Source organism: Nyctereutes procyonoides, unplaced genomic scaffold (assembly GCF_905146905.1).
Source record: "Nyctereutes procyonoides isolate TBG_1078 unplaced genomic scaffold, NYPRO_anot_genome, whole genome shotgun sequence".
In the NCBI taxonomy this organism is placed as follows: Eukaryota; Metazoa; Chordata; class Mammalia; order Carnivora; family Canidae; genus Nyctereutes; species Nyctereutes procyonoides.
The window spans coordinates 21,529,060-22,682,492 of record NW_026575042.1 but is presented as its reverse complement, the minus strand read 5'-3'; the positions used below and the strand labels follow the sequence as shown (position 1 = coordinate 22,682,492).

Sequence of the window (1,153,433 nt, the reverse complement as noted above, 5' to 3'; positions counted from 1 at the left end):
TGAATGTAGGGTCATCATAATACCTATTCAGTCCTGTTTTTGTGGATTATTTCTTTGGGTATATTCTTTCTTTTACAGAATCCCTCTTACTATTTCTTTCAGAGCTGATTTGGTGGTCACATATTCTTTCAGTTTCTGCCTATCTTGGAAGGTCTTTATCTCTCCTTCTATTCTGATTGAGAGCCTTGCTGAATAAAGTATTCTTGACTGCATGTTCTTCTCATTGAGTACCTGAATATATCCTGCCAGCCCTTTCTGGCCTGCCAGGTCTCTGTGGAGAGGTCTGCTGTTAACCTAATATTTCTCCCCATATAAGTTAGGGATCTCTTGTCTCTTGCTGCTTTAAGAATCTTCTCTTTATTTTTGGAATTTGCAATTCTAACTATTAAATGTCAGGTTGTTGAATGGTTTTTATTGATTTTGGGGAGGGGGATCTCTCTATCTCCTGGAACTGAATGCCTGTTTCCCTCCCCAAGTTAGGGAAGTTCTAAGCTATGATTTATTCAAATATACTTTCTGGTCCTCTGTCCCTCTCAGTGCCCTCTGGATCCGCAATTATATGTAGATTTTTCCTTCTGAGGCTGTCATTTATTTCCCTTAACTTTTCCTCATGATCTTTTGTTTTTCTCTTTTTTCCTCAGCTTCCTTCCTTGCCATCAACTTGTCTTCTATGTCACTCACTTTTTCTTCTACCTCATTAACCCTTGTCATTAGGACCTCCAGTTTGGATTGCATCTCATTTAAATGATTTTTAATTTCAGCCCAATTAGTTCTAAATTCTGCAGTCATGAAGTCTCTTGAATCCTTTATGCTTTTTCCAAAGCTGCTAGTAGCTTTATAACTGTGTTTCTGAATTGGCTTTCTGACATTGAATTGTAATCCAAATTCTGTATCTCTGTGGCAGAGAGTACTATGTCTGATTCTTTTGCGGTGAGTTCTACCTTCTAGTCATTTTGCTCAGTACAGAGTTGCTACAAACAAGTTGTTCTGGAAAAAGGAAGAAAAACAAAGAAAAATGGGGAAAAAACAAAAAACAACAAGAACAACAAGAACAAAAGAACAAAAAACAAACAAAAAACAAGGAGGGGTATCCTCTGGTTTTATATACTGTAAATCCTTCAACTTCCTCTGGAGCTTTCCAGCACTGCTGGAGGACTTGCTCTTCCCCTGTCCTTCCTGATGGTCTTTTGGGGGAGGGGCCTGATGTGCTGATTCTCAGGTGTGTGCACTTGGAGCTGCCCTGGCCCCTGCCAGGTGCAGGGCTCAGTGTGAGCTGTTTATCCTGTGAGTCCCCTGCTCCCTGGCAGCCCCATCCCTCCCAGGCACAGGGTGACACCAGGAGGAACAACCCCACTGGCAATTGCCAGCTCTCTAGCCCTGGAGTCAGCTCCCGCAGTAACTCCCACAGTCTCCCAGTTCGCACTGTCCTGTATGCTCCGGGGCCAGAGGGGTGCTGATCTGCACAGCTCGGGGGTGGGGCACCCTGTGGCAGGAGTGTCCTTGCTGTCCTGTGCCCTCCCCGCCTCCACCCATCCTGGGGGAAGTGTAGGATCCTGGACTGTGTCTCCCGGCGCCCTGGGATCCAGGACCTGCACCACTGGAATCGTGCTCCTGGGCAGCTCAGCACCCTCTGCCCCGAGCCACTGCCTGAGCTGTTCTGGAGGCCCCGCCAAGCTCGCACTCCAGCCCATTACCACGCTCTGCAGGTGGTGTGTGGCACAGTCTCCTTCACCGCACTTCCTCTGTTAGTGACTCTGGGAACCTGGAGGCTCTACTGCCCCTCCTGGGATCTTACCGGAGTTCCCTGCAAGTGCCTTTCCATCTGGGAAGATTTTTAGAGTTCCTGCTCCTCTGGGACTGGGCTTTCCTGTCCTGGAGGCTTTCGCTGCTGCCTGGCTTTAGCCTGGATCCTTGCGGGGGCGCCCTCCCACTGGATTCTTTTTTATTTATTTTTTTCCATCTTCCTACCTTGTTAGAAGCATGAACTCTCTCTGTAGCATTCCAGTTGTTCTCTCTAAATCTCAGCTCAAATTCATAGGTTTTCTGGATGATTTGAAAGTTCTCTAGGTAAGTTGGTGGGGACAGGTGACTTGGGGACCCTACTCTTCTGCCATCTTGCCCCGCCCCCCTATTTTGTATGTTTTCATGTTGCTGTCTAGCATCCTTTTCTTTAACCTTGAAGGACTTTCTTAGCTGTTATTGTTGTATTGTTGTTTTTTGTTTTATAGGATAAGTGTAGTGGCAATGAACTCCCTCAGCTTTTATGCATCTGGGAAAGTTTTAATTACCCTTGCCCTTTTGAAGGACAGTTTTCCCTGAAATAGTATACCTGGTTAGAAGTTTTTGGTTTTGTTATTTTCTTTTACCGTTGGAATATATCTTTCCAGTCCCTTCTGACTTGCAAAGTTTCTGCTGAGAATTCAATGATAGTCTTATGGGGGGTTGCTTATACATGAGAAATCACCTTTCTCTTGCTGCTTTCCAGCTTTTGTCTTTGTGACTTTTGACAGTTTGATTATAATGTGTCTCAAAGTGGGTCTCTATGAAGTTTGTTGATCTCCTTGAGTTTGTTTCTCTGTTTACTTTCTCTTTGGGAATTTTTCAGCCATCATTTCTTTAAATGTGTTCTCTGGTGCTTTATATCTCTCTTCCTCTCTGGGATTCCCACAATAAGTATATTGATCTGTTTGTTAAGTACCATAAGTCCCATAGGCTCTTTTCACTTTAGTTTTATTTTTCACCCTCTAGCTAAATAATTTTTATACCCTGTCTTCAAGTTCCCTGATTCTTCCATCTGCTTGGTTAGTCTGCTGTCAAACCCCTCTAGTGATCCTTTCAATTCCATTAGTATATTCTTTAGCTCCAGAATTTCTTCAGTTGTTTTTTTTTTTTTATAGTTTCTGTCTCTCTCTCTCTCATTGTTTTTAAAGATTTATTTATTTTAGAGAGGGACAGACAGAGAGAGGAAGCAAAAGGAGGTGTAGAGGGAGAAGGAGAATCTTAAGCAGACTCCCCACTGAGCACAGAACCCAATACAGGGCATCTCATGACCTTGAGATCATGACCTGAACTAAACCCAAGAGTCAAACTCTTAACCAACTAAGCTATCCAGGTGCCCCAATAGTTTCTGTCTTTTTTGACACTCGAATTTTGTTCATCCATTTTTTTTTTTTACTTTGCGTAGTTCCTTTTAGTTTATTGAGTGACTTTACAATGGTTCTTCTCCATTCTTTGTCAGATAATTTAGATTTTTTTAAAGATTTTATTTATTTGTGAGAGACACACATAGAGAGAGGCAGAGCCATAGGCAGAGGGAGAAGCAGGCTCTATGCAGAGAGCCCAATATGGAATTCAATCATGGGACTCCAGGATCACACCCTAAGCCGAAGGCAGATGCTCAACCACTGAGCCACCCAGGCATCCCTCAGATTTTTTTTTTTTTTTAGTGTTGATTACTGGATATTTAGTTTGTTCCTTTGATCAGACCATGCTTTCATTTCTTTGTATGTCTTGTGATCTCTAGATGATATTTGAGCATATGAATAAATAACCAGTTCTCCTAACTTTTAGGATCTGAATTAGGTGCAGGGGAAGACTTTCACCAGTCAGGTCATCTAGAGATTCCTGGGACCTTTCAAACCTTTTCTGGGAATGTATCTGCTCTTGGACTGTGTGTAATTTCCAGTTGCAGCAGTTTCCCCATTTCTTTTAAAGGGCCTATAATCTTTTCTTTACCTCTAGTAGGGGTCTGTTGTATTGTAGTCTCTCTGGTGCTCTGACAAGTGTTAGTGTTTGCATTTGTTCTCAGAAGTCCCCACCCTGGCATCCAAATTATAATTTCCTTCAGTGGTCCAAATTAGGTGAGACAGAAACCAGTCTCTTAGGAAGCCCCTTGAAAAGCCAGAATGTTAGATACATATTCTACTCTCCCTTCCAAGGAAAGGCTGGGAATGGAATTTTACCTAATCATACTATACTACCAGGGAAAGAGAGGGACTAGGGTGGGCAAATGCAATAGACCTTCCTAACACTTGGATATGACTCTTCCTGTTTTTTTGTGCTCACATTGTAATCATCCCGTGGTGCTTCAATCTCTTAATTGATTTCTAAAGTTCTTGTAAAAGGAATTTGGTCCATATTTTGTTAACGTGTACCTCCATGGGTAATGCAGACCTAAGTCATTCTATTCTGCCATTTTGTTGCCCATCACTCAAAAGCAGGTAATTTTTAAGCTAGAACAATAATTAAAACCAACAAAGCCTCCTTTTTAAGAAAGTACATATAATTGCACAAGAATCTCTTGTTGAATTCAAAGCTTCAAAAATGAAGAATAGGACACATGCCTATACTAAAATATCAGAATATCTTTATGAGTGACTGTTTGTTCCTCTAGGCTAGATGTTCTGTTAGAACATGGGGCCTTACTCATCTTTCTGGTTGTGGAGGCATTCATTCATTCCATGCATCCAGTAATAAATACTCTCATTGAATGAATGTAAGCTATTATATTTTTTGCTAGGTATAAATGGTAAGTAAGAAAAACTCATTTCTTGTCCTCATGGAGTTTCTAGTATAGTGAAGAATACAAACATATAAACAGACACTCTAAATCATTATGATAATATTTGGGAAGTATTAACTTCAGGGTACTGGGGGGAAAGGTGATTATATTTCTGTTTTGTTCCATCCTCAGCCTTTTGATAATGATGTGTTACTGTACAGAAATGCCTGGGAGCACTTACCTGGGCCCAAGGCAAACTCCCCAGAGATATTTCCTCTTTCAGAACCAATGTTGTGGCTGGACTGGCATTTGTGATTTTTATGATTATTTATCATGTACCCTGGAGGGTACAAGACACACTTGAGACCACACACCGAGTTTATGGGGAGAGGGATGGTAGAGGAGAGAGATAGCATGCACAAGTAGGAGAAAGAGCACAGGCCAGGGATTCTACTTGTATTGAGGTCAAGGAAAAAAAACTTAGAGTTTTATAGGTTCACTCTTTATTGGTGTATTTAAAACATAATATCAGGAAATAAGTGAAGGAAGGGAGAAACAAACAGCCAAATGGTCATTTATATAAGTCAACTAGAGATCCCTAAAAGAAAAGCAAACTTTGCTGAGGGCGTGAGGGTTGCGGGGGAGGGGATAAAAGTGGAGAGGCCTAACTCTTTATGTAGCACTGTGGCTGGCAATCTGTTTCAGATATCTGACTTTGAGGTAGATGCTTCAACAATCAAAAGCTTAAGTCAAGCATTTCATTAAAATAATAATTTTTTAAAAAAAGGCTAAATGTTAACACTACAATCCCAAATAAAGTGAACTTATATAACAAATGCTTGATATCTTTGCAGAACAGAATGGAAGGGATGTCTGTAACAATTGTACCAAAGATGATCAGTACTCCTATACAGTGACATTCCTTTATCTGTGGTTTTGCTTTCTGTGATTTGTTAACCACAATCAGTCACAGTATGGAAACAGATGATCCTTTTTCTGACATATCATCAGAAGGTCAATATTAGCTAACGCTATGTCACAACGCCTACATTGTTCACCTCACCTCATCTCATCATGTAGGCATTTTATCTCACATCATCACAAGAAGAGTGAGTACAGTACAATAATATAGTCTGAGGGAATCACATCAAATAACTTTTATTATAGTATATTATAGTTTTATTTGTTGTTCATCTCTTACTATACCCAATTTATAAATTAAACTATATCAGAGGTATGTAAATATAGTTTAAAAGAGTCTGTGGTTTCAGACATCCACTAGGGGTCTTAGAACATCTCTCCCATGGATGAGGGGGTGGACTATTATAAAATAACCTAGTGTATCTAAAATATTATGTGAATATTCTAAGTCCCAAGAAAAGCAACCCGCAAAAAGTGACACTTCTTCCAAAATTCTTATTAAGAATTCTCAATTTAGCTCCCCAGATCCCCAAATTTTCATCCATTTTGAGTGAGGTCTCTATTAGCCAACTAGACATTTTGACATTAGAACAGAACTAGAATTTGATCAATAGTGTGGCAGCGATGAGACATGTGCAATTGATGGCTTTAGGGGACAAGAGGTGGCCCACACTCAATTCATCATGTGCTTCCAGTTTCATATTCAAAAGCTCTCTTGCTTTAGGTCTGACATTTCAGGTGTGAAGAGCAGCGTAAGCAAGTTCCCTTAGTGAATATTAAAAAATTATGGATGAAAACTCTAGGGAGGAGATATGGAAGCAAAAGGCAGGTAGTGACAGGAAAATGGATAGGAAGTCTTAGGAAAGGAAAAGGGGAGAACATCCACCATTCTGATATGGATAGCCATTGTCTGGGGACACAGGCTTTTCCTGGTGCAGAAAGAAATCCATCTTTTTTTCCCAGTCTTTCCCCAAATGTCTTTTATAAAAAACCTGAAAACAAATGAAATGATAAAAATATATTCTTCTTAAAATATAATGTGGACATTATTTGGATAGTCCTTTGATTTTTTTAAGAGATTTCTTCTCCAATTGTTTAAAGAATGTGTTTATAAAACTCAGAGGAAAGAACTAGAAAATCACCCCAGAGCACAGTGGAACTGGTTATTTTGCAACCTCTTTCAATGTCCCTTTCAACATTTGAAAACTCACTTATCCATCTTATGTTGGATATTTTCAAACCATCAACCTATGTCTCTTAAAGCATTAGCACCAAATGCATTAGAATATAGACCCTAAATGGAAGACAAATGAGCTGTCTGTGCTTAGAGGGACAATCCTTTAATGGTGGCATTTCTTGCAATGAGGCAGGTGATAAAAGTGATAGAAGAGCATTTTGGGTGTGAGGGTAATTTTCCAAGTCCTCTTGAATTCTGGCACTTTAGCACCTATCAACTCTACTGCTGCATTATTAGAGGCTTTTTCTATAAAAGTTGAGAGGGAGAGTTGGTGGATTCTAAGTTCAAATTATATAAACCCTGGAGAGAGCCCCCACTTAAGTGGTTTGTGTACATACTAAGTTCCATGTTTTTTTTTAAGATTTTGTGTATTTATTCATGAGAGACACAAAGAGAGGCACAGACATAGGCAGAGGGAGAAGCAGGCTCCACACAGAGAGCCTGATGTGGGACTTGATCCCAGGACCCCAGGATTACTATCTGAGCTGAAGGCAGATGCTCAACCACTAAGCCACCCAGATGTCCCTAAGTTCTAGGTATTTAACCAACATTTAAAGCTTTGCTCAAAAAGATTCAGTCTTTCTGTTCAAATTAATATCCCACATTGGTGACTTTTTATAAGAATGTGGTATGGTACCTGCTACCATAAAATTTACCAGTCCTCTGAATCCTACCTATCCCCCAAGGCTCAGACCTGCATATATACCTCCCTGATAGCTTCCTTGATCACCCTAAACTTCAGATGCTTCCACTCCTAACCTGTAAATATTTCTATTTATACACATTTGTCACTGAGTATATGTGCTTTCAAATTTTTGTTTTCAAGAATGTACTTTGTTTTCTCATCTAAAGTTTATGCTCATGGAAAGCAGAAACCATCATTTATAGCATCTTCTGTTCTTGCATTTATCAATGTATCAGACCAGTGGTTCTCTGCTTGGGCTGATTATATTCAGTCCAACTTAACACAAATATAATGAACCTCTACTATATGTTAAAGAATGCAGTTTCAGAGATGGATGAAATAACATCCCTGTCCTCATGAAGATAACTGACTAGTCAAGGAATAAATATGAGCTCAGTTTCTATTAACCAAAACATGTCCAACAAAACACATTAGATTGTGAGGCCTTTGAGATCAGAAACCGTGCTTATTCATGTTTGTAATTTCAGCATGCGGCACAGTCAAGCCCTAACTTTACTTTAGGGCACTAGACTAATGTATCCAATGGCTCATACGACCTTTCTACTCTAATAGACATCTCATGCTTATGGCCCACAGAGAACTGTTGGTCATCTCCACTCTGCAGGTAGCCTGCTCCCATAAACAAATGACAACAGTTTCTGGCTAGATGCTATACTCACATTATCAGCCAATCATGTTAATTTTAGACCTGAAAACTATGCTCAAATCTCACCATCTCTCTTGCCATATTTATTTATTTATTTTAATTTTTATTTATTTTATGATAGTCACACAGAGAGAGAGAGAGAGAAAGAGGCAGAGACATAGGCAGAGGGAGAAGCAGGCTCCATGCACCGGGAGCCCGATGTGGGATTCGATCCGGGGTCTCCAGAATCCCGCCCTGGGCCAAAGGCAGGCGCCAAACCGCTGCGCCACCCAGGGATCCCTCTCTTGCCATATTTAAAGCCAACAAGTGTTTCTCAACCACTTCCTAACTCACTTGGCTGCTTCCTTCACCTTTCTGTTTAGTTTTGTCCACACAAAGCCTACTTCCAATTCAGGCTTTTTGGCTTTGCTGTTATTCTTGCCTGGAAATTTCCTTTTGAGTGAGATTTTGTCTTTTTGGGCACTAAATCCCTAACATATAGGAGATTTCCTGGTACAAAATAAGAATTCAATGTTTATAAAAGGAGTGGGCAAAATTTGGTGGGTTTTTGTTAGATATATGTAGACATGAAAGAATGATATGAGCACCCACTGTTTTGTGGCAAGGACCTGAAATAGTCTCTGACCTCAAAAAGATTATGGTTTCAGTATATTTGATTATATGGGCTATCTGTATTAATGAATAAGTAATTCTATGGTAGGGATTAAATGGGTGATTGAAATAATATGTCTTGGGTGAGCTCAGGAAACCAATGGCAGGCAACCACAATAGTTAAGCAGTGGTTTTCATCTTCAATATCTGTCTTTATGTTAATAGAAGTTTACTCTTAGACATATGAGGTTTCCTTTAGCTCTTTAGTGTTGGAGAAGTTCCCAAGTAAGCAAATATCAATTTCATGATTTATTTTATCGTAAATCAGTAATTGCTGAAAAGAGGAGTAGATTTGCTTCCCTTTCCTCAAGTCTTATTCTCTTTTAATCTTTTTCTGGATCCTAGATTTTTAAATTTCCATTTGAAAATTGGAATATAATAGCAACTACTCAAAGGTTGTTATTTGGCTTTAGGGAAGTAATTTGCACAAACAATTAGAACAAACAGAGGCTAATACATACTAAGTCCTCATAAATAATAATATAATAATGATGTATTAAATGATATATTAAAAGCATTTTATAATCTCTGGAGATTTTTATAAATATAAAGAAGAAAGACCTTGAAAATAGAAAAAGAATGTCTTGTTTCTGGCATAGAGTTTAGATCCTTTGTGTATCTTACATAATTTTAACTATTTTCACCAGGCATATAGCAAGTACTCAATAAAACATTTCGTGAAATTTTATGTTCGAGTGAGAAGAGAGGGAGGAAATGGAAAGAAATTCAAGAAAATGTTCTTTTTAATTGAAAAAAATAATGCATATTATATTGAAATTGTCCAGATTATAACTCACTTGGGAGGGGTAAAGTGAGTATTTCTTGTAGTAATTGAAGTAGTGGTGATATTGTCTGTAAAATATATAATTTGAATCCTAAATTTGTTGTAAAAGAGTTTAAATTTTATTGATGGTCCTCTTTTTTTTTTTTAAAAAAAAGATTTTATTTATTTTTTCATGAGACACAGAGAGAGGGGCAGAAACACAGGCAGAGGGAGAAGCAGGCTCCATGCAGAGAGCCTGACGTGGGACTCCATCCCAGGTCTCCAGGATCACACCCTTGGCTGAAGGTGGCGCTAAACCACTGAGCCACCCTGGCCGCCCTCATGGTCCTCTCTAAAATACTACTATAAGGAACAGATTGGCATTCTTACTCAAGCATTAGGAAAGGAGGTGTTATTTTATTTGACTTTGACCTTGATTACTCTGTATCTTTCATAGTTTTTGTTACTTTAAGCAGACTCATTTTAAGTACCCAATAAATCTTTTAAATAAATGGATAAAAATGTTCAGGAATGATATGTATATTTCTTGTGATTTCAAAGACTTATGCCTAGATGGTTGCCAAGTCTCTTTTAGTCTCTTGTGACAGAGGCCATTCATCATGATTGATATCCTCTAAGCAATGGCCTCTTCATCTTTAAAAAATTTTTAATATTTAAATTTTTTATTGAAACACAGTTGACACCCAATGTTAAATTAATTTCAGGTGTACAACATGGTGATTTTACAATTCCCTATCTTATGCCATGCCTACCACAAAGTGTAACTACCATCTGTCACCATATAACCCTACTACAATACCACTGACTATATTCTCTATTCTGGAGCTTTCATCCCTATAACTTATTCATTCCATATCTGAAAGCCTGTATCTCTGACTCCTCTTCACCCATTTTGCCCTTCCCCCCATTCGCCACCCCTCTAGCAACAATTAGCCCATTTCCTATATTTATAATTCTGTTTGTGCTTTTTGTTTGTTTATTCATTTGTTTTAGATTCTACATGAGTAAAAATGATAGATATTTGTCTTTTTCCTTATTTTTTCACTTGGTCTATTACCCTCTAGATCCTTCTACATTGTTACATAAGGTGAGATCTCATACTATTTTATGGCTGAATAATATTCCTTTGCATACATACACATACACATGACATCTTTGTCTATTGATATACACTTGTGTTGCTTCCATATCTTGTCTAAATAAATAGTGCAGCAATTTTTAACATAGGGGAGCATATATTTTTTCAAATTACTGTTTTTGTTTTCTTTTGTAAATACCCAGTAGTGGAATAACTGGATCATATGGTATCTCTAGTTTTAATTTTCTAAAGGAAATCTCCATACTATTTACCAGTGGCTGAACCAATTTATATTCCTACCAACAGTATATAAGGGTTTTTTTCCTTCACATCTTCACAAATGCTTGTCATTTCTCGTCTTTTTGTTCTAGCCATTCTGACAGTTGTAAGGTAATATCTCATTGTGGTTTTGATCTGTATGTCTTCTTTCAAAAAACATCTGTTCGGGTCCTCTGTTTTTTTTAAATTGAATTTTTTTTTCATGTTGAGTTGTATAAGTTCTTTATATATTTTACTTAGCCCTTTTCAGATACATCATTTGCAAATAATTTCTCCCATTGAGTAGGTTCCCTTTTCATTTTGTTGATGGTTTCTTTCACTGTGCAGAAGCTTTCTGTTTTTTGTTTAGGCTCAATAGTTCATTTTTGCTTTTGTTTCTCTTGTCTGAAGAGTTATATCTAGAAAAATGTTGCTAAGACCAATGTCAAAGAGCTTACTGTCTATGTTTTTAGGAGTTTTATGGTTTTGGACCTTACATTTAGATCTTTCATACATTTTGGATTTATTTTTGTGTATGGTGTAAGAAAATGGTCCAGTTTCATTCTCCTGCATATGGCAGTCTAGTTTTCCCAGCACTGTTTCCTGAAAAGACTGTCTTTTCAACCACTGTGTATTCTCTCCTTTATCACAGACTAATTGGCCGTGATTAATAATCCATGTAAACATGGGTTATTTCCGGGCTCTCTATTCTTTTCTATTGATATGTGTCTGGTTTTGTACTGATACCATATTAGTTTGATTAGTTTGATTACTATAGCTTTGTATTATATCTTGAAATTTGGGATCGTGATAACTGTAGTTGTTCTCCTTTCTTAATATTGCTTTGGCTATTTGTATGGAGTGGTTCCATACAAATTTTAGGATTATTTGTTCTAGTTCTGTGAAAAATGCTTTTAGTATTTTTGTAGGGATTGCATAGAATCTGTAGATTGCTTTGGGTTGTATGGGTATTTTAATAACATTAATTAAATCTTTCATTATTTGTGTCCTCTTCAATTCTTTCATCACTGTTGTATTGTTTTCAGAGTAGATTTTTCACCCTTCAGTTAAGGTTATTTGTAAGTATTTTGTTCTCTCTCTTTTTTTTTTGTATTTTTTTCTTTTTGATACAATTATAAATGGAATTGTTTTCTTACTTTGTCTTTCTGCCACTTCACTGTGTATAGAAACTCAATTTCTGTGCATTAATTTTGTATCTTGCAACTTTATTGAATTCATTTATTTCTTCAAATAGCTTTTTGATATAGTCATTAGGATTTTCTATGCATAGCATCTTGTCAACTGCAAATATTGAGTTTAACTTCTTCCTTACCAACTTGGATGCTTTTATTTCTTTTTGTTGTTGGATTGCTGTGAGTAGGACTTCCAGTACTATGTTGAATAATGGTTGTCAGGATGGATATTCTTGTCTTGTTCATGATCTTAAGTAAAACTCCTTCTTTTTATATTGTTTATGATGTTAGAAGTGGCATTGTGATACATGCCCTTTATTATATTGAGGAATGTTCCTTCTAAACCCATTTTGTTGAGAGTTTTTATCATGAACGGATGTTGAATTTTATCAAGTGCTTTTTCTGCATCTATTGAGTTGACCATGAAACCTTTATACTTCCTTTTGTTAATGTGGTTCATCACCTTGAAATGTGAATATTGAACCATCCTTGTGTCACCAAAAGGAATCACACTTGATTGTTGAATGATCATTTAAATATATTGTTGAATGTAGTTTGCTAGTACTTTATTGAAGATTTTTGTATTACATTCATTAGGGATATTTGTCTATAGTGTCTTTCTCTGGTTTTAGTATCAGGGTAAGGCTGGCCTCACAAAATGTCTTTGGAAGCTTTTCTTCCTCTTCTATTTTTTAGGAAGTTTGAAGAGAATAGGTGCTAACTCTTTTTAAAATATTTAGTAATAACTCTAGGAAACGAACTAGGGGTGGTGGAAGGGGAGGAGGGCGGGGGGTGGGGGTGAATGGGTGACGGGCACTGAGGGGGGCACTTGATGGGATGAGCACTGGGTGTTATTCTGTATGTTGGTAAATCGAGCACCAATAAAAAATAAATTTATCATAAAAATAAAATAAAATAAAATAAAATAATAAAATATTTAGTAATAAGTTCTTTATAGATTTTGGATGCTAGCCCTTTATCTGATATGTCATTTGCAATATCTTCTCCCATTCTGTAGGTTGACTTTTAGTTGTGTTGACAGTTACTCTAGCTGTGCAGAAGCTTTTTATCTTAAGTCCCAATAGTTCATTTTTGCTTTTGTTTCCCTTGTCTTCATAGATGTATCTTGCAAGAAGTTGCTGTGACCAAGTTCAAAAAGGGTGTTGCCTGTGTTCTCCTCTAGGATTTTGATGGATTCTTGTCTCACGTTTAGATCTTTCATCCATTTTGAGTTTCTCTTTGTGCATGGTGTAAGAGAATGGTCCAGTTTCATTCTTCTGCATGTGGCTGTCCAATTTTCCCAGAACTATTTATTGAAGAGACTGTCCTTTTTCTAGTGGATAGTCTTTCCTGCTTTGTCAAACATTAGTTGGCCATAGAGTTGGAGGCCCACTTCTGGGTTCTCTATTCTGTTCCATTGATCTATGTGTCTGTTTTTGTGCCAGTACCACACACTGTCTTGATGATCACAGCTTTGTAGTACAACTTGAAATCCGGCATTGTGATGCCCCCAGCTCTGGTTTTCTTTTTCAATATTCCCTTGGCTATTTGGGGTCTTTTCTAATTCCACACAAATATTAAGATGATTTGTTCCAACTCTCTGAAGAAAGTCCATGGTATTTTGATAGGGATTGCATAGAACGTGTAAATTGCCCTGGTAGCATTGATATTTTCACAATATTACTTCTTCCAATCCATGAGCATGGAATATTTTTCCATCTCTTTGTGTCTTCTTCAATTCTTTCAGAAGAGTTCTGTAGTTTTTAGGGTATAGATCCTTTACCTCTTTGGTTAGGTTTCTTCCTAGGTTTCTTATGCTTTCGGGTGCAATTGTAAATGGGATTGACTCCTTAATTTCCCTTTCTTCAGTCTCATTGTTAGTGTATAGAAATGTCATTGTCAGATAAAGGGCTAGTATCCAAGATCTATAAAGAACTTATTAAACTCAACAGCAAAGAACCAAACAATCCAATCATGAAATGGGCAAAACACATCAACAGAAATTTCACCAAAGAGACATGCACATGGCCAACAAGCACAGGAGAAAATGCTCCTCATCACTTGCCATCAGGGAAATACAAATCAAAACCACAATGAGATACCACCTCACACCGGTGAGAATGGCAAAAATTAACAGGAAACAAAAAAAAATAACAGAAAAAATAACAAAAAATAACAGAAAACAACAAATGTTGCAGAGGATATGGAAAAAGAGGAACCCTCTTGCAGTATTGGTGGGAATGTGAACTGGTACAGCCACTCTGGAAAACTGTGTGGAGGTTCCTCAAAGAGTTAAAAATAGAGCTACCCTATGACCCAGCAATTGCACTACCTGGGATTTACCCCAAAGATACAGATGCAGTGAAATGGTAGGACACCTGCACCCTAATATTTATAGCAGCAATGTTCACAATAGCCAAACTGTGGAAGGAGCCTCGGTGTCCATTGAAAGATGACTGGATAAAGAAGATGTGGTCTATGTATACAATGGAATATTACTCAGCCATTAGAAAGAGCGAATACCCACCATTTTCTTCGATGTGGATGGAACTGGAGGCTATTATGCTGAGTGAAATAAGTCAATGGGAGAAGGACAATCATTATATGGTTTCACTCATATAGGGAATATAAAAAATAGTGAAAGGTATTAAAGGAGAAAATGAGTGGGAAATATCGGAGTGGGTGACAAAACATGAGAGACTCCTAACTCTGGGAAACGAACGAAGAGTGGTGGAAGGGGAGGTGAGCAGGGCGATGGGGTGACTGGGTGATCGCCCCAAGGAGGGCACTTATGGGATGAGCACTGGGTGTTATACTATATGTTGGCAATTTGAACTCCAATAAAAAATGTACAAAAAAAGAAAAGTGATGCATAAATATTTGGTAAAATTTACCTGTGATTCTATCTGGTCTTGACTTTTCTTCTTCAGAGTTTTTAAAATTAAACATTCAATTTCATTACCATCAAATGATATGTTCAAATCTATTTCTTTCAAATTCAGATTTGGAAGATTTTATGTTTCTAGGAATTTATCCATTTATTCTAGGACGAGCAATTTGTTGGCATGATTTTTTAAATAGTGTTTCTTATAATCCTTCATATTTCTGTGGTGTTGGTTTTTAGTCATCTGTTTTAATTTATAAAGTCTATTTTAATCATGTCTTTTCTAATCTTTTTTTCTTGGGTATTGTTCTTTTTCTAGTTCTTTTGGGAGTAAGGTTAGATTATGTATTTGAGATTTTTTCCTGTTTTTTTTTTTAAAGGTGTGTTTATATTGCTAAGAATTTCCTTCCTAAAACTGCTTTTACTGTGTCCCAAGTATTTTAAATTATTTTGTTTTTATTTTCATTTGTCTTCATGTATTTTGTGATACCTGTCTCATCTTCATTGACCCATTCCCAGTTTAGTAGGATATTGTTTAGCTTTCATGTGTTTCTTGAGTTTTTTCCATTTTTTTCTTTTCATCGATTTCTAATTTTATACTATTATTTTCAAAAGAGACACATGATATTATTTCAATCTCTTTAAATTTATTTGAGATTTGTTTTGAGATCTAAAATGTGATCTATTCCTGGAGAATGTTTCGTATGTTCAATACACATTGAAAATAATATGTATTCTGTTGTTTTGGATAAAACGTTCAGTGTATATCTGGTAAGTTTATCTGGTATAATGTGTCATCAAAGACACTTACTAATTTTCTACCTGAATCTATTGACGTAAACAAGATATTAAAATCTCCTACATTTTTGGAGGAGATTTCTCCATTTATGTCAGTTATTATTTCCTTATGTACTTAGATACTCCAATATTAGGTACATAGATATTTACAATTGTTAAATCCTCTTGCCAGATTGACTCTTTTATCATTATATAATGCTTTTCTTTGTCTCTTGTTACAGTCTTTGTTTTAAAGTATTTTTTTCTGACATAAATATTGCTACCTGGCTTTCTTTTCTTTTCTTTTCTTTTCTTTTCTTTTTTCTTTTCTTTTCTTTTCTTTTCTTTTTTCTTTTCCTTTTCTTTTCTTTTCTTTCTTTCTTTCTTTCTTTCTTTCTTTCTTTCTTTCTTTCTTTCTTTCTTTCTTTCTCTCTTTCTTTCTTTCTTTCTTTCTTTCTTTCTTTCTTTCTTTCTTTCTTTCTTTCTTTCTTTCTTTCTTTCTTCCCCTCCTCCTCCTTTTTCTTATTGCTTCTATTTGCATGGTATGTATATTTCTATCCCTTCAGTTTCAATCTCTACATGTCTTTATGTCTGAAATGAGTCTTTCATAGGCAGTATATAGATGAGTCTTCTATTGTTATTCATTTCACTACCCTAGGTCTTTTGGTTTGTTTTTATTTATTTTATTTTTAAAAGATTTTATTTATTTCTTTGAGAGACTGAACGAAAGCTAGAGAAAGCACGAATGGGGTAACAGGAGAGGGAGAAGCAGACTCCCCACTGAATAGGGAGCCCAATGCAGGGCTCAACCCAGGGACTTTGAGATCATGACCTGAGCCAAAGGCAGATGCTCAACTGACTGAGTCACTCAGGTGCCCCCACTATCCCAGGTCTTTTGATTGGGATATTTTGTTCATTTACATTTAAAATAATGATTAAGGGGATGCCTGGGTGGCTCAGAGGTTGGGTGTCTGTCTGCCTTTGGCTTAGGGCGTGATCCTGGAGTCCTGGGATCGAGTCCCACATGAGACTTCCTGCATGCAGCCTGCTTCTCCCTCTGCCTATGTCTCTGCCTCTCAATCTCTCTCTCTCTGTGTTCTTCATGAATAAATAAATAAAATCTTTTTAAAATAAAATAATGATTAAGTATTTATTCTCATTTAGTTAATTGTTGGTTATTTTTGTAGTTCTTCACTGGTCCTTCTTTTGCTCTCTTCCTGGTGATTGATGACTTTCTATAGTGTTATTCTTGGTTTTCTTTCTCTTTATTTTTTGTATATCTTTTTTTGTATATCTTTTTTTGTATATCTTTTTTGTATATCTTTTTTGTATATCTTTTTTGTATATCTTTATTTTTTGTATATTTTTTGTATATATTATAGATTTGGGTTTGTGGTTACCATGAGGTCATATAGAATATTCTAAGGCTATAGCAGTCTACATTAATTTGATGGTTAATTAAATCAAGCATGTTCTGAAATAACATTTTAATACTTCCTCCACATTTTATGTATATGTTGTCATATTTTATAACTTTTTACTTCTAATTATGATCTTTTGTTTTCCACTTAAAGGAGTCCCTATAATATTTCTTCTAAGCCTGATTTAGTGTTGATGAGCTCCTTTAACTCTTATTTGCCTAGAACGCGCTTTATTGTTCCTTAAAATCTGAATTATAATCTTGTCAGATATTCTTTCTTTTTTAAGATTTATTTATTTATTTTAGAGGGGGGAGGGGCAGAAGGAGAGGTGAGAATCTTAAGCTGACTCCCTGCTGAATGTGAAGCCCAGTGCAAGGCTCTGTCTCACAACCCTGAGATCATGATCTGAGCCAAGATTAAGAGTTGGACACTTAACTAACTAAGCCACCAAGGTGCCCCTCAAGGTAGAGTACTCTTAATTGTAGGTTCTTTCTTTCTTTCTTTCTTTCTTTCTTTCTTTCTTTCTTTCTTTCTTTCTTCCTTCCTTCCTTCCTTCCTTCCTTCCTTCCTTCCTTCCTTCCTTCCTTTCTTTCTTTTCTTTCTTTCTTTTTCTTTTCTTTTCTTTTCTTTTCTTTTTTCTTTTCTTTTTTCTTTCTTTCAGCGCTTTGAGTATATTGTTCCACTCTATTTTGTCCTGAAAAGTTTCTGCTGAAAACTCAGCTGATAGGCTTATAGAGTTCCCTGTGTGCACAACTTTTTCCTCCTCTCTTGCTGCTGTTGAAATTCTTCCTTTATCTTTAAGCTTTGACATTTTAATCATTATGTGTTTTCATGTGACCATCCCTGAGTTCATTTTGTTTGAAAATCTCTGTGATTCTTAAAATCAGATATCTATTCCTTTCTCCAGTTTATGGATTTTTTTGTCAATAACAGTTTATTTTTAAAATTTTTTAAAATTTTAATTCAATTAGCCAACCTCTAGTATATCATTAGTGTCAGATGTATTGTTCAATAATTTATCAGTTGTGTATAACATCCAGTGTTCACAACATTACATGCACTCCTTAATGCCCTTCACCCAATTACTCTATTCCCCCACCCACCTGCCCTCAAGCAGCCCTCAGTTTGGTTTTTATAGTTAAGACTATTTCATAGTTTTTCTCCCTCTCTGATGACTTCCCATTCATTTTTCCCTCCCTTCCCTATAATCGTCTGCACTGTTTCTTATATTCTTTCCAATATAAATATTGGAATATATATATGTATATATATATATGTGTGTATATATATATAATGGAAGGAATATAAGAACTAATATATATATTATATTAATACACACCACATCTTTACCCATTCATCTGTCGATGGACATTTTGGCTTTTTCCACAGTTTGACTATTGTGGACATTGCTACTATGAACAATGGGGTGCAGGTGACCCTTTGGATCACTACATTTGTATCTTTGAGGTAAATACCTAGTAGTGCAATTGCTGGGTCATAGGGTAGCTGAATTTTTAACTTTTTAAGGAACAGTATGGAGGTTCCTAAGAAGTTTATGAATATTTCCAACTATTACTTCTTTAAATGTGTTTCCTACTCCTTTCTTTCTCTTTTCTTCTGGGACCAATATGATGGAAATGTTTGTTTGCTTGATGTTGTCCAACAGATCCCTTGGCCTATCCTCACTTAAATCTTTTTCCTGTTCAACTTGTATGTTTTCCATTATCCTGTCTTCTAGATCACTGTCTCATTCTTCTGCATTCTCTAATATACTGCTGATTCCCTCTAGTGTATTTTTCATTTTAGTTATTTTATTTTTCAAATATCATTGGTTCTTTTTATATTTTCTCTTTGCTTAAATTCTCATACAATTCCTTCCCTCCTCTCTGCAATCTGCATCTTTATGATCTTTACTTTAAAATCTTTATGAGGCATATTGTATATCTACATTTCATTTAGTTCTTTTTCTGAGGTTTTGTCTTATTCTTTGGTTTAGAACATATTTCGTCTCCCTATTTTGCTTGACTTTCTGTACTTTTTTCTATGAATTAGTCAGAACAACTACTTCTCCTAAATTTAAAGGAATGCTCTTGTGCGTGTTCATCCCATGTGTAGGCTAGGTATACCTAGTGATTTTGGCTTCCTGGCTGAAGCTGTGTTTGGTATGGGCAGAAGGTCATCATGGGGGCACTCTCTGCTGGGATGATTGGATCTGAAGTGGTTATAAGAAACAATGGTTCAGGGGCTTTTTGCATAGAGGAAATCCTGGCAGGACAGTTGAAGCTGAAGTGGGTACAAACTGGGATGCCAGCTGGGGTATCTCTGTGTGCTCTGTGTATAGGGCATCCTAGTGGCATAACTGGAGTCAAGGTGGAGCATGGTCCAGTGTGTCTCAGTATGCCCGGCACAAGGAGCACCCTGGTCAAACAGGTGAAGCTAAATGGGTGCAAGCTGGGGTGTCCCGGCATCTAAGCACAGGGGTTGCCTTGTGGGAGTGATTGGGGCCAAGGCTGATGTAAGTTGGGGTGTCTCAGCACATTCCACATAGGGGGTTCTCTGATGGTACAGCTGGAGCTAAGGTGTGCTGTGGGCCAGGAGTCTTAGAGTGTTCCACATGGAAAATACTCTGGAAGCATGGCTGGAATCATGATAGGCATGGGCTTGGGGGTTCCTGGGATGCTTGGTGCAGGGGACACCTTGGCAGAGTGGATGCAGCTAAAGGAGATGTGAACTTGGATGTCCCCAAGTACTCTGTGCTGGGGATGCCCTGTCCAGTTGTCTGGATCCAGAATGGCACTGGCCTGGAGTTTTCTTGGGTGCTTTGTACTTGTGTAACCTTGGTGTGACGGCTGGAGAGCTTTAATGTGTACTGACCAGAGGTATCCCAGTGTGTGCCATGCTGAGACAACCTTGCATGAGATGGGGCTAGTATGGCTAGAGGCCCAGGCTCACTGAAGGGTGAGCTACAACACCCAGAACCCTGCTCCTGCCTATACCATCAACATGGAGGGTGACTATAAACCATGGTGCTTGCCAGCCTCTGTGACCTGGAGAGAATTCCTGCAGCTCTTCTGGTATTTGATGGAGCTCTAAGGATGGATCTTTTATATACTGGTTGTTCTTTTAAACCACAGCTGTTTTTATGTGCCCCTGGCAGATGAATCGGCTCACAGTCCCCCACTACTATTCCTCTCCACTGCAGTTTGCAGCATTAGAGGTGGGGATTTCCCTTCATTACTATATCTCTGTCTTCATTACTAAGTCTCTGCCCCTCTTGCCATTCTCTATGTGGTTTCTCTATCTTACATTATGCAGAAACTGTTTTTGTCAGCCCTTAGTTCTTCATGAGGAATTGCTTTAAAAATACGTATGGATTTGGCATGTTCAAGAAGGAGTGAGTTCAAGGTCTTCCTGTGTCACCATCTTGGACTGGAACTCTCCTCTTTAACTTCATTTTTAAGCCCATGCTTCCAAAAAAACTCCGCCCTCCCGCATTTCTAGGAGCTGCACCTCAGGCTGCTCAGCATGAAACTGCTGTTTTCCAAACCACTATTATAGGCTTCCCACTGACATTAAAAGTATTTACTATATCCCTTGAATCTGTCTTAACTTTCTTTTGGCTCTTTATTATGGACTGTCTTTGGCACTTTGCTACCCTACCCACATAGACCAGTCACAGGAGGCCTAGCTTTGGGGGCTCATCAGACACCAGAAGCTAAGTCTCTTTAAGGCTTTGAGAATAAACTGGCTGAGTGCTTGACTCCAGTGACTTCCAGGCTTGATGGAGTCTCTGACTAGCCTCATGTTTTCAGCTCCCTCTGACTTAAGCAGATAGCTTTATTACAAGGGATGCACTTTCTAATATAAAGCACCATTCATCAGAAGTAATTCCTCATTCTTCTACTCACTGAAATTCTCATAACGATTTCCAGCTAAGTTCTCAAAGTTTGCTTTTAGAGTAGGTCGCTTAAAAATAGCTATAAAAACTGACAATGCTTGACCAGAATCCTAGGCAAAATACTTAAAATATCTCTCCTTTGATTTCTGCTCAATAGAATGTGAGACTGAGATTAGTCAGAAAAGCAAATAAAGATATACTTTTGGCTTTTTTTTTATAAATTAATTTTTATTGGTGTTCAATTTACCAACATACAGAATAACACCCAGTGCTCATCCCGTCAAGTGTACCCCTCAGTGCCCGTCACCCATTCACCCCCACCCCGCACCCTCCTCCCCCTCCACCACCCCTGGTTCATTTCCCAGAGTTAGAAGTCTTTATGTTCTGTCTCCCTTTCTGATATTTCTCACACATTTCTTCTCCCTTCCCTTATATTCCCTTTCACTATTATTCATATTCCCCAAATGAATGAGAACATACACTGTTTGTCCTTCTCCGGTTACTGTGGCCAAGTTCAAAAAGGGTGTTGCCTGAGTTCTTCTCTGGGATTTTGATGGAATCTTGTCTCACATTTAGATCTTTCATCCATTTTGAGTTTATCTTTGTGTATGGTGCAAGAGAGTGGTCCAGTTTCATTCTTCTGCATGTGGATGTCCAATTTTCCCAGCACCATTTATTGAAGAGATTGTCTTTCTTCTAGTGGATCGTCTTTCCTCCTTTATCGTATATTAGTTGAGCATAAAGTTCAGGGTCCACTTCTGGGTTCTCTGTTCTGTTCCATTGATCTATATGTCTGTTTTTGTGCCAGTACCACACTGTCTTGATGAACACAGCTTTGTAGTACAACCTGAAATCTGGCATTGTGATGCCCCCAGATATGGTTTTCTTTTTTTAAAATTCCCCTGGCTGTTTGGGGTCTTTTCTGATTCCACACAAATCTTAAAATAATTTGTTCTAAGTCTCTGAAGAAAGTCCATGGTATTTTGATAGGGATTGCATTATACGTGTAAATTGCCCTGGGTAACATTGACATTTTCACAATATTAATTCTGCCAATCCATGAGCATGGAATATTTTTCCATCTCTTTGTGTCTTCCTCAATTTCTTTCAGAAGTGTTCTGTAGTTTTTAGGGTATATTTTGAGAACCATTTGAATGGTAAATGGTTCTCCAACCTTTTATTTTCAGGTTGTAGGTGTCCTTCTGTCTAAAATGAGTCTGTTGTAGACAGCAAATAGATGGGTCCTGTTTTTTTATCCAGTCTGAAACTCTGCGCCTTTTGATGGGGTCATTAAGCCCATTCACGTTCAGAGTTACTTGAACTTCTTCTTAAAGGGGAGTTTTAAGAGTCCCCCTTAAAATTTCTTGCAGAGCTGGTTTGGAGGTCACATATTCTTTCAGTTCCTGCCTGTCTTGGAAGCTCTTTATCTCTCCTTCCATTTTGAAGGAGAGCCTTGCTGGATAAAGTATTCTTGGTTGCATGTTCTTCTCATTTAGGACCCTGAATATATCCTGCCAGCCCTTTCTGGCCTGCCAGGTCTCTGTGGAGAGGTCTGCTGTTACCCTAATATTCCTCCCCATGAAAGTCAGGGACTTCTTGTCTCTTGCTGCTTTAAGGATCTTCTCTTTATCTTTGGAATTTGCAAGCTTCACTATTAGATGTCGAGGTGTTGAATGGTTTTTATTGATTTTAGGGGGGGATCTCTCTATTTCCTGGATCTGAATGCCTGTTTCCCTTCCCAGATTGGGAAAGTTTTCAGCTAGGATTTGTTCAAATACATATTCTGGCCCTCTGTCCCTTTCGGCGCCCTCGGGAACCCCAATTAAACGTAGGTTTTTCTTCCTTAGAGTGTCATTTATTTGCCTTAATCTGTCTTCATGGTCCCTTAATTGATTGTCTCTTTTTTCCTCAGTTTCCCTCTTTGCCATTAACTTGTCTTCTATGTCACTCACTCGTTCTTCCACCTCGTTAACCCTCGTCGTTAGGACTTCTAGTTTGGATTGCACCTCATTCAATTGATTTTTAATTTCTGCCTGATTGGATCTAAATTCTGCAGTCATGAAGTCTCGTGAGGCCTTAATGCTTTTTTCTAGAGCCACCAGTAGCTGTAGAATAGTGCTTCTGAATTGGCTTTCTGACATTGAAGTGTAATCCAGATTTTGTAACTCTGTGGGAGAGAGGGCTGTTTCTGATTCTTTCTTTTGAAGTGAGGTTTTCCTTCTAGTCATTTTGCTCAGTGCAGAGTGGCCAAAAACAAGTTGTATTGGAACACGGGGGAGTATCACTGGTCCCTCTAGCTGGTCTTCTGGGGGAGGGGCCTGCTGTGCTGATTTTCAGGTGTTAGCACTTGGGGGAGCTGCTCTGCCCCTGCCTGCTGCAGGGCTCAGCGGGGGTTGTTTACCCCGTGGGGCCCCAGGAGGAACAGCTCCAGTTGCTATGGCAGCTCTGGAAGCCTGGATTCAGCCTCCGCAGGAACTACGGGGCTCGGGGCTCTCGGTTCTCCGTCCGCAGTGCCTGGAGGCTCCGGGGCGGGGCCGCTGATCTGCTCAGCTCGGGGCAGGAGCGTCCTCGCTGTCTCGGGCCCTCCCGGCCTCTGCCTGTCCCGGGGGAGGCCGGATCCTGGGCTGTGTCCCGGCGCCCTGTGCTCCGGGGCCTGCGCTGGTGGATTCGCGCTCCCGCCCCGCAGCCCCCTCCGCGGAGCCGCCGCCCGAGCCCCTCCGAGCTGCTCCGGGTCCCGCCGTGCGCGCTGCAGCCCTTAGGGAGCTCGGAGCACTCTCCCGGGGCGCAGGTGTCTGTTAGTGGCCCAGGGAGCCCGAGGGCATCCCCGCCCTCCTGGGTCCTGCTCCAACTCCCTGCGAGCCCCTTTCCGCCCGGGAAGGTTGGTGCAGCTCCTGCTCCTCCGGGACGGGGCTCTCCTGTCCTGGGGACACTCGCCCCGGCCTCAGCCCGGCTCCTCGCGGGGCCCCTCCCCCTCGGAGGCCTTTTGTTCCTTTATTTCTTTTCCCCTTTCTTCCTACCTTGATAGAAGCGCGGACTTTTCTCACTGTAGCGTTCCAGCTGGTCTCTCTTTAAATCTCAGGCCGAATTCGTAGATTTTCAGGATGGTTTGAAGGTTATCTAGGTAATTTGGTGGGGACAGGTGATTTGGGGACCCTGCTCTTCCGCCATCTTGCCCCTCCTCCTACTTTTGGCTTTGAAACAGATATCTTGCTCCAGATGTATTTACCAGCATTCAATCTGAGGTTGATAACAGTGCTTTAATCTAGTACTTTGCCAGACCTTACATTATAGTCTTGTAGAAAAAAAAATTATATAAATTTATTTTTTATTGGTGTTAAATTTGCCAACATATAGAATAACACCCAGTGCTCATCCCATCAAGTGCCCCCCCTCAGTGCCCGTCACCCAGTCACCCCCACCCCCCGCCCACCTCCCATTCCACCACCCCTAGTTTGTTTCCCAGAGTTAGGAGTCTCTCATGTTCTGTCTCCCTTTCTGCTATTTCCCACTCATTTTTTCTTCTTTCCCCTTTATTCCCTTTCACTATTTTTTTATATTCCCCAAATGAATGAGACCATATAACATTTGTCCTTCTCCAATTGACTTACTTCACTCAGCATAATACCCTCCAGGTCCATCCACGTCTAAGCAAATGGTGGGTATTTGTCGTTTCTCATGGCTGAGTAATATTCCATTGTATACATAAACCACATCTTCTTTATCCATTCATCCTTCGATGGACACCGAGGCTCCTTCCACAGTTAGTCTTGTAGAATACTTAATGTAGATGACTGTATCTGTTACTTTTTGCCTGCACTAATTCTTTACATGTTTAGTCACTTCAGGCCCAGGGACAGTGAAATATTTGGGGGAACCTCCTGACACTAAATTAGGGTTTTGAAAAGTCTTGCATTCTCCCTAGAATGTGTTAAATGAATGAACCTGGCTCACAGTATAAGATAAACACCAGGTGTGCAGCCTCTGTATTTAAACTTCACTTGATATGGATAGTTGCTATCTGCTTTGATTTCCAATGACCATCAGGACGGTATCTCAGCTTAAGCATAGTCATATGAAATCTTCTCTTACTTGCCTTTTTTTTTCTTTTCTGCTAGTTCCTTCTCCCATCCTGGATCCATACCATGCTTCAGTATGTTTTGCATCAGTACAGATAATTTTCAAAAGACCCTGACACTTAACCTGATTGTGGGAAACACAACCAATATGTTTAACACTGTTAATAACATGACCCTAAATTGCATTCAAATTAGTTATGGCATCTCTTCTGTGCCTTTTTTGGTTTCAGATTCCTCTATGTGCTCTTTCTCAACTTTTAAGAAGCCAATCTTAACATTTTTTTATGGCTTGAACAACATAATGTAAAATAGAGTAAAACAAAGAATTCAGTTCCACTGTTAAAAATACAGGTTCCTGGTTTGAGGGTCCCTAGAAAGGATGCTAAGAATTTTAAGTAATCCTAAAGTAATTCAATTTTCCTGACTTCAGAAAAGGAGAAAACTCTGTTTCCTTTTTTTGGCCTACAGGAGTCACTTATAGAAAAACCAAGCTAAAATTTTTGAAGAAAGGGAATGTGGCCAAAAAAACCCTTTGGTACTTCATCCTGCCTCTTGCCCTTCAATTGCTCAAGAGGTAGCCACTGGTGAGGACAAGGCTGCTCTTTCCCCAGGTGCCATTTAGAACCCCAAGTATTAGAGCTGAGGAATGTCCCTTCCTCCATGTATTGGCAATTGGTAATGGTAATGGTAATGGTAATTCCCATTGTGAAGAAAGGCATATTTTTATTTTATAGTTTTTGGTTTTCCAGTCACTGAATCCATCTGGTTAGGATAAAACCAGAGAAAAAGGGAGAGAATGTAAAGGACTTTTTCCCCCCCTTTAAGTGAAGAGCTTTTAGCCAGTGTGTTTCCCATGGTTTCCAGGCTGTTTTGAAAACCAACCTTCCAGCTAACTCATATGGGTGCAGTATCAATCAACAAAAGAGCTCATGAAACAGTTGGTTGGAGGCTGAGTGAAAAGAATGTGACAACTTTCCCACAGATTCCTTCTCCAATGGATAATGAGTGTTAGCTCACTGAGAAGCAACAAGGGATTTAAGGGAGCCGCTCAAATAGTGCTTATCCAAAGAATTCATAAGAACTCGCCCTTTAGCCAAGGGCTCCCTGTTGCGAGCATGAAAGGTTTTTGACCATGTCATTTAAATTTGTCTCACAAAACATGTCTCAAAGAGAAAGGGAAGTGTTTATTCCATGGACACTAGTTGTTGGCCCAGACCTATTCTTTTTTTTTTTATCCTCCTCTTCCTCCTCCTCCTCCTCCTCCTCCTCCTCCTCCTCCTTCTTCTTCTTCTTCTTCTTCTTCTTCTTCTTCTTCTTCTCTTTTTTCCTAAAGAGGTTTCCTAAAGCTTTATTTCTGCTCTCACAAAATGTCTTCTGTATCATGGCATAACACAAAACAAAAGTTGAATAAAGAGAGGAATAAGAAATAATATTAATCACTTGAAGGAAGTCATACTTTCAAGTTCCTTATTACTTCTGTATTCAGGTTGCAATTTCTGATTGATCTACTCCAGGCTATGTATTCTGGGAGGAGTAAGTTGTCTGTATATCAGAGTGAGTTGAGTAGGAGAAGCTACTATGCTAAATCATAGAAGTATTTTGTAGGGCTGCTAACCAAGAAAAGGCAAGCTCAAACTTTGATGCTTCCTGCAAAGTTAGCTTGTCAGCTATTTTCTTTCTGATAGGTAGAAAGTACAATTGGTCTCTCTGTTTAATCAAATAGTTATTTGTATTTTTTAAGAAGTTTAATTTTAGCAACTGGTAAGCCTTACACTTAGGCAAAAATTAAAATCATTGGTTGAGAGATGATGTTTTTAAAATTACAATCCTCATCATTGCAAAGAAATGCTTTGGTACTCTAAGTAGAAATACAGTTATTTCAATGTAGAATATAAAGTGGAAAACTCTGATTCTGCTCCTACATTTTTCTGATTTTATTCTCTTTGCTAGATTTGGTCCCCACTGCAAATGGTTGACCTCAAGAAAGTTATGTAGTCTTCTGTATCTTGGTGTCCTCATCTATCAAAGGGGCTGATAATGGTACCTACCTCATTGAGTTGTTAAGATATTAAATGACTAACTCTGGGAAACAAACAAAGGGTGTGGAAGGGGAAGTGGGTGGGGGGATGGGGTAACTGGGTTATGGACGATGAGGAAGGCACTTGATGGGATGAGCACTGGGTGTTAGGCTATATGTTAGCAAATTGAATTTAAATTTAAAAAGGTTAAGAAAAGATATTAAGCGAGATACTGTGATAGGTACATAGTAAGCTCCAGCTACATTAATAGCCTAGTAAAGCAGAATTCCAGAAAATATGTTTTCTATATCCCAAGGACTATTCTAAATGCTTCATATAGATTAGTTCATATAATGATGCTAATCACTCCTTGTATATTAGTCTACTTTTCAGATAAAGAAAATGAGGCACAAGAGGCCAAGTAAACCTGCACAGTGTCACACAGTTAGTAAATGGCACCAGGGTTCAAACCCAGATAGACTGACTTCAAATCCAATGAAGGTAGTCTACCCTTTGGTGTAATAGCACTCCACAAGTTTGCCTGAGTTTCTACTGAGAGCGAGAGAGAGAGAGAGAGAGAGAGAGAGAGAGACTTTAATTCACACTATTGCTAGCATGAGCTTTCATAAAGGAACCTGACCCCATTGATTTGCTTGGAACCCTTCTTTCCTTTATCACTTGAATATAATTGACATAATCTTTCACTATTCCATCCATGTCTAAGTCTCCAGACCTATTTACCAAAGCCCTGACCTTGTATTTTATACTCTTCTGCATACATATGCCTTTATACTCTCTCTAGCACTCAACATACAATTTAACACTCTATGTATTGGAATAACATCTCCACTGTCCCTGGAATATACTCCACCTAACCTGTGTCATCTCTTGTACCTATGAAAATGTGATTTATTCTTCAAAACTTGGCTCTGTTTTGCCTTTCCCATGATGCTGCCCCTTCCAAAACACTTCATTATTCCAATTCCTTTACTGCTTGTGAGAGATTGTATTTTACAAAGAAATGTGCAATCGTAGCTACCAGCAAATGCAATTCTGCATTTGGATATTGCCATTGCCCCCCCCCCCCCCCCCCCGCAATCAAGAGGTAGGATGTATTTCTCCACTTCCTTGAATCTGATCAGGCCCTATTTTGACCAACAGAACACAGCAGAAATGATGCTAAACTCTTATAGGTACAACCCTAACCAGCCTGGAAATTCAACTTCCTTCCTCTTGCAGTTTTGAACTAGCACATAAAATCCAGGGCCACACTGACACACAGAGCTACAACCAAGAAGGGCACAGAGGTGCCAGACATGTGAATGAGGAAGCCATCTTTGGTAACCAGCCTAGTTCTGCAGATGACTTTAGCTGCAGCTGTTACCTGACTGAAGTCAAATAGAAGAGTCCAAGAAAGAAGTACCCAGCTGAGTGGAGTCAAATTGTAGAAGCATGAGAGAAAATGGTAAATGGTTTAAACCACTGTTTTGAGGTGGCTTGTTATGTTACCAATAAATAAAAACTAAAATGCCATTTATCTAGTTTTGATGACTTCTATTTTTGCATGTGTCTACTTCATATGTTGTATTCTTTGCTTTGTATGATATATATATATATATATATATATATATATATAATTGGAGTTCTATTTCCCAACATATAGCATTACATCCAGTGCTCATCCATTCAAGTGCCCTCCTCAGTGCCTGTCACCCAGTGACCCCGTCACCCCGCCTACCTCCCCTTCCACTATCCCCTGTTCCTTTCCCAGAGTTAGGAGTCTTTCATGTTCTGCCACCCTCTCTGATTTTTGCCATTCATTTTCTCTCCTTTCCCCTATAATCCCTTTCACTATTTTTTATATTACCTGAATGAATGAATGAGCCCATATAATGTTTGTCCTTCTCCGACTGACTTACTTCACTCAGCATAATACCCTCCAGTTTCAACCACGTTGAAGTAAATGGTGGTTGAAGTGGTAAGTAAATCCACTTTCTAATGGAAAGTAGGACATTCCTCCTTTCTAATGGCTGAGTAATATTCCATTGTATACATAAACCACATCTTCTTTATCCTGTCGTCTTTCAATGGACACCGAGGCTCCTTCCACAGTTTGGCTATTGTGGACATGGCTGCTAGAAATATTGGGGTGCAGGTGTCTTAGCTTTTCACTGCATATGTATCTTTGGGGTAAATCCCCAGCAGTGCAATTGCTGGGTCATAGGGCAGATCTATTTTTAACTCTTTGAGGAACCTCCACACAGTTTTCCAGAGTGGCTGTACCAGTTCACGTGCCCACCAAGAGTGCAAGAGGGTTCCCCTTTCTCTACATCCTCTCCATTTGTTGCTTTCTATCTTGTTAATTTTTGCCATTCTCACTGGTGGGAGGTGGTATCTCATTGTGGTTTTGATTTGTATTTCCCTGATGGCAAGTGATGCAGAGCATTTTCTCATGTGCTTGTTGGCCATGTATATGTCTTCTTTAGTGAAATTTCTGTTCATGTCTTTTGCTCATTTCAAGATTGGATTGTTTGTCTCTTTGCTTTGAGTTTAATAAGTTCTTTATAGCTCTTGGATACTAACCCTTTATCGGATATGTCATTTGCAAATATCTTCTCCCATTCTATAGGTTGACTTTTAGTTTTGTTGACAGTTTCTCTTGCTGTGCAGAAGCTTTTTATCTTGATGAAGTCTCAATAGTTCATTTTGCTTCTGTTTCCCTTGCCTTTATAGATGTATCTTACAAGAAGTTGCTGGAGCCAAGTTCAAAAAGGGTATTGCCTCTAGGATTTCGATGGATTCTTGTCTGACATTTAGATCTTTCAACCATTTTAGTTTATCTTTGTGTATGGTGTAAGAGAATGATCCAGTTTCATTCTTCTGCATGTGGCTGTCCAATTTTCCCAGCACCATTTATTGAAGAGACTGTCCTTTTTCCAGTGGATAGTCTTTCCTGCTTTGTCGAATATTAGTTGACCATAGAGTTGAGGGCCCATTTCTGGGTTCTCTACTCTGTTCCATTGATCTATGTGTCTGTTTTTGTGCCATACCACACTGTCTTGATGATCACAGCTTTATTTTTTTTATAAATTAATTTTTATTGGTGTTCAATTTACCAACATACAGAACAACACCCAGTGCTCATCCCGTCAAGTGTCCCCCTCCGTGCCCGTCACCCATTCACCCCCACCCCCCGCCCTCCTCCCCCTCCACCACCCCCAGTTCACTTCCCAGAGTTAGAAGTCTTTATGTTCTGTGTCCCTTTCTGATATCTCCCACACATTTCTTCTCCCTTCCCTTATATTCCCCCTCACTATTATTCATATTCCCCAAATGAGTGAGAACATACACTGTTTGTCCTTCTCCGATTGACTTACTTCACTCAGCATAATACCCTCCAGTTCCATCCACATTGAAGCAAATGGTGGGTATTTGTTGTTTCTAATGGCTGAGGAATATTCCACTGCATACATAAACCACATCTTCTTTATCCATTCATCTTTCGATGGGCACCGAGGCTCCTTCCACAGTTTGGCTATTGTGGACATGGCTGCTAGAAACATCGGGGTGCAGGTGCCCCGGCGTTTCATTGCATCTGAATCTTCGGGGTAAATCCCTAACAGTGCAATTGCTGGGTCGTAGGGCAGGTCTATTTTTAATTCTTTGAGGAACCTCCACACAGTTTTCCAGAGTGGCTGCACCAGTTCACATTCCCACCAACAGCTTTATAGTACAACTTGAAATCCGGCATTGTGATGCCCCCGGCTCTGTTTTTCTTTTTCAATATTCCCCTGGCTATTTGGAGTCTTTTCTAATTCTACACAAATCTTAAGGTGATTTGTTCCGACTCTCTGAAGAAAGTCCATGGTATTTTGATAGGGATTGCATAGAACATGTAAATTGCCCTGGGTAGCATTGACATTTTCACAATATTAATTCTTCCAATCCATGTGCATGGAATATCTTTCCATCTCTTTGTGTCTTCCTCAATTTCTTTCAGAAGTGTTCTGTAATTCTTAGGGTATATATCCTTTACCTCTTTGGTTAGGGTTATTTCTAGGTATCTTATGCTTTTGGGTGCAATTGTAAACGGGATCGACTCCTTAATTTCTCTTTCTTCATTGTTAGTGTATAGAAATGCCACTGATTTCTAGGTATTGATTTTTGTATCCTACCACACTGCTGAACTGCTGTATGAGTTTGAGCAATCTTGGTGTGGAGTCTTTTGGATTTTCTAAGTACAGTATCATATCCTCTGTGAAGAGGGAGAGTTTGACTTCTTCTTTGCCAATTTGAATGCCTTTTATTTCCTTTTGTTGCCTTAATGCTGAGGCTAGGACTACTAGTACTATGTTGAATAGCAGTGATGAGAATGGACATCCTTGTCATGTTCCTGATCTTAGGGAAAAGGCTCCCAGTGTTTCCTCATTGAGAATGATATTTGCTGTGGGCTCTCGTAGATGGCTTTTTAGAATGCTGAGGAATGTTCCCTCTATCCCTACACTCTGAGGAGTTTTGATCAGGACTGGATGCTTATTTTGTCAAGTGCTTTCTCTATATCTATTGAGAGGATCATATGGGCTTTTCTTTTTCTTGATATGATCTATCACATTGATTGCTTTATGAGTGTTGAACTAGCCTTGTATCCAGGGGATAAATCCCACTTGGTCATGGTGAATAATCTTCTTAATGTATTGTTGGATCCTATTGGCTAGTATCTTGTTGAGAATTTTTGCATCTGTGTTCATCAGGGATATTGGTCTATAATTCTCCTTTTTGGTGGGGTCTTTGTCTGGTTTTGGAATTAAAGTGATGCTGGTCTCATAAAACGAGTTTGAAAATATTCTGTCCCTTTCTATCTTTTGGAACAGCTTTAGAAAAATAGGTATTGTTTCTTCTTTAAACGTTTGATAGAATTTCCCTGGGAAGCCATCTGGCTCTGGACTTTTGTGTCTTGGGAGGTTTTTGATGACTGCTTCAATTATTTCTCTGGTTATTGGTCTATTCAGGTTTTCTATTTCTTCCTGTCCCAGTTTTGGTAGTTTGTGGTTTTCCAGAAATGCATCCATTTCTTCTAGATTGCCTAATTTATTGGCGTGTAGCTGCTCATAATATGTTCTTAAAATTGTTTGTATGTCCTTGGTATTGGTGGTGATCTCTCCTTTTTCATTTGTGATTTTATTAATTAGTGTCTTTTCTCTTTCATTTTTAATAAGGCTGGCTAATGGTTCATCTATCTTATTAATCTTTCAAAGAACCAACTCCTGGTTTTGTTGATCTGTTTTACAGTCTTTCATTGAGTTCTGCTCAAATCTTTATTAACTCTCTTCTTCTGCTGGGTGTAAGTTTTATTTGCTGTTCTTTTTCCAGTTCCTTTAGGTGCAAGGTTAGCATGTGTATTTGAGTTTTTTTCCAATTTTTTGAGGGATGCTTGTTTTGCAATGTATTTCCCTCTTGGGACTCCTTTTGCTGTATCCCAAAGATTTTGAATGGTTTTATGTTCATTTTCATTAGTTTCCAGAAATCTTTTTAAACCTTCTCTAATTTCCTGGCTGACCCTTTCATCTTTTAGCAGGATGCTCTTTAACCTCCATGTATTTGAGTTCTTCCAAATTTCTTCTTGCAATTGCATTCTAGTTTCAAACCATTATTGTCTGAAAATATGCAGGGGACAATCCCAATATTTTGGTATCAGTTGAGACCTGATTTGTGACCCAGTATGTCGTCTATTCTGGGGAAAGTTCCATGTGCACTTGAGAATAATGTGTATTCAGTTGCATTTGGATGGAAAGTTCTGTACCTATCTGTGAAATCCATTTGGCCGAGTGTATCATTTAAAGCTCTTGTTTCCTTGGAGATAGTGTGCTTAGAAGATCTGTCATTTGCAGAAAGTGCCGTGTTGAAGTCTCCCAGTATAAGTGTATTATTTAAGTATGTCTTAACTTTGGTTATCAATTGATTGATATCCTTGGCAGCTCCCACATTAGGGGCATAAGTATTCATGATTTTTAGGTCCTCTTGTTGGATAGATCCTTTAAGTATGATATAGTGTCCCTCTTCATCTCTTACTACAGTCTTTGTGGTAAACTTTAATTTATCTGATATGAGGATTGCTACCCCTGCTTTCTTTTGAGGACCATTTGAATGGTAAATGGTTCTCCAACCTTTCATTTACAGGCTGGAGGTGTCCTTAGGTCTAAAAAGAGTCTCTTGTAGACAACAAATAGATGGGTCTTGTTTTATGCAGTCTGAAACCCTGTGTGTTTTGATGGGATCATTTAGCCCATTCACATTCAGAGTTACTATTGAAAGATATGAAAGTAGGGTCATGGTAATACCGATTCAGTCCCTGTTTTGTGGATTATTACTTTGGGCATCCTCTTTCTTTTACAGAGTCCCCCTTAATATTTCTTGCAGAGCTGGTTTTTGGTGGTCACATATTCTTTCAGTTTCTGCCTGTCTTGGAAGCTCTTTATCTCTCCTTCTATTCTGAATGAGAGCCTTGCTGGATGAAGTAATCTTGGCTGCATGTTCTTCTCATTTAGGACCCTGAATATATCCTGCCAGCCCTTTCTGGCCTGCCAGGTCTCTGTGGAGAGGTCTGCTGTTAACCTAATATTTATCCCCATATAAGTTAGGGATCTCTTATCTCTTGCTGCTTTAAGGATTTTCTCTTTATCTTTGGAATTTAAAAGTTTAACTATTAAATGTTGAGGTGTTAAACGTTTTTTGTTAAATTTTTTTGGAGGGGGCTAACTCCTGAAGCTGAATGCCTGTTGCCCTCCCCAAATTAGGGAAGTTCTCAGCTATGATTTGTTCAAATAAGCTTTCTGTCCCTCTGTCCCTCTCGGTACCCTCTGGATCCACAAGTATATGTAGATTTTTTTCCTTCTGATGCTGTCATTTATTTCGCTTAACCTTTCCTCATGGTCTTTTAACTGTTTTTCTCTTTTTTCCTCAGCTTCCTTCCTTGCCATCAACTTGTCTTCTATGTCACTCACTCTTTCTTCTACCTCTTTAACCCTCATCATTAGGACCTTCAGTTTGGATTGCATTTCATTTGATTGATTTTTAATTTCAGCCTGATTAGATCTAAGTTCTGTAGTCATGAAGTCTCTTGATTCCTTTATGCTCTTTTCCAGAGCCACCAGTAGCTTTATAATTGTGCCTCTGAATTGGCTTTCTGACACCAAATTATAATTCAAATTCTGTGTCTCTGTGGCAGAGAGTACTATTTCTGATTGTTTCTTTTGTGGTGAGTTCTTCTTTCTAGTCATTTTGCCCAGTGCTGAGTGGCTGTATGAGTGGGCTGAGTCAAGAATATCAACCATGACCTAAGTAAATTTCACCCTAGTTGATTCTGCCAAGTTCAGGGACCAGAAATTGAAAACAAAGATCAGAACAAAATAAAACAAAAGGACCACTAAAGTGAAAAACAAATTTTAAAACAAAGTAGTTAAAAATCAAAGGCCAGAAATCCTAAAGAAGATGATTTAAAAAAATAGAAAAGAAAAAAGACAAAAAAAAAAAAAGAAGAGAAAAATAGGGTGGGGACTTGGATATGGTGATGTTGACGAAGTTGTAGTGGAGGGAGAATGTAGTTTACCTGTGGGATTCTAGTGGGTCATTGTCTTGTTTCTGAGTATATTAAGTTTTGTATGTTAGAAGATGCTCAGTCCCAAATTTATATAAACCAGAAATACTTGTAGAGGACCCCAGCATTGACCACCAAAACATAAATGAGATAAAAGAGGAGGGCAGAATGGGAATGAGAAATCTCACAGAATGAATCAGCACAGTATACCACTTGGTTCCGGGTGCCTGCTGGTCATGTTTTAGAAGGTATTAACTTCTGCCATTGTAGAACAAAATGAGGCAGAGAAAACAAAAAACACAAAACAAAACAAAAAAATATCTTGTGTATCTCCCAAAATTAAGTTGAGTATGTTGAAGAGAATCTAGAAGTGGAAAATCTAAGACCTGTAATTGTAGAAATATGAAAGTCAAAAAGGAAGAATCTTAAAATTAAAGAGGTGGTAAAATATTGTAGTTAAGATGGGAAAAGAAAGAAACATGGGAAATTAACTGTCTGATATAAAAACGAGTTGTACTGGAAAAAGGAAGAAAAAAAAATAGGAGAGGTATCCTCTGGTTCTATATACTGTAAATCCCTCGACTTCCCATGGAGTTTTCCAGCGCTGCTCTGTCAAGAACTTGCTCTTCCCCCTGTCCTTCCAGCTGGTCTTCTGGGGAGGGGCTGCTGTGCTGATTCTCAGATGTGTGCACCTGGGGGAGCTGCCTCCCTCCCACCAGGTGCCGGGCTCAGGTGAGCTGTTTACCCAGTGAGGCCCGTGTTCCCTGGCAGCCCCGCCACTCCCAGGAACAGGGTGACACCAGGAGGAACAACCCCACTGGCGGCGGCCAAGTCCATAGCCCTGGAGTCAGCTCCTGCAGTAACTACCGCAGCTCCCAGTGCACTGGCCTAGATGCTCCCAGGGAGGGGTCGCTGATCTGCACAGCTTGGGGGTGTCTTGTGGCAGGAGAGTCCTCGCTGTCCTGTGCCCTCCCCACCTCCACCCATCCTGGGGGACTGCAGGATCCTGGGCTGTGTCCCCCGGTGCCCTGGGATCCAGGGCCTGCACTGCTGGAATCGTGCCCTGGGGCCGGGGCTCCCGAAGGCATCAGGGCGCAGTCCCCTCTGCCCAGAGCCCCCGCCTGACCCACCGGCTTCTCCCAAGGCCGAGTAAAATGTACACATTGAAAAAAAACAAAACAAAACAAAACATGGGTGGCTCGGTGGTTGAGCATCTACCTTTGGCTCAGGGCATGATCCCAGGTTCCTGGATCCCAGGTTCACTGTGCTCGGCTGCGGTCTGTGGGGCGCTCTCCCCGGCGCCCTCCTCTGCCAGTGACCCCGGGATCCTGGAGGCCCTGCTGCCCTCCTGCGGTTCTGCCTGGTTTCCCTGCTGAGCACCTTTCCCTCCGGAAGAATCCGGTGGGTATTTTTCTAATTTCCTGCTTCTCCGGGGCCAGGCTCTCCTGTCCTGAGGCTCTCACTGACAGGCCTTAGCCTGGCTCCTCTCGGCGCCCCTCCTCCACTGGATTCTTTATTTTTCCCGCCTTCCTACCTACCTGTTAGAAGCAAAAACCCTTCTCTCTGTAGTGCTCCAGCTGTTCTGTCTTTAAATCTCAGGTCGAATTCATAGATTTTCAGGATGGTTTGAAAGTTATCTACCTAAGTTGGTGGGGCCAGGCAAGTTGAGGCCCCTATTCCTCTACCACCTTGCCCTCCCACCCCCGCCCCCTATGTTCCCATGTTTGTCTTCCTTACTAGACTATGAACATCTTAAAAGATTGGTGCCTTGTTTTATAAATGTTTATAACATCATTGTATGAATCCACTGTAGGATCTCAATGCATATTTGCTGAATTGAAGTGTATAGGGAAGATTATTTTTTATATTTCTTGAATTTGATGAGAAATAAAAGAATAACATAAAAAATGAAGGAATATTTATGCCACTACATAGGCCATATTTTTTGAGTATCCTCTTTTCTCCCCCACCTCATCTACTCACACCCAAACCCACACCAAGGGGAATGAGAATATAAGATCCCCAGCTACATATCAAGATGAACTCAAAGCAGGGTAAATTCTTTAGGGAAAAAAAAATTCTTGTTCACCACTGAACAAGACATGGAAAGCTACAGTATAGCAGTTGTTTTCAGGGAGGAGACAGAAATTAGCTGGGGTGGGGCAGAGTGGTGAACAGGATGTTTGTCTTGTACTTCATTAACTTTTATAGTATTTGTTTTCATTGTGAGCTTCTTTTTTAAGAGATATAAATTTATTTATGAGAGATACAGAGAGAGGCAGAGGCACAGGCGGAGGGAGAAGCAGGCTCCCTGGGGAGCCTGGTGCAGGACTGGATTCCAGGAACCTGGGATCATGCCCTCAGCCAAAGGTAGATGCTCAGCCACCAAGCCACCCATGTTTTTTTTTTTTTTTTCAATGTGTATATTTTACTTTTTAAATTTAAACAAAGATTTAAAAATAAAGGAAAACAGAAGATTAGGATAATCAAAGATTGACTGCACATGTTAGATCTGACAACTTTTTAACAGTTGTATGCTTAGGCTTCAGGGTGGAATGTATTTGGAATGGAATCCTGACTTTGTCCTAGGGGGTTTGAGCTCACCACTTCCACTTCTCTCAAAGATTTAGTTTATTCATCTAAACAGTAGACATAAAAATAACCACCTAAAATTAAAGTATAAATCAAAAGATGTGAAGGGTTTTAGCACAATGCCTGGTATATGGCAAGTTCTCAATTATTGGAATGAAATAAGAAAAAAAGAAAGAAGCAAATGAGCAAGAAAGGAAGAAAATATGTTGACAAGAGCCATTTTTCCCCATGAAGAATGAGCTTTTTTTATTCCATTCATTCTTTGCATTCTGTTATTACCTTAGTTCAAGCAGTCAATAGCAGAGTCTTGAATTACTAAAATTTACCTTGTCTTCCTATTTCTGGTCTTCTTCTTCAAATCAGTTTTATCGAGATATAATTGGCATACATCACTGTACAAGTTTAAGATATACAGTAAAATAGTTTGGTTTCCATATTTTGTAAAATGATTACCATTAACTTTAGTTAGTATCCATTATCTCATATAGGTATAACAAAAAGAGAAAGCAAAAAAAAAAATTCCCTATTATGAGAATTCTTAAGATTTACTCTAACTACTTTGATATGTATCATATGACAATGTTAACCATTGTCCTCCTGTATGTTATGGACTTATTATTTATCTTATAACTAGAAGTTTTACCTTTTGATTACCTTCTTCCAGTTCCTCCTCCCCAAGTCCCTACCTTTAGTAATCACAATTTGATTTATTTTTCTATGATTTTTTTTTTAAGATTCCACAGGTGAGATCCTACAGTATTTGTCTTTTACTACTTATTTCACTTAGCATAATGCCTTCAAAAACCATCCGTGGTGTCATACATGGTAGGATTTTCTTGTTTTTTTTTTATGGCTGAATAATATTCCATGTATATACATGCCACAACTTCTTTATCCATTTATCCATCAATAACTACTTAGGTGGTTTCTATATGTTGGCTATTGTAAATAACCACTGCTATGAACACAAAGGTGCAAATTTTTTTTTGAGTTAGTGTTTTTGTTTCATTTGAATATATTCCTAGAAGCAGAATTGTTGGATAATATGCTATTTTTTTTAATTTCTTGGGGAGGGGGTCTACATATTGTTTTCTATAGTGGCTATAGAGGTGTACAATCCCACCATCAGTGCACACGGGTTTTCTTTTCCTCACATCCTTGCTAGATTTCTCTCTCTCTCTCTCTCTCTCTCTCTCTCTCTCTCTCTCTCTCTCCTCTTTTTGTTGTTGTTGTTGAGGGCCGTTCTTCAGGTAATAAGTGATATCTCATTGTGGTTTTGATTTGCATTTCCTTAATGACGAATGTCATTAAGAATATTTTCTTTTTTTTTAAGATTTATTTATTTATGATAGACAAGAGAGAGAGAGAGAGAGAGAGAGAGAGAGAGGCAGAGACACAGGAGGAGGGAGAAGCAGGCTCCATGCTGGGAGCCCGACGTGGGACTCGATCCCGGGACTCCAGGATCGCGCCCTGGGCTAAAGGCAGGCACTAAACCGCTGAGCCACCCAGGGATCCCCAAGAATCTTTTCATATATCTTTCGCATATATTCTTTGGAAAATATCTGTTCAGGTTTTTTGCTCATTTCTAACTGGACTATTTATATTTTTGCTATTGAGTTGTATGATACACAAGTTTATGTATTTGGTGCAAATTTGTTTTAAGAAATATGAACTGCAAATACTTTACTCCATTCTGTAGATTGTCTTTTCACTTTGTTGATTTCTTTCTGTACCAAAGCTTTTTAACTTCATATAGTCCCACTTGCTTATTATTATTATTTTTTTTATTTTGCTGCTTATGCCTTAGGTGTCATACCTAAAAATAATCATTATCAGGACTCCTGTCAAGAAACTATCTTCCTATGTTTTCTTCTAGGGGTTTTATGGTTTTAGGTCTTAAGTTTAAGTCTTTATTTTGAATTAATTTTTGTGGGTGATAAAAGATAAGTGTCTAGTTTTATTTGTATGTGAATATTCAATTTTATGATCACTATTTATTGTGGAAACTACATTTTCTCTATTGAGTATTCTCAACTCCCTTATCAGATATTAGTTCACAATATATGCATGAGTTAATAACTACACTTTCAGTTGTGTTCCACTGGCCTATTTTTTTTTATTTAAAATAATTTTTTTGGAGTATAGTTGACAATGTTACATTAGTTTCAGATTACAATATAGTCACTTGACAACTCTATATGTTGTTCTATGCTCATCACAAAGTATAACAACCATCTGCCACCATGTAACATTATAATACCATTGACTATATTCCCTAGGTTATAACTTATATCCTTGTCAATCATTCATTTAACTGAAAGCCTGTAACTCCCATTCCCATCAGCCCACTTTGCTCATTCCCCCAATCCTTTCCTTTCTCACCATCACTAGTAATTCCAGGTATTTATGAGTGCATTTCTGCTTTTGTTTGTTCATTTGTTTTATTCTTTAGAATCCACATAAAAATGTAATCACTGGGGCTCTCTGGATGGCTCAATCAGTTAAGCATCTGCCTTTAGCTCAGGTCATGATCTCAGGGTCCTGGGATGGAGCCCCGCCTCAGGCTCCCTGCTCAGTGGGGAGTCTACTTCTCCCTCTCCTGCTACTCCTCTCCACCCTGCTTATTCTCTCTTTCTCAAATGAATAAATAAATATCTTTTTTAAAAATGTAATCATATGGTACTTCTCTTTCTCTTATTTTACTTAGCATAATACTCTCTAGGTCCATCCATGTTGTTGCAAATGTCCAGATCTCATTCTTTCTGTGACTAATACTCCACTGTGTATATGTGCGTGTGTACTTTTTTATCTATTCATCTATTGATGGATACTTGGATTGTTCTGATATCCTGGCTATTGTAAATAATGTTGCAAGAAACATAGAAATGCATATATCTTTTTAAATTAGTGGATTTTTTTTGTTTAAATGCTCAGTAGTGGAATTACTGGATTATATGATATTTGTTTTTTAATTTTTAAAGAACATCTATACTGTTTTCCACAGTGGCTGCACAAATTTATATTTCCACTAATAGTGCACAAGAGTTCTCCTTTCCCCTCATCCTTGCCAATGCTTGTTACTTCTTTTTGATTCTAGCCATTCTGACAAATATACGGTAGTATCTTATTGTGATTTTCATTGGGATTTCCATGATGGTATGTGATGTTGAGCATCTTTCCATGTGTCTATTGGCCATCTGTATGTCTTATTTAGAAAAAATGCCTATTCAGATCCTCTGTCCATTTTTAATTAAATTATGATGTTTATTACTTCATGCTGAGTTCTATAAATTCTTTATATATTTTGTATGTTAACCCCTATGGAATATAGGATATAGGATTTATTAATATATTCTCCCATTCAGTAAGGTTGTCTTTTCATTTTGTTGATGGTTGCCTTCACTGTACAAAAGTTTTTATTTTTTTTGTTTTTGTGGATTCTCAAGAGATTTTGTTTTTATTTCGCTTGCTTGAGGAGACATTTTTAGAGAAATTTGCTAAGGCCGATATCAAAAAGACTATTGCCTATGTTTTCTTCTAGGAGCTTTATGGTTTCAGGTCTCAGATTTAGATTTTTAAACTCATATTCTGAGTTTTTGTATAAAGTGTTTGAAAGTGGTCCAGTTTCATTCTTTTGCATGTAGCTGTCCAGTTTTCCCAGCATTATTTATTGAAAAGATTCTCTTTTCCCCATTATATATTCTCGCCTTCTTTGTTGTAGATTGACCATGTAAGCATGGTTTTATTTCTGGGCCCTCTTTCCTGTTCTGTTGATCTTAATGTCTGTTTTTATGCCCATACCATGTTGTTTTGATTGATATAGCTTTATATAGTATAGTATAGTTTAAAATCTGGGATTTTGATATCTAGAGATTTGTTCTTCTTTCTCAGAATCACTTTGGCTATTCAGGGCCCTCTGGGTTTTATATAAATTTTAGTACTATTTGTTCTACTTCTGTGAGAAATACTATTGGTATTTTGAAAGTGATTGTCTGTAATCTGTAGATTGTCTTGGATGGTAGGAAAATGTTAACAATGTTAATCTTTCCAATTCATGAGCATGATACACTTTTCCATTTATTTATGTCCTCTTCACTTTTTTCACCAGTGTTACAGTTTTCACAATGCAGGTTTCTCTTCTTTGGTTAAATTTATTCCTAAATATTGTTTTTGGTATAACTGTAAATCTGATTATTTTCTTAACTTCTCTTTCTGCTACTTCATTATTAATGTATAAAAATACAATAGTTCTGTATATTAATTTTGTATCCTGCAACTTTACTGAGTTCCTTTATTATGTCTAATACTTTTTATGGAGTTTTCAGGATTTTCTAGATACATAGATACTATCATGTCATCTGAAAATACTGACACTTTTATTTTTCCATGCTGAGTTGGAGTTCTTATTTTTTTTCCTTGTATGATTAATCTAGCTAGGACTTACAGTACTATGTTGAATAAAAGTGCTTAGAAGGAATATCCTCACTTGTTCCTGATTATTGAAGGTAAAGCTTTCAGATTTTCACCATTACATTTCACCATTACTCAATGATGGTAGCTGTGGATTTGTCATATATGGCCTTAATTATGTGAAGGTATGTTCTCTCTATACCTACTTCGTTGAGGGTTTTTTTTTTTTTCATGAATGGATGTTGAAATTTGTCAAGTGCTTTTTCTGCATCTATTGAAGTGATTATATAAATTTTATTTTTCATCTTGCTACTGTATTATACCACACTGATTAGTTTGTGGATATTGAAGTCTCCTTGCATCTCTGGGATAAATCCCACTTGATCATGGTGAATGATCCTTTTGATGTATTGTTGAATTTGGCTTCTTAATATTTTGCTATGGATTTTAACATCTATTTTTATCAAGAATATTGTTTTGTAATCTTCTTCTTCTTCTTCTTCTTCTTCTTCTTCTTCTTCTTCTTCTTCTTCTTCTGTTATATCTAGTTTTGTTATCAGGGTGATATCTTGCTGAATGAATTTGGAAACTTTCCTTCCTCTTCCATTTTTTGGGTTAGTTTGATAAGACCAGGTATTAACCATTTGAATATTTGTTGGAATTCACCTATGAAGTCCTCTAGTTCTGAACTTTTGTTTCTTGGGAGTTTTCTTAGTTACTGATACAATTTCATACCTAGTAATTAGTCTATTCAGATATTCTATTTCTTCCTGATCCAGTCTTGTAAGATTGTATTTTTCTAGGAATTTATTATTTTCTTCTAGATTGTCCAGTTTATTTGCATGTAATTTTTATAGTAGTGTCATAATCCTTTGTATATTTTTTTGTGGTGTCAGTTGTTACTTTGATTTATTTTTCTGAATCTCCTCTCTTATTTTCTATTTGTCTATTTTTGTGCCAGTACTAAACTGTTTTGGTTATCATAGCTTTTTTCTCTTTTTATTTATTCATTTGAGAGAGAGAGAGACAAAGCACAAGCAGGGGGAGAGGCAGAGGGAGGAGAGGGAGAAGCAGACTCCCCACTGAACTAAGAGCTTACTGTAGGGCTTCATCCCAGGACCCTAAGATGATGACCTGAGCCAAAGTCAGATGCTCAACTATCTGAGCCACCCATATGCCCTAATTATTATTTTTTAATCTGATTTGAAATTAGGAAGTTTTATATCTCCTGCATTGTGTTTCTCAGGATTGCTTTGTCTATTTGTGGTCTTTTGCAGTCACATATAAATTTAGAATTTTTTTTCTACTTTTGTAAAAAAGAGCCAATGAATTTTTGATGGAGATTGCATTGAATTTATAGATGGCTTTTTGCAGTATGGAAGCTTTAACCTTATTGATTGTTCCAATCTATGGGTGTGGGATATCTTTACAATTATTTGTTTTCTTTGATTCTTGTCATCAGTATCTGTGGTTTTCAGAGTAGAAATCTTGCACCTACTGTTAAATTCAAGCCTAACAAAATTTGTAGGGAAAATTTCAAAATGATGTGAAAATATAATGATTTAAAAACATAATTGATCTACTAATAGGAATACAAAACAGGCAATAATAGGGTTTTTTTTAAATACAAGAAAACTTAAATATATTTTTAAATTTCTTATAGTTACCAAGACTAGGCACTAGCTTTTTATTCATAACATATTCCATATTCTTATGTAATCTCTCCCTGACCCCAAAACTGCCCAAAATCAAAGGTCATGAAAATTCATGGTTTAACAGTATGCTCAGCTTGTTTTAAAGAAAATGAAGCCTGAAGTGATAGAAATATGAAGGAATCAGAATAAGAGAACTTTACAAGCCCAATAGTGTCCAAGGACGTTAATAATAAGAGGATTTTTTTTTTAAAGAATACACATGGAATAGTGATTTTTTTTAGCTCAATACAAGTGGCAGGAAATTGCTATTGAAAGATGAAATAATTGTGCCAATTATTTATTTAGTTACTTAGTTAGTTATAAGAAAGAGAGTACAGCAGAGGAAGGGAATAAAAGAGAGGGAGAAGCAGACTCCCCTCTGAATACAGAACCCAGTGAGGAAAGCTCAATCCCAGAACCCCATGATCATGAACTGAGCCAAAGTCAGATGGTTAACCAACTGAGCCACCCAGGTACCTCTTCCAATGTTTTGAAGAGTATAGATCTAGAGCCATTTGTATCCTGCCAATATAATTTTCAAGCTCTTGTCTATTTCTGTTTTACTTGTTATTGTAAATGGGATTATTTTATTTCTTTTTCAGATAATTCACTGTTAATGTATACAAATGCTACCAACTCTTGTATGTTAATTTTGTGTCCTGCAACTTTACTGAAATCTGTTTAGATCTAAGTTTTTCCATTAAATGTTTAGAATTTTCTCTTTATCAAATCATGTAACCTGCAAATACAGACAACTGTACTTCTTTCTTTTGAATTCTGATTTCTCTTATTTCTCACTTGATTGCTCTAGCTAGATCTTCCATTATTTACCTTCCAATACATTATGCAATGTATTGAATAGGACACTATTGTCTTGTTCCTGATCTTAGAGAAATGATACTGTGAGCTTTGTATGTATAGCCCTTATTATGTTGAGATATGTTCCTTCTATGCCTACTCTGTTAAGTGTTTTTCTCATGAACCAATGTTGAATTTTGTCAAGTGTTTTTTCTGCATCCATTGAGATAATTATATGATTTTTTCTTTCATTTTATTAATGCATATCAGAATGATTCATAAGCATGTATTGAACCATCTTTGCATCTCAGGGATAAATCCCAACTTGATCATGGTGAATGATCCTTTTGAATATGGTTTGGTATTATTTTATTGTAAAAAAATTGTACCTATATTTATCATGGATATTGGCCTGTAGTTTTCTTTTCTACTAGTTTCCTTATCTGTCAGGATAATGTTGGCTTCATAAAATGAGTTTGGCAGTACTCTCTCTTCTTTGATTTTTGAAGAGTTTGAGAAATATTGGTGTAAATAGTTCTTTGAATGTTTGATAAAATTCACCAGTGAAGCCACCAGGTCCTAGGCTTTCTTCCTTGAGATTTTTTTTTTTTTTTTTTTTTGATAAAGAGAGACAGCAAAAATGGGGAAGTGGCAAAAGGAAAGAAAGACTCTTGAGTGTGGAGCCTGACACAGGGTTCAATCTCACAATCCTAAGATTATGACCTGAGGTCCCACAAAGCAACCCACAATGCTGGGGGTACCAGATGTCACCCTGTTGATTTTCTATTTAGGTTATCTGTCCGTTGATGTGAGTGGGGTGTTAAAGGCCCCTCCTATTATATTACGGATTAGGCCCTTTATGTTTACCGTTAGTTGTTTTATATATTTGGGTGCTTCCATGTTGCATGTGTAAATATTTACAATCTTGTTGGATTGTCCCCTTTCTTATTATATAATGCCCTTCTTTGTCTTTGTTACAATCTTTGTTTTAAAACCTAGTTTGTCTGATAGAAGTATTGCTACTCTGATTTTGACATCAATTTGAATAGTAAGTTTCTGCATCTCCTCATTTTCAGTCTATAGGTGTCTTTAAGTCTAAAATGAATCTCTTGCAGGCAGCATATAGATGGGTCTTTTTAAATCCTTTCTGATACCCTATGTCTTTTGAAGCACTAGTCCTTTCACAATCTAGGTAATTATTGATAGATATGTATTTATTGCCATTTTAAAAAAAGATTTTATTTATTCATTCATGAGAGAGTGAGCGAGAGAGAGAGGCAGAGACACAGCCAGAGGGAGAAGCAGGCTCCATGCAGGGAGCCCAAAGTGGGACTCGATCCTGGTACTCCAGGAACATGCCCCAGGCTGAAGGCAGCCGCTAAACCACTGAGCCACCTAGGGATCCCCTACTGCCATTTTATTACTTGTTTTGTCATTGCTTCTGGAGATTTCTCTGATTGTTTCTTGTCTTTGACACTTTTGGCTCTCCTTTGCACTCAAAGAGGCACCTTTAATGTTTCTTGCAAGACTGGTTAGTGATCATGAATTACTTTAGTTTTTGTTTTCCTGGTAAATTCTATCTCATCTATTCTGAATGATTTCCTTGCTGGGTAGAGTATTCTTGGCTACAGATTTTTCCTATTCAATGCTTTGAATATATCATGCCACTCTCTTCTGGCTTGCTATATTTCTATTGAAAAATCTCCAGCTAAGCTTGTGGGTTTTCCCTGTAAGTTAAGAACTTCTTTTGTGTTGCTGCTTTTAAGATTTTTTATCACTATAATTTTCGAATTTGATTATAATTTGTCTTGGTGGTTGGCCTGCTTTTGTTGATTTTGATAGTAGTTTCCTGTGAGTCCTGGATCTGGATTGGGAAAGCTTTCAGCTATTTTTTTTTTTTTTCAGATAGATTACCTTTCCCTTTTTCTCTCTCTTCTTCTTCTGGGTCTCCTACAATAAGAATGTTAATACATTTGATGGAATCACTGAGTTCCTAAAGCCTATTCTCATGTTACATAATGCCTTCTCTTTTGTTCAGCTTCATTGCTTTCCATTACTTTGTCTTGTATGTCATTAGTTTGTTCCTCTGCCTCTTCCAGCCTGTTGTTCCTTACATCAAGCATGATTCTAATCTCTTTATTGCACTCTTCTTCTGTGATTCTTTTTTAACTCCTCTCTGTGGTATGGGTCTCACTTATGTCTTCTATTGTTTTCTCAAGCCCAGTGTATACCTTATGATCATTGTTTTAAATTCTCCATCAGTCATGTTACTTATATCTGTTTCACTTAGATCTCTGGTGTGGCCTTATATTTCTCTTTCACTTGGGATAAATTCCTCCATCTTTGCAGGTTGTCTAAGTCTTCCTTCTTGTCTGTGTTAGAAAAGCTAATTATGTCTCCTAATTCTGAAAGTAATAGTCTAATGAAGAGGTCATGTATTGCTCAGGGCCTTGCACTTCAGGGAGTATCTCTGGTGTATTCTCTGTGCACTATGCTTTTGTGTTATGGCTCCTCTTTCAGGTCCGTCATCTGCAGAAGCCCTCTACTGCTATAGGCAGTGTTTGGTCCCTGGCTTGAATGTGGTGAGTTTTCAATAGGAGTGCTCTGGTCTGCTTGTGAAATGAGACTTGTTACCACCTTCACTGCAACTGATACTCTGCAGAACTCTTTGATTGGGAGATATGGTGTGGGAGGAGTTTATGCTTGTTTTCTTGGGGAGAAACTGCACTGGAACTGAGGCAAGTGTGAATGAGAAGGGCAGTTCTACCAGAGTACAGAAGGATGGGGCTTGGTGTATGCAAGTTAGGCAACCAGTGTTGTTGCTGTACTGATTTCCACAAATGGCTCTGTGTTTATGGTGAGGGGAGGAGGAGGGAAATGGTACTAGCTAGCTCCTTTCTTCCCAGAGAGGTATCTCCATGAATGCTTCCTCTCAGGGACATGCTCCAAGCAAGGTGAATAATCTCCCTGTGTGTGCCCTAGGTGCTGTTTAGATCACTGTTTCCATGCTGTCTGCCCCTGGGCTGTTTGCCTGCCTTCTCTAGAGGAATGCAGTGCTCTCTAGGGTCTATCTCAGCCACATCTGCTGACCTTTAAAACTCTAGGCTTTAAGCCCTGCTGATTCCAAGAACTCACAAAATTCAGCCCATCTTTTTCTAAGCCAATGGCTTTGGGGAAACATTCTCCATGTGCATATTCTTCTCTTTCTCACCTTTCTCTGTAACCATGACTTCCTTCCTCCCATCTACAGTACTTATGATCCATTTCTCCCCTAAATCACATCTCTGCATTTCCTAGCTTTTTCCATGTGTCCTTTTCTCTCCCTTTAGTTGTAGAGTTTGTTCTTTCAGTCTTCAGGTTTACTTTTAGGGTATTTAGGATGATTTAGTCATTACCTAATTGTGTTCATCAGATGATCTGGGCCTATGGTCTTCCTACCCCACTACCATCTTCCTCTACTCTAACCTCTAGATACTGTTAACTTAGACAAATTCTCCTCAAATGCTTCTGGCTTGTTAAGACCAGTTTGCCCTTGCAATTGGCATAAAAACTGACATATTCACATATTGGTTCATGTTGTTATCTACAACAGGAATGCCTTTCCTCTTTGGACATTCTTAACTTACCTGTGGTTTATACTCAAGCCATCCATTATTTCTTTATTATATCATTTCTTATCATATCCTTTAACTTAAGTGTTCCAGGATTCCAGTTTGATAAATATTAATGATAGAACCTATTCATTTTCACTGAATAATATAGAACTTTCTATGCAATAGTGACTTATTGATTGTTTTATGTATAAATATATTGACTAACTACTGGGTTACTATTTGGATCTTCTGAACTTTTAGAAAACATTACAGTAACTATTTTGCTAAGCATGTAAAAGGTATTCAGTTTTGGTTGGGTTGATTAAAACAAAAGAATAACTTTGAGAATTATATTTTTAGGAAAGGGCTCAGAAAATTGCTGTAGGTTATTTGAGGATGAATGGATGTTGTAGGAGGAAAAGAAATCACAAACTCAAATTGCACTGCATAGACATCTAGCCCACTATTTTCTATTACTGTTTTAAGAATGGATAAGGGAATATACATTCATAAAATTTGAAGTGTCCCAGGCTTAGGTATTTGCGTATGTCCCTGGCTTAAAATTTTATTCAAAGAAGCCCAAATATAAATGAGCCAAACACACAGCCAATGAGATGCCTACATGTAGTTCAGCTATTGTTATAGATGTGAGTCATGTGCATTTGGTACAAGATGGAATATCGTATGTCAAAACATATGCCTGCCACTGTAGCCAACTGCAGATAACATATGCTTAGAAGTAAAATATTTGTGAGTCTTATTGCTTATCAAAAATTAATGAGAGCAACTGTGTGTGTTTATACTATTTTGGGTTTATAAACAGATCAGCAGGGTTAATTGTAGAAACTGTTTTTGCAAAACATTCAAGTATAGCTTTTTCAAGCTGTGATGTTTTCTTTCTACATCTTCACTCTGAAACACACACCCACCAACCCCTCCCCACACAAGCTTACACATACCAACACATTTACTATGGGGGTGGTTGAGTATTGGAATCCCTATTAATAGATACGTTAGCTCAGTTTCATTTCTCCACAGTTTTGGAGCTTAATAATTAAAAGTTCACTTGTGGAAATGTTCACATTTACACTAAAAAAAATCTGTAAGTTTGAAATATAAGCCATAAAAATGTACCATATGTATATTTATCTAAATTTTCCTTATTTATAGAGTACATTCACTTACATGGCCTTGTGCAATTTTAAAGTATCTGGTGGTAGATGTTTTTATTTTTATTGTATGGGTGAAGGAATTAAGGTTCCAATAGGTAAAGTCACTTTCATAATTGGTTTTGATAGAGCCAGGCCTTGAACCCTTACCTGCTGTCTCCACCTCCAAGATAGTTTCCACTGCATGTAGCTGTTCAGCATCATTTGAGAATATCACATTAGTATATCCAGCAGATGTTTCAATTAAATGCCTGATTGGGTATGAGAGTTGGGATAGTTGTATCCAACATTATCACCACCAGAATTGCTCTTTGTCAATTTCAAGATAATGCCTGGTATAAGGAGGTTTGGTTGAAACATCAGGGCATGATGTGATGTCTCTGGTCCTTGGCAAAACAGCAACATAAGTAAACTTGTTTTCCAAAGTGATGACATTTCCTCTTTCTAAACAAATCTATCTGAAATGTGAGTACTCAATCTAACTTCATTGTGCATTTCAAAGTTTATAGGTGGTGTGGCTTCACTCTAAACATCTACATTTAATCATTATCCCAAACTTGACAATTTTCTTTCCATAATATCCATTATATGACCCTTTCTTCTCTAGCCCCCCTACACTATCTTAATCCAGGCCTCCATCCCATCTCTCCAGGACTCTTGCTAATACCCTCTAACTGATCCTGACTTCAGTATTTCCTAATTCTACCTTGTGCACTGCCATGATAATTAGTGCAAATCTGATCATGTATCCTACAAATACCATTTGTTCTCAAGAGTCTTCTGAGCGCAGAAGATTATATATTTTTTTCTAATTATGCGATTGGGAACAATCAGCATTTTTCCATTTTACCGAAGATGGTTTTGATGGTAACATTGTTTCAAGTGCATATTGTACATCTTAGGCTCTAACTCTAAACCACCGACCCTGTAGAGTGTAACATATAAAGGGGGCTTATAACACCATTAGCTATTTCATTCTTAGTCTGGAACAGCACTGTGCAAGCCATATATGTAATTTAAATGTTCTAGTAACTATATTAAAATTTCAAATAAATTAATTTGAATAACATTTTTATTAAATTTAATGTCTATTATACTCCTATTTCAACATATAATCAATGAAAAAAATATTAATGAAATCTTTCCATTAATACTAAGTATCTGAAATACAGTAAGTTGTTGTTGTTGTTTTGTTTTTACTTACAGCACATCTCAATTCAAACTCACAATAATTTAAAAGTTTAACAACTACATATATCTACTGGCTACCATATTTAATAGCACAAGGCTAGTATTTCTTTCTACCTATTCCCTCTCTCCTCACTTTCATGGCCAGACTTCTAGAGCATGTCCTTGCTTTCTGGACCTAGTCATCATTCAGTATCTTCAACTAGAGCAGTCTGACTTTTGCCCCAGTTTTACACTGAAATGATTCTTACCAAAGTCCTTAACAACTTCTTTGTTGCCACATAAAATACCAGTCCCGTCTCTTTGGCAGAGTTCTGAATCAATTAAGATCCAACCAGGAACACAAGTACCATGCCAGGTGTTTCAAATGGAGAAGATTTAACACAAGGAGTCTGTTACAAAGATGGAAAAATTAAAATATCTCAAATATGTTCAGAGTATTAATTTTAAAAGAGGAAATAGAATGGAACAAAATGAAGCTGGAAAATTATTCATGGAAAGATGATACAGAGTCTTACAAATCATATTTAGAAATTTGAGTATTTGAAGAGCTTAGGGAGCAAGAAGAGAAAGCAAATTAGTATAGGAAGTTGCTACAGGAAACCTTAATAATCATCCCTAGGGTAGGGTAAGTAAAGCAAGAGATAGTTCTTCCACAACTCAGGAGCACACTTGCAGCAGATGCTATTATTAAAACTACTGCCTGGGAACCTTTGACATTGGGAATGCTCACAGGTTCTGGAAGACATGATTTCTACTGCTAGAGACATGTACTAGAAAGAGTGACAGAAAAATTCAATAGCTTCTCCCTTCCTTACATCTTCCAGTTTCTAGTAGGCATCTTTCATTGTCTAAACTGAAGTGGAAGTCAACTAATGAAGAAGTCTGGGAGATGTAGTTTTGAGTGGTCCACTCCTCCACAATTCACAGTGTTGGGCCAGCAGGATCAAGGGGGACCGGGAGGCACCAACAATATGACAGCAGACCCTCCATCTTGTTACACCCGCCTCAGAACTTTCCCACCACCAGCAGACCACCCAAGGGCATGTCATGAGAGGGAGATAGGACCTATGCAGGGACCTGAACCGCACCTTACCCAAACCCCATATAAGGGCATATGCAGTTATCGTCCCACACCAATTCCACCAGTAATATGCCCTAATACCTATCACAGACACACAACCCCTAACCCCTCCCCCTTAAAAAGCCTGCTGGTACTCCCCTGGGAGCGACTTCCCTGGCCCCGAGACTTCCCTGGCTTCACTCCCTCGCAGGGCCTCGAACCTCGCCCAAGAGCGCTTCTATTAAAAACTTGCCTCGACCAACTTTTGCCTGGCCTCTCTATTTCATTTCACTACCAGTCGGATTAAACCTGACACAGAGCTGAGCACAGAGTATAGGAATGAACTGACTACAAATAGTAATTGACAATATGAACATTCTAGCAATATTCAGTATAGAAAATACCTTTCTACCTCTCTGAACACTCCCACTTAATCTCCTTACTAGGCTATTCTTTATCTCACTAATATATTGACCTTTAAGAAAAGTTAAACTAAATATTATTATTATTCAAAGTCTTTATACCAGATCCTTTCCCTCTTGTAGGCCCAAATCTAGTGGATGATTTCATATACACTCCCTGGATCCCTCTGCCAACAATTCTGTTCTTTATAATGATGATTCTCTAATCTATTTTTGCTGAGTTTTGGATTCAAACCTAACAAACTGCCCAATGGAGAACCTCACTTGGATGTACCATGTGTATCTAAAATTCAGAACATCAGAAATAGAAGTCATCCTATCTCCTCTCAATAACTATGTTTATCTTGCTTCATAGTTACTATATCTTAACCAATGAATGAAATAACAATCACAATCTAGACAGAAACTTATTAAAGCTTTCTTTCATTCTTACATCTAATCAGCAAGTCAGGTCTACTCTGCTTACTAAAGATTACTCAAAGTTGCTCCTTTTCAGAACCCACTGATGTTTACCTAGTTCAGGGTATCATCTTTCACTTGGAATACTGCATCGGTCTTCTAGTTCTCATTGTATTCAATATATTTTCCTCACTGCAGTTTAAGTGATTGTCATACTTTGCATATCTGGTCACATCATATTTCTGCCTACAACTCCTATTAGACCTATATGATCTCCTCTACTTATATTTCTAGCCAAATTTCATGCCATGTCCTTCCCTCTTTGGATGTCACCATTTTGATAAAATTGAATTAATTCCATTTCCTGTTATCTCTCATTTCTTGACCTTGGGGCTTGCTTTTTCTTTTGGGTGGCACATATCCCTACTTCTCTCCTTTACTTCACTCCTTACTCTGCTCTCTACATGAATACTCTTACTTATACTCTAGATCTCAGAATTATGTTTCTTTAGCCAAGGAGATGACCCCAGTACCCTTACATCTCAATCTGTCATAAGAGAGAGCATTCTCTATCTTAGGTACTTGTTCTCATCATCTCCTTCTAAAATATAAGCTCTTGTCACTTTTTTCCCCTTTCTTGTACAATATGTGGCACTTAATAGATGTTTAATATTTTTAAATAAGTGAATGGATAAATGATTGAAGGGAGACATGAATGACTTCCATGTCATCTATGGGGGACACGGATGACTTCCCTAGCATCCTTTAATATCTTTGCTCTTTTCACTCTGAATGATTGCTTCATAGTATTTTACTCCATCCTATCTTCTTGGACATAGCACATGAATTGTAAAAGGGCATATTCAATCAAATCTTTTTTTCCCCTAGTATTCCTTTTCTGAGTAATCAATAGACAAAATAAAAGACCAATAGTGGGTTTATAACTTTCTTGATAATTGTGTCTCCCAATGTGTGGTTCTTGGTTTCTTTAGTATTACTGATTGCCAGGAGATTTCATTCACTTTTGCAGTTCTCACAGAGCCCAAGATTTGGTTAGTGTCCTGTGACTGTTTGGTGAATGAAATAATAAGTGGATACACAATAAATGAAAAATTATGTACCAAGAAAAAATACTTGATATAAACTTTGCTTGAGAGTCACTTTCTTTATAAATACCAATATAAACATAAGAAAGCAGGTCTTTGGGTTTGGGAATTGTTGAAATTACTCCATGAAAGCAAGAGACTATGGGGCTTATGCAATTGCCCTGAAAAATTAATGATTCTTTGCAAATGTTCATGAATTCAACAAACATTCACTTCTCATGGCTTGGATGCTAAAAACAATTAACAAGAGAAAAAAAATCCTCTGAAAGCTCCTTTTAATATTTATTCCATCTTTAACTAGATTTAAGACTATTAACAGACACAAATCAGCATTCTTTAAGACGTCTCTCCCCAACACAAGCATACAATTGGAAAGGGACCTTGGGAATTCTCTTGTTCATCCCACCCTCCAGCACCATGACTTTATATATCAGGTAAGCAAATTGTTGCCCAGAGAAGCCCGATGACTTTACCAAAGTCACAATATTCTTATGATGCTACTTGGAACGCCAGCTTAAGTTTCTCTTAAAAAGGGGGGGGGGGCAATAACTATCATATACTGAGAACATGCTATGTACAGTGGTCCCCCTTATCCACAGAAGATACGTTCTAAGACTCTCAATGGATGCCTGAAATTACAAATAGTAACAAACTCTATACAGGTTTTTTTCCTACATTTGCATAACTATGATAAAGTTTCATTTATAAATTAGACATTATAAATTTATAATTTATAAATTAGAGATTAACAATAATAAAATAGAGCAATTAAAACAATATACTGTAATAGAGATTATGTGAAGATGGTCTCTCTCAAAATATCTTCGTATACTGTACTCACCTTTCTTGTGATGATGTGAGATCATAAAGTGCCACATGATGAAATTAAGTGAAGTGAATAACCTAAGCGTGTGATGCAGCATTAGGCCACTAATGATATTCTGACAATAGTCAGAAGAAGGATTATATGCTTCCAACCCACAGCTGACCTTGTGTAACTAGATAAAACAAAACTACAAGGGGGAGCCACTGTATTTGGAAATAGCTAAGCATTGTAGCTTTGGGCTTCCTTTCAACAAATGTAATTGTTCCTACCAAGACTCACTTGAACCTAAAATTCTGCCAAAATGTATTGGTATACAAGAAATAGATGCTGAGCACTACTTTTAGTTATGAGATTAAAGTGAAAAGGGTAAACTAAAAATAGTGCATAAAGCACACTGATAGAACTATCTTCTCTTCTTACCCTTAGAACTCCAAATTATAGTGACACATTTCAAGACAATTTTATTTAGCCTTTTCTCTGAATGCCTGCTGAGGAAAAAAAGGGGGCATTGATGGGAACTTTGAAACCAGGCAGAAAATATTTTGGAAGAAAATCTGACTCATTGTGAAAGAGGTGATCTACAATAGTAAATTTGCTGGTGGGTGTGCTACAAAATAGTCTCCAATGAAGTGGTTATATGTATTTTATCTCTTCTGATTTCTACCAATTTTTCTGTAAGGACTAGTGCATGGTATCTGCAGTTGACCCATGCAGTGCTCCACCAGGTGCTAAACCGTCTGTAGGGCAGCCATAAATCTGCAGTGAAGTCAGGAACAAATGTGTTTATTAGCATCTCCATTTGTTGTCATCCAAAAAATTCACATTAAAACACCCACCTTACTCCCTGCCCAACCTCTCCATCTGCACACTGCTGGCAAAGATAAAAAATCAAGCTGAAAATTGTCTTTCAGGCCCCTATATTCAGCCAGTTTTCTGAGTGAAGATGCTCCTCGTGGGAGGGATATTTCAGTTCTAGGGAAGGGTTAAATAATACTGTGCAGGAAGCCAGGCTTTTGTGGCAAAGCCACACAGCCCTGAACTCTTCTAGGAAGGTGAATGCATCCCCTAATGAAGTGCAGCTGATGGGCTAATGCAGCAGAGCAGCTGCCCTGAGCAATTCTCATCCTGCCATCAAAGGAAGCTCAAATCCATGTTTTTAATTCACTTGCTCTAATTATGATGGATGGGGAGAAGATGCAAAGCACTCTGCCTTTTTCATAAAAGCCCAGGAGGTCATCAAGTGTCCCAACTATTTCAAGAAAATAGTAAATCTGGGCAAATCCTACTGAGGACAAATAAAGGGGTTTATCCTTAGAGGAACTAGTACATTTTTATAAAATGCTCAGATCTCAAATACTCCTCATTTTCTGATAAGAAACTGTTCATGGATCAGATAACATGTATTGGCCAACATTTGAGTGAGTAATTACAGAGGCTAATAGTCGAAATGATATGTGTTGTCCACTTGAAAGAAATAATATATTCTAGAAAAAATAGGCCAATATGTAACATTTAGCCACATTTATTGAATAATTGCACACATTTTTATTTGTTCATACAAAGCCTCTCAGGATTTGTGAATGCTCAAAATATATAAGTTCCCTTTTCCCAATAAAAACTTGAGTAAATCAGCTTGGTCTAGCAGTCACCTCAGTTGTACACTATACAGACTTGACACTGAATAACCTCTCTTTTGTGGATTCATGATTGTCCTTTGAAGCCCCTGGAATCTTAGACAAATATCTGATCACACAGGCCCAAAGTCAGGGACATGTAAAAGAAGGATGCTCCCTAAGTGACCCTAACCCTTGGGTTTTACAATGATTTTGATTAGCTATGAGGTTTGTGAGTTGAAATGATGAATTTGATACTATTCAACTAAAAAGTTATTGTCAATTATGTTTCTTTGCTAGCTATGGTGATACTTAAGACCAGGATCTTGCCCTCAAAGTTTCTCAACTTACTCGATAATTTAAAATGCATTTGAAACAGTTATAAAATAATATGAAATCATCCTAAGTGGTAAAGACAGGAATTACACAAAGCCAGGAGGTGAATAAAAAAAAAAAAATAACAAGGGGCCAGAGCCATTGGAAGGGATGTATTTAGAAAGAGAATAGGGCTGGGGTCCTGAAGAATGAATGAGCTATCAATAAGTGGAGAAAAAGAGAGGGAGCAATTCAGTGCATGAAATAGAATATCATCAAATAAATTGTGCCTAGTAGAATAAAGAATGGTGATCTGTGAAGAATATTACTTTGTTAGTAATTTCTTGGAGATAGAGTTGGGTAGTTGATGTGGGCCTGTTAAGAGGGAAGTAAAAATGGGTTCTTAAGTAGCTGAGTGCCTGAAAACTATAATTTTTGGAAGAGTTACTCTAGAATTTCTTTGAATTTATTTTTAAGGTCATAAGAACACAAATTTTTCCATGGATTCTCTCAGCACGTTCTTGAGATTGAAGTGTGTAGAAAGTTCTCCGAAATTGTGCTGAAAGTGTCCCAAATTCTAATCTTGGATTATTCTGGTGTCCGTTCTCTACCTTTTTCCTACCCCTGCTTCCATTCCAGGGATAGTTTCCTCTCATGGAGTCTGTAGCAGATGGAGATAAAATGTTAGCTATATCCTGACACTTTACTGAAAATTCACGGTTTCTATTTCAGTTCCAGTTCTTGAAGCCACTCATGCATAAATAGTGTAAGAAATCATATATGAATTAGAGCCAGATGAAAACCTCTAAAATAACCAGCTACTCTCTAGGATTAAAGCAGTTTCCAGAGGATTTCAGTTTGAATGCAAACATGTTCCTTCATTCAGTGAACGTTAATTGGATACCTTCTCTGATCCTTGGAACATGCCATAAGAGCTAAAGTACAAACCTGCTAGCAACTAACAATGCCTAACATCTAGATTTTTTCCCTGAATGCAACAATCATAGTGGCACAGAATCAAGCATTAGCTTCTTAGAATAGGAACTGAAGTCTGTAGGTGTGATTTATGAATGGTTGTTATCATTTATAGTAGCCAAGATGCTACTAGCCAGGAAGGAATTGTAGGGTTAGTGGGTATAGTCCTACAGGGCAGAACCCAGGGTATGCAGTGCAGTAGAGAAGGGGCACCTAAAGAAAATTATTTCTGATCATATGTTTGACCTGAGGCTCTGTTGGCTCCCAGTACCATAGGGGAATAGTACATTCTTTCCTACATCTGGTTCAAGGCCCAACTGCAGAGTGGTTCACACATATATCTCAGAGGAACTTATCAGACAATAGAACCCATAAATGTTATATTTTTAGAGATTAAAAGGCCCTAAAATTACAAATAGCCATCAGGAAAGTTGGGAAGACACACTCTTTGTATGGTCAGGACCATCTACCCTTGCCTGGGAGAACAAAAGTCAGGCAAAGGAGACTATGAGAAAAGAGAAAAAAAATTCCTTTCTTTCTGGGTTATCAATGCCAAAAAGGAAATATCAAAATAATTTCAGCTAGCTTATGAAAACACAGGGTTAAATATCCCAGACAGGGAACTGCACAGCTCAAAGAGAATTAATTTTATAGTTTTCTGCCAATTTTTTTTCTTTTCCTCCTCTCCCCCGTGGAATACTTATGTCTTAGTCACATACTGGTTGAATAAAATGATCACATAGCCTCCTGTTCAGAGCTGGGGTTGTGTGGTCCTTTTCTTTGGAAGACAGTCAAGGACTAATTAGGCATACATCTCTCTTGTCAAGTTTCGACAATCTGGATATTTGGTGGCAGCACAAGAAGAGGTCTGCTGATGGAGGCTTTGGGTAGAAGGGACTGTTTTTTTTTTTTTTAAGATTTTATTTATTCGAGAGAGAGAGAGAGAGAGAGAGAAAAGCAGAGACACAGGCAGAGGGAGAAGCAGGCTCCAGGCAGGGAGCCTGACGTGGGACTCAATTCCGGGTCTCCAGGATCAAGCCCTGGGCCAAAGGCAGGCGCTAAACCGCTGAGCCACCCAGAGATCCTGAAGGGACTGTTTTCAAGGCCAAGAGCCTTACAAAGCTAGGCATCTGGTATTATTTGTCCTATTGCTTGCTTCCTGCTTCTTCTACATCAGTGCTATTAAAATCTGTCTAAAGATTAGATTCATTTGGGGAATATAATTCTTTTTTTGGGTGGGGAGGCAATTTTTCTTAAATGTGTATGTATTCTCAACCACCACTTTACATTTTGTGAATAAGAATTTCTCAGGGTAGTTATGAATAATCTACAGTTTCAAAAATATTTCCCACATATTTCTAATGATCCCCCAAAATTTTGCCTCCATAATCTGAGGTGATAAGACTATAACTGTGGAGGGATCACCTATTTGAGAGTAGAGCTCAAAAGGAATACTTCAAAAAATAAAAATAAAAAGGAATCCTTCTTTGTTGCTATGTGAATACCTAGAAGGCTCTGCAGTAAATGAGAAAGTTAGTCTTCCATTTATTTTCTTCAGAGTGCCAGTAATCTAGCCACACACCTCTTGAAACAGCCATTAATTGTTGCTTTTATCATAACAAATACTCTTAAAAACTGCTAAATATGGATGAATAATCTTTCCTTTGACAACAAACAAGGGCTTGAAAGAACTTCATCCTAGATAATAGTTAGAAGGGGACATCATTCCCTAGAAACACTGCAATTGCTAGACTGTTAAATGCATAGGTGGAGATGTCATTTGGAAAATTTTTTAAACATTTTTTTCCAGTTTTTTTTTAATTATGTGTCCAGTACCATGATTTGACAACTCTATATGATGCTATGTCCACCACAAGTGTAACTACCATCTGTCACTATACAATGCTTTTACAATACCTACTATGGACTGTATTCCCGTGCTGTACCTTTAATCCTCATGACCTGTTCATTCCACAGCTGGAAGCCTCTACCTCCTACTCCCCTTTACCCATTATACCTATTTCCCTACCCCACTCCCTCTGGCAACCATCAGTTGATTCTCCATATTTATGGGTCAGTTTGTGCTTTAGTCTTTTTGTTTATTTTTTTTTGGATTCCGTATATAAGTGAAATCATATGGTATTTGTTTTTCTCTGTCTGACTTATCTCACTTAACATAACACCCTTTACATCCTCCCATGTTGTTGCAAATGGCAAGATCTCATTAATTTTTTTGGCTGAGTAACATTCCATCACCTCCAACCCCCCCCCCCCAAATCTTCTTTATCCATTCATCAGTGGACATTTAAGTTACTTCTACATTCTACATACTGGCTATTGTAAATAATGCTATGATAAACATAGGGATGCATATATCACTTTAAATTAGTTTTTCTGTTTTCTTTATATAAGTAGTAAGTAGGGAATTCCTGTATCCTACAGTATTTCTATTTTCAGCTTTTTGAGGAAACTCTGTACTCTTTTCCAAGTAGGTTCACCAATTTACATTCCCACCAACAGTATATCAGGGTTCCTTTTTCTCTACTTCCTCTCTAAATTATTATTTTTTGTCTTTTTTATTCTATCCGTTACAGGCATAAGGTGATACCTCATTGAAGTTGATTACATTTCCCTAATGATTAGTCATGTTCAGAATCTTTTCATGGGTCTGTTGGCTGTCCATATGCCATTTTTGAAAAAAATGTCTGTCCAGGTCCTCTGCCTATTTTTAAATGGGATTGTTGTTTTTGTTTAGTGTTAACTTGTATAAGTTCTTTACAGTAATTTTGGATATTAATTATTTATGGGCTATATCATTTGCAAATATCTTCTCCCATCCAGTAAGTTGCTTTTTTATTTTGTTGTTGTTTCCCTATGCTATGCAAAACCTTTTTATCTTCATGTATGTCCAGTACTTTTTTGTTTTTGCGTTTCCTTTTCTGAGAAGATGTATCTAGAAAAATGTTACTAAGGCTGATATCCAAGAAATTACTGTTTGTTTACTTCTGAGAGTTTTACAGCATTAGGTCTCATGTTTAGGTCTTAATCCATTTTGAGTTTATTTTTGTGTATAGTGTAGTAAAGTGGTCCAATCTCATTCTTTTATATGTAGCTGTCCAGGCTTCCAGCACCCTTTGGTGAAAAGACCATCTTTTCTCCACTGCATAGTCTTGCCTCCTTGGTAGTAAATTAATTGATGATAAAAGCATATTTCTGGGGTCTCTATTCTGTCCCATTGACCTAAATATTTTTGTACAAGTACTATATTGTTTTGATTACTCCAACTTTATGTCTTGAAATCTGAGATTGTGATACCTCCACCTTTCTTCTTTCTCAAGATTGCTTTGGCTATTCAGGATCTTTAGTGATTCCATACAAATTATAAGGTTACTTGTCCTAGTTCTAGTAATATAGTGATAGAGATTGCATTGGGTTTGTAGATTGCTTTGGTTAGTGTGGACATTGTAATGATATTATTCTTCCAATCTATGAGCATGATGTGTCTTTCCATTTGTTTGTGTCATCTTTCAATTTCTTTCATCAATATTTTATAGTTTTCAGAGCACAGATCTTTCACACTCTTTTTTAAAGTTAAACCTTGGTATCTTACTCTTTTTGAAACAATTGTTAATGGAAATATTTACTTAATTTGTCTTTCTGCTACCTCATTATTAGCATATAGAAATTCAACAAATGTCTGCATGTTAATTTTATATATGGAAATTTTACTGAATTCATTAATTCCTTCTAATAGTTTTTTGGGGAAGTCTAGGTTTTCTACATGTAGTAAACGTCATTTCAAATGCTTACAATTTAACTTCTCCCTTACCAATTTGTATGTCCTTCATTTCTTTTCATTTTTTTTTCTTGTATGACTGCTGTGGCCAGGACTTCCAGTACTATGTTGAATAAAAGTGGCAAGAGTGGACATCCTTGTCTTATTTCTGATCATAGAGAAAAGTTTTCAGTTTTTCAAAATTAATGTGATGTTAGCTGTGGGTTTTATGTACATGCCCTTTATTTTATTAGGGTATGTTCCCTCTAAACCCACTTTGTTGAGAGTTTTTATCATAAACAGATGTTGAATTTTGTCATTTTTTTCTGCATCTATTGATATGATCATATGGTTTTCATCCTTCATTTTTTAAGGTGGAATATCTGATTGATGTGCAAATACTGAACCATCCCCAGAATAACTTTCTCTTGATTGTGATGAATTATTCTTTTAATGTGTAACTGAATGTGGTTCACTAATATTTTTTTGAGGATTTTTGCATGAATGGTCATTTAAGGATCTTGGCTTGTAATGTTCATTTTTGAAATGCTGTTGTCTGGGTTTGGTACCAGGGAAATGCTGGCCTCATAAAATGAATTTTGAAGCTTTCCTTCTTCTTCCATTTTTTGGAATAGTTTTGGGAGAATAGGTATTAGTTCTTTTTAAAATGTTTGATAGAATTCATTTATGAATCATCTGGTCCTGAACTTTTGTTTGAATCAGTATCAAAAACTTCCAACAAACTCATTGCTAGTAATTAGTCTGTTGAGATTTTCTATTTCTTCCTGGTTCAGTTTTGGAAGATGGTATGTTCCTAGAAACTTATTCATTTCATCTAGATTACCCAATCTATTGGTATATAATTCTTCATAGTAATCTCATAGTTTTTTTGTATTTCTGCAGTATGGGTTTTTACTTCTCCTCTTTCGTTTCTGATTTTATTCATTTGGCTATTCTTTTCTTGATGAGTCTGGATAAAAGTTTTTCAATTTTGTTTACCTTTTGAAAGAACCATCTCATGATTTCATTGCTCTTTTCTTTCTTTTCTTTTTTTCCTTTTTCTTTTTTTAGCCTGTATTTCATTTATTTTCACTCTGTTCATTATTATTCCCTTCCTCCTTCTGGCTTTGGGTTTTTTGCTCTTTGTTGTCCAGTTCTTTTAAGCTTAAGGTGAGATTATCTATTTGAGATGTTTCTTGAGATAGGCCTGTATTACTATCAATTTCCCTCTTAGCATAGCTTTTGTTACACCCCAGATTTGATCCCTTCTGTTTTATTTTCATTTGTTTCCATTTATTTTTTAAAATTTTCTCTTTGATTTCTTCATTGACCTACTGGTTGTTTAGGAGCATGTTATTTAGCCTCTACGTTTTTCTGGGTTTTTTTTCTCAGTTTCTTTATTATAATTTATTACTAGTTTCATACTCTTGTGGTGAGAAAAGATGTTCAATATGGTTTCAATCTTCTTAAATGTATAGAGGCTTATTTTGTGGCCTAACATGCTCTATCTTGGAGAAGGCTCCATGTACTTTTGCAAAGAATGTGCATTGTCTTGTTTTGGATGGAATTTTCTGTATGTATTTATTAAGTCTATTGGTCTGGCATATCATTCAAAGACACTTTTGATTTTCTTCCAGAATGATCTATTCATTGAGGCAAATGTGCTGTTAAAGTCCCCTACTACTCTTTTACTATAGCCAGTTTCTCCCTTTGTCTAATACTTGATTCGTGAATTTAAGTGTTCCAATATTGAGTGCATAGATAATTAAAATGCTATATCCTCTTGTTGCATTGATGCCTTTATCATTATGTAATGATCTTTGCCTCTTCTTACAGTCTTTGTTGTGAAGTCTATATTTTCTGATGTAAGTATTGTTATCCTGGCTTTTTTTTAAACTTTATTTGAATGAAATATTTTTTCCATATTTTCATTATCAGTGTATACGTATCTTTAGTCTCAAGTGAGTCTCTTGTATGCAGCATATAGATGAGGTTTTTTTTTTTTAATCCATTCAACTACTCTGTTTTTTGATTGGAACATTTAGACCATTTCCATTAAAAGTATTATTAATAAGTAGGCATATATTCCTATTTTGTTCTTCCCTATTCCTTTCTTTTTCTCTTGCACTCTTTCCTTGTGATTGATTACTTTCTTTAGTGTTACACTTAAATTTGTTTCATTATATTTTTGTTATATATCTACTGTAGCTTTTTGGGTTTTTTAGTTACCATAAAATTCATATAACATTCTAAGTATACACTAGTCTATATTAAGTTGATGGTCACTTAAGTTTAAACATATTTTAAAAGAACTTCATTTTTATTATTCCTTCCATGTTTTATGAATATGTTACATTTTACATCTTTTTCTTTAGTGACTCTCCTAAATTAATTTTTTAGATATAATTGATTTTCATATTCACTTTCAAAATGATCATTTCACTATTTTTACTGTTTATTTCCTTTTACTCATGAATTTTTTTCATTCATAATTTTCTTCTAAATATGGCTGTTTATTTTCTTCTTAAAGAAATACTTTTAACATTTCTTGTAAGGCTAGTTTAGTGGTAATAAACTCCTTTAATTTTAGTTTGTCTGAAAAGTTCTTTATCTTTCCTTCAATTCTTATTGATACCTTTGCCAGGTCGACTATTATTGGTTGTAAGTTTTTCCTTTCAGCATTTTGAATACATATCATGCCTCTCTCTTCTGGCCTGCAGTTTCTCTTAAAAAATAGCTAATAGCCTTACACAGCTTCTCTTGTATATGACTAATTGCTTCACTCTTACTAAGTCTTTTAAAATTTCTTTCTTTGTCATTATAAATATTATGGGTCTTAGTGTGGACATCTTGAGCTCATCATCTCTGGAATTCTCTCTACTTCCTGAACCTGGATATCTGTTTCATTTCTCCAGACTAAGGAAGTTTTTTGCTATTATTTCTTCAAATAAGTTTTCTGCCCCTTTCTCTCTTCTTCTCCTGGGATACCTGTGATGTGAATGTTTACTTGTTTGATGTTTTCCAAGAGATCTCTTTACCTATCTTTAGTTTTTTGTTCTTTTTGCTATTCAGCTTTTGTACCTCGTGTACTTTTCATTACCTTGTGTTCCAGATCACTGATCCATTCTTCTGCAGCCTCTAACTTGCTGTTGATTCCCTCAGTGTATTTTTCATTTCAGTTATTTTATTCTTCAACTGTGATTAGTTCTTTTTAAATATTTTCTCCTTTAAGTTCTTGTTAAGTTCATCTACTTTGTTCTCTAGTCTGATGAGCATCTTTATGACCATTACTTTGACCTCTTTATCGTGTAGGTTGATTATCTTCATTTCATATAGTTTTTTTTTTCCGTGGTTTTGTCTTGCTCTGTTGTTTGGAACATATTCCTGTTTTTCCTCATTTTGCTTGACTTTCTGTTTTTTTTTTCTATAAACTAGACAGAAAGCTACTTCTCATAAACTTGAAGGAATGATCTTGTATATGGTCATTCCTTGTGTAGAGTATGTGTACTTGGTGACTTTGGCTGGCTGACTGGAGCTGTGGCTGGGGTGGGCAGGGAGTCCTGGGGGTACTCTGTGCTAGAGGTACCTCACTGGAATAGCCAGAGCCAAAGTATAGGCTGGGTTTGTCCCAGGGTTCTCCATAAAGGGGTTGTCCTGACAGGATAGCTAAAGCTGAGGTGGATGCATGCTGAGATGTCCTGGGAGGCTCTCTGCACAAAGTGTACCCTAGTAGGACAACCAAAATTAAAGTGGATGCAAGCCAGTTGGTCCTGGAGCTTTCCATGCAAAAAATGTCCTATAGGAGAGCTGACACTGAAGCAGGTGCAAGCTAAAGTGTCCCCATATGCTCAGTGCAGAGGGCACACTGATGGCTGGAGCCTAGATGGGATATGGGCATGGAGTCCCAGGGCACTCAGTGTGTGGGTGCACCGGAAGGGCAGCTGGTGCCAAAGCAGTGTGCTAGGCAGGGGTGTTCAAAGCTGCTTTGCAGAGAGGGCACACTGGCAGGATAGCTGAAGTTTAAGTGTATATAAGCCAGGGTGTCTGAGTATGCTCAGTGCAGGAGCAGGGTCTGGCTCGATGGTTCTAGAGTGCTTCATACAGCAGGGGGCACTCTAACCAGATGGTTAGAAGCTGAGCCTAGGTTCATGTAGTGGTCCCAGGTGTTCCACAGGAGACCACTCTGGTGGTTTCCTAGAGCCACATCAGGCATGAGCCAGGAGGTCCTAGAGTGCCCTGCACTAGGGATGCCATAGCAATTCATCCAGAGTGAAATGGTGGGCATCTGGAGTGTTCTGGGGTGTGCTGCTGGTTGAGAATAGTTGGATAGGACCACTGGCATGGTTTCCTAATACAGTATGGCTATAAAATGGGCTCTGCAATTTTCCATGGCCCTGATTGTTCTATTGAGACTTACTAGATAGTTGGAACTGGGTATTATTGTCAGTAGCAGATGTGACTATGAATTACCTTTATTGTCCTGGTAGGAAAGTAGGATGGGACTCAGGGCTTGTACAGCTCTTCGTTTGGGGATACAAACTAGGCAGCAGTGTGCACTGACTTCCCTGGTCAGGTGGAGCAACAAGTTGTATTTTATAGGTGGGCAAAGCCACAGGCTGTGCTCTTTGTAAACAGGGCTCCTGGATGGGCTATGCAGCTTCTATGTGCTTTGATTATATTCCCTTGTCATGTAGGCTAAAGACTGTATTCAGAAATGAGTGCAGACTATAAGTTAGCTTAATTGCCTGGACATAGTGGGAGAAGCAGGTCTTAAGTTGGTAATGGTTTTTGTCTTAAGCTGACCTGTGTGGCCCAAGTTTTCTGAATGAACACAACTCCTGGCTTTGCCTGCCTATCTCTTGGCACCAGTATTTATGGCTTATGCAGTTTCCAGGTGTTTTCACTGACCTCTTCTGGTCAGATGGGTTCTGAGAGTCACAGTGGGTAGGGCTATGTTTCAGATTTTTTGTGTAATTGTATTAGGCAGATTCCAGTCAGGGCAACTTTCAGATTTTTTCAGGGTTTCTGGTTCAGATTGACCCAGGAAGGTACCCTGAGCTTTGGCTATAAATTAATCCCCTGCCAGGGTATAGGAAAACACATGAAGCCTGGTACTGGCTCTGCTCAGAGGAAATAAGCTTTACCCCTTCTCAGCTGAAGAGTTACTGATTACACAGCTTTCAGGTGCTGTCACCAGCCCTTCTGGCCAGATGCAGCCAGAAGACAGTCCCCAGTGTGGGGAAGCTATGACTTAGCTTTTTGTCTGAGCATAGGCAAACCAGGGGTTAAGACCAGCAAAACTTCTCATTTGAGGACCTGAACTGAGCAGATTTATACCTCAACAAATTTCCTGTTCAGACAGAACCACCAACTTGGTTCTGTAAATGAGTAAAACCGCTGATTGGTATTATAATTAGACATTGCAGGTATGAATTTGATCTGCCAAGATCTATATGCTGGTTATTGCAAAGCCCTTTCCATTTCTCCATCACTGTCAGGTTCCCAGTATGTGGGTCCTTCAGATTTTCCTGAAATATCTGTCAAGCAAGACCATATTAGGGGTTCCCAAAAAGCAACCCACAACATTGGGGGATTGGAAGCTCCCCAGGCTCTTTTTCCAGTAGAGGAACCGGAGGCTCATAAGATACCTCTCCATGTGGTGCTACATTGACTTGGGCAGGGTAGGAAAAGAAGCACTTCTTTTACTTTTCTGAGGTGGGCATTTTTGGTCTCTGTGGTAAGGGGAGGAGGGGTGGCTTCAATCTCTCCTCTGTGTTCTAAAATTCTTTCAGTGGTGTCGTGTCCAAGAATATTTGTTAGTTATTCTTCTTGTGAGGGAGGAAGCAAAATCAGGAATAACATTTGTCACTATCTTGGTGGTGATATCACTCCTGCATAATTTTCTTATTTAGAAGGTATATCACTGATTTATTATAAAGTTATATAACTCAGGAACAGCCAGATGGGAGAGATACATAGGCAAGGTATGTGGGAAAGAGCAGGGAACTTCCATGCTCTAAGTGACTACTCTCCCCAGATTTCTATGTGTTTACCAACCCAAAACTTCCAGTGGGTTTATTCTGATAAGGACGACTTATGAAAACTCTTTGTAGGAAAAGAAGTAGCTCTCTCTTTCATTTGTGGTCTAATCTGTGCGTTAGATTACTAAAGGATGTTCATCCTACATGGAAAGTCCCTGTCTTCCACAAATTGTCTATAGAGCTGGGAGCTAGAGATAAGGTTTGTAGCTTGTGGTTCCAGATACAGAAGGCTCCATTATGATCAGAGTGCAAGAAGACACTTCCTTAGAGAGCTACTTGTCATTTACCAAGATAAGACCTTTCTCCCATAGCTAGAGTTGCTCTGGGCAAAAACAGCTATTGCATTCATCCCAGTGTTAAGATTGTTTCTGGAATGACTTCTGCTGACTTATCCACTAAACCTCATCATAGCTCACCACCTCCAACCTTCTAATCAAAGGTGTCAGCAATGTAGACAGCCATAATTATAATTAATGATGGAAAACCAGTGAATAACAAGTGTCAAGAGTCACTGTACAAAGAGGACTGACCCTCACATGCTGAGAAATCAGTGCCTACTTGGCAGAAACTAGAGTCCTCTAGCTCTGCTCTACTTCAAACATAGGCAGCAGCCACCTCTCAGTTTCTGGCAGAAAGCAGTGGAACCCCATGATTCTCAAATCTTCTGCAGAGGTGACTGTTCTTTCATGTTTCACTTGGTAGATATAAAGTATTAAAGGTAAAAGAAGCAAGAAAACCAACAAGATGATCATTTTGTTCCTGATAGTAAACAATCAAATCTTGAACAAGTGTGGGATAAACCAGTCATGATAATGTCACAGTAATTTAGAAAGATGATTACATAAGTGGCTAGATAGGCTAAACCCATGACAGAATGGTAGAGACAGAGAAAAATGATGTTCTGAAAAGTAGAAAGAAGAAAAAAATCATAGATGGTTACCTAACCAAAAAGAGCATCCAAAATCACCTAGGCTCAAAATACTGTCATGCAGAGACTTTGCTTTTCTGTAATTAATCACAAAATAATATAAATTTTATATAAGATGTAGAATTTCTTCTTTGTATACCCTTAAAGTTTTTTTCCTGATACCACTCTAATTCAAAAATGAGTGTATTTTGTGGAAGATACCCAATTTTTCTAGTTTGCCTAGAGTAGTATGTTCTCAATGGCAGGCTCATCGTCTCCTGAGAACATACTAGAAATGCAACATTTCCAATTCCACTTGATATCAATTGAAGAAGAGGATAGTGAAGGAGTAGGGTCCCCAAGTCACCTGGCCCCACCCAACTTACCTAGATTACTTTCAAATCATCCTAAAAACCTACAAATTCGACCTGAGATTTAAAGAGAGAACAGCTGGAACGCTACAGAGAGAAGAGTTTGCACTTCTAACAAGGTAGAAAGGCAGGAAAAAAATATAAAAAAAGAATCAAGTGGGGGAAGGGCCCCACATGGAGCCAGGCTAAGCCTCCAGGAAAGCTCAGCCCCAGAGAAGCAGGAACTTTAAAAAAAGTCCACACTGATTCTTCCAGAGGGAAAGGCGCTTAGCAGGAAAATCGAGCAGAACCACAGGAGGGGCAGCAGGGCCTCCAGGATCCCAGGGCCACTAACAGAGGAGGGCACCTGGGGGAGAGCACGCCACACACTGAGAGTCAAGCACGATAAAGGGCTGGAGCCCACCGGCTCGGCCTCGGGAGAAGCCGGTGGGTCAGGTGGGGGCTCCGGGTGGAGGGGGCTGCACCCTGATGCCTTCAGGAGCCGGAGCCCTGGGAGCGTGATTCCAGCAGTGCAGGCCCCGGATCCCAGGGCGCTGGAGGACACAGCCCACGATCCTATGGTCCCCCAGGAGGGTGGAGGCAGGGAGGGCACAGGACAGCAAGGATGCTCTGTTGCTGGGTACCCCCCGAGCCATGCAGATCAGCGCACCTAGGGAGCACCTAGGCCAGTGCCCACTGGGAGCTGCGGCAGTTACTGCAGGAGCTGACTCCAGGGCTGGAGAGCTGGCCGCTGCCAGTGGGATTGTTCCTCCTGGTGTCACCCTGTACCTGGGATGGAGCAGGGCTGCCAGGGAACAGGGGCCTCACGGGATAAAAAGCTCATCTGAGCCCAGCACCTGGGGGGCGGGAGGGAAGCTCCGCCAGGTGCACACACCTGAGAATCAGCACAGCAGCCCCTCCCCCAGAGGACCAGCTGGAAGGACAGGTGGAAGAGCAAGTTCTTGACAGAGCAGCACTGGAAAGCTCCAGGGGATGTCAAAGGATTTACATACAGTATGTAGAACCAGAGGGTACCCCTCCCTTTTTATCTATTTTATCTTCCTTTTTCCAGTACACTCGTTTTTTTATCAGATTGTTAATTTCCCTTTTTTTTATTTTCCCATCTTAACTACAATATTTTACCATCTCTTCAATTTTAAGATTCTTCCTTTTTGACTTTCATATTTCTAAAATTACAGGTCCTAGATATATTTTCCACTTCTAGATTCCCTTCAACATACTCAACTTAATTTTGGGAGATATAGAAGATATGTTTCTTTTGTGTTCTTTGTTTTCTCTGCCTCATTTTGTTCTACAATGGTGGAAGTTAATACCTTCCAAAACATGACCAGCATGCACCCAGAACCAAGTGGTATACTGTGCTGGTTCATTCTGTGAGATTCCTCATTCCCATTCTGTTTTTATCTCATTTATGTTTTGGTGGTCAATGCTGGGGTCCTCTACAAGTATTTATGGTTTAATAAATTTGGGACTAAGCATCTTCTAACATACAGAACTTAATGTACTCAGAAACAAGAGGATCACGCTCTAGAACCCCTCAGGTCGACTACATTCTCCCTCCACTACAACTTTGTCACCACCACCATCTCCCAGTACCCCTCTCTCTTTTTTTTTTCTTCTCCTTTTTTTTCTCTCCTTTAGGATTCTTGGCCTTGTATTTTTTTACTACTTTCTTTTAATATTTGTTTTTCACTTTAGTGGTCCTTTTGTTTTATTTTGTTCTGATCTTTGTTTTCAATTTCTGGTCTCTGACCTTGGCAGAATTATCTATGGTGAAATTTACTTAGGTCGTGATTGATCTTCTTGACTCAGCCCACTCATACAGCCACTCTGCACTGAGCAAAATAACTAGAAAGGAGAACTCACCACAAAAGAAAGAAACAGTACTCTCTGCCACAGAGTTACAGAATTCGGATTACAATTTGATGTCAGAAAGCCAATTCAGAAATACAGTTATAAAGCTACTGGTGGCTCTGGAAAAAAGAATAAAGGAATCAAGAGACTTCATGACTGCAGAATTTAGATCTAATAAGGCCAAAATTAAAGATCAATTAATGAGATGCAATCCAAACTGGAGGTCCTAATGATGAGGGTTAAAGAGGTAGAAGAAAGAGTGAGTGACATAGAAGAAAAGTTGATGGCAAGGAAAGAAGCTGAGGAAAAAAGAGAAAAACAATGAAAAGACCATGAGAAAAGGTGAAGGGAAATAAATGACAGACTCAGAAGGAAAAATCTACATATAATTGGGGCTTCAGAGGGCACCAAGAAGGCCAGGAGGCCAGAAAGCATATTTCAAAAAATCATAGCTGAAAACTTCCCTAATTTGGGGAGGGAAACAGGCATTCAGATCCAGGAGTTAGAGAGGTCGCCCTCTCCACCCCCAATCAATAAAAATAATACAAACCTTGACATTTAATAGTGAAACTTGCAAATTCCAAAGATAAAGAGAAAATCCTTAAAGCAGCAAGAGATAAGAGATCCCTAACTTATATGGGAAGAAATATTAGATTAACAGCAGACCTCTCCACAGAGACCTGGCAGGCCAGAAAGGGCTGGCAGGATATATTCAGGGTCCTAAATGAGAAGAACATGCAGCCAAGATTACTTTATCCAGCAAGGCTCTCATTCAAAATGGAAGGAGAGATAAAGAGCTTCCAAGACAGGCAGGAACTGAAAGAATATGTGATCAACAAACCAGCTCTGCAAGAAATATTAAGGGGGACTCTATAAAAGAAAGAGGAAGTGCAAAGAAATAATCCACAAAAACAGGGACTGAATAGGTATTACGATGACCCTACTTTCATATATATCAATAGTATCTGTGAACGTGAATGGGCTTAATTATCCCATCAAAAGATGCAGGGTTTCAGACTGGATAAAAAAGCAAGACCCATCTATTTGCTGTCTACAAGAGACTCATTTTAGACCTAACAACACCTCCAGCCTGAAAATGAAAGGTTGGAGAACCATTTACCATTCAAATGGTCCTCACAAGAAAGCAGGGGTAGCAATCCTCATATCAGATAAATTAAAGTTTATCCCAAAGACTGTAGTAAGAGATGAAGAGGGACACTATATCATACTTAAAGGATCTATCCAACAAGAGGACCTAACAATCATGAATACTTATGCCCCTAATGTGGGAGCTGCCAAGAATATCAATCAATTAATAACCAAAGTAAAGACATACTTAGATATAATACACTTATACTGGGGGACTTCAACATGGCACTTTCTGCAAATGACATATGTTCTAAGCACACCACCTCCAAGGAAACAAGAGCTTTAAATGATACACTGGACCAAATGGATTTCACAGATATTTACAGAACATTCCATCCAAATGCAACTGAATACACATTCTTCTCAAGTGCACATGGAACTTTCTCCAGAATACACCACATACTGGGTCACAAATCAGGTCTCAACTGATACCAAAAGACTGGGATTTTCCCCTGCATATTTTCAGACCATAATGTTTTGAAACTAGAATTCAATCACAAGAAGAAATTTGGAATAAATTCAAACACATGACTGTTAAAGAGCATCCTGCTAAAAGATGAAAGGACCAGCCAGGAAATTTGTGAAGTACTAAAAAGATTCATGGAAAATAATAAAAATGAAGATACAACCATTCAAAATCTCTGGGATACAGCAAAAGCAGTCCTAAGAGGGAAATACATCACAATACAAGCATCCCTCAAAAAATTGGAAAAAACTCAAATACACAAGCCTACTTTGCACCTAAAGGAACTGGAGAAAGAATAGCAAATAAAACCTACACCCAGCAGAAGAGTTAATAAAGATTTGAGCAGAACTCAATGAAATAGAGACCAGAAGACTGTGGAACAGATCAACAAAACCAGGAGTTGGTTCTTTGAAACAATTAATAAAATAGATAAACCATTTGCAGCCATATTAAAAACAAAAGAGAAAAGACTCTAATTAATAAAATCATGAATGAAAAAGGAGAGATCAAAAAAAAAAAAAGAAAAAGGAGAGATCACCACCAATACCAAGGAAATACAATTTTAAAAACATATGAACAGCTACATGCTAATAAATTAGGCAATCTAGAAGAAAGGATGCATTTCTGGAAAACCACAAACTACCAAAACTGGAACAGAAGAAATAGAAAGCCGTAACAGGCCAAGAACCAGGGAGGAAATAGAAGCAGTCATCAAAAACCTCCCAAGACACAAAAGTCCAGGGCCAGATGGCTTCCCAGGGGAATTCTACCAAACGTTTAAAGAAGAAACAATACCTATTCTACTAAAGCTGTTCCAAAAGATATAAAGGGACAGAATACTCCCAAACTTGTTTTATGAATCCAGCATCACCTTAATTCCAAAACCAAAGACTCCATCAAAAAGGAGAATTATAGACCAGTATCCCCAATGAACACAGATGCAAAATTCTCAACAAGATACTAGCCAATAGGATCCAACAGTACATTAAGAAGATTGTTCACCATTACCAAGTGGGATTTATCCCCGGGATGCAAGGCTGGTTCAACATTCAAAAACAATCAATGTGACAGATCATATCAACAAGAGAAAAAGCAAGAACCATATGATCCTCTCAATAGATGCAGAGAAAGCATTTGACAAAATACAGCATCCATTCCTGATCAAAACTCTTCAGAGTGTAGGGATAGAGGGAACATTCCTCAGCATCTTAAAAGCCATCAATGAAAAGCCCACAGCAAATATTCTCAATGGGGAAACACTGGGAGCCTTTCCCCTAATATCAGGAACAAGACAGGGATGTCCACTCTCACCACTGCTTTTCCACATAGTACTAGAAGTCCTAGCCTCAGCAATCAGACACAAAAAGAAATAAAAGGCATTCAAATTGGCAAAGAGGAAGTCGAACTCTCCCTCTTTGCAGATGACATGATACTGTACATAGAAAACCCAAAAGTCTCCACCCCAAGATTGCTCAAACCCATACAGCAATTGAGCAGTGTGGCAGGATACAAAATCAATGCCCAGAAATCAATGGCATGTCTATACACTAACAATGAGACTGAAGAAAGAGAAATTAAGGTGTCAATCCCATTTACGATTGCACCCAAAAAATAAGATACCTCGGAATAAACCTAACCAAAGAGGTAAAGGATCTATACCCTAAAAACTACAGAACACTTCTAAAAGAAATCGAGGAAGACACAAAGAGATGGAAAAATATTCCATGCTCATGGATTGGAAGCATTAATATTGTGAAAATATCAATGCTACCCAGGTCAATATACACATTTCATGCAATCACTATCAAAATTCCATGGACTTTCTTCAGAGAGTTGGAACAAATAATCTTAAGATTTGTGTAGAATCAGAAAAGGCCCTGAATAGCCAGGGGAATATTGAAAAAGAAAACAGCTGGAGGCATCACAATGCCAGAAATCAAGTTGTACTACAAAGCTGTGATTATCAAGACAGTGTGGTACTGGCACAAAAACAGGCACATAGATCAATGGAAAAGAATAGAAAACCCAGAAATGGGCCCTCAACTCTATGGTCAACTAATATTCGACAAAGCAGGAAAGACTATCCACTGGAAAAAGGACAGTCTCTTCAATAAATGGTGCTGGGAAAATTGGACACCCACGTGCAGAGGAATGAAACGAGACCATTCTCTTATGCCATACACAAAGATAAACTAAAATGGATGAAAAATCTACATGTCAGACAAGAATCCATCAAAATCCTAGAGGAGAACCCAGGAAACACCCTTTTTGAACTTGACCACAGTTACTTCTTGCATGATGTAGCTATGAACGCATGGAAACAATAGCAAAAATAAACTATTGGGACTTCTTCAAGAGAAAAAGCTTCTGCACAGCAAGAGAAACTGTCAACAAAATTAAAGTCAACCTACAGAGTGGGAGAAGATATATGCAAATGACATATCAGATAAAGGGCTAGTATCCAAGATCTATAAAGAACTTATTAAACTCAACAGCAAAGAAACAATCCAATCATGAAATGGGCAAAAGGCATCAACCGAAATTTCACCAAAGAGACATACACATGGCCAACAAGCACAGGAGTAAATGCTCCTCATCACTTGCCATCAGGGAAATACAAATCAAAACCACAATGATATACCACCTCATACCAATGAGAATGGTGAAAATTAATAAGACCGGAAACAGCAAATGTTGGAGAGGATGTGGAGAAAGGGGAACCCTCTTGCACTGTTGTTGGGAATCTGAACTGGTACAACCACTCTGGAGAACTGTGTGGAGGTTCCTCAAAGAGTTAAAATAGAACTACCCTATGACCCAGCAATTGCACTGCTGGGGATTTACCCCAAAGATACAGATGCAGTGAAATCGCAGGACACCTGCAACCCAGTGTCTATAGCAGCAATGTCCACAATAGCCAAACTGTGGAAGGAGCCTCGGGTTCCATCAAAAGATGAATGGATAAAGAAGATGTGGTTTATGTATACAATGGAATATTCCTCAGCCATTAGAAATGACAAATACCCACCATTTGCTTCAACATGGATGGAACTGGAGGGTATTATGCTGAGTGAAGTAAGTCAGTCGGAGAAGGACAGTGTATGTTCTCATTCATTTGGGGAATATAAATAATAGTGATTATAGGGGAAAGGAGAGAAAATGTGTGGGAAATATCAGAGAGGGTGACAGAACATGAGCGACTCCTAACTCTGGGAAACGAACAAGGTTGGAGGGGGAGGTGGGCGGGGGGTTGTGGTGACTGAGTGACGGGCACTGAGGGGGGCACTTGACAGGATGAGCACTGGGTGTTATGCTATATATTGGCAAATTGAACTCTAATAAAAAAATATACAAAAAAAGATACCCATTGAAGAAAAAATATTGGATCAGCAATCCATGTTTTAATAAGTCTTCCAGGTGATTTTGATGCATGTGTAAGTTTGAGAATCACTGAACTGGTTTATGCTATAAACTAGGAGTAATCCCCCTATATCTTAGAGGTATAACATATCCTATGTATTTTAGTATCATACCAATAGGATGACCTTCTCAGTGCAGCACCTTCACAAATGGTGATTCACAAATTCAAACTTTCCATTATGTTCCTTCTACTATCTCAACATGAGACCCTAAAGATCACCCAGGCAAAGGAAAAGATGTTGGAGAGTTATAGTCTATTCATAGTCAACTTGGAAGTGACACATTTCTAATCACAGCTAATTGACCAGAACTTGTCAAATGGCCATTTACACTTAAAAGAAAAATAGGGAAGAGTACAAATCTTGAGTGAGCCTGACCCATAATTAATGAATTGAGTGCCAGTCTTTGCCTTGATCAGTCTAGTCTACATAAAATGGAGGACTAATTCTTCTAACCAGTGGATAAATGTAAATTATTGTTATAATAGAAAATTTCATAATGTTTTCTTCCTAATTTTCCAAACACACTTAAACATACATTAAGTTTTAGTTTCGATTATCGATTTATGTCTTCCTTTTGCTTCCTCCACAAACACTTTTCATAAAATGTATTCCCCTCTCATTTCATAATGCCTTCCTTTTTTATTGTCTCCCTATCCATATATTTCTTGTCTTTCAAAATTGAAGTCAGCAACTCTCAGCATGAATATCACTATTAGACTCCATTTTAGAAATGACCCTCTGGAGCCCAGAAATCATGTTTCCACTATTGACTATTCCCTTGGTTACTGCCAGCTGAACCAGAGATAGGTATGTGCTTAACTGAGCCACTCAGATTTTTGTAGCAAAAATATATCTATTGTCAGTAACACTGAAAAGACTTCTAGTAACTGTATACTTGGTATGTATTCCATAGATTATTCATTTAGTGAGATGTTACTATAAGCAGGTAGGTTTCTTAACAATATGGTAATATGTATAGTGGGGGGTAGGGAGGTATTAGTGTGCAAGGTTAAATACTGAGAGAGCTATATTCTGGTTCTGGCTCTATATTATGTGAATATTTAGTACTTTGGAACGATTACAGATTCTTTTTTTGTACTTTAGTTTTATTTCTCCATAATCTAGAAAGGAGTTTAATCCTAGAATTCATGGTCACTAGTTCTACTTCTTGAATAGGGATTGGGAAGGGAATAGGGATTGTGATATACTTAACCAAATTTTATATTTATAAATAAAACCATATTGATGCTTCAGGTGAATATAGTGCTAATAAGAAGCACTATATATTTTATTTCTTTTTAAACTCATAATTTTCACAAAAGGAAAGCTGTATTTTGATGTTAGCATCCACTTCTCTTAGAGACATTGAAAGCTTTCCAGAATATTATTGGCTAGTTCCATAGTTAGGAGAGGGAAAAAAATACCCCAAAACCAAAATACTCATCACCTCCTTTGGTTAATAAGACCGAGCAGTTTCAAAATCAATTCTCTAGTTCCCATCATAGAAACAATTCCTTTAATTGGAGTTTGCCATGTCACAGCTTCTGCTTGTTAGTACATTATTTCCAACCTAAATTTCAGAGAAGAGATTAATCCTCTAGGTCTATTAATGAGTTTCCAGAATGATCTGAGATAGAGATAATTCTCTGAGGTTAAATAACTGAAATAGTGATTGACCTTCATCTTCTTCTCAAATTCAGGTATAATTAATTCCTCAGCTGCCCATACCTAGGTTGTACTATGGAGATTCATGTATTTCTGACCTTGGTCCAGACTTCATTTCCTTTTTGCATTAATTGACTATGTTGCTCAGTTAGGGAACACCATCACCCCAAGTAAGGTTGATTAGTATATGCTTACGTTGCAAACTTTCTAGAAAATAGATTGGAATAAATTCAAGGTTATATGCATGAAGAAAATTACCTTTGCTATCTATGTAGTTTATTATACAGTATATTTTCCATGAATTTTTAAATGCATTTTTTAATCATTTGAAATTCTCTACCAGTTTTTTTTTTGCTTATTTTATTTACAATTACCATTTAAGTTTTTTTGTTTCTTTTTCAGTAGCTTGATTATGACCCAGTATACTAAAAAGTAGACATAAATTATAGAAGTGTTTTTTTACTAAAAATAATTTTCCATAATTTTTATAAATATAGAAATGTTAATTTAAAAAGCTTGACTTTAGGGACGCCTGGGTGGCTCAGCAGTTGAGCATCTGCCTTTGGCTCAGGGCCTGACCCGGGGGTCCCAGGATTGAGTCTCACAACAGGTTTCCTGCATGGAACCTGCTTCTCCCTCTGCCTATGTCTCTGCCTCCCTCTCTTTGTGTCTCTTATGAATAAATAAACAAAATCTTTAAAAATAAAAATAAAAAACTGGACTTTAAAGAGTAACTGTTAAAAATGTGCTGAAAGAAAATTGTTTGAATTATAATTTCTAAAAATTATAATTCAATCACTGAACAGAAAATTCAGAAAATCGTGACAAAAACAAAAATAGCCAAGCTCATTTGAATGTTTTGCCATTGCTAAATTATCCGTTTAAAATTATTTCCCCAGTCTTTTGTCACATGTATATGTTTCATATAATTGGCAATAAAACTATATGTAAAAGATTACCTGTTTTAGTCTAAAATGTTTATATTCTTGAATTATATAGCTTCATAGGCATAATTTTAATTTCTATACTATGTTCCAAAAATGATAGTACCATAATTGTTCCTCCATAATTTAACATTTATATTATTTTCAAGTTCTCACTATTACAACACTGAAACTAAGATTTTTGTATACTGATATTTGTCTACATTTTGAATGACCTTATCAGGAGCAAGAAGTTTTACCACAGGATTAGAAGATATAAGCATTTTTATAGCACTTGTAATACATTGTCAATTTACTTAAGAAAAAAGCTATCAGCCACTATAATATCTTAAAGAAAAGGTCAATCCAATTTTCAGTGCTATCATAATTCCTACTTCATCACACATAAGCTAATATTGACAATATTATTTTAATTTTTATTAACAGGTAAAATACAGAATACATATGCTGTAAATGTAAATATATATATATATATATATATATATATATATATATATATATATATATAATATGAGAGTGGAAGAGAGAGATTTATTTTAAGAATTTGGCTTATGCAATCATGGGTGATGGCAGATCCAAAATCCTCAGGGCATCCATAAGCTGAAAATTTTAGTAAGAGTGCATATTGAAAGGAGCAAATATAACACCCAAAAGCACCTCTTTGGCCTAAGGATTTTTGGAGCTGGTTATTTTTAAAAAAACAGCTGACACAGGAAAAGCTCTAAAAACTGAATAGAAGTTTCCCTTTTGTAAGATACTTATTTATAAGGGAAATGTTCATTTGTGAAAGTGTTTCCCTATCCCTACAGAGAAGGGGAGTTGTAAATCTCCAGAAACTTCTACCGTTGGAGAAGACAGGGACTTAAATCTGCATAACAATCATACCCTCATTTCCTGTGCTTTACCATAACCAGACTCCCCATACATATCTTTTGTCTTTAGCTAAAGATGGTATTTAAGGTAGTACCTTGAGCCAAGTCAGGGAGTTACTCAGTTTTTTGGGGGTATTTCCCATGTACATGAGAAGAATACATGTTGTTGGGCTGGCGAGACTGGGGACCTCAAAACGGCCGACCCCAGGCCAGCAACCTCCCAACAATGCCGCCTTGCCGCCCTACCCTAACTTAGCTTACAAAGACCTGTAACCCTTCCCCTAATCGGAATGCCGCCCTGTCCCCATCTTCCTGCCAAAAACTCTTTATAAACCCCCCTGCGGTTTGCCTGGGTGCGACTTCCCTGGCTTGGGCCTCCTCTCAGGGTCAGGGAACCTCCCTTGGGAGCGCTCCCCATTAAAGCACTCTCCAACCTACCACCTGGCTCTGCTGTCTTTAATTTTCTCCGCTGATCTTTAAAAGAAAAACTAACACATGTTATTAAACTTCTGTTTATTTTTCTATTCATATGTCTTTTATTACGGGAAGTCTCAGCCAAAAATCTGTTAAGGTAAAGAAAAAATTACTTTTCCTCACCTACAGTTTAGTGACCCATGGTGGAGCCTGCAGAGACACTGTACTCGTTCCAGAGCCTATAGACAGGAACTTGGAAAACTGGCAGAAGCTGGCAAAGGGTAAGAATTATTACCAAAGTCAGTTCTATGGGATCTCACTCTGTAGGGCCCAGTTGAGAACAGAAGGTAAAAATTTAAGCTATCCCTTCTTTTCCAACTATAGATAAACAGAAGAAGCTATTTGTGTGAACTATTTCCTTGGATATAGTGACACTGATAAAGATTTGTTATGAGGGATCCCTGGGTGGCTCAGTGGTTTGGCACCTGCCTTTGGCCCAGGGCGCGATCCTGGAGTCCCGGGATCGAGTCCCGCGTCGGGTTCCCGGCGGGCGTGGAGCCTGCTTCTCCCTCCTCCTGTGTCTCTCTCTCTCTCTCTCTCTCTCTATGTCTATCATGAATAAATAAATAAATAAATCTTAAAAAAAAAAAGATTTGTTATGGGTACATTTTTTTCCAAGTTTTATGGAGAAATATTGATATACATTACTGTGTTTAACATGCACAGTATAATTGTTTCATTTGCATATATCTTGAACTGATCACCACAAAAAGTTTAGTTAACAACCAACATCTCATATAGATAAAATACAAAACTAGGAAATTTTCTGTGATGAGAGCTCTTAACAATTTATATAGCAGTAATAACTGTACTCATGTTGTACATTACATGACTAATAATTATTTATAACTGGAAGTTTGTAACCTTTAACCACCTTCTTCCAAGTCCCCCTTTCCTCACTCCCTGCCTCTGGTAACCAAAAATGTGACTTCTTTTCCTCTGAGTTATTGGGGTTTTGTTCTGTTTTGTTTTAAAAGTCCACATATAAGTGATATCATACATTATGTGTCTTTCTCTGTCTTACTTATTTTACTTAGCGTAAGGCCTTCAAATTCCATCCATGTTATCACAGATGGTATGATTTTCTTGTTTCCTTCTATGGCTGAATAACATTTCACTGTATATGTACACAACAATTTCTTTATCCATTCATCTATCAATAAACACTTAGTTTGTTTCCAGATGTTGGCTATTGTAAATAATGCTGGGATGAATGTGGTGCAGATAATTCTTTGATTTAGCATTTTCATATCTTTTGGATATATTCTCAGAAATGGAATTACTGGTTCATATAGTTAATTCTATTTTTAATTTCTTGAGGAATCTATATACCATTTTTCATAGTGTTGTGTCAAGTTACAATCCTGTCAAGAGTGTACAAGAGCTTCCTTTTCTCTACATCCAAGCTAGCACTTGTGATCTCTTGTCTTTCTTGTTTGAATGGATAACATCCATTCAAACATATGTGAGGTGATATCTTGTTATGACTTTAATTTGCATTTCTTTAAAAACTAGGGATATTGAACATCTTTTCATGTACCTGTTGGCCATTTATATATTGTCTTTGGAAAAAATGTTTATTCGTGTCTTTTGCCAAGTGTTTTAATTGGATTGTTTATTGCTACTGAGTTCTGTAAGTTCTTTATAATCTTGGCTATCACAGACAAACTTGTTTTATTGTGCTTCTCTATATTGCATTTTGCTGATAGTGCAGTTTTTATAAATGCAGTTGGTGGCAACTCAGTGTTGAAGCAAGTCTGTGGCTTCATTTTTCCAACAGCATTTGTTCACTTTCTGTGTTTGTGTCATTTTTTGGTAATTCTCAAAATATTTCAAACTTTTTTATTACTATATTCATTATAGTGATCTGTGATCAGTGATCTTTGATGTTACTATTGTGTTTTGGGGCACCACAAACCATGCCTACATAAGACTGTGAACTTAACTGATAAATATTTATGTGTTCTGACTGTTGCCCTCCCCAGCCATTACCCCATCTCTCTTTTCTTAGGCTTCCCTATTCCCTGAGACACAATAGCACTGAAATCGGGCCAGTTATTAACCCTACAGAGGCCTCAAATATGTTCAAATGACATAAGAGTCACACATCTTTCATTTTAAATAAAATTTTAGAAATAATTAAGCTTAGTAAGGAAGGCATGTCAAAAGCCAAGATAGGCTAAAATCTATGCCTCATATCCCAAACAGTTAGCCCAGTTATGAATGCAAAGGAAAGTTCTTAAAGGAGTTTGAAAGGAGATTAAAATTGCTACTCCAATGAGCATATGAATAAGAAAGTAAAAGAGATATGGAGCAATTTTGAGGGTCTGAATACAAGATCAAACCAACCACAAACTTTTTAAATCCAAACCCTAATCCAGAGCAAAGCTCTAACTCTCTTTAATACTATGAAGGTTGAGAGAGGTAAGGAAGCTGCAGAAAAAGTTTGAAACTAGCAGAGGTTGGTTCATGAGGTTTAAGGAAAGAAGGTATCTCTATAACCTAAAAGAGCAAGATAAAGAAGCAAGTGCTGATGTAGAAGCTGCAGCAAGTGATGCAGAAGATCTAGCTAAAATCATTAATGAAGGTAGCTACACTAAACAATACATTTTCAATATAGATTAAATAGCCTTCTATTAGAAGATGTCAACTAGGATTTTCATAACTACAGAGTAGAAGAAGTCAATGCCTGGCTTCAAAGTTTTAAAGGACAGGCCCAATCTCTTAAAACGGTCTAATGTATCTATTAACTTAAAATTGAAGCCAATGTTCATTGCCCACTTCAAAAATCCTAGGGCCCTTAAGAATTATGTCATATCTACTCTGCCTGTGCTCTATAAATGGAACAACAAAGCTTGGATTATAACACATCTGTTGATAATACGGTTGCTAAATATTTTAAGCCCACTGTAGAGACCTGCTCCAAATAAAATATTTGTTTAGAAATATTACTGTTCATTGGCAATTCATCTGGTTATCCAAAGGTCCTGATGGAGATGTACAACAAGATTAATGTTGTTTGCATACCTGCTAACACAATATACATTCTGCAGCATATGAATAGAGCAGTCATTTTGAATTTAACATCTTACCATTTAAGAAATACATTTTGCAAGACTATAGCTATCATAGATATGAATTCCTCTGATGGATCTGGGCAAAGTAAATTGAAAATCTTCTGGAAAGGATTCACTATTGAGACATCATTAAGAACACTTTTGATTCTTGGGAAGAGAAAAAAAAATCAAGACATACAGGAGTTTGGAAAAAGTTTGATCCCAATGTTCATGGATGACTTGAAGGGTAGAAAATTTCATTGGAGGAAGTAAATGCAGATGTGGTGGGAACAGCAAGAGCACTATAATTAGAAGTGGGGCCTGAAGATGGGACTGAATTTCTATAATCTCATGATAAAATATTAATGGACGAGAAGTAGCTTTTTATGGATGAGCACAGGAGTGTTTTTTTGTTTTTTTTTTTTAATTCCAGTATAGGTAACATACAGTGTTATATTAGGTTTAGGTGTATAATTTAGTGATTCAATAATTCTATGCCTTACTCAGTGCTTATCATGTAAGTGTACTCTTATTCCCCTTCATCTTTTTACCCATTCTCCTACCCACCTCCACTCTGGTAACCATCAATATGTTCTCTATAATTAAGAGTCTATTTTTGGTTTCTCTCTTTTTTTTCTTTGCTAGTTGATTTTCTTTCTGAAATTCCACATATGAATTAAATCATATAGTATTTGTCTTTCTGACTGACTTATTTCGCTTAGCATTATACTATCTGGTTCCATTTATGCTGTCACAAATGGCAAGATTTCATTCATTTTGATGGCTGAGTAATATTCCATTATATATATATAATATTCCATTATATATATATAAAATATATATATATACATACCACCTCTTTTTTATCCATTAATGTATTGATGGACATTTGGACTGCTTCCATAATTTAGCTATTATTTACAATAATAGTTCTACTTCTAGTTTTGTTCTTCTTTTTCAAGTTTGCTTTGGCTATTTGGGGTTATTTGTGGTTCCATTACAAATTTTGGGATTATTTGTTCTATTTCTGTGAAAAATGCTCTTGGCATTTTGATACAGATTGCATTAAATCTGTAGATTGCTTTGGGTAAAATGGAAATTTTTAACTATCATTATTACTCTAATCTGTGAGCATGAAATATCTTTCCATTTGTTACTGTACTCTCATTTTTTTTCATCCATGTTTTATAGTTTTTGGAGCATAGGTCTTTTACCTCCTTTGATAATTTTATTCCTATGTATTATTTTTGGTGCAATTGTAAATAGGATTGTTTTCTTAATTTCTCTTTCTGCTGCTCCATTATTAGTGAATAGAAATGCAATGGAATTCTGTACATTGATTTAATATCCTATGGTATTAAAAAGAAAAGAACTGATAAATGAATTCAGTAAAGATTTATGTAGTTTTAGCGTGTGTGTATAAGCAAGCATAAGCAAAGGGAGGGGCAGAGGGAAAGGGAAGAGAGACTCTTAAGCAGACTCCCCCTGCCAAGCACAGAGCCTGATGCAAGGCTCAATCTCATGACCTTGAGATCATGACCTGGGCCAAAACAAAGAGTTGGATGCTCAACTGATTGAGCCAGCCAGGCACTCCTTCATTTATCTATTCTAATAGGTTTTTTTTTTTTTGGTGGAGGTTTTATAGTTTTCTGTATAGAATATCATGTACTATGTGAATAGTGGCAGTTTTACTTCTTCCTTATCAATTGGAATGCCTTTTATTTATTTTTCTGTGTCATTGCATGGCTAACACTTTCAGTCCTATGTTGAATAAAAGAAGAGAGAGTGGATATCCTTGTCAAGAAACAGGAAAAATCTTAACTTACAGGTAAGGAATCTAGGAAAAGAACAAAGCCAAAAGTAGTAGGAGAAAAGAAATTTTTAAAAAAATCAATGAAGGGATCCCTGGGTGGCGCAGCGGTTTGGCGCTTGCCTTTGGCCCAGGGCACGATCCTGGAGACCCAGGATCGAATCCCACGTCAGGCTCCCGGTGCATGGAACCTGCTTCTCCCTCTGCCTATGTCTCTGCCTCTCTCTCTCTCACTGTGTGACTATCATAAATAAATAAAAATTTAAAAAAAATCAATGAAACAATAAATGGTATTGGGAAAACTGAAAAACTACACACAAAAGAATGAAACTGACCACTTTTTCATACCATACACAAAAAATAAGTTCAAAATGGTTTAAATACCTAAACATGAGACCTTAAACCATGAAACCCTTAAGAGGAAACAGGTAGTAGTCTCTTGGGCTTATGAATATGTCTCCAGAAGGGAAACAGAATAAAAAATAAACTACTGGGACTATACCAAAACAAAGCACATTGTACAGAAAGGAAATCATCAACAAAATGAAAAGGCAACCTGCTAAATGGGAGAAAATACTTGCAAATGATATCTGATAAGGGATTAATATCCAAGATATATAAGGAATTCTTATAAGTCAACACTAAAAAATTGCTTAAAAATGAGCAGAGGATTTGAATAAACATTTTTTAAAAGAAGACATACAGATACACAAAGGATGCTCAACATCATTAATCATCAGGAAATGCAAATCAAAACCACAGTGAGGTATCCTGTCACACAAGTGAGAATGGGTAGTATCACAAAAAGATAAGAAATAAATGTTAGTGAAAATGTGGATAAATAGGAACCGTGGTGTGCTATTGGTGGCAATGTAAATTGGTGTACCCACTGTGAAAACAGTATGGACTTTCCTCCAAAAATTAAAAAGATCCAATAATTTCACTATTCCGTATTTACCCAAAGAAAAGAGAAACGCTAGAAACATTAATTCAATAAGATACATGTACCCTTTGTTTATTGAAGCATTATCCATTTATAGACCAATGGATAAAGAAGGTGTGTTATATCACATAGACACACACACACACACACACACACTAGAATATTATTCAATCATAAAAGAGTAAGATCTTGCCATTGGTCACAGCATGGATCGACCTGGCAGGTGTTAACGTGAAATGAAATAAGTCCGAGAAACATGAATACCGTGATTTCACTTATGTGGAATCTAAAAAACAAAACAAACCAAGAGATTCTTATATATACAGAACAAACTGGTGGTTGCCAGAGGAAAGATTGGAGGGGAGAGGATGAGTGAAATAGATAAGTCATGAATATAAAAAGTACAGCATAGGGAATATAGTAAATAATACCATATACATGGTGACAGAGGAGCTACACTTGTGAGCATAGCATATCATGCAGACTCACTCACTGAATCAATGTTGTACACCTGAAACTAATATAGCATTGTGTGTCAACTGTACTTAAAAAAAAGTTCAATGAAATTCCTTATGAAAAGTTCCAGCAAAGCAGATTTAAAAGGGCCAACATGATCAATAGCTATTCTTGTTCCACTTATGTAAATAATCAGACCAAATTTATTCAAACTGACTTAATTTGCAAACAAATTAGCTTTACTGTGATTATTTTTAATAGAAATCTGGGTGATTAGAGAGAGAGAGAGAAATTATGTTTGCCTCTCTGTAAATAATAAGATTCTAGTGCTATTGTTTCTGAGGTTTTATTTTCCACTTATGGACTGGATCCTGAATTCTTCCAATTCCTTCAAACTCTAGCACTGAATTTCCAAACTGAAGTTTGAAATTTTCTCCCACCCTTTGACTTGTGCACTTTTTATTCTTGGTCATTTTTTCATTCTGCTCTGCAAACTGAAAGGGAACAACTCCATGTGAAGATCAAAGAATAACCACAATACTGCTAGTATGTACAACCTTCATGCCTGTTCATTCACAAAGCATACCTGCTCACCTGATGACATCATCAGAGACTTTCAAACAGCCAAAGATGCTTTGAACCAGGCATCTAGAAATCTGGACTGGTTGTCCTCGGGACTCATACTGGGTTTATAGTCGGCTATAACCTTTTACCTGTGTGTCTTTTGTTACTATTGCAATGCCTCATATTACATACAAAATGGCTCACACTACAAAGGCCTAACTCTGAAAGCCCATGTGCAAGGACTGTACTGTTTAACTGGAGCAGCCTCAGGACCAAGACACTGGCTCAGTGAGATAGGAAGAAATCGATTCAGTGTATGGATTCTGAACCTTCACTTACTTCAAGTTTCAAAGGTAGGACTAAAGGGAAGCCAAATATATAACCCTAAAATATGCCCCTGTGTAATAAGGATTATTGTGAGCTGATAATTAAGATACAGCAGACATAGGAAATGCTCTGAAAACCAGATAGAAATCACCTTTTTGTAAGAGACACTTGGATGTATAAGGGGAATTTCCATTTCTAAGGATGACTTTCTCTCTTTGTACCAGGAAGTCTCCAAAAATCCTTGCCAATGAAGAAGGCAGGAACTTAAATCTGCATAGCAACCATATTCTTATTTATTGTGTTTTACCTGATAACCTCCCAAAACTGGTCCCCTCTAACCCAGGGTCTTTTGTCTTTAGCTGATGGTAATATTGGGCCATTTTGGGGAGTATCTTAGTTTTTCTGGTTATCTCCCATGTATACAGGGGAGATGCATGCTATTAAAAAAACCGTTTTTCCCTTTTTAATCATTTTTGTTTGTTTTTTATTACGGGGAGTTCTCAATGAAGAACTCAGTGAGGTAAAGGGAAAATTATTTTTCCTCTCCCACAGTATTACAATCTTGAGCTTGAAAGCTAGAAACTCAGACAGGACTCCTTCTTTGGGGGACCTCAGAATTTGCTCTTAGGGCCTTCAAATGATTGGATGCAATCCATGGACAGTGAGTAAAACAGAGTCTACTGATTTTAATTACATTTTAAAAATACCTCCAGAGCAACATCTAGACTGGCATTTGACCCAACAAGAGGATTCCCAACCTAGCCAGGGTTACACATAAAATTAACAACCATCAACCACTATATTTTGATTTTAAGTGAAAGTAAGCTTCACCATGTTTCAAAATCAACAAGCATTTTCCAATTATTTAGATAAAAGTCCTTTCACCAATTTTAACAGCCATCTATATTACCTTCTCTACATTTTAGGTAATTTTAAGCTATTTATTTCCAGCCATCTTTCTGTCTCGTATTCTGCCTGTATTAATTGTTTTTGAATATGTAATAAAAAGAAAGAATGAGCACATATTAAGGGTAATCTATGGCTAGATGACTTAAAAACATATTGTAGTTAATCATCCTAAGAAGACAATGAAGAAAACATTACTATTATTTTACAAAAGAAGGAAACAAGCTTAAACGTTGTAGTAGTGTACCTCTGATAAATCAACTAGCAATTTAATACCCTTAAATCCAAGCCTGTTAAACTCCAAAGCCCTTACTCTTTCTACTAGTTTCCTATTTCATGGTCTTTCAGAACTATCTTTGTAAGTCTTCCCTATTTAATTCTGCAGAGATGTGGTTGTTGTTTATTATGAGTTCTTCACAAAATTATTTTCCATAAGACTAAAATTTCTATTATGTTTATGGTAATAAGCACCAAACCTAAACTGAACTTATGCAAAAGAGGGAATAAAAGGAAAATCCCTATAAACTTAATTTTAGTGAAAGAGGCAGCCAAGAGAGTAGTCAATTACGCAAAATAATAGGTGAAGAGATAAGGCGTAGTAGTAGCAAAAGGAGCAAGCAAAAATTGATCTTAGAAATGCTGGGGGGGGGGTGAATAAATTTTTCCTTTTGGAAAGAGATTGCTTTGAAATACAAATGCCATGTTTTCCATTTGTCAACATGGACTCAAGGAATCACCCAGAGAAGCATTTTTTGTGGGAAGCAGGCTAAATCATTGGCAGCAAACTTGAAAAAAAGGTTTTCAGTTGTGTTGTTTCTGGCAGCCTTCCTGCAATCTCCCCATACTCCAGGAGACTTCAATAAATAAGTAATAATTAAACGGGGTTTGACACAGAGATGCTGTTTTAAAATGTGCAAAGACAATCATACTAACATCAATGAAGAATACTAGCCAGAAAAACATCATTATGGATTAATTAAAAATAAAAACCAAATACCACAGGATACTCTACAGTTTAGAAAAATCTAATGTGATAATTAATAATAAAAAGAGTACTTCCAGAGTATCACACAAAATACCTCAAAAATGGGGGAAAAAAGGCAGTAAGGCCTACCAGTAAAATGTCAACATAGTCCATTTTTAAAGAAGCCATTGTTTGAAAAAAGTAAAATATCTGTAATCCATGCTATAGAAAAGTAAACATTCTCCCTAATAAATGGTTTCTGAAAATCTAGATGAAAAGCCCAACAAAACTATGGAGAATTAAAATTGGCTGAATATCTATTAGACATTTGATATAAAAGGAAATAAAAAATGCTGCTAAACATTTGAAAAGATGTTCTAATTCCTAAAATTCATTAATAATAAGAAAAATGCAAATTAAAACCACATTGAATTTGGTAGACCACACTGGCCTCAGTGAATCATGGCTTTATGTAGAAATGCTCTTAGATTATTTACTGTGATCTTTTTACCATTTTAATGCACACCAACTCCAGGACTGCTTCCTCTCCCTGCAGCCAACACCTGCATCTCTTTTGGGCATGCTGCCCTTGGACTGCTGGAACTGTTTTGCCTCAAACTGGGAAAGCCAGAAGTGACTGTAATGTAAATTCCTCCATTTAACCCAAAACAATGACCAATAAGTACAGAAGTATAAATACTCTAGCTCTGTTGTGACTTGATTAGAACATTAAAGGTAGGATGTCCACTGCTGTGTCCTCTCCAGGGCAACTGAGGTAATATTACCATCCATTAGCATTGCTTTCCATCCTTAATATCCTGTCCCACTTTCCAAGTCCTTTACTGATTTTCCTTGATAACACTCTTGAATCATTTTCACAAGTACTGGCACTTGTGAGGCTCAGGTTTTATTTCCTAGGAATCCAACCGAAGATATCATCCAAGCTTTTTATTTCAATAGAATTCCATAGGTCTTCGTTAAGGTGAAAAAGTTGGAGATGGGCAGATCATTGAGGCTAGGATACAAAATAGAAAAATTTTCAGGTATAAAAACACAATGCTTACTTTATATCTTTGGCCATCTCTCTGACATATAGAAATTTGACTAAAAGCAAATAGACTAGAAGCCTTCCAGGTTTTTAAGAGTATTTCACTCCTAAAGGAACCACTAGCCTAACTGCCAAAGTCTGTGGCTGTTTAATACCTAAAGTAACTCCAGGACTGCATAGGCCTCCAAAAGGGAATTCTCCCCAGTGCCCATTTCAGAGGACATGATCGCTAAAATATAAGGGAAAACTTCCAAGAGGAAAATCCCTGAGCCATAGAAGAAAATAGACCCCCAACTAACAGCTACTGGATATGCTAAACCAGGAACTTAATCCATGAGGAGGACTGAGAATGCCCAGCAAGATTTAATAATTGTCATGAAGAACAACTTATTTGTGTTTCCCATTCTAAGCCTTCTCCAAGAGAAATTTTTGTTGTAGATACTCTGTGCTTATTACTCCATTCACTACCATTTTATCAGGAATAGTAGGGATTGAGGTAGCAGTAAAATACTTTTACTTTTTAGATTGCAAGACAAAGAATGGACACACACATAACTGAAGGAAAATATTTCATTTAGCCCAAGGACCTTGGAACTTTGACTTCTTTGGGGAGGAGTAAATAATGATAAGTATAAGAAGAGTAGACTCTGGAAGATAAAACTAGTTGTCCATATATATGCATTCTTCTCACATTCTTCTAGATTTAGTAAGAGCATCCCTAAATTTTAGGTGGGATGTGGGTTTATCATGGCCTGCCAGCTAAAGACACTTCTCAACCTTCTTTCAACATAAATATGGGAATGTACGTGAGTTCTAATTAAAAGTATATGAACAAAAATTATAAGTTCAATAGTTTATGCCCTTAAGGAAAATGGGTGTATCTTCCCTTGTCCTTTTCTCTTCCTTCAGCAGTAGAATGTGCTCCTGGTTGTGAGAGCTGACTAGCATGACAACTTAGGACTGGCCTGGACTGTTACAGAAAAGGGAAACAGATACCTCTCTATCTTTTTAAAACACTCTTATCTGAGTCCTTGATTTGGCTGCTTAGCTAGTATCCTAAGGAATAGTAAGAATAGATTTCATAGAGTCATGAGTTTAAACTTCTAGGACCTGATTTACCTTGTCTTCGATGAGGAAAATGTTAGTTGTAAATGGACTTATAATTCTCTAGGCTTTCTATTAGCCTCTTTGAACCTAGGAAGACAAAAGATTTGCATCAGTTATTGACAAGGCTACTAAAGATAGTTGATTATAAATGAGAAGTCTCTCATTAAGTTTTATAACAAAATATTTAATGTTTCTAAGCTTTATATTTTGATTTGCAATCCTTATAACATCCTATAAAAGATATACTACTATTAATCCTATTTACAGATGAGAAAACTAAAGTGGAGAGATAAATCACAGTGGGGATTAGAATCCAAGTAATCTGAATCCATAGTCTGGGCTTGTAACCACAACTCTCTACGCTTCTCCTATATCCAGTATATTTCAAGGATGTGCAGGAAAAGCCATATTTTTAGGAAATCGACTAACATATCCAAAACTAAATAACAGATGCTAAGGAGAATTATTAAGAGACCTCTCAAAACCCAGGCTTGGGTCCCAATGATATAAATATCTACATTTGTTTGGAAAACATGTTTACGGGCAAATTAAAGGGGATGGCTTTTGTTATACTGAATTTAAGGGTTATCTAACCTGGCTTCTGTTCTGAAAAGGTGGTAAACAAAATCAGAATCTATGTAGAAAACTCAAAAGAGTCCACCAAAAAAATTGCTAGAACTGATACAGGAATTTAGAAAGTTGCAGGATATAAAATCAATGCACAGAGGTCTGTTGCATTTCTATACACAAACAAGCAGCAAAAAGAGAAATCAAGGAATTGATTACAATTATCTAAAAACCATAAGATACCTAGGAATAAACCTAACCAAAGAGGTTAAACATCTGTACTCTGAAAACTATAAAATACTTACGAAAGAAATTGAGGCATACGCAAAGAAACGGGAAAACATTCCATGCCTAAGGATTGGAAGAACGAATATTGTAAAAATGTCTATACTACTTAAAGCAATCTATATACTCAATGTAATCCCTGTTAGCATTTTTCATACAGCTGAAACAAAGTTATGAAATTGGAATGGAACCAGAAAAGACCCTGAATAGACAAAGTAATGTTGAAAAAGAAAACTAAAGCTGGAGGCATCACAATTCTGGACATCAAATTGTATTACAAAGTTATCGTGATCAAACAGCATGGAACTGACACCAGAAAAGACAGATAGATCAATGGAACACAATACAGAACCCAGAAATGGATCTTCAACTCTGTAGTCAACTAATATTTGACAAAGCAGGACAGAATATCCTATAGAAAAAAAATACAATCTCTTCAACAAATGGTGTTGGGAAAATTGGACAGCCACATGCAGAAGAATGAGACTGGACCACTTTCCTATACCATACAGAAAAATAAATTCAAAATGGATGAAAGACCAAAATGTGATAGAGGAATCCATCAAAATCACAGAGGAGAACACAAGCAGAATTTCTTTGACCTTGGCTGCTCCAACTTTTTGCTAGATACATCTCCAGGGGCAAGAGAAACAACAGCAGAACTGAACTCTTGGGACATTATCAGGATAAAAACTTTTGCATAGCAAAGGAAACCGTCAAACTAAAAGGTGACCTACAGAATCAGAGAAGATATTTGCAAATGCCTTATCAGATAAAGGGTTAGTATCCAAAATCTATAAAGAACTTATCAAACTAAACACCTGAAAAACAAAAAAAATCCAGTCAAGAAATGGGCAGAAGACATGAGCAGACATTTCTCTAAGATAATGTAGAAATGGTTAACTCATATAGGAAAAAATGCTCAGCATCACTTATTATCAGGGAAATACAAATGAAAACCACAAGGAGGTACCACTTTACACTAGTCAGAATGACTAAAATTAACTCAGGAAACAATTGATGTTGGAGAGGATGTAGAGAAATGAGGAACTCTTTTACACTGCTGGGGGAAATGCCAACTGGTGCAGTCCCTCTGGAAAACAGTATGGTGGGTTCTCAAAAAAGTTAAAAATAGAACTACCCTGTGACCCAAAAATTACACTACAAAGTATTTATCTAAAGGATACAGAAATAGTGATTCAAAGGGGCCATTTTTTTTTATAGCAGCAATGTCCACAACAGCCAAACTATGGAAAAAGCCCAGACCCATTTTTTTTATAACAGCAATGTCCACAATAACCAAACTATGGAAAAAGCCCAGATATCTATCAGCTGATGAATGGATAAATAAAATGTGGTGTGTATATGCAATGGAATATTACTTAGCCATCAAAAAGAATGAATTTTTTTTCATTTGCAATGATATGGATGGAACTAGAGTGTATTATGCTAAGTGAAATAAGTCAGAGAAAGATACCATATGATTTCACCCATATGTGGAATTTAAGAAACAAAAGAGATGAACATAGGGGAAGAGCAAGAAAAAGAAATTGATAGAGAAACAAACCAGAATAGACTCTTAATTATAGGGAACAAACAGAGGGTTGCTGGAGAGGAGGTGGGTAGGAGATAGGGTAATTGGGTGATGGGCATTAAGAAGGGCACTTATTATGATGAGCCCTGGGTTTTATATGCAACTGATAAATCACTAAATTCTACTCCTGAAACAAATACTACATTATATGTTAATAAACTTGAATTTAAATTTTTAAAAATGAAAGAATATATGCTTCTGCAGTCTGTAAAACAGCAATACCCCCCCCCCCACACACACACACACACAGAATCAGAAGACCATGATTAAAAAAAAAATAGTGTTCGGTTTGATTCTACCATTCTTCAGAAAGTAAATCATCCCTGTATTATGATTTTCTCTGAGAATTGAGATCTTTCGTCCCCTATAAGGAATGACTTCCAGTCTGTGGCAAGGCTGACAGTCTCTAACAGCATGGAGCATTCGTTTTAACCCACTCAGGAGAAGGTTATTTTTTTTTTTTAAGGTAAAAGATTGAAGAGGGCAGTAGCTTTTTAAGGCCAGTAATGACCCAGGGTAGAATCAATGAGAACGCTGGGAAAAAAGCAAGGGATCGTGAAAGAAGGTAAGCAAAGTACATGAAATTTGATTTAGCCTGGGAGAGGAAACATGAGTATTATTCCAAAAAGGTTGTAAAGAGTAGCTGAAAAAAATTCCAAGCAAAGCTGAGGATAGGCATATACATTAAAAGCAAATGTCTTTCAATGCATAAACTCACTGAAATGTCAACTGGACATTAATTATCTAGGAGCCACTCTGATGATATCCTGTTGTTAATTCATTTGTCAGACAGCAAAACTTAGCAAGCCCCAGAAGGAAGCCATCAAATGTATAACAGACAGGGAGACTTGGCAGGCAGGCAGGGAGACTTTGGCCAAGCCAATACTAAACCACTTAAGGAAATGTAAAACTTAAGACTGTCCTGAGTTAGTCCCGGAACTCAAGACCTGGCAGATTTAGGCCCCAAGGACAAAAATATATATTCACTTACATATATATGACTATGACTCTCCAAAATAGACCTAATTAAATGCAGGTTTATATGCTTAACAATTTTTCTCTTCCTCACCTACAACCTTTCATATAAAATAGGAAATGCTTTCTCTTGTTCCTGCTTACAATATACATTGTAAAAAATTCTACAAATATATATTTTTTTCCATCATATGTAACACATGTTAGGTCTGACGACCCTTACCTAAGCAAAATGCACCTGTAAAAGATGACTTAATTTCCCCAGTTGCTTGGGAAAGTGGATAGGGACTTGATTTCAGAGGATGAGATTTAGACTGTTCAGGATCAAGCATAGTTATTGACTTTAGGGGGCTGACTTCCCTTTTTCTGGTCTTTAAAGAAATCCAGGTACAAGTTAAATGGCAGCTACACAATAATCCATTTCACAGGAGGCAGGGAAAGCTGAATTCAGGAGAGCTGTGATTTGAATATCTTTGGTTAAAATAATACAGAAATTATTTTGAGATAGATCTCCTGAATATACCTTGTCCAACAGAGAACTACTGTTCAGATTAAGACTTCAGGAGATGTGTGTTCTTATGTTGTTCCTGCAGGTAACTGAGCTGTGTAACCTAGAAAGTGACTTATGTATTCTGGACATTTGTCTTCATTCTAAAATGAGGGTGAATGACTAGAGTCTGAAGTCACTCTATAATTTAATTCCTCATTGTCCTAAAGGAGGACTGTGAGAAAGGATCCCCTACTCATCAAAGGAAAAATTAAGATATTGAATGTCTATTAATCTCCATATGTACTTTTTCTTAAAGCATTGTAATTATCCTCACCATAATTTTTTAACTGAGTTTTATTCTTATGCAAGACGTTAATCTTCATCTTCAAATAATTTTTTTTCTTACTGCAAACTTCATTTTGTCTTTATTCAACAACTTTCAAAAGAAGTGTCTTAACCTTTAGTGAACTTTTGAACACGCATTCTGGAAAGGCCTTAGACCAATGTTGTCTAATAGAACTTGCTGAGATGGTGGGAATATTCTAATTCTGTGCTGTCCAATTTAATAGCCACTAGTCATGTGTAGCTTTTGAGTATTTGAAAGTTGACTAGCGCAAATAAACCAAATAGCCACATGAGACTAGCTCATGGCTACCTTATTGGACACTGGAACCCAACAGATCAGAAAACGGGCCAGTATATACCTAACAAATGTGAGTGACTGTTTATCTCCTAGTTAGCTTAAAACAATCTGTTCAAACCGTTGACCTAGATACTTGGACAGGGGATGTGATATGTTCAAATCAGAAGTTTGTGGGGATTAGAAGTCCAGTTTTTTTTTTAACCTAGCCCAATCAGAATGGCAGAAACTGACTCTATTAATCAAAGAGGGGAATTTATGTAGAAGGTAGGGAATCTTGTAGAATCAGTGGAAAAATTGAGTAAACAGACCTCAGAAATGGCAAAAGCCAGAGATGGTCCAGGGAAATGGGCATTGGGAATAAATAGACAGTCTCTTCTGGAATGCTCTATTAGAATAAGATTCCACCAACTGTCTTCCTTCCTGAAGCTTTCTGCCCTAAATTCAAACTCCAAGTGTGGATGATCAGGCTGGTCTGGATCACACAGAACTCCTGGTTCAGGGAAAGTCCTGAAAGAAAAATCTAGGGGCTGCCACCAGAAGAAAAGGACAACCAATGACAGATGTCAATTTTTATGAACTGGCAAAATGCCATGTTCTGTAAGTTACAGATTTGTCCCAGTTTGAGAACATCTCCACTATCTTGGCTTTTATGGTTATATATTTTCATTCTAAATATGTAGAAAGTATATTAAGCTTTATCATTTTAGGTGCTTTGATATATACTATCTCATTTAAGCCTTAAATTTTTATGAGAAGTTTTTTTTTCTATTTTCCATGAGAAAACTGCCTATAAATCTTGAATTTGTTGCTGGAGTTTTGATCGGATAACACTGGCCTAGAGGGTCCAATGACTTGTTCAAGTGCTCAGAGAGAGTAGGCAAGATAGGAATCAAGCCTGATTTCTTGTGATTTTCCCCAACTCTATGACCAATATTGTAACTGTTGTCTTAGCCAGATTGATTATTACATTTTTTTTCTGATAGTATTCCCTATAACATCTTTCTGTCCCTCTAAAAAGTATTGCATCTCACAGTTACATAAATTTGCTTACCTGTCAATTATTATAATTAAGAAACCACAGTCAATAAAAAGCATTGGGAAAAGAGATATTATGACAATCCATTCTTCTTTCAAATGCAGGTAAGCATCAAAGGATACGTGATCCTGAAATATCTATAGACAAATTTTAAATATTGTCCCAGAGAGCATTAGATATTGCATCATTCCTACACCTTGAAGACTACTACATTACAGCTGGTCACAATAGCTGTTCAGGTTTACATCTATTAATATTAATTTAAAAGTAAACCTTCTTTTCCCCTCTATTCCTCTGTGTCAGTACTTAAGAATCTCTAAAGGTAATTCCCTTTTCTTGTACTTCACAGTGGATAGATTTCTACTTCAGACCAGCCCTCCAGGTGGCCTCTCACAAAGCAGTCAGCAGGTAGATCAATCTAAGAGCTGGCCACTCAGCTTCAGTAAGAAGGCAGCATCATGGAAGTGATTAGGGAAGATTTAGTGACTCCTCCATTCTGAAAACTGAAGAACTCTCCTTATAGAGTCATAAAAGATAACCAGATATTTCCAATATTTAAACTAACACAATTATAGAGATGATGAGTGATATTGGTCATGTCATTTTAGCATGTTTTACTTGACAATCTTCAATCTGGTTTCACTTTCAATAAAGTGAGGGAATTAACTTACACATTTAATTATTTAGACAGGAAGCTAATATGTGTATATCAAAACCAGTATACCTCACAGAATAATTTTAAAAATGTGATATATCTTTTAGTAAATATTTAACATTATATACTTATGTTGTCAAGAAGATATGAAACTTCTCTGAAACTAACTGATGTGAAGACAAAAATCTCCAAACATAAATATCTAGTCTTACTATAGGCCTGGAATCATTATAGCAAGTCAAATATATACTTAGGTCCTGTGTTAGAGTAGTGTTATCAGTAGTGTCCGTGCCACATGAATACAGCCAGCCAGCTCTTGCAGGTTATTAGGTGATCACTCTATATGTTTCTTAAACTAATCTTAAGAGGGAAAAAGAATCCAAATCAATTCTTATTATCATAAAATTTAAAATGGCATACCAGATCTTGAAGAGGAGCAGAGCTTTTCTTGAAACTGAGTTGTCTTAGAGCTTCCATTTCTTCTTCTATAAAGGAGTAATCCTACACACTCCTGAAAAAGGTATGAGAAATATATATAATACATAGAATTTTTGAAAATATTTGTAATAATGATTTAATACCACCCAGTACATGTTAATTTTTAAAAAGATGTATCCTAACTCCTCAATCCAAATTTTAACTCCTCCCACCTGTCCACTGATACACTGGATGTCCCAGCGAAAAAAGACCAATCAAATTTTATCATGTAAAAAAAAAATGAAGACATTTTTCAGAAAATGTTTTAGTAAGACATTTCTGAAGCTTTAATTGAGTAATGTCCACTGGGAATATATTATATGCATTATTCATATTACTCTCATACAATGTTTCCAACAACTCTGTGGAACAGGTTATTTTTATTTTTTTATTAAAAAAATTTTTATATAAAGACACTGAACCTCAGAGGACCAAAGTATCTTCCAAAGTTGAAAACTACTTAACTCTAGATATTTAACATTTGTTAACTGTCTCAAAGGTTTATCCAATTTCTTTCCACTGAAAGTGTTTCTCAAACTCTATGTATGCAGTTGTATATACTATATAGCAAAGCATTTAACACCTCAAATATATTTGTTGTTCTTATTTTTTAGATCTCTAATAAATATGAAGTAAACAATACCCATGGTGCCTATTTGCTTCCAGCATCTTTTTTGTTCTAGATTCATTATTCGTAGCATCAATAGAAGCTACAAATCAAAGGAGAGAGAGAAAAGAGGGGTGGGGGCAGATTAAATATACTTAATCCATTTGGCTCTCACTCCAATAAGAAACTCATGCTCATAATGTAGAACACTGAGTATAAAGACATCTGTTTTATAGTGAACTTGACTCTTGGAAAAGTTTCTGAGTCTTTGACTCAGAGAAAGTTAACAAGAAGCAATGCAAACCTCTAGAACAGCCACAATGCCACCATTTGCTTCTACTATAGAAGGAAAAATAGATTCAAAGATAGTTATTTTAGGATGTATTAAGACGTTTTTGTAGGAGATACATGAGGCTACATGACATTACATAAGACAGCGCTCTGACCAAGTAAATGTGCAAGAACAGGTATGATGTTCTAGCAAAAAAAATTTAATACAGCCACCACAGATGAGACTGACAACTTAAAACCTGAAAATAAATTGATAAATGGAACTAGAGCTTTGTAAAAGGAAGAATTTACTTGCAACTAAAGTAGAATTTACTGAATTCATAGATGTATCGCTTTATTGTACTTGGAAATTATTATTGCTCTTTTTGTTCTTCTGTTTGGATTTTGCAATATATATACATATTTTTATTTTTTAAAAAGATTTATTTATTCATTCATGAGAGACACAGAGAGAGAGAGGCAGAGACATAGGCAGACGGGAGAAGCAGGCTCTCCGTGGGGAGCCTGATGCAGGAATCCATCCCAGGACCCTAGGATCAAGACCTGAGCCAAAGGTAGATACTCAACCACTGAGCCACTCAGGTGTCCCAGTATATATGTATATTTTAAAGTTAAGCTTACTAATTTTTTCCATTATTTGAAATATGAGTATATTTAGAAGTTAAAAATCAGTCATTTCACAGTATATATCTTTGTTTTCATTAATTTGCTTTCTTTAACCTATTAATGCATAAATCCTTCCATATCATAGCAAATAGTGGCACCATCTAGTTGATGCTGTTAAGTATTAAAAAATTACAGTAAGCTCTGCAGTTTGCTTAAAACATCAATGATAAAGATGCAGTGACAAAATCAGTTAGTCATGATATCAGCCTTTTACATACAAGTCTAAGTTGAAGGAGAACTAGAACAAGAGAAAGAATGAAAATAAACAAGAAACAAAGCTCAACTCTAATCAGTTGGAAACATACCTCACACACCAAGTCTTACACTCCCTGCCTTCCAGGGCAAATGTCCACTGAAGGCAATGAGTCACTTAAGAGTTACTCACATGGTATTTATTCACTATAGGGCATTTTGAGGCTCCAAATGTTCCTACGAATAGATCCTTAAGCATCATTATGTGAGTAATTTAAAATGTTCCTGACAGAAAGCTCAGGACAGAGTACTATGGGGATCTATTCTTCTCTGACAAGGTTCTGCTGAAGGGGAGGCATAAGAATTTCAATAAATAATTTACATTAATTCATGAGCATTACTCATTCGGCACAATCAAATTTAAGCCATTTGGGGAATATCAATGTTTATTGCTAAGACTGCATCTTTGCTGCAGTCCCATTATTTAAAACTTTTGTTCACATTTTGATTTTTTTAATGATAATATTTTGAAACCTCTTCTGAGAGAACAGCTCCTGCAATCATTTAAATCACTTTCTAAAATATAGTTTTGTGTTTATAATGTATTGTTGTCCCTTAAAATCCATCAGTAAATCCAGCTGGTCAAAAGTCACAATTTTTGATACATCATTTTTTCTTCTTTCTTGTTTCACTGCCTTTCTAGCAAGTGGGTAATAGGGTTTTTGAGTTGGGGTCTTAATTGAGTCATATCCATCCAAAAAGTAAAGCCACTTATATATTTATTGGTGTCCATAAAAAAGACCTTATTCAGATTTATCCCTTTTATCTCAATAAGATAACCAATTCTGAGCATTTCACATGACAGAGAAGACATCTAAACACAAGCTTTGGTGCTAAGCCTAACGGATTATTTTCAAATTCTACCCTTTCCAAACCTTGTTCCAGATCTAATGTCATACAAGCTAAGGAGAGTTTTTGTTTCCTTTCTCCTTTCTTTGAACTTCTTATAAGAATGCAATTGAACAAATAGTTTTAACTCAGGCCAAGGAAGAAAGGGGCTTGAAACAGCCTGTGGGAAACCCTAGACAGAAGAGGTAGTTTCTAAAAAACCTGAAATTGTCAAATTAGGTAAACCATAAGCTTTTGCAAACATCCACAGTTATCCTCATGGTTTGAAGAGTCATTGATAAAATAGGAATAACATGTAGTAAAAAGACTGGTTACCAGGCAAGTAAGCTGAAACGTAACCACATCTGTGATTCCTAGGTCCCACTGGTCCAAAAGTGCTGGTAAGAGCACCTGTAAGCTATTTAAGTGAGCAACTTGAGCCAAAATGGGCAAGCAGAGCTGATGGATTGCAGTGTAAAGGCAGTGTCTCTGTTTAGTCAGGGAGCTTGAGGTGCAGTTGGCTAGAGTTAAGACAAAAAGCTTTCCCACCTCCCATTGTGCCCAGGCAGGAAACTAATTTATAGTCTCCTTTATTGCTGAATAGAGCCTGTCTGAGCAAGGAGCCTAAACACAGCACACAGAAAGCTGCACTATTCATCCAACAGCCTTTCTTACAGTTTTACTTAAATGGAGAATACAGCCCATGGCTTTCCCATTTGGACAGCAAAAATGGTGGCCTCACCTGATAAGGTAATTAAATGCACATTCTTGACTGAGTTGAGTTCTCAAATAATAAGATACTAGGTCCTGCCCCGCTGCTCAACCAGAGCAAGGAAGCTGACTCTAAGAAACACCTAGTAATAACTATAATATTCAGTACCAACCATCTAGTAAGCCTGACCAGGCGACTGTATAGCACTTCTACAGTTTCACTTGGATAAGAAACCAAGCCAGGGTTCCTATCCAACTTCTTTCAGCCAGTGGCACACCACCCAGCCCTGACCTCAGAACTAGAACAGCTGCCTCACCCAAAATAGATTCTAATAACAGGCCCATCCTAAAGACACTAACAGCAGACACACCCAAAAACTTAATTGACTTGACTTATAAAGATCTGTTCTGCCAAAGTAACATATAAAGTCTGGAAGAGGAACCTGATTCCTTTGGTATCCATGAATTTGAGTAAAGGATCAAAGATAATGAAAAATCAGGTAAATACATTACCTTCAAGGAAAACTAAACTATATAGCTACATTAACTGACCCTAAGGAAATAGAGATCCATCAACTGTCAGACAAAGAGTTAGAATAACCCTCTTAGGAGGCTTAGTGATCTATAAGAACACACAGACTGATTATTAAATGTTTTCTTAATTTCATTTAATTAACAAAATGAATATTTAATAAACAGAAGCCATAAAAAGATTCCTGATTTATAAAATACAGTAAATGAACTGAAGAATTCAATAGAGTTTCAAAAGCAAACTAGATAATGCAGAAGGAAGAATCAGCAACCTGGAGCATGAGACATTTGAAATTATCTAGTCAGAAGATTAAAAAAGAAAAGTGGAATACAGCCTATGAACTTGTGTGACACATGGAAAGAAACAATAATTCCTGATGAAAAGTCCAGAAAGAAAAGGGAAAGGGACAGAAAGAGTATTTAAACAATATGTCTGAAAACTTCCCAAAACTCATCCATGAAAGTCAAAGGACCCTAAACAGGTAAACCCAAATAAGGCTGCAGTGAGACATATATAATTAAATTGTCAAAAATCAAAAACAAAGAATTTTAAAAGCATCAGGAGAAAAAAATTACATGCAAGGGAAACTGTAAGACTGTTGTTCTCACCAGAAACTTTTCAAGCCAAAAGAGAATGGGTTGACATATTCAAAATATTGAAGAAGAAGGAAAAAAAAAACTGTTAACTATGTATTCTATACTTGGTGAAAGTGCCCTTCAGAAATGAAGGAGAGATAGAGATTTTCTGAAAAATCAAGAGCTGAGGGAGTTCAGATATGCCTTACAAGAAATACTGAAGGGAATTCTTTGAGTGTAAGTAAAAGGACAGGGGTAATTAACATCATAAAAATATAAAAATGATAGCATAAAACTCATTGGTAATGCTAAATTATAGTTAAAATTAAATTCTGCAATATGATAATGGTGGCACATAATTTACTTATAACTCTAAAGTTAAACAAATGTAAGATAACCATAATTATGCAATGTTAAATATAGCAAAGACATGAAATGTGAGAGGATAAAAATAAGTATAAAATTTAGACATTCTATTAAAGTTATTACTTTAAAATAAGGTGTTACAATTGTATTTAATGTAAGCTTCATGGCACAATTGTGTAAACAACTACACACACAAAAAAATGATGAAGTCAAAGCCTACTGTCAGACATCAAAAAAGGAATAAAGACAGCAAGATAAGAAATAAAGAATGATGACTCTACAAAACAACCAGAAATCAATTAACATAATGGTAAAGAAATTCTTATCTATCACCAATTACTTTAAACATCAGTGGATTAAATTCTTTAATCCAAAGATATATGATGGCTGGATGGATAAGAAAAATAAATAACATGGTCCAATGATATACTGCCTACAGGAGACTGTTAGCCTTAAAGATACATATAAAATAAATACAAAGAGACATTTCAAGCAAATGATAGCAATACCAAAAAGCTGAAATAGCTATACTTGTATCAGACAAAATGGACTTTAAGCTAAAAATAGTAAAAATAGACAAGGTCATTATATGACAAAGAATCAGTCATGAATACAATGAAAGAAAAAAATCATCTCCATAGATACAGAAAAAATTTTGACAAAATTCAACATGTTCATAATAAAAACCACTTAAATAAGATATAGAAGGAACATATTTCTTTTTTTAATTTATTTTTTATTGGTGTTCAATTTGCCAACATATAGATAGAATAACACCCAGTGCTCATCCCATCAAGTGCCCCCCCTCAGTGCCTGTCACCCAGTCACCCCCACCCCCTGCCCACCTCCTTTTCTACCACCCCTTGTTCGTTTCCCAGAGTTAGGAGTCTCTCATGTTCCATCTCCTAGAAGGAACATATTTCAACATAATGAGAGTAATCTACGAAAAGCCCACAGCTACCATCATACTCAATGATAAAAGGCTGAAAGCTTTTCCTCTTTAAAAAAAAAAAAAAGAAAGAAAAGCTTTCTTTTCTTTCTTTTTTTTTTTTTAAGATTTTATTTATTTATTCGAGAGAGCGAGAGAGAGAGAGAGAGAGGCGCAGAGACACAAGCAGAGGGAGAAGCAGGCTCCATGCAGGGAGCCCTATGTGGAATTCGATTCCCGAGTTTCCAGGATCATGCTCCAGGCCGAAGGCTGTGCTAAACCACTGAGCCACCCGGGCTCCCCAGAAAGCTTTTCTTTTAATATAAGAACATAAGAAGGATGCCCACTCTCACTGCTCCTATTCAATATAGTACTTGAAGACCTTAGCTGTAGCAATCAGTCAAGAAAAAGAAAGAAAAGGCATCTGAGTTGAAAGAGAATAAGTAAAACTGTCTCTATTTGCAGATGACATGATTTTTATTGAGAAAATACAAAAGACTCAAGCAAAAGCTGTGAGACTAATCAGTCAGTAAAGCTGCAGAGTAAAAAATACAGAAATCAATAGTATTTCTATACACTAACAATTTTATGAAAAAGAAATAATTGATTTCATTTATAATGGCATCAAAAACAATAAAATACTTCAGAATAATCTAGGCCAGGAAGTTGAAAGATCTCTACTCTGAAAAGTACAAGACATTGATGAAAGAAATCAAAGACAACACAAATAAATGGAAAGGTATTCCATGTTAATAGATTAGAAGAATTAATATGTTTTTCCTAAAGATGTAATTTATTTGAGAGAGAGAGAGAGAGAGAGTGGGGAGAGGAACAAAGGGAGAGAGAATCTTAAGGAGACTCTGACTGAGTGCAGAGCCTAATACAGGCTCGATCATGAATCTGAGATCACAACCTGAGCTGAAACCAAATCAGATTCTTAAGAAACTATGTCATCCAGAAGGCCCAAGAATTAATACTCTTAAAATGTCTATACTAACAATACTCATCTACAGATTCAGTGCAATCCATATCAAGATACCAATGACATTTTTCACAGAAATAGAAAAATACTTCTAAAATTTATATAGAACCACAAAAGACACTGAATAGCCAAATAAATCCTGAGAAAAAAAATAACAAAGCTAGAGGCATCATATTTCCTGATTTCAAGCTATGCTATAAAGCTATAGTAATTAAATCAATATGGTACTACCATAAAAAAACAGATAAATGTACTAAGGGAACCGAATTAAGAGTTTGTAACTAACCAAAGCATAAATAGACAACTAATCTTTGAGAAGAGAGTCAAAAATACTCAATGGAGAAAAGATAGCCTCTTTAAGAAATGGTGCTGGGAAGATTATTCACTTGTAAAAGAATAAAACTTGATTCTCAAGATAGCAATGTAGGAAGACCTGAACTCACCTCCTCCACAGAACACACTAAATTACACTTATTAATGTAACAATGAAAAAGAACTGAAGGCTGACTGAATAGTTACTGAACAACCAAAGATAGAGAAAATGGCAAGAGAACAAGAGAGACAAAGACACAGTAAGAAAAGGAACACCTGCCCTCAATGTTAAGAACACAATATAGAGGGATAGAACTGTGGGACCGGGAACAGATCCTTCTGCCCTTGGGCACAGAAAAGCACGCATGATTTAAATGAGCTACTAGCAAGAGGCTTTGGAACATGGCAGAAGTAAGAGGACCCTAAGCTCACCTTATCCCACGTTTACAACTACATAGCACTCACATGTGAGTGAATAAGCCAAAGAGCAATCAAGACTGGCAGAACAAATTCCACAGCTAAATGTAGAGAAGAAACCACACTAGAGAAGTTAGAAAGAACAGAAACAGTGTTTGGGAGCTATCTCCAGGAGGGAGGGAGGGAGCTATAGGTGCGAGGGGAAAGCACCAGGGGGACCACAAAGAGCAAACAAATCCCCATAACTTCCAGCCTTGAAAACTAGAGGGGATGGATTCTGTGAGTTTGCATAGACAGGTAACTTGGAGCCCAGAGCTTTAAAAGTAAACTGAGTCATCACTGGATGGGCCAGGAGGGCCAGTGATAATTGGGTCTCTGCTCTGAAAGAGAGAATAGCCAAGAGGAGGGCAACATAGAAGCCATAGTTCACACATTTGCACAACACTGGGACAAAGGTCAGAGAGATCTGTTTATATTGATTTCAGAGCCTGTTGGGGAACTTCTCCTGGAACAAAGGAGTTGTCAGGTACCATTTTCATCCCCCACCCTCAGCATAAACACAGAGCCACTTGCAGGAGGTGGCAATTGCTACCTAACCTGCTAGCAGTGTGCCCTGCCCACAGTTCTCCTGAGGACTGAGCCAGTCCAAGTATGTTGGCCTAGGCCCTGGACTCAGGGCAAATTTTAATGCCACACACACCCCACCCAGCCAACCACCCCATGCACCATGCCCCTGGCAACCACTGCACTTTCAAGGATCTGGCCTGGGACTAGTGGCTCAGTGCAAATTTTATTAGGGCCATCTACATACTGCCCAGCTATCCTGTGCACAGATGGTGCCTGCTCCTGGCTGCTGTGCCCCTGGCTGCCACCATGCTTCAAATATCCAGCCTAGGACAAGCAGCTGAGTGCAGATTTTGTTAACACTGCCACCCCATCCCTGAGTCTTTCTGTAGTCATGCTTCCTCAGAGCACGTCTGCTTAGGTCTCACTAACATCACAGATCAAACACAGTGTATAATAGGTAGACAGGTGCAGATCTCGGGACTGAAAGGAAAAATGACTCAGATACAATACCAGGATGCAAGCAGTACACATAGAGGAGACTCCCATGAAGTGCCAGGTGCTGGTGAACAGGAAACATTGCACTGCAGGGCACTATAAAACCTCTTGATAAAGCCACTACTTTCAAGAGTAGCAGATGCAGCTGACTTTCCTAAAACACAGGAACAGACATAGAGAGGTAGACAATATGAGGAGACGAGAAAAAACAAAACCACAGCAGGAAACCTAAGCAAAACAAACAAATAATGGGCCTGATAGAGAATTTAAAGTAATGATCATAAAGATACTCACTGGACTTCAGAAAAGGATGGATGACAGCAGTGAAACCATTGACAAAGAGATTAAAAAAAAAATTCAAATATGAAGAACTCAATAAAAGAAACTAAAAATATAATAGGTAAAATAAAGAGCAGCTTATAGGAAACAGAAGAATATATCAGTGACCTAGAGGATAGAGTAATGGATAGCAATCAGACTGAACAGGCAAGAAACACACAAATACTGCACAATGAGAACAAAGAACACAGTGACACCATCAAGTATAACATTCATACTATAGGGATCCCAGAAGGAGAAGAGAGAGAGAGAAAAGGGGCAGAAAATGTATTTGAAGAAATAATAACTGAATACTTCCCAAATCTGGGGAAGGAAAGAGAGATCCAGATTCAAGAGGCACAGAGATTCAACCCAAGTAGTCTGCACCAGGACACACAGTAATTAAAATGCCAAAAAAAAAAAAAAAGAAAGAAAAAGAAAGAAAGAAAGGGAAAAAGGATTATAAAGGTTGCAAGAAAAAAACATTTCATACAAAAGAAACACCATACGGCTATCCACTGAATGTTTAGCAGAATCTTTGCAGGACAGAAGAGAGTGTCATGATATATTCAAAGTGCTGAAAGGATAAAATTGGCAGCCAAGAGTAAAGGGTAAAATATGCAGCAAGGCTATCATTCAGAATAGATGGAGGGATAGAGTTTACCAGACAAAAATTAAGAGAACTCATGACCACTAAACAAGCTTTACAAGAAATGTTAACAGGGACTCTGAGTGGAAAAGAAAAACCATAAGTAAGAGTAAAAAAAAAAAAAAAGCACAAAAGCAAAACAAAACACCTATATGTATCTGTAAAAATTAGTTAAGTACAAGATAAAAGAAGGTAAAATATGATACTAAATATTTAAATATCTGACACGTGGAGAGGAGAAGAATAAAGAATGAGTTCAAAATTAAGCAATCCAACTTAAAATAGACTGCTATATGCAGAAGATATTTTATATAGACTAAATGATAACCACAAATGAAAAAAAAAACAGTAAAAGATATGCAAAAAATAGAGTAAGGATTCCAAGTGTATCACTAAAGAAAAGGAACAGATCATGAAAGAGATCAAAAGAAGAAGAGATCAGAGAAAAACTGCACAAATAACCTCTAAAGAAGTAACAAAATGACTATAAATACATACCTATCAATAATTACTTTGAGTGTAAATGGACTAAATGCTCCATTCAAAAAACAAGAGTGACAAAGTGGATAAAAAAAAGCAAGACCCATCTATTTGCTTCCTACAAGAGACTAATTTCAGAACTAAAGACACCTGCAGATTGAAAGTGAGGAGATAAAGAACCATTTGTTTTACAAATGGATGTCAAAAGAAAGCCAGGGTCGCTAATACTTCCTTTGGATGAAATACACTTTAAAACAAAGTCTGTAAAAAGGGACAAAGAAGGATACTATATAATAATGAGACAATCCAACAAGAAAATATGCCCAATTGTAAATATATATCCACCCAACATGGGAGCACCCAAATACATAACACAGTTAATAACAAATAGAAAAAAAAACCTAATTGATAATAATACAATGATAGTACAGGACCTAACACACTACTTATATTGATGGACAGATCATCCAAACAGAAAACCAACAAGGAAATAGTGGCTTTGAATGACATAGTAGACAAGATAGATCTAACAGATTTTTCAGAACATTCCATCCTAAAACAGCAGAATACACATTCTTTTCAAGTGCACACAGTGTATTGTCCAGAAAAGATCACATGTTAGGACATTAAATAAGCCTCAACAAATTCAAAAAGACTGAAGTCATACCATGCATGTTTTCTGACTACAATAGTATGAAACAAGAAATGAACCACAAGAAAAAATCTGGAAAGACCATAGATACATAGAGTATAAATAACACACTACTAAACAATGAATGGGTCAATCAAAGAATAAAAAAAGAAAAAGAAAAAGAAATCAAAGAATAAATCAAAAAGTACATGGAAATAAAAATGAAAGCAAAATGCTAACAAAACCTTTGGAATTCAGCAAAATCAGTTCTAAGAGGGGAATTTATAGTAATACAGGCCTACCTCAAGAAGCAAGAGAAATCTCAAACAAACAACTGAACCCTATACCTAAAGGAGCTTGAAGAAGAAATCAAAACTCCAAAGCAGAAGAAGGAAGGAAATAAAGATTAGAGCAGAAATAAACAAAATGGAAACTAAAAAAAAAGGACAGATCAATGAAACCAGGAGGTGGTTCTTTCAAAAGATCAACAAAACTGATAAACCTCTAGCCAGACTCATGAGAGAGAGAGAGAGAATGACTCAAAATCACAAATGAAAGAGAAGAAATAACAAACACCAAAGAAATAACAATTGTGAGAAAATATTACAAAAACTATATGCCAAAAGATTAGACAACCTAGAAGAAATAGATAAATTCCTAGAAATATATAACCTACAAAAACTAAAGCAGGAAGAATTAGGAAATTTGAACACATTGATTATAAGCAAAGAGATTGAATCAGTAATAAAAAAAATAAAAATAATAAAAAACTCCCAACAAACAAAAGTCCAGGACTAGAGTGCTTTACAGATGAATTCTACTAAACATTTAAAGAAGAGTTAATAACTATTCCATTCAATGAATTAAAAAAAAAAGACAACTTCCAAATTCATTCTATGATGCCAATAAGCCAGTATTACCCTAATACCAAAAACCAGGTAAAGACACCACACACAGAGAACTACAGGCCAATATCTATGAGAACATAGAAACAAAAATTCTCAGCAAAATATTAGCAAGTAGAATCCAAAATATACTACAAAAAATCATCCACCATGATCAAGTTTGATTTATTCCTAGGATGCAAGCAAGTTTGGATCAATACTCACAAATCAATCAATGTGATAAATCAATAAAAGAAAAGATAAAAACTATATGATCAGGTCAATATATTAAGAAATTTGACAAAGTACAACCATTCGTGATAAAAGCTTCCAACAAAGTAGATTTAGAGGTAATATACCCTAACGCAATAAAGGCCATATATGAAAACCCACAGTGAACATCTTACTCATTGGGGAAAAACAAAGCTTTCCCCCTAACATCAAGAACAAGACAAAAAGTCCACTTTCATTCAGCATAGTATGGGAGGTCCTAGCCACAACAATCGGACAACAAAAAGAAATAATTGGTAAGGAGAAAGTAAAACTTTTACTATTTGCAGATGACATGATACGATACAAGAAAAACTAAAGACTTCACCAGAAAACTGCCAGACGTGATAAACGAATTCAGGAGAGTTACAGGATACAAAGTAAATGTGCAAAAACCTGTAGCAATTCCTATACACTAATAATAAAGCATCAGAAAGAGAAATTAAGAAAACTATCTCATTTACAAATGCATCCAAAATAAAAGGATACTTAGGAATAAACCTAACCAAAGAGGTGAAAAATCTGTACTCTGAAAACCATAAAACATTGTTGAAATAAATTGAAGACAATACAAAGAAATGGAAAGACACTTTATGCTCATGGATTGAAGAACAAATAAAGTTAAAAAATGTCTATACTACCCAAAGCAATCTACACATTTAATGCAATCTCTATCAAAACACAGTATTTTTTACAGAAGTAGAACAAAAAATCCTAAAACCTTGAATAGCTGAAGCAATTTTGAAAGCAAAGGTGGAGGCATTGATATCCATGCTCAGCAAGGAGTCATTTTCTCTTTCCCTCTTCCCCTCTCCTCTGTGCATGCTTGCCTCCCACACTACCCCTACAAAATAAGTAAATAAATCTTGAAAAAATAAAACAAAAAATATAAAGAATTTATACAACTCAACACCCCCCAAAATGAATAATCCAATCAAAAAACAAGAAGATATGAACAGACATTTCTCTAAGGAAGATATGCAGATGGCCAATAGACACATGAAAAGATACTCTACAATCACTCACCATTAGGGAAATAGAAATCAAAACTACAGTGAAATATCACCTCACACCTGTCAGAATGGGTAAATTAAAAACACAAGAAGCAACAGGTATTGGTGAGAATGTGGAGAAAAAAGAACCCTTCCATAGTGTTGATGGAAATGCAAACTGGTACAGCCATTATGCAAAACAGCATTGAGGTTCCTCAAAAAGTTAAAAAAGAAGCTCTACCCTATGATTGAGCAATTGATCTACTGGGTATTTACCCTTCAAAATACAAAAATACTAATTTGAAGAGATACATGCATCCCTATGTTTATTGCAGCATTATTTATAATACTGAAATTATGGAAACATCCAAGTGTCCATCAATAGATGAAAGGATAAAGAAGTGGAAGATATATATATATATCTATATATATATCTATATCTATATATATATATATATACAGTGGAATATTATTAAGACATAAGAAAGAATGAAATCTTGCCATTTGCAAGACATGGAGGGAGCTAGAGAGTCTTATACTAAGCAAAATAAGCCAGTCAGACAATGATGAATACCATATGATTTCACTCATATGTAGAATTAAAGAAAAACAAACAAACAAAGGGATAAAAACAAACCAAGAGACTCTTAACTATAGAGAACTGATGGTTACCAGAGGGGAGGTGTGTGGGGAGATGGATAAAAAAGGTAATGGGAATTAAGAAGTGCACTTGTCATGATGAGCACTGGGTGATATAAGGATTATTGAATCACTGTATTTTATACCTGAAACTAATACTGTATGTTAACTATCTTGAAATAATAAAAAAAAATTTAAAAGAGCAAATAGCTTATGAAAGGGACAACCCTAAAGCTCTGCTAAACAATGGAGGTGCTGTGGGAAATCTCTCCAGGTCAGAGGAACTGAAGAATGTCAGTTTATGTTCCCACCCAACCTTCAAAACCTAGACTAGGGATCCCTGGGTGGCGCAGTGGTTTAGCGCCTGCCTTTGGCCCAGGGCACGATCCTGGAGACCCGGGATCGAATCCCACGTCGGGCTTCTGGTGCATGGAGCCTGCTTCTCCCTCTGCCTATGTCTCTGCCTCTCTCTGTGTGACTATCATAAATAAATAAAAAATTAAAAAACAGAAACAAAAAACCTAGACTAGAGCAGGATTTGGACACCATAATAAGTGGGTCCAGTCATCTCAGTGAACTTGAGACCAGTGAGCCTAGCATCCCAACATACATTAGCCCTAGTCATGTCAGATCACAGAGAAAGAAGCTATAGTTTAAAAGGGTTGAGGAACTGTGGGAATGCCCTCTCGGCCTCCACCATAAAAGCCCAGACTGGAGCAGGGTTTGGCCACCACAAGGGGTGGGTTCAGATACCATAATTACAGATCCCCATGACAAAATTGGTAGGTCAGATTATCATAAAAAGCTTTCACCTTCAGCAAGCTCATGCCAGTCCTTAAGCCCATATCCTGGTTATGCTGGGGCACAGAAAAAAAAAAAAAAAAAAAAAACAACCAACTATGGTTTAAGATAACTGAGAAACTGTGGGAATATTCTCTCCCCCTCCATCATAAAAGCCCAGACTGAAGTAGGGTCTGGCTTATAGTGAGCTTGCAAGCCCAGGCTCCGTAAGCCCATACCAGCTGCCTTGTGGTGCTGGGGCATAGGAAACAAGAGGTGGTTTTGTGGGGGATATATATATATAATTTTACTTTTTGAATTTTGTTTTTCTTAATTTCTTTTTGGATTTGTTCTTTTCTTTCTTGTTCTCTTCTTTAATTCTGCTTTTATAATCTTATTTTCTCTTCTTAAATTTTTCCTATTTTATTTTTTTTCTTATTATTATTTTCTTTATTCTTTCTGTAAAAACTATGGTTTAAAAGAGTAACTAATATATATAGCCAGAGCTCCAGTAAGCCAACCCTATCACCAAGTACCCATAGCCTGCATACACAAGACCACTTCTTCAACTTTAAGAGAAGTAGTCACTTTTCCTAATCCACAAGGATAAACACAGAAGGTTGAACAAAATGAGGAGACAAATGATACACTCCAAAAGAAAGAACAAGAAAAAATTCCAAAAAATGAACTGAATAAAACAGAGATAAGCAATGTGCCTGATAAAGAATTTAAAGTAATGATCAAAAAGACATTTGCTGGGCTGGAGAAAAGAATGGAGGAACTCAGTGGGACCTTCAATAAGGAGATATAAATTAATAAAAAAAAAGCATTCAGAGTTGAAGAATAACTAAAATAAAAAACACATTAGAGGGAATTAATAGATTAGAGAATATAAAGGGATGTATCAGCAATCTGGAAGACAGGTCCCCAATTAAAAGGCATAGAGGGGTAGAATGGATAAAAAAGCAACTCCTCTCCTCACCCCCAAAAAAAGGAAAACCCAGGGCAGCCCTGATGGCCCAGTGGTTTGGCACCACCTTCAGCCCAGGGCGTGATCCTGGAGACCCGGGATCCAGTCCCACATCAGGCTCCCTGCATGGAGCCTGCTTCTCCCTCTGCCTGTCTCTCTCTCTCTCTCTCTCTCTCTCTCTTTCTCTTTCTCTCTCTCTCTGTCTGTCATGAATAAGTAAATAAAATTTTTTAAAAAAGGAAAACCCATCTATACTGCCTACAAGAAATGCACCTCAGATCTAAAGACTCATAGAGACTGAAAGTGAAAGGATGGAAAAACATTCACTAAGCAAATAGAAACAAAAGAGAAAAGAAACAAGTAGCCAAGGCGGCAATACTTATATCACACAAAGTAGGCTTTAAAACAAAGACTGTAATAAAAGGCAAAGAAAGTCATACATAAGGATAAAGGGATCAATCTAACAAGAAGATATAACAATTATAAATATCTACACACCCAACACTAGAGCACTTAAATACATAGAGCAAATATTAACATACATAAAGAGAGAAAATGATGGTACTACAATAATAATAGGGGACTAACACTCCACTTATATCACTGAATACATCTTCCAGAGATAAAATAAATAAACAATGTCTTTAAATGATACATTGGATCAGAAAGACATAACAGATATATACAGAACATTCTATCCCCAACAACAGAATATACAATCTTTTCAAGTATACATAGAATATTCTCCAGGATAGATCACATATTAAGCCATAAAGCAAACCTCAATAAACTTAAGAAGATTGGAATTATACCAGGCATCATTTCCAACCACAGCAGTATGAAAGTAAGCATAAATCATAAGAAAAAAACTGGAAAAAAACTTTAGAAGACTAAATAGCATGATACTAAACAACTAATGAGTCAATGAATTAATCAAAGAAGAAAATTTTAAAACATGGAGACAAATGAAAGTGAAAACACAATGGTCAAAAATCTTTGGGACACAGCGAGAGCAGTTCTAAAAGGAAAGTATATAGCAATACAGGCCTACCTCAAAAAACAAGAAAAATGAAACAATCTAACCATACACTGAAACTAACTAGAAAAAAGCATTGACAAGGCTCAACATCCATTCATGATAAAAAAAATCTTAACAAAATGGTGTTAAAGGGAACATATGCCAACATAATAAAGGATGTATGTGAAAAGTCCACAGCAAACATCATCCTCAATGGTGAAAAACTGAGAGCATTCCCTCTAAGGTCAGGAATTAGACAATAATTTCCACTCTCACCACTTTTATTTAACATAGTACTAGCCACAGAAATCAAAGAAGAAAATAAGAGACATTCATATCAGTAAAGAAGTTAAATGGTCAATATTACAGATGACATTAAACACAGAAAAATCCAAAAGTAAAAAACCCAGAATAAACTTAACCAAAGACCTGTATTCTAAAAACTGTAATATATTGGTGAAAGGCATTGAAAATGACACAATCAAAAAGAAAGATATTCCATGCTCATGGATTGGAAGAAAAATATATGGTCAAAATGTCAAAACAATCTATAAATTCAATGCAATCCCTATCAAAACACCAAGAGCCTTAAAAAAAAAAAAAAAAAAAAACAGAACAAAAATACTAAAATTTGCATGGAACCACAGAACACTCTGGACAGCCAAAGCAATACTTAGAAAGAAAAACAAAACTGGAGGTATCACAATTCTAGGTTTCAAGTTATATTACAAAGCTGCAGTAATCAAAACAGTATGGTCCTGGCACCAAAATAGACACCTAGATCAATGGGACAGAATAGAGAATTCAGAAATAAACATATACTTAAATGGTCAATTAATCTATGACAAAGGAGGCAAGAATATACAATGGGGAAAAGACAGTCTTTTCAGTAAATGCTGTGAGAAAACTGGGCAGCTACATGTAAAAGAATGAAACAAGACCACAATCTCATACCATATACAAAAATAAATTCAAAATGGATTAAACACCTAAATGTGAGACCTGAAACCATACAAATCCTGAAAAAGAACATAGGTAGTATTTTCTCTGACATTAGCCATAGCAGTATTTTTCTAGATATGTCTCCTAAGGCAAAGGAAAAAAAGCAAAAATAAACTATTGGGACTATATCAAAATAAAGAGCTTTTATACAGCCAAGGAAACCATCAAACTGATGAATGGGAGAAGATAAATACAAATGATATATCCCATTATGAGTTAGTTTCCAAAATATATAAAGAAACTATACAATTCAACATGAAACAAACAAACAAAATCCCAAATAATCTGATTAAAAATGGGCAGAGGACCTCAGTAGATCTTTTCCAAAGGAAACCTACAGATGGCCAACAGACATTTAAAAAGATGCTCAGCATCATTCATTATCAGAGAAATACAAATAAAATTCATAATATCACCTCACACTTGTTAGAATGGATAAAATCCAGAAGACAAGAAACAAGTGTTGTCAAAAATGTGAGGAAAAAGGAACTTCTGCACACTTTTTTGGGGCATGTAAACTGTTATAGTCACTATGGAAAATAGTATGGAGATTCCTCAAAAAAGTAAAAATAGAACTTGTATATGTATGTGATACAGTAATTTCAGTTCTGTAAATATACCCAAAGGAAATGAAATTGCTAACTCAAAAAGATATCTGTACCCCATGTTCAAAGCAACATTATTTATAATATCCAACACATAGAAATAACCTAAGTGTCCATTAGTAGATGAGTGGATAAAGAAGTTATGATTATATGCATTCCACACAGGCACACACATACACACACACACACAGGAATATTCAGCTATAGAATGCAAGGAAATCCTACCACTTGGGACAACACAGATTGACACTGAACGCATTATGCTAAATAAGATAATTCATACTGAGAAAGACAAATTCAGTATTTTCTCACTTAAATGTGGAATAAAACACACACACACACACACACACACACACACACACACCCAACTGGTAGGAAATGAGATCAGATTTGTGGTTACCAGAGGCAGGAGATCAGAAGAGGAAAAATTGGAGGACAGTAGTTAAAAAAATGTTATATATTTGGGGTATCTGAACCCTTAGCAAATATTCTATTAATCTATTCTAGATAGAAATAAGTATTTTCAATAGCTTAAAGAATAAATAAGAGCAGAAATGTTATCTGAATTCAGATTTCACAAACATCCTGTTGACAGCATGAACAACTTTCCAGACTAGCTGTGGCAGTCTCAATCCCTTCTAGGCAGACAGACATGCAGATACATTCTCACAACATCAAATATTTCCAGCTTGCTGGGAGTAAGAAAGTTGCAAAATATTTACTTTTGTGAGAAATTTGAAGTTTTAAAAATTTCTGAGACAAAAACAGTGTATTGGCTGAAATCTACAACTCCATCATCTTTGCTCCCTCAAACATCCTGAGCATGTTACAGTTTAATTCTATACACTATTCACTTGATATATTTAATGATTTTTTGATATCACATTATCATTTTGCAATAATGAATTTCCAAGTTCTCTTGACCATGACCTTGAGACTAGATCATCTTGACCTCAGTGAATTTTAGCTACAAATTTCAATCAGGTAGATAGATTTTGGAGATTTCAAGATGTCATTCCAACCCTTCATATCACTTCACCAAAATAAGACAACACTTGAACTTCTCCCACCGTACTGTCTGATTAAGGATTCTTTTTATGTAGTCATGAGAGGCACACACAGAGAGAGAGGCAGAGACACAGGCAGAGGGAGAAGCAGCCCAATGTCGGATTTGATCCCAGGGCCTGGGGATCACACCCTGAGCCAAAGGCAGATATTTGACCACTGAGCCACCCTGGTGTCCCCCTACCTGTCTAATTAAATCTTAGGAACATCCACTCTGGATACCTTGACTTTTATATATTCCTGCCAAGCTCTTTACCAACAAGGAAGAAAAAGAACATTTCACTAGTCTATTAACATTTAGAGATTATAGCGTTTGATTCTAAAGGTATACTTAATAGGTCTGTGATGATATATGCCATCTGGTGTCTCTCGGAGCCCAAGTGAACTCTAAATGATTCAGCTGTATTTGCTAGGAATAATATAAAGCAATCCGCTTTGAGATTCAGAGGGAGACTGTTGTCTGTACAAATGAGGAATAGATAGGAATGACACTCAATATCAAAGATTATTCTTCTTGATCCATCTCAGAAAAATAAAGCTCGTGTTCTTGGGTGGCAGATGGTATACTGGTTCCATTTAATCATAGAGAGAAATGTGCTTACACAATTGCCCCAGAACAAATCCACTGCCTTGGAAAGTCTAAACATACCAAATTGATCCTGATGACTGTAATTTTAATGGGGAGGAGAGATCAGAGGGATGGAGCGAAGAAAAGGAGACCCCACAACAATTCTTTAAAAGACATTAAATTTTCAATAAGCTGTCTGAGTTCCAGAATTCGTGTGTAGAACAGAGGTTCTATGTTTAGGATGACTGATTTTATTTCCAAGTTTAGCTTTAATTCTCAGATCCAAGGTAAACTAACTGAAAAGAAGTACAGGTATTTTTTTTTTCTCTCTTATATGGAGGTAGCATACAAAGGTCAAACTGTAGCAAGTCATAAATTCAATCTCTTCCAAACATTCCAAGCTGTATGGAAAATGTAATCCTGCTGGAAAATGTAATCTTGCCATCCCAGCAAGAGATGCTCAGATGCAGAGGCATAAGCAAATTCTAATAATACCTAAATTCATAATACTTCTTGCCCAGGCTGCCCATTTAACAATTGACTGCTATGTACCTTCACACATTCTTCTTTTGATCTTTAAAGTTAACTTTAAAGTTAGTTCACTATCTTTTTTCCTTATAACTCATCTTTCATATATTATACATGTATGTAATTACTTATTGTATATTTAATCTTTTCTTGTTTCCCTCTGGTCCTTATAAATGTATGCGTGTGTGCGTGGGCACGCACGCACACACACACACACACACACACACACACACACCCCTTTCCTTTCATAAGGACTCTTATTTCTCCTTTACTATGCAGTCAGAATTTTTGAAATGATAGTAACAAAAGCATCTGATATTTACTATCCTCTGATCTTTATTTTTCATCTCTCCTAAGTATCCAGAAATCTTAACTCTATTTGCCAAACTGTTCTTACAATGGTAATTACTGACATCTTAACTTATTGGCCATTTGACTTATTCTCACTCTGAAAGGTGGATATTATTGTGATATTTATGCCATCTGGAATAAGGCATAAATCATCTCCTTTTTGAATCTGTGATATCATTTCATCTGGCCTTTCTTTGGAATTATTATTCAAACTTTGTATATTTTATTCTCTGTTCATTCTTTTATCTAGATTCTTCATTTTGCTTTCAGATTTTCTCATGTTTTTACACTCTGAGCAATCATATGCATGCCAGTGGGCCTTCTTTTTTTTGTAGTTTCAAGTTTTTATTTGAATTCCAGTTAACATACAGTGTAATATTATTTCATGCATAGGATTCAGTGATTCATCACTTACATATGACACCCAGTGCTCATCACAAGTACCCTCCTTAAGACCATCTTCCACTTAACACATTCCATCACCAATCTCTCCTCCAGCAATCCTCAGTTTGTTCTCTTTAGTGAAGAGTCTACTTTATGGTTTGCCTCTTCCTTTTTTTTAAATTTCCCCTGTGTTCATCTGTTTTGCTTCTTAGATTACACATATGAGGGAAATCATATGGTATTTGTCTTTCTCTGAGTTATTTTTTTCCCCTTAGGAGAATATTCCCTAGCTCCATCCACATGATTGTAAATGGCAAGCTTTCAATTAATTTTTATGATTAACATTCCATTGTATATATATATACCACAACTTCTTTATCCATTCATCAGTCAATGGACATTTGGGCTCTTTCCATAATTTGGCTACTGCTGATAATGCTATCAGAAACATTAAATTGCAGGTATCTCTTCAAATCCGTGTTTTTGTGTCCATTTGGTAAATACATAATAGTACAATTGCTGGATTGTAGGATCATTCTATTTTTAACTTTTTGAGGGATTTCTATTTTCTGTTTTTCAGAGTGGCTGCACCAGTTTGCATTGCCACCAAGAGTACAAGAGGCTTCCCCTTTTTCTGCATCCACACTAACATCTGTTGTGTCTTGTGTTGTTAATTTTATCCATTCAGACAGGTGCGAGGTGGTATCTCATTGCAGTTCCCTGGCAATCAGTGATGTTGAGCATATTTTCATGTTTGGTCATCTGTATGTTTTCTTTAGAAAATTGTCTATTCCTGTTTTCTGCCCATTTTATAAATTGGATTTTTCATTTTTGTGGTGTTGAGTTTGATAAGTTCTTTATAGATTGTGGATACTAACCCTTTACCAGATATGTCACTTGCAAATATCTGCTCCCATTCTGTAGGTTGCCTTTTAGTTTTCTTTACTGTTTCCTTTGCAGTGCAGGAGCTTTTTATTTTGGGCAGCCTGGGTGACTCAGTGGTTTAGCGCCACCTTCAGCCCAGCGTGTGATCCTGGAGACCCGGGGTTGAGTCCCAGGTCGGGCTCCCTGCATGGAGCCTGTTTCTTCCTCTGCCTGTGTTTCTGCCTCTCTCTCTCTCTCTCTTTCTCTCTCTCTCTCTCTCTCTCTCTCTCTCTCTCTCTGTCTCTCATGAATAAAAAATAAAATCTTAAAAAAATGAAGCTTTTTATTTTGGTGAAGTCCCAATAATTTCTTTTTGCTTTTGTTTCTTTTGCCTCAGGAAACCTATCTAGTAAGAAGATCTACAGCCAATGTCAAAGAGGTTATTGCTTGTGTTCTTCTCTAGCATTGTGATGGTTTCCTGTCTCACATTTAGGTCTTTCTTCCATTTTGAATTTATTCTTGTGTATGGTAAAAGAAAGTAGTCCAGTTTCATTCTTCTGCATGTTGCTGTCCAGTTTTCCTAGGCCTAAAGAGGCTGTCTTTTTTGCATTGGACATTCTTTCCTGCTTTGTCAAAGATTAGTTGACCACATATTTGTGGGTCCATTTCTGGGTTCTCTGTTATGTTCCAGTGATCTATGTGTCTGCTTTTTTTTGTGCCAGTTCCATACTATCTTGATGACTACAGCTTTGAAATATATTTTGAAGTCCAGAATTGTGATGCCTCCAGTTTTGCTTTTCTTTTTCAACATTATTTTGGCTATTTGGGGTCTTTTGTGGTTCCATACAAATTCTAGGATTGTTTGTTCTAGTTCTGTGAAAAATGCTGGTGCTATTTTGGTAGGGATTGCATAAATGCATAGGTTGCTTTGGGTACTATAGATATTCTAATCATATATTTTCTTCCAAACCATGAGCATGGAATGTTTTTCCATTCTTTCTGTTATCTTCAATTACTTTCACCAGTGTTTTATAGTTTTCACAGTACAGGCATTTCATCTATTTTTTAAGTGTTATTCCTAGATATCTTTTTTTTTGGAATGATTGTAAATGAAAATGATTCTTTGATTTCTCTTTCTGCTTTTTCATTATTGGTGTATAGAAATGCAGAATATTTCCGTATGTTGACTATGTACCTTGCAACTTTATCAAATTCATCTAGCCATTCAAGCAATTTTTTGGTGGCATCTTTTGTGTTTTCATACAAAATATCATGTCATCTGCAAATACAGAAATTCTTACTTCTTCCTTGCCAATGTGGATGCCTTTTATTTTTGTTGTCTGATTGCCTTGGCTACGATTTCCAGTACTCTATTAAATAGCAGTAGTGGAGTGAACATCCTTGTCTTGTTTCTGATCATAGAGGAAAAGCTCTCATTTTTTTCCCCAATAAGGATGATATTAGCTGTTGGCTTTTGTCTATGACATTTTTTGTTGAGGTATGTTCCCTCTAGCCCTACTTTGTTGAGGGATTTTATCAAGAATGGATGCTATACTTTGTCAAATGCTATTTCTGCATATTGAGATGATCATATGATCCTTATCCTTTCTTTTATTAATGTCGTATATCATGTTGATGGATTTGCAAACACTGACCCACCTTTGCAACCAGGGATAAATCCCACTTGATTGTGGAGAATGATTCTTTAATGTACTGATGGATTCGATTTGCATCCACGTTCATCAGGGATGTTGGCCTGCAGTTCTCCTTTTAGTGGAGTGTTTGGTTTTGGAATCATGGTAATGCAAGTCTCAAAGAATGAGTGAAGTTTTCCATTTCTACCTTTTTGGAATAGTTTGATAAGAATAAGTATTAATTCTTCTTTAATTGTTTGGTAGAATTCCCCTGAAAAGCCATCTGGCCCTGGACTTTTGTTTGTTAGGAGATTTTTGATTACTGATTCAATTTCTTTGCTGTTTATCTGTTCAAGTTTTGTATTTCTTCCTGTTTCATTGTTGGCAGTTTATGTTTCTAGGAATTTATCATTTCTTCCAGATTGTCCAATTTGTTGGCACATAGTTTTTCACAATATTCTCTTATAATTGTTTGTATTTCTGTGGTGTTAGTTGCTATTTCTCCTTTCTCATTTGTGATTTTATTTATTTGGACCCTTTGTCTTTTTGATAAGTCTGACTGGGGGGTTTATCAATTTTATTAATGCTTTCAAAGAACTAGTTCTTAGTTCATTGATCTGTTCTACTGGGTTTTTTGGTTTGTTACTATATCTTTCACTTATGCTCTAATCTTTATTATTTCCCTTCTGCTGGCTTTAGGCTTCCTTTTTTGTTTTTGTTGTTGTTTTCTCCCTTAGGTGTAAAGTTTGGCTATATATATGAGATTTTTCTTGCTTCTTGAGTAGGCCTGTATTGCTATATACTTCCCTCTTATGACTGCTTTGCTGTATACCAAAGGTTTCGGACCATCATGTTCTCATTTTCATTTGTTTCCATGTATTTTTTAATTTATCTTTTAATTTCCTGTTTGACTCGTTCATTCTTTAGTAGGATGTTCTTTAGCCTCCATTATCTATATTATCTATGGTCTTTCCAATTTTTTTTTTTTTTGTGGTTGACTTCAAGTTTTTTAGTGCTGTGGTTGGAAAATACATGCATGGTTTAATCTTAATCTTTCTGTAATTGTTGAGGCTTGATTTGTGACCTGGTATGTGATCTATTCTGGAGAATATCCCATGTGCTCTTGAAAAGAATTGGTATTCTGCTGCTTTAGGATGATATGTGCTGAATATATGTTAAGTCCATATGGTCCAGTGTGTCATACAAAACTGTTGTTTCCTTGTTCATTTTCTGCTTTGATGTTATGTTCATTGATGTAAGTGGGATGTTAAAGTCCCCTACTATTACTGCATTATTATCAATTAGTTCCTTTATGTTTGTCATAGTTTTATATATTTGGTGTTCCTAAGTTGGGGGCATAAATATTTACAATTGGTAGATCAGAGTAGAGTGCTCTACTATGATATAATCCCCTTCTTCAACTCCTATTACAGTCTTTGGTTTAAAATCAGTTTGTCTGATATAAGTATGGCAATTCCAGCTTACTTTTGATGTCCATTAGTATGATAAGTTGTTCTTCATCCCCTCACTTTCAATTTGTAGGTATCTTTAGGTCTAAAATGAGTTTCTTGTAGACAGCACATAGATGGGTCTTGTTTTATATCCATTCTGGCACTCCATGTCCCTTGACTAGAACATTTAGTCCATTTCTGTTCAGGGTATTTACTGATAAATATGAATTTATGACCATTTTTTTTACTTGCTTTTTTTTCATTATTTCTGGAAATTTTCTCTGTTCCTTTCTAGTTTGTCACTTTTGGTCTTTCTTCCCCACTCAAAGAGTCTCTTTTAATATTTCTTGCAAGGCTGGTTTAGTGATCATGAACTCCTTTGGCTTTTGTTTGGGCAACTCTTTATCTCTCCTTTTATTCTAATGACAGCCTTGTTGGATAGAATATCCTTGATGGCATATTTTTCCTATTCAGCGTGTTGAATATTTTATGCCACTCTCTTTTGGCCTGCCAAATTTCTGTGGAGAGATCTGCTGCTAATCTTATTTGTCTTTCCTTGTAAGTTAGGGACTTCTTTTGTTTTGCTGCTTTTAGGATTTTTCTTTATCTCTATATTTTGCAAATTTAAGTACAATATGTCATGCTGTTGGCCTGCTTTTGTTGATTTTTATGGGAATTCTTTGTACCTCCTAGATTTGGAAGTCTGTTCCCTTCCCCAGGTGAGGAAATTATAGCTGGAAACATTCCTACAGTAAAACTTCTGCCCCCCCCTTTTTTCTCTTCTTCTTCTGGGACTCTGATGATTTAAATGTTATTTTGTTTCATGGAGTTACTGAGTTGCCTAAGTATACTTTTGTCATCTAAAATTTTTCTTTCTCTCTTTTGATTAGCTTCATTATTTTCCATAATTCTATCTTCTATAACCATACAGATTCCTCTTTTTTTCCATCCTTGTGGTTATTGTATCCAGTCTGTATTGAATCTCGGTTATTGCATTTTTCATGTAGACCTGATTGGTTTTAAGCCCTTTTATCTCTGTAGTAAGGGACTCCTTGGTATCTTCTATACTTTTCCAAAGCCTGGCCAGTATCCTATGATAGTTGCTTAAAATTCTGGATCAGACATATTACTTATATCTATTTGAATTAAATCCCTGGCCATGACCTTTTCTTGTTCTTTGTTTCGGGATGAATTCCTCTGTCTTGGCATTTTGTCTAGGTCTCTGTCTTCTTCTATGTGTTATGGAAGCCTGTTACGTTTCCTGCTCCTAAAAGTAATGGTTTTATGAAAAAGAGTTCATAAAATGTCCAGGACCTGGCACTCCAGGAAGTGTCTCTGGTATATGGTGTGTGCACTCTGTTGCTGTGTTATGGCTGCTCTATCCCTCAGGTCAGATCTCTGCAGAGTTTTTCCTTGCCTACAGTGGGGAGTGTTCAGACTTTGGCCAGAGTGAGGTGAGTTTTAGCTAGGTATGCTTTTAACTTCTTGTGAAAAGAGACATGCTGCTACTTTTACTAGAGCTGAAGCTTGGCAGAACTCTGTGGTCAGTATAGAGGGTAAGTGCAGGGTTTATGCTGATCTTCTGGGAGAGGGGCCTGGTGAGCTGGTTATCAGGCATACTTACTCGAGGAAAAGCAGTACCAGAAGAGTGCAGTGGGCAGGGCTTGGTGTAGGCAATTTAGGCAGCCAGTGTTGGCACTGTTCTGTTTAATGAAGTTAGTTTATACTGAGTAAAGGGGAGGGAGATGTTGCCAGTCAGATCCTTTATCCCCAGAGAAGGGAGTTCTTGCTGCCATCAGGGAAGCCTTCCCAGCAGAGTGAATAATTTCCCCTTATGCATCATAGGTGATTTTCAGATCATTGTTTTCACAATGTCTGGGTTGCTTGCCAGGGCAGGCAGAGTAGCTCTATCCCAGCCAATTTTAAAACTCCAAACATTAGAGACCTGGTGTGGCAGGGACATGCACTGATCTTCTGGTGGAGGGTCTTGCTATGCTGGGTTTGACCATGTAACCATTCTTGCCAAAGGATGACCATGTAACCCAGTCAGAGCCAATCAGACTCTATTTGGGGAAGTAAGACGGAACTACTGGGATGCTAACCTAGCAGGAGTATTACCTGGAGCTGCCATCTTTACTAAGAAAAAGGGAGAGCTTGCCTAAGAATGGAGTCAACATGAAAGAAAGCAGAGTTGAGAGATAGACATAGATTTTTGGTGCCTCTCTAGACCTTTCATGATTTCACTCCTTCCTGACCAGTGCCCTCATGTTAACAGCAGACACTCTGTGAAGTTATGAGTTCCATTTGCATTATAACTCATTGACTCTCAAGATGATTTCAGCATCTCAGCCCTATGACAGACAGATGCGGGAGGATGTCGCCAAAACCATATATGTTGCCTGCAGGTGGTTTGTGGATCACCAGAGGACGATCTCTACTTAGATTCTTGGGAGCCATCTGTTTTCTGCATATATTTTATGTACTTATTCTGAGGTTTGACCTAGAAGGGTGGTCACACCAAAACACAAGAGTATAGCATTTGGAGAAAAGTGCACTAAAGAGCCAATGTCCAGGTTAGCCACCCTCAGCAGATGTCTTCACATCTATGCTGAGGGATAGGGAGGGAAATGGTGGTTGCCAGCTTCTTTGTCCCCAGAGACCCAATGTCACATCTTTCAGATGTGCTCCAAGAAGGAAGAACAGTCTCCCATTGTGTCTCAGGTGATCCACAGACCTTACCCTCTGCCTGCCTTCTTTACAGGAGCACGGCAGAGTCCTCAAAGCTGTATACCTGCTATACCATGTACTTCTAAAACTCCTGTTTTTGACCCCCTCTGGTTCCGAAAACTTACAAAAATTAGCCTCTCTCAGTTTCCCAGTGAATGGCTTTGGGGAAATGTTTTCTTGTGCAATCCCCTACGTGTTCCTCTCTCTCTCCTCTCTCTCCATAACCAGGGCTCCCTTTCCTCTGCAGCACTCATGATCCATTTCTCCCACAAGTCATGTCTCCGTACTTCCTACCTTCCACAAAGTGGCCTCCTCTCTCCCTCTTGTTGTGTAGTTTATTTCTGTCAGTCCTTAGATCAATTTCTTGGGTATTCAGAATGATTTGATATTTATCTAGCTGTGTTTGAGGTACAAGGCAAGCCTGGGGTCCTCCTATTACTCCACAATGTTAGCTCATCCCCTCATCATTAGCCCCTCTCTTGAGTGCTAGACATCTATTAGAAAGTGCTTGTATGTTTCACACTTACTTAATACTTAATATCTCCAAATTTTAACTCCAAATTCTCTCTAAACCTGCCACTCCTCAATGCATTTCCTCTCATAGCTAAAGGCAAAGCTCTTCAGCCAGGTGTCTCATACAATTCTTAGAGTCATGTCTCTTTTTCAGTCTTTGCACCCAATAACTCATACAGCTACTGTGTTTACAACATCCATGACCTCCACTTCCCAATGGTTCATCACTTCTTGCCTTGGCTATTAATTTTTTTTAAAGTTTCCAAATTTACTTCAATGTTACTCTTCTCCTCATTACTATTAACCTCATACTTATTTCCAAGATAAAACTGCCATGCATATAACTCATATAAAAGATGCCACACCTCGTGAGCACCATTTACAGAGCAGATATTATAATTTTTTATGTTTATTATGGCAAATTTCCAGCAGATGACAAAATGCTTTGTTCTAAGAAAATCAGTATATTAAAAACAATTTTTGTAATGTGTGGAAGGAAAGTCAGTTAAGAAAGCAATGTCTTTACTAATATGCACATGATGCCATATGGAATAAATGGCCCTGAATAAAGTTAGCTTTCTAGAACACTGATTGAATCATGTCATTTCTCCAGTTAGGTCTTCAATTCCTCTTATAAGACAGAGTCTAAACTTCTTATCAAATGGTACAAAGTCCCAGATACTAGTCCAAATTTACCTAAGTACCTTTTTCCTATTAACCTCATACTTCAGGCCCACAGTGAAGATTTGTTGTCATAACTCTATTTTGCCTACTTGAATTTTCTTTATCTCTTCTCTTCTATTTATCAAAAGATCAATTAGACAACAAAAGCAAAAATAAACAAGTGGACCTACACCAAACTAAAAAGCTTCTGCATACCAAAGGAAACCATCAACAAAATGAAAAGGAAACCTATTGAACGGGAAAAAATATTTGCAACTTATATATTAGAGGTGAATATCAAACTATATAAATAACTTATACAAATTAATATCAGAAAGACAATCTGATTATAAATTGGACAGAAGATCTGAATAGACCTTTTTTTTCAAAAAAGAAATAGGGATGACCAAGAGGTACAGGAAAAGAGGCTCAACATCACAAATCATCAGAGCAATGCAAATCAAAACCAAAATGGCATATCACTTCACCTGTTAGAATGGCTAGTATCAAAAAGACAAGAAATAACAAGTGTTGGCAAGGATATGGGGAAAAAGGGCACCCTGAGCACTGTTAAGAATGTAAATTGGTACAGGTATTCCAGCCAGTATGGAGATTTCTTTAAAAAATTGTAAAAGTGATCCAGCAATTACTTTTATGAGTACTTGTTCGAAGAAAACAAATGCACCTTCAAAAGATATATTTATTCCCATGTTCACTGCAACATTATTTACTATAGCCAAGATATAGAAACAACTTAAGTGACAGACATATGGATAAATGTGCACATATGTACACACACACACACACACTGGAATATTATTCTCAAGAGAGAATGAAATTTTGCCAGTTGCAAGAACATGGATGGAAATTAAAGGCATTATGCTAAGTGAATTGAGTCACAAAAAAGAAAGATTATATGATGTCACTTACACGTGAAATCCAAAAAATAAAGGATGAAAGAACAACAACAACAACAACAAAAAAAAACAAGTAAATAAACTCATAGAAACATAAAACTGATTGGTAGTTGCCAGAGGCAGAGTGTGGGGAACATGGATAAGAAAGTCAAAAGTTATGAAATAAGTAAGTCCTGAGGAGGTAACGTACAGTAGGGTGACTAGAGTTAATAATCCTACATTGCACATTTGAAAGTTGTTAAAAGAGTAGATCTTACAGTTTCTCATTACAAGGAAAAAAATTGTAACTATGTGTGGTAATGAATATTACCTAGACTTATTGTGGTGATCATTTCACAATTTATACAGATAACAAATCATTACATTATATACCTAAAACTAATATGATGTTGTATGTTAATTATACCTCAATAAGAAAAGTTAAAATAAAATGTAAATCAAAATTCATCTTTCTGATTAGATATTGCCTGGTAGCATTGATTAATTTCTTCACTTAAGCATTTATATTTAATATAAAGTATATTTAATAACAAGTATATACAACTGCACAGAACTTACTTTTTCGAACTTACTTGTTCGAAGAAAACAAGTATATTCGAAGAAGTTCTCGAACTTCTCGAAGTTCTTCGAACTTACTTGTTCAAAGAAAACTTGTATATTTAATAACAAGTATATACAACTGCACAGAACTTACTTATGTAATAGGTTGAATCACATGAAATTGCCTTTAAAAAAGGTCAACTATTGACACTATGATATGGCCCAATGTATTGTTTTTCCACTTTTGAAAGAAACCATCTTTTATGCATTATTTACCCATTTAACCAGGGATCTGTTATTGTATAATTTGTCAATCCTAGAATGGTTCTTACACTTTAAATGGTAGTAAGACAATAAGAAAGAACATGTAGTAGAGACTATATATGACCCACAAAGCCTAAATTATTTATAACTGGACCATCTGCAGAAAAATTTGCAGACTCTAATGCTAAACCATTACCATTTCAGGGAGATCTTTGTGTTACCAACATAGCACAGTGCTTGGGACTCCCTATGTGCTCAATAAATGCTTTTCAGACTTAACTAAGAGACTGATAAATTTCATAAGAAAACAAGATGAAAATGGTTCTAATTTTTTGGTTTCTCAATGAAACCTGTTGAAAAAAGAGGAATTACAAATATTACTACTTTGAGCACACTTTACAGCTCACTCAAACCCAAGAATCTATGACCAAAAGTATTATAGTCAAATGATCTAAAGCAAAGGTTTTCTTATGCTGCCAGCAATGAGGCCACTGGGTCAGAGTTATCTGTCAGTAATCCAAATAAATACAGAGAACAAGTAGAGGTAGTGGTGGGAGAGGATGTGTGTGACATAGTGCTGCTATTAGCTTTAAAATTTGTTGACGCTGGAAGTCCTAAAAAAAAAAAAAATCTCTTCCTGAACAGCATCATTGCAAAGTGCTTAAAAACTTGGTTCAAGAGTCCAGGCACTTCATCACTGGCCACATTCCACATTCCCACTGAAGAAATGATCTAGAGAAGATTGCTCTTAAATCAAAAAAAATGCAAAATTGTACTTGGCAGCCACAGTGCATGGAAGAAAATTCTGCTTGGAACAACAGCCTTTTTCTCTATTTTCTACACTCACTTTTTTTTCTTGCTTTTATCATTATGTTTGGTGTATCCTGACAGCCTAGAGAAAAGACATCTTTTTCAGAACCTTTTTGAAAATGGGGTCTTCTGAAATACTTTGCTAAGTTAAATTCATCCCTTCACAGTTAATCTCAAAAGGTATTATTGTTGGTATTTCCACCAAGACATTCAAAAGAAGTGCTTTGGAAATGTAGAATTATTGAAACACTCATTTCCTGTTTTAGTTCTGTGTCATATCACAGCTGTGCTCAATTATGGCTTTTTGAAAAGTAGCAGACAGAAAACAATGCCTTTTCCCCTCTATTCTTTGTAATTCTTTGAAATAAATAAATAAATAAACAAACACACAAACCCAACACTTTCAATTGGAACCCCTCCTCCAATGCTTTTAAAATTACAGGCATATTAAAGTATCGTTTCTAAGCAATAGGAAAAAAATAACACATTTCTAACTAAACAGCAAAGTGTAGGGAAGCCCTTTATTTCCAATTATGTCCTAGAGTTGCTAGTTTCTTACTGAACATAACTGCCAAACTGAGTCATTTTAAACTCATCATGAAAAGCTTTTTCATGTTGCAAATACCAGTGTTTCAGGGGCTAGGTTACAACGTAGAATCTTCCTCAAGAAAGTAAACAGTATGAGAAGTTCAGAATAACTACACTTCTCAGTGTAGATTTAGGAGCTTATCCAAAATACTGGGCAATCTACATCTCTTAGCTATTGTCTGGCCTTTACTCCTGATGTACAAAACTCAGACAATCACTGGACCACAGAACAAGAGCCAAACCCTTTAGCATGATATATAAAACTTTTCACAATTGGGTTCAGTTCATTATGTTTCAAGCCCAATGAGTGCATTTTAGAACTGATCTTCACTGACTTCTGAACAGAATTTGATAGGATTAACTACACCTTATAACTTAGAATATACTGGGTTTTTTTTTTTGCATTATAATACGATGCTATTTCTCTACCCTCTACTTCTTAACATGTCTCTTGTATGTTTTCTTCTTTTTCTTCAATCTCTGAAATATTGGTGATAGTGGAGAGACCTAGGTCCTCTCTGAGACTGCTTATATCATCACTGCTTACTTCCCTTGGGTCACATATTAATCTTCCTATGGCCTCAGTTACCTTAGTGGTTAAGAGTACTGACACTGGGGCTAAGTTGTTTGGATTCCATCCTGGCTCTGTCCCTTACTCACCTCCCCTTGCCTTTGTTTCTTATCTATAAAATAGGAATAACATTAGTATCTACAGGGTGTTCCTTACTGACCTCTCCAGCCTAGTTCTATTTAACAATTCCCTCACTGTGCTCTATACTCAGCCTAGGCTGATACAGATCCAATTCCTTATCATATCCCTGGGTTTTCAACTTTTGTATGATTTCTTCTCTGCTTCAAACACTGTATTATATACCAGTTTGCCTCAGTTAAGATGTAACTTTTCCAGACAGCTTTCTTAACATACCAGGTCCCAATTAGGTGTTCTCTCTCTAGGTATCTCATAAAACTTGTTATATGATTTTGAAGTTTTTCTTCCTGAAATGTTATTACTGTGAAGGCAGGAACTTAATTACCTTTCTATTCATAGCAGTTAACACATTGCCTGGCATGCAGTAAGCATTCAAAGAATTTGTGATGAATAAAGGAATAAATGAATATATATATTATCACACACCTTATGTTTCATCTATGTCAAAACTTGACATATACTAAATTTTTTGTCTATATTAAGACATATATTAAGACCTCTTATGATTTTTCCCTGGTATATGAAAATATAAATAAATTTTAAACTTCTAAAATAACATCTGGTTCATATTTATATTTCATACGAATGCAAAGTGTTATTTTTTCATACAACAGATTTATTATGGAAAATTTATTTGGGATAATGGCAAGAATTTCAAATCCAAAAAGTTCTGGCCCCTTAGGTGTTCATCCAAAATCTTCTCTGATTGTGGGTAACTCTAGCATCTTTGACATCAATCTGAACTTTTTTTTTTTAAGATTTTATTTATTTATTCATGAGAAACACACAGAGAGAGGCAGAGGGAGAGGGAGATGTGAGATCAATCCATTGGTCCTGTGAATCTATTTTAGTAATCAGTGACCATCCTTGGTGAAAACAAAGTGATAGCCCCCGAAAACTTTATGCAGAAATTCTCCTAAGTCATATAAGTGAGCAGAAAGTACTCATAACTGAACAAATTCAAACGTAGCTCTGTTAATAGTAGTTTAGTAATTTGTAGCCACTTAACCTCTCTGGCCAAGTAGTAGCTCTCCTCATCTACAGAATAAATGGGTCCGACTTTATATTTAAAAATATCTTCCAGCTCTTATATCTTTTATAAGCATTGACACTCCTTGGACAACTAGTTAATACCTTTCCCATATGTTCATTTCATTTATTTGATTCATTTTCCTTTTCATATAAGGTACTTGTTTTATTGGTATTAGAATCAGCAAAATCCAGATTTTACAGGCTATTCAGGCCAGAAATCCCAAATCAGGAATAATCAAAGATCTCATAAGAAGTTCAGATTGGGGTGCCTTGGTGGCTCAGTGGTTCAGCATCTGTCACAGGTAGTAATGGCTATGAAAATGTGGAAAAAATACCATTATAAACATCCTTCATACCTCCTGTTCTACTTTTAAAGAATTTCTCAGACTTGAGGTCAATATGTACTGTCTTGGCTTAGGTGGAAGTGAGGTAGACAACTTAGTGGGTTAGGCCACAGAAAGGAACAGAAATGTGGCAAGGGTAAAGCAAAGTAATAAGCAATAAAAAAATAACATTTTGAAGAAATTTTAAGATTCCTTAAGTAAAATGTATGGTTTAAATTTAACCAATTCTCTTTACAACCCTGATTCCCTATACTTCCAAGATCTAGAAAAGGGGAGACATTTGGTTACTAAAGGTCAAAAGAAACATATTCCTATTATTGTTTTCCTCTTCTCATAAGATTCTCTGAGGACTATGGTTCTCAGTCCAGGTTTAGAATTTTTACTCAAATTCCTGCCTACACTACATGTGTATTTTAGTTGATCTCTTATTCTCAGGTCTCTCTCTGATTCACTATATTTTCTATCTTGTCACTAGACTTTTTTTCCCTCAAACCAAAGGACTGCTCATAATGGTAGACTTTGATGGCTCAATAAATCACATCTCCCAGTGTTTATGGTTGCTGTTTAAAGCCAATACATTTTAATGCCATTGTTATCTAGCAATAGATAACAAACATTGGTTGGATCATTCCTCAGCATAAACTGCTCTGAAAACTCTCTACTGTCTATAATCTCTTACCTGACATACATTTATTCTCTGGCTCCAGCTTACCTTGCTAGCTTCCATTTCTCTTAAAACTTCACTCTCCCACTCCCCTTCCCTATTTTACCTCAGAACATTTATACTCTCACACTCCTTTCCCCAGTCATGCCAGTACCTCCCAAACATGTTTCATACTGTTCATCAACTCTAACTGAAAAGCATTGCCTCCTTGGCCCAGTTCTTCAAGAAAGTAATCCAAGCAATAATAGCTTTAATTTAAAGTTTTCATAAAAATACCTAGTCTTTGAGAGCTTAAAAGCCTCATCTCTTGGCATTCTAAGACTATCTCCATCTCTTAAGAACATATTCATTATTAAACAGCTCATGATAGTAATGAGTAAACTTTGAATGCAAAATCTTTTTCTGCACCCCCCTCCTTTAGAGGAATTTTCCAATTCAGTTCTCTAATTCAGTACATATTATCCCTGTAAGTAGAATACTTAGGGAGTCAGTTTATAATCAGAAGGTGGTCCAGGTAGTATGAGATTAGAACAGAGTGTTAGGACATTGATGAGGTTAATGTCCCCATGTCAACTCAGTCCTTCTCTACAATGAGAAGTCACAGGTGAAACTTATGTTCAACACAACTCCTTGAGCAGAGTTTTCAGGGACTCTGTCAATGTCCTCTCTGAATTCACATGTCCTTTACATCCATAGGTGATCAGTACATTCTCTCTTAATCTATATTTTTACCTTTATTTATACTTTATTTTATTGTCACTGACTCAGTGACAATCTCATTAAAGTGATTTTATAGACACACACACACATATATATTATACACATTATATAATATATAATATGCTTATTTTCAATTTCAAAGAGGACCCTTTTGTTTTTCTGTGTTTCCGTCTCTCTGTGAAAATTACTTTGCCCCATACACTGACCTCATTGCTTTAGTATATATCAAACTCTATTTTATTTTTCTATATGTTTTCAGAGCAATATGGCCCTTTTTTAGTAAAATATCATATTTTATATAAAAGATACTCATATCTATTGGAGTAAATTAGTCAGTGATGAGACTTCTTCAGAAAATTGCCATAGAATCTAAATTTCTATCATTGTACTACTTGTTAATTAAATTCAGACAGATTAAACCATTATTTTAAAGTAGAAGGGAGGGGATCCCTGGGTGGCGCAGCGGTTTGGTGCCTGCCTTTGGCCCAGGGTGCGATCCTGGAGACCCGGGATCAAATCCCACAACGGGCTTCCGGTGCATGGAGCCTGCTTCTCCCTCTGCCTGTGTCTCTGCCTCTCTCTCTGTGACTATCATAAATAAATAAAAATTTAAAAAAATTAAAGTAGAAGGGAAAACTAATATTTACTGAAAAGTTACTATGTATCATATATTTTATATAAGTTTTACCTTTGTATTCAAAAGTAGCAAAAGGTAAAAAGAGAATAATACAGAAAGAGAATATGCATCCCCTAGGAAACCTAAGATCAGAAAGAATAAATAGTCCATGTTATATGGCTAGTAAAGGTTATAACAAATTTTAAAACCAATTTTTTGTATAAAGTTCCACTATTTTGGGGTCTCAAGAGAAATGGAGGGAAAATGCATATATTTAAGGAGCATGATGCTAAAATATGACTGGATTTGTGTTTTATGTTATATAAAAGTTTTGGAGCTTGCAAAGAATAAAGAAGCTAAAAAAAAAAAAAAGAACCTTAAGCAAACCTGCCTGTAACTGATCTTCTTGAAATCTAACAGAAACTAGAGGGGCTGTCAGCCAGTCAGCCTATCATTTCATAAAGAGCTTTATGGGGAAAGATGGCAGTAAGTGAGTTTTTAAGAGATAATTTTTTTTTGAACTTTTTCTTTTTCATAAAAATGGAGTAACTTTCCACTAACGTTCTTCTGAGAAACTTCCTATAGTTGTTTATTTTCAGGGATGACACTTTACCCATAATTTTATTAAAAAGCAAGATGATCAAATGAATAAATCCCACAAACCACCTCAAGACAAACTTCCTCAACTTGATAAAGAACATCTGTTAAAAAAATATGCCTAGAAAAATTATGTCTAGGAATGAGAATTCCTTATGTATGGCTGAGAATTAGATTATTTTCCCTTAAAATTGGGATCAAGATAGTAAGAATATCCCTATTATTCAGCATCATGAAGTTCTAGCTAGTGCAATAGGAAAATAGAAGGTATACAGACTGAGAAGAAATAAATAAAACTGTCCTTGTTCACAGCTGAAATGATTATCTATATAGAAAAGCACAAAGAATCAACAAATATATTCCTGGAACTAATAAGCAGTTATAGCAAGATTGTAGGACACAAGTTTATTATGCAAAAGTCAACTGCTTTTTTATATGCCAGCAACCAACAACTGGAATGTGAAATTAAAACACAGTACCATTTACAATAACATCAAAAACAAAGTAGTTTTAAACCTGATTATGTACCAGATCATCATGCAGAAAATTCCAAAACTCTCATGAAAGAAATCAAAGATTACCCAAATAGAGAGAAACTCAGTGTACATTGATTGGAAGGCTTAATACTTTTAAGATGTCAGTTGTCCCCAACTTGATCTGCAAATTTGACGTAACCCCAATCAAAATCCCAGAATACTTTTTTTGTAGATGTCAACAAACTGATATATATATATATAAAAGAATCAGAATAATATGATACTTAAGAAGAATAAAGTTGGACTGACATTAATTGACTTCAAGAATCTTACTATAAAGCTAGACACATAGATCAATGGAGCAAAAAAGCCCAGAAATAAACCCACACAATATAGTTAACTTGTCTTTCAAAAAGGAACAAAGGTAATTCAGGAGAGAAAGTATAGTCTTCTTCAACAATTCATGCTGGAATAATTGTATCTCCATATGCAAAAATATGAATTAAGACACAGACCTTACATCTTTCACAAAAATTAACTCAAAAATGAATGATAAACCTATATAGAAAATGAAAAAGTATAAAATTCTAGGAGAAAACATTGGAGAAAATCTCAATGAGTTTACACTTGGCAAAGAATTTTTAGCTACAATATCTAAAGCACAACACATGACAAAAAATTTAAGTTGAACTTCATTAAAGTTAAAAAAAATTATATCCTGAGAAAGACATTGCTAAAAGAACAAGAAGATAAACTACAGACTTGGGAGAGAATATTTTTATGATACGTATCTGATAAAAGCCTTGTGGCAAAAACCTATAAAGATGAAATAATAGAACAGAATCCAGTTTAAAAATGCGCTAAAGATTTGAACAGAAAACCAACACATGGAAAAATGCAAGTAAAAAGATGTTCTCATAGTCATCAGGAAACTGCAAATTAAAGCAACCACCAGGGGATCCCTGGGTGGCTCAGTGGTTTAGCGCCTGCCTTTGGCCCAGGGCATGGTCCTGGAGTCCCAGATGGAGTCCAGCATCGGACTCCTTGCATGGAGCCTGCTTCTCCCTCTGCCTGTGTCTCTGCTTCTCTTTCTCTGTGTGTCTCTCAGTAATAAATAAAATCTTAAAAAAAAAGAAAGAAAAGAAAAGCAACCACCAGACTCTGCTGCACACCTACTAGAAGGGTTAAAAAAAAAAAAAAAAAAACAACTGACAATACCAAACATTGGTGAGAATGCAGCACAGCAAGAACACTCATTTATTGCTAGTAGTAATGCAAAATGTGATGGGGCTAGCCACTTTGGAAGATAATTTGGCAGTTTCTTACAAAGTTAATATACTCTTACTCAAGAATGCATCTATCTCACCCCAAGTATTTACCCAACCAATTGTAGAATATATGTGTGTGCCAAAACCTGCATGTGAATGTTTATCACAGTTTTACTAATAATCACCAAAACAAATTAACCCACATGTCTTTCAATAGGTTAATGGTAATAAACTGTAGTGAATCTATATAACGGGTTATTTTTCAGTGATAAGAAATGACCTGTCAAGACACAAGAAGATATGAAACTGAAATACATATTGTTAATGCAAAAAGCCAGCTTGAAAAAAAAAAAGCTACATTTTCTAATTTCAATGAATGACAATTTGGAAAACACAAAACTATAAAATTGACATAAAGATCATAAGTTGCTAGGAGGAGGGGAATGAGATAAAGAATTAAATAGGTGAATCACAGGGAATTTTTCAGGCAGTGAAACTATTCTGTAGGAGGCTGTGATGATGGATATAGGACATTTTGCATTTGTCAAAGTTTATAGAACACTATAGTTTAATTAAAGCTTTAATTTATTCAAATTAAAAAAGAAAACACAAAGGAGTTCAAAGGATCTGGGAAGAAATAAAGACTGTGGCAAAGAATCTAACATCAAAAATGAAGGAAACAACCTTACTGAAGGGTGTGGAGAAATAGTGTTGACTGAGGTACTTTGGGAAATTAGCAAATTCTGTAAAATTTAAGGCTATATTATAGTACAGTGCTTATGTATAGTACCTTTACTATACTTGTTGATATAGTTGTACTCTTGGTGATATAGTTGTTTCCATGGATATTAATTAACAACTCTGATGTATTCTGGAATTAAATAGGTAAGTAAGTGAATGAGGAATGACAGGAGCCAGATTTCTTCCTACATGAGTGTGTGATTACAGATAAGTAAGTAAATGGGAGAAGGCTAAAATGATTTATGTAGTAACGGATGAGTATTCAAAACATCAGTATGAATTCCTGTTTAGATTAAATACAGATGGCTACACATAGAAATATTTATAGATATATGAATATATGCAACTTACTACACAGATATGTGTTTTTGCTCCATTCAGTCCTAAAAGCAATGAAAACTCCTCAACAAAGTAGGTTTAAAGGGAACATACCTCAAAATACTAAAGTCTGTATATGAAAAACCCACAGATAATATCATCCTCAATGGGAAAAAATTGACAGGTTTTCCTTTACAATCAGGAACAAGACAGGGATGTCCACTCTTACAACTGCTATTTAACATAGAACTGAAAGTCCTAGCCAAGGCAATCAGACAACAAAAGGAAATAAAAAGGCATCCACATTGGCAAAGAAAAAGTAAAAGTTTCACTTTTTACAGACAATATGATATTTTATATAGAAAACCCAAAGAGCACCAAAAAAATGCTAGAACTGATAAATGAATTTGATAAAGTTGCAGGATACAAAATGAATGTACAAACTGATTGCATTCCTATACACCGATAATGAAGAAGCAGAAAGAGAAATCAAAGAATCAATCCCATTTACAATGGCATCAAAACAATAAGATATCTAAGAATAAACCTAAACAAAAAGATGAAAGACCTATACTTTGAAACTATAAAACACTGGTGAAAGTAACTGAAGATAACAGAAAGATTGGAAAAACATTCCATGCTCATGGATTGGAAGAAAATATATGATTAGAATATCTATAGTACCCAAAGCAACCTATGCATTTATGCAATCCCTACCAAAATAGCACCAGCATTTTTCACAGAACTAGGACAAGCAATCCTAGAATTTGTATGGAACCACAAAAGACCCCAAATAGCCAAAATAATGTTGAAAAAGAAAAGCAAAACTGGAGGCATCACAATTCTGGACTTCAAAATATATTTCAAAGCTGTAGTCATCAAGATAGTATGGAACTGGCACAAAAAAAAAGCAGACACATAGATCACTGGAACATAACAGAGAACCCAGAAATGGACCCACAAATATGTGGTCAACTAATCTTTGACAAAGCAGGAAAGAATGTCCAATGCAAAAAAGACAGCCTCTTTAGGCCCAGGAAAACTGGACAGCAACATGCAGAAGAATGAAACTGGACTACTTTCTTTTACCATACACAAGAATAAATTCAAAATGGAAGAAAGACCTAAATGTGAGACAGGAAACCATCACAATGCTAGAGAAGAACACAAGCAATAACCTCTTTGACATTGGCTGTAGATCTTCTTACTAGATAGGTCTCCTGAGGCAAAAGAAACAAAAGCAAAAAGAAACTATTGGGACTTGACCGAAATAAAAAGCTTCTTTTTTTTTTTAAGATTTTATTTATTTATTTATTTTTCATGAGACCCACCCACACACACACACACAGAGAGAGAGAGAGAGAGAGAGAGAGAGAGAGAGAGAGAGGCAGAAACACAGGCAGAGGAAGAAGCAGGCTCCATGCAGGGAGCCGGACGTGGGACTCGATCCCGGGTCTCCAGGATCACACCCTGGGCTGAAGGCCACACTAAACTGCTGAGCCACCAGGGCTGCCCAGAGGGGAAATTCTTGATTATTGCCATGGAGATTAAGGAGTGTGTTTGTTGTGATGACCACTGGGTGTTGTATGGAAGTGATGAATCACTAAATTGTACACCTAAAACTAATATTACACTGTATGTTAACTAACTAGAATTTAAATAAAAACTTAAAAAAAATAAAATCAGTGAAACCCAGTAACAATGAGTACATCAATGAGCATACAACTTAGATCATAATTTTTTCTAAAGGAATCAGAACTGCCCCTTGGGGGAAAGGACTGATTCTAGAACTGGGGCAAAATAAACATAAGATGACTACAGAGAATCCCAAAGTCCCAGAAAGTTAGGAAGTTTCACAATAAAAACAAACCCCATTGAGGGAATATGTCAAAGGGCCATCTTTTAGCTTCACTTCTTTCTGATCCCCCAATGGCCAAAGCCAAACTAATTCGAGGACAATAAGGTAGTATTGTAATATAACCCAATATATAAAATAAATATCTATGATTCTATAATGTAAATACTTGAATAACTAATGGGGGAAGAAGAGACAAATCTCCCTCACTGAATTCCAAATAATTTATGTAAATATTCTGCCTTCAAGAAGAAACCTAACTCTCCTCTCAAGTGTGTACTGTGCATAGTGACCGCCTTCCAGAAACTGAAGGACAGAAAGGGATTTAAAAAAAAAAAAACAAAACACAGTGAATTTATGGTGGAGAAATCTGACAAATACCACCTCAGCCAGGTAATCAAAGTTAACATCAACAGTGGTCAGTCATGTTAGTGATACGTATTCTTGATATGATATGATGAAAATGGTACTTTACGTCTTCCTAAATCTCTTAACTATACTTTAATTATGAAAAACATATCCATCAAATTCCAAAGAAGGGCATCCTACAAAATGCCTAACAAGAATTTCTCAAAAAATATCAAGGCTATCAAAACTAAGGAAAGTCTAAGAAACTATCAGAGCTAAGAGATGTCTGAGAAGACGCAAAAAATTAGTGTAATATGGCATCCTTAATGGGATCCTGTAACAGGAAAAGGACATTAGGTTAAAAACCAAAGAAATCTGAATGAACTATACATGTTAGCTAATAATAATGTATCAATATTAATTCGTTAATTGTAACGAATTGTAATACTATATTAATTAGGATGTTAATAATAGGAGAAACTAGGGGTATGTGGGAATTCCATATACCATTTTCTTAATTTTGTTATAAATCTAAAACTATTCATAAAAATAAATGTAAAAGAACAACAAAATCAAGATACCAAGTGTCTTTAAGCTGGAGCAATTTTAGCAACAAAATAAATAATTATGGTATTGGATTATAATCCTAAACTTAAAATAAATATCCTTGAGTCCAAATGACGAAAACAAACAAATGTAAAAGCAATGAGGGAAATAGAAAGTTTTTTTTTTTTAAGATTTTATTTATTGAGGCACACAGAGACAGAGAGGCAGAGACAGAACACAGGCAGAGGGAGAAGCAGGCTCCATGCAGGGAGCCTGATGTGGGACTTGATCCCGGAACTCTAGGACCACACCCTGGGCTGAAGGGAGGCACCAAACTGCTGAGCCACCCAGGGATCCCTGAAAGTTCTTATTATAACATAATAGCTTAGTAGCTGCAGACATGCACCACTGACAGATGTTGAAACTGGTGGACAAGGTTTAAGGGGAACAGGATATTTGCATAGTCTCAAAGCATCTACTCTAAATACTTATTAATGGCAAAGGGAAAACTAGCAACTTTACAGTAGAAAAATTCTGGCAGCTACCATTTTTACTAAGAAAATAGATTAACATTAGCCGAAGTAAGACATTTTGACCTCATGCACCCTTGATTCAATGCACTGGGAAAAGCACATCATCTCTAGTTCTCTTCCTTATAATGCATAACTCCAGTGTAGTTATGAGAAAACAATAACAGCAACAATCCTATGGCAGATATTCTACAGAATAACCATCCAATAATATTCAAAACTCTCAAGGTCATGAAAGATAAGGAAAAACTGAGGAATTCTCATGACTGGAAGAGAATAAGGTGACAAGAAGACTAAATGCAATGTGCAATCCCAAATTAGATCCTGGAACCAAGTGAAATATAAAAAAAGTTGTATGGTTTAGTTAATGGCATTGTAACAAGGTTGAGTTCTTAGTTTGATAATTATGCTACAGTTATATAAGGTATTATTAGGAGAGTCAAAATGAAGTACTCTGTACTATTTTTGCAGCTCTTCTGCAATTCTGAAAATATCTCAAAATAGAAAAATTGAAAACAACACAAAGTGAAACAAAACTTCCTACCTAATTCTTTACACTAATAAGGGTTTGCCCATTTTGTTTGTAGACAGTGCCTTTGGTACCATTTAGCTAAGAACCTCCATGGTATAAACAATATCTGAGCTTTCAATTAAAAGATAAGGCAATATTTTCGCCTGTTAAGAATGTAATAACTCCTTCAAAATATGTCTTGTTCCCTCATTTTCAAAATAACACATTATTTATTCTCTTTAGTATGTTTTAAAATACCTTAGTTTGGGATTGAGATCTGGTTCAGTGTCAGCTGGATTTCAATTATTTGAGAAAACATATTTAACCATGACTCAAAGCCAGGTGCATAATAAATGCCAAGGGAAGAAATAAGTCATCCAGCCAGTTCAGACTTGCAGTGACTTTTTTTTTTTTTTTGCCTAGTAAGCTATTAAATTCAATGTGTATAACTATAGGCCTCTGATTTATCAAAAGCTAACTCTCTTTAGACACAGTGTGACTTGGAGCACTTTATAAATTCATTCATTCCAATAGTAATTTTACTGACCAAGTCCCTTTATCTATATAACCTTCTTTAGCCTTATAAAATAAATACAAACTCTAGAAGTATTTATAGGTAGAAAAAAACCAGAGGTTGTAAGTGGCCAGTTCAGTAACATGGTAGTAGATCTAGATTTAGAATTCACGTCTTTTGATGTTCTTCCTAAGATCCTGTTCCTATTTTATGGACCAACTATAGGTAAACTGTCTATTAGATACTGAAAAAACAATGTTCTCTTTCATGGAATATTCTCCTCCCCACCACATCTTCAGACCTTTTATATCAACTTAAATATCCCCTTCTCTATTTGCTCTCTTGAACCACATCTTAATTCTTTTATTAATTCATTTATATAATTTAAAAAATGATCACTTATCAGGATCAACTTGTGCTAAATACTCAAGATGAAGACATGAAAAGAAATTAACACATTCTCATATTAGTGGAAGTGGCATGCATATAAACACATCACAATTTTCTTTGAAAAGTATATCAGTTGGAGTCATGCAGGGCCACTAAAATGGCATAGAATAGAAATGATGAACTACAGTGAGAGGGATGGAAAGACTTCCAGGGAAAGTACAGAAGTTTTCAGTTGTATAGTTCTTCACTGTCCTCACTGAATTGTGGTATTCTTAGGGATATGTTCCATGCTTTCCATTATAAGAACAAAAATTTACTAAAGATGAAGGAATGAATGAGCTTTAATTTGGCCTTTCCAATGGTAACTATAATGTTTTATTTTAATAGTGCTCTTTTTGGGGCTATTGTAAGGGAGTCTTCTACATAGCATTTTCCAATCAATCATTTTAATTAAGGGTGATTCTGAAGCTCTTATTCATGCAATTCTGTCATTAAACCCATGGGGAATTTGACCTCATAATGTGCCTCAGAATTAGGTTCAAATTACTCCAGAACCACTACTAATTTTTTACTCTGTTTCAACTGTAAATAACTAAAAAATCAGGAAGATAACATTTTTATCAAATGTGTATGAATGCATTTATGCAGGGTTTTGGAGTTTTTTCTTTGTTTTTTATTTTCCAATCTCTGCCTAATAATATATTTATTTGCCTTGAATCACTGTGCCATTCATTGAAACTAATCATTCTGCAGATCCTCAGAATGCAAAGCTCTGAACCTGAAACTAAGATACATAGCAATACAGAGGACTATTATAGGGATTTAGGTGAGGGAAGTATTACTTTTGGTTGGATATAGGGATCAACACATGTTTTATAGAAGAGCTGGCATCTCCGATAGAACTTGATACTTGGTGAAGGAGGTATTCCAATTAGAGGAAGAAACATCACAGTAGAAACCAGAGTATTTGGAGAGATACAGGAAGCAGCTGGTTACCAGCCATGTAGCATGAAAATAAAAGTGTGAGATATAGTTATTTTCCTCATAGAATTCACAGTCTAATGAGATATGCCAGGAAATTCACCATCCAGTGAGGTGTACCTAGAAAAGCAACTTACAAATATGCTGTTGAGACTTTGCTGGAACTAGTCTTCAATCATAAAACACAGGGAGATATTGAAGGTTTTTAATTAAGAAAATTAGATGCTCAGAACTATGCTTTATAAAATGTAAGCCTGGGGCACTATTTAGGACAAGTTAGAGTGTCATAGGACAGAGTGACAAGTCATATAACATTTTTATAAGGAGATTATTTTATAAAATAGGAAAGTTTTGCAAATCTTACTAGTCTATAAACTCCTGGGGCACAGATTGCATAGGCTTTCTTCACCATTATATTTTCAATGTATAATTTAGTGTCAGGCAAGCAATAGAGCCTCAGTAAATATTTGCTCAATAAATGTCATTCAAAGATTATTTTTGTAAAAAAGGATTAAAAGCTAATGCTGTAAATATATTCATTCATAAGTTAAGTGTGAATAAAATGTATATGTGTATATGTGTATGCGTGTGTGTGTGTGTGTGTGCATGTGCCTGTCTGTAAGAAAAAGAGGGAGAAGAGAAAGAGCTATATTATGTGTGCCAATATAAAGTAAGAAAAGGTAGAGAACAGAAGACTATTATTCCCTAAAGCAAGTATGGAAATTTTTCAGTGAATAATTAAACACATCTCAAATAAAAAGTATGATTCCCTTTACTGAGAAGGAAGGACATCTTCTACATGGGCACATAATATGAACATTAGAGTACTCTTAGATATGGGTGGATTGCTAAAATAATGTCCTTTAGAGTAATGATATAAAAAACACAAGGTAAAAGTGTCTGATTTTATCTGATATCCATTGTAGTTCATTAAGAACTAATACAAAATGGCATGGACTTGTGGAAACATTAATTTGATGAAACAATTTTGAGACTAAGATGACAGAAGCTAGAGAGTCCAGTTAGAAGGGTAATGTACATGTATAAACAAGAGAATACGTCTGGCGCATAAGAAGCCAGTAGTCGACACTTCATTCTAAACAAGTATAAAGTTAAACTGAAAATCAACAATCCTCTTAGATCCATCAAAGAAATGAAGTCACAGAGCAAGTTGCTACCTCCCAGATTGGAGACCAACAGGAAAATACAGAGAATCATTACTTAGCACAAGCACAAACTTCTTCCAGAACCAGTGCCAGGGTAGGAAAACCTGAGCTACACTGATGAATTGCTAGAGACTCAGAGCAAACAAGTCTGAGACATAAAACTCCAGGGGACCCAGTCTTTAGGCATCCTCAAACTTCGTGAATTTTACCCCTAGTAGCTCAACCAGGTTCTCACAGTGAATATCAGAGGAAAAAAAAAAACCCTAATGCTTCCAGCAAGGGGATGGGAAAAGGAACCATTTTGAAATAGGCTAGAGCACTCTTTTCTCTTAAGGTCTGTCCCTCAGGAGAAACTGTTTAACCAGAGCCTAACTTTTTGGAGTTTTATCAGAAACTAACTGACCTAGGGGTAGGGAAATAGTGAATTCCAGTCTACTTTAGCTATCCTGTCACACTGACAGGTACATTGAGGGACTGAGAAGCATGTGTCGAGTTGATAGTCCAGAGGCATAAGATCAAAAAAGGATTGCAAGATTCTTACAACACACAAAACTACAGAATATTTCTTCCTAAAAACCTCACCACCACATTACTAAACATCTATTTATAGCAGTTCCAGTCTATGGCCATACTACCCTGAATGTGCCCGGTCTCGTCTGATCTCGGAAGCTAAGCAGGGTCGGGCCTGGTTAGTACTTGGATGGGAGATTTATAGCAGTTCCAGTTACTTAGTACAACACCTCCAGCTATCAAGAAAAAGAAATTACAATACATACTAAAAGGCAAAAAACACAGTTTGAAGAGAGAACAAACAAAAGAACCAGATTCAGATATGGCAGAGTGTTAAAATTATTACAACAAGAATTTAAAACAACAATAATTAAGATGCTAAAGGCTCAACTGGAGATGAAGTAAAAAACAGAAGGACTGGTAAAAAACAGGTAAAAAAAAAAAACAGATGGATAATGTAAGCAGAGAGATGGAAGTTCTAAGAAAGAACCGAACATAAATACTAGAGATCAAAAACATTGTAACAGAAGTGAAAAATGCCTTTGATGTGCTTATTTGTAGATTAGAAATGCCTGAGAAAAGAATCTCGGAACTTGAGGATATTTCAAAAGAAACAGCCAAAACTAAAAAGCATAAAGAAAATAGCCTTAAAAAATTAGAACACAATATCCAATATCTGAAACAAATACAAAAATTATAATACATGTATAATGAAAATTTCACAAAGAAAAAAAGCATAGAAAAATATTTTTTTTAAATGAGAATTTTCACAAAATGTCAGACACTGAACCACAGATCCAATAGTTCGGAGAACATGGAGTAGGATAAATGTAAAGAAAACAATTACCTATACTTAGGCATATAATTTTCCCAGTAAAGAAAAACAATGAATCCAGAAAGAAGCAGAGGGGAGAGGGGAAGGGAAACATCTTACCTGCAGAGGAACAAAGATAAGAATTACATCTAACTTCTCAGATTGTGGAAGCAAGAAGGGAGTATAGTACAATATTTAAAGCCTTGAGGGCAAAAAAAAAAATTCTACAATTCTGTGCACTGAAAAATTAACCTTCAAAAGCGAAAGAGAAATAGACTTTTTTAAACAAGATCTGAGGAAATTCATTACCACTGTATCTACTTTGCAAGAAATGTTTAAAATAATTTATTTAGAGAGAAGTAAAATGATGAGGGTCAGAACCTGAGATCTATATAAAGACAGGAAAAGTATCAGAGAAGGAATAAAATACACACTTTTATTTTTATTCTTAATCTAAAAAACAGTTTGTTCAAAATAATAACAATGTATTTGATTATATATGTCTATGTATACATGTATATGTGAAATAAATGACACTAATGATACAAAAAATGAGAGGACAGAATTGGGATTATTTTGTCAATATAAAATATTCATACTACCTGTGAAGTGATACAGTGTTATTGGAAAGTGGACTTGGATTAGCTGTAAATGTATGTTGAAAACTCTAGGGCAACCATTATAAAAAGTAAAACAAACAAATAAAAAACTGATATAAGGATAAAGGAGAAAAAATGGAATTATATAAAATGGTCAATTAAAACCACAAAAACCAGGGGTACCTGGGTGGCTCAGTCAGTTAAGCATCCAACTCTTGGTTTCAGCTTAGGTCATGCTCTCAGGGTCATGGGATCAAGGCCTGTATCAGATTCTGTGCTAAGTGTGGAGCCTGCTTCAGATTCCCTCTCTCCCTCTGTCCCTCCCCACTCACTCACTCACACTTTCTCTCTCTAAAAACACCAAAATAATAATCATTAATATTAAAAAATAAAACCACAAAACCAAAACAAAAAAGATTAAAAGACAAAAATAGCTATAGAGAACAATGGCATCAAAATGTAACAAATATAGTAGATATTAATCTAACTCTATAAATGATCACTTTGAACAGAAACAGGATAGATGCAGCTATTAAAACACAGAAATTGTCAGAGTGGACCAAAAAGTAAGTCTACTGACTAGAAGAAACCCACATTAAATATAAAGACATAGAAGATTAAATGTAAATGGATGGAGAAAAATATACCATGCTAATGACAATCAGAAGAAAATAGGAGAAGCTATATTAACTTCAGACACACCAATTTTAGACCAAGGAACATTATCAGGGACAAAGAGAGGCATTACATGATGATAAAAGGGTCAATTCTCCAAGAAAACCTAACACTCTTAATGTGTATGCACCTAACAGAGCACTAAAATAAATTAGACATAAATTGTTAGAACTACGAGGATAAATAGATGAACCCACCATGATAGTTGGAGACTTCAACCCTCTCTATCAGAAATAAACAGATCCATTAGGCAGAAAATTATTAGGACATAGTTGAACTAAGCAACACCATCAATCAACTGGATATAATGAATATTTATAGACTAATTATAGCAGTATACATATTCTCCTCAAGCTCACATGGAATACTCATCAAGAAAGACCACATTCTGGGCCATAAAATACACCTTCACAAAAAATAGATTGCATAAAATGTTGACTCTCAGATCACAGTGGAATGAAAAATGGAAATCAATAACAGAAAAACAGCCATAAGATGCTAAAATACTTGGGAAGCAAACATCATACTTCTGTATAACACATAAGTCAAAGAAGAACTCTTTAGTGAAGTTAAAATACATTTTGAACTAAATGAAAATGAAAATATAATGAACCGGTATTTATAGGATGCATTGATATCAGTGCTTAGAGGAAAATCTATAGCATTGAATATATATTAGAAAACAAGAAAAATATAACATCGGTCATATGTTTCTACCTTAGAAAACTAGAAAAAGAACAAATTAAATCCAAAGTAAGCAGAAAAAAAGAAATAACAAGTAGAACAGAAGTCAATGAAATTGAAAGCAGGAAATCAATAAAGAAAAAAAAAGTCGGGATCCCTGGGTGGCGCAGCGGTTTAGCGCCTGCCTTTGGCCCAGGGCGCGATCCTGGAGACCCGGAATCGAATCCCACGTCGGGCTCCCGGTGCATGGAGCCTGCTTCTCCCTCTGCCTGTGTCTCTGCCTCTCTCTCTCTCTCTCTGTGTGTGTGTGACTATCATAAATAAATAAAAAAATCAAAAAAATCTTTAAAAAAAAAAAAAAAGAAAAGAAAAAAAAAGTCAACAGAAAGTTGGCTCTCTAAAAGAATAAAATTGGTAAGCCAGACTATGGAAGATGAGAGAAGACACAAATTACTAATATCAGAAGTGAAAGAGGGAATATCACTAGAGATCTCATGGACATTAAAGGGATAATAAAAGAAAACTATGAACAATTCTGTGCCCATAAATTCAATATCCTAGATAAAATGAACCAATACCTTGAAAGATATACTCTGCCAAAACTTATACATGACTGAATAGATAATTTGAATAGGCCTATATCTAATTTAATCAATAATTAGTAACCTTTCAAAATAGAAAGCACCAGTCACAGATAGATTCACTGGTGCTTCCTACCAAACATTAAAGGAGGAAAGCACCAGTCACAGATAGATTCACTGTGCTTCCTCCACAGTCTCTTTAAGAAGATAGATGAGAGAATATTTCCTAACTCATTCTATTAGGCAGGATTATCCTAATACCAAAACCAGACCAAAACATTAGAAGAAAACTACAAATCTCTCTCTCATTAACACAAATAATCCTCAAAAAATTAGCCAATTGAATCTAAAAACAAAAACTTTTATACACTACAACCGAGGGGGATATATTCTAAATATGTAAGGCTGGTTCAACATTCACAAATCATTTTCTGTAATTCATCATATCAAGAGACTTAAGAAAAATCACATGATCATCAATAGTTGCAGGAAAAGAATTTGACAAAATCCAATATCCTTCATGATAAAAATTCAGTAAACTAGTAATAGAAGTGAAATTCCTCAACTTTATAAAGAATATCTATCTACAGGGCAGCCCAGGTGGCTCAGTGGTTTAGTGCTGCCTTTGGTCCAGGGCATGATCCCAGAGACCCAGGATCGAGTCCCACATCGAGCTCCATGCATGGTGCCTGCTTCCCCCTCTGCCTGTGTCTCTGCCTCTCTCTGTGTGTGTTTCTATGAATAAATAAATAAAATCTTTAAAAAACAAAAGAACATCTACAAAAAAATCTATAGCTAATGTCATAATTAATGGTGAGAAACAGTAAGCTTTCTAAAATAGGAACAAGACAAGGATGTATATGCCCTATTATTTTTCAACATCATACTTGCAATTCTAGCTAATGCAATAAGACAAAAAAAGGAAATTAAAAGTTTGCAGATTGGGCGGCCCGGGTGGCTCAGCAGTTTAGCACTGCATCCCGCTCCAGCTTGATCCTGGAGACCCGGGATCGAGTCCCACCTCGGGCTTCCTGCACGGAGCCTGCTTCTCCCTCTGTCTGTGTCTCTGCCTCTCTCTCTTTGTATATCCCTCATTAAATAAATAAATAAAATCTTAAAAAAAATAAAAGTTTGCATATTAAGATCGTAGAGTTAAAACTGTCTTTATTCATATATATCATGGCTGTGTTAGTAAATCTGAAATAATCAACAAAAAAACTCCTAGAACTGAAAAACAATTATATCAGTGTTACAGGGTACAAGGTTAATACACAAAACTCAATTGCTTTCCTATATGCATGCAATGACCAATCAGAATTTAAAATTAAAAACACAATATCATTTACATTAGCATCCCCTACCGAACAAAAATACTTAGGTATAAATGTAACAAAATATATACAAGACCTATATGAGGAAAACCACAAAACTCTAAAAAGCTAAAGAAATGGAAGAGATATTCAATGACAATACTGAGGCAAACTCATTATTGAGTTTTTGTGTTTTGAGTCATTATGTCAGTTCTTCCCAACTTTCTATATTTAATACCATCCCAATCAAAGTCCCAGCAACTTATTTTGTGGATATCAACAAAGTTGATGATAGGTAAAATACTCAGAGTAGCCAGCACAATATTGAAGAAAAAGAAAAAAGTTGGAGGGCTGACACTACCAGACATTGGGATATACTATAGTGTGATTTATTACTATATAATAATCAAGACAGTGTGGTATTTTTAAAGAATAAATGAATAGAACAATGGAAAATAATAGAGAGCCCAGATATAGAGACATATAAACAGTTAACTGATCTTTGACACAGGAACAAATACAATACCATTGAGCAAATATAGTCTTTTCAACAAATGATGCTGGAATAACTGGACATCAACACGCAAAAAACTAAATCTAGGCATAGACTGAGTACAAAAGTCCCTAGAACAGGAGCACTGATATCAGAGTACAGGAAAAGATGGATGTTCGAGATCTAGGAGAGAGTAAATTTTCCCCTCCTCCACCTTTTTTTTTTTTTTTTCTATTTGGATCTTCAATGGACTAGATGATGTCCAGTCATACTGAGGAGGGCCATCTGTTATACTCAGTGCACCAATTCAAATGCTAATATCTTTTGGAAACATCCTCACAAACACACTTAGAAATGGTTTACTAGTTATCTGGGTACCCCTTGGCTCAGTCAAGATTACACATAAAATTAATCATCAATAAACACCTTGTACTATAGCAGTCCAAATTAAGACAAAATTACTTCTCAGCTTCCATAATTTTGGAGCACAACCCTTAAAATAAATCTCATTCTTTGTATCTATGTGTATCCTATTGGCTCTATTTCTCTGGGGAACTCTGACTAATATAACTATGAAAACTTTGCCCCATATGCTCTGCTTTGTAACTCATATTAATACTCATATGCCTAGCTCATCTTTTTTTTTTTTTTTAACTCATCAGCCTAACTTCTATTGTTTATTTATTTCTTTTGAAGAAAGGAAGATTTCTGGCTCTTATTAATGATTTTTCAATCAATCATTGTTTTATGGATGTTAAGAAACATCCATAAAAATGTAACCTAGGGACATTAAAAATATTTGAATAAATGGAAAGATGTGTCTTGACTTTTATTAAAATTCAGTATTACATATAATACAGTTCTTTTTAAATTAATATTTAAGAATCCATTGCAAAATCCAATATTGCAAAGTTTTATCACTGTGTTCTGCCAAGATTTTATAATATTAACTCATATTTAAATCTTTGATTAATTTTGAATTAATATTTATATATGGTGTGAGGTACAGGGCCAATTTTCTTCTTTTGCACTTGGCTATACAATTGTTCCAGCAACATATGTGGAAAAAACTATATTCTTTGCACACCGAACAGCTTTGGCACTCTCTTTGAAGATGAACTGACCATAAATATATGCGTTTATTTCTAGACTCCCAATTCAATCCCATTGATCTGCATACCTATTCTTATGCTAGTACCAGCATCTTGATTACTGTAGCTTTGTAGTAAATTTGGAAACCAGGAACTATGACTTTCCCAATTTTGTTCTTCTTTATCAAGATTGTTTTGGTTATTTTACATCTGTATTATTCAGTGTTCCCCAGAGAAACAGAACCAATAGGATGCATGTTTATATGTTGGGAGTTGACTCACATAATTATGAATGCTGACAAGTCTAAGATCTGCTGGGTAAGTCAGTCAGCATGTTGAAGACCCAGGAGGGGGGCCCCACGGGGGTAAACAACCCCCGCTGAGCCCGGCAGCAGGCAGGGGCAGAGCAGCTCCCCCAAGTGCTAACATCTGAAAATCAGCACAGCAGGCCCCTTCCCCGGAAGACCAGCTGGACGGACCAGTGATACTCCCCCGTGTTCCAATACAACTTGTTTTTGGCCACTCTGCACTGAGCAAAATGACTAGAAGGAAAACCTCACCTCAAAAGAAAGAATCAGAAACAGCCCTCTCTCCCACAGAGTTACAAAATCTGGATTACACTTCAATGTCAGAAAGCCAATTCAGAAGCACTATTCTACAGCTACTGGTGGCTCTAGAAAAAAGCATTAAAGACTCACGAGACTTCATGACTGCAGAATTTAGATCCAATCAGGCAGAAATTAAAAATCAATTGAATGAGATGCAATCCAAACTAGAAGTCCTAACAACGAGGGTTAACGAGGTGGAAGAACGAGTGAGTGACATAGAAGACAAGTTAATGGCAAAGAGGGAAACTGAGGAAAAAAGAGACAATCAATTAAGGGACCATGAAGACAGATTAAGGCAAATAAATGACAGTCTAAGGAAGAAAAACCTACGTTTAATTGGGGTTCCCGAGGGCGCCGAAAGGGCCAGAGGGCCAGAATATGTATTTGAACAAATCCTAGCTGAAAACTTTCCCAATCTGGGAAGGGAAACAGGCATTCAGATCCAGGAAAGAGAGAGATCCCCCCCTAAAATCAAGAAAAACCGTTCAACACCTCGACATTTAATAGTGCAGCTTGCAAATTCCAAAGATAAAGAGAAGATCCTTAAAGCAGCAAGAGACAAGAAATCCCTGACTTTTATGGGGAGGAGTATTAGGGTAACAGCAGACCTCTCCACAGAGACCTGGCAGGCCAGAAAGGGCTGGCAGGATATATTCAGGGTCCTAAATGAAAGAACATGCAACCAAAAATACTTTATCCAGCAAGGCTCTCATTCAAAATGGAAGGAGAGATAAAGAGCTTCCAAGACAGGCAGAAACTGAAAGAATATGTGACCTCCAAACCAGCTCTGCAAGAAATTTTAAGGGGGACTCTTAAAACTCCCCTTTAAGAAGAAGTTCAGTGGAACAATCCACAAAAACAAGGACTAAATAGATATCATGATGACACTAAACTCATATCTGTCAATAGTAACTCTGAACGTGAACGGGCTTAATGACCCCATCAAAAGGCGCAGGGTTTCAGACTGGATAAAAAAGCAGGACCCATCTATTTGCTGTCTACAAGAGACTCATTTTAGACAGAAGGACACCTACAACCTGAAAATAAAAGGTTGGAGAACCATTTACCATTCAAATGGTTCTCAAAATATACCCTAAAAACTATAGAACACTTCTGAAAGAAATTGAGGAAGACACAAAGAGATGGAAAAATATCCCATGCTCATGGATTGGCAGAATTAATATTGTGAAAATGTCAATGTTACCCAGGGCAATTTACACGTATAATGCAATCCCTATCAAAATACCATGGACTTTCTTCAGAGACTTAGAACAAATTATTTTAAGATTTGTGTGGAATCAGAAAAGACCCCAAACAGCCAGGGGAATTTTAAAAAAAGAAAACCATATCTGGGGGCATCACAATGCCAGATTTCAGGTTGTACTACAAAGCTGTGTTCATCAAGACAGTGTGGTACTGGCACAAAAACAGACATATAGATCAATGGAACAGAACAGAGAACCCAGAAGTGGACCCTGAACTTTATGGTCAACTAATATACGATAAAGGAGGAAAGACGATCCACTGGAAGAAAGACAGTCTCTTCAATAAAGGGTGCTGGGAAAATTGGACATCCACATGCAGAAGAATGAAACTGGACCACTCTCTTGCACCATACACAAAGATAAACTCAAAATAGATGAAAGATCTAAATGTGAGACAAGATTCCATCAAAATCCCAGAGGAGAACTCAGGCAACACCCTTTTTGAACTTGGCCATAGTAACCGGAGAAGGACAAACAGTGTATGTTCTCATTCATTTGGGGAATATGAATAATAGTGAAAGGGAATATAAGGGAAGGGAGAAGAAATGTGTGAGAAATATCAGAAAGGGAGACAGAACATAAAGACTTCTAACTCTGGGAAATGAACTAGGGGTGGTGGAGGGGGAGGAGGGCGGGGGGTGGGGGTGAATGGGTGACGGGCACTGAGGGGTACACTTGACGGGATGAGCACTGGGTGTTATTCTGTATGTTGGTAAATTGAACACCAATAAAAATTAATTTATAAAATAAAATTTAAAAAAAAGAAAAAAAAAAAAAAAAAAAAAGAAGACCCAGGAGGGCCAATGGTGTGGTTCCAGTTACAATCTGAAGACCTGAGGACCAGGATAGTTGGTGGTGTATTTACAGTCTGAATGAAGACTGGCAGGCTTGACACTCATGAATACATGCTTCATTTTAAATCTGAAGGTAGGAAAAAGGTGATATACCAGTTTGAAAGCAGAAGAATTCCCTCTTACTTGGAAAAAAGGCCTGATTTTTGTTCATTCAGGCTTTTACTTTATTTTATTTATTTATTTATTTTTTTATTCATGAGAGACACAGACAGAAACACAGGCAGAGGGAGAAGCAGGCTCCGTGCAGGGAGCCAAGGTGAGACTTGATCCTAGGTCTCCAGGATCACACCCTGTGCTGAAGGCGGCACTAAACTGCTGAGCCACCCAGGCAGCCCCCATTCAGGCTTTAAATTGACTGGATGATTCCCACCCACAGTGGGGAGTGCAATCTGCTTTACTCATTGTAACAATCTGAATGTTAATCTCATCCAAAAACAACCTCACAGAAACATCCATAAGAATGTTTGACCAAGTATCTGGGCTCCCATGACCCAGCTGACATAAAATTAACCATCACAAGAACTCTTGTAATTCTATGAGTTTTAAGAAAACGTTTTCCATTTTGGCAAACAAAACAAAACAAAACAAAAAAACAGCAGTAGAAATTTAATAGGGATTATACTTAAGGTATACAGCACTTCAGGGAATGTTACCATTTTAGCAGTGGTAAATCTTCTAATCCCACATGAATAGAAATGTCTTTCCATTTATTTAGGTCTTTTTTAAATTTATTTCAGCAATGTTTTCTACATCTCAGGATACAAATCTTGCACTTCCTTGGTTAAATTTATTCCCGTATATTATATTATTTTGATGATAATGTTTAGGGTTTTTTTTTCAGTTGTTCATTTCTTTTGTATAGAAATACAACTGATTTTTGTAAATGGTGTCTGCAACTTTGTTAGATTTAATTATTGGGCCTGATATTTTCTGGGAGTTTTTCTGGAGATTCCTCAGAATTTTCTATAAATAAGATTGTGTCTTTTGTAAATAGAAATAGTGTTATTTCTTCCTTTCCTTTTCTTTTTTCATTTCTAATTCCTCTCACTAGAACTTCTGGTAAAATTTTGATTAGAGTGGCAAAAATGGGCATTCTTATATTTTTTCTCATCTAACGGGAAAGTTTCAGTCTTTCACCATAGAATATGGTGTTAGCTCTGAGGGCATCATTTTTAATAGATGTTCTACACCATATTGTGAACTTTACCTTTTATTCCTAGTTTCTCAAATGGTTTTTATCATGAAAGTGTATTAAATTTTGTCAAATGTTTTTTGGGCATCAGTTGAGGTGGTCCTTTTTTATTATGCCAATATGGTATAATATGTGGAACTACCCTTAGAGTTCTAGAATAAATCCCATGTGATCATTACATATAATTCTTTCAACATGCTGCTAGGTTTTTGTTTGCTAGTATTCAACAGTTTGCCAGTATTTTGTTGAGGATTTTTGCATCTCCATTCATATGAGTTACTAGTCTATAGTCATCCTGTGATGTTTTTGTCTTGCTTTGGTAACAGGGTAATGCTGGCTTCACAGAACAAGATAGGAAATGTTCTATCCTTTCCTATTTTTTTTGGAAGAGTTAGTGTTGATTCTTCTTTAAATATTTGGTAGAATATTTGGTAGCATATCTGGGCTTGGACATTTCTTTCTTGGCATGTTTTTGATTACTGATTCGATGTCCTTACTAGTTATGCATCTGCTTGAATTAAGTCAGTTTTAATCATTTTTTCTGCTTCTAGGAATTTGTCCATTTAATGTAGTTTATCTAATTTTGCTGTCCTATAACTTTTCATAGTTTTCCCTTATAATCCTTTTTATCTCTGTAAAGTCAAGAGTAATGATCCCACATTCATTTCTGATTTTAGCTGTAATAGTTTTCTTTATTACTTGGTTAGCTAAAGGTTTGCCAATTTCGTTGATCTTTTCAAAGAACTTTTTATTTCATTGATTTTCATTATTTTTTTTCTGTTCTTCATTTATTTCCACTTCAGTCTATTATTTCCTTCTTTCTGTTAACTTTGGGTTTCATTTTCTGTACCCTTTCTAGTTACTTATAGCAAAACGTTAGGATATTGATAAGGTGGCATTTACAACTATAACTTCTCATCAGAGCACTGCTTTCTCTGAGTTCCACAAGTTTGAGTTTTCTTTTTATTTTATCTCAAAGCATTTTCTGATTTCTCTTGTGATTTTTTTCTTTGACCTATAGGTTGTTGGAAAGTGGACTACTCTCCACATATTTATGAATTTCCCAGTTTTCCTTGGTTTTTAGTGTCATTCACTAAGGTCTGAGAACATAGTTGGTACAATTTCATTCTTGTGAGAATTTTAAAGCCTAACATATGTTCTAGCATGTAGAATGTTTTATGTGCACTTGAGAAGTTCATGTATCTTGGGTTTATGTTGTTGTTGTTGTTGCTTGGCTCTTATATAATCCTTGTCCCCTCCAGACAGTTTTCCCTACTGTTAACATCCTGCATTAGTGCGGTACATTCATTACAATTGACAAACCACTATTGGTACATTATTAACTAAATCCTATAGTTTACATTTGGTTTCATACTTTATTTTGTACAGTTCTATAGGTTTTAACAAATGAATAATTTAATGTATCTACCATGATAGTATTATACAGAATAGCTTCACTGCCCTGAAAATCTTCCGTGCTCTACCCACTTATTCCTGGACCCCTTTCTGTGAACTTCTGGCAATCACTGATCTTTTTACTGTTTCTAGGGTTTATCTTTTCCAAAATGTCAGAAATCATATAGTATGTAGCCTATCAGACTGGCTTCTCTCAGTTCACAACAATTTAAGGTTCTTCCACGTTTCATAGGCTTAGGCTTATTTTTTAATCATAAAATATTTGGAAAATGTTCAAGTGCCTCTCCATTTCTACTGGTGCATTCGATGGTTTTTGAAAAATTTAGTTTATCTGACACTGCATTGCTTGATTTTTTCAAATTACATATCTCATTGCAATTCTCAGCCAAACCCTTGGTAACCATCAATTTTTAGGTATTATTTTTATTCAATCAACTGATATTCACTGAGAAATTTTAAATCCACAGACATAATTGCCCATAGTTTGAATTAGATTTAGCTGAATTTGATTGCATGATTATCTAGGTCCATAAAATTAGTTGGAAAGCTTGTCTTGTTATTCTGTTTTCTGACAAAATTTAAATAAAATGAAAGTTATGTGGCACTACAAATTTGTTAGAACATGTTCATTAAGCTAGTAAGGAAGGGTAGGTATTAACTATGGAAAAATATCTGAGTAACAGTTCAGTTTTGTGTTATTTTTCCACGTAATGTTCCATTTTTTCTTTGCACAATAACCAGATTTTAAATTTATTTTTAAGATTCCATAACATTTTTGCCACATAATTTATAACAATACTTATTTCTACATGCTCACTGCATTGTCATTTTTTATTTTATGATGTAACATTGTCAAAAGTTTTCATGATATTATAAGGCTTTTCAAAGAGTCTGTTTTTAGTGTTTTTTAAGTCCTTAATATTAGGTTTAAGATCACTGTGTGTTTTTAAAATTCTCATTAGTGTTGTCTTTATTGCATCTTTCTGTTTGTTTGTATCAGAATCTTTAGAGATTCTAAAACTAAATAATGAGCTTATCTGAACTTTTTTCATTTTCTTATATACGCATTTGTATTTGTAAATGTTCATCTTATTGCCAAATTGTGAAGTTGCATCCTTACATTAATGACACTCAATGAATTCATTAATACCCAGTTCTACAACTCTCATAGTTTTTCATGTGTGTTCATGTTTAAACCTAGGGGTGTCTTGTCTTACTATTTTAATATGTCTTTTTTGCTATATTTAATATCTTCACATCATCAATTTTTTATTACTAATATATTGTATGTTCATTTTTCATAGTTTCTATGATAGTGTTTTGGAATATATTAACACATTTGTACAGTTTAGGTTGTGGCATAGTATCATTTTTCATAAATACTAGGAAAAAATTGTATTCTGAATTTGTAGAGCCTAATACTAGATAAACACACACACATACACACAAGAAGTCAAGCTTAGTTATTGTATTATTAAATAAATATTCTATCTATTTAACTTATTTTTTATTACTTGGTCTGTTTAGCTTACTGAAAATTGTAACCATGAGGGGTATATTGGAGAACACAAGTTTAATAGTTACGTTTAAATTTCTCTTTATGGTATATTAGTTGTTTTATATATATATTTACCGTTACTCAGAAGTTATGTTTTTATCCTCTGTTATTCTATTTTCTCTGATATCATTTTTTAAATTTTTTGTTCCATATTTACCTGATTAAATTTTTCTTGCCTTTATTTTCAGAATCTTTGTAACACTTTCCTTTAGGTAAATCTCTTATAAATAACATATTCCAGGATATTATTTTTCATTGTAATATATGGTTTTATATATTTTTATCATGAAGATAACCCATTTTTATTTGAGATTTTGTTTGAAGTTATTTCTGCTTTTGCTTCTACTTTTCTATTTGCAAATATTTGTTATTCTTTTGTTCTATCCTGCCTTCTACTAATTTCTTAAATTTTAATTATTTTCAATGTTTATTTTTTCCTAGTGATTACATATTATTTTAAACACATTATCTTTATTCTTAAAATCTAAATCATATGTTTGTTTTCCCATAAACTCAGTAAGTTAAAACCTTAAAATTCTCTCACTTTTCTGTACTCTTTCCTTCTTCCTTATCACATATGGCTATCACAAATTAATTCCAGGGGTTTGTCATAACTTATTATGAAAATAACGTTTTTCCAAGTTCTTTAATTTATCCAACCTCCTGTATCATCATTTTAAAAAATTTTATAACATCTATATAATTCACACAATTTACATATATTTAAGGTACACAATTCAATTTTTTAAAACTATTCACAGGTGTATAGCCATCACCACAATCATTTTAAAAAACTTTTATACTTCTTTTTTTTGATAAATTTATTTTTTATTGGTGTTCAATTTACCAACATACAGAATAACACCCAGTGCTCATCCTGTCAAGTGCCCCCCCCGCAGTGCCCATCACCCATTCACCCCCATCCCCTGCCCTCCTCCCCTTCCACCACCCCTAGTTCGATTCCCAGAGTTAGGAGTCTCTATGTTCTGTCACCCTTTCTGATATTTCCCACACATTTCTTCTCCCTTCCCTTATATTCCCTTTCACTATTATTTATATTCCCCAAATGAACGAGAACATATAATGTTTGTCCTTCTCCAATTGACTTACTTCACTCAGCAAAATACCCTCTAGTTCCATCCACCTTGAAGCAAATGGTGGGTATTTGTCATTTCTAATGGCTTAGTAATATTCCATTGTATACATAGACCACATCTAATTTATCCATTCATCTTTCAATGGACACCGAGGCTCCTTCCACAGTTTGGCTATTGTGGCCATTGCTGCTATAAACATCGGGGTGCAGGTATCCCAGCGTTTCATTGCATCTGAATCTTTGGGGTAAATCCCCAACAGTGCAATTGCTGGGTCGTAGGGCAGGTCTATTTTTAGCTCTTTGAGGAACCTCCACACAGTTTTCCAGAGTGGCTGCACCAGTTCACAATCCCACCAACAGTGTAAGAGGGTTCCCTTTTCTCCACATCCTCTCCAACATTTGTGGTTTCCTGCCTTGTTAATTTTCCCCATTCTCACTGGTGTGAGGTGGTATCTCATTGTGGTTTTGATTTGTATTTCCCTGATGGCAAGTGATGCAGAGCATTTTCTCATGTGCATGTTGGCCATGTCTATGTCTTCCTCTGTGATATTTCTCTTCATGTCTTTTGCCCATTTCATGATTGGATTGTTTGTTTCTTTGCTGTTGAGTTTAATAAGTTCTTTATAGATTTTAGAAACTAGCCCTTTATCTGATATGTTATTTGCAAATATCTTCTCCCATTCTGTAGGTTGTCTTTGAGTTTTGTTGACTGTATCTTTTGCTGTGCAAAAGCTTCTTATCTTGATGAAGTCCCAATGGTTCATTTTTGCTTTTGTTTCTTTTGTCTTCGTGGATGTATCTTGCAAGAAGTTACTGTGGCCGAGTTCAAAAAGGGTATTGCCTGTGTTCTCCTCTAGAATTTTGATGGAATCTTGTCTCACATTTAGATCTTTCATCCATTTTGAGTTTATCTTTGTGTATGGTCAAGAGAGTGGTCTAGTTTCATTTTTCTGCATGTGGATGTCCAATTTTCCCAGCACCATTTATTGAAGAGACTGTCTTTCTTCCAGTGGATCGTCTTTCCTCCTTTATCGAGTATTAGTTGACCATAAAGTTCAGGGTCCACTTCTGGGTTCTCTATTCTGTTCCATTGATCTATGTGTCTGTTTTTGTGCCAGTACCACACTGTTTTGATGACCACAGCTTTGTAGTACAACCTGAAATCTGGCATTGTGATGCCCCCAGATATGGTTTTCTTTTTTAAAATTCCCCTGGCTATTCGGGGTCTTTTCTGATTCCACACAAATCTTAAAATAATTTGTTCTAACTCTCTGAAGAAAGTCCATGGTAGTTTGATAGGGATTGCATTAAACGTGTATATTGCCCTGGGTAACATTGACATTTTCACAATATGCCAATCCATGAGCATGGGATATTTTTCCATCTCTTTGTGTCTTCCTCAACTTCTTTCAGAAGTGTTCTATAGTTTTTAGGGTATAGATCCTTTACCTCTATGGTTAGGTTTCTTCCTAGGTATCTTATGCTTTTGGGTGCAATTGTAAATGGGATTGACTCCTTGTTCTCTTTCTTCAGTCTCATTGTTAGTGTATGGAAATGCCACTGATTTCTGGGCTTTGATTTTGTATCCTGCCACGCTACCAAATTGCTGTATGAGTTCCAACAATCTTGGGATGGAGGCTTTTGGGTTTTCTAGGTAGAGTATCATGTCATCAGTGAAGAGGGAGAGTTTGACTTCTTCTTTGCCAATTTGAATACCTTTAATGTCTTTTTGTTGTCTGATTGCTGAGGCTAGGACTTCCAGTACTATGTTGAATAGTAGTAGTGAGAGTGGACATCCCTGTCTTGTTCCTGATCTTAGGGGTAAGGCTCCCAGTGCTTCCCCATTGAGAATGATATTTGCTGTGGGCTTTTTGTAGATGGCTTTTAAGATGTCAAGGAAAGTTCCCTCTATCCCTACACTCTGAAGAGTTTTGATCAGGAATGGATGCTGTATTTTGTCAAATGCTTTCTCTGCATCTAATGAGAGGATCATATGGTTCTTGGTTTTTCTCTTGCTGATATGATGAATCACATTGATTGTTTTACGAGTGTTGAACCAGCCTTGTGTCCCGGGGATAAATCCTACTTGGTCATGGTGAATAATTTTCTTAATGTATTGTTGGATCCTATTGGCTAGTATCTTGTTGAGAATTTTTGCATCCATGTTCATCAGGGATATCGATCTGTAATTCTCCTTTTTGGTGGAGTCTTTGTCTGGTTTTGGAATTAAGGTGATGCTGGCCTCATAGAACGAATTTGGAAGTACTCCATCTCTTTCTATCTTTCCAAACAGCTTTAGTAGAATAGGTATTGTTTCTTCTTTAAACGTTTGATAGAATTCCCCTGGGAAGCCATCTGGCCCTGGACTCTTGTGTCTTGAGAGGTTTTTGATGACTTCTTCAATTTCCTCCCTGGTTATTGGCCTGTTCAGGTTTTCTATTTCTTCCTGTTCCAGTTTTGGTAGTTTGTGGCTTTCCAGGAATGTGTCCATTTCTTCTAGATTGCCTAATTTATTGGTGTAGAACTGTTCATAATATGTTTTTAAAATCGTTTGTATTTCCTTGGTGTTGGTAGTGATCTCTCCTTTCTCATTCATGATTTTATTGATTTGAGTCTTCTCTCTCTTCTTTTTAATAAGGCTGGCTAATGGTTTATCTATCTTATTAATTCTTTCAAAGAACCAACTCCTGGTTCTGTTGATCCGTTCCACAGTTCTTCTGGTCTCGATTTTGTTGAGTTCTGCTCGAATCTTTATTAACTTCTTCTCCTGGGTGTAGGGTCCATCTGCTGTTTTTTCTCTAGCTCCTTTATGTGTAAGGTTAGCTTTTGTATTTGAGTTCTTTCCAGTTATTGAATGGATGCTTGTATTGCAATGTATTTCCCCCTTAGGACTGCTTTTGCTGCATCCAAAAGATTTTTTTTTAAGATTTTATTTATTTATTCATAAACACAGAGAGAGTGGCAGAGACACAGACAGAGGGAGAAGCAGGTTCCATGCAGGGAGCCCGATGTGGGACTCGATCCCTGGTCTCCAGGATCACACCCCAGGCTGCAGGCGGCGCCAAACCACTGCGCCACCAGGGCTGCCCATCCCAAAGATTTTGAACGGTTGTATCTTCATTCTCATTAGTTTCCATGAATCTTTTTAATTCTTCCTTAATTTCCTGGTTGACCCTTTCATCTTTTAGCAGGGTGGTCCTTAACCTCCACGTGTTTGAGGTCCTTCCAAACTTCTTGTTGTGATTTAGTTCTAATTTCAAAGCATTATGGTCTGAGAATATGCAGGGGACAATCCCAGCCTTTTGGTATCAGTTCAGACCCGATTTGTGACCCAGTATGTGGTCTATTCTGGAGAAAGTTCCATGTGCACTTGAGAAGAATGTGTATTCAGTTGAGTTTGGATGTAAAGTTCTGTAGATATCTGTGAATTCCATCTGGTCCAGTGTATCATTTAAAGCTCTCGTTTCTTTGGAGATGTTGTGCTTAGAAGACCTATCAAGTATAGAAAGAGCTAGATTGAAGTCACCAAGTATAAGTGTATTATTATCTAAGTATTTCTTCACTTTGGTTATTAATTGATTTATATATTTGGCAGCTCCCACATTCGGGGCATATATATTGAGGATTGTTAAATCCTCTTCTTGGATAGATCCTTTAAGTATGATATAGTGTCCCTCTTCATCTCTCACTACAGTCTTCGGGGTAAATTTTAGTTTATCTGATATAATGATGGCTACCCCTGCTTTCTTTTGAGGACCATTCAAATGGTAAATGGTTCTCCAACCTTTTATTTTCAGGTTGTAGGTGTCCTTCAGTCTAAAATGAGTCTCTTGTAGACAGCAAATGATGGGTCCTGCTTTTTTATCCAATGTGAAACCCTGCGCCTTTTGATGGGGTCATTAAGCCCGTTCACGTTCAGAGTTACTATTGAGACATATGAGTTTAGTGTAACCATGTTATCTATTCAGTCCCTGTTTTTGTGGATTGTTCCACTGAACTTCTTCTTAAAGGGGAATTTTAAGAGTCCCCCTTAAAATTTCTTGCAGAGCTGGTTTGGAGGTCACATATTCTTTCAGTTCCTGCCTGTCTTGGAAGCTCTTTATCTCTCCTTCCATTTTGAATGAGAGCCTTGCTGGATAAAGTATTCTTGGTTGCATGTTCTTCTCATTTAGGACCCTGAATATATCCTGCCAGCCCTTTCTGGCCTGCCAGGTCTCTGTGGAGAGGTCTGCTGTTACCCTAATATTCCTCCCCATGAAAGTCAGGGACTTCTTGTCTCTTGCTGCTTTAAGGATCTTCTCTTTATCTTTGGAATTTGCAAGCTTAACTATTAAATGTTGAGGTGTTGAACGGTTTTTATTGATTTTAGGGGGGGGATCTCTCTATTTCCTGGATCTGAATGCCTGTTTCCCTTCCCAGATTAGGAAAGTTTTCAGCTATGATTTGTTCAAATACATATTCTGGCCCTCTGTCCCTTTCGGCGCCCTCGGGAACCCCAATGAAACATAGGTTTTTCTTCCTCAGGCTGTCATTTATTTTCCTTAATCTATCTTCATGGTCTTTTAATTGTTTGTCTTTTTTTTCCTCAGTTTCCCTCTTTGCCATCAACTTGTCTTCTATGTCAGTCACTCGTTCTTCCACCTCGTTAACCCTCGTCATTAGGACTTCTAGTTTGGATTGCATCTCATTCAATTGATTTTTAATTTCTGGCTGATTAGCTCTAAATTCTGCAGTCATGAAGTCTCTTGAGTCCTTAATGCTTTTTTTCTAGAGCCACCAGTAGCTGTATAATAGTGCTTCTGAATTGGCTTTCTGACATTGAATTGTAATCCAGATTTTGTAACTCTGTGGGAGAGAGGACTGTTTCTGATTCTTTCTTTTGAGGTGAGGTTTTCCTTCTAGTCATTTTGCTCAGCGCAGAGTGGCCAAAAGCAAGTTGAATTGGGAAAAGGAAAAAAAGAGGAGAGAAAGAAGGAAAGAAAAGAGAAAAAGAAAAAAGAAAAAAGAAAGGAAAAAAGAAAAAGAAGAAGAAAAAGAAAGAAAGGGGGAAAAAGGGTGGGGGAAGGATACAAATCAAAAAGCAAAAAAAAAAACACGGGGGAGTATCTTCTGATTCTGTATACTTTAAGTCCCTTGACTTCCCCTGGATCTTGTCCGTCTAGCTGGTCTTCTGGGGGAGGGGCCTGTTGTCCTGATTTTCAGGTGTTAGCACTTGGGGGAGCTGCTCTGCCCCTGCCTGGGGCAGGGCTCAGTGGGGGTTGTTTACCCGGTGAGGCCCCAGGAGGAACAGCCGCAGTTGCTATGGCAACTCTGGAAGCCTGGATTCAGCCTCCGCAGGAACTACGGGGCTCGGGGCTCTCGGTTCTCCGTCCGCAGGGCCTGGAGGCTCCGGGGCGGGGCCGCTGATCTGCTCAGCTCGGGGCAGGAGCGTCCTCGCTGTCCTGGGCCCTCCCGGCCTCTGCCTGTCCCGGGGGAGGCCGGATCCTGGGCTGTGTCCCGGCGCCCTGTGCTCCGGGGCCTGCGCTGTTGGAGTCACGCTCCCGCCCCGCAGCCCCCTCCGCGGAGGCGCCGCCCGAGCCCCTCCGAGCTGCTCCGGTCGGTCCCGCCGTGCGCGCTGCAGCCCTTAGGGAGCTCTGCGCACTCTCCCGGGGCACAGGTGTCTGTTAGTGTCCCCGGGAGCCCGAGGGCATCCCCGCCCTCCTGGGTCCTGCTCCAACTCCCTGCGAGCCCCTTTCCGCCCGCCCGGGAAGGTTGGTGCAGCTCCTGCTCCTCCGGGACGGGGCTCTCCTGTCCTGGGGACACTCGCCCCGGCCTCAGCCCGGCTCCTCGCGGGGCCCCTCCCCCTGGAGGCCTTTTGTTCCTTTATTTCTCTTTCCCCGTCTTCCTACCTTGATAGAAGCGCGAACTCTTCTCACTGTAGCCTTCCAGCTGGTCTCTCTTTACATCTCAGGCCGAATTCGTAGATTTTCAGGATGATTTGAAGGTTATCTAGGTAATTTGGTGGGGACAGGTGATTTGGGGACCCTGCTCTTCCGCCGTCTTGCCCCTCCTCCAACTTTTATCCTTCTTAAGAGAAAAACCTGTGTTCATTAGCAGTCACTACTCACTTCTGTCCAATTCTTCTCTTAGGCCTAGGCAACTATTAATCTACTTTCTTTCCCTGCATACTTATATATGCTGGATATTTCATGGAAATGGAATTATATAGCATGTGTTCTTTTATGTTTTATTTGTTTCATTTAGCATATTTTAAAGGTTCATTCAGGTACTAGCATGTATCACTATTTCAGTTTTTATGCTTGAATAATATTCCATTGCATGGATATCTCACACTTTATCCATTAATCAAATGAAAGGCATATAAACTATTTCTATTTTTAGACTATTATAAATAATGTCACCATGTAGCTTTGCGTACAGCTTTGTGTAGAAATATGTTTACATTTCTCTTAGGTCTATATTTACAAGTAGAACTGCTAGGTCATATAACTCTTGTATTTACCTTTTAAGGAACAGCCAAACTGTTTGCCAAATAGGCGACATCACTTCACATTCTCATCAGCAATCCATGAGGATTCCAATTTCTCAACATCTTCAACACTTGTTATTATCTGTATTTTTACAATAGACATTCCAGCGAGCATCAGGTGGTATCTCAAAACTACAATGAGATACCACTTCACACCTGTCTGAATGGCTAAAATTAACAATTCAAGAAACAACAGGTGTTGGTGAGGATACAGAGAAAGGTAGCCCTCCAACACAATTGAGAGGAATTAAAACTGGTGCAGCCACTCTGGAAAACATTAGGAGGTTCCTCAAGAAGCTAAAAATAGAACCACTCTATGATCCAGCAAGTGCACAAGTAGGTATTTACCTGAAGGGTACTAAAATAATGATTTGAAGGGATGCATGCACCCCAATGTTTATAGTAGCAGCATCAACAATAGCTAAATTATGAAAAGAGCCCAAATGTTCATAATACTTTTGGTTTGTATTCTCCTAATAACTTATGATATATTCATATATTCAAGATATAAGCCTATTACGATATATATATTTTGCAAATATTTTCTCCTATTGTGAAAGGTCTCTCGATGGTGTCCTTGGAAATGTAAACATTTTTATTATTAATGAAGTTTATATGTTTTGTCACTTGTATTTTTAAAATCATATATAAGAAACCATTGTTTAATGTAAGGTCATTAATATTTATCTCTATCTTAAGAGCTTTATAGTCTTAGCTCATACATTTATGTATTGATCTATTTGGGGTTAAATTTTATATATGAGGTGGGATAGGAGTTCAATTTCATTTTTTTGCATGTGGCTCTCCAAATGTCCCAACGCTACACATTGAAAAGACTATTATTTGCCCAACAAATGATCTTGGCACTCTGTTTAAAACCAACTGACCATAGATGTATAGGTTTATTTCTTAAATCTCAGTTCTATTCCATTGATCTATATGCCTATATTTATGCCAGTACCACATAGTCTTGTTTACTGCAGTTTTGTAGTAATTTGAAATAAGAAAGTGGATACTACAACTTTTTCTTCTATTTCAAGATATTTTTGGGTGTTTACCTTGAACTTCTTTATAAATTTCTATCTGAATGTTAGGGATAGTTTGTTCATTTCTTCAAAGAAACCTGATGAAATGGTGGCAGATTGCTTTGAATTTATAGATCAATGTGTGGAGTAGTGATATTTTTAGTAATATAGAGTTTTCTATCAAAGAATGTCTTTCCTTTTATAAGACCTTCTTTAAATTTTCCAATAATTCCTTATAGTTCTCAGTGTATAAGATTTGCACTTTTTCCTTCAGCTTAATCCCAAATATTTCATATTTTGATTATAAATATAATTCTATTGGGATCCCTGGGTGGCGCAGCGGTTTGGCGCCTGCCTTTGGCCCAGGGCGCGATCCTGGAGACCCAGGATCGAGTCCCACATCGAGCTCCCGGTGAATGGAGCCTGCTTCTCCCTCTGCCTGTGTCTCTGCCTCTCTCTCTCTCTCTCTCTCTCTCTCTCTCTCTCTCTGTGACTATCATAAATAAATTTAAAAAAATTAAAAAAAGAAATGTTATTGATAAAAAAGAAATTGATATTTGATACTGATCTTCTAAACTGAAAAGTTGGTATGCTCATTTATTATTTTATTTTTTATTTTTTAAGCTTTTATTTATATATTCATGAGAGACAGAGAGGGAGGGAGGCAGAGGGAGAGGCAGGCTTCACAGGGAGCCTGATGTAGGACTCGATCCCAGGACCCTGGGATCACGACCTGAGCAGCAGGCAGATGCTCAAACAACTGGGCCACCCAGGTACTCCTCATTCATTAGTTTTAATAGGTTTTAAGTGGATTCCTTTGGAATATATACATATATAAGTATATATTATACACACACACATATACATATACCTAATCATCTAAAAATAGAAATAGATTTACTTTCTCTTTCCAGTAGGAATGAATGGCTTTTAAAAAGATTTATTTATTTGAGAGAGAGAGCACCAGCTGGTTGGGGGGTGGGAATTGTAGGGAGAGGCAGAGGGAGAGGGAAAGAGAAAATCTCAAGCAGACTTCCTGCTGAGCGCAGCAAAGGGCTTAATCTCACAACCTGAGCCAAAAATCAAGTCAGACGCTTAACCAACTGAGCCACCAAGCACCCCAAATATGAATGGCTTTTAACTGAATTTTTGCAGAATTGCCCTAATTCAAGTACAGTGTTGAAAGAAAATGGTGAGAGCAGATATTCTAGTTCTGTTCCTGATCAGAAGGTGACTATGATGCATCTAAAGGTTCTTTATAGGTACTTTTTATCAGGCTGAGGAATTTTCCTTTCTTTGAAGTTTAAAATTTTCTTAGTTTTTGAATATGTTTATAATGTAAAGTTGATTTTGTCAAATTTTTTCTGGGTCTATTGAGAGGATATAATTTTCTTCTCTAGTGGTGGATTTTCTATCAGGGAATACTGGCCTCAGAATGAGGCACTAAGTATACCTTCCTCTTCCATTTTTAGGAAGAGCATTGGAAGAATCAGTATTAATTTTTCATTCAATAGTCTAAAGTCACTTGTGAAGCCATCTTGGCCTGGACTTTTCTTTATGGTTGGTTTTTAAAAAATATTAGTAATCTAAGTTCTTCACTTCTTATGACTTTTTCAGGTTTTCTTTTCTTCTTGACTCCATTTCTATAGTTTATATCTTTCTAGGAATTTGTCTATTATGCCTGTTATCTACTTTATTACCATAGATTAAAATTTCTTTATAATAATTTGATATTTTAAGTTCAATAATAATGTCTCCTCTTACTTTTGCTATTTTAATAATTTTAATCTCTTTTTGGCTTTGTCAATCTGTCTAAAATTTGTCAATTTTGTTGAACCAATTTTTAAGTTTATTGCTTTTCTATTTTCTATTTTATTAATTTCATTTAAAAATTTCATTTCTTTGAAGTGCTATTAATTTTTCTTTATTTTTATTTCTCTTTAATAACTGGGTTGGATCATTTTACTGATGTCTATTCTCCCCCCAAAGTTGTTCCTCTTACAGTGCAGTTTTAAACATGTGAACAGATACCCCAAATGACAGTGCTTTTAGCAAAGTGCTTTTTATTTCTTTCCCTGATCTTTGTTACACTATCTTCCCAGTTTGGTATCACACTCAACCACTATTTGCCAGTTGAGTGTTTTACTGTTTTTCACAATGTCCGGCGACATAAGTTGTTCCATTCTCTGATCCATTAAACAAATGTCTCTTTATAAAGGGAGTTTGACTCTATTTGAAGTTATGCAATGGTAGAGCCTATGTGCTATCCTACTATGAACCAATGAAAGTTATACCTTTTTTCATTGAATATTTATGATTTTCCAATTAACTCTGCTATTCAGTTTTTGGTATAACAGATTTTAAAAATAGAGAAAGTATATGGATAGAAAATATCACAAGACTATTATGGAATTTGTTTGATTCTTTACTATTTCTTAAATGTCTTTTCTTGAGTCATAAAAATCTATAAATGTAGCATTTTTAAGTCACATTAAATATGCAAAATTATCTAAATATTTGCTTTTGTTGATAGGAAATTTTCCTTAAGTTTTGGATTAAATATTTGCCAAGCCTAAAAAGAACTTTACTAGATCAGTATTACAAATTATTCATGCTATATTATAATAACACTAACAGTAAATGCTATATTTGGTTATTTGAAGTCCCCATAATATAAGAGGCATGCTTTACTACTGTTATTGTGATGCTTAATTTAGTAATTTCTCCAAGACCATAAATTGATTTGGACATTGCATGCCCTTTAAAAACTCTAAATTATATTCCTAAGTGTAAAACTTCAGTGGCTAGAGATACATAGAGAAGTATATGGGATGGAAGAAAGGAAATGAAACTCTTAAATTACTATAATTGTTCAGATATTTATATAATGTACATATTAATGTGTGGGTTAGTATCTGCATGCATAAAAAGGGGAAATCTTAAATATTATACATCTTGGGGATGCCTGGGAGGCTCAGCGGTTCAGTGCCTGCCTTTGGCCCAGGGCGTGATCCTGGAATCCTGGGATTGAGTCCCACGTCGGGCTCCCGGCATGGAGCCTGCTTCTCCCTCTGCCTGTGTCTCTGCCTCTCTCTCTCTTTCTTTATGTCTATCATGAATAAATAAATAAAATCTTTAAAAAATATGATACATCTCAATGTGTATCTATAGAATGCTAAGATAAAATATAAGGTAAAGCTGAAACAGCAAATATTCCTCAGAGACTAATAAGCAGTGACTGCTTTGACTAATATCTGAATGTTACCTTCATCTCTCCAATATCTCATTTCAGATATTGGGAGATAATTGAGGACACATTCCTTCTCACTTTTACCCCAATAATATGCATACTGAGTCCAAATCCTAGTCATTGCCACACACAGAAAAATCTTTACACTATAATTTTCTTTCATATATCACTATAATACAGCTTACCATTATCTCCACTTAGATTTAGGCAATGTTTTCTAACTGCTCCTCATATCTCATCATTTTAAGTTCTGCCCTTTGACCAAACTGTTCTCCACACAGAAGACAACGTGATATTTTTAAATCACAAATCGTTAGATTTTTATTGAATCTCATTATTTAATAAGAACCACCAATAATTTTTAAACCTTTCAATGGCATTTCATTGGGGATAAAATTTCTTATCTTCATCCTGCTCTACAAGAGTCTATATGATTTGGACCCTATGTTTCTCCAGCTTCATCTTGCCCACTTTTCTCATCAAGATATTTACCCCCTAGAACTCTTACCTATATTAGCCTCAATGCCAAGAGGGCTCTCTTCTCCATTATTTTCCTAACTAACTCCTCCCCCATTTGATTTATTTTACATTTCCCTTCCTCAAGAAAACTTCTATAACTCTTCTAACCTAAATCTGGTACCTTTTTCACAATCTCATTGTACTTCTTACTTTCATAGCACTTATCACAATTTATAATAGCATTTTTATGTGATACTAAATATTACAGCTCTGGAATCTCAATATTGCTTAACTCTTCTTCCCAAACCTTCCAGAACACATTCATACCAATATAGGGGCATGTTTTCAGGAATCCACATTTGGGTTTACAGAACCCCTAAATTATTTGGATAAGATATCTACATGTGATATTCAGAAAGTAACAGAAGGAAGGAAGTCTGTGTCTTCCATGGGCTGGATACATAACTTCAAGTTCCAATATAGATGGATTTGTGTTTTCTCCATCACATATATGAGTCTGATGTATCACTTCATTATATCACTCAGTACAGGTGATAGAATATAATCACTTATAAGAAGCTGTTGAAGACATTGCTCTAGCAAGAATCCATGATCCACTATCCTGGCACTTCCATGAACTTTTTTTCATCTTGGATATCTATTCTTAAAATTAGATACCTAGAGTAGCATCACCAAGATGGTGACCTAAGTTGTTCCTGACTTGTCTTTCCCTCATGAGAAAAACAATTAACAATTATTCATGAACAAGATATCACTGACTGAATTCCAGAACATAGGAGTGAAGCTGAAGGACTCCCCTGCACCACAGAGACCAAGACAGACTAGAAAGGTAAAAGGAGTGGCTACATCCTGGCCAAGTTGCTCCTCCTCCCAGGCCACTGCAGCACCATGCAGACATCTGTTTCCTCCGGTGGAAAAGCAGGGTGTGGGCAGGGACAATCAGATCCACCAGCGCATCCTCTGGTCTCACCTGATGGGGATTAAAGCAGAATCTGTAGGGCCCAGGTACTGAGAAGCTTACTATGACGGAATAGGAGAAAGGTGCTTGTAACAATCAGCACTGGATCTTGGCAGATTGATTTCATACCTGCAGTACCCAAGTGGTAATCCCAACTAAAAGTTTTGCTCATCTGCAGAACAAAGTTTGGAAGGGGAGAGCACCCTCTAACTGGGAACTCAATGGGGATGCAAAATGCCTGATTCAGGTCCTCAAATAAGCTTTTATGGCCCGGGAATCTGGTTTGCCTATACCAAAGCAGGGAGCTGAGTCAAAGCCCTATGTACTGGTAGGGCCTGGTGAGAATATCTGGAAGCTGTGTAGTCTCACAACACTCAAGCTGAGAGGTGGGTAGGCAGAACCAATAACCGGTTACTTGTGCAAAACCAGTACCAGGCATGAAATGTTCCCCCTGCTAAGCCCAAAAAGGAGGATTAATTCATAGCCAATACAGAGGGTTATAGCTCCTGGGCTCTATCTGACCAAAAGTATTGGTAAGAAGACTTAGAAGCTATTCTTCCATCTAACCAGAAAGGCTGTTCAAGAACTCTATCAAGGCAGAGCTGTTAGCTTCTATAATAAAGCCAGTACTGGTTTAGAACATTCTTCTGGTATGCCTGGGCATTGGGAGTAATTCAGAGCTATGGATGAGGATGGCTCTCAGACCGCTGTGGCCAGAAAACCTGCTTAGGAAAAACTGGGAGAAGTTCAGTGTAGCTAACTCAGGCAAGGGAATGGAGACATAGCTCTACCTGCTGTGGAGAGTGTCTCCCAGTCCCATCTGAACAGAAGGGCTGGTGAGAACACCTGGATGCTGCATAAACTATCAATGCTCAAGCTGGGATGCATAGACAGAGCTAATAGTCTACAGTGCAAAGCCAGTGGCCCTGTTCAGTACGAAATTTGGGGCATTGGTTGGTTTGAGTTAAGATAACAAACAAAGAGCTTTACCATCTTTAGAACTCCTTCCACTGTGCTAAAGTAGGGAAACTAATTCATAGCCCCTCTTAGTGCTGAACACAACCTTCAGCCTCACTGACTAGGACACAGAACATAGGAAGATGCACAGTTCATACAAAAGCCCTGATTATAGCGTTACTTGAAAAGAAAACACAGCTTACAATGTTCCCCATTTGCCATAGCAAAATTGTTGGTTTCACCGTCCAAGGAACTCAGTGCACTTTCTCCTAATTTAGGTCCCAAGTATGAGCTTTACAGATTCTTGGTACTATCCTGCTGTTCCACCAGGGCATAAAAATGGATTCATAACCCTATCTACTAATGAATATGTAGTTACCATTGGATAATGTAGGAGTTAGGTGGGCAAATCTTTCATAAAGTTGAAAATCATGTGTAACTTTTGACTCCCCATAAATTTAACTATGAATAGCATACTATTGAGTGAAATTCTTACTGATAAGTCAATTAATGCATATTTGTATATGTATTATGTACTGTATTCTTACAATAAAGTAAGTTAGAGAAAAGAAAATTCTATTAAGAAAATCATAAGAGAAAATACATTTATAGTTATGTATTTATCAAAAATAATCCACATATAAGATTTGTGCAGTTTAAACCTATGTTGTTAAAGAGACACCTGTAGTACCCAAACCTGATGTAATAAAGCTTGACCAGAAAAGCCAGACAAATACAGAGCCCAGCCTCTCACTTGGGTAGGAAACTGAACTAGCAGTCCTATCCAATAAGAGAATAGCTTGAATAGGGCTATACTGATACACATTGTAATTAAATTATCAAAGTCAATGAATTTTAAAAGCAGCAAGTTGAAAAAAGTTGCATACGAGGAAACTCCCATAAGACTATAGGCAGATTTCTCATCAACTTTTCAGGTTAGGAGATAATGTGATAATATATTCAATATATTAAAACAAAACAACCAAAACTCTGGCAATCCAGAATTCTATACCCAGCAAAGCTGCCCTTTAGAAATGAAGTAGGGATAAAGATTTTCCAAAAAAAACCCACAAAACCTGAGGAAGTTCATTACCATTAGTTCATTCATGACCAGTCTTATAAGAAATACTGAAGGGAGTTTTTTAAGTGGAGGTAAAAATACACGAATTAACATCATAAAAACATTAAAAAGTAGCACTAAAAAAAGTCACTAGTATGGGTAAACATAGGATCAAAGTTACAATCTGTAATATGGCAGTGATGGTTCATAATTCATTTACAATTCTAGTTTAAAAGTTTTAAGGAATAGATGTAGTAAAAATATCTTTAACCACAAAAATGTGTTATTAGTTACACAATATTTTAAAATATGTAAATTTTAACAGCAATAACCTAAAATGTGAGAGGGAGAAGAAGTAAAAGTATAAAATTTAGGAATTCTATTGAAGTTGTTATCGGCTTAAATAGGAGGCATCATAATTCCTGACTTCAAGCTATAGTATAAAGCTGTAGTTATTAAAGCAGTCTGAAACTGGCATTAAAAACAGAAAACTAGACCAAGAGAACAGAATTTAGGGCCCAGAAATAAAAGCAAGTCTATTTGGCACTTAATATTTGACAGGGATCCAAGAATACTCAATGGAGAGCAAACAGTCTCTTCAGTAAATGGTTCTGGGAAAATTGGATATTTAAATGTAAAAGAATGAAATTTGACTCCTATCTTACACTACTAATAAAAATTAAATTGAAATGGATTAGAGACTTAAATGTAAGACCTGAATCTATAAAACTCCTAAAAGAAAAGATAGGAAAATAGCTTGACCTGAGTCTTGGTACTGATTTTATGGAAATCATACCTAAGCACAAGAAACAAAATCATAAATAAACAAGTAGGATGACATCAAATTAAAAAGCTTTTACACAACAAAGGAAACTATCAACAAAGTGAAAAGTCAACCAAAGAATGGGAGAAAAGATTTGCAAACCATGTATCTGATAGGAGCTTGATATCCAGAATATATAAAGAACTCATACAACTCAATAGCAAAAACCAAATAATCCATTTTAAAAAGAGACAAAGGACCTGAATAGTTGTGTTTTTTTTTCCTAAAAAAGATATAAGAATGGGGAACTCCACAAGAAATTTTGCTCAACATCATTATGCTTTACAGAAATTCAAATTAAAAGCAAAAAGAACTATTATGTCATTCCTACAAGAACGGATCTCATTAAAAGGCAAGAGATAACAGACATTGGTATGTATATGTAGGAAAGGAAAGCCTGTGCACTGATGGTGGGGCTATCAATTGATGCAGCCACTATGAAAAATGGAATGGAAGTTTCTCAAAAAATTAAAAATAGAATTAGCATATGACCCAGAAATTCCACTTTGGGGAATGTATACAAAAGAACTGAAAACAACTGAAAAGATAATGCATTTCCCCTCTCCATATTTTATAGTAGCATTATTTACAGTAACTAGACATAGAAACAAATTGTCAATGAATGCATAAATAGATAAAGAAGTTGTGGTATATACATGTACGCACACACACATATACACCATAAACTATTAGCCATAGGAAATAAAAAAACAGGGAAATGTTACCGTTTTTACAACACGGATGAAGCATGAAGGCATTATGCTAAGTGTAAAAGTCAGAGAAAGACATGCTATATGATCTTATATATGAAATCTAAATTCATTGGATTCATAGATTCAGTGGATTTATAGAAAAAAGATCAGATTTGTGGTTATCAGAGATAAGAGTGAGAGCAAGAAGAATTGGAGGAAGGTGGTCAAAAGGTACACACTTCTGTTTATAAGACAAGTAAGTACTAGTCATATAAGGTACAGCATAATGAGTATATTCATCACTACTATAGGATATGTAGAAAAGTTAAGAGAGTAGATCCTCAGAGTTCTACTGGTTTTCTTCTTTTCTGTTTATCTTATCCATATGAGATGATGGATGTTGACTAAACCTACTGTGGTAAACATTTCACAGTATTTGTAAGTCAAACCATCTTGCTGTATACCTTAACCTTATAAAAGTGATGTATCTCAAATATTTCGTAAAACTGGGGGGAAAAATCAGATACAGATTTGTGCCCACTTGCTCCTTCTTCCTTTTCTCTTAGTGAAGAGTTTTGAAATATTTTATGTCTAAATCTATTTGTAAATGTATATAAACTTTTATTTCACAAATATACTAATCTACTCAAAATTCAAATTTGAGTAACTTGTACAATTCTATAAAACATTTTTTCATGTCAGACTGTTCTTTCAATTAAATCAATGCCGGCCATTCTCTTATCTCCAAACCTCTTACTTATTTCTATTTTTCTGTTTTTATGAAAGCAGCCAGAGCTTAGCTTGAGTTCTTGCTTCTGAAAGAATTCCTTTCTCTCTTTCTATCCTTTAAACCCAACACATCAAGAAATCTTGCATTACATTTTGTAGTAATTGTTTCTTATTCTATTAATCCCTTTGATGTATACATCTTTTCTACCAAAGAGAAAACTCTACTTTTCTATTACTGAGAGGTAAGGCAGTTTTTCCTATTCCGTGTGTGTGTGTGTGTGTGATGAGTAAATGATGGAAGGATATATTAACGATAAATTTGGTTATTTTTCAGGTATTTATTCTTTAGGATTAGGTTGCTAAATGCCCTATTCTCTGAATTTTTTCAAGTTTTATCTACAGGATTTTAGATAACCAACCCACCTTTTCTTTCTTGCATAAGGTAATATAGAGGATTCACTGACACTATTATAAAGTCTTTTTCCCAGAGCTAAAACTCTGCCCTACAATTGAGATAGCTACCTAAGTGTGTATGGTTGTTCCTCCTGATGTGGTTTTTGTTTTTAATATTTTTAAAGATTTTATTTATTTATTTATTTATTTATTTATTTATTTATTTATTTATTTATTTAAGAGAGACAGAGTATACGTGAGTGGAGAAGAGGGGAGGAGTAGTGGGAGACAGAGAAGCAGATTCCCTGTTGAATAGGGAGCCTGATGTGGAACTTGACCCCAGGACCCTGAGATCATGACCTGAGCCAAAGGCAGACACTTAGCCAACTGAGCCACCCAGGCACCCCTTTTGATTATGCTATTGCAATTCATATTTAGAGTTGTTTCCTTATTCAAATAGTTGAGTATATTTTTAAATATCCGTGTTCAAATACTATACAGTCAAAATGATACAGTAAATTGGGAATGATAGCAATACACATTGCCAGAACATTACCCAAGAAGAACATTCTCTTTAAATCACAATTGTAATGACTCTTACATATACTTGACAGAAATTCATATGACCATTCTAATTTATACACAGTGTCCATAGACAACCATATTTCTGAATTTCAAGTTAAGGTCACACAATTAAGCCCTTTAATCAATTTGGTTCTTTTTTAAAAATTTTTATTTACATTTTAGTTAACACACAATGCAATATTGGTTTCAGGAGTAGAATTCAGTGATTCATCACTTATATACAATACCCAGGGTTCATCAAAACAAGTGTCCTCTTTAAAACCCATGACCCACCTAATCCATTAACTCCTCCCTCTGAATTAACTATCCTTCTTTAAAACATTACTTAGCAATTCAAAAATTCCCCTACTACCTTTTGCCATTTTTTCCTGATAATATTTCATGATTTCACAAATTAGCCAGAGATCTAGTTAATAATTTAAAAGTCTTTGATAAGACTTTAATGGTCAGCTTATTGTAGCTCAAATATTTTAGTAATTGTAATCCAAAGTTGGAGCCAAAACATAAATCATTGAAGGATTTTGTTTGCAAGATGATAGCCTATTTTCCTTGACTTCTGCTCACAACTCACATCAATTACAAATTTGCATTTCCAAGATAAATCCTAAAAAAATTGATGTTAATATAAAAAATCTCATATTTGGTAAGACAAGAAAGGGAACTTATGCATAAGCATCAACTATGGCATTCGAAAACTAACTCCTCACAAATTTAGCTAATTTCATGATTTAGGAGGCAAAATATTGAGCACTGGATGTTATGCTATATGTTGGCAAATTGAATTTCAATAAAATATTTAAAAACAATATATAAAAGGGAAAAGTTTTTTTAAAAAAGGAATTGGGGACACCTGGGTGGCTCGGTGGTTGAGCATTTGCCTTTGGCTCAGGGCATGATCCTGGAGTTCCAGGATTGAATCCCACATTGGACTCACTGTAGGGAGCCTGCTTCTCCCTCTGCCTGTGTCTCTGCCTTTCTCTCTGTGTCACTCATGAATAAATAAACAAAATCTTTAAAATAAAAAAAAATTAAAAAGGAGGCAAAATATCTAGCATGACCCCTCTTTAGGCTGCATCTTCATTCTTTTTTGAAAGATTGCCTCTGAATAGTTGTACAAAAAATAAGTTGGAAAGAACTGGAGATTATGCCCTGATTCGTGGAGTTGAGCATACCTGGCTGGGATGATACAGGTACAGTAAAGTGGCTTTAGGTAAGAAATGTCTGCTCTGGTAATTAGAAAGCAATGAAACAAAGATCTTCTTGGGAAATATGAATAGAGGGAAATATGTTGACAAATAGCAATTAACTGAAGTTCATTCATTTGTTCATTTTACCGGAATTTACTGAAGTATGTGTGAGAACACAAAAGTAAATAAGACAAAGATCCTTGCCTACAAATTGTATATAGACACAGGCTGAACTAAAATTTTATTCTTCTCTGGGAGTAAAGGAGATTAAAAATATATATGTAATTTTTGTGTAGGAAGAGAATAACTTTGTTGAACATAAGCCACTGAAACTCCCATCAAAGAATAACAATCCATTTTAGGAAAACAGAGGAAAAATTTGGGAAAATCATGACATAAATTCCTTGTCCTCTCACTTCCTCCATGACATCTCAGTATCATGTTGGTGTTTTCCCCCTCTTTATCTTTTACTATACTTCTTCATTGCTAGCTTCCAAAGATGTTTCTGTCTTCCAATATCATCTCTCTTCTATCAAAAGCATCTTCAACATATTCACACTTAACAATAAATGACCTAACTTCCTTAAACTATTATTTCCTTCCAAAGGTATCTGCATTTAAACCAGAAAAAAAATAGAATAGTAGGGTGTTTGAAAAATATTAGGTAGCAGGTTGCTGGCCAACCGGACTTTGAAAGTGGTCACATAAACTACTTATACCTAAATCCCACTGTTGAAAAGGACAGAAAAAGAGTGGTGATATTGCATTGGTAATTAAGGTCCAATGAAGAAGATAATAATTGACTGCCACAGCTCTCAGTAGGCACAGATTCCTCCTATTCAGGTTTGTTGTCATTAAGTTGATAAATTATGGTATTGAACCTCACCTGGTAGAGTTCTGAATTCTGGTGGGATAGAAATAACAGTTAAATGTAGTGTTTTCTTTGTCAGTTGTATTAAGACCATTCTTGGCACTCTTATTCCCACATTGGCAACATGGGATAAGTTGATTTTTTCATCAATATTACTTTTAGGCTTTGTCCTGGTAAGAGCAGAAAAAAAACACTTAGTCATTACTGCTTTTTCTGTATTTGGGAACTTGAGACAAGGTCTAAAGGTACTCAAGATTTCTCTCTCTGCTCAGAAAAATAAAGCCATGTTTGAATATTATGTGGCATTATAATGTTTATTGCAGCTGTTTAGAGCCAAAATATACAGAAAATTAGTTGGAATATAGTTATTAAAATTATATCTCCAATTTAATTTTATAATAATTTCTGGAAGTGGTACCATTGCTGAAAATTCAACTTTATAAAGAACTAAACAGATATTTATATTTTTATTTCTCTTCCATGTGATTTATGTTTCTGTTTACATATAAACTTCTTAAACAAATTCAGCCTGAAATTGGGGACTTCTTTTGTAGAGGCCTGTGTACTCTTCTTCTTACTCTGTAAAAACTAAGAAGAGATTAAGTATACATTTTTATTTTTCTCTCTCTTTTTTGCCTGACCTGGCAATGCACCAAAGCTCCTTGGTGAAGTTTCTGTAGACAGAGTGCTAAATTACAGGTGATAATTGTTTACTATGGCAAGGTTTCAAAATAGGAGAGGAATTCTCCAAAATAGATTGAGAGAAAGAAATGAAAGGTTGTATTTCACCATCCACAAGCACATTTTTCTTCATCAAAGAGAAAATGTTTTTTAAAAAAGAGCCTATAAGTTAGCCCCAAACAGAGATTAATTTTAATTAAGGATCAGAAAAAGATGACACATATATTGATAAATGACTTTCTTTGCTTTGCTTTCCTTTTCATTTCCTTTCATGGTCTATGCTTGGGGTCAGAAGATTTTCCAAGCTTCAGTAGATGCTCATTATTGAGTAAAAAATCAGGGCATTTTCAGGTATTCCAAGGAAAGATTTGCTAGTGTTGGGAAAGGTAGGATGCTAAAATACTTTCCCAAATTTTACAAATCTTTAGTCTAAAATATTCTGAGCTTTTGCTAACTAAAAGACACCGATCTATGCACCATAAGGACTACAAAGATGGATAAACTTTAAAAAATTCTGATCTATTGTGCTACTTTGATGTACATGGGCTATATAAGTGATCGGATGGAGGCAGGGATCTAGGTTAGAAGTTCATGTTAGGTAAAGGGATAATCCAAGTTTCAAGGTAATCAATGAATACTGCAATACCCAGAAAGGGTGTTATGACCACATGAGCTTAAACCTGGACCTAAAGTGTCCCAGGGAAAGGCAAATACTATTGATAAAGCACCTACTATGTTTTGGGCACTTCATTAACTGATTTGTATATACGTTCTCATTTAATTACCACAATAGTCTTGTGAAGTAGATATTACCTCACACAAGAAAATGGATACACAAAATGAATATAAGTGACCTCTGGGGGATGTCACTAATTAAAATCTGTAGATGCCAACCTGGTTTCTGTGCAGTGAAACCTGAAGTGAAAAAATATGAAATTGCTGGATTTATGCAATGAAGATGCCACTTCATTATAACATAATACCCTAAAGCAAGCAATCTCAACCATTTATTATGGCAAGTAATGTTCAAAGTTAAGAACATTCTTGCAGGGATATAATCAGAACTACCTCCCACCCTTTATTTAAAAAAACTTAATTTCAAAAAAATTAACTTCTAGAAATTGAAAGAATAGTTATACATTAACACTTGTATACCATTCATTTAGATTCAATACTTGTCAAGATGTTGGCACACTAGCTTTTTCACTTCACCTATCTATTGTTATTTTCCTATCATTCCTTCTCCCTCTCTGTCTTATAAAGTATCCCACAGTTAGTATTTGTATGCTTATTTCTTTATGATTAGATGAGGGAAAAAGTGTTTTTGTGGGTTTTTGGCAAGAACAGTATATACATAAGGTAATTTACTTTCTGTTGCATGATACTAGAGGCACATAATATCTGTTTGCTCCATAGAGATTCTAAGTTTTGTCTCTGAGTTTAAGATGGAATCTATTGCATTTTTTACTTACAGAAGAGCCTTTTGCCCCTTATGAGCAATAAAGGGTCTATGGGATATATGGTATGAAACAAAGGCAAACAAACATTGTTTCCCAACAAATTTTTATCCAGATATTTTAGCAATTATTGGACGTTCCTGGCTCAAACAAAACATTATAGTTGTATAATGCTGATTCTAATATTTTACCATTTCCACCCTGTATTTTAGTTGGTATGTAACAATGTGCTTTGGGTTCTATAATACTTATAAAAACAAAGTTTACAACAATCATAGCATATAAGTCAAGAAGAAATAACTGGACTATACTATTGTAAGCTTGCTATAGTATATGTGTAGTAATATATCATCACTTGGAAATAGACTATAATTAAATATGTATACCATGGGGGCTCCTGGGAGCCTCAGTCAGTTAGGCGTCCAACTCAGTTTAGGCTCAGGTCATGATTTCATGGGTCGTGGGATTGAGCCCCATGTAAGGTTCCATGCTCAGCAGGGTGTCTGCTTGAAGATTCTCTCCCTCTGCCCCTCCCCTGCCCCCCTACTCTGTCTCTCTCTCTCACATACACACACACTGTTCTCTCTCTCACTTTTTCTCTCTCAAATAAATAAGTAAATCTTAAAAAAAGATATACACTATGAATTCTAAAGAGACCACTAAATATAAAAAAGTATAGCAAAAAGGCAAAAAAATTAAATATTTATTTTTTAATTAAATATTTATTTAAAATACCTGTACTTTATGTCTCAATTCTATTATTGGATTCTTCAGCTCTGTGACTATGTTTGGTACTTTACTATATTTTCTGTTTGTTGAAGTTTTTACTGTGTTCATCCAATCCTCTCCCAAGTTTGGTGAGCATCTTTATGACCATTACTTTGAATGTCTTATCAGGTAAATTACTCACCTCAATTTCTTGTTTGTTTTTTGTCCCCCACCCCTGAGGTTTTATCTTGTTCTTTTATTTGGAACATATTTCTTTATTTCTTCATGCTGCTTGACTCATTGTGTTTGTTTCTTTTTTCCAAACTCATTTTTATAAGGCCAGTTGTACCCTGATCAAAAATCAGACAAGGATGTCACAAAAAAAAAAAAATTACAGGCCAATATTCCTGATACACATAGTTGCAAAATTCCTCAACAAAATATTAGCAAACAGAGTATTACAATATATTAAAAGAATCATACACTATGATTAAGTGATATTTATTCCAGGAGGCAAGTGTGGTTCAACACTGCAAATCTATCATTTGATACATCAGATTAACAAAATGAAGGGTAAAAATCAGATGATCATCTTACTAAATGCAAAAAGAGCATTTGACAAAATTCAACATCTGCTTATGTTAAAAACTCTCAACAGAATGGGTGTAGAGGGAAATGTCTGAACATAATAGAGACCATATATGATAAGTGCATAGCTAACATCATTCTCAGTAGTGAAAGCTGAAATCTTTTCCTTCAAGATCAGGAATAAGACAAGAATGCCTACTCTCACCACTTTATTCAACAAAGTATTGGAAGTTCTAATAAGAGCAATCAAGCAAGAAAAGGAAATAAAAGGAACATAAATTAGAAAGGAAGAGGTCGGGGATCCCTGGGTGGCTCAGCGGTTTGGCGCCTGCCTTTGGCCCAGGGCGCAATCCTGGAGTCCCGGGATCGAGTCCCGCGTCCCGCGTCCGGCTCCCGGCATGGAGCCTCCTTCTCCCTCCTCCTGTGTCTCTGCCTCTCTCTCTCTCTATGTCTATCATAAATAAATAAATATTAAAAAAAAAAGAAAGGAAGAGGTCAAACTGTCACTCTGTGGATGATATGATTTTATATACAGAAAACCCTAAAGACCACCAAAAAACTGTTAGAAGTCATAAACAAATTCAGTGAAGTTGCAGGATACAAAATCAACACGCAAAAATTTGTGGTGTTTCTACACACTAATAGCAAAGTAGCAGAAAGAGAAAACAATCCCATTCACAGTTGCATTAAAAAAAATAAAATTCCTAGAAATAAATTTAACTGAAGAAGTAAAAGACCTCCAAAACAACTAAAAACAAGACAAATAAAATGGGAAAGTATTCCATGCTCACGGACTGGAAGAATTAATATTGTTAATGTCTCCATACCATTCAAAATAATCTACAGACTCAATGCAACCCTTATCAAAATTACAATGGCATTTTTTCCAGAAAAAATAGGACACACAATCTGAAAATTTTTATAGAATCACAGAAGATCTCAAACAGTCAAAGCAGGCTTAAAGAACACAGCTGGAGGTAAAATACTCCCTGATTTGAAGTTATATTATATAATTATAGTCATCATAACATTATGGTATTGACAGAAAAACAGACACATAGATCAATGGAAAAGAATAAAGAGCCCATAAATCAAGCCACACATATATGTTCAATTTATGACAAAAGAGGCAAGAGTATACAATGGGGAAAAGACAGTCTCTTTAATAAATTGTGTTAGGAAAATTAGACAGCCACATGCAAATAAGGAAACTGATTGTATCATACCATAGACAAAAAATTAACACAAAATATATTAAAGACTTGAATGTAGGATCTGAAACCATAAAACACTTAGAAGAAAACATAGGCAGTAAGCTCCTTTATATTGGTCTTGGTGAGGGTCTATTTTGGATTTGATAGGAAAAGAAAATTCAACAGAAGCAAAAATAAGTGAGACTACATCAAATTTAAAAGCTTTGCTTTGCACAGCAAAGGAAATCAACAAAATGAAAAGGCAATCTAACAATGTAGGAGAACATATTTGTAAATCAAATCTCTGAAAATGAGTTAATACCCAAAAATATAAAGAACTATAAATCCATAGAAAAAAATCAAATAACCCAATTTTAAATATGGGCAGAATAACTGAATACACATTTTTCCAAAGAAAACATCCATATAACTAATAAGCACATGGAAAGATGCTCAACATCAGCATCCGGGAAATGCAATCAAAACTACAGTGAGATCACCTCATAGCTGTTAGAATGACTATTATAAAAAATTCAAGAAATAATAAGTGTTGGCAAGGATGTAGAGAAAAGGGAACCCTTGCTCACTGTTGGTTGGAATGTAAATTGGTTCAGCTACTATGGCATTATGGAATGCCATAGCTACTATGGAAAATAATATAGAGATTCCTCAATATATTAAAAATAGAACTACCATACAAGCCAGTAATTCCACTCTGGGCTTCACCTGTGGAAAATGAAAACACTGATTCAAAAGGATATATGCATCACCCTCCATTCATCGCAGCCTTATTTACCATAGCCAAATCATGAAACAATTTAAGTGTCCAATGATGGATGAATGGATAAAGATGTAGGGTACCTAAACACAATTGAATACTAATTAACCATAAAGAATGAAATCTTGCCAATTGCAACAATATGGATGAAACTTGAGATATTATGCTAAGTGAAATAAGTCGAGCAGAAACACACAACTGTATGAACTCACTTATATATAGAACAACAACAACATAAAACAAGCTTATAGATACAGAGAACAGATCTGTGTTACCAGAGTTGTAGTGGAGGAGGGGGGCAGAATTGGTATTGAGGCTCAGAAGGTACAAAATTTCAGCTATAAAATGAATAGGGCATGGGAATAGAATTTACAGCATGGTGACTATAATTAATGCTGTATTGCATATTTGAGAATTGCTAAGAATAAATCCTTCAAATTCTCATTATAAGAAAAAAAGAAAAAATATAACTATGTATGATGATAGATGTTAACTATACTTATTGTGGTAATCCTTTTGCAATGTATTCAAATATCAAATCATTATATTGTGCACCTATAACTAATATGTTATTTGTCAATTATATCTCAAAAAATCCCCAACAAAGTATAAACGCCATAAACGGAAACAAAAAGATTTTACTCTAATCATATTACTAATAAAAATCAAATATAAAGGATATAAACATTCGAATTAAATGACAGATATTATCATTTTGGATAAAATCACAAGATTTAATTATATGCTATATACAAGAAAGGAACTTCATATATAAAGGCACAAATAGGTTAAACATAAAAGGATGGGAAAAGATATAGAATGTTCACAGTAATCACAAGAAAATTGGAATCACTATATTACTATTTGACAAAGTAGATGTCATAGTAAAGAATGTTACTAGGATAAAGAAGATAATTTCATAATTATAAAGGGAACAATTGATGTAACAACAATTAAACATTTATGATGGGATCCCTGGGTGGCGCAGCGGTTTGGCGCCTGCCTTTGGCCCAGGGCGCGATCCTGGAGACCCGGGATCGAATCCCACGTCGGGCTCCCGGTGCATGGAGCCTGCTTCTCCCTCTGCCTATGTCTCTGCCTCTCTCTCTTTCTCTGTGACTATCATAAATAAATAAAAATTAAAAAAAACATTTATGAGCATAATGGAGCTTCAAAATACATATGAACCAATAGAACTGCAAGAATAGACAAATCCACAATTATAGTTAGAAATTGCAATGCTGGGGGATCCCTGGGTGGCTCAGCGGTTTGGCGCCTGCCTTCCGCCCAGGGTGTGATCCTGGAGTCCCGGGATCGAGTCCCATGTCGGGCTCCTTGCATGGAGCCTGTTTCTCCCTCTGCCTGTGTCTCTGCCCCCCTCTCTCTGTGTGTGTCTCTCATGAATAAATAAATAAAATCTTTAAAAAAAAATAAAAAGAAATAAAAGAATTTGTAATGCTGCACTCTCAATAAATGATGGAATAGGTAGAAAATCATTGAGAGTATAGCTGACTTGTAAAATCTTATCAACTTACTTGACCTAATTGATATTTTGAGAACATTCCATTCAAGAATGGAATACATTTTTTTCCAAGTGTACTTGGAACATCTATACAAATAGACTATATTCTGGGTCATTAAACAAGTCTCAATAGATTAATAAAAGAAGATGACGGTAATACAAAGTACTTCTGTGATCAAAATGAGACCAAATTATAAATAATAACAGAACAAGATTCAGGAAATTTGAAAGACTGACCCACCATTGGTGATAATGTGGAGCAGTTGATACTCTTATAATTATTGGTGAAACATTCCTTTTGTTTAGTTTGGCTGTTTCTTAAAAACTTAAACATATATATCCTCCAGGTGATTGCTCAATTCTACTCCTAGAGAAATAAATACAATATATTCAAAAAGCCTCATGCATGAATTTTCATAGCAACATTGTTATAGCCCAAACTAGAAGCAGATATAATTAGCAGTTATAAACAAATGTCCATTAATAGCTGAATAGATTAAAAAATTGTCCTACATTCATGCTGTGGAATACTACTCAGCAATAAAAAGGAATAAACTACTGACAAATGCAACATGTATAAATCTCTACATAATTACAGTAAGTGAAATAAGCCACAAAATAATATATGTGTATTACTCTATTTGTGTATAATTCTAGAAATTACAATCCTGGAGCAACATTCAAAACTTATCTGATTATACATTTTAATATGGGCAATTCATTTAATGTCAATTATATCTTTAAAAAGGGATAAAAAAACTCTGTAAAATTAAATTTTTGGCTAAAATTTAAAAAAACAAAAACATAGAAACAGGATGCCTGGGTGGCTCAGTGGTTGAGTGCCAGGTCATGACCCTGGGGTCCAGAGATCAAGTCCCCACATCAGGCTCCCTGCAGAGAGTCTGCTTCTCCCTCTGCTTATATCTCTGCCTCTCTCTGTGTGTTTCTCATGAATAAATAAATACAATATTAAAACAATAAAAATACATAGAAATGTATATGTACCTCAGAGTCGTTTCACCACCTTCTGTGTATCTTTCATCATATATGATGAACCGGAAAATATTATAAATGCGTAAGATAGGGAAAAATGATTCTAGTACTAGGAAATGTATATATAAATTTATTTTAACTGGTTATTGTTTAAATATAAGTACTTGGATTTGGTTATTTTAATTTTATAATTTCTCTCTTCCTAAATTCTTTTATCATTTGTGTTAACTCTATCATATATTGTCTTGGGCATGCTGTATCATATCATCAGCAAATAGACATGTACTTCTTTTCCAATTCTTTTGCCTGTATTAGATTTGCTTACCATAAATCACTAAATTAAAAACGTGTAAATGCCAAAAAATCCAAAAACTCTTTCTATGAGCAAAATTTAATCTAGTTCTCTTTCTTATATCGAAAAATAAAATCTCTTAAATGGGATAATGTTTAAACATTCATTTACCTAGTGTTTAAAGAAGAAGAATTTCAAAAATAAGTCATATTTCAAAAAAAATGCAAGTTGTATATATGCTGTTTATATGCATTAACAAAATTCTTAGGATAAAAAAAGATAAAGCAGAAAAGTATTTTTCATTCATCACCTCATGTAATTCTCAAAACAGCCATAAGTAATGTGGTACTATTTACTGTCATTTTATAAATAAAGTCTCTGAGATTCAGAGAGTGTTTAGGGACTTGCTCACAGTAGCCCAGTAACTAATTTTGGAGATCCTATGCAAGCCCAGGTCTGTCTGATTTCAAAATCCATGGTCTAACATTACATTTGGCTAATCCAGACTATAAATGTTAGCAATCATTTGAATCATTTGTTACTGTGTAACAAGTCACCCAAAAACTTAGTAACCTTTAAAATAACAGTTATTTATTCAACTTAAAAGTCTACAGTTTGGGCAGGGTTCAGCAGGGAAGCCTTTTCTGCTCTGTGTAACATCGGATGTGATGGTTCGGGACTTAAGATCCACTAAGACAGCTCATTCACATGGCCGGCAAACTGGTTCTAGCTGTATCTGAGAGTTTAGCTGGGCTTGTCAGCTAAAATGCCTACACATGGCCTCTGCAAGTGCCCTTTCTGCATAGGCTAGTTGTGTTTTCCTCAAATAGGTAGCAGTTGGGTTCTAAAAGCAAGCCTCCCAAAAGTACCAGGTGGAAGCTATATCATCTTTCATTGTCCAGCACCAAAAGTTGCATAGCACGGTGACAACTCATCTAGATTCAAAGAGAAGTTACATAAACCTGCCTGTCAATGGGAGGGTCATTAACCCCACATTATGAAAAGAACAGGTGACTAACCTATAAGCAAGCTGTTTTGAAACTTTACCAATGCAGTGTTTAGAATTTGTAAACTGCTCCTGCATTTCATTTGTTTTACAATATTTTAAAGTACTTTTGGAAAAAAATACCCTTTTTTTTTCTTGCTCTTTAAAATTGAGTGTGATTTGTTTCAAATTTCTTTTTTTCTGGGGTGCTTGGGTAGCTCAGTGGTTGAACATCTGCTTTTGGCTCAGGTTGTGATACTGGGGTCCTGGGATCAAGTCCCATATCAGGCTCCCCACAGGGAACCTGCTTCTTCCTCTGCCTATGTCTCTGCCTCTCTCTGTGTGTCTCTCATGAATAACTAATAACTCAAAAATCTTTTTTTAAATTTTCTTTTTTCTTCATTCTCTAGCCTCTCCTTTCATGAGCTCTTTTTGCTCCATACTCATTTGGCCATTCATTAAACTGCTTTGCAGATGGAAGGGAGGAAGGAAGGAAGGAAGGAAGGAAGGAAGGAAGGAAGGAAGGAAGGAAGGAAGGAAGGAAGGAAGGAAGGAAGGAAGGAAGGAAGGAAGGGATGGAGGAAGGGGGATGAGGGGGAGAGAGAGAGAGAGAGAGAAAGAAAGAAAGAAAGAAAGAAAGAAAGAAAGAAAGAAAGAAAGAACGAAAGAAAGAAAGAAAACAGGAAGGAAAGAAGGAAGGACAGAAAGAAAGAAGGAAGGAAGGAAGAAAGGAAGAATCAACAAACGAATAGGTAAGATGCAATAAAATGTGGAAGCCTTCTTTTAAAAAATACTATTTACCATATAAATCATCTAGAATAGTATGTCTCAACGTACAGTACATATACCATCTCAACAAAAATTACCTGACATGCATGATCAAATGATGATTCTTAGGTACCTGTAGAGAAATATATCATTTAAAACTTTAAGATCAAGGCCTAGGAATACACATTTGTAACAAACTATTCAAGTGGATTTTATGCATCCCAAAATTTGAGAACCACTTACCCAATCCAACTCTCTTGCTTCAAAGAAGAAAAATAACTAGGGAAGTTAATGTCTTCCCAAGAACAGAGTTAAATATGCTATTTTCAATCTCTTTTTGGGACTGTGTTACTGTTGAGTTATTAAGAACAAGTTTCTTAATGATCTCTATCATTAAGATAATAAGGAGAAGCCCAAGAAGCAGCACTGCAAACCCAAGTGACTACAGGGGCAAGGAAGTGGTACAAACAAGTGTGGCAGAGCTGGTATAAGATACAATAAAATAGGAAACTAGGGAAAGGTCATGAACTGGCAACAGTATGAATGATCAAAGAACCCAGAGGAAGATAAAGTTTCATTCAGGACCCAGATCTGTTGGCTTGGGAAACAAGGCAAATGCCATGACCACTACAGTACAAAGGTTACACAATGGCAGAAGAATAGAAAATCCTAGAGAGGTCCTAAATTGTCTTTGGCTCAAAGATGGCTCCAGAGCCTCACATTCTACTTATGAAAGGTGACATCAACTGCCTTCATTTGACCTCAAACTTTTTATTTTTTTTTGTTTTATTTTTTTAATTTTTTTAAAATTTATTTATTTATGATAGTCACAGAGAGAGAGAGAGAGAGGCAGAGACATAGGCAGAGGGAGAAGCAGGCTCCATGCACCGGGAGCCCGATATGGGATTTGATCCCGGGTCTCCAGGATCGCGCCCTGAGCCAAAGGCAGGCGCCAAACCGCTGCGCCACCCAGGGATCCCTGACCTCAAACTTTTTAATTGATTAGGTTCTTTCTAGCTTGTCTCTTTAACTGAGTCAAAGGACCTTGAGGGCAAAGCATCCCTTGATGGGAATGGAAACTGCCCCTCAGGCAATAAGGACTGCCTGGGCCAGCAAGACTCTGCCCCTGATTGACTCCAAAATAACAATCAACTTGACTTTCACTGCCCAACTGTAAGTACCCACCTCGGTCCCACATTTCCCTTCTATAAACCTAGAAGTGTTTTCTGCCCTTTGCAGATAGCCTTTGAGATGCTAGTCCTCTGTCTTCCTGGTGTTGGCCTCACTGAAATAAATTCCTTTCTTTTTTCACCAATACTCATCTCTGGCTAAACCTGGTCTGCTTGGGGCTCCTGGAGCAAGGGGCTCTTATATCCTTGCACCTTGGCTATCTTTAGTGGGCAAAAATGCTGAACATTTCCTATATAAAAGGCAGGATTGAGTGAGAGAAGTTAGATCTCAGGACCTTCAGGAAGTACCTGAAACTGAGTTAAAGACACACAGGGAATTGTTAATGTAGATGAATATTCTTTTTTTTCCCCCTATATTTTTGAGTACACAGAGAAACAATTCTTTTAGAATTCATATGCAGAAACAATTCCCTGAGAATCTAATTTTATGGACATTCTCTCACTTCTGTATATAATGGAATCAAGTAAGTTTGTTATTCTTCCCAATAAGTTCTCCTTTTAAAAAGGTCAACATTAGTGGTCCCCAAGGAGCAGGATCCCTGCTGACTCTTGTTCATGACTCCTCTAATAAACAGCCTGCTTTCTCAAGAAATTTTCTTTTCTTTTAAAATTGATTGATTGATCTAAGAGAGAGGAGAGAGAGTATATGTGTTTAAGGGCAGAGATTTTGAGGGAGAAGCAGACTCCCCACTGAGCAAAGAGCCAGATGCCAGGCTCCATCCCTGGACCCCAGGATCATGACCTGAGCAGAAGGCATAGACTTAACTGACTGAGCCATCCAGGCACTCCTTTCAAGAAATTTTCAATTTTCATTTTTCGATAGTTCTTTATTATAAAGATAAACAGCCTGCCCTCTCAAGTCCTGCTGGATCAAAAGCTAATTCTAAGGTACTATTATTTCTATGCAAGAGGAGAAAAAAAAATATTTTTCTTCTTTGAATTCTGGTGAAGAATCTAATTTTGGCTCATCAGAGTACTTCTCAATGCAGCAAAAACAACTACTCCCTTATAAACAAAAACAAAACGAAACAAAGCAAAAGGTAAGCTAAATAGCCAGGGGCACAGTGGCAAAAAATAAGACCTGCTTTTACACTGGGACACTGAATGCAGTACATTTAAAGAATCAAAACAAGCTAAAAAGAGAGTTCTGCTACTGTTGGAATCTCTGCTGTTGTGAGCAGCTCACTGGCCTTTGCCTGTCAGGGGGGGTTGAGATCTGTCCACTTACCCATTTCTTCTCTCTCTCATTGCTGATTGCTAATTTCCTGAGTATTAATTACAAAGTTCAGTCCTTCCCCCGTGGAGTCTGAAATAGAGAATGAGGGCTAACTTTAGAACAAAAGCCGTCAAATTCCCCCATCTACTCAGTACATTTAAGGCCAAGGACATGCAAAGCAAAGAGACACATTCCTCCCCTTTCAGGAAAATTTCTGTGAAATTAGGATGACTCAAACATTCCTCTCGGTCCTTAAAATAAAGGGTGAGTGTTAAAGGCATTCCATTTTTGAATGGCCCTAAAAAATCTTTTCCTGGGAGATCTAGAAAGAAGGGTGAAATTATCTCAGCTCATTGAACACAAATAAATGTTCTGGCCATCCTTCTCTGCATGATTAAATCATTGTCTTAATCACAGACTGGCCTCTAATTTCCAAATGAGTGCATTGCCTTTGTGCTGTTTTTCAAGAGAAAAGAAGAAAAATAATTTTAAGATAATTAACTTTTTTACTTTTGATTTCAGGGACAAACACATTGTGGGACTACTGAGCTATTGTTTCAGCCACAATGTTCAATTTGTAGCACATCTTAATACTCTTTGCCAAAAATTTGTTTTATGGTTACCAATGTGGACCACAGAGAAGAGAGAAAGAGAGCCAATCTACCATATTAGCTGGTGGGACAGGTGGCAGGTATGTAAGTGTTTCTAGTAGTCACGAACATAATTTGACTCAAGTGTACTCTTGGGGGGCTTATTTTAAAACAACATATGTCTTCCATTTTTAAAAGTTTCTAAGAAATTATGATAAAGTGAATGGAGAAAGCTGGGAGCAAGTCAAATGTGAAACTTGTACCTGCATCTGATTAGGAATGAAGATTTACCTTAGGAAGGAGTACTAAAAGTGTACAGAATTAAAAAAAAAAATCTAGGGGCATGTGGTTGGCTTGGTCTGTTGAGTGTCCAACTCTTGGTTTTAGCTCAGGTCATGATCTCAGGGTCCTGGGATAGAGCCCTGCATCAGGCTCCATACTCAGCAGGGAGTCTGAGGATTTTCTGTTTCCCTCTGTCCCTACCTCCACTTGTATGCACATGCACGCCTCTCTCTTTCTCTCAAATAAATAATTTTTAAAAATCTAAAATTTAAAAACACAGACCAAAACCCAAAAATCAATGTCAGTGTTGTTTAGTGATTCTATGACTCCATTCAGTCAAAGACATCATTAACCTTCTATATAGCCTCCATTTCCTCATCTGTAAGATGAGAGATGCTGGACTAGGCAAATGTTCCTAGCCTTTACTCTCTAAATTTCTAGGGATTTCCGATGATTCAAAAGCCTAATGGAAACTGTCCTCATATCAGAAAAAAATTATGCTTATCTAGCTAATCATTTCTTTTATTAGCTGGACTTAAGTCTATTCTAAATTTTAAGTATAATAATTACGATCAGAAGGCAAAGGTCAGTTTGAGGCCCTCTGACTTATTGAGAGTTGCCGAGATCGTTCCCATCTCCCCCATGCCCTCACACACCCAGGGCAATTCCACATCTCTGTCACCTTCCCACCATGTTGACCATGTTGAACATTTGATGCTGGGTCCATTAAATCCTCCCAAACCAAACAGTTGATAAATGATGATAGCATGTTGGCTAACATTCCACCATCTCTTGGGCAGTTCTCTTCCCCCTTCATTTTCTCCCTCTTTGTTCCTCTCCTTTTTGCTCTTCCAACTATGGAACAAAATATGTGTCATATAAGACTGTTTAGCTGTTACTTTTGGAAACTTTATTATGTCTTTGAGTTTTCCTTTTGCACCCTACATAACTTGTTTCAATTTTGCTTTTTTCTTTTCAAACTAATATAGGAGTTGTTGAAGATGTATTCTCTCCACCTTCTAACACATATAGCTTTGATGAATGATAATTCATTATGTCCTTTGATGAACAAAATTATAAAATGAGGATATTAGACAAAGTCTTCCAGACAAGTGTTTGATCAAATATCTGGTTACAGTGGTCTAGCCAAGTTAGCACATAAAATGAACTATCACAATGAATTATTACTTATCATTGAATCAATTCTTTCAAAAATGTGAATTCCAGATGCTGAAAAGTTTGAAGACTACAGATGAAGAAGTTTTGTAAGGTCTTTCTCAAATTCAAGGAGGGAGAAAAAATGTTGACTCTGATGACTGTCTGTTGAATGATTGGGTAGTGTTTAGGATTTCTCTTATCCTCTTAAGTCTCTTTTGAAAAGATTAATTTCAAGGTCCTCTATCTCTATCCCTTGGACTTACAGTGATAATCGTCTATTTTTATCTGATATGCTCTTAGGGGCACTTTTCCTTTGCCTCTCTTACCTGTTTATCATTTTGTTGTTTAATTTTGCTAAGATAGCCTTTGAACCTGAAGAAAGAAGAGAGAAATGTTGATTGACCCAGAGCTATCTCTTAGGAGATTTTAAGAATGTGTGAATATAGCAAAACTTTGAAGCATTAAGGAATTAAAAATAAGTCAAAACTAATATAATATAGTAATTGCCTTTGGATTTTCATTAAATAGACCCAAATAAGTTTTGAAGTCACTTAAGAATAAGCTCTGAGGCAATCTACATTTCCTTCTCTTTCTCATGCCAAATATTGTTTTCCAGATCTAGCCAATCAGAAATAACTTAAAAGTGGCACTGCTTCCCATTTCCTTCCTAGACCAGGAATCTTTGTCACTTCTTAAAATATCTGCATCTCTAAAAAGTTTGCTACACAAAAGAATTTTTCTCTAAATGGATAAATGACTGTAGGCATTTTATTTTGTTACATTATATTTGATTTTTAATTATAGATAATGTTAGACCTAGATGTACATTTCAATTATATAAAAGCATGAACACCTATGTCCTCACAATACAAGGCCTGATGCAAGATATGTTCCTGAGAAAAGGAAACATACATGCATATCTCAAGTCCCAATTTGAAAATCAATGTTCATCTTTTAAAATACGTTCCATAAATATATATATATATACATATATATATATATATATATATTCCAGAATTAATGTGGTTTGATGGAAATAAAAATGGAAAAATAATTAGACACTATCCTCCGTATTCTTCAGACTCATTCCTGTTTATTTTATTTTTTTTTATAAATTAATTTTTATTGGTGTTCAATTTACCAACATACAGAATATCACCCAGTGCTCATCCCGTCAAGTGTCCCCCTCCGTGCTCATTCCTGTTTAAATCAAACTAGTAGGATGTTTTGTTTGTTTCTTCCCACTGATGGCATTTTTTGTGGAGTGGTAATTAAATCTCAGCCATGGTGAGTGACCCACCAGAACCATAGGAAAAGGTTTTCTGAGACACAGCTGTCAACTTATCTTGACTAAGAGGTAGTTGTTTGTGAAATGAGAAATTTTGTGCAAAGGCACAAAGACTGTGTAATATTATAAATAATACTCATAAGCTCCAAAACGTACAGTGGGGCCTGAATTTCCTTCTAGAAACTGCTGAAATCCAGCCCTCCTTATTTCCCGTGTGTGTGTGTGTGTGTGTGTGTGTGTGTGTGTGTGTTGGCACTGAAAGGGGAAGAATCCAAAAACTCTGCAAACTTGCAAATACAGAATGTGCAAATCACTGAACTCAGTTACAATGTCTGTTGGATGGAATTGGCAAGAAGCCGAAGCTGAAAGTAATGGTGTGGACAGCCTCACCCCATTACTTTCAAAGCAATTGATTCTGTTGTAGCCATTATAACACTTTCGATTTAAAAAGAAAAAAAATGGCGGTGGTTTATCATATCTCCCTTCTAATGGATAGGAACATAAATTTGCTCTCAATGTGGAATAAGTGAACTAAATATAAGGTGTTCAGCTTGTGAGTCTCTGTGTCTGGCCCAATGATGAGATGACATATGCTCGCTTCATTGCCAACATTCATATGTGCTTCCTGTGTGAAGGAGTTCCTGGTTGCGAGCTTGTCTGAAATGGCTTCTGAGAGTCAGACCAGCTTGAAGGAAAGAGTTATCAAACTCAGTCATTCCTTAATGTTTGAAAATAATGTATCATGATGGTAAGATGAAGGATTTTTTTAGGGTCTGGTACTACTATTGTCTGTATTTGGGTATGTGATTTTTTTTGTTTATTATACAATTAGCTAGAGTTATTATTAAGGTTGCGTATACCCTACTAGAGATTGACTATTTTTTTAAACTGAAGAAAGAGAAAATTTTGTACTATCAAATGCATAGTTATTCACACATATGTAATAGGATTTTTGTTCAAAAGTTGTTCTGCCAACACTGCTTTAAAATAAGCAATCCACCTGAGAAAACAATGTGATAATCAGAAAGGAAAGTCCAAGGGTAAATCAGGAATAAGGAAAGTCAAGCATATTTTATAAAGTTTATAGTTGCTTAATTAATTGTTTAAGTGAATTGTTTTATGCTGGTTGGTTCAGTTGTTGGGTATAAAAGGAGAAATCTACACATAGTTAGAAAGGACTTTGCAGCATTATTTTAAGTTGTCTAGGTGATGATCAGTTCATGTCCGTACGTTTAACACATACAATAGTTCTCAAACTGCTGTGCATTGGAAATTGCCTTGGATTCACCTTTAGAACACACTGATGCCTGTGTCCTACCCTTAAAGATGTAGAGTTAAATTTTCTGTATTTTGTCTTGGTTATCAGGACTTTTAAAAGCTCCCTAGATTTCACTGGGCAACCAGATTCAGAACCTTAATTCTCAGAAATGAGGTTTCCAATTATGTCCAGCTGTCTCATAAATGCAGGCATCTGAGCCCAAATTGGTCTGTGGTTTGAGAAACTTCTATTACCATTCAAGAATTAACAGAATCCATAGCTTGTCTTTCTATGTCAAGGTATTAACATCTTCAAACACGATTAAAGTTCCATTTTCATTTTTAGCAACCAAAAGCTCAACTGGGAATTACTGGAAATGGTTGGTGACTCATTCCATTGTTAAAATTAAGTAAATTCTGAATATTGGTAACAAGTTACTCTTTAGCTTTCAATCCACTTCTCAAAATAAATTGATTTAGCTATGAAAATTCAAACTATGTAGGTAAAAGGGCACAAACCTACAGTTGTAAGAAGAATAAAACCTAGGAATCTAATATACAGCATGATAACTACAGTTAACAATACTGTATTGCATATTGGAAAGTTGCTAAGACAGTAAATCTTAAATGTTCTTACCGTAACAACAGCAACAAAATAGTAATTATGTGAGGTGAAGGATGTGTTGACTAACATTATTGTGGTAAACATTTCACAATATATACATGTATCAAATCATCACACTGTACACATTAAGCTTATACAATGTTATATGTCAACTATATCTCAATAAAGCTAGGGGAAAACATGATGTACCTTTGACAAGGCTTTAGTTTTGAGATTTATTATTTCTTTTCTAAAAACATTATTTATGTAAGCAGTTTATCTAAGTCAATAAAGTGAGATTATTAAAATTACTCTAGTACTTTTTCACTTAGAAGATAACATTTATATATATAATATATTACAATATAACACAAGTTATATATTATATATAAATATATATATTCCATGCATAATAAGTACACATGTACTTTTGTTATAGTCACAACTCAGCAAAATGGAATGGAAAACCACCACCCATGTTTTACAAATGAAGAAAATAAGTTTTTATGATGTGAAATGACTTGTCCAAGTCTACCCATCTACAAAGTAATGGAAATAGAATAGCATTTGTTTTCTCATTTCAAATTAATAAACCTTTCTTTTGATATAGTGGTATATTACAAACATTGTTTGAACCTTAGTTTTCCTGGAGAGCAGCTTATTGAAATCTGAAAATTTTTCCTTTACTTTGAAATTAGAGCCAGTAGCAAAGTGGTAGGAGGAAACACATCTAAATACAAACTGAATTTGAGGAAATATCCCTGTATAATGAGAACACCTATTGCTGAATGCCATTGTTAAAGAATTTTGAAATATGGTATTTGCTGTCATGCAGGGATTAATTGTTAATAAATTAGAGATATTATACCAAAAAAGAAACAGAAAGAAAAGTTATATCTCTTTTGTTGGTAGATACGTTCCACTGCAAAAATATCTTTATAAGTAATAATTCAATGAATGTTAGGATCCTAAGAGTTATATTTTGTCACTGATGTTATTTGTAATGGAATTCAGAAATTAGGATCACAGAGTTAAATACTTGTCACTGATGTTATTTGTAATGGAATTCAGAAATTAGGATCACAGAGTTAGTTAAATACTTAAGTCTATGTCATATTCTTAAATATTTTTACCTTATATACCTCCTTTACAAACTAATAAAAACCATTGAAGCTCTCTCTGGAAAAACTGCTCATCATTACATTTTTTTTAATTTTTTAAATTTATTTATGATAGTCACACACAGAGAGAGAGAGAGGCAGAGACACAGGCAGAGGGAGAAGCAGGCTCCATGCACCGGGAGCCCGACGTGGGATTCGATCCCGGGTCTCCAGGATCGCGCCCTGGGCCAAAGGCAGGGGCTAAACCGCTGTGCCATCCAGGGATCCCCATCATTACATTTTTAAAAGTAATCTCTATATCCAATATGGGACTTGAACTTACAACCCTGAGATTAAGAGTTGCACACTCTACCCACTGAGCCAGCCAAGAGTCCCATCATCATTACATTTATAATTTTGAGAAATTCAGAGACTCTTACAACAAAATTGAGAGCTGTGCTCATTAAATGGTGTAAAAATTCAACCACAGCAAAGTAGTCCATTTAAATATAAAGCCATATCAGACAAGGAGACATTAAGTATAATATTTTTTTATAAAGAATTTTCTTGTTTAACAAGTGACAGTGCCTGCCATGTGTTTATCTGTCTGTATATTTAGAATTATTATAACTTAAGATTTAAAGGCTATTTTCTCTTAAGGCATGTTGCCCATATTTTGTAACACAAAACTATAACCAGCTGGCCACTGATATCTGGTAACAGAGTAAATAAATAGCTAGGTTTGATAGAATTACTAATGAAGAGAACAGAGGTATATATAATATCTGTTATCCTAAAAATAAGCAAACGAAGGACTCTTCTCATAAGAGCTACAGTTAATGAGTTAAGAGAATTCTGCATCTCAGTTGAAATGGACATTTTAGTTTAATGGAATTTCCTTCTCACTAATCCTTAACTAATATCACTTACCAAATTTAATTTAACCTTGTTATTCTGACCATTTTGAGATATACTCTCAAATCACTGTAAGATTTCACAAATCTTAGTGTTTGACTTCCCCCCAGAATTTATTGGGAAGGTTTAAAATTTCAGAACTCATTCAGAACTCATGGGTGCCTGGGTGGCTCCATGGTTGAGTGTCCACTTTTGGCTCAGGTCATAATTCCAGGGTCCTGGGATCAAGTCCCACATCAGGCTCCCCACAGACAGCCTGCTCCTGTGTTTTTCTCATGAATAAATAAACAATCTCTAAAAAACTAAAATGAAAAAAAATAAAATTTCAGAACTCTGTATCAAAAACAGCACATAGGTGACTTTTGGTTTTGGTACTAACCTGTAAAGAGCTTGGAAGTTTGCCACTTAAATCCCTAAAACAAAAAAAGTTTCACAAACTAAAAAGCACTATTTTTGGACCCATCAGAGAACTGAGGTTTGTAGGTAAACCATCACTCCAAAATCAAGAGATATAGGCACATCTGTGAGATACAGCAACTGAGATCTGCTTATCTGAAACCTCAGTTATACAAAGGAAACATACACTTACTGGTAAGAATGCTTAAAAGATAATTTTGATAAATTGCTGGAGCTGGAGTATGGAGTAGCATTGGTAAAGTGATAAATTCCTAAGGACTACAGTATCAGGGGAACTCCCACATTATGATGAGTGCTACCTGTAGGAGCCTCACTGGATTTTCACAGGGAAGAACTAAGAAAGATTCTCTTGGGACTCTGCCAAAGTGAGGAGTAGAAAAATCATTGTGAAATATGTACAGAGCCTTCTCTATAATTACAAAGGCGCAGTTTCCAGGGGTAAAGAGTTTGCCAGAACCTTATCCCAGCCTAAGGAAGGAAATCCCTTCCATTACAGCCTATCTAGCCTTTCTGTCTTACTGAAGGAGGAAAAAAAAAATTAGTCAACCAGAGTTAGGCTTCAATGAAATAAATTAGGACTACTATAGCCAGAGAGGGGTGCAGGGGAACAGGATGAGAAAGCGCTCTATCAATGGAGAAATATCTGTGAAGTTCACAGTTCTATCACAGATCTATTAGAACATAAAGATTCTATTAGATTATACAATGCCTCCTATCCCAATACCTTACCACCACACCAAGGGAACTTTGGCATAGTAACAGTGGATTATAATTTCAAAGAGCCACAAGACACAGATTCTTCAAAAGAAGGAGTACTTAAGGAAGCCTGAAGTTCTGAGGGGAGACAATCACAAGGACACTACAGGAATTTATTCTTTAGGCACATGCAGCTGCACAAATATTAAACACAGTCCTATTCCTAGCTAGATTAATACAAAGCCTGATACTAAAGGCCTATTTAATCCTTCAATCAGTTCCTATTACCCAAAGCATTAACCTGTCTGACTTTCAATAAGAAAATTACAAGGCACATCAAAAGGAAAACAAACTAACCTACAGTCTGAAAAAGCAAGGCAATGATCAGAACCAAATTTAGATATGACACATGTTGAAAGTATTGGACAGGAAATTTAAAATAACTATTATTGGGGCACCTGGGTGGCTCAGTAATTGAGCATCTATCTGCCTTTGGCTCAGATCATGATCCCAGGGTCCTGGGATTGAGTCCCACATCAGGATCCCCACAGACAGCCTGCTTCTCCCTCTGCCTATGTCTCTGCCTCTCTCTGTGTGTCTCTCATGAATAAATAAATAAAATATTTTTAAAAATAAAATAACTATGATTAATACGTTAAGGGCTCTAAGTTAAAAAATAGACAAATATGCAAGAATAAATAGGTAACATAGATAGATGGAAACTTTAAGAAAGAATGAATGATAAATGATGAAAATCAAAAAGATTGTAACAGAAATAAATAAATAAAGAGTATTCTGTTCTATGGATGTACTATAGTTTTTTATACAATTATCTACTGAATACTATCCTGGACACTTCCACTTGTTGGCAATAATAAAGAAAGCTGCTATAAATATTTGCATGCAAGTATTTTTGTGGATATAAGTTTTCAAATCAATTAAGTAAATACCTAGAAGGATGACTGCTGTGTTCATCTTTGTAAGAAATTGCCAAAATGCCCACTGATAATAAATGAGAGTTCCTGTTGCTCTGTCAGAAATTGGTAGTGTCAGTTTCTACTAACATGTCTTTAAGCTCACAGATTTTTTTTTTCCTCAGTTGTGTCCAATCCAACAAACCTATCAAAGCAAGCTCCCTGTGGGGAGCCTGATGGAGGACTCAATCCCAGGATCCTGGGATCATGAACTAAGCCAAAGGCAGATGCTCAACCACTGAGCCATCTGGGTGCCCTTCTGTATGAACTTTAATAGTGGATATATGATACTAAATTTTTCAAACCCACGGAACTTTAAAGAATGATGATTAATGTATATAAATTTAAAAAATAGGGGATCCCTGGGTGAGTTAGTGGTTTAGTGCCTGTCAGCCCAGGGCATGATCCTGGAGTCCTGGGATTGAGTCCCACATCAGTCTCCCTGAATGGAGCCTGTTTCTCCCTCTGCCTGTGTCTCTGCCTCTCTGTCTGTTTCTCTCATGAATAAATAAATAAAATCTTAAAAAAATAAAAATAAAAAATATTTTAAGGAAGTTGGGATATTTCATTACAGAATTCAGAATGTGTCAAAATATTATAACTGTATTATAAATATATCAAATAATCTCCCCAAAGGGGCTGGAGTGAAAGTTAACTGACTTAAGTAACTGAAAATGGATTCTGTACAACCAAAACTAAAAGGAACATGAACATTCTACTCTAGTTGATAAAGTTATGTCCCATGGGGATACAGGTAAACAATTCTGAGATCATTTTACATGTACACTGAAATTAAGTGATTGAGTAAATGGGTGGTAAATGATGGGGGCAGGTTTCTCAGTATTAGAGTGTGGGATTAAAAATAATCAAGGGGAGGGGGCCAGAATAATCCATGAGGTAATGAATTAGAGTAGGGGACATCAGTATGAATTCCTGTTTAGCCCTAATATAGGTAAAGTGATTAGGGATAGAAATATTTGTAGATATATGTATTATGTGTGGGTTAGTATTTCCTTCTATGTCAGCTTAGAGGGCCTAGAAGCCACGATGTCCCAGTAGAAATGTGCATACCTAGTACCTAGATCTCAGTTCCTTTTTTTTTAATTTATTTTTTATTGGTGTTCAATTTACCAACGTACAGAATAACCCCCAGTGCCCGTCACCCATTCACTCCCACCCCCCGCCCTCCTCCCCTTCCACCACCCCTAGTTCGTTTCCCAGAGTTAGGAGTCTTTATGTTCTGTCTCCCTTTCTGATATTTCCCACACATTTCTTCTCCCTTCCCTTATATTCCCTTTCGCTATTATTTATATTCCCCAAATGAATGAGAACATATAATGTTTGTCCTTCTCGGATTGACTTACTTCACTCAGCATTATGCTGAGTGAAGGAAGTAGATCTCAGTTCCTAAGGAACTTCTCTAAGTATCTTTACAGAAGTGATTGATATTAGGACTGAGCAGCAAATATTTAAGATGAGCCTGGGGCATTTGGTAGTGAAGTAAAAAAAAAGCCAAACAAAACAAAAAACACAATGATGAAGTATGTCAAAAGGACACAGGAGTCAAATGAAAAAGTTCCCAATGGCCAGAGCTGGAATAATTTAAGCAAGAAAATAAATAAAGTAATATCATATTATGATCTAAAAGTATAAAATAATATCTAGGAATCCATTCTAATATAAATAATTGGTTGAGTAAATGAATAATAGACTAACTTCGTTAAAGAAGAATTCCAAATAATTCATGTAGATGCTCCACTCACAAGGAATTGGCACGTATCTCCTCACTCTTTAAATATAACCTACACATAGTAACTTCCTTCCATAAAGTACATACTGGGAAGCAGGAAAGAAGTAAAACTTACAGTGGAGAAATGTGGCAAATACTACCTCATCCATGTGATCAAGCTTAATATCAGCAATGAAGTCATGTTAATTGCACGTTACCTTGATATGACGTGATTAGAATAGATTTTACCTCTGTGACCTCTCTTCCAAAAACCCATCAATCTAGTCTAGTCATGAGAAAACACCAGATAAATCCTAATTAAGAAATATTCTACAAAATACCTGACCAGCAGTCCTCAAAACTTTTAAGGTCATCAAAAACAAGTCAAGTCTCAAAAAGTCAACAGCCAAGAAGAGCCTAAGGAGACAAGACAACTAAATATAATGTAGTATCCTGGATGACAACCTGGAACAGAAAAATGACATAAAAACTAAGGAAATCTGAATTAAGTATGGACTTCAGTTAATAATATTATATCAACATGGATTCATTAATTGTGACACTCCTTTATAATATATTAATAATAGGAGAAACTGTGTGTAGAGTATATGAGAATTCTTTACTTTCTTTGTGTTTTTTGTTTTTTGTTTTTTTTTGGTAAATCTAAAACTATTTTCAAATAAAAAGTTGATTTTAAAAACTCAAATAGAGTGTCACTTGTCAAATTCTTATGTTTCAAAGTTATAAATTATCTATCCTTTGCTAGAATGTTAGATCTACAAAAAGCCTTACTTTTCATTGACTCATCTACACCAACTTTTTCTTTTTATTAGTCTCTGTATATATATATGCATATTTTATATAATTTAGTTTATTTACAACAACATAAATCTTAAAGAGCTCTCTATTATCATCTAAAATGGTTATTTTCTAGTTTGCTTTGCTAAGGCTCTCTGACATATCTTTAGATAAATGTGCACTATTTTGATTATTTCTCACATTTGTTTTTTTGAGAAGATACATTTTCACTCTTACAATCTGAATTAGACTCAAATTGCCTTTCCTTGAAGAGAACTCGTTTAAATCCACTAGACTTTTAGCAACATATTGAAAAATAAGTTACCACATCAAACTATAAATAGCTTTAATATACAGATGAATCGTGTTTGATCTTTAAGTAACCAACAGAAGTAAATTTAATAATAGAGATTCATCAGCCTTGCTGGTTTTCCACATTCTCTGAATTGGAGTCTGTCATCTAATGGACTGTGAAAACATGGTGAGACTCAGAGTGACTGCCTTTCGGAGGCACATTTACTACTGCACCTGAACACAAACACAAGCAGAATCATAAAATGGCAAACTGCCTGTTCAGAGGCCAAATTGCAAGACCAGATTGATATTTACACCTGCAATTACAAACCAAAGCACACGATACATTACATGTTCCAAAGAGATACGGGATCACATTTCACAGGCACAACCTGACTGTTGGAAATCACGGCCTTCACTGACACACATTGAGTTTTCTTACCTATAATCATGATCGCAGTGATGTGACCATTATGGGGAAAGTCTTCCATTACATGTTCCAGCATCAAGGCTATTTCTCCTGCAAAAGAGAAAGACCAATCATTGCAAATGAATAACTAAGGGACAATTTGTATTTACTGGGGAGAGAATTTTGTCATTGTGGATCTCTGAAAACCTCAGAACAATCTTTACAAGTTTATTTCAATATGGACAAGAGAAACAAAAATTAAAGATAAAGAAGAGTAGCGGATAGAGCATCACTGGGTGAAATTCTAGCTCATGATGGGGTTTACATGGGATTTGAAATCACATAGACTTTCTGGCTGCAGAAATGTAGACAAGAAATGGGAAGGAAGAGAAGGAACATGCAAAATATAAATAAGGACTATCCCTCAAGAAGACTTAGCCAAGGAAAGGTGGAGATATTCTAATAAATATTTCTTCATTCCTCCAAGAAATTCCTGAAAATATAATTTCTCTAGATAAATAGCTCAAGAAAAAGATAGAAATATTCAAAGAAGGTATTCAAAACCACAAAATACAAAAACTGTGGAAAAATCTAAATATGACAGAGCTGCAACTTTACAGTATGAAAGACAACAAAATAAATACAAGTTGAAATATAATTGGTGACATGTTGCACACATCAGGGAAAATAATACAGGACAAAATGTTAAAGAACTAAGATTTAAAATTGCTGTAATTTGAATGATAGAAGACAATGGAGAGTTACATTCCTAAAGATCAGAACTAAGTAAAACAAAACATTAGAAATATAATAGAAGAAAACTACTGAATCTGCAGATCAAAAGAACTGAGCATATCCTGGGATTTACTAAATTAAATCAAGTCAAGAAAACACTGAGGTCAATTTTCAAGAGCTGCAGTACTGAAGAGGGAGATAACTTCAGTTTGAGACATACTGAATTTATGATTCTTTATTCCAATGAGATACTGAGTGGGTAGTTGTATATGTACTTCTTGGCCTCAAAAGAAATGCATATTATATATACATATTTCTTAGATGTTACTGGAATTTAGTACAAACATAGAGAACACATTTATAATATTCTGATTCATAATATATAATAATAATTGTGTTCATTATACAAAAAGCAATTTCAGAATCCAAACACTATTTTTAAAAAGTCACCTTAGATGAAAAGAAATTGACAAAAGAGGAAATTTCTCTGCTGGTCTCTTCATGATATTAATTCCTCTGGTTGGACTGTGGAGGGCAGAAAGCATAGGGCAGATACAACATAAGAGTTCTTTTTTGCCATTTTCTAATAGTTTATGCTTCAATTTCTGATTGATTCTAAAAATATGCTGAAAATTGGGGTAGGGGATACCTTACCTGAGAAAAGCAGTTAACCCATTATGATAGAGTTTTGTTTAGTTTTATGTCCCTTAAGGTATGTTAAGTTCATATTAAAGTAAGCATTTGTCTGAGAAAAACTCAAAAGATATGTCTACAATGGTAAATTTTATCTCTCAACCTAACTGGAAGGTGCCCAGACATTTGGTCAAACATTATTCTGAGTGTCTGTGAAGGAGTTTTGGATGAGATTAACATTTGAGTTGGGAGACTAAGTAAAGCAGACTGTCCTCTTTAATGTGAGTAGCCTTCATCCAATCAATTGAAGACCCAAAAAGGAAAAAAAAAAAAAGTCAAGGCAAGAAGAAACTTCTCTCTGTCTGTTTAGAGCTGAGACATTGGTCTTCCTTTTTCAGACTCAGACTCAGACTGGAACTACACCATGAGATTTCCTGGGTCTCCAGCTAACCAACTACAGATCTTGGGACTTAGCCTCCATAATTACATTAGCCAATTCATTATAATAAATATCCTTATTTGGTTTATATAGATATCTACATCTATATCCTCTATCTACCTATTATCTATTTATCTATGTATCATCTATCTATCCATCCATCTATCCATATATATAGAGAAAGTAGAATATGGTAAGAACTTGTATTAAAGCATGAAATCAACAAGTCTGCAGATGTCAGACATCAAGATGAGGCAATGGACAAAGCATGCTAGATAGAAGCAGGTAACCAACCACATACTATTGGCTAGCAACTGACAGATCAAGAAAATCAAGGTAATAGTCTCAAACCAAAGACAGGTACTGGATATAATTTTTGAAACAGAATCCATGTCTTACTTATTCAAGAATTTGTTTTACTCTAGGATGGAAGCCAATCAAAATGTATAACCATTCAAGGTAGAAGCAGATAGGGCACATTCGAAATTTGATAATTCAAACACATGAGTGGAGGACAGAGTCTAAATATAAGAATGTCTTCTGATGTCAACATTTCATTTTTAAAGGGTTTATTATGGCAGGTTTTCTTTTAATCAAAAATTGAAAACTAGCAAAAATAAAGCTTATATAATAAAAAAATCATATCACCAGGATATCTACTTATGAATATTTATCAAAACATTTATCAAAATTGTGCATGCCTTAGTTATATGTAGTGACACTGTGTTGCACCATCCATCTATGTAGAATAGAAGATCTATTTACTCTCCCAACTGCTTAGAGTATTGCCAGTTGACAGCCCTCAGCTCCATTTAAGAATTGCCTTCATCTAAAAAGAGTCATCTTGTCCAACAGCATACTTTCATCCCTGAAGCATCCTATATCCACTGACTGGCTGATGTGAGGATATAAAGGGCCAACCTCTTTGTCTCTCTTTGAGATCGCATTGAAAGTCTGTCTCACTTTTAGAACCTAAGAGATCCCCTATGGTTTGTTAAGACTTTGTTGTGATGACATTGCAATTTATCACCTCTTGCTGGGCAATCTAACTTCTCTAGCTTTCTGCTTGGTTGCCTTCTGTTCTTACCCCATGCTAAAAGTATGGTTGAATCAACAGTTTAAAGATAATACCCTATAAGGATGAGATTTTATGCACAGTATACTCTAAATCAATTGCATTATAGTATGCTCTGGCCCCAAAAGTAGAATGTAGGCTCCCATAAACCAAAGGGTTCAAATAGGAGCAGCTTCACTAACCACCACTGAATAACCCATTCATGAAAATTTTGTTTTCCATTCCCACATTCCAGATTCTGGAGGTTTACAGGTCCTCGCTCCCAAATGGTAGTTCTTCTACCAGAAGGAATTCTACTGATCTTTAAGGTAAGGTTACTACCAGCTACATCAGAATTCTTAAGGTGCTTAGAGACTATTGGCAACTAATAGGAGTAATTGACCCTAATCAACTGGAGGAAGTAGGCTACTCTTACAAGGAGTATAGCTGAATATGTTCAGCATCTAGATAATTCCCTAAGGCGTGCAGAAAGGAGAATTAGATCCTTTAGGAATGAGGATCTGGGTCAACCAGCAGAGAGGGTGAGAAGAAACTGGAATGGTTAATAAAAGAAAGAAATGATTAAATATCAGTTTTAAAAGACCAGTTTTGATGGCAGGAATGATCATTTATCTCACTAATCTTCCTTTTATAAATTTACTCCAGGAAGAGAAGATAATCATAATTTTGAAAGAATTGCTTCCAGAAATTAAACAAGGAAGTATATTTGAACAATGCAAGATGTGGACTTAGAAGGCATGATTTGTCATCCAGATAAACTTCAGAATGAACTAACATATTTCCCTAGCTGCTAGGAGTACTGCTGGCAGATAGACTGGATTTGGTCTATGCAAAACATTTAACCAAAATGTTTAAACTATCTGGACATAATAGTGTGAGCTTTCTAAAATTGCTATAGCAGATGCTATTTAGTTGCCCTTAGCTGAAGAAAGTTGCTTCAACAACACCTCACCACTATTTTGGGTTGCCTGCATTTGATGAAATGTGCGTATGAAGACTCAGTCCCTTTAAGTAATCTGGGAATAACTATGAAGTTGCAATTGAAGCTCACAGTATTTTGGTGTCATTTGAGTCTTTTGCTATGATTGCATCATGGACCAACTTCTTACTCTGCCCAATCCTATTTTATTTCCTTTCTACACTAGTGTAAATTCAGAGAGCATCCCCTAATTAGTCTCTTGAATACTAATTTCTGTCTCAAAGTTGGTTTCCTAGGGAATTCAGTCTGCAATATTGTCCAAAGATGAAAGATGGTTGAGTTGTTTCTATTCTTTAAAATAGAATCAATATTTTACAACCACATACTATCATGATTTTGAAGAATACGTGGTAATGTACATTAAAGTTTAATGTTGAGGGAAAAAGAAGGTATAAAATGTGATTATAAAGACATGTGAGAGAGGCAAAGTGAGAGAGACATCTGAAAGAAAATGTCCCAAGATATTTGCATAGGTTATCTAGACTTAAGAAAAATGGTAATTAAAATAAATAAATAAATAAAAATTAAAAAAATAAAAGAAAAATGGTAATTTTCCCCTTTGTACTTATCTGTGTTTCTGAACACTCCACAATTAATATGTATTGATTTTTAATTAGAAAAGAATATTTTAGTTGACATCTCAAAGCTTGATCTGACAGCACAATACATTTTAGGAAACTGTGCTATCAATGTAATTTTTACACATAGCTAGGATGACTTTTTTCCATTTATCATTTTAAGGGGGCTATGGGCTTCTTTATTTTAGCCAATGTAATTCTTAATGGTGAAGCTATATTTTCTGTCTTTCTTTGTGATGAAATATTGAACAATTGTTATTTTCAAGTGTACAATCCCATTGAGGGCTTCCCAGCCTAACTTCTGACTTGCCTGTCTTTAGGATAAGAGACCAACGTATGCACGTTGCACTTCTCAGTGCTCAAATGCAGAGAATGTGTACGTGTACAAACTGCTGTTCTTGGACTGTGACAAAACACCTAATCCACAGGCATTAACTTTTTGACCATTAGGACTGAAGCTTTCTAAAGATGGTTATCAGGGATGCTATGTAGTTACCAATTTCAAGCTACATGCCTTCACACTACATGCAACATCCCCATAAGTCATTTTCATCTGATGAATTTATTATTCTCTCTCAGTTATCCAGCACTGCTATTTAACCTTGGGACCAAGAGCAATAGAGTCAGCTGAAAAAGAGGGGTGGTGTATGTGTGTGTGTGTATGTGTGTGTCTGTATAAGAGGCAGGGTGCTAACTTTTTTAACAACCAATTCCCTCAAGAGCTGATTTATTCTAAATTGGAAAGATCCTTTATTTTGAATGACTAGTTGATGTGATGCCTGGTTAAGTGATTACCTTCTGAGTGCTGGCACTAGTGACTGATACAGGTTGACAGGACCAGGTAACTGAAATAGGCATCTACTGCCAGCTGTTGTTAAATGAAGCAAGGAAAGAAGAGGATTAAAATATCCTACAACTGTGGTCTCAAGAATGAGAATATAGCAACACAGCAGTAACAGGAGCAGCAAGATAGAGGCATTAACTAGCTTTCTATTCTTGTTACCACTTTAAGATGAGATGGCTCTGCATTTTGGAGGTAAATCTCACCCCGTTATATATTTCCTAACACTCATATGATTTCTGCAAGTGTCATGCTACCCAGAACCAGCCGCATGCATTCCATTCCTTTTGTTCATTTCCCTTTTTAAATTCTCTTCCAGCAAAATCAAATTTTTTTCCAGCAAATAGAAAATGAGGCATGTGACATTTGTTATCAGAAATGAAAACATGCTTGCCTTGCTTGTGGTAATTCATTTCTACCTTTGTATTTGTAACATTTAGTTTTAGTTATTATTGTGAAACAACTCCAACCCTTAGAACTGGCCTAATAACTTGCATGGCATATATAGCCATTAAAGAAACCTGAAGCTTTGGATAAAGCTTGCCAACAAATTAAGGAGGCAGATTATTACTCAACAAATGTCAGTATAACCTGAGGTTCCACATTATAAAATCATTTCCAAGTCCTAATCAGCAGCTCATCTATTTTCAGCAATATTTGACACAGCATAATGTTACTGCATCAAAGACATGTGGGCAGTCTTATGGCATTCCTGACTGTGATGGATTTAACTAAGTGAAGAAGGTATTGGTTTATTCTGGAATCTGCTTCAAGTACAAACACCTCAGAGCTGAGTATGCTTGAAATAGTCTGCTGCTTTCCTCCCTGTGTGCCAAATTTAGGTGTACCTTCACACATAAATAATTTTCTCCAAAGGCCAAATTCAGCATTTTCGTTGAGAGTAACTGAACTCACTAGACAATGAAAAGTTCATAAAATAATTAGATTAGGTTAAATATATGACTCTGTGTATGTGTGTGTTTAACTTAAAATACAGAATAATCAAGAGCTGAACAGTTGATTTAATTTCATTGACAAACATGTTTGAAATGAAAATCAAGGGGACAATCCTGATAATTGCTTTTATAGCAATTGAAAAAAATGTTTCTGAAATACTCAGTAATTGTTTTACTTATCCATCTCATTTTGCACTTCACACTAGAGATTTTGAGACTTTAGCTATCAAAAACTTATCAAATGCATAATCATTAAAAGAAGAAATAGATTTCTGCATACCAGTAGATGAGTCGTTCAAAACCGGATGAATAAGTGAAAGATTGAATATGAAATGAAGCCAGTAGCTTTTCAGTGCCTTGTAGATTTCAAAGGTTTTTACATATATGCTTTAAGTGATAATTGTTAAAAATAACATATGCACAACATTCAGATTTGAGAATTCAGTTTGTTTCTTCATTTCTCACCACAAGTACCAATCCCTCCTAAGCTCTACCTCAATTATTTATAAAATAAAAATAGTATATAGAGGAATAAATATCACCTAACTTACTAGTGGGTGCAACTCCACTAATCCAACCTTCTCTTTTTCTTGCACTTCCATATTCATTCATTTACTCGACAGACATTAATTATTCTCAATTTATGCTGAAATTGTAATATTCACACAAAGAAATAGATTGAAGATTGGTTTCTTAATTCTGGGTGCTTTTATTATGTGTGAGAGGCTGTGTGATATGAGTCAGTAAATCAGTGAGATCTGGATTAAGATCCTGAATATACTGCTTTCTAGCTGTGTGTGGCAGAGATTATTCATTGTCTGCTCAAATCCATCTCAGACTTTGCTTTAGAAACGGATTTTTTTCTTCCTCCCATTCTCCCTACAAGTAGCACTGCGCTCATTCCTATGATGCTATCATTAACCAATGGCACTATAGAGTTGAGGGGGGGGGGGAAGCTTCCAAGAAAAGAATTTAAGAGGGAAACACACAAGTGCAAAGAACCAGCTCTATCCTCCCTCATAGTTTCTCCTAATTTCTGAGTGGAATATAGGTATTCCATAACTCACAGAAATTTTGGGTAGGTAGGCAAACCTGAGGATGAATGTCAAGTATACAGGTTGGCAGATCAGGGAAAGAAAGAGTATGAGTCCATTGATGATTTATTGGAGGCTCTATACAAATCACACTGCCTACTCCTGAAATTTTTTTATTTTGTTGGTTAACATATAATGCAATACTAGTTTCTGGAGTAGAATTCAGTGATTCATCACTTACGTATAATACCCAGTACTTATCACAAGTGACTTCTATAATACCCATCACCCAGCTAGCCCATCTCCCATTTACTTCTCTCCATCAACCATCAGTTTATTCTCAGTCATTGAGTCCATTATGGCATGTTTCCCTCTCTCTTTTTTTCTCTTTTCCCCCTTCCCCTATGTTCATCTGTTTTCTTTCTTAAATTCCATATATGAATGAAATCATACAGCATTTGTCTTTCTCTGACTGATTTTGCTTAGTATAATACATTCTAGATCCATCCACATCATTAGTAATGGCAAGATTTCACTATTTTCAATGGCTGAGTAATATAATATTCTATTGTGAGTATGTGTATACCACTTCTTTATCCATTCATCAGTTGATGGATATTTGGTTCTCTCCATAATTGAGCTATTATTGATAATTCTGCTATAAACATTAGGGTGCATGTGCCCCTTTGAATCTGTATTTTTGTATCTAGTAGTGCAATTGCTGGATCACAGGGAAGTTCTATTTTTAACTTTTTGAGGAACCTCCAAACTCTTCTCCAGAGTGGCTGCACCAGTTTGCAGTCCCTCCAACAGTGCAGGAGTGTTCTTTCTCCACATCTTCGCCTGTTTCTTGTGTTGTTGACTTTAGCGATTCTGACAGGTGTGAGGTGGTATCTCATTGTGGTTTTGATTTATATTTCCCTGATTATGAGTGACATTGAGCATCTTTTCATTTGTGTGTTAGCCATCTGGAAGTCTTCTCTGTTAAGTGTCTATTTATGTCTACTGTCCATTTCTTTACTGGATTATTTGCTTTCTGGGTGTAGAGTTTGGTAAGTTCTTTATAGATTTTGGATACTAAACCTTTATCAGCTAGGTCATTTGCAAATATCTTTTCCCTCTCCATGGGCTGCCTTTTAGTTTTGTTGATTGTTTCCTTCATTGTGCAGAACACTTTTATCTTGATGAAGTCCCAAAGTTCATTTTTTGCTTTTGTTTCCCTTGCTCTAGCAATGTGTCTAATAAGAAGTTGCTATGGCCAAGGTCAAAGAGGTTGCTGCTAGTGTTCTTCTCTAGGATTTCAATGGTTTCCTGTCTCACATTTAGGTCTTTCATCCATTTTTAATTTACTTTTGTATATGATGTAATAAAGTGGTCCAATTTCATTCTTCTGCAAGTTGCTATTCAGTTTTCCCAATACAATTTGTTGAAGAGACTCTCTCTTTTCCATTGGATATTCTTTCCTGGTTTGTCAAAGATTAGTTGACTATATGATTGTGGATCCATTTCTGAGTTCTCTATTCTGTTCCATTGATCTATGTCTCTGTTTTTTGTGCCAGTTCCATACTGTCTTGATGACTACAGCTTTGCAATATAACTAGAATTGTAATGCCTTCAGCTTTGCTTTTCTTTTTCAACAATGCTTTGGCCATTTGGGGTCTTTTTGTGGTTCCATAAAAATTTTAGGATTGTCTGTTCTAACTCTGTGAAAAATGCTGGTGGTATTATGATAGGGATTGCATAAATGTGTAGGTTGCTTTAGGTATTGTAGACATTTTAACAATATTTGTTTTTCCAATCCATGAGCATGAAATGGTTTTTCATTTCTTTGTATACTCTTCAGTTTCTTTCATAAATGTTCTATAGTTGCCAGAGTACAAATCTTTCATCTCCTTAGTTAGATTTATTCCTACATATCTTATGGTTTTGGTGCAATTGCAAATGGGATTGATTCCTTGAGTTCTTTTCCTGCTACTTTGTTATTGGTGTATAGAAATGTGACAAATTTCTGAACGTATTTTCAGACTATAATGCTATGAAAATAGAAGTCAGCCACAAGAAAAGAGTTGGAAAGACTTCAAATATATGGAGATTAAAGAACATCCTACTAAAGAATGAGTGGGTTAACCAGGAAATTAAAGAAGAACTTAAAAGTACATGGAAACAAATGAAAATGAAAGCATGATAGTGCAAAACCTTTGGGATTCAGCAAGGCATTCCTAACACCTAAAGGAGCTAGAAAAGGAACAGCAAATAAAGCCTAAAGCCAGCAGAAAAAGGGAAATAATAAAGATTAAAGCAGAAATAAATGGTATAGAGACAACAACAACAAAAGTCAGTGGAATCAGATTAATGACACTAAGAGGTGGTTCTTTTTTTTTTTTTTAATTTTTATTTATCTATGATAGTCACACAGAGAGAGAGAGAGAGATAGAGAGAGAGGCGCAGAGACACAGGCAGAGGGAGAAGCAGGCTCCATGCACCGGGAGCCCGACGTGGGATTCGATCCCGGGTCTCCAAGATCACGCCCTGGGCCAAAGGCAGGCGCCAAACCGCTGCGCCACCCAGGGATCCCCTAAGAGGTGGTTCTTTAAAAGAATTAATAAAATTCATAAACCCCTAGCCAGGCTTATCAAAAAGAGAGAGAGAGAGAGAGAGAGAAAGGACCTAAATAAAATCACAAATGAAAGACAAGAGGTCACAACCAACACCACAGAAATATAAACAATTATAAAAGAATACCATGAAAAAGTATATGCCAACAAACTGGGCAACCAGGAAGAAAGGAACAAATTCCTAAAAACTTACAAATTACCAAAGCTGAAGCAGGGAGAAAGAAAATTTGAACAGACCCATAACCAGCAAAGAAACTGAATCTATAATCAAACATCTCCCAACAAATACAAATCCTGAATTGGATGGTTTCCTTGGGAAATTCTACCAGACATTTTTAAAAAAGGTTGTCTATTCTTCTCAAACTATTCCAAAAACTAGAAATAGAAATAAAACTTCTAAATTCATTCTGTGAAGCTATCTTGGTTCCAAAACCAGACAAAGACTCCACTAAAAAGGAGAATTGCAGGCCAATATCTCTGATGAATATGAATGCAAAAATTCTCAATAAAATACTAGCAAATTGAATTCAATAGTACATTTAAAAACTTATTCACCATGATCAAGTGGGATTTATTCCTGGGCTGTAGGGGTGGTTCAATTCTTGCAAATGAATCAACATGATACACCACATTAATGAAAGAAAGAATAAGAATCATATGATCCTCTCAATAGATGCAGGAAAAGCATTTGACAAAATATAGCATCCATTCTTGATAAAAAATCTTCAGTAAAATAGGGATAGATAGAACATACCTCAACACTATAAAGGCCATATACCAAAGACCCACGGCTAATGTTATCCTCAATGGGGAAAAACTGAGAGCCTTTCCCCTATAGTCCAGAACAAGATTGTCCACTCTTGCCACTACTATTTAACAGAGTACTAGAAGTCCTAGCCAAGGCAATCAGACAACAAAAAGAAATAAAAGGCATCCAAATTGGCAAGGAAGAAGTCAAACTTTCACTATTTGCAAAAAACATGATACTTCATAGAAAACCCAAAGACTCCACAAAAATATTGCTAGAATTCATACATGAATTCAGCAAGGTCACAGGATATAAAATCAGTGTGCAGAAATTTGTTGCATTTCCATACACCAATAATGAATATTTTTAAACTGTGAGTGAAATTATTTGTTATATTTGTTAATAACTAACAAAAATTACTAATTTATAAAATGTAATCTTAGAGAGTCCCCTATTTTTCTGAGCCTTCTTCTCCTCAGCTTTAAAATAATATCAGCTTCAGAGGCACCTGCATGGCTCAGTTGGTTAAATGACTGCCTTCAGGCCATGGTCATGCCAGGTCATGATCCTGGAGTTCTGGGATTGAACCCCATGTCAGGCTCCCCACTTGGGCTCTCTCTCACTCTCTCTCTCTCAAATAAATAAAATCTTGAAATAAACACAAAATAAAACACAAAATCTTGGAAATAAACACATACATACCAGCTTTGTAGAATTTTCAATTAAAAGTTTTAATGTGTATAAAACACAGCACATAACAAGGGTGTGCATAGCAGACGTTTTGTAGGCATAGATGTTCTGACACAATCTTATAGCTGATTACAGTGAATTCTGTTTTGCTTGGTCAGAATCTCGTTCTTACCAAGGGTTGATCTTGTGCTAAATAGCATCTCAAAATATGTTATAGAAATTAACTCCTAATCTAATGAGAATTTTCATTTACATAAAAGCTGAAATCATAATAGGATTTAAGTAAGAGAGAAAGCCAATAGAGGTAGTAACATCAGTAGGGAATCAACCACTTGCTGCCAAAACTACGTGGTTTTGCCTTTTCAGCTCTATGATTTGATGTGGTTACTAGGAAGAGACAAATACCAATGAGGAATATTTATTTCATATCCATAGTATGTTGGCATTCGTGGAAGATGAGGTCATTGGAAAATTTGCCAACAAAATATACAATCCATGTCCTATCACAATGAGAATTGAAAATATAGGAAAACCCCATATGAAAAAGTCATATCTTTGTAAACAATTACGTATTACCCAAATTCCTGTTGCCCAAACCAAATGGAGGCAGGTTCCATGCAAGTTGTTAAAGATGAATTCTTATTTAATCATTTTAAATACTCCTTAAATATAGATAGGTAAATAGATAGATACAGATGTATCTGTTGAGTTTCACCAAATGCTTTTTTTTAGGAGTAAGTGGACATACACTAATGAGTATTAAATAAATGAATTAACAAATAATAAATGTAGAATGGAGTGGAAATAGGTAATGATTCATTTTCTCTTTGGTTTTATGTGTAAAAGATTTGTTATTTCAACCTGGTAGTCAAATGTAAAACCTTTCCAAAATAATGTTTGTAAGTTTGTTTTAATCTCTTATGTTTAACCTAATTAACACAAATAAAGGAAATGATAATTAATACACGAGAGCTTCTATATGACGTTTATGGTGCTCAGTGTAATGAATGAGGGGAAACGTCTGGCATTTTGAATAATGCGATAATTAAAGAGGGAAAGGAGAAGGATCCATTGTCATCATCATAATTAAAGATATGTAGATTTTCCAAGAACACAGACCGCCTCAGGACTTGCACAAACTCTACTCAAGACCAGTAAGGGAATAGCTGGATAAGTCTTTGTGGTCTGTCTTTACAGGATAGTTTAGAGTTACTTACGGCCCTTTGAAACTTTCCCTTGGCTGCTTCGCCATAAGATACACACAGTTTAAGAAGTGCACAGCCTTTAACTCCATAGTTAAAGGGAAGGGGGAAAAGTATTAGTCATAGTATCACAAACAGACACGGAAGAATCTTGGAGATCCAGATGTTCATTTTGTAGATAGGGATTCAAAGGCCAAAAAAGAACAACAGTAGTTTTGTTTTGTTTTGTTTTGTTTTGTTTTAGATTTTATTTATTTATTCATGAGAGACCCAGAGAGAGAGAGAGAGAGAGAGAGGCAGGGACACAGGCAGAGGGAGAAGCAGGCTCCATGCAGGGAGCCCGACGCTGGACTCCATCCTGGGTCCCCAAGATCAGGCCCTGGGCTGAAGGCGGCGCTAAACTGCTAAGCCACCCGGGCTACTGGAACAACAGTAGTTTTTTAGGAATCTTTCTGAAACAAGAAAATGTTGGCTAGAGCTTTTAGGGTCAAACTATGTGACTGGCACTTAAAATAGGAAAATATCAATAAATATCTATAATAGTTTGGAATTTCTGTCATTTGCAAGTGAAAGAACATTAATTTAATTTTCAAGAATTTTCCATTTTTATATCAATGAGTAGTAATGATAATTATATACTAAATATAAGGTTTAGGTAAAAATTAATATCTGCTTAGAGGATAGGATAGGCTCTAGGCAGATATTAATTTTTACCTAAACCTGATATTAGTAGCCTAATATCAGTGATAAAATAAAATGTACTGCTCTCAGGCCCTTTGCCAATACCAGTGATAACGTGTGTGTGTGGTTCAGGGGATGGGTATAGGTACAGGCTAAGATCCACAGGGAATACTAGATATATACAAAAAAGTTCAGAAAAGGAGTTTTAGGGGTAAGTTCTATCATGGGCTGAACTATTCTGAACATGAAAATGAGAATCTTTGTTTCGGTCCCTTTTAACTTCTGAACAGAAGAGCCAACTGCATAAAAGTAAATGGCAGAACAAGTTGGTAGAATGTTTGAAGGACATTCAAAGACAGATTTTAAATGCTCAGTTTTAAATTACTTGCACTTCCTACATGAAAATTCTCTACTCCCAAAACTTTCCAAAAAATATCTGTTAAACACACAGTGACTGTGTGTGTGTGTGTGTGTGTACATGAACCTAAAAAAAGAAAAAAAGCCAAGTCCCCTTGAGCAAATGTCATATCGAAGATAAAGAAATAACAGTAAGACAGAGATATGGAAAACAAATATTTATTGGACACAGAACATCAGAGACAGAAATTACCATGAAATTTGACAGAAAAACAGGGATGGTATTAGACTTTCCACAAAGCGTGGCAAGATGATTTAGGCATTTTTATGAATCACTGTTCAACAAAGCAATTATTGACAAGCATGCTATTCTGTAATGAAGAGTACATAAATGTTAGTATAAAAATAGATTCATGGTATTTCAGTGAAGAAAGGTATTTAACAGAAACATTTTATTGAAGTAAATGCCCCCAGAGTCCACACAAAACCTACTACTACCAACATTGTTTCAATGTGTCAATCCATGCACAGACAATTTAGTAAGCAGGGTGAAATTAGGGATATACAAACATGAAAACATTTTATTGTTCACCAAAACTGACTTCAGCCATGTAGATTTGCGTTTCTATTCTAGATCTTTCCAGTCACTCTAAATAAACCTTTTCCACTGTTCTTCCAATCTCTGGGCCAAGCCTGCAGTCTCTTCTGCCACTAGGGGTATGCCCTACAATTTTACAAAGCTATCCCTCATCACAGCAAGACATGGCTACATCCAAGGTACTCACTGAACCCATTAGAAACCCATGTACTCATGCCATGCCCTGAAACAAAATTACAAACTCTTCCATTATAAAGAGGAAAGAAACACCAGTACTTCTTTCTGGACAAATGACTCAGGACTCTAACAATGTCTTCAAATCCCCTCTCCCTTAGAGTTATCTACTTGTGTTAACCTTTGAGGTAGGAATGGTTATAGTAACACAGAAGTTGATAATCTTGTATTAGTCTTGGAGGCATAAGTCCCCAATAATATTCAGCTCCCAACATCTTTTTCTCCTTCTCAATAATGCAGAAAAAAAGCTAGATGACACAGACCTTTTAAAGACATGATGTGACACTAAAATAACAAAAATGGATTTCTTAAGTTTTTTTTAGTAAAATAGCTCTTGTTTTGCCAGTGTGGCAATAGTGATAAAGAAGGCCCAACTATTAATGGGGCCTACTACTGTATAGTCACATTCTTCTCTCTGGTGAAGTAAAAGCTAAGAAATTAATCCGTCTTTAAGTATAGGAATGTGGATTTTAAGATGCCACTGATGATTTTTAGTTCTACAGGAGGAACTCTGCTTTTATCTAAAACAAGACTTAGGCTAAACATAATTAAGTGTTTTTGTCAGTGTGATTAAACAGTGAAAATAGGATGCATGTTCGGAAAATATTTACACAATTCCAAATTATAAGGAGATTTAGCTATCTAAGAACTGATCTATTAGGTCAATTCAAAAGATGAATTCCTTCTATCTGTGCTGAACCTAGCTTCCCTTGGAAGCACCAACCTGGATCTGACAGGCAGTCAGATAATTTAATTTGATAAGTAGTCCTTAGTATAGTGGTATCATTCTCTGCATGGAAATCAGACATTTTATTGGTATGTTGATTGGTGGGTACAAATAGACATTTATTGGATGGGAGGCTATGACGATGGACATCTTGGAATTTTTGAAACCACTGGCACAATAAAGAAATGTTCTGTATTGTGCATGGCTTTTGAAGAATTACTCACCAGTCAAGTCGGGAAAAAGCCTGATTGTATTTATCTGTGCCTAAAACTAGCAACTTTTCATAATAAACTCAAAGTATTTTAACACTATTTAAATGTATGCTGAAAGCTGAAGAAATGTAACTACTGTATTTATAGAGTCAAGATCTTGCTTTGTTTCATAAGGAATTTTACGTAGAATTGTTAGCTATTTCAGAAAAGTACATGACAACAGCAATGCTGTTCATGATATCTGGGGCTTCAGTACAAACTCCTATATATATTAATCTGTATTTGTAGCTGCCGCATTTCAGGGACTCTACAATTAGGTAGAAACATCTGGCTAGTTAATTTATCTTCTAGTTCAGAAGTACCTCAGGGTTTGTGTATTGAAAAACCTACTACTTTACTCCAAATTACATTCCTTTTAAGTTTACATTATAATTTGAGAAGTCTATTATTTTTTTGGAGATGTTTTTATATGAGAGAGTGCATAAGCAGGGAGAGGGGCAGAGGGAGAGAGAGAGAGAGAGAGAGAGGGGGAGAAGCAGACTCCTCACTGGGTGCAGAGCCTAATGCCCGGCTGGATCTCAGGATCCTGAGATCATGACCTGAGCTGAAATCAGACACTTAACCAACTGGGCCACCAAGGGGGCCTGAGAATTATATTAATTTTAAATGTGTAGAGATAATTCAGTAAATATATGATTTTCATTTCAGGATAGTAAAGGAACATTACAAAGTACTTGTTAGCAAAGGGAGCGGTGTAGCTGATAGTCCTGGCTACTAATCAATCAGATTATATGAAAGCTTCAGGTCCTGGACACCAGATGTGGAGAGGATTCTCATTCAATTTTAAAGGCATTTCTATCTACATAAATGGTTGAAAAACAATGCCATGAAAATTGGCAGACTCAAAAAATATCCTTAAGCAATTGTTAAGAATTCTTTTGATTTTTATATTCAGTCCCCTAGAATAATGAATGCTAAGGTTCGGATAGATTAAGAATCTTCTCTGAGAATCGCGAAATAATGCCCAAAGGCCAAAGATAGATTTTTTTTAACAAAATGCAAAATACCATCATGGTGTTCTAAAGATTTGCCATATTATGAGGCAGAAGACAAAGTATAAAAGTTCAGGTATGGAAGTAAATGTGGAGCCTCCAAGGAGAAGATACTGATTGCAGGTCAGGAGTAAATGATTACTGTGTTGGGGTGCATTTACATCATTGACTTTGCACAGAATAAGGGTTATCCAGCCTTGCTCTCCAAACCTAGAGGTTTCTTCAAGGTACATCAAGTAATATACTTATCAAGGATAGGACATGCATATAGGCTCTTCCAAGTAGACTCATTTTTTTTTTAATTCTGTGACTTTATAGATTGAGTGACATTGTTCTAATCCCAAACTAGAGTTAACTTCTGTCTTAGTCTGTTCAGGCTGCTATAGCTAAATGGCAAAATATTGCAGACTGGGTGGCTTATCAGTAACAGAAATGAATTTCTCACAATTCTCTAGAAGTGTAAGACCAAAGTGCCAGCATTGCTGGATTCTGGTGAAGGCCCTCTTCCCAGATACAGACTGCTGACTTCTTGTTGTGTCCTTCTATGGTAGAAAAAGCTAGGGAGCTGTATGGGATCTCTTTTATAAAAGCACTAATCCCATTCAGGAGAGCCTTCCTGTCACGACCTAAGCATTTCCTAAAGGTCCCACCTCCTAATACCCTCACATTGAGCATTAGGATTCAGCATATGAATTTTGCGGGGACACAGACATTCAGTCCAGAGGTTATGAAGTTGAGAAAAACTGTTAAACTGGTAGCCTTCAATGAACCAATCCTCCCATACTCATCCCTTGTATCGTCCCCTCCCAAGCTCTTAGCTTGGTCACATGTCTTGCTTTGGTCAATTAGTAAGTGTGACACAAGCTTGATAAGGCTTGATAAGCACTTGCTCATTATATTTCCCTACCTAGAACATTTCCTCTTGAGAGTTCTTATCACAACTATTAAGAAGCTCAATTTAACTATATAGAGGGGCTAAGTGACAAAGAATGAAAGAAATTAGCCAAAAGCCAGAACTAAGGCCCTAGGTATATGATGTCAATGGAGGAGCCAGACACAGTCCCAACTATGCACTTCAGCAGCAGAAGTCCGAACCAACATGGAAAGATACAATCCATCTTTTGCTCTGTCTCAATTCCTGATTCTCAGAAGAGTAAACAAAAACACAGTTGTTTTAAGTCATTAAGTAACATAAGATAGGTGAAACAGGGAGCTTGTATGACCCCTTAGCTAAAAGACCCAGGTATGTGTGAAAGCAAAGGAACTATTTTTCCATTGAAATGCTGCTCAGAGTCCCTGTCCCTCTTCTCTGGCTCAAAACTGAAAGTGTCTCTGAATGTAATAATAGTACTTTCCAATATAAAATAAGGGTTTGGGCATGACATGGATTAAATTATTTCCTATTTGTTTGTTTTAAATGTCAGTGACATGCCATTTCTGTGGTGTCAGTGGAAATTCTCAAGAATAGAAAATGATGTGGAAAATTGTAAATTTAGTTCTTTTTTAAAATGAAAATTCAACAGATGAAATTTCTTTTTCTATTTAGAGAATAGGATCCACAGTCCACAGTCCACTGCATTTGCACAGTAAGAGCGTTAATATTCATTTACCGGTGTATAGTTTACCATGTAAATTGACTTTAATATCCATGTACTATAAAACACTTGGAATTCTTTAACTATTTGTATATTTTTAATACTCAAATTTGGCTCTATATCCAATTGCCTATGTTTTTGCCTGAAGTATGAAGGCATGGTATTTTAATTCCTCCATCAACTATATGTTTGGGTGAAGTTTGCACATCTACTGTGTAAGATCTGTAAGCTATCAACTGATGCCAGGAAGTCCACTCACTCCTCCCATCCTACTGTGATCTCACCAGCCCCTACTCCACCCTGGTTGAATAATTATTTCAATAAAAATAAGTGTAAGCTCTCAGCTAGCATAAATGGGTAGTTGTGTGGAAAATTTTGTTTCATCCTATTACCAGTGTAAAAGGATGTGCTGTTTCTAAATGTGTACCATTTGGTAAACACATGCTGGGACTTCTAAAATCTCAAACCACCAAGGTTAAAAGTACACCAATAGCAAAATCTCAGTTATTTTCTTCCCTCTCTGTCCTAATATGAGACGTTGGGTAAATCACAAAACTTCTGCATCTCAGTTCACCCAGAACTAGACTGGGAGTTCTAAATTAGATGGTTGCTGAGAGGATAGAATGAGGAGATACAATGATATGTAAATCTATTTTGATATTAATCCCTGTGAAGGGGGAGGGAGAAGTATGTGCTAATAAATATCATCATACAAATCCAATATAGTATTTTTATAAGCATTGTATTTAAAATTTGAAACTGAAAAAAATTAAAATTAAAAATTAAAAACTTGGTTAATTTTATGTGTCAACTTGACTGGACCACAGGATGACATTATTTCTGGGGGTTTCTTGAAGGTATTTCCAGAAGAGATTAAGATTTGAATTGGTGGAATGAATAAAGCAGATATTCCTCCCCAATGTGGGTAAGCATCATCTAATCTGTTGAAATCCTGAATAGAACAAAAGACAAAGGAAGACTGAATTCACTCTGACCCCAAGCTAGAACATCAATCTGCTTTCAGTGCTCCTAACTCTGAAGCCATCAGACTTTGAGCAGAATCTACACCATCATCTTCCCAGCTCTCAGGCCTCTGAACTACACCACCCACTTTCCTGGTTTTCCAGCTTGCAGACAGGAGATGATGGAACCTCTTAGGCTCCATAATCACATAAGCAGTCACCTTATAATCAATCTCCCTCACTCTCTCTCACTCTCTCTCCATCTCTCCTACTGGTTCTGTTTCTCATTGGAGAACCCTGGCAAATATAGCCATGTATAAATTGGCAAATGAAACATTTTAAAATCAAGAGTAGATTTCTAAAATTTAGACATTGAGTAGATTCCCCAATTGCTTTGACAAGAACGAGTGTAAATTGAATTTTTTAAGTTAAATTCTATTTTTCTTACAATAACATTGGTTTCTAAGACAAACTAAAATGTATACAAATAGCCACAGCTCAGAAGAGTATACTTACGCAGCTAAATTATGTTAACCTTTAAGCTATCATATAATGCTTTGCAGAATAATTTAAAAGAGATTTTTTTCTGTTTTATTTTAAACTATACTAGTTGTGTGAACTTACTTCCCTGATTCTTCAAACATGACCTGATCCAACAGGAGGTTGTCACATTTCAAATATTTCTGGGCTGGGATTCTGAAGGAAAGGGAACCATAGGTGGAGAAAAAATGTAGCCATACTTGCTACCATGGAGAATCTTAACATGAGAAACTAGAAACCACCATGTCATTTCAATTTAAATAAACATCAAGAGCAGTATTAGAAGGAAGAGGAAGGAGGCTGTAAGTGTGGAAGGAGAATGAAGGGACATGATGGTGATAGACAGAAAGTAATGGAGGAATATCCATGCTATGTCAACTTAATTTCAGTAATTATATTCTGTTATCACCTGACAATTTTACCCCCCTCCCCACTCTGCTGCTTTCATAGCATAAAGCTTATGGTAGAGTTTTTTATATAATAGGAAGGGCCCTGATTATAGAAACCTCCAAAGCTCTCAAAGAATCAAAATGAACACCAACAGAGAATCAATTCCATGTGTAATAAAGAATGCACTGGATGGATAGCCTCAAGACAGAGGTTCTTCCCACTTCTGCAAGGTGCATTTTCAAAGGTCAGTTAACCTTTCTATTGAGTACCAAACCTAATGGAAAACAATTTTAAACACAGGATCAGGGATGCCTGTGTGGCCCAGTGGCTGAGCATCTGCCTTTGGCTCAAGTCGTGATCCTGGGGTCTTGGGATCAAGTCCGCATCAGGCTCCCCACAGACAGCCTGTTTCTTCCTCCACCTATTCTCTACTTCTCTATGTCTCTCATGAATAAATAAATAAAATCTTAAACAACAACAAAAACAGCCACAACTAAGGACCACTCAGAGAATGCTGTGCTCATATGCTCTCCTTGAGCAGTCTACCAGAGGAGAGCTTTATCCAACCAAGAGACGGCTGAGGAAATTTTGACAAACAGACCACTAGTTTCATGTATTTAATTATAGAACTGAGTCTAAAACAAAAGGTGAAAGAGTAATATATATATATATATATATATATATATATATATATGCTCTGATAAAATAAAAAGGATGCAATTAAAAAATGGGAGGATATGTAGGATGAAACAGTACACTCACCATGATGAACAGAGTAATATCTGGAATAGTTGAATCACTGTATTGTACACCTGAAACTAATATAACACTATATGTTAACAACACAGGAATTAAAATTTAAAAACGTAATAAAAATGGGAAGATACAAGAGAGAGAGAAAAACGTAGAATAACTTTTAGGCTATTGTGTAGGAATACTAATGAACACTAGCCAACAAGATAGCAAAAAATGAGAGAAAGGAAGATCAAGGCACTTGAAAGCAAACAAAAGCAAAAACCCAAATCTTGGGATCCCTGGGTGGCGCAGCGGTTTGGCGCCTGCCTTTGGCCCAGGGCGTGATCCTGGAGACCCAGGATCGAATCCCACATCGGGCTCCCGGTGCATGGAGCCTGCTTCTCCCTCTGCCTATGTCTCTGCGCCTCTCTCTCTCTCCCTCTGTGACTATCATAAATAAATAAAAATTAAAAAAAAAAAACCCAAATCTTCAAAATATCGAAATTTTTTTGCTAAAGATTTTATTTATTTATTTGAGAGAGAGAACAAGTAGGGGGAGAGGTAGAGCAGAGGGAGAGGAAGAAGCAGGATCCCCACTGACCAAGGAGCCTGATACAGGATTTGATCCCAGGATGCTGGCATCGTGACCTGAGCTGAAGGTAGACGCTTAACTGACTGAGCCACCCAGGCACCCCTAACAAAAGAAATTTTTAAAGCAAGGAAGACACATCAAATATAGAAAGAAACAGTAGGGATCCCTGGGTGGCTCAGCGGTTCAGGGCCTGCTTTTAGCCCAGGGCACGATCCTGGAGTCTCAGGATCGAGTTCTGCTTCGGGCTCCCGGTATGGAGCCTGCTTCTCTCTCTGCCTCTTTCTCTCTCTCTGCCTATCATAAATAAATAAACCTTTTTAAAAAAAGAAACAGTAAATATAACATAATCTAGTGATTATTAAATAATAATATATATAGTTGTGACCAAACATATCAGCCACAGTTAAAGTTTATTTTAAAGGAAAGACATTTTCAAACTGGCTCATACAGTAAAATTTACCTCTATGCTAAAAATAAAGGACAAAGGCATAAGAAAAAAAAATGAGAAAGCAGTGATTGCAATCCTAATAGCCAGATAAAGTTAAATTCAGGTCAAGAAACAAAAACAAAATAAGGAACATTAAATGAGACAAAAAAAAAACAGTATAATGCTAAGAGTAGAGGTTTGAGAAGAAAAAAACAGCAACACTGAGTTCTACTTCAAGTTCTTCCTATAGCTTTGAGATCTTAGGCAAGTTCACTACCTTGAGTAGAAATTTCCTTCGTATGAAAGAGTAATAATAAATTTACCACATAGAGTCAGTCCCTTCCTTCAATAGGAAGTCCACATTCAAACAATGAGGAAACAGTTCCTGTCACCCACCAAGTGCTTTAATGCTGAGTGGAATACACATGCTCTATTAGCTTATATCCAGTGTATTTTTATGAGCTCCTCCAGATGTTTTTTTTCTTTTAAGTATATTATTTAAAACTAAGAACCTCCTGTCCTTTTTGGATTTCTAAAATGACTGAACCATATTTTGGGCTGTGGATTTCCAAAGGCAGTATCCCATAGTCCTATGTGGTAAACACAAAAAGAAGAAAAAACTCACAAAAGCTCATCCAGCTTTTTAGCAAATCCATTGCTTTTTCCTCCTTTGGAATTAACACATGTTTATTGAATTCTACTATACACTGGGCACAAATGGCCCTCTTTCTTGCATTGGAATTTATCTCAATTCCACAAGCCTTCATCGAGGGACTGCAGAGGCAGGCACTAGTGGTGCCAGGGTTGCAGATAGAAACAGTAGAGAGAGACAATGCTCTGTGACCTCACAAGCTGGCCTGAGTTCCCACCTCCTTATTCTAAGGAGTTCTCATACTCCTGCCCGTTAGATTATTTGTCTCCAAATAGGTCTGGAAGACCTTTAACCATTGATTTGTGGAGGTAGTTAAAGTAGGCACCCATCAGCCTATAGGATTTTCTAATGTGAATCACTAACCAGACCCCCAGCTTGGCTTTGACAGGTTGGACTGGGTTTCCATTGATGTTGAGTAGACAAAAATCAGAGAGCTTTCCCCTGCAGTCAAAAAAGCAAGAAATTTTTCATCAGAGAACTAAAAGAAGGAAGCAAGGAGGAAGGAATACAGAAGAGTATAAGAGATAAAAGCAAAAAAAAAAAAAAAAAAAAGGAAGAAAGAGTACAAAGAGAGAGAGAGAGAAATGCCTTGTATATATTTATAGATTCAAATGCCACATAATTTGGCCTTTGAATATCACTAAAATGTACCTGTCTCTGACTTCAGCTTTTGCATTATGTATTTATGTAAAATACATTTAGCCAGGAGGAGTCTTTGAAATTCTTATTACTATTCCTGGGGGGAAAATTATAAACTTGTTCCTGCTCATACAAACTCAGAGAGAGTTGTCTGAAATCCTCTGCAATATAATTATTTAATCTGAACCTAACTGTTATATGACTCCCTTCTCTTTCCTGCCATTTGACTGACATGCAATTATCCAATGGTTATTATATTTCATTAACATCTCTGGATCCTGTGTTCCCATTTTGTTGCACCATCATATGATATTAAATGCTTTAAATATAATCAGTTTAATCCCAGTTATACTGTATCAAGTAGTTTGCAACCTACAGAATTTCCAGATACATTTTCAGTTTGCACAGTAAATAGAGAATTGAGGCCTCACCCTGACTAAAAAATGGAAACTATTCATTGGAAGAGTAGAAACTGAAAGAACTGACAAGACCTGAAGATTTGAAGACAATTTTGGGCATCCAGTTTATCAGGTATTACAAAACCACCTGAATGAACCATTTCTTTATGGGAACATAGAGCAATGTCCATAATACAAATTCAAATATTAGGGCATTTGTGGCAGTAAGGCCTAAACAATGTGATAATACAAAAAAAACCTTTATTATTAATAAAGTGTATCATAATCATGAGTTTTAACAGCCCATCTTTGACTTTGCTTGTGGATTCCTGCTGTGCTTTGTATCAAGATAAAGCAAATTTAATTTTTAACATTGTAAATATTATAATCTTTTCTAAGAGTTTAGATAGTAAAAATAAGAACAATCTCAATTCCAATGTTAGCGTGACCCAGACATCATCTAAAAAGAAGGCTAAATGTCTGTGTTATTTTAATAACAGATGGAAGTACAATTGGGCACTGTTATCACAACAGAGCATATTAAATAATATGCTGGAAGGAATTTGAAAATGGGCAAAATGGAAAAGGCAATATGAAAGCACATACTGAGACTGAATGTCACCAGTTTGGGAAGAGATAGAGAAGTACTTCTAAATCAATTAAAAGTTTTTTTTTTCAATCTCCCAAAAAGATATGAATGCTCAAAAAAAAAAAAAAAAAAAGCAGCCACTGAATTAGCTTTGACATTCCTCACAAATGAACACACATTTGTTGTGACTTTGTTAAATTAGCATTTGGTAAGTGAAACCCTGGAATATCTGATAGTGAACCTCCATTCAACAAAAGACAAAGGAATTGTAACGGAGAAATGTAATACACAGGTCCTGGAGGAAGTTAAGGGGACTATGGGTTTGCTATGTAGTAAACCATCAAGGCAAGGTACAGGCAGAGAGACCTACACTACTAGGGCACATGCCTCTGTTAGGGTTAGTAGGTGGAGTGCTTTGGAGTCTCCAGGCTAGGGACACATTGGTGAATTTAAACCAAAAAGAGTGAAGTTTCAGTAAGCTGCATGGAGGCTGTATCTAAGCAGCATACAACACAAGGGCCCTGGGAAGCAGGGGAAACTTTATCACAAAGACAATTGGGAAAATCACATCAGAATCTTATATTTGTGCCCGTCACCCATTCACCGACGGGCACGGAGGGGGACACTTGACGGGATGAGCACTGGGTGTTATTCTGTATGTTGGTAAATTGAACACCAATAAAAATTAATTTATAAATAAAAAAAAAAAAAAAAAAAAAAAAAAGAATCTTATATTTGGAGGGGTACCTGGGTGGCGCAGCGGTTTAGCGCCACCTTCAGCCCAGGGCATGACCCTGGGGTCCCGGGATCGAGTCCCATGTCGGGCTCCCTGCGTGGAGCCGGCTTCTCCCTCGGCCTGTGTCTCTGCCTCTCTCCCTGTGTGTCTCTCATGAATAAATAAATAAAATCTTAAAAAACAAAACAAAAAAAACTTATATTTACCTGTGGACTCTGCAGGCCATTACGTAAAAAGTGTAAAAGGATTTCAATCTAAAATGGAAGCAGGGATCCCTGGGTGGCGCAGCGGTTTAGCGCCTGCCTTTGGCCCAGGGCGCGATCCTGGAGACCTGGGATTGAATCCCACGTCGGGCTCCCGGTGCATGGAGCCTGCTTCTCCCTCTGCCTGTGTCTCTGCCTCTCTCTCTCTCTCTCTCTCTCCCTGTGTGACGATCATAAATAAATAAAAATTTAAAAAGAAAATAAAAAATAAAAAAAAAACAAACTAAAAACCTTTTAAAAAAAAACTTACAAGTGGTCCTACTTTCTACCGTATATCAAGTGAAACACTGAATCATGGGAAAAGAAAATTATCCCTAGCTATTATTATTAATTATTGTTAATTATTAATAGCTTGATTATTAATTAATATTTATTATTATTATAGGATTATTAATATCTTGACCAAATTACACACTATACTCTGCCTACCATCTGCATAATTCAGCAATGAGGCAAATGTAAATTTTGGAAAACTCCATTCAGTTTATAAACCTCTTACAAAAGAAAAAAGAGAGATTTTGCCTGTTAAATCTCCTGCGAACCTATACACAACAGTGCCAGAAAAGGATGTGATTTGTTTATCTGTGATATTAAGGATTTCATAACGAAAAATTTTTATCAGTTTTCAGTTTCCTTGAAATGTGCATAAACACTTAATGGCACTTTAGACTGTTTAAATAAAATAAGATAACCTTTCATATGTCTACAGGATGGCTTTGATCGTGGTCAGTCATACGAAAGATATTAAAATGTTGGCCTACTGTAAAATTACATTTTCAAATTTTGGGACAAGAAAAATATTCTCTAATTTAGACATACATTTAAGATGAGAGATGGAAAAAGGATTACAGTAAGACAGAAACAAATATGCTGTTTCTCCAAAACTATTTGATAATCTTTGAAGGGCCATAATGAGTCAAGAAAAGGATGAACTGATTGTATCCGAATTACTTAATGTTATGTGTAGGTTGCAACAAAACTCATACAGTGAAAAATATGACTCATTTTTTGGAAATAAGACTGTTTAAGAATCCAAAAGTTTGTCTGCAGAAAAAGAAGGCCAAATTTAATAGGACTTTCTCAATATCTTTACTAAAACCATAACTTATTTGGAATCCAATTTCGATTTCACAAATTCATATTATCTCTATATATTAAAACCACTTTCCTGGAGAGATTTAAATTCTGCTGAAACCTAATGTACTTCCAAATGTTCAAAAATGATGGGACATTTTAGATATGGATAATTTATATGATGAATTTATACACACAGAAGATCTTATTGACAAACATCTAATCTACCAAAACAAGTATATAGATACAAAATGGATAACATTATTGATAGTATTTTTTATTTAAGCCATAACTTTAGTTATAATAGGTGTAGAGTTGTATTTCATTATTGTTTTAATTTGAAGTTCACTAATGACATATAATACCGAGCATCTTTTCATATGCTCCTTTGTCATCCGTATATCTTTTCTGATGTTCAGATCTTTTGTTTATTTTATTATAGGGCTCTTCATTTCTTTATTGTTGAGTTTTAATAATTCTTTATATATTTTGGATACAAGTCGTTTATCAGGTATGTTTTCAGCAAATATTTTCTCTGAGTCTATAACTTACCTTTTGATTCTCTTAACAGTGTCTTCACAGGAATCCTTGCCTCTTTGTTAAAAATAAGTTGATTATATTTATGTGGGTCTATTTTTGGATTCCCTAGTCTGTTGTATTGATCTATTTTTCCATTCTTTCAATAATACCAAACTTTCTTGATTATTGTGGATTTGTAATAAGTGAAGCTCGGGAGCATCGCTCCTCTATTTTTGTTCCCTTTACAAAAGGCTATGTTGGCTATTCTGAGTCTTTTGCCTTTCCACATATACTTTTGTGTAAGTTTGTTGATATCTACAAAATAACGTGTTGGTATTTGGACTAAGATTTTGTTGAATCTATAAATGAAATTGTGAAGGACTGAAATCTTAATAGTACTGAGTTTTCCCCACCATAAACATGAGATATCTCTCCATTTATTTAGTTTTTCCTGGATTCCTTTTATCAGAGTTTTGTATCTTTTTCACATAAATCTTTTGTTTTCAAAGATTTTATCCATTTATTCATGAGAGACAGAGAGAGAGAAAGAGAGAGAGAGAGAGAGAGAGAGAGAGAGAGAGGCAGAGACACAGGCAGAGGGAGAAGCAGGCTCCATGCAGGGAGCCCGATGTGGGACTAGATCCTGGGACTCCAGGATCACACCCCGGGTTGAAGGCAGGCGCTAAACCACTGAGCCACCCAGGGATCCCCTCTTTTTCACATAGATCTGGTACATGTTTTGTCAGATTTACACCTGCATATTTAATTTGGAGCATGCTAATATAAGTGTTATTGTATTTTTTATTTCAGTTTCCAAAAGTACACTATTGATAAGTAGGAAAGAAGTGGCTTTTGTATTTAACCTTGTATCCTGCAGCTTTGCTATAATCACTTATTAGTTCCAGAAATTTTTGTTTTTGTTGTTAAATATATGGGACAGTCATGACATTTGTAAACAAAAGCAATTATATCCTTTTCTTCCCAATTTGTATTCCTTTTATTTCCTTTTCTTGTCTTATTGCGTTAGTTAGGACTTTCTGTACAGTGTTGAAAAGGAATGGTGAAAGAAGCCATCCTTCTTTACTTCTGATTTTAAGGAGAAAATATGTAATTTCTTACTCTAGCTGAAGGTGTCAGAGGCTAAATTTTCTCCATTCTGGTCTCTCCTGTGGTCTTTGGATTTTCCTAGAGAAATCTTAAATAGGGCCTGAGGCTTGATATTCTTTCAGCCATAATCTTTTGTTCCTATACAAGAGCTATGTGGTGGTAAATTGTGGGGGAAGAGGAAGCATTCCATAGTCTTCTATTAGGTCCTAATCTTTTAGTGAGCCTAGGCCCCTGAGATGTAACTTTTACAAGTACTTCTCTGCCTTTAGTTTTACTTTCTTAGGAAACATAAGGAGCTAGAGGAGACCTGAGTTTAGTATTTCACTTTTCCCAACTGTGTGTGTTAGGCTCTGATAAAACCCAGGTCCCTTAGGCTCTGGCAAAATAGTTGACCTTTAAGATAGACTTTTGTTAAGGAGAACAGAATGTTCTGAAGACTTAAAAATTGTTGCTTTCTCCCTCCCTGTTCCAGAAGCATAATGGATATTTCTTGAATCTTTACCCTGAAAACCTGTTGGGGATCCTGGAGCTTTTTAACTTTGAAGCTAGTTAATGCTGGATTTCCAGATGTTCATCAAACATGGCTTACATGTTCCCATAGGTGCTGGTTCTAGTTTGTGCTTCTGCTCTAGATAAACTTTGGATCTCTTTATCTGACTGTTTCTCCAGCTTTAAAGTAGTGGTTTGAACTATGACCTCAAGTCTTCGATGGGTTTTGGAAGAGTTGGTGATTTTTAGTTTGGCCCTCTTCGAATTTTAAGGCTAGGATTCACAACTACTAATATTTTTACATAGGACACCAGAAACCAGAAGTTTCTGGATGGCATTATTGAAAACTGAAAAATGAATCCCTACAAATTGAAAAGGATTGCTGGTTCTGGTAAGTAAAATCCTAAGTACTCTATGGCTACATGCTTTTGTTAAGAGTATATTTAGTTTGATGTTATCATATTGGACTGGCACCAAGAATCAAAGTATTGTGGCTTTAATAAGAGCAAAGCTGCAAGTCAAAATGTATTGTACACTTAACCAAATTCAATTCTGCTGCCACATAAAAGAAAAAAAACGTTTATCCTAAAGGCTACAAGGAGTTCAGAGAAGTATTACTGGGCAGAATAAGTATCCTATCATTAAACAGAAAAGCAAAACTTTTTTAAAAAAATTGAATATAGGTAATATCTGTTTAATTAGTCCTAATATATTTATGTTCTCTTTTAAAAAGGTCTTAAATTTATGGATCTCTAGAATATACAATAGTACAGCCTATAAAATATAAACATTCAATAAAGAATTTTAAGAGTTAAGCTGTTATATTAAAGAACAAAGGAGCATAAAATTATTGTTATATTTTTCATACACATTATTTCATGAGTCCCACTATTAATTACTACTAATTGCCACTGTTACTTAGTTCCATTGCTGTGTTTTTTTTTTTTATTTTTTTTTATTTTTTATTTATTTATGATAGTCACAGAGAGAGAAAGAGAGAGAGGCAGAGACATAGGCAGAGGGAGAAGCAGGCTCCATGCACCGGCAGCCCGATGTGGGATTCGATCCCAGGTCTTCAGGATCGCACCCTGGGCCAAAGGCAGGCGCCAAACTGCTGCGCCACCCAGGGATCCCAATTGCTGTGTTTAGATAATAGCATTTGTGTGACAGAAAAATGACACAGAATAATATATAATTTCAAACACCTATTTTTCATATTTGTATATTAAAGTAATAATTCATGGTAGATAATCATTTAATATATTATTTTGATATTTTTGTTCTGATATGTCTGAGTCCTGGGCTGGCTCTCTAAAATGTGGTCATCTTATATGACTTCATTCTAAGTATAGATTTTCTGAAGGCAACTAGTAGGCAGGAGGTAACTGGCTAATGGCCAGTCAAGGAAGCATGTAGTACATCCTATTAGTAAATGACAAGAGCCCATCGAAGCCCATGAAGTATATACCATAAATCACTGTTTTTTAATGTAATTTTCAAATATGTAATAAAATCCATTAAATATTATTAGCCTTCTGCAGTACTGCTGAAAACAGAGGGGAAGGACTATATGCATAGTGGGAAAATGGTAGAAAAGAGAATATATACTCTATACACAGTGCCCCAGGATGAAAATCAGGAGGAGGCATTTGTCAGCTCTGAGGCTCAAAGGAAATGCTAAGAACAGGTTGCTGAAGACAGGTTGGTATAGACCAGGAGGTTAATCATAGGTGAGGCAACAAGTCAAGTATTACCCAACTAGGATGACAAAGGAGGGCTTTTACACAGCTAGGGTGGCAGTAACAGTGATAGCTTAAAATTTACCTGTCAGAACATGTGAGACCTCTACAGACTCCTAGAACTATTAGCAGGAATAAGGAAGCTTAAAGAACTTGTGCGTGAAGGGACAGGACCTGAGGATAGAGAATAGATGGCTGTAAAAGTGGGAGCTGCTGCAAGCTAGCAAAAACATGATAGACATATTAATATGACCTTATGCACATGAAAAGAGTGAATCCTAGTGACATGCAAGTGTCTGTATCTGTAAGGTTGACCTTAATGTTACATTATTCAAATCCTTGTAGTGGACATACATTTTTTTGTTCCTACTCAGCTTCCTTTTCCTCTTTGGAAACTAATAGCTTAATTTCCTCTACATGAATCACTCTCCATGCGATTTGAGTGAGACTGACCCTAAGCCAGCCCAGAGTTAAGTATGTAACTTGTACTAGCCAAACAGAACATTCTATCTGGTTACCAGGACTGAACCACAAAAGTTCACTTGACTTTTAACCGGCAAATATAGCCATATCTATTCACTAGAATTGTTAGGAAAGATAAGGTATTTTTATATTTGTATTGCCAGTAGTACCAATGATGTAAACCTAAAGCTACTTGTAGAGAGCCAAAGCCAAAATACAGGAATGTAGAGCCTAGAGACAGAAAAAGCGAGAAAACTTTTTCCCTGAGAGAGATAGGTGCTCAATAGTAATATTGAAAAAAAGATGTCTGAATCCTATGTCTTGAATTTCATCAGTAGATTCCTTACTGGAAGTACTAAGTTTTAACTAATTTCTGTCACTTTATATACAAAAGAATTATAACACAATCCTCTATATCTAAACAATTAAGGACAAATATGTTAAAGTTTTGCAACATTAATATATTTTTTCAATTTATTGCTATGATTTAAAAAATTTTTAACTGTGTATATCTGATTGCAAGTTGGCCATAATATTTTCCATGTAAACTTTCTGCTAGGTGTCCTTTCATTTTTTTCAACCTGGAACTCTGTATTATATTAATAAGAATCCCAATTACTTTTGCTTATACTTAAATGTTATAGTTTTGCCCATCCTTTTTGTATGTCAACCTTGTTAAATCAATTTTCCAGTAATCTCTCATAGACAGCTCAAGATTGAATTTTGTTTTATAATGTAAACTGGTAATTGTGTGTTCGTGTTTATTGATTATATTCTTCCATTTTCAATTATTTCATGACCTACTTATGGTAGGGTTGTCATTTGTTCTAATTTATGGTTCTCACTTGGTTATGATTCAAAATTCTGGTTTTGGTGGGTTTTTTTGCTTTCAGTGTTTTTTTTTTAAACAAATCTACTTACTACCATTTGATTAAGAATTTTTAAACCTATATTCAAAAGATACTTTTTTTGTCTATAGTTTTCTTTTTTTGTACTATCTGTCTGATTTTGTTTCCAGAGTAATATTAACTTCATGAAATAAATTGATAAGGAATAAACTTCAATATATAAACTTCAATAAATAACTAAAGGAAGTATTCCTTTCTTTGCAATTTTCTCGAAGAGTTTGTGAAGAATTGTTAATTCTTATTTAACCAACCATTTGGTAGAATTCTCCTATGCAACCATTTGGACTTAGAGATTTTCTTTGGGAGAATTTATTAATTACAAATTTGGTTTAACATTTATAGGGTATTTCAAATTATCTATTTCTTATTGTGTGATTTATATTATTTTACATTTTCTGAGAAATTGGTCCTTTTTGTTTAAGTTGTTGAATTTATGAGTGTAGAGTTATTTGTAGAATTCCTTTATTATCTTTTTGATGCCCATACATTCTGTAGTGATAGTCCCTATTTCATTGGTAATTGTATATTGATAATTTGTTTTTCTTTTTTTCTTTTTTCTTTTTCAGTTTTGCTAGGGGTTTGACAACTTTATTGATATTTTAAAAAGCCAGATCTTTGTTTCATTAATTTTATCTATTGTTTTCCATTTTGGATTTTATTTTTTTTCTATTATCTTTATTATTTCCTTCCTTCTAATCACTTTGGAATCATTTTGCTCTTTTTTTCCTAAGCCCTTGAGGTGTGAGCTTAGATTACTGACTTGAGGCTTTCCTCTTTTGTAATATACATATTTGTTGCTGTAAATTTCCCTTTCACCTCTGCTACAGTTATGCCCACAAATTTTATTTTGTATTTTTTTTAAATTGAAGCTCATTATATTTTTAATTTTCCTTGAGACTTCCTTTTGACTCAAGAGTTACTTAGAAGTGTTTAGTTTCCAAATGTTTGGAGATTTTCCACTTATGTTTTTATTATTACTTTCTACTCTGATTCCAATGTATTCAAATAATGCAATTTTTATAATCATGCCTTTTTAATTTGTTGAGGTTTAGTTTTTGGTGTAGGATGTAGCCTATCTTGGTATTTATTCCATGGGCACTTTAAAAGTGTTCTGAACCCAATTTCCAAATGTGGATGTGACATCAGTTGGGGAATTCTAGAATTTTTTTTTTAAGATTTTATTTATTTATTCATAGACACACACACAGAGAGAGGCAGAGACACAGACAGAGGGAGAAGCAGGCTCCATGCAGGGAGCTCGATGTGGGACTCGATCCCCGGTCTCCAGGATCACACCCCATGCTGCAGGCAGCGCCAAACCGCTGCGCCACCGGGGCTGCCCGGGAATTCTAGAATTTAACTCAATTCTGATGCCATCTACTTAGAGATAGATCCCACAGGTTCAGCAGTTAGTTTACAAGACTGTTACCCTTTTCTCCACTTCAAACGTGAATCATAAGTTCGGGTTGTTTTCTGTACTTCTTCTAAACAGATGGCTATAAATCAGAAGTTCCTACAATCTTTTCCTTGGGTTCTATTAATTTGCTAGAGTGGCTCACAGAACTCAGAGAAACATTTGACTTAGTAGATTTCCTGTTCATAATAAAAGGATATAACGCAGAAACAGCATGGAAGAAGTGTATAAGGTAAGATACAGAGCTCGGAGCTTCCATGATCTCTCTGAGCATACCACTTTACCCAAAGTTCCGCGTGTTCACCAATCCAGAAGCTCTCCAAACCCCATCCTTTTCAGATTTTATGGCAGTTCCATTACAATGACATAATTGATTAAATCATTGGCCTTTGGTGATTGAACCTCAATCTTCAGCCCTGTTCCTGTCTCTAAAGGTGGTGGGGGTGGGAGGGTTAGAGGGACAGAAATTTCTAGCCTTCTAACCACATGGTAGGCTCCACTGGCAACCAGCTCCCACCCTTAGATGGTAGAGTCCAAAATCACATTAATATAACAAAGACATTTTTATTGGCCCCATCACTTAGGAAATTCCAAAAGTTTTAAGAGCTCTGTGCCAGAAACAGGGACAATGACCAAATATATATTCCTTATAATCACAGTATCATACACTTGTAAAGAATGTATGTTCTGCTATTGCTGAGTAGAATGTTTTATAAATATGATTTCAATCCTTTTAGGAGATGGTCTTGAATTGGTTTATACCCTGCTGATGATTATTGGTTTAAGTAGTTTTATCAGTAGGGAGAAGGGTATTAAAGCCTCCATTCAAAAATTTGGAATTTTCTGTTTCTCTTTTCAGTTCTATCAATTCTTGCATCATGTATTTGACAATTCAGTTATTTGGGGCATACATATTAAGGATAGCTATGGCTTCATGTTGATTTAACCTTTTATCACTGTATAATGTGCTTCATTTTCTCTAGTAATTTCTTTGTTTTAAAGACTATTTAATATTAATATAGCCATCCTTGCTTTCTTTTGATAAAAGTTTGCATGACATAATTTCTTCCATCCTTTTGTTTTTAATCTACTTAAATTGGTAATTGATATAAGTTATTAAGAAATGTAAATTATAGAAAAATTACATAGAATTACACTTTATCTTCTACTCTGCAAATATAAACTCGAAGTACTATTATTGATTTCCATGACTATATTAATCATATACCACCTTTAGTACTTATTGTTCCTACTTCTTTGAATTTTCTTTCTTTTAATATTTACATGGCTTGCACCCTCATTTTATTCACAACCATGTTGAAATGTCACTTTCTGGGGATCCCTAGGTGGCTCAGTGGTTTAGTGCCTTCCTTCGGTCCAGGGTGTGATCCTGGAGTCCCGCATCAAGTCCCACATCGGGCTCCCTGCATGGAGCCTGCTTCTCCCTCTGCCTGTGTCTCTGCCTCTCTCTCTCAGTCTGTGTCTCTCATGAATAAATAAATAAAATATTAAAAAAAAGAAATGTCCCTTTCTCAGAGACTTCTTCCCAAGTATCTTCTTCTGTAAGATTTTCTCTTCCTTTCTAACTTCTTAGACTATGTCATTTTTATTCATTGCACTAATCACTCACTACCTGGCATCCTAGCTATAAATCTGTTTATTTCTCTTTTTTTCTGTCTCTTCTTTAAAATGTAACATCTGTTAGAGCCCAGGCTTTGTCTGCTTTGATGACTGATGTCACCAGCACCTTCAAACAGTATCTGACTCAGAACAAAATGTTTGTCAGAATGTGTCCAGAAAGGGGACTCAGAATAATTGCCTCCTTACTTCTCTAGAATCTTTCAGCACATGTGTTTGAATCATAGGATTTTATTATGTTTGGTTCAAACTATGCAGTCACAGCAATGACTTATTATTCTTTTGGAGGAAAAACACATGTTTTGGCCCTTGATGTCTATTTTCAAAATAGTCTAATCAGTTCTATATATACAGAAATTCCTCTAGATAAGAAGTTTGTTTCGACCATTCTATAGGTAGAATGACAATTAAATAAATTTTTCCCAATTTTTATTTTTTATTCTTTTGGCCAGTTGCTATAAGGTGGTAGTAGATGAAAAGATTGGCAACCTGCACTTATCCCACTAATTTTCCCAGGAGTCACAAACAATATTTTTTTTTCAGAAACAGGATGTGATATGAAGAATATAGGGCAGTGAACACCTACCACCTAGGGATATTGATGGTATTATGAGATTTCCTCAAACCATACATATGTCACATGTCATAACAAACTAAGTGATCCACATCGACTAGTCAAATGTGTATGTGGATGGTGTTAGGACAAACAAAAACAAAATCAATTAACTTTTTAAAATTACTAGATCCATTATGATTTTTTACTTTTCATTATAAATATGTATATAGTTCATTCTGTGTATAACATATGAATATATTCCATTATATGTGTATATTTTGCTATTAAAAATGCAAATTCAGCTTCTACTGTGAGAGGACCGTAAATCTTTTCTAAACAGTTTTAGTAAACTGTATACATTATCTATAAAGATATATATATATATATCAGAGTATTATATTATATATTTAAATGTATGATAATTTTGCTGGCCTCATTGAAGAATTATGGCTTTGCCAAAGTCATAGGCTTCATTTAGTTTTGAGACTTTGATCATATTAAAAACTTTAGAGTTTCAGGTATGTTTTTCATACAAGTTTTAGATAAAAATCTCCACTATTTCTATTAGAATTAGAAATAATATTATAAACCTGTATAAAATTCTCCAGTGTACAAGAAATGAATATAAATATTATGATTATTAAAGACAATTTAATTATACAATTAAATATTTATTACTATGCATTTCTAAGTTTTTCATGTAAATAATTCATAATTAGAAAAACTAATTATCTGTCAGACTAAGCATATTGAGTTTTCATTTGTTGTTTTGGGTAGAATGTTCCCTTGGATATTCTATTTGCTTTGGAATATTCAAAATACTTGACAGTCAGTCAGCTATTGGAATGTAATTTCCTTCCTCATAACATTAGTGAGTTGTACAACACAGAAGTTGAACCAAGAATGAAAGAGGGATTTGGTGGGAAAAGACCAAAAAAAAAAAAAAAGTGGGAAAGAATTAAAATATTAAGAGGAACTTATATGTAGTGATGCAGGGATCTCCAGGACTGAATGCCTTACAGTATATCTAACACATCTCCTTAACTACTTATTAAGGTTGTGCCCTTAAGAAAGAGGCTGATAATTTTCTAACTTCTACCAATGAGTGGATTCGGGTAAGAATGATATTTTCAAATTTTCAGATAAGACTGAGACTGTTTGATGTTCATAGACCACTTTCGTCTTTCCAGGCTCATAACTCAGTAGCATTCCCGTGTCCTTTGTAGTTAAGTGAACTAGGGGTGGTGGAAGGGGAGGAGGGCGGGGGGTGGGGGTGAATGGGTGACGGGCACGGAGGGGGACACTTGACGGGATGAGCACTGGGTGTTATTCTGTATGTTGGTAAATTGAACACCAATAAAAATTAATTTATAAAAAAAAAGTGTGGCTATATAATTGGTTTCTAGCCAATGGAGTTCAAGCAGAGGTGACCTGTGACTCTTCTAATTCTGGCCTTGGAGAACCTCTCTAGTACAATCCTCCATCTCTCTGTTCATCATACTGAAGGTTAAACAAATGTTTTCAGAAGACGATGAAATGAAAGGATCCTGAGTACTGAGTGAACCTGGGAAGCCCATCAACCTAACCATTTGAAACACATATGTTGAGATCATTAATACAAAGTGTTACTGCTGAGATTTAGGGATTTATCAGTCATAGCAGTTAGCATTATTGTAGTAAATACAGTCTGCAATAACACTAAAAACATTGTATTGAAATTATATTTTATATATCTGAATCACTTATTAGACTGCTGTAACAATTCTGAGTTTGGAGACAGTGCCGTGTCTTATTCATATTTTTATTCCTAAGTTAATGCAGGTATTCAATGAATGCCTGAATTTAGTGAATGATGACCTGAAGTTCCATATTCCTGGAAATAACATATTTTAGGTAATTTATAAAAGTTACTTCATTTAATTATCACAACATTGCTTGTGATATGAATCATTTTCTCTATTTTATAAGCAAGAAAATGAATATAAGAAGGCAAGTAATTTGGGCAAAGTTGACAGCCAACATAAGAAATGACAATCAGATCTGTCTAACTCTAAAGCCCACATTACTTGCTTGACACATGTCATGAAATCTGCAGAAATATGCAATATATCTGTAACCTTGTGTCTTCTCATTTTCAGAAACACTTTGGTCATATTTCAGTTCCATAGTTCTCTGGTGGAGGTGAAAAGTCTCAAAAATCCTAGAAAAGTAATTTTCCTTTCTAGGGAAGATTATTAGAAATTATTATACAAAATATTTTATGTGCATTTATTCTGCTTTTTAAAAAGTCTGTAGGCTTATCCTCTGAAAAAGTACTCTAGTTTGTTTTTATTTTTTAAATGGGAGGGAGAAGGTGATTTCTCTTCAAACAATGAGGTAGTTTATGATTTAATCGAAAATAAAATACCAGTGACTTGTTATCTTCCAACAAGAACTCTGCAGTCCTTTGCTTGCACACTCCTTATTAGTCTCCTTGGCAACGGGTAATCACTTGTTTCCCTTAAATAGATGAGATGCCAACAAATATGTAATAGTGGCTTGATACATCAGCAAAGAAAAGTGCCGTAATGACAGCATAATAAATCTGAACATGAAAAGTTAATAGCCACATTAGTGACAGCCTAACTATAGTGTGAGAAGCACATGGAATTTTCTACATCTATTTCATTCTTTTTGTGATACTCCATTTGCCCTACAATGCCCTTCCCCCTCCCTATCTATGAATGGCCTGAAACCTATAAAGGGATAAAAACCGTTCAGAGTTAAAATAGACCTATTAATAACCCCCCCCCCATAAGAAAGGGTGTTAAATTTATCTGGATCAGGTAAATGTTTTTATTAAAAATATGACTTTGGGGTCAATCTTAAAGAGTTAAATGTATAATTTGAATGTAATATACTTACCTAAATATTTTGCATTTGGGGGTATTCACCTTGATTTGTTTCAATCAGGGTCATTAATCTCTATTAGAATATTCTCTCTGCACTCTGAGTAAGTATCATAACTCTGTCATATTGGCCAATACAAAACTCAGCATGGTTCTTTCACAGTGGAGCCAGGGATAACGGGTGGGCCATACTTCTGAAGGTGTAACTAGGTACAGTGACTCTGCTTGATTCGTGGTGGAAGGGCATTTCCTCTTCTCATTATTGCTGAATATATATGGGCATTTTGCACAGGCCAGTGGATAGCCACTGCTTTACTTCATTCTTAGAATTAACTGTGCTCAGCAGTAGGATGAGATTTAGGCCAAAACGAGAAGCCAGTAATACAGGTCTCCTACCTCTCCTCCCTTCTTTGTTTTTAGCTCTGCTTCTTTCACTTCCAGTGGTTCCTTCTAGTTTTTTTTCCATCTTCTCTTAATCTGGGGTTTCCAATTCTGTCTTTTCCCTTGACAGAATAACAGAGCCATCTGAAAAATGCATCTCCTATAAGATATTATTAAGTAGCCCAACATAAAAAGAAGGTGAGACTAGAAAATAAAACAGATCAGAGAACTATACACCTAAGTAAATATAAATATAATAATATTAGAAATTATCGCTGTCATCTGTGAAATAGTTACAATATGTCAACTATGGACTAAACTGTATGTACATTATTTTCATTTAATCTTTACAATACTGATACTACTGTCTTGATTTTACAGATAACTAGAAAGTGGAAGAGTATTTTAATGTGTATCGGCTTGTTTAAGCCAACACATAATTCAAAGGGTCATTCAAGGAAAATGGATCATTTTTTACAAAATGTAGTCATCATTCATTCAGAATTCTTGGAGGGTAATTAACCAAACTCTGAATAGTTCCAAGTCCCTGCCTTCCAAGGCATCTATTCCATTATTAATACTAAGAGGAAGAATAGCTACTATTTATGTAACACTTGCAATGTACCAGACACATTCTTAACATGGTCAGTGATTCTAACTGTGGGTTCCAAAGTCAGACTGCCAGGGTTTGATTTCTTACTCTCCCATTGTGACATCTTGGGCCTAACTTCCTAACATCTCAGTTTTCTCATTTATAAAGTGGGAAATAATATTCCCATTAATATAGGGTTGTAGTGAAAATTAGATGAGGTGATACACATGTAACTCTTGGGAATGTGACTGCAACTAAGAAGCATTCAGTAAATTCAGTAAAATTTATATTGTTAGGTTGTTTTTAATTGTTGCATGCAAGGCGATGTGCTGAGCAACTCATCTGCATTATTGCACTGGATCTTCTTAGTAATTCTGAGTTATGCACTATGGTTATCTTTTTTTACAATTAAGAAAGATGAAGCCTGGAGGGGTTATATAATTTTCTTAAAGATACAGAGGAATGGTGGCCGAGCCAGGATCCTGTCCTAGGCATTAGTTTCTGAAGCCTGCTATGTCAGCAGCTGATACTCTGGCTATTGTTGGGCAACACTGTTGGTTAGCAAGCATGTTTCTATTTGAAGCCAAACTGTATGAATGAAATTTAACCCCTTGATCTTAGTTTCTGTTATTAATAGTTTATGCACATCACCGAACCACAAGAATATTCTTTTTCCTTCCTCCCATCTAATGCTCCACCTCTCTTCTCATCCACCCCACCTCAACAATCCTGCTTCACTAACCTCACAACACAAGTAATTTGTTAAAGATATCCTAGGGAAAATGTTCAAAATAAATATACACAACCCAAAACGAGAAAGCAACTTTCATAATGTGTTTGACCAAAAGCATGTCTTAAATTTAACAAATAAGATCAATTTAAGGATCAATGCTTTTCTTACAATGGAAGATAATGATAGGGGCAATCCATTGTATCTGGGAGTTTCTCAGCTTATTCTCTGAGAGGAGGCAGTTCTGTGTCCTTTTTTGCCAACAAGAGAGGGGCATGCATGTCCAAATTTACTCTGCTCCAGTGGGGATGGGGGTTCTGGCTTGGCAGCTCACATTATCATACACCCACAATGCACGGGGACTGCCTTTCAGGAATCAGCAACTTTAGAGTAGTTATATGCCTGTTGCAAATTTGTATCATAGCAACATGCACATTTTTAATAAATAAATGATTCTCCAAATAACTTTATTCACTGAGGAGAGATTTCAGGTTCTTGTCTCTCAGCCTGAATAGCACTTGATGTTCTGTTCTTCCTGTGCTCAATCTAAAAACCACACAAACTTTCTTCCCCCTCTGTAAATTATTATCACAAGTGGAAAATACTTTGGTTTTTCAGGGGATGGTAAAACATTGTTTTTCAAAATTCTCCAGAGTTAGTGGAGAAACAATGTCAAGGATGAGACTTTTATTTAAAAGGATGAATCTCTATGAGATATCATTTCTGAATCTACTGCTAGAACACTGACTTGGCAAAGGAGACATTCTGATTTCATTTCCAGTCAGCTCATGCCTACAGTGCTCCTCTGAAGAATCTTGAAGTTTAGGGGGAAGGGTAAAGGGTAAAGTGGAGTGGAATAATGGAAAAAATACACTACAAGATAGAACATTATATAATTTTTATATACATAATTATTTGAGGAATTATGCAACTGAACCAAAGAAATCTTGCTAAGTTCCAAGTAATTGCTCTTGAAATGCCAAATATCTCTATTATTGGCATGTAATATCCAACCCCACTCATCCTACTCCACTTCTGTCCTGTATGGTTTATGGTGAGTGGTCTATGTAGGCCAAAGACCCCTCCTATACAAATGTCTCTACCTGTGGGACCAGCCCAGGCTTCATAAACAAGAATTTCATCATTTAAAAAATCATGACATCCCTTCCTCCATGGCTCTAGACATTGGCTCATCTTTCACCATTCTGAAATTCTCTCTCATCTATAAGCCTTCTTAGGTACCCTCTCTTTTGGTTTGCATAACATTTTATGTGTCCCACTGGCATAATTTACATTTATTTGTCAGCAAATTCATTTACTTTCTATAGTGTGAACTTTTTTTTTTTTTAGATTTTATTTTTATTTATTCATGAGAACACACACACAGAGGCAGAGACATAGGCAGAGGGAGAAGCAGGATCAATGCAGGGCTGCCCTATAGTGTGAACTTCTTAAGACAGATGCTATGTTTAGGTTTTTGTTGTTGTTGTTTTTAATCCAAATTGTTTAGCAAATTGTTTCAAGAAACATTTGTTGGATGGCTGGATGACTGGATGGATGAATTAAATGATAAGACTTAGTAGAAATCTTGGCATCACTACCTTGAAGACTTACTAATCATTCATTGATTTAGATGATCAATTTGAGTGAAAAGATCAATTGTATTAAAAACAAAAATGCTTGGGTTTAAATACCTATGACAGTACCTACTTGCTGTTTGGACTTGTTCTTATTGCTTAATTTCTTAGATCAAAAACTACCTCTTGCACAAATTGAGCCTAGTAGTGTTTATCCCAAAGGATTTTTACAAAACTTAAATGAGATTATGTAAATCAAGGGTCTGGTCAATTATAAGTACTCAACAAATGGTAACTATTATTATTTCTAAGCCTAAGAACCTCTGTATACTTTAAAACCTATTTTTGTTTTTAAATAAAAATTATTGAAGACCTCTCAGGGCATGCAAATGCATGCATAGACATTTCCTCTGTAACACTAATGTTCAAATCAAGAGATAATTTATCACACACACATATACACATGATCATGAGTACAAAATATCTGTTCTCAGAAAATACACTTTAGGAACTCTTGCTTGGGTATACAAGGCATGCAGAATAATAATAGTAACAATAACAGTAATATATATATATATATATATATATATATATATATATATATAGTGGTTATTATGTGCCAAGTGCTGTTTAAGCACTTCACTTATATTAGGTTCATTTATGGACACGAGCACAGAGTAATTAAATAACTGGCCCAAGCTCCTACAGTTTGTTTTTTTTTAATTTTTTATTTATTTATGATATATATATATATATATATATAGAGAGAGAGAGAGAGGCAGAGACATAGGCAGAGGGAGAAGCAGGCTCCCTGCATCCGGAGCCTGATGTGGGATTCGATCCCGGGTCTCCAGGATCGCGCCCTGGGCCAAAGGCAGGCGCTAAACTGCTGCGCCACCCAGGGATCCCTACTCCTACAGTTTGTAAACAGCACGAGTTGGGCAAATTGATTAAGGTAGCAATTACATGAAGTTACTTCATTATGAAACAAGTGGCTAAACAGGAGCTATTCAGTATCTATAGAACAGAATATACCCAACCTTATTAAGCTAAATATAATGGAAAGGAAGAATGACTTACAGAAACATGTTATGCTAGTCTAAGTTGGAAGAGAGGTTCAGGTTCCCAACAAGTGAAGAGAGCCCTTTTATTGTCAGCTGTCTACTGACACCCGGAATTGCAAGACTTTTAGGTATGGTGGGTGGTAGGCAGGAGCACTAAGTGTAGGCACCCAGAGTGCCATTTAAATTTGTAACTTGAAATACGTTGTGTTTGGCTTATCCCTGAAGTGGTATACAGTGATACTTGGGGCACATAAACTCTCTAGAAGGTGCCTCAGCTATGTAATCACATAAACAGGTATCTATCGAAGATTAATACCAAAATGGAAAAATTCCTTTTGGGAAAAAGCCTAGTTACTGTGGTGACACTATTCCGATGTTATTTATTATACCAAGGATCATAAGGGAGGGCTTTATATAAATATAAATATATATAAATATAAATATATAATTATAATTATAAAGTACCTCTTTTAGATAGCAGTTTAGTGTACAAAAGAATCGCCATGAAAGTTGGAAACACAGAGCTTCAAAGGTCCTGATTCTCTCTTAGCTAAAGCTCAAGAATTTGCAAAATGAGCTAGCTTTCCTGTGATTCTGATAGGGGTGGTCTATGTACTACACTTGAGCAAACACTGTTTGAAGATATCTTTAGTTGTTTAATAGCTGATACTGTTTGTTTTAAATGCTTCAAAAACTGTTAAAAATTATAGAAAATTATCTCTTGACCCTTTGTGTCATTACCCTAGATCCTAAGATATGCAGGCATTCTTTTTTTTTTTTATGCAGGCATTCTTATACAAAAATTTGGAAGGCGATTAGTCTCAGACACACTGTAGATTATAAAATGATCCTTCGTTAAGTGATAAAGATATTTTAGTCCTCGGAGCTTTCAGGGTGCCATCAAGAAGGCAGTCTTGCCCTTGTGATTTCTTCTACCGTATTTAAAATGCCTATTTCCTGTCACACATTTCACATGTAGTGGTTGGACCTTTGCTTATAGACAATGGAGATGGGCTAAATGCCTTATGGAGAATTCCTGGCTTTCCATAATTTCTGACTGCTGCTAAGGAATTCATTAGGTTTAGAAGGGCCTCTTCTGTTGCTGTGTAATTGACGATCCTTCTAACATCAATCTTATTGCTGTATTAAAGTGACTACAACACACTGAAGACTAAATAAAAGGAACTTGAGATTTGAATACAGCAGGTGTTGCCAAGAGCAGTGAAAGGGTTGATGACTGGTCACAGATTTTGCACTTTGGTCTGAACATCTTAGATCACTTTACTGAAAAAGGAAAGACAGCAAAGAGTGAACAGTGAAGTGCTCTGAATCTGAAATGAGCTCAGAGTCATCAACACCATCATCATCATTATCATTGTGATCATAGTCAACATTATTATTCCTCAACAAATTTAATTAAAAGCTGTGACCTTCAGCCTGTAGTACAAGTGATTTCTGGTTATCTATTCTTTAGATTCTATGAAGTTTTGTTATTTTCTCTACAAAGGACACTAATGAAACATTTTGCAGTGTTTAGTAGAAAAAAAGTTAGGCATTGGAATTTTTGATTCAAATATTGTCTCTAAAGTTTACTTACTGTTTATCTTGGGGCAGGTGCTTGACTTCTCTGATCTTACTTATTTTGCATTTATAATATGGGGATAGTAATATTTTTGCCCTTGTGATCATTGTAAAGATAAAATTTAAAAATTAGAAGCATGGGATTTACCATAGAACCTGGTGCTGAATATATTTTAGTTACCTCCCCTTATCAAAAAGCAATGCATTTTATTAAACACAAGGTACTATGCAGGAATTTTTATTATTGGAAGGGTACTAAAAATCACCTATTTGAACCCACTGATTTTATAAATTGAGAAAAGCAGGGTCAAAAATGAACTGTCCATACAATTATTGACCAAACCAGGACATTTTGGAGCTTGCAATGGAAGACTAATAGTGATCACACCAGTGCAGCTAGTATAAATTGCAGATGTTCAAGCAAACTGGGATTTCTAATCACACACTCAAAGATGGCTAATGACTTGTCAGTGGTCCTAAGAACTCTTTCGTACTCAGTTCAGCATTCTTTGTGACCAACCTGCCTCTTTTAATACCTTATCCTTGAATTATATTAATGATCAAATACTATCTTAAAGAATCATTGAAAATATTCACAACTTTCTGGAGACCAGATTAAAGCCCATCCTGAGCTTTCCCTTCGGGCCCTTCCCTGCTTCCCTTATTCCTCTGCTCCTGAGAGCAACCCTTAGTAAAACAAAACAAAACAAAACAAAACAAAACAAAAAAACAAACAACAACAACAAAAAAAACAAAAAACAAACAAACAAAAAAAAACTTTGGTGAGAATCCCATTTGAGGCTCTGATTCTAGGGGACCCAAACTAAAGACAGTAGGATTGATCATGGATAGCGAGAGGTACAATATTCCAGAAATAGAAAAGATGGTGGCAAAGAAAGTTTTCAGGGTCCTGTTCTGCTTCTGTACCACTTCAAACTTTGATGACAAAAGTGGAGGCCTTGGTGGTACTTGTTTGGCTCAAGAGCTAGGCAAACCCTAAGATCCCTAAGATTATACATGACCCCTTAAAGGAAAGGTACAAATTGTGGCTACTAGCTTTCTGGGAAAGGTAAGGTAAGCTTAAAGAGGACTGATTGATCTCTCTCCTCAAAAACATATGTTGAAGTCCTACCTCTGGAACCTGATAATGTGACCTTATTTGGAAATAGGATCTTTGCAGATGTAATTAATTAAGATGAGGCCATACAGGAGGAAGGTGCATCCTAAGTCCAACTTGACTGGTCTCCTAATAAGAAAAAGAAAAGAGACATAATCCTGTAAGGAGGGTTATGTGAAGACACACAGAGAGAACCCAGATATGAAAATGAAGGCAGAGATGGGGATGTACATTCATCGATTGAGGACTGCTGGTCACCACAGGAAATTAGGAGACGGCACAAAATAGTGTGATTCTCTCAGCCCCTACGAGGAAACCAATCCTGCTCACACCTTGATTTTGGATTTCTAGCCCTTAGAACTGTGAGAAAATGAATTTCTGTTGTTTTAAGTCATCAAAGTCTATGGTAATCTATTTCAGCAGCCCTAGGAAACTCATATAACTAAGTATACAATGGCAGTGAGTTGCCATAAACTGGGCTTTTCATCACAAATCTGATGGAACCATTTCTGTACCAGCTGTTGCTGGCAATTGTGCCCCCCTTCCTGTGCCACTTCTCACCTAGAAGAAATCCAGAGAAAAGGAAACAGTGGCCAAAATAAGCTACATTTTCTCCTACACTGTAAGAATTTTGCTCCCATTAAGCGTTGCATCTAAATAAATCACAAACTTGCAGAAGGTCTGTTTATGTAGTTCTTCCTATTATAACCCAGCCTAGCCCACCTGAAATGCTCTGACACTCTTGAAAATAATTCTGATTAATGAATAAAACATGATAAACTGATAATTAGCTTTTGAAGGTGAACTCTTTAACAGGAGGTAATTCAGTAAGGTTCTAATTGTTTTCCCCAGCATTAGACCTTAGCTGACATTTGGTTTTAGCTTCAGCATAACAATTCCCTGTCTATGTTTAGAAAGACAGTGAGCAATTTCCTAGGACTTGGCCAGAAATTATTCACAATGCCTGGATTACACACTCTGAAAAATGTGAAGTTGTATGTTAGTCAAGATTCCAAATCTAGTTTTGGCTTAGGCTCCTGGCTTGGCATATCCAACAGAAACTTATGATCAGCCATGTTTGTTGTTATTATTGTTGTTGATTTTATTTCTAAGCAAAACAACACGAAGAGACATTTGCTGTTAGATAATTAACAACTTAAAAATCGTAAATGTTAATATTCATGTCAATGGGTCAGAAAGAATTTAAAGATAGATCTTTTGTATGCCATGGCTGCTTCCACATTTTGAATGTTGACCCTAAATGCAGGAAAGAATGGAGGTTATTTTAAAAGTTAATAAAAATACTTTGGCATGAGTTTTTTTTTTTTTTCAAACTATCCGGCAGTTCATATCAAGAAAGTTGTCTATGGTCACCCCCACCCCCCAAAAAAAGAACCAGCCTGTATTCAGCAAAGATATGTTCAGGAACGTTATTTCTGAATTTTTCTTCATATTTTGCTTGAAGAAAGAACAGAAGAGATAAGGACTTGTTTTCATGTGAAATATGCTTGGTGTTTCTTCCTAAAATCTGACTTCTGCTATTAGTTGAAGCCAAACCTTCCTTTACAGAAATGTGAAGCAAATCCTTTTCTTGACTGCAGTCACCCACTCACTGCCTGAATCAGATCTTTCTTGGGTGTCAACTCTAGAAAATCCCACATGCTCTCATCATCCTATTCTAGTGAAGGGAGCCTTTATTGAAATGGATGCTTGCAAAACTTTCATCCTTATGAAACTATCTCTCTAAAACGAAAATCAAAAGCATCGTAAGACGAACTCAGAAATGACAAATTGAGGGACCAGGTAACAGGTTGAAGAGAAACCTGAAAACTAGCTGGCAAAAGAGTAGTTGGTGATTGAGAATCAACAAGCCATGCTGGAGTTTGCAAACCAAATGATTACAGTGGCCTGGAGGGAAACAATTACTATTGGTTTTTTTTGCAATAAATTGCAAACTCTGCAAACAATTACTATTGGTTTTTTTTGCAATAAATTGCAAAACTCTGCTTTGTCCAAAGGGGGCAGCCACGGTTCAATTGCAACTAATAGTATAGTGGGAATACAGTACTACAGCTCTTAGATTTTTCTGATTTGTTAAGATAAATCAGAATTTCCAATTAGAAGAAAAAAGCTTTTGGGGAGATGTTTGGGAACTAATTAAAATTTATTTAAAAAACACTGTTCAGGCAAAAACTTTTTTCAGCCCTATGGAAACATGCACCCTTTTGCTTGACTGCACTGAACTTTTATTTCATCAAGGCCAACCACAGGTTTCAACATCACAAAAAAAAAAAAAAAGGTTGTTCTGTCTTATACTTAGCTGATATATACTAAGTGGTCAGTTTAAATATAAGAATTCCTATCTTTTGGGGATCCCTGGGTGGCGCAGCGGTTTAGCGCCTGCCCTTGGCCCAGGGCGCGATCCTGGAGACCCGGCATCGAATCCCACGTGCATGGAGCTCCCGGTGCATGGAGCCTGCTTCTCCCTCTGCCTGTGTCTCTGCCTCTCTCTCTCTCTCTCTCTGTGTGTGTGACTATCGTAAATAAATAAAAATAAAAATAAAAAATAAAAAAAAATAAAAAAAAAAAGAATTCCTATCTTTCTAACAAGGGAGAAAGGGGCCAATGGAACAGGCAACGTTCAGAGATGGACAAAAACAAAATATTTTATCCACCTCCCTCCAAACAACACGTCTTTTGAAAAGCAATCATGAAACACATGTTCTGTGAGTTGCTGAAAGTTTTAGTTGATGCTTGAAACGATCATGTTTTGCGTTTTTTGTTTTTTGGGTTTTTTTGTTCCTTGTTTTTGCATTTCTCTGAATGGTAAGATGTTACAAACAAGTAGAGAAGAACATACAGAATACACATTGACTTTATTCTAATATTCCTCTTCCAAAGAACCTTAAATCTTAAACTAAGAAAGATGTCTCCTAAATTGGATACATTACCTATGGATTATTTGTGAATGAGAGGAAAATAAGCAACCATCTTTATTTCATGAAGTAACTGAAGACTAAGGACTTAAATGTCCCGATTTCCTGAAACTGTCTGAAATGTTTTGCACTTGAACAATTTTGATATTGTCAAGGAGGGGAGAGATAATGGCTGAGGACATTTCTAGGGCTGTTGAAGGAACCAGGGAGCTTTTGTCACATAAAAATATTACTAGTGTCTTTCCTTTATTGAAACTGAAAAGTTCATATAGAATTTCTGATAAAAATAAAGGTTAATTTGTTCACAGCTGAAAGTTTGACTTCGTACAAGACCAGAGACTGGGTAAAATGTTCTACATTTACGTTTCTAAGTCAATAAAATTGATAGCAGGTTCATTTCACGTTGGGGAAATTTTTAGCATATGGGGAGATTTTATTACATGACTTAAAACAGAAGAATGGCATGATACAAACTCTGTGAATTGTCCTGATTAGCATTATTTTAAGACTTCACTGTCACACAAGAGGCAGTTATTTGAGTCTTCAATTAAAATAAGTAACAATAACACAGTAATCATAATTCAAGTATCAAAATGTAAAACACACAAAAAAATTTATCTCAACGGTCCAAATCCCCCTGGGGACATCCAGAATCTCTTAACGGTTATTCAGTATGCTCTGGCAAGATAAAAAGAACAAAGTGATTTACCGAACATATGGGCTATAAGGTGGCACAAATTTGCATCCTAAGCATTTTGGCTTCTGCTGCTCAAGTTAAGATCCTAAATGTGCAGATGAAGAATGTGCTTGTTGTATACAACCACAGCATCATTTTAGCTAACAGCAATGTCTGTGTGATTATAGGCAAGGCAATTTCTTGGATCCCTGATTTCTTTCTTTTCTTTTTCTTTTTTGTAAAATCAAGAAAACTATGTTTACTGTACCTCATTAGTGCTTGTGGCAATGCTCTTTCAAATATGAGGTATTATTGTCATTGGGTAAAACTTTATCAAAAAAAAAACTTTATCAAACCTTTTGACAAGTGGTTGATATTGGACAAAGCCCTGCCTATATTTTCTAAACTATGAGACTGTAAGGTGTAAAAAAAAATCACCTAGCTTTTTTCCCTTGAATAGTTTTTTTTTGCAGGGTTACAAAAATGTAGGGCAAGCCATAACCTATTTTTAAAATTTCAAAATTTCATTCAATTTTTTTGAATGTTAATGCCAAGGTTTCCAATCAGAAGTCTGGTTGTCAAAAACAAATACTACCTTCAATTTGTGGTCACTAAATGCATGTGTATTTGCTATTTTTAGAACTTGAGACTAAGGCTCAAATTGGCTGTCAGTAAATAGGCAGAGTTATCACTCAATTTATTTGACAGAATCTGTTTAAAATTCTCTTATTAAGAATAACTACTTAAAAATCACCAAACCTCCAGTTTCCAAGAGAGTTGAATATCTCATCATATATTAGCTAATAGTAAATTTTTCTTTGACCATTTTTAGGAGGCAATTTCAAAGTCATCATAAAATTCCAGTAAATGAAATATTACTAGCAGGAATGACGAACTACAAGTAAGTAAGGAAACCTTAGTTGAACTGACATAAGATTTCACTGATAAAAGGAAAAAAAACTAAGACCAATAAATTTCCCAGGAAAAACAGTGTTCTTCGCATAGAATTCCATGTGTATTTAAGACTAGATGTCTCAAATAAAATCTATCAAGTTTTTTTTTCGGGACAAAAATTGAGGACCTAACATAGCTGTAAATGACATTGGTTTGGCATCAGATCAATTTCACTTCAAATATGTAGGAATATGGACACCGTAAATATAAGATGCATTTTAAAACAACTTTATTGAGATTTCTAGGAAGTAAGCTTAGTTTTTGGGACCAGTTTTGAGAGGCAAGTGACTTATGTTTACTAAATTCAGGTGCTTTTTGTTTCTTTTGTTGTTGTGTGGGTTGTTTTGTTTTGTACTTACATTGTTGCTCCTATTTTTTTTTTTTTCCAGAAGAGGGGTAATCAAAATACCAAGTAAACTGGCCCAGTTTCCTCACAGAAAATTTGTGTTGAAGCCAGAAAACATGCCCATTGTTCTGTGATGATCCATCTTATGCCTAGATCCTTCCACATAAAGATTTCCTCAATATCTAACACTTCCACACATTTTTTTTTCCATAATCACTTTAAAAACCAGATGTTATCCCAGGAAATTCTTGACTATATCATGAAAGCTAAACTTTTCAGAATCTCAAGACATTTATTTCTTTTGTGTATCTAATAATATCAACTCACAGTCATAATAGACACAAAGCATTTAGTAAAGGGTCTTTATCCAATATTAGCCTTGCTTCATCCTTGTGTCCTATGTTGAGATTATTCAATATTTTAAATTGAGTTGACAAGTATCCAATAAAACCCACACTGTTATTTTCAGTTAATAAAAAAAAATTCTGTACTCTATTACCATGGCTTAAAGATGCCATAACAACATTTCACAATGGATTTACATCTTGCTAGATTTAGATAATCAAATAGCCAAATGACTTTAACATATTTTGTTTCCTGAAGAAAAATGTAATGTAGGCCCTCAATAAAGGATTCTCTCCTTGATAATATTCTTTAGTCCTGTTTTACCATGCCGGATTTAAAGAAGATTTGATAAAGGTTCTACTTCTATATGGAAAGTCAGTAGCTTGTATGAAATGTTACATTATTCAACTCAAACTGCTAGCATAATAATGTTAGTAGAGAGCATAACACCTCTATGTCAACCTCTCTAATGCCCTAAATTTATTGATTCCCAAATGTGAAATTATAGTTTCTCTTAAAATAAAATCAACTTGATCAATGGGGAAAAATATATTGCGATGGCTTTGAAAAAGGATGAATTCTCTATCACTTCATATATATATATATATCACATTATATATAATATATATATTATATATATATATTAACCTTAGATTTGGTCACTGTTTAAGTACTTATTTTTAGTTACACTCTTTTGTTTACAAACCATTTTAGCCGTACTCATTGGAAGAGTTGACTTCTCAGTCATCAAAAGAACATGACCCCATTCTCTATAGTCTTAGTAAACTTGACCGAACTCTAAGATACTCCACTTAGATCGTACATATTATTCATCAGGTTTGACCTGAAATGCATTTTGGCTATTTGTAAAATCAACCTGACCATCTATGAAGGATGGCTTTCTGTCATTGAAAACAGGAAAAAGATTATCATATTGAATAGTTCTTAGTCCTTTCACACCTGTGCAAGCCAAGGAATTCTTCAAACTCTGATGTTTTGTAACCTGCGTGGACTACTAAAAAGAGCAGTACACAGGAGGTTTTTACAGTGCAGAACTGGCCTTCCATCACCATTCATAATTCTGGTAAGCTATAAACCATTCCAGAGAGTAACAACTTTGTAGTCCACCTCAGGATGATATATCAACATAGCCATCTTTCATTGGAAACCCTGATACCACTCTCAGAACTCATAAGTAGACAAGGAAGACTTGCCAGATAAATGATCCATTTCACTTTCTGGTAGTAGCTTCTGTCATTATTAAAGCATGGCACAGAAAGACCAGAAGAGATGCTCTAGAAATAAATCTATCTGTTTTAGTGAAAACCAATAAAAATATGTAAAATATTCGCTGTCAGGATACAGTTCAAATAATTTTTTTTTGCTGTAACAATAAGAGCATCACGAATATCCTTGACTGTGGAGGAAGTGGTCTTAATAAGGTGTCCATTAGCTAAAACACATGTAAACCCAGATTAGTGATGGAGACCCTTTCTGCTGAAGGGAGAAGGCACAAAAAAAAAAAAGAATAAGGATGAGGAATTTAAATAGCTATTGCTCCCTCCACATTCACACTGCCAACTTTCTATTGCTTTTATTGCAGTTTATTCTGTTCAAAATATATCCTAGATTGAGAAAAGAGATGCAGTCCACCCTTTATGACTTTATTGAAAGTCCGGTGTGAATTAGCAACTCCTTTGATGATTGTTGAAGTCTACATTCTGATTGATTAGATGAGTGACCTGCAGTGTGGTATATATTCAGGATAGAGAGGAATATAGAACACATTTCTGGATACATACAAATATTTGAGTAGCTATATGGTTCACTATAAGAAAGCAATTTTATTTTTGACAGGATGGGAGAAGTGCTCTTTTAATGCAGAAATGGTAAACCAGCTCAGCCATATTACCGATGAAGAAATTGAGGACAAAGCATTAGTTGACCATTTAATTATTATCCTGCTGGTCCGGTCTGAGACAAAGTCTACAATAGACTTTGTTTTCCTTCAGTTCATTGTTTTCCCCACCACTTTATGTTGCTTTCCTGTATACAAATAGTTATTAATATAGTCATCCATGCTAATGTACAGAAAGGTAGTTCTCTACATTAATTCATATTTGAAGGCAGGAGACATCTAGACCAATTGAGTCATTTAGCTTTATGATCTGATTTCAAGAAAGTTGAACATTACATGGGTATGGGGGCAGAGTATTAATTTAAAATTTAATTGTAAGTGAAATTTAATGCCATGTCTGCTATGCATTGGTCCTATGCCTTAGAAACTTACATAGGCACATCCACAATAAATTTCAATAATCCTATTTTTAAAAACTTTCTTCTTTGAATTGTTTTATGATTTCCTGCTCTTTTAATTTGTGAGTATAAACACTCTCTTGGTTAAATAGTTCTTTGGCAGTAAAATATGTAGCACCTTCAAAAAAACCAAAATTATAGCTCTGATGATAATGGCAGTGAATTATTGTACTAGATGAAGGGAAGCCTAATAGTACCTAAAGACTGCAATCTTTACGGATGAGGCAGTGATGATATAAAATGCCAAAAGCCAATTGTGTTTGCTTATGTGAACAGAACACCACTCTTCAAAGATTGGGACCAGTGAGAGGAGCAATTTGTCATGTGTAATCTTTTCTCAAAAGAGAAATGCAGAACCTCCCCAAGACTGTTTCCCATTTGTCTGGACGATCTGGATGAGGTGCAGCAATGCTTTTTCCAGAGACATTTGGCTCTTGCAATGCATTTATATTTGTTTCAAATGAAATCAGAGATGCTTTCTCTATGACTTCCTTGCCATGGGTGTGATGCATGGGAAAGGATACATAACCATAAAGTCAGACCACCCTTGGGGATTTTCAGAGCACCAGTGGTGACCAATCTGAATTATTGATCTTTATTCATGAAAAAAGTTTCCTAAGGGAAAGGATATAGTTTTACAGCAGTCTAAACTGTAATAGATGTTGATCTGGTGTTGATAAATATGTGGAGTGAAGGGAAGCAATTCACAGAAAACCCACTGTAAGTTCTAGAGTTAGGCTTCATCCTTTATTAGGTAGTGAGTAAGAGACAACTGATGATTACAACTCCAATTTAAGAGACCATTTAAACAAAAATGGTTCCATAGCGAAGTGAGGCAGAAGGGATTTAGGTATTTCTGAGTTTTCTCATATGGCTGATGGAGAAAATATGGCTGATTTGTTTGTTCCCAGCAAATCATTAAAGTTAGTAACACCTTGTGATCCAGGACTCTTTGCATCCCACAGGCCCTGACTTCTAGTGGACTGGCTAATTCACTTTGGTGAAAATGGGGAAGAACAGCAAAGCACATAGTAGTGAGACTGCATCAATTAACATTAAGTTCTCCAACAGAAAGAGGTTTTATCAGGTGTAAAGGTTGTTGGATAAGGATTCAGGCTAATTTATAGTGAAAGATCAGCATATTGACAAAGCAGAAAAAAGCAACTAAAGTTCAAATCCTTTAGAAGCTGGTCACACAGGATACAGACAGAGCCCCAAAGAACACACATATGAGCATCTTTCCATCTGGTTAAACCAGCACAGTCTGTGTGTGAAAAAAAGGAAACACTAAGACCAGAGAGTAGAGGTACTGGTAAGTGTAAAATCACCAGATACTCTCAAAAAACAAATTTTAATACTAACCAACATGTTTAACCAGAGATATATGGTTTGAAATTCTTTTTTCCAAAGACTAATGAAATACTTTTTTTTTCTATCTGCTTACCCTCTTCCCTCTTCCATGATTTGTTTTTTCATTCGTTCACTTCTTCCTCCTTAATTTGTTGTTTAACAAAAGATATATAAAGCCAATTGCTTTAAAGATATGTTTATATGACAAATGTCTATAGCTAGATGGTGGAGAAGAACTCCAAAGACCATGTTCAATGTTGAGCACCAAGCACGCTATGGGTGTTTCTTAAATATAAAATGACAAATGCTAAATACCTATCTCTCAAATGGTTTCATCTTGAATCTTTATACCTCTCAAAGGTTACTACAATTTAGATAAGAGCAGTTTCAGGAAGGCCATACCAAGCCCTTCCCTATAGATTTAAATAATCTTTACAAAACCTTTTCAAAAATATTTTTTTCTCTAAACTTAAATCATGTAGGGTTGATTTGTACATATTTTATCATTGTTCTAAGTTTGAGTGTCCTTGTTCTTATTAATGCAACAGATTGGCTGCATTGAATCCCATCATAGTGACAGGTATAGGATAGCTTTCTATGGGAAAAAGCAAGTAGCCTTTATCACAAATTAAAGGCACAGCTATTTTTTATGCCATTTGTTACCAACTTAATGATAACATGTAACATGGGATGGTTATATAATTATTTTATATAGATTTTCTTTTTATAAGTTATTCTCTTAATCTTTCTAACATATATACAATATACATGTATTTATATATACCCCTGATAAATCTTGTTTTAAAGGTAAAACATCAACTCCTTTCAGCCTTATGGTGACTATCAAAGGCTGCCAGTATTTCATAACTCCACTAGAGAAATGATGGTCAAGTGCATCTTACCAGAATTTTTTTCAACACTATATCCTTGGTCTGCAATCACCTCGGATTCATTTTTTCTTGTTTTACTAACATTTAAATATATATATTAATTGTTTATATCATGTCAGTAGGAGATCTAAAACACAAGAAAAAGCCCACAACAATAGCTAACATCTATCATCATGTTCAAAGCAGAAACCTTTGCCTAAGAGACAATCTTACTGGTATGATATAAAAGGGATATTGCAGAGATGCAATATTCTCTGTTTTTTTTTCTTGGATATGTACTAACATGAAAAACTTTACTTTGCATTCTCATATTAGGTTATGATCATTCCTTATCCATGAAATAGAACAATTGTACTAATTTCTTTCTGAACACCCATGATGCATGGGTTTACTTATTTTCAGATATAGTTTCATTACAAAGACTTCCCTCTTTCCAGAAATACTGCTTCAGGGTAGGGAAACAGTACTTTGTAGGAAATTACCTTTAATGGTATCTTCCCCTACCTCTATGCTCAGCCCTGCTCTCTTGTCCTCAACTTAAAGTCATATACGAGCTGGATAGAAGGGGAAGAACATGGACCAGAAAGACCTTCTCTAAACCCTCCGGTGTTTGCGTATTCTTTGACCTCTTACTGGCATGAAATAGTTGTTCATTCTACCTTTTGCAATTCTTTAAAACCTAGTGGCATAGATTGAGACACAGCACTATTGTTTTACAAGACATCTACTGTATCTACTTTTGTTGGGATAAATACCCAGTGATTGCTGTCATAGCAAGAGGACCAGCACGGGTACTACTATTCACAGTGTTGCTTTTGTTTTTTTGTTTTTTTTTTTTCTTTTTTGTTTTGTTTTTTGTTTTTCTTTTTTTTTTTTCATATTATCTTAATCTACAGAGTAAATTCTTATATATATATACATTGGAACCAGTTAATGCCCTTACAATGTATAGTTGTTTCATAAAGCAGGAAAGACAATGCAGAGGGAAATAGGTGCCCAAAAGCACAGTCACAAAGGCTTCAGAAGTTCTAGATACCACTACAAGTCAATGCTGGAGATCACTTCTAAAACAATCAATGTTCAAGAGGAATGCTTTAATTTGGAGAAAATACCACCCCTCCCTTCCCACCCCCAAAACCTCCCTCCATTTTTTTTTTTTTAATAATCTTTTCAATTCACTATCAAAAGTCCTGGCTCTTCAGATAGACTTTAAACTATAAATAAACACTGCATAGTTCTCTTTTGTTTTTGTTTTTTGTTTTTTGAAAAATTATTGCAGTACAAGTACTCCCATTTGGAATTCAGTAAGGAGCAAACAGCACAGGAGTGTGGGCGGTCCGGATAGGTCCAGGAGCTGGCCTCAGGAGTGCTGGAGGGAGCGCGGAGGTTTGGAACAGTGTGGCCGCTGGAGCAGTTCGGAGACTGAAGGGGGAGTTCACGGCCACTGCAGCAGCGGCGGCTGCAGCTGCCAGTGGGTTTGGTAGAATTCGCGGAGCCAATGGCTTTGAAGGTTCTTTTGAAAATACTAATTTTACCTGCAAGGGAGAGAAAAAAGAAAAGAGCAGTAGGACAGGAGTTTGGGCATCACACTTAGATTCCAAAATGATGGGCAGCTTTCAAAATGCAGCAGGAAACAACCGCAAAGATAAAATCACATTTGTGAAGGGTCAGTAAGAAAAATGGAAAGTGCAGAACAACTTTCCTTTGGAAGAGCTAGAACATCCCTTGAAGACGACCAACCTAGGATATTGAAAAGTCCTCTAGAAAAGTACTCAGCAACCTTATTTTATTTTTCTTCATAAATATACCTCCTGAGGAAAGTATTCATGTTGAGAAAAAAAAAAAGTATGGAATTTTTACTCTACACACACGTTAACTGTCATGGAATAGATACTTTAAAAGAGATTTATTAATGCTGTCAGCTACTATTAGACTATCCAAGTGTGTAAACTGGGGAGCACAGCAAGGTGTGAGGTATTGATGAAGAGAAATAAAAATAACAAATTCCACTTCAGGGAAGAAACTTATCTCTCCCCAAATCTGACATGGTCTACTTCCTCTTTATGCAAATGGTAACAACATTCTCTCAACTCAAACCAGTTCATTCCTTGGCTAGTAGCATTAGTAAGATGGCTGTTCTCACAGAAAGAATGTTCCTATTTATGGAAACAGTAACATAGTGAGACCTGAGGAGGCTTTGGATGGTAAAACTAACACAATTTGACTTCCCTGTTTATTTAAGAACCATTCACTTGATTATTGAAAGCTGCATCTATGCTGGTCAGAAATAGCACTCAAAATTATGACTAGTGGTGCTGAAACATCAGCTCTGTGCAGAATTCACAGTCTTTCAATGCAGCTAAAATTGCTTCTGTTCAAGAGTAGAGTGACTTCATTTGCATAAAAATGGGTGATGCTACTAAATTAATTGGGTCAACTCCTACTGAGGTCTCATAATAGATGATTGCAGTTTTCCTTTAACTATATTTTCATGTGCCAGCAGCACACAATAGCACCAATTATTAATAAGATCTATTTTGAAGAAAACAGATTTCGAAATGCACAACTCAGCATATACTGTAGATCAGTTGTTCTTAACTTTTCATTGAGCCCTGGGTCTCCCTGATGAAAGTGATGGTCAATACAATCAGGAAACAAATAAACAAACAATAAAAAACACCACAGGATCATAAATATTAGTTTGAGATTATCAGGAGGTTTCACAGGTTTCTGCTAAATTCCTAAAAAAACAAACAAACAAACAAACAAACAATCCAGGTCAGGACATTAGTACTAGTATGTTCACTAATCTAAAAGGTATATTTGGGGTAATGGGAAGAACACATCTCCCAGGAAGAATTTCACCAGGCCTTCGACATGATTCTTGGCTGAATAATTAAATAAAATAAGCCATGCCTTTAAGGTTGTGCTATTCAAAACCCAAAACTGTTGGGGGTATCAACAAAACCAATGCTTGGTCCCATGAAGATATTAAAAAGGACATGTGAGAGCTTATTTTTCACTGACCTTTCCTAAAATTATCCACTAACATCAAGACCAGATTTCATGACTACTTACCTGACTCAAGAGTTTGGCTTTCCTCTCTTCACCATGCTCTGTCATTAACCAGAGGCCAACTCCAAAGGATAAAGGTACTGGACTGTGGCTAAAAGTGGTAAACCACCCAAAAAACTCATGAAACTAAAATTCTATTGGTGGAGTAGGGGTTGGACTTTCCGATCAATTGTTTGTCATGACTTAGGTACTTTCCATTGATTTCATTTAGTAATTGACAAAATAATAATAATAATAAAAAAAAAAGGTCAGTGGACTGTGGGACATTCAAGATCATTATGGTTTGGGAATCAACGATGACACTCACCCCCAGTGGATGTGCTGCCTTCTGTAGTTTGTTGTAAGGACTGTATTTAGGTTTCGGGGGCTTCCCAGCAGCTCTGTCTTTGTGCCTTCTACTGCTAATGTGCTATTAAAAGCAATTAAAAATGACATCTTTAAAAAAAAAATCATCCCCAAACCCTCCCTCGTAAATACTGTTTTAACCTGAGGAAGAATATTAATTATTTCATACAAGTTTCAGAAAGATAAAAACAAAAGAGCATGCACTTTTGTCCTTGGATTCTGATGGCTTGAGGATATATATTTTTATGCTACCCATTTTAGTATATTTTTAACAAATAGAAGGCTCTTCTTTTTCTGAGCCTTTCTCTTTATCGCTGCACAGATCTCCTTTTTAAAAGTGTACAAAGGAAAAGAATGTCTAAAGGAATTTCATGTGCAAATAAACAAAGATGCCCAGGCATGAATTTATTTCCATACTAATATTTATCCTCACATTTGTACAGCCAAATGTCAACCCCTTAAAGTCTAAAGATAAATAACTAAGGTGCATAAAATGAGTACAATATTGCACATATGCACATAAAATACAACACAATATGAGGGCTGGGCCTTCAATTGGCAACATATAACTGATCTCTTTGGAAGGCTATTCACAGTAAAAGTGAATGCAACAGGATTAGTCATCCCTTTAGCAGGTGGCTGCAGGATTTAGAAATACAGCACAACACCATGTAATAAAGTACATAAAATAAAAGAATAGAACAGTATAAAATTAGTTGTAATGTGTAAATAGTCTAAATAAGTAAAAATGGAACATTGCAATTTGACCTTTAACAAAAATCAACACTTTTGAGTGGGAGACCTGGTAGAGAAAAGATCTAATACCCCTTTTCCTCCCACTCTTCAGATATAAGAATAGTACAAATTCACTTTAGGCGTTTTCTGAAAGGACTTAGAAAATCTTACATTTTAGTATTTCCTTGGAAACTAAAATATGCATAAATAAGGGCAGTGGAGAGAAGGTAAGTGGATAGATGGATGGGTGGATGGGTGGATAGATGGATGGATGGGAGAGGAAAACAGGAAAGGGAACAAAGGAAGGACACATATGCTGCTCATAAGGATGTCCCCTATCTGTTGTTTTCATTTCTAGAATATGTGCTACCTGTTTAAGCTGTGTTTCCGAGTTGACGTGCACATCACAGATTTCACAGTGAAATGTTTTGTTTTGCAGACCTGTGTTTCCCTTATTAACTGGTCCTTTGCCTTTCACACCTGCCCTAGGAAAGGCTTTGATGGTCCCGCTTCCATTCCGGGCTTCTAGCATGGTTTTGTGCTTAGTACCTGCCAGGAATATTTAGAAAAAAAGAAAGAAAAAAAATATTAGCTGGTTTATGCCTTTAGGAAATGGTACAATTAATAAAATTTGATGTCTAGTTGTAGAGCATTTCTTCCGGGGATTATGACTGAAATATGCTTCACTCAGAAGACAATGTGCTCTGACCACCTTCCATTATATTACTCATATTTTTACAACGTCCCATATAACAAACCGGCACCATTAATATAGCACCTACACCCCAGAGTCCTAAGGTGAAATTAAATGGGTGTGACTTAGTTTTATTTCCTCTTGATGCTAATAAGACAGAAATGATAGCAGATGAGGAAGAGTGATTTAGTTGCTAAAGGTATAGTTGGAGGTGATGTGTAACAAATGTCTTCAGTTTAAACATGGTGTGTTTACAGAAGTAGCACTAATTAAATACTCACTTTCTAAATAGAATACAAACAAGCTTTCCTGGCTATGTGTTTTAGGTCCCAAAAGGAAGAGCAAGAGTATAAAGATCTTACTGAAAAAAAAAAAAAAAAAAAAAAAAAAGCCCTATTAGGGTAGTAAAGCCCACACTGATTGGTTATGTCCTTTCAAATGTAAAAACCAATGACCAAAAAGATGAGGGGTGAAAGGTTAAGCAAATACACTATAAATAAAAGCTTCTTTTTGAATAAACCAATAACATCTTCTGACTATTCTTACACATAACTATTGTAACTTAAGCTATTAACATTGTTTTCTACTTTTTTATTTTTTTCTAATTATTAGAGTTCATGAATGGGGGTTTCCTCTCAAAAAATGGCTCACAACTTTCTTTTTGTTGGTGTTGATAACTATTCTTTATTTTTCTCACTTAGCTACATGGTTTTGCTATGAAATTTTCTCTTGTTACCATTTATGCCCTTTTTGCCATTCTAGTTGTTTAAATCCTTTTTTAGTGGTTTCCCTTTCCTAATTGACTTTATTAAATTGTTATCAGTTCTGGAAGCATAAAAAATAAGGTTCTCAACTTCAGATTCCTGGACTGGCCTCCTAAGACTATTGACTATTAATGAGGAAAACAGGTTGAGGGGCACACTAGGTCAGCGCCAATCACCATCTCCTTAGATAGGTGCTGAGTACACAAAACAGGTTTACAGTCACGGTTCTCTCTTTCAGAATGATTGCAACTTTACTGAATCCAATATTAAAAAAATAAAAGGAAATTCTTACAATGTAGATTCCCTTACTACAAGAATATGAAGGTCATATTCTTATGTACAGCTCTGAAAATGTTCATATCCCAACATATTAAGGAAAGAGAAAAAGGTCAACATCTTGTCAGTAGACTGGAGGACTTGATATACGGAACCATAGCACTGCTTGGCGGTGCTGGTGGGGAGACCTCCCTGCAGTAGGTTTTTTTTTCTTGCAGCTTGCTAGCCCATCCCCCTTGTAAAACAGACATCCTTCGTACTCTGCAGGTGGTGTAAGTCAATGTAGGGCAAAACAATGTTCTAGGGAGTAAGATATATATACATTTATACATACATATACATACACACACACACTTTGTGTCACTGTGTGTGTGTGTGTGTGTGTGTGTGTGTGTGTGTCTGGATGGTTATCCAACCTTCTTTATCTAAACAGGTGATTTTATCAAAATATTTATTTTCCAAGCAGATTCTTCAATCAAACTGAAAAGCATTCCTGGGCCAGTTTGGCTTATCAATGCCTAGGAAGTAGTCAGTAGGAGAATGACTCTTACTCTGACTTTCTGTAGGGACGCTTGATCCACTCTGGTTAATATCTTTTGTAACTGGGAGTCTTACCATTATCCTAGAAGATGCTGAATAGGAGTGGCAGATAATCTTTGGGCCTTAATAATAATAAGGCCATGAACACTGACCCCAGGGGATTGACTTATATGCATTTTTACTTGAAATGTGAAACAGATGTCTTAAGCAAGTCTTTACCCAGTTCTCTTCCTGAGCAGAGAAGCACAGATTAGACATGGGCTTCCTGAAGGCAACTCCTGGGTTTTGCTTATACTGTATTCTCAGTGCCTGACACATTGTAGATACAGCTCAAGCATTAGATATTAATAAAAAGCAATGAACAAATTTGTGAAGAGCACCGTGAGCTCAGACTCTGGAATGGTGTGAATCAAAGTTTGCCTCCATGAGCTGTGTAGTTTACATTTCTTTGTGCCTCAGTGTTTTCAGCTGTGAAAAAGGAAATTATCTGCTCTACTGAAGTGTTGCATTAAATGCATTTATTGTTTTAAGGATTACTTTTGGCACTTCCATGTGCTCAATAAATTTTAGTCAATCCTCTTCTCCTTCTTAACAGTGTTGGTTTTGTTTAAGCAAAAATTTAGAAACCTCTAAGCACTTTAAAAGTTAGTAAAGTCTATCTTTTGAGAACTGCCTTTTCTGTATATTAAAACTTAGTGAAGAATAGAATAAATTCTGTATAGGGATAGCTCAAATGAGCTTAGTGAAAATTATCAAATGTTGCCACTTCAAGTTATTGCCAGAAAAATTTGCCCAAATTAGTAATAAGCATTGACTATAAAACATTTCAAAGTTTTTTTTTAATAATATAGAGAAAATCATCAAAATCAGCTAAGCAAAGCATTACCTAGTAGAATGTTTGGGGGGATTTCTTTGAAGAAAAAGATGAAACTTTTTTTTTTGTGTTGTGTCTGTAACATACGACTAAAAGGGGATTTCCAGATATTTTGAAAAGAGTGTGTCCTCATAAATTGTTTAAAACATTCTTAGACTGTTTTGTGAATCATTCTAGTAAGCTTAGGAGAATTCCTTCTCTTTTCAAATTCTAAAAATAAATGCAAAGCAGGAATGCCCATATTTAAATACTGCATTCCAATGTTATGGAATATAAATCTATTAACTTCAACTTTAGTGAAAAAATAGAAAGAGAAAACAAATGAAATAACACAATTTAACCCCAAATAATGCCAGCAGCAACTATGATCATACTAAGCATCATGCCATAGTAATTCATCTTTACAAAGTGCCATATGGCCATTTATCTCCATTAGAGAGAGAGAGAAAGAGAGAGCATGAGAAGTCCAAAGAGGACAATTGACTTGCCCAGGTTCACACAGAATTGTTATGTGTGGATCTGAGGTAAAAATGGTCTGATCACTTCTAGCTCATTCTATTTTAACATACAAGAGGCAGTAGTTGATGGAAGCTATAATAGTCTCAAAATCTGTTTCTGATCAAATTGGCCTTCAAACCTGGTTCCCTGACAAACAGCCCAATCTTAACAGTGGTTTCCTAACACCTAGCTCTGAAAGAAAGCAGAGAACTCTTTTAAAGTGATACTAGAGAGGTGGGTGGGGGTGTGTGTGTGAAGGCAGTGGAGCACTAAGGCAGTGATTGTGGTCTGCTGTGGGTGCAGGTAATACGGAGGTACATTAAAGGAAATTAGAAAATAATCACATGGACTCAAGAAGACAGTCTGCTTTCCACCAGCTCCATGAACTGGCAAGTCTCGATAATGTCCATGATAAAGGACTGCTTCCTAGAAAACAATTTGTCTATATTCTAAACCAGTGGTGTTTTTACTGTTGAGATTTAGCATATATTCAATTAGCCCATTGTCTAACTTATCCTATACTAAACATCATATCCTCCATGGAAATTAATTTGTAGACCTCTGTGTTACACAGTGGGCCACAGACGCACAGGAATTCAACTACATGCTCCTGTTCCCTTAACAAGTCCGTTTGGAATTATTCAAGCTCACAAAGGCTGCAGTTTGTGCATTCAACCCCCATGGAAGTCCGTATTTTTGATGCAAACAGGAGATCATAAGTGAACAATGAGATGACAGCACTGTGATTGTAAAGATTAAGGGGCAGAATTTGAGTTAATTCATTTCTGTTATTCTATGTGACCACTGGAAGTGTTTATGTTTAAAACTGTAAAACCATGTAGTGTCACAGTTTGGTTTGGTGAGCTCCAGCTGCCTACCTTGGTAACTGCCTCATGATGGCTCACTGCACTGGCTGCTTCCCTTCCCTGATCCCTCTTCCCACTTCCTAACCTTGTGCCCTTGGCCTCCCCTAAAAATTATTTGCTCTTAAATCCTTGTACAGAGTCTGCTTCTAATGGAACCCAAACTAAAACACACCACACTGATCCTATGATGAATCCTACAATGACTACTCTTTTTGTGACAAGAGGGTGATCCTCTCTCCTTTACCCTCCCCTTCCCTGGGTTTCCCCATATGGGATCCTAAGGGAAAGATGAAGGAACCAGTGGACAAGGACCAGTTGTTTGAATATGGGAATGAACTGCATTCACCATCCACATTTAGAGAATGTCCCAGATACAACGAGCCTCCCACCACCACTTCAGTTACAAATCAGAGAGCTGAATCTGGAGATTGGAAATGGTGCGCAAAGGGCGTTAAAGATAATCTATTCATGCATCCTCTCTTCTACCTTTGTCACTTCCAGTTATGGCTCAACTGGCTGGTACATATCTAGTATGAGGCCTAAAACAAGCACCATAACTGGACCATGGAAAATGATCTCTGCTCTAAGAAGGGACATGAAGGGATCAAGAAATCTAAGCTGAGGGGGTATATAGTCCCCTGATGAGGCTGAAGGTTTGGAGGGGACATTCCTATAAAGTGATTCATGTAAGGCTAAACCACATTTACAGCCAGATAACTCCCAGATAACAGCAGTTCTCAGCACTGCCTGCACAATGCTTGTGAGGTCTATTGTTTTTGCTTCATTTCTTTTCCCAAACACTATAGCTTCGAGGCCTGAATATATAATAAATTAGAATCCTTGGATATAGGAAATATATATGTATATATTTATATGAACATCTATATCTTAAAGTGACACAGGTAAATAGGCTTTTAAAGCTTCCTGGGCATTTCCAACACACAAAGCAGAGATGAGGATTGTAGAATTAGAATATGAAAAATGTTGACCTGATGTGATATGATGAAATAACTAATTATTCTTTGCTTCTGAATCAGATGTTTCTGATAGGAATTCAGGAAGGACATCCACATCCTTCATAAATTAACTCCAGCCTCAAAAGGTATGGTTTGTTTATTTGTCAGAGCTGATCCCCCACCAAAATGAATGTATTTCTCTGTTATGATGCAGAATGCTCAAGAATTCTTGAGAAATAAATGGACTTTCAATGATGATTTTGCTCTCTCAATTATCTGGCATCCTTGAATAATGTATTTACATGAGTAAAACATGAGGCACATCTGCATGGTATAGATTCTGACTTGGGGCCAGGTCTTTTTCTGTATTCCTCAGCCTCTGAACTCATGAACTCCCAGATGACAACTAATGTTGCATGCAGGGGGAGGATATGTGCTGAAGGAACTGCTTTCCATCTGTAATTACATGTTCGATATTTGAACATGACTGTGCAGCATAGTGACTGGCCAATGACAGCCAACATAAAGCTGCGATATTAACCCAGGGTATGATTTACAAATGATTCTGTTTCTGTTGTGATTGCTGACAGGGTCCTGGCAATGAATCCAGCCTTTTAGAGAAAATCTAATCTAGGGCCAAAGGGCCGGCTAACATCTCAAGCAGGCTATGTATAATTATCTATGTCAATATATCTTTATATCGATATACAAATATAATCTAGATTTTATTGATAGATATGTAGATACAGACTCTTTGTATATGCTTGTCTAGATAGGTAGGTATAGGTATGGATATATGATATCTATATAATGCCTTCCTATAGATAGAGAGCAGATGGATGAAATTGAAATATATTAGGGAAGCATTTCATCCTGGTTTATCAGTATTTTCTGTTTTGATTATGTTCAAATTTAGTGTTTAAGTTAGAGAGACCTACGGACGCCTGGGTGGCTCAGTGGTTGAGCATCTGCCTTTGGCTCAGGGTGTGATCCTGGGTCTGGAGATCGAGTCCCACATCAGGCTCCCTGCAGAGCCTGCTTCTCCCTCTGCCTCTCTCTCTGTGTCTTTCATGAATATATAAATAAAATCTTAAAAAAAAAGTTAGACCTAAGTTTAAATCTTAGGCTAATCTTAGTGGCTGAGTGAGGCTCAGCCACTTAGTTGGTCATATGCCTTGTCTGAGCCTCAATCAAATAGCAAGAATAGTATCTGTAGGTTGTCACAAAGAGTAAATAAAATATTACATGTAGAGAACATACCTCAGTTGTTGCCCATAATAAGCACTTAAATTTAATTGTCAGTGTGATAAAGATTTAGCTCAAAGTCATTTGCCATAAAAACCAAAATGGAGAGGTTTTAGCTAAAAGCACATGGAGTCATGAAGCAAATTTTGCAACTGCATTATTGACAAACTTTTTTTTTTCCTTTGGTCCAAAAAGACCATTTTATTAAAACATGGGGACGGGACCTAAGGGCAGAAAGAGCTGCTGTTATTGACCAAACTTTAGAAGTTTGAAGTTTTAAACTTCATTTAGAAGCAAATGCATGGGAGTACATAGCAGTGTCAAAATCAAATAAATGCAAAGCTTATACTTTAGAATTATATTTCACTTTATCTCCTAATATCTAATAACACACATGCACACACACATACACAGATACACATCCAGAGACAAAAACACATACACATTGAGGCACAGGAGCCCTGGAAGTCCTCTCTTGAGCCCATGTAAATGACACTTTGCATGTCATTTATGTTTTTTAATTGTTAATGAATTCCATGTAATAATTGCCAGTTTTCCACCACCCTTTTGTCCCCTGCTGCAAAAGATCTAATCCATTTAGAGGAAGATAATTGCAGAGCTGTTGAGACAGAAGAGAAATCACCGCATCTCACCACTGTTGTGCGCTTCCAGCTGCGAGGCGGAGTTGACAGCAACCTTGCATAGCGAACAGTAAAGAAGCCGTTTTGCTTTTTCTTCCTCAGTCTCCGTGGAAGGACATGAGCTATTGCCAGTGGCTGTCGTGGGGCTTTTTTCCACTTTGGAGGTGATCTCAGTTGTCATAACACTGCTTTTGCGAATTTCCACAGTTGTCGTTGATATTGCTGGTGTCCCTGTGGTACTGTCTGCATTCAAAATAGCATAGGAAAAAAGGGAAAAGCAGTGGTATTATCTTCCCCTATTTGGAATTGTATCACCAATATTACATTCTGCTAATAATGATAAGAGCAGCCAGCAATTGCTGTTTGTTGACTATGAGTCATTCATCTCATGAAGAAATTCACATAGATGGCCACTTGTAGTTGCCTATATTGATATAAAACATGTGGACGATTCTTAAAAATACACCCAAATATACTTACTTTTTTTTCCTTCTGTGGGACAAATAAACATACCCACAGATTTCTCTTGTTAACATATGGCTTTAGTAGAATAGTCTTTACAATGTATTGTACTTTGTATACATATATTTCTACACAGACAACTTTTTAAAAATAAACACTTTTGTTTTTTTACTTTTCTTTATTACTTATCAATTTTCCTTCTATCTTTAATTAAAATATAAGTACTGATCCTTTTGTATTTGCTCGTGCAAAAAAGGGGGAAAAATGGAGCCCTGATGACATATTGGTTTGTTCAGATCAACAATTTAGAAAAGAGTAGTATATTCAATGCCAGGTACAAAAATTCTGGTCTGGCATATTTGTTAAGTACATGTTTTGTGCCAGGCTGTGTTCAGAGAGTTTGTTACACAGTATTCAGACATCAATGGCCACTCCACAAGAAACTCACAGACTGGTCACACCATGTTAATGTCACATCATCATTTTAAAAGTCTGATGACCAAGTGTTCATATACTGGAACCCTACAACCCTTCTGGCTTCAAAATCTGATTCTAAATCTGGAGAGGTCAACCCATAAAGCAAAAGTACTTTATCCTGACTTCACTTGGGTACACAGAGCTCCCATTCCGAATATGATAATTACGAATTACAATTAGGATGTTTGCCATATCCAATAACAAATTGCAAAGGGAGCTCTATGCTCCTATCCTTTCTACTTTTATACTACTGACTCTGCCTCCCAGCTGGATGGTTCTTAACCTCCTATTCAAAAATATTCCCAGGCTGTCTTTCTAGCTACAGCTGCTCTTGCAACTGTTTCTCATTCCAGATGTTGCTGTGGTCACTAATGCCACACTAAGTTCATAATAAATGAATTAGGCAGTTGTTATAAGGAAGAGTGTTCTGCCTGCAATGCAGTGTTGTCTTCATAAGTGCTTACTTCTTGTTAGATCACACTCTCAAGGGTTGATTGCAGTTACAGGATGCCTTTTAACTTGGATACCTCCTTTGATCCAGATATAGAGGTGGGAGTTTAGGTGAGATTGGTTATGGCTTCTTTCCCAAATATGGCATCAGAAGCACTAGTCAATAAGAAGAGAAATGGACTCTTATTGAGGGCTGCTATATAAAATAATTCATCTGGATCTTATTTCCTTTGCTCAACACTTCATACATGTTTAATCACTTATTTAGCTGCTAACATCATCAAGCAAGCCTCCTCCAGTGTTTTGAAGAATTTCATCCAAACATGTAAAAAAAGTCATACTGCTCATCAGGTTTTCATGGCTAAAGAAAAAGCAATAAAATTATTCTAACACCAAGTTTTGCCACCAGAATATATTTATTGCCTTGAACATTGACAAGTCCATGTGCTGATTAGTTTTTACTTATCTGCTGAGGTACCAATGTTAAAATATCAGGTAATAGATAGAAAATATTTCTGAGAACCTAGATACAGCATGAAATGCAATGACTACTTTAAAACGGCCTAGTTGCTATTCATTGCTTCCAACAAACCAGAAATGATTGAAAGCATATGAATATGTGCCTATGAATAAATAACAAATGTCCAGTTAATTTGCTAAGTCTTTTGTATACATAATGTCATTTAACCTTCACACAAACTTCTACAAATGAGGAAATTCCAGAAGTTAAGGAAATCTCCCAAGGTCACACAAACAGAATATGGTGAGTCAGGGCAAAGTGTTTTATAGATTAAAAAAATCAGGGATTTAATTAATTAATTAATTAAAAAATCTTAAAGATCTTATTCATTTATTTGAGAGAGAGAGGAGAGCAAGCAAGCATGCGCACACGAGCAGGGTAGAGATGCAGAGGGAGAGGGAGAAGCAGATTTCTTGCTGAGCAGGGAGCCAGATGATGCAAAACTCCATCTCAGGACCCTGGGATCATGACCTGAGCTGAAGGCAGAGGATTAACTGACTGAGCCACCCAGGTACCCAAATTCAGGGATTTTAAACATATACGTTGCAGATAATACTCTTGGTCATGATTGTTGACACACGGTATGTTCAAAAAGGTGACAGACAGCAGTAGGATAATAAATACTCAGGCCAAAACTACTTAGTTGTTTTTGTGATCCGCATTATGAGGAGTGACAACCATAAATATAGATATAGTTAAACTTAATGTGGCTACCTGCTGGAGTCAGAGTGTGATATTCTTGGCTATTTATTTCATTTAAATCCAAGTAAGGATATCCCTAGTAATATCCTACTTCTAACAACTTTTCCTCTGGATTGATAATGTTTATTCTATGTCTTGATCTGAAAACTGTGCCTAGCATAGATCATATTAATCTTAAACCAACTTCCCTATTTATAGTGAAATTCATAAGAAAAGTATAGAACAAACAAAACCATGGATCTTCTAATCCCTGTGACAGCTACATTAGTATTTTTTCTAACCTCAGAGGATAACGTACATTTAGACCAAGGATGCCACAAGATTAGAAACGCCAGATTCTCTATGCCTACAGCTTAGTGAAGTATTAACTTCTCTTAAGGCAAGTCCTTTGCATGAGACAGGTTTAGTGGAATTAGTATCAAAATGCTTGACTTCTGGCACTTCTACTTTAATGCTTTAGACTTCATAGCTGAGCACAAATCTGTTATTTTCTCAATTTTGCAGTTAATTTGAAGGAAATACAAGGAGTCATATTTTTCATGTTAAATTTAGTATGTAAATCTTGTGTCCATAAGTAGGATTACTATTAATTTATAACAAGACATGGATTATTCATTTACTTTTCATTTGTCACTGGTGAAGGAACTTTTTCATGAAAAAGTAAGGTAAATATATTTTATGATTATGTCATATTTAAAGAGAATCAACTTGTTATATATTTGCCTAGAAAATTACATTGAGAAAGGAGATTTTCCTTAATATGGTACATTAAATGACCAATTATACATAATTCTTATCCAGCCATAAAGATAGAATCTTAAGTGGGTGTTCATGATAATAGCATATACTTTTGATAAGATGTGAGACGAATTACCTTTGTATTTCCTCCCCCAAACTCACAACCCCTGTCTGACCATGGGAAAAGCATTCAACAAACCTGAATTTAAGGAAATTTTATGAAATTCCTGACCAATAGTACTCAAAACTGTGAAGGTCATCAAAACAAAGAAAGTCTGAGAAACTGTCAAATATAGACAAATCTAAGGAGACATGATATGATGATCATATATAATATGGTAGCCTGGTTGGGATTCTGGAGCAAAAAATAAAGGGGGGGACATTAAGTAAAAACTTAGGAAATCTGAATGGAAAATGGACTTTGGTTAATAGTAATATATCACTATTGGTTCATTGGTTTTGACAATTGTGCTATAATAATGTGAGATGTTAACAGTAAGGGCAACTAGATGCAGGGTATCTAGGAACTTCTATAATATTCTTGCACCTTTTCTGTAAATCTAATATTATTCTAAAATGAAAAGTTCATTAAATTTAAGAAAAACAGAATTATAATCAGTCAACAAAGAGTGCATCGTTTTAGTTACTTTGTAGAATCATAATCAAAAGAGATCTTAGTGGTTTCATAGTATAGCTTTCTTAGTTTTCAGATTAAAATTTTTTGGTAAATTTCTCAAGGTCACATATAGTGCTCTAGGGTAGAAACTGGGACTTGATATTGCGTCTCCCAGTTTTAAATTAAGTGCTATTGTCCTGTGTTGCAATGACTCACATATTCAAACTTCATTCCATCAACATTTATTAAGCAGCTATTTTGTGCTAAGTTCTATATATACTAAAGCACTGAAGATGAAAAGGCTAATAGTGGGATGCCTGGTGGCTCAGCGGTTAAGCATCTGCCTTCAGCTCAGGGTGTGATCCTAGAGTCCCAAGATCAAGTCCCACATCAGGCTCCCAGCATGGAGCCAGCTTCTCCCTCTACCTATGTCTCTGCCTTTCTCTGTGTGTCTCTCATGAATAAATAAATAAAATCTTTAAACAAAAAGAAAGGCTAATAAATATCCTTCATATCTCATGATAACTTGAAATGATAAAAGTTACATCTTTAATCAGTTTTGTGCACTGCTATAGTCTTACACTTACACTTGGCATGAAAAAGATACTCAAATATTTATTAAAAGAAAACAATGAATGAATGAAAAACAATTACAGCTAATGATTATTGAATCACTTTTAAAGAATTTACAGGTATGAATTCATTCAATTCTTATAAATGCCTAAGAGGGGTATACCATTTTTATCTGTATCTTGAGAAGAAATTGAAGTATGGAAAGTTTTGGGAAATTGCCCAAAGCCAGAGCCACCAGGTGGAGCACAAAGATTTGCACTCAATCCAGCTCAGAAGCACATGCTCTTCATTTATTTTTTACTGCTAAAATTTTGATTTTTTTTTTCATAAAAGAGCTGACTACATTCTCTTCAGCTAATTCATTATTTTTCCTCTTCAGCTAATTCAAGTTGGTTGTGATTTATTATGCACATTTGAAGATAGCATCTTCAAGATTTGACTTTAAAAGAAACTAAACATAGCCTGAGTTAGAGTCAGCCATGTATGTCCAATCATCCATTTTATGCTGAAGAATTAAGTTACTTTTGGGAGGAGGGGAGGAAAAAAAAAGCAACAGCTCTCAAATAATTTTCTGTGCAAAATGGTAAAACTAAACTACAGGTCTTATCTTTCTTTCATTTCTTTTTTTCTTTTCTTTTCTCCTTCCTTCCTTCCTTTCTTCTTTCTTTTTCTTTCTCTCCATCTTCCTCCCTCCTTTCCTCCTTTCTCCCTCCTTCCCCCACACCCTCCCTTTCTCCTTTTCTTTCTTCTTTCTTTCCTTCTTCCTTTCCTTCCTTCCTTCCTTCCTTCCTTCCTTCCTTCCTTCCTTCCTTCCTTCCTTCCCTCCTCCCTCCTTCCCTCCCTCCCTCCTTCCCTATCTCTCTGTAGTAAACTACAGGTCTTATATTTCTTTCATCTCTCTTTTTCTTTCTTCCTTACTACCTTTCTTTTCCCTTCCCTTCCCTTCCCTTCCCTTCCCTTCCCTTCCCTTCCCTTCCCTTCCCTTCCCTTCCCTTCCCTTCCCTTCCCTTCCCTTCCCTTCCCTTCCCTTCCCTTCCCTTCCCTTCCCCTCCCTGTCCCTCCTTCTCTCTCTCTCTTTTCAAAATATGGGAAACTGGAGTGGTGATTCACTTTTCCTATGTTCCCCAAAGGTGAACTCAGATTTCTTTTTACTCTTCAACCAATGACCCTCTAAGAACAATATATATATATATATATATATATATATATATATATATATATATACATATATAAAATAATGGGTGCTATTCAGTGGGAAGAAAAAGGTTTGAGATGGTTTGGGTTTGTATTTCTGTGCAGTTTTTCTGCCAGCATCCTGTAGCAAATATTCATTATTGCAACTGTCACTATTTGGCTTTGGCATCAAAAGAGATTGCTAATACTTAGTGGAATGGGGCTTTAATTGAGAACAAAAGAAAACTTGTCAGTATTCAGAGTGGCCCACTTGTGGCCCTCATCCTTGTGAAAAAACACTCCAAATACTTTTTAAAAATCCATAAAGCATACAAGATTCCAAAAAATATCAATGACTTGAATTCCAGATAACACAATAAAGCAGCTAAGTTACATGGTTTGGGTAAGAAATTTATTCACCTAGACACAGACCTCATAATCCAAGTAGTACAACCAGAGCTGAGTTACTTAAGTTTCTTTCAGGTGATAGGAATTAATATGATGACCTAGAGATGCTCATCATGTTTTCCTGTAGATTAGAGATTCAGAATTATATACAATTTATGTCCTTCCTCCATGTGTGAATTTAAGTCTCACCCAGGCTTGCTAGCAAGTGAGCAGAACAGCTGCTTCCTCTTAAATATGCTGACATTCTGAAGTATAAAAAGGTGCCTCGTGACAAAAAAAAAATCATCACAAGTTTTTAAAAATTATTACTAGTGGTTTCTTTCCTATGGATTTAATTTAATTTAATGAACATTCATTGAGCACAGTACCACCCCATTAGACCCAGGTGGGAATGACCTCTGCACTGGGGACTGTATTTTTGAAGGCTCCACATATCACAAGCTACTGAAACAAAAGTCTATTTTTTAAATCTGTTGATCTTGTAAAAAAGTTTTTAGAGAGTTTAATGAACAGTTGAGCAAGTGGGACTTATAGGAAAGGGAAGTGAGAGCTAGAATGGGTGCCTTAGGGGCCAGCATACAAAGTCAGAGCTCATAAGCTTATGTGTGTATGTGTCTGTATCTGTGTGTGCATGTGTCTATGTGTGGTGGGTGAGTGGCTCAGTCAGTTAAGTATCAACCTCTTGATTTCAGCTCAGGTCATGATCTTAGGATTCTAAGATCAAGCCTCACATTGGGCTCCAGGGTGGGTGTGGAGCCTGCTTAAGATTATCTTTCTCTCTTTCCTTCTATTCATGCGCGCACTTTCTGTCTCTGTCTCTGTCTCTGCCTCTGTCTCATAAATAAATAAATAAATAAATAAATAAATAAATAAATAAATAAATAAATAAATAAGGGGTGGGGGAGAAAAAGAGGTGAGAGGAGACCACAGCCTGTATCTGGAAACCAGAGGAAGAGGTTTGTTCATATCTGGCTACATCAAGTCACCTAAACAGACAAAGTTCCTGCCCCCACAAATTCTCTCCCTCTCCTCTGCTGGAATGGAGTAGGAAGGGCTTCAAAGTGCTTACAATCCTGAGTTTCCAAAATTAAGGTGAGGAGAAAGGGTACCCCCCAAGATTGGCTACCTGATCTGGGTGGGTCCAATCACCATCCAAAAGTCCTGGTTTAGGGAGCAGCTTCTGCTCTGCCCCTGTAGATCTGTGTTACCACTCAGTAGGGCTCAGGTCTGACTCAGGGGAATAGATCCCTCATTCTTCAGGTCACAAGGGCCATCCCTGGGATGCACGCTGTGGGGCTGGTAGGTAAAGCTGGAGGTAGGTCTTGTCTGTATTTACCTCTATGACAGATGGTCTTCCTGGTCCTGGAACTTTTGGGGTGGACCTGAATGAACCCTCATATGTTCATCACTTTTACACTAAAGAGTGATTTGGCACTAATACGATGAAGGAAGGCGACGAGGGAGTTTCTCTCTTTGAGGAGGATGAACATGAGGAAGTGTCACTAGAAAGTATTAGAAAAATAAGTTGTACTTCTTTTAATTTTTTAATTTAATTTTTTTAAGTTGTACTTCAAACTTTGATTTCATCATGCCTCCAATGGTACAAGTGCCATGTAAAAAGTGGTTCCTTGCACTTTTTAAGTCATGTGACATATTCTGTTGTAAGGTAGTGACCTCAGTGAAACTCTTAATATCCAATGAAACTCTTATTGATTGGGTGAATGATTCATTCTGCCTTACAATATTTGAACTAGATTTCCCATGTCTTGCACGTATTAGAAATTATAGAAAGGCAAGAGGTTTCAAAAACTTACAAAACAAAAATATCAAACTGCAACTTTTGAAATGCTTCTCAAAGCTGCCCAATCTATGATCTCTTAGAGGCAATTACATTAGGAGTAAATTCATACACTAATAGTATTATCTGTTGACCTCACTTAAGCTCACTTTGTGCCATATATATCATATGCTGATTAGAGTATAAATTATTTTGATGAAATGTATTTGAGACAGAGCCTATTTTATTTTAAGCAGGTGATTCAACTTTTGGATTTGCCTCTTGGAGCCGGAATCAATTAGTTTCATTGGGAATGGCCATTTTTTAGGAACATCTATGATTTGAGAAAGTAATGTTAGATTAACTTTCCTGGGATAGTTTTTTCAGAAATTTAGGTTATTCCTATCACTGATTAGAATTTTGGAGTAAGAAGCTAGGTAATCAGGCTGCCAGGTTAGCATATAGTTGCAGAAGCCCTCAGAAGTAAGTCCTAATTAGGACCAGAGCAAAGAAGGATTTAGGTGGGGCACCTATAAGTGCAGCTAATGAGGAGGAGGAAGGGCTGGGGGATGAAGCCAAGAGGAGGGATACCACAGTCCCCTGAAGCTCAGGAGAAATTGTCCAGCAATTTTCTGGGGAAGGAGGCAGGATGGAACAGTTGGGCAACCAAAGCTGAAATCTACCTATATCTCCAAACCACATGTCTCCAAAATGTCCTTGACCTCTCTAGTTTGACCTGGGATCTCACCAAGTAGAAAGAGGCATAAAGCTAGGCGATAGTCACACACACACACACACACACACACACACACACCAAGGAAGGCAGAAGATGTAAATGAGTGAAGCAGGGCAATAGACAATGATAGTATTAGCAGCTGTAAACTGGAGAGCCCGGAACTCCATAGAAAAGGCATAGTCCATGATACCACTTCAGTCAGTTCCTGTCATTTGAGAAACACGTGTCCAGTTTTACCAGATGCTCTGATTATTATTTTGATAAAATCCAAAAAGTTTAATGTAAAATTTCCAAAATTTAAGCATTACTGTGGGGGTGGGTGGGGGGGTGGGTGGGGGTGGATGTGTATAAAAATCCTGTGTGGGCCCAAAACTTCTGTGTTCTATCTGAGCTGTGGGCTGCCAGTGTTACAAGGTTCTCTTGGGACACACTGCCTGTACTTCCAGCTGCTGCTCATTTCTACAGTGGTTCAGATATGCTGATCATATGGTTTGACAGGTTCTCCCTCAGAAGACAAGGTCTCTACTTGAAGTAAAGATAAGCTGATTAGAGTTGGTCCTTTTTTTTTTTTTCCTCTTTACCAATCTGCCTCCATTCCTTTCCTTTGAGTTCACAAGAAGCGGTTCATTCCAGAGCAGAAACCCTGACATGTCTTTCAGCTATGTGTAAGGGCTCATAACTTAATATCTTAGTGATATTTTTGGTTGGTAATAGTCACCTTGGCAATCTCTATCAATGTCTTATCATGTTGGAGCCTTAGATTCTAAAAGTCAGGGAGATATATTATAGTCCTATAGTATATATCTGTACCCCATAACACAACTCTTTCTACAGCTTGCTGGATATTTTATAATTGATAGATAAAGAGGATGCCATCAAGAAATTTGTCATTAGGCACTTGCCTTTCTTTCAGAAGTTGAGGTCATATCCCCATAAGGCACCAGATTGAAAACTGGCATAAAATAAAATAGCAAATCTCTGACCTGCTAACCTAAGTTTTCATCCTTAATCATTTTCATCTTATAATTCTTAAAACACTGCTTCTTTCACTCTATTTTCTCTATAGTCTTATGGCTCCCACAATATCCAACAATGATGAAGCCAAGATGCTAGAAACCTTTGTGAATCAAAAATAATCCTCTTCCTGGAAGCTTAGTAGTTGCAAAGATGTGTATCAGAGTCACCTGGAAGTTTTGATAAAAGCAGATTGTGGATTCCTGCCCTCATAGTTTATGCTTTACTTAGGTCTGGGTTGGGGCCTGAATATTTGCATTTCTAACAAGTACCCAGGTGTTGTTGCCGCTGGTCTGAGGCCAGCAAGCCAAAAACCACAATTGGCAGATCTGTCAATTAGGATAGCTCAGCTTTAGAGCTATATTATCACTTAAATAGAAAGTCACTGATGTGAAAAAGGGAAATGAGGGATCAAGTGACCATTGTCCTGTTTTGTCTGTGATGAAGGGAGTTCCTGAAATGGGACTTCCAGTACCAAAACAAGGAAAAATCCTGGCAAGTCAGGACAAGTTGATCATCCCATAAGGGAATTCAGGATAAATTAGAAAACAACTCAAAATATTTATTTTAGACGCTACCTAAAGCAAGCAATGAACACTTCTATTGAAAGATACATATTTTTAGATATTTGTGACAATAAATGAGGGAGGATGGAGACATATTCAGATCATTGAAACAGAGAAAAATAACTACAGGGCTTAATTATCCTTCCATTTAGCAGTTAAACCAGGGGTTCTTTTGTAAGAATATAGTCTTCTCTCCCTAACTCACAGTCTGTACGTTTCCAAGGGGATTCATTTCCTATATTGCTCATAGGATGTATGTTTCATCCCTTCCAAACACAGATTAATCTAAAGTAAATCAACTGAAAACTAAATTAATGAGGTGGTAGGACTGCTAGGACTTGGCAGAGTCAACGGAGTGGGTCTGGCCACTGTACTTACAATTGTAAGCACCAAAAAAAGGGTGAATTTTGTCAGAATTTGTGAACTTTCTGATAAATATTACAGAAGGGAAAAAACAGGAAGTCAAAAAGAAAATCAGTTTATTTCAAAGCCATTTTAAGTGACTTGGATGTCACTCAATTAAGAAACTGCCTTTTTAGCTTCTAAAGGAATAGGAAAGAAAAAAATCTTTCCAAATCTATGAAATCTAGTATCCCTGTTCCAAGACTTCCAAAGGGAGAAGTGTTGCATGCCACGGTAGCAGTGCCCATTTCATCAATGAGAAGGTCTGTATATTCAAAAACTCGATCTGAAATCTTGCAAAAGGTCAAGGCATAATTTTTCAAGCAACTGCCTTTGGTAGTCTGTTTAATGTATATGGCAATAGTCTTCCTTCTGGCCATGTGCTTTAGGTAAGGATTTACCTTGTGTCCTTCCATAATAGCTAACTATTAAATGTTATGACATGATAAATCATGAGTCCTGAAAGCTTTTACTAATTGAAAGTGAACACAAAGTGAGAGAGATCATGCCTTCTGATTAGTGAATTTAGAATGTGTAGAGAATTGGGGACATGGAGACATTTCCACAAAGCCACTTAGCATACAAATCTTTGCTGTAGAATTCTGTTAGGTAGCTCATATAATAAAAATGAAGTAATAATTGTCAGCTCTTCAGTTTCCAGGTTTTTTTTTTTTGTTGTTGTTGTTTGTTTTTTTGTACCACAGACCTGTCCTAAAGTTAAGAAAACAAGCTCTTGGGGATCCTTGGGTGGCTCAGCGGTTTAGTGCCTGCCTTCGGCCCAGGGCGCGATCCTGGGGTCCCGGGATCGAGTCCCACGTCGGGCTCCTGGCATGGAGCCCGCTTCTCCCTCCTCCTGTGTCTCTGCCTCTCTCTCTCTCTCTCTCTCATAAATAAATAAATAAATAAATAAATAAATAAATAAATAAATAAATAAATAAATCTTAAAAAAAGAAAAGAAAAGAAAAGAAAAAAGAAAAGAAAAGAAAAGAAAAGAAGCTCTTACAATGTTTGGCATACTGATAAAATATTTAGCATGGATATAATTTAGGACTTTATCCCATCTGGGCTTGGGTGGTTTACTGTATGTGAGAGTTGCTTAACAGTTTTCATTACAATGTTAGTGCTTCATGGATTAACTATGCAGACAATGTTTTAATCATCAGAAAGATAACATGATGTAACATGCCACACTCAAATATCTGGATTAAAGGATTTTTTTTTTCAAATTTCAAGAGACCAGGAAACATATTTTTAGGAAGTAAGTTCTATTGGACAAATTATGGAATAAGCTTGGCAAAGATAAGAGACACAGAAAAAGAAGACTTAAAAATGTCAAGAAAAATCTATAACATATATTTTTAATAACTTTTCAACAACTGCTGAGCATCCCATTTAAACTATGTTGTCTCAAGATGCAAAAACTCCAGTCATTTCACTCAAGATAGCAATTTATTATTATTTTCCCCTGTGCTGGAAGTGGAAGAACAGAGAGGTCTTCATATAATACAACCACTTTTTGATAGAATTTCTCTCCTCAAGTAATTGTTTCCTTGTAATGTTAATATAGAAGTTTTTAAGAGTGGGGAGGCACATAAAAATTAGGGGAAGTATGCACATCAAAATAGAACAAAAGAAATGAGAATTTACTCCTTTACTGAAAGATTGACTGCTGAAAAATTAATAGAACTGCTTGGAAAAATAATAAAATTCTGGAGCTAATGCTTCTCTTCTCCAGCAAAGCCAACAGACTTTTTTCCAACATGGTAAGAATCCTATTTATCTACAGAAGCTACATAAACCAGATTTTCATGAAATTCCAGTTATAAAATTAACTCTCCTATTATTCCCATACACTATCATACTGTTTCAGAAATTCTAAGCTAGAGCAGACTGTATCTTACACAAAAATTTACCATATCATATATTCTTTTTTGTTTTTCAGAATACCTTCATTATAACTGCATTGCCATCTTACCAAAACATTAACTGAAACATTAAAAAAAAAAAAAAGCCAGTCTCTTTTTTGTCTAAATGATGCACAATAACCATTTTGATTTTCCTTAGGGCTTACTTAAGAGACCAGTTATTTTGGCATTACTTAAATAGCTTCAAATTCAATTATTTATTTTGAGTACATACTTGGGGAAAAAAGACTTTTAGGTTAGCTCTATCTACAAAGATTTCATTCAATACTTTAAGATAAATATATCTTTAAAGAACTGTGTTAATAAAGGATATGCTGTCTGAGAATTAATTTCAAAGTAAATTCGTATTATCTCTGACAGTCAGTACTGTCATTCTGATCCTGTAGAATGCTAAATATTTTTATAGCTACAAAAGGATAGAAATCTATCCCCTGTGACCTGACCTCTTAAAGGATGATGGCATTTCTATTCCATTTCACTCTGTGAGATCTCATTTCATGAGTGAAATCAGAACAACAGATTAGAAACAATTTGATATAAATAAAAGTTCTGAAATTTCATCAATTTAGATAAAATAATTTTTAAACATTTTATTTGTGTATTTATGTATTTATGTATTTATTTAGAGAGTGAGGAGGAAGAGAGACAATCCTAAGCAGACTCTGCTGAGTTCAGAGCCCAATGCTGGGCTTAATCCCATGACTCTGAGATCATAACTTGAGCCAAAATCAAGAGTCAGATGCTTAACTGACATCCACCCAGGCGTCCCTAGATAAAATAATTTTAAAATATAATTTTTAATCAAGGCTTAGAAAAGACTCACGATTTTATTTAGGATACATATATGTATAGCTGATTTTAACAAGTGCTATTTCTATTACTTTCACCAAATCCAACTGTGACAAAATTTAAAGTCAGCACTTAGAGTCAACCACTTCGCTTTATAGATCACATTTTGAAAATTAATTTTCTTGTGACAGAAGATTTTTTCTATGTATCCTGTTTTCTATAAATCTGTTTTAAATCAACATTAGTTTCTTTTATGGTTGTTTCTCTAGAAATGGGGAAAAAGCCTTACTGTGGCATGTGACTAGTTTTGTTCATGTCCTTACTGGCATGTTCATGTCTTTTTGCTCAGGGAGGAAGCCAGGCGATGATGCCAGCAATCCAGGGCTGGATGTGTGAAGTCAAAAGTCTGAGTGCACGGGGAGTGTGCAAGGCAGAGACCTCATCCAAGCCTGGCACTTGGAAGGCTGTTGCCAACCAGTCAAGATCACAGCCAGGTCCACTTCATAAGGCTGGAGAGAGAAGTCAGAGCCAGAAGGCAAGCTGGGTGAGAAGAAACAGCTCTCGGGGATCTAAGGACATGGCTTAAGACTATGGCAGGCAGACAAGGTGGTGACCTTGTGAGGTTATTTTTAGCATGGAGGCTTTTACCTCTTGGACAGCACTGTAGTGGTTTATTGAGGAAAGAGTATTCATGGCCACAATTGGCACCTCCTAGAAACGGGGAGAAGAGGCAAAGGAAGAGATGGTAGCTGGGTGTCTAAAGACCTCTGGCTTTGTGCCTTGGATGACACTGCAGGATACTGGGATGAATAGACAGGCAAGCACCAGGCTAGGGCTCAAGCTCCTCTCTTGCCTCCTATTTTGCTCAATTTACCTATTTCCTACATTCTCCAAAATAAAATAACTAAATAAAATAACACATGTACGTACATACGTATTTCTCCCTTTGAGATTTCAATTTGCTCCCTTGAGCTGCTTCTCTGGAATTGAGGACATAGCTAGAAAAGAAAGTAAAAAACTTTCCAGGTTGGCTGGGAAAAAGAAAAGAAAAAGTGACCAAGGATTGGGCAGGTTAGCTAAGAGTTGAGTTGTATGATTTAAGAGTTCAGTGAAATTTTTTTCTCATCAGCTCATCTAGAGAACATTGAACATTTTTGTAAAAATACAATGCTTTTTACCAAAATCAAAGCACAAAATGAATTTCCCTAGATAATTTAAATGTAACAATAATTGTAAGTATCTGGAAATTCTTGAAAAATGCTTAGAGATTTTTTTTTAAATCACGTATTTTATTTTCACACAACTTTATTTTCATTCCATATGTGATATATTCATTTTTAGCATTTCTAAGCCACGATTTCAGTAATCATTTGCTTTTACTTAACACTTCAGAAAAATTCCACTCTACCTAACCTTCAAAGTACAATTCCAAAGCCAATAAAAATTTCTTCTTTGCCTGACTTATCAATCTGGGTTAATAAATGTTTCCTCAAACTAGAAGTTTAATTAAGTTGAATAGATGTGAACGAGATAGAAATTATTTGTTTGCCTATTAGCTCTTCTTTTTTTCTTTTTTCTTTTTTTTTCAAGATAAGAGGGAAAGGGAGAGAAAAGAAGTAAGAGAGGAGGGCAAGAGAGACCTGTGTCCTATTTGCCCTTCTAAGATACAGATATAGGGAGAATACTTTTGTGAGTTTCTCCTCTTAAAGGATATTTTTATCAGTCAGTCCAGATGGATCAATATGATGGACCATCCATAGGATTTGGATAAAACTATTCTCTTTCAATCTTTGACGCTCACATCACCACAAAAGCACCATTTCTATTTAAGGCTATATTCTGTTACAATTTCTGAGATGCTAATGGAAAAGGTGCCATCAAATATGATGATTTATGACTTCTGATGTGAATATCACTGAAATGCAAATGAATGGTAAATGCCAAAGAAGTCTACAGCTGATTTTTGCAAGATATATGTTACACAATATACCCAAGATGATAGATAATGCATCATTCAAAATGAGATAGACTGCTTCTTCAACTACTTTAAGGCCTCATTATTTTTTTGCTATTTTAAACTTTGCATGATATAGAGTGGTTCTCTCTAGTAAGTCCAACAACCTAGGTGTCTAGTTTTATAGGTTCTTATTCTAAATGCCATTATTGTCACATGAATAAGCTATCAGGTATAACAATGCACTCACTCAAAGGTAAACTAAATAATTATGAAATTAAACAAATGTGTGATAAAGAACATTTAAAAGATGCAAGATAATAGTGATGCTCAGCATTTGTTTAGTGCTTTTTAGTTTTCAAATAACTTTTCTAGACACTTCTTTTTATCCTTTTTATCCTATCTCGTGTGAGATAGACAGGAAAGTTCTTATTTTATTAAAGAGAAAACTGCCTTATTGATATAAAGGCACTGGTTAGAACCATGTAGATATTAGTTAGGAAAGCCATTATCAGTGCCAAGAGTTTTTTTAGGGCTTGTTGCCAACTGGTAGAAAATACTATCTTTGATTATCAAGAGTAAAGTATAAAAAAGTTGCATATTATCAATAGGACATTAGAGAATCACAATAATATAGATGGCTAGAGAGATAGAGATATAGTTAAGACCATGTGTATGACTTGAACACATTATATATTTAATTTTCAACTAATTTCATTGCACTTAGAAGAGATATATGTATATATTAAACGTTTTCGTATAGTAGTATTACTATGTTATTTAAATTTAATGAACCATGTCAGATTTTTAATACCTACTTATTATATTTACTAAGGTTTCTAGCTTTAGTTTTAGGACTTATAATCACTTAAAACATCAAAAAAACAAAGATATGCTTTTAAAATAGGGGTTAGATCACATCACTCTTCTCCTCAAACTACCAGAATGTTCCCTGTTTCATCTCAAGTAAAGACCAATGTGTCACTGAAAGCTTTCTCCTTATCTCAGATCAGGAACAAGACAAAGATACCCATTTTGCCATTGCTATTCAACATTGTCCTGAAAGCTCTAGACAGGACTACTAAGCAAGAAAAATAAATAAAAGAGATCTAGGCTGGAAAGGCAAAAGTAAAACTATCTCAGTTCATGAATAACATGATCTTATATATAGAACACCCTAGGGATCCAAAAAAAAAAAAAAGAGCTAATAAATGAGTTCAGCAAATCTGCAGAATACAAGATCAATGTGTGAAGAACAATTGTATTTCTATACACTAGCAATAAGCTATCTGAAAATCAAATTAAGAAAACAATTTCATTTACCATGGAATGAAAGAGAATAAAATACTTAGAAATAAATGTAAACTGAAGAGTAAGGCTTGTATGCTGAAAACTACAAAGTATTGCTAAAGTAAAACTTAAAATATCTAAATAAATGAAAAGACATTCCTTATTCATGAATTGGAAAGCTTAATATTCTAAGATGGTAATACTCCTTAAAGTGATCTACAGTGTAAATTCAAAAGCTATCAAATTCCCAATGACCTTTTTGCAGAAATGGATGAGCTAAACTTAAGTTCATATAGAAATGGAGGGATCCCAATATTCAACAATATTGGAAAAGAAAAATAAGTTGGAGTTCTCATACTTCTTGATTTCAAAACTTACTAAAAAGCTACATTAATGAATAAAGAATAAGGATACCAGACATATAGATAAATGGAATTAAATTGAGAGTCCAAAAATAAAACTATACATTCCATGGTCAACTGATTTTTGATAAGGGTGACAAGACTGTTCAATGGGGAGAGAATAGTCTCTTCAAGAGACATATGGATACATGCAAAAGAATGACTGACTATGAACCCCTGGCTCATATCCTATACACTCAAAATGGGTCAACAACTTAAATGTGACAGGTAATAGTGTAAAACTCTAATATTGAAACACAGTTGTACATATGTGTGACTTTGGATTAGGCAGTGGTTTCTTAAAAATGATACTAAGAGCATGAAGATAGAAAAAATAAATTGGACTTTATCAAAATTTTAAACTCTTGCATGTCAAAGACACTATAAAAAAGTAATAAAGACAAACCACAGACTCAACAAGAAAAAGACAAACAAATTAAGAAGTGGACAAATGATTTAAGTAGACATTGCACCAGATACAATATAAAATGGGCCAAAAACACATGAAAAGATGTTTGTCATCATCAGCCACCAGAGAAATGCAGATCAAAATAAAATGAGATGCCATCTCCCACCTACTAGGATGGCTATCATAATGATGAGAAATTAAATAAAAAAACCCCAGAAAATAGCAAGTTTTACCAAGGATGAGGGAAAATTAGAATCCTCATACATTGCTGGTAAGAATTAAAAATGGTGCAGTGGCTGTGGAAAAGTTTGGTAGTTTCTCAAAAAGTTAAATATAGAGTTAACCTATGACTCAGAAGTTCTACTTCTAAATATACACCCAAGATAAAGGAAAATATATTTTTACACACCAACTTCTAAATGAATGCTCATAGTAGCATTTCACAATTGCCAATTAATGAAAATAACCGAAAGTTCATCAACTGAGTGGACATATATATGGTATGTCTGTACAATGTAACACTAGTTACCCAACTGAAGGAATGAAGTGCTAATACAGGTCACAATGCGGATGACTCTTGAAAACATTATGCTAATTAAAATAAGTCTGTCACACAACACCCTATATTTACCAGAATAGCCAAATCTATACAGACAAAAGTATTAGTGGTTGCCAGAGAATGGGGAAAAGGGGGAAATTTAGGAGGTATTAGGGCTTCTTTTTGTAGGGATGGAAATTTTGAAATGAGTGTGATAGTTGCAAAACATTGTGAATATACTAAAACCCTCTAGAGTGTACACTTTAAAATGGTTAAAACAGTGAATTCTGTTATGTGAATCTTATAATTGTTTGTTTGTTTGTTTTTAAAGCCAATGTTCTTGCGATGGCCAGAGGCCTCTGTGCCTGGTCCTCCATCAGCTATCTGACTTTATCTTTTTCTACACTTCCCTCTTGTTCCCTCTTTAACAACCGTACTGTACTGGTCTTCTTGCAGCCTCTCACCTCAGAAACTTTGAGCTCGCTGTTCTGTATATCCAGGATATCAGAAAATCACATTACCCCTTCCCTCCCCAACTTGAGGTCTATAAAACCTTCTTAGTGAGGCTTTATCATACTACTCTGGGTAAAAATGTATCCCTGCATCCAGGCTTGTGATTTCTCTTTCTCTTTCCTGCTTTTTCTCCACAAAGCTTATCACATTCAAATATGCTAGGAAATACATAAAAGCCCGAGGGCTGTTCATTATTATTCTCCACCAGTGGAATAGTTTTTAGTGTTTTTGTTCTATGCTGATCCTTAGCATCTAGAATTGTACCTGAAACATAATAGATTCCCAACAACTATTTCTTGAATGAATGAATGAACAACAAAAAAACCCACCCCAGGAAATAAAATGTTTCTTGACAGAGAAAGAATGAATTGTATGAGGAGGCAGAGGAAGATCCAACACCAGCATGTGACTGCATTTCTGTGGAAGTCATTGTTTATCTCTTTAAAATGTCTGCTTTTGGGACACCTAGATAGCTCAGCAGTTGAGTGTCTGCCTTCGGCTCAGAGCGTGATCTCAGGTTCCTGGGATCAAGTTCTGCATCAGGCTCCCCGTGAGGAGCCTGTTTCTCCCTCTGCCTGTGTCTCTGCCTCTGTGTGTCTCTCATGAATAAATAACTAAAATATAAATAAATAAATAAATAAATAAATAAATAAATAAATAAATAAAATGTGTACTTTCTTTTGTTCACAGGCAAATTAATTAGGTGATTTTTTAAAAAGTGGTTATTTTTTTTAAACAAGGAATTTTGCTACATGATTTCTGAAATCTCTTCCAGCTCTAAAATAATGATACCTTGAAAAACAGGATGTTTATTAAAATTTAGCTATACGATCCACAGATTTTCTAAAGAAGTGATTAATAAGTTAATTTGAGAATTACACACAACTAATTCTTCACTATTCCTTCTGTTACCAAAGGCCAACAGCTAAATTAGATGGAGTTTAGGTACGAAATCATTTTCTCTATTTGGGAAGTTATGCCAGGAATTATATTAAGGCAATACTGTTATGCCTCCCCCTGCCTAACCCCCAATCTGCTAGATCAGGAAGAAAGGGATGATATAGTTGAGAAAAGTGAGTTTCTGAGAATCTGGGGAAAAAAAACGAGCAAACACTAACTTTTTAAGAGGCTGAAAAGGGATCCCTGGGTGGCTCAGCGGTCTAGCTCCACCTTCAGCCCAGGGCATGATCCTGGGGTCCTGGGATTAAATCCCACATCAGGTGCCCTGCACCGAGCCTGCTTCTCCCTCTGCCTGTGACTCTGCCTCTCTCTTTCTCTCTCTGTCTTTAATTAATTAATAAATAAAATCTTAAAAAAATTAAGAGGCTGAAAAAGAGATCTAGATAAAAGCCAGGCATGCAAGAAAAAAAGACTAGGAAAATTTGAACTCTCAAGCCTCAAATAGCATAAAACCTAGGAAATGTGATACTGTTAAGGAACAGATTGAGGATCTCTCTTTAAAACTATAGGTAAAAATATGAAAAAAGTTCACTCCTACTAAATATTACGGTTCTTTGAATCTTACTCTAAACCTAAATAAATTTTATGTGTATTATTAAGACTAGTTAGTATACTTTGTTTGTTCATTTTATGTGCTTTTGGTTTTTACAGAAACACCATCATTAAATAAAAACACAAACTGATTTTTTTTCCAGGTAGTTAGTTCCATGAAGAGCCTACTTCCTAAGAGTATGAATCCAGGGAAATTTTATAAGTAACTTTTGACCTTGTAGCTAAGAATAAGTGATCTCAAACCTAATAAGTTGGTGCAACCCTGCTGGAAAACATTTTAACACAGTTCCTCAAAACATTAAAAACAGAGTTACTATATGACCCAGCAACGCCCATCATACCCAATTCTACACATATCCATGAGAAAAGAAAACTTATGTCTATACAGAAACCCATACACAAATGTTCACTGCAACATTATTCATAATACCCCCAAATAGAAAAATCCACACATGTATCACTTGAGAAAAGGAAAAATAAAATGTATATCCATACAATCGATAATTACTCTGCTCTAAAGAGGAATGAAGGGATGCTTGGGTGGCTCAGCATTTGAGCGTCTGCCTTTGGCTCAGGTCGTGATCCCAGGGTCCTAGGATCAAGTCCCACACTGGGCTCCCTGAGAGGAGCCTACTTCTCCCTCTGCCTATGTCTCTGCCTATGTCTCTGTGTCTCTCATGAATAAATAAAATCTTTAAAAAAATAAAGAGGAATGAAGTCTTGATGCATATGACATCATGAATGGACTTTGAAAATATGACATTAAGTAAAAACACCAAGTGTTCTGTAATTTTATTTTTATGAAATATCCAGCATATCTACAGAGACAGAAAATATATTCTGGAGGGTGGGAGGAAATGGAGGGTGACTACTAATGGGTACAGGCTTTCTCTGAGGAGCTCTAAAATTGATTGTAGTGGTGAGTGCACAACTCTGTGAATACACTAAAGACCACTGAACTGTACACTTTAAATGAGTGAATTGTATGGTATGTGAATGATATGTCAATAAGGCAGTTATTAAGAAAACACAATAAGCTGTGAAAATGCCTTTTAAATTCTAGCACCTTCATTTTCAGTTTTCCTATGAGGAAGCATGACCAAGTACTGACTCCTATTACCTGGAGGCTAAGAGGGGAGAGTGGGTTATATCAACACTCATGTGGGTGCAGTGGTGAACTTCAGAAGTATCAGGAGGCAGCAGGGATCCCCTGCTATTGAAGCCCCAAGGATGCTATATTGTGAGGCTGAGATTTATAAATGAATACATGCACATGGGATGGTAGTTATAAATAAAATTATCATGTGATTCAGTAATTACACTACTGGGTATTTACGCAAAGAATACAAAAACAATAATTTGAAAAGATACACGCACCCGTGTTTATTGCAGCATTATTTACAATAGCTAAGATATGGAAGCAACTCAAATATCCATTGATAGAGGAACTGATAAAGAAGATGCGTTGTGTACACACACACACACACACACACACACACACACAGGGAATATTACTCAGCCATAAAAAAGAATGAAATCTTGTTATTTGCAACAACATGGATGGATCTGGTGGGGAAATGTTAAGCAAGATATGTCAGGCAGAGAAAGACAAAAATCATATGGTTTCACTCATATGTTTAAGAGTTTAAGAAATGAAACAAATGGATACAGGAAAAAAGAGACAAACCAAGAAACAGACCTTTAAATACAGAGAACAAACTGAAGGTTACTAGAAGAGAGGTAGGTGGGGAGATGGGTGAAATAGGAGAAGGGGATTAAGAGTACACCTATCATGATGGGGCAATGTAGAGAATTGCTGAATCACTATATTATACATCTGAAACTAATATAATGCTCTATGTTAAAAACTAAAATTGAAAAAGAGAAAGAGAACATTCCACCATGCTAAAGGTATTTTATTTTTAAACAAAACAACCCATAAACACAAGTCAACTACCTCAACTTGCCCAGTGTACCATAATCTATTTTATTGCTTGATGAAAATGGAATAAGTTGGGCATTCAGGAAAGATGGAATCTTTACGCCAAATTGCCACCTTCCTAAGATATTTTCAAGGATAACTACGATAATATTCTATTTTCCCCTTTGATGGTGACTGTAGAACTCAGCTCCCACATAAGATGGGACTCCATTCTCTAAGTCTGGGTAGACACAATTTTGTTCCATGTCCTGGGCTAACCCCTTACGACCTCCCATAGTGTTGTTTCATGCCCTAGGCTTCAAAAAGCCTTGGCATACATCACTAATATTATTGGTTGTTGCTAAATCACCTGTCAAATTTTCTGAATTCTCAATTTACTCTGAAAGTTAAGCTTGCTTCTTTGTGTTCATGTTTCTGTTGATGCTGTTTATGTAAGGATTCCCAAGAGACTCAGGCCTGATCTCAGTTTCATGCTCAGATGCTCTTTCTACAATACCTTTTTTTCTTTCCAATGCTAGACAAAATAAAATTCAAAAATAGTTTATTTTGACCTAACTTGCATGAACAACTAATGTAGATTTGGAGTGGAGTGCTTTTGGTTTCTGTATTTGCCTGAAATCCGTATGTCTCAGCCTAATGCTCTGTGTATCTATTTCATAGATATCAGATCATGTGAGTTGGTGTCTACTGAGTATTTATCATTTAACTTTTTTTATACCAGATTATATTCAGTATAAAGCTTTAACAGCATGCTTTGAAAATGAGTACTTCAATGGGGATAAAAGGGACAAACCAATCGATTCTTCTTTAAAATATTATATTTCATTCAGCTTAGAAATTACATCTTTGGATATAATTTTGTGATGAAGCTATAACAAACAGGTCCTTTAATAAACACACAAGTGGTTATGTGTGTGGTCTTTGTGCTGTAAGAAATAGTATTTTATATTATTTTCTATTCACCACAATAATTTTTAAGGAAAGATATAACAAAGTTACTTATCAGAGCAGTTGTAATCTCTAAATTTGATGATTTTCTAATTTGATGTAGAATCGTGATGTAGAACTTTTTTTAAAAGATTTTATTTATTGATTCATGAGAGACACAGAGAGAGAGGCAGAGACAAGCAGAGAGAGAAGCAGGCTCCATGCTGGGAGCCCAATGTGAGAGTCGATCCGGGGACTCCAGGTTCACACCCTGGGCCGGAGGCAGGTGCTCAACTGCTGAGCCACCCAGGTGTTCCAATGATGTAGAACTTTTTAAAGAAAAGAGCAATTAATTAGGACAACTGGATTTGTAATCTAGCTCCAGAAAAACGCAAGACTTATCTTTCTGTTATGAAAAAAATATTAAGTTGATTGCCTTAATAACATCTAAGCTTTGTTTAGCACTGTGCAATTTGCTAAATGCTTTTATATCCATCCATTCTTACAAAATTCTTTAAAATCAGAACAAAAGCTATTTTTGCTTCCTTTAAAATGTGACTATAGTTGATAAGACTGTACTGTATAATTCAAATTTGCTAAAGGAATAGAACTTTGAATATTCTCATCAGAGAGAGAAAGAGAGAGAGATATGTGAGGTTATGGATGTGTTATGTTAATGAACTAGATGGGGGGAATCATCTCACAATGAATACATGTATCAATTCATCACAATGTATACTTTAAATATCTTAAAATTTCTTATGTCAATTATACCTTAATAAAACTCAAATTTTAAAAAACCCACAAAAATAAAAGTAGGGAGACTTGAATTTACTCATCTAAAGACCCAAGCTCTGCCCGGCTGGACCATGAGTATGGTGTACCTTTCCCATCACCTATGATATTGTAGGGAACTGAGTTAAGGAAAGGATACAAAGTGAAAACCGACTCTCTGTCTGTCACCTTTTAAAATCATTCTCAAGGTTTCATTTTCCCTTTTTGTCTTTGCATTCTAAATGCTATGTGAATTTTTTAAATTTAAAACTACTCTTTGGAATTAACTTCTAATTTTGAAGAGGACAGGGTAAGAGCAATTCTGGTACAGATGTTATAGATTCACATTTATATCATTATTCATGTTGGGCCAAATGTTAAATAATACCTTAATTGTTTTCAAATTTGCACAGCACTAATTAGACTTCCAGCCAGTTGAAATCACACATTATCGAGTTATAGCTGTACATTTCAATTGTTTTCTGTAAAGAGGTGTGTTGAATGCTCTTCTGAGAGCATGCTCTCCACATAACTACAGATGTCCAGGAACGCTGCTTGCTGGTATAAACTGGGACCAAAACACATCTGCAGCCATAGTCAAGTATTTTCAACCTCTGAGCACTTCATATCTGGCTTAGATCTCCCTGTGACTTTCTAGGTTTTAGTATAATAGGTAAGAATAGGGTACTTACTATATAGTAGTTGCTAAATAAATATTTTCTGAATAAGCTAATGTTTTTGGTTCCTCCATTTTCATAACTGAAATTTGATGGTCCGACACATCATCTGCATGACCAATGGCAGCAGTAACAACAACAATCAACAACAAATCTCTTAATCTTGAAACTCCAAGAGTACCCCATAGTGGCTTGGCAGTCGGCATTGTTATGTTCAAATCCAAACAAACTTTGTGGCTGTTAATTTAATCTCTACCTCTTCCCCAACCCCAACATAGGATGCAAGAATTCTCTAGCATTTAAGATTTCTCAGACTATGAGATACTAAGAATTTAGTTTTCTTTAGAAAAGTTGTGTAACGAGTATCTAGAGCACTTGTCATAGAACCAAATGGTAAACAGAGAGACGTTTACATCAGAGTTGATCCTGACATCTAAAATGCTTGCTTGCAAATAAGTAAGTCAAGGGAAGACATAGGTAAAGAGAGATAAGTATATAGGTAAGTAGATAAGTAGCTAAATATTATTTTAAGGGTAAAAGGCATTAAAACATGTACATGTAATATTATGCTAGAAGTAAACAGTAATTTTTAGGAGTCTAAGGGTACAAATGATAATGAAGGCAAAGACAAAATAAATTAGGTAAAGAGGGTCAGATAGGTATATAGGTAGGTAGATAAGTAGTTAAATATTATTTTAAGACATTAAAATATGTACATTAAATAAAATTAAAGACCTTAAAATATGTACATGTAACATTATGCTAGAAGTAAATAGCAATTTTTAGGAGTCTAAGAATAAAAATGATAATGAAGGCAAAGACAAAATAAATTAAAATGGATTTTAAATGCTATAAAGTTTGAATTATATATGGCAATATTATAATTATACATTATAAATAATTACATAATGTATATATAACTACACATAATCATATATAATAATAATAATTACATAATGCTTTACATGCAAAACTAAAAAGCTAAGCAGGCAGCACCAAATGAAACAATTTTTAAAATACTGTTTTATGGAAAAAACATACAGATGTGAAAGATTAAATAAGTACACTAAGCTACAATGATATTAAAGGTAATATGTATAATTGTATCAGTCTAGCTAACTAAAATTGTAAACAGAAAAATCAAATAAAGAGGAAAAATTACGAGAACAGAAAATATTCAATCACATAATATTATAAAACATTATATGTAATATGTTCCCATTTTTATAAAAAAATGTATCCCACATATATTTTTTTTATTTTTTAAAGATTTTATTTATTTATTCATGAGACACACAGAGATAGAGGCAGAGACAGGCAGAGGGAGAAGCAGGCTCTCCACAGGGAGCCCAATGTGGGAACCTGTTATGAGACCTGATCCCAGGGCCCCAGGATTATGACCTGAGCCAAAGGCAGATGCTTAAACCACTGAGCCACCAAGGTACCCCTGTATCCTGTATATTTTTAAAGGAAGTCTAGAAGGATATATAAGTGATCGACACAATCCTTTTTTTCTGTATTAAAACACATATATGATTTATTGCTTTCACAAATAAAAAAATACTAATTACTTAAAACAATGAAGAGAGAGCATTGTGCAGTGGGCCAGCATGTGAGTCCCACAAAGAGTCTGAGAAGCACACAGAGGAATCTGAGAGTCTTGAGAGCATGCTCAGAGCTGAATGCCATGGTGGAGAGAGGAACAGCTAAGCCCCTTCAGATCTGGCCTTGAAGATACAGTTCTCCGTAACAGCTGCCTAGCTTTTTCTCACTCGTAAGTCCAGACTCGCTAGTTTTCTCCACAGATGCCTGCAGGTATGCTAACATGCCCATTTCCAAGTGGTTACACTAGAGACCAAATATCTGGGAATCAGGAGAAACCTCTTCAGATCTGAGGTCTTTTTCATTTTTCAGGGACAGACCTTACTGGAAAAAAATTCAAAATTAGAGAGTTAAATGTTTACGTTTTAGAGATAACATTTTTCTTTCAAAATTGGTATTCTTATATAGTGTATCTTGGGAGAGACACTTAGCATCAGTTTCTTCATATGCAACAGGAATGAGTGTATGTCTCATCTGTCTTATTTATAGGAAGTACTGCACACATCCGAATGAAACAATTGGAAGAAAGCAATGAACTGAAGTGAGCTCAGCTGAAGTAAATGTTACATACAATTCTGGCTTAGCAAGGAACAAAGGTTACAATAATCCTTAAACTCATCTAAATCTGTACCTTAATCAAATATTTCAGACGCCTGGGTGCTCAGCGGTTGAGCGTCTGCCTTCGGCTCAGGGTCCCAGGTTCGAGTCCCACATTGTGCTCCCCACAGGGAGCCTGCTTCTCCCCCTTGCCTATGTCTCTGCCTCTCTCTCTCTTTCTCTCATGAATAAATAAATAAAATCTTTAAAAAATAAAGCAAATATTTATAATATTTGCAGAGCATTTGCTTCAAACACATAAAGAAGACTTTGATAAAGTAATTGTAGAGATTTCAAAATAACTTCATAATTACTGACTGGAAGATTAATGTAGAATAATACTTAGTCACATGTACTTTTTTAACTATGTAATCTTAAATTTTCAAATGGAAAACTAAAAAACTTTTTTTTAAATGAGTCTACTGATTTGAAGCAGATAAGTCTTAATGCTGATAAAATGCAGTCTTATATTAAAAGCACACAAAAATATATTCCCATGCTGTCTCTCTTTCTGTGTCTCTCCTTATAGGCATACACATGCGTGCACACACACACACACACACACACACACACACACACACCTGCCCAGAGAGCCTCAAACTCAAATGCTGATTGCTTTTTTTCCTCTCTGGAGAAACTGTATTAGCTTCAGAAACAACAGCAGTCAACTCTTCTCCAAATAGAATAGGCTCTAGAATTGAACTTTTAAAATCACAGCTGTTAGAAGCTGCAGTCCAAAGTTAACATATTTATGCCATGTTTTCAACTCACAGTTTCCAAAAAAAAATCCCCCTTTGAAAAAAAAAAACACAGACACACATGCTTAATTATTTACAGCCACCAGAAAATAAAATACACACCCATGCGTGTGTAACCACTTAAACACTCACATACACAACTCATGAACACCATTTCTGCAGTAATTTCCAGATTAAGAAAAACAAATAACAGCAAATGTGTAGCATCTTAAAATGTTCATAGAAATATCACCCATGTGATAATGAGCTGGTACCCCTGCTTACCAAACATTACTCGGCTACTCTCTGCTTTTTCAGTGGGGTACAGGCAGAGAGATCCAAGCAAATTTATGAGGCTGTCATGTGATCCCAGTGTCAGCCAAAGACTCTGCTACAAAGTAAGAAGCTATAAATTTCTTTCTTTCTTTTTTTTTTTTTTAAGAAGCTATAAATTTCTTTTTCATTAAATACTCAGTCATCTTCACAGGAAGATTTTACATCCAAGTACTCTCTGCCCTGTGTTGTAACAGATTTCCATTCATCTCTCTTTATATGGGATATGTTCTGTTAAATATTTCTTTGCACACATATGTTTTTACTGTCTTCTTGACCACCTGGAAAACCTAAATTTTATTTCCATGTAAGCAACTGCATTTATATCTAGAGTCTTTCCAAATTTTTTTGTGGCTTTAGATTATATTTTTATGCAATCCATTAAGTGTTTAATGAAAAAACCCATTAATTTTTAAACATTGTTCTCTTCACTGGATATTTTTTTATTTGGAACCATGATTATGATTATGGAAGTACTAGAAATTTGTCTACAAATATCGTATATAATCTCTGTTAGTTTGAAGTACTTTCTCTTTTCTCAGTGGGGAAAATCATGTATTGAAATATTTCAGGTAGAGCTTAGATCTAATGGGCCTCTCTTTTCTTATTCATGTTTTTGCAAAGCACCCCTGGCCCCAAGAGGGCCACAGCCTCTCATCACCTGGCAAGGATAGATAACACAAGACAAAATATCTTAAAGTCCAGGAAAAGCCATACAAGAATGAATGAATCAGAAGCCAAAACTGTCAATTATCACCAGAGCTTAAGCTCGCATTCTTAAATAATTCCTCCAAGAATGTCTTACAGTTATTTAGTTTTCTTGGCACTCTTGTCTCACATCTGTGAGAGTCTCCGTGTGTCTTGTTTCTCTCCTGACTCTGCTTATTCCTTGACTGAAAATAAGCCTTTCAGAGTCCACCTGTGAGAATTTCATAACATCCTGTAATCTGTTTCTTTATCACCCATTTAATATTTGTGATTAATCACACAGTAGACCTACACTAGGCACTGGGGATAGGATCTAGCACATAACCAGACTCATGGCTTGCAGGCTGACCTACTCTCTCAGGCTATAGAATATTCATTCTCCATCATACTTCAGGCTACAGAGACTACTGTGAACACTACTATTCTTCTTTGCATCAATGTATGCCAGACATCTCTACTAGGATTTGCAAGGGTCTTGGAAAATTCTTATCTCCATCTACTTCCACAGTAAAGTTCAGAATATTCTGCTAATATTGTTCACCTACATCAATGAAATAGCTCTGTAAATGATGCCTGTATACCTTCTACTACACCACCTCAATCCATTCTAATATGCAAATCTATTGCCAGTATTTACCTTATAACATATTCCTTTGCTCAGCAATCCAATGACCTTCATATGACTTATAAGTCCCTAGGGATTTGGTTTGACTTTTTAGACTTCTTTCACCTTGCCCACTCCTCCATATATCCACTTTGCTCTAGTCACATTGAATTTCTTTCATTTCCTTGGAAATCATTCTTACTTATCTCAAGGTTTCAAACAGTATGTCATCTTTGGCTTCAATATTACAGCTCATCATCTAGTAAAGCCTATTTATACTCAGCTAAGAAAGTTCTTTTTCCAGAAATTCTTTCAGGATCTTCTAAAATGGGTTGTCAATCTCTCTTGCATGCTGTTGTGAACAATCATGGCTCTCAATATCTGTATCTCAATTTCGTGTCTACTAGTTGCATGCCTCACTAATCTGAAAGCTCCATAAGAAATGGTAACATCCATCTTGTTCTCCTTTAGGTCTTGTGAGTCCTGCTCAAGCATTTATTAGGTACAAAAATCAGTTATATTAATGTTAATGTTCCATCTCCTTTAATTCCATCTTTTCTCCCAATTACACATGCCCTCTTTCTCTCCACCTTAGGTCCTCATGAATTATTGGCCTTGATAAGCAAATATAGAAAAGCTCAGAGGATTGGAAACTTAGGACAATTTCTAGTACTTTCCTATAAAACAAGTTTCCCAGGACATTGAACTGGAGAGGAGCAGGTTCTAGACCAGAAAGCAAATCTTCCAAATACCTGGTCTGTACTCTCTTGACTATGCAAAGCTGCTTACAGATTATCAAGGCTTTCTCATTAACTCCTTCCCACAGGGTTCTTTGCCACTGGCCCTACCACTTACACTCTTATCCATACCAAATGTTGCTAGGGGTTGGGGTAGGCAGCTTATTTGATTAATGGATCTTCATCAATGTACTCATCAATGACATATGAAAGCAGAATTAATAAGAAGGAAACAATGATATTCTGTGTCAAAACTTGAACACATTACACTTACTTTTCTATTGAATGCACTTGACAGCTTTTATAAAATACAAAAACCAAGAACAATTTTGTTTTTGTTGGTGCTGTAGTTATTTTTAGAGGCTTAGAGCCAAAACAACATTCTAAGTATGTATAAGTTGAAAGACCTAGTCAAATAGTTTCTTCAGGACATTAATACTGATGCATAAAGACTTCATAGTATTTGGGGGTACAAAAGTTTTCCAAAATTGTTTGCGAGATTGTGTTATTGTTGCTGTTGTTGCCAATCTTACTTATTTCCCATTGAAGCTGGCCTAGGGAATAAGGAGAAAGTGAGGATGCTAGCAACAAACAAGTGCACCAATCTCAGTTCAGTTCATTTCCACTGGGGCTGCTTAGTCCAGTTGTAGATGTCTGGTGTCAGTAACATCTTTCTGTGGGATCTCCCTGGTCATTCACAATATTCTGGTCCTAAACTCATATTCCTCCTCAATGGCCATTTGAGGAATAATTTATATGAGTGCCATATTCTTCAGCATTCAGAAATTCTACTCGTGAGAATATGCATAGTAGTTATATATGGGCATATTGGAAATGTTGTTCTGCCTCTCATGGCTGGTGTGAATTTGAACAAGGTAACATTTCTAAACTGCAGCTTCTACATCCACAGAATGGGGATATTAACTACAACAAGATATGATATCACACCTACTTAGAAAGGCTAAAATTTAAAGGGCTGACAATTCCACATTAGCAAGGATATGGAGTAAACGAGACTTAGGTATTGCCTGTGAGATGTAAAATAGTATGATATCTTTGAAAAAAAGTTTAACAGCTTCTTACAAAGTCAAGCATTCCCATTCTAGAAAACAGCAATCTACTAGGTATTTACCAAGAAAAATAAAAATATATCCACAGGGATATAAGTATACACAAATGTTCAGAGCAGCTCTGTACAAAAAAGCACCACTGAGAAGCAACCCAAATAGCCATGACAAGATAAATGGAGAATTTGTGGTATATTCATAAAACGGGATACTATTCAGCAATAAAAAGAAAAAAAAATTAACTGGTACCAAACAATACGTATGTACCTGAGAAACCCTATGTTGAACAAAAAACACTAGGCACTAAAGAGTATACAGTATGATTTCATTTATATCATCCTTTAGAAAAGGCAAAAGTAGTCTACCACAACAGAAAGCCGATCAGTGGTTGCGTCTGCATAGGGAAGGCATTGACCAGAATGCGGTATATGAGTGAAATTTCTGGGGTGATGGTAAGGTCCTGTATCTTTCCCAGGGTGATGTTTTCACTGGTGAACAGATTTATCTGTAAAATATGCCACAATAAAACAGTAAAGGGACTGAAATCTGTTCACTCATACTGATTCTTATATTGTAAATGGAATACGGGAGGAGGCCACAGACATTTCTGCCATGAACTTGGAAAATAATCATAGTTGCACTGTGATTTAACAGAGGCAAATGCCACCCTGAGCTCCCCCTGCAACCTGCCAAAATTTGAGTTCACCTCCAGCTGACCCCATGCTTCATGGAACACATCTTAGTACATGATGTTTTTGCTTTGAGGAGAAAATATAAGCACATTATAGTAGCCCTTTTTAAACAGCTTTTTTTTCCCAAAAGGAATTTAAGAAATGTAGGGAAAAAAAAGTGGAATTCTTGAACTATAACAATTAGTATACGTTGGGTATATACCAGATAAAAGAGTAGATTTTGGTTCACATTGAAGGAAAAGTGTTCTAGTTGTTTTTATTATAAATTATTCCACTGATGTTCAGGTTCTATTCTCTCTTTTTAAAAATAACTATATAGACTGATGGAAGTGCAATTACTTGAGAAAGATTTTTAAGTTTTCCTTATTTCAGTGTAACAAATAATTTGACATAGGCAATGCCACTTAAAGCTCAAGAAAGAATTATTAAAGTGGAACTCAAGGTATTAAATAACTGTACAAAGAAGACTTAAAGAGGGAGGGGGGAAGTCAGTAATTGTTTTGTGGTCTAGACATTTAATACTGGAGATCCAAAGCAATCTCTCATTTCTTGCAAAGTACTCCATAAAGCAGGTGCATTAAGACAAAAACGATGGGTAGGGACTAAGAATATAGCTCCTAATGGAATGTGTTGATTTTAAAGTTGGATAAAATGGAAGTCAGATCAACCAAGGATAACTGCTTTTCTCTCAGCACTTTGCTTGCTGTGGGTCTTGTTAGGCACTCAGAGCACTCCACCCCACCCCCACCCCCGCCTTGAAAATATAGGCTCATCACATTATCATAAGGGAACGTACCATGTACTTCTCCGTTTTCTTGTTTTGCCTCATGCAGTGCTACATGAACCAACTCTTTAACAAATGTGTGCTGATACAACTAAAGAATTAAGAGCACATTATAAAGGGGTTTATATTAAAATGTGCTTGATACAGAGTAATTGTCTAGGTAACTTGAGCAAAGTAGGCAGCTGTTGAGCTTTAAAATTCTTGACCCAGTCACTAGTGTTATTGCAAAATGTGATGGGGCTGGATGTATTCTTCCTATATTATTCTCAAATTTCTATAAAGCTGTCAGAGTATAAAATGACTAAGGAAGGACATTGGAAATTTCTATATAAACCTTTTTAACATTTAAAAATATTGTTTCAACCTAACTGTGGGAAACGAACAAGGGGTAGTGGAAAGAGAGGTGGGCGGGGAATTGGGGTGACTGGGTGATGGGCACTGGGGGGCGGCACTTGGGATGAGCACTGGGTGTTTGCTAAATGTTGGCAAATTGAACTCCAATAAAAAATTTAAAAAATAAAAATATTGTTTCATATCAGAAATTTTAAAAAATATTTTATTTATTTATTTGACACACAGAGAGAGAGAAAGAGGCGGGGGGGGAGCACAAGCACAGGGGAAGCGGCAGGCGGAGGGAGAGGGAGAAGCAGTCACTCCACTGAGCAGGGAGCCCAATTTGGGGTTTGATATCAAGACCCTGGCTTCATGACCTGAGCTGAAGGCAGACGCTTAACTGACTGAGCCACCCAGGTGCCCCTCTTATCAGAAATTTCTACATAAACCTTTTTAACATTTAAAAAAAAATTGTTTCATAGAATTAGTATCAAAGGCATTATTCAGGGCAGCACAGGCGGCCCAGTGGTTTAGCGCCGCCTTCAGCCCAGGGTGTGATCCTGGAGACCCTGGATCGAGTCCCCCGACCGGTTCCATGCATGGAGCCTGCTTCTCCCTCTGCCTGTGTCTCTGCCTCTCTCTCTGTGTCTCTCATGAATAAATAAATAAAACCTTAAAAAAAAAAAAAACGAAGGCATTATTCAAAAATAAATTAGTGACATGAAAATATATAAAGGGAGAGCAAAACTAGTGTGATATGTGCTTAATATGATTTCTATCTTTAATTTTTCTGAGAAAGCAAAGACAAATGGTTTTCTGAACATCTGATTAGAGAATGTTGTTTATCATATCACAGACCCTGACTGAGCGAGACCTAGAGTTTGATAACCACTCCCACAGAGAGAAGACATATCTTCTGGGACTGACGATGAAGATGAATAATATAGGACACAGCTAAGTCCTAAGGAAAGGGCCTGGAGTTGACTACCTTTTCGTGGTAAAATTGTCTTTGCATTGTTGTTACCAACCATCAGCCACCAATGGCCTGAGTGTCCCTTTATGTTTGTGGTACACACTTTGGGAAGGTTTGCAATTACATGCAACACAACAAAGTCACCAGAATCTGCCAGTAGATTAAAGCAAGTAATGGGACTCCTAATTCAAATTCTATAGCCAATTTTTCATTAAAGACCATATAGATTAGTGATTCACAGAGAAAATTATTGAATTTCAGAGTTAGATGGTGGGCCTCATGTTATATTTCTGTAAATTTAAGATGAAAAGTAGGTGTCCAGAAAGTATGAATGCCTTGCCCAAGATAACACACAACTCTAATGTCGTAGCCAGGGTCAATTCCAAATTCTCTCTAGTTCTGAGTTAGGGCTTCTTCCATGGCACCATCTTCTCTCTGTCACCCTCATTCCCTCGTTCACTTAAACTCTGGGTTGTTTTCTTAGCATTACTTGGCAGGATCTATTTATACAAGGCCATTATTTTTATGAACCAAGCTCAAAGCCATAGTCTGCTGATATTGCAGAGGTTCTGCTAATACATAGCCCCTAAAGCAGCTCTGATACTGTCTCTAAAGAACCCAGAGCAAGTATGCAAACTCATTTCTCTGCAATAAAATGTCAGCCCCTCATATTTATGGTGGAAATATTTGTCTGTTAATTAATCTATTATATGAAATCTTCTAATAATCAAAAATTCCCAGAGGACGGAGTACAGAGAACACTTTTCATCCCTCAAGTTAAAACATCAAAATATTTTTATTATAATCAGTTTTGTCTTATTTGAAATCGCCTGCAGTATGTAGGGTAACATTTCCCTTAAGGCTCTTTAGTTTTGACACAATTGGAAAAATGATTTCTTTCTGAATATATTTATAAGGTCTTTCTGAAAGTCTTTGTGCATGAAAATCTCAGAGAGACAAAAGAAGTCAATTACTGTTGGTTATGTTTTCTCCCTCCCTGTTGGAGGGAAACATATTAATTATTTCTTCCCATTTCATTACATACATAGGTTCATAGAACAAAATGCCAAGTTTGCTAAATTACTTTGCTTAATTTAGAGAGAAATTTTGTGTTTATGTGAGAACTGGCTTGTACTATTGTCATCTTGAAATATGTTCAAGACAGCATGACCTAAGTATTTAAACTTTAGCTCGTGTTACACGCTGATGAAGCCTCAAGGTTAAACTTTTTCCGTAAGCTTTTAAAGTAATAATTCCTCATGTTTATAATAAAGCCATGTTGTTAAGGGTTGGAGTGTGACCAAAGGATTATTTAATTCTATTTTTAACATTTGTTGACATAAGGAACTGTGCTAGGCACTTTAGGGGGATACAAAGTTTAATTTAAAAGTATGACAAGAAGTCTCTACTCCTGACGAACTTAAAACTAAGAAAAGGAAGCAGATAAGAACTTCACCCAATGGCACTACAAGAGGACGTAAGAAGTCTACAACATAGGAGCAAACAGTATATTATGGAACACTAAAGGGCAAGTGATGACTCCCATTTAGAAAAGGTGATCCTCAGCCACAAATGGCAATACCATGCAGCCAAGTGCTTAAATCTGACCCTATGTTTTCCTTCTTCCCTTACCTCTTACCTCTGATCCATCAACAAGCCTGCTTGTATCAAAACAAAATGTACTTTAAATCCCTCCACCACTTCTCTCCCCAAGTCAACATCACTTTTGCCTAGACTGCTGGAGCCACCTTTATTCATTCTCCCTGCATCTATTCCTAATTTCTGACCCACTCCCAGCACTAAAAAAAGGTAAACATTTTTGAAACGTGAATAAGATGACTCCTACTTAAAACTCTGAAATGGCTTCTCATTGCTCTTCAACTGCTACTGGGGCACCTGGCTGGCTCAGTTGGTACAGCACATGACTCTTGATCTTGGCAGGTTGTGAATTCAAGCCCCATGTTGGGTGTAGGGTTTACTTTAAAAAAAAAAGTCCAGTTGCTGTCATAGCTTACAAAACTAGCATGATTTGTTTCCTATCTTCCTCTCTTCTTTGGTAGAGGACAGGGTAGCTCAGCTCAGCATCCATGCCATAGGCCAGAGAGCTATAAACTCTAGGTCCTGGATTCACCCAATATGTTCTGGCTAAGGTTTGGTTTCAACCATTTAGATTGCATAAACTGGAAGATGAGATTAAGAAAACATTACTGTCTCTTCTTCCCTCCTTTTTTGGCAAGTAGTATGATGGAAGGGTCTGTTTGTCCTGGGAAGTTTCCCCATGTGGGTGGTTTCCTGATTGCAGTGTCTCCCTGATACTGGACCAATTTTACAGGTTGTTTCATTCCTAATGAATCTGTAATCCATTTTATGTTTCCTACTAAAGCTAGCTAAGATGAATTCTAAATTCAGCTGTTCAATTTTGAATGATGTATTTATTTTCAGTTCTTCTAATATGCCAAACTTTTTCTTTCTTAAAAAGTCTTTGCACATACTTTCTTCCAAGACTGCATTGGCCTTCTTTGGGGGTCTTTTTCATATCTCACTTCTTGATGTAAATGTAAACTCCTCAGAGATACTTTTCTTGGTTAATCAACCCAACTTAGATACTCCCCAGTTTTCTCCCATTAAACACTCTGTTTTTTTTAATATAACAGTAGTTAACATAGGCTATAATATATAAACACATATAAAATATCAGATATTTTGTAGCATATAATGTATCTATATAACCTTGCTTATTATGTTTAGCCACAAAGTTGTAAGTTCTGACACTTGCTCAACAATATATACCTGGTATATACCTCGTACCTTGGAGAGTGCATGGCACAAATATACTTAAAATAAATCTATGTTGCTTCTAGGAGTTCTCCAACTTTTCAACCAGCCCATTCTTCTTCCATTGCTTTTCGTTGACCATGGTTTAGCTAGGGAAACCAAGAGGGAGTATCTATTCAGAGTAGCAAAGGAAGTTCCCCAGACCACTGCATCAAGGCAAATCATAGCAAAACTGTCAGAGATGGTGAGGATCACAAGTGTGGGATTGTGTCACAGTGCCGTACTATCTCCCAGGTATCTGCAAGGCCTCTGGAATTTGAATAGGTACTAGAAAAAGAAATATTTGGCAAATGAACTGATCTCATTGCATCCTTACTTTTGAGAGTCGTATGAGGTATGAGAGGTTAAATCACTCTCTCAAGGTCAACAGAAATTATCCTTTTCCTTCCTTACACCACTCTCTTACAGTTTAAGCTGTCATGTCTTGAAGATTTCTCACATTTTACTTTTGACATTTGAAATATATTTATTTTAAATTCTGAGAAAGAAAATTAAAGAACAATTTTGGGCACTGAACTTTAAAACATACAGAATATTTTCTAATCAAAACCCTCTCATGTCTTGCTGATCTCAAAAGCGAAAATGATTTTGTACTGCTTGAAGCCCATATGTAAGTCTTTGCTAACAAAATCATGCATAAATGATATATTCCTCATATTCATTATAATCCTAATTACATATTTCCTTGAATAGTTTTATATTTTAATTATGACTGAGATATATTTGGTGTAATAGATAAGAACACTTCTTTCTAGCTGTTGATACAGAAAATATAAAATAAATCAAGAAAAAAACTTGTTTTGTTTTAGAATTAAATCCTTGATGTGCTATTTCTTTTCATAAGGTATATGGAGTGATAAAATGCTACTGAGATAGAAATTTAAAAGAAAAAATATCTAAAAAATTGGTTGGGGGAGGTTTTATTTCATTTATCATTATTAGTAGTTGAATTGATATTTATATTAGGTAATATAATTAGACTAAATATTTTATATTAATATATATGTTCTTTAATATGTCTGAAGGCATCTATGTCAAATCTGGAGCAGTCAACTTCAGTTTTGATGTTTAGTGAATACTGTCATTTATAAAATAAGATTATATGTTCATTTAAAATATCTAATGGTTCTTTTGTTCAACTTTTGTCTTCAGAAAATTAGGGCTTTGATACTTATTTTTAAATCTTTCATAGCTACTAAAACAAAAGATTTCTTTTTTCTTAAAATCCAGAGACTTTATTTAGACCGATTTCACTACTATCGAAAAGATCCAAGAGGAAAGACCCTCCTGGATCCAACATTCTAAAATTGTATGAAATTTCAAAACATCTTTGTTTTTCTTATGCACCAAAGAACTGCCTCCATTATGCTCAAAGCTACAGACATACACATTTCAAACGTCAGGCCCATTATTAACTCTTTCAGTACCCCTAGGAAACAATCAATGTGGACTTCCACTAGTGCAAATAAAATTTAAGACAGGAAAAAAAAATATTACTTATTATAGGCACTTAAATTTTTAGTTTAAAAGTAGACTCTACTGGGACACTTGGGAAAATCTATTTCTTTTCTCTTGGTTTTTATGGCTTGATACAAAATCATTTCTAGTGTATTATGTACGGAAAAGACCTCATCTTTTAGATACAGCTCATGTGTATATGCATTTTGCGTGTGCAATAAATTATCAACACATAAGCATGTTGCTTTCTTAGCAATTGCTGGTCATATGGATTAAGAGATAAGAGTATAGTTAAATATTCCTGATTATTAGAACATAGCTCTGTAAATATTCCTCAACTCCAACTGCAGTGTTAGACATTTAAATAATTGAAATATTTTTGGGCAGAGAAGCTGCAAACTATGATAGTGTGTGAGGCAGCTTTACTCTATTGAAACACAGCATTGAAACACAGAACTAAACCACTTCAGTCATGGTCTCAGGCTGTATTTAAACACTGCCTCCATAAAGGAAGGCCACTCTTTGTTTACAAAGCCTCTAAAACAGACCCGATAAAGTAGTCAGAAAAGGGGACTGCTCAAAGTAATAATTGCCAAATTTATTATTTACCTAATAATTCTAAAATTAGACCATCCATTTTTCTCACACACAAATTAAAACTTTTAAAATGTCACTGAGCTCAATCTTCTTTTTACAGTAGATCAGATCACGTATATTTGTTTGAATTATGTCTGTAAGATGCTCAGGGTACATTGTGTGTGCATCTGCATATGTGGGTTGAAAGAAGACCTATACCTATACCCTTTCACTTTGTATTTGCAGCATATAAAATATACCTGGTTTTAGGTGAGGATGGCTATCTTTCTCAGATTACAGAACTCGAATTTAGGTCAGAATTAAAATAGAACACTTCTCTTCTAGCAAAGAAAAAATTCCTTATCCAAAATCTATTATCTCCTTTCATCTTTTACTTTGGCTAGAACCTAATTCTCGCCCCCAAAAAAACAGTTTTAGGGGGTGCTCATTCTTTACCTTGTATGGAAGAGATTCTGGGATAACTGTCTTTCTAGATGCAGTCTCATCCATATTCACAGCCTTCTCTCCGTCCCTATCCCTTGAAGAGCCCCCAATGATCCCTGTAACTAACTGGCCCACAATTCTAAGACCTTCCAGACCACAGTCTTTAAGGCACTGTTATTACCTCTTCCTTTACTATGATAGACGGAATCCACCACACTTTAAAGGCTTCTTCAGCCCACTCCTTTCATTCCTGTCCTTTTAATGGCACTGTTCTGGGAAGTGATTGTATTATATTTGCAATTTAGCAAAAATCTCCCTACATACTTTCTTCTTCAAGTCACTGCTGGCACCCAGATAAGCTACCAACTGTCAGATTAATCTCCCTAATGTCAAACCCTGAGTCCCTAATGTACTGTGTTTGTCTTTTCTTGCTGGAGGTTCCATCCTCCCTACCCAGCCCTGGCATTTTAACTCCCCATCAACCAGCATCATGTTCCTTCCTGCAACCCCATTTTTATTCATGCTCACTTCCATCAGTCTCGCTTTTTTTCTAACATCCCAAAAATCCGTATCCAAGCTAATTTTTCCTTTAAATTTTGTATCACTCTTGGAGCCCCCAGAATCTAAAACCAGAAACATGTATGGCCACCAATTTTCTGCCCTATAAATTACCAACCCTGTTCCTAAAAGACACAAATGGGTGACAGTGACTTTCTCTATTATCACAATGAAGTCAGAGGGGGCATCTTCCAGAACTGATAATTCTCCAGGGATGTGTATGAAAATGTTTTTTGTCCATTTCTTGCTCCATAATCCCTAACAGAATTACTTTCAGAAAGTAGTATTTGCAGCCCCTATGAAAGTAATATAAAATTTCATTTGACACCGTATCAATGAAAGAAGAAAATACATCTATGTTATTTATTTTTCTAGCCTAAACCATAGCACAAACCTTAGCAGAGATTAGATATCCCTGAATATGTATTATATAGACAAATATTTACTGTGGGTGATAGCATCATTGCTCAAAATACCCAAAACATTTCTCCACAGTGTTCCTCCCTACTAGAGAACTGTATATGCCTCACAATGCAAGGACTACCACGTGACCGACTTTGTTACCCCACCAAAAACAAAAAAACAAAAAAACAAAACAAAAAAAAAAAAAAACAAAAAAAAACAAAACCAAAGAACACCAACAAAAAACAAACCATGAGTAAAAGTGACCCATGCTATCTCTTAGCAGATAATTTAACAGATAATGTATGGCTTACCATTTCTTTCTTTTTCCCTGTAGCATAAGACAAGCAATATCCAGAAATACCTACTCTATCAGACCATGTCCAGAAACAAAGGCTTATTCAGTAAAGTCATAGCAAAGAACATCTTAGCTTTTATAAGCCATTGAGATTTGGGGGTAATCTCTTACTATAATATAACTTGGCCTAAGATGTCTCAATAAGAGAGAAATCAAATATTTGAAGTAGGACTATTCTCTCCTAGAACTGGCTATTGTCTTGGAATGAAAGAATGGACAATTCTTTTAATTCAAGTTTGTGAATATATTTAATACAAAAACACTATCCCCAGCAATTCAGTAAACAGATGACTGAAGGGACAGAAAAAGAGATGAGACCTTATTTTTTTTCTCTTTACTTTTGTTCAAATTTGGTAGCAGGAGAAATTTGAGGAAGAGGGGATTATGGGAGGTTTTTTGTTTTTTATTTTTTTACCTTTTAAACCATATACATCTTATAAAATGTGTAAAATGAGCTTGTGCTATGTGTAATTAATATATTAGTAATAAGTATATGAGAGGATAAAGTGACAACCATAAATTTCATGTAAACTTTGGATAGAAATATGTATATATATTCTTTAAAGATTTTATTTATTTATTCAAGAGAGACAGAGACAGAGAGAGAGAGGCAGAGACACAGGCAGAGGGAGAAGAGGCTCCATGCAGGGAGCTCGACGTGGAACTCGATCCAGGGTCTCCAGGATCACGCCCTGGGCTGAAGGCCGCGCTAAACTGCTGAGCCACCTGGGCTGCCCAGATAGAAATATTTTTGTGAACATATTAACTACTTAAGATCAAAAGATGTCAAGTTAATGTTTTTATACCTAAATGGGTAGCCTACAAGTATCAGTATTATTCCCTCTTTAGGAAATTTTAGAAGATTCTAGAGCTGTAAATTCATTTAGTTCAATATTCATGCAGGAAATGCCTATTTCTCTGTATAATTTCATCTATACCACTTGAGAAATTTATCTTTGCTTTATGTAACTTTTGTGGAAATTTTCCTTCTCAGACATGATCCATAATTTAGCATGTGTAATTAACACATGTAATGATGTGTTAATGATCTCTTATTTATACAGCATCTAGCTTCAATGAACACAAAGTACTCTATTTACTTAATTTATTCTCTAAACATATGCATCTGGAACTAACTTTGGACTTAAAATAAATTAACTTCACCAAAGAATAGATTTCTTTTTTTTTTTTTAATTTATTTTATTTATGATAGTCACAGAGAGAGAGAGAGAGAGAGGCAGAGACACAGGCAGAGGGAGAAGCAGGCTCCATGCACTGGGAGCCTGATGTGGGATTCGATCCCGGGTCTCCAGGATCGCGCCCTGGGCCAAAGGCAGGCGCCAAACCGCTGTGCCACCCAGGGATCCCCAAAGAACAGATTTCTATAAAATAAGATTTATTTAAGGGCAAGAATAAAAAATTAACACATGCAAATATTCTTCTGCATTACAAATTTACTTAAGGCTTTTGATTTAGATTTAAGAGTACCAGAAAAGCATTTCCAAACTATCAGCATTAAGCAGGCTCCAGACGACTACCTAGAACCTTGTGTTTTTATTAACATCATAAGAACTTAATTTGCAATGAAAGGCTACTTTGCAGTTGCAGCTAATTCTACATTTACCTGCCTCTATAATTTGCTTTACTTACAGCTGTCTCTTACATTAATATTCATTACAAAAGCTCCTTTCTAATATTACTTGATTTGACAGAAATGCATTAGCTATGACAAATGCTTCATAATGTACTCAGACAGTATTAATGCAAGTAGAATCTATGCTAATTATTGCTATTTAAACATACAGATTACTCCTTCTGGTCTTCTTTTTTAAAATGGAAATAAAATTTACAGTCCCCAGAAATTAGAAATATCTACTTTTTAGATATGCTTTGGATTAATATCATTTCCTCATATTAAAAGAGCCATATGCAGAGATAATGGCATATAATAAACATAGTGGGGACTCATTTATTTAAAAAAAAGAGAGAGGAAAAAAGGATAAAGTCCTCACTTGTATTGAAAAAAGGGGGATCCAAGGAGGATGGGCCACTTGATATCATAGTTAAGATTAAGGCCATTTGTCACTTGATATCAATTCATCCTCCAGAAGTCCCTTTCTTTAACTGCTCCCTTGTCCTCACCACATTCATCCAGATCAGCAGCAACTTTCAATAAAGAAAGACCCAGGAGGTGAAGAAGGATTTCCTGTTCACTTTGATGATCACTAAAAAGCATAGCACATATGGCTTGATTCCTTAGTAAGTTATTTGACTGATGATATTTGCTATTTGGCTTGTTCAAATTTGTAAGCTTAGTCCATGAATTGGATCCTTTATGGCACTCAGTGAGAGCCTTGGAGTCCATATGGCAGATTATGAACCACTGCCCCAATCACACCTCCAAATGAAATGCCTCAGGCTAAGCTTATTCTATTTGTGGGATTGTTTTTGCACAACCATAAAGACTGAGAATTCATCACCTCCCAAGGTCACCCAGTCCACTTGCAGATAGCTTTACATTTTGGAGGCTTTCTCATCAAATTGGAACCCATCTTTCTGAAACTGACTTTCATTGTCTGGTTAGCTCTGGACCAGTTAGCTCTGTCTCTGAGGCTTAGAACAGCACATGAATGTAGTAAGTGTTTGATATTCAGTTGTAGGATGAATGGATGTATTAACAACTCTCATTTTTTTAAGAAGTCATAAACTTCATATTTTTTTCCAAATAAAGTATTTGGACGCTGTTCTCAACATTTTCATCAGGTTCAGAGTTGCAGTTACTTCAGGTACTTCTCTCCTGGTGTAGTTTGTAGAACTTTTACCTTCTGAGGGGATCTGTTCTAGCCTCAAGCAATTCCACAGACTTTCTTTGAAGTGAGAAGAGAAGAACTAAGTGCAATGCACTAAGCACAGTTTAAGTAGAACCACTGGTTCTTTAAGTCTGGGACACATTTGTTCTGAGGAGGATTGCAAAAAGTCATGGTCTAGGACCATGAGTAGGTTCACTTCTACTAAGTGTGTGGTTCACTCAATTCTCTAAATCAGTGGCCACTGAATTGTTGGCCAACTCTGGTCTACATCTGTTTTATATATAAAGTTCTATGGTAATACAGGGACAGTCATTCTTTTATGTATTACGTATAGCTGCTTTCACTTTACAATGGCAAAAGTGAGTAGCTGTGACCAGGACTGTATGGCATGCAAAGGTGAAAATGTTTCCATCTGGTCCTTTTCAGAAAAGTTTGCTGATCCTTGTCCAGCGTCAATTAAAGTTCATACCATCATAGGAGCATTTGGGTGGCTCGGTTGGGCATCCAATTCTTGATTTTGGCTCAGGTTATGATCTCAGGGTCATGAGATTGAGCCCCACATCAGGCTCCCCAAGGAGCATAGAGCCTGCTTAAGACTCTCTGCCTCTCTCCCTCGCCACCCCCTTCATGTGTACATTCTCTCTTTTTAAAAGATTTTATTTATTATTTATTTGAGAGAGAGAGAGAGATAAGCCGAGTGGAGGGGCAGAGGGAGAGGGAGAAGCAGACTCCTCACTGAGCAGGGAGCCCAATGCAGGGCTTGATCTCAGGACCCTGAGATCATGACCTGAGCCAAAGGCAGATGCTTAACCCACTGAACCATCCAGGCACACCACTCCTTCTTTAAAAAAAAAAAAAAAAAAAAAAGTTCTGGCCAACATAAGCAGTGCCACTAAAGACCATAAAAACCAGGGAACCAAGGAAACTACTCCCTCCTATGCAAAACTAACTCTTTGTTTTATAATTCTTTCAAGTGTTTCCTTAACCTCTGTAATACTTATAATTATCTGTGAATTTTTTTTTAAATTCTAATTCTTGGGTTTCAAACTAGGTCAAGTAACTCAGAAACTCAAGGGTGTGGCTTTGAGTCATTCCTGACATCGGCACCCCTGCCTTAGCCCTATTCTAACATCCTTCATTTATTTCTGGTTTTATTATTGATGTGGTTGTTTGTATTTGTTTAATTTTTACTTCAACATAACTTTAGACCAAAAGAGAAATTGCAAAAATAGTATTGAGATAATTCTCATGTAGTCTTCATTTAGATTCCCCCAATGAGAATATTTTATATAACATTAACAAAATTATCAAAACCAGAAAAAAAAACTGCGGACAATACTATTAACTGAATTATAGATCTTATTCAGATTTTGCAGTTTTAACACACAATTTGTTTTAGTGTATTATTTCTTTGAAATTTATCACAGGTGTATATTTTTGTAATCACTACCACAATCAGGAAACAGACTGTTATATTACTCCAAAGAAACTTCCTCATGCTACCCCTTTGTGTTTACAGCCTCCCTGCAACTCCAAGTCCTAAAAACTGTGACTGAGTATGATTTGGAGAATGCTACATAAATGGAACGATAAAGTAGGGAATCTTTTGAGATTGGTTTTGTTCATTCACCATGATGCTCTGAGGTCCACATAAGTTGTTGCATGCATCAATAGTTTATTCTTTTTTATTGTTGAGTAGCACTCCATAGTATCAGTGTACCATTGTTTGTTAATCTGTCTGCCCAGTAAAAGACATTTGGGTTGTTTCCAATATCTGGTAAGCATTAATAGATCTGCTATAGAGATTTGTACCCAGATTTCTATGTGAACATAAGTTTTCAGATCTGCTGGGTAAATACCCAGGAGTAAGACTGCTGGGTCATATGGTAAGTACGGTTTACTTTTACAGAAACTGCCAACTGTTTTGCTCAGTGGCTATACCAGTTTGCTTTCCCACCATCAATGTGTTCCAGTTGCTTTGCATCCTCATCAGTATCAGTATTGCCAGTATTTGTTACTTATTTTATTATAGTCATTTAGTAGGTGTGTAGTGCTGTCTTATGGCTTTAATTTGCATTTCCCTACTAACTAAAAAAAAGTTGAATGTATTTTTGTGTGCTTATTTATCATTTGTGCATTCTTTGGTGAAATATCTATTTAAGCTTTTTATCCATTTTCTAATTGGAAAGTCTGTCTTTTTTTAAGATGTTATTTTTTTTTTTTGTTTGAGAGAGAGAAGGAGGGAGGGAGGGAGAGAGAGAGAGAGAGAGAGAGAGAGAGAGAGAGAGAGAGATTGCACATGAGCAGGAGGGAGGGGCTGAGGGAGAGGGAGAAGCAGACTCCCCACTGAGCCTATTGTGGGACTCAGTCCCAGGACCCTGATATCATGGCCTGAGAGGATGGCTTAACTGACTGGGCCACCCAGGTGCCCCTGGAATGTCTATCTCCTTACTGCTGAATTTAACATTTTCTTTACATGTTCTGGATACAGAATCTGCCAGATTTGTGAACTGAAAATATTTTCTCCTAGACTAACATTTTTCTGTCATAGAACAAAAATTTTAAATTTCATGAAGCTCAGTTTATCAATTTTTTCTTGTATAGATCATGCATTTGCTGTCATTATCAGTCAAGGTCCAATCTAGAAAGATAAAGTACACAGTAATGTGCACATAGAAAGTTCACTATTAACTCTTAACAGGAGATAGCTTTATGACAATTGGCTAGTTAAAAGTAAAGAGATCTCTAAATAATGTAAGACTAACAGATATACAAAGCAGCTAACACCCCTGAGGCTGAGGTCATGTGCCTAAGGAAGAGCCCATTCCTCATGGAGCTGAGCTCCAAGACCTTGTTGGATAGGGTGTGGCCATGGTTCACTGAATAGGTTGCTATATGGCCTCCCTGGTGGTACTTGCTGGAAATCTGGCTTCTAAAATGCCAGGAAAAGCTATTCATGGTTAAGTATCAAACTGGAGATACAAAGCTACAAAACTGCCATTTGGGGAGTTGAGAGAAGTTGCTGGCCTATGTATGCTTCTGGTCACCATGCATGGCAGGAGCTGGGTATCTATGGCAGAAACTGACCATACTGCCAGAGTCTGGCCAGTGAGTACCCGACCAGGAAGAAAAACTCCTTCCTCCTTCAGTGTCTCTCCAGTGCTCTTTATTGACAAAGCTTAACATAATGCCAGCTGGTAAAAAGAAGGATAGTTTAGAAGGGCCCACCCAGATCCATTTTCACAGAGTGAGGCTGCTAATAGGGCTCTGCCCCACAGTTTCACACTGCCTGCTGGAGAAGGGTACTGCCTCTGCTTGCATCAGTGTTGAACATGGATGGTAAGTAGGACTCTACCCTATAGTCTCTGAAGGGTCCAGTGAGGAGAAGAAGCTTCTTTGTTCTGTTCACCTATAGGAGATTGTGTATAGCCAGAAAGGGCCCATCCTATAGGGCTACCATCTTGCAATTTACAAGGGGACTGGAAAGAGAAGGAATTTCCCACTGAGTCATCTCTCAAGTCTGACCCCCAGGCTATCCTACTTCTGATAGTGGTTCCATGAATTCTGCCCAGGGTTTAGAGCTGTAATTAGCAAGAAGATAGGATGTTATGTGCTTACTCCATCTTCTCTGAACCAGAAACTCTCCAAAGTCTTTGTTTAAATTGATGTATTTCCTTAGATAGTATGTCAAAGCTTGTTCCATATGTAGGTATTTCTGAGCCATGGCATTGTCATGATCAGCTGGCTCAGGAATATTCTTTCAAAAAAATTCTTATCCTGATCTGCAAGGCTTTCTTATTCACTAAAGCTGGAGATGGACTATAACGTGGGCATTAAAGAGACACCCAGGTCATTATAAAGGGCAAGCTTTACTAAATGTTGAAACTGATGAAGAAAGAATTTGAATTGTTCTAAACTGTCAGCTGGTAGAGACAAATGTACATTTGGCATCATCAATTCTCACCTTTGCAGCACATCAAAGGTCTAGGAATGCCTTGGTATTCTTTTGGCTATACCATCATTTCTGATTTTGCTGGCTATCAGCTTCCTCCATGGCATTTCCTTTTTTTAAAATTATTTTATAATTAAAAAAAAAGATTTATTTATTTATTTGAGAGATAGTGTGTGTGACTGGGGGAAGGGGCAGAGGGAGAAGGAAAGAAACAAAATCTCAAGCCGACTCCATGTTGGGCATGGAACCCTATGCAGGGCTCAATCTCACAATCCTGAGATCATGACCTGAGACAAAAATCAAGAGTTGGGACATTTAACCCAAGGCACCCTGGGGTTTCCTTTTGATAGATGCTGTCTTTCTAATCCTCTCCTCCTCCATTTTTTCTATTTGTGAGGATCACAGAGAAAATTCCACTCCTGTCTCAAAATTACAGTACATGATAACAATAATGATTACAATAATAAAGGGTAATAGTAACCTTTCTACCATTTCGGAATATCTACTCTGTGCCAGGCATTATGATACCTGTCTTAACTGCATTTTTGATCATCTTCACTACAATTTATTATTTGACAGATGAAGAAAATAAATGGTAGAGATGAGAAACCTAGTCTGATTCCAAATTTCTGCTACTTTTCTCAAACCAACCCCTCACTTCTAACCTCCTACTGCCACATCTATATCACTTTTTTTTTTTTTACCTGTACCTGCAGGTAATACATTGTAATTTCCATTTTGGTTTTATCAACTAAACAAGACTGAATGCTCCTTGATAGAAGTGAATTACCTTAGGTCTTAAAACAATGAACTGACACAGAATCCTGTTAGATGTTGAGTGGCTGCTGATTTTCATAGCTGCCAATTTAGAAGCTGTCTCTCTCTAGCAACTGACTTAGTAGAGAGATTAAAAGAATTTATCTAGAGAGTCACAAATCCAGCCAATGACTAGCTGAGTGGAAGGGATGCTCAGTGAATAATGAGGCTAATCTGATTGATAATCAAAATTTGACCATGCATGCATATGTGCACCCAACTTGAAAAGAGGTGTCATCGTATGCATTAATTTATAGCTACATATGAAGAAAGTGAGCCAAGTGTCATAAATGCAAGTACAGACCTTTCAAATACACACATTTCAGAGACTCATATATGACGATGATACTTGATAAAGGCTCACATCAGTCATGCCATAGTCTCCTGTCTTGATTACAAAGTACACACTGTCCATTTCTCTGAACATGATGACATGTTATCAAAAGATGATAAATGTCCTCACAAACAGGTAAGGCTAAGAGAAGTGCCTGCAATATTTCTCAGTGGTTTTGCCACAACAAACATCTTGTCTGCATTTTCTGTTTCCTGCAGAATGAAAAGCAAAAAGCTTTAATTATCAGGAAAGTTCAAATGTAAAGAAATAAAAATCAGAGGATCTGGGCACTTGGATAGACATTACATCACATCTAGTATAGCCATAATCCAGAGCTGGAACTTGCTCCAAAATGTTCCTAACAACTAGTTATATGGCCTCTATCAGAATTCCTCCAGTCAGGAAAATATCTGAAATGCTTTGTTTGATAGAAAGTTCTTCTGTTGATTTGTTCATGTTCATGCATTCATTCGATAATCATCATGTTTTGTTTTGCTTGAGCCAAGACTATGCAGGGAACAAAAAAATTGGTATGAGCAAAACAGACATATTCTTGTTCTTAAGGAATGTCTATTCTACTGAAGGTGGCAGACAATAAGCAAAACTGCACAAGAATAAACTCTTTTTATTTTATTTTATTTTTTTGAATAAACTCTTTGTAATAGCATAAACCTATATTTTCAAATGTAATCACACACATACCATACAATATACAACATATAACAATATTAATATAGCAATAAAATGGAGAAGACTTTAACAAAGGGAATTAAATAATATGCTTACTGAAAATATAACATATAGCTGGATCACAACCTTGCATTGCAGAGGTAACATGCTTAGTGTTCAGGATCAGGCCTCTGGGGCTAGATTTCCTGGATTCCAATTCTGGTTCTATCATTACCAGCTATGTGACTTGGGACAAATACTTAACCTCTCTGAACTTTAGTATCTTCATCACAAAATGAGAATAAGATCAGAATTAGTGTCCATCCATAACATGTAGACTGAATGACTCATAGTAAGTGCTAGAGATATATAAGTTATTGTCGTTGTCATAATAAATTATGCAATGAAAACATAATTTCCTTATTTGCTAAGGCCAAGTCAGTCTTCCTAAATAGACTCCCCCATGCTAAACTGTAAGGGGGTAGATTAATCTACTAGAACACTGAACTTACGTATTTATGTTATCATATAATATAAATGATTTTTTTATAGGTTGAATAACCTCTGTTGGACTTCTTTTAAGTCTATCTTCCAGAGTTAAAATTTTATGTCTCTTTCTCTTCCTGTGCTTGATCTACCTCTACCTCTTCTCTTCCATTAATTTCAGGAGGATTATAATTGTTCATAAAATTTGTTCTAATTTTCCTGACAGTCAAGGCAAGAGGAAACACAAGTCATTATGGAAAAGCAAGAAGTATGCCAGTTCCAAAGAGAGCTAATAATAATTCAGCTTCTTTGGCACCTGCATATATCTGCATATCTAGAACAGAATCTTCCAGCATACTACCAAGGCCAAACTCCTAATCTTATTCTAGTACACCTGACTGTCTGTAGAGGAATTCAGATGTATCCTTCTGATTATCCTGATTCCCAACCTTCTGTTAATCTAATGTCACAAGTGCTGTAGAAACAGGACAGAAATGACATTAAGGAGATAGCAAGTAGAATAGGCCTGGACCCAATGGGCAGTTTGCTATTTAAGCAAAGACTTGGCCATTTTGTTAGACCAGGGTTTTTAGAACATGAATAAATCCAGTCAGCTTCAGTTCTCTGGAAGGAAAGTTTCAGCATTTATTTGTTTAATCTCTCTAAAGCAGTCCAAAAGCATTACCTGAAGGCAGAACTTAGAATTGGATTTCTGGTCCCAGGGGACACCACTGTTGCTGCTACCGTCGGCCTAAAGCCCTAGCATGTAATAAGCACATTTGCAGTTAGAGTCTATTAATAAATTGATGAAAGCTTACCAGTTAAAAGCTGAAGAATGCTATTTAATGCTCTCTTTTCCTTTTAATGGACTGAAACCTGTTAAAATGCTGCTAAATAATAAGACAAATTTTTCTTGCAGTTGATAGAGGGACAAGAACACACACATACACACACACACACACAATTGAGAAATTCATTTCCAAAGACTTGACACCAAAAGTACCCAGAATGGAGCAAAACCTAGAGTCTAGAGGGTCTGAGGAACCCTACAGGCAGTCGGGAGATGAAACTCGAGATGTTTCACTCAGACCAAACTATGATTACATTATCAACTTTTCTGGGGCTATTAAATCAGTGGAGCAAAAAACAGGCACATTTGGTCCACAGACAGAGAGAGCTGAGTATAGCAGAGAGAGGATTAAAATGGCACAACAGATGTCTCGGGGCTCTCATATCAAGGTGCATGCTCAGAAGGGCTCTTCCGGGGGCTCTAATAGGGGAAATGGCTTATTGAGCGCAAAAATGAGAGAAGTTAGGGGATGAGCATTTAAAGACTTTGCTCATTCTTTCACTTCCCAGATGGGCTGTTTCATCTATTTTGGATTTGTGATGTCAAACCAACCCAGTGATGCACTCATTTTGGTGAGATTTTCTGCTTTTGTGATGGCTGTCACAATGAAACTTCAGTCAACACTTGGTTCTCCCTTGTCTCCTAAGAACATTCATTTGCCTGTCTCCCCCCATATCCTTGACCTGCAAGAGGTTCCAGACCTCCAGAAGATGATGAAGTTCTTGGTTGGTCAGAATGTAGTCATGATGTTAAGGACATCTCACTCTTATGGTTATGGAGACCACTTTCTGATTTCCTTCCCTGTTTGAATTTAGATTCACCACCTTCCTTGGAAAACTTGAGGCTATCCACTCATTTTTTTATATGTATATCCTAAAATTCTTTTCCTTCAATACATGGCTCCAGTGTTTTGAATCTCATTTTAAGTTTGATTTAGCTCCTCCTTGCCCCAGTCACCATGATCAATATGTCCTTCCTTTTATTGTCCCAATTTCTCTCTTGCTTTCCAAATTTTGTCCTGCCTTTTCTACTGCAGCTGTTTTAATAGAGAATGGAATGGAATGGAATGGAATGGAATGGAATGGAATGGAATGGAATGGAATGGAATAGAATGGAATACCACTGTGAAAGATTTTATTCACAAAATTGGTTCTCATCTCACAGAACCATCTCACACTGTGACTTTGCCATTCTGCCATCATTGAGTGGAATCTAGGCTCTCTTCCTTGTGTCTGTCTCAACCAACAGAGTATGGTGGAAGGATATTGTCTCTGTAGATGGTAGGTCATAAAAGGAAATTAAGCTTAAGCCTGGCTGTCATTTTGTTTTTTGTTTTTTTTTTTTTTTTTTCTGGCTGTCATTTTGGTACCCCAGTGCCACGCAGTGAATAGCCCAGGACATATGGAAAGGCCATCAGTAGGTGCTCTGGCAGATAACCTCAGCTGAGGTTCCAGCCAATAGGCAGCATCACGAGCACCTGGGTAGCTCAGTCAGTTAAGCATTTTACTCTTGATTTTGGCTCAAGTCATGATCTCAGGGTCATGAGATCAAGCCCTGCATTGCTCAGCATGGAGCCTGCTTAAGATATTCTCTCCCTACCCCCCTCACCACCCACCACTTAAAGTTTTACTGGGACATAGCTCATTTATTTATATATGGTCAATGGCTGCACTCATGTGACAGTGTCATTGTTGAGCAGCTGTGACAAAGAGTGCATGGCCCACAAAGGCTAAAATATTAATATATGGCTCCATTATAGGAAAAGTTTGCTGAACCCTGGATCTAGACACATGGCTTTTCTTTCCTATTTTTTTAAGGTTTTATTTATTTATTCATGAGAGACACAGAGAGGCAGAGACATAGGCAGAGGGAGAAGCAGGATCCCTGAAGGGAGCCAGACATGGGACTCGATCCCAGGACCTCAGGATCATGACCTGAGCCAAAGACAGATGCTCAACCGCTGAGCCACCCAGGTGCCACTTTTTCCTATTTTAAAGAAAACTTCTGACATTAGATTTTTACAATTTTGCTGCTTAATATACTTACTTCCTATCTGGCTATGTAAAACTTTTATATTAATTTGCACACTAAAAGTAGAGCTACACATACACACTCATGTATTTAGGTAAAACTTTCATTAAATTCAAATATAACACAGATATTCTAAATAGTCATAGGTGTAGTTTTCATAATGGTAATGTTGAATTGGTTATGAATTGAGGAACCCAAAAGTAAATATGCTCATTGACCAAATCAGGGAGTGTGACACATTATGGTAAAATGTCTCATTTTTCTTTCTGGAATAAGAAAACAGCTAATAATACTGGCAATCCCTGACTGCAGAAGTTTATATTGGGTGGATTTTGATGAAAATAGAAAAAAGGCTTTCTCAGGTTTTTTAGTAAAGGTAAATATTCTTAAAAACCAACATGTAAACTTAAATTACCTGATGACAAAATATCCACAAGCTAAATGAGCCTGCTTTATGGATTTTAAATGTGTTCTATGTGAAAAAATTATTTTGTCAATCAAGGCCAACTTGGCATGCTTCCTTCTTTACTCTTGCATTATAAAAATTAAATTTTGCAGCATACAACTAAAAATAAACCTATCTTACCCTCCTCTGTTAATTGCAAGTTTAATGGAAGATGTTACCTTTACCCTTTTGAATAAAAGAAATAATAGTGGACAGAAATACTCAGTGAATTTGACATCAGTGGCAAGTAAATTATTCTATCAATGTTCCAACCATAGCTGTGAATGGTTTAATGGTTTTTAACACAAAGGCACATAATCCGGTTGGAATCTTGAATTACTCTAACATAGAAAACTATTTTTCACCTATTGTTCGAAAAACCTTTCCAAAATCCATTCATCTTTTAGGGTAATGAGTACTCCCCCACCTCACCTTCCTAGGAAATAAAGGTTAACACATACTAGTACCTGGAAAAAACAAAGACAGATACTATATCACTAACATATTTTTCCATAGTATTTGGCAAAGAGAGATTTATGAAATGTTTCTACTAATAGGGAGATAAGTGTAATTCTGTCCCATTTCCGATGCATATAGTTTTCTTCAAAGCAAATTATTTAAAATAGGGATACCAATACCTTAGAAATAGCTCTTTCCATTTTTAATTTTTCTGTATGAGCATAAAATGTTATAATTTATATGATGGCATATTAAAAACTTAAAAGCTATTTAATAAAAACTACCCTGTTTTTCCTGTTTAGAAAGTTGCCAACTTTATAGGGGAAAGTATTTATGACTTTGAATTCTAGATTACATTACTTTATTTTTAAACATCACTATATGCTTATCTAAAATGTCTTCATAACATAGTAGGAACCTTGTATTTATAGGCCCTAAACTAATCCTTTCTGGGCTACTGGATTTTCAATACCAAAATTACTGCCTTAAATATCACCTTAGTTGCCTGAAAGAAATAAGGCACTTTTTCAAAGTACAAATTCCTAGGAGATGATAAATGTCCTATAAGACTCAAATTTCTCACAATGTGAGTAATCTCATATCTTTATTTGATTAATTCCGTTATATTCATTTGAAAAAAATTAACATTTGACTGCAAAAATCCCCATTTTTGTTTCTTTTGTAGTTTTGTTCTTACAGCGAATCCTGTCATTGTACAGACAGCACTGAAAAATCACACAGAAAAACTGAGGTTGCAATGGTTTCACACATAATTCCTAAATTATCTACTATATATTTTACACAGAGAGATAAAAGATGTTACTTTCTAATGCACATGAAACTTTTCTGTCTGGAAAAATAATAAAAATAATAGTATGGTTTTTATTAACAAAATGTAGACCAACAAAAGCTTTGGCCTTTAATCTTATTTTATCTTACCATCTTCCATACAGGTGAAAATCACACACACATACACACACAAAAAAAAATGTGAAGAGATTAAATGTAGTCAGACACACATATTAGAATCCTTTAACAGGTCCAAGGACTGATATGCGTTGGCAAAGATTTATAGCAGCACTCTTAGGGGTATTAAGAGTGTTCTGCAAAATAAGTGGAACTACCCTGGATGATCTACAGCCACAATGATATCAATTAGCAACCAAATTTGGGGCTAGTCCTAACAAGGATTATGGGAGGATTTCGTATTTTGCTGCCTAAGAGAAGACAGGCAAAAAGAGTCAGAACTTGGGTTCGAGTCCTAGCTCTACTTCTTACAAATTTGTTGACCTCAGTGAAGTTGTTCAATTTAGAACATGGTTTCTTTATCTGCAAATTAAGAATGCTTAATTCTGAGTTAGGTACTCCCCATAACCTTCATAAACCTCTAGCACAGACGCTCTAAACCACTTGGGAGAACCTTTTGTTCTGTCTCCTTCACTAACATGAGTCACTAGAGTATGGGAGTTATATCTAAAGACAGCAAATACTGAGTACTTGCTAAATGTTGGCTAAATGAAACATTTCATCAAAGGAGTCATTTTAGAGATTACATACTCTTGACATTAAGTTTAGCATAATGCCAATTAATAGTTATCCTCTTCTACCTCCCTCAGATGAAAGGGTCATTCCAACTGCTCTTGATTTTCATGCTACCTGCCATTATCTGCTATTTCCTCCTGAAAAATCATATATTACCCTGGATTATATTTTGGGCTTATTTCTTGCTTTTCCAACTGATTTGAAGACACCTTAAGGTAGAACTCTGATTCTGCAACTTAGCTTTCATTACTGCCTTATTTTGCCTACTGCAAAAATACTTGTAGATGAATGTGTAAGTATGACTGAATGGATGGAAAAAGAACAAATAAACAACCTAGTCAGACTCTTAAATATCTGACCATTTCAGAGAGGGGTTGGGGAGTTTTCCTTTTACACAAGCTTTTCTACTGTGGCAGCATGAAAGAAATTCATTTTTTTTCTTGTTTTACTTAATTCCATTAGAGAGTTGGCAGGAAAACATAAGGCAGGACAATAAATAAAATAAGGTCCAAATGGGTCAGTATCATTACTGCTACACATTCTGCATCTTGACCTTCACCTTGTAGTTTGGCCAGGCACCAACTGTTAGTTCGAGAGTGATTGATCTGAACAATCACCTAAGTGTAAAATGTCAAGGCTACCCCTAAACTGAGTCATAATAAAAGCAAAAGAAACTAAAGCACTGGCTATGTGCTGGCCAAGTGGCACAGATTCTATCCCATGTAGTTAAATATGCTCTCTTCCCTCAAATTTAACCTGATACCAATGTCAGAACTTGAAGTTAGTACATAGTCAATCTGATTCTCCAGAGCTTTTTAAAATGTTCTCAACTCTCGTTAGAAACTGGAGTAGCACAGTAATTTCAGGATGAATCTGACTACAATTATGATCATTGAAATAGTAACTTATTATTATTTTTTTTAATCTACGATAGTCACACACACACACACACACACACAGAGGCAGAGACACAGGCAGAGGGAGAAGCAGGCTCCATGCACAGGAAGCCCGACATGGGATTTGATCCCGGGTCTCCAGGATCGCGCCCTGGGCCAAAGGCAGGCGCCAAACCGCTGCGCCACCCAGGGATCCCAGTAACTTAATTTTATACTCTCTTTAGGAAACGTTCAACCCGAGGGTTGCACATTCAAAATCTGAGTTACACTAGTTAATATATTTGATTTGTACTATAAAGTAGTTAAATGTGATAGATTTCAATTAGTAAAACTTATTGACTACATGCATTCAAGATGTTGCTAAATATTTTGAAGTGTTAGTTTTTACTGTTATAAGAATTCTTTTTTGTTTTAATTTTTATTTATTTATGATAGTCACAGAGAGAGAGAGGGAGAGAGGCAGAGACATAGGCAGAGGGAGAAGCAGGCTCCATGCACCAGGAGCCCGACGTGGGATTCGATCCTGGGTCTCCAGGATCACGCCCTGGGCCAAAGGCAGGCGCTAAACCGCTGCGCCACCGAGGGATCCCTGTTATAAGAATTCTTAGGATGATCTTCCCGAAAATAAAATTAATACAGCACTATTTATTGATATACTTCTTCTTTTCTTTTCTTTTTAAGTAGGCTCTATGTTGGGTGTGGAATAGGAATCAATCAGGCAAAGTGTGAATGCATTGGTATGCATCTGTATGCATCCATGCACATATGCATTGGCAAAATAACATGTACATCCTCTGTGCATCTGTATGTGATGCACTGGATAGGGTGAGGTAGAAGAAAGGGTTTTTCTAAGCAAAAGAACATATACATCTTGCTTGCAACACACACATGATTTTGTTGGGCTGGAATTAAGGACAGATATGGAGGACTGATAGAATGGTAAGCAAGAGCTAAATCAAAAACAAGTTCTGATGCTATGTTTAAGAGTTTGGATTTCCTAGCACATAACACTGTAATTCTTAATTTAAGTATCTGTTTCAGTTTGGGTTTTACTAAGAATTCAGTAGAAGCTTTATGTGTCCTGACTGCAAAAAAAAAAAAAAAAAAAAAAAAAAGTGCTGTTGACACGCTTTTTTTTTAAATTTTTTCTTTATTTATGATAGTCACAGAGCGAGAGAGAGAGAGAGAGAGAGAGAGGCAGAGGGAGAAGCAGGCTCCATGCACCGGGAGCCTGACATGGGATTCGATCCCGGGTCTCCAGGATCGCGCCCTGGGCCAAAGGCAGGCACCAAACCGCTGCACCACCCAGGGATCCCTGTTGACATGCTTTGTTTCATAGTTCCTGTCTATCACTATTAGATAGCAAACTCTTCACTTTTCCAATTTGGAGACAAAGTTCTCTAATGGTCCACATGTTCTTACCGGTGCTCATTTCACATTCTCTCATATTTGATCACTGTTCAACTTTTTTGTTACAGTAGATATTCTAATTTTAAGAATTATTATCTTGCCATTGAAATAGTTTATCATTGTATAAGCATGTGTCTACTCAATTCTTAAGAAGGACATAAAAATAGGGGAAAAAATCCCTCCATGAATTTAAAAAAAAAAGAAGAACACATACAAACACACACAGAGACACAGATGTTTCTAGAAGTGTGGCATCTGTAGGCAAAGCCACCGGGAGTTTTAATTTAATTTTTAAAATTCATCCAGATGTCTGCTATTTCACAGACACCAGTTAGGTATTTAGTTTATCATTTATTTTAAGATTTGATATTTCTGGTAAAAAAAGACAATCACATATACAGCATGTGTATATATGCACACCACATGCATGCATACACACGTGTATGCATGCAAGTTAGCAACTCAGTTGCTTTAGGCTTTAACATAAAATTATCCACTAGCTTTTCAAGTTTCTTAATTCACTTCTTATCTTGCACACCATACACCTGCATCCAAACAAAGCTGTTATGACAGGCCCTTTAGAAAGTTTAGGTCTCTAACTGCTTCACTCATTCATTATGTTGAGGAAGACAACATGTTTTTGTCCAGAAGAGTAATTCATTGTGAAATTCTTGTGTGATTCAAGAAGCAGTTTTATGTAATGGATCTAAGACAAAACCTTTACCAGCCGAATAGGACCAGCAAAATACCATGGGATTTTCCCATGCAGAAGAACAAGATAGAATATTTTGTGTTATTTCCATGTCATCTCTAATATACAATTTGCCATCACTGATCCACATGCAAAGATCCTAGAACCACAATATTCAAATAAGTGTTAGATTTTTTTTCTTCTGAATTTCCTTTCTCTTTTTCAACCTCTCTAGAGATCTGCTACCATCATACTCTGCTGGCACTTATCACACATCTTGAGAAGGGAACACTTGATAAAAGTCTCTATCCTTGACCAATCTGAAGCATGTCATGAGCCAGCACTAAGAAAAGAAAAAGCAATTTAGGTATAAATGTTCTCACAATGGTACTTCAACTCCTGCCCCAAGAGGCATGCAATGGGGTCCTTTATCATAGTACTGATTGTCCCAGGGAGGTTTTGTTTGGAAGGATGGGTCAGAAAAGAAAGACCTCAGGAGCTAGCACGATTTCCACTAAGCCAAGAGGGGCATTTGTACATCACTGCATCGGATCTTTAAGTGCTGATAGAAATGTATCCCTTTTCAAACAGCTTTATATTTCTTCTTAAACTTCAACAGAGCTATAGATTTCTAAGTCACAAAAATGTTTGTTTCTCTTCTTAAAGAAAATGTGCAATGCTGATTATGAAGACCTGGCATAGTGGGATATTTCAGGGACAGGTATGAAAGATAGAATCTTGCATATAAATAAATGTATGCTTAATAGATATATTTATATATAATATATACTATACTATGTCATATATACAAATATATAATACAGTATCAAAGATACATAGTTTTCTGATATCAACCCCAACTTGTATTTTGTTATTATTTTCAACATTTGGGACATTTGTTTGAAGACTGTGTCAAGAAAAACAAACCTTCCCCATCTTCCTTATGAAAAAAGTACAAAGCTAATTCCCATTTGTCCTTCATTAAAAACTGTGTATCTATTTCCTAAATGACATTAGAATTAGTGTTTCCTTACAAACTATTCATCTACCACTTCTATTTCCAGTTTACCATTCTCATAATTTGGCTTCTACCTAAATAGAAGGGGGAAAAATGTTTTTGCTTAGCTTTGCCTGGCACCGGGCCTACTGTAAACAGCTGGCTCTAGAGAGTAATTCTCAGGAAAGAACCCAGAAAGGAAAGAATCCAGATTCTGTGACCTTACAACTGATTGATTTTCCCAAAGAGGTTTTGTTTCCTGATGTATCTGCTTTCAGTCATTGGCTATTGTTTTACATTGAATATCTTTTTTATCATTAGAAAAGTTTCTTTATAAGTGCCTGACTAAATACTGTGAATTCCAATAAAGACTTAGAGTCAATTAATAACCCAGAGCAAGTAAATACTCCTTTGCGTTCCTAGAACTTCTCAATAGTAGATTCAAAAACATTTCACTCTCAGCACCTCTGAGTCAGATGAATACAATATCCCTGGATTATAATTTTAAATTTAAAAAAGAGAGGAAAAATGGTTACAAAGAATAAATCATAAGGATGAATAGTGCAAATTTAAATAACATAGTGCCTTTATCTAATGAATATATTTGCAATTCACTGAGACTTGATAAAGAGAATTATGTACTAGAATCCAAAGAAATGTTCTGAGATCTTACCAATTAGATGACTAAGGTATATCTATATATTCACTATATAGGCTAATTAACGCCTGATTGATAGTCATTGAGAGCCTATTAGAAATGTCAAGTGTTCCTTACTTGTGCAACTAGAGACTCTCTAAACAAATAAACAAACAAACTTTAGGGGTTAGATTTGAAAACCTTTATGAAAATTCTAAAATTTGGTGAGTAATATCTCAGAATTCCTTAGATTAACGAGAACCACTGTCCTTCTATGGAACCATCTATACACAAATATAAAAGTCTAAAGTTTTGCTATGCTCCCTCATTCAAGAACAAAAACAAAACTGATTGCTTCAAGTTTTAAAACTTCTTATTATCTTCATATAAATAGTACCCTGCAAAAAAAAATAAACAGACTAATCAAGTATATACTCTCAATAGGAGGTAAAGAAATAAAAATTGTATTTTAAGAGTAATATGAAAGAGTGGTTAGGAATGGATTCTTATGGGATTTGAGATGCAGAGATAAGAGATAGGTAATATACTTTTAAGAGAGAAATTTAGAAAAATAGAAGAAAGAGAAAAACAAGGAGAGAAATTTAGAAAAATAGTAAGAAATAAAGAGAGGAAAACAAGGTGTGCTTCAGTGGAGAATGTTGCAGATGAGCAACAAAAGAGAAGTATGGAAAGGTAGGTTGTAGTCAAACTACAGAGGACCATAAGGCTCAGTATGAAGGTACATTAAAGGTTTCTGAATGGGTAGGTGCCATGATCTGCCCTGCATAATATAAATGGTCAGGAGAATGAAGTATCCTTCATTCTCAAACAAGAATGGAGACAGCTGGACCTGCACAGAGGCTAGGGCAAGGCACAGACATATGAGGCCAGGATGAGCATAGTAACCAAGAAGGAATGAGTAAAGGATGTTTTCTAGGGATGGGAGGGGAGTGGATTCCAACAACCAAACAGACATGTGGACTGAGATAGAAGAGGCAGAGACACCTAGAAAGTTTCAACTCTGTGAACTGTAGGACCAAAAACAAAACTAGGAAAGACAGGATGGGGACAAAGTTGGGGATGGTGGTCAAGGTTAGGCCTATTTTTTGCGTGTGAACCTGTAAAACAGAGGTGCTGACTAGCTACCCGAGTCAGTGACCAATAAATCATGGAAAGTCAGATCAGATATTAGGCTATAAGTGTGGAATGCTGAGACATGTAGGCACAAGTCATAGTTGAAGCCATGGAGGAATGCTGTGTTACTGCTCACCAATTTCTGCTTCCCCTCCCTAGAGGAGATTATTCTTCTCTGCCCATGATAATCAAGCTTGACCATGGGACTACATAAAGTAAAGTGAGAAGAATACTATATGTCACTTCCATTAAGAAGCTTTGAGTGCCTATTGATTCACTATCTTCCCCCTACCCATCACAATGCTATAGACTTGGTAATGCCCAGCTAGTGACTCCTCCATTAGCCTAGCCTGCAGTATGGGAAAAAAAAAAAAATCACAGCTAGTACATAGTGTGCCTGAGAAATAGTTAGTTGTAAAAGCTACTAGGATTTGGAGGTTGTTTATGACTGCACTATAAACTAGCCTAACTTAACTGATAGACCATGGGAGTGAATAATATTACCCAAAAAGGAAAACTAAAGAAACATCAGAGGATGACCAACCCTGGGACATAATTCTACGATTGTGAATTTATCATTTCACGGGAAAAAGAATGAGCTCCATCTGCTAAGTTACTTTGGGAATTCTTAATTTTTCTCATTACTTTTTCTGTATAAAAAAACTCACATTTAAAAAAGCTTACTAGATCAGATAAAATGATTCTGTCCATATTTGGAAATGTTTGCTCTTTGAATTAGTCTCTAATGATTAGCAACCATTCTTACATACCATCAATTTTGAGTGCTCAATATATTTTCAAAAATATTATTTTTGTCTGGAAATTTTTCTTTGAGTAAATTCACTAACCTAACACTCTTCATTAGATTGTAAGAAATAAAATTATGCTTTAATGTTAGGGAGTCTCATCCTGCCTAGAGATAGGGGAACTAGGCTTTCTGTGAGCAGTTGGTGGTTGATCACAGAATATTATGTGGCTCACCATGCCAGCAGGCAGACTGACATAAACAATGACAAAAAAAAAATCCCAAAATTATAGTTAGTGAATAAGAGCTTACCCTGCAGGTCATGTAGACATATTTGTTATCCCAAGGTAACAATTAAAATCCATAATATATGATTTAGGAATTTAAGAGAAATTGTCTGTCAAAATTATTTTCTTCTGCAGTGAAACTTTATGACTATTCTATTTCTTGTATTTTAGAGAATCCCAGGAAAATCTCCAAATCAATGTTCTAATTCAAGTCCACCCTGCTTCTTGTCCTTTTCACTATTGTCTACCCTTAAGGTTCTCATCTACCAAACCATTGTATACTTAGCTTTTTGAAAAGCAATTAGTTTTTTTATATATAGCTAGATTATTAAGAATGACTTTGTAAAATTAGTAAAATGTGATTTAATGCATCTATATCTTTTATGTATGGGTAAGTCCACAAATCACAAAACAACCTTGTATATGAGGCAGTAGCATTAAAATGTTTATTGTTAAAAAATACATGATCTTTGATTCTAGAGTCTTATCTCTCTCTCTCCTTTTGTTTCCAAATATTTAACAATTCTAGGGAACTAGCTCAGAGACCCATCTTGTTTTCAGGGTTGTATTTCTTTCTAATCAATATGAAGAAAAAGACAGTAATAAAAAGGACAAGTAATAGTTTCTTAAAAACTCCAATTTGTCAGCATAAGTGCATATGATTTATATCTCAGTACAAATGGGTAAGGAGGCTATGAAATGATAGGAGCTCTCTTGGGCTGCTTCTCATGGATAGTCTTGTGGAAATCCCAATTTAAGGATAGAATTCAGCTTAAAATACCTGGTGAGTGTGCTGAAATTGTTAGTCTTTCAACCTATATGACTTTTTTTTCTGGGCATATGTCCCCATGGATTAGGAAGATAGCATACTTCTGATGCTCATAACTTTCTTCCTTTGGCTTCAGGATATCTATGCTAACTTTACAGATTTTCCTATCCTTTCTATCCTTCTGGAATCTTCTTAGCTTCAGCTTGAAAGGTATACTTCAACACCATTCCAACCATTAGGTAAGTGCTGGCATCTCCACTGGGAATCTGTTTATTTTATGTAGGTTCTCTCCTACTACTTAATCCAAAACTTGTTTCCATTTACTTCTGAAAAGATAAAGCCTTGATGACTTCCACCCTTTCCATTTCAGTTTCTAAGGTTGAGGGATGGAGGTATGTATTCATAACTCATTTCGTATTCTAGTTTCCTAGAACTGTTAAATACTTAGAGGCATGAGATCCCTGGGTGGCTCAGTGGTTTGGCGCCTGCCTTCGGTCCACGGTGTGGTCCTGGAGTCCTGGGATCGAGTCCCACATCAGGCTCCATGCATGGAGCCTGCTTCTCCCTCTGCCTGTGTCTCTGCTTCTCTCTCTCTCTCTCTCCCTCTGTGTCTCTCACAAATAAATAAATAAAATCTTTAAAATAAATAAATAAATACTTGGAGGCAGAAAGAGAGAGGGATAAGACTCTAGAATCAAAGAGCATGTGTTTTTTAACAATAAAAAATTTAAACCCTCCTGCTTCATATGCAAGATTGTTTTGTTATTCATGGACTTCTTCATACATAAAAGATATAGATCCACTAAATCACATTTTACTAATTTTACAAAATCATTCTTAGTAGAAATATCCAGAGACTACACACATGGGAGCCTTTCCTAACTGAAGTTAGCAGTTTTACTCACCATGTACAAATATGTTTTTAAATGATGAGAATCCTCAATTTCACATGGATGTTTTGCATTTTAAAGAGGAATCATGGTAATCCAAATATTCATTATTAATAAAAATAGCTAATAATAGAAAAGACTCGGGACAAGCAAAAAACTTTAAATCAATCCCCATCTTTTTATATCAAACTAATTTCTTTGTTCTTCCTACCTACCTTTTTGCAAAAATATATATATATATATATATATATATATATATATATATATATATATATATATTTCTTTTATGCCAAGTATGGCTTTAGGAATCCCAATCTGTTCCCTGATATCTAGGAGTAGAAATTACACTCACCTGCTTCATTACTGCTCATTCCCCTACAGCCTCCAATATAAGGCAGTGACTTTTCAGTTAATAGAGAACAGATTAATGCTTTCTTGATAAGATTTTACATCTGAATTAATAAGATGGCACAATCCAGCTCTTGCTCTGGAAACCAAAGAATTGAACATGACAAGCACTTTCTTTTCAGTATGTTGTGACAAAAACTTGGATCAATCAGAGAACCAAGAGTGAGAGAAAATACTGCCATTCTACAGTCATTTTACTAAGTACCTACACCATGCTAGACCAGATTCCAAGGTACACAGATGACAGGTGCACTCACCCTCAGAGAGTAGTACACAGAGTTCTCAGGGAGTGGGAAGCATAATGCATCAACCAATAATACTTAGGTAAAGGACAGGACGTGTGTCATGGGAGCTTGGAGTGAACATCATTATCCCTTACCAATTCATATGGGAGCAAGCATCTCCCCAGATCCTTTGAAGAGCATATATGTGTGTCTAATCGATGCCAGCATATGTAATAAAGTTGCTTTAATCTGTTCTTTTTGTTTACTCTAGCATTTTATATTTTCATCAGAAAATATAATTATGGCTAGAATTTCTCTTCTAGTTAAGATATTACTACTGGGGCAGCCCGGGTGGCTCAGTGTTTAGCGCCACCTTCAGCCCAGGGCGTGATCCTGGAGACCCGGGATCGAGTCCCATGTCGGGCTCCGTGCATGGAGCCTGCTTCTCCCTCTGCCTGTGTCTCTGCCTCTCTCTCTCTCTCTCTGTGTCTCTGCCTCTCTCTCTCTCTGCGTCTCTCATGAATAAATAAATAAAATCTTTAAAAAAAAGATACTACTATTGATGATGATGATATAAGTACTTCCTGACTACTGTCATTTGCAGGGATTAGAAAACAACTGACACGTACTACCCACTGTGTCCCAGAAAGTGATTTATTAACGATACACCTGTGAATCACACAGGACCTCTTTTTATGTAAACACTGAGGACCAGTGGTCTTATATTTAAAACCGCCAGCTTGGGAACCCCACTGGCTTCCTCTGCTTCCTCTGCCATGAATGAACTGGTTGTTTGCAGGAGCTACCCCAAGAGGCCATTCAGAGGCCATTATTTCACTGTGAAGACTCTGTTAAAAAGAATAGTTGGTATCAATAACACTTACCTGTGTATGCAGAGGGAAGGTTACCCAGCCATAACAATCCCAGAATCACACAGCCACTACTTAGAACAATGCGGTGTTTGGGATTTATGAGAATAAGTCCTGTCAGTAATAATGCCCTTATCAGGGCCTTCTCGATTCATTTGGCATACGTTGCAGTGTACTCACAGTTAAATCAAATCTGCCATGTGGTTACAGGCTAAGGTGCTGCATATAAGATGTAAATGATACACACTGAAAAGGTTTACTTCTCAAAAACATGGCTTCCAGTGCCTTTATGCTTTCGTGTTCCTCTAAAACAGCCATAGGACCATTTCAAACATAAAATCTGCAATATAACTAGTGATTATCTTAATTAATTGCTGAAGGGTATTGGTAAAATGAGGAGAAACAATTACCATTACACAAAAAGATGGATCAAGCATGAATCAATGCGGCAGGAACGTAAAGAAACAGACAAGGGGCTAGACAAGGGAAGGGACCCCCAAACAATGATGATGACAACAACAACAAAGATCATCGCTTAACCTGTTTTGTCAGAGCTGGTATTGATGGTATTGGTAGTGATGGAGGTGAAGGTAGTCTTTGCGCTGTCCTTGGCAGTTACAGATTTCTGCTTATTTTTCATGGCTTCCAGTGCTTTGAGCTTCTTGGCATGTTTCGTGCCTTTGTAGTGGGCCGCAGCCTGGCTCTACAAAGGAGAACAAAATGAACCATGCAATCAGGCTCATTTCTAAACTGGCATTCTCTGTATTACTGCAAATACAGACTCCCTTTCAATAATAGGTACCATTCAAGTTAATTCTGGCAGTGGCCAAACAGTAGGGTTCTATTTAGAATGATGCTAGAAAGCAATGGAAATCAAGTTCTAAAACCTCTGGATGGAAGGAAGAAATACTCTATCATTTCCCCAAAGAGAAATGTAGCTGGACACTAACATGTCAACATTTTTCTTGGTGGAGTGGGAAAAATTAAGAATCTATACCCATATTGCTTTTATTCTTCCACAGAAGATGCTGGGCTCCCAAAGAGTAACGAGGGTCCCAGAAAACAGTAGCTCTCACCTTCATGGCTCAGGAAATATGTTTTCTTTCTTACAATGGGTCTTATTAACGTGATCCCCAACAGGTGTCTGTCTACAAGGAAAAGTTCACATATAACATGGGAAGTGGGCACCCTGGGGACTAAGATTGAAGTTTGGGAGTTCAAAAGCAAAGGCACTGCCTAAGTCCAGATGAAGAATTCAGAAGCTGGGCAATTTCCTGATTCTTCCTTTCTCCTTGCTCCCTAAACAGGTAGTCTGAGAAATTCAAGGCAGTGGCATTCCATAAACATGCAGGTCTTTCATGCCTTGGTCCCTTGTCAGGAGACTCCAATGTGTTTTACTACTTAATGGGGCCCATACACAATTCTTTTACTCATGACTGATGAGAATTCTTTAATAGTAATATACATTTTCCCAAGTTTATGTTTTCTTAACATGATTTTCTTGTTGTTGTAGTTGTTGTTACTGGAAAGACACGTTAATTGAGATAGAAAATCATTTCAAAGAATTCTATGTTTATTAATGTTTATTAGGGGGAGAAAAAGAAGGCTGTGTGGCTTTGGGTAGGATGGGAGTGGGCAGGGAGATTCTTAGATCTGAAGGTTTCCCAGCTCAACACCCTTAAAAAGTCATCTCACAAAGAAGAAGTCTCAGTGGAGGACTCTATTGGTTAGACTACCCATTACTTCCCATGACTTATTTAAACTCTGTGTTCCACTCCATGTTCTGGCTCCATTTTGCCAGAAAAAAATAATAACCACACTGTTCTCTTTGTCACAGTAACTGTGGTAGGTAGGGTTGCAGTATAATATATTTTTATAAATAGATAAGTAAATAATCCACACCTTCATTTGCATCATTCTGACAAGTATTCTCAAAGGTCTAGGTACCCTTATTGAAAGAACACTGGACAAGGAAATTATATTAGAAACAGTTTGAACAGAGAGGACACTCATGCATCAGTTACAAGTTTTCCAACAACACATAACATCAAAAGACATAGTGTGAGCCAAAATGTGAAACTAAGACTTGTTATAGTTAATTGAAGAACCAGTGATAGATTGGATTGGGTTGATTCTACATAAAGAATGCCACTTTGATGGACCGAGTTGCATTCCTTCTTTTTTTCCCCTGCCTAGTTCTCCTTTTTTAATAAATCAAGTCCTTGGCCATATTTTTGAGGGCAATATACTATATTCAATTAAATCTACAATATAAACAGTCATCTTCTCTAGACAGTCACCTTCTCTAGACAGCTGGCTACATACTTTCCCTTAAAGCGAATTTCCTCTCTTCTCTCTGTCAGCATTCCTATCCTTGACATAGAAGTGAATGTTTTATATATAATACATATTAAAGGACAAAGTTTAGATTAACAGTGTTATCTCCACTTACATTTCCAAAATATACATTTTAAGGTTCCCAGCAAATCTGCATTCTCAGTAGTATTTCAAATCAGACAAGACTTTGTTTTAACACACCAAAGGACCAGGTGAATGTAACTATTTTAGATAGTAAGAAACTTACTTAAAAAAAACCCCACAAAAAAACCCACAAAAAGTCCTGCAAATGAAGACAGTACTTACACTTCCCAAAAACATTCTCTGCACCCGTACAACTAAGCCAATGCTTCCAACCAGTGAAATGGCTCAAGGAGTCATGAGAAGGGGGTGAAAGAATGAGCAATAGTTGGTAGGCTCCAACCCAAGGGAGACATCTGATCCATTAAAACAGGATAAAACTTGCATACTCACTTGTTAATTGAATAGTAGTTCCAAAGCATCTTGATAATAATTATTTTAATTAAAAATTATCTGACTTTTACAAAAAGCTAACTAAGCCTTCTCCAAATTTGAAAAAAAAAATGAAGATCCAAAGTGCTATGGAGAGATTAGGACATGTAAAATTTAGGGGAAATGATAAAGTATAGAGGAGTTGACAGTACTGGAGGTGACACCAATGTGATTATGATGGTGCAGGACATATGTGTTGAGGAGAAGGTGGGCATACAAGTTGGAAACCGAATTGAAACAGATAACCCTTTCTGGGTATTTCACATTTTCTTTGTCATAGACCTTTATTTAATGCTTGTAGAATTTACTGGACTGCCCTTGGGTTATACTGGTATAAATTTTTCTAGTCTATGCATATTGACCCCATAATTTTTGATCCATCTTGACACAGGTGTGTTATATAAAAGTGTGTTCTTTGTGTAAAGGAAATATATCCAGTGAGCTCTCTTTAGCCCTTTTGGCCATTTCTTGGACTGAATAAATTATTCAGCCCCATCTAATATTTCTATAACTGTAGACAAAGCTACAGTCCTACTGGGAGATTTTTTAAAAGCAGCAGTAACCAGAGATGTTTCTTTGGACCTCAGCTGCTTTTCATTTGGGCAGAGAGGTGCTGGATGCATCATTCCACCCCATGTTCCTTCTGGGGTGGTTTCCTATTATTAGCCAGTCTCTGAATCAAGCCACTCCCAGAAATCTGGGAACCATAAGACAGAAGCAAACCATTATTTTTCACAGGAATGATTTTAGGTTAAATAAGTGTACTGCTTCATGATGGCACATTTCAGCATTCTGTATTTTAAAACTGAAACAGAATCAGAGGATCATAGTATACACAGAAGTGAGCAGAACAATAGAAACTGGGCTTTGACAACTTCCTTTTAGATAATGAGTGTAATATGAAGGTACTATATAATAAACATCACTACTACTGACCTTGAAATAGCACATGACAGCATGAAATCTAACAAGTGTCATCCCAGAGGCAAGTGCCGACATTAAAGATATGCACACACATTTCTGTAGAATAGAATGATGCCACTTTAAATGTCATCACCATATCTAGTCATCAGTGGCCAGTCAGATTTTCTCATCTTCAAATTTTATCTTTAGAATTTCAAAATGGCTTCAAGTTTAAATGCAACTGAAGTTCCAAAGTAGACAAAAATAATTGTTAAATGGCCAAAATTGGGAGAGGAATCTTATTCTTTGGAAACACACACATTTATTTTACTTTTCTAAGAGGCTAATTGATAAATCACTTATATCTTATGAAACTCCCTGAATAATTTTGTTAATATTAATATTTACCTATCATTTTATCTTGTTAGCACCAATACATGGTACATTTTTACTCTCTCTTTAATATAAGGTGTCATAATAAGATTTTTAAAAACCAAGTTTATTTTTAGCACACACATCTAGTTCCTTTAACAAATTAATTTTCAAGAAGACATGGGACTTCAAAAAGAACACGGTAGTCTTTGTTAGGGTGCAATATCATGTAATTTTGCCACATATGAAATTGTATTAAATTAAATGAACATTATCATATTAAAAGGCAACACTAGAAAGAGAAAGAATAGTTATTAGAGAAGTTGTAATTCTTTTCGGGGAGTAGAGAGATAATACTTGAGCCAGGGAAATTATTTCTTACTTTCTTCCTTCCTTCCTTTATTTATTTCTTAGAAATTATCTGATATTTTTAATTTTAGCTTAGATTGTAGTTTTGGAGATAAAAAAGAAAACAAAATGGTAAAGCATGGTATAGTATCCTAAATTCTACATTTACTTTAGATTTACATTTAAGGATTATTAAAAAATTACTTCAGGAAAAAGTTTAACATTTTGATTTATCTATGTATAGTTGTTTTTATGTTGTATATATTCACTTAAGTTTAATACTGAAGCACAATGCACAGGTTCAGCCCTATCGGTTAGGGCCAGTGTGAATTTTAAATTGGTCAGCAGTTTATTAAATATTTCAAATATCACTTTTGTATAAGCAAAAAGAAGATTTCTATTCTATCTTATTCTATCTTTATTATTGTTATTCTATCCTTATTGTATTTATTATCAACTCTCAGCTTCATTTAATATTGATATAAATAATTCGTTCTCAAAATATGGTTTCCAGACTAGTAGCAGCAGCAGCAGTTGGGATTTTGATAGAAATGCAAATTCTCAACCTCCATCCCAGATTACTGAATTAGAAATAATGGAGCTGGGGGATTTACCAGTCCGGGTTTTATAACCTCTCCAGGTGCTTATAATGCATACTAAAGTTTCAGAACCACTCATCTTAAATATATTAGAGCATTTTTTCCAAGCCCTTCTTTAATAAATAGCCAAAAATCTGGATTTTTCAAAAGATATTTATTTATTTATTTATTTATTTATTTATTTATTTATTTATTTATTTTTACAGAGGGGAGGGGCAGAGGGAAAGAGTCTCAGGTAGACTCCCGAGCATGTAGGCCACACTGACAATCCTGACATCAGACCTGAGCTGAAGTCAAAAGTCAGTCACTTAACTAATTGAGCCACCCAGGCACCCCTCAAAGTCTAGATTTTTTATGATTAACATTTAATTATTTGAAGATTTAACATTTACTAAATGTGAACAATGTATATCACTTGAGAAAAACCAAAAGTTTTTTTTCCTTAAGAACAAGTCATAACAAGAAATAAAAAATAACTGATACATAGGTAGTTGAGGAACTTCCATCAAAGAGGGATGATATAGAAGAGCAAATCAATCTTAGTAATCTCCAAACAATTCTAAAACCCCACAGAAGTCCTTACCCAGTCCTTGTAATTTTTTCTTTCCAGTTTTCTCCTTTCCTTTCAAGCTAATTATTGTTGCAGCATGGCCCTCTGACCCCATTATTTTACCTTTATATTGAATGCTTTGCTAGGACTTTTTTTTCAGGGGCGTGGGGACATCCCCAGCCTTATGAAAAAATAAATAAAAGTCAAGCCCTGTGCACAACACTAAAGTGTTACTATAACAAGTATCTAAGCCACTATTTTATATGCATCAAACTGACTTAGTGTTAGTTAGGTCTAGCTTCTTTTATTATGTAGTTAGGGCTCTTTCACTGAGTCAAACTTCTAGCCAGCAGATAAATAAAGACCACTCTGGTAAGCTGGAAGAGTGCCTTCTCTGCTAGTCCATTTAACAAAATATTTGAAGAAGAAACTTAAAGATAGAATATTCATTGTTTTTACACTTGCCTTACTGCAGTGGATACACGTACCTTTCAAATTCTCTTACATAATGAGGAAAATTACATGCTACAGATATTTTCATCCCTTAATTACATGTCCCATAAAGAATATTTAATACTTTATTTTAACATGTGATTGTGTAGTTAACACATAAGTAGATGACTTGCATTATGATAAAAATGAAAATTCACTTGCACTGAGTCCCAAAGTGAAAAACGCGATTCAATTAAGCGTGTTCTCTGAGCTCAAGTGATTGATGCCTTACTTTAAATGTGTTCCTGTCTTCTGTACTTTCCAATTCAGAAATGAACAGTATGACACAGAAATAGAAAAAAAAATAGAAGAAAAGAGATAATGCCATAAGAGTGGAATGATTTTTATACACCACCAATACCCACTGGAAGAAAGAAATTCTAAATAAACATAAAGAAAAAGAAGAGGCATGTCCCAGTGTCTCAGATACATTAGGCAACTCTTTGATTTTATATGCAAAGAAAATATCTTGTCACTAAGTACTTAGGTAGTTGTGAAAAAAGTAATCTAGATGGACTCACTTATCTTTCCAAAACATCTCAGTGCATCTACAAACTTCATGATTTTTATGCATTAAGTATTTGACGTTTTCAAGTATTTAATGTGAGTGATAAAGTGCAGTACTTATTAGAGAGAGAGAAGCTAATTGAGAGGTTCTTCCTGGTTCGTACCGTGAAATGGGCATCTGTTTGTGTTGTATTTGGAATCCCAACAGCCACCTCATTGACCTCCTGTGTGGGGTCCCAATTGGGGGACACTGGCTAACAGTGGGCTCTGGTATGTACGTGTTATGTATGTATGTATGTATGCAACATATATGATGTGATGAAGCCAAAAGGAACATCTGGCTTTGCCTAAGTTTGGTCAATACTGATGGCAGCTTTGTAAGCCCGATACTTCAAATGAGTTTTAACTAATGATATAATTGCAAAAATTTTTTGTATGGAACTAAGAAAAAACAGAAAAACCACTTTGTCTAACTATTCAACCAGTGCTGAATATCCTTTCACAATGCCTATAGCTTAACACAACACTTTGCTCAGTTTGCGACTGTCGCATAACACTTAAAATGGGTGTGTGTGTGTGGGGGGGGGGTATAGAAATGCTGAACCTAATTATGTATGAGGGTCAAGCTGTCATAGGTATTGGTATCAGTAACAGAGAAAAATGGCTTTCTTTCCTGCCTAACATGCACGCATCCTCTAAATAACCCCCAGTTTCCTCCTCCAAGCAACCTACCTGCCCCCTGGCACAACTCTACAGTCATGACCCTCACAGTTACCATGTCTGCTCTCTATAGAGAACAACTGCTTGGAGTGTAGATCACTGAGGCATAGCCCTCCCTTTTATTCTCTTAAGGGAGAATAAGAAGAAATGATTTTCAAACCTTTGTATGACTTAAGGGAGAATAAGAAGAAATGATTTTCAAACCTCTGTCTGGAGAACCATTACTTGCTTGGCAGACATCCACTCATCACATGTCACCTCCTCCATGGGGTCCTGGGCATGCCTACATTTTAACACCTATGTCACTGTCATAAGAAGGGTTAAATGTCTGTTTCTTCTCATAGAGAATGAATCTCTCAACAGAGAGAGAAAGACCTGGTGTTACTCATCATTCTGTCCCTAGAACCTAGTATGGAGCTCTAAATAGGTGCCTATTAAATGCACGCTGAATTAATTTCACATTTTGATTTTAAAATGGAAATATGCATATGGTGTCTCAATGGATTTTGTATGTGAACAGGGTTCAACTTAATTCTCTGCCATTCTTTGGCACTTTACCTTATCTGTTGAACACACTTTAGGGAATTTTTATGGCACTTAATGCTGGAAAAGCATCTGGCACAAACACAAACTATTATTTTTTCTCAGGAAGAAGCTTCTCATCAACTGCAAATTGTGCTATTTACAGAAGCTCTCTTTGCATGGAATGTAGTAGCAAAGGTATAATATGGAGGTTGTTTCATTTTTTTTAAAATTTTGATGAATAACAAACACTTTTTTTTTAAATCTGAGAAATGTAATGAATTATTCCAGTGATGACTCTGCAATTTAAGATTCATCTGAAAGACTAAATTCTTATATAAGAATTTTCAATACTTGGAGAATGCTGTTTCTCTGTTAACACGGCTTTTAATGTTTCAAAATGGAATATTTTATGCTCTAAAACAACACAGAGAAATTAATTATGACATTGTTAACCCACTTTGCTCCCTGAAAACACACATAATAATATATACCTTGTATTTGCTGAAAAAGAACACCTTCCAGTGGGGAAAAACTATTAAATCTCCTGTTTTTCCATAAACCAAGGAAGGGCTTTCCCTCTATAATTTTGCAGCATTTCTAATCTCTAACTCATAAATTTGAGAATTGTTCTGATTGCAACTCTAATGAACTTGTCCCAAAGATGACCTCTAAGATATGCAGCTGTTATAAAATTCATTGGATTCACAAAATAATTGTTTATATTTGAGATAGATATTTTGTCAGTGTTAAGCACTATTACAGCTTTCTGAAGTAGTTTGGGTATAGTGGGAAAAGGTGAAGAGTGAGATCACAAATAACCTCAAGAACCTAGACCTTTATAGGCATAATCAACCTGTAATCCAGCTGCTGCCCATTCATTCACAAAGGACTCACAGAGCTGTAGCCAGACATTATTGTAGTAATGGGAATAGAGCAGAGACAAGTCAGACTGATAAATTATATTTATACATCTTTATAAAAAAATTCCAGGGGATCCCCGGGTGGCGCAGCGGTTTGGCGCCTGCCTTTGGCCCAGGGCGCGATCCTGGAGACCCGGGATCGAATCCCACGTCGGGATCCCGGTGCGTGGAGACTGCTTCTCCCTCTGCCTGTGTCTCTGTGCCTCTCTCTCTCTCTGTGACTATCATAAATAAATAAAAATTAAAAAAAAAGAATTCCAAAGGCAAAGTAAAAGAGATTTGAAAAAAAAAATACTTGTAAATCCTATTGCAAAGAGGTTAGATTCCACATTACATAAAGAGTATCTAGAAAATCAGGAGAAAAAAACACACCAATGATTAAAAAAAATGGCAAAGTCTTCATGCCATTCAATGAGATAAATTATCTAAAAGTACCTAAAGGTTTCTTGAGATGGAATGAGGGCTCAATAATGAGAATAAATGGCCATTTGTTTGGTCAAAATAAAAGAAAACTAGTGTTCAGATGTATAAATCAATTTGGTGCCTATGTCAGAACTCTGGAAATTAAAAAAAATTATAAATAAACTGTTATTTTGTGGAAACTGTGGGTTTAGGAAAAAGATGAAAATACTTTTACATAAGACAAGTTATGCCAACGGGACCCCACCTCAAGGTACTCCTTTGACCAAAGAGGTCTGAGGTAAGACAGTTTGCGGGCAAAACTCCGCAAAATCACCCAACTTCTCAAAAAATGGTCTCTTAGACTTAGGAAAATATTTTGTGGGCTGAAAAAAAGTGTTTGTTGCTGTTGTTTATGATTTCATATAGCAAAAGTTGCAGAAAGAAATGGGTTGGCCCTGGATTAAGTTTTGGAGGAAGGGTAATGACTTTAAAAGACAGTTATCTGGGCATGCATAAATGCCTGATTTCTTGTTATGCCAAAATTGCTTCTCCTTGCATTAAAAAGTAATTATTTTCGCTGATTGACCAGGGGGTACATGAGTTGTATTAGCAACTGGAATCCCATGAGTTTAGTGCTTAGAGAAAGCTTCCACAAATGATGAGGTGTTAATAGCATAGTATCCCCCTTGAGCAATCAGTAATCCTTAGTGGAATTCTGGCCAGAGGGTTTTTTGCTTTTGTTTTTGTTTTTTCTTGAATGATGCACTTGGAAGAAAAGCTCACTGTGTCATGAATGTACTAAGGAGATCCTGCTGTCCCTTTGCACAGTGGATGTTTCTATGAGGCATTTATGGAATCTATCCCAGGTAGTGTGTTAAAGGCTTTATTTATATGAACATTCTCACCCATTCCCTGCAAAGATCTATGAGGGAATTACATACTTACCATGAGCATTTCATAAATGAGGAGACTGAGATTCTGAAAGCTAGAGCCATTCAACCACATAGCAAGGCCAGTGCAAGGTGTGTACCTATCTGTCTAACGCCAAGACCACACATGTAGCTCCCATTGCCAGTCCAAAAGAGAGTGAAACATGGAAAACAACCCTATTTCAAAACTTCATAGTGGTTCACCTTGCAAAGGACATAAGTAAGGCTAAATAGTGCATAGATACAAAGCTTATGAATAAGAAATTACTCTTGAGTTTTGTGGCCATTAAGTCATATAATTTTACTCATAATCTGTCTTAGGCTCATGCTTTAAATACTACTATTAGCATCATTTGAAGGTCTACCTTGTTCAATTCTTTCCATACTAGCTCCAATAAAGCAATGCTAATGTTCTAAACAAAGTATGGAAAACTATGTGATGTTTATCTATATCCCAAAATGTGAAGCCTTCAGGCATCAAAAAGTATCATTGGGCATAAGTCAGCTCTTGCATAGAAAGTCTTGTATGCCTGGTTAAGATTATATTTTTTACTCTTTGTTCAAAAGAAAGGCTGCTTGACATTTTACATTTTTGTGAGATCACTCCTGCAGGAGGCAAAGAACACTGGATGGGAGGAGGAGGGCCAGAGTGGGAAAGGAGAGGGGGGGTGTAGATTCTTATTCTTATCGCAGTGGCCCAAGGAAGAGATGGCCACAGTGAAGATTTCAATGATGAAAGCAAAAACAGACTTGCTTAATATATGAGTTAAAAATGTCAGAACTTGATGGATGAACTTTGAGAGGTGGTCTCATGGATTTCTGCTTCTTCAAACACATGATTGGAGGTAACCTAGAATTGTTGATAGCGAAAGAAGTCCAAATGTCTGGGGAAGACCATGAGTCAGGTTGGGATACATTGAGTTCAGGAGTCTTTAAAACATCTAAGTAAAGTGTGGGCTCTGCAATTAGCTATGTGGTCTGGAGCCGAGAGATGAAGTCTAGGCTGGAGCTAAACTGGGGAGTTATCAGAAACAGATGGTAAACGAAGCCACTGGGAAATGCCATTTGAAAGGCAAATAAAAGATTTTTTTCTGTTTAACCACTGAAACACAATCCTTAATCAGCTGCAACATTTGAATGGGTGAATGAAGACTGCAACTGGTACTGTACGGGAGAACATATTTCCAAATCCTTCATTGAGCTAAAGTACACTTCATCACTTAGCTTCAAAAAAAAGTATTTCCATAAAGTGTTTAAAATCTTCAAGTTTCAGCCACAGAGTGAATCATTTCTTTTTTTAATCTTCACACCAACATGAGTTAACTAGAAATAAATGACACGCTTCTCTCTGCTATAGAGCATATCTTATCTCAGCATTTGGTCTTTAGAGGCTTGATTCATAAAGATAAAAATTGTATCACTAGAGCAGCAAAATGAGGATTGGTAAAGTCCAACTACTGAAGGCTACAATGAGGTGGATTCCAGATACGGCAGTAAGTTGTTCTCGCCGTTAAAATTGTAGTGGATGGAATTAGCCATTTACAGAAACCTTAATAAAGGGGAGGTCAAAAGCAACAAGGCAGGAGAGAATTACTAATCAAAGGCTGACTAAATGTAAAAGAGAACTGTGCTTAATGAATATTATTAACATGTCTGAAGTAAGACCATCGTAGTTGAATAGGTCTCATCCTGGCATCTGGAAAAAGGAAATTTAAAGATTAACTTCATCTAGATTTCTTCCTTTCCTCTTGATAAATGTGGGTGAAAAACAAAACCAAAGCAAAAACCTAACATTATCTGTCTCTATCATGATCAAAGGAGAAAGGATTTGTTCTGTAAATCATGTTTTAAATTTGTAAATGCATAACATTTAAAAGTCAGTTATTATAAAATTTAAGTACTTTCCGGCTTGTATACGTGAAGAAGTAAAAAGCCACAAATTTGTGAGATTACTAAATCTAAGATCCTAGTCTACGGTTTTTTAAAATATATTAAAATGTTAATTTTCAATTTTTGAACGGATCTTTAATTTTAATGCTTTGGGGGATGCAGAGGACTGCTTTTGACATTGTTTTTCAATAGCATTTGTGATTAGTACTAAGAAAAGTCAAAAAGAGTGTCCTCTAAATAAGATGTTAAAACTTTGACTTTGTAAATATTAAGAAATTTTTAACCATTGGGTTTTCCATAATATTATCTGAATCCCCATATTATTTGAATTTACCAGGGTCAAAGCAAAATTAATAAGCATCTATATTTTCATGACAAGTTAGAATATTTGGATTCAATCTTAAATACAGGAGTTGTTTTAAGTGATGCTTGTTAATATCACTGCTTCCAATGCTTAAACCAGCAAGTGATTCCCCTCTTGGGCATACGTTAACAATTTACTTTTTGCAGACAAGTGCACAAATATGATTAGCTTTTGCAAATTGCTCTTTATTCTGTTACTAGTAAGTAATTTTTATATTATTACAGTGTAAACAGATGCTATTTTCCACTACATATTCAGCTGTAATGAGCTAATTTAATGTATTAAAACAACAAAAGAACTTCAAGAATGAGTCAGTGATTCAAGCTGCATGGAACCAAGAGAAAAATCAAGCATGAAGTTTGCAAAATTGTTCCAAAATTCAGCTTTTGATAAGGAATAGTGAAGCCCCTGTTCTTTGAGGTTGTTTGGCCAAGGATGTGTTTTCACCTTTGTATAGTGTGTCCTGCAATCTTCCAAGTGGAAGGGTTCCACAGGCTCCTCTGCTCGCAGTGCTCTTATTTCCTGAAATGCTCTCAGTGTCACTCCTTAAGGTTGAAGATTACATTTACTTATGTGTGTGTCTGTTCATTTAAATATTTATGTATTCAACAAGTGTTTATGCTGTGGGGCATTCCAAATATAGACAGGTATTATAGGAAGTGGACCAAGAAAAGGTTTTAACCCTGAAGAATCTGGTACATGGAAACCAAGAGCGATAACAGCTTCTGGAAGGGAATGGTTATCAGTACTGAATTTGTTATGCCAGATTAAAGGAAAGCATGGAGGGGTAACTGGGTGGTTCAGCCACTTAAGCACGTGATTCTTGATTTTGGCTCAGATTGTGATCTCAGAGTCCTGAGATCGAGCCTGGCAGCAGACAGGGAGTCTGCTAGAGATTCTCTCTCTCTGCCTCTCTTCCTCCCTCTCCCCTCCTCCTGCTTATTTTCTCTCTTTCACTCTCAAATAAATATTTTTTTAAAGGAGAGCATGTAAGTCCACTGGATTTTATATATATTATTGGTAACTGTAACACAGGAAAGGGTAATTCAATGCTTAATCAATTGATTGGAATAATGGATTTTGGAAAGATCTGGATTACATGAAGGATCTGAATGCTTGGTCATGGAGTTGCCAATGTAGGTTGTCTCCAGATGCAAACTTTACCATCTGATGCTATCATTCTGAACTAAGCACTATTCTCTTACTGAATTCTACTAATGCATGTTTCCAAATTATAAGTAGATATCTGGAAAAAACCCTGCATTTTAATTCTACCATTCATAAAAGCACAAAGAGGAGTTAATATTTTCAATAACAGCAATGATTATTTTAAAATACTTTCACTTTTTTTAAAACAAAGCCCTTGGAGTAGATAATCTTGAAAGTTTAAATAAAAAGAAAGAATAATGTAAAATAACATATAAACAAACCACCTAGTATAAACCCTTTCAGATTTTCAAGAATTATTTTTTTCTATCAGTAGATATATAGTAGATGTTCAATATCTATTTGTTGCATTATAATTACATATCATTATATAAAAAGTGAGATCACATTCTTCACTGTTATGTAAAATATTTAGTTATTAACATATCTTCAACATTTCTGTATTTGATCAAGACTGTTCATTCACACCCTCATGATGATTGCCACTCTTAGAGAGAGGTGATGTAGCTTGTTGTTGTAAGCAGCAAGTTAGAACAGTGAAAGCAGACCTCCCCACCAGTCCCCTAAGTTTATTCATATATCCAACTTGAACCATTTCACCTGAAGTTTTCCCTGTCTCTAAAATAGAGCAATGGTACAAAATGCTATAATCAAGTTACTGAGTAAAATGATTTATTTGTTGCTTTGAAAGCAAATTTTTAGATAAAGTCTAAATAAGGAACTAATCTTAATTATTCATAGAGATATTAAATTTAGGCTTTCTTCTAGAGATTAATATTTTAAATTGGCTACTCTCTGGTGTTCAATATCCTTCAATGTTTGCAGTGGCCATGACTTGTTACATCACCAAAATCATATGGAACAGAGATGCCTAACAACCAGAAATGCTCAATACAAAAATATTGGTAAAAGAGAAATAAACATCTATGTTCTCAAGTCTTTCCTATTTAAGTTCTATTTGTTACAGCTGCTTGGTATGAACACAATCAAATTCTTTCCACAGATTTTCAGGTGAGGAACAAAGAACATAAAAGTGCCCTGATAATGATAGTAATAGCTACCAAATATTTGCCAATGAATATATTCTATGTACTACTGAATATTTTACATAAGGTTCACAATTTCTCTCAAACTTAGATTATATTCATTTCACAGATGAGGAAACTGAACTTCATTAAATGTCTAAGTGACCTGCCCAAGCAAGCCAGAGAGGAAACATCTGAAGACAGGTTTTCCTATCTCTAAAACTCATGATCCTTCTATGACAACAAGAAGAATTCAAATAGTTCTATCTTTAATGCAGATATTTAGGAAAGTGAAAAAAAATATCTAACCAGAGGGGAGAAAAGATTACAATTTTTAAAAAGTCTTTTCTGATAGAAAAGATTTCCTACTTTCTCCTATGGCCCTTTACCTTTGCCATAAAAACAAAACAATGTTTCTTGTAATATATTGTCTACTTTCTAGGGCATAATGTCAGGGACTCATAGAAGAAATTTATTTCTTCTTCCTTGGCAAACAGACAGACCACACTTCTCTTATACCTAAGTGGTTATGTGGCTGAGTGATAGACAATGAGTGTGAAGGTAAGTGACCTGCAATATGTCCTGCCTCAGTTTACTAAAACTTCCCAAGCATAGTTTTCCAGATTCTTTCCTCTTCTGCCTGTTGAATGCAAACAAGCATAGCCTTGGAAGCCACACACTAAAGATGTTGAAACCACAAGATGAAAGGGCCTGGATTTCTGAATCACCACTTGGAAGAGATTTGCCAATGGATGGAGCACACATATTTTGGATATTACACAGGAAAAATTAAAATATCTATTATTAGAGCTATTGTACATCTTTAAGATTTTATCTATCTATCATCTATCATCTATCTATCATCTATCTATCTATCTATCTATCTATCTATCTATCTATCATCTATTTATTTGAGAGAGAGCAAGAAAGCACATAGGGGTAGGAGATGACTGTGAGGGAGAGAATCTCAAGTTGACTGTGCACCGAGCTCAAATGCAGGGCTCTATCTCAGAACCCTGAGATCATGACCTGAGCTGAAATCAAGAGTTGGATGCTTAACTGACTGAGACACTTAGGCACTCCTAGAGCTATTACATATCTTTTGACTGATTTACACAACAACCAGACTTACATTAAACTAACAAATGCATCTACTTTCTCATTTTTCCTTAAATCTGGATAAACATAGGGGTCCCAGTCAAGGAAAAGAAGGGCCAATGTGTGAGCAGATGGACACATTTAAGTTTGCAAATTTATTTTTTTAGCTAATCTTTGACTAAATGAAGACCAAAGGACTCTGAAAATCTGCATGTTACATGATTTTTAAAAGAAGCAAGAATATGATGTATCTTTCTTTGGGCCTCTTTGGGTATTCCTTTGGGTAGCCCAGAGTAAATAAAGACCTAGAGGTGGCGTTAAACCACAGATGTGGACAGACCCAAATCACCCTTTCCATATATTTCCTAATCAATTCTTACTAAGTCAATATTTTTCTGGTAGGATCAGCATACCCAGGTTCCCCAAATGCTGCTCTACCTGAAACCATAGGTGGAACCATGATTGAGGGTTTTCTCAGTCTTTTCAGTGAAGCCAGGTGCTATCCTCTAACCACAGCACAGTGGAATTTCAGTTTTTGCTATCCTATTTGGCTTTGACAGAATAAATCAAAAGATCCTGCTCCTTCTTAAAGACTCCTACAAGTGATTGATGAAACTCCCCCAAATTTTAACATCATGCACTTCAAAAATAAGTATTACTTTTATTTCAGGAATCCTCCAAATCCACAGCTTTTCATGTGTCTTCATTTTTCCTGGCTGTCCTTTCTCATCACACACTTAGAAAGCTTAACAAAGTAAAATAATTTACTCATGCCTTTTTAAAAAAAATCTTTTCAGCAGACACCAAGATAGTCTTGTGATTTTTTTTTAATCCTAACATGAATTTCATCTATAGACCAACCTCAAGTTCCTTCTGGAAACATCCATTCATTTTCACCATCTTCAAGTGATAAACATAAGAAACATTGCTTTGCAATAGGTGTGTAAATGTAAAAAAAAAAAGTACATAAATCTTTGTATAAATGTTACTATAAAACCCAAAAGATCACAGTTCCAGGTCTATGTGCTAAGCAGCCAGCATAAACCTTACTTTAAGTAAAATGGAATGAAACTAAGTTTGGATTTCATGGTTCTGAATTTAAAATTTGGCTTTCCACTCATGGCCTATGTGACTTTAAGCAAGTTACTATTCTCCAAACTTCAGTGTCTTCATTTGCAAAGTTATTATAGGAAAGGCTATTCTTTACTTTGTGAGGGTCAGATTAGAAAAGCAAACCTTCAGTGCCTTGAATAAAAACTAAATTTGAATGAAAAATTCTGGAATCTCTATCCTGGTTTTGATTAACTTACTTTTCATCACACTAGAACCCTTTTGTGGAAGGCAGAGCTTTTTCCAACTCTCAGATTTAACCGCTTTTGGAAATCTCAACTAACTGTTCCCATCAGCTCCAAGCTTATTCAAATGGAAGGAGAGAATATGAGTAGTTTTAGTAAGATAGAAAAAGAAAGACGTTAAGAACATTTTTATAATAACTTAGAAAAGTTATGCAAAAATACACCCTCAGCATGAGCAAAGAAATGTTAGTTTACTGGGTATTTCATTCGAAGGAACTTGAGAAATCTAAGTACCCCCTCCAGAGCCCAGAGAATGCAAGATCTAAAAAGGTGCCCTTCCCCTAAAGGAAAGCTGATGATGGAGAGTCAGCTGGTGGAAATGCAGAGAACAACTGGTCAGTGTGTTAGACCAGGAGAAGGGTAAAATAGGAAACAAAGATGAGGAGATGAGGGGGGAAGGAATCCTCAATTTCCATCCAAGGGGACTAATGGATCGTTTTAGGGACTGATAGATGACTAGACAGGAGAGGTAAATTAATTTGTGAACATGCTTAGTCACCTAATATAGGATTTCCTTACTGGCAAGGGGCTAGCTCTTCCCAACCTCATATTGTGGCTATATTATGGCTATAGCACAGTTATGTTCTTTTTAAAAATTATTTATTATTTATTCATTAGAGACACAGTGAGAGAAGCAGAAACATAGGCAGAGGGAGAAGCAGGCTCCCTCTGGGGAGCCTGATGTGGGACTCGATCCCAGGACCCAGGATCATGATCTGAGCCAAAGGCAGATGCTCAACCACTGAACCACCCAGGTGTCCCCACAGCTATGTGCTTAAAACTTGTTGTAAAATGGGGATCCCTGGGTGGTTCAGCGGTTTGGCGCCTGCCTTTGGCCCAGGGCATGATCCTGGAGACCCGGGATCGAATCCCACGTCGGGCTCCCGGTGCATGGAGCCTGCTTCTCCCTCTGCCTACGTCACTGCCTCTCTCTCTCTCTGTGACTATCATAAATAAATAAAAATTAAAAAAAATAAAAAAAAACTTGTTGTAAAGAAGTCACTCTTACTTGCATGTAATGTAACATAGAATACAGAGGATCTGCTTGCTCCTGGAAGGAAGTAGAAAACGATCCCTAACTTTTTGGTCTTCCTCCGTACAGATGCCAGTTCATTCCCTTTCTTATACTTACTGGGAACTTTATTTGGGACCCTTAAGGCTCAAGAGGAAGGGGTGGGATGTTCTTAGAGGTACCTTTTAGTTAAGATAGTATATGTTGCCTTCATGGTACATTTTAAAGAAATAGGGAGCAAGCTATATAGTGTTTTGGGAACATTCCTTTTTCTTTCTCATATTAATTCTTGTTAAAATTACTTGAAAAGACACATTCTAGGTTTATTTTTTTCTTTTACCTTCTGGTGGGACAATAAAGAGTATTTTTTGTTGTTCGTATTTATTTTTTATTTATTTTATTCTTATATTTTATTTTTAATGTTTCTTCTCATAACTGTATTTTTTATTTTAAGCTTTTATTTTAATTCCAGTTAGTTATCATATCGTGTCATGTTAGTTTCAGGTACACAAAATAGTGATTCAACACTCCCACACATCACCTGGTGCTCATCACAAATCTACTCCTTAATCCCCATTGTCTATTTTACCCACTCCCCTTAAACTGCCTCCACTTTGGTAATGGTCAGTTGTTTGTTTTTAATTAGATGTCCTTTTGATGACCATCATACTTAGTTTCAACTCCTCTCTCTCATTTGCTCTATAATTCAGATCCATGTTACATTTTCCCCAAGACCTTTGAAGAGAACAGGGTAGCTTTTTGTGGTAGCTCCAGGAAAGCACAGTATTTAATGAAATGTGTAGACTCTGTGTTCAGACAACCTGGTTCCAACCCTAGCCCCACTGCATGCTGGTACAGGGAGGGAATTTATGCATCCTTTTTAAAGCTTAAGTTTCTCATTGGCAAAGTAGGAGTAACAATCCATGATTATCTGTTCATCATGATTCTACCAAATGTTGCTATAATCCACACCATGTACTAAACTCTGTGATTAATACTAAGGCTGTGGTGGTGGAGAAAAAAAGAGAGACAGAGACAGAGACAGAGAGGTAGAGAAGAGGGAGAGAGGGAGACTCAGTCCCTGTCCTTGGTGAGCTAGACATTATCATAAGGATTAAAGGAGTCAGTGAATTTAAAAACCTTAAATGCTCAATACATGATAGGTATATCTATTATTACTCAGGACATTGTTATTATTATGACACATAGACCAATCTTGGTGCAGGTTATGAGGCTTTTAGGGAATTTCCAGATTTCTATTAAAAAAAAAAAACAGCAAAAAGAGCAATTTGCTTTCAGATGAAGTGTGCTTCTCCCACACTAGAGTGCTGTTAGAACAACCAAAATGTATTTGCATGCGCTATGTAAGAATCACATTAAAATGCCAACATGTGACTATTTTTGACCTATAAAATCAGCAATCTCACATGCCCGTTCTAATGTCAGCAGGGGGGAAAGGGGTTGTGTGAAAAGATGTATGTGGGAAGGAGAACACGGTGATGAATAGTACATGCTGCAAAAGTTTCACACTCTTCAACATCATATTTAACTAAATATAGATTTCTGATAATTAGATTTTAAAATATTCTCAAAAATGGAACATTCTGGCTTCCTTCTGGCTATAGCTCCAATATGAATTACCAAGCCTAATGGAAAATACTTTTAAAATGAAATCATCTGTTCCCCGTATCTGAAACAAGTGCAGGCAGTATTTGTACAGAAGTCTGTATCTGTCAATTGTACACAGTATAATATTCTGAGTATTCCAAATTGAAACATACGCAGCAACTTCCAGGGTCACAGTCTTCTTCACATTTCTGTTTATCCTTCACCAATTCATTCCAGCACATATTGAGTTTATTCAACAGTTACTGAATGCTTATGACAGCCAGAAATTATTTAAGTGCTGTTATTCAAGAACACATGTAAGGTGGTAAATCAAAGCATTTTACAAAGGAAAACAGCCTGTAAAATATATTGTGTGGCACTCCAAACTATCACTAACCTCTGATTTTGGAGTTTGTGCAACTGCTTCACACAGGGTCCCGCAATTCAAGGGTTACAGATGTTGTGATTCAAACCCTGAGTCTGTATTCTGTGAAGATGGATATAATCACTGCCATCAACTGACGAGTTATGCATGAAACGATGGTGACAAACAAGGCCACAAGCCATCACAGGTCCCTGAAATTATTGATGTAGTACCAAACCTTCAGTGAGTGAAAGAACAGGTGGCCCTCGCCCTGTAGGCTGCAGCTCTAAATCTTTACAATGGACTGGGAAATAAGCACTTCACCATTTAACATGAGCAGAGGAAGTCACTTCATCATTGGTCTGTCGCATGAATTGCTGACATAAGAAACTTTTGCCTACTTAGAAAACCACAGGTACCAAGCGATTACTTATCAGTTAGAAAATGCTTGGTCCTCCCCACCCCCACCCCGCCCCTACTCCCACTAACAGTCTCATATCTGGAAATAAAGGCCAGTTCTCTTTGAGAAACATTTTGGTGCACTAAGCATTTGAACTCCAGTCATCTTCCCCTAATCATCCAGCAGCAAACCTTTCACGCATCTGTCAATGGCATATAAATTTATTTATAACTATAGCTGTACATCTATTATCCATCCATCTGACGCAAAATGCCAACTGTCTGATACTTGAACAGCAGTTCACGGGATATCATTTTTGAAAAATGTTAGGACCAACCTGCATTTATTATACAAGATCTTGTGGTTTAGGATTAGAAAGTGAGAAAGAGAAAACCCAGAATCAACCTGTCAGTTACTGAGTCAAGCTATAAATTGCTCCTAGAATTAATTTCTACCATTTACCCATACTTTAAAAAAATAACTTAGTGACTATGCATGCTCAAAGCTTTATTGGAAGGAAGAATTAGACAAAAGGAGAGAAAACACTGGCAGAGCCCAATTAACATTAAATTATTTAATTGATGAAGAAAGATAAAGGAGGAATTGGACATCAATTGATCCTTGTCACAGATATGTAGTTTATGATTTTTGGAAAGACACCGAGTATGAAAAACATGACCATTTCTTATGCCAATACTGAATATAAGAAGGAAAGAAAATTAACTCTAAATACCTACTGTGAATCTGCTGCTTTGCTTGCAATACTCCCTTTAACGTCTCGCATGATAGTGTTACCCCCTTCATTGCACAAGTGAGAATCTGAGATTTGTAGAAGTTAAACAAACTTGCTCAAAATCACACAGGGAATATGTGCTGAGACAGGATTAGCCTGATCCCAGTCCCTAAGTCTTTCCATTTCATGAATCTGGAGCAAACAGTAACCTGGAAAATAACTCCTTTCTCACCTGAACTTGCATTGTGTGGACTAGGTGCAAAGCTGAAATGATGGTCGTGATGATTTATCAAGGGATCATCCAAAGATTTGAACAGATTGCCGCATCAACACTCTAGAATGTTTACTATAGCAGGCTTAATATAATCCTCCCTCCTCCGCCCCTCTCCAAACTCCAACAAAAGGTGGTTCAGCAATCTGACACAAAGAAACTGGAACTAAACTCAACCTTCCTCAACAGCAAATCACTCACATACTGACCGGAGAAGGAGAGAGCTGGAGCAGTGCTTTTACCCCCACCACTCACTGGGATAAGCACAGCTGGGGAGACCTCTTTTCCTAAATTCTGTTGCCAAGCTGAATTTTATGATCTTCACTGGCAGATGATCAAATACAAACTCTTAACTTACAGCCAAGTTATCTTACAGCAGCTGTTGGAAGAACTAATTTAGAATGTAAATCTAGTCCTTAATCTATGGGAAAACTGTTGCAGTGATGGATGGTTTTTGAACCAATAGTTCATGAAAGACACCCCTGTGCCTTCTAGTATTATGGAAGGAGAAATATTTAGCTGCCGTTTGTGTTTATTTGTTTTCTTTTGAGCAATTGCCTCTATAGGGGGAATTAGAGCCCCATGGAGGAGGGTCCAGGTGTTTAAATCTGCCTCAACTCTCTTTTCCACATAAATAAAATTGAGATCAGAAGACACATGTGTACACTAAGTTTCAGATAATGTCTTCTTAGTATCTAGAGCTCCTGGATTTTAGGCTAAGTCATCTAAAGAACAAGGCAATGGGGATGTTATAATTTGCCTGGAATTTTGTATCATATCAAGAGAGGAGGAAGGTTAGCACTAATCACTGCCTCTGCCTCTGAACAATTCTGTTAATCTAGGTACGAATTATTAAATAAAGTTGATAGTCTTTTTTTTTCTTTTTGTTCATTTAACTGCCAGTGAACAGTGCCCCTCTAGAATACCTAAACACCTAAGAACTCACTGAATAATTCCACAGCTTTGATCCCCATCTTTTCAGTTGAACAAAATCTTAGAAAATATTCACTCCTGGTTATTAGGTAGTTTCTTAGAATTCTATTGAGTTACTGAAGGAACCTGGGCTTGTGCCATATCTATGAAGATCTCATCTGTGGCAACCGTCAGAGTTAATGCAATAGAAAAATGTATGTCTATCTGTTCCTGTTTTGTTAGGCGTGGAGAACGATTATTGTGGAACTGTGAATCAATTCAAAGAATTATTAGAATAAGAATAAAAGGAAATTGTTCTAATAGGTAAAAAATTAGAAAAAGAAAGATATATCCACTTTGGGTTTTTTATTGTTATTCTTTGAGCTTAGCTTTGTATACGGTGGAGAAAAGTTAGTAGTCTGAGTCTAAGTTATTTGACTTTGAATATTAAACTAGAAACTCTCTAACCCATGATGTACCTCTTTTTTAAAGATTTCTATTTATTTATTCATGAGAGACACAGCAAGAGAGGCAAAGACATAGGCAGAGGGAGAGGCAGGCCCCCTGCGGGGAGCCTGATATAAGACTCGATCCCAGGACCTTGGGATTACAACCTGAGCCAAAGGTAGACGCTCAACCACTGAGCCACCCAGGTGCCTCCCATGATGTACCTCTAACTAGTCACTTTGACTTATGCTCACTGTTCCACATGAGCTAATATCCACAGAGGAAACAAAATGAAATTGTGCCACTCATGTCTATTTGTAATCTTGCTTTTCCCTGACCACAGGTCATTGCTTGTCAACCCTTAGTTTTCTTAGATACATAGCTATCTATATTATTGATAAACATGAGTCTGTGGTAGAGAAGATAGGGTTTCAGTTGGGATTAGGAAAATACCACGAATTCTCTGCAATCACAACAGGGAGCTGGAGCTATTAAAGTTCAATATTCACTTATGTTCTCTAAGATTAGGTGCTGCCAGAGCCCTTGATCATTCTAAATCTTTCTGGGGATAAAACACTGACAACTCATCTGGAAATACAGTGCCCTTCTTTTTCATTACTGTTGTCCTCAATGGACATGTGGATATTTTACATTATTGGGCGTTCATCTTAATTGTTGATGTGGTATATGATAGAAGAGCCTAACGATGTGTTTGGTATTAAGATACCAAGAAAAGCCGGGATCCACTGTGAAGCCATCTAATGTACATGGACAGACCAAATATTTTAATATCAGGAAATGAATCAAGCTCACAGGAGGAAGACCATATTCATTCACTAAGGGTGAATTAGGGCAGAGGGAGTTTCTTTTTTTTTTGGGGGGGGAGTTTCTTCCATCTCTCCTAAGAATGTCTCCATTCCTTGTCATGGGGTGTGGGCTTTTCTGGTTTGAGTATGAAAGAAGAGTAAGACAAACTGGGGGAGGACTGGCATATTATAAACGTTGGGTGAAATGAAGCTTCAAGACATATTTATATCTGAGGTAAGCATCATGATATTCACTTAGCCATCAACTTACGCACTCAATAAATATTTATTAAGCACTATATGTCAGGCACTGCTCTAAGTACTTGATAAAACACTGAACCAACACAAAAACGATCTTTGCCCCAACAGGGCTTATAATTTTTTTAAAGCTTTTATTTCTTTATTCATCAGAGACAGAGAGAGAGGCAGAGACACAGGCAGAGGGAGAAGCAGGCACCATGCAGGAAACCCCATGTGGGACTCAATCCTGGGACTCCAGGATCATACCATAGGCCGAAGGCAGACACTTAGCCACTGAGCTACCCAGGTGTCCCAAGAGCTTCTATTCTCATTAGTAGTGGACAATAAATATAATAAATAAGTAAACTGTGAAGTATATTAGGATATAATTAATTCTTAAGGGAAAAACCATAGGTAAGGAGTAGGAATGACGGGGGTTGAAATCCTAAACATAGTGGTTGCATCATAAGGTGGTAACATTTGAATAAAGTTTGAAAAAATAAATGTGGAAATCTGAGAAAATAGAATTCCAGGCAGAGAGAGAGAGAGAGAGTCCATGCAAGAATATAGAAGTAGGAACAAGCCTGGTGTATTCAGGATATAGTAGGGACAGGTTTGGAACTAGTTTGAGGTAAACAAAGTACTTGCTTCAGGAGAAAAATTTAAGGGGATACTAAAAACTCCATGATCAAAATGAACAATATTTTCATTCAATATATTTTTTAAATTAAAATCAATGCCAAAAACTCCATGGTGGACAACATAGCAAAATTTTACATAAGATAGAATCTGACCCTGTACTTAAACAACCCTGCCTCATTCACCCGGTTCCAGTAAAATTTACCTACAAAAGCAGGTGCCCAGCCTGTGGGCCACAGTTTGCCAATTTTATCTTTTTACTATTGCATTTAATATTTGTTCTGATTGCTCAGTTTTTCAGCAACCCTTAAATTTTGTACCTAAGTGCCTTAACTTGCCTTCCCTAGTCCCAGCTCTGCAAAAGAGGCCAGTGAAGCTGTAAAGGAGGAAGTGAGGGGGTGTCTATGGGAGGGAATGAGGACATAAAGACCCCTGAAGGCCACATTATATAGGGCTGTATAACCATTCTAAGGATTTTTCCTTTTTTTTTTTTTTTTGGATTTTTTTTTCCTTTTAACCTAAGTAAAACATACCAACATACCACATTTGAGGTTTTTAAATGAGAAGAACATCTGGTCTGAACTTACATTTTTAAAATGTTGAGTAAAAGGAGTAGAAGCAGTGAGAATAATTTAGAGGATGTTTACAGTAATCTAAATGAGAGATAATGGATGGTGGTTTGGACCAGTGTGGTAGTGTGAAAATGGTGGAGAGCAATCAGATTCTAGATATATTTTGGAGGTAGAACTTACATAATCTGCGTAGTATTGAATATAGGGTGTGAGAGAAGAAGAAAAGATAATTCCAATATTTTTACCTGGAGCTGCTATTATCTGAGAAATGCTATCTATGAAACAGGTTTAGGGAACGAGCCACGGCCTATAGTTTTGAACATTTTAGATCTGAGGTATCTGCTAGATGACCAACTGAAGATACTATATAAGCCATTGATACTCAAATATGAAGTTGAAGAAGAGATTTTAGCTGAAGAAATAAATATGGATTCCATCTTGAAATCTATATAGTTAACTTATTCACCTCCTCCACCCCCAGATACTGAAGTCATCTTCTGTAAACTAGAATTGAGGAACTTTATAGAGAATACATGTCTTCATGAGATAGAACTATGTTAGTGTCTACTCTTTCAAGACTCTTCAGTAGTCTAGGAGTTTGTTTAAAAATAACAACAAAAAAATCCCCCCTTGGTTTCTGTACCTTTGGTGGAATCTCTGTTTTCCACTGAGGTTTTAATTCTCAGCATTTTTTTAAATGTAAAGATTGAAAATGTGTTTTAAATTAGAGGGGATTACATGGTAAAATTTAAGTAATTAGATCCCACCACAAATGTCTCACTTTCCAGAATCTGCATTAAATTTTCTGCCAACATGAAATGTGCTAAAGAACTACAATGTAACTAAATATCTCCACAGGGGAAACAATGGAAAAAAAGAAAGAAACCTCTCCTCGAATTATTCAAAATAAAGATCTGTCATTTCATATCAGTCTCCAATAAACTGTAATAAATTTTCAGCCAATCTGCGTCTTTTATGAATATACAAACATGGCCACTTATGTGGGGCTGATTTTCAAAGTTCGGCATTAGGTTATCCACTGTGGCTACTGTTTAAAAGTATAAAAATCATATGGCAGCCTAAGATGACAAGTTCCTTGTGGTAAACTATTTTACTAGCATCTCTGGGCTAAGAAGAGATGAACCATCTTGACCTATTCTTCATTACAAGATCCAGTCTGCTGACTTCTAACGAGGATCCAAAAAAGTGGGTGCAAATATTCTCGTTACTTGTCAAACCTACATAATAACAAAGCATCTCTTGCCTGAAGTGATCAGCTCCTATCCTGGTAAGAAAGTCAAGACCACACATCTATCAGTGAACCAGTTTGAGCTGTTAGCCCAGCTTCTCAAAACCAAATCCCATTTAGTGTTGTGAGGTTTACTTTTCTACATGGATCACTTCCTTATTACTTGATGCCATGTGCCCTTGTTTTGTTTCATGGATTAAAGTAAGAACTAATAACATTTAAATGTTGGTATCAAATGAAAAATGCAGTCTCTCTTTGTCCTCTTTCATTCAAAAATAGAAATATATTGCCATCATAGGAAGTCCAGCCATAGAAGAAATTTCAGGCTTTTCTGATTAATCCTTTCTAAGGGAAAGGCAGGAATTCCAAGCAAATACATACTATTTTATAATTTCATATTCCATTCAGTTTTCTTTATGCATTGCACTCTAAATGTTAAAATATCTTTTATGCTTTCCTGAATTGTTCTGGATTTTATAAAGTAATAAAATATGACAAAATGCAACAAAGAGAGAAAGTATCAAAGGACATATTAAATGTTTATTTAATCATATATTTATTCTAAATACTTTATGAAGTCAATAAATATTTTATTATGATAATGTTCTATCATTGCTCTAGTACTGCTCTGAAAATGCTCCTGTTTTAAGAAATATGAGTTGGCTTAGAGAGATAAGAAATAGTTTTACTATTTATAATACATATTACAGACACAGCTAAGAGTAAACGCTGGGATCCCTGGATAGCTTGGTGGTTTAGCATCTGCCTTTGGCTTGGGGAGTGATCCTGAAGTCCCAGGATCAAGTCCCACATCAGGCTCCCTGCATGGAGCCTGCTTCTCCCTCTGCCTCTCTCTCTCTCCCTCTCTCTCTCTCTCTCATGAATAAATAAATAAAATCTTAAAAAAAATAAATAAGAATAATGCTGACTTTGGGCAATTGATTTTAAAACATTTACTTCTCAATGTCTTTTAAACCATGAAGATAGCTACTTAGTGTTACTTAAAATAAGATGAAAATTAAAGATAAATATTCCCTAGCCCAAGCCAAAACATAAAACAAACAAAAAAAAACTAACTTAGGAAACCATTAAAAATCAACAAAATTAGACTTGCAAACATTCTACTAAAACATATGCTAAACTGTTTTTTTACAGAAATACTGAATATTCATTGAATTATAATTTACACGATTTTAATTTCTACAATAACTGCATTAAGAATGGGAAAAAGTTGATAGGAAAATAGATCATAAGCCACCTTTTTGAATTAAGAAGGCAAAAGCACAATAATAATAACAATACAGTGCAAATTACCAACCAAACCTTGAGAGCTATTTCAGGAGAATATTTCATATGAGAGAGAAGAGTTAAAGATAGACATGACAACTCAATGAGACCCAAATGTAAATGATAAAACCATCGACAAAAGCCTTGAAGGGAAACGCTTTCCCCATCGAGGGATGATTTCTACTGGCCTCCAGGTGTAATATCATGTGCACTGATGAGCTGATCAACAGAACAGAACTTCTACCCAGCTGTAATCAAGAGTGATTGATGGTTGGGACAAAAAAGTTGATTATCATGACAAGTTCGCTGATGCAGAGAAAATAAGCTCTGCTTGGGAAATGGATAAAAAACCTGTTAAGAGACTACCTTCTGAAACCTTATTTATAAAGGCGTCTATGAGAAGGTGTAAGTTGTACAGAGGGATCTGATATTCCGATAAACCTGATAAGAATAAATTTGCCATACCTGGACCTCAACAGATTTCCTATGTAAGGAATTTAAAGGCTCATTTAGGCCCAATAAAAACTAAACCACATACACTCAGTGTTACCTGTGCAATTCTTAAAAGTTATCTCTCTGCTTCTCAAAGTATTACTGAAAATCACACATGGACACAGAAAATTAAACTTTCATAGCACACCATGCCTCCATTTGCCCTCCTCAGCTCCCTCCTCACAAGGAATAAACTCCCCAAATGACTGCAACCTTTACCACTATCACATTCAATTAACATCAAAACACAGATTTGGACTGAGACAACAGATCCCAGAGGCAGTATTTTGCATTTAAAATGAGGTTTGGCAGGCTTGAAAAAGGTGAATCTGGGCCAGAATGTTTGGTGTACTACGGTGTTCTAAAACAGATCATACAGAGATCTAGAGAGTATGAAGGAATACATCCATTTTCTCAACTTCTGGTTCTAATGTCTTCGAAGAAATTCTAGCACCATAATCCAACGCAGTGTGCAATTTATAGCATGCCTGGTACAATTTCAATCTCCTTAAACTCGCAATAAAACCAAATAGCCACTCTTAAACTAGTCATCACAAGAAACTTTTAGTGTGAAGGAGGTAAATTGAATGGGTATGTTCATTTCATCTATAATCTTTGGCCATGTGAACCCTTGGAAAAGGTAAAATGACTCTAGTTAATTATACAGATATTAGGACTCAACAAAAGAGACAACACACAGCAAGAGCTAGGAAAGCCAGGATACAAAGGGACACAAAATCCAAAATGACAAAAGAATACATACTAAAATGAATTATCTTTTTCTTAAATCCCTTTGCTCCTCTGCCCAGGAACGAATTCTTCTACTGTCCTAGTTTTCAGGGCCATGGCAAAACTTACGGTTTATTAAATGCTGAATAAACTATATGACATATAACAAAAAGGGCAAGTGAAGGGCACCTGGGTAGCACTGTCAGTTAAGCATCCAACTCTTGGTTTAGGCTCAAATTGTGATCTCAGGTGTCCTGAGATCCAGACCTACCTCAGACTCTATGCTCAGGTGGAGAGTCTACCTCTCTCTCTGGCCCTCCCCATCCTCCCCAACCCCATTCTCACCACTGCATGTGCTTTTTTCTCTGTCTCTCCAATAAATAAATCGTATTCATTTTTTAAAAAGATTTTACTTATTTATTCATGAGAGACACAGAGAGAGAAGCAGAGACACAGGCAGAGGGAGAAGCAAGCTCCCTGCAGGGAGCCCGATGTGGGACTCAATCCCAAAACCCCGGGATCATAACCTGAGCTGAAGGCAGATGCTCAACCACTGAGCCACCCAGGCATCCCAAATAAATAAATCTTAAACACACACACACACACACACACACACACACACACACAGAGACTTCTTGCTTCACCATATTCTACCTTCCTTTCATTGTGTCCTTCCATGCTTTGCCTACTCTTCTGGAAACTCTGCTTTCAATAGGTGTTGGATAAAACACACTCTCAGCACAGATTCTCTCCTCCCCTCTTCAACACTTAGTATGATCATATTTTCCTTTAAGTGATTCTCAATTTTGAAAGGTATTTCTACACTCCAGCAATTTGTACTTCTAGAAGTTTAATAATGAGCATATCCACCTTGATTAACCTCTGTATTGTGTGTAGAACTCAAGTGACCAATTGTCTTAGCTGAAAACTGTCAGCTGATGCCAATGCAAACCTCAAAATAAATTTCTCTTAGGGCATGTCACCTGATATGACAAATAAAAGCCCTATGCTGGGACATAAGAGCTCTGTTTCAGCTGTTTCAACAGCTTAGTGACCTTGGATAAGTCAGCTGAGATGCTCACCTTTGGTTTTTCCATCTCTACAATCTCTAAAATGGAGAGAATGACTTCTTAGATATAACTAAGTCCTAAAACACAACAGTTCTCTGAGGCAGTCCATAGAAATAACAAATATCATTCTGATTTCCAGAAGTTATATAACACATCTACTCATGATATCTTACATCAACTTCTCTTTCTAGAGAAGATGGTAAAATTTTCTATGTCTAAGAGAATCTGATAGAAAAGTGAATTTTATTATGTTTCTCTTTGTTTATAGAGAAAAAAAAGCACAGAGAAAGATAGACTCTTTTACAAAGAGTTCTCTTTTCTCAGTCCCTTACCCTTCATTCCATCCACAGATGAAACTCTGGACTATCAAAGCCTGATTCAGAGAGTCCCAAAATATCCCAATGTTGAAGTTTTATTTTTAAAAGCCTGCCAAAGAAGCACGATGCTTAAATAGGTTCCTGTGCTCTTGACTGGCTCATTTTCTCCTGAAATCTCAAACAGCCAGACTCAATATTTCTTGCCTAGTCCTTCTGTTCCAAGTTTTGTTTCTGAGAATTCCTGACAGAGCTGTAGGCTCCATTAAGGAAGTAGATGGGTATGAGGCTGAGCGATGAAATGGGGCCCAAATGCACACTCAGAGCATGAGCCCTCCAAAAGGGATGTGCCAGGCACTTGTTTCAAATACATCCAAACCTATAGTCCCATCACCACATGCCTCAAAGCTCGCTCCTCACACAAGGGTGACATGACTGCAACTAAACCCCATCAGGCCCCAGACATGCCTCTTTGTACACAAGCTGAATGGCCCTGTCATAGAAATACTTTTGAAGAAGAAAAAGCACTAAGTGGGAAGGCCAGAGTGCGCAGGCCAAAGCTCTAAATAGCTCTGTGAATCTTGAAGACGAACAGGAGACACTCTCTTATGAAAGAGATGTTTCAAAGCTGCCTAAAATTTAATTTCTAACTGGGTTCCTCAGAAAATCCTTTGGGACTTAGCAGCAGTGGCAACAGGCTTAGAGAGGCGGAGAGTTTCTAAGAAATCCAGCTCTGCCAGGGACAAGTTGACCCTGCAGTTTTTAAAAGGTAAAAGGTAAAGATTTATGAGGAGTGAGAACCTCAAATCAACACAGGAATACACTAAACACAGGCACTTTCAGCAGTGTATATCCCTTTAAGCACTTTTCTGAAAGATAGATATTTTCCAGCTTCAATATTTCTGAAGAAGTAATTTAGCATTCAGAGAATAAAACAATGATAACCCCATTATTTGTTCCATAACATAAAAATGACCTTTCCATTTCATTTGCTATACGGTTTACAATCCAATTTCCTATGTGTTCTATTTTATAATCCTTAGAACATGGCTATAAGGAATGGCTATTCATTTTATTTTTTAAATTTTTTAAAAAATATTTTATTTATTTATTCCTTTGAGGGAGAAAAAGAGAGAGAGCAAGAGAGAGCACGCATGAGCTGGGGGGAGAGGCAGAGGAGAGGGATAGGGAGAAGTAGGCTTCCTGCTGAGCAGGGAGCTGGACCAAGACTAGACTCAGGCTTGATCTCAGGACTCCGGGTTCACGACCTGAGCTTAAGGCAGATTCTCAACCATCTGAGCCGCCCAGGCATCCCTGGCTTTTCATTTTAAATAAGGTGATTATGGAAACAGTAAATTCAACAAAGAGCCCCAAGACATATGGCCAATCAAAAAAAGTGGCAGATCTAGACAAGAGGTTGTCTAAATCCTGATCCAGTGATTTTCCTACCATTACACTCAGCTTCCTTGGATGCTGTTTTCAGATTTGGGCTTAGGTGCACATCCCCATGAACAGATTTTTATTAACCCTTACTGTAGGATATGCAATAAAATATTGAAATCTGAATAAGGTAACTGTATCTATGAACTCTCCTGGGCATGTTTTGAGGCTGCAGATACTGTCAGAAAGAGGCAGGAAATGTTTAGAAAACTGCAACTGAGGCCTCCAAAAAGCAATTTATAATTCAGGATAAAATATGTGTAGGTTTTTTTTAAAAGCCTCAGTAGGGTAGTAGATGCAACAATTCCTTTTTATTTTATAAAATTTTAGCATTATTATACAGGAAATTTGGAAAATAAAATTGGAAAGAAATAAGAATAGTTCTTAACTTCAGTACAACCACGATTAGTTTTTTTCTCTCCCTCTGAGTAGTATTTCCTTTTAATATCAACACGCACAAATAATGCAGATTTAAGTATTTAAAAGAAATGTCTTAGGTTGTGATGATACAAAAGTATAATTATCTAATTTGGTTATTTGGTAGGAAAAAATGTTCCTTTTAGCAACTTCAGCACTATCTTGCTTCATTTGGTTACAGAGGTTAACCCAGAGATATAAATTAAATTCAAACATATTGCTTAATTTTACTACATTCGTGGGTTCTAAATTGTAGAAAAACAATAATGATTTCTATTTTATAATACCATTGGGAAATATATCAGTTATACTGATGATAGTCCCAAGGATCCCCTTTGGAGGGGCCTAAGGGCTTCAAGCAATGGACCTTCTAATGAGGTGGTTTTCCCTTCTGTTTTACAAAAGAGCACCGTGAGGTAATTGATGCTTGATAGTTCCGAGTCATAAAGGACATGTTGCTTCTACATTATCACTTGGTAATTTGCATTTTTACTTAAATGTTCACCATGTTTATGATAAGTTGTGTGACTGAATATGGATGATGCCATTTGAAAGTACTCACAAGCACTGGTGGGCAAGGCCTCACCCAAGTTGTAGATGACTTTCCACAGCAGCTGACATATTCAGTTAGTTTCGTGAGGGAAGGGGCCCCCAGGCTCCCTCTCTGGGAACTTACAGATCTCTAGCCACACCATTACTGTAGGATTGGCTGGAGCCTTTGATGGACTTTCTACTTTGCCTGGGCCAGACAGAGCAGTAATACTGGATAAGAGTAGACACTGAAGCTGCATGACCAGTGACTGGCCAGGTAGCCTTGTATGTCTCCCACATTCTCTGTATCACAGTTTCCACATGAGAAATTAGCAAAAATTTTCTTCTGTCTCTAACGTGAAATACTATTGTTAGGTTAATCATAGTGATTCTTTGATGCAACAACTTAATAATTTTTAGTTTGGGGCCTGAGATCATACTTTCCACTCTATAAACAGTCATCAAGAAATCATTTGATATCTCAATAATCTTATATCCATGCTGATCTTGAAATAAGCTGTCTTTCAAAGGCACACTTAACTTGCCCAAGCCAATGGTAGTTTATACTTATTTCAAGATGCTGATAAAATAACTGGACAAATTATAAACTTTTGGTAATTAATTGGGAACTTTTTACATAACCCCTATCTGTGTTTCATGTAAATGTCAAGAAAAGTTTTTTAATTTTTTTTTTCAAAGAAAAAGACTGTATCAGGAGAAAGCAATCTCATTTAAATAAAAATATAGTATAATATGCATTTAAAAAGATTTCTGTGGGGCCTAAAATAGAAAATGTACTATAAATGAAACAGGTATCACATAACACCAAACTACACAGATTATATATAATATGAAGGGTTACAAATAAATAAAAGCATAGAGGGAAAGAAAATTGAATTTTCATGATGCAAAGATGAAAAGAACTACAAGCTATTATTTTCATTGGAAGGGGAAGAAGCTTTGAAATGTAAAAAGGTTCATAAGGCAAAAATACTTTCCTATGTGATTGAGGATGCAACTAAGGTTACACATGAATTACAGTGTTACTTTTCCAGAATAATTTTAGGTTTAAGAATGGAAATAGGCAGATAAATTCCAGATTTACCTGGAGGGAGTAGATGTATTGGAATTATAAAACTTTTTCTTGGCATTAAAATGGTCAAATATGAGATATATCTATATGTATCTATCTAGAAAATATTTGTATTTTCTCTTAGTGTGAAGATTATTTTATTATATGTGGATGAAGGGGTGATAAATCCAATTGATCTTGGCACTTACTATTAAATATTTTATAAAAATAGTATTCATGGACCAGTCAATAGTAAACAAATCTCATATTTCCAGCACATTAGTTCCCCTTATTGAAATGATAATACTACAGAGACTTTTCTTTAAGTCTCTAAAGGAGTTTCTGCTCCTGTACTTCAACTTCACGATAATTATATTTTGTTTGTAACTCATGGTAAAATGTTGCTATGTGATTTATAAACTCAGTAACATTGGGTTTTCCTATTTTCTTTAAACCACAATTTAAGAAATTAGTGGTTCTTCACTATTCACTGCATAGTGAATTTACATTCAAGTTTCAAGATAAAAATGTAAAAGCAATGAATTCACATATGTCCAATTTATATAGAGAGGAATGAAGCTATACTGGGTAATTATCTGATAAATTCAATTCGTCATAGAATTCAGTTCAAATCTAAGCCAAACATCCAAATGACTACCTGTGGTAGGGAGAAAAAATGATATTTAAGAATTAATCCCTGGAAACTATGAATATGCTACATTATATGACAAAGGGGGATTAAATTAGCAGATGGAGTTAGGTTGCTAATCACCTGATTTAAAAGTAGAGAAATTAGGGATCCCTGGGTGGCGCAGCGGTTTGGCGCCTGCCTTTGGCCCAGGGCGCGGTCCTGGAGACCCGGGATCGAATCCCACATCAGGCTCCCGGTGCATGGAGCCTGCTTCTCCCTCTGCCTGTGTCTCTGCCTCTCTCTCTCTCTCTCTCTCTCTCTCTCTCTCTCTGTGACTATCATAAATAAATTAAAAAAAAAAAAAGTAGAGAAATTATCCTGGATCATCCAGATGAATTCACTGTGATCATAAGGGTTGTGAAAAGTGGAAGAGGGAGGCAGACCAGTGAGGGTCAGAATCATTCAATGTGAGAAGGATTCAACTAGCCATTGCTTGCTCTAAATATGGAAGGGAGTCATGAACAAAAGGGAAGCCTCAAGAAGCTGGACAAGAAAGGCAAGGAACTGAAGTCCCCCCTGGAGCTGCCAGAAGGAAACTTACCCCGCCAACACTGTGATTTTAGTCAGTGATACCCATTTTTTACTTCTCACCTCCAGAACTATAATACATTTATGTTGTTTTAAACCATTAAGTTTACATGATTTATTACAGCAGCAATAGAAGATTAAGGCAGTAAGCATCTAGTGAATGGTCAAGTGTGCAGTTGCATACTTATGATCCAGACCAGTTAGTCTAAATTCTCCAAATACCTCAGCTATTTTCCATGTGCCACATGCCAGACACACCTGAAAGTGAAATTGTAAGAATGAGAAGCAACGGTCCCTGATGAATACATATTGATTTCTATATCAACTTGAAACTTCATTAGCAATATAAATTGCTATTCTCTTCTGTCAAGGAAATAAAACAAGAATACATTTTATAAAATATGTAAATGTCTTTATGTTAATGTATACCTGGTAATAATTCTAAATACTTTAAACATGACTTTGATACCAATCTACAGAATTAGAAACATTAAAAAAAAAAGGAACAACTGTCTTGAAGTGGTGACCCATAGCAGGAGATAACCAAGCAAGGATTTAGCCTGGATGTGGCAGATGGTTTTCTTAAATTTAGTGGGAGATTGGGTTCAATGAGCTTGAAGTCTCTTTTTTGATTCCCAGTTTACAGGAAGTGAACTTAACACAGAGGAAAATATTGACAGTGAAATTGCTGGTAGGAGGAAATATTGAAATAGCCCCCATTATTTGTAAGAAGCTCTCAACATGGCTCCTGGGAGACTTTTGCATCATTACCTGATCAGTTCCAAAGTGAAATATCAATACCATTTAAGAAGGAATGAAATCAAGAAAGAATCACTTTAAATAACAATTACAGAACTATACGATTGTTCACTAAATGTTTAGAAATGACCAAATTGCAACTATTGAGTTCTGAACTCAAATTTACATGTTGAGAAGACCGCCCCTTTTTTACAGCAACTGGAAGAGATTATTACATGATATTTTTCAGTTGAAAAGATTTTTTGTTAATAAATTAAACTATGGCAAATTTCTTAAAATTCAAATCAATTCAAAGCACTCAATATTTAAAAACAAACAACAAAACAAAACAAAAAACAAAAAAACCTCTCTTTCAATAAAATGCCACATGTTTAGTGTATTCTTTTTTTATATCAACAAATACCATTTAGAGTCTATGCAGGCAATCTATTCTTTTTTAAGCCAACAAAAGAAATGGTATACAACTATCTGATGATCATACTAGTAGGTAGGAGTTCATAAGACAGTAGCAATCCTTATGCAAAATAAGATGTTCTGATAGAAGAAAAAAAGATACTTTATTTCTGTCACATCTGCTTTCTCTGCATGATTATCTCACATGCTCTTCTCATTATCAGAGAACCTAAAGGACTTACTTGCCTAGAAAGATTAAATACTGGAAGGCCTAACATTCTCCAAAATCCAGATCATTTTGGTCATCTCCACACTACACATCACCTTGTAAGATAATGGCACTGTGCAGGAGCCACTTTGACAGGCTGGGGTCCTCTGTTTTCCTAAAGTATCAACAGGTATTCTATTCCTAGTCCTTCCAACATCCCTTCTCTTTTCTTTATCTCTCAGGACCAACTCCACACCAAGGAGGTTGGGGAAGGCAGGCAGTAATTTTCAAATTGGCCATGAGCCAATTAGCTTCATTGTGATGAAACCAGAGATTTTCTGATCCCTAGAAAAGGTATGGAAGATATGAATAGCTCTCTATGAATACTTTGCAAAGCACTGGTCAGGTCCATAAATGTCTCATTTCTGTCATGTTCTCCACTTAAGTTTTATTCATCAAGGGCTCCAGTGCTTTGAGGCCTTTAGGACTCCCTATTAAAATGCTAATACTTCTAGGATAATAACTTGAGAGCTCTAATACAAATATCATTAAGAACACAAAGGGCTGATCTGGAATTGGGGACCACCAAGGCAGATAAAAAAAATTTACAAAGCAAGACGTTGGCCTTGAAATATAATTTGGGAATTATCTTATATCAAAGGTATAATTTATTAAAAGGCTATTTGACTATTCCCCAAAGGAAAAGTGTATTAGCTAAATTTAGTATTCCTAAGAGACTAAAAACATACCTTTAAACTGCAAGGAAAAAATATTGTTAATGTATGATGTTTCCAGAGTAAACCCCCCAAAATAATATAATAAACTCTGAATTTAAAGGACATAAGGAGTTAAAATGTTATCTTTGAATTTTGACATGCTCAGTTATTGGAGAAAAATGTTGAAGAAATCTCTTCTGCAAGATTAGAACAGCATAATACATTTTTTTCAGTGAATACTAAATGGTAAACTTACATCGGAATTAAATCTCAACTGGCAAATGTTGCATGATATGATTTGCTTTCTTCGATGAGGAAGAGGAACCCCGAATGTATGATTTATTACAGCTTTCTGAATCGGGTCCATCTGTAATGAGAAAGAAAATACAACAAATAGAAATAAAGCTTGTCAGTTCCATTGGAATGTTGCCTATTTCATTAAAGAGCCAATCTGTACAGCTTGAATCTACTGCTCACATTATAAAAAAAACATTTTTATTCTAAGAAACAGCATTTCTACTTTCTTGGAAAATAGACAATAAGCTCAAAGCTCAGTATGATAAGAAAATGATAAATGTACCCATTAGAGTTTGCATGCTGTTTTTCTCATTTACAATCAACAATTGTCTCAGTTTGATAATCCTAAAATATAATTAAAGGTTTATCAAAACTCAAATTATTCCAAATGCCAGCAATCTCAAACAGAAGTATGTATGCCATTGCCCCCAAATGGACTTGTAAATAGACTTGGTCAGCTGAGCAGTTCTGAAAATAAATTATGCACCATAATCCAACATTAACCTTATGCTATGTTTGGTATATCTTCTATGTTAAAATATAGTGTACAAATCCTACTTTCTAAGAATTCGAATGTATGGAGTTATCTATTCATTCAAAAACCATCTCTTGACCATTTAATGTAGACTGCTATCCTATGGACTTACTATTTGAGGTTCAGAGACTCTGGATCAGAGCAGTTATCTCTCTCCATCCCACATTCCCAGGATAGGTCAAGTGACACCTAAGACATAATGTCAGCAATCTGGCTCTGATAAAATTGATTGGCTTTGTCCTACCATCCACATCAGTGGTTTTCAACTGTTGGAGTCCGATAAAAATTTTGATCTGCTTCTTAATATTAGTGCAACCCCTTTGCTTATCTGTGTCTCCTAAGGTGGTGATAGGGTTCAAAAGTGATAATTTGTGTAATTAGCACAGTCAGTGCTAAGCACATTAAACAATCAATAAATGTTGGCTATTATATTTTCTCTATTACAGCACATATGAGGATCAGAGTTAACTTGGGTCTCATACTCCCATAATCATTGTTGTCACACTACTAATTTCTTACATGGCCAAGAAACATTTAAAAATAAATCAAATGTTACACATATGGCTATGACTTCCACTGAATACCTGCAAACTAGAACTCTCAACTCTCATCAGATAGAAAGTTCTTCTGAAAGTCCTCACAATAGGTTCAGATAGCTCAGCAATGATTTGAGACATACAAAAAAGCTAAGAATGTATCTGTGAAATGATGTTCTAATAGTCAGTTTCTCTGATACACTGTAGTTCTTAATTATCCTAAGCAAGTCGTTGATGAATTCCACCTCATTTTGTGTATTTCAAATTATCAGAATGAGTTAACTCATAGGTTGTCTTCATAGGTAGGTAGGAGGAAGCTTTTGTCTAGATAGCCACAGTTCTATTAGGCTGTCTAGGCACTCCTAATGTACAATAAAAATAATAGCACTCAGCATTTATTAACTGTCTTCTATGTGCTAAGCACCAGGCTAGGTGGTTAAAAATTAAATAGTTATGATGATCAAGAAGAACTCACAGGTGTAATCATTTTTATCTTCCATCATTACTTTACATTTTTTATTTGATGTTAATCCTTTCCCAGATTCTGGAGGAAACTCAGCTATCCCACGATTTTTCCGGTCATTTCCAGGTATTAATAAATTCTAGGATCCCCTTTCTCCTTACTAGTGAATTCTATCATCCTTTTTTTTTTTTTTTTTTTAGCCATATCATACTTTCTTTTTAACCAGTTTTATTTAGGTATAATTTACACATAATAAAATTTAGTAATGTTAGGTGTAGAATTTGATGGGATCTGGCAAGTACATACAGTAGTATACACGAACATTTCCATTACCTGGGAAAGTTTCCTCTTACCCCTCTCAACACCCGACTCCCACTCTTAAGTCTGAAATCACTAGTCTGCTTTCTGTCCCTTTCTTGAAGTTCATATAAAAGGAATCATAGACCATGTAGGGTTTTTTGTGTGCTGACAGCCTTCATTCAGAATAATTATTTTAAGATTCATCCATGCTGTTGCATGTTATCAATAGCTTATTCCTTTTTATTGCTGAGTAGTATTTCTTTGTATGGATATAACAATGTGTTTATCCACTCGTGAGCTGATGAACATGTGAATTGCTTCCAGTAAACTATTATCTTTTCAAGTCTGAACACACAATCTAAAGCTCATTCCTAAATTCAGTTCAGCATCTTAATCCAAACATTAAAAACTAATTTAAAATTCCACTCTCTTTCTTAGCTTAGAACTACTGTCAATGTATGAATAACAGTATGAAAAGTCACAGAGCATAGTATAGGGCTCTTTTCTCTCTCTACATATTTTTCTTTCATGTCCCTTACCCTTACCCCAGCTAATCTTCCAAACCTTCTTCAAAGCCATCTCACCCCACTTACTTAGAGCTCAAAATGGAAAATGTATTTTTCCATTTGCATCTTCCAAATGGAGGTTCTTGAGAAAGCCAACAGCCACACAAATGTGTGAATCTGGGCTACTTCAATAGCCTTCATTCTGCTTCCTAAGATCACTTTTATACTAGTTTAAATGTGCTATCACAATGCTTCTCCAACAATAATCACAGAGAACACTCGGCGATAATTTAATTTGCCTTTTAGCCAACAGCTAAAGAAAAATTAAAAGCAGAAAAAGGTCTCTGACTTAGAGGTAGTTGCTTCATCATATGCTACTGCATCTGTTCAGTGCATAAATGGGGCCCATTTCTATTTGGGGATAAGGTGAATTATGCCTCTAACCTATTTAGAAATACTGAAGACTTCTTATAATGATATAAAATAAAAATAAATTGCACAATTATATTAAAGATGCTCTCTGAAAATGAACAGTACTGAATTTTTTTCATATATTAGTGAGCAGCATATTATTTTGGTTTTTCAGTAACACTGGGAAAGCAGTGACCACATTCAATCCAAATTTGTGTAGGAGGTGTTTTGGAACTAGACACTTAATGCAAATGTGGCATATTCTCTAGATTTAATTCTTTTGTTTGAATTGAATGATGTTCTGATCACTGTGACTATAAAATCAAATTTCAAAATGCAAAGTAGTGTATTCTTCTTCAGAGACAATTTTATTTCCCAGTATACTTAAAAAAAAACCCACTTAAGTATATTTCGAAGATGGATTTCACAAAATATAGTTACACCAACAGAATTATCTTTATCATTTTAGAAATCTAATACAACAAAATGATAAACTTAATACCTTTATTAATGAGTATAAATCATATTCACCTCTCTCATATATACATCTATAAGTAAAGCCATTTACAGCAAAGAATCATGAAAGGGCAAAATCTAAATAATAACCAGTTCTATTGTTAAATAGTTGATTAAATGATACCACATGGTATGTAACTAAAAGTAGCATGCATCTATTATCAACCATAGGGATACACACACAGCCACTTAGATCATTTTGTCTAAATACACTATTATTTACCATTATAATCAAACATTTTGTTTAAAAACAAAGTCACATGTGTTGACTTTTCCTACAATAGGTGTGATCTGTCAAAACAATGACATCTTATTGTGTGTATACATAGTATCATTAGGAGTTTTTCCATAAAGTCAGTTTCAAGAGATGCCAAGGTGTCGAGGCAAGAAAAGGGGTTTTTAGGTAAAATAAACTGTAGGAAACCCTGATACTACAGCCTAGACATTCATAGTGCACAATAAAATATTAAATTTTCTGGGGTGACCTGCAGCAAAAACAAGTTTTTAATAGGTAATTTCTAAAATAATATAACCAAACTTTTGTTTTCTTTGTTTTTAAATTTAACATCCTTGTTCAATGCATAGAGATTGTTTTTTTTTTTTTTTTTAAGATTTTATTTATTTATTTGACAGAGAGAAAGAGAGCACAAGTAGGTAGAGTGGCAGGCAGAGGCAGAGAAAGAAGCAGGCCTTCCGCTAAGTAGAGACCCCGATGCCGGGCTTGATCCCAGGACTCTGAGATCATGACCTGAGCTGAAGGCAGACATTAACTAACTGAGCCACCTGGGTGCCCCCAATGCATGCAGTTTAGAAAATAATGATCCGGGAATATAATCAACATAAAAATATGAATGAAATGTAAAGCTTTCAGTAGTAAATAAAGACACTAAAAATGTAACACAAAGAAATCAGATCCATAAGAGCTTTGATACGTTTCACTTAACCACTTAACTCATGCAGCATGAAATTAAAAACTAAATTAAATGGTATAATCTACATGATATTTTAATACATATTTATCTAATTTCTAAAGTGGGATATTCTAAATACATTATCCAGCCCCCAAACAAACAAAAAATGAAGGATGATACACGAACCTATTGATATGCTTACCCGAACTCTAGTCTAAAATTCAATTTCAAACTCAGCCTATGGCCTTATTTAAAGCCAAATGAATATGTTTTTCTTCATTTCAGGCTTAAGGATCTTTGCATTTCTATCTCAGGTCTTGCTTTTTCCCTCACCTCCCCTCTGGGCATTCTGTTAAATTGATTTGTAAATGAGTATACAAGGGACAGCCAGAGCTGAGATTCCCTTCTCTAGGATGAACTGGTTTTTTTTTTTGAGGATGCGGGGTTAGTCCTGAGTTTACATTTCCTGCTCTAAGAGACTTCCTCTCTTTCTGTTCCTATTATTATTGTGGCTTTCAGTTTTAAAATCAAAGAACAAAACTGAAATGCCAGGAAGCTTAGAAGTTCAGAAATATAAAGGTTGTCTCCTCCAGCTGGTATTTCCATGTAACAATGGCCAGTAACAATAATTCTAAAGGTTACTCAGAGGAATTTGCTGTGTGGTTTTGTTTTGTTTTGTTTTGTTTTGTTGATAAGCATCATTTCCATCCTGACAACTTACTGAGAAACTCTCCTTGCCCCTTGCCTACTATCACAATACTATGAAGCAGCAGAGCTAGTTAAGAGGCACAACCACCACTCTGCTCCCATCTCTCTCAGGTACCACTATCAAGCTTTGTGATGTCCACTTCCTGGATATTTGTGACTCTGTAGTATTAGGTGACACTGGGTGGATTTACTACAACAACTATGAATTAGCAAAGTTTGAGTTTATATGACTTATATTCACACATTAGAAAACATTAATAAAAAAACCTAATTCTCTCAATCCTGCAACAAATTTATTCACTTGAAACATATGCAATGTTGACCTTTTTCTTTAACTTTCTAAAAGGCTGCATAAATTACATTTAAAAAGTGTATACATCTTAAGTATATCATTAGTTGACTTTTTTAACCTGTGATACTTAAGCACCTGGGTGGCTCAGTGCTCAGTGGTTGAGTGTCTGCCTTTGGCTCAGGCTGTGACCCCAGGACCCCCCACATTGGGCTCCCTGCAGGGAGCCTGCTTCTCCCTCTGCCTTGGTTTCTGCCTCTCTCTTTCTCTCTGTCTCTCATGAATATATAAATAAAATCTTTAAAAAAAATAACTTGTGGGATGCCTGGGTGGCTCAGCGGTTGAGCGTCTGCTTTTGGCTCAGGGCATGATCCTGGAATCCTGGGATCAAGTGCCACATTAGGCTCTCTGCATGGAGCCTGCTTCTCCCTCTGCCTGTGTCTCTGCCTTGTGCATACTTCCATGTTATCACCATCCCGATAAACATATAGAATATTTTCAGCAATCTAGACGGCTCCCAGACGGAGCCACAAATTTGGGAGTCCCCAAGCCACCTGCACTTCTGAGAAACTGGCTACAAATTTGGGGCTTACCATGACTCCTGCAGGTTTGATATCTTGCTAGAATGATTAACAGGATTCAAAAAAACACTGAATCTGTGGTTACAGTTTTATCATAAAGGCTACAAATCAGGACCAACCAAATGGAGAGTCCCAGAGGGTGAGATCTGTTAGAATCGTGAACATGGAGCTTCCATGTCCCTTCCCCAAGAAATTAGGATGCATGGCCCCTGCAACACCCTCACATCTAAGAAACTTGCCCAAATCTTGCTCTCTGGATTTTTTATTGGGGTTTCGTTACATATGCATGACTGACTGAATCATTGGCAAAGTGAACAAATTCAAACTCTAGCCCCTTTCCCCTTCCTGGAGGTCCCGACTGATATCACCTGCCCAAAGCTTAATCCTCTAATCACATGGTCACTGGTAACTGGCCTCCATCCTGAGTCACTTCATTTGCATAAACTCAGGTGTGATCCAATGTGGGAATGATTCACAAAGCTACTCATCACTCAGGAAATTCCAAGATTCTAGAGACTACCTAAAATCTAACATCTGAGGACAAAGATAGCCAAATTCTTTATTCACATCTTTGTATTTTTCAATGCATATTTTAACATAGTTGCAAGCATAATATAGAATATTTTCTCTTTTTTCATTTAAAATACATCTTAAGAATACTTTCATTTAACATCAGCTTTCATCTTTACCAATTAAATGGTGGCATACTAATATTAAATAATTATACCACAATTTACTTAATTTATTCTCTGATTTTGGATATTTAGGCTGTCCCAGTATTAAATACCACTGCAAAGATCATCTGTATGGGTGCAACTTTTATTAAGAACTACAGCCTCTTAGAGCTGGAAAGAATCTGAGTGATCATATCTTGCTTTCTCATTCTATTGACAAGCCCACTGAAGACCAGAAATGTTTCAATCAGTAGTAGAAAATGGACAACAAACCAATTATCCATATCCCAGTTCCAGGTTCTTGCAGCTATAACATATGACAGCAAGTATAATCCTTCCTTTTTCTCCCCACATAGGAAATAACAAATGGTTAAGATGTAGTCTACACTGTTGCTACTCCTAGTTGCTGGCTGTTTTATTTTACTCTTTCTAAATTCTATCTTTACTTTTACGTGGAGTGATAATCATGTTGGGTTATTATGACTAATAAACTATGTAAAGTGTATACAGAGCCCAGCACTGTGTCTGTCACATAGAAAGCACTCGATAAAAGTAAATGCTTCTTCTATTATTATTTTATAGCAATGATAGTAAATATCACAATTCCTTTCCAGAAGCAGAAAACCAAAAAAAGAGTAGAAAGATGTCTTGAAAGGTCCTTGTGATCCATGATCATCCAAGAAAAAATAAATTTAACTATAATAAACTTTATATTTGAAAAAATAATGAATTTAATTTTTTATTTTTAAAATTTTTTAAAGAGAGAAAGAGCAAGCAGGTGGGGAGGAACAGGAGATGGAGAGAATCTTAAGCAGGCTCCATGTTGAGCGCAGAGCCAATGTGTGGCTCAATATCACAACCCTGAAGTCATGAGCTGAGCTGAAATCAAGAGACAGATGCTTAACCAATTGAGCCACTCAGGTGTCCTCAAAATAGCTGATTTTAAATAAGCACTTTGACACATGAGGCACTGTTAATAACGCCTACATGTCTCATTAGTCCTTCATAGTATCCCTACAAGGGAGACACTTTTGTTTTTTCCTTTTAATAAACTTTATTTTTTAAAAAAATTATTTAAATTCAATTGATTAATATGTATTATTGGTTTCAGAGGTAGACGTTAGTGATTCATGAGTCTTCTATAATACCTAGTACTCATTACATCATGTGCCATCCTTAATGTCCATCCCCTGGATATCCCATCTCCTCTCCCCTCCAGGAACCCTCAATTTGTTTAGTTTCCTATGATTAAGAATCTCTTATGGTTTGTCTCCTTCTCTGATTTGTCTTGTATTTTTTCCTCTCTTCCTCTAGGATTCTGTTTTGCAGCCTAGAGCAACAGAATACACATTCTTTTCAAGTGTACATAGTGTACATTCTCCAGAATAGATGACATACTGGGTCACAAATCAGGTTTCAGTGGGTATCAAAAGATTGGGGTCATTTCCTGCCTATTTTCAGACCACAAAGCCTTGAAACTGTAACTCAGTCACATGAGGAAATTTGGAACGAACTCAAATACATGGAGGGTAAAGAGCATCCTACTAAAGAATGAATGGGTCAATGAGGAAACTAAAGAAGAATTTTAAAAATTCAAGGAAACAAATGAAAATGTTCCAAACCTTTGGGATGCAGCAAAGGTGGCCCTAAGAGGCAAGTATATAGCAATACAAGCCTTTCACAAAAACATGAAAGGTCTCAAATATACCTAACTTTACACCTAAAGGAGCTGGAGCCTAAAGAAATAAAACCTAAAACCAGCAGAAGAAGATAAATAATAAAGATCAGAGCAGAAATCAATGAAATAGAAAGCAAAAGAACATTAGAATTGATCGACTAAACTGATAGTTGGTTCTTTGAAAGAATTAATAAGATAAACTCCTGGCCAGACTTACCAAAAAGAAAAAAAGACCCAAATAAATAAAATCATGAATGAAAGAGGAGAGATCACAACCACACCGAAGAAATACAAACGATTATAAGAACATAGTATGAGCAACTAATTTGACAATCTGAAAGAAATGATTGCATTCCTAGAGATGTATAAACTAATAAAACTGAAATAGGAAGAAACAGAAAATCTGAACAGACCCATAACCAGTAAGGAAATTGAAGCAGTCATCAAAAATCTCCCAACAAACCAGAGTCCCGGGCCGGATGCCTTCCCAGAGTAAGTCTACCAGCGATTTAAAAAAGAATTAGTATCTATTCTTCTGAAGCTGTTTCAAAAAACAGAAATGGGAGGAAAACTTCCATACTCTTTCTATGAGGCCACCATTATGTTGATCCCAAAACCAGACAAAGATCCCACCAAAAAGGAGAATTACAGACCAAAATCCCTGATGAACATGGGTGCAAAATTCTCACCAAGATACTAGACAATAGGATCCAACAGTACATTAAAAGGATTAGTCACCATGACCAGGTGGGATGTATTCCTGGGCTACAAGGTGGTTCAACTTCAGGAAATCAATCAATGTGATATACCACATTAATGAAAGAAAGGACAAGAACCATATGATCCTCTCAGTAGATAAAATAGAAAAAGCATTTGACAAAGTACAGCATCCTTTCCTGATTAAAACTCTTCACAGAGTAGAAATCTTGGGAACATACCAATCATATATCATATCATATCATATCATATCATATCATATTAATATTACAAAAGCCATATACGAAAATCCCACAGCAAGTAACATTCTCAATGGGGAAAAACTGAGAGCTTTTCCCCTAAGGTCAGGAACATGATAGAGATGTCCACTATCACTACTGCTGTTCAACATAGTACTACTGGAAGTCCTAGCCTCACCAATAAGATAACAAAAAGAAATAAAAGGCATCTGAATTGACAAAGAAGTCAAACTCTCACTCTTTGCAGATGACATGATACTCTATGTGGAAAAACCAAATGACTCCACCCTCAAATTGTTAGAACTCATACAGGAATTCAGCAAAGTGGCAGGATATAAAATCAATGCACAGAAATCAGATGCATTTCTATACACTAATAATGAGACACAAGAAAGAGGATTTAAGGGGTCAGTCCCACTTACAGTTGCACCCAAAACCATAAGCTACCTAGGAATTAACCTAACTAAACTTTATTCTTTAAAATATTTTATTTATTTGACAGAGACAGAGACAGAGACAGAGAGAGAGAGAGCATAAGCAGGGGGAGCAGGAGAGAGAGAAGCAGGCTCCCCGCTGGGCATGGAGCTTGATGCAGGGATACATCCCAGGACCCTGGCATCATGACCTGAGCCAAAGGCAGATGCGTAATGGATTGAACCACCCAGACACCTCTAAATTTAACGTTTTTATAGCAGTTAGAAGTTTACAGCAAAATTGAGTCTAAGATACAACAGTAGATTTTTTTTTATTCCCATTTTACATATGAAATGTTTAGGTACAAAGACATGAAGCTAATTGGGTTAGGTTTTCACATTAGGCAGTTCTAGAGCTCTGGTTTGAATTCAGGTAGTCTAACACTGTCATTTTCACAGCTTAAAAACACTGCCATTTTTTTCTTTCATCAGCAAAAGAAAAAATAAATATCTTCATACACATACACACACAAAAGGGGGCAGGGAGAAGACAATGTCTGCAACATCTAATCAAAAATTATGTACTCTGGCAACATAGAGGAGCTCTAGAAATCACTATGATTTCTACAAGATAACGTATCAAAGCCAAAATGTTCAAGGCATAGTAAAAGGCAATTTGTAGAAGAAAATATCTTAATGGTCAATAAAAAATAAAATGTATTGGTTATTCTGAAAGTAAAGCTTAAAATAACAAGGAGACAGTTGGCAAAAATTGACATTTTGTATTGACAAGGATTTGGGAAAAGTGCAGAAAAATTTGGCATCACCTAGGAAAACTGAAAATGAACTGAACATAAGATCTATACATTTGGGATGCCTGGGTGGCTTGGCAGTTGAGAGTCTGCTTTCAGCTCAGGGCATGATCCCAGGGTCCAGGATTAAGTCCTGCATCAGGCTCCTTGCAGGGAGCCTGCTTCTCCCTCTGTCTGTGTCTCTGCCATTCTCTCTCTCCCTCTGTGTCTCTCATGAATAAATAAATAAAATCTAGGAAAAAAAAAGACCTAAACATTCACCCTCTAGAGAAGCTTATTGCCAAGATAAACTCACAAGGAAGTTCCCTGAAGTTTTGTTTTTATCAGTAAAAACTAAAACAACCTAAAGAGCCAATGGTAAATAGTCAAAGAGCTATAAAATGGAATACTACACAGAGGTTAAAAGGAATTAATCAAATATTTCTTTATTGGCAATAGATAAAATGCATCAGAATATCTATAATATGACATCAGATACTAAGAAAAAAATCACACATTCATAGTCAATAGATAAGTAAGAAGGAATGGTTAGGAGATCACCAAGTTATACCTTCTAAAAAAGTAATGTGTCTGCGAAATGGCCATCAATTACAGCTATTGAACAAAAAGAGACAACCAGACAGCAGGTGTCTCTTGAAGAAGTACTAAACCACCTGTGAGGAAGTCATACTCGAAATAACAAACTTGCATCTGGTCAAGCCTCTAGATGTAATTACCCATTCTTAGGAAATACAGGGACAAAACAAAGTGGTAAAAGTCTTTACATGGATAGAGAAAGGGGAATCCTTGTGCACTGTTGGTGAGAATGTAAATTAGTGCAGCTACTATGGAAAACAGTATGGAGGTTCCTCAAAAAAATAAAAAATAGAAATACCATAGATTCAATAATCCCACTATTGGCTATTTATCTAAAGAAAATGAAAACAATAATTTGAAGAGATATATGCACCCCTATGTTTATTGTAGCATTATTTATAATAGCCAATGTATGGAAGCAACTTAAGTGTTTATCAATAGACAAATGGATAAGGAAGATGTGGTATGTATATGCATACATAAATATATATATACACACACACACATATATGCATATACACACATAATGGAATATTACTTGGCCATAAAAAACAATGAAATTTTGCCATTTGCAACAATACTAATGGACTTAGAGGGTGTTAAGAAAAGTAAGCCAGACAGAAAAGACAAATACCATATGGTTTCACTTATATATGAAATCTAAAAAACAAAACAAATGCACAAACAAACAGAAACAGATTCATAAATACAGAGAACAAAGTGGTGGTTGCTAGAGGGAGGGAAGTGTGGCCAGGCAATTAATAAGTGAAGGGTATTAAGAGGTACACAATTCCAGTTATAAAATAAATAAGTCATGAGGATGAAAAGTACAGCATAGGGAAGACTGTAATAATACTATACGATGACAGATGGTGACCACACCTCTGGTGCTCAGTGTGGTATAATGCACATAATTGTTGAATCACTGTATTGTGCACCTGAAACTGATGTAATAATATGTGTCAACTATACTTCAATTAAAAACAAGTCTCCAGGGGATCCCTGGGTGGCTCAGCGGTATAGCGCCTGCCTTTGGCCCAGGGCGCAATCCTGGAGCCCCCAGATCGAGTCCCACGTCGGGCTCCTGGCATGGAGCCTACCTCTCCCTCTGCCTGTGTCTCTGCCTCTCTCTATGTCTATCATAAATAAATAAAATATTAAAACAAAACAAAACAAAAACAAGTCTCCACATTAATAAAATCAATAAATTCCAATAGGAATTTATGTCAGGCTTTTTAAAACAAATCAGTAGCTAGAATATAATAGGAATAAGATCTATAACTTTAAAGATACTTAAGAGACATAGCAGTCAATTCCAAACAATGGGTCTTACATGGATCTTGATTCTAACAAACTGTATAATAAATATTAGAAGATAGTCAGGGGGAAGTAAAATCGGGTATTTATAATAAGGAATTATTTTTTATTTTCAGTTGTGATAATTGTAGTGTAGCTATATGTTTAAAAAGTCATTATCATTTAGAAATACTCAGTAAAATATATACTGAGGAAATGATATTATGGGTCTGATTTACTTCAAAATAATTGAGAATATTTGAGGGATGAGTGGGGATATTAATGAAACTTGGTCCTTAGTTGAAAACTACTGAAGGTAAATGCTGACTATGTGAATTTTCATTATATTATTCTATTTTCATACATGCATGAAATACTCCCTAAGACAAAATTAACAATAATCACATGCACACGCATGTACACAATCTGTAAGTGATTTATGGATGCATACATATGTATCTAAGTGTGAACCACAGATGAAGGAAGGGAGCATACCAAACTCACAACAGTTGTCTTTTGGGGATCTCAGAATGTGACTGGGACAGTGGCTACAGAGCACTAGAGCTACATCCAGAACATTTCTTCTCAGTATGGAACTAGCAGCAAAAGCAACAAAATATTAACAGATGTAAAATTATGGGTGACTATAGGTTTTCTTATAATATTTATCATAATTTTTATTTCTTTTAAAAGATCAAAAAGTAAAATATCACATGCGAATCCCTCAGTAGATCATACCCAAATGAAAATAAGTTGAGGGATAATGTCTTTACCCTTCTTTCTTTGAAATTTGGGCCAGTAGGGAATTTAACAGGAATACCAATCACCCAAGATCAAGACACAGTTCTGAGTGGGGTATATGAGGGTGCTGAATGCAGATACACATTAAGTCTCATAGTTTCTTTCTTTTTCAAATAGCAAAGGACAAACATGAGTTCATTTAACAAATAAACTCATTCAACTAGAAGTACACTTATTCCCATCAATCTCATTAATCAGGTCATGCCCAAATCTGTTTATTTAAATCAAGTAGGAAATCTAACACATAGTGGGAGCATGGCTGGCTCAGTGGTTTAGCACTGGCTTTGGCCCAGGGTGTGATCCTGGAGACCTGGGATCGAGTCCCACATTGGGCTCCCTGCATGGACCCTGCTTCTCCCTCTGCCTGTGTCTCTGCCTCTCTCTCTCTCTCTCTCTCTCTCTCTCTCTCTCTCTCTCTATCTCTCTGTGTCTCTCATGAATAAATAAATAAAATCTTTTAAAAAAAGAAATATAACACATATAAAATCACATAGGCACATTAAAGGCATAGCCATTTTTCAAAGCATCAACCTTTAATTCTTTCATACATTCTACTTTTTCTGCCTTGAAAATTCTTTCCCCACATGTTCTAGTTTATTTTCTCTTGACTAACACCTACTTATTTTTCAGAACTCTAATTTTCAGGACACTTGGCTGGGACCTCCTTCGAATGGGCTAAGTCCTCTCACTTATCCAGCATAACACTCTATCGCACCATCAATGATATCCCTTGACTTGTTTGTCTCTCCCAACAGATAACAAGTCAAGGCAGGGCTGGGTTCTTGTTATTTGTCTCAGCAATTAGTAGAATGGCTCCCATTATCATAGGCTTAACACATGCCTTTTGAGTTGGTAAACTGAATGATATTGAACCCAATATAAAAACACAATACCGGTCTTGGAATGGTATTAACAAAAGGAGTGAGAAAACATGGATTCACAAAGAAACTTTAGGCATAGGAGGTGAAGTGAGCTTATTAGAGACAAAGTTATATGAGAAATGACTCCGTGATACAATATAGGATGTAGGATATAGACTCTGGGAGTAAAATCTAGAACTCTAAGCTACCAAGCAGAATTCACATATAACCTATCACCATCTAAGCAATAGGGTCATCATTGTTGATAGTTTCTTTCAACTGCCCATTAGGTGTTAACTTGAGATCATTTTTCCACCAGGCATTCTCCTAGACAAAGACTAACAGCCATACTGGCCCCCTGATCAGTTAAGGAGAAGATGATTTTGTTCAGAAAACCAGTCCCTGACCTTAAGTGAGCAAAGACATGTCCAAATGTCCGAGATTTCCTTGTCAGTAGTTCTCGGCCATGGTTACTTTTCATAATGTTCTGTAAGTAGGCTAATACAATGAAATGTAGAAAGCTAAAAGTAAAGAATGGATTAGCTTGAGAGGATCTTAAGACATTATTTTTCTTAGAATCATTGATATGAACATGCAAATTGCATTTAACCAATGTATCATGGCCCTGTCATGGAATGCCCACAGATGGACATGCATTTTGAGATTTGGAAGGGCAAATATGAAGTTGTTACCAACACAATTAATCAGTCATGGAAGTCAGTTCTGGTTACAATGTTTGAAATTATCTCTTTGGTATTTTCAATGGGTAGGGCCCAAGTTTCACACATGTTTATATGCCCTGTGGTTCTCAATCCTTTCTCTGGAACTCAGAATATATTCAAAACCTATCAAAACTTCTCAGTTTATAAATGAGAAAAGCTATACCCTGAAGTGGGGGAAGGAATCTGAGAAAAAAAAGGAAGGGAAGGTGATTTCATTCCATTCATAGGCTTCCTTTTTTTGCAACATGATTTTTTTTTCTAACCAAAAGAATATTAAATTTCTTTGAAAAGAATGAATGTTGGGCAGCCCGGGTGGCTCAGTGGTTTAACGCTGCCTTCAGCCCAGGGCTTGATCCTGGAGACCCAGCATCAAGTCCCATGTCTGGCTCCCTGAATGGAGCCTGCTTTTCCCTCTGCCTGTATCTCTGCCTCTCTCTCTCTCTCTCTCTCTCTCTCTCTCATGAATAAATAAATAGAATCTTAAAAAAAAAAAAAAGAATGATTGTTGCCTGCTCATACTACTAATTCCCCATAGAGAAGATTCCAGTGTTTAATTTGGACGCTTTAGAAATTTTGTTATCAGCATTACAGGGACTTAATTTAACTCAAATGTTTTGATCAGACTTCCTGCTTCTGCAAAATCTCCTCCAAAGACAATGAATGCCGAGGGTGCTTGCTGGTGCAAGAAGTCAGGTTTCTCAATACTCTTCAGGATTGGGTCTGAATAAGATCTAAAATAATTAAACCCAGCGACTCCAGAGTTGGGATTCCATTTACATGGAATGCCCCAGAGAGCCTAGCACTATTGATTGAACAAGAAAATAAATTCTAGAAATCCATTCTATTACCAGCTGTACTAGAAGTCCACAAACACAACTGGTTCCTGCGGTCATTAAAATATGGGCCAGGTGTTGAAATCTGCTGTACTCTGAGATGAAAAGGCAGGGGCAAACACATTGTTGTACATAAATTACAAATGGCTAAATTGAAGGATTTCTCTGATTCTGAAAGTATGTCCTTCCTACTTTTCTGTTGAACTCCTTGCTTTTACAAAATCATGGTGTAATCAGATGAATTTAGTTAGTTCATCAGGTAGTTCTGGCTTGAAAAAATCAAAATGAGGAAGTCCTATGTTAACTGGTCTTTTAATATTTTCTTTTTAATATTTTAACAGTGTATTAGTTTCCTAGGGTTTCTATAACAAAATACTGCAAACTTGGTGGATTAAAACAACAGAAATTCATGATCTCATGCTTCTGGGAGCTAGAATCGCAAATTGAGGTCTTGGCAAAGCCATTTTTCCTCTGAAGTTCCTAAGGAGACTCTTTCCTGCCTATTCCTGGCTTCTGTTTTTTTCCTAGCCATGTCTGGCAACCTTTGGCTTATAGATGCCAAGGATTGCTATAATCCTCCACCTTCATGTTACATTCTTCCTTTGTGAGCCTGTGTCCAAATTTCTCTTTTATAAAGATACCAATTATATTGGATTTTGGACCACTCTACTGAATTCGCTGTCACCTGATTATCTCTGCAAAGAGCCTATTTTCAAAGAAGGTCACATTGTGATGTACTGGGGGTGCAGGCTTCAACATATTTTTCTGAGAGGACGCAATTCAACCCATAACAAATGTATTGGGCAACGTGAAAACCTAGAAATCACTGTAAACTTTTACTAAAGCACGAATTCTAGGATTTCTCGGTTAAAGGAAAAATAAAAAATTATAATCAGTTTCTTTGTCTCAGTGGCTAAAAGGGAAAATCTGAACAAACTGTGGATCACTGAGACCATTCCTGCCTAACAGCTTATTAACTTGATCACTTTAATCCTCAAAGAGTTTTGCAATCCATAATGATCTGGGAAGAAAAAATAAACTTAAAGTTTTGAAAGATACATAGAGATGAGGAGAATGGAATTGAAAGAGGTAGTGTTGATCTTTACCAGCCAGCCGGCAAATAATTTAGATGAGGCATTTTTGAAATGTCCAAGATTAAAGTAATGAAGTATACAGAAAGATTAAACAGTGGTACATTGGTATGCTCTAGGTAAGTGAATATCCTGATTTTAATTATTTGGTTAAATTACAAATGATATATCTTTGTAGCTACATGTTTTGCATTGTATTTTTTTCTTGCTCCTTTGTTTATTTCTTTGCTTAAATGCCATTTAATGCTTTGAGAAAGTACAATAATGTTTGGGCTCTTTTTATATAAATTCCATCTCTGTAGGTAATCTATGTGGTCTGTCCTAGTATGAAAGTACCAAGATATTACCCACGTTAAAATTGAACATGTGAGAATATCCTTGCTTGGTTTTGTTTTGTTAAAACATAAATATACATATATGTCTGTGCACATGTATGTTTGTAGGTGTGTATACACATGCATGCATAGTATTTATGCGTTAATTTATGTACCAGTATTTATCTACCAACTCCCTATGCGAAGTCTCTCACTGCTTGGAATTTCTCATGACTCCATTTCCTTTGTTCTGTTTTTGGCTGGACCTGATCATTTCTTGAAATATTCTACTTCTCCCTGCACTGAAGTATTCATTCACTAATTTACATACACTTCCTTCCCTCTTCTCCATGGGTTGCCTATGTACCTGTTTATCTTAGCCAGTAATATGGAATTCAAGTCACAAAGGGCATTTTGTATTGTCAAACACTGCTTTCCACAAACTAGCACAGACCTGTCTCTGGATTCATTTCTATTTCTCCTTGCCTCTGATATTTTGTTCCACTAATGCAGATCTATTGGCAATGTCTTGCATAATCCAACTGTGGTTTATTATCTCCTCATCTTTTGTAAGGCACTTTACCTTTATTACTTATTTCTTTCATGTATAATTCCTGTCTATTACTCTAAATGTCATCTTTCTGAAGAGGATCCCTTTTGGTCTCTTACAACGAAGTGCTCCTCCCAGTACTTACAATGCCCTATACACTCTAGCATCATATCACCGACTACCACTCAAATATTCTGCTTTTAGTTTTCCCCTCTTCAAATTGCAAAAGATGTAGTGTTATTAATCCTTGAAAAAAGGTGTCTAAGCATAGAAATGCTCAAAAAAAGGTTTACTGTCAAAAAAAATAAAAATAAATAAAAATAAATAAAAAAAATAAAAAGGTTGACTGTCAAAGTAATTAGATATGTAAAAGTAGCCATTCTAGTCAACTGTCAATCGCTTTAAATAGAAAAAAGTGGCCCGAGGTATTATTCTTGACTAAAGTCACATTATTCAATTTTACAGAAAAATTGCATTGTTCTCTGAGGCTAATTGTGTTTGGAGCTTTGATGTAAATATTCAAAAATAAACTGCATGTTTAGAATGTAAAAATAACAATATGCCTCTTAAAATGCTCGCCATATATTTAAGGTATCCAACACAGGGTCCTAATACAAGCCAAATTCATTCTGTGTTTAAAAGGATCCATATGGTGGGTGGCTAAGTACTAGTCAAAACCTCAGTAATAGAATCAACTTCCGGTGATTAAAATGTTATCCTCACATGTATCCCAGGAAACCAATGTCCTTTGTCCACTAACAAATAATTTTTAGTGAAATAATGTGGTATTACCCTCATTTTACAGAAACGGAAACTGAGGAATAGTCAGAATAAATGATCTACCACAGTAACCTTTATATTATCAGGCAGCTCCAAGATTGAAATCCAGTTTTATTGAAATTTAGTTTTCTTCCTATAAATTGCAAGGACTCTCAAACGTGTAATAGTTCAACAAACTTCTGGACTCAATTTAAAAACTGGTTCTGAATTTGGGGTTCTTGGGCATTGGCAAAGGACAGGAACAAATACACATTAAAGAAAAAAGAACTGAGGAAGAAAATGACACCAGAACAAAGGCTATCATAAAGCATTTCTAACAACTGATTTACTTTTATTATAAGCTGCTTTTAATCCCCAAAGTGTTGCTAAAGCACTGATTCACTTCTTTTTAGATCTTGCTCTATGTCTGTTTTTCACTTACAATCTTTTTAAGGATTTAAATTAAAGAAACTAAGGTAAAGGTGAACTAGTTAGAAGTTCGAATCACATATTCTGAAGGCCAAGTGGTGAGCAGAATGTTCTCAATTGTAAAGATTAAGGAAGGATGAAGATGAGGCTATCTTGTACCCCCAGAAATCCTCAAGATCAAGATCAAGATCAAACCCACCTGAACCTAGAGTAAAGGTAATCAATCCTAAGGATTTCTCTTAACCATGAAGGTACAGCTACATTTTGTTTGTGTTTTAAATAATTTTGGGGTCTACCTTTTGGAAACGTGTATGAACTTTTGAAAAACCCCAAATACAGTGCTGTCGGACTATTGGTAGCTTCCTGGATAAACCACAGCAAAAATGTATAAGCTAAAATACAAATTGTAACCACTTAAACCACAGGTTTGCAAATCTCAGATGGATTCCCGGGAGCAAGCAAGTGGAGAACCATGGATTTAAGAGGTTATTTGTTAGTTGGAACACTACCTAGTATATTTTGTATTTCCCATGCACTTCCAGGTTTCTTCATAGGGACTCACAATATATTGTGCTATATGATTCTTTTCTATTTTTGTTTATTTTGACCAAATACTACATACATGGCAACAAACCAAATAGTACAAAAGAGCTTCAGAGGAAAAGTAAGACTGCCTGTTGACATCATAGCTTTAATAACACACTAACATATTCATATCTCTAGATACTCATAAAGATAAGAATTTAACATTTATACACTATCATACTTTTTTAAAAAGATTGATTGATTTTAGAGAGGAAGAGGGAAAGAGCAGGCAGAGGGAAAAGGAGATAAGACTCCCCACTAAACAGGGAGCCCCAAAATGTGAGGTTTGATACCAGGACCCTGAGATCATGACCTGAGCCAAAATCAAGAATCAAATACTTAACCAACTGAGCCACCCAGGAGCTCCTCGTACTTTTTAATTTTTCTTTCCATATTCCTTTACAGAAACTTTCAAACTCCTATTAATTTGAATATTCTATTATTTTATAATTATACATAATATGTCTCCATATTTACATTTGGTTTTGTTAACTTGAGTCAGGATCTCAAATTCCCTGCTTGAAGTTACTTGTTTTCTTACATCTTTTCTACAATTGCCAATTTACAAATTCTCTCAACTATAGTTACCCTTTAAAATGCTCAAAATTATTTCTATCTGAAATATTTTGTTCTCTAACTATAGCTCATTCTTCTAGGCTTTGTCCAAAGGTAACTCTAAAATTTAAAAGCTAATACACAAACATTATCATTTTTTTGGCTTTATCAATATTTTTTTTTTCTGCTGATGAGGTAATGTCATAGGACTAGATTTCTTTTCTATGTTCCAAAGCTATAAATTTTGGTCTGTTCAAAAGAGTGGATTTTAAGAAACAAAACAAACTGGCAAAGGGGGGCGGAATGAGAGAAGCAAACCAAGAAACACATTCTTAACCATAGAGAAGAAACTAATAAATTCCAGAGGAAGGTGAGGGGGAGCATGGGGAAATGGGGGATGGGGATGACAGAGGGCACCTGGGATGAGTTCTAGGCATTGAATCCAAGGGTTGAATCACTATCTTGTACACCTGAAACTAATATTATACTGGGTTAACAAACAGGAATTCAAGTAAAACTTTAAAATAACAATTGTTAGTATTGATGACACTGATGCACACAAGAGATAAAATGAGTAAATTGAAAATCCAAATAAAGTGGATTTAGAACCACAAAAAAAAAAAAGAGTATCTTAGCTTAGAGCAAAGCAGCCATCAATTGATTGAAATTTTGTCCTATTTTCAACTAATACATATATAAGCCATACTTTTTCATTGTTTCTTCTATGCCTTTTTCTACAAATGTGTTTTTATCATAATTTAAAATGAATTTTCTTCTTTTCAGTCAGAACCCATGTTTTTAGCCCTACCGTCTCATGCCTATTTTTTCACTTATCATTATACCTTATACAAACCCTAATTCCAGACCTTTTTCAAGGTCTGACTTTATACATTTCTCCACTTTATTTTTCTGTGTGCATCCATCTGCTTCCAGAAACATTTAAACCTTCATCTTTTGAGGTTTGGGGGAGACCCAAACACTTTTGTTCTTTTGCAGCTATGTCTCCTTTTTGTATTTCTTCAGATTTACTTCAAAAATCTTAGGACAAAAGGAAATCTATTTTAGGATCTTTGTCCCATTTTAAAATAAAAGTAGAAGTTATTTCTAAATGTGTTTTATTTTTATTTTTTTAAAATATTTTTATTTATTTACTCATGAGAGACACACAGAGAGAGAGGCAGAGACATAGAGAGACAAGGATGCTCCCTTTGGGGAGCCTGATGTGGCACTCAATCCCAGCCCCCCGGGATCATGATCTGAGCCAAAGGTAGATGCTTAACCATTGAGCAACCCAGGCATCCTAAATGTATTTTAAATAAAAAATCTGTAGAGAGGTAACCTTGACTCCTAAAAATGTACATTAGTCCAATATACCTGATATCTGCTATTAATAAATTATAGTTGTAGGTAAAGGATTACCGTTGCTCATATTTGATTAGAAAAAACTACTCCATCTAAATAATTCTTCTAAACAACATTTTAACATCAAGAACATGATTTAAGATCATGTCACTTCCTCTGAAATCTTCTGGGAACTGTTTGTGAAAGTTGCTTTCCTCCACTTCTTAGAATAAATAATTCCTTCAATCATGAAAATAATACATGACAGCTGAAAACTACATTTTCCTCCTTCCTTGGTTACTGAATATACTTTGTATTTTAAGTGAATTTCTAAACCAAGTCTCCAGATCTTTCTTGATGACGATTTACATTAAAAAAAAAAAAAATCTTGGCTAAAGAAAAGCAAACATAAAAAAAAAATCACAATGAAGAAAATGTTCTAGTACTAAAGACTTCTGCTAATTACAATCTGGCTGCCTGAGTACCTCTGGGATGGCAATGTTAAGTCTTAAGAAAAGCACATCACAGATCAAGTGTCAGGCTGCTAAGCTGAATTTCAAGCAATTCCAAAGCATTAAACAGGAAAAGCTCATGCACTGTAAGACACAGCTTGGCAAGAGTTTCTGTAACCATTTGCACTTTTTGATATAAATCTACACATGAATAAAATAAAGATGACATAGGGCTCAAAAATGTGGTGAAGGTTAACAGCTGAGCGTTGGAACATGGCGAGATGAAATTGGTTTAACAAGGTATCCTAGAATACAACTTCTGTGACAGGTAGACTTGGGTTTACATTCAGAAATGAGTTCCTCTGAATTTTTTGACAAGAAAGGAATACTGGAAGGATTAAATGAGATAATATATAGGAAGTACTCAAAACATAGCCAGGCAGGTCATAGATCCATAGTGGTATTGTGGTTTTCAGACATCATCCTCTTCCAGATATTGAGGGCCAAATGAGTGGAAGAAATAGTAATTTCTATGCTGTTTTTTTAAGGGCTTAATTATAGAATCATTAAAAAATATTCTGTACTGATGGTTGATTGAGAAACTGGTTAATACAATAATAAAGGGAAAGCAACAAATTGAAGACCAACTGGGAGAGTTGATCAGTTTGATTACATTTTAGGAAGAAACTAAACACATCGAGCAAACATAGAGGCTTTACAAGAGGGATGGTAGCTGACCAGTGCTGGTGAGATAGAGGGATGTCTGCAAATAGATCAAGGTGTTTTCTAGATATCTGCAGGCTTTTTATACAAGAAAGGATATGTAATTTCACCATTGGGGCAGGTACAATAATGTAAAACAAATGGTTTTGGTCTCCAGAAAGAAATCTTAGAATAATAAAAGTGAGAAAAACATATAAATGCACTGTAGTTCAAATTAGCAAGTACTGAAATAAAGATATGAGGAAAATGCCATGGGAACAGAAGAGAGGAGGCAGTTACTCAGTTTGGGGGTGTCCTTGAAGATGCCAAATGAATGACCATATTTGGGCTGAATGATTAAGTATTATTTAGATAGCAAAGGAGAAATGACAATTAGAAACCAACCCTGTGAAGGCATAGAAGACTGTGATATTGTCAATAAACATTTAAAATGTAGGTATAAATGGAGCACAGTGTGAGTAGGAGAGATGAAACTACAAGGTCAGTTTGGGCCTGTACATAATTGGGTGCTACACTGATGAATTTGGGCTTCAAATCATTTGATCAATGTTAAGCTGTAAGAAAACATGCAGCTCAAAAGTTTACGTAATGTTATTTGTATTTTTAGAAAAAATAATTTAGACAAGAACTTGAAGGGAGAAAATCAATCTGAAGTCAGGAAGACAAATCAGGAGGCTGTTGCACTAATCCAGCAGAAAACACAGGTCATAAATCAGCCAGTAGCAATTGGAAGATTGAGGAAGAGATTGGGTAGATTTTTAAGAGATGGGCTTTAAGTCAGCATTATCTATTTGAAGTAAGTCCTAAGAATGACTGATTCTTCTCATTTGAGTAGGAGAATAGATAGTGACATTAACCATCACATGAATAAAGGAAGAAGGGCAAATTTCAGAAAGGTGTATCCGTAGGTGTACATGTGGGTACAAAACTTAGAGTTCATTATTGGGAACATACTAAATTTTATGTGCTAACAGCGGGTTTTATTGAGATATGTCATAAATATGTAGGAAATTAGAAATAAGTCTCAGGAGTTTAAGTGTACTTAGTGTTGAATTTACAAATTTAATAATTCTTGGTATAACTGAAGAATGGGAGTGGATGATATACTATAGACTTTGGAGTGAGACTATATGAGATGGGACTACAAAGAGACTTCTGGGGGAGTGCTGGAAGAGAAATAGGAAAGAATGGAACAATAGTGTCTAAGGGGCAGGGGTCTAGAAGGAAGGAATTACCATACAGGCCCATTTCTGTGTCATTTTCAAAGACTTCACTAAGAGTAGATTCTGTTATCTCCTTTGGATGCCCACATTTCATGTCCAAAAGTTTACAGACCCTGTATTCTACACAGCAGGCACTGGGACTGAACCCTGTGATACAAACACAAGATTAAGTTCCTGGTCTTGATAAATGTGTCATCCAGGGTGGGGGTGTAAGGGCAGGCAGGGGAAACTAACATATATGGAGATAATTGCAACACAAGATAATATTATGATAATTGCTGTAAAACAGGGTCATAGTTAGAAACACAGGGGGGACACTAATGAATTTTGTCAGGGATGGGTCACAGAAGGCTTCATAGTGGAAGAAAAGTTGCAAGTTAAGAGCAAAGTATTTTTTCCTTTAAGCTTTCTCAGTTTTAATTAGGTTTTTCGTTTTAGATTCTCATCTCTTAGCTAAATGGAAACTTTCTGATGAATTAGAATTACTAGCTTCTTTCAAAATTTTACTTCATTCAAAAATCCATGTTACTTTATGATTTAATTATTAGAATGTATAGTGTCAATGTTTAGTTAAAGATAAAGACATCATAATTGAAGAATATATGGATAGGTTAACTGTGTCTGCAAGAATAAAAAGAATTTATCAAACTATGTATAACCTTATAGAGATAATTTTTAAAATATATTGAAAGACATTAAAGAAGAACCTAATAAATGAAAGATACATCATATTTATGGACAGAAAAATAATTAAAATATCTCTTTGTTCTCTCCAAATCAAACTATAGTCAATGCAATGTGAATCAAATAGCTGTGAGGTTTTTCATGGGACTTGATAGAATAATTCTAAAACTGACCTTGGTAAAGAAATTATCCAGAATAAACAAACTGTCCTTAAAGAATGAGCACATGGAGAGGCATGTCCTATCAGACAAAAACTTTATTATAAAGGCATAGATTAAGACAATGACATTCAGCCATGAAAAAGAAGTAATAGGCCAATGAATAGGCTTGAAGTCCATGAAAAGATAAATTTTTAAAATATGTTGATTTATCCACTCATTGAATATGTATTACTGAATGCTGATTATGTGCGAAGCATTTCTAGGTGCTGTAAACAAAACAGTAAACAAAATGGACAAAAATATTTCTCTTCATTGTATTTATGTTATGGTGGGGAGATACACAATAAAATAACAATAGCACAAATTCAAACAGTCATAAGAGTGATGGAGAAAAAGCAGACAGGAGAGACAGAATAAGTTTGGGGGAAGTGTTGAACGTTCAGTAAAAATGAATGTGATCTCATTGAAAAGTGACTTTAGAGGAAAAGCTTAAAGAAGGTGAGGGAGGAAATCTTTCAATGAGAAGGCAAAGTCAGTGCAAAGATCCTGAAATGGGATGCTACCTGAACCAGATATGTCATTGTCATGTGCTGGAAAAACAATCGACAAATCAGTGAGTTTGGACATTTGTTTATCCTTATGGAAAAAATAAAAATTGAATTCATATCACTTATAATACATAAAGACTAATTCCCAGTAGATTATAGACTTAAGTATGAAAGACAAATCTTTACCTTTTAGAAGACAAGGGAAAAAGAAAAAATAAAGAAGATGAGAATATTTCAGTGGTAGAATTTTTTTTTTTTACTTAAGATAAAAAATGTTGAAACAACTTTGAAACTAAGATTTATGAATACATAAAAACTAATTCCCAGTAGATTATAGACTTAAGTATGAAAGACAAATCTTTACCTTTTAGAAGACAAGGGAAAAAGAAAAAATAAAGAAGATGAGAATATTTCAGTGGTAGAATTTTTTTTTTTTACTTAAGATAAAAAATGTTGAAACAACTTTGAAACTAAACTAAAAGTCACTTGTAAATACAGCAAAATGACAAGTCATAAATCTTATAAAGGATTAATATCCTTGACATATAAAGAACTTGAGCAATTCAATAAAAAAATTCCTAATCTAATAGAACATGGACATTTCACCGAAAGGAAAACTAAGTAGCCAATAAACATGTGAAGAATTGGTCAACCCTGTTAGTAGACAGGGTAATTTTTGAATACACAAAAGTACTTTTGGACTGTATTTTTCATCCAACAAATTGACATAATTTTTTTTAAATGTACAACAGCACCAATCTTTGATACAGACATGGAATGAAAAGAGCTCCTACGCACTCATATGGAAGTAAAAACTTTTTGGTAACTTCTACTAAAGTTAAGATCCTAGTATTATAAGACCCAGCAATTCCATTCCTAGACAATAGGCTCTAGAGAAACTATGCAGCTGTGCATGGAGGCATGTACAAGAGTGTTTATAGGAACATTCCTTATAACACCAAAAACAGAGCCAGCTATCCATCTGTAGTAGACTAGGCTTATATCTTATGGTCTACTCATACAATGGATAGACCATGCAATATGATAAGAAATGAAGTACAGCTAAATGTGTCCACATGGATGAATCTCAGATGCATGATACTGAGTAGAAAATAAATGACAGAGGATATATACCTCCCTATATATTATTTAAGAATATATTTTTAAAGACTAAAACAATAAAAATGGGAATAATGAATAAAACATTTTATATATTGGTTACCTCTGATAGGGAAGTAAGCAGATATGATCAGTGGGAGAAAGAACAAATTACCTTAAAAGCTAATGTTCAATTTCTTAAGCTGCATAGGAGGTACATGGTGTTCATACTATATTATGCTTCATAATTTACATATATGGCCACATATACTTGTAGACAGAAATATTTCATCTAAAAAAGTTGAGAGTTCATAAAAAGAGAGTTGGTGAAAGTTTATGAAACATTATCAAATAATGCTTATAATGAATATTCAAAAATGCATGATGAGAAAATGAATTACATTGTTTTATCGAGTGAATTTTTGAATTTTTTATCTGAGTGGTACAGTCAGTTAAGAGTCTCACTCTTGGTTTCAGCTCAGGTTGTAATCTCAGGGTACTGAAATCTAGCCCCACATCAGACTCTGGCTCAGCACAGAGTCTGCTTAAGATTCTCTCTCCCTCTACCTCTGTCTCCCTGTCTCTAAAGTAAAAATAATAAATCTTTCTCAATTGAATTTTTATCCTAAGCATCCTGAAAAATGCCTCATACTACCAGGAATTTAAGATAATTAAAATTAACTAAATGGAGGTAGTGAGTATTTCTTCTGTTTCTCCTACTTTTTTCTACATTTGGTGGTAAGTGGTGGGAGAGGAGCAGGGAATTGAAGAATTATAGTAGCAATGTTGCACTGGAGCACCCCTCACCCCCCAAAAAAACCACTATAATGGCTAGCTATATATCTCTACCTAATTAAGAATAAAAAACAAGCAAAAATATTCAAAAGCATCTGAGTTCTATTGTATTTTATAAAAAGTAAATTAAAAATTTAAATATGTATACAGATCTTTAAAAAAATTTTTTTTTATTTATTTGTTTGTTTAGAGAGTGCACTTGAGGGCAGGAGGGGCAGAGGGAGAGGGAAAGAGAGAATCCCAAGCAAGTACCATGCCCAATATGGAGCCCCATTGAGGGCTGGATCTCACAACCCTGAAATCATGACCTCGGCCACAATCAAGAGTGACTCACCCAACTAACTGAGCCATCTAGGCACCCCTAAATATGTATATAGAATCTTAAAATCACATGCTAGATGTGGCAACTCAGAAAAATACATATGGATAAATATTTCTTAAGTTTCTTCCTGTTCTTTTTAAATTAAATTGTAATAAACTACAATTCCACATTATAATTTCTTTCTTCATAAGCAACTCTTGCCTCTTCAATAAACAAAACTACCTTATGATGTTCTCTCTCTTACCTAACCAAAAGGAAATGAAGAGTCTATTTGTTCCTATATAGTTTAAAAACCTCTTAGGGAGAGGGATAAATCACTGAATAGATATGGAAACAGAACAAGGTGAAAGAAATTTAATAATTTCCAAAATCATTGTTCACCCAGATTTACCTTTAATGAGTTGATTACATGATTAAACATTGTAGTAACCAATGTCTACTTTTAAAAGCCAACAATATTAAGTCCAATATGAACATAGATTAACTTACTAGGTATTCATAAATATTTATTATGCTGTCCTTACATAGAGAAGACACACATATGCAATTAATTTAGCATGTATTTGCCTTGTGTTAGGGTCATACCCTGAACCTTGATTTACTAGGAACTTCCTTGCCTCTGAAATCTCAAATGCATCATTCACTCTGTCCACAGGCTTTCCTCCAGCCCCCGCTTATTTCCTGTCTTTAATTTCCTTCAGAACACTAGTTTTTTAGTTGTAATTCTGACTCCAGTATCAAGTCTTCCATATCAATGATATTCATGCCTGTTTTTCCACTATGCTTCCATAACATTTTTTTTCTTAAAAACTCCCATCACAAATTAATCAAACATCTGAATTCCTAGCCCTTTTGGTTATTACCAGTTGTCGAGTCTGGTATCTTTTCAAGTAGCAACTCCTAACTCTTACTGGTGGTGAGATGTTAAGACAAGTTAATTAACCTCTTTAAGCCCGAGTATTTATAATTAAGATAATAACATGTGACATACAATTATGTTGTAGGAGATCAAGTGAGATTATATTTGCAAAGGACTTTAGTATATTTTCTGGCACATAAGATATTCTCATAATTATCACTTGTGATTATTAGTAGTTTTCCCGACTTATCTGTGATAAATGAAACCCTCATGTAGATTTCCTACTTGGTTTCCACACTCTTGCAACTTCTCTGTAAATTCTATTACAGTATATTTCTCTGCCTACCCCTTAAATGATACCATTCCCCAGTATTCTGTTTGTATTCTAACCTGATGAATTATTTATCTATTACGATTTAGTGTCCTTATACAAGGATACTATCTTAAAAATTGTAAACAAACATCAAGAGAAACAAGTCAATGATCGCCACAGATGGCAATATTATTGATGTGCCCTGTAGTTCTCTTGTCTCACTGTGTCCTCTATAATAGGATTTATGTTTCCTTATAAAGCCTTCCTCTTTCATAACTTTGTCTTCATGGCAAAACACAATTAATTATTGAATTATGTGCAATTTTCTGCTCTTTGAGAAAAAAGCAAAAACTTAAAAAAGATGCATGTGCAGTAAAGCTTTGGTTTGCTCACATTCTTGTTCTCAAATCAGATCTTTTTAGATGTGAAAGGAATGGCAACTTCTATTTTAAGATTTCGAATCCCATCAACAGGTACCTTTCAAGAATAAAACCTATTCCTTTTTCTTCTAAGTAGAAAGCAGTTAGAATCTGTCAATCAAAGTGCAAAACTTCCACAAGGGAAAAGCATTCTAGAACATAAAGCCATTCATTGATCTAAATCAAATGAAAAGGTAGATCTCTTAGGCAGGCGCTTTTCTTAATGTGCTCTGTTCCCTACACTGGCTAAGGGAAAACAAAGGCTAGAATGTGGCCTGCACAGGAAGCTGCTGACAGGGAAATGTACATCCTCACATGATCTCTGAGTCTCTTGGCACATAGTCCCCCACCAGGACAGTCAACAACCCCAGTCACAGAACACCTTCTCTCCTGCTGCTGCGAAGCATGTGTCTGGTCACTCCCAACTAGTCCCATTTGGATCTCTCAACCCAATGTTATTTTGCATCTTGCAACAGGGACTCTGGTTATGTCTCTTTAAAAAAGGGCTGAGGGAGCAATAGTGGGGATGTAGTGACCAAGGGTCAGCTGACTTTTCTCCCCTGACTCCAATGCCCATGATTCTAGCTATATTTCTGGCTTCCCCTCTCTTTGTCTCATTTCCCAGATAAATCTTTTTGTCTTCCTCTCTTCATCCTTACACTAGACCCAGCCCTGGACCAAAATATCCAAACAATTTCTGATATGTAAAGGACTCTTATGCCATCTTTTATGGACAAGGTTCCGTATTTTCTCCATGAGTTTAACTGAAAAAGAGAAGGGTGGGGAAGGGGCACCTAAGTAAGGCAGAGCTTTTTCTCCCCTACCATTTCTTGCTTTTGGCGTTTAGTAGCAAATCTTTCTTTCTAAACATAATCTGCACCCCACTCCAAAAATACGTGCACATGCACACAACGTACACACAATGTATTTTTAAAAATGTAAACAGAGCTTATTTTTGCTTCTGGATTCCTAGTTGTATATTACAAACGTTGTCTCAAATTACAGTGGGCAATAGGAAAGAAAATGTGATCTGAAACTACTTACAATGAAAACAGAGAAGCCAAAAGATAAGCTAGTCCCAGAAAACTGCAGGAAAAAAAAAAGGAAAAGAGGGGTTTTAAGAGGAGAAAATAAAAGTGCCAGGGCAGTGACCAGAACCAAGAGGATCTCTGATGGGTTTATCATACCACTGAAGATCTAATCCCACTGCAGCTCACTGTCCAAATCTGGCTTCCCAATTTGGAGCTTAACCTTAGGAGAGTTGACAGGAAATAGCTAAAGTAGTATAACTCCAACCAGGCAGAAAATGGATAATTTTTCACTAGAGTTGCTGTCCCAGAAGAACATTGGTAATGGAAGAAAAGATGCAACTCTAGCAGCTAGGGCTTTTGCATGATGCCATGAGTGCATTCAGGCAATGCTCAAAAGCTGTTCTTTGTCAATGAAGACCAAGGGGGTTTCTATGTAATACGTCATGCCAGAACTGCCAAGATCATTTAGTTATTTTGAAATGTGCATTTGTCTTCTGTATTTCCTGTGACTGTAACACATCTTCACGAAGGTGTGGGATGACAAACAGGAATGGAGCTAGCTAACAGATGAAGTCTGTGCATCTTTGTTTTTGAACAGACCTGTCTTAGGTCTGGGTTCCCAGAAGCAGACTCTGAGATAAAGATCACACTGTACAGTGATTTTTAATGACATGATTCTAAGAGAGACCAGGAAACTTATGGGGAAGCAGGACAGAGAGAGGCAGAAGAATATGGATGTTGTGCCCTGCCTGTGGAGAATGGCTTTAGCCTGATTCTGTACGGGTGTCTGGAGTAGGTTATGCCATTGTTTGTTCTGACTTGATGTGAAGAAGTTAGGCTTACATATTCCCATATCTGTCAATCATTGTTAAAGGACTTTTCTCGGGCATCTTAAATTTCAGAGACTTCTGGTTCTCTGCCCAGGTTGGCAATGTGGTCTAGTAGCCCAACAGCAAAGTGTTGGAAGCAAAAGCATATCAAAGTGGGAAGGGCACACAGATACAGCCAGGAGGATCAAGGTGATCTGGGTGGATAATGGATAATAGCCATTACAGGCGCTTTAAGCCACCATGACATAGTGACTAGAAATTTTAAGTTTAGTGATCAGTCTGACATGAATAAAAATTGGAGAAAATTTAAGCCAATCCTAAACTGAGGGATTCCCCCATCTTGCCTTATGCTCAACAAAGTATTTTTAAGCTACTCAGACTGTTTAATCCTACATTCATTTATAATGACATTTTGATCCTCTAGCCATGACCCATAGAAAGAAAATGCAAAATAAACTCATGACCTAGGATACAGCTGGTTTTACAATTAGCTGTTGAGCCATAATGCTAATTACTTACATATTTTAAAAATATGTATCAATCAATACAGTACAAAATAAAACTGCTCATTTGCTACCACAGGTAAAACAGTTAATTAAATGTTCTGACATTTCATAACCAGTATTAAATAATAAGTAGTTGTGACACTCTCTAGTTCAGGCTTAAAAATATACATTTGTCTTAACAGAACTTAGAGCAGAAGGAATCCTGAAAAGCATGCATATCACACAGCTCACCTACACCAGGGCTACTGTGAGTTCCAACAGATAGTCATATACTTGCACCACACCCAATATTTCTCCCAGGGACAAGAATCAGCACATTGTAAGCTTGGTTCTTCATTGTTCCAGGCTCTATAAATGCCTGTAATGCTCGATCTTTGCAGACCCTCTTAAGAATGAGACTTCTCACCTTTGTTCAGTGCTTTGTTTCACCTTCCAAGCCCTATTATTTGTGTAAAGGTCTTCACTTTAGCACTCTTCAAGACAGGAACCCATGTACATATACATGACCAATATTGAATACCAGACCAACTCTAGAAATTGGAATGAACTAAGCCTCAGCTTCTAGACCACTCTTCAAGACAGGAACCCATATACATATACATGACCAATATTGAATACCAGACCAACTCTAGAAATTGGAATGAACTAAGCCTCAGCTTCTAATTTCTAGGTTTTCTCTTCTATCCCAGAACTCATTGATCAGTGTGGGCCACCTAATGGTACTCACTCACTATAGAGAAACACATTATTCTCAGTTGAACCTCATTTTATCAACCAAGATGATTTTTGAGCAGCAGAAATAATGACAAAGTTCCCTTAGTGAAGTAAACTAAAGTTGTCTGCAGACACAAAGCTTCCAGGCCAAGAAAGACAAAGTAAGGAAGATAAGCATGAAAATCTTAGAGTGATCTTTTATAAATACAAATGAACATGGAACATCAGCCCCTAATCCTTCATTCTATGGTGGTTTTCTACCAAAAACATGCACAAGACCTAACTGAAGATCAAGTGTCTTCTAAAACATTAATCTAGAGGCATTGACATCAATGCGATTTCACAATGCAAAGGCTTTTTTATTTTTCAAAGAACCAGCAATTTGACAGCCTTGACTGAAACATAATGGCCATTTAACTGCAAAAGTTCCCAGAAACTCTTTCAAAATCATCTTCTAATTAAGAGAAAAGAAGATATAGGAAAGAAAATTATCCAAAATGGTTCTGAATTTCAGTTTTAGCAGCTGCAAGAAGAGGGTAACTTGAGTTTGAGAGTGATTTACTCCCAAATGCTTCAATAATTTTGTAGCAAAATTAAGAGGATAAATAAAATAAAGCAAACACCAGATAGTTACAAACCACAGGATTCAGTATACAGAGCCACAAAGCCTTGGAAGGGTGGGAATTTAGTATTCTTTGGAGACTTCTGGTCTCATCTTCAAATAATCTATAAGCAGTTTGCTGCAGTCAGAAGACAAATTTTTCATCAGTCAGGCATCTTCTGATTTTTTGAGGTGATACTCTGAGGGAATGGGAGCTAACAAAATCAGAGGTGCATCTGTGAATAGTTTTCATTACCCTCCGTGCTTGTAAGGAACTGAATACTTGCTGCCCTCATCTTTGCTTTTCCTTCATAGCTAAAAAATACAGAGGAAATTAATGATATAGGGGAAAAGGGAGTATCACTTTATGATATAACTCCTACTTCCAGACCTGAAACAATGAATTTAGCCCTAAGAATGCATCCCTCTGCTAATGTAGTCTAAGAAACTGCAAGTTTTACTTTCATGATAGCTATGCTGTTTTCTCCCATGTTTTTGTGAGTGTTAAATACTGCTAGGTATCTTGATGCTGGTTAATATACCCAACAATTGGCATATTTGTAGATTTGGGAAAAAAAAGTATTGACTACTGACCTAAAAACAAGGCATTTTAATTAAACGGGGTTTGCTTTAAAAATAAAGCTATGTTTCAGTTCAAAGTTTAATCAACTAGTTATAATAGATAGCCTAATTAATTAGTGGTTTCATTTTCTTTTCTAGTGGGAGTACTCATAGAGATTATTTTTAAGTACTGTTATCAAGTGACTCACAAAGTCCTGCAATTCACACCACACTGATATTTATTAAATGAAACAAGCAAAATTCCTGAAGCTGTATTTAGCTTATGTAAGCTAGAAACTATGTTATTAAAGAAGAGGAGGGAAGGATCTAAAGAAAAATGAGATATTAACTGTAGTTCCATAAAACTTAAAATACAGGGGCACCTGGGTGGTTAAATGTAGGGCTCTTGATTTCCGCTAAGGTCATGACCTTAAGGTCATGAGATTGAGCCCCACGTTAGGCTCTGTGCTGGGCAGGGAGCCCGCTTAAAATTTTCCCTCTCCCTCTGCCCCTCCCCACCCTGTGCTCTCTCTCTCTCTCTCTCTCTCTCTCTCTCTCTCTCTCACACACACACACACACACACACACACACTGTCTCTCAAAAAAAAAAAAACACCTTAGAATATACACAGAGTAACAAACAATATACAAATAAAATGGCAAAGAAGTTCAGGGGGTAGAAAGGGAGAATGAGAGCAATTTCTAACAGAAGTAAATTAGGAAGATTTGGTGGAAAATAGCTTTAAACCTTAAGTCTGATAGTTGAGTAGGGCCATAAATATGGATGGGAGTTGTGAGAGGCACATCAAGACAAGCCAACTACATATCAGAATGGAAGGAATAGAAAAGGCATGGAGATAACAAAGCAATGCGTAGGGATACCTGGTAACGTATGGGGTAGGGATAGGTGATAAAGCATTGGGTAGACATGGGTGATAAACTTAAGAAGGCTGTTGCAAGATGAGCTCACCAAAGACCTGGAATGTGTTTTTGCATAGATGGGAAATGGTATCACAAACAGTCCTTGAAAATTTTAATCCAACATATGGAGAGCTGGTTGAACAGGAAAGAGAGGAGAAGACACAGAAACCTGAGATGTCTGAACGATGATCCAGACAACATTTAATGAGAGACGAAAGACAAAGGGTGAACTGTACAGATGCCTGAAACTGCCAAAGAGAAGAATGAAATGTAATTAGTGAGATATCTACTGATTCACATACCACCTTAAGGAAAACCCACTTTATGGAACACCTATTACCAAATACATCTGTAATAATTCATAAGGGGCTGAAATATTCATAAAAGAAGATAACCATGAGGTCTTAGAGCAGTCTTGGAAATAAGTGATTTTTCTCACCCTTTTCAAACAATATCTATTGGATATATTTAGCTTAATATTTATATGGGTAAATTTATAAATATATATCTCATTAAGTTATTTTTCAAAGAATTCTAGATTTAAAAGAATTTTTTAAAGAAGTAAGAATAGGCAGCAGTAGAGAACCATGTACACACAGCTTTTAGCTTAATGGGAAAAAAATCCATAATAAAAATTTTAGAAAACATTGAAACATTTTAAGCTTGATCATTAAGAGGGGGAAATTTAGGAGAAAGAATTGGCAAGCACTATATAACATATTCCCAACTGGATCATTTATATGTGAATAAACAATATAACTGGACCAAATACTATAATTGGATTTAATGACACTGAAGCAATGTCATTGCTCAAAACTGAAGAAAGTGAGATTTCTGTCCAATAGGCAAGAGACGAGAGTCTCAAATAATTTCTGTTGACTTGGATCCTGAACGAAAAAAAAAATCTCAAGCACCAATTTATGCCTTTTATTAATTTATGAATAGATGAATTTATGTGCGTTAGTTTAAAGCACAAATTAGGTACTATGACTTAGGTAAACTACATAAATATTTTTGGACTTGAAAAGGGAATGCAAATTTCTAATATAAAAAACCCAGTGTCACCAGAGTTTATCCTGGCGTCTCAGTCAAATATAGATCTATTTCATTTCAAAACTATATATTATTTATTCAACTTCTTTAATAATTCCAGACAAGTTCACTATGTTCTCTAACATTCAGAAAAATCTTAAATAGGGATTATCTACATGGCTGACCTGAATGGAACAAGGCGTCCTTGAGTCTACCAGTCATGCCTAAAACTATTTCTAATGTCATATTTATAAAAATGGCTAAAGAGAACTCCACTAAAAAAGGTAGTGATTTCCAAATGAACTTCAACTATTTTTTAATGTGAATCTGGGGTCACATATAAACTTTTCTACAAAGGTCACTGAAAAGTTAGTGCTTGTTCTCATTGTAGGCTAGCTCCATTTTTTTACAGACAAATATCTAGACAGTTCACAACAATCAGAGGGCAAGCCATTTTATGGATTTGGTTGAAATACTGTTATTCCATTTGTAAGAAAGAAAAAGTTGAGAAAAGATTCTGGAAAGGATTTTTTAAGGGTTAATTATAGTGCTTGCAAATACAAAATACTGAATACACATTTATTGAGTGGGTGAGTTTGTGTGGTATCAAAAGACAAAAACAGGGATCCCTGGGTGGCGCAGCGGTTTGGCGCCTGCCTTTGGCCCAGGGCCCGATCCTGGAGACCCGGGATTGAATCCCACATCGGGCTCCTGGTGCATGGAGCCTGCTTCTCCCTCTGCCTGTGTCTCTGCCTCTCTCTCTCTCTCTCTCTGTGTGACTATCATAAATAAATAAAAATTAAAAAAAAAATAAAAAAAAACAAAAGACAAAAACATTAAACATGAGGAATCTGCATTTTATAGTTTTAAAATCAAAATTGTTCCTAATTTGCCTAAGTATTTCCTCCAGGGTTTGCATAGGAGACAATTTCTACCGGTGAACTAGAATGGTTACTACTTACTGAGAATCTCCCATGTGCTAAGCCTTTTGATGACTCTAATGCTGATCCACTGTACAAATCTGAAGTCTTGTGTTATTATTCTGGTTTTAGAGATGAGGAAAATAATGCTCAGAGAAGTTATTTACTTAAAGTCATAGGGTATGTAGAACAAATGTTTAAGGCTGACCAAAAAGTAGTTGAAAGAAAATAATAGTCTGAGGGATTTTTAAAATTTCTAACAGTAGAACGTTTTTATTTTATTTTTTTAACATTTTTATTTTAATATGTACTCATGCCTTTTGCCATTTTTAAATTTTTCCAAATAAGATCTCCTAACCTGATTTTGATTTTTTTCTTCTAGATAATAACAACTGTATTGATTAGTATCAGCTGCACAAAATCAACTGATACAAAGTCATGCCATTATGATATGCCATTTTTAAAAAGAGCAAATTATTGGTTCTAATATGCCTTATTTTTATTTTTAATGCAAAATTTTAAAATATTAATGTCATAATAACCTAGATTATATTTACTCATAAAACACATGACATCAATCATTTATTTTAGTGCTTCTGTAAAGAAAAAAATAAAGACATGGTAATCAATTAAAATTTTCTAATGAAACATTTGAATTTTTGTTATGTACAGGTCTGGACTAACATGAATTCCTATGTAGCATATTGCTAAATGATCAAGTTTTTAAGATATTAAAAGATAATAGGGATATTAAATTCTTAAGAAACTTGAATTTCTAAGGTGGTTGGCACAATTTCTACATTGAATATTTGAAGAAAGTCAAGTAACAATGCATTATTTTATGGAATCACAAATATTCAAATGGAAGGTAAAACAACTCTATAAAAAGATGGGAAGTAAACAAGTTTCTGCCCCTTTCTCCTTTAATGTGGGACCTGAAAAAAGATCAATGAACACAAGAACCAGAATCAAAATCCCTACATGGAATGACAACATAAATATGGATGGAACAAAGTGAAAAAGATGAAGTCTAGAGACTTCAAGAGAGAGGGCAACAACAAAATCTCACTTCCACCTCAGAGTAATAGTGAGTTACAAGGACTTGGGCCACGAGGCACCTTGGGGGTGACACCTAGGGCTATAAAAGCAGGGGATGCTTTAGAAGGAGTGGTTAGACTCCCAGGTCCTGCCATTTTATATTTCATGCTCACTTTTGATCCATCATTGATTGTAGCAAGAGGTATATTCTTGGAAATGTTCGAACCCAGTAGTTATTTGAGGGGAGTGACTGACTAAATGGGAATTTAGTAAAGGTCAATAAAATAACTGGTAAAATTTCCCAGTCCCCTTCTTCCCTCCAAAATCTAGAACTGTGCTTACAATGTTAGCCAGTAGCAAGATGTGGCTATTGAAATGAAGCAAAATAAAGACCTAGTTCCTCAACTGTACCTTCCAAGTGCACAATGCTACATGTGGCTAATCGTTATTATATTAGATAGGTTGGTGCAGTATATGTCCATCATCATCACAGAACAGAGAGATTGGACAGCATTAAAGAAATGAGCAATCTCAGGTTGCCTGGGTGGCTCAGGGGTTGAGCATCTGCCTTCAGCTCAGGACGTGATCCCAAGTCCCAGGATTGAGTCCTGCATCAGGCTCCCTGTAGGGAGCCTACTTCTCCCTCTGCCTGTGTCTGTGTCTCTGTCTCTGTGTGTGTGTGTGCCCTTCATGAATACATAAATAAAATCTTAAAAAAAAGAAAAGAAATGAGCAACTTTTACAGGCCACCAGAGATTAAATGATGCCTCTCAAAACACTGAAAGCCCCAGAATAAGACCTAGATTCAGTAATGTTTAGAGTCTTCTAATGAAAAATAGCTCTACCTTTTCACCCTACATTGCTGATCCTACCACCATTCATGCAGGACATCAAATATGCCTTTTCTAAAACTGATGATCAATCATAAAACATTCAAGAAAACCTTTCATATTGGAAGACAAAGACCTAAACAAAACGCATACGCAGGTACACTAGGATGCGCACAATATGCAGAGGAAACAGGAATGGTGCAAGTAATAGAAAAAAAAATTTCCATGACAGATAACAGAATATATTCATGCATGAAATTAGAAGATGATGCTGTTAAAAACAAATATTCATATGCAAAAAAGCTCTGAGAGTTATAAATATGAAAGTACATATGCAAAATGTAATTGAAAAGTTTAAAGAAAAACTTAAGAAAATATCTTCACAATAAAGACAAAAACTAAACCAAAAGTATGAACAATAGATGAAAAGATATGAAAATTAAATATTCAACCTAGAGAACCCATATCTAACTAGTGGAATCCAAGAAAAAAGAAAATCCTCAGAAAATCTGCATAGAAAGTTATAGAAGTCTCGGGAACACTTACTATTTTTACTGCTGTTATTTTTTTAAAGATTTTATTTATTTATTCATGACAGACACAGAGAGAGAGAGAGGCAGAGACACAGGCAGAGGGAGAAGCAGCCTCACTGCAGGGAACCCCACTGGGGACTCACTGGGATCTCCAGGATCATACCCCGGGCTAAAGGTAGCGCCAAACCGCTGGGCCATCGGGGCTGCCCTTACTGTTGTTATTCTTTAGGAGCATTTTATTATTATTACTTTTACCATGTAGGCAAATAATCTTGATAAAAATTAAAATAATTAGGGCAGCCCGGGTGGCTCAGTGGTTTAGTGCCATCTTCAGCCCAGGATGTGGTCCTGGAGTCCTAGGATCAAGTCCCACATCCGGCTACCTGCATGGAGCCTGCTTCTCCCTCTGCCTGTGTCTCTGCCTCTCTCTCTGTCTCTCATGAATAAATAAAAAATCTTTAAAAAAATTAAAATAATCATTACTATATGAAAACCCCAAAACAATTTTCCAAAACAGAGTAGAATCCATATACATCACTGGATGGGTGATCAAATTATTTACAAAGTACATATCTGAAATTAATTCTTGAGGGTGAACCCAAAAGATTTTTCACTTTAGAAAGCACAAGATAGACTATAGGCCAAGACAGATCTGAATTCTTCCTGCTGACTCATTTGCATGAATGAAGCGAAACATTCAAAACCTCAAGAAAGATAAATAAAATAAAAATGAAATAAAATGAAAAACCCTCCAGCTAATGAGGCCATTTGTGCAAATTCATTAGCATGAATACTTCCAATTGATTAGCACAAAGTGTTACAAAGAAACCTCAAGAGTAAAAAATAACCCATAAGATTAGAGTCTGTTCTCCCAAGATGGGGAAAACCCCTGGGGAGGAGGCACTGGGGAGTTCAGAAAAGCATCTGGCCTCCTTTGGAAATGAACCTCTCTTAAAAAGCAGTGTCTTCTAGTACTTCCAAGCCTAGATTAGAGCAAATGCTTTACTTTCATAAGGTTGCTAAGTGTGAAATCAGTTAAGGTAAACAAAATTTAATGCTAATTATTTCTAGAACGTTACCATTATTTTATAAACAAAAGATCATGTCACTTTTGCTCACAAGCATCCACAGATGCCCTGTGCCCTATCAGGCCAGATAACTGCATTTCATTAGTGATCTGGAAGGCACATTTCACCCCTCAGATGGTTGTAGCTGCCCCGAAGCTGCAGGAAGCTTTAGAAGATCAGCTCATGCTGTGGTGGTGAAGTGATCCAACTAATGGTACCCAGGCACCCGACACATCTCCATTTGGATCACTTAGCACAATATTGTAATGATGCCTTCATCTGGCCTCTGTTCTCCATGGTACTTTATTTTCAGAGAGAATTGGGAACCAGGCAGTCTTATTCATTGTTATTTATACACAGAGCTACTAATCAACTGCCTTGCATACCTTGGCAGGTGCACAAATATTGAAGGAAAGAGGGAAACCTGGGTGGCTCAGTGGCTAAGCATCTGCCTTTGGCTCAAGGCGTGATCCCGGGGTCCTGGAATCGAGTCCCGTATTGGGCTCCTTTCGGGGAGCCTACTTTTCTCACTGCCTATGTTTCTGCCTCTCTCTCTGTATCTCTCATGAATAAATAAGTAAAGATCTGAAAAATATATATATTGAAGGCAAGTGTGAAGAAATAAACAGAACTCTTCATTTTAGAAATGAGAAAATGCACTTGAGACCCAAATACTAGCCCAAAACAGGTTAGTAGCAAAGACAGGAGCAAAATTTAGATCTCCTGCTTCCCACGTATTAGTTTTGCTAAACTATTAAAATCACTCATTAGCCCACATTCAAGAGCCACCAAAAATAATTATAACCATCTCCTCCATTACTTCTCCTTCACTACTCTTACACCTCTGCACAAAAAGGTCTAGGTTTAGATACTGCCTGTTTACCTCCTCCTGCTTCTGTTGTTGATGCCTCTGTTGATACCAGGAATTCTCTGCCTCTATCCCAAAACTACTATCATTCAAGGTCCAGCTTAAACACTATCACTTTCAATTACAAAAATAAGAAAGAAATTAGATAAAACAATGAATACTTTCTATATGCCAACCAATACAGGAGAAAAAAAGATCTATAAAAAATGGCCTCTCTTAAAGAAGCATACTATTTAATTCGGTGAGGAAAAGACTGATAATATCTAGAGTTGGTAATAGGTTGAGGAAAACCATTGTTATACACTTTTGGTAGGAATATAAATCAGTGCCACAGTTTTGTTTTATTTTGAGGGGAGAGGATTTGGCAATGTTTCTCCAAGCTAAAAGTACCTGTCTCCTCAAATCCAACAATCTTGCTTCTAGTAATTTCTCCTAAAGATACTCTCCTATGTGCTTTCAAATTCTTATATACATTAATGACTATAGCACTTTTTGTAAGATTCCAAAACCAGTAAAACTAGTGTTCATTTATAGGATGTGGTAACAGAAATTGTATTGTTATCTATACAGAAAATATGTGTGAACAAGAATGTGCTAGTTCGCTACAAGCTAACACAGAAAAAACTCAAACATAAGACATGAAAATAGCCAAGTACAGGACAATGTCTAATACAATTCCATTTGTCTAAAAATACCTACACAAATATGCCTTTATACACATTAAAATTATCAAAATACAGTTGAAAAAGTATAAGTAATGATCGAATCTCTTAAGGAAGCAGGATTGGAGGTGTGGGTGGGGATCAGTCTTTCATTTTTTATTATTTGGTATTTGGATTTTTAACAACACAGTTATCATATTCATAATTACTCATTTTTTTAAACATCTGTGGATATTTATGTAGTTGATAGGTTAGTGGTATGAATATTGGGGAAAGACTAAATAAGAAACTGGTATTTTATAGAGGCCTTGAAAGGTAGGTAGTGTTTCAGGAGGCAGAGGTGGTGGAAGGATTCTTTCTATACAGAGTGGACAGCATGTGGCAGGTATGCATGGCCATATGATTTGTTCTAGCCAGTGACACGTTAGTGGAAGTGGCAGATCTTATATCTAGGCTGAGGAAGAGAAAGCCCTTGTGTACTCTGACTCAATCATAGAAAGGAATTTATGTTGAGATGGTGACAAGAACAGATGCTAAGTTGTCATGTGAATCCTCAAGAATGAAAAAGAAACTTTCACTGCAAACCTATTGAGAGTCAGAGATGTTTGTTACTAGAGCCAAACCCAGCCTGACTAATGTAGGTGATCTTAGATGAGGAAATAACAATATCTACATCTATATCTATATCTATATACACACACATATATATATACATACACACTCAGAAAGTGACCTGGATTAGAAAAGGAAATGAAATTGCCTGCCAAAATGAAGAGTTAACATTTGATTTGCCAAAAGTTTTTTGGTTGCTTGGCTTTTTGGTTTTAAGCTGCATAGTGCCATGCTCAAAGTCTAGGAATATCAATAATTATTTGGGATAATTAGCCTGACAGTGTTATGCTAAGAAGGATATCTAGTTTTGGAAATGGAAGAGAGGTATTCAGCAACCAAGAGAGAAAAAAGACTAAGAGAAAAGTGGGAATATTTTGTGCTCTAGAATCCAAGGACAAAAGAAGGAGAACTGGGTGGTTCACAATGTAAAATCCAAGGAGGTAATATAAGGTAAGGCCTGAGAATTAAGTGATTCTGGTGATTAACAGATAAACTTAGAGAAAGTAATTTAGTAGAGTAAGGTAGAAAGAAACTGGGTTGTAAAAGTTTGAACAGTGAGTAGGTGGTAAGAAAATGGGGTCACTTAGTATAGGAAACTCTCTAAAGAAATATGCAAAGAGCAGAGAAATGAGAACAGCTTGCAGGAATGTTTTTAAGTGAAAAAAAAAAGTTATTTTTTCCTCCCTAAAATGTAGCTTTTTTTTTTTTTATAGAGAAAGTAATGAGATATTTGTGGCCATAGAGGAGTCAGGTTAGGAAGGTAGAAAGGGAATTAGAGGGTTGTAACCAATGGTCCACATGTGGTAGCAAAGGGTGAAGTCACATGTACAGGGACAGAGAACAACCCTGAGCATCCTTCTGACTCCAGCAGGAAGCATGAGAAAGTGGGCGAAACCCATACAAGCTTCTGAAATGAAGACGGAGCTCACAGGAAATTAACCTTAGTCCTAACACTTCTCGGTAGAGGAAGCAAAAGGTATGCCCTTTCCATAAGAGTGTGGAGGCTGCAAGCAGTTTAGAAGTGAGATCGCTAGACAAGACTGTGGGGGTTGAGGACATTTCATTTCCAGGAATAGACAGGGAGTTGGGAAGGAAGAAGTGTAAGGACATGTGAGCCCCACTGGGGGTTCAGATACAAAGAGAAAGAATTTGTATTGGACACAATAGAGACATCTGGTAAATGTCTCCAGTTAGGCACAGCAGCCTGGGCACAGCAGCCTGGGCACAGAGAAAATAGAATTGGGGTCTCCTTGGGCTTAAACTGAAGAGAAGAGTAAGTCAAAGGAGTGAATGTCTATCACTGAAAATTCTAAATGATGGCAAACGTATGAATCCTGGCATCTACCAATGAATTTACAAAATGCCCAGCAACGGATGTGAGCCAGGGTAGGAAATTACAAGTGTGTCAATCACAGGTGAGGGGTCAAACAACCCCTCACCTTTACCAGATCACATAAAGAAAACAGATTATTCTCTCTTCGGATGTCTTTCAACACTTGCCTGACTCACTCCCGTGGCACTGATAACTTCCCCATGCCTCAGTTTCTTCATCTCTAAAATGGAAATAATAGCAGTATCCATAGGGTTAATTTGAAGACTGTCATTTTTTTTTTCTAATTGTTTTTTTTTTAAGATTTTATTTATTTATTCATGAGAGACACACACACAGAGAGAGAGACAGGTAGAGACACAGGCAGCAGGAGAAGCAGGCTCCATGCCAGGGGCCTGACACGGGACTCGATCCCACATCAGGATCATGTCCTGGGCCGAAGGCAGGCACTAAACCGCTGAGCCACCAGGGGATCCCCACTAATTGTTATTTTTAATATCATTTAATCATTACTACCATCAATTAGTTAGGGACTAATTGCAAGGTTACAGATGAAGAAATTAAAAGATTCCTACCTTGATCTTTAATGATTTTATTAAAATATTTGAACATAAACACTTCAAAGTAAAGGCTCACGCTACTCAACATCATCCAACATTTGATAAGTCAAATGCAAAATGATTCATGTATACTACTATAGGAAAGCCTCATAATGCACACCACACGATGTGCAGACTGGACCAGTTACTGTCTTTGGACCACCTCCATCCACTCTCTTTCTCTAACCTCCTCTGTTCCCTAGGGGTCTCACTCCATCACCTGGATTTCTTCCATCCTGGTCTCACTCCATCACCTGGATTCCTTCCTCCTGAATTCTGGTTGTGTTTGGTCCCTAGAGGCACCAACAGGAGAACTGAGGGATGGAGATGAGAGAGCCTAGTGTACCTTTCCCAGCTCTCTCCAAAGGTCCACACTACTCTGACAGAAACTGCTTCTTTTTACTGTCAGCCTCGGGGGGTCAGTCCCGAGTCCCTCTGCCCAGCCCAGGTCTCCCAGGGCTCCAGCATTGTTATTCCCTTTCCCTTCCCCTTTGGGCCCAGGAGTGGCCATGATCCCACCTCTGGGGGCCACCACACAACTTAGTTCCTCTAGCATTGCCTTCACCTCCAAGCACAGTCCTTTTATGGATTCCATTAAACCCTGTTGAGTAGGTATTTTTCCTACCAGTATCCTGACTGACTCACGGAGGGTATAGGAAATACCATATATTTTATGTACAAAATGGAACATCAATAAAAACTTTTAGTTTCAGGTGACTTTAGAATGCATTTGAAATAGATGAAAAAAGTGAGGGCTGGAGAAATAAATTGGATCCCAGCTGCAAAGCAAGTAAGAGTGAAAACGGAGAAGGGCTGGTCTCCTGACTCCCAGAACAGACAATTTGTGCTCCATCCTGTGGTCTCCCTCACAGAGGGACCTGAACTGGAAAACAAAAGGTTTTGATTAAAGGAAGCAGCTGCAAGACAGTGACTGCGGCTTCTATTAAATAAATTCCACCGTCAAACCTTTCCACCCCATTGAAAGAAGAGTCCTACCATCTCTCTCCATGGAGATAATTAGGATTTAACCTCCGTGTCAGAGGCAGAAAGCTGCTAGCTTTCAAAAAGAGATGTTACTTAAGGGTCAAAACTATTTTCTTCTGATCAATTCTGCTGCAAATGGATGAAGTTCTTTTACCTGCTTCTTGTTCTGGGATGTGTGAGGGGTTATCTTCTTCTCTCTCCCTCTCCTGTATACTTATAGCATATCGTGTATTATCAGGCAACATTGAGGAATGCAGTCTTTAATTAAAACAGTTCCTTATTTCAAATGCATTTACAGAACAGAGAATTTATTCACATTAATCAAAATTAACTTCCTAGCTTTTTGTTCTCCCAAAAATTTTTCTTAAAATTGATTGTGTACCATTGATAGTAACTAACTTACACACACACACACACACACAGATATATAACAAGTACATGCAAACATACATGCATGAAGTCTTTAAAAACTAATACAAAATTAAGTTTATAATAAAGAATGAATAGCATTTATTTATTGTTTAGTAGGGGAAACTTTTGCATTAATGACTTTATGGAATTATCCAGTAATTTAAGGTAGCATTTTTATTGTTGTTTAATAGGTGACAAAATCGAAGCATATTTAAATTAATAAAAATCAGCCTAAACTGGCCACAGGTCAGTAAGTAGAAAACTGCAAATTTGAACCGAGGCTTCCCTATATAAGCAGTGTACACTGTTTCCATTTTCTGGTGGTTTATAATCAATACCATCATCACACTGATCCACAGAGAACAACCGTATTGATGAGGCCAAATGATGTCCTCTGCCAATCATTTCTTTCCAGTACCCACATCTTCTCAGAATACCTTTCTGCTCTCTAGTTCATAAAGGGATAGCACCCCTCTGGTCACATCTCATTCTTTCTTCTGAAAGTTTAGCTTTGGGTCCTGCAGATACTGGTTTAGGTTCTGTTAATGGTTAAATGGAAACATCTTGTGGGAGCATGAGCTATGAGCTGGAAGCCACGTGCATGTGGGACCAGAGCGAGCTAGTTACGAGACAGAGAACAAGTGAGTGTGTCCAGAGAAAAACAAAGATGAGAGACCACTTAGTTCTGGGGAGAGAGAGAGATGATAATCAGAATCCCTGATGTCTATCTTATCTCATCCCTTCAAGAGGTGTGATGGTCAGTCCTGCCTTGAGTTCCATTGGATGTCTCTTTTTTCTTCCAGTAAATTGCCTCTTCCTTTAATTTACATATGCAAGTTTGAATAGTGTTTCATTACTTGCAACCAAGTGACCCATAATGCAAAACTGTAATCTTTTTTTTATTTTTTTTAATTTTTATTTATTTATGATAGTCACACACACACACACACACACACAGAGAGAGAGAGAGAGAGAGAGAGAGAGAGAGAGAGGCAGAGACACAGGCAGAGGGAGAAGCAGGCTCCATGCACCGGGAGCCCGACGTGGGATTCGATCCCGGGTCTCCAGGATCGCGCCCTGGGCCAAAGGCAGGCGCTAAACCACTGCGCCACCCAGGGATCCCCAAACTATAATCTTTTCTAATAATTATGTATGTCTTTTAGGAATGTGGCTATGAACATGAATTCTGAGTGTGGCTGGTTATCAAACCACAAGCATTAGTGGAATGTCAGATAACTAAAAATGTAGAATTAGCAGCTAGTGTAAAAGTATGGGCTCTGGATTCAGAATGCCTAGGTTCAAATCTCTGCATAAGTATAACATAAAACAAGTTATTTTTACCTACTCTGCTTCTGCTTCCTCTGCTATAGAATATGGCAAATAAAAGAATTTACCTGAAAAGGTTGTTATGAAATTTAGTAGTATATGGAGAGAAATAACCACAGTAACTGACCCAAAGAGGAGCTAAAAAAAAAAAGTCAGTTGTTTTTGGTGTTATTTTTACTCTGATCATCTCCACAGCTATTTTCCCCTGTCCTACTTCTAGATAAAGCTTCATTTTGGGGTTTCATGAAGAAGCATCAAAATTCTATTAACAAATAAAAGTAGTGCCAAATCCAGTTGTGCAAGAAAACCAAGATCTGTCATAGCCATTAGTATTAACATTTATGGTTCTTCCTTTATCTTTAAATTTCCAGTAAGTTTCATTCATTATCATAAGCAGGTGTTGGGGTGATGAGATCTCACTGAAAAAGGCAGGAAAAATCTTTTTGAACATCTTGGCAATGGTTAAGTCAGACAACTATGGCATATAATCAGGTACCTAATATGAAAATAATTGTGTCATCTTTTACAAATGTAAATGATTGCCAACCATGTTCTTCAGAAGCTGTTTTCCCAGCTAAATAGAATTGTGCTGAATAATTTCATTTGATCTGTCCCACATCCCAAAGCTGGTGTTTTCAGAAGAAGGTTAGGGGAAGAGGAGAGCCCATACTCCACAATGAGTAAAACTGACTGGTCCACACAGGGATTTACCCACCACATTAGCCTCATTAACACACAGCTCTAGCCAATTGAGCTAAATAATTAGGGTCAGCTATAGATAGAATTACCATTAATTGTTTTCAGATTTCAATCTCTGGGCCTTTCATTCCAGAATCACTAATTAAAACAGGGAAGAAAAAAAAAGTGCTCAGAAGTATGGAGTGAATTTATGCTTCATAATCATCTATTAGCAAGCCAAATGGCTCATTTATGGAGAATGCTATCCAAATCAGGTTTTCCAGTAGTAAATATTTAAATTCCAGGCACTTGAGAAAAATGTTGCTAAATCAATTCTAGACACCACTGTTTTGTCTAGTTAACATGTCTTCCCACCCTTCTTATGGGAATAGTTCTACCCAGCCTCTAGAAATAGAGAGTAGACTCACAAACTACTTTGAGCCCCTTGGAGTAGCTTGCCCCATGGTGGTCATACTCATTGGTCTGAAGTGTCAGAAAAGAAGCTATGAGAGGATGTGTTCTTCACACTCTGGTCTTAGAACTGTTAATATATAAGCTTGATTGGCTTGTAGCCATTTCTGAAGCCACACAAAGACAAATGAAACCCTCATGTGGAAGAAACAGATGTGATTTATGGAAAGATGAATAGAGTGGCCTATAGTGTTTGAATCCCTTCTTCCATCTGCCCCTACCTTTACTCTTACCATTCCCAATTATACAGGCTCATAAACTTCCTATATTTCTTAAACTAATCTAACTTGGGTTTCTGTCATTTGCAATCAAAATGTCTTAATTAGCAAGCCACTACTTTTTTTTTTATTTTTTAAAAAGATTTTGTGTATTTACTTGAGAGAGAGAAAGTGCACAAGATAGCAAGACAGAGCACGAGCTGGGGGAGAAGCAGAGGCAGAAGAGGAAGAAGAGGCAGAGGCAGACTGGGGGGAGAAGCAAAGGCAGACTCCCCACTGAGCAGTGAGCCTGATGGGAGACTTAATCCCCAGACCCCAGGATCATGACCCAAGCTGAAGGCAGACACTTAACTGAATGAGCCATACAGGTACCCCATGGTTACTTTCTTTAAATATTGTTGAGTCTTGCTTTATTTCAAAGACCCTACAAATATAGGGGCAATTGTAGTCATATCTACAAAAAAATATAAGAATAAATAAGTAAATAAATAAAATAATAAATAATAAACAAATTAAAATGCAAAAATCATGCATTTTTAAAATGCATAAATAATACATAAAAATGCAAAAAAAAGCATAAACATAGAAATATGTCTTTAGAAAGGCCTCATAGGAAGCTTTTTGGAGATTGTATTGTAACAAAGGACAGGAATATATATATATATATATATATATATATATATATATATATATGAACACAAATGTCCCTATGCTACTGGATTAAAGAATAAGGCATGACAATGCTGCTTTTGAGTTAATATGTCTGCCATAGATACAAGCATTTCACATTATTACCAGATTTAATTCCACAATAGTTCTATTAGGGTGAATTAGTTATCTACCAATATACAACAACTTTATTGCAAATTTAGGGGCTTAAACCAACATTCCTTCATCTGAAAATTTTGTGGGCTAGGAGTTCAGACACAGTTTTGCTACATCCTTTGCAAAACTGAGAGCAAGGGGTCAGCCTGGGATGCAGTCTCATCTGAGGCTTAGATCGGGAAGTACTGCTTCTTTACTTAACTTGGCTATTGCCTGCATTCAGTTCTTTGTGGGCTGTTGAACTGAGCCTCATTTTCTTGCTAGATGTTGGCCTGAGGCTGCCCCAAGTTCTTTGTTATGGGGACCTCTGTATAAGCAACTCACTAATATGACAACCTGCTTTTTCAAAGCTTACAGTAAGAGAGAAAATCTCCTTGTAAGACTTGTGTTTCAATCATACACAAGATAATTATATACATATAATTGTGTTTGTCCACCATGTTTGTCATATTCCATAGTTAAAAGTGTGAAGGTGCAGCTCATGGGAACTACCCTAGGGTCTATCTGCCACAGATGTATATTTTATTATTATTTCCCATATTACAGATGAGGATATTGAAGCATTCTTCACAGAGAAGATAAGATACACAGCTATGCTTCAAATCCAGGCAGCCTGTTTCTACTATGTTACTCTATGGAAAAAGAAAAGCAAACTACATATGGCAAGATCAATATCAGTCTCAGATCCAATGTTCACTAGCTGTGTGAGCTGGGACAATGTCTTAACCTCTCTGTTCTTCACATTTTGCCTTCTGTAAAGCAGAAATGATAAAGACATTTCTATTGTGTTAAAAATATTACCCTATATTCCTATGATATAGAATGAAGACATTATCAACTAAATTGCTCTAAATTTTTTTCCCCAAATAAATCGTTCTGTATACTCTAAGTTGGCTGCAATTCTATGCACCTACATACACGGTCAAAGGCCAATAAATCATCCATTGCTTTCTGCAGTGTTATACCAAGTTCAGTTGTATTAGGCAGAGGGAGATAAAGAGAGAAGTATCTGAGGATGATGCTTCACCATCACCAAGACATCATACTTGAGAACATTAACAGACAGCAAGACAGATGATTTCCCACAAATTCACTCATATTCTTTTGATTGTTATGCCTTATAATACTTCCATAAAGGCTGGACTTAAATGTCTTCGGTAATGATGGATGGAAAAATGAAGGAAATGCACATCTTGTGAGCAGCTACTAAAAGTTACCATTGTCCTAGGCAGTTCATTGATGTTATTTCATTTAACCTTCAGGAAGTTCTGTGAAATAGTCACTTTAACTCTTTTTTTCAGATTAAAAAAGTAAGGATCAGGGAGGTCATATAACTTATACAGTGTAGAATTTAAACCTAAGACTTATTCAAGTTGGACACATAGGAGAAATACATATATATATATATATAAAACATCATGGTGGTGAGTGTCTCTGCCAGTAAAGGGGAGCCTGGGGGGCAATCCGGGGTAATCCTCCAGTGGGTGCTGGCCGCGCACTGACCCCCGCGCCCCCCGTTGCCATGCCTTGCAAAATCTGAGGAAATCAAGGACTTCTTGCTGACCGCCCAGCGAAAGGACGCCAAATCCGTCAAGATCAAGAAGAATAAGGATAATGTGAAGTTTAAAGTTCGATGCAGCTGATATCTTTATACTTTGGTCATTACAGACAAAGAGAAGGCAGAGAAACTCAAGCAGTCTCTGCCCCCAGGTTTGGCAGTGAAGGAGCTAAAATGAACCTGGCCCACTGATTTGAACTGTATTAAAATTTTAAAAATTCTTAAAAAAAATCATGGTGGAATTATATATATATATATATCATCATCATGGTGGAATTCGCTCATTTATTCAGTTATCAAATTACCAAGGAGTAATGAGCTCTTATATCAGTCACAGATACATAAAGGCAATGGAAAGTCAGATTAAATGTCACAGTATTTTGAAAGAGAAATGACTCAGTTGAGACTCAAAAAACATCTCTCCTTGTCTAACTGTACTGCTAACTCACCATGTGTCCAAGTCAACTGATTTAGATTCTATAGTCCAACCCTCAGTACCTAACAGTACTCTGTATTCATAAGAACAACTTTGAAGCCTCTTGAATTTAATAGTGAACGTAAAATATGTACAAGAAAGAACTGAATTAAAAAACCGGCTTCTAATCATTATATACCCACAAGTAAACTAATTTCAGAAATGATGATACAATTTTACAAACTTTGTAAAGATAAAGGCATCCTATTTAAAGAGACGTATTTTTCCCTAAATCTTTCTATTTTTTTAAAGATTGCATTTATTTATGAAAGACACAGAGAGAGAGGCAGAGATACAGGCAGAAGGAGAAGCAGGCCCCCCCACAGGATGCCCAATGTGGGACTCGATCCCCAGACTCCAGGATCACGCTGGGAGCCAAAGGCAGTCACCCAACCACTGAGCCGTCCAGGCATCCCTTCCCTAAATCTTTCATGTTTCATTTAAAAACATTATAGTTTTTAATAGAAACAATCTAGAAAAAATGCTGAGCTTCACACCTACTTCCTTATAACACCACTGTGTATCTGTGAATACATGGAACTGAAATGGAACATTGTCTCCATGTCCCAGGCAGAGCCAGGTCGCAACTGATTTCAGGAGTTAAGCCAAAACAAACAAACAGATAATAACAGCATTAACAGCAATAATAAACACTGTCATGGGTAGGCTTCCCTGCACTGAAAGGAGGGCCCTAGGGTGGAGTGGGAGGCTCTTGTCACCAGAGAGTTCACGTCAAGGCTTATTAGTGGCACAAATTCAAGGTTTTGTGGGGCCTACAGATGAAATTTATACAATTTTAGTATCTTAAGAAAAAGAATACATACTATCAAGTACAAAAAGTAGATTAGAAAAATAATATTTTTATAATGAGGAGATGTATAACAAACTTCAAACCTAAAAAGAAAATCTGACAGACAACACAAATATAAAATTCAGGAAAAAAATTTATATATGTTTAATTCACCCACTTGATAACAGCCCTCTACATCTCGCATACTCTTTGATGACTTCTTCAATGGCAGTGATTTTATACTATAGTTTTCAATGAAGACAATGAAAGAAGCAAAATCAGTCTTCTGGTTTGGTTGACTAAGTTTGTAAGATAATAGTTTATAAGGTAAACTTTTGGGATTCTTGTCAAATTTGGGACACTTCTATTAAGTTTCTTCTATACTTGAGCTATAAGATTTAGAGGTATATTCCATAGACCAGTTTCTGTCTCCATAGATTTCAAATCTCATCCCTCCTCTCTTATACACATACCTTTAGTGCTAGTCTTTTTAGAATTGGTTCATATTGAGATCTAAACCCAGACCTTACATTTCTGTTGTTACTCTGTGCGTTACTGATAATAGAGAAGAAAACCTCACATCACATGAAGTTTTGTCAAGACCCTTAGTGAACTTTCCAATGTAATTACATAGACTCTGTTCTTTATTCATTAAATGGTCCTTTAAACTCTTGAAGCAATAAATAGGCAGATTTGTATTATCAGATAGGGACAGAGTGATAATATTGAGGTTGGAAGTTGTAGCCAAGCATATGAATGAATCCTAGAAAAGCTGCTGTGGGAGGGAATGAACACACAACTCATTTCCATGCATGCCACATCCATGTTTATTTGAGCAATCAATCTCTGTCCTTATAATTTGTTGGACATGGAAACCACCTCCGGTAGTTTGGAGAGGCAAACTGCTCTAACAATTAGACTCCAAATATAATAATAATTTAAGTACACAGAAGTTTAGGGGTTTTGTTTTATTGTGTGTGTGTGTGTGTGTGTGTGTGTGTGTGTGCGTGTGTTTAAGACATCTCTATACCTAATATGGGGCTGGAACTCACGACTCCCAAGATCAAAAGTCACATGCCCTTCCAAATGAGCCAGCTAGGTGACCCTAGGGAAGGTTTATTTATAGTGCACAAGATAATGTAGGGAGCAAGAGCAGGTCTGAAGTGAGACTCTCACCACTCTGGTCACTCAGGAATCCTAGATGACAATGGTTATACCAGCTTTAACAGGTGGTTTCCAAGGTCCCTGTATGAGTTTGTGCTAGGGCTGTCAAAAAAAAAAAAAAAATCACAGAATAAGTGGCTTAAACAACAAAAATTTGATTTCTCACAGTTCTGGAGGCTACAAGTCCAAGATCAAAGTGTTGACAGGTTTGGGTTCTCCTGAGTCCTCTATCCTTGACTTTCAGGCAGCCACCTTCCTGCTGTGTCTTCACATGGCCTCTCCTCTGTATGTGTGCAGTGACTGTGTGTCCTACTGTTCTCTTCTTGTAAGGACACTAGTCAAATAGGATTAGGGCCCACCCTAATGGTCTCCTGTTAACTTAATTATCTCTTTAAAGACCTCTCTCCTAATACAGAGGTAGTGGGGGTCAGGGCTTCAACATACATTTTGAGGTGTGAGGGGCACAATTCAATCCAAAACTGTCATCCTGGAGGTTTTTTTGATTCCAGTCACTCAGAAGTGGAAAGGATTATGGAGAAAAATAACATTGGGTGTGTTCCTTCAGCTATGCCTGAAGTATAAAATTACAACTTGCAGTCCCCCCTTTAGGTAAACTTGGACATATGGCTGTGCTCACAAGGAGAACTGGGAAATTTAGTATCCTGGAGTATCCCCCTCCCAGCAAAAGCTCACACAATGGAAATTTGGAACACCTTTTTGGTGGACAGGTAGGCATCCTTGCCACAGCTCCATATTTAAACCTGTAGGCTCCTTATTCAAATGCAACACGGAGTTTCACATAACAAGAACTCAACAAATAGAATTTTATTTCACTTTGTTTCTTGCTCTCATCTCCTAATATTATTAATCTTGCCCTCTAGCCAAGTCCTTGACCTTTTTTTTCAACTGTAAAACACTACATTTTGTTTTTTGCAGTCGTATGTGAGTACGTATGTGAGTACGTATGTATTGGAGAGAGATTTAAAGAAACCAATCAATTTGAAAAGATCTCATTATTCAGTGAAAGAGAGGAAAAGGCATAACAAGCTAACTCAAATGAGGCTTCAGGAATCTGAGTAGTTTTATTTACGTAGGACAGGAAAAAATAACTTTCTGAAAGGCTAATCAGAATTAATGAATAGAAGAATTAAGGAATAGAATTAATGCATAGAAAACAGGAAAAGAAAAACTGTAATCAAGCATCAAGTTTGTTCTCTTTAAACAAGCTGAAATCTCTTAGAATTTTAAAAATAAAATCACCTTAAGACTACCCTTCTCCATGATAATAAAAAAAACAAATGAATATAATAAAAGACTTAAAAAAGAAAAGGATATCTAATTGTAATCATATAATATGCACAATGTGATAAAAATAATGACAAAATGAAGAAATGAGAGCATATATTATCAGGTTATTTGAGAATTCATGGTGGCCACAATTCATGCCTTTTCCTTGCAAAGGAATCTGGGTAATAGAAACAGGGTAAGGAATGGCTTAATTCTTGTTTACTGTTGGGAATATACAGACATCTGACTCACTGATAGTCCTAAATTAGTTGCTTCTCCACTGATGCTAAAGATACCCTTCAGTACCTTCCATCAGAAAATCAATTTCCTTGCAGGAGAGTTTTTGAAGGAGGCTGGGGAACTTCTATTATGCTAAATAAGTAGTCGCAGCAAAACACACTTTCATTCCTAAAATGACCTCTACCAAATAGGGCATATTTACTCTTGCAAGTCACAAATATTTCTCTAGCCTTTGAATCCAGCTAGTTTTACCATTTAAAAAAAATTAAAAACAACTCACATTCTCCTGCTTATTTCTTATTGCTTGTTACACTCAGTAATTGGTTTGTTCAAATGTCTACAAACAACGGTGACCTGCTTTGGAACAACTTGTGTGTGTGTGTGTGTGTGTGTGCAAGGCCTGCTCAAAATGTGTAGTATCTGGTGTCAAAATGTGTAGGACAAAATGCTTTTTGTGCTATTTGTATGCTTTTGACAAATAAGACAGAAATTACTAATACAGGTCACTTTGAAGCTGGAACTTCAATGTGTCATGAAAAGAATATACACATTTTCATCACCTCTGAATCTGCAATACAGTTCTTTATTGCAGCAAATAGCCAAATTATTAATTCGTGTTCACTGATTGTTTTTTGAAGGCCTCAACAAAGTCAGAAGGAACCATTTGACTAAATTACTAGAACACATTGATTTTTGCCCCTACCGCATATTTTAAAAATAAAAACCTGATATTTTCCTTCTTTGCAAAAGCATGAATTTCAGCAATCTCCTCTCTGTCCTTGAGACCTGTTCCATCAATAACAATTTCTACATTTTTAAACCTTAATGAGTTGAGTAATAGAGAACTCTGGCTTCCCTAGCCACCAAGGATACCAAACTTTCATCTCCATTTAATACAGAGCAAAGTGTCTCAACTCTCATGTGCTCAGAACAAGAAGCTAAGTTCTTCATGAGAGCATTCTGGTAAGCACTTGGGGCATAGTAATGCTGGGTACAGAGAACCGGACTAGGGTCCTGAGAGCTGGGTTTGAATCTAGCTCCGTTATTCAATAGCTGTGTGTCCCTGAACAAGTCACAACTCTTAGGACCTCCTGTGTGCAGCTATTTGGACAAGATTTTTTTTTTCTTTTTCTATTATTTTTTCAGAATTTTAAATATTTTTTATTTTTCATTGAAACACATTATAGATCAAGGTATATGCGTAATCTATTAGGTCTCTGTATCTATTATCTGAATGGACAAGATACTTGCTAAATAGTTCATGTTACACTGTTTTTGTGACCCAGATACCTCCCTGTGCTTTATATATATATTAGTTCACTTCCTCCTCAGAGCAACCCCAAGGGAAGGTACTCTGAGAATGTTTGCTGAACGGATGTAGAAAGCTAAGGTTTGGTGAGGTTAAGAATCTTGCCCAAGGTCAAAACAGCAAGCGAGTATGAAGCAAATTCAAACCAGGAATAAATGCTCTTAGCCACCCTGATATCCTGCTAAGGCACTTCCAAGCACTAATGTGCTCTGATTTACATCAAACTCTCCTACAAGGAACTTAGATCTAGTATTCTTGACAAAATTTTTGAAATAAGTAACATGCCATAAGGAAAGAACCTGGACCAGGAACCAGCCAACTGGCTTTCTCTCCCTCCTGCACTCTTAAGAAGTTGTGTGCAGCCAGGAAAGTCCCTTCCGGTTCTCCATTTGTGGATTTAAATTCTGAATTAACAAATGGCATGTCTCTTATTGTGAAGAGAAGCCTAGATTCCCAGGACAATGATTTCTTGCCACCTCTATAGTGGCAAGAATTTCTTGAACGGTGGTCTCCCAAAAGATACAGCCATATCTAATCCCTGGAATCCGATAACTTGTGAATATTATTTTATATAACAAGAGAATAAATGTTGCCTTTTTCCTGGGGGTTGGGGAAGGGTGTTTTGTAATGTAAGGAAGTTAAGGATTCTGAGATAAGATTTCCCAGGTGGGCCCTAAATGCTATGTAACTAGTCACAGCAAAACACATCTTCATTCCTAAAAAGACCTCTGTAAAACGGCACAGTTAAGCTTGCAAACTACAGTATTTCTCTGTACATCTAACCAATTCTACCAAAAAACAGACTAGAAACAGCTTATGTAAGTGTACCTATAAAGCAGAGTCAAAGGGAGCTTTCACACATGATACATAGAAGAGATTGCAATGACGCATCTCTAAACCAGGAAGGTCAAGGATTGCCAGGAGCCTGCAGAAACCAGGAAGGGTCCTTCTCTAGAGCCTTCAGATGGAAAACAACCCTGCTGATACCTGCTGATTTTATATGTCCAGCCTCTAGAAACATGAGAAAATAACTTTCTGCTGTTTTAAGACACCATTAAGTGGTAATTTGTTGTAGTAGCCCCCATGAACCAATACAGACCCCCATTCAGGGTGAAGTAGGTAAGCCAAAGAATGGTGTCTAAGTCATCTTTATATCCCAGTTACTGCATAGTAAGTGAACAGTAAATATAAAATCCCATCATATAAATCAATATACCTTAGGGTTTTTTGTTTGTTTTTTAAGTCTAAATTGAGAATCACTACCAAGCACAATAATCTTAAACAAGGAAAGCATCCATCAATAAAGGAACATAGGTCTACCCACTACACAGTAATGCGGTTGAGGAAACTTGAAATTCAAAGCTGTCTTCTTCTGGACTTAACCTATACATGTGTGTGATTAAAGATGCAAATACATATAAGTACACACATATTCAGATCCATCCTGGCATGCCTGTAGGTTTCCTCTCAAAATTCATACTTTACTATCTAGGCAAAACAACAGTGACAAAACAAACCTGGGAATCCCTGGGGTGCTCAGAAGTTTGGCGCCTGCCTTTGGCCCAGGGCGGGATCCCGGATACCCGGGATCGAGTCCCACATCGGGCTCCCTGTGTGGAGCCTGCTTCTCCCTCTGCCTGTGTCTCCGCCTCTCTCTTACTCTGTGTGTGTGTGTGTCTCATGAATAAATAAATAAAATCTTTAAAAAACAAAAACAAAAAAACAAACTTGATGATCACATTGTTCTCCTGCTTAATACCAGCAATGCTGTAAAAGCCAGACTCTACTCCATTAAGAATTCCCCGAAGCCTCTATTTCTCTAGGGAATGGCAGTAAGGTTGCAAAACCTGTGGCTGCTTTAATGTTCTCAGCCTAGATTTACTGAGGGGGTCATGATGAGGAAGAGCCCACAATATTCTGAATCTGATAGGGAGATTCTGTGAACCCATTAATAAGGAGAAGATAGGAACTCTAGCAATTATAACCCTAAATTGTTCCTATAACTCCCACCCAAGTCCCTCACCAGTCTTTGCACCACTGTGTTGTTGTACTAGAGAAAGGAGGGGAGGCGATCACTTCACATGGATGGACACCACAGCCTGCTCTGAGTACCAACCAGGCTTTGCTCTTCAATGCTTTTTAACAAAGATAAAGCAAAGGTATGTATCACCTGACTGAGAGCCCATCAGAATCATCATTGCAAGTATTCTAGAGCCTACTAACCAAACATTGGTACGTATTTCAGGGTAAGGTAAAGTTATTTTTAGAAAGCAATGATCAGTACACCAGAAATCCAGTAATGAGGAAGTTTACATTTGTCAGAGATGTCTGGCTACTTTACATTTAAAACTGAGGCCACGGGGATCCCTGGGTGGCGCAGTGGTTTGGCGCCTGCCTTTGGCCCAGGGCGCGATCCTGGAGACCTGGGATCGAATCCCACGTCGGGCTCCTGGTCCATGGAGCCTGCTTCTCCCTCTGCCTGTGTCTCTGCCTCTCTCTCTCTCTCTGTGACTATCATAAATAAATAAAAATTAAAAAAAAATATCATTAAAACTGAGGCCACAAAGGATCAAAGCCCTGAGTCCCTTACCTCTTATGTTCAAAACAGAGGAAAAAAAGCAAAAATGGGGCTGATCATTATTCAAATGAACATTAAGAACTCACTAGAGAAGAGTCTTATTTTTGCCAATTTAAAAAAATCTTCTCCCTTCCCTCCCTCCTCAGCTCTTCATTCCTTTTTTTTTTTTTTTTTTTTTTTTAAGATTTTGTTTATTTATTCATGAGAGACACGGAGAGAGAGTCTTCATTCCCTTCTTAGTGGCTCTTTTTGGTGGTGAATAAACACATGATTGGGGTGAGATGTTTTCTATCTTCCTTAGCAGCAAACTTTATGTTAATAAAGTGCCACTTTATACTAACAAGCCGATAATTAGTCTCCTCCAAAGCAGCCCTTGCCTACAGCCTTGATTCAGGCTACCTCTCTGCCAGGGCCTCTTTCTTTTAGCACCTAGGCCTGTCCTTTCAGCTTCAGGAGGCACAGAACGACAAAGTATTTCAGTCTCAGGCCACTGGTTTCCTCATCTGAATGCCCTCAGCCTATCAGTGTCTGTGTTTTGGTTTTGCCCAATATGCTGAATCAGAGTCACATGTGCAACAGCAAACTAGGGTGGCTATGACATGAGGCCTGCCTCTTTACATGTCATCCCTGAAATGTCACAGTAGGAGGCAGTTTTCCATAAAGGGCTCGAGAGGCAGAGCTGACAAGGGACTTTAAGTCCAAAACTGGAAAGCTACATATGCAAACTATTAATGGTGTGAGACTAGTTTGCAAATCCTTGTAAGGGAACTCATCACAAACCAGACACAGTAGGTAAGCAAGGCAGTGTGACAGTGTGCATGGGTCCTGTGCACATGCATGCACACGTGCACACACACACAGTACCACAAATACATTATTTATTTTTTGAAGTACTAAGTACCTGGCATAGGTTAATGTTAAGCAATGGAAAGCAATTGTTCCCTTATAAAAACCTGGGCTACCTACCATGATGTTAATAAGGAGGCTGCAAAAGCACAACTTTGAGAGCTGGACTCTTTGCTGCAAACACTGGGTGGCTTTTTCCCTTGATAATTATGCATTTGCTGTCTAAGATTAATCAGGGAAGTTAATGATGCAAAAAATTACATTTATAATCCAGTCTGAATACAGCTGTACTGCAAGCTAAGTTCTAAGTCCTATTAAACTAAATGGAATTAATGGGCTGTCGCTGGCAATCTTTATATCTATCAGTTACTAATTAACATTCTTCTGTAAAAAATAGTTTGTGGTGGGGGAAAAAATAAAACATACCTTAGTAGCAGCTGGGGTAAAGCTTAAGTAGAGCCATTAAAGGCAGACCAAAGCAGTGGCTGCTGGGGATGACAATGCAGACAGCATTCACGATACAGTGAGCACGAAACTACCAATTCACTGTGCCATCCGTTTCAAAAAATCTGTGTGCCCGTGTGTGCATGCTCGAGCGTGCGGGCGACCACGTGTGTGCATGTGTAAAGTTGTTTGTTTTATGCAGCGGCAAATGATCACCACAAAGGACAACCTTTCAGCAGGAAACGTGGACTTCAGCTAATAATGCAGGAACAGAGGCGTACCAGCTGTAAAACGGGAGAGTCAAATTAGCTACTGAGGACAAATGAATGTAGTGTGTTATCTTAAGAGATACTGGAGCACATTTGCTGCTCTCATCACAAAAAGCTCCCAGTTTGATTGCTAATTTTATGTCTTCTGTTCTTGAATTAACTTGAAGTATCCTTTCCAATCCTTTACCACTACGTGTGTGTGTGTGTGTGTGTGTGTGTGTGTGTGTGTGTGTGTGTGTGTGTGTGTATTTTGTTTGGTCCTTAGCACATAAGGGGAAATTGATTGCTCCTCTGGATTTTAATCCTTTAGCATTTTTGTGTTGCTTTTATTTTCTTAGCAGGAACATGTGCTTTGTTACTTTACAGTCAAGAAGAAACTCAATTTGCATTTAAATAAAGGGTTCAGTTTCCGGGTGCCTGGGTGGCTCAGTCCATCAAGAGTCTGCCTTCAGGGATGCCTGGGTGCTCAGCAGTTGGGCGCCTGCCTTTGGCTCAGGTCGTGATCCGGGGATCCAGGATCAAGTCCCACATCGGGCTGCCTGCAAGGAGCCTGCTTCTCTCTCTGCCTGTGTCTCTGCCTCTCAGTCTGTGCCTCTCATGAATAAATAAATAAATCTTAAAAAAAAAAAAAAAGAATAGGAGTCTGCCTTCGTCTCAGGTCATGATCCCAGGATCCTGGGATTGATCCCCCACATCGAGCTCCCTGCTCAGCGGGGAGCCTGCTTCTTCCTCTCTGGGTCTCCCTGCTTATGCTCATGCACACTCTCTCCGTGTCAAATAAATAAATACAATCTCTCTCTTTTTTTTAAGATTGTATTTATTTATTCATGAGAGACACACAGAGAGAGAGGGACTTGATCCCTGGTCTCCAGAATCACACCCTGGGCTGAAGGCGGCACTAAACTGGTGAGCCACCCGGTCTGCCCAATCCTTTTTTTTTTTTTTTTTTTTTTTTTTTTACAAATTCACAATTTGAGACTCTGATGTAATAAACTCTCCCTTAGGTCTTGTAACAGATAAAAGATAAATCTGTTTCAATAGGAAAAATGTGATTGAGGAGGAAGAAATTAAAAAAAACAAACAATGCTTTAGAAAATAACGTTAAGAGAATTTGCCCTCAAATTTTCAATATCACAAATCTGCCTTGACACAACAGTTAACACTTGGTCTGAGGAGATCATTTGTTTGTAAACTTTATAGATGTGCAAAACTTGTTTTTTTTTCAATCAGATTCATATTGAACCTCACAAATCAGAGGGAAGGCAAATTTTTAAAAAGTCAAGAGATAGAATAAACTGAGTCCTAAATATTCAGGGAAAAGATCAAAGGTGACATTGTAGCTTGGCACTTACTAGGAAAAAAATTCTAGAATTTAGATTTCTCATCCATCAAGAGAGTAATAGGACATGATATTCCTTCCTACTAAGAGGGTATTAAGATGTTAAAGGCTTCACGTGGTTTTACAGATAGGAAAATGTTCATAAATATAAATTAATTATCTGTGTTGAATTTAGCTCATCTATGTAGCTCTCAATAAAGAAGCATCTTCAGGCCACGTAGATCAGATTCTCCTAGTGGGGGCCAGGAGTCAAAACGTCCCTCAGACCCGGGAAATGTCCTTAGACCAGCCCTGGGCTGGTCTGTCATCTCAGGCAGGGCCTGATGAGGGTGGACACTTTTTCCCAGGATGGAACTGCTCTTGTCACTCTTCCCGCAGGCCATCACTTCCCAGGCTGGTGGCCTTGTGTGGCTGGCAAGGGGGTGGCCCCTATGACAGAGATCACCTTCTAGAAAGCCAGTGATTACCTCCTGAATTGCCTGAAACATACTGTAAGATATTCTACATTTAGGCTAGAAAATTTCAAACAGTAAACTTGAAGTGACCAAAAAGAATTATCCTTCGCACTTTCTGGCATACCCACGAAGATTTGCATTTTCTGTTCATCATTAAGGGAAAACACAGTAACAAGCTTTGAGAGGGTCACTGGGAGCCAATCTTCCCCTCGAGCACAAGGGATAAGGCAGCTCACCAGATGTAATAATATAACAACCCTTAAATTAATGGTGTTAGGGAAAATCAGAAGCAACAAGATCTAGTCTGCTTCAATATAAACCCACTTTCAAGAACTCTGGCACTGTCATAATGCTGCTCCCTCCTCCTTACAGTGTGGAGAGACTAAGTCCACAAGGAATGGTGCATTGGACAATAACGAACAGGAAGAGATGGTGTCTGGGCCCTGCAGAGAATCTTAAAGTGCACTGACTAGACAATAAATAAATACATCGGTAGCTCTTCTCTACCCATTATTTTAATTTTTCTTCAATAAGTCACTATGCCTCATATAGGCCCATGGATATTATAATACATTTTGTAACCAAATTGTTTTATAGACAGGAGCCCCACACCAAACAGTATTGGTCAGGCTCTACACATGCTAGAGATAGTTCTGTTGCACATCCTGTTTTGTTTTTTTCTTTATTTTATAGGAAGAAAAAGGAGATAGATATACATATAGTCTATATATCTATCTATATAGCTCAAGAGGGCTTATTTTTAGTTTCTCTTGGCCATAATTATTATTTTGCTTTTTAATGTAAAGTAAATGGTGCATTTTGCTTAATATTCACTTTATTTGATGACAGCCATAATACTTGTATAGCCGAGGCTCATTTTAACTAAGACTTGCATCTTTAAACTAATTCCTATGTTCTTTCAAAACGATTTATATAGATGCTCCAAGCAAAATGTAATGGTAAAGGGAAATAACAATTTAAAAATTTTGCCCCCAAATGAAAATGTTTATTAGCCTTTTTTTTTTTTTTAAAGATTTTATTTATTTATTCATGAGAGACAGAGAAAGAGAAAGAGAGAGAGAGAGAGGGAGCCCGAGGTGGGACTCAATCCCGGGTCTTCAGGGTCAGGCCCTGAGCTGAAGGCAGCACTAAACTGCTGAACCACCTGGGCTGCCCAGCTTTTTCTAATTTGTCACTGACACAAAGTGATGATAAAATAATATTCTCAACCAGAGGAACTATCATTTTTTTTAGAATAGAGGCAGTAAACCTCATGTTTGAGAACAGGTTCAGGGGATACCTGGATGGCTCAGCAGTTTAGCGCCACCTTTGGCCCAGGGCATAGTTCTGGAGTCCGGGGATTGAGTCCCACATCAGGCTCCCTGCATGGAGCCTGCCTCCCTCTGCCTGTGTCTCTGGTTCTCTCTCTGTGTGTGTCTTTCCTAAATAAATAAATAAAATCTTAAAAAAAAAAAAAAAAAAGAAAGAAAAGAAAACAGAGGTACAGAGTTTATGCTGCTCTCATTCACATTAGAGCTCTGGTCTGTCCTGCCTGTGTGATCTGGCTCTCAGTTTCTTCGACTGTATATGAAGACAACACAGTTCCCACTCTACTAGGTTGCTGTAAGGATTCCAATAAATGATGTTAGTCAAGAAATTATGTAACAGTACCTAGAACCTAGAATGTGTTTAATAAAAACAACTTCCTATTATTTTATCATAGACCATAAAATAATGTTTGCTTCAGTTAGCACTTTTATTGCACAATAACAAATTTCAGGAAAAAAGTAACTTCCACATGATCCTTAAATCATTACCGTATATTGTATAATTGCAAGTACATAGCAGTTTTATCTCTTTAATAAGGCATGGCCTGATAAGGCTGATTTTAAACTACTTTTCCCCATCATGTATGTCCTATTTGAGCTTCAGATTCTTTTTCTTGCAAAAGTAAAGCAATAAAATGTTGACAAAAATTAATCTTGAATTATGCATGTCACTGAGTTTGAATATATTAAAATCATTAGGATATATTGAGAAAGGAAGGAATGGCCCTAAGGTATTTTATGGTGGCCTGTTTGTTTCAGAGATGTAAATGCACTAAATCATCTACCTGAGATGGAACGAGAGTGAGAAAAAATGTTAAAAGTGTTCAGTTCCACTTATTCCTACTTCACATACAACCAATCAACAGTATTTATTTTATGAAAACCAAAAGCACTATTTCAGAAGGTACCTCTATTCATAAAAGTTATTTTTATAGACATTATAATCCAGTTTAAAAATTAATTTCTCCTTTCGAGCTCCTTAGGTAGCCCTCAAACCTTAGAATGGAGCCCAGTCTTCCCCTACACAGAGGATGACCCTGTCATATATCAGCTTTCCTGGGTGACCTGCAAGATTAGCACGATGTTAAAAACTGGCACTAACGGAAGTAATTCTTTTTTTTTCCTTTTCAAAAAGTGCTGCAATAAAAATAACAACCCTATTTCCAGTTAGACAGATACATATAAAAAATGAAAAAGATACATTACCTGAATTGGAACGGATTTATTTTAAAATAACAGAAATCTGGGAAATAATCATACTTTGAGACCTTATAATGACTACTAGCAAGAATTAGATTGGTAGAAATCCAGGCAGCTGGGAAAATGCTGGCTTGAGAAATGTACAGAGAAACCTTTAGTTCCTACTCAGAACTCAGGAAGGAAATCATCACTCCCCAGCCTCAGAAGACCCAACTCAGGCATCATGCAGTTTTAATGCTGAGTATTCCAGGAAAACCTTTGGGCCAACTGCAATTTGAATCCTGTAAGGTGGGGAAGAACATTTTATTTCAACTCAAGTCACACGGTAGTGTCCAGACTGTTTTCCTATTTCCTAGTGCAAGCCAAATTTGACTCTTTGAAAGAGCAAAGGTAAAAATTTCCTTCTCCTTAGAGTGACCTGCCAAGCCTACTCAATCTCCACCCTCAAACAGGCTGTGAAAGATTACAGTTCTGTAACAATTAGACTTTGTAAGAATCTGTTCACTCATGAATATTTTCTTAATCTATTCTTAATTAATAATTAATTAATACTTCTTAATTAATCTACTTCTTGCCTATCACTATGTACTTTCTTTGAACTAGTTTTAAGGATAAATGTGTTAAAGTTATAATGTAACAAGATCGAACAGAATTGATTTTCAGAACATACTTAAAATCTTTTGATGCTGGACCTCAATTGTCAAATGAAATAGTAAAGATAAAATCTAATTAGCTTTATAAATAAGAAGCAAGTAAAACATTTCCTAATGATTCCAAATTCAGGGCAAAGGACCTTCTAAGTCCTCCTAAGGTTCATATTCTCATGGATGCAGACATTTTACATGTTTTTGCTCTTCCTATTGACAGTCAGAATATGAAATGATCCAAATTAGGAATAACCAGGAAGGGCAGCCTACCTGAGAATTCTCTAGGACACATTCAAATGAAAAGTTTCTAAGCCATGGTGAAGCCTTTGGGACTTCACTTCAAAATTGTTCACTGAATCTTTTTCTGAATCTAGTCCTCTTATTAATATTTAGCAACATTTTTCTCTTACCTTTGCTGGTAGCTCTAGAAACACACATATCCACTAAATTCGAACAACTCAAGAGAACAGTGTTACTTGCCTACATAAGAGAGTCTTAACTTTGGCCTCAAATTTAGTTCTTGGAAAACAGCAAGTGTTAAGTACTCAGTCTTGTCCATTTTTAAAATTGAGTGATTGAGACACAAAAAAGTCATATGGTTTCTCTTCCTGTGCTGTCCAATACCATGGACACTGGTTAAATGTGGTTAAATGTGACTACTTAAAACTAATATTTCAGTTCCTCAATTTCACTAGCCACATTTTCTATGTTCAACAGTCACACGTGGTAAGTGGCTACCACACTGAATGGAAACAGAACACATCCATCATCACGGGAAGTTCTAATGGACACTAAGCACTTCCATGGTAGTCAAAGAAATCTAAGGTTGTCCTCTCTCCTTTCAGATTTCTTAGTTAGCATTTCATTTAAATCATACTATTGATTGGGTACTTTCTACATTTCATCTCCATTGAATTTTCAGGGCTGCCCTATGAGACAGATGATACATTCTCATTTTATAGATGAGGTAACTGGAGTTGAGGAAAGTTAAACAAATTGCCCAAGGTCAAATCCCTAGCACTCAATCCAGATCTGCCTACCTCAGGGTTCCTGCTTTATGCACAATGCTTTGTGGGTTCTGGAGTTTGTACTTACTGGTCAAGATATTTCAGAGACACAAGACAAGAAGGAGGCAAACCCACCCAAATGCCCTTCACATTGTGACAGGGTGAGAAAGTAGAAAAGAAATTGACATGGTCTAAGAGTCACCTCTGTGCCAGGAACTATGCCAGGTATGTTGTCTCAATCTTCACAAAAAGCTCATACAGTGTATATAAATAACAGACAGGGAAAGTGATGGTCATTGAACCAAAGTAATAAATTGGCTTATTTATTGAAGAGGATGAAACGTCCTCTCCTGAGGTCATATCTGCTTCTGATCTGTGGCATTTCCTTTCTCTCCTGCGGGATGTTCCTATCTGATTTGAGGTAGAGATCCCGCGTGGCTACAGCAGGATAAAGCACAGAGAAGCTTTATGGCTATCACCACCTTGTGGCAACGTTGGCCACTGCACATACTCCCTTCCCCTGAAAAGAAGTGTAGGTAGGTAATGAGAATACCTCTCACCTCTGGTTGAGATGCCTGTTGATGGGAAGTATCAAGATGGAACCTGAAAAGTGAGTCCAGATAGTAACCAATATAAGAAAACCTAAGTCAAATAGTATTTGAAGGCAGAACAGGAGAGACAACCAGGGAGAAAGAGAGATAAACAAGTACATTAGAATTTGTAAATAGGCAGTGATCTAAATGGATCTCAGAATCAGGGGTCAGGGGTTGGTGGGCTCTTTATATGCTTCAGCACACATAGATGTGGCCATTATTGGCCTGTTTAAAAGATCTGGTATTGAGGGGCTCAAGAAGAAAGAAGCACATGTCAATTAGGGATTTGGTGCCTAGCAAATGGGTTGGGTTTTTTTGTTGTTCAATGAAATTAAAAAATGAAATAAAATAAAATAAAATAATTAGGACATTTTAGGGAATTTTTTTCTTTATATTTTTTCATAAATAACTACAATTACAGAATTATCTTTCTTCCCCTCAAGATTATCTTTTGATTTTAAAATACTTATTTTAAATGAAATACCATCAATAGTATGTGCTAGGTTGTTCATTTTAATGCCCTTACTAACTTATCAAAATTAAATACTGGCAACCTTGTGTTGGTTCAAAAAGATGTGTGTGTGTGTGTGTGTGTGTGTATGAGAACTATTACTGGTTTGTGAAGGCCAAGTCTAGGAACCATTCTGCTATGGGACAATTAAAAAGAAAGCTAAACTCAGACTCCATCTGTTTAGGTCCTCCACATGTTGCAGTTTATACTGAATCCTGAACCTTTTAAAGAATTATCTTTTAATCAGTGTGTCACATTTTATGAGGGAAGCTGAGAGTTTTAAGACAAAAGATGCTGTGAGAGTCAGGTGATAGGTCAAGTGTCTTTTTCTCACCATCCAACCCAATTCCAATTACTGAAATTATACTCACCTCCTTTGTTTGTTGGGGCTTCTAAGCTGTGCACATCACAAACAACAGAATAGAGAAGAAAATAAACATACAAAACAGTTAAAGGCAGCTGCCTTAGGTGATACACAGTACTAAGGGGCAGACATGGTTTTCCCATGAAACAACTCATCAAAATGTGTGGTGCTGGAGTAAGCATATCTCTGAAGTATTTACTGCTCTGGAGCAGAAGGAAATTTTCTATAAAAGTATCATTATGCGGAAAGAGGTCTGCTGGTCATCTAACTGCTTTTGAATCATACAACAATACTGGTAGATTTTGATATATACCACAAATAGAATCTGATCTAAAGAGCTTATTTTAAATTTTGCTGTGCAGACAACAAGCAGAGCAAACCAAACTGTCAAGTGTTTTCTTTGCAAATATATTCTAAAACAAGGAAGGGGTATATTAATAATTTGCTTGCAATTTGCAAAACAATTTGCATGACAGATTATAATTTGCACAAAAAAAATTAAGCAATGACCTGAAAGACTTTACTCTTCCCATCAACTCTTTTGTTCCCCACTCACCCCTGACACTGTGGACAAAGGCTTGTTGCATAGATGCTTACTACTTTCTGGAAGTCTGAAAAGCACATAAGGGGGCAATACATTTAGAAAAACTGAGGCTGGGGCTGAGTAAAGGCTGTTGCAAAAAGTCTTCATTCTGACATCATGGGCTTTAAGAAACATGCCATTGTCAGATAGGATCCAGCTGAACAACTGATCCACAATCAACAACTCTGCTGTTAGAAGGGACATTAACTGAGGAAGGCTGTGGTTCCAACAGAGGAAACATTAACTGGCAGTGGAGAAAAAGGAAGATTTATTCCCGAATCTGCCAGCAACTGGTCACTTTAGGCAAGTCATTTTTATTCATTTCTTAAAGGGTACTTTTGGAGAAAAAGGATCTGAGGTAGATTATGTGGACAACCTAGCTAAGACATAAAGGTCAATTAAGCAAGAAGACACAGGGACATTGCTTAACTTCTCCAAGCTTCCATTTACTGTCTTCTAAAAAAGGCAGATGAGTTTATCAGTGGTTGTGGAATTTTATTCTGTGGCTTCGTGGCTGGCTGTAGCATCAGAATAACCTGGGATCTTCTTCATTATACAGATTCTTGGGGACCTAAACTTCTTAGATTTAGAAGAAGTTCTAAATTTCTTCTAAAATTCTGTCTTAGTAAGTCTGAGGAGGAGCTGTAGAACTCAAATTGTTACAGGCAATGATTCAGACACACAATCAAAAGTGGGAGTAGTTTTAGTAATAATAATAATGATAATAAAAATAATAACAATAACAATAGTTAGCTTTCTAGGGCATTGACTATGTGCCAGAGGCCCTAATAAAATAACATATATATCTCTTCAAATATGACCTTTCTAATTCCATGTTTTTATGACTCCATATACCTTCCCACTCATATTTTGCCTGGCAAATATTTATTAAGGGCAAGATTATATTTTTTTGAGAAAGTCTCCCAGCCAGCCCATACATTATAATTAACAAACACTTAATAAGTGTTGGTTAAAATTCAGAGAATCAGCCTAACATCTCTTTTTTCTTGTGATCCAGTCCAAGTCAACTCTGGGTAGAATGAGTCTGTTATACTGGGAAGTTGCCCTTATCTGTAGACTTGCTAAAAGTTGTGGTCTGTCAAAGCTATTTGTTACAAGAAGGAGAACAAAAAAAGGTATAGAGTTCTTTATCAGGTCTCTGGTTAAGACTATCTTAAGCTAGGAGTGGACATTGGGGGCCCCTCAGAAGAGCATCCAGCTAGTAGCTCCTCCCCACACAACACCCTATGAAAATCTACTTCTGATTTCCATCTGTTTTTCTCCAGGGCTATTCCCCCCGTATCAGGTAAAAAGACTCATTCTTAAAAGGGAATAAAAACTCAGAACAATACATATAGTCCAGGTTCTACTGTTCACTTTGAAAATAAAAAGATTATATACATGAAAAATGACCACCTGCCTGGGTAATGGGAACTGCTGCTAATGACTACTTAATCAAGCACACATTTCTTTCTACACATGTGGAGTCGTTTCTTCCTCTTCCTTTTCCTCTTCTTCCCCTTTTTCTTCTTCTTCATCTTCCTCCCTCTCTCTCCTTCTTCTTTTCCCCACCATCAGCATTTTCTCAAAGGAAAGGTGGCCTCCTCCCACATGGGCTACTATTTTCAGCTTTATAAGCAATTGGTTTCCAGTATTTATCAGGAAGGAGAATCTAATATGCAATATATTATATAAGCTCTTGAAACTCTAGTCAAGGATTAAATAGAAAGATGTAAAACTAGAACACATTCATACTGGAACCCACACTGTACCCTAGAATTGCTTTGATGGAATGTATTCTGACATCATTTCATTGCTCTCTGCCAAATACGGTTGAGGAAACCCATCACAATATCTGCTGCAAGGATGTGATTAAATATTCATCACAATGATGGTGTTTTCTCAGGGAGGATTCTTGGAGAAAGTGTCCCTCTGTGTATTTTTCCTCAATGCTGCTGTTTATGAGCTGATAGGCAATCAAGATCTTCCTAATAAAGCAGAAAATTCTCTTTGCAAAAAAAAAAAAATCATTCTGTAAAACAGGATTTATTGTCATCATTACCAGTTGACAGATGAGGAAGTGAAGATTATTAAAAAAAAACTTCCTCATAATTATTAAGCTAGTAAATAGTGGAAATAGGGGCATCTAGATGGCTCAGTTAGTTAAGCATCCAACTCTTGGTTTCTGCTCAGGTCATGATCTGATCTCATGGGTCATATGATCTAGCTCTCCAACTGGATCTATGCTCAGTCTGCTTAAAGATTCTCTCACTCTGCCCCTCACCTCCACTGGAGCACAAACATGCACACATGCTCATGCTCTCTCTCAAATAAGTAAATAAATAAATAAAATAAATAAATAAATAAATAAATAAATAAATAAATAGATCTTTTAGATAGATAGGTAGAGGGACTAGCATTCAAAGTCAACATTTTCCAAATTCACAACCATTATTCTCAAAAGTTACACTGCACTTCTAAAATACAACCCATATCTCAGTATCACTAATACTTCATCTTTGTAAACCTCACTTTGCTTATCTATAAAATAGGGAGACATGACTAAACGAACTCCAAAATATATTCCTGTTTGGATATTATGATACATTTTTAATAATTGTTCTCATCAGGAATGTGAACTTCAAGTTTCTCTGCATCATCATCACCATCTTCCTCATAACCTCCATCACTATTACTTACTGAGCACATAGTATATGTTCATCATTGTGTAAAGTTTTACTTCTCTCACATACCTTGTGAGCTAGGTACTACTCATTTCACTATTGTAAAGATGAGGTAAGAGATTAAAGAGGTAAAACAATTGACCAAGTCCACATAATTAGTAAGTGATGAAGATAATGTAAAACACCAAAGAGTCTATTGAGTTTCTTAGCTAGATACCAGGGAAGTCCTAAGACTTACACAAATAAATATTCTCAAGATATTTTAGATAGGGAGGGGAGGCTTCTTAATGACCAAACTTGAGCATCAGATAAGCAAATGTTCTGGTAAGTATCTAGGTAAAGTTTTAAAGGATATATTCCCATCATGTTACTGGAAATTAAAGCATTTCCTTTAAGGCTTCAGAGGTGGATCCTTATTAATTTGGAACTTACATAAAATCCAAATTTATATAACTCTTATTAGTACTATGTATATGTCTATTTATGGACGTCCAATAGAGGTTTCTTTCATTTAACCAATATTTATTGAATTCCTAATATATGCCAGGCACTATTCTAGGTATCAGTGACAAATTATAAACAAAAAACAAAAATCCCCATTGTCACAGAGATTACAATCTAGTTGTAGGAGAGATAGTCCATTAAAAATGGGCAGAAATTTGGCATGCCTGGGTGGCTCAGCAGTTGAGCATCTGCCTTTGCCTCAGAATGTGATTTCAGAGTCCCAGGATGGAGTCCCATATTGGGCTTCCTGCATGGAGCCTGCTTCTACCTCTGCCTATGTCTCTTCCTCTCTCTCTCTGTCTCTCATGAATAAATAAATAAAATCTTTTTAAAAATGGGCAGAAACTATAATATCCCTACCCTTAGAGAACTTACTTCTAGTGGTGAAGAAAAAGATACTAAAAAAATATATAAAATAATGTCAGATTTTAGTAAGTATTATATAGAAAGCCAATACTGGAAAGGAGGCAGGGCATACTGGTGAGGAAATGGTAGCTGATAAATTTTAATTAAAAGCGACCAATCTGAGACTGGCTTTCTTAATTTGTTCATTTGCTGAGTTTATAACATTAGTTTAAACCCTTGGGAAATATATTAAAATTTACTCACTTCTCATGCTGATTTTTGTCAATTCAAAACAATTCTGCATGAAATGCATTAAGTTAATTTCCAAAAGAATGTAGTTAAGGGGAAAAAAGGCAATATAATAGCATTTTGCTCTGGGAGATTGAACAATAATGTGCGATATGAATTGGACCACAGAGTGTATTCTTTAATGAAAGACACCAGAGAAAGGAGACATAACAAATCTATTTTCAGATTCAGTTGACATGGACTGTTGCTTCTCCCTAATTTGTAGTAGAACACACATCATCTCTGTTGGATTGGATATGACAAAATTTGGGGAAACAAAATAAAAATCATCATTGTGTGTGAAAATTGGAATCAAGTTACATTGTCATCAGGCAATATGAAGTCCTGAGAAATTATTTTTCATGTATCTTAGTTAAATATCATAATGTGAATAAGTGAGACATTTGCATTATAACTATTTTATTTCTTTATTTGATGAATTAATTCATACGCAAGTTATTCTTACATGTTTACTTCAATACACTTATTTTGAAGAATATGATGCTCTTAGAATGAATTATGTTTACTTAGCTGAAATTAAAGTACACTGAAAAAATCTAAAATTCAGTATATTCTTGAGATTTAAGAGAAAAATATCAATTTTCTAGCTGTCATAAGCTGATATTTAAAGGCAGAGAAAGAAAAGGAGTATAAAATCACTCATTTTGATTCCTTATCTTTTGAGAGTGAAATTAAAATGAAATCATTAGAGGTGCAACAATTTTTATTTTACTGTATGATTTTATCTTTATTTTACTCTACTATTCATGATTATTCAATTTCCTTGAATAAGAGTTTGCTGTAGCACTTGAATTATACAAAGTCACATGAGTTGTATGTCAAAATGACATATCTTTAAATTGGAGTACACATGCAAATGCAGAAAAATGAAACAAACTAGCAACAAAACAAGAAATGGAAGGCAAGGGAGTGTGGTAGGACAGGAAAAAAATCAACTTTAATATATTTACCTGTATGCAGCTATTGTGCTGTATGACTATTTTCAGACTGTTCTAAATATTAGTCTAGATGTCCTGAACTCACTGAGGAAACTTTGAATCATATCTTAAGCTATTTTGAGAATCAATAAATTCATTAAGATTCTGAGAGATGGAGCTTTTAGCATTGTGTTCTTTTAATGATTCCAGTAAACAGAAAATTTGTAATCAAGTATAAACATTATATAAAATTGCATATTTCTTCCAACTGTAGCCTTTCATTAATGTACAGATTGCATTATTCATAACATATGGATAAACCTAATAAATATATGATCTTACACTTGCATACTTAGTGTTTTAACCAGTGATACTGGTGGCTGCACAAAGCAAATAAAAGGAAAAGATGGCTTTCTTTTTCATAATAAAAATAAACCATAAAATCAGCCATAAAGGAAATTCATGATCTTCTAGCTCTAAACAGCATTGTATTCTACATATCTCTGTCATTTTTAAATATTTAATATTTTTGTAATATTAAATTTGAGAGGTACTTACCAAAATTTAATTCTCATTTGCCAGTCAATAAAAAGCTGAATGTATGATATACTTAGCTTAGGAGGACATCAAGGCTAAGTAACATCCTTCTAGTTTTTCCAACTACAAAATAACATTTTAAATCAACTGCATGTATATTATGTTATTGTGATGGCTTCCTAAGTATACAAATATCTATCTAATCAAATTACACGTAAATAAATCAACGTTCTCAAACCTGTTATTTTCCTTCAGTATATTCTAGGACTTAAGGCTTAGAAATTTTTGGATTGCAGTTTTTTTTTTTTTTAATCTCATTTCACACAGAGAAGAAAACTGTCACTTAGGAGAAATGTGATTAAAATATGAGTCAAGAAAATCTATTCATACACATCAGGGAAACTTGTGTCATTAGCTTACAATTTCAATGGGAACAAATCATGGTTTTGTTATCTAGGTCTAACTGTGCTATCAAAGAGGCACTTCCCTAAAAGTCAAAGCAGATCTTTATGCCCATAGAAACTCACAGACACATACTCATACATACAAAATAAATCACATTCGTTATATCCCTATAGATTGTTTCCAATTTTGATAAAAAGTATTTATTTTATTCTCCTATTTGATTAATTTTGATCAAGCACAAATGAGGCATGGTAGTTGCCTAAAAATAAAACAGAGAGCAAGCTAGGCTTGGTTCCTATTCTTGCAGAATCAAATGGATGCAGAAAATGTCCTTGTTTCCTACGGGGGAAAAAATCATAAACAATTAAATGATATCTAAAATACTAAAATGTATCTAGTGTCCACCACATGCCTATATATTAACTATTTTAACCATCACAGCAATTTCACAAGTTATGTTTCATTAGTATCTCCTGTATGTAGATGAGGAAACTAAGGCACAAGGAATTTCGATGACTTCTCCCAAACTAGTGACTAGAGTAGCTGGGATGGGAATCTACCTTAGGTGGTCTTGCTCCAGGCCCCATGCTCTCAAACACTGCATGAACTTTGGTAACAGACCTTGTGAGCACAGTGCCACCAATCCACATTTGACAAGTAACCTTGGATGCAGAGTTCAAAAATGTAATGTCTGCAAGTGGTCCAATTTTCTCTTACTGTTTGCATGCTTTCCCTCTCCAACCTCTCTCTCCCAAAAATCTAGATTCTTGATGTTAGACGACTTTAATGGGTCACTCTCAGAGGAAATTGCTATTATTGTTTTGTTGTTGTTGAAAGAGAAAATAGAATTTTAAGATACTCCTGGTTATCTCCACAATTTCAAAACCTCAACTGCTGACTCTGGATCTAAGCTGGATCTAAAATTAAGTCCTAATGTATACATCCCTCTACTTTCCTATCCTTCTCTGTTATTGAACACACATCATCCACAAAAATTCCAAAGAATAACCACAGGAAATTAAAAGAAATATAACAGTAAAAAATAAAGTAATACTAGTCATTACGTTACAGTGTGCACGCATTAACAGAAAAGTTTTAGCTTGCACTTTTCCTAAACATATTAAATATGAACAAACTCAAACACACAGATAAAATCTAGGAAATTACAAATAACTCACCAGAAAATTTAATATTTAAAATAAAATTGGAAGGAAAATTTCAGGAGTCTTTCGTTTCTACACTTCTGATCAAAGGGACTTCACAGCTTTCTTCCAGACTACCTTTTCTAGGATGTTTGTTTAGCAAACAGCTTTGTAAGTTAGATAGTCTCTCCCTCTGGGCAAAGGACAGATTTGTTTCCTGACCAGTGAAATAAAGATAATGTTTTTCTCTGCAGCAAAGGTTACGCAGGTTTGCTAGGAGTTAAAAGCCTGTGGTTTTGCCAAGCTCAAGGTTCCTCAGCTGTGATACAAAGCCCCTATATGTGCAGTGTCCATTTGCGCCTGGAATGGCATCATCACCCTGTGGACTTGGGAGGCAAAGCAAACCAATGTGAACATGAAGCTCAATGGTTCTAGTAATAAAGTCATTTATCTCTGACCTAGGAGTCTTATGTCTTTTGCCAACATGTATAAATTTGTGGTAGACTTACTTAGCTTGCAAGTACTGTATATATCTCAGATATTCTACTGTTCTTAACACATTCCAATTGAATAGGAGGTACATTGGTTTTGCGTATAGAAAGCTATTTCAGTTATCCTTTATTTAAATCTTCATCTACGTGTTATAATCTTCAGATTACAGAAATGTGAAGTCTGAAATGTGAAATAAGCTTGTACTTGAACTTGACAAGAAATGACCCGATGGCAATCATATTATGAAATTTTTATCTAGAAAAATTTCCTCAATAGCTGAAGCATACATACATACTCCTTGGTATGAAACCACAAAGACACGGCAGGTCTGATAGACACTACAAAAGACAGTTTCTCAAATTCAACAGAAAAAGATAAAGGCACACACACTCCAATTTCAGAAAAAGTTAACCTCATATTCCCATCTAATCTAACTACCACTCTGAGGCTAGAATCTCAGAATTTCAATTGGTTGGAGAGCAATTTTTCAAATTATTTAAGAATAATTAAAATAATTATTACATACAATATTTTTATAGTTAAGTCCTACAACAGAGAAATACACACACCACTGTGCATTACCTATATCTCTCCCCCACTTTGTTTTCCAAAGTACTTAGTACTGCTTACCATCCTTTATATAGCATGTATTTATTTACTATTTATTTATTTATTATCTGCCTTTCTCCACTAAAGTCAAGCAGTGTGATCACTAGAGCAATAACAGAATATGATACATAGTAGGTACCTAATAAATATTGAATGAATTAATAAATACATTAAATAAATATGCTAATTGATTTTTTTACAAAATTAGGAAACTACTGAAAAGAGTTTTATATTCTGCTTTATAAATTAAAATATTATGAGCCTTTCCCTATGTCATTAAAATATTCTTTCAAGCCATTATTTTTAATGACTATATAAAATTCCATTTTACTCATCTACCATAACTTAAATATTTCCTAATCGGTAGACACTTGGCTTTTGTCCAGTGTTTTGATATTATAAATGATCCTCCTTATACTTCCATGAATATTAATCTTTGGCTATCCTACTGCTAAGTGTGTACTCATTTCAGTGAATGCCTATACATACAATTTTGATGAAAACCAATTGTGCTTTAGACCTGCCCTACTTTAAAAACTTTGGATCAAGTGTAATTATTTCCCTTTTGCAACAGCTAAGTAATTAAACATTTAAATTGTTAACTCAAAATTATCTTGGATTTTAAAATTGGAGTTATTTTTCCCCTTGTTTAAAGTTTTAACTTACTTTCTTTTTGCAAACCTTTGAGAAAGAAAAGAAACTTGAAATCCACTCTGTACTGTGAGAGTTTTGCACGTTATACACTGATCCTCCCAATATTTCTGATTCACACATTATGCTGGAATTAACATGGTCAAAAGTGGGTCTTCCAGTTGAAATACACACACACACACACACACACACATTAAGACAAGCCCAGTAATTTATCATTGTAGTTTTGTCTCTTTTTTCCACTTTCTGACTAAGCCATGGTAGTGATGGAGTGGGGAGTATGAAAGATTGTGCCACTCCACAGGAACCCATGTTCCTGAAATCCATCTCCACATAACAGGCCATCTTGGATTCACCACTTTTGAAATTCAGATCCTGTTTTCCAAACTTATTATATATTTTTGAGGCATAGTTTAATGGCTATTGAAAGTGCCTCTTGGGAGCCCTGGGTGGCGCAGCGGTTTGGCGCTTGCCTTTGGCCCAGGGCGCGATCCTGGAGACCCGGGATCAAATCCCACGTCGGGCTCCCGGTGCATGGAGCCTGCTTCTCCCTCTGCCTGTGTCTCTGCCTCTCTCTCTCTCTCTGTGACTATCATAAATAAATAAAAAAAAATTTAAAAAAATTAAAAAAAAAGAAAGTACCTCTTATGATTGGGAGCCACCAAGTATATATTTGTAACAATGATCCAGAATTTTTTGTGAATGTATTCTTTGGTATGTATGATGGCACATGTGAGAACATACAGTTTGGCCTTCTAGGAAACATAGAGAAAGAGTGGAATGGTGTGATGACTCTAATACTTATAAGATTTCAATGCTTGCTTACAAGCTTTGACAAAAGCCCTTACAAGAAGTTAGGGCTTCTTCATGACAAAGGCCATCATTGATTGGTCCCTTCTGATTCCTTGGCCATAGGGTCAAAGTCAGTCCAACACACTAAATTTAAGTGTTTCATACTAGTGCTAACTAAATTAATTGGTCTATAAACTGGCTGTATGAAGAGCTGAGAACCATGGAAGTGACACTTGATATGTCCTATTTTAATACAAGAGAACTGGAATAGGACTCAGTCTAGACCAGGAATTGACAACATTTTCTCTAAAGAGCCAGATAGTAAATATTTCAGGATTTGAGGGCCATGGGGTCTCTGTCTCAACTATTCAACTGTGTAGCAGCATGAAAACACCCATAAACAATATGTAAACTAACGAGTATGTCTGTGTTTCAATAAAACTTTATTTACAAAAATAGGTGACCCCCTGGATTTGGCCTACAGGCTGTAGCCTGATGACTCTCAGCTTGTATTGGCTTCTATTCTGACGTGTTCACTAAGCACAGGTAAATCACCTAATTACTCTAACCCTTAAATTCACCATCTATAAAAACATTTATAGAATTCTAGATCTTAGGGCAGCCCAAGTGGCTCATGGGTTTAGTGCCGCCATCAGCCCAGGGCCTGATCCTAGAGACCCGGGATCGAGTCCCATGTCAGGCTCCCTTGCATGGAGCTTGCTTCTCCCTCTGCCTGTATCTTTGCCCCTCTCTCTCTCTCTCTCTCTCTCTCTCTCTCTCTCTCATGAATAAATAAATAAAATCTTAAAAAAAAGAATTCTAGATCTTAACGGGCTAAAGGCTATTGGCATCTATGTCCACACAAAAAAGACAACCATACATTGACTTCTAAATGGTTCTGCTATAAATACACATACACATGTGGATTTGATAAGATGCCTTATTTGATGTCTCTGCTTCAGTTGCTCCAGAGGTACTTCTTGAGTATCCAATCAGAAAAATGTGGTCTGAAACATGTATCTATTAATTTCTAGCTTTATGAACACAGGTACATTAATTTCTGCCTTTATATCTAATATTCTTTTCTAAAATTAGGATAATTAAACTACACAAAATTGTTCTAACTGCATATGTAACTGAGAAGTTCAAGTTGAGGTAGCCCCAAGTCACTTAATCTTTCAGTCCACTCATTCATAAGCAAGCATCTCAATGCCCATCTTAAGGTGGTGGAATGTTCCAGATTATCAGCAATATCTCCAAAAGTTTTAAGTAGAATTAGAGTCTTCCTGTATGTGCTCTCACTATAACTAAGTCCTTGCTAGCTCCTACAATGAATATCCTTTTTCATTGGTCCAGCTTTTGCTCACACTGTAGATTATCCCTTATCTTCAATTTCCCTACAGCTCTTGTGTATAGTAGAGTGTCATAAATGATCAAGAGGTACCTAGAGTACAATTTAGCATGAGGAATGATGTAAAGTACCAGAGAAGTTGGAGTAGAAGGAGGAGGAGGGGGAAGAGAAGGAAAAGGAGGAGAAAATGGAAGGAGGGAAGAGAGAAATCAAGGGGGAGCAAAAGGAAATTATTTTTATTATTACTATTATTATTTCCTGTTACAAGAATTTCATGGGTTATATCCCTCTATTGTCTAGTCCTCCTGCCATATTCTCAGACTCCTCTTTCTTGTTAAACCATTATTTCATCTCTCTATTTTCTCTATTCTCACATATTTTCCACTTTCTCCAACCAAAAATTCTCTCACTTTACTATGCAGAACAAATAAGCTCTTCTTTGAAGCAGTCTTCTTAAAATCTCCTTATAAGTCAAGATGCATTTTGTGGTATTTTCATTCTACCCTCACTTAGTCAGCAGCCCTCACTAGTTGAGAAAAAAGAGACCTCTGGGTATATGCTTAAAAGATTTTAGCGCAGAGACTTGAATAGATATTTGTACATCTATATTCATAGCAGCATTACTCAAAATAATTAAAAGGTGGAAATCACCCAAATACCCATCAATAAGTGAATGGATACACAAAATGTGGTATGCACATACAATGGAATATTATTCAACCTTTAAAATGAAGGGAATTCTGATACATGCTACAACATGGATGAACCTTGAAGACATCCTAAATGAAATAAACCAGATATAAAAGGACAAACACTGTACCCAGAGTATTCAAACCCTTAGAGACAGAATGTAGAAAAGTGGTTGCCAAGGGCTGGGAGAGGATAGAGGGAATGGCAAATTGTTATTTACTGAGCACAGAGTTTCAGATTTGCAAGATAAAAAAGTTCTGGAGGTGGATGGGGGTGATGGTTGCATAACAATGTGAATATATTTAATGCCACTGAACTATACACTTAGAAATGGCTAAAATGTTAAATTTTATATTATGCATATTTGACATAAAAAAAGACAAAGGAGAGAAAATCCATTTGATTTTTAAAGCCAATGTTTTTGAATTCTAAGATTTGGGCTTCTGAGTGTATGTTCTAAAGACCACAGGGTATAAAGTTCCCCACTAGACAGACTGAGAAAAATGCAAGCTCATGTAAGAGTCATTTTTCTCATGCCAATGGATAATAGCACTCTCTGGGCAACACAGTCAGAGACGTGAAGGAACCTGCAGAGACCCTATGGTTTAGAACTGGTTGTCCAATGCAGTAACCATAAGCCATGTATCACTCTTTAAGTATATATTTTTTAAAGATTTTATTTATTTATTCATGAGAGAGACAGAGAGAGAGAGAGAGAGAGAGAGAGAGAGAGAGGCAGGCAGAGAGCAAGACAGAGGGAGAGAAGCAGGCTCCATGCAGGGAGCCTGATGTGGGACTCAATCCCAGGACTCCAGGATCATGCCCTGGGCCAAAGGCAGGCACTAAACCACTGAGCCACCAGGGACCCCCACTCTTTAGGTATAAATAATTTAAAATTAATTTAATTAATTAATTTAATTAATTCAAAATTATTTAGGTATAAATAAATTAAAATTAAATACAATTAGGGACACCTGGCCTGGGTGGCTTAGCAGCTGGGTGTCTGCCTTTGGCTCAGGGCGTGCTCCTAGAGTCTGGAGATCGAATCTCACATGGGGCTCCCTGCATAGAGCCTGCTTCCCCTCTGCCTATGTCTCTGCCTCTCTCTCTGTGTGTGTCTCTTATGAATAAATAAATAAAAATCTTTAAAAAAAATAAATACAATCAAATACTCAGGTACTCAGTTGCATTAGCCACATTTCAGGTGCTCAATAGCCACATATGGCTAGTGGCTATTCAATTAGAACAGATACAATACATTTCCAACATCACCAAAAGTTTAGTTGGATGATACTGGTTTAGAATGAAAGGCTAAAAAAGCAATCTGTGTGGCTGAACAGTCAAGAATCACATGGAATAGACCTCAGTACATCTCACCTCTTGCCTGCATGAACAGGAAGGATAAAGAACCAGATGTCTCCTGACCCCTGGGATTTTTAAAGCACCCAGAATATAAATATAATCCAGAAAAGTAAAAAGACTCTGGATTAACTAAAATGGTATTTTTACCACACACAGAATTAAAGATCAAAATAGATTCTAAAGTCAGTTTAAAAAAAAAAAAGTAAAGTTTCCTATACACATAGTCGTATGAATCAAGATTTGTACCACATCACACATAAATCACACTTTCCTGAGAAAAGATAGGCTACACTCTTGTGTGAAAGTAACTGCAGAACCTTTTCAGGATAAGGTTGTGTTTTTATCACCACCTCTATCAAATGTGCAACGTGGTGCCTAGTTTGGTTTACAGGCCTGGTTTATAGATAGCACTCAAAAATGGTAGGTTTTCTAATTACTACTCCCTAAACACATCGTATTGTGGACACACAAAATTATGTATCCGAGAAGCAAAACTTCCATATCTAAAAGAAAAAAACAAACTATCTTTGAGAAAAAGCAGCCAATAAGAGCTGAGAGAACGTGAAGTCCTCTAACTCAGAAAATTTGGCATGTTTTTGATGCAATGGCCCTGAGAAAGTTTTGTGCATTCCAAATGGTGGAATATACCAGGTTCTTGTACCCACTGGCAGTACCGGAACTGGCAACAGCTGTGCTGTCAAACTCACACTAATCAGTTAACAGTTGTCCAAATCAAATTGCAGCCAAGGTTGTTAGAGTCGTTGATAAAATAAACAGTTGTTGAGAGGGAGATGGTGCAAGCTGGTGAGATCTCGCTAACAGCTGGGGCTTGGGGTGTGAATGAAAAGGGACAGGAAGCAGCGGTCAGTTGAGAGCCTTGCAACCTACACAGTTGCAGACTCAGTAGAACTACCTTCTTAACCCTTTTGTCTCTGACCCTTCTAATACAAGGGGATCTTAACTACAGTTGAAATTGACAGGATGAAGGAATAACTGGACCTCAGGGGTAATACTCCTGATGTATACCTTCTGTTTTGAAGGTAGGAGAAGGGCTTAGAAAGAAGTAATAAACCTCTAAATCTACTGGCAGGCCAAAATTGGGGGATTTGAGAAAAATAAATAAGTTAGTTAGTTGGTACAAATTCTACAGAAGTGTGTATGACTTAAGAATTTCTGGAAAAGCACAAGTTCCCTGCAATCCCCACCTACTTCCAAGGCAGCCAGCCACCAGCCCTCCCTGTCAGCCAAGTTTCACACCATCAGCCCCTGCATGGAGGAAGGAAAGTCAGAAAGAAAGGCAACTGGACAAAGATAAAGCGACTTCATTCCAACTATCCCATTTTTTTTTCTCCCTCATCACTAAGTCACAGTGGCTGGGTTTTGTTTTAAATTTAGTTTTCTTAGGTCTATGCTCAGCATCAGGCACAGAGAAAAACTACATTAATAAAACTTTAAAAATGTCTCTTTCAGGGATGCCTGGGTGGCTCAGTGGTTGAGCATCTGTCTTTGGCTCAGGGTATGATCCTGGGGTCCTGGGATTAAATCCCACATCAGGCTCCCTATGAGGAGCCTGCTTCTCCCTCTGCCTATGTCTCTGCCTCTCTCTCTGTGTCTCTCACGAATAAATAAATAAAATCCTTTTTTTATTTTTTTTTCTCTTTCACTGGTAAGATTTTTTTAGTTTTTGCATTTGATTAGTTCATAATTTAAGGGTGAATCACCAATTTGTCTTCTATCTGGAAGGGTAGTGGACTCCAGCAGCTCAGTTTAAACGAGCATCTTATAAAGCTCAGAGAAATGCAGTCCCAGTTTATAGGGACTGAGAAAAGATCTAAAAGATCTAACAGGGCCAAAGAATTTTTTAAGAAGGAAAAAAAAAATCAAGAAAAGTTTTAAAAATTATTTTTCTTTCAAACATGGATGAAGAAGGGTGTATATATATATAATTTTGGAGTGTAGAAGTAAGCCACAGAAGTAAATGCAGACATGGATTTGGTTAGGAAAATGAGGAAGGAAGGTACATGCCATTCACTGAATGCCTACTCATCTGGGACTGTGCTTAATGGCATAAAGTTTTACTTTGGAAGTGTTGCTTACTACTGTGTTACACATTATCAACCTTACTTTCTAGATGAGGAATTAGTTGCCCAGGGAGGTGAAGTAAATGGACCCAGAGCCACACTTACTGAGTGGCAATGCTTAGATTTGAACCCAGATCTCTATCTTCAAAGGTAAGCTACAAATTTAAAAGAGGACTTATCAGCCACAGACTATTTTCAGTGGTAACTGAGATTAACCCATTCAGCCAATATTTTTTTAAAGACTTTATTTATTTATTCATGAGAGACCCAGAGACATAGGCAGAGGGAGAAGCAGGCTCCCTGCAGGGAGCCGGATGCGGGACTTGATCCCAGGACCCCGGGATCACACCTCGAGCCAAAGGCAGATGCTCAACCACTGAGCCATCCAGGTGCTCTTGTCTTTGTCTGAATCTATGGCTTGTTGAAATTAAGGCTAGACAGTACGGAGAGCCAGTCCAAAGTGATCTTGTAATATGTCATTTATATCATGCTACCAATGATATTTTTAATTGGCAATCAATTTCTTAGTGACATTTGCAGTTTTTCATTTCTAAGCAAGACAGAAATACTCAAAGAAAACAGCAGGTATAGACAGAGCTGAGATTTTCAATATTAAATTTACAGATACTCCAAATGTCCAGAATAATTCTTATTACCCAAATTCTGATATGACTGTTAAGTAAATTATAGTCATTTTCTAAGTACTGATCTTTTAAAGGGATTCCCTAAATAACATGGAATAAAAACAACACAAAATCTCAGTATGAGAGTCTCCTTATTGTCCTACTATAAATCATTTCAGCCCTACATTTCTTTGGCAAAATATCCTGAAATTACAGTGATGAATCAATTCTTCTTTTCTTTCTTCCCCTGTCCCTTCCTCTTTTGCTCTTTCTTTTTGTTTCCCTTTCTTACTTCCTTTCTTTTCTCTTTTTCTCCTTCCTTCCATTTACTTACTACACAGATACAGTAAACCCATGCTTTTTCAAGGGTGCTTTCAGTTCTGAAGAACATCCATTAATACAGCTAATTATATAATGCCCATTAACACAGCTGAATTCCTAAAATAATGATTTTGTTCCATTTTCATTATCTATAAGTCTGTTTATTTTACCCACAGAATTAATTGTAGTTGGTAAAATGTACTTCTCCCTCTATATTCCTGACCAGCTTAATCAAATAATTTCTTAAAGTACATCACTTTTCATTTTAAATGCCGCTTTAAAAAACAGGTTAACAACGGCCTACATTTAACTGTAGATTTTATGTGCTATATAATATTATATGTCATCCACTACCAATTTTATAGGCTTAGCAGAATAAAATAACCATTGATCTTTTTCATATGAATGCTATTAAGAAAAACGATGTAAACTTTAACTGATTAAAATGTTACTTAAGATGCTTTATTAAAACTTATTTTAAAGTAATTTTTCTCATTAAGACTTGACAAAATTGGAGAGTACTTTATTTAATCTCCATTATGAGGATGTTTTGCATGCAAAGAAGAGCCTGTGGGACTGTGAGACCCAGAAAGACTCAGGCAGTCTAGAGTTGCTGGTACCTGTGGGCGATTATTTCTTACAGATATGCTGAGCAAATTGCTTCTTACACAAGTCAAGGTGGGAAGAAGAGCAGGGAATCACATCTTGTTCATCGTTTTAGTTTTCTTTCAATATCAAAAACAAATTGAAATGGGAGTAACTCCCAATGAAAACCTGCGTGATTCTTACACATCTCTTATGATTGCTTAATTAAAATATCCCACACAACAGGAATTCAACAAATTTAGAGGATGCTAGTAGGTGACAAAAGAACTGTCAAAGATCTGTCAGGAAATAGCAAAGGAGCAATCATCCTTGCTACTTTCCCAACTGCTCAAAGTCAGTACCATATTCTTAAGGTTAGGTGTATTTCAGAAAATAAGAAACAGGTGATATTTCATTTAACCCACAAATTATCCATGAGGCAGTGAGTAGTATTCTTCCATTTTACAGATGAGGTAACTTAACAGAGGTAAAGGAGGGAAACCAAGTAACTTCTTCCACTCTCTATATATTTAGTAAGTAGTGAATCCAGAATATAAACCTTAGACTCTGATTCCAAAACTCTGTCTGCAGCTCCATGGTCTTGCTCCTCAATATGTGATCCATGCCAGGCAGGATCAGCTTTCCCTACAAATATGTTATAAGTGCGTTTTCTGATCTAGTTGCATACAGATATTCAGGAACTGCTCTACACTATAACAAAAATATGAATAATAACATAAATTACATTATATAATTCTTTATATATTTAAGGTATGTGCACATACACTACTCAAACATGAGCAAGACAAGGTGACAGGGCAAGTGAGAATTTATATTTTCAAAGTAGGCCCAACATGGGGCTTGAACTCATGATTCTGTGGTGAAGACGTCAGCTGAAATCAAGAGTCTGATGCTTAACCCCAAGAAGAAAGAGAGAGAGGCTATTTAGATGTCACCAGAGGATGTTCTTCTCGCAGTTTGTAAGAAAACACAAACACACTGGATCCTTGGAAGATTATGAGGGGAGTGTTCATGGATTCATGTCCCCAGAAACCACTTAGTACTATGACGTCGTGGAAATCTGCTGAACTCACCTAGGAAGGGTTGTCCAACCACATCAGAAATGATACTAAATGTCCTTTCTGAGAATATAATGAAAGAAACCCATTTCCATTTATATAAGAAGCAATCTTGGCAAAACAACTGTTCAGAACCAGAAAATATTTAGAATTCCAGTCTCTTTCATTGAATGCTTTAAATAACTCAAAGACCAAATTTAATTAATTTGTATTGAATGCAAAACTGGATATAGCTCTTTTATAATAAATGTGAGTTAGCTAAAAAACAATGATAGGACAGAATTTATTTTTTTTTCAATTCTTTGACTTTGTTCAAACAAGAACCAGCTCATTAAAGGGAATCAATCTGTCAAATTAGTAGTATTGAATTTACGATTTAAATTATTTAAAATATGTTGATTTCTTATGCCTGCCTCTTCAGTTAAATTATGAGCTTTATTATTCATTTATTCAACAACATTCTACAAACATTTATGAATTGTCCATTTCTTGCACATCTGAGAGTACCTGGTATGGTACAGTTCTGTATTAGTCACATAATAAATGTTTATTGATTCAAGAATTAAAATAAATTTTATTCAGGTTCTCTGGATTAAGACTAAGTTCTGGGATGTCTGGGTGACTCAGGGGTTGAGCATCTGCCTTCAGCTCAGGGCGTAGTCCTGGGGTACCAGGATCGAGTCCCACATCAGGGTCACTGCATAGAGCCTGCTTCTCCCTCTCCCTGTGTCTCTGCCTCTCTTAATGTGTCTTTCATGAATAAATAAATAAATTTTTTTAAAAGGTAAAAACGGGGGAATCCCTGGGTGGCTCAGCGGTTTAGTGCCTGCCTTTGGCCCAGGGAGTGATCCTGGGGTCGCGGGATCGGGTCCCACATCGGGCTCCCTGCATGGAGCCTGCTTCTCCCTCTGCCTGTGTCTCTGCTTCTCTCTCTCTCTCTCTGTGTCTATCGTGAATAAATAAATAAAATCTTAAAAAAAAAAAAAAAGGTAAAAAAGGGATCCCTGGGTGGCGCAGCGGTTTAGCGCCTGCCTTTGGCCCAGGGCGTGATCCTGGAGACCCGGGATCGAATCCCACGTCGGGCTCCCGGTGCATGGAGCCTGCTTCTCCCTCTGCCTATGTCTCTGTCTCTCTCTCTCTCTCACTGTGTGTGACTATCATAAATAAATTTAAAAAAAATGATAAAAAATAAATAAATAAAAATAAATAAATAAATAAAAAAGGTAAAAAAAAAAAGACTAAGTTCCTTGAAGGAAAGACCTGAGTCTTGGTCACTATTGTATCTACCATACTAGAAACCCGACAGTAATATTTACTGAATTAATGAATGAGTAAGCGGTTGCAGAGAAGTAGGAAGTTTCCATGCTCTTGAAGGGTACCATGAAATGAAACATGTTAATTCCAACAAGTAAATAATGCCCATTTTTATGGCAATAATGTGAATATTTAATATCTTAAAATATAAACTAATAGAACCCCTATGTCCCAAATACCTATCAGTTCAATTAAATAAAACTAGCTATTGTCAGTTTTCAATTTCTATTCATTTCCTACTAGCTCATATATGTTGTGGTTCAGTATTACCTGCTAGCAATCAAGTTAATAAATACATTTATGTATTTTATTTCCCAAAGTTAGCTCCTATTTAATATTCACATTATCAAAGGCCAAAGTTTATGAGAACAAAGTTCACAATTATAAAACATGCATTAATGATTTTAGTAGCAGAATTCCTTAAGGCAGGTCTTTAAACATCAATGCGCCATAGAAAGACAATTTTAAAAAAGGGTACAGATAAAATACAGGTTTTTAGTATAACAAGTATTTTTTAGAGCATCTCACATCTGTAAGATTTTTGTTTGTGTCATTCTCAAAAAATAAGAAAAAGAAGAAACTAATATCCTCAGGACATGGGGAGAAATCTAGAGCCATTTATTCCTCCACTTTAGTTACTCAAAAACAGAAGTTGCCCATGTCAGTTAAAAATAATGGCCACCAAAAAAAATAATAATAATAATGGCCACTGACCAGCCATGTAAAGAAAGAAAGCAGCTTCTATTGAAGAAGGCCAATGTACTAAATATGGAATTAGATAGTAATTGCAGAACTAATTACCATATTTACAGTCAAACATTAAAGTTGGCAAGAAGATCCAAAGATGTGATGAGAAGTCAAGCATCCTGGAGTCCTAGTATTTCAAAAACTGAGAATGTGGGAAAAGTGGACAAAATAAATGTGGAATATGAGGAACTACATATGTAATCAACATTCTCAAAAACCTGTGGAACTGTTTATTAAATATAAACAAATTTCATCTTTTGTCAATGTTAAATCTTTGGAATGATTTCAGGAGCCAATATTCAACTTGGAAGATTTTTTCTTCACTCCTGTGGTGATTTTTTTTTTTTCTGGATGTACTTTTAGGCAGATGTGGCTCCATCGAGAGTAATGCTAACACCCCTCTCTTTGCCAGCTATTGTAAGGGTCTTCTTAACCAGTTAAAAACAGAACAGGCACCACAATGCACAGATAGTAAAGTGGCTATGGGCGCCTCAGTGGCTCAGATGGTTGAGTAACCAACTTCTGATTTTGGTTCAGGAAATGATCTCCAGGTCTTGGGATGGATGGAGCCATGCATCAGGCTCAGGAAGTCTGATTGCAATTCTTTCTCTCTTTCTCTGCCCCACCCCCCAACTTGAACATTTGCTCACATTCTTTCTCTAAAATAAATAAATCTTTAAGAAAAAAAGAAAAAAAGAGAAAAAAAAGAGAGAAGTGGCTACATTTATTTCTTTTACTTTATTAGGTATGAAAATCTTCAAAACATAATTTTTAAAAATCCTTCAAACAGCTTATAGATATGTGCAAATGATACACTATTTAACATAACACATACCATGTATTATGCTTTCAAAAGAATTCTGAGAGCAACATAGGCTCTGCAGTTCTTCATGTTCACCTCTCACAGATTCTCAAAACTTTTCAATGAAGTTAGAAATTAACTAGTGTAACACAAGGCAGGGAGTCTGTCCTTCTCATTGTGGCCTCACTGATTGTTTCTGAGAAGAGTGCATTGCCTTTGAATATAATAAAAGACATCATGCAAACTTAAAATTAAGTAGTCGACTGGTTCAATGTTTGTTGATGTTGATGTGGCTTGTTTTCCTTTTTAAGGAGTATGCTAATATTTATATTTTTATTTTTGACAAAAATATATTTTTCAGGCTTTTATTATTACCTTGACAAATTGAATATTTTTATAAAGTAAAAAATCTAAGGGCCTATAAAATATTATCTCATTTACATTTTAGCTCATGTTCTTTTCTTTTCTTTTTCTTTTTTTTAAAGATTTTATTTGTTTATTCATGAGAGACACAGAGAGAGAGAGGCACAGACACAGGCAAAGGCAGAAGGAGAAGCAGGCTCCATGCAGGGAGCCCGATATGGGACTCGATCCCAGGACTCCAGGATCAAGCCCCTGGCTGAAGTGCTAAACCACTGAGCCATCCGGACTTCCCGAGCTCATGTTATTTTCATTCATCTAAAATTGAGTATATTCATCTAGTATACCACATAGTATATCTGTGATCACTTAATTCTACTGTGTGGAAGAAATGGTTCTATGGTTCTACTTGGGTTAGTAAGTATAGCAGTCTGGATTTTTTGGAGGGAGTGATAGGGAGAGGTGCATTTAAGTTATTACTAAAACTATTTAGAATAATGGGTGTTTATATAGTAAATTGAATGTAATGACAAGTCCAGTTAACCAACTTTAAATTTAAATTGGCCTTTTTAACCTCATTCAGGAGTTTTATGATAGACACGTTATAGTGGGTTCAATGATCCTTACCTCTAAAATGAAAATCTTTCTAATACTCAGAACCCACTGGTTATCAAAAAACTACAGCCATTCCTTGAAAAATACAGACCTTTCAACAGGAAATTAAGTATCAACTTGACATTTTAAATTTGCTAGGTGGACCAGATGTAAGGAATTGTGAATAAAGTTGACCACTTCTGAGAAATAATCAAAAGGCAGTGTTTGAATGGTGATATTAATTTGCCCAAGACTCTAGATAACTTCCCTCCCATACTATGAAACCCGATGTAAGCTAGAGCATGACCTCAATCAAATTCCATTATAATTGATATTATTAACAAGAGTTCAAAATTTTCCTAATCTTTTCAACCTCCAATGAATATGGAAGTGTTTACATGGTAACATCTTTAACAAGAAGATTTGAATTGGATTTTAGGAGTAAGTTGTCAAGCTTGGTCAACAAACTTTCTGATTATGCAATCTCATTAAATAATAGAAGGTTACAAGAAGCAATGTGCTAACCTTTCTACTTGGGTATTACTCTAAATAGTTCTAGTAGAAGGCTTAAGCAAGCCTAATCATAAGCATGATATAGCGATCTCAGAGTTGGGAACATGTTGATCAGAAAAGAGAGACTTGTGTCTGCAGATGGCACATCTAAGTATTAATATCAGCTGAGCCATGAACTAATCATATATTATAGGTAGTATAAGTTGCAAGTAAGTATTTTGCCAAAGACATTTGCAACTTACAAAATTTGAAAGGTTTTTTTAATACATAAAGTGTATAGACTATGATAACCACGTACTGATCACTAGAATGAATAAATATTAACAACTCTTTGTTACAGATATATATTTTTTCAACCACAAAACTTGAACATTATAGACACATTGAAGGCTCCTTTGTTCCCCTCACCAGTCCTACTATCTCCTTCTCACTCCTTAGAACTCTCTGCAAATAACAATTTGATGTGCATTCTTCCGATCCACATTGTTATGCACATTGTTATATACCATAAATCAACCTTTCTCTCTCTCTCTCTCTTTGCCATGTGATTTAAAAATATGCACAGGCACATATATTCTATAGTTCTGTATACACCGTACAAGTTGTGTTTCCTCCCCATCCCATCTTTTACTTTTATGGTATTTCCATGTAAAAACAATTCTTTTATTTCAAACCTCTCTTAAGATACATTTATTAAATAGATCTCAATGTTCATTCATTTTCATACTGATAATCATATTGCTTGTCATGCAGTTGTTTTGTTTGTTTCATTTGGCTAATAAAAACATTGCTGCAATGAACATCATTGAATTAATAAGCCTCTTGACTCACATATGCAAGAGTTTTTCTATATACTTAGATTCAATGTTTTAAACCATTATCCCCAGTAAGAAGCATGTATAGATGCAGAACTATAGATATCCATATACATATGTGTATATATATTTTTTCCTTATTCAAAATTCTAAATGTTTTACTATGATTTTAGATAAGTAGAATTAAAAACAAACTAATTCTAAGCTCAAAACCATTCTAGTTTATCTCTCTGCCCTCATTACAAACTAGATCTCAAAATCAGAGTATGCCAACAGGACCTGATAAATAGTCTAAGACCTAATTAAGTTGAGTCTCAAAACCAAATGAATATTTTCTTTCCTTTTTTTTTTAAATTAAAAAAATAAGGTTATCGGGGCAGGGGAGGGTAGTCTCCCACAGACACCATCATACACAGGCACTATTTGATTATATACATTCTGTATTATAAAAAAAAAGTGATGATTACCTCTCTTTTATATACTTCCTATCACAAGTTCCTAGGAAAGCAGGGACTATTGCTTTTCAATGTAGCAGGTGACAAAAGTCACAGAAGTACTAAAACAGTAGGTATGCACAGATGTTCTAAAGAGCTCAAGGATGTTTTGGTAAATCTGATTGTTTTTTGGGTGTGATTTCCTTTGAAAAATTACTTGGGAACAATTTTTTCTTAATGTCCCCAACCTAATGTACTACCAGACAATCAATTATACTACTTTCTAGTTAAAAAAAAAAAATTCTAAATCCAAGCAATAAAGTTAGCTTCTTATCCTCATCTCTATTCACTTAAAATTCTTTTCATTTTTTTAAAGATTTTATTTATTTATTCATGAGATACAGAGAGAGAGAGAGAGAGAGAGAAGCAGGTTCCACACAGGGAGCATGATGTGGGATTCGATCCCGGGACTCCAGGATCAAGCCCTGGGCTGAAGGCAGGCGCAAAACCACTGAGCCATCCAGGGATCCCCTAAAATTCTTTTTTCTTTCTTTTTTTTAAATTTTAGTTCTTTAAAATCTCTCAGGAAGTTCCTTGAAGTAAATTTTCCATTTTAGAGTATTCAAGAAAGTAAGCTCAAGAATTAACTACTAACTTTACCCCTTTCATATTCACCTAAACTCAAGATAAAATGTGCCATAAGGGGTTAAGCTTCAGAGAAAGGCAAAATGCATATTATCTTACTTTTGACTCTAGTATAGTCCTGATTTATGAGTTTCAGAGAGAGCCATTTACCATTGCCATACCTCACCAGGATAAGGGAAATTGGATAGCACTAAAGGAATTTGGGTGAAATTGTGTTTGTGGCTTTCTCAACTATACATCATTCAAATTATCTAAATAATGACTTCAAAGTCCCCACCACTTTCTATGTATAGATGAAACTCAAATCTTTACAAGAAGAGTAGAGCAGTGCTTCTCAATTCTCTTGGCTTAAAGACCAGCTATCCCCCACATCAATCACAGTGCAAAGTGCTTATAAAATATAATAAAATGTATTACTAGAAAAAACAAAGTGAAAAAAAATTATACCAAATTTTAAGTCACAATTCTTCATTGGCTTCAACAAATGTAAAATTGCTCTAAGGTGCTAAAAAAGCTTCCAAATGCTGTTCACTCTCAATTTCTGTACATATCACGAACCTGTCAACAGTTTTTGGACCAGGATAGGTCTAAGAACCACACTTTGGGAAGTACTGAGTCATGAAACAGACTGTCTTGCTGGCAAAAAATTCTCATTCCTTTGACTAAGAGTAATGAGAAATAGCTTTTGCATTGTTCTTTATATTTGTGTTGAAGGGGACATATGAAGAGACAACCTTCCTCAAAAGATTGAGAAGGTTATTTTCACACATGTACTGAGCTGTAAAAACGGATTTTTCCAACCAATTTTAACCACAGTATAGAATACACTGACTTTCAACACTTAAGTGCAAAGGAAACACTTTGGGGAGATTATAAATAATGCTTATTACGATCCCAACACCAGAACCTCTAATTCAATAGACTTCCTTAATATCTACTATTTCTATATTACTATCAATTTTTAACACCTTTAGGCACTTGTATGAGGTCAACATGATGATTCTAGTTCCACAAATGAGAAAATCTGGATTTGAGAGTTTCACAATAGGGCAAGTACTAAACACAGAAATCAAACCGTTTAGATTCTAATTTTAGTATTTTTTCCCCTATGCATGCACATGGGTCTTGAGTCTTAAGAAGTCTAAATTGTTGCTGGAGTAGGAGTGGATTTTCTTTTTAAATTTATTGCCATTTAGAGTAAGTTATCCCTCTAACAATGACTGCCCATGTACAACATAAATGCTTGTGAGGGTGACATAATATACAGCCCCTAGTTATGATCTAATATTCTTTTCCATGCTTGTCCAGTCATGGCCAGAATATTATTCAAGAAATAGCTTACTATCTTGGAGTTAAGTGTTCTAAAGAATCACAGATTACCTAATTAATTAACTAATATAGAACCAAGGCTCTGATAGCTAATTAAAGAAACTACAACTGTTTTCAGACAAGAGATCAGTTAGCTTGTTATAGACGAAATTGCAATGAACCTGTGTAACAACCTAAATCTACCCATGATTTGGTGATCAGTATTTGTGTGATTTGGGGCAAATTATTTTCTCTCTTACCTACAGGTTTCCTTACCTATGTTATTCAGGTAAAAGCTTAACACACAAGACTCTCATGAAATTAGATTTCTTAAAAGGTGAGTGTAAAATTGCCTTTCTTAAGAGCCCTTGTCACTCAGTTTGTGATCAATATACATATATTTATTAAAAAGCAATATATTGTATGATATATTTTTCCTTTGTTTATAGGAGTTCCAGGTAGCCTGAACTAGCTCCAAAAGGAAAACTTCCCTATAGTGTAGGTGACTTATGATGTTGGGTCTCTCTCCCCCAGGGGTAGACTTATCTGCAATCATTGTGGATGATGAATTAAAAAACTGGATTACAAGTTGTCAGAAATGCTAATATGGAGTCTGGTGGGCGGTAGATCACATGGCTCTAAACAGCTTTTCTTGCTAGGGCTGCCATAACAAAGTAGTGCAAACTAGGTGGCTTAAACAACAGAAATCTATTGCCTCACAGTTCTGGAGGCGAGAAGTCCAAAATCAAAGTGTCAACAAGGTTAGTTACTTCTTTAAGCAATAAGGGAAGGATCTATTCTGCACCTGTCTTCTTGGCTTGTCTATGGTGTTTTCCATGTGTCTCTTCACATTATCTTCCTTCCATGTGTGTCTCTGTGCCCAAATTTCCCCTTATAAGAATACCAGTCATAATGGGTTAGGGCTCACTCTAATTATCTTAACTAATTGCATCTATCTTCAAGACCTTATTTCCAAATAAGATCACATTCAAAGGCACTATGGGTTATGAATTTGGGGGGGACACAATTCAATCCATGATATTATGATTCAATGATTAGCATCCTCACGAAACAGAAGACATAAATTTTAGTTTTTTCTCATGTCTGCCACTCACTAGCCAAAAAACTGAAAGTGTCTCAAATATCCTAGGCTTATCCGTAAAAAAAAAAAAAAAAAGGGAGTTGGAGTAGAAACAAATTAACTCTAAAAAGTTTATTTCATTTCTAAAATGTCTATACCTAAGTGTGAAGTAAGGATCTCCAAAAGAATTACTGGATCCCATAAACCCTGAGCTTAGACAAGCTCTCATGGGGACTCCCTCTTTTCCCAATATCAGTTAGTAAGAAATCCAGACTAGAAAACAGATCAAATGTTTTCTTTGCAAGACCAAAATTTCAGCTCATTATGATTAGATTAACTGATGAGGGGAAATAAGCGCATGATGTGTATTATGCCACAATCTTCAACAAAAGAAACATATTCATACATACATCTATGGAAAGACAGCTATAAGAGTCATTGACCACCTTGATTGTCACTTAGGAGAACTGAGTGGCAAGGGAAGAACAGTAAGAGAAACTTTTTTGCTGTTCTTTTTACATTTTGAATCACAGGAAAATGTGTACCTGTTCAAAGACTAAGCATGTATTAAAACAGAAATGTATTTGTGTGCTGTGCATTTGTTTATTAGCCTTTTACTTTCTTCCTTTTTTTCCATTAATTAATTTATTTATTTATGAGAGTCATACAGAGAGAGAGAGAGAGAGAAAGGCAGAGACACAGGCAGAGGGAGAAGCAGGCTCCATGCAGGGAGCCCGACGTGGGACTCGATCCTGGGTCTCCAGGATCACACCCTGGGCTGAAGGCGGCGCTAAACCGCTGTGCCACTGGGACTGCCCAAGCCCTTTACTTTCAAAGGGAGATATTCTATATTTAAGTCGTTTTGTGTTTTGGAGTCTTTATAAGTAGGCTTGACTTTTACAGCTTTTGGCTTCACAGGAAGCTACAGGGTTCGGCAAACAAGCTTACGCATTTGTTTCAGTGTGAAAACATATAATGAAAGAAGACTTTATAAGCAGATGTTTCTTAAGAGGCTTTTGCTATACAAATATAACATACTTAATGCACAGAACTAGCTGGCAATCTGCCACCTCTGTCTTCAAAGGACAAGGAACTTAGCAATCAATATTATATTTACTGTGGCATTTTTAACCTGAAAAATTTCCACCCCCTCTACCAGTAGTGACTAAGAAAGACAGTCTTACTTTTTTCTACTCATAATTTCCAGCTGGCTGCCTACCTATTTTAGTGCCAGCAGCAATCGTAAACATTTAGTAAGAGCAGTTACTAAGGTATAAACTGGATTAAAAATAAATAAATAAATAAATAAACTGGATTTAATTAATATCTCTTAAAAAAATGCAAGTGTGTTTAACTATTGTTTCTCTAACTCCTACACTAGCTGAGGGATGGGAAGCATCTCCATAGCTGGAGCAGTTAACAAAATACAGAACCTCAGAGGAAAGCAAGAGTAAAGAATAGTTTTTGAAAGGAAAGGAGACACAGTGTGCTGATAAACACGGTAGTATTGTTATTTTTTAAAGATGGAGAAAATGAAGATCTTGAAGGGTATATATCTGAAGATAACAAGAAGATCTTGAAGGGCATATATCTGAAGATAACAAGAAGTTGATAACTAGAAGTTGATAACAAGAAGTTGACATTTCCTAATCAGGGTTCTGTATTTCTGTCACTCATTTATTATGATTTTATAAATGCATATTTAGACCAAAGCTGTAGGATATATGGTATACACACTTAATGTTGTCCTTTTCGGGTCTTAAAGTGCTTCACCAATATCTTAACGGAAAGTCCTTTTGGATTCACATGAAATAATTGATGCATATTATAAAATACTGATTTTGGAGGACATTCTATAAATAACCACTGTGATTTTAACATCACTGTTCTTTTATATAACCAATGTAAATAAATGCATAAGCCAACATAAAATTATGAATGTAAATGAAGGGGATGGTTTGATACTATGCTTGCTTATGTTTCCTAATAATTGCTTAAATTAATAACTTTGCTGAGATGAAAATAACCTAATGTATGAAAACAGTGGGTACTTAGATTAAGTTATTGAGGCATTTCCATCAATTATGTTTCTTATGGCACAACTATAATGGCTATTTCTCCTCTATTATCTATCATTTTCCCCCTGTTTATCTATCTATCTATCTATCTATCTATCTATCTATCTATCTATCTATCTATCTATCCATCCATCCCTGCACCCATCTGTCCTCCACTCATTCATTCTAGAATTGTGTGTTAAGTCTTTGCAATGTTCCAGGCTCTGTGCTATGGTTACTTTACCAAACAAGATAAATATGGAACTGATCTCAGTTCCTAAATTAAACCTTAACTTTTACCATATAGCTTTCCTTGGCCATCTCCAAGTAACCTCACCTTCCCTTGAATTTAGGAAGCATTTACTTTCAAAGGTCTTTATTTAAGCATTTACAGAGTCCTTTATAGAATGAGTTAACTACTCCACCCCATTTTTTCAACAATGAACCAAACTAAATAGATAGGGTTCTTGTTTACTTGAAACTTACTGTCTAATGCAGTATTTTAACATCTAGATGTTTACTAGTAGCTGATAGAAGAGTGTTTTAAGAAGCGACTAATCTACTTATTTCAATATTACAGATTCAAGGACAATTCCTCCTCTTCCATCTGCCCCTCGCCTCCTTTGCTTCCTCTTATTCCTTTTTCTCCACTTCTCTTCTTTTTCCTCTTCCTCATTCCTCTTTTGTATTTCTATTGTCTGTCAAAGTGTCAGACATATAGTCAGTGCTTAGGAAATGTCTAATAAGCAAATCAATGCATGAGACATTACTTCTTTCTCGGAGTCTCCATTAATTTGGGTTATTTTTATATAAGATGCCTTTGATAGAGCTATTATTTTTAAGAGGCCCATGTTTCAATATATAATATTATTTAGTGGGACTCAAAAATTTTTAGAATGTATAAATTATTGAATGAATGCATGAATAAAAAACTCAGTCATCTGTTTTTCTCACCAACAATTTTGAGACAGTGGCTCACATAAAAGCTTTAAAGTTCCATAGAAAATTTCTGCTTTTAACCAGCTTGGTAGTAGATGATAATGTCAGATGCCTGGCACATAATAAGCATTTAATAAGTGGCAGCTGTAGCCAAAGTCCCGCACAGTGTAACCCTACAAGCAAGGCTCATAGTATGCCTGGGATATAAAACACAACCACAGAAGAATCATGCTTGACATGCAGCTGTAGCTTCCAATACTTCAAACTTCTCTAACAGTTCACCACACAAACACCAGAAAGTTTCAGAATGAGAGAAATTTAGCCTAATAGTTTTACTGCTGATTCTGAAGGGACTGGCCTATGGTCAGTCCTCAATAAACTTCTGTTGAATGAATGAAGAAATGTGCTCTAGTAGTACAAGAATTGCCCAGTGTATTTACTCATTCTCCTGGTTTCCTCTCCCAATACCCATATATGTTCAAAATTTGAGGTCCAGAACCTGAACTACTAAATTAGAACCATTTTAACATGATTCCCCCAGTGATTCACAGGCACCATAATTAGAAATCATTTTAACATGATTCCCCCAGTGATTCACATGCACCATAAAGTATGAGAGGCACTGCTATAAATCACCTAAATTTCACCTTCCTGTCCCACTCCTCGGAACTGATAACACTTCTGAACTCAAACTAACACCACTCTTGAGTGTCTAGGGTAGCTGTTGTTGTTTTTTTGTTTTGTTTTGTTTTGTTTTTGAGAAATAGGAAGAATTAGAGTAGAGTTGGATGCTAAGGTATGATCTCTCTTTCTCAGTATCTCTTTCCCCCTCCCTCCCCCTTGGCTGCCTCTCCCCAAGTGAAGTCATATTATACAAAAGAGTAACACAAGAGTCAACATTTCTATATTAGTTTACTTTTTTTGAATATTAAAGAATATAGGGCGGCTGGCTGCCTCAGTCGGAAGAATATACGACTCTTGATCTCACAGTCATAAGTTCAAGCCCCATGTTGGTGTACAGATTATGAAAAATAAATAAACTTAAAAAAAGAATATTAGCCCAAGCTAGCTGAAAACAAAATAATTACTCTCCTTTATATGCCCATTTTTCTGCCTTTGGCCCTCTATGTGACCTTTTTCTTTTTTATGCATCTTCTGGAAGAAAGAAGACCTCAATATTTACTGAGAATCTGGCATATGCAGGTACATTAGGTCAGTTTATTCATTTAATCTTTTTTTTTTTTAAGATTTTACTTATTTATTCATAGGAGACACACAAAGAGAAGCAGAGATATATAGGCAGAGGGAGAAGCAGGCTCCCTGCAAGGAGTCTGATATGGGACTTGATCCCAGGACCCAGGCTGGGATCATTCCCTGAGCCAAAGGTAGATGCTCAACTATTGAGCCACCCAGGCATCCCTACTCATTTAATCTTTATGCCAACAGGAAACACAGCCACGGAAGTCAGGCATAAGATTAGTCTTACTGTTAGTCCCCATGAACACATTCCCCCAAAGTTGCATATTTTTAACAAAATTCTGAAGGTTCATTATTGTCATAACTACTGATCAGTATCTGATCTGAAGAAAATATGTTAAAGAAATGAAAACAAAGAGAAAGCGTGACCCAAGAAGAAAGTTGTCAAGAAGTATATAGGCATTTTTTAATGATCAGCTCCCATTCTAAACAACATCCTAAGTGACCAAGCCACTTCTCAACTGCGATCTTCAGCATTTAAAAGCTATCCCTAGGGATCCCTGGGTGGCGCAGCGGTTTGGCGCCTGCCTTTGGCCCAGGGCGCGATCCTGGAGACCCGGGATCGAATCCCACATCGGGCTCCCGGTGCATGGAGCCTGCTTCTCCCTCTGCCTGTGCCTCTGCCTCTCTCTCTCTCTCTCTCTGTGACTATCATAAGTAAAAAAAAAAAAAAGGCTATCCCTAGTGGATGTCTGGGCGGCTAAGTGGTTGAGCATCTGTCTTCAGCTCAGGGCATGGTCCCAGGTTGCTGGGATCGAGTCTGGCATTGGACTCCCTGCACTGAGCCTGCTTCTCCCTCTTCCTGTCTCACTATCTCTTTCTCTGTGTCTCTCATGAATAAATAAATGAAATAAAATCTTTAAAACAAATACATGCATACATACATACGATCTCTTGGATCACAAACCTAAGAGAAATTTATTCATTCTCATTTTGTAGAACAGGACACTGAGGCTCCAAAGGATTTAGCCTCTTGTCCATGGTTGCAGATATGCTCAGGTTTTCTGATTATTCATAAACCTTTCCATTCTGCCATCATGTCAAGTCTGCTGGCAACTCAATACTGCCTTCCCTCTTCTGTGCTCTCCCTTACATCACAAGGACTGGAAGCCCTAGGGTTACATTCCCACAGGTCTCTGCCAGCAGTATTCAGGCATGGATCTCATAAAGAAAAGCATTTCATGGGATTTGGATGAAAGTAACTGGGATTACTGGGCATCTTGTATTTCTGCAACTTCCTGATTCCATCAAAGTAAGCAGAAAAATTGAGAGCCAACAATAGACTTCTCTGACCTTTGTTGCCAGCCCAGCACCTCCAAAGGCTTTGTAAGCACCTAAATCCTTATATTAAGTCCCTTCCTGTTTGCATGCCTAGAATAGTTTCTATTTTTCTCACCAAAACCTCCCTAAGAAAACCATACAGCCTTCTCCTCTTGTCCCCAACCTGCCATTCTACCTTATGCATCTTTCTCTATCAAAACACCCATATTTACGTATATTTATTTGTTCAGTTTCCTTTTAAATTGAATTATTTCATGGCAGAAGTCACAATATAATTTTTATTATCACTATTCTTGCCACATAGTAGATGCTTAATAAACAGCAGTTGATTGAATGGACCAAGCTCATACCACTTTGTAATATTTCTTTCCTAATCATCTTCTAGGATTGGTTCCTTTCAAGAAATACTGATGCAGAATGGGATCATGGGATCAGAATGAAACTGATCAATGAAACAATGAAGCACTGAAACTCCAAGGTCTTAAGAGACTGAGAGGCAGGGTAGGGCGTTCATGAGGAAATCAAGGAAAGCTTTCTCTTGTCGGAAAGCTACTGAAACATACAAGATACAACATCCCTAAGTCAAGAGAACAGTTTCTGTTGCTATTCTTTAAAAAATGACTTTGAGTACAGCAAGGGATCCTAATGGTTTTATTCATTGTCCTCTTTTATATCCATATCCAAGCTCAGATTCTACACCTGTTTTCCTTTTCCTTCTAACTATGCATATTTTTACAAATGTTTCATTATTCTACTTAACTTACACCCAAACCCAGTGGCTTATACTCTTGTAGAAGGATAATAATCAGGGATATCCATTTATGTCTTCATGATTTTATTTCTTGTATTTTTTTCCTTCACCATTCTGCCTTACCCCACCCCCAATAGACAGATGATTCCATACAGATATCCTCAGTGGAGGAATGTAACAGGCAAGTCAGTCTGTGATTGTCATGAACTTGCTTCAAAAAGGTCAGGTGCAGGACGGTTATTTGGTAGCAGATGGTTCAACATTTTCTTGGCAAAGAGATAATAGTGGTTTGGCACATCTAGGCAGAAGGGACCACCAACAGCCTTGCAAAGTTTGTGTGTCTAAAGTCGGGAGCTAGGGGCTTCAATAACCATGGTAACCAGGTGCTACCTACAAATACCTTTGCAGATAAATAACCTAGTGAACAGAGGGAGTTTCCCCCCAAGAGCTGGATAGATAGGCCTGTTAGATGCCACAACTTTAGCACACCCTGAAACAGAATTAGATTGCATTTCCCTTCATCATAAAATGGACTTTTGAATTGGAAATAAAATAAAGTTACAGCAATAAAAAACTATGCTTCAGACACTCTGAATTTGTAGATTGAGATTCACACCTGCTACAAAATCAAGAAGTCAGACCATTACATTATTTAGAGAAATGCTAAGTCTCTCTGAGTCCAAACCCACCTGATCACGGGCTCTGCAACCATCCCCGGCCCCAACCCCCCCACCCCCCACAGTATGAAACAAGGAACAGCTTAATCCTTGGTTGCTGTAGCTTGACTAGCACTGAAAGGAAATAACTTAATATGTATAGCAATGAGGGTCTCCTAATTTAAATGGAACAAGTGCAAACATAAGTCAGAATTCATCACAGAGGAAAAAGAATCAAGTCAAGCTCTTGCTATCAGTCAATGAATGGATGGCCACATTCAGAAAAAGAATTTACAGGCTATGCATGAACATAATAGCTACCACTTAAATAGTGTTTGTTGTTTCTTAAGTGCTGTTTTTATATTTATATTATTTAACACACATAAGTATTACCACATGCCTAAGAAGTAGGTTAATATTGGACCCATTTTACAGATGAAGATATTGAGATACATAAGGGTCATGTCACTTACCCCAACTTTGAGATTTGAACATGGTCAGTCTAGTAACAGGGTCCAGCTTGACCATCACACAATGCTGCCTTTTTTCCACAAAAATTCAAATATGTGAATGAAATAATCTCCACAGGAAGAGATTATTAGGTCCACTCCTGTGATTTTAAAGAGGGGTAAATAGTAGCAAGGAGGGTGAAGAGACTTTCTGAGTGTCAGACAGCTTAGCATATCACTCATCTTTGTTTTTTATGACCAATAATACTTGTTGTCAATCAAATTAATCTTTTTACCTTTAATGTTTCTCAAATGATAAATTGAAAGTATAAAACCCAGCTTTTTACAGCCTTCCAGGAATTTCACCTCAACTGCTCTAAAACTAACATGAGATCTAACCGACAGGATGCCAAGTGGTCTTGAAGGCCAGGTAACACACCTTGATGGATCATCCTTGGGTATCTGGGAAGTAAGACCGTGCCAGGAAGCCACTTAACAGAGGAGCAGATAAAGGGAACCCACTGGACTTTAGTGTGGTCATTTTAAAATCAGAGAATTTTATACTGAGCAATTTTTTCTCTACTCTTGCTGAAACGCCTAGGATTAGAAACCTTTACTTTGGAAATATGATCTTTATGCTCCTCCACTTATGCTCCATAAATTTCAAAACAAGATTCCCATGGAAAATCCCTCACCCCTAAAAGAGCAAAGTGATCATTCTGATTCTCCCTTGCTCTTAAGCGAGGACTAGCATATAACTGTATCATCTCATTGGCATTACCAATGTTGCCATGATGAAATATTATTAAAGAAAATAAGACCCACTTCTGTCTCCTGAAAGAGAATGATCTAACTGTGGGAAGATTTTTAAATATCCAACATGGGAGCAAGATGTTGCAATAAGAAATGTGTATTATGTAGATCACTAGGCATTCAGTGACCTCCCATATTAATCCTCTTTGCTTTGGTTGTGTTGACACATCCTGTCATTGATAAGCTCAGACTTCCATTATGGCAAACTGCTGAAATCTGAATCAGATGATATTAGGAAAAAAAGTCACTGGTTTCTAATCTTTTCAACCCTTATTTCTGTTTTCATCATAAGAATACCTTCACTGCTTGTACAAGAAGAGATGATGATGAATATGAGGAATCTGTCTACTTACAAAGACATGCTAAAAGTGAAAATAGAAGCAAAGAAATAATTGAACCTATGTTGAGAAGGCCATTAACAAAGCCCAAAAAACAAAGTAATTTAAGAAAGACAATCTGAGCAACTGTGACAGGGTAAGAAGGGAAAATGAAGCGAAACAAAACAAAGTAAAATGAACAAAAAAAGCCTCCTATTACCAGAATGCTGAGTTGCTTTAAGTTAAGGAGGAAATAAGTGCTTTCCCAAAGGAATTAATCACTATTGTGATTATCAGGGTTCTCTTTATTAAATTAGAAAAGAAGCAACAAATTTGAAAATTAAAGTATTCGACCCAGACAGAAGAAACATGGTTAAGTTTTTCGACATCTACTTGAATTCTAATGTTCTCTTAAAAAAAAAAAAAATCATTAAGTTTTAATTCAGATATATTCCAACAAAATACAGGAATCATTAGCATTACCCAGAAAGACACTAAATGAGAGACATGAACCCAAGACCAACTCAGTTGGATTAAATCTCTTTTCATTTTCTCTTGAAGGAGCCTGGCTCTAGGGACCTCACATTTCCAGACAACCAGCTACCTTGTAGCTTTCTGACAATACACGGGTAGTGACCAACTCACCCCTGGCACATCAGGACTACTCTTATTTCTTTTGGGTCAACTTCCCTTTCTATTCTGCACCAGGGTTACAATCTTGTGGGCAAATGAATTTATTGTTCATAACAAGTCCCAAAGGCTCAGCTATACAAAAGGAACCCTATGACCTCAAATACTGTATTGAAACAACCCTGCAGCAGACTCTCCTCTGAGAACCAACAAAACATTTTACATGAGCATTAAATTTGAAAAGCTAAAATAATCCTTTCAAAAAAGAAAAACAATAACAACAAAGTACTCCTGGCACTTACCACTCTGGCATATGCAAATATGACCTTGGGACTTACCGCATTAAAGTTGGGGAAGAGGTTGACTGCTGCTGCAGTGTCCAGAGGAAAGGGAAGAAAGGGTTTGATATCCAGCGAAGGTTGCAGAGGAGGGGCTGGTGGACGGACCAGGGCTGGGAGAGCAGGGCTCTGGCATGTACCACCTAAACAGAGGAGAGCAAAGGGAACAATCAGGGACATTGTGCATGTTAAAAACCAAAACAAAAAACCATCAAGGTGTCCCTTGAGCCCAAAAGGCCAGCTTTATGGGTCACTGGAAAAAACAAGACATGGAGTATAGTGGCTTCAGCTAGGAGCTGGCCAATGAGCAGATCTGCCATTAGGCAGAGGGAGTTAGTTAAACTGCTCCCTTTCCCTCCTCAGATTATAACTGTATGGTTGTTTAAGTAACAGTTACCATTTCATACACTGCATAGTCCCCAATCTATCCTTCCTTTCTGGCCTAAAGCTCTGGATTACATCAGCAACAAATCTTTCACTAAGATCCATTGATTCAAAAAGAAAACCCCTCCATTGCACTCCCATCCCTCTTTGAAAACGAACTTCTACTCAGACTATGCATCAAGTCTAAGCAATTATTTTACAGAATTTCTCTTTTTTTACCACATCCAAAACTCTGGCAGCAAGATGACACAAACTTGGCATGGAAAAGAAACTTAACCACAAAGACAGGCAGCCATACCTTACCGCCTTGGCAACTGAAAGATTAAAACAAGTGAACCCAGCTACAAGCCAAGCAATCCCTGAACTGTTCAGCACCCCAGTAGCTTTGAGCATTCGATGACTACCTGCCTCTTTCCCAGTCATGAGTAGGTGGAATTTAGAAGGCCACCAATGAGCAAGCAGTGGGAATATTATGCCAACAAAAACACCCTTTGCATACTAGAAGGCAACCAGCTGTTTGCAACAGAGCACCCCCATCCCTCTCCCCCACTCCCCATTATAGGACTCCATTGCACTCAGAAGCTGGAAGGAAAGAAGCCCATCTCAGTGTTCAGTCTCCCATATTTTGGTAACATTCCAAAACATCAATTTGCTGTTAATTAAAGGCTGTTTGAATCCTAGGAAACCGTTAAAATATGCCAGCATTCTTCTAATCTGAGAGGCAAGCAACAGACTGTAAAAACCTGCTGGTGAAAATCCAAGAAGCATTAGGAAAACAAAATACAGTGGGATTTTTCCTTTCTCACGGAGAAGAACTCTAAGAGACAGAAGAGATAAGAGAGGCTCACGTCTGTGCCACTCACTGGCCTGCCATTTTGTTTTCAAAACAAAGTAGAGTGAGACTCATAGGAATAACTTTTAAAAATCTCACAACTGGTTCTCTGGAAACTGGACACAACCATCATCCTGCCCTCAATCAGTTACCTGAAAACAAGGTAAACATTCTAAAAATGATTTCCCAAAGGCAAATCTAACACTACTAGACCAATAGATCTGCTAACAAGGTGACTTAATGTCTACAACAGAAGCCATCAGCACAAGATGTAATTAACCATACAAAAAAACCATTAACTCTCCTGTTTCTAGGTATAAAATCAGCTGGAGCCAAATTAACAAAACCCAGTATTTTTCCCACTCTTTTCACTTCCCTTTTAAAATATTCCTTAACCACAGCAAAGGCCAATGGCAGCAAGTTTGAATCAGCAAACCATTATTTGGTTTAAATAATTAAACCAAATTTAATTATTACCAATTAAAATAAAAAGTAGTATAAGTCAGAAAATGAGGGCAGATGTTAAAATAAACATAGATAAAAACAAAACACAAATAACAAAAAAACACAAGTCTACATTCACCAGAGCACATAGTAAACTTATTTTATTGTCCACCTGTAAGTATATTGAGTGTGGGTGTCTAAATTTTCTTAGAGAGAGCATCCATAAAACTTTGATGATATGCCTTGAGTTTAGTATTACTAAAAATTTATTTTGATAAAAAGTTAAAGAACCAAAATAAATTTTGGTCAGTATGTCTTTAGAAAACTCAAAGTAAAATATATCTGGGTGAAAATTAATGATGAGGTTTAAACATGTCCACAAATAATAGTGAGCTTTAATAAATAATTTTATATTATTTTTATCTGTCACACATCATGTTTTCCAAAAGGTGTACCTATATAGCCTTTACCTTGGTTGAGCCTAAAATATCAGAAATTAGGTAAGGGTTAACATAATATGATGGGAGAAAAAAATAAGTTGGAAAACTCTTGAGTTGTTAATGTAGTTTCCATTGAAACATTCCATTCTTATAATTAAAAGAATACAATTTAACAGGAACATATTCTGTAATTATTTTAGTTATAAGTCCCCCTTAGGTTCAGGATGACCAAAAAGGTTAAAGAGATAGTTCAAACTTATTTATTTTATCCAGTACAATGAGAGGCACAAAGTTGATTGCTTGATAAAGTTAATTCCCACCTCTCTTCTTCCGAGATAAGTATTTCATTTACACTTATACGCTCAAGACCTTCTTTCCATGTTGCCACTGGGTTTTCCTTACTAGGGGATACAAAATATGAAAGAAGAGTCATAAAATTTGGGGAACCTAAGCAAAACTATTTGAGTCCATCTCTTCTTACCTGTTTGAAGAGATAAACCAAAAAAATGGTTGAAAAGCAAAGCACATGTGACTACATACTTTTTCACTACTGGCTATGCAAATACAGGGGTAGTGGATGCTGTAGAGTGCTTCCAGAGCCCCCTTCCCCAGCTCCCAAAAGTGCTGATAGCCCTGGTAGCTAATGACTCACACCTGAGATTCTCCACATAAATTGCCTTGGGCCGAAGGGTGCTGCCTCACCTAAGGTCAAATTCCTTCTGAATGCAAAGACTAATTAATACCAGAGTGTCACAGCTCCTCACTTTTGCTTCAAGGCAGGACAACTCTGAAGCTCTATTTTTGCTCTAGACCTCCCCTTAAGATCTAGGATAGACTGAGCCTTCTGTTGTAACTGCATCACAGTTCAATATTTCTCTTTGCCCAATCCCACATGGTCTCACTCATAGAAGATGTTCTCCAATAAAGTCTAAGTCTGCTTCCAGTACTTGAAAGCAGGGTGTAACTAACTATTCATGACTCTATGTGAAATGTTGAGTTGCTTTATTCTAAAATAGATACTTGCCACTATATCCGTAGCGCTGATATAGAGGTACAAAATTGAAGCTACCTCTTACAAATTATCTGTAACTAACATTTCTATTTTTAAAAATTGGTTAAGTCCTGAAATACTTCCTTGCACTAGTCTGTACATGCTCAGCAGCAAGAATAATATTTGCAAAATCATGCAAAATCAAAATCAGGAAATAAAACATATTTCATTTGTAAAGCAGATTATTCTCCTTGAGAAAACAGCTATTTCATTTCTTCATTTATTAATAGAAACTATGGCATTTAGGATATAAATAGATGTTTATTATTATTTTCTTTATTATAAAATTACCTTACCAATAATAAACATCAAAACACATAATTAATTTGTAGGCATTTCTATATGTTAAAAAGAGTAGCCATGTTGCTATTGTTTTCCAACAGTGTCACTTCACTCATTGGAATGTTACACTTCTGTAAGTATTGGTATTCTTAATTTGAAGAAAGCATTTTGAAGCCTCCATGACAGGAGACTGGAAAAAAAATGTAAGTTTATACTTTTTATGTTTGAAACCCTGCCTACATATGTTTAGTACCACCCCTTCATAGACTATGTGATTTTAACAGGCACAGGTTTAACAAATTAAATTTAACAAATTATTCTGATTTCAGAGCAGTTACAAATTTCTAATATACCATGAAAGTCAACAAATAAAAAAAAATTATTTAGTACAGAATGTTAGACACTAAGGTATTAAATAATTTAATAGAGTAAATAAGATACTCATTAAAGCTTACAAAATTTCTCTGTCCCTTTTTATGTTTATTTCTGCTAGTCTATATTTAGAATTTAGAATGGAACTATAGCGCAAATATTAAATATTACTTTGGTCTATTCACAAGACAGCTGTACATTCACAAAAGTACAGGAGTAACTTATTTGTTAAAAGAGTATTTGCTAATAAAGATTATGTAACAGAATAAGATACATTCACTCTAAAAGTTTGCGTTTTGAAAATCAAATTAAAATATAAATTTGGAAATATTTGTTTTAATAATTCATACAGAAAAATAGGAATTCTAAGCCAATGGTTGCCACTTGAGACTTACCTTATTAGAGATACTGTATCTACAGTGCCTCACAAAATGCCTGGCCAATTCGCGCTCAATAAGTGAGGCATGTATTTTTTAATGAACTTAATAAATTGCAAAGGAGCTGTTAAAGTTCCTGCAGACACAAATTGGAGTTCTCTGACACAAGGCAATTTTAAAAGCATGTTCATATTGTTCACTTTATTTTAACCCCTGCAGAAAGAGAGTCTTCACAAAGAGGACGCTTTGTAAATCAATATGTTGAAATATTCCTTGAGGGTAGAACAGTGTTCTTTCTGTAATATGACACTTTTAACCTTGAACTTCTGCACTGGATCCATTCAGGTTTATCAAACAGTCACAGATGTCCTGTCTGACAGCCTGCCGGCTTAACCTACTACTTAATCCTTCATTTCTCCGAATAACAAAACCAAAGTTGGAAATAATCAAGGGTTGCAGCTGTTTAATATTCAAAAGAGTGTATGCTTTAGAACTGAGAATCATATGTATATGTATATATATATCAAATACATCATTGTTATATATACATGTATAAATATGTACATATAAATATAACATATCTAATAATAATACAGTATATATATTAAAAATATTTGTTAAGTCTACATTTATAAAAAGCAGCAGAAATTCCCAATTTCCTGATTGGATAAGTAATTTCTATGGTATCTCTTTCCTTAACCATTAGTTGTTTTTTTTTTAATATTTTATTTATTTATTCATGATAGACATAGAGAGGCAGAGAGGAGGGAGAAACAGGCTCCATTCAGGAAGCCCAACGTGGGGCTCGATCCCGAGACTCCAGGATCGCGCCCTGGGCCAAAGGCAGGCGCCAAACCGCTGAGCCACCCAGGGATCCCCAACCGTTAGTTTTATACACACACACACACACACACACACACACACACACACACACACACATAAACATATACACACATATAAATTCAACTATATATTTTTATTAAATATATACATATTTATTTATGTATTAAATACGTATATAATTATATACCTGCTTATCTATATGTATAATATATATGTTTCAATAGTGAGCTATAATTAAACTAGTAAACCAATAGAATATTCATACCTAAGAGGGAAATATCCAGAGAATTTTAAGTAGTATCAAGTCCTAAGTAGTTATTTGTGAAGCAGCTATTTTGATACACATGAAACATTACTCACATCCATTTCTAACTATTTCAGTTAGAATTTGGTCTACGCGATAGCAGACTTAAAAAATTTAGATCTGATACCACTCACACGTAGTAGAGAACAAATGATAAATTGGGGGCAGAAAGGTCAAACTTGATTTGACACAAAATACTGGTCATAGAGTGCCGTAGTCAGTGAGATCAACCAGCCAGGGTGGGTGGGAGTGAGTGTAGAGAATATAGCTAAATTTTATAAATCTATTGAGTAACTGCACGGACTAGGTCTGCTATCCCTAAATTCCTTTATTTTATTTTATTTTATTTATTTTATTTTATTTTATTTATTTTAAAAAAAATTTATTTATTTTTTAAAGATTTTATTTATTTATCAGAGACAGAGAGAGAGAGACAGAGAGGCAGAGACACAGGCAGAGGGAGAAGCAGACTCCATGCAGGGAGCCCAATGTAGGACTGGATCCCAGGTCTCCAGGATCAGGCCCTGGGCTGAAGGTGGCGCTAAACCACTGAGCCACCTGGGCTGCCCCCTAAAATCCTTTAGGATGCACAACAAACTGATGGTTACCAGGGGGAAGTTGGGTGGGGGATGGGTGAAATAGGTGAAGGGGATTAAGGAGGGAACTTGTGATGAGCACTGGATTTAAGTACTGAAATCAATAAATTGCACACTTGAAACGAAAAATACACTGTATGTTAACAAACTGGACTTTAAAGAAAAACTTGAAAATATACATAAAATTAAAAAATACTAAAATGTACAATTCTGCCATATATCTAGAATAATACTCAATTTACAAACTCGAAAGCCAAAGCTCTAGGAAGCAAAATATCTTACCTAAAATCACAGTTAAGAAATGGCATTTGTTGTGAATCCAAGTGACCTTAAGAATTTTCAAAGCACTGATGCAAATAGCTTTTAAATTAAAACCACAAAAACCAATCAAACAACAATAAAAGAACACTCGACAAAGTCAGTTTTGCCATCTATAGCAAGCAGCTCCTTTGCAGTCAGACATAATGTACTAAAATGAGAAATCTAGAAATTTTTATTACTGCTCAAAAAGAAAAAAAAAACAATAAACACACATTCCTTGTAAAGGCTATGATAAAGGAATATTCAGTATTTATCACAGATATTTATCTACCGTGGGAACATCCTGGCACTGCCCTATATTTAAGCAAGAATCCAGAAAGACATGCATATTGTATCAAACATGTTTCAAAAGCCCTCAAGTTTGCATTCGTTGACATCTACTTGCCAAATCAGAAAAACAAATATGTGTTTGTTGTATTCCCTTGCATGACTGCCTCTAACATGCTCAAGGTTGATGGCTGGGTACTTCAACGTTGTGATGATTTTTCAACTTTCTGGCTAGAAACCTTATTTACCATATTTCCTTAAACCCAGGGATCCAAACTCCAATTCAGTTCTGATCTTTGTTTAAATATTGCTCCCAACTGAATGATAAAACTAGAAACTTATTTTGAAATAAAAATCTGAATTTACTGTGACTTGGTCACCATTTTTCTTTTATTACTTTCATGTCCTCCCTGTTTTAGATTGTTGGCTTACCTACTAGGTTTTGGAAAGGTGACTCAGGGCTTTCTCCCTCTGGATGAGGGTCCTTATTGGCCTAAAGTGACTTGCCCTTGGTAGGTCAATTCTAACGTGAAAGCAAGATCTAATCCACAAGGCAAATGGCAGCACGAAGCCACACAGGAGGGTGGCTGCTGTCTCACATTCTGTTCCTGACCACAGAGAGGGATGAGGTGAGAATAGGAGTATGAGTCAGGGCAACTGGAGCATCACTGTAGAAACATTGATTCAGAAACATTAGCCTAAGTCAATGGTCAGGCCTCCATCTTGAACCATGAAAGAAAACACATGTGAGCAAGCCATGTTTTCCCCTATCCGAATTCTGTATTTTTTCATCTTAAGTCATGGTATTTTAGCATTTCAGTAAATCACCTCAAAACTCATTTTGGAAGGAACCTAAGAAGAGCTAGCTAACATTGTTTTCTCTGTCACTGTCAGTGAATGCCATAAGCAAAACTAAAAAAAAAAAAAAAAAAAAAAAAAAAAGCTATTATTTATTATCTAGAACTTGCCAATATTCTGAGTCAAGTCTTCACTAGAAGAGAAATAGAATCTCTCATTTATTTAACTGTCATGACAATTTCTGGTGCTGGGAAACACTGGAGAACACATTCTGTTAGCACTGCCGGAGTAAAGTTTTAGACTTTTACCTCTGTACTTCAGCATTCTCTGTCAAAGGGTACAAAACTCAGGATAAGCACCCCCTCACAAGAAGTCAAAAGATTTTGCCTGAAAAATTCCTCTCAACTCAATACCAGTGATATAAAACATAAAAATGTACAATTTTCCTCCAGAGGAATTTCCCAAGATTTAATTTCACAAAATAAATTACAAGTAGTAATAAAAATGCTCTAATACCAAGCTGTCCAATATGGTAGTCATTAGCCATGTGTGGCTCCTTTAAATTAAAAATTAGTAAAATTAAAAATTCCATTTCCTCAGTCACACTAGCCACATATAAATGCTCAATAGCCACATGTGGCTAGAGGCTATCATGTTGTATGTGCAGCAGTTAAAAAACATTTCTATTATCACAGAAGGTTCTATTGGCCATTACAACTCCAGTGCAAAGCCACCATTTTTGAGTGTTAAGTAATTTACAGAAAAAGTGCCTGATATAGTCTGTTTCAGAATGCATTGCTAATAAGAGATAAAGTCTTAACTTTCTCCTGGTTTCTTCTCCTCCTGAGATTAAGGAAGAGAGTCTTCCAAGAGCCAAATGAGGCCAATGTCAGAAGGCAGACATTATTGGAATCATATGAGAAAGGATTACTTGTCCACTGCTGGAGAAGACAATGGCCAATATGAATCTTCATCTGTGTCATCAATGATGATAATACTCAATGCAAAACCTAATTTAAAAAATGTGTAATGCTGAAATCAATATTAATGAATAATGAGTGCTTTGAATAAAAATGATACCACATTTCAAACCAAGGATGCAAGAAGGGCCAGTCCTAGGGCAAATGAATGTTTATTAATATCGGATACTCTCTTAGAGTGCTATCACCAAGCTTTTATTTCATGAAACAAAGTGTGTCACAATGCAGTCTCACTAATAGTCAAGTGTTTAAATCGACTAATGTAGGCAGTTAAACCTGCCTAACTACATCTGTCTCTTAGGGTAATTTTACTCATAATATCTAGGCTTTAGTTACCTTGCTCTAAAGAAAAAAACAAAAAACAAAAAACAAAATACCACACAAGTCTTGTTACTTGGCATTGTTTTTCCATGACCTGTGCCTTTGAACTGGGACTTACCTGCATGAACTTTGCCATGCCAACAGAGCATGCAGTTCCTCCATAGCCTGATAAATATCTTATCTCATTTTTCCCCACATGATATCACTGTGTCGCATTCTTTGCTTCATCTCCAAGCCCTTGCCAATTTGTGTAGGTACTAAATGTGATCCAAGGTATTAATGAAATACCTCCTGAGTTTAAATGGTTTAGTGTAATTCTCCCAGTATCCTTCAAATGAGCTAAATCAGAATTACACACCACCTTCATTATCCTAAGTAGTATTTTTATTATGTAAGTGGAAAGCTATTAGTTGACAAGAAGAGCAAGTCTAAGAGAAGAAGACAAGTTTTAGACCTGATGAGTCAGAGGTATAAATGGAAAAGTAGCCACTGGATAAGAGAGTCTATTGCTTAGAAGCCAGTTCTGGGCAGATTCCACTCTGAGCAAACATTGGAGAGTCATCAGAGAAGAAATCTAGACATGAGAAAGATTTCCTTGGAAAAGTGTAGAAAAGGCCTGGGCCTCTGCCTGAGCATTGATGATCCTTAGCCCAGTGAGAAATACCTAGAAGGACTGGAAAGAGCAAAATGGGAGGAAGGAGAATGTGCCTGCCCTGAGGCAAACTAACCAGCAACTTCCTAGAGGAAGAGAACAGAAACGGGGGCTAACCTATCAGAGTATATTAGTGTGTATTGCTAAAAGGCGAGGAACACTTTATCACATATTTTTAGTTCAATTTAGTCCAATAATTAGTCCAATTAAATTCCACTGTTGATTTTTTTCTTTAAAAAGAAGAACTACATGGTCCAAATGCTCTAATCTGTTTATAACATAACTTTATTAGCATTTTTTTTCTCAACGTAAGTTTCTTAACCATGGATTTCATTTTGAGGTGTTAATTTATTCTATCTTTTAAACAACTCCCCTTTCTTCTCCATCAGCCTAAAAACAATTACATTTCAACTTCTGCACAAAGGGAAGTGTGCTGAGAACTCTACGTAGTGTATCTCCTTTGTCTTTTCATAGCCTTTTGAATTTAAAAAATAAAATTAAAAAAGGAATGATGAGGTTAAAGACAATTGCTCAAGGTCACATCATTAGTAAAGTGTAGAGCCAAAATTCAACACCAAACATTCTGCTTCCAGAGTCTAAGCCATTATAGCTACATTTTATTCAGATATTGCCATTTTGTTGATGACGTGTAATAGAGAATAACAAATTCTATAAACAAAAGGCTGATTTCAATTAAACTTTGCCAAAGCAAATCAAATGAATGTATACTGAGCGGGACTCATTTTTTAAGGCAATGGAATATTCAGGAAGCAATTTCAGTTTCTTGCTCCACTGGTGCTTATAATCCAGGATATTGCATATTATGCATGTATTGAATCTACCAGATACCATTACACAATAGACTGAATGTTCATGCCCTCCTCCCCAAATTAGTATGTTGAAATCCAGCCCCCACTGTGATGGCATTTGGACGTGGGGCCTTTGGAAGCTGTTTAGGTCATGAGGGTTGGAGCCCTCAAGAACGGGATTAGTGCCTTTATAGAAGTGGCCCCAGAAAGATTCCCCCACTTCCACAAGTGTGGCTAAAGTCTATGAACCAGAAGCTAGGACTTACCAGATACCAAATCTTCCTGTGCCTTGATCTTGGATTTATCAACCTCCAGAACTGTGAGACATGAATGTCTGTTAATTATAAGCCACCCAGTCTATGGTATTCTATTAGAGTAGCCCAAATTAACTAAGCAGATGCATTCATCCAAAGAGACAATATTTTCTGTTTGAATTCAGTTCTGTTTATTTCTGTTATTGATTTAGTTTTCCCTTTCAATGCATCTACACAGCCCAGAAGAGCAAAGTAGAAGTTAAACTTACATCCATCAATATTAATTCTCTTGAACTTAAAACTAATATGTGCTACAGCATTCACTTGATTGTGAATGTTTTCATTCAATGTGTCACTGTGATTTTTTTTCCCACATTTCAATTGAATCTTCTTTCATAATAGTCATGACACAAAATTCCTAGGAAATGCAACTGGAGTTAGCAGTGGGTAACATTTAGAAATAACCATGAAAGAGACTATGTCACTATCACCATCGCCAAATTAAAATAAAATATATCAAAAAGAGTGACAATCACATTTTTGCCATCCTAAGGGGCCTACACTTAGCACATTCCATTTGTAGCGTCTATTAGCTTTGAGGTGTAGGAAATATAAGTTCTGTTTTCCAGTACTTTGGTGAACATTCTTACAAATCCTATAACAGCAAAAAAAAAAAAAAAAATTCAGATTTCAGTTTCCTCAAGAACATTCCCTGTGGAGCTGACATGTGCTCTGTTTAGTCTCGGCCTCAATGTGATTGTTTCTTCTGGCAGGTTTTGCTTAAAACAAACCTAACTTTATATTTTCTTTTAATTCTGAAACATTTGGTCCTTGGAAGTGTTGTAAAATCAGTTACTAATGGAATTGTAGTAATTATGGTGTTCTGAAAATGACTGGCTTTAAAATGGAAGAGAAATAAAATGTCTATAAGTGATTGCAAGTGAGAGGATACACAAGCCATATTTTATTTTTCTAAGAAGTCCTGTCATTGTGAGCACTTATATTTTAAGTTCTGTGCTAGATGGCTTTTTATATACCTTATTTATGTAAACAACGAAGATATCCTTGTTCTTATCATACAGGTGAAGAAACAGAGGCTTAGTGAGATCCATTTACTGAAGATAAACTGCCTTGTTAAGTGGTAGAGCCAAGAAGAATTAGAAATCAGAGATATCTGATTCAAAGCCCATATTCTTTGATCATATTACACCCTTCTTCCTCTCAAATACCTAATAAATTGTGGGAATCACATGAAAGAGGTTTTTGTTTTTAAAAGCACACAAAGAGAGGCAGAAGAGACATAGGCAGAGGAGAAGCTCCCTGTGGGGAGCCCGATGTAGGACTTGATCCCAGAACCACAGGATCACCACCTGAGTCAAAGGTAGACACTCAACCACTGAGCCACCCCGGTGCCCACAAAGAGGTATTGATGGAAACAGAAACTGCCTTGGAGTAAAGGATCTAAGTTTTCATACTCACATAGCTAGGAGAGAGCAGAGACAGGATTTACAAATCCAGGCGAGAAAAAAAAAAAAAAAAACAGAATTTGCTTATAGCCTCAGGGAAGAGAAAGTCATCATATCAAGGTTATGGAGCCATTACCAAACATAACATATAAATGAAAAGGGACATCTATATTATGATAAAATAAAAGACCTCATAAAATAATACATTTAAATATGAGGATTAAAGTGAAACTAAAATAAAAGGGGAGCAAATAATCAGTGGGAGCTGTCATTGCTGGGAGCCACATTGGTAGAGATGCTGGCAGTACAGGGTCAGTCTGAGAGAGGCAGTCTGCAGTGGCCCTGAGCTCAGAGAATACCAGGCACTGACCGAAAGTCCAAGACCAGAGACTAAGGTAAATAAGAGAACACAAGTTTTTTTTTTTTCTTTGCTTGCCATAATCACTTTCTTGCCCTCCTGTGAATTGCAACCTAAATTATATAGTTTTTGCTTGCTGTGAGGTACATACACATCCTGATTTGTGCTACTAAAACCCATTGATTTGACTCAACTCAGACCAAACCAGACCTAACTGACTAATGAACGGCATCACAGAAATTGTCTCTGATTTTTCTTTGACTATAAATTTCCTAAAAGCTCATTTTCTTATTAGGAGTATTAGAATTTGAGTATCCAGATATCACTGGCCTAAATAAATTTTGAAGAGAAATATTTAATTTAGCAATGAGGATAAAATGTCCCAGTAACTAAATTGCACTCTGCTGGTGTGTGTGGTGGACTATCTGCACTGAATTATTCAATTTCAAATAATAATAAACATTAAAAGAATAATAATAACCACTCACAATTTTTGAGCACTTTATATATATACATAGGATTTTAATTTTCACAACCTGAATAATTTAATTTTTGTAGTAGTGAAACGGAGGATGTATGAAATTAAGTACTTTGTAGCAGCCAATTCAAAGTAGGAAGGCAACCACTAATTCGCTGGGCTCAGTATTCCTGCTCTTGGTAAAAATCCTATTCTATCCATTGTCCCCATAAGCCAAGGATACAAATCCCCATCACTACTTCCCTTTCTAGTACTCGGGACATAGTTACCAATCTAGTTGACCTCAGAATCCTTCCAACACAACATACTAGTATCTAATCCAGTTGACCAAAGTTTACTATCCCCAATATAATACTCAAAATGACCTAAACATGATGACATCAGGACATCTTAGACTCAACTCTCAGAGTTAAAGATCATGTTAGAGGACACATAGAAATGCTTTATAAACATAAGAAGATGCATAGTAGAATCATCCCCATGATTGGTGTTCTTATATCAAGCTATTTGGACAACTGTTCTGCCTTCCGTAGGTTAGAATCTGGTGAGAGAAATAAGAGTAGCATGTGACTTTTTTGCCAAAGCTTGCCCAGGTTATGAGGACAACTGGAGATGTGCACTGCTCCTCAGTAAGTAGGAGACTTCCACTCCTCAGCTTTCTGCAACAGTGACTGTAGACATAGTATGTTTAGTGATACCCCCTCCTGACTCAGATGTGATTGAACGGCTTGAAAGTATACAGCTTCCTCATAGCTATTCTTCCTCATTGATCTGTCTGAGAGTGGAAGCCTGTGGATTGACCTGATCAATGTAAACTGAGAAAGGTCCGTGGAAAGAAAAGAACTACTAACCCTAAAAGGAAACTGGAGAAGGGGTTCTGATCACAGACACAGAGCTGTAGTTAGTCCTTTTAAATTCATGGGCCTGTTTGCCTTAAATTGTAAAGATTATTTTGTGCTTTTGAAAGGACATTAATCCCAAAGGAAGAACAAAACAGAATGAGTAAAATTGCTTTGAGCAGGAATGCCTGCTGAGAGAGGAGAGAAATTTTGCAAGAAGCGTCTCTTGTGAAATTGGCACTGCATTTTCCTGAATGATTCTGATCTGTCCCGCATATCATTTTCAAAAGTCATTATGCCTTCCAAGCGCTAACTATCCGTCTCCCATGTTATCAATGTCATTATGACCTTTTCTTGCCTATTCATACCACTGAGTGGCTTCATCATATAAGTAAGATAAGGAAAATACTTGTTTAATATTTTCACATTTATGCCATTTGTTTAACTCCTCAAGGTTTAGCTGAAATGCCATTTCTCCTCCCCCCTGTCCATTTAACACCAAAATCAATTTTCTCCTTTGCAAACTTCCACAGAATATTTTAAGTGGTGATAAGAACAGGCTTTGTCATCAGAAACCTGAATCCAAATTCCAACATTTTCATGTCCTAAGGCAATTAGCAGCTATGTAGTTTCTTCTCCTATAGATTAAGAAAATAACACCTAAACCACAGGATTTAAGGATTAGATGGAGAAATATTTAACAGTGTAAACACTAAATTATAGTAACTCTTCTTACTGATATTTTCATTATTTTATTTAAATGATAGGAAATAAACTGATACAATATTTTATGAAATTTTATTTCATTAAAGTTATTGTTTAAATAATTAATCATTATGTTGGGTCTTACTTTTTTGTTTGCTAGTACAATTATCTGGCTATGGCTTAAAAAGCTTTGGAAGGGAAGTGTTCATGTCTGTTTTACCTTAATTTTTTCCCATGACGCCTAATGAAGTGCTTCAAAGTTTATGGGCACTTAAGTGTTCTTGAGTGAATGAATAAGTGAATGGATAAATAAGACATTGTTTCTCTGAAAACTAATCCAAAGAGAGTAAATGGAAATGGTGAACTATATTTAATTTCATTAATCTCTGTGGTTCATTCCTACTAAGAACATGAACTATTAAATAACGTTTGTTTTCAGTGGATGAGCATTGTGGTGGTAGGCATAGGAAACGATTAAAAAAAGAGAAATAAATTAAAAAGGAAGGAAGGGAGGAAGGAAGGAACGGGAGAGGGAATACAAAACAGTAATCTGGGGAATGATCATCATCAAATCAGATATGCAAATGACCCACCTGACCTAGACAGAGCTATTACTGAAACAACCTGGAAACAACATGGAAACTACCCAGAAAGATGTCCTATATGGAAACATCCACTCTTCCAAGATCTCATGGTGATCCACAGAAGTATTTCTATCTTTTAAACTGGAAAGTAATTAAGCATATGACATTATCTGACAAAGTATTACATGAGACAGAGACCAGCTCTGTGTCTAAAATAGCCAACTCAGAATCTAGCATGGGAATATTTACTATTATTTTTGGTCAGTGGAAAAATGGACACACGCTGATTCACAGTCATCCCTTCTTAGCTTCGTTTTCAATTACTTGCCTGCTCTGTCACCTCTTCTCTCTTACCACCCTTCACTTCTCTATCCTCTCAGATTTACTTCTTGGCACATTCATTCTCTCTCACAAACATTCATCAAATATTTATTGGTTGCCCACTGTTGTGAATGTACTGGGTAAGTTTTAATAAAAGTAAATATGATCCCAAGCCCTTTAAATAAAGATAAAATGAAAGCAATAGCAAGGGAATGAGCACATTCTTTTTTCCATCCCTATTCTCTTCAGCAACCCCTTTGGAATAATAGTTTTCTCTTATTTAATAAAATATTTCTCTGAACCATCAAGTAAAAACAAGTAAAATTTGTTAATATTAGCATTTATTAACAAAAGCAAACCAGCTTCTCACTGGACATTGTTTGGCCTTAATTTGGTCTTTGCTCCATATTTTCCTATAGTTTGAAGCCCACTTTTTTTTTTCCAGCAAAGAGCCATGTGTGATGTTTAATTAACAGTATCAAATATGACCGGCACATTTTTTTTTAAACAAAATGTCACATGTTTGGTATTTACATGGACTGGAATCAAGGCCACTTAATTTTATGAGTAGCTTTCTTGTCCATTTGCTACATTTTCACCAACTATTCCAGGCAAACAGCTTTAGATGGCATATTGGCACTGGGGAAATCTTGATAATAATTGTTTATGGCAGTCTTGCTTGTAGCTGAAGAATTCAATTAGTCTAGCCAAAATTTTAGTTGGCTCTTTTTGTCAAATACCCCTAGCCAAATCATGAGTGCTATACAATTCCTTTCTTTTCTATTCTTATACACAAACACACAATCTTCTATTTCTTATTCCCCACAGACAGCCATGTTGTATGCTCACTCTGTCTTTAATGCCACTACCACAAAGCCAGTAGATGTTTTAGAGAATCTGTATTTTCATTTTTAATCTTGTCTTCCATTTTCAATTGTCTTTGGCCACATTTTCATTTAGCTAGCCTAGGTAGGATCTCAACTGACTGATAAATTCCAACTATTGATACAAGCATAGTAGAACTGTTTGCAAAAACTCAGACTTACCCATCACAGTTCCCAGTATTATATATTGTTACAAAAATATCTTAAGTCCTTCCCTGATAACATAAGAACATAGTGAGGTAAATCTTCTTTGAAACATGTTTATATTTATTTTTAAAAATTCATATGTTCAGAGATCCTATGTGAATATAGTCTCTGAATAAAACCCTACATTTCTGACACATGGGATGCAAATTTGATTGGAGCAAATTATATTATTCATTATGTTTCGGGAAAGGTAAAGGTGGTACAATTGGTAAACTAAAAGTGATTATTTCAGTAATGAGATATTTCAAATGAGCAGGCTTTAATCTGCTAAAGGAAATAGCCAGGCGTACCTCGAGAGGCAAGCTTAGGAAAACCAGCTGTCCCTCAAAGATATCCATAATACCAAAAGCACAAATGTACATCACAGATAAAGTAGGGTAGAAGAGACACCAAAAGGGACAGAAAAACAGCTCTGTGTATATTTGCAATCCATACAAAAAAAAAAAAAAAAACATGTATTCTGGAAGAATCCAAAGAATGATAAAAGAAATACAAAAAGTTGTAACAAAGCAACAACAACAAAAAAATTTGCATATATTTTTAGTGTCACAAATCAGAAGATACCAATACGAAGGATCATACTTAATATGACTAAAGGAAAGAGAAAATAGAGATTTCATTGATTTACTGATTCACAGAATGGGCAGAAATGAAAAAAAAAAACAGGTAAATTATTGTTGGGCACCTAGAGTATATTGAACCAATTGGCTGGCCAACTAAAAACATCAGATGCCAGTGAAAAGCATCCAGTACACCATATGTCTGACATCAATGAGTCAGTCTTCAGAACATAAGAATTAATCATGAAGCCTGATTGTTGGACTGATTTTGAAGAGAGAAGGGTGTAAAGTAAGCATACAGGCCACATTTAGAGAAGTTCAAACAAAGGTAAGTTCGGAAGAAACACAATTACATAGAAGTCTTCACAAAATAAAAAGCTAAAATCTAGACTATTGGAAGGTTCATTTGTTTGTTGTTCTATTTCACTTTAATGTTGAAACCAGAAGGATTGGGTAAGTATGCTCATGGTTAATAGCTTAGGAGAGAGGTACACACCCTGGCAAATATCCAAAATACAGAAAAGATATGATTCAAGGGAAGGCAGATAGAGAAAGAAAAGGGATTGGGAGAAGCTAGTTATTGGCAATGTTTGCCTGCAGGTAAGAGACTCAGTGTGACTTAACAGCCTTTGACTATTTGAAAAGTAATATAGGAAGGATGGTGAACAGATGTTCTCCATTTTCACTTAAGACAGAAAAAGCAGACAGAGGACTGAAAGTGCAGAGGAAGGATAAAAAAAAAAGTTATTTTAGTTGCAACCATGTCTGGAGGAAATGGCACACTTTCAGTCCTTCCAATAGGAATGACTGTCAAGGGTTAAAACTTTATAGGAAAATGAGCTTCTAAATCTCCTCTCCATTGTTGTAGGATTCATCTGGGAAGACATAAAAAATCAGAACAAGTTTGAATAGGATGGGACTTAACCAATCAAATAATCTACTCCCTGAGTAGGGGTAGGCAAACATTTCTTTTTTTGGAAATTGCCAAATAATAAATATTTTAAGCTTTGTGAGCCATATGATCTGTACTGTAATTCCATCATTGTAGTGTGATGGCAGCCACAGACAAGACTTAAACCAACGGACATGACTATGATCTAATAAAATTTTATTTACTAAAACAGTCATAAAGCCAGATTTAGTTCTCTGGCACTAGCTGTAAGTTTGCTGGTCTAAAATGTTGGTTCTCAAACTTTGTGAGCATCAGAAGTACCTGGAGGACTTGTTAAAACACAGATGCTTGAGGTCAACCTCTACTTAGAGGTTCTGAGTCCTGAGCAAGGCCTGCTAATTTGCATGTTTTACTAATTGACAGACAATGCTGATCTTTTGATCTAGGGACCATACACTAAGAACCCTGCAGCCAGAAAATGGAACTGACAAGCCAAGGTCCAGGCGAGGGTGTGTGTGTGCATGTGTGTGTGTGTGTGTGTGTGTATGTGTGTTGAGCAAAATACTAAGATGGATTTTCTGTTTCCCAGTGTACACACTGTGCACAATCCCCAAGACTGTGAATTTGCTGGGTATTACTCCTGTGATTATGTTATTCTAAGTGACATGACCTCAAAATCCGGAGATTATCAGAGTGGGCCTAAGCTAATCATATGTGACCTTTAAAAGCAAAGAACATCCTCCTGCTGGTCAAAGAAGCACCAAAAGCATTCAGTGCTGTTGCTGGCTTGCAGATGAAGGCCACATGGTTAAGGAGCTCAGAGCAGCTGCAGACTCACAGGAGCAAGGAAACAAAGACCTCAGTCCTACAACCATAGGAACTGAATTCTGCCAACAAGAATGAACTTAGAAACAGATTTTTATTTTTTCCCCAAAGTCTCCAACCAAAATCTTGATTTTAGCCTTATGATGCTCTGAGCAGAGAACACAGCCACACCAGTGCTGAACTTCTGACCAAAAGAACTGAGAACTAATAAAGGAGTATGATTTTAAGCCTCCAAATTCCTGGTAAACTTATTCCACAGTATTAGGAAATTGAACACTGTGTAAAGTGTATACCCCAACTTAGACCTAAACCTCCCACATTGAACCAGTTATAAATCTACCTCTAGACATCATTATCAACCCCAACAAAAACCAGACATGCTCTGCTCCACCCTTTGCCCCTTTTACACACATACTCCCCAAAGCACTGTGTTTGGGAAGCATCTCTCTTTGAATTAAAACATTCTCTAATTGTTCAGTCCTCTCTTCTGGTCAGGGGCTAAAAGAAACTTAGGTAATAAATAGCTTATTTGTTTGGCAAGCTTAGCCATGCTAAACTTAAAAACAGTTAATTGTTTTTTATCTTTTCAAATAGATTTATATTCTTTAGCATCTAATTTGAGCCAATCCTATTTTAATGACAAAACCCCTTTAAGAATTTTTGATAAACCCAAATTCATAAGAAGTTCAAAAATACCCTCAACAGTTAAGTATTATAAAAAATCATATTAATTTAAAAGCATTACATTTTCTGACATTTAAAAAGTCTCTGACATGGCATATCCATAGTTTGATTTTTCTAATGTTCTTATAAAGGTCATGTTTATGGTATAATAAGCACACATTTGCAAGGGTTATTAATCAGAGCAAACCTAGGTTGCAAACAGATTTCCAAAGAATTTCCCATTTTTATTCTGAACATATTAGCTACTTAAGAATGTCATATTTTTCAAGAGCCTACTTGGAAAAAAAAACTAATGATTAATTTTATTCAAAGGGATGTCTTCATTTTAAATGAAGCAGGAGTGTAGCTTAGGAAAATAAATGACAGGGATGTATTCTGCTAGTTCAGCAAACTTGTATGGCAATTTGGAAAATTCTAATTTTTAAGCTAATGCTTTAGAGCTGGTACATTGCTAGTTAGCAAGGAAACCGATAAGGTCTATGAGCTTCATAAAGAATCCAGTGGGTGGGATCCCTGGGTGGCGCAGCGGTTTGGTGCTTGCCTTTGGCCCAGGGCGCGATCCTGGAGACCCGGGATCGAATCCCACGTCAGGCTCCCAGTGCATGGAGCCTGCTTCTCCCTCTGCCTGTGTTCTCTGCCTCTCTCTCTCTCTCACTGTGTGACTATCATAAATAAATAAAAATTAAAAAAAATTTTAAAAAAAAGAATCCAGTGGGTATTGACAATAGTTTTTTCTAATGTGTACGTGAAGGAAGGAACATATCCTATTAATGCTAAGAAATACTGCAAAATTCTGGTCCATATAGGTATTAAACTTTATTTTCTCAAACAATTACCTTCCCATTTTGTCTTAGCAAGAGAGATATTGGATTCCTTCTTGCCGAATGTAAGAAAAGAATAGATTTCTTTGGTTTTAATATTCAAGAAATGTCAAGAAGAGTGTCCCTGAGGATTTTTTGGCTACTAGCTATTTGGAAACATCACTTGCCTTGGGGACAAGAATTCAACCTACCCTTGAAATACAAGCACACTTTCAAAATATTTAAGTTTAACAAAAGAGGGGATCCCTGTGTGGCTCTGTGGTTGAGTTCCTGCCTTTGGCTCAGGGCGTGATCCCGGGGTCCTGGGATGGAGTCCCACATCAGGCTCCCTGCATGGAGCCCACTTCTCCCTCTGCCTATGTCTCTGCCTCTCTCTCTCTCTCTCTCTCTCTCTGTGTGTGTGTGTCTCCCATGAATAAATAAAATCTTTTTTAAAAAAAGTGTAACAAAAGAAAAAAAACACACAACCTGGCTCAGCCTAATGGTTCATAAAAGAAAACACAAATGGCAGAATTTTAAGCATTTGATTTTCAAATTTCTGTACCTCTCTTCAATCTTTCCATATGAGTTTCTCTAACCTTGTGTGTAACGAACTTTATAAACCAGACATGCTGGCACATGCAATTTCGCTCCAACAAGAGGAAATATCAGTCCAAAGAGCTGTTTCACCTGGTGGGTGTTTAAACCAAACACTCCAGTTAGATTTCAAGGGCTCTAAAGAGCCCAGCTCATAAAAAGACCAAGTACAAACCCATTAGAAATTGATGAAATTAGTAATTGGCATTGCCAAACTACTAATAGCATGGGATTTCTAGAGAACCTTTCTTGTATGGAACAACACATCTGCCTATCTTAATTTAGAAAATGAAGTGCTAGAAGTACAAATGATCGGCCACCCTGAGGTTTTGGCCAAGGGACCAGCAAAGCAATAAACCAAGTGTGATAGCAAGATAGGTGAGTTCCCTAGGCAATAATTCCTCAATGGAGACAATCAGAGCAGGGAGGATGGGTCAACCAGAAAAAGAGAAAGAACAATGGTGAAAACTAGCAGGCAAGACCTTTGGCTGTCACAGATGTCCAGTTTGGGTTTCCCACACGAATAAGTGATAAAGGCAAATTGAAACATTCTAACCTTTCATGTGACCCACATTAGAATAATTAAAGATAAATAATATAGACAAACATAAACAATATAGACAAATAATTAAAAATGAAGAATATAGACACTGTATTTCCACAGAAAGACAAAGAAAATTTTAAAATGAACTTTTTTAAAGCATCAAGCAATTTAGTAGTTGCAAATATAATAGCGTGAAGAAACATATATTCAATTTGTAACAGTTCTCTTCATTATTGTAACATAACACAAACTAAATTATTATTGTGTTTGGATTTTAAGGTTGCTATTATTATTATTGGCAAGTACAGATTATACATTGGAATACAGAGATTTAAATATTATGCTTTGAAATCACATATGGTCTCCAACCACATAATTAAAAAAAACTATGAGAAGCTGTAAAGCATCAGTGTATAGAGTAACATTAACCAATTGCAATATAATGTGAGTCACAGACATGAGTCACATACATAATTTTATATTTCCTAGTAGACACATGAAAAAAGTAAAATGGAAGAGGTGAAATGAATACAATAATGTTTTATTTAATTCAATTCACATAGAAAAGCATTTCAACATATAAGCAATGTAAAAAAAATGGGTTATTTTATACTCCTTTTCTGTACTAAGTTTTCATTTAAAAAAGTGTATATCTTATACATCTAGCATACCTCAATTCAGACTAGCCAATTAAAGTCTGCAACAGCCACCTGTGGCTACTGACTACTGTATTTGGCAGCATAGGGAGAGAAGTTACAAAATCAGACTTTAGAGTCAGAATCTAAATTTAAAACTTATCTCCCCAGCTAACTGATGTGACCCAAGCAGCAGAACTAATATTTCTTAACTTAATTTCCTTTCTCTGTAAAATGGAAAAAAAACAATAGTCCCTACCATTAAGTGTTGTTCTGTTGATTAAATGAGATAATCCACACTTACTAAACATTTAATACTTTTTTAGTTTTAATAGACTATTTTAATATGACATTGGAATTACTTATAGTCCTAAGATGTGAGAGCCACAAAAATACATTTTGTCAATTAAAGTGGGGTTCTGCCTTTAATGGTTTGGTCACCTCTATGGCAAATTAAAAATAGATATTAATAGATACTTTCCTGATCCTTCCATCATGAAGAGGAGCCTATTCTCACCCTGTGAGTTATCACTGACCTTGTAATCTGATTTTCCAATGGAATATGCAGAAGGAATGCCATGTGCATCTTAGAATCTGGGTCTCATGAGGTTTCAGAGTCTTGCCATTGTCATCCAGTAAGGCCTCCTGGAGAGCAGTAGGAAAGGAAGCCAGTCTAGCCTAATGGAGGATGGGAGGCCATAAAAAGGAGAACCAGATTTCATAGCCGACAGCTAGCATCAACCTCCAGAAAGGTAAATGAGGTCTTCTTGGATCTTAGAGCCCCAGAGACTCTTGAGATAAATGTTGCTATAGGAATAAGCTAGACCAAATGAGCAGAAGTACCCACATCCAACATACCAGGAGAAATACTGTACTTTTGCTGCTTTAAGTCAGTTAGTTTGGGACTTAGTAGCAAGCGGTAAGTACAAAACTATTAACCCAAAACCTATTATGTTTTCTGAGTAAAGCAAAAAGTACTTCTAAATTCACAGGGAATAAACAAAAAAGGAAACGCAATGGTTCATCAATGATAATCATGTACTGTATTGATTTGTGCCATTTGGGAAATAACTGAATGGCTTCATGAAGCTTTATGTTCATTATAGAAAAGTTAGAAAACATAAATAAGCAAAGAATAGAAAAAAAAATTAAATCATTATAAACTCACTACCAAAAGTCACCTCTGTTACTTTTGGTGCCTCAACTATTTTGCTGCCTTTTATTTTTTTAAGATTTATTTATTTATTTGTGTGTGGGGGGGGGGAGGGGGCAGAGGGAGACCGAGCTTCAAGCAGACTCTGCTGAGCTGGAGCCCGACCTGGAGCTTCACCTAAATGACCCTAAGATTATGACCTGAGCCAAAAATTAAGAGTCAGCCACATAACTGACTAAACTACCCAGATGCCCCAATTTTGCTCCTTTTTAAAATATACATTTTAAATATATATATATATATACATATATATATATATATATATATTTGCGAGTTTTTTTTTAAGATTTATTTATTTATTTATTTATTCATGATAGACATAGAGAGAGAGGCAGAGACACAGGCAGAGGGAGAAGCAGGCTCCATGCCGGGAGCCCGATGTGGGACTCGATCCCGGGACTCCAGGATCGCGTCCTGGGCCAAAGGCAGACACTAAACCGCTGAGCCACCCAAGGATTATATATATATATTTGTGGGGGGCAAACACATTAGTTTACAAAAACAGAATCATTTGAAACTGCCTTTATTCTTTTGAGAATAATTGGACTTTTTAGTAAATATATTACTAAAACATCATTTTAAATTTTGAAAAGTACTTTACTTTAGGGTATACCATAACTTATTTAACCAATGCCCCATCACTGGGCAATTAAGATATGTCCAGTTTTTCCCATTATAAATATAGCTGACATAGAATAATTTTACAATCATAAATAAGTTATTTCAGATGAAACAAAATAAGAAGGCAATCAATAAATGAAGGGAGGATAAGGCATACCATGAAACACATCATTATATCATTATTCATTAGTTATGTCTATATTATAAAACTAAACAAGTCTTTATCACAGCTAGATATTGACATTCTTTTCAAGTCTCAGCAGCTTTAAGTGTGTTTACCAATGCTTCTATTTCCAAAATATATGGATAAACTGTTTAAGCCGTTTTTAAATAATAAACTTTTTAAAATCTATGAATTATGCTGTAACTATTGTCATCTGATGAAATTTGAATATTCAATTAGTATTCTAATATTGTTAATAACTCCAGAAATAAAACATGAAAACCAAATGCCAAGCCATATAATTTTTAAAATGACAAAGAGAAATTTCTCAGTTCCCACACAACAGCTTTTTACCATACCATATGTTTAAAAGATCAATTAAGAGCACACCAGGATATCTGAAAACAGCATGTGTATACTATGAAATTATTATAATGTGCTTGTGTTCCCAACAACATACTTCAATAGATATATAGAGAGATGCCCTTTGCAAAGAAGACTATTATCTAGTTAAATAAGCTAAGAAAAATATTCTCTGTGACAATGAAAGGGAAGTTGGAGATAACAAACCTTATACACTCCCATGGCTGAGACTGTGTAATGTCCACATCCAGGGATTTTTGTGATGTCCAAATATTTAGAATCATCTGGCCTTCCCTACTTTCTTTTCCTGAAGCACAAATATACAACCACAATTAAAGACTGAACAACTGAATCTCAGAACAGTTATACCACGCTGAATGTGTTCTAATATGATACTATATAAAAAGAAGATGCCAGAGAGAGAATTTTGCAGTTTATCCAGTGATGTCCAGAGGAGAACAACACTAAATTTAATTAACCACTAGTATTCAATCACTGGAGATGTGTGTTCTACTGTAGGGTTGCATAAACCCTCTGACCTTGCAATGTCTAAATGAACTGTCACTCAAAATGATCAACTTTCCTTTTCTCCCATGTTCACCGAGCAACCTGCAGATTGTTTGGGCCTTTTCAGCCACCTGGAAAGGGTAGATCTGAAAAGTGGCTTTAAATATATAGTCACTGGGAATTCAGCATATTCAACTGTATATTAGTAATTAGACATTTAGGTTTAGATTTCACACGCCTTTTGTTCATACATGTCAATCTTTGAGAACTGGCTTGCTTCTTGTAATAGCATCAGATTATGGGGAGGCTAGTCAGATAGTCGCCTGGGCATCAATCTTATCAGAAGCCCTAAAGCATTGAGTCTCAAGATTTAACAGAATCATCAAGATGGCTTAAAACAACGCAGATTTCCCAACACCTGAGAATTCACATTCCTAAGAACTTCACAGGTGATGCTGACTATAATGACTTGAGGGTCTTACACTGAGAGTCACTGCCCTAAAATACCCTTGGATTACATTGGGAATGTTATGGCAGTTTACACTGGTTTCTAAACATGACTCTTCACAGACCTAGTGAAATGTAAGCGCTTTTGTGCCTACCAAAGTGGATAGTGCCCTTGAGTGATGTCTCAGACCTAGCTCCTTAGGAAACAGAGCCTGAGGCAAGAACTAAGTATTAATGCTATATTGAGGAGGTATGTGGTCCAGGCAGTGAGAGTAAGGGAATGGGATACGAGGCAGGGACGACTGGCAAGAAACACAAGGTGAGGGCACCTGGGTGGCTCAGTGGCTGAGCATCTGCCTTTGACTTGGGTTATGATCCTAGGGTCCTGGGATCAGGTCTCACATAGGACTCCCTACAGGAAGCCCGTTTCTCTCTTTGCCTATGTCTCTGCCTCTCTCTGTGTGTGTCTCTCATGAATAAATGAATAAAATCTTTAAAAAAAAGAAAGAAAGAAACACAAGACAACGCATGGCCACTGCTTCAGAAGAAGCTGTGAAGAGACCCAGCCATATCTGCTGGACCATATCTGACGTCTGCAGACGGACTGTGCAGAGAAACTGTATTGTGGAGCAGCCAATGAGAGAGAGGGGAAGGAGAGGAAATTTGGCTACCTTCCTTCTCCTTTTCTCCAAATTTTCCTAAGTGTGCCCCATAGGAAGCCAACCCCCTGCTCTTCCAGGTTGCATCATCTGACCTCTTTGGAACAATGCCACATTCCACTTTTCAAGAGGTGTGGCATTTCATTGAAGTCTGGAAGTATCAGGAGAAGCCAGAGATCCAGAGCTTAACTTTATCTAAAGTAGCCAGTTAGCCACATCCCAAAAGGAAGGCTTGACCCTCCTAGACTAGCTACTGGACAACGCTAGATGGCTTTGAGAGTCTGTTTCTTGACATTGGTAGTGGGTGACATAGAGCAAGAAGCTGAAAGTCTAGAGAATGGAGGTACTGAGACTTTCCAGGAAAGCTCATAAAATCTGTCTAATCCCATCAGAAATTAGAAGTCTTACCTCATTTTCACCCACTTATTTCCAACAAATCGGGATAGCATTCTCCCCATCCAACTTTGAAATGACAAATCTTGTCATTTCATACCAATTCTGAGATCAACAAGCTCATGATTGCCTGAAAATGCTACACAGTATCAGCTAAAATTTTAAGACTGAATAATGTATGCCTTGGTGCTGCTAAGGAAAAGGAGATTATCTTCATTATTTTAAAAATCTAAATGTGAAAGTCTTTAATATATCTACCAAAAAGTTGGCTGGGTCAAAATTGCAAAAAAAAAAATAAATAAATAAAAATAAAAATAAAAACAAAAAGGAAAAAAAAAAAAGCATTGTTGTTATTCTAAGTGGAAAACATTTGCCAACAAGAAAGAGAACTAAATCTATTTTCAATGAGACTTTACATCTGTCCTAATGAGTGTGATCCACTAAACATTATGAGTGATGAATAGACTGAGAATTAAATATACTAATTATAAAGTACATGTAAAAAAATCCTTTATGCTAGACACAAAATTTGTATGTAATTTTTATATATATAAATTTTTTATTTCTTTAGGAAAAATATCTTTTTTTAATATCACTAAATATATATTTTTTTAATTTTTGTTTTTACTTTAAGTAATCTCTATACCCAATGAGAGGCTAGAACCCACAACCCTGAGATCAAGAGTCTCAAGTTCTACTGACTGAGTCAGCCAGGCACTCCTATCATAATTTTAATACAAAATAAATATATATGGATAAACATTTACATCCATGTAACACAAATCCAAAGAATATTGATTTGAAAGGGCACTAAGCCACTAAACCACCTAGGATGCATATATCACTCAGTTTTGCCTTGTTTAGGGGTTCTTAAGTGTACCTGAGCTTATAGACCCTGCCACACCAGGGTTGGAAACTATGTGAAGCCCTCATTGGATGGTAAACTGGACAACCTAGCAGAAATCTCATGCTTATCCCTCACCGTGCTTATGTTCTTAACTCTACACTCTCCTAATGATCATCTTCAGACCCCCAGGTCATTTCCTGATGTTCTTTGAAAACTTCAGTATATGGAACAGAGTACTCCTTCTTCATCTTCTTTCGTGCACAACATCTATATTGAAAATCCACCCTACCCCCTAATGTTAGTTAGACTTTTTTCTGTGCCCTACTCCAATGGTTCTCAGTGTGGTTTTCAAGCCAGGCAGCATCAGCATCAAATAAGTACTTGTTAGAAATCTAGACTCACTGGCCCCACCCCAGACCCACTGCATCAGAAATTCTGGGTGTTAGACCAAGCAAAGCATGTTTTAAAGAACCTCAGGTACTTCTGATACACCTGAAGCTCGAAACCATCTACTTGCCTCAGCCTAAGCATTTACTCGATCAGTATCTGGAACCACTCTTCCAAAATCTCGAACTCAGGCTGACCTCTGATCACAATCCATGTTTACTAGATGTTCCCTTTCTTACAACCTCTTGGCTTTGCTTCCAGGTTTCCTCTCAGTCTCTCAACCCCTCCTGCTTCTTTTCTTTCCTCTCCAGCCTGGGCCACATGGTCAACCAATTAAATTGTATTCTCATGAGTACTCTCAATTCCCTCAACTCTTTAACTCTTGACCACAGCTGTCTTACCAATGCCATACCCTAAATCGATCCAACTGACTGTTCTCTCTGGGTTGTTTCTGTATTGCCAAGTACTGCTAGAGAAAATGACATAGCCGTGCTCACTTGGCTCCACTACAAATTTATTATATTCAACCTCGGTTGGTTCCTCTATGCTACTTGGCAATTATTTTTATTCTTCCCCAGTCTGTTTCCTTTCCCACCCACAACAGCTGTTCCACAACTTTGTAACTCCCCAAGTCCCCAACCTCACCTTCAACCTTCACACTCCTTCACCCAGAGAAGAGTCACCAGGCAGGAGCTCCTTATACACTCTTACCCTCTAACTAAAAATGAACTTAAATATTTATGCCCATCCTTTCCTCCCTTCCTTCCTCTAAGCTGTCTTGACCTCCTTTCCTAGATCACCTTCACCCATCTCCCTTTTCTCCTATCCTATATTGGCCAAGATCCTGATGCCTACTATTGAACATGCTGATTATCACTGCTGTGAAACTGTGTTATCTGTATGCACTGCCCATCTAAATTCTCACAACACTTAATTTTATCATGGTAAAATATATAAACACTCACTATTTTAACTATCTTTAAAAATATGGTTCAGTGGCATTGAGTACATTCACACTGCTGTGCAACCATCTCCACTATCCATCTCCAGAACTTTATGATCCCAAACTGAAACTCTGTACTTATTAAAGAGTAACTCCCCATTGCCCTCCTCTCCTCATCCATAGCAACAGTTGTTCTACTTTCTGTCTCGATTAATTCAACTATACTAGGTATCTCACAGAAGTAAAATCATATAATATTTGAACTTTTATGTCCAGCTTATTTCACTTAGCATAAAGCTTTCAAGGTTCATCCATATTGTAGCAAGTATCAGAATTTCATTCCTTCTGAAGACTGAATAATAATCCACTGTATATGTAGACCACACTTTGTTTATCCATTCATCCATCAATGAATATTTGGGTTATTCTTACAAAACTTTTGTATGGTTTCTAATTTTAACCTCATTTTTTGATGAAGATCCTGAAGTTTACAGAGATTAACTAAATTGTTCATATCACAGCTGTTAAGCAGGTGGAGACATCAGATCAAGAAATCTTTATATCTCTGGGTTTTCCCACTATATACCACAGGCTCTATCTCATATACTTTGGAAATTCTTTGGCGATTGTACTAGATCAGTTTTCAACTTCAGTCAGGTAGGCTTTCTCCCTCACTACCCACTCCTTTCTAAAATCATATTCAATTCTACTCAATACTAAAAATAATTGTTTGACTTCCCGCTCTCAATGTTACTTCCCACATTCTCCCAAATTTGGCCATCAAAGGTCACCAGTGATGTTCTAAGTGTCTTTTCTCCCTCTTCTCCCACTCAAAGCTGGTCATTTTATGCCTCCTAATCCAGCACCAATGTATTTTTACAGACTTATCTGTCAATGACACCCTTTCTGCACTCTACACAGGACATCTGTCCCTCCTGAGGAGCACAAGGGGGCTCCATTCTTCTCCCTACATACTCCTTACAATGTCTTTTTCTTCCCACTTCCACTAACAAACTCTTTTTTAGACCCAGGTCATAAGTCCCTTTTGTGGAGTATCCCAGGCCATCCCAACTTCTACCTGTGTCAGACAGAGTAATCATGTTTTTCTCTGGGCTACCATTATTAATGCTACTGGCCACCATAATACTAACGTCATTCTCCAAGATACTGTGAACATCTTGGAGGTAATTACTACTTTTAAATAGAGTAGAAAATTTACATATTTGAATATTTCTTGTGACCTCCTCATAACTTCTTAGCCATTTCTTCTCCAGCTATATTTCTGGCAACTAGCTTCATACAGCTGTAATCATTCAGCTCCTGGCTTCAGTGATAATACGTATCTGTTGCTTTCTCCCCAGATCTTCTCTGGTTCTTCAATGAGGGCGATGCCTAGGGAAGATTGAGTTCACAAAATGCACAGATTTAAATTTCTGGGGGATTTATTCCATGTTGCCATCTATACCCAAAGGGAAATAGCACTGGTGGAGAGCTTCCTTCTTCAGTCTCCTGCGTGGAAATTTCTGGTACTACTGTACACAGCAACTCAGAGGGCTGCAGAAGGATTGAGCCTAGTTGTCCAGAGCAGTGATCAGTGTGATAACACACCTTTTGTCTCATTCTTCCCAATCATCCATTCTGATTCTCTGTGAACTCTTCTCAAAACAAACTACTTGCAATGCAGTACTGCCAAATTTGTGTCAAGCTCTGCTTTCTGGGAGAATCTTAAACGTACAATCAGAATACTAAATCTTGCACATGATGTGCCTTTGCCATTTATAAGCTGTGTAATCTTGGGTAAGTTACTGGACCCTCCTGTGATTCAGTTTTCCTTATCCATAAACAGAATATAATATGAAGAATTATACCCATAGGCTGAAAAAACATATTTCCTTTCTAAAGTATACCAGGTATTAGAAATACTAGAATTAATTCTCTCCATATTGATATTTCAAAAGTTTTTAAAAGTATTTCCACAGATTTATGCAAACAAAGACAATAAACAGTTTACAAATTTAAGAAAATAAAAAAAATGAGGTATCATCTGGTCAGAAAGGAGTAGGAATTATAGTTAAAATTACTGATACTATAAAACTTTAGGAAATCATTTAGTAGAGTCTTCTAAGGAGCACCTTCTGATATAATGAGGGCTCATGGGAGAAACCTGCTACTTGGATATGTACTCATAACACAGTGGAAGCAGCTCAGATTAGGAGGTGTCAATACTCATTGTCTGCTAAATCTGCTACTGACCGGTCTTACAGCCAGATTTGGGCACTAGGGAAGGATTATTAGATCCTGGAACATCTCATACTTGACAGAGGAAGACAATTTGGAAAAAAAAAAAAAAAGAGAGAGAAAGAGAGAGAGAGAGAGAGAGAGAGAGAAATCAAAACACTGATGAGCTCATTCTCTGGAAGGTGTTGAGTGCTCATTTGTGTACATAGAGACAAAAGATGGAATCCTGAATATTTGAACATATGACAATGACGAGGATAACTTAGAAAGCTTTTTGTGATGGATTTCAGTTAAGCAACCTTGCTGTTTCACTTGCGATCCACTTCTTACTAACTGTGTAGGGTCAAGCCAGTTATTCAGTTTCACTGAGTCCAATTAAAACAAACAAAGAAAAAAGAAAAAAAAATTAAAGGAAAAGGAATGAAAAGAGAATAGGGAGAAAGGAAAGAAGAGAAGAAGGGAGGACGGGAAGAAGGGCAGAAAGATAAGCTTGGCTTTTGAAGTAAAGCCAACTTGGGTTTGGATCCTTGCTCCACCACAGAATTGATTTTGTGTTTAATAAATCATTTAACTTTTCTATAAAATGAGTGCATTATCTTGAAGATCAGATATGGGGTATGTAAAGTACCTGAAAGATAGGATTTATGCATAAATGGACATCATATACGTCATTGTCCTCCTTCTCATCATTACAAATATTGGCAGTAAATCACCTCCAGAATGGAAAAGAGGAATACAAGAAGCAGAGAGTCAGGCATCCAAAAGGACAAAAGAAGAGCAATGTAATGGAGTTATTTTTCTTTTCTAAAGTAGCTTTCAGAAATTACTTTTCTTTTCCCTTTTAAATTAATCTTCAAATGCCTCTGGAGACAGGTGATTTTTAAGAGCTGAGCGAAAGTGAAGCTGATCCGTAGTAGAGCATAATACCTAAGGGAAACAGTCTGGTTTGCAAAATGTGTGTCATCAGCAAGATACCACCCATTGCAGCACTTTTTAGTTCAAAGGTTACAGCCACATGTGATTTTAAGCAAGCATCGCTGCAGGATATAGTATGTATTATAGCTTAAGTAGAAGTGACCAATAGCCCATCCAGCTAACACCAGGCTTCTTCCTCACATAATGCCAGATGCTTCAATGGAAAGCACAAAATGCATCAAATACCCCCACCCTGCTCTACAATACCATAGAGAGAATTTATTCTTGACATCAACCAGTCATCAAGTTCTGCCCAGAAGCATGAGAAGTTACAGCCATCTTCATAATTTTATCCTTGTCATCAAACTACAAATCTATTAGAGATATGTTATGCACAGAGTCCATGAAGATATTTCATTGTCTTTCTTTTAAATGCCCTCCCTTTTAATTCTAATTGCTGCTACCTCTTGTTAGAGGAAAAAGATGTAGTGTAAATAAGAACAGCATTTTATTCTCCTGAAGTACTTTGTAATTATAGAGATAATTGCCATTATGTGTCTTCTCAACACTAGACCCTGTGCTAAGCAGCTTAGATATATGACTGCTTATCCTAATAGTGCTATTGGTATTATAGCCCCATTTTACAAATAAAGGAAGTGAGGCTCTCAGCAGGTAAATCATTTTGCTCAAATTCCTACAGTTAGTAATCGTCAGAGTTGGATGAGGACCCAGTTATGTCTGGCTCCAAAGCCATCCAAAGTGCACTTCCTTGCCTTCAGAGAGTAGAAAGAGGCAGAGGCCTGGTGAGTTAGGATGCTTATAATGTAAGGGGGGCAACGGGAAAGTTGGACATGGAGCTTGGATTCAGATCATTCAAATCAGAGCACTGACACTTAGCAGATATTTGACCTTGGGGAATTAATCTCTCTCCCCTCAGTTACTTTATCTACAGAATGGAGACAGTAAACTCTCCTGCCTAAGCATGTTTGAGATTAATCCCAGGTTCCTTCTATACCTGGCACAAAGAAAACACACAGCAAACATTGGTTGTTATTATGGTATCCACTGTGTTGTGACAGCACATAATCATTATATACAGTCACGTAGAAATTGGTCCATATGAGTGAAAGCAATACAGTAAATTCAGCTATAACCCAGAGCATTTAAACATCTCTCTCTCAAACCACTTAATCAATCAATAAATAGGCTTTCTGATCTAATCAGAATAAGTATGTCCATATATCATACCCACATCCATCAAACTTCAGCTCTCTAAACATTTGATCAATGCCTATCAAACCCATATAATGCATTTCCAGAGAATTGTCCAACAAAATAATGAGAACTTAGCTTCTATCAAACAATACTTTATTGTGGGGAAAAATCTACTCCTGAGTCAACCTCCTCGTAAATCAGCAGAGCACACAATTACTGGGGCCTGAAGGAGGGGCAAGGGCTTTACCACTAAACCTATCCTCTTTGGCTGGCTAGGAAGGACCTGAAATTATTACCTTATAAATCATTTTGTGTCTTGTTAATATTTGTTTGTTTTAATAGTATTTGAAAAAAGGAAATTTATGAGAAAGACATGAAAAAAGTGACAGTTTATCATTCTCATCAATGTGTTTGTGTATTTTTTAAGTTCAGCAAAATAGCTCAGATTAAGTATGTGCTCTTAAAGAACAGACTGCCTGGATGGAAACCCATTAACTAACTGTGTAGCCTGGGGAGAGGTACTTCTGGTGCTGCCTCCTCCTCTTGCAAATGGGGGTAGTCAAAGCTGAACCTACTTCATAAGATTATTATTCATCCAACAAAGATTTGAGTGTTTGCTCTGAGTGAGAGAGCATTCTACACATTATAAACACAACAATGAATAAAATAGATTAATTTCTCTGCCCTTCAAAAGTTTATAATCACAAGAAGAAAGACAATAAATCAGTATATAATATGTCAAAAAGTGTTAAGTTGAGCTCCATCTTAAGTTGATAAGAGTAAATTTTGTGATCTGTTTTGAATAACTCATTTGGTCTTGCTAAACCTAATAATAATAATAATAATAATAATAATAATAAAAGTAAAATGGAGTAAAAGGCATATAGCTGCACTGATCAATATGGTAGCCATATGGCTGTCCCATGTGGCTGCTGAGCACTTAAAATGTGGCTGGTCCAAAATGGAGACATGTTCCAAGTATAAATAAAGTGTATTTACCAGATGTGTCCTAAATGTATCAGTTTTGAAGACTTAAATAAGAGAAAGAGAATATAAAATATCTCAGGAATGGTTTATACTGATTGTGTGCTAAAATGATAATACTCAGATATATTAAGTTAAATTAAAAATATTATTTAAATTAATTTGTCCTTGCATCCTTTTGTTTTTTTTTTTACAATGTGACTGTTAGGGGCATCTGGGTGGCTCAGTGTTTAAGTGGTTGCCTTTAGCTCAGGTCATGATCCTGGAGACCCAGGATCAAGTCCCACATAAGCCTCCCCACAGGAAGCCTTCTTCTCCCTCTGCCTCTCTCTCTGTCTTTCATGAATAAATAAAATATTTTTTAAAAATTATCCTGGATAATTTTTTTTAAATTTATATATCTGCATTTATACTGTACAATTAATTTTAAAAATTAGTTTTGAATTCTCTTTTTCTGAGGAGGAAGAGTCAGGATAAACTGTCATTAGGGATTAAGGAAAAACAGCTGGACAGGACAGAAGACCTGAGCGCCCTCTGGATGTGACAGGTTTTTGACCTTGTGACATGCAGTAACTCACTTGGCCTTTCTGAGCTTCATTAATTGGTGTGTAAAATGGAGGAGAAAGATAAATAAGAATATCTGCTCTGCTTCTGCAGAGAATTGTTGTGAGACTGTTGAAAGTTATTTAAGTTATATAAAATCAAGAAAAATCACATTGGATACTCAAGTGATATGCATGTATTAATTTCATAATAGAAAAACAGAGGGGAGACATCCAAAACAGTTTTAGTTCATCTCTGTTACAACTGCCTATCATGCTTTATGTTGAAAAGAATTTCCTTCATATCATTCTTTCTGTCTCATTGTCTCTGTCCGTCCGTCTTTCTATATATATAAATAATTAATTTTCTCTTTGCCCCATCCGACCCCCACCCTGTGTGTACATTCAAGCTTTCTCCATCCTTTCTTGAAAGGCTGGCCTGAATGGATTACAGCAATGGGCTCTTAGCCTTCCAGCTTCTGATGACTTCGTTCATTGGAGACAATAAACTATCTGAAAGCAGAATGAGTATAAATTTGAGGTTTTACTTCCTGATAGACTTTCATTGGTTGTCCATGGCCCTCTACCAAACCTCTCATGAGACAGCATTCTCCATGCCATTCAAAGATGACTACCCTTCTCTTTGTCCAAGGTGCTGCATGATCCTTATTGGTTTCCTTAAATCCTACCCAACCTCTGTAAATGGGCCCTTGATTAATCCTTCACAATTATACAACTTTAGTAGGCATCTGTTTCTTGCTAGGTCCTGTCATTGGTAAGTATGTGTAAAATAAACCATTTAAATAAGAAAGAAACTATTGCAAACTTATAAAAATAACTTAAACTGGAGGCACCTGGGTGGCTCAGTGGTTGAGCATCTGCCTTTGGCTCTGGTCATGAACCTGGGGTCCTGGGATGGAGTCCCACATGAGGCTTCCCACAGGGAGACTGTGTCTCCCTCTGCCTATGGCTCTGCCTCTCTGTGTGTGTCTCTCATGAATAAATAAAAATAGAATCTTTTTAAAAAATAGCTCATGCTGTATATTCTCTCATGAAAACAACAACAACTAGGACACACATCCTATTCTGTTAAGATACCACTGTAGAGAGTTGTTTCTCATGTTGGTCCACAAGGCTAACCATTAGATGGTGAGTTAGCCAAATTTGTTATTTGGAGGTCCTCCTCTGGGCTTATACTGAGCCCAGCCACTTATACAGCAATAAGTGCTCCTTCATGGCCACCATCCACCACTTCCTTCCTTAAGCCATACACTGTAGCACTGGGAAGGTATACCTTCCAGATCAGTAAGCATGCCAAACTCCCTTCACACTCTCTGCCTTGCACACTGAGCCATTTGTAAGTGGTGCCCATATCTGCTCTATTTATGGTTATACCTGCTCAGGTCCTTTAGCAACTAGAAACACTGAAAAGAAATTGTGTGCCAAAATAAAAACAATTCTCAACCATAAAAGGGAAAATGCACAAATTTAGAAATTAGAACAGAGTTTCCCAGGGATTCTGATCCCCCATAAGTTTTCTGGGACCAAACTTTTCTTATTTTTGAGGTAACACTGCATTACTGTTTCAATTTTGTGGTTGGTTTGTCAACTCAGTCACCCATCAATGTTTCCCTCAGTACTTTTTCTACTCAGGTACAATTTCTTGCTAAAAGCCACCACTAAATCCTAGACTTTAGATGAAGTCCTACTTCATGTGTATGTGCTTGCATCAGAGTCCTGAGCACACCTTACTTTCATTGTTGGGTTCCCTGCATTCCCCCTAAGTGCCATTCTTCATTCTCTATCACCTTTCCTTACTTTATTTTATAATCTTTATCAACATCTGATATTATTTGCTTCTGAATTCATTATCCTTTTCTTTCACTGAAGTATAAGTTCAATGAAATCATGTTCTGTTTATCACAGTATCCCCAATATCAGGAACAGTACATGACACATAATGGGCCCTTAATTAGTAACTGTTAATGATATATTAATGAATATACAAATAATCTTATGTTTTTTACACAGTACTAGATAAAGGAGATGTGTAATAAATGCTTGTTTGAATGCTGAGGAGCTTCACTCTAGTACCACACTACAGCAACAGGCTATTTCATATATTTCTAAGAAAAGGTTTAATTTGGCGTGGAGGTGGCCATGGTGAACTGGAGAGGGTCTGAACCATCTAGAAGGAGCAGCTTAGACTCAATGCTAGACATTTATTATCATTTGAGAATGTAAGCTTGATGCTGCCATATCTTGACATATTGCAAGAAAAGCCAAGTTCTTGATTTTTCTATGTTAAAGTTTCTTCATTTTTAGAAGCGGTAATTAATTTAGAATGTTATAATTATGTGACCCAAATAAAATGTGTTCAAGTGTAATACACCCAGTAGCCTATCAGTTTGAGAACTCTACCCTACATCTTTGCCCTATGAAATGCATCCATAAAAGAACACAAACTAACAAATATAAGCACCCTGGACTACTGCATGCTTTAAAAATATCAAAAGTTATTTCTTACTATAGATTAAGAAGGAACAGCAAAAGCTTGTATGTTTATATATAAAAATGTTCTCTTGTAGAAATCACAAAGACTATCAGATAAAACTACTAATTAGCACTTAATTTGAAACTTAATTAAAGTGAATTCTACTGTGCTAAAAACTCAATGATCTCAAGGATCCTATGACCTTCAACTTATTTGTAATGAGGTTCTTCTTTCTAAGCAGGCATGGTAGGGCACTCACATTACAGGTGAGGAAATTAAGGATTAGAAGGATAAGAGACCTGCCTGAGGTCTTATGATGGAAGAGATGGAAAAAGAACCCACTCTGTGTTCCCTTGGTTTCTACCACCTCCTAAATCCACCTGCTGCATCATGCCTCTGTTGTGGTTTAGACTCTTTTTAGTGATGAACTTTACTGTACCACTCATGTTTGGATTCGACTCTGGACTATTCTCTGCTTCCTGACCCAGAAGTACTCAATGGTCCAATTCCTGCCACTCCCACACCAAGCCCTGCTTGCCAAAGACTCAGCCTGGGACATGTGCCCAGATGAGCTCAGTCACCAGGGAGAAAACATAACTTGACCAGTGATGGCAGAGGTGGGGGGTGGAAAGTGGAAATTTACCATCTCTGTCCACTGTGGAACATCTGATGCACTGCTTCGTCTCCTCTGAGGGTCTAATTCACTTCCACATGATGATTGTCCTTAAAATAGTTACTCATTTATGACAGGACTAGCAATGACTCAAAAATCACTGTACTTTCCTCACAGGACAAAACCAGAAGAGACTTCAACATGGCCATACAAACTTACATGACTACACATTGACTTATCACAAAGCTCTTGTCCTTATAATTTCTCCTTGTCATACAATCAGCTTTTCTTTTCCTAACACTTTGAGATATCATTGATAGACCATACAATTCATCTGTTTAAAAACAATCAACTTCTGATAGCTTACCTGAAATATCTTACACTGGGGTCAATGAAAGAGAACATATTTCTACAAAAGGGTGTATCACGTATCTCTACAAAAAGGTGTATCTTTCAGTAGAAACTACAGCAAGACCAGGGTTTAATTCTACATGAGTCACAGCTTATTTATAATGTGAAAGTACAAAAGAGAAGATTTTAGGATTTTTTTTTTTTGATAGCCTATATTTGGTCCTGTGAGTAGAGGCAGAAATTAGGGTCCAGGGACATGTTTTCAAATTCATGTCTATATTAGCTTTATATAGTCTTGTCATTAGAAGTAATCATAGACCAGTAGGGTTTGTTTCAGTTTCAAATCTTTTTAGATATCAAAGAGTCAACTATAATTAAGATAAATACTCCAAAACCTATTGTTTTGCATGCAAACATGCATTACGAAAGCAGCTAAGTAATAGCAGCTTAAACAAAGCAGCTAGCTTTGTTTAAGGTAACAAAGGGCCATACCCCCCGATACTCCACTTCTGAGGACAGGTATTTAAACAAGTAGAAAGATTCATCTATACCCATGATACATAGATAGGTAATAGATAGATAGATAATATAGATGCTACTACCAGAGACAAAATCCGGTTTGGAAAGCTGACAGTTTATTTTTCTTCCTCCTCCTCAAAGTGGCCACCTCCGCCTGAATTCTTCTGTACATGTAGACATATCCACAGAGACAATTTGAAAAGCATGATGAAGTTTAAGTTCAGAGGCTTTCAGTAGCTTACCTTTAATAAAACCCAGATGTGATTCAAACTTGAGTAGGTCTTACTTGCCAAGAGTATTTGTTGTTATTATTTAAAGAAAAATCGAGTGAGTTGATGATCTGAATCATACTGCCGAGGGAGAGAGATGCTTAGTTAAATAGTTATTATTCTTTTTTAATAACTCCTATTTAGATTGGCTTCATTATGTGACTTACAAATCACATCATCTTTATTAAAGGAACTTAAAATATTCAACATGAAATGAAATTCCAAATGCTTGATTTACTATAAATTGTGCACAGGTGTGGGATTGTTTATAGTCCTTTGGTTCAGTAGGAAGTCAAGCTTTCATTTATGTTTCACGGAGCAGTAAATACCATTTAACTCTGAAATGTTAGGATCATTAGTAGGAAACTTTATATATGAAACAACTGTCAATGCAGATCAAGCTTAAGACTCTGGGACCCTCATGGTATCTTCTTAAATAAGGACATTGCAAGTGCTTCTTTGTTAGAACCTTGAAAAGGAAAGATCTCTACATATAGAAAATATTTAAACCCCTAAACACTTTGGAGAGAAAAAACTGCAGATTAGGGAAGTATATGCTAATATGGGCAAAACCTGAAATGGGCTCCCCTGGGATGGCGGTATTTGGAAAGGGGACAGCCAATCTGAGCACAGCTATAAATTGCTTCTGAAGGTGAGATCATCTGAGAATCTACTGGTCTCTTTAACTGTGTTTTAGTTGATGTTTCCAATTAGTAATATCTAGTCTAATCAGCCCTAGAGACTGGAAAAAAACACAAATTGTAGAAGATGACAAATCCGTTCTTTTGAAATTTTAGAAGATGAGAAGTGAATGAGTAAAATTATGTATGTGTGTCTGTGCTTAGTGACCTAAAGCCATTTATTTTGTGGTGATGTGGAGGATCTCTGGGCTGGGAACAGACAGCTGGGTTTTAATGCTGCTTCTGGTGCAACATGCATGTGGGACCTTGGAAAGCAACAACTGCCCTGTGACTCAGTTTCCTTATCTATCAAGGGGACAGCTGGAAAACATATCTGGACTCCCTCTTAGCCTTCAACCTCTACAAGTGACTTGCCTTCTAATATAAGGCAAAAATTCCTAAGTATCAGCCTAAAATGGCTGGTGATTACAGGTAAAAAAATAACAAAAAGTTACTTTGGGTTAATTTTATTTACCATTACTAATATGGGCAGCAGCAGTAACTACAGAAGACGTTCTATGTTCTAGGTACTGAGCTGAGCTGGGTGCAAGCTCCTGCAATGCTTACAACAAGCCTGTGAGGAAGCTGTTATTTCCCTCAGAATGCGGTAAAAGAGCTTATCCAAAATGGCACAGCTCATAAGTGGCAGAAATAGGATTCAAACTTAGGTAAACTCATGTTATTCTGACTTAATGCCACTGCTCATAATCACTATCACCTCCCCATATAATTTGGGATTCCTGAATATTCTAACAATCTCATAACTTCCTCCCATCTATGGACATTTAAGCTACCTTCATATTTAATCAATCTTCTTTAAGAAATTATTCGTACCAAATCCCAGAGTATGGAAATAAATCTGATATTTTGGTTTTACATTACTTGGAATTAAAAAGATGCTTTTATTCCTTCCTTTTCATTTTATTTTTCATGTTCCTTCATTGATTATGGGGGGTATTAAATGTCAAAAGTAATTTTAATAGAGTATGGTTTGAGTCCTTTCAATTCAAATACCATCTATTTGGGGACCCCGGATAGCTCAATAAGTTAAGTGTCTGCCTTTGCCTCAGGGTATGACCCTGGGTTCCTAGGATCAGGCCCCAGGTCGAGTCCCTGCTCAAGGAGTGTGTGCTTCTCCCTCTCCCTCTGTCCCTCCTCTTGTTTGTGCTCGCTCTCTCTCTTCTCTCAAATAAATAAATAAATGAAATCTTAAATAAAAACACACAATATATTTGTCTTAGAATTTCAACTACTTTGTCTCAATAGCTTTCATTGGTTCTTTTTTTTTTTCATGCCCAACCTGTTTAATTGGGCCAATAATTAAAACATACGGAGTGTGTTAACACACACACAGAGCAACACTTTGATCATAATGTCCTTAGTCATAAAGCAGATTTTCTTTGAAGATGAAGTTTGTTTCCAAAAGTTCTATGATAGAAGATGAAGTTTGTTTCCAAAAGTTCTATGATGGTCAGAATCCTGAGACCACATCATTAGACTGGCATTAAAGTTGTGATGAACTCTCATAGGTCTATTAAGCTTTCCTTTCATATTTCTTAAACTAAAATGTGCACAAATTACAAATATAATGTCTGTTAGTGACACATTACACATTTTACATTAGTTGTAGTGGACACCAAATGTCTATTTCCATTTCCTATTTCCTTCAGGATCTCATCTACATTTGGTAATGATGAAGCACATCATTTCATTGTGCTTTGGTAGAGCAAGCAGATATACAAAAGGGCAGGTACAGTCTGTTTTCTGTATTATATTCTCTCTTCAAATGTTCAATGCCTTTCTGATTTTAGAACCCAGAGTTATCTACACCTACTTGTCACTAATACCTTGGTTTCCAGAAAGGCCCATGAGGTTCTAGAAAGCCCGTCTAGTCCTCAGCTCACTTACCAACCCCTTATCAGGAGCAGAGCTTTCTCAGATGACCCCTCCATAAGCTTGTGGGAAAAAAAAAAAACAAAAAACTACACCTTTCTTTAGCCTCTTTCTCTATTTCCAAACCATCAGTTTCTTCCTTTCCTAATTATTTTCCATAGAAGTTACCCTTGCATGATGTTGGAACTAAAAATCTCTGGGTTTTATTGGCTATAAGAGACTACTATCATATATTAGACTTAACAAAAGGAAACTCATGGATGAGAAGGACTACTGTACACAGTTTTTCCAATATTTGGTTTAAAAGTGAACATTTCTCCCAGTTTCTTATGCAGTTAAGTAAACACTGACTACATGACCCAGCTCTCTCACTCCTAGGTAGTTCCAGCTTCTACTGAATGTATACAGTGGAGTTATCTATAATCACCAAAAACTGGAAATTAGGAGGGGCACCTGAGTGGCTCAGCAGGTTAAGTGTCTGCCTTCAACTCAGGTCATGATCTTGCCGTCCTGGGATCGAGCTCCACATCGGGTTCCCTGCTCAGTGGGGAGTCTGCTTCTCCCTCTCCCTCTCCCTATCCAACCACTGCCACTTGTGCTCTCTCTCTTCTCTCCAATGAATAAAACATAAAAAAAAAAAATTAGAAATAAGGAAACTGCCCTTCAACGAGTGACTGGTTTGACAAACTGTAACACACCCATACATTAAATATCATATGAATGAATGAACAATCAATCCATCAGAGCAAAGTATTGATACATAAAACAATAAAGTTGAGTCTCAAAGGCTTTAAGCTGAGTGAAAGGAGCCTCTCAAGAGACTATTATATACTTTATAGTTTAATTTACATGGTATTCTGGAAAGGACAAACACAACAGGGACAGAAATCCATGAATTCTTTTAGACACTGGGGTTGGAAGTAGACATTTACTGCTTGTGGGAGACAGAGGGGAATTGGGGAGAAAATGGAATAGTCCTGTATTTTTATTGTGACAGTAGTTACATGGCTGTACATATCTGCCAAACTTATAGAACTACAGACTAAAGGGATAAATTATATCTTAATAAAAATAAGTAGATAGGGATGCCTGGTGATCAGTGGTTGAGCATCTGCCTTTGGCTCAGGTGTGATCCCAGGTCCTGGGATCAATCGCACTTCAGGCTCCCTCTGAGAAGCCTGCTTCTCCCGCTGTCTATGTCTCTGCCTCTCTGTGTTTCTCATGAATAAGCAAATAAAATATTTAAAAAAAGTAAAAATAAAAATAAGTAGATAATAAACATTTTTCAAAGTAAATTAGGTCTCCCAGACTCAACGACCAGTGAAACAGATGCAGGCTGACATGGGTCATAAAATACTGAAAGAGGACTACAAGGAGAAAATTCTGTCCTATGAATGGACAGCCTTCTTCTCAGGGAAAAGGCTGAGGAATGAGTGGCATGTTCTGTATCTCATGATTAAGACTTATCTCTCCCTGGCCACAGTGCAATGGACCTGGAGTGAAAAGTCAATGCCAGGACAGCTTTTTGAAGTTATTGTAATGTTGACAAAGAAAAAAAAAAGAAAAGAAAAGAAAAGAAAAAAGAAAAGGAAGAGAAGAGAAAGAAGAGAAGAGAGAAAAAAGAGAAAAGAGAAAAAAGAAAAGAAAAGAAAAGAAAAAAAGAAAAAAGAAAAGAAAAGAGAAAAGAAAAGAAAAGAAAAGAAAAGAAAAGAAAGAAAAGAAAAGAAAAGAAAGAAAAGAAAAGAAAAGAAAAGAAAAATTGTCCAAGGTTTTTAGCTTGGGTTGTCAGAATTCCTTTGGAGAAATTAAACTAGAAAATGACAAAACTGTGTAGTGGACAGTGAACACATGGTGTGGGAGAAGCAATAGCTGAGTCAATTCATTGGAGAAGTGCTAGAATGAGGGCCCCACAAACTGCTGCTGAGAAGACATCTACATTCTCCCATACATACCCCATCCCTGAAACCCATTCTGTTCTTCACAAGGTCCAACTTCATGGCTTTTTCTGGGTTTCTGTGATGTGTTCTAATCTCTTTTTACCTCCTGAATCTCTCCTTCTTTTTTAAATTATTTGAGACAGAGAACAAGTGAGTATGAGTGCGGGGAACAGACAGAGAGAGAGGGAGAAAATCCTCAAGCAGATTCCCCACTGAGCTCAGAGCCTGATTCAGGGCTTGATCCCTGGACCCTGTGGTCATGACCTGAGCCAAAAATCCAGAGTTGGAAGCTTAACTGACTGCTCCACCCAGGTGCCCCTATCTCCTATCATATTCCTCCATCTTCTGAGGATTGGATGGTTCAACTCCAGAATGCACACTGGTGGGCAATGCTTAATCTGCACTGCATTTTTACATCAGTGTTTTACAGTCTTCACATCATTTTCCCAATTTTTCCCTTCAATCATTTTTACCTTCACTCAGGCATGTTTGTGACAGGATTTGTTAAATTATAGCCAGAGTAAAGAAGGGATCTGTGCTAATTCTGCAGATTCACAGTACTGGAATTGACATTTAAGGCCTTTGCATCATGGATGCTGGAATATCTTCACTATAATATTTCCTCCAAGGAGTTACTTAGCCTTTCCTTGGAACTCATCACTACAGGAGCTAGGCTGATTAATTCTTCCACAGCCCTGACGTTAAGAGATTCTTTATAACACTCAGCCATACATCATGAGCTAATACATTCAAAATTTTTTGCTGATCTGAAACCCCTCTGAAATTCTCTTATTCCTTCCTCTACAATAGCCATGTAATCATTGCCCTTGGGCAACTTAAACTCTCAGGACCTTACATTCCCTATCCCTCCAAAGGTTTTCTATAAATAAACTAAATAATCCTCTTCCTTTATAATTATTTCAGAATTTCTCATATTCCATTTGTGATAAGTTCGTAAATATAAAAGAAATGGTTAGGGATTTTGGAAAAAGCTCACCTCTAACCCATTTTTTTTTAAATTTTAACAAGAGTAATTAAAGGACAATTCTGTTATAAGTAATCCAGTCTGACAGCCCCAGAGCCTATACATCATTGCCATGCAGTCTGGAGCTATCACATGGAGAAGATGAACAGAAATATTCCTCAAAGAACACTCATTCATTCTGCCTTTTCAAATTTTAAAACACACCCAAGTAATTTGGGTGTTTCTATTGAGCTTTACTGACATATACATTACCAAGTATATTAAAAGGAAAATAAACAGCAACATCCAAGGCCAATCCCCATCTCCTCTGAGAGCTGAGAGAGAAAGTTTTGAGACTCAGGGGGATGGAGAATACCACTATGCCTGGAACTCCACCTGGAAAACCCATTTTTACCTTCCCCATATCACTGCTCAGGACAATGAACAAACAGAATTATAGACCAAGTAACTGTCTTGAAAACACACAATCACACGAATGTCATTTTGTAATTAAAACCCTTCCAAATGGGATGCCTGGATAGCTCAGAGGGTGAGCATCTGCCTTCAGCTCAGGCCATGATCCCACAGTCCAGGGATAGAGTCCCGCATCCGGCTCCCTGCAGGGAGCCTGCTTCTTCCTCTGCCTGTGTCTCTGCCTCTTGCTGTGTCTTTTTACATCTTTGTACCTCTGTTCACTATAGTCACTTTGCCCTAAAATATTCTTTCCTCTTGAGAGCCACATGGATGGCCATAATCCTCCCCTCTCATCCTTGGATATGTCTGTTTCTAAGACATCGCTGCAGGAATGCAATGCCCATGTTATGGAGCAGGATCTCTGTCCCCTAAGGCCAGGTGTCCTCCATTCCTTATGCTCCCGTGAACATCTCACCTGCCTGCTCCAGCATAGCTCATTGGCAAATTGATATGTGGAATATCATTCTTATCCCCATATTTCAATTTATAATGTTTCCACAACCTGTTACATCTTCCTATTTGCTTAGTTTAAACCATCATGAAATAATATTATTTTAAACAGAAAAGCACAAATATAAGTAAAAGATTTCTCAATAATTTGTACATCCCTGTGAAATCCTATTAAATTTCACCCTATAAGTATTGGTATCAGTGTGAAAATTTCATGCAGAAAGAAATAAGAATAGTTCATATGGGGATCCCTGGGTTGCTCAGCGGTTTGGCGCCTGCCTTCGGCCCAGGGTGTGATCCTGGAGACCCAGGATCGAGTTCCATGTCAGGCTCCCTGAATGGGGCCTGCTTCTCCCTCTGCCTGTGTCTCTGCTTCTCTCTCTGTGTGTGTTTCTCATGAATAAATAAATAAAATATTTAAAAAAATGGTTCATATGGAGATTACTCAGGTTTGCAAATACATAAATTCTTGAAAACATGGATTTTATTGTTGTCTAAACACATAAGACCCGTTAGCTGCCTTTATCTACTCTGAGCAAATACAGTTTTCTTTACTCAATCAAGAGTAATTTATTTCTTGAATCCATCATATCCTTTCAGCCTTACTGGCAGTGAATTAATTCATTCTCTATTTATTTCTTAAAATAGCACAATGGACTCCTAACTGGCTTTGATGTTTTCAGTTTCAACCCACTACATATGTGTTTGTGTGCACGTGCACACACAATCTCTCTCTCTCTCTCTCTCTCTCTCTCTCTCTCTCTCTCTCTCACTCATTCCTATTTTCAACTTAGCAGTGGCACCAGATTTTTAAAAACATGAGTATCATTTTTCAATGTAAAAATAATTTTCTTTCACTTCGCTACCGTGAAACTACACTAACCTTGGGACCTCCAGTGGAGACAATCAACAGAGTACCCACACACTTAAATTACTCCTCTAATTCCACTGTCAGAAGCCAGGGACAAAGCTACACACCTGTACTAATAATCCCTTCTCAAAGACCTGGAAGACTCCACCTGAAGGATATAAAGGAAGTCCCATTCTAAAAAAGAGATGTATTCTTTAAACCTCCACTTTTTAAGCGGCAGCCCCCAAACTCTGCACACCTGCAAACCAATTCTGTGATGTTTTCTTCCATAATCTGGGTACTTCTCCCAAAATCCTCTCATGTGGTGGCTATTTTCTCCTCCATTTTCCTTGGACTTTGAGCGTGGAGGTGGGGGGATAGTTTGTCCTTGCCTCTTACCACCATCTCCAGGCATTTGCCCTCCCATTCCTAGCTTCAAATTTATACATTCAGGGTATCACTGCCATTCATTATAATGATAATGTCAATCTCCTTACTGTTATCCCTACCAATCCAAGGGTGTTCCTCTTCTTCTCTTGATGGTTTCAACACTTGTTTCTCTACCACTACCTTTGTACACATTTTTGATATACTTTGTAGTGAGTTCAACATACCCATAGCCAATACTTCCAGTTCACTGGAGTTCCTGCTGTTTGGCCTCTTCTCCTCCAACAATTTTATCTTCCACTCTACTAGAACTTATCATTCACAGTAAATACAATTTCACCACAAACTCAGTTTTAAACATTCTGCCCTCCAAACACCACCTTCTTTATTTATAAGTCACTCCTATTATATCAACTCAAAGGATCCTTTATCCCATGAGTACTTCTAATCTAATTATCTTACCATCTTTTCAGTTCTTCAACTTGTTCATGCTTTTCTATCTTTACTCAGTTTAAATCTTTGGTTAATCATAATACTCTTGCATGAATCCTCAACTCCCTATCCCTTTCTTGCTTCTTTATCCCCTTGACTAAATGAAACCGTGCTTAAATTTAATCTTTGCCTACTCATGCCTGCACTCATGCAGCTGAATTGGGCAGGAGAAGAAATTAAATGCTCCATAATGACTACTCTCAATTTAAACTCATGATAGTTAACATCAAGTGGGCCCTTCGTGCTGCCCAGTAAACAAATACCTTCTCTGAGTCTGTTCATTCACTCTTCTCCTTTCCTAGACAACTGTTCTATTTTTTTCTCTTTTCTCCTATAATTTCTAATACTTCCTCAACTCACCTCTGTGCCAATGGTCTTGCTTCATATCTCACTGAGAAAACGGAAGCAATAAAAGATGAATACCATAAAAACGAATACCACAAAATCTCAGCTGTGCCTATATCCTTACCTCTCCTGCTGCTTATGAATGAACTGCATTCCAAGCCAGGGCCAATTCTTCCTCTTGATCTCTGCCCTGAAGTCTGAACACAAACATCACTTCTTCACTCCATCCTCTCTCTTCTTTGTCATCAAATTTCCCTCCCTACTGTAGCAGTCCTATTCATCTTCACAAACATGTTGTTATTTCTCCCATCTTAAAAAAAAAAAAAAAAAAGTCCTAATCCCACATCCTTTTCCAGCTAACAATTTCTGTCTTTCCTTTATACCAAAAGTCCATGACGGGGTTGTCTATAATTGCTGTCTCCAAAGTCCCTGTTGCCATTCTCTTAATCCCACTCCAACCAAGCCTTTGCTCACACTATGCCACAGAAACTTCTCTCACTGAGATCACTAAAGACAATTTTCAGTCCTTGTATTACTTAACCAATTGTACCCTTCTCTTTGGATTATAGGATATTGGTTTTACTCCTATCACTCTGGCTCTTCCTTCATCTTCTCCTTTGTTGGTTTAACCTCATCTCCCATGGCCGCTAAATGTTGAAACATCTCAGGGTCTGATCCTTAGAACTTCCTAAATTTCTAACTTATTTGCACTAATTTCTTTGGCAATCTTTTCCAGTGTGTTTTAAATATCATGTGTACACTAATGACTCCTGGGCTTACATGTCCAGCCCAGAGCTTTACCCAGACTTCAGATTCAATACATTGAACTGCCTACTCAGTATTTTCCACATGGATATCTAACGGGCACTTCAAGTCTTTCATGTCCAAAACCAAATTCCTACTTTTCACCCTTCAAACCTGCTCCTTTCAACATTATCTCCATCTCAGGAAAGAGAAGCTCCATCCTTCCAGTTACTCAAACCCCAAAACTCTGAATCATTTATAATTTTCTATACCCAATCCCTCAGCAAATCTTGTCAACTCTACCTTTAAAATAGACATTTCCTTGGGGTGCCCTGGTAGTATAGTCAGTTAAGCATCCAACTATTAGTTTGGGCTCAGTGGGAAGTCTGCTTAAGACTCTCTCTCCTCCCTCTACCCCCGCTTTCTAAAATAAATAAATAAGTCTTTAAAAAAGTAGACATTTCCCTGCTATTAGACACCTCTGCTGTTACTACCACTCTCTAGTGCACTCTCATGCCTCAACTGAAATACTCTTGTAGCTTCCTAATGGGTTACTTTGCTTCCACCCTTGTCCATGTCCAAGCTATTCCCAAAACAGTCAGAATGATACTATTTATGCCTACGTTGGATTACTTGGATTACTTTTGTCCTCTTCTTAGAAACAGTTGCTATCTTCCCATCTTATTCAGAATAAAATCAAAGGTCTTAAACTAGCCCAAGGTCCCTACATAATCACTATATTATCTCTCTTTATGATTCCTACCACTACCACCTTCCACCACTAGAAGTACACCTCCTCCAATTCAGCACCATTCTCATGCAACCCCTCTTGTGCCACACTGGTCTTCATTTCATTCCTCTCACATGTCATAGACTGTTCTCTCTCGGGCCTTTGATTTTTGCTCTTCCTCGTGCCTGGGCTGATTTTTGCCCATATATCTGTCTGGCTTGATTTCTTAGTTTCCTAAGTATATTGCTCAAGATTCATCTTTTCATTGAAAACTTCCCTGATCCCCCAATATTTGTCTTCATCCTTCCTTCCTTTACTCTAGTACTTAAAATATATTCCTTTATAGCATGGGAAATATTTCATTCATTTATCTTGTTATATCTCTATATCCCCACTAGAATTCAAGTTACATTAGGGTAAGGAATTTCATTTATTTTCATTGTTGTTCTTGTTCTGCCGCAAGTCCCTAAAAAGTTTCTGGCAAATCCATACTAAATATTATGTGAATAACTGCTGTACTTCCAGCTATCAGTTGACTGAGAAAATACATGGCAAATCATTTTTATACATATTATTATGCCCTCAAATAGATTTGCCTTTTTTGATCATAATATCATTTAGTACATTCAAGGAAAGACAGAATGGATAAGCACTGGAGAATGTTCTGGGCCCCTCTGGAATTTTCAAACTTACAGATAATTGTACGTTTGTGAGATTTTTAGATCCCTCATCGTAACTTCCTGGATCCCTCTGCTGTCATGATCCAGAGATTGAAACCAACACTCCATTTTTTCTACCAAGGTAATCTTTCTAAAATTTGAAATTCCATCATTTCACTCCTCTGGTTAAAGTCCTTTAGGGATTGCCTATACTTATAGCAGTGCTTCACAAATTTTCACCTGCAACTGAATCATCTGAGGACTTCTTAAGACACAGACTATTGGGTCCCACCCCAGAGTTTCAAATCCAGTCGGTCTGAGGTGGGGACAGAGAATATGCATGTCAGGTTCACAGGAGAGTCCACTGCTACTTGTGCTGAGATCTCACTTTGCAAACCACTGAGCTAAAAAAAATGAACACATTTGCTTTCCTCCCAGTCCCTCCTCCAGATGAACCTACATAATATACTTCATAAATAGGCATTCTGGGGCCCTCTAGGCCAACCTGCTGGGAGTGTTCTGTCCAAGTTTTCTCCTAACCAATCCTTCCAGGGCTCCTACTCAGATAACTACACTCTGCAATTTGATCCCCTGGGGTTGATAGGAAGAATGGTTCTGATTTGGTCACCTGAGAAAGCCTTCCAAGGGACATTCCTGACAGCCAAGTCAGAAGACTGAGTCCTGGGAACCACTGGTGTGTACATCAGTCAGCCAGCTATAGCCAGCAGCCAATGAGGTAAGATAACAATGAGAGCTAATGTTTATCTACATGCTTACTAAGTGCCTGGATATTTGCTAAGAACTTTCTATCTATTGCTTTATTAAATCCTTTCAAAAACCCTACAAGGCAGGTGCCATCATTATCTCGATTTTATAGATGAGAAAACTGAACCTCATCAAGATTAAGTATTGTGCTAATAATTAAATAGCTTGTTAGTAGCAAAGCCTAGACTTAAGCCCAGATATTCTAATTCCAGAAGCCAAAATTATAACTAGGTGCAACACTACCTTGTCCTAACTATGAAATCAGGACATAGAAAAACTAACACAATTAAACTATTTACTTCCTAACATGATTTGGGAATGTTCAGCCAGAACTGAAAAATAACTGGATCAATTTTAAAATCAAATACCATTGCAGAAGTCAGTTGACACCAAATCAATTTTTGCTCTTTGCTTACCTTTAGACTATATTTTCAGCAGAAAGTTTAAAAAACCTTTGAATTATTAAAATTTTAACTTAAAATTGAATAAAGTAAAATTATTTTAAAGGCTACCAATTGGTCTAATACAGTTACTTAAGATATGCCAATTTGCCTTGTAGTAGCTATTACCTTGCATTTGGAGCCATGTTTTTAATTATATTTCCATTTAAAATAGTGATAAAGCCCATTTCAACCTCAATATTCAAAGTGTGGTCTGTGAACCAGCTGTATGGACCAAACCTGAGGGCTTATTAGAAACATAGACTCTCAGACAGTGCCCTAGACCTGGTGAATCAGACTTCATATTTTAACAAGATCTCAAGCAAATCTTATGCAGAAGTCACATTACGCAGTTGTTGTTAAATTTTAAACCCAGGTATACCGTAAAGAAGTGTCATGTAGTAAACATGCCCTGGTCCAAACATTAGGAGAACTTCCTCTCATAACTAGCTCTATGACCCTGACTGGTTTCACTTCTCTTGGCCTATATTTCTTCATTTAAAAGAAAGAAGGATGGACCTAGAATAGTAGTATTTCAAATGCAGTGGTTACCTGTACACTGGGATCATCTCGGACCTTGAAAAAATACTGATGCCTACTTCTCACCTATAGAGATCTAATTTATACTGGTCAGAGGTGTGGCCCAAGAATTGGGATTTTTTTTTTTTTAACTTACCCCAGTGCTTTAAATGTGTAGCCATGGTTGAGAACCACTGACTTAGAACACTTAGTGTGCTCCCTAGACCCAGAGCATCATCGTCACCTAGAGACTCAAACAAATTCTCGGGTCCTACCTCAGACATACCAAATCAGAAGCTCTGGAGGTGGGGCCCAGAAACCTGTGTTTAACAAGCCCTCTGGGTGATTCTGCTGTGTGCTCCACTTTGAGAGCACTGAGCTGGAGAAATCATCAAGGCCCCTTATTCTGTGTAGCTATAATTTTAGCACATATTTCTTATTGGATACGTTAACAATATGTTTACCTCATGAGTCCCATGATATTTAACTTTAAGACATTCTATTTTGGGGCTAGGAAGGAAGAAGAGATTCTCAGGAAGATTTTCAAATGGTGACAAAAAAAAAAATCCTTGATAAGAACTATGCAATTATTTGTACCTTTTTTCTCTAAGATGAACTTCGCAATTGAGAAGGCATATTTAACTTATGCCCATCGGATAAATGACACGCTTTGCTTAGAATTTCTTTTTTAAAAAACATAACTCCTATTATCATGAGAAAGTTGTAGAATTTTTTTCTGATGAGCAGAGTTTAAATATAAATATAACCTATGGTCTATATTCCTGGCAAGAGGCATACACACCTTTTCTCCATTGCTAAATGGCTGCTTAGAAGTCCCCTCCAAGACCTCAGCTCGCATTGCCACTCACTCTGCCTGTTCCAAGACCTAGAACCAGTAAAGAATTTAAGATTTCCACCTTAAGGCAGAGAGTTGAAGCAGCCTGGGTAAGATCTGAACATGTTTGGACATTTCATCCTGTGGGAAGAAAGAGCAACTAAAATCCTTTGGACAGGCTCTGTCTCTCAGTGGTCTGAAACATCCTTCCCATGGTTATAAAAAGAAATAATCCAGAGGAGAGAGTACCAAAAGTTGTCATATCCTAAAAAAGACTTCACAAAAACAGGAAAATGCCCATCTTTAAATATAAAGAAATAATTTTCTTGTGCCCTGAGTTTCTTTGAGGTTTTATAATGAAAATGAGGACAAGAAAATCCTATTTTGGAGAGTACCTAATTTATTTTAAAATACTTTTGATCCTTAAATCCCTTAGCAATGATAGTAATATTAATTCAGACTATTTTAAGTTATGCAAGTGAAATGTTACACTTTATGGAAAAGATGAGTTTATAAATACACAAAGCCTCTCAACTGGATTGTATAAAGATCAGCATGGAATCTGGAGCCCAGCCTGGCATTTTATGTCTGAACTGTAATACTGTCCCAACTTACAGAGATATTTGCAAACAAATAACAGGGCAGCAGGGGTGGTGCCTGGTCCCCAAAGGGGACTAGTAATCTAAGTCAATGGCCACCCCCAGCAAACTCGCTGTCTCTAACAGACAAGCTATACAATAGTAGTTCACTTCCCTGTGGCTGCGCAAATTGGCAAGCAACTCTGGATAAAAACTTCTCCTTAGATACCAAAGTGTGTGCACAACAGATATTTTGTATGATATGTATACATAGCCCTCTTCCTCTTTCTCTCCCTCCCTCTCCCCTTTATCCTTGGAAAAACAATGCTTTCAACCATCTGCTTCGACCCTATCTATTTGCTTTGCTTTGCTTTTCCTTGTAAGTTTCTCTGCAGCAGAAGATGCAATGGTACCCATGAAACAGGCCCAGGGTTACCTGACAGAGCCTGAATTCTCAGGCTCCTGGGCCCCTTCGACTTGAGTAGGTTAGAACTTTGTCTTGCTCCCAGATAAGCTGGGGAAGGCCTAAAGGCCACTGTGGCCCCTGAGAGGCAGCTTTGATTGTCTTCATCCCACCCCTCCTGGGGTCCATTAGGATTCTGTGCCTCACACTTCAAACTCCTTCCATCTCCTGTCCCCTGATATGACCTCAATTTTCTCACCAACCTCTGTGCTCAGGAGACCAGATCCTTTCCTCCAGCTTTTGAACCACCTCGGAAGCCTGCTGGCACTGAACAAAGATCTTAAAATCTTCAAGTGATCCAAGTGCCTACAAATCTATAGTATAGCTGGCTCCATTCACCAGATTTCTTGTCTTCCCCTCCACCACTTAACACTTGTGAGCTTGCTGCACCTTTTGGACAGTGGCTCTCTGACTTGCTGCCTGGCTAGTTTCCCAGGCCCATGCTGTCCAGGCTCACCCTGCTGCCTACCCAGCTATGTGCTACCTTCTGCTCCTGTCAAACCAATAGTATTGGTTTCCCCAATACTATTATATAAGATGAAAGGAAGAAAAGATCAGATACCCGCCCAGCCAGTATGGTGGCATTTTCTTTCCCAGGCTCTGTTTACAGGAGGAAAAAAATCTGGAGTTTTACTAAGTCACAGAAGCTCAATGCATGTGTGACATCATCACAAGGAACATATCCACTCAAAAAACAAAAAAAAAAAAAACATTCAGTTAAAAACTATCTTTTTAAAACAAAAGTTTAGACTATCTAAAAATATAGTAATAAAACAAGCAATAAAAACTCTACAGCTTTCTGAGGACCTGCTTATAGGTCAGTTTGAACATTTAATTTACTGGAGTTTGAAGATTTAATTCCCATCACAACACAATAAGATATATTTTTGCCAGCTTCACAGGTGAGAAAATTGAGCCTCAGTGGGGTCAGGGATCCTGATCATCCTAATCAGTGGCAGAGGAGGGATTCAATTCATTCAAATTTGGATTCAGATGGGACCTTCACAACGAGGTCCTTTCCCATAAACCAGCCCACCACTCTAGTGCTCCAGATCTCTCTTGACCTACATTTGCTCCCCAAGGCACTTAATTTGTCCTAACATTCTGTATACTTAATTTATTAGTTATGTTTGTTGTTTAATATCTGTCTCTTCCCAAGAAAATGGAAATTCTTCAAGGGAAAAGATCTTTGTTTTGTCTGCTGATTCCCCTCTAGTATCTAGAACAGTGCCTGGGACATGGCTGAACTGTGTGCATGTGAGGATTCTACTAATGAAATGGCTGAATGCCTTCACAGCCTACGTTCTTAACTACTGCTCCATACTGCCTCTGAGTGCAGAAATAGAAATCCTATTTCATTCCATGCCATGTCACACTCCCTGCTAAAGATTCAGGAGGGGTAAGCAAGAGACCTTCTATCATTCTGGTCTCACTGATGGCAAAAATCAAAGGTATGAGTATTCAAGTACGCCTTACACCTTGAGGTATAAAAATTTATAAACAATAAGAATTTAAAAGCAAGAAAACCCTAAAAGCTGATTGCTCATTAAGGTATATTTATTTAAATATTGGTTTGTTAGGTGTTGGCTAAAAGGCCTTCATTCAACCTATTTTAAAGTTAAGAACTGGCAACACTTATAACCAGAGTGAAAATGGATTATCTTCCCACTTCACTATATTTGAAGATAAAACTGTCATTTCCACAAGCAGTGGAAGACAGTGTGACTCAAGGACTTTGGCAATCTTGTCAAGTCTGAGGAACTCCGGTGGGAAGGAAGCTTCTCTCTCCCCACAAAGTACTTTAAAAATAAGATCTTGGGCTCCCCCAGTGCCTTACCCAGCTGAGTTTCTATAATCTCTCAGATTGTGGTCCAGAATTGTCTAGGTGGGAAATCCTGGCACAAAATGAAAACAAAGGAGGTTTGATAGGACAGCAACAGCCCAGAAAGCCAGGATAATGCAGAGGAAATGCCTTAATAACGCAAGAGATGACACCACTCAGGAAAGCTGCGAGGAACCACACCCATCATGGCTGGGCTGAGGTATAAGAAATGGAGACCAAAAAAAAAAAAAGAAAAGAAAAGAATAGAAATGGAGACCAAGATCTCCTTGTAACTAGAAGAGGATGGACTGTATATCCAATCTGGGTAAATCACCAGAGGATTTTTCACTCAACTTCCTCCTGAGCTGCCCTTCAGAATGCATGAGCTGCTTCTTCATGCTTCTTCCATTCTCTCTCCTTTCATTCAGTAATCATTTACCCTCTGCATCATTCCATGCTAAATGACAAACTGCTACTCTGTATACTAACAAGATCCTGGAATGCACACTATGCACATTTAGAACAACCCTATGAAGAAACTAAGATGGAACACTACGGGGTCTGACCAGGGTCACTCAGCTAATAGGCCCAAGAGGTAGGGCTTAAAACCAGGCAACCTGACAACAGAACATGGGACCTAAACCATTTCTCAACACTGTGCAAAAGATGACTCTACCTTTTTACAGATATATATTTGTTATCCTTAATTAATATATTTATTATCCTTGTTAATGCAGAGAAATGTAAGAGAACAACAAAAGTCATTCATATTCCAATGACAGATCATCCTTGATGAGAGGGGAAAAAAAGAAGAGCACACCACTTATTCCATATAGTTCCATATATTCCACAGTTACTGAGCATGTCTGATGGTCAGGCAATGTCCTTATGCTGGGTGTAAAGAAGTGAATAAAAAAGACATGAATCCTTGGCCCAGTGGAGCATTCTATTCAAACAAAGTGACTTTAAAAAGCATAAATCCTGCCTAAATCTAAGAATTGCTAGCAATTTCTTATGGGTTTTTTTTGGAAATGCACATGAATAATCAGTATAGCTGTTCAAGAACCTTCCTAAATTTTCACTTCCAAAGGGATCTCTTTTGGGATTTCTCTCTACCCTTCTGAGCCTTCTTTTACTGGTGTTAAATTCTAGATTTTTTTCCATATCACAACATAAAGATGTACTCATTTTTTTCACAGCTGCACATTCCAACACTTTGAATGTACCATAATTTTGTTTAATGTCTCCCCTACTGATGTTCACTTTTGTTGTTTCTAGTTTGTGCTTTAAAAACCAACATTACATTTAACATCCTTACTCATATGTGTGAGTGACCTTTTGGGAATATAAAACATATTTCTAGTAAAAGAAAAACTCAGCACACAGAGTATGTGCTATAAAAATATGCATCACTTTATGCAGGGTTTGCAAAAATTTACTTCCCTACACATATGATTGTGTGTAAGAGTGGCTTTTCCCACACCCAATTCTTAAATATTCACCCAACTTTTAAATATTTATCAATCTGCTAAGTGAAAACTATACATATATTCCATTATTTTCATGTATGTTTAATTATGAGTGAAACTGAATGTACTTTTATATTTTCACTGGCAATATATATTTCTTTAATATGTTTGCTCATATTCATTCTTGTTCTGAATTGTTTGTCTTTTCTTATTGATTTTTATACAAGCTCTTTGTTAATTAAAAAAAATAACCATTTATCTGACATTGGTGTTTAATTAAATTTTGTCATTTCTTAACTTAGTTTTTGAATAATTTTTCCCAAACACAAGTTATTAACTTTATGCAATTAGATCTACCATTTCTCCATTTTATAGTTTCAGACTTGTATCCTGATTACAAAATCCTTTTCCACTATAAGAGTATAAATTTATTCACTCAGGCTTCCTTCTATAAATTTATGGCTTCAGTTTCTATGTTTGAATCTTTGTTCAATCTATAATTTATTTGGGTAGAAGAAGTGGAATAGGAATCCACTTTATTTATTTGTCTAAATGTTCATCCAGTTGTACCCAAACCATTTATTTAATAGCTACTGTTTTCAACAATGAATTGAAATGTCATTTTCATCATAGCCTGAGTCCTCATATACATAAATATCGAGGTTTACTTCTAGATATTCTAATCTGGTTTTTATTATCTATTATTCGGGACCAAATAATTTAATTATTATGGTTTTGTTATATAATTTAGGGTAAGTTTCCTCTGTCAGACCACTCTTTCTTCATAGTTTCCTGGAGTGCTCCCTTATGTTTCTTCTACCAGATAAGCTGTAATGTCATTTTTTTGTAGTTCACTTTTAAATCTTGTTAGTATTTTAAGTGCAATTGCATTGCCTTTATAGGTTTATTTACAGAGAGTCAACAATCTTGTGGTATTAAATTTGGAGGTAGTTTTCGAAAATCCTGATTCTTGGGCTCTATCCCTGGAGATTCTGATTCAGAATCTAGAGAGGGGTATAGGAAACAGAAGTTTCAAGCACTCCAGGCTATTGTTAAGATAGGTTTTGTCAACAGGAGACATGGAAATTCAGAGAGGGTATTTACTCCTTTTGTAAAGAATGAGATGGTCTTCCTAGGGGAGGTGCATTTGTGGTGGAACTTCTTGAAAAATTCAAAAGATTGTGTTTTTTACATAAAATGTTTAAAGGATAGAAAAGAGTAAGAATGAAAAAGATGATGAATGCATAGAATTTTAAAGACAAAGAGGCAAAAACAAACTATGTATCAGGTGAGAAAGGCAATGCAAGATAGAGTTTCAAAAGGGTTAAGATGCAAGGAGTGGTACTACAGGGTTTAGGATAGGGTAGTTGTGTACAAATGAAATGGCAGTTTAAATTAGGGCCAAAACCTGGACCATATTGACTGCCTGGATAAGCAGTTTGGAAGCTCTGTATTAGGAAATAAGAATCACTGGAGGCATTTAAGTATGTGTGTGTGTGTTGGGAGGTATCATATCTGTAGCTATGCCTTGGGATAGCAAAATGTTGGCTGAAATGGAAGCGTGAAAGAATCAAGTCAGCAAATCCATTAAGGATGATTATGGTAGTTCGCACAAAAGATAAATGATGTGCTCTGCAGACAGTGAGGAATAGAATGAGGGACACTTGCTCATGTGTTTGGGACTCATGTGAGCTACAGTGATTTATTGCTCCAATGAGTGCTACCCTTTTATCCCCAAAGCTATTGTAGAATCCAGGAATTTGAGAGCTGAGAGGAATCTCTGAATTCATTTAGACCCTGAAAAATGCAGGGATCCACAGGCATTCAAAACTAATGCACATAATGGCAGAGTGGAGCCTTGAGTCCAGGAGACAGAAAGAAGGAGTAGAAAGCATGTGAGCCTGGATTCAACTCTGTACTCCCACACTTTCTATATCACATTGGGGAAGTAACTTAATGTCAGTTTCCTCGTCAATAAAATGAGAAGAATAATACTTATGTCCTAGATTTGTTTTGAAGGAAAAAAAATGAGACAATGAGCATCCCCCTTCCATCCCAAGGAGAAAAAATGATACTGGAAAGCAGTCAAAAGATATCAAATCTAGGTAGCCCCACTACTCACTACTGACTGTTTGGGCTAATTAATTAAACCCTTATCTTCCTTATTCTTACCTGTAAGTAAAGGATGTCAGACCTAAGATGAGATCCCAAGCCTGCATCCAGATATCAGATTCTCCTATTGCATATTACACAGGTTTGTATGATCACCAGGATGGGAGAGAACTTCGAACACCTCAGTGAACAGAGGGAATATAAATTAGGACACCAGACAATGAATTCTGCACAGCACTCGCAAATAGCACGTCATTAAATGTAGTGATTTACTGGTTTCTTTCACCTAATTTTTTTTTTGGCTTTGAGAGCACTGGGGACTGCTGGAAGGGGATCCAAAGAAACAGCAGGTAACAAAGGAGACCATCTCTCCAATAGAAGAAAGAAAAGAGGATTGATTTCCCCTCCCTCCTCAGGTCTCCTACTGCAGAATAGGATTCCCTTTTTTTTTTTTTTTTTAAGATTTTATTTATTTATTCATGAGAGACACAGAATGAGAGGCAGAGACACAGGCAGAGGGAGAAGCAGGCTCCATGCAGGGAGCCCGATGTAGGACTCAATCCCAGGTCTTCAGAATCACGTCCTGGGCTGAAGACAGGTGCTAAACTGCTGAGCCACCCAGGGATCCCTTAGGGTAGAACTCTTATTATTGTCTATATTTTAGCAGGGATTGCTGTGATTGTCCTTAAGACTCTTCAATAGCAAGGATCAGGAAAATGAAAACCTCCACTTAACATAAATGTCTCCTCCTAGCAAGATTCCACAAAAGTGCACCAAGAGCAATGTGTTGGACAGAAAATACCAAAGGATGTTAACATTTTGACACACCAGATGTCCAGTTAGATGGTCTTGGGTTTGAATACTGTGCCTGCCATTTTCAATCCATTTTTGAGACAAGAAACTTAACCTTAAACACACCTTTCCACTTTTTGTAGAGTATGACCTCAAGATCATTAAAACAGTATCATTACTAAAAGAAACAAACAATGTCATTTCTTTAGGGAGTGAGCTAAACTTTGAAAGAACTCAAGAACTCAATAAATGGTAGCAACCATCATCACTATTTAGAGCCTCTGTGCTTTCTTGGGGTTTTTTTGTTTGGTTTTGATTTTGGGGTTTTTAGGTTTTTTGAGTTTTTTAAAGATTTGTAAAATGTAGGGGTGCCACTGGCTTAGTAGGTGAAGTGTCTGCCTTTGGCTCAGGTCATGGTTCCAGGGTTCTGGGATCCAGCCCTGCCTCTAGCTCCCTGCTCTGTGGGGAGCCTGACTCTCCCTCTCCCTTTCCGTTCTTCTGTTTATGCATGTGCTCTCTCTCGCTCTCACTCTCAAATAAATAACACCTTATTAAAAAAAAAGATATTTAAAATTTATCTGAGACAGAGAGAGAGAAAGAGAGCATGAGCCCAGGACCCTGGGATCATGACCTGAGCTGAAAGCAAACGCTTAACCAACTGAGCCACTCAGCTGCTCCAAGCTTTTGTTTTTAATAAGTGTGGCATTTTTACCATAGAAACATGCTATAGACTTTCCAGATTATTTCTAAGCTTATTGTGTTCTAAACAGAGAGGCTACAAAAGTCAAAGAAGAACATAGAGTTAGGAATGGAAGAAAAAAAACCTGAAATACAAAATTATGCACATGTGTCTTTACCTTTTAATGCCCAGTGACTCCAAAAAAAAGGAAATCTCCATACATATTTGGCCTAAGATCTGATACAGAGATCTCTCAAAGACCAACCTTCTAGTTTTGAGGAGTAGGGTACAATTTTATTTACTAGGTGCATCCCCATTCCTAAAGCATAAGGCATCTTTCCTTTTATGGCACCATTGCTTTTTTTTTTTTTTTTTTTTTGGAAATTATAACTAGTATCCATAAGGAATTAGCACAGTGGAAGTGAAATGAAGACATAGATTGTGGAGGGGGAAGCAAGAGCAAAAAAAGTGGAAAGTCATTTCATTTTTGTTTCAGTCTGAAAAGCCACATTTGAGAAGTCTGCAAGGCAATGTTCACATAAACAGTTTACCATTTTGAAAGAAGTTATTCTACTCTTTAATGGTATGAATATATGTGGAAATCAACCAGGAAAAAATTTCCAAGGGGCTCTTCGGCAATACGTATAAGAATTTAATATGCCTTCCCCCATAAATTCCACTTTTAAGAGTTTACCCTATAGATATGTGTGTTCATGCACACAAAGAAATATGTATGCACAATGATATTCATTGCTTTTATCAGTAAAAGAATGGAAAGAAGTTATCTCTTTTTTAAAAGGGCCAGTAAAATAAATCATGGTATGTTCCTACATTAGAATACTATGTAGTATAAAATAAAGAGAATGAGAAACATCAGCCATGCTAAATAAAGCAATATGCAAAACAGAGTTCATGGTATGTTTCAATTCCATGTAAAAACAAGAGAGTGGGTATTTACATACACCCTTCCATAGAATTTATTTTTCCTAGCTTTATTGAGATGTAATTGATAAATAACATTATATAAGTTTAAGGTTTACAACATAATGATCTAATACATGTATAGGGGCACCGGGGTAGCTAGTCAGTTAAGCTTCTGCCTTTGGCTCAGGTCATGATCCCAAGGCCCTAGGACAGAGCCCCTCATTGGGCTCCCTGCTCAGTGGAAAGTCGGTTTCTCCCTCTTCCTCCACCAGCTGCTCCCCCTGCTTGTATGCACTCTCTCTCTAATAAATAAATAAAATCTTTTTTTTTCTTTTTTTTAAATTTTTATTTATTTATGATAGTCACACACACAGAGAGAGAGAGAGAGAGAGAGAGAGAGAGAGAGGCAGAGACACAGGCAGAGGGAGAAGCAGGCTCCATGCACCGGGAGCCTGACCTGGGACTCGATCCCAGGTCTCCAGGATCGCGCCCTGGGCCAAAGGCAGGCGCCAAACCGCTGCGCCACCCAGGGATCCCTAAAATCTTTTTAAAAAGTAATAAATGTATATATTGAGAAATAACCACAATAAGTTTAGTTAGTATCACTTCAAATAGTTTCAATATTCTTTTCTTTTGATGAGAACTTTTACAATCTACTCTTTTAGCAACTCTCAAATATATGATACAGTATTAACTATGGTCCCCATACTGTACTTACATCCCCAGGACTTATTTATCTTATAACTGAAATATAACTGAAGATACAACTGAAATATCTTATATCTTTGTACCTGTTGACCACCTTCAACTATTTCTCCCACCCTCCCTTCCCTGACTTCCATAGAACATAGTCTCTCAAATGCAAGAAAGTGCACAAGAATGAAGGAAGAAGATTTAGTTTTCACTATTTACCTTCTTATAATATTTGCTTTTAAAAATTGTACATGTAGGGACACCTGGGTGGCTTAGTGGTTGAGCGTCTGCTTTTGGCTCAGATTGTGATGCTGGGGTCCTAGCATCGAGTCCCGCATCGGGGCCCCCACAAGGAGCCTGCTTCTCCCTCTGCCTATGTTTCTGTCTCTCTGTGTCTCTCATGAATAAATAAATAAAATCTTAAAAAAATAATATAAATAATAAAAATTGTACCTGTACTATTTTTCTCAAAAAATAGCAATTATTTTTAAGGGAATAGAGAGAGTTCATTGTCTCTTTCACTTTCCTGGTGCTCCATGGACCTAAAATAAGTGCAGATGATTATCTGCTAAGAACAGATCGCCCATGTACGGCACATTGCATGTTGTGCCCAGGAAGAAGTCAGGGAGAAAGGAAATCCACTGTTCCATTTGGAAGAGTGTGGTCCCTGTAACAGGCACAAACACACAGGGAAAGCCCATTGCACATCTCTTGGCACAGAGAAGCCAGCTGTCATTGTGATGACATTATTTGTAAGCCTTGATTTTGAAGCATTATGGAGATTGGTGCAACATGTTCTATGACCAAGATTTCCTGTCTCCTGCCCTGGGGCAGTCTTTCTGGAAAGGAACTGGAATCTTTCCTTGATCTCAGCCTCAGCCCCACCACCAGGTGGCTGTTGGCTTGCAAACTAAGAGGGGTTTTGCTTTTCTGTGGGTTTCCTTGTTTGTTTGCCTGCTTCAAATACCTGCTGCTCCAGGGCTTTGGTTTTCAGAGGCTAAGATTTACTCAAGGTCACACAGAACAGGATGGTGGTGGAGGCTGTGTTGGGGCGCCAGGCAGCTCCAGTATGCCTCAGCTCTTCCACTTACTATACTCTCCTTACTAAACCTCTCTGTAACTCCATTTCCTCATCTGTAAAATAGGCATACTTGTCATTCTTCCACCACAGGGATGTGATGAGGAAGAGTTGAGGGATATACTTAGAACAGTGATGGCAGGGACTAAGCATTTAAAAAACCTGAACTATTTTTAGGACCTACAGGGCTGCCTTGTGAGGTAGGGTGACTTGTCATTATCCAAGTTACGAGCTGGATAATGGCTGAGGCCCAGGACAATTGACCCAAATTCATACCACTAAAGATACAGGGTTTAATTTTTAGTTTGAGTAGTGGTCCTAGCCAGATACATGCATTTACTAATCAGTTGGCCTCTATGTTCTTGTCTTCGAAACCCAGACTTTGATTCTGCATGTTTAATGCCCTTTCAGGATGGCATCTGGCTCTAACTATAGTAAGCAGAGATGGGACCAGAGACAAAATCTCCCAATTTGACCTCTTCAATGGATATAAGTGAAAGTAAGATTGTGCTGGGTCCTTTCTGCAATTGCACATCATGCTCGAGGAAATCAAGAATAGCTTCTGCTCTGTTGTTCATTTGTTTTCTTGTCTAAAATGCTACTCAGCAGCAGTTCAGGCCCGCTAACCCCTACTGTGGAATAATTGGGTGCTTGTAGCAGTCCTACTCTCTCGTTATAATAGAAAAACAAAAGTGCACCTTGCTTCACCCATAATAGGCACATATTTGGCAGACTAAGTGCTCTGATAGGCTGATGGCATTTGACAGGAGGTGAGGAGACTGGCCTTCCTAGGTAAGGACTGGCAAAGCCAGCCTCATTCACTCAACACCAGCCAATTGAACGCGAGGAAGTAGAACCTTGGGTATCTATTAGAATTTCACTTGCATGAAAGAGGGGTGCCCACAGCTTGGCACTGCGATCACCAAACACTGATGAATCCAGTGTCCACGGGCCAGACTCTGTGCTAAGAAGCATATGTTAACCCTCCTTCTTCTTTCCTCTCTGTGGGCATTTTTAGAAGAAGCTGTGGTGTGGGGGCAGGCTTATCTCTATGTGTGTGTGTGTGTTGTTTTAAGGATATCGATTGTTAACACAATGACAGGTCAGGAGATGGAAGGCACAGTTATTAGCTGCAGCTGCCCTCATAAGTTGTTACAGAGCTCAGAGAAACACTAATGGATAAACAAGGTCGACAGGAACATCAGGGTCCAGTTCAGAATGTCCCAGGGTGGGGAAGCCTTAGCTAGGCCTTTCTTTCCCTAAACGGCAAACAAAAAACATTCCTAATGATATTCAGGGTAGGCAAACTATACATTGAACCATGGAATGCCTCCACCCGGCTTGCCCATCAGGTGATTTACATGTTGCCCTGCCTGCACAGAGACGGTGTAATACAGATGATCTGTGAGTACTGACATTTGACATTTGGGTTACTTCTTCTTTTTAGTAATGAAGGGGAGTGCTGGGTCAGGTCTATGAATTCGGGGCAATAGGCACAGCCAGCATTTAGTGAGAATGCTGTGTGACAGCGTGCCTAGTGCTTTATATGCACCACCACAATTATTCTAGGCCAGATCATTTATCCCACTTCACAGACAGGGAAACTGAGGCTCCAAGGAATCAAGTTACTTGCTCAAGTTCTCCATGGGGAACTTAGTCTTGAGTGCTGAACCTAGAATTCAAGCTTGATCTATTGGAACCAGGGTAACTGGCTCATCACTATTTGCATGAGACTCTCTCAGTGTTAGCACTGAAAGCCCACATCCTGGGAACCAGGCAAAATAGGATGCTTGGTCACCTGACTCAGAACTCGCACCATCGGCCATTCAGTATCTTCTAGAATAGAAACAGGGAGGTGTAGGTGGAAGTCTCAGACCTGAAACCCCGTATCTGCAGAAAGCTGTAGCTTAGGTAAATGACCTCCAAAGCCTTACTATTTAGAGTGTGCCCAGTGGACCAGCAGAGCTGATAGCACCTGGGAGCTTATTAGAAAGGAGGAATCCCAGGCGGCACCCATACATTCTGAATCAAGAGCTGCGGTTTACTACGATCCTCAGGTGATATGTATGAATGTGAAATTTTGAGAAGTATGGTTCTAAAATCCTCTCCCAGAATCACACTACTGTGCTTCTGAATTGATTAGCAAAGCATGAACCTCTTTTGGGTGCCAGCTCTATAAGGAACCCCAAGTAGACGGGAGATGGCCCATCTCCTAGGGACTTCTGCTCTAGAAGCAACAGGACAGCACAAGAAGGTTGTAATCAGGGCGGGACTTTATGCCATGGGCTGATTTCCCTAAGGGGAGTCAGCCTGTTGAGGGCGAAAGAACACAGGCTTTGAACTCAGGTCAACTTCTTCACTGGATTCCTGACCTGGGTGAGCAGGGGGCAAGCTGGCAACTCCTTAGGGAGCAGGACATGAGCACTCGGTAAAGTGGTTAAAATTACCCATCTCAGTGGTTTTCAATTCTGGATGTCTTTCAGAATCAACTGAAGCATTTTAAAAGAAAATGCAGATACCTGGGCTCCACCCCTAGAGAAGTAGATTGAATTGGATTGTAGTGGGGTCTTGACAACAGCATCTCTTCAGAGTTTCTCAGGGGGATTCCTTTGTGCAGCCAAGATTTAGATCCACTGAGCTTCTCTTAAGGATGGTGGTGAAGTGCAATGAATTAACTCATGCCGGGCACTTGGCACAAAGTAGGCACTCAGGCTGTTAAACCCCTTTTTATGTCAGTGGAGCCAGGACTGCTCACCGCAAACAGGAGTTGCGAAACACTCAGGAAACCAAGAGGTCCATAAAGTCTATGCCTTGGGCTCCTCACTATAACTTTCTTATTAACTTATTAAGCATTTTAAAGCTAGGGAAAACCAAACCGCAGTGCTAAAAAAGAAGTGATTTACCAGAAGGTTAGTGTTTAGGATCTTAAACGGGTTTTTTTTTTTTTAAAGGAAAAAAAAATTTAAACAAGCAGCCTTCTAAAGCACCTTTTAACTGATAACCTTAGGGTATGTCTCCTAAGAATCCTCAGAGCCTCTAAGGTATATCCCACCATCCCTTGGAGCAGCTCATTGAAACACCTGGTGGTAATCATGTGCCTTCCACATCGTGCCCTGCAAGGGCAATGCTTCCGAGCAGTTACTGCGGCGTTGCTTCTGAACAAGGGCACCCTAAGTTATGAACTGTCTCGGGGCTCTACAAGAAGGCTTTGAGATAGATGCTAATAACTCCATACAGGAAGGGCAGAATGTTTTGCCTTAATTTTTTTTTTTTTTTTTATAGGAGGGCCAGTCAGCCAAAGAAATCAGTCTTTAAAAGTCCAGCAACACATGGAAGGATAGGTAAAATCGATATCAAATCCCTCTTCCCTTCCCAAGCAACTATTAATAAACTCCCTCAGCTTTCAACGTGTCTATTCCCGTTAGAGTCTTGGACAAGAAGGAATATGGGGCACAGAATCTTTACAGAGGGTGTCCTACCCAGCTCACTTTCTCTTGCCTTTGCTCCTGCAATTTCCCTTTGTTATAGAATAATAACAAAGACCAGATTAGATGTGACTTCACAGGTACATCTGACCCCATCATGCAAGGGGCTATGTGAGGATGTACCCAAATGTTTCCTTTCTCAGTGCACTCAGAAATCTTCCTTTCTCTCTGTACTCAGAAATCTCTGCTGGAATGCTAAACTGCATAACTGAACATATATTTCCAAGTTGTTATTTTTTTCAATCTCGCTCTTCTCTAATTCACTCAGTTTTTTACATCCTCATAACAAGGCCCATTCACATGGTGCTTTGCATATTGTGAAGCTTGCATGCAGCAACTCATTGAACCTCGCTGTCAAACAGACTCTTTAACCCACTGTAACAAATGAAAGAGTTGACGCAGAGACAGATTTGCCAATTTATCCAACGTCACAGTACCAGTAAGTGACAAAGCAGGTATGGCGAACCCAGAAGATAGGTGAGGGGCTGCAAAGAGCTCTTCAACTCTGGTCCATTCCCTCTTACTTGTATCTCCCGCAAACAAACCTCTCGCTAATGATAATTGAGATGGTTTTGCAGAGACATGGTCTCATGTAAAGCCTACTCATATCAGGTGTAAGATCTCTCTCCAGGTCCTCAGCCAGTTTGCCTAGAGGTCTAGTTCCTGAAAGTCCTCTGGACTGCAAAGGTGGTGACACCTGCAGGATGCACTGCCCAGGCTGCCTTGTCAGCTGGCCTCTGGCTCTATTCCACCAATGAGAGGCAAAGACAGTGCACTGGAGGGTGGGCAAAAGGGAGAAGCAAGGGAATTCCTGTCTCTCTCCATGCCTAAGGCTGAATCCTTCATCCTTCAACATCTCAGGGCTGCCATGATTCCAGCTCCCAGTAGGAGGCCATTGGGTGCTGGCCTGCAAGACCATGGTCTCTTGTCTTTCCATCTTACAACTACCAGTTTCTTGCTATTGCTAATCTTTGGGTTGCATCACCCAGATCCCATGTGGCTTCTCTGCAATTCTATCACTCATATAACAAATAATCTGCATTAAGCCCTTTGTGAATCAGTTAACATGGTTCCTGTTTTCTGATTTGACCTGTTTTTAGTTGATTAGCATGGTTCCTGTTTGCTGATTTTTTTCCAATTTTTATACATTTGTATATTAGGTTGGATATAGAGGGAGAAAGAAAGAAAGAATCAAATTTTACTGGCGGCTTACCATGTACTTCCTGGGGCTTGGCACTTTTATATGCCTTGTATATTTTAGTCCTCAAAATAGAACTGTGGGAAACATATTTTCATTATTCTCCTTTTACAAAAATCTGGATATCAAAAATGTGAGGTGACTTGCCCAATGATAATAGAGCCAGTAAGTGGAACAGATAAATTCTAACATAGGCCATTTTTTCCCTCCTTATCAGTCATGGAGTAAAGAAAGACTAGGCTGGAACTCCATCTTGAACAAATAAATACTGGAGAAGGTGTCACTGTAAATATCGAAGAGTTTGCAGCACCAATGACTTGGATTTTTTTCTTTTCATATGCATTGAGTTAAATAGTGACACAACAGGAAAATACAGCATATAATTAATACAAGCCTTAATATCTAACACTGCCTTGGAAAAACAGAGGCAGTATAGAAAGCTGGGTCCTGCCTGAGGCCAATTAGTATTCTAATCTAATATCCTACTTTTTAAAATTATTATTATTTGACATAAAAAACAAGGCAGAATCAATAAAAGTATGAATTATGTTCAGACCTCCGTTATTATGATTCTGCCCAGTCAAAACAAAAATAGATCTTATTTCCCAATTATCTATATTCATTTCTTTAGCTATCAGCTGGATTATTCCTTCTAGCATAACTGTTACAAATAATCTTCCATTCAAAAAAATACATATATACCCCTATACTCTTCTGCCAAGTGTAAAGAGCACTGAAGTAAGCCTCAGAAGGACCAAATTGGAGTCTTGGCCTTAACATTTACTAGCTGTGTGACCTTGAGAATGCTGTTTCAGTCATCGGAGGCTCAAATTCCTCATCTCAAAATAGAAATAATTATATTTTATCTACCTCCTGCAATGAATCATTTTAAGGATTAAAAGAAGCATAACGTTGATGTATTTTGAAAGATACAAATTGCCATACAAGTGTAAGGGATCGTGTTTATCAAAGAACGTTTACATTCGTTATGGCGTTTTCATCCTCAGAGCAATCTGCCACAAGCACTTTCCCTCATCAGCAAAATGCATGAATATGAAAAAGGTAAGTGCGAAGAACGATTTTACAAAAGCCTTGCAAATAGTAGTCAAAATTATCTCCATTTTCTTCAGCTTTCAGGAACGACAGTTCCCAGAACTGGTGACCTTCATGGGCACTTCTGGCTACTTGCACGCAGTGGGCTTTCCTGCGCAGCCCAGCCTCATGGTAAGAGCATGTCAACATCTGGGGCAAACTCACAGAAGCCCAGTAAAGCTCAGCACAGAAGTTGTGATCAAGGAAATGGATAAAAAGTACAGTTCTACCACCTTATAAACTGACTTTAGGGATTCTTCAGACATTTTTGTACACTGGCCTTAATATTGTATAGGTCTGTTCCTCTTTACACCGCAGAGTCCTATGAAGAAAAATGTAAATGGAGACAGCAAAAAGATTGTAGAAATACATACACTTATTTTAAGATCTAATTTTGAAGGACTGACTAGTCTTTATCTTCAAAATTAAAAAAAAAAAAAGTCAGCTAAAATGTTTTCAGGAGCAAAGGAGAGTGTTTCTCTTGTCAACACACATAGGCCAGTTTTCACTGGGAATAACAGCCTTAAAGGATCTGCTGAGGAAGTGGACTTCTGTCCTCCCTCCCTAATTCTCCAACCCATTCAGCGGAGCACAATCAACACCTATTGGAAGTGCCTATATGCACCTGGCACTGAGCTAAACAGGGTCCTGAAGATACAGATTGAACAGCATTCACCCTGTGAAAGAATGCTCAGCCCACCCACCCCATCCACACCCCATGGGCAGCCCTCACCTCCCACCAGGTACAACGATGCTTTGGGGCAGACAGCATTTGCTCAGGGCACCAATCCTGACTGACACAGCTGTAGTGTCAGAAGGGATTCTGACCTTGGCCAGGTGACTTCTCTCTTTCCGCCTTACTTACAGGATAGAAAAAGCGAGAAGACAGAAAAGTTGATAAGAAGATGTTCAGTGCATCCCAACCAGTGCTCCACTGGAGGTTCGCGTGCATTTCAGGTTTTGGAGTCAACAAGGTTTCCTGGAAGTACCTTAAATTTTCAAAGCTTTGTAAACCTGAAGCTCACATGCATTGAAGCCCGACCTCCAGCTGCTTCATAATGATTTTAACGCTGCAACAGAGCAAAGCGTCTTCCTATTTTCAACCCTAGCAATTTGGTTGAAGCATGATCTCAACCACTTTAAGCTTTGATATTTCTAGCCACCTCTTATGCCGTATTTTCTCTTAATGCCACCAATCATGTGTGAAATTCTGTGGCAAAACTAATCTTTGTGGGAAATGATATGTAATGGCTTTTCTAAAGAGAGTCAGAGAGAGAGGGGGGGGGCAGCAGTTATGACCTTTGTTGTTTTTTTGACATGATTTTCATAGTGTAATACAAATGGAAACATCTCTTTCTCAAGGTCAAAGTAGAGCTAGGTTTCCACTTGTACCAGCATCACTCTTTCGTAAGCCGAAAAAGGCTTGAAAATTATCCTTATGACTTGATTTTTTAAAAACTCTAATGCATATAATGGTTGTTAAACTTGAAGCCAGCTGTTGCTAAAAAAAATAATAATAATTTAAAATCCATCTTGTTACACCAATACTTAACGTTTTACCTTGTAAATGATGTGAAAAGATTTAAGAATACATAAAAGATGTGGATGAGGAATGAAAGTCTGATATTTACATAAAGAGGCACTACTTGATGATCCAGTATGAAACACACACATACACAAGCCAGCACATCTTGTCTTATCAGGGGAGGTTTCGGTCAAAAGCAGCTGTGACCTAATCTTCTGGAATGGAAGTCAGAAACCACTAATTTAAATTTTTCATTTGTTTTTTGGAACAATTATGCCACCCACAAAATGGTAACTTTGCAAATCGTCATTATCTCATGAATTTTGGAACGTATCCCTTAAATAAACCCATCTCATTTCCATATAATTACAGCAACTAATAAGATCCTTTAAAAATATTTTTTTTTTGCTCAAAATTTAAGAGTGTAACAAGGATCCCATGCTACTGGCATATTGATCAATTATGGAATTTGTTTCCTTAAAATAAGAGCTTCGTATGAATTTAGAAGAGAACCTGCTTTGAGAAAGGAATCCTTACGGTTTTCCAACTTCTATTAGATTGTGGGTTCCTGCATGTGATTCCTTCTGACAGGATTCACCTGTCACATTCTCCATCCCTGTTACGTAGTTAATTTATTGCATGTCATTGAGATTCATTTGTCATAAAACAGAATGGTAATGAGTTCAAGCTTTAAAAAGAGGAATGTGCGCTAACAAGTACCTTCCCAAGTGTCAGCCTCAGGAAGACAGAAATACCTCCAGAGCATTTAGAGAGACTCTAGTGGACCTAATTCCCCATAACAGATCACTCAGTACAAACTAATTAGGACGAGTTAAATGTTTCCACTGAAAACACACGCAAAAAGAGGAATGTTTTTCTCTGCTGCCTGCTGTTTTCTGCTCATTTCCTTCTCCATAACCTTACTGCTTAACTGCCTTCCTAACAGACTGCTTTAGAGGTGAAACTGGATGGTCCAGCCACAACCAAAAGTGTAAATGCTGACGTGAGAACGTTCTCAACCTCCCAGGGGAAAAACAAAAGTCCTTCTTATGACAAAGTACAAACGTGTCTATTATAGGCAGGGGAATAGGTTTCTGGGCTAGAATTTTCCTACCAGATTTTTTTTTTTTCTAGCTGTTGTATTACAAGTTTCTTCAATTAAGTATTTCTTCTTATGATGGGCACACCGCTAAGTATTTTTTTCTATTCTTCTCGGGCATTTTAAGGAAGACAGCTGATCCACAACGAACACTAAGCTCAACTTGACTGGCTCTCTCACACTTTCTGGGTTGTGTTCGCCCCTCTCTCCAGCTTTATTTAATACATTGTTAATAGTAGCGTTTAGCGCAGGCTCTAATACTTGTCTCTCAGTTCTGCTCATTTGTTTAAGGTGCATCATTTCCTTTTTCCAGATTATTCTCACGGAGCAAGCCCTGGCCTCTCATTGGGTGTAAGCTCCCCAGAGTCTCCATCTGGTTGACTCAGGCCTGAAAACATCTTTCATTTCAGCCACATAGAATTTCCTCAGGGCAATCAGCCTCCCATTTTCTCTCCTGATGGCAAAAGATTGAGACATGGCACCTCTCTGGCCAACCATGGACGATTTGTGAGGTTGACATGACCACTGGCAAGGACTCACCACTCCAGCAGTGGAGAAATGTGGTGGGCCAGATGGAAAGAGGGAGATGATTCAGACATCACGGTGCTTAGAGCTGGAGAGAGTACATGGTTACAACCTTCTGCCAGGCTCTGACAAATAGCCGGGATGCACTCAAGCAAAGAACATGCCCTTCATACCAGCACACTCCTCTTAACCAAACTGTAACCCAGCAGCCCAGGTCTGTTGTACTGACAACCACCCACAGCCTCTCTTCCTTAATCTGAGGAGAAGCCTCCCAGCTGCCTTGCTTTTATTTCTGGATAAATTATTAATGGCTATTCATCCTTGCCACATGTAATTTTTAACTATGTAAAATATTTATGGGGGTGGGGAGGGAATTTTATAAGTATTTATTCTTTTTCCTGGCTTTTACTGTAAATCCCAATCAGGTTGCTGACTGGGATTTTCCTCGCTTCTTTCTCCTGTGTGAACCTTATTTTTAACTCCAAGTAATGAATGCAAGATCGATAGCGTAAGTAACAAAAGTATCCACGGTGACTGAACAGCAAACTCTTAAATCACTGCACAGTAAGTGCAAATGAACAATTATTGAAAATGCTGCACTAAAATTTCAATAGGAGATAAGAGTGAGCCTTAAGTCATTAAAAGGGTCCATTAGTCTTGTAAGTCTGAGACAGCACACTCAAAACATGAGCTGTTCCGGAGAACTGGAAATATTACATATTCCACCCACTTGCACACGTGAAACTGACCCCAGCTGAGCAAGGACGGAGGAGCCAGTTGTCCAGTCCCCAAGGCGAGAGAGATATACAGGAAAGTAGGTAGGCTGAGCCAGCCTCCTCAGGCAATGATTCTTCGGTTATATTTGAAGGGGGGTTATTGAGCAACACTGACAAATTAGATTATTTGTAAGGGAAATAAATATCCTGCTTACATATCAGTTTACCTGCTCTTACAGCATCACCATGCTCCTCATCACTCCCTGCTGGAGATGCAAATAAAAGTCTTCTGACACCTCTATTCCATTCCCACAAATCACCAGAAAAGCCCAGGAATGCAGCCCCACTTTCTCTTTGTCCATGTTCACTCTCAGTTCAAAAATGAAGAAGAAAGTAATGGGAAACCAAACTACGAAGTGAAAGTATTGTTTTGAAAAACTACCTGAAATAGCTAAATTTTTGGATAGCTATAAATACACGCAAACACACAAATACACACGGGCACACACACACATATATGTAGTCTCAGGGATTTGCACACATTAGCATGCTATTGGATCTTGAAAATGCCTGGGTTGTTTTGCTCAATTCTTCTCACCCTATCTCTTATACTGTGCATTTTATTAGAGACAGGTGGGCTCTCAGAGTTCTGAATGTCTAACAGCTTGAGCGAGGGGCTGCATAGCATAACCTGAAATAAACGGCATTCCTGAATACCCACGATTTCCTCCAAGAATAGAAAAACATATCTCATGCTGGAATTACGGTAAGACCGAACCATGTTCAGGACACAGAGGGCAACTTTAGCTTTGCCTTTAAAAGAGTATAGTTTCATCTGAAGTAGGACATCACATTTCAATTTGTACTATTAAAAACTTGCATTACACAGTGAAACTAATTGCCCTGTGAATCACCCTGCTTTACAAGACAGCTGGACTAGCCTACCGTTAACATGAGCTAGATCAGTGAACATTTCTCCAATAGCCATACAATAATCCAGTACAGCATGGATGGCCACTGACCAGTACTTTTAGACTATGCCACTACTCTGGCCAACTCTCCTTCCTCACCGCAATCACATAAGGAATTGTTGCCAAGAGGCTAAAAACTTAAACTAAAATTATAATCTACTTACTATCCCTCGATATCATTGCAGACACCGAAATTCTATTTTGCCCAAGAGACCTATTCCTTTACAAGATTTTTCCATTTATCAAGAACATCTTCACGATAAACACTTGGTGTTTCATCAATTGCAACAAACAAGCTTACCCACCTCCATCACTACCCCTGGAAAGAGGTGCTGTTTAACTCTGGATTCAGCTTAAATTTGGCTATGGAATGAGGATTGTTTCTTCCCAAATCAATTTTAGCTATTTTCAAGACTTCTAATATAACACAAATTATAGGAAAATCAAAACTCCTGTCAAGACAACTAAAGGCGTTCAGCTTGTGCAACTTGTGCTCCCTCCATACTTTCACATATGTTTCAAAGTCTCAGGAAAACAAAACAAAGCAAATAGTACACACACAGATAAATCCCCAAGAAACTACTCCCCCAACACAAGTTTAGCTAAGCACCTCTTTAATCTGAAAAATGCCTCTCGATCTCAGATTTAAAGCAAACCAAGCAATCACCAGGCGCATTTGCATCTTGGAATCCTTCCTTAGCCCCTCTCCAGCTGTTCCCACAGACCTTTTAATATCAGATAGATGCCCTGGGAGGATGAGGCGGGGTGGAACTTACAGAAGGAAAGCATAACTTCAGGGAGGAGGGAAGGAGATTCGGTCCCAATCTCTGGCTGCTTCTTATTTAGTGAAGGGGTTGTGCCTTCTCTCCCAGCAGTAACTTGCAGCGTTCCAGTGTGAACACACAGCTCCCAGCCCGCTTACAGTGCTCCAGTGGTAGCCCTGATCTAAGCCTCAACATGTTTTCTGGAAATGCAGGCAGCTCAGCTGAGAATCTTAAGGGAGCCTTCCACCGTGGCACACAACTAAACTGCACAAATATTTAACAGCTTCGAGACCTCTAAAGGTTTAAAATAATATGCAATGTGTGCTAGGCTGTTGTAGGTAGAAGGAAAATGGGATGGTGTGGAGGAGCGTCCTCAGCTGCTCAACCACGGCACACCAAAGAACGTTCTCCCTTTTTGGCCCAGAATTAGGGAAAAACCAAAATGCCTAATGAAACATTGATACCGACTAAGCTTTCACAGCATCAATAGTAGAGGAACTTAGTTTTGCATTCCACGGAGTTAGCCCCTGACTTCCCACGCCGCACCATTTCTCCTTCTTCACCTAGCTAAAAAAGCCAACTTCATGCAGACAAACCAAGGCAAAGTTTATCCACCCCCCCCCCCACACACACACCCGGTTCCTTTCTTTTCCAAGTTAAACTCATCCACGACTAATAAGCAGCCCCCAGCTGTAGCACAAAGGAAGCTTTGAAGGCTGCACCAGCTTAGTCCTCCACTTGCTAACTGAAGGTAGGTTTCATGGAATGTATTCTCGCGGCTTAAAGATTTTTTTTTTTTAAAGGGCTGGTCTGCACGGGAGAGCTGGACAAGCCCAGAATTACATCATCGGAGTTCACACTCACCAAAATACATTATGTTTCTCATTAATCAGACGGCTGGAACCCCACCGCGGCGTCTTCAGCACCAGCTCGCACCCAAGGCTGGCACGCAGAGCTGAGCCGTTTCATGCTACATTCGGGGGAAACGTCCCCGGCGCGGAGAGCGGGAGCGCCGGGCGTGCGTCCGCCGGGAGGAGCGCCTCGCAGGCTGCCTTTCCCGGGCTACGAGCCCCGGCGGCTGCAGCGTGCGCTCCGGCTGCCTGCTGCACTGCCCATCCTTACTGTAATCCGACTCCTCCTTGCGATGTCCTTGCCGCGCCTGTGACATCAGGGCTGAGAGTACTACAAACAGACCCCCCCACCCCACCCCACCCCACCCCACCCCTGGGTAGCAGCGGCTCCAGGAGGTGCTCCGATTGCCTGCCTGGACCAACCATGGCTCTCGGGAGGCTTGGACGAGCCCAGAGACCTGGGAGGGGGCGGAGTGCGGGGCGCCCGAGGCTCTCTTAAAGAGAGAAGGGTCTCCGGATGCACAGGGGAGCACACGGGGGAGATTCACCACGGGGCGGGAGGGGAAGTGGTTAAGGCGAGCTCTGCCATTACCGTGGAATTAGACACACTTTTATCCCGCCCCTCCCGTGAATGTCATCATCCTCGCCAAAATGTAGCCTACCCCCCCCCCCACACCCCAAGTTGAAAAGGCAGTGGGGAAAGGAATGGTGCCCTGTGTCTGCGTTCTCTTTGCTGTGGGCTTGAGGGTTTGCTGTTTGTGATGTACATGCCTAAGAGCAGAAGAAGAAGAAGAAAAAACATTCAAGGGACCATTGCTAGGGTAATAGAGGTTTTCACTTAGAAATGAGCAGATCACAAGAAACCTAGTAGTTGGTGATGAGTTATTTTTATTTCTTAAGTATTTTCCGAGCTACGTTGGTAGAGACATGTAAAGAAAACGAACGAGATAAAAGTCGCCCATCAAAAACACAACAAAAGTCACCCCCTCAGTTTCACAAGATCACATTTGCTGCTTCTCACAGTGGGTAGTAGAAAGGACACTGAGGCTGAAATGGTCTTTGACCCCTAAAGAGGAGAGACCATTTAGCCTGGAAGGCAACCACGATTGTGTCATAATTCAAGTCGGGTCACCAGTATAATATATAGACACACCCACGCACAAGCACACACAAACTCGCATTAAATTTGAGATGAACAGTCAAGAAAGGCAAAGCTTAGCAAAGCCTCTGGCTCCTCCAATAGTCTAATGAATTGCAGTCCTTATCTTACATAGAAAAGGATGTTAGAAAGAAATCCCTGAAAGCAGTGCTGATTAATACTTAAATGCTCAGCATGGAAAATAAACCCATAAAACAAGTTCAGTTTCCTAAGGACTCATCACTTTGGGATCCAACTTAACCACTGGACTATTGAAACTTAAAAATTTCCACACAAAAAAAATCTATAAAATTAAGAACTGAGGATAACAGAAGAACTGTAGCCTGTGGAAGGAAACAGTTGATATATTTTCAGTACAGGTTTTTATAAGCCATAGTAGCAAATATTTCTACATTGTGATATTAAAATAATCAGTGGTCTTTCCTTGCACAATCCTGTCTCTATTGGTAGATTTAATGCATATTGGAACTAGTGGGCTGAAGCTCATAATAGCAGCTTGCTGTGCGATCTTGCAAAAAAGCTAAACCTCCCTATTTCCTCTCTGAAAAAAAGCACTATGACCAATATCCTCTCTTACAATGGATTATGAAGAATTTGGTGAATGTGAATGGGTAATCATTTAAATCAGAAACATTACAACGAGTCTTTGGATAAATCTAGTTTTTTTTTTTTTTTTTTTTTGTGTGTGTGTGTGTGGCTTTTTTAATACTTCATTGAAAGCAATTTGGAGAAAGAAAATTTAAATAGTAAAGAATACTTTTTTACTCCTTTTTCAAAATTAGAAATAAAAAGAATGTTACAGGAAAATACTGAATAAAACACATAAGTGTTTTTCCTTTTGGATAGATGGAAATCATCCAAAAGTACAATTAATGGCCCTTCCCTCCAGCAAAAGAACCATCTGTGGTAGAGCTTATTCATGAAGCTCATCAGCTGTCCTGACCTCCTACATGGGCTAGGGGGCACTGCAGTTTAATGCTACAATTTTTGGTCCATTTGTGTTCCTGTAGTTTGAAGATGCAAGCATTAAGAGTTGAGTTTAAAACAGAAGGTTTAAGACACTAAAGGACTGTGTTAATAATTAATAACATCTTGCATTTGCATGGCATTTTGCAGTCACAAGGCACTTTCACTTATACCATCTTTCTTACTAACTGACATATAAAAAGGTGGATATTATCAATGTCCTGATGAACAGGGCACTGAACCTGAGGACAAATGAACCTGAAACTCACGGACATTAAGCAGTTTTCTCAATGGTGCAGTCCATATAGTTGCCTTATTACTTGTGTGTTGAATTTATGTTAGCATCCCCAGGTTTCTTTATTCAAAGAAATAAATTATACGGGTGCCTGAGTGGCTCAGATGGTTAAGTGTCCGACTCTTGATTTTGGCTCAGGTCATGATCTCAGGGTCTTAAGATCAAGCCCCCCTTGGGCTCCAGGCGTGGTGATTCCAGGCTTGCTTAAGATTCTCTCTTTCCTTCTCTCTCTGCCCTCCCCCTCTCCCTTCTCTCTCTCTCTCTTTTAAGAGAGGAAAGAAAGGGAAGGAAGGAAGGAAAGAAGAAAGAAAGAAGAAAGAAAGAAAGAAAGAAAGAAAGAAAGAAAGAAAGAAAGAAAGAAAGAAAGAAAGAAGAAAGAAAGAAATTAGAAATTTCCCATTTATACTGGCTCAGGTAAAGGTCTTTCCCGATCAAATTATGTTACTACGTGTTCTAGAAAGAAAAAAAAAAGTATCTTCATGGGCACAGATACACAGGCAGAGAGTATTTGGTAATAGAACATTCCAACCTCTGCTGGGTCTATAGAGGATCATTCCTGAAAAAACAGCATGTAGGTTCTGGAAGAGTATGGCATCCAAGAGCCAAGTAAGGGTTACATGTATGCACTGGAATCCTGGTCACCCAAAAAAAGGAAGGCATCTGCTTTATTTAAAGGTGTATGCCCCACCCTTCTCCAATTAAGAGTTATCTGGAATATTAAGGGCTCAGATAGAAACAGTGCTTATCTCTGGATAGAAAACAAGTGATTTTTGTTTTAATTGTATACTTTTTATTGTTTCCCCTAAAATTATCGGTATGCATTATATTTATAAAGGAAAAAATGCAAGTATTTTTATAGCATAGCTGATAGTGGCTACACACGGGGCTGTGGACATGCCAGCTGTGCCAGAGAGATGCTTCCATGTGTCATGTCCAGGAGAAGACCCAGCAGCTTTTAAGGAAGGACCTTGTTTACACCCCTGACCTTTATCTGTCTCTAAGCTGCTCTGAGAAACTGGGGGATCCTGAGGCAGAATCGGGTCACTGCTTGCCAAATAGAAATGTATCTTTCATGATTAAAACAAAAGATACCCTAAAACCAGTTACATATTTTGACTGAAAACATTATGGTAGGAGGAGAACTTTCTCTCTGCTCAAATACCCAGATAGCTGTCTGCCTCGATCCCTCATCTCCAAGTCTTGTTCAAAATTTTGTCAGCATAGTTTCCCTCCATAAGAGTTGTCATCATCTGACACACGACTATAGACATCTGTTTATTTTTATCTCTTCTCACTGGAATATAATCTCCATGAGGGCAGGGATTTTTGTTGTTCACTGCTGTATCCACCATTCCTTCAAGGGCATCTGGCACTTGTTCCTACTCAATAAATATTTGTGAATGACTGAGGGAACATACTGAATACAACCATATTGTGTGTAAAACATCATACTTTTCTATGTGCCTACAGTCAGTTCTTTGAGGTTGATGGTGTTTTATACAAAGTGTTTACACAAATTGAATTTGTCCATCTTAGCAGCAGCTGTTCCAAAATTCTATGCAATACAGATGCCAGGTGGTACTGCAGGCCACAGTTTGTGAGCTTGCTTGTCCTTTCAAGTTCTCAGAGCTGAATGCGGCAGTAATTTAGCATTGAGTTAGCACAGCCTAGTTGTGTCTTCCATTGCTGTCCCCTGAGCCTTAGTTTAGTCCACTTTCATTTCTTACTATATTGCAGCAATAAAATTTTATCCAGTGTTTCTAATTCCAGCTTGCCCAGATCCCAACCAATCTCCATATTAGATCATTATTATCTTTTAGTAATAAAATAAAGTCAACTAGACTTCAATTAAAAAAAAAAGAAATGAAGTCAAATAGGTCACATGGAGTCTAATTCAGTAGGACTTTGTAGGTCATATTATAATGATTTTGACTTTTATTTTGACTTATATAGGATGCCTTTGAAATGACATGATTTGATATATTTTAACAGGTTTACTATGACTGATGCATGGAAAATGGATAAAAGGAAGCAAGGGAAGATGCAAGGTAACCATTGAGGAAGACTGTGATAATCTAGAAAAGAAATGGTGGCTCAGATCAGGGTAGAAACAGTGAAAGTGGCAAAATGTGGTCAGAGTCTGTATATGTGTCAAAATAGGTCAAGAAAGTTTCCTGTGAGTTGGATAGGTGATACAGGATATTTTTTTTAAAAAAAATTAATTTGTAAAATCTTACTAAAGATTTGGGAACAGAGCAATTGAAAGGATGGGATTTCCACTTACTGATATGGAGAAGGCTGTGGAAGAAGATGGTTTGGGTGATGATTAGGAGGTGGTCAATATGGGGCAGCTTAGTTTAATATCCATTTATATATCCAAGTGAAAATGTTTACAGAAGTTTGGTTATATAGGTCTGGAGTTCAAAGGAGAAGTTTGGGCTTTATATTTAAAGTTGGAAGTCAAAAAAAAAATAAAGTTGGAAGTCATTCGGATGCCTGGGTGGCTCAGTGGTTGAGCATCTGCCTTCAGCTCAGGATGTGATCCTGGAGTCCCGGGATCGAGTCACGCATTAGGCTCCCAGCATGGAGCCTGCTTCTCCCTCTGCCTAAGTCTCTGCTTCTCTCTCTCTCTCTCTCTGTCTCTCATGAATAAATAAATACAATTTTAAAAGTTGGAATTCATCATTTTCTAGATGGTAATTAATTTATGAGGCCAGATGGTATCTTCAAAGGAGTATACTCCTTTGGAAAAGAGAAAGGGTCGACACTGAGCCCTGGGACATTATAAGAGCAAGGGTCCAAAAACATGGGTACTTGGTGACTGAATATTTCTCGAAAGGATAACAATTTGTTGGATGAGTATTTGTTGACATATGAATGATATTTGATGGAAGGCTATTTATTTTAAGCCTGAGTTTACCTTTGTCTGATATATCACCACCCACCATTAAAACAGTTTGATCTATATGAGAACAAATTCCTAGTTCAATTAGTCCATGTAGTCTTTACGAATTTTTTAGATTGCATAGACACTGCTCATAAAGCATTTTTATTCCTAGATTCTCATTTGATGCTTCCATTAAAATTAATGCCCAGAGAACCTTAGTCTGGAAAATGAACTGCCTACAAGAAAAGAAGTGCTAATAGTGAGCTAAGAATAAAAAAAAAAAACTATTAATACAGTAATATTCCAAAATTCTATCTGAATTTCTCTGTCTTTGGAGACATCCAATAAATCCCTTCTGTATATTGTCCTATCTATTCTGATGGTCAGTTAATAGGAACTCTTTTATAATATTTAGCAACTAGCTTTGGGAGCCCTCTTAGAATTCTTACCTTGGAGCTAGCTGTGGCCTAGGCATCTTTATTTATTCAATATATTGGGTATAGGGTTTTCAGGTGCCAAGTACTGTTAGACACTCAAGGCACAATGATGAAATTACAAACATCTCTGTCTATAAAGAGCTTACATTCTAGGGGTTTCTGCCTATCAACTTCTCTACTACAATTTGGAACATCTTCTACCTTTCTCCATGCAGAGGGAAGGAGCTAAAACATCCTTCATCTCATCATGTTTATTCATTGGTTTATTGCTTCTTCCCCCCAGTACAAAGGACATGAGGGAAAGGGCATGTCTATCATGTTGATGCTATATCTACTGTCTAAACAAGAGCAGGTATGCAAATATCTTAAAAGTCTTATACTTTTGAGTAGAAGAGTATAGATGATGTTCTATCCTGATCTTACTGAGAATATAGTTACATTCTACCAGAAATGTCCTTTTGTATTCCCCTTTGTCTAAATACTTATATTCATAATCCAAAACTACTCAGATATATTTTGTTTCCTAGGAAGTCTTCCCTGAGCTTATGTCTGACTCATATGTTCCCCTAATGAGCACTTACACATTCTTCATAGAACTCCATTAGAGTGCTTATCAAATTGGCTTTCAGTAACCTTTCCAATTGTCAATATCCTCCAAGTAAATGAAGGTTTCTTTTGGGCCACATGAAAAGTGAAATATTTGTTAATTCCTTGAATTTTTTAACATACTTCAGAACATAACAGAAATGTATGCCAAGGACATGACCTATTGAGTTAGTGACTAGGGTAAGCCATTAACATCAAACATTGTCCATGATTTAGGAAGCAGAAAACTTTGCTGTGGTAGGAGACAAGGATCAGAAAAGGAAGAGAAATCAAGACTGTAATCTTAAGTTAGAGAAATCCCAAATGTCTGAGGAAAGGTCAGCTAAGAACAGAAGGGCTGATCAGCTCTCATGCAAGAAAGAGATCAGAACTGTTGTGGGCAAGTCAGGAGGCCAATGTGGGAGGCAAGAACCAGAATCAAAAACAGAAGAGAGTTGCTTGTTTGTTTGTTTAACTTATTTATTTGAGAGGGAGGGAGAGAGAGAGAGAGAGAGAGAACAGAAGCAGCAGAGAGAGGGAAAAAGAATCTCAAGCAGACTGCACTGAGCATACCTGGAACCCAATATGGAGCTCAATCTCAAAACCCCAAGATCAGGACCCAAGCTGAAATCAAGAGTCAGGCACTCAACCACCTTTGCCACCCAGGTACCCCAAGAAAAGAAGAAAGTTTAAGCGGAGCGTGATTCAGGGGAAACTAGTCAACCCCCTTGCTGCTCTTACAGGTGGTTTTTATTAGTGCATTTGCCCTGACTGAGTAATAGTTCTCATTCCCCTTAAAATAGGAAGTATCACTAGCTTCCTTTCTGAAGGCTCTCAGACTACTAGAAGTTGTTTATATTTTTATCTAGTTTTCTTTTTTTTTTATAAAGTTGCCTTGCATCTATGTAGATACCATCTCCAAAAATCGATGGACACCACATCATAGGTTTAGAAGCCCCATACCACCTAGTTTAGAGGTGCCTAAAAGGAAGGCACCAAGTCATAATAACTATTATCATCATCACTGGCAAAAAAAAAATTAAAAGTAGGGATCCTGAATAACAAAGCTCTGAACTCTAATACGTAAGCTACCAGCCCACTCTGAAAAGCATTTGTTATCTTATTTAGGGAGATGAAGCACATATCCAAAAATACAAGTAAAAACAAAGGTAATATAAAGTAAATGACAAATGAACAATGTACGACATGCATGTAAGGGTGTGGTAAGAGATAAAATTATGATGGTTTCAGGTAAACCTAGAAAGATACAAAGAAGTGGAACCTGAACTTGTTCTTCAGTATCAGTTCAGATTGATGAAATGCAGAAAAAGTTGGTAAATGATATAAAACAAGGATGGAATGTGAATGATATATCTGAGAGAACAAGAACAAATTAGAGTATTAAAGAGCAAGTTTCTTAAAAGATTTCCATGCAAAGTAAATTTGGAGAGGAAAACACAGAAGCTGTATTGGATGTGATCTCCCATTCCAGGTTAAAAAGTTTTAATTTTATTTGATAGATAATGTAGGAATTGTTTGCTGAATGAATACATGAATGAGCCTCAAAGTGTTTCCAAGGACAGAAATATAATAATATGCCTCCTACAAAGACATTTGACGACACAATAACATGAGTTAATATATCTTGTATAGCAGGTTGAAAGATCTTATACACTCCAGAGGTTTCCAATTTTTCTTAAAATAAAATTCATTTATGGTTCCTGGGCAGCAATTTGAGAATCAGCCCTCTCCCCATCCAGCCCCACAGCAAATGTGCTTGCAAACAAAATGGAAGAAGAAAACAGCATCATATTGAATTTCTTCTTTTACTTTTAAAAGAAGATCCTTCAAGATAAATTGAGTACAGCTCTAGTAAATTTGGATGCTTTAGGTCATGGACATTCCATTTTTATATATACTGTGATAATAACTATATAGAGTGAGCAGAGAGACAGTGCAACTCTACCCCAATGTTGCAAGAATTCACAAAGTAATTGAAAGTGTTTCCAAGTGTGCATAATTCTGTGCCTCCAGTCAAATACAGTAGATGGAAATTTGTTTGGCTTCCTCTGTCAAAATGTCTAAAACACATAAAGGAAATGTGTAAACGGAAAACAAAATATTACAGATTCAACATTCTTTTAATTATATCTCAATTTCAATCTTGGCTTTGCTCAAACATAATAATAATCCTAAGGGCTCATCTCTGATCCTTTCGGTGGATAAATGACCGAATGTGATTTTTACCCTTGACTCAAAAGTGTCAGATCTGGAAATCTACAGTATTTGTCACCATGAATACCATTTAACTGCAGCAGTACCCAAAGGAACTCTGCACAGCCGCACGTGAATAGGGCTGGAGGAACTTAATTAATCTTGCTGTCACTTCCGTGATGCTTTTCATTAGTTTTGCTGCTATCTGATCAACTGGCCTTCTCTGTATTGGAAATGGCTACCCATAGCTTCTTGTGAAAGCATTTTCAAAAGGTAAACAAAGACCTTTGTGGTAGGGAGGTTTTATCCAAATGGACAAATTATTATTGCTACTCTAATATAGAGATAACCCTCACATTTTATATTTAAGTTATAAAAACATAAGGAACATAAATACCTCTCCTGTCCCCACCAGGGAAATTGCTTTAAAACTTATGCACAGGTTATGTATTTGACATAAAATTCATAAATTTCTTTATGTTGTTTTCATGAATACTGATGCTTAGTGCATTATCTGGAACTATACTAAATAGAGAATGTAATTCATAAGAAATCTTGGCTTTTTCACTGATCCCTGGTAAGGAGATTAGGTGAAAGTTGGATTTAATGATGGAACAAAAGAACTGATAAATAAATGGTAGTATCATCTCTCTCTGTCATATTTTTGAAAGACTGGGTTTAATATACATATATTTTAAATACAATTTTATATAATGCATTATTTTTCAATGCTGGCCATAGTTTAATTTGCTAAAAAAATAGAATGATTTTATAAAATGTTATCACAGTTTGACTATATGAAAGTCAATTCACATCTATCGGATAGCCATCGAGAACTAGAAAAGAAATCACCAAGAGTCAACATATATGGCAGGATCTGATGAAGAAAAACAAGACTGTAATGTGTCCTCTGGAACACAGTCTCCAAAATAGTCCCCAGCAATTCTTATTTCCTAGTAGTCACACTCTTGTGTAGTCCCTTCCCACCATGAATAGAGATGAACTATGTAACAAAAAGGGTGTTGTTGAAATGACCAAGTATGGCATTCAAGATTAGATCATAAAAAGGCAAGGTGGGTTCTGTTTCTCTTTTTTAAATAACATACTCTAGGGTAAATGAGCTGCCATACTGTGAGGACAGTCAAGAACCCTATGAAGAAGTATACATGGCAAGGAACTGAGATTTCCAGCCAACATCTAGCATCAACTTAGCATATATCTGAGTAAGCCACCTTGGAAATAGATGCTTTAACTTAGGTCAAGTCTTCAGATGCCTGCAGCCATGACCAACATTTTATTTTTTTATTTTTTATTTTTTATTATTATTTTTTAAATTTTTATTTATTTATGATAGTCACAGAGAGAAAGAGAGAGAGACGCAGAGACATAGGCAGAGGGAGAAGCAGGCTCCATGCACCGGGAGCCCGATGTGGGATTCAATCCCGGGTCTCCAGGATTGCGCCCTGGGCCAAAGGCAGGCGCTAAACCGCCGCGCCACCCAGGGATCCTCCCATGACCAACATTTTAACTCATGAAAGACTCCAACACCCAACAGAGTTACTTCCAGATTCTGGACCCATAGCAACTGTGTGAAATGATAAATATTTATTGTTGTTTTAAGCTTCTAAATTTGAGGTAATTTTCTTCTATGCATCAATAGATAACTAATGCATTATAGCCTTTGTTTATAGCTTAAAATTATGGAAATATGACATAGATCTCAGCTGTGATATAGACACTCCTTGAAGAGGTAGGTGTTCCTTTAAGTCTTGGTCTTTGTTTTTGTTTTGTTTTTTTAGAGGGAGAGAGAGCAAGCACAGGCACTCATGAACTGGGGTGGCGTTGGGGGACAGAAGGAGAGGGAAAGAGAGAATCTTAAGAAGACTCCATGACCAGTGCAGAGCCTGACACTGGGCTTGATCTCATGACTCTGAGATCATAACCTCTGCCGAAATGAAGAGTTGGACGCTTAATTTACAGAGCCACCCAGGTATTCAAGGTCATGGTTTCTTAATCCAAGAAATGGTGGTATCAGAATAAGTGAGGGTCACCAATATAAGATCCTTTAGGGAGAGGTGAGGGAAGTCACACAGCTGCATAGAGTGATCTAGATATATGCTTACAGAGAGCATTAGAGACTTTAGAGGATTGAAGAGTATCAACTAATAAGGGAGATTCTCTTACTTCACTTCTATTGACAGTACACCATGAGGAAATGTTGCTAGATTCCTCAATTTTTTTCTACTTCTTACTTCTATGACTAAAACATTACACATTTGATAAAAATGTCATGTAACTTCAACTTGAAGCCATTGGTTAAAACTATGATTGAAACAACATTTCTCTCTCTCTCTTGCATTTTCCAGTATCTTCAGAATTTTATTCGAAGATCTCCACTGTTATATTCATCTGTTCCATCCTTTTTCCTATTACTATCTCTAGCCTTCTGCAACTCACAAACTTCTACCATCCAACTACCAGCACACATTCCTCTCTGCCTGACACAATGTTCTCTTCTTAACCTATCAGGCTCTTCCCCACACCTTCTTAGCCTGTTGAAATGCTACTTGTCCTCCATAGTCCACTCACATGGCATCCCTCCCCTAGGAGGCTTTGCTTGATTACCAATCACAATTAGTGATTACTCTTCTTATACCTCAAGAGTAATGCTCTTTATCTCTTGAGTCCTATTAGGTATGTCTTTCTATTTATAATGTGAAATCTCATTTGGCAAAATTAACATCTCATTAGTTTTTTTTTGTCACTGAGCATTTTTACAATGTCTATCTGCAATATACCATCCAGATCTTCCTAAAATGAAAGACTATTGCTCCCTGTTAAGAGTGTGAAGACATATGTCTTTCAACTGTTGGCTCCTTTAGGTATTGTCTCGTCTGCTGAGAATTGCACTTCTAAGGTTTCACCCCTTTGTGGTGAACCTTATCCAATGATCAGTGCAGAAGTAGAAAGGCCTGGCCATCTTAGACCAACCTGGGACAACTTGGTCAAGTTGAGCCACTCAAGCTCTGAAGCATCCAAAGGTGTCTTGGGTCCTGCATCACAGCTCAACTTCTCCCTCTCCCCATTCCAATTCCTCTTCTCCTTTCCACATTGCTGACCTAATCTCTAGTAAACATCCTTCATGCTAACCTTCATCCCCATCTATTTCCCAGAGAACCCATCCTGTGACAGTGTCATTGAGTAGATACTCAGTAAATGCCTGGTGGTATAAATTTAAGTCCCAAGTCCCCATAAACGAACAAGACTAATTTCCCAAAGAAGAGAGTAGAGTCATTCCCCAAGAAGCCTTGAAGGTGTTGGATAATTTTGAAAGAAAGCCCACCTTTTACCTAGAAACTCATTGATTTTGGAATTAACGTGATAAAAAGAAAGCCCAGAATTTAAATGGATGCCCTGGTCCGTGTACTCTGTCTGAATAATGGTGATGGCTCAGAGCTGTCAGGTCTGCGAGGAGATATTCAATCATGATGCTCTCTTCTTTCTCTTCAACAAAGGTAATCATTCAGCATTTTATCTTTTCTAGAAGGTGTCATTACTTTGAAAAGACAATAAAAGTCTCACAAAGGGTTTTTATAAAGTGGAAAATTTTCTCTTCATTTTCAAGGAAAAAAAAAAAACTAAAGGAGAAAAAGACCCTAGTTAATTTGAGCATGAAAAAATACATTAGCTTAGAGGAACTTTCATAATTTTGAAGTATAAAATCCTCTTAAACTGAGTAATTTATCATGTTCTTGAGAGCCTATAATATATAACACATATCTTTTACAATTATATTTTTTACATAAATAACCAGACCACTTTTTCTGGAGGAAAGCAAAAATTTGCCTTAGAAAAATCTACAATGTAGAGATATGTGTGGGGAGTCTGCCCTAATGAAACTATCAACAGTAAAGCCTTCTTAACCTCTGGCTACATGTTACCAACAACAGAGTAAAGACATAAACCAAGTGGTTTATAATCTATTTTCAAGTTCAATGCTTAATCTAAAAGTCATTTAAGTATTTTCATTTATTCACTAATTTGACAAATATTCATTTACCACTCATTTGTCAAGCACTATGCTTGGGACTAGGGATATAAGAATGATCAAGGTAGATATTGTCCTTGGCATCATAGAACTTACAGTGTCCCAGAGAATAAAAATTTGTAATGGAAGGTGGATCAATGGTTGCAAGAATCTACTGAGATGGGCAGATGGGCAGAAAGGGAGAAGAAGGTAGGTAGTTGGGGAGGTTAGAGAAGGACTTTTGAGAATGAGACATCTAAGTTGAAGAGTGAAGAACATTTGGAATGAATCATATAAAAATAAAGTATAGTTAACAGCATGTGAAAAGGCCCAAAAGTAAAAGGTATGGAGACAAGAGCCTAAGAGAAATTCAATAAGAAGTAGGGGAGAGTGGTAGAAAATGAGATAGCTCGGAAGCAACCATGAACCTGCAACAAAGATTTCAAAAAAATACAAAGGCTTTCATCAAGATAGTGATGAGCCATATGGTTATATATTTAAAAGCTACTAGAAGAGTTAAACACTAACTATTCTGTGGTAATATGGCAAAGCTCCCATATAATCATGTGACTTTGTGAAAAGTATATGCAGTAATGCTTATAAATCTCTAGTACAAGGTACAATTCTCCTTGTTCTGGTTTTCTGTCTATATATCACCCAATGAAACATAGCAGGCAAGAAAAAAAGAAAAAGAAAAAGATGTCTTGCATGGCTGGGTTCGTCTAGTCAGGAATCACCAATTCAACCAGTTTCAGGGTAAATCAGCTTTTTTAGCTGTCATCGGAGCTGAGCATTGAATAAAAGAATGAAAACTGAGTGGCTGATTGTTTGACTATTGACCTAGATTAGCCTTCAAATGATGGAGCTAGCATTGGCTAGATTGAATTCCGTGCCACACAAACACTGGCACTAAAATTTTACATATATATATATATAGTATATATTTATACATTGTATATATAAAATATATATATATATATATGATTCATGTAAGAAAATGGGGAAAATGACACTTCAAGGCATATGCCATAAGTTTTTATGTTCCAAGACATGGTATGATTTTACATTTCTGGCTCCCAGACCCAATTTTTTTTCAAATGTTCAATTCTCTCCTGCCTGTAAATTTCCTAAATAACTTCAATCATATCCTAATATGATCCTAATAACAGGTAGCCCTGTTTTTTGAAGAACCTTGAGTACTGAAGAGTATTCTAAGATTACCATTACCTATAGTTGCCTCAAAGAAATAAAACCTTGAACATTTGCAGTGGCCAGAAGCATCTTGTTTCTTTTCTAAAGTTTCAAAAATGAGTGTCTTTCTAATCACAATAATATTTTCACAAAATAAGCTAGTTATTGCATTTATTTCAGAAAAATAAAAGCAGCCATTTCCAACAGGTTATATATGTATAGCACCCACACACTGTAAATATGTAATGTGAGTATGTGAGATTTTACTTTCTTACTTTCCTAGAAATATAAGTCAGGAATCAATCTTGATGGGAAATATAGGGTACTCTGACATATTTCAGGGTATCTGCCAAGCCATCCTCCTCTCTGGGGAAATTCTTTTTTTCTTATGAAATATGCAGGATTTACTCACCCTTGGACATGACTGATTTGATTATGGTGGCCTCTGAATAGGATTTTCTGAGACCTATGACTTGTATGACCTAGCTTGAAAAGATGAACTGAGACAATTATGTTTATTCTCGAAAACACGAACTAAGAAATAGAGAAGGAACTTATCAACTGGTGATGGGTCCAGGAACTAGAAGGTCATATAGACTCAGATCATACAGATTCATGTGCAAGGTGAATAAGCACAAGAAGGTGGAAAAGGGGAAGAGACAGACACAGAGAAGAGTTCACATGCTGGATACTGGGTGGAGAGAGAGAGAGAGAGGCACATTCTTATAGTTCGCTTTAATTGTTCTATGGCTTTCTTTTCCCATGCATCTTTTCAATAATCTCACCAACCCACCCACTCACATCCCAACTCAGGCAACTTTAATAGGACTCCACCTATCCAATAGTAATATCTCTTATTACACCCTCAGTTAATTAGAAGAGATTCAGTAGAGCTGACACCAGGAGACGTCATGTCATATTTAAGTATTTAAATATTGTATACTAGCCTTCAGACTACCTCTCCTAAACAAGTGAACACAAGATGGCAGCATTGTGAGGAAGGGAAAGATGGCAATCTAGGGAAAAAAGAGAATAGATTATGCTGGTGGGCATTCGGGACATTCGGGAAATGACCTAATAGTAGTTATGAGATTAATAATAATAGTTTATACAAGGAAAAAATAATTGCTTCTGGCTTTTCAAATCAAAGATGTATTCTCTTCCAACCTTTATTTTCCACTAATATTTTGTAAAGATGTACATGTAAACAATAAGAGAAAGGATTTTGACTCTTAGTGTTGGTATGTAGCCTGTATTCCTTGCATTTTGATATATTGTGTTCCTGGTAATCAAAATCTCTTTTATTAATAAAATTATGAAGAGCATTGATTTTTCTCAACCAGATAATTTTCTGTTATGGATGAGAGATGTGCCTATTGAAGTATTAGGACCCCAAATCATGCCTTTGGCCCATCTATTGAGGCATGGCCAACAAACTTTCTAGAGATATATTTGTGTTTTAATGAAGAGTAGGAGTGTAGCACATCATTGGCCATAAGTAACATGGATTCATTGATTCTTTTTTTTTTTTTCAATTTCTGGTAGTTCACAATGAATCTTCTATGAGATGCAAATCTCAGGGGAGATCTTGCAGGAGAACAGAGAAAATTTTATTAAATCACTATGGAACATCAGTTATTGGATGAAGGATGACAGAGAATTAAGTAGTAAAGACAAGAAGAGCAAGTTAGAATAGATGAAATTTAAGAGATAGTATATTAAATTGAGTAAAGGTAGAATGAAAGGATACAATGAGCTAGAAGACAGGGTAAAGCAGTGAGATCCTTGAAGTCAAAAACACATAGTTAAAATTGTATTCACTAGAAATATAATTTGTACTTGAACCAATGTACTTGAAAGGATTTGTGGCTATGAGTAAGGAGGACAGCCAAATGAGGGTCTATTAATATAAATCTTACCTAATCCAGTACTTGATTCAAGTTATGGGCTCAATGATCATATATAATGTAGCTATCATATACAAAATCTTTTCAAATCCAATCTTTTCTTTTTACTCATGGAAAGTAAAGAATGTGTGTACAAACACCTCACCGCCTCCCTCACCCACACACACCCTGGGTATTGTTTAAGCCTACACTGAAACAGAATTTGGTAGTAGTTATTGTCAGTCAAAAGCTTTACAGAAATTGCAATTCTTAGAGGAATTCTAGAATACTATTGGACAACTACCTTTAAACAAGACTAAAGCTACGCATGTTTCTTAGGTTTGTACAATTAATCTACAAAATCCAATGACTGATATGCCACTGTTCCCTAGCTAAGAACTTCTCCTTTTCCTAATATCATTTGTCTGAGGAACAGAAGTATTAGTTAGATAATCAGTTGTTCTTAGGGAACATACATAACTTCAGAGCAAAGGGCGATGGAAAAATATTATAGGTTTACCCAGGCCACAGGGAGATCCTCAGCAAAACTCCTATCTTATGTTCCTAATGTTTATGCCATTAAAATTTAGTGCCCAGTTCATATGGACAGCGTTGGACAGATATTGCCAAGATTGAGGCACTTATTTATTATTATTTAACATCAAAAGTCCTATGGAACTGCTTTATTCCCAAACCTGTTTTTATCATGTTCAATTGTAGAGATTTTGTATATCTTCATCAAGGTGCTGGTTAAAGGGTATATTGGTCAAACTAATCAAACTTTAAACCTAAGAATAGTGTTTTTATTAAGTGTTAATCACATTCCAAAAAAGAGAAACGGAAAAATAGATGGTTAAGGCATACACATGCAGGAAAGAATTAGATGGGATAAACAAAAGATTGAAAGTTGGAGTTAGCAATGAGATATAGTCAAAAATGTTTAAAATATTAAAACGAACCTTAAATACCTAATAAGCTTGAACAAAGCCTGTTACAACACCAAGACCAATGGGCCCCTTGCGCTCACTGCTAAGGTAGGATGTTATAAAAAAGAGAGCATGGATTTTTTTTTTCAAATGTTTTTTAATTTTTATTTATTTATTTATTTATTTATTTATTTATTTATTTATTTATTTATTTATTTATGATAGTCACACAGAGAGAGAGAGAGGCAGAGACATAGGCAGAGGGAGAAGCAGGCCCCATGCACCGGGAGCCTGACGTGGGATTCGATCCCGGGTCTCCAGGATCGGCCCTGGGCTAAAGGTAGGCGCCAAACTGCTGCGCCACCCAGGGATCCCGAGAGCATGGATTTGTAATAATACTCACCTAGGACTGAATCCAAGAATTGCCACTCAACAGCTATGTGACCCCATGAAAGTCACTTAACCTTTTGAGATTCTATTTCATCATCTGTAAATGGGATAATAATCCCTACTTTGCTTTGTGGTTTTGAATAGTTGGCTCATATAGGTGTTTAATAAATAGCTGCTATCATCATTATCATCCATCATCTTAATGTCTTAATATTAATTTCTTTAAATTTAAAATATAGTTGTATTAATATTAAAACGAAATGCATGATTTTGTGCTTTTATGCCTGGCAATTCCAGGCTTCTTTAGTCTTCTCTTACCTACAGTGGGTTTTTCCATTAAAAACAGGTAAAAAAGAAGTTATACCTTTAAAAAGAGAGGCCAATGGGACATTGTGATGGAAGCATGCAAGGGGACAGAGGACATGGAGTTTCAATTCCATGTTATTACAAAGCCCGGGGACTAGAAAAAAGGAAATAATGATTCCCAAGAAGGATCTCATAGTGGGTATGAGATGGAGAGAAGTGGACTGATTTGAGAAATATTGAAGAGGTCTTGTTGACTAAACAGACAGATGTTGGTGGGTAGTGGTCAATTGGAGAAGAAGTGGGTATGATTAAGAATAACCTAAGGTTTTGACTTTTTCAGTTCAGTGACTGTCCTTGATATAGGCATTTGAGGAGCATTGAAGAAGCTCAGTTTAAGGAGCAACATTAACAGGTTTGGGTAAGATCTTTGTGTTACTTTGAAACAAGGAAATGGAAATGACATTAGGCAGTTAAAGAAAAGGTCTGAAACTGAGAAATAGATATAAGCCGACTTCTGTATGCTGGTAAATACTTAACAACTGTCTCTTTAGAGAAACAAAGCCCCGATTTGTAGCCTTTGCCAATATCTATGGTTTTACATACTCCCACCAAAGCTCCAATTTCATGGTATAACACAACCAGCATAGCTTCAGAAGGGATGTGCACAGCTGGCTCCTACAAGTCAGCTCCATCACATAATGGGTGAGTCAAGAAGCAGGAAGTAATCGAAGGTGTAAGTATCCACGGAAAGTGGAGTAAATTTCTCTAGAGGAGGGACAGCTTTTGTATCTCTTTTGCTTCTGTTTCACTTGTATTTCCTTTTTTTTAAGGATTTATATATTTATTCATGAGAGACACACAAAGAGAGGTAGAGACATAGGCAGAGGGAGAAGCAGGCTCCCCGAGGGGGGCCCTGTATGGCACTCGATGCCAGGACCCCAGGATGATGACTTGAGCAGAAGGCAGATGCTCAACCACTGAGCCACCCAAGTGCCCCACTTATGTTCCTGTTTAATGAACTCTTTCATGCATGGTTGCTTAGTAGTTGCAGGAAGAATTGGTATCTGTTCCTTAAATCATGGTGGGGCTTTCACTGTTGGCACCTACAGCACCTGCAAGGTCACAAGGTCATCTGAAGGTGACAGTAAATGAAGAATAGCTTCTCCTTACTAAAAAAGGGGGAAGTGGGAATGACAAGAGCAAGGGAAACTGCTTTTATGGCTCTACTATCCCCAAAGTAGTCTAAATTCTCAATGAACCTATTTCCACATCTGATGTTAAACCCCTGGCTATCTCCTTCAGCAAAGAGAAAGCTGTATGTTACCTAATTTCCAAATTTAAATCTTCTTAATTTTATCACGATCCTTTTGGTATTTGTTTATTTTTTCCTCATCCATATATATTATGTCCTCAGAAATTTTCATACTAAAATATTTGGCGTTTTCAATGACAATGGAATAATGGAGAATTTTTGACTGATATTACAGTTTTGGATTATCTAAGCTAAAAATAGTATACATCCCTCTCTAAAGTTCATTTTTTAGTGGCACTTGTCACTAATTATAAAATTATGACACGCTCTTGTTAAGGAATTTAGAAAATTCAGAAAAAAGAGAAGTATCCATAATCTCATATAAAAATATTATTAATAGTATTTATTTTCAGATAGTCAACTAGTATACAGTTTATATTCATGAGGGCATGTTTTGCTTATATATTATGTATTTGATAGTATTTGTTTATGTATTGAAACTATGTTTGGTATTATACTGTCAACATATTCCTCATGTCACTAAAATCCTGCAAAATATAATCCTAATTGTTGAACAATGTCCTCTGAGTGTATCATATGTACTTAAATATTATTTTAATTTTGGACGTTTCAATGGTTTCCAAGTTTTCACTATTATAAATGTAACGGCAATGGATATCCTCTTCCGTTAGTTTTTGTGCTTATTACTCATTGTTTCCTTGGATAAAGTCCTAGAAATGCAATTACTGGGTTAAAGGATAAAATTACTGCAAGGAATTTTGGTACATAGTGTTCATTTGTGCTATCAAATGATTGTACCAATTTACAACCACATCAGCACTATATGTGAGGATCTATTTTCCCTCCACTCTTGCCAGCATTGAATATTATGTTTAAAAATGGGAATACATATGTGTATGTTTGTATGTGTATATATGTGTGTGTATCCCATTTTATAAGCAATAACTAGTATTTCATTATTAGCTGCATTTATTTTTCTTTTATTAAGACAGCTTAATGTATTTTATAGGAAAAATGTGTGTGTGTGTGTGTGTGTGTGTGTGAATTTCTCTTCCTATCCCTTGCTCATTTTTGTGTTGATGTTTAGCATTTTACTTTACCCAAGGAATTTGATGCAATTTACAGATAACTAAAATAATAAACTTTATTTGAGCTTCTAGAAATATAATTTCTAAATAGAGCATCAGCAGTTACCATAAACGGGAAAATAAAGCTAAACTATGAAAATGATGTTTACAATTCATAATTACACAAAGCACAAAAAAACATTATCTCTTACAGTTATTAGAACCCCACGAGAAAGGCACATTTGATACCACTTTGGGTGTATACTGAAGGTGTTTTTTTCAGTCCGTGGATGGAGTTGGATTTTAGAGTGAAGACAAGATTCAGAAGGGTTCCCAGTCCCTTTCCATCACTGCTGAACAGAGTTGCAGTGGAATCCTTACAAACAATTGCTGTGAGCTTTAGATACGATTTTCTAATTCCTCCTTGGCCCCAAACATGCTACTTGCTCAGTCTTTTCACCACATGGGATCATGTTGCCAATAATGTCTTTGGGATAAATTTGAATTCATCAGGCTTGAGTTTAATTACATTATGTAAACTAGAAAACGTCCCCAGTAGGCTTTGAGGGAATAGCTTCTGTATGCAATTGTGACATCCTGTTTTGTTTAAAATATTTGCATTTTGATAAATCCACTCTGACTCCAAAACCTTTTTTGATCTTGGTCAGTAACTCATTTTCATCACAGTGGCCCTTTTTTTCTTTAATAAATATTTACAAAAATTTTGCATAAAAGTTCTTTCCTTCTGGTCCACATCTTTACCCTGGTTGGGGCAGGACAGTGAGAGGAGATAGACAAAAGAATCATTTCCATGAGGTATCCCAGCACCACAGAAGCTGAAAAACATTGATCAACATCTGAATAGAGAGTATTCTTAGTGCATAGGGAAGTAAGGCTTTCAGAGTAATCAAACAGGGAAGGAGGGATCATTTGAAACACTACATGGGCTCCATGCATGGACTTCACAAATCATGTCCATGAACTTGCTCATATGGATCCCCCATTGTAGATTGCATCATTGGCTCCAAATTTTCATCTGTCCCCATATCCATTCCATTTGCTGTGTAACTATGTAGTTCCTGCTTCTAATAGATATATTATATTTCAACTTCCTCCTTACACTGGACTTGGTTGTGTGACCAATTTTAATTAACAGAGTGAGATATGCCATATTTGAACTTAGCTCTCTTATGCCTCTGGAATCACTATGAGAAGAACCTATCCTGGCAAGCCTGCTTGTCCAAGGAAAATGAGAGATACGTGGAACAGAAACAATCCACCTAAGCTTCAAACCTGCAACGAGAAACAGAGTTGCTCAGCAATCAGAGCCTGAAGTGAACCTATACAGCTGAGCCAAGCCTAGATTAGCTAAACCCCAGCTGATATGCAGCCTGTGTCAAAAAATAAAGATAATAATCAATTGCTGTTTTGAGTCAATGAGTCCCAGAATGCTTTGTTAAACAGCAATTACAAATTAATACATTACCCTTAGAAGTTTTAGCAACTTACAACTTATACACTTGATGCAAAAATTAAAAAGCTTAAAAACTCCTTAGTTGGAAAGAAAGCCCAGCAGCACCTTTCATTTAGGAACAGTAATGTCCAACTTCTTTAGATTCTTGTTTACAGCTCCTGAGATGTACCTTCCACTAGAAGCATTTCTATTTGTTGGCTTCTGAGGAAACATTACTCACTACAAATACACCTTTATTCCCCCCTCAAAACACCTAGTCATTGCTCTTCAAAGCTGCTCCCAAGTACTTCACTCTTTTCCTACATACAGAGATGCAAAGAGCCTGAGTGAAAGGTGGTGATGGTTGAGTTCAGAAATAAAGCAAGCCTTCCCATTTCCTATTCATCTCACAGGAATAATCTAAACATTGAAGCACTCTGTAGTCAATCAGGCAAGCTCTCACTGCCAGCTCTTGAAAGATGCAGAGAAACAATTCTGATTCAGGGCATGGCTCATGAAAAACAAAATCTACAATCACAGGAAAAAAAAAGTATATGTACACCTGCCTCAAATGAAGCTGAGAAATCACATCCCATATTTTATATCATTTCTTACTTCTCACAATAGAAAAGAGGATCATATTTACTTATTTTATAATTTAATTAAAAATACATCCAAAAAGCCAAATCCAAACTCTCTAACGGTTATGTTGTGACTCAGTTTTACCAAAATCAATAGGCCACTTGCAGTTAAGTGTTTTATAAACAGGCAGCAAAAACAAGGAAAAATATCATGAGGAAAAGACTATTTTAATAAGACAAAAATCACTGTCTGGCACATAGTCTGGAACATTACTATATGTGGACCAGATCCTATTAATATCCGTGCTTTTCTAAGGACAACAAACCTAGCCTGTTTTGTTAGGCAGAACTACATCTTCCCCATGGAGAACCACGTTGAAAAAGAAGGTATTCTTTAGCAGCCCTCAGTAAGTGGTGATCTGGTGGCTGATGTGAACAGAAGCAAACCACTTTTAGCCTAGAGAAGAAAAAAACAAATGAGCCAGTCATGGCTGGAACAAGCCTAGGCTGGAACTGCCTAGGAATTAGCCACCTGCACGCATTCCCGTACCAGCACCAATGACAAAACTAAGAGCATCAGTGTAATTAAGTACTGCTGAGTTTTTCAGGACAGAAACATTCCAAATGCTTTATATTCTGTGCAACAAAACTGAGCAGATTCTGCAAGTCAAATCAATTTCTGTCTCAGTGATCATAAGTTTCAAACGTGTGTATTTGGAAACATGTCTAAATAGCCCCTGTGGAGAAATATATTTACTTTTCTCTGCTTTTAAAAAAAACATGTGGAAAAAAACATTAAAAAGCTTTGGTTATTGCCTTTTTATAAATTGTATGCCTGAAGAATATAGTTTACTATGAATAAAATAAAAAAAAGGCAATTGAAGTATCTATTGTAATTAGTGAATTTACACAATAACTATTCCTCTGAACATTAGAAACAAAAGTTACTTTCCTGACTTTAATTTCTACCTTGGAGAAAAAAAAAGGGGGTAGGGAATTAACATTGACTACCTTCTGAAAGACACTCACTTTACATATGTAAGTTTATTTAATATAGTACAGTAAAAATTAATACACGACCAAAGAATCAATAGAATGTGAAGCTCATACCCATTTAGAACTGCAAAGTCTCAGAAATCTAGAAATGTTTGTAGTAGTTTCTGAGTGTAGCCTTAGATTTAACAGATTTGTATATTCTGTTGAATAGGATCTACTAACTTAATCATTCAAAATAACCCTTCAATTCTTCTTTTTTGTCCTCACTATATATTTCCTTAGACTTAGTCCAAAAATTGAATTTACATTTTTTAAAAAGAGATTCAAAAGGCTCTAAATGTAATTTCCAAGCATTGTCTTAAGAGGCTGCCTTTTCACAAAGAAGAACAGAGAAAGATGGGTTTATCTATTATGTTATGTGAAAGTGACTTTCAGGATTTAACTAGTGTATTCATGAAGAGCACACAGGCACACAGAAACACACACAGCCATCTATACAGGAAATAAACACTTCTGGAGAACCAACAATAGTAATAACCACAAATACATAACATTTACCATGTATGTGCCAGGCACTGTTATAAATACTTTACTTCTATTAACTATTTTAATCTTCCTAACAATCCTATGAGACAAGTTTCACACATTTCAAAGGAAAGTAACAGCTTAACAGAGAGCTCACTGTCAAAATGAATACTAGATGTAGGCCATACTATCTTTGCAACTTCTACCAGGGGAGTCATGTCACAGTTTAGAGTGTCTCCGACATTTCCCTCTCTTGCTCAACCTACATTAGTTTCTACCACTCAGCCTATGTATCCTTCCATTTCAGTTGTCTTCTGATTATGGATATATATACATTTGCATTAATTACTGATATTACTTACTTACTGGAAAACATGAATATGTTCTCTTTCTGAACTTGTATTTACTTTTTCTTTCCCTTAGAATAGTTAAGATAGGTTAGGAACCAATACTAGTTAACACATAAAAGTGCTGCTAAGGTACACACTGTATCTTTCGACTGAACTGAATCAGCATTAGGGCCCTAACAGCATACACAAGACCCCTACAGGGAGCTACCTCATTGTCCTCAAATTAACTCTTTTTCTTTAACTTTCACCTGAGGGAACATTTTTGGAATCTCTTCCATCAGGTGACCAATAATAGTATTCAAATATTAACAACACAACAATGACAAAACCAAAAACTTCCTGTGAGGTCCATCTAGCATGATAGATGGTTGTTTATTTCCAAAGATGTCGTGGCCAGTACTTGAGACATGAGAATTTGAAGCAATTTGTTTTAGATCCACCGTATTTGAGAAATTTTGAGGCAATGGTTTTAATGTGTTCCCCCAACTAGGATGGAGAAGCTAGGAGATTGTAACAGTGAAGTAACCCAGAAGAGATAGGTAAGGTCCTATACCAATCCTTCAAAAAATGAAAAAAAAAAACCAAAAAAAACAAAACAGTTGTTGTACAAGATAAATATGAAGTCTAGGAATAGGGTAACTTTCTTTGAAAGACCGAGAAAGATTAGAGAGGGAGACAAACCATGAGAGACTCCTAACTCTGGGAAACGAACAAGGGGTAGTGGAAGGGGAGGTGGGTGGGGGGGATGGGGTAACTGGGTGACGGGCACTGAGGAGGGCACTTATGGGATGAGCACTGGGTGTTATACTATATGTTGGCTAATCGAACTTCAATAAAAACAAATGGGAAAAAAAGAAAGAGAAAGAAGAAAGAAAATAGTGAACTTCAGGAAGAAAGAAAATTAAAAAAAATTGAACCTTTTAAGAGAAAACATTGTCAGAAGGAATGAGAGGTAGAAGTCTAAAGCTCCCTTGCCTATGTAGAATGGGCAGTCTCTCTACATCTAACATGGAGACCATGCACAAAACATACTAAAAATTTCTGAATTATTTCAACTCCCTTTAGACTTTATCTGGAAGCAAATAATATATGGTAAATATTAAATATATTGAAAACTGTTCCAAGGAGTGTCCAATTCTTGAGGGCCCATGAAATATGTAATATTTTGATAAAACAATTCTTTATAGAAAACCTTTCGAATATCAGTTCATTTACAAGTCATTCGGGGCAAGTGTTCTGTGAGTCTAGTCTCTAATAATACCTCATATAAATTCAGGCCAGAGAATGACTAAAGATTCCTTGCTGTTCTTGATGACATAAGCCAGACACCTTGAGCAAACCCTTAAGTCTTATTATTATTATGACTCCTAAACTCATAATATCAAAGGTTATAAATATCTAAGCAGCATGGATTTTAAAGGCTCATCCCTTTACCAGCCAGAGAAAAGTTCTTACAAGTAGACCTCTAGCCCACAGGTCAAGATGAATCCAATAACTGACATCCCAGCAATGGCATTTGACCCAGAAAAAAAGCTATTGCAATAAAGTGAAAGCTGAAAGACTAAATGGAGGTGGAACAACTAGCAACTTCCATCACTTCTCAAACTGATGAAAATTGCCTCTATCAATAAAATAGGCACTTCACTTTCATGGTTTTCTTTATCTCCATCCAGGGGGAAGATTCACCTGTACCATTTACCCCACACTTTCTGCTCCTTCTCTTCGATGATGAGGGACATTTCATGACTTGGATAAAAAACTGAAGCTCTTTCATCATCTGATGCATTGTTAGCATAATTCATTCAGAGAAGATGCTTCCCTGCTTTTCATGGAGGTCAATAGCTACTCCTGTAAGGAGTACATACTTGTATACATTCAGTATCCTGGGCGATGCTTAGTGGTACCTACCACACACAGAGGGCAGAGTGTGGGGCACCTATCTTGATAAGACATCAACCAAAAATCTCCAAGACTGGAAAGGAGAGAAATGATCTGTTACCTGGAGGGAATTTAGGGATCAGAGATTTTAAATATGTGTGTGTGTGTGTGTGTGTGTGTGTGTGTGAACAGTGAGGCTTAGAGAGATTGAGGTTTGTTCAAGGTCAAACTTTTGACTTTGACCTTTGACTCAAGGCAATGAGCCTCTAACTCAGGCCTTTGTCATCTAGATTCTAACCATTTTCATTTTCATAAATATGGGTAGATGATCAACTTAATTTGTGTTTTCTTTTCCTCTCTTTACTGTTAGGTCTCTCCAGATTTGCTATCTGTGTGACTACAAGCAGGATACTTAACCTCTCTGAAATTATTTCCTTATGAGTAAAAACATGTATCATAATCTACATGGTTAATAGAACTCGATTCTTCTCAGGATTGTTCAGAGAATTAAATTAGACAACACTTTTAGAAAACATGGTCTATTACTTATATAGTAACTATTTGATAAAAGTTGGTTTCCTACCATTACTCTTTGGATGAGGGTGATAAAATGCATGTTATGGTGTATTTGAATGAAGGATGAGAGGGAAGGCGGAACAGGAACTCGATTTAAACTGATCATTTCATATCCTAGATAATTAAGCTACCCTTCTGAAAATTCCTTATGCGGTTATAATTGCATTCAGACTTAGAGAAACATCGCTTAGTTAGAACATCTGTGCCTCAACTGCATGTCCTCCTCAGCCTGAACCTCACCCTGCTGTGTTGCTTGATTTACAGGATTAGTAACTGATCACTATTCTTTTTGATATTTGGCTCAACATTTCAAGATTATCACACGAGGAGAATACCATATTCTTTTGATAAATTATATTTAGGGATGCTCATGTATTGTGATATTCTGGTTTTATATACATGAATACCTGAAGCAACCTGACAAATGAAGAACCTGGATACGTAGCAAACAAACCACTGACTCAGACAATGTTGCCTGGTTATGGTTTCCTGTGATCAAGGTTTCCATTAAATTATATTCAAACTTAAGCTCTTCCAGAGTGTCAAACATTTCATGAGAACAGTGGAGAGAAAAGAACCTGAGAAGACAACTTCCCTGAAAATCTTCCAAGTAGGAGAAAGGAAAGAGCACCTTTTCCAAGGAAGACACTTAGATGTTGCTACATGTCACCATTTGGCAGAAAGCTTTTCAGACAGCACTGTGCGTAGACTATCCATCTAAAGCATGAATCGAAAAAATCATCCTCAAATACCTCAGATGCTCTAACAGCACAGTTTGATGTGTAAGCCCTGAGCTTTTTGAAAGTCCAGCTGTTTCATTTCACTCTGGACCAGAAGTTTCTCTACCCTTGCTCCTGTAACATCAGATTTCTCACCTGGCTTTTCTGAATGCAAAAGGGGCACCAGTACAGAAACACAAAGGAACCAGCTAAGCGATGCTACTCACCAGAATCAGTAAAATAAAATAAAATAAAATAAAATAAAATAAAATAAAATAAAATAGCAGCACTGGAAAAAACTAGCTGCTCTCTTCCCTTACTATTTATTTGAATAAGAAAATATTCAAAAGCTTACAATATAGCTTCAGAAAGTTAAGCTTTTCCTAAAATATCTTGATCGACACCCACTTCCTATGACAAGACTAAAAATATAGCATATAAGCAAGTCTTCCAGAGAGAAAGTTGTGGCATTGATTTTTTTCCTTCCTATTCCTCGTTCTCTATCAGACTTCATATACCACAGTGCGGCGTTATCAGCATTGCCAGACTAATTCAGCGGGCAGTCAGGTTCTCTCATACACGTGCTTATCAGTCTCCTGTAAGAACTTTGTCATTTAGTGCACCATGGATATTAGAACTGAGTTACTGGGAACAATTTCTGCCAGGAATAAAACTTTAAAAATCAGCCTACAGAGAAGAAGAATGTTATTATGGCTTCAAAATCCATATATTTAAAGGGGAATTATAAGCAGCCATAGGATGGGTATTCTTAAAAATGTAAATGTGTCTTCCTAGCCAACTCTCAGTGTGGGCTACTAATTTGCTTACTGAAAGATCTATTTTTTGGTGTTACATTTCAAAATACAGCATAATCACATTAGCCATTTTGTTGGCACCTGGAGTTTCTCAGGTGATGGCACCTGTGTTCTACAAGGCTTCAATGCGGCTATTTAATGTACAGATTTCATATAAATGGAAGCTATAAAGAAGTTTCAGATAGTCTACTTTTAAGTATTGTGTAAATGTACACACACATATGTATGTATAGACACAGAGAAAGAAGCAGGGAATGGACAGGGTGGTGGAGAATGAGTTCTCCTCACCTCATGCACAAAATTTAAGAGGGCCCCAAACATCCCAGTAACCAAGATGGAAGGTATATGAACACCTTAAAAAATCAAAATTAATGTAAAAAAAGCCATAATGAAGAAAATATTAAAATTTTAAATAAAGATATAAGCAAGTTCCCTCATTTCTCCACTTGCCTTAGGTCCCAATATGACTCTACATGGCACTGTTACTGATTATAATTTTTATTTAAAACTTTCATGTTTTACTCCTCATAGATTTTTCGCATTTTAATTCTGAAAAATAGTTTATTAAGATATTATTTATCTCAATTACTGAGGGTTTTTTCTTGGTCAATCCCTTAAATTCTGTGACTGAGTGTAGTGCCTCATTCACCTCACTCTACTCTGCCCTGAAAAGGGTGCACATACTGGCTTAGTGCTATGGACATCAATCATGGCACCCGTGCTTGCCCTCTGCAAGCCCAGCAGAGTAGTTGTGGAAAATGAGGGTCAGAGTAATTTAATGACTTGTCCAAATCACCAAACTAGTTGAGAAGGCAGCTAGCATGTGAACCTTGTTGTGGGTCACACCTGAGCCCCACATTTTGCCAACTCTGTTACACAGTCTCTCCCTTTGATCAGGGTTATCACAACATAATAACAAATTCAATTCAACAAACACCTAGTAGGTACCTACCCAAACTTTATGGCACTTTGATGGTGATTTAAAGACAAACATGACACATGTTTAGTTTCAGTGTAGTCATGGCCTGCTAAAGCGCACATAACCCTTTTTGACTATTAACTGTGACAATTGCCTTTTCCCCCCTGCCTGGCCTCCACTCACATGAATCAAAGTGAATAATACTTCATCTCCATGGAGGGCTTAGCCTTGATGTGAGGAAAGGATGAGGAAAATCACAAAGCAGGGAGCATGCAGTCTCTCCCAAGTGTCAGTACTTCAGGATATTTTTACACGTGATTTCATTTCACCTTCATAAAATCCTTGTGAATATCGATGCCTTTATTATTCTAGAATGTGAAGAGTTTTGCAAAGATTCATAATCTGTTCAACCTTACAAATATACGTCATAGAAATGGGACTTGAACTCCACTCTTTTCTGACTTTCCTTTTCCAGAATTCTTGATGGAGAACTTAATAAGCTGCCTCGAATGCTAAGCGTGGCCCTACTGACTGTGCTAGGAAGGACAGAGCACTGTGTTTCAAGCCTGGTGTGCCACTTAATGGCCTGGCCAGGAACATTTTTGACAGTCGCAGTCTAAGAAAGCCAAGAACTGTTTGGGAGTACTGTACTTCTCTAGGGAAGTCAGGGGTTTTTTAATCTTCATTGTTTGCTTTGGCATATTTCAGATTTTGAACATATACAATTCACAGCAAATGGGATATAGAGCCTCCAGCAAGAATTATTCAAAAGGCTTTAATCAGAAATTTTGTTCCCATTCCCACTGCCCTGAAACCACATATGCTGTCTTCACCAGCACATTATCTCTGAATCAATCTATGCAGGGCCATCGGTGAGAAAAACAACTTTCAAATACCTCCCATTGTGCAAAAACTATGATCTGAAACGGCACAGCATCAGTACTGACAGAATAATAAGGCCATTTATACTTTTCTATTTGGTAACTCGTAAAACCAAGTTGCAGCTAAGTAATTTTTTTAGCATTAAGCTTTGCCATGTCTGTGGACATATGCTAATGAATGAAATGAAATTATTTTTTGTATAAATGAACCTTATCTTTTAAACCAGAAACAAATTCCCAAGCTAAATCTCCAAATACATTTTCCTAAGCCCATATGAAGTAGTTCATTATGCTATTTTAAGAATTATGCTACCAAAAATAAAAGAAGAAGAGAAGAAAAAGAAAATTTTACATTTATTTAAACCTAATAATAAAACATAGTGGATTGACATATGTGTTTATCTTCATTCTTGCCTGAAATCACATACACTTAAATGACTGCAAGGCATGAGAAAAGTATTAATCTATAAAGGCAAAGAAATAAAAGAGGAAATGACAATATATAAGTGATATCAACTCATTTTGGAAGATAGAAAGTGGAGGAAAAATGTATGCTCTAGCAAAGTAGTGGAAGGTGAAACTAAGTATCCAGAGAAGATATTGATGAGAGATCAGCTTGTTGCACTTCCAGAACCCTGGAAAGGCTCAGAAATTGAAGGAGTAAAGTACATCCACAAGTGTGGGTGCCGTCAGACAGCATTCCTCCTCAACGTTTGTGGAAGAAAGGAGACTTCAAAGACTCATTGAATAGGAGACACAAGGCAAAGGGAAGGGAGGTAGCGAGAAACTAAAATAAAAAGGGAAGTATTTAGTAAAATGAAAATTAAATGGGAATAGATACCACTTCCTTATCTCCCCCAACATTAATATCCAGCACACTGCCGACCACACACATTCTGTCCTGCAGGACATTAGAAGCTCCTTCATCAGAGAAACAGATCCCAGAAAAATGTCATTCAGATGCTGACATTTTGGAAGCTGCCAAGAAAAAGCCAGCCAGTCACCCTACAGGGAAGGTTACTGGCCCACAAACTCTGCCATCAACTTTTTAGCATCTCATTTTTAAATATGAATGAACAGAAAGATCACATATTTGGAGAAAGCCTCCACCATGAAAAGCAGAGACCAAGATAGCTAAGGATAAAATTCAAAGAGAGACAATCCCAGTGGCAGGAGAGATATCTCTTTTTAAAAGAACAATACATAATAACCTCAGAGAAGTAGGAGTTAATATTGTACCCATAAAAAAGGAGGATTCCATAAAAAGGAGCAATCAGATAAGAAGAGCTCTAGGAAATTAAAATCATGATAGGAATAATCAAATATTCAACAGAAGCATTAGAAGGTAAAGTTAAGGATATCTTCCAAAGAGTAGAAATAAAAACACAATTAGCTGGAAGAGAGAGAGGAATGATAACAAAATTGGAGAACTGATCTATACAAGGTGATATTTACCTAATGAGAGATCCACAAATACAATTAAGGACAGCAAATTAGAAAAAAAAAATCACCTACATGGAAGGACATGTGTCAAGATACATAAGGACTAAATAAATTGAGTTAAAAAGAAGAAATAAGATCTCATGAGATCATAGCATGTAAGCATGAGGCTAGAATAAAAATATTTTGAGACACTAAGTTTTCCAATGAATAACCCTTCTCTACTCTTTCCACTATAGGAGCCACTTTTAAGGCGTAATCACACTAGAGGGAACACGGAATCCAAGAAACAGGAATCAGTGATGCAATGCACCTGCTAGAGTTTGGAAATTTCCAGGGTGATGGCTGTTGGGATGTTTTGACCAAAAACCCACAGAGGGGGCCTAGAGCACTGCTGATCTAAATTAGGGCAGGAAGTCTGAGGGTATCAAGAAAAAGAAATAAAAGAAGAATGGATCAGATACAGTATCTGACAGGTACTGTGTTATTGAAGGTATGGAAAAATAAGTATCCCTAAAGCCTTGAGCAAGTGAAAAAAATCAAACAATGTTTAACTCCTAGAAAAACAAAAATAAACTGTACAATAAAGTAAAAATAATTATAGCGCATTACTTGGCTTCACAATATACGAACAGTATATACACAGGCATAATAAAGAAAACACAAAATACTGATTTAATTAAACCCATAATATACTTATCTTTAGAGTATGGGGAGGGTGTGTGTGTCACACATTCCAATTTAGGAATTCAAGACATACTGTCTAAAATTATAAATCAACCAAGAGTAATAAACTATTGATATTAGTAGGGCGAAAGTAAAATCCTGAAGAATTATGTAGAAGAATTGAAAGTGGTAGATTCTGGTGAGCAGGATGTGGGAATGGAGAGAATTACAGTAGACTGTTGGTCTTGTTTTGCTCAAAATCTTAAAGCACTGCTTGACTTTCATACTATAGGCATTTCTTCATTTGTTAGCTATATAAATTAATTTTTAAATGCCTTTTAACTGCATTACTGCAAATAAATCTCCCTGAAAAATAAAGGTAGACATCATAGATTTACATGGTGAGAAAGCAACCTTATTTGCCTATCTTTAGAAAATTCTGGATTTGCATGCTTATGTTAAAAAAAAGGCAAAACAGGTAATTAAATTAAATACTAAACAAACAAAAATAAATTAAATACTAAACAAAGATCCAAAATGCTTATTTAGCAGGATTATTGCATTTTCACTGCATTTATCACATACACTGTAACTGATTTTTGGACATAATTAATGAATATTTTATGACTTTCATGTATATGACTTCTTGGCTTCTTTTAATTTGTCAATGTTGTTAGATTATGGCATGAGGATAGGTTAAAGGGACTCAAATCTTCAACAGGAAATTGATTAGGTACAGTCATATCTTAAAATGCAACATTTTGAAGTTGTTACTAGGCTGTGATAGATCTATATGAAAAAGATCTGCAGTAAAGATTGAGTAAAAGTATCAGGATGTAGAGAAGAACATGTATTCTGATTCCTTTTGCATGCACATACACATACACACACAAATACACAAACAGATATACACACCCAGTATTTATGCTTGTGTATACACAGACTGATTTAAGGAGGACACATATTATACTGCTAACTCTATTGGCCTCTCAGGAAGAAATCACAGGGGAAGATTAATATTTCATTCAGAACCCCTTAATACTCTGATTTTTAACCTTATTTATATATGGTTTATTTTCAGTAAGAATGTGGTTAATGAAGACAAATAAAATGCCAATTCTTACCATGCTACCATTAAAATAAACAATTTTGAAGAATAGAAAGATCAAGTTACAACAGGGAAAAGGAATTATGATCATATATAAAACAAACACAGTTATCTTTTGGTTATAAGATTTGGAGTGATTATAGTTTCTTTTTCTGTAGTTTTTTGAGGTTTACAGATTTTCTACAGTATTTTTTACTTTAAAAATGAAAAAAATATTAAAAAGATAAAAACAAGAAAGAGGAGGAAATGCTATTCCTTTATCAATTCTCTAGAGCAAAGAAGATGTGTAGTCAGAATGTAGCTTTTCTGGAAGGGAAGAGCGAGCATCTGGGTATTACATTTGCAGATGGACTTCATACAAAGCATATGGTAGATTTTCTCAAGGAAAATTGTTGCTGTAGAGGCACGAGTTGCTATTTAAACCTTGGCAGACTAGGTCTTTTTTATGCTTGACTTTTCTCTCTCCAATATGTGAATTAGGCATCTGCTCAGATTTTCTTAAGGAGTTCCCCATTATCAAAATTATTTTTTTTTCTTTTGTAAAGATTGTAAATTACAGAATGTGAACTTTGGATAGCTTTGATGGATGAGGGTGTGGGGATCATTTTTTAACTTGTCCTTTAGGCCTACTTATTTTTTCTGTTTCCTAAGTTGCCAGAAATGTTAAAACAAGGGTTAGGAAAACAAAACAAAACAAAACACTATAAGCTGATATGAAGATCCTCACAGAACCAGTGGTGCTTCAGCCAAGCAGGCATAGCACCATTGCAGAATAACAAGTAACTTCATTCTCAATTTACCAGAGGTTACATTTCTAAAAAATCACAAGTACTTTTCCTGGAAAGTAAATGCTTTTATAAAGGTCAATGTGGAATTTATCAGCTTTATTGCATGTTTTCTGTCCTTCTCTGAGGCATGTAAAAGGAACAGAAGTGTGTTGGGTTTTTATTATTATTATTATTATTATTATTATTATCTTTTCTGCAACCTGACTAGGTCGAGCAATTGCTTTGCTTCCAGCTCAGCAAGTTGTTTTGATTTCATTTTTAACAATATACAAACATTTCTTCAGTGGCTCAAACTGAGAAACAGACATGAAGTGTGCAGTGGTATATGAGGTAGACAGGAGAGAATGGCAAACATTTACCCAAGAGAAACTGACAAACGTGGGAGGTATTGCAGAAGGATATTCTTACAGATCATTGGCCACTTAAATTTAAGGTTTTCAGCTGAAAGTTTTAAGAGAAACTCCCTTCCCCAAAGCAGAAATCTGGCTCCTTCAACTTCCCATCCCGCTTTGAGGACAAAAACCTGGAACTCTGCCAGTGCTTACAGTCCCTGCAAGGAATATTTTAAAAACATTAGCAACCCTAATGGTTGTCATTATTTAATAATTTCTAACATTATGCATCGGAATGAAAACTAAAACAAAATTGCGAAAGTTTATGTATTAATTTTTTAATTTAAATGACCTTCATCATTTTCATATTCTCTTTGTCCTTTTCTGCCAAAGATGTTTGACCATCAAAAGACAGGGACTCAAAATTCTAAGTTCTTTCAACTGTAAACTGTATTGTTTCAAGCAATTAGCTTCTCTAGGCCTTGTATTTTCATATCTGTAAAATGAAGTGATGTCTCTCCTGACTTTAATACTTGATGACTAAGATATGATTTTTTCTGTCTCTAGAGCACTTTGCACCGTCCATTAAAAGACATGGGGGTTTATGAAGTCATGGCAACCACTCGCTGCCTCTAGGTAAATGAATGTTCCTCTAGGGAAGGGGTTGGTATATTTAAGTCCTCCAGTCAAGCCTGGCCAGCCACTGTTATTGTAGATAACATATTATCGGAACACAGCCACACCTATGTGTTTGCTTATTATCTATGACTGCTTTCAGGCCACAATGAGTACGATTGAGGACTTGCACTAGACACCATCTGGCCTAAAATATTCACTAACTGGCCCTTCACAGAAAGATTTTCTGGTCTAGAAAATCTCAGAACTGCTAAGGACATTCTGCGTGGTAGGGGACCTGAGAGGGGTACAGGTGTTCAGGAGAGGAATGCAGAACTATACATATAGCCAAAGATAGGGTCCCCAGCAGACTTCCCACTCCCTCCAGTTGGGCAAAACCAAATACCCAGGCTCCTTAAAAAGACTAAAAGACAAGGAATATGCAGCTATTTGACACCAAAAGCTTGTTTCCATCATTTTTTTTAAATGCTCTAAATTTTCCTTGTTTTGTACATTTTAATTAATCTCTGACTTTTTGGTTGGTCACTGACCTTTTTGAGAATAGGGCTAAAGTTATGGACCCTCCCCAGAAAAACGATCTTGCATAATTCAAACAAGATTTTATTTTCAATTTTCTTTCCTGGGTGGGGGTTGGTTCACATTAGCCTAAGACCTTACAACAGATAGCCACTGTAGTTTCTCAACAAGATAATTTGTACGATAGTCTCTCTATAAAGGTCAAGATTTCTATATAGGACTGAATACCAATGTGACCTAGCAGAAAGAATACCCCATGAGGAGCCAGAAGAACTAGTTGATGCATTGTCTCTGCTACTAACCAGACATGACAGGCCACTAAAGTGCTGCATGCTTTTCATTCCTGATTTATTAAACAGTGAAATTAATATATGTCCTGTCTACTCAACAGGCTGCAATAGGAATGAAATGAGGTAATGTGTAAGAGAGGATTTTGTAAACCATACAGCTCTTTCCACTGGAGCAGTAAGGCGTTTTGACAACCCATTTCACAGGAGGTACAGAAGAACCTTAGTTACTTTGTATTCAAAGGGTAGATATTACCAGGAAGTTTGTTAGTGCAAATTCCTAGGTCCCTCTACAGACTTCTTTGAATGAATCAGAACCTACATTTTAAAAGATCACCAGGTGATTTGTGCACCTCTTAAAGCTTGAGGAACATGCTATAGAAAAATCTCTTCACATAGTATAAATCACTTCATAAGGCTCATCTTCTCCAGATAAGGAAACTGAGGCCTACAGAAATCACAGCACATGCTAAGGTTTTGCACAAGTCAAGTTGCAAGGTGATGGGAGGACAACAGATACTTGGTTTTAGAAACGTTTTCAAAATAACTTTGTGTCCACAGTGCTTACTGCCTAGTGAAAGATAGACATATCGTTACATAAACACACGTGGGGTAGGAAGCTTCAAAATTCCTTGACCTAGGTTTCTAGAACCCAAAAAAGAGTTTCCATCTATTATTACGAGGTCATGGAAACACTGTCAGGGCAAGTCGTGGATTTCTAGATCTTCTAACCTACAAAATATGGGAAATGGCATATCTATTCCTCTGTAACATCTCATTGGGGTGAAATAAAACCAGTTATGAAAATTATACAGACTGTATCGGCTACTCTCCCTACCACTGAGCAGTTAGTCTTAGAAAACAAGTTCAAGGACACACATGGAAGAAGTGGACAGAGAAACAAAGAATAACTGGGGATATTTTTAAAAGCACACACATACAACACAACAGAAACTACTGCTGATAATATAACAAAGAAAAACAATAGCAAGAGTATCTATGGGGAGTAATGTTTCCTTGGCTTACAGAGGAGGGTCCCCTCTCCACCTTCCCATTCTCTGCCACCAGGAGCAATTGGCCAGGTCAGGGATGCAGGAGTGTGGGGATGAGAAATAAATTAGAAGAAATGGAAAGTTTTGCTAAAACTGGGAGGAGAAGGGAGTGCAGTTTAGACTACTGGGAACTCCTGCTCTATTAAGGCCACTATCCCTGAGGCTTCTCTCCTCTTGAGAGCTAGAGATGCCAGACTATACCACTCAGGGACAGAAAACAGAGTCCATTCAAGAGCTTTCAGCTAGCGCGTAAGGGAAAGACAACATCTCAGTTGTCTAGCTCAGACCACCTCACTGAGGGAACAACAGGGATTCAGAGTGGAAGAACATACATACAGGGGTACAATTATACAGACCTTAGAAACCGGGTTAACGCATTTCCTTATCTTTTCTTTCTCCACCCCTGAGCATGGTAGATAAGAATGGAAGGAAAAAGAACCCAAATTTAATAACATTTTTTAAAAATGATACCTTTGAACCTGCTACTGCTGCTCATTCTGGAATGTCCTAGAAGGGCAAAGAGTTCGGCATCATAGAAGCCTGGATTTGAACCCAGTTCTTCCACTTACCATTACTGTGTCATCTTCTCTACTATAGTGAACCTTTCTGAGTTTCCTCTGCAGTCAATGAATTATTGTCACATCTCACATAATGTTATGATAATTAAGTGAAATAATAACTATGAAGTTGTGACAAATCATGAGTGGCCATTACATATTCATTCCTTCCTCTTGTGTTTTTTACTAAGGCTCAGTTTGTTAGTTCATACTCTCTTGGTCAGCATCCATCCTGTGTTAATTATTGTATCCAACAATTTATTTATGATCCTAACTTAAGAGGAAGAAGTGTGAAAAAAACAAACAAACAAACAAACAAAGAATCTAATGCTTAAGTTTAAGTGTTCCAGCCCTGGTTGTCCTCAGCTCACCCTTCAGGTTTCGTTATCTAACAACAGTATTAGTCTGCTCTAAGAGCACACAGTGTGAATGGAAAAGCCATCAAAGTCTTTCATGTAATTATGTACACAGTTGCTGTAGGCCCCAGGGGCCCCATTGGCCCTCTAATAACAGAGGAGCCTGGAAAGTCTGTGCCTCCCCAAATTACAGCAGTGGCAGGCTATGGACTCACCCCAGTAACAGATGGTTTTATTAGTGGCCACTGCCAGACACTTGGCTGAGGGTGGAGCACATGGCCATTAGCGTCTGTTCCACTTTGGTGGAGTGGTAGCTGTGTGCACAAGGAAAGCATGGTCTGAAAATAATTGACAGTGAGTGGGATAATGCTGTCTTGGTGTCACCCAGGGGGAAAAAAATAAGCTGAAAGAAATTAGGGGAAAGTTTTTCTTTTGGATCCTGAAACAGGAAAGATAAACTGAAATAATTGTGTTATTTCCATGGAAGAGGAAGGTCAGGATGTCTTCTGATGTGGGGGAAAGAAAGCTGGGAACAAGGTGTCTACAGGTGCTTGACAGTGAATATGTAAGAAAAAAACTCTAACTCTGGCTATTTGGCAAACAAATTTAAAACAACAACAACACAGAAAACTTGCCCCATCTACCACTTACTCAAATGATGAGCTTTCAAATATGGTGAAGAGACAACTATCAAACAGCATGCAAGAGAAAGCCATTCTCTATCCTCAATGGTAAATAGAAAATACTCTTTTTCCCAAAAAGAATATAAATATTAATACTTAAGCCCTGGAATGCAAAAGGCAGGTAGCTACAAAGACTAGCAAAAATATTTAAGACATACGTTTGAAAGGTCTAGGGGTCACATATAAATAGATTTAGGGCAGTAACAGCAGTAGCAAAGCCCAGGTGGCATGCAGTTCCTTTTCTTACTTGGCATCTGGATGTAAATACTGTGACCAGTTGTGGTTTGCTGTGTGTGTGTACGTTTTAATCAAGTTCTGGTAGATTTTCCTAGTCCTTTGGAGCTTTTTACACACAGAGTATATTAGAGAACTTCACTGCAGTGAAATCTCTCTATCCATCTTAGTTTTCTATTGCTGTGTGACAAATTACTGCAAACTAAGCAGCTTAAAACAACACAAATTCATTATCTCACAGTTACATGGATAGGCTCCAGGCACAGCCTAGCGGGTTCCTCTGCTCATGGCTTCACTGGGCTGAAATCAAGACATTGCCTGGGCCTGCTATCTACTCTGAGGCTTAGGATTCTCTTCCAAGTCCACAGGTGGTTGCCAGAATTCATTTCCTTACGTCCGTAAAACTGAGGTCCTTATTTTCTCGCTAGTGTTAGATGCGGGACCACTCTCAGCTCTTCAGGCCATCCTCAGGTCATTACCACACGGTTCCCTCCTCTTAAAATAGGGTAGCATACTTCTTCCAGGTGCATAGGAGAGGATCTGCTTCAGCAACTAGACTTTTTGAATGACTCACCTAATTAGGTCAGGCCCACCCAGGGTGATCTCCTTTCTAACTCAAAATCAGCCAGTTAGACTTTAGTTCCATCTCTAAAATTCCTCACCTTTGCCACATGATGTAACCTAACAAAGGGTGTGGCATTTCATCATATTCAAAGGTTCTGCTACCATTTCAGGGGAGGGGATTGTACATAGTATGCCCAAGGAGGTAGGAATCTTGAGGGCTATTTTTGAATTCTGTGCGATACACCATTTTTTTTATTAAAGTAATATTTACAGAACATAAATCAACCATTTTAAAGTGTACAATTCAGTGGAACTCCATACATTCATAATGTTGTGCAATGATCACCTCTATCTAGTTCTAAAATATTGTCATCACGCCAAAGGGAAACTCCAATACCCATAAGTAGTCACTACCCAATACCTCTCCCTTTGGGCTCTGGAAACCACTAATTTGCTTTCTGTCTCTGTGGATTTAGTCATTCTGGATATTTTATATAATCGGAATCACACAGTATGTGAACTTTTGTGCCTGGCTTCTAACATTTGATGGACATTTGGGTTGTTTGCACTTTTTGGTGATTGGGAATAGTGCTACAGTGAACATTCCTGTACAAATACTTAAAACATCTATTATCAGTTCTTTTGAGTATATACCTAGGCATGGAATTTGTAGAGCATACAAATTTGTAAACTATTGTACACAGTGGCTTCATCATTTTAGATTTCTCCCAGCAAAATATGAATGTTCTCATTTCTCTACATACTCAGCATCACTTGGTATTTCAGGTGTTGTTGTTGTAATTATAGACATTCCAGTGGGTTTATTTTTTTTTTAAGTTTTTCTTTTTTAAGATTTATTTATTTATTTATTTATTTATTTATTTATTTATTTATTTATTTATTGGCAGAGACATAGGCATAGGGAGGAGCAGGCTCCATGCAGGGAGCCCGACGTGGGACTGGATCCGGGGCCTCCAGGATCACACCCCGGGCTGCAGGTGGTGCTATACCACTGCGCCACGGGGGCTGCCCTCCAGTGGGTTTAAAGTGAAATCTCACTGTGATTCTGATCTGCATTTCCGTAACAACTAACAACGGTGGCATATTTTTGTGTGCTTTTGGCCATTTTTATGTCTGCTTTAGAAAAATATCTAAAAAATAAGTCCACTGGCCATTTTACAATTGGGTTGTTTACCTTTTTGTTATTGAGTTGTGAGAGCTCCTTATATATCCAGGTTATTAGATCCTTATGAGCTATGTGATTTTCAGATAACTTTCTCCCATTCTGTAGGTAAACTTGCCACCTTCTTTTTTTTTATAAATTTATTTTTTATTGGTGTTCAATTTGCCAACATATAGAATAACACCCAGTGCTCATCCCATCAAGTGCCCCCCTCAGTGCCCTTCACCCAGTCACTCCTACCCCCACCCACCTCCCCTTCCACTACCCCTAGTTCATTTCCCAGAGTTAGGAGTCTCTCATGTTCTGTCTCCCTTTCTGATATTTCCCACTCATTTTTTCTCCTTTCCCCTTTATTCCCTTTCACCATTTTTTATATTCCCCAAATGAATGAGACCATATGTTTGTCCTTCTCCGATGGACTTAGTTCACCCAGCATAATACCCTCCAGTTCCATCCACGTCAAAGCAAATGGTGGGTATTTGTCATTTCTAATGAAACTTGCCACCTTCTTGATAGTGTCCTTTGATGCCAACATATTTTTAATTTTGAAAGAGAATTTTATACAAATCATCTATTTTTTATTTTATTCCTTGTTCCTTTGGGGCCTTATCTAAGAATTCATTGTCAAATTTCATGAAGATTTACACCTATGTTTTTTACTAAGAATTCAGCACTTATATTTACACCTTTGATTCATTCTGAGTTAGTTTTTCTATATGGTGTGAGATAGGATACAATTAATTATTTTGCATGTAGATAACCAGTTATCCCAGAAATATTTGTTGAGGAGACTATTCTTTTCCTATAGAACGATACAGTACCTTTGTTGAAAATCAACACAGACTTATGAGTTTATTTCAAGACCCTCAACTCTTTTTTTTAAGATTTTATTTATTTATTCATGAGGGACACACAGAGAGAGGCAGAGACACAGGCAGAGGGAGAAGCAGACTCTCCACGGGGACCCCAATGTGGACTCTGGGATCATGCCCTGAGCTGAAGGCAGACGCTCAACCACTGAGCCACCAAGGCATCCCTCAAGACCCTCAATTCTATTCCAATTGTCTATAAGTCTATCTATAAACAGTATCAAACTGTTTTGATTACTGTGGCTTGTAGTAAGTTTTGAAATTAGGAAGCGTTAGTCATCTAATTTTGTTTTACTTTTTCGAGACTGCTTTGGCTATTTGAGGTGCCCTGCAATCCCATATGAATTTTAGGATCAGCTTGCCCATTTATATAAAAATGTCCACTGAAATTTTAATAGGGATCACATTGAATCTGTAGATTGGTTTCAGTACTAATACCATCTTAACAATATTAAGTATTCCAACAAATGAGTATGAGATTTCTTGCCATTTATTTAGGTGTTCTCAAACTTTTATCTGCAATGTTTTATAGTTTTCACTATAGAAGTTAAACACCACCTTGGTTAGATTTACTGATAAGTATATTTTTATGCTATTGTAAATAAAATTGTCTTTCTTAACTTCATTTTTCAAACTGTTCAATCATTACTAGTACATAGAAATACAATTGATTTTCGTACACTGATTTTGTATTCTACAACTTTGCTAAATTTGTTTATTAGCAAACCTCTAAAACCTTTTTTTGGGAGATTCTTTAGGACTCTAGAATTTTCTATAATAAGATCATGTTATCTGCAAATTGAGGTAGTTTTACTTCTTTATTTTTAATTCATAAGTCATTTATTTCTTTTTCTTGCCGAATTGCTGTCTAGCATCTCCAGTATTAGCATCTTTGTCTTATACTTGATCTTTCACCATTGTGTAAACTATTAGTTGTGGGTTTTTCAAAAATCCCCTTTACCACATTGAGAAAGTTGGCACCTACTCCTGGTTTGTGTGTTTTGTTTTGTTTTTAATCATGAAACAGTATTGGATTTTGTCAAACGATTTTTCTGCATCAATTGAGATAACCATGCATTTTATTTTTTTCTCTTCATTCTATTAATGTGGTGTATTACATTGATTGATTTCATATGTTGAATTACCCTTGCATTCTTGGAATAAATCCCACTTGATCCTGGTGTATAATACTGTTAACGGGCTGCTGGATTCAGTTTGCTAGCATTTGCTTGAGGATTTTTGGATTGATATTAAAAATGGTTATCAGCCTATAGCTTTCCTCTGATGTCTTTATCTGGGGGTAATGCTGGCCTCATAGAATGAGTTAGGAAGTGTTCCCCCCTCCTAGATTTTTTGATGAATTTTAGAAGGACTGGTGTTCATTCAATTTTAAATGTTTGATAAGATTCACCAGTGAAACCATATGGTTCCAGGCTTTTCTTTGTTGAGAAATTTATTATTATTATTATTATTACCAATTCACTCTCTTTACCTTTTAATCTATTTTAAATATGAACTTCTGGCTAGCAAAGCTGGAACTTAACTGAGGCACTGCATCCTTTCTCTGGTCAGAACACTTGTATCGTGAAGCTACTGTGGCAAAGTCATCGAACAGAAGGCCAATGCTGGAGTGAGATGGCAGTGGACTGCCTATGCAACTGCTGTGGCTTGGAGGTGGAGAACAGGCCATTCACCATCAAAAAATTGGGAGCTATAGAAAACTGTTCTTATAATCTTAGAGATATTTAAACTTGGATAATTCAGAAAATGGATCACCTATAACGAATTAATGTCTGCTAGTGAACACTAACAGGAAAACATAAAAAATTAAGAAATAGTACCTCTCTCCACAAAGAGGAAAGCATATAATCTTTAACTTTTGTAAGAGACTGGATAGCTTTTTAAAAAGCTATTGCTCAAGTCACACACTGGGCAATCAGAGGCTACAGAAATGTCTAATCAATATGTTTCCTGAAAGACAAGGAAATTGCACATAAAAATCTAATTTATGGCTCATGAAAATGATACACATCAGCATCTATATATTGTAATTCCAATATTGTCCAGGAGTTTATAATTATAAAGGAGTTAGCATATGTTAACTATTGTTTCTCAGAAGAGTAGAGAACAAGAAAGGCTTTGAGCTTCAAGTATGAGGATGAAATTTCTTTGAAAAATCCAATTACTGTTCCCATAGGGAAATGGACTCACTTCTTTGGGAAGGATTTTCCATTATTGTATCCCAAACAACTTGTTTTTCTTTGCCTAAGAACCCTGATTCAGAAAGCTCTGAGTCCCTTCAAAAGCACAGAATCAAAACGTTTCTGTAACAGATACCTTCAAATAAATAAAACACTTGTACCAGCACCTTACCATGCAGAAAAGGAATTTTATTTTCTGAGTTGATACATTTTGGTATATAAAGTATAGCAGGTGTAACCTAAACTATCTGTGTATGGCTGACAGGCAAGGAGGTCTACACAGGCCAGTTGAATCAGGTGATGATTTTCCTGCTCTAGAGGAAGTAACATCCTCAGAACACTGTGCTGGCAGTTCCATCTTGGCATGTGTGTGAACCGGAACAAGTCACATCATCTCTGAGCCTTTGCTGCCACACCTCTCATATAAGGATACAAATGCTTACTTACCTGCCCACGCCGGCAGGTTACTCACATGAGTTTATGAAATGCTTTGAAAAACACCAGACTTAAAGAAAAGTTTTCAAAGATTTATGTGCAAATGATTGGTTGGAAAGTGCTTCCAAGAGAAACAAAGAAGGGGGTCAGGTAAAGAGTACAAGGAAAGGGAGAAAAAGGGAAGAGTGGGAATTCAGGCATCTTGATCCTGCAGGGATCTTTGGAGTGTTATGTCAGTTTGTCTTGACTCAAGGCAAGGTGGCTGCAAGTCATTCCTGAGGTTTCCCTTGTGGGATAAAAACCCCTTGCCACTCTAATTTTCTGTGTGTGTGTGTGTGTGTGTGTGTGTGTGTGTGTGTGTGAACAAAGCAGTTCTAAGAGCCTAAAGAATCTAAAGTCCTCCAGAGAGGGTTACAGGTACAGGGGCACCCTAGAAGCAAATGTGAGGGTGGTGGAATGGTGCTTGAATGGTAAAAGTGATCTGCTAGGATTGGGTGGCCAGGGGTGTCCACTGTAACCATTTTTCTTAACATTTAATTTTCTTCCCATATTTTCACCTGTTAACAGTGTTCAAAAAATTGTCTAGCCACAGGTTTTGTTCTGCCTAAGCATAGATATAGTTACTGATATTTAAAATCAAGATGCTTTGGGGGCACCTGGCTGGCTCAGTAGGTTGAGTGTCCAACTCTTGACTCAGTTCAGGTCATGATCTCAGGGGCCTGGGATCAAGACCCTGCGTGGGGCTTCCCTCTAAGTGGGGAGTCTGCTTATCTCCCCTTCCTATTGCTCTTCCCCCTGCTTATGCTTTTTCTCTCTCAAATAAATAAAAAAACCAAAATTATAAAATCAAGATACTTTAATAACTGTGCAAATGAATTACAGTTCTAGAACTCAGCATAAAGCCTAAATATTTCATAATAAAATAGCCTTTTAAAATGTTTCAGTTTTCAGGTTAATTTTACAATAAGAAAAAATATTTTTCTTTAAATCTACATAGAATAGATGTGAAAACAATTCAAGGCAAAGCTGTTTGTTCTGGTACATAAAAGATACATATACCATTCCTGTCACAATCCAAATAAAATATAACTTTCACAGACAGAACATAGAGAAACAAAAGCATTTTTCTCAGGCTGTGCCATTTTTTAGGCTTCCTGAAATTGGACAAATTCAATAGTTTTTAAATATCTCCATATGAGATAAAGTTTGTATGGAATCATTTATCCCAAGAGTCTTGGAAAGCAAACTGGTGGAAGGGGAAAATGCTTTAACAGGTCCCCATGGGAATAATTAATCATTGCTCATTTTGGGACCGCGCTCAGCACCCGTGGCACTGTCATTTGAGGATGAGAAATTCAGTATTTTTCAAATTCAGTAGGAGTATTGTCAGGTTTTGTAGAGTTCCATTGCATGTTTAGACAATGAAAGAGTCTTTGCTAGACGAAACATCAAAAACCAAAGTTAAGGGATTTTATAAAGGTATAAATTATTTCAGCAGAGAAATCATCACAGTCATAGGGCAAATTAAAACTACTGCACATTTTTTACCCATAGTTAAACTATTTGCATACAATTTTGACTAAATTAAAATGTGTTTGACGTGGTAGTTTTAGTAAACAGAATAGTATTTTTCTGTAACACATGCCTATTGTTCACAATTCTTGTCCTCTATGAATTTTTAATTTCTTTTCTTACATGATAAAATGTAACGCTGTCTCGAATTGAAAAGGCTAAATAGGTCTCTATTTGTGAGCTCTAATTAAAATTAACACATGTGTTGATGGCACATGTGATGTTACTAGTGAAGAGTAAAGTTTTTAAGAAATCAGATGAAAAATTAAGTAAATCTATCATCAATATCACCAAGGAACTGCTTAAATTTCCCCAGGGAATGCAGAATGACTATGAATAAAAGATGATTCAAAAATAGAGGCAGTGGTATTTCTTTTCCATTTGTCAGGCCTTGCACAAAGTGGAGCCCCCCAGTGTGTGAAAACACTATGGGGACAATCAGATGACAAGAGTTTGAGTTCCACTGTCCACTTAAAGCTGTTCATCCCTAAGCAATTTATTTGAACTTCACTTGTCTTCAGATTCTTCATAATTTACTTAAATTGTTTTTAATTTTATTTATATTATTTACTCATTTCTACAGATGAGGAAGCTGAATGTCAGAGCAATTAAATAATTTGTCCAAGATCATAAAAGATGAAGGTGGGTCTATCTTGGTTCAACACTATTATATTTATATTGTTTGCACTATCTTACCCTATTTTCTTTTCTATTTTCATAGTGTTTTATGATTAGAAAGAATGTTGCTTGCAAAAGCAGTCTTAAGGATAAGCATTTTATAATTATCATTATTTCTTCTTGGAGAAATTAAAATTTAAACCACAACAAAACTTTCCAGAAGACTCTAAAATACAGCCATGACATCAACTATGATAGCCACTAGTCACATGTAGTTATCTAAATTAATTTAAAGTAAAAAAAAAATTACAAAATCCGCAGTTAAAAGAATCATATTTTAAGTGCTTGATAGCCACATATGGCTCCTGGGAAGCACAAATAAGGAACATTTCATCATCACACAAATTTCTATTGGATAATGCTGACTAGAGTCTCAATCCAGGGACTTCCAAATTGCATTTTATAGTCACTAATGTTTTATGTTTTTTGTTTTGTTTTGTTCGTCTTACTCCTAGGCATGGTATTTGAGCTTACTTTTACAACCATATATAGCAGTGTTCATCTTTAAGTATTTTGGCAGGTATGTGATAACACAGAAATCATACTGTAAAATGACAAATAAGCCCAGAATTTTGGAAACAAACATTTTCTGTCATTAGAGAAGATGGTGCTAAAACTCCAGCTCCGGGCAATATGCAGCTTAGAGTCTTATAGACAAGAAAGTTAAGTGAAGTAACAGAAGAAAGACCATTCTAAGATTCAGAGATTTGTCCCTGACTATATGACATTGACTTGCAGCTCCCCTGGAGACCAATTTTGACACTTATAATATGAATGAGCTCAGCAATCTTTAAACACCCCACCTCTGACATTAGGATTCCTTCTCCATCACAACTTACCTCAGAGTTGCCAGGAGTATAGTATTCCTGACAACACTATAATATTCTCCTCTCCCACCTATCAAGTAGCGATGCTAATGACCAGTGAAATGGCCACAATGCAGACATGGTGAAAACATGGGCTACTGCTTGGAGCATGGGATCACACAGAAAATGAAACATTTCTCCCTGAGTAATTAGAATTTGGCTGAAATGCGTGCTGTACATCATTTCCATTTACCTCCACTGATCAAATAATGGGAATCTGGAAGAGGTCACTTTGAATATGGTTTGGAAACTATAAAAATACCGTATCTATAATAAGTAGTACTTTAATAAACAGTGTTGCATATACCCTTATTTCTCATTTGCTGGCACAATTAATATATATGTAGCCAAACAGCAAGCACACTCATATGCCTATTACTCCAGTGGGGCCTGCCTCCCTCCCTTCCTCCCTCCCTTCCTTTCTTCTTTCCTTCCCTCTTTCCTCACTCTCTCCCTCCCTTCCCTTCTGTTATCTTTCTTCTTTTTGTTTGTTATACCAATCTAAACCCCTTTTGCATTCTCTGTAATGAAAATGTCATGACACAGGTGTGGTAACAATGATGTTGGTATGGATTCCAACACCATTTTATCAAGACTTGCTCACTCCTTTTCTAAAATGTTATCAGGATCACCAGCAATCTCCTCCAAGAATTCTATTTTTCAAGTGCTCTGTAACACTTGTTTTATTTTTAAAAATCTATTTCCTTTATTAAATAAAATACTATTTAATTCTAGTTAATCAGGACCAAAGGAAACTACATGGCCTAGATAGAGTTTGTATTGTGGCTAAGTGAGGTCATAATAAAAGTATACATAAAGCTAGTGCTATTTTTATAGGGGAATAGAGCACAACGTCATTCTAGAATTTCTTCATCCAAGTCACACAATGACTAATTTTTTATAGATGTTGTTGTCAGCACAAGGAAATATATGTTACCTAGTAATGACACATAGCTTTCAATTCAACTCAATAAACTTTGTGTTTCTATTTCCCTCTACTCATGGTTTCCCAACTTTCCTGGTCAGAAAAGTTACTTGGTATTCTTGTTAAAAATACAAACCCTGGAACCTTCCCCTTGACCTGAAATAAGAATCTCAAGGAGAGAAACCTTAGAATCCGTATGTTCAGTAAACATCAGAAGCAATTTTTACAATGAGAGCCAAATTAGGAAGCCATCAATGTGCCTCCAGATGGAAACTGCATCACCTATGTGTGTTTTTTCTGAAATCAATGCCAACCTCCCTCCTATTTTTCTGATGTGAATCTAGCTCATTTCATAGTCCACACTACTGTGGAAAACTACGAGAAAGAAAGGGGAGGAATTGAAGGATTGCAAATAGCACTATTCAAAAAAAGAATATAATGCCAATTACACATGTAATTTGCAACTTTTCTAAAAGCTACACTTTAAAAAGTGAAAAAGCAGAAATTAATTTTGATAGCATATTTTATATAAGGATTCAGTGGTCACTGTGTCTTGTGCAATTTAGAATATATTGGTTTATGATAATTGTATCATAACAATAAACATTAACTCTAATTTGTCCTACTCATTTATCTTGTAAAAAACTGCAACAGGGTTGCCTGGGTGGCTCAGTTGGTAAAGTGTCAGACTGTTGATTTTGATTCATGAGATCAAACATGAAGTTAAGCCCTGAATGGGCCTTCACACTCGATGGAGAGTCTGCCTGAAGATTCTTTTCCTCTGCCCCTCACCTGACTCACAGACACACTGTCCCTCCCTCTTTCTCTCTCAAATAAGTAAATAAATCTTTTTTAAAAACTGCAACAGTTTTTACACATCTTAATGATGATTTATCTTGACTCTCAAAATAAAAAGTAAAGAGAAAATCAAGAACACAGGTTACACAAATAATAGGGCTTTGGAGTTTCCTGTAGATACAATTTCATTTTCATTGTCTAAAAATAGTATTGAGTTAAGAAGTACAATAGAGAATATATTCTAATTCTTATTTGTAATTAGGAATTAATCCTTACCATGACAAAACATATACTTAATGTATATATTTAAATAATTAAGTTTAGTATTAGTGGAATGGAATCATGGAAAAATACCTGTTAGGATCTTTGAGTTTCTTTTTCTTTTATATTTTTAACAAAATAAGAGCCCTGTTTTTACTACTTCTGAAGCTTTACAGAGGACCAATCTCTTTATTTTTAATGACATCTCTAAACACACTGGTTTTTGAAATGGTCCCACTACTAAGGAAGGTTTGAAGAATGTCTCTAAGAGGCTCTGAGACTGAGATAATTTACTAAATCCTTATATGTAACCTTTAAAAATAAGGCCCAGATAAATTTCCCATAGTAATTTTGTTAAAATAAAGTAAGAACACAGACCAAATGAAACATCAGTACGGCCCCCAAATTAATCCATTTCCTTGATAGTATATGGGAAAAAATGTGCTCCCTGAGGTAGACAAAGTCAGAAACATTATAGGCTTGCAGTTACCTACACTCTTCCCCTAAATTCAAAATCTGCATTATTTTTAGGACCTACACTGAACTTACAGAAGAAAATTATTTCCTGGATGTTTGCCTTGTGCCAATAATTCAAATCTTAATTTTGTATTAGGTCTAACATCATGTATGGCCAAATGTGTTTGAAAACAGAATAGCTTAGTATAGATTCTATTTTTATCATTTTCCCCTGATACTGCAATAAAATGTTCAAGAGATAGGAAGCCAAAAGCAGTATTAAGGAGTAATGGCAAAACAATAATTTGTAAATCAAAAGTTTCTATGCATAATGAATACTGGTAACAGTTTTCTTTGTAGTTGTCACTGCACATATGTTAATATATACAGGTGTTTCCTACTTTTTCTTATATGTATAAATATACACACATAAATATAAATTTTGTAATAAGAAAAACATAGTTACAAATCTCCTGAGGTCCTAATATAAAAGAAATTCAAATTTATCATACTGAAGATAGTGGCACATATTTTAGATAACTTTCCACTCTAGTTGTCTAGTTCTCTTTACAAATAGATTAAGTTGAGGTGTCAATATTTCTTAGCCTACCTTGAAGTTAGGGCTATCCATGTGACACAGTCACAATCAAATTGAAGCAGAAGTTTCTGTTTGGGGCATTTGGTTAAATCCTTTACAATAGGAAAGACCTAGTTAGTTTGTCAGTTTGTCCCTTTTATCACTAGCCTTCACAATTCCTCTTGTTGCCTGGACTGTGGTGTTGACATCTGGAGATAAATTAGCTCTTTCGTTTTCAAATCAAATAGCATGAAGATGGTGCCTTGCCATAAAGATAGGGAGCCAAAAAGTCAGAATAGTCTTGAGAACTGGCATCATGGATCACTGTTTCCATCCCAGCCTCCTTTCACCTAAAGTTGATATTAATACACTCAGAAACTTCTGAAAATATAACAAAACTCTTGGGAAAAAATTGAAGAACTCTTCTGAATATATTAGTGATATTATCACTCTTAAAAAGAAAAGGTAGCTTGGTGATAACAATTTTTTCTTCTGCATGACAATTGCCTCAAATAGTAAAAATGCTAAAATGATCCCCTGATTTCCTGAATCTTTTGTCATTGATATAATTGTATCTATGGACATTGGCATATGTCTTATTAATACATGACATGATGAAATTATGGGTAGAAAACAATGAATAGGAAGAAAGTTTTGAAATGTTTGTCCATGGGGATTAAAGATATTAATAGGGTCATCTTGACTTTGCTAAGGTATTGAGCTAAGAAAACCAGAAAGCAGTTCACTTTGGCTCGAAATATCTCTAAATGCTGTCAGAAACTTCGTATGGTGTCCACAGACAGAAGCTGCATTGTGCTGATAAGAAATAGAAAGTAATTTCTTACATATAATATATAAACTCTTTAAATTGATTTTTAAATCTGTTCTTTCTAAATTGTCTATTCCATAGCTCATCCTGATATTCTCATTGCCTAGAAAGTCAATTGTGATGGCGATTGCATGCCAAACACATAGTCCTGTCTTCCCTTGAATTATAAGAAAACATAAGATTGTCCATCTGCTTCAGATGCAAAAGTCTTATCAGATGTTGGATTCCACAAAGAAGATGAGAGATGTCATCAGTCATCAATTTTAATATGCATTTTCTGAAATAGGCTTTGCTACAACCTACCATGTTTCTTTCCAAAATAAACAATTCATGCTATAGTTAATTCTTATAAGGGAAAATAGTTGTAGAAATCTAAGAGTTTTAGAACTAAAAAACAAGCAAATAAGTAAGGAAAATAAACACATTAAGAGCATGTGAAAAAATATATAATTTATGAATATATTATCATATATAATATATAAAATGTTTTAGAATACATGCAAAAATTATATAATTTATGAAAACTTGAATGTGCCAATGGTGAAAGATAAGATAGTAATTTTATACATTTATTTTAATGTGACTGGATTAATATGTGTTAACTACATAATGTCATATATCATATGTAATCACTAGTACTAACCTTTTATTTTTTTAATTAAAAAAATTTTATTTATTTACTCATAAGAGACAAAGAGAGGCAGAGACATAAAGAGAAGGAGAAGCAGGCTCCCATGGATCAGGGAGGCCAATGAGGGACTCCATCCAATAAGCATAGGATCATGCCCTGAGCCAAAGGCAGATGCCAAACCAATGAGCCACCTAGATGTCCCAGTACTAATCTTTTAAAAATAAATTGTATAGCATAATAAAATGACAGAAAACATGAAAACTGTGAGGATAAATATTTTTCAGATAGTTTAAACAATAAAGATAAAACCAAGAACTCATAGAGACTTTATTAAAAAGTTAGTTCTTAAATTTCAAAAGAAAAATGCTCATCTAATTACTATGCTTGCATGTAAAATAAAAGTGACACAGCATAAACAAACAAATATTGGAATTCTTAAAATACATAGAGAAAGTTAATTTGAAGATGCTTGTAGAACTGAATTAAATACTACAAGCAAACTTTGTTAAAAAGTCACCACACAAAAACACACTCTCTTCACAAAAGGACCTGGGACATAAATCCCTTCTGAATATGCCTGCCTTCTCTAGGCAAACATCAGAACCCAAGTCTCCGCACCTGCTACTTTGTGGTGCCTTCTCGAAGACTGTGGTAAGTTGCCCATTGACCATCCCCACTCTATCATAAGTGAATGCAAGCAGAGGTGGCATCTCCTCTGGACATGGCAGTTGCAAAGAGTATGACAAGAACTCTGTTGACTAGCTCTTCTCTTCACTAATGGTACCCCCATACCTGCCCTTCCCTTTGTAGGTGCTGTGGTCATTGAGACTGTTGGGTGAAACATTGTTGACTATCCCTCTCTTGACCTAAGTGATGACAGCAAGGGTGCAAATCACCTCATTCTTCTACCTAATGTGGCAGGGAAAGACTAAGGAAAAAAATGAGCTAGATAAAGCAATGCTTTAAATCAGTGTGTGGTCCCAGGGCACCCCTTGGAGCAGCCCATAAAACTAACCATAATCAACAACACAAAAGCCTTGAGAACTGAACTGTGGTATGGAACACTGCCCTAGTTTCAAATGGCCTCAGGATAACACCCAAGTGGGATAGACAAGAATAAATAGTAGTGCAAAGACTTTCAAAACTAAACTATATATTTTTAAGAAGATTTTATTTATTTATTCATGAGAGACACAGAGAGAGGCAGAAACACAGGCAGAGGCAGGGCTCCATGCAAGAGCCTGATGTAGGACTTGATCCTGGAACTCTGGGATCAGGTCCTGAGCTGAAGGCAGATGCTCAACTGCTGAGCTACCCAGGCATCCCCTAAATTGAGGTTTGAACCACAGCCCATGAAGGACAGCCAGGATGCATTCTAAACTGCAAGGGGTTAACTGCATATTCATAACAGAAGAATTAAATAGGAACCAGAGTCTCATAAGATACCTCAGATATAATGCAAACATGCTCATCATATCTAGAATTAGGAAAACCTCAACTAGAATGAGAAAAGATAATCAAAAGATACCAAATGCAAAGAAGACATATATGTTGGAATTATCTGATGAAGACTTAAAAACAGCTATCATAAAATGCTCCAGCAAGTAATTACAAATATTCCTGGGGGTAGGGTGGGGAGGAAGGGAAAATGAATGTCTCAGCAAAAAAAAAAAAATTGAAAAAGATTTTGGAAATAAATAAAAAACAACAGAGATGGTATATATCTAGGTAAACAGAATATGGCATGATATGGCATTCTTATTCTCCTGTGTTTGTAAAATTATGCTTGATAATTAAAAGCAAAAATTTTAATACTGTCTGATATGATTTTCAATGAACATATAGGTGATATTTAAGATAATTATATTATAAAGGTGAGGGAGGATGAGGGACATAAAAAGTGTTAAGGTTTCTACATTCTCCTTGGAGTCATAAAATATTGAAACAAGATCATAAATTGTGATAACTTAGGAATATATGAAAACCCTAGAGGAACCACTAAAATCATGTTGCAGAGATGTATATCCAAAAACACTAAAAATAAATTAAAATCAAATACTAAAAAATGAACAAGTAGGCAGTGAAGGAGAGAAGAATAGAAAACACAGAGGGAATAAACAGAAAACCAATACATGACTTGAATAGAAAGGAAATTAAATTCATAGGAAAAAAAAAGTAAACAAACAAATACCTAGGCACAGATTATTTCAGTGGATCTCCAAAACATCTCAGAAAGAAATCGTAGCCATTTTACACAATCTCTTACAGAAAATATGAGAGAAGTACATAATTTAATGCATTTATGAGACCAGCATTACTCCGATACCAAAAGTGGACAGCAATAATACAAGAAAAAAAATTACAGACTTGTATTCCCTGTGAACATTGACAGGGAAGTAATCAAAATATTAGCAAATCAAATTTAACAATGTATGAAAAACAAAAACAAACAAACCCATGATCAAGTGGCATTTATTCCAGGAATGCAAGGCAGATGTAATATTTAAAAATCAACCTAAATAATCAATCAATCTATAGATAGAAATCACATGATTATATAAATTGATGTGGAAAAAACATTTACCAGACACCTTATTAAAAGGAAAAAAAAAGGTTTATATATATGTGTATATATAGATACACACATACACAGATACACACACAAACACAAATGTATATATCTATATTTAAAAATGAAGATGTAAACCAAAACTAAAGAAATTAATTACCTATTGGGAAGGTATAAAACAAGGTGAATAGAATAGAGATTATATCTGGAGTCTCTGAATATATCTTATTTAACAGTTTGGTTTTGGATCCATATAAATATTTTATATAACTATTAAACAAAATGAATTATAATACAAGTTATATATCAAGCTGGGCACTTAACTACACAGGTAAGAATTATTTTGAGTGGATTTGAACAAAGAAACATTCTTACTGAGTATATTCAAATAATAAAATAAATTTTAAAAATTATTTAAATGGTAATCATTATTATATATATTAGTATGAAATAAGTAATTATGTCAAGATCTTTAGTGACCACATTTTCCATGTAGGAGAAAGGATATAGAAAAGGGACATAATTGCAAAAAAGCAAAAAAGTTATAAAAATAACCTGAAATCTTAAATTTGAATTGAAAATACCAGCAAATGTATTGTATTCTTTTTAACACAAATGCTATTTCTTAGCTCATATGCTGAAAAATCCTGGAAGCAATTACAAACACAGCAGCAATGAACACTCTAATTGCTGAGATTGTGGTTTTTAAATAATATTTCCTCTTAGAAGAACCAGGACTTCTTAGGAAAATCGCTGAATCTCAGGATTGGAAGAGGAAATATTCAAGATGAGACTAGATTATATTTTCATATTTGAAAGCAAAAAAACCTTATCAAAGACTATCATGATAATTTCGAATTGGCCAAGAATCAGAGGAATGGTCTCCTACTTCTCAAGAGGGTATACTTTTCACAACAATAATACATTAAAATATGAAAACTCAATAAAAACAACACAAAATAAAATAGAATACAAACATAATTGGAGGTTGCTAATAAATGGCACCAATTAATTATTCTGAAAACTTGAAAAACAAGGAAAGTATTTATTCTGCCTTTAATTGATGAAGAATGGTACTTACTCATAAAATAATTCCAGCTAATTAATGCAGAAAATAGAACCACAAAAATCACCATTTTGCAAATTCTAATAAAATTATGTACCCAGGCAATGGTCATCAATTGTTGCTAAATTATTTAGTAAAAGGCTAATTAATGGTAAATTATATAATTAATGAATGAGGATAAACAAAACTTGATCCACAGCTGAATTTTAATACAACAGAAAAAAAAAGACAATAACATATTTTGTACCTTTAAGAGAATGCAATAGAAAGTACACAGAACCACCTCTAAGATATTCTTGGGAAAAAAAAATCAATCCTGTACTTTTTCAAGTCTGAGGGTATAACAACTAGTTTACAGGAAACACAAAAAACAGAGAAACAATTTAAATGCCACCCAAGGTAGATAGTCAATCAAATTTAGAATATAAAAATTTTTATAAGAAATAATCTGGGGGGCACATGGGTGTCTTAGGTAGGGGTTGAGCATCTGCCTTTGGCTCAGGGTTTGATCTTGGGGTCCTGGGATTGAGTCCCACATTGGGCTCTCTGAAGGGAACCTGTTTTTCCCTCTGCCTGTATCTCTGCCTCTCTCTGTGGGTCTCATGAATGAAGAAATAAAATCTTTAAAAATAATAATAATCTTTTTTTAAATAAAAATAAATAGAGAGGGGAAACTCTTATAGATTAAAAGATTCTTTAAAAGATACTTAAGAGATCTATATCAAATGATCAATTGTAAAAATATATTAATGGGACAATTGGGTGAAATCTAAATATTACCTGACATGAGATGGTAGCAAGGAATTATTTTTTCATATTTAGGTGTGATTACCTAAGAAGAGTCATTATCTCTTAGAGATATATTTTGCAATTTGTCTAGATCAAAATGTAGCTAGAATTTGTTTGAAATAATACATTAGAGAATTAGGAGTAAGGAAATGGAAGAAGGGTAATATCAAATAAGATAAATGACCTCTATCAGGCCATATGTTGATAATTGTGGGAGCTGGGTGATAAAATTCTCTTCTTTTTCTGTATATATTAAATTTTTTTGTGTATTAATAGGAAAGGTAATTTCAGGTTGAAGAAAATACCAGAAACAAGGAGTGAAATTAAAGATGGAGTAATGAACAAAAAAACTGAGAACACAGGGATGAATTTAAACCAATATTATCATATTATCTGTTTAATTTTTCATGGTAAAAATAGACCAAAATAGAACTAAAGTTATGATAGAGAACTGCATATATGCTGTTGAGAAGTGGTTGACATTAAGTAGTTCTAAAGGGCTTATATTTTTCTGGAATGGAGTAGCTACTAAAAACATAAATAAAAGAGAAAAAAGAACAAGAAAAAAGACAAAAAGAGAAGGAAAAACAGAAATATAAAAACAATAAATTAAAAGCATACAATAAGATGTTAGAAATGAATTCAAATATATTAATAATTACAATCAATGTAAATAGGCTAAACTACAATTAAAGGACAAAGATTGTCAGAAAAAATTAGAACTAAAAATGTATATGGTCTTTATTTTTTTTTAATTATTTATTTGAGAGAGTGGGCAAGAGAGAGAGTATGAGCAGGGGGAAGGGCAGAAGGAGAGGAAGAAGCAGATCCCTGCTGAGTAGGGAGCCTGACATGGGGCTTGATCCCAGGACCCTGGGACCAGGGCCTGTGCAGACAACTGACTGAGCTACCCAGGTGCCCTGGTTATATGCTCTTTAAAAGAGACTCATACATAAGACAAATTAACACAAAAATTTGAAAGTTAAGCAATGGGTTAAGTCAAATACTAAACATAAAGAGAATCTGGGCAGAGAGGAGGAAGATGGCAGAGTTGCAGGATCCTGAGCTTACCTTGTCTCACAGCCACACTGAAGCAACAACTACATCTATAGCAACTAATTCTTTTTTTTTTTTTAAGATTTTATTTATTTGTTTACAAGACACACACACACACACACACACACACACAGAGAGAGAGAGAGAGAGAGAGAGAGACAGGCAGAGAGAGAAACAGGCTCCATGCAGGAAGCCCGATGCTGGACTTGATCCGGGACTGAGGGATCATGCCGAGAGCCAAAGGCAGACGCTCAACCAGAGCCACCCAGACATCCCTATAGCAATTAATTATAAAAATGACTTGAAAACTGGCAGAACAGATCTTCCATAGCTAGTCATGGGGAGAAGGCCACATTAAAAAAAGTAGAAGGAGCAGAGAGAACCAAACCCCTGGTGAGACTAATCACAAGCAGGGATATCACAAGCATAGTGAATCAAGAGGATCAAACCCCACAGTTTGCCAAATCCTTTGGCATTGAGGATTTGCACGGGGAAGGTGAGACCCCATAACACCAGACTTTGAAAATCAGCGGGGCTTAACTCCAGGAGCTTCAAAAATGAGGAGGACTTGACTTCGTGACAGCCAGAGGGTGATAAAAAAAGTCCCTGCCCTTAAAGAGCCAGCAAACCAAATAACTTGGCTTGAGACCACCACAGATACAGCACTTTGCAAAGTGCCTAAGGAATATGTAAAGGGGTTTTATTGACTAATCTTAGAACATGTACCAGAAGGCAGGGATCTGTAGGATATTTATCTGAAAACAAAAGTGCTGGTTAGTTCCATTTTTATTGGTGCCCCCTATCCTGGATAGCCAGGGGCTTGACACAACCAGATCTAACACTCTTTATCTACCTTGCTGGCACCGTGTGCCCACACCTACATTCCTCTACAGCCTTACCCAACCCAACCTGCCTGCCTCAGGAGGCATCCTTCCAAAGCAGCTGTGTCCCACTACACCTGGCAGGCAGCTCTAGCCAGGACCAGTCCCACATCAAAGTGACTCCCGCCCTGGGTATAGGAGCAAATAACCACACACACTAGCATGCCCACATTTCCTGTATCTAAGCCTTTTAGCTGGTTGTACAGGGAACAAGTTCTGTCATTGGTCAGCTGTGGCAGAGGGTAATTGCAGACAGCAAGGCTGAGTGCCAGCCTACCCTCCGGCAAATCCATGGCAGCTGCAGCAAGACCTCTCAATAGCATGCGGCACAAACCTTGCCCAATGTGTCTACAGGAGACAAAATGGGTCATTTCAGGAAGCTGGGCTGAAAGCCAGCCCTATATACCACCATGCCCACAGAAATTGTGGCTCAGTCACAATAGGAGGTTGCATGCAACCCCCCTGGAGGATACCCCTAGAGCCCTTGATTCTGATAAACAGGGGTGATTATGCTATATTGCACCACAGAACCTCTGCCACACATGCTTACTACTTTCAAGACCAGGAGATATAGCTGAGCTGCCTAATACACAGAACAAGTACAGAGACTTTGACAAAAGTGAGGAGACAGAGGAATATGTCCCAAATGAAATAACAAGACAAAATCACATTTAAAAAAGCTAAATGAGGGCAGCCCAGGTGGCTCTGCGGTTTAGTGTCGCCTTTAGCCAGGGTGTAATCCTGGAGATCCGGGATCGAGTCCAACGTCAGGCTCCCTACATGAAGCCTGCTTTTCCCTCTGCCTGTGTTTCTGCCTCTCTCTGTCTCTGTGTCCTCATGAATAAATAAATAACATCTTTTTTTTTTAAAAAAAGCTAAATGAAATGGACAATATGCCTAATAAAGCATTGAAAGATGTAATGGTCATAAAGATAGTCACCAGACTTGAGAAAAGAGTAGATGAACTCAGTGAGAACTTAAACACAGAGACAGAGAAAAAAAAAAAAAAATATATATATATATATATATATATATAAATTACTGAGTGAGAGCTGAAGAATCCAATAACTGAAATAAAAAATACATTAGAGGGAATCAACAGCAGACTATAGGATACAGAGAATAGATCAGCGATCAAGTAAACAGGGCAATGGAAAGCAACCATGTTGATATCAAAAAGAAAAAAAAGAATAATAAAAATGAGGATAGGTTAAAGGACCTCTGCAATATCATCAAGTGTAATGACATTCACAATATATACTCCAGAAGGAAAAGAGAGAGAAGAGACAGAAAACTTATTTGAAGAAGAAATAGCTAAAAAGTTTCCTAATCCCAATATTTAGGACCAAGAATCACAAAGAGCCCCAAATAAGATAAATACAAGGAGGTCGACATCAAGACACATAATAATTAACATGGCAAAAATTAATAATAAAAAGAGGATCTTAAAAGCAACAAGAAAAATAGTTACAGACAAGGGGAATCCAATATACTGAGTTTTCAGCAGGAACTTTATAGGCTAGAATGGAGTGGCATGATATATTCAAAGTGCTGAAAGGAAATTAAAAAAAAAAAGTCTAAAACAAAGTGTACTATACCTGGCAAGATTATCATTCAGAATTGAGGGAGAGGTAGTGAATTTCCCAGACGAAGAAAAGTTAAAGGAGTTCACCACTAAATCTGCCTTTTGAGACATGTTAGAAGGAATTTTTTAAGTGGGAAGAAAATGCCAGAACTCGTAGTAATAAGAAAATCATAAAAGAATAAAAATTTACAGGTAAAAGTAAACATATAGCAAAGGTAGTAGATTAATCACTTAAAAAGCCAGTTTGGAAGTTAAAACAGAAAACTAGTAAAATCAGTTTTACCTACAAAACTTAGTGAAAAGATACACAAAATAAAAAGATGTAAAATAGGACATCATGTATATAAAATGTGGAAGGGGAAGTAAACATTTAGTGCTTTTAGAATGTGCTTGAACTCAAGCAACCATCAACTTAATATAGACTATTGTATAGTATACAATGTTATATATGAATCTTTGGTAATCAAAAATCAAAACCTGATAATAGATACACAAAAAATAAAGATAAAGGACTCCAAGTATAATCCTAAACCAAACCATGAAGCCACAGGGAAGATAGTTAAGAGGAAAAGAAAAGGATCAGAGAAGAACTACAAAAACAACCAGAAAACAACAAAATGGCAATAAGTACATACCTATTGATTATTACTTTAATTGTAAATTGACTAAATGCTCCAATCACAAGACAAAGGCTGACAAAATGGATAAACAAACAAACATACAAAAAACAGCAAGACCCTATATGCTGACTATAAGACACTCACTTCAGACTTAGAGACTGAAAGTGAAGGGAGAGAAAAACACACATCATGCAGATGGAAACAGTAAAGAGATCACTCCAAGAAGAGGATATGACAATTATAAATATCTATGCATTCAACACAGGAACACCTAAATGTTTAAAACCACGGACGCCTGGATGGCTCAGAGGTTGGGCGCCTGCCTTTGGCTCCGTTCATGATCCCCGGGATCTGAGATTGAGTTCCGCATCAGGCTCCCTGCGAGGAGCCTGCTTCTCCCTCTGCCTGTGTCTCTCTGCCTCTCTCTGTCTCTCTCTCTCAGTCTGTTTCTCTCATGAATAAAGAAATAAATCTTAAAAAAAATAAAACCAAACATTAATAGACATAAAGGGAGAAGTTAACAGTAATACAATAAAGTAGGGGCCTTTAATACAGAACTTAAATCAATGGGTGCATCATTCAGACATAAAATCAACAAGAAAACAATGGTTTTGAATGATACATCAAACCAGATGTATTTAATGGATATACACACATATATATACCATTCCATCCAAAAGCTCTACTGTACATGAAACATTCTACAGGATTGATAAATCTCTTGATAAGACTCCTCAAGAAAAAAAAAAGGAGAAAGATTCAAATAAATACAATCAGAAATGAAGGAAGAGAATCAATGCCACAGGAATACAAAGAAATACAAGAGGGATACTATGAAAAATTATATGCCAAAAATTGGACAACTTAGAAGAAATGATAAATTCCTAGGAACATACAATCTTCCTAAACTGAATCAGGAAGAAATAGAAAATTTGAATAGACTGACTCCTAGTAAAGAAATCAAATCAGTAATTTAAAACAATTGTCAGTAAGCAAAAGCTCAGGTTCAGATGACTTCAGAAGTAAATGTATCAAACATTTCAAACAGAATTAATACTTATTATTTTTAAGCTATTTCAAAAAGTAAAAAGGAAAAGGAAACTTCTGAATTCATCCTATGAGGCCACTACAAAAACAAAAAAAGGAAACCATAGACCTATATCCCTGATTAGCACAGATGGAAAAATCCTCAATAAAATAGTAGCAAAGTAAATTCAACAATACATTATTAAAAGACTCAGCTATCATACTCAATTGTGAAAAGCTGAATTATTTTCCTCTAAAGAAAGAATGCCCATTCCTACTACTTTTAATCACCATAGGACTAACAGTCCTAGCTGCATTAATAAGACAAGAAAAAGGAAATAAAAGGCAACCAAATTGATAAGGAAGTAGAAAAACTATCACTATTTGCAGATAACATGATACTATATAAAGAAAATTCTAAAAGCTCTATCACAAAACTATTAGAACTGATAAGTGAATTCTGTAAAGTTGCAGGATACAAAATTAATATACAGAAATCTGTTGTGTTTCTGTACACTAGTAATGAGCAGAAAGAGATATTAAGAAAGAAATCCAATTTATAATTGCACTCAAAAGAATAAAATGTCTAAGAGTAAATAATTTAAGCAAGGAGGTAAAAGACACATATTCTTAAAAAAATGACATTAATAAAAGAAATTGAAGACCACAAAAATAAATGGGAAGATATACCATGCTCTATTGTAAGAATTAATTTTGTGAAAATATCCAGACATCCCAAAACAATCTACAGATTTAATGCAATCCCTATCAAAATTCCAAAAGCATTTCTCACAGAACTTGAGGAAATAATCCTAAAATTTGTAAGGAACCCCCCCAAAAAATCCCAAATAACCAAAGCAATCTTGAGAAAGAATGAAGAAGCCACAGCATCATGATCCTAGATTTCAATATATACTATAAAGATATAGTAATCAAAATAGTATAGTGCTGGCACAAAAAAAGACACATATATCAATGGAATAGAAAGGAGAGAACCAGAAGTAAATTCACACTTCTTTGGTCAAATAATCCATGGCAATGGGGAAAAGACAGTCTCTTTAATAAATGATGTTTGGAAAAATGGACAAACTACCCACAAAAGAATGAAACCATACACCTTTCTTATACCATACACAAAAATAAATGCAAAATAGATTAATGACAAATACGAGACCTAAAACCAGCAAACTTCTAAAAGAAAATATAAGCAGTATTTTTTGGACTTAGGCCTTAGTAACATATTTATGGATATGTCTTCTTGGGCAAGGGACTACACTAAAATAAAATGCTTTTGCAAAGCAAAGGAAACTATCAACAAAATGAAAAGGCAATCTACTGAATGGGGGAAGATATTTGTAAATGGTATATCTGACAAGGGATTAGCATCCAAAATATTCAAAGAACTTAATACAACTCAAAATGAGAAACAAACAAATAAGCACAGTCTGATAAAAAAAAAAATAGGCAGGACCTGAAGAGACATTTTTCCAAGGAAGAAATACACATGGTCAACAGACACATGAAAAGATGATATTAGCAGTTTCACTAATCATTACGGTGATGCAAATCAAAACCATACTGATACCACTTCACACTAGTCAGAATGGCTAGTGTCAAAAAGACAAATTACAAGAGTTGGCCAGAATGTGGAGATAAGAGAACACTCATGTACTATTGGTGAGAATGTAAATTGGTGCCACCCTGTGAAAAAAAAAGTATGGAAGTTCCTAAAAAAATAAAATAAAAATAGAAATACCATATGATTCAGTAATACCACTACTGGGTATTTACCCAAGGTAAATGAAAATACTAATTCAAAAAGATATATACACTCCTCTGTTTATTGCAGAGTTATTTACAATAGCCATAATACGGAGGCAACCCAAGTGTTCATCAATAGATGAATAGACAAAGAGGATGTGGTGTATGTGTGTGCAAATATATATATATATATATATATATATATATATATATATATATATATCCATTTGGGACAAATGGATAGAACTAGAGGGTATAATGCTAAGTGAAACAAGTCAGACAAAGGAAGATAAATACCATATGATTTCACTTATATGAAATCTAAAAAAAAAATAATAAAATAAATGAACAGAATGAAAAAACAGATTTTCATACACAGAGAACAAACTAGTGGTGCCAAAAGAAAGGTAGGTGAAGGGATGGGTGAAATAGGGGAAGAAGATTAAGCGGTACAAAGTTCCAGTTACAGAGAAATGAGTCATGATGATGAAAAGGACAGCATAGGGAATATAGTTAATATTATTATAATAACATGTGGTGACAGATGTCAGTGTCTACCTTCATGGTGTTGAGCTCTGAGTAATGTATAAAATGGTCAAATATATGTCATACACCTAAAACTAATATAACATTGTATGTCAATTGCATTTCAATAATAAATAAAAATAAAACATTTTAAAAAATATTTGCAGTTATATTAATATAAGAAATATTATGCTTTAAGAAAAAATTAATAGAGTAAAATTTTCTACATAATAATAAAGACTTAATTTCCCAGCAAGGAACAAATTATATAAGATATCATTACTTTAATATATGGAAGCAAATTTTCAAGCAATTAAAAGAAGAAATTACAATAATATTTGGCTATGTTATATAAATTTAATTTTTACTAGTATTAAGTTAGTAATATAAAAACCAGTAGGAAAATAGGATGTATAAACACATTTAATATGCTTTATCCCATCGACATAACACTTTCTTTCCAAACTGTGGGATATACATTATTTTAAAACACAGTGCAAATGAGCAGTATTAGGAACAACTCAGGAGAAAATTAAAAACCTCAATAAACTCACAATAATGAAGTAATTTGAATCAATATTTTAAAATATTTCAAGAGGTACAGATGGTTTCTTAAAGACGTTTTGCCAAATTTCAATGAAAAGAGAATTCCAATCTTACATAAAATTCTATTCTTAAAATTTTACAGAAAAAACTTTCTAAGTGATTTTATGAGACAGGGATAGTAGAAGGCAGTTACATGACAATTTTACTTGTAAGCTTAGTTGAAAAAATCTTAAACAAGGGATGAATAAGCCAAATTTGGTAGGGTACTTCACAAATGTTGGAGAGGATGTGGAGAAAGGGGAACCCTCCTGTACTGTTGGTGGGAATGCGAACTGGTGCAGCCACTCTGGAAAACTGTGTGGAGGTTCCTCAAAGAGTTAAAAATAGATCTGCCCTATGACCCAGTAATTGCACTGCTGGGATATACCCCAAAGATACAGATGGAATGAAACGCCGGGACACCTGCACCCCGATGTTTCTAGCAGCAGTGTCCACAATAGCCAAACTGTGGAAGGAGCCTCGGTGTCCATCGAAAGATGAATGGATAAAGAAGATGTGGTCTATGTATACAATGGAATATTACTCAGCCATTAGAAACGACAAATACCCACCATTTGCTTCAACGTGGATGGAACTGGAGGGTATTATGCTGAGTGAAATAAGTCATTCGGAAAAGGACAAACATTATATGGTCTCATTCATTTGGGGAATATAAAAAATAGTGAAAGGGAATATAGGGAAAAGGAGAAAAAATGAGTGGGAAATATCAGAAAGGGAGACAGAACATGAGAGACTCCTAACTCTGGGAAACGAACTAGGGGTGGTGGAAGGGGAAGTGGGTGGGGGTGCGAGTGGGTGGGGGTTGATGGGCACTGAGGGGGGCACTTGATGGGATGAGCACTGGGTGTTATTCTATATGTTGGCAAATTGAAACCAATAAAAAATAAATTTATAATAAATAAATAAATAAATAAATAAATAAATAAATAAAATATGAAAACTAACACAAACAAGTTGGTTTTGTCTCAATAGTGCAAAGTCAATTCAAGTAAAGATTATATATGATTATAACATATTGGCAAATTATTAAGAATTTTGCAATTAAAAAAAACTTGATAGAAACAAACAAAAATTCCCTTCAACCTACTAAAAGTTGAAGAGAACATTTTTTACCAATACAGGTCGCTTAGAATTTATATATATATATATATATAGAGAGAGAGAGAGAGTTATATATAGAGTTATATATATAGTTATATGATATTTAATTTATTAGTATATAAATATTTATATAAATAACAAATAATAAATATTATAATAAATGATAAATAATTATGTTATATATTATAAATTATATAAATTTTAATTTATATATTATATATAGTTTATTTATATATACTATATATACATATATGTATATATCAAACATATTTAGAAATAAAATGTAAAATCTATTCACTTTAAAATTAAAAATAAGATCTTAAATACAGAGATTGGAGGGCTGGTTGCCAGAGGAGATGTGACTTGGGGAATGGGTAAAAAAAAATAATAATAATAATCAGAAATAAGGATGATGATAGCCCAACGGGAAATTTAGCAGATTTGAATGAGCACCTCATAGAAGAAAAAAGAAACAAATTATCACCATGTTTATGAGAAGATGTCCAACTTCATTGTTAATAAAGAAAACAAATTAAAATCACAAGGCAATGTCACTGCACACTTAGCAGGTTGTGAAAACTTAAGAAATTGCCTAGACATAAACGTTGGTGAATCAAGAGGAACATTCATAGTTGACTGGTGGGCATGCATATTTGTCCATTTTGCAAAAAAAAAATTTTGCAAAACCAATTTGTCATTTCACTGAGAAATATTAAAAATGCAGGTATCCTATAACCCAGTGATTCAACTCCTAGGTATATAACCTACAGAAACTTGTGCAAAGGTATAACAGATGACCTGAACAAGAAAGTTGACCATGGCATTATTAAGAGAGCAACTCTGGAAAGAAGCTTCAGTAAAATGGTTTAGTGAGATGTGGTATACCTAGAGATTGGAGGACAGGAAAGAGAAGAAACTAAGGTGACACACATCAACATGGATAAATCTTGATAACAGCACTTTAGTGAAAAAAGCAAGTGACAAAAGAATATATGTGGAGTCTTACACTTACATAAAGATCAAAAAGCACAAAGCAGGCAAAGTTGCATAAAATATTGTTTAGAGATATGTGCATATGTTATAAAGTTGTAACAAAAGAAAAGAAATGGATCACTCAAAATTCAGGATAGTAGCTACCTGGGAGTATAGCAAGAAGAGGAGTTTGTAATAAAAAAAAAGTGACACAAGAGACTTCAAAGATATTGTAATTTTTCTACTTTTCAAGCTGCAGAGGGGATAGACAGGTGTCTTTATTGTCATATTCATACTGTATACATGCCTATAAACATTGTTTGGCATTAATGATGTTGCATAAACACCTTGAAAGACTTCATAAATAGAGAATAGGTAGAAATTTCTATGCCATAGTTTATGTGGTTGCTTATTCAGACCAAATATGTTGTTATACAAATGAGTAACATACCAATTTGGGCAACTTTAGGTTTAAATTGTTGCACCCCAATCTTCACTCTAATAACGTTTTGAGTGTTGGCAATTCCTGTTTTTGTCCGTAACATTGACTTACTGGACTTGCATTCATTACATGTCCTGCACCTAGGTGCCCTCTGCTATGCCCCCAAAAGCACACTATGTGTATGTAGTATATAAATACATTTTGTTTTAATTCACTTCTCTTTTCATCAGACATTACAGGCTCTCTCTGGGGATGAAGTCAAGCGTTGCTATGTTCAGATGAATTTTCTGGCCCAAGGAGATAATTTTGCACACAGTCAATAGCAATATCCCAGAAGTGAGCCAGAAAACTCAACCAGTGAAACAAAATTCAATAGCAATATCAGAGCAGAAAACTCCTTAACCACAGAGGGTATGTTTTCTAAAGAACACACCAGTAAATGCAAATGGAGCACATAATATCTACATGTGATCCAAGGTGATTGTGCCACAACATCAGATAAGGTTCTAAACATTAAAAAAAAAATCTGCCTCCATAACTCCCAAGAGGTCTCTACTGCTTAGGTTTACTGAAAGTCAATTTATGTTAATGGATTGCACAGAGCTGTATATCAAACCTGAGGTGGAGTTGTCACTTTATTGAGAAATCATTAAATTATTACATTATTTAATGATGCATGAAAAGAAAATGCAATTGTGAAGAAAAGCATTTTGGGTATAGATCATGCATTTTAGTAATACAAAATGGTGCATTTCTGTCAGTTCCCCGAACACAGCATGGCCATCTGTGCAAACCTAAAACTGAAAGGCAGTGACAAAAGGTGACTAATTAAAACACGAGTTCTTTCAAAATTCATTATATCACAGAACAGTGCACCACCCGAGGCCTTAAGACTTCTGAGCAAAACAGGGAAGACTTGCCCCCCAAGTCCTTGAAATTAACACTGTATTCAGAACAAAGTATCTATCTAGCCTTTGAGAATTTTTATTAAAAGGACCAATAGCAATACTTTTATAAAAACAGCTGTTGGGGTAAGTAAAAAAAAAAAAAGCAAGTGAAAAAGTCCATCTGTCCAAATGATGCCCTTGTCCACATACATGAGTACATTAATGTAAGAATATGCATATCTATGAAAATTGTTGGTATACAAAATCGATAAATAACATTTTCTCCTTTAAGCCTAAGGACACACACATGCACGTATGTGTACAAACACATGTATACACACATACCTATACCTTCATATGCATTATGTCTGTATCTATGCTTCACTGGATCCTATATATTTTTTTTAAGATTTTATTTATTTATTCATGAAAGACACAGAGAGAGAGAGAGAGAGAGAGGCAGAGACACAGGCAGAGGAAGAAGCAGGCTCCATGCAAGGAGCCCAATGTGGGACTTGATCCCGGGTCTCCAGGATCACGCCCTGGGCCGAAGGCAGGCGCTAAACCGCTGAGCCACCCAGGGATTCCCTGGATCCTATATTCTTATGTATCCTGATCTCTCACTCACACACACACACACACACACACACACACACACACACACACACACACACAACTATATACAGTTTTATATTGCATCTGTATAACTATGTATGTATAGCTGTGTAGTTAGATGTATAGCCTAATTGTTCCTATAAGAACTTGATACAGATTGGTGGCAAAACTAAATAGAAACTGAAATGAGGGATCCCTTGGTGGCTCAGTGGTTTAGCACCTGCCTTCGGCCCAGGGTGTGATCCTGGAGACCTGGGTTCGAGTCCCACATTGGGCTCCCTGCATGGAGCCTGATTCTCCCTCTGTCAGTGTCTCTGCCTCTCTCTCTCTCCCCCTCTCTCTCCCTCTCTCTGTGTCTCTCGTGAATAAATAAATAAAATCTTAAAAAAAAAGAAACTGAAATGAGACAAATGATTGCCCTCGGTGTTTTCATCAGTGTATGAACTCCAGTATGTGAAAAATATTAGATATGGATGAAAATGGAAAAGTTTAATATCTTAACAAATAATTTAGAGAATTTAAGGCAAAAACCAGAAATTGTTCTAAAATTTCTGGCAGAGAAGACTCAACGACTGTTTTTATACTCTAAGGAAATGGTGGAAGAGATATTGGTTTGCTCTTTTGCACCATAATGCTGATTTTAACTATAATATGATAATGAGCCATTTCAAACAGAATTACTTCCATTCAGGGATGCCTGGGTGGCTCAGCGGTTAAGCGTCTGCCTTCAGCCCATGGCATGATCCTGGGGTCCTGGAATCGAGTTCCATGTCGGGCTCCCTGTGGGAAGTCTGCTTCTCCCTCTGCCTGTGTCTCTGCCTCTCTCTCTCTCTCTCTCTCTCTCTCTCTGTGTGTGTGTGTGTGTCTCATGAATAAATAAAATCTTAAAAAAATATTTCCATTCAAAATGCTCTCTATAAATGCTTTTTAGGAAATTAATATATCAGACTTTAAGATAGTATAGAGATCCCATGTCATTTAAATACTGATCCAATTGTCTATTTGAGATTTTTCAAGGTTCATAAGCATCAGTACCACATGGGTCATTTACAAAGAAAAACTTTCTTCTAGTATTTATATTTTTTCACTGTCAATATCTAATAAATGCACACACTAATGCAAACTAGAAAAAGCACGCAATTTTCCTTCTAAATAATGTTCTAAAATGACAAGCATTCCTAACTGGAATGTCAGAAGGAAGTTAGGGTCCATGAAGTGCATCAAACTCATGCAGCATTTCCTTTGTCACCTATAGCATTTATTGCCAGAACTATTTTGCTGCTTGAGTGCACACTATTTTGTATTCTTCTCAAATTACTTCCAATGTTTGCAGTTTGTCTCAGCACATTAGCCAAACTGTTTTTGGTTTTAAGAAACAAAATTTGAAAATAAAATTGATGAAATATTTTACGTTGTTTGCAAATAACAAAAAGGGTACAGTTAGGTTGTTCCAGGTTTGTTTCAGTGGCTTATAAACCTGAAATACCTAGGCTCTTTATTTTTGCTCTGCATTCCTCAATTCCTTACCATTATCTTGCCTCATGGTCACAAAATGGCTGCAGCAATTCAAACACCACATTTTCGCAGTGCAACATTTAAGAGCAAGACAGAAGGAGAGTGGGGAAAGGTAAAGATCATCTTGTCCATCTCTCTCTCTCTCTCTCTCAATCATGCGGCCTAATTTTCCCCATAAACTCTGTAGCAGAATTTCCTTATGTTTATTTGACTTCAAGTAGGTCACAGGATCATTTCCAGGAGCAAATGAAGCTGGGAAAATCGATACCTGGCTTTTGTCATCTCTGTTATATAATGCTCACTCTATCAATAGGAAGATGGGAGAAGAGAATGCCTAATGGGTGGGAAACCACAATGGCTACTGTAATACTTCAACTTGACTGCGAGTTATCCAAAGATGCTTTCAGCAGAGCAGCCTGTTCAGTGCCAGTAGCTTAACATCAGCATGGGGATTTGCCTACATGGCACCGGTCAGAAGAAATATGGGGCACACAGACAGCCATATGTTATTGATGTCTAAACAGTAATGAGAGTTTAGGGGAGATTCAGTTAGCAGTTCACTTGGGAGTTATTCCCTTTCTTCAGAAAGTATATGTGATCAGGTAACTTCTGTCACTGTTCAGACAGACAAAGAAATAAGCAAGGTTGGGGTTGTACACAAGAGCTACTTTGCAGAACATGAACTGTAACGAGGGTGGGGATACACTCCTTAAGTTCCAGAATTTTACAAATAGATTCACATGGTAATGAAGCCTCTGTTGATTATTAAACAACTTCAGAAAGAAAGCTAGAGAATTCTCTGCAATTGCTATAAACAGAGAAGAAGTGAGAGGATTTTTAAAAAGTGAGGAAATTGACAGAAAATTCCCCAGCAGGCAGGGGTATAGGTGGTCTCAGTTGGATCCCACTCCTGGAAAGACCTGAATAAAATAGCCATGAGTACTGGCTTCAAGGTCCAAGTGCATGAGTGCAGAACTTGGTCCAGATGCCTGCTCCACTGAACAACTTTGATCAATTCAACCCTCTGTGCCTCTGCTTCCATATCTCGAAGTGAGGATTCTAATAATACTTCCCTCATATAGTTATTTTTTTAAACATTTTATTTATTTATTCGAGAGAGAGAGAGAGAGAGAGAGAGAGGGAGAGAGAGAGAGAGAGAAAGGCAGAGACACAGGCAGAGGGAGAAGCAGGCTCCATGCAAGGAGCCTGATGCAGGACTCGATCCTGAGACTCCAGGATCATGTCCTGGGCCGATGGCAGGCGCTAAACCGCTGAGCTACCCAGGGATTCCCCCCCCCCATATGTTTATTGTGAGGACACAATTAGGTAGTACATGTGACATCCTTTAACATTGACACACTGTCAATATTCAAATCTTGTTAGCTTTTATCACCACCATTGATACTTTTAAGCCACACTTGATTCAGTGATTGACAGTCCTTCATGAAGAGATTTGAAAGCAATTCCATAACCTCCCTGAATATTGTTTATTTTATATTAACCCATCTTTAAGTCAGCTGTTGTACAAACTATGTATACATCCATACGTGCACAAATATGTATACGAGTGTGTATAACTGGATCATTCTTAGCCTTTTATCATAGGCTTCAGAGTCCTGACTTCAGAGTCCTCACAAGGACTCCTGAACAACTCCAAATATTTTTAAGAGATCAGCTAGCCCTCATAAGCAAACAGACCCCTTAGCCTGGTTTAAGTTTACTTGTGTCTCAAGATGAAACCTGCTATACTAGATCAGTAAAATCATTTGTTGAACTAAATTCACATGCTAAGTAGTTTATATTTCAACCAGATTTTATATAGGAAAGAGAGCAGTAATCATACCAACAGCCTCCTTATATTAATATACTAGAGTGCCTCTATTTTGAACAATTACAAATACTCTTGGAATGCTGAAGGATGACAAATTACAGAAAGAATAATTCTCCCAGGAGCTACAACTCTGTAAAAGAAGTCTTGAAATGTGCATGATATTTGGCTCTTCATTCAAATGCAATTTCTGATTCTTTTGAAGTTTGCCTTTCATTAGTTAAATATACAGTGCAGGAAGAAACACACTGAATTTGTAGCCGATGTTTCTCTCTCTATTCAGAGTATTGGTAAGAGGCTCGACATATTGAGGGCAATTAATCTTCAGCTTACTTACCTGGATAAATGCCATTATGAGTCAGCTATCCTGGATATCAAGAAAAACTTGACTTATAGTTTATGCAGCTTCTTCTGATTACCTTTATTCTCTTTCCTATCCTGCACTTGTAACTAAGCCTACAGGAATATCACATCGATACACTAATCAGGAGTATAAACCATAAGTGAACACTATGTGTTTTACGATGAAATAAATCTATGCATACCAGAGTTTGTTGTAATTTCTAATACCTAGAGCCATATTTCCTAAAAAAATATTCCCTTAAAATTCACATGTTCATCTGTGTGGAAAAAAATTTGTTCATATTGTCACAGTATTCATCCTGCACATGCTACCTCCGAAGGTCAGTTCCAAGGAAACAGTCATGCCAGTGTGTTCATAGGCAACTTCCAATAAGTGATGAAGTTAGCAAAGGGTCATATTTTAGACATTTTCAGAATGACATAATCAACATATATATTACTGTGTTTTGTTGCCCACTAGAGAAATAAGCAAAAGAGAGTGGTGGGAAATCTTATTGTTTTTTTTTTTTTAAACAAATGGGGCTTCTAACTATAATCTTTCTAATACACAGTTTAAATCACTTTGGCATTCACATGTTCGCATAAGATAATTTTGGCATGTGGTTTACCATTGTTTGTTTTACTCTTCTCTATGTATCAGGCAGATGTGGACAGGATGGATTCAACAGGGAATGAGGCAACCTATGAATTGGTATCCAGTTGTTGCCCTAACAAATTACCACAAATTTAGTGGCTTTCAGCAATACAAATTTATTATCTCGTAGTTATGGAAGAAGTTTGAAATTAGTTTTACTAGACTAAACACGAGGTGCCATCAAGGCAGTTTCTTTTGGAGATGCTAAGAGAATATAATTTCCTGGCCTTTCCCAGCTTCTAGAGGCCACCTGCCTTCTAAACTCATTTACTCCTTCCTCTGTCATCAAAGCACATCACTCCAATCTTTGTTTCTCTTCTTACATCTCCTTTTACTTGCTTCAACCTTCTTACTTCCATCTTATAAAAGTCCTTGTGATGACACTGGGTTCACTTGGATAATCCAGAAAAATATTCCCATCTCAAAGTCCTTAATCACATCTTCAAAGCCCCTTTTGTCATGTAAGGAAGTATATTTACAGTTTCTGAGGATGAGGATGGTCACATCTGTGGGAGTTGGATGTTATTCTATTTGCCATACCAGGTATCTGCTCTCATGAAACTTATCTTCTAGAGGGAAGACAACAAATATGTAACCAAATCAATAAAGTACATAATTTCAGGAATTAATTTTTATTATAAAAAAATTAAATGGGCCACAGGAGAGTGAGTAATTAGATATAGAGGAAGTGGATATTTTATCTGAGGTGGTAAGAGAAAGTCTCTGAGATTTAAAACTTCAGATCTAAGTGATGAGAGAGAAGAGAAGAAATTTCTAGGTGGAAGGAATAGCAAGTGCAAAGGCCCAGCATCAGTAGCAAGCTTGGGTGTTAGGGCAAGACAAAGGTCATTGTAGTGGCTTAGAGTGTCAGTGGCAGGAGACTCCATTAGAAGAAGGCTGTGCCCTGACCAAGGTGGTCTTTGTAGATCATAGTAAAAAATTTGAATTGAATATGATCCAAAATTGAAGGCAAAGCAAAGAAGAATTATAATCAATGGGAAGACATGATGTAGTTTATCTTTTGAGACAATAACTTTGTTTCTTAAAAATGTGGACCACAGAGGGCCAAGCTGATGGCAGGGAGACATGTGGGGAGGAGGAGTTGCATAACTTAGCAGGTTGCAATGGTGTTATGTATTAGAGTTTTAATGGGAGAGATGCTGAGAAGTTACTGGAATATATTTTAGAATAGCTCCAAAAATATTTGCATTTAAGACTCTAGTTACTCTAGCAAAAATGCAATCTTTATATCCACCAAGTTGACAATGTCTATACTTACATAACAGGCATGAGTATTCGGGGATTGTTTTCTAGCTCATTTGGTCTGGCAGCTGGTTTGACTGATACGTGTTCAAGTGAGTTGATGAGCTGTTTGGCTGAATGGATTGGATTGACCTGTTATTTTAGCAGTCTTGATGGAGTTATATCCTGGGTTCTACACTTAAATTATTTTATATAAAACTACTAGTAGTAATCTTAGTTGATATCCTCTTGGATACAATGCCTTTACATATAATTTTTAGTGACTGTTGTTTGATGTCAAATTAATTCTGTAGCCCAAACTATAGTAGGTTAGCTATTCTTACTCAGTGTTTGTTTGCTTTCTTTCTTCACTTCTCTGCCCTGGCTGTCTAGGATGAGGTGAATTATAGCCAACATCTTGCTTACAATATCTTTATTAGCAGAGTTGTGGGATGTGCCTGTCAAATTTTAAGTAGATGTCCTATGTTTGTGATTTCTTTTCCTTAGCAAATATTTGTGTCTGGAAATTTTACTTGAGGTGTACAAAGAAACCTTGTATTCTTGGTGAAAAAAAAAGCAGGTCCGTATCTGTCATTGCTTTGTAAAGACAGAAAGCCTGGAATAATCTGAAGGAAAATATTCATGTAACTGATCTAACTTATCCTCAAAGCTCATTTGGTGGACGCCATGTCATAAATTGGCTTTAAAAACTGCTGTATAAAATATTCTGTTAAAAAACTTAGTTTCAAGAGTAAAATTTTATGAAAATAATGTGTCAGATTCTAGGACTTCAGAATTTATGTATAATAGTGAGACTAGAGATGGAATCTAAGCATGAAAGGAAATATTTTCTTGACATTTCTTTTCAAAACAAATCAACACTTGAGGTTGTTTTTAGAGGCACGATTCAATAACTGTGTAAAAACATTTTGCTTAAAAATTTCCTCTCCTTTGCTACCTGGAATGCCCTTTCTCTTATGTTCTGTCATTTCCTTCAAAACTTAACTGTTCCAGGACTCTTCCCCGATTAGCCTCACTTGTGATGGGGAGGAACAGAATCATACTTACTTCACAGGATGCTATGATAAAGAATATATATGCAAAGTCATGTGGCAGACCTAGTAGGCCCTCAAAAGTTTTATGTATTTTGTTTTATTTTTATATTCCTTCAGCCCTTTTATAGTTAACTGATTCACTGACATTTTGCTCTTGATGAATGAGTACTGGACTAGGGATAAGAACACCTCAGCTTTTGTTCCAAGTTAGTGGTAGTGTTTGAATTTAAATCCAAACTATTCTACATTCAGTTCAAAGGCCACCTATTTCACTTCCCTACTCATTTGTTCAATAAATATTTACTGAGCTTCAATCTGGTTCAAATCAACTCTATTCCACCCATGAACACGACCTTTGGGAAAAAGACAGTTGGGAAGCCTCATGACCATTGGAGAGGGACATTACTTTCCTCTATTTGGAGTGTAAATGTTCACAGGACCCCTTCACAGGCTACGGTTCCAATACTGAGGTCAGAAATTGAATCTGATCATTCTGGATTTTTATGGTGGGTTTCATTAAGCACATACAATTTCAACTATGTTATCTTAGCAATACATTTAATATTGCACAACTCTGTGCTCATGCCAAAATAACCTATAGTTTAAAAATATTTTTAAAAGTTTACACATACATGTTCATACTCAAACATCTTGTGAGAAATGGGGTTATAAATGTGCTTTTAAAATATAAACATTTTGACATTAGAACACATTATCCCATTAACTAGCATAGATATAATTTTTCCAGATTGAGTTCTAAAAACATTAAAAATCAACTCAATCAGCTTTCTAAGCAGTGCTGCTAAATAATTTATCTTCTGCTTGTCTTTTCTTTCAAACTCCTTAGATTTAATTTTTTCTTTTTATTAAATTTCATAATATTGAATACGTTAATATATCACATGTATTATTTGATTCTTTTCTTCATGTTTACAATCATTTTTAAAAATCTAATAAAAATATGAAAAGTAATTATAGCATTTTTCTTTAATGTAACAAATCTTACAGCAAATCAACTCATCCCTATATTGTTGTCTGCCTTTTAGCATTTTACGTGTGAGACTCATTCACATTCTGTCAGAGCTTTATGATAAATAATAAACATTGCTTTCAAGAAATAATCTGAAAACCACTGGTGCTCACTCCCTATTTCTGAGGAGAAATAATAACCTTATATTTAATAGAGTGTCATATATTCTCATTGATTAGGAGAGCAAGTATCCTCTCATGATCTTAGAAATTTACAATATAGGAAGTTGCTCTCCCTTTAGTAAGAGACTTTCTCCTAAGAAACTCCTAGAAACTTAGAAATTCTAACTGCCCCAGACAATACTCTGCATAATCGGTAACACACATTTGAAGCTTTGTATTATTCCTCTTCACCCTGCCGGGTCAGTCCAATGATAAAACGAGCTGAACAGTGAGGTGGTGTAATTCTCAGCATTGGGGTATTTGAATGGAAAGTGTCAATGTTTCACAAGTGTGATTATTTGTTATTGAGTGTGGATTTGAACTAGATAACATTTCAGGTCCTTCCCAACTTGAAATGATCTGATTTATGAATTCCTTTGCTTGCTCTCTTTTGTGTCTTCTTCTTTCTACCCAAAACAGGGAAAAGATTAATACAACAGATATTCAGTTATGGGGATGCCTGGATGGCTCATCTGACTTCGGCTCAGGGTATGATCCTGGGGTCCTGGGATCAAGTCTCACATTGGGCTCCCTGTGGAGAGCCTGCTTCTCCCTCTACCTATGTCTCTCTCTCTCTCTCTCTCTCTCTCTCTCTCTCTCTCTCTCTCTGTGTGTGTGTGTCTCTCATGAATAAATACAATCTTAGAAAAAATAAAAAAATAAGAAGATATTCAGTTATGTTTTTGACTTCACTTAAGGACATCCTTGTGGTCAGACTTATTCACGAGAAATCTGAATATCTTATATAAAACCAATCTCATTTCCTCAGCTGTGCTCTTTACCCACAGCCTCTTTTCAATGGTAGGACACATTTTACCAGAACTGAGGTACTTTCCACCCTTGTATTCTGATGTATTTATTAATTAACACATTCTACAGATGCTTATTGAGCACATTCTATATCAGACATTGTGTTGTGTTGGATACTAGGAACACAGCAGAGATCAGGATAGACAGGAATCCTGTTATCACTGAGTTCTCAGATTTTTAGCATGGTATGTTTAATGGGCTAAAAGGTGGCCCCACAGATATGTCCATATCCTAGTTCCCGGAACCTGTGATTATTATCTTATGTGACATAAGATGTGATTAAATTAAGGATCTTGAGAGGAGGAGTTTATCTTGTATTATCCAGGTGTGCTGTATATTCAATCACGTCTATCCTTATAATATAGAAGAGGGGAGGTTCAACACTACACATAATAGAAAAAGATGATGTGAAGATTGAACAGAGAGGGATGTGGTCACCAGCCAAGGAATGCATTTGAATATGCCAGCCAGTAGTCATTTAAAAAATTATATAAAAGAAAGTTATTTTAAAAGAGTTCTTCAATTGAAAATATAAGCAAGTATTTGGAATTACTTTTGTGGTGATAATGAGATACATACAAAATGTTTTACCTATCTGTGATCTTTGATACTCATAACAACAAAATAAAAAAGAAGACAATAAAGGAAAGGGGTATAGGGTTGCTTTATAATCTCAAAGTTTCATTGCATTTCACACACGTATAGCTGGCTGAAGTAGATACTGATGTTTGGTTATCTGACAGCCATTTCTTTCCCCCTTTCTGAACTACCCTAGTTATGTTCAAACAGCCACACAGCCCATAAAACTCGGAGCTGACATCATTTTCTCATCTTGCGCTCCAAGTCCAATTACCAAAATCTATCCTCTTTCTAAAGAAAGGATTGGCTCGGGAATGAACATATGCCACAATTTAATGGATAAGACACAAAGTACTATTACTATTGAGGGTTGCTTAGAAAGTTATATTTTGTTTATCTGGGAGAGAGTTTAGGAGAATTCTCCTCTACCCAATGTAAATAAGAAAGAATGCAATTGTTGCTACCCTATGACATTTTAGAAGAAAGGTGGCAGAATGAAGAGTGGTTGATGATTCTATTGCTTATTTTTTGAATCAGCCAACATTGAGATTCACCCTACCTTAGCCTTACCAGTTAAGCAAGCTAATAAAAATTCCCATTTTTTAAAAGGCAATTTTGAATTATACTTTGTCACTTGCACAAATCCTAAGTGATAGATTGGCCTAGCAAATAGTTATAGCTCTAAATAAATCTACCTGTTCACTAGCCCTAAATGAACACTTATTCTTTGCAATTTATTATTTAAATTTAAATTTAATAAAATCAGTGTCATATGTGAGAATTAACCAGAAAACAGGAGATGCTCAATAGCTAAGAAGGAAAGATAAAAGTAGTGAAGATAATTATAGTTAGCATTTTTTTTTTTTAGGTTTGGGGTAAAGAAGCAAAAAAAAAAATGCAGTTCTTAGTACTAAATAGATTCTGTGAGACTGTATAGCAAATGGCTTAAGATCCTTCCATTGTAAAATTTGCTTAGAATAGGCTTTCCCTCCAGAAAGTTGTTAAAATAGCATATGTTGCCTCCAAAATTTTCCAGCTGGATAATGTTTCCTGCCGAACTACTCTTAGCCCTCCCAGGAATGTGGTAAACACAATCTGATTTGGAGGTTGAATCAAAGTCAGATTATTAAAAAAAAAATACTTAAACCAAATACATATGTTCACTAAGGTGAAAGGTAAGAGTAATAAATATTAGAATATGGTATAATAGGAAAAACTAAAAAAACATGGGGAAAGAGTCATGCAGCCTAAAGGAGAAAAGGTTTTATATGTTATTTGGAAAGGTTCTTGGCAAACCAGAAATTATACTTGAAACTATATTATTACAGGAAAGTGGACTTGTTTTCCTTTTCTTCCATTTATAAGTTACAATGTGTCATTCCCAGAAAAAATAAGAAAATTCTTCTAGACCTAACAATTATTGTTTCTCTAACCAAATGTCTCTTTCAATTTGGTTTCCTGATGTTTTATTACATAATCCCTCAACAGTTGTAGAAGCAAGGTATATTAATGGATTCTGAATACAATTCATAAAAGAAATTATAGGCTGCTTTAGGAACACCTTTTTGAGTAAGAATGGAAAGAAGCCAAAATCTATGGATGCCAGGGAGCCTGTGAAGGTCAAGCGGGTAAGGAAAAATGTACCTGGCCTTTCTACTTCTATATTTACTTATCTATTGTCAATGACACTGTCAAAATAAGATCTTTTGGAGAAATTTGCTGATGATGGAAGCACATAGAGAGGAATAAATTATATTTTTAGGACTAATGCTGTTAGTCACTTGCTGTTCCAGCTCTTCAAAAAACTGCTTTGATTTATAAACAAACACATTACTTAAAAGAGGTACCAAAAGAGAAACATGGAGTTTTTAAGTGTCTTTTTCAATTGTTATCACCTAACACTTCATTTGTGATCTGCTGCTCTCTTCCTCTCTCTCCTTTCCTCATTCTTTCTCTAAGTAAATTTAGGACTCAAAGACCTTTACACCTTTCCATATTAGACCAAAGAGCTGTGAGGACTGTGAAGGTCTCTGGAGGAAGTCAGCTGGGTGTGCTTATTTACGGAGTCACAAATACTGCCATGAGATGTAACATATTACAGCAGCCTAAAAAAAAAATGCTGCATTCTAGACCTAGAGTTAACAAACTTCTTCTATAAAGACCTAGAGAGTAAACCTTTTAGATTTTACATACGGTTTCAATCACAACTGTTCAACTCTGCCATTATAGTGAAAAAGTAACCATAGACCACAACGTAAATGACAATATGTAAATGAAGGAGCATTTCTGTGTTCCTATAAGGCTTTATTTGTGGACACTGAAATTTGAATTTCATATAATTTCCACATATCTTGAAATATTAGTATTCTTCTGATTTTTCTCTTTTGATTAGTATTTTTTTTAATTTAAAAAATGAAAAAAAAAATAACAACATTCTTTGCTCACAGGCATACAAACATACATGGTGGCAAATTTGGCTCCTGGGATAGCTGACCCTGCTTTAGATCTACCCCATTTTTGATATCTTAGAATGATATTATTCTGAACCAGGAGGTATGGTCCACCTTATGCTAGCCTTCTTCTTCTCCCCATTCCTTGAGCTAATCATGCCACTTTCTTATGTTGCAGGATGAGAAATCATTAAGTAGGGACATGTTACTTGTTAGAAGAGCATTTTGTGATGATTTCATGAAAGGGTTGTAAAAAATTCAAACTATCTCTACAGTCCCATAAAGTATAAAAAGCCTTTCACATGTCAGAAACACTGGAATATTAAAAAAAAAAAAAGTTAAGTGAAAGTTTTTTTTTCATGTTTCATTGTCAGATATCTTCCTACAGGCTTTCTTTCTGCCTCTAATTCAGAGAAATTCCTTCTAGCTGTTGAAAGCCTTTGCTTGGCTTCTCTCAGTTACCTACTGTTGTATAAAACACATTCCAAATCTAATGTCTTCAAACCACAGTAATTTATTATGTCTAGTGATATTGTGGCTTGGCTGTGGAGCTCTACTCTTGACTGGGCTCACTCATGTAACTGTGTTCAACTGGTGGGTAGATAGGGGTCTGGACTCATCTGGGACAGTTGGCACAGCTAGGCCTTTCTCTTTACATCCCAGCCTTCTTCATAGCATGTGAGCTCAGGGCAGCAATCTAAGTGAGCATAGGTAGAACCTGAAAAACTCCTTGAAGTCCAGGCTCAAGAATCTGCACTGCATTAATTTCTCCACATTCTATTTTTCCAAGCAAGACAGGATCCTAGCCTAGGTCCAACAGAGAATTAATGAGTACCAAACAACCTACCATCAAATTGGTTTGTGTTGGCTCTTGTCATTTTAGTAATATGGAAAATTCAAGAAGATTGCCTGTGGAGACAGTGCAGAAGAAGAACACAGTTCCAAGGATGAAAATGCTAGTGAAATCTTCAAACATGTCAGGACAGGCAGGTGGAGGACTTGGGAAAAAGGAAATCATGCATGGTAACGATTGTAGAGACAAAGTTCTGGGAATGTTTTGGTCATAGCCACAGTCAGACCTGTGGAAGAGCAAGAGCTCCTAGAAGCTATCATAGTCAACAGTAGGGATGAGTCAACAATAAAGTGGCCAGCCTTCCATGTTAGAGTGTTCTAGTTCAGATTTAAGACCTTCTTTATCCAGAATATCATGCTAAATCTTTACAGTACTGCAAAACACAATTTCAAATGTTGCTAAGGAAACAACTGGGGATCTGAGTGACAATAGTTAAAGTGATGAGAAAGAGAGGCACAGCCAGGTTATAATATTGCTGTAGGACAGCAACCTGACCCTATCCACTAAGACTTAATGCTCAAGTCAGCTCTACCTGGAAACCTGATAATGGCATTGATAGTAATCTGTTTCTTCAAATCTAAGATGTCATCTATTTTTTTAAAGATTTTATTTATTTATCCATGATAGAGAGAGAGAGAGAGAGAGAGAGAGAGAGACAGGCAGAGGGAGAAGCAGGCTCCATCCCGGGAGCCTGATGTGGGACTCGATCCCGGGACCCCAGGATCATGTCACGGGCCAAAGGCAGACACTAAACTGCTGAGCCACCCAGGGATCCCCAGATGTCATCTATTTTAAATTGCATTCTGATTTATATTCTGTCAGTAACTATAATTCAAATGTGCCACTAACTGTTAGGATGCATCTTGATGGAGGTGCCTGGTGGCTCAGTTGGTTAAGCATCCAACTCTTGATTTTGGCTCAGGTCATGAACTCAGGGTGGATCCCAGTGTGGAGCCAGGTTGGGATTTTTCTCTCTCTCTCTCTCCTGCTGCCCCTCCTCCCACTCACTCCCTCTATAAAAAAACAAACAAATGAACAACAAAAGACATGTATCCTCATTGATTTCAGAGACAAACTGTAAGAAAACATGTTTTTTAGAGGTAACAACTGGCTAGTAATAATAACAAAAATAGCACGGAGTAATCAATAAGCATAGAAACACGCTAAGCATTTTTCATATTTTCCATCGATGCTTGTAACAATCCATGAAGGACTTTCCATTATTGTAATTCCTATTACATGAACAAGGCAACTGAAGCTAAAGAGATTAAGTCACCTCTTCAAGGTCATGTAGCTAGTAAACACAAAGCTAAGATTTTATCCTTGGTCTAACACCAAAACCTGAACTTTTAATCACTAACCCTTATGGCTTTTCCTGTAGATTGGTCATAGACATGGGACAAGATATTGTTCAAATAACCCTAACAAAAACAAAAAGGTTAAAACAAATTAAGACTTCAAAGACCTGAAATTAAAGCAAAATGGAGAAAAGCTGCAGGCAAGTGGGATCATATTCACTTTTCCACATCAGAGGGCAGTGTAAGGAATTTGCTTACTAGGTAAAAGGTGAGTGCTTTCTATTCCAGACATCCCCATGTAGACATTTCATTTCTTCCTTTTGTATAACCCAAGCACTCAATCTTTAGCAAGCGTAAGAATTACTATACATATATAATCCTAAAATGATGTATTTTATGGGCAACTTTGAGAACTTTTAAGAAAATTTTTGTCTTTATACAATGTTGGCACACAAATGTATTCAGGATTTGAAAACACTTAAGCTAGATACTACTTTCCACATGAAAGCACCTAGAAGATGACATATTTCAGCATTTGGTGATGTTCCATCTAATTCTAATATTATACCACTATTTATTTAACTTTTGGAATGTGGCTGAACTTATTTTTTCATCCATTCAATGTAGCTTGATAAGTCATCCCTTATATCTAGTAGTATATCTAAATACCATGCTGGGGATGCTGAGATAAAAATATTGTCCCTGACTTCAAAGAGTTTGTGGTCTACAAGAAAGCAAGATTTGAATACATGGCCATGACTGAGGTCAGGATAATTTGGCAGCACAAGGAATGAACATATATCCCACATGGGTTGGTCAGTTTAGCTTTCCTGATAAGGTGAAGCTCCTGCTGCATTTAGAAATATGTAAGAATGAGGGGATCCTGGAGTCCCAGGATCGAGTCCCAAATCGGGCTCCGTGCATGGAGCCTGCTTCTCCCTCTGCCTGTGTCTCTGCCTCTCTCTCTACGTGTCTCTTGTGAGTGAATGAATACAATCTTAAAAAAAAAAAAAAAAAAGAAATACGTAAGAATGATACATTTAAGAAAATGTAAAAATGGGATGAGATAGATGGTGCAAGAGAAGGGGAGCAAGCCAAAAGCAAAGAGGCAAGAAAATTCAAGAGCAAAAATGACACCAACCATTCACATTACTCTGCAGCTTACATTTTCACTAAACTGCATATCATGAGCATCCCTACAGATCAGTGATAAGAACTAATTCACTTTTTCTAAAAGCTACACAGTAATCTCTAGACTAGATGCAGACTATTCAACTATTCCTTTACTCTTGGACATTCAGATTATTTCCAGGATTTCACTACTACAAACAATCTTGTCATAAACGTTAATTTATGTATACCTGTTTTGATTTCTCCTAAGATCATATCTGCATTTTGACATTATAGAATCAAAGGATATTTCATTCAAAAAACCCAAAACATCAAAATACGGTATTGATTTATCTTCTCATTTAGCAGTGTAGGTACAAATCTTATTAAATTTTGCTGATTTAATGAGCACAATAAGAGATCTGAGCCACTGATGAGGTTGAAAATGTTTTCTTTTCTGTGATTAGCCTGCTTATATCCATTGAGCATTTGCCTGTTGTCTTTTTTTTATGCCCCAGCATTTCTAGGGTTCCTTTTGAATACTTAGGAGATTAGCTATTTTTCTTTTGAGTTACACACATTTCCTATTATTTGTCTTTTCACTTTTTTATAATGACTTTGTTAACATTATTTATGACTTAATTATAACATTATTTTTAATTTCATAATGCAAATGTATTCTTTGCTTTTATAAATTTTTCAGTTTCTTAGTATCCTCTAAAAAGTCTCCCCTACCTTGAACTTATTCTAATTCTTTTATTATTTCTAAAATTTAAATTTCTTTTTCACCTTAGAACCATCATTTTAGGGTTGCTTTATCTTTCAGAAAAAAATATGATAAGAACTGGATATAAATAATAATTAAATATATATATATCTTTTCTCAGTAGTGTAGGTCAGCTGGGATCCAAAAGAAAAACCACTCTGGAACAGTAGGAATGTCATTTGGAATACCTCTTATTTTGGATGGAAGTGCTAATAGGGAGTTGGGAGAAAAAGATAAGATATTTTGGATGGAAGTGCTAATAGGGAGTTGGGAGAAAAGATAAGGTGAATGAATTTTGTCCTGAAATCTGATTTTTCTCAGCTCTGATTTCTATTGTTCAAGTGGATTTTCCTCCACATTATTTCCAGCAGTTCTGAATTGGATGTGACACCTTTTTTTGAAAGGCCAGGCAGCCATAGGTAAGAATGAAAGATGGCTTAAAACCCAACCTGGCTCACCAGAGGTTCTTTGAAACCATGGTGGATGCTCATGGTGATGCTTCTTTATGTTGATGCTGTAATTAGATCTTTGGAATAGTTGTTTACTTACTGGCCCAAAAATGTGAATTTAAAACTAAAGAGTTTGTTTATAATTGTAAAACTGTTGAAAGTGAAATGAAAGTCTTTTCTTGCTAAATTCAGCCCCATAGTCAATCCATCACCTCTCAAATGCCAAAATATAGTACTTTTCAGCTTTGGTTATTTCTACATTTGATCTGCTGTCAAACAGCAGTTAAGCTGATGCGCAAGCATTATTTTGAAAAGACCATTTCTAAAGACAGAATTCAAAACAAGAACATTATAGTCTCCCCCATTAATGTCAAGTAAATAATACTCTGCCAGACATAGTTGGGGCACTTCTGAAAATCTATTCTTTCAAATTGTACTGCATTGTATTCTCCGAAGAATGTTTGGTCCTTGTTTGAAATTGTTCGGAGTAAAAGTTTTCAAGAATAGTTTTTTTTGGAAGCTGGGTTGGATTTTCTTGGAAACTGGTTTGTTTTAGAGAGTAGTTTTCTGGATAAATGCTAGAATGAGAACAAGCTGAATAGGACCACCCTGTGTAGGGGGCTATCTCCAGTTAGAAGATAGTATCAGGACGAGCTCTTCAGTGTGTGGAAGAGGGTTTCGAATGAAGTAGAAACACCCAGAAAATCAATATTAATTCCTTTGTCACTTTAATTTTTCCTGTGGGTCTTAAAGTAGGCCTAGTAAAAAGATCACCAGTATGGCATTAGTGGCCCTGGCTATTTGGATTATCCCTGAGGCTATGTTTCAGCCCAGGAAAAATGCAAGCCTGATGTTACTTTTAGAAAAGTGGGCTCCAGGGATACAGAGTCATTTCTGTTTCTCATATTTTATAATCCAAGCAAGTGAAACGTAGACTCAGTGATAACAACCAAAAACATTAATTAGTTAATTCAACTGAAATTTGTTGAGCCCTTAAAATATATGAGGCACTGCAGGAAATACAAAATAAATAAAACCAAGATAGTGGACATATATTAAAGTCAGGATATAGCAAACAGGAGTAATTAAGGAATTACCAATTTTGAAAAAGGAAAGAAACCCCAGAAGATGATATATTCTTAAAGAGAAAGTCAGGCAAAATGGACTTTTGACAGGTAGGAACAATTCCAAGGTCCTGGGTGGAAATAGGACTTGTACCTCAAAGGTCAGAGGAGAAAATCTGTTCTAATTTTCTAGTGAGTAACAACTCTATTCAAAGCATCATGCTTCCCGCTGGTGGAACAAAGTTGAAACAGACATGAATTGTGTAGGAAGGAGCTCAGGAGGATAAGACACATTCTCAAATAAAGATGATATCTATCTATATCTATAATCTATGTTTATTCCTATCTATAAATACCTGTATATATACATCCTTGTTCTGGGAATTGTGTTGGAATTTAGAGAAATACTCGGCATAGTGGTAGGCCAGAGCCAATTGACTTGAAAACACATACATGTTATATTTCACTATGGTATCTAATTCTAATCTTAAAAGTATCATGAGAGGTAGACAAAATAGGCTAAGATTTATTGTTATCTCTGTTTTACAGGTAAGGAAACTCGGTTAAGAGAAGAGGGCTTTTGTTATTATTTTTTGTTATAGTTGTGTTTCACTCCTCAACAGTAGTTTCATGAGGTTGTTCTTGCTAAAGGAAATTCACCTTTAGACCAGAGAATCAGTTGCTTTATTTCTGCCCACCAGCAGATTGGACATTATGCACTGTGCTCTTGGCATTCATGATTGACAATCTATATGCTGAAGTTGTATGAACCTCAGTTTCTCCATATGTTAAGTGAGAGGTAATAAAGCCTACTTACAAAAATCAAACAGGAAAGTCTTTTTAAAATGATACACAAAGGTAAAGTGTTAAGTTTTGCATGTTGAACATTCAGTCCAAATTCAGAGGCATGACATCGTTTTTAAAATTTATCCCAGTGAAAGATGCTTAAAATCTGAAATATTTAGGCCTATGAGGAATTTGTCACAATCAACAAAATTGCACTATCACCAAATTGTCCACATTCTACTGGGAGCTAGTATTTTCATTTAGCTTGAAAGACAAAAAAGATCAATTTTATTGTAATTTTACAGAGCTGCCTTATTCCACTTCATAAACAGATAAGCATCAGCGTATAGTGTACTGTGACTATGCATAGATAATTTAAGAGATCCTGACGGACTTCAGAATTGGTTTTATAGATGTTGGTTTCATTTATAGTACTATTATACTTCTGGCACCTTAAAATATGTGTTGATGTAGTGTTAAACAATGAACGGAGACAAAGGACAATGAAAAGATACAGAACTTGCTAATATCTAATACATAAGTCTTAATGTTACCTTGCAACTTCTTTCTTCCAGAGAATCAGCTAGAGTTAAAATGGTAGAAACTATTATTAATCATTTAATCTTTGGTCAGGTTCAATGAAAATTCCAGGTTATAGGTTGTAACAGAACACAGCTTCTTGAGATTAAAAATAAGGGACAAAAAGAATCTGGAGATTTAAATTTGCCTTAGGGAGCATTCCAACAAAGGGTTTTAATGTAGATTTTTTTTTTTTTTTGCACCCATGCTGTTGATTGCTAAATGTAATGGTCTGATCATGACGCTGAATAAATGTGTCTTTTAAAAAAAAATTTGCCTTAGGGCAATAGTTTTCTGCACAAAATAACTTCTGTATAATGTAATATAATAGGAATGATAATTTTGGCTGTGACATAAATTCATTCACAAAAGTAACCAAGTACAGGGTAGCTCCTGCAACTAGGGCTATTGTATTTTCTCCATCATCTCCTTTTTGAAATTTCTTTTCAGTTAGGAAATCTACCCTCTAAACTGATATGGAGATCTTTCTAAGTGAAAATAATTTTTTTTCAGTGTTAAATTTAAAAAGACGAACTGAACAAACCATGTCAGTTTCCATTAATCTAGAATACTTTTCAGCATTACAATCTTCCAGGAAGAACTTTTTTTTTTTTTTAATAGAGTCCTGTAAGTGCTTTCTGGTGTACAAAGACACCCCCTGAAAAAAACCCTGAATAATCTCAGCCACATTTGCTATATTATAACATCAGGATGTTCAGTGAAAGGGCTTAAAAGACTTGATTATTAGACATGAGATTTTTGTGGTTAATGAGAACTCCTATGAATCAACATCTTTGACTTTTAAAGGAGAAAGCTTGACTGCAATTTCAATACCAATGTCAAGTTAGGAAAATATACCTGACTATAGGAAAATATTTGCAGATTCACACAAAAAGAGGTTACTAGAGCAAAAATAAGTTAATCTTACTGAAAAAGACCAGGAAGTAGCTTTGCACAATGCAGCAAGCACCCAAAACATGCTAGAACTGACACTACACTGGAGTTCTGATTGCTGATGAGCCTGCTAGTAACATACAGGAAAACTCCTCCAAAGTGAGAATGAACATGTAGGCTATATATTAACTTGGGCCATGGGAGTCAGGGAAAGAACTGCACATTATTAGCCTTTGTTGTGGAAAGGCTTCCTACTGACATTTGTACAGCTGGGGAAACAGGCCAAGATGATATGGAAAACATATTTGAGAAGTGATTCTTAGTTCTGGAGTGCTGTAGATGTTCAAACTTATTAATATATCCTATAGTAATTCACATTTAATCACTTCTGCCTAACCCTAAAGGGTAATACCCAAATTATTCAAAAGTCTCTCTTTTTTTATTTTTTTAAATTTTTTTTAAATTTATTTATGATAGTCACAGAGAGAGAGAGAGGCAGAGACACAGGCAGAGGGAGAAGCAGGCTCCATGCACCGGGAGCCCGACGTGGGATTCGATCCTGGGTCTCCAGGATCGTGCCCTGGGCCAAAGGCAGGCGCCAAACCGCTGCGCCACCCAGGGATCCCCATTCAAAAGTCTCTTAATGTTAGGCTAGGGTTTTATAGATTTAAAAAGCACTTTCCCATAAACCTGGATGGTGGCAAAATTACTGACTTATTAACTTGTATATGTTCTTTGATTTTTTTCTCTTGTCTTTGAATTCTAGCAGGCAGCAAGAGTTTGTAATGTATTGCTTTAGGGCTTTTGCTATGACTGAAAGGTGAAGCAGGCTTTTCCTCAAGGCATATGAAAAAACAGAATCTTTTTTTTTTTTTTTTAGAAAACTATGACACATTGCTGGAAGGGCAGAAAGCTGCAGATTACTCTTGTGATGCAGGGGAGACTGAGAGAATAGAGAGTAACTGAGATTTCTCTGGGTCCTTGGGTCTGGCTCCTAGGCACTATCCATTGCCAACATACACCTTGAATTTGGAAAGTGAGAATGGGAAGTGCGGAAAGGAGTGGCCTATTAGTACACCTAAAGAAGCCTACACCAGGCACAGATCCATGCCCAAGACCACAGACAAGGGGGACTCAAAGGAATCTTATAGGCTTGAGACAGAGGCTGTCCTGGCAAAAATGAAGGAAAGTATTATTGATGGCTGGTTATTTCTATACTTGATTTATACAACCGTGGGCTTATGACTTAACACAGATTATGTGACCAGTCAAAGATAAGCAAAAAAAAAAAAAAAACCACAAAAAACAAAAACAAAAACAAAACCAAAACCAAAACCAAACCAAACCAAACGAAAACAAAACAAAACAAAAAAAAAACAACCCAGAACTTCTCAAGCCCTGACCAGATTCCTTCTGCTGCAGAGCTCCAACCTCAACTTTTTCAATTGAAGTTAATTCTAAATTCTAATCCCCCATCAGTTGCCAAAGATTTCACCTCTGGAAATCCAGCTGCTAAAGCTATTTTTCACCAATAGAAACATGGAACAATTTATATTTTTATGACTAACTTCCCAGAGACCCTGTATGAGTAAAAAAGCTGTATATGAAAATGGCTTTATAAGTTGTTTGGAAGCATCGCATTATCTATATCCAAAACAGTTGCTGCTGAGGAATAAAGCAGGGGGATTGAGAATAAAATAAGAAAGGGTCTATGACTTATCAAAAATTCAAAAAACAAAACAAAATAATAAATGATAAGGCTGTATCAGCTGAGTAAAAGGTTATGTTTGTATGCTTTTGATAGGACAATTAGCAAAAATTTTTAATAATCCGATTGTTTCATGAATTAGGATCTTTTTTAAGCTCTAATGTTTTAGATTACTAGAAAAAAAAAGAAGAATTAAATAATCACATAGTGAATGTAGTTTATTGAATAAAATAATGCTTTTGCAGTTTTCCCCTTCATTTGGATATGTGTGTCAATTTTATTGAGATATGGTTTACACTCAATAAATTTCACCAATTTTTTAAGTGTATAATGTTATGAGTTTTGATAAGTATGTGAAGGCTTACAAGGGCTGCTATAGTCATGATATAGAACATTTCTATCACCCACAGATAGTTTCCCTTTGTTCTTTTGTAACCAGCCTTCTCCTCTATGGCTGATCTTCACCAGCAACAGATTATTTTTCTTTTATTTTCATATTAATTTATTTTGACAAGAATACTTTACATGGGATATATCCTCTTAACATATTTTTAGGTTACAATACCATATCATAAAATATATGCACAATGTTGTACAGAAGATCTCTTATTTATCTTGCATATCTGAAACTTCATGCCCATTGATTAGTGACTCCTGATTGCCCTACCGCTAGGCCTTGCTAACCACTATTGTATTCTCTCATTCCATATTTCACTTAACACAATGTCTTCAAGGTTCACCCACACTGTCACATATATCAGTATTTCCTTCTTTTATAAGGCTAAATAATATTCTATTGCATATATGTACCACATTTTCATTATCCATTCATCTGTCAAAGGGCATTCAGATTGTTTCTTTATCTTGGCTATTGTAAATAGTACTGCAATGAACATGGGAGTGGTAAACATCTTTCTGTGATTCTGACTTTCATTCTCTTATATAAATACACATAATAGAATTTATGGAGCAGACAGTAGAAAATTAAAAAAGAAATAGGGGCACCTGTGTGGCTCAGTGGTTGAGCATCTGCCCTTGGCTCAGGTCATGATCCTGGGGTCCTGGGATCGAATCCCACATCAGGCTCCCCAGAGGGAGCCTGCTTCTCCCTCTGTCTATGTCTCTGCCTTTCTCTGTGTCTGTCATGAATGAATAAATAAATAAAACCTTAAAAAAAGAAAATAAAAAATAGAGATAAAGAAATACAGAATAGAAAAATCATATGATCACCTCAATAGGTGCAAAAAAAGCATTTGATAAAATTCACCATCCTTTCATGATAAAAACTCTTAAAATTAGGAACAGAATTTTAAAAAATATTTTATTTATTCATGAGAGACAGAGAGAGTAGGCAGAGACATAAGCAGAGGGAGAATCAGGCTCCCTTAAGGGAACCCGGTCAGGACACGATCCTAGGACTCTAGGATCATGCCCTGAAACAAAGGCAGATGCTCTCAACCACTGAACTACCCAGGTGTCATTAGGAATACAAATTACTCCAACATAATAAAGGCCATATGTGAAAAGTTCACAGCTAATAACATACTTGTGAAAAACTGAAAGCTTTTCCTCTGCGATCAAGAATAATGCAAGGATGCTCACTGTTGCCACCTCTATTCAAAATAATATTGAAGGCCATAGCCAAAGCAATTAGGCAATAAAAATAAATAGAAGTCATTCCAAATCAGAAATAAATACAATTGTTCTTGTTTACAAATGATATATTTCTATATAGAGAACACAAAAGATTACACACACACACACACATCTACTAGAAATGATAAGTGAGTTCAGTAAAGTTGCAGGATATAAAGTCAGCACATAAAAATCATTTGTGTTCCATACACTAACAAAAAACGATCTGAAAACATAATCAGGAAAACAATTACATTTACAATGACATAAAAAGAAGAAAATATTTAGAAATAAATCCTAATAAGTGAAAGATTTATACATTGAATACTACAAAACATTAATGAAAAGTTAAAGACACAAACAAATGGAAAGACATGTTGTACTCATGTACTGGAAGACTTAATATACTTAATATTGTTGAAATGTCCACACTCCCAAAGCTACCTAAAAATTCAATGGAATCTATCAAAACTTCAACAGTATTTTGTACAGGAATAGAAAAAAATTGTAAAATTCTCAAGGAATCACAAAGGACCCTAAATAGTGAAAAATCATCTTGAGAAGAACAAATCTGGAGGCCTTATATTTCCTGACTTCAAAACATATTATAAAGCTACAGTAATCTAAACATTATGGTACTGGCATTAAGACATACATGTAGACCAATGAAGCAGAATAGAGAGCCCAGAAATAAATCCATGCAAAAACAATCAACCGATATTAGAAAAGGGTACCAAGAATACACAATGGGGAAAAAATATCTTTCAACAAGTGTTGCTTGCACTAGTTTCCCCAAAAACTGGATATCTACATGCAAAAGAATGAAATTGGACTTTATTTTAATACCATATACAAGCGGCACCTAGGTGGTTCAGTTGATTAGGCATCTGCCTTCTGCTCAGGTCATAATCCCAAAGTCCCGGGATGGAGGCCCACATTAAGCTTCCTGCTCAGTGGGAATCTGCTTCTCCTTCTTCTCCCTCTGCCTGCTGCTACCCCTGCTTGTGCTCACTCTCTCTTACATAAACAAATAAAATCTTAAAAAAATAACACCATACACAAAAATCAACTCAAAATAGATTAAAGACTGAAACATAAGATCTGAAACTGTAAAACCCTTAGACACATGGGGGAAAACCTTCATGGCACTAATCATGGCAAATATTTCATAGTTATAATACAAACAGCACTATCAACAAAAGCAAAAAACAAACAAGCGATTTATTTTCTATCACTCTTTTTTTTTATCTTATCACTTTTTTTAATAAATTAATTTTTATTGCTGTTCAATTTACCAACATACAGAATAACACCCAGTGCTCATCCCGTCAAGTGTCCCCCTCAGTGCCCGTCACCCGTTCACCCCCACCCCCCGACCTCCTCCCCCTCCTCCACCCCTAGTTCATTTCCCAGAGTTAGAAGTCTTTATGTTCTGTCTCCCTTTCTGATATTTCCCACACATTTCTTCTCCCTTCCCTTATATTCCCTTTCACTATTATTCATATTCCTCAAATGAATGAGAACATACAATGTCCTTCTCCGATTGACTTACTTCACTCAGCATAATACCCTCCAGTTCCATCCACGTTGAAGCAAATGGTGGGTATTTGTCGTTTCTAATGGCTGAGTAATATTCCATTGTATACATAAACCACATCTTCTTTATCCATTCATCTTTCGATGGGCACTGAGGCTCCTTCCACAGTTTGGCTATTGTGGACATGGCTGCTAGAAACATCGGGGTGCAGGTGTCCCGGCGTTTCATTGCATCTGCATCTTTGGGGTAAATCTAACAGTGCAATTTCTGGGTCATAGGGCAGGTCTATTTTTAATTCTTTGAGGAACCTCCACACAGTTTTCCAGAGTGGCTGCACCAGTTCACATTCCCACCAACAGTGTAAGAGGGTTCCCTTTTCTCTGCATCCTCTCCAACATTTGTTGTTTCCTGCCTTATTAATTTTCCCCATTCTCACTGGTGTGAGGTGGTATCTCATTGTGGTTTTGATTTGTATTTCCCTGATGGCAAGTGATGCAGAGCATTTTCTCATGTGCATGTTAGCCATGTCTAAGTCTTCTCTGTGAGATTTCTCTTCATGTCTTTTGCCCATTTCATGATTGGATTGTTTGTTTCTTTGCTGTTGAGTTTAATAAGTTCTTTATAGATTTTAGAAACTAGCCCTTTATCTGATATGTTATTTGCAAATATCTTCTCCCATTCTGTAGGTTGTCTTTGAGTTTTGTTGACTGTATCCTTTGCTGTGTAAAAGCTTCTTATCTTGATGAAGTCCCAATAGTTCATTTTTGCATTTGTTTCTTTTGCTCTCGTGGATGTATCTTGCAAGAAGTTACTGTGGCCAAGTTCAAAAAGGGTGTTGCCTGTGTTCTCCTCTAGGATTTTGATGGAATCTTGTCTCACATTTAGATCTTTCATCCATTTTGAGTTTCTCTTTCTGTATGGTGCAAGAGAGTGGTCTAGTTTCATTCTTCTGCATGTGGATGACCAATTTTCCCAGCACCATTTATTGAAGAGACTTTCTTCCAGTGGATCGTCTTTCCTCCTTTGTCGAATATTAGTTGACCATAAAGTTCAGGGTCCACTTCTGGGTTCTCTATTCTGTTCCATTGATCTATGTGTCTGTTTTTGTGCCAGTACCACACTATCTTGATGACCACAGCTTTGTAGTACAACCTGAAATCTGGCATTGTGATGCCCCCAGCTATGGTTTTCTTTTTTAAAATTCCCCTGGCTATTCGGGGTCTTTTCTGATTCCACACAAATCTTAAAATAATTTGTTCTAAATCTCTGAAGAAAGTCCATGGTATTTTGATAGGGATTGCATTGAACGTGTAAATTGCCCTGGGTAACATTGACATTTTCACAATATTAATTCTGCCAATCCATGAGCATGGAATATTTTTCCATCTCTTTGTGTCTTCCTCAATTTCTTTCAGAAGTGTTCTATAGTTTTTAGGGTATAGATCCTTTACCTCTTTGGTTAGGTTTATTCCTAGGTATCTTATGCTTTTGGGTGCAATTGTAAATGGGATTGACTCCTTAATTTCTCTTTCTTCAGTCTCATTGTTAGTGTATAGGAATGCCATTGATTTCTGGGCATTGATTTTGTATCCTGCCACGCTACCAAATTGCTGTATGAGTTCTAGCAATCTTGGGGTGGAGGCTTTTGGGTTTTCTATGTAGAGTATCATGTCATCGGCGAAGAGGGAGAGTTTGACTTCTTCTTTGCCAATTTGAATGCCTTTTATGTCTTTTTGTTGTCTGATTGCTGAGGCTAGGACTTCCAATACTATGTTGAATAGCAGTGGTGAGAGTGGGCATCCCTGTCTTGTTCCTGATCTTAGGGGAAAGGCTCCCAGTGCTTCCCCATTGAGAATGATATTTGCTGTGGGCTTTTCGTAGATGGCTTTTAAGATGTCGAGGAAAGTTCCCTCTATCCCTACACTCTGAAGAGTTTTGATCAGGAATGGATGCTGTATTTTGTCAAATGCTTTCTCTGCATCTAATGAGAGGATCATATGGTTCTTGGTTTTTCTCTTGCTGATATGATGAATCACATTGATTGTTTTACGAGTGTTGAACCAGCCTTGTGTCCTGGGGATAAATCCTACTTGGTCATGGTGAATAATTTTCTTAATGTGTTGTTGGATCCTATTGGCTAGTATCTTGTTGAGAATTTTTGCATCCATGTTCATCAGGGATATTGGTCTGTAATTCTCCTTTTTGGTGGGGTCTTTGTCTGGTTTTGGAATTAAGGTGATGCTGGCCTCATAGAATGAATTTGGAAGTACTCCATCTCTTTCCATCTTTCCAAACAGCTTTAGTAGAATAGGTATGATTTCTTCTTTAAACGTTTGATAGAATTCCCCTGGGAAGCCATCTGGCCCTGGACTCTTGTGTCTTGGGAGGTTTTTGATGACTGCCTCAATTTCCTCCCTGGTTATTGGCCTGTTCAGGTTTTCTATTTCTTCCTGCTCCAGTTTTGGTAGTTTGTGGCTTTCCAGGAATGCGTCCATTTCTTCTAGATTGCCTAATTTATTGGCGTAGAGCTGTTCATAATATGTTTTTAAAATTGTTTGTATTTCCTTGGTGTTGGTAGTGATCTCTCCTTTCTCATTCATGATTTTATTAATTTGAGTGTTCTCTCTCTTCTTTTTAATAAGGTTAGCTAATGGTTTATCTATCTTATTAATTCTTTCAAAGAACCAACTCCTGGTTCTATTGATCTGTTCCACAGTTCTTCTGGTCTCAATTTCGTTGAGTTCTGCTCGAATTTTAATTAACTCTCTTCTTCTGCTGGGTGTCGGGTCAATTTGCTGCTTCTTCTCTAGCTCCTTTATGTGTAAGGTTAGCTTTTGTATTTGAGTTCTTTCCAGTTTTTGAATGGATGCTTGTATTGCGATGTATTTCCCCCTCAGGACTGCTTTTGCTGCATCCCAAAGATTTTGAACAGTTGTATCTTCATTCTCATTAGTTTCCATGAATCTTTTTAATTCTTCCTTATTTTCCTGGTTGACCCTTTTATCTTTTAGCAGGATGGTCCTTAACCTCCACGTGTTTGAGGTCCTTCCAAACTTCTTCTTTTGATTGAGTTCTAATTTCAAGGCGTTATGGTCTGAGAATATGCAGGGGACGATCCCAATCTTTTGGTATCGGTTCAGACCCGATTTGTGACCCAGTATGTGGTCTATTCTGGAGAAAGTTCCATGTGCACTTGAGAAGAATGTGTATTCAGTTGAGTTTGGATGTAAAGTTCTGTAGATATCTGTGAAATCCATCTGGTCCAGTGTATCATTTAAAGCTCTCGTTTCTTTGGAGATGTTGTGCTTAGAAGACCTATCGAGGGTAGAAAGCTAGATTGAAGTCACCAAGTATAAGTGTATTATTATCTAAGTATTTCTTCACTTTGGTTAATAATCCGTTTAAGTATTTGGCAGCTCCCACATTCGGGGCATATATATTGAGGATTGTTAAGTCCTCTTGCTGGATAGATCCTTTAAGTATGATATAGTGTCCCTCTTCGTCTCTTGCTACAGTCTTCGGGGTAAATTTTAGTTTATCTGATATAAGGATGGCTACCCCTGCTTTCTTTTGAGAACCATTTGAATGGTAAATGGTTCTCCAACCTTTTATTTTCAGGTTGTAGGTGTCCTTCTGTCTAAAATGAGTCTCTTGTAGACAGCAGGTATACGGGTCCTGCTTTTTTATCCAGTCTGAAACCCTGCGCCTTTTGATGGGGTCATTAAGCCCGTTCACGTTCAGAGTTACTATTGACAGATATGAGTTTAGTGTCATCATGATATCTATTCCGTCCTTGTTTTTGTGGATTGTTCCACTGAACTTCTTCTTAAAGGGGAATTTTAAGAGTCCCCCTTAAAATTTCTTGCAGAGCTGGTTTGGAGGTCACATATTCTTTCAGTTCCTGCCTGTCTTGGAAGCTCTTTATCTCTCCTTCCATTTTGAATGAGAGCCTTGCTGGATAAAGTATTCTTGGTTGCATGTTCTTCTCATTTAGGACCCTGAATATATCCTGCCAGCCCTTTCTGGCCTGCCACGTCTCTGTGGAGAGGTCTGCTGTTACCCTAATATTCCTCCCCATGAAAGTCAGGGACTTCTTGTCTCTTGCTGCTTTAAGGATCTTCTCTTTATCTTTGGAATTTGCAAGCTTCACTATTAGATGTCGAGGTGTTGAATGGTTTTTATTGATTTTAGGGGGGGATCTCTCTATTTCCTGGATCTGAATGCCTGTTTCCCTTCCCAGATTGGGAAAGTTTTCAGCTAGGATTTGTTCAAATACATATTCTGGCCCTCTGTCCCTTTCGGCGCCCTCGGGAACCCCAATTAAACGTAGGTTTTTCTTCCTCAGGCTGTCGTTTATTTCCCTTAATCTGTCTTCATGGTCCTCCAATTGTTTATCTCTTTTTTCCTCAGTTTCCCTCTTTGCCATTAACTTGTCTTCTATGTCACTCACTCGTTCTTCCACCTCGTTAACCCTCGTCGTTAGGACTTCTAGTTTGGATTGCATCTCATTCAATTGATTTTTAATTTCTGCCTGATTGGATCTAAATTCTGCAGTCATGAAGTCTCGTGAGGCCTTAATGCTTTTTTCTAGAGCCACCAGTAGCTGTATAATAGTGCTTCTGAATTGGCTTTCTGACATTGAATTGTAATCCAGATTTTGTAACTCTGTGGGAGAGAGGGCTGTTTCTGATTCTTTCTTTTGAGGTGAGGTTTTCCTTCTAGTCATTTTGCTCAGCGCAGAGTGGCCAAAAGCAAGTTGTATTGGAACACGGGGGAGTATCACTGGTCCGTCCAGCTGGTCTTCTGGGGGAGGGGCCTGCTGTGCTGATTCTCAGGTGTTAGCACTTGGGGGAGCTGCTCTGCCCCTGCCTGCTGCAGGGCTCAGCGGGGGTTGTTTACCCCGTGAGGCCCCAGGAGGAACAGCCGCAGTTGCTATGGCAACTCTGGAAGCCTGGATTCAGCCTCCGCAGGAACTACAGGGCTCGGGGCTCTCGGTTCTCTGTCCGCAGGGCCTGGAGGCTCCGGGGCGGGGCCGCTGATCTGGTCAGCTCGGGGCAGGAGCGTCCTCGCTGTCCTGGGCCCTCCCGGCTCTGCCTGTCCCGGGGGAGGCCGGATCCTGGGCTGTGTCCCGGCGCCCTGTGCTCCGGGGCCTGCGCTGCTGGATTCGCGCTCCCGCCCCGCAGCCCCCTCCGCGGAGCCGCTCCCGAGCCCCTCCGAGCTGCTCCCACCCCGCCGTGCGCGCTGCAGCCCTTAGGGAGCTCGGCGCACTCCCCTGGCGCGCAGGTGTCGGTTAGTGTCCCCGGGAGCCCGAGGGCATCCCCGCCCTCCTGGGTCCTGCTCCAACTCCCTGCAAGCCCCTTTCCGCCCGGGAAGGTTGGTGCAGCTCCTGCTCCTCCGGGACGGGGCTCTCCTGTCCTGGGGACACTCGCCCCGGCCTCAGCCCGGCTCCTCGCGGGGCCCCTCCCCCTCGGAGGCCTTTTGTTCCTTTATTTCTTTCCCCCCGTCTTCCTACCTTGATAGAAGCGCGAACTCTTCTCACTGTAGCATTCCAGCTGGTCTCTCTTTAAATCTCAGGCCGAATTCGTAGATTTTCAGGATGATTTGAAGGTTATCTAGGTAATTTGGCGGGGACAGGTGATTTGGGGACCCTGCTCTTCCGCCGTCTTGCCCCTCCTCTCTCTATCACTCTTATTTTGCCATTTATCTCTTCTAGAATTTCATTATAAATGGAGTAATACAGGATGTACTTCTTTATGTCCGACTTCTTTCACTTAGCATAATACTTTTGATATTCATTCATATTATTGCAAATACCCGTTGTTTATAATTTTTTATGACTGAGTAATATTGTAAGGATATATCATATTTCTTTATCCATTCATCAGTTAGTAGATATTTGGGTTGTTCCCAATTTGAGAATATGATGAATAAAGCTTCTATGAATATTCATATCCAAGTTTTTATGTAGATTTATGTGGTATATTGTAAGTGTAAGTTTAAATTCATAAGAAACTTAAAAAATGAAGTGATTGCACCATTTTACAATTCCAAAGGCAATGTATAAGTTCTGGTTGCTCCACATATTTGCTAATATTTTGTATTATTAGTTTTATTAATTTTAATTATACTTGAGTGTGGGTACTTGTATCTGACTTTGATTTTAATTTGTGTATACCTAGTGATTAATACTGTTGAACATTCTGTATGTATGTATTTGCTATCTATAAATTTGGCAAAGGGTCTGCCCAAATAGTTTGCTTGTTTTTTAAGTGGGTTGTTTATCTTTCTATTATAGACTTGTATCCTTAATGCCATACAGATTGAAAGAAGATGAGCAACTGTTTTTTTAATTATAAGATGGTATCACCTATACAAAAAAATACTAAATATTTTTTTTAAAATAAGCAATTAGAACTAATAATAGTTTAGCAAAATGGTACAGTTTTGCCAATATGTAAAAATTAATTTTATTTCTACATATGTGAATATGAACAAACATATTGCTAACAATACATGAAAGCCATCATTTACTAAGGTATAAAAACAAAAAAATAATTCAGTATAAAGTTAACAGAATATATACAAGTCCTACACATTGGAAGCTAATAAAGTTAAAAAGTTAATAAAATTTATAAAGAGATATATTTGTCCTGGATCTAAGATTCATATAATTCTTAAGGTGCCAGTTTTCTTCAAAATGACTTAGAGTCTAAAAAGTAACCCAAGTTAATATCCTGGCTGGATATTCTTTTAGACATGACAAGCTAAATATATATATATATATATATATATATATATATATATATATATATATATAGATAGATATATAGATATATAGATATAGATATAAATATACATAAAAATATATATATATAAAACAAGCTAATTCATCTATATGTATATGTGTAAATGCAAAGGACCTAGAGTAGTCAAAATACTTGGGGAAAAGAAAAACAATATTATAGGACTCATACTTCATTATTTTAAGGATTATTATAAAGCTACAGTAATAGATGCTGTGGTACTGCATAAAAACAGACATATGTTTGACTGGACTATTACAGAAAATCCAAAAATACCTGACAGATATAGGGTCAACTGACTTTTGTCACAGGCACCAAGGCAATTCTACAGGCAAAGCATAATCATTTGAACTAATGGTTCTGGCATAACTATCTAATAATATGTAATACAATAAAAAATTGGAAGAATGAAACTCAATCTTACAGTACATCATACACAAGTACTAAGTCACAATGAATTGTGGACTTAAACATAAGAGATAAAATAATAAACATTCTGGAATATATATATATGAATATATATATATATGAAAATATTATTGAAGGCAATACTTTTAAAGTAGTGTATAGAGAGCACAAACTGTAGAAAAATTTAATACACTGGACATCATCAAAGTTAAAAGTTTGTCTCTTCAAAAGGAACTGTTAAAAACTTTTAAAAAGCAAATAACTTTGAAAACATTGGTATATATATATATATATATATATATATATATATATATATATCAAAGAGAATGAAGTGAAGGAACTTGGAGAAATGTGGTGATTTCCTAATTAAGGCTGAATTTTATTTTTAGAATTGTGAGACAGTTTGATTCATCTTCTAGTCCTATGGAACGAACAATTTTCCCCTCACCTCTCCCTTCTACTTTTCCCCATAAACTTGTGCAAACCTATTAGAATCCTGCTAAAAGCATGACAAATTTCTCAGGCACTGTGTTTAGATTCTAGGTGGAAAGTCCCTGCCACATGTGAAGTAGAAGTTTTAGGCTAGAAGTCCGTTTGATTACACCTTACAAGGACTTCCATGATCTCATTCTCCAATATAACATGAGATTTGGACAGATTATTTATAGCCATGAATGGTTATGATCCAGAACAATACTGTTAGATGACAGGCAAAATAAATTGACAATTGCTGTTTTCTTTTTTGTCTACTTTTCTCCATGACCTGATCTCATATAACAGTAAATTTGAAAATAATTAATACTTAAAATATGAAAGGGCCTTTCAAATAGTTTTCCAAGCATCATTTAAAATGTTTTCTATTCTTTTATGAGTTCTAGACATTGCCTATGGAATTTAAAGAGAAAAAAGATTTTCAAGCACTGAAGTCGGCATAAAGTAGATTTCTTTTAGACTTATCAATAAGGATTAGCACTTAAAGCACCAATAGGATGTTGCTATCTTATTTTAAGGGTCTGTTCCCACACTGGGTACACAAAGTTATGTATTTTAATCAATTAACAAAGTGGCTAGAATAAAAAATGTTCCAAATTCATATACACTCAGTCACTGAGTTATAAATGACTGAAACCTTGAAAACTGACTGATTAGCTTAGAAATTTGAAAGATCTCTTTATCATTATATAGCTTCTCTTTTTTTTTTCCATCAGAAAACAGTACATAACTAAGAATGCCTTTACTAAACTTTTGATCATTTTCTCTGATCCAAAATAGACTCTAAAAGCACCAACAGACATCACTTATTCTTGGGAATAGATAATTAGAGATCACATTCTTCTATTTTTGAATTCAGCCACATTGCAGGGACATAAATATTATCTCTTATGAAAACTTTCATTGCTTAAACTCATTTCATATTCCTGTCTTACAGCTTTATTAACAGTATAAAAATACTTCTCTATGATTATTCTCATCATGTCTGTATTTTATAACATATTAAACCCTACATGATATCATTGGTTGACTATATTATTTGAACTTAGAAAGTATATGAATGCACATATCTGTTACACTTCTATTTTTTATTCAAGGTATTTTACTCTTTTTACATATTATGAGTCCTGAAACACAAATGTCAATGTAATTTCTTTTCAGAATACATAAATCTACCTAATACATCTTATATATTCTGTATAATAATGCCATATCCTACACAGTAAGAAAGTGAAGTCTAGCATAATACCAAAGCATGAGCTGATACTTGAGCATTATCTAATATTTTCATGAAGTATACATTTAAGTACTGGTTATATATTATTTTATGTCTTTTTTAAACACAAGAATAAAAAAATTAATTATTCAACAAGCCTTTCTTCAGCACTGGCTTTTTTTTTTTTCTTACTAACAGTATAAAATATACAGCACAAATCCTAAAATGGGGCATTAAAATAATTAAAAAATACATTTCCTAATATTTTCTTTCATTTTTCCCCAATTAAAATTGTTATTTTCCAAACTATATGCCAAACGCATTCCCTTTTTCCACTTTCACTCCAAGCACTACCCTAGATGCCATCATTCAGTAGTCCAAACTACTCTCATATATTTTAATATATATGTCTTCTAAAGTTCTTGGTTAAATATTTCTTCCTAGATTCAAGAAACCTATGTTTGTTCTCTTTGCATAATATTAAATGGAACTCTAAAATTATTTATTATGAGTTTACAAACAGAACCAAATACAAATTGTAGTGGTGAAAAATACAATGTCTAAAATAAAATTGTCACTGGAGGAACCTAACTGGTTAGGAACTACAGAAGAAGAGATTTGTGGACTTGATAATGGGCCCTATGAACTATTTGAATGGAAGAAAAGAGAGGCAAAAAAAAAGATAAAACAATGAAGAAATGCTCGGGAATATGTGGGACAATATCAAGAGGTCCAGCATACATGTAATCAGAGTCTCAGAAGGAAGGGAAGAAAAAATAATTTAGGGAAATAGTAGCCAAAAAATGTTTCAAATTTTATAAAAAACAAAAGATCACAAAAGAAGGTCCAAGGAACTGCAGAAAAATAGGTAAGTAAATAAACAACCAAGATGCATCATAAGAAAATTACTGAAAACAAATAATTTTTAAAAATGTAAAACAACTATAGAAAACATACATTAAATACAAGGAAACAAAGATGATAATGCCACTGGATTCTCATCAGATTAAATCCAAGTCAGATGACAATGAAATGACAGTTAAAGTAATTGAAGGACAATAAACTGTAAACCTAAAATTCTACCAGAAAAACATATTTAAAGTAAAATTTAAACAAATTTCAGAAAAATAGAAAGAGACAGTTTGACCCCAGCAGAGCTGCTGTAAGAGAAATGTTAAAGATGTTTCTTAGGCTGGAGGACAATAATATCAAATGGAAAGGAACCTAAAGAAATGAAGAACATAATAAATTATATACATGTAAAAAAATGTAACTATTACTAAATTTCTTTAAAGGCAATTATAGAAATAAAATATCTGAAAAAAGGATAATGGACAAAATTTAAAATGTACTATTATTAAGTTTTTTCATTACATATGAAATGGTATAAAATTATTTGAAGGTATACTATAGCAAGTTAAAGATGAAAATTGTCAAAACTGGAGATCCCTTGGTGGCTTAGCGGTTTGGTGCCTGCCTTCGGCCCCAGGCGTGATCCTGGAGTCCCCAGATTGAGTCCCATGTCAGGCTCCCTGCGTGGAGCCTGCTTATCCCTCTGCCTGTGTCTCTACCTCTCTCTCTCTCTCTCTCTGTATCTCTCATGAATACATAAAATTATTTAAAAAAAAAAGAAAATTGTCAACACTAGAGTAAAATCCACAAAATTAAACAAAGGACTATAGCCTATAAACTAATAAAGAGATAAAGTAAAATATTAACACATACTCAATCCAAAAATACAAAATAAAAATAGAAAAAAAGAGGAACACCTGGGTGAATCAGTTGGTTGAGCCTATGACCTCTGTTCAGGTCATAGTCTCAGGATCCTAAGATAAAGTCTTGTGTTAGGCTCCTCCCTCAACAGGGAGTCTGCTTGTCCCTCTCCCTTAGCACCACCCCCCATTCTTGCTCTCTCTCTCTCAAATAAATAAATAAAATCCTTTTCAAAAATAGGAAAAAGGAAACAAAGAATGGATGAGACAAAAAATCAATAGCAAAATGATATGTGTAAACTTAGGTACATCTATATTGTATTAAATATAAACTGCCTAAATATGCCAAATGAAAGAAAAATACTATAAGAATAGATTTAAAAAAAATACTCTATTTATTTGACAGAGAGAGAGAGAGAGAGCACAGGCAGGGGGAGCACAGGCAGAGGGAAAGGAAGAAGCAGGCTCCCTGCTAGGTGTGGAGCCCGACCAATGTGGAGTTCTATCCTAGGATCCCAGGATCATGAAAAGTCAGACATTTAACCATCTGAACCACCCAGGTGCTCCAAGAATAGATTTTTAAAGACTAAGAAGCAATTTTAAGTCTTCAAGAAATTCACTTTAAATGTAAAGACTGAGTAAGAGTAAAGGCATCTGATGGAAAAAGTCAGATCATGCAAATAATAAATCTAAGAACACTGGAGTGACTATATAATTATCAGACAAATTATTTCCAACAAGGAATATTACCAGAGATAAAGGTGGATATTCATTATGATAAACACTGTATATAAGATTAGAATAACATAAATTACTTATGTTAAATTCCTGAAATACTATCAACAAATGTAGGATGTATGCTCATCTCAAGTACTTAGGAAATATTCACTAACACTGACAATATTCTGGGTCATAAAACAAGGCTCAAAATTTTAAATCAGTGGTTACAACACTACTTCTGCTCAACATTATATCAAAGTCCCACACAATGTGAAAGAAAAGAGAAAAAGCAATAGAATAAAAATTAAACTAATTAAATTATAAATAGATAAATAAGTAATAAATAGATAACAAAAGGACACAGATTGGAAAGGAAGAAGTAAAGCTATCTTTTTTGTAGATGACATGATCATGTACCTAAAAAGTTTCATGAATTTATAGAGCTACTAGAAATAGGTAGTTTTGCAATATTACAGGGCACATGATCAAAAAAGTAATTATATTTCTGAATATGATCAATGATCATGTTATATTTTAAAAATATCATTTTGAGGCATTAAAAACTTAAAGACACACAGAGATAACTTTAACAAAGATATGAATATGAAGACCTATATGTTGAAAAGAACAAAATGTTCCTCAGAAAAAACTAAAGAAACCAAAATAGGGAGATATACTATGTTCATGGATTAGAATATTCAATATTATTTAAATGGAAATTTCAATACCACTAGATTCAAAATACATGCATACTTTCTTAGAGAAACTGACAATCTAATTCTAAAACTTTTGTGGAAATTCAAATAACATAGATTAACAAGAAAAATTTTGAAAAATCAGAACTAAGTCAAAAGACTTACACATGCTGTAAAGCTGCAGTAAGGAAATGCAGTATTTCGATGAAAACTATAGACATACAAGTCAACATGATTTATATACAGCCCCAAATTAAACCTATACATAAATAGTTAATTAAATTTCAAAATGCCAATATTATTTAAAAGGAAAATACATGGAAAATAATGAGTTGTGATGCCTACATTGTACCACAGAAAAAATTAAACTCAAATGCACCAAAAAAAAAAAAAATCACAAAATTTCTGGAAGAATACGTGGAAGAAATCTTTATGTCCTTGGGATAGGCAAAGATTTCTTAGGTCACAAAAAAAAATAATCATAAAAGGAAAAAAATGATAAATTGGAATTTATTTAAGTTAAAACTTTTGCATTTTAAAATTTTCTTCTTCAGAAAATGAAAAAAACAAGCCAGAATGAAAGAAAATATTTCTAATACATGTACCTAAAAGGAACTTTTATCTAAAATTTATTTTTTAGAAACCTACAGCTCAATAACAAAAGAAAAAATGCTCCCTTTTTAAAAATGGCAAAAGATTTTAACATGTGCTTCATAAAAGAAAATATATAAATGACCACATGAAATTATCAGCATTATTAGTCATCATGGCAGCAAGACACCAGCAGCCTTCTGCTAGACAGGCTAAAATTAAAACTTCCCAAAATAGCAATATTAGTGAGAATGCAGAGCAACCAGAGGGTAACACTCTGCTGGTGAAAGTATAACATATATAACCACTTCAGTTTGGCAATTTCTTGTAAGATTAAATATACATTTAACATATGATTCAGTAATTCCACTCCTAAGTGTTTACACAAGAGAAATCAAAACATATTTCATGTAAATGTTCATGGAACCTTTATTTAAAATGCTAAAAACTAGAAATCTTTCAAGTTTCCTTAAAGTGCTAATGACTAAACAAATTGTGGCACAGACTCTTAAAGGAATACTAAACAGCATAAAGAGCAAAGAAGAAAATCTCTTGTAATAATAAGATTCCATGTTGTGATTAGTATTAATCAAAGCTGATTAAAAGAACATAAAATAAGCTTTACAAAATATTAATAATGATACAATCTTCAAGATTAATTATGTTTCCTTTTATGTGTATTTACAGGTATAAGCGCTGAGCATTATATTAATTTGAATAAGTAGATGGGCAATGGATGTTTTGTTATGGTAATATTATTGAATTATTGGCTCTGCATCCAGCCATCACATTGTGATCTACCAAAAAAGTATTTTCAACAATCTTAGTAAAATGACAAATACGAAATCTTACCTGATATGTTATAGAAATTTTCCTTTGTAACTAGTTAGTCACTTTTTTAGTACCCACACCAATAGTTCTAATTGTCCCTTTGTTTGGTATCCTAGCACATTTTACCATGGCAATATACCATAACAGATTCTAAATGGGTAAGAGCTGAGCCTTTGTTTAGTAAATTATGAAAAATTATGGGAATTATGAGAAAATAGAATGATCAAAGAGTGTTTTCAGGAAGGCTAGTTTTAGAAATGAATATATATGGGGGTGCCTGGGTGGTTCAGACAGTTCAATGCCCCCGACTCTTGATTTAGGCTCAGATCATGATCTCAGGGTTATGAGATCAGTCTCTGCACTCAGTGGGGAGTCTGCCTGAGAATCTCTCTCTCCCTCTCCTTCTGCTTCTTCCCCCTGCACTCTCACTCAAATAAACAAATACTTTTTTAAAAAAAGAAAAGAATACATATGGAAGTTGAGGAGTTGTAAATTGATTCTGTTAAAACAATCATGCCACAGAGTACCCTGTACTATGACTATTACTAGGAGAGGCATCCCTAGGTCTGAAGAGCTCCACTCAACAGCTCTCCATTCTTACCTCTTGCTTCTTGCAGTCCATTCTCTTAACAGCAGCAAACTAAGTGATCAATATTTTTAGCAAAAATTGGATTTAAAAAAATTGTCTCACTGCTATTCAGTCAAAACTCTCCTATATGTGTCCACTACAATTGTAATAAAATACAAACTCCTCAAATCAGAGGCCAGATTCTTCTCTCATTTTGCACTTTTCTCCTTTTCCATATCTGTGTTCTGGTTATATACATCTTTCTGTTTCTCAGATATAACAAGTTTACATCTACCTTGGTCTGTGTCCTCTGGTTACTCAACCTAAAGCAGACATCCCTTGTTTTATTGCTCTGTTTCACCTTCCCAACATGTATCACTGTCACTATTGCTCTTCTCCTTCTTCTAATATGCTTTATGACAGAAAAATCAAACCTTTTTGTCTTTTTTTCCCTCTCCATTACCTAAAACTATACCTGATAGGTCTTCAAAATATTTTTCCAATAGGGAAATAAATGCTAAATAGTTTTTATAAAGATCATTTTTTAAAAAGACATTTTGGTGTTGTTAAGCAACAAAAAAAAAATGTTCTATTTTCTGATGTAAATTTATTGTTTCCTAAAGCTAAAGGAGTCACATGGTATGTCTCTCATTTGGCTTTATGTCTCTAAGGAATCTTTGACTGCAAGACAATCTAGAGAAGGTAGAAATTTCAACAAGTTCAGTTAATTGCATAGTAGTTTCCCTGAGGGCATTTCTAACTCTCTTCTTAGGTCTTATTCATAAAATAGCGTCCTTAAGTGACTGTAATAGACAGCATTCCTTTGAAAACTGTCACCTCTACACCTGTGGCTTTATTGATTTCCACATTGTTTTTACTTTTGAGGTAGCAAAGTCAAAAACAAAATGAAGATCATGCTAAATGTTTGATTGTAAATAGGGAATTATTTTCTCCAAAGAATTGTTGTGATTCTGAATAGGATAAGATTAGGCAGTAATTATCCTCCTGAGCTGAGCAGTAGGTTCTAACATCTCTACAGTAGTGTTTAGGACACAATGATGCTGCAATTGATAAGAATTGACTATGAACAAAATAATGGACAAGATGGGAAGTTGTAAATTGAGAAACTATTTTAAGGGATAAGGGTCATTATGAAATAATTGAACCTTAATAGAAAAGGGAATAAAGCAGGGGTTAGGATATTGAAAGATAAGGCAATCTAAAGAAAAATGTATCCAAAGAGAAAATGTTCCCCCTCAAACAAACTCCTGATAAAGTCATCATGAAATATCATAGAATAATCCCACAAAGAAAATAAGTTATATATCCATGTTCAAATATATTGTGGGAGACCAAAATTCAGTTTTAGTTTCTTCCACTTGTTCCTTTCACATACTAATGCAAAATCCATTTATACCTATTACTAAGATTTCCTTCTCCAGGGGTAAAAGCCAATTAAAGTTCTGATACATTTTAAAAATCAGACTTCCGAGGAAATTGAAAGTGGTTTGTGATAAAACTAAGCAAACAATGAAAAGATACATCCAGAGCAATGTGTTTTTTTTTAAACAGCAAATATATGTTAAAATTAAGTGTAACTAATTTTACTTACATAAGAGAATAAAATCTTTCTTACTGTTGGTATGAAATACCAACAGTTATTTTTAGTAAAAGATCTAGAAATATATATCTGACTTTTAAAATTTTTTCCTATTTGATGGTTTAAAAAATGTTTTAATGGAAAAAAGGTAGGTGTCTTTATTAGCTCAGAAATAATGTTTGGTAAGTCAATCCCTTTGCTTATCTATAGCATCATGATGATCAAGGTCATTATAATTAGTAATGAAAATGCTGAAGTTTTCAAGTTTTAGAATTTAATTTTTCAAAATTTGCATTCCTGTTCTTTTTAAGTTCTGAAATGTCATTTTATCAGATTATGAATGCCCAAGTAGGAAGTTGTGAAAAACAATGGCGGAGAAACTTAGCTTACACTTAGAAGAATAGATTTTGGGCCTTGATTGTATTGCTTGTTAACCATATAATGTGATATGCTATTCATAACTACTAGTATTAATTTTCTCTTTATAAAAAGGGAAAGTATTAATATAGTGACTAACTGAAAATATGGCTGTAAAGTCATTCATTAAAATATCAAGTACAAGACAAAAGGAAGCATATATACTGTATGATTCCATTTATATGAAGTTCAAGAAAGGCAAAACAAATGTACAGTGACAGAAATCAGAACAATGATTATGGGAGATTGGGCTATTGAATGGAAAGTAACTCGAGGGAATATTCTAGGGGGATAAAATACGCTATACTTTTATCTAGGTGGTTATAAGATTACATACAATATAAAAAGTCATAAAGATGTGCACTTAAGATTTATGCATTTTGTAGCAAATTAAACCTCAATAAAATAAACTGAAGGAAGATATTACTATGATACTTATCCATGTTCTTTAGCATTGCCACAAGGACAGTCATGACTGGCTCCTTATCTACTTTTCTATTTTATTCTCAAGTTTGACTATTCCATTCTCCAGTTTCAATCAATTTTTGAACCAATCATTAACACAACATTTGCCATTTAACAGTTAAAAAGAAATTGTAAAAGGCCCATGTCTTTGCTTACTTACATTCTATTTCAACCATGCCAAACAAACTATAAGTCCTCTCTCGTAACAGAGCCTATATACTACTTATTCCAAAAATCTTCCCAGAAATATCCCAGATAGATAATCAGATAATCCTCCATTTCAGGGCTAGCTAGCTTCATGGACACACAACCATAGAAATAGTACTGGGCCCCATTATTAGAAAGGCTATACACTTAGTTAATGCTATGCTATAGCCACCTTGAAATTCTTAATTTTTCAACAAAGGAATGTGCATTTTCATGTTGCTCTGGGTCCTGAAATTATGTACTAGGTCCTGCTCTTCTGACCCTTTGCTGTACCTGTACCAGCATCTTTTTTGTTGGGATTTGTTATTTACTTCTTTAGCTTTTTAACTTACCAAGAATCCCTTTAATCAGGACTATGAGTTTTCCATTTCTATTTCAAGAATCTAGAATACCTCGTAGTACTGAATAGGTAGTGCATGAATATTAATTGATTGATAGAATAACTGACCCATTAACTGGGTGAATTAATTAATAGAACAAATTAATTAATGTTATTGAGTAAGAGATTGATACGGCAAGTTAAGAAATGATAAAGGAGTTGAGTAGTAAACAGAAAATTGTATTTGCTCATTAATCATATATGTAAACTCATTCAACAAACATTAAATTAAGTACCTATAGTTCGCCAGAAGACTTGATTGGCTGGCAATTACATCCATCATTTCCCTTCCTTGACAGACTGACTTGACTGTCCTCCTTCCCATATGCCTGGGCTAAAGCAACAAAAACCATACCTCTGTGCAGCACATCTGCCCCTAATGTCCATGGCAGGAACTGAAAGTAAAGTTGGGCAGAACCAGTGAGTTTTAGGCAGGCTGCCATATTGTTTTCAAGCCTACTTTTTAATTTTCTTTTAAACTTTAACTCATCTTATGTCCTTTTTTTAAAGATTTATTTATTTATTTATGATAGACATGGAGAGAGAGAGAGAGGCAGAGACACAGGAGGAGGGAGAAGCAGGCTCCATGCCGGGAGCCTGACGCGGGACTCGATCCCGGGACTCCAGGATTATGTCCTGGGCCAAAGGCAGGCGCCAAACCGCTGAGCCACCCAGGGATCCCCTCAACTCATGTCCTTATAAAAGCATTCCTTGACAACTCACTTGGCAATTTATTCCTTGTCAATGAAATGGGAAATGGAGGACAAGAGAAAATCATTAGGGAAGTTAAATTGGATACATTGCAATACCCATTTTGTTTTGGAGGCATGCTCTCTAAAGGTAACTTTTGGAGACACCATGATTCAAAACCCACTACAGCTCTCAATGAGTTTATCTCAGTGGTTTCTAGGTCTCTTAATAAATTGGCCATGCTGTTATCAATAGTTATATCTCCAAACCCATTCCTATACCCAACCCAGAAAGTAACTTAGCATATTGTTATTTTCTCTAAGAATTTGCTTGCAATCTAGTCCTAACATATTGTCTGAAAATAATTTGTCTCTCTTCCCTTAAGAATTTTTTAGCTGATGAAAAATTGTACTTTTTGGCATCCCAAACTGCCCTGCTCTAGCAGAGATTGTGTCTGCACCACCTAAGGAATTAATCATGGTGTGGTGTGTGACAAGATGCACACTCTCCACAGACTGCCAGGGAGTTGCATTTCTTTATGAAGATAAGGTACTATAGGCTCCTTATCATTTGCCCTCCATAGAACTAAGGACTTCCTTGTCATTTCTAGTGTTTTAATCCTGTGAGCCTGGATTTCATTTCTTTCCTATTTTCACAGGAAATTAGAATCACTGCATTAATCACAGCCTTTTGAAAGTACAGTTTTTAGTTTTCTTTCTTCTCATATATATCAGAAAAAGTTGTCCAAATGAGATGTACACTAATATAGACCCAGAGCACTTCTACTTGCAGAATTGCTATTTAGTTTTTCTCAAAGACTTTTTCTTAACCATTTGCACTGAAAGATACAGAATGAAAACTTGTTTTCAAAGTAAACTTAAGATGGGCATTAAGGAGGGCAAGTGATATAGTGAGCACTGGGTGTTATGCTATATGTTGGCAATTTGAATTAAAATTAAAAAAGAGAATACAGAGAAAAAAGTAAACAAAGTAATAGTTATGAAACTTCTGTTGAATGTAAATATTGCTTTAAGGATCATGAGCTCAGTGAAATGGCATTTGAAGCTTTATAGTAATAATTTGTGCCAATAATTCTAGTATATTGTGATGTTAATTCATCTTGCTGATGAATTTACATCTTGCTGAAAGTATTAAGAGGAGGTAGCTGTTAATATGATAACACCAGACACAAGACGGGATAAAATTTATCTCTCATATATAGTCACACACATATAGATACAATATACTATGTGAGTACAATATATGTATGTGTGTGTGTGTGTGTATATATACATATACATATATATATATATATATACACTTGCTGTAATTTCTAAGGGAAATTATTCACATGAGGTATTTTATTTATAGTACTGGTTGACATCAAACTTTCATTTTCATTCAACGATCATTTCTTCATGGCCCTTTTTTGTGGGTGTGTTTCAATAACTGAAGTTCAGACATCAGATTATCCAGGATTATTTCCATAGATACACCTACTTCTTTACATCCATTCATTTCCCTTGTACTCTCTTCTAGTTCCTTAGCTTTAAGTGACATTCCCACATTTCTATCTTTTTTCTGAATCCCTTCTGTGAAATTTAAACTCAATTACTAATGGGGCATCTACATTAAGATAACAACAAACACTTCATATACAACATATACAATGTGATGAAACAACATATACAATGTGAAACTCCTAATCTTCCTTTCAAAGTCTTCTCTAATGGCCATCTATCTCATCCTTTCAACAGCTCAGGTCAGAAGTCCTGGAGTTTTGTTTTGTTTTTCTAATTTCTCTTTTTCGTACACCATATAGAATCTATAAATTAATCTGTTGGCTCTACATTTTAAATTAAATGAGAATCTGACCACAACTCACCCCTTTCTCCATTGCCACCCAGTCCAAGCCACCATCATTTTTGCCTGGATATTGCAGTGTCTTCCTCACTAGGTAGTCCATTTCTCTTCTTGCCCCTATGCCTCTAACAAAGCACATGAGGAACAACCAGCTCATAGGTGCCGGTGCTCAATAAAAAGTTCCTTTGAGCAAATGTAATGCAATGTCCTTAAAATATGGTTTCAAAGGTAATTAATAACTGAGATTTCTGAGCTATCTTAAAAAAAAGAAGTCACAGATATGATAAAATAAGACTCAAGGGAGACAATTCTTTTTTTTTTCACTTCTCGTTCTTTTTTTTAAATAAATTAATTTTTATTGGTGTTCAATTTACCAACATACACAATAACACCCAGTGCTCATCCCGTCAAGTGTCCCCCTCCGTGCCCGTCACCCATTCACCCCCACCCCCCGCCCTCCTCCCCTTCCACCACCCCTAGTTCATTTCCCAGAGTTAGGAGTCTTTATGTTCTGTCTCCCTTTCTGATATCTCCCACACATTTCTTCTCCCTTCCCTTATATTTCCCTTCACTATTATTCATATTAAGGGAGACAATTCTAAGTGGAGTTAATGTAAACAGCCTTCACAGGTTCTACCATGACTCCATCTAAGAAATGTACTATTTATAGCAGAAATAAAATTTCCATGCCCTGGCTCAAGACCTTCCCTCAATACTGTATTTAAAACCATAATAATTTGATCTCAGCCATCACTAGCTTTTCTTATCCACTTGATCTTCTTTTATATCACTTCATAGTACTGTCAACATGTGTTTAATTAGTCACTTTTATATTTTGTATTGTGGTCTTTTCCTATTAGACTATAATGGCATGATAGTAGGGTTTTTGTTTTGTTTTTGTTTTTTTTGTTTTGATATTTTGTTCACATTGTATCCCCAGGCCTAGAACAGTGACTCACATATATTAAGTTGTATTATTCAGGTCCCATAAGAAAATAGAATTCTACTCAAATAGTGAGTTGTTGGTTTTTTTTAAGGTAGAAATTACATAAGGAGATGTGTAAAAAAAAAACTGATAAGGGATTTGCAGCCCAAAATTAGCAACTGTGGTAAAGTCCTTATAATCCTGACACCCTAAGAAGAAGTAGGGAGGCTAAAGAGGTATGAGAGCTCAGTGAGAGCTGAAGTCATGATGAGGAGTTGGCTGCCAGGAGTTGTAGTCCTGTATGGAAAGGGAATGGCCCCAGTTATACATCAAGGGAGCCGAGGATATATGCCCTAACCTCTGTTGTCTACTGCGTTTGAATCTCCTGGTGACACTGTCTATTGGCTAAACCCAGTGGAAGTTTGGAATCAATGGAACCCAGCAATTCAAACCAGGGGTGAGCCTCTCAGGACACAGAGCCAGGCAGAGAGGGATGGAGATGGATTTGAGGGATAATCAGAAAATAACCAATATACATTTAATAAATAGTCATGGAGCAAATTAAAGGCTTAAAATATGGTTTCAGAGGAAACTCAGATTTTGAATCCAAATGACTGTTTACCTCAGAAACTTTTAAGAATGCTAGGACCATAAAATCACAATAAAACTCAGAAGATGTAATTCTGAGAGGGGTAAGGTAAGGAGGTCTAACGGAAGCTGTGGAGGAAAGGCTATTTACACAATGGATCCTTTGGTTCAATTAAATGTTCACATGGATGGGTAGATATACAGGTCCAAAATTTCATAGTTCTGTGGATGTTCTACCTGTAACTCCTCCATTTAGCTAGGTGGCTTTCATGGATTGCATCATTAATTCAACTTCCCATGTTGCAGCTCTATGCTCCTCACCTCGCTTGCAGGTAAGACATAATGGCTTCACTGTAACCACCCATCAGATAACAGGGCCAATCTGTAAATGCCATGCAGTTCCTGTTTTTCTTAATTGTATACTCCATTTGTGGTGAGCTCTGCTTTATGTCAAGCAATCTAGGAACAGATTTGACATCAGGAAGCCAGAATAGCATACATCACAGCCATCACCCCCTACATATAATGAAGAGAAAAGTTAAAACTCAACTTTCATATTTGACGTTTGAGGAAGGGATTCTTTCATGTAGCAATGCCACCTGGAACTTGAATTTATTATTTCTGTAAATAGTAAGGAAATACAGGTAAGAGATGAAAGCCTCAAAGCAACTACTGAGTCTTTCTGCTCTGAGATCCCAGAAGCTCAAAGAACTTCCCTTGGTAAAACTACACTTTATACTCTGTCTGCAGATTTACTTCTGGTTCAGGAAGAAAGGAGCCAAACCAGCATGTCGAAAGCCCAGAAGTTGGAGTCAGGGTCATGAGTGTGTGGATATCATACCTCTTAAGTAGTTGAGTTTGGAAAGAAAGAAATAGAAGAAGTTGGAAAACAATAAAGGGAGAAATATAGTTGCCCATTTTTATGGTCATGTAGCTGAAAAGGACATTCTACTGGTCCCCCCTTTGCTCTCATCAAATGCCCACAAAATAGGGCATTCAGGGAAAAAAAAGCAACAAAACAGTATGTCTCATGCCATGTCAAGGTGTAGGCCCATCAATTCAGCAGCCTACTGAGCTCTCCTTCCTGCAAAGAGCCTGCCACTGAAACATTATTGTGGGCTTTGACTCAGGAAACTCTAAAGGCATTTTCCCTATAGCTATGAGGTGCTGACCTCACTGCTGGAATTGGAAGATAAGAAAAATGTTTTAATCCGTATGTTAATTATTGAAATTAGAACTGCAAACAAATATTTTGGGAAACTTCAAGTTGCTTCCAAACGTGGCACTTTCCATTTTAAGCCCAAAGTGTAATTGTGTATTCAAAGGCTCAGATCTTCCCTAAGATTCATGCATTATGTATGCTGTACTTCCCTGGGACATGGAGGATGTCACGCTCCGCATCCTGCTGAAATGGGGAAATAATTTCAGACAGAGTTTGACTTGAAAAAGTATCAAAACTTAAAAAAGAAAAGAAAAGAAAAAAAACTCGGAATTCGCTTTTTCAGATTCAGAAACTTTACTAATACAGTGGTCTTTTTGGGTAAAAATACATGAAATTAAGATGAATGTTGAAATAGCACATTAATAACTACAGAAGTACACTCTTTTGTGTAAAAAAAAAAGTATTTCCAAAAGAGATTGTAATTGACCAAGTTTCAGCATGCTTTTTCTGTAAATGGTCGGATACTAAATAGTTTAGGCTTTGTGGTGACATGATCCCTATTTTAAATACCTAACTCCGGGGATCCCTGGGTGGCGCAGCAGTTTAGCGCCTGCCTTTGGCCCAGGGTGCGATCCTGGAGACCCGGGATCGAATCCCACGTCGGGCTCCCGGTGCATGGAGCCTGCTTCTCCCTCTGCCTATGTCTCTGCCTCTCTCTCTCTCTCTCTCTCTCTTTCTCTCTGTGTGTGACTATCATAAATAAATTTTAAAAAATTAAAAAAATAATAATAAAAAATAAATCTCTGTAACATTTCTTTAAAAAAAAAATAAATACCTAACTCGGTCCTGTGTGCACAAACAGCTGTATGTAAATAAATGGGTAGAACTGTATTCCAATTAACCAGTATTTCCAAGGACAAGTGGTCAAAGAGATTTCACCTGCAGGCTATAGTCTGACAACCCCTGATGTAGAATATACTTTTACAGAATAATTAGTATTTTTATGAGACAAGTTAAATATTTAAAAGCGTTACTGCCTACTTTTGTAAGTTGATTGTTCCTCTTATAATTTCCTGGATCTCTTTCATCAGCTGGACAGGTACAGATTTCCCCACATCAACATCAATTAAAGAGGGAGACATTTACATTGCCAATATCAAAGTGCTCCTGGGAATAGATAAGCATCCTGTCTATTAGGTTTAACATTTCCATCATCAGGTTTAATAAAATCTTAACAGTTTTCAAAGCCAGGCTCACAAACATTTTCTCTAACTTCTGCCTCAAAATCATCTATTAATTTCAGCCATTGGTACTGAAGGCAGTTCCACTGCAATGGCTTTCTGCTGCTCCAGGGAAGGCCGGGCTAAGGGAATTTGAACATCCGTCTGTAGCAAACCCACGTGGAGTTCCATTTGGAGATTGCTGTCAAATCAAATGAAAAGGGGCAGAATGTAATAACATCCATTTAGATTCACTGACTAATTCTCATTTAGTAGTTCTGATTTCTTTTAGTCTCTGGGCACATCTGCCAGTGCTTATCTTTATGGCTGATCTATGGTAAAGCTTTGATTAAGATACTTCCATATTTTGCAATGCGGGGGCAAAGGGCAGAGTTTAAACTCCACCAATTCAAGGTCAAACTAAAGTATTTGAGTCCAGTCAACCAAGACAGTGAGGTTGGTCAACTCACGGCCTCATGCTTCATCTTCAGTGCATCTGGGAAATCCAAGGAAACAGACTGCTTTCAAAACAAGTTCTATTTTTTGTCATGTCATAGTACAGGTGTTTCAATGGTATTGATACAGTCTGTCATCATAAACTGGAAAATTCTGAATAATTGCAATTATTCCAAGTTCAGAAGTAAGTGAAATTTTTCATTTAGGGGCATCAGTTACTGCTCATGAAAATGCATTCGTCTAATTGCTTTCACTCGTATCACTTAATGTGCTGTCCTCTGATGACATTTCTAATATGACCTTGAAAACAGGTAAATTCTCTTGTGTGCAGAGTGGAAATTTAGATAAATGCTATTAATTAAAATGAGTATGGGGAGAATTTGACCAACATATAATTGATTTGAAACAGCTTAAGACAAAAATCACTGATCAGCCAGCATTATTTTGCAAACTGTAGCTGGGAAAGCCAAATGGCATATGGTGAAAGAATCTTTCTACTAGCCATAGGTGGATGTGGTTTCAGCAGAACAGGAGAATGTGGTGAATACTGTGGTTGTCTCCCCAAGAGTCTTTCCTTCTCTTATTTAATGAAATATATGAACTTGTGGGTAATATCTATTCTGTATAACCCAATCAAGGTATTCCCATCTCTGCTACAGTAGTTGGTTGAGATAACCTGTTCTATGCCAATCAGCACATAGCATTCCCCTGATAATTTGCATATATAACCTGGGCAAGCGAGACAGGAAGAAAAGTCCTAGCAGCTTTATGAAAAAGAAGTTACTCACACATCAGGAAAGCCATGCCATGCCTTGAAGACATCACAATCATAAAGATAGACCATCTGGTCATATGATCTAAATAACCCCTCAATAGATTTAAAGTATATTTTTAAATCATAAAGTACTTCAAATGTATAGGGAATTAAATATTGAAACAGATACCCAAGGATCTCATGTATATTAGGAAATATCAACACTTTTCTATATTGATATCAAATTCTTTTTTTAAAGAAACTTTTAAAAATGATGCAGAATATCTTTCACATTTCTGTACTTAAGTACTTGGAGGTAGAAATAGTGCTACCACGTAAGCATTATTGATAAATTAATTCTGTGTACAAAGGCAGGATATCTCTACTGTTTAGCAAGTTCAGGTTAAAAGCCTAAGACAAATGTGGTAAGTACAAGAGGTTTGCTGAACATGATCAAAGTGGGATATGAATCAGCATGGAATGTGAATCAATCTGAGATTCTTACATCACACTAGGATTACAGGAATAAAAAATGAACAACAGAAACAGAACAAAATATTTCCCTTTATCATTCCTGACTGAAGATATGCTAATATGTTTATTAAGAGACCAAAGGTAAACTTCATTGCCACATTACAGTGCACATTTGAATGAATTCTCTTCATGTCCTCATTGTGCTATGTGTATGGGATTCCAGCATGAGAGCTTATACTAAAGCAAGGTAATTAAATTAGAAGAAGCCAAAAGCCTTTGGAGACCATCATCCTGCAGCCCAGATGAAGCTGTCCAGGCAGGCAGCTGTCCCTTCTTACAAAAATCCTTTTTCTCTTTGCGTGGTCCTGTTACATCTGCCGCTACAGATCTGTGAGTGATGTGCCAACAGTTATGACCTAAGACACATCTAACTTCAAGTCAAATGAACTATTAGCTCAATTACATGGTCTCCATTGTTTCCAGGATTTCTGGAGCTTAATGAAGGTAGACTAATGCTGTCCTACAACTCACCCCACTTGGTTGCGTTTGAAAAATCCACTTTCTCTCATTTTGTGTACAAATATGTGAAAATATATGCAAATAATCTTCTTGCAAAAGGATATATATATTTGAAGCTATACATGTAAATATTCATAGACTCCACTGTCCTCAAAATCCCAGAGGCCAGTAGCATAAAATCATGTTGGGAAACCATGTTAGAGCTCATCTATAAGTAAAATAACTTACTGATACTGAATTTGTAGTATCTTTAAAATGTAGAAACTATATACTGATAGTTTAATTTCCTTTCATCCTGTATTTCATTTGCCCCATTTATTTCAATTTTGCCAAGCTAAATGTTCAAGTATTAACATTCTTTTTAAAATAATGCTAGTGTTTGATTATATTTTGTAATATATCTTCTCTTTTCTAGGCCTTTGTAGTACTCATTATTTGTTGAAAGCATGGATGGATGAATAAATTAATAAGTGTCAAATATTCATACTAAATATTTGTCTTCACTCTTTGAGCAACCTTCTTGGTTATGAGAAATAAACAGTATTCACATTTAATACACATAGGATGGTCACCAAATCATACATTTTAAGTCTGTTTCTGAGGGCAAATCAGTATTTAACCAATTGTATTTAACTCAAGAGTTGGAGAAATTTAGTAGTAGAGTCAAGATAAGAAGCTATGGAGGGTCTACTGAATACTGGAAGAGTTATTCACCGAGGGTTTAGCTCAGAAAAGGACAAGGATTTGCAAAGACATACAGTCAATATATGTCAGTATGATTGATGCAGAAAGGTCAGAATTTTAAAGACTAGACTCATGTTGCCAACAGAGAAAGAAATTAGGAGCTATTAGTGTATCTGTGTAGACACAAGAAAGTGTCAGTCAAATCCAGACATCTATAGAACATGAACACAGTAAGTTCAGTGTTTCTCAAATGTTGATATGCATATGAATAGCCTGGAGAGCTCGTTCAAAATGGAAATTCTGATTCACTGTGTCTGGGAGAGGGTCTCCATCTCCAACCAGCTTCTAAATGATGCCTATGTTGCTGGTTCATTGACATACATTTCTTAGAAAAAAAAAAAACAGAATAAAGAAGATCCAGGTAACAACTGTGCCTCACTAATATATATGCTGTGTCTATAATTTGCTTATGTGTATACACACACATATGCACACACAGCATTCATCCCAGTTTAGTTCTCAGCTAGTCCTTCTGTTGCCATTTTGAAAACCTGAGCTCAACAACCAAGATAGTTTAAAGAAAATATACATGATATTTGATCCTTATCATGAGGTCTGATTGGTTGGCCAGGTATGCATCCGTTTTATGTCAATCTTATTTATGATAAAAAGGAAATGCATTAGATGAAGAGTCTTAGGAAAGTTAGAAATTCTCTGATCATCAGTTACAGCATCTGTAATTTGGGCTATTTACCTTGCTTCTGAGTGCTTGCTCCTCTAATTCTGGCTGAGTAATTGGAAAGGTTGATTAATCCTTATGAACCTCAGTTTCACTATGTTTAAATTATGGATACAATAGAACTTGTGAAGATCAAAAAGGTGAACATATTTAAAGTGCTTAGTACAGTCTTTGGTACATCATGAATGCTCATTAAGTACTAGTGTTATAAAAACTAGTAAAGTAAGCCAATACTATTATCCATTTTCTAAAGGACTATTCAGGTTTACTATTATTGCTATGACTCTAAAATTAGTCTTCTGGCTGTGGGTGTGCCTGCAGATAACTATAAAGCTTTCCATTCCATTATGTATTCCTTTCTGTCACCTTGTTTAATTCTATTCATTGTATCTTCTTACTAAGAAGCTTAGTATTCAAGCCTAAAAATGTCCTTGTAAAATATCATTCTTTATTATGCCAATAACTCAGAAATATAGGTCAAGTAAATATAAGTGGTGTGTGAAATGAAGCCTTCAGAGTTAATAGTGCTACTGACCAAATAGTCAAACATTGTTAGTGTGATTATAACAGCCTGGAGGAGCCATCCTACCTTCAGAACAATGCTTCCCTTCTCTTTTGCAACAAATACTTTGGGAGTTTGGGGACAGTATTTTTTATTTTCATAAGAGCCCATCACTTGTCATATCACTTTCATTTGGTGTAATACAGTTGTTTCTTCAAGTTATTATTTATAAGATTAGCCTGTGAAAGAACACTACAAGTAATTAGAGTGTTTGCTACACATTGTGGGCTTCCAGAGTCTGTAAGAAACACCATGAATCTGCTTTACAAACTTATAAATAGATGGAATCAATACACGGTGAAACCTCAAAAAGTAATTTCATACTAGTTTAGAATTTGTTATTTATTGGACATAGATCGGACGGAATCTGCTTTTGTATTATTTATGGAAGGAAAAAAATCCCTTCACTCAACAGTATAATGAGGTCATTTACCTTTTTAAAAGAATATATTATCATGAATGTATTTTTTAAAGATTTTATCTATTTATTCATGAGAGACACACAGAGAGAGACAGAGACATAGGCAGAGAGAGAAGCAGGCTCCCCTGTGGGAACCAGATGTGGGGCTTGATCCTAGGACCCCGGGATCATGACCTGTGCCAAAGGCAGAGGCTCAACCACTGCCCGCCCCATCATTAAAGCATTTCAAATGGGTGTAAGGGGATACAGCATATTAATTACACACCAACATTGCTTTCAGTTCATTAAAGCAGACTCATCAGATCTTTTCTGACAATATTGTTAATGTATATTCTTGAATATTATGAAATAAACTTTTAAAAACCATACAGAATGTCTTTACTGAGAACTTGCTAAGGTAGGGTGGATAGCTGAAGATTACTGGGTAACTGTTATATATATTGTGTAACTTGAGCAATTTACTTCATGGGAGGATCCTGAGTTTTCACTTACACAGACTGAACTTTCCCATTAAAATTGCCTTGCTTTAAACCAAGGTATTTGGGGCAGCCCTGGTGGCGCAGCGGTTTAGCACCGCCTGCAGCCCGGAGTGTGATCCTGGAGACCCGGGTCGAGTCCTGTGTCGGGCTCCCTGCATGGAGCCTGCTTCTCCCTCTGCCTGAGTCTATGCATCCATCTCTCTCTCTCTCTCTCTCTCTCTCTCTCTCTCTCTGTGTGTGTGTGTGTGTGTGTGTGTGTCTCATGAATAAATAAAGTCTTAAAAAAAGAATTATTTAAAAAAATAAACCAAGGTATTTGAAACTCATATACTGCATTATTGAACTAGTCACTTCATTCAAATGTGTACACTTTCTTACCTCAATACAACTAAGAGATTTTTTAGTGCAAATATAAATATTTCTTTTGCAGCTTAGAGCTATAATCCATTCTGTTTGGGTAACCAGATGCTGTGATAGTGCAAAGAGCACTCACAAGATTTACATAATTGGGCTTCAAGTGCCTGAATACTAGCTAAGAAAATAATACTAGATTATATCATCATTTCAAATTGTAAGGGCAATATACTGTAATATTTCAATCTAGATCTATTTTTTAAGATTTTATTTATTAATTAATGAGAGACACTGAGAGAGAGCAAAGACATAGACAGAGGGAGAAACAGGCTTCCCACGGGGAGCCAGATGCAGGACTCGATCCCAGTACCCTAGAATCATGCCTTGAGCCGAAAGCAGATGCTCAACCATTGAGCCACTCAGATATCCCTCTAGATCCATTTATAATATATATATATATTAGTATAACATATACTAATATATATCCGTTTATAATACATATATATGTATACATACACATAGGATAATTTTAAATATAGTAGCAAAATATAAAAAATAGTTTTATCTTGATTTTATAAATCTAAAATTAAAAACAACAACAACAAAAACCTCTGCCCAGGTTTCATGACTGCACCACTATATACCCAAGGCAGCTATTCTCAAACATGAGTTTGCATCAGACTTAAGTGGAGGGATGATGAGGGATATGAGGAATATGGGGGATAATCCCTGGCCTCACCTAACCATAGACTTGAAGTGAGGCCAGGGGTTCTACATCAGTGATTCACAAACACTGTTGCCTATTATAATACACTCAGGAGCTTTTAAAAATTCTGGGACCCAGGCTGTACCCCATACCAATTAAATCAGGAAGTCTGGGGGTGGGACTCAGGCTGGTGGGACCTGGACTAGATGTTCAGGTGATTCCAATGTGCTTCCAAAGTTGAGACCAATCTGCCTGCTTGAGAACTCTGTGTTAGAAGTCTGTATTCCAAAGGGGACTCTATTGCTTCCTCCCTATGAGATTAGACTAATCATGAAAATCAATCTCTCTCTCTCTCTCCTTTCCTTTCTCTGTCAAGACTACATCTTGATCACATATTTGTATTTATTCTTTACATTTAAATCTCTCGTTTTTAGGTATTTATAAATGTTTTAGTGGAAACACATATTTCACTCTTTTTATAAATAGAATATGCTGTTTTATTAGCTTATTTTAATACCCTTTAATGTCTCAATAATGCCAACAGGAAACATATTTTAATAGGAAAAAACCTAACAGACTTTTTAGTCAGTTTTGAGACTTTAGACCAGAGCTGCCCAATAGAATTTTCTGAGTTGATGGAAAGATCTATAACTGTTCTGTTTAATACAGTAGCCACTAGCTACATTGTGTGACTTTTGGGCACATAAAATGCAGCTTAGTGCACCTTAAGAAACAGAACTTTAAATTTTGTTTAACATTAATTAATTTAAATTTAGATAGCCATTAGTGGCTAGTGGCCATCCTATTGGACAGTACAGAATTAAACCATAAACTTAATTAATAAACTTAATTTACCACAAAACTGGCCTGCAACAAGTAGTAGTAATTATTTTCTAAACTTCTAATAATAAATTATATGTATATACATACACATATATATAATATGTGCTAATTCTTAAAGATTTACTAAATTCTCACTCTGTGCTAAGGAATGACATACATTATTACATTTGACTCTTTTGACAAGCAGTTGGTTAAAGTTTTCTGTAGAGCCAGAGTATTTTAAGCCTTTAAGCTATGTGATATCTAATGCACATTCTCAACTCTGCTACTATAGTGAAAGCATATACAGACAATTCATATAAAAATGGGGGTGGCTATGTGCCAATAAAACTTTATTTATAAAATAGGCAGCAGAAAAGATTTAGCCTATGGAGCATAATTTGTAGACCCCATTCCTGAGAATCCTATAAATTTACAGATGCAGAGATAATAGCAGAAAGTGAATGCATAGCCAGTCTAGGCAAGTATCTTATTTCTACTATGAGCAAATGCTTCAGCATTCACCTGTCTATTGCTTTGGAACCAGAAGAGGTAACTTCTTGACATGAATTATCCATAATAAGGAAGTCCTTCCTCCACCTTTTTTCCTAGTCATCTGGTCAAAGATAAATGTCTTTTTACTGTTATTAGGTTCACTTTTATAATGTGCTTGTAAGCTGAGACTTTATGGTGCAATTCTTGGTTTCAACTACTGGATAGAAAGCAGAGTTATTACACAGCAGTTGAACATTTTTATGACTGTATATAGATTATTAAATACAGCTATAAGAAGTTGATCTGCTATACATGTTTATTATTTTTCCTAACAGTAATTAAATGCTTATTATATTCAAGGGAAAATGCTGGGTATTATTGTGGAAGACAAGAAAATACAGCATGATTCTTTCCAGGGAACTTACAGTTCAAGTAAGGAAGTCACTGTAATACAAATTGAGTTAAGAGAGGTAGAGGCTAAATATTTAGCGGTCCGGAGGAGCTAGAGATCACTTTTCACTAGAATTCAAATCAATTCAATTAGTGTTCATCTATTAAATGTCTACTATGCCTGGAATTTTGTTAGGCTACTGGCAGATAACAACAACAAAAAGAGAAAAATGTTAAGTTTTCTCTTTCTTGGGTTTAAAATATTATTAGAAAAGCATGAATACATTCTTCAAACAACTGGAAGAAATTCAAAGGGGGCTAGTTCTATAAGTCATATGACATAGCTAATCGAAATCAAGAGTAAAGAAGACTACTACAAAATCTACTTAGGCTCTGAAGACTCACATCCTATGGAAGGACCAATGCATAGGGCCAAAAAGTTTGTGTTTACACAAGAAGCAATGTCAAAGTGTAGTGTCATGTAATATTCTACTTGACCAAAACAAACAAACAAACAAACAATTTTAGAATAAAGTGGTATAACATCACCCAGCAGTCAATAGGGTCAGACCTTTAAGTTTTAATATTTTATAATCTAAAACACATTACTGTCACAACATGTACAGTCAACATATAAATCTTAGAACTCTTATGATAGAACTGTATAGTGCATAGGGTGAAGATTTTTGTGTTAACTGTGAAGAGATGAAAGATGGTTAAGTCTTCAGAAAGTAATTACTGCTGGGACAAAAGCCAGTTTGGTATATATATATATGCTCTAAAGCTCATGGGATCCAATACAGCAGAAACAAACCATTAACAGGATTGGAATAGAAATAAAAATTAGAATCCCTTGATAAACACAATAATTTTTATTTGCATTAAAAAATGGTCTTCAGTATATTTTTGTTATTCAATATATTAACAATATACTTACTCCTTACTCCTCCACCACCCCTCATTTTTCTCCTTCATACCATTCCTTTTAAATGCACCATGTTGCCATTTTGAGAGAATGGTTGGCCACTCTATTAGATACTTTTTGTCATTTAAGTTAATTGTAAATACACTACCATTGATCCAAAATGCATATTTAAAAGTATCATGGCAAGATAAAGCATAATATTTCACATACGTAAATCAAATGGAAAGTGAAAACTATTTTCCTAGCATCTAAATAGGTCAGTAAAAGGTAGTATACCTGAATATAGTATTCTCAATTATAGTTATACTTTCTTTAACTGCATTCTGTTTCATTGTAAACATGTTATCCATCTGTTACATGGATGCCTGAGGCAAATTGTGCCTTCCCGAATAAGACCCTATTTTCAGAGGTGAAATTTTAGGCTTTCTCATAGCCTACAGATTGCCTAAAACTTGAAGCATTAAAATGCCACAACATCAGGTGGCAAGAATTATGGGAAAAAAATTCATTTGATCTCTATTTCAGTTGGAATTTTTTTTTTAATTTAAAGTGCCTGTTTTCCCTCCTATCAAAGTTGTACACTGCATAACAATGCTTTGAGGATCCAGAAAAAAAAAAAAACATTATACAAACTCATTAGCACACAGATTAAGCCAACAGAAAGAGATTACTTTATCGTTTCATTTAAAGACTATCATTCTAGTGCTAATGGATTGGTATATTTTCACAGGGTAGAGGTGCAATGTCAAATACTATGATATTCAAATAAGACTTGAAACCCTCTTCAGAGGGACAATGCACACATTCTATTACTAGCTACCCGAACACATAGTCATTAAGACATGCTAGTTCTTATTATTATAGTTATTTTTACTAACCATAATGGCCATAGAAATTGTCACAAACCTTGCAATAAAAAGTTTCTTCAACATGTGACATCCCCACCTCCCCCAAAGGCATCTTTCCTAAAGGAGGGATATGTATTATATTCAGAGAGCAACCCCTGATACTGCTAAGTTTGAAGGTTGGCAAAATCCACCGAGTGTATTAAATACATTGAATAAGCAACATCAGTCAATATTGTAAGGGATCAGTAATAATAATTGATAAGTTAAATATAGGCTTACAAAATATTAAATGTTTTAGGTGATGCAGTTTAGGTGCACTCTTGGTGAAAAAACTGAATATTATTCTTAGCTTCTAATGCTATATAAGGAGAAAAATGAATATGTTATGCATTGTACTAATTTGTTAATGCCACCTATTTTGAGCACAGATTAGGTTCTTCTACCATAAAACAGAACATTAAGCCTAGAGTCAATCAAAGATATTATTTAAATAAATATCTTGTCAGAGTAGTAATAAAACTAGCTCAATAAACTGGATGTGAATATCTTAAAAAGAAAGTTGCAACTTAGCATTAGGGCAAATATTTCTCTAATTTAGATGAAAACTGGTAAACTTGAAATTGGTAAAAGAAGGTTGATAAGGTAAAGATGATAAAACAAAAAAAAAAGATGTTGAACTTCTATACTGTTGTGGAATTAAACAAAAATCTCCCAAATGTGCAGTATAATACACATACGTAATTTTACATTTGAATATCTAATACAAAAATATTAACTAAATAAATTACACTTGCAAACTGAAAGAACATTTCAGTGATATAGATAGCTAAATATTTTGGAAATATTTGCTCTCAAGAAGTAAGCATTCCTCCTGACTCAAATCACAATTTTCAGCATACATGGCCGGATATTTTGATTCCTTTTTATCAGCTACAAATTAAAATGTCCATGCACTCTACACAAATATACAGAGGATATACAGAGATTGAGCAATTCCTCCCTGCCATGTCTTTAGTTAGATGTTAGCCTAAAGTAAAGGATAAACCCTAGTTCTGGTTTCATCATAGTAACAGTAAAACTGGATTCTAAATACGGATGCCGGGTAGCCAGGGTGGCTCAGCGGTTTAGCACCACCTTCAGCCCAGGGCGTGATTCTGGAGACTTGGGATTCAGTCCCACGTCAGGCTTCCTGTATGGAGCCTGCTTCTCCCTCTGTCTGTATCTCTGCCTCTCTCTCTCTCTGTGTCTCTCATGAATAAATGAATAAAATCTTTAAAAAAGAAAAATATGGATGCCTTTATATCTAGTATGCAAATAAATTTGCCATTAAATAAAGAAATTTGTACTACTAGTATGACTAAATACTACAGCATGTTCATGTTTGTGATTCATGTAAAAAGTAGCAATATTATAAATATTATTTCTGACTTTATAACTTGCAATTTGGGGTTCATATTTACAATCAATAATATATTTTTCTGTATTATCCTATTTTGTAGGGCATCATCTGCCACATGAACCTCTTGTTCAAATATACTATTACCGGTCTCAAACTTCAATTGAGTGTACATCAGAAACACTTGACACACTGCAAAAAACAGACCACCCCTAAAGATTCTGATTCAATACTTCTGATGTAGAAGCCTTAGTCTGCATTTCTAACAAGTTCACAGGTATTGCTGCTTCTGCTGTTCCACTCTGAGCAACAGAACCAGAGGGTATCTATCTGGAAGTCTGTCTATTTCTTTAACGATATAGAGTATATTCATGTGGAAGACTCTCAGGGGCTCCCGAAATAAGTTTCATATACAAATACAGTCTATATTTAATTTCAGGCTATTTCAAATTACTTTTCTGAATCTGATAAAATTCTTGTTATTGTCATATGATAAAAAAAACAACAGACAACATTAATAAACTAAAAACCCTTTTTCATAACGTGTTTAATGACTTGGTCAATATACAATATTGAGGAATTTTAAAAAGAAATGTGGTTGCTTAACCATTATTGGTGAATGGGTAAACATACTCAAAAGCTATACATCAAGAATTACAATTCAGTTATTTGTAGAAAAATAGAATTTAAAAGATTGACTTCTTGTGTCAGCTCCAACATGTGAAAAGCTTGGAAATCATCATTCACAACCTCACAACAAGAAAAAAACCTAAGCAATCTGAAATTCAATCACTTTCCTTTGACCTACTTCAGAATTGAGGCTACAAGGCAAACCACCACTGCCAAATCTGGGGAGGCAGAGACTATCTGAAGTCAGCTTACCTGAAGAAGTTCCTGAAGCCAGTAACTGATAGGAATATTTTAATGGAAATTTGATGAATTACTGGAGGCTGAGTATAGGCCAGTTAGAGAATTAGAATCTCAGAAGCTGAGTTTTAGAAGAGAGTCCCTACACTCTTATGGGTTTTACCTCCAAGAATCCCATCAGGCTTCCAAGAATGAAGATTGGAGAAAAACCTACTCCTGTGTTGGGCAGATGGAGGTGGAAAATAATAATTTTGAGTTACTCCTGAGGCATTCACCATAAAAAAGTCCTGCCATTCAAATTACTATATCTGAGCTTTATCTAGTTTGAAAAAGTCACAATAAAACAAGTCTAGGCCAAAATATATAACAAGCTGATATAAATCAACATCTCCAAAATGAATAATCTAAAAATGTGTAGAACACATAAACAAACATTTCTCTAAAGAAGACATACAGATGGCTAATGACACATGAAAAGATACTCAACATCACTGATCATCAGGGAAATGTAAATCAAAACTACAATGAGGTGTCACCTCACACCTGCCAGAATGGCTAAAATCAAAATTACAAACCACAAGTGCTGGAAAAGATGTGGAGGAAAAGGAAATCTCTTGCACTGCTGGTGGGAATGAAAACTGGTAATGCCATTGTAGAAAAGACCATGGAAGTTCCTCAAAAAGTTAAGAATAGAATAATCCTATGATCTAATAATTGCCCTACTGAGAATTTTCCCCAAAAATACAAAAATACCAATTCAAAAGGATACATGTACCCCTTTTTTATTGAATTGGCTACAATAGCCAAATTATAGAAGCAGCCAAAGTATTCATTGGTGAAATAATGAATAAAAAATAATTGGTATATATGGCATATATATACAGTGGAAAATCATTCAGCCAATAAAAAGAAAAAAAAATTTGCCACTTGCAACAACCTGGGTGGAACTAAAGAGTATAATGCTAAGTGAAATACATGACAAATACCACATGATTTCAGGGATACGTGGAATTTAAGAAACAAAATAAATGAGCAAAGAAAAAGAAAGGGAGAGACAAACCAGGAAATAGATTCTTAATTATAGAGAACAAACTGATGGTTACTGGAGGGGCGGTGGGTGGGAGGATGGGTTAAGTATGTGATGGGGATTAAAGAGTAGACTTGTCATGATGAACACAGAGTAATTTATGGAATTGTTGAATTATTATATTGTATATCTGGAACTAATATAACATTGTATGTTAACTATACCTGAATTAAAATAAAAAAACTTAATTAAAAATATGTAAAACAACTCTAGGCCACTCCAGCTTTTTGGTTCCACTAATGGAAAGAGAAAGAAAAGGCTAATAAATTCTTTTGAAGGTTACAGTCCAGGAACTCAGGCCAATTAAAAAACAGATTTAATCATAAGATTAAAAAATGTGTTTCCTTTCCCACACCATACCACCAATCAACAGAACCTCAGGGATAGCAAGACTATAACTGAGATAGATGCACATTCTATTCAAGAAGAACTTCTTAGGGAAACACAAAAATATACAGGGAAGAAAAAAATGAAATCACGGGAACTAGATTCTGAAGCCTACAGCTATGATAAATATTAATCTCAGCCAAGCTTTCAGACAAATGAATAAAAAAACCTTACATTAAATGCCTAATTACCTCAGTTCTTACAACCTGAAGTATTATGTCCAGCTTTCAACAATAACAACCAAAAATCACAAAGCATATTACAAGACTTGAGGAAAAGTTTGAGGAGACAAGGTGTCAGAACCAGATTCATATATGATACATATTTTGGAATTGTCATATATGGAATTTAAGTAGTCATGATTAATATGTTAAGAGTTATAAATGAAAAAAGTAAACAGCATGCATGCAAGAAGAGAAGCATAATGTAAGCAGAGATATGAAAACTCTAAGATAGAATAAAAATATTGCTATAAATAAAGAATAATAACAGAAAAGAGGAATACTTTTATAGGCAGTGTCACTAGACTGAGATTTAATAATGTCCCAGTAGAAACTTCCTAACTACAACTACAAAAAGAAAAAATCATGAAAAAATAAAGTATCCAAGAACTATGAAACAATTATAAAAGATGTAATATTATATATATTTATATGTAATATGTAATTACTTATTTATATAATTTTAATAGCAGTAAAAGAAAGAGAGAAGAACATAATTAAAATTAATAGCTAGACATTTTCCAGAATTAATGAAAGACAGCAAAATATAGATCCAGGAGGCTCAGAAACCAGTACGGGGGATATTTATATAAAAAGAAAATGTTCACACCTAGGCACATCATGTCAAACAGCAGACAAGACAAAAAGAGAATATTGAAAAAGCCAATTGAAAGAAAAACACCTTGCCTGTACAGGAAGAGATAAGAATTACATCAGAATAGTTATTATAAACTACACAAGAAAGAAGAGTGTGAAATAAAATTTCTAAAGTGCTGAAAAAAACCCACCAACATAGGATACTGTAACAGAGAAATTATCCTTCAAAAAGTATGGAGAAACAAACAAAAACAAGGGAAATTTTGCCAGTCGATATTCCATGTGAGAAATGTTATGTGCTTCAGAAAGAAAATGACTTAGCTCAGACACTCAGATCTACATAAAGCAAAGAAGAGTGCTAGAGAAAATAAAATAAAATATTTTGTTTTTCTTATTCTTAATTACTCTATCAGTTAAAAATTTGTTCAAAATAATAATAGTAACAATCTAATCGGTCATTTGGGCTGAGGGTAACTGAAATGAATGGCTAAAGTGTTTTAAGAGTTGGGAGGAAGAATGAGAGAAAATTCTGTTACAAGTTACTTATACTCCTGTGAAATGGCATAGTGTTACTTAAATCTGAACTTAGGGCAGTTGTGAATATATATATATATATATATTGCATCAAGAAATTTTAAAAATAATTATAATTGATATGCAAGAAAGGATATCATATAAGTTCATATGGAATACTCAATTAAAATCAGAGAAGGCAGAAAAATGGCAGAAGACATAAAATTAAAAAAGAACAATGACAATGAATAAAAACACAAATATGGTAGATATTAATACAACTACATAAAAAACTGTATCAATAGTCACTTTGAATATAAATAAATGGCCTAGTACACAAAATAAAAGATAAAGGCTGTCAGTGGATTAAAAAAAAAAAAAAAAAACAAACAACTATAGGGATCCCTGGGTGGCGCAGCGGTTTGGCGCCTGCCTTTGGCCCAGGGCGCGATCCTGGAGACCCGGGATCGAATCCCACATCAGGCTCCCGGTGCATGGAGCCTGCTTCTCCCTCTGCCTGTGTCTCTGCCTCTCTCTCTCTCTCTGTGACTATCATAAGTAAATAAAAAATTTTGAAAAAAAAACCCAACTATATAGTGTACATTGAAAGCACTTTAAATATAAAAACACATGTAGATTAAAAGTAAAGAGAAGCAGAAAGACATATGAAACATTTCATATTTCAAAGTCAAATGAAAGCTGAAGATGCTATATTAATTTTAGACAAACAGATTCAGTACAAGGAAAATTATCAGGGATAAAGAGAAGCACATCATGATAAAGAGGTCAATCCTTCAAGAAGAAACAGCAATTCTTAATGTTTATGTGACTAACAATAGAGCATCAAAATACATAGACAAAAACTGATAGAATTTCAAGGAGAAATAGAAATATCGACTACTACAGTTGGAGATTTTAACACTCCTCTAACAGTAATGGACAGATCCAACAGGCAGAAAATCAGTAAATATAAATAATAGCACCATCAATCAACAGAATTTGACTGATATTTAGATGATAATCCATCCTAAAACAATAAAATACACATTATTCTGAAGCTTACATGGTATATTCTCTAAGAGAGACCACATTTTGGGCAAAAAACCCCACAACTTACTAAACTTAAAGGAATAGCGATCACACAATGTCTGCTTTCAGGTCAAAATAGAATTAAACCAGAAATCAGTAACAGAAAGATAGCTGACAAATAATAAATATTTGAAGATTAAGTCATATATTTCTAAGTAACACATGAGTCAAAGAATAAGAAGTCCTAAGAGAAAAAATGAAATAAATACAAAATAAATTGACCAAATTTATTAGATATGGCAAAAGTAGTATTTTGAGGGAAATGTATAGCATTGAATGCATATATTAAAGAAACCAAAAAAAACCTGAGTTTAATAATCTAAGCTTCCACCTTGAAAAACTAGGAAGAACAATGTGATTCCCTAAAATATACAGGAGAAAAGAAATAACAATAATAAATCAGGCAAATTGAAAACATGAAATTAATAGAGAAAATCAACAAATCAAAACTTAGTTCTTTGAAAACGTAAATAAAATTGATTAACCTCTAGCCAGACTACTAAGAAAAAGATAGAAGACTCAGATTACCATTATCAGAAACAAAAGAGGCTTGTAACTACTGATATCCTAGACATTAAAATTATAAAAAAGGGTATGGTAAAAAAACTCTGTGGCCACAAATTTGACAATTTAGATGAAATGGACCAATTTACTGAAAAACAAAAATGACCAAAACTCCCACAAAGAGATATAGATCAGTTAAACAGGCCTATATAAATTAACAAAATTGAATAAATAATAAACTTTCCAAAAAGAAAGCACCACACTTTTCTCCCCTGGTGAAATTTACCAAACATTTAAGGAAAAAATGCTACTAATTCTCTATAATTTCTTCGGGAAACTAGAAACAGAGGGAACACAGCCTAACTCATTCTATGAGATCTGCATTACCCTAATACCAAACTAGATAAAGACATTATAAGAAAGGAAAAATAAAGATTAATATTTATTATAAACTTAGATGTAAAAATTCTCAAAATAAAATATTTATTCTGGGTATACAAAGCTGATTTAATATTCAAAATCAATGAATGTAATCTATTGCTACAATAGTCTATAGAAAAAAATTATCATATGATCAAGATGCATAAAAGCATTTAAAAACATACAATACCTATTCATAAAAACTCTAACAAATTAGAAATAGAGAGGGACTTCTGTATCTTGATAAAGAACATCTACAAAAACTCTACAGTTAGCATCAGACTGGTGGTGAGAAACAATGGTGAGCTTAATGGGGATCTTTTCCAATAAGATCAGGAATAAGGCAAATATATCTTTCATCTCTCCCATTCAATTGATGAATTCTGGGAGGCCTAGCTAAAGCAATGAGACAAGAACAGGAAGTAAAAGGTATACAAATCAGAAAGGAAGAAAAAAACCCTGTCTCTGTAGATGTCATGATTGTACATGTACAAAATCCCAAAGCATTGATGAAACCAAACCAAACTGGACAGAACAACAACAAAATTAGAGCTAATTAGCAACTGTAATAAGGTTACAGGATACAAGGGTCCCATGACAAAAGTAATTTGATTTCTTATATACTAGTAATAAGCAACTGGAATTTTAAATTAAAAATGTAATACTATTTATGTTACCCATAATAATAATAGCAAAGAAACACATAAGCATAAAACTAACAATATATTTATGAGATTTATAAGAGGATGACTATAATCTCTGATAAAAGAAATCAAAGAATATTTGCATAAAGGGAAATCTATTCCATGTTCAGGGATAAGAAGGCTCAATACTGTTAAGACATCAATTCTTCCCATTTGATCTACAAATATAACACAATCTTAATTAAAATCCCAGCAACATATTTTGTAGATATCATCAAACTGATTTTAAAGATTACATGGAAGGAAAATGACCCAGAATTGCAAACAGGATGCTGAAGAAGAACAAAGTTGAAGGACTGCCACCTCTGAATCCAAGATTTGTTATGAAGCCTAGGGTATCAAAGCAGCATGGTATTGATGAAAGAATAAATACATAGATAAATGAAACACAATAGAGTCCAGAAATAGACCTACACAAAGGTAGTTAACTGATCTTTGATAGAAGGGCAAAGGCAACTCAGTGCAAAGTGGGTGCTGGAACTCAACAAATGGTGCTGGAACAACTAGACATCTGACATGCCAAAAAAAAAAAAAAAAAAAAAAGGAAGACAGACACTGACTGTGAAGGGTATAAAACTTTCACAAAAGTTATGTCAAAATGGATTATAGACTTAAAGGTAAAATTCAAAACTATAAGACCAGAAGCTAACACAGGATGAAAATGTAGGTGACTCTAGATTTGGAGATGAAATTTTAGGTACTAAAAGCATGATTTACGAAAGAAAAAAGAAATATTACATATTAAAATAAAAAATGTTTACTGTTGGAAAGACATCATTAAGAGAAAAGACAAACCACAAACTGGGAGAAGATATTTGCAAAAACATCTATTTGCTAAAGGATTTGTATCCAAAATATACAAAAAAAGTTTAAAAATTAAATAATAAGATAACAAACAACCCAATTAAAATGGACAAAAGATTTGAACACCACCTCAAAAAGAAAATATACCAGTGTTACATAAACACATTAAAAGTATTAAAAATCATATGTTATTAGGTAATTACAAATTAAAAACACAATAATATACCACTATACACCTATTAGCATGTCTAAAACCAAAAATTTGATAATACCAAAGGTGATGAGTATGTGGAGCAACAAGAATGCTCATTCATTACTGGTGGAAATATAAAATAGTACAGTCACTTTGGAAGACATTTTAGTTGTTTCTTACAAAGCTAAATATAGCATTTACCATATGGTTTAGCAATCAAATCCTTATGTATTTATCCAGTTGAGTTGAAAACTTATGTCCATACAAACACTTGCCCAGAAATCTTTACAGTAGATATATTAGTAACTGCAAAGTCTGTAAGTAATCAAGTTGCCCTCAATAGTTGAATTTATAAATTATAATACCTACAAAATGGAATATTATTCAGCACATAAAATAAATGAGCTTTTATGCCATGAAAAGAGATGGAGGAAACTTAAATAAGTGAAGGAAGCTAGTCTGAAAAGATTACCTATTGTACGATTCCAATTTTGCATTCTCTTAAAAAGGCAAAACTACAGAGACACTGAAATAAAAAGTGGTTATGAGGGATTCATGGGAAACTGAGGACAGATGAATTTCAAATTCATTCTATGAAGCCAGCATTACCCTGATATCAAACTAGATAAAGACTCCACTTAAAAAAGAGAACTACAGGCCAATATCCCTGATGAATACAGATGCAAAAATGATAATTTAATATGATAAATGGGATTTATTACTGTTGCAAGGGTTGTTCAATACTTACAAATCAATCAATATGATATAAAATATTAATTTTAAAAAAGGATAAGAACCATATGATCATTTCAGTAGAGACAAAAAAAGCATTTGAAAAAGCAAGCAGGGCAGCCCAGGTGGCTCAGCAATTTAGCACCGCCTTCAGCCCAAGGCGTGATCCTGGAGACCAGGGATCAAGTCCCACGTCAGGCTCCCTGCATGGAGCCTGCTTCTTCTTCTGCCTGTGTCTCTGCCTCTCTATCTGTCTGTGCCTCTCATGAATAAATAAATAAAATCTTTTTTAAAAAAAGAAAAAGCAGTTTTATTCATGATAAAAACTCCCAACAAAGTAGGTTTAGAGGAAACATACCTAAACATAATTAAGGTTGTATATGAAAAACCCATAGCTAATATAATCCTTAATGGGGAAAAACTGAGATCTTTTCCTTGAAGGTCAGGAACAAGATAGGGATGCCAATCTCATCACTGTTATTTAACCTAGTATGGGAAGTCCTAGCTGTGGCAATTAGGAAAAAAGGAGAAATAAAAGGCATACACACCAGGAAGGAAGAAGTAAAACTGTCATTATTTGCAGATGACATGACATTCTATATAGAAAACCTAAAAAACTCCACCAAAAATTACTAGAACTTATAAATGAATTCAGTAAAATCTCAGGATACAAATTCAATGTACAGAAATATGTTCCATTCTATACACTAATAATGAAAGAGTAGAAAGAAAAATTAAGGAATCAAACCCATTTACAGTTGCACCAAAATGATGAGATAACTCAGAGTAAACCTAACTAAGGATATGAAAGGTCTCTATTCTGAAAACTATAAAACACTAATGAAAGAAATTGAAGATGCTAGAAAGAAATGTAAAGACAATCCATGCTCATGAATTGGAAGAGCAAATATTGTTAACATGTCTATACTACCCAAAGCAATCGATGCATTTAATGAAATCCCTATCAAAATATCAACAGCATTTTTCACAGAACTAGAACAATCCTAAAATTTGTATGGAACCATAAAAGACCCTGAATATCTAAAGCAGCCTTCAAAAAGAAAAGCAAATCTGGAGTCATCACAATTCTAGACTTTAAGTTACATTATAAAGCTGTGGTTATCAAAACAGTATGGACAAAAACAGACACACAGATCAACAGAATAGAATAGAAAACCCACAAATGAACCCACAACTACATGATCAACTAATCTTCAACAAAGCAGCAAAGAGTATCCAATGGGAAAAAAAAAGTCTCCTCAACAAATGGTGTTGGGAAAACTGGACAGCTACATGCAAAAGAATGAGACTGGACCACTTTCTTATACTTTATACAATAATGAACTCAAAAGGGCTTAAGAACCTAAATGTGAGATCTGCAACCATAGAAATCCTAAAAAAAGAAGAGAGCAACATCTTTGACATTGGCCAGAGAAACTTCTTTCTAGGTATGTCTCTGGAGGCAAGGGAAATAAAAGTAAAAAACAAAACAAAACAAAACAAACAAAAAACTATTGGGACTTCATCAAAATGAAATGCTTCTGCACAACAAAGGGAAAAATCAACAAAACTAAAAGGCAACCTACAGAATGGGAGAAGATATTTGCAAACGACTTATGCAATAAAGGGTTAGTATCCAAAATACATAAAGAACGTATAAAGCTCAATACCCAAACACCAAATAATCCAATTAATAATTGCAGAAGACACAAATAGACATTTCTCCAAAGAAGATACACAGAGGGCCAAGAGACATGTGAAAATATGCTTAATATCACTGATCATCAGGAAAATACAAGTTAAAACTACAATGAGATATCACCTCACACCTGAAATCAACAAAACAAAAATGACAGGTGCTCATGAGGATGTGGAGAAAGGAGAACCCTCTTGCACTGTTGGTGAGAATGCAAAGTGGTGCAGCCACTGTGGAAAACAGTATGGAGGTTCCTCAAGGTTAAAAATAGATCCACCCTAGCTCCAGCAATTGCACTACTAGTATTCACTCAAAGAATACAAAAATACTAATTCAAAGGGATATATGTACCCTGATATTTATAGGAGCATTGTCTACCATAGCCAAATATGGAAACAGCCCAAAAGTCCATTGACTGATTAACAGGTAAGGAAGATGTAATATATCTCTACTGATATTACTGGAATATATCAGTATTGAATATTATTCATCCATTAAAATATAATGGAATATTGCCATTTGCAAGGACATGGATGAAGCTAGAGAGTATTATGCTAAGCAAAATAAGTCAGTCAGAGAAAGATAAATACCATATGATTCCATTCATATGGTAATTTAAGAAATAAAACAAATGAGCAAGGAGAAAGAGAGAGAGAGAGAGAGAGAAATCAAAATGCACAATCTTAACTATAGAGAACAAATTGATGGTTACCAAAGGGGAGATTGGGGGTGAGGGTGGGGGCATGGATAACACAGGTGATGGGGATCTAGGAGTGCACTTGTTTTGATGAGCACCAGGTGATGTATGGAAGTGTTCAATCACTATATGGTAGACCTGAAACTGTATGTTAACTAAGAGGATGTTAAATAAAAACCTAAAAAAATAAATATATAAAGGATAAAAAAGTAAACACGAGATTTTTAAAGTGATGAAACTATTTTGTATGATACAGTAATGTTAGATACATGATATGCATTTGTCAACACCCATAAAATTATGGAGCACAGATTGAACCATAATGGAAACTCTAGACATCAGTTTATAGCCGGGTATCAGTTTTGGTTCATTAAATATAACCAAGTATTATACTGAAACAATATGTTAATAATGGAGGAAATTATGTTTTTATATGTGTAGAGGGACAGATATATGGGAATTCTCTGTATTGTCTGCTCAATAGTTTATAAATCCAAAACCTCTAGAAAGTATAGCCTATTAGATTTTAACATTTCTATTAAGTGTATCAATTTAAAATTTAAAATGTCTGCTAATATCTTAATGAAAAATCTTATTTAAAAATATATATATACATGCCATAAACATATCTGTATACCACGAATACATGTACACCATTCTCCCCCCTGTAAGCTGGATGTTAGTATTTGCCAGCACACTATAGCTTAGAGTAGTCCTTATTTCTGCTCTTTATTTTTCATCCTTGAGGGCAACAGCTTTGCTATAATCATTGCTCTATCTTTGAAGTTTTAAGCAGTACCTGGCTTGTACTAGGTACTCAGTAAATACTTATTAAACTAATCAATGTTTGAAGAAATAAGTGACTATCAAAATTAGCAGTCTAGCAAATGGTTATATTTTTTATTGGATTTATATATCTTTGTGAGAGATTTAATATGGTTAAAATAGTAATTTCAACCAAATAATTATTTTAAACTGAATTTAGAAACAGACCTTGAAATTACTGTCATTTTTGATTAATGGCAATTTTTATGTATTTTCTGTATAACATTAATTTAACAATATATTAAAATATGTTTTTAGATCATCCTATTTAATGTCTACAACTGAAGATGTTTATGCATATTACTATTAGAAAGATTATTTATAAATTTTAAATACATCAATATACATAACAAAAACAATATAGAAATTTACTGAGATGATGCATGATTAAATATGCTTTTAAGACAACTGCCTTTCACAATAGAGCCTTGACATTTTTCAGTGCAACCGATTTTGCATTTTCCCATAGGACATGCTATACTAGGTTGTAAATTCTTTGGGGGCAAGAATCATCTTTCATTATATGTATATCTCTAATACCAAACACAACTGGAACCTCATATGTTTTTTGAAAGAACAAAACTCTATTGAACTGAAAATAGGTAACCAAAAATATACTGGTCTCATACAATAGAAACACATACTTAGAGCAGGAGCTATAGCACTTAATCTAGAAGTCTTCAAATTATATGGTTTTACATACCACCCTTGAATACTTGAAATGGTTGCCATGCCTCTGCAAAGCCTTAATATTCAGAATAGGAAACCATGATGAAGTAGTTACTTTTCAGTGGGTGGCAAAGTGGTCTCAAAGAAATAGAATTACTGAGATTGCAAATCAAGCTATGAAGGGAAAGGACCATCACAAAACATAGCTGTCTATCTTCAGCAAATTTCAAAGCCAGTACCATACTGTCTTGATAACATATTTTCTCTAAAGATGTAGTTAGATGCATATAATTTGGAGTATTGGGAGTATACAGCTGATAATGTCAGTCTCAATAACAAGTGTGCCCACAAAACAGTGTTAACTTTTAATTACAGTTGAATGGCTACTGTGTGTGTGTGCATCCAAGATAGAATGACACAATTGTTACCACTATTTTCTATCATACTTTATCACACAATCTATCTAACGCCTTCTTTTAAAGTTTATCTACATTTGTATCAAATAGACTTTGATAACTTAAAATATATTTTGGAATGAAAAAGGATATGTTAGTATATGTGCTGCCGAAGCGAGCACGAAAAAGGATATGTTATAGGTAGACATCTATATGATAGGAAGATAATATAGTATAGATATGTAGACACATAGGGCAGCCCCAGTGGCTCAGCAGTTTAGCGCCACCTTCAGCATGGGGTGTGACGCTGGAGACCCAGGATCGAGTCCCACATCATGCTCCCTGCATGGAGCCTGCTTCTCCCTCTGCCTGTGTCTCTGCCTCTCTCTCTCTCTCTCTCTGTCATGAATAAATAAATAAAATCTTAAAAAAATCTTAATAAGCTGATTTTAAAAAAGATATGTAGACACATAGATATGTGTGTGTGTTCACACAATACACAGTATGCTATTAAATGTTAGGTATCTTGTGCATGTTACACTCAATATCACAGTGAACCCATGAGGTATGTTTTTAAAGTTAGTTTATAGTTTTTCAACGTTTTACTAAGTGTAATACTAATCTCCTAAAGTTGAAATGATTCTCCAAAGGCACATAGCCAGCAAGTGGCACAGCCATGATATAGTCTGAACTTGATACCTGTTCTCACATATAATACACTCGATTGCTCCTTATATTTCTACTTAATACTATATTTTCATAGTTGCATAATTTCCCTTTCCTTTCTCTTCCTCATCTCCCCAACAGATGATAGCTTCCATCAGTTCTTCACTGTATTTCTCACATTCATTTATTTTGGATCCCACTTTAGTCACTAGTTTGGACTTTTTTTAAACCTCATACATTGAATAGTAAGCTGTATTCCTACTTCTGTGCATCCCTCCTCAAGTTGGCAAATGTAGCATCTATAAATACTTCTGTAAGCCATCACTCACCTGCTAAACCCCTGTGTCCTTCAAGATCTCACTCTCATCTTATTTTCTGAAGATATCTAATCTGTTTGCTGATAATACAGCTTTGATGCTGCTGTGTGGTTCTCATCTCACCTATGCTCACATTTCCTTATAAATGTAGCATATTTTCAATTACCCCTCAACCAGCTAAAATCCAGTCCAGCCTTTGATACCCAACTTTGATACCAATGCTGAATAGCAGCAGTGAGGTCATTGTTACTGTCGTCATCGTTGTCATCATCATTATCATCACCTTGTTCTATTTTACAGACACTAAGCACATTGTTACTCAAAGACTAAAGCTTGGGAGACCTTACCAGTTAGCAAACCTGTTCTTACCACTCCACAGTAAGTTAAAGACTAAAATGGAAAGAAAGCGTTCAGAAATCTCAATACAATTTAATCGCTATAACATTGAAATATGGATATTGAAAAGTATCAATTTTCAATAGATTTAAAATTAAAAACCAAGAAAAAAAAGCTGGCCTTTCATCATAGTTGGTTTGAGAAATATTGCTCTATGGTTTTTTTAAATAAACATTTTCACATGTAATATAGCATTCAAATAATGCTGAGTATCAAGAATACTGTACTTGTCTTACAAATGTAAAAAAAAATAAATAAAAAGAAGAGCCTTAAGAACAGGGCTAGGAAGTGGATGTGATTTACCAAAACCCATATCTTATTAGTGGTAGAAACTTTTTATTCCAATTCTGGTGATCCTCCTCTCTGTCCTTCTACTTACATAGTAAGAGGAACAACAATCAGTGATTTTTCCTCTTCTGCCTGGCCAAAAGGCAGTAGACAAAATAATTTGTTTAGGATCACAAAAGAGCCACTGGCTGCCCAAATAGTTTTTTAAAAAAAATTTTTAGTAGGCTCCACACCCAATGTGAAGCCCTGTGTAGGGTTTAAACTCATGACCCCGAAATCAAGACCTAAGCTAAGATTAGTCAGATGCTTAACTGACTGAGCCATCCAGGCACCCCAAGTTTTACTTATCAATACAAATTAACCAAACATTTGTCTTCAAGAAAATGAGACGGTAAAATATATTATTTATTATTTCTACTGAGAATTCACTTACTCCTTCATTCATTCATTTATCTTTTCAAACAGCTAACATTGGCTACATTTAATGAATACTTACTATATCCCAGGAATTGTGCTCAGGGTTGGATATACATGAAGAACAAAAGTGTTTTCTACAATGAGTCATAAGGAAAAAATAATATGGGGGGTTGGATCAATTTTCTTATACTTTATGTAATTTGTTAGTAATTTGTTAGTATCATTTGGAATCACTGGAAACTCAATTTCCTGTTTTATAACACCAAAGCTCTGAAAGAATTTCATCTGATGTGGAAATAAAATTCTGCACAGCTTCATCCTGCTGCAAGCTACTAAGCATTAGCTTCTGTCTAAATGTTCTTTCTTTATCTAATTGCTTTCTTTAGGATCGCTAATCTTCCAAAGAATCATTGTTTACTTTATGCCTTTGCCCATTAACCAGAGAAGCATTTCTTTCCACCCTATCCCCACTCCAAGGAAGGATTAAGAGCAACTGTTAACACAATAATTAAAGCTCAGTTTAATTTCTATGATCCATTTGCATTTGCAGTAAAGCACCATGACTGTGGGTTCCTGGAGAGTTTTAAGTGCCTTGGGATCAAGTTCATCCTCCTGCCCTGAGTGATCTGTACACCAAGAAGGCAAACCTTATCATGTGGAACACAAAACCACTCAGATTTGATAAACAAGGTCATTTTGGATGCTCTGTTTGCATAGGAATAAGAATTCTAATAACTACTCTATTTTCACTCTCTATAAAGTTGAGAATCAACCTAGCCAACACCATTGACTATTGCAGCCTGGAGTCTCAAAAGCACAGTGGCCCAGAATTTTGATCCACTAAGGAAATCAATTCAAGAGCAGATGCCCTCAATATATGACCCATTCTCGGAGCCTGTGATTCTAGGTAGCACACAAATTCCCAGAAACGTGTTAGATTAGAAGGATGACAGTGGTGTCAAACCGACTTTGGTAGTTATTTAAAGTTAATTAATTTAACCTGACCTTTCCCTAAAACTATAAGGCACAATAGACTACTAGTGATAATTGATTCTGGAGAGCCTCTGAAATGGTTCAAGGAAAACACAGCTGTGCTGTGTAACAGTTCTTGTTTGCTCTGGATTATAAACTATTTTTAGTACTTAGTTAATAAAGCTGATTTTCTTAAGGGGCCTGTAGTGGAATACATGAGCTGCCGTGTCAGATGCTGTTGGAATTGGGATTTGCAATGGATGAACCTAAGAAAATTAACTCCGCCAATACTGTCTGATTTTTAGAGCTGAGGCATTGGTGTATTTGCTTGTAGAGATACCTAATGAAAGTAGTTAGAACCTATTTCATGGTTTCCCAAAATATATCCACTTTTGAAGTCACAGAGAACTTGATAAAGTCTATCTCCCTTTATTTTATGCATTGATATTTTATAAGAGTAGTAAATGAAGATTTCTGAATATAATAACATATACAAATATTTTGTCTTACTTATGACACTTATGACATTTTATGACACTCAACTTTTCCCATTTTGACATCTTGATGATGTACCATAATAGTGAATCTTAGAATGGATGAGTAAAATATGGCAACTAAGTTAATCTAAGCAACTTTCAGAAGAGGAAACTGAAGCATGGAGAGATCTTAAGCAACTTATACATGACATATCTAGTAAATAACGGAGCAGTGGTTTAAATGTATGCAATCTAGTTCCAAATTCAAATCCTTAATTACTGTGAAATGTTGTTTTAAGGATCCATTTAGATAAGACGGAAGCACCATTTGAACAAGACCTTCTTATAAGGAGCCACCATTATCAGTTTCATTTTTGTCCCCAGTATGAAGAAGAAATTAATATATAAAAAAATAGAAAATATATAGTATTCTCTATATGTTTACAGAAGAGTATATCATACTGTGCCAATCTTTAAATTTTGTTTTCATCATTCATTGATTTTTGCATGTAGTCCTTTTTACTTTTTTTTAGTCCTTTTTACTTTTTAACTTCCTTTTTAAATGCTACCTAATATTCTATTACATTATTGAACATGTAAGTGATTTTCATATTTACATTATTATAGACAGCCCTGTAATAACACATGTTTAAATGTTCTCATTTAAACAAATTATTCTCTAAGTAGATATTAGGAGTTGGAATTTCTGGGTCATGGATATGTTTCTATTACTTTTTTTTACAAGATTTAAATATTTTAGCTATAATATACCAAGCCTGTTATACGCACTTTGTTCCTAAGATCAGCAAATTATTTATAACCATATATTACAGCTCAGGACTTGATCCTGGGGTCCTGGAATGGAGTCCTGCATCAGGCTCCCCAGAGGAAGCCTGCTTCTCCCTCTGCCTGTGTCTCTGCTTCTCTCTCCCTCTGTATCTCTCATGAATAAATAAATAAAATTGAAGGAGCCCAGTGCAGTACTCAATCCCAGATGCTGGGATCATGCCCTGGGCCAAAGGAAGATGCTCAATGGCTGAGCCACCCAGGCATCCCAATAAATAAAATCTTTAAAAATATATTTTGTATAAAGAACTTTGTACATTTGAAGAGCACAGCAATTGGACAATACTTGCTACCAAGAGTTGTTCTGTGATATACTTCCAGAAAAAAAAGTTGCCCTTGCTATTTTTCATCATTCAAATGCCTCTCAAATTTTAAAAACACATCAGGACTGTAACATTTTGTCTGTCACAGTGTTAATGTGGATCAAAAAAATGTATAGGAGAAAAAAGTCCTGTGTTTGTTATATTCCTTCATCAGCACAATGAGTTTAGTCTTCTTGACTCCAAAGTGTTTGTCTTCATAAATTATTTCTTCCAAACTGCAGCAATGTCTAAATGACAGAGCTTCTGCTAAGGAGAGTACACATGGGACCCACTTATTACCATCTTTGGGATGAGAATGCTGGTTCTCAGCTACCTTTACAGATGCTTCTTGTCTATGTTCTCAATATAGTTGTTTTGCATTAAAAATAGCTATGTCATCATAACATCTAGTATGAATAGCAGGACTGTAATCTTGAAATGGTGTAGGCTTTTATGTATCAGCTGATCTGCTGTAAACCAACCTTTCTTCAAAGGCAAGAAGCTATTAAAGATGAATTTATTAACTTAAGTATCAAGTCCTTCACACAGTCTAAACACACTTTTCTCACAACTGCTGTAACACATAGCAGCACTTCAATTAAAAAATAAATATTCACGTGTGGTTTAGGAATAACTAAACACAATAAAAATAGCTGTCTCTGAGCCACTGCGTGCTATGTTTAAAAGGCACCAGAAAGCCCTCATTCAGAAAGTTGCTTACAGACTTCAGTGTCAGAGGATGAATAAATATAGAAGACTTTACTTCATTTCATGATGTTATCCCTTTAGTCTTATGATGGAGAGTAGACATTCCTCCTTCCTTCCTTCCTTCTTAATGTTTTCACCTTACAAGGAAGGAAAGTAAAAGAAGAGCAAACCCTTTTTTCATGTTCCCTTAAGTTGTTAAGTCAGTCCACCAAATTAGTTCTCGATCATGATTTGGTTCTGCAGGGCAGTAATAAAGCTAATAAATTAAGTAATCTTCTAAAATGTTAAAATGCTATTGATATGCACATCACATGCAAATCAAGCCATGGAAAGTGATTCAAATTGCATTATGGCCTCTCATCCAGCCTTCTCTAAAGGCTTCAGAAGTACAAAAATGACCATACCAGAGATATTTTTTTACTTAAAATATGGTCTGGATCAGCAGCAGCAGCCTCACCTGTGAGCTTAGACCTACAGGCACTCTAGCCCACTGGAAAACTTGTAAATTAAAATGTGCACTTTAACAAGATCCCTTGATTCTCAAACATTAAGGTTTGAGGAGGATTGCCTTCTATAACAGTAACAATTTTGTTTTTAATTGTCATTAGACCAACTGCAAGCAGCACTTGCAATATAGTGTTTTGCTTAGCTAATTCTGGGCCTTTTTTTTTTTTTTAAAGAAAACAGAAACTGAGGAGGGGCAAGATGGCGGAAGAGCAGGGTCCCCGAGTCACCTGTCCCCACCAAATTACCTAGGTAACCTTCAAACCATCCTGAAAATCTACGAATTCGGCCTGAGATTTAAAGAGAGACCAGCTGGAATGCTACAGTGAGAAGAGTTCGCGCTTCTATCAAGGTAGGAAGACGGGGAAAAAGAAATAAAGGAACAAAAGGCCTCCGAGGGGGAGGGGCCCCGCGAGGAGCCGGGCTGAGGCCGGGGCGAGTGTCCCCAGGACAGGAGAGCCCCGTCCTGGAGGAGCAGGAGCTGCACCAACCTTCCCGGGGGGGAAAGGGGCCTGCAGGGAGTTGGAGCAGGACCCAGGAGGGCGGGGATGCCCTCGGGCTCCCGGGGACACTAACCGACACCTGCGAGCGCAGGAGAGTGCGCCGAGCTCCCTAAGGGCTGCAGCGCGCACGGCGGGACCGACCGGAGCAGCTCGGAGGGGCTCGGGCGGCGGCTGCGCGGAGGGGGCTGCGGGGCGGGAGCGCGAATCCACCAGCGCAGGCCCCGGAGCACAGGGCGCCGGGACACAGCCCAGGATCCGGCCTCCCCCGGGACAGGCAGAGGCCGGGAGGGCCCAGGACAGCGAGGACGCTCCTGCCCCGAGCTGAGCAGATCAGCGGCCCCGCCCCGGAGCCTCCAGGCCCTGCGGACGGAGAACCGAGAGCCCCGAGCCCCGTAGTTCCTGCGGAGGCTGAATCCAGGCTTCCAGAGTTGCCATAGCAACTGCGGCTGTTCCTTCTGGGGCCCCACGGGGTAAACAACCCCCGCTGAGCCCTGCAGCAGGCAGGGGCAGAGCAGCTCCCCCAAGTGCTAACACCTGAAAATCAGCACAGCAGGCCCCTCCCCCAGAAGACCAGCTGGACGGACCAGTGATACTCCCCCGTGTTCCAACACAACTTGTTTTTGGCCACTCTGCACTGAGCAAAATGACTAGAAGGAAAACCTCACCTCGAAAGAAAGAATCAGAAACAGCCCTCTCTCCCACAGAGTTACAAAATCTGGATTACACTTCAATGTCAGAAAGCCAATTCAGAAGCACCATTATACAGCTACTGGTGGCTCTAGAAAAAAGCATTAAGGCCTCACGAGACTTCATGACTGCAGAATTTAGATCCAATCAGGCAGAAATTAAAAATCAATTGAATGAGATGCAATCCAAACTAGAAGTCCTAACGACGAGGGTTAACGAGGTGGAAGAACGAGTGAGTGACATAGAAGACAAGTTAATGGCAAAGAGGGAAACTGAGGAAAAAAGATAAACAATTAAAGAACCATGAAGACAGATTAAGGGAAATAAATGACACTCTAAGGAAGAAAAACCTACATTTAATTGGGGTTCCCGAGGGCGCCGAAAAGGACAGAGGGCCAGAATATGTATTTGAACAAATCCTAGCTGAAAACTTTCCCAATCTGGGAAGGGAAACAGGCATTCAGATCCAGGAAATAGAGAGATCCCCCCCTAAAATCAATAAAAACCATTCAACACCTCGACATCTAATAGTGAAGCTTGCAAATTCCAAAGATAAAGAGAAGATCCTTAAAGCAGCAAGAGACAAGAAGTCCCTGACTTTCATGGGGAGGAATATTAGGGTAACAGCAGACCTCTCCACAGAGACCTGGCAGGCCAGAAAGGGCTGGCAGGATATATTCAGGGTCCTAAATGAGAAGAACATGCAACCAAGAATACTTTATCCAGCAAGGCTCTCATTCAAAATGGAAGGAGAGATAAAGAGCTTCCAAGACAGGCAGGAACTGAAAGAATATGTGACCTCCAAACCAGCTCTGCAAGAAATTTTAAGGGGGACTCTTAAAATCCCCCTTTAAGAAGAAGTTCAGTGGAACAATCCACAAAAACAAGGACTAAATAGATATCATGATGACACTAAACTCATATCTGTCAATAGTAACTCTGAACGTGAATGGGCTTAATGACCCCATCAAAAGGCGCAGGGTTTCAGACTGGATAAAAAAACAGGACCCATCTATTTGCTGTCTACAAGAGACTCATTTTAGACAGAAGGACACCTACAACCTGAAAATAAAAGGTTGGAGAACCATTTACCATTCAAATGGTTCTCAAAATATATCCTAAAAACTATAGAACACTTCTGAAAGAAATTGAGGAAGACACAAAGAGATGGAAAAATATTCCATGCTCATGGATTGGCAGCATTAATATTGTGAAAATGTCAATTTTACCCAGGGCAATTTACACGTATAATGCAATCCCTATCAAAATACCATGGACTTTCTTCAGAGACTTAGAACAAGTTATTTTAAGATTTGTGTGGAATCAGAAAAGACCCCGAACAGCCAGGGGAATTTAAAAAAAAAAAAACATATCTGGGGGCATCACAATGCCAGATTTCAGGTTGTACTACAAAGCTGTGTTCATCAAGACAGTGTGGTACTGGCACAAAAACAGACATATAGATCAATGGAACAGAATAGAGAACCCAGAAGTGGACCCTGAACTTTATGGTCAACTGATATACGATAAAGGAGGAAAGACGATCCACTGGAAGAAAGACAGTCTCTTCAATAAATGGTGCTGGGAAAATTAGACATCCACATGCTGAAGAATGAAACTGGACCACTCTCTTGCACCATACACAAAGATAAACTCAAAATAGATGAAAGATCTAAATGTGAGACAAGATTCCATCAAAATCCCAGAGGAGAACTCAGGCAACACCCTTTTTGAACTTGGCCACAGTAACCGGAGAAGGACAAACAGTGTATGTTTTCATTCATTTGGGGAATATGAATAATAGTGAAAGGGAATATAAGGGAAGGGAGAAGAAATGTGTGAGAAATATCAGAAAGGGGGACAAAACATAAAGACTTCTAACTCTGGGAAATGAACTAGGGGTGGTGGAGGGGGAGGAGGGCGGGGGGTGGGGGTGAATGGGTGACGGGCACTGAGGGGGACACTTGACGGGATGAGCACTGGGTGTTATTCTGTATGTTGGTAAATTGAACACCAATAAAAATTAATTTATATATATATATATATATATATATATATATATATATATATATATATATATAAAAAGAAAACAGAAACTTCCGCAGATTTTCTACTTTGCCTTCAAAAAAGGGTTCAAGAGACTTTAGATAAAGGTAAAATGTGATTAGGAACATATGGCTTATAGGAAGATGGAGTACAACTTAATACTTCTCACTAACAAAATCTTCATTAAAATATTATTCTGAAAATAAATATTTTTATGATATTTGGAGGTAACTAATTTATGCTGTCTCCCACCACATTAAAGACATGTCATAAGAAAACACATACATCATCCATGAGTTAATCTGTATGTAGATAAGATTATCTCACCATTTTGTCTAGATTTATGACAACGCCTTTGTAGTTTGTCTTCTCATCAAGAACCCTATTCGTTATTGTATAATCAATCATTTGTTCTACAAGAATTAGTTCATGGGGGCAAAAGTCAAATTGATTTTAAAGCTAGAAGCATGTATCATTTAAAATAATTTATCTTTAAAAATAAACTAAGAAACCTTTTTCCTCCCATAACAAGAAAAATAAAAATATGTATTTCTTTCTAACAAGAGTATCTAGCTAAAAGTGACCATGTCACCTATTTATTCTAGGTCTTTGTTTTCCCATCTGTAAAATGAGAAAGTTTTACTTGATTACGAGGTTTTATGATTTACATTCATATATAAAAATGTATGATTTTGTGAATTTACTATTTATTCTCAGCCATGCAATTTCATAATACGAATAAATACGCACCGTTTGGTAGACTTTCCCAAGATTCCCAAAGCTTAAAATGGCACAAGTTTAAAATTAACTAGAGATGATGAGAAATGGGTTTTAGTGATGCACGATGCTTTCTATACAGCAAAATAAAGCATATTGACCAAAAAGATGGTCATTCCATTTTTATTATATTTCATCAAATTGTTGTACATATAAGGGTAGAATTTATATGCGTGGAAAACGTGATTGTTTATTAAAGCAATGCATTTCTATCACTGCCTTTGAGGTTCCTTCAGCAGCTAATGTAGGCTGAACTACAGGTAAGAACAACTGGTCTCAGATTGAGACATGTTACACCATCTCATCTATTTCTCTACCCACAGCAGGAAATCATAGCTACTAAGTCAAATTTCTGGTCTTTCAAAGGGAATCAATTTGTGCACTATTTTATGGCATCCTTACTGCATGTTAATAAAGGAATGCAAAGACTTCTAGTGTTGATGTGTAACACAAGACACAGAATCATGATGTGGGTGGTCTGCAGAGTGGAAAGGAAAACTGAGGGTTTATTACCTAATTGCTTGTTCCCATTTGGCAAGAAAAAATTAGGATTGCTAAATTCAACAGCTTGTAAAACCATTCCCATGAATTCTATTCAATACTATTTTGGCAAAATATAATTTGCCCATGCAAAACTGACCCTGTTACTTGTATTATGCACAGGTACTCTACAAGTTATGAACACAGTGTTCTAAAAAGGTCCTTTTCAAGTTGGTTGTTTGGAACCTGAGATTTCCTTTCTCATTGAGGTAGCATTTGAAATAATAATTATTTTCTCTACTCAAATCAGAAAATTCTTTTAATTCTGAAATGTTGCTAAACTGAAATTATTAGGTGTTTGGTACAGAGTGTGTCTTGAAAATCAGCAGACAACTCTGAAAGCAGTTTTGCCTAAGTAAAACATTCCTTCATTGTCATTGCTATCTGAGTGTTCCTTCTAATGTCTTCATCTTTTTTTTTTTTAAGATTATTTATTTTTTCATTGGGAGACATGGAAAGAGAGACACAGAGACATAGGCAAAGGGAGATGCAGGCTCTCCACAGGGAGCCCAATGCCGAACTCGGACTCCATCCTGGATTCCAGAATCACTGGGCCGAAGGCAAGCACTCGACCACCGAACCACCCAGGTGTCCCCTAATGCCTTCATCTTGTACCTATGTTTCTACCCAATAGTTATCCCCTGAAATAGTTTCAGGGCCTTGACCCAGATTTTTAAGCTGGTTCTTGACCATAAATAGTGGTGTGTTGGAGCCAACTTGTATTGGTTCACAAGAGCTGACTTTTAAATTTTCAGGAATTTTGCAAGCCAGTTTTCAACAGAACCAATATTAAATATTAGATTATATACACTTATAATGAAATGATATTAAAAACAAAAGTAATAAATACAGCTCATCAGTTCTAATTTCTTATGGATCTTATCTAATCTCTTGAGGTTACCTATGGATATTGCATCTGTCTATTGGAAATACTACACAATATTATGTTACTCCATATCTCTGTCCAGCTGCAGATTCAGGGAAATTATGCTAGTAGGTTGAAATCAGCCATGACTGAGTACCTACACCAAGGACATCAGCAAACACAACAAAGCAAGGCTTGCTTACTTGATTGTTGATACCTAGACCAGGGTGACAGGAAAATATGACTTTTAAACCAGGTACCCATTTTGGTTAATAAAGTTTAATGAAATACAGCCATGTTCATTTACATGTTAGGGCTGTTTTTGAACTATAACGGCAGAACTTAATGTTTGCAATTCAAAGACTACATGGCCCACAAAGCCTAAAACAGTTACTATATGATCATTTAGTCAAAAAGCTTACCAACTCCTGCTCTGGATTTAAGAAAAATGGAAAAAAAAAACCCGTTAATTTAAATTAACTTAAAAGTATGTCGGGTGTGTCCCTGTTACACTGAGAATAGCACAGAAATTGAGGACATTTTTCCAGGATTGTAAAACTAATATTCAATTCAGGAAAGAAGTCAAATAAAGCCCCAAAGTACATCACTGTTCTTCCACTTTTGTCTTATTTATTAATATAAGCTAAAATAGCAACTACCATTTCATGTCAAATTATGTATGTTCACAATAATATGAGTGACTTCTTTGTTGAATTGAATAATAATTAAACATTTATTTGTAGTCTGATTTTGTGATATAAAACTGATAGGGGATTTCACAAGTTACATATCAGATTTTATAAAAATATGTTTATTAGAAAAAGACCAGATTGGGAAATAACTCCATTTGTCAATCCTTGGTTAAATTACAACCACATGCTAGCTACCAATATAATAGTTTGTCAAAAACCAAGAAAGCATGTGAGAATCAATCTACTATAAAAAATTTACAATAATTTTGCATATTTTATTATTTTTAAAATTCTGTGCTATACAACTTTTATATCTGTAACATTTATAATAAACTTATGTATATTGTATTTGTAAGAGTTCTTTAAGGAAAAAAAACCCAAAAGGATAGATGATTGATACCTAGATCATAGATATAGATATCAGAATGAAGACAGAGAGAGAAGGACAGAGAAAAAGGGAGACAGGGGGATCCCTGGGTGGCGCAGCGGTTTAGCGCCTGCCTTTGGCCCAGGGCGCGATCCTGGAGACCCGGGATCGAATCCCACGTCAGGCTCCCGGTGCATGGAGCCTGCTTCTCCCTCTGCCTGTGTCTCTGCCTCTGTCTCTCTCTCTATTATAAATAAATAAAAATTAAAAAAAAAAAAAAGGGAGACAGACAGACTTATTTTAAGGAATTGGCTCACATGATTGCGGAGGCCTGGTAAATCCAAAATCCACAGAGTAGGCTAGGAATCTGAAGATCCATGGAGGAATCCAAAGAAAGGCAGCTGGTAGAATTTCTCTTTGCTAAGGGGAGGCCAGTCTTTGTTTTACTTAGGCTTCCAAATAATTGGATGAGGCCCACCTATCTACATTATGGAGGTAATCTATTTTACTTATTGGTCCACTGATTTAAACGTTATTCTCATCCAAAAATCACTTTCATATAAACATCCAGAATAATGATCAACTATCTGGATGCCTTGGCCCAGATAACATGACATATACAATTAACTATCACAGACAATGAGACACAGAAAAAAATGCTCAACATCACTGTCAGAGAAATGCAAATCAGAACTACAGTGAGATATCACCATAAACCTATCAGAATGGCCAAAATAAAAAAAGATAATAAATAACAAATGTTGGAGAGGATGTGGAAAAAAAAGGAATTCTTGAGCATTGTTGGTGGGAATGTAAATTGGGGAAGCCACTGTGGAAAACAATATAGGGGGTCTTCAAAAAATTAAAAATAGAAATACCATATAATCCAGTAATTCTATTACTGGGTATCCATCCTCCCTCACCCCCCCGCAAAAACCCCACTAATTTAAAAAGATATATGCACTCATGTATTCATTTAATCATTATTTACAATAGTCAAGACATGGAAGCAATCCAAGCATTGATAGATAAATGGTTAGAAAAGAAGCAACATACACACACACACACACACGCACACACACACACACATGCACACTCGGAGTGGAATATTACTTAGCCATAAAAATGAGATCTTGACATTTGTGAAAACATGGATGAACCTTGAGAGTACTATGCTAAAGGAATAAGACAAAGAAAGGCAAATACTATGATTTCACTTATATGTGGAATCTAAAATAACAAAACCAAAAAACCCCAAACAATAATGAATGAACAAAGCACAGAAATATGGAGAACAAACTGATGGTTATTAGAGGGGGGTGGGTGGGGAATGGGCAAAATGAGTGAAGGGCAGTAGGAGACACAGGCTTCCAGTTATAGAATGAATATGTCATGGGAATAAAAGAGAGAGCATAGGGAATACAGTCAATGATCCTGTAATAGTAACATATCCTGACAGAGTAGCTAAACTTGTGAACAGAGCATAATGAATAATCTTGTGGAATCACTACATTACACCCCTAAAACCAATGTAACATTATGTGTCAACTATACTTCAATAAAAAAATTATCCATTACATACATTTATACATGCTTTTTTTTTTCTTAGCGTGCCATTTAAACATTGACAGCACACATGGACCCTGGATCACCCCTAACTCTGAATATCCTTTAGTGGTCTGCCTATCTAACAAATGGCGTTTAGTTTTGTACTTCAAAGTTATAGGTGGAGGATGGATGAAACTCCTTCTTCCTATGAGTCATGGCATAGATGAGGTCACACTCAATTTACTGCACAATGACTGTGGACATACTAACTGGATCTGGGTGTGACTGATGCATGAAGTGGAGAGGAGGAGGAAGAACCTTGATTCAGAACTGAGCAACCTTTTGAAGTGAGCTTTGTCTGCATTTGGCATCCATTCACCCTCCTCTCACAGAGAGCAACCCTTCTGTCATTGATGTCCTTGTGACTAGCTCTGGCATTCATCCTATCTGAAGAAACAGGGCCTCAGGTGAATGCGGGATAAAGGGCTCAGAAAAGCCATATCAATTGTTACAATTACGAGCCTGTGCAGGCCTAGTCTCGTTAAATCTTAGTATGCTTTCTTGTCCATATCAAATTGGAGTGTGTCTATACAAAGATACAGAGGCATGAACAGCTGATGGTTATTTATGGAATGTTCTCTGGTTTACATTTAGCAAAGACCATAAGTTGATGAGATTTGAGTTTAAATGCATGATTAGCATTGGCCTCGCATAAACAAACCTAACAATGTGCTGTGTGTTTTTTAATAGTTGTTCCTACCAAATGACATTAACTTCACCTTCAGCTGTGGTCATGAAGGGGTCCACAGTGTCCCTGTGAGTCCCCTTCCAGCATATTCTTTCATTATATGTGTGGGTCACCTGGCTAGAATATCTGGAACCTCATTAAATGCCACTTTTTTAAAAGTTTTCTTTTAAAGATTTTATTTTATTTATTCATGAGAGACACAGAGAGAGAAAGAGGCAGAGACACAGGCAGAGGGAGAAGCAGGCTCCACGCAGGAAGCCGGACGCGGGACTCAATCCTGCATCTTCAGGATCATGCCCTGGGCCGAAGGTGGTGCTAAACTGGGGCTGCCCAGATGACAGACTTTTAAGAGACTTGCAAATCTTCCTTTCCCTTCCTCTCCTCTTCAAGGATATCCCTCTGGAAGCAGCATTTATTGGTTCTTTCTTAGGGATGTCTAAGTTTCTCCATTATGCCTCTATTGATGGAAAGAAATGTTCCCTGATGTCTGGGAGTGCTTACATAAAAATTTACCTTTGGGAAACTTTTATGAGGATGAAATTTGAACCTGAGTGTTTTGCAATGTGTAGATTCTCATTTCCAGAGTGACAATTTACTTCAAATATCAAAATGCCATGAAAGATGTTTGATTTTTGTGGATTTAGTTTTAAATAACAGGGTTTGTTTCTGAGTGTGAACCTTAGATGTCTACTACCAATAGTTAATTCTAACATTTTAGCAATCATTCAAGGAAACACACCTATGCAGCTTAATGGCATAGTTTGTAAAAAAAAAAATGAAGAGCAAATATTTGTGGATGGAGAATTTAAAAGAGCAAAAACAACAGCAACACTAAACTTTACATTTAGGTAAGTCTGGCAAATGCTGTGAAAATAAGCAAACAAAGACGTTTGTTTTAGTTTTTAAGAAACATTTATAACAATTATATATACATCAGCTGCTGCATTTCAGGAAGCAAAACTTAATAGACATAGCATTTGCTCTTTTGCAAGCTGCTTAGGGACAAAGTAGTGTGATAAAAGCAAAAATAAAATAAGTAGTATGAATATCAATCATTCAGCAAAGGAAACGAGAAATTATGTTTAAAATCATCTAAGAAAGTGGCTAAGACTTGGCCTAGGCTCTGGTGATTTGTAAATAAAGAATGTATAGAAAAGATACTTCTAAGATGCCTACCACCATTTTCTGTAACACTGGGAAGAACATAAGGAACTGAAGAAAAAAAAGTATGATTAATAAATTGGCAAAATGATTTTAAATGTTGCTTTTAAGAAATTGTAACAAAATGTTTCCAAATGGATGACATATTTCAACTGAAAGCATGTTAATATATTATAAAATAACTCTAGTATTTTGTGAATAAAATCATACGACAATGAATAAAGTTACTTTTAAAATAAAGTGATTCAGGATCCCTGGGTGGCGCAGTGGTTTTGCGCCTGCCTTTGGCCCAGGGCAGGATCCTGGAGACCCGGGATCGAATCCCACGTCGGGCTCCCAGTGCATGGAGCCTGCTTCTCCCTCTGCCTGTGTCTCTGCCTCTCTCTCTCTCTCTCTCTCTCTCTCTGTGTGTGTGTGACTAAAATAAATAAATAAAAATTTTTAAAAAATTTAAAATAAAGTGATTAAATGATTAAGAATTTATTTCTCTTTCATTTTCGCTTTTATTCAGACTCAGTAATTGCTCCCCCTCTTTTTTGAGAGGTAATATACTGAAGGCTTTTAATTCCAGGTAATTCCTCCACCATTGTTAGATTGCAAAAATTTTGTATCAAGAATAATAGTTCAAAATTGTATAGCTGCAAATATATACATTGATAGTTAAGTAAGTATCTGGAATTTAGGAAAGTGAACTAGTGTGGACCTTTAGATTTGGAAGTGATTAGAGAAAAAAAAAACTTTTATACGGGTTAAACAGCAAAGAGAGAAAGAAAGAAGGGGTGCCAAAAAGGAACCCCAGAGATTACTAGCACTTAATGAAGGAAAAAGGAAGAGGAGCTTTTGGGAGGTGATGGAGGAAATAAGAGAGAGCAGCATATCAAAGCACACGGGAGGAAGAATTGTAAGAAGGAAGGAGAGGTTCAAAGAGGTTCATGGGAATAAAGAGTGGTCAGAACTGAGAACTGAACATTGTTGAAGTAATCAAGAGTTTATTAATGAATTTCTTTATTGGTCAGAACTGAGAATTGAACATTGTTGAAGGAATCAAGAGTTTATTAATGAATTTATTCCAGGACAGTTTTTAGTGTTGTTTTTTTTTTTGTTTTATTTTTTTGTTTTTTTTTTTAGTTTTTAGTGTTGATGTGTAAAAAGAAGGCGGAACTGTGAATTGAGTAGTAGTGGAAGAAAATGGAAACAGTCTAGCTGCGTTTTTCACAAAGGTTGGCTGGAAAGGAAAAAGAAATAAGATGCAGGGGCAGGTAGACAGGTAGAGGATGAATAGAAGTGATAATAGAATGTTAAAATGACCTGTTTTTCATTTTTTAAAAAGATTTCATTTTTAAAAAGATTTATTCATGAGAGACACAGAGAGAGAGGCAGAGACAGGCAGAGGGAGAAGCAGGCTCCCCATAGGGAGCCTGATGTGGGACTTGATCCTGTGACCCCAGGATCATGCCCTGAGCCAAAGACAGACACTCAACCACTGAGCTACCCAGGTGTCCCTTGTTTTTCATTTCATTTAAGACCTCAAACTGTTAGCAAAATAAGACATAGTTAGTTTTTCCAATGTGGGATTCCAGTTCACCTAAATTGGGGGTACCAAAGAGATAGCAGACGGCCAGATCTGTGGCTCTTATCTGAACACTCACCTCCAGCCATTACTTGTAAACAGGATTTGCAGAATGACATAAAAAATACTACCTTACTTTTTCCCTCCCATGTCAATAAAAGAGGCGGGAGACCTAGAGTTTCTCAGGAAATTAGAGATGATTTCTTTGAAGAGAGTAAGTAGTGTGAGTCCTCTAGACATCTGGTAAGAGGCACAATATAGAGACTTCTCAGAGACTGTGATAAGAAGACTTTAGGGGACACAGTGGGCAAGCATCTGACAATGAGAATAGCCAAGAGAGAAGCAACTAGCTGAGGCTGCTTGTGGTACCAGCACAGAATGTGTAAAATACTGACAGCCTATATTTTTTTTAAAAAAGAGAGAAAGAGGGGGAAAGGCAGAGAGAGAGAGAGAGAGAGCAAGCAGGGTGAAGGAAGGGCAAAGGGATAGAGAGAATTTTAAGCAGGCTCCATGCCTGATGTGGGGCTTGATCTCACAACCTTAGGTCATGACTCAGAATCAAGAGTTGGACACTTAACCAACTGAGCCACCCAGGCACTGCCTGACAGACCTTCTCATATCAGGTGAAACATCATGTATGTTTCCCATGGATTAGACAGGGCACACATGACAAACAGATCAGGCCTAATATGGCTATAGTTGCTGTCTAAAAGGCCCATCTAGGAGGACAAGGAGACTGTTGATACAAGACAATGGAGGTGAAGTGCCAGATAACCTGGCCTGAATCAGAAACCTAACCAATCATATTGTGGACAATTAATGGAGCAGAACCTTCCCTAGTGCCCTTGTAAAAAAAAAAAAAAAAAAAAAATAGAAGGTGGCTTTTAATGTCTGTCAGGCCATCAGAAACTCTATTTTGCATTGGCAAAATCAAATAGGATTTGGTTGCCTCTTACCTTTCCTCAGGAAATACTGAGAAGAAAAATCCTTGGGGGAGAAAGAAAGAGGCTCCAGGTAGAAACATACAGAAAAGCAAGTGGGTATGCAGGAAGAGAATGAAGTATTTTTCCACTCAGGTCACCCTGTGTATTTGTTTTCTAGAACTACTATAAGAAAATTCAACAAACTGAGTGACTTAAACAATAGAAGTTTATCATCTCCAGTTCTGCAGGCTGGAAGTCTGAGATCAAGGTGTCAGAGGGCTGTGAACCTCTGAAGGCTCTAGGGAAAGATCTGTTCCAGGCTCTCTCTTAGCTTTTCTGGTAGTACTTTGGCTCCTGGTAGAATAATTCATCACATGGCATCTTTGTGTGTATGTTTCTGTCTCTGTATTTAAATTTCACCATTTTTAATAAAGACAAGAGTCATATTGAATTAGGTACACCCTAATGATCTCATTTTAACTTGATTACTTCTTTTAAAACTTCATCCCCAGAACTCCAACATATTTTAGGGGCAGGGGGTAGGGGACACATTCAGCCCATAATACCTGAAAAATCCTAATTTTTGAATATGTAGATTACATAAAAGAATAATTGATGCACAGCAGAAGGGAGAGAATTTAAAATTGATAGATTATGACTTCTGGGGAAGATGGTGGAAAAGGAGGACCATAAACTCACCTTATCCCATAGATACAACTAGACAGCATTCATCTCAGTGCAAAAAATATGACACCATATACCTAAAACAGAGGGGGAGAGAAGTAGAGAATGGGTTCAAACTTAAGCAGTCATCAACTTAATACAGACTGCTATCTGCAAAAGATGTTATATACAAACCTAATGGGAACCACAAATCAAAAATGAGTAATAGATCTGCAAAGAATAAAGAGAATGGAATTCAAGATTATTACTAAAGAACATCAGCAAACCATGAAAGAGAGAAAGAGAAGAAAGGATCAGAGAAAAATTTCAAAAACAACCACAAAAGAAGTAACAAAATGACAATAAATACATATCTATAATCACTTTGAATCTGAATGGAATAAATGCTCTAATCAAAAGACATAGGGTGTGAGAATGGATTAAGCAAACAAACAAATGAACCATCTATATGATGTCTACAAGATACTCATTTCAGACCTTAAGACATCTGCAGATTGAAAGTGAGGGGATGGAAAAACATTTATTGTGCAAATGGATGTCAAAAGAAAGCTGGGATAACAATGTTTATATTGAACAAAATAGACTTTAAAACAAAAACTGTAATGAGACAAAAAAGAACACTATGTAATAATAAAGGGGACAATCCAACAAGAGGACATAACAATTGGAAATATTTATGTACCCAACATGAGGGAGCACCCAAATACATAAAACAGTTAAAAACAAAGAAACTAAGCAATAGTAATATAGTAATCATAGGGGACTTTAACACCCCACTCACATTAATGGACAGATAATCCAAACAGAAAATCAACAAGGAAATAGTGGCTTTGAATGACATACTGAACCAGATAGATTTAGCACATATATTCAGACCAGCCCATCCTAAAACAGCAATTTACAAATTATTTTCAAGTGCACAACGAACATTCTCCAAATAGATCTTGTATTAGGCTACAAAACAAATCTCAACAAATTCAAAAAGATCAAAGTCATACCATGCATCTTTTCTGACGACAACACTGTGAAACTAGAAATTCAACCACAAAAAGAAATCTAGAAATATCACAAATATATGGTGGTTAAATAATATAACTCTCTAGCCAGATACATCAAACAGAAAGAGAGAGAGAGAACTCAAATCAACAAAATCACAAGTGAAAGAGGAGCAATACCAACACCAAAGAAATACAAACAATTGTGAAAGAATATTATAAAACATTACGTCAACAAATTGGATAACCTAGAAGAAATGGATAAATTCCTAGAAATGTATAACTTACCAAAGCTGAAGAAGAAATAAAAAATTTGGACAAACCAAATATGAACAATGAAATTGAATCAGTAATCAAAAACTCCCAACAAACAAAGATCCAGCACCAGACAACTTCAGAGGTGAATTCTATCACATATTTAAAGCGATAACACCTATGATTTTCAAATTGTTTCAAAAAATAGAAGAGGAAGGGAAAACTTCCAAATTCATTCTATGAGGCCAGCATTACCCTAATACTGAAACCAGATAAAGACACCACTAAGAAAGAGAACTACAGGCCATTATCTCTGAGAACATAGATGCAAAGATCCTCAACAAAATATAAGTAAACCAAACCCAACAATACATTAAAAAAATCATTCACCATGATTTATTCTTGGGTTACCAGAGTGCTTCAATATTTACAAATCAATCAATGTGATACTCAATCCAGAGAAAGGATAAAAACCATACGATTATTTCAGTAGACACAGAAGAAGCATGTAACAAAGTGCAACGTTCATTTATGATAAAAACCCTCAACAAATCAGGTTTAAAGGGAACTTACTTCAACATAATAAAAGCCATATATGAAAAACCCACAGCTAATAGCATACTTAATGGAGAAAAACTAAGAGCATTTTCTTCCCTAAGCAGGAATAAGACAAGGATGTTCACTCTCACTACTTTAATTCAACATAGTACTAGAATTCCTAGCTTACAGCAATTAGATAACAAAAAGAAAAGGCATCCAAATTGCATCCAAAGGAAGCAGTAAAAATTTACTATTTGCAGATGACATTATACTCTTTATAGAAAATCCGAAAACTTCCATCAAAAAACTACTAGAACTGATAAATGAATTCAGAAGTCACAGGATACAAAATCAATGTACAGAAATCTGTTTAATTTCTATATACTAATAATGAAGCAACAGGAAAGGAAATTAAGAAACAATCCAATATAAAATTGCACCAAAAATAATGAAATGACTAGAAATAAATCTAACCAAAGAGTTGAAAGATCTGTATTCTGAAAACTATAAAAGGCTGATAAAAGACATTGAAGACAGCACAAGAAATGGAAAGACATTCTATTCTCATGGAGTAGAAGAATAAATATTGTTAACTTATATACATTACCCAGTGTAATCTACATATTTAATGCAATCCCTATCAAAATACCAACAGCATTTTTCACAGAACTAGAATAAATGATCTTAAAATTTGTATAAAATCACTAAATAGCCTGAATAGCCAAAGCAATCCTGAAAAAGAAAAACAAAACTGGAGGTATCATGATTCCAGACTTCAAATTATATTACAAAGTTGTAGTAATAAAATAGTATGGTACTGGCACAAAAATAGACACATACATCAATAGGACACAATAGAAAACCCAGAAATGAATCCATAGCTCTATGGTCAACTCATCTTCAACAAAGCAGGAAAGAATATCCAATGGGGGGGAAAAACAGTCTTTTCAACAAACGGTGTTGGGAAAACTGGACAACTACATGCAAAAGAATGAGACTGTACCACTTTCTTATATCATACACAATAATAAACTCAAAAGTACCTCTGACATTGGCCATAGCAACTTCTAGAAACATCTCTGGAGGCAAGGAAAACAAAAACAAAAATAAACTATTGGGACTTCAAAACAAAATGCTTCTGCATGGTGAAGGAAACAATTACCAAATTTATTTATTTATTTATTTATTTATTTATTTATTTATTTATTTATTTATATTATTTTTTATAATTATCGAATTTAAAAGGAAACCTACTGAATGGGGATGATATTTGCAAATAAAGGGCTAGTATCTAGAATACATAAAGAGTTTATACAACTCAATACCCAAAAAAGAAATAATCATATTTAAAAATTAGCAGAAGATAGGAACAGACATTTCTCCAAAAAAAGATATACAGATGGCTAGCAGACACATAAAAAGATACTCAATATCACTAATCATTGTAGAAATGCAAATCAAAACTACAATGAGATGTCACCTCACATCTTCCAGAATGGCTAAAATTAAAAACACAGGAAATCACAAGTGTTGGCAAGGACGTGGAGAAAAAGGAACCCTCTTGCACTATTGGTGGGAATGCAAACTGGTTCAGCAACTGTAGACAAGAGTATGGAGTTTCCTCACAAAGTTAAAAATAGAACCACCCTATCTATGATCCAGTAATTGTACTACTGGGTATCTGCCCCCCAAAATACAAAAACACTAATTCAAAAGAATATGTATACTCCTATGTTTATTTTATTGGCTACAATAGCCAAATTATGGAAGCAGCCAAAGTATTCATTGATGAAAGAATGAATATATATATATATATATATAGTGTAATATTATTCAGCCATTAGAAAGAAAGAATTTTTGCCACTTACAACAACTTGTATGGAACTAAAGAGTATAATGCTAAGTGAAATAAGTCAGAGAAAAACAAAAACCATATGATTTTATGTAGAATTTAAGAAACAAAACAAATGAGCAAAGGGAAAAAAGAAAAGAGGAAGACAAACCAAGAAACAGACTCTTAACTGTAGAGGACAAACTGATAGTTATTGGTTGAGAGGTGGGTGGGAGGATAGATTAAGTATGTGATGAGGATTAAAGAGTACACTTATCACGACGAGCACTGGGTAATGTATGGAATTGTTGAGTTACTATATTATACACCCGAAACTAATATAACACTGTATGTTACCTATACCAGAATGAAAAAATTTTTTAAATGAATAAAAAGTAAAGTTAATATATCAGCCTCTAAACAGAAAGAAAAAAAAAACTCCCTTAAACTAGAAAGTAGTAGGGAGGAACAAATGGTGGTAGGTTCACGTGAGTCATAAGAAAAGCTGTAGGGGCACAGATGGGTATAAGAAAATATAGCTTGCTATATGGTGAGAGAATTAGAGTGGGTCCAAGCACTCAAGGGAAACAGCATGACAGCTTCTGATGGAAGGAGAAATAAGAAAGATCAGAGTAAAGATGGACTCACTTTGACACTGGCCTCTGAGAGGTCAAAAGAGGAGAGAAACCATGAAGCTGTTGTGGCCTCAAAACACATTGGTTGTGTGTCTTTGTTTCTGGGTCTGTTTTGTTTTTGTTTTGTCTTCAGAAGCACAGATGTGTTTGAGAGTGAGAATTGAAAGCAAATTTTTGAAGCAGGATGGCAGAACCGCAGACCTACTTGGAAATGGACAGATACAGGTTCTAATTTTGTCTCTGACATTCATTGCAGCACAAGTTGATAAACATTCTAGAAAGTTGTTTCTATTGTTTGTCAAATGGTTAAGATAATATTTTCTTTGTAGAGTTTTTATGAAAAATAAATAAAATGATAGAGGAAAGTATCTAATACACTGCTTGGCAAACAGTAGGTACTCAATAGTATATTTGTATTATTGTTCTGTTTTTTAGTTTTAAGATTATCATGATCATCATCATTATCATTTTTCAACTTTGTAGGTTTGGTGGTTGCTTGGGATAAAAGGATGTGGAGGAGCTGAGTATGTTTCTATTAGTTGTTTTGGTGCTGTGTAAAAACTTATCAAACTTTAGCTGCTTAAAAGAACACTTGTTTATTATCTCAATGTTTCCATGGTTTAGAAGTCAGTCATGCTTAGGTGGGTCTTCCACTCAGATTCTCACAAGACAGTAATCAGGATGCTAGCAAGGCTGCATTCTTATTGGAGGCTCAACTAGGGAAGAATGCACTTCCAAGCTCAATCAGGTTGTTGGCAGTATTCATTTTTTTGCAGTTGTATAGCTTGGGGCCCTGGCTTATTACTGACTATCAGTTGCAGGTTATATCAGATTCTACTGGTATCCCACAGTTCCTAGAGACTACCCAAAGTTTCTAGAGCTGATACAGAATTCCTGGAGACCATCTAGAGTTTCTAGAGACCATCCTGAGTTCCTGGAGATCACCCACAGTTCCTAGAGACCAGCTCAAATTTCTAGAGACTACTCAGAGTTCCTTGGCACGTGGGCTTCTCCCACATGGCCATTTACTTCATCAAGTCCATAAGGATATTCTCTAGCTCTATTTTGCTAAGATAGAATCTTTTTTTTTTTTTAACATAACAGTTACAAGAGTGCTATCTCATTCCCTCAGTCACATGCTATGGTTAGGAGCAAGTCACAGATCCTTCTCACACTCCAGTGGAAGGGCTTAAGCAAAGATGAGGGCACCAGCAGGTAGGAAGTGTTGGGGGTCACCTTGGGGTCTGTCTGCCATATCTGCATCAGAAGTCCTCCATTAGTAACCAATTCACAATATTTATTGACTAGATTCTCTTATTCTTCTAGAATTATTAATAAAAATCTCCACTTAGGCTACTTGTCATGTTGGCTCTATTCTTCAAAGTGGGTAGAAAAAACACATGATTTAGATGATATTTACTGCAACCTTCTATTAAATATAAAATCAAAAATAATCAAACATAAAATAGTCCATAAGGTATGTTTATAAGTCAAACAAAAAAGTTATTTCCCTTAAAAGAATAAAAATTAGGCATCAGTGTGGCCAATATGCAGATAATATAAAAGATTAACCAAACATTAGTGTTCTCTTATTTAATCCTATCATCTTGGGGAAGTTCTTCAACATTGTTCATAAGCAACAATGAATATTAAATAGAAATTTCTGTGACTAGAAATATCTAAAGGTAATCCATTTACCAGCATTAAAATGCATGGTGTTGTAACTTTCCTGCACAGAAGGCACAAAGAGCAGAGAACTGGAGATATAGGTGGGGGAAGGAAAGAAATTTATTTTTATATCTTGAAGTGCAGCTTCCAAGAAAAGGTAGGATTGTCCAAATCTCTCTTCCTCCCCAACTATCCCAAGTAAAAGAACTCCATGTAAAATAACTTTCTAACTCCTTGTTCTATAGATTTTTTTGAAAGTCTTTCATCATGATGACCAGACATTATACTATGTGGTTGTTTATCATCTTTCTTCCTAACTAGAAGATAAATAGTGGAAGCATAGGTTGTCAGTTTTGCATGTGTGTTTCTAGAGTTTCAAAGAGTGTCTAGGGGCACCTCGGTGGCTCTGTCAGTTAAGTGTCAGATGCTTGATTTCAGCTCAAGTCATGATCTGAGGTCCTGAGATCAAAAATTGCATCAGGCTTTGTGCTGGGTGTGGAACCTATTTAAGATTCTCTCTCCCTCTCCTCCTCCCCCATCCCCATCCCCATGCACGTGCTCTCTCTCTCTCTCTCTCTCTCTCTCTCTCTCTCTCAAAAAACAAAAACAAAAACAAAGAGAATCTAGCACACAGGAAAAAAAAACTGTTCATTAAGAAATGAATGTATGACTTCACAGCAGCAGCAAATATCTAGCTAATGCTTTACCCAAAGGGTTGAGTCAGTTTGAAATCAAGTTGAGAGGCCTTGAAATTTCTTAATTATCTGAGACACAAATTAAAGAGTTTGCATTATATCATCATTATTACTATATGATATATACCTAAAATTCTGAAGGCACTGTAAGTTTCTATTATTTTTAAATCTATACTAATTCACTAAATTCAGTAATCCATAGAAGGATTATCTATCATTGATGTGATTTACAAAAGTTCCACTCTGTTTGCTTAATAGTCTCTTGAAATAGAAATCCAAGCTGATCACAAAATATTAAATTAAAAGAATATTATCAACAGCAAAAAAAGATGTTGGTCTCTATATATGCATATAAAATAATCATTTTAATTCAACTGTAGCTTATATGATTTCTATTCACTTCAAGGGCAACTGAAATTTACTTTAAAAATTAAGTTCCAATAACCTACTTCATGGGGTAGGAGGCATTCTGAATTAGAATGTTACTGAAAGCAGAGAAATTAAAATACGTCAAATAAAACTTTATTTTAATAAATGAAATGGATTAACTTAAATTTTTAGAAAGTGAGGGATGCCTGAATTTTTCAGATCCCATAGAGTACAGCCTTGAAAATCTACAATGTCAGGTATGTGCTGGTTCAGCACAGAAACCTCAAGGGAAAAACAATAGTAAATGACTGCCTTAGGTTTGCTCAAATAAATTCCTCAAGAAATCTCTAAGGATGTCATAATCCAGAAAAATCATTCTTAAAATGCACTGTTATCTTTAATAGTACTTCTCCAAATAGACTTGTTTGTATTTTGCTCTCATTGATTTAAGATAGTTATTATCCTTACTGATTTAATTTGGTAAAACTCTTATTAATGTAAGCATGACTTCTCTCAAAATACACTTGAAAAAAAAATACCAAGATTAAGATTTATTGGTTTCCTTCCACAACAAGTCTTATTTATATTCAAAGTACCTAAACATTGGTCTCTAATGGATTTTTAATTTAATTTAATTTAAAAGACACTGACTCTATCAACTTTCCCACTCCTTTTACCTCAACTGATCCAAGACCCTCTGAAGTTAATTCCAGAAACTATTTATTCCCACAGCAAGATAAAGTCCAGAAGTGGGGTGAAGATCACTGTTTTTTCTTAGAACAGGTTGTGACTGGGATCCCTGGGTGGCGCAGTGGTTTGGCGCCTGCCTTTAGCCCAGGGCGTGATCTGGGAGACCCTGGATCGAGTCCCACGTCGGGCTCCCGGTGCATGGAGCCTGCTTCTCCCTCTACCTGTGTTTCTGCCTCTCTCTCTCTCTGACTATCATAAATAAATGTAAAAAAAAAAAAAAAAAAGAAAGAACAGGTTGTGACCAATTAGTGAACTGTAAAATTATTGTTTTATGTCTCAAAAAATGAAATAGAATTGAAAAGCACGCAAAATATCAATATAAATGACAGGTTGTGAAGATAAGTATTTTTTGAAAATGTTTTTATTGTGGGTATCTGTACTTGGTCACATGTAAAATGTTTAGAGCAGATTCCAATCAGAAAAGTTTGAAAAACACAGAAGTAGAGAAAAGAATGAACTTTAGAGTCAAACATACCTAGCCCAAATGCTGGTTATAACACTCCCTGTGCGACACAAAGTAGGTAACCTCTCACAACCTCATATTTCTCATCTAAAATGGTGATGACAGGGGTGTGTAGGTGGCTCAGTGGTTGAGTGTCTGCCTTTGGCTTAGGTCGTGATCCTGGGGTCCTGGGTTGGAGTCCTGCATCAGGCTCCCTCTGCCTATGTCTCTACCTCTCCCTGCGTTTCTCATGACTACATAAATAAAATCTTTAAAAAAAAAAAAACAAAATGGTGATTATAATTCCAGGTGGAGAAGTGAAAGAATATTAGTAGACTAGAATCAATTTGAACATAACTGGACTGACTGACATCAGATCTCATCCACATCTACTTTTGTCACAAATATACCAGATTCCAAATGTGAGTGACATACTTACAGAAATTAGGAAGACCTGGCATAAAATTTGAAATATCAGTAAAAATACCAACAAACAAACAAAAAGTGTCTTGCATATTGCAATCAGCCAACTGACTCTTAATCAGTACCGAAGTCATCAACCTGTTTTATTGTGCTGCACTGTGGTCTGGGAGCTAGCACAAGAGATATGCAAAAATGAGTCATGATCTCCATGAATAATATTTTAAAAGGCTCAACCATAAATAACTTAGCATTTATATGAAATATAAAACTCATTAAATGTTTTAATGCGTCCTCAAATAATTTAGCTCACAGAATGTTTTTCCACTGAAGTCACTCAAATTACTTATCTCCAGAAGTTATCTCTGAAATTTTAACTGTGCCGAGAGAGCATCAGTCCAAAGGTTGAAAGTTGCTTCATAGAGAAATTTGAAATTGAGAGCCAATTAGAATTCTCTTGTTGTTAGAATTCCCTGCCTCAGAGTTTAGAAAATTATTAGAAACATTCCAAACTTTATGAAAGCCACTGTTATGCATTGTAGTACCTCAGTTAGGCAGTCATCAGTTTCTACTCTGTGCAGACTTAGAACAGCATCACTTGAGATGGAATTTGTTTTTTTCATTTTATCATCCAAAAGGAAAATTATTTTAATTATATGGGCTTCAGATCAATCTAAAGATAATCACTGCCTTAGATGATTCACAAAAGTAACTTTTTAATACGTTTAAAAATTTTGCCAGGACTTAGTAAGTTCCAAGAGATCAAATGATAGAATCTTTGTATGTGTGTCTCTAGGAAATCACATATGTGTTTCACATTTCTTAAAACCTCTCAAATTTTTGAACTTGCATAATCATGAATATCAAACAATATTTTAAAAATTGCCTCAATCTAGAAAATTTCTGATTTATTTCACTTTCAACAATATAATAAGAAAGCCAACATCTTTATCTCTACAATAATTAATTAAAATGAAAGAAATTCAGGCCACTGCATTAAAAAATAATTCCAAATATCAATAATACTATCTTAAGATTAGTATGTTACAATTGGTCTATTCATCTAATATTACTGGTAGGAACACATGCTTCTTAAAAAACAAGTTTAGAGATTATGTTGTCACAAATGCAAAGAAAAGAATGTTGAACCAATGTGTCAAGCTAAAAACACTGCCAATTTTTGGATTTCCAATTTGTTTCCCATTTGCTCTCTTCCTTATCTTCTATAACATAACTTGACTTTCAGATCAAAACAAAATTGGACTTTTATCTGACCTCCTTCCAGCTTATAGAGTGGTTTAGTTAGTACTTTAGAACTGTAAAACTCACCTTATTTTAAATTTAAAGATCTACTTGATAATTATCTTTAATTAACAAAGTCTGCAAGTGGTAATGATTCTCTAAATTCATGGTATATGGGCTCCCTCCAGTGGCTAATTTAGAATCCACAAATCTCTTAAAATGGCTACTTTCTACTACTAAGTTTATTTAAGCAATGATCAGTCATGGTTTAAAAATCTTTGAGCTTAAATTTTACAAGGAAGAATAATATCAGGTGAGCATTTAGCCATAAGCCATTCAACTATTTATTCATTTAGCAAGAAATAGTAGAGCTTAAAATATGTGCCAGGCACCATGCCAATCTCTGGAGATTCAAGATATGAAACGACGTCTTTCTAGGACCTCAGTTTGAAGAGACAACACAGATGTTTATAAACAATGACAAGCATCACCCATCAAAAACACAGTGAGGTGAGTACAATAATGGTGGCATGCATAAAGAGGAACAGAGACTCCATAGAGCAAGTGAATAATCCTAAGCAGGTAGACAAGAAATCACAAAATAAGAATATGTGGCTCAAAAGAAGAGACATTCCAAGAGAAGAGAACAGGATGTTTAAATGCTTAGATTCATAAAATAGTTGAGCATATATGGAAAATGAAGTATTTCTGTTTGATTAGAGCTCAAGTGGGTAACTAGAAGGAGCTAATGGTGTTATGGAGGACACAAGATTCCTACCTTCCTATCTGTGTATGAGCCACTAAAATGTTTTTTAAAAGGGAGTGACATGGATAGATTTCCATGTAGGAAAATTGTTGTGGTGTAAAGCCCAGATTAGAGCAGTGATTGAAGCCATTTTTACCCTTATTTTTAGGATAAAAATAAGTGATAAGAAGGAAGTGAAAGTCAGAGACTGCAAAAATGGAAATAAGTACATAGAGTCAAGAGATGTTAAGATCTTAGGTGCAGGAAAGAGAAAGAAAAATGTGTCTATCATGCTCTTGGAAGTCAGGTTTACATTAAATTCAAACTAGTATTAATTTGTAAAATTTTTAAAATTTACAATAACATCATTGGAAATGTATTAAATGTCATCAGTGACAATTATGTTTAATGAATAGAATAGTTGTGTGAATAATATTAAAAGTAAATTTGGGGCATGGGTAAGGGATTCCTCTCTTTAACATTGGGAATCAGTGATGTTACTGAGATATCTCTGCTCCTATGTCATTAAAATAAATTTTGCGGGGCACCTGGGTGGCTCAGTTGGTTAAGTGTCTGCCTTCAACCCAGGTCATGATCCCAGGATCCTGGGATTGAGCCCCACATTGGGTTCCCTGCCAACTAGGGCCTGCTCCTCCCTCTCCCTTTGCCTGCCACTCCCATTGCCTGTACTCTCTAATAAATAAATAAATCTTAAGGAAATAAAATAAATTTTGTGACACCATGTGTCTATTGGAAAGAATATTAATGGAAACTATAAAAAGAGAAGCTTGGGAAGTCTGAAATTCCAGCATCTGAACAGTTTACTTCACTAATATATTAAATTTGAGTGAGCAATAGATGACATTTAAGAAGTACTGATGCTTTTGATATATGTCATTAATATCTGTGCCCAAACTTCATAATTTGATAGTTTCCAACACTGTAGATACCAATTCCCAAAGTAGAATGAAAAAAAAGTCTACTTTTCCCAGTCTCCCCTAATACTAAAACATATACATGTGTGATAGATGGAGGCAACTATTTTCTGCAATTAAGAATTTTGGCCAGTACACAAGCTTCTAGTAGAAGTCATTGAAGGCAGCAGCTCCTTAAGGAAACAAGACATTGGGATTGGTTTTCTGATAGCTATGTTTATGGGCAGTAAAGATGGAACACTGGTAAATCCATGAAAAGTAGTAATAAAACAGTTACTGCAGTTATCATCCAAGGACATCTGAGCCTATTGAAAGCAAGACTTTGGCTGATTAGGTAGAGGCCTCAACAGACTTGCCACTTTGGGCTTTCCTGCTTTAGAGGTTTTTAAATACCTAAATAAGAATGCTTAGATCAGTGACTACAGCAGTAGTTCTCTTGAGACTGCCACATGGCTATTTCAGACTGCTTGTGCCATTGAAAATAGGCAAAAGGGAATTAATACATTGCCTGGGTGATTGATCTTGACTAGCAAGTGAAAATAGAGTACTTTACAACATTTAGGGAAAAAGAATATATATTGAACCCAGGAGACCCACTGTGATTCTTTTGTGTACTTGTAGCCTCATGATTAGTTGTAGAAATCAAGACTGGAGCAGCTATTTTCTTCCTTCCTGACTGTGGCATATGTTTATTTACTATGCAAGTTAATTCCCCTTTCTCCTACCTTCCTTCTCCTTACTCTTTTCTGTAGGGCTTGCTGGTTATGGCTAACTTTGTAACTTACTTCCTAGATTTCAGAATATTAAGATGGGATTGTGGCTGAGCAAGAGGAGAAAGGAACATGGAGTTATGTGTGCATAACTTCACTGAGATGTATTTGTGTGACCATCATGTTAACTTAACTAGGTCTGAGAGTCCAACATTATCACTATGTGTGCAGGAAAGGAACAGGCTACATCCCAATTCATACACAATATTGATTTATTTGTTGTTGTTGTTGTTGTTACTGTTAGTTTTAAATAAGCTATACTATCTAGATTCTATCTTTATAGCAACCAAAACTAATTCCGCACTTTTCACTCTCCAAAAGGGTCTTTTTATAAACGGAGGTGACTAAATAAATTATAAGCACTGAGGTTGTACTTTTGTTCATTCAAATGTTAGACCATGAAGTATTTAAATCAAAATGTACAACTTTCATTCTTCTAGCATTTAAGTATTATTTTTGAGGCCAATTATTTTAAAACAAAAAAAGGAACAATGCACACTAAAGAGATAAAATTACATTTCAGTGATGTTCAATATCACAAAAAACTTTCATTATCACTGAACAGCAAAGACACCTGGGCATATATTCACTGACAAAACCCCTCTGAGATCTAGCATAATGGCAGTACTCTACACTAAAATAGCTCATTGTAATGGAATTTTCCTAATATAGACATCTGAATGTGATTTCTGGAGAGTTTCATTTTCATTGCCATTGGAAGACAAACTTCATACATAAACACATAAGAAAATGTTGTTCATGCATAAACTCCTTTCAGATTATCTTTACTGTATACTTCAGTATTGCTTCATATTATTTATATTTGTAGTTTGCTGCAGTTTAGTTATTTGAAAGGCTTATATATATTATATATTATATTATATTATATATATTATACATATATAATATGTATATTAACTCCCCATTTACCAGAATTTATAAATGTAAAATATCTAGTCATAATGCATGTATCAGATAGGATGTTTTATCTCCAAGTGATATAAACCAATTTAAGATTACAAAAACAATAGATTATTTTCTCAAATAATAGGAGGCCTGATGGTAACTGTTATCTGAACCAATTGATGTAGTAGGTCATTTATGACAAGTTTTCTCTGATCTTATAGGTGTTCCCCTAAGGGTGCAAGCTCTGCCACAGCTCAAGCAATGGATACACAAAAGTAATGTTTAAAGAGAAGGAAGAAAGAAGGTTTCCTCCTGGACATCTCCAATTTTAGTGGGCAGAAAAATATTTCTGAAGACCTCTCAAAAGGCTTCCTCTCAGGGCTCATTGACCAGAACTAGGTTGTATGCTTTGAATTACATCACAGATAATTAGGAATGGGGTGATGATGCTCAGATTAGAGCAAATATGATTCATTTCCCAGGACAGTCATTCCCATTAGGAGAAGGGGGATTTGCTCCCCAGGTGACATTTTGCACTGCCTGAAGATGTTTCTGATGGTCACAATTTAGGGACAGTAATGTTACTAGAATCTGGTAAGTATAGGGCAGCACTGCTGTTATGCATCCTACAATAATAGATGGAACAAAGGAAATGGCATCCCACCCCCTCAGAAAACATCACCTGGCTTAAAGTATCAATAGTGCCAAGGTTGAGAAAACCTGTCCTAAGATTTTGCTTGCTTTCTCTGGTTAGAATGCCTTTTGATAAGTGAACAAAATCAAGGTTATTTTGGCAAGAACCTAAAGGGGAAAAGACTATGAGATCAGTGGTTCTCAACCTTTAGAAAATATCAGAGAGAGTAAAAAAAAAAAAAAAAAAAAAAAAGAGGGATCCCTGGGCGGCGCAGCGGTTTAGCACCTGCCTTTGGCCCAGGGCGCGATCCTGGAGACCAGGGATCGAATCCCACGTCGGGCTCCCGGTGCATGGAGCCTGCTTCTCCCTCTGCCTAAGTCTCTGCCCCTCTCTCTCTCTATCTATATGACTATCATAAATAAATAAAAATTAAAAAAAAAAACCTAGAAATAACTCATTTAAAAAAAAAAAGAAAAAGAAAACATCAGAGGGCTTGCCTGGAGGGCTTATTAAACAAAGATTGCTGGACCCCATTTCCAGATGTTGTGATTCAGTATTTCTGGGGTGAGGACTCAAAATGTGCATTTCTAAAAGTTTTCAGGAGATGCTTATGCAAACACCACATATTTGAGAACCATTGTTTTCAACCACACTCCAGGAGATTGTGAATAAGCATTTATCAGATTGTGACCTTGGACTACTAATGTAACCTCTGTGGGCTTCTATCTTCTCACTGGTAAAACCAGCAATATAAGAAACATAAACGGGTTTATATTTTGGTGAGCTTTGACTCCTCTGTGACCAAATGTCCCATTGAAACAACACGTCTTGCTCCCTATGGTATTCATATCACATCACAGAAAATAAGAAAAGTTGTTTAAGATGTAGTAAAATTTGAACCATCTTAAAAACCAAACAGATCAGTTGAATTTCTTCTAAGTAGAAGACCAAAACCGCTAGCCTCTATGTCAGGTGGTACAGTTTAAGTTAAAGTTTAAATTAAATGTTTGGACATCGGTAAGGCACACACATAATAATCTCAATCCTTTTGTGAAAAACAGCATTTGAAAAATTGCAGTAAGATCCTGAAGAGGCTATCTACAAAACAAGAAATATGAATTGTTGGGGGGCACCTGGGTGGGTGGTTCAGTGGTTGAGCATTTGCCTTTGGCTCAGGTCCTGATCCTGGGATCTTGGGATGGAGTCCTGCATCGGGCTCCCAGTAGGGAGCCTGCTTCTTCCTCTGCCTGTGTCTCTGCCTCTCTCTCTGTGTCTCTTATGAATGGGTAAATAAAATCTTAAAAACAAAAGAAATATGAATTGTTAATGAGAAAATGTTCAATTTAACCAACAAAGACATGCCACTTAAAATAACCAGGACATGCTTCCTCTGTTTGGACAAAGATCAAGGAAAACACTGAATGGGGGTGATCAGAGAAAAACAACTAGAGTCACAGTAGACACTATTTAGCAAATTTTGCTATAGAAGGATGACAGAATCAAATAAGAAAGAAATATCAAATTACGGAAAGGTCAAACAGGTAATATAGTGGCATTTTACTAGTTCTGTGCAAGACTAATAGCCAGCTTCCAAACAAGAGAATAGCATTATGGCTACTTCGTAATGATGATGTTGATAAGGATGAGTATGATATGCCTTTGCTTATTAACATACTAAAACAAGGAAGAGATATTAGAAAAATATTCATTTAAGTAAATCAGGGAGGTGGGCAATATTTATACTTTGTAAGTGCTCTTGTGGTATGGAGGAAAAATAACAAGAATGGATGAGTCACACAAGATGAACCACAATAAGGAATTAAGCCAAGAAGGTAAATTGAAAAAAATAAAAATAGTGGTATTAGGGTGGCATCACTGTAGTTGACATATTTATGTACACATTTACACACATAAAGAGAAAAATAATTCATTTGTTCATTAGGTAGGCCTGGTAAAAGGTCTGACTGACTTTGCCTTGCGACTAGGATAAAGGCTGGTGATTACTAAACTCTCCATTCCTGGTGCTTTTTTTAGACATCATCGAATTTAATGCACATAATAGCCCTCTCAGGAAACCAGTATTATCTCCATTTCACAGATGAAGTCACTGAAGTTCAGGAAGATGAAGTGACCACACTAGTCCTGGCTGGCATCGAAGTCTGCTCTCTTTCTACTATAATTCTGGTGTTGCCCTTGGATGGTGATGATAAACATCATAGCATTAATGACTAACATTTATTGAGTAGCAAGTGCTGTGCTAGGCAAATTGCCTGTGTTATCCCATTTAATTCTCAATATAATCCTGTTATCTATTCCCATTTGCAGATGATAAAATTAAGAGGATATGTTCAAGGTCATAGAATTCTTAAACCTAGGTCCGCATGATTCCAAAGCCTACACATAAATGTCTTTCTTGTATTTTCTTCTTTAATGTAACATTTTTCTTCTTTTTTAATAAGAGGAAAGAAAGGGGGAGAAAAAAGTCCAAATGGAGATACAAACTTTCCACTGATGGTTCTCTAATCAGTTTGAAAGAGACATTCATTGTTTTATTAGGGATTAAGGATGATGAGAAGACCCTATCTGTCTTGATTTAAGTCTTAATTTCTACCTTTACCTCCCAATCCTAAATTCTGGTGTAAAATGGAATTTTCATCATCAAATTTGATGGGTTTAAATCCTATTGGTTTTAAATCCTAAAGTTTGGAAGAATATGGAAAGTGGAAATTAAAATGGATTTAGAAGCTGCCTGTTTCTCTACAAAAGTACTCTCACCAGCAATGTATGCATCAGGTAATTTTGTACTAACAGTGCATATAGGATACTAGTGACTGGCATGCATTACATGCATATACACTTTTAAAATGTTATTAAGCCTTACAATAATCCTCTAAGGTACATCATTCTCTCCAGTTCACAGATAAAGGAAATGATGGTTAGGTGACAGGATGGCTTAGAATGGTTAAATGAGCTGTTGACTGGTAGAAATGGGATTTTGTTCCCTAACTATTTAGCTCCAAAGCATGTGTGCTCATCCAGGGGGCTAAAACAGAAAAATAGGTAGCTTTGTAAAGAGATGTGAGAGTAAGAAGTACCAGGACACAAGTTGGTACAGTAAGACCCAGAGTGACAGTCTATTTTAAGAGTAAAAAGGAAGGTAGGGAGACTCAGATAATTGGTGAAGAACCTCACAGAAAAAAAAAAAAAAAGGACGACAAAAAAAGTCTATAGCCTGGTATTAAAAATGCATGTATAGTTTGTTTGCTTGCCAGTGTCAGCTTCCAGGGGATGTTCAGTCTCTCCCTCCGCTGGTGATAGGTTGTTCTTCTTTGCTTTGTATCATCTGAAACACAGCGCTCAACTTCAAGCTGAGTCTAGTAATGAAGAGTGCCCAAGTGAAATCCCATTTTGGACCTACATAATTAGATAGAAGTTGCTTTTCTCCGAGTCAAAATATTTGTAGAAGATTATTATCTATCTGCATTTAAACTTTATTCCATTCCAATTTAATTTTAAGATTAGTGCAAAACATTCATGAATACACCGTTTTTATAGAGGCCTCAATGACTCAGAGAGGTCTTAAACTATTGATCAGTCAACACGTAATAGCTTAATATTTGATGGGAATAGATCAGGTTATCTGACTTTATGTTCTGTTCCTTCCTCTTTTTATAGGATAAGGTTGTCTTCAATGAAAAAAATGAAAAATAAAAAGAAAGGAAGCAGGAATTAATGGAGTTTGGGAGTAGCACTTAATGAAACTTTTCCTTTTAAAAAAAATTTATTTATTCATGAGAGACACACAGAGAGAGACAGAGACATAGGCAGAAGAGAAGCAGACTCCCCACGGGGAGCCTTGGGCAAGACTTGATCCCAGGACCCTGGGATCACGACCTGAGCCAAAGGCAGATGTCCAACCACTGAGCCATCCAGGTGCCCCCGTGAAGATTTTTCAATAACCAATAGAATGACATCAGTAAAAGTTATTTTTCTTGATTTATTATTTGTGTTTATTTTAATATTTTGATTCCATTTTCTAGGAAGCAAGTCAAATGTGTCTCAAAGAAAATGGAATTTTTAAAAGATTTGTGGCACAATTGTTTCATAGGAATAACTAGCTGCTTTATTTTTGTATAATTAAAATGATCTTTGTCCTTTAACTAGCTCATCAATACAAGCCTGTTACTTCAGTCTTTGTGATCACCACCCAAACTTCATCGTCAGCCCAAAGGAAGGGTAACTTATTTTCTGTCATGGTGATTTTAAGTAAACAACATTTGCAGTGCTAGCTCTGCAACCCCACACCTATAAAATGATTGCACCTGTCACCCACGACATGAGGTCTTGAGACCAGATAAACCAAACCACCAGTCATCTTTCTAAAAAGGGACGACCAGTTTTAATAACTAGTAATATGCATAAGTTTTTTAGCCTCAGGGCAGAAACTGATCATTAAAAGGATTTGGGAAGGCATTTCCTCTTATTTCAATCACAGTATCACAGAATTAGATGTGTATGTGAGAAGGCTTACTTCAAAAAAGAACTATTGCCAAGAGCAAAATACAATATTTGATGCAATGATTCAGTCATTTAAAATAGTACCCAAGCTCTATTGTGTCACATTCACACCTGTGCTCTATTTTAAAAAGATCCTCCGAGTCTGCAAGGCTGGATTAACAGCACCATCTGAGACAGGCAAAAGGCCAAGTGTCTAAGTAAGCATTCTATGAAAATCAAAATTGATGGCTGTCTCAGAACTTTATAGGTTGATGGAATTGTTCTGTATTTTGATTGTGATGGTAGTTACACCAGTGTAAACATTTGTCAAAATTCATTGACCCATACATTTAAGATGGGTGCTTTTCATTGTATGGAAATTATACCTCAATAAAGTTGATTTAAAAAAATGACAGCTGTCCATGCTGACCATGAACACATGCCTCGCTGGCAAAAGCAATAGAAACCGTGAAGTCATTTCTGGGTGCACACTAATAAAGATTAAATATAGCATTTAAGACTGTTGCAGTCATGAGCAAAAGAACTTCCTTGTGAAAAACTGGAGATGACAATTAAAGATCTATTGGGAACCTTATCTTACTAAGACAAAACTAGTCATTCACTAGGAGACTCTCAAATTTGCTTCTTTCTTTCAAACTAATCATAGAATGTGTCAGAATTCTCAGCAGATTTCTAAAGGTTTGTACCCTCATGTATGCACGTAACTCATCATTAAACCTGGTAAAGCTCAAGCTTGTATGTATATTAACTATGAAGAACACATCTTATTCTTGTCTCAAAAAAAAAATAAAAGCATACTTCTCTGGGATTATTGAAAATATATCTAAGAAATATAATCAGGAAGGCTAATTTCCTAAATATGTAACATTGTAGATACTGAGAGGCAACACATATCCTAGAAACCACTTTTGATTGTGTCACCTTGACAAAACCATATCTTTCTGGATCTATGTCTATTTTTGCTACTGTAAAATGAACAGGCTAGACCAGACAAAGCTCTATGACATAGAACTGTGTAAATCACACTGGATTAGAAGCTCTATTTTTACTAACCAGAAAATCTCTCTTTTTATCACTTTTCTGTTGTTATACTAGATTTGGAGAAAGGATGGTGTTGATGAGGAAATGAGGAAATTTTTTAGTTTACTCAATGAGATACTCTAAATATATCTATTTCAAAAGACTGGATTTGATACGAGAAATGTTCTAGAACTTAAAGTTGTCAGGAAAATATTAGAAAGAAAAAGAATATTATTGGCAAGGGAAAAATAAAAAAGAAATTAAGCTATGATTCATCTCACTAATATTTAACGAGAAAGATCTATAATAGATTAAAATATTTTTCATTGGAAGTAATTGAATAATCTTTGACTTTGGTGGAAATAATCATATGTTTTAGAAATTATGACTATGGAATCTTGGATTTATAAGGGAACAAAAATGGTCATCAATACCCTCTTAGAGTCCAATGGTAGCCTGTATTTTAACATAAAATACAAAAACAACTAAACCTGTCTTGATTATTTTACTTTTGTACAGGAAAAGGCACAAAAACAATTTCACACAGCTGTCACTTTGCATGTTTAAGCCAAGCTGTGATTAATATTTTAAAGATTAATATTCAGAGATAGCAGCAGGGGCTTTCTCTTATCACATAAGGCTAAATTCTATCCAAGGTTGTATTTATTCATAAACTTTAACTTGGTAGCACCAGGAAATCTTTCTCAATTTCAAACCAGGGCACACTTTTCAACCTAAGAACTGCTGATAGTAAAATGGATTTTCCCAAGGAAAACTAAACCCTTCAGTTCGGAGAATAAAAAATATAGCAAAGAAAACAAATGATAGAAGTCTAGAGCCTCAAAAAGATTATCTAACACTTGGACATAATGTGCAAATAGCCCATCATTTCAGTGTCATTCAGGAGCAATAGTCATTTAAGGTTTAAGAATACACTCAGTTCGGATCCCTGGGTGGTGCAGTGGTTTGGCGCCTGCCTTTGGCCCAGGGCGCGATCCTGGAGACCCGGGATCGAGTCCCACGTCAGGCTCCCGGTGCATGGAGCCTGCTTCTCCCTCTGCCTGTGTCTCTGCCCCTCTCTCTCTATCTGTGACTATCATAAATAAAAATTAGAAAGAAAAAGAATACACTCGGTTTAAGTCTGAACTATTGTTAACAACTGATTACCAATTCCAAACCTAGTCTAGTTACTTATTTACTTCTTTAATTATTTTTGTCTGATAGAGGAGTAAAATTCTTTTCTAAAAACATCCAAATTTATTGCCTTTTGAATACTTACCAATTTTTTTTCAATAGAACTCAGTCATCTTACCCTAATATTTATTTATTAATGGGCTCATAGACAATTTTTCAAATGCTCTCTGGATTGGTGAGAACAACTTTCTTTTTGTCTGATTAACAAGTTAAATGGAAGAAAAGATTCCACATATTCACTTTATATTTGCCTGCCAATCATGATTTTGCTTTTTGAAAATTATATTTTAACAAGAGATCAAGATGCTAAATGAAAACTGTGCTGTTTTTTTTTCTTTTTTTCTTTTTTAAGAAAATGTTAAAAGGGCTGAGCCATGTAACTGGAAGTTTTATGAATCATGGATACTTGGGAGAAAAACCTACAAAGAAATATCTTAAAAGTGGTGCAAGCCCTATATAAAGGATGCAGTTCCTTCTATTTGGAAAGAACTGCATTACCACATGCTTAGCTCCTATTCGTCTCTTAAAATTCAGCCAAATTTCTTTTGCAAGGTTATTAGTATTTCCCTAAAAACAGTTATTTCCTTCACATCATTTGACTCATCCATTTTTAAAGTAGCTATCTTGTATTATAATTGATATCTTTAAATGTCATTACTGAATCCTCAGCTTCATGTTCACTCCATATCCTGAATAAAGGATCACCTCAGGGACCACCTGGCCTTCACCTCCCACCTGTGACCTGAAGAACACAGACTGTAGAATTTTCACCATGGATCCAGTTCCTACCTCTGCTTCCTTCCCTTACCTATGATTTTGTATTTGACCTTGTCTTCACCCAATATGCTCTCTTTGATGTCTCTGGGCTCCTTTCCCATACCCATGGACCAGGGCCACTCTATCCTTATGCCTAGCCATAGCTTCCAAACCACAGTTTTGGCCAGGGACTCAGGCTATTTAAAAGTTATTCCCAGGTATTTGGCTTCTGGATGCTATCATTGTTCTCACATCCTGGGTCCTTGTCTATCTAATACACTAGTCTGTCCCTCAGCTGCCACTGGTATGAACAGCTGAGAGAATGTGTGTGATCAAAGAGGACACACCCCAGGTTCCTGCATTTCCAGTCTTCAGTCTTCAGCCTTTATGCCCTTCAAAATCCACTGGCAGGTTACCTTGAGCTTTGTACTGATCCTGGCATTCTTCCCTGCCCCATTCCCCACTGCTTGAGAGCTAATAATGTGATCATACTTTTTAGAGTACAGCCACACATACTGCATGTACCCAGGATCCATGCTGATATCAATCTCTAGTGCTGCTAATGTGGCCCTTCATACTAGACCATTTGAAAATACATTTTCCACTTGCTCATCAAGAATGTTTATCAGAACTCATACTTCCTCCATCAGCAACTCAATGGTCTCTTAAGCTTAGTTTTTTTTCATTAGATATATAATAAAGCTCATTTTAGTAGCATTTAAATATATACTAAACATATGTTTAAATAGTAAATATTTAAATGTTTATATAACACATTACATAAATATATTTGAAGTATATGTTAGAATACATAAATTCAAATATATAAGTACATATATAAAATATTTATACAATACAATTATATTTATATTTAATTTACATTTACATATTAGATATTTAAACATTTAACTATATAAATGTATATTTAAAAAAGGATAAAAAGAAGCATAGATGAATTTTGCCATTTAGAGATAAAAAATACTAATATTGTGGTATATAACAATACTTTCACCTCTATAATACATAAATATTAATTCTTATTATGAAAATGGCATTTATTACACCTTAAAATCTTTTTTTTCTTATAATAAAATCCATTTCCATGTCAATATGTATACTTTTAAATAGTCTAGCTACATTTCATTGTATAGCTGACCAATGTTTATGTGAATAATTCCTCTGGTTGGAATTCAGAGAGTGTCCATTTTTTTCACTGTTATAAACAGCATTGCAGTGGACATTTTGGTCATAAATGTACATTAGTCAGGTTAGGAAAATTCCTACCCATAGGATCAGTTCAGAGGGATACATACTCTGGAACCTTCTGATACACATGACTCTTCACAAAGTTTTTCCAGTTATTCTTCTGGAAGTACACTCTCACACTCTCACCAACATGCAGTACTGTCAATGCTTTATAAGGTTTGAACAATGAAATATAAGAAAGGGCTATTATCCTCAATAACAGAAAACATTGCTGCAAATTGTATACATCACTGTGGCCTCGAGCTTAAGCTCTGTGATGGGAATACCAATAGGACCCCAGCATAGGATGAGGGAGGCCAACGGGGGTGTGGTCAATGAACTTGCCTGGTGGAAGCAACAGGACCAGAAAGATCTTTACTCATGAAAGGATAAGCAAACCGTGGAAATGAAAACCACAAGGGGTTTGTGAAAGGGTGAAACATTTAAGGAACCAAGACCAGTATATATAAGATGAAGAGGAAAAAGTATGTTTAAAACATCACTGGTAGAAAGCAGGGGGAAAGTTGTTTACTTTCTTAATATGTTTTATAAAAACAAGGACTCTCAGACACAGGAATAAGGATGAAACCAAGACACAGGGGGATGAATTAAAAATAAGAAGGGTGAATTAAGAATTATAAGGAAAAGAAAAACGAAATTGTAGGAGGCAAAGCGGCATTTGACATAGGAAAGAGCCTGAATGATACTGAGAAACAGAGGTCTTTTCTACTAAGAATGGTGTTATACTATATATCATTCGTTTATTCTAAGAAACAATTTTAGATACATACTGTGCATAGCAACATTTGAGGATAAATGCTGAGGATCCCAGTTTGTAAAGAATTCACCAGCAGAGGGGAAGACCAATTGGAAACATTATAGAGGCTGAGTTCTCAAACAGAGGCTGGGCACAGTGCTGCAGGAGCAGAATGAAGGACTAACTACCCACAGGCCTGAGGAAGGTCTTCACAAAGGTTATAACCTGTAAATCAGGATTTGTAGAATTTAGCATATTTGGCCAGACTGGTGGACCATCAGGAGGAATGCCAGGAAAAGGAAAGAGCACCGGCAAAATTCTCAAATCCATGTTCATCTCGACTCAATAGCCCTTAGTATACTGGTTATTAACAGTGTGAGGGATCGGTTTAGCCCTTAAAAAATCTTTGCCTGAGAAACTTGCAAATTATGGGTATGCACACCCACGTGTCAATGTTATGACAATTGCAGCTGTTTAAAAAGGTTGTGTGACTACAGAATGGGAGAATTATTTATAGCCATGGGCTAGCTCTATTTAGCATGGTGTAAAGCCACAAGTTTTTTTTTTTTTAGCTTATGTGAAAAGGTTACAGAAACCTTAAATTAGTATTTTTTAAAATATGGTAAAACAAAGCAGAATACAGTTTCCAATATTTAAATTGCTTTTTCTCTAAAGGTCTCAGTGGCTAAACAAAGAGTTAATCGTTCACTGATAGCTCAAGTGTTGAAAACACAGATGTTCCATTTCTTTAAATAACTTCTCTTCCTACAGAATGGCCATGTCCTATGAGATGTAAGTTTGTCGGAATATAATATGGACTGCATATGGAAGCAATCATATTCTATTTTGGAACCGCTTGAACAAAACTCTGTCACTGCATAAAACACAACCACCCCCCTCATTTTTTTTTATTTATGCAGCATGTATTTAGTTTAACAACACAAAATAACTCTGATATTCTGAGAATTTGGCGACATTGCATTTTCCATTATGTCAGGTGGAAATGAAAAGGAACCAAACATCACTGATAATAACATTAGAAAAGCTTGTCCTCTTGGCTTATGTGCAGATGGGAATCATTATTGGTAATAAAATCTTTGTAACAATCATTTTATCTCTAAATATAGCAAACATTGAGCTCCATAGTCAAATTTGGAAAGAGAGAAGTCTAATAGATGGACAAATTCTATTTCACCCTTAGAATCTCCAGTTTAAAGCTCCGAGTGAAATGCACCAAAGTCATTACCCCATTTCTCATGGATAAATACAGCAGGAATAGCACAGTGTGGTAGGGAGAAAGAGCACTGGATATGGAGTAGAAAGACAAATTCCAGACATCTAATTCTGAGAATGCTTTCAAAAAGCTACTTACATTCAATAGGTTATAGTTTTCTTGAATGAAAAAATGGGACTACCTAAAAAGACTATACCATCCAAAAGAAAAATGGGAATATGTATGACAAAATTCTTATAAACTGTAAAGTATTGCAAGCCTGTCTTTATGAACAATGTATCATTATTATTGTATGGGATAAGAATTTATAACAAATTGCTTGTGTGACTTTGACAGTTAACATGCAACTAAAAGTGGCTAAAGAAAAAGTATAAACTGCTTTTCAGTAACTATTTAGCTAACTGCTGCATTTCAAAGTGTGTATAGATCTAACTAGCTATGGGTTAGACATATTTAACACACATGCCCAAACACAAATATACACAAATTAGCACTTGTCTTTCTTTTTCCTAAACTATTGTTGTCCTACTTCATTCCACTAGTGCGATTACTCTGCCACCTAATAGCTATGTGACTCTAGGGCTTCATTCAGCCATTTAGTTCACTGTTGTTGGAAATGATAACATTCGCTAGGCATTATATCTGTTCCATGTGTTTATTATGTAGATTCCATATGTTCCATGAAGTTTCCAGATCTCTAAAATAGGGTAGAGACAGTGGCTTACAAAAAGCTTCTAAAATGATAATCTTGAAATTTCTCAGCTCAATGAACAACCTTTTAAAATGTCAAAATGTGGAGGGCTTTTGCACTTATTTTAAGCTCTTTTAAATATTGTCTCTTTTGCTTGCTTCTAAAGCGCAAATAGTAAAAAAGTGGAATTTACTACTTTCAGGAAATTATTAAAATTTTCACTTAAAAATAACTGCTCCAGTACAATGAATTAAAAGTCTTTGAAAAGTCCAACCAGCAATCCAGAAACAGAAACTCATGATCATTGCATCTCATGTATAATAATATTCATGTGAGAATGAACAGATAATGACTGATAGGTCAAAATACGAATGTGGAAATACAGAATGTGATGTAGGCCAGGGAGGGGGAGGAGAGAAAGCTTTTTATGGAGGAAGCAAGAGACAATGTAAAGAACACTGCATAAATTCCCTGAAAATAAAATGATAGCATTTGAGGAACAAAATAAATGACTCATAATTTCAAAATATAGAGTCAGTTGGCTTTAAAATTAAATTTAGTTGTAGAATTTCATCATATTTGATGACTAAGTTTTTACACACATTTGTTTGAAGTAAAAAAGAAACACAATGCTCTTTAATTCATATTTGAAAAACAATATAGTGTTTTCTAAAATTCCTGAGAATGAAATGTGTATTTTTTTAAAGATTTTATTTATTTATTCATGAGAGACAGAGACACACAGAGAGAGAAAGAGAGAGACAGAGACACAGGCAGAGGGAGAAGCAGGCTCCCTGCAGGGAGCCCAACGTGGGACTCAATCCCAGGTCTCCAGGATCACACCCTGGGCCAAAAGCAGCACTAAACCACTGAGCCACCTACCTGGGCTATCCTGAAATGTGTATTTGTTTGCATGTGTGTTATGTGCTAGAGAGGATGCTGATGAGGAGAAAGAAGATCTGTGTGTTTTCAAAATCATGTAATTTATCAATCTCTATAATATTAGAACTTCTAAAACTCAAAATAAATTTGTAAATGCTAATGACTCCTAAAACTGCAAATATTTGGGGTAGTTAAAAAATGTAGAATTGTTATTTCTAAAAAAAACTAAAAAGGATTTTATAATATCTCATTGGCTTTCATTTTTATATTTAATTCATGTTGTAAGAAATATTAGTAAAGCTTATTAAGACTCTAAGTGAAAGAAAATATAAAGTGCTTTGTAGATCACTGATTTCATAGTGACCCACCGTGACAAGGCCATGCTCTAAGGAGGCTGGTGACCTGAATTCATGTTGCTGCTTTGCCATCTATGAGCTATGTGACTCTAGGCAAGTTACATAATTTCTTAATGTTTGTATTTGTAATATGGCCGTGTTCCTAATATTCAATTCATAAAGTTATTTGAGAATCACAAGATCTAAGATGACACTCAAACTCATTCAACATGACAAATTTGAAACACTCAACATACTCTAACATTCTTATTGAAAAATAAGAGCTACATTACAGAAGCTGTATATATTTTTCTGACATTTTAACTGAGTTTTATTTTTTCAGCTTTGTGATATAACTGACATACAGTATTGTGTAAGTTAAGTAGGGTATATGAAATAATGATTTGATACAAGCATATACTATGAAATGATAACAAAAGGGTGAGTTTACACATCCATCACATCACATAATTACTTTGTGCGTGTGGTAAGAACATTTTAGATCTATTTTCAGTATTGCACAATTTGTGTTACTATTAAAGGCTATTAAATAATTTCACTATTTAATTATCTGCCAACAAATTATTGTATTAAAATTGAAGAGATATGAAGGATTTACATGTCTACGTAGGTATTTATCATACCTGGAAATCATTTGAAGGTTTAGAGGGAATTATATTTTATAAGATGGATTTCTAAAAACTTACTTGATTACTTTAGTTTCTCAGTAGTCATAAAAGATAGTAAAATGGACATTAATCAATATGTCAAACTAAAAATGAACTTCAGAGGATTTAGAACATTGAAAATGAAATTAGTGAGAACTGAAACTAAAATAAGTTTCCATCTCATTGTTAAACAATACTCAGACTAAATAAAATTAACCTACTTTCTTGCACTAAGAAATATTTGTTTTTGGAATCTAAGACTGTGAACCAACCAAAAAGCTTATTTACCAAGGCTAATGGGTTGCTTTTTTTTTTTAAGATTTTATTTATTTATTCATGAGAGACACACACAGAGAGAGAGAGAGAGGCAGAGACACAGGCAAAGGGAGAAGGAGGCTCCATGCAGGGATCCCGATGTGGGACTCGATCCCAGGACTCCAGGACCACCGCCTGGGCCGAAGGCAGGCACTAAACTCAGGGATCCCCTGAGTTGCTTATTAAGACTCACTTCGAGATTGTTTGCTATTCACACCAATTCAAAACAATTATGTCATAAATTCTGCTATCCCAACCATTTCTCTACCTTGTAAGACCTGTCCTAAAATTATCCAGTCCAGTGCCTAACACTGGTTAAAGGCCCTGCCCTAATTTCCTATTCTGAGACATTATTAACTTTAAGTAGTGTACTCCTTTGCTGCTGTAGGTTTAATAAATTTAGCTTTACTTCATAAACAGATGTTTTTACTGGACGATTTTTTTTATTGACAGTCATTTTTATGATATCTCTTATAGTATCTAGAGAGGTAAGATATGAATATCTTTTACCGTCTTCATGATAAATGGTAAAGTGTTTTTCTTTCTGGTGTAGATAAAACTGAACATGTGTTGAGGAAACTAAACAAACTGTCATGCTTTGATCTAGGGTTGTGTGCCATTCAAAGCATCCAGTGGATTGTTCTCTATTCCGTGCAAGTTAGATACAGATATCTAACTGTGCATCAGTAGGAATTGGCAATCATTACAACTTCCACCACCCTTCTGGAACTTAAATAAGGAGAAAATCCAAGTATTAAATTATATTCTACAATATTCAGATAACGCATTTACTGCACTTGGGCCTCTACAGAAATGCTGTTAATAAGATGAATAGGCATTCCTATTCTATTATTTGCCATTTTACTCTTGAACACTTCTCTGAAATAGCTTTTGGCTCCCTACCAAGAATACAAAGAAAAATCTTAAACTATTTTGGCTTCCACATCTAAGAACTTGAAATAACATTCACAACCTTACTGGGGTTTGGGAAGAGTGGAAACAGAATTGCAATGATGATAAGAAAAGAGTAAATTGTTCACTTTCTGGATTGGGTTCTCACTTTTGTGAACCAGTGGATAATGACTCTGGATAAGGGTTCTGGGAAAGTACTGTGAAAGAATGATTGAACCAAATTGAATCTTCTGGCTAGAGAGGCAATGTTCCTTTAAATGTGAGTAATGTGCTACCTTCTCACCAGGAGAATAAATCCTGATGACCACCTGAGGTAGGTGTATGGGGAAAGGAATATGGGCGAGAGGAGAGTGAGCATGCAAGCAGTGTTGCAGTGTGTCCTGGTTATAACTGTCACACCTAAACTTACAGAATAAGTCTTATACTGTATCTTCCTCCTAAAAACTATTTCCTCAGGTTATGTATCTTTTGTAGGAAATAATGATTAACAGAAAAATTCAGCACATTCCACTTCCCAAACCTGATGTTAGAAGACTACCTACATGAATTTCTGAGTTTTGTATTGCTAATTCACAGAAAAGCATTTGACAAATGACTATTATATTCCAGGGACTATCACCATCCTTAAAGTGATGGTTTTTAATATTCCAATAGAAAAGATGGATTTCTACAAACAGGTACTCATATGAACTTGTTTATTTTGTGTATCTTTGGAAAGCTTCTACATCAGAAGCCTTGTCTTCATTAAACTAAACTTTATTAAATCAAAGGACTTGTTCTCTTCCTTCTGTTCTTACAGAGGTTATTATGTTTCTGTCAATTTGGAATAAAATTATCAAATGTCTGGCCTTTTAAAGGGAGATTAAAACTCTTGGTGAGGATTAGTAATTCCACCTCCTTTACCACTCACTATACTCCAAAGGCCATCCTCCCAGCCTTTGATCACAATGCTAATTCATCATAAACCCATACCTCATAATAATCCCATCTGTTTAGATTTCCTCATCAGTAGTTGTTAAAATTAGGCAAAGATTTGTCGGTTGGTTATTTTTATTCACAGCCACATTAATGCAAGCCCTAAAGTAATCAGCTTGTATTATGTGGCCTTTCATGCAGGGTGCACAGATTTGCAGCTTGTTTGGTTTATCCAGGCTCATGCTTGTGAGGCAGCTGTTAGGCATTTAGTTAATAAAATCCTCTTCCTCCAGGGAACTGTGCTTTGTCCATTCACAGGGAGATACATGTAGCCTATACATGTAGCCTACAGTTAACACTGGAAGAATTTTAAATCACTCTTCCTTCTTCCCTTCTGTCCTTTCCTTTCCTTTCCTCTCTCTGTCTTCTTCTTCTTTTTTTTTTTAAATGAAGTCATCTCCAGAATTTTAGTGGATAGGTTCTCTAAAACTAGCCCACTAATTCAAGCATGACAAAACCTGTCCACTGTGTTTCTTAATTTTCTTGAAGAGAGTGGGTTAACACTTCCTATTATATTTTTGAGATAAATCATATTGACTTCAAGTGTTAGTAAGTAAATGATCTTCAAATGTACTTAAACTATTCAGTCTCAAGCCCATCTTCTGTTCAGTACTTCTATTTGACTTTTTTTTTTGTTTTAGAGGGGTGTCTTATCTGTCTTTTTCAAATATTGAAGAAATGAAAATATGAGATTAAACCTTTTCTCATTTGATTGTGTCCTGCCAAAAGATCATATCAATGAAAACTCATTCAAATATCTCATTAAAATTCAGCCCCTAGATGAACAAACTTAATTGGCATGAATTCAAGATACATAATTATTTAAATTATGAATATTTCTAGAAACAGAAGATTATGATGAAAAGCATCTATTTATGTTGCATGATTTCATTGTATTGGAAGTTACAATAAAAATATACATTGCACTGCTGCTAAAAAGTGGAATATAAAATTATGAACATATAGCATTTTTAAAACAAAAAAGGCTTTATTTAAAATATCTTAAGTGTCATTTGTTTCAGTTGTATTGAAAAATTGAAATTCTGAAAGATAAAGTCTTAGTCTTATTTGGAGTTCAGATAAAATCTAACAATAACTATGTGAAAAATTACCCTGATGTTTAACACAGATAACTTTGGACATTGAAAGACATATATATCTAATGGCGAAAAAAATTCCCAGTTCAATAAAAAGTAGTATGTGTGTACAGACCACCAATATGGGGAGAAGTTAAGAGACCTGGTTAGTGTAAGTCACCACAATCATATTCAATAGAAAGCCAGAATGTGATAATTATTTTAAGAATTAGTAAAAATACAACAAAAAAGATTTGTATGTTATTTAACACTATGCATACTTCCCTGTCATTCCATTTATATGGCATATTTTTTCCTACTCCCCAGAGACTGTGGGTACTATGTCTTGACAGTGCTGTGGTTATCTGGGAATAAGATAAATACTTTCAGAATCTCAGAGAAAGGGTTTATAGTTCATTAAAATTCAACACACTACAGAACTGCTGACACTACTTTCCATTTCCCAAAAGGCACCTTGGGTGGAGGTTATTTTTCCTTTTTAAAGATTGGTATTAAAAATAAAATAAAATAAAGATTGGTATTATTATTGCAGGTATTTGCTAGTTCAAGACAATGCAAATAGAGTTGTAAGCACAAACATCTAACAGCATTGTGTAACTTTAGAAAAGCCCTCATGCTTCTTTTTGATGTAGGTGTATCTCTTTAATTTTCAGCTTTTAATGTTCTTGTTTTAACTAGTATTTTTCTGTTATCAGGTAAAATGAATGAGTTTCTCTCTAAATGCTGTCTGTATTGATGATTTATATTAATGGTTGCAGTAAAGCAACTAGTTCATTTAAGAAATGTGAAAATATTCTCCCAATCCCCACTATAAAGGGAAAAATGAAAATAAGAGAAACAAAAGTAGCATATATCCCCATACACAAATAACAAAGGGGTCAGTTGAACAGTTTTAAGAAGGTAGAACGTCAGATGTAAGTTGGAAGTCAAGGGCTTATATAGAAAGTTAGCAGAAGGCAAAGATACTATTCACACCTCATACTTTTAATGGGACTCAGAGCAAACAGAGGGCTAGTTGGAAAATGTTTGTCCCTAGTGTATGAATTTCAACATGCACATTAAGAGGTTACTCAGAAATGAGGTTTTCTTGCTGAGACTACCATGGAAATGGTGCTCATTACTCTGGCCAATGGCAACTTAAAAGCTCAACTGGTTCCATTAAATTCTAGCTTAAAACTAAAAAGGATTACCAATAACAACCAGGTATATACTAGATTTTGTTTCAATAGATAGATTTTAAACTTCTCATTTTAATATCAGAAATGATTTCTCTTTCTAATTGGCCATGAATATTGAAGGTACGTTACACCACATCAAGGCTTAATATCTATCAAAAGGTAAAACTCTGTAGGCTCTGTTTTACTTCCTGAAGGTAACAGAACTGGAGATTTATAACAAAGTAGTACAGAAAACTAAAATATTTGGAAAGTAATGTAGTTTTTCCAGATAAATATTATCAACTTAAGTAACAAATACTGTGTACACTTTTTTTATATTTGAATCTTATTTTTATTTTTTGTTAGTTCCTCAAGTAGATTTTCCAGATTATTATTTTTCTGCTGGGTTGATTCTATCCTTGGCTGCTTCTGATGCACATTTAAAAAAAATATTTCATTTATTTATCTGAGAGAGAGGGAAAGAGCGAGCAGACATGTATGAGCAGAGGAGAGGAGGAGGGAAAAGGGACAAGCATATTCTGTGCTGAGCTTGGAGCCCAATATGGGGTTTGATCCCAGGACATTAAGATCATGACTTGACCTAAAACCAAGAGTCAGGTGCTTAACCAATTGAGCCACTCAGACACTCCTGATGCATATTTTAAATTGTGCATTTACATTTAAAGTATGATCTTTATACAAATAGCATCTATTATAAAACTTAGAGAATAAGCATAAAGAACAAAAATTACATATATTCCTATACCCAAAGTAACTATTTTAACCACTAATAGTATGCTTGTATATGGTTAGCCATATATATTCTTTGGCATAAATTTTCCAGTATAGCATTTATACTGCTTTGTAACTTTATTTTTAATTTGAGTACTCTACTGTTAGTCTTTTCAAATATAGTTAAACATTCTCTACAAAACCAATTTCAATTAATTCATACTAAAACACTGGAAAGGTCTAATTACAATTTATCTACCCAGTCTCTTATTCCTTGATATTTGGGTATTGGAAGAAGCCATTATTATGATTGTTGTTACTGTTCTGGTTCTTTTATTTGAGAATGCAGCAAGCACAATCAGTGACTTTTTCAGTGGGGTTTGTAATTCTAAAATTGCCTTCTTTGAATTTCAGAAAATTGTAAGCAGTTTTCTTGAATAATATTTTTATTCCTCAAACTGGAAATGTATGTGAAACATTTATAATTGTCCTTTTGACACTAATGTCCATAGTTATAGTGATAAGCATATCTGATAAGAAAAGTGAAATCACAACATATGGGGATTACATGGTCTATGGTTTAAGAAAAACTATTCTCTTCTTTTGACATTTTCTTTATCTTCCTCCTTATTCAAATATCATTCTATAATTTTGAAGTTAAATTGCCAGTTTGATATGACTCTTGACAGGGAGATTTTGTGATATTAATCAATGTCTTTGTCTTCAGGTTCAGCCTTTGTTATTTATTAGCTCCAAGGTTATTTCAAATGCTTGCCCTAGATCCTAACATCTAAGAGGAAATATTCAAATCCTTCCTACTCCTATTAAATAAAGACAGCCTTAATTTAAAATCTCTTCCTTGCTATCAGATGGTTTCATAATACATTAAATAGTATCAGGAACATGGTCTTCTCTAATAACATTTGTTTGAATAGTTGTCCCTCATATCTTGCCTTTGATAGTTTTATTGTAAAATTGCCAAGGGATTTAGAGGATGTTGGAGAATAATGTCAGCATTCAGTCTCCATTCATTTATTATTCAGCATTACTATAGCCAACCATTTATTAGGAACCAAGGCTAGCACTAGGAGTTTAAAGATGTAATATACATTATCGCCTAGCATCAAAGAGGTTGACCTTATAGCTGCATACACAGACAATAATAACTATAATGCATTTCAAAAAGTACAAACCTAGTGTCTGGAGGTGACCATCTGGTAGGTCCTCTTCTATTTACTGGTCCCGTAATGTGGGACAAATTAGTTCCACCTAAACCAGTGGTAAAATATATAAAATAGAAATTATGACTGTACATAACCTATTGATTTGATGAGAGGGTTAAATGGCAGTATATCAGAGTTCAGCATAAACTCAGGCGCATAGTAAACACCAAGTGTAAATTACATTCATTACTAACATTGCCACCACTTATGAAAAAATGAAATTACAGCCTTGTGGGTTACTGGACCCTAAAGGGCTTGTACCATCAGAAAGTTCATGACATGGTCATCTGTGAATAATTAAAAACAGGAACCAAGCTGCTACTTAACAAAATAGGGATGGTTATATAAATTATAGTGAACCTAAATCAGCAGTTCGAAAGTTTCTCTGTAAATGGCAAGATAATGAATGTTTTAATCTTTGAGAATCAGTTTATGATAGGAACTCTGCCATTGTAGTGGGAAAACAGTCATAGACAATGTATAAACAAATTAATGTGGCGGTTGTGTTCTAATAAAACTTTATCTATAGGAACTCAATTTTAAATTTCAAATAATTTTCAGGTCATAAAATATTATATTATTATTATTATTTTGATATTTCAACTATTTTAAAGTATTAGGGTCATTTATTTTGCTTGTGGGCTGTGCAAAACAAAAACAAAAACAGATTAAGACTACAGACCATAGTTTGTCAACCTCTATTCTATATAGTAATATATAGCAATTAAAAATACTGTATTGATTTAGAAGAATACTAAATAGTATACCAAAGTGTCGCTGCTTAATAATCTTACATATAGAGAAAAGCCTGAGAAAAATGCACCAAAAAGTCAAAAATAGCTCGTTATCATTTTTATAGATTATATTATGTTACAGTGGTTTTATTATTTGTTCTTTCTAAATTTTCTAGGCTGAGCATGAAGTAACTGGAAAATTAGAAAATTAGAAAATTATTTATCTAATAATATCTACTCAAAGTTGTTATTTGGTAAGTAGCCCACTGTGTTTTCAGTATATGTTCGTTCAACATAAAATTCAAATATTCAAAATGAAAATACAACCTATACCCCAAACAATTTTATTTCTCTTACAGTTACTTTTTAAATTTTAATCTATATAATGTAAAAAAAAATTATTGGTCAAAGATAAGTTTGGAAACTTAACATATGAATCTTGTTAACTTTTTAAATGTCCTTTCCTTTATAGTCTCACTTTGTGTACATGCCCAGAGGAAGAAAGATGTTATTGCCACTTGCTTGTGACAGAGGGAGTGGATACTGGTAAGTGTGAGACTAGAGAAAATACGAGAGAACAGGCTTTTAGGTAATCATAAAATCTGTGGAGTCATTTCGGTTATCTTATTATCAAATCCCCAAAAGAGACAAAGAAACTCCTCAGAAATAGAAATCATTAAAAATAAAGTATTATACTTCCTAAGAACCATAACCAACTTCAGGCTCATTCATTCATAAATATTTATCAAAATTCAACTATGAGCTAGACATGAATATAATCATTGAAGATAATATTGAGGTATCATTAGATTTAATGGGGAAACATTACCCTTATTTATTTTTTTAAAGATTTAAAAAATTTTATTTATTCATAGAGACACACAGAGAGAGAGGGAGAGAGAGGCAGAGACACAGGCAGAGGGAGAAGCAGGCCTCATACAGGAAGCCCGACGTGGGACTCGATCCCATGTCTCCAGAATAACACCCCAGGCCGCAGTCTGCGCCAAACCGCTGAGCCACTGGGGCTGCCTGAAACATTACCTTTAAATCAAGAATGAGACAAATATTCCCCACCACCACTTGTAGTCAACATGGACATCCCAGCTATGTGCAATAACAATAGTGACACTAATAACTTTAAAAGCCTAAAGGTTTGCAAAAGAAAAAAACCCACAAATATTATTGCCTGTCAATGTACTCCAGAATACCATAAGAATAAATGATTAAAAATAATAGAAATATTCATCTGTGTAGCTAGATTTATGGTCAATACAAAAATAAATTATATTCCCATATAACAACAGAAAATTAAGTTAGAAAAGCAAGAAAGCACCACATGGCAACTTAAATACAAGGTGCTATAAAAAAGCTGTAGCAAAAACTGCACAGGATCTTTTTAGAGAAAACAATACTGAAAGGCATCCACAAGGACCCAAATAAACGAAGGGCAATCTATGTCTTAATTAATATTTCCCTCAAAATTAAAATATACATTTAATGCAATTCTGATCTAAAACTCAAAATGTATATTACAGTATTTAAGAAAATGGTGGTAAAATTGTATGGAAGAGAAAAGGACAAAGAGTAGCTCAGGCAACTTTGATGAGGAACAAAATGTAAAGACTTGCCCTATCAGATAACAAGAGTTATTTTTAAAGTTACAGTAATTTAGAGTATGTGGTATTGGTATTAATATAAGATAGATTAATAGTTGTGGAACAGAATGGAGAGCCCAGAAATACACTTAGGTTGATGAGTGCTAAAAATAAAGAACTATTCAATAATTCATCTAGGGAAACATTGTTAGCCCTCTATATAACACAATACACAAATATAAGGTCTCTCTATGTTCTTATATATATTTTCCATGGTAAAAACGTAAAAGAATTTAGGTTTCATTTCTTAACAGATGGGTACTCCGTGATTCCAGATGCCTTAAATGTTTGATGGCATGGCATTCTTTTAATAAGGATCACTTGAAGTCCTCAACTAAACTATATAAAACACAGAAGTAAGATTCACTGAAGATGCTATAATGATCCCTCATATCTTTTTTAAATGTCATGGTATCAGCCCAAAGTCCTTAGGTCCTATGATTCCTAGTTTTGGTAAAATACTGGTTACCTAAAAACCAAGGACAACTACCACCACCTTACCTAATATAGTGCTGGAAATGATCAGACAATGATTGTTGAGAGGATTATTATTCTCTTGGAGATTATGAGATACTCTACAGAGCCATATTTGGACCAGAATTTTACCTAACTCTAGGGGCATTAAACTTACCATATCACAAATAAAATAACCCTAAGAATCTGCTTGCCTTCCTAGAATGAATATTTTATATCTTGCTACCACCGTGGGCTACATGAATATAGTCATCTGCTAATATCTACTAAAGTGTGTATTTTAGACTCATTTAATTGATCATATGTAAATCACATCTCAAAAAAACTTACTGAGAATTAAATAAAGTGGTATGGTGGGGGATGGGGGGTTTGGTGACAGAAGTTTGGGAACTATTTTTCCATACCCATATTCTTTCCCAGAGAATGCACAATGGACATGAATATTAGGGCTTGAAAACTGCTACAGGAATACTTGAGATTAGCTTTGTCACTACAGACTGTGTGAAGCTGGCATAAAGAGAGTCAAAGGACAGAACTGAGACCAGAAATTAATCCTTATATTTAGAGTCAAATGATTTTTGGTAGTGATGCCAAGGCAATTCAGACTGGTAAAGAATAACCTTTTTCAACAAATTGTGTTGGGAAAATCAGATATCCAAATGCAAAACATAATTTCCAACCAATGCCTCCTACCATTACACACATACCAAAATACAAAAATTATCACAGGCCTAAATGTTAGAGGTAAACCATAAAATACATGGAAAAAATATAGAGAATCTTTAGAACTTTTGGTTAGGAAAAGATTTTTCAGATATGATACCAGAATCACAATCCATTACAATATTATAATTTTGATTTTGTCAAAATTTTAAAAAGAATTGTGCTTTAAAAAACCAAATTAAGACAATGAAAAGCCAAGCGACAGAAGGGGACAAAACATACACAAATCATATTTGGTAAAGGATTTGTGTCTAGAATATATAGGGAACTTTTACAACTCAATTATAAAAGACAACCCAATTTTTAAAAATGGATAAGTGATCTGAATATCAAAAGATATACAAACTCCTAATTAATAAGTACATGAAGAATACTCAACATAAGTAGTAATTAGGGAAAATGAATTAAAACTACAATGAGATATGATTTTTCAGTCAATAGAACAGCTATAATCAAAATGACAGACAGTAACAAGTGTTGGGGAAATTGTAGAGACACAAGAACCTTCATACACAGCTATTAGGAATGTAAAATGATATAGTCACTTTAGAAAATAATTTGGCAGCCTAAAAAGTTAAAGATAAACTTATTAGATGACCCAGAAATTCCATTCCTAGGTATCTAGCTAATAGAAATGAAAAACATTATGTCCACACAAAGATGTGTATGTAAATATATATTATAGTATTATTTATAATAACCAAAAGTTGAAATGATCCAACATTTCCATCAATTGGTGAATAGGTGAATACAATATTTTTTGTTTTATCCATACAATGGAATATGATTCAGCAATAATAGACATGTTACAACATGGATGAACCCCCGAATTACTATACTATTGAAACATGCCAGCTGCAAATGACATCGTATAATGTCATTTTTGTGAAAATCTATGGAGAAAGAACACAAACTAGTGGTTACCCTGGGCTGGGAATGAGGGCAGGGCTTGACAGCAACAGACATGGGAAATATTTTTAGGATGATGAAAATGTTCAAACTATATTGTGGGGATGTTTGCACAATTCTATAAATCTGCTAAACATCACTGGATGGTATACTTAAATGAGTGAATTTTATGGTATGTGAATTATACTTCAACAAAGCTGCTAAAAACATGTGAGTTGATCAAGGCAAATAAAAGCTAAAAAAGCCATTTGTGATATAGGAAAAAATAGTTTGAACACCATAGTTTGAACAGTAAATACCATAATTAGCTGCCTTGGTTAATTTTCCTACATCTATGCCTATGGAAAAAAATGTGAAAATGAAATTAGTGAAAGAAAGTTTTTGGTACATGATACAGCACTCTGGCTTGAAACAGAGACAGATTTTTTTATATTTTTTTTTAATTTTTTTTACATTTAAGCGATGGGCAGCATCTCCTTCAGGCTATCTGCTATAAGTATTATATCTCTCTACCCAGCTCTTGATTAAATATTGAATAGCAGTGAGTTTGACGTTATAATCCTTGACAAGTATCTAGAGAGCAGTTATTCTGTGTGGCTGATTAGGTGGGGAGCCATAAGCTTTAACAGTCAATTGAGCTGGAGTCAGGATTACTCTCTTCTTGAGAAAGTTAAGTAGCTTGAAAATACACATGCTGGAACAGAAAGCCACTCCACCTTATTTCTTGGCTTTTTGCTTTCTCAAATAGGTGAACAACTTCTAAAAAGGTAGCCACATCTAAGTCATATCTGCACTAGAAAATGTCACAGTGTAAAGCAGCATATAAAACAATTATACAACCATGCCTGTTCCTTTTCAATGCCATGGTGAGGATGTTATTTTATATTATCTATGATAATAATAATTGTATATGGATTGTTACCTGAGCTTATCTCAAAGTAGTTACTGAAACTGTCAATAGAGACAGAAGGTCATGGGGCTACAGCAGATACACAGCTTTTTTCCAAACCAGATTTTCCTTAAGGAGACATCGACATTCTGAACCCAAGGGAAATGGAGGGAAACTCGCTGGATTTGGTAGCTGTGAACTGATTCCTGTGTACCATTTCCCCATGTGCTACTGGCGTGCCTTTGCAATATTGATACTTGCCTTGACTTGGGGACTTATATATTTAAAGACCAATAAAATATGATTGGAACAATTCCTCATTTCCGAAGAATATTTTATGTTGTTTTTTCCCCTCCTTCCTTCCATATCTTAATCTCCTCTGGATCTGTGACCTAAGGTAAAGTACTGAAAAGGATCATCACAGATTCTTTTCTCTATTTCCAAAAGGAATTTATGTGACTTTCTCCAGATTTTGTTATTTAACATGCATGGCTTAATTCATAGTACATTTGAAATCATGTAACTGTGAGTTGGTTTATAACTATATAATGAGATTAATGATAGTAATCAAAGAAGATGTTATTAATACACAGAATTTTTACTCCTTTACAAAAAAACAATGCTTCATAGCTATAATTTTAGTATCTCAGGATCAAAACTGCTTTGTCTATTTTGTATTACTGGGCCTAATCTATTGGTATTTAGCACTGAGACAGAAAACAAAAATGTAACACATATTTTTTATTTGGGATAAGGAGGAGAACCTTTATTAATTTCTGTACACCATGACAAATATTGATGAATGAGTCCTATCTTAATAGGATACCATTGAATCTTCATATAGATTAAATCTTGAAAAAGTCAAAATAATTCCAAATAAATTTAAAGAGTCCTACAAATATCAAAATCTGAACAACTTTCATATGTCCTGGTCTCTTATAGCATTAAAACACTTAGCTTCTGTTTCCCCAAGTCTAAACCAAGGTAATCTTCATTCCATTTAGATCATAGGATTGCCAGGAATTTCGAATGAGGTAACGTATATAAGGTTCTTAGCAAAGTTGACTAGTGCATAGTTGGCTTTCGGTTAATTAGTTACTATTATTTACACAGTAATCCATTGCTAATAAAACTAATTTGGGCAGAAAAAGTATTGGAAAATGAAAATTTTGAAAATTGGTCTTCAGTATGAAAGAAATCTGAGTATGTTTTCCAGACAAGAAAAAAAAAAAACAATATTCAACATATCCTCTATTTCTCCTTAGCTCTAAGAAGCAAGTTTTACTGGTTTTGTTGAATCGTATTTTGGAAATCAACTGAAAACATCTATTGTTGATTATATTTCTCTTTTTGGATGAGAATATATTTAGAGGGAAAGTCTATAAAACCTGGAACACTAGGAGCTTTATTTGGTTGAAATGTGCTCTATGATCTATATATTTCCTCCAAATAAAAAGAGAAATTACTGTTAATAGATTATCTGAGTTCCAAGGAATCTATGTTGCCCCTTTTTAAATTACTACCACTTATCATCAATTATTTATTCTGAGATTTGTCATAAATTATCTTTTAAATATCCAACAGCAGGTAAAGATCTTGGCTTTTTACCAGATGATTCCTTCTTCCAATTAAATATAGAAAAAGTACATGTAGCTTTAACTTCTAAGGCAAACTGTTTATTGACTACATCATAAAGACACTTAAATATATTAATGATCAAAAATTGGAGACAGATTGAGAACACAGCATGAGGAAATCCCAGTGATACAATAAAGGAATTCAGATTTTGGGATCAAATTCCTCCAGTTAAGGGATGATTAAACAACTTTAGCCTCGATGAAGGCTGCTTTGGCTGGCAGTTTGACTGTACTAACAGATGAACTTGTTTTGCAAGCAAATGAGTAAACAAATCTGTTAAATATAGTTAATTTGTTTTTAACACATCAATCCACCATTTTCTTAACTTCTGAATAATTCTGACCTCTACCTAAACATAGACTGACTGTACATATATATTAGCTATAGCTTAAATGATATGAATGAGAGTTGAGCAAAAATTGTTTTTACCACACTGTCCTGTGGTGCTGGGCACACTGTTTTACTCTTAATAGTATTGTCATTATTAAGGATGCTTCTTGGGATCCCTGGGTGGCGCAGCGGTTTGGCGCCTGCCTTTGGCCCAGGGCGCGATCCTGGAGACCCGGGATCGAATCCCACGTCGGGCTCCCGGTGCATGGAGCCTGCTTCTCCCTCTGCCTGTGTCTCTGCCTCTCTCTCTCTCTCTCTCTCTCTCTCTCTCTCTCTCTCTCTCTCTCTGTGACTATCACAAATAAATAAAAAAAATTATTAAGGATGCTTCTTAAAAGAACACCACCATTAATTTACCTGATTTGTCTACAAAGTATCCTTTTTAGATATTTTTCCAGTTAAAAGTGCAATTATCTAGTAACAAATTGTACAGCAGAAGACAGTGAAGGAGTATGTGTCCTCTGATCATGAAAAGAATACACTGTTGACATTAGTCATTAACGAGTTAATTTTTAGTGCAATTTTTAGTGCTATGCATGCCTTATAAGTCTGCAGAAGAACATCATGTCAGGGATGCCTGAGTGGTTTGGGATGCCTGGGTAGCTCAGTGGTTGAGCGTCTGCCTTGGGCTCAGGACGTGATCCCAGGTCAGGGATCGCATCACACATCAGGCTCCTTGCTAGAAGGCTACTTCTCCCTCTGCCTTTGTCTCTGCCTCTCTCTTTCTGTTTTTGTTTCTCATGAATAATTAAATAAAAATATTTATTTTTTTTAAAAAGAACATCATATCAAAAAAAACCCACTGATCACTTATTTTATATAACAAACACTTACATAGCACTTACTAAGCAACAATAATTGCTCTAAGTGCTTTATTAACTCATTTATTCCTCAAAATAACCATAGGATTAGTTGTTATCCCCATACGATGAGGAAACCAAGACATGGACATGAAGTCAAGTAATTCACTAAAGTAGATACAAATTTTATAAATAATTTGAATAAGTTGATGAGAAAGGGAGAAAAAGATAAAGAGGTCTAAGATAATTCCAGAGCTTCAAGCATGGATAACTAAAAGAATGTTGTTTCACTCACATCACCAGGTGAGAAAAATCTTCACCAAAAAAAGAAATGCAGGTAAGGTGGCAAAGAATTAGCAGAGAGAAGATGAACGTAATTTTTGAGCAACTTGCAAAATGGCTGTATACTTTTTTAAATTGCAGTATTAACATACAGTGTTATATTAATTTCAGGTACACAATCTAATGATTCAACTTTTCTATACATTACTCAGTGACTATCACAGTAAGTGTATTCTTAATCCCCTTTATTTCACCCAATTCCTCTTCCACCTATCCTCTGGCAATCATCAATTTATTCTCTGTATTTAAGAATCTGTTTTTCTTTCTTTTTTTTTTTGTCATGTCTCTTTTTTCTTTGTTCATTTGTTTTGTTTATTAAATTCCACATATAAATGAAATCATATGGTATTCATCTATCTCTGATTCACATACACATACTCACCACTTCTACTTTATACATTCATCTCTTGACAGACTCTTGGATTGCTTCCATACCTTGGTTATTGTAAATAATGCAGCAATAAACATAGGAGTACATTAATCTTTTTGATTTAGTGTTTCATATCCTTTAGGTACTCCCACCCAAGAGTGGAATTACAAAATCACCTAGTAATTCTGTTTTCAATTTTTTGAGGAACTGCCATACTTTTTTTCCACAGTAGTTGCACCAATTTGCATTTCTACCAACAGTGTACTAGGGTTTCTTTTTCTCAATATCTTTACCAACACTTGTTACTTCTTATCTTTTTGAGTCCAGCCATTCTGCCAGGTGTATGGTGATGTCTCATTGTGCTTCTTCTGATCCGCGTTTCACTTACTGTTAGTGATGGATATATTTTCATGTGTATGTTGGCCATCTATATGTCTTCTTTGGAAAAATATCTATTTGGGTCCTCTGTCCACTGCCTAATCAAACTATTTGTTTTTTTTTTTTTTCCATGGTGAGTTGTATAAGTTCTTTATATACTTTGGATATTAACCCTAATTGGATATGTCATTTACAAACATTTTCTCTCATTCAGTAGGTTGCTTTATTGTTTTGTTGATAGTTTCTTTAACTGTGCAAAAGCTTTTATTTTTGCTTTTGTTTTCCTTGACTTCAAAGACATATCTGAAAAAATGTTTCTTCAGTCAATGTCAAAGAAATTACTGCCTATGTTTTCTTCTAGGAGTTTTGTGGTTTCAGGTCTCATATTTAGATCTTTAATCTATTTTTCATTTATTTTTGTGTATGGTGTTAGAAGGTGATCCAGTCCTATTCTTTTCAATGTAGCTGTCCCATTCTGCCAGCACCATTTATTGAAGAGACTGTCTTTCCCTTTGTCATAGATTAATTCACTATATAAGTCCAGGTTTATTTATGGGCTCTTTATCCCATTCCATTGCTCTATGTGTTTATTTGTTTATTTGTTTATTTATTTATTTAGTGCCAGTACCATAGCATTTTGATTACTGTAGCTTTTTAGTATATCTTGAAATCTAGTATATCAGCTTTGCTCTTCCTCAAGATTGCTGTGGCTAAAAGGGTCTTATGTGGTTCCATACACATTTGAGGATTCTTCTAGTTATATAGAAAATAAAGTTGGTATCTTGATAGGGACTACTTAAAAAGGCTTATTTTGAAAATCATTTAGCATAATGAGGCTAAAAATGCTCAAGCTTTGTAAAATCTCCATTGAGGTTTTTTTTTTTTTTTTTTTTTTTTTTTGATATGTCAGCACTGGTCTATATAGAGAAACTTTTTTACCAATACTAAATTTCCTCACTATAACTAGCCCTATTCTGTGAGGTAATCAGTCTAAATTGGTACATCATGTTACTTTCTCATGGAGCCTATTCTTTCCTTTATAGTATTTATCATAATTTGTAATCACATTCTCATTTACATGTTTACTGGTTAAGTATCTGTTTCCTCTACTAGATAGTTGTTTATGAAGTCATGTACTTTATCTCATTTTACAGCAATGTATATCCAGTTATTATCATAGTTTATGGCACAAGATGAATAAATGATCCAGATTTCTTCTCCTCACTAAAAACTAAGATCTTTTTAATCTTAAAGATTAAAAAGCTGAGGTAATATTTGGGGGCTGCTATTCATTTTACTGTGTTAAAATATGGAATAAAAGTCTATAAACTTGGGCAGCCCAGGTGGCTCAGTGGTTTAGCGCTGCCTTCCGCCCGGGGCCTGATCCTGGGGACCTGGGAACAAGTCCCATGTCTAGCTCCCTGCATGGAGCCTGCTTCTCCCTCTGCCTGTGTCTCTGCCTCTCTCTCTCTCTCTCTCTCTCTCATGAAAAAATAAATAAAATCTTAAAAAAAAGCCTACAAACTTTCTGGGCTTCTTAGTAGAAATAAAAGATTAGGAATAGTAGCAACCTAAGTAATCAGTGAATTTGCCAGATTTAAACATTCCTGTTCCAAGTGGTTAAAGTCTATTAACATTTCACCTTTTCAGGTTCTTGGATGTAAAATATTTAAGAATATAGAAGGCTGTAATAAATATTGCCAAAAGCAGAGAGAAAAACCCTAGTTTAGATCAGGGAGATTTATGTGAAAACCAACAGAAGTTAGCCTCACAGCTGGAGTGCTACCAGAAAGAAAAAGTACTTCTTGAGATGGAAAAAAAAATGTGTGTTCATAAAAGTTCAAATACTTCAATCAAAGAAGAGTACAGCATACACTAATTTTTTTCACAGATGAAAGACCCAAATAAAGTAAGCTTTAAAAAAATCAAAGTACAATAAAGGTCTGTGATCCAGAACATCTTCAATCACAGCCTCTTATTCTGCTCTGTCATCTAATTTCACCATTCTCCACTCCAGTGCCTTTGACCTTCGGAGAACAATAATGCCAATGGCTTTTACAGTTATTTGCCCCATTGTGCCACTGTAATTGAGTTCACCTAAGGACCTATTCGACATTGTATTAATAATTGTTTATGCTAGAGGTATTTTAGTCACACTATAACAAGGGTTTGTAAAATCTAATCAAGAAACTTAAAAAGACGTTTTGTGTTATTGATGATGAAGCATCCTCAACTATATTGAATTTCTCACTATTGTTTGAATTTTAAAAATTACTCACCTTTACATTTATGTTTAAAAATAAAAACACAAAGGACATTCATACTTTATTATCCTCTTTTGTCTTGAAATTAAAGGAAAAACTCTCCCTATGGAGCTGGTCCTACAGTTTGATATTAATGAGGAAACAATTAGTATTTTCCTTCTGATGATGAATGAAATTTTAACTGTTTTATAGAGTCTCCAAGTTCTTATCATCTTAAAATTCTCTCTATATATACTCAATGTAAACTATGTATACAGCATAGTTTCTATAAAATAAGCATATTTTCCAATCATTAAAGTCTCTAGCCAAAGACCAAAAAGTAGAAAATATATTCTTTAAAAAAAAAAATCTGTCTTTTCCTTGCAACAAATGACCACACTCTTCCATATGCCACAAATGCAATTTCCAGAAATATTAACAGAGTGCCAAATATCTATGTAAAAAAGAAGGCCTATGTTTTCTTACTTGCTTCAACTCATACTCAACACAGCAAAATCTCAGTGCATGGAGTATTATGGACAGTTTCAGTTTTTAATTTAATTTGATTTATCTACTCAACTAAATATTTTAAAATGGGGATCCCTGGGTGGCGCAGCGGTTTGGCACCTGCCTTTGGCCCAGGGCGCGATCCTGGAGACCCGGGATCGAATCCCACGTCGGGCTCCCGGTGCGTGGAGCCTGCTTCTCCCTCTGCCTGTGTCTCTGCCTCTCTCTCTCTCTCTCTCTCTGTGACTATCGTAAATAAATAAATAAAAAACCTTTAAAAAAATAAATAAATATTTTAAAATGTACTCATTAAGTTGAAAATTTTACCATAACACCTAAATAGGCTTTGACTTTACAACCTGGCAAGGGCTTTCTCCTAATCAAGCTAAGATCTGAATAATCAACAAGAAAGTTTTTGTGTCCTGACACTGGTGAGCCTGGCAGATGAAAATGCCTATGGGCGATCTGTCTAATATCATAGCATACCAAACAGTCCAAGCCTAAATATAACTCCCGTGAAGGTGGGAGTGGAGAAAGACAGTAGGCTAAATGTTTCTTGTCAGTTATTGCTTGCCCCTTTCCTGTATATGAATCATCCTTTGTCAGGTAACGATTCACCAAATACTGCTCCAGATGATAAACATGAGACATTTTTATCCACTCTCTACTATTTCACAATAAACTATTATTTACATTTTATCTCTACAGTTTGGCTATGTTCTTTCTCACCAACTGTGTGAGGTATCTGCCATGTTGGTCATACTTATTGCTCATCATCCACTAGTGACTCTTACTAAATTCATTTATTCCTCTCTATATGCACTTTGCCCTAAAACTAATTTCCATCCCAACACCCCAATCTGACATGTCTATATTTCTACCTTTACTCAGTACAAAGTTCATCATCCTTCAAACTGAAAAGCTAGTTGACTTCTCCTATTTCTTATCCAAGTTCAGTCCATCTCAATTATTCCTACTCTAATTTTTGTCATTATGTTGAAATTTAGCATATAATTTTTTTAATTGTTACAAACCCACTGGGGATCACCATCTAAACTGAACTGTGAGGTCTCCCAGGTCATGATCCATATTTTGTACTTCCTCCAGTTTGGTTATTAGCAGTGCTGGACGTCATATTGAAGGGACAGGCTTGTCACTGAACTGATTTTTCATGCTGTCAGCTGAACAGAAGATAGAAATCCACTCACAATAGACAAGGACATGAAGAGTAACTTGTGCTGTCATTGCCAGGATAAGAAGAGAACACATGAGAAAATGCTCCACATCACTTGCCATCAGGGAAATACAAATCAAAACCACAGGGAGATACCACCTCATACCAGTGAGAATGGTGAAAATTAACAAAACAGGAAACAACAAATGTTAGAATGTGGAGAAAGGGGAACCCTCTTGTACTGTTGGTAGGAATGTGAACTGGTACAGCCACTCTGGAAAACTGTGTGGAGGTTCCTCAAAGAGTTAAAAATAAAGCTACCCTACGACCCACCAATTGCACTACTGGGGATTTACCCCAAAGATACAGATGCCGTGAAACGGCAGGACAGCTGCACCCCAATGTCTATAGCAGCAATGTCCACAATAGCCAAACTGTGGAAGGAGCCTTGGTGTCCACTGAAAGATGAATGGATAAAGACGATGTGATCTATATATACAGTGAAATATTACTCAGCCATTAGAAATGACGAATACCCACCATTTCCTTCAACATGGGTGGAACTGGAGGGTATTATGCTGAGTGAAGTAAGTCAATCAGAGAAGGACAATCATTATATGGTTTCATTCATACAGAAAATATAAAAAATAGTGAAAGAGATTATAGGGTAAAGGAGAGAAAGTGAGTGGGAAAAATTAGAGAGGGCGACAAAACATGAGAGACTCCTCCTAACTCTGGGAAACGAACAAGGGGTAGTGGAAGGGAGGTGGGTGGGAAGATAGGGTGACTGGGTGATGGGCACTGAGGAGGGTACTGACAGGATGAGCAGTGGGTGCTATACTATATGTTGGCAAATTGAACTCCAATAAAAAATATATACAAGAAGAAGAAAAAAAAAGAAGGAAGAGGAGGAGAAGGAGGAGGAGGAGGAGGAGGAGGAGGAGGAGGAGGAGGAGGAGGAGGAGGAGGAGGAGGAGGAGTGTAATCCCCATGTGGGCCTACTGAAATATCTACGAAATAAGAATGACAAGAATCACAGTTACAACAAAGATTAGCATTTGCTGGGCTCCTACTTTGTTCCAGGCTCTAAACCAGGGGTTTAATAGACACATCATTTCATTTGGTCAGGATAACAACACTATTCAGCAGGTATTTCTAATTCCATTTTTCAGATGAGGAAAAAGAGCCTTAGCATGAGTAAGGAATTGCTAACAACTATTTTGCCAGTATGAAAAGAACTTGAATATAAATTTATTTTGGTTTGACTTTAAAGCTTTACCACAGAATTGTAGGAAGAGTTTAGGCCTTCTAAAAACTACATATTTGTTCATTAAAATATGAATCACCCACCAAAATTAACTGTAATTCATTAGTTATACATTATTAGAAAATAATATTCAACCAAGCCTTTTTGAGTACCTAGATATTGTAAAGTATACAAGGAATTAAAATATGTAACCCTTGAGACACCTGGGTGGCTCAGTGATTGAGCATCTGCCTGTGGCTCAGGGCATGATCCAGGGTCCCAGGATTGAGTCCTGCATCGGGCTCCCTGCATGGAGCCTGCTTCTGTCTCTGTCTGTGACTCTGCCTCTCTCTCTGTGTCTCTCATAAATAAATAAATAAAATCCTTAAAAATAAAATAAAATGTTTAAAACCTTTAAAGATAATAAAATAAAATATATAATCCTTAAAATCTAGAATATTTATATGAATAACAAGAAATCAAGAGTTACATATAAATGTAATAAAATAAAAAATATTCTAAAGCAATATCTGATGTGTCTAATAACTGATGCCATGAATTTTTATGGGGGTAATTTTCTTTTCTAAAAAATTTCTTAGTTAAATTCCAGTTAATTAACACAGTGAATACTAGTTTCAGGTGTACAATATAGTGATTCAACACTTCCATCCAACACCCAGTGCTCATCATAAGTCTACTCCTTAAGCCCATCACTTATTTAACCCATCCCTCCACCCATCTTCCTTTTGGTAACCATCAGTTTGTTCTCTAGAGTTTAGAGTTTTTCTTGGTTTGCCTCTCTCTCTTTTCATCATTTTTCATTTATTTCTTAAATTCCACATATGACTGAAATCAAATGGTATTTGTCTTTCTCTGATTGACTTATTATACTTACCATAATCCTCTCTAGCTCCAATTCACATCATTGCAAATGTCAAGATTTCATTATTTTTTTATGGCTCAGTTGTATTCCCGTGTGTGTGTGTGTGTGTGTGTGTGTGTGTGTGTACCACATCTTCCTTATCCATTTATATCAGTCAATGGACATTTAGGTTATTTCCATAATTTGTAGATAATGCTGCTATAAACATCAGAGCACATGTATCCCTTTGAATTAGTATTTTTTGTATTCTTTGGGTAAATCCCTAGTGGTGTATTTACCGGATCACAGGACAGTTCTATTTCAACATTTGAGGAACCTTCATACGGTTTTTCCATAGTGGCTGCACCAGTTTGCATCCACATCAACAATGCAAGATGGTTTCCATTTCTCCACATCTTGCTATCACCTCTTGATTCTTTTGTTGTTGATTTAAGCTCTTGTCAGGCATGAGGTGATATCTCATTATACAGTTTTGATTTGCATTTCCCTGATGATAAATGATGTTGATCATCTGTTGTGATCTGTTGGCCATCTGCATGTCTTCTTGCTATTCATGATTTTTATGTGTCTGTTGGCCATGTGCATGTCTTCTTGCTATTCATTATTTTTGCCCATTTTGTATTGGATTATCCATTTTTGGCTGTTGGGTTTTATATATTTATATGGGGGTAATTTTCTTTTTTTTTAGATTTTTTTAATTTTTATTTATTTATGATAGTCACAGAGAGAGAGAGAGAGAGAGAGGCAGAGACATAGGCAGAAGGAGAAGCAGGCTCCATGCACCGGGAGCCCGATGTGGGATTCGATCCCGGGTCTCCAGGATCGCGCCCTGGGCCAAAGGCAGGTGCCAAACCGCTGCGCCACCCAGGGATCCCTGGGGGTAATTTTCATTGCAGGCTGAAGCTTATAGAACTAGGTAGGCTAGGAGAAAGACCTTGGAAAATGAATGGAAAGGATTTCTATCACAAGAAGGGAAGACCTCAGAGTTGGGGGTGGGATTAAGCGCAGTTCTTGGTTCAGATGACACTGAAAAAACAACTTGACAAAAGGAAAGAGTGAGACATGATGGATGGAAGGCTGGAAAGTGGTTTCAAGGGGGAAAAAAGAGAAAAAGAAAGCTGTCTCAAAGAAAGAGAAATTAAAGTCCTTCTGGACTAATGTGGTAATAAAAGTTGGATCTAAAAGAATTTTCTCTGTGCAAGTTTCACTTCTTTTGGATTCTTTACTTTTCTTCCCTGGGCACTTTCTTTTGGAGGTATTTGGAAATGTGTTTTGTTTATATTCTTTTATAAGTTTCTAGCTAATCATGAACTGTGACATTGTTTACCATCACATTCACTCCATTTCTCTATCCTTCACCCCCTTCCTTATAAAGAAACTTTCTTGAAAAAAACTTTTTTCAACATGTGAAATAAAATTTTTTGCAAGTATAATATATCATCAGACAATGTGAAGCAGCAAAAATATATTCACAGGCTTTGAAACAGATAGAGCTAGATTTGATTCAATCTCAGCCATTCAGTGGCAAGTAACTTACACAGTGTGTCTCAATTATTAATCTATAAAATGGCAAGAATGGTAACTACTTGACAAGATTGATGTGAAAATTAGAAATTATATATGCAAAGCACCACTCTTACAACATTGTAAATATAATATTAGCTCTGGGTATTATCAATTTTTTAAACATTCACCTCAAAAGTTTACATTTTATGCCAGAAATACTTTATTATTGCTGTATAGCAATAAAGAAAAACAAAACAAAACACTCTGCATGCTATCAAGTATCTTACATGTGAGTTAGGAGATAAAAAAAGCAGATAATAAGCATGTAATAAATTTTACCTATAATTAAATGCTGAGAAGAAAAATAATACAGGCTAACAAGATACGAGTGGGGTTAGGGGTGTGGACAATCCAGGATAAGGTGGTCAAGGAATTCTCAATATATAGATTTGTTCTTAACACAGAAGATATCATATGCAAAAACATGTTATACAAAATATTTGTCAACAAATAATGATTCAGAAACAGTCTTGAATACTGTAAAAATATTAACTTTATTAGAATTTATTTCAGAAAGATACATCACGTGGATTCATCCAAGTATTTTTGGATAATTAGTATTTTATAAATGGCTAAAAGATAAATTATATTAAATCTAAAGTATTTAAAAGCCATGACTAATAAAGATCAATGAAAAACAAAAATAGTCTTTGAAAGTGTAATTTCAGCTAGTGATACCTTTCAGATATCTACTGTATATTTTTTCAAGAACAAACTATCAAATAAGGTGCATACTTCAAATAAAAAAGATTTTATTGGCTTATTTGAGAGAGCAGGGGGAGGGGCAGAAAGAGGACAAACTCAAGCAGACTCCCACTGAGCACAGAGCCTAATGTGGGGCTCAATCACACAACCCTGAGATCAGGACCTGAGCCAAAATCAAGAGCGCAGACTTAACCAATTGAGCCACCCAGGTGCCTCAAATACTTTATTATACGGTGGTTAGAAGAAAAACTTCAGGAAACAAGATATCTGGGTTCCCAAGCTCTGATTTTTCTTTGTTGTGTGGTCTGCCTTATATAACTTTATGTTGTTTTTTTTTTTTTTTTGATGATGCCAGTTTTGTAGAAATTTCATTTTTATGAAAAGACAAACACCCTCTCTGGTAAATTATGTAATCTCTTTGGAAATAAAGTCATAGTATATGTATATACTAAGCTGAATCACATTTCAGCTGTAATGCAGTTTTCTACTTAGCTAAAAAAAAGTGAAGAAAATAATGATCTATAAAATATAGTAATTAGGCTGGATGTTTCCTATGATCTTTTCTGACTCTTTAATTTCCTTTTTAGAACATGGTCCACCTTGTTCCACAACTAATTTGAGGCAACTACAATGTTAAGATCTACAACTACAAAGAAAAATAAATTTTATAAAATGTTTGGTCTTTCTCTTTCACAGACTTAGGTTCTTTTACAATGTGACATAACTAAATACCATCAGGTTATATATAATTATCCTTTTGATTTTGGATAATTCTCCTTTGCCAAACTTCATCTTTTTTTAATAAAGTGTATACAGCACACAAATATGTGAGTAAATGTATGCATTATAGCTATGGACATGACAAAACAGTAACACTATAAGTCAATATGTTAATATCATTTCAAGGAACCAATAGAGTATTAACAATTTTATACCATTTTTTAAAAAAATCTTCTGATATACTAGTAAGTTCTCATTTTAAGAGAAATCATACCTACTTGGTATTCAAGTAGCTTGTATTTGAAATAAAATGACAACTTTGTGAGCATTTTGAGAATAAGGGAATAATAATTGTTTTGAGTTCCTTTTCTAAAACTGAACACTAGTAAAGGTTCTTTAAGATTATGCTCCACATTAAAATTTCTATGGAGTCATCCTTCTGTCCTATAAAATATGATACAAACAGAATGCAAGGACTCATCCTCTAGGAATACATTGTTTAGAGACTTACTAACTTTGGATAAGACCCATGGCCATGAGGACACAAGAAAATCTAAGCACTGTAGAAGCAACCACATAATTTGTTCCTTGATTTATTACATCTTTGGCAGGCAACGCTCTAAGCTTCCATGCATATATGGGCAATTGGGGCATCTGTGATGAAGTGCTGTTGACAGAAGTATGGCCCGTGGTAACATGATTGCTATAATAAGGAACCATGGTAGTCAGACAGTTGTATCAATGGTTATTCTCTGCTTTGATATTTCAAAATGTCAACGCACCATCACAAACTGTCAGGGGAAAAAATGTAAAGATGTGGGGAAAGGAAAGAACACTTCTATCTACAGTTCTTTAATCAAGTCATTGTTTGAGATGTCCCTAATCACAGGTACATAATACATGCAGTTCTGTTACTTTTCTGAAAAATGAGGATTTCACTAAAAGCTGAATGTCAAGTTCATCAGTCTTATTTTAAAATCATCATTTATTTTGCCTTATGAGATGTTACAGTTTAACCCTGCTAGGTCCATAAAGGAATCTTCTTGATAATACATGATAATTTATAATTATAATACCATTCCAATACACACTTATATTTCTAATAAAAAATTGGATCAGAGAAACCAGGAAAAATCTTAACATCATGCTGAATTTAGCTATTTTATACCTGAAGACATAAAAATAAGAGTCAATTAATTTAGCACACCCATTTCACTTTTGTTTCTATCTTATAGGGTAAAAAGTACCTTAAAGAAATAACTAACTTCTCCTTATCTGACTCATTCTGTTTTTCTAGTTTCTTTTTCTATGCTTCAATTTATAAAATATTGAACTTTAAAGTATTAATGACTTTTGCAGTAATAACTTCAAGTAAACAGTATGTCTTCTGACGATTTATAATATATTCAGTATATTTCATCAATTCTTGAATTCAGAAATTAGCCCACATAATAAAATATAAATTATAAAAGAAAAATTATGCAACATATAACTAACAAATTATATAGGATCTAGCAATTAAAACCACTTTATAGGGGAAGTATCTTGCTTTTACATGTATATAATATATATAATGCATTCATAGATTTGTGTAATGTGCTGTACCAAATATAAATGTGGGTATTTTTTCTCATCCAGAGTTGGAAATTTTACTAACCAGTTACACTTTTGCTGGCAAAGAAGGAACGAAGAATGCTACATGAACAGTAATTTAGTTCTAGAGGTTTAATGGAATGGCCAAATCAAACCAGAAAATACTGATGTATTTTGTTGCATATGGAAATACAAAGAAATCATTAAATATCGTTAAATTCTATGACAAGAACTATGATTGTGCTGAAAATTCAATCAGGTTTTTTTTTTGTCAGTCCAATAATGATAATTTTAACATGTTCATACCAAAAAACCAGTGAACCATGGAATTGCATTCAACAAACAGAAGGCTGTCTATGATTTGGAAAACACAAAGTATATTTACTATTTATGTTTTCAACTTTGTTGTACTTAAGTAAAAGGACAGTTTTTTAAAAATGCTATAAAAATTCATATATATAGCACTCTACTTTTTTTATAGTTTTTCACATTAACTTACCCAACAGCATTGCACTTGTTGCTAATGAAAAGTGAGCAGGCTGTACAAATCTTCTTAAGTCTCCTGTGGCAAGAAAACTATTAAAGAAATGAATAGAAGGAAGTTTCTGGAGATTTTCTCTTGCCTTTTTGTTTTACCAAAGGCTGTTAGGATCACACTGAGAACTGTCAAAGCTGAATAAACCACTGGCAATTGGGTTTATACCCTTTGGGCAGTCAGGCTTTCATAGGGAATGATTCGACTTTGTCCAAGCACCAATATATTAGAAACAATGTGAAAACTCCCAGAGATTGGAGCCTGGCTTAATAACTGTAGACAAAGAGGCACTTTGCTGCTGGTAGTTTGCAAGGGAAGGCTTGTCAGAGAGAGTTAATTTGAGCAGCCTGAAATTACATCAGCTCCGGACATCTAAGTACTATTAATCTGCAACTTTGCACGTTGTATTTTCAAAGCCATTCAGCTGTAGGGTAGGAAAACAACTGGGTTTAAAGAATCATTAAGAAATGTGGATTTTTTTTACTCTCATCTTTAACAAGAAAATGTTCAGTACATTTATGAGGTGAGGTTGGGAGGGATGGCTTCCAAATTCTCTCAGAAATTATTTGGAAGTCAAATTCAGATTATTTAAATATAGATATATATGCAAGGTACTTGTTAAGGTAAAGACTTTCACCTTCATTTCACAAATGTGTATAGATAAGTATTTCATGTGAGTAACAGAAATCTCATTTATATATAAAATGTTACAAATGTACTATTAGTGTAATTTGAAATTCTTTTTTATTTTCATTTTACACATGGGTAGACTCTTAGAAAAATATACTTTGAAGAATTTTCAAATACTGCACACATAAATTCACTGACTATATAATATACATATATTTACAGAAAGAAAGAGAGAGAGAGAGAGAGAGAGAGAGAGAGAGAGAGAGAGAGAGAGAGAGAGACAAGGGATTGTTTTTATGTCATGAAGGCCCTGGCTGGGATGAGAAAATGGTATCTGAATTACTAGAGTTTAGAATATATTTCTATACCCTAATATTGCCTGTACCTCAAAAATTTTTATAACCTATATGATCATGAATACACAATGCATATTTATGGTGACATTCATGTTAGTTGTATGTTTTCTGCAAGGAAAAGTCAAAATTTTAAGCCTAGTTCTCTGTCCTCTTTAGTGTTTGAACTTTGTCAACTCATTTAAAAACTGAATTCCAACTTCAATAAAACAGAAAAAAAAATAACTAGAAGACTGTCAATATTAAATTATTTTGCTCATGGCAAGGAATGAGACATGAAGTAGGTAGAACAAATGTTGGTTTTCCTGGATTCATAATTTTACATGATAGTGAAAATTTACTTTCAAAAACATATTTTGTGCTTATATTGAATGTGTGTTTGCTCAATGATCTCATGCCTAATTGATGTACCATCTTAATCATACCCTTAACTAGACTACTCATGTTAAAACTACATCGTTGAGAATTGCTGAGCTTTGTGAAAATACCTTAGAAGTAAAGATACTTAAATATGTGCACTGAGATATCAAGTTTATGACCTGGCACGGTGTTTATTCCAGAAACATAAGTAACTATGCTTCATTTCCTCTTTAAGGAATTCACTTTAATAAGAATAAATATCACATTTTGCATTATGCTGCTCAATTTTAAGAGCTCTCTAAAAATTAAGAAATCAGTTCACAGTAATATGAATTTAAGCTGAATCCAGTAATCATCTCTTAATTTTACTTAATGGAGTGTGTATATTCATATGGCAAATTAGCTGATTTAGCTGACCCCTGCTCAGTTCATGGATCAGTTCACCAAATATATTCATGTATTTCTCCAAAGTCATACACCGGTGAACCACAAAATTAGGACCTCTTCTTTTGTGGGTACACTGGTTTCTTGATTTTCTTGCTTCTCCCTTTAACTTAACCATTTCTATCCTTTCTTTAAAATGAAAAAAATTAGCGGGAATAATGGCCTAAGAAGCAGTGTAGAAAAACTCTTAGCTCCTTCTGTGAACACCCAAGTCTATACTCAGGTATAGAGCCGTTCTTCCTGAAGAACTGAGGACTGATAGAAGAGCTTCTGTACAACAAAATGATTGAGGGGCCAAGTAGAGAAAGGTAGAAGAGAGAGAGAGAGAGAGAGAGACATAGTAATAATGATGAGAACCCAATCCTCTACACAACAATCTACAGTAGAGATGGATATCACTCAGGGCCTGCACACAGACTCGCCTGTCCTGGAGCACAGCAAGAAAACAGCAGTTCAAGGAGCAGCTAGATCTATAAATTAATAAGGAAATCCATTTACTAGTCCTAGGGCAAAATAAACGTGGGTAACCACTGGAGCTTAGTTGGAGGTTGGAGGCCCTGGTAAATGCTATTTTGATATCTCCCTACCCCTTCCACCTTGATAGTGTGTCAGAAGAAGGGTCCATGTAGCCAGGAGGCTATAACCAGCCTGCTATGGCCACCTCAGTGTGCTTTGGTTCCTGGCCGACATCAGCTCCATCTGTCCCCCTAAAGTAGCTCTGGCATGGTATGTCCTGAGACCATACCTGGACCTATCCTAGTTCTGGCCATCCCACCAAAATGGTCCCAGTATGGCACACTCCTGGACCCCACTGGCTTACACTTGACCTAGCCATCCTACTGAGGTGGCCCTGCAGTGGTTGGCCCTAGAATGTTCTAGGCCCATGTCTGCTCCAACTCCTACCAGCCATCTTGCCAAGATAACTCTGGTATGGTACATCCTGGTCTGTACCCACTTGAGCCCCAGATGTCCCACCAATGAGACCCTGGCACAACACACCCTAGAACTTTCCTGGCTTAAGCCAAATTCAGCCATTCTACCAAGGCAGCCTTAGTGCATCATGCCTAAGACTTGCTGGCCTGAGCCCATTATATCTCCAGCCATCCTACCAGGGAAGTCACTGAATCACACTCCCAGGGATTCCCTAACCCAAATCCACTTCAGCTCCAGCTGGCCGCCAAAGCCAGGAATATGCAGTCTACATGGGGGATGCTCCTATACAAGTCCACTTGAGAGAGAGAGAGAGAGAGAGAGAGAGAGAGAACTGTTCCATCCAATTCATAGAAACAAATACAGAAAATCAAACAAAATGAGAATACAAAGAAATATGTTCCAAGCAAAAGAACAAAAAATAACCCCAGAAAGAAAACTAATGAAATAGAGATAAGTAATTTACCTGATAAATAGTTCAAACTAATGGCCATAAAGATACTCAGTGAAATGTGGAGAAGAATGAAGGAACATTGTAAGAATGATCAACAAATAATTAGAAACTATAAGGAGAACAAATCAGTGCTGAAAAAAATAAAGTGAAAAAACAAAAATACAAAACAGGGATAAAAAGCAGATGAAGTGATATAGTGAGAACATATCAGCAACCTGGAAGATAGGATAATAAAAAAAACCACCCAGTAAGAACAGCAAAAATAAATAAACAAACAAATAAATTGAAAGGATAGCTTAAAGGATTTCTGGGACAACATCAAGTGTACTGACATTCACAATATAAGACTCCAGGAGAATTAAAAAAAAAAAGAGAGAAAACTTATTTGAAGAAATAATGTCTGAAAATTTCTCTTATCTCTGAAAGAAAACAGACATCCAAGTCCATGAAACAAAGAGAGTTCCCAATGAAGATGAATCCAAAGAGATTCACACCAAGACATATTATAATTAAAATGGTAAAATTTAAAGAGAGAATCTTAAAGGCAGCAAGAGAAAAACAAATAGTCACATATAAGGGAAACATTAAATTATCATTCAATTTTTCAGCAGAAACTTTGGAGGCCAGAAGAGAGAAGCAGGATATTTTTTTAAATGCTGAAAGGGAGAATTTACAACCAAGAGTATTCTGGATGGGAAAGTTACTATTCAAAATTACCAGGGGGATGACCAGTTTTTCAGACAAGCAAAAAATAAAGGAATTGATCACTAGTAAATGGGCCTTGCAAGAAATGTATAAAGGTTTTTTAAGCAGAAAAGCAAATGTCATAACTAGACATAAGAAAATATATTTAAAAAAATTTCATTGGTAAAGTCAAATATATTAAAGGCAATAGATCAGCCACTGGAAAAGCTAATATAAAGGTTGAGAGACAAAAATAGTAAAATCAACCATAACCATAATAAATAGTGCAGGGATACACAAAATAAAAAGATAAAATATCATGTCAGAAACATAAATGGTTGAAGAAAGGGAATACAAACATAGTGCTTTTATAATACATTTCAACTTAAGTGACTATCATCTTAAAATAGACTGATATATGTATACACACATACACACACACTCACACACACACCTCTACCTCATGGTAACTATAAACCATAAACTATAATAGATACATAAAAAAATAAAGAAAAAGGAACCCAAACACAATATTAAAGCAAATCATCAAGCCATGAAACAAGGGACCAGAGAGGAAGAAAAGAACAGAGAAGAAAAACATAAACAACTAGAAAAAGTTGAACAAAATGGCCATAAGTAATTATTATCTATCAATAATTACTCTAAATGTCAATGGACTAAATGCTCCAATCAAAAGAAAGGATAGGTTAATGGATAAAAAAGTATGATTCATCTATATGTTGTCTATAAGAAACTCACTTCAAATCTAAAGACACACAGGCCAAAGGTAAGGGATAGAAAAAGATGTCCCATGAAAATGAAAACAAAAAGAAAGCTGGACTAGCAATATTCTATCAAACAAAACACATTCGATTTTTTCTTATTTTATTTAAATTCAAGTTATTTAACATGTAGTGTATTATTAATATGGGGGTATAATTTAGGGATTCATCAGTTGCACATAACATACAGAGCTCATTACATCAATTGCCTCTTCAATGCCCATCACCCAATTAACCTATCCCCTTACATATCTTCCCACCAGCAACCCTCAGTTTGTTCTGCATAGTTAAATGTCTTTTATGGTTTCTCTCCCTATTTTTATCCTACTTTGTTTTTCCTTCCCTTCCCATAAATCATCTGTTTTAGTTCTTAAATTCCACATACAAGTGAAGTCAGGTGTTATTTGCGTTTCTCTGACTCACTTATTTCACTTAGCATAATATACTCTAGTTCCAGCCACATCATTGCAAATGTCAAGATTCATTATTTTTGATGGCTAAGTAATATTCCATTGTATATATACGCCACATTTTCTTTGTTCATTCATCCATCAGTGGACATCTTTCCATAGTTTGGGCTCTTTCCATAGTTTGGATATTGTCAGCATTGCTGCTATAGACATTGGGGTGCATGTGGCCCTTCAAATCACTATTTTTGTATCTTTTGGATAAATACTTAATAGTATAATTGCTGGGTCGTAGGGTAGTTCTATTTTTAACTTTTTGAGGAAACTCCATACTATTTTCCAGAGTGGCTGGACCAGTTAGCATGCCCACCAACAGAGTAAGACTGTTCATCTTTCTCCACATCCTCACCAACATCTTTTGTTTCCTGAGTTGTTAATCAGGAAACAAAATAGGCTTTAAAAGAAAGACATAAGGAAAGACAAAGAAGGGTGCTATATAATAATAAAGAGATCAATATCCAGCAAGAAGATATAACATCCATAAATATTTGTGCATTCAACATAGAAGTAACTAAATATATAAAGCACATAGTAATACATGTAAAGAGATAAATTGACAGTAATAAATAAGAATATCAGTGGACCTTACTACTCACATTAATGAATAGGTTATCTAGACAGAAAATCAATAAGGAAACATTGGCCTTAAATTGCACATTAGACCAGATGGACTTAAGAGATATTACAGAACATCTCATCCAAAAACTTTAGAATATGCATTCTTTTCAAGTGCACATAGAACATTCTCGAGGATAGACAAATATGTTAGATCATAAAACAAGTCTCAATAAATTCAAGACAACTGAAATCATATAAATGTTTTCTGACTATAATGGCATGAAATTATAAATCAATTATAGAAAAAAACTGGAAAAAACACAAACACTTAGAGAATAAACAAGTTACTAAGCAATCAATGGGTCAAGAAAGAAATAAAAAACAAAGTCAACAAATACCTTAATACAAATTATAATAGAAACACTACTTTTAAAAATCTATAGGATGCAGCAAAAGCAGTTTTAAGTGGGAAGATATTAGCAGTACAGGCCTCTCTCAAGAAAAAAGAAAATCCAAACAATTTATACACCTAAAGGAACTAAAAAAAGCAGAACAAAGCTCAAAGTAGCAGAAGGGAGGAAATAATAAAGATCAGAGTGCAAATAAGTGAAATAAAAACTAAAAAACAAAACATTGATGAAGCCAAATGCTATTTCTTTGAAAAGATAAACAAAATTAACAAATCTCTAGCCAGATTCATCAAGAAAAAGCGTGTCCAATAAAAAAAAAAGAGAAATGAAATAAAAGTTGTAAGTGATACCATAGAAATACAAAGGATTGTAGGAGACTACTACAAACAATTATATGCCAACAGACTGGAAAACATAGAAGAAATGGAGAAATTCCTAGAAATACACAATCTTCCAAGACTGAATCATAAAGAAATAGAAAATCTGAAAAGACTGATTATGAGTAATGAATTAGAATCAGTAAACTCCAAATAAACAAAAGTCTAGGACCAGAATTCTATAAAATATGTCAAGAAGACTTAGTATCTTTCCCTCTCAAATTATTCAAAAACAAGTTTTCAAACCCCATTTTATGAGGCCAATGTTACCTTGATAAAAAACAAAACAAAACAAAGATACCACAAAAAAGAAAACTATAGGCAAATATCACCAATAAGCGTATATGCAAAAATCCTCAACAAAATATTAGCAAGCAGGATTCATTTACACATTAAAAGAATCATACACCATGATCAAGTGGAATTTATTTTAGGTATGCAAGAATGGCTAAATATTTTCAAATTAATGTGATGCACCACAAAAGGAGAGATAAAAATGATGATCATCTCAACAGATGTAGAAGAAGTATTTGAAAAATTCAACATCCACTTATGAAAAAAAATTTTAACAAAGTGAGTGTAGAGGGAATGCACCTCAACATAATGACCCTATAAAACAAACCAACAGCCAACATCAGAATCAATAGTGAAAAGACAAAATCTTTTCCTTTAAGATCAGAAACAAAATAAGGATTTCCATCTTACTTTTATTCAAAGACGTCCTAGATGCATCAAGAAAAAGAAATAAAAGTTATTCAAATTTGAAAGGAAGAACTAAAACTGTCACTACTTGCAGATGACATGACACTATTTAGAGAAACCCTAAAGACAAAAAAAAAAAAAAACCTATTAGACCTAATAAATGAATTCAATAAGGTTTTTGGATTCAAAATTAACATACAGAAATTGGTTGCATTTCTATACACTACTAATGAGCTGTCTGAAGAGAAATTGAAAAGACAATCCCATTTATAATTGTTTAAAAAGAATGAAATACCTAGTAATAAATTTAACCAGGGAGATACAAGACCTGTACACTGACAACTAAAAGGTACTGATTAAAGAAATTGAAGATGATACAAATAAATGAAAATATATCAGGCATATGCATTGGAAAAATTAATATTGTTAAAATGCTCAAACCACCCAAAACAGTCTACAGATTCAATGCAATTTCTATTAAAATACCAATAGCATTTTTCACTGAACTAGAGCAAAAAATCCTAAAATTTGTATGAAACTACAAATGACCCTGGATAGGCAAAGCTATCTTGAGAAAGAAGAACAAAGCTGGAGGTATTATGCTTCCTGATTTCAAAGTATATTTCAAATCTCTAGTAATCAAAACAGTATGGTACTAGGGATAAAAATAAACCCATAGGTAAATGGAATACAGTAGAGAGCTGAGATAAAAATCCATGTTACATGGTCAGTTAATCTATGACAAAGGAAGCATGAATAGACAATGGGAGATAAATACCTTTGATAAATAGCATTGGGAAAACTGGACAGCTACATGCAAAAGAATGAAGCTAGATCACTATATTTTATCATATACAAAATAATTTTTTTGTATATTTTTATTGGAGTTAGATTTGCCAACATATAGCATAACACCCAGTGCTCATCCCGTCAAGTGCCCCCCTCAGTGCCCATCACCCAGTCACCCAACCCCCTGCCCACTTCCCTTTTCACCATCCTTTGTTCGTTTCCCAGAGTTAGGAGTCTCTCAAGTTCTGTTACCCTCACTGATATTTCCCACTCATTTTCTCTCCTTTCCCCTTTCACTATTTTTTATATTTCCCAAATGAATGAGACCATATAATGTTTGTCCTTCTCTGGTTGACTTATTTACTCAGAATAATACCCTCCAGTTCTATCCATGTTGAAGCAAATGGTGGTTATAACAAAATAAATAAACATAGATTAAAGATTTGAATATAGGTCCTGAAACCATAAAACTCCAAAAAGAAAACATAGGCAATAATCACTTTGACATTGGTCTTAGCAATATTTTTTGGACTAATATCCTCAGGCAAGGGCAACAAAAGCTAAAATAAAGAAATGAGATTATATCAGACTAGAAAGATTTTGCACAGTGAAGGAAACCATCAACAAAACAAGAGGGCAATTTACTAAATAGGAGAAGATATTTGCAAACTACAAAAATTATGAAAGGTATTTGCAAATCTGCTATGGGGTTAATATTCAAAATATATGAAGAACTTATACGTCTTTCTTTCGTTTTTTCAAAAATACAATTCAATTAAAAAACTCAGTAGAGGACTTCAATAGACATGTTTCCAAAGAAGAAATAAAAATGGCTAAGAGGCACATGTAAAGATACTTAAGATCATTAATCATCAGGAAAATGAAAATCAAAACCAAAAGAGGTAATACCTCACACCTGTTAAAATGGCTAGTATCAGAAAGACAAAAAAATAACAAGTGTTGGCAAGGATTTGCAGATGAGGGAATACTCATGCACTGTTGCTGGAAATGTCAACTGATGCAACCGGTATGGAAACAGTATGGAGATTCCTCAAAAAATTAGAAGTAGAATTACTACATGATCCCATAATTCCATTTCTGAATATTTTTCCAAGGAAAATGAAAACAATTAAAAGAAATCTATGCACCCCTACATTCAATGCAACATTATTTATAAAAAGCAAGATATGGAAACAGCCTAAATGTCCATTGACAGATGAATGGATAGATTAATGGTATACACAAACACAATGGAATATTACTCAGTTATTAAAAAAGGAAATCTTGTCATTTGTGATAACATATATGGACATAGCATATATTATGCTGGTGAATTAAGTTAGAAAAAGGCAAATACTATATGAGCTAATTTATATATGCAATCTAACAACAAAACCAAAACAAAACAGAGAGACATTCATATGTACAGGAAACAAATTGTTGGTTATCAGAGAAGGGAGGGCTTGAAGGGGGGTGAAATAGGTGAAGGAGGTTAGGAGGTACAAACTTTTAATTAAAAAACAAGTAAGTCAAGAAACAAAACAGATGAACACAGGGGGAGAAAGAGAGGCAAACTAGAAAGCAGACTCTTAACTATAAAGAATAAACTGAGGGTTACTGGAGGGGTGGTGGGTAGAGGAATGGGTTAATGGGTGATGGGTATTAAGGGAGGGCACATGTGATACAGCACTGGGCATTGTATATAAGTGACAATTCGCTAAGTTCTACACCTGAAACTAATATTATGCTGTCTGTTAATTAACTAGAATTTAAATAAAAACATAAAAAGATGCTGAACATCACTGATCATCAGGGAAATGCAAATCAAAACTATAATGAGGTATCACTCCACAAATGTCAGAATATCAAAAGTCAACAACACAAGAAACAACAGGTGTTAGTGAGGATGTGGAAAAAGGGGGAACCTTCTTGCTCTGTTGGTGGGAATGCAAACTCGTATCCCCATTGTAGAAAACAGCAAGGAGCTTCCTCAAAAAACACTACCGTATGATCCAGTAATTGCACTAATAGGGATTTACCCAAAGGATAGAAAAATACCAATTCAAATGGATATATGCACCCCATGGTTTATAGCAGCATTATCTACAGATCTCAGGGGCATTTGGGAGAAGCCAGTGGGTTAGGCAGGCGTCTCTGGAAGGAGGTGGCTGTGCCCTGTTCCCTTTGGGACAGGGGATCCCCAGGAGTGTGGGTCCAGCAGCACAGGGCCCTGGATCCCAGGGTGCCCAAGCAGACCAAGCCAGTGATCCTGTGTTCCCCCTGGGACAGGTGGAGGCAGGAGAGCACAGGTCAGCGAGGACTCTCCTGCTGCTGGGCATCCCTGAGCTGTGCAGATCAGATCCCCCGTCCCCAGGAGCACCTAGGCCAGTGTGGACTGGGACCTGTGGTAGTTACTGCAGGAGCTGACTCTAGGGCTGGAGAGCTGGCCACCGCCAGTTTGTCATTCCACCTTGTGTCACCCTGTGCCTGGGAGGGGTGGGGCCGCCAGGGAACAGAGGTCTCGGGGTAAACAGCTCACCTGAGCCTGGCACCCGGCAGGGGGCAGGGAAGCTCCCCCAAGGGCACACACCTGAGAATCAGCACAGCTCTGCAAGAAATATGAAAGGGGACCATGTAAAAGAAAGAGGAAGTCCAAAGAAACAATCCACAAAAACAGGGACTGAATAAGTACTACAATGACATTAAATTCATATCTTTCAATAGTTACTCTGAAAGTGAATGGACTAAATGATCCCATCAAAAGACACAGGGTATTAGACTGGATATAAAAAAGCAAGACTCATCTATTGGCTGTCTACAAGAGACTCATTTTAGACCTAAAGACACCTATAACCTGAAAATGAAAAGGTGGAAAACCATTTACCATTCAAATGATCCTTAAAAGGAAGCTGGGGTAGCAATCCTCATATCAGATAAACTGAAGTTTACCCCAAACCCTGTAGTAAGAGATGAAGCAGAACACTATATCATACTTAAAGGGTCTATCCAACAGGAAGACCTAACAATCATGAATATTTATGCCCCTAATGTGGGAGCTGCCAAGTATATCAATCAATTAATAACCAAACTAAAGAGATACTTAGATAATAATACACTAATAGTAGCAGGATTCAACATGGCACTTTCAGCAAATGACAGATATTCTAAGCACAACATCACCAAAGAAACAAGGACCTTAAATAGATTTCACAGAACTTTCCATCCAAATGCAATTGAATACACATTCTTCTCAAGTGCACATGGAACTTCTCCAGAATAGACTACATACAGGGACACAAATCAGGTCTCAACAGATACCAAACATTGAGATTGTCCCCTGCATATTTTCAGACCACAGTGCTTTGAAACTAGAACTCAATCACAAGAAGAGATTCGGAAGAAACCCAAACACAAGGAAGTTAAAGGGCATCCTACTAAAAGATGAATGGATCAACCAGGAAATTAGAGAGGAATTAAAAAGATCCATGGAAACTAATGAAAATGAAGATACAACTGGTCAAAATCTTTGGGATACAAGTGGTCCTAAGAGGGAAATACATCGCAATACAAGCCTCCCTCAAAAAATAGAAAAACTTGTTTCTGGCCACTCTGCACTGAGCAAAATGACTAGAAGGAAAACCTCAACTCAAAAGAAAGAATCAGAAACAGCCCTCTCTCCCACAGGGTTACAAAATCTGGATTACACTTCAATGTCAGAAAGCCAATTCAGAAGCACTATTCTACAGCTACTGGTGGCTCTAGAAAAAAGCATTAAGGACTCACGAGACTTCATGACTGCAGAATTTAGATCCAATCAGGCAGAAATTAAAAATCAATTGAATGAGATGCAATCCAAACTAGAAGTCCTAACGACGAGGGTTAACGAGGTGGAAGAACGAGTGAGTGACATAGAAGACAAGTTAATGGCAAAGAGGGAAACTGAGGAAAAAAGAGACAATCAATTAAGGGACCATGAAGACAGATTAAGGCAAATAAATGACAGCCTAAGGAAGAAAAACCTACGTTTAATTGGGGTTCCCGAGGGCGCCGAAAGGGACAGAGGGCCAGAATATGTATTTGAACAAATCCTAGCTGAAAACTTTCCCAATCTGGGAAGGGAAACAGGCATTCAGATCCAGGAAATAGAGAGATCCCCCCCTAAAATCAATAAAAACCGTTCAACACCTCGACATCTAATAGTGAAGCTTGCAAATTCCAAAGATAAAGAGAAGATCCTTAAAGCAGCAAGAGACAAGAAGTCCCTGACTTTCATGGGGAGGAATATTAGGGTAACAGCAGACCTCTCCACAGAGACCTGGCAGGCCAGAAAGGGCTGACAGGATATATTCAGGGTCCTAAATGAGAAGAACATGCAACCAAGAATACTCTATCCAGCAAGGCTCTCATTCAAAATGGAAGGAGAGAGAAAGAGCTTCCAAGACAGGCAGGAACTGAAAGAATATGTGACCTCCAAACCAGCTCTGCAAGAAATTTTAAGGGGGACTCTTAAAACTCCCCTTTAAGAAGAAGTTCAGTGGAACAATCCACAAAAACAAGGACTAAATAGATATCATGATGACACTAAACTCATATCTGTCAATAGTAACTCTGAACGTGAATGGGCTTAATGACCCCATCAAAAGGCGCAGGGTTTCAGACTGGATAAAAAAGCAGGACCCATCTATTTGCTGTCTACAAGAGACTCATTTTAGACAGAAGGACACCTACAACCTGAAAATAAAAGGTTGGAGAACCATTTACCATTCAAATGGTTCTCAAAATATATCCTAAAAACTATAGAACACTTCTGAAAGAAATTGAGGAAGACACAAAGAGATGGAAAAATATTCCATGCTCATGGATTGGCAGAATTAATATTGTGAAAATGTCAATGTTACCCAGGGCAATTTACACGTATAATGCAATCCCTATCAAAATACCATGGACTTTCTTCAGAGACTTAGAACAAATTATTTTAAGATTTGTGTGGAATCAGAAAAGACCCCAAACAGCCAGGGGAATTTTAAAAAAGAAAACCATATCTGGGGGCATCACAATGCCAGATTTCAGGTTGTACTACAAAGCTGTGTTCATCAAGACAGTGTGGTACTGGCACAAAAACAGACATATATATCAATGGAACAGAACAGAGAACCCAGAAGTGGACCCTGAACTTTATGGTCAACTAATATACGATAAAGGAGGAAAGACATCCACTGGAAGAAAGACACTCTCTTCAATAAATGGTGCTGGGAAAATTGGACATCCACATGCAGAAGAATGAAACTGGACCACTCTCTTGCACCATACACAAAGATAAACTCAAAATAGATGAAAGATCTAAATGTGAGACAAGATTCCATCAAAATCCCAGAGGAGAACTCAGGCAACACCCTTTTTGAACTTGGCCACAGTAACCGGAGAAGGACAAACAGTGTATGTTCTCATTCATTTGGGGAATATGAATAATAGTGAAAGGGAATATAAGGGAAGGGAGAAGAAATGTGTGAGAAATATCAGAAAGGGAGACAGAACATAAAGACTTCTAACTCTGGGAAATGAACTAGGGGTGGTGGAGGGGGAGGAGGGCGGGGGGTGGGGGTGAATGGGTGACGGGCACTGAGGGGTACACTTGACTGGATGAGCACTGGGTGTTATTCTGTATGTTGGTAAATTGTACACCAATAAAAATTAATTTATAAAATTAAAAAAAAATAGAAATAAAATCAAATACTCAAGCTAACCTCACACCTAAAGGAACTAGAGAAAGAACAGGAAGTAAAACCTACACCAAGCAGAAGAAGGGAGATAATAAAATTTGAGCAGAACTCAATGAAATAGAGACTAGAAGAACTCTAGAACAGAGATACAAAACCAGGAGTTGGTTCTTTGAAAGAATTAATAAGATAGATACACCCCTAGCCAGCCTTATTAAAAAGGAAAAAGACTCAAATTAATAAAATGACAAATGAAAAAGGAAAGATCACAACCAATAGGAAGGAAATACAAGTGATATTAAAAACACATTATGAGCAGCTATATGCCAGCAAATTAGGGAATCTGGAAGAAATGGATGCTTTTCTGGAAAACCACAAATTATCAAAACTGGAACAGGAAGAAATAGAAAATCTGAACAGGCAAGGAAATTGAAGCAGTCATCAAAAACTTCCCAAAACACAAAAGTCCAGGGCCAGATGGCTTCCCAGGGGAATTCTATCATATGTTTAAAGAAGAAAGGATATCCATTCTACTAAAGCTGTTTTGAAGGCTAGAAAGGGAAGGAATACTTCCAAACTCATTTTATGGGGCCAGCATCACCTTAATTCCATAACCAAAGTCCCCACCAAAAAGGAGAATTATAGACCCATATCCCTGATGAACATGAATACAAAAATTCTCAACAAGATACTAGCCAATAGGATCCAACAGTAAATTAAGAGGATTATTCACCACAACCAAGTGGGATTTATCCCCAGGATGCAAGGGTGGTCCTTAAAACTATAAGAGAAAAAAATGAGAACTATATGATTCTCTCAACAGATGCAGAGAAAGCATTTGATAAAATACAGCATCCCTTCCTGATCAAAACTCTTCAAAGTGTAGGGAAAGAGGGAACATCCTTCAATATCTTGAAAGCCATTTATGAAAAGCCCACAGTGAATATCATTCTCAATGGGGAAAAACTGAGAGCCCTTCCCCTAAGACCAGGAACATGACAGGGATGTCACTATTTCCACTGTTATTCAACATAATACTAGAAGTCCTAGTCTCAGCAATCAGACAACAAAAAGAAATAAAAGGCATTCAAATTGGCAAAGAAGAAGTCAAACTCTCCCTCTTCACAGATGACATGATTCTGTATATAGAAAACCCAAAGACTCCACCCCAAGATTGCTAGAACTCATACAGCAATTTGCCAATGTGGCAGGATATAAAATCAATTCTCAGAAATCATTGGCATGTCTATACAGTAACAATGAGACTGAAGAAAGAGAAATTAAGGAGTCAATCCCATTTACAATTGCACCCAAAAGCATAAGATACCTAGGAATAAACCTAACCAAAGAGGTAAAGGATCTATATCCTAAACACTACAGAACACTTCTGAAAGAAATTGAGGAAGACACAGAGATGGAAAAGTATTCCATGCTCATGGATTGGAAGAATTAATATTGTGAAAATCTCAATGCTACCCAGGGCAATTTACACATTCAATGCAATCACTATCAAAATACCATGGACTTTCTTCATAGAGTTGGAACAAATTATTTTAAGATTTGTATGGAATCAGAAAAGACCCTGAATAGCCAGGGGAATACTGAAAAAGAAAACTAATACCGGGGGCATCACAATGCTGGATTTCAAGCTGTACTACAAAGCTGTGATCATCAAGACAGTATGGTACTGGCACAAAAACAGACACATAGATCAATGGAACAGAAGAGAGAACCCAGAAATGGGCCCTCAACTCCATGGTCAACTAATATTCGACAAAGCAGGAAAGAATCCACTGGAAAAAAGGACAGTCTATTCAATAAATGGTGTTGTGAAAATTGGACAGTCACATGCAGAAGAATGAAACTGGTCCAATCTCTTACACCATACACAAAGATAAACTCAAAATGGTTGAAAGATCTAAATGTCAGACAAGAATCCACCGAAATCCTGGAGGAGAACCCAGGCAACAACCTTTTTGAACTTGGCCACAGTAACTTCTTGCAAGATACATCTATGAAGGCAAAGGAAACAAAAGCAAAAATGGATTATTGGGACTTAGGATAAAATGCTTCCGCACAGCAAAAGAAACAGTCAACAAAACTAAAGACAACCTACAGAATGGGAGAAAATGTTTGCATATCAGAAAAATAGCTAGTATCCAAGATCTATAAAGAACTTATTCAACTCAACAGCAAAGAAACAATCCAATCATGAAATGGGCAAAAGACATGAACAGAAGGAGACACAGAGGAAGACATAAACATGGCCAACACGCACATGAGAAAATGCTCCACATCACTTGCCATCAGGGAAATACAAATCAAAACCACAAGGAGATACCACCTCACACCAGTGAGAATGGTGAAAATTAGTAAGACAGGAAACAACAAATGTTGGACAGGATGTGGAGAAGGGGGGACCCTCTTGCACTGTTGGTAGGAATGTGAACTGGTGCAGCCACTGTGGAAACCTGTGTGGAGGTTCCTCAAAGAGTCAAAAATAAAGCTACCCTACAACCCAGCAATTGCACTACTGGGGGTTTAGCCCAAAAATACAGATGCAGTGAAATGGCAGGACACCTGCACCCCAATGTTTATAGAAGCAATGTACACAATAGCCAAACTGTGGAAGGAGCCTTGGTGTCCATCCAAAGATGAATGGATAAAGAAGCTGTGGTCTATGTATACAATGGAATATTATTACTCTGCCATTAGAAAGGACCTATATCCACCATTTGCTTCGATGTGTGTGGAACTGGAGGGTATTATGCTGAGTGAAGTAAGTCAATTGGAGGACAGTCATCATATGGTTTCACTCATACTGGGAATATAAGAAATAGTGAAAGGGATTATAAGGGAAAGGAGGGTAACCAAGAGGGAAAATTAGAGAGGGTGACAAAACATGAGAGACTCCTATCTCTGGGAGACGAACAAAAGGTTATGAAGGGGAGGTGGGTGGGGGGTTGGGATAACTGGATGACATGCACTGAGGAGGGCATATGATGGGATGGGCCCTGGGTGTTAACAGTTGGGAGATCGAACTTCAGTAAAAACAAATGGGGGGAATAAAAAGAAAGAGATGACAAAGAGAAACCAATCAATGCCATCTGTATTAAAGTTGGCTTATAAGCAGAATGATAGGGACTGTCTTCTTCCCTCTGCTATAGTCCCCATGAAGGCAAAGACCATAGCAATTTTGTTCACTTTTGTATATCCAGTAGCTAACACAGTGCCTGGGACATCATAAGATACTAATAAACAGTTGTAGGATATGCAAATAAATAAATTAATGAGTGCTGAAAAAAACTGTGATGGCTAATATAAAGTAATTATTAAGGAGTGGTATAAAAGTTTTGTTATATGATACCATGATAAAATGTACCTGATTCATATTAATTTGTATGATGATTTCAAAGAAGTTCTAAAAGCAGGCACATCCATTTGCATTCCCACAGATAAAGTAACCTCAAAGAAAAGAAGTTTAGATATTTAGGGTAGAATGACTAGATATATGAAAAATGTTGATTATCTATAAGCTCATATCTAAGACTTCCCAAAAGGCTTCCCATGGTGCCTTAAACACATTCTCTTCCTCTGCCCTCATTGAACACATTCAGCAAGTACAAAATCAAGATTACAGGAGGCCGACTTCTTTATTTTCTAACGTCATATTCTTTGTCGGGTTACAAACTACCACAATTATCAAATCTGAATACACTACAATACTGTCTCCTCTGCTGTCCAAATCTTCCTCAAGTGTCTCCTTACACCACTGTCTCTATCTAATGAAATGTACTAAAACATTGTAAAGGTCATGTGGGAAACGAACATTTCAAGCAATAGCACTTACAAGCTAGAGGCTCAGAATATACTGTTTTTTCCTCTCAGAAGTCACATCAAGCTCAATGGATAACTATTTAGACTTCAAGTGGCAGTAAAACATCTGGAAAAAAGTGGAATTACTGGCTCTCTGAATTTCATTGTGATTCTTCCTGTCATTATCCTCTGACTCATCTTTCATGACTATCTCCACTATGACATACTTGAAATCTCCTGAATAAACATAACTTCAATAAGATTAAGTAGTTATTTCCAAGTAAACCCTTTATCAAAAGTTTCACCAAATGGTTAAAATGCAATATATGAAATAGCTTCAGTTATTAGGAAATATTTTCAAATAACATAGCTACCAGGAAAATGACATTAACTAATAGTTTGGTTTGACATAAACCCTGTACTTTCTAAACACTGAAGGGATACAGAGTATTTTTTTTCACTTTCCTTTGATTTCAGTACATAATAAGCCCATCCATTCATTTTTTTTAAATGTTCATGAAACTAAAATGAAATGAGGGATGAGAGGGCTATTTATTTAGGCTTACACAAAGATATTACGGCACTATTTGGATATTAAAATAGAAAAAATGGTTTCTAATTAGAGTAGTACCCACACACATGTGCATACACACACACACACACACACACACACACTAAATGTACATGTTTTCTACAACAAAACACTGCCAGGGTCTTGTTTTAAAATGAGACCCTTTCCAATCTGTTTTGTTGAGCCACATTTATAATATTATCAACAAACATGAGCTGACTGAAAACATGAAACAAGGACAGAAAGACACAAGAACACAAGGACACATTTTTACCGGGTGATGTTTCACCTATTGCAGATGGGATTTATCTCAATAAAGTAATCTATCCATCTTTCTCTCTCTCTCTCTCTCTCTCTCTCTCTCTCTCTCTCAGCCTAAGTAACCACATAGAGTTCAATTTTCTCAAAATTGTAGTTTTTGGCAATTTCTCATTATGGGGATTTTCTGTTATCTAATAGAATCCCAGGGATCTAAAGGGAAATTAGAATCTTCTCAACCCAGAGGTTTCCAAACTTCTCATTTTGTGTCTCAGTGATTTTTACGTGGTACTCTTGGGCTAAAAGAAATGTGTGAGTCCTATTTATTAAGCAGGCGTGTCCAAACAATAAATATTTGTGTCTTAAAAAATAAGTTGCCAAATGAGACTAAACAATATATATTAATGAATAAATTATTTTTATTTTATTCTTTAATTACCACACAATTTAATAATGAGATGTCCAGACCCGTTAAATCTGATATAATCTTTCAAGCTTTAGAGTACGATTGAACACATTCACTGTCGTTTTCTGTTCCTCACTGATTTTGTGCTATACTTGGTTTTTATCACAGTAACCACCAAAAACTAAGCTTTACAAAAATATGATGTTGCAAAAAGTAATATATATGATCTAAGGCTGAAATTGTAAATGAATATCCTCAATAAAGTGGTTTGTACCGTCTCTGACAGGCTGTGTTGTCTTTGAAAAATTTAAAATATGTGGTGATTTACCTGGTGTTTACTGACCTTAAATAATTGTTCCCTATCATGAAAATTCAAGGTATTTTATTCAACAGAGGCTTTTGTGTTGTACTACAAGTGGAGTGTCATGGAATGCTATGACAAGTTCTTGCTTCAAACAAAGGAGCAAGATGAAATCCTTCCTTCTCCCCATTACACAAAATTGTTAGCATAATAATACAAATTTGGATGCAACACTATCAGTGACTGGATTCTTACCCTTTTTCTTGGCTGTTTTCTCAGAATGGCTAGGGAGGATTACAGATGGGATTTAGGGGATGGCAGGTAAAGTTCCTATTTTCTTGTGAGGTGTGGGATAGACCTTGAAGGTGAGAACAAGGTTGGATAAAAAAATCCAGGTTACTCCACCATGAGAAATGGGGAGAGGGAAGGTGGGTCCTGTCATTTCCAATATTCTCCCATGCTTATCTTCCAAAATCTGGCCAATGAATATGAGCTAAGTAGGTTATTCTTTAAGGCTTTGATGCTGTCCAGGAAACCCTCTGGTAGCCACTGGATCCCGAATCATCTCTATCAGTACTTAAGCAAGCCAGGGCAAGGGAACACCACCAGTTGGTGCCAAACCAAGCAAGAACTTGGACTGATCTAAATTTTGCATCATTCTGGCTATTTTGTTAACTCTCATTTTACATAATTTAATATTTTGGATCATCTCATTGAATTATGGTGCCAGGGAGTTTCCCTATATCATGATTAGATATCTACTTCAAGTTAGTTCTTTACCAACAAAAGAGTTATACAGACAATTAATTTTCCATAAATCAGAAAAGAAAACATCTTTAAGGGTTTCTCGCAAGTAATAAGAACCTGAGTTTATTTATCCACATTCTTTTTTTTTTTTATCCACATTCTTAACCATAAGTCAGCCATATCCTTGTCTCCAGCTCCATTATGGCACCAAATATGAGGCATCCAAACTACCAACAATAGGTCAGACCTTGGAGAACTCAGAAAGCCTGATAGAACTTTCCAGGCATGCTGGAAGACAGGTCTTCACCAGGAATAGGAAACATACCTTACTACTCTAAAATATATTTGAATCTGTTTGGGGTACTTTTAAAAAATATTGATTTTTCAATGTTTATTTTATAACCGATCATTTTATTGAATTTGTAATACTCTTCAGTAGTGCTTTGGATATAATTGTCAAATTTGTATTCTTATTATGTAATATCTATACCTCTTACTTTCCTCTCTTTCCTAACTGAAGTGACTAGAATTTTCAGAATAACTTTAAATGATATTACTGATGGTGAGCAAATTTAGACTATTCCTCACTATAATGAAAATCCTTCTAGTATTGTATTACTACATATATTGCTGGCAACATTTTCCAATTTAAAAATTATGCAATACATATTGATATATTTAATATATCTTTTTCATTTAGCGCCATATACACAATTTTTTTGTCAGCATGCCTCCATCTAAAACATGCCTAATATTTCCCAAAAGTACATTCCACAACATAAAAAAAGTGCAATACAACAGGAAACAAATTATTTCAATAGTGCTCTGCCGTCTTCATTAAGGCAATAACAATAATAACAACAGTAATTTAAGACAAGTGGCATTCCTCAACATCTCTCTACGTATTTATTACTGCTTATTTTTCTAATTGCAAATATTTGAATTTATGGCCTCATACTGACTATGACAAACTCAAACTTGAACCACTGATACTTATTTGAATAGACTTGTTAAAAAGAATTAAAAAAAAACAATTAGTTCTAGTGTTTGTAGTAACACGAAATATTAGACAATTTAAGTTTAATATTTTTCTTTAAACTGTTGAAATACAAGCAAATAACAAACAGGCCGAAACACAGATGTCAGGGCTTTGATACCCTACCAGATGGTGGGCAGACTACAAGGCAGAGATGAGATTCAATTCATTTAATTTTGCTACTTGTCAGCTGTGCTGATAATATGAAGGGTGGCAGAAACTGTTAAAAGGAGGTGATGAAGTATGCCATTTATTTAAATGACAGAATCCTTTATTAGTGCCTATTTATCATAGATAAATTGAAGAGAATGGTGGGAATAGTTTATAGGCATAGTTAAATAGTAAGCAGATTGCTAGGGCATAAGAAAAATATTAGAGCAGCTCTTAGAAGATCAATGGGTCTGAAAAATTTGGCTCTTCTAACAGTCATTGCTGCACATATACAGAAACATTTAGGACTCAAGTGGAATATTTTTCTTTGACCATTTTTTTCCTCCTATCTGTCCCCCACTATTTCAAAGCACATGCTGGCTTCAGACATCCTTCGGTTTAGGTATTGTCAAGAAACATTTTGTTCAACCTTCTTTCAAACCATAGGTGAGAAGTAAGGATATAAACCAAGATGGAATAAATTTCTAAAAGACGTTTGTCAAAACACTGAGTTAATACTGTGATGATTCAGCTTAACTTGCTAACTTACTAAAGGTGAATTTTTCTTCCCGGATCTGAAAGGAAACTGATTTGACATAGTATCCATTACCTTAAATATGTCATAAAATTATGAAACATTATAAAACTAGATTTTACAAAGCCATTGCTTGTGGGGTACATATAAATAGCTAGAGATACAAGATAAAAGCTGATTTAATTGATTTAAATTCCTAAAAAATGAATTGAGGTGGGGGAAAAGCTTTCATATTTTTTTATAAAGTTGTTCCAAACTTTACCCTAAGAATTGGTTCTGCCCAATCCTATCATTTAATGTTTTGTTTTGTTTTGTTTTGTTTTGTTTTTACAAATGTGATATTCTTGCTCATTTTGAAATTGTGTTATAGTCACAAAAAAGGTTATAGGAAACTTTAAAAAATGATAAAGTTTGAGTAGGGGAGGGGAGAAAAAAATTACTCTTTATAGAGATCTAATTGTAAACATTTAAAAAGGAGACAACTAAGAAGTTACCCTGGGAAAACTAAGTATTTTCCATTATAGTTAACTTTTCAATAATTGCAAGGGAGTTTCTGGCCAACAAAGCAACATATTCAAAGCAAATGATATTTATCCATTCATCTTTCGATGGACACCGAGGCTCCTTCCACAGTTTGGCTATTGTGGACATTGCTGCTATAAACATTGGGGTGCGGGTGTCCTGGCGTTTCATTGCATCTGTATCTTTGGGGTAAATCCCCAGCAGTGCAATTGCTGGGTTGTAGGGCAGATCTATTTTATGCATACAATGGAATATTACTCATCCATTAGAAATGACAAATACCCAACATTTGCTTCGACGTGGATGGAATTGGAGGGTATTATGCTGAGTGAAATAAGTCAATCAGAGAAGGACAAACATTATTTGGTCTCATTCATTTGGGGAATATAAAAATAGTGAAAGGGAATTAAGGGGAAAGTAGAAAAAATGAGTGGGAAATATCAGAAAGGGAGACAGAACATGAGAGACTCCTAACACTGGGAAACAAACTAGGGGTGGTGGAAGGGGAGGAGGGCGGGGGGTGGGGGTGAATGAGTGACGGGCATTGAGGGGGGCACTTGATGGGATGAGCACTGGGTGTTATTCTGTATGTTGGCAAATTGGAACACCAATAAAAAATAAATTTATAAAAATTTTAAAAAATAAAATAAAATAAAATAATAAAATAAAATAAAATAAAAAATAAAATAAAAAATAGTAAACTCTAACACATTTACACCACAGGAAAGTGACAGCTGGACAAATAAGATGTTTACAATTTCCTATTTCAGGAAGTTGTTTAATACTTATAAAAGTTATCTTGATATACATCTCAGTCCACAAAACTATGTGTTTGAATATATGATCTCAATTTAGAAAGCTACATGTAAATAAATGTTTCCTTACATCCCATGAGATTTGATAAAGCACCCTTGTACTTTTGCAATCAAAATAGAATTAAGTGTATTTGACTTTTACTTTGATATTTTCTCATTAAAAAATACTTTATGTAAAAAAAAAGAAAAGCAAATAATATGTCAGAGAAACCTGTTCACAGCGATGAAACCTTCTGCTTTCTGATATGCCTGTGCAATGATAAAGACTGATTCATGATTCTGGTAATTTGAGGAAGTGTTATACTAAGCTCAGTCTCTCAAAATAATCATGAAATGAGCCTGCTTTCAGAAAAAGGGATGCACAGCTGCAGAGGCCAATTTCAGACTTTCAATGAAAGCAAACCTTAAGTGGAAATAAACCTATAGTACTTTATCCTGTGTAAAACAGGTGATCCAATTTAACCTTTACTTGAGATGTATTATCTCTGAATATTCCATATTGTTAGCCTTGGTACTCTAATTATTTCTTGCATTAAGGTTGCCCTTACCTGGAAGATGACCTAATGCAATCATTGTTGCCAACTATACTCTTTCCTTAAAATTCTGTTTTGCAACTTTGTTCTGCTAGTGACTGTGAGAAGTTTATGGCTTCCTGGTTCCAAAGACACAGCTCCTGTCCCATTACTAAGTTTCATGAATCTTCTTGCCTTAAGGACAATAGTGTCCTTGTGAGTTAAAATAACTCTCATTCATGTCCGCAAAAGAAGGGCCTTCTTCTAGAAGGAAGAGATTTCTGCTGAAATCCTACTCAATGGTCTTTTTTTTTTAATTTTTATTTATGATAGTCACAGAGAGAGAGAGAGAGAGAGAGAGAGAGGCAGAGACAAAGGCAGAGGGAGAAGCAGGCTCCATGCACCGGGAGCCCGACGTGGGATTTGATCCCAGGTCTCCAGGATCACGCCCTGGGCCAAAGGCAGCCGCCAAACCACTGCGCCACCCAGGGATCCCCTACTCAATGGTCTTAAAAGTAAAACTATGCTCTTTTCTATCTCCATATGGTCACATGGCACAAAGCTACACAGAGGATACAAATAAGATATTGCTGTAATGGTGTTCAGCTTGGCTTGTAGGGTTATGTGCTCAGCCCTTTTTCTCTGAACATAACCACTTGACCACCCCTGTTTTTCATGCCTCTTCCCCTTACCTAGATTCTCCTCCCCCCTCCCCAGTTAAAGAGCTGATAATACATTTTACTCGGCCTGTCCAATATTTTGTTTGACTTTTTCCCATTCAATTCTCCATTCTGTAGCCCATAGGACCACCTCTATTACTCTATTGGGAAATGAAATGTCTCATTAATAGACTAGTTCCATTCACTGTACTAATTGACCATCAATTTGGGGATAAAGGTAGTATTCAATCCTGGATGAAACAGTTCTGTCTAAATAAGCCCCCCGATTCTCAAGATCACCCCTGGTATGCCCAAGTTCTGCTCCACGTGAGTGCTACTCCACATACTTAAACACATACAAGTGCACATACGCGCGTGTGCACACACACTCACACACATAAGGAGAAGGAGGTCATGGGAACACAGTAGCTATGGAGATATCCTCTTTTAATAAAACTGTTACAACTCATTGGAATGTACATGTGCAGGCTTATGTCTCTTCTCCCTGAAAATCTTTGTCCTCTTACTGGTTTTTAAAATTAATATAACTAAGCCTTGCAGATTATGTTCTATTTCTACCTAAGAATATTGGCTCATGCAAGATCATTTTGTTAGCTGATCATAATAAGAAGACCTATATTTTGTAGGTAGGAACACTAGATTGTGGCAGTATAGGTAAGGAATATGAGATTTGCTATCAGACCAAAGCTTAAAACTGTACTGCATTCCAGTTGCTGGACTTTGTACAAGTTTCATATCTCAAAACCTCCGTAGGTTTTGAGTAAGTTTCATCTCAACAATGGGAATAATAATACTTCTCCATAGGCTTTGCTGTATGAACAAATGAGATGATATTTATATAGTGACACCTTGCTGGGTACATGTTACATAATTAATAAATAGTAGCTCTTATTTTATTGCTATTATCATTATTGTTGCTGACAAGAAGCTGTATATTTAATAAAAAAAATAAAACAACCGCTCTTAGTCAATGAATATGAACATTTTCACTGTAATATAATCCCAGGGTAGAAGTAAATTATGTTGCCAAATTATATAACAACTATAAAATCTATTTTCCCAAATCATTGTAGAAAGTTTCACAATTGAAAAAAAAATTCAAATAAACATTATGGCAGAATGGCTTGGGGTTTAGCAATCAGAAAATCTGTGAATTATAAGGCATGAATGTTTGTGTGTTTATAATATTATTTTTTCTCTTACTAAAACTATATGCCAGTATTTTTTTCATTACAAATAATCCAAGGGAAAAACATGGAAGATAAATAAAATAATGTATTATATGTTTTATAAGGGGAAAATGTAGAAATCATAATGTCTTCCTTTAAAGCCCTAAGATTTTTATGATATGACATTACAAGATAACTCCTATTGGGATTGCAGCATAAGATATAGGCTTCTAGTATTTGTTGTTTTATTTCATGTAGTTAATAAAGTTACTTTTATCGTGATTTTGCAACAAATGGTTTAGTTAGATAAATGCCTTTGCTCAAATAGTATCTCAAATAACCTATGATATCTAGGTCAGTTATATTGTTTTAACAATTTGTGCTTTTCATCAATCAGAATATTTTTTAAAGTTTTATTTATTTATTCATTCATTCATTCATTCATTCATTCATGAGAGACATAGAGAGAGAGATTGGCAGAGACACAGGCAGAAGGAGATCCGCGGGACTGGATCCCGGGTCCAGGATCACACCCTGGGCCGAAGGCAGATGCTAAACTGCTGAGCCACCTGGGAATCCCCAATCAGAATCTTTTTAAATTAACAAATCAGAATGGAACTTAGTGCTCCCAAAAGGTAAAAGAAAACCTCCAAATTTCACTTAAAATTGTTTTTTATTGGAGTTCAATTTGCCAACATTTAGCATAATACCCAGTGCTCATCCCGCCAGGTGCCCCCCTCAGTGCTCATCACCCAGTCACTCCCACCCCCTGCCCACCTCCCTTTCCACCAATCCTCTTCATTTCCCAGAGTTAGGTGTCTCTCATGTTTCAAATAGGACAAAATTTATAGTAAAAAATAAACAAGCATGCTAAATGCAGTTAGAGAAAAGCATTGCTCTTTCTAGGCTTTTTTTTTTTTAATCTGACAGAACTAAATGATAACAGAAAATAATTCACAAAGTTATAAAATGTCATAGTGTTTCTGATGAAAGACTCAAAATTTTAATGTCTCTCCTTCCCATCTAGCTGAGAATGCAATTAGCAAGGGCATTAATTTCATCTTGATATATTCAGAGCACTGGAAACAGCTATCTGAGGTTCTTACCCTGATCCCAGTCACAGGAGTTGTAGTACTTGGAGCCTATCAATGTGATGCAAGTGATTCTCTCACCCACCAGGGCTGGCCCTGCAGTGGGCACAGGGAAAGATTTGGGCCAATGTGGCTGCCTGGTACAGGGTGGGGGTGGGTAGGGGGGAATCCTGGAAGGCAGATCATCTAACTGCCTCTCCCAACCCAGAAAAATTAGATAATCTGACCCAAAAAGAGGAAATGACTTGCATAGGGTGGGCAAAAGCTCTACAGAGGGTAGAAGACTTCTCTGTTTTATTTATCTGGGGTTTACAGAATCTAGAAGTTTACTTGGCATATACAAAGTCTTGGTAACTAGATATTAAATGAACGGATGAATAGGAATTTACTTAAGGAATAATTTTTCTGTCATTGATTTGGCCAATTTAATATCACACTTGAAGAACATTAGACTGCACAAAATTTTGTCAATATCTTTTTTCTTCTCTCTTTGGTTTACAACAGGTATTTTGTCAAAAATCCTAAAAAATGGAGCCCTAGCTTAATTATAACTACTAAGTAACTGTAGAATTGATTAAATTGCAATGAAACAAATTATGGCAAAGCAGGAAAAACTTCCTTGGAATAAAATGCAATGGTGAATTAAATGATTTTTTTTGCATTTTAATTTTAATATCTTTTATTTGTATAGAACCATAAGATTTAAAAAAAAAGAACCATAAGATTTCTAAAGTAGGCCATATAAATTATACTTTTACATTGTTATATTTCAATTTATAAATAACTGATCCCCTAATATTTTGGAAGTGAACCAATTGCAGCTTCCAGACAATGGATAATAATTAGAAAAAAAAAGTAGAAATACTTAGAGAAAATTAGAAAATAATAATTTAAAAAACATGCACATTACTCCTCCCCCCTAAAAAAAGCCAACCCCTAGTTCAGTGTGGTATGGAAATTCAAAGCATTTGTAACAAAGACAGTAACTCCTCCTTACACTAAAATATAAGCTAAATACAAATGAAAATAGTGGACAGGGATCCCTGGGTGGCGCAGCGGTTTGGCGCCTGCCTTTGGCTCAGGGCGCGATCCTGGAGACCCGGGATCGAATCCCACGTCAGGCTCCCGGTGCATGGAGCCTGCTTCTCCCTCTGCCTGTGTCTCAGCCTCTCTCTCTCTCTCTCTCTCTCTCTCTCTCTCTATGTGACTATCATAAAATAAAAATAAAAATAAAAAAAGAGAAAATAGTGGACAAAAGGAGTGATTCAGATTACAGTTTCAAAGTCCAGAAAGATCATATTTCCATGGTAAATTGACTTGAATAAGGAGAGGTAAGGAAAAGCCACCTTTAAAATTATTGCTGAATAATGAAAGTAATAAAAATTGAGGTTTTTATTTTTATTATTATTTATTTTTATTATTCTATTATGCTACCTTTTAGCATCCAGACATGTTCATATATTCATAGAATAAGGGATTATCACCTATATACATCTGTGTTTTAATTTGTTTATTTATTTACCCAACCATCCATTTGTCCATCTGTCCATCCATCCATCCATTCATCCATCCATCCAACCATCCATCTCCTGACTTGTCCATCCCATTCATCCAAGCTTTTGTTCTTTACCTACTAAATGCAAAGCCTTGTGGATTTAGTGATGTAAACTGGTATCATCTTTCTTTAATTCTAGAGAGATAGACAAATTTTCAGTAGCTAATTAACCAATTAAATATTTGATTAAATTTCTGTTAAATACCATAATGTAAAAACGTCAAGAGCTATGACTGTCTATAGAAGGGGCTTCTGACTTTATTTAGGGATCAGAAAAAGCTTCCTTGGAGACATCAGTTCTGAAGGATACATACACATGCATTATTTAATGGGAGAGCATGGTGGACTGGATGCAGAGCAATTTTGAAAGAAGGAGGGACATTTGTAGGATTCTGAAAAGGACCATGGAACCTATGAATAATTGAAAGAATAATATGACTAAAAGGAAGAGAGGTCACCCCAAAGGGAGATGAGTAGGGAGATCATATAGGATCTTTTGGGCCAGCTGAAAGAGCTGGGCCTCAATCCTAAAGGCAATAGGAAGACATGGAAGAGTGTAAAGTAGGGTAAGATATGGTCATATGAGTATCTTTCAGAGATCCTTCTCATTGAATGTGGAGAACAGATTATGGATAATTAAAAAAATAGGCAGAAAATGTTTGACATTTTCTTATTTCTCATTTCTCATTGCTGCAAAGAGATGATCATGGATTTGATTAGAATCCTAATGGTAGACAAAATGAGAAATAAATAATGAGTAGGAATTTCAGAAGTAAGCAACATATGGATCAGAAAGAAGTTTGTTCTGGATATCAATTACTTAGAGAAAACTGGGCTCTTTACTTCTTTTATAGGAATTCAAAACTTGGAAGTACTAATTTCTTTCAGAGACAATCCAGCAATTTGACTCCCAGAAGAGATATCTGATACAATATTCATACTGGCTGCAGGCCACTTTTGTTAGCTAGTCAGGTGTCAAGACCTCTGTGAAAACATACTTTTTTGTACCTGATGATAATTTTCCTTTTTGTGTTGTAACTTCTTTGCCCATTGTATGGTATCATAGTTTTGTGGTTTTGAAGTGATGTTTCCTGATGAAGCACTATTAATATATACTTGGAAAATGTTTCATTGAACAAAGTTAAATTAATTTTGATTTTGCAACACATCTTTGAGTCAATACTATTAGTTTAATGGGTGAGGAGTATACAGTAATGACACATTTCCTTAATCATCTGAACATGGACACTTCTTTCAAGATCATCTTTTACAACTAGTACTTTATGAATTATTCTGTGGGCAACTCTTCATTAAACAGCAGTATCTTGCTCCAAGCAATATCTTTTATTCAATAGTCCTAACCTGGCTAAAAAAAAACAAAATGTCCATGTGGTCCTTTCCCAAACTATTCCATAGAATTCATGTGGAAATACTTTAAAATGTTCATATGCTTTACAAAATGTTAAATCTTGAGTAAATTGGGGTGTGCCACTTGTAACTCGTTGCAGTGACCATTTGGAAGAAGTTTATCATCTGTTTGGCAGGTTATCATCTATCTTTGTGGTGGCATTGACTCTGTGTATGGTGTGGTATGTCTGGACGTAGGGTGAAAGCAGTATTCAGGAGGAGGGTTAGCCGTATTAATCTAGTTTTTCAGATTATAATCAATGATCCAGCCGTGGTAGTATATGGAAAAGTAGTCAAGGATAAGAAGGAGTTCCTACTGCTGCTGCTTCTCATTTCTTCCTCCCTGTATCCAAATTATTATCCTTATGACCTCAGATTCTGAACACAGGTATCACTTATATAAAACTTTCTGGCCTGAATTTACATTCTGAAAATCTAAAGCAGTCAAAGCAATGAACTCCACTTGTAAAACCATTTTGTTTTATAATTTGCTGTCCTGGTGGTCAGGTTATTTCTCTACATCTGCCTTTAAGGTATAATACAATGAATACATAAAAGATGTCTTTATAACAGTTTTGTGTATTTCTTCCCTTGGAAATTAAAGATATATGCATACCCAAGATTCCAGAAATGTTCACTAAAAGCAACAAAGCAGAAATAAAAATGATGGTGCCGACAATAATATTGATACTCAACAAATAACCCATATTCAATGACTTGCAGGCTGTGTTATGTGCAGTGCTAGGAATATAATAAAGGATATATAAATCCTAGTTATCATCTTCATGACTGTTTAAATCTTCTAATTGCTTTGTATGATAATCCAAAACTTGTACGTCCATTTGACTTATAAATCAATTTATAATCTTAAGTAAAGAATGAAAGAAATATCATTAGCCAGGAAAGAAAAAAATCAAGATTGGTTAAGTTTAAACTGTTTTAAACACAAAATATCATTTCCTCTCTCTTTCAGCATCTCCTTCATCTACTAAAACCTGCAGTTGGCATCATTATATGTCTGACAAAGTGAAAACATTTTCACAAATGAAAAAAAATATCCCTAGGGCTCTTTGTAAACACTTGCTTTAGAGAATTCTTAAGTACTTGCTCCACAGTTGGTCTTCCAAAAAAAGAAAAAGAGAAGAATCTCCAGTTTCAAAGATTTTGAAGCAACAGAATATTCTGCTTTATGTTCAAAGGTAATTTCTATTCTTACAGACTATATTTGGAGACTAGCAATATGAGACCATGAAACATCTTTAGAAGGTAGTGAACTGAGGAAAATGCATGTGTTCACATACTTAGCAGATAAAATAATGTTAGAGCTTAGGTTTATTTTACTTTATCCAGCTACACTTATCCCTTAATAGTTTTCCAGCATAATGAATTCCAAAGTTGGCACTAGAATTGGGAAGTACTATGCCCAGAAGATGAAAAATATCTGTACTCTCAGAGTGAGCAGAGTTTGAAGTGAAAACATTTTTGATAAGAGAAACATGTCTTCTCATCACAACACTGCAACTTAATAACTAGGGTAACTTTTGTGATTAGTAGATTTGGATCCTAAGTTTCCCTACCTGCAAAATAGATTTAAGTATAATTAATTTCAAAGTTGTAGCCAGGAAATGAAATAATATGCATAAAATTTAAACCACATATAAGCACTCATGTATTCAAAAATCTCTTATTGAGAACCTAACATGTGCCAGGTCACAGTGCTAATGATGAGGAAACACAACTGAATAAAACGGATACATTTCCTAGACCTATTCTATCAGGGCACACAGAAGGCAACCAAGAAAACAAATAAATTTCAAATATACAATGTCAGAAATACAGATTGAGAAATATTATTTGGAGTAGTTGTTTTGTACTCTTCACAGATACCAAGAAAAGAAAGATAAAGAAAGTCCTTAGAACTGTTTCACAATAGAATCCTAAAGGACAAGAAAATTACATGCAGCGTATGATCCAGGACTGGACAGAACACAGAGAAGAAATGGTTACAGAGGACATAATTGACAAATCCAAATATAAACTGCAGATTTGGTAATATTAGAACAATGTTAAATTTCCTGATTTTAATAACTATTCTATGGTAAGAAGATAATCTTGCTCTTAGGTAAGACACACTAAAGTATACAGGGGTAATGGAGCAAAATGTTTCCAATAATCCTCAAAAGACTCAAAAATATGAAAGGAAAAAGGGAGGGGGAATCCAAAGGGGAGACATAACAATAAAGCAATTGGGCAAAATGCAAATAATAGTGAATCTGGATAAAATCTATATATGACAGTTTATTGTACTATTCTTGAAAGTTTTCTGTCAGTTTGAAATTATATTTAAAAAATATAAAGGCACATTGATTAGAGAAAGGTAGAGAGTAATTCAACAAGTACCTTTCTCTTTTTAACCTTGTTTTGAAACCTGCCTTTCTAGAGTGCATTTTGCTAATCTTATTTAGGATTCAGCAGTAGAAATTGAAAGTTACACTTTGTAGGTCCTCCCTATTGAATAGTATGGTTCTACCCCAATGGATTTGATGAATTCAATAATTTTATAGTATAGGACTTTAGGCAGAATTGTATTACTGACTTGAATGAGTTGAAAAACAACCCTGACACCTGGCACAACTTCTAAAGCTGGTGTTTTATTTGGAAAACAAACTCAATGTGTAGCAAACACAAACAGCATATTGACATTTCAAAGCTAAGGAATTGACCTCACCTTCATTTCTCCTAGCAAGTGAGAGAAATAAAAAACTTTAGGTTAGTAAAGACACATCTGTGCCTTTTAATTTAGTTACTGTAGCATTACTTGGACTCTGTCAAAGTTACAATGTGAAGCATAGGCTTTATAATCAAAACTGTTCATCATATTCATTTCCTTATTATAATTAATAGTGTCACATATAAATCTATTGGACTTAACTAGCAGGTTTACTTCTGATTTTTTTTAGAATAAGAGTGCATGCACATGCATGTGAATATTTGAATTGTAGAGCAGAAAACCAGGTATATAAATATAAAAAATGCATATACATAGATAAACATGTTTATAGTATGTGAAAAATAAGGTTCAATAATTTTGAAAACTACTATACTTTTGTTTTAAAAAGAAAATATGTACCTTTGACTTGTAAAATGCAGGCATCTGTAAAAATATAAAATCTAGAAGTCCTGTAATGGTCATTATTTTAAGCTCTTAGCTTTTTTATTATTGGTCTCTTTTGACCTGTTTCAGTATTGGGAAAGGAAATAATATCTCATCTATTTTACCCAAATTCCTTAAAATTACATGATGTGAAGATGACTCACTTCTCCCAAATTTACTGTCTTAAAAGTTTTATCTAATTACCATGTGAGTATTTATTCTAAAAATATAGCATAAAAATTCAAGCCCAGAATTTCCACTTCCAATTATGTTGAGATTTCTCATAGCAGATTAATAATCCTGCTAAGAATAAAAAATATCATAATGAAATTTTAAGCAGTGGATTTGAAAGCATGAGAGAGCTGCTGAAGTAGCCAGTTTTGAAGGGCCAGATCCTGGAGGGAAGGAAATTTTATTGAGGTAAGCCAGATTTTATGCATAATGGCTTTTTCTTTGGGACATTTATTGATTCTTGGCATATACCAAGATGTGACTAAGCTGGGTAGGGAAGCTTCTGTACATCCTAAAATACAAAATAGCTTTCAGTAACCTCACATGTTTTGGAAACAAGAATTGTAGTTCTGATACAATAAGGCATCTAGGACTTGATTGACCAAGATTCCACTGATGAATAAGGTTGATAGATGTGAGACTGGCCTCAATACCTGTTGTCTCACTGAGTCAGTATCTGATTAAGCCACACAGGAAAAGATATAATGAAGTCAAGCAGAAATTGTGTGGAAAGCAACCAAATACTATTAAAGAGTGTGTGGTGTTCTCAGCATTTCCATAGTGCTCAATATATCAAATTTGAAGACCTCCAAAAAGAAGTGGTAATAGTAAATACTCCAGGCTCTAATTGGGATCCCTGGAGGGACATAGCATGGGGGTTAACCAGAGACAGACTGAACCATGCCAAGAGTGCAAACTAGGATCAAGTTAGTTCAAGGTCTGACTGGACTTAAGTGTTATGTCTCTTTTTGGCCTGTCAGAAGATAGGGTAAATAAATCATTGCTAAAGTTGTCCACACACAAGATTGACAGTGCAACTAAAATTTTTTTGGGTGTTAAGAAATAAGACCAGTGGGAAAAACAGGCAATACAAAGTGACACAAATAATACAGTCATGAAATTTTAAAATAATTGTGATTAATATCTTTAAGCAAATAGATGACCATGTAGAGAATTTTCACAGAAAATAAGAATCAAATGGAAAAATTTTAATTGAAAATACTATAACTGACATCACAGCATGATAGATGGGGCACAGCTAAAGAAAGATGAATGAACCAGAAGACAGATCAATACCCAACATCTAAACTATAACACAGAGGGCAAAATAAATGGAAAGTACAGAGAGGAGCACATGAAACATATAATAGATGAGCTCCAAAACATGTATGATGTTTTCCATTTCTGTATTACTTATAATGGCAAACTTCCCATCAACAGAATGAATAACTACATGTTGGTATGTTCATGTAATAGAAAACTATCTAGGGTTGAGAAATTAACCACTGCTACCACAAAAACATTGAACCATTCAAACATAATATTATATAAATGAAACCATATACAAGAGTACATGCTCCATAATTCTATTTACATAGAATTCAAAAGAAGGTAAAAATCATTTTTATTATTGTTGTCAGAGAGGGTTTAACTACTGGGGCTGCTGAGGATGATTAATATTCTACTTTTTGTGCCATGGCAGTTATGCAAATGTGTTTGCTTTGTGAAAATTCATTGAATCATACACTTACGGTTTGTGTGATTTTGTATATGTATGTCAAGCTTCGATTAAAAAATATTCTAAACAATTGCAGCCTAAGTATATTAAAGTTAAATTAAAATTAAATTTCTGAGGGATAAGATGAATCACTTGCATTCTCCCACAACTAAGAAAGTATCTTTGGACATTGATTGCCTTTGACTTTCAAGTAATGCAAAGAATTAATCAAGAGAAGGGGCATCAAAAAAATGAAAAAAAAAAAAGTAATAGGAGGTGGAGTGGAGGATGTGTGTACATCTGTATGACCACTCAGTAGCTTTGTATATCCTTAAAGAAATGAGCAGAATGGACCCTGCTGGAGACCAAGTAAACTTGCAGCAAATTCTTTCTCCTCTAGCAGTCCCACAGACCTAGGGATAGTTGATGTAGCCAAAGGTATGAATCAGAAATACTAGATATTAACAATGACAATAATATAGAATTTACACACAAATAATAAATCAAAGAGTTAATAGTAGTCCACTTATTTTTTTAAGATTTTATTTATTTATTCATGAGAGACACACAGAGAGAGAGAGAGAGAGGCAGAGACACAGGCAGAGGGAGAGGCAGGCTCCACGCAGGGAGCCCGATGTGGGACTCGATCCCGGGACTCCAGGATCAGGCCCTGGACTGAAGGCGGCGCTAAACCGCTGAGCCACCCGGGCTGCCCAGTCCACTTATTTTGATGAGCACTGAGTAATGGAATTGTGAATCACAATATTGTGCACCTGAAACTAATACAACACTATATACCAACTACACTGGAATTAATTTTTTTTTAAAAAAGTATTTCCAATCTTCTTTCCAGATAAATGATTTTTTCTCTGTATTTTTTTTGTTATTTGTTTATTTGCTTTTCACCATTTCTATATATAAAATGTCCCAAACTTATTTGGAGCCTCTTTTGCTCTTTTATACCCTTTTGATTAGGAATTCTTGATTCTAGATGCTAAGTTCCTTCACTGCTCTTTCTTAGTTATGTACCTCCATTTCCTAATCAAGATTTATCAAAGAATAAGTACTAAACATTTGTGTGGTCTCTATTACTAGAATAATCTTAACTCAGGATTTAAATTAGGGCTAGTATTATAGTATTTTAGCCATGGTACATATTTTGCTTTTTTTTTTTCCTGGAAAGAGAAGAAAATAATCCAGGAAATATGCCATTATTGACAGATATGTATTAGGATATATTTGTCCTGTTATAATTTAAAATCTTGCTAAATTTTCTGTGAGATTAGAAGCCTTGCCTGTGATCTGGCACATATGTTTATAATCAGCTTTTACATTTGTCTCCAGACCAAGTGGGTGTTAGTAAAAATTTCCATACACCTTTTTATCCGATTACTGTTTTGTGAGTACAAGGCATTCCCACTAATTATGTCTCTAGATGGCTCCCCGCAAATGTAATCAGGAAGAAAATCACAAATTGGCAAATTAACACTTTAAAAAGTCTTCCTGGGGAGTGAGGCTAGATGGCATGTGAAATCTACCTTAACAAGTTCAGTATTACTGCAATGTTTCCTACACAACTGACTTCAATTCTATTAAAAAAAAAACCTGAGAATTTAAAATATATGAAAAACAAAACATATTTGCTTCATGTTAATATCAAAATCATAACTTTAGGTTTTAAAAGCTTATTTGCTTTGGATACAGCTTCCAAGAACCCAGGTTCCCCAGCTCCAGTAGTTTGACAATGGACATGATGAGATAGAGAACAGTGGAAAATAGTTGTGACTGTCTCTAATACATGCCAATCTTCTTTTCCAATTTCCACTTTGACTAAATGATACCTGGTTGATGATTCATTTGCTTGAAAAATTTTTCCAGGCTAGGTTCAAACATTACAAAAAAGGGTGTACAATAAGTATTTTGTTACTGTCTATACAACTGCACCAAACAGAAGAAAGAGAAAAAAATTCTATGCCATCCTACTATGTACATTTAATTCCATACATCACAATGAATCATAATCATATAATATTTTTACTATTAAATAAAACCTTAGAGGCAACCTCCCATACAGGTAAGGAACACTGAGGTCTAGAGATTGAGCTTCTTACCTAGTACTTGATAGTTAATTAGTAACTAAGCTGTACCACAATTTAACTACTCTGGCCAACAATATGGAGGTTTTCTGATAATAAACTTCTAGGGTAGCTCTTTCCAAAATGTGTGATTTTGAGGTTTAAAATAAACAGGGAAGTAATAAAACACTTGCCCCAGTCCAGTAAAACCTTTACTTTCTAACATGGAAAGTTCAATAATAATTGTTTCTTAGGCCCCTGAAATGACTGCTATATTTAGATGCTCCACCTCAGCAGATATGCAGAGTAAAGAAAGAAAGAAGAATAAAATCTGCAGGAAGATTCAAGATGAAGAGGAGATAAGTAGTCAGAGAAAGAGAGCACCAGGGTGGAAAAATACATATCAAAGCTTAAACAAAGGAACTTATATTAAAAATACTGGATGAGTATCAATCATATATGTTTATATGTTGAGTAACTACTGCTGTTATGATGGTTCCAAAATATGTACATAAATTCTTTGATGCCTCTCTCTTCAAAGGGCAGGATGTAATTCCTCTCTTCTTGATTTTGGCTAAATTAAGGGATTCACTTCTAATGAAGAAAATATGGTAAAAATGATGGTGCCTGCTTTCCAAGACTAGTCCCAAAAGTCATTGTGACTCTCTTTCTCTTGGATCTCTCATTAGGTTCAGCCAGCTGCCATATTGTGGGTACAGTAAAGCAGCCTTATAGAGAGGCCACAATAGCAAGGAACTAAGCCTTCTGCCAACAACTGATACTAACTTGCTAGCATGTAAGTCACCTTGGAAATGGATCCACCAGCCCTAGTCAAGCCTTCAGATAACTGCAGCCCTGGCCAATATTTTGACTGTAATCTCATAAGAGGTCTTGAACTAAAACCAGGCAACTAAGCACCTTTTTAGCTCCTGACTCATAGGAACTGTGACATAATAAATCTTTATGGTTTTAAACCATTATATTTGGGAGTAATTTGTTACAATGCAATAGATAACTAATAATGTCACATTGAAGTGAAAAGTAGAGTCACAGAACTCATAATACACCATTATTGGAGTGAGCCATATAAAATCACTCTTTGTGTAGGTCGCAGATCAGCCATTCCATATGATTTAACCTACTGGACAGGAGCTCTACCAACTTGTTTCATTCCTGATTTGGACTGGACTTCAGTCTCTCAGGACACATTTGTTCAATGTGTTTGTCATTTTCTAAATTATAATCACATGGCAAAATAGTCAGGACTTTCTGACAATGTTCTGATGCAAGAACTGGAAACCAATTATTTGTGGATTACCTCTTAGTATAGACATGTAAAATATAATTATTAGCAAATGATGATAATTCTCTCTTGCAAAAGGTATTTTGGGTTTTAGACTTGGAACAAATATTTGAATAAATGATAAAATATGCTTCAAATATCTTACACGATCCTAAGTCATTTTTTCTTCTGATCCTTAGAAACACTGGTTGTCCTTAGGGCAACATATTTTCTTTGCATTAAAACACACACACACACACACACACACACACACTCACACAATCTGTAACTATGTAATTGCCTTTGAGTGCTCTCCTCATTTTAATCCCATTAAGATGCCTCAGTTCACCCAGGTAAAACAAAATTAGCCTTTTGGGATCCCTGGGTGGCGCAGCGGTTTGGCACCTGCCTTTGGCCCAGGGCGCGATCCTAGAGACCCGGGATCAAATCCCACGTCGGGCTCCCAGTGCATGGAGCCTGCTTCTCCCTCTGCCTGTGTCTCTGCCTCTCTCTCTCTGTCTCTGTGTGTGTGACTATCATAAATAAATAAAAATTAAAAAAAAAATTAGCCTTTCATAACTTACTATCTTTTTGACCCAACTTTTATCATTTGCTCATTTCTATTGACAGAATATATCAAGCTGTTGAATGAGAATTTATTTCTACTTCTAGTTGCCTTAGAGCTTTCACATGTGTGCTTGATTTAATGCAAAGCTTTATGTGTAACCTTTCCAGTACCAGATCACAATTTCTCACTTATTTTTAAATTTTCATTTAATTGAAGACAAATCTTAAATGAGAAGTTATAAAAAATGGTATAGGTTAGTCTGACTCTATTTGCAAAATTCTGCTATTATTTTAAAAAGCTTTTTAAGATTATTTTCCTTAAGAGTTTGTAGGGATGTGTCATATATGAATAACTGTCATGGGTACTTATTTTCTTTGAAAAATAGAAGTCCTGAGCTAAAATTCCATGATTGCTAATGAAATTAGTCTGTCATCTTAGAGATTTATTGATAGTGGAACAGACATAATTCTTCTCATGATTATATATACAAAGGTTTGGTCAACACCAGTGACTAATTGGAAGCAACAAGGAAATCTTCACAAATTTAAAATAGAAATCATAGTCCATTTTGTATATTACCAGAGCATGAACTTACCTAACTTCCTAGGAAGAGCTGATAATATTAAATCTGCCTTTTTCTGGATAATAAGATTAGAATTGATCTTTATTTTCATTTCTGTTCATTTATATTCCTTAGCATTAACTTTAAGAATTAATGTATATTTCCACTCTATTATATAAATAGGCAATTATTAGTAATCATATTAATACTTAATATATAATTTATGTACTATACTATAAATTACATCTTAGTGCAAAGACAGTAACTCTGGCACACTGATACTAGAAGTAATATATAAAGTTACTAATTTATTCAACTATAGGTACAGAAATCTTATTGAGTCTCTTATTTTATTTTTGTAGAGCTAGGCCTATCTCTACGTTCTCTAACAAAGAAAGATTATGAGCTGAAACACTGATTGCTACCCACATGGGGAAATTCTGAGCTTCTTAAACCATTAGCAAATAATGTGTACAGCTTGGACTTCCTTTGAAAACAGAATGCTACATTAAAGGACAACAAATCTTCTGGCAATAACTCAAATTTAACAGGTTGCTGCAGCAAATCTATCTTTCTAAACAACCAATGTGTGATCCCACAATAGTATCAACAGTACACAGTACTGAGAATTAGAATGCTTATATTAAATCTGCTAATTTGCAGTGGATTTTATGGAGGTATAATTTTCCATTTAAACTGTAAACTTCCCTGTACAAAAACACTTGAATAATTATGAAAATGTAAGTAAATCCTTTGCAAAAAGTAATTACGGTGAGGGAGACTTTCTTTTGCCTTCAGTGTTTTATGAGTGTATTTGGTTCCATAAGCAAACTAATTAAAATGTTGCAAGACACACTGAAATGCTGGCATTTTAGATGGAAAGCAGTTGTACTCCTGGCAAAGACTGTTTCATGTTTCTAAAGAATTTTGAAATTGTAGTTATAATAAACTATTCAGTCAAGCAAACTGAAAACAAGAGCCAAAATCATGCTCTCAGCTTTGAGATCTATAGCCACATGCCACCACAAAGCCGTGAATTTTCTAAGTGTAAAGTGGGACAAAAAAACACATTTGCTTTGTTAGAAAACATTTGGAAAAGCAAGGACAAAACACTGTAGCATTTATACAGTTAAAATAGGAAGAAAATAGTTTGGAAGTCATTATTGTGTTAAGTTGATTATTTCCATGATTTAAAAATGATTAGCCAAGTGACTGGCAAATAATGTTTCCACCACAAACAGGAATGCTTTAGCATAACAGCTAATAAAATGAAGAAATGTATTATGGTACAGCCCCAAAGGTAGATACTTTATCTGAGAATGCCAGATGTAAAAGGCAGCTGCAGAATGGTTATCAGGAGTACTGTGTGCAACAGACTGCATTTGGAATTTGAAATTTCCATCTTCTTCACTTTGACCAGTCATGCTTTGGATGAGATTTTTTGTTTTGCTACTTTGTACCAATCACAGTGGTAGGAAGAGGAGTTTCAGTACTAAGAAGTCTAGTATTGTGTCTGTCTGTATGGACTTACAGTGCAGTCCCTCAAAAATGTAGTTTGGCATGTTAGTGAGTTATGGATTGTAGGGCCAGGCCACATGGGCTTAAATCCCATTGTCTACCAATTATCTCTGTGATATTGGACAGATAAACTAATCTATTATCCTCATTTGTGGAGTAAGAATTGTAACAATCCTACCTCATGTAGTTGCTATGAAAATTAAATAACTTAGTCTATGTATAAATGCATAATTCCTGGCAGTCAGTATTATATAGGTTATTTGCTATTATCTTATGTCCACTCCAACTCAGCAGTGCCTTAAATATTACCTACTAGATAACATAATAGCTAATTTTACAGAAAGTAGATATCCAATAATAGTCAAAGATCAGAAAAAGACTCTAGAAGACATAACTCTGGGCATCTGAAGTCTTTACTATTTGCTCTGCATGCAAAATATAAGGACACAGTAGGGCTATTACCCAAACAAGCTCATGTTAAATATAATAGAAGGCATACAATAACTTCAGAGAGCAGCAAGAGGCAGTAGAAAAATCATTTTCATGACATAGAAGCAAAACAGCAATTTAAAATTATATCATCATCATCCATCACAGCTATCATTATTCAGTCTGTCCCAGGCACTAAATAAATTCTTTAAATGTTTTTCCAGTGAACCCTGAAAGCAACTTTGTAGAACAACCACTGTTTGTTTTACCCATCTTACAGGTGAAGAGGCTGAGGCTAAGATAACTTCATTAAGTTTCCCCAGGCTATACAAAATAGTGATGAAGATATGACAAGAACTCAGGTCTCTTTGAGGCAAAAGTGTATATTATTATACTCTATTGCAATACTTATGATATTATGAACATTTTGCCACATCATTAAATGTTCTATACAAACATGTTCTCTGATGGCTGCAAAGTATACATCTGCACTATTATTTATTTACCCCTTTCTGTCTTGTCAAATATTTAGGTTGTTTCTAGTCCCCTGGATATTGTATATTATTTGAAGACAAACCTTCATCTATAAATTTAGTATATATTTGATTAGTTTCTTAGTATAGATTTCAAAAAGTACAGTCACCAGGCTAAAGGATGTAAACCCTTAATATAAATTGTCAAATTGCCTCACCAGCAATCTGATAGCAATTTTCTCTCCCTTTCATAATTTTAGTGCCTGTTCATTTCACTGCATCCTTGCCAATCCTGAATATTAGCAATATATCTTTTCTAAAAGTTTCTTACCAATGCGTCAGATTTCTAAGTCTCCTATTGTTTTAATTTGTATTTTTATCTACACTGGGTGCTTGGAGAGAAAAGTATCATTTATTGAAAACAAAACATGTGGACAATACTTTAACATTCACTCATATCTGTCTTTACTCCTCGTTCTTCTTGCATTCAATCCTTGCTTTTCCCCTCACAAAATTTTCTAAAACTCTAAGTCCCAATTTATTGTCACAATGTTTGGGAAGTTTTCCCAACTTCTCAATACAAAGTTTGTTACCTTCTCTGATCTATGCACATGCCTTTTGCTATCATTTATTCCATTATGATTTACTTTTCTCTTATCTCTTCTAGATTATGAGCTACTGAAGAACTTAAGATCTTATGACTTATTAGTTCCCCAAGACCTAACAGATAGTAAATATTTCTTTTTTTTAAGATTATTTATTTATTTATTCATAGAGACACAGAGAGAGAATGAGAGGCGAGGGAGAAGCAGGCTCCATGCAGAGAGCCCGACGCGGGACTCGATTCGGGGTCTCCAGGATCACGCCCTGGGCTGCAGACGGTGCTAAACCGCTGCGCCACCAGGGCTGCCAGATAGTAAAAATTTCTTAAGCAAATTTAATTAGCACTTACCAGAAAAACACGATGACTCTGGATTTCAATCAAATTTTCATTGTTTCCTTAAATTATGGATTTATTTATCATTAATCAATAATGTATTTGATTACATGCTATAGGAGAGTATATAAACTGAATAAAGTCATGTAGTGGAATTATGTTGTTCTAAAAGAATTTGTACTATGAAAAACCAAAAATCAGTATTGTTGATTGTTTGGAGTGAAGGACTTAGAAATCATAGCAATGTCTGCTCTCTATCTTGTACTTACTATATACACTTACTGTATGCCAGACTTTGCAGGACACTATGTGTATGTATATATATGTATATATGTGTATTATGTATATGTATGTGTACATATACAGCAACATATATAATTTCATTTAATTCTTAAACAGTCATGTGACTTAGCTGCTTTAATTTTCATTTAATAAATAAGAATACTGTGTTAGATATATTAGTTAACAAATTCAAAGTCAAAAACTAATGATAGAGTTATATTAGAATATTAGTTAGAGTGACTCCATAGATAGTGCTTCTGCCTTCCAATAATATAATGAAGTTAAAGAATTTAATGAGAATACTGATAGAAAACAGGAGGTCCAAGGATGTTGGTAATGTCCAATTGTTTCTCTTGATTTGGAAGAACTATACTCATAAAGTATCAAAATCAAACTAGCAATGTTAATTATTCTCATTCCATATGTTTAAATTGTATTAAGACGTGTTCACATTAAGTTCACATATTGCAGGAAGAAGAAAAACAACTTTATCTTGTTTTCGGTCTTTTCAGATGGATGCAACAAGTTAAGATATCAAGTAAACTTCACAGAAATTATTTGTCAGTGAAACTCTCAGAAAATATCTTTGTTCTGTAGCATTTTAATGCAGTGTAATGCCCTTGGATTTTTATTGATAAAAACAACAACACAACCACAAGGGAAATGCTATAACTCATTGAGCTTGATTGATGTGTACAACTGGACTTCTTCATCGCTAAAATAAAACCCACAATGAGATAGGATTTAAAACATATGGCTAGGCCTTTTAAAAACTAAACCTAGGGAACCCAGGTAACTGAGTCTATATCATTCTTTTTCAAGGGGCACATGTTACAAAATAAATTCTTTGTCAAGGGGTACATATCGCAAAAGAAATTCTTTTTCAAGGAGCACACATTGCAAAAGAAAGTTTCTGCTGTGATATAATTGTATGAATTAATGAAAAAACTCTTTAGAGTGTACAAGTGAATGGTCAAGCAATGGAGCCCTTTGGCAGTCTGTTTAAACCTATACATGTATAATGATGTTTTTAAACCTAAAATAAAATATTAAAGCACAAATAATCACAAAGCAAACCAATTACATTAAAATGATGTTATCAAATGACTTTAAAAATGTGATATGGTCATATGATTTCTTTCTTGTTAACACATTAACAGATTTGTTGGCAGGTCTAATGATGACTGTTATTTCAAGGTGGTCATAAACATAAATAAGTCAGGTTAACTGCAACAACAACAGATTTCTATTATGTCTATTGGTGACAAAGTTATAGGAGTTGCCAATAGTAAGATGGTTTGTCATCCACATTCATAATTGAAAGAATTTCCTCTAGAGCAAATATAACTAAATATATCTAAAAATAAAGATGTGATTTTTTATATATCTAATCACACACATGCACACTGTCCTGTCCTCCAAACAAGAGCAACAAAAACTAGTTTTTAAAGTTCAGAATTTCTATATTAGTGCTCACTTTGGCAGCACATATACTAAAATTGATATACAGTGATTAGTACAGCTCCCATGCAACAATGATACATAAATTCTTGAAGCATTTCATATTAAAAAAATAATTTCTATACTAATGTTTCTACTTTAATATACAATTTACTATTTCCTAGAAAACTTAAACAAAATTCTGATCCCCTGAAAGAGAAAAGAGAAAAGCTGAGAAATTAATTATGAAATAAAAATACATTATCACAAGGAAAAACCATTTTATTTCTATTTTTTGTATCTATATAATGGATATTAATTAAACTCAATGTGGTAATCATTTCACAATATATGTAAGTTAAGTCATTTTACCCTATACCTTAAACATAAAGCACTCTGTATGTTGATTATATTTCAGTAAAACTGAAAGATAATAAATATGAGTGCACAGACATGCTTTTACTTAAGGAAACTAAATGGACAAGTATGGAAATGAAATAGTTATCTAGATCAGTCACATTTCATTGATCTTAGTGATTAGAAGTCCAAAGATGTCAGTAATATTTTGTTGTCTTAAATTTTACAACATGTTGTCAAGAATATCATTATCTTCCTTTATTTTTTACTTTGCCTGCCAGACTCCCATGTTTCTCTCTCTCCTTACCTACTCCTTTTTAGATTATTTCTTTGGCAGGAATAGTAACACTTAAATAAAATCTTTAGATTAACATTAATCAGAGTTTAAAAGAAATGATATTCCTCTGATGGTCTTATTAAGAGATAAACTTTAAGTAACATGGCTTAATCTCTCAGGAAATCGAAATTTAGATTTGTGATTTGGCAGCAAACTCTGTTGCTATTCATGCACAGTGATGCAACAGTTAATGTCTTGGTTAATTACTGAAACAGGCAATGAATTCATCATTTTTTAAACAGGAATATGAATGAATCTGCCAATCTTCCTTACTCTTATGTAGAATAGATACACTTATAACTAAGGTTAAGATGATATTTAAATTCTTAAGGAGTTTTTCTCTCCTTGGCAAATAAAATTATATCTTCTAAGATAAAAGAAATACTTTTGAATGAGAAGTGACTTTTTAAAAAGTTTACTTAAGATAAATTGTGAACAAACTGATGGAAGTGTAAAGCTACACTAATAAAAGTTAAAAATGTCCTTGAGAACTAATGTGTGTCAGTGAGTGCCCACTCATTAATTGCTTAAGCTTTGAACATGATAGATTGTCATATAATGTGAGTTTAAGCAACTGCAACTCAATATTCAACATTCTCACCCATGCTCCCTCCCCTGCCCCCTACTCACTTAGGGAATGGTCCTCTGAGTCTCCCTCTGAAAATTTTAACATAATTAGGGAAGAACCCATTAAACAATTTTTAGAACATTAAGTGTGAAATTTCAAAATGCCACTGTTTTACTGAAAATTCCCATTCCTTTGTTCCAACAGGCACTTCTAGGAATGGGAGTGAGCATTAGAGTAGTTAAAATCAGAAACAGAATTATATGAAAGGCCATTACATTGAGATCTATCTCTATCTCTAATGACTGACTATTCATAGGTATTTGAAGTTCTAAAAGCTTTTTTCCATCCTTGAATGTGCCTTTTTGAGCTTTGACTGTAAAGGGAAAGAATAGCACTTTTATGTATTGAATACAGTCTAAGAAACACACCTTCTGGCTCTAATTCTACATGATGCTTTGGGTTTGGATCCTTCTTTACTCATCAGTACACTTTTTTAAAAAAGAAGAGCCAAAATGAAAACATTTAGATAAATTTACATCGGGCTTAACTTTTTAGAAGAGGAGGGAAAGAAAACTAATTGGTGCATCTGTAGAAAGACAAAATATCATCCTTGTTGATATGTATTACAAAAAAAGTCAATTGCAAATGGTTTGGGGGTTTTTAGCCACAAGATAATCTGCATTATGCTCCTTTATGTTTTTTAATAAAATGCTTGTAAAGTTACAGATGTTTACAACACAATATTTCAAATTTAGAAGCTTAGGAAAATACAGGTGTTTTCAGAGGTGACCTTTTATGTTGACATAAAAACACCTTTGGATAATTATCTCTTTTGACCATAGTAACAAATGGAGAATAGGGGTAGACATGAGAGAAAGGAAGCTGAATCACAGGTAGAAAATGAGAACCCCCCCCCAAAAAAAAAGAAAGAAAAAAAAAGAAAATGAGAAACCAAGCAGCAATAAGATTTAAAAAAAATAATTATAGAATAGAGAGAAAAGTGAGAAGAAAGGGAAAGAAACATGAATAGAAGAGACATCAAGAAAGAACATCTTTAATTTTTGTAAACACAGCAAATTAGATTGTGAAAATTTTTTGTAAAAACTACAACAAAAAAGAATAAGTATTTAAAAAGCATCCATTGAAATCAAAGTGTGATAAGTAGAAACTATGCAAAGCTGGTGTAGAGATGGTAGATACAGGGGACTGGGTTTTCATAGCTCTGCCAAGAAAACATCAAACTGTGGGTCTTAATAAAGTGTGAAGTTGCTCCTGGTGTCGCTTGACAAAGAGTTAGACTCAATTTTAGTTTTTTTTTTTAAATCTTCATTTATTAATGTTTTTAAAAGGTAGGTTGTTTATGAGGTTTAAGAAAAACTATTTGAAAAGGTATGCACAGAGAAGTTTTCAATCTCATCTATGCTGGGCTTCACCCACTTCTATTAATAACCAATATACTCAGTTTTTTATTCATCTTCATTTTTTAAAAAGATTTTATTTATTTATTCATTAGAGACACAGAGAAAGAGAGAGAGAGAGAGGCAGAGACACAGGCAGAGGGATAACCAGACTCCATGCAGGGAGCCGGATATGGGACTCAGGATCACGCCCTGGGCCAAAGGGAGGTGCTAAACTGCTGAGCCACCCAGGGATCCCCTCTATTCATCTGTGTTTCTTTATGCAAGATAAGAAATACCTTACCATATCCTGACTCTTTTTTCACTCCACAATATATTCTGGAAATTATTCCATAGGAGTTCCTAGAGACCATCTTCATTCTTTTTAACATCTAAATAATAATCTTTTGTGTTGGTCTACCATTGTGTAGTCAAATTAGGCTTTTATGGGTATTTATTTAGTTTCCAAAATTTTGCTATCACAAATAACATCACCTGTGTATAAGTTGTCTGGTATATATGAAGGTTTATCCACTGTGTATACAGCTATAAATAGTATTCACAGCAGACTCAATGGGAAATGCATCTATAGTTTTCATAAACACTACAAATTCTTCCCCATATGGGTTGTGTATACCTATCAACAATGTATGAGAATATTTCTTCACAGTTTCATCAATAGAGTGTACTTCCTGGCTTTTGAATTCTTGACAATATGTGGGAAATAACAGTTCAGTGTACTTTTACTTTACATTTTTAAATTTATGAGTAAAAGTCAATAACCATCATTTGCATAAGGGCCATTTATATATGTTTAATTTGAACTTTCCATGTATTTTCTTGACTTTTGTATTGGGTTATCAATAACTTTATATATAAATTGCAAAGTGATATATTGTATATATATTATATACATAATATGTAATATTTTTCCTAGCTTATCATTTATTTTATTTTTGTTTATGGGGTTATAAAATAATTTTATATGGTTACATTTACCAATTTTCTTTATTATATATAAATTTTGAGTTTTGTTTAGGATTTCCCACATTCTGATTTTAAAGCGACTTTACAATCTTTTAAATAGAATCTTTTAATATTCTACTCCTTGTAGAGTTTATCACTCTACATGCATTTGGACTTTATTCTGGTGTTCAGTGAGAAGCAAGGTCCAATTTTATTTTTTTAATGTCATCTAGCTGGCCTATTATTATTTATCTTTAAAAATATTTATTTTGATGATGCTTGAAACTGAGACTCCGCATAAAAATTTAGACCTTCAAATTGCTATACTTTCAAAATAAGGTAGACTAGACAGTCACTTGGAAACAGTGAGATGACAAACTTACTTTTATCAGCCTATGTTTTGAGAAAAGTACTTTCTAGAATATAAGGCAAGCTCAACAGCCATGATCACCTTCATGCAGGCTTGATTTTTTGTATTGTAGGTTACAATACAATCATGTTGAAAAGTAAAAAAAAAAAAAAAAGAAAAGTAAAAACAAAACACAGGAGAAAGTGTGTGGAAATTTTCACACATACTTTGAGTAAATCAGAAAATGCTTATAATTAAACAATTATAAAACTACTGTAAAACAAGGCAAGTAGTAATTAGCTAAATCAGTGTGTATAATTAAATTGTACATTTAAGCTCATATTAGAAAATAAAAAAAGTGTGAAGATAAATAAGTCATGCTTAACAGGAAGACACGGAAAGAGCCTCGGTGTCCATCTAAGGATGAATGACTAAAGATGTGGTATATGTATATAATGGAATATTACTCAGCCATTAGAAATGACAAATACTCACCATTTGCTTCGACGTGGATGTAACTGGAGAGTATTATGCTGAGTGAAATAAGTCAATCAGAGAAGGACAAACGTTATATGGTCTCATTCATTTGGGGAATATAATAATTAATGAAAGGGAATAAAGGGGAAAGGAGAGAAAATGAGTGAAAATATCAGTGAGGGTGACAAAACATGAGAGATACCTAACTCTAGGAAATGAACAAGGGGTAGTGGAAAGGGAGGTGGGCGGGGGGGTTGGGGTGACTGGGTGATGGGCACTGAGGGGGGCACTTGGCGGGATGAGCACTGGGTGTTACGCTATATGTTGGCAAATTGATCTCCAATAAAAAAACAGGAAGACAGAATGTTCTCACTCATTTGGGGAATATGAATAATAGTGAAGGGGAATATAAGGGAAGGGAGAAGAAATGTGTGGGAGATATCAGAAAGGGACACAGAACATAAAGACTTCTAACTCTGGGAAATGAACTAGGGGTGGTGGAAGGGGAGGAGGGCGGGGGGTGGGGGTGAATGGGTGACGGGCATGGAGGGGGACACTTGACGGGATGAGCACTGGGTGTTATTCTGTATGTTGGTAAATTGAACACCAATAAAAATTAATTTATAAAAAAAAAAAAATCATATAATAAAGCAAAAGAAATTGGGGTAAAAGGACATTAAAAAAGATAACAAAAAAAGAGATAACATAAAGAAAACAAAATGTTACAAAGTTGTATAAGTCCTACCATGTACTGATAACAGGAGGGTAACTTGGCAAACTACTTTGGAGAACATTTTATCTAGTTCATTTAAATCACAATATGCCCTAAAACAAGCAATCCCCAGTAATCTTATCCTATCCTTGTGTGAGCAATCCACTAAAATGTTTGTAAAAATATTGATTCAAGTAACATTTGGAATAGGGAAAATTATAAATAATATCCACATCCATCAACAAGAGAATAAATAAACTGTATATCCAAATGACAGAGAATTATACAGTATAAAATACTCCTGAAAAAATAAATTCAATGAGAAGTTAATTTACAGATGGTTATGTCAAATATCACAATTTTATATTTAAAACATGCAAATTACTAAAATATGGAATTTTTAAGATTTAATTTTTAAGTATTCTCTATATCCAACAGGGTGCCCTAAACTATAACCCCAAGATCGAGTTGCATGTGACTAAGCCAGCCAGGTGCCCCCAAATACAGAATTTTAAAATTCCACAATGTGGATAGTAGTCAATTCTGGTTAAAGAAGAAGCAAGAAAATTTTAAAGTGGTATTCAGGGTTCATCGACTGCATTGCCATGTTTTATTTCTAAGTTTGGTTATCAGTATACAGATTTCTATTATATTGACTCTATCGTTTTATAAATAACATATTACCAAAGCATTACAAACCAAGCAAAAGTAGAAGAAAAATGAAAAAGGAACAAGATAGAAGTAGTAATAACAATAGGAATAGAACCAGTAGACTGGAGGATAAAAGGGCATAAAGGAAAAAGAAGAAAACAAATTATCATAGTTCCTCCTCAACTGTTATGAAAGTCCTACAATTAGGCTCATCATTCACCTGACTATATTTGCCTTTAGTAACTTACTGAAGGGAAGATACAACAACAAAACAACAAACAAAGCCTGTGAGAGATTTCAAGAATAGATTATAATTAATAAAATATAAAGAAAATATGTTATTTATTTTAGAAAGCAGTTTGCATGAAAAAACAGATGAGCCCAGAAGGCATAATAATAAAGGAGGAAAGATCAGGAGCCATTTTAGCAGTTGTTGCCATAAATATCATAAATATTTAGGAAATTAACTTTAGGGCAGAGCAAATTCACAAGAGTTCTACACACATAATTCATCAACAGCATCCTTTCTGCCTTGGCAAAGAAAGAAATACTACCTCCAAAAATAATTATTTTTCCCCAATACCAGTTCATCTTTAAGCCAGCCCTTGAATTTGTTGAGGGGGCAAACAAAAGGGATCTCCATTGAGTTTGTTCTGTGTAGGCTCAAACCTGCATCCTGACCAGTGTGCAGACTGGGAGACCAGTATGGTGTGCTTCAATAACTACATTTCAAGCTAGAAAATCAGAATTGAAGACTCTCTAAGTCTAGCTGCACACAAGGTCCCATGGACCCAATACTGCAAAAAAATTTTAGGGCCAAATTTCACCCCACGGACAGAAGAAAACCAGCTGTATTTATTCCCAGGTGTATCACTATCTCTTTATAAGACATTGTATGAATAATTATTTTGATAGATGTTGTTTAGGTTGTTTATATTTTGAACTGGAAAAATGATAATAGGAGAGCTATTTCAATAAATTTTGTCTGATTTTTTTTTTCTTTTCCCCCTTTTTCCTGCCTACTCTCCAAACCCCAGTGACTATATCATTTATTCAGAGCTAAATGTACATGACAGAATCCTGGAAAGAATATTTCAACAGATCATAATTGAAAATATTTCATTATTAATATAACTCACTGAAGACACGATACGTGAATTTATACAAGTTTTGTTAATGAATCATCCCTAAATTGTTCCCAGAAGGATAATAAATAATTACTTAGAGTTTGATGTATTTTTGCATGTAACTATAGTAAATTATGAGTAAATTTCACTGTGTTTATGGTTTCTAAAATAAGTGTATGTAAGCAAAAAAGTCCCCAATAAGAAAGTTTCTTATGGAAATAAATACAAACTATGGCTAGATAGTTACTTTTTAAAAATATATCATTTCTTTATTTTATTTGGGTAGAAGAGGGGAGGCAGGACAGGAAGAGAGAAAATTTCAAGCAGACTCAGGCCTGAGTACAGATCTAGACAGGGGCTCTATCTCACAACCCTGAGTTCACGACTTGAGCCAAAACCAAGAGTCAAAGGCTCAACCAAATGTGCTACCCAGTCACCACTGACTTGATGGTTATTTTAAAGTACCTAAAAATACTGAAAAATGGTATGCTTATTCTTAGAGAAAAAGTCATGTCTATATATCATTAGAGCATTATCATCTGCTTCCAAATGCATCTATCACTAAGGTAGAAGCAAACTGCCCAAGAACAAACTCAATACTGGGTTACTGTCTATTGACTTCATTTCTGCACATTGATAAGCTTAGCAGATTCAGCTTACAACAGGAAAGGAACAACTCTTGCTATAATGGCACTTAATGGAAACACAGAAAAGAGATATACATGACAATAGAGTTTGATATTCCTTAAGAACTTTTAAATTTTGATGCATAAAATAAAGTTATGGATGATCAGAGGAACATTCTGGAATCTAGGTAATAGTAAATCGGGAAATGGGTTGTATTAATAAGTATGGTTGTAAATATCTAATGATTTAATAATATAATCTGTAATTTATAAAACGATCATTTAATATTTACAACCCCTTGAAGAAGGTAAGAAATTATTATTATACCATTTTTAAGAAGAGAAATACTGAACACATAGTAACATGGTAATTTATCTAAGACTACGCTTTTGGTAAACTTGTTGAGCCAAAATTCTAAGTCTAATGACAATTATGCTGCTAAAATACACTTGTGTCTAGCGGCACAAATTAAACATCTTTTAAAAAGGAACTGTGTAGGTAGCAGGTTTCTTCTTCCACCCTCTCTCCCCGCCTTTCTCCTTTCCTTTCTTCCAAATATTTTGGCTCAATACACACATAAAATAATCAGTACATGTGCATAATATTATCAAACAGGGAGTTATATTAACTTTCTGTGCCAAGAATTCTTAATTGTGGAGGCTGATAGAAGGACTTGAGAGCTCACCACTCTTCTAGAATCATTAGCACAATTTGGTTTTCATTCTTCTGGGGATAAATGCCTTGTTTTCAGTACTAGACTTTGAAAGGTTAAATGACATATCTCCTCCTTGACATTTTAAGAATTATTATCCTAAAGTCTTTATATTCACAAGCTTGAAATGCATACCACTTTCTGAACTTTACCAAAATATTGACTCCATTAACAATCAAATATTTGGTCAATCCTAAAGGGATAACACACTAAATATATTCCATAAATGTGTTTTAATACTAAAAACTAAAGTTCTGTATTTGCATTACCAGTTGTAAAACACTGCTCATAAAATTCTCCTTATCTTCCCTTTCTCTGTCCTTCCCTTGTTCCAATATTCCCTCTCCCTCTCCCTGTCTCTTCCAGAAAACACATGTGCTCCAAAAAGTGATAGAGAGATAATGATCCTTAAAGTGTAGTCTAATTAGTAGGAGATCAGATCACATTCAAACAGTTAAAATAATTAGTATAAGATAATAATATTATTGTGACTGCAGCTTGGTGTACATTGGAGCTGGTTTCACTTGTCTTCTCACTTGCAAGAAAGGACAATGACTTATTCAAGTCTTTAGATACATTCAGAGTCCTCCAAGGGTGACCACCCCACTCCACTGTGTTGCAGTGCAGGGTTAAGAATACTTTCCATGAACTGCTAAACAGAGAATTGTTAGGAACTAGGAATTAGCTTCCGTCTAAATTTAAACAACGCCAATAGATTATATTTATTAAAAATGTGTATGTCCAAAGTAAGAGTTTCTCAATCAAGAGTGATTGTAGGCTCTGGTCAAAGATAGATGACTAATAGCAGTGTTTCACTTTTATACTTCCCCAAATCCCATTAGAATGATAGAAGAAATGTAAAATTGAAAATGAATCCATATTAGTTCTGTAAAGTAGAAGAAGACTATTAAAAGAACAAAATTTGAGGAATATATGGAAGATTTAGTGTAGATGAGCTCAAACAGAAGGTAAAACCCAAAAAGCTAATAAATAAACAAACCACACAGGTTAAAAAGAGGGTCACTGCCTAAGATCTATAAAAACGCTTAAATATTGAAAAAACCTATTGGCTTCAAAATATAAAATTTAAAAACTCAGATGAAAAACACACTTGCTTAAATGTCCACAGAACTTAAAACTCTAATAATTGTCTCATTAGACACAGTACATATAAACATTTTATTTATACTCTTTACCGAAGTTAGATATTTTCACTTTACAAGAATCCCCAATGATGATTACTGAGAAAACAGAGCCAACTGTATTAAATTAGTTACTTTGGGCCAAAAAAAATTTAATTAATATATTTTTTGTATTACAAAATATATTTCTTTTTTTGATAATTTATTTGAGAGGGGGAGAGGGAGAGAGAGAGAGATCACAAGTGGGGAGAGGTGCAGAGAGAGAGAATCTTCAAACAGACTCCCTGCTGAAAGTGAAGCCCTATGGGGGCTATATCCCGATACCCATGAGATCATGACCTGAGCCTAAACCAAGAGGGGATGCTCAACCAACTATGCCACCTCCATACCCCTCAAAATATTTTCATTTGTTGTTGATGTAGGAATATGTTAATGGGTTTGATATTTGGGTTATTGCCTCTCAAAAATAACTGAAAATAGGTGTATTTTCTAAGTAGAACTTTGAGATACCTCCAAATAACTCAGGTAGCAGTGTCGGAAGGAAAATCAATCCAAAGAGTAATAGGTAGGAAATTTTATTAAGGAGCTGGTTAGCTTTGGAGTTTGAGCCACAATAAGGCTTTAAGTACGTTCTGCTAAATAAAGTGGACAATCCCCAAGAAGACAAAAAGTTGGTGAGAAGGCTGGAGGATAAAGCTGGGTGGAGCCTCAGGGACTATGCGTTTCCACAGTCCTAGGAAAACAAGCCAACTGAACTGCAGGTTTTCAGCAACATCATCTAACAAATCATACAGATTTTCAAGAGTACTGAGTGAAGGCCCTCTATTAGTATTTTTGGTCAACCAAGAACCTCATTTACATATAAATGTATATGTGAGCATATATATGTATATATAGAAATGTGTATATATATATAAACAAACTGTCCAAATCACAAAACATTTGAGGAAAATCATTGGCCCTTAAGTCTGTAAAAGCAAGGAGTAAACCCAAGAAGTAGAGAGAACCGGAAAAGAGAAGAAATAATCGAAAAATAAATGTGTAATCTGTATCTTCAAAGAATTTCAAGATACTATCACATAACTAAAAATAGAAAGGCCTGTTATTTTAAAAACAAAACCAAAAAATATGATGATACATGTGTGCAAACTGGAAAATGGATTGAAGGGAAAATGAAGACATGGTATACAAAAAATAATAATGAACAAATAAAATTGCTGAGAATAGCAATTAATTTGATATATTTCTTAATAATTGCACTTCTGTGTAAATATTCACAAAACATAAAGCATAATGCAATAAAAATAGAAATTAATAAATAGTTGATAAAAGTAACTCTTTAGAAACAGACTTATTTTTCTTTTTTAAAGAATATTTTTCTTTTTTAAAAACCTAAAAGTAAAGGCTAAAAATTAATCTGAAAACTGTTTAAAGTAGTTCTTACAAAGGTTTGAGAAGTGGATTAGAGGCAGAATAAGAGAATTCCCATTCTTTACATACATCTTTATTGTTTGAATTATTTATAATGAGCATGTATCATTCCTTTTTAAAAAAATTAAATATAGCTGTGGCCACAAGATGGGTCTATTTGCTATTTACCTAAGCAAATAATTTACAGAGTAAGATACTATAGAATTGCTTCCTTGCCAATTACAGGATTCAATTTAAATCAAATAGGTTTAGTGTCAAGCATTAAAGATGTCCGTGGATCCATTTTATAGCACCACTTTATCAATTTATTATACCATGAATTAGCATATAAACATTGATAATAACTAATAGATTGCAAACACATTTGTTGCATTCTTTTTATTTCCCTATGCTCCATAATGCATCATAAAAGGATACAAACCCTTTCATGTCATTATCCACCAAAGCAACTTGAAAGAAAATACCTAGGCTTAACACAACCTTATATTCTATAAAGATTTTTATTTATTTGAGAGAAAGAGAGAAAGAGAGAGAGAGAGAGCAAGCACCGTGTGGGGAGAGGGGTAGAGGAAGGGGGAGAGAAATCCTCAGACTCCCCAGTAAGCAGGAAACCCAATGCAGGGCTCAATCCCATGACCCTGAAATAAGGACCTGAGTGGCAGTCAAGAGTCTGATGCTTAACCAAATTAGTAAGCCAGGCCCCAAGCACCCCAGCTTATCACAAGATTATCTCCCTTTCCTCTCCCAGCAATAATGCTGAGGAATTATGACACTTGAATAATGTGCCCACACCCCTGTCAAAAAGACATCTTTTTCCATTGGAACAGGGAACAATGGACATTGTAGGATCATATGATTGTCAACCTTTTGGAGCAAATAAAAAAATAGAAAGTCTCTCATATTGTTAAAAGGAACTTTATAAAAGTCATGGGTGAATCAACATAAATTTTAAGACAGACTTATTTATATTTTTAGCACTTTCTACTTTCTGTTATGGAATCTCATATACTTATATTTTATAAGATAGTTCTTTTATTTCTTTTACATCAGTATTTCTGGGGCACCTGGGTGGCTCAGCCTTTGGCTCAGGGTGTGATTCCAGGGTCCTGGGATCGAATTCCACTTCTGGCTCCCTGCAGGGAACCTGTTTCTCCCTCTGCCTATGTCTCTGCCTCTCTCTGTGTCTCTCACGAATAAATAAATAAAATATTAAAAAAAATAAAAGACCAGTGGGGGATCCCTGGGTGGCACAGCGATTTAGCGCCTGCCTTTGGCCCAGGACGCAATCCTGGACACCCGGGATCAAATCCCACGTCGGGCTCCCGGTGCATGGAGCCTGCTTCTCCCTCTGCCTGTGTCTCTGCCTCTCTCTCTCTCTCTCTCTCTCTCTATGTGACTATCATAAATAAATAAAAATTTAAAAAATAAAATTAAAAAAATAAAAAAGACCAGTGTTTCTCAATCAAGAGTAATTTTTCCCCCAGGTACATGGCAAAGTCTGGAAATATTTGGGGGTATCACAACTGGGAGATACGACTGGCATTTAATGGATAGAAGTTAGGGATGCCTCCAACCACTCTGAAGTGCATAGGACTGTCCCCCATAGCAAAGAATTGCCCAGTCCAAAATATCAGTAGTGCTAGGCTAAAAAATCTTGATCTAGAATCTATATTCAATTGTTAGTTCCAAGATGGCAGGAAAATTGTGTTCTTCCACACTATGCTAAACAAAAAATTCTAATCCTTTTCTCTTTACTGTCTTTTCACTGCCTATATGAGGTTAGGCATGGCCATCTGAATCTCTTTAGTAAATTAAATACAAGGGAGATTGAGACCATTTAAGAACTGGCATGCCATTCTTAATCTTCATATTTTTCCTTTCATATAGATCAAAAGTTTGTCTTCCAATAATTATAGAGGCTTTATCTGCCCAAATCAGGCTGAGGGGAGTAGCTCTGGAGAGTTGCCTGAACTTGCAATAAATTTTAATAAGTTTAAAAGAGTACTTTGTATTAAACCACTGAAGTTTGGCTGTTTTCTGTAGCACAATTTAGCTCATCTCCCTGACATTAATCTTTACATTACAAGCTCCTGCCCTGCCTTCAAGGCTAGAAAACCGAAGGCATTTCATAAACATTCATTGAATTCATGAATATGTATATATGCATTTATATGTACATGTACACATACAAAGATATATAAAACTCTGGCTTAGTTGAAATGGCTTAATTAGAACAATAGTTACCCAACTTGTAAGGTGAAAAGCTACTAAACATTTTATTTTAACATTTTTAAAAAGGATTTTATTTATTTATTCATGAGAGACACAGAGAGAGGCAGAGACATAGGCAGAGGGAGAAGCGGACTCCTCATGGGGAGCCTGATGCGGGGTTTTATCCAAGGACCCCTGGATCAGGACCTGAGCCAAAGGCAGACACTCAATCACTGAGCCACCTGGGAACCCCTGAAAAAGCTACTAAACATTTTAAATGCTCTTAGAAAATATTTCAAACATTATAAAGTACAAAAAGTACTAGGAGAAACATCAGTGTAGCTGCCATTTACATTAAATAGACGTTAACATTTTGTTATATATATTATTAGTATTATTAAGGCATAACACTGCAGATAAAACTGAAGCTCATTTTTCTTTTGTCAATTTTTGCTTTAAATATTTTTAGGCTGTGCACATCTGTTTGGGATTACATGAAGACATACTGAATTACTCTTTTTTCCAGAATAAAATACCTCTCTTCATTCTGTGTAACCCTTTATTTAAGTCCATTTTGTCTTATGTTAGTATTGCTATACAAGTATTCCTTTGGTTAGTAGAACTGTAGCATATCTCTTCCCAGCTCTGCTTTCAACTTTTTCTTTGCTACTCTTTTAGCTGCATCTCTTGTTAAAAAAAAAAATCAATGTTCTATTATTTTTGTTTATGATTTTATAGATAACTTTTCTTATCACTAGAAAATTAATATTTATAATTTACTCTGATTTAAATTTATACATATATTTTACCATTTCTTCTTTCCTGATTCCCCATTTTCTAATAATTTGTTAGGTTTAGAGATTTTAATTTATTCACGCCCTCATTCATTTGCAATAAATACATTTACAATCTTTTAATGCTTTTAGTAATTACATTTAATTGTTAAGTTGTAAACTTGGCAATAAAATCTAAAGTTAATATATTTCTCTTCTCATTTTCATTATGTTTTCTACTATTTTAACATGTCTTGTTCTTAATACTCTGCCAAAATTAATATGTTCTTCTCATTATTTATCCATCTATACTTATTTTGATTTCTTAATATGTTTGCCTAAGTATGTGAACTAGATTTCAACGTGCATCTAACTTGTTTCTTAAAAATTCAATTAATTTCTTACTGAGCTAGAGATTTGACACTTATTTCAATATAGTTCTCTGAGTGGAAAACTCAGATTTTATCCTGTCTTCATTGCACATAGCATTAAATAATATTTGACTGGGTATAGAATTTTTACAATATTTATAGCTCATTAGTATTCTGAAGATCATATTTCATTAACTTCTAGCTGATAATAATTCAATTGTTAGCCAAATTTATTTGTATTTGTAGGTAAACTGTCTTTTTTTTCCTTTAAAATATTCTCTTCACTTTAATTCTATTTTTTTCTGATGATTTGCAATATCAAGTACTCAAAACTATGTGTAATTATTGTTTGTATAGGATTCTTGCTTTTTAAACATTGTTTTCTTTTTCCTTTATTATCTCTACTTCATGCTATTTCACTCTGAATATCCTATCAACTTAGATTAGGCTTATCCTAAACTCAATTTCCCTTAGCTTTCCTTTTATAGTTGTCTTCTTTTTAGAACTTTGTAACTTTTTTTTGGTTATTTTCTGTGTACCTCCCCACACACTAACAATTCTGTGTTCAAAATTGTGAAATCTGCCTATTCATTTCCTTACTGAATTTTAATTATTTCTACTATATTTTTCATTTGTAGTCATATTTGATTAGTTTCTAATTTTCTTATTCTTTTCATTTCATCTTATATACTCTAGCTCTTCTCTATTACTTTAATAATTTTAGAAATTACTTACAGTTTCTTTAAGAATATTCTCTTTTGTCCAGGTTTCAAGTGTGAATCCTCCTACTACTTACATTTGTTTTCTCTCTTCCATTGTGGGCTACTCATATTTTTTGTCATGGGCTTATTCTTAGTTTAGACTGCCTTGTACTATAGAATCATGTATGCACTGACTGTGGAAGCGTCCCTACAAAGGTATTTGACTTTTACTTTTGCAGTGTGGTCAGCTGTTTCACAGAATTTGATGGAGCTTAAAACTTATTTTTTGAGATGATATTCATAAGGCAAAGGCCATATAAATGTGGACTCTATACCTGTAGAACACAGGTTTGGAAGCACAATTTCTACTTCCCTTCTCTTCTCTACCTAGGCACACTTACAACACTGATAGATATACTGCTTCTTCACCACATCTCAGTTTCATGAGTAGAGTTCTTTAAATCTCATATTTTAAAGGGGCTGTCCATACAGGGTCCTGGCTTTGTATAGGAATTTCTTTTCTAGTCTTTCCTCTCCTATACATAGTTGAGTAATAAACCAAGGCCCTAGGGCACAGGATCTAAAGTCCTCTGGAACAAGGCATTCTTACCTTGTTTCTGGAATATGAGAATTTCTTTGAGCTCAAGTGTGTATTCTTTTAAAATTAATGTTATATCTACATATATTTTTATTCTTATGAGGAGAGATGGGAAATTCATTTTAATTCATTCAGACTGGTTCATTCAGTACATCAATATGTCAAGGACACCTTTAATATCAAAAAATATATCTAACCCTTTTCACATACTAATAGCTAAAATTCTAGCACATAGAAATTCAATAAAGATACTGAATGAAGTTGTGTTTTATTAGTAACAACTATATACATGAAAAATGTGAATATGAATATAAAGAACATGACTATTCAGCCTAATTCTAAAGGAAATATTTTTCTTTATGTATTTATCTCTATATTCATTACAATAACCGAGAGGTTTTTTAGGTGAACTAGAAGAGGACTCTAAGTTTATGCTCAGATATATGTCTTCTATCTGGGAAAAGCTACATAACACTAAGTTCCCATACATAATTTGTGGGAACATGTGAAGAATAAATATGTGGGACCTTTTTCCACAAATTATTAAAAAATTCAAGGTAATAATAGCAAAGCATTAAGCTGAGTATAAGGTCTCTCTGAGCATGGAGTCCTTTGTGACTGCACAAGTCACAGACCCACAAAGCAGGCTTTGCTTCTATATATATACTTCTTCTAAGATTAAGCAACCTTAATTCATGTGTTAATATGCTTTTATTCATTTTCTATGCCCCAAATGCTATGATAGAAAATAAGTAAAAGAAGATAACGTTTTGTAATTAAATTACTGCATATTTTATAGCTTTTACTAAAATTATCAACTATGCTAATTTTAAAATCAAAATCCATAAAATTCCAAAAATGCAACACAAATCTTTAATTTGTATTCTCTCAGAGGAATCTTTCATTGTGGGATATTTAGGAAATTCTGGATTCTATGTAGCAAGTCTATGATTTGTCATGCAATACATGATGGAAAATTCTTTGAGTAGTGTGGAGTTACAGAGCTGTGACTTCAAGTTAAGAATATAACAAGAGTGACAGCCAGCATAATGTCTGCTAAAAGGAGACCCAGGTGCAGGGGTAATGCTGGATGCACAGATTTCAAGGATGCTGGTAGATTTTTCTCCCCCCCCCCTTTTTTTTTTCTAAAGCTGAACCACATGGGGAACCCAAGATGAAGATAGCTTCTGTGCTCCAGCAGTTTCATCAGCAACAACAGCTGGAACCTAAATATAGATAAGGCTCTAAACACAGCAGTTAGTATGATTAAGACTCTCAACATGGGAAGAAACCAGAGTTATGCTAAATGTGGAGGCTCCAAACTTCAAAGCTTTAGGAGGAGTCAGAGCCAGTGAAAATAAATGTCAAAAACTCATAACACAAATAAGACCCCAGGTATTATAAGGTTAGAAACAAAGAAAAGTGACTTCAAAATAGAAACAATCAATGTTATTCCCAGAATCCCTCATCTTGGGTTCTGAGTCAAGCCAACTTGAGTTTTGACTCCTGGCTCCCCACTAAATAGGTCTATGAATTTGACCAAGTTTCTTTGATTCTCTCAGCTTCAGTTTTCTTACATACTTATGTGAGTATTAAGGGAGGTAAATTTCCCAGTTCAATGCCAAGTCCATAACAAGAACTCCAAATGAGTTAAAGCAGAATGATCCTTTGGAAATCTCCAACCAACTGGAGGTGCCTAATATAATTTTAAGAATGGCTTTGGAATGAAGACATTTTGACTCTTTTCAAGCATTCCTCCAACGCAGTGTTTCCCATACTTGTCTGCATATTGAAATCCCATGGGGGCTTCAGAAATTACTGAAGCCTCTGTTCTTCTCCCTGAGATTGTGACTTAATAAGTCTAGGGTGTGAACTGGAGTTGGAATATTAACAAAAAAAAAATCCACAGCTGGTTCTAATGCACAAACTAGTGACTCTGCTCTAACTTATTATGTGAAGTGATGAAACTCATGAAAGCTCAATTAGCTTGTTTCCCTACTTATGACATGCAGAGGCAGAGAGGAGTATAAGATCTTACGTTTGGTTAGTAGTACCAGATTTGGAAGCCAGAACTAACTGTATGTGAATAAGATATTAGTCACTGGCTAGCTCTGCAATCAAAGCAACTTAATTTTTCTGTACTTTAGTTTTCTTTATAAATAAGGCACCTAAAACTATATGTCTCAGAAGGTTATTATAAAAACTAAATGAGATAAAAAGGCACCTAAAACTATATGTCTCAGAAGGTTATTATAAAAACTAAATGAGATAAAAAGTTCATAAAGTACAGTGACTAGCACATGATTAAACTTCTAAAGAATGTTAACTGCTATTATTATTATTATTATCATAATTTTTAACTCACAAGCACTTCACAAAGTGTTGAATTGCCAAATGCACACTCCCATTTCTGTATTGGTTTACTGACTTCCACATCTATTTCATAAAAAAGACCCTCCCTAAACTCCAACTTCCTCAAACTTTATAGAAGTTGCTCTATAAACTTTCTACTCTTGCCATTGCAAAACTTCAGAAAAAACTATTATCAACAAGAAATAACCCACCACTCAATGATTATAGTTCAGCTCTTTGTACCTAAAGCAAATATACCTTAAAGGAAATTAATTTTTAAAAATGACACACCAGAAAATTTTTAAGATTCACAAATAAACACAGACACTCCAAGAGCATACCTTGGATCTTATCAGAAATCTACAGTTCTAAAAAGGAATATTTGTCCTAAGCAAACTCAACAGACTACATCATATAGTATATTATTTTTGTAAGGATGAAAAAGGAATAGAAAACAAAAATTGGCAAAAAAAAATCAAGAAAAACATTAACAAATTTTAAAACCTATTGTTTAGAATTAACAACTACTCTTTCAAATAACATGCAAAATAATTATCTGAAAAGTTAGTATTTTTTAAGATAGTCCAGTATGGCTTGATTATTTATTTATTTAACCAGTAAGGCAGTGAGGACTCATACTGTGAGGATCAGGAAAGAGTCTAAGGACCAAAGATAAAAATGAGGATTCTGTAGGAGGCAAATACAGATAAAATAAAAGTACACAGTTCTCTGTACCTCAAAAATAACATGGATTTTAGTCTACTCTTTAAAAATATTCCCCTTTACATTGTAGCCTTTTTAAATTTTTATCTTCCCTATTATACGTTGTCCAAGCATAAAATCATGAACCTTTCAATTAATATGGTTCAACTGAAATGCTGATGGTTAAGGGAGTAGCAGAAAGAAACTAAAGGATCAATTAAAAGTAGACCAGGAGGCAGCAGTGTAGCAAATGAGTCTGGTTTGGAATGACCCCCAACTCATGTATATTTAGTACCACCAATCAATCTATGTAGAGACCATATACTTTAGACTCAAGACCAGGACTGAGGGAACATACTTATATTGTTATCATCATGCACAGATCACTTTTATATTACCACTTGAAAAACCAGAAGAATAGAACACTAAAAAGGATCATGCTGAGAAACTAAATCTGATTTCTTCTTTCAAATTAAAGTTTTATATCAAAACCCATCATCATTGAGAATAAAATGGAATCATTTTGGCAATGTTTCTTCCCTTTGCACTTTAAGATAAATTACAAAGCTGACTGGGCGTGAGGACAGATGAAGAAAAGTTGATCAAACAAAAAGGCATCCTAAATATGACTTGAAGGAAAAGAAATGCATGTATATCAAATATATTATTTAGTGATTTCAGGAGAAATTACTTTATCATGGAATCAAACATACTGCAAGTTGAGTCATGCAAATTTCACATTGCTAAAGGTATAGTTTATTACAGACAAAGGCCCAAAGTAAGAACTTCAAAGAGTGTGCTCTAGCTGGTATAATGCTATAGAATTGGGGCAATGATATGTCCATAAGGGACTCAGTATATGGGAGGTTTGAGCACTGTTTAGAATTGATAGCAGACGTGACTTTCTTAGTTCTAGATGCTTATATTTAACAGAGATCTTGAGATCTGCCCATTTAACATACCAATAGATACTAACAAATTAAGTAAAATCAGTGGATTAGGATAAACTACAGTGGACAGGAAAAAAAGAAACAATATTAATATTAATGCTTATCAAATACTTATTATATGCTGTAGACATACACATATCACAACACTGTGATGGGTTGATGATAGAAGTTGACAGAACCAGGAATATCTAGGGAGAAAAGGGAATGGAACATTTTTGAAAAGACTTGGGTTTCACTAAATTCATGAACAGACTGCAGGAGGAGATGTTATGTGTTGTGCAGAGTGTGACTCCACCAGAAGAATGTGTCCTGAGAGGAAAGGGCAAACTTAAATCACCCTCTGGGCTATCATCATAAAAATCAAGGTGATAATAACAGGAAAAAAGTAAAACACTTGCTAAGCAACTCGAGATCAAAAGTAATTAAAAACATAATATGCAATTTTCCAGGAAAATTTTTTGAATGGTCTGATTGTTCAAGTTACACTAGATTATCTTTTTTACTTCAGCACTAAGCACCATGATGAAAACTGCTCCAAATTAAAATCCATAGTAATCACTAGTATGTAGGGTCATCAATCAGCCTAGTTCACCTAGAACTATCCTTGTTTTAACATTGACAATCATGCATCCCAAGAACCCCTCTCTCTCTAGGCAACCTGGTATGGTTTTTCCCAGGACAATGCCAATTTTAAAACTGAATGTCCTTCTCCCAAAATACCTGTCAGTTCTGGGCAAACCAGATGGTTGGTCATCATATCAGGATAATACATTATGTTAAACTCTCATCATAATGATCATGAATTGGATCTCAAAAGGGGGATTTACATGATTAAAAATGACTGACAGAAAGTCATGTCAAAAGAAAAAGAAGTCAACTTGACTACAAAGACTATAAAAATATAAACATAGATTTAAAATATGTAACAAAAATAGAGGGCGGGGGTGGGGGTGAATGGCTGAAGGGCACTGACGGGGGCACTTGACGGGATGAGCACTGGGTGTTATTCTGTATGTTGGCAAATTGAACACCAATAAAAATAAATTTATTATTAAAAAAAGAAAACATTAATATATTAAAGAAAAAAATATGTAACAAAAATAAATGGATGTTGAAACTATCAAATGATATAAGTGATATCATGGGATGTAATTCACACCAGTTTTCCTCCTGATGTGTTATTTTCAAGAATGTTGTGCATATCACAAATATTTTAATTCAGGAATAACTCAATAAATGTTAAAAAAGATAAGTAACATTAAGTGTGGTTAAAGCAATACTCAGGAAAGAAAATACTGTATATTTTAAAGCAGTCTTTGATACTCTAGGCAAAATAAATTTATAGGATAATGGAATAAAAATATCAAATATCAGCCCAGAGATGTGTTGGATTTATCCTTTACTAAAACAGTATTTCAAGATTTGGATGTCAAATATTTTTAAACATACTTTCAATAGGAAAATTTACAAAATGCTACCACTTAATCATTTTACATTGTTTTAGTAAAATAAGCACTGCAGATTTATATATTGCTGTCTATGCAAGAAAATCACTGAACATTGAGTAGTCTACTGTTAGTCTACACCTGGGTATCAATGAACTATAGTGCTCATAAAATACTCTGAATGAAGTGTGTTAAATCACTTATATCATCAAGTTTGATCTCCACTAAACAGCAATCAGGTTCAAAACAACTGGTGGAGTAAGTAGAAATACTAGAAGAGCAGACAAAACTTCCCAACCTTGTTCTCATGGGTCCAAATAATGCTATTTAAATTATGAGACACAAAGCTAGACAGCTTTGTTCTCAGTGTTCATCTAACAACTTTCTTTTCTAAAGATGTTTTGAATGTTAATATGCTGCACTATATCAAACATAATACCCTTTCAGCTAAAAAGAAAAACATTTTACTCAACATTTAACCCAGAGCATTACAGAGCATGTACAAACATATTGTTTCTTGAAAACAACATTTTAAAATTGGTTTCAAAACTATTTTTTTTTTGTTTTGAAATACTGGGACCCAGTCATGAGTATACACCAAAGTAATTGTCTTTGATAAGTTCCTCTAACAGTAAGAATGTGGCAGAAACAGAGGAGGGAGAGGACAAGTGGCACCCAAAATCCCACCTATTTAAGGAGACACCTATCAAACAAGAAATAAGCCATGGCTATTTCCAAAGGAACTTCTGGAAGAAACAAAGAGTTGTGTTTCATTTTAAGATGCAGAATGTAGATAACAAAAGCATGAACACCCTGCAGAAAAGTAGTGAGAATTCTGCATCCAGAAATGGTATGGAATCTGTTAAAAGCTCCAGAAAGACATGTAGTTTGCAGGTGGAGTGGTGATGACTAATTAGGGATATAATGAAAGTACAGTCCAGATAAAAAGGCATAAGTAAGAGAAAAAAGCAGAAATGGAAAGCAAAGAGTAAAAGCAAAATGTATTTGTTTTTTCTAGACCTTGATACCTAGGGTTAAAATGATATATTGCTGGGTGCCTACCCTGAAGACAAGGACATTCTGGCAAGAGTCTCACCTCCATGATGAGCATTTAAAACAACATGCATGAAATTCAATAAAGTTCAGGAGTTAGAGAAAAAGAATTCAGATAAACAACAGGAGCTAAATCAATTGAGGACCACAGGTACAAAAGAGCAGATCAGCGGGGAAGAAGGTACTCAATTGTTCTCAGGAGGAAACAACAGGGGAGGAGACAGAGAATAATCATTTTTTCCTACAATAGAGCACAGTTATTTAATCAAATAGCTATATTTTAAAGCATGCTGGTAACTATGCTAGCACAGACATCACCAAGTTTCAGTCCAATGAGAGTAAAAATTGGAATACATCTTTACATGAAATGATCCAATAGGAAAAGAAAGAGTAACATTAACTGACAAGAATATTGACCCATAGAAAAGTTCACAAGCCAAAGGGAGAATGGGATAGTGGAGAATACCTAAATGGGAAAGAAAGAAGGAAAAAGCAGTAGTGATATGAAAATTAGGATACAAGGCATGATATCTAGATTTACTGGACACTAACCAAAAGCAAAGTTCTAGACTAGAATGTGTAGGGGATGGCAAAATTAATAATGTATGAGAAGGAGGAAGTTTTCTTGATTAGAATTACGAAACAGTCAAGAAAGACAAAATGTTTTAGTGATGGGCTCCCTCAAATTACCTGTGGAGATTTTATAAATTACTGACTAAATTCAGGATCCCTGGAATCAAATGGCCTCACTTAGAATACCTGGCTGTCTCACTTACTATCTGCATGCCCTTGCATTTCTTACCTAATTTCTCTTGGCCTCAGTTTTTTCATCAATAAAACAGGGATAATAGTAACACCTTTTTCACAATTTTGTTGAAGACAATTAAATAAGATAATGTATGTGGAACAGTTAGAATGGAACCTAGAGCAGAATTAACATTGACAAATGTTGGTAGTGTTATTGTTATCATTATTGTAACCTACAGATGGAAGTAAATTTTATTCCACACAACTGGAGTTCTAAACATACTGTTCATTTATTTTTCTGACTGCTTAATCAATCAAAAGTTGGGAAAAACTAGCATTATTTGAGGCTTCAATTCTAATTCTCTGGAATATAACCAAAAGAGAAAAAGTCAATATACTGGTATAGAGAACTTCAGATTTTGAAAATGACTGATAATCATCAAGATTTTATGCACACTAAAAAGAGAAATACTCAAGTCTCCATATTTAAGTACATTTTTAAAAAGATTTATTTATTCATGAGAGACACAGAGAGAGGCAGAGACATAGGCAGAGGGAGAAGCAGACTTCCCACAGGGAGCCTGATGTGGGACTCAATCCCAGGACCCTGGGATCATGACCTGAGCCAAAGGCAGACACTCAACCACTGAGCCACCAGGTGCCCCTAAGGACATTTTAAAAATGTACACTGCAGTGATGGATATGGTCATTTTTGGACTCATCATATCAAAGATATTTATAATAGATATAATAACATATGATCCTATGGATAAAAACTCTAAAGTATAATTGTATAATTTTATCTTTCTATTCAACAATGCCTTAACTTTTATGTGGTGGTCTAGGGAGGTTCTGATCTCTAATAATGAAATAATGGCAAAGTAGTTGTAAGGATACCTATGCAAAACATGTAAATGAGCCAGAAGTAGGAGAATACAGCAAAGCTATTGCAAAAAGTTACTAAAACCCACAAAGGATGTCAATATAACTAATATAAATAATAAATGGAGGTTTCTAAAAAATATTAATAACTATAGAAACATTCTATTTGGCTGTGACCCAAACAAAATAAAGAATAAGTATAAGGCAGGCTCATTGTTAGGGGCAAATAGCAGGCTATTCCTAAAAATATTATTTTCCTTTCTCAGGACTAGGAGCATTACATCCCAGCTTTAACATCTCCAGTGACTTCAGTGAGATCACCTCACACCTTTCAGAATGGCCAAAATCAACAACATAAGAAACAACAGGTGTTGGTGAGGATGTAGAGAAAAGGGAACCCTCCTGCACTGTTGGTGGGTACATAAACTGGTGCAGCCACTCTGGAAAATAATATGAAGGTTCCTAAAAAATAGAACTACCCTATGATCCAGCCATTGCAACACCAGTGATTTACCCAAAGAATTCAAAAAGACTAATTCAAAGGGAAACATGCACCCCAATGTTTATAGCAGCATTATCTACAATAGTCAATTTATGGAAACAGTCCAAGGATCCATCCATTGACAAATGGATAAACAAAATGTGGCCTATAAACAATGGAATATTACTCAGACATCAAAAAGAATGAAATCTTGCCATTTGCAATGACAAGGATAGAGCTAGAGAGTATTATGCTAAGCAAAATAAGTCAGAGAAAGACAAATACCACATAATTTCACTCATATGTGGAATTCAAGAAAAAAAAATGAGGCAAAAGGGAAAAGAAGAGAGAGGCAAAACAAGAAACAGTTTTTTAACAGTTTTTTAACTATAGAGAACAAACTGATGGTCACCCGAGCAGAGAGATGGAGGGGATGGGTGAAACAGGTGATGAGAATTAAGGCACAAACTTGTGATGAGCACCAAGTGTTGTATGGAAGTGTTGAATACCTATATTGTATTTGAAACTAATATTACAGTGTATATTAACCAACTGGAATTTAAACAAGAACTTTTAAAAAATAATATGGGCAAAAGACATGAACAGAAATCTCACAGAGGAAGACACAGACATGGCCACCAAGCACATGAGAAAATGCTCTGCATCACTTGTCATCAGGGAAATACAAATCAAAACCACAATGAGATACCACCTCACACCAGTGAGAATGGGGAACATTAACAAGGCAGGAAACCACAAATGTTGGAGAGGATGCGGAGAAAAGGGAACCCTCCTGCACTGTTGGTGGGAATGTGAACTGGTGCAGCCACTCTGGAAAACTGTGTGGAGGTTCCTCAAAGAGTTAAAAAGAGACCTGCCTATGACCCAGCAATTGCACTGCTGGGGATTTACCCCAAAGATACAGATGCAATGAAATGCTGGGACAGCTGCACCCTGATGTTTATAGCAGCCATGTCCATAATAGTCAAACTGTGGAAGGAGCCTCGGTGCCCATCGAAAGATGAATGGATAAAGAAGATGTGGTTTATGTATACAATGGAATATTCCTCAGCCATTAGAAATGACAAATACCCACCACTTGCTTCGACGTGGATGGAACTAGAGGGTATTATGCTGAGTGAAGTAAGTCAATTGGAGAAGGACAAAGATTATATGGTCTCATTCATTTGGGGAATATAAAAAATAGTGAAAGGGAATAAAGGGGAAAGGAGAAAAAATGAGTGGGAAATATCAGAAAGGGAGACAGAATATGGAAGACTACTAACTCTGGGAAACGAACTAGGGGTGGTAGAAGGGGAGGAGGGCGGGGGGTGGGGGTGACTGGGTGGCAGGCACTGAGGTGGGCACTTGACGGGATGAGCACTGGGTGTTATTCTGTATGTTGGCAAATTGAAAACAATAAAAAATAAATTTATTATTAAAAATAAATAAATATTTTAAAAATATCTACAAAATAACAACAAAATCTCCAATGGCTTCTAAATGAGTACATGCTAAGTTCTGAATGTCTTAGTATAGAGTCCAATGTATCTTATCTACCTGTGTCCAGCTTACCATTCTAGTCAATTTTCTACCATTTTCCTTTAGTCCAAAGTATATGCTAAAGCCCAGTCCCATAAGACTAGAGGGATTCAAGCCCCCATATAAAAGTATAGGCAGTAAGCTATTTAAGACCTACAAAATGACAATTTCATGTAGCTCAATTTAACAGACAACATAAAAAAGGACAACCCACAGCTTCATGTTAGATTTTATGAAAATCTAGAAACATTATACCTTAGGATTGTTAGGGAACATGAATAGTTAACTAAATGATTTTAAAAATTACTTTTAATAGACTGTATTCTTTTAGGAGTTGAGCTTTTGCTGGATGTACTCCATGTGCTTCTGCACCACTCTCCATACTTTGCCACTTTTTCTTTTAAAGCTTTTATTTATTTATTTACTTATGAGAGACACAGAGAGAGAGTCAGGCAAAGACACAGGCAGAGGGAGAAGCAGGCTCCATGCAGGAAGCCCGATGTGGGACTCAATCCTGGGTCTCCAGGATCATGCCCTGGGCCAAAGGCAGATGCTCAACTGCTGAGCCACCCAGGCATCCCACTTTTCTACTCTTTTCTGTGATCAAGAGACTAATCTACATTTGCTATTACATCAGCTGGCTTCTTTACATTCCAGCTTTTAATTGGATTTAGTGGGGGATTCCTGCCAGGAGATGGGACTTTCAGATGAATAGAAGGCTGTGTATTTGGTCTCCTGCTCTCTTATGGGGTTGCCTGAGTCTGGCTATGCATCTCCACTGATGGTCACTACTATTCTCAAGATTTAGTGTCTACTTGACTTGACTCTCCACTTCTGAGCTCCTGCAAGAGCCCCCCTCCTCTCCCTGCTTAGGTCTGGGGTGGTTTTCACTCCACCATTATCATCATCTTTCCCCAACATGCTGCTCACAGCCTTGTAAATGGACTCTTTATTAAACCCTTTGTAAGTTATCCTAATTTGAATGTGTCATCTGTCTGCTGAAATCCTAATTCATACAGAGATAAATTCCTTACAAGCATTATTCACATCTAATTCTTGCAACCCTTGGAGGAGGGTTTGATTATTATCTCTAGTTTATAGATTAGGTAACTGAAGCTCACAGGGACTAACTTGACCAAGATTCTATAGTGCTTTGTGGACCTTGTGTTGGAGTTTTAGCAATCTGATTCCAGAGACTCTAGGTTTGATGGGTGATAGGAATTTGCTAACCTGATTTCATAAAATGGGGAATAATAAAATCCAGATCACACACTGCTATGAAGAAATACCACTGATCACAATTTTTAAGGGTAGATTACTATATCCATAGATTGTTTCCTATGCTATGTTTTTTGAGAATGTAAAGAATTATGGAAATGTGGTCTTAATTAGTCCTTACGAGATTTGCCATTTGAGTTTCTAGATTTTTGTCAACAACTTAAGGAAACACAGAGAAGACAGACTTACTAAATTTAGGAATGATGCTAAGTTGGGACAGAAGACTAACAGAATTTAAAAAATGTTAATGAGCTGGAAAAACTAGAGAGGGCAAATGAAATAAAATTTCATGGCAATAAATATTTCATTATGCTATTTTTGTATTAGTTACCTGTCTTGCTTGCTAGAGACAGAAACCCAACTCACACAGGATTAAGCAAAAAAGAGTATTTATCAACTCAGTTGACTAAAGATTAATGGATGATAAATAAAAACGAATGGAGAGGTTCAAAACATGTCATCGGATCAATTTAATCCTTCTGTAAATTTCTTTTCTGCAAATATCTTCTTCCATTCAGTAGGTTGTCTTTTGTTTTATTGATGTTTTCCTTCACTGTGCATGAGCTTTTTCGTTTGATGTAATCCACCTTGAGGTTTTTGGATGATATGAAACTCAGTATGAACCAACAAGATAATGTGGATACTAAAAAATAGAGACTCAATTGATCAACGTACATTGTTCGCAGCAATAAAGCAATATTTATATTCAGCTGCACTTATTGGATTACACCTGGAATATCATTTTAGGTGATAAACACCACATTTTATGAAAGATATTGAAGAATTGAGACTTAAGAATGGATCTGGAAACCATAATCTTTGATGAATGGTTGAAGAAACAAGGATGTTCAAATTAGAGTATGAACATATCAGTGAGGTTATAATATCTGTCTTCCAATATTAAAGAACTTCCATGTGGAACCAAAGTAGATTCATACAAAGTAAATCTTGGAGACAGAATTAAGACCAGGAAATACTAACTTTTATCTGTATTCCAATGCTTTATAGAAGTTAGAAGTATGTTTAAGTAAAAGAAACATGTAAGTCAATAGCCCCTTCCCCCTTCCACCTATGTTGGTGGTAAGCAGAGGTTAAGTAACCACCTCTCATATGTGCTACCAAAGGAATTATCAAATAGGTTAAAACACGACTAGAATTGGTCTTAGGTACTTCCAGCTCAGGCATGTAAGGAATCACACTGATAGGACCCAAATTCATCTCAATGTCTAAGATTTATGGGACTTGAGCAATTCACTTACCCTCTATAAATCTCATTACTCCATCTATAAAATGAGGAACATTGCCTATCACTTTCAGAAATGCTGTGTTAAGTTGTTAATACCCACAGAGCATTTAGATTGGTATATAGCCATGTGTTCAATATTAGCCATTATTACAATATTGTTGATTATGGATACCTAACTTTCTTTGCTATAGAATTGATTTGCTATACATAATTGTGTAGAGGTTTTTTTAAAAATATTTATTTATTTATTTATTTATTTATTTATTTATTTATTTATTTATTTATGAGACAGAGCATGGAGGGGAGACACATAGGGAGAGAGAACTTCGAGCAGACTTTATACTGAGCATGGAGCTCAACTTGGGGCTCAATCTAATGACCCTGAGATCATGACCTGAGCTAAAATCAAGAGTCAGGATGCTTAACTGCCTGGTCCGCATAGGCTCCCCAAGCTTTTTTTAAAGATGTTCTTTGTGTTACTAAGTAAACAATTAATTAAGGGTCTTAAATTATTGTTCTATAGCAAAAGAGACTATAGGGAATTTAATTCTTTTGCAACAAACTATTTTCTTTAGCTCATAATCATTCAAGTCCATTTCTTCAGCAATGCTATGAAACCCTGGTAATGTATTTCTCTGCTGGAAAAGCCCATTTAAGAGCCATAGTTTGTTCTCCAACATTTTACTTCTCTAAATAATCAAAAGTCAAAAAAAAATCAAAAGTCTAAATCTTCTCACTATAAAAATCATTGACCAGAAGTCAATAAATATACCCTCAGAAGTTACTGTGAAGACCCAAGTTAAATAAGAACATCTAGATCCTTCATATAGCTTCATAATAAACATAAGAGAACATAAGAACATATAGCTTATAATTAAAACAAACTCCCTTGTCTGAGGCCTAACTTGTTTGATTATCTTTGGAAAATTGAAGATTTCTGTCAAAAACTATTCAACTACTTTTTAAAAAATTCTATATTATATTAGAGGTGTGAGCTCTGCAGTCACCAAATCAATGCTCCAGTTTGAAATCATAATTCTTACAATTATGATGAGTTGTGGTTCTTCAATTTCTTGGACTCTATTGACAAGGCTATAGTTTGCAACTGTAAAGTATTTTCAAAAATTCCAAAGTTGAGCAAGGCTCCAAACTGAGAAAGTCCACTGTGGCTGACTTTGCCATACATTTATCTCCTTGACATTTCTGCCACTCAGAAAACAGAAGCCACTGTCAACTCAGTTTCAAAGAAACTGCAAAAAGCTTTTTAGGGCTATGTATCTAAATTATATGTAGGAGAGGGGAGTATATGGGAAATCTCTGTAACTTCCTCTTAATTTTGCTGTGAACCAAAAATTGGCCAAAAAAATAGTCCTTAAACATTAAAAATAAAAAGACAACGATTCAGCTGAATGTGAGGAATGACAGTAAGAAAGGAAATTGACTAGTCCTTTTGATGACAAAGATATAATGAATGTAGTAAGTCCTTGTACTGGTTTACTATAAATGAGATTGGAAGTATGGTTCAGAATGGGGAGCGTGTATGCAAAGAAGGATTCTTTTTGCTTAGTGGGATTTAATATAGAACAAACACACACACACACACACACACACACAGAGAGAGAGAGAGAGAGAAAATTCCCAGGAGAAAAAGATAATTAAAGGAGAAAGGTTTCTGAAAAATGAGAAGAAAGGTACACAATCCAGAACACAAAACAGAATTTAGTCTTCCATAGTATTTGGAACTCCTCCATTATCAGCTGGTTTAAGCTCCTACCTCTCTTTCAATTTTGACACAATTTCTAATTGCTGCCAGCTTATTTAGGGATTCAGAGATAGGAGTTATTCATGTACAACTTTTCATTCTACTACCATACCACAGTATGGGAACTTCTTTACAGGTTTCATTATGATTCCTAAGGCTGCGGTAAGGTGATATTTAAAAACAATTTTTAAGTATAAAATACTGTAATCATTTTTGAAGATTATTCAGAATATCTTACTTCTACAGTTTTTCCCTCACCAGTTTGGTTTTCAGAACTTTCCTTCAAACCAATAAAATATGGAGACACGGGGACATGACCAACTTCTCTCTAGGTGTCTACTTAGGACAACAGCTGCTCCCAAGAAATGAGACTCAAATCTCTTTGCCATTAATCTGAGATAAAATTATAACTGAGATCTAAACAAATTTCTCTATCTCTAAGCCCCAGGTGAAGAGCTAGGGACTGTTCATATCAAATGCCTCCAGGGAAGAAAAATAATGAGGGAAGCAATCTGAATGACTGAACGTTACTGAACAAGCACTTGTTAGTATAATAATTGTCAGCCTTGGCAGATTCAACTGGGAGGAAAATTGATGATAGTGGCTCAGCACAACTGTTCCAACCAAAATGACAGCAGAGTGGGCAGTAGGGGATCAGCTAAGTGGAATAAACAAATGGCCACTAAGAGGAAAAAGTCAAAGGAAAATATTCACTTAGGGTTTCAATTCAAAGCACCAACACACTTTTTTTGTGGACCAAATAAACTTTTCTAAAACTGCTCACTTTGCTGCAATTTCATTAACCATGTTTTCAACCCTATTTTTCCTATCTCTTTCACTATTCCAGAATACTCAATAGAAATGTTCTTTAAAAAAGACAATGCCTTGACAGCCAATTACAGTCTATGTTCACATAGAAAAGACATGGTAAATTGACTAAAATTCCTTTTAAGTTAGTTCATTGTCATTTAATCAAACTGGACAATCCACTAGCCATTTTCCCCCAGATTTGCTATCTGTAAGGTCTAGAGAACTACCACCAGTAATGTCCTTCTCTTCCATTGACATTTTCTGCTTTGTTTTCTTCTGTCATTTTCATTTATTTAAGTGATTACAAATACCTTGAGACTGATTCAGTGAGTTACTTTTAATACTTATGAGACTCATTGGCTGTTTACTAATTCATTCAAGACAAATTATGCTCCAGCTACAGTGGGTAGAATTGAATGCCATCTTATCCTCAGCTCAGTATTTTATTTGGAGCATATTGCTAAAGAGTCAAGGCAAGTACTTTCCTAATTAGAATTGTATTGGGAGAAGTAATTTATTTTATGGAATAATCTTAAGGCTTTTCCAGTTAGCAAAAAAGGAAAAGTTGAAACTAGAAACATTTTAAAATAGATTATACTCCATAAGAACAATCAAACCAACTGGAATATACCTGCCCATATTAGATTAAATCTACATTGAATAAACAAAAAACAATTACTAAAATTGACATTAATTTTCAGTTAACCAACTCTGAAGACTTTGGAGGATAAATTATACCGGTAACTGGAATGTAAATTAACAGTTCACCTGATTTCTGTGTACCAATAGTGAAGGCTTCTGACTTTTGACTAATTCATTATATACATTTAAGGCTCATAATTTTTCCATGTAAATTAAGCAATTTTTAATGAGTTAATTTTGTTTGGTATCTCTCTGTAACTCAAGCTATTTCCTCTTAATGTCATTTTCAGAGATATTCATTAGCCAAGAGTGCAACTGAACTCACAGGAGATTTACTTTAATGACTATGAAACCTCCTAGTAGCTCTGATTTGAAGAAAAGGAAAAGGACACTGGTGTGACACATTGCTTGGGGGACAGCTAAGTAGCCAAGGAACCGCTTGCTGACCTGACTTAGGAACTAACTTATCAGAGGTTATGTCTTCACAATGGTGCTATGTAATTATTGGAGGTGACCTTCCTTGTGGTCAGCACTGAGCATTACTAAACAGCAACAACAACAAAAAGCTTTCTCACTTAAATGACAGGTGTGTGTGTCCAAAAGAAAAGGGGAAGATGGGGAGGAAGAAAGGAAGAAGGAGAAAAATAACAGAGAATGTATATGAGTGTGAGGGTGGGGATGTGAGAACCAGCGGATTTGGGTTAATTACTTTCTTAACATCAACATCAACCTTACTGTTGGCTCTGGGAAGATGTTCTTCTGTGAAATAATGCACAGAAGAAGTAAGACAGGGGTGGTTGACCTACCTTTCGATTTTAATATTTTAAAATGTCCTTTGTCATAGGATGGGTGGGAGTGAAGGTCAGGAATCATTTGCCAGGGACTTCTTTAGGTACATTCATTTTAGGGAAGAGTATGTGCAGAGCTGAAAATCCAGAAATGTATTCCTTTAAACTCTTAGCTTATTGCACTATCTTTGGGTCCTCCAATGTATATGTGGATTCTGTTTTGAAGAACATAAGTCAGGTCCAGAGTACAGCGATTATGTCAATTTTGTTTACTGCCATATTCCTGGGCCTAAGCATCAGGAACATGTGCTCAATAAATATTTATTGAAAAATTATTTTAAAAATAAAAATTATTGATAGTGACTACATTCAAATTGAATTTCAACCAACTATAAATATATACTTTTAATTTTCTATAATTAAAGATAGTAACATTAATGAAAGTAATAGGGTAAACAAGTCTTTTTCTAAAGGGGAAATTAAGCCATTACTTGGTCAATAAGTTTTAATTTTGTGAATTGTATTTCCTCTTTGGAAAGAGAAAATATATATTAATATACTAAATGCTCTAGAAAATTCTGGGGAATTTTCTTTTTGAACTTTATTCATATTTCCAAAACTTATTTAAACAATCAATCCACCTTAATTCTCATTAAAAACACGTTAATATGTATGGAAACTACCAATCTTCAAACAAGAAGAAATAAGGTTTGGGTTATTCAAAATATGTTAGATACATAACATAGTAGATTATTATTAGCCTAGCACTTCTCAATTAGAAAATAAGGGAAAATCTAATAAGAAAAGCCATACATGAGAGTTTTTACAAAAACAGTGATTATTAATTAAAGAATAGAGTTTGAATTCCAGTTCTAATTGCTTTATTACCCAATCACAAGATGAAGAATTATTTGATCCTTATAGTAAAGTATAAACTATGTTATCAAAAGAAACTGTAAACTGATAATAAAGTTAATTTCATACCAAACTAATGACATTTTTACTAAATAACTTCTCTATAAATATGTAATGAATTGGGGATCCCTGGGTGGCTCAGTGGTTTGGCGCCTGCCTTTGGCCCAGGGCGCAATCCTGGAGTCCCGGGATCGAGTCCCACGTCGGGCTCCCGGCATGGAGCCTGCTTCTCCCTCCTCCTGTGTCTCTGCCTCTCTCTCTCTCTCTCTCTCTCTCTCTCTCTCTCTGTCTATGATAAATAAATAAATAAATCTTTAAAAATATATAATGAATTGATAATCATGGATATTTAAAAGTTTTATTGATTTCCTCATTCTCTGAGAGCAGTATTAATGTAGCTATACCTTGGGTAATAGGGAAAATGTTAACTTAATCACTTGATGGTTGTAAAGAACTATTTTCCAAACTAACTTTGTTTTCTGAAATTTCTTCAAGGGAATAAACAAACTCTGAAAGCATTTCAGCAGTGAACATAAAGTAAAGAGACAAGTCATTTGTTTATCAACTGAAGTGTTAAATAAAAACAGAAATATTAACTTAAATACATGCAGAAGAGGAAATCATTTAGGGTTCTGGAGTTAGTAAGTCTTAGACTAAAAGAAGAACCTGTTTAGCTATTCTCTTGCCTTCATCCTCATACTGTGAGAAATATGCTGGGAGAAGCACTAATAGAGAATGAGGACCTTTAAAAGAGTCCTCCAGCTAGATAGATGCCTGCAGAGGGAAAAAATAGTCAAATCTACACAGAACTCAGATGCCCATAGAAAGTGTTTGTGAGAGCTTGTCTCTCTACTTGACTATAAAGACTGGTGCGACTCTCCAGAAAATTTTGAAGGTGGGAGGCAGCTGGATCATTCTGCAATGGCAGAGTGAAGAGTAGGGGAGACAAGAGTTTAGGCCTGCACTCTCATGTTAGTATGACAGGGACTAGTGAGTTTTCCCCATGCTAGGTGGGTATACAGTATCATCCAGCTGTAAGCCAACTTGATCAACTTCAACACAAAAGGGCTGCTTATTTGGGCATGGTAAAAAGGAAGGAAGGAAGGAAGGAAGGAAGGAAGGAAGGAAGGAAGGAAGGAAGGAAGGAAGGAAGGAAGGAGGGAGGGAGGGAGGGAGGGAGGGGGGAGGGAGGGAGGGAGGGAGGGAGGGGGGAGGGAGGGAGGGAGGGAGGGAGGGAGGGAGGGAGGGAGGGAGAAAGAAAGAAAGAAAGAAAGAAAGAAAGAAAGAAAGAAAGAAAGAAAGAAAGATCAAAGATGAAGGAAAGGAAAAACAGTGATGTAGCTTTCTTGTTACTATGGAAGCAAGGAAGCAGGTAGTAAAAAGATGCCGGGTGAGATTGTTGCCTGTATGTACACCAGGAGGCGCCATCAGACCAGGGCAGCTCTCCTAAGCCCTAAGTAGGCCACCAGACAAAAAGGGAATTCAGTGCCTGAATGACAGCTAAGATGGTATAAATATTGTGCACTTAGCTATTTACATTTATTTGATGTTCCCTAGCTGGTTGGTCATGACCTGAGATGCATCTTTTTCTAGAAAGAGAAGAAGCCACATGAAAAAGAAATTGCAAATTTATTTCTTTGGAAACATAATCCAGGATGCTAAATAAGTTTCACCTCCACTGGATGCTTCATCAAAATCAATGATGCTTATAATCAGAAGTGCCCTATTCCTATTAGTTTCCCTACTTTCTAACATCCATAAATTCAACAATGGATTATGAAAGTCTAGATCACACTCAGGCACCTAATGTGACTATAAAGAAACATTCTTTTCCTCAGTGGAATTACTCTTTTAATGTTCTTGCTTTCCAATTTACATCAGTTAGAAGCTGTTAAAGTAATGGCATAAGCATTAGAAAAATAAAGGGAATATGAAAAGGAAGATTGCTCAACTCTGTGTTTTATTCATCACATTGCCTGTTCAGTTTATATCGCTGGCTTCAGATTTATCCAGTTTCTTTTATTTTATGACTGGAGACATTAAGGGCAACCTGTCAGCTCTGTAAAATAACATTTGTAGTACTCTGAATCTTCTTGGTATAATCTTTAATAACTGTCTTACATTCAAGTTGACAGCGAGCAAGTAATAAAATACCTAATACCATTTTATAGGTCACATAATAAAACAGTTTATTTTAGTTCAACAGGGCAATAACAGGTAACAGATAATGAAGTCACTATAGATTTGTATAATATAGTTTCTGAGTTAGCAACAGCTTCAGAAAAGCCACTGAAATCTTCTTCTGAGCTATAAGAAAACAGAAGTGCGTGTCCCATTTTCTCTCTTTCTAATGATTCATAACACTAAAGTTACCTTCACAGATGATGCACTTCGATTTTCAAAACTTGATGTCTATTATTATGGAAACAAATATACTTTTTTTTTTAATGGGAAAGAATGGCTTTCTTTTACAACTTCAAATTACATAAGCAAAAGAAGCAACTATTTAGGAATAAAAAATATCTAGTACTTCTCTGTCCAAAACAGTAACCACTGGCTACCTATGGCGACCGAAATTGAAATTAATTGAAATTAAATGCAAAATTCAGTAATATTAACAAGATCGTATTATTTTATTATGGGTTATCTCCCTTATAGCTATTTTTGCTAATTTAAATTTAGTTGCTTTAGAGACTTTTTAGATAGTTGTATTAATTCTAGGTATTGTGGTGCTAATTCTCCTCTTTGTTATACCTAAGAAACCCTTCCTTTTCATAGGAATACTCTGAAGCATATTCTGGTTACTATTTTAGTTACAGCTCAACACTTTTAGCAACATCACAATTCCTGTCTCCTCCTGGACATTAAAATTCAAGATGCCATTCTTAGGGTCTATATCCACAGGTAGTAACAGAGCTGAAAATTTCCTCCCTCCCCTCCTTTCTCCTCCCCTCCCTTTGCCTCCCCTCCTTCCTCCTTTCCTTTTCTCTCCTTTCCTTCCTTCCCTCCTTCTTTCCTTTCTCTTTCCTTCCTCCTCTCTCTCTCACCCTGCTTCTCTCCTTCCCTCTTCCCCACACCCTTTGAACTCTACTACTTTTTATTATATTCCTCTGAGCATCTATGCTAGCAGCTGGATGTACCTGGGTTCCTAAAAGTTCAACATCATTCACACATACCCTATTCTGTTAGTGATTTTAATTTGGATCTTCTTTTCCCCATTGTCTCCCACATTTGTGCAAGGTCTAATTCCCAAAATAAACTCTTTATTTTGCAAAATTCTAGTTGAACTCTGATTGAACTTTTATATAAAGGATAACTGAATTTCTGCAGCCCATATGTGAGGAAGAACACTATAGAAGTGTTGGCAAAATGCACAACCTTGAAAAAATGCTTCTACCTACAAGTAACAGAGAATCTGGTAATAGTAGCTGAGATCACAGGGGCATTTAAAAATAGCAATAAATATGAAAGAAGGTATCTCAGAATTGGATAAGAAGCTTCAAGATGTCATTACATACCCAGACTCTATCTTTACCCTCCGTCACCCTCAGCTTTAATCTTTTGTTTTTATGCTCAATGTTTCATTATACCAAGATAACTGCTGTGTCCCCAGAAGTTACATCTGTGTTCAACCAGTAAGAAGGTATAAAGTGCTAGATTAGCTACAAACGGCCCTTGTGTTAGAAAATTCAATATTTTAACAAATACCCTCCTCCACCCCCTCATTTCATCTCACTGGTCGGTACTGAGTCAAATAAGAGTCTAATAAGATCACAAGAAAAATAATATCACAGGTATTAGCTTAGGCTAATATGGATAATTTCTTGGAACTGGCAGAAGGCCCTCCCCACAGCAAAGGCTGTCTCTGAACTAGGCTGCAAATCAAGGTTCTAACAGTAGGAAAGTAATTTCTGAGGGGGAAACAATAAATGCTTGAGCAAGTGACAACAGTGTGAGCCTTGGAGTTGGGAAAAGATGAACAAGATGTATTCAGGATATGGCAAGACCCCAAAGAGGCTGGGATGTATAGTACATAAGTGAGAAAAAGGTAAAATAAACAATAAAAATGGCATGCTGAAAATTTTGGAATTGATTCTTTAGATAATTAAAATTATAAGAAGAGTTTGAAACAAAGGAATGGGACAAACTTATCAGTGGTTTATAATGGTATCTGGTAAAATGTTTTGTTCTTTAAGGAGAAATAAATTAGGGCAGCCCGGGTGGCTCAGCAGTTTAGCACCGCCTTCAGCCCAGGGCATGATCCTGGAGACCAGGGATCGAGTCCCATGTCAGGCTCCCTGCATGGAGCCTGCTTCTCCCTCTGCCTGTCTCTGCCTCTCTCTATCTCTCTGTGTCTCTCATGAATGAATAAATAAAATCTTAAAAAAAAAAGGAGAAACTATCTCCACCACAATGGTGTTCTCTTCTTACAATTTTCCTCAAGGAGGAGGAGGGAAGAAGAAATTCCAGGATTTTAGCGCCCTTTCTACTTGCAGCAGTAAGGGATATACAACAGTGGGAAATAAATCGGGCTTCCTTTCCATGGCTCATGAAACAGCCAGGCCTAAGCCAGCAACCCAGGGAACCCCAATTAAAGGCAGGCACCTTCCTTTGTCCTCCCATATTCCTTGATAATATTCTGCTTCTAATATCTGGTGTAAGATGAATTTTACATCTAATTTACATCTAATACATCTAAGCTCTCTGTTACACTTAGAGAAAAGAATAAGAAAGACCAAATGAGCTTTATGCTGTCTACCATTGTTATTGTTTTTTGTTTTATTTCCACTCACAAACTGGATGAGCTGTGTACTGCATCCTCACATTGATAATGGTACTTCTCTAGAATTGGAAATTCATTGACTTCCTTCATCATTTAACAATTTTTCACAAATATTTCACTTTGAACTTTAAAGATAAGTGAGCTTATTTTTTAAAACAATTATTATCTATTCACACATCCTTGAAAAAAAATCAGTGCTTTCATCCATTTAAAGCATCAGTGAGGTCCTGGATTAAGAGGTCCACTAATTTATAAATGGCACCACTTGAAATTATTATTTTTTTTTGTTGTTGTTGTTGTTTTTTATGTTTGCTATTTAATGCCCAAGTAAAAAGCAGGCACTAGGACTACAGCAAGCTGGTCATTAACCGCTGTAATTTCTACGGGTTATTGCTGTTGTATCATGAACGTATATAATGGCCTAACACTTTTATTTGCCATGTATGTTTCGTTTACTGGACCTTACCGAGATGGTCCTTATATCTCTGCAGAGACGGTGCTTCCACAAAAATATCAGAAATGATACTGGACCTGTTATCCCTTTTTTATTGGTGTCAATCATTTTGATGAGGGGATATTTGAATGTGGCATGTGCCTTAATAACAGGGTGGTGATGTACCCTTGAGCTGTTCAACTCTGGACTTCACATAATACAAATATCTGTTTGTTTTCTAGACCAGGCTGTAAGTTTCTCTGAGGGTAATAACCTTGTCGTACTGATTTATTATTATTATTATTATTAATTATTATTATTATTATTATTATTATTATTATCATGTGTGCTGCCCTCTGTCCCCCTTCTCTTCTCAGACCTGATGGAAGGCTTCAGGTACCGATAAGATGATAGACGCCAACGTTTGCCAAAGAAATAGCATAAATGCACAGTGTGTGATAACTCTGCACAAAACAAATTAGTATTATATATTCTTGACATAGGGATATGAGTTTTATTAATTAGCAAACTAGCTTGAAGCTAGTCAATCTTTTTTTTTTCCCTTTCCATATTTATTTATTTTTTTTTAATTAATTTTTATTGGTGTTCAATTTACCAACATACAGAATAACACCCAGTGCTCATCCCGTCAAGTGTACCCCTCAGTGCCCGTCACCCATTCATCCCCACCCTCCACCCTCCTCCCCCTCCACCACCCCTAGTTCATTTCCCAGAGTTAGAAGTCTTTATGTTTTGTCTCCCTTTCTGATATTTCTCACACATTTCTTCTCCCTTCCCTTATATTCCCTTTCGCTATTATTCATATTCCCCAACTGAATGAGAACATACACTGTTTGTCCTTCTCCGGTTACTGTGGCCAAGTTCAAAAAGGGTGTTGCCTGAGTTCTCCTCTGGGATTTTGATGGAATCTTGTCTCACATTTAGATCTTTCATCCATTTTGAGTTTATCTTTGTGTATGGTGCAAGAGAGTGGTCCAGTTTCATTCTTCTGCATGTGGATGTCCAATTTTCCCAGCACCATTTATTGAAGAGACTGTCTTTCTTCTAGTGGATCGTCTTTCCTCCTTTATCGTATATTAGTTGAGCATAAAGTTCAGGGTCCACTTCTGGGTTCTCTGTTCTGTTCCATTGATCTATATGTCTGTTTTTGTGCCAGTACCACACTGTCTTGATGAACACAGCTTTGTAGTACAACCTGAAATCTGGCATTGTGATGCCCCCAGATATGGTTTTCTTTTTTTAAAATTCCCCTGGCTGTTTGGGGTCTTTTCTGATTCCACACAAATCTTAAAATAATTTGTTCTAAGTCTCTGAAGAAAGTCCATGGTATTTTGATAGGGATTGCATTATACGTGTAAATTGCCCTGGGTAACATTGACATTTTCACAATATTAATTCTGCCAATCCATGAGCATGGAATATTTTTCCATCTCTTTGTGTCTTCCTCAATTTCTTTCAGAAGTGTTCTGTAGTTTTTAGGGTATATTTTGAGAACCATTTGAATGGTAAATGGTTCTCCAACCTTTTATTTTCAGGTTGTAGGTGTCCTTCTGTCTAAAATGAGTCTCTTGTAGACAGCAAATAGATGGGTCCTGTTTTTTTATCCAGTCTGAAACTCTGCGCCTTTTGATGGGGTCATTAAGCCCATTCACGTTCAGAGTTACTTGAACTTCTTCTTAAAGGGGAGTTTTAAGAGTCCCCCTTAAAATTTCTTGCAGAGCTGGTTTGGAGGTCACATATTCTTTCAGTTCCTGCCTGTCTTGGAAGCTCTTTATCTCTCCTTCCATTCTGAATGAGAGCCTTGCTGGATAAAGTATTCTTGGTTGCATGTTCTTCTCATTTAGGACCCTGAATATATCCTGCCAGCCCTTTCTGGCCTGCCAGGTCTCTGTGGAGAGGTGTGCTGTTACCCTAATATTCCTCCCCATGAAAGTCAGGGACTTCTTGTCTCTTGTTGCTTTAAGGATCTTCTCTTTATCTTTGGAATTTGCAAGCTTCACTATTAGATGTCGAGGTGTTGAACGGTTTTTATTGATTTTAGGGGGGGATCTCTCTATTTCCTGGATCTGAATGCCTGTTTCCCTTCCCAGATTGGGAAAGTTTTCAGCTAGGATTTGTTCAAATACATATTCTGGCCCTCTGTCCCTTTTGGCGCCCTCGGGAACCCCAATTAAACGTAGGTTTTTCTTCCTTAGACTGTCATTTATTTGCCTTAATCTGTCTTCATGGTTCTTTAATTGTTTATCTCTTTTTTCCTCAGTTTCCCTCTTTGCCATTAACTTGTCTTCTATGTCACTCACTCGTTCTTCCACCTCGTTAACCCTCGTCGTTAGGACTTCTAGTTTGGATTGCATCTCATTCAATTGATTTTTAATTTCTGCCTGATTGGATCTAAATTCTGCAGTCATGAAGTCTCGTGAGGCCTTAATGCTTTTTTCTAGAGCCACCAGTAGCTGTAGAATAGTGCTTCTGAATTGGCTTTCTGACATTGAAGTGTAATCCAGATTTTGTAACTCTGTGGGAAAGAGGGCTGTTTCTGATTCTTTCTTTTGAAGTGAGGTTTTCCTTCTAGTCATTTTGCTCAGTGCAGAGTGGCCAAAAACAAGTTGTATTGGAACACGGGGGAGTATCACTGGTCCCTCTAGCTGGTCTTCTGGGGGAGGGGCCTGTTGCGCTGATTTTCAGGTGTTAGCACTTGGGGGAGCTGCTCTGCCCCTGCCTGCTGCCGGGCTCAGCGGGGGTTGTTTACCCCGTGGGGCCCCAGGAGGAACAGTCGCAGTTGCTATGGCAACTCTGGAAGCCTGGATTCAGCCTCCGCAGGAACTACGGGGCTCGGGGCTCTCGGCTCTCCGTCCGCAGGGCCTGGAGGCTCCGGGGCGGTTGAAATTATTTTTTTAAAATGACAAGCAATATACAGTTGTCCCTTGAACAACACAGGTTTGAACAGTTTGGGTCAGCTTAAGTACAGATTTTCTCAATAAATACACAGTACTGTAAATGTATTTTTTTCTTCCCTATAATTTTCTTACTAACATTTCCTTTTCTCTAACCTATTTTAAGAATACAGTGTATAATACATATAACATACAAAATGTGTGTTAATCAACTGTTTTTTTAATCAATAAGGCTCTGGTTAACAGTAAAGTTTTTGAGGAGTCAAAAGTTAAATGTGGATTTTCAACTATGTGGGGTGAGGGTCAGTGCCCCTAGCTCCCACATTGTTCAAGGATCAACTGTGCTGCAAAGAAAGAGATGTCTTTGAAGTAACTGCTTTCCAGATAAATTGTTCCTAAATTTTGAGACATTATATTTAACAGGCCATTGGCTAGTACACACATTGTTAATTGTTTCTATTAAGACTTGTAAGACAAAACTGTGTACTTTGTTCATTACTTCAAAAATGAAATGGATTTCTCTAAGGTTTTTTTTTTCCCACTCCTGGACACATTATGATGAGAAACCATAAAAGAGTGAACCTATTTTCAAACAGGCACACAGATATTCTAGTCATGGGGAGACCTACACTCACTCAAGGGTAAAGGGCATGAGAAAATACTGAATAAAGATGCTGGAGAAATAAACAAAACCCCCAAATAAAATTGGAATATTTACAATTCTAAAATTTTGTTAAGGGTCAAAAGAATCTAGATAAATGGTAGGGCCAAAGCAAACCTCTGCATTTCCAGGTTTACAGGTAAGTTATGAAATTATAAAAAGTACAAAAATCAATGAAAAAGGTCAGCTTCAATGTTATTTGCAACAACTTATAATTTCAATAAGATTCAATCCAATCACTTTTATTAAGTGATCTTCTCATGTGTCTTCAGAAAGCATTTACTACACTGAAACTTAAGAAATAATTTTATAAATAGTGTGTTAACTTACAGTAAGAAAAAAAATAAATGCAGCACTTTTTAAAGTCTGCCAAAATTTAAAACTTCTACTTGTTCATTCACCAAATCTATAAATAGAATATGAAATGTGTATGGACTGAACACTTTGAAATAGAAGGGCAACATGATATTCATGAAGTAGTTCAATTGTGGACACTGAATGGAATGGTCCTGTATGGCTTTACACGAGGTTGAAGAACACATGTCTACACTGCAAATTACCTTCCTTTCTTACTCACTATAAGACCTAAATTTATAGTATTTGACAGATCCATTATATTCCAAAGTTTTAATCCCATTCTTCAGTATCTCTTGGTCATCTTAAACTTACACTCAACGTAAGAATTTCAACAATATTCATGGCAGATGGCAACCTATCTAAACAATGAGCAGCCTAATATTCCTCTCAAAGTATGAAACAGTAGGTTAAATACAAACCTGAGATAGATTTTATTCACCTTCACACTAGAAGTCACTGGGTGATTGAAGAGAAATTGCTGGTATTTGCCTCCTAATAGTACCTTTTTTTTTTTTTAATTAAACCCATTACAAAGCTACTATCGTTGGTCCTCCCTCCTCTCTTCTGGAATCACCTCTGAAGTTCACCTTATTCATTCTTGTATATTTCTCTCATTTTCCAGACAGTGAACATTAGCTTAATATTTCAATATACTTAGAAAACATCCATGATTATTTATGAGTTAGCTCGTATTCTCTTGGGTTGGCAGATGAGGAAGCTGAAGTACAGAATACATCTTCTATTCAAAGACCCAAAGAAGGTCCATACAAGCTCTAAACCTTTCTCTTTCTGGTTGGGCAGTTAAATACCTAACACAGGGATGCCTGGGTGCCTCAGTAGTTGAGTGTCTGCCTTTGGCTCAGGTCATGATCCCAGGATCCTGGGATCAAGTCCCACATCGGGCTCCCTACAGGGAGCCTGCTTCTCCCTCTGCCTGTGTCTCTGCCTTTCTCTCTCTCTCTCTCTCATAAATGAATAAAATCTTTAAATAAATAAATAAATAAATAAATAAATAAATAAATAAATAAATAAATAAATGCCTAACACACATGTTCATGCTGTTTTCACTCTGCCATTTATAGGTGGGGCAGTCAATAATGGCCTCATCATAGACTCCTTTGAAGTAAGTCAAAGACTGTTTATAATACAATGGCCCTGCAAGGCCTTCCTTTAGTAACTGATACTGTTTATCAGGAGATCTGTAGGAAGCTATAAAATTCAGAAAAAATATGTTGTAAAATTATTTTCTTGAGTAGGATAATAATTTCCTGTAACACTCATGGTTAAACTGTGGTATTGTTATTTTCATTTCCTCATTTTAGTGACAATGATGAATGTGAGTACTAAGGCAATTGAATCATGGGATTATAAATGAGACTCTTATTCTGCATTAGTGTTATAGATAGTAACTGAAGCTACCCTATGGTAAGAAAGTCTGAGAAAGGGTAGAACATTTTAATTGGACATGGAAATTCCTTAACTGACATGGACAAAAGCCATGTGTATCAGACTACTATGACTATGCTTGAGCATTTTATGCTTCCTGGAAGTTACTTCTGTTTCTTCTAGCAGAATCAAGCATTCTCTCAGGAACACAACTGAGGATCACTAGAACTCAAGAGGATCCCCTACTTGCTGAAGAGCTGGTACCTAAAAGAAGTATTATACTTATTAATTTTTTTCTATGGATTTGGTTAGAGTTAGAAAATTTTAAAACAAATGACTTTCCAAACTGTGATATATTATTACACAAAGCAAGTAAAATTGAAAAGAAGTAAAGGAATGGAGGTTAGATCTTAAGGGAGGGAGGGAGCAGGGGAAAGAATGGAGAACAAGGAAAGAGTGGATGAAAAGGGAAGAGAAGGGGGAAGAAAGGTCACAAGAAAATTTACAAGGAGAAACTAAAGAGGAAATACTAGAGGTGAGAAAAAGTAGACTGGAGGTGAGGAACTAAGGAAACTAAGAAGAAAATAAAACATCTAGATTTGATTCCTAATGGCCTGGAATACACATTTTTCCCTGAGGCTGAGCTGCTTGATCCTAAAGTGAGGTTCACTGGAAGACTTGAGCCAAGTTAAGAGCCCTGCTCTCAGTAAGAGAGGAGAGAGGCTGTGAAGAACTTGCCTCTTAGTTTCCAGGCACATTCTTTCTTTTCAATAGTTCAAATTTAGCTCCAAGCACCTCAAATCACCCTTGAACTAGAAAGCTCTGTAGTCATAAAAAAGCAGCTTCCCTCAGGGCAAAGAAAAACAGACTCCACCAGGCTGGAAGCACACTCTACACCTGCTGGAAACAAAGCTAGGTTCTCTTCAAAAGCCAGACCTTCAATCATCTTGAAGTCCCAAATTGTGAATTAAAATCATAATTTGGAGACAAGTCCAATAATATTTCCCTTTTCAGATCCCTGTTTTTCATTTTCTAAATTACATTAAGATTAGTTTTGCATAAAGAATTGGCAGTGAGAGAAAACAAAATGAGCATAATTTCTGCTGACAGAGAAAGGTTGAGAAGGGTATAATGCGTGACTGCCCCACTGCTAATGCTTTATTTCTTAGGGTCAAAGTAGTTTAAATTTCTAGAAATCCTATCTTTACTGAAATTCAATAATCGATTTATTTTTAAAAAGTATAAAAAGCCACACTCAACAACCTTTCTTGGGGAGAAAAACATTGGCAAGATATTAAAAAGCCTGAGTCTTAGTCCCATTCCTGGCATCAATTACAGGACTAGGCAAATAATTCAGGCTTTTTCTTTTTCGTCACCTGTAAAAGGAGAGTAATATTAGCTTCTCCGTCTTACAAGTTTGTAGTGGGAATTAAAGGAAGGGGGAGGTTGGACACAAAAGATTAAGAACTGTTTGGTGAATTGAAGAACACATTTGGAAGCTCCCTGCATAGGTAAAAGCACACTATTTTTAGTATCATAAAAAAGTGCAGAAAGAGGTTAACTGCCAAAACTAGACACTTCTTCAAGGCAATATGCACATTTGTAGCAAGCAACATTTTTTTGTTTTCTCTTTTAAAAAGCAACCTTTTACAAACAAGATTGTTTTATACAATTCATGAATGGTTTTGTATCCTTTAAAAGGGTTATTTATCCTTGTGTATTGAAAGGAACATTATTAAAAATCTATTACTTTAATTTTTTTCTGCTTGTACTGAAGTGTTTGATTCAATGTTCCTTTCATATTTCCAGAGATATTCAATTTTCATTCCTAAGTATTCTGGTATCCTAAGTAATTCGTGGTAGACACCAAGATAATTTTTTCTGTTGCTGTGTACCTAGAAGATGAAGATATCTAGAGTGAAGTTCCCAAAGGGTTTTACAAAAACAAGTGTCAACAGCTGCTTGATTTGCTTGCCTGTGCCAGCTCGTTTGCTCTGAAAAGAAAAGGCAAAGACAAGCTGATCCCACAATGATCAGCTGGAGTGAAGGCATTGATTATGTCAATGCAAGAATAATTAGATACGTAGTTACCATAAACAGCTTTTGGAGTGTTTCAATAGCTATAATTCCATTCATTGCTATCATCTAGCCCTTGGCAAAGAAGCCAATCCTCAATTTTTTTTTTTTTTGGATGTATCTAAGCAAAAAGCATCTAGCCCATTGCCTAATCCTAGAAGATTATTAATCAGTGGCAACTGAACAAGAATCTTCTATTGATCACTTCTGTTTGCTACAAGAGAAAATCATATAAGCAGGTTTTTTTCCTCCTTTTAAATTTCGGATTCAGACTTCAAGAGAGGAATGTCTGACAATCCTACTATACTTCCACAGTTTGCTTAATATCCACAATAAAAGAAAATAACTTCCTCTTTCGTCACACTTTTATGTTCCCACTCCCCACTTAGTTCACATATACTTCATTGAGTTCACAGAGCAATCTTAACATTTGTTATTGTCACTTTCCCTCCCATGATAATGAGAGACGTAAGCTTCTGTATGTCCAGGGTGTATATACTTCCACTTGAACTCTGGACTCCTTTCCTTTCACACCTTCATGTGAGGTATAATCCTTCTGTTAGTTCAGTGATTCTCAAAATGTGGTCCTCAGATCAGCAACATCAACATCACTTAGAACCTGAATCAGAAACTCTGGAGGGTGATACAGATGTCCTCTAAAGTCTGAGAAACCACTGAGTTAGTTCAGTGGCCCTCAACACTAGCTACATATTTGAATCTTGTGAGAAACTTTTAAAAATACCAATTCTAGGCCTCCACTCCCAGAGATTCTGATTAGCTAGTTTGGGGTTGGCCCAACGACTGATGTGTTTTAAATCTTCCTAGGTGATTCTAACATGACACCGGAGTTGAAACCACTGGTGCTGGTAGCCCCCTTTTTTTCTTCTATACTGTCAGTGTCATTTCTATCACTAAATGACTCCCATCAACATATACGCACACCCTGATCACTTAACTTTAAAACATTTCCCTTTGAGATTTCCTCAAGATTCCCCTCCCCTATGTGTTTGAAACCATATAGAATCACCCCCCTTCTTCATTCCCCACTCAATACACTGCAATGTAAATTCTGAACACTGTATTGAAAGTGCTCTTTAAAAAGCTGCCAATGAACTCCATGTTGCCAAATCCAAATGCTGCTCTTCTGCTCTCATCATCCCCCTCTTACTTTTCCTAGCCAGTCTTTCTTGGATTTCATAACACTCCATGCCCTTGGATTTCCTTCTCCAAAATGGCCACTCTTTAGTAAGAATGTCCTTCTCTAAAACTGAGAAGCTTGGAGATCCTCAGGACTTAATCCTGGGTTGTCTTTTCTTTCTTTCATACTCTTCCCAAATAAGTTTTGATTCATTCCCTTGAATATCACTTACGTAAATCATTCAGATCTATCTTAGATTTTTGTCAGAGCTTTATATTCAAATATCTATTTTCCATTTTCTCTTGCATGTCTCAACAGACATCTCCCTCTTCCCATACTATATAGTTCAGTATCAGTATCTCCTTTTTGTGAAGATTGTATGAATTTTTTTCTGTTGCTTCATCATAGTACACTGCACTGATAATTATAAATTCCCTTGTATCATATTCCATTCACATTAAGAATTTTGCTTATGTTCTGCTCTTTCCTTGCCTATTTCTATTACCCTCAAAAGAGCTTCTTTGGTATTAGAAGTGGAATAATTTTATTTCATTTTTAAAAATATTTTATTTATTTATTCATGAGAGACACAGAGAAAGGCAGAGACATAGGCAGAGGGAGAAGCAGGCTCCCTGTGGGGAGCCTGATTTGGGACTTGATCCCAGGACCCTGGGATCACAACCTGATCCAAATGCAGATGGTCAACCACTGAACCACCCAGGTACCCAGAAGTGGAAGAATTTTTAAAAACAATCCTAGATTCAGCAGAGAAGAGAAAAAAACTGTGCAATATTGGTAATCAACTGACTACATCATCTATGCTGAATGTAATTTTGTCCAATTCAACCATGTCTGAAATAGGCAAGGTTCCTTCTCAGTAGACTACTACAGAAGTTGGTTGTCTTTTACCTACCCAAGCCCATCAAGGGTATGGTCCCACACCTAAACAGAAATCAGATTTCCTATTTAACCCTTTCCTCAATGCAAAGAATCAGATGAACATTTTATATTTTCTGGCACACATTTGCTATTGTTCTGGTTACCACTGAATGATCTTTTCATGCAGTAATTCTTTTCCACAAATGTTTCAAAGTACAAACAGCCACCTACAACCTAATTCCTGCTTTAGAATCTATTTATAACAACAAAAGAAATGGGGGGGGTTATCTCAATTAAATGTGTTAGTGATAGGTTCCTATTTATTTATTTTCCAAGTAAGACACCATTTTTCTCAGAAAATGCTCACTAACTCCACTTCTGACCTGAATCCTGAATATGGAACATCTTCAGAACATCAGAAGCTGACAATTGGAAAGTCTGTGATAAAAGAGAAAAATAAGGTTGGCCTAAAATAATCATGCATTTTTATTAAGTTTCAAAACTAAAGACTATCTACCTTAAATACCTCTAAGATTTAGAAACCATTTTAGTTTCTCTGGATGACTTTCCATGAATGCTGCAATCATGGGAGAATTTTGGAGGCTCATTATCTGAAAAGTCCAGATGGATATGTAATGTCCAAAATGTTTAGCAAACTCCTTTTTAAAAAAGTCATACCATAGACATCTTTCAAAAAAAATATTTTTTTATATTGTAGAAAGATTTTCCACTTGTTTGGTGTCTGTATTTTTAAGAAAATATTAACAAATCAAAAGCCTGAATGATTGTATACGTTTGCAATATGACCATGAGTGGTCATCATTTGGTGATCATAACAGAATGATGTTGGCCAGGCTTAAAAACTGAGAACATGATCCAACTGCAGTGCTACCATCAAGTGCAGAGCTGTACTTTTTATTTATTAATTTTATTCCTGTTAAAAGATGACTGGACAAGAATATGGTACTAATATTTTATCTCCTGGTTCATAGATTAGAGCATTTGGCAGTATTTTTATAAAGAAAATTAGAGAAGTCACAGTGTTTAACAAGGCAAGAATTCAGCAACAAAAGCCATAAGGCCTAGTCACCTTGTTGACATTATCTTCAAAACAGAAATCTCTAATACTGACAGGAGATGGCAATCAGTGTCTTTTCAAGCTACTTCTCAGGCATGGCTGTATGGAACCTGTATCATAAATAGTGGCAGGTTGTAGAAGTAAATGTCATAAATTCAAAGAAGGATTTAAGAAATAACTTTTCTGTACAGAATACACATAGTATTATTTAAAAATAATAGGACAGATAGACCAGATGAGTACCATAAAACTGAATATATAGAGTTACATACCTTAAAAATCGAAAACAATCTTGTTTCTAAAAATGTGTACTTTGTCTAAAATTCTGAATAATTTCACCATATTCCTTTATTTCAAGTGTCCCCTTTAAAATTCTTTATGCTTACTTTAATTTTAATAGCTAACATTCTTGTCTTTCGAATAATCAGAACTTAGATAGAAGATAGAAAGGAATCATAATTAGTCAAGATGTGACCAAACATCTGGGTAAATACAAATAAAAAGAATGGCCATAGTTCCTGGGAGTTACATGTTACCCAGTTTAGCCAATCTTAAACTTGAATGCCACACCATACACATAGCTGCAGTATTTACCATTAAAATGAAAGAGCTGATAAACGAAAAATATTTATAACAAACCAAAAATTGGATCAGCCTTTGGACCTGATTTTATAAACAAGCCTTCAGAGTAAAAGGTGTTAATGCAAAAACATCATGTCACAATAATTAAATGATTAAAACATTTTAATATGAAGCTACCAAGTACAAGCAACTAACAATGATATTTAATGAAGAAACATTCTTTTAAAAGTCTTTCATATATTTTCAAATGTGAGAGTTCAATAAGAGCTTGGAAACTGGAATGGGAAGAGATTTCTGAAGTGAATTAATGGTAATTACCAATTAGTAGACACAAGCACAACATAACAAGTGTTCCCTCACAGTTCTTCAAGGCAGTAAGAGCTTTTCATTACTTGAAAGTAACTGTATCCTATTATAATAAGGAGATGTTGCCGTAAGGAAGATAATTCCAGTTTCATTGATAGCATAGGGTATCCAAAATTAGATTACTGTATGCCTTTATTGGTATCATTATTTCTTTGGAGAATGTTTTTTACCTCTGATTTTCAAAATTATAGCAAATAGTACTTCTGTTGAGAAAATAAAGACATAGGAATGATGGGTTTTATAAAAACACGTGTGTGAAATGCATAAGATTAATTCTGATTTTTGTATATGTTTAAAAATAGGCCCCTAAAAATTTATGTATATATATTCCATCTAAAAGTATCAGAGCAATCATTTAAAATATATGCTCAGGGGAAGAATATCAAAGATGATATGCTTATCTGGCAGACAGCCTACTCATAGCTATGTTAATGAAGACACAAAATGTTTGGGAATCATTTCATAAGATGTTTTTGCCATTATACTTTGTCATGTAATTACTTAGGAAGTTATATAATGTTTCTTGTCTACCTCTTTACACTAATGCATCCTGAAAACTCATTCTGTTTTATCACACAAATTAGAGTGTTATTGACATCGCAAGCCCTAAAAACTCCAAAGCTGTGGTGATTTTGTGTCAATGAACCTGGGAGACTTTAATGCATAGACAATTGACACAGTTATCTATGTAGCTAACACATTTGCCTTAAACTCACATGTTGAAAACACTCATTCTACTTTTGTCTTTCTGGAAGCCAATGTCTATGACCAAAAAATAGCAAAGAATCTGCTTTCGTCCTGAATCTTGGTAGAAACTCACCGACTTTAAAGAAAACTAAAATATATAATGTAATTTGAAGTTATAACAGTTATTTACCACTCAGGATATTTATCACAGTTGTTCTTTTTATATATATGTCTATGAGTATACCTAGAATAGCTATAGGTTGTATATACAACTATATCAATAAGTATACATAATACATGTATGTAATCTATATATATGATTATATATACATATAAAATATTATACATATAATGTATCTCCAACTAAATTATAAGTCCCTGATGCTCAACAAACATATTTTTTTTAAAAAATTTTAAAAGACTTTACTTATTTATTTGACACAGACAGAGAGAGTGAGCACAAGCAGGAAGAACAGCAGGGAGAGGAAGAGGGAGAAGCAGGCTCCCTGCCCAGCAAGGAGCCTAAAGTCGGGCTTCATCTCAGGACCCCGAGATCATGACCCCAGCCAAAGGCAGATGCCTAACCACCTGAGCCACCCAGGCTCCCCTCAACAAACATATCTTATATCTCTTTATGTCTAATGCATTACTGAATAAAATGTAGTAGATGCTCAAGGATTCTTGTTAAATACCTGGGGTTAACTTAGGGTAGTTTATTTATTGTCACAAAATTCTTCCTAATCTTCTCCTAGACTCCATCCATTTGTGGGTCCTAATTTAAACTAAGAGTACTGTGCTATAGAACTGGTTTGGGAACATGAGATTAAATGCTTGTCCACCCCTTTAACAGTTCTGTTTCTTTGAGCAAGCTACTTAACTTCCACCTTTTACAAAGTATTGAATTAATATCCAAATTATCTAATTCATAGGTTTATATGTACAAACATTATTTTAAAACTTTGAAATAATACAAAAGTTAAGAAATTGTTACAATAATGGCTGAGGCAGGGATGAGCTAGTCATTCCCCAAAGCAGTTTCCTCTTCCTCCTGAGCACACAGTGAGCTTGGCTCTCCTAGGAGATTGGAGTCCTAGAAGATTAGGTATCTCATTCACCTCTTGGCCAGAAATACATGAAGCCAGGGCCAAATCTCGCAGCTATCTGTTTTCATAACTAAAAATTTATTAGAACATAAACATGACCACTCATGCATATATTAGCCATGCCTGCTTTCAAGCTAAAACAGCAGAACTGAGTAGTTTTGACAGACACTCTATCGCCAAAACCCCCTAACATTAATGACTATCTGACCCTTTACAAAAGATGGTGCTAACCCCTATTTCATCAAAAAACAAACCACTATTCTATAGATCCACTGAAATTGTTAGATTTGCTCATTACATACATATAGTATTACTATAGCTAACACAAAGATACTATATTCTCCTAAAATTACTGTCTGTTTTTCCCCCTAATAGTGTCAGAGGTAATTACTTGTTTTAGGGTCGCTTTTTTGTTTCCTTTTATATTTTTAATCTTAAAACCAAAATAAATGGTTTGGAACTACACTGTTAGAAATTTTCTGATTAGAAGATATTAATCAGCAGAGTAGTGATTGTGAGATATTCTTTGAACACTGATTATTTGAACATCATAAATTATTCCTGAAAATCACATCTTCTATTTCAAGTAAGAGAGTAAAATTAAGCAATATACTATTTTCCCTCTTACTGTGGTCATAAAAAACTGCTAACTGTCTGCCATATCCATCTCCTCTCAGCCTTTTTTTTTTTTTTTATAAACACATGGGTGTCCAGAAGGAAAAAAAAAAAAAAAGATTAACCATTCTTCCTTGCTAATAGCTATGTTATGTAACTAAGTTCTGGCCAAAGGGAGTAAGTGAAAATGAAGTATATAAATTCCGGAAATAAAAGGAAGACGTGGTCTTCTTTGCTTCTGTCTTCTCTGCTGAAATATGAAATGGTGGCTGAAGCAAGGAAGTTATTCTTGGACCTTGAGGTAGAAATTCATTATTGAGGATGAGCTTTAGCAAGAGAGAAAAAGCCTAAGTCCCAGAAGATTTTTGAGCCATTATACTACCCTAAGACTGCCTACTTTTATAGAAGATAGAAATAAACATCAACTTTTAAAATGATTTTTTATTTTGACCCTTGTCATTTGAGGTCAATTGTAATCCTATTTGATAGAATAGATACGTGAGTCTAAAATTAGTGATTTATTCTTAATGAGAACAAGGAAATAGAACAGTGAGAAAAATCTAAAAACAACAAAACCCAAACAGTAGCATATAGGGGAGATTATTCAAAAGTCTATTTAAGAGTCTATATATATTTAACAATATATATATGTTAAGATTTTATTTATTTATTCATGAGAGACACGGGAGAGAGAGAGAGAGAGAGAGAGAGAGAGGAGAGAGAGGCAGAGACACAGGCAGAGGGAGAAGCAGCCTCCATGCAGGGAGCCCGATGTGGGACTGGATCCCAGGTCTCCAGGATCATGCCCTGGGCTGAAGGCAGCGCTAAATCACTGAGCCACCCAGGGATTCCCAAGAGGGATATCTTTGAACTAAATTAATGACTCTTATCTCTCCTATTTCTTTTTATCAAGGTTCCTGCTAGTCTGCTAGTAGGGCATATTTGATTGGGAAAGACAGGATTGTTACAGCAGGAATGCAAAGAGAAAGAATGTCAATAATCAGCTTCTAACACGCAAAATAAGATCCTGTAGATAGTATTAAAGCAGGGCTTTGTCTAGAACAAGAGGATTTTACCAATTTAAATGTAATATATCAGAACCACGCACAGAAGGGAGGGCAAAAATCACAGATTTCCTCCCATGAAATTAGAGACAACTTTTCTTCTCATGACATATGTTAGTCCACAAGGCATGTAAACGTTGGCACAAAATAAATATGCTGTGAAAAGAAAACCCAGAAACTGCCTCTCCTGGTCCTAGACTCTGTGAGAATATAAAATATGGGATAATATATGAGAGACTCTGAATCATTTCTTTCCCATCTTGCTCTTAATAGGTGACACAATTAGAAACATTTCACTAAATGTGAAGGGACCTGGCAACACTGATTGGGCAATTTCAGGTCCATCTCTTTAGCATGGCACCATCCAACATGGCATAAGAGCAAAGATGTATGTGGATGAATCTAAAGCCAGTTTCCCATCATCTGCAGATCTCTAGTGGACTGGCACAAGGTAGAGGCAGAGCAGTGACCAGAACCTTAAGTAGAGGTTTTATCTGGGATCATGGGCATCACTGTTGAAAACCAATGCTCCACAAAGAAACCCAAAGAAACAAAACAACAACAACTACAACAAAGCCAATATTTTCAGAACAAAAAACAAAACAAAAAACCCAGATGAAATGTTAGCAATAAAAGGAGAAAAACAGACAACATTGCAGCAAGATCAAATGAGAACTCAAAAAAAAGTGACCAGTGAAAAGTGATTCATTCTTCCCTCCTGCAGCTAAATTGCCTTGTCCACATAACCAGATACCATCAGGAAGAGAGGAGATCAAAGAGAATGAGAATTATATTTAAAAGGACTCATTTTGGGACACCTGGGTGGCTCAGTAGTTGAGCATCTGCCCTTGGCTCAGCGCATGATCCTGGGGTCCTGGTATAGAGTCTCACCTCAGGCTCCCCGCAGGGAGCCTGCTTCTTCCTCTGCCTCTGTGTCTCTCATCAATAAGTACAACTTTAAAAATATTTAAAATAAAATTAAATAAAAGGACTCAGCTTAAAGAACTTTCTAAAATTATTTCATTAAATATTGAAAAACGCAAAATTTATATTGTATTATTTTCCCCCTTAACTAGTGGGTAGGGATCATAAGGAGATTAGAATAGCTAAATAAACCAATAATGATGTATATTTTCTTTATACATCTAAGTGTTGTGTGAGTTAACCAGCTAGGTCAATATATGTACAATGCTCAAAGAGAAGGTAAGGAAGGTAAAACTAAATGCAAAGTCATGGGGGGGGGGGAGGGGCAAGATGGCGGAAGAGCAGGGTCCCCAAATCACCTGTCCCCACCAAATTACCTAGATAACCTTCAAACCATCCTGAAAATCTACGAATTCAGCCTGAGATGTAAAGAGAGACCAGCTGGAACACTACAGTGAGGAGAGTTCGCGCTTCTATCAAGGTAGGAAGACGGGGAAAAAGAAATAAAGGAACAAAAGGCCTCCGAGGGGGAGGGGCCCCGCGAGGAGCCGGGCTGAGGCCGGGGCGAGTGTCCCCAGGACAGGAGAGCCCCGTCCCGGAGAAGCAGGAGCTGCACCAACCTTCCCGGGCGGGCGGAAAGGGGCTCGCAGGGAGTTGGAGCAGGACCCAGGAGAGCGGGGATGCCCTCGGGCTCCCGGGGACACTAACAGACACCTGCGCCCCGGGAGAGTGCTCCGAGCTCCCTAAGGGCTGCAGCGCGCACGGCGGGACCCGGGGCAGCTCGGAGGGGCTCGGGCGGCGGCTCCGCGGAGGGGGCTGCGGGGCGGGAGCGCGAATCCCACAGCGCAGGCCCCGGAGCACAGGGCGCCGGGACACAGCCCAGGATCCGGCCTCCCCAGGGACAGGCAGAGGCCGGGAGGGCCCAGGACAGCAAGGACGCTCCTGCCCCGAGCTGAGCACATCAGCGGCCCCGCCCCGGAGCCTCCAGGCCCTGCAGACGGAGAACCGAGAGCCCCGAGCCCCGTAGTTCCTGCGGAGGCTGAATCCAGGCTTCCAGAGTTGCCATAGCAACTGCGGCTGTTCCTCCTGGGGCCCCACGGGGTAAACAACCCCCGCTGAGCCCTGCAGCAGGCAGGGGCAGAGCAGCTCCCCCAAGTGCTGACACCTGAAAATCAGCACAGCAGGCCCCTCCCCCAGAAGACCAGCTGGACGGACCAGTGATACTCCCCCGTGTTCCAATACAACTTGTTTTTGGCCACTCTGCACTGAGCAAAATGACTAGAAGGAAAACCTCACTTCAAAAGAAAGAATCAGAAACAGCCCTCTCTCCCACAGAGTTACAAAATCTGGATTACACTTCAATGTCAGAAAGCCAATTCAGAAGCACCATTATACAGCTACTGGTGGCTCTAGAAAAAAGCATTAAGGCCTCACGAGACTTCATGACTGCAGAATTTAGATCCAATCAGGCAGAAATTAAAAATCAATTGAATGAGATGCAATCCAAACTAGAAGTCCTAACGACGAGGGTTAACGAGGTGGAAGAACGAGTGAGTGACATAGAAGACAAGTTAATGGCAAAGAGGGAAACTGAGGAAAAAAGAGACAATCAATTAAGGGACCATGAAGACAGATTAAGGCAAATAAATGACACTCTAAGGAAGAAAAACCTACGTTTAATTGGGGTTCCCGAGGGCGCCGAAAGGGCCAGAGGGCCAGAATATATATTTGAACAAATCCTAGCTGAAAACTTTCCCAATCTGGGAAGGGAAACAGGCATTCAGATCCAGGAAATAGAGAGATCCCCCCCTAAAATCAATAAAAACCGTTCAACACCTCGACATCTAATAGTGAAGCTTGCAAATTCCAAAGATAAAGAGAAGATCCTTAAAGCAACAAGAGACAAGAAGTCCCTGACTTTCATGGGGAGGAATATTAGGGTAACAGCACACCTCTCCACAGAGACCTGGCAGGCCAGAAAGGGCTGGCAGGATATATTCAGGGTCCTAAATGAGAAGAACATGCAACCAAGAATACTTTATCCAGCAAGGCTCTCATTCAAAATGGAAGGAGAGATAAAGAGCTTCCAAGACAGGCAGGAACTGAAAGAATATGTGACCTCCAAACCAGCTCTGCAAGAAATTTTAAGGGGGACTCTTAAAACTCCCCTTTAAGAAGAAGTTCAAGTAACTCTGAACGTGAATGGGCTTAATGACCCCATCAAAAGGCGCAGAGTTTCAGACTGGATAAAAAAACAGGACCCATCTATTTGCTGTCTACAAGAGACTCATTTTAGACAGAAGGACACCTACAACCTGAAAATAAAAGGTTGGAGAACCATTTACCATTCAAATGGTTCTCAAAATATACCCTAAAAACTACAGAACACTTCTGAAAGAAATTGAGGAAGACACAAAGAGATGGAAAAATATTCCATGCTCATGGATTGGCAGAATTAATATTGTGAAAATGTCAATGTTACCCAGGGCAATTTACACGTATAATGCAATCCCTATCAAAATACCATGGACTTTCTTCAGAGACTTAGAACAAATTATTTTAAGATTTGTGTGGAATCAGAAAAGACCCCAAACAGCCAGGGGAATTTTAAAAAAAGAAAACCATATCTGGGGGCATCACAATGCCAGATTTCAGGTTGTACTACAAAGCTGTGTTCATCAAGACAGTGTGGTACTGGCACAAAAACAGACATATAGATCAATGGAACAGAACAGAGAACCCAGAAGTGGACCCTGAACTTTATGCTCAACTAATATACGATAAAGGAGGAAAGACGATCCACTAGAAGAAAGACAGTCTCTTCAATAAATGGTGCTGGGAAAATTGGACATCCACATGCAGAAGAATGAAACTGGACCACTCTCATGCACCATACACAAAGATAAACTCAAAATGGATGAAAGATCTAAATGTGAGACAAGATTCCATCAAAATCCCAGAGAAGAACTCAGGCAACACCCTTTTTGAACTTGGCCATAGTAACCGGAGAAGGACAAAGAGTGTATGTTCTCATTCATTTGGGGAATATGAATAATAGCGAAAGGGAATATAAGGGAAGGGAGAAGAAATGTGTGAGAAATATCAGAAAGGGAGACAGAACATAAAGACTTCTAACTCTGGGAAATGAACTAGGGGTGGTGGAGGGGGAGGAGGGTGGGGGGTGGGGGTGAATGGGTGACGGGCACTGAGGGGTACACTTGACGGGATGAGCACTGGGTGTTATTCTGTATGTTGGTAAATTGAACACCAATAAAAATTAATTTATAAAAAAATAAATAAATAAATAAATGCAAAGTCATCAGAGAGGGAGAAAAACCATGACAGGCTCTTAACTATAGGAAACAAAGTGAGGGTTGATGGAACAGGTGTGTCGGGGGGGGGGGGTAACTTGGTGATGGGCCGTAAGGAGGGCATGTAGTATGATGAGCAATAGGTGTTATACACAACTGACATATCATTGCATACTACATCTGGGGGATAAAAAGAAGGCATGTAACACATCATTTTTTAAAATTGTACTGAAGAGCTTTAAAAGAGAATGTCTTCTTAAAGGAGTAAAATAATTGATGTGTATATCTGTTATTATTTCTGAGATGTGTAAAGACTAAAACAGCTGTAACAACATGAAGCATTAGAATGAGGCTAAATAAATTATTAGAAACTTCTTTCAGATAATTTCAGAGAAAAATCTATCAATTTATTCCAAGTTCAGATTATTTATGGTTTCCCTTTATTTTTATAAACATCTTTTTAAAATGTTATGTTGGGTGATCTACCAATGCATTGAATAGACTCAATTTTCCTCAAATATTCTCTCTTCAGTTTCTATTATTGTTATTGCTAATGTTGTTTTATTGATCCTACATGGCTCCAATATCAGAATATAGATTTTTTTACCCATTTATCATCAGAAAAAATGGCTCACTCTCCTATATTCTCCACATTATATTTAAACTGTTATTCATACTTGCTAGATATAATATCTGCAAATACACAAGTATACTTAATTTTATTGCATTTCGCTTTATTGCATTTTGTTACATTTTTTCCAAATTGAAGGTTCAAGATTTCTGTGCAGGAAGTCACTGTAGATATAGTGGAAACAAGAAGAAAACTATAATTAGAAATGGAGCCTGAAGATGTGACTGAAATGCTGCCATCTCATGATAAATCTTGAATGGATGAGGACTTGCTACTTATGGATGAGCAAAGAAAGTGATTTCTTGAGAAGGCAACTGCCCCTGGTGAAGATGCTGTGAAGATTATTTAAATGACAACAAAGAATTTAAAATACTTCATACACTTAGTTGACAAAGCAGTGGCAAGGTTTGTGAGGAATGACTCTGATTTAGAAAAAAATTACTGCTGTAGTTAAAATGCTATTAAACAGCATCACATGCTACAGAGAAAGACTGTTCATGAAAGGAAGAGTCAAGTGATGTGGCTAACTGCATTGTTGTCTTACTTCAAGAAATTACCACAGCTACTCCACCCTTCAGCAACCAACACCTTCATCAGTCAGCAGCCATCAACATCGAGGCAAGATCCTCCCCCAGCAAAAAGATTACAATTCACTGAAAGTTCAGATGATAGCTACCATTTTGTAGCAATAAATATTTTCTAAAATAATATACATAATATAATTTAAAATTATGATTTTATATGATATATATAAAACTAGTATATATAGTACTAATATATATATAAACTATAAACTATAGTTGTATATGTATATATAGTTTTAGACGTAATGCTGTGACACCCTTAATAGACTACAATATAGTATAAATATGATTTTTACATGCACCGGGAAAGTGAAAATCCATTTGACTCACTTTTATTGTGATATTTGCTTCATTGTAGGGCTCTGGAACTGAACCTACAGGATCTCCAAGGTATGCCTGTAGTCCTAACCTGACAGCATTCTGTGATAGCCATTAATTTTTATCTTTCTAGTCTAAATCCACCCTTCATTGCCTATCTGGTAATAATGTTGATGTACCCTATAAATATTCCTCATTTGTCAGCTGGCATGATGTTAAGCTTGTCAGCAGAGGGTGCTAACGGGACACTGGAAGAAGAAAATGTTTCTTTCCCTGCTTCTGGGGAGCTCTAGAGACAGACTCCCGCAGTACAAGCAAGTTTCTGCTATCTCTGGCTACTACAGTGTGCATGGCTTCTGTAGGTGTGCTTCTGGCAGCTCTGGGTGATTAGCAGAAACAGTAGTTCCCTGGTGGCAGCTTCCCATGGCATTCTCCCCGGTGGAATCATACCAGTGAACTTTTCGCTATAACGGGAGGCAGAGAAGCACCTTCTCCAATAAGGTTTAATCTCAGCTCTGGAAAAGGGGATCTTTCAGTTCCGAATGATTCCTTGGTTATAGTATCTCAGCCAAAGGGGAAAGCACTACTAGCGTGTGTTCCATTACTTCAATCTCTGCTGTAATCAATAACTCCTCATATTAAACTTCTCTTATTCAAGTTACTGTGGAGTTTTGCCCTGGGAGTGGTCCCAAGCAATAGAACTACAAACATGGGATTCAGGAAGTGGTCTGATGATAGTCTTAGGCTTGAGTACAGTGGTGAGATTTTTGCTAATGGCTAATGGGATTCTAGGAATCTATGGCATGCAATAAAATCATAATTAATCAAACTATCACTTGTGGTGGATTGTGATAAAGAGACAACTAAAGGAAGTGTCTTAAGAGCCCAACTGGCTGCTGCACTTGACTGTTATGACAGTAATGATGACTACAAGGACTATGGTGTAGGATAGATTTTTCTGAGGGCACTTAAACACCTATTGAGAAAAAAGGACAAGCATTAAGTGTAAGTCATAGTCTGAGGACCAGACAACTACCATGAGAATGATGAAAGAATATTTTATTTATTGTAGCAACAAGGCTGATATTACTGAAAATCAAACACAATATTTAATTATATTAGTTGCTAAATAATAGCAACAGTTGCAAATCCACAATTCATTGCCTTCTCTATGATAATGGATCTGGACCCTGTGAACATTTCTCTTTTGCTAATTGGCACAATGTTAAGCTTTGTCAGTAGAGTGTACTATAGGAAACCAGAAAAGGAATGGGTTTCTCTTCTGGGTCCTGATATATTTCTTGAGGCAGTTTCCTGAAGCATGCCTAATTTCTGCAATGTCTGGCTCTAGCCACACCCATAGATTTGCGGGGCCAGCTCCAGGCATTGAGGTAGGGCTTCCTGTGGAGTCCTCTCAGGTCGCACATGGCAGAGTACCATTGGCATGACATTACCTTGTGGATGGCTTCCACTGGCATCCCCATGAGCAGCTCAACAGGCTCAGAAAACTGTGGTCCAGTCATGGCCAAACCCTCTCCAGTGAAGTTGAGATCTTAATATATGTATGTGGCGGCTTCTTCCAGATCTTGTCCTGTTGATTGTGCACTATTTAAGACCTAGAATTAGTGGCCCTATTCCTGTATTTGTTATTACTATATTATTTATAGATCTGTTTATTCATTGCCAGCCAGTCCACTGTTACAGCTAATAATGCTTGATGTTCAGATTTCTGTATGGGTTCCTCTTCTCCTGAATCTTAACTGATAGACCTCTTAAAAGTTCAATATTTTAGTCGAAGAAAAAGAAAGCACTAAACTAAGATCTTATTTAATCATAGTGTCCCAGGAACAATTAATTTCTAGTTTTCTCTCCTTTACAACACATCTGTTCCTAAAATTATCTAATATGGATTAGATGTAATGAAATATTTCGAATGTTGCCTAAGTAAAATAAAACTAGTAAATCTGTTAAAACTCAGCAGTAAAAAATAGCCTGTATGAGAAGAATGTGCAAAATTATATTTTGCCCTATTTATTTATGGAAAGACTGAATAGATGCAGTTTAATGAAAACAAAATCTTGGAAAGGTCTGTTAAAATTAAGAGCAAACAGGGCAGCCCAGATGGCTCAGCCCAGGGCCTGATCCTGGGATCTTGGGACCAGTCCCACATCAGGCTCCCTCCATGGAGCCTGCTCTTCCCTCTGCCTCTTTCTCTTCCTCTCTCTCTCTGTCTCTCAAGAATAAATAAATAAAATCTTAAAAAAAAATTAAGAGCAAATATTTTATATATGTAATTCTAATGGAAAGATTAAACAAACATATCAAATGGGATATAACTAAAATATAATTTTAGCTTTGTCTAGCCAATATTCTTTTAAACATCAAGGGAAGCCCATTTTTCTCTTAATGTAGGATGAAACTGTAGAATCCAGTAGGTTCCCTGGGTAATAGGCTGATTTCTTTTATTTATTTATTTATTTATTTATTTATTTATTTATTTATCTTTTAAAATGAAAAAAAAATCACTCATTAATTATAAACACAGTATCAGTTAAGAATTCTCCAATAATTCAAGCTTCACTTACTATACTTTAAGTGAATGGAAAGAGGGCCCCCCATTCCATTTAGCAAAACATGAGAGTCATATTATTATTCCAGTTACTCTTCCAAAACCTGTTCTCACAAAATCTTCAACTTTTCTTTTTTCTGTTTTTGGTCATTCTTGTTAAATTTTTGTTTCTTTTGCTTGGTTTAGGATTATCACATTAAAGGTGCAAGGGTAATGAAGCTACCTACAGTGTGGTAACTTCATATTTTGGTCTCACATCTCATTTTCGTAAATGTATGTTCTGTTGCATCCTGGTGCCTTGGCTGAAATTTCAAATTTAATATCATATATACACATGAACACACATATAATTATTCCATGTGTATTTACTATTTTATTTAATAAAATATATTGTTCTGATACTATGAGATATTTGAAAATTTTCAAGTTATTTTAAGTTTCATAGCAAATGATGTTTTCATAATGGGAGAGAAAACTAGGGAGGATTTCTCAATTATGTTTTTTTCTTCTGAAAAAAAAAATCACTTTCAGTCTTGACACATTTGTTGCTTTATCAATTGCCTAACTTGCCAGGCTCTCAAAGCCTCTCCAGGCAATAATGCTAAAACTGAACTTAAAACATGAGGTTGGATAATGTTTCATCAAATTATATATTAATAATTCCTTTGTAAAATATATATTCTAAATTCAAAACCATTTTGACTTTTACATGCTTCTTTTCTTTCTTCCTCTATAAATGGACATTTAGAACAGATGGACAATGTATTTTAACTTCACGTAGCAATTATAAAGCTTATTGTTGTCCTTTTAACATGAATTATACCAAGTTCATGCTTGCTCATGACAGAGAGAAGAATAAAGAAAATGTATATTTTTTAAATAAAGAGATTTAAGTACTCCATCTTTTTGTTTTTTGGTGGGCTTCTTTTGTTCTCAATTAGATTGAGGTTCACGGTTAATTAAATAAAATGTATTCTTCAAGGAGAAAAAAGATTAAAAGTAAAAATATACTCTATAAGGAACCTCATCTTATTTATTAATAGTTAACTATACAATAAATTCTAAGAATATAAGGAACATTGCAAAATTCTTTTTTTTTCTTTTTTTTTAAACATTTTATTTTATTTATTTTTTTTAATTTTATAACTTAATTTTTATTGGTGTTCAATTTACCAACATACAGAATAACACCCAGTGCTCATCCCGTCAAGTGTACCCCTCAGTGCCCGTCACCCATTCACCCCCACCCCCCGCCCTCCTCCCCCTCCACCACCCCTAGTTCATTTCCCAGAGTTAGAAGTCTTTATGTTCTGTCTCCCTTTCTGATATTTCTCACACATTTCTTCTCCCTTCCCTTATATTCCCTTTCACTATTATTCATATTCCCCAAATGAATGAGAACATACACTCTTTGTCCTTCTCCGGTTACTGTGGCCAAGTTCAAAAAGGGTGTTGCCTGAGTTCTCCTCTGGGATTTTGATGGAATCTTGTCTCACATTTAGATCTTTCATCTATTTTGAGTTTATCTTTGTGTATGGTGCAAGAGAGTGGTCCAGTTTCATTCTTCTGCATGTGGATGTCCAATTTTCCCAGCACCATTTATTGAAGAGACTGTCTTTCTTCCAGTGGATCGTCTTTCCTCCTTTATCGTATATTAGTTGACCATAAAGTTCAGGGTCCACTTCTGGGTTCTCTGTTCTGTTCCATTGATCTATATGTCTGTTTTTGTGCCAGTACCACACTGTCTTGATGAACACAGCTTTGTAGTACAACCTGAAATCTGGCATTGTGATGCCCCCAGATATGGTTTTCTTTTTTAAAATTCCCCTGGCTATTTGGGGTCTTTTCTGGGAGGGGCAAGATGGCGGAAGAGCAGGGTCCCCAAATCACCTGTCCCCACCAAATTACCTAGATAACCTTCAAATTATCCTGAAAATCTACGAATTCGGCCTGAGATTTAAAGAGAGACCAGCTGGAATGCTACAGTGAGAAGAGTTCACGCTTCTATCAAGGTAGGAAGACGGGGAAAAAGAAATAAAGACGCAAAATTCTGTTAGTTATGAGCATCCTTATTCGTAGACCAAAAAAAAAAAAAAAAAGAAAAAAAACCCAACCCTGATTATAAAATTTTAAAGAAATTTGTTATAGGCATTTTTCAGTAGAACCCAGACATTAGAAACTTATGGAGAAAATCTGCAGGGACATAAAAGTATGAATTAAAGTACATAATACTACTCTTTGGTCTTTGATTGCAGCCTGGATAAAAAAGCATGAAATCAAAGCACTTCATTAGCTGATTATTTCTCCAAATATCATTATATCTGATACTGAGTACAGGTTATATTTTCAAAGATTTAAAACCAAAGGAAAAATCAGGAAAGAAATAAACACCTTTAATTTTAGCAATCTATAGCTTATTTTTATATATTTGATGTTAAGATTTGTCTTCAGTTGTTACTATAATTAAAAATATGTTAATACAACTGAATATAATTAGTGCATTATATGTTTTCATTAAGTCATCCATTCATTCACTCATGTATCCATTCATCTATGATTTTTCAAGGGCCCAAGTCCATTTAGGGGTCAGGAGTCAAGAGATGATCTTAGAATCCTGGAACTCAAAGTGCTTCATTTTATTACGAAAATTCTTTGCATTAAAATAAAAAGAAACAATAAAGGGTTTCAAATGAAACGTCTAATTACTTGCAAGTTCATAGATAAAGAATGGGACTGATTCTGTTAGGAAGCGAAGGAGAAAGGATAGCTACCAATGAGGTTACTTTTGAGCTAAGTCTTAAAGAACAAGTAGGATTCCAGTAGATAATGAAGAAATAATAGAAGAAATGTTTGAAGTCCTGAATGTGCCATATTTAGAATACAAACAAGAGCATATGTAGAGTTATGTAGGATATGAAACTGGAAAAATAGGGAAGACATGGCATCAAAAGGCATGTGTAATTTGCCACATGGACTTTATTTTTGGACTTTATTTTTTGAAGTTTATTTTTTTTAAAAGATTGTATTTATTTATCCATGAAAGACACAAAGAGAGAGGCAGAGACACAGGCAGAGGGAGAAACAGGCTCCTCACAGGGAGCCCCATGTGGAAGTCCATCCCGGACCCCGGGATCATGCCCTGAGCCAAAGGCAGACACTGGTGTCCCAGAGTTTAGACTTTAATCTTTAATCTGATATATTAAGGATCATTTTAATGATTTCTCTCTACCAGAAAAGAGTCAATGTACAATATAATTAGTAAATGTACAACACATATTACAGTAACACATCTACTATCATTGCCACAACAACTCTACATAAAAGGTAAAATTTTTGTTTAGTTTTTACATTTCAGGCATGAAACATAAGCATTTTTTGTTTACTTGTTTCAAGGTTAGCTCAGGGTTTGGGAGCTTTGCTAGTTATGGCCATGTTAAAGCATAAGCTCATATCCTGTGTCTGTCTGAGTCACGCCTGTTAACATTTATTGCCCATAGCATGTCATGTAGTTGAGTTCAGTGTCTAGGGGCAGACAGTTTCTCTATCTCTAAAGTAGGAGGTCAGTGTAAAGTATGGACACTGAGAGAAGTAACTCATTGGAGCCATGTGCTATAATCCATCACATGTAATAAAAAGTATAAAAAAAAACTCTCCAGGAAACTAAATCATTAAATCATGCCTAAAAATTACATAGTATGACTGATTGTACTATTTGTACAAATGAAACATACTTCTTTTAAAAAGAACAAAGCACTTACCATCTAAAATTCCCAAAGTAGAATATGAATAATAGTGAAGGGGAATATAAGAGAAGGGAGAAGAAATGTGTGGGAAATATCAGAAAGGGAGACAGAACATAAAGACTCCTAACTCTGGGAAATGAACTAGGGGTGGTGGAAGGGGAGGAGGGCGGGGGATGGGGGTGAATGGGTGACGGGCACTGAAGGAGACACTTGACGGGATGAGCACTGGGTGTTATTCTGTATGTTGGTAAATCGAACACCAAAAAAATTAATTTATTAAAAAAATAAAATTAAATTAAAAAAATAAAAATAAAAAAAAATAAAATTCCCAAAGTATAGTCTGGTAATACATATAAATCAACCTAGACATTAATCCACATATAGATATAAATTAAGGGGTATACAATTGTTAGATGCATAAATAGTTATATATAATTTAATAAAAATGTAATTTGAATAGAATATGTTAAATTTATTTTACTTGATTTTTCCAAAAGTAAAGGAAATCAAAGTGAAATAATATAACTGTTGAGCTTCACATAAATATTTTTTCCACAAAAGATATTATCAAAAAGTTCATTTGTGAGTAAAAACATTCAGAAAAGTACTAATAGGTTGTAAAGCTTTGTGATTTTAACAATAAATTTTATTCTCATCCATTATATAAATTGAGAACCCATTATGAACAAAAAATGAGAAAGTTACTGAGCATTCAACTATGTCCTCCTTCCTACCTATTTCCCTAATTCCCATTTTTATTACTCACATTATTCATCTTATTTCTATTTCTTCAAGGTTAGTAACATTCAGATTATGTTCTATAATTCCCATAGCTGTTTAGGCTGAGTTCTATATTTATAGGGCTTCTAAGAAAATTTTTAATAAGGTATTATATATATATATATACACACAGAATACTAATATTACACTTTGTAAGTATTTATATACTAGGAAAATTATACAACCATACCCACATCAAGAAATAGAGTATTACTATCACTACACATACCTACAAACCCATTTGTTTCCTTCCATTTACTAGCCATACCTATCTCAAGAAAACAAGTAGATTGATTTCTAAATTGATAAATGCTTTCAGTTTTTAGTAAAGGAATAGACTGGATTTTATTTTCAATTTTTTTAAATAAAAGACTTATTGCTATTGAATTCCCTAAGTCCTTTCACATCTTAAAATGTGTATATTTTATCTGTTTTTACACATGAAGTCATTGCTCTTATCCTCTGTCATTAACTATTCTATTGATCATTTTCCTTCTGAGATGAACTATCGCATTCATCTATTGGTTATATTTCTCAAAAAAAATCTGAATTTTTGAATACTTGAGAGAATGCATGCATCTGACCTTTATACTTGAATGGTAACTTGGGCTAGGCATTTTGTTCCTAAGCTTCACTTTTTTTTTCACTCAGAAATGTGTAGGCATTTTAATTGTCTCTGTCTTTAAATCTTGCTCAATAGAAATATAAACATATATTAGGTGAGTCCTCCAAGTAAAAGGGTCCTGAAGAGAATCTTACTGGGAATCTAAAATCTATAAGGAGGCATGGACATGAAGAAAATCGGTTAGGACATAAAGAAATGCAAGCAAAATATTACTGGAAGCTGGAAGGAATTGATGGAAAGTTTGACAAAACTATCATCCACAGTAACATACAAAGCAGGAAATATTCCTGATGAACTCAAATCCACATAAGCTGCTTTCTGGCCAGGATATTGAAAGATATTCTACTTGGCTTCTTTTCACTGTGATAAAATGTGAATTGGAAGAACTAGGATTTGCTTATGTTACCACTCATCCCCCAGGAAATAAAGGAACTTCAATTTAATACAGATATCCCTTGCAAATCAGATCTTTGATAGAATACCTTAGAGTTATTATAGCCTTGGCAGAAAGAACGATAATATCTCTTGCCCCCAGTAACAGATAGTGGAGTTGCCTTTCTTTATAAACTCAAGTAAGCTTGGAAAGGAGCATGCCAATGTTGACCAATAGCCATTGAAAACCAGAGGACTTTTCCTATAATGTCCTAAACTTCTAGCTACACCAAGGCTAGGGTGATATTCAGGGTGTATATGTGTGGGTGATGGTAACCTTTGGAGGGGAATGATCGCAAAACACAACTGAAATAGAATTCATCCTAGCTAGACAGAAGGTAGAGTTCCCAGCATATTGAATATCTTATAAGCAACAAAATACTATATTATTTGTAACCTTGCATCAAGGACAAATATGTTTATCCACCACAACTTCCAGAAAACACTAGTATGAGAGAAAGTGACCATTTGACTCAATTATTCTGGGAGGAGTAAGACCAAGTCAAATACTTCAAGGGAAGTGCAAGAACTGTAAATACATGGATTGTCATATAAGGTACAGAGAGTGGCTTTTCAAATACTTTACCGATTCAGGGATTAAAAGAAGAAATCATTTGAAACAGGGGAAGATTTTGTTCCAATTCACTAAAAGAAACCATGCTGAATGTATGAGGGTAATTGGACATTGATTTAAGTGTTGAGTGTTTAATCACCTTCTAGAAGTCCCTCTGAGATTGGTCATCTTGCCAACACCAAATACAGGGTTTCAAGACTTCTGTTTTTAATCAGATAGTCCTCATTTGAACTTGTCATGTAGCCATGGGTACAAATGACATGAAGAGTCTAATCACAAGAGGGGAAATGTCAAATGTTGAGTAAGCACACAACAAATTGCCCACTTTCTTTAGTCATCAAAAAAATACATGCTAAATAAAGACTATATTTTTTGAGTACCAAATAAGCAAGATAAAAATAAAAAGATCACATTCAATGTTAGTGACAGAGTGGAACAAGAGGAGGATACTGATAATTCAGTTAGGAAAAAAACTCCCGGAAGAAAATTTGGCATTATTTACCAAAAGTTTTAACACTTGTATACTATTTAAGCCAACAGTTTCCATTTGAATACTTCACATTAAAGGCATAATTAGAGTGATGCACATGTTACTCATGGATGTTGATCACAGTACTACTTGTAATAGAAGATGATAGAAAGAAAAGGGAAAAAAATCTGCTTGTTTAAAGTCAGGGAACAGTCTAAATAAAATACGGTATTCCTGAACAGTATAATACTAACCAAATAAAAATATTGCATCAGGTGTATCAGGTGACGTGGGAAAATGTTTATGTTAATTTTTAAGTGAAAGAGCAAACAACAAGAGTATGCACAGTGTTATGCCATTGTTGTCATGGCATGTGTGTACATAAAAATAAAGACTTTTGTATGAACATCCTCTGTGCAAGTGTAGTAAATGACTTGAGGAAAGTGCTGAAGGTTTGCAGTAGACAAGTTGTCCATTAGAAAGGAAGCAGAACAGTATGAATGATGAATGAATAAAATAAATAAATGAGTATTAATAATGTAAAGAATTCCTTGGGGTGCCTGAGTGGCTTAGTTGGTTAAGTATCTGATGCTTGGTTTCAGCTTGGGTTGTGATCTCAGGATTGTGAGATCAGGCCACACATGCATGACCAGCATGGAGCTTGCTTAAGATTTACTCTCTCCTTTTCCCTCTGCCCCTCCCTGCTCTGTTCTCTTTAACAGATAAATCAAATCCTTAAAAGAAAATTTTTGATGTATGTAAGAATATGAGTTGTAATTAATGATCAGAACATTGTAGTGATAGCAGTCAACCAGAATAAGCAATACTGTTTTTGCTTGTCTTAGAGTCTTGATATAGAGAAACTGGGAATAGAGATGACTGAATTATCCAGAGTGATGGAATTTATAGGAAACGTGTGAGTAGATGACAAATAATTTAAGCGATAAACCCAATTAAGTACAAATGGAAATAATCCCTCATGTGTTCACACAAAATAAATGCTAGGGTAGTCATCCTGGGCTTTATGGAGACACTGGACTTGCAGGGGGCCTTGAAGCATAGAGGGATACCAACAGGTGAATGAAGTGTAAGGAAACCCAACACCAGTAAAGGTGGCCTGACTGAGGTCTGTGGAAATGCCAGAAGCCCAGTAATTATACTGACAATAAGTGGAAATAAGAACTACATACCATAAGTATATATATTAAATACTAAGAATAAAATGTTAGAGTCTGGATGTAGAATTCTTAAATGGTAGGTAAAAGAACAGAGGTTCTGGTAAATGCCCCCTATCAAAAATTTCTAATATTAAACATCAGTTTTTAAGATATTTGCAGAAATGGTAAGACTTTGAGGGTCGTGCTAGAGATTTTAGGAATAAAATGTTAAATAGGGGATGCCTGAATGGTTCAGCAGTTGAGCGTCTGCCTTAGGCTCAGGGCCTGATTCCAGGATCTGGGATCAAGTCCCACATCGGGCTCCTGCAAGGAGCCTGCTTCTCCTTCCTTTGCCTATGTCTCTTCCTCTCTCTGTGTCTTTCTTGAATAAATAAATAAAATATTAAAAAAAGGAATAATGTGAAATAGCAAATGTGAAATTGGGCAACACTTTATTAAGTACAAATACTCAGGTTTAAAATGCAATACATGAGGATGCCTGGGTGGCTCAGAGGTTGAGCGTCTTGCCTTTGGGTCAGGGTGTGATCCTGGAGTCCTAGGATTGAGTCCTGCATTGGACTCCCTGCAGGGAGCCTGTTTTCCTGTGCCTATGTCTCTGCCTCTCTCTCTGTATCTTCATGAATAAAGAAATAAAAATCTTTATAAAAATAAAATAAAATAAAGTGCAATACATGGGGCCTAATATAAATGGCTATCCAAAAGCTTTTAGGGATGCCTGGGTGGCTCAGTCAGTTAAGTGTCCAACTTTTGATTTTGGCTCAGATCTCACAATGAGATCTCAGGGTTGTGAGATCGAGCTCCATGTTGGGCTCTACACTGTGTAATTGCTTAAGCTTCTCTCTCCCTTTCCCTCTACCCCTCCCTGCTGTGTGAATTCTCTCTCTCTCTCTCTCTAACAAACAAAAACCCCACAAAACAAAACCAAAAACAAAAGGCTTTTAATACTATGGTTTCTAAGGTACGTTAGTTTGAAGAAATTAGAGAAAATGAGATACTGTTGAATTGTAATGCTCATAAATGATAAGGTTCAATTTGGGATACAGTTTTTTTTTATATAAAAATCAATAATCTGTCTTTTCTAGTAGTATTCAAAATGCATTTGGGAGTTAAAAAGCACCAAAATTCACCATTAAAAAATGAATAAAAATGCTTAACTTATAGCAAAGGTCAAAACAATAAGATAGATAGATCTATATGATCTAAATATATAGATCTATCTATCTAGACTTCCTTTGAGTGTATATATATATGACACTGGTTAAAAAAAAAAAACAACAACGAAGGAATGTCAGTTCACTGAGCAGATACCATGTGCCTATCTGTGAGCCAAGTGTCCTCAAAGAGGTGAAATAACATCTGTTGTCATACTTTTAATAAACATATAGAGTTTAAACATTAATCCAAATAACAAAAATAGCATATTATTACTTCCACACTGAACTATTTCCCTGTAAGTTCTATTTATACTGTGCTAAGACCAGCAACACAAGAATAGAAAGACATTTAATTTCACCAACTACAGCTTCTTAAGAAAATAGGTATATATAAGTTTTACAAAGTATCAGTTCAGCTACAAAACCACATTGTTTTTGCCAGAACCCCTGGCAAAAATAATACCAAGTCAGCAGTGTTCTTGACCCCATAAATTGTAACCCCAAAAGAAGATGAAATTATCAAAAAATGTACACTTCTTAGAAATGTTCGAATGAATCCAAGGACAGACTTTAAATCATCTGGTGACTACAGACTTCATTTTACAAATGAGGAAGCTAAAACCCATTGAAGCAAAATGATTCACTCAAAATAACAGAATGAGGTAGTAGACAAATTGGGTTTATAAAAAGATGAAGTTCCATGGGATCTAGTATCCTGCTACCTTTCCATCATACCCTATCAGGGACTTTTTCTAATAGAATAAGAATTAAGGATAGCCCGGGTAGCTCAGCGGTTTAGCGCCACCTTCAGCCCAGGGCTAATCCTGGAGACCTGGATCAAGTCCCACATTGGGTTCCCTGCATGGAACCTGCTTCTCCCTCTGCCTGTGTCTCTGTCTCTCTGTGTCTCTCATTAATAAATATATAAAATCTTATCTTGATGATGTCCCAATGGTTCATTTTTGCTTTTGTTGCTCTTGCCTTCATGGGTGTATCTTACAAGAAGTTACTGTGGCCAAGTTCAAAAAGGGTGTTGCCTGTGTTCTCTGGGATTTTGATGGAATCTTGTCTCACATTTAGATTTTTCATCCATTTTGAGTTTATCTCTGTGTATGGTGAAAGAGAGTGGTCTAGTTTCATCCTTCTGCATGTGGATGTCCAATTTTCCCAGCACCATTTATTGAAGAGACTGTCTTTCTTCCAGTGGATCGTCTTTCCTCCTTTGTTGAATATAAGTTGACCATAAAGTTGAGGGTCCACTTCTGGATTCTCTATTCTGTTCCATTGATCTATGTGTCTGTTTTTGTGCCAGTACCACACTGTCTTGTTGGCCACAGCTTTGTAGTACAACCTGAAATCTGGCATTGTGATGCCCCCAGCTATGGTTTTCTTTTTTAATATTCCCCTGGCTATTCGGGGGTCTTTTCTGATTCCACACAAATCTTAAAATAGCAAAAGAAACAGTCAACAAAACTAAAAGGCAACCTACAGAATGGGAGAAGATATTTGCAAATGACGTATCAGATAAAGGGCTAGTATCCAAGATCTATAAAGAACTTATTAAACTCAACAGCAAGGAGACAAACAATCCAATCAGGAAATGGGCAAAAGAAAAGAAATCTCACAGAGGAAGACATAGACATGGCCAACACACACATGAGAAAATGCTCTGCATCACTTGCCATCAGGGAAATACAAATCAAAACCACAATGAGATACCACCTCACACCAGTGAGAATGAGGAAAATTAACAAGACAGGAAACAACAAATGTTGGAGAGGATGCGGAGAAAGGGGAACCCTCTTGCACTGTTGGTGGGAATGTGAACTGGTGCAGCCACTTTGGAAAATTGTGTGGAGGTTTCTCAAAGAGTTAAAAATAGATCTGCCCTATGACCCAGCAATTGCACTGCTGGGGATTTACCCCAAAGATACAGATGCAATGAAACGCCGGGACACCTGCACCCCGATGTTTATAACAGCCATGTCCATAATAGTCAAACTGTGGAAGAAGCCTCGGTGTCCATTGAAAGATGAATGGATAAAGAAGGTGTGGTTTATGTATACAATGGAATATTACTCAGCTAGTAGAAACGACAAATACCCACCATTTGCTTCGACGTGGATGGAACTGGAGGGTATTATGCTGAGTTAAATAAGTCAATCAGAGAAGGACAAACATTATATGGTCTCATTCATTTGGGGAAGATAAAAAATAGTGAAAGGGAATAAAGGGGAAAGGAGAAAAAATGAGTGGGAAATATCAGAAAGGGAGACAGAACATGAAGACTCCTAACTCTGGGAAACAAACTAGGGGTGGTGGAAAGGGTGGTAGGTGGGGGATGAGGGTGACTGGGTGACGGGCACTCAGGGGGGGACTTGATGAGATGAGCACTGGGTGTTATTCTATATGTTGGCAAATTGAACACCAATAAAAAATAAATTTATAAAAACAAATGAATAAATAAAGTCTTTAAAAAAACAAAAAAACAAAAAGAATAAAAATTAAACATTACATCAATGGAAAAGTGTGGTCCTGATATTAAAGAAAAGAACCAACCATAGTAAGTTCTCCTTTAAAACTCAAAATGCCCCAGGATTGACAGTCAAGAGAGTTGAATTGTCTGTATTTTTCCCCAGAGGAAATATCTTTTATCCATGTGTCATTAAGGGCTAGCAGTACTCCTAACATTAGGCAATATTTATTGAAGCACTTGGTATTTGCCAGAAACTATGGCAAACTATGTAGAGTGCATGATTTCATTACATCCTTCTAGTTATCATATATAATATATAGTATGCTGATTTTATTTTTATTTCTATTTGAAATGTGACGAAACAAAAATAGAAGAAATGAGTCCAAGGTTGATCAGATACTAAAAGCTGGGATCTGAGTCCCTGCATTTTGAGCCAGGAGTCCCTGTACTTTATGGTTCTGCTAAACCAATTCCCTATCTCCCACCTTACTAAAAACATCAGTGTACAGTATTTTTACTCAAAATGTAGTTTAAGACCACAGGAGGCTGGCTATTGAGTACTGAGAACTCCCTAGGAAAGTTAGCAATGCCTTTGGAGTCATTGGGCAAACAAGGTACAGGCAGAGATGAGAAATAAATACATTGACTCAGGAAAACTGGAAAAGAGAGAAAAGGAAAAGAAGAAACACCTTAATTCATCCTTAAACTGTGAGGATATTTTGACTGATCTCTAAGTCTTCACTAGCTATGAGATCAAAGAAAAATCATTTGCCTTTCTATATTTCCTCACAGCACTTTGACATATTTCTGTGGTTGTGATAGGACTTAACACTTGCACTGGAGCCATTTGTCAATATATGTATTTGTCTCTCCTGATAAACTCTTGAGTTTCTTGAGGACAAGGGCCATATCTAAATTATCATCTCACCAGTGCCTCCCATTTTACCGGAACAGTAAATGTTCAATAAATGTTTAGAAAAGAGTGAGATTGAAATCACAGTGTTACAAAGCAAATATTTGCCCCACATTCTACCCAACACACCCAGTCTACTCAGGGGTGCCCTGTAGGCAATATTGTTGATTTGGTAATTTTAATAAACTTGTCTTCTCAGTCTCTTTGTTTCTCAAGTTGAGTCTAAGGACATGATCTCAGGGTGTCAAGAAATCTCTTCAGTAATTTATTAAGTGGCTTGTTTGCATTTTGATGATCTAAAAAATTAAAACTGAACTTCAGTGCTCATATTTGGGTTGGTGCTTATGGTCATTTTGGTGCCATGTGAAGATCAAGCAATATCACTGGTGAAATAAAAATCTTACGATTTTTACAATCAGAACAGAAAAATTAAGTCCTCATATGGCTCACATTAGAATGGCAAATTATGCCTCTGTACAGTCATAAGAGGTAATTTCACACCGAAAGGGATACCCTTGTTGAGAAAACACTAACGTTCATCCTGATAAATTAATATGATTAACTTGTATGGCTTTAAAGTCTTCTTTGAAATCAACAGGTAAATCAGTTGACTTATTGTATAAAAGCTAGCAGTATTAGGAATGCATTCTTTGTTTATGATTAATATATACCATATATTATTTATAATATATAGGGCATATGTACATGTACATTATATACAAAAATTGTATTAGAAAAATAATGTGCCTACCTTAGGGAGGGAAAGGGGTCTGTGAGAGCTTTCCATTTTTTCCCTTACAAGGTGTCCATATATTTTCAAGCTGGAAACAAACTGGTCTAGCTCTTATGGAAAATGCATTTCTGCCAATGCAATTGCCGTCACTTCTATGATGGATTCCAGCAGATGCATCTGCAGAAACCTTCTCTTTTCCTACATATGGCATCCTCTGTAGAGTGCCATCACTCCCAGCTTTCCTGTGTACTAAAATTCACTGAGTGTGCCTCCTGTTATCAAAGACTGTTTGAAAAAAGATGATGTTTTATTACTTGTTCACTATAATCTACTTTGTTGATTCTTGTCATCACCCTGCTTTAGAGGAAGAATAATGATGTTCTTCTGCAGGTAGCATTATGATGCTTCGACTCATTTTTTTTAACACAGTGATTTCTCCTTTTTCACTGACTGTAAATGTTTCATTCAATACTTTACAACTCCCTGGGTTTGGCAGACAGTTCCTGGTGGGGATGTGTACTTCTTGGTGTTGTTTCTGTTTCTTCATTGTTTAGAATTATGAAATTCTATTCCATTCTACATAAAAACTACAACATAAGACATGGCATAAAAATGACCCCAAAGCTGTTAGTCTCTTCCCACCCGCACTAGGAAGAAAAATTGTTCCAATCAAAAGTGGTAGAAAATAAAGCATTGTTAGGAGAGATAAATTGCACCATCTAGCAAGTATGAATCATATTCTGTGCCACAAGGCATACTGCCTGAAAGTATATTGTCTGGGAAAAAAAAGAAGAAAAAAGAGTCTATGAACTTGAGTGAATTAACTAACGAAAGGCGATTTTCTCTAGGGCATCCAGTGGCTGCCGGTAGAACTGAAAGGAGTACTGAAGAATGGTCAATGTTTTACTAAGTCTGTTGCTACTTGCCACGATATCTTTACACTGACCCAGTATTATGAGAGAATCAAAGGGGTTCAGAAGATTAAAGTGCTGACATATTTGAAATTGAACTCTGTTTCAACAATAAAAAGAAATCCTTTCACAAAGAGATTTGGAAACTAGAATATGTATTCACTTTCACAGTCTATTCTTAGATACTGCTTCCCCCCTTCCTTCCTTCATTTACGTTTGAAGGGCTGTAGGTGAAAGGCAGAAAGAATTATGGTCTTCTGAATATCAGAATCATGAAATGGTATCATTAGAATCAAGCTTGTCTATATGTAAATACAATGGCCCAAAAGTGCATTTTAACATATCTATGATAATTAAACTCAGTGATTATTACATAATCTTTTTTTTTCTTCAGAGGCTAGTTTAGCAGTTATTTCAGTTCTAAAACTGTGAACTTATCTAACTGAACAATATCCATCTGTTATAATGTGTTACTTTAAGTATTCATAAGTAATATTTTTGCATTACTTTAATTAATCATAAATAATTTTTAGTAAAAAAAAGTGTCACTATCACATGTTTAGTCATACCTTACAGGATATAACCACCTCTGGAATTCTCTGGAAATTAGAGAACTTCAGATGTCAGTCTGAGAAATTCTAATTCAGTTGGACTAAAGTGCAGTCCAGGTATTTGTAGCTACACAAAGTTCCTCGGGCTGTTTTCCCTAGCTACCTGAATGAAAGCCTCTGGTATAAACATCAGGTTATAAGGAAGTGGTCATCAAAAATAATCAAGTTTTCTAAATAGCAAACCTAAGCATTTAACACATCAGTTATTCCACACAAAACGTTTGTGAGGTGGGGACAATTATCATTCCCATTTGACAGATGACAAAACTGAGATAATGGTCATTCTATTAGTGGCCTTAATCCTGGGTCCAGGTGCAAGAACAACAACAAAAAAAAAAAAACTGTTTTTTTTTAAAGGTTTCTTTTTTTTTTTTTCCTTCAGTGCTGTGTTTATTTTTTATTTTTTATTATTTTTTTTAATAAATTAATTTTTATTGGTGTTCAATTTACCAACATACAGAATAACACCCAGTGCTCATCCCGTCAAGTGTCCCCCTCCGTGCCCGTCACCCATTCACCCCCACCCCCCGCCCTCCTCCCCTTCCACCACCCCTAGTTCATTTCCCAGAGTTAGAAGTCTTTATGTTCTGTCTCCCTTTCTGATATCTCCCACACATTTCTTCTCCCTTCCCTTATATTCCCCTTCACTATTATTCATATTCCCCAAATGAGTGAGAACATACACTGTTTGTCCTTCTCCGATTGACTTACTTCACTCAGCATAATACCCTCCAGTTCCATCCACGTTGAAGCAAATGGTGGGTATTTGTCGTTTCTAATGGCTGAGTAATATTCCATTGTATACATAAACCACATCTTCTTTATCCATTCATCTTTCGATGGGCACCGAGGCTCCTTCCACAGTTTGGCTATTGTGGACATGGCTACTAGAAACATCGGGGTGCAGGTGCCCCGGCGTTTCATTGCATCTGAATCTTCGGGGTAAATCCCTAACAGTGCAATTGCTGGGTCGTAGGGCAGGTCTATTTTTAATTCTTTGAGGAACCTCCACACAGTTTTCCAGAGTGGCTGCACCAGTTCACATTCCCACCAACAGTGTAAGAGTGTTCCCTTTTCTCCGCATCCTCTCCAACATTTGTTGTTTCCTGCCTTATTAATTTTCCCCATTCTCACTGGTGTGAGGTGGTATCTCATTGTGGTTTTGATTTGTATTTCCCTGATGGCAAGTGATGCAGAGCATTTTCTCATGTGCATGTTGGCCATGTCTATGTCTTCCTCTGTGAGATTTCTCTTCATGTCTTTTGCCCATTTCATGATTGGATTGTTTGTTTCTTTGGTGTTGAGTTTAATAAGTTCTTTATAGATTTTGGAAACTAGCCCTTTATCTGATATGTTATTTGCAAATATCTTCTCCCATTCTGTAGGTTGTCTTTGAGTTTTGTTGACTGTATCCTTTGCTGTGCAAAAGCTTCTTATCTTGATGAAGTCCCAATAGTTCATTTTTGCTTTTGTTTCTTTTGTTTTCGTGGATGTATCTTGCAAGAAGTTACTGTGGCCAAGTTCAAAAAGGGTGTTGCCTGTGTTCTCCTCTAGGATTTTGATGGAGTCTTGTCTCACATTTAAATCTTTCATCCATTTTGAGTTTATCTTTGTGTATGGTGCAAGAGAGTGGTCTAGTTTCATTCTTCTGCATGTGGATGACCAATTTTCCCAGCACCATTTATTGAAGAGACTGTCTTTCTTCCAGTGGATCGTCTTTCCTCCTTTGTCGAATATTAGTTGACCATAAAGTTCAGGGTCCATTTCTGGGTTCTCTATTCTGTTCCATTGGTCTATGTGTCTGTTTTTGTGCCAGTACCACACTGTCTTGATGAACACAGCTTTGTAGTACAACCTGAAATCTGGCATTGTGATGCCCCCAGATATGGTTTTCTTTTTTAAAATTCCCCTGGCTATTCGGGGTCTTTTCTGATTCCACACAAATCTTAAAATAATTTGTTCTAAGTCTCTGAAGAAAGTCCATGGTATTTTGATAGGGATTGCATTGAACGTGTAAATTGCCCTGGGTAGCATTGACATTTTCACAATATTAATTCTGCCAATCCATGAGAATGGAATATTTTTCCATCTCTTTGTGTCTTCCTCAATTTCTTTCAGAAGTGTTCTATAGTTTTTAGGGTATAGATCCTTTACCTCTTTGGTTAGGTTTATTCCTAGGTATCTTATGCTTTTGGGTGCAATTGTAAATGGGATTGACTCCTTAATTTCTCTTTCTTCAGTCTCATTGTTAGTGTATAGGAATGCCATTGATTTCTGGGCATTGATTTTGTATCCTGCCACGCTACCAAATTGCTGTATGAGTTCTAGCAATCTTGGGGTGGAGGCTTTTGGGTTTTCTATGTAGAGTATCATGTCATCGGCGAAGAGGGAGAGTTTGACTTCTTCTTTGCCAATTTGAATGCCTTTTATGTCTTTTTGTTGTCTGATTGCTGAGGCTAGGACTTCCAATACTATGTTGAATAGCAGTGGTGAGAGTGGACATCCCTGTCTGGTTCCTGATCTTAGGGGAAAGGCTCCCAGTGCTTCCCCATTGAGAATGATATTTGCTGTGGGCTTTTCGTAGATGGCTTTCAAGATATCAAGGAAAGTTCCCTCTATCCCTACACTCTGAAGAGTTTTGATCAGGAATGGATGCTGTATTTTGTCAAATGCTTTCTCTGCATCTAATGAGAGGATCATATGGTTCTTGGTTTTTCTCTTGCTGATATGATGAATCACATTGATTGTTTTACGAGTGTTGAACCAGCCTTGTGTCCCGGGGATAAATCCTACTTGGTCATGGTGAATAATTTTCTTAATGTGTTGTTGGATCCTATTGGCTAGTATCTTGTTGAGAATTTTTGCATCCATGTTCATCAGGGATATTGGTCTGTAATTCTCCTTTTTGGTGGGGTCTTTGTCTGGTTTTGGAATTAAGGTGATGCTGGCCTCATAGAATGAATTTGGAAGTACTCCATCTCTTTCTATCTTTCCAAACAGCTTTAGTAGAATAGGTACGATTTCTTCTTTAAACGTTTGATAGAATTCCCCTGGGAAGCCATCTGGCCCTGGACTCTTGTGTCTTGGGAGGTTTTTGATGACTTCTTCAATTTCCTCCCTGGTTATTGGCCTGTTCAGGTTTTCTATTTCTTCCTGCTCCAGTTTTGGTAGTTTGTGGCTTTCCAGGAATGTGTCCATTTCTTCTAGATTGCCTAATTTATTGGCGTAGAGCTGTTCATAATATGTTTTTAAAATCGTTTGTATTTCCTTGGTGTTGGTAGTGATCTCTCCTTTCTCATTCATGATTTTATTAATTTGAGTCTTCTCTCTCTTCTTTTTAATAAGGTTGGCTAATGGTTTATCTATCTTATTAATTCTTTCAAAGAACCAACTCCTGGTTCTATTGATCTGTTCCACAGTTCTTCTGGTCTCAATTTCGTTGATTTCTGCTCGAATTTTAATTAACTCTCTTCTTCTGCTGGGCGTCGGGTCGATTTGCTGCTTCTTCTCTAGCTCCTTTATGTGTAAGGTTAGCTTTTGTATTTGAGTTCTTTCCAGTTTTTGAATGGATGCTTGTATTGCGCTGTATTTCCCCCTCAGGACTGCTTTTGCTGCATCCCAAAGATTTTGAACAGTTGTATCTTCATTCTCATTAGTTTCCATGAATCTTTTTAATTCTTCCTTAATTTCCTGGTTGACCCTTTTATCTTTTAGCAGGATGGTCCTTAACCTCCACGTGTTTGAGGTCCTTCCAAACTTCTTCTTGTGATTGAGTTCTAATTTCAAGGCGTTATGGTCTGAGAATATGCAGGGGACGATCCCAATCTTTTGGTATCGGTTCAGACCCGATTTGTGACCCAGTATGTGGTCTATTCTGGAAAAAGTTCCATGTGCACTTGAGAAGAATGTGTATTCAGTTGAGTTTGGATGTAAAGTTCTGTAGATATCTGTGAAATCTATCTGGTCCAGTGTATCATTTAAAGCTCTCGTTTCTTTGGAGATGTTGTGTTTAGAAGACCTATCAAGGGTAGAGAGAGCTAGATTGAAGTCACCAAGTATAAGTGTATTATTATCTAAGTATTTCTTTACTTTGGTTAATAATTCGTTTAAGTATTTGGCAGCTCCCACATTCGGGGCATATATATTGAGGATTGTTAAGTCCTCTTGTTGGATAGATCCTTTAAGTATGATATAGTGTCCCTCTTCGTCTCTCACTACTGTCTTCGGAGTGAATTTTAGTTTATCTGATATAAGGAAGGCTACCCCTGCTTTCTTTTGAGAAACATTTGAATGGTAAATGGTTCTCCAACCTTTTATTTTCAGGTTGTAGGTGTCCTTCTGTCTAAAATGAGTCTCTTGTAGACAGCAAATAGATGGGTCCTGCTTTTTTATCCAGTCTGAAACCCTGCGCCTTTTGATGGGGTCATTAAGCCCATTCACGTTCAGAGTTACTATTGACAGATAAGAGTTTAGTGTCATCATGATATCTATTTAGTCCTTGTTTTTGTGGATTGTTCCACTGAACTTCTTCTTAAAGGGGAATTTTAAGAGTCCCCCTTAAAATTTCTTGCAGAGCTGGTTTGGAGGTCACATATTCTTTCAGTTCCTGCCTGTCTTGGAAGCTCTTTATCTCTCCTTCCATTTTGAATGAGAGCCTTGCTGGATAAAGTATTCTTGGTTGCATGTTCTTCTCATTTAGGACCCTGAATATATCCTGCCAGCCCTTTCTGGCCTGCCACGTCTCTGTGGAGAGGTCTGCTGTTACCCTAATATTCCTCCCCATGAAAGTCAGGGACTTCTTGTCTCTTGCTGCTTTAAGGATCTTCTCTTTATCTTTGGAATTTGCAAGCTTCACTATTAGATGTCGAGGTGTTGAACGGTTTTTATTGATTTTAGGGGGGGATCTCTCTATTTCCTGGATCTGAATGCCTGTTTCCCTTCCCAGATTGGGAAAGTTTTCAGCTAGGATTTGTTCAAATACATATTCTGGCCCTCTGGCCCTTTCGGCGCCCTCGGGAACCCCAATTAAACGTAGGTTTTTCTTCCTTAGGGTGTCATTTAATTCCCTTAATCTGTCTTCATGGTCCTTTAATTGTTTGTCTCTTTTTTCCTCAGTTTCCCTCTTTGCCATTAACTTGTCTTCTATGTCACTCACTCGTTCTTCCACCTCATTAACCCTCGTCGTTAGGACTTCTAGTTTGGATTGCATCTCATTCAGTTGATTTTTAATTTCTGCCTGATTGGATCTAAATTCTGCAGTCATGAAGTCTCGTGAGTCCTTAATGCTCTTTTCTAGAGCCACCAGTAGCTGTATAATAGTGCTTCTGAATTGGCTTTCTGACATTGAATTGTAATCCAGATTTTGTAGCTCTGTGGGAGAGAGGGCTGTTTCTGATTCTTTCTTTTGAGGTGAGGTTTTCCTTCTAGTCATTTTGCTCAGTGCGGAGTGGCCAAAAACAAGTTGTATTGGGAAAAGGAGAGAAAGAGAGAGAAGGAAAGAAAAGAGAAAAAGAAAAAAGAAAAAGAAAAGAAAAAGGAAAGAAGAGAAGAAAAAGGGAAAGAAAAAGAAAGAAAGGTGAAAAAAAAGGGGGTGGGGGAAGCAATCAGAAATCAAAAAGAAAAGAAAAAAGAAAAAAAGAAAAAAAAAACACGGGGGAGTATTTCTGTAGACTTTAAGTCCCTTGACTTCCCCTGGAACTGGTCCGTCCAGCTGGTCTTCTGGGGGAGGGGCCTGTTGCGCTGATTTTCAGGTGTTAGCACTTGGGGGAGCTGCTCTGCCCCTGCCTGCTGCAGGGCTCAGCGGGGGTTGTTTACCCCGTCAGGCCCCAGGAGGAACAGTCGCAGTTGCTATGGCAACTCTGGAAGCCTGGATTCAGCCTCCGCAGGAACTACGGGGCTCGGGGCTCTCGGTTCTCCGTCCGCAGGGCCTGGAGGCTCCGGGGCGGGGCCGCTGATCCGCTCAGCTCGGGCAGGAGCGTCCTCGCTGTCCTGGGCCCTCCCGGCCTCTGCCTGTCCTGGGGGGAGGCCGGATCCTGGGCTGTGTCCCGGCGCCCTGTGCTCCGGGGCCTGCGCTGTGGGATTCGCGCTCCCGCCCCGCAGCCCCCTCCGCGGAGCCGCCGCCCAAGCCCCTCCGAGCTGCTCCGGTCGGTCCCGCCGTGCGCGCTGCAGCCCTTAGGGAGCTCGGAGCACTCCCCTGCGCTCGCAGGTGTCTGTTAGTGTCCCCAGGAGCCCGAGGGCATCCCCGCCCTCCTGGGTCCTGCTCCAACTCCCTGCGAGCCCCTTTCCGCCCGCCCGGGAAGGTTGGTGCAGCTCCTGCTACTCCGGGACGGGGACGGGGCTCTCCTGTCCTGGGGACACTCGCCCCGGCCTCAGCCCGGCTCCTCGCGGGGCCCCTCCCCCTCGGAGGCCTTTTGTTTCTTTATTTCTTTTTCCCCGTCTTCCTACCTGGATAGAAGCGCGGACTCTTCTCACTGTAGCATTCCAGCTGGTCTCTCTTTAAATCTCAGGCCGAATTCGTAGACTTTCAGGATGATTTGAAGGTTTTCTAGGTAATTTGGTGGGGACAGGTGATTTGGGGACCCTACTCTTCCACCATCTTGCCCCTCCTCCTAAAGGTTTCTATTTATATATTTAAGAGCAAGAGAGAGAAAGAGAGAGAGAGAGCATAGAGGGAGGGGCAGAAGGAGAGAATCTTCAAGTAGACTTCGCAATGAGTGTGGATTAATCCCAGGACCCATGAGTTCATGACCTGAGCCAAAACCAAGAGTCAGAGACTTAACTGACTGAGCCACCCAAGCACCCCCAAAAATTCTTTTACAGAACCTGAATGCACAGTATATTGGAACCCTCTACTTTAAATTTCCATGAGTATTCAGAAGGTGTTTACTATCCTTTCTTCCAATGTCACTTTAGTTTCTGAGTGCTTGCTCTGTAACCCTGTTAGCTTGAGTTTCTCACCAGTTTCTGCTTACTTGGTTCAATACCAGTTCCTGTAAACCCATCCCTGAACCTGAGCCCAGCTCCCTGGATGTCTAACCACTGGTCTGGTACTGGTTGGTCCTAACCCTTGCAACTGCAACTATCTTCTGGTCCCTTCAAATTACCTTGCTTGAGCCACCTTGATCTATAATAACTCACTCACTTACCTGATGCTGAGAAGCCTGACCAGTTGGGTTCAAGATCATTTAGACTCTGTGTCACAATGATCCCTTATATGGGTGGTTTGGACATTCGTTCATCACAGAACAGGTCAGTACTTTCTCTGCTTCCCCCAGCCCTGGCTGGTTGCTGCTCTCTCTCTGCATAAGCACCCTGAGAGGAACTCCCAGCAGGCCTCATATATACAGCCATCTTATCTAATTATGCAAAAAATGTATAATTACAGTTTTTAAAAGGCGGTTGCCCTTTTGACTGAAAATTATGTTAAATTTTCCAGATTCTGAGAGTAGGTTGTAAAATGAACTAATAAGTAGAAGAAGCATGAGAAGAAAGCAGAGGTTTCACATGGAAATGAATTTTAGAAACTGTTTCCTAAAAATCCATAATTTTTAAAAAATAAAATGGGGTCAGTTAATTGTAATAGATTTTATATGTAAATTGGAACCTAACATGAAGTAACTACTTTAAGGACTATATATTTTATAACTTTATTTAAATTAGAAAAATGATATATAGCTATTACAAAAAATATACATTAAAAATACTATCAATAGCTAATTACAAATGGTTGGTATAATTCCTTCTCTTCTGTGCATGTGCTATATGATGCCAACTAAGTGAATGTATGTTATATACATATGTAGTACAATGTTAATAATATTGCTCTATGTGGATATTTATATACAGAATGAATGATATTTGTGTTTGTATATATACACAAACTTGATACAATAGAGGATTCTTTCTTGTTACCTTGCTCTATATTCAGTAGCAATTTCCCTTTCATTTTAATCCATATCTTCAGTCAGAACAGCTGTCAAATGTGTAGTTTTTTCCCAAGAGGTGAATTTCAACAGTAGCTATAAGTATAATGGAGGTTCTTTTGCATGGTTTGTCAAGGCATAAAATTCCTTAAGAGGGAAGGAGCATGAGTGTGAAATGAAGCTATAGCTTGACAGGGACAGAGATAGGAAAATTTGAATGACTGGATACATTTTTGATCCCAATCACCATGAAATGATTGCCAAATTTGTGTGTTCTGCATGACCTGAGGCTTCTGTAGTTGAGCAAACTAAAGTTCAAATTCAAGCTCTGCAACTCATTATTGGAGTGGCTTAGGAAAGTTAGTTACCCACTTGAGCTTAGTTCTCTCATCTGTGAAATGGATATAATTTATAATTATTTCACAAAGTTATCATAAATTCTAAATAAGATTAATATGAAAAGCATTAAGTGATGACCCTTGCACAGGATGGAGCCTTGCACACATGGTAACTATAACTTGTTTCCATCCTTAATACCACTGCTTCATTGGTGTATACCCATTGAGGGAGGAAACTATACTTGACTTGCTGCTTGGAGCTAGAGATAACCAAAATCAACTCTTCCTGATGGCAAGTCATTTTAGAAGGAGACCCAAGCCCACACATTCATTTATTCACTCATTCATTCATTTAGTCATCTACATCCATTCACTCACTAATGATTTACCGGTCTCCTAGTATGTGTCACTCATTACAAAACTATAAACATATAAGAGTAAATATAATGCTGTCCTGTATATAGACATGTAATATAAGCCCCTAACAAATCGTAGCTAAAATTACAGAAGTATGTATACAATAAAGCTTGAGCTTTTTGAGGAATCCATTATGGCCTCTTCCTAGATAGTAGAGAGAAAGCATTTTAGAGAAAATGATTTTGAACAAATTTTGTAAGTGAATAGCTCTTCTGCAGATAGATAGGGCTAGGGGTAAATTAATAGGGTTTTTCCCAGTGAAAGAAGTGAAGGGAAAGGGTACAGTAAGGGACTTTGCAGTACTGATGAGATCAGAGCAGGCGATGATATAGCTGTCAAGAAAGGCTGGATTTGTCTGAGAGTCTTGTATGTGAGGACAAGGAATCTGAAATGGATTCTATAGATGATTTTGAAAAGCAGTGTGAAGACGCCTAATCCACAGTGTATGGTTTCATCAGGTTGTCTGGGGGAAAGCTCCTCAGGTATCATGTTTAAAGGCAGATGAAAATGGTATAAATTCAGATAGTATGACTAACAATTTATAAGAAAGAATGCAGCCTGAAATGGTTGAATATTCAAACTAAAGCAGTGATATACCGGTGCTCCACGGATGTTTTTGTAATTCCAGGAGACTGGTTTATACATTCTGCATGTGAAAAGGAGACTGTAAACAGCTCTATTTACTCAGGAATAATTTAAGACAAGATGAGGAATATCTACAAGGTAGAAATCTGTCCTGACTGTGAACTTGGTACACCTAAATTTACTAAATATGTATGAGAGCTTCAATTTAATAAGCTCAAGCAGAAGCAAGCAGAGTGATAATCGGGCTAAGGACTGATGCCTTGGACACTGCAGAAGAGGGCCCCCCACTGCCTGGGTTGTCAAACTCCTGGAGAATGCATGTGATGATGCAATCACCAAGTGTCATTATGTTCAGGACTGTGAAAAAGCCACGTTGAAGTGATTTAAAATTCGTGGGTTAGGCACTACTTCATGTTTTTCCTAATTTACAATGTTGGCATTTTGTTCAACCACTGCTGAATCCCTTTATATTTCCTTGCAGTGACTCAGTGAATTGAACAAATGGTTTTGTTATTAGACTTATATTGTGTTGGTAGGTGGTAAGCTTAAATCCATAAAAAGTAGAAGGAATCAGATCAAGCTTTCATTTATTTCTCTTTTATTTCTTCTGACAATTTTCCAAATGCTTTTGCTTAAGACTTTCATGAAAATATGAATAGTGAAATGTGGAGTTAACTTACTGTTCTGTTGGTTTTAGAGACACAGGCTAGGTTTCCAGGACAGAATATACACTACTGCCCAATGAAAAGTGCCAAAAGATGCTATATTCAGTTCTAATGCTGCTTTGCCTAATTCCATCAAATGCACCTCAGTCATTAAAGAGTAGAAAAGTTGGCTGTAGTAATACAGCTAAATTAGTGATTTGCCCTAATCTCAAAGGTTTGCAACCAAATTCATTTGACTAAAATACTGATAAAGAGAAGATGCTGCAACTAAGAGCTAATAAATTACACTGTAAATTAACATGTAAATGCAACCAAAGTAGCAGTTTCCTGAATTCAGAAATAGTTAAGACTACTGTTTAATAGGATATTATTCATTACTCCTATATCCGATTAGTTGATAGGTACAAAATTAAGTTTCTTTTTTGAATAAATTATAAATAGAATAATTTCTAAAGCTTATGCTCTGAGAAATTAAAATAACGAATGGATAACTACAAGAAATCTTCCAGTAATTAACGATTTTAGATCAATCATTTTCCTCTAGCCATCAGGAAAGTGAACAAATTATGAACAAAAATATTATAGAGCATAGAACTTTTATAGGACATAAAAAGGATAAGAGTGGGCAATAAACTTACTAATAACACTAGTGATTCTTTGTTTCTCATTGATAAGCAAAATTATCATTATTAATGTAATCAATTGTAATGGAATGTTATCAATTTATATAAATCATTTATTAATGTGATTATTTATACCAATTATATAAGTATTAGGACTTAGCATGATCACTTTCAGATTTAACTTTGTTTTTATAAATGAGGGTTGGATATATACAGATGTAATTTGAAACAATGAACCTAGGTGACATAGGGAGAAAGCTATGCACAGAGGATGGAGTGACACGAGTCCCATTCTCTAGGAAGGGTAAAAGCTTTGAAGTGGTAAGAAATGGATTGTTAAAAAATACAGATCCATTTGTGGTTAAGCGTCTGTGTCCCTCAGGAAGTGAGTTGTCACTTTTTCCAATGAGGAAAAATCATAGAAGCAACTGTCTACCAAGTTGACGTTCTTTTAGTGAATTCAGATATGAACAAATGATAGTGTGATATATTACATACATGTGTAGGGAAAGTGAACATGCCCAGAAAATATGGCATTTTATCCTGTTCTTCAGCTAGCTATGTGGCCTGGGTCAACTGCATTAATCTCTCTTTGTATCATGTGTGAAAATAATGAAGTAGATTAAGCCCAGAATGACAAATCATTTTCACATCAAGTGCCAATAATGGTAGGTTGGAAAAGCTGCTTGGTGCTCTATGTTGAAATAGATTGTGAGCTTGTGTCACAGCTCAGCAAGTAAGAATGGAGTGAGGGGTGAGGACTTGGCAGGTCAAGTGCTGCTTATCTGCTACTCGTGAATTGGTTTATCCCTGGGTAATTTCTGGTTCTAAATCTCTATGACTCTATAATTTAACATCAAGATAATAGATAATGCTGAAACATGCATGGCAAGCAGGCAATCATTTGACAAGCTTTAGGAAAGGTCCCAATATTTAAAAATGTCACCGTCAACTGCATTGCCTTATACAGTGTTTAAATTTCTATATTTGTTCATCTTTTTTGGTTAGGGCAATAAAGGCAGCTATTATCAGTTTAAACTATCACTAATCATTTACACCTTGGTTCAAATTAGTTGATCAAAAAAGCTAACTTATGAGGATAGTAGGGCTTGAAAAAAATGGAGTCTGTAATAAATATGTCAGTATAAGTAAAAAGGAAACAGGTCTTATGTATGTGGCAATATAGTCAGTAAGGGTTGTATATACTGAAATACGTAGTGAGCTATCTAGGAACCAGAAGATCATGGGACTTGCCTTATTGTCAGTAATGAAATGTGTTCAGAAGTCAGGGTTATAGGAAATGAGAAATTGATTAAATAATACCTAGATACAAAAGAAAGCTCATTGGCTAGAGTGTTACTTGGGGACGATTCTGCTCAAGGAAGTTAAAAAAAAATTGAGTCTTCTTTGAGAATCACTATATCAATAGAGATCATTTCTACTACTCACGTTAAAGCACATGGTTCTACTTTGCTAATCTAGATCAAAAAACTAAATGGAAATACTGGAATCCATTTATCAGATCTAGAATTACCAGTCCCTGCTATGGCAATGGTTAACGGTTTTCATTAACCCTTAAAATAATCAAATTGAGAAGAGCAATATATCAGATTATATAAATGTTATATATTTAACAACAGAAATAAGAAAACATAAATCATATTCTTTAGGAACATTTAAAATTACATGTTTATAATAATTAGATGAAAATATAAAACTATCAAATTTCAAATCAGTGCTAGAGGCTAAGTGAAAATAATTATTTCTGTCTGTGTATACTTATTTCTCTTTATAAAACATTATCTAGAGATAAGGATTTATATAAGGTAAATATTTAAATTGTTAGAAATATGAATAGTAATTCATATATAAATTTGCATATATAAAATATGAGAAGTGATATGTGATTAACAAGTGTCCATGTATCTACATGTAGGTGGATATACAGTTTACACATATATGCATATAGGTATGTAGTTTTAAGAAAGTATAGTCAGTTATCTCTATATTAGAAGTGACAAATTAAACTACTCACTTTGTCAATTTCAAACTTTCTAAAAAAGCTTTCAAAAGAGATAAGCTGAGAAAGTTTTTAAAAATGTGCTCTTAATAGAATGTTCTAATTGATTACTGACGTCTGCAATAGGCATAGCAGTACAATGTTGATACTCATTTCATTCATGTGATATTCCTATTCTAATATCTAATAACATATTCCTAATGTTGGGATAATCTTGACTGAAAAACCATTTTTAATCTTCTAAATTACATTTTAATGATCAGACCCAGGATAAGTGAAAATGACTAGTTAAGAAAAGGCAAAAATATGGAGGTTGGGGGGGTAAAACCAAACAAAACTCTTTAAATATCTAAAGAAATGCAAACTTCAATAATAACCATTAAAATAATTATAGAAGATGGTTAAGTAATTTATAAAAATCACAAAAACTGGGCAGCCTGAGTGGCTTAGTTGGTTAAGCATCTGCCTTTGGCTGAGGTCAAGACCAGGATCCTTGGATTGAGCCCCACATAGAGCCCCACATGTGGTTCTCTGCTCAGCAGGGAGTCTACTTCTCCCTTGCTCTTCCTCCTTGCTCATGCTCTCTCTCTCTGTATCTCTATCTCAAATAAATAAAATATTTTTATAAAATCACAAAAGATGTAAATTTTCTAGAATCAGGTTCTAGAACTCTACTATGGTTATTATGATACAGTACTTGAGAGATTAATAGTCTATAAATTGTTATATAATGAGTTTCTCTATAAATATAAGCTATTATTTTTATAACACTAGGAATGATAAAACAGATTGTTTGATTTTATTTTGTTCTTGAACTTCAAGACTATTCAGCAGCTATGGTGATCAAGAATTTAATGTTAGGGATCCCTGGGTGGCGCAGCGGTTTGGCGCCTGCCTTTGGCCCAGGGCGCGATCCTGGAGACCCGGGATCGAATCCCACGTTGGGCTCCCAGTGCATGGAGCCTGCTTCTCCCTCTGCCTGTGTCTCTGCCTCTCTCTCTCTCTCTCTCTGTGTGACAATCATAAATAAATTTTTTAAAAAAGAATTTAATGTTAAAGATTATTTTAAAGTATATCAGGGTATGTATTGCTTATTTTACACTAAAATCTTATTTTTTAATTTTTACTCACAGTGAACTTATAACAATTGGATTTTTTCATATAAAACTGTTGTGATATTTTTAACTTTTTGAGGAACCTCCATACTGTTTTCCACAATGGCTGCACCAGTTTCTATTCCCACCAATGGTACAAGAGGCCTTCCCTTTTCACCACATTCTAGCCAACATCTATTGTTTCCTATGTTCTTGATTTTAGCCATTCTGACAGGTGTGATGTGATAGTTCATTGTATTTTTGATTTACATTTCCCTGATGATGAGTGATGTTGAACATCGTTACATGGGTGTGTTGGCCATCTGTATGTCTTCTTAGGAAAAATATCTATTTATATCTTCTGACCATTTTTTATTAGATTATTCATTTTGGGGGTATTGAGTTTTATAAGTTCTTTATATATTTTGCATACTAATCCTTGATTGGCTACCCTATGATCCAGCAATTGCACTACTAGGTATTGACCCAAAGAATACAAAAATATTCATTCAAAGGGATACACACACCCTGATGTTACTGCAGTATTATTTTTAAGAGTCCAATTATGGAAACAGCCCAAGTATTGATTGATTGATGAATGGAAAAAAAGAAATGGCATATATACACAATGGTATATTATTCCACTATAAAAAGGAATGAAATCTTGGGGCATCTGGGTGGCTTAGTCAGTTAAGTGTCTGCCTTTGGCTCAGGTCAATCCCAGGGTTCTGGGATTGAGCCTCATGTGGGGCTCTCTGCTCAGTGGGGAGGCTGTTTCTCCCTCTTCCTCTCCCCCTGCTCATATTCTCTCTTTCTCTTTCTCTCTCTCAAATAAAATCTTTAGAAGAATTTTTCAAAAGAATGAAATCATGCCATTTGTAAAGAAACAAATGGAACCAGAGAGCATTATGCTAAGTGAAATGAGTCACTCAGAGAAAAACAAATATCCTATGGTTTCTCTTACATATGGAATTTAAGAAATAAAACAAACAACGAAGAGAAAAAAGAGCGAGCGAGAGAGAGAGAGACAAACCAAGAAACAGATTCTTAACTATAGAGAACAAAATGAGGGTTACCAGAAGGGAGGTGGGTGGAGGAAAAAACTATTGTGATAGGACTGTCTGAATATACTAATTGAAACATGGTACTGTTTTCCATGATCTAAAGATGATGGAGCCTCTGATTATAAACTACAAAAGGTACCTTATAATGAGAAAATGTTCAGAAATATCACCATTTAAACAGCACAGAGGCAACTTTTTTCCTTCAAGTATATTTGATTTCTCTTCTTACCATAGCAATTACAATGGATTTATTATGCTTATAGTTTAATGTGACAGTATCTTGACAGATTGTCTTTTCCCACTGAATTAAACTCAAAGTGCAATATCAGTTCTCAATAAATATCTGTGCAAAATATCTATACTGGTCTTTCTACATATGAAGGACAATTCTTATTTCTCCCCCTCAGTTACTGTGACAAAGAACATTTTAACTAGCTATTAAATTTTCATATGTTGACATTATATGAAGCAAGAAGATAACTTTGAGGAAATAGAGAGAAGGTGTTTAGATTGGTGCCTTAGCTAATCAGATACTATCTAGCTAAAGTTTTCTTTTGAAAAGGAACATTTGATAACCTAAATAAAGGCATTACTTACCCATTTCTTTTTTTTAATTTTTATTTTATTTATGATAGTCACAGAGAGAGAGAGAGAGAGAGAGAGAGAGAGAGAGAGAGAGAGGCAGAGACATAGGCAGAGGGAGAAGCAGGCTCCATGCACCGGGAGCCCGACGTGGGATTCGATCCCGGGTCTCCAGGATCGCGCCCTGGGCCAAAGGCAGGCGCCAAACCGCTGCGCCACCCAGGGATCCCACTTACCCATTTCTACTCACTCATCCATATGCTTATCCATACATCATTCAACAAATATGTATAGTGACCCTGATATATACAATAATTCACTTTGTGTTTCCCTGGAAGTCATCCTGAGATAAAGACTTGAGTGCAAGCAGTTTATTTAGGAGATGATTCTAGGAAACATTAGGAGATTGGGGAAGAAAAATAGGATATGAGAGGAAGCCAACAGAAAGTACATTAATGAACATATCACCATTGTGAGCAAACTGGGCTTAATCCCACTACCTGCCATTGGAAGATAGTGCACAGAACATACCTGAGAGTTTTCCTAGCCAACAGTAAGAAAATTAGGTATTTTCCAACCAAGTCCTACTAGTTGTTGATTGAAGGTTTATCCTGGGGGTGTTGATTCTCTGGAATTCCTAGACTGTCTAAGGTGTATTCTTCCATGGCCAAAGAAATCCATCAAACAAACCATTGTAGTGACTGGCAGCAAGAAGTCATCAGTAAAAGGTGAAAACCTAACAGAGTTGTTCAGGGCAGTGATAATTTTTGCAACAACCAGAGAGAATGCTAGACCTTGCAGAGATAAAAAAGAAACATGGACCCTGCCTGCATAGAGTTTCCAGCAGAATTGATAAACCTTAGAAATAAGTGATTTTAATACAATGAGAAAATGAACCAAAAAAAAAAAAATGAAGTTTATGCACAAAACAGAAAAGGAGCACGGGTGCCCTAGACTTCCTAAAAAATAATTCTGATACCTGAGCCCAAATTATTTTGTATCATATGGTTTCTGTCTCTCTTTTTTAATTCTATTGCAAATGGAAAGAGAATAGTCACTCTCAACATATTTCAAAGGATGAGACAATATTGTGCATCTTTAGTCATATGACCTCTGAAACATTAGGGTCCTTTGAGTAATTATCAGAAAAGACCTCTAGGGGTAGCATTACAACTTCATGTGGCAGAGGCTTTTCTTTTTCAAAACAAAATGATCTTTGCAAAGCATTATCTTGATAGTACTGTACCTGTTTTAAAAGCTGTAGACATGACCACTTCCATATTAAAAATGGAAGGTTAACAATGGCCTATTTGGGGCCTAAGGGGGATAAGGATTATAAGCATTGAGCACTGTCAGCATTTACACATGAGTATGATTTCAGCCATGCAAGGTAAAATTATATTCCTTATGAAACCAGTGAATTTTTATGACCAATAGATACTGAGAGTGAGAGAGCTGAGGAATCAGTCTCTCAAATCTCAGTTTCCTTTGCATTACCTCCTAAATCTATTTACACAGGCTTCTCGTACATTTATATTTACTATTCAATATCAAATAATACTTTTGGTTGAGTTCATAATTACTACAACTCACAGAGGGAAGTCTTTAGCAGTTAACACATAATGCCATCCTTTTCTATAAATTAGAAAGTTTGCTCCTCAGCAACCACTCAGATTTACTTTGCTCATTTGTCCACATGGATGAATGCACTTTATAACTAGTCCAATAAGAAATTGAAGGCCTTTTGAATAATAGATTTATTAAATCTATTAAATTTAATAGATGTGGATGAAGAAAACAGAAAAAAGACATGTATATAAGAGAGAAGATATTTACAAATGTGGAAAGCTAAATAACCCCAAATTTGCCAGAAATAAAGTAAAATTTGAAACATAAGCTTTCTAACAACTAAGGCAAAAAACAAGGCCATAACAGGTGATTCAAAGTGATTATCAGATAAAGGCAAATAAATTGCCAACATAATCTAAAGCATGATGGTGCTAAAATGTGAAACACATTTCTTCCGTGGGGCCTAGCAATATAGTGATAGTGCCCTTAAAAATATATTTTCCATAAATACAGCAATAAGGTCTTATAAGGCTATTTCTAGTAGCCTCTTCATAGAAACTATATAAAATGTTAAAACTAATAATAACATCAATTGAGTTGTTACTATGTACCATAATTGTTAGGTCATTTGGCCATCATAACCATCCTTTGTAATAGGTAAAATCATTACCCTCTTTCAACAGATCAGGGAAGTGTCTTAGGATCGTTACATACATTGTCCAAGATGAATAATCTGTCAGTGGTATAAACAGGATTTCAAACTGATGACTCTAAAATCTGGTTCTAAGAACCTAGGTCTTATGAATTCCTGCTGGCTAGGCTCAGTGTCATGATATCTCAGCACTGAGAAACAGAAAAAGTCTAGCAATGTAGAGCTTATGGAATTATCTTAAATCATTACAAGTAGACATATGCTTTTGATATCATGAAATTTGTACTCTAAAGATTAAATAGGAACTCAGTAAACCACTCATAAGCCATCCTTTGAGAAATACAACTTTGAATGTTCCTTCTTAAGATAAGCAGGTTGCTGAATGGGCTCCTTGTAACTAAGTTAATTTGCTATGTGCGAATGTTAGCTATGAGCCAACTTCATTATGGGGGATGGTTATACAAGTATCGATTTTGAAATTAAGAAAATGCTTATCTCTCTGGATTTAGAAGGCAGAGATTAGGCACAGGCATTTTGTTCAACCATAAGTGGTATTAAACAATTAATTAACAGGTTAAATAGGAGAGGTATCTGAATTCACAGAGATTTATCACGTTGGATTTTTATTTTTTACCAAAACTTGATATTTTCTCAACTAATATAACAGGCTCAATCTAATATTTTAAGTATTTAATTTTAAATAACCTTAATGGTCATAAACCTCTAATTGATCAACATTGCTATTAATATTACCATTGACTATTATTAATGAATATAAAGTATGTATATGAGAGAATGAATATCTGTTATTGCCAAAACAGGAAGAAATTAAGAAAAAATATTCATTTTTCTAAATTGCAGCTGTTAGCTGGCAAAGATAGCATTCTCTTTAATGGAATACGATGATAATAGTCACTCTGAGGTCAAGAGTTTTTTTTTTTTTTTAAAGAATTTACTGAGGCACAATTTCTTAGCATCTGAACCAGGTACTCTACTGCCCTCTCATGGATATTATATAAGCAGCATGAAGGATAAATACATCAGCTTAAGAAGCATCAACAAAATGAAATTTGTTTAAATGAAGCCTGTGGTGAGTAATAGTATCAGCATAAAATTTAAAGAACAGCATTGTTTTCTTCCTGAAAACTATTAGACCCTGACACTTCCAATAATTGTTAAGTAAAATAAATGCAATATATTTTACTTATGGAATTAAGAATTTCAGCATTACTAATGTCCCTTTTACTTCTAAAATCCCATGATTCTAAAGTATGCTATTATTTCCCTGAGTTTGGTAATTTCAAATAACTGGCAGAGAGCAAATGACTTCAAGTTGTTAATCCCTCCAAATGATTAAGTGTTTTGTCATTGATAAATTCCTTCATGAAGGGTTAAGAAATCTTAGGAAATTGCAATATAAGTAAAAATACAGCATCGTGCTCAGAGTAAGAGGTTGTGCTTATGAGGATGGAGGGAGGGAATGAAAGGAAGATTGCTTTGTACAGTTGTACAGGTCGTAGACTATACATCCCCAAAGGGTGTCATATATATATAAGTATTTTTAAATGATAGCACACATTTAAATTATACCAGTGGGAATTCTAGTACTATGAATTAAGAAGTTAAACTTATTTTTTGCAATGAAATCCCTGGGACAAAAAAATTCATTGGGACTTGTGTGGAAGTGAGCCTATACCCTGTAAAGACAAGCAGAGAGCAGATAGATATAGTATCTCTAAAGTATAATGTCTTTGGCTTGATTTAGCACATCCTCAGCTAACAGGAACAATTCCAGGTTTAGAGTTTCATAGGCCTTACAAACGTGATATAAACAGTATCTTAACACTGTTTCTTGGTTCATTTCAGAGATATGAGCATTCCATGTATGATTTCTAGTATAATGTTTTTATTTAAAAGTTCTTAGAAACAGAAATCTTACAACATTATCAACCAAAATAAAAATGCTTATAGTTGTTTAACATGTAATATAATCCAAGATACAGGAAACTGTAACCTATTTGCATTGTTTCTTCAGTAATCATCTAATTCTAAAAAGTCAGAACTTTAATTATCTTGTACACCAAAGAATTAGGTCCAGATTAACTGTTCTAGGGAAGCTACAGAGCCCACCAATGAGATGTCAGTATGGGGCTGCCAAGAATACCACCTGTCAGATGAACTTTGCCATTGGCTCTGCCTTCAGAAGGGATTTACTTGGAACTTAATATATGATAAATACCTAGTGAGCTACTCAACATGGATTAAGGATATAAGTCAACATCTTTATTGCTGTAAAATTAAGTCAAAAGAAATATTAAACATAAAAGAAGGCATTGATCTATGTCAAATTTTAACAAATGTACTCTAAAATCTTATTTTTTTGGCATATGAACTGGAACTCATTATAATTTACTTCCATTTTAATCTGAAAATATGCTTCATTTAGAAATTATTATTATTATTTTAAGTAGACTCCATGCTGGGTGTGGAGCTCAACATGGTGCTCAAACTCACAACTGTGAGATCAAGACCTGAGCCAAGATCAAGAGTTGGATGCTCAAGCCATTGAGCCACCCAGGAACTCCTCACTTAGAAATTATTTTGAGGGAGGAGAATGCTTATATATGTGCATGCTCAAATGATTTTTTATTAATAATTTTATCACTTTTATTGGTCTTTGTTTCTTTAAATGGTTTGGCTTCCATAGTATGCCCTTTAACTACTACATTTTTAGTGTTGTTGCTCACTTTGAGCCACTATCTCTCTAGTAGCTTCTGATCATTTGCCCTGCTTCCAGGCACTTCTGATAGCCCCTTCAACCAGAAACAGGCCTCTCAGGGAGTGGTGGATTAGAAAATAGGCTCTTATCATTAATTCAATGGATTTGCTGTCACACAATTTTTAGGATCTCTTTGATATGCTGTTTTGGGATGTGTCTGGTGAGCCCCTATTGGTGGATGTTTATTCATCATCTACTACATACCAGGCACTGGTGCCAATTAAAAAAAAAAAAAGTAAAGGGATTTTGTATACTTGAGAAAGCTTGAGTCTTTTAGGTCTGCCATAATAAATTACCACAGACTGTGTGGCTTAAACAAAAGAAATACATTTCTCATAGTTCTGGAGGCTGGAAGCCCAAGATCAAAGTATCAGAGGTTTAGTTTCTCTTGCCACAGCTCTCTTTGGCTTAGAGATGGCCGCCTTTTTGCCATGTCCTCACATGGCCTTTTCTGTGTTTGCCACATCTCTGGTATTTCTTCCTCTTCTTACAAATGCATCAATCATGTTAGATTAGTGCCCTATCCCTAATGACCTTATTTAACCTTAATTAACTCTTTGAAAGACCTATCTCAAATAAAGTCACACTGAGGCAGGGTGGGAGTAGGGCTTCAACATATGAATTTGGTGGAGGGCACAGCATAGCACATAAATGTTCCAGCTTTAAATTAAGGCCACCCTTGGGCAGCCCTAGTGGCTCAGCAGTTTAGCACCACCTTCAGCCTGGGATATGGTCCTGGAGACCAGAGATCAAGTCCCACATCAGGTTCCCTGCATGGAGCCTGCTTCTGCCTCTGCCTGTGTCTCAGCCTCTCTCTCTCTCTCTGTCATGAACAAATAAATAAAATCTCTAAAAAAAAAATAAGGGCCACCCAAGTTTGAATTCCATCTCTACTTTTTACTAGCTGTGTGATATTACACAAATCTTTTAAGAGAAAACTAAGCTGCTATAACTTCTTCATCTATATTTTTAAAATAGTAACATAATCTAGTTCATATACTACTGTTAATCTCACTTAAAAGGCATAACAATAAAAAAGGCATAATAATCCTATGAGGTAGTTCTTTAAAAAAAATGTTTAAAATTTCTTCCTTATTCACTTGCTATATTCCTAAGACATTACATTTGACTTGAAACAAACAGGTTCTTAAAAAATATTTGTTATAAAAATGCATGCAATACTAGAAGGAGTGACTTTTAAAGGTAGAAGGGAGTTTTGAGACTATCTATTTTTATACCTGCAAACTAAAATGAATCACCAAACTTATGCTTTCTTTCTGACCAGGCCATATTCAGTATCTGGAAGCCCACTAGAAAATAACACATAGAAATGCAAGGCTGCTTTAAATCAAAATCATTTTCAGAGTGGTCAGTGGTTGAGCATCTATCCACCTTAGGGTCACCTTAGGCTCCAGTCATGATCCCAGGGTCTGGGATGAGTCCTGCATCTGAGTCCTTGAGAGGAGCCTGCTTCTTTCTCTGCCTATGCCTCTGCCTCTCTCTGTGTGTCTCTCATGGATAAATAAATAAAATCTTAAAAAAATAAATAAATCAAAATCATTTTCATTTAAAGAGACCCTGATGAAGCCACTGGTTGTTGCCCGCTGTGACATATCTGTTTCTTTAACACAGCATGTTTTCATTTTATCAACTTCTTCATTAACATCAAACTTAGGTCTAAGCACAGGAAATTCAACCTCTTTCTTTCACCTGCTCCTGAACACTCACTGCCTCAGTGATCTGTAAATAATTGACCAGGCAAGCACTGAAGCACAAAGGCAAATAGATCAATACTCTTCCTGCTAGCGCTTACAGCATGGAGAGAAATCCTGCTTCCCTTCATTTCCTACCACAGAGGACCTCATACATGAATCAATTCACAGACTGCAGCCCCCAGATTTAATTCAGCATGCATAATCAGCAACAACTGCTGAAGTCTTTGATTAAACTTTTAAATTGCCTCCTAATATGATGCAAATGGAAAAAGGTATTGATTGAAGAATCTTAAAATGGTAACCTGTTCAAATGAGAAAGGAAAAATGCTCTGAGTTGGTTAGCTTGTGTGACAGGATGAACAGTGTGAACAATGCATTAAGGATTTCCAATGCACAGATGCAAAACAAGCAGTAAAAATATGTACTAGTTGTCATGTTTATAAACTTAAAAAAACTTAGACAAAGTTGTTGAATGGTGTGGCCTTTATTCATAATGAAAAATGAGGTAGGAAACCTGCAGAAATATAAATCCCCTAAAGACTTAAAATGATTTGATTTTTACCCTAGGAAATTCTTTGTTTTTCTTACAATAGTGGGATTCTGGATTTTAGAGTAACTTGGTTGTACAAGTCATTTCCCAGTAGTATTCTCTCAAATAAATTTATAACAATTTTATCAAGTGGATTCTCTTCCTGTATGAATAATTTTTCCATTCAATACAAATCACACTCTTCACACTATAAATATTATTGAGCATACAATATATGACAAGGTCCTTTCTAGGTATTAGAAATACAACTAAACAAAACTGACAAAACTTTGCTTTCATGGGGTTTGGTTTCAAGTAGGGAAGAGAGAAAAATAAATAAAATTTTAAAAGCACAATATATGGTTGATTGAATGACGATAATTCCCATAGAGAAGGAGAAAAGCAAGTGTATATGTATACACACACACGCATACATGTATATGGGTCACGATTCGGATATAGAAAGTTTCAAAAAAGGCCTATTGAAATGATGACATATCAGTAAAGAGCTAAATTGGTACAAAAATGAGTCATGCAGTTTTCTAAATAAAAGTGCTTTAAACAGAGACAACAGAAAATGCAAAAGCTCTGGGGTGAAATCAAGCCTAGTTTGAATCAGAGAAAGAGCTAGAAGGCTGGTATGACTGGCATGCATGAGGAAAGGGGAGAGGAGTAAGAAATGAAGATGAAGACGGATAATGGGATAAGATGGGAATAGATGGGGTGAAATAAGATGGAATAGGATATAGGATAGGGTATAACAGAAAGTGAGGAAATCTGAAAAGGGAAAATAAAGAGCTAAGTTTTATACCAACCACATTTGAGAAATGCATTTACTTATTACATATTTACACAGGCCTCAAGTAGCAAATGATTACATGGGTCTCATAAGGCTATATGACTTCGTCAGGGAAGAGATATAGGCAAGGAATACAATTTGGGAATCATCAATGTTTAGAGAGCACTAGAACTATGATATTGGATGTAATCACCAAGAAAATAAATCAGAATAAATAAGACTTCCAGAGACTAAGCCCTGGAACACCCTCAACATTTAGAGGTCAAAGAGCTAAGGAACCAGCAAACTGAGAAGGTATGGTAAGGAAGAAAGAGAAAAACCAGTATGTTAGAGGCCTAGTGAACACAGCCTTTCAATAAGAAGACAGTGATCTCTTTCTAATAAGTCACTTAAGATGATGACATATACTTGATTTGGGGACTTATCAGCATGAAATCATTGGTGACCTAGAAAAGAACAGTTTGAGTAAACAGGTGAAGGAAGCAATGCCTTTTTGGAGTAGGTTTGTGAAGAAACTGGAGATACCTATTATAAATAACTCTGTTAAGAAGTTTTCTATGAAGGGAAAGAGATAAGTGGGGTTGAGGGAAAATAAAGCAAAGAGTAATTTTAAGATGAAAGAATTAATAGGATGTTTGAATAGTGATGGGAAATACCCAGCGGAGAATGAAAAATGAATGTGTCAGGAAAGAATTGGGAGAACTGCTACAGGACTGAATGGACTAGAAAAGAGGACAGGATCTTGGCCATTGCCAGAGAATGGGTAATTATCCAGAGTGAAGAGTGAAGGCACACTGTGTAGGGACATAGATGGAGGGAGGTAAGAAGATGCCACAGGGGGAGCTCATGGAAGCTCTTTGCTAAACGTTTTTATTTCCATAGTGAAATAGGAAGCAAATTCATCAGCCAAGAATAAAAATGGGGAGGGGCACATGAGTGGCTCAGTGGTTGAGCATCTGCCTTTGGCTTAGGTTGTGATCCTGGGGTCCTGGGATGGAGTCCTGCATCAGGCTCCCCACAGGGAGCCTGCTTCTCCCTCTGCCTATGTCTCTGCCTCTTTCTCTCTCTGTCTTTCTTGATAATTAATTAATTAATTAATTAATTAAAAAATAATATAGAGGGGGAGAAGTCTATGAAGGCTTGAGAAGTAAGGGAAAGGACGAAAAGAGTCATCTAGTGGATTAGGAGAAAAATAACCAGGGAAGTATAGTGCAATTACCTAGCACATTGAAAGCCCACTGCAAGTCAGCGATCATGGAAAAAAGTCAGCATGAGTGTGTGTGTGTGTGTGTGTGTGTGTGTGTGTCTGTGTGTGTTCACCTGAATGGGTGCAGACCTGACGTGAAAAAAGAGTTCCATGATTTAACCAGAGTTGATATTTTGTCTACGAAATAAGAAAGGAAGAACGAAGTTTAGGGTACATGTAAGAGAGTGATTATAATGGTAAAATGTGTAACATAAGCTAGGTGAGGAGAGAACAAAGAAGATAAAGTTTCAGTGAATAGATGATGAGACCAATATAATATAATGGATTGCTTAATCCATATTTATTTCAACATGTACCTGAGTATATTGTATAACCAGTGTTCCATTATATATACTTTGTTTAATCACATCCTATAGATGAACTGTAGTAGAAGCATTGGTGAATAGTAATAATAATTAATGACCTTTAATTTATTAATATTGTAGGAACTTAATGCTTAATGATTTGATTCCTAAGAAATATGAATACTTTAGAAACTTAATAATTTACCCATGTCATTGATAATAACTTATCAAAAAGGCACTAAAAGTATATTTATAATAAATTAGTAATGATTTCTCTCTATTCTGAAATTCCAAAAAATGTTCCTGTGTAAAATGTTAAAGATATTTCAACACTTAAGGAAGAGATTAACAAGTCCAAATTATTCACTGAAAACTCTGTTAACTTATAATGGATTCAAACTATATAAATATTGTGAAGTTGCCTTAAATTGTTCCTTTTTAAAGTGAAAGTATCAGATGAGAAAATCTCTATGGCCCTTCCAAAAACTAAAATTCTAGATCTCTATGAAATCTCTTAAATGTCTTATTAGCTGGAAGTGCAGTTAATTTACTTCTTTTAATAAAACAGATATATTTTAAAAATATATAATATTTTAACATAATTGTCTTTAACTCCTCAAATATTCCCTTTCTATCCTTTCCTGGCAGAGGTAAGAAAGGTTGGATTCTTAAACATAATATTTTTTTTATTTTGGAAAATACTTCATATCTTTGAAATCCCTTTTTCTTCATCCCCACAAATAAAGTTTGCTTAACACCCTACTCAATAGCACGAAGACTCTAAGGTTTAAAAAGCAATTCAGCCAGACTATGGAACAGAATACTGAATATGAACTCTCTATATGCGGTGTGGGTGGGGAGAGGAGGAGGGAGATGGAGAGGAGGCGAGAAAAAAAGGCTAGAGAACCAGACAATGAAAAAACTGCTCTTTTATTTTACACTATACTAGAATGGTACAATGGCCATATTAAATAAATAAAAATGGTTAAGAAATTTGATGCAGATCACATTTCTGATTTGATGCAAGACAAATAAAAACACATTTTATGTATTCTTCCTGCTAAGTACAACTATAAACCCTGGAAAAAATACATAAAGCAACCATCAGATGACTGAAAGAGAAAAAAAAGTAGACTGGAAAGAGACCACAAAAGTCAAGAAATGATCCTTCTAACCCTCCACACCATACATTAACAGAGGAGAGACAGCATCCTCCTCTTCTCCTTAGACACCACAGTTACAGAGGAGGGGAGAAGTTTGGTGGGGTCATCCACAACATGAACTAAGTAAATGACAGGAAAGAGTAGTATGTCTCCCCCTCCTATCTACAGAGTGAAGTGAGAATTGTGAAAGATAATAATTGCTGATGAAGAGAATTGTTTAAGCTGTGTATGAACTTCTGAGAAGATTCATGAGTGGCTAACATAAGAATATAAAGAGAATGTGCAGAAACCTATAGGAAGGCAGGAAAGAGGAAAGACAGAAAAATCAGAAAAAAAAAAACAAATATAAAGATAGACAAAGAAAACAATAGTAAAAGCATAGGAAATTAAGTTACATATAAGCACTGATCAAAGAAAGCTGGAGGGCTTTATTAATATTAGACAAATAATTCAGAACAAGTCAAATCACCAGGAAAATATGACAATGCTAAACGTATATGTATAAAACAATAGAGCTTCAAAATATATGAAGCAAAAATGATGGAAGTGAAAGGATAAATGTTGTTAAGGGCTTCAAAACCTTTCTTTTGGTAATCGTTAAAACCATACGAAAATGAGCAAGTGTAGAAAAGATCTAAATACCACCATTAACCCACAAATCTAACCGAAAGTTACAGAAAACTCCAGTGAACAGCAGCAGAATACACAGTCTCTTCAAATGCACATGGAAAATTCATCAGAAAGCACACATATTCATTCATGAAACCAACCCCAACAAATTGAGAACTAAAACACCATACAAAGTATATTTCCTATTCATAAGGGAATCATCAAAAATCTAAACAGAATGAATACAGGAAAGTCTCCCAACTCCTTCTCAATCTCATACTACAAATCTTACCCAGTACAATAAAGCAAGAAAACCAAACAAAAGGGATATAAAATCAAAAAGTAGAAATAGAACTTGCCTATTTGCAGATGACCTAATTACCTATATAGAAATGTTTAAGGTATATTCAAGAAAACTGCTATAACTAATAAGAATGCAAGGTCATCACACAGACACACATTGCAAACAAGGAACAATTGAAAGCAGAAATTTTACATGCAATTCATAACAATTACAAAAATTACCATATCATATTTCAGTATGAATCTAACAGAACATATCCAGAAGTTGTGTGCTAAAACTACAAAGATCTAAATAAAGAGACATACCATATTTGAGCAAAGGAGGACACAACATAGAAAAGATGTCAAATCTCTCCAAATTGTTCTATAGATGTAATCCATTCTATCAAAATCCCAGCAAGATTTTTGCAGATATAGATAATCTATCTATCTATCTATCTATCTATCTATCTATCTATCTATCATCTATCACTTAAAGGAAAAGGAACAGAAGCTTTAATCATTAAAATAATTTCAAAAAAGAATAAAATTTGAGTCACTGCATTACACAATAGTAAGACTTACTATAGAGCTACAGTAATTTGGACACTGGAATTGGCGAAGAGTATGCACACAGATCAACTGAACAAAATAGAGAGTCCAGAAGTAGACCAATAAAATATATCAATCAATATTTGGTAAAGGTGCAAAAACAATAAAATAAGAGTGATTAGCTTCTCAACAAATAATTTTGCAACAGTTGGGCATCCATGGGCAAAAGAATAATGACACTAACAATAACTTGACCTAAATCCAACACTTTATACAAAAATTAACTGAAAATGGATCAGAACTATTAATCAAAATATAGTACTACAAAACTAATAGAAGAAAAAAATAAGAGAAAATCCTTGTGACTTAGGGTTAGTGAAGAGTTTTTAGACATGGCACCAAAAGCACAATCCATAAAAAAAGAAAGAAATCAATAACCTAGACTCATCAGTATTAAAGACTTTTTCTCAGTGAAACACATTATTAAGATAATGAAAAGGTAAATCATAAATTGTGAGAAAGTATTGCCAAATGACATATCCAACAAAGGATCTGTTTTCAGAATATATAAACTCTTAAAGTCAATAAAGGAAAAGAGCTAATTAATAAATGAGTAAATAGGTATTTGACTAAATAGAATATATGGGGAACGAGTAGACAAAAAGATGTTGAATATTGTTTGTTACTTGGTAAATGCCGATGAAAGCATGATGAAAGACTTCTATACTATTAGAATGGACAAAATAAAAAAAAATACTAACAAGTTAAATCAAGTGTTGATGAGGATGTGGACACACCATATTTCTCACATGTTGCTAGCTAGAATGTATAATGGTATAGCCACTCTGGAAATCAGTATGTCAGTTAAAGATATATTACCATACAACTCAGCATTTGGCACTCTTTGTTTCTTTATCCTATAGAAATTAAAAGTATGTCCATACGACAATCTATACATAGATTTTCACAGCAACATTATTTGTAATTGCTGAATATCTTTCAACTACTAAATGAATAAACTGCTGTACAATAGAAATCTACTCAACAATAAAAAGAAATGAGTTATTGAAACACAACTTAGATGGATCTCACACTCACATTGTACAAAAAAAGACATTTGAAAAGGTTATATACACTGTATTATGCCATTTATAACATTCTTAAAATGACAAAATATAGCAATGAAGAATAGATCAGTGGTTGGAGAAAGGGCATTTGGGATTAGAGTTACAGGTAGGTTGGGAATTTCTTTATAGGGCTAGAATAATTTTGTAATCAGCTTGTGGTGCCAGTTATATGAATCTAGCCATGCAATAAACTTTCACAGAACTATAAAAGGCAAAATTTTAAAAATACATGTAAAAATGGATTCAATCCAAATAAATCTAGTTTAACCATATTGCAGTAATGCCAATTTCCCAGCTAAGTAAAGTACTCTGGTTGTAGACGTTATCACTGGGGAAAGCTGGTAAAAAGGTGCATAAAAACTGTACTATTTTTGCAACACCTTATAAGTCTTGAATTATTTAAAAACAAAAAATTAAAATGCATATAGGAAAATAAAATCCGGTTGATAAATTTGTAGAAACTCTGATCTAATATGCAACTATAGGATGTTGCTTTTTCTAAAATTATTTTCTTGAAGACCAAGAGCAAGAGAAGGATGTGCTAAGTTTTGTTAGCTACATTTTTATCAGAGGACAACTGAGACAATGTCCCATTTCTTTAAACATTTACATTTTGAGGTTTACAGGAAATAAGGTATACTAGTTTGATTTATATTAAATAAGGCATACTAAAGCTTGTATAATTGCTGATGTAAACACAAATTGTACAAGACCACCAGGATTCAAGTTCTGAGCAATGTAGAATAAATAAATACTCAGTGATTAAAAGATGTGCTCTAATGCATCTGTAAGCCAAATATTTAAAGAGCAATGTATTTCATCATTTAAAACTACAAGAGATGCTTACTGGACTTCCAAAGAAATTAAAAAACACTTTACAAGAAAATTAAAAACTTCCTTGACTGCTTTACATACAAATGTAGATAGAGTCACCAGTTCTTCTTAGGGTAGTATAGTTAATGGTCCCAAAGCAGTATTTCATTATTTTTAGAAACCCACTGGCAAAACTAGTTCTCAAAAAATTTATTTTCTTTCTTTTGAAATCATCTAATGGAACAAAAAGACACCAAAACAGAATAACTTAATACTTATATATATAATAGATTTTTAAAGTATCTGAATTAGTTCCCCCACCCACTTCATTCTAAATCTTGATTTGTTTATATCTTGGGTAAAAACAAAGCAGGAATACTACATACTTGTTTCAATTTGTTGAACTTTCTAAGATTAAGGAGACAAATTTCCAATTATTTGTAGCAATGTAGGGAAGCACTGTCATGTAAAGTACAAAATACTTAAAATTCAGCCTGGTGAATCATAGACTTCCAGGGCCTCTCTGAGAAAAGTAGCAATAATTTACTGGTCTGCTATTCACCTTTTGGAGAGAAGAATCAGATTAAGCACTGAAGACACTACCCCTGGGGGAACAGGAAGAGGGCAGCACATCAAGGAAAGAAAAGCAACCTGTGTTGAGCAACCATTTTGCCCCAACACTTATTATGTGCTATCTCAGTGAGATTACAGTGGCCCAAGTTGTCATCCACTTCTCAGCTTTACTGTTAAGGAATTGACGGCATAGAAATAGTGAATGCCTTGGGGTGCCTGAGTGGTGCAGTCAGTTAAGCCTCCAACTCTTGGTTTTGCTCAGGCTGCCATTTTAGGATTATGAGATCCAGCCCTACACCCAGCTCTGCATTCAGCACAGAGTCTGCCTAGGATTCTCTCTCTCTCTCTCCCTCTGTCTCTCCACTTCTCTTTCTCTCTCTCTCTCTCTCTCTCTCTCTCTCTCTCTCAAATAAATAAATAAATCTTAAAAAAAAAAAAAGAAACAGTTAATACCTTGACCAAGGACAGACAATTAGCCAAGCCAATTTCAGATCTCTATCCTCAAAGCTAGTACTCCTTGACTTGTGGAATATTATTGCCTCATAACATGTACAGATCAAAAGACATCGAGTGACTGCATTTCAACATTTATCCACAGAACTCATGGCTAAATGACAGTCAGTTTTACAGATAGCTAAAAAGCATCATCAGGTTGACAGCTTATTTGGGGTAACTGAAACATGAGAACACTATAATTCCCAGGCACAAAAAGACTTCGGTCTTAAAGGAAATTTGGAAAACACCCAGGCCTATTATTTCTGGTAAAATGTTTAGCTCACAGTAATATTGTGGGTTGGTTGGTGGTTTTTGGTTTTTGGGTTTTTTTTGTTTGTTTGTTTGGTTTTAAGACAATGTTTTTTCAATATGATTTTTACTAAGTTTTTTAGTAACTGTTTTAACTAAAACTATGTTTATTTGGCTTAGCATTTTTTTAACTAAACAAAACTGTTTGGGTTTTTTATTTACTAGTTTTTTATTATAAGTTTATATGTCTCATGAATTTTATCCTTTGGATTTCATTTCAAATTTAACTGTTGGTGTTCCTTTGTTTTTCTCTCCATAGCCATTTTCCTTACAGTCTAAAAAATGCCAGATTTAAATTGGTGATGGAAAACCAAATCAAACCATTAAATGTAGTATTTAGGTTGAAATTATAAACAAAATGCATCTATAAATTAATTTAATTCTCTGTGTGTATGCATGTCCACTTGTAGGCAGATTTTTAAATACAGTACAGTCCTGTAAATGTATTTTCTCTTCTCTAGGATTTTCTTATTGACATTTTATTTTTTCTAGCTTACTTTATTGTGACACAGTATATAATACATATACCATACAAAATATGTTAACTATGTTACAGTAAGTCTTCATGTAATAGTAGGCTACTAGTGGTCAAGTTTTGAGGGGAGTCAAAATATACATGTGATTTTTATAAAGACTTTATTTATTCATAAGAGGCACACACAGAGAGGCAGAAACACAGGCAGAGAGAGAAGCAGGCTCCTTGCTGGGAGCCCGATGGGGGACGAGATCCCCAGACCCGGGATCACACTCTAGCGGAAGGCAGACACTCAACCACAGAGGCACCCAAGCGTCCCTATATGTGAATTTTTAACTGTGCACGGGGTTCGTCTTCCAAACCCACATGTTGTTCAAGGGACAACTGTACATATAAACATTTATTTAAATTCTTATTTATTACATTTGTTTGATTCTGTGGCTATTCTTTCCATCTTCTCTACTCTGGTCTCCAACCTGAGAAACTTAACTGTGCAGACCATCTCAGCAGGCGTCCTTACTTCCTGGCAGCCGTAAGCCAATGGAGAGCCCCAACAGCTGGGAGCAGGAGAGAGAAATGAGGTTGGTGCAGTCAAGGGCATGGTAGTGTTTTATTTCCCAGTTCTTTCCCTGGGGGTCATCTGGGTCTAATTGTGTTAACAGGCACAGGTCTCAGAACAGCCTCCCCCACAGGATTTTCACTCCCCTGGGTTCCTAAAATATCTCTGTCCTCACTCTGTCATGAATGGTGGTAGTGATCCCTTACTATTAAATGTTTTCTCACTATTATCAGATTTCCTTTCTCACTGTCTGCCAGTTTGAGCATGTCACTTGCTTCCTCTGGGGTTATGAATGATGACAGTGATAATGAAATTTATATGGAGAGGGAGAAATTCATTTAATATAGCATGTGTTTTATGCATTAAGTTTAAAACAATAAAAACAAACACAAAGTAGAGTGAAAGACCTTCCCATACCCCAAACTTCTATGATCCCCAGAAAGAGCAACTATTAACTACTACTTATGTATGCAGTAGATCTATTTCTATCCATTTGCATACACATACTGGCAGATAATTTGTTCTCATGGTATGCTTAGATCATATGATGCATATTCATCTGTCACTTGTCTTTAAATATTTGCCTAATGATAGATATTTAGATTTATTAAACTTTTATATTGTTACCAACAATGATGCAATGAATATCTATATATATGATTGATAAGTTACTTTCTAAAAAACTTATTCAACATCATGCTGTTCTTCATTAAACAATTTTATTTAAACTCACAATTATATATGAGTGTGTGTATATGTATATGAAATGAACTATTACTAGAGAATTTTCTTTTAATATTAACAATTATGACATACCTTTTAAAACGAGTGAATATTACATTTTATTCTTTACATATATATGTTTTCCTTATTCCTCACAACCACCTTGGAATAAAGCTATCATTTTGTGATCTAATGTTGAAACTACAGAGGCTAAGAAATTAAAAAGCCCAAACCCTCAGAGCTTGCAAATAGAACTTTATATGAATGTAAGGACCTCTGTATTTAAACCCCTCCTCTTTGAACTACATCATGGTTTCTCTCCCCACTAGGCAAGATTCTTCACTTACAAAAGAAACTCAATGTCTAGTAGGGAAGTTGATCAGAATATTTTTCCTGAAATATAATTTTGGGCTTTTCTTCTGGCTATGTCTTCCTACTTCATGTATCATCTCCAGATTTATATCTACAGCAAGGGAGATACAATAGGCCAAAAAGAACAAATAAATGCTATTTATGGGTTTTAAGTTTCAAACACTAGCCTTGATCAGGTGGGGATAAGGAGTCAGGAGAGAAGAACTCAGATATAAAGAGCACATTGATAAGAATAAAGATTCAGTCATTCTGCATTTGGACCAGGTATTAATAATGATCCAGAGTAATAGTCTAAAAGTATAATTTAGAGGCTAGTGTTTCCCCAACAAGGAGTACTGTGTGTTAGTCATTGACCATACTGGCCACTAGGTCCAAGTCAATAGGAAAGCTGGAGGGAGATAGACCTCCAGGTAGTTGAACATGAGAGAGAAGATAACATTTTCCCCAATAAAGAAGTAAAATCAACCCAGCTGGGATAAACAACAGAGAGATTTGCTATGGATGTTAGAGTAAAAGAAATGTAGTGCTAGAAAACCGTGCCTGGAGAGTTTGGCTACTCAGTGAAGGGAGAATGGAGCATTGACCTGCAAGACAGATGACCATGAAATGCACACATGACAGAAACAAAGCAAACTGTGCAGTGCAATGAGCACAGTGAATAGAAGTGCTTATGAAGCCCTGTGAGCATCCAAGGAAAGCATTAATTAGCCTGAGGGAGAATCATCTGGTCTACTAAAAAAAGGAGGAAGGATTCAATTTTATTTATAGGATTTGATTTAACATCTCTAAAATGTTTCATTTAAGTAGAATAAACAGTAATATTTGAGAAATAGCTCCAGTTAGAATTATTTTATTAATTAAGCATGCTAAAAGTGTAAGCAGTCCACAGTTCTCCATTAATATTATTAACTATTATAAACCAAAGGGCTATAACAATGAGTTAGACAAAATACATTTTTTGTATGTCTTTCCCTGTTGTCTTAAAGCTTTAGACTGAAACAAATCACACTGAGTACCTAAAATAAAATCTACCTTGTCCCCATTCTATATTATACCGACATTACATTATAATGTGCTTTTTTATGATGTAGATTTTTATTGTCTCTCTGTACTTGCCTAGTTATAAACTTCATGAAGGCAAAGATCTTTGCCTGACAAATAAAAGGTTTTCTATAACATTTGTTGAATGAACGAATAGCAGGTGACATAAAATATTTTATGTTTACACTTAGATCATGTTGATTCTGGTTTTCTGGTTTTCCTGAGACTTTAAACCTAAAAATGTGTGCAACTTTGAAAAAACCCTTCACAGAATTTAGATGAATAAAACACTAGACTGCAAAGCAAATCAAAATGACACATTTTAATGATAATGTTATAAAATAAAGAGGATCTGTAAGCCAGCATATTTAGAATTTTTTTATAAATTGTGAAGCGAGTACATTGTGTGAAGTTTTTTACTATTCTGGGTTTTTGCTTATTTTCAAGAGACTATTTTGTCTTTCATTGTTTAAAGGAGACAAAACAATAAAATAGTAGAGAGGGCTTTTCAAGCAAGACAGTTTTGATAACCAGAAGCTACATGCTAGTTGCTAGTGAATCTGTATTTCATTCATGGTTAGTGAATTAAAATTACAGTAGTAATTATTCCTATTGCTATTTTGTAAATGCTTATAATTAGAAAGAGACAGAGCAATGTAGAACAAATACAACAATGTAGCCAAAGTGTTAGAATCAGAGTTCAAAGAACTTTAAAAATAGTATTTATTCCTGCCTCCCCAAATTTACCTCCTTCCCTGCTGGTAAGAGAATTTCAATTTTCCTTGCAAAACCACCAGCCCCTACTCTATCCCTGTGCTGGATTGATTTCAGCTCCCAGAATGGGCATGTGACCCACAGATGGCTAGTTTATCAGAGCAGGACATATGCTTCCTGGCCATGGGGACTGACCATAACCCAGTCAGTTTGGTGAAAGTTATCCTGAAGCTTTTATTGTAATAACTAGGAAAGGGATATTTTCTTTTTTGCTGAATTTAATGTTGGGAAAATGGAAGCCTTGACCTGCTGGTAAGGATGATGTTATCAATACAGAGGAAAGCTCCCCAGAAAATGAAGATTGGGAAATGGACTGTTTATGATAATACTGCATGTTTTCTCTCTGTCAGGTCTCATTCTAGGAACCTCATGTCTATTAACACAACATTCAAAGAAAGATGACATTATTATACACACTACATAGCTAAGAAAACTGTCAATGTGTGCAGTATCATAGCTAGTAAACAGTGGAACCAGGACATACAACAGAGGCTGTGCTCTTAAATCCAGCTGTGCATAAAACCACACATACCCCATTCTCTGACCTCCATCTATGACTTTTCTTTTTCTTTTTTTTTTAAGATTTTATTTATTTATTCATGAAAGACACAAAGAGAGAGAGGCAGAGACATAGGCAGAAAAAGAAGCAGGCTCCATGCAGGAAGCCCGATGTAGGACTTCATCTGGGGACTCCAGGATCATGCCCTGAGCTGAAGGCAGGTGCTAAACCTAACTGCTGAGCCACCCAGGCATCCCTATCTACTTTTCATTAAACGAGTCAATACACTCCCCTTTTAAGTCAGATTTTTTTTTTACATTTGCCATTAAAATTCTGAATAATAATAGCACTGTAATTAATGAGAGCAGGAACAAGTATGCTGAGATAACATAGGTCTACTATATAACTTGGCCCACTAAACAAAAAAAATAACATAGGATAGATCATGTCTGTGTAATATTAGCTATTATTTACACTATAGCAAACTAGTTAGTTGAGTACTATTTTTTTAAGGTTTTATTTATTTACTTATTTAGAGAGAGGGAGTATGAGCAGGGGGAGGGGCAGAAGAAGAGAGAAAAAGTGTATGGTAAGCAGATTACACTGAACATGAAGCCCAATGTGTAGCTTGATCGCATGACTCTGAGATCATGACTAGAGCCATAATCAAGAATTGGTCACTTAACTGACTGAGTCACCAAGGCACCCTTAATAGTCAAGTACTTGGATAAGAGTCTTGGATGGAATTTTTGAAGAGGTCAAAACATGACAGATCCCAATATACATATTATTCCTTGTGGGGGTAATAATGTGAAATTGAAAACTAAGCCTACCTATTAGTAGGGCTCTCCATTATGATAAAAAAAAGAAGTATCCTCTTAAGTACTAAATATTAAAATCTATACTTACAAAAGGACCACAGGCAATATACTGTTTCCATATTCAAAAAATTAATTTTCTTAGCAAAAGTTCAAATTATTTTAAAATTCAAACAATCAGACCAAATCCTGCCTACAAAGTATATAAAACTGACATTATAACTGGATAGGGTTTTTAGTTGTTGTTTTCTTAAAAAAAATATATATATATATATATATATATATATATATATATATATATATATGGAACACTTCATGGATTTGGGTGTAATCCCTCTATGCAGGGGCCGTGCTAATCTTATCTGTATCATTCCAATTTTAGTACATGTGCTGCCAAAGCAAACACTGTTATTTGATGTTTTAAGAGGCATGTTTAAAATCTATTATAGGCCAGGAATGAAATCTTGCCATTTGCAACAACATGGATAGAGGTAGAAGGTATAATGCTAAATGAGTCAGTCACAGTAAGACAAATACATATGATTTCATTCATATGTGAGATGTAAGAAACACAATAAAGAAAGAGAACAAACTGGTGGTTACCAGAGGGGAATTGTGCGGGGGATGGGTGAAATAGGTAAAAGAGATTAATGGGTGAAATAGGTGAAAAAGATTCTATACATCACTCACTTAATGAGCAGCGAGTGATGTATAGAATCTTTGAATCATTATATTGTACATCTGAAACTAATATGACACTGGATGCTTAACTATATTGGAATTAAAATTTTTAAAAATTCTCTTACAGGACAAAGTACCCTTTTTGAGTTTGTAGAGATTACGAGATTTTTCTCACATAAGTTTTTGGCAAAAAAGATTTTATTCTTTTGATCCATGCAAGAGCTTAGCTAGTGCTTATTACCCTTTAAGTTTCTGTAATTACTCATAAGAGCTTTAAAAATGCAGTTTTTCAGGTACCTCCTTTCAGGGAATATTTCCTCCACAGTGAGTCAGGGTTGACTTTAGATCCCACTCACCATATCCCTAGCCCTGCATCTGCCATAGAATTCAGTAATAAATGAGGCTTTTTCCTATAATAACTAGGAAAAAGGGACTCTCTTTTTTAAAAAAAATATTTATTTATGAGAGCCAAAGAGAAATAGAGAGGCAGAGACATAGGCAGAGGGAGAAGCAGGCTCCAAGCAGGGAGCCCGATGCAGGACTCAACACCAGAACTCCAGGATCACACCCTGAGCCAAAGGCAGACACTTAACAACCACTGAGCCACCCAGGCAAAAGGGACTCTCTTTTATTGGACTTAGAATTGAGAATATGGAAGCCTGGGACTATTGGCAATGGTGACTTCAACAAAGAAGAAGGTTGACCGGAGAGACAAGGATTTAATTTAAAAACAAAGTTTCTGAGGCTGACATTGAGTAAATATTGCATTCCTGTGATAATTGTTTTATGACTATTTCTTATAAAAAAATAGCTTGAATATAGCTTATTCTTATTATTCTATACCACTTTAGACTAAGGGCTTCATGAATAGAATTCCAATTCTATAAGATTTGTATAACAACCTTAATATAAACCCATATAATTCAAGGAAACTCAACTGAATTAGAAATTGTGCTTTATAAATTTGTCTTCAGTCACGCACGATGGAGCTATCAAATCCAATTAAGTACAAATTTACCAGACCTATAAGAGCAGAATCCAGAAACAGTGAAAAGTCTTTCATTAAGTGGATTCTATGTAAATAAGAGGTGCTATTTCTGGTCATACTACACTTTTAAACACTGAACTGTTTTGGTTAAAGAACAGAACCATTTACTCAACACCACTCAGCTTTCTTTATTAAAGTGTAGACATATCTTCTATTATTTCTTGGAAAACCTTCAAAACTGCAGAAAAAAAGGGATGACCACAATTAAAAATATTTTTAAAAAAAATTCTCTTTGGTGATATGAGTCAACAATTAAAACTATGCTTAGCTTCTAAAACAAACTAAAAAAAGGAGCTGTTTTTGAAAATAAAATGTGTACGGTTTACTAAGTGAAGCTGAAGGATGGACCCTTCCAGATGGTTTGGAAGATCTACATGGTGGTAGTTATACATGGCTTATCTGACACATCTGTCTGACCTTTATTTAGTCTAGCAGTACCATTTGTCTCAATTTGAAATTATGTAATCAATGACCATAAAACTTTAGGAATTTATGGTTACTTCCCAAACTCTCTTTTCTAAGAACTATTAAATTGTTTCCTAAAGAAAGATAAACAAAAGATACAATTCAAGAGAGTAGATCACATGAACCCCAAAGAGTCCCAACTTGCAACTCACCTTCTATTCTTCGGCTTTCTTAGGAATACACAAACTTTTGCTTCATATTGCTTTGGGGGCCACAAAGAATTGTGAAGTAGAAGTAAAAGGTGTCATATAACAGATCGTTACTACTCAAAGTGTGGTACCAGGACTAGTAGCAATAGCACTACCTGGGAGCTGGTTAGAAATATTGAATCTCAGGCCCTGCCCTGGACCTGTCTGAATCAGAATCTGCATTTGCAATCCACAGTTGATTTGTAGGCAGGTCACAATAGGCGGAGGTCTCTGAATTATGTTTATAAGGACACTAACTCCTAAAAGTCTTTGCCTATATACTTTTCCAGTCTTGACTTTTCTGTCAGCTGATTACAGATATAACAAGGACTAACCATAATTATAGCTAATGCTTATTTTATTGCATGCTTGCACTAAATAAATTACATAAATTACTTTATTTTATCCTAAAACTATTGCTTACGAGATGTATTTATGACACAAGGAAGTGATTCTCACACTTGAGCCTTCATTCAGAAGCACCTGAAGGGCTCCTTTAAGAAACAGTTTGCTCAGCCTACACACCAGAGTTTCTGATTCAATAAATTTGAATATGCTTCCAAGATCTGGGTTTCACCAAGTACTCAGCTGATGCTGATTGAGACCACTAATGCAGAAGCCCCAAATATTAGGATCTATCCATTCAACTACCTGAGTCCACATCTCAGATGCAGGCTATTTGTCAAAAAAAATTTATCTAGTCTGAGGGGTTCTTTCTGGGCCCCCTTTCTTCTCACAGTTGTCACTGCTCATTCTGCCTCTTTTCTTAAGCCAACTGCAAAAGACAATGTACTTTTTCCCATCCCTCCTCCTGACTGTCCTTAAGTCTTAAATGTTTTGGCTTTGATGTTATCAGTGCTAATTAGTGCAGAGTGATGGGTAATTTTTGTGTGTAAGAAACAGTCCAGAAATTTCACCAACTCTCAGAGTTTATTCCCTTGACTCTTACTTCAGATTTTAATATGGAATTAAGTTCCTATTAAATTCTTGGGGCCTTTATGTTCAAATAACTCAGAGGCGCTTCAAAGAAATAACTAGTTTAAATTCACATCTTTGTAAGAAAAAGAGATTGTTGAAATACTTCCATTTACATTACTTCATTTGCTTCTGTCAAGAATTAAACATGCAAGGTAAATAAAATAAATTAATGCCACAAAAAATTAGGAGGAACTGAAAAGAAAGTAGCAACTGAAAGATAAGTTTTAGTTTAGGGTGATCCTCTATTCAGAATAACCATATTTCCATTTTTTAAAAAAGATTTTATTTATTTATTCATGAAAGACACACACACACACAGAGAGAGAGAGAGACAGAGAGGCAGAGACACAGGCAGAGGAAGAAGCAGGCTCCACGCAGGGAGCCTGATGTGGGACTTGATCCCGGGTCTCCAGGATCACAACCTAGGCCTAAAGCAGCGCTAAACCACTAGGCCACCTGGGCTGCCCCTATAGTTCCACTTTTATACATGTTCAAACAGGGCCTTATGTACATCTCAAAACTATGCAGTAATTGTTATATGTGTGGGTATTCTATATACACATAGTTTTATTGTTTTATTTACATAAACATTTCTCAGTTGGAAAGAGTTGTGTTCACATCAGATTTTACCTAAAGAAATCATGTGTTAGATACTTGGAATAGCATCCCTAGAAACATAAAAATGAAAAAAAGGTTGTTTTAGATCAATAATTAGTAGTGAAAATGTATGCTTACTTTTCTTCTCCCATATGTTCTGAACAGGAATTATTTACACAGAAGGCATACCCATTGCACTATTAAGTAAGAGATAAATATTTTTAATTTCTTCCTTCAGGCCACTAACACAATTAGTCTGCTAACACATTCAACTACAGAAGGATAGAGACAGTGGTTAAAACATGACTTAACAAGCCTGCTGTGAATCCACATATTAGTTTTTGAAATATTTTTACATTTGAAAAGGAGAATCCAGAACAAAATTTAAGTAAATACAACTACTAGAGGTTTTAACTTAATCTCAGCTATACTCATGTAAAAACGCAGACCGTATATAGCATGTGTGGGGTTAGTCCCTCAGGAGATGATGTGACTGAACAGTGAGCCTCTTGGGAAAGCTTATCTCACAGGAGACTAAAAATCAATCATTTGAGGAGCACTGAAGGGAAAGAGGGATTCTCAATTTACATCTATTAATATTAGCATAACTAACGTAATTCAGTTATAGTTATTTTTAACACTAGTGTCCTTTAACTTTTATACTAAATTTAAAAATGATTACCCACCACTGTTATGGTAAATTCTCCTTATCATTTCTTGTAAGGCAGGTCTAGGGGTGATGAACTCCCTTAGTTTCTATTTATCTTTATCTTCCCTTCCCTTTTGAAAGATAATTTTTCCAGGTATAGCAGCTTGGTTAGCCGGGTATACATCCCACACCCTTCTGGCCTTCAAGGATTCTGCTGAAATATCTGCTAATAATATTATGGGCCTTCCTTGTATACAAGTGACTTTTCTCTTGCTGCTTTCAAAATTCTCTCTTTAACTTCTGACAATTAGACTATAATGTGTCTCCATGTGGTTCTCTTTGGATCCATCTACAATACAATCTAAGAATCTTACTTTTGAGTATATAACCAAAGGAAATGAAATTAGTATTTCAAAGAGATATTTACACTCCTGTGTTCACTGCAGCATTATTCATGATAGCCAAGATACGGAAACTACCTGTGTCTACAGACAGAAGAATGAATAAAGAAAATGTGATGTCTGTGTATGTGTTTGGATATATATAATATATAATATATGATATATATATTATATATTATATATATATTATATGCGTGGTTATAAATATAGAACCTTAAAAAACAAGGGAATCCTGCTATTTGAGATAACATGGATGAACCTAGAGGACACTACGTTAAGTGAAATAAGCCAGGCACAAATATAGTTGGCCCTTGAACAACATAAGGGTTAGGGGCATGAACTCATTGTGCAGTCAAAAATCTATCTATAACTTTTGGCTTTCCCAAAACTTAACAACTAATAGGCTACTGTTGGCTGGAAGCCTTACTGATAACATAAGCATTTGATTAACACATGCTTTATATATTTCTTATAACAATGTTCTTACAATAAAATATGCTAGAGAAGGGGAAATGTTATTAAGAAAATCATAAGGAAGAGAATACGTTTATAGTACTGTAATGTAAAAAATCCACATATAAGTAGACCTGCACTGTTCAAAATCATGTTGTTCAAGGGTCAACGATACTGATCTCGGGAGGCAAAGTTAAAATGCCAGAGGAGCAGGGGTACTCTAGGCTTGCCTCATCCTCTGAACATAGCTACATAAACATCAAATCATTTTTAACACCCAAGAAATCAATCTGAGAACTGCAGAGAGCAAAAATGTACAACTAGAGGTAGAAAAATACCATATGGGAGATGCAGCAGTTACAAATTAGTATCTAAATGTGCTAATCACAGTAGCTCTCGCTGTGTGTTGATTCAAATGTTCCTATTTGTATTATCCAGTCACTTTCAGTTTTAATATTGTCTTTCAGCTTAATCTGTTTTCTCTGTTCCTGTCCAAGAAGGTTTTTTTGTTGGAGCAAGTCTTATGGGAACAAATTCTGAGTAGAGGTCATCTCTGGCCTCATGATTATGGTCTTTGAGAATATGCTGGTTGATATTGACTGGGGTGAGTTGGTTGGGTACCCATATCAGGGTACTATACCATATACGCTGCTAAAGTCCTGGGCCAAAACTCATTTCATTTATATCTGGAAGAGGAACAAGAATATCTTCCTGGCTAATCCAACCTTATATAGATTCATGTTAATGCTACAAACTACTCTGAGGCTCTGCTACATCATCAAACCAAAACTCAGTCTAGGATGTGGGCATTCCTTGCCTCTCACCATGCTAGACCCCATAGCAACTCAGCTATGTATGATTTCACCATGTGGAGATATAGGGAAATATTTGAGTCTCTCTTACTATCAGAAGAGAACTAAGAAAAGCTCTAGTGTGCAACTCAAGCCCTCTTTTTTCTCATCTTTTTACTTGGTACAAACTCACCAAAGTAGAACTATTCTGGAATAAGTTCTAAATGAAATATGAGCCAAGTTTCTTTAAGCCTTGATGTTTCTATAAATACCTCTAATATATTTTCCCTCTGTGAGACGTCTTACTCATTTCCAGTTTCCCCGTATACCTAGTCCCCTTTTTAATTTTAATACCTCCCTGAATCACATACAACAAACAAATATCTGGTATTGTTCATAATAATAAGTAACAGAAATATTTTAGGTCACTTTATTCTGCCTTAAATTTTAAAATCCTTCAACTGTTTGATTACTAAGGCCATATTTCCAAAGGAAACAAAAAGCATTTCTCTTCCAAGGATGTTAAAAGAAATATGTTGTTTATTTGTTTGTTGAGTATGTTGTTTGGTTTATACAATTTTATGAATCTCAGAAATTATGTTATAGCATATGATATTTGTGGTGGGCTTTCATATTAAGCTAATAAAGGCAATCATTAAATAGCATATCAAAGACAAGATATTTGTAAGCATCATGAAATAACTCAATCAACCTTATTATGTGATGACAATGACAATATTATTGATAGTTTGGTAAAGAAATCATTTCAGGGTCAGATATATTGAATGTAGGGATCTCCACTTTGATTTTTTCAAATTTCCACCTCAGAAATACAATATAATTAAAATAGACTCTGATGTTTATAATAGTGAGAATACTATTCTCTATAAAGCATTATTATCTCTCTCTATAAAGCATTATTAAAATGCTTCTGGGACTATGGGGATCCCTGGGTGGCTCAGCGGTTTAGCGCTTGCCTTCGGCCCAGGGTGCGATCCTGGAGGCTCAGGATCGAGTCTCAGGATTGAGTCCCACATCGGGCTCCCTGCATGGAGCCTGCTTCTCCCTCTGCCTGTGTCTCTGCTTCTCTCTCTCGCTCTGTGTCTCTCATGAATAAATAAATAAAATCTTAAAAAAAATGCTTCTGGGACTAAAGAAATTTCTTAACAAAATTCTATTTAAGAAGGAAAAATATTTTATGGAAGTAGGGAAAAAAAAAAACCCGATAGCAGGAATTTCAAACACTGTAACACTTTTGTTAGTCATGTTAGCAAACAGGGTCCTTGAATAGTCTGAGTAAGTAAAATGTGTCTGATAAGACTATAACTAATATTTATTGAGTACCTATATAAGATGTGTTAGGTTGTTCTGACATTATTCTAATTTATTATCTCAAAATTTGACCTCTTGACTAAAAGATTTAAATAATGAAAACACCACTACTACTATTCATAAAATTGTGATTTTTCAGCATTTAAAAAATGAATTTTCAGATTAGAAACTAAGTATAATTCTAGCCTTCTAATTATCTTGGGAAAAAATGATGGTAGCAGAGGTTCCTCCATATTTGTTGAAATAAAATAAAAATACTATGGTTTGTTATTGACATTTTTAAATTTGAGTTTCTTTTACATTTAACAACAGATGAATTAGACATAAGGAAAGGCAACAGTATTCAAAAAGAGTATTCACCTAGCCCAGGGTAAAAATCAATTTATAAAGTAAGCCTTGAATTTTAGACACGAGAGAATGAGAAAAAAATCTAAGACCTCTTATCTCAGTAAATCTCTCATGCACAAGAATATCCTGAGATAGGGATGTTAGCACATATGTGGCTGATTAAGGTAAAAGGTAAAAAAAGACAAAACAGAGTACTTTTCATCAACAAATACTGATAATTATATAATAGGTATTTTTCAGGTAAAAATGTAAACGTATTTCTAGGAGAAAAAATTACCACCATATGAAGACAACATTCTCAACAAGTGAAAATATAACAAGAAAAAGGAAAAAGATACAAAATATTGTTGAAAGAAGTAGTTTGGGATAAAGTATATACACTTGGACTTTTTTTCATGATTAAGTTGTAAAATTTCATGGTGAGAATGCCAAACAAAAGAGCAAGACCAGATGCAAACTGTGGTGTACATAACCCTCCTGCCCCTGCACAGATGGATTATCTGTTCCTCAAATTACCTACAATGATCAGGACCCACTCACAACCACCAGAGCTAGATTTAGTGGGAAATAGCCATTTGGTTTCAGGACTTGCAGATCTATGAGAGGCCCTGAAACATTGCTGAAAATATAACAAGAAAACACTTTGATTAGTCTCTTGGGTTTGCAATTCATCTTTTCCCAACACATGTTAAAATAAAAACAGATGGTCACTAAAATGTCTCTATAGCAGAGCTTTTGCTGCTGAAGTATGCAAATTAAGCCATGACCATCTCATTGCTCTTCCTCTTCCTTTCCCTCTTACTGATTTTCTATTTGTCTAACTAAATGTTCCTGGAGAATCCTAATTAAAGGAGCTTGGAATGTATACCCAGGGAATTTGAATTTTTAAAGAAAACACTCAGGGTGATTCTGAATCACATGTTCCAAAGACCAACAGAAAAACACTGTCTTTACCTTTCAAACACCAGCTTAGCTTTTCCCACTTAATTGAAATAATTCCTCAAAGATATCTGCCATTTTACAATTTTCAGATCTCCAATATAAGGTTACCTTTCTCAATCTCTCTGAAAAAAGCCTTTAAAACCCACTGGTTAACCATATTCTTTTTCTGAAACTCTTTCCTCCTTTGACATCTGAATCCTGAAGCAATCCTAATTGTTCTCCAGGCTTAAGAGGTGATTCAACATCATGACTATAACCATAGGCTCTGGAGCCAGCTTGCCAGGATTCAGAGTCTGAATTCACCTCTCTCGAGCGAAGAGGCCTTGGGCATATCACCTTCTCTGTCACAGCTTACTGATCTACATAATGGACACAAACTATAGTAACTCGCAAAAATATGATTTAATATATGTATAATTACATATCTAGCACAAAGTAAATTCAAAGCAAATGCTATTCATTATTTATATTTCTAACACCCTCATTATCTTCTTAGGGTACCCTTTCACTTCCTCCTACAGGACAAGAATTAAATTTTAATACTGCTTTATTTCTTTTGGCTATTTTATAACTCCCTCAGTTATAGTTCTTTTATCAGTGAGATAAAATTCTATTTAGTAGCACAAACTGAATAAGTACCTAGGTCAGATTATCATCTTTGTTACCCCTCCAGTCAGCTTTTCCTCTGTTCAGTCTTAACATTTAACCACACTAATTTAACAGTCACACAGCATACAACAGGGTTCTAACCTAGAACCTTGCTAATTCTTTATTCAAGCTGTATTCACTCTTTTATTCCTCCTGCTATTTATATATATTGCACCAATTTTCTTTGTTAAAAGATTGTAATCTTCTTTGGAATTGGGAAATATGAATTATTTATCAGAATTACTATTGCATACACACATTTGTTTAATAGATGTTAATGAAGTTAAATATTCTTAGTTTGATTGTTTTTATTCCTCTCTTTTTGAAACCACACTTATTGTACCCGTAAGTCATTGATTAGTTCATACAATTCTCTATACTTCTATACTTTTATTTAGCCACCGAAATATAATCTTAACAGAAAATCATGTTTTTCATCATATATTCTCTCTGAAGTAAAACCTTGAATTGAAATTTATATTCATTTCTCTTCTCTAAAGATTGGCAAATCTTAAATTAGTAATAAATATGTCCTGCCCACATTTCTGATTTCAACATTGTACCTGATACAAGTAGTTGGAAATGGACATGCATATATAATATGCCCTTGTCTACCTGTATGCCTCGTGTCAACCTCAATCTGTTTAGTCTTAACGCCCATTTTAGTTCCCCAAGAAGAAACTAAATGCATATAAAATGTCAAGAAACAGAATTCTTTACTGAAGATGCCACAGGTGAGAAGCAAGAGAGAATTACAGCACACATTACAAAGTTAACAAATTAAAATCTCAGAAGTCTGTCCCTTCTATCCTCTTATCCCTGAACCCAAGACAACATTCACTTTCTGACCTGTCCGGCTCCTAGTCTCCAAACTCATTTGCTCTTCACTTATCTACAATTACGTTGGGCATGTCAGTTATATCCCATCTCTAACTGTAAACCAACATAACTAAATTCATCACAATGTTCATCTAACAGTGAGCCCCACTTTTAATGCTATTTCAGATTAATCTTAAAGGTATTCTGAAGTTTGGATGGAAATCAAAATTATAGAGGACTTTTTTCCTACCCCTGTGGGTTTCTGTATTTGTATTTAGCTTCAGGGTTTTATCTCATTTTCATCACATTTTTGTTATATATTCCAGAAATTCCTATTTTATTCTTCTCCACTGTGCCATGCTGCTATGGATTTATTTACTTTTGTTCTCAAATTTCTTGTGTCACATCATTGCAATTTTGAAAACAAAAAGAGGAAATAGATGTATCAAGGTTCATATTTTTGAAAATTAGTTTCTTACCTCTTATTTGAAGACTTAAAATTAATATTTTGGAAGTCTATTTAACGAATTAAAGTGCCAACTTAAAAATACACACATACACATACACACATGCTCATACTACTGTTTTGTGTTTCTGATAAATACAAAATGATGAAGCATGCCATGCCTGAGTTGAAGCTGTAGAAACTTCCCAAAGCCAATTTAAATATGGTTGGCCTCCACATGTAAACTAACCTGTTTAGGAAAGGGGAATTTATATAAAAGCATCACATTTCCATTACCTACTAGCTCTGTTACCATGAGCAAATTATTTTTAGGGGAAATATAAATAAAATAGGAAAATTAAAAAATATGTACTTTCAAACATAGAAAAGTGAAAGTGATTATTTTCCTAAGACTAGAGAATACAAATACTAGAACTGGAAGATATTGTTGTGGAAGGAGTTACTGACTGAAAGGGCAAAGGTAAGGAAACAAGAGAAAGTTCAACCTGTGCTAGACAGATTTGGAGTTCAGATGAACAAATGCATTTTTCTGCACCCCCAGTTTATGCTACCACTGGTAGGAGCTCCCAATTTTTCAAATATCCCCAAAGAAACACACAAATATACATACAGAAAATTACAAATAGAAAACTCTTTAAATTCTATTCTCAGGATGCTTGGGTGGCTGAGTCATTTAAACATCTGCCTCTGGCTCAAGTCATGATTCCAGGGTCCTGGGATGGAGTCTCACATCCAGCTCCCTGATAAGCAGGGACTCAGCTTCCCCCACTCCCTCTGCCCCTCCTTCCTACTCATGCTCTTTCAAAAAAATTAATAAAATCTTTTAAAAAAATTCTTTTCTCAAACTAAATGGCATGTATTTAATTCACTCTTTTTTTTCTTAATGTTTCTTTTAGGTGAAAAATATTTCACCTAAGTTTTCATGAATAACAACAGTCCTGAAGAGCTAGATTATACTTCTTTTAGGGCACAGTTGCCCACTGACATCGTATCCAGATGGGGGTCATGCTGGATTATCAGTCTCAGATTATAAAACATCACTATTATTCCAGTAAAGAGGATTTTTCTTAGAGATACAGACTGGATTAAAAAAAAATGCCTGCGTTGATAAAGATGCTGCTTGTTCAATGAAATTAATGTGGAGTCCAGGTGAAGCAAGTAGCTAGCAGCTAGAATTCCATCTGTTTGAAATGATCAATGTGTTTTCCTTTTATGGAGAAAAAAAAAAAGTTGATAACCAAAGCCTAAAACCATCTCAAAATCTGAACATGATAAAACTAACATTTGTCATTTTCTCCCATGTTTTTATCTTTCAGTAATAAAAAGGAAACTTAGATCACTCAAAAACAAAATGTCTTATTACATAATGTTGGACAATTTAATATCAGCATTTTTTCATTGTTTCCCCTAGACTGAACCTTCTAAAGGATATGGTCAAGAAGAGAGAAGTTTGAGAAAAACAATATTCCTTATTGCCATATCACATTTTGTCTTATACTCATATGGATAAAATATTATTAAGAAAGTTATCATTATTTAATAAAATAATCCCAAAAGGCTGATGCTACTAATCCTTAAATGTCCTAATAAGTTCTTACTAGTCTGTGGACAAATAGTCCTTGGAAATCAAAAGATGAAATGAATTTTTATATAAAGGAGGAATTTATTATAAAATCAAGACCTGAAATAACAGAAAATTTTATGAAGCTATTTTGAATTTTTATTAACTATCAATGTTGCAAGAGAAGGCACCTCTTATAAATTGAAAATCTACTGATACTTTAAACCTTGTCCTAGACAATCAATAGAAAGAGGAAAGAGAATAGATCAGTGAGAGCTCGAAAGCAAAATTTTATTTAGCTTTTCTGTTAAATAAAAGAAAATTTAATGCTAAGAGGATAGATAAGGGCGGCAATATTCTAGATTTATGTGCTACAAAACAATGAGCACCGAAAGACTCTAGAATACTATTAGATAAAACTGAATTATTTGATAGCAGTTTCAACCCAATAAAAATAGAAAACCACGCTTAATAAAATAACTCAAATATGACAAAGGTATTCTGAATAAAATAAAGTTGTCACAATAGGTCAAGTTGTTACTCAATCCTTTAACGAGCTTTTAACAACAGCTTAACCATGGTGAGTAAGCACATGAACTGAATTAAATTTGTTGGTCATAGAAAGTTTTACCCTTGTTACATGTATTCCAAAATGCTCTTAAGAATCAATCAAAGGAGCATCTTTATACTAATCTTCAAATTTCAGTTTTTAGATAAAAGTATAATTTTAGTATACTTATATATTCTTAGTATGCTTCATTTTATTAATTTTTTTAAAAAGATGTTTATTTATTTACTCATGAGAGACACAGAGAGAAGGCAGAGACATAGACAGGCAGAGGGAGAAGCAGGCTTCTCGCAGGGAGCCTGATGTGGGACTTGATCCTGGAATTTCAGGATCACACCCTGAGCTGAAGGCAGATGCTCAGTCGCTCACCTGCTGAGCCACCCAGGCATCCCACCATGCTTCATTTTAATACTCAACTTTATACTCCCTGAAAATCTTATAAAAGATCCTACATACACAATAAAAACCTTATTTTTTCACTGTAGAATATATCACATAATTAGAACATAAAATGCCAAATGTGAGCAAAATCTGAACATTTACCCATAAATCTTAATTCCATTATTAATTTCTTTAGAATAATTTTAAAGCATGCATTAATAAAAAGGCGGTACTATGCAAACACTATTATATTATCATACATGTAATACTGTACAGTTTTACTTACTCATATTTATTTTCATACCTGGTAGAACCATGACAATTTAGAAGAAATTACATTTGCAGAACCCTTGTGATTTTTTATTTTAGTTTTGAACATTTATGAACAGCCCAGATGAGATAATATTATTTTATATCATCATAAAAATAATGGTTCTCTGCAGAACTTAATTTCTAATTAAAAACAAAATGAAAGGTGTTTTCCAAAGAGAAAAATTAGTAAGCCATGCAGTTTGTACTGAAATTCCTTTAGTTTATAGTTTTCATGAGAGGGTGAGGCATGGAATTTCTGGAATATGATAAAGCTAAACATTTAAGCATTCTTTTTACTACAGAATACCCTTTTGCTATTTCTGTATCTTCTCACCTTAAAAAATGTGCAACTAAAAGAAATGTATTTCTGGAGTAACAGTGAATGTATAGTGATAGATTATAAAATGACTTATTTACATGACTATTCTCCAAAAATATTTTCAGCAGTTGGTAAAGAGAATTTATGGAAACATTAGGTATTTTGTAATAATGTAAATTGTTTAAAAAATAACATAACTCAACAACATAAGAATACATCCAAATACATGACACAATTTTGTGACACTGGAGTTTAAGTTTACCAGGGGGATTTGTATGTTGCTGATAATGGAGACATAGGAAACTTTATGCATTGAGTTATTTGGCAAATGTCTTAGTCCCTTTGATTCTTGGCTACCTTGTTTATAAAATAGAATAATATGTGCTTTGCAAAGCTGTTGACTGGGGTTTCATAGATGATATATATATAAGACACCCAGAATAATAAATGCTAGCTCACTTTTTGTTCTCTTTATATTTTTTATGACAAAACTTATATTCAGGCAACAAATAGACAATATAGATGGGGGAAAGTATTAAATTTTGTTGCTTTTGCACAATGAAGCATACTATACATATCACTTTAAGATAAAACAAGCATCGGTGGTGTCTTAGGTAGATTTCCAGGAAGTAGAGTCAGATGATTTTGTGGGCGAGTGGTGAATGAGGGTTCTATACCTCTGAGGCATGAGGAAAGCAGGACTGGGTAAGGGGTGAGGCAAGGATATGATAGTACTGCCACAGTACCATCAGCAAATCTGAAGCTGGAATAGCTTTTTAGAGCTGTATACCGACTTTTGAGGCAAGGAGCTGGGGCTTCTTCAGGCTGCCCTCAAGAAAGGAACAAGTTCAAGAGAGGAGAGGTAGCTCCCTTTGGCTGAGGGCATGCTTAGGGAAGAACCCAGCAGGCAGCATTTCCAACTCAGCAGGAGGGACTTTGGAGACTCAGGATAGCATGCACCCAAGTGTGGAGCACATGTTCCATATAACAACTTCTCCAAAGAGTGCAGCACTATCAGAAATGTAAAAGTCTTACCTGTGGGAACAGTAGCTTATTAATTAGTACACCTAATGCATTTTTTCACTATGATCTTCAGATGACCACTTACTCTATTAAGTGAGATGACATGAAAAATGTAATATTTTGCTTAAAAATGCAGAAACCAAATTTTAGATGATTGTCTACTCTTGTTTACTCTTGTCTTCTGTAGTATTTGTTAGGATATGACTTTAGGCATATAATTATAATGATGCTCTACGTTCAGTAAAGTCAGAAATGATAGTATGTTTTTCTCCATTTAGACAATCTCAAATGAATAATAATTAGTTCCATGTCTACTATTTATTTTATTTTCATCCTTAAAAATAAATCAATTAAGTACAAGGTTGGATGAATTCAGGTAAACATCTCTATTGTCATATTCCTTTTTGGCACTACTATATTAAATTATTCCCCATTTGAAATCTAGATTGAAGAGAAGATTTTCTAAGATGGAAGCAGTTCACAGCAGTCCATTCTTCAAGTGTGTACATTCCAGAAGAAGAATAAAACAATTTCTATTTCTCCAAATAAAAATGATAATATTCTCAATTAAGAATTTTTTTGGATCCTTTATTATTAGAAATTCCATTTTTAGCTTGGTTTCTGTGTGATAAAGGAATCACAAGTAATAGGTATATAAGGCTTGGAATGGGGCTTCTTTCTAATTCTGAAAAAGTCTGAAAAAGTACACTTTGGGAGTGGGGAAATGGAGGAATATGTATAAGAAATAATATCTCCATATTAATGTAAGGAACTAAGTCAGTTGTGAAGTTGATTGCCTGTAGTAACATCCACCTGTACAAAAAGGTGAGGCTTTCCTCTGAAGTATCATTCCAGGCCAAACTAATATGACCTAAACCAAGTGTTCTTATTAATTCCTGGTTGTTTTTAATGACTCTTACTAGAAAGAGCCTTGGAAAAAATATGAATAGAAAAATGTAGCAATAAATTTTGTTAAGCACCATATTGATCAATGCATTGTTGGAAATATGATACGATTTTTTTTTATCTTTCCTAAAATGATTTCTCTCTTTGAATAAAGAAAGGCAAGTTTCTACAGAATATTCATTCTGAGGAGGCAGCAGACTTCAGAAGTGCAGATATGTAAATGAATAAGACCTGAGTTTGATTGCTAGTTTGACCATTTAATAGTTGTGTGACCTTCATCACACTATTTAATCAATGTTACCCTCAATTTCCACATTTATAAGAAAAATATGATAGCAACATCCCTGTGGTTGTAATAAAAAATTAAACAAGAAAATGCACATAAAAATTTTATCACAATACTACCCTATACTAAATGCACTGATAAAATTATTTTAAAATACCAATTTGAGGGAAATCATTCCTAGTATTAGGATTTGAAAACCTTTGACCATTCTAAATTTTGTTTGGGATTGGCTCTGATTTGAGTTTCTAAGCTAGGCATGACTTTTGTCTTGGTTTCCTTGTATGATATCATTTATTACTCCTCCCAAAAGAGTTTTGTAAATGTAAAGGTAGGTAAAGTAAAACACCAGACTCGTCACCATTACCTCCAATAATACAGACTTAAAGAAAAACAATTTGAAATTTAATCATACTGTGCTTAAGAAGATTTTACCCAAATAATAAAAAAAAAAAAAGATTTTACCCAAATGTCAAACATAAGGTGAAGTAGTTCAAAATAGAGGCTGTGAAATATATATTTTAAACATGACTTAAGAAATACATTTTTGTCTTACTAGTTCATTTTATGCCTGTAGAATTTAGTAGTTCTCAATTATTTTCTGATTACTACTTTTAAAAAATATTTTATTTATTTGTTCATGAGAGATGCACAGAGGGAGGCAGAGACATAGGCAGAGGGAGAAGCAGGCTCCTGGAGGGGAGCCTGACACGGGACTCAATCTCGCCGCTCTAGGACCATGCCCTGAGCTGAATGCAGAGCTCAACCACCGAGCTACTCAGGCACTCCTTGATGACTATTTTTGTTTTTTACATGTCTTTTGACCACCAACATCCAAGATTAACAATTAGTCATACAACAGAAACATAAATACGGAGTCCTTTCCAGTAGACTACTTTAGCTTAGCCATATAAAAACACAAGGCAAGGTAGAAATAATTTCCATTTTTAAAATGTAGAGTTTTTCTTCTCATTATTTGGTAGCCTTGAAGCAAACTACAAATTTATGTTAAAAAAAAAACTTCATGATGCCAAACATTAGCATAGATGAATATTTGGTCTCATTATTAAAGCCTTAAAATTTAGACAAATGCATATTATTTACCAAACATGAAGCATCCAACCAGAATTCAGTATTGTAACATTTTGTTTGCTATTGTTTTAGCTTTCCAAAGGAATCCACTCTTCTCCCGCCTCAACTCCTCATGTTTTTTTCTAAAAACAGTTCCATTGTTTCCAAAAGTATTTTGTGCTATTTTTAAAATCTGTTTACTCTAAAACTCAGCATACACTTTCAAAAAGTATTCTAAAATGATTAAGCAAACCATAAATTTTCACTAGCAAATTTAAACAATCTCTAAGTACTGACATCATACTTTATTGTTAAAACATGTAGTTCTTAAGATATGTATTTTTCTCAATTGAACGGCAATCTTACTTACCTATTGAAGCCCCTATCATGCAAAAACAAAAACTCTAAATATCATTTTGTATAATATTTAAAAGGATGTCCATTTGCAAAATCTACATTAAAGGCAAACATCAAGGAACTCTGATGTCAACTTTTTCAAATTATAGCAAATATCTTGGAGGGTCACGATCACAATGCTAATACAATTAAGTATATACAACAAACAAAATTTCCCGTTTTCATCCAAAATGCTGTGAGGGATTATTTAATTTGATATGCTGATAAGCTTTTATGCAGTGTTCTGTCTGGGTTTTAAAAATAAATTAGTCCATTCTTTTATATTTACATCTGCAGGTACACAAATAACTTAAGTTGATGATGTAAAATTGAGAACACATTTTTAGAAAAACTTACCATTGTCATTTTTCAGCATCCCATTGCTCAGTTGTTTTAATCTCTTTTGATGTGATTTGCCATTGTAGTGGATTTGTGCTTGAGCAGCTGAATTCAGCTGAATGTTACAAACGTTGCACAAAGTGAAATTGGTATGTTTCTTTTCTCTTTCTGGTTTGTCTTCAAAGTCATCAGGTAAAAATTCAGCCTCACTCTCTCCATCATGTGCACATGTGAAATCTAGGGGTACAAAGGAATTTATGAACAGGCTGATCAAGACTTCTGGATTCTTTCATAGTACTGAATTGGGTAGCAAATAAGCACTGTTCTAGATAATAAGAATTCAAAATTTCCACTTCTTCCCTTTTTAGCACGTTGCTTACATACTCTTTGAAAGTATATCACTTCCTTAATGGAATACAAATGAGAAATATTTCATTTTGTTTTTTCTGTGTCAAATGTCTGACAAAGGTCTAGCATGCATTGTCTCATTCAATCATTATGACATGTTGAATAGACACTATAGATTTTCCTGTCTCATACCTGAAGAAACTAAGGTTTAGAGTAGTTAAAAAACTTACCTAGGGTCACACAGCAAATAAATGGTATAGTTAGGATAAGCATTCCATTTTATTAATCTCCAAATACCAAATTCATCATCTTGTTTTCTAGCATGTATTAATATAGATATTATCCTTTTGATTCAACTAAATAACTTTCTCTTGTTTTTATATTTCTTGCCAATTAAGTAAGGTCACTTACATCCTACATATACAAAAATGCTGAAATTGTTTCAGTACCTAAAATTTCATATTTTATACCTGGAGCACAAAAGAGATTCTGAATACCCAAGATACCTTTGTAAGTAAGGTGCAAAAAGTGTAACTTATCTATGGATTACATTGGAATATATTATTTTTGGATAAATATATGCTTTGTATACTCAAATCCAAGAGAAAAGGGCCACTAACAGTTCCAGTACCACTGGCTTTACCATAGTAATAATTAAGTAACTACTGCAATACAAATTTAGCTATTCATTTACAAATTACTTAAAACAATGGCTCGTTTCAAAATTCTTTCTGTGTTTTCACTACATAGGGCTCAGCCTAACTCTTATGGTCCAGATTTGATTTCTCCATTCCAGTTTTACAGGTTCCTCAAGGATTTATTGCATTGTCATTGAAAATATTGGCAGGCGAAAGCAACAATTATTTTAGGATGAATTTATTAACTGCCTACTGTGTGACAGGCAACTCCCTAGGTGCTGGAGATAAACTGATAAGCAAGATGAGGATGATCCTTACCATTATTCAACTTACTGATAATGATAAGACAGTTATTACAAGATAGGCTTTGGCATCAGGTGAATGAGGTAACAAATGCCAAAATAATTTTAATAATAAAAATTTACCTAATAAATCAGGTCAAATACCTAATACTTGAATCTCTTAAAAAATATTGAAGTATCTAATTTCCAAAAGGAATAAAAGATTATAAGTATATAAATCATGCTTTGGGGAAGACCAATTTATTTAAAATATATTAACCTCCCCTTTAGAAGGAAGCTTCATCTTTCTTACTCAGGTAGACCCTATAACAAAATATTAAACATATAATTTAAGTGGTCACATTGAAAATAGATTTTTTGAAGTGATTATATAATTTTAGTTATAGCAAAATATATACTAAATATATTAACTTTTATTTTATATATATAAAAAAGTAATTTTAGTATCTACTCCAGATTGTATTCAGAATATTTCAAAACTTTTTTTCTAGAGTTTATTTATATTTTTAAAGTATTTTATCTCAACTACCTTTAAGTAATGAAAAAGGTTAAGTAAAAGATGGTACATTTAATCATTGTGATATTGTATAGCCAAAAAAATAGATTGGAAAAAATTATAACATGGGAAATTATTTCTATATAATTAAAAAAAACCTATAAGATGTAAATTTACAAATGTTTACAACTATGTAAAACACAAACAAGACTTCAAAAAAATGATAATAGTTGATTCCGAATGGTGAGATTAAAGTTGGCTTTTTTTCTAAATCTTTTCCTCATTTTCAAAATTTTACCTGGTGATCACTTACTACACTTACTATTTTAAAAATCAATATATTTGAAAGAAATAAGCCATAAAAGAGAATATGTATCCTACTGAATGAATGGTAGGTTTATCAGAATTTGGCCAAACTATACAGACAGTCCCAGAGCATGAGCCCTTGTGACACATCATTTTTAATAAATATATGTGTTTGTTTGGAAGGAAACATTTTCTTTCTTGATTCACATTTCCACCTTGACCTATAAAATAAGAATGTCTGCCAACAATTTAGTAGGGGAAAATACTGGAGACGAAATTTTCTATCACGGCTATGAGATTTATTTGCTTACAGATAAGGGGTTCCCTGATCACTAAAGAAAGTGAAGACTAGGTCACCAGAGTCAACAATTAATTTTGCACTAGGAGAAGGAGAGGCAGGAAATAACTCTTAAAGGAAATAGAAAGTAAGATATATTAACTATGGCATGAACATTAGGAAAAAAGGAAATCTCGGTCTTGGTGCCTGAGGTGTAACATTGCAAAACTTTTATAGAATATGCAAGAAAACAGCAATGTTTCAAATGGCATTCTCTAAAGTAGGAGGCGGTATATACATAGGTAATTTTGACTCCTAATATGGTAAAAGTTATCATTTAAATTCTGGAGGGGAAATTTTGCTCATTTGACTTTCACTGAGAGAAAATTCAGTGGTCCTACATAGGCTTTAGGTAACTAGCTTGGAACCCAAACTATTTTATAGATACATTCTTTTTTTTTTTTTTCCCCACCTAACCTCTGTTCCTCAGAACTACTGAAGACACAATGAAAGTCTGTGGCTTTACACAATAATGTGGATCTAGACTTCATGGTGTAATACGTTCAAGGATCAGAGTTATCGTAGGGATGATTATTGTAGGAATTAGGTATCTGCTTGTGGGTGTTTTAAATTTTGTATACAAAAAGTTTAAATTAATCCTATGATTCATAGAAATAAAAGGTACTGTACATAAGAGAACTCATCTTTAACAAGCTATATTAAACCATATATCTGAGCATAATTTGAGAAATAAAAGTGGACAAAATATTTTCCCTGGGAAGCAACAGGGTTCTTGAAGTTCATTTATAGTACATTGTTTTCACCCACTTGAGAAACTTTTGAGGTAGAAGCTGAAATGTCACCTCTTGAACCACAGCACCAGCCTTTTAGTGTAAGACTGCCCCGAAAATTGCTTATCTTTTCTTCCCCATACCATGTTCAGGGTAACAGCCCATACAGCTAATGAACCCAAAGTTTGGTATAACTCAACTTGTTAATAATCAAAAGTTGGGTAATAGACACAAAAGCCAACTGGAGCTTCTAATGACCAATGCTGGAACAACCAACTAAATACCGTATTATTGGTATAGTCCAAAGTATAAAATACTTTACATTTTAAATATAAAATATCAATGAATACATACTGATATTTTAAAAAGTAAATGCGGAAGAAGATGCAAACCCCCAAAAAGAAGTGATCCAAATAACTTAAATAAATACCCTTCTTCAGGAGGGATGAGACATAACTCCCTACCCCTTAAGAACAGGATCTGCTTAGTGACTTGCTTCCAAATGATAAACTATGGAAAGAGGAGAAAAAGTAACTCTATCATGGGGAAACTTGACAAACACTATCTCAGCTATGTAATCAAGGCTAACAACATTGATAAGTCATGTTGACAGCATGTAAACCTTGATATGATGTGTTGAGAATGGTTTTTCACCTCTATGTGTTTTCCTCACAAAAACACATAATCCAAGTCAAAGCATGAGAAATACATGAGTCAAAAACAAAATGAAGGACATAAAAAAAAAAATGAAGGACATGCTACAAAAACCTGATTGTTACTCCTGAAAACTGTCAAGGTCATCAAAAACAAAGTTTGAGAGATTATCACAGCCCAGAGAAGCCAAAGGAAACATTAAAAGTAAATGAATGATAGTATCTAGGATAGGGTTCTGAAACTCAGAACACTAGGTAAAAAATAATAATAAAATACAGTTTCATTAATATTAATATATTATTACAAGTCCATTAGTTTTGATAAATGGACCATATTAACCTATCAACAATAGAAGAAACTGGTTGTATGAGGTATATGGGAATTGTACTAACTTGGCAACTTTGCTGCACATCTAGAACTCTTCTAAAATATATATATTTTAGATTGGGGAAAGGTCAGGGTCCATTCTCTCTTCTTGATCCACCAAGTCAGAATTTCTCTGGAACTTCTGTACACTGAGAAAGAACTAAGAAAGAAGCTTCTCTTCTTTTCTTCATCCCTCACTCATTTATCCACAAGCAGGAAAAACAAATTCTGTGATTGGAAGGGTGAGGGAAAGGATCACTGCCACATGTGTGGCCCATACACATGGTGAAATTTCAGGAGAAATTTGGTATTTCAAATTCTTTTAAAATTACATTTTCTGAGGGGACTGGATGGCTCAGTTGGAAGAGCATGTGACTTGATCTTAGGGTCATGAATTTGAGCTTCATGTTGGTTGTAGAGATTACTTAAATAAAAATAAAACTTTAAAAAAATTACATTTTCTTATCTTCCCAGTTGTCATATGTTAACTTAAAATGTAAAGGCTCACATTCCTGAATTGGAAGCCCAGAATTTTCCAGCTGCCCTGCATATGACTGGGGAGGTAAGTGCAATTCAGACAGGAAAGGGTGGGAAATCAAATATAGATCATGGTTCCAAGCCATTTTTTTTTAAATTTAATTTGCCTATTAAAAACTAACCAACCAAAATTTAACACAAAATAACTGAGGCCTTTAGTCTATTTATAAGTTCCAATCAGGATGAAGGATAAGCTATTCACACACACAGAGAGTTATCCAACCAATCTCCATATAATTAAGCATTCAGAAACTCCATTTTTGGTTAGAATTTCAACCCTACCAAAGCAATCAACAACCATTAACATAAAATTAGAAGCATTTACAATAGTGTATATCATTTGACAAACCAAATTTGATTGAGTGGAAAACTTTCTCTATAGATAATTTCAGTGTTTTATTTCAAAGTTAACAAGCCAGGATCCATTGTTTTGACCCTGGTTGCCTTTATCTCTTGTTCTTGGATCTGCTACCTTATCAAAATGATAAGGCTTTAAGATCTCCAGGTATCTTAAGGGTCTACAATAATATGAAGTGATAGTAGATAACATCTGCCAACAGGCAGTTTAGAGCACAATAAACCATACTCTAAAAAGAGTTTTATATATGACCTATAAAATCATACAATAGTAAATGGCATAAATAAACTATTATTGCTTTTTCAGTGGCCTCTCCTGCCCTAATATTTTTAAAAATGAAATAGATAGGGTCATAGGGTCTTATAAATACAGAACACATTTAGTACAGACCTGCTTCCGTACATAGTCGCATAACTAAATAGCAAACACTAAAAATACCTTTAGAGACCTTGGTATGACCATGTATGTAGCAGTCATTTGTCATTTAGATTAAAATAAACATTTGATTATAGATATGAAAGATGAATTGTTCAGGTGGATAACAGCTAGGAATACTAAAAATATATAACACATAAATTCAATTGATAAGCAGCTTTAATTCCTTGACTTTTGATAATACTTATACAAGGACAAGAGGTGATAAATTTTGCCTGTTTCTTTCAAAATCAATTTCTTTGAGAAAATAAAAGCAAACATCTAAATACTGTCTAAATGTAAAACAACTTTTGTTCTAAAAAATTATCTTTCTGAAAAGAGATATCTACTGATATTAAATGCTTTTATTATTTATTTATTTGTTTATTTATGATTTTGTTTATTTATTCATGAGAGAGACAGAGAGAGAGAGAGAGAGAAGCAGAGACACAGGCAGAGAGAAGCAGGCTCCATGCAGGAAGCCCAATGTGGGACTGGATCCCTGGACTCCAGAATCACGCCCTGGGCCAAAGGCAGAATCTCAACGCTGAGCCACCCAGGCATTCCTAAATTCCTTTTAGAGTCTATTATGTCACAAATAGCTTTCTCTATTGCTTTATTATGAAAAAAAAAAGTAATTTTGGGGGAAGACATGAAATTCTAGGCCATTTCACTGAAGAGAAATTTTACTTCGTACAATCTGTACAAATCCTAACAGAGTTTTTAATTTGCTCTTGTATGACTTTACTTGCCTGACTCAATAAAAAAGATGATAAAACAATGCAACAAAGATTTAATCATTATTTGTGAGAATATAATCTCATAACTACAACTGTAAGATGTCATTCTGCGGAAATCTCTCAAAGGTCAAATAAAAAATCAGAGAAAAGTATAAACATCTTGAATAAGTATTCACAGAACAAAATACTTAGAAAAATGGTACTATACTACTATTACATGATTGGATACTGGTTATTTGGAATAAAATTTCCAGAGACAATATTATAAATGGATTTTAAAAGCACTCATTTAATTTGAAATAACCTTAAAAAAGTAAAACAGCTATTAGTATCTTAAAGGTGATTTTAATGATGACAAATATTGTTGTCCAAAGTTTCAATGAAGTTGCTTCTTGAAATGAGGACCACCAACGAAGTATAACAAGCAAATATTTTATTTTTTTGAAGATTTATTTAGGGCACCTGGGTGGCTCAGTTGTTGAGCATCTGCCTTTGGCTCAGGTCATGATCCTGGGGTCCTGGGATCAAGTCCCTCTGCCTATGTCTCTGCCTCTCTGTGTCTCTCATGAATAAATAAATAAAACATTTTAAAAATAAAAAAATATTATTTATTTCAAGAGAGAGAGAGAGAGAAAGAGCCTGAATGGAGGGAGGAGCAGAAGGAGAGAAACTTCAAGCAGACTCTCTGCTGATTGAGGCGCCGAATACTGTGGGATCCATCCCACAATTCATGAGATCATGACTTGAGCTGAAACTGAGTTAGACACTTAACTGAGCCAACAAGATGCCCCAACAAGCATATATTTTAAAATCTAATCATCATTTTTGAAATTTATAGAAGAAAGTTAGCTATTCTTTTCTCGTCTTAGTAGAAAAAAATGAGCGATTGAGTTTTATTTGATATTTCCTTAAATTAGGATTTCCGCAAGAAATCAAGTGAGTGCTCTCAGTAGACAATTTTCCTCTATTTTCAAGACTAATTCATTTTTTTAAAGATTTTATTTATTTATTCATGAGAGACACAGAGAGAGAGGCAGAGACATAGAGGGAGAAGCAGGCTTCTCGCAGGGAGCCTAATATGGGACTCAATCCCTGGACCTGGGATCATGCCCTGAGCCAAAGACAGACACTCAAACACTGAGCCACCCAGGTATCCCCAAGACTAATTTAAAAAACATCATATTTTACTCTAATGGCCCAATATTAAACATACATATTATATGCATCATATATTAATTATATTTATAGCATTTTACCTTTGAGAAAATTATAGATCATATGCTTATATACTTCATTTTTAAAACTATAAATAGTCCATAATTACATAATTACCTTAAAATACCAACATAAGAACAATTTTGCATTGATCTCATTCCCCACTAGAGTGCAGTATGAATTTAAATTTAAAACTACAGTATCTGGAGATTCCCAAAACACTAGGCATAAAAATAGCATTATTGTAACTTTATAAATATATAACACACACATATTCATATACACAGTATTCAGCTTTAGTGGATGCATATATATACATCTAATTAATTCCACATAAATTCACCAAAATTTAGCTATGAAAGACATTAAAAATAAATCGGAGAGACATCATAGAAAATCAGACAATCTAAATCAATCTAATCATCGTGTTACTATAAGTTCCCTATTAATGAGCAGCAACTGTTTTATATAGCTTTTTGACTTAAATATCATGGTGGAACTTTAAAAATGAGGACATTTTAATTAGTACTATCTTACTTTTATGATAGGAAAATGATATTATAGAAGATTACATGAGACAAGTCAAGGTTAATGGATTATTACTTCAATTACAGTTTTTATTACATCATGGCATTAAACCAAATTTGTCAGTCTCAATAAGATTATGGTTTTCACAAGGTGAAGAAAGGCTTACTATATATTCAAGGATTCACATACAAAATTTAAACAGGGAATGTCAGGATAAAATACAGAATGAAACTTTTATATATATTCTTTCCCCTTTCTTAGGCAGTGGGCTTTAAAAATTGTAAACTCATAATCAGAATTTCTAGTTTGAGTTCTCAGATAAAGAAAATCCTACCTTACTCTTCAAGGGACTTATCATGAAATCATAGCTGGAAAATCTTTGAGACCAAGCAAGAGCTCATAGTTTAACTGCAAAACTAAAACCAAAGGCAAGTCTTGTCTTTTTAATAAAAGGCATTCTATTAAAACCAATATTCAGTAGATGCATTTTAAATTTCTTTTTTTTTAAGATTTTATTTATTTATTCATGAGAGACATAGAGAGAGAGGCAGAGACATAAGCAGAGGGAGAAGCAGGCTCCCTATGGGGAGCCTGATGTGGAACTAGATTCCGGTCGCTGGGATCAGGCCCTGAGCCAAGGCAAATGCTCAACCACTGAGTCACCCAGGCATCCCTGCATCTTAAATTTCAATGTAATTAATGTCATCCCTTAATGTTTCAAAGTCCTATGAAAAACACTTCATAACTACTTTTTATTATATTTTTTAAAATGGACGTTTTCCTATATTCTAGCCTTTTAAAATTATTATTATTATTAGTAGTAGTAGTAGTAGTATTTTACTTCAAGAATCTCTTTTGAAGTCAGTCATGATGTCAGGGCCTCCTTGGCAAAATCTGACCCCCCGGATTTATGCCATCCGGTATCCTCACCATGCTATCAGAGTGTTGAGGCCGGATTATGAGCCATGCTCCTGAGTTCTCAGGCTATATTTTTTATGATGCTATTTTAAATATTAACCCTGTTCCCTAGAGAATGCACCAAATAGCTTTGTGCTTTTATCTGTATCCTACTTTGCATGGAAAGCAGCTTACATAAAATTTAAGAGTGGTTTGCCCCAGAAAAACTTTTGAAGACCCAAATTAGAGAGAGATTGTTTTGGCGTAAATCTGGTGAAAAGTTCTGTGATGGAAGGAAACAGAAACTCAAAAGATCAGTAAAGGTGATTTGACAAATATATTTAAAGCACCTCCTCTGTGTACAGCACCCTTTTAGGCACTTGGGATATTAGCACTCCCAAAAAGCAAATATCCTAGTCCTCTGTGAAGACTTGAGAAGAGGGTGAAAATGTTCATTATACTGACTTTAGGATAACCTGATGATGTTACATGCCAAGAAAGAGTAAAACTGTGGTATTTATTGCAATTAAGATTTAAGTTTGCAAATTCAGCAGGTGGATGCTTGAGTTGTTCATTTATTTCAAGAAATAGCTTTGCCTTTGTCTTATTCATAATACTTAAAGTCCTAGGATTTTTTTCTTTTTTTTCAGAAACTTTATCTTCTTAATATGTATTTTCATATTTGTGTGGTTTTGGCTATTGTCTACGTCTAGTTTTTTCGTAAATCAGACTTTCTCATGATATTCTGCATGCAGTTTTATGAATGACATAATTACCTTTAGTTCAATGTTTCCTTTTATACACCTCTGCCCTAGTATTAGAGGATTAGAGAAGATATTACTGTTATTTCAGACAATCTTCAGACTGCATAAGAATATTGTTTCATATCACAAGAAAGTCCCCTGAAATAATTCGTACATGCCAACTGTGGCAGACATGCTCTAAGATAGTCCCTGTGGTGTCTACCTCATAGTCGGTCAGACCTATGCAGACTCCCCTGGAGTATAGGCAGAACCTGTAACATGTTTCTATCAATAGAATAAGGTAGAGGTGATGGGATGTATGTAATTATGTAAATATGATTATGTTACATGAGATGAGATTGTAATGCCCATCAATTGAAGAGACTTTCTTACCCTTAATAGCTGTGGAAAAGCAAGTTGCTGAGTATAAGCTTCCCTTTGGAGAGGTCCACTTGGCAAGGAGCTCAGGGTAGACTCTGACCAACAACCATGGAGAAACTGAGGCCATCATAACCAGCTGAATGCTACCAACAAAATGAGTGAGAAAGTGGTTTCTTCCCTAGTCAAGCCTTAGATGAGACCAGAGCCCTGGCTGATAAGTTGATAACCAAGTCCTAGAAACTTAAAGGAATCAAAAGATCTGCCACCACTTCCTTTCATCATCGGCTTTCTTAGTCAGTATTTCATATAGCCATCTGTTCTCTCAGATGATACGTTTTGTTTAGAGATGTTTTGCTTCAAAACTCATAAGCCTACACAAAGTAATTGGTATGCCACTGAGTAATTTGACTCTGAGTAAGAGTACTTTAACTAGCCAATCAGAGACATTTTATGTTTAGCTTTTCTCTTTTTGCTCATCAGCTGCAACCTGACAGAAGACAGGGTCTGTTTCCACATTTGTAAAATGAAAGAGGTGAGCAAATAACTTGTTTCCTTCTAATGAATGCCAAACCAGAGAAACCAGCTAAACAATGTCTGGATTACTGATGCTCAGAAGCTATGAGATAATAAACCTGTGCTATCTTAAACCATTTAGTTCACTATGATCACGTTATACATTAGATAACTAATATATCAACTAACTCTTCTATATTCTATCAGTGAAATTAGGAATTAACCCAAACTTCCAAGGAAATATATTTGTTAAGAAAAAGTTCCTTGACAACTTACCACCACAGCTTTCTCAAAAAGGTTTAAGTCATTTCTTCCTTAAATACGTCCATTTAACAAACATATCTCCGCTGTCTCTGAACTCTACACATACAAAACATATTCAAGTAAAACAAATAGAAAAATAATTTTAGATTTAGATTAGATTAGATTAGATCTCCATGAAGATCTAAATCACCTGACTTATAACCATGGCAGACACTGCTAATTAATTATGACACTCTTCACTTCTGAGCCTGAATTTGGTTTTGCACACTCAACATCTCAATGCAGGAATCTAGAAATTGATCAGATTTGCCATATAAGATGAAACTGTATTTGCTATAAAAAAAACAATGACTAACATGTCAATGTCAAATTTGACTTAGAGGGAGCCCTGGTGGCGCAGCGGTTTAGCGCTGCCTGCAGCCCAGGGCATGATCCTGGAAACCCTGGATGCAGTCCCACGTCAGGCTCTCTGTATGATGCCTGCTTCTCCTTCTGCCTGTGTCTCTGCCTCTCTCTCTCTCTGTCTCTATGAATAAATAAATAAAATCTTAAAAAAAAAAACTAAGAAAAAAAAAAAAGAAAGACAGGTCACAATCAGGCCAGATAGCTTTAAAAAAAAAAACAAATTTGACTTAGAAATTGATTCAGAAATAAGACAAAATTAAAAAATTAAAAAAAGACAAAACTAAATAGTACTCATTTTATACTATGGTACCATTTAGCATATTTTTCCATTACAAGAACGATAAGCTTGAAGATTATTAAATAAGTTTGTAGAACTCAATAATTGTACTCGTAAAAATAATCTGTTTTAAATGACTTTGTCAAATTATAGCAGTTATTATAAATAAAAAGTTTTGCAGGGTGGTAAATTTAAGACAGAACATAACTATACACATAAAGAGAGAGATTTTTGTGTGTAGATTTCAGTAAAGATTTAATCATACTCATGTTCCTCAAATGCATTATATTCAGATTTGAACTCCAAATAGAGACATGATAGATATGAATATAGGTCTAAAAAGAGATGTAAAAGACCATTAAATGTTAGACAGTGGATTCATAAATTTAAATGATAACAAATTAGGTTTCTTAGACCTAAAAAAAAGATTAAAATAACCTTAATAACAGTTTTAAAATATATAAAGGAATATTATTAAATTGAAAGCAGTTATCATTTCTCTTAATGAAAGAATAATACTACATGACTTTAAACTACAGCATGAATAATTTAGGCTACATACAGTACCATCAATAAGAAAGAAAGTTCTTTAGCTGGGTGTTTTTCTTTTCTTTTCTTTTCTTTTCTTTTCTTTTCTTTTCTTTTCTTTTCTTTTCTTAACAGACTCTCATTCATCTAAGGTAGTTAAAATTAAAACGTTTTAAAGATAAAAAGATGGATTCTGCTTTTTTCAAATGTTCTGATCTCCAGAGAATGAAAAATTTCACTAACAAAGTTTCTTTATGAAATGAAAAGTTTCTTATAAAAGTATATTTAGGGATGCCTGGGTGGCTCAGTGGTTGAGTGTCTGTCTTTGGCTCAGGTCATGATCCCTGGGTCCTGGCATTGAGTCCTGCCATCAGGCTCCCCATAGGAAGCCTGCTTCTCCCTCTTCCTATGTCTCTGCCTCTCTCTCTGTGTCTATCATGATTAAATAAAAAATCTGTTTAAAAAATTAGTCTAAAAGTATATTTATATTCCACCATTAACATATATTTTTCATTAAAAACATTTTAGTAGGCAGGACACCTGAATCGCTAAATCAGTTAAGCATCTGCCTTCCTCTCAGGTCATAATCACAGGGTCCTGGGATCAAGCCCTGAGTCTGGCTCCCTGCTCAGCAGGGGATCTGCTTCTCCCTCTCCCTCTGACTCCTGTATGCACACACTCTCTGTCTGTCTCTCTCTCTCTCTCTCTCTCATATATATGTGTATACATATATATATAATATATATAATAAAAATATAAATAAAAGCTTTAAAAATTTTTAGTAGTCAAATAAATTATAATTACAATTTATAATTTATATTTATAAATTATAATTCTCGCTTTGAATGTGCTTTTGAATTGAAATGGAATTTAACAAAATATTGGCTCTTAGAGCAATTAGTGATTTTTTTCACTTTCTTTGTAGCTTGAGTTTTTCCTTTCATTCAATTTTTAATATTATACATATTTCATGTTTTTGTTATTTTACTTTTATAATACAGAAAAAGTTAAAAAAAGAAAGTTCCAATTTTTATTTAGGTTAAGATTTATTTAAGAGATATGGGGTATAAAACCACAAGTTTCACTTTGTCAATACATGGATTTTACCTAAATATTAATTCTAATTGATGAACCAAAGATCATTTTAATGAGTTCTGAACATGAATTTACAGTATAAAGATCAAGACTTATCAAAGTATACTTATTCTAACATATTTCAGGTGTGTAGTCTCCAGAAAAATCCTTCACCCCTCTGGGTCTGTTTCCACATTTGTAAAATGAAAGAGGTGAGCAAATAATTTGTTTCCTTTTAATGCTACAAAATGTAGCTCAGTTTGAGAAAGTGATATTTTAGACTCATGTTTCCATTATTGATCTCACATTATTGATTGCAACATTGTGTTTTGCCTTTAGAATAAATTTTTAAATCTGGCACTTATATGGACTTTAAGAGTTGATAAATGATTTTCACATAGATTTTCTCAATTATTTTTCCTCTAATTGTGCCAGATCTCAAATCTTCAGCAATGTATGTTGTATGTTAATTGATAAGACTACTAATTTTAATTGTTTAATTGGTAAGACAACTGCTTTTCCTCCTACACAGCAAAGAAAACCATCAACAAAACAAAAAGACAGCCTACTGAATGGGGAAGATATGTGCAGATGACGCATCCAATAAGTGGTTACTATTCGAATAAAATAAGGAACTCCCGTAATTTAACAACAAAAAAAAAAATCTAATTAAAACACTGGCCACAGGATTTGAATAGACATTTTTCCCAAAACATACAGATGGTGAAAAGACACATGAAAAGATGTTCAACATCACTAATCATCAGGAAAATGTAAATCAAAATCACAATGAGATATCACCTCATAACTGTTAGAATAGCTAAAATCAGGAAGAAAAGAAACACCTTTTGGTGAGGATGTGGAGAAAAAGGAACCCTCATGCACTGTTGATAGGAATGTATCAGTACAGCCACTCCAGAAAACAGTATGGAGTTTTCTCAAAAAATTTTAAAAAAGAAGTACCATATGACCCAATAATCCCACCATTGGGTATTTACCTGGAAAAAAAGAAAATATTAACTAAAAAAGATATATGCACCACTATGTTTATTGCAGCATTGTTTATAATAGCCCAAACATGGAAGCAACCTAGGCATTTATAATAGATGAATGAAGGAAAATGGAATATATATATATATTCATATATATATATATTCATATATATATATATATATATAAAATGGAATATTACACAGCCATAAAGGAGAAGATTATGCCATTTGTGACAACATGGATGGATCTACTATGTAATATGGTAAGTGAAATAAGTCCGATTGACAAAGCCTAATAGCATTTGATTTCACTTATATGTGAAATCTAAAACAAAAAAAAAGCAAACCACAAATGAATAAACAAACAAAAAGCAGAATCAGACCTATAAATACAAAGAACAAATGGGTGGTTGCTGGAGTTAGGGAATGAATGCATCATGGAAATAAAAGGTGTAGCATAAGGAATATAGTCAATGATATTTTAATAGCATTGTACTGTGACAGACAGTAGCTACATTTGGAGTGAGCATAGCATAATGTATAACATTGTAAAGTCACTATGTTGTATACTTGGAACTAATATAACATTGTGTTAACTATACTCAATTTTTTTTTAATTTCAAAACAAAAGACTATTGCTCTTGATTGATACATCTCAGAATTAAACTACTCAAGCAAAACCTTGATAGCCCAAGAGTCAAGAATGGGTAAGTACATGAGATTGCCAAGAAGTTCATTAACACTCATGGTTTTATGGATTTGTCATGCCATATACTTCTAATTTTTAAACTTATGGTAGTGTTATGTGGCTATTAAATAGGAGAAACAAGTCCTTGTTTTAATCCTATATTTTGAGTTATATTTAAAATAAAATGTTTTAAATAAAGATGGTTTTCCTTTCAGATGCTGTAATCAGCAGATATGTTGCTATATACATTGAATATTATTTACTATCAACCTCAGTTCATTATAACTATAATTTACCAAACAGGAAAGTGATCTGTTTATCTGATCCAAAGGGCCAGTGATGAAAATGGAAAAGGCTGTGGAAACTTCAAAATTGTAAATTTGGAGGAATGAAGGTACAATGGACTAGGAAAGAAATAGAATACTAGGAGAACATTTTAGCCAAATGAAACACCATAATAGATAAATGTTATAGTTCTCAGTCTCATACTCATTTCTAACTCAATGATGCTTATCAGTAAAACAACTATTATTGCAACCTTAGTGCAAGCTAGACTACAATTCTGTACAAAAAGCATGCATGGTGACATTTTTTTCCTCCAAACAATTCACAAATATATAAATATGTTGCAAACCATTCAGCATTCATGTCCCCCACCTTTTTTTTTTTTTAAGGACTCCTATCCCACCTGGAAAAACACCCTTGTAAGGGAGATGTTGGTTATGTAGTGTCTGAAATCTGTCCAGGAAAAAAAAATTGTCACTGACCGTTTTCTCGATCTAATGATGTGTTGACCTAAGAACTCTTTTAAGTTAACTCTCTAATCAAAGACAGGACAACAGCGGAAAGTTGGCATGTTAGAATATATGTGTACTAAACTCCTGCTAGCTTATTTTAATGCAACTCTTAATAATAATACTTTGCTAAACTGTAAATAGGCCTAAATAGAGACATTCCTAGACAAAAGGTCACACTTCTAGCTATTTTAAAATTCAACTTAGTTTTATATTCCAATGGCTTAATTAAGCAAGTTTACTCAATACACGTTGCAGTTAAACAGTGAGACTTCTTCAGGAACTTGAAAATAAGAAAAGTATGAAATCGATACATTATGGGTCAGAAAAGAGCTGCAAAGTCACCTCGGAAAAAATGCTCCCAGGCCAGCATAAATTCAGAGAAAACTTAAAATAACTTGAACAAACACATCCAGATTTATGAAGAAATACTGACTTCAAGAATAGTCAACCAGGAAAGCATGTGAAAGAGTCAGAGAGGCAAGGGTCACATGGACCTAGTAATGTATTGTTCAGTGGTGACCATGCCTGTAGAAAAGAACTGGCTTTTGGTATGATCATATCTGTGGTGAGAGCTATTGCAGGTTTCAATGTCCTTTAACTCTACCCATCCTAATTATGTGACTAACAAGCAACCTTTTCACTTTGATCTGACTTTCCTTACATGTATCCAAGGGAGATGTGTATAAGGGAAAAATGAGCTGATCATAGGAACCAGATATGTTTTCGATCACATGGAGTCAATTCCTTCTGAAATCCCGATGTCTTATTTCATTTCACACTCATGCTGGATGGACTACATCTCAGTGTTGAAAAAACAGCCTTGTTTAAAACAATTGTTCAGAGTAATTGGCACCAATATCATATTTGAAATGTGCTCAAAATTAATTCGTATTTTACAACACTAATGAAAATGTCAGGGCTTCTTAAGTGTTTCAAAAAAACCAATAATTTAGAAACACTTTTTTTCTAGGGCTATACACTGATGAAACACTTTATAAACATTAGTGCATTTAATTCTTAAAACACTGCCAATGAAGGTTATATTATATTCCATAATTAATCCAAATTTATAGATGAGAAAACTGAGGCACAGCCAATAAGTAGCAGAGCTGGACTTTGAATCCAGGCTCTGGCTCTAGAGCCAGTGCCTAATGATATCTTCAATCTAGATTGAAAAAATAAAGAGAATGTACAATCTCTCACATATGAAAAGGCAAATTCTTAACAAAGTATATGACTGTTCTTCACTGAAATTTCTTCATTTCTTGGTTCAGTACCTTTTTCTAGCATCAACTTTTAACTGGCATCTTGTAGTCTGAATATACTATAGTCATTTATTTAATTGAGATCTATGAAAATAAGATAACTAAGCACTAATCAACAACATATGTTTTTTTAATTAACTGGTAATATATACTTATTTCTCATGCTCATGCTAACTAATGGGGCACTCTGAATGGCTTAAAAGTATTTGAGACCATAATTAATTTACAAAAATCAACTCTTAAAATGTGAAATCAACTTTGAAAAGAGTAACTCTTTCTTTTTCTCTTTCTCTCTCTATACATACACACACATAAACATACTTCTTAAATACTACATAAATGTTTAATTCATTTGTAAGAAGAATGGAGTAAGTACTGAAATGAGAAGGAAACACTTTTCCTCTCATGAGGAATATTTAGATATTTACATATTCTAAATAACATTTAATTTCACAGACCTGTGCCAAACTTCCTTTTAAAGGAGAAAGAACCAGGACACCTTATTGGCTCAGCGGTTTAAATATCTGCCCTTGGCTCAGGGTGTGATCCTGGAGTTCCAGCATCAAGTCCTACATTGGGCTCCCTGCATGGAGTCTGCTTCTCTTTCTGCCTCTGTCTCTGTCTCTGTCTGTCTGTCTCTCTCTGTCTCTCATGAATAAATAAGTAAAATCTTTAAAAAATAAATAAATAAAAGGAAAAGAACCACCTAAGCAGAATTTTGAATCAGAAGCCAGGAAACCCAAAAAGGGAGAGAGAGAGGAAGGGAGGGAATTGTGATAATACTGGATAATTGCATATGAGTTTGTAGAGCTGAATAAATTGGTTCACATTATCTAAAGAAAGATGGTGCAGTAATACCAATTTTTATCCTCCTCACCACCAGAACCTCACATTTTTAGATTTGCCTTCCATGTTTCTCTTCAGGAGAGGACAATAAGACAAATTTAAATAATTCAAAATTGTTCTACAGGAATCTACAAAAGCAGCAGTTAACAGACAGGGACCTAAGAAGACGATTCTATATTGCCTTGTGTCCCGTTGAAAGTGTCCCATTGTTCATTAACCAAACACTACCTTCCAAATGATATTAGGATATCCCAGAAAGTGAGCTCTACTTACAGAGCTATGTATATGCTAACTATCACATGCCATCTGTTATTCTTTACTAATTCTAACACACTTTTGCCCCTATGTGCTTGCAGTGTTTGGAAAATGAACACTTACCCATTATATTCAACAATAAAAATGGCCCAGTGGGTGTAATGAAGCAATAAAAACAGTATTCTTGGCAAGTGTTGCCATCACAGTTTGAGATTTTATATTGTTTCTGAGGAGTAATTTCTAAAACAATTACTTGTGGGCAAATATATTAATAATATTCAAATACAGTCAAAGTTGAGAAGCAAATCTATAAAACAGGAAATTTCAAGTTCAGACTGGCATTCTTTCCATGTTTTGGCATATCCCCTGGGCTCAGATTCCACAGCATGTATTAATTTTATTCTGGCTTGTGGCCTGTGTGATGATAGTTGCTTTTATGAAGTATAACAATTAGGTTTTTTGAGGAAAGTTCTATATAAATTTATTTTGTTTAATTCTTGTATTGGTAACCTTGCTTTCATTTCAAATTAGTGAAAAGTTCTTTTTGAAATGACTAGAGGTAATTTCTCCAAACATATGTGGTAAGGATTTTGTTGTAGTCACTGAGCATAATGTCTAGCAAGTACAAGTTCATAAAGCAATTGTTGCTGAGTTTTAAATGGTCAAAGTTATATAAATAATAACCTAAAATTTGGAACAAGCTTGCAAGAACTATCTGGGGTAACTTGATATTGAGGTAAAATTAAATATTTATATGTATAAAACTGATCTCTCTGAATTACCTTAAGCTTCTCTGGCATTCTTTCATGAAATTGCAATCCTTGAAACATATCCATCCATTAGAAATAATAAATAATAAGACATAGATACAGGGCTTTTTTCTCTATATATAGATAGCTTTCCATTTTTGTAACTTTGGGTATAATTTACTTATGTTAAAATAGTAAGAACATGACCTATTATTTTACAATGACTATTTACATAGGATGGTCTATGACATTTTAAAATCTACAAAAAAATGTTTTAAAATAGCTAAAATTCACATTCAAAGAAGGATTTTTCTTTCAGTTACATGACTTGTTATTTATCTACAAGAAACATGCCAGTTTGGGGGCACTTGAGTGATTGACTCAGTTAAGTTCTGATTCCTTTTTTGTTTTTTAAATTTTATTTTATTTTTGTCTTGATTTTATTATTTTTTAATAATAAATTTATTTTTTATTGGTATTCAATTTGCCAACATACAGAATAACACCCAGTGCTCATCCCGTCAAGTGCTCCCCTCAGTGCCCGTCACCCATTCACCCCCACCCCCCGCCCTCCTCCCCTTCCACCACCCCTCGTTCGTTTCCCAGAGTTAGTAGTCTTCCATATTCTGGCTCCCTTTCTGATATTTCCTACCCATTTCTTCTCCTTTCCCCTTTATTCCCTTTCACTATTATTTATATTCCCCAAATGAATGAGACCATATAATGTTTGTCCTTTTCCAAATGACTTATTTCACTCAGCATAATACCCTCCAGTTCTATCCACGTCAAAGCAAATGGTGGCTTTTGTCATTTCTAATGGCTGAGTAATATTCCATTGTATACTTATACCACATCTTCTTTATCCATTCATCTTTCGATGGACACCGAGGCTCCTTCCACAGTTTGGCTATTGTGGACATTGCTGCTAGAAACATCGGGGTGCAGGTGTCCCGGCATTTCATTGCATCTGAATCTTTGGGGTATATCCCAGCAGTGCAATTGCTGGGTCGTAGGGCAGGTCTATTTTTAACTCTTTGAGGAACCTCCACACAGTTTTCCAGAGTGGCTGCACCAGTTCACATTCCCACCAACAGTGCAGGAGGGTTCCCTTTTCTCCGCATCCTCTTCAACATTTGTGGTTTCCTGCCTTGTTAATTTTCCCCATTCTCACTGGTGTGAGGTGGTATCTCATTGTGGTTTTGATTTGTATTTCCCTGATGGCCAGTGATGTGGAGCATTTTCTCATGTGCGTGTTGGCCATGTCTATGTCTTCCTCTGTGAGAGTTCTGTTCATGTCTTTTGCCCATTTCATGATTGGATTGTTTGTTTCTTTGCTGTTGAGTTTAATAAGTTCTTTATAGAACTTGGGTACTAGCCCTTTATCTGATAGGTCATTTGCAAATATCTTCTCCCATTCTGTAGGTTGTCTTTGAGTTTTGTTGACTGTATCCTTTGCTGTGCAAAAGCTTCTTATCTTGATGAAGTCCCAATAGTTCATTTTTGCTTTTGTTTCTTTTGCCTTCGTGGATGTATCTTGCAAGAAGTTACTGTGGCCGAGTTCAAAAAGGGTGTTGCCCGTGTTCTCCTCTAGGATTTCGATGGAATCTTGTCTCACATTTAGATCTTTCATCCATTTTGAGTTTATCTTTGTGTATGGTGCAAGAGAGTGGTCTAGTTTCATTCTTTTGCATGTGGCTGTCCAATATTCCCAGCACCATTTATTGAAGAGACTGATTTTAGTTGAGGTCATGATCTCAGAGCCTTGGATCCAGCCTCATGTAGGGCTCTGCACTCAGCGGGGAGTTGGCTTGTGATATGCTCTGTCTCCCTGTGCCCCTCCCCCTGCTCTCTCTAAAAATAAATAAATCTTAAAAAAAGAAATATGCCCAATTTTAGTGAAATTGGATATAATTATTTTAATTACTAACACAGTGAATTAAGTTAAGCAAAGCATTCTATGTTCTTTATTAACACAGGCAGCATATAAAAGAAATCATTTTCTTCACTGTTAATTGGGTTAAATAATTATTAGTTAAGTTAAATATATTTTTAAATAGTTTATTATACTGACTTTTTAGGATTACTTTGCTTACTGTGATCACTTATGGTGTCTCCAGAGTATACTTTTTTTTTTTTGCTAATGAAATGAATGAAAAGTAATAACAAATGGAATTTTTTACTTTGTTTGCATGTAGGACACCTCTATGTTTTTATTAGAATTTCCTTTGTGAAATTTATATTGCTATACCTTATCCATATGTAACTGATAATTTAGGAGCCTTAATTAAAGATTTTATTTATTTGTTCATGAGAGACAACAGAGGGAGGCGCAGAGACACAGGTAGAGGGAGAGGAAGTTTCCCTGCAAAGAGCCTATGGGGAACTCAGTCCCAGGACCCAGGGATCATGCCCTGAGCTAAAGGCAGATGCTCAACCACTGAACCGCCCAGGTGTCCCTAGGAAGCTTAATTTAAAAAAAAAAAAAAAAAGTAGTTTTAAAATCTCTTATTCAGTGACTATTAACTATTAGGTTTAGCTATTTTAATTTTAATTTTAATTTTGTATGAGCCATTTTTTACAAAGTTAAAGTTTTGTTTTATTGTAGTCATATATGTAGGTGCATTTTTGTAATTCCTTCCAGATTTTAGATATTAGGCAACTATATTTTACCCTAAGTATTTTTTTGATTTATAATTTAATTTCATTTGAAATGTATTTCTGGTGCATAGTACAGAGTTAAGACTTAAACTAATAAATTTTTCCCCCAAATAATTAGCCAGTTATCCTAAAAAGATTTATTGAAATAATCTTATTTTTCTATTTATATTTTTAGTTTTTAATCCATTGATATTTTTTAGTTTTTATTTAGCATTCAGTAAAACTGAATTTTCATTTGTGTAAAATTTCATTAACTTTAACATCTATGTAAATTTGGGTAACCATTAGTATAATCAGCATATAAAACACTCTCACACTCCAAAAGAACTCTCTTGTGTTACTCCTTTATAGTCACACTCATTACTAATAAGTCACACTCATTACTCCTAGCAGCTATTGATTTGTTCTTTGTCACTACTTTTTGTCTTTTCAAGAATGTAATATTAAAGAAATAAAAAGGTGTATACCCTTTTGAGACTGGCTTCTTAACTCAAGATAATTCTTTTGAGAGTCTTCTAAGTTGTTGCATGTGTCAATAATTTGTTCCTTTTTTATTGTTGGGAAGCAGTCCACTGTATGATTGTGCCACAATTTGCTTACCTATTCACCTATTGAAGAATATTTGGGTTTTCCCAAGTTTTGGTTGATTATAAATAGAGCTTCAAGAAATATTCATGTACAGGTTTTTGTGCACCCATATATTTTCATTTCTCTAAAGTAAATACTCAGAACCAGTATCAAAGCAAGTGTAAGAAATTACAAACTGTTTTCAAAAGAAACTGTACCATTTTGAATTTCCATTAGCAATTTATGAGAGTTCCAATTGCTCTAAATCTTCACCAGCCTTAGTATTATCAGTATTTTTTTTTATTTTAGCCATTCTAATAGATAATTATTGAGATCAAATCATTATTTTAATTTCTACTTTCCTAATGGCCAGTGATGTTGAATATCTTTTCATGTGTTTGTCATTCATATATCCTCTTTGATGAAGTAACTATTCAAGTCTATGGTCTGGAGTTTCAAGAATACATTTATATAATGCAAAAGATGTCATCTCTATTTATAGCCTAATAAAAATATTAAACTTAATTTAACTAGACATAATCCATTGGTCAAAAATCCTATAGATTTGAGGTCAACTCTAAGTGGAAGACTGGATAGGTGGAGTAGTGAATTATGTAAGAAGGATGTCAAATAATAGACAACTTAGACATAAATCAATATATTTTGTTTCTAGCATGAAAATAAAATAAGTCCACTATAGCAATGGATGGGGGCTGGGGTCAGCACCCAGGACAAGCTGTGTTAACTTTGAACAACCATCCAGTTGTAATTATCAAAACTCACAAAATTTGCATCTCTCTTAAATCTACTTGACAATAGTTTCATAACCTGAATATTTTTAATCATATTCACAACAGTTATATAAAAGAAATTTAGACGTAAAAATATGTACACATACACTATATATTTACATATTTTGGAAACAAGTCTTTTGTTGGGAGGTCTAGCTTCAAGGGCATTTAACCTGTGCAGTTCCATGACACCTCACATTCAGGAGGACGCCACTTTTGGAGTTTAATGTTCTGTGGTCATTGTTATGACTTTCTTAATTATGTCTTTGAATTTGTGTTTTGTAAGTAAACTCCACTAGGGAAATGAAGCATAAGTCAAGGAGGTAGGACCTTAGGCCTTTACTTAGATGCCACCATGTGCCTCCCGAGGATGAGTCCTTGGCTGTCCACTCCCCAGTCTGTGGTGCCCAGGCCCTGCCTTCACCTCCCTGAACCCACAATGCATCTTCCATCACCCTCTACCAAGAGTAGCAATTTTGTGTTGGCAGGGAAGGGATGTATTTTTCCATAACTCTTGAAGGAGGTTATGGTCAGGGTTGGGCACATGTACCCTGATTTACCTTGAGTTAAGGAATATTGATGGCCATTCCACTCTGACTCCTAGTGCCATAGCAAAATCACTGATCAATCCCTCAACCAAATGCCCAGGCAATGTTACAATCTGTTAGGTATTGCCCTCTGTCATGGGCTGGGGTGGTGGCCTTGTGAAAAGTGGAGACTGCCTTCCCCACCCTGAGCTAGGTTATAGTATGTAGGTTCCTAAGGGAGCAAGAGATTTTAACAAATAAAACCACTATGACAGCAGGGCAGGGATAAATAAATAGGGAGAGCACAGAAGATTCTCACCCCATTTTAATGCTCATTCACCTTACACTGCAGCCATATAAAAGATGCATACAAGCAAAGGATTTCCCTCCAGTTAGGCTCCTGATACCTGTGTTGGAGCAGCAGCTTCCTGATCAGCTCCAACATCAGTGCCTACCTCCTCTTCCCTCTACATAGACAGGCAGCTTCTTTTTAATTGGTTCTGAGGGTATTTAGTGGGAGCATAGTTTCCTCTCAGTCATCTTAGAAATGTTAATGAACAGTCAGTCAAAACAAGATATGTGAATATAGACCACCCTTGGTAAATAAGAATATCAACTTAATAATATGCTATGCTCCTGAAGGAATGTTTAAAAATAGCCTGTGTTTGACATGCTAAACCAGGACAACAGGTACTAAAGAGAGAACATTTTTTTTAACCACAAGGAGATGAGTTTACCCCACTTAACATCCATAGATAAGAGAATTAGAAGTGTCACTTGCCAGAAATCTGGAAAAGAAGATTCCTCTCTGCCATCCCCTTCAAATTCATATACATGAAAACTGCTCTATTATTTTTATATATGACAACAAAGGCACAATCTATGAAAGAAATAATTGATAAATGGGACTTCATTAAATTTAAAAACTCCTGCTTTATGAAAGACCATGTCAGGAAATTGAAAAGACAAGCCACAGACTAGATGAAAATATTTGCAAGAGATAATTATGAGAAATAACTGTTATCTGAAAGATACAAAAACATAAAATCCTTCTCTAAATAACCCCAAGGATTTATTCTGATAATTATCAGTAACCCCACTGTTTACATGCAATCCTCAAATTATTCCTTAAATAAATAAAAGTAATAAAAGAGCCAATATATGTATAAATTTATGTATATCCACACACGTATATGTATATATGTACTATAGGTGTATGTATACATATGTGTGGGCATGTACAAAGAACTCTTAAAACTCAACAGTAAGAACCTAAACAATCTGTTTTAAAAATGGGCCAAAGGCCTTGAAGGACATCTCACCAAAGAAGATACAAATATGACAAATAAGCATATGAAAGGAAGCTCCACATTACATATCATAAGGAAAACGCAAGTTAAAACAACAATGAAACCTCACTAGAATGGCCAGAATCCAAAACACTGACACCACTAAATGCTGGTGAGGATGTGGAGCCACAGGGACTCTCATTCACTGTTGGTGGGAATGCACACTGGTATAGCCACTTTGGAAGAAAGTTTGAGAGTTTTTCACAAAATTAAATATACTCTTGCCATTTGATCTAGCAGTCATCTACACAAAGGAGTTGAAAACTTATGTCCACCCAAAAATCTGCACGTGGATATTTATAGCAGCTCTATTCATAATTGCCCAAACATGAACACAACCAAGATATCTTTCAGTAGATAAATGGATAAATAAACAAACTGGTACATCCAGAAAATAGAATATTACTCAGTGCTAAAAAGAAATGAGTTATCAAACCATAAAAATACATGGAGGCAACTTTTAATGCATATCACTAACTGAAAGAACCCAATATTAGAAAGCTACATACTATATGATTCCAACTATATGACATTCTGGAAAGAGGCGAAATTATGGAGACAGGACAAGTATCAGTAGTCACCAGGAGTTGGAGGGGGTAGTGAAGGGATGGAGAAGAGGACTTTGGGAGCACTGAAAATACTCCATATAATCCTATAATGAGGGATACATGTCATTATACATTTGTTTAAACCCTAAGAGTGAACCCTAAGGTAAACTAAGGACTTTGGTGATCATGATGTGTCATTGCAAGTCCACTGATTGCAGCCCACTGCACCAGCCTGGAAGGGATTGCTTAATAGTGGAGATGATGCATGTGTGGGAACAGGGAGTATATGGAAAATCTCTGTACCTTCATTTCAGTTCTGCTATGAACTTAAATTTGCCCTAAAAAATTAAGTCTTGGGACGCCTGGTGGCTCAGTGGTTGAGTGTCTGCCTCCAGCTGAGGGCATGATCCCAGGATAGAGTCAGCTCCCCAAGGGAGCCTTCATCTCCTCTGCCTGTCTCGGCCTCTCTCTCTGTGTCTCTCAGGAGTAAATAAATAAAATCTTAAAAAAATTAAAAAATAAAGTCTTTTAAAAAAATACTATGAAGATTGAGAGAGAAACCACGGAAGATAGAGACAAGTTTTTAGTACACCTACAGACATTTTTCTCCTGATTTTGAAAAAGGAACCTGTGTTTTCATTTTACAGAGGACCCACATAGCAAATGCAGCCAGAACTGTTTATTGATATGTGCTTTGCAAATATTTTCTCAGTCTGTGGTATATATTTTCATTCTCTTAACACAGTCTTTCACAGAGCAAAGACTTTAGGTTTTGATGAAGTGGGATTTATCAATTTCTTCTTTAATGGACTCTGCTTCTGGTAACATGTTTCAAAACATTTATCTTGACCTAATTCATAGAGATGTTGTATAATTTCTACTAAAAGTTCTACAGTTTTACATTTTACATTTAGAGATCTCTGATCCAAATATTCCGAGTAATTTAATGTTTTTAATCTATATTATTTTTTAAAGATTTTATTTGACAGAAAGAGCTGGGGGAGGGGCAAAGGTAGAGGGACAAACAGACTCTGCACAGAGCCCTACATGAGATCATTACCTGAGCCGAAACCAAAAGTTGGACGCTCAACCAACTGAGCCACCCAGGCGCTCCAAATTTATATTATTTCTACTTGAGACTCTCTTTCCTCTCCTTCCAGGACAATACATCCACCATTAAAACTTTTCTCAGTGAACTATATATCTCCATCTTCTTTATCCTGCATTTTTCTAATTTTGTTTTGTACCAGTGCTCCATTTCAGATGTTTCTATTGAGTTGGATGAAATTAAAAAAACAAAAACAAAACTTCTCTTCAAGCTTTAACCAAATGTTTTGTCAATCCATCAATTGAGCTCATAAAGATTATATATTTCCGTTCTAAAATTTGGGTTTGACTTGGTTTTATAGATCCTAGTCCTTTGGTGAAACTTCACATCATTTATTTTTGTCCACATACTACCTTCAGTTATATTTTATCCCTCAATATCTGAATAATCTCTGGTCTATGGCTCTACCTTTCCTCTTGGTTTTTGGTAGTTTTTCTTGATATACTTGAAAATTTTTATTGAATGGTAGGAAATGCATATAGAAATACATAGGGGCATTTTTTTTTTTTACATAGGGGCATTTTTGTCCTATATGTTTCCCTCAGAGATTACTTCTCTTCCAGCGTTCAACTAGAATTGAGGCAGATTCTCTTGACTAAGTCAGAAAATGACATAAGAGTCCAGACTTTTGGCCCTTACTTGTAGGGTATAAGTCTTTAGGAGTCTCAGGTGAAAGTGGAGGGATCTACCCAAAGTTTCTCTCCAGACCAGAGTTTCTCTCCAGACTTCCCATGTTTATGTCCCAGCTCTGTGGCCAGAAGCACCCCTTAGAATTTCAGCCTCTGCACCTTCATTCTGTTCAGTCTCTGGAACTCATGACTCCCCACAGTTCAGGATTAGACACAAGCCTTGATGAACAAAGGCTTCTTAAAATATATGTCTCACTTGTTTTTGGTTTCCTTTTCTCCACAAACTTGCCTTCAGAAGTCTTGCCTTTCTTTATTGTGTTCAGATTTCAAACAGCCTTCTGCTGTGACTTTATGTTGCTTTCATAGTATGCTTAAAGGGAAGACTAGCTTGATACTAACTCCTCTGTCATAGAAAAAGATATCTACTTTTATATTTTACCCAATATATTTATGTGTTGCTATTCAATAAGTATATATTCATGGAGTACTTATATACAATGTGTAAAGGAAAGTAAAATGTTTTAATAATCCAGATTATAAGTCTGGGGAAAAGACGCAGAAATTGTGTACAGAATCGTAAAGATATGAGAATACTTAAGCAAAGATACAGAAAATAACCAGAATGAACAAAGAACTCCTAATATCTGGATTTGACAAGGTCATCTGGTAAATTTAAAAAGTAAGATTAAGTTTAAAGATAAGGAAGAGACTTACTGATTTCACATTTAGAAGCAAGAGGACTACAGTTCTTTCAATTTACAGTGTTGAGGCAATCACTGATATTTGCAGCAAAGACATATTAAGCTTGATTTGTGAAAGGACATTCAGTGAGAGATAGTTTTAGGATAATTAATGATCTGGTACTAAGCATATTGTGAAAGAGAGCTCTAAGTCTTTTATACATAGGAGATAATTGATGAGTCCTTGTTTGTGTAAATAAGCCTTCAGAGAAGAGATATGGAAAATGAGAGGAGTTAGGTTTTGTCGTATTATTGAATTGCAAGTGTTTGTAAAGCAAGGGAATAAAAAAAAAGTCTATCTCAACAAAAGCATTGCTTTGGCTTGGCATGCTTAAAATTTCCTTTTAGACTTATTATACTGTTTTTCTCTCTTGTATTTCATGCTAACACAAAAGTTAAACAAATGGCCACATACTTGTATTACTATTGTTAAAATATATACATAGCAGATAGACCTTGCAATAAAGCACACATTTAATACAAAAGTAAACAATTCAACAAATAACCTTTCCTCAGTCTTAATTTATGAAAATGCACACCACCACTAACTTCCTTTTCTCAAGTTAGATTTTACCATTTCTTTGAAATAGAAAATAGTGGTTTCCAAATTTACCACGTAGTCCTTATGCTACATATGGAGGGAAAAATAGAGTAGAAACTTCCTTGTTGCTGTACATTTTAATAAATCTATCTTCTTTAACATCCACAAAAAATGAATTTATACCATTTACTGCTCTTCATCGCATGTCATGATTATTGATCAGGACATGTGTCACTCCTCATTGACTAGATTTCACATGTCTTGCTTCTCCTCTCCAACTTCTGAAAATCCTAGAATTTCTTAATTCTGAGATTTGAAAAAAGTATAACAAAACTAACTACACAAAGTAATCACAGTCTCACAATCCCATCTCCAATTCTTTTTATTATTTTATGGTCTAGAGTGCTTTCCCTTTGCTTTTCTGTCCCTTTGTTTCACCAAGCTGTAATAGTCTGCCCAATGTAGATTACATTTTACATCTCAGATCAGAGAAATGTGTGGAAGGAAATGCACAAGTTATAAATAACATGATTTGAATGTTTTATTCAGTGCATACTTAAATAGGCAGCATCATTAACAACAATGATTGACAATAGGCTGAATGCAAGAGCTATCCAAAAAGGGAGTGTTTGTCCCTGAAAAATAATAAGATGCTAGGCCATGGTAATATCCAAAGTTTAAAGTTTCACTTGGCAGGTTCTGTATAGTCAAGGAATTAGACTTGCTGACTTCAGATTTGGCATTATTATAAAAGTGCCTAATGTATCCCGAAGAAGGGAAAGAAGAAGGGAACAAACACATGCACATTCTGACAACTGGAGAGGAGCTATACTCATCTGCAAAGACATGTCTTACTGTTTCCTTATTGTTCAGATGGGAATACTAAGCCAAAAATTGTGAGTAAATTTCCTAAAATAAAAAACCTTTTTTTAAAGCCAGGGTTTTGACTTAAATGAGATATGGCTAACTGTAAGGCCAAAAATTATAGAGAATTAATATATAACCAAAGATATACATATATTTCATGTATAGGCAGGATTTATGGATTATACTTTAAATAGGAAAAAGGATAAAATGTGGAGTTTTATGGAAATTCAAATTAAAAACAAAAGCTATTAACATTATGGATATTTATTAGATACTAGAAACTCTTTTAAGACTTTACCTGCCCTGATGCATTTAATCATCAAAGAAACCCTACAGAGTACAAAATAGTATTTTTCTGATTTTGTAGGCAAACACTGTATAGAAAGAGGTCACAGAAAGCCCACCCAGATCGTACAATTAGAAGTTGTTACAGTGGGAACTGGAACCTCCAGAATCCATGCCCTAATATGCCACACAGCCTTAAGCATTTACATTGACAACTTTGATTAGGAAGTTAAGGAAAAGAGGTAAATTCATTTTTAATGAATTTTTAATCAGCTTTAATCATGGCAATATGATAGTCAACTAAGAGATGTTTAAAAGGTTTTGCTTTCTCATTTTTAATTCTTGAAATTTAAATAATATCTAAACACTATTTTTCTACTCTTCTAGCCATAAAAGTTTTTATTTGTATATGAAAAAGGAAAAAGTAGAAGCAGTCACCCTGATAAAAGAAATCTAAAATCATTTTAATTTGATAATTTTGATGACAAATAATTATTTTTGCAGTTTTCCTTTGAACTTCAGTATAAAGAAAATTACTCTGTCGCTACACAGAAAAAAGAACAACAAACAAAAGTGGGTTAGATAAATTGAGATATTAAATGAGCCTTCACAGAAGTGCCTGTGTGGCTCAGTCTGTTAAGTGTTTGACTCTTGGTTTCAGCTCAGGTCACAATCTCAGGGTTGTGAGATTGTGGTTGGGTTCTATGCCCTTTGTCCCACATGGGGGCTCTCAGCTCCCACTTGGGGCTCTGTGCTCAGCATAGAGTCAGTTTGAGATTTTCTCTCTCTCTTCCTCTCCTTCTGGCCCTTACCCACCTCCTCATAATCTCTCTCACTTAAAATAAATAAATAAATAAATGAGTTGTTCTTTTAGTGGCTTTTATACAAAAAGTTTTTCTTCCCAACTTAAGACCAGCAAGCTAGGAATCTACAAACTGCAGACTGATTATTTACCTTCTCCCCAAGTTTTATTTTTTAAAATCTATACAATAATAGTTAACGACAGACACTTTACTGCTGTCAGGTAAGGATTAACTCAATTAAAATACAGCATTAAGAAAACTGAAGGGATCCCTGGGTGGCGCAGCGGTTTGGCGCCTGCCTTTGGCCCAGGGCACGATCCTGGAGACCCAGGATCAAATCCCACGTCGGGCTCCCGGTGCATGGAGCCTGCTTCTCCCTCTGCCTGTGTCTCTGCCTCTCTCTCTCTCTCTGTGACTATCATAAATAAATAAAAAAAAAAATTTAAAAAAAATATATAAAAAAAAAACTACCTTAAAAAAAAAAAAAAAAAGAAAACTGAAGAACCTACCAATAAACTCTATTGAAACCATTTTTCCTGGATTCTGCTACTGTTCCTGACAAAGATCTTTGGAAAAAGTTGGTAGCGCATCTTCTGGGGGGAAGAGCCATGTCTCCTTCATATCAGAAGCAAGTTGAAAGGACTTTTCAAAGAAACGGAAGCATAATCTCCTGGTGCCACCCAGGAAAGCGTGTCTGGGTTAGGTAAGAAACAAAGGCTTTACGTCCTTGAAACTGCTTATTGTGCATGATAGCTTTCTGATAGGTATTACCAGCCACCAGATGAATAATGGTCAGCAGTTTCTAAAATTTACAAGCTGGCAAAACCAAGAACACAGAGCTGAATCACAGTCCTTACCGCTCAAAAGGCTCCTAGAGAATCATGTGATGGCCTTGTAAAGAGATACTGGAGAATCTTCGTTGCCAGTTTTGTAATGTTTGTTGCCAGTGTATACTTCCACTTGCAGATTCCAAGGTGATCCCACTTTATGAGACTGTAAATGTTAAGTGTCTCAGTCTTTGATATGGCCACCCAGAGTCATTGACAATGGTATTATAGTGGAGAAGTATAGGACATAAAAGCATCCTGCTTCTCAGATCCATTCAGTCAGCACATAATATTTACTCAAGACACAATGTGAATAAAACATTGTGCTATATATATATATCTTGGAATAGTTACAAGAAGAAGAACAGATATGACACATTCCCTTGAAAAGTTTACAGTTACAAAACAGAATTTTCTCATAGACATGTCACAAATGCTCACATTTGTGTTTAGTCTTATAAATACAAATTAAATAAACTGTTAAAATAAACTTACTGGTGGAAGCTAATTAAAGAGACTGGCAAGCACAATAGGTACTGATGCAACTGTAGAGTATACCAACACTCTAAAGGCATTCATATTTAGTAAAATTATTGTGTATATTTCATTATTAATGCTTTTAAATTCCTCTTTTCTGCATCTGGTTTATGTTATTTATTTATTTAGCATATTTTTATAATAAAGTTGGTTTGAGGAGGAAAAATATAAACATAAACTATAAGCAAACCACGTTTTTTTTTCCTATGCACTAGCAATTCTTCTTTTCCCCCCAAGATTATTCATGAGAAGTGTTCCTGAAATAATTTTATTCCTTTACATTTATTTTTGAAAACTCTAGCAAAACATCAAATTACTGCTATCCTACCACCATGATTAATTGATTGATTATTCTTTTAATTTTTTAGAGGGAGAGGTAAAAAGAGAATCTCAAGCAGGCTCTATCCTCAGTGTGTGGAGCCCAATGTGGGGCTCGATCCCAGAACTCTGAGATCATGATCTGACCCAAGATCAAGAGTCAGACACATAAGTGACTGAGCCAGCCAAACACACCCCTTGCCTTTTTTTTTTTTTTGAGAGACAGTCAGAAAGAGAGAGACTACGACCATGATGTCTGTGACTTTCACTTGTGATTTAATCTTCAATAGAACAATCATTTCTTCTTTGTCTTTCACTTAACTAAGGAACAGTACAGACCCACACATAAAAGTTAGCTAAAGGCTGATGTGGAGTTATAAGGCAATTATATACTCAGCCTTACCACTGAGAGTGTATAAGCATAAATATTCATTCACCTTGGAAAACTGTTTGCCATAGTAATGGGACATAGGTCATTTCTGATCTAAATTTCTAGATACCTAAAAAAACCCCTTTATCCATAATTATATTCATTTTATTCAATTTAAGTATCATATTCTGGATCACATTTCCCTAAGTATCAAGATGTTTTGAAAGATAAAAATCTATAGAAAACTAAAAAGCTAGTTTCAAACTATTTGTATCAACTAAGACCTGGGAAAAGATCCTGCAGAAGTCAAGGGAAGGAGTCACTGAGTGGTAACTGCTTGCTGTGCTTAATACTCATTTATAGACCCGCATTAATAATCAATAAGATGTAGCTCCACATGTTAAATACATGTCATTCTTTTACAATGATTAATATCTTAAGTAGCTATTGTAATAGGGACAATTTTTTTTCTATTTCAGAAAGTACTAAAAAAATAATGAAATTTGTGTAACAGTCCTATACTTATATCTCTGAAAGAACGGAGGCATCTGCAAGTGAACTGGGAATTAGTAAAGTCTAATTATATCTAATGTTAATGAGCATAAGGGCTTAGTCAGTTAAAATGATCGCTCAAAGAACTCATACACTTGAAAAAGAAGAATATGTGTGTGTTCTAAAATGCCATAACAAATCAGAGATTATTTAGGTTAAGAAAAAATATTCTTGATCTTGAGAAGCCTACAATCCATTGGAATGACATGGATATGGGTAAATATAAAATCAATGTAAATAATGTGTCTGGCATAGTTTTATTATGCATATTTTTTAGACTTTAACTCTTGTCAATACAGGAAAGCTTACTAAGAGATCATTCATTCCCCCCCCTCCTCTTTTCCCCCTCCCAAACTATCTTCCTCTACCCAGTTCATACTGTATGCTCTAGCTCTGAGGAACAAGAACTTCTTCCCTCAAACTCTGGATCTATGCACTTGAAATCAGACCAATATGTTCTGTAGGGGCCAAGGGCAGGGTGCCCCAGGATGGGCCACTTTGGCATGAACATTATTTTGAATTAAAAGTAATCAAAACCCAGCAGATGTAGGAACAGCTCTCTTCCTGGTCCTCAAGAGCCTAAATTTACATTGGAAAGGAGAGCCTGTACCAGGAAGAGAGCTATTAATAGAGACTCCACCTTTTCTAAGAAACTTACTGCAAAATACAGCAACCTTTATTTTTCAAAACAAATCATTTCACCTTCCTGCTAATGGCCTTCCTTCCCTCCCTCCCCTCAGACCTACCCTACTCCTTAGCTCATATAAGCTTCATCTTGCCTCATTCTCTCTGGAATCTGTCTGTGTAGATTCCCTGTACATATGCTATTAAATTTTATTTTCTCTTGTTAATCTGTCTCATGTAGATTTGATCCTAAGTCCACCTAGAAGCACTTTGAAGGGCAGAGGAGGATTTTCCTCCCCAATAACCCAAAGGCAATGCTCTGAATTTCAAATTTACTAAATATCAATTTCACCAAATAATCAATCAAGTAAAATTATAAAACTCACTATGTATCCATAAACACAACATATTCATATTGCTATGACTGTATTAGTTTTAAAAGGATGATATTCCTTAAAATAAGTTTTGGTAACAGGCAAATTTGACACATTGATGTGTTGGTGAATTGGCTTTTTGATAAATTGTGCTTTTTTAAAATCAGTTTTAATCAAATGGACTTACATCCTGATTTCTATACATCTTTTAATAGGTGGTTTATGTCTCATTGCTTTCCCAGGAAATTGTTTGAGTCCTCCAAAACTCACATAGGTGCCCTGTGTGCACCCAGCAGAACTGATTTCAGTAGAAAGTGTTTACAGAGCTGTCATTCCTAGCAGATTAAAAGAAACAACTGTATCTTACTCATTGTTAAAACTCGAGCACATACCAGATGCTCAATATTCTTCAATGTTCACAATGACTGGAAAACCAAATAAATGTATTTTTTTTAAATATTTGTTTGAGACAGAGAGAGAACATGAGCAGGGAGGAAGGGCAGACAGAGAGGGAGAAGCAGGATCCTTGCTGAGCCAGGAGCCTGATGTGGGGCTCAACCCCAGGACCCTAGGAACATGACCTGTGCCAAAGGCAGATGCTTAATTGATTGAGCCACCCAGGTGCCCCAAATAAATGTCTTGAATATGTTAATCTCAGTAGCTACTCTTCTCACCCTAGTCTCCCAACTCTTCAGATAAAGTGGTTTCCTGGATTTTCTGGCAGTGAATTATGTAACTTCACCCCAGACATTGCAGTTCATTCATGTCACAGGTGGGCAGCTGGCTCAAAAAGTACAATCTGATTCTCTAATGTTAGCATTTGGAATCTAGATTCAGAGAAGAGACATAGAGTTTCACTTGGGTGGTTGAACTAGGAGGAGCTACAGAGTAGAAGGAGCAACTGTGTATGTTCTTCCTGTATTTGATACCAAGAAATCAAATCTATATAGAGAGAGGAGAATGCTGCTCCGAGGCAGAAAGCAGCAGGAGGAAAGATCAGAAGGAATGATGGGAAAACAGAGGGTAATGGAAAATAGTGGTGCAGAGAGTGGGAGTGGGCAAGAAGTGTTCCAGTGGTTCCTGAGTGTCATGTATTTTGGGGGGACCACTCTTACAGCAACAGGATTGAATTTCTTGTACTAGAGTCTACAAGATCACTCTATATACTTCCAGCAAATTCCTTCATCTCCTGTTTCCTTTCTAAAGCTAGTTTGACTGTTTTTAATTCAACAAAATGACTCCTGGCTCTGGCAACACATACCTAAGCGATGTTTCATTCATAATTCTTACCCAATTTTCTCTACCCTGCAAATACTCTCTTAGATATGAGGTGATTATTGCTGCACAAATGGTAATTTCCTAAGATGCTGTGGCAATAGGAAGTGTTTTAGTAGCAATGCGATATCTAGCTTTCTCCTTCAAAAACGTGTATTTTCAATCACAAATACAAAAAAAGACCTGACAGTTCAGTTATTCCCAGTGGACTGCAAAACATAAACGGAAGAAGATGACAAGATGGGTAGAAGACAGTGGACCGTCAAACACAGCACCATCCCACCTGCGCACCACAGCTCAGTCTTTGCTCTAACCATGTATCAATCCCTGTTCCACACAAGGACAAAAACAAGAACAAAACTATACTTCTATCTTTTCATGCCATCTTGCGACATTTCTATATGCATGTCTTCCTGTAATGATTTTTAAATTAAGGAGATGGAAGAAAAAAAGAAACTGATAAGCCCAGATCAAGTGGCTCTGATCCACCTGTTATAAGGTAATAAACTGTTGACCTTTTGGAAACACATTAGTGATGTTTCACTTAAGAGAGTCTCTTTTCTTGGAACTAATAAGCCTTTAAAATGTCAGGTTTTATTCCTGCATCATTAAACAAATCAGCCTTAATATGCTTCTCTTTCAAGTGACTATTTTAAATAAGTCAAAAAGGCCATTTCTAATGTCAATATAAAATGACTTAGGTGAGAAAACGTGAAGGCAAATGAAAGCACATCTTACAGTTAAGTAAGGTATAATGCTGGTTTTCTTTTTACGAAAGTAAGTAAGTAAGAAGTAAGAAAAATGCTGTTTTTTCTTTTACGATTAGAAAAGTAAAATTAGGGCAAAGCTACAGGTATAGCTATAGTTAGTATACAACTATCTAAACTTAAAGCATTCACTAGTTCTCTTATTTATAGCCTTTCTGAGAAGAAATCACTACGTAATACTTAATTGTAAGATACTGGGCTAAGAAGCACACCCAAATTAATTATATTAACTAAAGTGAAAAAACAAAATGTGTTAATTTGGAACCAATGAAAGACTGTTTACACATAATGATTAGAGTGCATTTATTTGGAGGTAGTAAGATGCTAACTAAAATCGTTTTAGCTTCTGATGAATAAAACATAGGTTAATTTGTGGAGGTTTATAAATCACATTCTTTTCAGAAGTTCCTTTCAGTTGGAAAGGACATTTCTCAAGGAATAGATATAATTACAGGAAACAAGTCAGATAAAATTATAATAATGTCACAGTTCAGCTTGGTAATCTGGCACAGGAGTTGAAAAATATTTTCCAGGAGTTCCTGGGTAACTCAGTTGGTTAAGAGTCTGACTCTTGGTTGTGGCTCAGATCATGATCTCAGGGTCATGAGATGGAGTTCAATGGGCATCAAGCCTGCTTTAGATTCTCTCTCTGTGTCTTTCTCTGCCAGAGTCTCCTGTGCACTGCTCCCCTCCACACTGACTCAAAAAAAAAAAAAAAAAAAAAAGAAAAGAAAAAAAAAAGAAAAAGAAAAAGAAAAGAAAAAGAAGAAGAAAAATATTTTCCATAAAAGGCTAGATACTAAGTATTTTAGGTTCTGTGGGCCACATACACTTTGTTTCATATTCTTTTCTCCCTTGTTTCTATTGGTTTGTTGTATTTAAAAGCTCTAAAAAAATGTTTAAAACCACTCTTAGTGCATTAACAGTACAAAAACAAGCCACACTGGGATGCCTGGGTGGTTCAGCGGTTGAGCATCTATCTGCCTTCAGCCCAGGGCATTATCCTGGAGACCCAGGATCGAGTCCCACATCGGGCTTCCTGCATGGAGCCTGCTTCTTCCTCTGCCTATGTCTCTGCCTCTCTCTCAGTGTCTCTCATGAGTAAATAAATAAAATCTTTAAAACAAAACAAAACAAAAAACAAAAACGAGCCACAGACCATATTTACTCCAGAGGATATACTTTGTTACTCTAAAGCAAATGGTGCTTGAGCTCTCATGTAACCAGATATAATTTTCCTCTGGAAGTAGAATACTTCCTATGTGTAATCTCACATTCATATTGGCTCCTAATTTTAAAAATATATTAATTTACGGTTTATCACCAACAAAACACTGAATAAGCACTATAGATATTGTGGTAATTCAGCATTAGATGTAATATTCAAAATTAGTATGACAAATTTATTTTACTATACCCACTGAACTATAACACAAAGTAGAAGAGTGATGAATGTCAGAAGAAAGACTCAGGTGATTGATGTGGTACACATATTGTTCATTAGGTCACTATAACTCCAAAAAGTTTCAGAGGACAAATTTTCTGTGGAGCAGCTTCCGGTACTTTTAAGAAACACAGTCTCACCAGCACACCAGAGATAAGTCACAGGAAGATTAACATTAAATAAAATCATAGGAGACTTAATGTTAAATGTTTATATCTTTGTGGCATGTGGATTTTCCTATTTTCAGGCAGATTTACATAAGAAACCAATTTATGAAGAAAAGGTTCTTTGTTTATTATGGACTCAGAGTAACTAGTTTGTTGAGTCAGATTTTTCAATTATTAAGAACTAATCAATCAAACATGAGTAAAAACTGCAGTCTGTGAGTCAGAGCAAATTACTCTTAGTGCTAAGGAGTTGCTGACAGTTCTGCTCCTACGATGTTGGGATCTTTTATCTTCCAAGCAAAATATATCCCTTCTAACAGATGAGTTTACTCCCTTTATCCCCTCTGACTCATCCCCTCTAGTCCTTAAAGCTTAGATAATTTCTTCTAAAACAGATTAGATATTTAAGTAGAATCTGAATTTAAATAGAATCGCTCATTCTTATTGTCAGAATCATCTTTTCCTATATTAAAGAACATATTTTATTTACCAAATTTCATAATTTGATAAAAATTTTAATAAAAATTATTTATAGTTTCAGAAATATAAACATCCATTCCATTAATAATGTACGCTGGAGACTTTTATGGCTTGTTTATAACACCGCCTTCATGGGTAACTTGCTATGGAAACCCAAAAGGAGGAAACCTCCTTTCATTTTAAATCATGGAAGGTATAGAGGACATTTCTTGGTGGCAGTGATCCTGGAGTGAAGTCTTTAAAGATAAGCAACATTGTTCATGGGGACCTAAGATTGAAGAAGTAGGGAATAGAAGAAATTTTAAGCATCATCCAGATATGAAAACATAAAGTAAGCATATAGAGAACAAACAATATCTCATTTTGGTTTACACCAAGTTCATAAAAGGGATGTGTGGGTAGTATGAATCGGAAAAGTAGATTGGAAAGTATTATGGAAAAAATTGGCTGTCATGTAGTAAGCACTGCTTGTAGCTCACCAACCCATTTCTTCTTTCTTTAAAGCAACAGATGGATGACACTCCTCAGTCACCCCTGCAGTTAGATGTGGCCGTGTGACTAATATGTAGTCAGCTCCAGGCCTGGTCCATAAAAACCTCTTATGCCTGATTCTTCAATTCCCTTTTGCTTTCTATGGTCATTTGGAAGTCATATCCTGAAGATGGGTGAGCTACAAAGTCACTACTAGGAAGAAAAGTACCTGCATGGAACAGATTCTCTCTTAGAGCCCTCAGAAGAACTCTGATCACACCCTGATCTTAGACTTCCAGCCTCTAGAAACATGAAATAATAAATTTCTGTTTTTAACCACCCAGGTTGTGGTACTTTGTCACTCAGTCCTAGCCAACAAATGCAACCTCCAATGTCTTCACACTATGGTGTCACTCAGCAAACATTTATTTTACTTCTACTCTCTCCAAAGGAGATACTGTGTAAGGTGTTGTAAGAAAAACAAGTGGGTCATAGAGTCCCTGCTCACAGAGCTTATCATCTCAAAGGGCAGAAGAAAGATACACACCTAAATATTTTTTTGAGGAACTTTCATTAAAAATTCAAAAACTCTAATAACTGGGAATCAGCACAATGAAGTACACCCTAGATCAAATGGCCACATTTCAAGCTCTGGAGCAACAAACTCTGACTTCTGGGAGGTAAACTCTCATTTCTGAGCTTCATGTTCCTCACCTACAATGATGAAGAGGCTGATGTCACCATTTCAGTAAGTCAGGAAAATCAGATGAGAGTGCTATAAACTCTAGGAAACACCCTGTACACTTTAGGCATTATTATTCTAGACTCTTACTAGCATTTTTCTACAATATATTTGTTTTCTGAAGTGTTGGTTCTAGTAGATTTGTTTAAAAACACTGTGGAAACACTATGGTCATAGCTGCTATTTTTTTATAAACTATTTTATATTTTAAAGTTTTTTAAAAAGATTTTATTTATTTAGTCATGAGAGATATAGAGATAGAGGCAGAGACATAAGCAGAGGGAGAAGCAGGCTCCCTGTAGAGAGCCTGATGAGGGACTCGATCCCAGGACCCTGAGATCATGACCTGAGCCAAAGGCCAAGGCTCAACCACTGAGCTGCCCAGGTGCCCCTTAAGGTTTTTAATTCCAAATTTAATTTTAAATTTTTAGTTGATATACAGTGTTATGTTAGTTTCAGGTATACAATGTAGTGATTCCACACTTCCCACCTGGTGCTCATCATAATTGCACTTCTTAATCTTCATCACCTATGTAATCCATTACCCACCCCCTCTGCTCTGACAACCAACAGTTTGTTCTCTGTAGTTAAGAGTCTATGTTGCTTGGTTTGTCTCTCTCATTTTTCTCCCTTTGTCTGTTTGGTTTCTTAAATTCCACATAGGAGTGAAATCATATGGCATTTGTCTTTCTCTGACTGCCTTATTTTGCTTATTAGCTTAATACTCTATCCATGTTGTTGCAAATGGCAAGATCTCATCCTTTTTAATGGCTGAATAATATTCTATCATGTACATATACCACATCTTCCTTATTCATTCATCAATTGACAGACACTTGGGCTGCTTCCATTTTTTGATTATTGTAAATAATGCCACTATAAATATAGGGGTGCATGTATCCCTTTGAAATAGTGTTCTTGTATTCTTTGGGTAAATACCCAGTAATGTCAATCTAATTTTAAATTTAATATATGTTAGAAACACTTTTTGGACCTTTATTTCTTAAGAGTACTTAATAGGACTGATTATGTCATGGTCATAGGTTTTATTTAATTATTGAATAATTGTAATTAGACTTGAATGATTGGTCTCTTCTGCTCTGTGAATACTAGAGCTGACAGTTTTAGTATATGTTCTGCCGAAGAGAGCACTAGAGCTGACAGTTTTAAATCCTAAGAAAATATAACAAAGGAACTCCTATGTATGGTAAAATTTGTAAAGCTATCCATTCACATGCTGGCTATAGGTAAACTCTGGTATGCAGCATAATGGGGTATGAAATCAGAGGGCCCTGGTCTTGACCTGGCCATGTTCTAGCCATGTGGCTTTGAGAAAATTCTGAAAATGCTCTAGATAGTTAAACCCAGGGCCCAGCATTGCTGTGATGATGCAGTATGGTAATGGTGTCTAAACTGGACCTAATGCACAGTAAATTCTCAACCAAGTATGGAAATATTCAAATAGTAAAAAATCCTCACTCAAAAGAGGTGAAATTTAAAATATTTAACAACTAGGGCAGGCAGGGTTTTTTCTTTGTATGTTAGACATGCTGGATGAATTAAATAGCTTAACTGTGACCCTCAGGGCTGTAAAAATGAAATTCTTAGAGGAGTACAAAACTTTTCTCACACATGTGCATGCCCAAAATGAGGACTGATTTTCATTTCAAGCTCACTGTGGATGCAATTGTAACTCCCAGGAACTTTAACAGAAGGGTGACCCTTCTTTGGACTACTACTTACATAGCAGTTAAGACAATTAGCAGTGACCCAAAGCAGCTGGTAAGTGATATTGGTATTGGTTTAACTGCATCTGTAAAGCAGCAGCTAGGGAAAACTCTACCTCCAGAGTCTATAAAAGATGACAGTAGCAAGCAGGTCACAAGGAATTTCAGATAAACTTACATAAGTTAAGTTTTTCCCATTTTATCCAGACATAAAATTTTATCCAATGAAAAACAGTTTTAATTGACTACTTCTAGCTAGATAGTGTACTAGGCACTGAGGTAAAGTGGTAAATAAAATGGACATGGTCACTGTCCTAAAAGCACTGAAGATGCTATAGTTTACCACATAAACATTAGCCAAGCTATTTGAAAATGCTCTCTGTTACCCAGAGACTTGTTGGTTCCTTTCTCTTTGTACATTCTTTTTGCTGTGGAATGCTTAACAATTTTCCACGGCAACCCATAAATGATGGTCATTGGCTTCAGAGAGACACAATTTTAACATGTTAAAATACAGGAAGGTAATATATAGGAACAGAGTCATATTAGTGCTGCTTTGGTGCTATGAAACCAGCCATTCCATAATTCTTTAACTTCTGAAGAAAACAAGCATAAGATAAACATTAAAAAAGGGATAATTAGCTTGCCTTTTCTAGAACCTGGAGTTTTGTCATATGAGAATATATGTTTGAAATATGATTACTAGTCCAAAATTTCTATTAACCAACTAACAAATATTTATAGAGTCTTGACTCTAAATTTAAACATTAAAAAAATAATCAGTTATGTGAAAGTTAATGTCTGGTTTTACTTACACCATAAAATCATGACTTAACTCAAGGAGTAATAAAATCTCATCATTATAGATATAAGTAAAGAAGTGTCTGTCTCTCTGTGTACATCATATGTATTTGTAATACACCATAATGTGTATATACATAAATATATATTCATTCAGTTATTATATTCATATATAATTATTTGTAGAAGTTTTCAGAGAAGGAAGAAAATGGAGTGGGAATAAAGGAGTGTAAAAAGCTCCATAAAGAAGAGAAAAAAGTTGACATTTTAAAATATTTTTTCTTTAAAATTAGTACAATTTGTAAAAGTAAGAAAATAAAAATTGTATAAGGAAGAAAATTTACATAGTTTGCTTTATGTTCAATTACTCATGTATAGATACACACCATGTAGGCAATGTTACATCAGTTTCAACATAATTCAGGTTCAGCTGGTACTTACTGTGGCTATGTTTTTGACTGTGATAGATATTTTTTCTGGTTAATATAACCTGGAAGTAACTATGAAAATGCTATTCTTTGATAATTTCTAATAAATTTGGTATAATTTTTTTACGAAGGTACATCAGGAACTAGTGTGCTCACAAAAAACTTCCTCTTTCAATGTTCTCCTAGCAATGTCTCAGATATTTTTAGTCTTTGTTTATATTTCTAATTCAGAGTTCCCCCTTCTATGTTTTCATGTGTACTCTAGTCAGGAAAATGTAAAGAAGCTAAGCAGTAGAAATCTAGAAATGGGAAAATTACATTACATTCTGCCCTACCCACATATGAGTCAAAAATTAATCATATTGTGCTGACAACATTCATTTAACAACCTGTTTTCCAGGTAATGCCCCAAAAGGTCATGCTTGAATTTTACAGAGTTATTTTACCTTTTAAGAGACAAAGTGGTATCATTTTAATAAATTATATCTTATTAAATAGCACAACAAATCCATAATCTCTATCAGAAGCTTTGAGGACTAGATATGTTTTGATATTCAGATTATTTTAGACTTTATAAAGATAATGAGGAGCTGATATCATGTATTATATAATAATCTCAGCTTTTTCTAGGACAATGGCTCATAAAGACATTTTTTCAAGTTTCTATTTAAATTCCATATAGTTAACATACAGTATAATATTGGTATTTGAATTCCGTTTAGTTAACATACAGTAGAATATTGGTTTCAGGTGTATGATATAGTGATTCAGCACATCCATACAACACCTGGTGTTCATCACAAGTGCACTCCTTAATTCCCACCACTTATTTAATCCATATTTCCACCCACCTCCCTTCTGGTAGCCATCAGTTTGTTCTTTATAGTTATGAGTCTGTTTCTTGTTTTGCTTCTCTCTTTCATTCCCCTTGCTCATTTGTTTTGTTTCTTAAATTCTGCATAGGAGTGAAATCATATGGTATTTTTTTTCTTCCTCTGATTGACTTATTTTGCTCAGCATAATATTCTCTAGGTCCATTCATGTCCATGCAAATGGCAAGATTTCATTCCTTTCATGTCTGAGTAATATTCCATTATATACATATACTGTATCTTCTTTATTCATTTATCAGTAAATGGACACTTAGGCTGTTTCCATAATTTGGCTATTGTAGATAATGCTGCTATAAATATTTCTGCAGCAAATGTATGAATATTTATAGTAAGTAGAATAAAGTTTTTAAAATAATCGTATCAATTCAAAAAATGGTATGCCACCAAATGAATTTTGGTTAAAAAAAAGAAGTAAAAAATTTTCTGATCAGAAACATGTAGATTTTGAAATTGTAATAAATGATTATGGACCTGTACTCTACAGTCCTTTTCCAAAGTTAGAAACCCGAGAGTGATTTTTTTTAATACTCTCTTCCTCTTTTTCTACTGTATTTAACATGTGTTAGTTCCATTTCCTAGATATTTTTTAAATTTATTCTGTAGTGTTCCTGCCTTATTTAGACTTTTGTCCCTCTCACCTGGACAGTTATGATTTCTTAATAGTTATTTCTGCCTCCAATCTAACCAATTTCAATCAGAATTTCATAGCAATAATTGCAAAAGTAACCATGTAAAACTAAACCGGAAGTACTGTCTTTCAATTTAAAGCCATTGATGGAACCCATCCTCCATAAATAGAAGTCCTTGGTCATCTGAATTTCTCTTCTATATGCTTTGATTTTTTTCAATACACATACTATTTCCAAGTCATAATAATCTTAAAACATTCCATATACACCATTTTTTCATACTTTTGGGTGTTCACATATGTGGTTCTCTATGTATGAAATTTTATTTTACCTCTCAATCACATAAACTCTTAGACTCATTTAATATTATATTCCTGAAGCCCTTAACTATCCCAATCCTCCACATACCACCCTTACCAGTATCACTTCACTATTTTCTACTAGCTATTTGAGGGCTTATATTTTTTCACAGAACTTAATATTTAATATTTTTTCATCACCATAAAAACAGGTTATATATATTTCATATGGACATAATCAGGAAAATGCATTATTTTTCAATTTTCCTTAGGAAAGCACTGATTCTTACATAGACAAAGTAATGTCTAAAATGGAAAATAATAGTCTTTCATTTACAGATATGGTAGCTTAATTTCTTCCAGAACACTGCAGCAATAGCATATAACTAGAACCCAAATATTCTAGTTAGAATGTTCTCTAGTTAGAAGTGTTATGGGCATATGTATAAACATATATACATGCACATGCAAAAATACACATGCATACTTACCTCCCATACATGCATATATAACCATCCATATATGTATAGTTATATATAAATAAAAAATGATGTATATGAACTTGATATATGGAATATTAGAATAATAAACTATTTTCTTTATCTTTTTTAGAAGCAAAAAAATTATGATGAACCTCTTGTATTCATTGCCAAGCTTCAACATTTACCAATTCACAGTCAATATTATTACATCTATACCCCTATGCAGTTCCTTACCCTCAACCTCATTTATTTTGAAGCAAATCCTAGACATCAGCACATTTCATTCATAAATATGGCATTCTGTATTAAGCATTGTTTTAGAATGTTAAGACTAAAAATCTTCACTGATGTTCAAATTCACAGAGGCAATTTTGAAAAATTATGGTTTAATTTCATTTTGCCTTACTTTATAGTGATTTATAATCACTTTAGGGCTTACGAGAAAATAGATTTCTTTGTAGCTGTGTGGTTTTTATCTTTTTTAATAAAAAAGACAACTCATTTGTTCTTTTTAACTTAATACAGACATCTTAATGGCATATAGGGTGCATGGCTGACAGTAACTAAATTACAGAGTATATATACATAAAGCTGGAACAAAGATTTGTAAAAATCTGAATTTAATTTAAATATAAATTACATCATTTTTGTGTGATTGATGCAATTTAAGCTTTGTCTTCTTTACTTATCAAAGCCTTTACGACATCCATAAAAGACATGTCTCCATGACCCAGTAGCCAAGTGAATGCTCTCAATAAATACACAGAGAAGCCATTGATTTTCTAGGATGTTTTTCAAAACCGTATATACAGAAGATTTCATTAACCACCCTCAACTCTGGTAACCATAGTCCTTCATCACATAGTCTTCACCAGCCAGCCCCAAATTAAACAAAAGAAAAAAGTCTGGGATGGCAGCCTAGTAAGTAAACAAAATTTGTGTCCACTTATTAGAGTCATCATAAAAATACAGCAAGTTCTGAGATCAAATATATTCAAATTAAGAGTTCTCAAGGGTAAAGTTCATTTCTTCATATGTATCCATAAGGACAATGACAGCAAGGAGTGGGACAGTCAACTTCAGTTTGAACTTGCTTTGGTAAAGCTGGAATTGAACTGGGCTTGCATAATGGGCAAAAGAATGGATTAGCTATTTCTACTTGGGCAAACCACTTACTGCTCTGAGCCTCAACCTCTTCATCTATTAAACAGAAATAGTAGCAACCCACTTTTCACAATTTGTAAGATCCAATGAAAGAATGGATGCAAAAGTGGTCTGGGAAATTATAAAGCTCTAAGTAAAATGTAAGTTTTATATCTATTATTAGGCAACTTATTCAGCAATTTAGAATGCTCTGTATCACTACCAAAATAAGAACCACAAAAGACTTTTTAAAATGATAATGAACATCTTGAGAGTATTAAAGTTTTTTTTTATTTTTGCTGATAGTGCTCATCTAAACATTCCATGTTGATTTTATATAAACCAGTTAATATGTTTGTCCTTTTTATATGGTTTGTTTTAATCATTTAGTAATTATCCCTAAAGTCTTCCCTAATGCAATCATCCTTTTTCCAAACTCAGTTTAGTTAGATATGGTATTATTTCCATTTTAAAAGATATTAAGAAGTTAGTTTTATCACTCTATGATTTCCAGTACAATATCATTTAATGTTTTGAATATAAAAAATATGATATTAAGTTCAGTTCTTTGGTTTCTCATTACCCCTCCTCCAAATCTCATAACCAAATATTTAGGCTTTAATTATAAATGCCCTCAGTTCATTTAAATCAAGGTGGGCCAATGAGAATCAGGTATGACAACTAATAAGAATTTCATACGTTGTACTTATTTTTTTCTTCATGTTTTTAGATCTCGATGGTTTGTTACAGAAGTGGTTGGTCATTTTCATAGGTATAGTAAATACCTTCCAGTAAAATAAGCTACTATGAGCTATCATGTATAGTGTTTAAAAAAGTAGGCTCTGAAATGAAACAAATCTTTATTTCTGCACAGTGTATGCGATCAACCCACAGGTAGGTGAAGCTTGGGACACTTCCAACTCAACTATTGGGCACTGCTCCTGTTGCAGGGCATGGCAGGCAAATCCACTCTCAGAGCCACCAGTACGCCTCTGTTCATTACAGTTTGACATATATATTCATGAGGAAATCTGGTCTCTGAACATACTGTATTCCTAGATTTTTTTTAATTTTATTTATTCATAAGAGGCCCAGAGAGAGAGAGACAGAGACACAGGCAGAGGGAGAAGCAGGCTCCCGACGGAGAGTCCGATGTGGGACTGGATTCCAGGACCCCCAGATCACGACCTGAGTCAAAGGCAAACACTCAACCACTGAGCCACCCAGGTGCTCCTGTTCCTAGTAGAACTCACTGTCAAGAAAAAAAGTATGACATTTCTAATTCTATTAACAATGGTGTATATTTATAATTATAGCTAAAATTATATTCTAAAAGCCTTCTGTCATACTTTCACATATTTACATTTCTGATTTCATATAGTAATCATTTCCTCCCTTTATCTTTTAGATTCAAAATAGTTCTGATTGAATAACATATACCAGTAAGAAAAGATGACACATATACACCATAGTATGTAGTAGACGTTGGCAGTGCTCAATCCAGAACTTGTCACCCTTATTACTGCACCGTGCATGAGTCTGATGCCCAACTACCAGCATGTGTATTTCTTTCTGGAGTATTTGGATTCAACACCCCCCAAAAACTACTTCACCTCAAATCCTTGTCACAGGTCTAACTCAGAAGGAACCCAGACTAATATATAGTAAGCAAATTTTCACAATCATCTGAAATGTAGAAAGAATCTGCCAGACTTAAACAAATGTAATCTTGTTAATATTTATCAAATGATCTTAGCCTGTAATACTAACAACTTCAAGTGTGTTTAGCTAAAATGACTTCTGCACATATAGCACTTTTCAGTAGTTTCTACTGTACCTGAAAGAACATGAGAAGGAGTCTTTAAACCACTCCATTTTAACCCAACTCTGATTCCCATTGAAATTAAACCCTGCTGACTACTTCCATATGCATAGTTATTGTACCTTCACTGTAGTCTCCAACATGAAAAGAAACTATAAGTGGAATAGAATCTTATCTCTCCGAAACTAAATGGAAGTGAAAAAAGGTTATTTAAGTATTGCTCATTTTTATATTGATGTTCCCTTTTCCAAGTCTGATCCTATATAAAGAAAACTCCTTCAATTCCTTTTTTAACAACATTCACTTTTACCACAGCTGGACACAAAAATTTTAAGCAGGCTCTCAGCAGTGGTAAAGGTGCTTAGAAGCACAGAGCCCCAGCATGACAGCCAATGAAATCTTGGAATCATAAACAGAAAATAGGAAGGACTGTCATTTGAGAAAGCTACACAGCACAAGGGAAGAGAGTTCAGCAGAAATTAGATGAGGACACTTGAATATCAAGATTATTGTTTTATAGAACCATCAAAAGTTATCTTCTAAAGCTCAACTCTTTTGTTCTCCCATCTATAGGTGAGAAAACACTTTTAAGTTGTGAAAACAGTAACCTTGGCAACCCATGTGTAATAATTACTTTGTTTATTTAGGAATTTGTAATTAAAGTTACCAAGCAGAACACGAATTTCATTTGTTTATGATGTGCTTTATTATGACTTTCTTTCCTTAGGCAAGCTTTCAACAGTTGCCTCTTTCAAAGTCTAGGTCATCCATTTACAGCATCTTCTCCACCTCCTTGTCAGTCAGGTTTTTATTTTTATCACATTTTTTTTTTACCCTCTTCACTTATTTTTCTCTCTACTTCATCTGTCATTTTATTATATAGTATTAGTTAGCATCTGTGTTTTCTCCTAATAGTTCAATGCGGACAACTCCAAAGACCTCAATATTCACTCCATTCAATCTTCCCACATGTTTAGTCATATCTTTGAGATTATCCTTCCTTGACATATTTCTGCTTGCAAAGGTCAAATTGGAGAGGTATAGGCTAGATCTATGCTACTGACAGTATGATTCAAGCATATTAGCATATTGTGGTAGCTTGCTAGAAATGTACATTCTCAGGTGGAGCTCAGACCTACTGAATCAGAACTTGCATTTAATTAAGACTTCACATTATTCATATGTAGCTTGACAAGTCTTAATATACATATTAAGCTTAAATCTTGACAAGTGTTAATATACATATTTTAGATGGTAATAAGTGGAATTTATGGCTGTTTTAAATTTTTATACTAGGGGATTTCATTACTGGCTCAGGGTCAATCCTAGAGCAGAAACTACAAAGACTTCGTAGAAAAGAAAAAGAAGCACACCACCATAGGGCATTCTGGGAGCTCCAAATCAAAGAAAAGAAAGTGGATAGAATGCAAAGCAACATAGAATTTTTCTGAGGAAGTACATGTGATTACAATTACTTAGTTCAAAGGGTCTTCAGAGAATTCTAATCTTAATCACCAAAAGGACCTTATATTACACAGAGGACACAATGGTCCCTAATGCATGGATCATGAGATTTACACAAGGCCAAATGGATTAGATTTTTTCACATTCATAACCATCTTTCCCTCACTGCATTTCCCCTTTTATTCTCATCCATCAACTTCCTGGACTTATCTTTGCCCTTACTCTGGATTCCAGAGTTAGTGGGGTTTTAAAAATTTATTTATTATGTATACCTGACATACAATGTTATATTGTCAAGTGTATAACACATTGATTCAATAATTCTATATATTACTCAAAGCTCACCACAATAAGTGTAATCACCACCTGTTACTATACAATGTAATTATAATACTATTGACTATATTCCTTACGCTGTATTTTTCATCTCCATACCATATTTATTCTATAACTGCAAGTTTGTACCTCTTAAACCCCAGTGAATATCTGACCTACCCACCTCCCCTCTGGTAATCACCAGTTTGTTCTCTTTAAGAGTCTGTTTCTTTTTTTTGTGAGTTTGTTCATTTGCTTTGTTTTTTCTTAGATTCTACACATAAGTGATATCATATGTTATTTGCCTTTCTCCGTTTGACTTATTTCACTTAGCATAAAACCTTCCCTCTAGGTCCATTCATGTTGTTACAAATGACAATTTCTCATTCTTTTTTTATGGCTCAGTAATACCCCATTGTATGTATACCATATTTTCTTTATCCATTCACCTACCGATGGACATTTGGGTTGCTTCCATATCTTAAGGAAACCTTCATGCACTGTTGGTGGAAATTTGAGTTGGTGCAATCACTTGGAAAATGATATAGAGGTTCCTCAAAATATTAAAAATAGAAATATTTGACACAGTAATTCCACTACTGGGTATCCCCCCCCAATGAAAACATTGATTTGAAAAGATATATGCACATTTATGTTTACTGCAGCATTATTTACAATAACCAGAGTTAGTGTTTTAATTATACTTCTTCATACAATGAAATCCTTCACTTTCTCAGCTTCAGATCCTTCTAATTGTGCAATATTCAATGCTCTCTTTCTTCTTTTCAACTGCTGCTAGAATAAGTAAAAAGAATGCTGAGTATATGAGAAGTCATCAGCTGATCCCGTGTGCCATGTTAATAAAATAGATTCCTTATTCTTCAAATTTTCAACTCCAATTCTGTATTTCTAATTCCCAGAGGATGGTTTCACTTTCTTACAAGGAAAATCTAGGCTATTTGATGTAAATTGTCACCACTATCTTCTCTCCACCATAATTCCTGACACATTCTTTATATTTTAAATTTTTCATTTTACTTTTTAATTTTTTCTTTTTAGTTTACCATATCTCCTTCACTGTGCTTAAAGAAACATTTTCTACCTGTTCTTTGTTTTGTTTATTTATTTTAATTCTAAGGCTAACTTCCCTACTTATACTTTCATTTCATGGCCTTTTTCCTTTTATGACCTATAGTCCTCTTGGAATATTTTAAATAAATTATTTCCTTTTTAGTATTCTCTATTTGGTTTTTCTGTTGAGTTCTTTTATCTGTTTACAAATACTCTCAGATTTTCGCTATTTGAAAAAAAGTATGATATTTATTTATATTTCTCTTTTATGTTCTATACTTTATATCACTAATAAAACTGCTCAAAAACATATTTTACATACCTACCAATAAAAGAGAACAAATTGCTGACACATACAACAACATGAAAGAATATCAAAATCATGCTGAGTGCAAAAGGCCAGACACAAAAGATTATGCACTATATGATTGCATTTATGAGAAATTCTAGAAAGGACAAATCTAATCTGTAGTGAAGGAAAGCAGATCAGTGATTGCCTGGGGCAGTAAGTTAGGGCGTGAATTGAGAAGGGTCATAAAAGGACTTTGTATAATAATAAAAATATTCTATATCTTGATTGTAGTGGTATGTATAAATTCATCAAAACTCATTGAAATGCATACTTAAAACTGATGCATATTACTGCATGTCATTTATACTTCAATAAAGCTGATTTTAAAATACTCCCCACTTATTATGTATATGGCCTCAAAAATAGATTACTAACCCCCAAGATATCTGGCCTTTGCTCACACTACTTCAATGAAATTACTCTAGTGTCACAAATATAGTCCCAATGTCTACCGTCTTGAAACTTTCTCTTTTTTCAATTTCCAGGGAGGAAGAGCTTATTATCCTCCTACTTATTTAAACATCCCTTCCGTATCTCTTCCCCTAAATCGTACTCCTCTACTTTTATTCTGACATTTGGAAGCAATTTAATGGTTATATTAAAATTCCAATACCAAACCAGTCTAAGAATAGAGGAAGATGGGGTGCATGGGTGGCTCAGTCAGTTAAGCACCTGTCTTTGGCTCAGCTCATGATCTAGGGTCCTGAGATGGAGTCCCGTGTCAGGCTTTCTGCTGAGCAGGGAGTCAGCTTCTCCCTCTCCCTCTGTGCTATCCCTCTTTCTCTCTCAAATAAATAAATGATTAAAAAAAAAAAAGAATAGGGAAAGATAATGGAGAAGGAAGATCCTGAGCTCACCTTCTCCCATGGACACACTGAGGCAACTACATGTAATGAAACTCATTCTGAATATGGCCTGCAGATTGGCACAACAGATCTTCCACAACTAAAGACATAAAGACAAGGCCACACTAAGAAGAGTAGGAAGGACTGAGATGTTTTTGGGAAGCAAATTCCCAACCCACAAGTTTGGAGAAATATAACCACAAATGAAATAGGCATAGAGGAACAATGGAATTAGCCCGATACTTAGAACCCTTGGCCCTGAGAACCTGCATCAAGTAAAGGATCCCCCATAATACCTTAGAAATGGCAAACAACTCTAGGAGAGCCAGGGGACTATAGCAAACTGAGTCTCTGTTTTTAAGAGGCCAGCAGGCTATGTCACTCACCTGACTCAACACAGAAACCGCAGTTTAAAAAAAGCACCTGAGTTATATATGAAGGAGATTTGATTTATTACCAATTTTCGGATATATGCTAGAGAAGAAGGGAGCTTCCTCCAGAACAGAAGTGCTGACAGGCACATTTATCTTGCCTTTCATCAAGCTAGCTGGACAAACACTTTCAGGAGGCAGTTATAATGCCTTCCATCTACCTTGTTAATATCGCTTGCCTTGCCCCAGCATTTCCTTGCAGAAAGAGCCCACAGAGACTGAAGCCTTGGAGGCACCCCTCAAAAGTGGCTCCTATCCTTCTTCACCCAATGAGCATACTCTGAGCATCCTCAGAGTAATTGCTTCACTGCCACACCTGATAGCCAGTCAGTCAGGACTGGTGGCCCTCCAGAGTGACTCTTGCTCTGGGGAAGTAGGTGCTAGCCCCACCACTAGCATGCCTGCAATATCTACCACAAGGCTTCTTAGTCAGCTGTACAGGTAGCTAGCCCCACCTACAAGTACACACGCAGCAGCCATAGCCAGTCCTCCCAGACGCTGCATGGAAGCAAGCCCTGCCTACCAGTGCCCCTGCAATGGTCATGGCCAGCCATTGCTGACAGCCAGGCTGAGGGCCAGTCACACCCACCAAGACGCTGGTAGTCAACCCAGTCCAACAAGAGGGCACATGCAGCCCACATAAGGGACACCCTTGGAGCATCTGGTTTTGATGACCAAAGGGGGCTGTACTATAGCTTCACAAAACTTCTGCTCTATAAGACCACCACTTGCAAGATCAGGAGTCATAGTGGATCTAAGAACTAGGACAAAGACAAATTAAGAAAACAATCCCATCAACAACCGCATCAAAAATAATAAAATATTGGGGAGGGCGGGGCCAGATGGCAGAGGAATAGGGTCCCTAAGTCACCTGTCCCCACCAACTTACCTAGAGAACTTTCAAATCATCCTGAAAACCTACAAATTCAACTTGAGATTTAAAGAGAGAACAGCTGGAAGCTATAGAGAGAAGAGTTTGTGCTTCTAACACGGTAGGAAGGTGAAAGGAAAAAAAAAAAGATTCCAGTGGGGGAGGGGCCCCACGAGGAGCCCGCTAAGGCCGTGGGTAAAAGCCTCCCGGTTCAAGAAAGCCCAGCCCTGGATTCTTCCGGAGGGAAAGGCGCTCAGCAGGGAACCCGGACAGAGCCGCAGGAGGGCAGTGGGGCCTCCAGGATCCCGGGGTCACTGGCAGAGGAGGGTGCCGGGGAGAGCGCCCCACACACCGCGGGCTGAGCACAGTGAAGGGCTGGAGCCCCGGCGGGGCCTCAGGAGAAGCTGGTGGGTCAGGCGGGGGCTCCGGGCGGAGGGGGCTGCGCCCTGATGCCTTCGGGAGCCCCAGCCCCGGGGGCGCGATTCCAGCAGTGCAGGCCCCGGATCCCAGGGCACCGGGGGACACAGCCCAGGATCCTGCGGTCCCCCAGTATGGGCGGAGGCGGGGAGGGCACAGGACAGCGAGGACACCCCTGCCACCGGGCACCCCCGAGCTGTGCAGGTCAGCGCCCCCCGCCCGGGGAGCATCTAGGCCAGTGCCCACTGGGAGCTGCGGTAGTTACTGCGGGAGCCGACTCCAGAGCTGGAGAGCTGGCCGCCACCAGTGGGGTTGTTCCTCCTGGTGTCACCCTGTGCCTGGGACGGAGCGGGGCTGCCAGGGAACAGGGGCCTCACCGGGTAAACAGCTCACCTGAGCCCAGAACCTGGCAGGGCAGCTCCTCCAGGTGCACACACCTGAGAATCAACACAGCAGCCCCTCCCCCAGAAGGCCAGCTGGAAGGACAGGGTACAGCAAGTTCTTGACCGAGCAGCGGTAGAAAACACCAGGGGAAGTTGAGGGATTTACAGTAATATAGAACCAGAGGGTACCCTTCCTTGTTTTTTGTTTGTTTTTTCTTTTCTTTTTCCTTTTTTCTTCCTTTTTCCAGTACAACTCGTTTTTAGCGACTCTGCACTGAGCAAAATGACTAGAAAGAAGAAATCACCACAAAAGAAAGAATCAGAAACAGTACTCTCTGCCACAGAGTTACAGAATTTGGATTACAATTTGATCTCAGAAAGCCAATTCAGAAGCACAATTTTAAGGCTACTGGTGGCTCTGGAAAAAAAGCATAAAGGACTCTAGAGACTTCATAACTGCAGAATTTAGATCTAATCAGGCTGAAATTAAAAATCAATTAAATGAGATGCAATCCAAACTGGAGGTCTTAACGATGAGGGTTAATGAGGTAGAAGAAAGAGTGAGTGACTTAGAGACAAGTTGATGGCAAGGAAGGGAGCTGAGAAAAAAAGAGAAAAATAATGAAAAGACTATGAGGAAATGTTAAGGGAAATAAATGATAGCCTCAGAGGGAAAAAAATCTACATTTAATTGGGGTTCCAGAGGGCACCGAAAAGGACAGAGGACCAGAAAGCATATTTGAACAAATCATAGCTGAGAACTTCCCTAACCTGGGTAGGGAAACAGGCATTCAGATCCAGGAGATAGAGAGATTCCCCACCCCCCCACCCCCAAATCAATAAAAACCGTTCAACACCTGGACATTTAATAGTGAAACTTGCAAATTCCAAAGATAAAGATAAAATCCTTAAAGCAGCAAGAGACCAGAGATCCCTAACTTATATGGGGAGAAAGATTAGATTAACAGCAGACCTCTCCACAGAGACCTGGCAGGCCAGAAAGGGCTGGCAGGATATATTCAGGGTCCTAAATGAGAAGAACATGCAGCCAAGAATACTCTATCCAGCAAGACTCTCATTCAGAATAGAAGGAGAGATAAAGAGCTTCCAAGACAGGCAGGAACTGAAAGAGTATGTGACCACCAAACCAGCTCTGCAAGAAATTTTAAGGGGGGCTCTTAAAAGAAAGAGGAAGCCTTCAACTTGTCTCTAAGTCACTCACTCTTTCTTCTACCTCATTAACCATTTAAAGCTCTTGATTCTTTGGAGATGTGCTTAGAATATTCCAAAAAGGAGAATTAAAGACCAATAACCCTGATGAACACAGATGCAAAAATTCTCAACAAGATACTAGCCAATAGGATCCAACAGTATATTAAGATTATTCACCATGACCAAGTGGGATTTATCCCTGGGATGCAAGGCCTGTTCAACATTTGTAAAGCAACCAATGTGATAGAGCACATCAGCAAGAGAAAAAACAAGAACCATATGATCCTCTCAATAGATGCAGAGAAAGCATTTGACAAAATACACCATCCATTCCTGATCAAAACTCTTCAGAGTGTAGGGATAGAGGGAACATTCCTTAGCATCGTAAAAGCCATATGAAGAGCCCACGGCAAATATCATTCTCAATGGGGAAACACTGGGAGCCTTTCCTCTAAGATCAGGAACATGACAGGGATGTCCACTCTCACCACTGCTAGTCAACATAGTACTGGAAGTCCTGGCCTCAGCAATCAGGCAACAAAAAGAAATAAAAGGCATTCAAATTGGCAAGGGGAAGTCAAACTCTCCCTTTTGGCAGATGACAAGATACTACACATAGAAAACCCAAAAGGCTCCACCCCAAGATTGCTAGAACTCATACAGCAATTTGGCAGTGTGGCAGGATACAAAATCAATGCCCAGAAATCAGTGGCATTTCTATTCACTAACAATGAGACTGAAGAAAGAGAAATTAAGGAGTCAATCCCATTTACAATTGCACCCAACCATAAGATACTAGGAAGAAACCTAACCAAAGAGGTAAAGGATCTATACCCTAAAAACTACAGAACACTTCCTAAAGAAACTGAGGAAGACACTAGGGGTAGAAAAACATTCCATGCTCATGGATTGGAAGAATTAATATTGTGAAAATGTCAATGCTACCCAGGGCAATTTACACATTTAATGCAATCCCTATCAAAATACCATGGACTTTCTTCAGAGAGTTGAAATAAATCATCTTAAGATTTGTGTGGAATCAGAAAAGACCCTGAATAGCCAGGGGAATATTGAAAAAGAAAAACCAGAGCTGGGGCATCACAATGCCAGATTTCAGGTTGTACTACAAAGCTGTGGTCATCAAGACAGTATGATACTGGCACAAAAACAAACACATAGTGAGTCAATTTTTGGTAAAAAGAACTCCCAATAGGTTGATTAAGGACAGTCTCTAGGTATATATGAGATGGTGTATGTGTACATGTATGAATCTTTATGCGTCTAACTTAAAAATAAATTGTTTTTATAAGAACCCAGAATTATACCTTCAGTCAGACCCAAATCTATGCCTTTCACATATTTTAATATCCATGTCTTGTCTTCTCAAAAGGAGTGGATACTTTGATTTTAAATGTGTTTGTTCATTTTTAACTGCAACAAAAATTCAAATGTGAAAAATAAACCTGGAAAAAACTAAATGTGAATTTATTTAATCTTGAAGGAAAGGAAATTAAGGCCAATTAATAGGAAGGAAAGGAGTAAAGATAATATTCATTTTAAAATGGCAAAACATTCAAAGATGGATATAACCAAAATCTTAGAATTTTCAGCATGGTCAAAATACCTCAAACAATGCAAAAGTTATAACTAGAGATGAGATGTGCAACTGTTATGCTAAACAGAAAGTTTTCTTAATAAAGATAGTTTTCTTAAAGATAGTTAGTCAAAAGAAAAGTGGCCAAATGAGGCTTGCAGGCAATTCCTTAAAAAAAGGGAGGGGGGAATAGCAAAATTCAGAGTTAAAAATTGGAAATCAAAGCATTTTATGGTTATATACTTATCAAAAATTAATATGCTTAACAACATCCAGCGCTAACAAGGGCAAGAGGAAATAGAATTTCACACATAATCTTGTGGAGGATAAATTAGTACAATCTCATTGAAAAGTAATATGAAAATATTTATTAAAGTAAGTGCCTAGTTTAATACCTAGCAAACAAGAAGTGGAAAATACACATTGGTGAATTAAAATTCAAAACTGCAAAGTTTTTTTTTTCCAAAACTGCAAAGTTTTTTGATCCAATAATTCCACTTCCATAAATTTTCTATGGACAGATGTTTACCAAATTGACAAGATGTAACATCAGAAATCATTGCAACACTAATTGCAATAGCAAGGAATCTGGAAAAACTTAAAGGAGTACATGGTATATCTAGAATAATATACAGCCAGCACAAAGAATAATACAAAATTTTAAGTGCAAATAAAGCAAGCCAAGTCATAAGAAATCATTTAGGCAATTATATCTTTTGGAAAGCAACATTTTATGATATATGTGTGTATATGTAAATGTATATATTGTTGTATATGTGCATGTTTAAATATGTATAAACATATATTTTGCTTATATATAAAAGCATCTCAAATTATTGATAACTATTACACTAGAAAGTTGACCAGTAGAGAGAGATTTTTAATTTTAATGGTAATCATACGAGGCTTTATTACTATTATCATATCTATTATTACATTCAAAATTTGCCAGGTCATCTGCTATCGTGGCTTTTAAAAAAATAGATGCAAATTCTTTGATGTTTTTTCTGTTAAGAGGTGGGTGTCCTTTTTCTTTCCCTTGAATCTGAGTGCTATTATGACTGCTTTGATTGGTAAATTATGGTGGAAGCTACTCTACATAACGTTTGAGGCTAGATCATACAAGGCCATGCAACTTATGTCTGATTCATTGAGGATCTTGCCGTGGGGAAAGCCAGACCTCATGTATGAAGTTTATAAGTTTATCTTGATATGTGAATACTCTAGATAACAGTTAACTGCCAGCTGTGTGATTGAGCCATGTTTGGATGTTCTGCTAGGCAAAGCCTTCAGATCAGGACCAACTTTATGGGCATTTTATTTGTGCAATCACCTAGGGCCCCCTACTAAAAGAACTCTACCCTTGGCATAGTGCTTTTCTGTCACCCTCATAGAATTCAGTGGTTTTATCTATGAACTTATGTTTTGTGTGTGTATTCCACTAGAACAATGGAGTATGTGAGTGAGCACGGGAGACAGAGTTATGAGCACTGCTATCCCTTGCCATTCTACTTGTATACAGCATTCACGATTCCCCAACAGCACAGGATAGTTGGACCAAAGCATGGGAATTCAATAACTCAAGGTGAATAAAGATAAGTAAGTTATATGTACAACTGAGTAAGCATGGGGACTAACATGACCAAAATGCCATACTTGTCCTTTTTTTTTTTTTTTTCATTTAAATTTTAGGTTGTTAGCATATAGCGCAATATTGGTTTCTGGAGTAGAATTCAGCGATTAATCACGGTCATACAGCACCCGGTGCTCATCATAATAAATGCCCTCCTTCATACCCGTCATGTAGATAGCCCATTGCCCACCCACCCACCTCTCTCCATCAATTCTCAGTTTGTTTTCTATCATTAGGAGTTTCTCATGACTTGTTTCCCTCTCTTCATTTTTTCTTTTCCCCTTTCCCATATATTCATCTGTTTTCTTTCTTAAATTCCACATATGAGTGAGATCATATGGTACCTGTCCTTCTCTGACTTATTTCATTTAGCATAATACATTCTAGCTCCATCCATGTCATTGCAGATGGCAAGATTTCATTCTTTTTGATGACTAATATTCTAGTGTGTGTGTGTGTGTGTGTGTGTGTGTGTGTGTGTGTGTAACCACTTTTTTCCATTTATCAGCTCATGGTCATTTGGGCTCTCTCCATAGTTAGGCTATTGTTGATAATGCTGCTATAAACATCATTGGATTGCATGTGTCCCTTTGAATCTGTATTTTTTTAATCCTTTGGGTAAATACCTAGTAGTACTAGGATTATAGAGTAGCTATATTTTTAACATTTTGAAGACTCTCCGTCTGTACTGTTCTCCAGAATGGCTGCACCAGTTTGCATTTCCAACCAATAGTGCAAGAATCTCTGAATCTTCAATACCTTTTGTCTCTTGTGTTGTTAATTTTAGCCATCCTGACAGTGTGAGATGATATCTCATTGTGGTTTAGATTTTGTATTTCCCTGATGATGAGTGATATTGAGCATCTTTTCATGTGTCTGTTACCCATCTGGGTGTCTTTTTGGAAAAGTGTCTGTACATGTCTTCTGCCCATTTCTTTTTGTTTGATTGTTTTGTTTTGAGGGCCTTATTTTTGCCAAAAAGAATGACTAAATACATATTGTTCTGCAGCATGCATTTTGTTCTCCACTCCAAAATACGTCCTGGGGAACTTCCCATGTTCGTACAACAGTATTCCATAACTGGATATTCCATAGTTAATCCAGCCATTCCCCAAGCTGAAGGGGAATTAGGTGTCTCCAATATGTCAATATTCCAGACAACCTGAAAAACCATCTCTGTATCCAGTTTAACATTTACAGGGACTTCTGCCACTAGTAGTTGTGATTTTAAACACAGTCTTTAACCTGTGTCTCAGCAACTTGGTAGAGAAGATTCTACTACCACCCAATCTTACAGGATCACGGTGAGGATTAAACCCATTGATGTATGTATGGCCAGTTCCTTTTAACAGTCAGCAGCATTATTTTCTTTCATTGGGTCCGATCCTTTGGTCTTGGCTCTTAGGAGACTGGATTCTAGCTGCCATATGCGCTGAGCGTGATCTTCCAAGTCAGAGTTAAGTCTGAGGCTGGTGGGAGTGTCTGCCTCTGACATCCTTTATTCTCTTGCTTTAAGGTGTGATTTTCTGACAGTTTTGGCTTCTTTTTCCAATGGTTAACTGGGGTGAGCTCCACAAGCATCCTCCAACATCCTACTCTTGGTCCACAAGCCATTCCCTTTACTGGGATATCCAAACTGGCCCCTTGCCTCCATGGCCAGTCCGAGCCCTTCGCCTCGCACTCCCCAGCCCCGCAGGTGCCTCCCAGCATCTCCCACCTGGAAGGCTGGCCACTGCCAAAGCAGCCTGGCAGCCCAGGGTTGTCTAAATCCGAATGCATGCAGTTCGCTACGGGATCCGGAGGTCTTCTACCCATTTCTTAACTGGGTTATTTGTTCTTTGGGTGTTGAGTTTGATAAGTTCTTTACAGATTTTGGATACTAACTCATATCTGATATGTCACTTGCAATATCTCCCTTCATTCCAAAGGCTGCCTTTTAGTTTTGTTGATTGTGTCCTTTGCTGTACAAAAGCTTTTTTTTATCTTGATGAAGTCCCAAAAGTTCATTTTGCTTTTGTTTCCCTTGCCATATCTAGTAAGAAGTGGTTAAAGCTGAAGTCAAAGAGGTTTCTGCCTGTGTTCTCTGTAGGATTTTGATGGGTTCCTGTCTCCCATTAAGGTCTGACATCCATTTTGAATTTATTTTTGTGTAGGTGTAAGAAAGTGGTCCAGTTTCACTCTTCTGTATGTTGCTGTCCAGTTTTCCAGACACCATTTGTTGAAGAGACTTTTTTTCCATTGGATATTCTTCCCCGCTTTGTCAAAGATTACTTGACCACTAATAGTTGAGGGTCCATTTCTGGGTTCTCCATTCTGTTTCGTTGACCTATATGTCTGTTTCTGTGCAAGTACCACACTGTCTTGATGACAACAGCTTTGTAATACACCTTGAAATCTGGAACTGGAATGCTTGCAGTTTTGTTTTTCTTTTTCAAGAATTGCTTTGGCTATTCTGGGTCTTTTGTGGTTCCATACAAATTTTAGGATTTGCTTTGAATTCAGAAACACTACCAAACAAAGAAAACTATCATATCCTTTCTTATTCATGGTACTTCCCTCCATTTGCCAACCACTTACCACAAAAACGATGACAAAAGAAAGGGGAAACTAAGGCAACTCAAAGTTCCTTTTCCTTTCAGAACTTACTTACTCAGTAAGGCAAAAGTAGACAATATTAGTAGAATGTATGTTTTTCAAGAAGTGAAATAACAACAATTTTGTTGCTTTTGTGCAGTGTTTCATTTTTCTGGTAAGACTGAAATATATGTACACACATAAACCATGGAATAGGAATTATTTAATTTCAGTGATGTTACATGTGAGTTAAATGTTCTTATATTTGTATTTATAACTTATATAGCATAAAGATGAATGGTACAATTCATGCTAATAAAACATTTTAATTTTTCTTAGAAAACATTAAACAGCAAATAACACATATTGTGACAATTTGAAAGAGACTGTAAGAAAGGGAGGCTTTATTTTTATTACCTTTAACAGCGCGTTTTCTACTTTTTATATAAAGGGCCCCACCATTTCATTTTACTTTAGGCTCCACAAATTATGTAGTTCAACTTGATACAGATTACTATATCCCCAACAAATATCTGACTACAACATCAAAGAAGATTGTAAAAGAATGGCCCAACCAAACTATTCCCCAATATCTAACCCAAAACTTGTGAGGAAAATAAAAGATATTGCAATAGACTATTAAGTATATTTTGTTATACAACAGTAATAAATGGAACACCTGCCTTCCCAGGAGGATTCATTGTCCCTTCTTCTGTGCTTATCCAAGCACACAGTTTCATTTAAAATTAATCATATTTATAACTTTTTTGTAATGTTTCACTACCTCATTATTTAAAAAAATTTCTTTAAACAGTTGTTGAATAGATTAACATAAATTATTATAACTTTGTTCGGAAAACTAGAGAAAAGTCACAAAAGTTAACTCTTAGAACTTCAGGGTTGGTACAATTAATAATGATATTAGAATGACAGCAAAATTTTACATTCTTCTCAATACATTTATATATTTCTCAATTTTTAAAAACGATAATATTATTTGGGTTTTCACAGCATTACAAATCTATATTTTATTGAGCATTTAACTTCAAATAATAAACCACTTGGACCCTTAAAGATGGCAACAGCTATTAACTAGTTACTTCCAAAATCTTTAAGATATTTAAGAGGTATATATGACATTTGCAATAGCATGGGTGAACCTAGAAGGCATTCTGTTATATGAAATAAATCAGATAGAGAAAGACAAATATCATGTGATTTAACTTATATGTGGAATCTAAAAAACAAAACAAAACAGAAACCGACTCATAAATACAGAGAATTTATGGTTACAAATTGCAGGGAGAGGATGGGCAAAATGAGAGAAAGAAAGCTGGAGGTACAGACCTTCAATTAGAGAATAAGTCAAGGATGTAGGTACAGCACAGGGAATATAAGTCAATAATATTGTAATAGCATTGTATGATGACGGATGGCAGCTACACTGGTAGTGAGTATAGCATAACGTACAAATCTGTTGTTTTGTTGTTCACCTGAAACTAATATAACATTGTTTATCAAGTACACTTCAACTTAAAAAAATAGGAAAAAAAAAAACGTACTGCATTAAAAAGAAAATGAACAAATGAAAGAAAAGGGAAACAGACTCATAGACACAGGAAAAAAAAGATTGTCTACCAGACGGAAGATTTAGGGGGTGGATGAAATACATCAAGGGCATTAAGTGGAATGAACTTCCAGTTTTAAAATTCGTAAATCACGGGAATGTAATATATAGCATGTATGGGGAATATAGTCAATGATACTGTGATAACTTTGGTGACAGAAGTTAACAAAATGTATCATCAGGATCATGTTGTAAGATATAAAAATACCGAACTGCTATGATATACACCTGAAACCAATGGGATATTGTATGTCAATTATGCCTTAATTTGAAAAGAAACATATAAATAACATGAAAAAAGAAGTATATTTAGTTATACAATTTGAATAATTTTACTTCCCTATTTTTATTATCTTTTCTTACCAAAGCTTCATGGTTTACTACATTCAATTTTACAAACATTTCACAAGCCTTTTGTTGTTGTTGTTGTTTGAGTTAAAAAAAAAATGTTACCAGCATTTCATTCCCTACATTTAGAGGGAAAAATACAATAAAGCAAAAAATCATTAATATTTACTTATAGTAAATACAAAAAAGCGGAATATATCAAAAAGTGAAAATAGTCAAGAGTAAAATTCAATCCCCTCACTGTGTATTTTTTCCTTCCACATTCATACATAACTAGACTATTTTAAGAATAATTAAAGTTTTGTTTACTAGACAATTTTATTCTTATCAAAATTGTAGACTGTGTGTGTGTGTGTGTGTGCGTGTGTGCGTAAACACAGACACCAATAAGAGGCACAAAGGAAACTGATACAAGAAAAAAAAAATGAAAATACTGAGCATGACCAATGATGTCTGGTAAATGTACACACAGTGTTCAGGGCTTGGCAAACTTCCTGATTTTCAAAATGCCACCTAACTTGTCCAGTTTCAGGCTTCCCAAGCTCAAAAGATGAAACATTTACTGGCTTTTAATTTCTTCAGTCAACACTAGTACTTTAGAGAGGAATTTTAATGGCAATTTAAATCAGATTTCATCATTTCTTTAACTCTCTTAAATTACACTCTCTAACCTAGCAAGAATTTAAACAGATTAAATTTTTTTCTATAATCTTCCTCATCATGAAGATGAGTTTGAGAGTTGGCATAATAGTGGAATTCATGCATGTGGGTCTATGATTTTTTTTAAAGAAAATATTACAATGTCAATTGCCTTTCTACTCCAAGCAACCAGAAATTCTCCATAATCCTCATCCTAAAAATAAGAATTCTTTTTCACTCTAGCTTAAAGGCAAAAGTTCTGGCAAAACTTTAAAGAAATAACTTTTAATATTCTCCCAATTCAAAAACTGGTATACATATTAGCAGAAACATAGCAAAATATAGATATTTAAAATATTTTACAATCCAGTAATCTAGAATAATAATTTTCAAATTTTGTTATATTTCCTTTAGTCACTCTCTAGTTTTCCTTCCTCTCTTCTTCCCTCCCTCCCTCCTTTTCTCCCTTCTTCCTTCTCTCCCTTATCCTTCTGAATTTCTATTTCATTTCCGAGGATCCTTACTGCACCACATTGAAACAATAAGTACTAGATTATCTGTCTCCAGACTATGAATCTGTACAGGAAGGATTCTATCAACAACCAGCACATATGCCATCTCCTCCCAGAAGCCTTCTTTGACTAATCCTCCCCTAACATTTCCTGCACAGAACTAATCATTTGTCTGTAGTACCTCCATATAAAGTGCATGCCTCTATTGTTGCTTATCAAAGTGTAATTAGATTGTATCCACATCCATTGTTTCTATTAGATTATATAAGTACCTTCCACAACCCCATACATAATTTAGGCCATTTGTGAGTGTCTGCTCAATTAAGTAAATGTATACATTTTTGAGTCCTGAATACCCAATGAGGTGCTCAGAAGAAGCAGATATTCAGTATATATTGTATTCTAAGAAACCCAAATCTCCTAAAGGCTCTGAGACATTACCCTCTCTCCTCAAAATAAGTACCAAATAATATTCTTAGGAAATCACCCACAACACTGAAAATGAAAGAAAGCTGAATATCCTAGGGAAGTTGTTAGGGCTTTGGTCTTCATAAATGAAACTGTGTTCTAGAGGGCAATGTTCCCACACACTCTTCCTCCCTAATTCCTCATCTTATTTCTCATAATTCATCCCCTTGTCAATTCTATCTTGTCTTTGATACTGGCCTATTTTATGTAGGCTCTCTATTCACCTTTACCTGGATTTCTGTATTGTCTGGATGATTAGGTACTGGTCCATCCCAGACTGTTTCCCAATCATGGCCAAGATTTATTTTTGTGTTCTAGTTAGACACCTTTTTAAAAAAAGATTTTATTTCTCCATTTGACATAGAGTCAGAGAAAGAGAGCACAAGCAGGGGAGCAGCTGACAGGGAAAGGAAGTCTGATTCACTGCTCAATTCCAGGACCCTGGGATCATGACCTGAGCCAAAGGAAGACACTTAACCGACTGAGCCACCCAGGAACCCCTCCAGTTAGACACTTATAGACATTTGAGTTTTGCCTACTTCAAGTTTTGAGTTGATTATTTCTAAGTCTACAGTCCTTTAGCCTTAAATGGACTCACCTAGCTTCTTGGCTTGAGAAAGGATGCTACCTTCCACATCCATTGTTTTTCTAGAAAGGAAGGGAAGAATGCTTTCATACTGTTTTAATTTGGTTGAGGCTGAAATGAAGAATATTTAAGAAAACGTTTGTTTTTTTTTTTCCCTACACAGTGGTTAATACATGTTCTATAAGCATTGTGCATAACTTGCAATCCCAAACACAATGTACTCTTACATTAATAACTCTTACATATTCTGAATATACTACTTCTTTTTGTATTTTATCACAGTGATATTTGTATAGAAGAACTTACTTAAACAAGAGGAACAGATGTTTTAAATACATCCTAAGAAGTAGCATATCAAGGACACCTGGGTGGCTCAGTGGTTGAGCGTCTGCCTTTGGCTCAGGGCATAATCCCAGGGTCCTGGGATCCAGTCCCACGTCAGGCATTTTATAGGAAAACTAACTGAAAAATAATCATAGACTTAAGTGTGATATGTAAAAATATAAATCTATGGGAAGGAAAGAGAACATCATTGTGATGAGTGTTTATATAAGACATCAAAAGCATGTCTCATGAGAAGAAAAATTGATGAACTGGACTTTGGCAATATTAAGCACATTTTGTAACAATTCTATGAAAGACAGTATTAAGAGAAAGGAAAAACAAGCTACAAACCAGAAAAAAATATTTGCATATTATATCCAGGTAAAGGACTTGTATCCAAAAAAAAAAAAAAAGGACTTGTATCCAGAATATATAATTAATGCTTAAAACTCAACAATAAGAAAGCAGACAACTCCAATTAAAGAAAATATGCAAATGATCTAACAGACACTTCACCAAAGATGATAAATTAATGACAAATAAGCATAAGAAAAGTTGCTCATTATCATCAGTTATTAGGAAAATGCAAATTAAAACCACAATGAGATACAACTGCATACCTCTTAGAGTGGTTAAAAACAAACAACCAAAAACTGACATTATGAAATGCTGGTGACATACCACAACAACAGGACCTCTCATTCATTCCTGATTAAGAATACAAAATGGGTAACCACTTCCAAAAATAAAGATAAACATACATTTTACTATATAACCTAGCAATCCTACTCCTATTTATTCATGTAACAACATGGATAAATCTTAAATGAATTTTACTAGGTGAAAGAAGCCTGACCCAAAAGGGTGCTGCATGCAATCATTTATATGGCATTTTAAAAAGGCAAAATTATAGTGAAAACACATCTATAGTAGTTGCCCACAGTTGGGAGAGTATTGTTGACAACAAAATGGCCACAAAAAGGAATTATCAGGATGATGGATGCTAATAATGAACAGTTCTGTATGCTGTTATAGTGGTGAATACAGGCTTACATATTTGTCAAACTCCATAGAATTATGCACCACAAAGAATGAACATATGCATTTATTTTTACTAAAATATAGTTGATTTATAATGTTATATTCATTTCAGGTGTTAGTGCAGTTACTATCTCTCACCAGACAAAGTTATTACAATATTATTGACTATTCCCTATGCTGTACTTTTCATCACCATGACTTGATTATTTTATAACTGGGAAGTCTTAACCCTTTTTCCTATTTCTCCCATCCCCAAACTTTTTTCCTTCTGGCAACTACCAGTTTGTTGTCTGTATTTATGAGTCTATTTCTGATCAATAGATGGCAGGGGATCCCAGGACAGGATGCAGATGTTACAAATGAATCTAACTGTATTACAAATGTTCCATCTAACCTCACTGAAGAGGAAGAAAGGGATCTGCTAGAAGTAATTCTAGGAAATGATATTTTGACTGAATAAAGCTAGCCATAAAATGAATTATACATAAATATTATATGGGTTAGTAATTCTGACACTACTTTTAATGTAGTTTATGACTGAATAAGTATATATAAATTGTAGCTAAGGTGAGACATGTTTTACACTATCAGAGAAAGAAGGTATAAGTAAGGAAAAGGGGAAGACTAGAAACTCTGTGGTGCTAAATTAGACTAAGATCTATAAACACAAAATCAAGTTAGTTTAATGGATGAATAGTGATGTTATATATGTATGTTGCTTCAGTATACATAAATACATTTTCTAGGCCAGGAAATTGAGCTCAGTCCACTGAGCAGGACGAAAAGTAATGACACTACAAGGCCACCCAGCACCCAGATCTTGGTTTCCAAGTGTTTTCCAATGAAAGGTTCTGGGACTCTGGCTTAGTGAGATTGGGCTGCTAGATATAACACAGTACCATAGACCGGATGGCTTATAAGCAACAGAATTTTTTTTTCCTCACAGTTCTGAAGACTAAAAATCTGAAATCAGGGTGCCAACATGGTCAGATTCTGGTGAGAGCCTCTTTCTGGTTGGAGACTGACAACTTTTCAATACATCCTCACGTGGCAGAAAGACAGCAAGCCAGCTCTCTGGCCTCCTTCTATAAGGGCATTAATTTCATTCATGAGGATTCCACTCTTGTGACCAAATTACTTCCCAAAAGTTCCATCTCCAAATACCATTATAACATTGGGGATTAGATTTCAACATTTGAATTTTGGAGGGACACAAACATTCAATCTATAGCAGATCCTTTAGAGAAATCACTGATTCCAGGCCTGGGACAGGGCAAAGATAGGATATCATAAGGCATCTTATAGAGTCAGAAAACAAGGGAAAGCTTAAAGGAATGAAAAAGGATAGAGATATATCAAAAAGGGACAGAGAACAACCTGAAAATTTTCTCAATTGCCAAAACTGGAATAATCTAAACAAACTAATAATGATAGCATTGCCTATAATCCAAAGAATAAAGTAGATATCCAACGGTGCAGACTTATCTTAGTAAATGATTGAATTAATGAATAAATGCAGAAGGAATAGCTTTTCCTTAAAGAAGAATTCCAAATAATAAATGTAAAAGAAATGGGAAAAATTGAAAATCACCATTGGAACAATGAAGAAATAATTTCTGTGGGGAAAATTCACAAATTAATTATAAAAGCAACGGGTAAAACTCTAAAGAGAAACAGAATATTTGTTTATTCTTTAAATGATCTCCCCTAAGGGGTGCCTATGGCCCTCAGTCAGTTAAGCAGCAGGCTCCCGTTTTCAGCTCAGGTCATGATCTCAGGTTGTGAGACTGAGCCCTGTGTGGGGCTCTGCTCTCACTGGGGAGTTTGCTTCTGCCTCTCCCCCAACTTGGTCTCTCTCTCACGTGTGCTCTCTCACTCTAAAGTAAACAAACAAATCTTTAAAAAAAAGTTATGTCCCCAAAATATTATAATTACTGTGGTATCTTTAGCATATGTTCATAAATTTTTTGATAGATTTCCTTCCAGAAGGTAGAGGTTAATTATACTGTCCTGGATCATGAGCTGGACTTAGTGATTCACTTCTAAAGAACAGACAATTGGGATGGGGTAGTGCAGGAGTGAGGAGAGTAACTATAGTAGAGAAGCTGGCAAACACATTATCCAAATCATAAAGATTAACATCATAATAAGGCATATTGATATTGTGTCAACCCTGATAGAGAATGATGAAAATGCCATTTGGCCTCTGTGGTATTCTCCTCCAAATTAATAACCCTAGGGTAATTATGAGAAAACATCATGGGAACTTTCTGTTCCTACTGCACATCTCTTCTAAAAACCTAAAATTATTTCAAATATTTTTTTAAAAATTCAGGATTTAGACTAGAAGCATTGTCTGCTAACAACAAGTGTCAGGGAATCATTTCGTGTTGCTGATTTCAAGTTTAGTTATACATTGTGTAAATGTATTTAAAAATATAGTTCATAAAGTGACTGATCATGCAAACCAGGGCAAGTAATCAGTAATTTTGAGTAGTCAAGCAGCCTAAGCAATGGTCTAGTTCCACCATTAAGGGAGAAAAATGTCTCTCCTCAGCTTAGAAAATACAAATGAGTTGCTTCTTCATCCAAAAGAATAAATAATGACTAATTAGCAAAGGAAGAAAAAACTGGCAGCAAAAGAAAATCTTTGGAAATCAAAGATTATGCATTATGTCCAAAAACATAAGAGAAGTGGTAAAGTCTATACAAATCAATTTGTGGTAATGAAGCCAAATCACAGGTTTGGAGGAAAAAAGGACTATTGGTATTTAGAACAAAGAGTCCAATTAGAATATGAACAAGAGAAAATTTACACTGGGACTAAGCAAATGAGTGAAAAATACCCCCAGATTATTCCTAAATGTATATAAGATTATATGTTGTTTAAAAAGCTCTATTTGCAAATACAGAAAAGCTTTAAAACAACACCTATAAATTAACAAACTCAGGAGTACTAGTGAAACACAAAGAACACTAAGAACAAAGAGCAATGACACAACAGAAGGTAACTTTCTCGATTTTGTGTTTTGTCTAACTGCTCCTAAGAGCAAATTCAAAGCTAAGAAATGAACATAAACACTCCTTTCCCCTCTCACTACCATAGCATTGAATTAGAATTGTGAATTTATGAGATAGAAAATTCAATTATTTACTAAAAACAAGTAAGTAATGAGAAATATACATTAAGATGCTGAGATCTTGGCTAAATTAAGGATGCAAGTCAACATTAGCAATTTGTTGGTAATCCTCCAGGGAAGATGTTGGTCCACATTCCTAGTGCTCCCTGAGGCAAAATCAGTATTTGTGTCTCTTTTTGTGTAGTTTGTGTCTTTTTTTGTGTAGTTTCCTCAGGGATACAAGATTCTTTAGGGAATATATATGTAGGCAAAGTATCATAAACTTGCCACTAAAAATAAAGGGAAGAATTTATATTATCGTTTTCATTAACTAGTTGTACTTCTCCTTAAAGCTAGAATTAAGATTTTAAGAACTATTTTCTTCCATTAAGTAGCTATATTTGCATACATGGAATCAATATGTAAAGGGAAATAAAGTCGTTTTACCAGCAATCCTATATTACATACTGGTTGCAACAAGAGCAAAGCATTAAAATGATCACTACTAACAGAAGGACAACTAATACTTTTGGGTAACTGTTGTGTACAAAGCATAGTTTAGGTACTTTGTAAGTAGTATTTAACCTTCAAAGTAACCTAAAAAAAAAAAAAGCTGCTGTTATGTATGCATAATACATAAGATAAGGAAACGAACTAAAGTTTAGAAACATCAAGGTCCCTTTTGACCTCTTATTTCTCTACTAACCTATTAAATAAATAACTTCACTTATTTCTCTATTAACCTAAATAAATAGCTCCACCTAATTAAAATAAATAAATGCAGGAGACAATCCAGAATATCAAAAATAAGGGCTATTATAACTTATCTAAACAATGCAAATTTTGCTATGTTTTCCTTGAAATTGATTGGCATTTTTGCTTAATCAGAACAAATAAATTATTACAGGCAATTATGTAAGGCATTGAACTAGAAAATGTGGGAAATGCAAAGAAAAGTAAAATTTACTGTCTAACCCCAAGAATCTTAAGATCCTTGGGGGGAAAAGTGTAAACTTAGAAGAATAAATATTAATATATTTTTTAAACAATTCTTTTTGAGAGAGAGAGAGAGAGAGTTTCTGTGTAAGCAGCATGAGGAAGGACAAAGGAGAAGGAGAGAGAGATTCATAAGCAGGCTTCAAGCCCAGTGCAGGCCTGATGCAGTGCTCCATCTCACAACCCTGAAATCATGACCTGAGCCAAAATCAAGAATAATTTGCTCAACTGACTGAGCCATCTGGGCATCCTGATTTTCAAAACAACTTTTAAGACCATACTATGATGGACCTCTGGTGAAGAGATTATTTCATGACTAATTATTAAATAAATGGCCTGTGGAGTAGAGAAGAGGATAAGGGAATAAAGCATCTGCTAGGTCGCTCTTTCAGGACAGGGTTGTTTCAATTAACCAGCTTGCCAAGCCTCTCCCACATATATAGTTGTTGAAGTGTGCTGGGTGGTGGCTTTCTCAGTTCCCTACTACCTCTGGTTGTCCCAGCTCCGCACTTGACTGCCCAAACTAACTAGAACAGTGTTACTCCATGTATTCCACAGATGAGTCTGGACATTGTTGGCTATAAGCCCATAATGAAATAAACCTAGACACTCTAATACTTAAAAAACCTCTATAGTAATTTGAATAATATTTCAGCTGTTGATTCTTACAAGATATGTGGGCTTGATTTTTTTGAATACCTTTTTTTATCTAGTAATTTTTCTAGTAATTCATTTTTATTATGTTTTACAAAACATCAGTCTATAATTGATTGGAAATGAAAACTTTACACACACCACACACACACAACTGGTATTTCACCACAGATGATTTGAGAATCATTATATTAGATTCTTGGCCACTGGAACAGAGATTTTGCTCAAAGAACAAGATGGTAAGAAAAATCTCAAGGTAAAAATTGGCTTCATGCCCTCCAGTGGTCACTAGGTAACAAGCCAGCTGCTTAAGAAAGAGAACCCACTTAGGATGACAGTGACATAAACCTTGAGGAGGGCTTCTGATTGCTCTCTAGTCCATATCACCTCTCTTTTCCCCTTCCCCAGCCCACAGAATATAAACCAGTGTGCGAAAAGGATAACTCATATTTCAAATGTATACACATTTCTTTTTTAAATCCAAGTCTCCAGCATTTATACTTACATGTAAGAATATACTTACATGATTTAAATTCTGTGGCTCTATCTACAATGACTGTCATCTGGAAAAGTATTTGGACAATTAACATCTAACTCTCTAAGCAAGATGTGCAAGAAGGGGATGTTCGGGGTAAAAGTGAAGGAAAGAATTAGAACTGATAAGAAAGACATCAGTTTTGCTAAATAATACTTTCAAATACTCCACCATAGACAAAACAGTAATTTCTGTGGAAGTGCAGCAAATTATTCCAGGTTGAGTTATCTAGAAAGATTTTATGCAAGAAACCAACTTGGAGACAGAGTAAAAAAAAAAAACAAAAAAAACTAAAGAAATTTTATAACTATGTAAGAGAAAGAACATTCTACAAGGTGGACAAAATGCCTGGGAAACTAGGAAAATATACATTAAAATCATTTATCTATATTACATGACTGTACAAAATAAATTCAGTAACATTACACACTATGTTCAATACATTGTCCCTCATTAGCAATGTGCATAGTTTCCTACTGTGCCACAGAAAGCTTCAGTGAAGTAGTGTATTTCTATCAGTCCTTGCATGTGCATTTGTAATTTGTATCTCTTCAGTAAATAAACGTAGGCCTAAAGCATTACTATGTAGAAGTAATCTGAAAACTTTCCTCAAATTTGATAAGTCAGCAGCCCACTCCACATGGCCACATCATCCAATCCAGCTCTGGAAATTATCATCCAAAGATGATACTGGAATGATACTCATTACTGGAAATATTAGGTAGTTTGTAAACCGTTTGAATCACTCAAAACAGCCTTTCCTTCTTAAGACCATCAAAGACGGACATTAAGTGGTCACTTAACATGGTGAGATATGTAGACATTGCCTATATATACAGACCTTGTGGCCATGCTATAGATTAGTGAATTGGCATGATCTGAATTACTGAGGCCAAATATTTTGAAAAGAGGTACAGGGAGATGCCAAGGGTTAGATTTGAAAGGTTTGATATTAGAATTTAAGAAAGCAATCTCTCCCTGACTTCAAAGCTAAAAATATACACTTATATAGCAAAAGGGAACCATTGAAGATTTCTGAGCAAGAGAATAAGAAAAAAAGTGTGTATTGAAAGGTAGGTTGAGTTAGAGAACAGGAAAAGAAATGAGCCTACTACTCTGACAACAGAAATGCCACAAATCATTGTCCCAATCATTTTGGGCAATGGAAATGAAAATCAAAAGGTTTCAGGGACGGCTGGGTGGTTCAGTTGTTGAGCATCTGCCTTTGGCTCAGGTCATGATCCCGGACTCTGGGGATCGAGTCCCACATCAGGCTCCCTGCATGGAGTCTGCTTCTCCCTCTACCTATGTCTCTGCCTCTCTCTCTCTGTCTCTCATGAATAAATAAATAAAAACCTTTAAAGAAAGAAAAAGAAAGTCAAAAGTTTTCAGAATATGTGAAAAGCAAGAAAAGGCTAACCAGTGTGGCTGGCTGCATTGTTTGAAATGGGAGAGGGCAAAGCAGCTGGTAAGTTTTAAGCCTGGCAAAACAATGACAGTGTTACCAGGAATGTACAACTGGGGTGAAGAACTGGGTTTGAGTTTAAGAGGAGATGTTTAGAACTTTGATCTTGGAGCTCAGCACTCCATCAAATGGAGCATTCAATCGACAGCTGAAAGTATGAAACTTAAGCTTAGAAGATGGCAAGAGTTGTGTCTGAAATATAGCCGTTATATATTTCTCATAATAATGACAAGAAATTTGTAACTCATGACAACAGCCAATCTTTCATTGAGTAAATCTCTTTATTGACTTACCACTCCTCCACCAGGACAAAGAAAGTTATTGAAAAATCTCTTGAGATATATTTTTTTTTATTTTTCCATGAAGCCAACAAACCCCTACAAAATCTACAGTTCAAAAAAGTGTTAATACTCTGAGCAAGAACCTTCCTAAGTGAAAAAATAAATTAACTGTTATTAAATTTTTGCTCTAGGGTTTATAATACCTGTGGTTTGCACAATGTGTTGCTTTGTTATAACTGCCTTAGACTTGTGAAGTAATTTATCTTGAAATTGTGTTAGTCTTCGGAGAGTTTCAAGAGACATTCCTTACTCAGCTTTGAAGCAAAGTGATACCAGACAACTGGAAGTGAAAACAGTTGAACATATCAGAAGCAGAAAAGTATAATAAATATTATGTATATTCTTATTATCAATCCAAGAACTAGATCTTTTCTTTTTCTTTTGCTTTTAACAAATACTCCAATCAAAGTGAAACCCTTAACTACTTTGAATCAGGATCATAAAATCTAAAATGAGAGGCTCAGAATGATTAATATTTAATGTCCCTTTCAGGCACATCAGCTCCCAAAGTACAATTGATAAGTTTGAAATAGGATAGGCTTCAAAGTGTGTTTAATACCCCTTAAATACAAATGACTTCACAGTCTATAACTCTATGCTGAATTTACTATTTCATGGGATCTTCCAAAATACAAGCATTTCATGCCCTGCAGGCATATTTAAAAGTAATAGCAAAGATTAAAAACATTCTAGGTATAGCTATTATTTTTTAGGTAATTTTAGGGTGATGATTTTTTTTTAGCACATACGCTGTACAACTTGGACTACCATGTGCCCAGATGAATAACTATCAGCTTGTCAAATCTTCCAAGGTCTCAATACCATCTATGATTTCCAAAATTTATGCTTGAGGAACTTGGCATATCCCAGATCCAAAGCAGGCTACCTTAATTCTTCTTAAATTGTCTGCACTTGCATCAAAACTGCTGAGGAAATGACTTGCAAGTGAATAGAAGAAATTCTGTTTTTTGGTTCTAACTCAATGCAAGCTAGAAACACTGTTACAGACTAAATGTTTGTGCCTCCCCACCCCCTTCCACCCGCAAAATTGCTATGTTGAAATCCTAACCCTCAGGGTGATGATTTTGGGCGGTGAGGACTTTGGAAAATGATTAGGTCATGAGGGTGGAGCTCCCATTAATGGGATTCAAGAGACAAAAGGGTTTTCTCTCACTCTATTCCCACATGTAGGATACAAGAAGTTGACTATCTGCAAACTAGGAAGCAGACTGCACCAGACACTAGATCTGCCGCATCTTAATCTTGGACTTCCCAACCTCCAGAACTGTGAGAAATAAATATATGTTGTGCAAACCACTCAGTTTACAGTATTCTATTATGGCCTCCTAAACTAAAACTTATTGTATATTGCCTTCAAGGAAACTATGGTTCCAGAGTTTGAGGAGAAAGTCTAAATAATAAATAGATTGATTTTAGTGACTTTATTTTTTACTTTGTTTTCAAGTTATTCTTGATATATATATTTTTTAATAAAGAGGTATCACAGTAAATAGATGGGATTTATATATTGATTTGTTTTTTTTTTCACCACCATTTTGGCCTCAACATTCCTACTACGTGACATGTGTCCTGAGATTGGTAGAGCTATGATTTCTGCGTTCCAAGGAAAGCATACTGTTGGCTTCACAGCAGCAAATTCTATATAAACCAGTGTGTTACCAAATATTTAGAAGCCGTGCAATGTGACTCAGCTATTTGATTTTCCAAAACCAGGATAAGTAACAACAAAAAATTTGAGAGTACATTTCCTCTTCTATTTCCTTTTTTTTTTTTTAAGATTTATTTATTTATTCATGAAAGACACAGAGAGAGAGACAGAGACACAGGCAGAGGGAGAAGCAGAGACTCCCCACAGGGAGCCTGATGTAGGACTGGATCCCTGATCCCAGGATCATGCCCTGAGCCAAAGGCAGCCCTTCAACGGTTCAACTGCTGAGCCACTCAGGGGGCCCTCCTCTTCTATTTTCATTAATCAGCATTTTAAAACCACCTGATGAAAGCATTTTAATTTTAAAATTGCAAGTTCGTTTTAGCTTTAACAGCTTGCAATGATAGAGGAGAGATAGGTGCCACATGGCAACTACGAAGGGTTTAGTGAAAACTGCAGAGAAGAAAATGCTTTAGCAAAGAGTTCATGTTCTCTTTTTTAGTTTTTTTTTTTTTCAATTGGTGTGGAAAATATTTAGTTCTACCTGCCTTATCAGGAGGATGACAAACTTTCTGAGTTTGCCACAAATTGGAAGGAAACATGATTGAAGGTGACATGAAGAACTACTCTAATCAAGTAATAATCACTCCGAATCATTTCCAGGAAAATCTGCAAAGTAGTTTGGATTTAAGTGTCATGGGCTCAATCTGAGCTCCTTTTGAAGGAGAAATCTCCATCCCAAACAAGCTCAGTGATAGTGACAGTGCCATGAAACCAGCCTGTCACTTTTATTTTCTGACACACAACATTTGGCCAGGGGTTTGGAGAGCATAACAGACACTATGATCATATTCACAAAACCATGGATAATGAGAGAATGTTTTAAATGTAAAGTTTCATTCAAGCATTTGATTACAATTATTTTAATGGGTCACACAAGAAGAAATATCTTTCTTTTCAAATCTAACTATCTTTTTCATGAATATCTTAGTTGGATCTATGCCTTTCCATGGCCATTAGCAAAATTCTTTTTTAGTCCTTGATTTTCATATAGGACTAAACGCACCTTTTTGCTGACCGCTATCTATTCTTAAGCATTTTACCTGCCATAGCTAAAATGGTTTACCTTGTGTGTTGTGAACACTTTCCTCACTACCAGAAGACATCAAATGACTACTCATAGATAGTCCTCAAAAACCACAGAGACACATCTGCTAAAGGAAACTCAAATGACAAGAACCATACTCTGAACCACACTGATGAACTCCAAAGATACATTTTTCTCTCACTTCAAACCTAGAAATACTTCGTTATAAAACTAACTGAAATGCTCTAGAGGGTAGTTAACTTTATGATATAAATTTGAGGTTAGTCTCTCAATCGCCTGACATGCACACTAAATCATTCAACAAAAAGAAAGCTTTCAGTAGCTTTCATTTTCATAATGTATGATCAAAGAGGGGAAAAGATTATTGCATTTTTTAATCCTATGATGAAGATAAGAAGAAAGAAAATCCTTTCAGAAATGACTTTGTGAGATACTCTACCAATTCTCTCATTTTGTTTTAAACACTCCTATTCTCAAGCTTCCCCCCCCCCACTTTTTTTGATAAACCATGACTGTGCTTCCTTCAAAATTCTGTGATTCTAATTCTTAGGGTTAACTGATTTTTTTTTCAGAACTGACAGTCTTTGTCTATGTATATTTGTAGCATACATCTTTGCACACTTTTGTCAATCATACACATATACACAACACTCACACTATTCAATTAATATACACATCAAGTTCAGTTTATTCATATGCACAATACACAATTTCACTTATATACTCACAAAGTTTTATTTATATTACAGAGTTTCATTTGTCCTTTCTGTTAGATTCTTTTTTTTAAAGATTTCATTTATTTACTCATGAAAGACACAGAAAGGCAGACTTAGGCAGAGGGAGAGGGGGGTTCCCCATGGGGAGCCAAATGCAGGACTATCCCAGGACCCCTGATCATGACCTGAGCAAAGGGCAGATGCTCAATCACTGAGCTATCCTGCTGTCCCTCTGTTAGATTTTGAATTGCTGAGTATCTCATTCAAATTTCTTGGGCCACAAAAATGCAGTTCTATTTCCCATTTTCTTTGTCCTTTAGAGTGCTGATTATTTGACATATTAGGTTGCTGATTAGTAGAAAGAAATTTTTTTTTGCTAATTATAAAACTAGAAACATTTTTTCCTTAAATTAAGTCTAAAAATTTAAGTGAAAGTTAGGAGAAAGTGTGCATGTTTAGCATGGGAATATATTAAGCTTTAAAATCATATTTTTAAATCACATGAATAATTGTTGATGATGACCAATTTAAGCTCCATGTAACTTACACTAACAATCATGTCAATGAAAATAGGAGAGCTTAAAAAATGCATATGTTGATGAAAATTTTTCAGAAATGTTTTGGAAACCAGTGTTATTTTTGAAAATCACACAGGTTAGGCTTACTTGATATATTTCCCAATATTTAACAGATTGCTATTTATATACCAAAATTTTCACAATTTTCTAATATGACAGTTTGCAAGGCAGATTGCCCACAGATTTCAGAGTATCTGTAAAAAAAAATAGGAATTTTACTGTGTACTCTATAAAAATAAGCTCACAAAAAGCATGAATTTTAAGTCTACAAAAAAGTGACAAAATCATTTCATAGTCCTCTGTCCAGCTGATGCAATGATCATTACTATACAAACTTGCTCTCTGAAGATTGTTTTCTGAAATCAGGCAAACCTCAACGTATAGCATCCCAACGTAATCAAGGTTATTCTACTCAAGCATTACCTGTGGTAGTTAGTGGGAGAAAAATCCAACAATTGCCAATTATGTCTGCAAGGGACATAATGGCAACATGGACCATACAGCTGTATGGAAAGATAAGCTAAGTTTTATTCAAGTTTGATGAAACTGAACTTCCATTCCTTAATTCAACAAATATTTATTGAGCTCTTAATATGTGCTTTGAGAATATAGGGAAGAAGATAAACATAGTCCTCAACCTTTCATGAAGTGTTTGAAGGGGACACAAAACATTTTAAAAAATCACACAATTATATGTATAAAATTAAGATTACAGTTAAGAAAAGCAATATAAACAGTGACTCTTTAAACTGGCATTTCTCTTTAGGAGGCACAGGCTTTTGGATTTGAATTCTGGTGTTGTCATTTACTTGCTCTGTGAACCTGGGCACATTTTCCAACCTTCTTTAGTCTCTTCTTCCTGAACGCTATGGCAGGAACTAATTCCTACTTGTGGACATTTTAGGGGGGACTGCAAAGTGCAATCTTGAAAAAGTCTTCTCCATGCCTCCCATGAAAACTGAAGAGTGGAGCTGGTGGCATCTCAACGCTCTTTACAAGTTACTCCCTCCTTTGTTATGGCTGAGGTTTCAGGCATCTGAAGGTGAAGTGCTGCTCTAAGTAATGGTGACCTGGATACTACTTAGGAAAGCATTGAACTCCAAGGAGAGTACGGTGGAGACAACTGCAATATATATTTTACAATTTAAAATGGTATTTGGGGCAGGGAGAGGGAATGAAAACATTAAAATTATGAGTAGTTATGTATCCTCACTTGAAGCTTAGCAGTGACCACTGGGACCTGTGTAGCAGTTAGAAGTAGAAGTGATACTCTACTCCTTAGGTGAGGTCAGTAAGGTTATACAGCTATACCTGTCTCTCTTAGATGCTTCCTCTTAGAAGGCATATGCCAGGCTGAGAGAAGCCCAAGTCACTGGGAGAGTTCGTCTGTAAATTCTCTAGACACTCCAACCTAGCCACCATTCACATAAGTAGAGAAGTCATTTAAAAGTAGATGCTCCAGAAACATTTTAGTTCCATGTAATCCCACTTGTTTATTTTTGCTTTTGTTGACAATGCTTTTAGTTCCATATCTCCCAAAAAATCATTGCTAGCAGTTTGATAGTTTCAGGTCTCATTTAACTCTAATCTATTTCAAGTTAGTTTTTGTGTGTTATATAAAATAAGGGTCCAATTTCATTCTTTTACATGTGGATATGCAGTCTTCCCAGCAACATTTATTGAAGAGACTGTCATCTTCCCATTGTGGATTCTTTTAACTTTTTTGGGGGGTACAGTTGGTACACAATGTTACATTAGTGTCAGGTATACATCACAGTGATTCAACAACTCTATATGTTTTGCTGTGCTCATCACAAGTGTAGCTACCATCTCTCATCATACAGCACAACCACAGCATCAGTGATTATACAACCTGTGCTGTGCCGTTCATCCCCATGACTTATTTATTCCATAACTGGAAGCCTGTATCTCCCATTCCCCATCACCCATTTTGCCCACCTCCCTACCCCTTTCTTCCCTCTGGCAAACATCAGTTTGTTCTCTGTATATCTAAGTCCAATTCAGTTTTTTATTTGTTTATTCACTGTTTTTTTTAGATTCCACATATGAGTAAAATGATAAAACATGTGTCTTTCTTAGTCTGACTTATTTCACTTAGCATAATATTCACTCTGTCCACCAGCATTTTCACGAATGGCAAAGGTCAGCAGGCTGATTTGTTATGCTGGGAATTTCTAAGGATGGAGATTGATATACTAGAGATAAATCCATAAATAACTGAAAAGCAACAGCAATAGTTTTTGACAAACCCTTTCAAAGCTCTGAGAAATGTGCAAATGTGCATTATTTGAAATTACGCTGATGCTCAATTTCTAAATGACGGAAGCTAAAATAGCATACCTCTATTTATACCTAAGTCCACTAGAGTCCACCTGAAACGAGAGAGGGATGTACATGCCATGTCAGCTTTTCCCTTCTGCAAAGAGGCCTATCACATAGTCTATAAGGATATTGATCACCCCTTCTAAGCTAACTGGGCATCGCATTTTCTCTCTGGGGGATATTATACAAATTATCCAGAGCAAGTACATAGAATGGTAAGCAACTTCTGCTGAAAAACAAATCTCAGTGTTCATATCACACAGTTAAATTTCCAAGTGTTTACAAATATTCACTTCCAAATTTGTAAGTTTGGAAAGAATAAGTCAAGGATATAATAAACTTATTTTCCACAAATTGTATTTATATACAGCAAAACACAGTTATACAGTCATAAGATACAATGAAAAAAAATGAAAATATATTCATAAAATAATTTCTTGTATTTCCTAAGTGGGTTGTATCAAGGTTTTATTTTTAATTACAGAAGGCTTTTAATTTTTTTAATTCTTATTTTTAAAAGGGTACTAAAACAGATTTATCAATTTAGATTTTAATATACATGAAGTATACTGATGACTTTTTGCAGGCCTGTGTATTCCTAATTACCTACCTCTCTAGGCTACCCCACTCTTCCCCTTTTATTTTTCTTGGCAAAAAAATAAATAAATCAATGTTATTTATTCAGATTAGAATGACTTTTATTTTAATTGATCCTTTAGTATGGGAATATTGCCCCCAATATTCTGCATATTCAACGTAATAATATGTAATCAAAATGTACTTGCTGTACAGAACCACTTATATAATATTGGCACTCAGCACAAAATGAAAATGTGGGTCCTTGATTCAAAAGTTAAGACTTTCAAAATGTCGAGAGAAGAGGATTAAACAAAGTATAGGGTGAGCCCTTCAAAGTATAGGGTCCTTGTCACTGCTCCATACACAGATAAAGCCAGCCCTGGCCACAAAGTATTTAAAGAATATTGTAAAACAGAGCAGTTACTAAGTGAGCAAAAGGTAAAATGTTCTGTCACTGGAGAGTTAAGTGTCAATTTGTGGGTACCTACTCGTTTTAAAATTTAATCATTCTTGCCAAGAAAACTTTAATTTGTGGAATCCAAAAACCCCTCGAACTTTACTAATTACATCTTGAAAATCTACCAAAAACTTCAGTAAAATGGGTTTCCATACCCATTTACCCATCTAAAGATCCTTAGTGTGTAAGTCTTGGGATCAGAGCAAAGGCCAAGTAATCACTTTTGCTTCAGCAAAATGAAAATATAAAGCCCAAAGATTTGTTCAATTACTGAGCCACTTGAAATTTCAATATTAATTCAGAGAAGGAAAATTTCTACACCAAATTACAAAAACTTCACTGATAGCCATTTGTGAAAATAATCAAGACCACAATTAATGAGCCCTGAAAATCTGATATTTTGAAGTACATAAATAAAACTATTCCTTCTTAACTATCATCTTTACACAAATGTCAACTAGAATCATTCTTCACTGAACAGTTTAAGAAAAGGATCTCTTAAATTCTATAAGAAAAATAAGCACAGCAGCATATTTCCATAACATTTATCTTTTACAAAAATAAACATATATTACCACCTGTTATATAAAATTTAGTACCATATATTGCAAGGCTTGATTGGTGCAACCCCTTCCTCAGCATTAGTCTATCTGGGAATTTTCTGAAGGGGTCTCTATAACTTAAAAGTTTTTCTGCCTTTACCGTAGACCAGGGTTTCTCAACTTTAGCAATATTGATGATTTGGACCAGATAACATTTTGTTTTAGAGAGCTGTCTTGGGCTTTATTTTGGGACAGGAACTCTGCCTTCCACCCACTAGCTGTCAGTAGCATCCTTATTCTCAGTTGTTTGAACCAAAAAAATGTGTCCAGACATTGTCAAATACCCTCTGCAGGGCAAAATCACCACACATTTCCATTGAGAACTACTATAGTAGGCCTAACAATGAAGTGAACAGAACAAGAGTTCATAGTTTGTGCCTGGTGTCCTATGGATACTATTTTTAGTTCCATGTCTGTCACTCGGATGTTGTATAGGCTGGGGAAATCCACACCTCTTTAAAGTTCAATTTCCTCTTTTGTAAAATTGTGTAAAATTTATGAGCTTATGAGGATTATATCATAGGACTGCAGTCAAGATTGAATGGATAACTTGTGTAAAGTGCTTAGCTTAGTACCTAGCACATGTTAACCATTCAATAGATGTTATTTAGAAACCGCAATTGAAATGCAATCTAATTCAAATCAATAAAATGAAAATAATGAATTCAGGGAAGAAAGAGACTGATATATTTCCAGAACTAAAAACTTTTGTTTTCCTCCATTTGGATATGAATTTTAGACTGTGATATTATATTACTGGCTTCAGAATTTCAAAATACTGAGTTAGGAAGGTTTAAATAATTGTATGCTTTCTTAGCACGTATTTTAGTCTATTCTTGTAAAGGTAAATTGAAGGGGAGAATACTGGTAATTAGATTTCATACCAATATGCTGAACTTTCCTCCACTGGAAATTTATTTGATATTCATTTCTTTAATCAGAAAAGAGTAAGGGGTCACTGTGCTGTGGGGAAATAAACCCAACAGAAAGAAGCTTAAGATGCAGCTTATTCCTCTATCAATCTAAGTTGAGGCGGATGGATGTGTTTAGGTATATCATTATATCATGAAGTGATATGATAAAAGTATAAACAGAATCCATGGGAGCAAAGATGAAAAAAAATTGTTATTAAAAGTGTTATTTATTGCAGCATAATTTCTATATAATAACCAAGTTGTGGGAACAACCCAAGTATCCGTCGAGAGATGAATTGATAAAGAAGATATGATATAGACATAGACACACACACACACACACACACACACACTGAAATATTTCTCAACCATAAAAAAGAATGAAATCAACTTTCTAAGATGGTAGAGGAGTAGGAGACCTTAGTTTTGTCTGGTCCCAGGAATTCAGCTAGACAGCTATCAAATCGTTCTGAACATCTGTGAATTCAACCAGAGAACTAAGAAAAGAATTGCTGCAAGTCTACAAATAAAAAAGCAATCACCTTCTGCAAAGTAGGAGGTACTAAGAAGTGACTCAAAGGTGATATAAGCCAGCTACCAGCAAGTGATATAGCAGTAGAGTGCAAAATCAAAACTTTCAGAAGTCAGCTTCAGTGAGGGGCAACCCTGCCTGAAAGGTGTTCAGAGGGTAAAGAGGGGTGAAAATCTAGGTAGGATAATGTGATCTCAGGATTCCAGGGGTCACAGAAAGGACGAGAGAGCCTGAGTGCAGCAGAGTTCCCAGGTATTGGAGCGGGAAAGCCGGCTGCAGTCAGTGAGCCCAGGAGTGGGCTTTTGGCTTGTTGTGGCCATAAACTGCAAACTGTGGCATAGTCAGCAGGACTTCTCTCTGAGCACGGGCCCAACAAGCAGCAGAACTCTGACAAGACACCCTTGCCTCCCAAGGGAGGAGCAGTGCGCAGCTAGCCACAGGAGTTTGCAGGGTTTGGAGACATGAAGCAGGGTTGCATGCCTGAGAGGGAAATGCTCAGTCACAAGCTGAGTGAGTACAGAATGAGTTGGAGACCAGGAGACAGGAATGATTGGCTGCTTTTCAATGAGGGCACACTGAGAAGTGGGAGTTGTAAGCTTTGGGCTCCAGGGCTAGAGATCAGGAGGCCATCATTTTCACTCTCATCCTCTAAAGCACTATGGAAAGCCCTCAGGTAAAAAAAAGTCACATAGAACAAACCAGAGCCCTTCACTTTAGCCTGGCCCCCTGGCAAGGGTGGTGCAATTCCACCCAGGGCAAGAACTCCTGAGAATTAGCAAAAAAGGTCCCTCCCCCAGAAGATCAGCAAAAACATCCAGCTAAGATTAAGTTTCCCAATCACACAGAACTGTAAAACTCCAGTCCTAGAGAAAATAGTATATAGAATTCATGTGTTTTTTTTCTCACGATTCTTTAGCCTTTCAGTTTTAATTTTTTTTCTCTTTCCTTTTCAGCCAATTTCTTATTTTATCAACCTTTTTAAGTCTTTTTAAATTTTCATCTTTACAGTTACGTTCTATCATAGTATTTAATTTTATTTCTATACATATATAAGTTTTTCTTTTTTTACAATTTTGGGATCCAGTTTTCTAACAAACAAACCAAAATAAATACTGAAAAGCAAATAAAGCCTAAACTGAGCAGGAAAAGAGAAGTAATAAGAATTAGAGCAGAAATCAATGAAATAGAAACCAAAAGAACAATGCAAAAACAATGAAACTAGGAGATGGTTCTTTGAAAGAATAAATAAGATCAATAAACCCCTAGGACAGATGTATCAAAAAGAGAAAGGACTCAAATAATTAAAATCATGGGACACCTGGGTGGCTCAGCAATTGAGTGTCTGCCTTCAGCCCAGGGTGTGCTCTTGGATGGAGTCCCAGGATCGAGTCCCACGTTGGGCTCCCAGCATCCATGCCTGTTTCTCTCTCTGCCTATGTTTCTGCCTCTCTCTCTCTCTCTCTCTCTGTATCTCTCATGAATAAATAAATAAAATCTTTAAAAAATAATAATTAAAATCATGAATTAAAGAGGACAGATCACAACCAACACTGAAAAAATACAAAGAATTGTAATAACATAATATGAGTGACTATATGCCAACAAATTCAGCAATTTAGAAGAAATAGATGCATTCCTAGAAACATAAACTACACAGCTGAAACAGGAAGAAATAGAAAACCTTAACAGATCCATAACCAGCAAGCAAATTGAAGCAGTAATCAAAAATCTCCTAAGAAACAAGAGTTCAGGGCCAGATGACTTCCCAGGGGAATTCTACCAAACATTTAAAGAATAATTAATACCTATTCTTCTGAAGCTGTTTCAAAAAATAGAAATGGAAGGAAAACTTCCAAACTCATGAGACCAGCATTACCATGGTCCCAAAACCAGATAAATATCCCACCAAAAAGGAGAATTGCAGACCAATATCCCTGATGAACATGGATGCAAAAATTCTCAAAAGACTACCCAGTAGGATCCAACAGTACATTAAGAAAATTATTCACTACAATCAAGTGAGCTTTATCCGTGGGCTGCAAGGGTGGTTCAACACCTGCAAATCAATCAATGTGATACACTACATTAGTAAAAGAAAGGACAAGAACCCTATGATCCTCTTAATAGATGCAGAAAAAGCACCTGACAAAGTACAGCAAATTTTCTTTAAAACTCTTCACAGTATAGGGATAGAGGGAACATACCTCAACATCATAAAAGCCATATACAAAAAGCCTACATCAAATATCATTCTCAATGGGCAAAAGACTGAGAGCTTTTCCCCTAAAGTCAGGAGCATGACAGTGATATCCACTCTCACCACTGTTATTCATCATAGAACTAGAAGTCCTAACCTGAGTAATCAGACAATAAAAAGAAATAAAAAGTATCTGAATCAGCAAAGAAGAAGTCAAACTCTCTTTCTTCACAGATGACATGATATTCTATGTGGAAAACCCAAACGACTCCACCCCAAAATTGAGAGAACTCACACAGGAGTTCAGCAAAGTGGCAAGGTATAAAATTAATTCACAGAAATCAGTTGGATTTCTACACACTGACAAGGAGACAGAAGAAAAAGAGATTAAGGAATTCATCCCATTTACAATTGTACCAAAATACATAAGAGATCTAGAAATAAACCTATCCAAATAGGTAAAGGATCTATACTCTGAAAATAGGAAAAGGATCTATACTCTGAAAAACTGAAAACTAGAACACTCATAAAAGAAAATGAAGAAGGCACAAAGAAATAGAAAACATTCCATGTTCATGGATTGGGAGAACAAATATTGTTAAAATGTCTATGCTACCTAGATCAATCTATACATTCAATGCAATCCATATCAAAATACCATCTACTTTTTTCACAGAGTTGGAACAAATAATCCTAAAATTTGTATGGAACCAGAGAAGACTCTGAATACCAAAGGAATGTTGAAAAGGAAAACCAGAGCTGGTAGTATCACAATTTTGGACTTCAAGCTGTATTACAAAGCTGTAATCATCAAGTTGGTATGGTACAGGCACAAAAACAGACACATAGATCAAAGGAATGGAATAGAGAACCCAGAAATGGAACCTCAACTCTACAGTCCCCTAATCTTCAACAAAGTAGGAATGAATATTCAATGGAAAAGACAGTCTCTTCAACAAATATTGGGAAAATTGGACAGCCACATGCAGAGGAATGAAACTGGACCATTTTCTTTCACTGTACAGGAAAATAGATTCAAAATGGATGAAAGACCAAATGTGAGATAGTAATCCACCAAAATCCGAGAGGAGAACACAAACGACAACCTCTGTGACCTCGGCTACAGCAACCTCTTATTAGACAAGTCTCCAAAGGAAAGAGAAACAAAGGCAAAATTGAACTATTGAGACTTTGTTAGGATAAAAAGCTTTTGCACAGCAAAGGAAACAGTTGACAAAACCAAAAAATAACTGACAGAATGTGAGAAGATATTTGCAAACATCTTATCAGTGAGAGGGCTAGTATCTGAAATTTATAAACAACTTATCAAACTCAACACCCAAAGAACAAATAATCCAGTCAAGAAATAGGCAGAAGACATGAACAGACATTTCTCCAAAGGAGACATACAAATTGCTCAACAGATGCAATAAATGTTCAAATACAAAAAATGCAAAAAAAAAAAAATGTTCAACATCACTCAGCATCAGGGAAACACATATCAAAACCACAATGAGATACAGCCTCACACCAGTTAGGACAGCTAAAATAAACCAGTCAGGAAATGACAGATGTTGGCAAGGATGCAGAGAAAGGGGAACCCTCTTAAATCGTTGGTAGGAATGCAACTTGGTGCAGCCACTCGGGAAAACAGTATGCAGATTCCTCATAAAGTTGAAAATAGAGCTACCCTACAATCCAGAAATTGCACTACTAGGGGTATACCCCAAAGATACAAATGTAGTGATCCGAAGAGGCACCTGCACCCCTATGTTTATGGCACCAATGTCCACAATAGCCAAACCATGGAAAGAGCCCATATGTGCATTGATAGATGAATGAATAAAGATGTGGTGTGTGTGTGTGTGTGTGTGTGTGTGTATACACGCACTGTGACCTTGGGGGGAGATCAGAAGGTGGACGACACCCCTGCAACTCCCTGTGATCTGGCTAGCTTGGATCTCATTTTTAACCCTTCCTGTCCCTCCTGCCCTATAGATATGGCCTGTGTGCTGCTCCCCCGGCCCCAGTGCACTGTCTGCCCTGTGAACTGCCCCCACTGGGCCCCTCTTACCCCACGCATGTCTGCTCTCCTCGTTCTGTAGCGTTTGTACATAATAAAACAATGAAGTGGAGACAGCCCCAGGCTCACGTGGAATCAGGAAAGGGGACTCAAGCATACAGATTAAAAAAAAATACACACACACACACACAATGTAATACTACTTAGCCAACAAAAAATTGAAATCTTGCCATTTGCAAAAACATGGATGGAACCAGAGGGTACATAAGAGACTTTGTTTCATAGGAAACAGACAGAGGGTTGCTGGAGGAGAGAGAGGTAGGGGGATAACTGGATGATGGACATTCAGAACAGCACATGATGTAATGAACACTGGGTATTCTATAAGACTGATGAAACATTGAACTCTAAAACTAACAATGCACTATATGTTAATTATTTGAATTTAAATTTTAAAAAAAGAATGAAATCTTGCAACAACACAGATATATCTAAGGAGGTATAATGCTAAATGAAATAATCAGTCAGAGAAAGACAACACCCTATGATTTCACTCATATGCAGAATTTAAGAAACAAAACAAATAAAAAAAAAGAGACAAACAAACCAAACTGTTAGCTACAGGAAACAAACTGATGATTACCAGAGGTGGTGTGTTTGGGAGGATGGGTGAAACAGGATATGGGGATTAAGAGTACACTTATCATGATGAGCCCTGAGTAATGTATAGAATTGTTGAATCACTGTATTGCACGTAATATAACACTGTATGTTAATTATATCGGAATTAAAAAAGATTGGAGTGTCTGCAACAAATATAATAATTGTAAGAGTTTTCCTTTTAATAATGGTAAGGATGAGAAATAAAAATCTGCTTAAAGGTAAAACATCATATTACCATAATATGGGGAGATTACCAATGACAAGATCTCAATTTTCTTATATTAAATTTTATAGTTTAATACTATTTAATTTGAAATCTCAAATGAGGTTACTTTAGGATTTCTATCAATCATTCCAAGTTTGATCTGGATGAATAATTAGACAATAACAATCTAGAAATATTATATAAGCAAACATATTAGAAAATATAAGTACCAAAACAGTGTAGCTCTGGCACAAGAATGACTGAACAGATTGTTAGACCAAGAGAGAAAATCCAGAAACAAGCATAAATATGATAAGAAAAGCATTTCAAATCAGTGGGAAAATAAAACATTATCCATTTGTGCTGGTTTAACTATCAGGAAATTAAAGTAAAATTAGATTTCCCCTCATCCGACATACTAAACTTTTAAAAAATCCTTTTCTAAGCATAAAAAGGTAGACATTTTGGGAGTTATGACTACCTAAAAGCTAATTTTTTTCTGTATGTTAAAGAAAACAACATAAACAAATTTAAATGCACATAATTAACTGAGGAAAATATTTACAATATGTATAATCTAAAAGCATCAATGATCTTAATTTATACAGTTCCCTTATGGTCACTTAAAGAGAGGGCACAAGAGTCTCCAGAAACAAATAGAAGAAAAGATATGCTAAACAATTTATAAAAGAAGTAATAAACATGTTAAAATTTTCAAATCTTACTAGCAACTGTAATTAGGCAAATTAAAGAAGTAATGGATAATGTGTTATTAAACTGGCAAATGTATATTACACATATTTAATTTTATTTCCCAGCATAAACAATGTACCCTCCACTGACAACAGCCTTCTGAAGTACTTGACAATCTCTATCAAGAGTATTAGGTCTGTGAGTTTTCTTTGACCCAGCAAGCCTCTTCTATGCTTATATTAAGGTTATTTATTTTTCTACTTCCTCATACCTTTTATTATAAAACATGTATCACTTCCTAAATACACAAGTAAACATTATATAAACAAAATACTAATAAGTAAAAACAAATTTTCTATACACCAATGCCATGAGGCAAATCAATGCTGACACTGATTCTACAGTTATATAAGATTTTCTCCCACAAATGGGATATTATCGGACTGTTTTTAAAACCTCTATTTTCTCTTCCCTTTATATAATGTGGGCATCACTAAATAGACATGTATAGTGCTGTTTTACTTTAGGATATATTTCATATTATGGAGATGAAATAATATATCTAAATACTTCATTTGACAGCGTTTGTAGTATTTCTTTTTTTTCTATTCTTAATAAGGCTACACAAATATTATTGAATGTATATCTCTTTATAAACTTTCATTTGTTTAAGAAAAAATTCTCAGCAAAATAATTTTGTCAAAGGTTTTTGGATGAATATTGCTAATTAGTTGCCAAAATGTGATATCACTTTATGCTACTACATACCTATCTTCAGCCTTTAAGAATACCATAACCTTGGGATCCCTGGGTGGCACAGCGGTTTGGCGCCTGCCTTTGGCCCAGGGCGCGATCCTGGAGACCCGGGATCGAATCCCACGTCGGGCTCCCGGTGCATGGAGCCTGCTTCTCCCTCTGCCTATGTCTCTGCCTCTCTCTCTCTCTCTCTGTGTGTGTGTGACTATCATAAATAAATGAATGAATGAATGAATGAATGAATGAATGAATGAATGAATGAATGAATGAATAAATAAATAAATAAATAAATAAATAAGAATACCATAACCTCACACTTTAAAAAAAGCCACTATTCTGATAAGAACACTTGGTATTTCCTTATCCATTTAATGTTCATTCCCTTGAAAAGTCAAAGATTTTATATGCATGTTGACTACTAGTTTGTATTTATTCTCTTGAGAGTTTCAATTTCATATCCTTAACTTGGTTTTTTGGGGGGACGCACATTCACCTTATTGATCCACAGGAATACTTCCATTATTAATAAAAGTCTTCCCAGTATATCACAACTAGTTTTTATGCTTTATCATTTACATTTGAACTTTGTTAATGGGGAAGCTATTGGTTGCTGCTATATGTAATGATTAATAATCACAAAATTAGAATTTATCGATCTTTATTTTCTTTTGAGTTTCTGCCCATGGGGTCAGATTTCAGATAATTATTCCCTAATTGGAGTATGTATTTCTACATTTTCTTTGATTTAGAACCTATGCAGGTATAAGTCATAAGGTAACAATATGGTATATAAATATATATAATTTATAATATAGTTTCCCTCTTTCTTTCTACAAATAAAATGGTGATACTGTACTGCGTGTCACACAACCTATGCTGTCATTATTGTTTATAGTGTGGCAGTTGTCTTGATAAGTGATTAGTCTAATGTCTATTTTATAGAAATAATGCCATATTTCTATAAGCAAAATTTCCAGTTGCCATCTTTATATTTGTATTCATTCCACTAATATTTAATGACTATCTTCTGTGCATCAATTTCTATCACTAATCTTGGACTTATGTGATCAATCAAAAACAGTGCCATCTTCATGGGGTTTACATTTCCTTAGGGAAAACAGACTTAACACAAGTAAATGTCAATGGCACATTTTGTGATCCTAAAGAGTTAAAGAATAGGTTCATAAGGATAAAGAACATTAATCAGGTTAAAAAAGACTTCTTTGGAAAAAAAGCTATCCATGGCCTGATACCTCATAAATGAACAAGTGTTTTCCAGTCAGAAGGAAGAATAAAATTCCTGGGGAAGCAGAAACAGTAATGTACTTCAAGACCACACAGAAGACTCATGAGATTAAAATGCCATGACCTCAGTAGGCTTCCTCCCAGTTTTCAAAGGCAACGTCCAGATGACAATCAATAGACTTTTTAGCACCACCAGGGGAAAACTTGAGTCTATATTTTCAATCTCTTTTAACAAACTTCTTACCTCAGCTTCTATCTGTGCTCATGTCTTCTGTCCTTTAATAGAATCCTTCAATTCTACACTCAATATATGAACATCTTCCATTTCTTTAGATTTTTCAAATTAAAGAAAAGCACCACCAGACATCATCACTCTCAGAAATTCTACAAAGCCATCAACACCTTTCAGGCATCACAGCTGACCTCGCCACATTTTGTCCAATTGCCCAATGTGTCTTAAACTTTCTTGTTCCTTAACTGGAATTGTATTGTCATTTCCTCTTCTAACTCTCTGGTTAGTCCTTCTGTGTCTCTTCTACTCTATGACCTTCTGTTATGTTCTTGTTTTCAGTGTACATTTTTCCTAGGATTTCAGAAGCAGTTCTCACCTATGTACAGTCTATGTATTTTAAGAGACTTGTATATGTTGGAGATGAAGAAAGATAAAGAATATTTCCACTCTGACCAAAATCTGAGCAAAGGATGTGAAAATGGAGTCCTGTCAATCTCCCTTCCAAAGTTCTTTTTAAATCTATTGCACTCTTTTCACTAATACTACTGCTTTCTCAGTTCAGACTGTCTCTGCACTCTGGACAACTGCAGCCATTTACCTCTCCATGCTTCTTTTCTGTAGTGCTAACTTCAAATTTCTCAGTCACTCCTTTCTTTAAACTCTTCTATGACTCAACAGGTACTTGTAAGGATAAAGTCAAACTCTTCCCTAATCTGGTCTTACTTTCTCAACTCCATTTCTTATCCAAGCCTCACTCAGTAACTGATGCTTCATTAATACAGAGGAACCTGTAAATCAATGTGTAAAGATACTGGTTCAAAATTCTAAGATCTCTACAAATGTTATTTCTCTTACTAAAATATCCACACTATATATTTTCCTCCCAAATTTCTATTCACCTTTCTAGATGGTGCTAAGATCCAGCATCTTCGGTGAGCCATTCCAAATATTCCTCCAATCCCCCAAAGAATAAATCATTTGTTCTTTGTGCTGTATCTGAATTTTGTACACAACCTATATATTGAATTAATCACTATGTACACGCATGCTTATAATCACATATCTATGTAAATTGGTCTTCTCTTCTAGACAGTGAATCCTATAAAGAAAGAAACATGTATCTCCTAATAAAGTAAATGAGTGGAGAATACAACTGTTGTTACATGGACTCTAATTCTTACCAGGTTTATATCAGAGACCTAATTTGAAATGCTAAAGAAATATAAAATTCACAGTGATCATCTCAAGATCACATACTTTGATACCTAGTCAATTTCTACTAATATTTGCAAAAGAAAAATCAGGTCAGCAAATGCTACAAAATATTTTATATTATATTTAATCTTTTGAAATTAGTTTATGTTATATAGCACTACTTAAGGGTAATATAGTCATCTTCATGAAGGAGAGGTGTTAAAGACAGACTCAGTGCTAAATGTTTCCTGTAGAATTATAATGGGATATCAAATAAACTGATGAGTTTACAATCCAGGGTAGGGAAAAGGTTTACTCTTTATAACTAAAGCAGCTTATTTTTAGTCTGTCTAGGAAAAACCTTGCCAAAGAGAGTTAATTAGAATAATTTGTTTTGCAAGCCTTGCGGTCTACTACTGTGAACAAGCTATAAATGTTAGAGGTAACATTCGCTTTAAAAGGGAGGGGGCATCCAAAAAAACAGAAAAGAAACTGCTGATGCAGCCACATTTATGCAACATTAAATTAGGAAGAATAAGAGGAAAAAGAATACTGCACAGTTTTCTCAAATTAGGATTTGTGAATATTTAAATAGAGTTTGGTTCAAAAGTAAGTTGTGAAACAAATATTTTTCTTGCTATTTCGGAAGAAACCCACAATATATTCTGTATAGTATTATGAAAAATGCTTTGCTTTTACAACTAAATTTGTTCTTTTAAATGAAAGACAAAAACAAAATCAACAGGTTTCTCTGGGCAGAACTCAAAATAGTTCCCCACCAAAAAGGCATCTAAGACCAGACATAAACTACTTTGACCGACTATAGAAGTTCTCCAACTTTTTGATTTCAAGACTCTTGAGGTGCCTGTCTGGCTCGTCAATGAAGTATGTAACTCTTGATTGTCATGAGTTTGATCTCCACATTGGGTATAAAGATTACTTAAAAATAAAATCTTTTAAAAAAAGTACTGAGGGGCAGCCCGGGTGGCTCAGTGGTTTAGCGCTGCCTTCAGCCCAGGGCCTGATCCTGGAAGCCAGGGATCGAGTCCCCCATCGGGCTCCGTGCATAGAGCCTGCCTTCTCCCTCTGCCTGTGTCTCTGCCTCTCTCTCTCTGTGTCTTTCATGAATAAATAAATATTTTTTTAAAAAGTATTGAAAATCCCAAAGAGGTTTTATTTATATGAATTATGGCTACTGTTACTTTCCATATCAGAAATAAAAATGTAGAGAAATAGTTTGTTTATCCATTCATTTAAAAATAATAATTATAATACCATTGCATGTTAAAAAACATAACATGTTATATGAAAAATATCTATATTTACCAAAACAAAAATAAATTAGGGAGAAGAGTGGCATTGTTTTATAATTATGCCAGTCTATTTTGGTTCTTAATCTGTTAAAATGTATTGCTCTGCTTTAAGTATACAAAGAAAAGCCCATCTCCTAAATGCATATACTTGGACAAGTAAAGAGGCTTTAAAGTCTTTTTCCAAAGAATGGTAGATATTCTTCTTTGATACTACAATAGAACTCAATATGCGATAGTTTGTAAAGCTTAGTTGCTATATGGTTTCTGAAATGTTATCAATAAAGTATTATAAATAGTCGATCTTACACTTTCGTAAATCTCTCATGAATGGTTATATAACATCATGCATAGATCATTTAGAAACTATTGGCTTACTGAGTTATATTGATCTTCTAAATTTTGGTGCATTTCACTGTATAATATGTGTATGTGTGTGTATTTAAATATCATTTGTTAAAATTACAACTGAACTCATCAGAAAAGTCATTAAGAATCAGGAAACTCATGGTAGTAGATTCAAGTTTTCCAAAATTCTAATTTTCCCTTGAAAGCTTGAATTTTATCATTTGCAGAAAACACTGACAGTTAGTTTCCTTGAAATGATAAGTTCACTTCATTCTGACCATTACTGACGTATGAATAATCATAGTTTGCCAGTTGTTCTTTCAAGTACAATTGACACTTCATGATAAAAGCTGCTAGGTTAGCCTGTAATTCAAACAATCACACCAGACTTTTCCCAGAGATAACTGTCATATTTCAGTATGTAGCAGAAACATCTTATGTGTACCTCCTGTTTTTATCACTAAAATATTAAAAAGATGAGTTTAGTCATTATTTAAGTTTTAATACAAGAAATGTTTTACTGCTCATGGGAGAGAATTTCTTAAATAAAACTAAAGGTTTTTTAGGGCAGTAAAAATACTCTGTATGACAGCATAATGATGGATACACGTCCTTTATTATATATTTTTCCCAAAACAATAGCATATATAACATCATGAGTGAATAATAATGTAAACTATGCACTTTGGGTAATTATGATGTGTCAGTGTAGGTTCACCAATTATAACAAAAAACCACTCTGTTGAATGGAAGGGGAAGTCAGTATATATGTGGGGGCAGGAGGTATATGGAATATCTCTGAACTTTCCCCTCAATTTTACTGTGAACCCAACACTACTCTAAAAATTAAAGTCTTAATAATATATTTTTAAATGCACATAATGTGAAGAAGCCAATGACCACTAATACAGTTAGTGCCACTGCCTTGATTTGTGTAAAGTGCCAGCATTTTTACTACTCTTCCCTTTGTTCACCACCAGTAGAATCATCAACACAGTAAAAAAAAAAAAGGCAAATAACAATCATAATTTTATTATGTATTTTTTTTTCCTTCTCACGCTCTCTGAGAATTATCAACTCCATACTTCTCTATTTGAGAACCTTAAAATCCACATAAGAGAGAGAAAGGCTGTTGTGGCATAAAGGGATGATAAAGGAAACAGAGAAATTCAATGTGTGAAAGAGATAAGAAACTAGTATGTACAATTAATCATGTAAAGACACAATTAATCAGGTTATTTTCAATGTGCTCCACTCTAAGTAGTAAGTTATTCAAATACGTTTCATTCAGGCCTTCTGTGCTAATACAGACTTTCATGGAAAATTAAATTATGATCTAATTAAAAGGTGTGATTATTGTATCCAATAAATGAAAATTTCATTAGAATTGATTTTGATAGGTTGTAAATCATTTTGTAATCCCTTGTAGGAAGAATAAAATGAGCATAAATTTGAAAGTTAGATATTTTAGGATTCCTATTTAATACTGAACAAGGTTTCATTAGCAAAATGGTTATAAATCTGCCTGTCAAAAAGGAAACATTTTTACTTAACATAATAAATATCTTCTCATTTTATCCTATATAAAAATGCTAATTCAAATATAAATTTTTAGTTATGGTTTTAATTTTAAAAACTGAATGTGACATACCTACTATCTATCAAATTCAAAATTATAGCCAGATTTTTAATTCCGAAGAAATGTTTTTATCAATTTTTCTGTGGAAATAATTTTAGTGAAGCAATATGTTTAATAAATCTACTTATTATGCTATTATTTCAAAATTACATTAAAACATATTTATTATGGAATCCTTCACAAATTTAAAAATTAAAATGGCATTTTAATATGATTTCAATGAGGGTAATTATTTGATTAATATGTATAAGAAATAAACTGCAATTAATTTAGAAACAATCGTGTTTTTCCCAGAAATATCTATTTATCTATTTCTATTTCTATCTCCCTACCTTCCTACCTCTATAACCCTCCAGTCCCTGTGCTTCCACACCCCTCTAACAATAAAGAGGTAAGAACAGACCATGGACACATATTTAAGTAGTTGGAGAGAGAGAGAACTGGCCAGAGTCTGTCATGTAACAGTTAAAGACTAGGTAGAAAATGGCGCAGTATAACATTAAGAAAACAATTCAGGCTTATAACACAAAGTGGTATGCAAATACGCTGAGTGATATTTGGTTTGATAAGAGGTAGTTGAATTAGCTTGGTAAGGTCCGTGCAGTAAACATTCAAAATAGTTTCAGAGGAACAGATGAAGATGTATGAAGTACTCCAGGATCTAATATTGCTTAAAAATTATAATAATAACTGAATCATTGTGTATGCTGGATTTGCCCCTCCAGAGACTTTCACCCTTCTTCACTCTTTTCCATGCCTGGGAGCCTGACTTTTATGATATTCCCCAATGGAGACCGAGGGTGGGGGAAATTGAGATTGAAATCTTCAATTGCCCCTGCTATGTTGCTTCAGGTTTACTGTGTTCATCTACCAAAGGTTATAGTTTACATCTTTTGGCATCTTCCAACAGGATTCTCTTTAAGTTTCTGAAACACATCCCTTCAGTTTCCTATCAAGTCTAAGAGTGGCAAGATCCTTCTAGCCCTATGGTGTGTTCCATTCCCTGCTGATTTATCTCAACCTTGCTCTTTTTATTTTCTTAAAGATTTTATTTATTTATTCATGAGAGACACACAGAGAGAGAGGCAGAGAAACAGGCAGGGGGAGAAGCAGGCTCCATGCAGGGAGCCCGATGTGGGACTCGATCCCGGGTCTCCGGGATCCAGCCCTGGGCTGAAGGTGGTGCTAAACCGCTGAGCCACCAGGGCTGTCCAACCTTGCTCTTTATTTTATTTTATTTTATTTTATTTTATTTTTTTTATTTTATTTATTTTATTTTATTTTATTATTTTATTTTATTTTATTTTATTTATTTTATTTTATTTTTTTAAAGCATTGCAAAATTCATTTTATTTCCCTAGTAACTTTTTTTAAATAATAAATTTATTTTTTATTGGTGTTCAATTTACCAACATACAGAATAACACCCAGTGCTCATCCCAGTCAAGTGCTCCCCTCAGTGCCCATCACCCATTCACCCCCACCCCCTGCCCTCCTCCCCTTCCACCACCCCTAGTTCATTTCCCAGAGTTAGGAGTCTTTATGTTCTGTCTCCCTTTCTGATATTTCCCATACATTTCTTCTCCCTTCCCAACCTTGCTCTTTTTATTAAACTCTCTACTCAATTACCCTGAGTGTGCCCCATATACGAACTCTGAACAATAGATTGATCCATTATTTTATTTTTTAAAATACCAGTAGATCATATAAAGTATTTAAAAATAATATTCTGAATTATTCAATTACCTAATGTAGAAAGATCCTGAACTCAACTCCTCCCCCAGAGGAGTCTACAGTTACAGATGAAACAGTTTTCTCAGAACCTAAAGGCTATTCATGTGACAGCTACATGTTAGACAAAAAGAAAACAACATCAGAGGAGGTAGAAGCTTGGATACATTATCACCATATACCTCACCTCAAATTCAATGACCCACAACCTAGAGGGAACTCAAAACCTGAACTTTCCTCTGGGGAATGAAGGATTCAAACCCAACATGAGGCATCCAATTATTAAGATATAACGAGACAGGAGCCCCCAAAACTTCTAATTTTGAAAACCAATAAGACTCACATACCAAGGCTCACAAGATTCTACAGATCTGAGAAACTGTTCTTAAAGGGCTCATGCATTTAGCACCATGTGTTATATGGAAGTGTTGAATCACTATATTGTACACCTGAAACTAATAAAGCATTGTGTGTTAACTAATTGGAATTAAAATAAAAACTTTAAGAAAAGTGTTTCATCTCACCTACCTCTCCCCCAAAAAAGGTCTCACACACTTAAACTCACTCACCCCAGGGCCCATTCCAGAGAGGTGATCACACCCAAATTTAAAGGGAATAACCTCTCCTGCTTACATTAAAGCACCAGTTTGAAGGACAGGTATGTAATTTAACACACACTTCTAAGAGATTGCTAGAACACTCTCCAGGGACAAACACTGGTGCGTGCCATGCTTTTCATGCTTTTATACTTCAGAGCACCAGGGTCACCTGGAAGGGAGCTTTTGCATAAGTCTGGTGCCCTAATTTTTACAGCTGCAACCTGAGATATGTCTCTTGATGACCTGTATTTAGTGGCCAGTGGGCTTAATCTTGCATCCTACAGGACTATATATATTTGCACACTTTTCTTTTTTTTATATTTGTATGCTTTTAAAAGCTATTGTTGGAGGCTCTGGCTTCCAGTCAGTGGGAATCTATTGGAGGAGCTGAGATTCTCTCTGTTAGATACGGACAAGTGTTGACTGTCCTCAACTACTTGGAGTCATTAAAAACAGAATAGGATGCTTGGGCTAAGCACAATGGTTTGAGAGACAAGCAAGAGTGTAGGAAGGTTTGAATGACATGGTTTACCTCCTACACAAGGCCACTACTTCAAAACTTGAGAGAGTGGTTTCATCTACTGTAGAGAAACTAGCACAGGGCATCAGGTAAAATGAAGAAGCAAGGGGATTTGTTTCCAATGAAAGAAAAAAAATAAAACTTCAGGGAAAAAAAAACTTTAATAAAATGAAGTAATTTACCTGATAATAGTTCAAAATAATGGTCATAAAAGTGCTCACCAAACTGGGGAGAAAAATGGAGGAACAAAATGAGAACTTCAACAAAGAGATGGAACATATAAGAAAATGCCAAATATAAGTCACAGAACTAAAGAATACAACAACTGAACTGAAAAATACACTAGAGGGATTCAAAAACAGACTAGATGAAGTAGGATCTAGGATCATTCAACTTAAAGACAGGAGTAGAACTTACCCAATTAGAGCAAGAACAAGAAAAAAAATTAAAAACAAAAAAGTAAGGGTAGTTTAAGAAACTATGGACAATATCCAAAAGAATAAACATTTGCATCATAGAGCTTTGCATCAGAAGAAGAGGGAATAAAAGGGGTAGAAATTTCATTTGAAGAAATAATAACTGAAAACATCCCTAATCTAGAAAAAGAAGATCCAAAAAGCAAAGAGTGTTCCTAATAAGAGGAATCTGAAGAGAGCCACACCAAGACACATTATAATTAAAATGTCAAAAGTTAAAGACAAGGAGACAATCTTAAAAGCATCAAGAGAAAAGCAACTTGTTACATAAAGAGAAACCACCATAATACTAATGAGTTTTTCAGCATAAATATGCAGGCCAGACTGGAATGGTAAGATACAGAAAAGTGCTGAATGAAAAACATTTCCAACGAAAAATATTCCAGGAGCAAAGTAATCACTCAAAAGTGAAGAAAAGATAAATCTTCCAAAAAAGCTAGAACTAAAGGATTTCCTCACCACCAAATTGGCCTTACAGGAAAGAAAAGGTGCTAATTAGTTATTAGAATACATATGAAATAATATACTTGACAGCAAAGATAAATATATAGTAAATGTAGTGGATAAATCACAAAGTTAGCATAAAGGTTTAAAGACAAAAGTAGTAAAATATGATTACAATAATTAATGAAGGGATACACAAGACAAAAGATGTAAATGTGACATAAAAAAAAACACGGCAGGGGAGAAATAATGTTGAGTTTTATGATAGGGTGAAACTCAAGATTTTATCAACCTAAAATAGACTGCTATAGAGATGTTATATGTAAAACACATGGTAATTGCGAAGCAAAAACCTATAGTAAATACATAAAAGAAAAAGAGAAAGCACACCACTAAAGAAAACCATCACCACCTAAAAAGAAAGCAAGAGAAGAAAGGAACAGAGGTACTACAAAAACAGCAAGTAAATATTAACAAAATGATAAAAAGCACATACCCACCAATAATTACTTTAAATCAAATGCTTCACACAAAAGATATAAAGTGGCTGAATGAATATAAGACTTATCGATGTGCTGCCTACAAGACACTCATTTTAAATACAAATACATACACAAGGGAAAAGATGAAAAATATTCCATGCAAGTGGAAACTACTTTTATTAATACTATTAATACTACAGACACTAACTATGAAGGGCACATGTATAAAAAACTTCTAACAGATCCTTGAAGTTAACACACACTGATTAATAGGTTAAAAAAAAAAAAAAAAAAAAAAAAGACGACGACAACCAGGACCCAAAAATGGTCTTTGGAGGAAGTTGATCAGATTTTGTTATATAAATCCAATCATTCAGGTATTTTTTCCATAAATTCATCCTTCATTTTAATAATAATAGAGATACAGAAATAAATATTTAAGCGTCTTAGAAACATGTATTTTCAGTTTGGACTTACACTTACTTTTTATTTGCTGCAAAGTGTAAAAAAATGCTTTCTGTTTTTGAGTTTGAACATAAAAACATCAGAAAATCACTGGCAGCTTTAATTAATGGTACTCCTTCACAGTTTAAATTTAGAGTCTGAATTTTTTTGTGCAAATCCTGGGTTACTCAAGATTTCTGAGCTTTTCATTTAAAAGGGGGAAAAAAGTCTGCACCAACTACCTATATACACTTTTGTGTTGAGGTGACAAAAAAATACCAGGTAACCCAAGTACAAGTAATTATACTCAGCATCCACAAAAACTGCCATTTCAGATTTAAAATACACAAAATGGAGCTCTTAATCACCTCCATCCAGCCTGCTCCTCTCCCAGTCTTAGCCATTTCAGAAAATGAAAGCAATAGCCACCATGCCTACAGATCAGCCTTGTTCTTTTCTTTTTTTTCTTACATACACCCAACATCCAACCCCTCAGCAGGTATAGCCAAGCCTTCCTTCAAAAGACATCTCTTACCACAATGGCATCTCACCACCTCCAGTATCATCAGCCCAGTTCTAGCTTCCATCTTCTCTCACTTATCCTGTTGCAGCAAACTCCTAATGGTTCTCCTTGATTCCATTCCTGCCTTCCTTACTACTGTCAATTCTGCCCAGAGCAGTCAGAATGTCTCTTCCTGATTAAAAATCCGATTCCATTACCGCTCAGCTCAATCTTTCCAGTGACTTTTCATCATACCCCAGGACCGTCACTCCAATCGTTATTCTTCCCTCAGTTCTGACCACGTAAGGCATTTTGTTAGTTCTCAATCACAACAAACTTGTTTCTACTCAGGAACTTTCTGCTTTCTGCTCCTTTCTTTATGCAATGACTTTGTCCAAGATCTTCACGAAACTCTCAACTTCCCTTCCTTTCTGTCTCTGTTCAAAAGTTGTCTTTTCAGAAAGACTTTGACTATTCTCTCTAGAATAATGTTCTACTTCCTTGCTTTTTTTCCCTTTAATTCATTGTGTGCTTCATGAATTTGCATTATATTGTTTATTTTTTATATTTTCCTTCTACAAAAATGTGAGCTCTATAAGGGCAAAGGTTTTATCTGCATTTATTACAGTGGTATTTCCAATGCCTTGAATAGCTTCCGACACCAGGTAGGTGCTCAATAAATATTTATTGAATAAGTAGAAGAATGAATAAATGATTAAGTGAAATATACCTTGGTTACTTGAAAGCATATTTAGCTCTCAATTGGGAAAATTTTGACCCCAGAGGATATTTAGCAATGTTTAAACAGGTTTTTGTTTTTGCAACAGGGAGAGAGATTCCAAACCTCCTACAATGCACAGGGCTATACCCAGAGCAAAAAATTATCTGCTATAAAATGTCAATAGTGTTGAGGATGAGAAACTCTGAACAGAAAGGTTAAAAAATATAAATATGTATAGCATATTTCATAATCATCAGCAAGTTGAGTATAAAAATATGGAACCCAGAAGGGTAAGAAATAGAGTAAGGAAAATAGAACAAAAGAGAGACTCGAAGAGGAAGAAGACTGGAGGAATCTGACTGATCAAAATCCAAGTCACCTTTAAGATAACTCTGGGCTAAGTCCTGACAGAAATGCAAGAAGTGTGTGATAAGATGAAGCTAATAGTAGAGCAAAAGTGTTTCTCAATTAATTCAGAACAGAAGTGAACCAATAGTTACTATACAGGAAACAGTGTGCTTTCCTTGGACAAAGGATTGGCAAATAGGAAGTTGGCAGAGTCGCAGGCAAAACTGATGGGTAGCAGGGAAGGGCACCAATCCCATTGGGAAAGGTAAATGCTTACTAGGACACAAGACAATGGGTCAGTGACAGAAGTGTATCCATATGGTAAGGACAGGGATCATCTGACCACAGTGAGGCATAAATCCAGTAAGAGTTCTGTGACAACCAGGGTCAGAGCAGAATGGCTAATGAGAGATAATATGGTGGGGGAGAAGATCCTGTCTGTTTACAGAAAGAGCTTCTGGGATACTCTTCTTCCTACAGTTTAAGTTAGGTTTTCTATGTGATTTCTTCATTATAATTACCACCACATGTGTAACATGTCCCAAAAATGTTTGTTTGATTAACGTGGGTCTCCCCACTATAAAATCTCCTGGAGAAAGAGCTCTACCTGCGTACAGTGTTTTGGTACACAGGGTCTGCTTGCTGAATGACTTAATGAATAAAGGTCTATATAGCAATGAATAGCATTATAATAAAAAATTCTCATGATCAAAACTGGATTTCCTCGTTATCTATTCCAAACTCCTCAGATAATAGACAATGTTTTTCTTTCCATGTATACTTTATTAAACATGTCCTATGTGCCATGATTGCAACTAGATGCTTGGGATATAATTATGAGAAAATAGACCCAGCCTCAATTCGTAGAGTTGACAAATTAGTAAAGAAGTAAGCATTAACAAATGCAATTGCAAATCATGGTCGGCATCATGGAAAGATAAAAACTTCAGCCAAAGATAGAGAATTACAGGGTGATGTACTCAGATAATATGATTAGCAAAGACCTCTGTGGAGGTATGTTTAAGCTAAAAATATTTTATGATTTTTGAAAAAGCCAGTGCTAAAATCATTTTTAAATGAACAAAAACACTTAAGCTTTCATCATGAAATTACAAAATCTTTTTGCAAAACATATTATTCGCAAAGGAGGTTAAATGAACTCTTTTGTACCTAAATAATAAACATTTGTAGAGGAGAAACATTTAAAACTCTCCAGGCCTTTTAAGGTCTCCACATATTAGAGGAACAAAGTTGATTACTTAGAGAGGAAAGCAAATCGAACTCAATTGACCTTGTCACCATCAACCTAACACACACTATCAAATCAATTTTTGTCACGAAAGGATTATGGCACAGGCCTTTGAGTCAGCAGTCTAAACTCACTGAGTGATAGCATTATGAACATGAAAGGAAGCAGCAATCAAAAGGACTGGCTTGAATATCAACATTCTTCATCCTCTTTGAGAAGGGATAGTTAGGGCAGGTAAGCAGTATGCAATGGAAATTTTTTATTCTGATTGCAAAAGTAGTATTTCTACAATTTGATATATATATTTATATTTCATGTCCCAAAGCAGCACTCTTCTTGGCCACTGCTTTCAACTTTATCATTATTTGATAAGGCTGCTCAAATATTATCAGAGCTTCTGTTCCTGAGTATGTGATGGTGCAGAGATACACAAGTAGAGTCAGGTTCTCTTTTCTGGGAAAAGCAATGTCATCCATCATTATCATTCCATTCACAAAACTAAGCAAAACAAACAAATTTTCCTACCAAGGATATGAAATGACAATAGAGTGCTCAAAGTTTTGACACAATATTCTAAATATCCACAGCTTACATGCATTATTTAAAGCAAAATACAAATAATCTAGGCTACTCTGTTCTGAATTTTAATTAGTAGAACATAACGAAGTCCATTCACTTATTTAAATAAGTAAATGAACCAATCTAAGTCATGGCTTCTTTTCAGATAAAAATCCCAAAAAGACAGATGAACTTGTATAAAATGTCCATGGGAAAAAGCCTTTGAGAAGCAGCTATGTATAAATTAATTAAACAATTAAGCTTCAAAGGATAAATAACAAAGAGTCTAAGCCACTCGAAGTAAAATATATGTGTATGGGAATCCATACATTATTTCTTTGTCATAACCTAAATAATCAATATCTTTCTAATTCTAACAAAACTGTTTTTTATTATATTTTACCAAAGAACAGGATTTTAAAAACTGCATATTTAGCCATTTTTAAGAAACAGAAAGAATAATTTGCACGTGTCAAATTATAACTCTTATGTTGAAAAGATTTGAATTTTCTGCTTTCAAAAGATATAATTTCAGTGAAAATAAGATGAAGAATGATCACTATTTCTCAGTAAGAAATGTGTTCACAACCTCAGATGAACAGTAACAGAAAGATTAAGAAAAAAATTCCTTTTAACTTTATTAAAACATTGTAATTTTTATTTTAATTACACTTTCTTTTACTTTGTCATGTAAAAGATTTTGTGCAAATGATTGCCTTCCCTAAATGCACTCCCAAATTAGAACTATGCATATACAATCAAATGCTCTATTTTGATTTTATCTATTAAATTATTAAAAACAAATTAAGCTCTAAGTAATTAAAGCAGTAAAAAATACTCAAAGCATACTTTTCATATTTTATGTGAAACAAAACAAAAGGCAATTATAAGCACTGATGGAACAAGATAAAGACTACATTCCCACTTAAAGTGAAAAAATAAAAATAAATCTGATTTAATTTTTTTACAAGTCTTGGCATTCCAGTAACTGAAATAAGACAAATATTCTTTCTCCTCTTTTCTAATGATAGTGTAAATATGCACTACACAAGAAATTATTTTTATTACAATTTTATTTATTTGAGGAAGAGAGAACACATGCACGAGAGCAAGGTGGCAGAGAGAGAGAGAGAGAGAGACAGGGGGACAAACAGACACCCCTCTAAGTACAGAGTCCAAAGCAGGGCTCAATTCCACAACCCTTAGATCATGACCTGAGCCGGAAACAAAAGTCCACCGCTTAACTGACTGAACCACCTGGGCATCCCTACATGAGAAATTATTACATAAAGTCATTCTGCAGTTTCAGATGGTGCTAAATAATTGCTAAGAAAAAAAAAAGTATTATTGAAGTTGGAGACATGAAACAACAATAAAAGGAAATGGCAAGCATATTCCCAACATCAGGGTCACTGATGCCATTCACAGAGGCACTCAGGAAGGGCATAAAGCAGCCATTTCTTTGAAAGAAAGAATAACCCTTTAATTCTTACTGAGATTATTTGAAAATTATATACCTGAAATAAATATAGTTTCTTTATTTTCTTCCATTAAGATTCACTGTAAATATTATATTCAGTGTACAAAGCATTACTGTTCAAATTGTTTTATGTAATATGTAAGGTATGAATTGATTTTATACTATGCTTGAACAGGAGCTGGCAAATTTTATTCTGAAGAGCCAGATAATAAATATGTTAGGCTTTTCAAGCAGAAGGTTACTGCCACAATAACGCACCCCATGTCACTTTAGCACAAAAGCAGTCATAGGCAAAATGCAAATAAATGGGCATGGCTACATTCCAATAAAATTTTATTTACAAAAATAAATTTGGCATGGGCCATAAGTTGTGGACCTCTGGCACAGGAGAGAATGGGAACATAAAATGAGGGAGATATTACTTTCATCTATCAAAAAGGTACTGAGAGGTATTTTATGTTATTGGTAACAATATGCTTCAAAGTGAACCTAATGAGGTGAAGACTCTGGAGCCAGATCACCTCCATGTGAATCCAAGCTCTTCCACTTGCCAGCTTTGTGGCCTATGCCAGTTACTTCTGTCTTTCCTCCTTCCTCATCTGGAAAATTTGGGGTGCAGGAGAATATGGTTGCTGTGAGGGTTAAGTGAGTTAAAGTAGATAACCAACTCAGAAGCATGTGAGGTAAGTCCTAAGCACTAAGTAGCAGTATCTATTATTATAAAGGTTCATTTCTACACAATATAGCCTGTCAAGAGGAAAGGGCCTGTTCACATTTTCCAGCATTTCTTTGCGATTAGAAAATAAATAAACAAACAAGTGTGCATGCACTGCCACTATATGAGAAATCTATATGCATCAAATCATCCTAAATTCCCAAGGGCCATGACTGAGGCTTATTTATCCTGTATCCCCAGAACTAAACTTCTATCTAACACAGAGCTGGGAAATGTGCAATGAATGAGGGAAGAAGTACCTCAGTGAATCTATGAACAGAAGAACAGAGACATCTCTGTTAGCAAAGGATTACAGAGGCCCTTGAGAGTTAACTAGAAGCAAGCGGCATGATTACACAGTGAGGTGCTAACATCAGATACTTCTTAGAAATTAGAGCACTTAAGGGTGTCTTGAGAACAAGGATAAATCTTTATCTTGTACGGAATTTAATGTCAGGGCTAGGATACAGCCAAGGAAGTTCAGACTCCATCTGATGACTTCAGAACGACTTTCTGGAGGGCATGGAAAGTCAGGAACACTTTTGAGTAATGGGGAGGGAGCCCTGGCCATTAGAGACATAAAGCGTATTTCAAGAAAAGACATAGATTGCAAGGTGAACTGGAATTAAATGACAAACATGAAGAAAAGGATTTTTCCAGCTTCTTTAAAGTCTCCGAAGAGAAATAAAGTTGAACTTTTTTTTGTAGGTGTAGACTGTCAGTATGACCTCCAAACACAATGCCATGAATCATCTTTTCACATTCTTTAATCTTGTTTCTTGTTTAAATATCAGTGCTAACTCCGAACACCAATAAACCTTAAGTGACAATCCTGGCTTGCTCTCACTTGCATCACTTTCTTAAATATCTGGCAATGAGATATTTTATCCTGTACTGACAAGACAACCCAAACTTCCATCTTTTTTTTTTTTTTTTTTTTTTTTTTTTTTTGTGGTATACAGGGGCACTTCTCCGACTAGAACAGGCATGTAATGCATCCAAGCATCTGGTCAAGTGTAGATTCTAGTTACAAGGTGTAGTCTAAGAACTGTCTCTAACAAGCTGCCAATCTGTGAGCTCCTCAACTTTGAGGAGCAAAGTTACAGAGAAGTAGTTCTTTAGTTCTTCTTTTGTGCCTAACGTTCTGTTCTTTTCCCTGGAAAAGGGTCTTCTCTTGCTCACAGTTCAAATGGAATATTAGTGGCCACTTACTCCTTCTACTTTCTCTTGGTGAACTAATCTCCAGTGTTCTTCAAATGACTAAATGATTTTGTACAGTATTTAGGACAGTAACTTGGAGTTTTAAAAAGTTGAAGCTATCCGACAAGGCTTTCAAATACAGCTTTTCATTCTCATTTGGATATTGAGAAGCCTATATGTTTCACTCCTCTTCAGCTAAAATCTACAACACATTTTTTTCTCAAATGTTCTTTCTTTTAACTCACTTGAAAATGTTTATGTAATACTTATTTGGGCATACTTATATTTAAATTAAAAAGCTATGCCTATCTCTCATTTTAAATCATATTTTATACAGAATGAGTGACAATATAAATATCTGTCCAGGTATAATAAAATTTAAATGTTCCATTGTCACAGTAAGAAAGCATGTAGAAAATATAAAGCTATACAACATGAAACCCTTGGTTATTACTGCATTTTTTATGGTAATAACCTATATTATTTGTGGTATTTTTTCACTATAAAGTAGTCCAATAATCCCTTGAATAAGGTTTGAATCTTACCCAGAATTTAATTACTTTAAATGTATGCACCTTTAATGACTATATTGAATTCCTTATATAATTTTTCCATTTTCTTTCTCTAGCCTGAAATGCTCTGTAAAATTCTGAAGTCAAGAACCTATATCACACACACGCACACACATCTTATTGTATTAACCTTGGACCATTTCTCTGTTAATTTCCAAGTGTGACCCTTGTTGGTTCTGCCTCTTGACAGTTTCCTTTCTCAGTGTTATCTATGTATCACTCTTAGAATTTCTTTACCCAAGTACCTCCCCAAAATGCCCCATCCCTGCAAACTTTTTCCGGGACATTCTCTCCCCTGAACCAGAGATCCTGCCATCTATTCATGTATTCAATCATCTGTTGATTCATTTCTTCATATCCACTGTTATGAAATTTTCAAAATGGGGGTACCTGGGTGGCTCAGTCATTTAAGCATCTGCCTTTAGCTCAGCTCAGGTCCTGGGATCAAGCCCAGCATGGGACTCCCTGCTCAGCAGAGAGCGGGCTTCTCCCTCTCCCTCTGCTGTCCCTGATGTTTGTGCTCTCTCTGTGTCAAATAAATAAACAAAATCTTAAAATTTAAAAAATAAATGTTCAAGACACATGTGGTAATACACTGGGCACTGTATTTTGGGTCATGATACTCAGGAGACAGCAGTAACAGCATTCCTGTATTGGAAGGAAAGGAGGAAGAGGAGGAAAGAGAAAGAAAAGAGGTCTAAGAAATAAAGACATCTATTGGGGAAGATGAATTTGGGTTCATTTTCCACACAATCTCTATACAGACATTTCTTTTTATTCTAAAATTTTTTCTCTTGCCAATATTTTTCCTTCAAACTTTCAAAGGTTTTCTCAAATAATTTGAAGATAAAGACAAGAAAACTGAACCTGATTGCACAGAGAAAAAAAAAATGCCGTTGGGATAAAAAATGGATGTCTAAACATGGCTTATAAACCCACACTTCATTTGACTCCGCCCTATGTTTCCAAATTCACCCCAACTTTCTCCATGCCCTTTCTCCATGCCCCAGTCATGCTCCAGATTTGTGTTTCCTGAGACGTAGCAACTTTATTCTCACCTCAAAATTTTGTACTCGCTCATTAAGCTTAAAGCACTTTTCCTCCAGAGCTTCTAGTCTGCCTTCTTCTCATTTAAAGTGTTCTTAAATATTTTGATTTCAAAGAGGCCTCCCTAACTTCCCCATCTCCATGTATCAAACCACCAGTCAGGCTCAATCATTTTACCCTACTTTAAATCTTCTTAGCACTTTCCAATAGCTGGAATTATCTTATTTTTCATCTTATAATTTACTAGCTTTCTGTTTCCCTGGGGATATCCTCTCCTTGGGAGTTGGATATCTGTCTTAAAGTTTAATTCTATATCCCTAATACCTAGGGCCATACCCAGAACACACTCAAATAAATATATACTGACTGACCATAACTTAATAATTATATCCCCCCTAATGCTGGCCTGCAGAAGCATATTCTCTGGGTGCATAGGGAACAGTTCCTTATGATTTCTTACTGATGGAAACAACCTTATAAAACCTGTGATTGGGAGCAGCCTGGGTGGCTCAGTGGTTTAATGCTGCCTTTGGCCTAGGGCATGATCCTGGAGACCCGGGGTTGAGTCCCACATTGGGCTCCCTGCATGGAGTCTGCTTCTCCCTCTGCCTATGTCTCTACCTCTCTGTCTCTGTTTCTCATAAATAAAATCTTAAAAAAAAAAAAAAAAACTGTTATTGGGTTTAGGTAAGGGTATTCCGAAGACATGATCTATCACTGTGTCATTACCATGACCCTCTACTCACAACTTGTTTTCTATTTCTTTTTGAGATAATTATCCAAATTTTATTGTATTGAGGATCTAATATATTTCTTTGTTAAAGACCATGTGTAAATACTTGCAGGGGCATCTGGGTAGCTCAGTCAGTTAAGCATCTGCCTTTGGCTTGGGTCATGATCTCAGGGTCCTGAGATTAAGTCCCACATTGGCCTCCCTGTTCAGTGGAGGGCCTGCTTCTTTCTCTTCCTCTGCCACTTCCCCTGCTTGTGCCTGCTCCCTCTCTCTCTCTCTCTCTCTCTCTCCCTTTATCCAATAAATAAATAAATAAATAAATAAATAAATAAATAAATAAATAAACCTTTAAAAATAATTGCATTTCTTGACTGGCCCTGTCACCAGTAAACTCAACTATAGTATCTTAGATATGTCTTAAATATCTGTGTCTTTTCTAACATTTATTACATACAATGTGCCAAAGTATATTCTAAGCGTTCATATAGTTTTCCACTTAATCTTTTACTTGTGGGTTACCTCCATGGCAAACTTCCAAGAACTCTGAGGGAAAATAAATGACCAAATTAATGGCAACTATTTTCACTTACATAACTATTGCTGACTTACTGATATATGGCATACAGTTATGCTATGACTAGGGTCATTATTTAACTCACAAATGAAAAGTCAGAGAGAGAGATAGGATAAAAAGAGAAAGCAGGTAAAATAAGTAAATTTTCCTGAAGTAACAAAGAATGTTTTTAAGGTCTAAAAGGAAAATAAGAATTTACATTAAAAAAAGATATGACCATGAAAATGTTATTAACTATCAGTATCCTATAGGCAAATTTGTGATTGGTTTTATTCACAATTGTGTGTGTGTGTACATGTGTTATTCTATAAGCATTAGCTAAATAAATAAATCAATAGAAAGCGTTAATTTTTGTAGACAATTATAGCATATCATTTTACCCTAGAGTAGTGGTTCTCAATCAGGGGTGATTTTAAATATTCTCAAATGAGACATGTAGCAATGCTGGGGACATTTCTGGTTGCCACAAATGAGAGGGTGTTACTAGCATCTAATATGTAAAAGCCAGAGAAGCTGCTAAATATCCCATAATGCACAGAACAACCTCTCACAACAAAAAATTATCTGGCCCCAAATGCCAAAAATATTGACACTGAGAATATGTGCCCTAGAGAGAGAAGTGATCAATGATAATTTTCAAAAAAAAACTATAAAATTATGATAGAGATAAAAAATACAAATCCTAAAGAATTTATTTCAATCAGGAGAAAACCAAGCAGATATCATAAGTGTTTTAAAAGAGATTCCAAAAGGCAGACACGCTCATCAATCAAGAAGATGAAATTAATGTGCAAATGGAGGTAAAACTATCATTTCTACAGGATGGGGAGAGAATTTAGTTTAATCTCTATTGGGCCAATAGAAATTATCTACAATATACAGAACTGTCATATACCCCCCACTGAAGCAGAATCAGGTAAGACAGAAGGGTATGCTATGGACAAAGGATAGTGTTTCACTGAAGTTCACTTTTATTTTTTTCCCTACAGAAAGGAGAGAGAGAAACATTGGTCACTATCAAATGGTGCCATTGACCAAGTACATTCTACCAGCCTTGTAGTAATATTTGCTAAGAGAATTAATTTAGTCAGACTATGAATAATACTTTACTTAATATTTCAAATTTATTCTAACTAAAGGATCTCCTCAAATTGATCTAGAAGATGCACATCTAAAAATTATTTTTTTTAATTTTCTCTACCTCCATCTCAACAAAATTTAAATTCCATCAGAATAAAGAACATCTGAGAAAGAAACAAAGACATCTGATACTGTATTACCTTTGTCTATCCTAACCCTAAAACCAGAATCAAATGTTTTGTCTTTTTAAATGGAACTTATGTAAGAAGATATCATTTTTATTATAACATAACCATAGGACAGTATAATATCTCATAATAATCTATATGGAGGACAAATTAATGATTCATAGAAAACCATAAGCCTGGAAAAAATGATTGAGACAATACGTTTAACAGAGACTATTTAGAATGTCCAGTATAGGCCTCTAAGGAAACCTGGATAATTCAACTTCATATAAATCACTATTATTTTTAATGGCTCACCATCTTAACTTCATTTATGTGTGAACTGTTTCACCAAGGTTGGTCAAGAGTGCATTGCAATCAAGATGTTAAATTCCTCTGGCTTTCTAGCAGTCTGAATGTTTGAATGTGAAACTAGCAGTCAGTGATATCAATATGTTCATTTTACTGCTTGAAAAAAATAAGTGAAACATGTATAAAGGAAATACTGCACTTAATATAATCTTTTCTACGTAATACTAAAATAGAAATGAAATGTTCAACTAGGATTCAAATAAAGTTAATCATTATGAAAGTCTGAAAAGTCTTGCCTCCTATTGTCTTTAGTTAAAATGAGAAATCTTTTTTTTTAGTAAATTTATTTTTTATTGGTGTTCAATTTACCAACATACAGAATAACACCCAGTGCTCATCCCGTCAAGTGCCCCCCCTCAGTGCCCGTCACCCATTCACCCCCAACCCTCGCCCTCCTCCCCTTCCACCACCCCTAGTTTGTTTTCCAGAGTTAGGAGTCTTTATGTTCTGTCTCCCTTTCTGGTATTTCCCACACATTTCTTCTCCCTTCCCTTATATTCCCTTTCACTATTATTTATATTCCCCAAATGAATGAGAACAATGTTTGTCCTTCTCTGATTGACTTACTTCACTCAGCATAATGTTGAAATCTTTAAGACTATTAAGATCAACATAATAAATTACATCTGAATTTGGGTAAAGAAACAGGATGAGTATACAGCGTGAATCAATCAATTAGAAGATAAGATAAACCCAGTGGATAGCTGCCATGCATACTGAACGGTTCTTTTGTTGATCCCATGAACCCATGGTCATCACTAATTTGAAAATTATAATTAAATACGCCACATTTGTCAGCTAGGTTCTATTATTACTCTTGTCATTTCTTAATACTTGAGAAGAGTATGTCTCACAAACACCCAACAGTAACACATAGTAAAGATAAATGCTTCTGCTATACTAGTGAGCACTACTTCCAGTGAGGAACATTTTACATTGTATTCTATTTCATTAAATGATTACTGTGGCATTAATCAGAAGGAAACCTGATTAGCAAATTAAAAATTTGATTAGCTCTTTGCAGAATAAAAAAAAAGAGATTAATCAAAGGCTGTCAGTAGGGCATAACTAGTCCTTTACTTCAACTACCACCTGCACACTGGAAGCAGGGAGATAATGGCTGTTAACATATAAAAATTTGAGAGCCCTTTGATTGCTGTGAAACCTTTTTTATTCTTCTCTAATCAAGGTAATTACAGAGTACAATGGTTATTTGAGCCTTATATTGTATTTATCAAGGTAAAATTGAGGTGTTTTTAAGACACAGTTCACTTATGCTGTGGTAAAAATATAGCAGTATGTCTCTACGAATCTTGGGATTGTAGCCTTTGCTTTCCATTTCCAAAAGGTAAAAGTTAGATTAATGTTCTTATATAAGACAATAGTTTAATTTCACCTTTGATAGCATGAGTATTTGGAATTGGGAAAATGTAATAAAAATATTTTTATCAACTTTAAAAATGACAGAAAAACCACAGCCTTACATCGGGTGATATCAGAAGACCTCTGGCAAAATTCCAGTGTGAGCACTTTCAAATATTTAGCATACTCATTTTCTTTAAAGAATTATAAGAAATGGGGACAAGTGGCTCAGTGGTTGAGCATCTGCCTTTGGCGCAGGGTGTGATCCCGGGTCCAGGATCAAGTCCCTCATCTGGCTCCCTGCAGGGAACCTGATTCTTCCTCTGCCTGTATCTCTGCATCTCTCTGTGTGTTTCTCATGAATAAATAAATAAAATCTTTAAAAAAAAAGAATTATGAGAAATGAAATGGTGACAGTTATGAATGGGCACTGGCATAAAAAAAGAAAATTGCTTCTTTATTAGAATGCTTCTTTATTATGAATTCAATTTTGTTTGTAGTGTACATTTCAATACTTCTGGGATATCAGTAGGGGAAGCACTTGGATCCAATCATTTGCATGGGAGTTCAGAATTTTAATTAGAAAGATTCATCCTTCACTAAGTGCGTACTTTAACTGCCACTAGATATTAATTTATGATACTTACTACTATTATTTGTATACTCAGTAAATGCTTCAACAATGCTTTACTTGACATAGTAATCTCACAAAGCAATACAAGTTTAACAAACAGAGGCCTGGACCTAGACCTGTATTTGAGACCCAGTTCTACAAACCTTTTAGCCATATAAGCTCATGTAAGGCATTTGAAGATGCTAAGACAAATTTTATATTTGAAAATTGATCATGTAATGCATTCTTAGCTTATATTACAATCCTACTTTATGGATTAAATGCAGAGATGAATTTGGGATATGTGGGGGGAAATCACAGCAAAGATAGGTGATATTCCTAATTATTACCATGTGTATCACTATTGGTGACAGAAAAGACCACAGAACATTTGCATCTCCCTTTTTTGTTTTGTACTGGCTTTTGATACATATGGATAGCACTCTCATGGAAGCTAAAAATTATTGGTGAAGATGTCAAGGGCAATAAATATAGAATGGAACCAAATAATAGAGTAAAATTTTAGCCTCCTTTTCTGTTCTAAAGTTATTGTACCTAAAAATAGGTTGCATGAGTAAAATTATCAAAAAGACCAGTTATTTCAACCAAATGGGGTCACAATATTTTATTTTAAAAGACTGGTAATGAAAAATAGAAACTCTAAGCACTATTTAAATATAATATCACATTTCATTGCATTGCATTTATTTGTGCTTATTTTTCTATCCTCCAAAGCATGAGACAGATAAAAATTCTAATTCTAAACAACAGTTTTAATTCTTTCCATACCAAAAGTGCCTTGGAATTCGCCCAGAAGTAAAAAGTACAGAACATGTCTCATTTGTCTTTATATACCATATGGCTTACAAGAGTGGCAAGAAGATACACACACAGACCTGAGAGAAGGAGGGTATGTAAAGGCCACAAGATTAGCATTGGTGAGAGTAAATACAGAGCTTTTGATTCAAGGAGCCAGAGGAGAAAAATAAATGGATATAAAGAGAAAGACTGAGAGTAGACGAAGTAAGTAGCTTTAAGAGGCTGAGCCTAGAAGAATTCCTTGATGGAATGCCAAGACTTGAGCTGAAGTCTGGAAAATTGTAGTTAAAGGCAACAGGCCCATTCAGATTGGTCCTAGGTAGCTCATGAAAAATCAAATCACCAAAATCAAGGAAGCAGCAGGAAGAAAGGAGTGCCAAAGGCCAAAATAATCACATACTGATTAAGGATTCACTACATAATGGCAATGAAGATAATGCAGCAAATATTTATCGTGTATCTACCAGATGCCAGAAGTACAATAGTAAAGAAAACAGAATTCTCAGTGTCATGAAGCTTATAATTACCTGGAGGTATGAACGTATTAATAAAGTTGACACAGGCATTACTTATGAGGATATGTGAAGGAATCAACAAGCTCTGACAAAATAACAGGGAGGCAAATTTTAGATTTACAGCTCAGGTTACTTTTTTCTAAAGAAATGGCTTTTCATCTGAATCTTAAGAATGGCTAAGCATTAGATTTTGGAAGACTGAGAATGTTCAAGACATGAAGGAGTTTCCTGATATGGATAAAGACTTAATATGCTCAAAGAACAGTGTAGAAAATGAGGAGTAGTACCTCTAAAATACATTTCATATCTTGATCTAGACCTCTTCCATGAAGCCTTCCTGATTTCTCCCAGCTAGTCTGACTGACCTTCTTTGTGCTTCCTGACCTGTCTCCATCACTGTACTTAACTAGATTTTGTGATCATTACCTACTTACATTTTCTGCACTGCATAACTGATTTAATTAGAAAGCATAGAACATGTCTCATTTGCGTTTATATACCACATTCCCTGCAATGATATCAAAAAGATAAACACTCAGTATATTATTATTGGATAGAAAAACAAAGCAGTTATAAATGTAGTCATTAAGTACTCAAAGTCACAGAAAATAAAACTTCCCATTTTGTACTGCCCCAAGTGTATCATTGTTGTGATCATGTGAATGTATTTCTAATCTGAAGCCAGCAGTGTCTTATCTACTATAAGAAATTAGAGTTTTAGGTGGCTAATTTACTGAACAATCTTAATCCATAGATAAACCTCATGAAAGAGTTTATTTTTTTCCCGATTCTTTTTCCCCCCACAATCTGTTTCTGTTTATTGTTTTCTGTACCTTAAAATTAACTTGGGAAAATCCAATAACTTTCTAATAATTCAACTATTGAACAACCCAATTCAAAATTTGATCTCATGTCTAATTTAGTTGTCCAATTTTCTCCTTCAGTCCGGCATCAACCCCTTCCCTAAAGTCAAAGGCTAGCGAAGGCAAATCTGTGCTCTTCATTTCCCTCCTGCTACCTCTGTTTCTCCTCTAGTACTTTCAGTGATGAGATTTAGATAAGGGTCAGAGAAAATGGCAATTTTTCTTTTACTTAAAAGATTTAATTGTAGGAAATGATAGTCTCTTCAATAAATGGTGCTGGGAAAACTGGTCATGTGCAAAATAATGAAAGTGTACATTTTACACCATACACAAAAATTATTTCAAAATGGATTAAAGAATTGGATATAAGGCCAGAAACCATAAAACTTCTAGAAGAAAACATAGGCAGAAAGCTTCTTGGTATTGCTCTTGGCAATAGTGTTTTGGATCTGACTCCAAAGGCAATGGTAACAAAAAGCAAAAGTAAATACATAAGACCACATCAAACTACAAAGCTTCTGCACAGTGAAGGAAAACCTTCAACAAACAAAAGGCAACCTACTGAATGGGAGAAGATATTTGCAAATCATATATCTGGTAAGGGGTTAATATTCACAATACATAAAAAACCCATACAACTTAGTAAAAAAATACAATTCTATTTTAAAATGGGCAGAGATCTGAATAGACATTTTTCCAGAGAAGACATACAGATGACCAACAGGCATGTGAAAATGTTTAACATCACTAATTATCAGAGAAATACAAATCAAAATCACAATGAGATATCATCTCACTCTTGACAGAATGGCTTATATAAAAAAGACAAGAAATAACAATATTGGCAAGGATGTGGAGGAAAGGGAACCCTTGTACACTGGTTGTGGAAATATAGATAGGTACAGCCACTATGGAAAACTGTATGGAGGTTCCTCAAAAAAAGTAAAAATAGAACTACCAGGTAGTCCATCAATTCCACTACTGAGTATTTATCCAAGGAAAACAAAAACTAATTCAAAAAGATATATGCATCCCTATGTTTATTGCAACATTATACACAATTGCTAAGATGTGGAAGTAACTTAAGTATCTACTGGTAGATAAGTAGATAAAGAAAATGTGGTAGATATATGCACTAGAATACTACCTAGCCCTAAAAAAAGAATGAAATCTTGCCATGTGTGACAACATGAGTGAACCCTGATGATATTATGCTAAGTGAAATAAGCCAGACAGAGAAAGACAAGTACCCTGTGATGTCACTTACATATGGAATCTAAAAAACAAAACCAATGAACAAAATAAAACTCAGATGTAGAGAACAAATTGGTGGTTGCTAGGCGGGTGGGGTGGTGGGGTCTAAGGGGACAAACTTCCAGTCATGAAATAAATAAGCCATGGAGATGCGTCATATATAACATGGTGACTGTAGTCAACAATATTGCACTGCATATCAAGTAACTTTATGTGGTGATGGGGAAACTAGACACTGTGGTAAACATGTCATAGTTTATACAAATACTGAGTCGTTATGTTCTACACTTGAAAATAATAGAATGTTATGTCAATTATGCCTGGATTTTTTTTTAAAAAAAGCTAAAATTGTAGTCTTCTCTTGTTCAACAACTGTCTCCTTTAGACAGGAATCCAAATGCTGAATCTCTGATGGGGTCTTGGTTAATAAGCTTTGCATGGGAAATGACATTATATGGGTGTTTCCCAATCCTCCCTCCAGTTTCCTCCTGCACTGGCATCCTCCATGTCTCCTACACATGGTGCCTTTGCCTGATAGGGACTCTGTGGGAGAGGTTTTTGGAAACATGGACCTAGACTTTCTACTTCCCGTGGTGTCCACTTGATACACAGGAATGCTGGGCAAGATAGTAGAAATGTAGTGCTATCTCCAACCACTCTGAGTTTCTCTTTAATGCCTTCTTTTCTTTTTAAGTGGGAACAGAGCACCAACCTGAAAGTCTGATGTTTAAGCAGATGTCTAATTAAGAATAGTGTTCTAGTCTTCTTTCCTTACCTTAATTTAAATCCCTGTCAGTGAGAGGTACTAGAACTTTTAATGAGTAAAGCATCTGGATACAGGAGATATGGATAGAGTTGAAGCCAGAGTCTGAAGGCTGTGTGTAACTCTGAGCAAGGTGTTTTCTGTATTCCTATTTCCTTATTTGTAAATTTGAGATAATAGCAGCTCCTACATCAGAAGGTAGCTGTGAGAAGCAGAAGAGTTCATGATAACTGTGATGTGTTTAGTCTACTTCCTGGCACACATCAAATACTCAGTAAATAAAAAAAAATACTCAGTAAATACTAGTTACTATTATATTTCCCTTGGGACCTGAATTCAGTGGAGGGTATTACCTTCTATCTTTTACCAAATATGGAAGAGAGCAATTCCCTTAACAGGAATAATGCATTCCTAATGTCTTCTCTCCCTCAGATTCATCTTGTTCTTTAAGAAAAGGGTAGGGAATGAGTGATGTTAAATAGTTCTATAACTGGGTCTGTGACTCCTTAATGAGGCCATTCATGACATGTCTGGTGGCTTTATTATATGTGGATACTTGGCTATAATTCCTAGACAACAGAAAATTAACATTCAATATCCTTTTATACTAACATGAAGCAAGATACTACAAGAGTGCCTTTCTACATCCACCAATCAAAAGGAATCTTCTTTAAAAATATAAGTGTAGGGGCACCTGAGTGGCTCAGTGGTTGAACATCTGCCTTCGGCTCAGGGCATTATCCTGGAGTTCCAGGATCAAGTCCCACGTTGGGCTCCCCACAGGGAGCCTGTTTCTCCCTCTGCCTTTGTATCTGCCTCTCTCTGTGTCTCTCAAGAATAAATTAATAAATCTTATAAAAATAAAAATAAATATATAAGTTTAATCAGTAAATATAACTATTAAATACCTCAAATCTTTTCCATATCGTACATCAATTCTAAATTCTGTGGGGCAGACTACAAAGAATAAATAATGCTTCTAAAGCCATTAGCCGCTATGACCAATTTCAATTTCAAAGATACAGCTAAAATTAAAAAACCTCTTTATTACATGTGAAATAAAAGCAAATATGAAATAACCACATAGTGTACCCAAATACAGTTACTTCCAGCTTCCGCATTCTAAATTCTTTGAATCAGTCATTCTTATGGAAAGAAATAAGAGAATTCGATCATAATGTAAGAATGTCAGGGGAAAGGAGAAGATTCTGGATCTGGAATGCTTAAAAAAGAAAATCCTTTCTGAGACAGACTATTTTGACAGGCCAAAATCATTTTAGATAAGAGAATATTTTATCACATTAAAAGGGCAGACAAGAAAAATGGCACAGCAAAGTGAATATGGAAGGAACAAGATGCAAAGGAAAATAAGCAAAGAGGAGAAAAAATTAAGGAATATATCTTAGGTTTACTGAACAATGAATTAGATGTTACTGAATAATCCATTAGAAATGGCCATGCACAAACTCAAAAGATAGAAAAAGGAATTTTTCAATAGCGATTATAAGCAGTGTTTCTGTGACAAACCAACTGAATTACCAATTTGCTTATAAAGAAAGATTAGTATCCTTAGAGAAGGTATCTTCAAACAGACTATGTTGTAAGTGCTTCTGATTAAGCCACAATGTTTTTGGTGATAAGAGGCTCCTCCATCTCTCAGCCTCCAGAACATTCCTATCTTCAACTTTTCATACTCGTAAATAGAGACACCTAACTGTCACAAATAGGAAATGCTTATTTTATATTTAGTTGGTTTAAAAATATTGGACACATTGGTAAGTAAAGGGTTTGTTTTTACTTATTCCATTTTTCCTTTAGTGAGGAATTGAGGATAAAGTAAATTTTATATCAAGAAACAGAAAGAGGGATGCCTGGGTGGCTCAGCAATTCAGCATCTGCCTTCAGCCCAGGGTGTGACCCCGGAGTCCTGGGATCGAGTCCCACATCAGGCTCCCTGCATGGAGCCTGGTTCTCCTTCTGCCTGTGTCTCTGCCTCTCTCTCTGTGTCTCTCATGAATAAATAAAATCTTTAAAAAAAGAAAGAAACAGAAAGAAGCTACACATAAACTCAGGTGGGTTGTTACCTAGAAATCATCTAGATCTTGATACCTCCCTAGAGCATTTCTTTTTAAATCCATTTCCTTTGTAAATAGAGGAGGTAAGGACACACTCACTCAAAGGTTTGAAATAAACTACAGTGGTGTAAGGGTAGCACTTACTCTTATCTCTCTTGATTCAATGTATTGATTTTTTTTATAAGGTGTAGGACGCTTTCAGCTTTATTACTTACCAACATAAATAAAATCTGGGAAACATATTTTGGGTTTAAGATCAGCTAATTGACGTTTCTAATTCTTCTTCTACAATGTGTGAAGCACTAATACCTGTACAATTATACACAGCATAATGAACAAAATCAAAATTATGTTTAGGGACATGGAACATGTTTAGGGATTTGCCTGGGCGGCTCAGTGGTTGAGCATCTGCCTTCAGCTCAGGGTATGATCCTGGAGTCCCACATCGGGCTCCCTGCAGAGAGCCTGCTTCTCCCTCTGCCTGTGTCTCTACCTCTCTCTCTCTCTCTCTCTCTCTCTCTCTCTTTCTCTGTGTCTTTCATGAATAAATACAATCTTTAAAAAATGATGTTTAAAAAATACTCCTAGAAAGAAGAGTCCTGAATTCTTGAATTTTCTGGAAATGATCATTTTGTGTCAGTCATCTCAGTCAACACCATTTTAAAATATAATGGTAGATTCTCATGCCCAAAAAGAATATGTTGACTGTAAATGAAGTTTTGTGGTTGATATTGTTGTTCTGATGATTCAAAGTATTTAAACTCCCTCAGTATCATAAAAGTAAACATCAGGGCTCATTGTAAGTATGGATTTTCTTTCCTTTTCTGACAGCACAATCCATTCAATGATCCACAGAAAAGACTCAAATATACTTATGATTTTCATACAATACACAATTTGTATTACATCAGCAAAGCATGCAATTATTTTTAAAAATGGTAATTCTCTCTAGTTGAAAAAAAGACACGAGTATTTGTTGCTTCCATTTAGGTAACTTTGAATAAAATCCTTTAAGGGACAGCAAAAACATTAGTTTACAATTTTCCCACAGAATGTCATACACTTCTTTGGCCATGAGATTACATTCCACAACTCCCCAACTACCTTATGTATGGTGGCTTCCTAATTTTGGAACTATTTCTTAAGACTTATGAAAGCAATTTTAGGAACTTATAGATTCTTAGCAAAGTAAACAAAACAAGAATCATAGTCAGATAGGTGTGAAAGACCAGAATCAAAACAGCTGACCAGATGCTCAGGAAAGAAAGTGGGTCTTATTAGTTAAGAAATAAAGTTGCTACCAGGTGCAAGGGGAAATGTGGCACTACGTCTATTTCCAGTACTACAGTCAAAGTAAGAAGGACTGGTAAGAAATAGAGACAAGAACAGGCTACAAGAGAACCACAGAATTTTAGAGTCAGCAGAAGACTTAGAGTTACCTTCATTGAATAATGTTCAATGGCCATAACACATGATATTATTACGTGATCTGCACATATGTTCTACATGCCTCTATTCACCTCAGGCAGGCACCAGTAGGCTTTCTAGAAGTCTCAGGTCAGCCCTACAATCCCATCATGATATCCCTAAAGTGACAAATGCCTACAGCAGCTTTGAGAAGAGATTTCAAACATGTGTTAAACAAAAAAGAAGCAAAGTTAAAGCTTCATAACGAATAAAATTCTAGGAGATGGTCTTAAATGAAAAGAGTAACACACAGAGCACCAAGTAAAAATGCTGCATATAATATGTGTGCTATTTTGCAGTCAAATGCTCTACCCCTGAGCTATACCCCCCATGTGTGCTATTTTAAAATTATCTTCCTTTACCTATACAATATGCTCTGGCCATTTCATATTTTGAAACCTTCAGGAGTTTTTAATGGTTATATAGTATCCCATCACAGGGATTTGCCATGATTCTTCCACTAATCAAGATGTATATTTTTGTGTGCCCTTGTAATTGTGTTCTTAGCATAAATTCGTAAAAGAGAAATATCAAAGTCAACACACATTTCCCATTTGCCTTCCACAAATGTCTCAATAGCAAAAAAAAAAACTGTATGAAAACCCATTTCCTTACATCTTTCCCAAAACGTTGTTTGCATGTGTGTTCATACGTACCCAAGTCTAAGTTACCATGCTCACTCACACTTCAATTTGCATTTCTCCATTACTATAGTCTAAATATTTTTTACATATGTCAATACTGACTCTGTTTGTCTTTCACAAATCATACACTAACTACATTTGCCTACTTTTCTCAGTGAGTGTTTGGACTTTTTGTGATTTATAAGATACCTTTACATGTTGAGAGTTACTGATTTTTGTCACATATTTTGCAAAATTTTTGTCATTTTTTACTTTGACTATATAACTCGAAATAGGGCTCCAACTCTGTCTTCCTAATATCAATTTTCTAATTATTCATGTTCCATTTTCTAAAAATCGTATGTGTTCATTTCAATAGCTTCTCTATCATATTCTAAAGTCTAATCATTTCCAGTTTTTTTTCTATTCATCTGAACAGTTCTAAATTGACAATTCTTTTCTTTTCTCCTTTTATTCCTTCCTTCTGCCTTTTATTTCTCTTGTTCCTTCTCTCTTTTTGTTTCTTCCTTCTTCCCTTCTTCCCTCTTTTCTGTTCCTTCTCTGTCTTTTGTGCACCTCTTTCTCCCATCTTTATCTTCTTCCTCCTCCTTTTATTTGATCTCTGATGTTTCTGTAAAAAACTGGCTAGTGAGTGACTCTAAATGTTTTTCTTAATGTTCCTGTTGATGTTCCAGCTTTGGGCAGAGCACATCGAATTTTGTTACTGTACCAACCACAATTGACAGTTTCTCCAAACTGAAGGCCTGATGTTAATCCCCACTGAATAGGTAGGGAAGAAGGAGAATTTCAGCTTCCCTGTGTATCATCTATAATTGTTAGTACCCTACTGAACTTTACTTACAACAAATTTTAGTTGATTAAGTACATTTGCAAATAGTGATAGTTTTATATTATTCATTACAATAGTTAAAATTATTATACCTCTTTACTGCCTTTTTGCATTACCAATAACTTTTTGAATTGTTTTACATATAGTGAAGTTTGTGAAAATGGGAATCTTTGCTTTTTGTATTAGAAATCCTTTCTGTTGAATTATGTGGTACTTTATAACAGATTTCATAATACTGAAACACTTTTGCATTCTAAGGATTAGCCTACTCATTTGTGTGCATTCTTTCAAGATGTAAAAATTCAATTTTAATATTTTATTTACAATTTCAATTTTCATATGTTAAATTAAGTAATTTCATTTCCCTCCATTATATTTCTCAGATTTCATATCTTAAGAACACTGGACTCATAAGATCAATTGATAATTGGTTAGTCTTCATACAAGATAATCATACTTTGTGCTCTGTTATCTCCCTGAAAAAAGAGAAGTTTCTCCCCTTAATTTTCATCTCTTTTTTCTTGAGAGCTGGGTGTATTCTTAATATTGGTTTTCTGCTATAAACTGAATTGTGTGTCCAACCAAAATTCATATGCTGATATCCCAACCCCCAATGTGATGGTATTAGGAGGTCAACTTGTGGAGAGGTAATTAGGTCATGAGGATGGAGCCCTCCTAAATGGGATTAGTGCACTCATATAAAGAAACTCAGAAAGCCCCCTCACCCCTTTAGCCTTGTGAGGTGACAGAAAGAAGATATCGATCTATGAATCAGGAGGTAGGCTTCACCAGACACTGGATCTGACACTGTCTTGGTCGTGGACTTCTCAGACTCCGGAACTATGAAAAATATATACTTGTTAAGCCACCTCATCTACGGTATGTGTCAGAATAGCCCAAATGATTTAGACAGTTTGTAATTAATTCTGCAGCATCTAATATACTTTCTATTACCTCTACTATTTTTTAATTACATCATATACTGAGTTACAATATGCTTTTGAAAGTTGTTGTCATTTTTCCAGGAAGGGAATACAGAAAGTTTTTCCTTGGAGCCCTAACATATATGTAGATTTTTTTTCACATTTTGCTTTTAACATATAAAATGCTGTATATGTGGATCATTATATTTTCATCTCATATTTCTTTAAATACTTTTCCAAGGTAGTCTGGAATTAAGTATAGTACAAAAGTTCAAGACTTTGTGTCTATTTATAGATGAACAGACTATGTACTTTAATTTGGATTTTTGTTAGTTCTCTCATTCTTATGGAGGATGGCACTTTATTGTCTAGCACTAGAACAATTACAAAGAAGTACATGATAAAGAAGATGTGGTTTATGTATACAATGGAATATTACTCAGCCATTAGAAACAACAAATACCCACCATTTGCTTCAACGTGGATGGAACTGGAGGGTATTATGCTGAGTGAAGTAAGTCAATCGGAGAAGGACAAACAGTGTATGTTCTCATTCATTTGGGGAATATGAATAATAGTGAAAGGGAATATAAGGGAAGGGAGAAGAAATGTGTGGGAAATATCAGAAAGGGAGACAGAACATAAAGACTTCTAATTCTGGGAAATGAACTAGGGGTGGTGGAGGGGGAGGAGGGCGGGGGGTGGGGATGAATGGGTGACGGGCACTGAGGGGGACACTTGACGGGATGAGCACTGGGTGTTATTCTGTATGTTGGTAAATTGAACACCAATAAAAATTAATTTATTTTAAAAAAAAAGAAGTACATGAGAAACTCCATAGACTTTTATTAGAAAGTAACATGTCCATAGGAGTGTCAAAATGAAAAACTTAGATTTATCTATAGTTTTACATAGCCAACTTAAAAATCTAAAGGCTTCAAGAGATAAGGAAAAGGGTAAGATGTAACAATGGCATGGAGCTTTATTTCTATAATAATTTTTTTTCTACATTTGATTGTTACAGATTATGAAGGATATGCTACAGTCCCATTCTTTTCCTGGTATTTATTGCTGTTGACTCCCTTCTCTACTTCCATTACTCCCTAGGATCAAAATTCTATAGTAACAATGAAATCAAGACATGATTTTAAGTAGAGCCACTGAATTTTTCAAGGCTAAAATAACAAAAAGACAACATGAAATTCAGGGTGAGAGAGCAGGATGTGGATACTGATGCTAACAGTTATCAACTGTATGTTGATGGGTGAGCTATATTACATCTCTTAGACTCTACTTTCTCTATTAAAAATGCAAAATTACAGTTTGTTGTAATAAAGCAAAATAAATAAGATATCAGGACTTGGTGGGAATTCAATGCCTTTGGCCCTTATTACAAAGTCACTAAGCAGTAAATCTTTAATCTGCTAACACTATTAGATATCCTTTAGCTTAAAAGAAGTATTCAACAAATTAATCCAAAGGCGTAGGAAAATTATATACCTGATTTCAATTATAGGACCATAGAAATAACTATCTATCTTTGTCTATCTATTTATATGTATACTCACATACATCTTTCACTATAGAATAATTGGTTTCAAAATGTTTGCTTATGGCCCATTAATTTCTATTATTAGTATGAAAACTCCAGTGTTCCTATTAATGGAAAAGTCATTCTGCTGGTAATAACAGTAACATGTGTTTGGAATTACATATCATAGTTAACAATAAATTCTTTCTTTACACTTGAATAATAAACTAAAAAATCTTAAACTAAACTTGGCAGTCTTTTAGAGGCTGGATAAATTTTAGTAAAGTAGTATTTAAAATCCCCCCCAATATGTTTGGGTGTAATGCTTGCACAAAATCAAGGTGATCTTCTAGGAAAAATATTTTGATTTTGATACAAACACATGGACTATAGAGTAGGCTACACAGTGTTCGCATGCTAGGAAGAGAAACTGATGCGTCTAACTTACATGCATCCAAAGGCTGTTATCTGGCTCCAGGACTCATAAGGTAAATACATCAAGGAAAATAAATAAGTCTCTGAAAATACTTAAAACTGGACACAGGTTTATCTGTATGGCTCAAATCGCCAAAAAGTCACAGTAAGAACACACAGAAAGCATGTCAACCTTCATGAAGGAAGTTTCTGTCATGAGTGAGATGACCCAGACCTGAACTGGGTAAAGGAGATGGACCTGCACATTCAGTTGTTAGAAAAAGATGAACATACAAGAAAATGTGCCACCTTTTCTTTTTCTTTTAGTACTTTGTCTACAAATCATACAATTTGACCTCTAATATCTCAGGCTCTTACTTAACAATTTTTCATCTAACAATTTCCACCACTCTCTCAGCAACTACTGAAAACCATAACCTTTGGAAGATCTGATCAGAGAAAGCACCACCCCTGGTTTCTGATCCCTCCCAATTGGGTTTCTGATTAAGAGGTACAAAGGCTAATCTTTGAAGGAGGCTGACATTTTGAAAATGGAAAAAGAAACAAGACAAAGTGCATAAGAATATTCAAGGCAAAGGAGAAGAAAAGAAATAGCAAAGTTCCACAGTAACCAATATCAGGCCCAACTGCAACATATGCAGGCAAGAGTACAAAAGGAGGTCCACCCACCATATATCTAAATATCTAAACATTTAAAGGTTATGAATCAAGCCAATGCTGTATGTGTCAGCTTTCTGGCATGAGGTCACTAACTTCAAGTAATTTCTGTTTCATTACATATTGCTACAAACCACTCCAAAACTTAGAGGTCTCAAACCATGTGTTCCTGTTTGTTCAGGATTCTGTAATGTGGGCAGCTCTAAATGCAGACAGCTTGTCATTGTTCCATGAGACATGAACGGGGGTAGTGTGAATGGCTAGGGACTGCGGAAATGACTCCCACTAGTGTCACCTGCTTAAATCCTAGGTTCTTGCTGCTGGCTCATGCCTCAGTGGCTGCGTCAGTTGGATCCTCCAGCAAGAAGATACGGAGATGGAGTTGGGACTGGCAGAAGTTTCCTGGGGGGATAAGTGGGGTGATGTCATGAAAGTTAAAAGAGGCCTAATGGGCTGAGAATGCCGTTAGGGCATGATGCAGATTTGGTGCTTATAAAATGGAAGAAGGCAGAAAACAATCCAGCAGGGAGAGCCTTGGACTTCAGTGCAGGTAACAAAGTCTTATCAATTCATCATGGGGCTCCACAACAGAGACTGTCATGCTGGGCAGTGGCCAGAACCTGGTGTGCCCACATTACCTGGTCAGGCTGGGGGCTGACTGAGAAAGCACAGCTCCAGCTTGAACACGGAGGTAGAGGCTGAAGGAGCATCAGCTGGCAGCTCTCAGCCAACTGCACTCTTTCCTGAATAGAATGTTCCTTCTTAAAGGATGGGCACCTCCATGGATGCCATAAGAAACCACATGTGATTTCCCCACATGGGTAACTTAAGTTTCCTCCCACAGGAAAATGTCTCAGGCATAGTGTATGGCTTCTCCTGAAGGCCACTTCTGCTATACTCTATTGGTGAAAGAAAGCCAAAGGAATAGTCCATATTTAAGGGGAGGAGATTATACAAGAATGTAAATACCAGGAAACCTTGTTCAGTGAGAGTCTCCAAAGTGACCATCTACACTGAAGCACTGACAGACCCATCCTCACATTCACAGGTCCTGAGGCACCCATATTAATTGGAGCCCTCATTTCCTAATTACTTTAGCCACTAATTATATTTCTGTTATATAGCAAACTAGTAAACTAGTAAGATGAATTATATTCTCCTGACAAATACAATCTCCTAAGGACCTGAAAGACGGGGCCCAAATTCAGAACTCTCGTATTTCTCAGATCTTTGCACTAGAATGTGGCGGCATAGTGAGACTAATTGGTTCCTAGTGCTCAGCTCCAAAACAGGAACCAGCCACCATTATTCCCAACCCCAGGCCACCTAGTAGGTAGGGCCTCTCACACATATGTCTAGACACCTCAGATAACTTATCCCAAGCCCATTCACATCCTCCACCCTTCCCTTTATCTGAAAAAAAGACTTTTGTCCAGATCTTTGGCATAGTCTGCCACTGGGAAGATGGCCTGGGGTAGAGGCTCATACAGATCCTGGAGAAATCCAGGATTCTGACTACCCAGAGCAAAGTCTAAAGGGACAGACATGGATTATAAAAGAGCAAGCTCCTTGATCTGCAAACTTCTTACCTCACAGAGGTAGGAGCTACTGCCAGAGCAGGGCTCCACAAAAGGAAAAGCCTAGAGTAGAAATCTTCTTAATCTGGACAATACTGAGTGATGAGCTTTAAGTGTCAAGAGTGACCCCAAGTGGGTTCATGTTCCTGTCTCCTTTTCACAGTCCTCTCTGACACAGCATAACTAGGTAAACACATGTGGGGGATGTACAATTGAACATTTTCTTAAATAATATAAATAAGTCCTAAATGTATTGACAAATATATATATATAAGTATAAATAGTAAAATGAATAGCCATGACTATCTGTATTGATCTAGAAGCACACAATACAGAATATTTCAAAAGCACATTTAACAAGCAGTGTATATTTTAGTCTAATATTTATAGATAGTGAAACCAAAAAATAATCTGCACATCTATAAATATGTTTCCATAGCTTTGAGAAGAGTAGTGACTTGGCTTTGGCAAGAGCAGTGACAATTACCAGCCTATTAACACAGATAACTTTTGGGATCAGTAGATGGTACAGAATAGGATTAAAAAGGGAATTTCTGAGCTGCTTCTCACATGTGTATCATTTGATTTATTAAAAATAGGCATATAATTCTCCATGTTTAAAAAAATTAAGTCAAATAATTTAAAGTGAAGAAAAATGGAAGCAATTAAAGGTAGAATTTTTTAAAGGTTGTTAAGAATTTCAAAAGACACAGTAGTCAAAGAGAATAAAAACGCAGGAAAGGTCATCAGATTTGATGACTTAAAGGTCATTTTGCAGTGTGCCATTTAAAAAGAGTAGTGAGGTGTAAAGTTGACAGAGGTTTAAAAAAAGCAAGTGGAGAGGGAGGAAAAAGCAGCATCTGTGACCATCTATAGCTCTCTTTTCTCGTCGCATGTCACATCAGTGCATTTCAAGCTGACTGTAAATAGTGTTAGTAGGCAGGCCTAAAATTAAAAAACAAATATAAAACAAAAGACTCTGAACAGATTATCATTTCCAGGATTCAGTTTTCACTGTGTCAAAACAATAAGTGGCTCTGAGAAACAGTAAATATGTTTCTCAACTTTATTTAAAAGTCTCCTGAGCATACTTGAGCATGGGCTTAACTTTCGTTTTATTTTTCTACCAAACCCATGCAATTATAACAACAGAATATTAGATAGTTCTAAAAATAGAATTGCAACATTCTTTTGATTCCACTTAATTTCAGGAAAACATGATTTGGCAGAGGGGACACTATCAGAGCCAAGGTCCTTTTATGATTAAAACATATTATGGAGCAGTTTCCACCATAATTCAAATTTTATGAGCTTGTATCAAGAGAAGAATATGCTTCTATCAATAATGAACTAGCATCTCTTCTCAAATTGCTTTCAGGGTTCACTGGATCTGTGGAAATTAAAGAGGCTGATGGTGACTTTCATAACCAATAAAATGACTAAAATCTATACAAGTTTGTGGTAGAAATTACTATCTGTTCTTTTAAGAGTATAATTTATATGATGATTACAATTCAGAATGTAGCTACTATAGCTGACACCCAAAAATCCAAATTGAAGAAGTCCACTCTCAGAATAACTCTTTAGGTCATTACTTTAGGATAGGCCCTGAAGGGATCCCTGGGTGGCGCAGCGGTTTGGCGCCTGCCTCTGGCCCAGGGCGCGATCCTGGAGACCCGGGATCGAATCCCACGTCGGGCTCCCGGTGCATGGAGCCTGCTTCTCCCTCTGCCTGTCTCTCTCTCTCTCTCTCTCTCTCTCTGTGTGTGACTATCATAAATAAATAAATAAATAAAAATTAAAAAAAAAAAAAGGATAGGCCCTGAATAGCTCAAATGCTGAGAATATTCCCTACTTGAAGAAGGATTATGCTACAGAGAACAGAAGAATATACATGAGTAACAAGAAACAAACCATAACTTGAAAAACAATAAAAGTAAAAAATTCTATAAGAATACCAATTAAAACAAGAACTTCTTTTTTTTGGTGTAAAAAAGTTCAGGCATACAAAAAAGAAAAAAGTCTCTGTACTTAACAAACTTAGGAAGTGAAATATAGAAGAAAAACAAAAACTAAATCCTCTACTCTCATTGCTCATTCTTGCATCTGGAGGATACCATTATTATGAATTTAGGGTTTATCATTTCAAGTTACTGCATATGAATTTGGCATTATGTACAGATATGTATTATTTTGCAACATACACCATTGTTTCACTTATTTTAAAACTTACATAACAGGTATTCTCTGCATGTATTCTCTGAAATTTGCCCTTTTTTCTCTATTGGGTTTTTGAGATTGTTATCTGTGCAGAAGCATGTGGGTTTTTATTTGGTTTACTAGGGTATATAACATTATTGAGAGTTTATACTTTTTTATTCACTCTCCTATTCATTACATTTATGTTGCTTCCATGTTTATACTTTGCAAACAACAGTGACATGAACATTTTTACTTCTGTCTCAAAGCATATAGCAGTTTTTCTAAACTGTGCAGTTGGATTGAATGTAGATTTTCAATTTTACTATCTCTTAACAAATTTATCCCCAAAATTGCTGTATCAATTTTCACTATCATATCAACTCTCTGAGAGAGATTCTATTATTTCATTTCCCTAACAACACTTAATATTGCCACAGTTTTACAATTTTTTTAGATTTTATTTATTTATTCATGAGAGACACACAGAGAGAGAGAGAGAGAGAGAGAGAGAGAGAGAGGCAAAGACCTAGGCAGAGGGAGAAGCAAGCTCTCTATAAGAAGCCCAATCCCGGAGCAGCCTGGGTGGCTCAGCAGTTTAGCACCACCTTTGGTCCAGGGCATGATCCTGGAGACCTGGGATCAAGTCCCATGTCGGGCTCCCCGCGTGGAGCCTGCTTCTGCCTCTCTCTCTGTCTCTCTTTGCCTCTCTCTGTGCCTCTCATGAATAAATAACATCTTAAAAAAAAAAAAAAAAAAAAAACCTGATCTCAGACCCTGGGATCATGCCCTGAGCCAAAGGCTCAACCACTGAACCACCCAGGTGTCCCCACAGTTGACAATTTTTGATCCTGTTTTCTGTAAGCTTTATATTATGATTTTAATTTGTATTTCTACCAATCAATAGTAAAACTAAATATATATAATGGCATTTATTTCTCTATATATTCAGAATAAAATTTTCAACTCAGAACATGTTTCGTGGGTTTTTAATTGAATTACAATGAATTTCTACATTAATTTGGAGAGAATTAAAATCCTTACAATTTTAAACACTATATCCTTGTAAACAGCTCTTTGCTTATTTATATATTTTCTAATATCTTTCCAAATAGTATTTTTTTCAAAAAGGCCTCGAGGTTTTTTTTTGTTTTGTTTTGTTTTGTTTGTTTTGTTTTATGATAGTCAGAGAGAGAGAGAGAGAGAGAGAGAGAGAGAGAGAGAGAGGCAGAGACACAGGCAGAGGGAGAAGCAGGCCCCATGCACTGGGAGCCCAACATGGGATTCAATCCCGGGTCTCCAGGATCGTGCCCTGGGCCAAAGGCAGGCGCCAAACTGCTGCGCCACCCAGGGATCCCAGGCCTCGAGTTTTTAAATTAAATTTCTTAGTTACCTGATATCTTTTTTATTTCAAATGGAATAATATACATTTTTGTCTTATTTCTCTAAGAAAGAAGTAAAATGTCAGACACCTATGACAGAGTTTTCATTATGAAATTAGAAGAGTTTTAATTATGAAAAGGTGTAAAATTTTAATTCTCTAATTTCCAAATTTGAAAGGTGATAGTTAATCTTTTTTGTTAATGTTGCTAAATTAATTATATTCTGATAAGAGAACATAACATGATCAGTGCAAATTAACTCTTTGTTCTATCCCCTGCCCAATTCTCTCCTATGTGTATATAACTGATTAAAAGCCAAATTTCTTACCATAGAACATACAGCATCTACCTGTATGACCAGGACAGCTGTTAGCTTTACAGTGCTTTCACTTATCTTGACTCATTCCTTTTCAGCTTATGAGGATTCTCCTTAATTTATCAGCTAGTCTATACATCTGAAGTGATTTTTATTTTTAAAATATTTTATTTATTTATTCATGAGAGACACAGAGGGAGAAGCAGGCTCCATGCAAGGAACCCCATGTGGGACTCGATCCCGGGACTCCAGGATCACGCCCTGGGTCGAAGGCAGACACTCCATCATTGAGCCACCCAGGTGTCCCTTGAAGTGATTTTTATTTTTATTTTTATTTTTTATTTTTTTATTTTTTTTTCCTTGAAGTGATTTTTTAAAGCAGAGTTCATGCACTACATTTAGCTTTTCTGTCCCAGGACAGTTTACAGTTTACCGACTAAATCATATTTCTATAATTAAGGTCAAACCTTGATTTTGTCTTTTTATGTTGTAAGTTGAAGGTTTTAATGTAGAAAACCATAAAACCTCAATAATTTTGTTTCCTCCTTTCCAGTTTGCCACCTATTTCTATTTCTTTTTTCCATAGATCTTCCAGTATAATTTTCAATAAAAATGCTAAGAGGAGGCCTTTCTTGTCTTCTCCTCAAAGTCCCTATTAATACATTTTCCTATTATGTATGACTTTTTATCAGAAATGTGTTTTGAATATAACATTATACTTTGTGGTTTAAGATACATTTTAAAAATCAAATTCCTTTTTGTTAATGATTTATATACTGTTGAATTCAAATCATTTGCATTTTATTTAACATTCTTGAATACATATATTTAAGCTGACATTGATGTGCAGCTTTCTTTTTTGTTTGTTTTCTGTTATTAATTTCAATGCTGTGTGGACGTTGTAAACTGTGTTGGAGACTTTTCTCTTTATATGACAGAAATTTTGAATCCATCTGAGGCTGGGGCCCTCATGGAGATAATTCTTTGATAAATGTTTAGTATCCTTCATGGTTAGTGATATAATCACACCTAATGATTTCTTCTAGAACCAATTTTGATCATTTATCTTTCCTTGAACAATGATTACCATAATGAGATTTCCAACTATAACTATTATTCTCTTTTCAAAAATTTTTCATAATTATGGCTAAAATATTTTTCTTATTGCTATTTTGAATATCTCCTATTCTCTCTCTCTTTACATGCATAAGCATGTAAAAAGTATTTTTCATTTATAAGCAGCCAGGCATTTTATTTATCATTGCTAACTCTTTGTTTCCCTGTATTTCAATTAATATCTGCCTCAATAGTCATCCAGTTTAAGTCCTCTCCATTTTAGTAAAGTCATTAGTTCATTTATTTTATTTTATAATAAGAACATCGAGTCCTTAGTACAGTACTATTTTTCTTTTTTTACAGTGTTAATTTTGCTTGTTATTGTATTCAAAAAGACTTCTGCTTCACTTTTGCATTTTAATCTCCAAATATTTTCCTATCTCATCTAGCTCTTAATCTCAGCTTTCATCTTAGGCAGGTTTATCTTTTTTATCACTTTATTCTTTATAGTGTCTTTATTCATGAATTGCAGTTTATTAGATTTTATTGAAAATACAATTCAGATGCTTTCTAAATGTATACATAATTATTTTCTCCCAAACTATGTTATTATTTATCTGCTCCTAGATATTGTTATGCTTTTTGTTGTTTCAAGTCATTTATCATAGGTTCTAAAGATTTTTTCTTTAAATTAATTCATCCTTGCATGAATATGGTAGGTAAAATTTCTTGGTTTACCAAATATATGAGGTTTTAATGTAGTAACAACCAACCTTAAAATATTAGTGGCTTAAAACAACATGAGCTGACTTCTTGGTTATATGACATATGCAAATTACAGTCAGCACTGGGCTTTCTTCATGTCACCATTCTGCTGAACCTCAGAGTGATGAAGCCTCCATCTTGTTGACTGTCACCAGTTGTCAGAGGACCAGTTGTCAAGCTTAGTAATACATTTATGTCATAAAGATTGAAATAAAGACTTTTTTAAGATTAAAATAAAGATTTGTAGCTGTTAGCTATTTCTTTTACCAAGTTGAGGTCAAATCTGTCCACTCTCCATCCAATATTTTCAAAAGTCTACAGCTGTTCCCTGGTAAAAGTAGGGCAAGGAAACGACGACAAAGTTCCCCACTACTCATTCATATTTTCTCCTTCTTAATTCAGGTTATTCTTACTTAGTGATAAGGATGAGAATGGAGATGGAGGTCTTCATAAGTTACCCTGGGCTACTTCATTAAGGAAATTAAAAAAAAAAACTTTTTAAAAGCAATTTTAGATTCACAGCAAAATTGAGCAGAAGGTACGGGGATTTCCTATATGCCCTCTGCTTCCACACAGGCACGGCCTCCCTCATTATCACATTCTCCACCAAGTGGTTTATTTGTGATAATCAATGAACATCTACTGACACATCATAATTACTCAACAGTTTACCTTAGGGTTCACTCTTGATGTTGTACATTCTAGGGTTTAGACAAATGTATGATGATATATATCATACAGATTTTTTTCACTGACCAGAAAATCCTGTGTTATGCCTGCCTATTCATCCCTCCATGCCCCACTCCAAACTCTGTTCTTTCTACTGTCGCCAGTCTTGCCTTTTTTCAGACTGTCATATAGTTGGAAATACACACAGTGCAGCCTTTAGAGACTGGCTTCTTTCACTTTAGTAATATGCATTTAAAGGTTCTCCCTGTCATTTCATGGCTTAATAGCTCATTTCTTTTTAATGCTGAACAATATTCCATTATCTGGATGTACTACAGCTTATTTATTTACCCATTCACTTACTAAAGGATATTTTGGTTGCTTCCAAGGTTTGGCAATTATGAATAAATCTGCTATAAACATCCTTGTGCAAATTTTTGTGAGGAAATGAGTTTTCAGATCCTTTGAGTAGATACTGAGGAGTACAGGTGCTGGATCAAATCATATGAGAATGTGTAGTTCTATAAGAAACTGCAGAACTATCTTGCAAAGTGACTGTACCATTTAACATTTCCACCAACAATGAATCAGTGTCCTTGTTGTTCCACAGGCTTGTTAGTATTCAATGTTAGTGTTCAGGATTCTGTCCATTCTAAAAAGTGTATCATTGTTTTAATTTGCATTTCCCTGGTGACATATTATGTGGAGCTGCTTTTCATGCTTATCTGCCATCATATATATCTTCTTTGGTAAGATGTCTGTTAAGGTCTTTGGTCCATTTTTAATTGAATTATTTGTGTTTTTATTGTTGAGTTTTAAGAGTTCTTTGTATGTTTTGGTTAACGGTCCTTGATCAGATATGTTTTTGCAAATATATTCTCTCAGTCTGTGCCTTGTCTTCTCATTCTTTTGGCAGTCTTTTGCAGAATGAAAATTTTCATATTTATTTTATTTTTTTGAAAATTTTCAATTTTAAAGAAGTACAGCTTAACAATTATTTCTTTCATAGAATGTGCCTTTGGTGTTACATTTACCATAAGCAATTCTCATGTATATAAATTTGATAAGGGTGGCACAGATAAATCTTTTTCAGTTTTGGGGCAAGTGACACTTCTAAATCTCTGATCTATGGATATCAAGTGGGGTAAACTTTTCTCCTTGTGGTTAAAAAACAATGTTCTCTTTCTTCTGTACCTGTTGTTCTTGTTTAGCACATGGAGCACACTCTATTTGTAAAAGTCCCTCCAGGAGAATGGCATATTATTAAGTTGTTACTCTTTTTACCAAGGTTGGTCTATATTCACATCTTTTCTTTTGTCTGTTCATTAATATTTCTAAGAAAATGGAGAGGAAACTACACTTCCATTAAAACACTACCTTCAGAACCAAGTAAGAAGCAGACTGTCCATACGGATGGAGAAAGACAAGGGCCTGATATTGGGGCAGATCAGGAAGCTGCTGCTCTAGCATGGTGAGGTGTCAGCAGCTTAACTGAAGAGAAATCCTTTGCATGTACGTATCTTTTATATAGATGCAATGTAAGTTGAATGAGTCTGAAATAATTCAGACAGAGATAAGGGATTTACTAATAACTGGTTGTGGGTATGAGGGAAGAATGGAATTCAGCATTCTAGACTAGGCCTACTAAATTTTTAGAAATAGAGAAGCAAAGGTGTACACATAAAGATAATGAGCTAAATAACAGACATTATATTTTAGAAGAACTGGCCATCATCAAGGCATCTTCACTTTGGTAAGGGAAAATGTTACTCTAGAAATGACTACAAAGCTCTTTGAAGTGTTTACAGAGGTTCTGTATAAGTGAGCATTAGAGTTCCAGGGAGCTAAGAACCATATCTCATTGATGGCTCCATGGAAGAGATTGACTTTGATAGCCTTATAAAGGAAATGAACCTCTTTTATTCCTCTGGAGTTTAGGGTTTATACTTTGGGATAGATCCAAGACTTCTGAGCATGGGAGTTGACCCTGGAGCATGGAACAGAGAAGTAAATAAAAACCACAGTAACTACCTGAGAAAAGTCCTTCTAGGTGGGAAGTATGTTTCAAGAAAAGTCAGTTTAACTCAAATGAGCAGAAGAAAGAAAAGAAAGAAGATAATTCTGTTAATGACAGACTGAGGTCATAATGCAAAAAGCCTTCAGTGCCACAATGAAGACATTAAATTCAATAAAGTAGGTAACAGTTTTTGATCAAAGAATTAAAGTTTGGTAGCAAAACTGGAATACAGATATAGATTTTGGCCACCTTCATGACTGCAATGGTTAAAAGCCATGCATCAGTAGATTAAAATTGAAGGTATGGGAAAGATATGATTATTTGGAAAATTTACAAATATTATGTATGTGTGTGTTGTCTGTATGTATCTGTGTGCATGTGCCAACCACACAGATGTAACATATGTGGTATTTTTGGAAAACTGTGACAAATACATTGGGGTAGACTCTTTACCTTCTTGTGAAATATGGTGTGTGTGTGTGTGTGTGTGTGTGTGTGTGTGTTGACCGAGAGGTATGACGTAAGGTATCTGTTTCTTTCTTTAAAGCATATTACCAACATGTCCAGAATTTATTCTCTATGCTTATTAAAAAAATTTGCTTTCTTAAGATAATTTAAACTAGGCAAGTTTTAGGGCAAGTACATAAGATGTATATGCAAAAAAGTAAAGTGCTTATTTGCAGGGAAGGTTAATAACATCAAACTCAGAATATGTTGCTAAGGGGAAAATTATAAAACCAAAGTATTTTAAAGTCAAATAAAATTTAAATTATCTTTGGGGATCCCTGGGTGGCTCAGCGGTTTGGCGCCTGCCTTTGGCCCAGGGCACGATCCTGGAGACCCGGGATCGAATTCCACGTCAGGCTCCCGGTGCATGGAGCCTGCTTCTCCCTCTGCCTATGTCTCTGCCTCTGCCTCTCTCTCTCTCTCTCTCTCTCTCTCTCTCTCTCTCTATATATATATATATATATATATATATATGGCTATCATAAATAAATAATAAAAAAATTTTTAAAAAAATTAAATTGTCTTTAATTTTTAACTAGTTGAATCATATTTTTTTCAATGTATAATCAAATTCTGTGCTATATTTTAGGCCTCTTGAAAGTTCCATTTACTTTTAGGTAAGAAGAATAGAGCAGGAAGTACCACAATTTAAAGCACTGAAATAGTAATTAAAGAGCTCTGGTGATCTTAAGTTACTGCAACTTCAAAAAGATTGCAAATTATTTAAAACACAAAAAATATCTACATTTACATGCCAAAAAAATCAAAATAATAATTATTTTACCACTTTCTTACACTATACACAAAAATAAATTCAAAATGGATTAAAGACCTAAAAGTGAGACATGAAACCATACAAATCCTAGAAGACAACACAGGCAGTAACCTCTCTGACATTGGCCAAAGCAACTTATTAGATATGTTGCCTGAGGCAATGAAAACAAAAGCAAAAATAAATTATTTGGATTTCATTAAAATAAAAAACTTCTGCACAGTGAAGGAAACAATAAGACTAAAAGACAACCTATTAATGGGAGAAGATATTTGCAAAGGACATACCTGAAGACATGGACAGACATTTTCCAAAGACATACAGATGACTAAGAGACACATGAAGAGACATTCAACATCACTCATCATCAGGGAAATACAAATCAAAACAACAATGGGATGTCAGGACGCCTGGGTGGCTCAGCAGTTTAGCCTGGGTGACTCAGCAGTTTAGCATATGCCTTTGGCTCCAGACATGATCCCAGGTCCAGGGATCAAGTCCCACATCCAGCTCCCTACAAGCAACCTGCTTCACCCTCTGCCTAGGTCTCTGCCTCTCTCTGTGTGTCTCTCATGAATAAATAAAATATTTAAAAGCAAAACAAAGCAAAAACAACAGGATGTCAGTTCACAGCTGTCAGAAGAGCTAAAATCAACAACACAGGGAACAGGTGTTGGTGAGGATGTGAAGAATAGGGAACCCTCCTGCACTGCTGGTGGAAATACAACGTGGTGCAGCCAATATGGAAAATAGTATGGAGGTTGCTCAAAAAGTCAAAAATAGAACTACCCTATGATCCAGTGACTGATTGCACTACTAGGTATTTACCCAAAGAACACAAAAACACTAATTCAAAGGGACACATGCACCCCAAGGTTTACAGCAGCATTATCTACAATAGCCAAATTATGGAAACAGTTGATGGAAATCTGGGCTGTTTCTATAGTTTGGCTATTATGTGCATACACACATATATACACACACACAGAGAGACACAACAGAATATTATTCAGCCATAAGAAAGGAATGAAGTCCTGCCACTTGCAACAATGTGGATGGAGCTAGAGAGTATTATGCTAATTGGAGTAAATCAGAGAAAGACAAATATATTATTTCACTCATATGTGGAATTTAAGAAATAAAACAAATGATCATAAGGGGGGAAAAAGAGGCAAAACAAGAAATAGACCATTAACTATAAAAAATAAATTGATGGTTACCAAAGGGGAGGTTGGTGGAAAGATAGGAGAAGTAAGTAATGGCGATTAAGGAGCACACTTACTGTGATGAGCATCTGGGTGTTATATGGAAGTGTTTAATCACTAAATCCTATACCTGAAATTAATATTACATTGTAAATTAACTGGAATTTAAATAAAACCTTACAGAAGAAAAATATATTGAAATTGAATTTTATTCTTTTAATTGAAGTTCAATTTGCCAACATATAGTATAACACCCAGTGTTCATCACATCAAATGCCCTCCTCAAGGCCTGTCACCCAGTTGCCCCAACCCCTCACCCGCCTCCCCTTCCACTACCCTTTGTTCATTTCCCAGAGTTACAAGTGTCTCATGTTTTGTCACCCTCTCTAATTTTTTCCCACTCATTTTCCCTCCTTTCCTTTATAATCCCTTTCACTATTTCTTATGTTCCCTGTATGAGTGAAAAATATGATGATTGTCCTTCTCCAATTGACTTATTTCACTCAGCATAATACATTCTAGTTGCATCCATGTCGAAGCGAATGGTGGGTATTAGTCCTAATGGCTGAGTAATATCCGATAATTGTATATGTATACATACCACATCTTCTTTATCCATTTATCTGTCGAAGGACATCACGGCTTCTTCCACAGTTTGGTTATTGTGGACATTGCTGCTATAAACATTGGGGTGCAGGTGTCCCGGAGTTTCACTACATCTGGGTCTTTCAGGTAAATACCCAGTAGTGCAATTGCTGGGTCGTAGGGTAGTTCTGTTTTTAACTCTTTGAGGAACCTTCACACTGTTTTCCAGTGTAGCTGCACCAGTTCACATTCCCACCAACAGTGAAAGATGATTCCTCCTTCTCCACATGCTTTCCAACATTTGTTATTTCCTGTCTTGTTATTTTCACCATTCTCACTGGCATGAAGTGGTATCTCATAGTGGTTTTGATTTGTATTTCCCTGATGGCAAGTGATACAGAGAATTTTCTCATGTGCTTGTTGGCCATGTGTATGTCTTCTTTGGTGAAATTTCTGTTCATGTTTTCTGCCCATTTCATGATTGGATTTTTTGTTTGTTTGCTGTTGCGTTTAATAAGTTCTTTATAGATCTTGGATACTAGCTCTTTATCTGGTATGTCACTTGCAAACATCTTCTCCCATTCTGTAGGTTGTCTTTTAGTTTTGTTGACAGTTTCTTTTCCTGTGTGGAAGTATTTTATCCTGATTAAGTCTCAATAGTTCATTTTTGCTTTAGTTTCCTTTGCCTTCATAGATGTATCTTGCAAGAAGTTACTATGGCCAAGATCAAAAAAGTTGTTGCCTGTGTTCTTCTCTAGGATTTTGATGGATTCTTGTGTCACATTTAGACCTTTCATCCATTTTGAGTTTATCTTTGTGTCTGGTGTAAGAGAATGGTCTTCTCTTCTACGCCTGGCTGTCCAATTTTCCCAGCACCATTTATTGAGACTGCCCTTTTTCCAGTGGATAGTCTCTCCTGCTTTGTCAAATATTAGTTGATCATAGAGTTGAGGGTCCATTTCTGGGTTCTCTATTCTGTTCCACTGATCTATATGTCTGTTTTTGTGTCAGTACCACACTGTCTTGATGATTACCACTTTGTAGTACAGCTTGAAATCTGGCATTGTGATGCCCCCGGCATTGGTTTTCTTTTTCAATATTCCCCTGGCTATTCGGGGTCTTTTCTGGTTCCACACAAATCTTAAGATTATTTGTTCCAACTCTCTGAAAAAGTCCATGGTATGTTGATAGGGATTGCATTAAATGTGTAAATTGCCCTGGGTAGCATAGACATTTTCACAATATTTATTCTTCCAATCCATGAGCATGGAATATTTTTCAATCTCTTTGTGTCTTCCTCAATTACTTTCAAAAGCATTCTGTAGCTTTTAGGGTATAGATCCTTTACCTCTTTGGTTATGTTTCTTCCTAGGTATCTTATGGTTTGGGGTGTAATTATAAATGGGATTGGCTCCTTAATTTCTCTTTCTTCAATCTCATTGTTAGTGTATAGAAATGCCACTGATACAAAATTAGTATCCTGACACATTGCTGAATTGCTGTATGAATTCTAGTGATCTTGGAGTGGAGTCTTTTGGGTTTTCTATATAGTATCATTTCATCTGTGAAGAGGTAGGGTTTAACTTGTTCTTTGCCAGTTTGAATGCTGTTTACTTCTTTTTGTTGTCTTATTGAGGAGGCTAGAACTTCTAGTACTATGTTGAATAACAATGGTGAGAGTAGACATCCCTGTCATTTCCCTGATCTTAGAGGAAAGGCTCTCAGTTTTTCTACATTGATAATGATATTATCAATGGTTTTTCGTAGATGGCTATTAAGATACTGAGGAATGTTCCCTCTATCCCTACACTCTGAAGAGTTTTGATCAGGAATGGATGCTGTATTTTGTCAAATGCTTTCTCTGCATCTATTGAGAGGATCATATGGTTCTTGGTTTTTCTCTTATTGATGTGATCTATCACGTTGGTGTTTTATTAAGTGTTGAACCACCCCTGCATCCCAGGGATAAATCCCACTTGGTCATGGTGAATAATCTTCTTAATATACTGTTGGATACTATTGGCTAGTATCTTGTAGAGAATTTTTGCATTCATGTTCATCAGGGATATTGGTCTATAATTCTTTTTGGTGGGGTCTTTGTCTGGTTTTGGAATCAAGGTAATGCTGGCCTCATAAAATGAGTTTGGAAGTATTCCTTTCCTTTCTATCCTTCAAAACAGCTTTAGTAGAATAGGTATTATTTTTTCTTTAAACGTTTGATACAATTCTCCTGGGAAGCCATCTGGCCCTGGACTTTTGTGTCTTGGGAGGTTTCTGATGACTGCTCAGTTTCCTCCCTGGTTATTGGCCTGCTCAGGTTTTCTATTTCTTCCTGTTCCAGTTTTGGTAATTTGTGGTTTTCCAGAAAAGCATCCATTTCTTCCAGGATTGCCTAATTTGTTGGCATATACCTGTTCATAGTATGTTTTTAAAATCGTTTGTATTTCCTTGGTATTGGTTGTGATCTTTCCTCTTTCATTCGTCATTTTATTAATTTGAGTCTTTTTTCTTTTTAATAAGGCTGGCTAGGGGTTATCTATCTTATTAATTCTTTCAAAGAACCAACTCCTGGTTTTGTTGATCTATTCTACAGTTCTTCTGGTCTCTATTTCATCTGCTCGAATCTTTATTACTTCCCTTTCTCTGCTTGGTGTAGATTTTATTTGCTGTTCTTTCTCCAGTTCCTTTAAGTGTGAGGTTAGCTTTCGTATTTGAGTTTTTTTCAATTTTTTGAGGGAGGCTTGTATTAAGATGTATTTTCCTCTCAGGACTGCTTTGGCTGTATCCGAAAGATTTTGAACAGTCATATCTTCATTTTCTTTTTTTTTTAATAGATTTTATTTATTTATTCAAGAGAGAGAGAGAGGCAGGGACACAGGGAGAGGGAGAAGCAGGCTCCATGAAGGGAGCCTGATGTGGGACTCAATCCCTGGACTCCAGGATCACGCTCTGGGACAAAGGCAGGCACTAAACTGCTGAGCCACCCAGGGATCCCCATATCTTCATTTTCATTAGTTTCCATGAATCTTTTTAATTTCTCTAATTTCTTGGTTGACCCATTCATCTTTTAGTTGGATGCTTTTTAATCTTCATGTGTTTGAATTTCTTCCAAATTTCTTCTTGTGATTGAGTTCTAGTTTCAAAGCATTGTAGTCTGAAAATATGTAGGGGACAATACCAATCTTTTGGTATCAGTTGAGACTTGATTTGTGAGACAGTATGTGGTCTATTCTGGAGGAAGTTCCTATGTGCACTTGAGAAGATTATGTATTCAGTTGCATTTGGATATAAAGTTTTGTAAATATCTGTGAAATCCATCTGGTCCAGTGTATCATTTAAGGTCGTTGCTTCATTGATGATGTTCTGCTTAGAAGATACGTATTTGCAGAAACTATCATGTTTAAGTCTCCCAGTATTATTGTTTTATTATCTAAGTATGTCTTTACTTTGGTTATTAATTGATTGATATACTTGGCGGCTCCCACATTAGGGGCATAAATATTCATCATTTTTAATTCTTCTTGTTGGATAGATCCTTTAAGTATGATATAGTGTTCCTCTTCATCTCATACCACAGTCTTTGGGATAAACTTGAATTTATCTGATATGAGGATTGCTACCCCAGCTTTCTTTTTTTTTAATTTTTTAAATTATTTATTTATGATAGTCATACAGAGAGAGAGAGAGGCAGAGACAAGGCAAAGACATAGGCAGAGACATAGGCAGAGGGAGAAGCAGGCTCCATGCACCGGGAGCCCGACGTGGGATTCGATCCCGGGTCTCCAGGATCGCGCCCTGGACCAAAGGCAGGCGCCAAACCGCTGTGCCACCCAGGGATCCCCCCAGCTTTCTTTTGAGAACCATTAGAATGGTAAATGGTTCTCTACCCTTTCATTTTCAGGCTGGAGGTGTCCTTAGGTCTAAAAGGAGTCTCTTGTAGACAGCAAATGGATGGGTCTTGGTTTTTTTATCCAGTCTGAAACCCTGCATCTTTTGATGAGATGATTTAGCCCATTCACATTCAAAATAACTATTGAAAGATATGAATTTAGTATCATCATAATACCTATTCAGTCCCTGCTTATCTTGGAAACGCTTTATCTCTCTGAATGAGAGCCTTGCTGGATAGAGTATTCTTGGCTGCGTGTTCTTCTCATTTAGGACCCTGAATATATCCTGCCAGCCCTTTCTGGCCTGCCAGGTCTCTGTGGAGAGGTCTGCTGTTAATCTAATATTTCTCCCCATATAAGTTAAGACTCTCTTGTCTCATTTTCCTCTTTATCTTTGGAATTTGCAAGTTACACTATTAAATGTTGAGGTGTTGAAATGTTTTTATTTTTGTGGGGGACCTATATCTTGGATCTGAATGCCTTTTTCCCTCCCCAAATTAGGGAAGTTCTCAGCTACGATTTGTTCAAATATACTTTGTGGTCCTCTCTCCCTCTTGGCCTCTTCTGGAACCCCAATTTTATGTAAATTATTCCTTCTCAGGCTATCATTTATTTCCCTAAGGCTTTCCTCGTGGTCTCGTAATTGTTTTTCTCTTTTTTCCTCAGCTTCCTTCCTTACCATCAATTTGTCTTCTGTCAATCACTCTTTCTTCCACCTCATTAACCGTAGCAATTAGGACATCCAGTTTGGATTGCATCTCATATGATTGATTTTTTATTTCAGCCTGATTAGATCTCAATATTGCAGTAACGAAGTCTCTAGAGTTCTTTATGCTTTTTTTACAGAGCCACCGGTAGCTTTATAATTGTGCTTCTGAATTAGCTTTCTGACATCGAATTGAAATCCATATTCTGTAAGTCTGTGGCTGAGATTACTATTTCCAGTTCTTTCTATTGTGGTGAATTTTTCCTTCTAGTCATTTTGTTTGTAGGGAGTGGCTGTATGAGCGGGTTGAGTCAAAAATATCAACCATGACCTAAGTAAAATCCATCCTACATGATTTAATAGGTCAGAGTCCAGAAAATTAAAAAGAAGATCAGAACAAAATAAAAGGACCACTATAGTGAAAAACAAATTTTAAAACAAAGTAGTAAAAAGTAAAAGGCCAAAAACCCCAAAGAAGAAGAAAAAAGAAAAAGAAATAAATAAAAGTGTAAAAAGAGAAAAAAGAAAAAAGGGGGGGGCGCTGGAAAAAAGGGGGGGGGCGCTGGGGGATGGTGGTGGTGAAGAAGTGGTAGTGGAGAGAGAATATAGTCTACCTGAGGAGTCCTAGAAGGTGATCTTCTTGGTTCTGAATGTATTTTGTTCTGTATGTTAGAAGATGCTCAATCTCAAATTTATGTAAACCAGCAATAGTTATAGAAAGCCCCATTATGACCACCAAAACATAAACAAGATAAAAGTTGGGGGAAGTAGGATCCCTGGGTGGTGCAGCGGTTTGGCGCCTGCCTTTGGCCCAGGGCGCGATCCTGGGGACCCGGGATCGAATCCCACGTCAGGCTCTCCCGGTGCATGGAGCCTGCTTCTCCCTCTGCCTGTGTCTCTGCCTCTCTCTCTCATTCTGTGTGACTATCATAAATAAATAAAAATTAAAAAAAAAAAGTTGGGGGAAGAATGGCAATGAAGAATATAATCTCATGGAATGAACCAGCACAGTATTACACTTGGTTCTGGGTGTATGTTGATCATGTTTTAGAAGGAATTAACTTCTGCCATTGTAGAACAAAATGAGGCAGAGAAAACAAAAACACAAAACAAAAACCCACATCTTGTATATCTCCTCAAATTAATCTGAATACGTTGAAGGGAATCCAGAAGTGAAAAATATATCTAAGACATATAATTGTAGAAATATGAAAGTCAAAAAGGAAAAATCTTAAAAATGAAGAGCTGGTAAAATATTGTAGTTAAGGTGGGAAAAGAGAAAAATATTGAAAATTTTTAGTCTGATATAAAATTGAGTTGTAATGGACAAAGGAAAAAAAGGGGGGAACCCTATAGTTCTCTATACTATTTTCCCACAGTTTTCCCCCTCCATTCTGGAGCTTTCCAGTGCTACTCAGTCAAGAGTTTGCTCTCCCCCTGTCCTTCCAGCTGGTCTTCTGGAGGAGGGGCCTGCTGTGCTGATTCTTAGGTGTGTGCACCTGGGGGAGCTGCCTTGCCCCCCACCTGGTACGAGCTCAGTGTGAGCTGTTTACCCGGTGAGGCCCCTGTTCCCTGGCGGCCCCGTCCCTCCCAGGCACAGGGTGACACCAGGAGGAACTACACCACTGGCCTCAGCCAGCTCTCCAGCCCTGGAGTCGGCTCCCAGTCCACACTGGCCTAGGTGCTCCCACAGGTGCACTGATCTGCACAGCTTAGGGGCGCCCAGCTACAGGAGAGTCCTTGCTGTCCTGTACTCTCCCTGCTTCTGCCTGTCCTAAGGCAAGTGCAGGATTGTGGGTTGTGTCCCCTCAATGCCCTGGGATCTGGGGCCCTGTGGCGCTGGATCTGCACTCTGGGGCCACCTCTCCTGCAGGGAACCAGGCACAGCCACCTCCACCTGGAGCCCTGGGTCTAACCCACTGGCTTCTCCCAAAAGCCCTCAAGGGCTACAGCTCCAGCCCAGCACCAAGATCCGACCGTTTGCAGTGCACCTTCCCCCAGGCGCCCCTCCTCTTCTAGTGACTTCGGGAATCTGGAGGCTTCACTGCACCTCCTGGGATTTTGCCGGATTTCCTTGCAAAGCACTTTTCCATCTGGGAAAAATCTGGTGCAGATTTTTAAAGTTCCTACTTCTCCAGGGCTGGGCTTTCCTGTCCCAGAGGCTCTTGCTGTTCCCTTTTAGCAGGGATACTCACGATGCCCTTCCCCCACTTTATTCTTTTTTAGTCATTTACTTTTTTCCGCCTTCCTACCTTGTTAGAAGCAAAAACTTTTCTCTCTGTAACATTCCAGCTGTTCTCTCTTTAAATCTCAGGTCAAATTCGTAGGTGTTCAGGATGTTTTGAAAGTTATCTAGGTAAGTTTGTGGGGCCAGGTGAGCTGAGGACCGACCCCTATTCCTTTTACATCTTGCCCCTCCCCTCCTGCAAATTGAATTTTAGTCTTTTATTCAGATTATAACTCAGCTCTCTGAATGGAATTTCACAATTCAAAAACAAAACAAAACCCCACACTTTTTTCTTTCCTTCATATGGATTCCATACTTTTAAAAAAAATTATGTATTTATTTGAGAAAGAGAGAGATAGTGAGGGAGAGCATAAGCAGGGAGGAGAGGGAGAAGCAGACTCCCCATTGAGCAGGGAGCAGAATGCAGGGCTCAATCCCAGGACCCTGGGATCATGACCTGAGCCGAAGGCAGATGCTTCCCTGACTGAGCCAACCAGGTGACTCCGAATTCCATACTTTCTTTATATAAACTTAAAGCATTAATAACACAGTTTACCATCCTTGCTAAGTAAATTAAAGAAAGTCACATTCTTAAAACAAAAAACAGTAGGAACACTACAATTTGCACATACACACCTTTTTAAAGAAAGGTGGCGGGATCCCTGGGAGGCACAGCGGTTTGGCGCCTGCCTTTGGCCCAGGGCGCGATCCTGGAGACCCAGGATCGAGTCCCACATCGGGCTCCCGGTGCATGGAGCCTGCTTCTCCCTCTGCCTGTGTCTCTGCCTCTCTCTCTCTCTCTCTCTCTCTCTCTCTCTCTATCATAAATAAATTTAAAAAAATTTTTAAAAAAAGAAAGGTTGCATCATTATCTTAAGTTCTATTACATGATTTCCAAGGAAACTTAGAGATGTAAAAGGTAGAAGTTCTCTGACAATGGATCACTCACTGGCATTTTCAGACAGGCAGAGAGATGGGTGAGGCTTCCTGAGAGAGGCAGTGTGGGGAAAAAGAACTGAGATTAGAGTTTATGAATATTAGAATTTATTGACAGGGGAACCCATGCCAGACTTGGATTACTCTGGAAAAAAAAAAAAGTAGTGACATATAGAGTCGATGTTGGAGAATCAAAATGTGGAGATTTTAACAAGGACTTACAAAAATATTACCATGAAGAATATGAACTTGAGGCCAATCCATTTTTCATGTAAGGTTCCAATTTTCTCTCAGCAACACAGAAAACAAATACAGCCAAAATCCTTCTGCGAATTGCAAATTAATAAATTTCAAAAGTTTGCTTAATAATTTAGGGAATTTTTTTCTAACTGCAAATTGATTAATCCCTGCATTGCTTCTGCAATAAAAGGGGAGGTTATACAGATCATTTTTCCATTTTCTGTACTTGTATTAAAATACTGCCAGAAAGGAAATAATAACCCAGAAAATCACACTGTGCAGCTCTAAGGGTGCCAAGATGGATCTGAAACAAAAAAGGAAAAGCAGTCCTTGTGTTAATCTCCAGGCTAGTCACCATTTTGAATAAGTACACTAAAATGTGAAAAGTAAAAAGGTATTTGTCTTTCTTAAGAAAGTAGTACCATCTGAAATTCTCCTCCACAGTTGCTTTTACTTTAAATAAAAATGAGTTTTTGCCTGTAACTATTTACTTATCTCTGCCCTGTACATTTAAAACTTTAATTATTCATATGGTAATCCTTCCTATAATAAAGCATTCAAAGGTTGGGGAGAAGGAAGTATAAATAAAACGCTTCTTGAATTTAAGAGGGCATGACCTTGTCCCAGTTTTTCACTTTTAAAGGTGAAAATAAGGACATTGAACTATTTTTGTCTAGGCTATATATAAAGAGAGTATTTATATAAGGGCAAAAATATATACTATTCAAGAGTTGAAATATTTAAGTAAAGTTTAAACATAAAAGACAAGTTTCCAGATAAGTCATGGCCAGGACAAGAATAAACTAAAGTGCATCCAGATAGCTTTCTTATATTTTAAAATAATTAAAACGTCAATGGTCAGAGTTGAAAATTATGCTGATCAAATTCACTTCTGAATTATGTCCTGTTTTTGGTAAGCTGAAAAGGTTAATCATTCTTTGGAAAGAGTATTATTCCTTCTTTCTCTGTCATCAACTAATCTATTTTAGCTTTTCAAAATTCACACTTCAGCTTTACATCCTTCTTACTACACACATCTCGGTACCTTATCATTCTGAACCAGTTTTGATATCCCAGAGAATAAGGTACCAATGACCATCAGGGTGGAATTTTACATCCCCAGAAGGACATATTACAAGACCCAAAATAAGCTGCAGAAAACCTGCCAGTCCCCAGTGAATTCACAGAGGCTTCATGCTCTATTAGACTGAACAAGCAGTTTCTCCCTTGAGAAGTTAGAGTTACTTTGCCCTGGGATAGGAGTTGATGCAAGCAGTAAAGACCCCAACGAATAAACACATCTGCTCCTCTGGAGTTTACACTATATTAAGCACAGTATCATATTTGTTTTCACAATACTGGATTGTGATCATTGACCATTCTGGTGACAGTATGAACAAAAGCAAGTAGTTTAACTTCTCTGAGCTTCATCTTACTATGCTTAAAACAGAAAAATTATTCTTCCCAGATGGCTGTGAGAACATAAGCTATTACATTGAAGTCCTTATCATAGAGCCTCCTGTATAATGTGTAACTTTTACACAGTAACATCATTAACACTATTACTACATAACTAAAATATTGAAAGCTTATATTTTGTAGTATAATATAATGTTTTTGATTTATTATTAAACTTCAAAAATTTAAGCAATTTCCACGTTTTCACTGTTACAAATACTACTGCAATTAACTCCGTAGCTGCATCACTGATTAGTTGCCTGTGGAAAATTCCTGGAAAGAGAATTAGTGATCCAAAGAAAATAAAAATGAACTTCTTCAAATATTTTAATATTTATTGTCAAATGGCTTATTTGAAAATAAAAATGAATTTAGACTTCCATGAGTCATTTATCTTTGTCATCTTACCATAAAGATTTTCTATAATGCTTACAAACTTTCAAGTAAAAATTAGTATGTTGTTTACATGTTTAGCCCTTTTGGTATTGTTGAGGTCCAACAGTCCTTTCATAGGCTTACTTCTCATTTTAGTATTAATGCATAATGTGGTTCATCCACTTTTAATTAATATTTTTTCATTGATTTGTAAGTACAATTTATATAAGAAGAGCTTTTGTTCTGTCCGTAATATTATTTAAACACAATTGTTCCAACTTTTAATTTTATATATGAAGATTTTCATGTTGAAAAGTTGTTATATTTTATGAAGTCAAAACTATCAGTCTTTTCTATTACATAAAATGATTTTATGCTTGGAAAGATTTTCTATATCCAGATGTAAAAGATTACATAAATATTAATACTTTTAGTTTCATATTAAAAACTTTAATTCATTGTGAGTAAAATTATACATCATGAAAAACAGAAAGATAATTTGATTTTATGTAAACAGGATATTTTTTCTCTTCTTGACATAGTATGTTTAAAAACCATATTAGGTTGCTTTAGGTGTTAATATTTCTAATACTCTATCACTTTAATAATGAAGGTATCTTTATAATGTGTTTTCACTTCTAGGAGGGCACATTTTCCCTTTCTTATCTTCAAAAGTAATATCAGGTATATTTATCTGCTTATTCTTTCAGCTAAATTTTGTTTTAAATCCAAAACCAGAAAAATAAATAAATAAATAATAAAAATAAATAAATAAATAAATAAATAAATAAATAAATAAATAAATAAATCCAAACCTAGGCAAAGGCCAAGAAAAACAGATGGTAAAAGATTAGGAAAAAATTCTAAATATATAGAAGTAAACTCTATAGAATTTTATACAAACTGGGCATATCTAAACTTATATTTATTCCAATTTAAAAAAGAGTGGATTTTTTTTAAAGTTCTCCCTGCACACAGAAAATTATAACTTTATGAGAAGGCAGATATGTTAACTAACCTTTTCATGGTAATCATTTTGCAATATATGCATACATAAAAGTACTGTGTTGTATACTTTGAACTTATACAATGTCATATGTTAATTATATTTTAAAAAGCTGGAAAAAAATCCTGGTTGAAGATATGATGCAAAAGAGCAGAAGAAAAGAAGACAATATTGGTGCTTTGCTGTCTCATAATATGATACAATTTGGCATTTTTTTAAGCCTCAGAAAATCAAATGATTCTTCAGTAAAATACGCCAATTTTTACTATTATCATCCCCATCAAGCTATGAAATCAGTATTCCCAGCAGTACTGCCATATACCTACAATTTTGTCAAGTGGCATACTTGCCTTTAGACTGATGAAGGATGCTAGTTCTGACATAAATTAGCTCTGATTTATGCATTATGCAATAAGACATCACTTGGGGCATTGGAGTCCTATAATTAACCTTTCTTCAATACCAACTAGCATTTTGGACCGTAGTGAAGTCCTCACACTATCCACTTATACTCCACTGACTCTATGTGGCAAAAATGCCTGAGTATGTAGGGACTCAGTTAATTCATCATTTATGAAATTATGGTTCTTTTCCCTTTGGGTTAAGTTTTACTTCTTTGACTTGTGTAGATACTGTTCTAATAATCAATTTCCCTCTTCTCTTCAGAAGCACTGAAGAAAAATTAAGTATGCACAGTAATCTACAAGTAAAAATGCAATTAAATCAATTTTATTAGGGAGTTCTTATGTTGAAAGCACTCTACTAGAACCTGGAGATTAAAAAATTAAATAAGACAATGTTCATAAAAACTCTAAGGTCATATAACCTCATTAGAATATAGCCACATCAATTTTTTAAAAAAATATGACACAAAAATACTAAATTACAGATAAATTTGTTATAATATAGTTTGAAGAAAATCCATTGAGGACTATGGTATAGGTATCATTTTTAATGTCTTAAAAAGAGGAGTTTACAATAAAAACAACATAATGGATAAGAAAAAAAAACTTAATTTAAAAAAATGTAAATGTAGTGGAAGACATGAATAGACATTTCTCCAAAGAAGACATACAGATGGACAACAGACTGACGAAAAGACACTCAACATCATCAGAAAAATGCAAATGAAAACTGCAATGTGATATCACCTTATACCTGTCAGAATGGCTAAAAACAACAACACAAGAAACAAGTGCTGGCCAGGATGTGCAGACGGGAACACTCCCGCACTGCTGGTGGGAATGCAAAGTGTTGCAGCCAATGTGCAAAATGCATGGAGGTTCCTCAAAAAGTTAAAAATAGAACTACCCTATGACCTAGTGATTATACTACTGGATATTTACCAAAAAGTATAAAAACACTAATTCAAAAGGATACATGCACCCCTATGTTTATAGCAGCATTATTTACTTAATAGACAAATTATGGAAACAGTGTTCATGGATAGATTAATAAAGCAGTGTGTGTGTGTGTGTGTGTGTGTGTAAGCAATTATGCTAAGTGAAATAAGTCAGTCAGAAAGAAACAAATACCATATGATTTCACTCATATGTGGAATTTAAGAAACAAAACAAATAAACAAGAGAAAGGAGAAAGAGAGAGAGGAGGAAAACCAATAAACAGACTCCTAACTATAGAGAACAAACTGATGGTTACCAGAGGGGAGGTAGGTAGGAGATGGATGAAATAGGTGATGGGGATTAAGAAATGCACTTGCTGTGGTGAGTACTGAGTGATGTATGGAAGTGTTGAATCACTATATTGTACACCTGAAACTAATATAACACTGTTTACTATACTATAATTTAAAAAATTTAATAGATGTATAAATGTATAATTTACAATAAAATTGAAAGAGAAGATGAATAGCAGATTAGTATGTATAAATATGAGGCAGAATCAGAATATTCTTAAGGACTATTACCTTGGAAATTGATTTAAAAAAAAGTAAAAATAAAAACAACTCAAAATGACTTAAGCCGAAATAGGTATTTGACTACATAGTTAAGTCCAGCAATAATTCTCACTTCAGAAATCACAGGATTCAGAGGTACAAAGGGTGCCATCAGGATCCAACTCTCTTATATTCATCCCTGAGTGTGCTTCCTCATTTTGGCTCTAGTCTCAGACATTCTATTATTTTGTAATATTAAAGGATTGCAGAAGATCGAACCTGTATTTTCTTCAGATGCTGGTCCCACAGGAGATGATTACCTCTCTTTCAAACACTCTAGTTTAGTGTTTCTCAAGATTTTTAAATTATCTTTCCCCATAGAGACATTTAACACATTTTTTCCCTAATTGCCACACCTCATTCCCCAGTCCTTATCCTCAGGAAATTAAGAAATAAGATTTTGTCAGGTAGTGTTGAACAGTAGGGTTCAGCTCCAGAAGGCCACAAACCATTGTAAAAGTTAAGATTTTTTCATCTGTCCCACAAGAACCAATTTTCATTTCCTTGGGCAGATTCCCCATTGAGAATAATGTTCCTCCCAAAGTCTGAGTGGCTCTAACTGTGTTCTTATCTCTAAATCAATCTTCAGGGCCATTTGCTCTTGGCCAGGCCTGAATCATGTGCTCTCCTACAGGTGAGGATAGAGTCAGCTCCAGGTAAACAAAACAATTGTTGGAAGGACTGTGTAACAAAGAGAATTTGACAGTACTGTGATCAAGAGGAACATGAACTGATATAAAGGATGGGTTAAAAAAATAAAGGTTCATCACATCCAGACTTTGAAGAAAGGCCTGTTCATGCAAAGCTATCAAGGCAAAGACTGAATTGAATAAGGGGATGACTCAAGGCAAACAATCAAGGTTATTGTGATAGGTAATATTCACAAAGAGAGATAATGAAATCAGGGCTACAGGCCAGAGACCAAAGGAAAAAAAAAAGGAGAAAAAGAAAACTGAACCTCACTAACACAGAATCAGTAGGATTTGGTGACCAACTGATTATGGAGGATAAAAGAAAAGTAGAAGCCACACCCCTTAGACAAATAAGTGGGTGGCAATGCCTTTGATGAAGGGAAGTCAAGCTGAGTAAATGAAGGTTTCAGAGACATAATGACTTGTTTATGAATATTGTGATTGCCCTTAAAGATGATCATAAGGCAGGTGGAAATTCAAGTCTGGTAACTGAGACTTCAAAGTTAATGTTCATAATAGGGACACACTGACTTTTTAGATGCTATTTGAAACGTTGGAAGACAATGAGATACCCAGAAGACAGATTACATAACAGAATTTTAGGGAACACTATCTGGGGAGAGAAAAAGAAAAATACTAAGGAAAGACAAGTGAGGGCAGTGGTGTCAGTAGACCACAATATCAGAGAGGGATAGGGGGAAAAGAAATTAAAAGTGCAAGTTGTCTCACTGACAACAATGTCAAACACCATTGTAGTCTGCATTAAGACAGGATTTTAAATGAAGTGGGCTATGTCAATACATGAGGCACATTGTGATTAAGCAGGAAACTAAGAATGAAACATTTAAGAAACCAAAAGTAGATTCTTTTTTCCCCAATAAGTTTGATAAAAGGAGGAAAGTAATAATATAGGAACTAGATGCTTAAGAGTATTTGTTTTGAAGTCGCATAGGCTTAGATTTGAGTCCCATTCTTGACCTTGATCTACATTCTCTAAGACTCAGCTTGCTCATCTATAAATGGGACTATTAATAGTATTTGCCACACAAGATCATCTTCATGATAAAATAATTAATGTGAAATATTTCATAGAGTGTTAGTACATTAGGAGTACTCATAAAATGTTCAGCTATTATTTTTTTAACCGCAGGGAAGAATTCGGAGAAAATAATGATACTGAACATGCAAAGGAGGACAACTTACCTAACATAGTGAAAATGGAAGCAGACAGATTCACTGAGAGCCCCAGTGGGAAGGAGGCCCTAAGGATGAAATAACATTTTTTATCAAAGAGGCCAGATCGAGAAAGTGGATGAAGATGCAGGGAAAAATTGACGTGGGAAGGAAAATCATGAAGAGTGCAAACATCAGATAACCTTAATAAATCAATAAAGAATCAGACAAGTGCATCTCCTGAGTGAAGAGAGTCAGGTCAGAGGTTTGAGGTAAATAGGAAATTATGGAGCTAGAGGTATAAAGAATAAAGAGGAGAGAAATTAAAGTTGAGCATAAGTGTTTCTGATGGAGAGAGGAACCAAGATGAATTAGCACTAAGTGAATTGGTGGTCAAATAAACTGGCTCACTGCCTGACATTTTTCAGCAATATTCTGGAAGCAGCAAGCAGAGAAACAGACATTAAGTAGCAGGAAGTATCCAAGATTGAGGATCAGCAACATAAGGCTAAAAGGAAAAGATCCCAGGAATTCTCCAATTTTTGAGAGAAAGGAATTACAGCCTACTGGACTGAACATTCCTGAAATAATCAAGTATAATATATGAAATGAAGATGTATTGTAGAAAAAAATGATTAAGGAGCTAGAAGTCATGGTGAGAAGATAAATATCATTAGAAATAAGGAAAATGGTAGCTTTAGTCAGAGAAGAAATATTCAGAGGTTAAGTTCTCTATAATGCATTTTTTTTAAAGAGAGAATACTGTGCTTTTTAAAAGCATGAGTATTATCCTTATAAATGACCAAAGAATTTACCTTAACTGCCTGCAGTGCAGCCTTTTAGAAATTGTTCCATTCCAAAAAATATGCCAAAAATTAGCACAAAGCAAAAGCTAAATTTATAACTATCATGCAGCTGCCTAATATAAACACCATAGAGAACACTAGATGGCAAATAGTTTTTTAAGGGCATATGGAGGAAAGAGGACCAAAACTATATTTTTACCTAATCTTTATTACATGTAAAGATCTTTACAAAGCTTTGTAAAATATCATTTGGAACATTAATTATCATTAGTTACATAAATATTATTTAATTCAAAGAGCTCTTTTGAAGAGATATTCATGTCTCTTAAAGTCACAATAAATAACAGAATAATAAGCAATATGAAAGGAATATTTTACAAAAGGGATTCACTAGAAATTCCAAAATTTCATTAAATTATTTTTTTTCAAGTACCATTTACACATTACTTTAAAAACAAGAGGACTACTGACTGATAAACTTTGGGTAAAGTGTTAAATGACCATACTGGACATTAGGAATGATGTTCTTCAAATACTAGGATCAAAAGATATATTAATAAAATGCATACAGAGACTCATAGTAGCACTTCTCCTCATAGATCTCTTTAGGAATATAATAGAAGATTTTGGGGGAAGATGGTAGAGTAGAAGGGTTCTAGGCTCACCTCATCCCATGGATACCAAGAAAAAACCCTCATCAGTGTAAATAATCCAGGGAATAACCTGAAAACTGGCAAAACAAACTCTCCACAACTAAATGTAGAGAAAAGGCCACTTTGAAGAGGGTAGGAAGGGTTGGAGATGCAGTCAGGAGCCAAACAGACTCAAGGAACTGAACTGTAGGACTGTTCACAGTAGGGAGAGACACCATGAGGACAGAGGAGGGAGAGGAGTAGACCCCACACAAGGCACTACAGGCATAGGGGACCCACAATGGGAAGATGAATCCCTATAACATTTGGCTTTGAAAACCAGAGGCGCCTAACTTCAAGAGTTCATACAATCAACAAGTCTCAATACCCAGAACCCTAAAAATCATCAGCTAGTCCCTAGGAAAGCTAGAGGGTGATAGGAAATTGAGCTCCCACTGTTAAAGAGACAGTACAACAAACAGCCCTGCTGAGATAAGGCATAGATGCAACAGTTTGAATATGGAAGATTTGTTAACTAATCTCAGAACATATGCTGGAGGGGCAGGGTTGATTGGGAAATTTCTCCATGAACAAAAGAACTGGAGGGTTCTATTTCTCTCTTCTCTCCCAGCCTAGATACACTGACACCTGCAGGGACCATGACAGCCCAAGCACTCTCCACCTAGCTTGCTAACAGTGACTCCATCTCTGCACTCTGTAGACCATCCCCCTCCATCCTGGCCCACAGGAGTTTTCTAGGGTGACCTCAGGTCACCTACTACAGTGGACTTGCATGGATCTTGCTGGAGTCAAGTGCCTGGCCGCCATTATCTTGGAGGATAATAACTCCCTTATACACACACACACACCCTTGGCAGGTGTCCATTCAAAGCAGCTCCAACAGGGGCCATTACCAGTCCAAAAGTGATTTGTGTCCCAGGGGTAAGGAAGATAACCATGCACACTGGCTTGTGGCCCCAGAAGTAGGCTGGAGGCAGATAGCTGGTCTGACTATTGGCCCCATTTACCAACAAAAGCCTCTGGGAATAACACAGAAGAGTACCCTGTAGATAGATACAACCACAGTTCTCCAAGTGCCTGGGTTGACCTAACTCAAGCCCAAGGCAGCCCTAGATCGGCCCACTAACAACACAGGGACAAAACCCTGATCACAATAGGCAAAGAGAGCCATTGCAGATGACTAGACTGAAGGCAAATGTGACTCAGCTACAACAGTAGGGCAAAGGAATACACACTGGAGATGCCCCTGAAGAACCAGAACCTGGTGAACAGGGGATCCTGCACTGCTAGGCACTACAGGACCTCTTCAAGATTAGGAAATGTAACTTACTTTCCTTATACAAAACAGACAGTAAGTTAGACAAAGTGAAGAAACAAAGAAGTATGTCCTAAATGAAAGAACAGGACAAAATCACAAGAGAGCTAAACATAACAGAAATAAGTAAAATGCTTAATGGAGAACTTAAAGAATGTTCATAAGGACAATCACTAGACTTGAGAAAAGAGTAGAAAACCTCAGTGAGACTCTCAAAAAAGAGAGAGAAAACATAAAAAAAGAACCAATCAGTGGCTCCTGGCGGTTCAGTTGGCTAAGCATCTGCCTTCATTCAGCTCAGGTCATGATCCTGGAGTCCCAAGATCAAGCCCCATATCAGGCTCCCTGCTCATCAGGGAGTCTGCTTCTCCCTCTGCCCCCCACTCTGCTTGTGCTCTCTCTTGCTCTTTCTCTGTCAAATGAATAAATAAAATCTTAAAAAAAGAACCAATCATATATAAAGGACCAATAAATTAAACTAAAAATACACTAGAAGGAATGAATAGTAGACTAAAAGAAGCAGAATAGATGAGTGACCTGGAGGACAGAGTAATGCAAAGCAAGCAAACTGAATGAGAGAGGAAACAATAATTAAAAAATGAAAATAGATTAAGGTAATTCAGTAATGCTATCAAGAATAATAACTTTCAGATTATAGGGATCCCAGGGAAAAAAAGGAGAGAGAAGGGGACAGGAAATTTTTTTGAAGAAATAGTAACTTAAAACTTCCCAAATCTGGAGAAGAAACAGAATTCACATCAGGGAGACAAAGAGAACCTCCAGTAAAATCATCCTAAGGAGTCCAAATAGACATAAACTAAAATGGCAAAAAAAGTGGCAATAAAGAGAGAATTTATTTATTAAGATTTTATTTATTTATTATATATATAGAGAGAGTATGATCAGGGGGAGAAGCAGTAGAAAAGAGAGAGAATCTCAAGCTGATTCCAGTCTGAGCATGGAGCCTGACACAGGGCTCAATCTTACAAACCTGAGATAATGACCTGAGCCAAAATCAAGAGTCAGACATAACTTACTGAGCCACCCAGGTGCCCCAATAAAGAGAAAACTTTAAAAGCAGCAAGAGAAAATAAAATGGTTACACACAGGAAAACCCCATAAAGCTATCATTGATTTAACAACAGAAACTCTGTAGGCCAGAGAGAATGGCATGATATATTCAGAGTGGTGAACAAGAACAAAAAAAAAAAAATGTGCAGCCAAGAATACTCTACCCAGCAAGGCTATCATTTGGAATAGGAGATACAGAGTTTACCTGACAAACAAAAGTTAAAGGGATTAATACCACCAAGCCAGCCTTACTAGAAATATTAAAGAGGATTCTTTAAGTGGAAAGGAAAGATAAGCAGGAGTAAGAAAAGTAAGAAGTGCAAAAGCAAGGGTACCTGGGTGGCTCAGTCAGTTAAGCATCTGACTCTCACTTTTGGCTCAGGTCATGATCTTGGAGTTATAGGATCGAGCCCCTCATTGGGCTCTGCCTTGGGCATGGAGCCTGCTTAGGATTCTCTCTCTCCCTCTCCTTCTGCCCCTCCTCTCTCTATCCCTCTCTAAATACACACACAAACAAACAAAACAGTCAAGAGTCAAGGCTTTCACAAAATGAAAGGATGTAAGTATGATACCATATACCTAAAATATGGGAGAGAGGAGTAAAGAATGGGTTCAAACTTATGCAACTGCCAACTTAATATAGATTGCTATATGCATAAATTATTATATATAAGCCTAGTAGTAACCACAAATAAAAAACTAGTAATAGGGCAGCCCTGGTGGCTCGGTGGTTTAGTGCCGCCTTCACCCTAGGGCCTTCACCCCAGGGCCTGGAGACCCAGGATCAAGTCCCACATCAGGCTACCTGCATGGAGCCTGCTTCTACGTCTGTCTATATCTCTGCCTCTCTCTCTCTCTGTGTCTCTCATGAATAAATAAAATCTTAAAAAAAAAAACTAGTAATAGACATGCAAAAAAAAAAAAAAAGGAAAGGAATTTAACTATATTACTAAAGAAAGCCATCAAACCACAAGAGAAGAAAGGAGAACTACAAAAACAATGATAAAACAAGTAACAAAATGGCAATAAATATATACCTATCAATACTCACTGAATAGACTGAAGGCTCCAATCAAAAGACACACAGTGGTGAACTGGATAAAAAAGCAAGATCCATCAATATACTGCTTACAAGAGACCCACTTCAGACTGAACAACACACAGATATTCAAAGTAAAAGGATAGAAAAGCATTTACATGCAAATGGAAGTGAAAACATAGTGGAAGTAGCAATACTTATAGACAAAATAGACTTCAAAACAAAGACTGTAACAAGAGACCCAGAACACTATAAAATCAAAAAGAGAACAATTCAACAATAAGATAAAACAATTGTAAATATTTAAGCACCCAGCATGGCAGCATCCAAATACATAAAGCAGCTAATAACAAACATAAAGGGAATAATAATAATAACAATAATAGTAGAGAATTTTAATGCCCCACTTATATCTATGGGTAGATCATGCAAACAGAAAATCAACAAATAAATAGAAAATTTGAATGACACACTGGACTAGATGGAACTAATAGATATACTTGGAACATTCTATACTAAAATAGCAGAATACACATTCTTTTCAGGTGTGCATGGATCATTCTCCAGAACAGAACACATGTTAGATTACAAAGAAAGTCTCAACAAATTAAAAAAGATCAAATTATACCATGCATCTTTTCTGACCAAAATGTTATGAAACTAGAAATCAACCGCAAGAAAAAAATCTGGAAAGAGCACAAATAGGTGGAGGTTAAATATCATGCTGCTAATGAATGATCAACCAAGAAATCAAAGAGGAAATCAAAAAATATATGAAAACAAATGAAAATGAAAACACAATGTTCCAAAATCTTTCGGGTGCATCAAAAGTAGTTCTAAGATGAAAGTTGATAGCAACACAGGCCTACCTCAAGAAGTAGGAAAAATCTCAAATAAACAACCTAAAGAAGCTGGAATAAGAAGAACAAACAAAACCCAGAACCTATAGAAGGAAGGAAATAATAAAGATTGGAGCAGAAATCACTGTAAAAGAATCTAAAAAAACAAAAAACAAAAAACAAAAACAATAGGACAGATTATTGAAACCAGGAGCTGCTTCTTTGAAAAAATCAACAAAAATTATAAACCTTTAGCCAGATATATCAAAAAGAGAGAGAGGACTCAAACAAAATCAGAAAGAAGAAAAATAAAAACTGACATCACAAAAACACAAAGGAATATATTATACAAATCATATGCCAACAAATTGGATAATCTAGAAAAAAATTGATATATTTCTAGAAACATATAACATCCCAAAACTGAATTTGGAAGTAATAGAAAATTTGGAAAGACATTACCAGCACTGAAATTTAATCAGTAATCAAAAAGTGCCCAATGAAAAAAAAAGTCCAGGACCAGAGAGCTTCAGAGGTGAATTCTACCAAAAATTTAAAGAAGAGTTAATATGTATACTTCTTAAACTATTCCAAAAAAAACAGGAGAGGAAGAAAAACTTCCAAATTCATTCTGTAAGGCCAGTGTTACCCTGATAGCAAAACAAGATGAAGAGGCCACTAAGAAAGAGAAGTACAGGCCATTATCACAGATGAACATAGACACAAAATTCCTCAATAAGGTAGTAGCAAACCAAATCCAACAATACATTAAAAAAATCATTTGCCATGATCAAGTGGGATTTATTTCTGGGATGCAAGAGTGTTTCAATATTCACAAATCAATCAGTGTGATACATCACATCAACAAGAGAAAGAATAAAAATCATATGAGCATTTCAATGGATGCAGAAAAAGCATCTGACAAACTACAATACTCATTCCTGATTTAAAAAAAAAAAAACCTTCAAGAAAGAAGCTTCAGATGGAATATACGTCAACATAATAAAGGCTAGATATAAAAAACCCACAGCTAACATTATACTCACTGGTGGAAAACCGAAAGCTTTTTCCCCTAAGATCAGGAACGAGGCAAGGATGTTCATTCTCATCACTTTTATTCAATATTGTACTAGAATTCTAAAACTTTCCTTATGTGCAGATGACGTGATACTACATATAGAACATACTAAAGATTCCACTAAAAACCTACTTAAATGGAGTCAGTAAGGTTTGGTATACAAAATCAATATACAGAAATCCACTGCATTTCTATAAACTAGTAGTAAGTAGCAGAAAGATAAATTAATAAAATAGTTCCATTTATGCTGCACCAAAAAAAAATACCTAGAAATAAACTTAACCACAGAGGTGAGATACCTGTACTTTGAAAACTATAAAACATTGTTGGCAGAAATTAAAGATGACACAAATAAATGGAAAGATACTCTCTGCTCATGGACTGAGAAAACAATGTTAAAACGTCTATACTACATATTGAATGCAATCCCTATCAAAATACTATCGGTAGTTTTTACAGAACTAGATCAAATAACCCTAAAATTTATGCGCAACCACCAAAGACCCTGAGTTGCCAAAACAAGCTTGAGAAAGAAAAAACTGGAGGTATCATAATCCCAGCTATCAAGATATACTACAGAATTGTAGCAATTGAAACAGTATCGTACTGGCACAAAGACAGACACGAACATCAATGGAACAGAAAAGAGTCCTGAAATACACTCATGATTATATGATCAATTAATCTATAACAAAAGAGGCAAGAATCTGCAATGGGAAAAAGACTTTCTCTTCAACAAATGGTGTTGGGAAAAATGGGACAGCAACATGCAAAAGAATTAAACTGGACTACTTTCTTATACCATAAATAAAAATAAACTTAAAGATCTAAACATGAGACCTAAAACCATGGAAGTCCTAGAGAAGAGCACAGGCAGTAATTTCTCGGACGTCAGCTCTAACTACTTTTATCTATTATGTCTTCTGAGGCAGGGAAACAAAAGGAAAAATAAACTATTGGGACTACATCAAAATAAAAAGCTGCTGCACTGCACAGGAAATTATCAATAAAACCATGAGACAACCTACTGAATGGCAGAAGATATGCAAATGACATACCATACAAATTACATAAAGAACTTATATAACTCAACACATCAAAATTAAATAATCTAACTAAAAATGGGCAGAGGCCATGAAAAGACATTTCTCCATACAATACATACAGATGGCCAACAGACACACGAAAAGATGTTCAACATCACTTGTCATTAGGGAAATGCAAATCAAAAACACCAGTAAGGTAACACTTCATACCTGTCAGAATGGCTAAAATCAAAAACAAAAGAAACAAGTGTTGGTGAGGATGTAGAGAAAAACAAACTCTCCTATGCTACTGATGAGAATGTTAACTCGTGCAGCCACCATGGAAAACAGTATGGAAGCTCCTCAAAAAATTACAAATAGAATTACCATATGATCCAGTAATTCCACTATTAGGTATTTACCTAAAGAAAACAAGACACTAATTTGAAAAGATATATGCACCCTTATGTTCACTGTACCATTATTTACAATAGCCAAATTATGGAAGCAGCCCATGTGTCCATCGATAGATGAATGGATATAGAAGATGTGTTTATTTATATATGTGTGTATCACATATTACTCAGCCACAAAAAATAATGAGATCTTGCCATTTGCAACAATAGGGATGGATATATGGATATATAGGGTATAATGCTATATGAAATCAGTCACAGAAAGAAAAATACCATATGATTCCATTCATATGTGCAATTTAACAAAACAATCATAGGGAACATAAAAAGAGAGGCAAATCAAGAAACAGACTGTTAACTAAAGAGAACAAACCAATGGTTACCAGAGGGGAAGTAGATGGGGAAATGGGTGAAAACGGTGGAGATTAAGAGTACACCTATCATGATGGAGTACTGAGTAATGTATAGAATTGCTGAAACATTGAATTGTATGCCTAAAACTAAAATAACACTGTTAGTTAATTATACTGGAATTATTTTTTAAAAGACTATGACAAAAGCCATAAATCTTCTCCACGTAGAAGCAAAATGTAATTAAGAATAAATGCAAATTTTTGCTTACAATGTTAGGGCATTCTCAGATTTCCCTATAGTTTTGGGGTCTAGTTTGTAAATCCCTGAATACTACCTCACAATGTTCTCCTGTGAAAAGCTATGCTACCAAAAAGTAATTAGATGATGTCTTATGAAAATATCAGCAAAATTATCCAATACAAAAAGATAAGGGCAGATTAAGGATCAAAAGGTCACAAGTAGAAAACTGATATCACAGACAACTCTGATTAACTTGGATATGAAGGAGTTGGTCCTGAAATTTTCTCAATTTCTGACAGACTTTTTTAAGTGATTGCATTTTAGTTATACTTTTTCCTTTGAGAGCAGCTGTTACTATTCCATAGATTTTAACCTGAAAATCTTTCTGTTTATTATTTTGAGATATTTTATAATCAGAACTACCTTGGATACAGGCAAAAAGGACCCCTGCCTGGGCAATCATTTTGGAAGAGTCTCCATCTCACAAAAACGCATGCACACAAACATTTTTCAGAGTACATGTGTGCCTCCTGTGAGATCTGATGGTCTGTGTATCCTCAGCATCCATTCTTTTGACTTACTACTGATAAGGTCCCAGGGAAAACACTTCCGCACATTTCCTAGCCAGTGTGCTAAAAATAAAGGTAACTCTTTCTTGATGTCATTAAGGTTTATGGGTTGTTCTTCAGCTAGTATCAGAGATGAATACTGCTTTAAAACTCAAAGAGGATTTGAATGGGATTAATACTCCGGTAAAGAGAAAGACAAATTAACTTGTCCCAAATCCTTCCTTTCAGTTGTTATGAATATGATAAATTCCTGCCTCAAGATTTATTTCCCTGGTATTCTTGGAATTCTAGAACACACTAGAATGGGAAATTTTATTTTTATTAAAATATTTAATAGAATGAAATTAAATTTTAAAAACTGATTTCAAGATGTTGGCTTCTTAAAAAAATATCATTAATTTGTCCCTTAATCTTAATAGATAACTTCAGATAGTTTCAAGGGAAAATAATTTTAATGATACTATGTAAATTAATTCTTCAGTTTTTAATATTTTCACTTATTTCAATTTGTGATGAAAATGTATTTAAATTTTGTACACTTTGAATATAACTTTTTAATTACTTAGATTTGTCTGTTACTATAACAAAAATTGGTTATAATAAAATTAAGCATTTTGTTGAAATTAAAGTCAATTTGTGGAAAAACATAATAAATTATGCTACTTGCTTTGGTACATAAGCTCGTGATTTTCATAACTGTTTCACAAATTATACTTTTCTCATTATAATAGCTTACATCACATTTCATCCTGTTTGGATTTCTTAAGTCTAATTTCACCTTATCTGACACTAACACTGCTGATCTTCTTTTTTTTTTTTTTCCCTCTGACTTTCTGGTATATTTTTTATCATCACTTTGTTAGCCATTTTTCATTATTTCATTTTAAGTGTGTTGAATGAAAATAACATATATTCTTTTTTTAACCCTTTCTACAGTCCCTAAACTTTAATGGAGGAATTCAGTCTATTTATATTTAATATGATTGATACTGTATTTTATTCCTTTCAAATTGCTTTATTACTTATTTAAATGTTGTTTCTTCATTTTTTTCTTTTTTTTGACTTGCTGGTGTTAATGACACTATTCTTTTTACTATTTTCCTTGCTAAATAGAAAGATCTGCTGTGCTTTTCTATTCTTTTAATGGTCTTCATTCTGTTCTACTAGCTATATTCTTATTGAGTGTCTTGACAAAACTACAATTAAGTTTTAGGACTACTATATCCCCTCTCTACAAAAACTGGTTATCGCACTGTTACTCATCACTTTCCCCTGCCTGTCATTCCTTTCACATCCCCTATAAATGGATTTATTTATTTTATTTTATTATTTATTTATTTGTATTTATTTATTTATTTATTTATTTATTTATTTATGAGAGAGAGAGAGAGAGAGAGAGAGAGAGAGAGAGAGAGAGAGAGAGAATGAGCTGGGACAGAGGAAGAGGGAGAGCAGACTCCTGTTGAGTAGGGAGCCTGATGCAGGGCTCAATCCCAGGACCCTAGAATCATGACCTGAGCCAAAGGTAGATGCTTAACCGCTGAGCCACTCAGGCACCCCTAAACTGAGATCCTTAGAAAACTTTCTTCCTTCTCCATCTCATAGCTTTTCCCCAGATACTTTATCCCCTTTAGGTCTGAGCTATTACTAATCTTGGTTAGCATATATATTTTCTAGAGTCCTTCACTTACATATTGTATATTTCCAGGCAATATATCTTTACTGAATATCATATATACCATTTCTCAGCACAATTTACTCCCTATCTTTCCCTAAACTGTGCTACCTGTTTGCTATTTGTGGTCTTTTCTTAAATGCTTTGCTCAGACAGCGACATGGGATCGCTTCTTTGAATTACTTACATCCTGAATGATTTTTCCTTTCATCTTAACAGTGGAAGGATATCTTGACTTGATACAGCAATACGACATTGTAGTAATTTTCTCTCTGAAGTCTAGACACGACCACACTCTGCTCTATCTCCCAGTACTATAAAAGAGAAGTACGGTGAGTGTGACTTTTTTTAGGAAACTTGACTGGATTTTCATAAGGTTTCCCTTTTACCTTAGACATTAAGACTTTTACCAGCCCATCCCAGACATTTTTTATCAACCCTGCTCTTTAAGTCTATCCAATCTGCCATTTTTCCAGTTCAGGGATATTTTCATCTATCATTTAATTTTTGTCCTTCCTTCATCTGTTTTCTCCCCCCTCTCCCAGTGGAATACCATTATATACATGTAATATCCATTGGACATATTCTCCACATTTCTTGTATTTTCTCACATAGCATCCATCTTTATGCTTTGCCTTTCCATTTGCCCAGCCATTTGATGATTATTTTTTCTCCTTCAAGCCTTCTGAAGTAATAAGGTCAGAAATAAATTATTTTAAGTTCAAGACAGGCATTCTTCATATAAGTACTTTTTTATTATTTTTAATCAGGTTACCATCTATCTCTGCCAGCAGTCCGGGGTAAGGGTTCTTTTTGCTCTGCTCTTCTTTCTCATTGCTAGGGCATCTTAAATTGACTTCTATTGTTCTGTTTCCTTTCACCTGGACCCATAACACTGTTAAGTGACCATAGTCCCAGTGATGGTTGAAAGGACACAGTCTCTACCCTCATAGCCAGAAAATTTGTAAATGGCCTCTGCAGAAGAATCTTCTTGGTTCCTGGTCTTCCTGTACTCTCAGGGGCAAGAAGGAGGCCCAAGTTCTTTGTGGCTTACAGGGAAATCTGGCACAAACATTTGGGGTTATTATCAATCATCCCCATGCTCAGGACCCACAGCTTTTCCTGGGGTCAAGGTCTTCTGAGGATATATCCCTTCCTGGGCCTTGTCCTAGTTTTACTATGGGGATATGCCTAGCTCATAACTGAGAAGACATTTCCCATTATCTCTGATGGTCATAAGGCACCCTAGGGATCCTGATAATAATGAGACTAGGGAATAGAGTGAAAAGTGAGTGAAGTGCTGATTCACAAGATTCCCTGACCTTGTCTGACTTCTGATCACCAGTTGATGCCTGTGACTTATAATGCTTACATATTTAGTTATAACAACCATCTAGACTTGAAATCTCAAGAGTAAAAAATTGGGAGGCAGAAGGGAAAAACTGTGCAATTTACCTAAAGATGGCTAAATTTATTTCTATTCAAGGGAGTACTAAATATTGTTTCATTCTTAAAGATGATTAAAAATCAATTTTTAAAAAGCAAAGTTAACACAAAAATTCTACAAAATCTCATCTAGGATATAGACACAAAATCATTTGTAAAATAATAAATTGAATCTATTTGCTAATAAAAAATAATAGCAGATAACCTTTATTATGTACTTATGAGTTAGTTAATGTGTTAAGTGATGAATATGAATCATCCCCCCAACTGTTTAGAACTATTAAGATATTTCAATAAGGTGTCCATTTGTGAAATAAACAGAATTTAATGACTCTCCTATATCCCAAAAATAGGATTTATAATATGATGGAAGTCCATTCATAGTAGTAACACACCCATAAAAAAACCAGAAATTATAGAAATGTGTACAACTGAGATGAAAAAAATACGCATTTGCTGACTTATATAAAGAAATAAAATGGAAAAGTATTTCATGATTCTATAGTAGTTTTGGTATCTTAATACTTTCAGTTCTCCCCAAATTATCTGTATGTTCAGTACAACCCGCCAAAATTTCAATGGCATTTTTTAATGCAGTTTGACAAGCTAATTCTAAAGTGCAACTGGAAAAGGAAATATAAAATAGAGCAAGAACATTTTGGAAAAAAATCTTTTATTGCCCCCTTCATACCTTGACCTCCACTCACAAATGTGACTTTCAATCCTGCCTCCTCTTTGACTTACTGTCTCTATTATCTATGCGGGGTATGAGACTGACAAAGTGGTCTTTTTAGAGACAATAAAACTGAGATAATGGACAGGCAAAGCATCTGAGCTTGAATCAGAGCTCTATCATTACCAGCTGTGTGACCTTAAACAAATCACTTACCCTCTCTGTGCATCAGTTTCTTCTTCAGTAAAATGGAGATGAGAATTAGGAGTACCTACTTCATAGGTTTGTTGTAAAGATTAAATAAGTGAAATGTAAAGTTCTTAGTACAGTGCATGTCACAGAGTGTTGTATAAGTTATGATTATTACTGTAACAAATTCTGAAGGAAAGGATGTCCAGGTGTTTTGGTTTTGAATTTTGTTAGAAACCTGTTCCAGGAATTTTTAAAATTTCGGGTGAAAAATAAACTAATTTGAAATTCCAATTTCAGCACTTTTAAATCTGGCTAGGGGTGCTGAGGGTATTGAATACCTTTGTTCTTAGTTTAGTGGGGAGAGAGGACCAGTGGGACAAGCTCTTGAATTGATCATTCTGTTACACAACAATAAAGTAAACACACACCAAAAAAAAAAAAAAAAAAGTCCCTAAATGACAAGTTCTGGAATACTGTGCAATCAACTTTGTTTACTGATATATTTAATGCAAACTGATTACACTGGGCCATCTTGCCCTCTCAACACTTATCTTAGTATCATGAGGGAACAAAATAAATCACATTTTTCTATAAAGGCCCAAAAGTTCTTGAGAATGTTCTCAAGAGGTGGCACAGAGGACACACAAGGGAAAATTTCCTAATAATCATTACCCATCTCTTTCTCCCAAAACACAATACTTCATAGGGATTCAATAATTTCCCCTTTTCATGAAAAGTCTAGATCCACTGTCTCCCTTCCCCTTGGGTGATCTCTAGTTCCCAACTGAAAAGGTAGGTCATTTCTCCTTCCTGCTCTCTCTTCTGCTTTTCCCTCCAGTTAGTTCCTAAAGTATGTGGTTCAATTGCGCTTCTCTGAATATGGACTTGAGTCTTATCTCCACTCATTGCCTGACAAGGGGCAAGGCCATGAATACTTACACTTTATTATGCTCTCCTTTATATAATAGTGTGTATACACTGTAGTCAAAGTTCCTGTCTATGTTGATTAGGCTGACTTTGTAGTAGTCTTGAGTCTCAGACGAAGAAAATACCATTTTCCCCAAGTCACAGAGAAATATGGGGACCCAGAATACAGGCTAGAGAAGAGGGAGTAATGTCAAACTCCTGTAGCTAGGGGGTGTGAAGGAGTGTCTGGGTCACAGCACAAGGTGACTCCAAGGGCTTATAGATAGCCAGCCAAGAACTCATGCAGAGGGTTCTGGCCATGCATTTCAACTCCCGCTTATCTCTGAGGCATGTGCTACATTGGTTCAACTCTTTTCTGCTCCATGCACAGCATGAGGAAAGTTTTATCAGTCTGTTCTGCTCTATGCTTTAAGACTAAAGGGAGAGGTCTGAACCACACACAGGACAAGTTCGAACAGGCAATGTAAAGGCAAGGTAACAAGGCAAGAAGAAATCAGTCAACAATGGAGCATTCAGCATCACATGGATGGGTCAAAAAGTAGGACAACTAATACACAGATGGACTGGTGTTTTTTTACAAAAAGCATTTAAATTTTTTTGGTGAATAAATCTACCTTTGTAAATGTATTTTTCAAAAGTTTTCAGCTAGGGGCAGCTGGTGGCTCAGTCAGTTGAGCATCCAACTCCTGATTTTGGTTCAGGTCATGATCTCAGGGTCCTGGGATTGAGTGCTACATTGGGCTCTGTGCTCAGTGGGAAGTCTGCTTCAGGATTCTCTCTCCTTCCTCTGCTCCTCCTTCCACTCGTGCATGTATGCTCTTTCTCTCAAATAAATAAATCTTAAAAAATAATTCCCTCTTTCCCTCTCCCTCTGCCCCTCACTCAGCTCTCTTTCTCTCTTAAAAAAAAAAAATTTCAGCTTAATAAATTTTCACAAATTAAACACATTTGTCTTAGGAGCACCCAGTTCAAAAAAAGGAACATTCTTAGCACCTCAGAAATTTCCCTTCTGCTGTCTTCCAATCACTACCTGCCCTATGCAAAGGGTGAATGGAATCTGATTGTATGTAATTTTCTGTATTTGGCACTGTCCACTCAGTATTTTGCTTGTGGGTTTTTTCCTGGTTTGCATGTAATTGCTTTACAGCATCAATAAAACATTCTTTAGTAATACTCAGAAATACTTGAGAAAAGGGAACCAATAAAGTATTACTATACTTGCTGTGCTAAAGTAGAAAAATGGAGGAACTTATGGCCCTTGAATGTTTAAGAGAAAAAGTATTCTTTTATTAAATACTCTTCCTGGAAAATGGGCCTGTATTAACCTTGTTTTTTTGAAAAAAGATTTTATGTATTTATTCATGAGAGACAGAGAAAGAGGCAGAAACATAGGCAGAGGGAGAAGAGGGCTCCCTACAGGGAGCCTGATTCAGGACTCAACTCCAGACCCCAGGATCACGGCCCTGAGCCAAAGGCAGACGCTCAACTGCTGAGCCACCCAGGTGTCCCCTGCATTAACCCTGTTACATGAATTAATCTCATTCTGTCCTTGAAATGACCCTGTAAGTTATGATGATGATGATGATGATGATGATGATGATGATGATATCAATACCCACTCTAGAAATTGGAAAACTAAGGCTTAGAAAAACCAAGTCAATTGCCTAAGGTCACTCTAATTATGAGTAACAGTTCTCACTAAAAGATACTCTTCTTGTAACAAACTGTATTATAATCTAAAACATAACATAAAATTATCACCAAAAGTTAAACTTGAGGACGGACTGATCTCAGAGGTGTATCTAGGGTGGCTTGGTTAATAAATATCACAGAACCTCCCTTAGTCAAGGTTTTAGCTTATTGTAAAACCGACCACATATCATATTACGTTAAAAAACAGTAAAATTCTAATGTATTACTTATATGTTATGTGAACTTTTATCCTGATTTTGCCTAAGAAAATAAGCAAGCTTATGAGACCACAACACGTGAAAATATTATTTATTCACACCTGTGTCTACATTTATCATAAGGCTGAAAGCAAGTTGATAAAAGCAGCTGGGGTGCCAGAAAATAGGAAATTACCTCCTGTTTAAATTCCTTGAGCCATTTACAAGGTTCCAGGTCTTTTGCTATGGGTCATTAACATACTCGCTACAGGGGAGAGAGGGACAGTAGATGGAAGTAAAATCCAAATGACTTATTTTTGAAACCTATTTTAAGAAGTTCTTGCAAAAAAAAAAAAAAGAATGAGAAAAATGTAGAAATTATTGGCTAAAATGAGGTTTGGAGATTATCCAAGGGTTTCTTTTTATCACTCAACCACCCTTACTAATTTGCAAGTATAAATGAGAATGGGCCACAAAAGTCAATTTGAAACTGGCTGTCAGGAGCATTAAACCTTACAAGTTGAATAATGTAAGAACTACATTATGCCCAAAGAGGAGCGGGGACGATGGGGGGTGCGGAATGTGTCTTTCAGAGGACAATTACTATAAAATGAGAAATCTAATTTCCTAAGTTATATTGTAAGTAAGAAAAATATTAAAAAAATGTGAAAGCTTGCCTTTCCATTTCTTTTAACTTCCATGGGCACACGTTAGCTAACCAATCCTAGGATATTAAATTTTGTGGAGATATCAACTCTTCCAATGTGATGAAAGTTACTGACCTATCACACTGACAAAATACATAAAACTACATTTTGTCTATCATTTCAGAGATTCCAAAGATTTCCTGAAGGTTCACATGAATCTCAAACTAGATCCATCTACTCAGTTAAGAATTTCTTTTCCAGACTATGATCTCCACAGAGCCGTAGTACTATGTTTTCTTATTTTGCTCGCCTGGTGGCAGACTGCATACTGCTTGGCAGATGAAAAGACCCTGACATGTATTTAAACCGAGCTCCAGGCCAGGGAACTATATAGTTCAGTGATTTATCACCTTCGCCCCTATGCTTTGTAAATGTTGACCTTGTACAGAAAAGAAGATTGCTATTTCTTAAAGCATTTCTCTTCATATTGTTTCTGTTTCAACATTTTGAGGTATATGAAATAAAGAATCTGATCATTTTAATATGAAAACATATATCATCTGGAAGAAAACTGTGAAATGATAAGTAACATTTATTGAATTCCTACTATGTGGTAAGCACTCTTCTAAACATTTATTTTCTCTTCCTTTTTATTTTTGTTTTTATTATCTAAATATTTTACAAATGCTTTCTACTTAGATTATACTTCTTTTTATCTGATGATTTCTGATTTTAATCAGTAGTTAATCAACTTATATATGATGTGATTACTGATCCATTTGGACTTTAAAAAAAAAAAGTTCCATTTCTTCCTTCCTATCCAATTCCCCCTCCTGTTCTCTACCCTCCCTCCCCCCCCGCCCCCCCGCTCACTTTTTCTCCTTCGCTTCACATTCCTGTTGGCAATTCAGGAATTTTTCTATTTTGGAGACTATGCATTATATTTCTATTTTTTTAGGATTACTGTTAATTTCATAATTTATATTCTGACAATGAATATTTCTATTTTTCTAGTGTTAGCATCCTCTAACTTGACATTGAACATTTGTCTGATCCATTTCATTACTTTACCTGCTATGAAACAAACAAAAAGAAGTTACTAAAAGAGAGTTAAAATCACTAATATTTTCTCACTTTCTAGGCTTGTTTGCATCCCATGCCTCCCGTTGGTCCCCTATCCTTGCTGATACACATTCCTCCACAACTCTTAGTGAAGACCCATGGATGGTAAACTACATGTTGTTATTTGAAAATGTATTTTCCCCTTTCCTTTTTTCCTTATACTTATTTATATCTATTTTGGCACAATGCTTTTAGATTGTCCGCTATTGTGCAGCCTGGGTGGCTCAGCGGTTTAGCGCTGCCTTCAGCCCAGGGCCTGATCCTGGGGAACCAGTTTGGAGTCCCACATCAGGCTCCCTGCATAGAGCCTGCTTCTCCCTCTGCCTGTGTCTCTGCCTCTCTCTGTGTGTGTGTGTGTGTGTGTGTGTCTCTCATGAATAAATAAATAAAATCTTAAAAAAAAAAGATTGTCAGCTATTTTTTCATCAATTTAAGAATGTTATTCCATTGTCTGTGACCTGCAGAGGAGTCTATTATTGACCCAACCGTTTTTTTTATAGGTAACCCATTGGCACAAACTACAAATTTTAAAACTGTTCTTATTATACAACTTCATTATAAACTTTGAGTATGTCTTTATTTATCCTTAACATAGTCTAATGTACCATATGACCGTAATTATCTTTTTTCAATTGTATAAAAATTTAACTATTATCTGTTCAAATATTTTTTCTCCACTATTTCCTCTATATTGTTTCCTGGAACTCTTGCATAAGAGTAAAGACCACCATTCCCCACCAGTAATGTAATGTAAGCCACATATATATAACTTAAAATTTTATGTAGCCACACTAAAATAAAAACATGACATTAATTTTAATATTTGTTATTTAGCTCAGATCCAAAATATTACCATATATCAATATAAACCAATATAAAATGATTAAAGATCAATATAAAAATTATTAGAGGGATGCCTGGGTGGCTCAATGGTTGAGCGTCTGCCTTCAGCTCAGGTCATGATCCTGGGTTCCTGGGATTGAGTCGCACATTGGGCTCCCTGCAAGGAGCCTGGATCCCCCTCTGCCTGTGTTTCTGCCTCTCTCTCTCTCTCTCTCCCTCTCTCTCTCAGTCTCTCATGAATAAATAAATAAAATCTTTAAAATAAAATAAAAATTATTAGAGGTATCTCACACTCGTCTTTTAAACTAAGTCCCTATAATCTGATGTGTATTTTACATTTATAGCACATAACAATTGAGACTAGCCACATTTTAATTGCTTAATTGTCCCTTATACTTAATAGCTACCATATAAGATCAGCATAAGTTATAACCCCTCAAACTATTCTCTGTATTTCTTAACTGCTTTTATTTTATTTTTTTAAAGACTTTATTTATTTATTCATGAGAGACACACACACAGAGAGAGAGAGAGATAGAGAGAGAGGGAGAGAGAGAGAGGCAGAGACACAGGCAGAGACACAGGCAGAGAGAGAAACAGGCTACATGCAGGTAGCCCGATGCAGGACTCAATCCCGGGATTCCCCGATCATGCCCTGAGCTGAAGGCAGATGCCTAAGCACTGAGCCATCCAGGCCTCCCTTAACTGCTCTTTTATATCTTGGTCTCCCTGTCAATCTGGGTGGCAAACTGACTGATTCACCTTTAAACTGAGTTTAATCTTGTATTTATCCAAACTGTTGAGTTTTATGTCAGTGACTGTATGTTTTCCTTCTAAAATTTCTAATTGGTTCACTTTCCAAGAACTATTCTCTTATCATTTATCTGCTTTTATCTCATATTTTTAATTTTCAAGGGAAATTAAGCCTATATGTATCCATTCAAGCATTCAAAATGTTTACTTAAAATCTCTGTCAGACTGTTCCATAACATCACTTTTATCTGGAGTGAATTTAGGTACTAATTGTTGAGATTTGGGGTTTTTTTTCCTTTTTTCTTTTTTTGTTTTTGTTTTAATCTTTATTTTCTTAAAGTTAAAATTATTCAACTGATTTAGAATTTAGATTTGAGGATCATTTAAGTAGGAGTTTATTTTTATTAATGCCTTCACTCTTATTCTCTCCCTTTAGAATAGTTTTTGAGTTTGTCTCCATCCCTGGGATTCTTAGTTGAAATTCAAGTCTTATAATATATATAAGAATAGATATAATATATATAATATTATTCAATATATATAATATAATCCCTGAACACAGACAAATCATGAACATTGGTATATTATATATATTCTATATATAATTCTATATATAATATATATTCTATATATATTCTCTCTATATATAGAAATAGAGAGAATATAGAGAGAATATATAGAATATATATATATATATATAAAATGTAATTCAAGCAGAGCTCCTCCTCTGCTACCTGGTAATTAACTACATCAGTTGATAAAATCTGTTTCTCATCAGTAACTTCTCTTCCCACTTTCCCTCTCATTTTGGTTCTCCTAGCTAGGCTATGAGCTTTTCACTATAAAATGCTCTCCTTTGCAAGTAGGGATTTGTCTCAATGTAAATGTGTACTTGACACTAGAATAACGCCAGACACATTGTATGGGCATGCATATTTGTTAAATGAAAAATAGAGAATAAAATTTGTATCAGGTATAGACAACCAAATTATATTGCCTTCTGTATTTGCTAGGAATTACTTGAGAAGCACTACTGATCCACCTAATTTTTCCAAAATTCTGCTAAGAAAGAAACATTATTAGTGATGTGGCAAAATCTGATCACAATCAAGATTTAAAACTTACATGATTATGTTTTAAAAGAGAATAAGAAATATATGAAATGCAATAAATAGGTGGGATAAATGTGTAATTGGATCTCAGTAAGAAAGTCATGATAGAGGGACACCTGGGTGGCCCAGTTGGCTGAGCATCTGACTTTTGATTTCAGCTCTTGGTCCTGTGATCAAGCCCTGTGTCAGGCTCCATGGTCAGCAGGGAGTCGGCTTGAAGATTCTCTGGTCCTTTTCTTCTGCTCCTCCCCCTACTCTCACTCTCTCTCTCTCTAAAATAAATAAATAAATCTTATAAGAAAAAAAAAGAAACTTGTGATAGAGCAGAGGCAACATTTGAAAAAATATTGACTAAGAATTTTCCAAAAAAAAAAAAAATGTTTCCAAAATGTATAAATTACATTAAGCCATAGATTCGGGTCGTACTGTAAATACTAAGAAATACAAAGAAAAGCCCCCATGGATGCACATTGTAATAAAACTGGTAAAAAGCAAACATGAACAATGAATGGAATAAGTTTATTGCTTTCATAGAGTATTATATTTTATATTGGATATAAAATATGATTATAATATCTGAGAAAGAGAAAAGCAGCCCCTATAATCCAGGAGCAAAAGAGCTTCCGTGTTATCATGAGTTGGCCTGGTCTTCACAGATAGGTCTTGTTCTCCTGTGAAACAAAGAATTTCACAGAACATCAACATCAGAAAAGGCTACTTTAGGATTATGATGGTTCCAGACAAAAAATATGATCATTCTGCAATCCCTGAATAGACAAATCATGAACATTGTCAAACCACAAAAATGACTGAACATTCCATTATCTAGGCTAATGTGAGTCATTGTTGCTTCTTCACCAATAACATTAATCTCAATAGTCTTCCCTTTTCCTAGATAGGTTTAACATAATCTCATTAGCCCTGTTTCCTAACAACACCCAATCCAAAGCAAAGCCTCAGTTCCATAAACTCTTCTCCAAATCACCTAACCAAAACCTAAATCCTATAGTCTTTTCCAATACACTGTTATACTCCTAACACTATCTTATGTAACAGTCCCCATGTAATATATTCTTCCTCACCAAAATGGGCAATAAATCCAACTTGCTCAAACCATAAGGTGTGTTCTTACTGGTCATTACTGGAGGGCACTGACATATATAAGCATACGTGTAGAAGTAAAACCAAAGGAAATTAATCAAAAGGTCTGTCACAATTATTTCTGAAGATTTTTCTTCTACTTTTATCTTCCAGATTTCTGTTAAACACATATTTTCTTGCAAATTAAAGCAAGGCTTGGGCAGCCCTGGTGGCCCAGCGGTTTAGCGCCGCCTTCAGCCCAGGGCATGATCCTGGAGACCCTGGGATCAAGTCCCACATCAGGCTCCCGGTATGGAGCCTGCTTCTCCCTCTGCCTGTGTCTCTGTGCCTCTCTCTCTCTCTGTCACGAAAAAATAAATAAAATCTTTAAAAAAAAAAAAAAACAAGACTTAAAATTGTTAATTTGTGAATCTTTATTAAATAACATTGCATAAATGTGCATAGCATCTCTTCACATATTTTTGCTTAACATGTAGTCATCTTTGCATTGTCTGCAAAAATGAAAATGCTAAGTCTCTGGGTGGTGAGTGTTTGGATGATTTATAGTTTTACCTTTGGTTTTTCTGAATTTTCTAAAATGTGCATGTGCTCAGAATTCCAAGTCCACTAAAACAAATCAATTATATCTTAAAAATGATCTAGCACTGATGTTATAGACTAAATATATTGAATTACTATAGAGATTTAATTAAGAAATATGAATGTTTATAACTAAACATTACCTACAAAAAAACTGAGACGATATACTTGTCTCCTCATTAGATAAGCCTTATCAGGTAAAATTGTTGACTTGAGGTGAAAAGATATAGTAAGGAATAAAGTAAAATCCAGAAATTTTCAACATATAAACAAAGAGTTCACTGTAATATATTATGGAACTTCAAGTGAAATTTTTAAAGTTGTCCTCCTAAGGTAATAACTGTAAAGGAGTATTAAAAGTTGCATAATACCAAAACCCAATTTTGTTTTTATTTGCTGGAACTCAAAAACCATCCAACTGTATCAGAAATAGTTTTATGAAACGGACTTATTCAGCAGTAACTCAAAATTAGTCTGCCTTCTGATTTTTTTTGGTCTTAATTACACACAAGCTATTTATATACTCCATGTGACTTTTTGAAGAAATCCAAGTTGTTATTTTCAGAAGTTAGGCTGGTGACCTATGGATGAAGTATTTTCATCTTGTCACATATGATGGCTATTTTCCAGAGCATATTATCAAGTATTTCACTACACATCAAATATACATATTTACAACTGGTAAAATTAAATAATTTCAAAAACTAAACTAGACCAAATTTGTTTTTTTATTAGACCTATTTTAAAAAGCAAGTATTTTGGACAGCCCCAGTGGCGCAGTGGTTTAGCGCCGCCTGCAGTCCCGGGCATGATCCTGGAGACCAGGGATTGAGTCCCACATCAGGCTCCCTGCATGGAGCCTGCTTCTCCCTCTGCCTGTGTCTCTGCCTCTCTCTCTCGCTCTGTATCTCTCATGAGTAAATAAAATAAAATCTTTAAATAAAAAAAGAATTCAATTATAGCATTCCTAAAAACAGCCACATTTTACACCAAACTTTAACACAATATGGAAGAGTAATCTTGAAATACACTAAGCTTTAATATGTTAGGACCAGAGTGCTCAGGGAAATACCACCTGTGCCTAAAATGGTTTATTACAGACATAATGGTAATGAGTGACAACCTCAAAACCATTGTGCAAAGGGCTTTATTTTTTCCTAAGGAAAAAAAACCCTAATGTTAATGGGGAAGGGATATATCATGCACCATTAATGCACACATCTTGCAGCTTTTTTTTTTTTTACCTACAATTTGAGTCTTAAAAGCCCATTCATTTATTTGCTGCTGAAGAGTAGAAATTCATTAAGAACTATACATTTTGTAACACTTGATAAATCATTCTAATTATGCTCTATGAATCATTCAACATTTGGAAATAAAGCTTAACTTTCTCCGTGATATTTTTTTCCAAATGTGTACACTCACAATAAGAATGGATAGTTTCACATTTTATCATAACTAATACAGTTTAGATTCTCACTTGGTATTACAACCTACCCAAAATGACCAATTAATTCAATGGTTACAGAAATGTGGACAGACTTGACATGATTTTAGAAATGCTTGTTTAAATGGTGAGGATGCGGAGAAAGGGGAACCCTCTTAGACTGCTGGTAGGAATGCAAGCTGGTACAGCCACTCGGAAAATAGTATGGATGTTCCTCAAAAAGTTAAAAATAAGGTTACCCAAAGGCCTAGCAATTGCATCACTAGGTATTTACCCAAAGGACACAAAGTGATCTAGAAGGGCACCTGCACCCCAATGTTTATAGCAGCAATTGTCCACAGTAGCCAAATTATAGAGTCCAGATGTTCATCAACAGATGAATAAATAAAGATGTGGTATACACACACACACACACACACACACAATGGAATATCAGTCATCAAAATCTTGCCATTTGCAAAAATGTGGATAGAACTAGAGGGTATTGTGCTATGCCGAAATAAGTCAATTAGAGAAAGACAATTATGATTTCACTCATATGTAGAATTTAAGAAACAAGACAGAGGATCATAGGAGAAGGGAGGAAAAAATAAAATAAGATGAAATCAGAAAGGGAGACAAACCATAAGAGACTCTTAACTATAGGAAACAAACTGGTAGTTGCTGGTGGGGGGAGGTGGGAGAAACTGGGTAACTGGGTGATGGACATTAAGGAGGGCATATGATGTGATGAGCACTGGGTGTTATATACAACTGATGAACCACTGAACTTTAACTCTGAAACTAATAATATACTATGTGTTAATTGAATTTAAATTAAATTTTTTATTTTTTTTAAGATTTTATTTATTTATTCATGAGAGACACACAGAGAGAGAGGTGGGAGAGAAGCAGGCTTCATATAGGGAGCCTGATGTGGGACTCGATCCTCGAACTCCAGGATCATGCCCTGAGCTGAAGGCAGACGCTCAACCGCTGAGCCACCCAGGCATGCCCAAATAAAATTTTTTAAAAAGAAAAATATACCAAGATAGATCCCAGAAAAAAAATAATAAATTCTTGTTGATTTTAGGATGAGACTAACACTGATGGAAATAAATAGCAGAAATAATTAAAAACTTAAATTTAAACTTAAAAAATGTGGGGACACCTGTGTGGCTCTGTGTCAAGCATCTGCCTTCAGCTCAGGGCATAATCCCGGGGTCCACGATTCAGTCCTGCATCAGGGTCCTTGTGGGGAGCCTGCTTCTCCCTCTGCCTAGGCCCCAGCCTCTCTCTCTCATGAATAAATAAAATCTTAAAAAAAAACTTAAAATGTGATTAAAGTTATCTATTGGGAAAATTCTATTTTCTGAGAAAAAGTTTGGTGAAGATATGATTTCCCTATAAATTTCTGGTTTACTAATTCAAATAGAGAAAAACATAGGAGAGAAAATATCCTAGTTTTGATAACATAGAATTCCATGTATAATCTAATAATTCACAATCTGTATACATGCAGAGTTCATGTTTGCTGTATGAAGGGAGTGTGAAAAGTATGATGTTTATAAAGGATAAACAGAAATTACAGAAATATCAATATCAATATAGAGTGAATAGAAATGGATGCTGACTCAGGAATAAGTTTAATATACAAGTTTCTTGTACACTCTCTCTACTTTGAGAACTGCTTTCTGTGAAGGTAATATAACAAGAGTTTTAGAACTAAAACTCACTATAACCCAATACAAAAAGAATGTAAAGACAAAGGTAATGTGCAAAACAATGTTTATTGAGCTTTTTTAAAAAAGAAAACATTGTCAATGTTTAGATATGTGTGTAGATCTAGACATATCTATATACCTTATAAATATGTACACACACATACATGCATGCACATTATATTTGCATGTGTTTTAAAGTATATGCTCCTGGGGGAATCCCTGGGTGGCTCAGCAGTTTAGCTCCTGCCTTTGGCCCAGGGTGTGATCCTGGAGTCCCGGGATCGAGTTCTGCATCGGGCTCCCTGCATGGAGCCTGCTTCTCCCTCTGCCTGTGTCTCTGCCTCTCTTTCTCTGTCTCTCATGAATAAATATGTAAAAATCTTAAGAAAGAAAGAAAGAAAGAAAGAAAGAAAGAAAGAAAGAAAGAAAGAAAGAAAGAAAGAAAGAAAGAAAGAAAGAAAGAAAGAAAAAGAGAGAGAGAGAGAAAGAAAGAAAAGAAAGAAAAGAAAAGAAAAGAAAGAAAAGAAAAGAAAAGAAAAGAAAAGAAAAGAAAAGAAAAGAAAAGAAAAGAAAAGAAAAGAAAAGAAAAGAAAAGAAAAGAAAAGAAAAGAAAAGAAAAGAGTTTCTAGGGCACCTGGGTGGCTCAGTTGGTTAAGTATTGGCTCTTGGTTTGGACTCATGTCATGATCTGAGGTTTTTGGGATCAAGCCCCACATAGGGCTCAGCGTGGAATCTGCTTCTCTCTTTTCTCTCTCTCTCCCTGCTTTTGCTCTCTAAAATAAATAAATATTAAAAAATAATAAACATAAAAAGTATGTGCTCCTGCAACATTGCCTTATTTAGAAACTGGCCTTCCCTTTTTAGTTTTGTTTTGCCATCATTTATAAAGTTTAGTAGTTTTTACTGAAGCCCAATAACTACCATAAAAGCATAATACAGGAAACTGAAGTTACTCAAGTATGTAGTTAGGAAATTTAGAAATTATTCATGAATATATTAGTATAGCTCATTATTTTCCATCATCTCATTGTCTTACTTTCTTAGTAAACAGTGAGTAGTCTTTTTAGTTCAACTAATATTTATTAAACACATACTATCTGCCATATACCATGTTAGGTGCTGAATACCTAATGATTAATAAACCATATATCTACCCCCAAGAAGTTATTAGAGATGAAAGATATGGAATAAAGTACATATGCACTATTTAAACTTGAGCTGAAAACCCCGTTTTCAGTAAATGCTAGGTATTTAATATATCACTTTTCTACTAGCCCCTTCCATTTAGTGTTCAGATATAAACAAAAACTTCCTTGTCAAAACAACCAATCTGATGATCCATGCTACTCTTCCAAAATCCTCTTTAGTGGTCCAAATTTCTGAAATTAATGCTTCCTTACTCAATTTGCTTGCTGCTTAGCCATCTATACACTAGTTTCTGGCGTCAGCATATTGAAACATCACTAAAATGTCACCAGTCACCTTGAAGTATCAAGTCTAGTGATAGTTTCTGTAGCTTTTGATACTGTTCAACATTCACTCCCGCCCAGCCCTTTCTCCTGAATGTCTGGCTCCCTGAGTTATTTGGTTTCTCTACCCAGCTTTCTGAGCTCTTCTCTATACTATTTCTTGTTCTTTCTCCAGTGTCCTACTTTCTGTGAACATTTCTCAAAATTGAGTTATTAGCTATGTACTAATACTCATTCACTCTCTGCTTCATAAAATAGCCATTTTCAAGAATTCAATCAAAAATTTCATTTAAAAAAAGAAAGCTATATTAAATATCTATGAATGGAGACAGAACTCTATATCTTTGGGGAGATATTTAGAATTTTGCTTATCTCCAAATTCTTCTGAAGGAAGATTAAAGATTATTAGCTTGTGTGTTAAGTTGCTACCTTGAAAACAAATATTTTTAAAATTGGAATGAATGTCAATTTACACCCATCCAAATTTTCTTTTATTTTTTATCCAAAAAAAAAACCAACATGAAAAGGGCAAAAGATACAGATACAAGGGCATAATAGGATGTAGTTTTCTCAGTGTCTCTCTAGATCCATACAAATATGCTACCAAATGAGAGATAAATTGTACCCACATGGAATAAGGAACCCACCAGGATAAACGAATCCAGAGTCACACTCTTTTATACCTTTAATCTAGGGGAGGAGCCACTGTCTGCCTTAATTTCTACCTACTATTACATAAGGGAACTCATTACTGTGCAACTATAACGTATTTCTCTTTCATAATCTATTTCTTCCCATGTTACCAAGTCAATGGCAGGTCCAGGCCATGACCTGTCATGCAGGATAACTCCAACAGCATGACAGTGACAATTGACATCTTTCAAAACAGAGTATCAAAGTATGGGGGTTAGAGACCTAGGATAAAAGTGAAGGAAATAATGTCTTTTTATTCTACTTCTAGCAATATCAATGATTTTAAAAATCTTCAGCTTTCTTTACACTTGTTTTCTTCTCACCTACAAAAATGAGGAAATTAAATCTCATGATTACTGATTTCTCTTCAAATTCCAACATGATATAATATTTCTACCTTTACCAGAATTCACAAATTAAAGCCTATGTGGCCTGCCACTTGCTTTTGTAAATACACATTTTGGAACATAATCACAACCCACGTATGGTATGCAGCCTATGGTCTCTTTTGTTGCAGGGAGAGAGCTGAGTAGTTGCAATAAAGACCATACAGCTCAGAAACCACAAAATATTTGCTATCTGGCCTTTTCCAGAAAAAAATAGTTTGCTGACCAACAAATCTACAAATTCTCCTCTGATTTCTCCAGAAGTCAATCCCATATCTTTGACTAATTTCTGTGCTAAGACGTACACCTGGGTGGCTCAGCGGTTGAGCGTCTGCCTTCGGCTCAGGGAGTGATCCTGGAGTCCCAGGATGGAGTCCCACATTGGGCTCCCTGCATGGAGCCTGCTTATCTCTCTGCCTATGTCTCTGCCCCTCTCTCTCTCTCTCTCTCTCTCTCTGTGTGTGTGTGTGTCTCATGAATAAATAAATACATTCTTTAAAAAAATTGTTTAAAAAAATAAAATTGAAATCACTAGACTGGTTTAAAAAAATTGTTGTAATAATAAGCAAGATTTGGATGTGCCACCAAACCCAAAATACATATTCATTATCTGACTAGCAAAGTGGCTTTCCATTCTCTCTCTATTCTGTTTAGGAAGAAGTCCCAGGGAAATCAATATTATACAGAGTTACAATCTTATCTTTTAAAGACTATAAACCATGGTGGTTATGAGTACCAAATTCATAACTGCCAATGGAATCAAACTAAGTTATACTCTTGGCTCTTCCACTTATTCACTATCTCCTAATGTATGAAATACACTATAGTCCTTAAAATATTATTTTGTGTAAAGCACGCATCTCAATTTCAGACACGTAAGTATTCCACAAATTTGAGCTATTACTATTAATTATGGTAGTATCTCCAGCCCCCAGAATAGTCCCAAGTACATAGTAAACACTTCACAAACCTATGCTGAATTAATGAATGAGTTAAAACATTCAACGAATTACCACCAATAATTTAATTTCACCAATTACTCAGGTTAAAATCTCAGTTTTAACATGTCCTATAAACCCACAATCAAATTCTGCTGCTTATTTACTGGAACTTTATGACTCTGAGTCTCTAAACTTTTCTCCCTGAATCTAGAATTGTTTCCCTTTCCTTCTACTTGAGTAAGTCCTTTAGAAACTTAAGATTTTTTTCCCTGAATCCTTAGGGTTTTCATATAAAAGACTGTGCCACTGGCAAACAGAGATAATTTCACTTCTTCCTTTATGATTTGAGTACCTGTTATTTCTTTTTCTAGGATGAAGGGGAAATGGGAAGATATTGGTCAAGGGGTACAAAGTTTCAATTATACAAGATGAATAGTTCTAGAGATGGAATCAAATGTTCAGTAATGTGAATACAATATATACTTAATTTATATTGTATATACTTAATATTTGCTAGGATTTTTACCATACAAAAAATAAAGAAAATATGTGAAGTAATGATTATGTCAATTAGCTTGACTTGTGGGGATCATTTTACAATACATATCAAAACATGAACTCTTACACCTTAAATATACACAATTTTTGTCAATTATTTCTCAGTAAAGACAGAGAAAAAAGTACCTTTAAAACTATTCACTAAAAAAAAAAAAACTATTCACTAAACAGAAAAAACAACCCAGAGATTATTATAGCATATCTACTATCTCATTTTAGGGAATTTGTCACTATGGGAACCCAAAATGTCCAGATACACCCTCTCTTTATTCTCTGGATCTAGAGTTAAACATACGCCTTCAGCTTAGCCAATTAGAAGCTCCTGCCCAGGGCTTTGGAACTGAAGAGACAGACAGAACAACTAGGCACCTAATTACTATAGACTACCCTGCTGGGAACAGCAAAACATGTCCAGTGGCAACAGTATCTGTGTCAGTACCAATGAAGCACCCTATTGATTGTACTCATTACTTGACCTTGACGGTGGCCATGTTCTCCGCTACCCTTGGCTTCTGCCTATTTCTTTCAGCTCATTCCCTAGTAATCTTATGGATTCTGTGAGCTATCCAAAATCCTCCTAATAAATTCCCATCCAGTTTAAGTTATGCATGCATCTATGAGCCCTTAAAATCTATCTGGAATATTTTACTATTTTTTTTTCCTTTCAGCAGAAAACTATGTTACATTCAGTGCCCCGAGTATCATTCATTTTCACACTTGAATTTTTATCAAGATCACCTGATGGACTTCTTTAACACACAGATTGCTGGGTCCCACCCCTATGGTTTCTGATACAGAATGATCCTGATTTTGCAAGGGGTCTGAGAATCTGCATTTTAACAAGTTCATGGTGGTGGTGGTAGTGGTGCTGCTGCTGCTGCTGCTCCTGGGACCACACTTTTGGAACCACAATTCAAATAATTACTATTCCTGCTGCTCCCTTTAAATGGTCTTCTCAGTAAAAAGCATTTTCTTTCCTATTTTTTTTTAACTTTCTTAAGTGTTTTCAGATTTTGATAGGGTATTGAACAATTAAGATCTTGATGTGTTAGTCTTGAAGCACTGGTACTTCACAATCTGGTTCAGATATATATTTGCTGATTTAGTCCATTTATATTCTTGTTTCTAGCAACACCGGCCCACTACTTTCAGAGCTGTGCTTCCTATGCTTTACTGTGCACAACTCACCTAGGAATCCTGCTGAAATGAAGATTCTGATTCAGCAGATCCAGAGTGGGGCCTCAGATTCTGCACTTTTAATAAACTCACAGGAAATGCTGATGTTGCTGGTCTGTGGACCACACTTTGAGTAGCAGCGCTTCAAAGCATATATAACCTCTATGTAACCTTTTACAACATACATTTTTTTCCTTAAAGCTAAACAACTAAGAAGACTGTTTCTACTATTTTCTTCTTATCCACTTCTCGCTCAATTTTTAAGATCCAACTCGACTCTCCTTCCTTATGATACCTTCCTGAAAGACAGATTTCTCTTTTCAGGGACTTTATTGCATATGATATATACTCCTCCTGTGAAGATGAGCAACAAAACTTCTATTTCGTCTGTGAGTTTTGCTGGATGTTTATACCTGTGTGTGTGTGTGTGTGTGTGTGTGTGTGTGTGTTTTAAATTACATGACAAGGAAAACCTCACAGTCCAGCAGAAAGGAACTGGGCTTTGAAGTCAGAACAGGATTGGAATTTATCTCCACTCATTGCTAACTACAGTATCACTAATTCCTCTAAGCTCAGTCTCATGTTTAAAAAGCAAGAATAGGGGCACCTGGGTGGCTCAGTTGGTTAAGCATCTTCCTTCGGCTCAGGTCATGATCCCATCTTCCTCGGCTCAGATCCTGGAATTGAGCCCCACCTCAGGCTTTCTACTCAGCTGGGAGCCTGCTTCTCCCTCTCCCTCTGCCTGCTGCTCCCTCTGCTTGTGCGCTCTCTCTCTCTCAAATAACTAAATATTTAAAAATAGAAAAATTAAAAACAAGAATAATACTATCTATCTTTCGGCCTTTCTTTGATTAGAATTAAATAAAGCTAACGAAGATGACACCTAACATAGTCCTGGCGCAAAACAAATGATGAATAAATGATGGTTATGTTTCTTTTCTTGCCCTTTTATGTCTACCCATGAATTCACCGACTAAGCAATTGGTCTAAAGTATCTGAGTGCAGGAGCATGACGTAGGGAGATTTTGAAAAATGCAGTTGCCCTGTCCTACCCCAGTGAGATGCTCTGGTATCATAATTTCTACTTTTTCATGACTCCTATGTCATTCAGTCCTGGTGCTTTGAGGATCTTACTGTGAGGAGCATTAGCTCTAAGTTTCTACAAGTATTTTGTTTATGATGACCATGGATCCTAGTACAAGATTTCCCACACACTGGTACTTAAAAGATACAGGCTATGTGATGTAGTATTAGCTATAATAACAACAATAATAGTAAAAAGTGCAAACCATATTAATAATGATTAAAGGCATTTTTATTATGAACTACATTTATGGTAGTTCTCTATTAACCCAGTTATTTTACTGTCCAGGTAATTCCATGACTAGATCATGATAGATTTAGACAGAAAGTTCCCAACTCTTCGGTTTGTCTTACAATAATAAATTTCTTTGGGCTTCAAAAATATATGTACCTACTTGTCTAATAATTAAAAGCTATGCAATTACTCACCTCACCACACATGAAGTAAATGTCTTATTTTACAATAACAAGGCCTCAAATTCTTTTGTTAAATGAATATTTTTGGATTATCTTTTTTGGCAATAAGTGGCTACAATGTCTTGCATACTATTTTAAGCAATGAAAATACACATGACAGATTCATCCCTATTGTCATGGGATTTTCATTCCAGTGGAAAGACAGACAGTAACCAAGTAAATAAAGGGATGCTTAATATAAGTTATGTATGGAAGAAATAAAACATTTCTGTACAGGATAGAAACTGTGTTGTGGGCTCTGTGTTGTACCACAAGACTTGATCCTTCAGCTTCCAGAAATACTACTGGCTGTCATACCTGTCCTGTTATTCAGTCAGGTGAAGAGAGCACCCTGGCCCAAAGTCAAATCCCCTTTTCAGGACAGCCTGTAGCCAATGGTTGGTCAATGTGAGGATATAAAGTCTGGCCTCTTGCACCAACTTGGGACATCCCTAAGGAGCCATCATAGACACAGAGATCACAGTTTGGTTAAATCCTTTTTGTAACTGCATCTTAATCCGGCTCATCCCTTGCCTCAGTCCTTCTTTCTTCCCTTCCCTCACACAGTAAACTCTTTGCACACTAATCTCCTTCCAGAGTCGGCTTCCCATGGATCCCAACTACAATGTATTAGAAACATAAATTGAATGTCTGCTGGACTCCCTTGGCATCCTCTTGCATACCAGAATTTATCTCCTGTTCCCATTAGCTTTTATGCTTATAGAATGATTTAATTTATAAGCCAGACTCTGTAATAAGTAAAAAATACTTATTGCCTTCTTCAAAAATATTTGTGTAAAATATAAATAATAACATCCATTAGAAGAAAAGAGAATCTAGATTATTTGAGGCACTATACTTGGAAATCTCCCTTCATTCTAAAATGTTGTAATAACAATCATAGAATAGTTAATTTACAGAGCATTTGCTATGATTCAAATAAGTGAAGTGCCTCTAAATTCATTATCTTATTTTATCCTAAGAAAAACTTCATGACTTACAAATCACTATTATCCCATTATAGTAAAAGGAAAACTGAAGTTTATCAGTTATAAATAAATGTGTCCAAAAAACCAAATCCAGTCAGTGATAAAATTTTAATTTAAACCCATACAGTGGACACTTGACCCTTGGCCACCATTTAGAGTTGCCTTTTGTACCATTGAGAACTATTCTACAGGTTAGGTGACATTTTATATATTTATTTTAAAAACCCCGTTCTCTTCCCTGATTCCAAAAGAAATCCAGTACATTTTTTTTGTTCTTTTAAATATATTTTTTAAATTTATTCATGAGACACAGAGACAGAGAGAGAGACAGGCAGAGACACAGGCAGAGGGAGAAGCAGGCTCCCTCAAAGAGTCCAATGCTGGATTCAATTCCAGGACCCCAGAATCATGACCTAAGGCAGATGCTCCACTGCTGAGCCACCCAGGTGTCCCAGAAACCCAGTACATTTTATACTAAGACAACAAGGTAGTTCTTAAAAGTGTAAATTTCAAATACAACCTGACACTTCTTCCTACTTTAAAAAGAAAAAGGAAATTCTTCTTTAATTACTCCAGAATGCCACACTCCACTATAATAATCTCTTTTATTCTGTTCTACTTTTATCAGTCACATGTTGTTAATACACTAATGAGACAACACAAAAACCAAATATTCACATGAAGCATTGACAATTTGAAACTTTAAATCCCATCTAATATAAATATGTTGAAACAAGAAGTAAAACTTCAAGTATTAAGACTTCACAAAAAGGAAAGTGACACAAAAGAGAGAGGCACTGTATATTGTGTACTATGTGGTGTATTTTATTATCCTTCCCAAAATCTACTTCATCTTGAGCTACTGACCAAAATGATGTGGTTTGGTCCACAATGTACTTATTCATATTTTAATCATTTATATTTGAGTAATGCATTTAATTAAGTTTACCATAGATATTCTTTTTAAAAATAGGTTAAAAAAACTACAATTTACAGGAAAATATATCATGAGTACATTGGAACAGTTATTTTAGGTCAAACCACTGCAAGGAAGAAAGATTTATCTCCTTGAGTTTTGATCTGTGCAGTTCTGAAGTCAAAAAGACTCTCCTAGAATCACAATAGTAAACTGTACTTCATCCATAGCCCCCAAAGAAGAAAAAGGAAAGTTGATGCTAAGTCAATTTGAGGGAAAGATATTTTATTTTATTTTATTTTATTTTATTTATTCATGAGAGACAGAGAGAGAGAGAGAGAGAGAGAGAGAGAGAATGGCAGAGACACAGGCAGAGGGAGAAGCAGGGTCCATGCAGGGAGCCTGACGTGGGACTAGATCCCAGGGTCCCCAGGATCACACGCTAGGCCGAAGGCGGTGCTAATCCGCTGAGCCACCCAGGCTGCCCAAGAGAAAGATATCTAACATGAGAAAAATGCAATTTCAAACAATGAGACATAGCAGCAGTGAGGGTGATTCACTGCTCAACAAAATCAAAATCTGAGTTGGAAGTTAAATGAGAACAGACTTTTCTGTTTGGTAGTAACACTACAAAGGTTAAACCAAATTGTTATTAAGTTTAAAAAATTATTTTAAACCAGCAAATTTTATGTGCCATAATACTATAGATTTCACAAAGGGATGTCATAAACTCTCACAAAATCTTAGAAACCAAAATTTCTAAAACTGCATTCATATTGGAGTATATAGTCTCAAACTTAAATTTTGCACATAAATAAAAGAAATTCTAATTTTTTTTATTTTTACAAACTCACCCACCACTCGAATAACTGGGTAAAATGGAATGTACAAATCTGGAGCTTACCTTCAACATGATTGCTGTGTCTTATTTTATTTAAAACAAGAAAAAACTTCAGAGAAAATTGTGTATCCCTATTTTTGCCATTCTGTGACAATTGCAGCATGTATGAAATCTAAACAAAGTCTACACTTAGAACATTAATAATATATGTTCTTTACTCTAGTGAATGTCTTTCATGGAGCCCAAGTTTACAGGAGAAAAGAAGCAACTATTTTAATCGACTTTTTAAAAAAAATTTAAGCCTATTGTTAGACATTGCTATGGGTTTATCCCCCCAAAATTCACAGATTAAAGCCTTCACCCTCACTGCCTCACAATGTGATTATAAGAAGAGAAAGATTTTTTTTAAGACATAATTAAGTTAAAATGAGGTCATTTGGGTGGGCCCTAATCTGTGATTCCTGGTGTCCTTATATGAAAAGAAAATTAGAACACAGAGGTTGAAGACTATGTATGTGAAGACCCAGGAAAAGGCAGATATCTACAAACCCGGGGAAGAAGCCTCAAAGAAACCAACCCTACTGAGACCTTAATTTCAGAGTTTTGGTTAGCGGAACTATGAGAAAATAAATTTCTGTTGTTTAAGCCACCTGGTTTATATATAGTACTTTGCTATGGCAGTCCTAAAAAAAAAAAAAACTAATATGGAAATGTAGACAAAATTAGTTATCAAATAATATAAATACATAAACTTGTTTACTTTGGTAGTTATCTGAGAGGAAATAATTCCAACCAGTGCAAATGCTAATTGCTACACTCAAGAATCAAGTAATTAATCTTCCCATCTTATTTATGTAATTAATCTCCTTTTAGGTTGATATCTGCTTAAAATTTAGAAGCCTGTGACTCCTTCACCAGATTATAGATTTTGCAGGAGGAAAAAAAACAAAACAGTATTTAATAGTCTTAGCAGACAGAGTACCTAGGATGGAGTTTAACAAACATTAAATGCTTCAAGAGTGGAATGAGTCCATGAAGTACAGATGGTCTCCAACTTAGGATGGGCCCACTTACAATCTTTTGACTTTACCATGGTGCAAAAGCAATATGCATTCAACAGAAACCGCACCTTGAATTTTGAATGTTGATCCTTCCCCAGGCTAGCAATATGTGGTACAGTCCTCTGCTGTGCTGCTGGCCAGTGGCAGCAATAGCTCTCAGGCAGCCACACTATCACCAGGGCAAACAACTAATATACTTGCAAATATTCTCTTTCACTCTCTGTACAGTATTCAACAAATTACATAGGTATTCAATACTTTGTTATGAAATAGGCTTTGTGTGAGATGATTTTGTCCAACTGTAGGCTAACATAAGTGCTCTGAGCACATTGAAGGTAGGCTAGGATAAGCTCTGAGATTCCACAGATTAGGTTTATTAAATGCATTTTTTATTTAGAATATTTTCATATTACAATGGGTTTATCAGGATGTAACCTCACTGTAGGTCAAGGAAGATCTGTATGAATGAACAAATGCTCATTTGGCTGAATAACAGCAGAACATCAAGTTAACCTGAGGTAATTAGATATGAATTACCCATTCACTGTATCCTCTGTTACAATGTGAACAATGGATGGAACTGGAACCCCTGTGTGGAAACACTGTGATTTAGTGGAAAGACTGTTCAGTGTGGAGCTACAAGTTAGGAGTTCCAATAGCAGTGCCAAACTTTGGGCAAATCATTTAGCTCCCTGTCTATTCTTCAGGTAGTACACTGGTGATATCTGCCTTTTTTAACTCACATGCTAGTACTAAGGGTGAGAAATAAACAAAAGAATGCAAATGCATCTATTTTTAAAAACATCTTTTATGAGGTTTGACATTTCTGGGATCAAACCCAATGCTTTACTGTGTCTGATATCCTCATTTTTAAAAATAGAAGCCACTTATGATCAAGGATTGATGAAAGATAATAAATGCATTGGACCATAAATTAAAAGGGCACCTGAGTTCTTATATAGTTTCCAATATAGCATTTATAGTCTGGGTCTCACCACACTTATTGTAAGAACAAAATGAAAAAGATGCTCCAAAGTTTACTGAGAACTATTAACTTCTATAAACTTCTAGACACTACTATTATTTTTATTTTAGTGTTCCGAATTATAGAGTAGGACATTAACCAATTAATAATGTAAGACACAACCACAAGATATAAGCATAAGATTACTAAATGAGAATTTAGAAATATAATAATGCAACTGTGTAAAATGTGAAATAAAATTTGAATATATTATAAGTAAAAGTGAACTCACTTAAGTTGAGCTCATTTGCTCAGGATATAACTACATAATATTCAGTAGGACTTACTAAAACTTTTTCCTATGCTATGAATGAATTCACAATACTTCAGTTCTGGATGTCCAATACACTTATACCACTTACCCATGTCTCTAGGCCAAGCTGATTTCATGCATTTATTTTTTCCTTATTCATGATTTAGACTAGAAAAAAAAACATGTACACATGTCTCTAGGCCAAGGTGATTTCATGCATTTATTTTTTCCTTATTCATGATTTAGACTAGAAAAAAAAAACATGTACAACCATTCTAACATCTTATATCAATTGTTATTTATGATTACATCTGCATTTTGCAGTATTATAGTGTCCTCTCACTTGAAATTCATTATTATTTTTTCTAAAAAGGACAAGAAAGACATGTGTAGTTGGGAAATGTCTCAGCAAAAATTTCACTGTGCCTAACTCTTTAAATTGGCATTACCCGTTTACATACTCATCCTTGAACTCAAGTGTGGATGAAATCTTAATGGAATGTTGAATATGAAAATTATTCTCCATAATTAATCAGTCTATTATTAAAGAGCATTTAGAACACTGAGCATTTAAACCATTAGCTCAAAGCAAATCTATTTGTGTAAGCCATTGATTTGAGGCTTACCTTGGCAAAACCTTAATTAATATTTCTGGAAGACACACTGTGTGCAAACACTATTTCTCTATTTAGCCATTATATTCATAGAACTTATAATTCAGTGGAAAGGATAACCATATACTCAAGTAACAATACTCCAAGAAATAATATCTCTTATATGTAAGAGACACATTTGGAGTTTTTCCATAATTATAGCTTCTTTTATGGAATGGATCCATTTCTTCAAAGAGTACCCATATTAAATGCATAAATATTTAAATGTACATGTGTATAAATCTAAGGATACTTTCCATTGTGTTTCACTATGTGGGAGATGTATTCTGTAGTTAAAAAAAAAGCTGTAATTCATCACAACACTTTAAAGATACTGTTAATAATAACCACCGTTTAAGGAGTGGCAGGTGCACTCTATACCCTGAGTGCATCTAATATCATTCTGAGAGATCTAAATTATTTTTCATATTTAATTGATGAAAAAATTCTCAGTGAGGCTGCACAAGATCACATAACTAGGGCATGTTAGACCAGGTTGAATAGATCTGCTTCTCTCTGACTACACACATATTCTTACCCGTAATGCTATACTGACATCAGCAAAAAGTAATTAGTATTTCTTACAATTTCATATGTATCTACAATTATCGCAAAATAAAAAGTTTAATTTAAAAAAGTAATTAGACTGATAAAATAACGAACTAGGTTATAAAACAGAAAAGCAAAGTAGTCAGAATTGTTTGTTTGACAACAAAAATAGCAATTTTAATTTAGCTAAACAAATATACTGCATTCTAAAGTCTATGAGATTCTATCAAAATCCTCCCCTGAAAAACACAGCAATATAATGTTCGCTATGGTTTGTCCTTAGATGACTCTTTTTTAGAACCTTCTAGAACAATCTATATTCCAGGAATGAGTAGTCTGCTCATGGAGATAATCAGACACAAGAGATATTATTACTAAAAATTAACAAGCATAATTGCTAAAACACCTTGGCAGACTGGCTAAACATTTTTTCAAGTGTCATTTAAAAAATCTGAATCAGATTTTTACACAGCAAGCCGCAATATAAGTAGTATGTTTGCCATAACTAAGTTACTTCAAATACAAATACATCCAAGAACTCTATATAATCAGAATAAGCTGAAAATCCAATGCAAACAAGCCAAAAGTGAAAAATGGTAGTGGTTTAAGGCTAAATAAATACCCATCAGCACAAAGTACATTTAACATTAACTCATATCTTTAACATTGATTCCAAGTAATGATACAATTATGGGATTCACAGAATTCATAGTCCAAAGATCTAAACTGCTTCCCTCTCTACCAAAAAAGGAGGGAGAGTGTAATTTAAAAATCAGGTTAAGTATGAGTGGCAGATTTAAACTACTTTTCCTTCCAAATATGGAATGAAAATGGTGCCAATTTGAAGAGAAAGAAAAGAATTACTTGTTTCTTTTCAATGACCCTTAAGGAGGGCTTACTTTTATATATATTTTGTATCATTACCTCATATTATTCATGTAGCCAACATAAAAGGAATATGTCAATGTTTCCTTATCTGAGCCAGCCACAGACACTTCCAGAGGCAAGAAAGATGTGACTGCATAGCACAATGGGTACCACAGATTTTCTTTCTTGTTACAAGCCTGAGAAGTCTATAGTAACTTTAAAATTAAAGGGAGTTTACAATCTTTACTTTTCTTAGCATATACAAAAAAAAACTAAAAAAGAAAAAAAGAGAAGTTATCAGTTCTGCTTAAAAATCTATGATGAGTTCCTTCCATTCTTCATCTAATAAGATAATGACAAGGTTCAGTTATGCACAGGATCGAAGTTCAAAGTATTGCAAAGTGTTTGTGATAGTTTTTATCCATTGAGGTTAGCAGAGCCCCATTTTCACAATTACACGTGACCCTGTTCCCGTATGTGACATGGTGTGACTGAGGCTTGCATTTTCTGAGGTGAGAAGTGTAATTCACAGCCCAGATGGAGAGCTGTCTTAAGATTCTTGGATTCTAAATTAAAAAAATTTCTTTGGATCGTTGATTCCCGCAACATAATTATTTCCTAACACATTTTTAGAGGAGTGGCTTCATCTTGGCCTGAAGAGGACCTAGCCACCAAGTCTACGTAATTTCCTGCCACTAAATATCTATGTACAAAAATCTCAGGTCTTAATACATAATATCAAGTTGTAAAAGAGTCTGAGTTACTCATTCATTCCACAAATATTCACTCAATAAAAATTTGGGACATACACAGCTTTCTAAAAACTGCTACCAAATATTCTCTGTTAAAGTCTTCTTTTCCTTTAGGAAACAGTCTCCTCTAACAAGATTTTAGTCTAATTCTATAACCTAGGAGTTTGTTTCAGTCACTAAGAGTCAGTCATAACCATTTTAAGACTTCAGACTCGGATTGGGTTAATTGCTCTCCTTCTCCCCTCCTTCCTCTAAGCTCTGGAGTTCTGCAGGGACATGAGGCCTCAGCTGAAGTCATAACTTCTTCTTTTCCAGAAAGTTTCCTATGCTGCTGGAGATGGGGTAGGAAGGAAGAGGAGGAAGAAGAGATCTTTTTCTTGTGCTAGCCCATGGAGATTCGTCAGTCTTCTCCTTATGATTGTTTCTTCCTTACCTGAACAACCTCACAAGCCAACAGTGAGCTTAGACACTCCTTCCTGCTTATCCCCTCTATGTGGACAGCATCCAAAAGGGCTACACTTGTTATATACCACACTTCTGGCCCATCACACGATTTTCTGGTGTGGTGATCTGGTCAAACCTGAACCCATCAGCCCTGCCAAAGCCTCTTGCTGCTAGAGTCTCCTCATCCAGTGGATGGCCCTCTACCCATGGGAATTCATTTATCTCTACCATGCTAAGAGTGGAAACACAGGCTGCACCCACAGCATTCCTTCTAGGACTTCCACCATGTCTCCTGGACCATATCCATGCCCCAGCAGCGTCATGTTCGTCAAGGTCAACAGCTCAGTAACTTGCATATAAGATACAATTACTCTGGGATGCCTGGGTGGCTCAGTGGTTCAGCGTCTGCCTTCGGCTCAGGGCATGACCCTGGAGTCCAGGGATCGAGTCCCGCTTCTGTCTCCTTGCATGAAGCCTGCTTCTCCTCCCTCTGCCTATGTCCCTGCCTCTCTCTGCCTCCCTCTGTGTCTCTCATGAATAAATAAATTGTTTAAAAAGTCTTTTAAAAATATACAATTACTCCTCCTTAATTTATTCTTGTAGTCTCTGTGGTAGCCCCCAACCAGGTGCGGGAAAGAGGCCCAATTAGAATTCTCGACACCCTGATGCAACCTCTTACTATGTGCCAGAACCTGGTGTTAGAATGAACAAGAGGATGTAGCCGTGAGTCACACTGCAGCACACTGGCAGCACCAGTCCCCTTCCTTGGCACGGTCATCCACAAACCACTGCAAGATTTTAGTTCTTGGCTCACAGTCACTCTTTCCAAAACTACTCCTGTCATACGTCATGGTGATTTCATGCATGTAGATACCATTCCAAAGCCTTTCATGCATGTAGATACCATTCCAAAGCCAGTAAAGAAACTTACTGCAGTAATCCTACCTCTGTCCTACCCCAGCCACATACTCTTTTTTCAGTACTCTAGTGTTAACTGCAAATACATGAAACCCCTCCTAAATCTAATCTGACATCCCACTGACTACCAGCTCCTATCTTTCCTGCTCCCATGTCACACTCTACCAGAAGTGACATGATTTTTTATCCCTTCCTACCACATTTCAATGTTCCTCTTTGCTCTGCTCTGCTCTCATTTTCTATCTTATTCACCTAAATACCATGGAAAATCATTCTAATCACAAACACACATGAACTCTCAACTTCTTTACCTTTCTCTTGCTTTACCTTCTTTCTTAAATCTAATGCTCTACACCTCCTTCTCACCAGCAACCTTTCTGCTAAATGCGGATGGAGTTATGCTGATTATAGGGCTTTTATACTGCCTGGGTTTGAAAGTCAGATTCTCGCCGTCCACACCCCTGTATCCTGAGTAATTAGGACAACCTATTTAAATTCTCCATGCCTCAGATCCTTTATGTAAGATGGGGAAAGTATCATCCTATATTTCAAATATATACCAAAAGAATTAAATGAGTTAGTACATGTTAATCAGTTCCTGGCACTTAGTAAGTCTTGATAAATGCTGGCTGTTGTTGCTACTATTAAAAATATTTTTCTGTCCTTTAAAACACAAACTTGATCCAAGAGACAGAGGCAGATCCCTTATGAAATTGTAATTATTTCTGAAATATAGCAGAAATGTTGATATGAAAGAAATGAACAATCTGTTTATATATTAAAATATTAAATCATGATTTAGATGCCATGGTTTTCATAGATTAACAATATCTATCAAGCATGTTTTCCTCAAAATAAAGCTTCCTAACTGTTTTTAACATAAATTTCATTTTAAAAATATAGATGAGATTTTAAAAAGTAAGAACACCTATAATCAGTGACTCCCTACTAGAAATAATCACCAATAACAATGTTGGAATATAATAGTTTTCTATACTTATGCTAATATGATGTTCTGGTTATTTAAGTTAAACAAACTTAAAAATTAATTTCCTCAGTCACACTAATAACATGTCAAATGCTCAGTAACCACAAGGGACTAGGGGCTACAATATTGGACAAAACAGATATAGAACATTACCCTCAATCAAGAAAGTTCTACTGGACAACACCGACTATAACCTTTATTATATACATATAATGATAAAAATGAACAGAAATTTAAATCTACATTTGATTTTGATTCTTTTTATTCATTCACAATATAGTAGGTGTAATTCAGTCTCAGATATGTTCTGGTTACCTCATGTATCCCATTATGTTGCTAAGATGCATTTTGAGGTCCTTTATATAGTCTTCATTGTCTTGCAAGGAATTTGCAACTATGAATTTATCATTAAGTCTTTACATATAGTATAATATTTTCATTAAGCACATTTTTAAAGATTTTATTTTTTTATTCATGAGAGACACACAGAGAGAGGCAGAGACATAGGCAGAGGGAGAAGCAGGCTCCCACATCAGGAAGCCTGATGTGGGACTAGATCCCAGGACCCCGGGATCATGCCCTGAGCCAAAGGTAGACACTTAACCACTGAACAACCCAGGCATCCATTCATTAAATACATTTTAGAAAAAAACTCATGTTTATTTGTTGTATCAAATGATATACATATATTTTTTAAAGCATTGAATATGTGCTATAAATTATTTTGCAAAGACTCAGATGTATTTTCCATCACACATATCCTTTCTAACAGAAGTTACTTGTTATGTATTCCAGTAAAGTGACAGTAAGATCCAGGAAAATGATGACATGGGATATACGAAAAAGAAAATAAGAAAATACAAAAATGAAATAAAATCTCATAGTGGCAGCTAAGAGGTCCAGAGCACAATGGAAACCAAGAAGCCAGTGAATTCATGAAACCTAAAGATCCTTAAATGGATTCCAAGAAATTAGAAGAAGCTGGACAACATTAGAAAGATGACAAAAAGATCCTCCAGGAAGGAAGGACAGAAGGAAGGAAGGAAGGAAGGGAGGGAGGGCGGGGAGGAAGCTTTAGAAAAAAAATTTTCTAAACTCACAAGAATATCATAACCAAATATAAAGCAAACTAAAATGTATTATGACCTTGAATCATCCATAGAATATAAGAAAAGAATATTCATTTGTGTAACTCAAGGAACAAATAAAGGATTTTTAGCGTACACAGAATACAGCTTTATCACAAATGTAATGGTGGAGCCTGTAGCCTAGGAATATATATTTCCAAATCATGATGTACAGAAGCTATGAAACATGAACAGCTGTATTACAATAAATAGACAATTCAGTAAATACTTTGTCTTATCCTTTTAGTATTTTTTTCTTTTCTGCATATAGGTTGAAAATAGTTCCAATTCCTTTCTAAAGAACAAACATGTATAAAACATATTTGGGATAATAAAAACTCTTATTTCATATATGGATATATGCCTGTGTGAACACATGTGCATGCGTTAAGCAGCTTGAGATTTAATTACTTTGAGTTCCAATGACTAGACGGAGGTGGAAACCAAGAGACCAAACCGTGCAATTAGTATTTAACCAAAGCATCTGTCTATACATCATAAATATCCTATTTGGCATTATTATTAAGCATTTGTAAAATGGTCCACACACACACACAAAAAAACAGCATATCCCATAGGAGGTATATTTTGATGCATACAGAGAGTTAAATTTTACATACACTGCTGTTTTGAGTGTTACTTATATGGGATTTTTCAGTGTCACCTTTATTTCTTAAGGAAAGTGTTTTACATGGGGTAAATATTTGGTGGTGGGGCAGCAGATTAAGAGAGGAGGACTAAGGAACTAAGAAGAAAGAAGCAAAAAGCTGGCAAACGTCATGGTATTCTTCCTCATGGCCACAGAAACTCCTGTCTCAATCAGATGTTAGCAGGCTGTCAATGCTGAAATTCTGTGTCCCAACTGATTTTTCTTAAACAAAAACTTTCAAGGAAATGTAAAGATAGTTTTCAAGTATCAAAATTAGCTTACATAGATTAATAGAACAGAGATGGTTATGGCTTAATTCTGTAGGGATGAAGACAGAGCAATAATGTAACGTATATGAGCACAAATCAAAGATAAGGCCATTCGAAAGCTTTGCTACATTCAATGTTATCCACAGTTAAACGTATTATTGGATGTATTACAAAGTGAAGTCTTTGGGTGAGATATTATAAGAAAGTAAAAGGTGATATAAAATATCAAGAACAAGAGGTAAGGGTCGTAACAAAATGAGAGTCTACCATTAAGTGAGCAAAACATTTACCATCCAGACAATGCCCTCTCTTCAGTATGTATAGAAAATGAGATAGCAAGTTATAATAGGTCCTATATTATTGTGAGCACATTAATTATATGAAAAGTGCAGGAATAAGCATTTGCACATAAAAGAAAATTCCATCATTGAGATTATCAAGAAGTTCACACACATAATTACACAGTACTTTTTCCAGCCTTAACACAATGAAGCTTTCAGATAGGAAGAAAAATAGACCAAAGCATATCATTATCCCCAAATCTCTAAGTGAACTTGAAATGTTTGTAAGTTTCAAGAAGTTTGTAGAGAGGAAATATAAACTTCAGAGTAGCCCTGAAAGGCAATAACAAGAACATTAAAAAATGCATATAGTTGGTTGTGAATTGATTTTCTCAAAGACCCTCCACCTCTTTTCAGTTAGAGGCAAGACAATTAAATTCCATCACTAACTGCTTAGCAATTACTGTCATTTTTTAAAGAAATCTTATTTTTTAACATGCCAAGTTTAAGGTGACATTGGGACACACTGCTTGAAGTCTAGGAGAAGCCTGCAAGAGGAGTGTTCTATTTTCATAGTACTTTACGTTTCATGTAGCAGTGCATCAGTCAGGATATGCTAAGTTACAGTGCATTAACAAAGTCCTAAAATCTTAGAGACTTAAGGAAACAAAGACTTACTTTTTGCTCAACAACATGTTCATCTCAGGTCAGCAGGGCTTTCACTGCAAATTATCCTCACTCAGGATCATAAGCTGTCAAAGCCCCCACCATCTGAAACACTGTCAGTCTCTGTGATGGAGGATAGGAACCTAACATAACACACACCAGTGTTTAAAGACATCTGCCAAAAAGTGACAAATGACCTTAAATCACATTTTCTTGGCCAAAGCAAATGACATGTTATAACCTGACCTCAGAGCAGTGGAGTATTACAATCCTTCAAAGTGACTGATTGGTAAACAGATCTAATCACTACAAGCACTATATGCTCCATTTTTAATTATTTCCTCCTATCCCAGTTAAGTTTCTGGAAATATTTCCAGGTTTTGTGTCTTATGTTCTAGTGGGTACTTAGTATTTGTGGAATGAATAACAAGGACAATCAGTGGAGTCAGATATTTCAGCATGTCCGGACTAAGTAATATTGAAAAGAGACCTTTGGATTTGACAGAAAGTTCATGTGTAACCCTTGAAAAGTGTCTCAGAAGTATGACAAATTGAGGTGAAGAAATGAAAGAAAAGCATGGAGACTGCCCTTTCCAGAAGTTTGACAATGATTCCAAGGAGAGATTTAGGGCAGCAGCTTGAAGGATGTTATTCTATATAGAAAGGAGAGTACAGCAGATCTGGAGGGAGAGTAGATGGAAAGACAGAATGAAGTTTTAAGAGATAGAATGAGTAATTGAAAAAATGTTTAAGAGGTACTAGGAGGAAGTGGGATCATAAAATAAGTGGGCATTGGGACAGCAATCCTTTTGAGATAGAGATGTGAATCAAAATGGCTATAAATAAAGCTGTGACTAGTAATGAAAGAAGGAAAATTTGAAGGCATGCCTGTCTAATGATCTCTATTTCATCTGAGAAGCAGAAACCAGATAAGACTCTGAATTTAAGAGTAGGCACTGGACCAAGAATCTTAAGTGCAGGACAAAATTCAGAACGGTCTTTATAAGAAGGCAGCTACTGACCATTAGAAGAATGAGTGGCATTGAGAATGGATGTCCACTTGGAACTGAAATTTTAAATGGCAAAAGCAAATACTCATCTCCAAAGTTATAAGACCATCTATATGATTTAATGGCCCAACATCATAATTCTACAAACCATCTGGTTACATAATCCAGGCTTAGAACCAGGAAATGGAAGCAGATGACCCCTTTCTGATATCTAGCAACAAGTGTGATGTTTTGAGTTCTTGTACAAAAACAGAAAGAAAAAGAGAGAGAAAGGAAAGAAATAAGAAAAAGGAAAAAGGAAAAAGGAAAGAGGAAAGAGGACAGGAAAGGAAAGGAAAGGAAAGGAAAGGAAAGGAAAGGAAAGGAAAGGAAAGGAAAGGAAAGGAAACTAGGTTTGTCCATTTTGACCCAATTACTGGGAATAAAATAAAAATGTAATTGTGGAACATTTCTCTTAGTGTGGCCATTTTAAATCTGCCATCATTAGGTAATGCTAGGAGAAGGCTGGAATTGATTCAAGTAACTTAAAATATATATAGAAATATTATTATGCAAGTTTTAAGAGATTTTTCTGTCTTGCAGAATCCAATACCTCCTTAAAAATGAGCTGGTATTAGCATTTTACAAGAAGGAAAAATAGACAGTTTTTGCATTTTGTTCAAAAATAAACCAAAAACTTGAGTATTTGCAGATGCTCTGCTACTTTGGGCACATTCATTAAATTTAATAGTCATAGTTAATAGTGAGATCTGAAAAAGAAATATAATGATACTAACTATAAGATCTTTTTTAGGTTCTCATGATTATTTACATAAGATGATAAGGCAATTGCTGTCATTGTTAGTCAAGATTGGTATCTGCTATTTACTGTACATAAATAGTTAAACTCTGAGAAAACAGTGTTGCTTGAAAGAACACTGTTGAAAGAAAAAGTCAAGTCAAGAAGAAGTGAAGCTGAATTTAAGGGCAAACTGATGAACTCAGCTTGAGATGACAATGGGAAAACCAGTAGAAAGGACAAGAAATGATGCCCTATAGAGACAGTAAATTTCTCACTGGCATGAAAACTAGTTATGAATCATGTGTAAACAAATGAATGTCTAATATTTCTATTCCTTGGCTATATGATTTTTTTATGTGGGTTGTCAAAGAGAATGAGACATATGTAGTAAAGGCAGCATAATGATCAATGAAGAGGTATTTTTGACAAAGAGTTAAGTTCTCAAACTTGTTTGTGGGATCACTTTCTTACCTGAACATAAAGCAAAAGAAGAGCTACAAACAACATGACATGTGAGGTTGGGATTATCATGATTATTAAAATCACAGCCACCTGACTAGCTTTAACAAATATCCTCTCTGTGGACATTTCCAATGTTATCTTGGAAAATACTCACAGTTAAACTCTTACAACTCGTTTATTTTCTGAAAAATTTCAGGAACTAATAAAGTAAGAGCTAAATAAACCTTTACTAGACTATTGGAAGAGGATGATTTCTTTCTTTGAAACATATGCCTGGTAATTTTATTCTTTTAAAGCAAACTACTCTTACAACTTTCCATAAAGGTATGCCAAGCCATCCTCAAATTAACCTTTCAATGACTTCCAAACTACTTTAGTCTGTGGACACATACTATAATCCCATACACACACAGCCATATTCATGGAATTAGCACCATGATTCTAGTTCCAAACACAATAAGTATTGTGCAGTGGTTGGCAGTATCCTAAATGACATACTTCACTGTATTCTCTATACACATTATGACAACCAAATTTCAAAAATTTATTACCATCATTTTTGCTAGACTCTACTCATGCTTCAGTAAGAGCCAACTTCCAAGATCCAATGATGTTTATTTTAATAACAATGCAATCACATGCAGTCTTAAAAATCCCTTCAAAATGAACAAACACCAACATCCTTGTATGCCCGGTTCACTGTAGGGGGCATGAGAGGCACATTGTGTTGACATACGTTGTCTCACTGTGTGTCCCTCTGTTCACCTCATGCTTTAAGTGTTAGAAACAAAGAAATAACACTCTGACTTTAATGTTTTGCCTCTCCTTGAGTACGAATTCATGAAATAGAAATGAATAACTGTGTATTCCTATGAGACTCTGATAATCAGAGTGATCACTCAGTTGGCACATTGCTGTTTCCATCAGGTTATAAAAATTGAAAGCCTTCTAATATTATTTGATTATGCTTCCCCTCTAGAGATCACTAGCTATTATTACCTTAAACCTTTTATTATTCTGAAACACACAATGTCAGTTATTAAAATATTGCACTTGCTTTATAAGGATTAAAAAAAAAAAAACAAAAAACGCCTCTGCAGTCTTTTGCTGTTCAAAACAAAACTCGTTGACATTACATCACAAACACATTTGGGAAAGTAGTTAAGTTGCCAGGTTTCAAATTATCAAAGGGATGGAGTAAAAACAAATTCATTGAATAACACAGAATTTCCAAACTCAGCTAATGGATAAGATGATTCATTGTTCTGATGTGGCAAGACAAAATGAAAAGCCAGCAACTGGGAAAGCACAAAAATGCAGAGACTGGAAACTTTCGAACTCGGGCATGGAAAGCAAGCAATTTGCTGTAATCAGAATGTAATAGGCAGCATTAATTTATAGGAAGATGCCTTTTGGAGTACCAAATTAGCCTAATCAATTTAGAAACTTATTAATGGTCCTGACAATTTCCTTAAGGACCACATCAAGGTATATAACATAACTGTTAAAGTCACTTTAGCATTTGCATAAAATTAGTTTATCTTCACATCAAATCTGAGTATGGTTATAAAACCTATCTTGGAATACATTTCAGAGCAATTTTCAAATTAAAGTTTCATTAGTACTCCCTTAATACTGTCATTTATTGATTGTTCTCATCTCCATTCCAGTCATATACTATCATTGTCCCCAGTAATTCATTAGAATATATGATAGACTTAACAGAAGCTATTTCCCTTTGTATGTGAAAAGAAAAGGAAACTATTCAGCATAGCACAGAAAACATCAGGCTTTGAGTCAGACGTGGTGAGTTCATGATCCAACTTTACTACCTCCAACTTATTTGGCCTTGCAAAATCACTTGACCTTTTGTTTCCCTATCTTAAAAAAATGTAAATGTAGCTAATGGTAACACCTACCCACCCCCTCCCCAATTTGTGGGAAGAAACAAATGAGAAAATACAGATATCATTTCTGTATTCTGTGAAACACTATCTCAATGTAAGATTTTAGTGTGTGCTTTAATAGAAAAAGAAGTCTTGCTCTAAATGGACATAAAAATGTAAACTCACCATTGTAATGGCAACATTTTATACCCTGAATAGTATTTATTTTTTCTCAAACTTTCTCATGCATGCTAAAACATTCTAATTAGGGAAACTTTTACTTTGTTAAAGGCAATCTCTTAAGAAAGAAATTCTTTCTTTGAACTTCCTTAGAATTCTGAATGGTTCTTCTTCAAGTTTTGAATATTTAAGAAATCATGTTCTAATTTGTGAACTAAGAAGAGAAAATATTTTTTAAGTTTTGTTATCTCTTCAGGTTTACTTGTTCTGGTCTTTTGTTTCCAAAGAGTCAAAGAAGTATGCATTGGTATCAAACATAATTTATGATTAATAAATAATTAAGAGTTATGCCACTAATTAATAAGGAATTTTTACAAATACAAAGTGCTCAGCAAAATCCATAGGAACAGAAAAATGTAATTTGAAAGCAATTTCCTAAAGTCAAACTCTTCTTTATGAGGTGCTAAAAAATTTCTTTATGAGGTGCTAAAGCCATTAATTAACCAATAACTAAGCTGTATCTACTCTGGAGAGTGCAAATGACACAATATATCAAAATTTGATATATTATTTTGCTGTTTTTGAGGCCATTTTCAGCATGTTTTTAGAATCTGATCATTATTTAGCTCAATTTTATACAAATTCTGTGTCTACCACTGAGTGAAATTCAATTATTTACTCATTCAACAATGTTTTAGGATACCTACTTTGTTCAGGGCACTGTCAAGCATTGGAAGAGGTAGAAAGATTAATACAATATGGTCCCCGTTATAATGGAATTATTCTCTATGGGATTTCAGCTATCATTACCTGGATTATTGATGCTTGGGAAGTCCTGTGAAGAACTGTGAAGAATTATCAAGAGAAATCCAAATTAGTTCACTGTGTCCTACTTATTAATTCTTTAGGCAAATACGAATTTGCCCACTGCTCATACCTTCTCATTCCTGGAAGGTATCCATTTTTCTCAAGTTCCCCAAAGAGTCAAGGTGACACCATTTTTTAACTCATCAAAAAGCGTATTAGCACCAGGAATCTGTCCGAGTTAGTGGGCTCAAGCTCACTACCATGGAACTATGGCTAAGAGTCATTAAAGGGAGCAAAATTTATAAAGTATTGTCTAAGGGATACATAGCTTTCCCAGTCCTCTAGAAACTGAAATGTTTAAAGTTAAGCCAAATCAGAAAGCACCCAGTAACTAAACTGTTCTGCACTTTGTAGGAAAGACACCTATGAAAGTCTCCGCCACATTAACAACACATTGTTCACTACACGATTCAGTTCCCTTTTCATAAAGATTCATGGGAAAAATTCCCTCCAGTCTTGGTCCCAGAAATGGTGTTTTCTCTTGAACAGAATTCTGATGGTATCTGGGTATATGGATCTGATTACTACTTAAAAACTTAGGGCCAAATTTATGAACCAAGTCCTCCAAATGATAAACCCTTAGAACAGGTTGGAGCATTTCCTTACTTACCTCTTCTACTCCTAAGGAAATTTCTCTTTGTCATGCGCTTCTGAACGACAAATTGATTTTTAACTTTTTTTTTTATGATAGTCACACAGAGAGAGAGAGAGAGAGAGAGGCAGAGACACAGGCAGAGGGAGAAGCAGGCTCCATGCACCAGGAGCCCGACATGGGATTCGATCCCGGGTCTCCAGGATCGCGCCCTGGGCCAAAGGCAGGCGCCAAACCGCTGCGCCACCCAGGGATCCCTGATTTTTAACTTTCTTAAGTGTAATTCAAATACAGAGAAGTATATACATCATATGTACAGCTTGATAAATTTTTACAAGAGAATAAGTCCATGTAATCAACACTCACATCAGGAAACATTTTCAGCACCTTTCCCCCTTCCTCCCTGACAACTGTGATGTATTCATAAGTTAGTTAGCTTTTCTTGGTTTTGAACTCTGTGTGAATGGAATAAGGCTTTTTGGACTCTCTGGACTTTGTTGGTCAATATCACATTTGTAAGATTAATCTCATTTTAGCCTGCAACTATAGTTTATTCTTTCTCATTCTAGTTCCTTATTTTGTAAACTTAATTTAGCAATATTTTACATTGCTTTTAAAACATCTCAAACTAAATACCAGAAAGGTAAATAAGAGACATTGTTTTCTTAAATAGGACACCAGAGGTCCAGGAAACAACAAGAACAAAAAGAACAAATTGGACTTTGAAAATTGTTTTAATTTGCACATCAAAAAACACCATGAATAGAATAAAAAAAAACCCATAGAATGAGAAAAACTTGAAAATCATATACCAAACAAGAGATTAACCAGAATATAAAGAGAACATTTTTTAAAGCAATTATTTATTTATTTGGGAGTGAGAGAACAGGAGAAGGAGAGGCACAGGGAGAGAGACTCTCAAACAGACTCTGCACTGAGCACAGCGCCCGATGCAGGGCTTACTCTCAAGACCCTGAGATCACAATCTGAGCCAAAATCAAGAATTGGATAGTTAACCAAGTGCATAACCCAGGCACCCCTACATAGAGAACTTTTAAAACTCAACAACAAAACAAGCAACCTAACTCAAAAATGGGCAAAGGACTTAAATTCACATTTCTTCAGAGAAGATATACAAATGGTCAATATACAAACCACACAAAAAGATTTCAAAACACTAATTATTAGGGAAGTGCAAGTCAAAATATACCATCTCAACCACAAGAAAGTACCTCATACCCACTAAAATGGCTACCACTTAAACAAAAGGAAGGAAGGAAGGAAGGAAGGAAGGAAGGAAGGAAGGAAGGAAGGAAGAAAGAAAGAAAGAAAGAAAGAAAGAAAGAAAGAAAGAAAGAAAGAAAGAAAGAAAGAAAGAAAGAAGAAAAATGAGAAATGAGTTTTGGCAAGAATCAGAGAAACTGAAAGCCTTATGCACTAGGAATGAAAAATGGCACAGTCACTAAGGAAAACATGGCAGTTCCTCAAAAAGTTAAAAATAGAATTACTATATGATCCAGGAATTCCACTTCTGAGTATATTCCTAATGTATAGAAAGCAGCCTGGAAGAGATGTTTGTAGATCCATATTCATAGCAGGTAAAATGTGGAAACAACTCAAGTGCCCACTGATATATAATACATATATAATAAGAAAATGGAAATTTTATATATATATAAAAGGTGTGTGTGTGTGTGTATATATATATATATATATATATATAATAGGAAAAACATATTCTAATACATACTACTACATGAATGAACTTTGAGGACATTATGCTAAGTGAAATAAGCCGGTCACACAAAGAGAAATACTATATGATTCGACTTATAGGAGGTACTTACAGCGGTCAAAATCTTACAGACAGAAAGTAGAATGACGGTTGCCAGGGAATGGGAGGAAGGAGAATGTGGAGCTATTGTTTAAAGTGGATAGTTTTAGTTTTGTAAGAAGAAAAGAGTTTTGGATATGTGTGGTGGTGATAGTCACACAACTATATGAGTGTTCTTAATGCCACTGAAGTGTACACTTAAAAGTGGTTAAGATGGTAACTTTCATGTTTTATGTACTTTATTACGATTAATTTTCTTTAAAAAGCTAAAGAATTAAAATAGTGTCAATTCACTAAGGCCAGAAAATCAACTATACTCTTTTTTAAAATGTAAAATATATTAATTCCAAAGGAAAACCTCTTGTCAACTAAACCCAAGTCAAATTAACCATAATATCTTATTAGTTGATATTTCTAGTTAACTATGTGGTTGACAAAATTCTGTTTATATTGCTAAAAATGTATTATTTATTTTGTTAAATTTGTTCCTGATTTTTATTTTGTTGCTTATAAAGTACAACCAGAAGGAATAGTTCAAAAGTTGTCCCATCTAGCTATGTGCATATATGTTTCTTAGCTTAGTCCTTTATCTCTAAAGTGATTTTAATAGTAATTCTTTGCTCCTAAAATTTGAGGTTAAACATAAAGGGCCAAACGTACTTCATAAAACTACTAGTTAAAAGATAGTAGCTGTCTAGCTATCTTTTAAATACACTGAATGCTCCATGAGTCCAGGGCCTTGCTTTTCCCATCAACACAGACATCCTAAGCACCAGCACTCGACAAGCACATAGTAACGACTCATCAAATATTTACTGACTACATTATGTTAAAGTGAACAGAAAATAATTAATTGCTCTGAAGTCTTTGATCCAAAAATCTGGTCAAAATTTGAACATAAGACAATTTGCTTTAAAAACATGAAATTTCTGATCCTTTCTATATTTTTCATAACTTAATTATGTTGGTTCTGACATCTTTTCATACATCTACCACAGTATAAGAATATGAGGATGATGATTATAGTAGGCAAAATAATGTGCAGCCAACCCTGCCATCCCCACTCCAGCCCCTCAGATCCTAACCCCTATAATCCATAATGTCATCTTATTTGGAAAAAGAATGCAGATATGATTACACTAAGGATCTTAAAGTAAGAAATTATTCTGGATTATCGGGATAGGCCCTAACTGCAGTCATGAATGTCCTTAAGACGCTGACAGGGAGTTAGAGCAGGACCCCAGGAGGGGCGGGGATGCCCTCAGGCTCCCAGGGACAGTAACAGAGCACCTGCGCCCCGGGGGGAGCACGCCACACCCCGCGGCCGAGCTCCCTAAAGGGCTGCAGCACCAGCACGACTGGACCTAGGAGCAGCTTGGCGGCGGCTCGGAAGAGGCTCTGCGTGGAGGGGGGCTGCTCGGTCCCAGGAGCAGCTCGGACCAGCTCTGGTGGAGGCTCCACAGGAGGGAGCTGCCTGGCCGGGAGCATGATTCCAACAGCGCAGGCCCCAGAGCACAGGGCGCCGAGGACACAGCCCAAGATCCGGCACTCCCCCCGGGACAGGCAGAAGCCAGGACTGCAAAGGACAGCAAGGACATTCCTGCCCCCTGGCGGCCCCAAGCTGAGCAGATCAGTGGCCCCGCCCCCGGAGCATGCAGGCCCCTGCAGACTGAGAGCTCTGTAGCTACTGCGGGAGCTGACTCCAGGGCTGGAGAGCTGGCTGCCGCCACCGCGGTTGTTCCTCCTGGGACCTCACAGGATAAACAAACCCCCACTGAGCTTCACAGTAGCCTCACAGGATAAACAACCCCCACTGAGCCTCACAGTGGCCTCAACGGATAAACAGGTTAAACAACCTTCACTGAGCCCTGCACCAGGCAGGGGACTGAGCAGCTCCCCCAAGTGCACACACCTGAGAATCAGCAGAGCAGGCCCCTCCTCCAGAAGACCAGCTAGACGGACAGGGGACAACAAATTATTGACCAAGCAGCACTGGAAAGTTCCAGGGGAAGTCGAGGGATTTATAGTATACAGAATCAGAGGATACACCCCCTTGTTTTGTTTTTTTGTTTTTTTTTTTTGATTTCTATTTGCTTCCCCCCACCTTTTTTTTTCTTCTCTTCTCTTTTTTCTTCCTTCTTTTTTCCTTTTTTTTTTTTTTTCATTTTATTTTCTTCTTTCTCTTCTCTCTTTTTCTCCTTTTCCCAATACAACTTGTTTTTGGCCACTCTGCACTGAGCAAAATGACTAGAAGGAAAAACTCACCTCAAAAGAATCAGAAACAGTCCTCTCTCCCACAGTACAAAATTTGGATTACAATTCAATGTCAGAAAGCCAATTCAGAAGCACTATTATAAAGCTACTGGCGGCTCTAGAAAAAAGCATAAAGGACTCACGAGACTTCATGACTGCAGAATTTAGATCTAATCAGGCAGAGATTAAAAATCAATTAAATGAGATGCAATCCAAACTAGAGGTCCTAACGACGAGGGTTAACAAGGTAGAAGAATGAGTGAGTGACATAGAAGACAAGTTGATGGCAAAGAGGGAAACTGAGGAAAAAAGAGACAATTAAAAGATCATGAGGATAGATTAAGGGAATTAATGACAGCTTCAGAAAGAAAAATCTACATTTAATTGGGGTTCCCGAGGGCGCCAAAAGGGGCAGAGGTCCAGAATATGTATTTGAACAAATCACAGCTGAAAACTTTCTCAATCTGGGGAGGGAAACACACATTCAGATCCAGGAAATAGATTCTCCCCTAAAATCAATAAAAACTGCTCAACACCTCGACATTTAATAGTGAAGCTTGCAAATTCCAAAGATAAAGAGAAGATCCTTAAAGCAGCAAGAGACAAGAAATCTCTAACTTTTATGGGGAGAAATATTAGATTAACAGCAGACCTCTCCACAGAGACCTGGCAGGCCAGAAAGGGCTGGCAGGATATATTCAGGGTCCTAAATGAGAAGAACATGCAGCCAAGAATACTTTATCCAGCAAGGCTCACATTCAGAATGGAAGGAGAGATAAAGAGCTTCCAAGACAGGCAGGAACTGAAAGAATATGTGACCACCAAACCAGCTCTGCAAGAAATATTAACGGGGACTCTTAAAATTCCTCTTTAAGAGGAAGTCCAATGGAACAATCCACAAAAACAGGGACTGAATAGGTATCATGATGACACTAAACTCATATCCTTCAATAGTAACTCTGAATGTGAATGGGCTTAAAGACCCCATCAAAAGGTACAGGGTTTCAGACTGGATAAAAAAGCAGGACCCATCTATTTGCTGTCTACAAGAGACTCATTTTAGACGGAAGGACACCTACAACCTGAAAATAAAAGGTTGGAGAACCATGTACCATTCAAATGGTCCTCAAAAGAAAGCAGGGGTAGCCATCCTTATATCAGATAAACTAAAGTTTACACCAAAGACTAGTGAGATGAAGAAGGACACTATATCATACTTAAAGGATCTATCCAACAAGAGGACTTAACAATCCTCAATATATATGCCCCGAATGTGGGAGCTGCCAAATATATCAATCAATTAATAACCAAAGTGAAGACATACTTAGATAATAATACACTTATACTTGGTGACTTCAATGTAGCGCTCTCTACAATTGATAGGTCTCCTAAGCACATCCCCAAAGAAACAAGAGCTTTAAATGATACACTGGACCAGATGGATTTCACAGATATCTACAGAACTTTACATCCAAACTCAACTGAATACACATTCTTCTCAAGTGCACATGGAACTTTCTCCAAAATAGACACATACTGGGTCACAAATCAGGTCTTAACCGATACCAAAAGATTGGGATCGTCCCCTGCATATTCTCAGACCATTATGCTTTGAAATTAGAACTAAATCACAAGAAGAAGTTTGGAAGGATTTCAAACACGTGGAGGTTAAGGACCATCCTGCTAAAAGATGAAAGGGTCAACCAGGAAATTAAGAAAGAATTAAAAAGATTCATGGAAACTAATGAGAATGAAGACACAACCATTCAAAATCTTTGGGATACAGCAAAAGCAGTCCTGAGGGGGAAATACATCGCAATACACGCAGCCATCCAAAAACTGGAAAGAACTCAAATACAAAAGCAAACTTTACACATAAAGGAGCTAGAGAAAAAAAATAGCAAATAGATCCTACACCCAGCAGAAGAACAGAGTTAATAAAGATTCAAGCAGGGATGCCTGGGTGGCGCAGCGGTTTGGCGCCTGCCTTTGGCCCAGGGCGCGATCCTGGAGACCGGGGATCGAATCCCACGTCGGGCTCCCGGTGCATGGAGCCTGCTTCTCCCTCCGCCTGTGTCTATGCCTCTCTCTCTCTCCCTCTGTGACTATCATAAATAAATAAAAAAAAATTAAAAAAAAAATAAAGATTCAAGCAGAACTCAATGAAATAGAGCCCAGAAGAACTGTGGAACAGATCAACAGAACCAGGAGTTGGTTCTTTGAAAGAATTAATAAGATAGATAAACCATTAGCCAGCCTTATTAAAAAGAAGAGAGAGAAGACTCAAATTAATAAAATCATGAATGAGAAAGGAGAGATCACTACCAACACCAAGGAAATACAAACGATTTTAAAAACATATTATGAACAGCTATACGCCAATAAATTAGGCAATCTAGAAGAAATGGATGCATTCCTGGAAAGCCACAAACTACCAAAACTGGAACAGGAAGAAATAGAAAACCTGAACAGGCCAATAACCAGGGAGGAAATTGAAGCAGTCATCAAAAACCTCCCAAGACACAAGAGTCCAGGGCCAGATGGCTTCCCTGGGGAATTCTATCAAACGTTTAAAGAAGCTCTGGAGACAGGGACTGGGAGAGTGCAAAATATTCCATGCTCATGGATTGGAAGAATTAATACTGTGAAAATGTCAATGCTACCCAGGGCAATTTACACATTTAATGCAATCCCTATCAAAATACCATGGACTTTCTTCAGAGAGTTGGAACAAATTATCTTAAGATTTGTGTGGAATCAGAAAAGACCCTGAATAGCCAAGGGAATATTAAAAAAGAAAACCATAGCTGGGGGCATCACAATGCCAGATTTCAGGTTGTACTACAAAGCTGTGGTCATCAAGACAGTATGATACTGGCACAAAAACAGACATATAGAACAATGGAACAGAATAGAGAACCCAGAAGTGGACCCTCAACTTTATGGTCAACTAATATTTGACAAAGGAGGAAAGACTATCCACTGGAAAAAAGACAGTCTCTTCAATAAATGGTGCTGGGAAAATTGGACATCCACATGCAGAAGGATGAAGCTAGACCACTCTCTTGCACCATACACAAAGATAAACTCAAAATGGATGAAAGACCTAAATGTGAGACAAGATTCCATCAAAATCCTAGAGGAGAACACAGGCAACACCCTTTTTGAACTCGGCCACAGTAACTTCTTGCAAGATACATCCATGAAGGCAAGAGAAACAAAAGCAAAAATGAACTATTGGGACTTCATCAAGATAAGAAGCTTTTGCACAGCAAAAGATACAGTCAACAAAACTAAAAGACAACCTACAGAATGGGAGAAGATATTTGCAAATGACATATAAGATAAAGGGCTAGTATCCAAGATCTATAAAGAACTTATTAAACTCGACAGCAAAGAAACAAATAATCCAATCATGAAATGGGCAAAAGACATGAAAAGGAAAGACATAGGCATGGCCAACAAACACATGAGAAAATGCTCCACATCACTGGCCATCAGGGAAATACAAATCAAAACCACAATGAGATGTCACCTCACACCAGTGAAAATGGGGAAAATTAACAAGGCAGGAAACAACAAATGTTTGAGAGGATGTGGAGAAAGGGGAACCCTCTTGCACTGTTGGTGGGAATGTGAACTGGTGCAGCCACTCTGGAAAACTGTGTGGAGGTTCCTCAAAGAGTTAAAAATAGATCTGCCCTACGACCCAGCAATTGCACTGCTGGGAATTTACCCCAAAGATACAGATGTAATAAAACGCCGGGACACCTGCACCCAGATGTTTATAACAGCCATGTCCACAGTAGCCAAACTGTGGAAGGAGCCTCGGTGTCCATCGAAAGATGAATGGATAAAGAAGATGTGGTTTATGTATACAATGGAATATTCCTCAGCCATTAGAAAAGACAAATACCCACCATTTGCTTCGACATGGATGGAACTGGAGGGTATTATGCTGAGTGAACTAAGTCAATCGGAGAAGGACAAACATTATATGTTCTCATTCATTTGGGGAATATAAAAAATAGTGAAAGGGAATAAAGGGGAAAGGAGAAAAAATGAGTGGGAAATATCAGAAAGGGAGACAGAACATGAGAGACTCCTAACTCTGGGAAACGAACTAGGGGTGGTGGAAGGGGAGGTGGGCAGGGGTGGGGGGGAATGGCGTGACTCGGTGATGGGCACTGAGAGGGGCACTTGATGGGATGAGCACTGGTTGTTATTCTATATGTTGGCAAATTGAACACCAATAAAAAATAAATTTATAAAAAAAATGTCCTTATGAGAGAAAAGCAGAGGAAAATTAGATTCACAGAGGAGAAGGTAATGGAAAGACAAATGCAGAGATCAGAGTGGTGTGACCACAAACCAAGGAATGCCAATAGCCACCAGAAGCTGCAAGAGGCAGGGTACAGATTCTCCCCTAGAGCCTCCTGACTATGCACAGCCTTGCTGATACCTCGATTTCAGCCTCGTGATACTGGTGCCAGATTTCTGACCTCCAGAATTATGAGAGAATACATTTCTGTTGTTTTAAGCCACCATGTTTGTGGCAATCTGGCGGAAAACTAATACATGACAGTGATTAAAAGTAGCTAATATCTATGGCATATTCACTTTGTACTAGACACTATTTGATGCACTTCACGTGTATCGTCTTAAATGTCCAATAAACCTACAAGATAGGTCACATAGCATCACCATTTTATAGACAAGGCAAGGAAACATACAGTGAGTTGACTAAACTCTCATAGTTTATAAGTAACAGAGCAAGAATTCGAACATAGGCATTCTAGTTCTTGAGTTCACATTCTTAAATGCTACATCATGTTAAATGACTATTTTGTCTCGATAACTTTAATGTCAAATTGTACTATGAATGTTAAATTTCTAACTACCTGAGAACTCAATCTAGTACCTGAAACCTTTATTCTTTAAATTCTAGGTGATCTGGATAGATTTGGTACTCAGAGACCAACTCATAAAAGTTGTTCTCCACAAAAAAGTTTTAATCTAGATTTTTCAGGATGCCTTCTGGAGCTTCAAGTGTATTCCTCTGTAAATACTACATTATTTTTTTTATTTCCGTTCAGTTGAGGGTAGATGAAAGGTTGTTAAAGGAGAAAGAAATCTCTAATAATTTTTAAATAATTATAAAAACAACTCTTTAGATACAAAAAAAGGACACATTACAAGATTACAAAAAAAAAAAAAAAACTAAACAGAGATCATCTGACCCCGTGTTATGAGAAACCCTTAGTTAAATCCTAAAATGGACCTCCCTAACACTGCACTGTATTAGTATTTGTTCTTCTCATGGAGATATATAGGTCTAAGGGTTTATCAAGATATACCAAGATTAGTCCTGTTTGCTGAAAGATGGGCTACATAACTACATGCATGCAAAGTAAGAACTCTCTTTTACTGCAAACCTCTTACTTAAAAGACCAGTTTAGGAATGCTGCGTATTTTGCCTGCTTTGGTACATGTAATTCCAGATCAGGAGAATTGCCCCTTTGGGTTTCAAATAATGCAAAAAAAAAAAAAAGAATCATGGTTGGGTGACACTACAGACAAAGTAATAAAATCATTAAATGGTCTAGAGCTCCCTATTGCACTCTAGAATGCTGTTCTAGCATTCTCTACCCAAGTTCATCAGTAAGTTAAGGAATAAGATACTCTTTGAATCCCATCTTTAATCTGGGCAAAACACTAAAAGTGGTACAAAATATCTGGATATGATTAACATCAAATTTAAAATGGGACAAAAACTTCATAAAGAAATTTAATTCATCTCTACCTCTCAATAAACTGAAAGTTCTCTGTCATCAAACTTTATTTTCAGTTAATGCTGGATCAATCCAGAAAGGGGAGTTATTGCTATTTTTTTAAGCAGGCCCTAGAATATATAATACATTTTTAGTATACTGGAATTTTTTATATGATCTCAAATATGTTATTCACTTGTTCAAAAGATTGATTACACTAATGAATTTCAGGCACATAACCCCATTTGAGCCAAATCAAGGTTTCCTAAGAGGCTACTGAAGTGCTTGCTTGATGTTCAACCCACAGCCATATTTTACTCAGACCCTCTCTTTAGAATACTTGTCAAAAAACTAAGGAATCTCACCTACCTTGTGTTCTAAGCTCTTGAAAGATTCAAAATTTAAAATTGTTTCCCCAATATGAGTTTCTTCAGTTTGTGATATCAATGTGACTCAGATGCTTATAGAGTTTAAATCATTTTCCAGAGATCTGGTTGTTCAAATCACCAAATAATATCAAATAAACTAGTAGTCCTATTCTGCAAAGATTAAACTTGAAAACAGAACAGATGTTCATGTGATTATAAGGGTAACCCATTTATAAGACATTCTTTATAAAGTATTTTGCAATTCAACAATTCATATTCATAATTAGCTTCAATACTTCATTACTAAGGTTAAATATGTTAAGGATTATAGCAACCTCAGTATCTACTTCTAAAAAGTAAAACCTCTAGGCAAGTTATTACTACACTATTTTTATATTCCTCCTAAAACCCACATGTACTCAGAAATGTAGTGTTTACGGTAGACAAAATACTATTTTTTTAGGCTTCAAATATATCAAGAGAAAAGACGCAAATATATATTTGATGCAATGCTAAGTCACTACTAGAAAATACAATTTAACCCTAAAACAAAAGAAATCATAGGAGTAACCACTAGTTTACTAGAATAGAGAAATGTAGTTTTATTAAAAAAAACAATCAGATACAACATAAGTGCAATGAAACATAGTAAAATAGCTTAACTTCTCAAAGATTCTCTACTTTCCAAAGCAGTTTTCACATCTGGGATATAAATATCATTAGAATCCCAATGGATTTATATGCTCTCATCTGATAGTTCCATTCATGTGCAGGCAAATCAGATCTATAACTTAACATATATCACTATTCCCCAGATAAGCATAATTACAGCTTGTGAAGAAATATGACACATGCATCTTATTTGTTGTTCTTGCTCTTAGTTTTAAAACCTCAAAATCTTTAGATAAGTACTAACATAAATTATCTGAAGAACTCATCACTAATGAATTTATAAAGTTGGAGATTACAAGAAAATAGTGGAAGATGTGTACCCAACTACCTGATACACTTTGCAGGAAGAAATGCAACACCTTAATTAAACTTCAGATAAAATAAGCCCTAAATTGGATGTGAATCTTTTAGCTGAAGTTGTTATGGTAGATGAGACACTATGTTTTTTTGAATTGCAAACATTTTTCATTACTGAACTTTTGATGCACCTAGTAAATAGCAAATCACAGCAGGGGGTGTAATTGTTTTGAAAATACTGTTGAAAGTAGAAAGGAAATTTTCAAACAAGCTGCTAGTATCTCCTAATAGAAATTCAACATCTTGTTAAGATCTGAGCATTAATTATAAACTGGCTGAAATAGAAGTGTCCAGATAGACCTCAGGATAACTCTAGAGAGTCATACAAACGTGATGTCAGCACCAGGTATGCTGGATGCTATAAATCACACATTGTTAAGAGAGAGGCTATACTACACTATTGATTTACAATAAAGGGGCTCAAAGAAGGAACACTGTCAAGAGGAACACCAAGACCTCAGCATTTAGCTCTCTCTAGAGTTGGCAGACCGAATTACATAAATGCCGCACAATTTTCATTTGATTTGAAGTCTGAGTTCAACATCTCTGTTATATTAAACATTTTAAATAGCTGTGAATGAATCAATCTATGATGTGGTCATTGCCATACTAATTTTTTCATCGAGTTTAGGACTCAGATAATACTCCCATGTTTCAAATAAGGTTCAACAAGATTGCGTAGGGGCTAAAGAAACCAATTTTGGAGTCCTGCAATCCTCAGTTCTACAACATTAACTCGATTTTTTCCAAAGTTTACATCTCTAAGGTTTCTTTTTCCTTATCTACACGATGGAGATGTACAGATGTTGCCTTTTTGGGGTTGTTAGGTATTTACAGGAGCTGTAAAGCCCTTAATACACTGCTTGGTGTGCAGTGAATGGGGGGAAAAATGTTAGATGTCATTATTACTACTGTTCTTGTTGCTGTCAAATAACCTCAAAGGGTCCTTTAGCCACTTTGTCCCGGAGCAAAAATAGTCCAGACACCCTATATTTTGGCTTAGGTTCCTTTCTCCTAACAGAGAGCTTCTAGCACTTTATTTACTGAAATCTAAGATAATACATCGCGCGTTCCCCCAGTCTATGTTTTAGCTTCCTGGATAGAGTGCGCAAGTTAATTTCTGAGGAACATCTGGAAGGAAATGTGGAGAAATTGCAGCAAACCCCAGACACGCTGTGCTGCATCAATCTACATAATTTGAAATGACCCATATTTGCCTTTCATGCTTACAGACCAGAGTATAGTGACTAAACTACCGGTACCAGCAAGTAAGGGTGATATGAAAACCCAGAGAGAAAGAGAGAGAGAGAAACTTTTCTAGTTGGTTTCAGAGAACATGGTGAACCAGAATTGACTGGACATGAAAATCACTTTAAACAGACAACTAGCAAACAGCCTCAAGAGAAAAGAGAGAAATCCCCCCCCCCATGACATCCCCCAGAAAGCACCACACGAATGTCCTACAAGAGCACCAGCTCGAGGGTCCTTCCTTAGTGTAACTACAGAACATAGTCTCTGAAGTCAGTTCAAGGTTCCAGAATTCGGGGGTGCTCACACACCCAGGAACATCACACCCCTTGTTACTTTAGCTGCAGCTCAGGCCAAAGCCGACATAAACATCATCTCCAGCAATACGTGAGATGCAGACAAGCCTGAACTGTAAGGGGGACAGATAGGGAATAGGGCGTTTCACAAGGCGCGGCACCGTAGTGGGCACGGCAGGTTTCCTCTGACCCCACTGTGTACAGGCAATAAAACTTCTCCCCAAACGCAAGAAGTCACAAGGTGCCCCGAACTGTGCCGTCTCTTCGAACTCAGCCTCCTGGACCAGGAGGGCAATCAGATCCAGGGGCACGGATTTACCCTTAACCTCCCAACTCCAACCTACGAGTTAAAATTATTCCCCTGGAGGAAGCCATCCTATCCCACAGCAGCTCCCCACGCTGCTTGCAAATCCTGTGCATCCTGAAGATCTTCAAAAGAAACCAAAAAAGAAAGGTGGGAAGATAAAGGCAAAGAAGAAGGGAGAAAAGAAGAAGAAAAGACAGTCACCAAGCTGGCCCGCTGTGCCTCCTTATCCCAACAACTTCGCCAGGTTTCCCGAGGAGGGAGCGCGCCCCCGACACACCCACTAGGAGACAGGCCCATCCTGGGGGCCCAGCCCGCGACTCCAGCCTGAGCCGGGCTCACCCGGTCGCCCCCCCTCCCCCCGGTCCCCGTGGGCGCCTGGAGGGTGGCCGGAGACCCTCAAGCTCTGCGCCCTACACTTCGGCCCCTACACCCAGCTCGCGTCGCTGCTGGGCGCGGAGCAGGAGAGGCACCGGGGCAGACCCAGGGCAGGGCGCACGGGGGCGGGGGCGTCCCGGCGTGGACCTTGCCGATGCCCCTTCCGTGCGCCTCGCCGCTCGCGGGGACGCCAGCCCAGCCCCACGTCCAGCAGCCCAGCCAACTCCGCCACCCGAGCCGAGACGCCTCTCTTGCGCTCAACTTACCGTGGCTGGGCTGAGCTTTCGTGGGCCCCAGCAGCTTCTCTCTCCTTCCTCCCGCCGAGCCCTTCATCCTCCTGCCCGCAGCCGCCCGGCGCCCCGGCCCCGGCATCGGGAGGAGCGGCCGCCCGGGCTGGCCGGCCCCGGGGGCGCGCAGCTGCCCGCCTGCAGCTCCGGCGCTGATGCTCTCCGCGCGGCGTGGGCGGCGGCGGCCGCGGGGAACAGTCCCTGAGGCGAGCGCCACGCGGGCTGCCCCCAGGCGCGGGCTGGCGCGGGGGTGGCTGCCGGCGCGCCTCTGCCTCTGCCTCTGCCTCTGCCTCCGCCTCCCCCGCGGCGCTCCGCACGCGTCCGAGCCCCAGCCCGAGCCTGAGCCTGCGCCCGCGCCCGCGCCCGAGCCCGAGCCCGAGCCCGAGCCCGAGCCCCAGCCCCAGCCCCAGCCCCAGCCCCAGCCCCAGCCCCAGCCCCAGCCCGAGCCGCAGGTGCAGCCGGTGGAGAGGTGCGAGCGGGCGCGGAGGGAGGGGCCGGCCCGGGGTGCCGCGGAAAGACCAAGACTGCGGAGAGAGGAAGCAGCCCAGAGGCGAGCAACTAGCTTTAATGGGGTGAGCGGATCCTGGGTGTTTAGGGGCAAACGTGAGGAAGAGAGATGCACCCAGAAACTAGAGGGATTAGAAATGGGCTCGTTGAGCTGCTCCAGGAGGCTCAGAAAAGGGGCTTTCCTTTTCGGCTTAGGTCCTTTATCCTCCCGGGTTGCGTTGTTCTACCTGAAAACAGCTCCACCCCCCACCCTCACTCCTACCCCACTCCGCCTTTTTTTTTTTTTTTTTTTTTTTAACAGTGAGCCTCCAACCTGGGTGCAGATACAAAGTGATAGAGTGAAGACACTGAAAATACACTGGAAAGTCCCTCCTCCACAAAACCCCAGTTCTCGCCTCTCTTGAGGGACCCAAGCCCTACTGGGATTTTTTATTCCTTGACCAAATGCCTCCTCCTGTTTCTCCCTCCCTGCCTCTCTCTCTCTCTACCCTTACCCCTAACCTCCTCCCCCCCTCCCCAACTATAGTACCCTGGGGATGAAAACACACCCTCTGTTGTCCTTTCTTAGGAGGTAGAGGGGTGTTTCTCAAACTTTGCTGTGCACACTAATCATCTAGGGACTCTGGTGAAAAGTTCAGATTCTCTTCAAATAAATAGGTCTGGAGTAGGGCCTGAGATTCCCTCCAGGTCTAATGGTGTGGCAGAGGCAGCAGATCCAAGGACCACACTTTGAGTTGCAAAACACAAACAGTATAAACTTGCTTTCTAATATCAGCTGAGCCACTATTTGTAAGAGGATCTGAAATAACAAGTTACTGAGACACTGTCTTTCATGGGGTTTCAGCATGCTGTGAAGGCCAAATAACATAAAGATGAACGGACTGCAAAGTATAAAGTGTGCCACATATACAATGCTGTCATTATTGCCATTAATCATTGCTGTTGAGAAAATTATTAGGAATACTAACGTTGAAGAAAATGTATAAATATAATGGTAATTTGCTATATATTCTTAAGATAAGCTCTCAAAAATAATCAGCAGTGACCACTGCACAAACACATTTAGAAAGAAAATCCTAAGTAACACCCTCTCAAGTGTAGTCTATTCATCCTCTGAGCCAGTTGTTGACTTTAGCAGATATGCAGCACTGGTCAAGTATGTACTATCAAGAAATTAAATCACTTCTCAAGCTAATAAAAAAAAAAACAAGAAGAGTAAATGCCTAGAAGAAATAAAAAGAGAACTACTTAGCATGACTATGTTAGCTTGGTTTGATCCTCTCTCTCCACATGTTTTTGTCTGGATTTAAATACTCATCCTATCATTTCAGTTCAGCAAGTGTTAGTAAGTCTTTGCCATGATGAAGGCCTTTCTTGGGGTGAATAGAATATGACACAGTTCCTGCTTTGAAAGAACAAGTTGACATATACCAATAAACATCATATTAGGCAGTCTGCGGTACCACAAGAGAATACCAAACACATTAGCAGTTTAAAAGGCAGCAAGGTCTGAAGAGACTTCATAGAAGATAAGTCAGTCTAGACAAACCTTTAAATGTGATATGATTCCATCAGGCAGAAGTAAACATTTAAGGTGAAAGTGTAAGAGCAGCAAAGTATGGGGAGTAGTGGACCCCTTGGTCCAAACATACACTGCATGGAAGAAGGTGGAAGCAACAGCCTGAAAGGTTAGCAGGTGCTATGACTGCTACCCTTAGCAGTTCGTACTTCACTTTAGAAGGGTTGAGCAAGGGACCACCATAATAAAAAATACAGCAAGAAGATTTGATTTAAAAAAAAAAAGATAATTAATAAGCAGAAAATAGAGTTGTAGAAAACACTTAGGAGGCAGTGGAAGCCACAGATAAGAGATCATAAAGATACAAACAATGATACCAGTTGTGGGAAATGAAACATAAAGATCTTTAAAAGGAGACATAATTAACAGTATTACATAGCAATTGTGTGGAGGAGAGAGATTTATTCAAGAGATCTCTAAGGTTTTGTGCCTGCAGTACTAGTAGAAATGGTAGCATTAAGAACTGACAAGTCAAAAACGAAACTTACAGTTGGTTATATTTTTATGTTTATTGGGGAAAGGCTATCAGATAATCAATTCTCTTTGGATACTTTTAGTCAGAGGTTTGGGGGAGATGTTCAGGTGTGGATGATTACATAGTTAGGCATAGAAGCCTTGCTTTGAGGAAATAA

At 36.0% G+C, this 1,153,433-nt stretch overlaps 1 protein-coding gene, 1 non-coding gene and 1 pseudogene across 3 annotated transcripts; 1 reads left to right on the top strand and 2 right to left on the bottom strand.

Annotated features, from left to right (window-relative positions):
• Positions 1 to 257,482: 257,482 nt before the first annotated feature.
• Positions 257,483 to 932,350, bottom strand: ZNF385D (zinc finger protein 385D). Of its 2 annotated transcripts, none has more exons than XM_055320905.1 (8): positions 932,142 to 932,350; positions 472,199 to 472,341; positions 369,425 to 369,535; positions 332,793 to 332,955; positions 267,851 to 268,081; positions 260,855 to 261,033; positions 259,712 to 259,813; positions 257,483 to 257,864 (listed from the first exon to the last, which is right to left on the bottom strand). In XM_055320905.1, the coding sequence occupies exons 1-8, from the start codon at positions 932,158 to 932,160 to the stop codon at positions 257,631 to 257,633; spliced, it is 1,182 nt and encodes a 393-aa protein (XP_055176880.1). In that variant the 5' UTR covers positions 932,161 to 932,350; the 3' UTR covers positions 257,483 to 257,630. The 2 variants fall into 2 exon arrangements, with proteins under 2 accessions (XP_055176880.1, XP_055176879.1); XM_055320904.1 differs by lacking the exon at positions 932,142 to 932,350 and adding an exon at positions 546,601 to 546,863.
• On the top strand, positions 414,688 to 419,414 carry LOC129507269 (60S ribosomal protein L38-like; annotated as a pseudogene).
• LOC129507429 (U6 spliceosomal RNA) lies at positions 914,456 to 914,564 on the bottom strand. The gene has a single exon (XR_008663998.1). It is a non-coding gene; the product is annotated as a U6 spliceosomal RNA (small nuclear RNA).
• Positions 932,351 to 1,153,433: the final 221,083 nt, after the last annotated feature.

Excerpts from the sequence above, each read along its gene's own strand:
- ZNF385D (XM_055320904.1), bottom strand. The coding sequence starts at position 546,622 with ATGAGAAACATAATGTATTTTG. Across the intron at positions 332,956-369,424 it reads AGTTGAGATTTAATTCCGAT|AGCCAGGCTGCGGCCCACTA; the intron begins GTAAGTTTACCA and ends TCTCCTTTGTAG. Across the intron at positions 259,814-260,854 it reads CGGAAACACAGCTTAAACAG|CACATTAGCAGTAGAAGGCA; the intron begins GTAGCACATATT and ends TGCTTTTAATAG.